The 1,149,521-nt window shown below is 42.9% G+C and overlaps 5 protein-coding genes and 2 pseudogenes across 11 annotated transcripts; 4 read left to right on the top strand and 3 right to left on the bottom strand.

The window, feature by feature from the left end:
* Positions 1-111,439: 111,439 nt before the first annotated feature.
* LOC118994699 (60S ribosomal protein L18-like) lies at positions 111,440-112,206 on the bottom strand (annotated as a pseudogene).
* A 49,271-nt stretch (positions 112,207-161,477) lies between these two features.
* OXGR1 (oxoglutarate receptor 1) lies at positions 161,478-168,406 on the top strand. 2 transcript variants are annotated; one of them, XM_037057369.1, is made up of 2 exons: positions 161,478-161,500; positions 166,334-168,406. In XM_037057369.1, exon 2 carries the CDS (start codon positions 166,408-166,410, stop codon positions 167,419-167,421), a length of 1,014 nt encoding a protein of 337 aa, XP_036913264.1. In that variant the 5' UTR covers positions 161,478-161,500; positions 166,334-166,407; the 3' UTR covers positions 167,422-168,406. The 2 variants fall into 2 exon arrangements, with proteins under 2 accessions (XP_036913264.1, XP_036913263.1); XM_037057368.1 differs by lacking the exon at positions 161,478-161,500 and adding an exon at positions 165,421-165,562.
* Positions 168,407-267,365: 98,959 nt separating this feature from the next.
* HS6ST3 (heparan sulfate 6-O-sulfotransferase 3) lies at positions 267,366-880,103 on the bottom strand. The gene is made up of 2 exons (XM_037057569.1): positions 879,367-880,103; positions 267,366-269,354 (listed from the first exon to the last, which is right to left on the bottom strand). The coding sequence occupies exons 1-2, from the start codon at positions 880,077-880,079 to the stop codon at positions 268,646-268,648; spliced, it is 1,422 nt and encodes a 473-aa protein (XP_036913464.1). The 5' UTR covers positions 880,080-880,103; the 3' UTR covers positions 267,366-268,645.
* A 40,134-nt stretch (positions 880,104-920,237) lies between these two features.
* On the top strand, positions 920,238-1,040,830 carry UGGT2 (UDP-glucose glycoprotein glucosyltransferase 2). The gene is made up of 39 exons (XM_037057567.1): positions 920,238-920,469; positions 925,702-925,784; positions 935,933-936,063; positions 936,519-936,631; positions 941,577-941,751; positions 946,229-946,325; positions 951,974-952,046; positions 954,324-954,424; positions 957,138-957,237; positions 957,552-957,612; positions 963,303-963,394; positions 967,063-967,213; positions 970,341-970,460; positions 971,314-971,399; positions 971,894-972,029; positions 979,594-979,725; positions 980,985-981,149; positions 981,507-981,630; positions 981,727-981,825; positions 983,630-983,724; positions 988,212-988,418; positions 990,125-990,256; positions 995,357-995,481; positions 1,003,714-1,003,809; positions 1,006,516-1,006,618; positions 1,008,951-1,009,030; positions 1,011,665-1,011,848; positions 1,016,280-1,016,438; positions 1,016,796-1,016,881; positions 1,020,602-1,020,686; positions 1,022,607-1,022,689; positions 1,024,978-1,025,076; positions 1,026,401-1,026,485; positions 1,029,964-1,030,146; positions 1,031,552-1,031,712; positions 1,032,312-1,032,426; positions 1,033,967-1,034,083; positions 1,038,360-1,038,483; positions 1,040,171-1,040,830. The coding sequence occupies exons 1-39, from the start codon at positions 920,318-920,320 to the stop codon at positions 1,040,191-1,040,193; spliced, it is 4,533 nt and encodes a 1,510-aa protein (XP_036913462.1). The 5' UTR covers positions 920,238-920,317; the 3' UTR covers positions 1,040,194-1,040,830.
* Positions 1,040,831-1,044,468: 3,638 nt separating this feature from the next.
* DNAJC3 (DnaJ heat shock protein family (Hsp40) member C3) lies at positions 1,044,469-1,089,514 on the bottom strand. Its single transcript, XM_037057568.1, has 12 exons — positions 1,089,274-1,089,514; positions 1,075,160-1,075,270; positions 1,069,682-1,069,806; positions 1,066,620-1,066,694; positions 1,062,938-1,063,090; positions 1,062,152-1,062,333; positions 1,061,563-1,061,682; positions 1,058,614-1,058,719; positions 1,058,380-1,058,500; positions 1,048,638-1,048,770; positions 1,048,001-1,048,149; positions 1,044,469-1,046,106 (listed from the first exon to the last, which is right to left on the bottom strand). Exons 1-12 carry the CDS (start codon positions 1,089,353-1,089,355, stop codon positions 1,045,949-1,045,951), a joined length of 1,515 nt encoding a protein of 504 aa, XP_036913463.1. The 5' UTR covers positions 1,089,356-1,089,514; the 3' UTR covers positions 1,044,469-1,045,948.
* A 3,049-nt stretch (positions 1,089,515-1,092,563) lies between these two features.
* Positions 1,092,564-1,095,815, top strand: LOC118994698 (protein FAM214B-like; annotated as a pseudogene).
* Positions 1,095,816-1,099,395: 3,580 nt separating this feature from the next.
* On the top strand, positions 1,099,396-1,148,362 carry DZIP1 (DAZ interacting zinc finger protein 1). Of its 6 annotated transcripts, none has more exons than XM_037057563.1 (23): positions 1,099,396-1,099,649; positions 1,100,270-1,100,367; positions 1,100,718-1,100,950; positions 1,101,715-1,102,006; positions 1,102,127-1,102,684; positions 1,107,671-1,107,755; positions 1,110,563-1,110,687; positions 1,113,751-1,113,912; positions 1,117,059-1,117,196; positions 1,118,083-1,118,145; positions 1,123,586-1,123,726; positions 1,124,404-1,124,452; positions 1,125,764-1,125,820; positions 1,126,952-1,127,008; positions 1,131,749-1,131,808; positions 1,136,208-1,136,350; positions 1,139,442-1,139,604; positions 1,140,116-1,140,245; positions 1,140,843-1,140,896; positions 1,142,231-1,142,424; positions 1,143,636-1,143,766; positions 1,145,446-1,145,620; positions 1,147,537-1,148,362. In XM_037057563.1, exons 4-23 carry the CDS (start codon positions 1,101,971-1,101,973, stop codon positions 1,147,611-1,147,613), a joined length of 2,598 nt encoding a protein of 865 aa, XP_036913458.1. In that variant the 5' UTR covers positions 1,099,396-1,099,649; positions 1,100,270-1,100,367; positions 1,100,718-1,100,950; positions 1,101,715-1,101,970; the 3' UTR covers positions 1,147,614-1,148,362. The 6 variants fall into 6 exon arrangements, with proteins under 6 accessions (XP_036913458.1, XP_036913456.1, XP_036913457.1 ...); XM_037057561.1 differs by having other exon boundaries at positions 1,142,231-1,142,425; positions 1,143,628-1,143,766; XM_037057562.1 differs by having other exon boundaries at positions 1,131,746-1,131,808.
* The last annotated feature ends 1,159 nt before the right edge of the window (positions 1,148,363-1,149,521 follow it).

The raw sequence follows: 1,149,521 nt of genomic DNA, 5'->3' as shown, positions 1-1,149,521 counted from the left end.
TGGCAGAGCAGAGAGAGGGGTAGCTTGAGAAAACACCCCTGAAGACGGCCAGCCCAAAGCCTGGGGCTGCCCTGGGATTACTTTTGCAAAGGCAAAACTGTGCAGATTCCAAAGAAATCCAGGTTGTGCCTGCCACTGACAAAAGCCTCTGTTTTCAGAAGGGAAAACGATTCCTCGTCTGCCGTGAAAATGAATACCTTACAAAACACTTCCATGTGATTTCCATTAGTGAGCAAGAGCGTGTGAGCCCAAGTGCGTGTTCAAAGTCAAAACACACTTAGACCTGCACACACAGTTTTCCTGTATAACATCTCTTACTGCAGTGGCTAATTACTCTAGCCCCTGTATCTTTCATCTAAGTTTTCAGACCTCTGGGGACTTCAAATAGGCAATTCTGAACGACGAAACTGATATCTGCACACTACCCTTTTGTGCTCTCGGGGGGCACTCTGGGACGATCAGGTAAGCTTTAGCCTAATCCTGGTACCTTCGGTATCATTTGACAAACCCGGAGCATTGGCCCATATTGGCATTAATGAAGCTGTGATTACGGGAAGGTGTTTACCACTGACCACACACGGCACGTGATCCAAGGGGCACTCTCAGGTGCCACTCCACAAAGAACATTCTAGAAGTGCTGAAGTTCCCTGAGATAAAGCAGGAAAGAGAAATGGAAAGATTAGGAAGGGTTATTTTTTTTCCACGTCAACTGTACTCATGCTTTGGCGGGGAGAAACCATATGGCATTTGGAAAGTATAAAAAGCATACATTTTCCTTCCACTAAACACAGCATTTTGAATTTAAAAAAAATTGTGTCATGATTACATGACTAGACCAAGACAAGAACAAAGCCTCATTCATCGGAAAGTTTGAACCTAATGCACTACTGTTTATAAGCAACTGTTTGGTGCATCTGTAATGAAGTTAGAGCTGGGGGTGGGGGGTGGAATGCAAGGGTTTCTTTTGATTTTGCCAATTCCATTTTAACAACTCAGTGTTTCCTATGATTAGGCTATTTCCTCAATAGAATACTATGCTTTATTCCACTTGAATCTTATAATCTTTATTATCCCAATGTAAACCCATCATATATCATACCTTGCAGGCTTTCCTCCCCACCCGGATTTAAACGATCTCTCTGGCCCACCATGACCCTGCATGTCAGTGAATGGTCGCAGCTTTGTCCCCAATCTCCCTGATTCTGACTTTGACACTAGCGTTCTCTTCATTTTATTCCTAAAGTCGTAGTCATCTGTAATTCATTGTACTATGTAGTTCCATCCAATGAGAGGAAGTTTCGTTGAATTTTCCTCCCACTGCTCCAGAATGCTTACCTCTGACCTGCATAATAAAATGCTAATGACTTGGCGTCTGGGACTCAAGCTCCCCCGTTGCCAGACAGGTTTTCCTGTCATGTAGAGTCATGTTCCTTCCGTACTCAAATTCTTCTCTTTATAAAATCTAAATTACAGACGTTCAAGATTCTTCATAATCTGGCCCCTCCCTTTCTACTCAGCTTCTTCCACACTCTCCCCCCCCCCCAGAACTTTCTGACGGAGTCATGCCTATTCCTCCAGTCCCTGGTTCTTCCAGTCCATCCCAGACCGGCCTCCGGAGAGCTTCACTTAACAAAATATCACCCAACCTGTAGATCTCAGCCTGCATCCCTTTCTTCTGGTGTGGCTTCCCTGTTGGCAATGTCTTCCCTGAGGTTCTTCTCCTCTGAAAGCGTTCTTAACGGCTCACTTCACCAGACTCTTAGAGTCCAAATGATGATCTTCCTATCTCAAAAGGTCAAGTTTGTGCAGTACATTCAGATAATATACTAAAACAGGTAATATACATGAAACATCTATGCAGTGGCTGGCCATGATAAATGATCACTAGGTGATGGCTATTGTTCAGTGCATTTAGCCAAATGCCATGCACAAACTTGCTGATTTTATGATTCCTATCTCAAGAATTGGTATCCTATCCATCTAATTGCACAAGCCCAAAACTTGGCAATCATTCTTGACCCTCCCTCTGAAACCACCATAGGGAATCTATCATCAAAGCCTGTCCAGGTTAGCACCTAAATATTTAACAATGTTTTACTTTGCTCCAATTCTACCAGTACAGCTTTGTCTAAGCTACCGGGGTCTTCCACCATGACTACTGAAATAGATTCTTCTTTGGTCTCCTGTGTATTTATCCCTGACCCCTTTAATGCCTTTTCTATATGTCAATCAGAATAAATATTCAAAAGTAGAATTCCGATTATTCCACAATCCTTTGGTTAAAACCTTGGCTATGTACTGAATTTTGTCTCTGAAAATTCATATGTCAAAGCCGCTGAGCCCCAGCCTGCTGATATTTGGAGATGGGGACTTTGGGACACAATTAGGTCATGAGGGTGGGGCCCCCTGAGGGGATTAGTGCCCTTATAAGAAAAGGCATCAGGTAGAGAAATGTTTCTTTCTCTTTTAATCAAGTGAGGACACAGCAAGGAGGCAGGCATCTACAAGTCAGGAAGACAGCCTTTGCCAGAACCCAGCCACGGTAGCCTGCTGATTGAAGACTTCTAGCCTCCAGAACTGTGAGCAAATACATTTCTGCTGTTGAATACACTGGCATTTCATTAAGACAGCTTGACTGAGTAAGCTAACCTTTAAACATGTTTGGGTTGCTCTTTTTAGGAAAGAGATAAAAGTTTTCAATATGGCCTTTTGGGTGCTATCCTACCCAGCCCCTGCCTACCTTGGTAGCTTCATCAGCGGCCATTTCTTTGGGGGACTCTTCCCTGACCCCCCAAGACAAATTCAAGAGAAAACCTGTTGTTTCTTCCCACAGCCCTTTGCACTCTGGAGCAGTGCTTCTCAAATTGAATGTGCATGCAACTCTCCCAGGGATCTTGTTAAAATGCAAATTCTATCTCAGTAGTCCTTGGGTGGATACTGAGATTCTGCTTCACTAACAAGCTCCCAGGCGATGCCACCACTGCTGGTCTGTGGACTACTCTTTGGTAGCACGATTTTGTAAATGTTGTTTACTTTAGAGCTCTTTTCGCAGGGCATGGCCATTCATTCCTTTGGTTAGTTACTTAAGATCTACCTCCTCAATCAGACTGTCAGCGTCAGAAGTCACTGTTGTCTCTCCAGGATTTAAACTGGCTGCACCTGGCACATGAGAGGAGATGCTCATTAATAAATGTGTGCCGAATTAATGAATTGATCAATACAACACACAGCAGATCCAAGCTGGACTTTGTTTTTTTTCTCTCTTCTTCCTCCTCCCTCTTCCCTTTCCTCTCCCCTCCCTCTCCTTCTGTTTCTCTTTCTTTCTGTATTTCAACACTGAAGTCTTGAAACTATGAAAACAAAGTTAATGTTTATTGAAGTTATACTAAATAGGAAGAGAATGGTTGAGAGACAAGACATAGAACAAATGTCAAGAAGAGGACAAACTATGTCAAAGTAAAGGATGCGGCCAAAAGAATTTGTAAAAATAAAGCCAAACCAAACCAAAACAAAAAAAACCCCTTCAAAACAACAACAACTTTTGTTTTGTCCAATATAAGTAAGTTGTCAATTATCTTGTATCAGAGGGTAAATTCAAGGTCTGTAACTTCATCCTTTTCTTTTGGCCTCTAGGCTTAATTTTTAACTGAAATGTACCAAAGATAACTCACCTCATCCCAAACTAAAATTGTTTTTTATTCCATTAAGTAACATTTCTCTTGTGTTTCCCAGTTCTGTGAATGGAAACTATCATCTTTGATGGCCACCTCCCTCTCACCACCAACATTCAAATCCTCCCAAGTTTTACAGATTCCTACGTCTCAAACCCATCTAATTCTCCCCGTCTTCACTGCTGTGTCTCCCTTTTCCCCACAACTCTGTCTCACTTCTCGGCCTTCAGTCTTGCCCCCAACTTCTCACTCTATCCACTACACTGCAGCCAAACTGCTCTATTAAAAATACAAATCTGCCCTGGCTGGCGTAGCTCAGTGGACTGAGCGCGGGCCTGCGAACCAGAGTATCGCGGTTCGATTCCCAGTCAGGGCACATGCCTGGGTTGCAGGCCAGTTCCCAGCAGGGGACGCATGAGAGGCAACCATACGTTGATATTTCTCTCCCTCTCTCCTTCCCTTCCCCTCTAAAGAAAAATAAATAAAATCTTTAAAAAGAAAATACGAATCTTACAATGCCATTATCTGTGTACAATGTCATGCCATTATCTTCAGGATAAATCCCTTGACTAATTCTCCAGTGTATTTCCTCACTCCTCCTCTTGAACTCACTTCCATGCCATTTCACCTCTAGTATTAAAACTAACTTTAATCTCACCCCTTGCAGAACGTCTCCTCTGGCCACCATGACTTCCCTGACGCCTTGACCTCTTACTCATCATGGAAACGATCACATTCTACTGTAAATATGTCTTACTTGTTCCTTTAGGTACTTCACTCGTCTCTGTGGGAGAAGTGACCATGTCTTTCTTGCTCATCAGCTTATTCCTGGTACCTAGCACTTCCAGTAATATAACAGCAGATGCTTACTAAATAGTTGTTGAATGGTTAAATGGGTAAACTTGAAAATAGTAACAAAGTGGCAAAGACAAATGCAGGGCTCCAGCAAAAGAAAAAAAAAGACAGTTAAGCCATAGACAATGGATTTTATAGACCCACACACAGGCGAGCATTCACACACGGACTATGGAAGGGAGAGGAGAAATAATATAAAAGCCAGAAGGCACAATGCAGTTATGAGATCATCTCCTTTATTGGATATACCAAAGTTGACAAGTTCATAGGCAAGAGGCAAATTAATCTCTGATGATGTTTAAAATGGAGGTGATTTGCATAGAAACGAAGTTTTCCTTCAAGTGGAAAATGGTAGGTATCCCAGAATAGATAGAAGTGTTGACTTTCCAGAAGAGAGGGCTAGAGAGAAAGAGAGAATGAGACAGAAAGACAAGCTGCAGGTGGCCATGGCTGGTGCCAGCTCAGTATTAGGGTGCGTTTCTCTCTTGATACAACATTTCTAGCCTACAGTTACTCACTTAGTCCTTTATCGTACACTCTTTTCTACTTTTCCCTGGTTGTTTTGTGTTTAAACCCTACTGAAAGTCTGTTGAAGGCAGAGACCCTGCATCCAAGCCTTTTTGAATCCATAGTGCCTGGCATGGAGAGGTGCTGAATGAATTTGGGTTGATGGATGATGATGATGATGATGATGATGATGATGATGATTATTTAGGATTCTTGAGAAAATTTGCATCCTGTAAAAGAAACTGGAAATTTTTTAAAAATGTGTGGTTATTGAAAATGCAGCAGGGAATAATAGAAAATGGGTTTTATAATTGCCAGAGAAAACGTTTAGCGTTTTCAATTGAATTTGTCACAAGAAAGGTCAACTAGTTTTCGAATTTTCTCCATAGGACCAGAGATGGAAGACTCTGGGGAAAATGAAGAGCAACATTTCTGGGTTACGGAAAACGGAGTGAAATGAATTGCATAAAGCATGTGAATGAAGTAGCGTCTGAGAAACCGCTCCCATGGAACGTGGCACGTGGGAGCTCGTGGGATGTTCCCTGCCACTGTGGCGACACTAGTCGCCACCAACCACCAACCACATCCCCACTGCGAGGTCCCAGAATTCTAGTGAGATTTCACGGAGGAGTGATTATCACCAGGTCAACACAGTGAGAATGGACCAAAATACAGATTTTCACACTTTCTTGGTTTGTGGTACTTGGTCTGATGCTCAGTATTTTTTCCCCACTATGCTCTTAGGCTCTTAGGCCACAAGAAATAATTGTTCTATTTCTTAAATAATTATGTTCTGATAAGTTAGTATTTATGCTTTAACAACTTAGTCACTGTTTGAAAAGCTAATATAAAACGTTTGAAAGAAGAAAACAGTATTTTTATCTCATTCCAGATAAGCCCAGTTAGTTATTAATGGATTGTGAGTGCATGTTGGGCGCGGCACGCACTTCTCACAGCTGGGACTCAGACTGGACCCAGCACTCTCATTTCCTGCTCCCACTGATTCTTGGGAAGTACTTGCTTTTCATCTTAGCAACTGCTGAAAGTCCAGCTTTGCAAAGGTAAATAGTAGTATCGAAAGGGACGTCTTGTGATTCTAATTCTGAAATTGAATTACCTCAAATTAGGAGTTTGCACAGTGTCTGACAAACGTTGAACATTGCTGCGTGTCCCCTGGAAATAGAAAATGTCCAGTGGAAACCCCGTGAATTCCCAGAAGTTGCCCGGGATGACTCACAGCACAGTTTGGGAACGAAGGCCCTAAAGCAAGGGTCCACCGGGTTGGTCAGCCTCAGTGACCTCAGTCCCATTGTCCTTTCTTGTGTAACAGTTGTCATCAGGCCTCCTGCCCTGAGGCCAGAAGGCATTTGAAACTCCAGAGAAATCATGTGAGGCACGCCCAGCCCTGAAACTGAAGTCACATGAAAAGAAGAATCTGAGATATGGGTGAACTTTATGATCCCTAAGAATATCAGATATTTAGCAGAATATCAGGCCAAAGAGAGAAGAGTGTGAAGAGATAAAGAAGGTAGTCCGGGCTGCCTGCAGTTCACGGGAGGGGAACGGCCAGTGGCCATTTCCCTATCAAAATGGTGAATTCTGAAAATGGGTGCGAAGGGGAAGGAAGGCGTCTTTTCCCATCATTCCTCTCACTGAGACCCCACATACCCTTTGCTGCTCATCCCCTCTGTTCTCATAGGGCTGTTTGGAGAGGACCACACTCACCTCATTATTTCCATGTTTGTTATAATTTGACCCTTTTACCTCTAACAAAGGATGAGCGTCCTGTCTCCATCTGCTCACATTAGCACTTATGACAGAGAAGTAAACGCTCCAAACCCGAAACGCCCAAGGTAGCTGGCATGCTCTGCCTCCTGTCGGGTTACTTGAAGGACTTTTCCATCTATTACCTCCTGCCCATCTTCTGAATGAGAAGCCAAACTGGATAGGGGTCCAGTAGCAACGGGATGGAAGGAGACTCATTCACCTTGCTCTGCTTGCCCTTTCTTTTCTGTGGTGGCCACAGCCCGGCCCACAATCTACCTGAGGATCTTTGCTCATCATCTGTTGTGTCCTCTGGGATGGGAGCATCCCGTGGTCAGGCAGCTCTTTCTGTCTTGCTCCTGGTATATTCCAAGGGCCTGTTACAGGACCTGACACATGGGGCTGATGGTAAATATCTGTTAGACCAATGAGTGGGAAGACAAACGTGATACAGGATGGAGAGGAAACTGGGACACAAGAGCAAGCATCAGAGCCGGGGTGGCGGTTCCTAAGGGGCTTCCAAGGGCCATTAGAGCCACATGTGTGAAAAGCAGGAAAGAGTCAAAACCACCGGCTAAGAGTGCAACATTGGTGCCACCTGATGGTATGTCCATGAGCAGCCCAGGTCCCTAGAAGGGTCTTTCATGGAATGGGAATGGCTGCTTTTTCCAGAGGTTCAGAAGTGGGTGGCTTTGAGCAAAAGGCGGATCTCGGTGAGATCCTGGGGGAGCCTCTGTGATGGGGAGTACGTGAGCTCATTGCCTGGAAAAGACACTGTCATCTCCGAGGAAAGCATGAACTGGCCGTGGGAGGGAAAATATGGCCAGTGCTTATGGTAAGTGCAGCTATGGTGACAAGCGTGCATTGAAACAGCAACCGCAGCTGGGCTGGATTTACACAATAGAAGCCTCCTCAATATAAACACTTTTCGATGCTCTCATGCCCACCTTCATCTCTCTTTGTTTCTCCCGGGATTGCCACCCCGCCTAGGTCCACTTTGTCACTCATCTGATTAGAATGTATCTGTGCTTGCTGTACATTGGTCTCAGTTCAGGCATGGAAAGTATAACGATCAGTGAGATGCCCACCTGACCCGGAGGAGCTTGGAGAGTTACACAGTGAGCCCCAAAGTGAGATCTACGGACCCTGGTCTCAAAATGTTCTTGAGGAAAAAGAGCCACAGAAAAGTAAGTTCAGGAAATGTTGGAACAACCAAGTAAACATGGGCTTCCACCAAAGGACATCTTAGATCTTTTATTCTGGGAATGTGCTTTGTGAATATCCAAAAAAAGTACATACTTTGCTATGTTGGAGAATTTATGCTACCCTAGACCTTTTCATTTAAAAACATCTAATTAGTACGGTGTTCTAGGGGATGCATTTGGGGAAATATTGGCCCAGATAAATCTGTTCCTTTCCTTCCCTTCCTGCTGTTTGGACTATGTTCCTATCTGCTTACCTCATTCAACTTGTATCTGATGCTTTATCTTCCTTCCCACTTTATGAAGGTCTTCCACTTTGCCAAAACTTCTGAGTCATCTACCCTGTTTCAATGCCACTTTTGCTCATTTCTGGGAACCACAGGTACCTGGAGGTCCTGGTGACTCCAGGGTCTCGGCTGGACCAGGCCTCCCCTGCCTGCCTTCTCAGTCAAATCGGGGCGACCCCTGGCCCAGGTCGTTCTGACCAGCAGAGCACCCCTGGTGGCTGCATAGAGACCTGCGGGCATTACTAGCCTTCCAAACCTTAACTCTGTCTAAATTCTAATACGGCCCAATGCGAGCACCAATGTCTCAAAATAATGCGTGACTCCTCCCTTTCCTGTAGCACATGCCACTCACAATAACGGCTCCTTGGGAGTTCCCATAGTTCTAGGGGTGAAGTGGGGAGATGCTTTGTTTCTTCCAGGCTTACATAGCAATGACTATGTGTCGAGTACGGCACAGAAACACATGTTCTTACTATCCCAATCTTACAGACAAGGACGTCACCTGAGTGACTAAGGAACCTTTCTGGGGTCTCAAACTAGCCCCTGGGGGAGCTCCTCTGCCCCAGCAGGCTGGTCAGAGAGTCCCTGTTCTTTAACCACTACACCCCAATGGCTCAACATATAACAGAAAGATGGATGAATAAATTAGGAGGTGTTCAGTGCAACGGGAAAAAGAAAGGTGGGACACAGTAAGGGGGCTAGGACGACCCGAGGTGAAATTGGGAGGGGTCCCTGTGCCTACACTGAGTACGCAGCACAGGGCTCCTTGAGAAAGGAGGTGTTGAGCAGAGATTTGCAGAGAGGGGGATGTTTGTCACGGGACCCCCAGAGACACATGTCCCAAGCACAGCATGCAAACCTCAGGGAGCACTCTGGAAGGTGTCCACGGGGGAGGGACTTCTGTGTCCAGCTGCACTGGCCTCCAGTTTGTCCCCGAGTCCCACCCTTTGTTTCTTTATTAGTATTCCTTGGTGCCGCCCTATTCTCCCCATAGTAATGGCATAATCCATTATTCAGTCAACAGCCATAAAAAGAATGCTTCAGTCTCAAAACCCAGCACTCCCCTTGCTGCCTTCCCTCTGCCAACAATCATAAGGTGACAGATTTTTCTTTTTGTGTCTACACGTTTCCCTATCTCCCTTCGCACTAAATTCAAAATACTCCTCTTTTCAGGTTGACTCATCCTACTATCTCCTCCTGATATCCAGTTAGATCTCAGGATATATTCTTGATACATTAAAATTTCAGACTTATATAAAACGCTCTGAGTTTTCTTCCAAGAACGTGTGTTATGTTTTATAATAAAACTTAAATCTTTATTTTAAAAATAATTTGTGCAAAGAGAAAGCATCTGGCTTTGTTTTATCTGCTACAGAAAACAGCTCATGTCATAGATATATGGCTTCCCCGAAATGGGCAATTATTTAGCCTTCCATCCGGGTTAGAGAGAGAAGCAGGCTCACCTTAGCAACAGCACTCTGACGCTGATGTCATCACCTTGCATCATGTTGCTCCCATGCCACTGTGTTCTTTCTCTAAAATCTGAAACCTTTATAGACCTCTGCATTTAAAAGGCTTTAAAAAAGGAAAGAAAGAACTATATTTAAATATTCACTGAGTCATTATAATCTCGAACTTTGTTAGCAAGTCTCTCTTCCCCAGCAAGACAAAATGAGAATTGTTTTTTTCCACGTATTCCAGTTCTTGCCAGAATTTTGCCCTACCCTTGGGTCTCCCAGGCTGGTGCCCAGAAGCCCCCTCTCTGAGCCCTGAACCCTTCGGAGGATCACTGGCCTCTTCAACAAGTCTGACCACTCACACATGCCATTATTTTATTTAGCAAAGCAGGTCAGCCCTGGGGCGATTACCAGAGATTATGATCAGGCATCCTGGGGCTGGAAGAAATCCTTACTATTTATCTAGAGTCTAGTCCCTTATTCCAAGGCCACCAAAAAAAAAAAAAACCACAAAAAAAAACAGGCGGGCGCACAATGCTTGTCTTTTATTAAAGACAGAAAAGATTTTAACCCTCTGGAAGTTTGTGGCTCCTCAGAATTTCAGCGAGGATTTTCACGCAGTGTCAGATCATGCTTCCAAAGTCCCGTTCCCTCCCAACCCCTGCGCCCAGCCCGTGGCCCCTCCCCTGGTCTCTTCCAGACCCTGAGAGCTGAACCCCGGTGGCCAGAAATCCTTCCTGCACCAGAAACGGGGCTCAGTCGCCTCCCCTTGAAAGTGTAAATGCTGACTTGGGGCTTGCATAACAGTTAAAAATTCAAGTTATATTGACTGATAGCAATAAAGATTGGTATATGCTGACAGGAAGAATTTGCTATCGATGAATAGAAAGCAATCCACATACACATGGTGAGAGCTGGCTCTCAATTTTCAGAACCGCAAGCTGAGCCCCTGATCAAAGGCGCCCTTCACGAGCTTCCAGGCACATGAGCTGTCGTGTTCCAAAAGGAACTTTAAAAGTTCTTAATTTGCTGGATCCCTGACTAAGCAGCACAGATGATATTTTTAATCTATTTTAATCTTAAAGTTATTTTTAACATAATTAAGCATTTATAACTCTGCCTTATTATATACTTTGAGTTACATAACATCACTGAGCTAATAATTTGGACCACACTTTTCAAAATTCTCAGTTTTCAAGGTTTCTCATTTAACTACAATGAGGAAATCGCCTTTTGGTTGGAAATCAATGTCTTGTAAAGAATTTTTTAAATATGGAAAACAGCCAAACAAGAGGTTCCCAAACTTCCAGGAAAATGTAAATATTACCAAATGGGCAATTAGAGCACATTTTTCATGCTGAATCAACTACTAAGTAGTTATTGCCCCAATTGCACCAACTGACACCCAAATACAAATTCTAGCATTGTTCCCGGAGGAGATGAGAGGGTCGTCTAATTTGTCTTTGTGTCTTCAACATCGGAAAGATCCCTACTGAGCATTCACGGCACACTCTCTTTTGAAAAGCACTTTACAGTAATTTGTCAGTCCACACTCATCGTCTGGGAGGCCCCTTTGTTTTCATTGTACAAGTGGAGGGGCTGAGGCACCGAAGGGTGAAGACTTCATCCCAGGGCTCTGAAGAACCTAGAGGCCGAGGTGAGTGACGGACCCGGATTCTCTGTAAACTTTAGGCGCCTCGGTGGCACAAATATTCAGTCTAATCTTGAAAGCTGAGCAAGGATTCATATTCAATTGGCACGTTTTAGCAGAGAGTCGGCAAGGGGCGTGGTGCTGGGTTTTCCTGTTCACACGGAGGAAAATAACAAGGGAAGAGGTTGTCTTAGGAACATGGAAATTCAGAGGATGCCCTAAAATGTTATACGGAAAATAGAGAAGTTTCATTAAGAAATTCATAACTACCCAAATGGTATCTTTAAGGTACTTTCAACATTTACTTCCTGTGTGATTTTAGCTGCTTGGGTGGGCTGTTTGATTTTTTGGGGGAGTGGGGGGGAGCCTCTCCATTTAAGAGCTCTGCTTCATGGACAAACCAGCTACAGCCTAACACAACAAAATAAGACTCTGCAAGACCACAATTAGGTGAGCTTACTTAGCCACTGAGGTTAACGTCCGGGCCTCTCTGCAGGACCAGGGAGGTTGTGAGTGGCAAATCTCCAGGGCATTATTCAGGCCATAGTCACCATTCTCGAAACATGTGCATCCTTAGGTTATGCTGTACCGAACCTGTTCAACCAGGCATGTCTCCCCAGTTAACAGCCTCAGATTACGATTGGGGTGGGCATATATGAAGAGGAGCTGGTCACAGGTTTACTCCTTTTAGATAATCGTTGTGTTTCTCCTCTGTCTCTTGCCTAGTCTTACACAAGTCTTGTCATTATTTCCTTAAATCTTTCTCAAGCCCCTGACCCATATACATCATGGACAACTGAGACTTCTCCACACCGCCACTGACAGCCCAAGGACTAGTACCAACGGTCTCTATTCCAGGAGACTGAGGAGATAAACCCAGGGACCGGCTTTTCCTTCTCGAGTTCTAGGAACAATCTAGTTCTGCTGCACGATCTGGGCCAGGCGGCAGCTTCCTCTAAAGGCTCCAGTTCCAGCTCTCAAAGGGGTCAGAGGTGTGGGGCTGGTCCCAACACCCGCTCCGCCTGCGGCAGAAACAACCCCGAGCATTGAGTCCTACCAGTGCCACTGGTGCCCCAGACACTCCCCATTCTTTTCCTGCCGAATGACGAGTCCTGCAAGATGATCTGGGGGAATTTTTTAGAAGTTCCCTTGTACATGTGTTTAGGAAACTCGGTTTGCTACCTTGTTCACTTGGAGACTCACAGACTGTATTATCAGAGTCCTACAAAAGATAAATCTGTTTAATTTTCTTTAGCCCTCACTCTGATTTGTTTTTGGTAATTCCTATTCATACCAAAAATGCACTTCAGAAAATGCAAATCCACAGAAAAACCAGTTCTACAAACAACACTTCTCTACGTGATTTAAGAGTCGCCCCCGACCTCTCTCCCTCCTTGGTTGGCTAGTTTGTAGCATCCACAAGGTCAAGCACAACCTTGGCCAAGCACTACTTTTCCCGAGCATTTCCAAGGTTTTCATTGTATAAGGAGTTGGGTTTCTCAATGGCCTGCTTGGCAACAGAGGTGACCTGAGGAAAAGGGGCCTCTGAGGGGTGACACAGAGAACTCGGGGAGGTAGGCTTGCCACCTGGCCTTGTTTTCTGAAATCTACCTTACGTTTTGGCAAGCTGAGACTTGGGTATGCTAACTAACTTGCTTTAGTTCACACTACCAGTTTGGTGCACGGATTTAGCCTGAACCCATGTCGCTAACTCCAAATTCCATACTCATTTCATTGTTTTTGGTACAATGTACACTATTATTTCAATTGTTGCTTCAAAAGGCATCATGGGATAGTGGCTGAGTGTAGGCTTCAACCAGTTCTCAGGTTCAAGTCCCATCTCTCCCACTGATCAGCATGTATGTGAATTTGCCTGGTGTCCACGTGCCTAGCATTCTCTGTCTCTGTAATGGGAACTAGTAATTGCATAAGATTGTTCAAAGGATTAAAGGTGTTGGTGTTCAGAAAATATTTTGAACACTTCCTGTCAACATTCAAATAAATACTCAATAGATGTTGCCAGTTGTTTTCATTATTACTATTCATAGCTTAATCCTCACAGTTTACAAATTCCGCAGCCAAGGCCTAGTTATCGCCTGTCAGACACTAGTGGAATCAAACGTAAAACATAACCCCCTTCCCTTCCTCTCTGTGAAACTGGAGGCAAAGGAGGACATCTCAACATGCGAAAAATCACATTCTTATCAAGCAGACTGTGTGATATCCCCAGTCACCATGTGGCGAGTGAAGAGGGACAGAACTGAACGTGGACGTGCTCCAACGCTCAGTATTGTATGAATCACAATTCAGACCGAGGGCTGAGCTTTGCCGGGTCAAATGCTTTCTTGCTGATTCATGACTGTGAGGCTGGCTGATAGAGAGTCGTTCAGCTGATAAGGGATGTTTACTGAGAGCTAAAACCCTGCCCTAACTACTCATTGGCTTTTGTATTGATTGATCTAATAGCCCTAGTCTATAATTTCAAAAATAACTCAGTGTCTGGTTTTTTTCATCACTGTGGAAAGGCTGTTAATACTAAAGGTGGACTGAGCACTTTTCATGGGTTAGGAACAAAGAAAATAATTGGAAGCTGTTTTCCAGTGTTTCCAATATTTCTTCCTTTTTTGTTGTCCTTTGTCTTTCGCTTGATTACATTTAGAATTAAAATGTAACATTGGCAAGTGCACTTAATACATCAATATATTTTGATGCCACATTACTGAAGCCGAGAGATAAATTTTGTGTTCTATTCGGGTCAGCTATGCAAATCAACCACATTAATGAGCTTTATTAAATCATCTTAGTAAGGGCTCCTCTGTCTTAACTATTTACTTAAATCCACATCCCACAAAAAACAGCTGTCACCTCCTGACAAATCTCATTCTGCGTGAGAGTTTTCTACTTATAAAAGGAAAAACGATATGCCGTGATCCAACCAAAATGTCAGATTTAGAGTCTTTTAAAAGGGTGCTCTGTTACAAAACGTGGGACTTACATAATCTAACCTACTGTTAAGAAGGAACACTGGTGACGGGGAGAGTTGGAGGGAAACGCTGTGCTGTTCTCACTGCTGTACATGCAGAACATCCCGCTGAGGAAAGCACGTACGTGTGTTATGGACAACAGGGCTGACTTGGGGACCGCGCACGGGCAAGTCTGGGGGAAACAGCCTGGCTCGGGCTGAGCTCCAATCCCCTTCTGCTCCTTCAGAAGGAAGGATTTCCTACGTCAGCTGATAAATCATTCAACCACTACATAGATTTTAAAAATTATTCATCTTTCCTAAGTGTATTTTTTTGCTTCCTTATATAGTAAATTGAAGCAGTTTATGTAAATAAATGCTTCAGCTTATTGATAGTTTAAGAGGGTGAGTTGTTTCTATGTACTTAGATGGCTTATGTTGAATGTGTTGTGTAAACTATTAAAAATGGACACTTTATCACTTCAGATAAGCCTTTTTTCTAAGGCGTGCAATAACTAATCAAGGCCCTCAATTCAAGCTCCGGGACCCCATACCACACTGCAGCCCTCCCGGCCCCCATGTGTCCCTCATGAGAAAGTGGGGCTTACTGAACTGAAGAGCTGGTGTCACGTCGTGGGCTGTGGAGGAAGCCCAGTTATCCCAGAAAGGGGCCATTCATCACTGCTGTGAGTGTCTGGGGCAAATCAGATCCTGAGGCTGATAGCTGGGACTCAGAAGACAGATCCCATAGGTAAGCAGGAGGGGAACAGGCCTTTGCCAGTAAAGAATGAAGGAGCAACGCTTTGTAATGACAAGTTCTACATTTCTTTCAGTATTTATTTTCCCTGGTCATTCATTCATGATCATTTATTCCACTAAACAGATATTTATCTAAAACTGACTGTGCCAGGCACTGGGGATCTATTAAAGAAGAAAATAAATACAAATCCATGTCTTCATGGGGTAGGGATAGATTCATATTCCAAACCTTTACATAGTGTGTGAAAAGGAGACAAATGCCATGCAGAACAGTAAATCAGAGAAATGGGGTAGCACATGAAGGTTCAGGAGGTGGTTTACAGTATTAATCGGCTGTCAGGGGAGACTGAACCTAGGAGGCTGTATTTGTCAAACGCTAAAGAAGCAAGGCATAGAGGTGCTCGGGAGATCTATTTTGAGGGGGAGGGAAAACAAGTACAAAGACCTTGAAATGAGGGCGTGCGTAAAGCTGGGATGCACTGGGGTAGTGATGTAAGCGGTAGGAGGACATGTCAGACTGGTTAAAATGTGGGGGTGGGGTGACAGTTTGTGGTGCTCCAGACAGGGTATGCACTTGCATAACATTCTAAAGACTCTGGACTCTATTCATAGGGCTCTTGATCTGTTTTGCACTTACCAGTGTATATGTGAATTAACAATACCAGGTTTTCGTTTCCATGTCTATACACTTAACAGTGTTGAAAATGGGCAAAATATTACTGACACCCGAAAAGTCTTCTGCAGAAACAGTGGGTTTTGATCTTTTTATTGAATAATGTGCTGGTTCCTTAGTTCTGGTTAAAGGTGTCTATTCTTTCCTATCCTTTCCCCATATCCAGTAGAACCCTTGCAGACATGTCCTTCTGGTCGACCCATTGTTCTAACCATGGACTTCTCCATAAAGAAAGACCAAAAGATCAGTGGTGGAAGGAGAACTGAGGGAGAAAGACAAGCACAGAAGGAAAAGAATAGCCAAAGGGCATCAATATTGAACAATTCCTTTGGCAATGAATAAAACCTGCTGGCTGAGACAGCCAGAACAACGTCCAGCCCTGGCCAAAGCTGCCTAGAGTGCCTATTTCTCTGCTGAGTGTAGGGTATCAGTTGGCTTTCATTTTGTTAGGTTCATCTTTATAATCAAGACGCTTTATTTCTTTTACTTCCTGCATTCTGCAACCTAACCTTTCAATGTCCTTGCTGTTTCTTATGTAAAAACTTGGTTTTTTTTTAGTTTATTTTTACATGACAAATAGGATTTTTTTCTTTTGCACCATGAAAAGTCTGAATTTTAAACAGATTCTTGGACTGTGGGCTCATATCCCTCAGCTTGTTCAGCTTCAGTACCTGCCTCATCCCCAGTAGTTTTTTCAGAACTGCTACCTTCCTCATGGACCTCCATGAGTTCTCCCAGTTCAGCTGGGGCTTCTTCAGCAGTGTGACCTTTCTAAGAGACACCGTGGGGCAGATAAACAGATTGGCAGGCCTTGTCTATGTCTTTTCCGACGTGACCTGGAATGAGTTTATTGCGCGCTTCTTTCAAGTCATTTATCTGCACCTCTCAGGTCATGATTTCCACTGTCTTCCGGATTTGGTGGACCTGTTGGTGCTGAGCAAACAGGTCTTCTGAATCTGACTGTTGCATCTCTTAGTAAAACCAACACAACAGACAAAGCAAATGACCGTTGGTAATCTTGACATCAATGTGAGCTTCAGTCATGGTCTCCATTTTTTGACTATGAAGCACATTTTGTCACGGGTAAGATCCATTCCAGGGAAGTAAGTCAAGTAGTTTTTGTCCTGAACATCCTCAGCAGTTCGTTTGAATTTTCTAAAAGCAACTTCCTCATTCTGCGGATCAGCGAGGCTCCCTTCAAAAGCACGACCCTGAGACCCTCAGATGCGATTCTGAGTTCTCGTGACTGGTGTTTTTCCGTGTTTCCTGTATTGAACGTCACTGGCACTTTCACATCATATCAACCTTCCTTAGAAAATGGGTCAACCACTTTCTTCTTGGCTCCCTTGCCACTGCCTTTTGTAAAGCACCTGTTCTTGCCATGATGCTGCTCAGAGAGCCCAAAGGTGTCACTTGAAGACTTTAGTGAGCACTAAAGTGTCTCAAACCCCAGGATAATGCTATTCATGTCTTTTATTTAACATGTATATTTTAACCATTATGATAGGCAGGGAGCAGACCAGAGAGCCATGGAGCTGAGGTATGTATCTTCAGTAACAATAATAAAACATTAGGTAAACTCTGAGTAATTACGAGAGTGCTAGGAGTGGTTGTTTTGAGGGTTACACATGTGTGATCTCATTGAATTTTACAACCCTAGGAAGAAGCTACTTCACACCCATTCTGCAGATGGAGGGCTCTGGAAGGGAAACCTCCTTCATTTTTGACTCCAGAGCTCATGCTCATCACCTGAATGTTCTAGTGGCAGCAATGTTTTTCAAAGTTGACCTTCTGTTACGAAGAAAATTCAAACACTAACAGAAGTAGAGGTAAGAACATAATACGCACTTATGCATGAATCCCTCAGTTTCAATAACTACCAAATAAGACTAGTCTTTTTCTCCCCACGCTATTTCATTTTGAAGCAATTCAAGACATCAGATCATTTTATTTATAAAAATCTCAGGTTGTGTTCCTAAAAGAGAATTTTAAAAATATAACCATTTTCTCATCTAAAAATATTAATAATAATTCATCAAAAACCTTAAGTATGCAGTCTCAAGCTGCGATTTAATGACAAGGCCATAAGCTTATAGGTGTAACATAATTTCGTTCAAATGAAGAAATAAATCTACCAACCTACTAATCCTATCATTCGTATTCCAGCATTAACACTTAAATGGGGCTTGATCAAATGAGACTATTTTATATGCAAGTTGCTCAGGCCATGTGTTTCTCCAAGTGGCATAGTAGAAAGCAATAGGATTTAGAAAATCTAGGTTCAAGTTTTCGCTTCTATGTGTAAGTATATTACTTATATTCTCAGGGCCTCTGTTTCCTGGAATAAAATGAGGGGCTTGAACTATCAGTGAGTTACAACTCAGAATTCTTAAATTCTAGACTATTCTGATACTTATTATATATGCAGTCCCCAAAAGATTTGATTTTACATATAATATTTGCTCAATGAACAAATCTTTCTAACTGGAAAAGTGGAATTATTGGTGTTATAAAAAGGAATGATCATAGATAAATGACTTTACATAGCTGCTTCCTTTCTGACACAGTGCATTGATCTATTTATCCTATCCATCCACCTACCCACTACCTGTCCACCAATCCATCTCTCCATCCATCAATTCATGTGCCCACCTATGTATCAAGCAAGACATAATCTAAAAGTAGTTTTTGTACAATATGTACTTGAAAAGAAACTATTCTTGTTCACAGAACACAATATAGTCAAGCATGTGAATTACAACATTGCAAGTGTGATTGCTTTGTTATGTAATATGAAGGAAAAAGAAAGAATTGCAAACTCAGATGAGAATCAGACGGGGGCGGGGAGGGGAGGCTTCTGTGTTTCTAAAGATAAGAGGGTCTTTGAAGTTCTACTTTCCTTTTTATGGGCAAGTGACTCTGACCCCCAGCCTCATTTTACCAAGAAAATGAGGAATAGATCGTTAAAAGCTTATCACTCAAGGGCTTAAAGGAAGAAGTGGAAGCACTGTTGTGTTTTTTCTCCTTTTAGGTCATTAGCTTAATGAGCAAGAGAGAGGAAATCATTTCAGTGAGAGAGGAGAGTCTGAAGTCGAAATAGGGACAGAGAACAAGGACGGATGATGAATAATGAACTTTCATAAACAAAAGCAAAATTTAAAAGAACGTAAGTGAGAGCATAGTACTACTGCAGGACCTTGGGCAGAACATCAGGCAGCCGTAGATTTTCTGAGTAGCCATTCCGCTTTCTTCCCTAAAGCATATGCAACCCGTCTCCTCCAGGAATAGAGAGAGTGTGTTTCCTCAGCCTCCAGTAATTCAATAAGTCCAAAGTCTAAAGTCAATAAGTTCAAAATGCTCCACAGTTGTTTCATTCATCTCAGTGCTGTTTGTAGGTGCTAGACGTTCAAATAAAATATTCAAATGCCAGTAATATTTGAGGGATTAAGTAAATTGCAAATTTTAAAGAGGTAGGGCCCAAATATATTTAAAAATGTTTGCAGTCAAGATCATGAGCACCATAATCCAAAAGAAGTTTTTGTTGTCTGGTGTTTATTAATATTCTATACAGAAATTACTTACAAAATGCAAATATTATGAGTAGAAATTCTTATAACTGTGGTGTGTCAACTTAGCTAAGCAGGAGCTGTGTTTCCCCAGATTCCTTTCCTTATACGGTTCTGGGTTAGTGCCGGTCACAAGAGACATTTGATGTGAGACGTGGAAATGCAGCAACAGCCACATTTCCTTCCAGAGCTGAAGGTCAGTGCCAGGCTGCAGGCGCGGTGGCAGATCGTGGCTGATCTACTAGCCGGCCTGGCTGGTGTGGAGCGGCTCCCCAACTCATCCTTTCTCCAGCTCCCCCAGATCTGTCCCTTCAGCTTTTCCAGGCGTAGAGCAGGGACACGTGCACCCTGGGGCTGAAAGACACCAGCTTCTCCACAATCCCTTGCCCCCCATCCATGGTATGGGGGTTATAGGTGGTGAGAGACAGATGCAAGCTCCAATCTGTCCCACAGGCTCCAGTTGATATCTTGGGGCTCCAGTTCATCAGTGTGGGCTCCCCTTTGTCCTGGTTCTCAACCACACCCAGCTTCCCTTTCCGTTTGCCCGTCTGGCTGATCCCCAAACTCCACACTTCAGGCTCAGCCTTAGGCGCAGAACCAGCCGCCTGCAGAGATTGTGCCGTCAGCTACTACACTTGCACACAGGTCTAACCCTACCGTGGATCTCTTATGTTTTCTTGTACACAGCAATTCTGCTTCTTGATCAAACCTTGACTGAGGCGACAACACGACGAAGCCAGAAAACAATAGAAAACTAAAAGTCATTCAGTACTTGAAGTAAAAAATACCCACCAAAGTTTATGTAAAAACTTCCCAATTGGCAAGCAATTTGAATAATAAATACAAAATTGTGTCTAATCTTTTTTGATGCATCAAGATATTCATTAATCCACATTCTGTTTATTAAGACTGAAAGAGCAAAAATCAAATAATTCCAAATGATTAAATAATCCCAATAACTATTATTTAATAATTAAATAATTTAATAAAAATATATCAATTCTTAAAATTAAATAACAATTCTAGATTAAATAATTTAATTAAGCATCAAATGATTCTAATTTAAAAATTAAATAATTCATTAAATAATGGTCGAATATTTATTTGACCACGAAATAATTATTTGACTATTAGACAACTCACAGGAAGATAAATCTGTCACTTAATAAAGTCAAACATCATAGATTTCTGAGCGTTGTGTGGTTTTACTTTGCCAACTATAAATACATTCTCAAAATTAAAAAAAAGCAGAATCTAGGAGAAGTCTCCAAAAACAACATGTGAAGAGTTTAGCAAATCATTGCATGCTCTTGTATGGCTCCCCGATCTCTGCCTCCGTATGATCATCTCCATAATCCCATTCCGCACCCCAAATCCACATCCAAATGTCTGCTAGATGTGTTCTGTTGAATATTCCATTGGAATCTCAGCCCCAAATTCAACTTTTCTGTCTTTGAAATTCATTTCTTTCCTGGCCTTCCTTGAAGCTCTGGTGAAGGCGTTGAACCTACGTTGCCACATCAGCAGTGGCCAGGCATGACTTCCATTCCAAAGAGACGACTGGGACAGAGGAGGCACTATTTCAAGTTCACTTCCAGCTGTGGTTGCAGTTGGATACTTTTGGCTTTCCAGGGCAGCCAGCACAGATGTGCTGGCTTCCCTTGACTATTTCTAGGCTATAAATTGTGGTGCCTGCTCCCCGAGGCGACAGTGGGGTCTTTGCAGTATGCCTTGTGCACTGTTCTGGCTAAATAGTCTCCAAGCCTGATTCTTTGGACATTCCAAAGATTTTGTGAGCTAGGTAGGCAGGATTAAATGCATAATCCAATTAGGACAGATTCGCTTCTGTACTTACAATTCAGAAACCTGGCTGGTACAGACATGGACGGGCAAAACGTCAGAGTCCTCCTCAATTCTAACTAAGCCGTTGCAAGATGTAAGTCTTTTCACATCTGCCGGCACAAGGCCTTCAGAATTTGTCCTTTTTGTCTTTTCCCAATCTCACTGTGGAATAAGGCTCTGAAAATAGCTAATAGCCTGCTTCCCATGTATCAGCATAGTCTAAACTTTTAGAGGTATTAACTCATTCAATCTTCATATCAATTCTGTTGATGTAGACGCCATTACTGCCTCCAGGAAGCTGTGGAGGAGACTGAGGTCTTAGAGAGATTAAGGAACTCTCTAGAACGTTGCAGAGCTGGAAGCCAGGTTTGTCTCATTCTAAAGTCCATCCTGCGGTAGTAACGTGAACACAGAGATCTCAATCTGTCCTTTGCATGGACTAGAATCAGTTTATTCCAACCACATCATCTTGGCCATGCCCAGATGCCACACCCTCAAGACTCCATGGTGCCTTTGGGATAAAGTTCACATTTGTGCTGCCATCCAAGGTCCTCAATGGTCTGGTCGTAACCACCTCCTCTTTCTCTTTCTCTTCTGTTCCCTGGGTGCCCCCCACATTCAGGAAGATCAGCCCATTCCACTTTTCAGAGGCGACAGCCTGTGCCTCCCTGACTCTTCTGTGTGCTTTCCCCGGTCTCAGCATCTAGGACACCACCTTTAGGTCTTGTTTGTCTAAAAAACTAGAGCAGCTGTGCATGGAGGCGTGCTTCTTGCTCCAGGCCGCAGCTAAACACGACATGTATTAACCTGTTCAGTCTCACATGAACCCTGGGAAACAGGCATTACTCACATTTCCAGTAAAGAAAATGGAGGGTCAGAAAAGGGAAGTGCCAAAGGTCACCTAACCTGTAAGTGGCGAGGTATGGATTTGAAGGCCGGTGCATCTGACAGGAAGCCTGAGCTTTCAACCACTGTGCTATCAGCCTGCCATTCCATCAAAAAAGTGGAACTGTCTGGTCCTCTAGCCAGAGGTTCATCAGTGCTGTCTATCAGCACACACACATAGCTCTTGTCTCATAGGTCTGTATAGCAATTATACATTTGACATTCAGCAGTGGTCATTGGTGCATGGGTGTATTCATTCACTCATTCAACAAATATTTACTATGAACTTATTTGGGATACAGCAGGCAGGGAGCATGATAGGCAAAATCCTTGTCCCCATGGAGTTCACATTTTAGTGGGAGACATCAAATCAAAGAGTCCATACACAACATGTGAGGTGGCGAGAGCTGCCACAGAGAAAAATAAGATTGATGATCGTTATCAAGAGGAGAGGGTGGCTCTGTCAGTAGGATGGGGAGGGAGAGGTTTTCCTACAAGGTGACACTTGAATAAAGACGTGAAAGAAGAAGGGAGCCAGCCAGTAGAGCTCTGGGGGACAAGTACTGCAGAGGGAATAGCAGCACACGCAAAGGCATGAAAGGAAAGAGGGTCAGCGTGTTCTTGGAACAACAAGGGGACCGGTTTGACCAGGACAGGGGAGCAAGATGGAGGATGAACGCAGAGAAGGCCGGAGAAGCAGCAAGGGCAAATTATGGTGGACCTTCTGCAAGCAATCTGTAAGGTCTTTTGCCTTTACACTGAGTCACATGGGAAGCCACTGGCAGGTTTGAGCAGAGAAGGGACATGATCTGGCCCACTTTTAGGACTGATAATGGGGGCCCAGGGTGGGACAAGAGAGGTGAATTAGGAAGCTGTTGATTGTTGCAGTAGGCAAGAGGCTATGGTGGCTTGGGTCAGGATGGAAAGTCTGTATATCTTTTGAAAATAGAACCAAAGGGTCTTTCTGAAGGATTATTGTGAAACAGGATAGAAAAAGAGAAGCTCAGGAGATCTCCAAGGCCTCTGGCCTGAGTACCTGGAAGGAGGGGGTTGTCATTTACTGAGAAAGGGCAGACTCTGGAAGACACAGATGAGTGAAGGGAAGTCAAAGGTTGGGCTAGACATAAGACTCAATCTGAGATGCCTATTAGACACTGAGGGGAAGGCAGCTGAACGGGAGTCTGAGGTTCAGTGTAGAGGGTGGGCCAGGAGATACGATTTGGGAAGTCATATTTATACTAAAATCTTCCTGACGGCAGGACCAGTACCTGCTTAGCCTTAGTATGTGGCATAGAAACGGGCTCAATACATAACCACAGTGGGGAAAAATACAAAACTAAAGATAGAAATCAGGCAAATGTTTGCATTAACAACCTTAACTAGTTTAATTAGATACCAATTACCCATTAATCCAAATACCCATTAATATCATTCTCTACAGAAATATTACATTACTGAAATCGAAATTAGGAAATTGTAAATTCTTCAAATAAAGTAGTGGTGCATTTGTAGATCAAAGAACACAAACATATCGTTCATGCTATATTTTTCAGGAGTTAAATTCAGGAAAGCTTTGCGAATGAGCACAACTGGCTGAAAAAAATTTGCTAATTAAAAAAATGCCTGAACAACTGAAATATTACCTCTAGGGCAAATGAAAATAAAACCGATTATAGCAGAAAATGTTTGCGAGATTATCAATATCATTCCAGGAAAATGAATAAACATAAAGCTGAGTTTGACACACTATGGAATAAACGTAGAAACTCAGTAACTAGAAATACAAAAAACTGGCGTCCTAACTAAGGAAGGGTGATGGATAATTCCACTTATAAAAATACGAACATATTGCACAGATGATGAATTCATTCTTCAAGTGTCTTCTGACTTGGTAAATGTGTAGAATATAAGGCAGAACGTGCATGCAGAGAACAGTAATGTTTAATGAAGGTAGGAGTACAATATCGAGACAATTTATCTACATAAAAAATAAAGTGTATTTGTTACTGAAGCTGGGGAAAATCCTTTCGCTAATTTTACAGATGGGAGAGTTAATGGGGGGGGGCGGCGTGGGTTGTATCTGACCTCCCCAGTACAGTAGCAGGCTGGAGAGGTTCTGTGGCTCTTTTTAATTTGCGGTATCACGGAAAGCAATTTCCTGGCATTCCACAATCTAGCTCTGAGGGCAAAGTAATTGGTGACCCTTGGTCTAAGTAAACAATCTGAATAACAAAGATCACAAAACAGACATTAAAGGGAGCTTCAGTTCAAATTGCGAGTTTCTAGGTTGCTGGTTCTCAACGACCAATCTTCAGAAACATGGCGACAAAGAATATCTTGGAAACGGGGATGGCTCGGAAGAAAGTGCGTGTGTGTGTGGGGGGGGCGGACATGGTAATTAGAATTGTGGGATTTAGCTAGTTGTTTAGTTGCCTTTGTCTCTACCTCCCGCTCGCCTTTCTGTGCCCTGGGGTTGATTCTCTATGGACTGAATCACCAGGACGCCCAGGGGAAGGAATTTCCTTTCCTCGTTTTAAGTGGCATTTCTGGAAAGGACTGCAGCCCCACATAACTCCAGCTTGTGTCACAGGCCCTGACCCTGTGGTCCCAGCAACACTTCCTCTCCCCCCTCCCCTTCATACCCGAACGGGATCAGGGCTTCCCCCTGGTGCTCATCTCCTATATGTTGCTTTTTTGGAACCACTTAAATTGGATTCTGCTTCCCTGAAGGACACAAGCGGGCTAAGTAATTCTTCAGTGACAACCACAGAATGAAAGAATATATCCTTAAACTTCCCAGAACACCTTCTATGGTACTTCAAACGTGGTGTGATTTTAATATTTCTGTCCAGAAATCGGTGAATTATAGAGTCTGTGCAAAGCTGTTTGCTCCCTGTGGCCACCGGGTCCACCTCCCTGTCAACAGGGTCATTTCTCAACCCAGTCTTTGAGGTTTTCTACCGTGCCCAGCGGGTACTGGAGGGACAGACTGTCAGCCTCATAGGACACAAACAGGTGGTTGATGTTCACTATTGTTTCACAGAACTGACGTAGTACACAGCGAGGGAAAGATTAAGGTCACAATTATTTGAAAACTAGTGTTCTCTAGGCTGAAACAAATGCAGCCACTTAGACACATATGTCTTGCTCCGAGCATGTCCTCGGAGTTGGTCCTCCCCTTACCTTTGACTGTCCAGTGGAATCAACATGTAGAATAGTGTTTACTGCACCATTAGAGGGAAAACGCGCTGCTGAAGATGAGGCTCTCACAACTAGAAGAGATCACTTTCAAGTCACGTGTCAATTGGTCACACCAACAATGCCCAGGCTCACCAAGAATTAACCCTTCGTGAAATGCACCTAGAACCTTTTAAACCCACTTATCGTGTCTAAATACCTGATACCAGGTATAATTATGCTATTATATGTAATTTTAGGACTATGGCTTCCATCACGCTAATTCACTGTACATGCCATATTGAATTTCTAGTTTGAAGTTATCAACATACTAACTAATAAATGAGTAGTCAAATACAGTTATTCTAAGAACCATCCAGAGAAGAATATTCATTCATTCATTCATTCATTTGAAAAAAATTTCTGAGCACCAATTATGTGCTATGTAAGGTGTTAGATTCTGATGCCACAGTGCCAAATAGTATGTCCTTGAGGCACACACAGTCCAAAGGAGAGCAGGACTGGGGAGAGACAAATTGTTCCAAAGAGGCCCCATGCACAGTGGAATAAATAGGAGGGGGAATCTTCGGGCTGAGCTGGGGGATGGTTGAAATCATCGAGGAGGTAAGGCCTGAGCTCTCTGGAGGATGAGAACACAGGCAAAACTGTCCAGGGGGCAGGCCTAGCCTGAGGGAGGGTGTTCCGAGTAGAAGTCTCCCGTGGCTCGCCTCAGCGGCCGTGCTGAGCGAACAGAGAGATGGCTAGGAGGAGGGTGGGCAGGCAGTGCCCTGTGTGCTGTGCAATCTGTGGAGACCACTGAAGTCTGTAGTTGACTTAATGCATCTGGTCATTTAATAAGGATGTAAGGGACTGACCTCCACATGGGATACTAGGCTAGGCATTGGGGATACAAAGGCAAGGGTCCCTAAGCTTATGGGACTTAGATTCTAGGGGAGGTGTGGTAGGTGACTATTGAAAGAAAAACAATTTTACTGAGTAAAGCAGTACAAATTATTATAACTGGTACAACCGAAATTGGTGCTGGTATTGAGAATGGGGGGGCACAGGGATGGCCTTTGGGGGTTTGTTCAGAGATGACCGCTCTAAGGAGTTGCTGTGGAAGAAAAGGCCCCGAAGCTGAGCAAGGCACAGTCACTCTCAGATCAGGGTGAGGAATGTTCCAGGCAGAAGAACGCTTCGGAAGGCTGTTCCAGGTAATATGCTCTGGGATTGGCGGGGGGCTAGATCTACTCCAGAAATTAAAAGCCCAGTGGGGCAGGAGCATAGCAAGAGAGAGGAGAGTGAAGCAAGATGATGCTGGAGAGGCTATGAGGGGTCAGATCAGGAGAGACTGTGGCTTCCAGGGCAAATGTTTTGAAGTTCATTGAAGATGTTCTAGAAGGCATTTAAAGGCAATGAGAAGTGAGGTGACATGACATGACCCTGACTACTAGGCAGAGAATGGACTTCAGATAGGCAGGAATGGAAGCAGGAAGGCCAAGCACGTGGCAGTTGTCCAGGAAGGAAGTCATGGTGGCTGGGACTTGTATGGTTGCCAGAGAAGTAGCATGAGGTGGGTATCCTTTGGAGGTGGCACTGTCCTGTCTCCTTTCAACACTGCTCTCAGATTTAGGGGATTCATTACAGATGATTTCTAGCTTTATGGTCTGGTCAGCCCTATCAGTGATGAAGCTAGTTATTGAAGACAGTGGTGGGTGGGGTGGGACAGGAGACCTTGTACCTTTACTCGTGACTTGGTGGATTTAGTAAGCTTTGTGGGGCATGTGGGAAGGGGGTCAGGGAGGGATACTTCTAGATACGAGAAGATTTCACATCCCAAGGTTCAGAAGGTGGCCAGAACACACTGGGGAAATGACTACAATAGGGACAAGTGCTGGTGAGAAATGAGGGACGCTTGGCGAAAGCACCAGAAGGGTGGAACAGAGGAGGAATAACTGCAAGACACTGAGAAGGTACGGCTTGCTCATGAAATGGAGAAACAGGTGAGCCTGGTAGGATGTCCAGAAGGAGAGAGAGATGCTCAGCAGGTGTGAGTAGACGGGTGCCCGGGGTGGTGAAGTGTCCTGGATGTGGCCTTTGGAGAGGTGCCTATAGGTTTGGCAACTATGTCCTCGGAGACCCTGGCAAGAGCAGCTGAAAGGGGATGAGCAGAGTGAACGGTTGGTGAGGAAATGGCAAGCTGCTCGTGTTAAAGCAAGTACGGACTGAGTGTTAAAATACACATCAATGAGCCAGTGGTCAGGGAGCCCTTGGAAAGAAGGGGGGTTGATTGATGGAGAAAGGCCTGAGAAGACAAAGAACTTAATACAATAATATCCGTCATAGATAGAATCTACCTAGTAATTCCAGTCACTTTACCTTGATTATCCCATTTAATCCCTGCAAGAACCCAAGAGGTATTTTAGAAACTATAATTATCTACATTCTACTGATAAAATAGTTGTGATTTAAGTATTTTGCCCAAGTTTCCCGAGCCAAAAAAGCAGTAACACCAAGGATGCAAACGGTTCAGCTGCAGAACCTGCCACTAAACCCCATGCTCCGCTCCCCACTTGGTCAGCTTCTATCCTAGTAGAAGCCAGCAAGTCCATGTGCCCCCAAAACATGTCTTTCAGTGTCCTGACTTGCCACATCTCGCCCTCAGTTAACCTTAGGTCCCTCAGGGTGTGACCACCAAGCTGGCAGAACCAAACCCAGAGGTCTGAGTGCATCTTTCCCCAGGGCTGGTTTGCGTAGGGAAGAAAGTACTTTGGAGAACGCGCCCATTCTCCGAACAGTGTAGCTGCTGGGACCTTCTCACGCGATGCGCCTCCTCTTCTCCCTCTGCCCTCATCCTGACAAGCTGCATCTGGTCCAGTTCTCCACGCCGGGTTCCTGCCTGCAACCTTCTCTCAAAGTTCTTCCTGCCCTCTGTGTAACCACAGAGCTAAAAACACATCAGGACTCTTCGTACTTGGGTGGGAAATGGGCAAAGCTTGGAAAAGAGTTGTCACATGAAAATATTCACTGAGCCCCGCTTGATTAAATTGTCTTGAGACCAAAGCCCAGAATGGTTCTAGCTTTTCCCCTTCATCTGCTGGTTTCCTTGGCCTGGTTCAGCGTTCATGTGAAGCTGCTGATTGATACTGAGCATCTGTACTCACTTTGATTTCACTTCCTCTTTATCTTAACTCACTCCCTTATTGGGATAACAGCTGACCTACTTGTTTGGGGGTGAAAGGCAATACTATCCCTTAGTACAGTGTTTTTCAAAGCGAGGCCCACAGGTTCCTGGGCTGGCCATAGATTAGTGGGATTAGAATCTCTGCGGGTAGAGTCATTCTAATCACTGGGTAATTCCTGCCTCTGCTACATAAAGTCTCTTCCTGGCTGCTTCTCCAGATCCTGGTTTCCTGGTTGCCAAACCCTAGACAGGAAATAGGTGCTTACTTGGGCACCTAGGAGCCTGTTTGGATTCAACAACTCGGGCATCCTTGTTCACATCGAGGGGCCCGATTCCCTCTGCTCTCTAACTGGCCTAACTCTTCAAATATTAATCATTTTGATCCAACTCTGGTATTATTAGCCCAGCCTTCAATTTCAAATTATCTAGTTTCCCTTCTAAGTCCAATTGCTTGTACTTCACACCTGCCAGGTGGGCCATATTTTGATCTTAGAACTTGCTAGTGATGGTTCGGATGCAGCCCAGAACCGTATTCATCCTAAAAGCAAAAATAACACTGGAAAGACAGGGGTGAGTTCAGATCAAAGCAGAATTAAATAACTGATACATTTTTGTGAAAGCATGAACAGTGAAGATTGTTCTCCTTCCCCCCCCCCCAAATAAATATCCTTTAATGTCACGTCTGCCTCAATTTCTGAAGATGTCAGTTTCTCATACTGTTTACTTCCGTTTGAAGATTTGAATGTTAAGCTGGAAAAGGCCAAGCAGGCTGCCATAGAAACAAGGCTGACCACCCTGCGGCCAGGTTATTTCTGTTGCTTTGAACTCTTTTAAAGACTGACTGTTTTATATGTCTACAGCAGGAGATAAAAATTAGGGAATGCATCATAGTCACTCCCTGACCTATAAACACCTAAATTATGAATGTCCTATATATAGGACAGTCCTGTCCTGAGCCCCGAAGCGTAGGTGGAACATTTTTTTGCTTTCCTGTGAAAGGCTACGGCAGCTTCGGGGGGGTGGGGGAGATCCCTCTCATCCTGTGCGGAGCGCCCAGTGCAGCTGCGGAGGAAGTGCCCTTCCGCAGGGGGGGTGGGTGGGTGGGGGTGGCATCTGCTGCAACGACTCTGAACTTGGACATGTGCACTCGAAGCATCCTGAGTGACCATTCAGAAGTTCATTTTCTCCTAAGAATGGTGAATGGATAAGCGTGCCAGCCCACCAAATTTCTTTTACTCCAGAAGAATGATTACTCTTCCTTCTTTGTCCGCTCTGTGATGAAACAGGCCTTGGGGGGGCTGGCCTGGTGTGCAAACCATGTCGCTCTGTGGGACCTGAGTTATAAATCGCAAACAACCAACTTGTAAGTGAACTTGGGGAACACAGGCCACGCACACTGAAAAATGTCCTTGGGGAGGGGTCGGGCGACCACCCCTTTATCAGAGCTTGTCATTACTTTTTTTTTTTTTTACACAATAGCGTGATTTCATTATAGGCATTGGTTTTCAATTTTGTTTTACTTATTTTTAATGAACGTCCTTATCTCTCATGAAAGCTTTAAGTGTGGATATCCATAATCAAAGCAACAGGAGCTATTTTAGGTGACAGGTAAGTTACGATAAAAGATTACACCAGTGTGGGATTTAGGAATGTGTGACCCGTTCTCTCTGGGCCCGGGAGGGGGGCATGCCAGGAGCAGAAGTGGTCCAGGGGTAGCGTAAGTCAGCCTTAGGCTTCAGACCCTGTCGGGCTGGCCTCCGAAGAAGGGCAGTCGGAGCCGATGATAACCATTCCGCATGGCGGCAATGAGCCCTTCGGCACTCGCGACCTGCTTTTGGGACAACATTGGTCCCGGAGAAGGCAGACGGCTTGCCCCAGTCCCACAGGTGTATATGGACAAACGTGAAGACCCTTTGCCTCTCAGCCCACTGTTTTCTTTTTTTTTTCTTCAATTTTTTAATTTAATTATTTTTCAAGTATAGTTTTCTGTCTATTACTCCCATCCCATCCCACCCCCCATCCTCCTCCCTCCCTCCCATTTCCACCCTTCTCAGTTGTTGTCCATGTATCCTTTATATAGGTTCCTCTAAATCCCTCCCTTATTTCCCCTGAAATTCCCTCCCCTCTCCCCTCTGGTCACTGTCAGCCTGTTCTCTATTTCAGTGTCTTTGGTTATATTTTGCTTGCTTGTTTGCTTTGTTGTTTAGCTTCCTGTTAGAGGTGAGATCATATGGTATTTGTCCTTCAACACCTGGCTTATTTCACTCAGCATAATGCTTTCCAGTTCCATCCATGTTGTTGCAAAAGGTAGGAGCTCCTTCTTTCTTTCTGCAGCATAAAATTCCATTGTGTATATGTACCATAGTTTTTTGATCCATTCATTTACTGACGGGCACCTAGGTTGCTTCCAACTCTTGGCTATTGTAAATTGTGCTGCTATGAACATTGGGGTGCATAGGTTCTTTGGGATTGGTGTTTTAGGGTTCTTAGGATACAATCCCAGCAGTGGAATTGCTGGGTCAAAAGGCAAGTCCAATTTTAGTTTTCTGAGAAAATTCCATACTGTTTTCCATAATGGTTGTGCCAGTCTGCAATCCCACCAACATTAGCCCACTGTTTTCTACTCCACTGCAGCTTTGTTTTGGAGTAAATATCTGATCCAAATAAACATGACTTTTCAAGGCTTATCTTGAGTAATTTTGGGAAATCAGCTTTACCTGTCTATTCTCATTTTCTTCATTGTTTTTTTTTTTAAACCACATTCTGTCTTCCTTCCTCTATTGTTACAGGGCAGTGATTTTCAACCTTTTTCGTCTCATGGCACACATAAACCAATCACTAAAATTCCATGGCACACCAAAAAAAATGATACTTTTTTAGTGATCTGACAAAAAATTAGGCATAATTTTGTTTCATTCGCACCAGACAGCTATTGCTATATTGGCTGTTGTAATTTTTTTAAATTTGACAATCTAAGGGAGAAGGGGTCAGTGTCCCTGACTAAACAGTCAGGTGTTGCACGCTTTAAAAATGTCTTTGGCTGCAAGTCTCTGTTCCAAAGAACGAACGAAATGCCATATGTGACCCACTGAACAAACTGTGAAACGCCGTCCAAAGGAAATGAAGGATAATTGTGTTGGTCTCCGTTTTTCTATCACTGCTGATAATTATTTCTTTTATAACATTCACTTACACGGGACAAGGGGACTGGAAAATTTATTCAGAACGCTGTCAGCATCAGCGTGGCCACGGGTGGGTTTCAGGAAGGGCTGAGCTTTAGCTCCCGTCACCTACTGTGGACAGGTGGGTTCGCTTTCTGTCGTGCTACCAGAGCACCTGGAGACCAAGCAAGGGATCTGCTGCGGCAGGTGGCCGGAGCCCCAGGCCACCTTCCACACCGCTGACAGGCTCGGTTCGAACTCCTTTGCCCAGCACAGACTAAGTGATAAAATGCATATCAGCTTGGGCTACCTGGTATTTCTTCCCTCATCTCTGTAATCAAACATGATTGAAGGAGCCCAAGGTGGCAGGTGGCCCACACAGCATCGCCAGCTGCACATGCTGTGCACGTGGTTTCAAAGTCAACATCAATAACCATTTGCTGAAATTGGTTAAAAGTCCTTACCAGTCCCTTTAAGTTATGATCATATTAATTTTATGTGTGTGTACTGTGGGCTGTGTGGATGTGTTGCTAGATGGCCCAGGAGGACTAGAATAAGTATGCATGTATTCTTGCACACATGCATGTATGTATCTGTGTGCACACACATACACAGACACAATCTGTACCTATGTTGCATGCATGTGCACGCACATGCATATGCACACACATGTATGCGCCCGTGTGTGTGTGTGTTATATGTGTCCTTTCTCACAGAAGCAATAAATAATTTTGGTTTTTCTCCTAACAAAATATTCAGCTTCATCTTAACAAAGCCCAAATGTACTATTTCCACCTAGAACTAACTTCCTTCCTTCCCTCTCCCCTACCATTGGCATTTGCTGAGTTGCACCATGCACCAAGCACTTGTAAACAAAGCTAGGAAGCAAGCCTCCTACTCTAGCAGTGAGACTCAAAAAACTAAACTGACCCCTCAAATGCAGCAGATGGGGCTTTGGTAGGGTCAGTACGAGGAGCACGGAGCCTGTCTCTCACTTGTGGTGACGGACATGGCTTCCCAGGTCAAGGATACGCCGGCACTAGCAGATGGAGGTAGAGGAGCCCCAGAGCGAAAGATAAATGTGCGTGGGCAGTGGAGTAGAAGCCGGAGAGGGCACGGCCCTTTCGGAAGTCTCAGCTGGTGTTGGCTGAGAGTAAAGAAGACGGTGAGGTCAGGGGCGAGGGCCGGACAGTGAGAGACAAGCCAGAAGAGACTGACAGGCATTGGGTACTGGAGAACAGTGGGTATCACACTAAGGAGCTTAGAATGAACCCTCAAGGAGGCTCTGGCCTGTAGCCCAAAGGGAATCAGGGTGAGTTTAGTGAGAAATCAGGCTTTAAAGATGTGTATCATCCCTGGCTCTGTTTTCTTTTCCTTTCAAAAATTTTTTGACTTGATTTTCACTTGTATCCGTGTTCTGGGGAAATTACACGTGTGTCAGCTGCATACAGGTGTTTGGCGTTCTTAGCCGGTTGCTTTCGGAAAGATGCGAGAAGCTGTAGATCAAGGTATGAGAAGGCACTGGCGTATTTAGATGTGTGTGTGTGACAGGCGTAGATCTCCCCTCTAAACCAGTGCGGGAGAAGAGGCAAGTGTGTGTCCCCAGCAACATCCACCACTTTGGGCTGAGGGGTATGATTATGGCCCTGGGCCGGAGACGATGATAATTCATGATATTTGTGCCCAGATGTAGTTATCCTTGAGCACCCTCACAGGCACTCCCAGGGTGTTATTTGGGGAAGCCCCCTGCAGGGCGGCTTGCACATGGATTCCCAGCTCCCCTCTGCCAGGAAAGAGCCAGGGTCTGGAGAGGGGATGGAATTCCCCCGTTTCTCTGGTGATGGCTTCTGCAGAGCCCTTTGTCAGTGCAAGTGCCTCCTCAGGACCCTCTCACCTCTTGTAGCGTCATTTTAAGGATGATGACTCTGCGGGTGAATTTGGGGAAAACAGTCCCCTGCCACCAAAAGCAGCCTTGCTCTAAGCACGAATCTGTCAGTGGTGGCGATAAGAAAGCAAACTGTGCCCCAGCAGATTTTTCTAGTAAATCAAGAGCTCTATCAATTCTCCACGGGTTTGGGACTAACGTTTCAGTCCTCAGTACATTTAAGGAAAGATATTGTATCAGTTTCATTTTATTTTTTTTAGCTGCACACTGCATAGTTTGAGGGCTCCCATCGGTAGAAGGAAAGACAGGTTTGGCTTCCTAATTGCATTAGGGAGTATCATGCCAGGCACTGGGGCTCTGGTTCCTGATGTTTGCTGCCGCAGCACAAACAGAATTGCTTCTCCTAGTTTTGAACCTTTTTAGCTTCTCTGTTTCACTTTTCTCCCTCTGGCACAGACAGAAGTCTTTGAGTTACTTGCTCCTTAGACAAAATCCTAGAAGAATATGAATCAAACATAAACAGAGATTAAAGTTTAGTGGTGGGATTAAGATGGTATTTACTTTATACCTCTTAGTTTATACTCATCTTCATTTCTTTGTAATGAGAATATATATTTTTATAAACAGAAAAACCAATAAGGTTTGGTCTCATTTAGGAAAAGGAAAATTACATTCTCTCTAATCTACACTCCACAAAGCACACGGTTTGAACATCTCGTATCGCCTGTATTTCTCAGTTCTCAGCAGTCGTCTGTTAGGAAAAATCAGATGGGGTCTTTAATGACCTCATCTTCCGTGGGACAAAATGCCCAGGACAGAGAAGCCTTTGAAGATTGACTTCTTACTATTCTGACAGAGGCTGAAAATAAGTCCGCGGAAGTCAATGAGTCCACGCAAAAGTAAGTCACTGAGTGATCATTTGGGGAGTCCCTGGGTTCCAATTTCAATGTACCTGCATCACCTTAACCTGGGAGCCCTGTTGTTTTGATCATGGGAGGTGGCGAGCGTGGAGCGACATGCCTTCCTTTTCTGTGTATGATCAAATGTCATCACTTGTCAATCAAATGTCTATGATTCACAGTCATCACTTTTTTTTTTAGATTTTATTTATTTATCTTTAGAGGGGAAGGGAAGGAGAGAGGGAGATAAACATCAATGTATGGTTGCCTTTCATGCGTCCCCTGCTGAGAGTTGGCCTTCAGGGAACTGGCCTGCAACCCAGGCATGTGCCCTGACTGGGAATTGAACTGCGATCATCTGAGTCGCAGGCCCGAGCTCAATCCAGTGAGCTACACCAGCCAGGGCCACAGTCATCACTTTTAATGCTGTCATCAGGGTAACCTGAAAACAAGAATGACCTCTTTCTAGAACATAAAAAATAAAACGATGGCTTGCTGTGACTTCCTGAAGAATCGAAACGTAGCCACAGTGAGAGAGGAAAGAGCCTACTGTTAGACTGGTAAAGGCCCAACACAGGTTTCTAGTTAGTAAGGGGAACAGCATCGTGTATCTAAGAGCTTGTGCTTTGAATATGGCTGGATATTCATTCTGGCTTGTTTTATTGACTGACAAACCCATTTTCCTACCATATTTAGGTATATGTTAGTAGTATATGTAAGTTTTATTAATAGCTGCTGATAGCTAAATTGGATTAAAATAATAGCTAAAGTCTATTACAATCATTGTCCTTGATGACTGGGTGAACGATTCATCAAGAACTATGAATCAAAGTAAGCCCAGTAAACAAGGTAAACGACGGAGCGGTTCTGCATAGCGAGGCGTGAGCACGGCGTGCACCCCACGGGAAGGTGGAGGGATCTATAATGACTCTGCTGTTGGAGGAGCAGATGACTGGGTGTTGACTGGGTAACCCCGTTACCAGGGTTGTGAATATGATAGAAGAGGCAAGATTGGGAGACTCTGTTAACTCAGTTTCGGACACCTTGAGTTTATGCATCGACGGGCCAGTCCAGGTCGACGTGTCCAATGTGTTATACGTGTCTAGAATTCTGGGCCATTCTGGGATACTGATAAATCGCCCATGGCTTGTGGGTCTGGAAATCCTTGTCCGATCTCTTCTTCTAGACAAGTGCTGAGCTCAGAGCGCTGTTTCTGGCCTAGCATTCCAAAAGGCCAGATATCAATGAGACAAACGCTAAGTCCCCAAGAGGGAGAATCCAGGCAAAAGTTAACATGGTTTACTAATCCAAATCCAAAGTGGCTGGGAACAGAAGAGAAAAAAACAACAGCAAGACATTGAGCAAAACTGGCAACAAGAGGAGAAGCAGCGAAAGGACAGGCAGGAGGCAGCGTTGGGAAAGATCCTGCAGAACTAGAGCAAAGCCACAGTGGTTCTGGAGGAAGCTTCTAGAGTTTGGCCTTTTGGGGGGTGGAAAGGGGTTGTGTTAGTTTTCTGGGATTGCTATATCATATTATCATAAATGTAATGGCTTAAAACCACCAAATTCGCCACCTTGCCGTTCTGGAGGTCGGAAGCCCGGAACGGGTTCGGGGCACTATGGCCAGGGTGTGGGCAGGTCCCGTGTTTCTCCTGGAGGTTCGAAGGGGAAACCCCTTGCCGTCCCAGCTTCTGTAGGCTGCACACACCCTTGGCTTATGGTCCCTCCTGTCTTCAAAGTGCATCGCTCCAACCTTTGCTTTCAAGGCCAAAATACTTCTCTCATCCCTCACTTCCCTCTTACAAGGACCCTTGTGATGGCACGGAGCCCAGTGCAGATTGTCCCGATCTCAAGGTCATATACTCACATCTACAAATCCCTGTCACACGAGGTGACACAGTCCCGGGTTCCAAGGATTAGATTACATCTTTGGGGGAATAATGATGCAGTCTCCTTGAGCAATGCAGAGGGAGTCTGGAAAAACCTGATTCCTACTCAGAGGCATTTCAGATTCACAAAATCTTTCTTCTATAAAATGAAGTTATTATTTACTCCGTGAACAAAATTCATGTCAACTGCAGATTATATCCTTGGTACCTAGCTCCCATCTTGGAAATTTTTTTAAGATTAATTCAGGATATCATGGATATGAATTTTGTTCTTTATTACGGATATCAAATATCATCCATTACGTTATGAATTCAATTGAATCCTATACAACAATTCAAAGCAAGAAAAATATGCAGGAACACACAAAAATAATTGAGATAACATGTGAAATGTGAAAATAGACCAAAAGGAACTATCTCAAGTGAATAATTGTTTCATTAGAAAAATGGGAATATAAATCACACTTTGGTCCTTTTCTCTAATTCTCACTCTGTAATTTAAAAAAAATAATTTAAAAGTTTTTTTAAAAAGTCACATGCCAAAGAAGCCCTAAGTATCTGACTCCGGGAGATAACAGAGGAGTGTGGAGAGGAGGTGCAGGGGTGGGAATGGAGGCGGTGCAGAATTTGGGAGGATGGTCAGTGACCAGGAGCAGTCTCAGGGGTGAGGTGGGAACGTGGGCGGGGCACAGAGAAATCGCGCGGTCGGCCACCACAGGCACAGCAGGTGGAGATCACTGGGGGTGCAGGGGAGATGAGGGCAAACCAGCATGGCCACTGGAGAGCAGGAGAGCAAGTAAAGTGGGGTTTTTTGTTTGGGGGGGTTGTTTAAAGAGAAGAGCGGTGATGCTCCGTTCTCTCCAAAGCAGCGGGCGGAGCTGTGCAACAAGAGCTAGGCTGTGTCGAATACGGACTTTCCACTTCCCCGAGATGACCCTCTTCCTGTCTCACAGGAGCGAGAAGCAGTGCCGGGCAGTGGTGCGGCCATGAGGTCAGTCTTTCCTCTCCATAACCGTGGGAAAGGCTCTTCCATTAGAGAAGCCCGAGTTTCCTCATTTCTAACATGCACACTTGGATCAGATGGTCTCTAATGATCATTTAAGCTGAACTATTTTATATCCGTCTCTAAATCTCTAGCTCCGTGTAAAAATCGCCTTAGTTCCATCTTCTTATCAGAATGCTTAGTACAAACACAAGGGTGAAGAAAAGAGCCTGGAGATTTGGTTTCGTATCCCATTGTCTGATTCCTACGTGGGCCAAATAATTAGCTCACTCACCTGGAAGCACTTTTATGCAAGCAATTCAGTCACTGGAAAAAAATCGGTAATGTTCAGAGGAGGTAGGACCATCCCTCCCTCAGTCCTGTCATCTGAAGGTAAGTAAACACCACCCACCTCAGCAAGGATCAGAAACTACCATTAAGATTCCAATCTCTTTTCTTTCATGTCCTTAAAAAAAAATCAGCATTAAGAGAAAAGCTAAAGGGGAAGTGTGAAGGCGTGCAGTGAAGGATGCATATTTTATCTTCCAGGTAAAGCAGGCCAAGGTTTTTTTCTCGGGTTTACCCACCTGGGGGCATGAGATTGACAGACAGCAGGTGTTTGCTACTGTGTATTCAGGAGAAACACAATGGGTATTTGGGCAGAGAGGGCATCCCATGGGGCATTTGGCAGAGTAGGATGGCCGATGAGGGAGGGGTCGGATAAAGGGAGAGAGAGGAGATCAGTGGGGTGATGTGAGGGTATTTGCCAAAATGTTTCTCGCAAATAGAAAATTCTAGTCTCACACAAATAAAGGGAAGGAATTTTATGGGTGCACTGGAAATAGAATTTAAGAATCTTAAATTCTGTGTGAGCACGAACAGAGGTAACTAGAGTTCAAGAAATAGCTGCTAAATTTTGAGTAATTACTCAGAGAGAGAGAGAGAGAGAGAGAGAGGGAGAGTTTGCTGCAATTTCTAGTAAACACTGTGAGAAAAGGAGGGAGTAGTTGGGACAAACAGACTCGCCGAGACGTCACTGGTCCTGAACCAACACAGCAGAAGACAAAAACCAAATCCGGGATATACACCCACATCCACATCGAACCATTTCCAATTTCCGTGGGAAAGACGCTGGAGTTGATAGGACAGCCGTGCTCTCTAACACCTGGTTGAGCTATAACTGCATTCACGCTCGCCTTAACCATGCAGTAACGGCATGGTGAACTGTACGCACTTTCACTGTACAGTGGTACACAGTCAGGTATTTAAATTGACATTATGAAAATCTTGAGTTAATCATTCTCTGAAGATGCAAATAGACCTATCTACACTTGGTGGAACGCTTGTCCATTTTTTGTTTGGCGAGCATGACAAGATGAAATGCACAATGGAAGGACACAACTCCCCAGAACAAATTTGAAGGTGTTGTGCAACAACAACAACAGAAAAGGAGAAGACACACGCCCGACAGAGGCAACTAGGTGGCCTATAACCCACCCCATCTAAGGCCCCACGCTAACACCAGCTAACTCTCCTGACACATCAAAGGGCACTAAGGTCCTCTCTTAAAGGAACAGAACCCAAAGTCTCGCCAGTGACTCCATCCATTTCCAGGCCTAGGTCATCTGGGGATCCCCACTCCTCTTGTTCAGTTGTGCCCCATTGATTTCACCCAGAGTCTCCCACCTCTGAGCTACGTGACATACTTGTCACTCACGGGTACTGTCTAAGGCGAGGCAGACTCGGAGAGGAAAGAGAAGAGAACTTAGGCAAAATATCCAACATATGCATAGCAAAGAAGGAAAAATGAGTAATAATGATAATTACTATTTTAGTAACTTGTCACTGGGCAGTGACTGATCATTCATGACTTCCTTTTCCACCCTGTACTTCAGTTTCTCTTTGACTGGAGTCCCTGGCCGTACAGATATTTCTGGGTGGGTCTCTCTGTTTGGGTTGATGAGTCATCCCATGGACGTTATAAGGGCTACCACAAGGTATCTACAGGATTCCCTGGTTCTATTTATCGCTCTTCCACTTTTGTGTGGCAGCACCCTGTTGTTTCTTGACAGTCAGGGGGAAACACACTCTCTTAAAGGTTAACCCTTCTGTTGTTTGTTTGTCGAGTGGCATGACGGGACAACCAGGCCACAAAGAAGCAGCTACGCCTTTGGAACTGTGCTGTGGCTCCTGATAGAAGCTTAGCTCCACTGGGTGCTAACACCTCTCCACCAGCACACCTCAGAGTTACAGGAGCAAGAAACAAGAGCTTTTGTGGGTATCTCATCGGACATAACCACGAGCTCTGTCACCTTCATAGTGGCTGCGTACACTTTTTATTGAGGTCAGGACAAAGAACATCAAGGTACCAGTGTGCAGAGTGCGAAGACCAGGAGAAGCACCCCTTACAGAGCAGCTACTTAACACAACTTCATACGCCGTATATTGCACCTCACCAAACTCACGGTTAGAATTCCTCCATAAAATCTGCGGAACAAAGTCCCAAGATGCCAGGTTTCGGAAACAATTTCTCATTTCTATAAATGTTCAAAAAGGACAATTTCTTTAGGGGTAAAAATACCTGTAACTTTTGGGTTTCAACAGTACCGTAAATTCCATTATTTCCCTTGATGCATTGATTATATGTCCCCATCTTTCTGAGTTTGAGTCTCTCAAATTAGATGAAAACAGCATCTCTTTTAAAAGACCTCATTCATTTAAAAAAATCACCTATGCAATAAATTTTTTGAGTTGTGTCTCTGTACCTGTGGTAGGCAGCAGGATGGTCCCCCCGACTCATCCACATCCTAATTCAATGTATTATCTTACATGACAGAAGGGATTTTGCTGATGTGATTAAGTTAAGAATCTTGAGGTGATGTATTATCCTGGATTATCCATGTGGGTTCAGCCTAACCACAAGGGTTCTTATAAGTGGGAGGCCAGAGGGTGACGGTAGTAGCAGGAGAAATGACAATAGAAGCAGAGGTCAGAGGGAGAGAGACCGGGGGTTGGGGAAGAGAGAAAAACAGTGATAGAGGCAAGGATGGAGGCAGACAGACAGACACACACAGGCAGAAGCAGAGGTTTAAAGGTGCTACCCTGCTGCCTTTCAGGACCGAGGAAGGAGCCACAAGCCAAGGAATGCAGAACGCAGGTGGCCTCTGAAAGGAGGGCAGAGGGAAGAACCAATTCTCCTTAAAAGCCAGAGTCTCCACTTCAGTCAACACCTCGATTTGAGCCACGTGAAACCTATTTTGGACTTCTGACCTCTAGAACTGACATATACTACATCTTAGTTGTTTTAAACCACTAAGAGATTGTGACAATTTGTTATAGCAGTGACAGGAAATGGGTACACTTGGGACTACACCAATTTTATCTACCAACTCAGGCGATTCTTCTATGATCCATAACAGCATATCCAGCTGACTTCTTAAAAATCTTCACTTAGTGGTTTCAAACACATCTCAAGTTCGAACATTTATCATCTTCTTTCCCCAACTCGGTCGCCCTGCAGTCTTCTTTATCTTTGACTGCTACCATCAGCTACTCAACTGTTCAAGCCAGAAACCTGGGGGTCACCTTTGATGTCTTTCCCTCACCACCCCTAACCAGGTCACTATGGAGTCTTGTTCATTTTGCCTCCTAAATCTCCCTCTGCTTCATCTCAACCATCCTCACCCAAATCCGATTACTGTTATCTTTCATCGGCACCACTGTTGACTGGTTTTCTCTCCTCCACATCTTATACATCCTCTGCATTCATCCAAGCTCATTTTTTAAAAATGAAAATCTGAGCACATCTATTCCATACTCCAAACGGTTCAATGGTTTCCTACTGGTCTTAAAGACCAAAGTCCTCAGGCTGAATAAAAGACCTCGGGTCTTGTGGCGCCAGCCCACCTTTCCAGCCTCATCTTCAGTCACGATTTCCTTTGAGGGCCCTTCTCTAGCCCCTCGAGATTTCCTCTTCTGTCCCTCTGATGTGTCACACCCCTCCCTTCAGCAGGACTGATAGGCACGCTTTTTGTTCGCATGAGCAGGAAGTGAGTTCTCAGGCCCAGAGAACATTCTCAGGAGATTGGGGGATGGGTTGAGGGCAGAAGAGAGGGCAAAAGGCCCAGAGATTCAGGGCCCATTCAAGGGAACCTGACGACCTCCTCTTGGCTGAGGGAAAGTGGGGAAGCCAGACAGGCTGGGACTGAAGACCAAGGAAGCAAGAAGAAGACAGCCTGCTGGAGGGCCAGCCCCAGACCCCAGTCCAGAAAGGAGCCTGGGAAATGACTTGGCCACGCAGACACCCCGGCTGAGGGAGCTTCTCTGAGCACAGTTGCCTGTCAAATAGAAAAAAAAGGCAGAAGCTTTGGAGAGACGAGGAGATGAAGAGTGACCAGAGGGGCACAGAGAATAGGAGAGAGTGTGGTGGGTTGGCCCAAAGGGGAGTCGGCTAACACTGTCAAATAAGAAAGAATTTGTGGGGCTGAACCACAAAGAGGTCGGTAAAAATGGCAGGGGCACCTTTCAGACCCTGCACCCTCCCTTGTACCCTCCCCCCCACCCCCCGCCAGCCCTGCTCACTGCTCTGAGTGTGTGCAGGCTCCCAGGGACCCAGGGGCGCTGCGTGAGGCCAGACCTCCGAACAAGGTGTGCTCCCTGCCTGAGAGGCTCCAGAGCAGCCCCAGACACCTAGCCCCCTACCGTTCCCACCCTACGGACCCTATGGGAACAGGCTGACTGAGGAGGGGAGGATTTCCGACCTTTCCCTGTCCCCACCATGTCTGTGTCCTAGGCCATGGCCCACTGCACCTTNCGAGGTCGGTAAAAATGGCAGGGGCACCTTTCAGACCCTGCACCCTCCCTTGTACCCTCCCCCCCCCCCCCACCGCCGCCAGCCCCGCTCACTGCTCTGAGTGTGTGCAGGCTCCCAGGGACCCAGGGGCGCTGGGTGAGGCCAGACCTCCGAACAAGGTGTGCTCCCTGCCTGAGAGGCTCCAGAGCAGCCCCAGACACCTAGCCCCCTACCGTTCCCACCCTACGGACCCTACGGGAACAGGCTGACTGAGGAGGGGAGGATTTCCGACCTTTCCCTGTCCCCACCATGTCTGTGTCCTAGGCCATGGCCCACTGCACCTTCCCAACCCCCGCCTCCCTTGCTGAGCCTGGGGCTGGCCCCACAAAGGTCCTATTTGTGAGCTACAGGAGAGTTCTTCCAGCTCTCACATTTAGCCATCAACTGTGTTTATGGCCCTCAGTTTATTATCATTGCTGCTCCAGCAGATTCCAGGGACTAACTGTGCTCCACGTTCCAGTTAGAGTTGAATCCTCCTTGCCAGCCAGGTGGTGAAGGAGCTAGTCTTCAAACCCCACCTTAGCACTTTCTCGGGCCACTTCAGCACCCCTTTGTCAGGCCCCCTGAGGAGAAGACCCCGAGACGGCATTAGATGTGTAAGCCATTTCCTGGGGGAGACGCCTATGAAGAAGAGAGAGGAGGGGCCGGCGTATGTAAGCCCACTCAGACCACAGTACAGTCTGGCACGTGAGAGAGGAGAGGGAGGGGAAGTGTGGTTGGGGAGGCCCTGGACTGCGGTGCGGTTTGAGAAGGCCTTGGCCAGGCTTTCAGACATCTCTGAGCAAAGGCTGCCCATTGGAACCGTCTCCCGTTGGGCTGGTACCCCTGAGATGTTCATTCCCGGGCTGCATGCAGCCCGGAGACAGGTAGCCTCCGTGGGACTGTTTCCTGCTGGGCGTTCTCTTGAAGGAGGCATTTCCACAGTGGCCACAGGTAGTCACTTTCTCAGCAGAAAAGTTCTATTGTCTCCTCTCTAGGGATCCCAGGCAGGTCGCCAGTAACTCGTGAGCAGAGTAGAAGGGTCTGAGGACACCGTCACCAGTGTGTAGGTTTCCACGGAGTCTCTGTGTTTTCAGGGGACTGACTCCCACCTCTCTCCACTGGTCGTAGTGTTTCTGAGTCTGAAGATTCTTCGCTATAGTCTGGCCAGGAAACCGACCTAATGTTGAGCTAAGGGAGGGTGGTGAATTGGCTGCAAAGTGTGAGGGCGAGATTTAGGACTCTACTCCTTATATAACCAGTCTGGCTTTTACACTTGACAAACCCACCTTCCGAGGTACCTAATGTCTCCAAGCCCTCAATTTGTGTTCATGTTGCAGCACAAATCAATATGCTTCTGGTTAGCATTTCCCTATGACACAGCTCTCGGCTATGTTTCCTTTGCTAAGTCAATGGCTATTTATCCACCCTGTTTGCATCTTCCCAACTTGGTTGACATTTCCCCTCCACTGTACACTTCTACCCTGTTCTTCTTTGTCCTAAGGAGCCTGTACCATTCGTGTTCCTTTACGCTTACGAGTTTGGAGGAGGAAGGACAGGTAAAGGATACACCTAACCTGCCTTTTTAAACCTGAAGCTCCAAGGGTGGAGCACATTTCATTCGTGATGGGAAGCCTCAGTCAGTGGAGAACACAGGAGATAAGGGACGTAATTGACAGGATGAGGTCTTTTTGGAAGGAAGAGGGAATGGGATCTAGAGACGACGCGATAAACCTTCACCGGGAGAAGGGCCAGCTCTGCCTGGTGACCAGGAGAAAGGCAGCAAGAATTGGGTGCACAGAGCGACAGACTCGTGGCTGTGGAGTTGGGACTTGAAGCCATCCTCTCCCGCATGGCCTGCCGTTTGTCGTAAGCACGTCTCCGGTCACCCCCGGGCCCACCCACCCGCGTCATTCCAGAAGCAGTTCATATTGACGATGACAACTCCGCTCTGAGAGAAGCCTCCACTTGGTGCGTGTTTTACACAGAATGGAGAAAATGATATAAAAAGACGCATTTATTACAGGCACTGCCCACAAAGCCCCACATGTACAACACCATGTAGCATTCAGCCTTTGCCTTTACAATATTTAAAACTGGTGAAATTGAATGCTTTTCCTTTATGTTTTCATTGACATTATATAGATGTCTCTATTATCCCTCCTTTTCCCACCCCCTCCCTGGCCCTCTGGCCATCACCACACTGCTGTCTGCATCTGTGGGTTGTGAATATATGTCCTTGGGCTCATCCTTCCACCTTCTTTCATCCGGTCCCCCCTCCCCCCTCCCCTCTGATGGCTGTCAGTCTGTCCCGTGCATCCATGCCTGTTACTATTTTGTTCACTAATTCTACATATGATATAAAAAGCCTATTTTAACATAATGTGTTAAACTTTTCTGGTAGAGGAATTTAGAGGGTGCCATAGAAATAGAGGAGGACCCCCCAATCAACCTGGGAGTTAGGCAAGATTCCTGGAGAAACAGGGGTCTCCGCTGAGTGTTAGGTATTTTTCCAAGTTAGCCAGGCAACGGTGGGGGGGGGGGGCAGACATTCCGGAAATAGGTGACAGAATAGCTTGCCTGTGGTGGTGACAAACAGCTGGCTACATGAGGTGAACTGTGAGGCTGACGACACAAGTGGGAGGTAGGGGCGTGGTCTCGAAGGAGGCTGCAAAGAGCAAGGTCTCGTTTGTAGAGACCTGTGGTGCTCTTTCAAGGAATTCAAGAAGACTGACATGGCCCGATTGGGACCATAGAATCACCAAATGCGCCTCACAGACTACAGAGAGGGCAAGGCAGATTGGCAGACCTGCAGGTGGCACAGAGGGCTTGGACCAGGTGGGTGAGAGCAGCAATTGAGAAGCATAAAGGGCAGCAACTGCACCCAGAGACAAGGCTGGAATCGTTACCCACCAATAACCGTCCGTGCATTACAGCGTTCACCCTCCTTCCTGCACGGCACAACCGCTCCCAGCTCGGCGGTCACTCCGCACGTTCGAGACAACCATCACCCACGCAGCCTGGCTCAGTGCTTGCCACAGAGCTTAGTCCTTTCCCGTTCCTCCCTCCCTGTCTTTAAGTGACTTCCAGTTTTCCCTACTGTCTTTTCTTTCCTAGTTATGTTTAGGGTAACTGAAACGACACGTAAACACTCTCAGTGGGTCTTCCAGCTTTGGATCTGTGTGTCCCACAGCCCACCCACCCATTGTTGCACTACTTGGACAAGTACACACACACAGAACACAGACACACAAACACACAGCATACCTCCCTTTCCTCCCTCCCTTTTCTACCACATTCTCCATCTCCCATTACTCTTATCCTTCACTTGCTGAGCCAAGGATCCCAGAGAGCTTTGAGGAGACCCAGAAATTCAAGACATGTCAAAGGTTTTTATGAAATGTATGTATTCAGTCAACTTATTTTTTTTGCATGCTTACTCTACGACATCAAAAGAGAAAACCCCTGGCCCTCCAGCTTTGGAAGAGCTTGTCGGGGGTCAGATGGCCTCTCCTTACACGTTGACCACTCAATCCTTTGGAGGCTATGTCTTCTGGCTCTTCACTGATGGCAGTGAGGTAATTAAGTGAGGTGTCATTTTATTTTGCCAATGGAATAGTAGGATGATTTCTCAGTGTTACTCTAGGAGCAACTGACAACAAGTTCTCATTTAATCATGCTGCCTTTACGTATGTAAGCTTCCCTGGTGCCTGAAGGTCAAGAGCTCTTAAGCCAAGTCTGGTGGAAAACTTTCTGCCTCTTCTAGGAGTAGATGTAGATCCAAGAACTGTCTTCCTCCAGTGGGACAAGACCTGTCACAAAGAGCTTGGATTTATAGGTGCTCGTCTGCAGCAGAAATCGTTTCACCTTTTGAGGTAACCTTTACAGAATCATAAAATCAATCAGTTTTATTTGACATCCAAGTCAGAGCTCTGCCCTAAATAGCTTGCTAGAGCTTTTCACGGAGAATGAAACAGAGGAGAGGAATGTCCCCGCAGCTTGGTGGAAAAGGACTTGGGACAAGAGCAGGACTACTTTGAGTCCACCCAGTTGACTGTGTGTTGGGCAGCGCCCTGAGCACTCCGTGCCTGAGGTTGCTGTCTGGGACCCTGGAGGTCCCAGGAATACACTCTTTGGCCTCATCCTGGAGAGGACCAAAGGAGATGGAGACGGAGGCTGACACTGAGCTATGGACAGGCTGAGTGAGTCTCCTTCCTCCTCTGGTTTGGTGTCTACAGGAATCTGTGCAAACTGTCTGGAGGGAAAGAGAGGCCCTTTCTAGACATATTCTCTGTAGACAGATGGCCTGTATTGGGCTTTGTAAGTTTCAGACTCTAGATGATTCATATGGTGGTGACTTCAAGAAAGGGGTGTGGACTATGCAAATTGTGTGTGTGCAGTGCATGTCTTGTATCGTACTGTTGGTACACATGAGTGAATTTAGGTAATTTCAAAGAAAATGTTGCAGTTCCGGTGGCTTTGCAAAATTATCTTTAAGGGTATTGGTTATGCTGAGAAGGCAACAGAACAGGGGTGATTAGCAAGGCTTCTGTGAATAGCCTGTCTGGTTTCAAATCCAACTCTTTGGCTTAAAAGCTGTGTGAGGTTTTGCAAAACTCATAACGACTCTGTGCTTCAGTTTCCTCATTGTAATAATGGCATCTACCTTATTGGTGACTATTAAATGAGATGATATATGAGCATTAATGGTGTCTGACTTATGATGAGTGCTAAGTGTTAATGTATTAATTATTATTGTAATTAGGTGGGCACACTTGACCTGTGGAGAAAATCCTTCCAGCACCTCCATGGCAGAACCTTGGGCAAGCTACTTACTCATTCAGGGAATAACAATGCCCCATAATTGTTACTGGGAGTTTTAAATGACATAACACATGTAAAGAACCTAGCCTAATGGCTGGTTCATAGTTGGTATGCAGTAAATGTGAGTGATAATTATTAGTATCATTCACACACACACCCACACACTCAATATTATCATAAACCTGATGTAACTCTTAGCTGCCCAAGTGCTAGAAGCACTTGGACTTCAGGATCAACTCAGGCAAATAAGGAAATTGATGTCCTAATCACAGAATGGTGTCCCTCATAACAGAGGTCAGGGTGACGCCGTGTGTGGTGTTAGAATGACCAGAACAGCCACTGTTAAGATTATGAGAACTCCAGCCTTGGAGCTGGTGTCCCCTGGTGAATGGCTGCAACGTGGTAGCATCATGGAGAAATAAGCTCCTGGAACACCACTCAGGTGACGTGCAGTAAAATAGGAAAGCTCGTTCCATGTGAACGAGCTCGTTCCAAGCTCGTTCCAAGCTCGTTCCAAGCTCGTTCCTGTGCCACTTTTTATTACCATAAGGTTTCTGGGTGGCTGTAAGGTTTCAACCTTGGGTAAATACCAAGGAGAGTGATGGTAAGAGTGTACTTAGTATTATAACCAAACCGTCACCCACAGTGTCTGTGCCACTTTTTATTACCATAAGTCATGTGCAAGAGTCCCTATTGCTCCACATTCTCATCAGCGCGTGGTTTCGCCAGGGCTCTGGATTGTGGCCATTCTGATAGGTGTGTCGTTGTATCTCACCGTTGTCTTCATCGACATTTCCCTTACGACACATTACGCAGAGCATCTTTTCATATGCTTGTTTCCCATCCCTCTCTCTTCTCTGGTGAAAGGTCAGCTGAAGCTCTTAGGTCATTTTTAAATTGGGTTGCTTGTTTTCTTATATTTGAGCTTCAAGCATTTCTTTGCATATTTTGGGTGATAGTCCTTTATCAGATATGTCTTTTGCAAATACTTTCTCCCTCTCCTTTGCTTGTCTGCTCATTGCCTTGACAGTCTTTCTCAGAGAAGTTTTTTTTTTCAGTATTAATGAAGCCCAACCATCAATGATTTCTTTCATGGGTTGTGTCTCTGGGCTTGTATCTAAAAAGGCATCACCACACTCAGGCCACCCAGATTTTCTCCTATGTTATTTTGTAGGAGTATTACCGCTTTGCACTGTACATTTGGGTCTGTGATCCGTTTGAGTTAGTTTTTATGAAGGGTATAACGTTTGTGTTTGGCGTGTGTATGTCCAACTCTTCCAGCATCATTGGCTGAGACGATCTTTGCTCCATTACACTGTTATCTGTTCTTTTTCAAAGATCAGTTGACTGTGTTTATAGGCATCTATTTCCGGGGTCTCTATTCTCTTCCATATATATTTTTGCCAATACCTTACTGTCTTGTTTATTGATTGTGCTATCACAGTTGTCCCAATTCCCCCCCTCTCTTCCCCTTCATCCAGTACCCCCAACTCCTTCTGGCAATCCCCCCTCCTTTGCTCATGTCCATGGGTCATGAGTGTAAGTTCTTCGACAACTCTATTTCCTGTACTTGCTCGTCACATCCCCCTGTCTATTCTGCAACTGCAAGTTTGTACTTCACTTTCCCCCAGGCCTCCCTCCTCTGGCCTCCCTCCCAATGTCCTCCATAGCTGTGAATCTGTTTTTGTTCTGCCTGTTTGCTTAGTTTGTTTTTTAGATTCAGTTGTTGATAGTTACATATTTACTGTCATTTTAATGTTTTTAAAAAATTTATCTTTAGAGGGGAAGGGAAGGAGAGAGAGAGAGAAATATCAATGTAGGGTTGCCTTTAGTGTGTCCCCTGCTGGGAACTGGCCTGCAACCCAGGCATGTGCCCTGACTGGGAATTGAACCGCGGTTGTTTGTTTCGAAGGCCCATGCTCAATCCACTGAGCTACACCAGCCAGGGCCATTTTAATGTTTTGATCTCCTTTTTCTTAAATAATTCCCTTTAACATGTCATATAATAATGATGAATTCCTTTAGTTTTACCTTGTCTGGGAAGCACTTTATCAGGCCTTCCATTGTAAATGATAGCTTTGCTGGATAGAGCCCTGTCTTGGTTATTGCAGCTTCGTAGTAAGTTCTGAAGTCATGCAGCGTTCGCCCCCCAACTCTGTCCTTCTCCTTCAGTATTACCTTGGTTGCTTTGGATTTTTTGCCTCTTCATACAAACTTTAGAATCAGTTTGTCAATATTCACAAAATAACCTGCTGAGATTTTGATGGGATTGCATTGAATTCATAGATCAAATTCCAGGGAACTGACATCTTCACAGTACTGAGCCTTCCTACCTATAAATGTGAATTATCTCACAAGTTACTTAGTTCGTCTTTGATTTTATCTAGTGAGTTTTGTAATTCTCTTCATATAAACTTTCACATGTTTTGTTAGATTTATAGCTAAGTATTTCATTTTGGGGGGCTAATTTAAATGGCGTTGTGTTTTTAGGTTCAAATTTCACTTGTTCATTACTGGTCCATAGGAAAGTAATTGACCTTTATATATTAACTTTGTTTTTTTGCTACCTTGCTACAATCACTCATTAGTTCCAAGAGTTTGTTTCTATCAGTTCTTTCAGGTTTTCTACATAGACAATCACGTCACCTGTGAGCAGGGACAGTCTCTAGTCTTCCTTCCCAATCAGTATACCTTTTATTTCTTTTTCTGGTATTACTGTATCACTAGAACTCCCTGTACGGTGTTGAACAGGAGTGGTGAGAGGTGCACATTGTTGCCTTGTAACTTATTTTAGTGGGAAAGCTCCTAGTTTCTCATCTTCCGTATGATGTTAGCTATAGGTTTCTTTGTAGCTATTCCTTCTCAAGTTGAAAAAGGTTCCTCTCTATTCCTAGTTTACTGGGAGAATTTTTTTAAATCATCATTTTTTTAAGCATCTCTGGTTTACCAGAGATTGTTGCATTACTTTGTACCTAATTGTTGCGTTACTTTGTTTGTGACTGACTGCTTGGGATTATTAATGAAAGGAAATAACAGCACCTGAGAAAATTGCCCTCTCTATTTCATTTGGTAAAGTAGTGTCCAATAAGAACTACAGGAGCATAGTTGTCAGGTAAGAATTATCTGAAGTTATTAAGCATTCAACAATCTGACCTAGGTCCATTTATGGTCAAAAGTCACTGGTCACTGAAATGGCCATAGAAAGGGATGTTACATAGAGGGCAGCTCGGGTGCAGCCTGCACAAGCCTGAGAGGAATCCAGAAATGAGAGGTCATGTGGCTGAGGGCAGAGAAAATACACTTTGCCCTCAAAGGGCACAGCTTCACATCTGGGCTGCAGCATTTTCTGCCCTTTGTGTTTGGGGACAGATCCTTTAATGTGTCTGAGATTCAATAACCTCCTTTGTGACAGAGAGAGAATAGAAAAAAGCTTCCCAAGAGGCTGCTGGGAGATCAAATAAGACAATGCCCAGAAAAGCACTTTGTAAATTGCTTAAGTGCCATAGAAACGTTATTTAGTTTATTGTTTCTGTAAAGCACGACTGAGTACTCCTCGAGAGAACACTCCACCACATTCTGTTCTAAATAAACGCTGATAGGAAATCGGGACTCCGAGCTGTTTTATGTTGGGATGGTACCTGAGGTCCTTCATTAGGGTAATTCAATTTATCCAACGTGTACAACACGCCTACTATGTGCCAGGCACGATTTAGGCACTTGAGGAGGCATCAGAAAATAAAACAAAAAAAACCCCTGTGCCTTCCTTTCTAGCAGGGGCACAGGATGATAAATAAAGTTAAAAATTATATAAATATGAGAAGATGGCAAGTCCAGTGGGGAAGTAACGTAGGGAAGGGAGGTGCAGAGACGGGGAGTGCTAGAATATTTCCAGTCTCTGTTGTTCCCATTGTGTTTGTTGTTTTTTCCTTCATTTTTCATTTGCTGACAATTCTGGGGCGCCACAAGGGAAATACAAGTTAATTTGGGGATTGTGTCTGATGAGTGCTGAAGCTGACTTTTTTTAAAACTTCTGGAACACTTCTCATTTTTTAAATGAAAGCATATGTCAACACAAGTTTGGGAGTTTCTCTCTTTTTCTCTCTGTCACGATGTATGCTAATGTGACGAGAAATTAGTGGGCCTACAATTTGACAAATATGGGACAAATAAGCCACTTTCTGAGACATCACAGAATGCACTCATTCCCCCAAACCTCGTTTCCTATTTTCAAAAAGGTCTCTACTCACTGGGACATCCAGAACTCTGGAAGGATAGAAAAACATTACTTCTAAGCCCATGTCTATGATCCATATAGAATGAAGCCTTTTATTAAATAGCCAGTTTTGTGATTAAATATAAAATTCAGCTGTAACCTGTCTAAATAAGTTAAAGAAGCTAGCTTATAAAAACATAAAATATAATGCATGAGTCCAGTTTGAGATTAATGCTACTTTTTTATAATAATGCAATACAGATTTTTATAAATGAAAGGTAATTTATTCCCAATGGAGTTCTTGAGTATGGGTTTTTGTTTGTCTGTTTTTGCTTTATTCCCTTTACCTTTTAGATTTCCCTGTAAGAATGCCTACTTTCTGGTTCTCATGTCTCAAATCCACCCTTTGAAAAAAATAACTGATCAATAATGGGAACCCTGTGAGGCAGGTAGGTGGATGTAGCAGCAAAAGGCGCTCAGACAAGGAGTCAATCTACTTTAAATAAAGGTACACATCTGTTCTCTTCGATTTATTTTGTTACTTTGGCTATTGCTGCAATTCCTGTGATTTCAGATGGAATGATTCTTTGCTATTTTATTCTATGAATTGCTCTCTTTGAGAAAGGCAGGTATTTGAATATTAATTTATTTAGCGTATCCAATACTATTAAAATATATTAATAATATTTCAATGTTAATTTATTCATTAACCAAACAAATATTATCGGGAACCTACTCTGTGTTGGGTAAAACTGAAGGCATTCTTGTATCTCTGCTTTCTAACTTTGTAACTGGTAGCCATGCCCAAGACGGAGAATTTGGGTAGAGCAACACCTTGAGGGCACCTCATGGTTCAGGTGGTTGGGGAACCCCATGCCCTGCCTGTGGCAATTGGGATTACCCAGAAGGAGAAAAAGAACTGAGGCAGCACGTGGGTGTCCAGTGCTTTATCTACCTGATTGGACCACACCTGAAACTAAGGTGGAGATGAAAGGCACCCACTACAGTAAGAACACGAGCATGTTAATCGGCTCTCTAAATGAAGGGTTTCTGAAGTCATATGATTCATGGGCTGTCTGGTAATTTATTTCATTAGGGAGGAAACATCCTAACCAATACATCTCCTAAGTTAGACAATCACCATGTCTGCCCCTGATATGAATATGTCTGTAACAAACACGAACCACTGTTCCCATACTCCAAAGGGACTCACGCAGTCCTGGCCCCTGTCTCCTTAGATGCTAACAAACTGCTCCTTCGTGTTTGTTTGCAGAGCAGGTATCCCCTGTGATGAGAAAGGGTTTCTAGTTGCTTGTTACTTTGTCAAGCTACTTGTCTAGGTACTTGTTACTAGTGATAAGCCGTAGCCATGGGGAGAGGGGCAAGTACGGTTCCAATACCAGCGGAAGTCCACCCCAAGCAGTAGATTACAGGTCCCCAGCTGGGGGACAAGACTTCAAGGCTGTTGACGCCTGAAGGAACCAAATATCTAATTCACTATACATGTGAATTATATGAAGAGAAAAATAATATTAGACATGGTGGTATATTTTTAAAGGCCATGTCTCTTTTCAATAAGCGTAAATATGCGCATGACATGGTGTTTTAAGTTCCAGATTCTGATAAACAGCATCCCTCCCGGGAATGCATCCTGGTGCTGGCGAGCTGCTGGCACCTGGATATGTATGTTGTCTGTGTCCCCATGGGTGGAGTTGTCACTCTTTGCTTTTAAAACTTTGTATTATTAAAATATTAAAATTTTTTCTAGGAACACATCTATGTTTCAATTTTAAATATGCTTTTCAAACTACTCAGGCTCCCAAACCTTCCATCTGAAATTCAGATTCACTCTCTCTCTTCTTCTGAATAATTAATTCAGAACCAAAGGACTTACAAAAGACGTTGGAAAAAATGATGTCAGGAAGATTTTTTTTTTTTTGAAAAAAAAAGTAGCTCATTTTGGGTCAGTGCTTTAGATAATAGAGTTTAACTGTGGCACAGATAGAGAAGAAATGTAATAGTAACGCCCCAATTAAATTAAGGTGACATTTCTCCTTTTTAAGGGATTATGATAAAAACATTCATTTCTCCTCTCCCCCAGGCTCTGTGTTGGCCTGGCCCCTGAGAGTGTGTTTTGGAAATGGAGCTAGTTATTCTTTCCTGGGTGTGGCAGGTAATGAGAACTGCCAGATTCTGCCCCCGGCCCAGGGGGCTCAGACCAAACAGAGGGGACCTGGTCCCTGAAGGCACCCCTGGGGGGTGGACAGGAGAACTGGGGCTCCCTGGAACTAAGAAGCACTCTTCCCTTTGGCATATTTAGAAACAGGGGAGATTCATGACCTGCTTTTTAATTGTGAAAAGTTGTCTCAATGTGGCTCTCTGTAAAAGAAGGAGAGTCTAAAAATTAATGTAATGCTGTAAAAAAAATCCCCATTATGCTACCGCATAATAGGAGTATTCGCAGTGTTATTTCCACCCCTCCCTTTGGACTGTGGCTCTACCTCGCCCAGACTTGCAAGCAAGTATCCAAATTCTGTTTCCTCTTGCACGAACCTGGTCAATTGCTCGTTCTGTGTTTATCAAGCACCTCTGTGTGCCAGGCACTGTGCTGAGTGTCAATTAAGGTTGGCACTGGAGAATCGCCAGTTAGTTTTACAGACAGGCATGTACACCCTAACCACCCGGCTGTGACTAGGGCCCCAGTAAAGTGCTGTGTTCCAGTTGGGGAAGCACCCGCAAACTGCCAACTACTAGGATCACTTGAGAACGGTCATTGTATGCAGTTCCTCCGGTTGTCATAACAACCACCACAAACCAAGTGGCTTAAAACAGTGGCAATTTATTCTCTCACGGTTCTGTAGGCTGGAAGTCCAAGATCAAGGTATCAGACGCAGGAGCACGCTCTTTCTGAAGGCTCGAGGGCAGACTCTGTTCCATCCCTTTCTCTCAGCGTCTGGTGTGGTCGGTGGTCCTCAGCGTTCCTGGGGTTGTAGGTGCATCTCCCTCAGCTCTGCCTCCGTGGTCACATGGCCGTCTTCCTTCTGCACACCTGTGTCTTCCCAAAGATTCTTTTGAGTGTCTGTTTGTGTCTCCTCCTATGATACAGATGCCAGACATGTTGGGTCAGGTGCCCACTCTGCTCCACTACGCCCTCCTCTTAACTAATTACGTCTGCGACGACCCTGTTTCCAGATGAGATCTCATTCCTCTATACTGCAGGTTAGGGCTTGGTAGTCAGTCAGTTCCTTTATGGAGAGGGTGAAAATGGGTCTGGGTCCTGACAGAGGAGTGGGAATTTTCAAGGAAGAAGAAATGTTGTGTGTGTGTGTGTGTGTGTGTGTGTGTGTGTGAGGGATGATAGACATTCTAGGCAAAGGCAGCACCACCAGCAGGAATAATATGACAGTTATGACATATTTATGACATATAGCATCAGATGAGTCCAGAGCGCCCCCTCAGACCTGGGCAGGAATGACGGGGCACTGGGACCCACACTTCTGAACCACTGCACCACTGAGCATTTTCCCCCTCCATCCGAAAGAAGTTTATTTTTGCAAACGGTCGACCCGTTGAGCACATACAAATTACCTGAGTAGGATGCAGGAAGCCACTTGAACCCACAGGCCAGTGGGAAGTGGTGGCTGTTGAGTGTGTGTGTGTGTGTGTGTGTGTGAGGGGAGGAGACCATCAGGGCTACTGCCCGTGGGAACCAGAGGAGGAAGGGGGGCTTCGATTTAAAGTTGGTCACACAAATCACTCAGGTGGCTGTTTAGGCAAACAGGTTCCTCTTGTAACCATAGTACTTTACCCCTGCCCAAGGGGTGAAGTTCAGAGAGGTCTTGAGAACCACCTGATTTGGAGCCCCGAGCTGGCAGCGTGAGGTGTGGAGAAGGAGCACCTGCCTGGAGGCGCCCCACCCTGCAGCGCCGCAGGTCGGAAGCCCCCTTCCGGGGTTGGCGAGTCTTCCACCACCGAGGAGTCCTGAGCCTGCAGATGCGCACCTGCCCCTCTCAGGCGCCCACGTGACAGGCTGCCTCCGGGCAGACGCAGCTCCCCCAGTCACCAGGGACGCCCTCTGTAATGTACCAGCGTCAATGTTTTGCCTGGTTCCCCCTTTCTCCTCTTGTCTCCGCTCCCAAATGTTACAGGCCAAGGTGAAAAAGGAAAGGTGGTCCAGGTCGTGAAAGGTGCGGGCTGGCGCTTGCCCTCCTGTGACGCGGACGCGCTTTGTGCCGCTGTTTTGTTCTGCCCTCACACCACGAGGCACAGAGAGCGCTCCTTGTGGTGGTGGTGCTGTCCCTGTGGTGGTGGCTGGAGGTGGAAGACCCCAAATCTGGCGAGTCTGCAGCTGCAGGTGGGAAGAGACGGGACTCTATTCTGGGGCATCCCTTCCTCTGCCCTAGACCATGCAATACCCCCAGTAGGAAGCTCGGCCTTCTCACGACCTCTGTTGCTCGCCACCTTTCCCTAAATGCAAATGCCCTGACCCTCCAATCTCGCCCACCCAATCTAAAGTCTTCTCTGGCCACCCAGACCTCAGCTAGGTATTAAAAATACAACTTTTTTATGTCACACCTTAAAAACAGAGTACTAAGTCTGCACGGGTTTACACGCCTGCGAACAACACACAAAGACGAGGACATTCACTCCATGCAGTCCGTGCCAGCGAGGGGAGGCGGAGCTGCGCAATGTGCTTTTCCTTCCTCAATGGCGGGCCTGACTGTCTGCCTAGGACAGAGCAAGACCAGCGAGGAGCCCGAGATACTCGCCTGTTGCAGGGTTTTAGCACCGCCCTTGACAGTTTCATAATTCTCCGAAGCCGCAAGCGGCAGAGACCGCAGCCGTAAGACAAAGAAACCTGTGTGCACGGATGTGCCTGTTAAAAGTAACAGGATTAAGTGGGAAAGCCACTCAGCCTCCACACTGGAGGCTGTCTTCGCTAGCATCCACACGGGAGCCACTGCTGACGCACTGAACACTCTCACCCAACCGAGGCTGGAGCCCAGTGCACAGTCCGCTTGCTGCTCCCCAGCCCTGCTTTTTATTCTGGGATTTGGTTTGATGTGACAGATCTCGGCTACAGGCACCCCCCAGACCCCGCATCCCTCCGTTAAAATATAGAGCTTTTATCCTTTAAACAATTACTCATTATATTGAAAACTGGATCCCAAACACCATGCAAATGTGTCTACCAATTACAACTGATTTTGACAGCTCGGGGCAGCTGAAGACGTGGCAAGCACTCTGATAGGTTGCTGTCAGCTGCTGATAGGTTCCCAGTTCTACCAGGAATGTTTGTACGTATCAGTATAATGAGTGTACGCTATTCCATGATGGACACGTATGAAACACTTTTAAGGTGATCCTTAAGCTTACTTGTTCATTCATAAAAATATTACATTTATAATGTTAATTATAATGAAAACTCATAATTGTTTGTATAAGCTTTGCCCTAACCTATTGGAATCCAGATGTCACTTAAGTAAAAGTAGTAAAGGTCACAATGGTCGATGAGTATTCCAACACGCTCTAGGAATTTCAGGCCTGAAAAGGCAACCCTGCCCGGGACCCACCCCGCCGCTATCTTCACCCCTGTGGTGAGGTACCACTTAGTGCAGGTGAGGACTATAATGAAGCAGTGAGAGCTGAGCCAAGAACGCAAAAGTCTCCATAGAGGTGGATGGGCAGAGGAACATACTGGGTTCGTAAAAACCAGAGTGTGAAGCCCAGCGGGATCTTCCTTTCATTGCCAATGCCTTTGGAGTTCATTGGCGTTGGCTTGGGTGAGAGACATCATTCTAACCACTGCTCCTCCAAGGTGACTGCATCCGAATCACCCGGGGATTTTGTCAAAAAGAAGGTGGCTGGCTGGAGAGTCCCTGTTTCTGAAACCTCCCAGGTGGTGCTGATGCTGTTAGCCACAGACCACCATGGGAGTAATAAGGACCAACACACACGCCCAGCAAATCATGGAACATCCTATCTTCAATCTCAGACACAACTTTGCATGACATTCCCCATCTCCATTGAAAAATTAAGTGTGAAATGCCTCTTTTCACGTTAGCCTAAATTATGATGTCAGGGGGGAAATAGGTTTTAAAACAGGTTTGAAAAGTAGCTTTAAAAGAAACAAACGATGGTTGAGCAAAATCGAATAAATCCCTCTGCATAGGCCGTAAGGCCGATCGCTGGCTGCACCCACGCTAATAAGAGGGAGTTTGGAAAGCAGAGATTTCCCAGTCTCCATTCCAAGGTCATTGAAAGCCAGTGTCGATAAATAGAGTGAACTTAGCTCTAAGGAGGGGAGAAGCAGCCACCTGGGCCGTGGAGAGAGATGTAATGCTGCAAGCAGGTGGATGCTGGCCAGCCAGGGGTGCTTGGCTCACCGACGCCCCTCTGATGGTGCCCTGGGGCAAGCGGGAAGGCACATCCACACTCAGAGAATAAATGGGGGCTGAGGACCAGCTTCAGTGGATTGTTATTGCCTCGTAAATTACGTTCCATAAATACAATGGTCCAAACACTGCCTCGAGTTACTCACCTACAAAGCCAAGGGAGTTAGTGCGGGAATCCAAAACAGAATTGATGGGTCCAATATTTTTCATTTTCAAAAGATGCCTTTATATCGGCATATCCCTTCGGAGCGTGTTTATGGGCTCACCTGCCCAATTTTGTCTGTCTCTCTGCCTGGGCACAGGTGCCTCCCAGTCAAGCCACCCAAGTTAGTGCGACCTCATTTCCCACACTGATTTCAGAGAGTTATTAAGTGCGAGCTAAATGCAATGAGAAAACAAAGAAATGTCTGCTCTTGATTTTTAGTATGCAGAAGTCATCCTGTCTAGGAGGGCCTGCATTTTTTCTCACCTTGAGGGACTACATGTATTCTTCGGTGAAAGCAATCTGAGATTTATTGGTGGGGAGTGGGCTAGAAGGCTGTGGTTCTTCTCGCCGTTTGCAGTGAGTATGGACGTAGCCAGCTCAGCAAGGTGAGCTCCATGTGGTTTGGAATTTTTCCTTACAAGGCAGCTTAAATCACAACTGACGCCAGAGACAGCTGTTTAATTCCAGAGGGCTCTTTCACTTCAGAGTTGATGTTATAACCGAGATCTGTCCCTCAGCAGCGACACTGCCCTTTAGACATTAAAAGAATAACTTCCTTCCCAGCAAATACAGTGACTTTAGATTTATATATATATGAATATATACATATTCTTATTTATATGTATTCACATATTTATATATCATATATATCCTGATTCATACACATATATGATTGGTAAAGAGAACAACCTGGAATGAGAGCACAGAAAATGTGTTTCTAACTCAAATAAAAATAGCTAAAAACTATCCCGAAGTACATGTGTGTCATTAGCCCCACGGTTCTCTGAAATCTAAACCAAGGAAACAGAGAGCTCTAAAAATGAGCTCTTTAAAAAAAGTGTCCCCCTCGGGAGTCTAGGCTCATCTCAAAATTGTATTTATGGAAGCTGAAAGAGCTGAAATAACTATGACTGTATAGAAGCCATAGAAACAGATGTGTCCAAAGATTTCTTTTTTTGGAATCAACACAACGTAATTACACCATCTCTAATGTGTGGACCCTCTGCTCTTGGAACCCACTGGCTTAATAAGCCAAGGTGAAGTTCAGATGCATCATCTCATCCATCTACCCATCTGCTCATCCATTCATCTGCTCATCCATCCATCCCTCCACCCACCCTTCCACCATTGACTTATTTGAGAAACATCTACATAGCGCCAGTCACGTGCCAAATACTCTGTTAGAAATTACGGATAAAAGCAGAATAAGACACCTTCTCTTGAATGTTGCCTTCCTTGCTACTTCCAGACAGATTTAATCACTCCCTCTTCAGCACTGCTAATGCTAATCCATATGCTTGAAAACTCAACCGGGTGAAAAATACGGTGAATATCCTCTTGTGAAAGCTAAAAGCCTCATCCAAGGTTCTTGTGAGAACTAGAAGGTCCATCTACAGTCTAATTTTTCACACTTTCAGTTTTTTTTTTTAATGACAGTGGGCTTGCCCATTCCACTACCAAATTTCCCCAGTTTCTAGGCATATCAGACACAAGCACTAAATGAGGGAAGGGAGGAAGGCCTTTGATTCCTGAGCCTACTGCACAGGCCAGCACACAGTATTCGTCCTCCAGGAGTTTTTACTGCGTGAAACCGAATTCACAGAGTCAGCATCTAGTGAATGGGGCCGACGTGGCCATTGATCATCAGCGTCTGGTTAAACCCCTCCGACAGAGAAGTGTGTCAAACGCTGTCACAGCACACAGGAGAAATCCACAGGCAAAACTGACCTGGAAGCCAGAACATGGGCAAGGTTTCTACATGCGTATTAGGACATCTCATGGTGAGGTGGTCACGGTCAAGTTGTTGGCCGCTCTGCTGCCACCCCGTTACCTGTGGGCACCCGACCTCCTGGGTTGGCTGTAATGCCTTATGGTGTGTCCCTCCCAGGAACACATACTACCCTTTGTTCCAATCACAGAACAGACAGGTATTCACAAATAGCTCTAGTTCTATGAAAGGGTTTCTGTTTTCTCCAAGGAGAATCATTTTCTTTCTTGTTTTATGTTTTACGTTCTTAATCAAAGTTACATCTTGGTGTTTTGGTATGATGCTCTAACCAACTGAGCTTCCAGGCCAGGGCCAAAGTTATATCTTTATAGTATTAAAAAGATTTTCCCCCCACATGGCTCATTAAAATAATCCTTGTAATCTCCTCACTTGTCTCCCAAGTAGTTTAAATTTTAACTATTTTTATTGATTATATTTACACTTCTCCAAATGATTTGTTCTAGTGTTTCTGTCACTTTTTTTAGTTATCTGTAGAAACTAGAATTAATGTTTTTAGTCCTTCCCCTCGCAGCATGGGCGCACACACACACACACATACACACACACACACACACACACACACACACACACATTCCCCTCCCCATATTCTTCCTACGCAATCATATCACAATGTTGGTTTGGATCAATATATGGCCTTTTACATTGCTGTGAGGTTGGAGGACGCTATTGGAAGCTGAGCCATGTAGTGTGAACTGTTATTAAATTTCCTTTCCTGTACTAAAGTCTCCAGCGTGAGGAGTGAGTTCCTTTTCTCGTCCCTCAGTACATGGAATTGCTTTGCTTTCTATTTACCTATTACTAATTCATCCCCAAACTCTTCAGCACAAATACAGATTACCTTCCCACAGCCACACATGTTCAGTACACAATTGAGTCTTCTTTTCCGAGACATCCCTCCAAAGCCCTCTGCCTTCCTGCTCCAGCTTGGAGTCAATGTGCTTTCGATGGACCGTGAAGATGGCCTCCTGGGGTCTCTCTTCATGGTCACCCTGTGAGAGCCCCTCGGCGACCCTTCGAGTTTGGTTACTTGTTTCCAGGACCCAGTATCTTCTCCACTGACCCACTGCCTTGTTTCAGAGGATTTTCTCCTCCAGTAGCTTTCTGCAAAAAGGTGCAAGAAAGAAAGATTTTTGGACCTGGAGTGTCTGACAATGTTCTCATTTCCCCCCCTCACTTCATTGATGGTGTGGCCGGGTACAGAATGTCAGACTGGAAGCCACATCCCTCTCCGAATCTGGAAGGCGTGCATCGATCACGTATCTCCACTTTCTAGTATGGCATAGGAAGTCCAAGTTCATTCTGAATCTTGATCATTGGTTTTCACTTCCCGAAAGCCTTATGAAATTTTTGTCTCTAGTGTCCTGAAATTTAACAAGGATGCGCGTGGGCTTGGGCCTTTTCTATCCATTTTGCTCACTCTTGGTAATCCCGTTAAGGCGGCAACTCATGCAGTACTTTATTCTGGAAATTTTGTTTGTAGCATTACTTGGGTAATTTTCTCTCTTGTTTTTCTTTATGAAACTCCTATTGTTTGATTTTGGATCTCTTGGATTACCAATCTATTGAAACACATTTTTCTCTCCTTGTGCGTTTATTTGCCTTTTCACCTTTCTAGGTTTCCTGAACTTGTCATCTCCCAAGTCATCAATTGAGATTTTTCTGCTTTCCTGTCATACTTTTTTAATTGTTAAGATTCCATTCTGCTTTCTGAATGTTTCTTTATTAAAAAAATTCCCTTTCCTAGCTCCTGAATATAATTTCTGAAGTGCTCTTCTCTCCGCACTGTCTTTTGTAAAATTCCAAATTCTTTTACTTTTCCCTCTGTGTGTGTGTTTTCCCTCTGACGTTCAGGTTGGCCTGTGTCCTAAAATAACTGGACCTACTTGGATATCTGCTTACCTGTGAGCGGGTCTGTAATGTGCCAGTGGAAGCTCTTTGTAGGGGGGCCTGTTGTCAGGTGGCACGCATTCCAGAGCAGTCTGGTTGGTACTTTCAGAGGGGCACTGATGATATCAGAGTTTCCGGGTACCCCTTAACCACCAGTCAGATTCTCCAAGGGAAGCCTTCCAACCTACTGCCTATACAGTGCTGGTACCATCCTGGCTGTGGGAATATAGGCATGACACAGAGAAGGGGGTGAAAGTGGAGGTTACCCCGCGGTTGTGTGTATAATATTCCACTTAATTTCTCTAACATTGGCATTCAGGTGGTGCTGGATCCAGCTCATCCCAGTTTGAAAAAAAAAAGCTGATTAAGTGCCTCTCTCCCCAACTCCATGATCAGAGTTTCGTTGTTAGTTTGGAATTTGTAGTCAATCGGCAATGACTACAAACCGTCTTCCCCTCCCCTAGCGCGAGCTGATCATTAACATAACTGGGGCTCCGTGGAGCATCCTACGTCAAAGTCCAGCTGTGACTGGTCCTTCCCCACGCCAGAGCTGCTCAAAAAAATACCCTTGCTGTTTCCTGCCAGGATTGGGAAGGGGGACATGCTTGGGGGACTGTGCAGAGAGGGAGGAGGAGAGGGAATCTGCTGCCTAACTGCCTCTTAGACGTTCAGATGGCTCCCCTATTCCTGCCCTCTCTTCACCCTCACTTTGAAAGGCACCTGGCCGTCACCCCTAGTTTTCTGAAGCACCATCGGGTTGCTTCTTGTCTTTACCTGCTGCTGCCTTAGGTCTCAGCTTTGCAGGACCTGATAAGTCAGTCAGTGGCTGCCCATCCATCTACTTTTTCCTACCTGCAAACTTAGGCTTCTCTTATCTCTTCTTTGTTGAGGGCTTATACCTGTTTTTTCTTAACCCTTTATAGTCCTTTTAGCGTTTTGAAGGAGCAATGTAAATATGAGCTCAATTTGCCTTTTTTAAAAAACTGGAGAGTTGAACTGAAGCGTTTATGCTGTGTGAGATGCAGGCCATGAGTCTGAACGGTTCAGAAACACTATTCCTACCCTGGGCCCACCCAGAAACGCTTCTCAGGCCTGGGCAGTCCCACAGCCAAGGGGGCCTTCCTTGGGCTGTAGTTAGTAGTCTGAAGGTCAGGGTGCCTTGGGGACAGGGTCAGAATCACATTCAGTGAGAAGGGACTTACCAGTGTTTGTTAAGTATCTGATGCGATTCAGGGCTTGGCCAACTGACACAAACTTGGTAACTCTGACTCCCTGAAAACTCCCTCTTACTGGCCTTTGTGAAAACATACATATTTTCCCTTGGAAAAGTTTCCAAGTATCAGGGCAACCTGAAAGCACCCTGTGGATTTGAGGCATTACCTGTCAGTCTATAAACTGGTTAAAACTTAGTTGGCAATTGAGAAATAACAAATCTCGCGCCTGTTCCACGAAACCTCAGGATCCACACCATTCATCCTGTTCAGTTCCGTTTTTCAGCTCCGAGAGGTAAGGCGGCATCTCAGCATGAGTAACTCCGAAGAATAAAGGGCTTTTCTGGGCAGATCACTTAACCCAGATGTCTGCTGGGCAGGGAAAATGCCTTGCGGACTCCTTTCATTCTGTGCCCAGTGGACCCACAGTGGTAAGTGTAGGATGGCTGATTATTGTGGATTAGAAAAGTTTTCCACTTTTGGTCACAAAATTGGCAATGATTTCCAGACAAAACCACTCCTGTCACTACAGGCCACCAAGCAGTGCCAAGGTCCCATTGTAACCACGCCGTAGATTGCTGGCCCAGACTCTCAGGAGACCTTGTTCACGGTGCACCGGTGTGTGATATGGTGGGCCATTTCAGGCTGGTCTTTTCAACACACTTCCTGAGTTCACTTTTGCTGAATCAGGAGGGAAAGACATCCATCCCTTTAACGGTCAGTGATTCTGTGAACCCTGAGGTGGGGGTGGTGGGGAGACACTTACTAGGAAGGGGCCCTGGTGGATACCTAGGCTGAAATTTTAAAAACAGAGCCTAGCATCTCTATGTTTCCATGTTTCTACATAGGGGACTTTTCTGCAAATGGCGCTTCACAGAGAAGCCCGTGCTGAGCTGAACTATGGGCCTCTGAACTGAACTACCTGCCTGCATTGAACTGAGCCACTTTTATAAAGGAGTTCCTGGAATCCTATTTCAACCAATAGGACCGAGGCTTTCCCCAGCCAATTGGAGCTGTGCAGTTCTGACCAACCAGAGGCACCTCTGTTCTGGGCAGTGCTTTTTGGACTAATCAAACTGAAAGGATTTGGAGTCCTCATTTGCATGAAGATGGACCAATCAGGGACCAGGACTCTTACCCTTATAAGCCAGGTCCCCTCTGGCTCAGAGTGTGCAGTTTTCATTTTCACAGAAGGCTGCAGACTGTGTCTCCCTGGCTGCGCTGGAACATTGACAGTGTCCATCCAGAGCAGAGGGGAGCTCTCCAGTGCAGCGCCAAGCGACTGGCTCAGAGCAGAGCAGGCCCTCAAGGAGTCAGGCAGAGCTGCCCAGCCGGGGAGGGCCCTGGCCCTGGAAGAGCAGCGTGGCCCCAGAGCCGATCTGCGGCCATGCTGTTTTCACAGCTGTGCAGTGTCACGGTTGAGCTGTTCCACAGATGTTGCTGTTTTCACAGCCATTCTGTGTCACAACTGAGCTGCTTTGCACCGAGTAAAGTCTCTTTCTTCACTGCACCCCAAACTGGCCATTCCTGTTGGCACTGAACGGACATGGACAACCACCCACTGACAGTTTCACCTAGAAGAAGCGACGCCATAGCGGGACAGGAGAGTAAGCTGTCCACTGTCGAAGCCCATCAGGTTCTAGCCATTTGTCTTTGGGCAACCGACCTTCCCTAAACCTTATTCTATAAAATAAAGTAATAACTACCTAGGGAAGCTGCTGGAAGAAGTAGGTGAAGAAGCAGATAGTTCGGAGGCTGGCTTATAATATTCTTAAGTGAGTCATTATGAGCTGCTCCTGTGGGTAGCTTGTCTGTCCCCAGTCAGCTTGGGACCATACCATGATGGCCACCTTTGAAGGTATGGATCAAGGCGCAGTGTCTGTTCTCTGCGGGCCTGCCAGGTTGCTCCCCGAGAATGCAGAGAATGACTTAGGGAACCCGAGGAAGACGCAGAGTAGACATTAAATATTTACCAAGCACCCAGAGCAGACATGAAAGCAGATGGGTTTATCTGCAGGAACATTTCACTTAACCTAAGGCATTGAACATCCATCTGAAAGAGGCACGTGTCTTAATTTAATCACCAAATGAGAAGGTACCTTAGGAAGCACAATATTACATTCTCTTAATGCCTGCCAGGGCTGAGTCTGGCCCTATCACTTTCCCTCCCCTCCGTTTTGCACCCACACAGTTCACTGGCAAAGCCCTGAATCTCCAGGATAAACAACAGTGACAGTGTTTCTTGGCTGGAGCACAGGCACGTTTCATCAAATCCATGCACCCAGCAAACACACTGTGTGGAAAGTTCCCAAGTTCAAAGCTGGGTTTGAGCCTGTGCTCCTTCCTCTCTAGGCATTTCTCATTTGTTCCGAGTGGTGAAACTTCTTACGTATGTGTGTGTACCAGCATGTGTGTGCTAGTGCATATGACTGCATGTGGATCCACACGGAGCGTGGCTGACCCTAATTAGCCCACTTTCCCCTTTAATGATTGCAACGACTCCTACAGAAAATCACTTTGGGTTCCATCCCATTCTATAGGATTATAGGTATAAGGCATCTTTGCATAAGAATCTTAAGATTTTCTTTAGAAGATGTCATGCAATAAAGTGACATGGATCCATATAAGGCACAGCCTGTTTGTGTGATCATGGATTATTATTTTTTACTCTCTTTTTTAAAAAATAGACTTGACTTTAGAACTGTTTTAGGTTCACAGCAAAATTCAGCCAAAGGCACAGAGATTTCCCTTACCCCCTGGCCCCACACATGCACAGGCGCCCCAATAGCAACATCCATGATCGGAGTGGCACGCTTGTTCGGACGGATGAGCCCACTGGTGATAACACACCACAGTATCACCCCAATCTGTAGCTGACCTCAGCATTCACTCTTCGTGTTGTGTGTTCTGTAGACTTTGACAAATGTATAATAGGAGTCCATGGATTATCCTAATAGTCCTGGGGGCCTTACTGAATTGAAATAGTAGGACAGGAAGATGGAGATTTTTTCTTTTCGGATTCCACCAGCACAACTGTCTCCAGCTCCGAAACACAGAGCTTCCTCTGTCCTCAGCGCATTTTCCAATGATACAACAAGGCTCCAACTTAAAAAAAATTTCTTTGCAGAATTCTCAAAAGGCCATTGTCAATAAATCAAGAACAGAGCCTGAATTGTTATTCTTTGTCCTGTAACCAGTTCTTCAGCGTCCCTGTTTTTCAACCGTGCCGACTCCAATGCTCTCCAAGGTCCAGCTCACGCACTGGTGATTTGGGCTGAAAGGAGCCTTGACCCTGACTACTCACTGTCACCTCTTACTTTTTTTCTAGTTCCCTCCTGTCACTGCCGGAGCCAGGGGGTCCTCGGCATTCCTTGTCTCCTTCTTCTGTTACTGCTCACACCACGTGTCTTTGGTCACTGACCCTCAACTCTGGGGCGGCACAGTCACCTCCCCGCTCACTCTCAGGCACCTCTCTTCTCCTCAAACCATGAACTTCTTCAAGTGGATGCTGATTTAATGTTCTTTCTTTCCTCTTTAGATATTAAGAGCAGAGAAAGCTCTAGCTTTTATTGGCTCCATTATATTTTACTGTGTGAAACATCTAAGCTATAATCGACGTGAGAAATGGACTATTTCATTTGTAAGCCAAAGAACCAGGTACATATGAGCATTTCTTTTTTTAGTTAGTGAGGAGAAAAATCATTCTAGATTGTCCATGTGGAACCATTCCCAGCCACTGGTGGGCTATTACTTTACACACAGCCAAAGTTACAGAGCTGGGCAGAGAGGCATGATTATGGAGATAGAGTTGGGGACAACCGCCAACATGAACATGCATTATATAAACACAGCTCAAATTACCTTCATACAGTCTGAATTTAGAAATCTCACCAATCCACAGATGAAAAACATTCCTGCAAGTCTTTAAATCTGGGGTAACAAAAGTGAGTAGAGTGTATTTGGTGGTAGAAGTACCGGTATGCCCTGTTCATGCTTTGTGCAACTCACCTACCTTACTAGCAACCAACAGGGCAGGAGAACTGACCCTAGCAGTTCAAACTCGCAGACGCTATTTTCGTGTCCGCTCCTGTTTGTAACCGGTGTAACTTTCCTTTTCCAGTGCTACAATCTAGTGTCTGACGCTTTCCTCACGATGTTGCTGCCTTCTACCTCACTCCTACCCAATCACCCAGAGCGAATAGTGGTCTGCTGTGGCCCACAGCACAACAGGACCTCCGAGTCCTCCCGCCAACCCAGGAGTTGCCGTTTCAACTGAGAGATGTCCAGTATAGCTTTCCCTGAGAAAAAGCTAGCCAAAGCAGAAGTAGGCTGTAAGACTTTGTTTACGCCTCACTCACCTCATCCCCAGAAGTTAATGACCACTGTGACTATTGGGTGACTGGCTATGGTCCCCTGGGAACCAAAAATATCCTGAACATCCTTGGAAACTGTTCCTGCCTTTGAGCTGGAGGGAAGAATCTCCATGCATTTTAGGGAAAATGCTAGAATGTGGCTTTGGGTCATGAATAGGGAATAGGCTTTCTGTAAAGTCTGAGCTTGAGGCTACTGCCTGTTTCCGTCATCTTCAAAACAGAAGGGGTCTTTCCTCCATAAGTCCCTCTCTGTAGGTCTGTCATTTCCTATTGTCCATCCTGAAGGCCTCCTGATCAGGTGAGATCCCTGGCCAACAGCAGTGGTCCATAAATAAACCACATCTTAAAGCTGAAAGCCTCATTTTATTGTGAATGAATAGCTCATTTCCTCCACGATGCTTGGATGGAACTGGAACTGTAGTTAGAAGGCTTTGTTTCTTTTAAAAACAGAACACTTCCTTTCAATAAAATCTTATGTAAGGCCTGTGATACTCACCACAGAAAAATGCAATTACTCTGGTGGAAACCTAATAGATCGATTGCTGGTTGCACCTTGCCCCTCTGAGAGCCCCGTGGGCGAGCTAGGGCACCTGTGGGCGTGGTGGGAAGAACTCAGAGCCTGACGAGCTCTTGTCAGGTCGCCTTCCCTTCCGCAACAGCATCTGTTTCCATTCTAAAGCTGAACGGTCCAGTTACAAGCACCATCCCATGGCCATGTGTTTCCATTTGCTTCCATGTAAAAATAATGTTGGTTTTAATACACAAGTTGAGGCATATTGAAGATCTTAGTTAATAATGATTTATGAAATAAAGGAAAATACACAATTAGTATCAAGGCCCATACACTTACTTTATATGGTGAGTTAACATTCCAGATATTCCGGGCAAGCACAGCCAAGGTTTTGTTGTTTTTTTTGTGTGGTTTTTTTTTTGTCATTTTCCTCTTTCTCTGTCTTCTCACTCTTCTCTGTTCTTTCTCTTCTTTTACATTCCCTTTGCTCCCTCGTTTTCTCTGTATCTTCTTTGATCTCCTATCTCTCTTCAACTTTAATTCTTCATTTTATTTCTTAATGTATTTGTGGTTGGCACCTTCTCAGCCTCAGTCTGTTTCTTCAGTATGTGTCAGGCCAACCAGGTTAGAATGCAATAACAAACATCCCCCCGTCTCAGACACTTAAAGCAAAGAAGTTTATTTCTCCAATACTGTGCATGTCCATTGCAGCTTGGCAGGGCAGTCCGCTCGCTGTGCACACCCAAGGGTCCAGGCTGACGGAGCAGCCGTCTCCTTAATCCTTACCAGAGCCAAGAGAAAATGAGGGGCAGCAGACGGGGTCTGTCCAGAAAGTATACAGCCATGCAATAGCCATGTAACATGAAAAATGAAAACACTTATTGATGAGGATACAAGATAGAAGAAATGCTATGTAGAAGACTCAGTCCCCTTCAAACTAGGCACCTTGGGATCTCACACAGTACGCCCAGCACCGTTCAAAACACTGCAGAATCCTTTGTTGGAATTGCCACCAACTGCCCCATCGTATTTTCTTGCATCCCATTCATAGTCTGAAAACTCTTTCTTTTCAAAGGTGATTCTAGTTTTGAGAAAAAGCAGAAGCAGCCCATACATGTTCAACACTCTCAGATGTTCTGCTTGTTGCAGGCTTTCCAGGATGTGAATCACTTTCAACAGATTCTCAACCATCTTTGAGGTGTCTGCGCCACACTCTTATTTGTGTTGAACTCATTGCATCGCCCCCCAAAGCCTTCTGAATCATCAGAATAGTTTCTGTGGAGGAATGTGCAAGCTTAATGCAACATTTGATGCAGATCTGCTGCTGTACTTGCACCATCACTTTGAATGTGACAGCCACACAGTGTACATGCTCACTGAATGGTGTCTACCGCCCCCACTGACTAGTACAGTGAAGTCCTCATTGTCCACACACGCACATTCCAGTCCTCTGACCTTGGCTGCCAGGTTACATCAATGTCATGCAAACCATTCTCATTGTTATCAACAATGGTTGGACTTTTTCTAGACAGACCTCATACATGGTGTCTGAAAACTTTCAGTTAAACATGAAATACAGATCACCTTCCTCATATTTCATTGTCAAAGCCAGTTACACAGACATGCTTTGACTGGGTGGGAAAAGTGGCCCTGTCCTGTGCCTGTGAGGTCAGAGAGCCCAACAATATGGACATGCCACTGTCATTCTGCAAACTCCACAGTTTTGTTTGAGAATCCTCCCAGTCCTCTGCTTCTAGAATTCTCTCCGTCCAGCTCTCTCTCTCCCTGATTCTCCTTACTGGTTTTGGTTTGAGATCCATCCTAATTTCTTCCTCATCCTTAGCCCTTCAGGTGAGGGTAGCACCAAGGATAGTCCCAGGATTGATTATCCCTTAGAGGCAGAGAGAGGAGTGTCCCGGCTTTTAACGCAAAATTCCCAGTGTAACAGGATGGTCACCCTCTCAGCAGGGAAGAAGGCGGAAGGAAGGCAGCAGGACGCTGCAGCTGCTTGGGCCCCGCCCTCACTGAGAGAAGCGGCTGGAAACACTGGTCTTTCGCAGAGGTCAGTGCCAGAGCTGCGTTGACGAAGGCTCACTTGGACCACATCCCCCTGTCTCCGTTCCGGCTCCATGCGGATGGTCCCTGAAGCCCTCTTCCTCCATAACCATCTCTCAGCTGCCCCCAGGAAAGTCAGGGTAAAACCATTCTCACTCTACTTTATAAATATACTAGTAAAGAAGCAAAGCCAAAATATAAGGGAGGGGTTACTTAGTACCAACTAGAGGAAGAATGAATTGTATGGAATAGCTGTGTTGTAAAATTATGGGGAGATAATTAGGGTAAAGCCAAACTTTAGCTATTAATAAAACATTACCTAGAAGTTGAAGAAAAGTAAGTAGAGTTTGGGGTTTTTTGTTTGTTTGTTTGTTTGTATAGATGTCATTCATTCCATCCGCTTAGTTAGTTAGAACTAGGGACCAGTACACCAGAAGCCAGTGTGTGTATTACACATGCTCCTATTCCCCAACCTGCTGAAGATTCATGTCAAGTTTTGCACTTAAACTTTCTTTCTGAGGAGCATTAAAAGGCACACGGCCACTGAGGAAGTTGTGAGGTGCTGACAGCAGAAAAATCCTCCAACAAATTTACTGTGCTACCTGGCATGTGCAGACTCAAATCAGCTGAAGGCCCTGCGGGACGATCGCATACAGGTTGGTCTAATATTCTTTGTAGATTTGCATGCAAATCAGTGCTGCCACGAGATGATAAAAGACACTAGGAAATCTTCTCAAAAGGATCCCTCAGTGCTCACTATGTCAACGAAATTTTACGACTAGAGAATTATTTTTTGGGGCACAAAGTTTTTCTGTTTTTTTTTAGTTTTCAGGAGAACCAATAAGAAGGCAATTAGTGGGGAGGTGGAAAGCCGGTTTTTAAACCGTTTTGACTAACAATACATCGCAAAGTTGATTGACAGCGTGAGTCTACAGCAGGTAGCTACATGGAAAGCGATAGGTCTTGGTCCTAAGAGGAGGTATGGGTGCTTCTCAGGAAACCAGAAAAAACAAAGACAAAAATTGAGCACCTTTTCATTTTGGGGAGGAGCAGCTCTGAATTTTCTGAAGGCAAGCAAAATTTCCTGTGATACAGGAACACAACCAAGCTGCATGCTGGTTCTATTCCTTGAGCCACCAGATTACTTACCCCAGGTTTCCCCTTGGGGTGAGTAAATGTGTTATGATTTGCTGGGGAATGATCCTTCAAAAAGTTGGTTCCAAGATGCAGAACAGGAGGTCAGGCTAGGAGGAGATGCTCCCTGGAAGTCCAGGGCACAGAGTTCTGCAGGTGCGGACTCTTGTGTGACCCAGGCTGAGCAGGCCATGGACTAGGTCAAGGCCATGGGGGATAGGGTGGGCTTTGTTTACTCTAGGTTTTGAGGAACTCAGACCTGAGAACAGCTGAGTTTTCATAACAGTTCCAAACACTTTCAAATTCTTGGCTGGAGTGTGAACAGTTATTAAGGGGCTGAAGACAAGGCACCTGCATTCAGTGTTTGACGGTTCTGTTGACAACGAAGAAATCCAAAGGTGAATGTATTCCTCTAATAAGCCCAGCCGAGCTCCACTCTTTGTAGGAAATGTCATAAATACTATTGATTAATAAATTTAAAAACATAGAATTATGAATATCTAACTTTTAGCAAACTTTCTCATTAAATCAGCCACTTTCTAATGTTTTGTATATAATTAACAATAAACAGTACAGTAAGAAACTGCACTGATTCCTATTAAATAAAAAAGCTAATAAATGAATATCCCTTGGGCTTCTAGCTGTTTTGTGTTGCGTTCTTTCGCCTACCCCCACATCAACATTTTCCCTAGAGAAGTTGCTACTTAATTTTTAAAATTTATGTCTGGTAAATTAACTTTCTCTCTGGCTCAGTGCTTTGGGTGAAAAATATTGGCCATGTCATCTTTTAGGGAACGAAACAGTCAGAGATAGATGCACAAAACCCAAAAAGAAAATGGGGCCAAGCTCTGGGGTCACCTCTGTAGGCTGCCCGTGACTCCTTGGTCCCCCCACCTGCCTTCAGAACAAACAGCCCCCAGCCACATAGTAGCTGACAACTCCAGTTGTGCGTGGGCGCGACTCTTGTCACACAGACTGTGAGTCATTCTGTGTTCCTAGGGGGTTTACACCAACAGCTTAACATACTCACTGCTTTCCCTGACTGCCCCTGCCCCCCAAACTCAGGACTTTGAACTATATTCAACGATCCATTACACATAAGGGAGAAGTGACATGGTGTGTGTGAATTGTAGTGGGCACAGATGTTGCAAACAAATTGTAGGCATAATATATTTATTAACACATTTCAAGACAGGAGGAAAAAAATACACGTGCTATTTTTAAATGAAGAACATCCAGCATAGAAAGCAATTGAAAGAATTCTAACATGTATTATTGCTTCTAAATAACTACTACTGCCTTACGGGAACTGACACACGGGCTTGGAGGCATTTTTCTGCACTTATAAAGGTAGTTTAAAATTGATTTGCGTTTCAGATTTTTAAAAAATCACTAAACATACATCATACCACCAGATCCGTCCTATTAAACGCCATCCCAGACACGAGCTCACGAGACGCTGCAGCTAGAGCATCTCAATGTCAGATGTGGGACAGGTACAAAGGAGCATTTTGATCACAACTCGGGGTCAAAATGGTTACCTTTGGGTTCTTTTCCTATAATGGTCTTTTTCAGAGAGCTTAGGGTATATTTGCTTGTTCTAAGTAAAGCGTATTATTTTTCATAAGAGAAACTACTGAGTTTTTATTATCTAAAGACGGTAAACTATAACCAATATATTAGAAGCAAATCTATTCTCTTTATAAAAGGCAAGGCGAAAACATTTCTAGACGTTATTTTTATCAGAATTTCCCAAAGACAGAGAGAGAATGAGTTGGGCACAGGGACTGCTGCTTGGGAGCCAAACCAAAAAGAAAAATCTTAAGAGAGATAAACATTATGTCATGTTTCTGAAACTTCCTGATCATCCTTAAAGTCGACCATCTGTCCTTGATAAAGGAACTCACTGGATGCGACCCCGAGGAATGGAACTCGCTGTAAAATTTCTGAAACACTGAATGTGTACCTCAGTACTCCAGCTTTGGAGCAAATCTGCTACCCAGATGTAAATTTAGAAGCGTCGGAGCCCTTGGCTCCCTGAAGGAAGAATTTCAATTTAGAAACCCCATTACAGGCTCTACCCAATAAGAAAAGAATGCTCCAAAGCTAAATGACCCCAAACAAGCCTCTCCAACGCGACACAAGGGAAATGAATGGAGAATCGGGCAGTAGGGGAAGGTGAGTTCCAGCGGCTCCCGCCACCGAGAGGAAAATACTGCCATCGCGGAAAAAATGAAACTCGCCCACATGACCCAAATGCTAAACATCTGGTCACGTGGTCCGGCTTGGAAGAACAATTCACCTTTTGCCAAGCATCTTCCTAAGTGTCACTTAGTACACGAACGATTTCATACTTGACATCCACCAAAGGCATGGGGGCCTCTGCCTGCGTTCACCGCCTCTCCACCAAGAGGCAGATGGGACGAGGGGAAGAAAGTCGTCGAACAGAGAACCGAGGCATAAATCACCATCAAACCCTTACACAGAGCGACAACGGGAGGAGTCATAAAAATTCAACACGAAAAGCTTCAAGGAAGGATGGGTGAAACCAGGGAAGACGTTGGCAAGGGGTGCTGACTTGGACAAATTAAGTGGGGGAAGAGCAAAACAACAGATTTCTTGTGACCCTGAGGAGCCAGGGGCCAGGTGGGGCCTCAGCATGAGCACGCAGAGGAAGGTAACAGCCCCAGGTGAAAAGGGGCCCGAGGAGCACACACTGGAAGGGCAGGGTGGGAACAGCGTCTTCCCTCCTGATGGAGGAGCTGCCTCCCATTTCTCGAGGGGCTGCCCGTGGGTATCTAATGCGCAGGCAGCTCACACCCCAAAACCTGCCCCAGGAAGGCCTATGTAGCTCTGGGGCTGTGGGCATCCTCAGCCCCTCAGACAAGCTCCCCTCTGTGTGCTTCTTAGGCTGGACCACGCCACTCTGGAAGGTTCTTCTCTCTCCTCGGCCCTCTCAGTGCACGCGAACAGAGAGGTCTGGGCATCAGAAAGACTCCCCAAAATGAACCTGACACATCCACACTACGCTTCATGGCCATTGTGCACGTGGCCATTACCTGATACATTGGCCTTATAAATCTCTACATTGTTTCCCCACCGCCGAACCAAGGTGGTCGTTTTCCGTTTCATTAGACTTAGCATAGTCACCATAGTATAGTATGATGAACACGACATGCCCATCACCAAGAATAAACAATTACTAGCATTTGCCACGTGTAGTTTACTCTCTTCTTGATGCAGAATTTTAGGCATCATGACATTTTACTGCTGAAGACTTCAGCAGCCTCTCTAAAAACTGAGGACCTTGTCCTACGTAATCACCATCCCAGTACTGTACCTACCAAGACAGTAATAACCTTCATTGCACGTCGTCCTTGTTTCATATTCAAATTTCTCCTGTTGTTCCCCAAATGTGTTTCATGACTCATCGAGTCAAAGCCGGATCCAACCAAAGTCCACCAATTGTGTGTGCTGGTTACACATCCTGATTTTCTTTGACTCTAGCAGAGCACCCCCACCCCCCACATCTCCCACCTCCTCATCTTTATTGTCCCGTTAGTGACCAGCAAAAGAGACTGGCAGGGGTCTGTGGGGTGCCCTGCCTCCTGACACTGTCTGAGTACTTGCTCCTTGAGTCATTTACCTTGGTTCCTAATCCCTAAATTTCCTATACTTCGGAAGTTAAATAAAACCCAGCTGAGACATTTTTTGGCAAAATGACTTCACTGATGAAGTCAGTGCTTCCGAGCAAACCAAAGAGGGACCCACATGTCAGCCTACTTTTCCTGATGTGATGGTGCATCGCTAGGTTAAGGTGTGGTAATCCGAGCTCCATAGCTCTGGCAAACCCCACTCCTCAACACCTGTGAGCCTTTCTGGTGCTCGTACCCTTCCCTTTCTTGGACCTGACCCATTGGGCTAGACCAGTTATTTTCAACTGGTGTACCACAAGAATTTTTAAAATGCCCTACCTGACTATTTAGCCAGGGGCACCGACTTCTCTTCCTTTAGATTGTCAAATAAAAAATGATAACAGCCAATACAACAATAGCTGTCCAATGTGAATGAATCAAAATTATACCTTTTTGTCAGATGGGCAAAGAAAATATTTCTCTGTGTGTCTGCCACACAATTTCAGTAATTAGTTTATATGTGTCATGAGATGAACAAGGTTGAAAATTGCTGGGCTCCACCATGAGTCTGTGATTCCCCATTTCCTGTCCCTGCCACCTGACTGGCAAGAATAAGTGACAGCTGCAAGTACACACACTTCCAGCACCTCACGTGCCAAGACACAGTTATATTTAAAAATAAACTTCCAGCCAAGATGGAGGCATAGGTAGATACACTGTGCCTCCTCCCACAAGCAAAGGAAGGACAACAACAAATTTAAAAACAAAAAACAACCAGAACTGCCAGAAAATCAAACTGCATGGAAGTCCGACAACCAAGGAGTTAAAGAAGAAACACTCACCCAGACCAGCAGTGGGGGCGGAGACTGGCAGCCAGGTGGAGAGGACTCGCGGTGAGGTGAGGCAGTGGCTGGAGGACTGGGCGGTCCCACATCCGCGTGCGATAAACCGGGAGGAACAACTGGGGAATGAGACAGACCTGTAACTCAGGGTCCCAGTGCAGGGAAATAAAGCCTCAAAGCCTCTGTGGGGGTTGTGGCAGCAGGAGAAACTCCCAGCCTCACAAGAGAGTTCATTGGAGAGACCCACCAGGATCCTAGAATGTACACAAACCACCCACCAAAAATCAGCACCAGAAGGGCTCAATTTGCTCGTGAGAAGTGGGAGAAGTGGCTGAAAGCCGGCAGAGAGTAGAGCAAGCGGCACTGCTCTCTCCTCCACATACAGCGTCACAAGGCAGTGACCTGGGCTGCCCCATCCTGGTGAACCCGAGGCTCTGCCCCTTACTACGTAACAGGCACCACAAGACAAAAAAACATGGCCCAAATGAAAGAGCAGATCAAAGCTCCAGAAAAAATACAACTATGCAACAAAGATATAGCCAACCTATCAGATGCACAGTTCAAAACACTGGTCATCAGGATGCTCACAGAATTGGGTGAGTATGATCGCAAAATAGAGCAAAAAGTGAAGGCTATGAAAAGTGAAATAAAGGAAAATGTACAGGAACCAACAGTGTGATGGGAGGGAAATGGACTCAGATCAATGGGTTGGACCAGAGGGAAGAAATAAACATTCAACCAGAACAGAATGAAGAAGCAAAAATTCAAAAAAATGAGGAGCAGCTTAGGAACCTCCAGGACAACTTTAGACATCCCAACAACCATATCATAGGGGTTCCAGAAGGACAAGAGGAAGAGTGAGAAATTGAAAACTTATTTGAAAGCATAATGAAGGAGAACATCCCCAGTCTGGAAAAGGAAATAGACTTCCAGGAAGTCCAGGAAGCTCAGAGTCCCAAAGAAGTTGGACTCAAGGAAGCACACACAAGGGCACATCATAATTACATTACCCAAGATTAAAGATTAGGAGAGAATCTTAAAAGCAGCAAGAGAAAAGGAGAGAGTTACCTACAAAGGTGTTCCCATAAGACTGTCAACTGATTTCTCAAAAAAAACCCCAAAACCAAAAACAAACCCCCAAATCCTTGCAGGCAAGAAGGGGCTGGAAAGGAGTATTTGAAGTCATGAAAGGCAAGGACTTACATCTAAGATTATTCTATCCAGCAAAGCTATAATTTAGAATGGAAGGGCAGATAAAGTGCTTACCAGATAAGGTCAAGTTAAAGCCCTTACTATATGAAATGTTAAAGGGACTTATCTAAGAAAAAAAGAAGATAAAAAATATGAATGGTAAAATGACAACAAATTCACAGCTATCAGTAATTGAACCCAAAAAACAAAAACAAAAACAAACTAAGCAAATAACTAGGACAGGAACAGAATCACAGAAATGGAGATCACATGGAGGGTTATCACTATGGGGGTAGGAGGAATGGGGGAAAAGGTACGGGAAATAAGGAGCGTAAATGGTAGATGGAAAATAGACAGGGGGAGGTTAAGAATGGTATGGGACATGGAGAAACCAAAGAACTTATATGCATGACCCATGAACATGAACTAAGGGTGGGATGTGGTGGGTGGGTGTATGAAGGGTGGAGGAGAATAAAGGGGGGGGGACTGGGACAGCTGTAATAGCATAATCAATAAAATATATTTAAAAACAAACTAACTAATATCAGATAATCTTTAGTTCAATGAGAGGATGGAGGGCAGTAAGCAATTAAGAGAACACAAAAGAGTGGAAATTGTATGTGACATGAAAAGATGAAGAGACAAATAAAAATAGAGATTTGGGGAGATTTTTTCTTTAAACTCCTAGAGTGGTATGGCATGATGCCTGAGGGTTTTGACTCGAAAATCTGGAGACTGGGATTTACCCTCCAGCTCTCTTACTGTCTGGCTGTGTGCTCTTAGGTGCCTAATTTAACATCAACTAAGTCATCAGTCACTATGATAATAAGAGTACTTCCTAGTAGGTTTTCTGGGCAAATCAGTGTGAGAAGAATGCTTGGCACAGGGTCAGGCACATGGTAAGAGATCAGTCCATCAGGCTGCCATTATCGCTAAATCTTGTAGTGAGTTAAGAAGCCATTTGCTTGTCCTTTACTTTTTTTAACTGATTTTTTTTTTTTTAAGAGAGAGAGGGGTGGGGAGAGAGAGGAAAACATTGATTAGTTGTTGCATTTATTTACTGTAATCATTGGTTGTTTCTTGTATGTGCCCTGACCAGAGACTGAAACCACAACCTTGGCATACTGGGATGACACTATAACCAACTGAGCTACCTGGCCAGGGCAATTTGTCCTTTATTTTTCTACCAAACTCTCACAAGGGACTCCTTGAGAAAGTCAGGGTGAAGGATAGCCATCAGAAGCTGGAACACTGGTCTAAAAGTCCCCAGACCCGACCTGACCCCAGGATGAGCCAGAGGTGGGTGGGGAGAGGCGCTGAAATGAAAACTCTTTCCCATCAGTGCCACGGGGCTGGGGTCTTCTCAGATGCAGACTTCCCTTGGGCTCGTCTTTACTGTGTGCCCATACAGTTGGTGGGATGCAGGGGGCACGGAGCTCTCTGATCACCCCCAAGTTCCAAAGAGCAGGTTGAAGCACCCTACGGTTTAATGGGCGACTTATGACCCGAACTGACAGCTGTGGACGGAGGAATCAGCCAGGACAACATCACCAAATGCCGAGGAGAAAGGCCGCACATCCACCATGGACTGCTCAGTGGACGACCCACCGCACGCTGGAAAACCTTCCCTTCCCTCCGAAGCCTTTGATTTCTCCTCGCTACAACGGGCTCAGCAAGTGCCCCCTCAAACAGGAAGTACCGTGGGCCTTTGGGGCTTTCCTGACGTGGTATTTCATTTCAACAACCAAGGCCCACTGCCGTCTGTAAAAGAGACAACCAGTGCGTTCTACCCCTTGCAACTTGGCTGTGACAGGAATTCACGGGGAAGGCTTCCCATCTCATCGAGCTCCCCACAACAGGGGGCAGAGAAAGCCCTGTATTGCTCTAAAGGCTCAGGTTCAAGCAAAGCAGCCCAGATAAACATTTTACACTTTGGCTTTAGGATAACTTTCCCAAGTTCCATTTTTAACTTGCAGGGCAGCAGAATCTTGTCGGGATGGCTAATCAGCTTCAGCCGGACCAGGCCCTGTAGAGTTTAGGCAGAAGAGGAAGCACTGAACTCCGCCGACATCCATCAGGCCCTATTCTTTCCTGACCTTAGTGACGGAGGGACCCCACCCCAAACTTGAGAAGACACTCCTATCGTGGGCCCTTTCTCCATCTCTCTGACAAGCACGAGGAGCCTCTGAGGGGACAGGGATGAGCTTGGGGGAGAAGGCACACTGTGGGTGACCAGCCTCTCTCTGCCGTCCCTGCCCCACCCACAGCATCACGAGCAGCCATACACCTTCCCTCTCATCGAACCAGTGCCGTCTGGGCACCTCTTCCGAGGCGGCCCCCATTTCCACTACAGGAGAAAACAGAGAAGAACCCATAAATGGGAACCCTATGCCCTCTCATCAGGAATGCTAATGGCTGTCTACACCAAAAGGGCTTTTCATAATGGAATTGTTGAGGGCAAGGGGAACTAGCCAGAACATAGCTGTAAGGAAGCAAAAGGTGTTTTACTAACTAACGCAAAGAGGCTCCGGGACACGCCCGAAGAGCAGGATGTGTTCCAGGATGTGGTTTAAGAGCAAAGGTTAGTCAGGCAGATAGCCATCTGGACAGTCACTAGGGAGGGAAATTTTGCCCCTGTGCACGAGCTCAACTGACCAATCAGGTAAAGGAGCACGACGAGCCAGTGCACGAGTTAACTCACCAATAATCAGTGACCCCATTGTGCCCCTGAGCCAAAGGCTCACCGCCACATCTGCTTCTGTATCCAGCTTGCTTGCGCGCCTCCATAAAACCCTAAGCCTGTAAGCGTTGGACGCGACTCTCATTTGCAGCCCTTGCGGGCACCGCGTCTCCGGACACTTTGGAGAGTTCGCCCCTGCGCAGGTTAAACTTGGCCAATAAAGTAACATCTTTGGAACCCCAAAAGTCTCCGACATTTGTTCTCACGGTTGGTGAATGCAACAGAATCACTGTGAGGGGAGCCTTGTGGATCTTTAAGAACAATCACTATCTCCGCTGGTCTCTTTAAGGGCTTTGGGCCACAGTCTACAGATTCCTGGAAGCCTAAAGAGCCTTCACAGGGCACAAGAGCATTTTCCTTGGCTTCTGGACATCCCTCCATATGCACATTACCTGTCTCAAAGAAGTTCCTGAAGTATTTCTTGCTGAATTAAGCAGAAATGGTCATGTGCAATTGAAGATTCTATAATATCTTTTATTAGTTGAATACTTACTATGTGCCGGGCACATGTATGTGTATTAATTCCTTCCCATGCGTTATTTAACCGGTCCTCCCAACAACCATAGGAGGTCATTATTATCCTTATTTAAATACTACAAAAATGACTATGACAGGGTCTAGGCAGAAAGTAGAGGGACAGAGATTAAATCCGGGTCCATCTACCTTCACGACCCAAACTGTAAGCACCATGAAAAGAAAGGGAGGGAGGCAGAGAGAGAGAAACAAATAGTGGGTAAGCATCCATTCTGCCTTCAGGAGATGATCATCGCACTAGAGAAACAGGACACATTCTTGTGAAAAAAATGAAAGAATAATCAAACTCAGGACCCAATAAAGGGTCTAAAATGGGCCATTAGGTTCAGTTACCAAAAGCCATGAGAGGTCAAAGTTGGTGCAGATTAATGCTTGCGGGATGTGGGGAAGCCGTGAGGTTTAAAGTGGGATGGAGGGGCCCACCTGGCTTTTGACAGTTGGTCGTTTAAGGAGGGGGCTTTGGTGGGTTGGGAGGGCAACCATGGAACCACAGCAGCAGATGGATGGCAGCTGTCATTTTCAGGTGTAACATGCCCTGGGTGTCGAGTAGCAATAGGGGAGTCAGTATGTAAGGGAGAAAGGTGGCGAGGTGGGGTGGGCTGGGGCTTGCAAGGTTTGCTGGGTCCTCAAGGGTGAGACGAGGGATGTGAACTTAGGCGGGAAGTGCAAGTAAGTAGTGTGGTAACAGCAGTTTCAAGACAAGCGATCAGGGGCTGGTGGGCAGGAGGCACTCCTGCAGGAAAGAGAGAAAGCACCTTGCAGTTTCTCACCCCCAGAAGCACTGGGAAGGGAGAGGATGTCTTCCTTTTGTAGCCACGCCCAGTGGATTGGGGTAGGCCCATGAGAAGGCGCAGACATTCACCACGGCCGAGACCAGAGTTGGACGTGGGTAAATATTCACTTTGCCTCAGCTGGAGAAGATGGATTTTTAATAAAGAGGCAGCATGACTCATGTCACAGAGTGTGCCAACAATGCGGGAAGAGGCCACTTCAGAAAAGGCCAGAATGGCAGGCAGTGCCTCCTCATGTGCTCTTAGGGAGGACCCCGCTGTCAAACACAGACACAAACACACACATACACACATACACACAGATGCACACCCACACCCACGCAGGCGCGTGTACATGCATGTATTTTCTCCTCCCACCAGCTCCGCTCTGAACTTTGGTGCCATTATGGGTCTGATGGGGTCTCCAGAGAACAGTATGAGTCTGGCTCCAGCAGTCCTTCCAGAGTCCTCGCAGGTCCCGCTCCCCCCAAAGCAGTACAATGTGTTGGGCTGTGATGGGGGAGGCAGAGGGCGAGCCAGACTGTGCTCTATGACACTCTCACAGTGAAACCTGCCATGGCATCTGCAGAGGGTAGAATTCTAAGAGGACCCCATGATCGCTGACCCTGGTATCCCGCCCTGGGTAAAGCCCCTGCCCTAAAGTGTGAGCGGGACCTGAACTTGTTCCAACCAGTGGACATCACTTCAGTCCTTATGCCCCGTGACAATTTATATGAGACTTCCTAGCAGACAGGGAGAGACTGTCCTGTTGGCTTGGAAGAAGCTAAGAGGCTTTGTTGTAAGAGCACCTGAGAGAGGCCCAGGTGGCATCGACCTTGAGTGGTCTCTGGTTCCCACGAGTGGTCCCCAGCTGCCAGTCAGTGGGAAAGTGGGTGCTTCAGTCTCACAGCAATAAGGAGATGGATTCTGTCAGCAACCCAAGTGAACTTGCAAGCAAATTCTTCCCTATCTGAGCCTCAGGATGAGATCACAGCCTTTGTCGTAGCCTTGTGAGACCCCAAGCAGAGGTCTCAGCCAAAGTGCACCAGGACCTCTGACTTACAGAAATGGTAAGAGGTGCATTGCCCTAGGCTGCTAAGTTTGTGATGATTTGTTATGTGGAAATAGATAGTCCATATAGCCTTCATCTTCCTGTCTCCTCACAGGAAGCCCAGTGGGGCTGTGGTTCTATATGGGGAGCCTGACACCCTTCTGAACAAGCTGGAAGGAAGGAGCATGGTACAAAGTTAGACGTGAGCTCATAATCTGACAAAGCCCAGAGACTGCCACTAACTGGCTATGTAAAATGACTCGGTCAAGTCATCTTTCATTTGTCAGTTCTCTCATCTTTGATGGAATTAGGTGAGAGTCTTGAGGTGTTCTTCCAACATTAATAGATTCTTATTTGCAAAATTGGTAGATAAACAAATTTAATGTTTGTTGAGCATCTATTGATATGACAAACTAAACACTCCATTTCATTTAAATTTCAAAAAAGGATGTGCTCCAGGAATTATTAGAGTCACTTGCAAATATTAGTAAGCCACAAGTCAGAGGAGTTTAAAAATCTACACAAGACCACATGGCTTGACAGCGGTGGAGCAGGGAATCAGACTCGTGGTCTGATTGCCCTGGATAATGCTGTGTTGTAGACCGCTCCGCCCGGTTCTAGGAATTGTATCTTGACCCCTTGTGGCTAAGGGCAAGGGATGACCTTTGGAATTCGAAAGACAAACCCTGTCTCTGGTAGCAAATGCTGCCTCAGTTTCCTCTCCCTGTCCCCAAAGCTTGGTAGGACGTCAATGACAGGTAAGACCCCTCACAGTGGGGGCAACCTAAGCCAGACTTGATCACTGGGAGGCTTTTATGGAAGGACTGGGGGGGGGCTGCAACAAAAAGCAATGGATTCTTTGCCCCCCAGCTTTGACAAAGCCCGAGTCCCCATGTTTTCTGGGAGAAGCGCTTCCTGGCTCTAATCCCCTTAAGCCTGAATACCTTTTGGGGAGGGGTGCAGCTCCTCCCCTTGCTAGACTGTGTCCTGGGGAGGAATCTGGCACCACAAAGACTTCTTGATAAACCTGTGAAATCTGCTCTGCTAAAAGGGCTTTCATTCATATGTTAATGGTTCAAGCAGGAAACCCTTAAACTCTGTTCTTGACAGACTCTGACTCATACTAAGCCCTCAGACTTCTTTGAAATGTTATCTACTGTTTGATCCTTGCCACCCTGTATTCCTGTGTATTACAACCCAATAAAAGCCCTGGAGGAGGAGGCTTGAGGCCTTTTTCCCCTGAGAAACTGGACACTGCTCACGGCCTTCTTCCTCTGGGAAAATGGCCACTTCTCCTCCCCAAGCAGATCACATCATGTCTCAGTCAGGACTACTCTCATCCATGGCACATGGGGGGACTTGCGAGGAAAGTCGCCCCCACAATGCTGGACCAGACTCGTGATCTTTTCCCTGGGTTATGCTGGACCAGAGCCCAGGAGAAAAGTCTAGAAGCCACCGGGAAAACAGAAGAGCTGGGGAACCTTAGGAAGGGACTTGGGGTGGTAACGCTCAACTGGAGGCCATGCAAGTGGTAATTCGGTCTGACAGCTAAGACTGACTAGATTCCAAGTGACGACTTTGAAAAACTTAGATCAGCGGAGAAGTTCACCAGAGGTCATCTTAGGGTGGAGAGAAGGGAGCAATCAGGAATTTAGAGGACTAGCTTCCAACTTACTCTAAACGCTGAAGGCTCTAAATCCCTTTTCGTCACCCACTCATCTCCCCTCAACTCCAGTCTCATCTCTGTAGCCCTGCTACATAGGTGCTCCCAATTTCCAACTCAACATGACCCAAACCGGTCATTCTGTACCCAAAGTTCCCTTCATTCTGGCTCCTCTCCTCTGGTTAAATGGTCTATGATTCACCCATGTGGCTTTCATCCCCAGCAACAACCTCTACCTGTCCCTTATTTATTAACAGTCACCTAGACCTGTGGGGTTTGCCTCTCAAATGTCTTGAATCATTGTTCTCCTCACCACCTGAACTGAAATTTTCATCCCTTCTCTGCTGGGCTATTTCAACAGCCTTCTAAATTATTTCCCTGTTCTCCACCCCTCCACCTTTTCCCTACACAAATCCATCTCCCACAATACCTTCAAGGGGAACTTTCAAAAATGGAAGTCACTGACAGATTGACAGCCTTTTCAAGACTCTCCTGCACTAAGTGAATGCATTTCAAATTCCTCGTGTGGCAGGTAAGACACTTCCTTTCTGGTTTCCGCCGCCTTTTACTACCTCATTCTCTACCACACCTCCTCCTCTTGCCTACTGAACTCCAGTCTTACCATATCCACATTGTGTCCCCCCTGCCTGGTCATTCCCTGCAACGTCCTTCCGTGTTCTGTCTACCTCCTCAGCATTTCAAGGCTCACGTCAAGTATCTCATTCCCTAAGAAGGCTTTTTGTGACTCCTCCCACAACAGCCATGCCATACGTCTCCTGGGTATCACTCACGTTGTACCCTGCGGGCTGCTATTCACAAAGAAAATCTTGTACGTGATCCCTGGAGGTGTGCAAGAGAGTAGAACCCCATGCCATCCTATGTGGCCTTAATCACTCCCCTAGTGTGGGTAGGCTGGTACCGTTTGCTTCCTCCTCCAGACTCCAAGGTGAGAGCTCTTGGAATGTAAGAGCTGTGCCTTTCTCATATTTAAATTCCTGATGCCCAACACAGTGCCCGCCTCTTGTAAGCTCTCAGTCTTCACTGAATAACTGACGGAGTAAACAGGCCAATGAAATCTTCCAGTGCCAGCCCAGGAGAGAGGGAAAGGACACGAACTTGAACTACACACCCAACTTTAGAATCCAGAAGAAAGAACAGGTTTCTTGGGACAGCTGAAGTTGGGCCTTTCTGGCTATTCACACCCCAAACAACAATACCAACTAATTGACTGGAATACCGGTAGTCTGATGGCATGGGAGGAGAAAAATATAGCAACTTCTTTTCAACTGTTTTTGATATTGTGAAAAGTCAGTTGCTCTTTGTGAAAAATCTTAGTGGGCCTGATTCCAGCCACATGAAATGAATTTTTTTTATCAACTTAGGAGAAACTTGGACATTTCAACACAATCTAAAAACATATCTAAAAAAGTATGGTAAGAAGTAAATCAGTGCCTTAGTAGCTTTCCAAAGAAACGTAGGTAAACTGTTGTAGCTAAAATATCGAAGGCTAAGACTGTAAGAAAACTTCATTTCACTTATATATCAAGACATTAGGGCCCTCATTTCACTCAGTTTCTTCCACTCGAAGAGTCGAGCACATGGTTTTACATTGCAATCAAGTCAGACTCTCCGGAGTGCCCAGGGAATTGTAAGTGCTACTGCCGTGTGCTCTGGTCTAGCATAGACCTACTGTTTGGAAAGAGATTTATAATTGCACAATATTTATAGCTTCTCAGTTTCAGAACCTAAGGCTAAACTTTATTAAGGTCTCCATTGCCAAAAACAGAAACAATTCACTGAACAACTCACCTCTGGGACATGAAGAATGAAAAGACAATGAAGACATAGCCTTTGTTCTCAAGAAGCTTACCTGAAAAATTGTCCGACTCTTTTCCCCACTGCATTCTGACATAGCTCGACAGCCACCACCTCCCCAGGAGAGAGCTGGGATCTTCAGAACTAAGGCGTAGTGGGCGGGTTCCAGCCTCACAGGCCACGGGCCATCTGAGAAGTACACATTAGGATGAGGATTCCTGGAGCTCGGAATTTACAGGTCAGAGGTATCGCCATTAGGGAAAATATTACATTACACGATGAGCATCTCCATAGCCCACTGATTCACAAGTCAGGATTAATTCTCAGAAATCTCCCAGTCCCCCTATATCTCTGTGTAAAAGCTGACAAGGCCAATCCAAACACACTTGACAGATCCTAGGGACATGGCCATTTAATCTAATGTATTTGGGTCTTCTGGGAGAGATCACACTAATTATGCAATTAAATACAAGCTCAACTAATGTACAGATATGGCCAGTGGCTTTGGATATGTGGTAGAGAGCACTGTACAGTGAAACAAGCATTGTTTCAACTTTTGAGACCCATCAGACTGCTAACTGGACAAAATTACACCTGGTGGATAACATCACCTGAGGTGAGATCCACAGTTTGGGGGCTTACAGCCTGTTGAATGCAAGGAGACTCTATGGTGGATAGGAAGACAATAGTTCAGAGAGGCATCGTAACTTCCCAATGAAGCGATGATGCCCACACGTTCCATGGGTATAATGGTGAACGCTGCCTGTTATCCAGGTCCAATGCATGGAAAAGTGTTTAGGACCGGAAGACGAAAAGAGCAGGGTTTTAACTCGGTCCTGGCACTAATTAGCTAGAGGAGTTGAACAAGTCATTTCCGTTCTCTGGGCCTCGGGTTTTCTTACCCACAGACAAAAGCTTTCGTGCAGGTGACCTTCAAGACCCGCCTCAGGTTTTCCTCTGCATTCTTTAATCATCGCCTTCACATCGATAGAGACAAACCAAAAGCCTGGATCTTATTGTTTCAGGCCCACAAAGAGCAGCATGGAAAGGTTACTAGCTTACCGGTATTTAAGGGAAGCCCCATGAGGGTAAGGACCATATCTTCATCATCTTTTTATTCCACATGCACAGTACAGTGTGTCGAACATTCTAGAAGTCTGCAAAAGTCAGCACCTGGAAGGACAGTCTCTGGTTAGAATTGTGCCTGGGAAGTGGCTGCACAGGCTGGGAGGACCACACTTCCCAGGCTCTCTTGCATCTAGGTGGGGCCGAAGGACAGCCTCTCCCCAACTGAGTGTGACCTCTAATGACGTATGTCCATCCCAAGGCAAGTGGATGTGCCTTCTCCATTCTCCCTTAGAAACTTGTGCTGAAGATGACAGAGTTCCCGCGTTCCCGAATGTCCGTGGGCCAGAACAGCCCATTCCTAGCTTTCACCAAATTGTCTCAAAGTGAGAAACAAACTTCTGTCACATCACACCACTGAAGGTCAGGAGTTGATTTGTTACGACAGTTGTACTTACTTTGATGACTACACAAAGNTACCGGTATTTAAGGGAAGCCCCATGAGGGTAAGGACCATATCTTCATCATTTTTTTATTCCACATGCACAGTACAGTGTGTCCAACATTCTAGAAGTCTGCAAAAGTCAGCACCTGGAAGGACAGTCTCTGGTTAGAATTGTGCCTGGGAAGTGGCTGCACAGGCTGGGAGGACCACACTTCCCAGGTATTCTTGCATCTAGGTGGGGCCGAAGGACAGCCTCTCCCCAACTGAGTATGACCTCTAATGACGTATGTCCATCCCAAGGCAAGTGGATGTGCCTTCTCCACTCTCCCTTAGAAACTTGTGCTGAAGATGACAGAGTTCCCGTGTTCCCGAATGTCCGTGGGCCAGAACAGCCCATTCCTAGCTTGCACCAAATTGTCTCAAAGTGAGAAACAAACTTCTGTCACATCACACCACTGAAGGTCAGGAGTTGATTTGTTACGACAGTTGTACTTACTTTGGTGACTACACAAAGAGTAATAACTGCTTGGAGGCCAAAGCACATTAGATTTGCAGGAGATAGGTGAGGGAAGGAGGGAGCGAAGGAGGGAGGGAGGGAGGGAGACAGGAGGGGAGGGAGAAAATGCGGGGAGGAGAAAGGGAAAGAAAAAGAAAGAGCTGATTCTGCTTTGAAAAGATTTTTGTTTGAAAGACTGAAAGGTCAAGCTTGTATGACTCAGACCACAGAATTTTTGCAATGTCTAGAACAATGAAGTACTCAGGACATTATATAAGCACAATGTAAGCACTTTCCTCTGCATCAAAATGACTGGGGTTTGAACCAAGAGAAGTGTTGCACAGAAGAGCCTTAGAGCCGGGTTAATGTCCCTGAGTAGCTTTGATCCAGCCCAACTCCACAGTCAAAACCGTGTTGGGGGAAGGGGCAGGTGAGAGGCTGGAAACACCAAACAGGCTAAGAGAAAAGCCATACCTCACAGGGCTTCCGCCTGCCTTCTGAGTGGAAGGCTGGAAGACTTGCAACACCTTGCCTTATGCCCTGTGCTGACGTGGTGGCTCACCTATTGGGGTGAAGCGCCCCAGATATACTCAATGATACTTCCCCACTGAGTATAAGGAAAGAGAGTCAATACAGGGAGAGGAGCGCTGGCCTTCAGAGGTCTGGGGTCAGTCGAAACCCCCCATGCTTGGAGTTGCAGCAGATCTATGGACACCAGCAGCAAACACAAGTGCAGGGCACCAAGGACCAGCCCCCCTGATAGGTGCGGCCACCTTCACACAAAACCCCAGCTGTACGGGCCACTCTGGAATGAGCTAGAATGGAGGGCTCTGATGGGCTGTCCTTTCAGAGGCCCCTGGTTTCCTAGATGAGAAGAAAACTCAGGGCGCTAGAGGGTGGTCTTCAATACAGTAGATTTAAACAAAGAGTTCACCTGGAAAAGTCTAGTCTTAAGATGAACAGTCTCTAAGAGGCAAGATTTCCTCCTCCATCAGCAAAAAGAAAGGCTCGTGAGGAGATTTAATTCAGTTATAGAAAAATACATTTGTATCCCTACACGTCCTAATTACAGTGCACCAATTTTATGCCCACAGAATGTATGTAACATCGTTTTAGAAATAACACAAACCTAGTCAAAAAGATGAAGTTACGGCCTTATTCTAAATCTGGGAGAAGTAAATTGGAATTTGATTACCTTTTCATAAGGAAAAGACTGTCCAGAGTTTGAAAGTTAAGAGTTGTGTGTGTCCAGGAGACTGAGACTGACAGACGCTCAATAACGTGCCCCAGAAACAGAACGAATAAGTGGCATGACTAATATTTGAACCCAGTCGGGCTCCAAAGCCCACGTTGTCCTCCCCCTCCAGACAGCGATGCCTGGCTTCCACCTTACTGCCGTGTGATAGAAGTAGGAGCCTCTGCCTGTGGGGCCGTAGCCTCCCTCAGCACAGGGGTCTCAACACCTGTCCATGGCTCCACATGGGGAGGGGGGGGACCTGCCCCTCCCCAGGACCACAGTAGACCTCTCCATGGAACCCCGAGCTGTCAGGACCCGGCTGGGACTGATGTCCACACACTCATTACCTAAGGCCAGAAAAATCAGACCTGTTAGGGTGACCATCTGTCCCAAGTTTGCCTGGGACTAAGTGGGGGGTAGGGTGGGGGAGAGTCCCCGGAACACAGGACTTTCTGTCAAAACCAGGAGACTCCCAGGCAAACACAGTCACATCGGCCACTCTCCCTTTTTCCCACCGAAAAACCAGGCCAGGGGGAGAGAAGAGCAGAGTCCCTCCCACTGGGTGGGGCACAGGCAGGGGGGGCCTTTTCCCCAGAGCAGAGTCTCGGAGCTCTGGTGAGTGTCGAGTTACATAACACAGGGAAACTGGGCATGACTCAGCATCGCCACAAGGGGAGGAACATACACGTACCTAAATATAATTTACAAGTGGCTCCTCTTGACGGTGTGGCACAACCAAATTAGCTTCTCAAAAAAAATAAAACAAAAAAAAGACACCCACTTCGAAGCACAACAGATGATCTGTACTTCTGCTCCACAACATAGAAGTCTGCTCTGGTGGCAGAAACGGCTGAGACCAAGAGGACAGAATTGGGACTTAGGTCTGACAGAACTGTACATGTTACTGTACATCACCCTGTGTCCCGGGCAGCTTCCAAGATCGGAGTCCTGATCCCAGGGCCGGTGGCCAATGCTCGGCCTTCACGTGAGCGCACGTGCTCGGGCACACAAGTGCACCCAACGCCCTCCCCCGCCAGGCGAAGATTGATTATGACTAACCCAGGAGGGGGGTGTGTGTGTGCACGGTCTGTGAGGGAGAGCTTGCATCTGGAGTGGCAGAAGTCTTGACTGCATTTCAGAATGATTGATTCCTCCCAGGGGAAGCAGGCTCACAGAGGGAGGATTGTACGGGTCCACCGTACTAAAGTCCACCCAGAGCTGGGGGGCCAGGCTGGGGGGGGGGCAGGCGGGCAGGCAGACCTCGCACGGTGAGTCCATGAAGGCTGCTGTGCTGAGTTTATTTTGGAAGTCTGTTTTGAATTTCCAGCACTGCCTTTTTAGGATGGTGTTTTAAGACATTCTGCCAATCCGCAAGAGCTCCGAGTAGCTTTTGTTTCTGTACTCACACAAATTGAGAGAGTGACCCAAATTTGGGAGTATCACAGAGGATCACAAGTGGCCTGAATTCTTGCACCCTCTGTGTGTATCTGTATTCATGTCCATTTGGAAGTCCCTCTTGGAACCCTTGCAAACGTTCCCTTGCCCGCAAATCATCAGTAAACAAATTATCAGTTCCTGCTCCTAAGTGGTAATTTCCCAAGGTCCCGGCAAGAAGCATTTCAAGGGCTAAACTCTTTCAGAGGCTTTTGTAAATATGAACACGGCGTAGCGAAACAATGGTTGTTTTCTTTCTTTGTTCAATAATGGTGTGGCGCAGCCTGGGCTCCGATACCCTCCTGTAATCGAAGTCCTTCAGGTGTCCTGACGCTGATCCACCCAAGGTTGTAAGGGTGGGAGAATTGTCTCGTAACCTTGCAATGTTTTCATTCTTACTCCTTCGGGTATCGTCTTCTAGCCAAGAACACTTCCAATCGTCGTCAGAATTCACTGAAGAAAATAAAGGGGAAAAATCCTCCCACCCGTTTGTCTTCATCCCCCTGATAAACACACTCGAAGGGAAAAGAGGAGGCATTTCAGGTTATGGACAGGAATGCAGGTCCTACCAAGGGGGCTGTAAGAGGCTCTTCGTTTCAAATGGGCATTTTTTCCTCTTAGTTTCTGTCTCTTTCTCCCTTTCCTCATTCCCAGCTTTCAACCTCCTTAATGATTAATAGATACACCAGCAAGCTTCTTATTCTCTCTCTGGGAATTTTGCTTATAACAAAGAGTAATGTGTGCAAAGAAGCAAGTTGCTGAGTGAGGATGGGCCAGCTCAGGCACACGTAAGGAAGGTGAGCAAAGGCATGTGGGTGGTCTGTCAAGCGTAGCAGTTGGTAGGGACAGCAGGCTTCAGATGGACACATCCGGGCCTGGGCTGCCGAAACACGCTCACCCACACCGCATCGGGCTTTGGGCCGCCAAGCGAGCGCTTGTCCTGAGTCCCATCTCCATGTTGACTCACCTGCTGACCAAACCTAAACTCAAAGTTCTTCACCCAGACTCTCAATGTGTTTTCGGGGGCACAATCCCATAGAGGTTTGGGAATGGAATGTTACCACAGCATTAGGGGCAGAGAAAGAGAAACTCAATGAACTGCTGAAGAGAAGCTTGGAGAGAAGAGTGAGAAGAAAAAATAAATATTGAACGTTCTAGAAACTTCCTTATCAAAGTGTGGTTCATGGACCAGCAGCATGCCCACCTGCTGGGAGCTTATTAGAAACGCATTACCTCAAGCCTCCACCCAGAGCCACTACAAAGGGATCTGCATCTCGTTGAGACTCCCAGTGATTCGTACGCACGAGAAAATTTGAGAAGTGCTGACCTAGGGTAGGACCTGGGAGCGTTCAAAAATTACCCACAGCTATTGCCATTCTCAGTGCTTCTGGTGCAACAGGTCTGGGCTGAAGCACAGTCTTGGTGTTTTGCTTTGGTTTTTAACCCTCCGATGATTTGAATGGACATCCAGAGCTGAGAACCAATAGTACACAACAGAGCAATGGTTCTCCAGCGGTGGTCTCCCAGGGTGGTCTCCAGCGTCACTCCGGAGCTTGTTAGAAACGTAGATGCTGAGGTCCCACCTGATGTGTTGAACCAGAAACTCGGGGCATGGGGGCCAGCAACCAATGTTGCAATATGCTCTCCAAGGGTTTACCCAGAAGCACTGCTACAGAAGGATCCAAAAACTGGAACGCGAGCTGCAACACGCTCAATTCTACCCCAAACCTCCAGAAACCTCCGTTACCCGTGGAAGGACGTACAGACTTTTTAAATGACAGGTTCTCCCTGAACTGATCCAACATGCCTTTCTAAACATACCTCCTGTAAATCCTCTTAACACATGCTGCTAAAATAAGCAGATTGGATTCTAGGATCCTTTCTGGCTACAAACTTCAGTGATTCTATGCTTCCAAAGCTATAACTTTAGCCAAGTTCACTGTCTCCTTAATGATGACAACTTAGATGCTCAACCTTCTTTGTCTACACAGGTCTCTCTTCCCATCTCGCTAGGTCAGAGCCTGCTCATTCTTTAAGGTAATGTACACACGCTACCTCATCCACTAATTGGCCCTCCCTGGAAGAATGGACTTCTCTCTCCCCATTTCTTGTATCATTTGCTCATTGCATTCACTTCATTGCTTTCTATTAGTCATTTGCCTGATACTTTGGCTCTAAGCCATATTTACTATTCCTTGAAACTGAACAGTGTTTTATTCTCCCGTAACTACTCCCAGCTTCCAGCACTGCCCTCTGTACATGGAAAGTAGCACATAAACACTGATTGCATTGAAACAAATGGGTTGAGGGCTCTCAAGAGAATTTGAACTATAAGATGAATCATGACTAGTTTCTCAAATACAGTAGGCAAGCATAGACTTCCAAAGCAGCCAACAAGAGCACAGCTATCTGGAGTCTAATAAAGCTGACTCTGTTCCAGAGATTTAGTTTCAAAATAAGTCTAAGGCACATGCTCAATGAAACCCATAAAAAGAAATTATATCAAATTTTACACTACTCGGCACGTACGTGTCACTCAGTAATTACTCTATTGGGTGAATTTTTGGGATGAATGCTGACAGGAAATTTTCTAGACAAAAGCTCTAGAAAACACAAAATGTGTTTAACTCCACCCCTCCCTATATATATTAAAGGCACCCTTTGTTAAAATGTAATATGATTTAAGCATCTGCCAGACACGGCACAAACTCTATCTCATAATCCTCACAACGTTAAGAGGGAGGTATTTTTAGTTCCCCTCCTCTGGGTAAAACTCAGGCTCTATGAGGTTAGATGACTGACCTAAGGGCATCTGGCGAGCTAAGAGGCGGGATGAGGACCACACTCAGACCTCACTAAGTCCAGAACTGCTCTCTCCAGTATATGCAGATGCTTGATGTTTCAAGGATTTCAAAAGGTGCATTCCACCTACGTGACATGGTAGACTGCGTGCCTACTTCTCCTTTTCTGTTTGTCATGAACCATTTACATCTGCATGGTAAGGTGGCCAACAGAACCTAAAAGGACTGAACCTCGTGAGCTCTTTTTATGAAGAGATGAAAGTGGAGAGGAATAAGGAGGAGGAGGGTGAGGAGGGAGCAGAGTCGGTGTGTCCTACAGCTGCATTTCGGTGTCTGCCAGTCCTCTGAGAGTACAGAGGAGGCCTTAAATCGCACCTGGTGAAATACCTCACTGCACACGGGCATCAGCAACCTACCACCACCTGCCACGGGCACGGCGTGGAATGCTTCGCAGTGGTCGGTGGCAGGTGCTGCCATTGGTGTGCTGAAGAAATCTGCAAAACATGGGATTTTGCCCTCCTACCTCCCATTACCCACAGCAACCCCACGTCATGCAAAGTGGTGTCACATTTCCTCGGGCTCTAGAATCTTGGTTTTGGAACATCTCTCTACAGAACGATCTCCCTTCTTGCCTCCCAGTAATCCACATTTGAAAACGACGCCCCTTCTCCTCGATCTCTCGCACCTATACAGGACTGCCAAGTTGTTACTGACTGACAGAGTCATTTTATACTAAGGAGTGAATGACAGATAGACCATCCTTATTAGGGAAAGGCACCTGAAAAAAAAGACTTGTGATCTTAAATGAGTTTTCAAGTGGTAAAACATGCAGAATTATTTTGAAAGGTGACTTTGTATATGTTCTGTTTTGTGGGGAGAGGAGGAAAGAATGCAGTTCCCTAGACTCTTTCTTATCTAATTATTGCTTTCCAGGGCAGGAAATTAATGGCCTCCACTTCTACAAGGCAGGAGACTCTGGATCTGACCTAGTTCTCCGTGATGGAGTAGATTTAAAACTATGACTTTAATTCTGATTCTCTTAGGATTATCTGAGAACAAAACTCATCAAGATGTACACTGAACTCGGAGAGACTAAGGTCAAAGTCAAGCACAGTGTAAGAATGGAGAGGAACCAGGATGGTTTAGGAAAGAAGAGCTCAGTGTCACAAAGGAGAGATGAAATGGGAATGCTGGCGTCAACATCACCATAAACAGAAGTTGTCATGGAAACCCCCGTTAGAAAGCAGGCAGTTGGATTTTGGAAAGTGGATGAAGCAAGACTTGATGGCAAGAAAGAAGGGAAAGGCTGAAGCCCCGTAATGAAATCAGCCACTAAAGAAGAATGGACTCATCGTTCCACCACTGTGCCCATGCAAGTGCACTCCGTGGCTGTAGGCCTGGAGCATGCCAACCTGAAAGGCTGGTCTGCCCAGCCAGGGGGTCTCCCAGCCCACGTGTTAGAATGCATGTTCCTTCTGTGGCACTGCAGTGCTCATGACTCATCCTGCAGAACAACGTGACAGGTGGGTGGCATCTCTTAAAAGATTTCCAAGGAGAGTAAGCAGAGAGTCCATATCTAATATTAAGCAGAAATTAGTTCTCTAATATTAAGAGTCGATGTAGCTAAAATCATTGCTTCCATGGTTTTCTGCACTGCCTATTCCCTTTTGAATATGGATATGAGGATTCTGCAGGCATACCAGACTGATTTTCCCATCTTCTAGCTGAAACAAATTCTGCAACTGTATGATTACATGGACTTCTTACATTGGCATTCGTAAGGCACATGGATTGGTTTTCCATAAATTACCTCTTAAAGAAGAGTCTGTAGTACTAAATGTACACATGTGGTTACAAAAATTTTCCAGAGAGGAAAAGCAGAGAGCATGCCAGAGAAAAAGAAAGAACTCTTTCAGCAACACGTAGCAACGACAGAAAGGCTGATTCAAAAGCAGAGTACATGTGTCTGTTCTGATACCTGCATCTGTAATAATAGATTCTCCAGGAAAGCAAACAGTCCGTGTGAGAAGAAAGGAAAACAAACTGCCACGCTGTAAAGCATAGGGAAAGAAGGCAGGTGACTTCAGAGTTTTGAAGGTCTGTTGTGAGGACTTCTGCCCAGGCTAATTGGTCTATGCTTCTATGTCAAATACTATGGTGTCTGTCCATTCTCACCACAGCAAGTTCCTTTGTCTTTGTGAGTCATACCCTAACTTAAATTTGGTACCACAAGAACTTGAAGGAAAATGAGGAGGAGAGAAAAAATGCTATCCTTCTAGGTGATTAGTCTGTTATTAGCTTAATACTATAACTACAACAGGCTCCACTAAGGGTCATTCTGGGACTTCCAGAGCAGACTAGCCGTCGAAGGAAGAAATCTAAGACAGAATAGGGAGGAGGTAGGGCCCAGACCATGGGAACAAACTTGGCTATAGAATCTGTCACCTGGAAATGGGGTAAGAGTTTAATGATGAACCACCATCGACTGGAGCCTAAAAGCAGATTGGAGCCAAAAAGCAAATACGCAAATAAGAGCAGAAGTTTGCGGGCAATGACGAATACCAAAGTTGATGGATGATAGCTCTTTAGTTCCAGACAGAGTGACTACCTTGGAGTACAAGTTCAAGAGGTACAGTAGACAAGGGCACAGAGTTCAGTTCCCTTTTGTGACCAGCCAGTAAAGTTTAGGGGCGTACCAGAGTCTTAGCCAAGTGGGATGGGGTACACCACAAAGCTGTAATTCTTGCAGATGGTTCAGCCTGGGCTCCAGGAATGGAAGCAGCTATGGAATCCTATAGATTCGTGCAACCACAGAGAGGACAGGAAGACGGTATTTCGGTGCACTCAGAGTTGAGGTTTGGCTTAAACTCACTTGTAGATCATTGGTTACTTGATCTATGTTAGTCAAACTTTGACCAGGAAAATAGAAACTACCCCAGATATTTCCAGAAGAAAACACTTAATGCAGGAAGTCAAAGGCTTAACACAATCTTTGGGAGGCTAGGGAACAAAAAAACAGTGGAAGCACTATTAGAATTTGGGAAATAGGGAAGTGCACACACTGCAAGAAACATTAACCAATGACCTCCGGTGCCTGAGACAGCACGAGAGGTGTTCCGCGGAAGGACTCCTGGGGGCCACAGTCAATGCCTCACCTAGCCCCTCAGTGGGAAAGCCACAAACCCACCTACTGTGGCTACAGGAACAGTGTCGAGGCCAACTTCTCTTTTACCTTTCCGTCACACTGGAGATTTTCTGTTTGGCACCATGGAAGTGGGACACCTTTGGCAAGGCTTCTGGGAAATGCAGTTTCCGGATTTTGCAGCTGATGTGATTCAGGAAGAACATACAAGGGGGGGAAGAGATGCTCAGACACAAGGCCTAAGTGAGAAACACCAGTAACATCCTGCTTGCTCATGGGGATGTGATCCTAAAACGATTCCTTGCAATGGGTCAGACTGATCCAGGCTCTTAGGAAAGTTGTGTCTGGGAGGGATTAACGCCAGAAAGCCAAGTCCAGAACACTCTACAGAAATAGTCAAGTGCTGTGAAAGAGCTTAAAGGATGGCTTGATGTGTGCATGGGACCACACGGGGAAAGACAAGCCAAGGTGGAGAAATGTGGCAAGTACAATGTCATGAACTGCAGGAGAGACGTGACCCACATAGTGAATTAGAACTTTCACTGGAATATGAAGTATAAATGGGAGTGAGAATTTACAATTGACTGGAGGCAGGCAAGTTTGGAGAAAGATTCTATAGTGACCCAGGTATTCAACTTATAGTTATTAAAAGTGTTTTAGGAATGAAACAATATCCCAGACAAGGCCAAAAAATGAAATAGGACAATGGTGTTGACACTGGAGAGAAAGAGGTAGAAATCCGAGACCTTAGAAAAGAAGTTGATAAGACCTGACAAGTCAGTGGAGAGCAGGAGAGGAAAGAGGCCATACAGGGCTGCCTGGTTCATGTCTGGGTAACTCTGTGGGTGGTTCTGCTAACTGAGATACGGAACATGGACAAAAACTGGATTCGAGTGGTTCTTCTTTGGGCCTGTTCTGCTGGATGTTCAGCAACTTATTGAGATGGGGATGGAGGCCAGATTGGTCTCCCCCATTCCTGGTGGACCAAGAATGTAGGCCCTACATGCAGATGGAAGTAATAATAACCTACATATACGACTTGAGATGTTCTTGGTCCTATTCCTCAACCCAGTTAGGTGTCTGAAATGCAAATTATTAGCACTTCATACCTTTGACTTAAAATGAATGCCCTGTGAGCCTGTGCACCTGTGTGTCTCCAGCAGCGCAGGAGCTGGGATTAGCAGGTCCAATGCCATTAGCCTGAGATAGACCTGAGCATTTCAATGTCCCTGGGACTGCTGCCCTCAGATCTAAGAGTATGGCCAAGATGGATCAGAAATAGAAGAACCTTCCACTCTCATACAATGCAGTAAGAGTCAGACAGACTTACAGAGCTCAAAGACAGACTGTTCCTGCAATTCCTCGTCTGTCTTTCTAGGTTCCTTTCCTGCTTTAGAATTTTTATTTCTTTATTAATAACTGGATTGTTGAAGTCTCAGGAAATTCCAAGGCTATTTGTCCCATCAAAGTGAAAGGAACTCATTAGATGAAATCCCGAGTCCATTAAGATTGAATGGTACAGCTTCATTAAACTAGGATTGACACTGTAAGACAGATAAATAAAAATGAAGGCACTCTGTTGGAAGGGAAATATATAAAAGAATCTTGTAGGGCTATCTAAATCACATAAAAGAACAGTGTGAGAAAACCCAAAGAGAGGAAGAACAAGAGAGTGAGAAAGGTATTGACTGAGAATAAAGCAGGCCTGTACACCTGCGAGCCAGTTAAGTGGCGTGACTCAGGTTTCGGTAGACAGCTGAGAACATTCAGCACTGCAGACAAACACTTAATTTAGGCGTCGTGGTAGAGTCAGAGCTCCCACTGCACTGGCCTGACCTACAGCTCATATGAGGTCATCGTTGGGATGCTGATTCATAGAGCCCTGGAGAGCCCCTCCTGGCTGAGAGCAATGGGCTTTACAAATGGCTCCAAGTGAACCAAAACATTGCTCATTTCAACCCATTCCAAAAAGTTCAAGAAAACAATCATATGTCAAGAACCACATCATATTTTCCATATAATTCTGTTTAAAATCACCATAAAGTGGGGAAAACTGCAAGTAGTTGATCCTTAGAGTTCTCCATAGTTACAGGGTGGTGTGGTGCCTAAAGTCTTCCCCAGTCTCTCAACCAGGCTGGCTTTTATGTAGCTCATTTACTTATAGAAACACAAAGAAGGGCCAAGAAAGAGTTTGAAATCACTGGCCTAAAGAATTGGCACGTCTGAAGGATGAGATGTTGGATAGAAACAGTATACTGAAAGGGGCATGACAAAAGACCAGTGGTCATACTCCCCTGTGGAGGGGAGTATCAGTGCTGTGCTCGAGTCAGCACATTCAGACCAGCTCACAAGGCGCAGCTGTTCTCATCTCCTCCCAAGTCTGCATTCAGTGACTTTGTGTCAGTGGCTTGAGATGGGCCATGGTAGGGGCATTTGCACCACATAAATTGGTAAATGCACAAATCGGAGTCTTTTCTTTCTTTTCTTTTTGCCAGAGAGCCAGATAAAATATTTTCCGGCATACCACTGGGACTTAATCCAAAGATAATTGGGCCAGCAAAACAGCCAAAGCCCTGTGAAGCTCTGATCACTGGCCTTCTGGGCATGGTCAAGTTAGGGACCATATGGAAGTTCATAGCACCTGGAAAGAGTGTTCTTCTTGAAAAACACACCCCTTTGTTATGTAGCCACAGACGTGACCATGACAAGGGATCTGAGAGTCGCTATGGGAAGGGTCACGGAGCAGACCCTGCTCAGACATGGAGAACCTTTCTCATTTCACCAAGGACTCCAGATACAGAAACAATCTGAAAGATTCAGAAATCTGGGACTCCAAAGGACTAGTTCATAGGGCATTCTAACAGCTGACTCCTGCTTCTGCTGGAATCCAAACAAAGAAAAATAAGCTTCGACCACACATTCCTTAGGCATCACAGAGAACTTTTCTAGAGCAAGGATCAAGAAGCCCTGGGTTGAAGGGGTGAATGATGTGGCAGGAACTTTTTCTGAGAGCTGCTGGATGAACACCATCTGTCTGAGATGCCTGCAGCTTCTGCCTACTAAAGCAAAGTCTGGGAAGTCTCTTCTGCTCCTTCCGGGGTCCTCAGACTTCTCTGGAGAGACAAGTTATTAACCCTGAAATGGCCTCCAGTAGGTGGAGGAAGAGTAAAAGCTGTCAAAGACGGAAGAGGCCCTGAGAGAGCAATGGAAGGATGTTTCATTCCATGTTGAGGAAGAAGTTTATCTGTTCGAGTGAGTCTGGGATGAGGCTGCGCATGTCTGAAAAGCCCTCGAAGTCATGTGTGTTTAAGACACCGGGGTCAGCTCAGGCGACCGACATACGCGGCGCTGGGAGGCCCTGGAATGCACTTCCTATGGGAACCAGTTGCCCGGCAATTGTGTGGCACTGTCATTAGGGAACCAAGCACCAGAGTGCAGGCAACAGTGTTTGCCTCTCTCGGCCCTACGACCCAAGTTCACAGGCATTGTCTTTCCCAGGAAGACTGGGTGCAGGCACATTTTTTCCTGGAAGGCAGCACACTTCCCTAATGGCTTAATCTGAAAGGTTTAAATTTGCCTCCTCCAGAAAACACCAACTTAATTATTGAGGAAAGTATTTGGAGTGCGCAAAGGCAGCTGTGGGAGCTGATACTCAAATCGTTTCACTAGTATGCTGTGGACACTGACCCATCAGCACAGGCACCGGCCTCTCTGCTGGGCTCCCGGAGACTCTTTTCTGTTGGCCTTAACCACTTCGATGCTGGATTGTGGGCAGGACTCGAGGGTCCTGGAACTGAAGTGTGGATGACCAGGCAGCAAGAGAGCCTTCTGGGAGAAAAGGGAAACACCAGCCACCACAGAAATATCGAGATGCACTCACCGCCAGTCAAGCTGCACCTGTGCATCCTGGCTGGGGAGAGCTGGCCACGCGGTTACCTGGGCCAAGGGGGGTAGGCACTTCTGGCCATGTTTCCGTTCATGTGGTTGGTAAGCAAGGGACTCGTCTGGTGAGATTTGAGTGGAAGAACAGGAGTCTAGGATATATATTTCTTAAACACATGTTAGAGTTCAAGAAAGTTCTTTATTTTTATATCTGTCTTAGTCTATTCCACTTTTAAGGGCACTTTGATGTCACTTCGATGACGTTTATCTGTGTTCCCCAAACTTGCTACGACACCAGTGCCTTTAGTCATAATACGGATTCACGCTCCATGTTCTATGTTTAGCAACTGTCTGAGGAGGACCTGAGTCTGCATTTAGCCCCAGATAACTGCAAACGGGAAGAGCAGCAGCAGCCGCCCTCCAGAAGCCTCTGTGGAAGTGCCGAGCCAGGGGCGCCGAGCCGTTCAGGAAGCTCTAGGTGTGCAGAACTGCGCGCCGTGAGCAGGAAATCCAGGGAGAAGCTGATTAGAGAAACAGAGTCGTATGCTCCAGAGCACTTTCCCCTTCTCTGGGATGGTTTGCAAGGAAACATCTCAGTGTATTTATCTGTCTGCCCAACCCCATTTAGTGAAAAATGATTGCTCTTTGCTTCTTGTTACCATGCTCGGGTGGTACTATGGCAACCGGGCTGCATAAAAGGAAAGGGGGGGAGGTGGACGCTGCTTAGCAACTTGAAGATGTTTAAAAGGCAAGTACTCATTTTAACAGCAACAGTTTTAAAAATGTCAGTTTTCAGGAGAGAAGAGAGAAGAACGTTAGAGAAAGCAAATGAAATGCCACAGAGGGACGAGAAATGGGGAGAGAAACATCTGCATGACATGTTTTCAAAGCCCTTTCGCATATATCCTCACAGAAATCATGGGAGGTTGGTGGGGTCTCTGTTCACTGATGGGGAAACTGAGGTTTACAGGGGTCAGTGGTATCTGCAGGGTCAGTCAGCCAGTCAGGGGCGAGGTCGGACCTGATTCCAAATTCCACATTCTTCATGGCACTGTGCTTAAAAACAAAATAATCAGAAAATCAGGGGCGGGGTGGAGAGCAGGAAGGACAGGACAGGGGAGGGGAGACAGGCAGCCTTGCTCTGACTCAGGAAGAAACTGTCTCAGAAGAAACTGAGTGGGAAAAGCAGGCCCCCAAGCAGCTGACCATGTTGTTTTGACCAGAACATGTACCTGATGATGGTTCAAGCCCTAGCCCCTTCCTCATAAACAAACAGCACATTCCCCAGCTCCCCAGCTCCCAGCCATCCACCCCTGGAAGGAAACAAAGTACTGGACGGCTTAAAAACCAGAGGTCAGACATGGACTGATAGCGGTGGTCAGCTTCACCCAGCGTCCAGTGATGGACCACGAGCAGATGTCTGGCTGGTGAGCATCCTCGGAGGCAGAGTGGGTTTCTGTATATTCACCCTTGCCCTTGACCACCCCGGTGTCTGAGAGATGCCACTCAAGTCAGATCGAAGGCCCAAGTTAGGACCCCCCCCCCCCCCCGCCAGTTCCAAGCTAGAGGAAGTTCTGGCTTTGTTTTGGGTGCTCTGTGGGGTGTGTGGCGGGGAAAGTGATGGATGAAAACAAGTCGTTGGCTGTCGTTGGCCTGCTGTGCACACGGCACCCTCTGCTACCTGCAAGGGCAAGGCCCACCGTGCCCGGTGCCTCGTGCTTCCTAGGCCTGCCCGCTGCCCAGAGGAGGCCCCCGTTTCCTTCCTGCTTAATTATCCAGCACTGGCAAAACAAGTGCAGCTTTGGGTTCCATCGGTCAGGACCGAGTTGTGCGTTTAATCTTTCCCACGGTGTTCACATTTGCTCCTAACCGTGTGGACGCAGAGGCAGCAAGGAACAGGAAACAGACTGCTTTCCCCTGCGCCCACAGTTAACTCCAGGGTTCTAGGTCGTCCGGGAGGCTCCTAACCAATCAGATGCCCCCTGGCATTAGTGTTAAAGAGCCACAAGTTTGAAGAGCAGGGAATTGGGGGTGGGGGGTGGGGGGGGGGCTGGTCTTATTCATGAAGCAATGAACACGAAATGAGTAAACTTTGGATTCTAGTCCTCATTCTGCCACTGGCTCCCCCAGCTGGCCTTTCATCACCCGTCCCCGCTCATACACCCCATGCTCCAGCCATTATGAATTTCTGGAGAGCCCCAAATGCATCCCTCCACACTGTCCCTCAAGTCACGCAGAGGCACTCACTTCATGGGGCAGTCCCTTCCATCTTGGCCCACCCCAGTGAGAGTGCTGACTGACATTTCTACGGTGTTTTTGAATGTACAAACCATTTAAAAAATTTACTGTATTTCTTCATTACCATTTAGACCCCTCGTACCTCCTCCTCCCCCACAGTCACCACACTGTTGTCCACAAATCATTGGCAATGATCTCACTGAGTTAAAAACAAGGGAGTTTGGGTTGTTCCAACAGCAGCACCCTTATTTTATTGATCAGGAGAAGCAGGGGAATGTAGTTTAGCAAGGCTCCTTCCGCTCCCACCCCCTGGTGACTAGTTGGGAGCTAGTGAGGTTTGGGATAAGGTCCAACTCCAAATCCCCCCTTCTTTAAGGATTTGGAACCCTCCTTCCCTTGCTCCTTACAATAATTAAACCTAAATCTAGCTTTTAGAGCAAAGCAAAACAAATACACGCTCCCTTTCAAACCACTGGCCTTCCAAACACTTGCAGGCAGCCACTGGCCGCCCTCCAGGACTCAGCCTCTCGCACTCCAAAGTGCACAGAGTCCGCTTGGGGAGTTCGTGAAGCTGCAGCTTCCAGCTTCTAACAAGCCCTGCCTCCTCCCAAATCAATCGCTCAGCAGAGAAGAAAGAAACCAAAACTATCACTTTCAAAATCAAAGTAAAGACTTGCCATATTCTTTTTTTGTTTCCTGATCCCCTGCATTGATAAAAGTGCCCAAGTTAATATTATGCATTTACTAAATACATTTGGGCAGGGGGACTTCATCCCAGGCCCATCCTTGTCTTGGAAAGAGCCTCCGCTTTTTACACATTTCTAAACCTACATGAATAACAGTCATCCCTCCAAACTGGGAGTGACTGTGATGCTGCCTATTAGGTGCCCAGTGCCCAGTGCCCAGCCAGGTGCCCAGCCAGGTAGCTGCTTCATCAATGTAATGATTACTCCCTTCAACCAAACCAAACCAAAGAAAGGAAAAACTAAAAAAAATCTGGGCATAATCAGTTGCGCAAACTATTTACACACTGAAATGAGACGGGAAAATGCTTCCACTGAAAAGACCACGTGGCAAGAAGCTGCTTAAGCCCTTCCCGCAGGGGGACCTAATGGCTCGCTGTTAGGAATCGCGCTTCGGAGGAGCCCGTGCTTTGCTGCCCCCTGCTGGACGGAACGCCCACCCCGCGCCAGCGTGTCTGGCCACTGGGCTACAGCTCCCAGGGGACCTGTGTCCTCGCCTAGCAGGTTATGCAACACCAGGCTGCAACCAGAGCTTGTTTGAGAAAAGGAAATCACTGAGCTGACTTCATGGCTGTTCGGTGAAACCCGTCCTAAGGGCAAGAGAGTAGTGAAAATGGCTTCCCGACGTAGAAGGCATAGAACAAAGTACATGAATCCTAAACAGCAGAGGGGATTGATCATTCCTGTTTTGTAGACCAGAAGCTGAAGCCCAGGGGAAATTAGGAGAAGGAGACATAACTAGGGAGAGATGCAGCCAGGTTTTGAACTGGGGCTTTTCTGACTTCAAGATCCCAGGTTTTCACACCTGGCTCTGCCTTGAATGAGCTTGGGAGCTGGACCAAAGAGTCATGTCGGGTCTTGATGGTCTTTACTTCCTTTTTAAAAAAAGATTTGGTGGTGGTGGTGGTGGGGGGAATAGAGGCAACTGTACTTGAACAATTAAAAAATAAAAAATAAATAAATAAAATTTTTAGGGAGGGGAAGGCAAAGAGGGAGAGAAACATCGATGTGAGAGAGATGTTGCCTCTCGAACCCTCAATCCAGGCATGTGTCCTGACCAGGAATCAAACCAGCAACCTTTCGCTCTGTGGGAGGACACCCAACCAACGGAGCCACCCTGGCCTGGGTGGTGTTATTTTCAGGATGAGGGGCCGGCTGAGGTCAACTTTGAGTTCCTTTTCCGCTCTCGCATTGAATACAAGCCTTTGTTACTAATACGCTCTTGTGGCAAAGAAATGGATGGCGGGGCATCTCCTGCTGGGGGCCCACCAAGCACAGCTGCTGGGAGAAAACTGCACGCCCACCCTGCAGTGCCCAGCGCGCCAGGTCCCGCCCTAGTCTGCCGAGGCCACCGATGTCCCCTGAGCCAGCCTTCGAGCTTTTAAAATCTATGGACGAAATGTGCCCAAAAGCCTGCCATGGCCACCCAAGGTGCGCAGTTTATGGGGCAGAGAAAGGAATATTACAAACCGAGCAGGTCCATCCCGAGCCCCTGAGAGCCCAGAGGAGAACGTTTTTGGGTTCCACAGGGAGAGTTTGGGTGGTCCCACCGAAACAAGACAGGAAAAGTGCTTTATTGACACTTGATCAACATACAAAAAGCTGCCCATATTTAATGCCTACAACTTGATGTCTTTGGGGCGAGTGTATACCTGTGAAGCCATTGTCGCAAACAATGCCGTAATTGTGTGTTGTGTTTTGTTTTACTATTTACTGTTTGCCATTTACTTCAGGCTTCTTTGCTGTCTGACTCAATCCTCAGGCGGTTTTAGTCTGGTTCTTTGCTGGTGTGAGACGGAGGTGGATGTTTCCATCTTGTCTAGTTTAGATATTGACTTGTAACATTCTTCTAGCTCACTGCAATCCTCGGCTCGTAAAATACGTTACAGGATCTCTTCTTCCACGTGGGTTTATGAAGCATCGCTGCCTCCCAGACAGTGTAATGGGAATCTTCAAAATCCCTAAACACACAAATGGGAAGACACCTCAGAGATTCTACGATCCCATCATTTAATCTTACGGATGACAGTCTGAGCTGCTTGTCCAGATGAGGGTCGTCCTCTGGAAACACTAAAAAGAGATGGATCCAGTGTCTTTTCTCAGACTCGGGCTGGTATCTTTCATACATTTGCAGGAAGGCATTAGGAGTGCTGAGTGAACACAGAATCAGGACAGCCGCCGGAAAGTTAACATTCATTTGCCAGCTGAGAAAGTCAGGTCCAGGGTCAAAAGTAGTTTAGGGCCCTTTCCAGAGCTCTCCCTCTGAACCTGGAGCCTGGAGGGCTACTGAGGTCTCATGGAGACCTTAAACCTCACAGTATCTAAGAAGGTCGACCTCTGAACTGATGGCAGAATGCCCATCAGACACCGATGAAACTGCAGTCCGAGACGGTACCTGGCAGCATTTCCCGACTGAGGGCACATGCCAAGCATAACTGAATGTGAGTATGATGAACAGCGATGGACCACTGACAGGTGGCAAGGCTGTCAGGACAATGTTCCCAGCCGTTCTGGAATCCCGGGGAGATCCTGGGAGGTCCAGCCGCATGTCCTGAACGCTGTCACCCCAGCTGGGAGCAAACTCTTACTCCTAGTCTCTGAAAAAGCAAAAAAATTCATCATTTCATTCTAGCTATTTGTGTGTTGGTTGGGTGTTTTTTTCGTTCCACCCACGAACTTCCTTATTACCATGGCATTTGTGTGGCTTGTCTTTTCTTTCATGCATCCGGAGCTGTAAAGAAACTACGTAGGAACCCACAGCACGCCAGTGTGTTGGGAAGTGAGGGGGTGGGGCAGGGCATTCTGGAAGCCCCAAGATGAACTTGGTCCAAATTCCAGGAACATATATATAACTTGTAGCTTTTATTTTGGTGGGGTGGGCAGCAGGGGGATGAGGGGGAAGGTATGATACTGATATGGAGTAGCAAGCAAACTTGCATGGATCTTTAAGACAAAGCCCAAGATTTTTAAGGAAATTCCTTGTTTGAAGGTGATTGCTTCCAGCCATTGACTGCTGACCCCTGGGGGGGGGGGGCACATGTGAAAAGTATAAGATTAGACATTGCATTTCATCTAAAATTTTTTCCGTAGAATTATGATTACTCCTACCACTGCCACTGTTGCTCCTGCTCCCGCTATTTACTGCCACTTTTTAAATTTTATTTATTTATTTTTAGAGAGAGGGGAAAGGAAAGAGAGAGAGAGAGAAACACCCATGTGTGGTTGCCTCTCGCATGCCCTGCACTGGGGACCTGGGCTGCAACCCAGGCATGTACCCTGACCAGGAATCGAACCAGGGACACTTTGGTTTACAGGCTGGTACTCAGTCCACTGAGCCACACCAGCCAGGGCCAGTCACTGCCACTTTCACGAGTACTCCTGCTAATAGCATTAATAATAGACACTCCCCTCTTTCTTTCTTTATGTTTTTTTTTAAGTTGGAGACACCCCAGGACTCTAGGGAGCTAGGACGGCTGCTAAGCTCTGCAGAGCTTTGAAAACACGGCGTTTCCTTTGACTTTCCATCTCAAAACTCATCTGGGTCAGGACGAATAATGGCTAAAAATCATTAATAATAAAGGCGGACCGGCCAGCAGAGTGGCCATCAGCACGTCCCAGGCTGACGTTCCTGTGACACACTGACGAGGCTGCTGGGGGCCGGCAGAGCGGGCGGGGTTCTGCTACCCCGTGCCTGCTCACACGGAACTGCAGGGACTGCCGCCACACCTGGAACCCATCTGGGACACACCACCGTACGATCGACTTAGGGCGGCAAGCAATTGTGGCGGTTTTCCAGTTATGAAAATAAAAGACTTCTCTTTGGGCTGATGAGTCGCAGATGTGCAAGGGCCTTTATTGCTAGATGGTGATCACGTGGAAGGAGTCTGTTGTTTTCTCCTCTGGGTTGTGAGATGCCACTGACATCTCGGAATGAGCTCTTCGGAATGACATCTCAGAATGATGAAGCTTTTGGAAACCGCAGCTCTTGCTGGTGTTTCCAAAAGGTTTGAGGCTTGGTCTGTTCTTAACTGGAAAAGAATGTTATTCATTCATTCATTCATTCATTCACTCATTCATCCAACAAATATTTACCCCTTGCTGCACACGCTGTTCAGCACTGAGCACACGATAAACACCCACAGGCATGTCCCCCTACCCTCGCCACGGCACTTTCCATCTAGACAGGGACACGGATAAGCAGTATGACAAAAGGAATAGAGAGTGACACACAGCACATGGAAGCAGACTGTGGGCCTGACTTTAGGAATCAGAAGAGGCTTCCAGCAAGTGTGGTGTCTACCCCAAGAGCTGATGGAGTAAGACAAGTCAGGCGAGGCTGGTGCAGGGGAGGCTGCAGACCCAGGCAGCAGGAACTGAGACCACTGGGAGACGCCGGAGGGTGGGAGACTAGGAACATGGAGGAAGGACACGGGCCTGAAATTCTGGTTCAGGGCTGGGACGGCAGTCTGTGTCATCACTGATACCCCAGCCCAGAAGAGCAAGGCCACCCCCACATTGGGGTCCATCCTCCGCATGGTTTTTGGCTGGATAGATCGGGCCTCCTCTCCAGCATCACTTAATTGAATTTGGGGCTGTCCCACAGATACACTCTTAGCTGCCGGGGTAGGAGACTGTGGGTGAATAGACAGACGGCCGGTGGGACCGGATTCCTGTGGCCACTTTCGGCCCTGCTGTGATGAGGCCTTGGCCAGGAGGTACTCATCCAGGCCAGCCCAAGGAGAGGGGAGGATGCCGGCAAGCGCCCGAACAGGGCTGCGTGGCTCCCTTTGTGGCTTCTCAATGCGTTTCTAGGTCTTTATAGTCTCGGAAACTGTTCTCACAATGCGTAGAAGCAACTGAAACAATGCAATTATCCAGAAGTTCTTTAAAAGACTTCCCTTCCAAAACAGGTTGGGCCTGAATATTTTTAGGTAAATTCTCTCAAATCCTTAGTGATGCAGTTCCTATTCTTCATAAACTTCTCTTGGAGAAAGAAAATACTACCCAGTTCATTTTATGAAGCTAGAATAATCTTTTAAAAACTCTTGAAGCATTTCTCCCTCTCAAATTCCCCAGGCTTCCCTCCCCCTGTTCCTTTTTCCTCCTGTCTTTCTCACACAAATATAACTATTGACCAAAATTAAATAACAGATCAAACACTTCTATAAAAGTCCCACCAAAAATACTAGTAAATTAAAAATTTAAATGTAGTAAAATAATAATTTACTACAAAAATATAATAATGGTTTAAGATAAGAAAACCAAATGCTAGAACACATTATATTAATAAGCCATATAGAAATATGAAAAGCAAAAAGATTTCTACACACTAGCAACAGAGCTAGCAAATGAAATTAAGATAATTTCAAACAGCCTGGGCGAGGAGTTGGCTTAATCTAGACATTTGGAGACGCACGTCTCCTAAAATTCAGGGTTCCCACCTCCCACGTAAGAGGTAAGAAGTTCTCTCAGACACGTACACCAAGGGACACGTGAAGACAGCTGGCAGTGCCTTATCTGTGTGAGGTGGCGTTGGGAACAGCCGCAGGCAACAGTAGAAAGAATCAGTGAATGTAACATGTCCTTACAGTACAGCATCAAACAGCAATAAACATGAATTACACTTACAAACATAGATGAATCTTAAAATTTAGTGTTGACTTAACATCCCAAATTGTAAAAACATATATATATACGATTTGATTCCATTTATATACAGTCAAACAAAATTAGGCAAACCTAAAGAATTATACCACTTAGATGATAACACTAGACAGAAAAGCAAAATAATTTGGATTTTCTCTTTAACTTTTTTAAAAAAACTACTGGAGATCTTAGATGAGCATTTATTCATTGTATGGGAAAAAAATGTTTTGCTCGATAGTCCTCAGGAGGGTTCTCTAGTGAGAGGCCTCGGTACGTGCACACTTCCATTCCCGAGGGGCCCCCTTCCTGCCCCTCACCCTGGAATCCATACCAAGACCTCTGTAGTTTTCCTGAACGTCATTTTTCTGGCCACCGCCTGAGGTTTTGGGATGTAGGGACATGTCAGGTTTACTTAACCGAGAGGGTGTGACACAGGACAAGGAGGGGAGTCCCTCGTTGCACTGACTTGGGGAAGGGAGTGGGAACCCACAAGGAGGTCTCCCAGGCACAGACATGTTGATATCCGCAGAGGTTAAGTTCAGGATGCCCCGAAATGCTTTCCGAGGTCTATATGTTCACATGACAAGTGAATACATTTAAAACGGGGAGACGGCACGTTCTTCCAAGAGTCCTTTCCATTCTTCTGATTATACAGAGTCTGTTTTGCATATTGAAAGGTGATCACATTGCTTTAGAGGCAGGACGTCTAGGAAGCTGAAAGTAACCTTGTTCTGCGCCTTAACCATTTGAGCCTTGCCTCGCCGCGGATACAAAACTGCATCGTCACACAACGAAACCCCCATTCAATACAAAACTGGCGTGCTTTCTTCTTCTCCTACACCTCGGATCTTCATACCATTTTGTAGTGTTTTTAAAGTATTTAGAGGCATTTATTTTCAGTTATTTTAAGCACATCTTAAGGAATTCCTTCAATTATTTTTTTTATTATTACACTAGTTAGAATTAAAGAAATTAGTGCATGGAGATGAACAGTTCTCAAGTGGACACGATTTTGCTCCCTAGGGGACACTTTGTGGTGCCTGGAGACAATTTCAGGGTCCCAACTATGGACGGGTGCAACCGGCACTCAGAGGGGGGAGGCGTGGGGTTTGGCTAAACACCCTGCAATGCACAGACCAGCTTCTCACAACAGAGAACACTCCAGCCCGAAACGCGGGGAGGGCCGAGGTCGAGAATCCCCTGGTGGAGGCAAAGTGAAGACAAAGCTGATTGGTGTCCACGTCTTTGTCTTTGCTGTGCAAAGTAAAGTCTTCGAGCTGCACAATGTTCGGCTGGTTCCCAGACAACAGCCTCCTTGCTCCTTGTTGTTGTTGTTGCCCAGTGGGTCCAGGCCATTTATGCTTCTCAGCAGTCCAAATAGCTTGCTATTTACCTAACAGAAGGCTCCACTCGAGAACACTTCCCCTGCGAGACCTCTCTCAAGGTGGCTTGGTTTGGTGACCACATTTAGCTGCATGAACTCTCCCCGAGTCACAGAGCTAAATGTGTCTCATGTTCCATCACTGATGGCACCTTCTGCAAAGATGGGGTGCGTGGCAACCCCACAGTGATGAGAATGTCACTTTCTCCTTCAAAAGTTAACCGCTTCGGTTTCCTGAAGAATCTAGTTGTGTTAATTTGGGAGAATGAATGAAAACAATTCTAGCTGAAAATACCCCCAAGCCCGTGTGAAGGTCAGTTCCCAGCTAAAAGGGAACTAACCAGAGATCACGGCAGCTTCAGAAAGATAGCTGCGCTGTAAGTGGCCCAAAATCAACTCTTTTATTTTCATGAACTCTCTCAGGAGGCCTGGTGGGGGGGTCACCCGCGTCCCAGCGAGGCAAAGCCTGCAGAGCATGGAAATCCGTGCCAGAAGGACAGCAAGGCACAGTTTTGCTCCGTGGCTCCACCCTCAGACTCTGGTTGGGAAATCATAACAAAATACATGATACGGACGAGTCCCCGGGCAGCTTCTGAAAACAAGGCAGATCTCCAGGCTTTGCTTTCAGAACTCAGGCTAGTAAACCCAGGAGGGGAGCCCAGCGTACCTAACAGGCACGCCCAGGCGACCGGAAGTGGATTGGGAAGCGCTGCTTTGGGGCAGCACGCTGTACTGGACTCCCGTGCCTGCCCTACCTGTGGTTATTAAAGGCATTTCTCTTTCACGTCTGTCCTTGAGAGCAGCAATTTTCGACCTTTGTCATCTCATGACGCACGCAAACTACTTACTATAATTCTGCGGCATACCAAAAAATACATTGTTTGTCAACCTGACAAATAGGTAGGATTTTGATTGATTTATAAAATAATAATAATGATAATAACGGTAATTATAGTAATTACCTCCAGTTTTTGCCCCAAAGTGAGTTTTTAAAAAAGCAGGTGCCTATAGTTACAAAGTAGGATTTCTGGTACCAAAAATTAACCAATCAGATGCAAACTTATTATGCAACGTGACCAGTAAGATACGACTGTTTTATTTGGCCTATACATCTATGGTTCAAGGCAGGGCATTCACACCAGCTGTGTTGTGTTGTCTGTTCTCATTCTTTATCTGGCAATCTAAGGGACCAGAGGTGAGTGTCCCTGACTAAATAGTCAGGTATTGCATGTTCTAAAAATTCTTGCTGCACACTAGTTGAAAATCACTGCTTTAAAGAAGAGATAATGATTGATTGGAAAGAAATAACCTTGATTAACCACTGCTGCGGAAATGTTTGGCCTTAGTGTGGTCTATCTTGCCACGGCAAAATAAAATTAGACGTTATGCGTGAAAATGCTTCATAAATTGTGGAGAAAAAAGGCCTATTTTCACGCACTCAGCCAACGTGGCCTCTCACGTAACAAGGTGCTTAAGCGGCACGACAAAGCCGAGAAAAGCAGCCGAGTAGCAAGAAGTGACTGCATTGTTCTCTCTTGTTTAGAGCTTAGGAAACATGGAAGGGTCACGAGACACAGTGGTAATGTTTGACAGGATGACGGGAGTCTGCAGACCTGGCAGTCCATCACGGCAGGTCTTCATTGGGCAGGTGACTCGGCAGAAATAGATCACTCTGCTGAGAGTACATCAGCTGGCTTTTTCAGGAAGATGCACCCATTTGGATTCAGAATCTTCTAGAAGGCTTGGGTGCCTGGCCTGGCCCCTTACTATTTTCCATTCCACTCGAAACCTTGCTATATCCCTGCCCTCTATCAGGATCCTGGAAGTCCCCAGGATTACTTCCCCCGTTTGTGGAAATGAAGACAATTGTATTTACCTCATATGGTCACTGTGAGGATTACAATAAATTATGTGTGATAAGAAACATCTACACAACAAAGCACTTTCTTCCCTCTGCTTTTCAGCATCCAAAATATTTTTAACGACAAGGTCGCATCTGGGGTTAGTTCATGTAGCCAGGGCTGGCCAGATGGCCTCTCGCGTGCTCAAACTCCCAGCCCTTGGATCTCACACAGGGCTTGGTGCACTGGTGAGAAGTTCCTGGGGCCTGGCTGAAATGCCTGACCACCTCTGGACCCTTGTGAGGGCCAGAGAGCAAGATGGTGTCACTGCCCTTGGGGGAGTCCAGGGCCGGCTGGTCCAAAGCGTTGAGGATGCGGCTCCCTGCGGGGCTGCTCACAAGAAGTGTACACACCTTCAGTGTGGGCACCTCCTGGGCGCGCACGTCGTCAGTTATAGTCCCTACAACTGCAGCGGTTTTGCCCTCCTGGCAGGGAGCTTCATCTTCTGCATCACCCCAGAAAGGGACAGAGGCAGCCTATTGTGCGACTCAGGAACAACCTCTTCGGCACCAGTGCCTTGCCGGTGGAGCTGGTTTGTCTGGTCAGGAACCTGTGCGGCGTGACCAACAGCCTTGGCGGGTATCCTGGCCCTTGGGCTCCTTGGCGTTGAACCTTTCAGTCTGAGTTGTGGCAGATGCCTAGTCCCACAATGGTGCCTTCTCGTTCTCCCCTCTGCTTGACACCTATGCCCCATAAGACAGGGCAGTGCCCAAAGAAAGGCTGGAATGCCAAGGGGACACCTAAAATTCAATTTGTTATTATATACCAAAGCAGCCAACTGTGATGTCCAGTGACCAATGGGTGCTGAATCCATGTAGTGATAAAAGCCTAAATGTTGGTATTATCATATGCAGTTTACCTGGCCCATGTCTGTGAGTCTTTCTGCCCTATCCTGTAACACACATACACACAAATTGACTGAGTGACTGATTGAGTCTCATTTTTCCCAGCAAATGTAGCTCCCCTTTTACGGCAGCCATTAGCCTCCTTCTGAAGTCTTGCTTGATTGCCACCTACTACCATCTTTTAGCTTCACGGAGAGGTTGCTGCACCCTAAAACCGGTCCACGGAAACCTGAACGGGGCTGCAGACATCCACCACCACCCAGTCAGTGGGTGCGTTGGCTGCCCTAGAGGCAGCAGGGCTCTGAGGGGTTCTAAGTCCCATTTTTCTCTCCTAAGTATGTCCTGTATCGGTGAAGGGAAGTTGGTGTAAAGAGTCGCACAAAGTGGCAAACAGGGTGGACAGGGGTTGCCACGCAGCCTCGTCTTTGCCAGGGATGCCGGTGAGCCCCACTGAGAACCAGAACTCTATCGTTCACTTACAACGACCTGCTGACACAGGTCAGCATCAACAGGCAGTGATGGGTCTCTGGCTTCTGCACACCCCTCCCTGTTGGACCACTTGTGCTACTACCCAGCTTCACTCAACGTAATCCTCTGACACGGCTCTAAATGCCACTTAAAAAGCCAAGTTCACTGGCACAGAATTAACGCTGATACTCTTTGAATATATTAAAGGAATGTGCCGCAGGCTCTCAAAGAAATTCTTAAAACGGAGTACCGGAAAAGTCTGAAAATTAGAATGTGTGTGCAGTCTTCAAGTCAATTGGTTTGAAATGCAATATTTATAGGGAAGGTATATCTGATCTGCTTGCATAAAAGAATCAGTCACATTCATAGAAATATTTCTCCAAAGGCACATCGATGACTCCGTTTTTTGAGTAGGACGTAGGCACCGGGTATCTGCTAAGGACTGTTCCAGGTGAATTCAGGGATTGAAAAGACACTTCAACGTGGCTTCTTTCTTCCGTGAGAGTGAGACCCTGTAGTGTCGGATAGTGTGGATTATGAATGCAATTTCCAGAGACCAAGCATGTTCAGTGTCGGATGGTGTCTATTCTGAGTGAAAGGAATTAAAAGGAAGGAAAGAGTGGGCCCCAGAGGGGCAAGGGAAGCTTCAAGAAGAAGACTGAGATGGGCCTGGAGAGAAGGCCTGAGCTGATGCCGACAAAGGAATGGAGGAAGACAGCCCCCGAAAGCCGTGGTGGCGGGCGCTTGGGATGGGCGTGGGGCTGATGTGGTGTCTGCACACTGGGGGGGTGGGGGGGGAGGGAGAAATAAAGACCGAATTGGGTCACAGGTTCGAATGCCTTTGGAGGTGGAGAGAGGAGATGAGCAATTAATCCCATAAGGAGGAAGAAATCATTACAGACTTCTGATTGGAGCAGGGGATAGGTCACAATATGAGGCAGGTGTTAGGAGAATTAAATAAAAAATTACATTAGGGGTTTAGAGCAGAGAGTAGGGGATACTATTTTAATAACTGAGCGATGAAAAGCCTAGATTAGACGTATTTTCCTCAGAATTCTGATAACATTTATCTCTATTGTTTATTTGCCACCATGTACAACCTGTGTAATGGTCAACTTCTTTCAGCATTTCAAGATATATCACATGCCTCCTCCACCAACCAGCTTACATGTTGGGACTATATTGTACATTTATACTTTTTAACGTACTTATATGCTCCTAAAATGGTTTGCCCATAGTTGAAAAACAAGAAAAGTAAACAAAATTATTTGTGTGAGTACATTAGAATCTTTAAAAATCTTGGTAAGAGATGGAAAAGCCAGGGGAGAGAGTCAAAGGTATCTCCCAACCTTCTGACCAAGGGGTTAAAATAACAGCAGCTTAGGAAAGAGTTTGCTGTAGGGAATGTTGAGGAGTTCAGTTTTAGCCGTGTTGATGTCCAGGTAGGAATATCATGTTGGCTTTTGCAAACAAACAGTGTAGCTGAGAAACCGTCCATACTTGTACTTCCACTTACCACTGTCTCTTCTTACGACAGTGCCCTACCATGACATTATTGATTATCTACCTGTTCCCTTCAAATGAATGCTCTATCTTTGCAAATACGGTGAATGCAGGATCCATGTCTACTTTACCTTTGTGGATAAAGTACTACTTGATTTTCTACAACACACTTCAGCATCGTGCACTGCACAGGTAGGTTATCGATAAACATTGGTTGTATCAATCAGCAGACTGACAAATGTTCGTCGGGGTTTCTCAGCCTCAGAGGTTTTAACATTTTGTGTTGGATAGTTCTTTGTTGGGGGAGCTGTCCTGGGCACTAAGATGTTCAGCATCATCTCTGGTCTCTACAGACTGGACGTTAGCAATAGCTTCACTGCCCAAGTTGTGACATCTGAAAGTGTCTCCAGACATTGCCAAATGGTGTCCCCTTACGGATGACATCAGCCCTGGTGGGAGAGCCACTGGGTTAGATAGTGGCTGGATTGAAGATACCAATTCAAGAGTTGTTCGATGCTTAAGTCCCAGTAAGAAAGAGAACCTAGAAAAGAAATAGCTGGTGGCTATGGACAAAGCTCTGGGCAATGAGAATGAAATTAGGGTGGAGAGGGGGCAGCCAGCAAGGGAGTATCCAGATGAATTGCTAGTTCCAGGACGCCTCGCCTATGTCTAGTACACAGTCTGCTGATCCTCTCCAATGGAAACATGCGTGCGTGCAAGCCACGGGTGTGATTTTAACTTTCTTAGTTGTCCTATGTAAAACAGTTAAAGTAAACAAATGAAATTCATTTTAATAGTATATTTAATGATCTGTATCCAAATTTTGCCATCTCAACATGTAATCAAGTTATACAAATATTCATGACCTATTTTTACTTGTTTTGTATGAAGTCCTTCAGGTCTCACGTGTACTTTACGCTGAAAGCCTGTCTCAGTGTGCTTATCCATTTCGAGTGCTCTGTAACCACCTGAGACCAGGGCTCCCCTGTTGGATGGGACCGGACAATTCGGTCAATTTAAATAAGCATTTTCTTGTCCCTTTCATTGACGTTATCATCTTTTTCACAAAGGGAGCTACCTGGGCTAGTGACATGTCAAGAAGCTTTATAAATGTACTGTATACTTTGTAAATAGCAGGTGTCACTTTGTTCAGCATAGAGCTCTATGAATTCTGGTAAAGGCACTGAGTTACATAACCATTGCAGCCAGATACAGAACAGGTCTCTCACCCCTAAAATTCCCTTGGGCTGCTATTTTGTAGTCAGATTGTCCCCCACCCCTACATCTAATTTTCTTCTTTCTTTAGGAGTAGGACGCTCTGCTTTTACCAAAAAATAGCTACAAGGAAAAAAGGCACGAGAAACAGAAGCACAGGAGGGAAGACACAACCCTTGTCATAGGGAGCACACCCTTTCCCAAAGCTCAGGTGCCAGGAGTGCCGCTTCACTTGAAGTCACACGAGCCCACTGAGAGAGGGGGGCCCTGGGTTTTCTCTTCCCCCACGTTCATCTGTCACCCCTCTGCAGGTTACAGGAATAGGAAGGCCTCTCCCAGAATACCCTGTGTGACAGATGGCAGGGCGGCACCAGGAGAGACCCAGAAGAGGAATGCAGGCAATCACGGCACAGGTGAGGCCCTTCCCCCGGCTCAGAAACAGGGGACGAAACCCGGGGCCTAATGCCTGCTAGAGAGAGCCTGCATTCCAGTTTCTGGGTTCTCAACTGTCTCTCTCTTTTCATGGCCTCTTTGCTTTACTCAGGAGAGACCCCGAGGGGGAAAAAATAGCCTTTCAGTGCACGTGCCGCTCCTGGAGTGAACGGGCCCAGACGGCTGCTCCCATCAAAGTGTCCACAGCCGGGCTTGTGCCAAGCTCCACGAGAGTGGGTGTCCGTGGGCCAACTGACAGCGGTGGCTCTGGCTCTGCCCAGCCTCTCAGCACTTCCATTCTGTTCCAAGCCGGGGGAGCAGATGGGAAGAGACACCTGGAAGCACCTTCCGCACATACATGTCCCTATTGGCGCCCAGGTGGGGAAAGGGAAGGTGGCCCGTATGCTTGACATCGTTCCAGGAACACATGCCTCCCGTGCTCTCCTTAGAATCATGCTCCAGAAATAGAGTGCTGTGAGTCATTTGCACACCCACAGACACAGGCAGACACAGAATACACACAGGCAAGCCCAGTGCCCTCGGTCCCCACTATTGCGCATGTGTGTGGGCCACTATAATGATGGCAGTTCTGGTCACCAGGGTGTCTATTCTTGGACACCTCCTTCACATTCTCCACACTTTATATATTCCTCTTAATACTTCTTTTCATCATCCACTCTCCCTCACATAAATGAGAAGTTATGAAAACAAATCAAGAGATGGCGATACCATAACGGATGGCACTGACCTAAATGTGCTGAATGGCCAGGTACTCTGAGTAAAATTATGCTGTAAAATGAAAGTCGAAAGCAATTCTATCAGAACCAGAAAATCCCTTTCAGCTCGTATGTCAACCTTGTACCGCATACCTCCCATCATTCCTCCGCAACACGCAGACCCTGGAAAACCTGGGGACCGTCTCGGAGGCTGCATGTCGGCAGTGGATGGCTCTCAACCAGTTTGGCCAAGTCATTGCAAGTTCACCGTGTCATTCAGTAAAATCGAGTGTCCTCATCAGCATGCGTGTTGAAAGGGGTGCTGTCCTGTGTACACTGGGACTTTCTAGGCGATGAAGAAAACAGGGGGTAGTGACAGGGGCGCTACTGTGTGTTCACAATTCCCCACTCATCTTCCTCTCGGGCTTGTGGGGAGGCGACCTGTTCCCAGTCTCCCCCGCCAACTGGATCCGGGCTAAGGAGATGTGGCCTGGAAGTGCTCCACGCCCCTTCCAGGCCTAACGCCTAAAACCACCCATTGAAATCACTGTACATACTCCCCTAATGGGCAACCAAATACAAGACGCCCCATGAGACTGTGAAGCCACTCAATGGGAGGAACCTGGGTGTCTGCTTGGGCAGGGCCTCTACGTCCAATCCTCAACCGCAATGGGCTGTGAAGTGAGTAGGAAATAAGACTGTGAGTCGCTGAGCTTCTGGAGTTGTTTGTAACAGAATTTTTCATTTTCTAATCAACACAGGTACTGGCCACCTGACTCCCGACTTTCCTCCCTTCTGGTCTCAGGTTGGGTCAATCATACCAGATGCCCTTTCAATTGGATGCATCAGAGAGGGAGGGATATGATGTTTATGAGTCTTTGGGGGTCAGAGCTGGTCTGCAACCCTGTCCAGAGTTACTACTGTTCAACTTACTGCTGTCTGTCATCCAGTTTTCATTTGCCTGGTTTTTCTCTACTGGGGGCGGTCATTAGCAACAGCTTAGATCTCCAAGGTCACAGGGGCAACACAGCAGTTACATGCCCATTAGAGAGTGATGGGTGGTGGGCTAGTAAACGCTTAGCATGTTGTTATATGCATATATATGTATGTATGTGTTACCAATTCTACTAATATTAAGAATATAGAGCACATAATTTACAAGTAATAAAATGTACAGTAGCCAATTGATTCTCACAGAATGCTTTCATGGATTTTTGCCAAACTCCTGTGTCCACAGGCAACCTAGCATTGGAATTCAATCACGATTTGACCAAGTCCCATCTCAATCTGCTAATTCTTTTCCTAATACATTTATTGTCATTAAATTGGATATCAACTCTATCATTAAACTCTTTCTCAGCCTCAAACAAATTCTATTCATCAAATGAAACTTTTTTCAATTTCAGTATTACATATATGGGAAGCGCACTCAGTTGTCAATTACATGAACAATTTTTGCTGAAGTAGATTATAGTTTTTGAATCCTGGAAAAATATTTTCACAAGTTTTCAGGCTAGTCTCATGTAATAGTTACATAACATGATTCCCTTTTGTGTTTAAGTTGTATTATTAATAGTTTATCAGTTTCTTTAGCCTAGATCAGGGGTTGGCAAACATTTTCCATAAAGGGCCAGACAGTAAATATTTTAGGATCTGTGAGTCCGGTGGCCATTCTCATCCCATCCCAACTCTGCACAAAAGCAGCTACAGACAACACATAAACAAATAGGCGTAACAGTTATCCAGTAAAACAGTTATCTGTTTTTTACAAAAACAGACCATTGGCTGAATCTGGCCCACTGGCTGTGTTTGCCAAATTCTGTCTAGGTAACCAGTAAAACAATGAACCAAGCCTTGATATATCCAATTCGCTCATTTGTTTGGTGTAAATACTCCCACCACAGTCCATCTCAGATGTTATGTGATGTCACTGAACGCGGAGGTGGGAGGAAAGCATCACGCGACACTTGGATCTCAAAGACACGACGGACACGCACGCCCTGGCCAGTACGGTTCATTTGGTTGGAGTTTTGTCTGGTAACCAAGGGCTTGGGAGTTTGATTCCCTGTCGGGGCGCTTGCCTGGGTTGTGGGTTCGATCCCCAGTCCGGGTGCGTGTGATCTCCAGTCTTGGTGTGTTTGAGCCCTCATTTGAGCACATGCAAAAGGGAGGCAACTGACCAATGTTTCTCTCTCACATGGATGTTTTCCTCTCTCTCCTCCTTTTTTTCTTTCTAAAGGCAGTGGAAAGATGTCCTCAGGTGAGCGTAAAAAAATATGGTAAAAATAACTGCAGACTGTGGATAATACTAAAGTATAGCAAATCATTAGGGATACAGAAGTGACACCTTTGTTTTTAATGTAATGGAATTGTAAGATTATATCATTTAATTTGAATAATGGCTGCATTTAATAACTTGTTCATAAAATTCCTAAAAACATGTTGTGTGATACCTAATCCTTCAGCTCCCCTTCTCCATGGCTGTTGTGTTAAAGTATCAGCCATGGATTTATTTCCTCCTGAGGCCCCGTTAGAGGCGCTGGAAGGTAGATATTATTGAATCAGTGATCTTGCTCAAAAGATGACCATCAACACTCAAGACTCAAGGCACCTATCGGTTCTTACTCACACGTTCAAAATTATTACAGCTTCACTGTGCATCAAAAACATGTTCAATGTTTTTCTTAAACATAGTCTGACTTCAAGTTATCTTTACTTAAGGCTGGGTAAGAAAGATTGTGGTATTTCCCAGTCAGGGCACATGCCTGGGTTGCAGGACAGTTCCCAGCAGGGGACACACGAGAGGCAACCATACATTGATATTTCTCTCCTTCTCTCCCCCTCTAAAGATAAATAAAAAATCTTTAAAAAAAAAACCAGAAAGATTGTGATATTACGTAAAAAAATCCTATGCCCAACATTTCACCCTTTTAAAACGTCTATGTCAAGATGAGAAAGTAAAAAACTCAAATGTAAACATACCACAGCAAAAGAGATCCTTACATAGAATATCTATGCATGAAGCAATATGAGTTCATTGGAAAGGACTCTAACTCTAGAACCAGAAGAATGTGGGTTCAAATCCCTGCTTTGATACATGCTTATTATATGATGTAAGGTAAATTTTCTAACCTTTTAAAGTCTCAGTGCCTCATTTTGTAAAATGAACCAAGAAGTTGTTATGAAACTCAAATGTGAAAAAATTATGTGAAGTACCACAATGTTCAACTTTTATAAAGCATTCAGTTAAATTCAGTAAATAGCAATTATGATTGTTATTCACTGAAACTTTTCTATTATCCCAGTAAGTTTTCTGATCATCAAGTTGATAATTAAAATACATATTTAAATGCCAATGGTTAGTCATACGCTTAATGGTTCAATACTTGGATTGGGGGCTATGTATTTCACATATGGAAAATAATACAATAATTAGTAAATAATAATACGAGAATAAACTCTGTGTTGTGTACTCACAACTGTTTGCCTTATCCTGTATACACACACACACACACACATTCAATATATCCTCTTCATTTTCATTATCCATTGGAAACCAGCAATCATACTGAAGAGCCCCAAATTTTCAGATCTACAAGACTGAACTGGCAATTAGCAATTACCCATGTGGTAAACTGAACTTCTTTTGCTTTTCAACTAGATATAAGAAATGTAAAAATGGCTTTCACTTGAAAGTAATCTAGTGGCCTACCATCTCAACCATCTGTCCACCGTACCCGGTAAAGCCGTCCGTGATGGCTTGTCCCAGCTGAACCAAGGTGCTCCATTTCAAGTTAGCATCCCCTTTTCTGTTCTGCCTCCCAGATGGGTACTATCAAATTTGGCGGTGGCATTACAATGACAGCATCTATTGCCTCTGACACCTCCACAGGAGCATCCTGAGCTGTCTATACAAACATCCAAATAATTTTTAGGAAGACTCCTCTGTTTAACTTCAGTAAGCACTGGAGAGTTCTAACCCTATAGTACACGCAGGCATCTTGGTTCTGTCAGACACAGTTGTCCTTCCCAATAATCTGCCCCCCACCCCCTGCTGACCCTCAATGATCTCTTTATCAGCTTCTTTGCTGATCGTAGGACCGCATTAAGGTTCTGATTCACTGTTGCACTTTTAATCTTCCCAGATTCCCACGGAAACATCCAACACTAGAGGCGATCTTTGACTTTCAATGCAATCATCTGCTTTTATTATTTTATCACTTAGACACCCACCCTGTGAACAGAAGTCATTTTTTGACTACTGAAAGAGTTCCTGGGGACTCTTTGGGTTGCAGGGGCTACTCGTGACAGCAGCGCGAGGTCACGCACAGACAGGGGACCCCTCATATGCAGTGCTCCCACCAGACAACTCTCCTAACAGGTGGATGAATCTCTATTGAAGCAGAAAAGCAGATACAGAGATAGAGAGAGAGAAACAGACAGACAGACTTTCCCCCTTCCTCTTTGAAGATAAAAATATTTGAATGTATTAATATACATTCCATATATACATTTCAAATCCAACTTATCTGAGCTGCACAACTGGATGTCACGAGCACCGGAAGGACAAGGAAACAAAGAAAACAGTATGTAGGAAAAACCCTGTAGTTCAAAAGAAGGGCAGCATCAGAATTATCAGAGGACACGTTCTCTGTTGAAACACATTATGCACCCAGCAAAGTCCAGGAGAAAGCTGGTTCTTAAAATCTAATTTGTATCTTCAATATGATTTCCTAAGACCTTATATAAATAAAAAATGGAAAAAGGACAAGTAGGGAAGATGACTTTCAGAGGGAAATTGTTATACTAAAAATGACAAATGCAGTGGAGGCCTCGAAGAACAGAATAGATAGTAAATCAAGATATTAGATAAACAGCTTGAGAAATCCTCCGAGAGCAAAAAACCCATAAAAACAAAACCCGCAATTAAGGACTATAAGGGAACTATAAAAGGCAAAGAAAATAAATCCAAGTGATTGATATATATGTAACAATTTCCCGAAATATATATATTACATTTTCCTACAGAAAAGCAGTAACAGAGAATAAGTATACTCATATGCATCTCTCTATACGTAGTGGAGAGTGGAGGCGTTGGTGGAAAATGAGGAAAGAGACAGGAGGGGTCCCGACCAGGGGCAAACTATCAGGTGATGCCCACAAAGTACCTCTTGTCTATCCTCATGCTACCAGTCCCAGATGGATGCAGACCCCTCACACACATTTCAGGCCTAACAATGGAGAAAATGGGTCTCAAACTGAAGTAAGGTAGGTGAGAGACGACCCATTCAACTTCCATCCTACAAACAGATGCCCCTCGCTGTCCCAGCTGCCCACTTTGGGACCAAGGATAGAAAGTGCAAAGACATGGGATGGAGGGACAGATGCCAAGTCCAAATATTTGGGACTCCACCTTCATTTTATAAAGAACTGGTATTAAGAGTGTCATCAGTACCATTTACTCATGAGAGTGAACCAATTAAGAATGAAATTACGGACTGTTGGTGATGATTTTAACTAATCCAGAGATTCTATAATGAAGCAGTCCCCTGTGTGGCCTAGAGAGTCTCAGAAGCCTTGATAGCTCTTGACCAAGGAAACCCCCACTGCTTCTGAACTCTTGCATGAGCTGCCCAAACAAGAAGCTGTGCAGTTCCAAGTGTTGTCACCTCTGATCATGACCTTGATTTGAGGTCCAAGTCTAAAGGCTGTTTTTGCTCAGCCCCTGACATCCCTACCTACCCTGGCATAGTGGCCTGACCAGCAGGCATCCCACTTGGCTTTGGCCTCCGTAGCAGTGGTTCTGGGAATCAACTCTAACCAGAGTTGCTCCACCCTACCCCCCACCCCTATTAAAGTGAATTTTGAACATATGTCATGACTTATATTTTAAGTTCAATTGTCCCACTGTTATCTTCCAATTTCTACAAAATTTGGTAACAGGTTGAAAAATATATTTATAGGGATTTCCTCTGTCGAACACATTTCTCCATTAAACATTCTGAAAAAACTAAAACACCCTAAATACAATAAAATTGTGAATATCTGAGTGACAGAATTACAGATGGTTACTTCCCAGGTTTTATGAAATGTTATTTAGTAAAGGTAAGGTTGAATAAATAAGAAAGCAACTTGAGTCACAGAAATCTTATAATTGTTAATATGTTTTCAAGATTATGCTTATATATATGCAAATGAACACAAAAATGTGTTATATGTGTGTATGTGAATGACTAGAAGTAGATGTATTAATATATACGTTTATATGTGTATTTAACTCCTAAAGCTCAAGGGCCTTACAAAAATAATCTTGCCTCCTTCACAACATCTAAAATAATTTGTTACAGTCTGTGGTCATTTTAAACCTGTTTAGAATTTTATTTTTACATTAATCAGCTGGTTTGCCTGGGACTGCAGAGAGGCAGGGCTCCACTGGGTACTGGAACCTGAGGAAACCTAATGGACCCCGTTCAGGTCCCCGTCAGGTAAATGATGAATTTATAATCATAATAAGAGGCGACTAAGGAAATCAAGCCCAATTTTGTTAATAGGTGTATCTTGGGATTAATTATGTCTGGGCTAGAAGCCAATGTCAAGATCACTCTTCCTCTGAGTGTGGCTTCATGTTCAGTCTTTTTGCTGTGTTCAGAATGCCAAAACCATACTGGCAAGTGAACTATTTTAGTCAAAATATCAAAATATCATTCATTTAGTTGGTCAACATGACACCAAACCAGCAAATTAGTCATTTTCCCCCTAAATTGAACAGATGTTTTGGTATCTACTGGCATAATCTTTCTACGTGTGATGTTTCTTACTTTCACCTTCAAATGCTCTACACTGCAAAGCATTATCCAAGAGTAGGCAAAGCCACGAAAAAGCAAACAACACAAGGTGAAGATGATTATTTTCAATGACAAAGAACTCATACTCATATCCCAAATACATAAGCCACCTCCACATGTTAGTAAGAAATGCACAGATAACTCAAACAAAACATGGACAAAGGAGCTGAGCAGGCACCTCACAAAAAAGAAATATCCAAAAGGCAAATAACCATACAAAAAGTTACTCGACATCATTAGCCATCAGGAAAATGCAAGTTAAAACTACAACAAGATGCCACTCCACACCTAGCAGATGGGCAATAACCATTGAATAACCCGACAGTAGCAAGTGCTGACAAAAAAAGCAGAACAACAGTAATTCCTGTGTATTTGTACACAGGGGTATACATTCATACAGTGCTTTTTCGCAGCACCTACCAAAGCTGAACACAGGAACCCCCTAGAGCCAAGCAATTCCACTGTTATATATGTTTACATGTATAAAAAAGATATTCACAGAAATATCTATAACAATATTCATGACAATCCCAAACTGGAAATAAACTCAAATGTCCAGGAGTAGCAAAATGCAATGATAAATCTAGTTCGACACAAAATCACTTCATGTACAACGGGGCCATAAAGCTAACCGTGATCAGTTCCCTCGGGCTGAGATGTGCTCCAGTCTGACACGGAAGCACCCAGAGCGATCCTTTGTGGGTAGCAACACAATTAAGCATTTGATTGATCATCTTGAAGGACCGAGTGTGCGGAAGGAAGTGGACTGTAAAACCGAACAATAAATATTTAAATACTTGCAACTACTGTGGGTAGTCAAAAGTGAGGTTGAAATTTTGCAAACGTTTCACATTCCAAATTTTCTACAATTCTTATAGGGCTCTCTGGCCTTATATCTAAATCAGTGATAAAGCATTTAAAGAAATTAATGGTACTCGGTAAAAGAATAGGGAAGAATAGGAAGTTTTTTTGCGTTGCTGAGAAATAAACATGAAGTAAGCAGGCTGTGAGACTGCCGTGGAGACAAGTCACTGGTGCAGCACGTAAGACCCCACAAAGTTCTCTCACTTTTCTGCCTCTGCCATCATCTTCCTGAGAGGTCTAACCATGTCATGCCACTGACATTTTTCTTTGTTAATGTATAAAATTGTCAGTTACACCTTCGATGCGGCCTCAAGACATTCAGTATTCAACAGACAGCCATGGACCTTGCACCATAGCAGCAACGTCCCGAGTGCGGGTGGCAAGAGTCAATGCGTAAGAAGCGAGTAGACACGTTGTGTTTGTATTATGACAGTAGAGGATGACGTTCTAATGGATTGAAAATGGGCGGAAAGGAGGGAGAATGTGAATCGGGGAAGATTCTGGGGTTTCCCACTAAGAAATTAAAAGGGGGGTGTTGCAACTTACCAAAACGATAAAGAAGGTGGGAAGGTCAGACTTCCAGGGTGAAAAAAATTCAAGCTCCAAGGCGGGCCTGTTAGTTAAAAATGCTTATTAGATATCCATCGTGGCCATGTTGAGCAAGCAGGTAGAGTCGTGAGCCTCAAATTCAGAAAGAGGTCCAGGCTGAAGACAGAGACCCAAGTGGCTTTTACAACCATGAGAATGGGGGTGACATCACCAAGGGGATGTACATGGACAGAAAGAAGGGCTTAGCACAGAACCTTGGGGGCCCTCCAAAGCTCAGAGATCGTGGTGGTGAGGAGAAACAAAGCAAAGGGAAATGCCAAAGACCTCACGGAGCTAGCAGGGCAACCAAGAGACCGCAGGTCCTGGGATAGGACAGGCAGAATGGTTATGCACCGCTGCACACAGGCTGACCGAGCACTGGACAGAGGTCTCTCCCTCTGGCTTCTAATTTTCACTAGACTAGGAAGTAGGGTTACCTGCTAGGCATGAGGATGGGACAAGATACAGGCTGTTTGGAGAAAGACAAAGCACAAAGCAATAACCTAGAGAGTGCCACTAAAGAGAGTCGTGGGGCGAAGGGCAGGCCAGCGGCCAGCATCATGCACAGAGAGTGGCATAATGTGGCTTGTGTTTTCCTCCAGCCCCAGTCAGATGCTCGCGGCAGGTGAGGAGAAGGTGGGGAGCTTGTTGGACTCAGGGTTGGGGCTTTCCCAAGTGACGACGCCAAGGGAGCTGAGGGTATGTATAAAACATTTGTGGACTACGGGACCTCAGCTGGGAAAGGAGGACAATGATACTATGAGGAGGTGGAGGGGAGTGGAAAAGTCACCGGGTCGGTGGACTGCAAATCCTGTGGGTGGAATAAGTTGCCTTGTGGTGTATGAGGACAGGAGCTGGTAAAGCATCAGAGGTAGTGATCCTAGAGCAGGGTGGTGAAGTTGAGGTCAGGAAGGGCACGGCACTTAGCCACGAAAAGGTCTAGAGGACTCCCGGGGAGCAGAGGGCTAAGGGGGGGGGGGGGGGGGGGGGGGGGGGGGGGGGGGGGTAGAGGACGTGGTCGCAGGAGAAGAGGAAGCCAGAGAGCTGAGACTGCAGAGGGCTGGCAAAGTCATTTGTAATGACTTCTCAAGGACTACAACAGGACTCTGCGGATGGGCCAAAAGCTGCAATTTCCTCCGAGAGATGAGGTCGATGTCCTTGTATAAGGAAACTCAAACCCGGTGGGGGATTTGGTGGAGGAGTCTGACGCGGAGTTTTCAAAGATGAAGAGGGGGATGGTCCGAAAGGAGCAGTGAGCAGCCCGGGACTGCTAGGGCAGAGAGGGAAGGAACCACCGGAGGAGGCTGCTGGGATGCGTCACCCTCTGGGAGACCACATTGCACCTCCTCAGAGCTAGAGACTGAGGCCGCAAGACTTTGGCTATGGAGTGGCGGGTTCAGAGGGCATAGTGGGAAGGTGGGGGTCTTTGATGGGGTCGGGTTGGGGGCGTCGTGGGGATGGGGGTCCAGGTGTTGAAGACAGGGCCACTTTTGGTCTCCCTAGAGTGCTTGGAGTAAACAGCAGTGGACTCACGAAGCTTAGTCCTAGGCTCTCCCTGCTCTATGGCGAGGCTGAGGGATGGGGAGGGGGCCGGGTGGAGGGGTCCAGCCAGGCTCTGCTTAGCTTCCCTTTGTCCCAGGCAGGCACAGAGACTCCTGAACTCGGGGTATTAGAGGAGTGTACATCTCACCAGGTCAAGCATTGATTATCACTACTTCTCCCCCGGGGGTGCAAACAGGCCTGCTACGCCTTGGCAGTGAGTGCGCAGAGCAGGGAAACAGGAAGAACAGGAATCTGCCCCAAACCCTCCTTCATGACTGCACCACTGTGTCCAAAGTTTCCAGGGTGGGTGGGAGTCTGACCAGCTCACAGCACAACGACCCCACGTGGCGCCGGATTAGAAAAGCCATCGGGCTGGGACTGGGCTGGGACTGGGGCTGGGAATGCCAAACCCCTTTCCGGTTTGTGTGCGCAATCAGGCGCTTGGAAAACATGGCCTGGCGAATGGGCTCCGGGTGGAGAGGGGTCCACTGGCAAATGGAGAGCACCCGCTGCGTTTCTGATTCACCAGAAACCATGTGGAGAATTAATATCCTGCTTACCGGGAAGCAAGGGAGTCCTCCTGGCTGGCGAAGAAGAGAGGCAGTCAAGTTCAAAGGGGCCGCGGCAGCTGCGGAGGAGGGGAAAGCAGTGTGAAGCATTATGGGAAATGGGTGGGGGCGGGGAATGGAAACTCAGCCAAGAATGGAAAAGCTGTAGTGTAAGTGGATAATGGATAGTGGAGATCTCGACTGTCCTAAGACGCTCTCCTTCAAAAAGAGACACCTTTAAAGTGATTTAATTTCACCACTGAACTCTTTGCCCATAAGATAAGGGCTCAATTAAGGCACAGACGGGCGCTGCCTTTGAAGAGATGAGTGTTTCAGGCTTTTTTAGATGCCCTGCAGGAGGGGAAAAAAAAATCAGGAATCAACTGTTTCTTTAACCCACCAGAATGGTGTTCCCTGTCCTCTGTGTGATTGCTCCCAGGAGAGGCCTGTTTCCCAGATTAGCTTCCATCCTGGACCTACAGCTGATGCCATGCGGCCCGAACGCACAACAGCCTCGGGGAACCACCGAAATGGAATCGTTGCTCAGGGTCCACACATGGCGGCATGCTTCCCCCACCACCACCACCAGAAAAAAAAAAAAATCAGAGGGGAATTGGTCAGTGAGACTTCTTGGTTGGCTGGGAATCTTTACTTGGTTTTCAAACCTTAGGTCGTGTTCCCCAGGTTCCTGGCATGCCACCTCTGGAAAGCAAGGCCAATTTTAATGGTGGAAATTAGCATGACGGGGAGAAGAGGAGCTTCAAGGTGAAGGGAAGTGGCTGTTTAAATGCATGTTTACATTCCTCTGACTGACGTTCCTGCTTATTCTGGGGGCTAGGCTGGAAGAGGTCCCATTGGTGGGGGGAGACCAAACGCACTGCTGCGGGTCACAGGGCGAAACTTTGATCCCACTTAAACACTGGATGCGTCGGTCTCCAAATTGTTCTGGGCACAGCACTCTTGCTCCCCTGCCTAGGGACTGCACGATGAGGGGGGTCCCAAACAGCCTCTCACTGTGGAGGCTTTCCCTGTGCGCATCCTTGCTCATTGTCAAAGACCAAAAGTAAACTGGACATTAGGGACGCCAAGTACTACTCATCCAGTTTCTGGTTTCTGTAACAACAGCGGAGGGCGATTGGGTACTATGACCACATATTCCGGGAATTGTCAAGATGCTGGGCAAACAAGCGATTCACTGCTGTGGAAAGCCAGTAAGAGATGACTAAAGAGAGCAGGACCCAGAAGAGCAGTGACTACATGATTTCCTAATGGTCTGAAAGAGTCACAGTGCGTCCTTCTGTACCTACTGTGACAGCGTATTAGCAGAGGGGCCCTCTGGACCAGGGAGAGGGCCCGGGTCATTAATCCTAGCTGGATAACTTTTAAGATAAGAGGAAAGAGGGGTGAAGGTAAGGGTAGCTGCAGATAGTGGGAAATTCTTTTTTACTGATAGGGATACATAGATTATATCTATAGTTTTTTGGATCATAAAATGCCTCTTTGGAAAATATAAAGTTTTAAACACTCTTATACTCTGGGGGTGTCATACATGCATGCATGTGTGACACACATGTATCAGATTTACATACAATTTTGGAGATTTTCTGTACTCCTAAGTCTAACCCATTAAGCCCGGTTTAAGAAGTCTTGCCCTGTGTAGATTGAGGGAAATATTTTATCTAATAACAAAATCCCCTTTCTAAAAGTTTGAAAATATTTTACTCAGTGGGGATATTCCTCATTAAAACAAATAAGTATATACTCATATGGTGTTGAGTTTTTGGGGGTTTTTTTTGTCTGATTGAACTTACATTCTTAAGTTTTTGTCTCCAGTTTTTCTCCTAGGCTTTCCTTGTCAATGTGTTGCCTCCGCAATTAAATATGGGCAAAACTTAGTCATCTATTAATAAAATATTGTATTAGCACTGATGATGTATAAGTAAATATGCTAAGTGCCCTGCTAAGTATGCAGAGATGAACAAGCCTACAGTAAAAAAAAAAAAGAGAGAGAGAGAAATATTTTATAAAAGCAACTCTAATACATATGAAATGTAGCTGCAAAACAGGAGTCCAAGAAGATCAAAGTAGGAATGTTCATTTCCAGGTGATGAAGTCCAAGAAGATCTCCTGTGTGTGTTCGCACCAGCATCACAAACAGAACTGACTACAACAATAGCAGGTTGCGAGCAGCATCTCAGGACAGGAGAGGGCAGAATGGGGAGACGAGTTTCAACTTTTTCTTTATGCACCTTGGATTCTTCACATAAAACATAAAACAAACAAGTTTTACTAGTGTGTTTTAAATAAATAAAAATATGGCTGATAAAATTTACTTTTAAATTTTTACTTATTTCTAAAAACAAGACGTTCCCACAAAAGTAATAACCCACTGACTCTGTTTAGCTAGGCAGAAGAACATAAATTAAACTAAGGAGAAGTTAGTTTCTACGACTGTGAAAGAGAAGTTTTACATTATTTAAATTAAATTAGAACTGAAATAAAAGAATCCTAGTGGGTTAAAAGGTCTTGAAAAAAGTTCAATTTTATAGAAAATACAAGTTATCAAAATAACTGGAGAAAAAATTAGAAAATGTGGAAAAATAATAACTCTTAAAAAATAAAAACACATCAAAGAATTACTTCCAAGAAAACTTAGCTCTGATGATTTTAGCAGCCAATGTTTTCAAACAGATGATTTCAATACCATAAAACCAGTGGAGAGGAGCCAAAACCTTTAAAGCTACTTTATTGTATGGCAATGGAAATATATAACTATATGTTTGTGATATATATATATATGTGTGTGTGTGTGTGTGTGTATAAATATATATGTCAAACCCACATGTATACACATAGAAAAAGGATACATCTATCAACTTCCAGGGAAAAGAGTGTGAATCTAGAGAACCAGAGACCTGGAGCAATGTTTGGAAGAAAAAGCGAGCTGGATCAGAAGGGCATAGAAACCAGAGGGAAAGATGATGCCCACAGAAAAACAACATGCAGACTAAGACCATACTTTCCCCTGCTGAAGCCCTCAGGCCACGTAAATCGGAAGGGGCTCACACAATTCATAGAGCAGAGCTGACTTGGAGTTCCAACTTGAACAATACAACAATTTTAATCTTGAGTACATTAAATAACATATACTAATAAAAGTGATTAGAACAACATGGAGAAATCGACAAGCCTGCCAATGCAATGGGAAACTTTTCAACTTGCGTCATTGATAGACGAGGCTGACCAAAAAAAAAAAAAGAAAGAAAAAGATTAGAAAAGATATGCAGGATTTAAACGACACAACCAGTAAGAGCAATCTAATGAGTATTGCTCACGTATCTACAGTCGGGGCCCAACCAAGGAAACACAAACCGTGTTAAGTGTTCCAAACAGGAGTGAGGGGATTTAGTGCAAGAAATTGGTTACACATGTGATGGAAGAGTCACAATGACAGATGGGTGTTCTGGAGCCAAGAGATTAGCAGCAGCAGGAAGCCACCACCCTTCCAAAGCTGAGATCAGAAATAATGGACAGCTTTCTCCAACAGTTTTCCCATAATTAGTTGAAGAGGAATTTGGGGCCAGGATTTAGTCTGGTTCCGCTTTTCTTAAGGGATCCCTCTCCTTGCTCCCAGGGGAAGCGGTTTTGGACGTTGCCTTCACTGCTACTGCTGGAAGTTTGAAGTCCAAGGGGACAGAAGTTTAATGAAGAACAAATAAAGACAGCTCTGCCTCTTTACTTTCTCAGAAAGGAAAAAAGAACTGCCAAGATGTGTTATATAAGGATCCTTCTCTGAAACAAATCAGCAGATGGAAGCAGGAGCAGGCAGTGTTCCAAAAAACTCCAATACAGAAAGCTTGACAGGCGGCCATATCCTGGCGAAGGGGTTGAACTTCAAAGGTGCAGGACTTCCTCAGGCATCCAGGCAGCAATACCGTGCCATCTCAGTAGAGGGAGCTGTCAGGCTGGCCCCCAGCTCCTGCTAGTGATGTGGGGTGCTGGCGGATGTGCATGCTGTGCTCTGAAGCAAAGAGTGAGGGAGAACTTAGCTCCCCGAACCACGTGTCTTTCAAGCACAGCTGGCTGCATCGTTTGGGGGACCCAGTGCAAAATGAAAATACAGAGTCCTTATCTAAGAAAATACTGAGAATTTCTAGACGGTGGCAGCAGAAGAGTAAACCAAGCGCGAGGTCCTCAGTGGAGTGCGGGACCCTGTGCCGCTGCACACGCTGCGTGCTAACGAAGTCAACCCTACTCCCTGGTGTGAAAGAAACACTCAGGCGCACGTGCAAACTACAGCATGAACCCTCTTCAGCAAATCAGTTAATGACAAAAACCCAGAGATGAAGAAAAACAAAGAACTTAAGGATGAAGACACTGCATGGATGGGGTGAGCATTGAATTTATCTCGATCTATAACAAGTACTAAACGATTTCGGGAATGATGGTCATAAAACACGAATAGTTGACAATAAGAGAAAGAATGGAATGGCTAATGCACTTACCTAGCCCTGCAGGTAATTAGTTGGTACTATCTAAAGTTACATTATGTAGCTAATGAGATGTATTGACTTCACACTCTCAATGCCTCATTTAGTATAATTTCTCCGTTTTAGAGAGATTTTTTTTGTTGGGCAAGCTCTCGGGGAATAAAGAAAAATTTATGTGAAGGTTAAGGGATCTCATTTTACTTCAGTTTGTTTTTCTTCGATATAATATTCAGATAAATGACTTTATTAACATATCAACTTCTTTTGAAAAGTAGGTGACGTTTTATGCAAGCCCAGCTGTTCGTGATTATTCACAGAGGGTAGGATCTGAGTATTTTACTTTCATCTTTACTTCCCCCCGATCGCCAGCTAGAAAACCAGACAGAATGAATGAGGCAAGTATGCTGGGATGCTGGATGGACAGTAGGCGGTGCAGGACCGTAATCCTGGAGATGAGAGAGACAGACAGGTGAGCCTCAGCTTTCTTCTTTAGAGAGGCTGTCCAAATAACTGTGCAGGGAGGAGGGCCTGAGGGCCTGTGCAGGCGAGGGCCCTGGCTGCTCTCCTTGGGATGAGACTGCCGCTGGGGAAAGAGGAAGCATCTAGCGACTGGGGGAGAGCAGTGGCGAGGAAAGTTGGGATGGTGGCCTGGAAATTTGTCTCCTCGGTGTGTAATCCGGAGCAGGACTACCCGATGCATGATTAGGTAAAGAGCTGGCACCAGAGTGCATCTCAGGGCATCACGTCCGCCCTGGATGCAGTCTTGTCATGAAATGTCAAGGGGTCCAAAAAGTGCATTTGTGAGGCGTTGACCTGTTTGGTCACAGACTCCTTATCTTGCCATGGACTGTAATACTTTGTGGGCACAAAGGCAGTTTGAGGAGCACACTTTAAATAGCACCAGTCTAAAGAAACTTGCCCGTATGCACAAAAATATATACAAACAGTTACAGCACATTACGATGGTGAGAAGTTACTGCATCGAGAGAAAATGAGAAGCCCTGGCTGGTGTGGCTCAGTGGATTGAGTGCCAGCCTGTGAATCAATGGGGCACAGGTTTGATTCCCAGTCCAGGCACATGCCTGGGTGGCGGGCCAGGTCCCCAGTTGGGGGCATGCAAGAGGCCACCACACATTGATTAGGGGTGTGTGAGAGGCAGCCACACTCTTTCTTCCTCCCTCCCCTTCTCTCTAGAAATAAACAAATAAGTAAATCTTTAAAAAAAGACTGAATGAATAAATAAATTGTAGGATATTGATTTAATAGAATCAATAGTCATATAGTCACTGAAATAAAATAATGTGTATACAAACATATGCATAGTCTCAAAGTGCATAATTTCAAATATAAAAGATAAGAATACTATTGCATTTACATTAAGTAAAAACCTAAAAATCAATGCTCTTCTATGCTTCTGGAAGCCAATATGTGCATGTAATTTTTTTATAGACTAGAAGATATCTATCTACTAAGTGGGCTATCTTTGGGGAAGTTACCACTGGGAAGGAGAAAATTCAGATGGGAAATAGACAGCAAAGAAACTTCGAGGCTATCCATAACACTTTATTCCACTTATTTTAAAAAGTGTCAAAAATATTAACAACGTTCAATATTGGGTGGTAGGTTCATGGATACTTGATATATGTTATTTGTACTTCTCTGTATTTTTAAATTTCTCCAGAAAAACCCAACACAATGGAGCAGCTGTACTTTTAGTAAATTATGACTGCCCGTTCCCCCGATGACTGCTCCAGTTGTATGGGAAGCGTGGATCCCCACCATCTGTTAGTGAAATCTCACATCCGCGGACAGCCCAGGGACATCAAAGGCTGACGTCTAAATCGGATGGCAGAGCGCAGACACTTGAGGACATTTGATATCTGTAATCATTCGGGCAATAAATTCTGGAGACAAAAATCGGATTCCATCACAGAGTTGAGGAGGAACAGCTGGGTTTTCAGATGAAATTATCAACGGTCTTGATTAAGGCTTTATACATGACCTTTGGTTAATTTTTTTTCTGCCGGGTGGGAATAAAGAGCTTTCTTAGCCGAAAAACATTCACAGTGCAAGCTGTTCTGAAGAACGCTTATGCATATTCCAGTCTGTACGGCAGTGTTCAAGTTTTAATCCTAAATTACAGGATTAAAGTGTTAAATTTGGGGGGTTGGGGCACAGCAACATTTGAAGAATTGCAGGTCAAGCCCCACCCCCTCCAACTAGAAATGAATTGTGACTCTGTCTTTTCATCTTTTGTGGAGAGAGAGGCTATTTCCTTGCCAAACTTTTTCTATGGGAGACCTGCTGAGGACTGACTATAGTTTATATTTCTGAAAGTAGGTGCTTGCTGTGTAAGAACTTCCCCAGGTAAATAATGCCCCAATTAAGAACTTTGCCCTGGCTGGTGTAACTCAGTGGATTGAGCTCGGGCCTGCAAACCAAACAACCGTGGTTCGATTCCCAGTCAGGGCACATGCCTGGGTTGCAGGCTAGTTCCCAGCAGGGGACTCATGAGAGGCAACCATACATTGATATTTCTCTCCTTCTCTCCTTCCCTTCCTTTCTAAAGATAAATAAATAAAATCTTAAAAAAAAGAAAATGGGGATTATATTTCAGACATTTTGGGTGATTGTCAAATAGCAAGGAAGACAGATACATGCAAACACAAATTTATAGCTCAGTAAGATGCTGCACAGTAATATAACCTCGCACAGTTTTAAGCCTCACAAGGGCAGAGGGCTGGCCCACAGTTTCCTTTGCCACAGCTATATTTTCAGAACATAGCCTAGTATTTAAATATTGGATATGTTGAATACATGGTTAGCTTATTCATGAGTAAAGGTGCTACAGATTTGGACGTTCTTATTGTAGAAGCCCCTTTTCCTTATTACATATTACCAAGAACAACTGGTTAATCACAGAGTTTGGTCAAAGTGGGTAGTTAAGAGATTATGTACAAACTGAAGCATTTTATTAAAATACACTATTTTTTTTGTCCATCCTCTGAGAAAAGCTCAAATGTTTTTGTTCATCTAACCCCACAGATTGGAAAACCAGGGCCACGTTGATAACGAATCTTTGACAATTTCCCCTTTTAATTTTTTTACTGAGCAGTGAACCCCAAAAGAGTCTTTTGAACCACCCAATTTTCCTATTCCTTTACATTTTCCATTGTTTTCCCACAATTGCACACTTATTTTGCCTATTTAGTTTTCACTTTTTCTTTTGGCATTTTTGAAGAATTACCTTCATCAAGTTTTCTCAAGAGGGCATTCAAATTAATTTTAAGAGAAATATACCTTCTGCCTATGCACATGGTTTTGGTTTGTGTGACCTTTCATTAAACTGTGTGGTTGTAATAGCACACACCCTGGTGCAAGTGTTCTTGACGTGACTATAGGTGAGCACAGGCTGAGACGGTGGGGGAAGCCGGCTGGACACTGCAGAACGCCCCAGGGAAGGCTGCCATGGGTGTGCGGTGGGCATTTCACAGAGCGAGGGGCGTGCTGGTTAATATGGAGAGCTGGGAGAGACCATCTGACGTCCAGTGAGTTTAAGCACACCAGGTTTAAGATGTGCTAGGAAGACTCGGAAGAAACTCCCAGATAAGAGAGTTACTTTTGCAAAAATACGAAGGTCTTATGTGAACTGTTTAGGGGTAATCTGGATAATTGGGAGGAATCCTTATTGCTTTTACCTAGAGAGATATAACAGGAAATTGCTTTTACCTAGAGAGGTATAACAGGATTATCAACTCAGTCTCTAGTCCATTGTGAACTCAGATAATGCATATGGTTGCCATCTTTATGAATTTAGCACTGAACGTACCTTTTTCAACAGAGTTAGTGCATGGCTCTTTGGGGGAGATTAAAGGAAAGAAAGAAGAAGGCGGAAGCCTACCTAAGTTATTAAGTAAACACATTCCACAAGATCAATTCTGACTTACATGGTACTGTCATCCTGATACTTTAATCTAGAAGTCTTTCCTGTCATTAAAATTGAAAGAGCAACTTTAGAAATAATTTGGTTTGTTCAGATATACTCATATATGTATCCCACCCACCCATGCATATACATGCACACACATATGTCCAATCCCTTTTCAAAACTATTATTTTGTTTTAAATATGACCATATGATATAACATAAGCTCAGAATTTGAGTATTATTATATTATAAAAATATAAATGATCATTATATTCCAAGACCAAACCTAAATTTCTATGGGAAGATCTTTTCCCAGGAAAACAGGATTTCAAATTAGGGCTCATAAGATTCGCAGAATTATATTGTCAAATTATTTACAAAGCTAAACAAGAGTTAGGATCGTCCCTTAATTGGAAGTTTTTCTTCAGCTGAAAGATTATAATTTTGTATCCCAAAGAAGGAAAGTGCATGAACTGAATAAAAGGTTGTTGTACAGATTGCTAGGTTTTTAAAAAGGTTTTCCCAGCAAAGTCTCTTAAAATGCTTGAATTTTCCTGTCAGAATGATTTCTCGTGTTTTGAAACACCTAGTTTTTGCAGTGGGTTTTAGACGGCGACCGGTGCAGAAATATTTGCTAAAAACCATGGAAACAATCGAACAGGAAAGCAGATTCCGGGAGCAAGCCTCCATTACAGAGGCACTTCTGTGTGTAGAGTTCCTTACTGCAGCTACGCTAAATCTGTCTGAATGCCTTCCTCAAGTTTTTTGGAAAAATGAGTATTTTAGTTTAATTGCATCAAAACAAACAGGCACATGGCCTTAAGAGTTATATTTTCAGATGAAGGAAAACAGATCTTCCTTCGTCCCATCCTTTGTTTCATCCTTTGTTTAAAAATCTTATGTCCTTTATTTTCTTAGGAATTTTCCTTATGTTATTTTTAAATAACAGTGCCATCATATTATTATTTCTTTTCTTTTAAAATACTATTATTTTAAACCTTTTTAGATATCTACGTGTTCTTAACTATGGTAGATAAGAATTTACTTCTCTACCTCATTTCTCTCCATTTCACCAAAATACCTGTATCACAATTCTTCATTTTTAAAGAAATATATGCTCCATATTCTAGAATTTAAGCTTTACCAGAGCAAGAATTTCCATCCATTTAATTTAATAATGTCTCCCAACCACCTGCCACACAGTGAGAACTCAGTAACTATTTAAACCAATGAATGAGCATATCTAACTGCGCTGAATTATTGTCAGAGTAAAGCAGTTTTTCTTTAGTCCTCTATTAACATAGATTTGATGACTATACATTGAAGTTTATATGAATTTACATATAATTAATACATATATACCTATAACATATCTCGATTTTTAGTTAGCATTGAAGATTTATTTTAAAGACAAATCTAATTGAAGGTGAAATTTATCATGGAGGGTTTTCTTGGTGGAAACAAGAACAAACAAAAGCTAAGGAACACCAATACCTGGTCAGCTCTGTAGCCGGGAGCCTCGTAAGTCCTTACACTTAGTGTGTTCTGGGTGAGGAAGGGTAGAGATGCGTGGAAAGGTTGAAGTGGAACAGAGACCTGAGCAGATCCACACTGCAGTCGACGTCAGATGGCCATGCTGGGGACGAGACTACAGGGGACCAGAGGACCAGGGGAAGGCCCGCTCTATGGAAGTTTCTACAAGGACAAGAGAAGGTGTGGGACTGAGGAATATGTGGAGAACAATCCCCAAGACTCGGTGATTGACTTTAGGGTCAGGTTGAAGGACGGAAAGTGTCAAGGTCCCTGGGCAACTGGATGGCTTTCAGGACGCCTCGTTGACACAAGAGATACAGGAAGAGGTTGGGGGTGATGGTGGGATAACAAGTTAAATTTTACACTGATGCTCGTGGGTCATTCAGAAGGAGACATTGAGCGCACAGTTAGATAATGCGAAATTTGCTGCAGAAGTTCATCTAGAAACATACGGATAAAAATCGCCACATATGTACACACACATCCAAACTCTCATCCACAGTGACATGTAAGTGTATATGTATAGGTTAAGATGCAGTTTATCTTACATACTATTATAAATAAATGTATCATTAAGAATCATTTATATAACCTTCTATGAAAATTGAGTCCATGTTGAACTACCAAAGTCATACATGTAAAATAGAAATGACTATCTACCTGAAGCTTTTTCTGTGTGTAGATATTTCGTGGATAGAACACCCACATGTGGGTAGTGCAACATTCAAAACAATTTTACAACCTATAACAAAATGCTTGAATTCGGTATTCTGAAACAACTCTGAGATTACACACAAATACAAAGGATGAGAAGCTCACTGGATAGAGGGGAGGACAGACAGGAGGACGGCTTGACTGACAGCAGAGGCTCAGTTGAATGACACGAGTCATTGCAATGCCATGACTAAGTGCTGATGGAACTAAAGCTGCGAACTGTGAACCGTTCTCCAGGGACTCCAGGATTCTGCAGTCCCTGCCTGGAGTCAACCTAGGAAGTGAGTTTGGGCGGCACCTGTTCGGTACCAGATAGAGGATCAACGTAACCACTGCGTTCCGAGGGAAAACAGGGAGGAAACCTGCTCTGAGGAACTTAGAAACACAGGTGCCTTTGCTTTAAATCTCTTTCTCTCTCTCTCTCTCTCTCTCTCTCTCTGAGTTTTCAACTTGTCAGAGTCCTGAGACAAGGAAGATTATGTTGCATCCCCACCTTGTGGCTCTACTATGTAGCATTAGGCATAAAGTGCTAAACCTCACCTTGGAAGTGGATATTTTTCTCTGACTTAACCTAGAATTTGTTATCCAGATCATTCACCTTCTACTGGGACCCTCACCAGGTGTGTACCACCCGTACACACCCCCCCACACCCCCACACACATACTGCACACTAACAGCCTTACTAATTGTTGATGCCCCCACTTACCTGTGGCTGTTCCAGTGTTCAATGGACTAAGATTCATGCTTTCACCTGACTGCAATTTGAAGTATAAACGCAAAGAGCTACCTTAAATACTCCCCTCTTCTCCACAGTTTTTCCCCATTCTCTCTCCCCACCTCCCTGCAAAAGTTATCTTCCTTTTTCAAAAACCTGATATTTAACCAGTTAAGTTTTGGCCTACTTGAAGTTTTCAAGCTCAGAAACCAAACCTTTGATTCACGTGAAATTCCCCTATAGGTAGCCATATTCACGACAATGACGCCTTAACATTTATTTACCAACAACGGTGCAAATTAGAAAAACCTCGGCTTCAATCCTGTGGTCCCCGACCTTCACAGCACTGCCAGGGTGGTCGTGAAAACAGCCTGGGTGTCAGGCACCAGCTGATGGATGGACAGACCACTCATAAAGTCTGTAGTCACATGTCTACCATGGTCAGTGATTGACACACTAAATAAAAACCAGTGTAGCATCCACCGTTGTTCTTTGAAACATCGGTGACATTGAGATGCATTTCATTCACGATACTCGAGAACGGGCATATTAGTTTAGTTAGAATTATTCATGGCACCTTCTGAGGTCAACAAGGGCGGATATTACTGTAGCTAATAAAAGTAGAGTTTTAAAGCAATAGAGTGGTATACCTTGGGTTGTGTGAGAAGTGGGAAGAGTGAGGAATTGGCAAGGCAATAATCAATGTGACTTTGTATTTAGAAAAGAAAAAGGAAATTATTGTTCCGTCACACGAAGTACGGGTGAAAAGGTAAAAGGAAGACGTCCTGGACGACAGCTAGTGATCTCCCGGAGAGAACAGACATGTTGGGATTTCCCTGCTGATCAAAACGAGCCAAGGATGAAAGCTATCATAAAACACTAATATGAAGATTGGGGAACACTCTGTGTAATTCAGACCCCCTATATAAAACCTTCACTACTTTAGATGTGTATTAGAAAGTGGGTGGGTACTTGGTCCAAAGAGAACAATTGAACCATAAATAGGATACTTTATTCATGTTTCCAAATTGCAAAAAAAATATTTAATGTTTACATTTCTCCTGTGTTATGACATGTGTTACTACTTTCAGTCGTATGGCTTTATCCATGACCAAAGCTGTTATAAAAGTTATTTTTAAAAATATTTTCCATTTTTCCCTCCATGAAGGTAAAACATTCCTATATAAACACATAATAGCACACAGTGACAAAGAGAAGAGTTAAAGTCCTTTATGTAGGGTGAAGATGATGTAGGGTAAAGTCCTTTATGTAGGCATGGATGGAGGGGTCATGGCCTGGCGTTGAAAATGCTAAGGAGCGTCACATCTGCCAGGGCCATTTTGTGGCAACTTCAGCAAAAAGCCCCAGTATTTGGGTTCTGCGGGCATCCCTGAACCTGCCACTAGGGGGCAGACAAGTCTAGTTTTGTGATGGAATATTCTGCAAATGGAATGGAGGCTTCCGATGATTTTTTGCAGAACAGACAAGGAAGCAAAACAACAAGCCCTGGCAATTTATTAAACTTAAGGGAAAACTGGGCTATGTAGTTTTGCTTAATTCAATTGAAAATTGAATTTACAGACAGCAATACATTTTTATTTGCATGCATACGAGCAAAATACCCCATTGAAATAGTGCTTGGTGGTGCAGGTCCCAGGATAAGATGAATGAGATAGAAGAGCCAGGCAGGCCCCCAACCAACCCCTTCTTTTCCGGAGGATAGACTGACGCGTTTCTTCTGTAGGACACCTCCGCCCGCTGCCATCTTGATCTCTACGGTGCAGGGGACTGCCTTCCTTCTGGTCCCAAGCCCAGTCAGGTGCTGGAAGTGGGTAGGACGGCTCCCCCACCCCTGCAATTGTTTCCCTGGCTTTGCGTGGTGGTGTTCACTGTGACGCTTCCTCCTGTCACCGTCTTGCCCCAGAGGGGCGGAGGATCCAGCGCCAGGCTATGGGTATCGGTGGGGAGACAGCCCTCCCCCTCTTTTGAATAATTATTCTTCTTCATGACAAAGCAATATTGTTTGTACCCTGTGACTTACAGAGATTTTAGTAAAAAACTTGCTCTTCGTCACCTTCACCACTGTTGACACTAAATGTCAGTGCTAAGAGGCAACACTGACATCTGCTGGTCAAGGGAAACATTTTCATCCACAGCTACTGTCTCCTTTCCCCACCCGCTTCCAGAGTTTCTCAAATTGTTTCTAGTCAGGTCAAGAGACATTGAGCGATGAGACAGGTCTAATTCCTGACTGGCTAGAATTGCTGTATTTTTGCCATGCACAACACACGCATTTTTTGCCCAAATTTTTGGGAGAAAATAAGGATGCACATTATACATGTGTATGATGAGCACATTATCACAGGTACAACAATGGGCATCATAACCTCAGATACAATGTGCACAAAAGCGTGCGTGTGCATTACACATGGACGAATACACTTTATGGTAAAGCACTGTACTGTGTATGTTCACTGCTGGGCGTGTGATACTTATGTTGGAATCACTGCAGGAGATGCTAACCAAAGTGGTGAGCAGGGCAGGGAATTGCCTAGAGAATCCCCATTTCTAGGATTTTGTAAAATTCAAAAATATTACTTGACCAGTCGACCAGTTGTTTCAGTACTGTGACCAGTACTGATCAGTACTGATCAAACAAATATGACCAGTTGTTGCAGTACTGTGTAGAGCAAATCCAAACTCCAGTCCTACAAAGACACAGAACAACCAACCCACCCGTGTCCCACTCAACCACGGTGAGGCAGCAGCGTAATTAGGTGTGTGGACTCAGCCCTCCAGCCTCGGTTTGCAGCCCGACTCTGCCACTTCATGGTTATCACCCTGCACTTCTCTCTGTGTGGCTCAGTTTTCTTATCTAGGAAGGAGAAATAAAGGTGATAATACCTACCTCAGGATTGTCCTGATTATTAAGTGAGCTAATATGTACCAGAGTTTAACACGGTTCATGGGCTATGGTAATCAGTCTATGAGTTCTAAGCCTTGTTGTTCTATTTAAATAATAAATAGTACTATGAAATGTTTTATATTAACCTTGAGTGATTATCTGTGGCTGGAGTATTTTATGTGTGTGAGTGTATTACGTATATACATATATGTCACAACTGAATCACCACAACCTTGAAAATCTAGATAAAAAATAAATTTCTAGAAAAAAATGATCTTTTAAAAAATAGCCATAAAAAGCAATAGAAAATACGAATGGGCTAAAAACCATTTTCAATATCAATATTGTGATAACAAGCCCAGTGCGTGTAAGCAGGTGCCTCCTACCAGCTTTCGCAGAACAGTCTTTACCATCTTCTACAAACAAAAGTTGTAGTTTCTTTTCTATTCCATGTGACCATCTTCAGATCTTTACCAGGAACAGCAAACAGTATAACTCGCAATGAAGGATTATCCCCACTTTCTGTACAACTGGTCTCTTAAAGTCTGACAAATGCACCCACATTTGAGGGCCGACCAGGTCTCCCTGAAGGAGCCACACCCTGCGTTAGAGCTCCAGACCAATTGAAGCCAAGAGATGAGAAGACAACTTTCTGCATCTATTAGGTTTTATTCGTGCACAGTTATTGATCTGCAGACAGGCATGCTAAGAAGATGCTTAGTAGGAGTGTTTCACGGAATCCTAATTATTTCAATAATTACTTACACATTGTACCGGCTTGGCTTAACTTTCCCAATGCAAGCAGCAAGAAGCCCCTGCCAGCCATGGAACTGTGGGCTGAGTTCTCGCTAATTCACGGATGGATCGATACAGACCATTTTCAAGTGGTCTTTGATCTGAAACACATTAGCTAAACCTACTTCCAGCTGTGGCCCACAAAAGATGTGTGCCAGAATATTGTCTAACCCAGGCAATTTTCTTATTATAGAATTGTCCTCGGCCCTACTTCATCTAGGTATGTAGAATAATACTGTGCTATTATATCCATTCAAATGCTCTTGAAGTTATAAAATGAGTTTCTTCATGTACTTCACAATTGTTTATATGGCCAACTATAGACTAGACAGAGTTTGAGATGCCAGGAGAAACTGACTAAAAAGACACAGTCCTTGCTCTTATGGAATTTGCATTCTAATGGAAGAAGAAACATACACAAGTAAAAATAACAAGTTTCATATAATAAATAACATGAAGTAAAGACACAGAGTGATGAGAGAGTGATTGACAGGCCCAAGAGAAGGTCAGACACAGAGAGGGGGGAAGACTTCTCTGAGGAGGGAGCATCTGAACCAAAATGAAATGTCGAATGGGTGTGGATCGGGGGAAGACGAGGCAAAACATGTTCCAGGCAGAACAGTCAACAAGCCTAAAAGCCCTGAGTTTGAAATGCACTTCCTGTGTTCCGGAAACATCAACATGACTAGAGTACCTGGAACCGGTGAATGAAGAAAAGAATTAAAGGGAAAAAAATACAGAAGGGCAGATGGAAGGCCAGTTACATAAGACCTTGTAAACCAAGGGGAAGACTACTGTGAAACAGCCTAACTTGTTTTCATGGTAATTTATTGAAAGCAATTTATGATTATTTATATATTATTACAAAGAACAAATGCTTCTTAGATTTATTCCTAGGTTTAAGAGAATCAGTGTAGGTCTTTTTAAAATTTAATTTATTTTTTAGAGAGAGGGGAAGGGAGAGAGAAAGAGAGGAAGAGAAATGTCAGTGTGTGGTTGTCTTTTATGCGCCCCCTACTAGGGGCCTGGCTGGCAACCCAGGCATGTGCCCCAACTGGGAATTGAACCAAGGACTGTTTGGTTCACAGGCCTGTGCTCAATCCACTGAGCTATACCAGCTGGGGCTTTTTATTTTAATTTTTTTTAAAGTTAGCATTTTTATTTTTTTATAACTTTTTATTGTTGCTCAGGTATAGTTCTCTCCATTTCCCACCACCACTCCCCCAGCCTTAGCCATCTGCACTCCTACCCCTGATCCCATCAGAGGGGAGGTGGGAGGGGATAATGGGGGGAGAGGGGGAAGAGTTTTTAGGAACATTGGTAAAGGGCACATGTATAGGCCTATATCGGTTAGTTTTGTTAGAGCGATTGTAGCCGAAGGAGGTCAGAGCAAAATAATTATCACAAGGGTAAACACAACAAACTTAGTTAACAATTTTAGACGAACAGACTCTTTTTTTACAACACAATCTTACACGTGTGACATCTTTAGTCTCAAGGACACATACCAACAGTGCTGGAAATTTTAAGAACCTCTTCAAGTTTATAGGAAATGTCTTTGATCATCACCTGTGAAGACTAAAGAAGAAGCAGACATTTCGCTGAAATGTGTGGGATACACATACGCACACTGCATTTCCCTCTCACTCGTCCAACAGGTGATGCTATGATGCTGGTTGGGCGGGTTGGCTCCTCAAATACCCACACTCAGAGTCTCCCATTCCTTCAAGGTTTCTTATTACAAACTCTGAGCCAGGGCCTATGGCTTCCAGCCTGTTACATTTTCTGAAAGAACCAATGTAGGGCTCATGATTTACTCTTTATACAGTGGTTAGATTTTATTCTAAGGTAGCAGAAAGCCATTGGAGGTTTTTGAAGTAGAGAGCAACAGGATGGAATTTATATTTTTAAAAGAACACTGGAGTTGCTGTCTGTGACATGGGCATTTGTGTCCAAGAGAGAAAAGAGAAAGACTGATTAACAGGTTCTGGCAGTTTCCTTGGTGTTGGATGAGTCTGACTAGGAGGGTGGGGGTGAAACGGCGGTGAGTGATCAGATATGGTGACCATTTGGAATCAAACTCAAACTTCCTGGTGGGTTGGTTGGGGACCTGGGAGAGGCGGTCACAGGCGTGGAACCATGAGTGACTCCTAGGTTTGAGGTTTGGGCCATTGGGTGGATGCTGGTGTGACTGTATGAGACAGAGGGGACTTTGCAGGTGCGGAGCAGAATCAGAATTTCTGTTAGGGATCTCAAATTTAAAGCCGTCCCTGTAGTCTCCTCGGCGCGTGGGCTGGTGAAGTTTTGTTCCGATGTACTCCTCCAGGGTTGACAAGGCAAGACAAAAGCTACATTGCAGCCATGCGTTGGCTCCTAAAACTCTGCTTGATAATGACACAGGCTACTTCCTTTCATGTTTTCCTGGCCAAAGGAAAGCAGGGTCACAGCTAATGTCAAAAGAGATGAGCCAGGGCAATGTCCCTATGTTGCCAGAGGCAATGGAAATAGGGAACCTGCTCACAGTGAGTCGCTAGTAATAAGCGGAAGAACGCAGGATCACCGAGGGACTGTCCCCCACTTGACGGTATTTAGAGACCAGAATGGATTTTAAAGATGGTTCTAAGATGTATTTGCCCTTTCTCTGGCTTCAAAACTAGCTAGGGTGGGTGGCTTTCATTCTTTTCATTTTACACTGAGTGTAGAAAATTGAGGATTGATTAAAATTTCCAGTGCTTTCTCATGAGACGCAGCTCAGATCTGTAGGCACACCCCACACTGCCTTAGGCATGGGTTCCCAGGCCATCGCCTACATGTCAGGGGCCAATCAGAAGACCACTTGTCTAACAGAGAGAATTTCAGAGAAAGATCGTTGGCCGAGTAAAGAGCGATCAACTCTAGAAAAGAGTCGAAGAGAGATTTACGATTTCACAGGCACAGCAAGTGTCTGTGACAGTCACAAACATGAACAAAGAAGGAGTTTGGAAACTTCGAGGAGGGTCCTGCAGGGTTGAGAGGCAGACCCCTGGGCTGAAGGGGCAATGGGTGGAAGAACACACTGCCAGCCCCAGAAAGCAGAAAGTCATTGGAGACAACCTTCCTCGGAACCCTGAGAGCCACAGCCACCATTGTGAGCTCCGCTGGGACTGCCCCTCGCCTTGTGAGTGTGTCTGGTGGGGAAAACAAAAGCAAAGGAAAATTATAGTCTTCTTGTGGGTTGAACTGTGTCTTCCAGGAAGATTTACTGAAGTCCTAACCCTTGTTCCCTGTGACCTTATTTGGAAAAAGGGCTTTTGCAGATGCCATTAAAATGGGAGATTAGACAAGATCACACTGGAATGTGGTCCTTAATCCAGGATGACTGGCATCCTTATAAGGAGGGGAGGAGAGACACACAGAAGAACATCAGTGAAGATGCACACAGAGGGAAATGGCTGTGTGACAATGTGTGAGATTGGGGGGGGGATGCATCTACAAGCCAAAATAAGCCAAGGATTGCCAGAAATGCCAGAAGCAAAGGAGAGACATGGAAAAGATTGTCCCTTGGAGCCACAGAAGTGACCAATATTGCCAGCACCTGTATTTGAGACTTCTAGGCTCCAGAACTGGGGGGGCCCATGTTAAGCCTCCCAGTTTGTGGTACTTGGTTATGACATTCCTAGCAAACGAACCCAAATCTCCCAGCCTTGCTGCCTCCCTCCAGAACTACCTGTTTGCAGGCAAAGGGGAAATGGGGTTTGTGGCTGCCCCAGTATACAAGGTGGGAAAAAGGAGGCTGAGTGTGGAGCTGTGAGGCACTAAAATGATACCTGGTTCAGGCTGGGAGACCACAGACAAGTTGGAAAGTTCTATGATGCTCAGTTTCCCCACAAATGAGACAGAGAGAGGAACACCGGGAGGCTTCAAGGGCTGTTTTGGGAATAAAGGTGAAAGTGTACACAGTGGGCTGCCTGTAGCATCTGCAAAAAGAAAGCCTCAAAATAAGACCCCTCTTCACATAATTAATATCTGTAGAAACCAAAGGCAAGGTTACTGACTTTCGGAGGGAATTTATGGTATTCTCACCTGCCGTTTGGGGGAAATCACAGAATGACAGAATTTCAACCATGGTGACAATGTGAAGCCCCCACCCTTGGAGATGGGGGGGGGTGCACATTTGTAACCTCCACAAATCCACCCAGCCAAGAGGTGGCACATCTGAAGTAACTTACCCAAATATCTACGTTAACATACATCCTTAATGTTTTCAGCATCGTTACGAACAAATTGAGCTTGAGAAGAAAAATGAAACAATGGCTTAGACAGGAGTCTTATGTAACAAACACCAGCAACGCCAACATCAAAAACACCGAGCTGCTTTTGCTCTTCCTGAGAGTACCTTCTGCTGCCTCCGACTCGCCTGGGCTGGAGGTTTTTGTTGTCCCCTGACACACAGCACGTTTCCCACTGAACTAAAGGTCCGTGATGAATCTAGTTCACTCTCTTCCATTTATGTCAAGGAGCTAAGTTTTAAAATGAAAAAAAAAAATAGAGTGAAAACAAATTAGGGCTCATTCTCAAAGACAGCAGAAGCAAATTTGCTTCAGGAAACGGCTTTGAGGAGGCCACGGCAATATGGATTTATCTCTGTTTTCCTTAAGCATGTTCATGCTCAGAATTCATGAGAGTTGACCTCAAGCAGAGAGGCGGCAAGAAAATTGGCAGGGGCAGGGCAGGGGCGGTTCTGTGAAGGTACCGTATGTACTACAGGGCTCTGGCTGGGCCCCAATGATGCCTCACCAGATCGGATCCCACAGCACGGTCCTGTAAGATACCCACCCCCTACGGTAACAGCTCCGGCTGTTGAATGGCAAGCACACCCAGACCCCATCCTGGGCATAGGGAAGACAGCGGTGAATAAGACACCAACTTACAGCCAGTGGGACAGGTAAACCCAGACCAATAATAGCATGCGCCACGGTCCTCCTGCATCTTGCTGACCTGGGACCATCCAAAAGCTCTGGTATGCAGGTCCTCATGGGACTGCCTGTCCTTCTCCGTCGGATCCTGACAGGCCTGTCTCAGGCCCAGCCTGCTCTTGTGGAGCGTGAACCTCTAAAACCCAGTGCCCATCCTGTGGCCACTCACGGCAGAGCGGCTGACTTCTGCTGGCTGCCAGGGGCTCTGGTCGCATTCCTGGCCGAATGTCAAATGCCCACTTGCCGCATATATCACTTAGAAATTCAGCCGAGAAAGTGCTGAGATTGTCTGATTTCAAGCCACCCCTCTGGAATGCTTGGTTTGAGGCTGCGCTCTGCCTGGGCCAAGATGGCTACGAGCTCTCTGAACAGTCTAATGGTGAACGTCTAGCCACAGGGGCCACCGCAGCACCAAGGTCAGCTGCACCAAGGTCAGCTGCACAAGACTGGTGTCCAATAAAGTGTGCCGGGAGCCCCATTGACCAGACCCCTCCTCCACATCGACACATTACATGAAAACTCATTTTAAAAAACGCTCATGAAAAAAGCCATTCAGGGAAGAAAGTACCCCACTTGCTGACATTAAGTGGAGCTCTATGGAATTTTAGCATGACTATCCCATGCCCTTAGAACACGGCCTCTGGGTTTCTGTAGCAGTGTGGGGAGACAGAGCTGAAATGGACACGAGGTAGGCATTTACAGAGGCGGAACCAGGGACAGTCATGTCGAGGTGTCATTATTTTTGGAAGGCCGCACCAAAAGACAGACGTGAAGTTTCAGGAACTAGAGAGTCTCTCAGATCTTGACCAAGCAATAGGGGATGGCTTGTAGGGTTGTCATATTCTGACGCAGAACAGCCTCTTCTTCTTTAAATGGTGCCATTGGGTAGTGTGTTCAAATTGCCCTTCATCATTTGACATATACTTCTAATCCCCCTCCAAAGCCAGGTATGCTATTACGTTCTATTTCATTACAAAGGGGACCAGTATTGTTTCAAAGGGACTATGCCACCGATCAGTACTTTTGAGCAAAGGGGCACAATGAAAGAGTCCTAATGAAATGTGCTAGGAAGTGTGGTGGCCACTGGCACAGCCAGCCCCAGTGGGGGTGGGGCTGTTGGCACCTGTGGGACCTGCTTGGAGATTTCCGGGAAGATGCCCATTCCACCAGGTGTCAGAGTCTCCAGTCTTGACTATTTTGTAAAGACACTCATCAGGAGCTTTGCCTTTTAAAGAAACTGACAGACTTTCAGAGGAGGAACACGTTCGAAGGCTGCTTTTTCACTCAGGCTATTACTGTGGCTTCTCATAAAGCTAATACTAGAGTTCCTAGGAAAGATACTCACAGAGTGTCTTTGAAAGAATTACCATATTGATCTACAATTAAGTCCACTTAGTTATTGTCCATGCTAATTATTTAGTATGACAGCAGACGGCAGGTGTCAAGGTGAAGTGTGGACTCTGAAGTTAGACTACGTGGGTTTCATTCTTTGGACCTGCCAGCTTCCTATAGCTAAGGGACCCCCACAAGTGATTCAGCATCACTGCACCCCATCACCTCCTGTTTGGTGAGACTAACAATAGAACCAGCTCTGTAGGGTGAAGTGTTATTTGTTGTTAACAGTATGTGGAGTGCAGAGCTGAAAGAACACATTCGTACCCCATATTTTCTCTCAACTAGACCGTGAGCTTATTTCAGGCAGGCATGGAATCTTACATCCTGCGATTCCCACTGCCTGGCGTGGTGTTAGGCACTTGCTGGTAAGGCCTGACTTTGCCAGACTCCTTAACTGTTTGCTTTATGGCATATCGTGATATGTGCAGCTTAAAAAGTTGTTCATGTTCCCCCACACTTTGAGGTCGACAAGGTGGGTTTTTCACCTCTAATGTACTGTTGAGAAAACAGAAGACTTCAAAATTGAATGACTTGTCTAAGCTCAGCCAGGTAAAAATATCCAGAGCCAAACTCTGAATCATGGTGGTTGTTAATTCAAACTCAGTGGCTGCCTTGTCATGTGACCAGGATAGGTTTTGGCAGCATAGTTTTTAGAAGGCTCCCCTTTGATATCTGTGACCTATTTGGGTTGATTGAAGGGAATAAAAGGCGCGGTGCATGCTGGGTGCAAACACTGAGGACACAGGACTTTCCTACACGGTTTGAGACTCAGCTCTGCCCCTTTGACACTCAGCTTCAGGCACAGTGCCTCTGGCATCCTGATGCAGCCGAGGACAGGTCACAGAGAGACCGGCAGCAAGAGCAGAGGCAGACAGGTCCGAACTGGCCTCTGTTTGTCCCTGCACACAGGCGTGGCTGAGGTCAGTGTACAAGGACAGAGAGGGGAAGGACAGCTGCTGTGCCTGGACCTTGGAGCAGGGCACACTTTCCCCCTGCATGCGCAGACCAGCTCTCACACCTGGCTTCCGAGAAAACGGCAGAGGAGTGAGGATTTGCTTCCTAAGTTCTCTAGGCTACAGAAAGAGGAAAATGTCACAAGAGTGCAGTTCACCAGAGAAACGTGTACACATGGTTATTTCTAGGCTTCATGGTTATTTCTAGGGCTGTGGAGCAAGTTCCTTTTCTGAGGGAAGAAGTCAGAGGTGCTCGGCAATATGCTGCTATGTCTGAGGAGAACAGACTATTTGCAAAGTCCTCCTCATCTCCACAGACTTATTAAGACAAAAGCTTGAATTGTGCATAGAGATGGCTTTTAAAAAATGTCGGTTGAAAAGAGATAACTTGCGATCTCCACCTTTGAGGGGGGAAATGATCTTATTGCTATCTCCTCCATCTCCCCCCACCTGTGTGTGTGGGGGGCCTTCTGTACACACTGTTGCAGCATGACTACTTGACTCCTTTTGGGCAAATTTATGAAGGTCTTCCCAGTTCCCCTTTTGCCTCTCAAGGCGTGGTTATCTACATATTGTCCCCTTGCAGATAAAGGGCTAATCTGAAAGCCACTAATAAATGACACGGGTACAAATGCCATGTCTAAAAAACATCATCAGTCAAGGCTCTGAGCTAGAATGACCCAGGACAAATAGGAGGTGGCCCCTCTGCCCCAGAGACTCAGTGAGAAGAGAAGCTCATCATGCATGCGGTCATTCAGAAATCAAACTCACCAGGAGCTGCATGCAATCCAGTTCATTCACGGCTTATAAAATTATTCTGTGGCAATAAGTAAAACACCAGGGGTAGCAATCACACCTGTGCACTTAACCAAGAAGAATTTTTGATGTCTCTTGTGGTCTACAAACACAAGAAATAAAAACTGAAATGTTTCTTCTCAATTGACAGTTCTGAAATGTTCTTGACTTTGATGACTTTTCCTGAGTCAGTCAAATGAGCAATTTCCTCGTTCAAGGCTGGGGCTGACTTCGTGGGTGTGCACTATATGTAGCAGTCCAGGGCCCATGCTGAAAAAGATCCCCTCATTTTGGCTTGATGTGCTGCCGTGGCTGTTTGGAAAATCTTAATAATATTATCTCTGAACATGTGTTTTGTACCTGAAAGACAATGGGACAATGCTTATGTGTCTGAGCAGGGGGGGTTCCCTGCAACGAGCACACTCACTGCTGCTCCTTGCAGCCCTATTTGCGAACAGCATCTGTGACCCTCAGTAAGCAAAGGACCCACAAGAGGTGGCAGTTCAGTGATCGACAGCCAGTGAAAGGTATGTGTTAGGTCTGTGACGGTGTAGGGGCACACTGACAGCCCCAACAGACAGTGCTGTCTGTTTGAGTCAGAACTTGCTTCGGACCCAGACAAAGAAAGCAGTGGTGCACTGATAAACACTCACGAGCAAGAAACCCTATCAGATTATTTTTCACTTGTGTTACTTCCCTGAATAAGCCAACGACTTCCATTGGAAGTGACGGCATAGAAAAGAAGGAAAGGTAAGGCGACCCATAGTTCACTGTCCTTCCAGCCTTCCACGACTCATCGGCAAGTGGAGCACAGAGAGGGCAGAACATGTGCGCATGAAAAATGTAAAACGAAAGTAGGTGAGTTAGTTTGGTGCAATGTTTCCACTGCTGAGACAAAACCAAAGGACATAGACCACGTATGAGCTTGGAAATATGGCTTGTATAATTTGAGGATGCTTCACACGATTTCAAGGCCATCATATTTGCATTTCAAACTGGGAGTGCACCACATAAAGAGGAATGGCAAATGTGATGTAAACAATTTAAAATACTAATTTTTCTGTATTTAGAATGGCATTAAATAGCAAATACGAAAAACTACCATGACGAATCAAGAGCGAGACTGAGGATGAAAGGAAAAGCTTGTAGTTAAACACATTTAACGGCACTTTCTCCTGCTTTGTAAGCAAGGAGCCCTGTTTTTTCATTTTGTAAGGGGCCCTACAAATCACAACGCTGGCTCTGCTTAAGGCCTGATGTGTCCAGGTCCATGGTTCCAAAAGAGACTACAATCAGTGTCTACTCTAGGGGACAATGTCAGGAGATGACACTGTCCAAGAGCTGAGCCTTCAAAGGGGGAGCGTTGGAAACCACCAAGTGCACGTGTGATTAGTACAAGGCTTCCCCGAGTTGTCCTTTCATCATAGTTGGTCTGCATGTTGGCTTTTTAGGGAGAAAGTCCCCCCAGCACCTGCTCCCATCTTTACAGCCTCTCACACTTCCGTTCTCTGCAGACATGGGTGTCACTGTGATGTGACCAAAGAGACAGAAGAAAATTAGGTTTGAAAGGCTGTTCAGAAGGAAAGGAGTGGCACTATTTCTCTTTCAAATAAATGCACAATAAAATAATCAAAGATGGGTGTATCTTTTCAAAGAATATCACTTTGGGATTTGAGCAGCTTATTTGCCCCTAGTTAAAAAATAAAATAAGACAGAAAACCCAGATATAAGGTCTCCAAAGACTTCTATCAGAAAGCCACAGGGCTGGTGATCAGGATGTTTGGACACGGACCTGGGACAACGGGGGAGACCAATCACACCGAGGACACCATGTCCCCTCAAGTCTTACTGGACAGTTGTAAGAATTTCACAAAAGCCTGGATACAGTTAAACTCACAGTCCAGATCACAGCAGGATTTACAATGAAAGAGGGGTTAATTTTTTTCAATTTAAAGAAATATCAACCTGCAATAATTAGGAAAGGAGGGATGCCAAACGCTGTATCCATTTTAACTGTCACACACCAGACACAAAGCAGAGAAAGGCAGACACCTGAGGAACGCCTACAAAAAGTTGAAGAAAGAAAGAGCAGCTATCAGAAAATTACTTGTGTTTTTTTCTAAACACGAACACTGAGACAGCCACTCTGAGATTAAACACGATGCTGTCTTCACAGCTGAGACACAGCACATCCCACTTTAGATTCTTGTTCATGCCAACCCGTTCACTGTCCATCTTGGAGAGGAACTTGTCTCAATGATTATTCATGAAGCCCAGGCTAGTTGGAACCTATTTGGGGTTTTGTACTCAAATCAGATTTCAACTTTGATTTTTCAGAGGTTAATAGTTTTGTCCAGTGGTCTGTTTTGTCAACAGGGCCCTAGAAAAAAAATTAATTTCCAAAGCCATCCAAAAGGTCAAAAGGAAGACATTGAAAATGCCATAATAAAGAAATTACAGAGCCCGTGACATGTTCTTCTGAGGCATTTTAATTCAAGCTCAGAAGCATGACAAAAAAAATAAGATGGTGTTGCTCATTGTGGATGCTGAAGGGACAAAGTGACAGAAGACACTGGCAGGGGAGGCGAACAAACTTCAATGGCTCATCATGGCCTAAGGTTCTCTAAAGAGTCTAACGAAAGAGGAGAAATTCTAACAGAAGTAGGAAGGAAAAGAACTCTCTGGTAACAAATTTTTTTTTAATGTTTGGTGAAGGTAATTCAACCAACATTGACTGCTACAGAAAATGCGAGCAATTGCTACTTCCGCCCTGGAGAAGCGGAACCTCTGAACTTCTCAGAGTGATTCATGCTCTGTTCACATGGTGGGTAGAAGAGGGTAGGGATGCAGAAGTTGAGATTAATGCTGGAACAATTTTCTTCTGTTTGCTTCAAACTTAGCCATCCTGTGCTGGTCATTAGTAATGCCACTGGGGCTCTCAACAGTCATAAGTTGCTTTATGGGTATCTCAGCAGAGGACAGAGTGTGGACGTAGTTTTATATGGCGAGTGTCTGATTTTGTGCGTGTGAAGAGTGGCGTTCTTCACGGTCACACAGGTAAAGACAAAGATAATATTTGCGTGATTTGTTGGTGTAGTAAAGTGTCCCTTCAGCTGCCAAGGTTTTGGCACTGACCCTTGAATCTGTTTGTCTTCCATAAGACAAGAAAATAGCTTAAGGAACCATATGATTCTAGTCTAGCATTCTTTTTAGATTTCCAAGATCCAAAAAAGAAAATGAGGAAATAAAACCTTAACCACAACAGTAAACATGAGGAGAGGAAAACCTGAACAAATGACCAAAATGTAATATAGTAAATATAACTTGACCTATAAATATATAAGAAATATGAAAGACTAAATCTTTCAGGAAAGAACAACAACCTGGTCCCCTTCTTCAAACAGTTTCCTGGGATGTCCTCTTTTCTTAGTAGATACACTCTGGTAAAATATTTAAATGAAATACCTGCCCAATGGGAAAACTATGACAATAGTTTGACAATTGTCCAAAACTGGACAATATGGTGCTAACACATCTGAGTTAACTTTTATTACACTTGCCTGCTTAGACACTTGAAGTGGCTCCCCATTACCCGTGTAATTAGATACAGACTTCTCACCAAAACTTGCATTACCTATTACCTAATAGGTAACCTAATAGTTACCTATTACCATGTAACAAATGACCACAAACTTAGTGGCTTAAACTAACACACATTTCATACCTTCGAGTTTCTCGGAGTGCAGGATTGCCAGTCTCAGCATCACTTGGCCGGTCCTGTCCTCAGGGGCTCACCAGGCTGCCACCAAGCTGTTGGCCATGGTCAGGGTTCCCATCAAAAGCTCAGTGTAGAAGGATCTGCTTCTGATCGCAAGGCATGGGCAGAAATAGTTTCCCCATAGGCTACGGGATTCCTGGTTCATGGCAGCTTGCTTTCTCAGCCAGGATTGTAAAGTCCCTTCACAGTATTTTCTCAGGCTACTTTTCCTGACTTACTCATCTCCACTGCTCTTGTAGATGTACTTATCAAAAAATTCCAGAAAAAAACTGGACCTCAACCCATTGCCTGAACACTTCCTCTCATTCTCATCCTCCTTATTTACGCATAAACTGGTGCCTCTCCCTGAATTCCTTCTTAAAAACATTTAATTTTCTCTAAATCCTAACCAAGGTGCATCTCAAGTGTGTGCTGTGTTCCTTTTGGAAATGTAACATTCTGTTGGTATTGCCCACGACCATCGTCAATCCTGACATCTATTTTGGTTTCACTTTAAGAGGCACAAGCTGCTGCCCAGAAGGTACATCCCAAAAGGTCACACTGATCCAGGGACTGAACCCAGACCCCAGACTAGTTCCTCACTTAGTTACTCCTTTCTTCCCCCTTGATTTTCCAGGCTTCTTTTTCGTGTCTGTGTTACAGCTTTGTATCACCTCCTCAGCATCGTGTCCAGGTTTTCTGTTTTTTCCAGATGCTTCATCCGCCCCCAGTCAGAGCTGCCTCACCTGCTTTGAATCACCCTCCACTCAATCCTCCTCTCTACATTGAAATGCTTGTTTCTCACCATCCTCAGCTGGTTCCTTTATCCAGGGATCGTTTTAACTTCAGAGTGTGAGAACCACCAAGAAGGCTCATTGCTTTGCAGATCCCTAGGCCTCACTCCCAAAGTATGATTCAGCCCATCCAATTTTTTCTCCAGACACCGTAGGGATCTCTCAGGAAGCTAACCCAGGATCACACCTGATAAACAAAGCTGTGCCTGTTCAACCTCACGTTCTAATTCCAAACCTTGTTGAGATTTCTCCAGGTGGCTTCTTCCTCCCTGTCTCAGTCTCAGCAGGTGATGTAGCCGAACGGCTCGCAAACTTTCCTCAATGAACCACCAGGGGAGCTTGCAAAAATTCCAATTCCTAACCCCATCCCCTACCAGTTAAATCAAGTCTTCCTTTGGAGTTGATGATTTTTAACCAAAGTATAAATGCATACAATAAAAGGCACAGCTTTGAACATACTGTTCGATGCATTTTGACAAACACACATCTCAGTCACCAATGCCTTAATCAAGGTTCAGGATGCTTACATCAACCCGGAAAGCTTTTTCTTGCTCCTCCTGGTCAACCCTTCCCCACTCCCAGAAGCAACCATTATTTGAGTTTTTATCCTCATTGACTGTTTTGGCCTGATCTCAATGCAATCAAGATGGAATCATACAAAGTAGGTTTCTTTGTTTCTGACTTCTCTTGCTCAATATAACATTTTTTGAGATTTATCAATGGTTGGCATGATCAGTCTTTCAAATGTTTGAAGTATTTATAATATGTAGTTAAGTTTGAGAATGAAATTTATCCTACTCATTTTCAACTTTGTATAGTGGGTTGACCTGGATAGCTATAAAAAACAAACAAACAAATAATATTTATGCCCACCTTCACAGCTTTTAATTTAATTGGTCTTCGGTGAGAGCCAAGTGCTGACATTTTTGAAAGCTCCCCAATTGACCCTAATAACCTGTGAGCGTCCAGAACCTCTGGACCAGCCTCAGAGATAATGGACTTCTGTCTCAAGTTCATGCAGATCTTCCTCATCCTTCTTTCCTCTCTCAGAGGAATTCGTGGCCTTTCCTTCCACTTGTGTTCCTAACCTAATAATAGCTACTATTTTATGAACATTTACTATAAGTTAATAACTTTCTATATAGTATCTCATTTGAGCCTTACAGTAGTTCTGTTATTCCGGTTTGACAAACGAACAAAATGATGTTTAAACACAGAAATTAGGAAGTTTGTCAAGGTAGAAGCCAGGATTCGAACAGCTGTTTACTATTTGCTGAGTCATGCTACCCAATTATTAGGTCCCTTGTCCATTAATTATCCCTCCATTTGTCATTCTCCATTGGCATTTAAAAAATTTTTCCGTTAGTTTCTAATGATGGTTAGGTTTTTCTCTAGGGCCTTCCATGCTGTTGTAAAGGGTAAAATTTTCTACTTTTTTTTTTTTACAGCTGAGCAGCATTCCATTGTGTAAATGCCCCATAGTTGTTTATTCACTAAATAGTGATGGATACTATAAAAATCCTTAAAGAAAACATAGGCAGTAAAATCTCGGACATTGCTCATAGCAGTACTTTTTCTGATATATCTTCTCAGACAAGAGAAACAAAATAAAAAATAAACAAATGGAACAATCTTAAACCAAAAAGTTTTTGCACAGCAAAGGAAAGCATCAACAAAATAACAAAAACTGAATGGAGGAACATATTTGCCAAAATATCTGATAAGGTGTTAGTAGCCAAAATGTATTAAAAGTGTATAAAACTCAACACCAAAAAAACCCCAAACGAGCCCATTTAAGAATGGGCAAAGGACCTAAATAGACACTTCTCCAAAGAGGACATACAGATGGCCAATAGACTACCATCTGTATGACCTTTGGTAGCCAATGGCTACCATCAATACATCAACAAACAACCAGTGCTGGCAAGGATGTGGAGAAAGGGGACAACTTTCAAACTGTTGGCAGGAAAGCAGACAGGTACAACCACAGAGGAAAGCAGTACGGATTCACCTAAAAAAATTAAAAGTGGAACTGCCTTATGACCCAGTAATTCTGCTTCTTGGAATTTACCCCCTCCCCCCAAACCCCAAAGAATTAATTCAAAAGAACATAACACCCTCATGTTCATGGCAGTATTTACAATAGGCTTGGCTCCATTCACTGCCTGGGTCGTCATCCACCTCTGGAAGACCCCAACCGTCTCCCAGATTATCCTGGGCCTGGATCAGAGGTCGGGCAGTCTAACTGATCTCTTCCCAGGAGTGCTCTAACTCCCCCCAGAGAAGCCCCCTTTCCAAGAAGTATCCACAACACCACATCGTTTTGATAACATTTCAAGGTCATCAAATGATGTTTACACAGAAGCACAGCAGGGGACTCACGTGGGCTCAGCGATATCATACAACACACAGTTGAAACTAAACTTGGATTTTCTCTTAGGTTTTCACAGCCGAGATCCCTTTCATCTGGAATGGACCTCGGAGGCCTGGAAAAGGAATTTCCTTTCCCAGCCCGTTGACTTGCTTTCCAAACACTGGAATTTAGGCCTCAGACCTCCCGGACTCTCTCCACTATGTCAGAACGCCTTCCTTCTGCCTGAAGAAATATTGTAGGAATCTGGAAGGCATAGCAGTAGTTGAATTGGTTGCCCATTAGAGGATAGATTTTAAAATTTTGCTTTATTTAAACAGTGCGTCTTCACTGAGCAACCAATTTCAGAAAACAAGTGAACCATTAAAAAAATCAAGAGAATTCATCTCAGGAGAATATCAAGACATAGTGGTCCAAGTTACAACGAGTCTGGCAAGGTCATATATGGTATTTCAAAATATAGATTTTGTTATTATTCAGGTATGGTAAGGCCAACATAACAGGAGATGATTAGCATTAGAAAGATTGAAAGGGAAGGGCCATCAAGGAACATGTATGGAGGACCCATGGACCAAGCCAAATGGGGGAAGGATGGAGGCTGGGAGGTGGGGGTGCTTAGGGTGGGGGGAGATGGTGGTGTGAAAATGGAGACAACTGTACTTGAACAATAATGAAAAAAAGACAATTTGTCACAGCCACAAATCCTCAGAGGAGGGGCCTGGCATGCCACAGAGGGGTCGCACACGGGGAGGCACCAGGGTGGGTCGACAGGTAGAAGGAGAGGGGCGACTGGGGTGAGCACCTTTATTGTGGCTTCCATGGGAGGAACGGGTGAGGCAGGGAAATCAGGCTTAGGACTGGCTAGTCTGAATCAGTTCATGGGCTCTGGAACACAGGGGAGCCCACTCGCCACTCACTGTCTGGTGCCTGACCCTGGGGGTGATGAAGGCAGGTGGGTAGCAGCCCAGAGTGTGAGAGCCAATAAAGGAGGAGGCTGGGGGTATGGGCTCTGCACTGGCTGGTGTGCACGTGTGAATATACTCTGGTGAGTTTTCTGTCTCTCAGAACTGGTAAGCACAGGGAGGGCAGTCTCTAGTGAGTCAGGAAGATCCCAGACATCAAAGCACCAGGATAGAGAACAGAATAGACATGGCATCGAAACTATAAATGGCCGAGAATGATGAGAAATGACATCCCGGGGAGAGAGAAACAGAATGGTCCACGCTGACACCCATGATTTGTTCCTCCTTTACTCAGTTCTGAAGGAGGGCTAAGACTATTTTGCTTCTTGGCTCCACCACCCCCAACTCAACCATGAACAGCGGTTTGGAGAATAGTGGTTAGGATCAGCCTTCTCTGCCGAGTGGCACAGGGCTTTCTAACAGAGGAGGCCTTAAGACCTCAGCGCTCCTGAATCAGAGAAATTCTGAGTGTCCAGATTACCCTGGAAAGAAGCCCCATCGCCTGCATCTGATGCAGAGCAACTGCGGCGCGTCGCAGGTGACGTCCGCGCTGCTCGGCTGGCTGTGGGGGTCAGTGCCGGAATTCTGTTCAACAGGTGCGGGCCTTAAAGGAGACCGTGCCTTTCTGAGTCTGGGCCAGAGACCAGTTTAAAATGGAACTTAAATTCTATCCTTATGTAAGTCCGACTCAGGGTTACTAAAAGAGACCTTCAAGGTCCTAAATGCAAAGCATAAAACATAGTCTAAATGAGCGACACCACTTTCTGGCACAAGTTGTTTTAAAGAGACATACATACACCCCTCTTTTGCTGTGTATAGTGGGCACCCACGTTTTTGGCCCAGACGTTCAGAAAAAAATCTTTAATTTTAATTTTTAATTAATTAATATTTAAATACTGGTTTTGTATTATAAAGGACTATTAGCATTTATTTTGAACCTATTATGATACAAGATTGGTTTTATGCAACCAATTATTACAAAACACAAGAATAGACACAAGGTATTTCAGGTACTACCCACATCCTTATTTTCCCTCAAAAAATTTGGCAAAAACAGTGCATTATACACAGCAAAAGACAGTAAGTTATATTATTAAGTAAGTTATATTATTCTCTTTATTCAGAGGTGTATAAGAGCTATATGAGCTATATTTAAGATTTATATTTTACTGTTACGAGTAGATGACTGCTTTATAGGTGAGGATTTTGACTGGCAGTAAGAATATTTATAGATAAACAACAAAATAGTATAATAAAGACAATTAGCTCAGAAAAACCGCCGTGTTGATGGAGCGGTGTAAGTATAATACAACTTAGAGTGTTGGATTAGAGCATGATGTTTCTGACAAGGCAACGCCTTCCGTGCGGTGGCCCCATCACCCCCCGACTCAGAGTAGTAGGAGCAGAGGCCGGTGCATTCTGGTCTTACACAGCGCCCCCACCCCAGGGCCCCGTCCTCAGGCTTGTCACTTGGACCCCTCCCATTCTCAGTGTCCTCCTTTGTAAAACGAGACTGTGAGACTGGATTGTCAAATAAAGATTTAAAAATTGTGGTACAATACACAGCACACAAAGTGTACCACCTTAACCCTTTTTAAGGGCGCACTTGAGAGGCACTAAGTCCATTCCCAAGGACGTGCTTCCATCACCACCGCCCACCCGCAGAGCTCCGTCATCGTGTCCGACTGAAGTCCACACCCAACGAACACACGCTCCCCATTCCCTCTGCTTCTAGCCCCTGGCAACCCCCACGCTACTTTCTGTCTCTTAACCCGACTGCTCTGCTCCGCGTGTGGCCTGTAGGCAGACTCACACAGCCTGTGTCCTTTCGTGACTAGCTCACTTCACTTAGCGTAAGGCTCATCCGTGCGGCAGCATGTGTCAGAATTTCCTTCCTGCTGCCGGGGAATAGTCCGCTGTGCGACGACGCGATCACATTTTGTTTATCTGTTCATCCACCAGGGGGCACTCGGGTTGCTTCCACAATTTGCCTATCGTGAGTAACGCTGCCATGACCATGGACATACAGGTATCTCTTCGAACTCTTGTTTTTAATTTTTGAGGGTTATATACCCCAAAGTGGAATTCCTGGGTTATACGGAAATTCTATTTTTAACTTTTTCAGAGATCATCATGCCATGGTACTTTTCCAGGACTGGATATTTTTAAATGTCCCTTCCACATCTAAAACGCTAGGAACCAACACTTGTTTTTCAAGAATGTCTTGAAGTAATTTCCTCTTCACCTGGAAATCCTGATTACCAAGGGAAATGCTCACACTTCTTTCTGGCAGGAGGCCCTGTCTGGCCTCTCTTTCTCTTATACTTGGGTTACCCAGCACCCTTATTTATCGTGGTCAAATCCTAATCACTTTTTAAATTAAGTCTTTTTGTTTTTTTTTTTTCAAGGACAACCAGCTCTGTGAAGGCAGAGCTCATTTCTTACTCTTCTTTATCTCCTCAATGCCTGACACAGAATAATGAAGCAGCGATGGTCTGTTGAGCGAATGTGTAGATGCATTGAAACAAATATAGGGTCAAATAAGTCCAAATGACAAATCAAGGAAGTAATTAAAAGAAGTTAAATCGGAGAATAATTTTTCCCTAAATGCAAAGTATTTCCCAGGAGAGGCTGGGACTCAAATAATAGTCAGGATACGCATGGTCACTAAAACACCTAATACAGCGTTCCCCAAGCATCGGCTGGAGAGGATCTTTCTCACTTGGGCCCTGGGGGCCCTGGCTTAACATTCTTGCTCCTGCACGCTGGCACGCTCCAAGGACACACTGTCCGTGTCAGTGCCCATCCACACGGCAGAGCCTAGAAGGGGTTCTCTCCATTATGCAACACAGAAGTCTCCTGTTTGGCGCTTTTGGAAAGCACCTTAGCGCCCAGCTCCCCTGGGTGTTGTAGCCGAGGTTCAGAGAAGGAAAGAGGTTCTTCCCAAGTCATATGGCAAGAGGGCTGCCTCCTATGTTGGAGAGACAGACACATGCTCTCCTCTCACAGTTAGGAGCTATTTTTAAACCGTCTTGCCGACTGGTGGAGGGCAGACCTGTCCGTGGGCACAGTGGGAAGACCCAGGACTGGACGTCTCTCCTTTAGAGGGCCAGAGTTTCAGTTGCTTCCGTCGCATACTAAATAAAAGGCCCTGGACTGTGGGCGAGCAGGTGATATTTCTGGACCCAGGCAACAGAATTGCAATGCCCCCAGACGAGATGCCCTTTTGCCCGTCTGTTTTCGCACCTCTGCAAATGCTCCCTTTGGGCAATTTTGCGCTAAAGCAGTAGGAAGTGTGTCTAGAGATCACCAGCAGGGGAAGCTGTGGTCCCTGTGTCGCCTGGAGAGTGAGCAAGGGAGGACTGGACTCGGCCACAGACTGCCGGGGCGGGGCCAGAGGTCGTACCTGCTCGCTGGGCTGGGGGGGTTGGGAGGGGCAGGGGCGGTGCACGGGTCTCTGCCGGGAAGTCCCGCCGCCAGGGAGCAGTCGCGCTCCGACGGCCCCTCGAAGCGCACACTGCCCGGGGTGTCAGGTGAGCTGGGATGGGGAAGGAGACCCCGGGGGTTGAGGGGAGCCGGGCACGGGGGACCTGCCCTGATGTGGGTGTGAGGACATTGGCACTCTGAGCCTCGGGGAGCAGAGCCGCCGGGCACATCCCTACTGCAGGGCAGGAGACCAGAACAGGAGCCCCCAACTTCCCTACGAGGCGGCAGGAGCACTGCACATCCTGGCAGGGGGAGAAGCGGGGGCGGGTGTGGGAAAAAGAAAGGCCTGGGATGGTGAGAGATTTGTCTCACTGGGACCTGGAGAAGTTCCAGGCTGTCATCTCATCCCGTGCCATTTTCCACGACGGAGAGTGAGGTCTTTTGGGGGACTCTGGGGACAAATGGAGTTCATCTGTCACCCTGATTGATTGTGCCTTGCGGATGCGTTCTGAGCTCACTCTGCCTGGTTCTGGGTTTTTCGGGAGCAAAGCTTGGAGACTCTGGCCCACAACACCCCGCCCCCACCCCTGCCCCGCAACAAGCAAACCGAGAAAACCTTTCTTGTGCCTTGTCTTGTTTCATTTATACAGATGAAGCGAACTAGGTTAGGATCGTTGCTAAACCTCCAAAGTGCATGCAACGTTTTTGAGTGTCTGCATGTATTTTTCAAGAGAGCTTCCATAGATTTTATTTGACTCTCCTAAAGATGAAATAGCTACAATCATAGCTTCGAGTCCCATCAACCTGGAAAATTTTACGGGGTTCTTCAGTCTTGGGGTGCCTGGGTTGCAGATTCCTATTTGAAAGCTGGGATTCAGGGAGGACTGGAGGGGAGGGGTTCTGTCGGGGTTCAGGCAGGACGACATCCAGGCACCCTCACAGATTTGTCTGGCGTAAGAACTCATTAGGAAATCAAGTTAGTACGCAAATATGTAGATGAGGAAACCAAGATGTATCTTTGTGAACGAAAGGCCTACCCATGTTTCTTCTTGGTACCCAAATGGGACCCCAGCAGTGGAGTTCCCAAGAGCTCTGTGGGAAGGTCTGAGAGGTACCATGTTCCAAGTTCATAGGTCCCTGGTCCACTGGCAGCTTGGGAGTAGGAGGAGAGAATGGATGTACTCAGCCTGGATGGACACCGGGAAAATCCAGGGTGTGTATTGGGGGTAGGAGCAGGGGAAGCTTCAGAGGGTGGGCATTGCTAGTTAAGGAGTTGACTACAAAGTTAACTTTGTAACTGAAGTTAACTTCAGATACCCTTGAAAAATCAGTTCATCATTAATCCCACTTTACTCATTCCCACCAAACGGGCAGGAATGCTCTGTAGATGTAAGGCAGTGAATGCTGCTCCCACCTGAACAGTGGGCAGCTTTCCCAGTCCTGCCTTCTACATCCACAGAAGTCTGTAATCCCAGGGTCAGGCTCATGGGCAAGCAGGCATCAGGATGAGGATGCTCAAGCTGCATGTCCCCAAACCCTGGATATCCTATAGGGGGCCTCCAACAATCACAGTCTCTTCCCAACCTCGGTGTGAAAAATACAGGGTAAAATAACACCATTTTTTCTTCTCTATAAAAAAATTTCCCCAAATCCTTGGTGCTTGCTTTTTTGTGGCAGCGTGTGTAGTTCGGAGCTGCGTGTCTGGTTACAGCGATGTGTGAGAGAGCGTTATTTGTAGTTTGTAAAGAGTCCGTCAGTTTGGGTGGTCTGAGACCCATGGTTGTTACAGAACCAGGATCACACCCCATTCCTCTTTAAAGTCCCGTGAATGTAAATGAGTCCTTTGTGGAGACCTGCTGGCTGGGTGGTAGCAGCCACTCCGGCCCGGCCTGGGGCTGTCGAGGAAAGAAACGGCCTCATTGTACTTGGCTCGCAGCCCAGAACACTTTCTGTCTGTTCTTCTTAACTTCGCACGTATTTTGTAAACTCAAACCTTTCCGTCGGTGGGATTTATGGGGCCCGGGTTAAATTTCTTAGCCCCTCCTCCCTGCCAATTGGTCAGTCAGTTTTATGAAATCCCAAACTGAACGGCTGTTTTTCGAATAACAGAGCGGTTGTTTCCACCTACAACCTGTCTTTTCCTGATAGGATTAGTGTTTAGAATGGCCCAATAACACGGCAGGGGTTTATTTGGCAACTGCAGAAATTAATTTTGCTCTTTACTTTAAAGGTCATTAAAGAACTGAACTTTTTTTTTTTTTTTTTAGTAATAGCTGCTGCTTCACTAGCCCTTCAGCACAAGATATGTGTTGCTAAGGTTCCTCATTGTTGTTTTAGGTATTCAGCACCTAGTATTGACTGTGATGCGCCCCTGGGTTCAAGGTGACTTAGTGTTTTTGCTTTCAAGAGGTTGACAGATAAGCACCTCGAGAGCCCGTTTGAGAACGCATTTCCCTCGGCCTTGACCCAGGGGAAAGCTATTCCCTGTGGTTTCCAGGTCTCCATGGAGTAGCATCGCTGCTCCACGCCAGTGAGCTTGACCAGGAGAGAAACATTCACTTTTGGTGGGTAATCCCTGCCCCCCAGAGGACTGGCCTTTCCTGTGAGGATCCTTACTGCTGCCCAGTGGCAAGTTACACATCCTGGGCTATATTGGTTTTCCCAGTTCATTCAGAAAAAAAAGTAATAAATGTTTAAGTGCTTTCTGAGCTGCACCCTAAGTGAGAGCTGGAAGAGCATCCTCAACACCACACAACAGCGAAGGAGTGTACTAATTTGAGATTTGTTAGGTTGGGCCAGTCTGAAATATGCTTCTGTACAACACCGAGGAAAAGCTTGAGAATGTAGATTTTAGTACCAGGTAATCGTGGCAACAATGGCAGACACTCACGGCACTGGCTATGTGCCAGGCACCCTTCAAAACACCATGTGCCTTAACTCATCTTAGTCTTCTCTTTACCCAAGAGGTAGGTACCACAATTCATGACATTTTAGCCCTGGATCGTACGGTTTAAAGGTTTGATTCACTGAGCTCTTCTGGGATGAGGTCTACTTCATCTTTACTGTGTGCTTTACTTTCTGGTCACTTCTCTTCCCCGTGCCTTCTCACTGCGAGAGGCTGCCCGGTGCTGCAGACAGACTGCCCTATTCTCTCTCTTGCTTCACTACTAATTAGCAATGTGACCTTGAGCAAGTCATTGCCTTCACTGTGCCTAAGTTTCCTCGTCTGTAAAATGGGGATGATCAGGGTATTCCTTCACCGGGTTGCTGTGAGGATTAAATGAATGTACATATTAAAACACTTAAGGAGTGCTTTGTGCACAGGACACACGATTGTTTTTATTATTAGCTATTTCTTTCCAGCCTCATCGGCCAATGCCCCCCCCACAGCAGCCATGCTGAGCTGCTAGAACTCCCCTGGACCTCCCCAACTCTCATATTTCAGTGATGTTGCACATGCAGTTTCCTTCACTAGAATGACTTTTCCATCCTGTCGCTCACACGTCAGCTTACATGTCCCCTCCTAGGACATCGTCCTTTAGTGCCCTCCGCTATTCTCCAGGTAGCTCGTTCCCTCCCTTCTCTGTGGTCTCAGTAGCCTTGGACCATTCATCTATGAAAGGACTTAGTGATTAACAACTACATAACGTTTGTTGAGCACTTACTATGTGCCCAGTAGTGTCCATGTGTTTTTCTTTATGTATGTATGTGTGTGTGTGTGTGTATATATATATATATATATATAGAGAGAGAGAGAGAGAGAGAGAGAGTTCCATGATGTAGGGTTTTATTGTGTTGCAATTATTTCCACATCCATCTCCCCTGCCCCAGTCGACTGCGACAGTGGCTTGTCCATCTGTGTGTGCTGTTCATTTTATACCTCTAGGACCTGGCAGAGTGCCCAGTGAACACACAGTGGGTCCTCCATAAATGTGTCAGTGAGTGCATTTTACCAACGGCTACTTACATTCAAACAATAAGCTAATTGTAAGTAATGCTTCTTTTCTATAACCTTCATGCTTTCCTCATTGCAGAAATTCACTCTCAATATTTTAGAAAGACGTGATAAGCAAGAAGAAGGAAATACAAATCCCACTTCCCGACCCTGGAGAATCTAAACAACTTGCTTAGGGATACACACCTTCTCAGCAGCCACACTGAGGATGAAGGTCAGGCCAGCGGGGAATGGAGCCCAAGCTCTTAAGGCTGTGTGATGCTGCCGCCCCCCCTCCCTCTCCACTCCCCCTGTCCAACACACATGAACAAATTGGAAGAGCTGACACTTGGAATGAAATCTACCGTACACATAATGGTGCAATGCATGAAATCTACGTTTAAAAAATTCCCACTATTCAGTCCTTTCGTGCCTTTGCACTTCCTGTTCAGTCAGTTTTTGCTTTAGGATAATTCGGAGGAAGAGGCGGCACAGCGAGGTGAGGGGGAAGGAGCTACTAACTCAGACAAGCGTGGGTTGGAGTCCTGGCCATGCCACTGGAGGTGGTACCAGGGACAGGTCGCCCAACTTCCTTCCATCTCTTAGTCTTCAGTGAAAGGGGGACATTAAGAAATACTTCTCAGTGTTTTCTCAAGTAGAGGGCAAGGGCCTTGCACTTGACTCGTGGTGGGTGCGTCTTGTTAAACTCTCATGGCCATACCCTAGGACTTGCCCAAAGAGCCACCTTGTCAGACTGTTTTCCACAGCTCCACGTGGGGTTGTTCCTCCCATGCCTTCATTTTAACTCTCACGGTAACTTAACATTTGTATTATTATCATTTGATGTCTCTAATAACTTGCCTCACAGCCATTTTCTTAGAAATTCAATCTCTTCTCGGTAGGACCTGTTTGGAGATGAAGGAGGAAAAAACTAGCAATTTTTCTTTAAAAGCGGATCATTGTTTTTCTTACTCTATCGTTAATGTTTTCTATTTTCTTTTATCAGCGAGGCACTTCTCCGTCGATTCACGTCGCCAAACCGGACTCTCTGGATTTCTTGCAAGATGAAAGGAGACAACCATGAATGAGCCATTAGACAATTTTGCAAATGTGTCTGATTTCCCCGATCATGGCACTACTTTTGGAAACTGCACCGACGAGAAAATGCCCCTCAAGAGGCACTACCTTTCTGCTATTTACAGCCTCGTCTTCCTGGTGGGCTTCCCAGGGAATGCGGTGGCAATTTACACGTACATTGTCAAAATGCGGCCCTGGAAAAGCAGCACCGTCATCATGCTGAACCTCGCCAGCACAGACCTGCTCTATCTCACCAGCTTCCCTTTCCTCATTCACTACTACGCCAGTGGCGAAGACTGGATCTTTGGCACGTTCATGTGCAAGTTCGTCCGCTTCGGTTTCTATTTCAACCTGTACAGCAGCATCCTCTTCCTGACCTGCTTCAGTGTCTTCCGCTACTTTGTGATCAGTCACCCAATGAGCTGTTTTTGCGTGCACAAACCTCGATGGGCCGTGGTGGCCTGTGCTGTGGTATGGGTCATTTCCCTGGTGGCGGTCATTCCCATGACCTTCCTGATCACACCAACCAGTAGGCCCAATAGCTTTGCCTGCCTGGACCTCACCAGTTCGGACGACCTCACTACTATCAAATGGTACAACCTCATTTTGACCACAACTACCTTCTGCCTTCCCCTGGTGATTGTGACTCTTTGCTATACGATGATTATCTACACCCTGACTCGTGGCCCTCACACTCACAGCGGCCTTAAGCAGAAAGCCCGGAGGTTGACCATTCTGCTGCTTGTTGTGTTTTATGTGTGTTTCTTACCCTTCCACATCTTGAGGGTCCTCCGGATTGAATCTCGCCTGCTTTCTATCAGCTGCTCCGTTGAGAATCAGATCCACGAAGCTTACATCTTCTCGAAACCGCTGGCCGCCCTGAACACCTGTGGCAACCTGTTCCTGTACGTGCTGGTCAGTGACAACTTTCAGCAGGCCATCTGCTCGATGGTGAGATGCAAAGCAAGTAGGGACCAGGAGCAGGCGAAGAAAATCAGTAACTTAAACAACCCTTGACCAAAGAGAAAGGCCCGCCGATACTTTCTCCGTAATTTCTAAGACATCCAGACTGTCTCCCTCAATGGAACTCTCGGGAAATAGTGTGTTTTCAGGTAAATTACATGTCAAAGCCTGGGCAGAACTGCCAAGAGTCCTTTGCATCCCGTTTATCAAGATCTTCTCTTGGGTAGACACATGAGTGGGAGACATGCATATTAGCCAAGGATTAAAATGTAAAACGGGAACTGTTGGAGCTCCGGGTAATGTCGGAGAACACACACCAGGGTGTCTTGGCACCAAGGTGGGAGAAGGCCAGTTTTTCACTCCTGGTTTCATACTCTTTCCTGCTGAGGCCTATTTGTATTGAACTCCCTGACCACTCAAGGCGTTATTTGTATCTTTTTCAATATTCTCTCTTATTTTTCCATTTTGTATTTTTAAACCTTTTTCCTGAACTTCACTTTGAGGTTATTAAACTGTATTGGTCACTAGGCTTCAGCTAGTTTGGTAGATTAAAGCAATTCAGTACCATACACTTGGGATAATTCAAAGATGTCAATGCAAAAAGCTAAAATGAATACCTGGAAGACATTTGGGGTATTATATCTTTAGGGTTGTAGATGTTCTCCAAGTTGTAATTGAAGTTGTAAAAATATCAAGTGGTATTTGTTATTATCAACATGACCTGGGGAAGAAGGGGTCACTTTTGGGCAACAGAGGTACTTTTAAATATGTGTACATTGGGTATTCAATAAAATCTAACATATATTTGAGTTCTCTCTGTAGGAAAATATTCCAGGAAACACTACTTCTCTTTACATACCTTCCTCTCATGTGACTATCATGAAAGTATGACTTTGATTACAATCGCAAAAGCTATTTTTTGAATTGTGTGTGTGTGCTTAATTATCGCTAAGTGTAAATATCTGAGAAAATGCCTAATCTGAACATTTAAAACCCTAGCAAATGTGTTGATATAATTAATAAACTAATTGTAAAATCATTGAATAGGCTGGTCATATTTTTCTGAGAAAACGCAGCTTTGCCATAATTATATTTACGTGAAGCTGATCTTCTCCATGCTTAGAGAACAAAAACCATTCTAAGAATCATTTGCAGAACAGAGCCAGAGGAGAGGGGTGGAACAGAAGACAGATTATCACAGGGACTCTGGCATTTTCAGGTTCTTCCCGGACACTTACATCTGACCCAGACCTAATGAAGGCCGTTCTTCAGGACCCTCGGCCAGGGTGCCAGGGAGGAAAGAGGACATCTGATGGTTCTATTTGTGAATTCTTCTCGATGACGATGTTCTCTCCACCCATCACCTTCTGCGCCATCTTCTCCTCTGGGCCTTTCCATAGCTCATGGAGGGAACTACTTCGCCAGAGAGCCAGACGTGCCTGTCCATGGGGCTGCACTGCATGGAGGAGCACTCAAGGGTCCACTTGGACTTGAAAGCTGGGTAGCTCCCTGCTCTCCTCTCCCGAACACCCCGCCCAGCTCCTGGGCTATCCCCACAGTGTTGTCGCCTGAGTCTTCACATGGCTGCTGTCCTGGTTCTAGCCCAGGGCGTGGCATCTTCTTCTTTCTCTCTCTCTCTTATTCCGAAGATTTCACCCACCCAAGAAAAATCACGTCAGTCCCTTTCATGTCTGTCTCAACTTGTCTCTGCAACTTCTTTTATCCATTTCCTTCTTTCCACCAATTTGCTAAAATAATAAATCACTCCTCTTTCTGATACTAACTCTTCCACTTGGTCCTTGGTCCGTGTTCTGCTTGCTTAGGGACCTCCTCTGACACTCACTCCCACTTTCTTGACGTTTTTAACATTTCCATTACCCTGGATAACTGACCTTGGCTCGGGAACATGTGCAATTTTCCCTTATCCTCAAAATACCTTCCCTCCATTCAGCTGTCCTGTCATGTTTTCTTATCTGGCTTGTTCCCTGCAGTTATGGGTCAGGTTCAGGTGACGGTGTGCCCTTCAGGGTTCTGCTGATAGAATATAATCACACACATCCAAGCTAAATTGGATTCGAAGGGTAAGTTTTATTTTTCAAAGGAAAGAGTTCAGGGCTAATTGTACTGCAGGATGCAGTTTGGAACTGAGGCCAAAAAAGAGATTGATGATACTTCCAAGGCTAGAATGGGGCCCATATGACCTTGCCTCATACACCCAGCTGTAGGCAGACCGAGTATAAGAACAAAAGGCAGAGCTCTGACTGTCTGCCAGAGAGGAAGTGTCCTGTGTCGTCTGCTCTCTGCATAAGGACTGAAGCTCAAGTTCAAGCTCACTGCATCTGACTGCAGAGAATCCAGAAAAGCACATTCTGAACTTTGGAGACACAGTAGCCCCTTTGCTCCTTTTTTGACTTAGTATCATGGACATTTTCAGAGTCACAAAATTAGAGTAAGCAGCAAAATGACCTCACCTACCCGTGCCTCAGCTCACCAGTAATCAACACGGCAGCTTTGTGCTTTCATCTATCCCTTCGTGTCTTTTCCCCTTTAAAATATTTAAAACCCAACCTTAGAAAATATAGTGGTTTCACCTATAAATGCTTCAGCATTGATCTCTTTCAAAGCACACAAAACCAAAGCAAAATAAATTCTTAATATTATTTAATATTTAATCTATATTTCTATTTCCCTGGTCACCTCAAAAAGTTCCCTCTTTCTTCAGTTGGTTTTTTCAAGTCAAGAGCCAAATAAAGCCTGTACATTCCCTGTCTATTAAGTTGCTGGTAATCTGTTAGGGTTCTGGCTCCCTGTACTTACCGCTGTATTTTCAGTGGAGGAATCAAGTTGTATATCTTGGGGAATTCTCCGCATTGTGGGTTTGGCTGTTTGAATGCCATTTTGTTGTTTATTGTGATCCTCTGTGCCCTTACTTGCTGTAAATTGGAAGGTAGAGTTAGAAGTTAGATTAGATGCAGATTCCTTCCTTCCTTCCTTCCTTCCTTCCATCCTTCCTTCCTCCCTCCCTCCCTCCCTCCCTCCCTCCCTCCCTCCCTCCCTCCCTCCTCTTCTATTTTTCAGAAGCTCCAAGCCACCCGAGGAGATGTGTAGTGCCTGACTACCCTCCATTTAGTGGTTGAGCTGGGGGTTTGGGATGCATCAGCCCCATCCTCCTATCAGAGCGTCCTCCAACCTCCTTTGCCTTCCTGGTCTATCAGTCAGGTTTACTGTTGTCTCAGTCTGCTTAGGGCTCTCGCCATGGTGACCTGGACATTCTAACACTCTTCTGCTTTGGTCAGTTATGGCTTTTCTGTGCAGATCTCTGACTCGTCGACTGACATTCCCCCCTCCACCCTGAAGGCGGCTCCTACTGATCAGAGGCGTAGGGGAGGGATGGGCAAGACCTGGGAGCTGCCTCTCCACTGCTTCCTCCAGGGGGCTGCAAGTGTTGACAGAATTGCCTTTCCACATGGGTCGAGTTTTTGTTCTTGAAAGCTTCGGGACTAACAGCCAAGCCTATGTGTGATCCATGGGATGGGACCCATGCCCCTGGGAAAGAGGCCGCCCACAGAGCTTGCCTGACAGCTGTTGTTAGCCTCCTTCAAGCCCACCTCAGGGTCTGGCTGTGTCCTGGACCAGTGCAGGCACCGTGGTTTCGCCCCCCAGAGCCTCTGAGAAAGGGCAGGGCAAGATGCGAATAACTACACGGCCATGGAGCACTTGCAGCTAAACATCACTTCCTGTTCTCATTTTATTCTTAAATTCTACCCCGCAACACCATTCCATATCATCTCCCAGGCATGGTACGAGGAACCCAAGTGATACCAGGTGACAGGGCCAGCTGTGGAAAAGGGCCTGAAGGTCAAGTCCTTTCCGCTACTGAGCTCCAGGAAGAAACTAACTTGTAACATGCGGTGATCTGGTTTTGAAATTTTTTTCCCTTCAGTACGCAATATTTTCTGTCGAGCTATTTTTCATTAATTCTGCCATATATGTCGGTGCAAGTTGCTACTAAACTCACCCACTGTATTCCTAATGTCAGACGTATTTTTATCATTTATCGAATGTACATTGGGTTCTCTTCATCAATTCTACCATTTCAGTGAGTTTCTCTGTCTTTTCATCTATTTTTGTCTTTCTTTCTTCACGTGTTTTAGGATTGAGTAATCCCAGTTATTCTGCGGTCCTTACCTTTCCACTTCAGTGTCTGGGTTAACTTTGGGCCTGTTGCCTGTGATCGTCTTCATGTTTGCTGGTCATGTGATCCCGTTTCCTTGTATGTCTACTAATTTTAAAAAACATTTTATTTACTTTTAGAGAGAGGGAAATGGAGGAAGAGAGAGAAACATCAATGTGTGAGAGACTGCCTCTTGCAGGCTTCCAAGGGGAGCCTGGCCTGCAACCCAGGCCTGTGCCCTGACTGGGACTCGAACTGATGACCTTTCAGTTCACAGGTCAGCACTCAATCCAGTGAGCCACACCAGCCAGGGCGCACATCCACTCTATTAATTTTTGATTAAATGACAGAAATTGTGCATGAAAGAGTCAATAAGGCTTCCCTAGGTAGTTTTTATTTCAGTTATTTTAGTGTTCTGTATAATTTCACTTCTCTACTAACATTCTCTCATTCGCTACATTAACCGTATTTTTCTTTACCTCTTTAGAAATACTAACATTGTTGTTTTAACATCTTTGTCTATTAAGTCCAGCATCTTGGTTGCATTACTTCTCTCTGGATGCTACCACAGATTCCTACAAATTTAATGGCTTAACATGCCACAAACTTATTTCCTCTCAGAGGCCAGGAGTCTGAAAGCAGTTTCTCTGCCCTAACATTAAGGAGTTGGCAGACTTCCCAACGTCTGGAGCCTCGAGAGAAGCAATTTCCTTGTGTTTTTCCCGCTTCCATAAGCCACCTCCCGTCTTCAAAGCCAGTAGCACAGGATCTTCAAATCTCTGACCCCGGCTTCTCACTAAAGACCTCTCTCCGCCTGATTCTCCCGTCTTCCTTCCACCGAGGCTCTTGCAATTACTTCAGGCCTACCCTGATAATTCAGGACAATGCCCTCATCTCAGAATCCATAATTTAATCACACCTGCAAAGTCCCTCTTACTCTGTGATGTAACCTACTCACAGGTTCTGAGCACTGGGAAGAGGACATTTTTGGAAGGCTAGCATGCGGCTGCCAGCAGCTGTTTCTCAAAGAACACCTGCTGAAGTAACAATGGTAATGTAAAGTGACCCTGGGGTCATTTTTTAATTGCTTTGCTTTTCTTGGCAATGGGACACATTTTTCTGTTTTGTGTGCCTAATGATTTATTTTTATTTTTATTTTTTTTTTACTGAATAATGGATACTGTAAATAGCATTGTGGTGACTCTAGGTTCTATTATTGTTCTTGAGGATTGTTGATTTTTTCTCTCGTGGACATATCAATTTCTTGCTTACTGTGGAATTGTGGTGATGTGGTTTTACTATTTAGTATTTCTTAAGAACAGATTTGTGAAGAGCCTGGGGCATTTTCCAAGCTCTTTCAAGGTAAGGGGACTCAATCGCCAAATTCTGCTTCTTTTGTGATCTTACGCAGACTCGGTTTTTGGTTTTGTTTTGTTTTGTTTTTCAAAGCACATCTCAAAGAGACTTTACTCTAGGGCATGTTCTTTACTCCTCAGGCGGTTTTCTGCTGTATCGACAAGACAAGAAGAGTCAATGGGATGTTAATGAGGTTTTCCTCTCCGGATGCTGGAACACCAAAGCCCCCTAGTCCTGCTTGCTCACTTGTATCTCTGATGCTATAACAGCCTTTTTTTGATTAATCTGCAAACCCAGGAGTCACAGGGAATCTCCATGGGGTTCTGCCCCTCCTGTTCCCACGATTCCTTCATCGTTGGTCCAAGTTTTAGACGCGTCAGCAATGTCAAACCCTGACCTATGCCTCCTCAACTCAGTGGGACCCCTATGCTCTGTCTGCTTCGACCCCAGTTCTCCGCTCCCTGGTCAAGAAACTCCTGGACAGAGAGCTGGGGTCATTGGGGGGCCCGCAGTGGTGCTCTGTCTCTTGTCTGGAGCCTGAAAACATTGGATCCGTGTATTTTGCCCAGTCTCGTTTTTGTTAACAGCGTGTTCCACGGCGATCTCTCCCAGCTGAGAGAGCAGCTCTCGTGTGAAACACTCCCTGCCTTTCCCACGAAGGCTTTTACTATTCACCCATCCTTCTAAAATACGGGAGAGACCTCCATTTAAACATGGCAGTTTAACAACTCCATCCTTCCCTAAAATGACAATGGGAATGCAACTATGAAGACATTCAAAATTTTGGAAACTGATGAGGGCAGATGAATAGAGAAACCAAATGAAAACCAAGCTGGTAGAGGGGGAAATCCAGAGGCAAGCTAATATACGCTGCTTCACTGCAAAATGTTCGGGAATTAGAATGACCAGCGACCTCCGGAGAGGGTTGTAAGTGGGACTGACGATAGGAGGTTTGCTTTAAAGCCTGAATAAGAAGCAACCACATCCCTAGACATTAACTTTTGTCCTGTGCAAATCAAAGACTGCCCCTTTCCCACACCAACAAAATCCCAAGCTTTTCATCCTGGGGCGTTCGAACCAGATGGACCCTTGACTTGAGGACAACGGATAGAATTAAAGGCAGAGTAAAAGTGAGAGGTCCAAGATCCTGGATGAGGACATTTGGCTCTGATAACACGGGCAGCTCATGCGTACATTTCCTAGCAGAATATTGGCAAACTCTCCTCTAGGGCAATGGAAAATATGGCAATAACGGATACAACTTACACCGCACTCTTTTCTTCTGAGCTTTTCTTCACAAGCCCAGTCAAACTTCAGAGCCCTCCTGCAGAACCGCTACACTATGCTGACTTACACGAGAGGACGGAATATTCTACAGTGGGTGCCCACTAGGTATCCTGCCTTTTCAACTTCGCTTACTAGTGTCTTGCTCTCCAGAATGAGTGGACAGCCACCAATAACAAGGACACTGAGGGAAGCCAATGGTAGGAATCCAAGACGCTAAAACAGACAAGTCAGGGAAAGGATTCTGGGAAATAGAAACACCACAGAGAGCATAAGAAAAATCTTTTAAAAACCTATAGTTAATACTCCCAGAGACATCGTGGAAACAGACCAGGGGGTTCTAAAGGAATGACCATTCAAAAAGCAAAAACATGAGCTGTTAGGGAGGTTAAGCAGGGGGGCTATTAGAGGGTGTTTTCTAAACGACCTCCATGAAACCCCTCCAAGGTGAAACACACTTTGAACTGGAGAATGAAGAGCAGACTTGGCATCTTTTAATTTATCTTAACTTATATCTAATAGAAACTCTTTGAGGCTGGTAGGGTGATACTAGAGTTACCCTTGATTTCAGCATAGACAGGTATTCTTGGGTTTTTATTTTGCATTTCAGAGGTGTTAGGAAAGTAGGGTTTTTTAAAGTTCACCTGAGGCACCCACTTTTTAGGAGTTGCTCTATTTCCTTATTTTTATTTTGTCTCTGTGATTATGTATCACATGACGTGATTTTATATGCTTCCATAATAGCATATAATTAGTTTCTCATGATGTAGAAACATGCCCCTTACCTGAGCCCATTGTTTTTCTTCCTGGAAATGTTTGGTAAATATTATATTGATGTTTCAAAATGATGTTTTTTGAATTAATAACAATGCCTTCCACAAACACTTGACAAATAAAATATAGATGCATAAAATATTTTTATTCAATTTAGATTTTTGCTTGCTGGACACAGGTATTTATGGTACAGAGGGATTCATGGCCTATATATTTAGGACTACAATATCAGTTCTAACTTCTATTTTGTTAAATAACACCAGCCTCTTTTGAGCCTGTACTATGCGCAAAACACTGTGCTCCACCACAGATATAGAAACCTTAGTAACAAACAAGTCTGCTTTCAAAGATACTACAATATCGCACACCAGCTGCATTGTCCATACGTGCCTTCCAGGTTGAATATTTATGTTATGCTGCTTTTACTCACCCAAACTCAGGAGCACGTTTCTTGGTTCTTTTTGCCAGTATAGTTTATCGTTATTCCGTAATAGTCCCCTTCTAAAGGACTCAATCTAAAGGAGGCATTTCAGGCACACACATGATTATCCAAATCCCTCTCGCCAAGAACCCTAAAATGTACTCCAAATGGCAAACGCAGAGAAATCCACTAGGCTCCTAACTGTACCTGGTTAAATGCCCTGCTTACCTGTTTAATCCATTTAGGAGATGAGCAACATACCAGTATTTGGTATTACATACTTGGGATTATCCCATGGGCAAAGGCCACATTATAAACATCCGAGTCTTACCCCACGAAAGCCGAGAGAAAAATTGGCACGGGCAGCCACACGCGCTGCTCCCTGCATCAAAAAACAAATGTGCTCCTTCTCGCAAAACATTTTCTGACTCCACCTAAACGTCTAAATTGTAATGCTGATTTTTTCCTTGAAATTTGCGGGCAAACCAGATATTATCTATAGTAAAGAATTGAAACAAGACCAATGTTCAAGTCCCTGTTCAAATTCTAACCATTTGCAAAAACACTCCTTCCGTTCAGCTTTTTCTGCATCTGCCCCCCACCGCCCAGCCCTGGACAACCTGTCCTACAACTTCCTTTTCACATCTGTGACCCACGTGGGGCACTTTATACCATAGGACTTGGGTCACTGCCCCTCCTTGTCCTTAGGTTCTTTTCTCCCCAGTGGAGTTATTGCCTCCTCCAATGCGTGGCCCCTTTTATCTTTGTTCGGCTCCTGGCAAGCCGCTACGAGGTGTGCCAGACAGAACAACAACAAAAATGGGCCCCCTCTAGGACGAGAAATACTTGCTTTTTAATCCCAATTCTTACTCGATCAGTTTCTGCATATGAAAATTGCATGCTTAAATTGAGTCTTTGTATTATTGCCTTTGAAGGCAAGGGGAAAGGCTTCTATATCTGCTAACAGGCTAGATTAAATCTACTGTGTAGCCTTCCAATAAAAAACAATAGAATTGGCTAAAATAGCCCTGGCTGGTATAGCTCAGTGGGTTGAGAACCAAAGGGTTGCCGGTTTGATTCCTGGTCAGGGCACATGCCTGGGTTGCAGGTCAGGTCTCCACTGAAAGCCACGTGAGAGGCAACCACACATTGAGGTTTCTTTCCCTATCTTTCTTCCTCCCTTCCTCTTTCTCCCTCCCTTCCCCTTTCTCTCAAAATAAATAAATACAATCTTTAAAAAAATGAAATAGTTAAACAGAATATTTCCATAAACACCTATGAAAATGCTCATGGAATTGATTAGAAACCAGACTCCACAAAACGGGGAAAAATAAACATGAAGGTGACCAGCAAAAGCAGCAATTTTCCAAATGGTATACGCAAAATCCTTATGCTTTTAAGCCTAAGTTTCAACATCTACATGGGGAAGACCAGAACAAACAAATACCTTGACTTAGCCAGAACAGGACCAGGAATGCCTGGTGCCCTGGGGTAATTATTAACAGCACCCACTTGTGTTCTTAAAATTATCTGGAATGACATATGGTCATCCTAAGGACAAGAGGTGGAACATAATGCATGGGACTCAGGACGGCAGGGATTCTGATGGGAGGTGTCTGAGAAACCCTGCCTGTCACTGGGATCTACTCTTCATGCTGGGGTGAATGATAAATAAGGCTACAGAGCAGAAGGGAACAGAATATAAAACAGGCTGCATTTACTTTGACGTTCGGCTGAAGGAAAATAAATTTGCCCCTGAGAAATCATAGTCAGCATCAAGCTCTCATGTAAATTTGTTGTTACCTGAATGTTAAAATTGAAGTTCAAGTGGAGAATTGAATTTAAAGTGATTTCCAGATGGATAGTACCACCAGGCAACTGGCAGGAGCATATGCAAAACCTCTCTGAGGGGACAGAGTTTTAACCTAGGCCTCCAAGAACTCCTACTGGCAAAGCTCCGGGGGGGAACCAGAAACACTTTTAAATGGAGCCCACGAGAAACGCCAACAAAAAGACACAAAGGGCAAAACACATCAGAATTTGAGGACAGAGGAATCAGGCTGTCAAAGGTTTCACGTGTGAGAAATACCAGAGACTGTAAAATAGAATGTTTATATTGTTTACGAAATTATGAGTCTTAAAGAAGAGTGATGATAACGAGACAATAAAATGATTAAGCATGTTGAAGAAAATGAACAGGCTTCTAGAAAAAAATAGAATACATTGAAGTAAAACACTTTAATGGTTTGGTAAAACAAGAGATTAGACTCAGCAAATAGAGAATTAATGAATGAGAAGTGAGAGAAGAAAACAACTAGGTGAGAGCAACCCCCCAAAACAAGAAGATAAAAGAGATGAAAGAGATATGAAATAGAGGGTGAGAAGGCACAACATATACATGAGCCAATTTCCAGAAGGAGATAAAAAATAAGAATGAGGGAAAAAAACAAAAATAGTTGGGTTATTAGGGCTACAAATGTTTATTGTATTAATTAAGAAACAAACAAATAGATTATACAAAAGAAATCTTTCCAGGGAAGAGTGATGAAAACCTGTCATAAGCCAAGGTTGGCCATTAATCCAATTCTGTTTACCTGAGAGTTATAAAAGATAAATAAATAAATATTAGTTAACTCAAATGAAGTCATGAAATAGGAGGGGAAGATGAAACAGAAAGCAGAACACAGAGGCCATAAAATGAGATGAAACAACAAATACAAATATGTCAGTATCACAATAAATGTGAAAAGACTAAATATTCCAGTGTAAAAAAATAAAACTTTCATATATCCTTTAAAGTACTGTAACCTATGCTCTTTTAAAAAGAAATATCTAAAATGTAAGACAACTTACTGACTTAAAAGAACAATAAAAAATGGGACACACCGATAACAATGAAAGAAATAGAACTAAAAATTGTCTCAACACAATAGAAGTTCATTACTCCTTTTTAAAAAAATCAGCCGGAGGGCTCCTGGCCAGAAGGTGGCGTTTGTGGAAACAGAGGGTCAGGAGCCCAAACGCCTGTCAATTCACGACTCCTCCACTGTCTCAGGCCTCTGAGTCTTCTCCCTTTTTTCCCTGATATCCCTTTTATTTATTTATTTTTCCGAGTCTTCTTTTTCAACCGCCTTCTTCACTTTTCTCACACCCCATTGGTCATCGCTGACCCCTGTTCTCTGCGAACGGTCTGGATGTAGATCTCCATCACCTGGGTCTCTAGGAACTAAAGATGTGTTGGGTCTCCCACCGCCACACATACAGGCAGAGCCCATTACCGGTAACTTCCATGTCAAAGCTCCTTCACAGAAAAAGAAAGGAAAGGAGACAGTCATTGCAGGAATCGTGGAGTCCTGTCCTGTACATAGGCGTGGTTTCCTGCCCCTGGTGAACTTGCCTCGATGAGACTGTTCCCCTCCGGCTGGCAGATTCCTCCTGAATTTTTCTCCTCTAAGGCTGAGGTTCCCAGCGTTAGGATAAAGAATGAGTATCCCCCCCGAGGGCTTGTTACAGCAGATTGCTGGGCACTGTCCCCAGAATTTCCGATTCAGTGAGCCTGGAATTTCTGCATTTCTCACAAGTTCCTGGGAGATGGTGAGCCTGCTGGTTGGGGGACTGCACTGAGGGAGAACCGTTGCCCTAACGCCCCATCTGGAATGGCCTGAAGGCATATGTCTTCCTTGAGGGGACTCGGTTGTCACTGCCAACTTTCTGCCACAGCAAGTTTGGAAGCCTGAGGGCTGTTTTGTGATCACAGACTCTTGAAAGGCAGAGTGCAATTTATTTTGCAAGACAATTCCTACAAATACTTAGTAGGCCCCTCAACTCCTTGCTCGAATTAGATTCCTGGTATGAAGAACCACACGATTTCTTTCCTAGACATAATTCTCACTCTGGTCCTATCTTTGCCTTCTGGTCCCCACCTCCCCACCGTTGCCTCTGTCAGTGCATCTCCTACAGTGGCAGGTACCTCAAGGTCATCTCATAAAATAACCCTGGGTTGGAAAGGAGTGACTTCAGTTGGGTCTTTGCTATCGGGGCTAATCCCTTCATGGGACTGAGAATTCCTAATGAACCTTCCTCGCTCAAAGGTGTTTCTTCTTCTAATGTTGAAACCCTGGGCAGAAACACAGGTTGAAAGTGCAGAAACAGCTGTGCCTCTCCTTGGAACTCTAAATGGCCAGCCTCTCTCCATTCTTTCCCATCTCTTCTCTAAAGCCAATCATATGGACTCATCTTTTCTTTTTCGTGCCTCACTCTAGGCAGTGAGGAAAAACCAACGTACATGAATGTTTCTAGCTCCTTCCAAGTACTTGCAGAGCTACCCATCTACTGTGGGTACTTGATGTGCTTTCATAAACATAGTAGGCCAACTTTTATGCTCAAGCTCTCTTGTATTTCTGCCTTTCTTTATTTTCTTCCTTCATTGCCTGCCACTCAGCCACTACGCCAATGCTATATTTTAGGATTTGTTAAGATAGGCTTCTACTTCAAAATATTAGTTTCCGTATTGGTTAGGGTAATGCTAGCCAATGAAACAAAATAACTTTCAGATTTAGTGGCTAACACAATAGAAATCTTTTTCTTATTCAAATGACTGCCCAACGCAGGTGTTCCTGGTTGGCAGGCCATTTACATATGTGCAGCGATCCAAGCACGCATGTTCCTTCCATCTGCAACGTCACTAAATCCTAGCATCCTGGAGAGTCCTGGCATCTTTGCGAATAAGGAAAGAAAGAAGGCACACACTTCTTATGTAAGTGCTACGTCACTGCTACACATACTCCATTGTCGAGAACTAGTCGCATGACCCCATCCAGGTGCCAAGAAAGGCTAACTTATTGCTGAATGAGCAGCTACTTCTCCAAAGGAATTGGACTCCGAAAAGCGTAAGGGGCTCGATGGACAGTGAGTTATTTGGCTTTCTTGGTCCCAGAAAATAAAAAATGGTACAGTAATTGGAGCCTATCTTTGAAAATCTGGGAAGAAAAGGGTTTTTAAACAAGCTGCAAAAAGATCAAGCATAAATTAATTAATGATTGATGATTTCAACTACATAAAAAATTAAGAGTTTCTATTTATCAAAATACAGCACAAGGGAGCAAAACACCAAGTCTCAAACTGTCTTCGATGCCTTTCTGTCGAAGATAGTTGTTTTATAAACAGCTGACCTTACATATTCTGAATATGCAAAGAACCCTTACAAGTGAATAAAAAAGACAATGAAGTAGAAGCCATAAGTAGAAATACACACATGGGCATTTCCCAGAAGCAGCAGCGTGACCGGCCAGCCCCACTATGGAAAGCTGCCCCGCCTCAGTAGGATTCGGGGACATGCAGAATGAAACCCAGGTGAGCTGCCATTTCATCCCCATCCACGGGTTAGTATTTAAAGGCTGGATGGTAGGAAGCTTCTGGAAGGAGGTGAAACAAAGTCAATCCTCTTACAACACTGTTAGGAAAAAACCTACATCTGTAAAACAGGGGTCATGGGTACAAGGGTATTTGTTTCCTCGTTATTTAATCATTATCGGCTGTGTGTGACCTGTTTCACGACATGAACACTTAAAACAATACTCTTTTTCAAAAGATACGATGTCAGAGTTATAAGATGGTCTTGGTGGTCACAGCTTCCCTGCAAGGGACACATTGAGTGACAGATTATACTGTTTGCATTCCTGTCTCCCTCCTGAGCACCCCATCTCTCTTCCGCCGCCACCTAAGCCGTGGATAAACATTACCTCCTGGACTGACGCGACGTGCTAATCTGAACAAATCCACCTCCTCAGGCTGCTCCTTGGGGAACCGGCGAGGAAGGGAGCGACCACGCCGAGCCCGGGATGTTTTCCATCCCCGAACGCAGTTCCTCTGGAGGCAGCTTGCCTTCTGTTTATGTCAGAGGGGTTAATGAAGAAAAGTTGGTGTCATTGCCAGTAATTACTGGGGATCAGAATTTACAGGCAGTACGACGAGGGCCTGGCAGCGACACCGAAATAAATCTGCCTCTGACCACGCAGCCGCAGCTGTTACATCTCAGAACATATTTTCCCGATCACCTTGGCCTTCTGAAAGCCCGAGCAGAAGAGCCTGACTCCCGCCGAGTTCACCGGACTTGCTAGCAGGGAGAAAGGCCCACGAAATGCCATATGGCCCTGCTTAATGGCCTTAAAAGCTACCACAATCCATTTGCCATCTCTCCGAGGAGGGACTTGTAAGCTTCTCTCCAAGATCCAGAGTTTAAGGACAGAAAGGGGCTCTTCTCTGTTAACGTTCAAACTGAACGAACCAATTCCTACGATAAACTATAACATGTCGCCGGAAGGAGGTGGGCTTTCCAGAGAGTCCCGCGCTGGGAGCCCAGAAAATGAGGCTGGAAAAATGAAAGACATGTTTGGACCTGTCTGTGTGGACGTGAGGGGAAGGCACAGGGGAAAACGCTTGCAGAGTGCAATCAGCACCCTGCAAACTCGCTTTGGAGGCCCCTGGAGGGACGTCCTGCTCCCTAATTGTCCATTAGCCTGCCACAAATGGCAGAAACAAAATAACCACTAGAGGGCATAGAAAACCTTATTAGAAATAAAAGTGCCTCCGAGAAAAACCGTCAGGACCTGAAAAAAATGAAAAGCTGAAATGTGATTTTACCCAGCGCAGCTGGAAAAGGCAAACTGATGGTGTGCTTTTACAAATACAACCTCTTTATAAAACACGATTCTCCTTTTGGAATAGGGATGAAATTGGAAAAAAATTAGTGTTTTTATTTTTCCTGGTAATGTGAAGCAATGTGTAAACTTTACAATTTAGATTAGCTCACAGATATCATCAGTATTTTGTTTTTTTAAGAAAATGTTGAGGGAGAACCCAGGGGCACTATTTGTATTGGGATAATTTGCCTATTACCAAACCTTCCCTGCAAATAAAACATTTTAAAATATGGATTTTAAAATTTAGTCAGATCACATAAATTCAGGGCTTTTGCTTACCACGCTTATTTGAGCATTGCCCTGAAGTTTTAATCATTTCTTTCAAGGTAATATTTTAGACATCAAGGTCTGAAAAACAAAACTATAAACAATGCTGTTCTTCTCACAGATATTTTCTACTTTGGTAAATATAGTCATTTTTCATAAATATACATTATTTGGGTTAACATATGATGGATTTTTTGTTTATTGACAATTTAAAAATTTATAATAACTTACATTTTTGCAGCCTTAATCTCTAACATGCTACATGTTGACAGATATTATCCACAGTAGCCAAAGCTCTTTTAAGTACTCAGTGCTTATTTTATCAGTGTAAAGTGGTCCCGAGACCAAAGAACTTAGAGGTCTCTGCTTCAGGCAGCCGACCTTAATGGCCTTGACCTCCATGCCAAGGCCAGATCTGGGCTGCGCGGAGAACAACACAGGGTTGGAGTGTGCAGACCCAAGTCTCCTCCCGACGCAGCCTCTTCCGAGCCCTGTGATGTTGGCCAAGTGGCTTGGCAACCCCGAGCCCACTATCCCTTCACTGCATGGCAGACACAGCGCTGACTGCTTCTCGGAATGTCAGGAAGCTTGTATGAGTTGCCACAGGTGGTGTGCCTGGCCCAGGGTCTGGACCACAGTAGGTGGGAAATGCACAGTAGTTCCCTCTGTTTGTCCACGTGCCTGCAGCTCCCCTACCATCACATCATATTGTCTCTACATTCTGTATCTGCCTCCCAATATTACAGTAAAGAACACTTTCTTAATGTTTCCTCCAATTCATCCTCCCTCTAAATTTCTCCTTGTGACAAAATTTAGACAGAATTATAACTTATAGCTACAGAGTGCTTGCTCTCTGGGAGGCATGGCCCTGCACCACCTGTACCAACTCACTCCCCTCCTAGACAAACCCAAGGGTTAGGAGCTGTTCTTTGTAACCTGGTTTGACACAGGAGTAAACCGGAGTGCAGGTAGCAACTGAGAGCGCACAACTGGTAAGTGCTGGAGCCCAGACTTGAGCCCAGGTGGCCTTGACTATCACACGTGGCACTGAAGATTCCGTAATGGTCCCAAGGCACTTCGTGCAGGACCCCACTGGCTCTGTGTAATGTAGTTAGTACATGACTAATGGCAGACTGACGCAGTACATTCAGACCTGCTCACATTAGTGAGGAGAGCGGTGTCTCCTTGCTCCCTGCCTCAGTCTCCCCATTTCCAAAACAGGCTTTCCATTGGTTAGGTAGAGTCGAACCAACCAATCCACACCTGTTTTTCCAAATGATGGTTCTTCATGACTAAAGTTACTGACCTACAATCAGATAACTGCCTCTGGAAGACAGACAGAAACAATTTAATGTTTTCCTTCCAAACAATTACATTTTCATCAACTGGTTGGACTAGGTTTGCTACCTGACAGCCCATGTTGACCATCTTTAAAATGCCAGGTTTGGAGAGCACGGGACGCTGCTAGTTTTGCTTATATCGGCATGTTTTTGTGCACAGATTCTGGGGCCTATTTTAAATAATATAATTACACAAATGTCTGACACATATTGCATACACACTCAAGTAGTAATTTCAAAACATACTGTAATTTTTAGAACAGACGCTACGGAACCTGCAGAGGAATCTGAATAAGCCATTGTGTGGTGCCAGGAGAATACTTTTCTCAACTCGCTTTTTTTCTTCTTTTCTCACCTACGTGTTAAGTGACTATCATCACTTGTGTCATCTCCAGTGCCTAGTAAAGTTAATTAAAATCAGCAAGTATTTTTGCATGCAAGGACATAACTTTTATGGGTCTCCCCAAGCTTGGTGAAAAGCTTCAATTCCTAGGATATTAGAGCTGGAAGGGCCTTGAAGGGCCATCTGGTTTACCTGCCTGCTTCTATAGGTGGGGAAAGGGCTGGTTCATGGCTCTCGCTGCGGAGAAGGTCAGCAGGGGTTTGGGGGGTGCGGGGGATGATCTTTCTATTTCTATGTCTTTCTCTACATTTCCTTGCCAACTCTGATGCCCCAATTTCTTGGGAGTTTTTTTCCTTTGTTCTGTATCCTTTGATCTCTGTCCCTTTCTCTCAGTCTCGGAGTCAATTAAAATATGGGTCACAGATCTGCCTCCCACACCGCTGACGGCCCCACTCCCATGAGGCCTCTGTGAGGGGCAGCCGCTCACTGGGAATAAGTGGGAGCAAGGGTTTGGGCTGGGGTTGCATCTCACAGGCATAGGGTAAATGGATTTAAATTGAATATTACATTCCTCTTTTCATAAAAGTCTCTGCCAGCTCTGGCAGCCTGCATTCCCACCTTCCACCATGTGCATTGGATCTCTTCAGCCCCTACCCCAAATTCCCTCTGCTCTCTCCTGCCGTTCGGGGTCACAGTTCTTTCATTGGTCTGCGTGTTGTTCCTGCTCCCCAGCCCTCGTAAGGCCGCATTTTCTGTTAGTCACAGCTTTTCAGTGCATTTTCCTAAGTAAAAGCAGTTCTTTCCCCGATAGAAACTCTGGTGCCAACCACAAAATAATATATGCTTTAGCCAATTATAGTATAACTTGAATATATTTACAGAGCATTTTGGAAAACAAGGCAAAAGTGTTTAATTCTACAAGGGAAGGGCAGGTCAGGCAATGTTGACTCTGTGGAATGCAGGGAGCTGGCCAGGGAGAAAAGCATGCCCAGCAAACAAAGCCACATGGAGGTGGGGACAGAGCAAAAGGCACATTGTGAGGGGTGGAGGGAGCCTGGTGAAGCTCAGGGTTCCCCTGGGGAGGGCAGATGACGACAGGAAGACAGATGAATGTAGGAGCAGAGAGCAAAGGGGCTTTTCTGTCCTGGTAGTGTTTCCACGAGAACATTAGGTACCCAGGTCTGGCCCTCTGGACCTTCAACGCCTTTGCTAATCTTACTTCCTCTCACCCCACCTGCTGCAGCCCTGATCCAGGCTGCCATTGTTTTTTCTTTCACTACTACATTGTTCTGAGGTGCAGACACACGTGAGAAGGTGCTATATTAGGGATAGAAATGGTTCACTCAGGAAGGAGCAAAAAACATGTGGAGAAATGATAAGAAATGAGCTGAAGAGACAAGCAGGGGTCAAGATTCTTTCTGAGGCTGACTTTGCCTCTCCTCGACCAACTCTCTTTTAGACCCCAGCCGACAAAGGGGCTATCCAAATCTATGCATTCGCCCTCTAGGAAGGAAGCTTCTCACCACCAAGACCTTTCTCCCCACTCCCCTCTAAGAAATTAATGAGTAAACAACGTGCAGTTCTAGCGAATTTCCAGCATAGCAGAAAGTTCATTACAAAAATGAATAGCAATAATGTTTTATTGATAGAGATCAAAGAAACTAGTAGAGACACTCCACGTTTACAAGAACGGGTTGTAATAATGTTTAGTTATTCCAGACCCCCCTGTGAGAACACGGAAATCGCTTCGTTATACGGAAACCCATAATAATAGTTATGATTTCATTTTCTTTGTCTTAAACTCAAATGAAAGGAGAAGCAGAGAAGCTAAGGTCCATAGTTTATGAATGTGGAATTCGGGAGATTATTAGATGTACAAAGAAACTGTAGAGTTTGAAAATTTTCTCTGGAATTTCAGAATATTTTCATTAGAAAACCCAAGATGTTCCGTAGATTGACCCAGTTATTGTTGGCCTAACCTTAGTCTTGCAGGCGGAAGTCCATGGCCATTTACAACAGCAGACTGCCTTTGGAAGCGCTCTCTGCCACACCTCACCACACTGCTGCACTGACTGAGCGACATCATGTGTATCAAAGTCCCTGACATCGACTAAGCTTGAAAGAAACGGTAACTTCCTGTCCTCGATTGGGTGGGGCGAGTGCTCTCCTACCTCCGCTGGATTTTTGTTTTTTCCAGTTCTCGCTGTGTTGCAAGTGGAAGTGGGGCTCTTTCACAGGATCACGAGAAAAGCATTTCTCGGACCCACCCATGGAAATGGTAGAATGGCACATTCTATTCAGGTGGACACAGAAGGCTGTCCCTGTGTCCCATCTCCGTCTCTCCCACCACGGAAAAAGCCCAGCTTCGCCTTTATCAAGGCCGGAACTAAGGCCAGTGTCCAGAGCTGTTTTATATCAAAACTTAGAGCTATGGAGCCTGCAGGCGGCTGCTAAGTAAGGGGTCTCAGTCTCTATTTGGGTAGCTTAGTGCTGTTTCCGGCTGGGCCGCTGCAACCAGGCTCCTATCTGGAGCCTGTGCTTGGAGTCCACGTGGCTGCTGGTCACACATGGTTACTCTGAAGACAACGCACGAATGAACAGGGAGCGTGCGTGTTTGAGAGAGAGGGAGAGAGCTTCTTTGTTAAGCCAGGTTATACCACCCTGAGCTTGATGTGGACCAGTCCCTTTTTTTAAGATAACCAATCAACTTCTCAAGCTGTCATGGGTCTACCTCCCAACCAATCCCTTCTTTCTCCAGACTAGATTGACAGGCCTCAGTGTTTGCCATTTTGGCTCCTATTGCACAGGCCTCATAAAAACAGTCTCCCTTGTCCATTTTGGCTTATACTGTGCACATGGTTATGTCCCCCCCTAGTCTGGGAGTGGACCCGGGAGATTGAAAACCTGGCCCTTCCTCCCTGTACTGGGGAGGGAGGTTGTTAATTCCCTCGTTAAGGCACTCCTGCGCCCCCTAGAGTATGTGAGGCCGTAGCTCCCTGGTTGAGCAAGCAGGCTTACACTCCCTAGTTGATTATGCTCAACAATGCCTGATTCCCTTTGCTTCCTTCCTCTGTTACTAACGAGCTAACTACCTACAGGGACAAGGGTGGTTGTACAGAATATAGCATCCTAACTTCACTGATGAGGCAAAAGCCTCAGCCATAGAATGAATGGTTAAGACTATAGAATAAATGAGTGAAAGAGCTGGTATTTAGTCCAGGTTCTTAGTTCTCCAACGCCGCCCTCTCCTCGAACCTTCCGGTTGTCACATGCCACCGGCTTTGTTCTGCGGGACTCGTAAGTTACTTAAAGAGCCTTAGAGCCTTTTGCTTGACACAACATTTTGAATCACGTACGTTTGGGTTTCAGAGTTGAGGCACATTTGCTGTTCACTCACTAGCTTTGGGAATTCTTTTGAATACGATTAGTTCTCACTTTGCAAATGCAAGCTGAAACCACACCACGTGATTTTAAGAATCAATAGGAAAAATTATGATGGTTCCTGGACTGTTAAATGTTTTTTTGTTGAAAGTTGCCCTTTAGAGAATTATTTCCATGATCATGTATCTTCCCAGTTCTTGAGCTCCGTGAACAATGGCTTTCCCTCCTATTTACTTACCACTGTTAACATGTCTAAATGCTGAGTGGCAGCTGGCCACCTCCACCCTTATCGGAGTTTTTAATCTCCTTTTAGAGATGGTTTGTTTGACGATGTCATCTCAGACCTTCTTTACAATAAGTCAAGATATTTGCTCATATAAATAGCTCAGGAAGCATACAAAGGGCTTTGGAAAGAGTTCCCGAAAAGGAAATACATTTAAGCCCAGAGTCTCTTCTTAGCACACTTAAGTTCTTTCTTTTTGTCCTTTAAACACAGTTCCCAAAATACTTTATCAGTGCCGTCTCTCCAGATTCGAAGTGTCCTTTAGAAAGGGCCTCACCCGGGCCCAGCCAGGGGCCTCCGGCTGAGTGGCTCTGCCTTTAGGGCGTGACGCGGGATGGGGCGTCTTGCTCTCCTGATCCCGCTGGGCTGTGTCGTGATGGAACGTGCGAGGGAGTATTCAAACAGAAGATCTCGCTATTTTGGAGAACCTCAATTATGACAAAATTGGTATTTTGACAATTCTCTCAACAATGTGGAGGAAGGGACGCTTTGTGCTCAAATGACTTATTTCCTCGATTATTCTAAGGTCACTCTGTGCAGGGGGGAGCTTCGATCAGAGTGAGTGAGGCCAAACACTTGGGAAGACAGAGGAGGGAGGCGGCTTGAGTTCCACGAGGCAGATTAGCCACAGAGGCAGAGGGAGCTTTACACAAGGGACAATGGGAGTCGCATGGCATGAGAGTGACTGTGAACTTTGTGCTTCCAAATTTTCTCACACTTTGGCATAGATGCAGGTCAGGGCCTGCTGTCCCCAGGGCAAATATTAATGTTTCCAATTGCATCCTCTCCTACAACATTCCTTCAAAGAGCTCTGAAAAGAAGGAGTCAAATTTCAAATGAAAAGCACATGTCTTTTTTTTTTAACCGGATTAAGGGGGCACCATTGTGAGGGGGGGGCGCTGGGTGCCCTCCCTAATGATGTCGTTAGGCTGCAAGCCTCCCGTTGGTTTGTTTGGACAACGATAGTGCAACTGTCTTCAGAGGAGTGAGTTGTTAAAGGGTGTTCTAGACCCTAAAAAGAAGATTTTAAAAGGAAAAAGGGATCAGCGACAAAGCTATTAGTAAGCAAATGTCAAACCGAGTTTTAAGTAAATTAATTCAACAGATAGGAGGAGGGACCCCCAAAACAGAGTTTATTTATTAGAAATTGAGCATTTATTCTTACATGTTTAAACTTCAATCATCTTCACAGTGCTCTCCATTTGATGCAATACACCTACCAGGACATTTTTTTCCCCCACAGCTCATAACAGTTTTTAAAGTAGTTGATTTTGATACCTCTTAGTGCTACTGCTGTTTTTTGTTTCACCTCTTGTACATCGGCCAAAAGTTTCTCTTAGAGGACTATTTTCAACCCAGGGAACAAAAGAAGTCACTTGGGGTGAGATTGGGTAAATAGGGAGTATGAGGCACATGGGTCATGCCATTTTTTTGTCAAAAACTGCTGAATGCTCAGCACAGTGTGAGCAGGTGTGCTCATAAATCTCCCATCATGAAATGGGTCAACACAGTCAAAAAAAAATTCACTGATGCTCAACGCAGCCTCTCACAACAATGCCAGCTGGTGCACTAATACAGATGGGTTCCTACGACATTCACCTAGCAGGGGAAGCCTGTACTATAAGGGGTCTGCTCTCTGGACAATAATCCTGGTTTTTCTTGGGTCCACCATCGTATTTGATGAGTGAGAACTTGGAGCTCAGCTGGGCTGCCATGTGTGATTGCGAAGTGTGTAGCGCACACAAAAGCTCTGGATTGCTCAGAAAAAAACCCTGTGCAACACTGGAGCCCTTAGAGTCAGAAGAGATTTTTCAGCCCTGGAGGTAAAATGGTGAAGCCAATAGACACAGTCCCTGTCCTAGCAGAGCTTCCATTTCAGTGGCGGATGCAGACGCATGAGCAGCACTGAGCATTACATCTGTGGGGTTTGGTCCAGGGAGCGGCTTCCTGGGGAGGGAAGCTATCAGGATGAGAGCAGAGGGTGAGGAGGGTTTAGACAGACTTGCAGGCAGAATGCAGGCAATGGAGTGTTTCAAGCAGAGGGAATGAGATTGGCAAAAACTCAGAAGTGCTGCTGAGTCCAGTACTTTCTGGGCTCTGAACGAATTTTGCTTTAGTTGGAGCAACAGGAGTGAGCGTGGAGAATGGGGCTGGGGACGTAGGCCAGGGCCCGCCTATGTGGAGGTCAGCTGACCACTGTAAAGTGGTTGAAGCAGTGAGTACATGGTTTTAAGCAGGAAGTGGGGTGATTGGATCTGCATTTTGGAAAGACTAACGCATGCAAGGTCCAGACTGATTTAAGGGGAACCAGACGAGAGGGAGGGTGCATGAAAGACTGCTTTGAATACATCCTACATTGCACTTTGTACTTGGGAGCAATTTAGATAGTTTATTTCAATAACATTTACATAAATTAAAATGTAATTACTTAGACTTGAAAGTAAAGTGGAATGAATGGTTGAACTATGAATCTTTGTAGTGATAAAAAACACACAGAAAAGAGTTATGCTACCTGACTTTAAAAAACAATAAATTGGTGGCCTGACCCCAGTGGGCTATGCCCCAAAGAAGAAAAGCGCTGTAAAGAAAGTTCTTCAACTGTTTACAGCAACCATTTTGTTGGAGGAAACATGAATATAATTATTCTGACATTTTCCTGCATGTCTTGTGAACAATATAAAATAAGTAATTGAGTTTTTCAGCAGAGTAGAAAGGAGACACAAATATATGATTGTCAAGGTTAAATGGAAACTTTCTAGGCCTGCATTTGAACTGTAAGTAGTACTCTACACCTATGCTGTGCTTTGTATTTAACAAAAATGTATTATTTCCCACTATGTCCACTAAAAAGTCCAGAAACAATGACCGAGATATCCACCGTGATACCATGAGTGCCCAGAATATGGTCCATAAACAGTGAGATGAGCCCTGGCTGGCATAGCTCAGTGAATTGAGCATGGGCCTGCGAACCAAAGGATCGCAGTTCGATTCCCAGTCAGGGCACATGCCTGGGTTGTAGGCCAGTTCCCAGCAGGGGACAGATGAGAGGCAACCATACATTGATATTTCTCTTCCTCTCTCCTTCCCTTCCCCTCTAAAGATAAATAAAATCTTTAAAAAATATTTTAAAAAACACTGAGATGAATCAGGAAATCTTCTGAGAAATAAATTGTCTTAGGTCTGAGGCAGGGTATCTATAGAATGACCTGTAATTTCTTTTTGCACCAAAAGGTTCTAACTGAATTAGCTCCTACTGGCCAAAGATGAAGAAATTTGACCACTGATATGTACGATGGGATAAAACACACTGTCTTAGCCCATTTGGGCTGCTATATCAGAAACAGCATAGATTAGGGAGCTTATAAACAACAGAAATTCTTCATAGGTCTGGAGGCTGGAAGTGTGAATTCAGGGTGCCGGCATAGTTGGGCATGGTCGAGCATGGTGAGGGCCCTTGTCCTTGCACCCACGTATGGCAGAAAACAGAAAGCCAGCAAGCTCTTGGGCGCTTCTCATAAAGGCACTAACCTCGTGAGGGTGGGCCTCCACCCGCATGAGCTCATCTAACCCTAATTATCTCCCAAAGGGCCCACTTCCTAATACTATCTCCTTGAGGGGCTGTATTTCAACATATGAATTTGGGGAGAACACAGTCAGTCTGTAGAGCAAGGTAAATGTATTTACATTTATGGATTCACAATTATACAAAAACAAACCAATATACAAGCAAGACAAAACAACAACAAAACCCTCGTGGGTCAGTGCTACAGGATGAGAGTGTCTGACCTAGGGGCCGAGGGTCCTCCAAAGCGATCAACAGCTGAAATCTTAGAGCCGGTCCCTGGAACCAGAGGCAGATCTGAGATTTCAGCAGGGGAGCACAGGTATCTGGGGTTCCTCTTCCACGCTTAAAGATGCCACTTCCACCAAGGGGCTGAGAGAAAGCCCATTATTACTTAAGTAATACGGCTGACTCACCAAGGCGATGCACCTTCCCTGTTATAAATGGAACTGCCGCTCTCTTTGGGCTGCTACCAAAAATTTCCTAAGGAACATCCATCACATAAATGAGATTTTTCTAATCGTTTGAGCACAAGGATTTTCCAGCATTCTAAAGAAATTGATTCCTCTCAGTTTAAATAAGAAAATGTGTCTTTCCTATAGGATATAAACAGTGACAGCGGCATACGCACTGTATCAAACACAAAACAGAAGTCCTTCCATTAAGCAATTTCCAAAGATTGCCATTTCCTTAAAGACCAATTTAAAAAGACTAATACAGATTTTAGCTAACTCGGAAAATCATACATGTTGCTAATTTATGCCTCTATTGTCCCCTGCCCCTCCCCACCAAAAACACAATGGTAGTAAAAATAACTAAATTTGTGAAGCTCTGCAAGGTAAAATGTTACCGTGGAGGAACACAGAGTTTCAAATCCTATGCATTTGGTTGGCTAATTAATTGCTTTGACTGTGTTTTTACGTGCAAGAAGAGTGATTTCAATGTGGGGATGCCACGTGCTCTCACACCGTGTGAGAGCGATTGAATGGTAAACCCATGAAGTGACCCACTTTGCATCCAGAATCCCACTAGACGTCTCCCATTAGCCTTTGCTCTCTCTTGTTTAAGAGAGATGGTTACTTAGTGCTTATTCAGAAAAAGACTGTCCACTTGCATTCTTAGTGCTCTTCGTTAGTGTTTCTTATAAACCAAAGAGGGAAAAAATAAAATTGAAAGCGAGAAAAGGAGATTAAAGTAGCCACATGATGCCGTCTCATACACACCTACCCGACGAGCCAAAAATTAAATCCAACCAAGACAGGGTAAGGGTGTGGAGTAATGGGAACCCCACTCACTGCTTGCTGGTTTAGAAATCAGCACGTGTATTTTGAAAAGAAGTATACTGGCATGATCTGTGAAAGCTGAATATTTTTTCTTGTGGGTTATGAAATATTTCAAGTATCGAAGAGAGTAAATACAGCAAACATCTGTGCTTCTACTGCTCAGTGTAAAAAGTGCACACGGAGTGGGCTTTGTTTCTCCTTCTTCATTGTGTTTCTTTTCTTTCCAGATGGAACCACTGTCTTGAACTTGGTGTTTGTCTAATGCTTATGTCACTGCTTGTGTATGCGACTGTACACCAAGCCTTTGAAAAGTCAGTCCCCCCCACCCCAACTACGTGGTTGAGTTACATAAGATTGTACCGCTCAGCTGGTTTGAGTTTCTTGCTTTATTGTTGGCTTTGAGGAAGTGAACAGCCACGCCTGGGAAACCCACATGACTAACACCTACGGGCAGTCTCCAGGACTCAGGGTGACAACTGGGGAGAAAGTGATGCCCTCAGTCCTACAACCACAGGGAACTCATTTCTGCCAACAACCACATGGATCTGAAAGCAGAAACCCTGAGAGGAGAGCACAGTCCTGTCTGTCACCTGCTTGTCACAATGGAAAGAACACAACTCGGTCATGCCCTGCTTGACTCCTGACCCATAGAAACTGCGAGACAATATATGAGCATGTACCAACCACTAAGTCTGTGATCACATTGTTACCCAGCAATAGCAAATTAAGAGTGCCCTCCCACAAGTGGTTATGCATATGCAAAAGATTTACGTATTTTTTCTCCAGTTCTGGGGATTATTCAACATGGTCATAGGTCCATGTACTGTATTAATTTTTAAGGCTGTTGTGTATTTCAGGGACTTGGGCTCCAAATCTTATTGAATAAGTCCCTCTGTAATGAATATTTTGTTTTCCTGGACCTTCAAAAGATTCCGTTCTGTCACCAGGAAATATAGGAAATATGTGAAAGTAGCTTTAAATGCCTAGGGACAGCAAACTATTTTTAAATAAACTCCTGCATTAGTTTCTACTTCCCAATCTCTTTTGTCTTTGTATTGGTTCTTGCAACTGAGGTTTTAAAGAGGGTTACTAACCATTTGGTTTGTTGAGAACTAAGGGTTTTCCGGAATGCAGGACTGTCGTTGCCCAAATCAGAACAGTCCCTGGAAAGGAAATGGGACAGTTTGTCACCCTGCAACCCCTTTAGTCGCTCGGATAAAAGGAAAAGGAACCATTCCAACAGTTGCAGGCAACTTCCTTCGCAGCCAGCAGTGACGGAAGCCCCATTCTGAATCTGGCTCTGCTTGGCGGCCCTGCCCACTCACCTCCACCTGGGATTCCCTTGGAGGTCATGGCTAGAAGTAAATAGTCCAGTGTCCTTATCTAATGCAAGAATGAGAACAAGGCTTTGGACTTTTCCAAACAATAACCAACCTCTTTTTGTCAGCAGTATAAACCACTCAACCTAAAAAGAACCGTTATCCACACAGGGCTTGGATTATCACCCCATAAAACAGTGGGGCTCTTGTATTATCACCTAAATAAAGCCACCATCGAGCTGGAACAAATAGGCCAGGTAGAGGGAGTTTCTGGAAAACTCGAAACTGCACATTTTAAAGGCTTCAGAGTGTGCCACAGGGTGGCTGATGGCGGTGTTTGGAGTCAGGCTGGCAGGAGGCCTCTTCATGCCTCTCAATCCTAGTTTTCTCATCTTCAGGGCCTAGTCCATAGTAGGTGTTCAATAAACCCAGGTGCCAGGCCCCTCTCTCTCGTAGGAAAGTGGGTCATGCTGGCTGGACAGAGGTGGACAGGCATTTCAAGAGGGGCAGACAAGTGCATTCTCACTGACCCTTCCCAAAACAGGACACGCACTTGAGAAGAGGCGTGGGAAATGCCTCTGAGGGGAACCCCAAGAGAGCACACGGCTCCTGCTTCTTGGGCTCAGAAAGGTGAAGAGCTGAGTTTCCCGAGCACAAGTTTACTGTCTTCAGAGATGGAAGCACGGACATGTGCTCAATAAGGAACAACGGCCAAGAGATGGCGTCTCATGCCCGTCGGGAAGCCTTCCTACCTGAAGTTTAGTACTTCGTGTTTCATCATAGGCATGCAAAGCTATTGCTCTCCTCCGGAGGGAAAAAAAAAGACACAAAACGAGACAAAAAAACCCCCCAAACCATGTTCACATACTAAAACACTTTAAATTCAAGGACCTTTTTGTCTTTTCCTTCTTGGACTCAGAAACCCAATCCACATACCATCTCCTCAGGAGCAGAGAATGTGTTGGTGTGGAAGCTCTGGACCCTCCAGGACAAGGTCAGAGTGCGGCCACAGCTCTGACTCGGAGAAAGCTGCTGGCCATGCTTGGCGGTTCAGGACGGTGGGCAGGCCTCTTTCCACCCACGGCACTTCTAAATAGAGAGACAGGTGCCCATGTGTTTGCTATTTTTATTTGTGAGTGTCTCATCCGCAGATAGGCATTTAAAAACAAATCAGAAAAACCAAACGCATCTGTTAGGGAAGAAAACACAGCAATCAATTGAGAGTAAGGCCGGTTCTTAGGCCGGTGAAGATGTTTAGAATTGACAGAGACTTGGAGTCTCACCTGTTTCTCATGAGAAAAGGTTATCAAAAGGAGAGCCCTGGTCCAGATGTGGCTTCTGGGCCCCGGGAACAAGGACAGGAGCCAGAGGACTGGGGAGGAGCCTGGGATGAACTTCCCTGCCCGTGGGGTTTCAGGCAGCAAGAAGGAAGGAGGGAAGGGAGGCGGCGAGTTATTCCTGTTCTTGCTGACACTGTCTCCTCTTACTTCCCTCATTCCCTGCCCACACCCTCTGCCTCAGGGGTCTGTTCTCCATGGGCTTTCTGACCCTGAAGGCCTATGTTTCATAGAGCCAGCTCAGGAAGAAGCCAGGATTGCATCCCTGAAAATGTCAGTCAAGGTTTTTGCAAGACTCATTTTGGTCTCCTTGGTGACTTCAACCCATCCAGATGATGTGCACATCCTTCCCCAGTCCACACGGAGAGGGGACAGTCGAGAACTTCGGGCTTCAGGCAACAGGGTGTGGGCTACCCACACCCAACAGCAATAGCAGCAGAAAGCACAAGCTTCTGTAGAGCCACACTTTGACATCTGATTACTAGATAACCTTCACGTAATAACACGTCTTCTAATTTTTCATGTATTATAAGTGACTATTGGAACTGAAAGTCAAAGACAGGACGGGGCCCTTTTTGTTTTCTCTTTCCCTTTCATTCTGAGTATCGAACCCGGGACAAGGGTCTGACCACAGTTTCCCCAGGGCACACCCTGAATCAATCTGCTTCTCTCCACTGCTGATGCTACCACCTGGAGGCAAGCCACCATCCACTTTTCTAGATTGTTCTCTTAGCCCCTCAGTTGTCTGCCTGCCTCTATGGGGATATCATCCTTATTTCGCACATGAGGAAACTGCAGCTCAAAGGGGCCAAGTGACTTTATGGATTCGTTCAGGAGTATGTCTGAGCACCTCTGTTGTGACGCCAGATGCTTGCCTGAACTGCACCATCAATAAATGGCAGTGTCAGCTGTATGGGACTCAACGCCCACCCTCGGTCTCATACACCACGCTGCTGTTATCAGGAAGGGTCCAGAATGTTCCCTCTAGTGCAAGAGACAAATACGTACACAATAACCCCAGTTCGTCGTGTGCAAATATACTGGTATGTAAATATATCACATGTTTCCTAAAAGCAAAAACAGACTAACTCTGCCTGAGGGCTTTGGGAGGCTTTCTCAAGGGAGCTAGACTGGGAGCTAAACCCGGGGAAATTTCTCCCAGGGAACTGGGCCTCTTTTCCTTTGCTAATGGTGTGGCTTCCCTTACGTGAAGTGCCTTGCAGGTCACAGGTCGGACTAGCAAGTACTCAGCTCTGCTGAGGACTGACCTTATCTGCGAGGTCGTCCGTGCCGTCTCCGCCAACAACAATTCCTTCCCTCCGTGCTCCTCAGCTGCCTCGGTTCACTTTCATCATGGTACTTATGACAGTTTTGCAACCTGGAGTTTTTACCTGCAAATGACTCCGTCAAAGGCCTTCAAAAAGAGGCGGAGCCGATGATGCATCTGGAAGTGGATCCTCGGAAAAACCATTTGGGGCATCAGTCGTGCACCGGCGTGGAAAGCACATCGACCCTTCCCTTTGGTTTTTCTAGTGGATCACTTAGGGCTCATTTGCACTTAGCAAAATGGGGCAAAACAGAAGTCCGAAACAACGTTTTCCTCTCCTCCAGGAAGTGATTGTGTGGTGGAGCACAGAGCCATCCTAGCCCTCAAGGGACTTGGACGTTTGTTGTAATGGCTGTGAGACTCCTCACTCCTCGTTGTGATGGCTGTGAGGCTCCTCGCTGGGTGTTCTTCATCTGGAAGGCTGCATTCAAGCAAGGTTTGGCTGACAGGTGCTCCTGCTGGGGTGGACCAGGCTGCACCCCGTGGGGGGCCACGGGCCACCTCAGGGAGGGGGTTAGGTGGGCTTTATTATAGCACTCTGGCTTCGGCGAAGTGCTTCTGGGGGCAGTTCCAGGAAGCAGGGGTACACTCTGAAGAAGGCACTGTAAGAAAGAGAGAACTCTATGACTGCATATCTTAATGGGTTTTAACTCAAGGCAGAAGAAATGGAGTGAGATTAAAGCTTTAACTGGTAAGGAAGAGGCCGTTGCAGCAGAGTTGGCGCAGCAGAAGTGCACTGGGCCGTCACCCAGAGGTCGGGGGGTCAAAGCCATCCTCTGCTAGGTGTGTGTACGTTGTTTTCCCTCCCCGACAGATGTGCTTTCACTCGAGGCTCCTTGCATAGTTACCATGGGGACCATTGGAACAGGGAACAAAGAGGGGGCCGTTGGCTTTTGTGATAAATCTTGTGAAGTGCTTGATTCTTTAAATTGCATGTATGTGATAAGGCTAGAAAAAGAAAACCTTAAGCACCCCCCATCCAAAAAAAAGAAGAGAGGGCAGTCACTCAAGTTTGCCTGGAGAGGGGTTGTCTGACCATTTCTGTGGTTTGCACAGTGACCTGGTTTTGGCTGTTCTGATGTGATCACACACTGGCCTTATTGTTATTTTACTTCATCACTGTCCCTGAGGGGGTGGTTGTGTGAAGGATTATGCTCAGTGGGAGAATACTGACATCTGGCTGTGCTCTCGGTGACCAGGCTGTTTGCTCTGTGTCTCCTAGGCTCTTTCTATGACTTGGGAAGGGAGACAAGAACTATGTTGTTGGATGATAAAGAGGAGAAGACAGGGAGCCAGCCTGTAGTGAGGAGGGACCCGAAACTTTCTCCCCAGATGAAAAGGTGGCCCGCATTTGGGGCCACAGCCTGGGCGAGGCCCATAGCATGCGCCTCAGGCCTTGTGCACATTTTTCCAGAACCCCTGTGTCTGTCCTTGCCAGCTCTCTGCCCAGACCCCATGCTTAGAGAGAACAGGAACCAGCGGGCTTTTACAGAGGACAGTCGGCTACCAATGCCGCAGCCTGTACTTTGCCCCAGACCCTGCAACAGGACAGCATGTGTTTCATGTTGACCCCACCGCTCCCCTCCCAGCTCTGCCCATCAATTCTGTTTCTGCCTCTAACAATAGTGTCTATTTTATAGGATTATTGTGAGAGTTGAATGCATCCATGTAAGTTTTTAGAGCATTGCCAGACACGTTGCTATCTGTGTTACCCCTCAGCCCACAACCACACACGCACATTCCCAGAAGCCCTTGGATATCTGCGGGATGGCAGGCAGGAGCCCCTCCCACACCTGGCCTTAGAGATTAGGGACATGCAGTCAGAGCTCTTAGGTGGGTCAGGATAGGGGGCAGGTCTGCTACATGGTAGGTGTGGAACATGCAGGGGGTGGAGTCTGAGTCTGGCATGAGGAGTCTGAATTGGTCCTTCCAGTCTCCCTGGCCCTACAGGGGACTGTCTTGAAGGCAGGGGTCACTGAGCTACGTGCAGATAAATACACCCTTGAGCACCGTGGGCTGGAAGTGCCACTTCCCCAGGCCTCTTTTTTTTACATGTGCACTTTCACATACAATAGATCTCAAGGAAGCCGGGAAAATTACCACAATTTTCCCATTTTAAGGAGGACTGGCTTCCAATTATAGGGAGGGGCTGTATGGACGTGGCAAATCACGGGATGAGCTCTGCATGCAACAGACCCTGGCTTATGAGCTTTTAATGTCTCCTTCATCACCATGGAATATGTTCCTTGTTCTCTGCCAGAGTTTGGGCTTCTCCCTTCTCCTGGCCAAGCAATAAGAGCCCGTGTGTACGCACAATGACAAATCAGTCAAGGCAAATATTACACCTGTGGAGTACAAATCCACCTGAGCTCCTTTTGATCCCTTATCACAAGGTTACTTGGTTGTGTCAGTGTAAGAGGATTTGGTTCTTTGTCCTTATCAGTGCAAATCTTACAAGCGAACAGAGCACACAGGCGAATACAAAGTTTGGCTTGAGGGGCCCAGAGAAGGGCCTCTGCCAAACTCCCCAGCCTCCACACTCCCGATCTCCCCCACTGGTCTATGGTCTGATTTCAAATGCTGCCCCTCGTGGGTGTTTGCCTTTCAAGGCATGGCGAACATTGAAATTGGAGGAAAACGTCTGTTGTTGTCTAACTCAACGTCAGTTTGTCTGTGGCCGGAGCACTTGCGCTCGCCTGGCAGGTCAAGGCCCAGGCAGAAGGGGCTGCAGTTTCCCATGCACGTGGAAGGGGCCTAGGGCCCGCTTGAAGCTCACAATATACATCCTTCCTTTTGGACCATGCGTCCCCCTGTGGCTGCTACATTGCACTTTGACTCAGTCCCCTGCTTATGATTCTATGTCATGAGCGAAGAGCTGCCAACACGAATCATGATGAAAAGAACTTAGTTAGTAGCTTGAAGAAAAGTCAGACCATCTAACATCCCATTTCTTAAAACCTAAGCTAGTTCCCAGGAGCAAATTCCCAATTGGGTAGAGCATTTAGACACTTGGTGATGGCTCTTCTAGGGCCGTGTTCTAAGGGCCGTGGGCCGAGAAACTAGAGACCAGAGTCAACTAGTAATCACAGCTCCACCATCATGGATACAAAAGAATGGAACTAGATACGGACTGAGAGGATNTGTCATGAGCGAAGAGCTGCCAACACGAATCATGATGAAAAGAACTTAGTTAGTAGCTTGAAGAAAAGTCAGACCATCTAACATCCCATTTCTTAAAACCTAAGCTAGTTCCCAGGAGCAAATTCCCAATTGGGTAGAGCATTTAGACACTTGGCGATGGCTCTTCTAGGGCCGCGTTCTAAGGGCCGTGGGCCGAGAAACTAGAGACCAGAGTCAACTAGTAATCACAGCTCCACCATCATGGATACAAAAGAATGGAACTAGCTACGGACTGAGAGGATGGAGTTGAGGAGGCATGACTCAAGGTCAAGAGATTCTACTCTGTCCTGAAGTCTGAAATGGACTTTAAATGACTTCAATTTAGATAGTGGGAACTTATAAATGTGCCAGTAAAGTACAACTTTCACTCTAGGTGAAATTGATTGCTTTACTCAAGAGTACACAGTCTGCAGGAGGTCAGCTGGCATTATTTTGAAAAATGACACATTGCGGAGGTAGCGACTACATGTATTTCTGGCAGCCAAATCTCAATCAACTCACACTGTGTTCATTTGTATACTGAACATCAGGAATGGATTTTTGTTGGTAAAAAATATTGATCTGTTGGCTAGTGTGAAGGCTGTTAGAAAATTCAAGTTTTCCAAGCTATGTAGATGGGCTAAAATATTTTAGAGATACCTTTCTACCCACCTTGTCCTTTAAATCTTGCATTGCTGGGGTGCAAAACTTTGCAAGGCCTGTATTCTGCTTGTATAGGCATAGTAACTGAAATCCCTAAGTGGTCTCTGGTGAACCCATCAGTTAGGAGGATTTCTGAATGTGTGACTCTAGCTTTATGGCCCAGAATACAATCTTTGCAATGTTACGTTTGGCTCAAGAGAATCTTTCATGCAAAGTAAGGCAAGAAGACTTAAAAGGACTGAGTGCTGGAACTTCGTTGAGTTTCCGGACTATTTTGTGCACGTCATTTTTGCCTCATTCCTTAATGTTGATTTCATCAATATCTGCATACAGATTAGCATTTATGACATGTTCTTTTTATAATCTGGTAGTAAGGTTGTGAATGAGTAGCCATTTTTGATAGCCACTGTTCTCTACAAAATAAACAACAAACAAACACAGAAACAAAAAATGCACAAAGAGTTGGGCATGGTCATATTTTCTCCTATTCAAGATGTAGTCTGAAATCATTTTCTAGAAGGATAATTATACTGCATGATATGTAAATACTTTCTAAATATAATGCTCTGTAGGAACATTTCTCTAGCAATAGCAAACAGGTGGAGGATAACAGGTGGGGTAAGAAGCAGCTTTACCCTTGGAGGTGGAGATGGCATTGGAAGGAAGACAGCACAGGAGAGAGTCGGCCAAACAGACTTTTTGCCTTGTTTTTACCGCCAGTTACCCGTGGCTGGGTTTTCCTCTTGGACCTCATTATGCTCAGCTGTAAAATACGGAAGGTACATGTGAAGTTTCCCTCTGGCTCAAGTTCTATGGCTCTTGCTTCCAGGAGCCCCAGAGGGTGGAGGCAAGCACACCTCCCCACGTTTTGGTAAGCCACCAGGCAGGTAATTCCCTCCCAACAGGTGGAGGCCTGAAATTCAGGGAACTGGAGCTTCACTTCCAGTAACAAGCCTCCTTTTCAAGGCAGTGTTATTGGAGGAAAATGGGAAATTTCAAATAGTCACACTTTAGTGGAAATGAGTTTAATTGAATTGCTTTCTTTCTGATAATCGTTCTCAGTTCACAAATCGGAATGTTGGTGGTTTTTCTCTTAGAGAAGGTGAAAAGAAAAGGAATGAGGGGTCATTTGGGCCCAAGGTACAGAACTAAGGATGGGTGGGTGTACTGAGGGGGGTAGGTGTGTGGGTGACGGTTAGTCAGAGCTGGGACAAATTCCCAGGGTGTCTGGGAGTGCACAGGAGAACCTGGGAAAGGAGGGACAGTGAAGTCACGTGTGTTGCTTAGCAAATTTGCCCAGCGGCCACCTCTCCTCCCACAGGCCTGGAGCCCTCACAAAATACCCCAATGAAATTAGACCTCGAGGACAGAAAACACCTTCCTCAATCCTCCTGCCACCTGCCGCCTTTCCTCCTTCCTTGTCTACCCTTTGCTTTGTAAGTTGATTCAAAAGGAAGCTTCAAGTTCGGCCTCAGCCCAGTGAGGGGAGGGTGTGCATCTTTGGTTGAGTTCAGCAACCCTGACCCCATTTGAGGGGGAAGCTCTGTCCCTCTTCTGGGCACCGCGGCACCCTCTCAATTGCCTGTGGTACGTTCCAAACACTCTTCACAGATCTGGCTCAGAGAGCGTGGGGCTGATGCTGCCCCAGGAGCCCAAGTCACTGGAGAATCTGAGAGTCCAAGGAGGGCGGCCGCTGTCTGATGACCTTAGCGACCCTCCAGCCTGCTGCCTCCCTCTTTCTGCTGCAAACCATCGTCCGCAGCTTTCTAAAAAGGGCAGCTTGAGAGAGAAATGAGGATTTCTCTGCATGTCTGAGCTTGCTCTTAGGTCACCTACTAACACTGTAGTCGTCACTCATTGGGTCTGGAATTCCGGATTAGAAATCCTTTTCCACTAGAGATTTGGACGTGTACTCCACCACCTGCTGGCTTGGAAAAGTAGTGCGGAGAGTCCAGGTCATGCTGACTCCTCACCCCTTCCTTTGTATCCCTGGAACATTTAGCGATATTTCACTCCACGTACTTTATAGTTTATCCCTCACTTTTCTAGCTCGGCCCATGTATTTTTCTTGTCAGTAGCATCATTTCATCAAATTATCCTCCAGAAAGATAAAGAAACAAATCACACGGATAAAACCCACAAGAGGACAAAGATGTCTTAAAACTCTTGAAATAAACAAAATACTCTTCTATTTCAATGTCCCCTTTGTGATCACACGGATCAAGATAGTCTTGTGGCTCTGGTGGCACATGTTCAAGGCTTTACTCTACCTCTAATATTTGGACTCGACCAAGAGTTCCAGGGAAAAACCGAGTTGTCACTGAATCCTTAAATGTAAGATCTATGGCCTTGGCTCATGTGGCTCAGTGGGTTGGCACAGCTTCCCATAACCAAAAGGTTGCAGGTTCAATTCCCGATCAGGTCACCCACCCAGGCTGTGGGTTGGGACCCCGCCTGGGGGCACGCAACCCCGGTCTGGGTGCATATGGGAGGCAAGCAATGGATGCTTCTCTCTTTCATTGATGTTTCTCACTCCCCCTTCCTCTCTCTCTCTAAAAGGCAATGAAAAAATGGCCTCGTGAAGATTTTTAAAAAATGTAATTAAGGAGTATGCAATCATTGTAGCCATATCAGTGGGCAAAACATAAACTCGTGGCTCCTTCAAAACACTGATGCAGAATATAGAAAAAACAGCACTTCAGAGCAGGGAAGCGCAAAGTCACAGCTCTCCTGCCGAGTTCCAGATTTATGGGCCAGGGTGCTTCACTCTCAACAACTCCAGAGGATCTGAAGGGCCCCTGGAAGCGTCGTTGCAATTGCAAACCGGCTTCTCAGCAGCCCGGAGTTGGAGTTTAATTACACCTACATCCACGTACCCCTTCACTCTGTTGAGATTGATTTTCACGAGGAAATATAAATTTCTCCTGGTTTTTGTTTTCCTTTTGGGTTTTAAGATCTGAAATTCAATAACTACAAGGCTGACAGTGCTAAAGCTTTTTCAGCAATAGGCAGCTCCCTACTCTAAGGTTATACTCCAAACTGGTATCTCTCTCCAGTTCCAGAGTCGGGGAGTGGGCTACAGCATGTTCGGTGCCTCCCTGCCGGAATAGAGGGGGCTCCTGGGGTCGAGGAGATGAGGGGACAGCAAGGTCAGAAAGTGACATGTCATCTAAGAGTTACAGGGTTCCAAAAATATGCCGCTCTGTCTCTACAGCTATACTAGTTAAGGAAGAATGATGGGAAAGGCCTACCTGAGTATGAAGACCCTTTCTGTCCCATCTGTCTGTGCCGTGGGAGGCCTGGTGGCAGCAAGCACACCATGTAGGAGGTGGCTTGACATGCTTTCTCATCCATTCCTTACCTTCACTCCAGAGATGCAAATGTATTCGTTCCATCAAGACCAGATATTTCCACCCGGATGATAAATCAGATCCCATAACTGGGTTATCACCTTTCTGGGAATTTGTTCTAAGGAAATAGCCTAGGAAAGGAAATATAATTTTACCTGTTCTATGCAGCAAAATTATTTATAATTGTGGAACCGGTGGGCACAATTTTAGCATCACACAAGGGGAATGGTATGCAAACTATGCTATTTCCTTGATAAATTATTAATAATAATAGTTATTAAAGCCATGCAACAGTAAGAAAAGGGATTCACAGTTAAATATTAGCAAGGAAACAAGAATGCAAAATATCACCTACATTATGATCACAAATTTTAAAGTGTATTCATAGACGCCAGGATGAGAAAAATGGAAAAGTGGAAAGTATTTATCTACAGCTCCTGGTGGACGTGTGACTGATCTCTTTTCATTTCTTTTTGTCTTGCTGTGGCTCACTAGGGGGCTAATCCTGAAAGAGCTGCAGTGGAGAAAAGCAGCTGAGAACCCCAGTCCCGACACCCCTCCCTCACTGTTTCAGGGTCCACTACTTAGATCTAGAATGCGAAGGCATACAGAAAGCAAAGCAAAACAGAAAATGAAAAGATTTTTGACCAAATAAATGTTCAACTCATTGATCTCAAAAATGCCACCGCAGGGCTCCTTAGAGCCTTCGATATGCTAATACAGAACTTGGCTCACCCAGAATAAAAAAAAAAGAAATATGCCGTCTTTTCAAGATGCATCAGGCTACAGAACCAGTCCCCCAACCCAACACACACACACACGCACACACATGCACACAGAGGCGCTCTGTGTGACCCGAGTCCTGAGGACCCAGCTGTGGGCGGTTTCTGGTCTGACTTGGGCGTGCAGTCACTTTGCTATGACAGAACTGGGCCAACCCTTTCCCAGTGTTTTGTCACACCCGCTGTGAGCACCTTCCTGAACCCTCCAGGCAGGACTCATCCCTGCTTCTACTTCGTTCCCACTCCACTTCACCTTTTCTTACGGAGCCTTGTACTCGTTGGTGATTACCTGGGACTGCTCTTCAGCTAGAATAGTGGTCCCCAGTCCTCACTGCGCTTCAGAATCAGCCGAGGCCTTTGACATGGCCCAATGCCCAGGGTTCAGTTCCGTTCGGTTTGGGGGAGACCCCAGCAAGGTCTGGTTAGGACCACGGAGAGAGAGAGTCAGGTCTTCAGGGCCAGATGAGAGCACTATTTACCTTACTAGTGCCCACCCAAAGTTCAATATTAAGTTCTCTGTTTTTCCTCAATGTCACATCTCACTGTTACCCTCAGGCTTTGAGGAACGAGTACTACAGTGTAATTCTCTGAAGTTCAACAGCTCAGGGCCCAAGCTAGTCTAGCCCTCCAATTATTGCTCAAAAGGATGATAGACCAGGATGCGGATTAGGAGGAGACAAGAGTGAGACTCTCCTTTGCTGCCAAAAAATCTTAGTAATCAAGATAATACTTTAATGCAACATTTAAAAAAATTGAAATGAAAGAAAATAAAATCTATGATCGACAAAATATCACTTTAAATAAAGACGGGGTCAGTCACAGTGGTATGTCTAATCATACCAGAGCCTAAGGCAAAAGGAAAAATCAGCAATACCAATGCTGTCCTTATTTAAAAACTTGGTATTTTGTTCATTATGGAATTTTGCATTGATTTTCATTGCTTAATGTGTTGCACTAAATAGTATTTATCGAAAACATGGTTTATCTGATCACTGATGAACTTTGTGTCCCCTCCAATTTTGAGAAGAAGCAAGTACCTCACTTGCTTCACTCTGGTCTCTCACCAAAGGTGGACACTTGGGATCTTCTCCGAAACTGGACTCCGACTTTGCAGAGGGTGCTGGGTTCCCGAACACACAGTGCCCAGGTAATCTGCAAGGACAGAAGCTAACCGGCAAATTCTTCCGATGTCATAGTATAAACCGATCCCTGTAGACACAGACATTCTTACAGAAGAAAAAAATTCTTTTTTGATGGTGCAAGACTGATCTGGAATAGGCTCCCTGTTGAACTAGCCCCTTGACTCCAGCTGCATGCATCCCTGATCTGGGCATTGTTTCGAGGGTGGTAAAAGTTGGGTAAGAGGTATTGTAACATCACAGGAACTCGCCAAGGACCTGCTACAAGATCGGCACAGCTCTGAGACAGTAAAGCAAGGGGCCCCTATGCCGGAATCAGTGCCTTGGGCATAGAACTCCAAATGCCTCAATGCAGGGGGACATCTGCCCCACAGCCCATGGATGTTTGTTAGGATAAACAATAGCCAGGATCTGCAGCCAAACTCTGACTACACAGCCAAAAGTAAGATGGAAAACCACTGGTATAAATCTTTTCAGGGAGGTCATTCCCAAGGGCTGTCAAATATAGAAGGTGATCAAAGCATTTCTGAGATTATTTTATTGTGAATCTCTTTGGAATAAAACAAACTGGGGTGGCCCAGGAGATTTGCAGGAATTCCTGAAGTATTCTTCCCCAGCGAAGTTATATTAGGATGAGGGAGTGTGGGAGGTAGGTTTGGTCGCTTTTAGGAAAAAATCCCAAGCAGCTGAGTCAGCCCTGGAAGTCCGAGGCAGACACAGAAAGTGGGAGTCGCTGTAGGTGAAATTTGGTGATGGGAGATTATGGTCCTCCTGACTGGGAGGGCAGAGGTGCAATGCCAACCCTGACTTCCCATCAAGGCACTGTCCCCTCTTTGGTGGAGCTGTGAGGCCAGTAAATAGGGTCTCTGTCACTTACTGAGTGGCCCACTCCTCCTTAGGAATCCAGAGTCTGTATGGAGTAGAAAAAGGTACAGGAGAATGGGGGCAAAGCTACCCAAGGCTTGGGCACTCACCATGGGCCCAGAGCAGGCTGGTCAGGTGTGGAGAGAGCATGCAGGGCTCTGACAGGGGGACTGTGGCCAGACATCCTCCCGTCCGGGCACCCAGAGGCCAAAGAGAATCATCCTGCTCTCAGAGAGACGGAGCCAGCCAGCTGAGCTCTGTGTGAGACGTGCTCTTGGCTGTGACCTCCACCACCAAGTGAGGGGTGAGCACTCAGGCTTCCCTTATGGAAAATCTGCTGGAAGCTCTGGTTGAATATGAAACTAGGATCCCTAAGAAGGAAAATGAGACTAAGAGCTTCAAGAAAAGAGAGCGTGAAGAATTCCTGAATAATTATGCTTAAATGGGCTGATCAGAGCCTACACAGCATGGCTGATGCATGTATGTTGTTTGATATGCCTAAACCATTTTCCCTTAGGGACCAATAGGAGCAATTATTGAGGTTCCTAAAATAAAGAATGTGTTTTTCCCACCATCCCCACATATCCCTTGGGGGTAAGAATGGGAAAGGTAGTGCAGGAGGCGCAAAGATTTTGTGAAGGAAAGAATGGAGCCAAATAATGGCTCCAAATAAAAACCAAATAATGATCATTGGTGTGTCAGCAGATGGCAGAATTCCTCTCTCCTGGGACAAGGATTTTTCTCTTCTCTTCTCCTCTCCTGTCCTCTCCAGTTTTTCTTTTCTTTCTTTTTTTTTTATATCAAGATACCTTGATGGGCAGTTTTGGTCAGAATGAGTGAGCACTCAGGCATGGCCTACACTATCAGGGAAAACCAGAGGGCCCCACTGTGCTCTGCCCAGTAAAGGAGGAGATAGATGATGAGAGTTTCGGAGAGTCACCATGGTAGATGGCAGGCCCTGCTGAAGCAGGCAGGTGAGTAGAGATTTGATAGGGGAGGCCAAGTGCCTTTGGAGCTTGGGGAGCAAGATCTGCCAGGCAGACACCCCATCTCCAGTAGGGCTTCCCTATGCTGTCTTTCAAGGTCTCTGCTGCGCTTGGCTGGGCTCTCACCTACAGCCTCACCCTCACTCACCCCACCACTTAGCTCCTCGGTCAAGTCTCCCGGAACCCAAGTGGCTTTCACAAGTGCAACAAAATCAAAAAAGGTTAGTATTTGGTACTTGGGTGCATTGTGGGGTGAAAGTAAAGAGAAAAGAATAGTCAGAGAATGTTAGGTTTGGGGAAAGCCGGGAAGGCAACTGAAATGAAAAATGGATGCAAAATGCGGAGAAGAAACCAAAGCCCTTGAAACTCCTTGGCCCTGCGGCAGGTGGGGGATGGGGACTTGGACTCGGGCACTTCCTCATGGGAGGGTGAAGCTCCAGCCCCCTGGTTTCACTGCCACAGTAAAAGGTGACCCCGTGAAGCTGGCCGAGGCGAGGACGTGCAGGTGACTGACACAGAAATGAGAGCTTAAATGCCGTCACGTGTCATCTAATGGCATAATAGAGTTTCCTGTCCCAGAATAATAAAAAGGCACTTGACAAAAGGCTTTTTTTTACATGAGTAAAAAGAACATTATTTCTGAATAGTTAATGCAAAAGTTGCCATAAAATAAAATGATCATTAAATATGTAAATGCTATTTACACGTGCTTATTACTCCAGTAACTCTTCTTTTACACAGTACGAGCTCCGTGCCCTAATTTGCTGCTTGGTCGTGGGCCCCACAAATCAAAGTCTGGGACAGCTTTTCGCAAAGAAGCATGTTGATGAAATGCACAGAGAAAACCTCATTTCCCTGTGAACAGGAGGTCTCTGCTTTTGGCCTTGTTGCTCTTGACCAGGGGAGGAAAGATGGAGGTGAGCACAGACAACGATTCCAGGTGGGAAAGGGCCATTTGGATCAAAGCTAAGTCCTGCTATCCAGTCTTGAGTAGAGACCAGTGGTCCCCATAGTCTCTAATGTAGTATTTTTCATTTGTTTTTTAAATCCTCACCAGAGGACATGCTTAGAGGGGGAGGGAGAGAGAGTGAGGAAGAGAAACATTGAGGAGAGAGAGACATGGACTGGTTGCCTTTCACAGGCGTTCTGACCTGGACCGAAACTGTAACCCAGGCACATGCCCTGACCAGAATCAAATGCATGACCTTTGGGTTTATGGGATGACATTTCAACCAAACGAGCCACACCAGCCAGGGCCTAATATAATATTAAGAAAAATATTAAGAACTTCAAAGAAAAATTTCCCTTTTGTTTTCATCACAAGTGAGCCGAGTTTTTTTCTTTCTTCTGAGGGTTGCTTAGACAGCATGAAGCTGCATTGTTTTTTCACTTCCATCCAAAGAATCAAGGCCTGTGATGCAAGGTGCAGTCTGCGGACCCTCAGCACTAGCATCGTGCAGGGTCTGTTAGAATTGCAGAATCCTAGGCCCCGCCCAAAGCTATTGAATCAGAATCTGCATCTTAACCTATTTTGCAGGGTGGATGGTGTGCACAACCCTGGGGGTTCCACAGCATTGTCAGTTTGGATAAACTGGAACTGCGTTTCTCCTGCAGGACCACAAATTAGGGTTGGCCAACAGAGAAACGTGCATGAGGTTGACGGGCGGAACTGAAGCAGCCTCCCGCTCTCCGAGGGTCCTCCTAGCTGCACTGAGAAACACTTGCATGCCGTGCCGCTGGGTTCCAGCTCTCCCACACCACACCAGCTCTTTTCAAACTGCCCTTCTTGCTAATCAAAGGAACCGCAAGTCCACCTCCTGCTGTGGAAGCCTCAGTCTTCCACAGAACCCACCAGCATTGCTCCTCCTTCCTGCTCGCTTCCAAAACGTCCCTGAAAGCTCCAACTTGTCCACGCACACCAGTGCTTCAGGAAGTCTCCTTAGTGACTTTTCTCTGGTTCCCCAACTCCACTCACCGGACTATACTTCCCAGCTTATCCCACCATCGTAGTAGCTCCAGTTCCTATAATAAGCTCCTTATTCCACATTACTCATGGTGGCTCTGCTTTGCCCGTACAGCCCTTACTAATGATACATTAAAGTTTTGGAAGCACTGGTCTAGGTCACATGCATGGTTAACAAAGAAACATTGCAAGTTACCCGTTACCCATTTCTAGCCAGCCCACTCACTCCTTCCGAGGTAGGGTTTTCCACGTACAGTATGCACTTTTCAAGAAGTGGTATAGGCAGCTTTGGAGGTCTTATAATTTTTTGTGGTGCCCCTTTTTTATATTATTGGAACAAGTGAAATAGAGACAGTCCAGCCTGGGAAGCCTACTAAAGTCTACATTCTTAAAAGTTTTCCTGGTGCATTTTTGAGTGATTAACTGTGAGCATTTTGAGTTCCGTGCTGGTTACGTGTCAAAGCAGCCTGAGGTAGTGAAAAGTTGGAAAGCACTGTTTGTTTGTTTTTTTCTTATTTAACTGAAAAACAATTTTTTTTGGTTCGGGGAGGAGTCTACTGAGCTTTAGGTTTCATTGGATCCAGGACTTAGATGACGTCATGAGGACTGAGTGTCTCTCCGTCTCTCTTCTCTGTCTCCTTCTTTTTGGTAGAATTTCTCCCAATGGCTGCTGGAGAGGGTTCGCGGCTCTAAGTCCAAAAGAGCGTGAAACATCTGCTTTCTGGTCACCAGGACACATGTTCTGGGATCAGCTGGGTGGGTCCTGGCGCACTGGATGACCCGGCTGCTTGTCAGCTAAAGGGATGCACTGACGCTCCAGGTCCAGGTCACAGGTCTGGGGCCGCCCCAGCAACTGCAGTGGGAACAGTCCCCATCTGAAGTAGCCCACTGTCCTGCAGATGGAGTAAGAGTGCAGCAGAAAACCGTTGTATAGCATGGGAAGGAAACCCTTGTCTCCTATATTATTGGTACAAAGACCCACTGCCACCCTGACAAAACCAACTCAGGTTCTTCTCATCAATCACTGATTTTTTTCTGTACTAGGTTTCTAGAAAACAAACATAAGAGGACATCACATTTTCTAAATTTTACATTTTTTGTGTTCTTTGTTGACATTGTAGAAAGTGCAGGAAAGCATTAAAAAAGAGGGAACATCACATTAATTTTACCAGCAAGGAAAAAAAATCATTGGAAACATTTAGGCATGTAATTTTTTCCGAGTAATTTACTAAAGAGTATTTTCCATTTAAATATACTTCTACACTGTGCTTTTCAACCGTTATTTACTTTTCTGCTGTACATTTGACTATACAAGCAATCCCATATTGAGAGACCTTTTCATTGTTTCTCAACCATGAACACTGTGTACAAAATACTTGTGCATAGTCCTGGCCAGATAGTTCAGCTGGTTAGAGCATCCTCCTAATTCACCAAGGTAGTGGGTTCCATCCACAGTCAGGGCAGGTACAAGAATCAACCAATGAATGTGTCGATAAGTGGAATAACAAGTCATATCTGTCTACCCATCCCTCCTCTTTTTCTCTCTCTAAAATACATACATACATATATGCATACATAATTATACATAAATCTTTGTGAACATCTATAACTTCCACAGGTTAAATGCCAAGCAGAGAGCTTGCAGTGTTAAAATACATGAACATTTTCCAAATGTTCAACATTTTGTTATTCATAACTGCTTGCTGCTTCCTCAACAATGGTTATTCAAAGCATACGTCATGTTTACCAATTTGATAGGCAAAAATAATGTTGTCATTTCCCTTTGTATTATTTTGTGAAGTTCACACACTTGTTTCATGAATGTTGATGCATTTGCACTTTTGTTGTGAACTGCCTCTTTGGTCACTTGCCCACTTTAAAAATTTTAGTATTTATCTTTTCTTGATTTTTTGGTGCTTTTTATACTAAGGTCATTAATTTTAATAATATATGTTAGAAATATTTTTCCCAATTTAACATGTTCTTTTCTATCTTTTTTAAAATGGAAATTGAGATGCTTCTAATTTTGTAAGCCAAACAACCTTTCCATTTATATAATTTGCTTTTTTAAAAAATATTTTATTTATTTATCCTTAGAGGGGAAGGGAAGGAGAGAAGGAGAGAAATATCAATGTACGGTTGCCTCTGGTGAGTCCCCTGCTGGGAACTGGCCTGCAACCCAGGCATGTGCCCTGACTGGGAATTGAACCTCGATTGTGTGGTTCGCAGGCCTGCACTCAATCCACTGATCTATACCAGCCAGGGCTATATAATTTGCTTTTAATGCTTTTCTTAAAACTGTCTTCTTCACTGCAAAAAAGAAAAAAAAACAGAAATAAAAATGGAAATCCCTAAGTCTCTCCCAGGCATCCTGTGCTATTGAGCAGATATTTAGTTCCCCACTGATATGACTTCCACAAGCCACACAGCTGTCCCTCCCAGTGTCCTTAGCCCGGAAGGTGGAAGTGATTGACAGCTACTTCCGACATAAGATTCCGTTATTCCACACTGCGTTACCCACGTGAATGTGGGTTTCTTTCATTTGGACTGCTCCTTTGCGGTGATACGTGTGTCTCTTCAGCTCCTGGAAATACACTGTGTAGTGGCAGCTGCTTGGCAGTAGATTTCATTTTCTGCCAGCTGCATCTTATTATTTTGATGATGTGAAATTATTTTGACTTATTATTTTGACTACTATTTTACCATTTTTTGTATATGGTGTAGGATAATTTTGTCAAGCTAAATAAGCTCTGCTGAGATTTTTATTGGAATTCCTTAACATTTATTCATTAACTTGGGGGAAAATATTTTGTCCCATGCAGTAGCATTTTATATCCCTTTTCTCTTTCTCAAAGGGCCTCATTTCCCAAAGTGAATTTGTTTCAATTCCCTCGAAACCAGGACAACCCTTGCCGTCTGGAAACCTCAGGCCTGGGGCTTACGGCAGGGAAAAGGCTCCTTCATCTACCTCCTTCCTAGGGAGCCCAGGGGCCCCTCTGGCATTGGTAACGCTTTCCATAAGGGACCGGGAGCTCGAAACTCTTCACAGCCAAGTGAGATGTGACCTTGGGATTCCAGCAGCTGCACCGGAAAGACAGGGTCCCCCTCCCATGGCCTTTGCTTCTCCAGAAAAGAAGACAGTGTGTGGAACGTTCAGCCCAAAGCACACTCCTCAGGGAAAACTTGCCAGAACCCACAGCGGCAGAACTGGTCATTTTCTTCCACCTCAGAGCAAATTCTTTTCGAGCAGCAGGAAATGAAACGGTATTCACACTATCAATTACCCCAGCTGTTTACCTAATGAACTCAGCTGCAGAGACAGCCATTTTCAAGAGCAGAAAATATAATAAGGCCACAGTCAGCCTGCAGTAACAAGCACCTTGGCAAACTCAAGGTCTGAATTCACGCGATTACAGTCTACCTGACAGAAAGATGCCATCCCATTATTGACTTATAATGCCATGTTATTTATTGGGATAATTATGCTTTTCTGCTCTTCAGGGACCCAGAATCAGAGAATGTAAGCAATTTAGTCTTATTCATTCAGCGTCTGAGCAAATTTCAAATTAGCATAGATCTCTCCAAGATCTATTATACTTCACGGGGCACCCTGCAGCCCCAGCCCCTCCCCCCGAAGACTACAGGGGCTTAGAGGGCATTGTATGAATCTGTGGGAAGTTGGTTCTTCTAAGTTCAGTGAAACAAATTTCTATTTTGTCAGAACAATTTCACCCAGAACCCTCACTCACCACCCCCAATGTTAGCATCTTGTACCTGCTCTCTGTGCCGCTTTATGAGACCGTGTGATAAAATGAACTTTGAAAATATCACACATATTCCACATAACTCTGCAAAGGAATTCTTACTGCTCATGAGGAAACAGAAGCTTAGAGTACTTAGATGACTTCTCTGGTGGACGCAAGTTAATAATTTTTACTGAGTGTAATTTACATAATTACTTATCTAATTTCCCTCCCAGGGTCCCATGTCCTTGATGAAATCAGACCTCTTCTATTTAGATCTCAAATGCCCCAGGCTCTGATATATAGGGCGAGTCTAATAATTGTCTGCTGAGTAGTAGGAACACATTGGGCTAGGCATCAGTAAAATGATGGGATCCAATCTCAGTTCTAATAATTATTAGCCTCATGGACTTGAGTCTATGACTTTGATCTTCATTTTCCACGTCTCTGAAATGAGGGTAATGATACTCAACTTCTTTTTCCTATAGGTTTTCTTAAAAAACTAAGTGAGGAAAGGGTTTTGAAATAAGTGATGAAGTATAGATAAAACAAAATCCATCTTAATAAGTACTTGTTAATAGAAATTGAGTAGAGTGGATTAGAAGAGGCCACTAGGAATCATTGTTCTCCTCCCCCTTAATTCGCAGATCAGAGCTGCTTTCCTGACATGAGTGTTTATTGAGTCCATCCCAGGGGGCCCTTCATCCTGGTTGGCTCTGGACCCTTCTGAGTAGCACAGTAGACAGATCTTAGACAACAGGAGCAACAAACCCAGGCTTAATACTTGTTTTGGTAACACATGGTTAAGTTATTGAAGCCCCGGGCTTCAGTTTCTATTTTCTTTCCCATAAAATAATGGTGGCGATAGTGTTGTCACTGATGCATGTGGAGGGAAGGGATTGACTAGGTTCTCTTCAAACAGCACTGCGGCTGCGTTACTCCATGACTCCCTGTGCACCTTTGAGGTCTCACCATCTCCAGGGTCAGAATAGCGTGTAGAGAGAGTGGGGAGTGAGATGGGGTGCTCAGAGCTGGAGGCGGATGCATAAGCCCGTGGGCTCACTGATAACAAGTGATACCGTTTCCCCCTAAAAGAAAGCATTTTGCAGGTGACAGCTGGGAGTAAATCCAGCCCCAGGTTTGGACCCACTTCCACTGGGGTTGGAGTCAGACACCAAATCCATCACTAAGTGCCTTCTAATCAGACGGCTTTCTGCTCAAGGAACCACTGGAGCTTGGGCAGCTGGGCCCTCCTGTCAGGGCCCAGGTCGCCGAATTCCTCATAGTGAGGATGGTCCCTGTGGGGATTTGTCACAGGCATCTGATGAGGCCAAACTGCCAGCTGCTCTGTGCTGCTCTGGTGTAACTCCGGTTCTTCCTCTTCCGGGGGGGTCCTGGCTCCAGTCTTCTCCTCTCTCTCTCTCTGGCTTTGAACTTAGCTGCTTACTCAGAGGATGGCCTCTGACATAAAACTGGTTTAGTTAGCGGTGGGGGTAGCACACACTCCCTAAACATCAAAGTCCCAGTTTGGGGGGTTGTATTGCACACGAGTTTCATGCAGTTCACACGAATTGCCACATTTCACCTGAAGAAATGAATGTTCCATGTGGAAACAAAATGAACACTCACAAGGTTTCCCGTGGCAACTTTTCCTCCATCAACTCCGTTCCCGCACTTTCTTGGGACTGGTTAGTCACAGACCCTGCTCAGGCCTGATTCATATTCATGGAAAGAGAAAACAAGCCTCTTAAGACATCCTTGAACTGAAGGGTGACGAAAGCAAAGTGCCTCAGGAGACATTTCTGCTCCGGAGTACAGCCCAGAGCCACCGCATCCGTGAGAAGGGTGACGATGAAAGACAAAAACATTTTTTAGTCGTGGATTTTATAAGCCAAGCCTTGGGGATTCACCCTTGGTGGGGAAGGATGAGAATGGCACATTGGCAAACAGCCTGCTGATTAATTTTAATGACCTTTCCTATGAATAAAATAGTTTTATTACTTTGTACCTTTGCTAAGGACGAGGGTCCTGGAAAAGGCAGGCAGAGCAGAAAAAGATAGTTCGCTTGGACTTCAGTGGTGGAAAATATTTTCCCAAAATGATCACGCTGGCCCGTGGTGTGGCCACTGGAAAGACTATTAAAAAACTGTGTTTTACTGAGATCCAAACTCAACTGGGTCTCAGTAGCACCTGGCAACCTCGTATTTCCTTGTAGACGGCTGTCCTCCATCGTCCAGAGTGGCCGGTCCAAGTCTTCTCCACCTCTCTCCAAGCACCCCATGTTGCCTCCCTGGCGGGGTCTCCCCAGAGCTGATGCAGAGTCCAGTTCCACAGTAAAAGTAACAGCCATCGCAACTCCATTGACATTTTGCCTATCACGTGCACATTTACTGTCACCTGTACCCTGTTAGTCAGCTGGGGCTGCCAAACAGAATGCCACAAACTGGATGGTATAAACAACAGACACTTAGTGTCTCACAGTGCTGGAGGCCCAGAAGCCCAAGTTCAAGGGCTGGCTGTTTCTGAAAGTGCTAGTGAGGGACCTGTTGCAGGCTTCACTCCTAACACCTGCTGGTTCGAGGGCCGTCTCTGATGGCTTCGGCTGCATCGCCGGATCTCTGCTTTGATCCTCACATGGCGTTCTCCCTGTACCTGTGTATCTGTGTCCAAACTTCCACCCTTAGAAGGACCCCGGACACACTGGATTAGGGGGCTGTCCTGCTCCAGGATGAACCCATCCTAACTAATTGTATCTGCAATGACCTCTTTCCAAATAGTGTCACATTCTGATGCACTGGGGACTAGGACTTCCACATATGAGTCCGACTCCTGGAGGTACACCTCTCTGCCCCATGGATGACCTTCCCGGTAACACTGCACTTTTCCTCTTCAGCATGGCTGCTCCCTCCAGGCCAGTGGTGGAGTCCGACCCTTCCTGCCTCCTCAGAAACACGGCTCCACCAGGCACGACCACCTCTTCAATAGCTACAGTTGCTTCTTCTGTATCAACTCTTTATAATCAGTTTTTAAACAAGTTCCCCAACTCAAGAGACAGCCGCAGCAACAACATTCTTCCCATGGACCTCACGTCCCTCTTCGGCTCTGGTCCTGCCCTCTCTTTTCCTTCCCAGCCTCCATCAGCTCTCTCCACTTGCTAGATCCTGTTCACTAACTCACTCCACTCTGGCTTCCTCCCTTGCAGCCGATGACCTCCTTGTTGCCAGACGTCACAGCCTTGGCAGACTCCATTTCAGCTGACTCTTCATCTTGCCTTAATATTGGCGACCTACCCTGACTGGTGGAAGTTTTCACCTATTTCAGCATCCATGGCTACCCATCCTCCCGACACCATGTTGTCTTGGTTTTCTTCCTACGCTACTGGCTGCTTACATCACAGCCTCCTTTGCTGGCTCGTCTTTCCTTGTCAATTCCTTAAAATGTCAGCATTTCTCAGAGCCCCACCCTCAACGCTTTATGAATCCTTCTGTAATTCCTCTCAGCCCCAAAGCTCCAATCGCCAGCAGTGTGCTATCACTTCCTGATATGATATCAAGCGAGAACGACTGTCCTGCACTTCAGACCTACGTACCTAGTTATCTGTGGATGTCTTCGGGGAAATGTCCACAACCATCTCAAAAGCAGTTCATCCTGATGTATTTCTCCATCTGTACCCAATATCTTAGTCAATTATGCTGCAGTTTTACCCGGTGTATAAGTTTTGCTTTCCCACATGCTATATCCAACCTATTCTTTGGCTCCTCTCATTATTTTTTGGAATTCTCCAGGTCTGCATCCGGCAGTAGCTTATTTCAGGCTGTTAGCATTATTCTTCCGGACGACTGCAGCAGCCTACAGCTAGGTCTCTTTGCCTCTGATCTCGCAGCGTTCTGATCCATTCTCCACACCACAGCAGTGCGACCTTTCAAGGCATAACACCACTCTCCTGCTAGAAGAGATTTTCGATGGCTCCTCTTGCTCTACAATTAAAATGCAGACTCTTCAGCACGGAGCGCCGCAACCTGTCCTATGCTTGGCTCCTCAGCATCGTTGCTCCGTATTTGAATGGAGAGCTGCAGCCACTCTGAAGTGTTTGCAGATCCCCGGTGCGCTGCGATTTCTCTCCTACGACAGCCCTTGGGTATGTCGCTGCTAGGGCATGAAACGTCCACTTTTCACTCCTTTGTCCTTGCACCACTAACCACTCACCTGGTAAACTCACCCCCGAAGCTCGCATACAAAGTCCTCTTAAACTTTCTCACATCAGTATGTTCCTATCAGGTTTTATCACATTATACAAGGGGTGGACCCCCACAACCTGGAATTTATTTTAAAAATGTGTATTTATCCTTACACATTTAAACTTCAGTAGTCTCTATCTGATGCAATACACCTATCAAGACCTTTTTCCTGCTGCTCGAAACAGCTGCTGAACTCGTGGATTTTGATGCCTTTTAGTGCTTCTGCTGTTTTTTTGTTTCACCTCTTCCATATCAGCAAAACATTTCCCTTTGAGGACTTTTTTCACCTGGAGAAACAACAAAAATTCTCTTGGGGCTGGATCAGGCGAATAGGGAGGGTAGGGCACCAGGGTCATGCTATTTTGGGTCAAAAACTGCTGAGCACTCAGTGCATTGTGGGCAGGTGTGCTCATAAATCACCCACTATAAAGTGGGCAAACGTGTTGAAAGAGTCTTCAAAAAATTCACTTAAGCAAAATACAGCTTCTCACAACAACACCAGTTGGTACATGGACACAGATGGGTGCCTAGAACACTCACCTAGCAGAGGAAGCCTGTACTACAAGGGGCCTGTTCTCCAGAAGGTAATTCTGTTTTTTTAGTGCCCCTTTGTATATTATACAGCATATACACTTTAATATAGTTCTTTAGAACTGGGGCTTTGCAATCTTTGGACTTGAAATAGCCTATCTCTGAGCATATAGCACAGGACCGGGCAGGTAGTAGTTAGGTAAGTATTTGTTGAATGGAAAGAATGGATCGAGCCTTCAGACATTGTCAGAATAACCATATGGGCCTTAGATTGCGAACCAGAGGCAGTACACTCCTCGTTTAAAGCCCAGTGTTCTCAAATGCAGGTGAGTTTTAGAAAAGAATAAGAACATGTCCCAAAAGCCTAAGTACATCAGAACATGGCTTTTAATTTTTATGTATTTGACAGTTTTAAAGATATCACCTACATGTTTGTAGTGAATACTCAAGGTCAAATTTGAAAGAAAATGTAAGCTCTTCACTTGTACATTGATTTAAAAAGGCACCCTTGCTGTTCCAGGCATTCGAAAGCACTATGGGTTGTTGGATCTCTGGGTAATGAGGAAGAGAATGATGGGGGGTGGGCACTGCTGGGAGAACCACGTTCAAGGCTGCTGTCACCCTCTCCGAAGGAAGCCTCTAGACTCTCCCAGAGGGTTTTGGTGTAGCGTAATAGAACAGTATGAAGGGTGTGACCTTCTAATTCATCAATTTGTAATATTACAAGGTAGTACTGAGCCCGAGCCCTAATGCAGGAGTAAGAGAAAACGGCTTAATTCTATAGCCTACTAATAAAATCTGTCAATTCTACTATCAGAATACATCCCAAATCTAGCGACTTCCTGTGATCTTTTCTGCTACTCCTCGGGGTCTAATCGCCATCATGTCTTATCTGGGTTAATTTTAAAATTTCCTAATTCCTAACATTTGCCTTTGCACTTTCATTTCGTATTGTTTGAAAATCCTCGCCCAAAGATATGTTTACTGATTTAGAGGGCGAGAAGGAAGAGGAAAGAGAGAAAGAGAGAGAGACTGAGAGGGAGACTGAGAGAGAGGACACCAGCACCGGTTGCCTCCCATAGGCTCCCCGACCAGGGATTGAAACCACAGCCTTGGTAGGCTCTGAGAAGGAGTCAAACCCGCAGCCTTCCTGTGTGTGGGATAATGCCCCAAGCAGCTGAGCCACCTGGCCAGGGCTCCCTTTGCATTCTCATGACCATAGTTAAAAGAACCCACTAAAACAGAAATGGAAACATTCTATTCCTCTGTGTGATTCAGAATAACAACCAAACCGCTTACAAATGAGTCTGAGGATGTCGATCGGCCTCCCTCACTCCCGGCTGCAACCTCTTCTCCAGCCTCTTCTCCGGCCGCTGTCCACTGTCTCCACACCAGCTGATTAGCCTCCCCAGAGAGTCAGGAAGGACATGGGCCCCAAAGAAGACAGCGGACCAGCCTGACCTAATTGACATTCGTAGCGGGCTACCCCTAGCAGCAGAGGAATAAACACATTTTTTTGCAAGTGTACCCAGAACCTTCACCAAGTTAGGTTATATACTGGTCCATAGGAAATTTAAAAGATCCAAATTACATAAAATATGTTACCTGACCACCGTAGAATTAAACTAAAAATCAGTGACCAAAGATATGTGGGAATTCACCAAATATTTGGATACTAAACAACATACTTCTAAATAGTTCATGGATCAAAGAAAAAAAATCTCGTGGAGAATTTGAAATTATTGAGATGTTTCGAACTGAGTAGAAATGAAAATATGGCATTCCAAGCCTGTGGAATGCAGCTTAACCAGTGTTTAGAGAGAAATATATAGCTCAGAACACTAATATGAGAAAGGAATAAAGGTCTCAAATCGTGAGCTAAGCTTCTATCCTATACCCCCAAAGAAAAGGAACAAATTAAAATCAAGCAAGCAGAAAAGAATAAACAGAGAAAGAGAAACTAATAAAATAGAAACTAACTTTAAAAATTAATGAAACCAAGAGCTAGGTCTTGCAGAAGAAATAAAAAGTAATTAAGCTCTAGCCAGATTGATCAGAAAAAAATTTTTAGAAACCCACAAATTACTAGTATCAAGAATTAAAGTAGGAACATCACTACTGATGATACATTTACTGAAAGGATAATAGAGAAATATAAATAATTTCGTGGCAATAAATTTAGCAACTTACATGAAATGAACACTTTCCTTGAAAGTCAGTACCAAAGTTCATTCAAAAAGGTAACCTAAATAGCTTTGTATCTGTTATGGAAATTAAATTTATAATTAACCTTTCTAAAAAAAATACACACACACACACATACAACTTAGGGCCAGACAGCTTCACTGGTGAGTTCTACTAGGTGTTTAATGAGGAAATAGTAGCAATTCTACAGAAATGCCCCAGAAAGTTGAACAGGGAGAAGACACTTCCAAACTCATTCTATGAAGACAGAGTTACCTCGTAAAACCTTAAAAAGCCTTTACAAAATAACTACAGACCAAAATTCCTCCAGAGTGCAGATGAAGAATTTATAAATAAAAATTTGTCACATCATGTTCAACATTATAGAAAAGTATAATGCATAATTATCTAGCTGATTTTCTCCTAAGAATGCAAGTTGGATTCAACGTTTGAAAATCAATGTAATCACCCATATTAATATAATGAGAGAGTCAGAACATTTGACAACATTCTTCTCTCCCTCTACAGTTCACATTTCTTCTCTTAATCTGCATCTTGATCAACAGGAAATCTTCATTTTCAGTAGTGTTATTTTATGTCCCTAAGAAAATACAATAGTATATTATACATTCCTAGGAAAACATATCTCTCCAAAATGATATACTAGGCAAAAACTGGAAACAACCCAAATATTTATCAACAATTAATTAGGTAAACAAATTGGGGTGTTTTCACACAACTACTATGAAGTAATAATAATAGAATGCCAATACATATGACAACACAGATTAATTCTCACAAGCATTATACTGGGTTGAAGAAGCCAGACAGAAAAGATTCACACTGTAGAATTCTATTCACATGAAATTCTAGAAAAATAAAAACTAACCCATGCTTCTAGAAGTCAGAAGGGTGGCAGGAACTGAGATGAATCGACTAGAAATGGCAAAAAGGAACTGTTTGGGGGGGATGAAAATGCTGTACATCCTCGCTGGAGTAACAGTTACCCAGATATGTGCATTTCTCAAAACTCCTCAAGCTACATTTAAATTCTATATATTTCCTTTATTCCTCTATACTTGAAAAATTATTTTGAGAAATGTCCCTTTCTCCCCATCTATGAGGACATGCAGTAGTTGGACCAAGAACTTCAAACCATGGCATAAAATGATCATGATAAGGGACAATCAGGTTCACAGAAATGAGGTGGATAAGCATCTCATCTAACATGAGCATCATCCCTCCGGTCCATACACGGAAATGCACATACGAGATGACTCTTTATTGCCCAGTGGAAAAAACGGACCTTTTCAAGTTTTGCGAGGCCCTTGTGTACAGGTTCTACATTTGGTGTCCAAGAAAGAAGGGCTTACGACAAGGCAGACATTTGCTCGGCTGAGAATTTGACAAGAAATCACGTGTCAAGAACTACTTAGACGAGTCCTGACTGGTGTAGCTCAGTGGATTGAGCGCGGGCCTGCGAACCACACGATCGCGGTTCAATTCCCAGTCAGGGCACACGCCTGGGTTGCAGGCCGGTTCCCGGTTCCCGGCAGGGGACACATGAGAGGCAACCATACATTGATATTTCTCTCCCTCTCTCCCCTCTCTCCCCTCTCTCCTTCCCTTCCCCTCTAAGGATAAATAAATAAAATCTTTAAAAAAAAGGAAAAAAGATAGATGAGCAAAAGATAGACGAGCAGTTGCAGTCTCAGCTCTTGGGCAAACAAACATCAGCTAAATGAGTACCCTTCTCTCCAGGAGAAAGCAGAGCCCAGTAGGATTCGGTGCTCCTGTGGCTTGCCATGGTTCTATGGTTAGCCTTCCATGCGTCCAGCCTTATGTGGAAACAACAACTCTGGTCACAGTTTCCATCCTTCTCTGGAGGCGAACACACTGGCTTTCAGCAAGATTTGACCCAGCACAGAACAAGGTCCCATGCTATTAATTACTCGGGGAATTACAAATCACTTGTGGTAGAACAGACGCAATTCGCAAACCACGGAAAATGGAATGACCTGTAATTCCCATCAAACACAGAATTAAGAAAAGATGACCTTTGACGACAGCCTTAAAGGTCAGATTTACTGAACCATCATTATTCCAGCTTGACTTCAAGGGCCCTGGGCCTTCTGCAGACACGGGTCTCCACACTCTTACAGGCAGTGAGAGTCAAACATGGGAGGGGGAGGAGGGAGAAATGAACCAAGACACAAAGCAGAGGGAACCCTCAGGGCCTCCCTGTTGAGAGTAGTGGCCTTTCCAGGGGAGACAAGGCAACCAGCCTGCAGGGCCATGCTCCCCAATGCAGAAACCCGAGTCTGAATCTCCTCCCTGCTTGTGGCCATTATTCTTCCTTTTCCTGGTGCCCAGCAGCATCCTTGGCAACCAGGGTTCTTAGAACCCGCAGAAGATAAGCCCCAAACCACTGCCATGTTTCCAAGTCGAAGAGTTAGTTCCATAGTCTGTAGATAGAAAAAGCAAAATACATACTATTCCTATAATGACATCTTGTGAATCGAGGACATCATACAAATAGCCTAGAGCAACTGAGCAAGCAGCACAAACAGATTTTAGAGAAGAAATGCAAATCTCTACTCTACCTCGCATAGGTCCAGGTGTCACTAGCGAGCAACTTTAAGCAAAAATGTGCTAAGTTTTCATGTCCCCGGTTGGTGATGATTTGGGAAATATCCACGAGCGAATGGTAAGATGTGAACGCTAACGCACTGTTAATGGAATGGAACTGTAAATGGCATAACCTTTTAGGGAAGCCATTTGGCAATATATGCTAACTGACTTAAAATGTTTTACATCCTTTGAATCAGTCATGATTTCCATGACATGGTCCAAAGGAAGTAATCACACGTGGAGACAAGGGTTTATGTGCAGGGATGCTCATCACAGCAAAAATTGGAAACCACTTAAAGGTCTAATAGAAGAGCAATGGTTAAACCATATATGTTTAATATTGTTTTATATAATATTCCAATAATGTATATTGGAATATTATAAATAATGTTCATGAAAAGTACAAGAAAATATTCAAAAGGTAATGTTAACTGCAAATGTGGGATATATGAGCAAAGCTATGAATAGGCATTCACAGAAAAAGACACCTCAGAGGTATACAAATCTATGAAAAGATGTTAAAACTCCATAGCAATCAGAAAAATAGATACAAGTAAAAATGAAATACTGATTCACAGGCATCAAAATAGGAAAAATTAGAAAAGCGTAGGATACAAACCATCGTTAACGCTGCAGAAAGATGGGAACCCGAGTACCACTGTGAAGTGGTGCCCGGGCACTTAGAGAAGCTTACCCTGTGAGAGCCCATGACCCAAAGTTCCACTCACTCCTGGGTGTTTGCCACAGAGACACCCTCACACAGGCCCTTCTACAGGAACACGAGAGAGACATTTGTCATAATATTGAGAGTGGCAGCCAGAAGCTAGAGTAACGCAAGTGTTCAATACATACTATAAAAAGACAAAATGTAGATGATGTGTAAATCAATACATTTGTAAAACAGTGTTGAGTAGAAAAACATCAGGACAGAATGAGATTTTAGTACAAACGAATATTAAAGAACACGCATGAAACGATGCAACATATTTTTCAAGAACAGATACACATCTTGAAATCAGTAGGAAAGTACCTTCATCAGAAAGGAGTAATAAAATATTATCATCATTGTATCCATAATTACAATAGAAGGGGACCTTGTCTAGATTAATGTTCAGTGATAAAATGTTTCCTAGCTGAAAGTCATGATGCATGTAATACCTGAGATTTTACAAAGGACAAGAGATGATATTCAACTCATATACCATAGTCTCAACTTTGTAAAGGATGTACAAAAAATACTGGAAGGAAAGAAAAACATGAAAATATTAAAGTTATGATCTTTGAACTATCATTTATTAATTGCTCTCTTGGTATTTGTAGCTAGGTGCCAAAGTCTGATCTGGAGTGTGGCTAACTGTTGAAATTTGAAGAAGTTTGAGCATAGCGCGGTGGGGTGGGGTGGTACGGCATGGGGTGGACCAGTCCACATTTGATTTGGATCTGTGTTCTCATAGAAGAACCCTGGACCTCAGGCTTCTGGCAGCAAGCATCCTCTGAAGACCCAGTCTTTGGACACAGAGCTTAGTTCAGAGAAGAGAGGAGTCAGAGTCAGAAGATGAGAGAGAAGTCCTGTCGGGTGCGGCAGGCTCTGGAAGAAGATCTGGTTGGGGGTGGGTGGGCATACTGTCCACATTTCTGCGAGAAAGCTCTCGGAGCTTTAGGGGCACAGAGGGTGCTTTGGCAACTAGAAGCAGCAGGACTCCGGTTCCTTAGTGAAGGGACCAGGAGCTTTTCTCCAAGAGCCCAGGGTCCCAACGTCCAGTTTGTCAGCAGCTGACATCATTGAGAGTGGCCAGATGTGGAAGAGGAATGGGTCAAAAGCCATAGTGAGTGGGTCAAACTAAACTGTGAGCATGAATCCAAGGTCCCCTGGTCTGTTGGATTTCTGATGCAGTCTAGACATGAGTGGGGAGTAGTGGGGGGACTAACTGAAGGAGGAGAAAGAACGTGTGAAATATGGGTTATTACTATTTTTAGGCTTTCAGGTTGCATGAGCTGAAGAACTATTTTACACATATTTTCTATTTTCTGGATGTTCTACATGTAAAGAAAGTATATTACTTTATGATGAAAAAATAATAATAAATTAGAAAATGAAAGTCTCAAGTATAAAAAAAACATTCAAGGCCAAGGTATTTCCAAGAAAATTCCTGATAACAAATAGCTCTCCTTCTAGACTTACATGGTCTACATCTGTTTGCTGTGTCCTAGGCCTTGTGCCAGCATCCGGGAGGGAGAGAAAAGAAACGCTACCCTGCTTCCAACCAGCTTGTTCCAGAAGAGGGTCTAAATCTTATGTCTCATTTGGACATAAGATATTTTCATTCTGTAGTTCAAGTTAAAGGACTATTTCTAGGGCTACAGAAGCCACATTTCATGGAACATGTACTCCCACACAACTATCCTTACCAGTTAAGAAGTTAGGCTGCATGTTCTTTTTCTTCTGCAGAGGCAAAGAAAGAGGTCAGATTTATCACGGAGTAACCACTTTCTCAGGAGCCTCCTCTTTCCGGCTAGCTTCTCCAGTCCCTTGGTAACTATTTCACAGTCCTTCACCCACAGGTTTCCCACCCCCTCTCTCCTGACTACTCAAGTCTAAAGCCAGGTTCAGACTTGGGTAATGCTGGTTGTCTCTGGTACTTTGCCTCCCTTTTTCTCTCTTGTTTTCATTTCCCCAGTCTTCCTCTTCTCTATCTCCAGGTGGAGTCCCTGTCCTCTCCAAATTGCCCAACAGCCCCATCCTCATATGGCTCCCTGTCTGCCCAGTTTCCCACCATAGGGCCCCACACTCTGATATTTTCTCTCCTTCCACCCGAATATTCCCTCTCAGCCACATCTGCATTTATAAAGCACACATTTGTTATCACCAATAGAGCTGTTAGGCATACTATGTATTTTACTTCTTTGTCTATTTTCTCCTCCCCATACCCTCTCTCCCATGCCCCACATACAATGTGAAGTCCACAATAGTGATTTCTGTCTCATGTCTGCAGTAGTTCAGGGTTGAGATGCTTCACCAGCATTTGATGACGGGATGAATAAATGAATGAATAGATGGATGCCTGGACTTGAGGGAAGCAGTGTGGAGTAGAGGAAATGTCCAAGGAGTCCTTAAACAGAGTCTGGTAGATGACTGGTGATTCTGCTCACTCATTCCTCAGCTGTTTACAGAATGTCCACTGAGTGTCCGTGGCATTGTCCCCTGCATGGGGACTCTGTGGGAAATGCCATGCCATTCTTGCTGTGAAGGCACTCACATCCTAGAAGGGCAGACAGGCCAGTGGAAGCAGAGTAGTGCCAAACGCTGTATAATTGGATAACCATGAGACAGGAACACAGAGGAAGGACATCCTGTTGGGGGGGTTCTGTAAGGGCTTCAAATAGCACATCCACCTAGGATGAAGCCGGACACTGAGGAGGAGTACAGGAATTGGAGGTGGAAGGGTTTGAAGTATGGGGCTTGGGTGGAGGAAAAAAACTGTGTCAAAGCTTGCAAGTGCGAGATGGTAGCATAGTCCAAGGGGACATCACTCGGATTGTGTTCTAAAAGGACAGTTCTCCCAGGCATGGTCACATATGCAGAAGCAGAGGCATCGGGGTGGGGCTGGATGGCCACAGGAGTGCCCCGCCCTTTGTAAACACTCAGGCATTGCTGGTTCTGCCATAAGAGAACAGGAAGTTTCATGTTGGGAAGAAGAGGCAAGGGCTGACCTTCCTAAGAAGAGAAGTGTGGCTCAAGCTATAGAGAGCTTTCTGCCAATGAGGAGGTGTCCCCAGTCATTCTACGGCAGCAGGGCTGCAGCGTGTGGAAGAGAATATGTAGTCACGTGGGGTGATGAATAGGGCCGTTGTTGCTGGGGTTGACTTGGGGGCTGGGCAATGGAAGCAGGAGGACATAGGCATGGCTATGATACAAAAGATGGAAAATGAAGAGTGTTGGTGAGGCTGTGAAGGAATGGAACCCCTGTCTTTCTGGTGGGACGTGAAACTGCAGCTGCCGTGGGAATAGAATTGCTACAGGACTCAGCAATTCCACTCTTAGGTCTCTCTACCTAAAGGAATGGAATTCGGAGATGCAAACAGATGCTGTATGTGCGTGGTCACTGTAGCATAATCACAGTACCCAAAAGGCATAAAGAACCGGTGTCCATCAACAGGTATGTGGATGGTAAGTACATACAGTGCAATGTTACTCAGCCTTGAAAAGGAATAAAGAGCTCACACGGGCTATGGCGTGGGTGACTCTTGAAGACGTCACCCCACATCTTCCTCAGTGAAATAAGCCAGACCTAAAGAGACAGATATTGTATCATTCCATTTATATGATTCCATTTGCCTAGGATTGACAATTTCATAAGACAACAAGTAGGCCAAAGGTCCTCAGGGGCTGGGGAGAGGGGAGAATAGGGAGGTATTTCTTAATGTATACAGAGTTTTTGTTTGGGGAGGTGAAAAAGTTATAGAGACAGTAATGGTGGTTACACTCTGTGAATATAATTAATACCACTAAATTGTATGCTTAAAAACAGTTAAAATGGCAAATTTTGTAGTAGATATCATTGTCCAAAATAAAATACATTTTTAATTATGTAGAAAAATTGCATAAGAAAAGGTGTCATTATAAGGGTATGTCACAGAGTTAATATAAATATTGTGTTAATTTTTTCTGGATGTTTTGATGTTTGAGGTAGCATTGAGCTTTTAAATTTTGTAATTTGTTGTGATTTCTTTTATCATTGTGAAGAATTTTTGTGTTGCTAAAAAAAAAAAAACAGAGCCAGTGCGTAGTTGATTTAGTTGTCACCCAAAGGATACACTTGAAAGCTTGAAGAGTCAGCTGTTTGAACTCCTCTCTCATATTTAGTTCTAGCATCACTGGCTGTGCACACTGGTCGTGCCATTTCCCGATGAGGAAAGTGAGCTCGGAGGTGGGAAGATTTGCCCCCGAGCCCCTAACAGAAGGCACCTCTGACACAGGAGCCTGTGCTCGTGGTCAACACCAACACTGGTTTGAAACCTGTTCCTTTAAGCTGTAATTCAGTGGAAGAAAGTAAGCACTGTGCACATTCAATACTTCCATTCTAAGCCAGAGTGTGCAAAACACTGAAAATTTTCAATGGAAAATGTTGAGCTTTTTGTGGGGAAGAAAGAGCGGCCTCTTGTCCTGGCTTAAGCACCCACCATGTTGTGGATGCTGGAAAAACTGCACAGCTGCTTTGGGCCTCAGTGGCAGAGTCTGTAAAAGCCAAGTTGATAATATTTACCGAGTGGCCACGAGGCACAAGACCCTAAGTGAGGAACTGAAGGCCAAGGAGGGACCTCTGAAAGACAAAGATGCCCAGAGCCAGAGGACAGAGCTATAGCTTCTGTCTGGGGAAGTCAAGCCTGGTGAAGTGTGAGAAGGGACCTAGTTGGTGTGTGACCGAGTCACCAGCCTTTGTTTCTTGAGGGCTCGGAGTGAGAGCTCCCAGAAGCCGTCAGTGAGATCGGCGTTTTGGTTAGCTGGCTGGGTGAACCACCTGCTTTGCTCTCTTTCACTCTTATCGTCTAGATGGAATTCTCTCAAGTGCCTGTCCCTGCGATACAGGGTGTGGGAGAGGATCTGTTGTCCGCCCGCTGCTCGGTACATGGGCAGCACGCACACACTCCAGAAAAGGTGAAATGCTTTGCTTCCAGTTCTCAGTAATGGAACAGCACTGTGTGCTGAGCCAGAGGAAGGAAAGAGGCTGGTGGACCTGCATCATCATGTCTGTGCACGTGCTCCCACAGCCTCCTACCCCCACCACCCTGTGGCCTCTGCCGGCATGTGGACTTGCTTTGATCCAGGCTCCAGGGGGTCCCCATACTCGTCCTCTGACTCATCCCTCACTCCTCCCCCACTCCCAACTTGCTCTCTCTCTTCCTCACCCCACCACTAAAAACCTCTCTGTAACTACCCCCAACCCTTGGAGTTTGGACCTCCACCATCTCTGGCCTCCTCACTGCTCCTCACTGTTTCTTATCTGTCTCAGAAGCCTTGTCACTCTCTCGCTTTTCCCTGTGTTTGCTGTTGGGCTGGTGGAAGTAGGCATGAGGGAACTTTGGATCCTAAGATGGCAGGAGGCTGGAAAGGTCATTTCTAATGATAGGAATTCAGAATGACAGCCTGTTTTTTTTTCATCTTTGTAACCTTTAATTACATTCCAGAGTCTCATTATGTTGACTTAATTTGCCTGTCATTAATCTTGATTTTTTTTCAAATGACCACTCAAAGGACCATAGATGAAAGATCATCTCATCTCAGACACAAAGGCAAGAAGGATATTTCTGGCAGGCATATCTGAAGGAGCAAAGTTGAACAGCTGAGGATATATATGATATGTCAAAGGTATGACCATAATCTAGTCTGATCAGTGAGTTAGGGTCCTGGCCGATAGTGGTAGGAAGTGAGTTCCTACAAGTAAATTACAGACACTGTGTGAAAGGTCTTGAGGGTTTCCATTAGCCATGGTGGTCTTCATTCTGCAGAAAACGAGAGGTGGGCATGATACGGCTCTGGGCAAATGACGATATGAATGTGCCTTTGTTTGCTTAATTGTGATGGTCTGGGAGAGTGAATGAAAGAGGAGAGCATCTAGGGATAGAATTTTTTCATTTATTTAAAAAATATTTCCAAATTGCCTACCACATGCCAGGAACTGTGCTAAGTGCTGACACTAAATGGTGAACCAAATATACAAAAAATCCTGCCTTCAAAGAAGGGTTAGAAGACTAGAGAGTAGCTGTGGTCTTCCATGGAGCAATGACATGGGAATAGATAGAAAATTAAGATAATGTTTAGAAGTACAAGTATCAGGATGTTGAAAATTGGGATATGAGAGAAAGTGGTAATGCAGTTGTCTTTTACCCAAGGAAAGATACAGAGTCTATGAAGAAGTTTTCCATAGATTTCAGAAAGCTCGGTTGTAGAGCTATTAAGCATGACGATTTTATAGGGCATTCCCGTGGCGCTGTCCAGAAGGCAGATAGAAATATGCCTGGAATTTGGGAGACAGACCCGACAGACAGCAGAATGAATATAGGTTATAATGAAAGCCTTTGGCAGAGATGAACTCATCCAGAGAGAACAGTAGGATGATGAGAAGAGAAAATTAAACTCTGAACTTCGGAGAAAATATATCGTCAATGTCAAAAGACAAAAAAAAATAGTGGAAGACTGAGAAAGACCGATTGAAGAAGGGGAGAGGCAGAACAGACTAAGGGTTTGGAATTCAGAGGAGGCAAGGGTTGCAGAAAGGGACAAGTAAAGGTATGTGTGGGGAAAAGCTCAAGATGACTCAAGAGAAGATCAAGTCTTGATGGACGCCAGGAGAAGTACAGCTTTGTTTGCGCAGAAAGTTACCATGGAGAACCTGCTTTTATTAAAGGAGCAAGATAAAAGGGAGGTGAGGGAGTAGCATAACGCATTCTCCAACTCTGAGTTTCTTAACTGGAGTCTAGCTAGATACAGCCGAAATACTAATTCGGGTATTCTGTGACTCCCTTGGTGACACTTATTTAGCCAATTTCCTTCTTTATAATTTGTCCTGTGCTTTTCGAGACTAAATATAGCATGTGTAAAAGAATCAAATTGTTTTTCACAGCCAAAGAGATAGTTGAGAGAAGTTTTCTTCTCAATCCTCATCAAGCTGGGGGCGCTTTTGAGTCCTTCCCCCGCATTGTTCATAGAAAGGATTTGAGAACTACAATGACTAAGTTCTGCCCTAGTACCTTGGGGCATAGGATGGACATGCTTCCCTCTTTTGTGACAATGCAAGGAGGTGACATCAGATAAAAGACCAAATTTCGGTGAAGGCTTCTTTGTGGTTAAGGCATCTAGAAGCTTTTGACTGCAAAGCTCTAGAACATCCTATAGAAAACATGGTCCCCTTGGATGTGTCAACATCAGGATTTCTGAAGCATCAGGAATCAATCAAATAATCTTTGGATCTGAATAAACTGAGTAAACCTCAGCTGAGAGCTCTTACCTGGACAAGGCCTACCAGAGACTTCAGGGACTCACAACTCAAGTTTCCTCCTGTTCACATGATGACGCAGCCTGATGAGGTCACAAGAATACAGTGCTCCTCTTTGTTTATAGGAGTTAAATGGCCTCTTCTTTTCTTCCATGGCAGTTTTCGGTGAGTTTTCAGGCCAGCTCACACTAATTTATTTGTGTAAGTCTGCCCCCTTCAGCTTTCCTCAGAAGGTACAAAATTTAAAATTGTCAGGACCTACAACTGCCTGACTTTTTGAATTGGGATATTTCAGGGACTGGCCCGTTGGGGCTAAAAGGTTATTTTTCCAGGAGGAGCTATAGCCTCAAAGAATCAATGTAAATATTTCAACAGGTCAATAATCACTGGGAGAGCTTGGGCTAAAAAAAAACAACCCCACAAATGTGGAGCAAGATACAAAGGAATATCAAAGGCAGAGTAAATTTAAAAGAAAAAAAACTACAGAAGTGATGTTTCATAAGACAAAAACGTTGTCAGAAGAAAAGCTTTGAACTAAAATAATCTAAGTTCCAATAAGTAGCTGTTTTCAAGGCAACTCAGAAGAACAAATGCGAAAGTGTGTGAGGGCCTTCATTCATCCTGCACTTGGCACTTTCAGTGCTGTATCATCTCATGGCCAGATTTATTATCTAAAAACTACTCAATTTTTTTTAGGTGTTAGGAGTTCCTGGGCTGTTTGTAACACCAGTAGAAAAGAAGACAAGAAATGGTTTAGTGAGTGAAGAAGTGAACATTTAAAAATCTCTCAAAACTCTGAAAACTCCTGAAAAGTCTAGCAACCAAGAGAAAAGAGCAAAATGAAATTTATAGCTGAAATCTTTACTGTGAAAGTTCTATAAAAATAGGTATGCAGAAATAAACATGAACATCCACGGCCACTTGGTTTTTCACAGGAATGGTGCCAAAGCAACTCAGTGGAGAAATAAAATAGCTTCTTTAACAAATGGTGCTGGGACAACTGAATATTCCCATGGGAAAGAATGAAGTTGGACACTTACTTCCTATTATAAACTAAGTTCACTCTAAATGGATCAACGACCTAAATGGAGGAGCTCAGACTGTAAATCTCCTAGAAGAAAACAGGTATAAATATTCACGACCTTGGATTTGGTCATGGGTTTTTATATTTGGCCCCAAGAGCACAAGGAAACAAAAGAAAAATAGATAAATTAGACTTCACCAAATTAAAAACTTTTGCATATCAGAGGACATTAAGAAAGTGAAAAGACAACCTACACAATGGGAGAAAATATTTGCAAATAACAAATTTCATAAGGGAGAAGTTGGCAGGATACATGTAAAAAACCCTTATAACTTAACCATAAAAAGATAAAGCACCCAAATGAAAATGGGCAAAAGATTTGAATAAACATTTTCCCAAAGAAGTTATCCAAAGAGCCAATGAACACCTGAAAAGATGCTCAACATCATTAATCATTAGGGGAATGCAAAGCGAACCACAATGAGATAGTACTTTCCATTTGCTAAGCAGGCTGTAATAATAAAAAAACAAACAGAAAATAGCAAGTGCTGGTGAGGGTTGGGACCCTTGTGCATTGCAGATGGAAATGTGGAATGTTGCAGCTGCTGTGGAAAGCAGTTTAGTGGCTCCCCAAAAAGTTAAACACAGAATTACCATATGACTCACCAGTAGGCATCTATCCCCCCCAATTGGGATACCTGTTTCACTCCCAGGTATCTATCCCAAAAAACTGAAAACAGGAACTCAAGCAAATATATGTACATGTGTGTTCATAACAGGGCTGTGCACAGCAGCCAAAAGGTGGAAACAACCCAAATGTCTGTCCATGTATAAATGGACAAATAAATTGTGGTATTTCCATATAATGGAATATTATTCAGTTATAGAAAGAATGAAGTACTCATACATGTTCCAAGCTCAAAAACGTGGTGTTAAGGGAAAATAACCAGGCACAAAAGTTACATAGTATATGATTTCATTCATATGAAATAGAAGAGATGAATCCATAGAAATAGAAAGCTTGATAGCTGCCCAGGGCTTTGGGGAGGGGAGAATGGGAAGTAACTGTTTAAATTGTACAAGGGTTTCCTTTAGGTGCTGAAAATATTTCGGAACCAGATAGAGGTGATGGTTGCATCATAAATGTACTAAATGTTACTGAATTCTTTTAAAATAGTTGTTTTTGAAAAATTCCAGCAAGATGGAGGCATAGGTAGATACACTTTGCCTCCCTGCACAACCAAAAGTAGGACAACAACAAATTTAAAAACAAAAATAACCAAACTATCAGAAAATCAAACTGTATGGAAATCTGACAACCAAGGAGTTAAAAAAGAAACACTCATTTAGACCGGTAGGAGGGGGGGAGATGAGCAGCCAGGTGGAGAGGACTCACAGCAAAGTGGAGGCTGGAGGACAGGAGCGAGTGAGGCGGCAGCTGGTAGAGGAGATGGTCCTACATTTGCTTGCAGATAAACTGGGAGGAACAACTGGGGAGCAAGACAGACTGCACAACTCAGGGTTCCAGCTCAGGGAAATAAAGCCTCAAAACCTCTGACTGAAAACACCCGTGGGGGTTGAGACAGCAGAAGAAACTCCCTGCCTCACAGGAGAGTTCATTGGAGAGACCCACGGGGTCCTAGAAAGTATACAAGCCCACCCACCTAGGAACCGGCACCAGATGGTTTCAATTTGCTTGTGGGTAGTTGGGGAAGTGACTGAAAGTGGGCCCACAGCCAGCAAGTGGCACTGCTCCCTCTCAGACTGCTCCCACACATACAGCGCCACAATGCAGTGACCTCGGTTGCCCTGCCCTGGTGAACATCCAAGGCTCCACCCCTTACTACACAGCAGGTGTGCCCAGGCAAAAGAATATGGGCCAAATAAAAGAACAGATCAAAGCTCCAGAAAAAATACAACTAAGTGACAAAGAGATAGCCAACCTATTAGATGCACAGTTCAAAACACTGGTAATTAGGATACTCACAGAGTTGGCTGAGTATGTTACAAAATAGAGGAAGAAGTAAAGCCTATGAAAAGTGAAATAAAATAAAATGTACAGGGAACCAAAAATGATGGGAAGGAAACCAGGACTCAAATCAACAGCATGGACCAGAAGGAAGAAATAAGCAGTTGGCCAGAACAGAATGAAGAAACAAGAATTCAAAAAAATGAGGAGAGGCTTAGGAACCTCCAGAACATCTTTGAATGTTCCAACATCTGAATCATAGCAGTGCCAGAAGGACAAGAGGAAGAGCAAGAAAAGGAAAACTTCTTTGAAAACATAATGAAAAAAAAACTTCCCCAATTTGGCAAAGGAAATAGACTTCCAGGAAGTCCAAGAAGTTCAGAGAGTCCCAAAGAAGTTGGACCCAAGGAAACATACACCAAGGCACATCATCATTACATTACTGAAGATTAAAGATCAGGAGAGAATGTCAAAAGCAGCAAGAGAAAAGGAGTCAGTTACCTACAAAGGAGTTCCCATTAGACTGTCAGTGGATTTCTCATAGAAGGGGCTGGAAAGAAGTATTCGAAGTCATGAAAGGCAAGGACCCACACCAAGAATATTCTATCCAGCAAAGCTCTCATTTAGAATTGAAGGGCAGATGAACTGCTTCCGAGATAAGGTCAAGTCAAAGGAGTTCATCATCACCAAGCCCTTATTATATGAAAGGTTAAAGGGACTCATCTAAGAAAAAGAAGATCAAAACTATGAATAGGAAAATGACAACAAATTCACAACTGTCAGCAACCAAACCTGAAAAAGCAAAAGCAAAACCAAAAATGAACTAAGCAAGCAACTAGAACAGGAACAGATTCACAGAAATAGAGATCACATGGAGGATTATCGGTGGGAAGTGTAAGGGAGAGAGAGGGAGAAAAGACACAGAGAATAAGAAGCGTAAATTGTAGGGACAAAATAGGCAGTGGGAGGTTAAGAATAGGATGGGAAATGGAGAAGCCCATGAATTAAGGCAGGGGAATGGTGGTGGGTGTGGGAGTACAGGGCAGAGGGGAATAAGGGGGAGAAAAAATGGAATAACTATAATAACATAATCAATAAGATATATTTAAAAAACAGAAAAACCTAAAATAGTTAATTTAATTACATATAAATTTAACCTAATTTTTTAATAGAGCTTCGCCTAGGAAATCTGTGAAGCCTCTTTTGAAATCCCCCCCCCTCCTTTCATCCCCCAGAGGCTGTGATGGATCAAGAGGAAGTCCCCCTCCCAATTGCAAGTTCACTTGCTCCCTAGTCACCCCTTTCCCCAGAAGGGCCCCCGGCTACCACCCTGAACTCTCAATTTCATGGCCTGGGCACTTCACAGTGACAACAGATAGGCATAGGCGTATCCAGGAAACCAGTAAATTCGTTCCTGTGCTAGTGAGGCCCTTTGCAAGGGATTCATCAGCCGTTTTCTGAACTGCGACCCCTCAGGGAAGCCTTGCCGCGTCCTTGGATGGAATTCCTCCTGCTCGGTCTAGCTCAGCTTGTTCATGGTCTTCATGTCACTGCCGCAGGCTGCCTATATCAGGCCCAGCCGAGTGCCTGATCTATAGGGCATATCAAGGCGATCTACTCAGTTTGAAACACGCCTCCTAGGTAATGTGTGTCACACTCAGCAGAAGGGTTGATTTCTGAGCAATATGTCTGTGTGTGTGGTGTGTGTAAGGCTATTCATGAACGTGAGTTAAATCATCTCACCAGATGACCTCCTGTCAGTGCCCGTGGCTTTATCTGTCTTTCTGCCACAGAATTTCTGCCCTTCAAAGAATAAACTTACCATCTAGTTGACTTTTCTTAGGAAAGCCACCTAAGAAAAAACTGTAATCAAGTTTGCGACATTGACGAGAAGAGATCAGAAGGAGCTGGAGTCCCTGGTGGAGGGAGACACAGGGTAGTGTCAGCTGCCAGTAGGTGGGCGCACGATTTTAAAACAATGGTGAAACCAACATCAAGTCAGTCACTTTGTTCTCACCATGTAGCTGCAGTTCTAAACCATGTCAGTGTTAAAACATTCCTCCCTGCCCTGTCAAATCAGACCATGGGCTTGGATATATGATCCCGTTCATTTAGCATGTCCCTGAATTGTTCATTGTAAAACAGTTTTGAGTGCAGAAACATAGAACATTAAGATCAAACGGTGGCTTAGATGCCATTTCATAGCATCTCGTTCATACTGCCTTTATTCCCTCTTTCATTAAACACAAATCTGAGAGGCCATGACTAGAGATCGTGTTTACGAAGACGTCCTACCCCTGCCCTTGAGAAGCGTGTAGGTCAGAGGAAGAGTGTTTAACGACTTCCTCAAGGTCACACGGACACTGACAAGCCAGGTCAAAGCAGAGTCTGTGGTATTTCCAAACGACCTTCCTTTTTAAGAAGTTTACGGAAGCTCAAGCCCATGAACCACAGAAATGGCAGAGCCTCGGAACACCTCCTGACCTTTGACCAGAACCAAAAGTTTAACATTCCTGTGATTTCTTTATGAAAAATTTGTTCTGGGCTTTGCTCTTCTCCTGAATATACTGATATTTGCTGGAATTTTGCAAAGGCTTTTCCCATCCTCTGCCGTTTCGTAGAGGATTTTTCTTTTTTCCAGCAGCACAACTGCATTTTGAAGTTTATGCTTCAAAGTTAGGACTAACGGTGGTCTCCCCAGGTGCCTGCACTGAGGCGACTCCCCGAGCACCACCTCAAATGACTTTTAATTAAATCGAACCCAGTCAGTCATGACTTACGCTTTGTGCTTCTGTGTGCTCCATCTAAGGCTCTATTTATAAACCATTTAGTCATATGGGCCACTGGATTTGGAATCTAATTAGAGCTGTGCACTACGTATGGTTGCCCCAAACATTTGCATGGCTCTCATACGAGGCAGGCTAATTAATTGCTTGTGAAGGGTCAATGGCACTTTCCAAGCCAGATTCGTTTGTTGATTCCCCTTCACGATGCATTCCATTCTGCTCCAAACCACGCACTAGTCCTTGGCAGTTCTCTTTGCTTAATGGTCGAGGCGTGAGTTGTAACTGAGGTAGGCTAGTGACTCTGGAGATGAGTTTTGTGCACGCCCCAAGTCAAGGTGTCAGGCTACGATACCCTTTCAGTCTGCTGGCGGTATCAGTATTCAGAGGTGTGGGACCCGTCTCTCCTCCCATTTTGGATGGGAGTCAGGAGTTAAATAAAGAAAAAAAGACTCAGAAAAAGAAATCAAATAGAAATTCAACCACGGGAGTCAAGGGCAAGCAAAATTGATTTTAAAGGGCTGGCTTCCAGCCACAGAAACAAAGACAGTTGAGATGAAAACTGTGCTTGAAGCTCTTGGTTAAATTGCAGCGATGTCGGGGGGAGAAGTCTATGAGGGGAAAGCGGACGTAAATGCTTCGTTTTCAGCATGGCCAGTGTTCTGAAGACGGAAACACTGACACACTCTTTAAAATTAAAGAAAAAAATGCCCTCAGGATAGTTCTGTCCGCCGAAAGGTAAGCGAGGGGCAGGAAAATCAGGGCAAATGAGAGAGTGGCAGGAAGAGAGGTGTAGCTTATATCCTGCGACTCCACGTTGTCCTTTTATTATTCAATTCCTCCAAAGTCTCATAATGGCCACATGTAGACATTATAACCCCACTTACATAATGGACTGCAAACAATGTATGAATTATTGAGAGGCAGGCAGCCTCGCCTTGTGGTTTGGGAAGTCAGTTCTAAAGCCAGAAATGCCTGCTTCAAATCTTGGCTTTGCCACTTACTAGTTGAATGACTTGAGACATATTACTTGACCTCTCTGAGCCTCAGTTTCTTAATCTGTAAAATGGGTAACATTTATGCAATAAATTTTTGCATAAATCAAAAATCATTGCATAAATTAAATGACACGTAAGGTGTACAGGATAGTAATTGCATATAATAAGTGGTATGTGAAGTGCTTACTATTTTTGTTATTACATAGTGGTAAGATTTTCCACTGTATCACCTATTTCTCTCTTAATTTTCCTCAAATATCATCAATACAAAATATTCAAGTGGGAAAAAAAGAAATTTTGATGTAGTATATATAAAACTTAATTCCAGGTAAACTGTAGATATAAATACTTAAGGTTACACAGTAAATCTGCTAGAAGAAAATAAAAAAAATCTTCAGGACTGTGGTAAGGCAAACAATCTAAGTGGGCCATAAAAAAGCACTCACCACAAAAAAACCACTGAAAAATTAGACTACTTTAAAATGAACAGTTTCCGTTGAGCAAAAACACATATTGAGGGAGAAAAAATGTAAGCTTCTGAGTGAGAAAAAATAGTTGCAACACTATGAAACACTCATATCCAGAGCATACATATCATTCTTACAACTCAGCAAGAAAATATAAGATGACACAGTGGAAAATTGGACCAAAGACTCGAACAGACTTTACGAAAGCAAAACAATAGCCAAATGCCCAACACACAAAGGGGTGCAACATCATTAGTCACCAGGGAAATTTTAATGTTAACCACATGGAAATTCCTTATATACCCCAGCATAAGGGCTAAAAATAGAAAGCTGCTAAACCAAGTGAGGGTGAGGCTGCACAGCTGTGGGGACTCCCCGACACTGGAATGTGCACGTGGGAACAGCTGTTTTGAAAACCTGTCCAGCAGTATCTGCTACACCTGAACCTGCATGTACCTATGCCACAGCGATTTTACTGCTAGATTTTATTCCACAGATATGTGCCCCCAAATGCACGTGTAAGAATGTTCATATTAGTGTCAGTAACATGCCCAAAGTAGAAACACTACAAATTCAGTAGAATAAATGAATTATACTAAATTATGATGCAGTCCTACGATGAAATACTACACAGCAATGGAAATGAACAAATTAATGGGACACACAACAGCAGAGAGAAATCTAAAAAAAAAATAAAATAAAATAAAACACGTCCACAAAAATAATACTTATTATATGATTCAATTTCTAAAAAGTCTAAAATTAGACAAACTGACTGACGGTATTAGGAGCTAGAATGGGGTTATTTTTTAAGAAAAATGGTTAATTAGCAGAGGGAGCAGAAAAGGGGGTCTCTGGAAGGTTAGTAATGTTTTCCATATTGATTTGGTTGATGGTCATAACAATGTTTATAACAATATACTCTTCTTGTGAAATTCCATTGAGCTGTACTGTTATGATTTATGTACTTTACAAATATGTTATTCTTCACTAAGGAAATTTTACCTAAATTATTAAGTCTATGGAAGCTAACCAATGAATGCACTGAATAACAAATGTAACCCCTTAGGTCTTAACATTTGGTTATAATCCATTCGCACCTAAAGTGAACTGAGCCTGTGTGTGTGTGTGTATTACTAGAATGTAAGTTTCATGCAGACTGGGAGAGCTTACTACATAATTTGCTGCCCCTCTCTCTGGCCACTTCAAAGTGTCTGATATGAAGTAGACACTCGGTAAGTGTTTGTTGAATGTGTGAATGAATAAATGCCTTGGATTGGATAAATTAAAGGAAAGTTCACTTAATGCTGTATTTGTGGCCCAGGAAAATGGAATGAGTGTCTTCCCAGAAAATATCAATATTATGATTGATTTACTTTTATGATTCCTCCAGCAAGTTTTTCTCAAGCAGCACTCATAATTAGAGAGAGTGATGTATGAGTAACAGTCTGCAGTAGGAACCCATGTGCAAGGCCATGAAACATAAAGAAAATTAATTTCTGGGCACACCAAGATATCTCAGTATCTATCACTTAACAGAATGCACACACCCCAGTAAAGAAAATGTGAAAGCAATTTCTTCAGTAGAAGAAAATCTATTTTCCTATGGGAACTCTCAAACGAAGTTGAGTGGGCATCTTCACAGGGAAAAGTATTATAATAAATGAGACTTAAAAATAGTTTTGTGAGGAAGGGTACAAGACAGTGGTCAACTCTGTGAAATACTGGACATTAAAGTACGATAGGTCTCCATTATCCGGGAGAACACTCGGTAGGTACCTAAAACCATAGAAAGTACTGAACGTCGTACATACTGTGTTTTTTTGTCTACATACATACTTGTGATAAAGTTTAATTTATAAATTAAGCACAGTAAGAGATTAATGACCACAGCTAAGAATAGAACAATAATAAAAAGACATGGTAATACAGGTTATGTGAATGGCTTTTAGGCCGTGATTAGGTAAAGCAACGGTGACTTGAACATAGGCACCAGGATGCTGTGACAGCTGATCTGATTACCGAAACAGCTACGGAGTGACTCAGGTGGGCAGCATATGCAGCCTGGATCTGCCAAAAGGAGTGATTCACATCCTGGAGCAGGACTATAGGAGCTTTCCTCCCCCTACTCAGAAGGGCACACGTTTAAAACTGACGAAGTGTTTATTTATGGATTTTTCCCCTTCATGTTTTTGGGCCCTGGTTGACTCTGGGTAACTAAAATCCTGAAAAGTGAAATCTCAGACAAGGGGGCGGCTCCTGTACCCAGAACAACTGGCCGTTGCCTTCCGGTGGTCGTCATTTCCACCTCAGTCATCATGCCTTTGCCTGGGCTTCCCGACTGCAGCATCTCCATATTCCGTCAGAGAACAGAGTTCTGCAGCACCCTGGCTTCCCTTCCTTCTCATGGCTATTTTCTGGACACAAGGAAGCATGCCTCATCTGTCCTAACAATAGTGGCGCGTTCCAGCTTGAAGAAAACCCTTCCCGTTTGAAGTCAAAGGTTTTGTGAAACCAGTTTATAATGTGGTAAATTCACACTTAGGCAAATCCACCTTGGTTTTCCAAATGGATGAATGTGTACAATTGGCACACACAGATTTTAAATCAATTAAGTCTGGGTGCCTCATGGAAACACACAGTCAGCAGTGGGCTTAGTGTCTCGGACGCCCCAACCTCCGTCAGTGAGGCCAAAGTCTGGGTCCGTGTCTACCACTCCTGCTTAGGGAGTGGCCATGGGTCTCAATTTCCTCATTTGTAAAACAGAGATTAAAATTCTTTGTTTGGCATTTTAATGAGGTAGGTGTCTGTGCACCTCAGAGTAAAGGCGGCATCAACAGGTAGCATCTTCATCATTATCACTATTTACAACCAGACAGCCAAAGGTAGCTGAGTGTTGAGGCCCAGTGACTCGGCAGTGGCTGCTGGTTATTGTCTGGATGGCCGAGAACTTGAATTTAGTGTATGTCTAGCTGTTAGCTGCTTGGCCTGATGCATTCATCAATTGGGGAGACCAGCTATTGTGGCTGCCGTTTCTGGCTCCATCGCTGAAGAGTCAAATCATCACCATGCTTCGATTACAAAACGGAGTTCAACACCCACAGCCACTCACACCAGCAGTCACTTGCACACTGCTCGTCTTGGAAACTGGCTGTGGAGTAAGCAGAATTAGCAAGGCAGCGGGGAGGTAGGAAGGCCCCCGGTTTGCCGGTTGAAGTTGAGAGCTGGAAATAATTCTCTCTGATCTATTGCCTGGAGAATACCATGAGCCAGCTGGCCAGAGAAGATAAGAGAATTGTGCTTCTCCAGGCTGGGTGGTGCCTCTACCTAACAAAAAGTTGGGCAAGATGCTTGACAAGCAGTTCTTTCATTGTGTGCCAAAGTCTGCCTGCATTTCATCTGGCTTCCAGTTCTTATCCTTTGCCACACTTTAGAAATTATTTTAGATTCTCCCTGGAGGAAGTAACCACAATTTCTCCAGCTCTTCTCAGACAATTTGTTCTACGTATAAGGGATCGGAGGTGGAGGTGGGAAGAGACATTTAATTAGCCAAATTTAAGAAGTGGGGGAAAATGCTTATATTGCATGTGAGCCCTAACCAGATGGCTCAGTTGGTTAGAACATCATCCCAATATACCAAGGTTGTAGGTTTGATCCCTGGTCAGGGTACACACAAAAATCATCCAAAGAATGTATAAATAAGTGGAACAACAAATGAATATTCTGTTCTCTCTCCCTCCCCCTTTTTTTCTCTGTCTGAAAATCAATAAGTAAAAAAATAAAAAGTGACATGGAATCACTTTGGCAATAACAGTGGCCTTGCATAAATGATATAATGCCCCTCACGCCCTCCTTTGTCTGTTTGCCTGCATGCTTGCTCTTGCAGTCAGAGTCTGTCTTCACAGGAGCTAAGGCTGGGAAAATGAAAGGAAGAGAAGACGTAATTGGTGATGGTAGCACTGGCGTGAGATTGAGCATTGTGATGGGTAGTGTTGTACCAACATGACTAGGCTACGGTGGCCAGTTGTTCTGTCCAAGACATGTTGTGGTGAAGGTGTTTCTTAGATATGATTCACATTTAAATCAAGAGATGCAACTCTGACACTAATTTGGATATGTGCATTTTCTAACACCACCCAGCAATTCTCCAGAACAAGCAGGGTGTCCTACAATATGACTCAATGCTGACACAGTCTACCTGGAGATAGCTTCAGAACCTGTAGGTTTAAGGCCTCATTCCCACAAAACTGCCTTCCTTCGGATGCCAATTGCAAGTTCAAGTTGTCCCCTGTGCTTATGATCAACTAGTTACAAATGAGAGGGGCCCCAAACCCCCTCCTTTAATTAAGTTGCTGGATTGGTAAACATAATTCAGAGACACATTTTACTTACTGGATTACCAGTATATTATAAAAGGTATTATTCAGGGACAGCCAGATGGAGGAGATGCAGAGGACAAGGTACAGAAAAAGTGCATGGAACATACACATCCTCTCCAAGCAGCTACTCTCTCCATTCTTCGTGTGTTCACCAACCCAGAGGCATCCAGGACACCATTCTTTTGTGTTTTGTGTAGGCTTCATTACATAGACACGAGTGATTAAATCAATGGCCATTAGTGGTTGAACTCAAACTTGAGTCCTTCTCCCCTCCTCAGAGGTCAGGAGGTGGGACTGAAAGTTCCAACCCTCTAATCATATGGTTGGTTCTGCTGGTCACATGCCCCATCCTTGGGTGGCTTAGGAGCATCAAAAAGTCATCTTATCAACATAACAAAAGATTATTACTCTCATCACTCAAAGAAATCCCAAGGGTTGACTTCCAGCCAAGATGGAGGCATAGGTAGACATGCTTTGCCTTCTCGCACAACCAAAAAAAGAACAACAGCAAATTTAAACACACAAAAAAACAACCAGAACTGACAGAATATTGACCTATATGGAAGTCTGACAACCAAGGAGTTAAAGAAGAAGCATTCATGCAGACCAGTAGAAGGGGCAGAGAGGACTCACCGCAAAGTGGCAGCTGGTGGAGTAGGCGGTCCCACATTCGTGTGCAGATAAACTGGGAGGAACAACTGGGGAGTGAGATAGACTACGCAACCCAGAGCTCCGGCAGGGAAGTAAAGCCCGAACTCCTCTGACTGAAAACACCTGTGAGGGATGGTGGGGGCAGAAACTCCCAGCTTCATGGGAGAGTTTGTTGGAGAGACCCACAGGGTCCTAGAACTACACAAACTGCTCCACCCAGCAATCAGCACCAGAAGGGCCCAAATTGCTTGTGGGTAATGGAGGAGGTGATTGAAAGGTGGCAGAAAGTCTATCACGTGGCATTATTCCCTCTCAGACTCCTCCCACACTTAAAGCGCCACAACACAGGGACCTGGGTTACGCCACCCTGGTGGATACCTAAGGCTCTGCCCCTTACTATGTAACAGGCATGCCAAGACAAAAATAAAATAAAAAAGGCCCAATGAAAGAACAGATGAAAGCTCCAGAAAAAATACAACTAAGTGACAAAGAGATAGTCAACCTATCAGATGCACAGTTCAAAACACTGGTCATCAAGATACTCAGAGAATTAGTTGACTATGTTGCAAAATAGAGGAAAAAGTGAAGCCTATGAAAAGTGAAATAAAATAAAATGTACAGGGAACCAAAAATGATGGGCAGGAAACCGGGACTCAAATCAACAGTGTGGACCAGAAGGAAGAAATAAACAGTTGGCCAGAACAGAATGTAAAAAAACAGAATTCAAAAAAAATGAGGAGAGGCTTAGGAACCTCCAGGACAACTTTAAACATTCCAACATATGAATCATAGGGGTGCCAGAGGGAAAAGAGGAAGACCAAGAAATGGAAAACTTCTTTGAAAACATAATGAAGAAGAACTTCCCCAATCTGGCAAAGGAAATAGAGTTCCAGGAAGTCCAAGAAGCTCAGAGAGTCTCAAAGAAGTTGGACCCAAGGAGGAACACACCAAGGCACATCATAATTACATTACTGAAGATTAAAGATCAGGAGAGAATGTCAAAAGCAGCAAGAGAAAAGGAGTCAGTTACATACAAAGGAGTTCCCATTAGATTGTCAGCTGATTTCTCAAAAGAAACCTTGTAGGCAAGAAGGAGCTGGAAAGAAGTATTCGAAGTCATGAAAGGCAAGGACCCACACCAAGAATATTCTATCCAGCAAAGCTCTCATTTAGAATTGAAGGGCAGATGAACTGCCTTCCCAGATAAGGTCAAGTCAAAGAAGTTCATCATCACCAAGCCCTTATTATATGAAATGTTAAAGGGACTTATCTAAGAAAAAGAAGATAAAAAATACAAACAGTGAAATGACAACAAACTCATGACTATCAACAACCACACCCCAAAAACAAAAACAAAAACAAACTAAGCGAACAACTAGAACAGGAACAGAACCACAGAAGTGGACATCACATGGAGGGTTATCAACATGGGTCAGGAATGGGGGAAAAGGTACAGGGAATGAGCCTAAATGGTAGGCAGAAAATAGACAGGGGAAGGTTAAGAATAGTATAGGAAATGTAGAAGCCAAAGAACTTACAGGTGTGATCCATGGACTAGAACTAAAGGAGAGAGTCTCTCACTCTCCTGCCCACGTGGTGATGAACTGGCTGGTGTGCTTGTGGGCTCTCCCGGGAGTATGCGACCCTGTGGCCCTGGTAGCTGCATGGCCCAGGGCTGTGTGGACTCCACACACAGGCTTCAGGAAGGAGCCTGAACACACAGCAGCTAGGAACTAGATAAGCTACTTGGATGGGAACATTGACGGCTTAGCAGAAGCCTGTGGGCTCCAAAGGACTGTACCATCAACTGGAGCAGGAACTTGGGACACTGACCTTCTTGTCTTGGTCCTGCTGAGGACACAGTTGGACTTTTTCCATGGCGGAAAGAGGAGATGGCTTTGAGAGGGGAGTCTGCCATCCTCCCAGGTTGCGCTGCATCCAAATGAAACTTCTCTCCTTTTGCACCAGCGTCTGCCTCGCAGGTTTGGCTTTTGTGGCGGCAGGCGGCTGAGCCTTTTTGTTGTTGTTGTTACCTTAGCTTGGCAAACTGCTCAGATTAGTTAGCAAGGCCCTGGACCCTGAAAAGGAAGGCACGATACTGACTCCTGAAAATGAAGTGAAATGTCGATGCATGCCCTGAGGGTCACAGGCAAGTAAGGACAGTTCAAAGGAATGAAACAGGAGCTGAAAAGGATGCTTAGAAGAAAGGTGACGAGATACAAGGATGATCATGTACTGTGTTCAGTATTCTTATGAATAACCAGCATTATGATATTGCTAGACCCCAACCTGGCCATCTTATCATTCGCAGACAAGTCCCAACTCAAGCACCTCATGTAAGCATCAGTGGCCAGCGAGCCACTAAAATGCTAAGGCGAAGCCCCATGGTCCTTACCGCTTTCAGCCACTGCTTAGCTAAGCAAAGGGCCAGATAACCCCAGGCCACCAGCAACACTCAGGGACTTTGTTTCCTGGTCTGAGATGAGACCCTTCAGCATGTTTCGACTCACCCAGTTTCCTCTCCCCCAGACCTCATCCCTGGAAAATCTAGACCCTGTACTGCATTAGGTTCTCTGCTTGGCAGTTAAACTTCTCCTCTCAGTACTCAATCTTTGGCCTCTTAACATTCATTTTCTTTTAAACAAGAATTACCATTGATTTAGTTTCTATTTTCCTGTCCTTACTTCTAGCCCTCTGAGCTACATATTGTTCCATTTTGCAAATGAGGCAACTGAGTCTGAAACAGCTGGCCCAAAAGTCAGCAGGCAGATGGGAGCCCAGCTGGGCTGAGGGCTGCTGCTTGTGCTGACCCACAAGACATTCCAGAAATGATAGACTGAGAAATGCCACAGCCCAGACACATTGGTCTAAGAGGGACTCGATGTACAATAAGAAGCAAGAGAGGAAAGGAGTTATTTAAAATGAAAAGCGAGGCCTTTTATTCTATGAATTTAAATGCAGACATGACATTAACAGCATGATAACGCAGGAATACTAACTCATTGCTCATAATTAGACCTTACACTTCTTTACTCTTTGACAGATGCAAAGAATTTCAAAATATAATTAAACCTTCCAATACCCTTGTGAGGAGGTGGCACCATATTCATTTTACAGATGGATGAACTGAGGCCAACAAAAGGCAAGTCTCTGAAAGTTAACTCATGAATCCGTGAGAGAAAACATTAAGAAAGCCTTCTTGGCTCCTCTGTGCTTCAGCTCCAACCAGCTCTAAGCAGTGGACTAGAATTTTTAAGGAAAGAACCAAGACTGAATGTTGTACCCCGCCAGTGTGGCTCAGTTGGTTGGGTATCATCCTGCAAATTGAAAGGACTCTGGTTCGACTCCAGGTTAGGGCACATGCTTGGGTTGCAGGTTTGGTCCCTGGCTGGGGTGTGTGCAAGAGGCGACTGATAGATGTTTCTCTCCCACATTGATGTTTCTCTCCCCTCTCTCTCCCTCCGTTCCTCTCTCTATAAAAATAGATAAATAAAAATCTTAAAAAGAATTGAATGTTGTTAGGAAAAGTTTCACCTCTACTTAACTACTGAAATATCTGAAACATATTTGTGAAACAGTACAGTAAGAGTCAGTCTATGGATGGTTTAAGCCAACATGTTAGCTGCAGTGGATTTATCCAGGGTTTCTGCTAACTTGCTTTGCCAGAAGATTTGCCACTGGTATTTGTTAGTGAGGTGTATTTCCTGGATTCTACCCTGGAGATTCTGACTCGGTAGGTCTGGGCTGGATCCTAGGAATCGGCATTTTGACAGGTTTTTTGGTAGCTTTTTATAACCAAGCAAGTGTGGGAAACACTGGATTAATCATTCTGTAAGTGCATCTGAAGCCTATTATTAATATGTCTAGCACTGTGTTAGGTTCTGTCAGATACACTCCGAGTATAAGAAACCTCAAAAGTCCCCTTCTCCCCTTCACTCAATACCGGTGAGAACACAACGAATTCTCTACTGAAAGCCTGAACTCCTGACTGGGCTGGGCGCCCCAGCAGTCACAGAGATGAGGAAGCAAGGAGAGACAGACAGCGACACAATGTACTGGAAGAGTGTGGGATGATAATGCAGTAGAGGTCTGTAGGAGGTATTCTGATGAGGGAGACAAGAAAGCAAGCGACTCTGGATGAAAAAAAGAGAGGAGAAAACACACCTCCAGGAGGAAATATGTGCACTGGGTTTTGAAGGAAAAATAGGAGTTCGTATATTGGGAGCACCTTCCAGAGAAAACAGAGTAATCTGAGCAAGCGAATACAAGCATATGTGTGTTCTTGCACACCCACACACTCACATATAGTTCTTTGCACACATATATTTTATTCATGACCCTTCAGAGGAAGGGCCAGGGAGACAGCACGATGACAGCATGTCTGTAAAAAGTCACGGGAGGACAGGTCTGCTGAGAGACTTTTTAATGTCCTTGAACGCCCTGTTCATTCATTCAGCAAATAGGTTTTTGTACCTGTTGGGTGCCAGGCAGTGTTTCAGGGTCTGGTCATTTATCAGTTACAAACAAATTTTCACCCAGATGTCTTTTGTTGTGCTTTTACATTCGAGTGGGAGGAGAAAAATCAACAGATAAATAAAATATATGGGACATTAGATGATAGTAAATGCCAAGGAAAAACAAAAGATAGAGGCGAGAAACAGAAGGTGTCCGTGGCAGAAGCTGGTCCTGGCTGAGGCCTGGCTGAGAGGTGATATTTCATCCTGGGTCTGAAGGAAGTGAGGGAGGGAGTCGAGTGGGGGAAGAAGGTCCCAGAGTGCAAACCAAATGGAAAGGCCTTGAGCAAGGAGTTTCCCTGGCGTCTCTCAGATACAGAGAGAGAGTAATGTGGCTGGAGTGGAAGGGATGGGAGAGGGTGACGGGGCAGAGAGGAGGGGGTCTCATGGGGAAGGGCTCTCCAGACCACCTTACGGAATTCTGAGAAGAAGCACCCCTGCGGGAAGGACACGGCGGGATGTTCGTGTAAAGACGGACCATCTGGTGGCTGAGAGGAGGACAGCATGGAGGGGTCAACGCAGATGGTGTGAAACTACAGAGGATGCAACGGCGGCAACTCATGTGCAAGACGACGGGGGCGTGGGCCTGGGCGGAAGCTGTTCAGGAGGTACAGACGGCAGAATTCTTGGTGCCTCTCGGGATTTGTTAAAAGGGTGGATCTGGGGCATGAAGAAAGGAAACAAGTGGAGGATCTTGGGCCTCACTCTAGAAACCCTTGAAATGGCATTTTTGATCCAACATTTGTAAAAGCCTTCTGGTTTTGACTCAGAGGGCAGGTGGAAGCCAGGCAAGAAATAAAAAAGGTTGACAGAGAATGAGTCTGGGTGCTCCTAAGAAAGACTCACGATGAGAGAAGTTTTGGAGGAACACGCTGTAGATTTGGAGCCACGTTCAAGGTGGTTGGCCTGGCTGGTGCACAGAGGGCTGGCAGAGCAGGAGTCAGGGTCATGACAGCAGAAGGGTGAGTTAGGCATTGGTTCATTGCTTGTGACACATCTGTGGCCTCCAGGTGAGCAGTCATTAAGAGACTAGGAGCAATTTAGCTCTGCCGCTTAGAAAGGAGGATGGGGCTGGAAAGTTTTGAAGACAGCTAGCGATTTTGGATGTTACACACTAATTTTAAAATGAGGCTTGTAGGTCTTGACAAGAATAATGATTTCTGCAATATATAGTGCTCGTATTTCTAAAATTTAAGCACCAGGGGAGCTTGGTAAATGCACAGAGGTAAAATAGTCCAGTAGGAATGAGCATGAAACGTTGGGGATGAGGGGAGCGGAATGCCATGGGCTCTGAGACATTCCTTGGCCTCTTCCAATGGCCATGCACTGCAAGCCGACTTCATCACTTACAAGTTCTGCCTTTGCATAAATCTAATAAACACATTCACAAATTGTCTTTGCATTTTTAACGCATGTCATGTGGATCCTCAGAAAAATCCCCAAGCAGGCCTACAAGTCCTAACAGGAGAATAGGGCACTATTTTTTCCCATTGTGCTTACAGGATCCGAAGTGATTAATATTATAAATGTTTTCTTGATCAAGGTAGGCCAAAATTAATGTCCCCTTTTCTCTAAGATGTCTGTGGGTTTATCCTGGAGGCAAAGAAATAAATAGTCAAGTACTTTTTTTAGAAGTTCCTTTGTTTGGGATGTTTGTCTTCTTAATTTGTGTACATGACTCATCCTTTGTTTCCCAAATGAATTAAAAGAAACATCTAATGGAAATTTGCCATGAGCGTTAAAAATTAAGCATGAAAGAGGTTATTAAGAGACTGCAATTTTATCCCAGGGAAAATTATGTTAAAAGACCAGGACATCCCCCTGGCTTGTGAGAATAATCCCCCATTCTCACTCACCACAGGCATCGTTGGTTGGAGACAAAAACCCCCGTCTTGCCCACCCCTTCATTTAGCTGCGCCAACTCTGGAGTTCAGATCAGTTCAGAATATCCAAGAGTTTTATTTTGGGTAGAGAGCTGAAATCTGGATGTTATATCTAAATATTGAGATGTCCATTGTACTGTCATTAGAAAAAGCAAAGCCGATGTACCTGAGAACAAGGAGGCACCCCAATTTTGTTGGCCCCAAAATAATCATCAGCCCCTTTTGGGGGGAGCTTTCACATCAATTGAACCATGTGATTCTCCTCAAATAGCCTAAAGCAGGACACGTGGGCAGAACTGCAGTGTGCGCTGGTGATCTGAGGACTCTGAAGGCGAAAATAGGAACCTCAGTTTCAGTTCTGACTTTGTCACTGCTGTCCTCAAGCAAAAGAATGTCCTCAGAGTCTATAAGCAATAAGAGCCACTCTCTTGTTCAGAGGACTATATAAGGGGGGTGTGAGAAAGGAAATATAAAATCATTCGAAAAAGGAACAGATTCCTTTGATGTTTTCTCAAAATGGAAAAAGAGGACTTTGCTGATAATATTTGGGAGGTGAGGTAGGGAGGAGCCAGCTCCAGAATGAGGGGAAGTTTTGCGCACAGATGGATTCGAAGAGAGAGCAGGCCTGGCTGACCGCGGTAGGCGTTCTTTAAAAGGGCTTCCAATGGCTCCCGCCTGCTGGTCTTCATGCCCTGGATTGTTGACTGGATAGTGACTTGCTTCTAACACACAGAACATGGCCCAAATGACGGGAGGTTATTTCTGAGATCATGGTAGAGAGGACTATGACCTCCATCTGGCTGGCATTTTCTCACCCAGCCTGCTCACTTTGACGAAGCCCCCTGGCGTTTTGTGAGCTGCTTTATAAAGAGGCTCATAGTCTGAGGAACCAGGGGTGGTGGCCTCTGCCCGACAGCCCAGGAGAAGCTGAGGGCCTGAGTCCCCATGCTACAGAAACCTGAAGCCCACCTCCTACTACTGTGTGAGTTGGAAGCAGACTGCGCCCCAGTTGAGAGTCAAGAGAAATACAGCTTCAGACTGAAGCCTTGAGAGAGAACAGGCATGGGCACCCAGACCAGCCACGCTGGACTCCTGACCCAGGCTTCGCGAGATAGTAAATGGATGTTGTCTTAAAGTGCTGAGATTTGGGATAATTTTCTACACATGAGATAGCTAAAGCACTGATTAACGTAGGGCAACGGGGAAAGGTCTGGGAGGAAAAGAAGTGAAGGGGTTTACATACTAAACACCAGGCATTATTAAACAAGGAACACTGACATGGGGAAAGGAAGGAAGGGATTCTAAGAAACACTGGGGAGAGAACAGAGAAGGAAGTGGGAAAATAAATGAAGACCAACCCAATGAGGACGGGCAGAGGCTGCTTATTCAGAGCCCGCTGTGGCAGGGAGGTGGCCACCATCCCTTGCACTTGGCAGAGACTCAGGGCAGGCAGAGCAGTGGGTGAGGTTCACCGCGGGAAAGGGAAGGCTCCCGGTGCGCCCTGATTGGAGGCTGCTGGTCTGGGGAAGAAGGAGGCAGCTAACTAGCAGTCGGGTGCCCTGTGCCATTGGCTAGTGGTGCACATTCGGCTTTCTCTGATTGGGCCTAAGTTGGAAGCGTCCGTTATTTATGGCGTCCTGGCCACTGCGGTCTGTTGTTGTAGGGGTTACTGTCTGGCTTCCTGGGTTGTTGCTAGAGATGGCAGTCCGACTTCCTACCAGTCTGCCACGTAGCGGGCTGGCCCCCTGCGCTGCTTAATGTCAATAATAGGGTGGCTTCCTGGGCTGCCAGCTGTAGACCGTGGATGAGGGTCCTGTTTTCATACATGGCCTGGCCCTTGTCCATTTGTATATTTAGTCTCTCAAAAGGAAGAGTAGCTCTGAAGAAATGGGGTACCTGAACTAAATCAGGGACATTGCCTGAAATGGACCTACGACACCCCTCGTGACAGAAGGAGAAAGGATTAGGAGGCCCTGCGGCTTTCCCCACTGACTCAAAGGCAGATTCACGGTGAACAACCCAAAGGAAGCTTCGGCTGTACCAGGCTTCAGGAATCGGGATCCACAACCAGTCACCGGCCCAATTCAAACCCCTGAGACGGTGCCTCAGCCACACCTACTTTCCCTTGCATTGCCAGACTGCGCAGGCAGCTTTGCAAAGCCTCCTTTACAATGTATTTTGTGTAAAGCCTTTCATGCCATTTGCTTTGCTCTCTGTCACGTTTCTCTGCACAGAGCCAGCACGTAAGCGGACGGTTCACACCACAGCGTTTTTTCTGGAAGCAGTCCCAGGAGTCATCGCCTCCCTGATCCTGAGCTGGGGTGCAGCTTTTTTCACAGGGCCTCCTTTAATACGGATTTTTTTTTTCACAGCCAGATTGTGGAGAGGTCTCCCTTTCTTTTTTCTCTGCCTTTTTACCTGCTGCTTAACTAGAAAATTACCTTCCCCGTAGGAAGGTAAGCGCTATCTCATCCTGTTGCTGGAATAAAAAATTATCTTGTCACTCGGCTCTGTCGGGCAAAAAGTCTCCATCAGACCCACACCTCCTCTTAACCAGCAGTGACTTTCAGAAGGGGGACTGCGACCTGGCTAATGACAGCAGGGCCTGTAATCTTCCCCGGGCTAATGAGGGTCACATCTCACCTGACTCGTGGGCCTTCTGCGGAGAGAGTTAAAGCTTCTCCTGCTCTAATTAACACGGGCTGGTGGAAGGAGAAGCTTGCACCTTTAAAGGTATCCGTCCTAATGGTGTGAACAGTGCAGAGAAAAATTACTTGCAGGCCCAATGGCGAAGACGGTTAATTAAAATAGCGATGATGCCGATAAGAGGGATGACAAACGGGGGTCCCTCATTAATGAGAATGGTCACATTTTCTGCTCCCATGTCCCCTTGCTCATCACAAAACAGCAGAGTGCAGCCCCTAGGAGACTCCTGCTGAATGAGGCCCTACGGGCAGAGGAAGCTGCCAACTGCCCCGTGGAGAGAAAATGTAACCACCTAATTTGGGAGGGAAGGCGAGAGGGCGCAGGTTTTAATGGAATACGCCGCCGGCACTCCCAGGTCCGCAGCTGATGGGACGTGCTACTTGAAACAGTTCTGGAAAAGGCTGGAGTGGGGGTGAGGGAGAGACAAGGGCTTCGGGCTTCGAAGTCACAGACGCCCGTGTTGGGCTCCTGACTCCAGCGGCGTAACTCCATCATTCGGAGCCTGTTTTCTCATTGAAAAACATGGAGCTAAGGACAATGACCCCATGGAGTCTGAGTCTGACCTGGCTGAGCCTGTGTGAGAGCCTGTATGTACCTGAGGAGAGAGGAGAGAGAGGGCTCCTGGATCACAGAGCACACGTGTGAAGATTGGCCCTTCCCTTTCCACCCCTTCACGTCCCAACACACCTTCCCTGGGGGACTTCATCCCTGCCTGCCATCTTTTCCAGAGCCTGCCCCTCAGGGTTCATGGGACCTGTTTATAGCTGTCCACACTGTGCCCCACTCACTGTCATACTGAAGGCATCCTAAAGACCTTTCTTGGGTCTTTTGTGCTATTTATTCTGGGGGCCAGTCTCCTGAGAAGAGGATCCATCGCTTCTCTTTCTTTGTCATCTTATTATCAATTCTCAACAGACCTACAGTTGTCTCTTACAAGTTATACACCACCCTGTCCCCAATGTCCTTAACAAGGGAGTGTCCTGGGAGGGATCAGGGAGCTAAATGAGGAACCCTAATTCTTGCCCTTGCAGATTGGGGGGATCCTTTTCGGTGCGCATACCTACCTTCATGAAGCAGAAACATCTCACTATCTCGAGTTTGTTCTTTCCAGTGACCCTGTGACATGGACAGGCTGGGCAGAGACTCCCAAAGTTTAATCAACTTGGCTAAAATGTCACTTTTAGAAAGAAGCAAAATAAAAATCCAGGTGTTCCAAGGAAAAGCTAGAGTACACTTTGCATTCTTTTGGAAATAACTAACATTGGACTCTGTATCACTCAGGATAAGTTATAAAAATCTCAGTGGCGTAAAGCAACGAAGGTTTATTCTCCCCCGTGCTACATGCCTGTCACAGGCCCGCTGGGGCTCTCATCACTAAGTCACCCCTGTAATCATCTGCACTCCGAGACCCAGGCTGACGGAGCGGTTGCTCCTTGGAGCATTGCTAAGTGCGAGGGCAAAGGAAAAATCAGGCATGCTTAGGCACACACTTGCTCCTAAACCACTGGCCTGGAAGTGACACATTACATTCCACTTACGTTTTATTGACCATGCCTGAGTTCAACAGGGCAGGGGAGTAATACCCTCGCAGAAGGAGGGCAAGGACATTGCTGAACAGTTACACAGTTTCCCATCCACCCGTAGGTCTTTGTCTCAATCTTCGGTGCTGTAGAAGGGAGTGGAGTCTCACGGTGGTCCGTCTATCCACCCCAGATAGTAACTGTAGATACAGATAGAGAATTGCTAGCCTCTTGCTGGAAGCAGAGTCAAAGAAAGTACATCCACAACAGTGCTACTTCAGAAGACACAACTTAGAAGAGGATGCTTGAAATTGGTCATCAATAATATGTTTAAATCCTGGACCCAACGTTAACATATTAGTAACTGCAAAAGAAGCTCTCTGGGCTGGGCTCTTATCACAGACAGGACACCCCTATTTCAGGTGAGAGAGTGTTTCAAAGCCACGTGAAAATGCCTTTGGTCTTCAGCAGGAAGGCACTACAATGCCCCACCTTTTTTTGTTTGTTCACTGAAAAAGAAGAGAGAACTAAATGACTCGCTACTTACTTCCACATGTCCCCTCTAAGAAGGAACAGCAGAAGTGCCATTCCCAGGGTGCTCGGGACTGACACGACAGTGGAGAACATGGGGACTGAGTTCTCCCAGGACAGGAGCTGGACTAGGCCAGACCACACGACTGCTCCATTTGTACTCCCAGCGTACACGGCTTCTTCACCCTATAAGACTGTCTTGTTTACAAAAAGCGAACAAGCAAGAACCCATAGCTTCTCCTTCCAGTCCATGCAGCCTGTCCATACAGACAAACCTCAGATATATTTACTTACCAACTCCAACTTCATGTTTCACCTACTTCCAGGGGGCTTTGAAGCAACATTTGCTTTCAACTAAATGTGAAACAAGACAGCTAGGATTGAAACCAGACCAGTGACTACGCGTAGGAGTAGAGCAAGTGGACGTTTCCATGTCCCTGAAAATAGCTCACAAACTGTTCAGCCCTGACTTCCCTCCATAGCTTCTGGGAGCTTAGGCGCAATGGACCACGTTGGCCTCCTTGGGAGTGTCACACATCTTATAGCAAGGTGATTCTGCAGGTGAAGTGCCACCTTGAGGGCTGTCCTCTCCTGCCTTGCTGGGGCTACCTACCCCATATCTGACAGCTTGGGAAAGGCTGGTTTATTACTAGGGTAGGTGTGCAACAAAATCACTGGCTTCGGACTACCCACCAACAGTATACACTGCCCTCTCTCCACTCTGGCCCCACCCTCCTTCCTGGCTAACTCTTTCTGGGAGAAAGTGAGTCTGATTCATCCCTGTGTTCAGATGTCAGCCGAGAATACTGTAAGACAGCTTCTGATCCAGAAATCTTGGCTCAATTACATTTATCTAACATTTATTCATGAGCCACATATTTAGAATCTGGAAACGGAGAGACAAAGAGAGTCCAAGGTGCGATGCTGACTGGCAGAACCACCCTTAGACCCAGGCACCCAGGCGCCCACACTGAGTGGGCCCGCTCATGTCCTCCCCAGTCCAACCCGTTCCTCTGGGGATGAACTCTGCAGGGCCAGGAGGGATGTGTCCAGCTGAAGTCTGTAACTCTTCCTCCTTCTGCCCCATGTTTCGGGTGCTCGGCACCCCAGAATACCCTGCCCGTGGAGCCCACAACAGCATAGGGCCTGTGCAAGCCTCTTCCCAAGATCCAAGCTGGTCTGCTGGGGGTCCATCCACGGGTTAAGTGTTGAGGGCAGAGTTGGCTACGGCTCAAACTTCTGGCTTGAGGTGCCCACAGATTTCAAACAACCCCCTCAAAGTGTGGGATGGAACAAGGGGTGGGAGTTGAAGCAGGGTGATTAGCCGGCCGGGGCCTCCGTTGGAATTACTGCTCCTGGCCCTGAACATGTGGGGATGGTCCTGTAATCTGGGCACTCCAAAAGGTGAAGGTAGAGCTGAGGTTAGTGATGGGCATGTCCCAAGGCTAGGACAGGGTTTTTTTGGCCAGCAAGGGGTTAATACACTGCTGTACTTATTTCTGATTATTTACGAGAAGATTGGATCATGAAAGGCCAAGGCAAGTGTTCAAGAGTCTGATTTTTCTTGTCTATCTAAATTACCATCTCAGGAGGTAAAGCAAACCAATTCACCTTGAGGCTTTCGTCAGAGAAATTCACAGACAGTCCAGGAACTACATGCTAACAAGATAGCGAGTCCTAAAGTAAGAAAACAAACTAAAAAGCCCAATTTAAACTAAAAGATACTGCTTCATGATAAACTCCCACTTATTCAGGTAAAAGAATCCAAGGATGGAAGTAGGGTATGAAATACAAACATTCTGGTTAGCTGAATGCTGGGATGACTTGCCCTTACAGAATTGAAATAGGGAAATATTAACATTATACTAACCGTAATTATATCTCTTTATCACTGGCCTCAGTGGTTTTGTTAGATGGTCTGTATTATAGTTTTAAGTTGCCAACACATACTTAGGTTCTCTCCTACAAAGACTGGCTAAGTGAAAGTACAAGAAGATGTCCCTAGTGGCCTGCTCCCTGTTACGAGCGAAGACGGGCACAGGAAGTATTATCAGGGAAAATCAGACATCACTGATCATCACGGTGTCCTGTTTAACAGGAGGCCATTAAAAAGAGTTAAATTATCATCATTCTGGATTATAGATTTAGAAAGCGGTATAGATTCTGTGGAATCTCTCCTGACCTTCTACTGAATCACAGAAATTATTCTGGGCACCAAAAAGTTTGGCAATCTGAGCTTTGAGACTACGGAAAATTAATGAAATCCTGCCCCAGTGATTTCGAGTAAAATTGGCTATTAACAACACATACTGTGTTCAACATGGCAGTGTGATGCTAAAGGTATTAGGTCCATTTTTTAAATTTCAGAATCTCACCGAGGGATGGCTTTCTCTGCTAGAGAGCAAAGAAAATAACAACATGAGAGAGGATCGGGCTCTTCAGAGTGAGTGAGCTAATATAGAGGCTCTGCTTCTACCTTCACAAGGGCTGCAGTGGGGGGTTATTAATAGGCTCTGACTTGCCACTGTACCCATGACTACCAACCATCAGCAGTGGCTTCTTAGAACAGTAATATATGGGTTTCGGCTTAACACTTCACTGGCAGGCTTTCTGGCAAAGCTGTCAGGGGTGATGGGCTGCTTTGCAAGGGCTTAATGACTAACACCTGTAGGCACAGAGGGCCAGAGGGCGTTGGCACGTGGCTGTGCCCCAGATAAAGTGAGCACCGTGAATTCATGAAGGCACCATCTTTCCTTTTCAGAAAAGAATTCTTTTTTAAAAAAATATTTTATTTATTTATCCTTAGAAGGGAAGGGAAGGAGAGAAGGAGAGAAATATTAATGTATGGTTGCCTCTGGTGAGTCCCCTGCTGAGAACTGGCCTGCAACCCAGGCATGTGCCCTGACTGGGAATTGAACCGCAATCGTGTGGTTCACAGGCCCGCGCTCAATCCACTGAGCTATACCAGCCAGGGCTCAGAAAAGAATTCTTTATATTTATTTTTAAAAATTGTTACCTTGATATTAAGATTGTCAGTATTCTTACTCAGGAATATTTTAAAATTACATTCTCAAATTTTAAAACACTCTAGGCGGCTGCACAAATGACCAATTCAATCCCCTGCCCCAGTTCTGAATGTATTATGGTGGATTTAGTCGTAAATGAAACTGGAAAACAATTGAGTTTCCAGAGTCTGATAAAATGTTCACTCCTTTAATTGTTTTTTTTTCCTCACTGAACATACATATTATTCACAGGAATTACAAACGCCCTGAAAACTAGGTGTCCCCATGGTTTTCAAACACCAGTTGGAGACGTCCCAATTTTCTCTTTATCTTCGTATCTCCTTATTTCACATGTACCCACTGTTTGAATAATTTAAATGATCAAATATGTGAGCATCATCTAGAGATGTGAGGACTTTGACTTTAAAAGTAATCCAGTATTTCCAGTTTAGGAGGAGAACAGGAGAGTCATGTTTCCTTTTGGTGCAGTCACAAGGTTTAACTATAATAACAGGATAACGAGGGCAATAACAGTAGGAATCGAAAGTCCCGGATCCTTCCTCCAGCAGGGCTGTCTCTTCAGGCAACTGAACAACAGCAAGAAGTCTGGGATAAGGAAATCATGTAAATGTAAATATTTTCAAATTACACAAAGGAAAATCAGACGAATGTGGCTGCATCCTCAACACTGGTTTCTCAGAAATTACAGCCTGTTGAAACAGAAAATGTAACAGAGAAGAAGCAAGGGTAATAAAAGTCATAAAGCAAAACACCACCAGAAGATAGTAATCTGTAAATCATAGTAATTCTCAAACTAAAAGACAAAGACAGGCTACATTAAGAAAATTAAACTACACGTTAATTGCAAATTACAAGAAGTGAGTAATAATGTCAAAATGAAAGATGAATTTAAAGGAAAAACTATGAAATGATACCAAAGGAGCTGTCTTATATTGAAAACAGCAGTAGCTTCCTCGATAAAGAATATGGAAGCCATAAACAGTCAAGAACAAATCACTAAAACACATAAACTGAAAACTGTGATGAAGTGCTACAAGTTCAGTTAGAGTGGCAGATTTTAGCATGTCCTGCCTTTGATAAATTAAATATTTTATATTAATGCATATACATGTATGTATACATGTATTATAATTTAAATGATGTATTTAAATTATATATGCACATATACATGTATACATGTATTATAGTTTAAATTATGTATATCTTTGTATATGTATTTCACATATGTTTATATCAGAGATCTCTCACATACAGGAGTAGGCAAAAGTAGGTTCACAATTTTAACACAATTAGATAATACAATAATTAATAAATAATAATACAAGAATAAACACTGTTTCATGCACTCACAATGGTAAACCAATTTTTGCCTACTCCTGTATGTAATTTAATAATACAGTACATATATTCTTTTCAGGTATTTACAAAATTTTTACAAAACTCAGCACACACAGAGGCCCTAAGCAATCCAAGTGTAGTTTAGGAAGTAGAAATTGAGCAGGCAGAATTACCTGAGCACAACATACTGATTAAAAAATAATAGGAATAAAATTTGTTTCAAAAATAAAAAGAGGTAATTATAACCAACAGTGAGAAACTGAAATAATCTTTGATAGAAAATTGAATATTAAGATAAACTGTCAATAAAAATGAAAGGTTAAGCATTAAAAATAGATAAAATTGGTGTTTTTAAATAAAAGATGAACAATTAAGGCTAATAAAATCAAAGTTTGAAAACAATCCATTAGAAAAAGAAAATTAAGAGGAAAAATCCAAGCATAAATATAAGATTAAAACTTAAAAATTCAGATGTGAAAAGGTGAAGTAAAATATATAAAATATAACCATAGGTAGGGAAGTAAAAATATTATTAAAGGGCATGAACACAGAGAGAGGTTTGTGACAGAGATAAGCAAACAGAGAAAAATTCCCCCCAAAGTAGAAAAGGAATGAAAGTTAATTGCAAAAATCTGGAGTCTCAAAATAGAAAGAATGTGATGATCTGCCAAATAATAAAAAGCAACAGAAACACAAAATCTAAGGAGGTTTAAAAATTTGAGAGCAGACTTGTTTCTGGGAACTTGACAGACTGAGCTAACACAGATTCTCCTTTCAGCCACAAACAAGTAGAAATCTTGGACAAAATATGCCAAAATAACCGTTCAGAGCTGAACTCAAAAGTCAGGAAGGGAAATCTGCAGGCGCTGCAACAAAGGAGAAGTTCTGCCGAAGGCCCTGCAGGCTAGAACTTGGGCAAGTCTAGCCCAGGTCCCTGCAGGGCAGAGTGTTGGGTGGAGACCCGTGCACAGAAAGCTGATTAGGAACAACCTGTTGATGAGTGAGGGCCGTATGGGGGTGGGGTGGGGTGGGGGGGTGGGGGTGGGGGGTGGTGGTGAGGGAAGTGAACTAGGGTACTTTGCAGTGAAGTCCTCAGCTGACCCGTCAGGGAACCCTGGAGCGAAGACACTACCAGTCTGAAGATCTGACAGCAGAGTCCTCTGTATGGGCCCCAAATGTGGCATGACCCTGCTGGGAGGGCCAGTCCTTGAGAGAGACCACTGAGAGCTGTTAGCCAGCAGCCAGTACCCACAGCATTTTGGTGGACCTTCAGTCCAGGGCCAGAAAAATGGTCCTGGACATTTACATACACTTTCCTTTGATTATATGACTCCCTCCCTCCCTCCCTCCCTCCCTCCCTCCTTACTTCCTTCCTTCCTCTCTCACTTTTTTCTTTTGCCTACATTGCTTCTTTTATTTTTTTAAATACATTGTAGTATGCTATTACAGTTGCCCCATTTTTCTCCCCTTTATGCCCCTCTGCCCTGCACCATCCTTCCCTCCAGCCTCCTCCCTTAGCTCATGTCCATGGGGTGTACATATAAGTCCTTGAGCTTCTCCATTTTGATTATATGAATAAGTTTCATTTTAACTTTTTTTCACAGTTCATTTAGCTGCATCTGTGCAATTCTGACTCTCTGGGATATTTTTTCTCTTGTTAGGAAGATACAATCCAATGGTCTACTGCCCTCTCTCCAGCAGATGTACAAACACACTTACCATAGATGCTGTTTATGTAAAAGTATATTCATGTCAGTGATAGTTACATTAGTGGGAAAACAAACAATGACCAGAATGCCCCAAAATATGAGAAAGATAAATTATAAGTAGCTATTAAAATTATGTTTTCAAAGAATGGGCATTAAGATGTTAATGTATGCATTTATGTTGCACAGATTTATTATTCTAATTTACTAAAATGTGTTATTTAAAATTTTATTCTAATTGCTAATGCATAAAAATATGACAGGAAATAGGTCAAAATAATGTCAGGATTTGGCTGTAAAATGTATGGATTTTTCAGTATCACGTGTTTTCCAAATTATCTAAGATCATGTACTATTTTGTAATTAGAAGAACAATTGACATTGTTTATAAAACACAAAATAATTATGCTGAATTAGACTTGATTAATGTTCAGATTTATATTTGATAATGAAAAGCTATAGTGATAGTAAAACATTATTGTATTGAGGGCAGATTTTCAATATTTTTGATGTATTTTTCAATCTTATTTGCAGTGCTATTTTCAAGGTGAATGAAGAGAAAAAGTAAATCTTGGCTGTTCCTTAGTCCTTCTCTGAACTTATCAGAGGTTTTCCTGGAAGATGAAAGCTCCCCAAACTTGTGCGTGTGCACGCAAGCACACACCCGTGTGTGCATTGCACTTCTGCTGTGCTTTGGAGCCTGCCCCACGCCTACCTTGATTGTTTAGGTTAAGTTCCCATTTGCGTGTGATTCCCACTAGTTAGAAGGACATGGTCAAATGACATTTTTCTAGGGCTCCCAAACTCACTAACTTGTAAACTAGGGAGGCATCACAAATCTCGCTTCTGCAGAATAAAAAGAAAACAATGCATGTCATCATTCACGACATTTTCTGTACTGGACCATTTAGTTTGACAAAGCTGATCCTGTGGATTCAATTTCCATAAATCCCTTAAAGTGTTTAAACAACTGTTTTCATTTCACAAGCGTGTCTAACAAAATCGTGGGGGGAAACAACTGTTCTTGACCTCGCAACTGTTGAGTACGTCGACTTCCTAATTTTTGCTTTCTTCGTTTATGGAATAGGAACTGGTCATATATTTTTAAGCATCTGGCAAACCATACACTCTGAAATTGTGAGCAGCCCCATATTACTTTTCATTATTGTTGTTTTTCTTCTTCCGTTCCCTCTCCCCCACCCCTTTCCTCCCTCCCTCTTTTCCTGCCTTTTAGACTGAGCTCCAGATGCCTTTGCTCCAATTCATGGTCTTCTCTCCCAGCATCCTTCCTCACGTCTCTTCCTCCTCCCTTCACCTCCAGATTGCTTTTCCACATTTCCCAGTGAGTGACAACATGCCGGAGTGTGCAGTGGATGGGGAGGGTTCCTAAGAACCGTTATTTCAGAAGCTTATGTGCTTGAGAGCTTGTGAAATCCTCCCTGGCCTCAGAGATTTTAAATTGTTTCAATCTATATTTGCTTTGTCTTTTATGCTTTTAAAGTTTCACAGCCAATAACCATATCAGTATCCAAAGCATGGATTTTTTTTGAGTTTGACAAAGCTGATCCTATGGATTCAGTTTCCATAAATCCCTTCCAGTGTTTAACAAACTTTTCTCACTTTGCAAAAATGTCTGACAGAGCCACAGGGGGAAAAATTGTTCTTGACATCACAACAGTTTAATATGTTAACTTATTCATTAAATTGTGCTTCACATCAATGGAAATCCTCAGTTCTACAAACTATCATTTTTTTTAAATAGCAATAAAGATTGATAATGTCACAATACAATCTCCTAGTACCCGAGTTCATACATATTGTTGCACAGAAACCAAAGGAAATATCTCTTAGGAGAAATAATTTACTATCTATTGAATGTAACTATTTTTACATCTAAAATGGGGCACCAGATAAAAGTTCCGATTTTTCTTTCCAACATTTTTCATCTTTGATACATTAAATGAAAAACAATCAAGCAAAACCCAGCGAGTACTTCTGGGGGGAATAAAAAAGAAACAAGGAGAGAAGAGAAAAGCTGATCATATGATTTAAAAAAAAGACAGCGACGAGTTGGTAGGAGACCAATGTGACGGGGACTAAATCGCACAAACTCTGCTTCCTGGGAACGTGATTTTCCCTGGTGAGAACTGAGGTTGCTCAGCCCTGGGGTCTGGCCCTTTGATGAGTTAGCACAGTGCAGCAGAACACGGCTCAGAGAGATGGCATTTAGTGTGTCAAAGGATTGTAATCCCTTCCACAGACCACGTCCAACAGGAGCTCAAGAAATTTCTGTGCTTCCGCCTTCTCAGACCTGGAGTTCTGTTAGGTGACTCCAGTCCTCGCCTGGAAGTCCAGGGGGTTTGCCTGGAGGATGTTGCTGGTGTTCGTAGCAAGGCCAGTCCTCTGGACATCTCAGCACCTCTGCAATGTCGGTTGGTTCAGTCGAGGGTTGTGAAGACAGGTCCATGTGCATTCCACCCATTCAGCTATAAAACACGCAGGTTTCAGAACCCACCCACTTGCCCAAAAGGGCTGACTCGAAGTTTTAGGGAATCAGTTCACATGAGTCCAGGTAAATGTGGTCAGAGAACAAACAACAGGGTTATGTCCAGTAGATATGGAGGAAGGGGGTTCAAAAAGAAGACAGCGGGAAGTGTCTTGGAGAAAGAACCTCTGCAGGTGCCCCGGAGATGACATATCTGCCCTGATAGCTGCCAGCCTGGAGGCTTCGAGTCGGAGTTCCCGAGGCCCGTGGGGTACAGCAACTACGGAAAGGAAAAGCCTTGGAGACACAGCTTTGATCAGATCGAGGTATTCTTAAGTCCCACCCAGCTTTCTCTTGGAGCCAACTCATCCTACTCATTCAGCCTTCATTTCAGCCCCCAGAACTGTCCCCATGCTCTCGTCCTGTCTCACGAGCCAAAAGAATTACAGTCCCTAGCCTGCCCTTGTTCTCGAGGACAGGAGCTGTACATCAGTCATTCTCTATGTTTCAGTATTTTCTGGCACCTATTTAATTCCTCATCTTTCCACCTATACACAGTCTTCTCCCCTTTTATGAGCTCTATTTTTTTTTCCTGTGGTTATGCCTACTCTCCCTACCCTGCGCCGCCGCATGATCCATTTTATAGGACCTTCCTCTCAGCAAGAGGTCATGGTTGGAACGGAATCAGATAAACTCTGTGTGAAGGTGTTAACCCATGACAGCTGAAGGCATTTCCTCTCTCTAGCAAATGTGCAGAGAAACTCATATAACAATCCCCCCCAAAACACTTTAAAAACCAAAGAAATTAGTGGCTGATAAAATTCTAGGGACCTGGGGAAGAGGTAGAGAGGAAGGGAATTGTGAAAGAAGGGGTTCGACTGATCACCCCTTAGGCTTCACTATTCAAGCTGCTACTGATTCTTCACCTTTCTGACCCTGAGCTTCCCCAAGGAGGTATAAGCACGTCCCCCCAGCATCCCCTCGAGAAGTTTTTGGATGGGACAGGGTGGACATCCCACAGGAAGTGTGGGAATGCCTGTGCTTTGCGGCAGCCCCTGTGATGTTGCCAATCGTTCGCAATTTCACTCCTGATAACAGGCTCCCTCACTAGAAGCAGGGCCTGAAGGGCCAACTCTCCCAGTCTCCTCGGCGTAACTTAAGTCACGGCAGTTCCATGAAAAGGTAAGGAGAGATAAAAATCAATAAGGAGTTAGGTCCGCATTTTTTCAATTCCCAAACTCAATGTCGAGGCTGAGCAGTGTAAAGTAGTAGGAAAGGCTAGGAAGTCACGAGACTGGACTCTGAGCAGCTTTCTGGTTAGTAAACGAGACTCTTTGGGGGATCTTTCTACATCTCTGAATTTCCACATCACACTATCTAATGGGTAATGAATAGAGGTTCTATTTGACATATAAGGATGTAGTGAAAAGCAATGAGATACTAAGTGTAAAAATGTTTTTTAAAAGCATTAAATGCTATATAAAGTTACGAATTTTAATCTTATCTATTGTGAAACATATGACAACACAGGTGACATTGAAAAGCATTTGAAATATTTTAGAATTCCCTTTTGTGTCAGAAACTAATAGTTTTATCAGTATTATTTTTTACATTGTGTCTTTAATGATAGGACCTTCATATTTATCAAGGCACATGGCAACCAATAATAAAGACATTTCCTGGTTTTCTTTGCTGCTAAATGTAGCTAATGGCTAGGTGCTAGCCCATAACATATGACTGAAAGTGCAACTTCCATCCATTGCCTCTCTGCTGTCTTAAATGTAGATGAGATGGCAGGAGCTGAAGCAGTCATCTTGGGCCATGAGGTGGAATCTGCACATTAGGATGAAAAAGCAACAGGAGAGGGTGCTGGCTCCCGGTAATGTCACACACCATAGTTATCCAATCAGTTTCTCTCTTGAGAGGATAATTCTTCAATCTTATTGAAATCCGCTATCATTTTGAGTTTGTTTGTTAAATCAGCCAAATGGCTGATTTTACACTTACGTTTATTTTTTAATGATCTATGCTTACCTCGTTAGGTCTAGCAGATAGACCTTCTCTGCCATATTTATACCATCTCTTTAATGACTTTTGAACAAATCTGTGTATTTCAAATCTCTGGCTGAATTATTTATGACAGTTACCTCCTTTAGATGATAAAAATACATTTTAATAAATTTGAACAGCACACGTGATACCCTTAATTGTTGTCTCAAACTAATTGCTAATGTTATTAATTATTAGAAAGGGAATCCAAATAATTCTCAGTGTTTTCTTCAGTTACCAAGAGGAGGCTGCCAGGACATGAGGCAGAATAGACATTATGTATCTCAGTCAATAATAATAATAATAATAATAATAACTTGAACATACGCACACAGGTACAGGGATACCTCATCCCAGTCTGGTTCCTGGGCTGCCCTTGTCCAGGGAAAGAAAAGAATATCTACTTGGGAGTTACAGGGGTCAGTAGGAGTGGAAGTCCCTGGGGAATACCGTTTCTCTCTTCTTGGGCTTTTAACACTAATGTATCTGGAATCGTTTTCTCTCGGGAGGAAGGCTGACGACTTCCCATAGATCCTTAGGCCCAGATGCTGTCTGTTGGCATCGCTTTCCTGAGCTTCATTCAGCAGGTGGGTGTGCAGTCAACTTTCGGAGAACAAACTGCGTGCCTACCTCTTCGTTTCTATCAACACAGAACCCTGGGGACATGACAAACGCGCTGCTTTAGAGTGAAATGATATGAGGAGAAAGCCCTTGTCGGTCTTTTCAATTTGCTCAGCACCAGCCTCGGGCCAACGAGAAGAGATGGTTTCTCCTCTGAACATCCTGATATCTGGTCTCCAGTGGAGCACCATACATCACGCCTTTAGCAGCGAGGCCACGGATAGGCTTTTGATATAAATCCCGAGGTACCTCAGGAATGGTGTGAAGTTATCAGAGGCTGCCTCCAAGTCTCAGCTACGCACACCTTCCCTGCCAAAAATTTAAAGGGTGTTTAAAAGAAACTGTCTGAATGCTTTCTAACTTGTTTTGATTTCCCACATGACAAAACACTGGATTATCATGGTGGTGCATGCATGTGTGGATGTGGGCACACGTATGTGCGTGTGTGTGTCACGATGACAGCCAGAAGGATAATTTGCAGTCCTGCCATCCTGGGCAGAATATTGGATCTTGACATCTAAATGTAAAGATGGAGAGAAAGAGCTTCCCATTCACCCCAGCTGCAGTCTTCCTTCCATCCCAGCCCTAGGAACAAATCACTGGAAAAGGAAACACTGACGTTTTGTGAGCCTGACCTCTACCAACCAATAAGCAATACAGAGTCTGGCGGAAGTGAGGCCTGCCTGAGTGTGGTCAGTCAAAATATGGGTGTAGTAATTTATAGTTTTCATCTGAACAATTCACCTAACATGTCCTATGGTGTGCTTGAGCGTGATATTGTTATGTTCCAGAATGACATGCTTGTGATTTTGCAATAGAAGATTCGGTAATAAAAAGGGGGCATTATTAGTGTCAGACCCTGTATATACTTGGCCCCTTTAACTCACCTTTATGTATAGCTCAGAAGTACGATTGCCTAAAAAATCACCCGTCTCTGAGCTCACTGATAGGTCGGTGACGTGGAAAGGGCTGGACTCACCCAATGCCGGATGGCTCTGGGTCACTGCCAACGTGGTGCTGTCCCAGTTGTGCCATCCATATGGGACAGAGACATATGTGTCTGGGCAATAGCAGCTGGATTCTTGCATGCTTGGCAGGAAGCTTTCATCCCTGGTGGAAACCGTGATGGAGCAGAAAGAGCTTGCGCTTTGCAGTCAGCCAGACCTAGCGCACGATTCATAAGAAACTACTTACTGTCCGTGGGTTTCCCTTTACTCATCTGTGAAATTGGGACTAATACAATATAACTGGGGGTGAATTGATTTAAAGTAGGACAAGGGCCTGCCACAGTTCCTGGCGAAAGGGAGGTCCACAATAATGCCTTCCCTCACATAACAGGTGACGCCAAGGGTAGTGAGAGAAGTCCCTAAGCAACTTCCCCAGATCCCTCTTTGACGGACGCACCAGGCCTCCATGAGAGTGCCTCCGTGTGGGCGGGCACTCCGTGAATGCCGGTGGGTTGATTGACTCTCAAGCCCAGAGAGAGTGTTCTGGAGGCTGAGATGGGGCTTATCCAAAGCTGGCTTAAACATCAAACACGTTGGATATCAATGAAATAGGCTTTTCAACCTGATTTGGGAGTTTCACTCATTTTGCCTTCAGCTCCTTGAGGGGATTGACCAGATCAATCTGTTGTGAAACTTCTTTTTTACTCACTCTGATCCTCCTACTGAAGGTAGGCAAGGGCTGTCTATTTCCTCTCCATTTGTCTCCCCTTATTATTAAAAAAAAAACCCACTCTGTATTATTGTGGTGGTGGTGGGAAAAGGTGAAAATAAGAAACACTCAGCAATGCAGTGCTTTTTTTGGTTTGGTTTTGTACACTCTACCAGGGGCGTCCAAACTTTTAGCATCTCTGGGCCACACTGGAAGAAGATGAGTTGCCTCGGGCCACACATTAAATACATAAACACTAATGAAAAAAATCTCTTATTGTTTTAAGTAAATTTACGATTCTGCATTGGTCCACATTCATAGCTATCCTGGGCTGTATGCAGCCCGCAGGCCACAGGTTGGATACCCTCGTGAGTCTAGCCAGATTCTCCAGCTGTAGCCACAGTCTAGCAACAGGTCAAGTCCATGTAGGGAGGAAAAGGTTATCAGGCTAGAAATATTCAAGACGTTTGGAGACAGAGTCTTTTTAGATTTGGGGGATAACCAACCCCTTGTGTTCCATATCTCCTGGACTAAATCAAAATCATTATTTATTTAGGGACCATTTGTATCCCTGCTAGCTCAGCGCCCATCTTCAGACCAAATTCCTTTGAAATGTCTTTGCCTCTGTGACAGCAGAGTTCAAACCCAGCAGTCCCATATCAAAGAAGATGACAGCTCCGCAAACGCGACACTCTGAAATATTCTTTAAAAAAAGGATAAAACTAAGTTCTGTAGCCAGTTTGGAGATGGTAGACATATGTTTATTCTCCTGCTCTCTCTCCCCTCAGCATTCATTCCTTACACCAAAAGTAAAACTGGGTAACTTGTGATCTCCTTAGGCATTAGTTACTAAGCACATTTTCTCCCAAATGACCCTACCAATGGGGCCACAGGCGCCCCTGTCTTGCAGTTCCCTAAAAAGTGGGGGAGAAAACGTGGCTCAGGGCTTGGATGTAGGGCTTTGTAGGATGTGAGTCTGTCGTGATGGGCAAGAGTGGGAAAACCTTGCCTTTAAAGACTGCAACAAAACACACTACTCGTCTTAGGATTTAAACCACATTCAAATAGAGTTCAAAGATGACAGCCAACGGCACAGTGAGGGTTGGCCGAAAACCTCATCAAAGGGTTGAAAGGGACTTCTTGTTCTCTCTCTTGAAACAGACCAACATTTCCATTACAGAGACAGTATGAAACAGACCAGTTTCAGCAGAACATCCAAGCCATCATTCGGCTTTTCATGTCCGCCTCTAATGTGGGTTCCAGTCACCCAACTAGAACCTACGCTGCCGCAGAGGAGACTGCAAGGACTGCTTCCTTATTGGCGCGTCTTTCCTCGACCTTCCAGCGCAATCTACACTGGATGCATCCTTGCCCTACTTAATATCCCAGACTGGAAAATGTCAGGAGGAAAAGAAGAAGCCTCATCATCTCCTTCTGGGTAATGTGAAGACAAAGAGGAAGCATGTGATGTGCCCAGCTCAAGCCACATAGGGCCAGATGCCTTCAGAATGGCCCGCAGTCTCCAAGGGAATGCCACAGAAGGCCAGTGCACCTGATTGCCCTCCCGCTCCAGAGAGAGGAGAGGGCAGGGGGTCACCACCTCACCACCTGGCTGTTGTAGTCCTCGGTGACTGCCCCCTCTGGGTTCCCATCCTCTTTGGGCCACCGGTGGCCCCTGGACTCCCGCTGCAGCCTGCGCTCCTCTCTCCTCTTTTGCCGCTCCCTCTGGTGCGCCAGCTGCTTGGTGTGGTGGTAGCGCTGCTGGAAGAGATCTTTTGCGTACTCATAAAGCTGCATGTCCAGGAAGTTCAGCTCCTCAATGCGCTGGCGAGCCCCCTCATTGATCTCCACGTTGGAAGCCCGCGTGATGTTGAACTGTGTGAAGGGGGAGATGAACTTGAGGTTGAATGTCCTCTCAAAGAGAAACTGGGTCTTCCTCTGGAATTCCGTGAGCCCAAAGAAGGCCATGTTCTTCAGGTTGTTCTTCGCGCTCTGCAGCAGGATGGTGTTCCTCTCACTCTCGTTCATGAAAGTCAAGTTGTAGCAGCCCACCAGGCTGAGGTCAGCCAGCATGCGGACCTGGCGGTTGTTAGCCAGGTTGTAGGTGCAGTCCATGAACTCCCGCAAGCCAACCCCAGACCAGTCGTCCCCCGGGTAGCAGGTAGGAAGCTCATCGGGGGTGGGGCTTCTCCCATCACACATGTGGAGGGAGGTTTTCCACGTAGCCCCTCTCTGGACGTGTTTCCACTCGCTCAGGTAACGGGACACCGGATCGCGCAGCATGGTGATGTAATAGAAATTCCTGGAAGAAAGAAAAGGAGGAAAGTCAGTCATCATGGACCACTGTAACTCTGGGGCGCTAATCCCTTGTGGGAAGTTGTGGGACTAGAAAGGGCAAAGCTGGAAGCCAAGGCTCCTATTCTGCTTACACTCCTGTTCTGGATTACAAGGGAGGTGGGGGAGGGGAAGGATGTGTGTGGACGGGCTGTGTGTGGAGACTAATGTTTACTGAGCAACTACTATATGCTAGGAACTGTGCCAGGTACTTTATGGATTCTGAGAATATAGAGACTGATAAAGGTGGAAAATATGGCCCGAGATCCTAGAGAAAGTTAGTACTTGAACTACAATAGAATCTAAGCTTTTTTAAATTTCAAAGCCCCTGTGCATTCCTGTGTACCAGATTGATATTTTAAAAATACAGATGCAACAAATATTCAGTGAATGCTACTAATTGTCAGGTGCTATGGTTATCATAAGTACAGGTCTTATCTCACCTAATGACATCTCATGGAACTTTGCAAAGAAATATCTCTTATAAATGATTGGCTCCAAAATGATCGGGTAAAGATTAAAGTACCTCTGGCTTAAATGGGCAAGAAGAGAGTTAGAGAAATTAGCATGTAAAGAAATAACAGTAGGCACTAAAGGAAAACAAATGCAACTCAAAATGAAGAAAATCCCTCTCATAATTTGAGCAGCTGCCAACGGAATGGGCCACACACCCACCACAGCATCGTGGGGAGTACCACCCCGAATTCTGCTAGGCAGACAGTGTCCTGAAGTATTCTGAAAAAAAAAAAAACTCCCACCAAGCTTCCCTTGGCCAATGTAAACTGCTTTTTAAAAAAAGTAATACCTATTAAAAGCAATGACAAATGTAAGGATATTAAGGGGACAATGTTTTTATGCTATTTTTAAAAGACTTGATGCACTATAATATGTAAAATGATACCTCTACTGTATTCAGTTATTCTGAATGTCTTGCCAAATAGTTTTGAAATGTGGTAAAGAAACTTCAATACTTCAAGTAACACTGGCTCCCCTTTAAATCTGGAAGGACAATTTGCTGAAACTGTCCAGACAGGCCAGCCTGAGCCCATACTCTGGCCAGCCACCATGTTACATTACTCTGTTGTCTTTCCCTGTGACAGAATGACAGTTCCATCAGTGGAAGAAAACGTCCCCAAAGATCAGCAGGGAAATCAGAAAGTGACCAACATAGTTTCTGGGCTCCACAAAGAAATATTGGCGATAAAGTTTTGCTCAGAGATGTTATTATGGTTGAATATTATGACATGTCGCTGTTAATCCTATTTTGTCCTATGTTGGAACTTGCTCTCTTTCTAATTCTACAAGCAGAGACTGACTGTTAATTCATAAAACAATTTCATGGTAAATACAGAGACCTAATAATGACTATGATGTAACTCAGGAAGGGGTTAAAGACAGCAAACAGAAGAACTTAAATCAGAGAGACCTTTGCATTGGGTCAAATAAAACTACACACGGGAAAACTTATTATTTCTCTGTTAATTGGGCAACACAGAAAACACAAAAGAGGATTTGAATAACAAAGATGATGGTAATCAATTGATAAGTTTCACCCTCAAATTTGATATGTCTCCTATTTGGGCACATTCCAGAGGTTTCCAGTAGTGGAATTATCTGTAGGGTTTCAGGACTGGGGATCGCAATGGTCTGTGACCAGGTTTAACTGGAACCTGCTCCTGGAATCTCAGAGGCTTTGTCTCACTTGAGAAAACTGGCCATAGAGTTCCTGAGGCCTTCATTTAATCAGACACCGACATACTCTCGAAGCTGATTAAAGCTGATATAAGCTTAAAATGGTCTTGGTTTCAAATTTAATTTTATTCAACTTAACATTATATTTAACAATGACTGACTAGAGAGTAGGGCCACATTTACATGAGTAATAAGTCCCAAATGCCTGTAAGTTCTACTAGCCAAAGAGGTTTGAGGCCCATTTGTAACTAAAATTAACTCTGACATCAAGACATAAAAATGTACGAGTGGAACATTTATATGGATGAAGTTCAAAGTTGTCCCATCTCATGGGTCTGGAATGGAAATGACTAATAGCATTCAGGTTTTGCTTTATCATATATATTCTCATGTCCGTTTTGTTTGTTTCAATCCTACAAAGCAATCAAAATGGAAAAGTAGAATAATAATAAAAAGAAGATAATAGGGTTGAAGAACAATCCCCCACAAAATTTGCTTCATTAAATCATAGTTCTCATTTCTATTTCCTTCTCCTTTCAATTGCTTTTCTACTTTCAGACAGAAGATTGCAAAAATCATTGACGAAGCAATGTCTACCTCCAGTCCACACACCCAGCCTTCATTGTGCTAAAGTCTGGCTCCAGCATCACAAAATCTCCTCCCCATCCCCCAAAACAACACAAACTCTTTTCCTTCTGCTCCCACAACTTCCACCTCAAGTTTCTTAGGAAACTACTGGAGGGGTTTAGGACTACTGAAACCTGCAAGTCTCCTTTTTTAGGCCTTACTCGTTCAACAGCACAGTGGAAAAGAGAGGAAGCAGAAGCAGCTCCCAAGCAAAGCCCCGTGTGGCTACAACCCAGAGGCCTTCATGGGCTCCCATTCCGATCTCTTACCTTTGACCGAGCATCATCCGTTCATAGATACGTCTTTGCAGTTCACCAAAACTCCCCCAAGTTTTAGCAAGATAAATACGTAAACTCTCACGTTCCCCCTTCCTCTATCCATTCACTCATGTGTTAGCTTTCCAAACACTGAGCGCCTCCCCCCACCCCCCGCCTGCATCACCCCAGCCCCACATTTGCCAAGCACTGGAACTAGGCATCGGGGACCCGGAGATGATGAAGACATTGTCCTCAAACAGATCTCAGGGACCCAATGGCTATGGTAATGTAAAAGAAATTCTAACCACCAACTTAAGGAGATGTTCTGCCAATCTCCCTGGACCAAAACTATCCCTAAGACAGGCAACTTTATGTCTGTGACAGCAGCCTGTCAGTCGGTTTCCCATTTGCCACCTACTTCATTGAGAGCTTGGGTGAATTTGTGTGAGAACATCTGTGACACAGTGGCTGCTCTTCAGCATTGTCACTCTTGTGGCCACAGGGTAATGATGGCAAATACCCACGTACTGGGGAAGGTTAGGGCGCTGGTGCCTTGGTTACCTCAATAACCATTTTAACGGATAATCACGATAGGAACCACCATGGCTTCCTCAATTCGTAGGACACAGAATGCACTCTTCTCCGTGGCTGCTTTAGAAATCACTGTAGCATTTTAGCTGCAAGGTCATCATGTTTAGAAACTCTAAATACTGCACAAGGCCCTCACTGCCTTCCCTCAGGCTTTGCCTGTCCCTTTGCTCATCTGCATCCCAATTATCTTCCCAAGCCCAGTGCAAGCATCTCCTCCATCTTCCCTGACTTTTCCAGCCTCTACGAAGCACTGCATCACTGACTGCACTTTGGACTTGCATGTCCAAGTCTTGGCCACATCTGCCCTTCAAGGCCTTTTTGATAACTGGACCTTATGCCTGTATCCCACAGTATCTCACACAAAGTCCTGCTCACAACAAATGCTCCATAAATGATGCTTTATACAAGAAATGATAATCATATGAAAGTAATGTACTTTAGTGACAAAGGTTAATATTGCCTTTGGTAAATATCACTTTTTCCTCTCCCAAATACTAACCCGATATTATTTTTGAACATGCAAAATGTGTGGACAGAATAAAAAGATATATAATCTTCTAATACATCCATCACTTGCTTATGCTGGTTGATACACAAAGAGAGATGGTCAATACGGACTTTGGGTAAAAAGTTGAATATTTCATACAATAGGTAATTAGTGACAAAGAGGTGGGTTCTTTAAAAATGTTAAACTTACTAGTTTTCTTCCCCACTGCTTCAAGAACCTGTGTTTCTCTAAGCAGTTTATCGCATAATTGCTCAGTTCTTTAATCATCAAGTCATTTCATTAAGACATGCTTATTGAAGGTTTGTTACGTGTGAGAAGCCTATCTAGAAAATGTGAAGAACGTAAAAAATACAATAAAACGTCCTCAAGTCTTGTGGGTGCAAGGGTGGTAGATTAGAAAAAGGCACTGATTAGCAAGTTACAGAAGACGGGAGAGGCCACAGAATATTGAAGAATACACAGAGAGCAGAGTGGCCTAATTAGACCAGGCAGTTCACGTTTGCATTTTCCGCTAAATGTTTATTTAATAAATGAAGGAGTGGAAGGAGGGCACAAAATAGAACAGGATGCTGAGGCCAAATTGTCATGGGTTCTGAAAACAACTGTGAACTGCTAAAACAGAAAATGTGTTGATTTAGAAAGACTCATTTAGCAACAGTATTTAGGGTGGACAAAGTAGGCCAGGAGAGAGATTCGGCAGTCACGGCGAGAGACCAACAGGGAGGAACCCAGAAACATGGGTGTGGATAAGAAAGACACCCTGAAGATTAAAAAATAGACACTCATCTGTCATCGTTCCCTACCCCTTCCTCATTTTCAGTCTCCTCCAAGCTTCCTTTCCCTCCTCGGTATTTTCTTCTTTCCTCCATCTAATCCTTCCCTTTCAATTCTGGAATGGATAAGAGGCAGGTCTAATGTGCTCATCAAAATGCTGGAATAAGAGATATAAGGTGCTGTAATCACTCAGCCTGTGGTGATTAAAAAAAATCACTTTTATTTTTTTATTGCTGAATAATATTTCATTACATATATATCACATCTTTTTTATTCATTCATCTGTCGGTGGGCACCTAGTTGCTTCCATATCTTGTCCATTGTAAATAATGCTGCAATGAACATAGGGGTGCATGTATCTTTTCAAATGGCTGTTTTCATTTTCTTTCGATAAATACCCAGAATCGAAATTGCTAAGTCATATGGTATTCTATTCTGGATTTTTTGAGGAACCTGCGTACTGTTTTCCACAGTGGCTGCATTAATTTGCAATCGTACCAACAGTGTATGGACATCCCCTTTTCCCTACATCCTCACCAATACTTGTTATTTGAAATCTTATCATTTTCGACAGCATGAACGGGCCTAGAGTGTATTCTGCTAAGTGAGATAATTCAGGTAGAGAAAGACAAGTACGTATGATTTTACTTATGTGTGGAATCTAAAAAACCAAGCAAACAAACAAAACAAAACTTCACATATACAGAGAAAAAGCTGGTAGTTGCCAGAGAGGAGCAGAGGTAGGGGGTGGGTGGAAAAGATGAAGGGAAAGCAGAGGTACAAGCTTCCAGTTACAAAATAAATAAGTGCTAGGGAAGTAATGTGCAGCACCGGAAATACAGTCAATAATATCATAACTTTGTACAGGGACAGATGGTTACCAGGCATATCATGTGATCACATCATAAGGTATATAAATGCAGAATCACTATGCCGTACAGCTAAAACTAATATCATAGTATATGTCAACTATACTTTACTAAAAAATATTCACTTTAATGAGGTTATGAGTTGCCTAGGTGATGAAAACACATCTGAAAGGACCTACAAAATGCTAGGTTCACAGGGGAGGCTTAATAGATATACAGGGGTGGGCAAGGGTAGGTTAATAACAATAATAAGTGATACAATAATTAATAAATAAATAATGCAAGAAAAATCGATGGTTCATGTACTCACAACTGTAAGCCTACTTCTCCCCGCCCCTGGGTTCCTCCCACAACTAGTGTAACCCTCGTAAATCAAGCAACGAGATGGCTATCTCCACATTCCACAGCTCAATGCGTCCCTAAAAGGCAGCTTGTGTAGAAACTCCTCAGGCCAGTCCTCTGTTACGTCCTCAGTGGGAGGGATTTCTGTCCCCCTGAAACCCATGCCTCTTGTGTTTTATCTTTTTTAAAAAAGAATTAAAATGTTTTTGAATTACAGCAGAAAATTTTTATATTTTATGACGCGTTCACCACGATAACTCTAGTAGCCGTCCGTCATTAGACGTAGTGACCACAACGTTGTTAGCGACATTCCTTGAGCTCTCCTTTACACCCCCTTGACAGTTTTTATAACGCCAACTTGTACTTCTTCATACCATTTGCACCTATCTCTCCAACCTCCCACCCCCATCTGGCAACCATCAATTTGTCCCCTGCAGTTACGAGTTTGTGTCATTCCTTTTTATGGCTGAGTGATATTCCAGTGCATGGACATATGCTCACGATTTAACTTCATGCCGGTGACCAGGGAATGTCTTATCCCTTGAATGGGCTTTAGGCCTTGCTCACCTTTCATCCCCCAGAGCCTATGCTACCTAAGCTCATACACCAGGGGGTACAAGGCGTTCAGTGTTTGTGGAATGATTCAGTACAAACACGGGTAGCCACTGCTTCAGAAATTCGCATGGTGTCGTGCCCAGGAAATTGAACTTGTTGGTGCCCAACCCAAGGGCAGCAGCCCAGGCTAAGCCTTTCTCTTAGCCTAGATCTTATAAAACATACGGGAAATAACCAATGTCCCCTCCTTCCTCTCGCCCCCCACCCCCCGAGACTTTGAAAGGACTTTTCCCCATGTAATCAAGTTTCGCCAGACCTCAGAGTCGCACAAAGACTTCGGTGAGAGGTTGTGAATTGGACCTGGGGGCACCGCAGGGAGACCTCCGGTCTCACCACGGAAATGCACAGACAGCTGTGCCTGTCCAAGGGGTTTGGAAGCAAGGGGACATCTCTAAAGAGTGAAGCCGAGCCCCCCCCCACCGCTGTGGGACCGTGTGCCGCAGTCACTTTCCAAACACTCAGAATGGAGTTCATTTCTTGCCTTCCCGTGGAGCCACACACCACCCACTGAGGCCGGCCCATTCTTCGTCCTCTCAGCGAGTGTGATCCGCACTATACTGTCCCCGGTTAGAGCTTAGGGCTCCTACTGCCCTTTGACACAGTGATGGGCGGCCTTTTGTTCAAGCCTGGAAAACAAACAGAGGCATTTAAAAATGATGTTCGAAGCAAATGAGAAATCAGGAACTATCATTGTTAAGTATCGTAATAAAGAACTCTAGGAAGGTGACAGCGACGTATGTCGGAGCAACGGAGCAATCAGTTCCAAAGATGTCAGGCACTGTGGTTAGAAATTGGGGACCCCCTACCGCCCACAGCAGCCACGCACCAACCCCTACCCCCATCCACCAAGCTGCCCTCACCTCCTCCCTCACAGTGACTGACAAAGCAGCCAGACCCTTCGGGCTGAGGCATTTTTCTTTCTCTTAGGACCCAGAAATCCAGACTCTTTTCAATGGGTTGAAAGAGAAGAGAGGGATGCTCGCAGCGCCTCCCTCTGCAGGGCAGAGCTCTGCACCCCTTTTCTCATCTGTGCACCTGGTAACTTTAAAGGAGACTACTTTGGATGTACCTGGTCTGGCCTTTTGATTTTTTTAAGTCATCAATTTCCCCTCCCACCCCCCATTTAGAAATGCAATACGTTGTCATTACAGAAAATAAGAGCAGTACAGAACAGGAGAAAAAGGAGGAAATAAAATCACCTACAGTCACTTCACTCAGGTATAGCCACTGTTAAATACACACATACACACACACATTTCTTTCTTTTACCCATTTGAGATTATAAGGTACATGATATTTTAAGCTGCATATTAAACTCAAAAACACAGGGCAAACATTTTTTCCATTTTATTTAGCAATCTTCCATAAAAGCATACCATTCCAATTACGGATGTACCATAACTTATCTGACCGATCTCCCAGTTTTGGACAGTGAGGCTGCTTCTGTTTCTCAGGGTCTACCTGAAACAATAATCGGATGCCAATCCTAAGCCAAAAGTATTTGGGTAGAAAATAAAAAGCCAGCAGTTTGTTTCCAAGTCAAGAGAAGGGTCCCCATTTCATTTTCAAAATGCCAAAATATAAGCGACCAGAGTCAACATAGGAGAGGACAGGGCCATTGCATGAGGCCTGACCTCGTAAGCACCAGGGGACAGGACCACTTGGGAGCCGAGGGAGGGCTGCCAAACAGGCTCCTGACTTGGCACTCTCTCCGCTGGACAAGGAAGGTCCCCTACCCAGGACACAAACCTGTGATGGGCGTTCCTGGACAGCAAGAATGGGGTTTGTGACCCGGTGGCCAGGAAGCATGCGTCTAGAAAGATATGTTTCTTTGGCACTTAATGATCAGCTGGAATATCAAATCAGCGACTAAACATGTGTGGCATGAAATCCCACTCAGCAGCTCTGCAGCTTATTAAAGCTGGCATCTGGAGCAGGAAGGCGGAGAACCCTTGCCCGATGACACGCCGTGCGGGTCCTCGAACCAACAGCCTCTCGAGTGGCGGTTTCCCTGCAACGTCCAGGTGTCCGCTAACTCGAGTTAAGGGAAGTCGCACAGGATGGATGCTAAACCCACCACACAAAAGCATGAACAAAGAGACTTCTGGAGAACACCGGTCATTTCTCAATGATGCTCAGCCTACCCTCCATTCTCCAGAGGAAGACTTCGTATTTATCAATAAGATAAAAAAAAATTAAATCCTGTCAGGCTGCCCCTTTACAGTGCTGTGAAACCCACGAGTCTCAGACTCGGCAAAGCCCATGAGTTTCGGGCGGTTGTCACATTTGCTTTCCCTTTCCCTCCAGTGGCTGCTGCGAGGATACATTTCAGGGAATGCATGTTCCAGGGGCTTGTTTTTGCTATCTTGCCGAGCACAGTTCCTCTCGGTACAGTTTCAAATGTGCCAGCGACGGTCCTGCTCTCATGCATTATTCAGCGACTCCCGTGATTATTTGGTTCAGAGGCGCCCGGCTTGGCGCGGCCTCGCTGGGATTCGGGCACGAGGACGAGGCAAGGCGCTCTGCTCTGCAAGGCTGTGGCTCATGCATGTGGGTATCCAGCTGAAGCCTGGAGCCGCCCCAGAGGGAGATAAGGCCCAATTCAGGCTCGCTGGCAGCTCTAATCCCAGCCCAGCAAAGCAGAACACGAGATAGTACACTCAGATTGTGTTATATCAGGCCATTCCCGTGCAGCTGGGCTCTCTCTTTAGCTAATTTCTCAGGCACTGCTGTGGGGGATGTGAGACTAACACAAGGTAGAGGCAACAGGGTGTCTCCATTGACTTGTCTTTGCACTGGCCAACTGGGAAAGGAAAAGAAGTAAAGCAGGATATTTAAGAGCAAGGCACGTGCTTTGATATTTAGGTTTCTATCCGACAGCTTTGATACAGATTTGCCTAAAACATTATAAAAACTGAAAAGAAAACCCCCATTTCCATCCAGATTTTTCCATTTCCTTCCATAATGGATTATTCTGTGTTAGGATCTTCCTAAGATTCTGCTATCAGGACTGAGTGATCGTTTTCACATGTTTAAGAAAGTACCTAAGATCCCCACTGGATTCCGTCCCTTGGCAGTTCTTAAAGAAACAGCATCTCAGGGGTCATCCTACCCCTTCCCGGGATGATTAAGGCACAAGCTAACTTCAAATATGGAACATTCCCTGTGAAGCAAAAATGGACAGCAAGACAAATAATAACAACGGCCAGCATTTGTTTCCTGCACACTATGTCCACCTGCAGTTCTGAGTGCTGCCTGGCACTGACCACTTCAGTCATCCAAACATCCCTCTGGAGTGGGGCAGGCTTTTGGGTGACATCTGTAACTCCACGGAGTGATGCCAGTTTTGACCGTCTCTTCCACCCTCTTGGAAGTGTCAGCTGCGTGGGAGGAGTCCTAGAAACGATTTTCCTAAGCACGGCGCACCCGCAACCCTGCCTAACGAACTAATGCTGGAGGAGAGGCAATGGGGAATTAGTGCAGCTCCAATCCTTTTTAACACTCCCAAGGAATCCAGAACCAAAAGCTGCAGGGGCCTCAGGACAGTAAGGATAGTCGGAAAGAGCGATGCAAGAGGATCCAGACAAAGCCAAAGCTCATGCGATGCCATAATTCTCTTTGTGGCTTTAAAATAGGTCTTTTTGTGAACACAGAGCTAACAGCCTTAGAAATGTGTTCAAAGCAGGTCTCTGGACCCTGAAGTCAGCTGTTCCCATCCCTTTATTCAGGAGGAGAAGAGGTAAGGAAAATAAAAGTCAAGCTACTCGTTTGGACAGAGCACAAGCCCGTAATTTCAAACGTGTTGGACACTTCATTTTAAGGTGCAGTGGAAAGAACACAGGTTTGGAAGTTAGAAAGATCTGGGTTCCGATTTCAGGTCCGTCTTTCACTTGGTGTGACCTGGTTAACCTCTACAGCCCCCGGGAGCCTCAGTGTCCTCGTCTACACAGCAGGGTAGAGATGCTTACCACAGAGGGTTGTGGGAATTGGTGACGCAATAGCGATGGTGAGGGGTCCGCAGTGCATCGGTCAGCAGAAGTGCACGCTCCCCACTTCCACAGCTTTCCCGCCTCCCTGAACACCAGAGCCTCAGAAACTCCCCGACTACAGTGCAATTTTAAATATTAAAACAGCTTTGTTAATAATAGAAAACAGCTGATGGTGCTTTTCTATTTGTGTGCCATACTCACAGGGCTCAGAACTCTTTCCTCGTCCATCACCGCACTTTAGGCTCACTACAAGACTGTATCAGAGGAGGGGTTTTACAGATGAGAGAAGCGGAGCTCAGAAGTATCAAAGGATTCTCCCAAGGTCAAACAACTAAAGACTAGCAGAGCTGGGACTTTTTTTTTTTCCTCCTCAGCTGCTAACTAGTTTATTTACTTGAAAATATTTGTTGATTATGCATTCGATGCCAAACACTATGATAGAACCCTCAGATATGATGGCAGACAAGACCGCCTGATCTCACAGAGCTGACGACGCAGCGGTGTGTGGAAGACCCCACGCCCGTCTTATTTGGTTCTAATGTGGTTAAGGGTTAGAAGGAAAGCATGGCATGAGCACATTATCCTAAGTTTGGAGATTTCCCTGAGTTACATATTCCCTCACTTTCTCTTTGAAACGCACCTACCTGTAAAGGGGCACCTCAGAGAACTGGGTGGAAAGGCCAGGACATGAAATACACCTTCAGGTGATATTTACAGTTGGCAGAAAAATCATTCTGAAATAATAGACATTTGTTTCTTCAAAGGCAGTGTTGCAGACTTCCGTCTGGAGGCCCATAGCGCCTCGTGGCCTCTGTTCTGGTGAATGCCACTGATGGGCATTCATTAAAGGGCTGCAAGATGGTGACGTTCCAATTCAATCATTTCTCCTTCAAGTAACAGCCATGCTTCTCTCACGGGAAACTTCCCCTCGACAACTATTTGGCACACAGAGGTACAGTTCCTACAGGCAAGGCAGAGTGGGTGCTTGACCCATTCTATTTCCTGATTTTCAAAACAAGAAGTTGATCTTCTAGAATCTTCCAAAGAGGCTATTCGTGGACATTGTTTGTCTTCATATCATTGTCGGCTCATGACTCGAAACATATTGAATAAATTTCAATACATCGCAGGCATGATCTTACTGCTGCTCAGATGATCTAGTTTGGGGCCCACAGGAGCTTGTTCAGGCGGACAGCAAATCCTTCTGCTGCAACCCCGTAGCTGTTCACGCATATTTTTACAGGACCTTGCACGTTACAAAAGTTCCATATTTAAAAAGACCAAGAAAGATGGGGTTAGGACTTGAGATTTTCTACTGTCCCTAAAGAACAAAGTGGCGATCCTGGCCAGTGTTAGCTGGGTACCAGCCTCCTCTCTCCCTCCCTCTCAGGCCCTGGAGCTGGTGTGTGTGCTAATTATACCTGGGCACGNACATTGTTTGTCTTCATATCATTGTCAGCTCATGACTCGAAACATATTGAATAAATTTCAATACATTGCAGGCATGATCTTACTGCTGCTCAGATGATCTAGTTTGGGGCCCACAGGAGCTTGTTCAGGCGGACAGCAAATCCTTCTGCTGCAACCCCGTAGCTGTTCACGCATATTTTTACAGGACCTTGCACGTTACAAAAGTTCCATATTTAAAAAGACCAAGAAAGATGGGGTTAGGACTTGATATTTTCTACTGTCCCTAAAGAACAAAGTGGCGATCCTGGCCAGTGTTAGCTGGGTACCAGCCTCCTCTCCCTCCCTCTCAGGCCCTGGAGCTCGTGTGTGTGCTAATTATACCTGGGCACGCAAGTGGAAATACACCAGGTACCACCTTCCACTTTCATCTGTTCTAGCTAGGCCTCAGCTTCAGTTTTCTCATATTCTTTTTTTAAGTATATTTTATTGATTATGTTATTATAGTTTTCCCAATTTCCCCCCTCTTCTCCCCCCTGCCCTGCACTCCCCAATCCTTCAGCATTCTTCCCGCCCCTAATTCATGCCCACAGGGTGAACAAAGAAGTTCTTTACCATTCTTATCCTCTCCCCGTCTATTTTATGCCTACCAACTATGCTTCTTATTCCCTATACCTTTCTTCTCCCCATTCTTCCCCTTCTTATTATATGAAACGTTAAAGGGACTTATCTAAGGAGTAGAAGAATATCAAAAACTATGAACAGTAAAATGATAACAAACGCACAACTATGAACGACTGAATCTCCTGTTCCTTTGGTTGCTGTTGTTCTCAAGCTCCCGTGCACGACATTCTCCTCCATGCTAGGAACAATAGGAGGGCTAGGGACTCTTTGGTGACTAGATTCCAATGTCAGACCACAAACTATTTCAGGAGAATGCAAATGATGCTGAAAGTCAGTCACACAGAGCCCTAATCAGGTTCTCTCCCAAACCCACTTATTCATGATAATGACCCGAGTTTCCTTCCAGAAGTCCCGCTCCCCACGCGGACCCTCAGCGGGATCGGGCGCCGCTGTGGGCCCTGAAGCCCTGCCGTAACTCTGCCTAATTAATAAAGCAATGACAGAAATTGAGAAAAATATATGCGCGGTAATTTAAATCTCCCTGGAAAAAAGAAACATAAATCAATTCGTTCTGTCTGAACTTGGCCTTGGGCACTCCCTTCATCAATTCAAGTGTGGAGCACAGTCACTTTCAGTCACAAATATTTTTCTTCTGGCATAATTGAAGCATCTGAGAGGTAATAACTTCCAACATTCATTTCTCCGAGATTTAAAAACACTCCAATGAAGATGATTGTTTCTCCCTTCTCGTCTGCTCTACGTAAATCTGAGAAAACCGTCTTTAACGCGTTCAAAACAAATGGAGCTCAGGGCTGCTGGAGGTGGCTTTTACCTTCGTGGGGTCCAAACACAGGCTGAAAAGAGAGGGAGGTCTCTCTTAAAAAGCAGAAAAAGGCAACCTTGATTCCCTTGCCTTGCGAACGTCCTGAAATGTGCCCCTCCAGATTTGTGATTTCTCTTGATGATAAGAATCTGAGTTTAGTAATAGGGAAGAGAAAACCCTAGCAGCTTGTCCTTTAAAAATCGACACTAGCTACCATCTCTGAGTCCTCCATAAAGTTACATAAAATACGCTGATGATAATATAAAATGAAAAGTAATCCAAAAATCATAAAACAAGCAACCTAAAAGAGAGAGGGGAAGAATAAAAGCAATTAAACGCTTTTTATCACTTTTCAGTTTGGATTTACTATAGCCACAAGGGGGCTCTCAAATCTCTCCAAACACTAGGTAAGTGCTGAGAGCTGTTTTTCTAGTAATTAATTTCTGCAAATCAGTGTTACCTATATCGCCTATTAATGTACATTACAGAGACAAGCTACAGACTTCAGACACTTTGCACTCAAGTTAAAGAGAGATTTCCTATAAAAATTCTAGGAGCCCTCAGTGATTGTAAGTCAGAACGAAAATGAGTTGCACCTGCGATTTCCTGAGTCTGCTCTAGCATAAAAAATCCCAGCACTGCAAATTTCGTCAAAGGTTAAAGCTGAATTTGAAGCACTGCGCATATAATGGAATACATTGACCTCCGATGGATTTTAAAGGCTACCCACCTCCTTCTGCCACATGGGGCACCCCCGGACCGCCTTGGAGGCTGACACGCAAAAGCTGAAATGCAGTGGCCCTCCTGTGGGGACTGGGGGGGTCCTAGAGCCATGAGTCCCGGGGGGTTTTCAACTCATGCTGAGAGCCTGGTGGCATTTACAGCCTACATCACAAAAGACACTGGGAAGGAAAGAAGGGATTCCCACTCTGTTCAAGCCAGGAGGTAAGTGCAGAATCTAGTGGGCCGAATGGAAAGTTCCAGCAACGAATGGACTGGAAACGCAGTATTCTCCAAAGTGTTGACTGAGGAGAGAATACCATCTAGCACCCCCAGCACATGCAAAGTCAGGGAACGGAAGTGTTCCAAAGACACTCTGTCCGACCAGTGAACATACCCAAACCACCTCTGCGCACACTCAGAGAGCGCCTCCGGGCTCGGAGCGGCTGTCGGATGACCACCGGTTCTGCAGTGAAAGGTACGGACTGGTAAGGGCTCTGCCGCAGGGCACTGGGGGTGTGGCCTTTCTCCCACTGGTCAGCTCGCTCCCCTCGACCTGCAAACCAGGGGCAGTGGCAAGGGAGGGGAAGAGATGCTGACTTGAGCAACACAATTGCCCCTCCTGATCCCCGTTCCTCACATCAGGCTTCACTGTCACTGCTTTCTTGAACTTAAGAATTGTTATAGAGTAAACCCCAGCTCCGGAAGCCCAGTGTTCTACCCCTGACTCAGGCACCCACACGAACGCCTGCCCTCTAGAGAAAGGAAATGAACCGCTGATCGGCAGCAACGGGGCGGAATTGAGGGGAGCCTCTGCCCGACCAGTCTTTCTGAATTTAGAATTCACCAGCCCAACGTCTAGTCTTTATTAACCAATCTAAAAAGTGCATTTTCATCTCCCACCGAGAGGTATTATGGATTGAATTTATGCCCCCCCCAAAAGAAGATGTTGAAGTCCTAACACCGCCCCCCCCTCCCCCGTACTTGGGAAGGCAATCTCATGTCTGGCGGGGTCTTTGTAGAGAATTGATTTAAGTTGAGGTCATTCCCTAATCCATTGGTACTGGTGTTCCTATAAAGGGAGAAACGTGGACACAGAGACAGACAGTGGGAACAGGGGGGACAACACGAAGACACTCAGAGGTGATGGCTGTCCACAAGCCAAGGAAGCCTGGGGCTACCAGAACCAGGACAACTGCCTGGAGCAGATGCCCTGAACAACCCTAGGACGGAAGCAAACCTCTCAATGCCTTGTTTTGGACTTCTAGACTTTAGAACCACGAGAGCACATTTCTGTTGTTCAGGCCACCCAGTCGGTGGAACTTTCCTGCAGCAGCCATGGGAAATTAATAAAAGGGAGACATTTTTTTGAGGAAATAGATGAACATAATAGCAGAGAAAACCCACCCTAGCTACCAACATCGATAAGCCTAGTTCTTACCTATATCTATGAATGGACCATTAAGGATTACTAAACATTCGAGAATGACTGAATAAACAGAATAACTTCTTGAAAGAAATTGGCTATTTAAGAAACCAAAACAGCTTTTAGAATATTATTAGGACTATCCTGAGGTATTAAGCAAGCACAAGATAGAGGTCCTTAGAAAGTAATTGACACTCATATACATGTTGGGCCTGAAAAAAGTCAATAGATAGGACAAATGATAGAGTCCAGGAAGCCTTGCAGATATGATAGAGAGGGGGAAGATGTTTTAAAAAATGAGAAATTAAATTAAGGGACGAGATGTAATCTATAGGTCTAATAGCTACCTAGAAAAAAAATCATGGTAGACAAGTAAAAAAATACAAAAAACACCAANCAGCTTTTAGAATATTATTAGGACTATCCTGAGGTATTAAGCAAGCACAAGATAGAGGTCCTTAGAAAGTAATTGACACTCATATACATGTTGGGCCTGAAAAAAGTCAATAGATAGGACAAATGATAGAGTCCAGGAAGCCTTGCAGATATGATAGAAAGGGGGAAGATGTTTTAAAAAATGAGAAATTAAATTAAGGGACGAGATGTAATCTATAGGTCTAATAGCTACCTAGAAAAAAAATCATGGTAGACGAGTAAAAAAATACAAAAAAACCACCAAAAATAAATAATAAAAGTTAAAATAGAATATTCTCTGGGGCTGAAAAACATGAATGTGCAAATTGAAAAGGCCTGTGGGATTCAAGAGGTGTGGATGAAATTTTAGAACCCCAAAGATAAAGAGAAGATCTAAAAATCTTCCGGAGGGGAAGGACCTAAAAGGAGTTTGAACACATGAAATAAGAGTCACACCGTCAACTATTTTCTTTTCTTTTTTTTTTTAAAGATTTTATTTATTTATTTATCTTCAGAGGGGAAGGAGAGAGGGAGAGAAACATCAATGTACGGTTGCCTTTTGTGCGTCCCCTGCTGGTAGTTAGCCTGCAAGGAACCGGCCTGCAACCCAGGCATGTGCCCTGACTGGGAATCGAACCGCGATCGTCTGGTTCGCAGGCCCGTGCTCAATCCACTGAGCTACGCCAGCCAGGGCCTACTATTTTCTTATCAAACTCTGAACCCTAGAAACAGTGGATCAAACTTCAAAACTTCCAAGGGAAAAGGATTTTAAGCAATCGAATTTTTAGCCTAGTCGAATTATCGATCAACTGTAAGGCTGCAAGGATAAAACAAGAAACGTTGATGTGCTCCGAAAATTTACTTCCTCTGCACTCTGTGGGAAAAGACAATTGCATTTGAGAAAACATCCCAGCATCCGTGAAGAGAAATCCACGAGAAAAGAGGTGGGAACCGAGACACTGGTACTAACAACCTGCAAGGAAAAGATTTATAAGGAAGAACACTCACAGTATTTCCAAGAACATGTGAGAGAAAGTGGTTCACCTTCAGCAAATACCAGAATTCATAGGTTGGATATTTCAGATAAAAGAGGCATAGAATTCTTTCCTTTGTAAGATAAAAGGTAAGAAGCAATTCCGAGAAAAACAAAAAGCTGAAAGAGAAAATCACAAGCAGATGCGAAACAAACTAAGCCTTGGCAACATTTTATAGGGTATATAATGGGATATAATGAAAGGAGACTCCATTTGACTTTGGTGTGAGTTGGAAGAACCAGTGTGCATACCCTTTTCTGTTTGTTTGTTTTTTGTGGGTCCAATCACACCATTCATGAATATTTACCTGGTCACACATTGCATGTGGTTTATGGGCTTTTTACTTCTCCATGTTCATAATCAAACTGGAGATGGAAGGGCAGAGCTCAAACATTCACGAACACCTTGCAGAGCGAAGGGAAGGCCCACAGACGTTGGGGGTGCGGTGAATTGAGGGGGACACAGAAAGAGCTGAATACACATTAATTTTCTTCTTGTCTCCAGTGGAGAGTCAGGATATTTCTGGGTGTCAGAGAAAGAGACAAAGCTGTCACTCAGGAAGCAGAAATCTACACTGAGCTCCCACCTAGCAGAGGCAGAAGTAAAAGCAGCACTCCAGGAACGAGGCTGCGGTCCAGGGCTTGTTTGTATTCCTTCATGGACGGTGCAGTATCAGTAGTGGAGCCTGTGAATGGGGAGCTCTTTCTCAAGAAGGACAAGGGCCTGTCGATGCCTTTCAGCATCCTTCCGTGCAGTCCAAGCCACATTACACGGGTTGGATTCCCCTGAAGTTGGATCTGGAGGTCACGCCAGACCCTTTTTCTGTGTCTTTATCATCTTCTTCCCTATTTTTGCCTTTATTCCTTATTGTCAGATCCTAGGGTAGCTGTAGGGTACGTAAACCTGCACTTGTGCTACTTTCTGGAAGTCAATTGCGAAATTTATCTTGCTACCCAACGAGCCTCAGAAGCAAGGGCTTACTTAATATCTCGTTCCTCTGCCAGGCCAGAAATCTGATTTGAGGGCAGGCAGACCTGATCTCTCCGGTACTATAATCAGACATCAGGAACAGAAGCAAACAGGCCCCCTGATTGCATGATTCCTAAGAAACTAATGGCAGGAAGCTGATAACCCCATACCAGACTCCTTCAAGTTCAAATCCACAGGAGTCATGGGAAAGATGAAACCTTCCAGCAAATCCTAAATCAGGTATCAAAGAGGTATGTCAACACTGTCCAACTGCACTTAGAGGTGCATTGTGTGTGGGTGCGTGTTTCACTTTTAAATGAGAAGATAATTCTTCATATTGAGGAGAAAAGATACCAAGTGTGATACTGTGATTTAGAAAAAGAAATGTATATTTGGTTGTCATCCAATTTCTGGCCCAGAGCTCCTAAAAACTTGGAATTTCCTCAGTGACAAGAGCCAAAAGGTGTCTTTTGTTATGTTAATGAAGTGAATTTCAGAAAGCCTCTAGTAATTTAAGGAGGGGCGGGGCTGGTTGCCCAGAGACCCAACCAGGCATGAGAGGGCTGAAAGGGTAAGTTCCTCTGCCCCTGTAACCCCAGGCCTCTGGACAGACTGAGACTGAGTTCAACAGCTCATGATTTAATCAATCAGGCCCATGGAATGCAGTGTCCGTAAACATCCAACACGAAGGGGTTTGGAGAAGATGAGGCACGAGGAGCTTCCTTGGTCTCTGAGTGGGCCACCGTCCCCACAGCACCATGTGTGCACCAGCCACGTGTCTTCCTGTGCTAGCAGGAGGAACGAAAGGGTGAAAGGTATTTGAAGAGTCAACTGTAGAATTCTCAGGAGAACTGCTTTTGCTTAGTGGCCGCTCTCCACCAGCATGTGTGTTTACATAGAAGCTCTATGCTTAGCGAGAAGGGGCAGGGGCCAGATGAAGCAAGACCTCAGATACTTTCTAGAAGAAGCTGACTTGATTCTGGGTGTGGCGGGAAGTGGAAGTGGGAAGGAAAAAGAGGTTTTGAGAAAGAGAAAAGGACTGGTGAGTCAAGCGCAGTGGTGGAGGCCTGTGGGGACACACCGGCCAGCAAGAAGTTCCTAGTGACAAAGTGGTTAAAATATTTGAAGGACAGAGATGACTAACATTAACTTTTAAATTGCGATTCTGTCACGGAAGCCCTCTTTGCAACCCCAAACCATCAGTAAAGTCTGCCTTGAGAACCAGTCTTGTGTGGCTGGTAGATTGGGGGGTATCAAGGGAAAGAGGCTGGATTCGTTAGCTGGGCCAGGATAGGAATAGAACTGAATTCAGGCTGTCTGAGCCAGAGATGACCTTGAAATGACACACAGTCATCACAATTCATAGAAAATCTGGGGACCATATGTGTTCCTATCCACCAGGCCCTGATTCCAACTCTATCACCTCAGCCCACTCCTTGGACCCCAACCTCCCACCCAAATCATGGGCCTGGTGCCCCCACTCTCAGGCCACGATGCTCCCATTCATTACCTAAGTGTTCTGAGCATATTCTTTCTGATGTAATAGAAACTGAATTTGCTAGTTTGGCTGTGACCTGGGCTTGAGACACAGATGTTAATGGTTCTTTCATGCTTCCCTCTTCAATTTCAAGCCTTAACATCCTTCATATTTTAAATAAGGCTTTCTTTTGGTAGCAAAAGAGTAAATTAAACTGGTAAGTACAAATGGTTATTTATCATATCGTTCAGCTTTCTAATTTGTTTTTAATGAGGTCCTCTATTCATATGTTAGTTATTCATCGACTCCTTCGATGCGTACTTACACACCTACTACGTTGCAGTCACTGGATATTCGACTCTATGAAGTAATTCCATCTTCTTTGTACATCAAAATAGACATATTTGCTTCCCAATATAAAAGAGGTTCGATAATATTAATCTTCTCTTTGACATCTTTTCACAAATAACTACGCTGTTTATATTTGCATAGAGTTAAGACATTTATTGAACATTTTCCAAAGATTCTTAGATGCTCCAGCCAAGTGGGTGACGAAGAATTGCTATTCAGATTCAAACATGATTTAGGAACTGGGCCCAATTCATATGAGACATGGAAAGTCCTTGAAAAATAGGACCATTTCTCCCTCCGTGCAAGCAGCACAGCCCAGGAGCTCCTGGGGCAGGGGGAGGGCTTATCCTGTCCCTGCTCACAGGCTGAATGGAAATTTCCTTCCTTGCCCTGAGGTAGCTAATAAGAATGGCTTTTCGTTTCTGCTGTTGGTTTTTCCACCAGTCATAAGGTTCCTTTTACTTCATTAACAAGAAAAAGATTCACACTCTCTAGGGCCTGCTGCTCCTTCACACAGAACACTGTTTCCTTATCACTTGTCCTAAACAGACCCAGCGCCTTGGGAGGTCCCCAGAGAACTTGTTTTTGGATGGCCCCTATTATTAGTACTTAGTGTATTGTTTGCCGCACAGAGGCCTATAATTAAGCTGTAGAAACACTTGAATGGCGATTTCTTATTTTTGACTAAGACAAGTAATGCAAAAATTACCTAACCTCTTCAGCTACATTTTCTGTTGTTCTGTTTTGTGGGTCATGGGCAAGCAAAGGCAAAGCAGACTCCCTCACCCCAAAACACACGCCCAAGCTCTAAGCTGGAAGCAAGCTCCCCACACTCAGGACAAGCCATATTTGCTCTCTGGTTCAACTTAACACCTAACCCATTTTTAACATTGTCTTAGGATTTGCTCATTAGACAGAACCCAAGCTTTGACACCACTTGCCTGAACAAATTATTTAACCTTTCTAAGCTTTACCTTCCTTGTGTCTAAATGGTGATAAAAATAGTAGCAACCTCAAAGGATTTCCTTGTAAGGATTCAATGAGACACATATGGAAAAAATCTTAGCACAGAGCTTATCACAAAGAAAGCATTAAATAAAGGTCAGCTGTTCTCATCATTCACAACGTTTGATGATAATAATAATGATAAATAGCAACCTAAACAAATACCCTTTATGAAGGACTGCTGATGGGCACAGCCAGGGAGAAATAGGCCTGCTTCCTCCCTTCCACCTTTGTCTCCCTGCCCTCCCCGAAGGCAGGGGAAGGGATTTCTAATAATATTGATTAGATTCAGGAACATGATGGAGTAACAACTTCCTGACTCACTTTCAAAGAAAGCCCCGGAGTAGATCGCCCGGGACTTGATTCTGTCCTGTTGGGGAACCAGGACGCCTCACCCGGGCCAGGTCTACACCACTTTCTCCAAGTCGGCTTCCACCCAAATTCAATCCTGCAGGGTATTGGATGCATTCTCAGCCCTTGGTTAAGAGTAACTCTGGTCCTGGCCTGTGTGGCTCCGTTGGTTTGGGGTGTTAGCTCGTACCCCAAAGGCTGTGGGTTTGATTGGCGGGAGGAGCACATGCCTCGGTTACAGGTTTGGTCCTAGTCTGAGTGCCTGCAGTCCTTGGTCTGGGCGTGTGTAATCCCTGGTCCCGGCGTGATCGGAAGGCAGCCAATAGATGCTCTCTAGCATGGATGCTCCTCTCTCTCCCTGCCTCTCTCTAAAAAGCAATGAAAATATGTCCTTGGTGAGGGTAGGAAAAAAAAGAAAGAGGAACTTTGACTTGTACTTGGCCATTCTTCCTTGTCAGGAACCATGGCGTGGCGTTTGTGTGTGCTTGTATACGCCATCACGACAGTCCCGAGATCTCACTCCCAGTTCCTCTGCCGAGCTCTATGGAAACACAACCTCAGGTAAGCCTCGCAGTCCACAGGGAGGAAGGTGTCATTATCTCCAACTCTCGGGGGACCGAGCCAGCTCTGGAGAGGTTGCATCCCCTGTCTCAGAGCTAATAAGTCTTAGAGCCCGCAGGTAAATCCAGGTCTGTCCAACCACAAAGCCAGTGTCTGCGAGTCTTACACAGCTCTGCCTCCCATGTGCTAGGAATTCTAATAAGTACCACAAATGCCCAGATAATTAAAACACAGCCCCTCCTTCACAGAGCTCGCGGTTGGGTCTGGGACAACCGAGTCAGAGCAAGGACCCTGCAGGTGCAGTCTTCCTACGCGCCCCACACTCCTTCTCAAGGCGCGTGTCCCTAGCCATCTTGTCCATCTGGGCTACTGTAACAAAAATTCCATAAACAACAAAAATTTATTTCTTACAGTTCTGCCAAGTCCAAGATCAAGGAGAAGGGAGATTTGGCATCCGGTTTTTGGTTTGACCGTTTTCTGGTTCACAGACAACTGTCTCCGTGCTGTGTCCTCACAGGATAGAAGGAGAGAGAGAGCTCTCTCTTTGTAAGGGCACTAATTTCATTCTTGAGGACCCTACTGATAGCCCAGCCACTTCCCGAAGGCCCATGTCCTCATACCCCTCACAGTGAGGGGCAAAATTCCAACCCATGAATTTTGGGGAGGGAGAGAAGCATTTAGTCCATGACACACCCTCACCCCATACATGCTGGATCCAAACCCCTCTGAGATGAACCTGAGGATTCTGCATCTGAAAATATGTTGCCAGGTGATCCTTAAAGTAATTAAAAATTGAGAAGTACTAAGTTTTAGATTTAAATATAAAAGGCAAGATGATAAGAATAGTATTTTCTTAAGAAATCTCCCTGAAACTTTAACCCATAAGGGCATTCCTTTTGCCAAACACACCTTTCTAAATTCTTAGCCGGAATATTTTCTGGGGTTGCTTAAATCCACCAAACATAATTCTTGGTTAGGAAGAATCATCTTAGCATTGGATTGCAATAAAACTTTTATTACTAGCCTTCACTTTTAAAAAAAGAGGACATTATTACAGAGCTAACAAGAACCATTACTCAAACATGATGAATGCGAAATCAGAGGTCCGAGTCTTTTTTTTTCTTGAGTCTAGAATATTAAACCAATAGCTCAAATAGTTAGAGGTGAATCTATAAATTCTCCTCTGATTAGCATGTAATTTGTTTGGGGGGTTTTGTTGTGGTGATTGTTCTTGTTTTAAAGGAGAGTAAAAAAACGGAGAGCAAAACTCTCCTTTCCATAAGGAGGAATGCAAACTGCCATATTTATGAAATAAATTCTCCTTTTAGGGAAAGGAGAGTTTTAAGATAAGTTCAGAAAACTTATCTTCCCACATCCTGTCTGTATCCCACCATAGCCCAGCTGGGCTCCCTTTCCCGATTCCCATGGGCCATGGACCACTGCTTTCAGGTGAATCATCAAATTAAGTCTTCACATCCAGCCTTTACTCAAGACCAGTAATAGGCTCCTGAAAGAAGTTCCCGCTTCTTGCTCCGACATGCAAAATTCTCTGCAGTCCACGCTCTCTCGTCTTTTTAGACTCGACTTCTTTTCAAAGGCAAATTTTTTTTTTTCAACGAGGTGACCTACTTAAGAGTCTGCATGCTCACATTATGCTTCCTCCTTTGCCTTTTCTCCTACGGCTGCTGAATCCAGAAGCACGGGCTGGGTCGCCTGCAGTCACAGAACAACCCCTAACTCTCAGTGGCTGAAAACAGCGCAGGAGCCGGCCTCATCTCACATGCCACAGCGGCAGTGGAAGGAGCAGCCACGGCGAACGCTGCCGGTCGCCGTGCCAGAGGTGAAGAGCTGGGCAAGACTCAGATGGGCAATTAAGTGTTTTGACTTGGACGTGACACATGTCACTTTGGCTCTCTGCTCATTCATCACAAGTAGTCCCATGGTGCCACCCAACCACGATGGCGTCGGGGTGCACAAACTCACTAGTGGCTCAATTGGGGGAAAACCACAAATAACAGTGTTCCTGACTGGCAAAAGTGTTGCTTTAAATCCTAGCACGACTAAAGGTGGAGCCCAAATATCTTTGTGGCTTTTCCCACAGAGCCTCGCTTGATGACAGCGGTGTCTTCTCCCTCCCTTGCTTTTTGTCCTAGTTATATGGCACTGTTATACCTCAGCATATTTCAAGTGGTTATTTCACGTACATATGGCTGATCTCCCCTGAGACCAGAAACTGTGTCATTTGGAAATCATTCACTTGATCTACCACAATTAAGAACACATAATAGCGTAGGTGTTTAATAGCATATTTAAGCATTGATTACATTTCTGAATTACATTTAAAATATGGCATCTATCACACTACCCTCTCGTTTTGTACCACTGTACACTGGGGCTTTGGATTCCTTGTTTATTCAGTTTAATTCTTACAACAATCATTTCATGTGTTGTTTCCTTGTGTGTTGGTTTTACCTAGCACTTATATTTCATCAAACATTTATTGGGTATACTTTCTAAAAAAGATTTTATTTATTTATCTTTAGAGGGGAAGGGAAGGAGAGAGGAAGAGAAATATCAATGCATGGTTGCCTCTCGTGGGTACCCTGCTGGGAACTAGCCTGCAACCCAGGCATGTGCTGTGACTGGGAATCAAACCATGATCATCTGGTTCGCAGGCCCACTCTCAATCCACTGAGCTACACCAGCCAGGGCTAGGGTATACTTTTAATGTTTTACCTATATCCCAAACACATAAGACAGTGCCTGACAAGTAATAAGGACTTCATAAATATCTGTTAATAATTCATTCTGTTTTCAAAATGACCACAAAAGAAAGTGTCCACGTTTTAAGGATGAAGAATTTGATGGAAGCTTAGGGGCGTCTGTCAAAAAATGCATTATCATATTCCTACATGAAGAGAAAACTTCTTTTATTAAAACTGTTCAAAGCATATTGTTTTAATTTAGGGAGGAATTGATATCTTTAAAACTAAGTTATTATGCTAGCTGGGTTTTTAATGGCAACTGACAGAAGGCAAGCCCAGGTAACTCCGGCAGACAAGGAATGGTGTGGGGAAGGAGGTAAAGGAGAGTGTGCAGAAATGGTGAACTGAATAGAGAATAGGTTCAGAATGAAAGAGCAGGATCTAAGGGAGGCAAGACCCTACTGCATCCTCGGGGGCAGGGGGTGTGCAGAGGAAGCCACCCCTGGTGTCCTTCCCACTGCACCCTGGCTCCACGCTATGGGACTCTACACCCTGTTGTCATTCTGGCTTCAACACTTCTTACAACTCTGAGCCACTTCCGAAAGCATTCACAGGCTGGTGCCCGCCTGGTAGAGCCTTCTCACGTGTCTGTATTATAGATGCCTGTTTGTGCAAGATGGGGTTGTGCCTCTATCCCATCTTGGTAACCCCCAAATAAGAAGAGTAGTAAATGAACCAAATAGCAAATTTCCAATACAGTTACATGTGGCTAATCAGACCCTATAAGCTAGACCAGCATTGCTGACCTCAAATGACAATTAATTAGCACTTGCAGCAGACATGAGAATGTAGAAAGTGCTTCCACATAAATGATCCTTTAGGGTAGGTGTAATCGCTCTTTTCATTTCATCTTGAGAAAACCACAGCTTAGGTAGGTCACTGACCAGAACAAGAACACAGAAAAAGTCAGTGAAGGCGGTCATTTTACAACACACTACATTTCACTCTATATTGAAGTTCAGGGAAGATAAAACATTGATTCAATCAACGATAGAACTAAGTTTTCTTTAGTTAGAACCCTGCTTCACAACTCCTCTCATCTAAGTGCACATGTGAAAAAATGATCATTATTGTACTTATTTCTGGGGTCCATGATCGAGGCTACTCAGGGAACTCCCACCCATATACACCCACACCCTATCAGGCTCCACAGCAAGCTGAGGGCATCAATAGATAAGATCATCCTATATGGGAAGCTCTGACTTTAAAAAATAGCTATACGGAAACAGTTTTAAAAAGCACTGCATAACCATTGTTTTAGGGAGAATATCATCCACAGACACAGCCCATGACCAGGGAAAACTTCCCCGACACTAATTTCATGCCTGCTATGGACCAAACTGGGTCGTACGGGCAGAGAGAGGCAGGTTTACACATTTGAGGAGTTCAGGTTCTATAGGGGAGACAAAAAAGTTAACAGAAAATTACTGTGCAGTGTGATGTGGCCGCAAGTCAAAGGATGCTGGCGGCCCCCAGGAGCTGGAGGAACCAAGAACAGACTCTCCCCTAAGGCCTCTGGGGGGCGCTCCTCCCTGCTGATGCCTTGATTGAGGTCCAACGATACTGACTTCACACGTCTGGCCTCCAGATCCGCGAGAGAATATAGTTCTGTTGTTTTAAGCTGCTGAGTATGCGGCCACTTGTTGCGGCTTGAGCTCTAGTGTGGTATTGCCAGTTTGGGAGTGCTGTTGCTCAGAATCTCCATCCCTGCGCGGCCCCAGGTTAGGGTTCCCCAAGGTGACCTTATGTGATCTGAAAGATCCTCCCACAATCGTGAAAGTTCTTGTTTGTACAGTAAATTTCTTCATAGACACAGTAGTTTCACTTTCCTGATTGGATTTTGACTGATCCATGTATGTGAGCTGATCTAGGCTTTAGCCAGCTAGGCCTCAGTCAGCAAGGCCTCAGCCAAATGCACCTGGAAGGAGAAAAAAGCTACAAGCAAAGGCAGGACAGGAGAGAGCTGGGGAAGCAGACTGCGGCGGCTGCGCGTGGGGGTTGAGAGAAAAGAGAGAGCAAGAGGACTCCCAGGTTTCTGGCTTGAGGTTGCAGGTGGGGTGGGAGGTACACATTAGTTTTCTATGGTTGGCATAATGAGGTGCCACAGAGAGTCTTCAATAACAGAACTGTATTATGTCACAATTCTAGAGGTCAGAAGTCTGAGATCAAGATGTCAGCAGCGCCATGTCCCCACCGGAGAGGCTCAGAGATGATCTGTCCCAGGCCTGTGCCACAGCTTCCGGTGGTTTGCGGGCCATCGTTGGTGTTTCTTGACTTGTAGAAACATCACTCGGATTTCTGCGTGCAGTTCACAAGGCGTTTTCCCTGTGTGCGTGTCTCGGTGTGATCTATTGGGCTTTATATTAACTGCTCACCTAATCGTCCATACCTATTGATATCAGTAGACCATATGCCCCGTGATGAGAGGGGCTGGCTCTATTTGGTTTCCATGATGCCTCTAATACCTGGCCCTTCTCAATCAAACTTCTATGGCCACATGAATATACCAGTTAATTGAACTTTGATTATTCATTATTCCGGGGCTTGGAAACATGTCAGAATTATTTTAGGAGGAGCAGTTTGGTTCTGCCCATGGATGTTCTGTGGAAGGGTTTACAGTGACCTCTTTGCTCATGGGTCCTTCTGAGTCTCCACGTTAAAGAAGTGGAGTCAAGCTGAATTGGACATGTGATGCAGACATCTGCAATGCCAGGTATTTGTCAGGGAGCATAAATACTTACTGAAATATCTGAAAGAGAATCTGTGGAGCATTCCTTCAGGGCTAAACCCACACATGCCTCTAGATAAACTAAAATACATCATCAGGTTTAGCCAAAGCATTAGAATCCTGCACACCTGGAACAAGGCTGCAGGGCTTCCTGTAGAAGATCTTTCACAAACTTCGTTTGGATAGAAACAACTTTGTAGCAACTCTGTAGAATTTCTAATGCTGTCTAACTCAATTAGATTCACCGTGACAATTTTTTGAGGATATTCATCCCTACATTGCATTGTGACCCCTTCTTGGTGACCCATGGAACAATATCAAATTTCATATTCTAGTTCTTATGGAAAATGTTTATTTTTATCATACTAAATCTTCGTTTCTTAACCTAAAAAATAAAACCAGTCATTTTATCTCCACCACAGAGTTTGAGGCAAGATAAAATGGAGTAATACCTCCAAGACGCTTACTTAGCACAGTGCTTGGCACATAGGTAATAAGTATTGACAATTTGTCACCATCACCATCCTCAATTCATCATCACCGTCACCTCATAGTGTCTTCTTCCGTATTTATGATTGGAAAACCCCAATGCACGTGCCCGAACTCCTGTGCCAACTAAAACTATTTGTGGACAAAATGACCTTACCTACATCTTAATTTTCCACACTCTCACTCTTCCCTTGAACCAGTCTTCCTGTTTACATAGTTCTGAGTACATTTGTGTTTCTGCCTCGAGATGCTGGCTTCTGACGTCTGCAGAACAAAGCACGCTATGAATACCTGCACCCACACCGGCGATCGTTTTCCAAGGGCAAAGACGCACCAGAGGGAGGTGGGATGAGAGACTCAAAGGGACAAAGCAGGAAAGATCCCCACGTTCTGAATCTCAGCTTGAAGCCTTGTTTTCTCTAGAAGGCCACCAAAGCTTCCCTTTCTCCAAATTTCTACGCCCTCCCTTTAAAGAGTTCAGGATGGGTTTTACCACATTTCATGCTACTTATTGTTGAAACGAAAGCTTATCTTCTTATTGAGCACAAATAACTGCGTGGAGGGGAGGAAGGGCCCTGGGCAGACAGACCACAGCAGCTGGAGAGAAGAGGCTGCCTGGGGGCGCTGTGGACCACCCGGGTGACCTAGATAGCGCAGGGGGAACTGACAGAAGCAGGGGTTTTAACACTACTTTTTAAGGAAGAAAAAGACAATTTCTCTTTATTTCCCAAAGTAGCTGTGATGAATCTGTGGGGTTACGAAGAGCGAGCAGCCAGACACAGAGGCCTTGAGAATGTATGGCTCTGCATGTATGACTGACACAAGGTCATCAATACATTCATGAGCCTCAGGCTGTATACCCTTGAACACCCAAGGCACCCCCTGCCTCCCTTTTTATGCCCTATGGCCTCAGAAGCCACGTAAATGAATTTTGGGGCTGCAACCTGACCCCCATTTCTCTACAGAGACTGGCTTTTTTCTGCGCCAACCACTGTAGCTGCGTATCTTTCCACCCTCGCCATTACCATCCCCACCTCTGGCTTTACACTCGCATGGTCCCTCATTTGCATTTGACTCCAAAACCTATGCCTTGGCACCAGAGAAGTGGAAAGCCCACATGGAATGCTTATGCAAGCAACCGCTCCACTGCTCAGCCTTCGGGTGTATGGGCCCCCATGTTCGGTGCCACCCCTGGAGCCCTGCCCAGTTTCCCAGGATAGACCGGTAGGGATGTCTGGCTTCCTGCTGAACTCTGAGGTGGAGGTGGCTCCTTAATACTCTTCCTTCACAGAAGCTGCTGCGTGCTAAGGGGCGGGCCCAATTCACTGGCACAATCTGTCCAGTTCTGCAGGACAGCAGTCGTGCCAGGGACGTCTTTTACATACATTCTCCCCCACCCCAACACCCATTATCCCCATCTAGAGGCATGTCCCACACTGCTTTGTAAGGGCCCCATAAAGCAGACTGGAGAGCAGAAACAGAATCACGATGTTCCTTACTTGCCCTCAAAGATTCCAGTTGCCAGAATTACCCTTGTCCCTGCACAAAACGTCTTGCCTACCCACTCTTGGTATTTAAATGAAAGCCATAAACAAGTAAATAAATCCAGGCAAGATTTCAAATTTGAATGCAGGCTGTTTGATAGAAAAATACTGAATTCCAATTTGGGCTTTAATTCAGTCTCCTTTTGCTCTTAAAAGAGAAAAACAAAACCCAACACATTTTCTCATCAATTTGTGCAAAGTCATTCTCACCTGCCCCTCTCGGGACCGGGAGGATTAATGGCTCCTATTTCCTAACGATACCCGGTCTCTCCCTGGTACTGAGTTAAGGATATGGACCCATTAGCTGCAAATGTGGCTCCAGTGGCCTTAAAGGATTAATATGCCTCCCAAACCCCACAACTGACTGGGGCAAATCTGGATGAATGAGTTACTGGGCTAATTAGTTAATCGAGAACGATGAGAAGTCTTGTTATTTTGTACTTTGTTAAATACTGGAGGATTAACAAGTGCAGGGAGTAGATGCCAAGAGGGTTTGAAAGAGGTTAGGTGATCTCGACACACAATCTTGGCTCTTGTCAACAAACTCTGGTCCAACCTCTCCTAGGGGAGTGAGGGGGTGACACCATTCATTACATCCCAAGGGTACTTCCGTTAACCAAAACAGGTGGAAATAGATGGAAATCCATCATGTAGAAGTCCCTCCCCCATGAGAATGCCCGTCCCGAAGTAAAATACAGAGTCAGGGTGGTAGAAGAATGGTCAGTTTCTGTGTCATTGAGTAAGAGACCCTATCCTGATGTTCAATCTGCTGGATGCAAAGAATGATGAAGAACTTTATAGTGAGGCTTTATAATGCCACTTGCAAGTATGGTTTATGTGAGAGACAGTGAAGAGAGCAAGGGGAGAGTATTGGAAAATATGAATATTCTGTAAGTAAGAATGAGGTGAGACCAACACAAGGCATCTGGGTCGTGGATGCCATTAACAAGGGGGAGGTTGTTGGAAGATGTTCAGATCATTAGTTGTGATCAGAGACCATACAGCTCAGACAACATGTTTCTTAGGAGAGAACTTTAAAATTGTGCAAGCCTCTGGAAGATATGGAAATGTGTTCAATCCCTTAGCCTACCAGTCCATTTTGAAAAATTGGAAATCCCACACAGAGCAGCCACAGACTAAATGATAGATAATCAAGCATTCCTGGTACCCCAGAAAGCATGGTGTATTTAAGACTCTTGCCAACAAAGTAGATCATCAGAATTTTGGGGAAAAAGGATGTATGAAGAACAGCTGAAAAGTTCTCCTTAACAAAGTAAGGTTTTGATACAAGGGAAAATGACTTCAAAATGGAACATACACAAACACAAATGTGCAGTCGCAGATACTGTGCCTAATATACTCCTTGAAAGATAAAGTAGACCTCCTTGGTTGTCTACGCAATAGTTATCTTTTTCGCATGGGGTCAAAGCCCTGGTTTCCTTCTGGTTTCCAACCCTCTCTCTTTCCCCACGAATCAGGTAGACCCTGGTACATCTCAGCCATTTGAGAGGGGCCCTGCACTGCCAAGGTGGGTGGTTTACAGGTGAGCAGGCAGTTTTGTTCAGGAGGTGAGAGGATGCCTCCTGGAGGGCTTCTGAAAGTTTTCCTTCCAGGTAAGTTTCCTAAGTCGGAAGTGCCCCCTTCGGCAATGCTGGGTGGTGCCGTGCTTTGGTGCGCCTCTATGCCTGCATCAGCCGTCTTGCAGTGAGAAGGAGAAACAGCTTGAGATGAACCCAACACAAAGGACAGCAAAGCAGAGAATTCGAAGGAGCTTGGATCCTTACGACTTTCTTGGGCTGCTGATCTTACTGTGACAGAATGCGGGGGTTCCTTTACATTGAGATGATACATCTCATTTTTTCCCAGTTGAATGGAGTTCTCTGTTGCTTGCAGCAAAAGGCACTCTGCAACCCCCCTCCTCCCCAAATGGCCATTTCCTGACCCCAAATTCCACTTTGCTCTAGAAAGACTGAATAGAATATTGTACGTCTATTAAGCACACCTGCAACAGAGTGAGACATGGGGTGGGATCCTGACTCTATCACCGACCGTGTGAACTTGAGTAAGTCTCTGACACTCTCTCAGCTTCAAGTTTCTGTCTGTAAAGTGACAATATCCACTCACTTTGAGGGCTCTTAGAAGTTCCTGTAAGAGAAGGCATGCAAATTCTACTCAATAAATACTATCTAAAAATATAAACACACATACCCTCGGAAAGCAATTCTAACAGATATTTTCAAATAGGTAACAAATTCATGAGAAAATAAACACTATTCAAGCAGCAGAATAAATAAAACTAGAAAGACACATGGTATATTGGACAACATCAGAGTATGAGACTTAAAGTGTGCTTTTTTACATCTAATCTAGGATTAAGTGCAAACATATTGGTATTTTTCTCGGATCTCTTAAAAACCTAGAATCTGAGGGGAGGGCCCTTAAGAACCTAGGATCTGAGAGGCACTCAGTTGCAGGGTCCTTGATACTGCCAAGCACGTATCAAACAAGACTGTGATGAAGCAGCTAGTAATACACACAAGTAGGGCCGGTATAAAGTTGAATATGCTAAACAAGAAGCCAAGAGAAGAAAGTGTTCATGAAGAATACAGTTCACAGCAGTGTTGAATGCTCCTAAGAGACCAAGTGTATAAGAACAAAGATGAGAACATATGGATGTCAGTAGAGAAATTTGAAACGATGACTATATACCTTTTATATCTTACTAGAGCAAGAGAAAAAGAAATACAGCAGTGACTAGAGAGCCACCAAAGGTGTTTTTTTTTTTGCTTTCTTTTAACATATCAGCTGCTAGATTATGTCCATGTGCTGATAGGCCGATGCACTAAAGAGGGAGAAATTGATGGAGCAAAGAGAAGGAAGATAGACGATCACAAGAGTGAAATTCTTGGGAAGGAGAGATATTGACGAGACATTTTGCCTTAGTAGGAGCTGGGAAACTTTCCTCACTATATTGTAATAATATAGGCCAGGTGAAGTGCACAGGCAGATGCAGGTTTTTCGGTGAATTTGGTGATGGGAAGACGAGTGGATTTGTATCTCTTGGCTTTCATCACGAACAATAGACAACATGACGTAAAAGTTAAAGGACAAAGAGTCTCCCAGAAATGGAAGTCACTTATAGTTAACCTTGTTGTAGTTTCAAAGTTTTGAGCTCGGGATAAAAGCACAGGATTCTGAGAAAGAATAGATTTGACCTCTCATTAGAAAATACTTGAATTCCTCAGACATTGAATTACTTGGATGAATAGCTCCTTTGTAATAGATGCTGTATGAATACCTTGGGTCAGGATAGTCATGAACTTAACAGAAAAATCAATTCTCTAACCGTCGTCTAACTAGTTGGTGGCAGTACAATGGGGCAGAAAGGAAACACTCCGGGGTCCTGAGAAGTGAGGTGCACTCCCAGCTTTAAAAGTAGCACACGCCACCCAATGTTGGGTCAGTGCTTTATCCTCTCAGCACTTGAGTTTTCCTACCTACATCTAAAGTGATTATGAACCCTAGCTGGTGTAGCTCAGTGGATTGAGCGCGGGCCTGTGAACCACACGATCGCGGTTCGATTCCCAGTCAGGGCACATGCCTGGGTTGCAGGCCAGTTCCCAGCAGAGGACTCACGAGAGGCAACCATACATTGATATTTCTCTCCTTCCCTCCCCCTCTAAAGATTAATAAATAAAGTACTTAAAAAATAAAGTGATTATGATAATAATTTGCATCTAATGTATTTGATATGGAATTCAAATTGCATAATAATAATTAATAATAATATCCCTGAGAGTAATACAGGCTATTATTTACTGGGTGTCTACTATGGAGCAGTAATTATGAATTTATTACGTATACTGTTAGGGGATGAATTGGACCCCTTCCCCGCATTTGTACATTGAAGACCTAATGTTTGGTATCTCAGAATGTGTCTATATTTGGAGACAGGGCCTGGATGGAGGCAATTACATTAAAATGAGGTCATTAGCATGAGTCCGTTTCCAATACGACTGGTCCTTGTAAGGAGAGACAGAAGGGGCACACACACACACACACAGTGAAAAGACCATATGAAGACAGAGAGAAGGTGACCATCTGCAAGCCAAGGAGAGAGGCCTCAGGAGAAACTGCACCTGCTGACACCTTGACCTTCAAGTTCCAACCTGCAGAAATGTGAGGAACAAATTTCTGTTGCTTAAGCCACTAGGAAAGTAATACAAGATTGGCATTATTATCCTCATGTTACAGTGAGGACACTGACACTTAGGATAAGTGACTTCCTCAAGGCCACACCCACCAGGTATATTCTTACACACTGTATGTCAGTTATAGGATCACCCTTCAAGGTAATTGTGAAACACTGAAGTCAGAGAAACACAAATTTTAAACAAACCCTTTGATTTGTCCCATAATCACACTCTTAGATTCCTAGCTCACATGTTATGATTCATAACTTTTTGCCCTTATTAATTTCCAGAGTCCTAGCACCAAACTCTCTTCACGGTTTAGCAGAATTTTGAACATCTTTCTTATTGCACCTTTTATTGGTCCCTCATGGCAATCCTATCATTCAAACTCAATTAACCAGGTTGTTTATTCCGTCTGCCTTTGTTCCCACATCGGCGGGGATCACTGGGGGCAGGGGGCGCGGGTTGCGGTGTGCTGACTCTGCCATGAGGTGCTTCAGCCAGGACTCCGAGCAGACCCTGTTACCAGGACGGCACTGCAGTCAGGTGGCGCCCGTGTCAGTGCGGCCAGGACCTCGAGGCTTTGCAAACACCTGTGCTCTCTGCTCCCCCCCCCCCCCCGCCCCGCAGCATTTCACTTCCGTTAAAAGTGGAGCCTCAGATCTCCCTTGCGCATCCGTGCCTGAGCCCTGGGTGACTTTCACGTGAAGGGTCAATAAATACAATTAAATGGCTCAGCCAACTGGATCTCATTCTCCAAGTGTCTTCCCTGGGAGGGCCAACCCTCTCTAGCTCATAAATAGTTTTTTTTTAAACAGAAGGGCTTCGAAAGGTTGTGGATGTCTTCAGCCTATTGATTTGCATAGTTTAATGTTTGGCAACTTGTACTCAGTGTTCTTAGCCTCATAAGAGCACGTCCTTACGTGCAGAAAGTTAACAGATAATGTTCGCTGCATTATTCACCTGTCCAGTGGTCCCCTACCGAAGAAATGGTCACCTGCCCAGCTTTCCTCCTAGGCAGGTAATAACGGCATGGACCATTAGAAAATAAATGTGAGGGAAAAATAGTGGTAGCTCATTTCCGGAGCAACTATTAGACGACAGGCATCTCTTCGTGTATTCTTGCAAACCTTAGCCCTATTTCTTGCAATAACCTGGTAAGCTGCCCATGATTCCTTCTCCCTCACTGTCAAGAGAGCCAAAGCTTGGTGAATTGAAGTAATGTATCCATGCCCTCAGACTGTCTCTCCATCTCCAAGCCTTGTGTCTTTTCCCTCTGTTAAATTTTCTCTCAGTCAGTCATCACTGAGCGAGACAGTGATTCCAAAACATAAGTTTTCTTTAAAAAGTTACCTTTGAAACTTTATTAAGTGGAGTGGCACTTTCTTACGTCAACAGTCTGAGTCGCTGTCCTGCTTTAGAAGTCTGGGCGTTCAGTCACCCTTGGGGTTGTTGGTTTATTGCCATATCATTCAAAAGAAGTGGCAGCAGGGTTCATTTTAAAAATTTCTTTTGCGTCTGAGGTTTTGCCAAGATCTGTTTATCGCTGTCTTGTGGGAAAGGAAAATATGATGAAGCTTGAAACATTCAAATGTGAAGTTCCCCCCCTTTCCTATTCAAATAAGGGCGAGCAACAAACCAAAAGGCAAGATGACATTCCCAGTGATTGACTTAGACAAACTAAAGGCTGAATAAATGCCGGATACATTAGCTGTAGTGACTGACGCTTAAAAGATGTGAATCTCAATGTTTCAGAAAGGAAACAGACAGATTAGAAACAGTTCTTCTCTCCATACTAATGGTAACAGCCAGGATTCTGATGATGGTGCTTTGGGCGTGTGTTGCCTTTTTCCTTCCCACCTTCTCCAAGCCATCAGTAGACTTATCAGGGAACAAAGACTAGGGCCAGACGTGTATCCTGAGTCGCACTGGCTGGACCACTGAGCTTCCTCCCCAACAACCAGCAGCAGTGCCTCTGGAAAGGGCAGCTCCTTGCCTCTTGGTGGAGATGGCAAAGGAGAACTCGGTCATACGCTTGTTGCCATGGGGATAGAAGTCAGGAAGAGAGCTGCTCCACAAGAACCGGTCTCCCAACACGAAACCTTTCCCTTTAGTTATGATTCCCCTTGGGCTCTCTGGAAACCAGGCTGAAAACACTTCGCAAAAAGTCAGAACTTCAATGAATAAGAGCATAAGCCTGAAACACTTTTTTATAGGGACATCCTTATTGTAATTTTGCGTGAAAATATAGAAGGCAGATGTTAACGAATGAGTGATGGAATCATCACGCTTACACATTTGGGGGAGTTTAACGGTGAAGACAATGAGATTGCGATTCAGAGACCAGCTGCAAATCCTGCTTAACCTCTTTTGTCCCCTCAACTTTATGACGGAAATAATAGTGTTTAATTTAGAGAGCTTTTGGAAGAATTAAGGGCCAAAATGAATACCAAGCATTTTTCAAGTACTTGGCACACGGGCAACACTAAAATCGGAAGACCTTAATATTAAAGTTGATTACTAATACTATAATAGTGTGATGCCAAGAATGGGAAATTATGTTGTCGAGTTAGAGAAGCAGGTTTGTAAGACTATGGACTTCCAGAGACAGTAAATAGGATAGAAAAGAATGAAGGGTTTGAGAGATAATAAAAGGGCTGGTGCTAGCATGACTTTGATATACATAGATATTTTTTTGAGGATGGGTGTTTTAAAAGAGACTAAGCTGAACGTTTTTTTCAGACCACGCAGCAGGGGAATTCAGGTGAAAGACCCAGACGCCAATCAATATGCTTTGCCAAAAATATAAATAAGAAAATTCATCAGCTGGAAGAAGCATCGCTACCATGGGCATGTTGCCTCCATCTGGAAGAAAAATGCTAGAAAGAAACTTAATATTCATGACGGACACATTTTCTTTCTACTGTCAGTCAGCTGGAACCAAAATACACAGCTGGTTAGAAAGCCTATCTCTACCTCATGTTTCATCTGATGACATTATACATCAAAGCAAGAACTGTGGGCTGAAACAACACTCTTCATCCTAGTTTATTTTTTCAGAGGTCAGCACAAATGACCGCAGGCTGCCACTGTGGGTCCTGTCTCCTTTTTTCACCTTTCAAGTTCTCATCAGAAGTCGACACCAGGATTCAAGAAGAGAAGTCCACTGATCCGCTCCCCGAAGAAAGGTAGGAAAAAAATACACGCTGAAGCCAAATATTGATATCTTATTTGCAGGCAAAGTAATTTGTCAAATGAAAGATTTATTTTTGTTTGCAGAACCTTGAAGTTATGTGGCGATATCTTAAAATACATCTCTTGGACACTTGGCTATAAATATTCAGGATATCTAAATGTTGGAAAGAATCTTTATTATTAAAATACGGCCATTTTTTTATAGATTGTAAATTTTTAGAGTCATATCCAATCTGGCCTTATACAATTTCCTAGAATTGTAATCTGCATGCAGGAGTATTTATCAGACAGTTTCACACACACACAGAACTCACTTGCCTAATTCTGAGTGCAGGGCTATACATTTTCATGTAGGTGAGTGTCTAAAATTTTACTGTTTAATGTGTCATCGGGGATAGAAATAAAGTGAACTGACATGTGAAGGAAGACACTGAAGTGTCTAATCTCTTCAGAGAAAGAAGTCCAGTGGCCCTCTGCTGCTAGCCAGAGAGAGGAGAATGGGCCATCGAGCTATATCAGCAGAAGCGAAAGGAATCAGGTAAACGCATGCCTGTATCTTCCCCGAGGACCGTGTCCCTTCTCAGTGTGTTGCTGTGGTCAATCAATAAGAAAATATCTGGGTGACGACAAAACTAAGGTAGAAAGCCATATTATCTTTAAACAGTATTTTATGAGGAAGGCAATTCATAGAACCATAATAATATCCTTAGTCCTTCTCAAAGGATAACTTAAAACTAGCGTAGAAGTTCCAGAGTATTGTAGTGGAAATAAATCCCTAGCTCTCAGGCCTTTTGAGAAATTGATTGTAGCTTTATATGTTTGGCTTGCTACGGAATGGAGCCGACTGTAAAGATCCCCGGATGATGAAGTGTGGCTCTGATCCTGCGGTACGAGAGATTTAATTAGACATCGAATGCGCGACGCCTAATGACGGTTGTTTAAATTACCAAGGCGCACACTGCGGTTCTCTGGCCCACACGCCAGAAGGAAGCATGAGGTAAAAATCCCTCATACATAATGGGATGCAGAGAAATATCATGTTATCACCGGAAGGCTCACAACTCACGAACTCTTCTTCCCTAACGTCTGGGCTGTTTTGCATTTCACAGATGACTGTTGTTTCGCCTCTGCCTCCCATGAACCAGGTCCGTTCATCATCTCCTCGATCAATTTAACACCTTGGCTAATTCACCCCAGAATAACGTTTCTGTTTATAGAAGTCTAGTTTCCGTGGGAAGCACCCAGACCCCCGGAGTATCCAGGGAAGCAACAATAAGGGGCACTGGAATCAAGAGGTGAGCCTCTGCCATACAAGCTCCCTGCCCTCTCCCCTCCTGTCCTGGCCCTCACTCCATCTGCATCTGGGCAGGGGAGAGGGGGGAAGTGGTGATTAGAACCCTGCTGCGTGCAGCTGTGCTTCTCCTGTTGAAGTGGGAGGGTCAGAGAGTGTACCTCATTACCATGATGGGTGGACTGCAAAGCAAAAAATAATGTGAGACGAATACTTTCAACCACAGGTTGGAGCTACTAGGGTATGTCAGTGAGACGCAAAGTCTCTGGCCTCTCAGAGCAATGCACCTGGCCTCGCTTCCCCCCATCCTTCTCATGTACAACACATGGGCTGCACGTGAAGACAAAGAGAAGTGACTCTTGGTCATCTCAGCAAATTGGTGTGGTGCCAGGAGGGAAGGAAAACCTGCTGATTAGAGAAGGATTGATGACTGCACACGTTTTCCAGGTATAAACCATCTGGACAGGTGTCTTTTAACTGAGATTAATAAACATATGTTGCCGCCAGAGTCTCATTATAAGAGGCATGGTAACAGAAAGTCAAAATTTTCAAGTCAAACCGCCAGGCTGCTACAGGGCAAAATCTCCCCAGAGAAGCAGAGTCGCGCCAGCTCGGCTAGGACGGGTTGCTCTTGCTGCCTGTGAGATGCGTGTGCCCACGGTAAATCGTCTTCTTCCTTCCTGGAAACGTGAGCACGAACAAGAGGTCTCTCTGTCCAGCCCAAAACACAGGCTGTAAAGTCTCTTCTCGGGGGCGGGGGGGAAGCCTATGTTCACCTGGACCAAAGCAACGTCCCCACCTCTCCTCTAAGTTAATTCCCAAAGCCGAGCATTTCAGAGGCTTTCCTCGGAAATTGGTGGCCAGGGAGCTGGAAAGATCAACAGCTTCACTGGGCAACGACACAGGAGTTGAACACCATGGTGACAAATGCAGGGAGTGTTCCGTGGAACACCACAGGGAAGCAGACACCTCACACGCAAAACGCGGTCTCTCCCGCCAGGCACACGTGGGCCAGGGCCGAGGGCTCCCAGGGGGCCGTCTGAGTCACGGTTCTCGTTCCACACCTGGGATCCAAGTGTGTTTCCGGTCTACAGCTCATGTGTGTGAACCTATCACTGAGCTATCACCGAGCATTAGTCCAAGTCTCAGTGTGAAACTGTGGGCAAGCTCTTTTCACAAAGGCCAGCTGCTTAGAAAATGGTATGTCACTTGCTTGAACTTGTAGGACAGTAACAGTTTATTGTTCACTTAGGATGAAGGGCTATGTGTGTCTATGTGCACATACATATTATACACACGTATATAGATATAGGCCTATTTATGTGCATGTATAATGCAACATATGTTAATATATATACGATATGGTTGTATATGTTATTTATGTATAAAAATACATAAAGCTACAGGGAATAGTAACCATATTATTTGGCCTCATAAAACAGCTATGGCCCTCAGCAAGGGCTTACTGGAAGGCACCATGAACTTAAAATAGTCATCAGGAGCACAACGTCAGAGACCTAAAATCCATGCTGTTACAAAAAAATGGCACAAACTATGAAAGCAGATGAAAGAGGAGGAAAGAGCAAGGAAGGGGTGAGCGGTGTCATGGTGTCAAAGTAAAGCCACTCCTTCTGGCTCGACCTTGCCGCCCACACCAAGAGTTTTTATGGGAGAATGAGAACGGATGCCATCTTCCCCGATTACACATATTATCATCACTTTTTACAGCCTGGCCACTCAACTTCACTCCCTGTGTCAAGTCTGATTGCCTGGTATGTTTGCCTGGACCTCGGTGTTGAGAAGGATTCTGAAGTTGCATCCAGGCTTGGAGAGATCAGGGACCCCCAACAAATAATATCTGCCGTGGCTATAAGACAGGGAGGGGCTCATTACCCACCGTATTCTTGCCACTTTGCACTTCATAGGCCCTTATTAAATATCTATTTACTATGGGGAGTAAGGAATGAAATATTAGCATACAAGGTGCCAAAGAGACCAAAGGTCAGAACGTAGAGGCTAAAAAAGTCAGCACAGCCCAGAGAAGCTTCCCACTGCTGGGATGCCTGAGTGTGGGACCAGGGCAGTCCCTGGGGCAGTGGGGTACCGCTCTGTGTGGTGCATGACTTTCTGGCTTCTATGCTGTATTTCCGAAGCTGGTACAGAATACTACGGAATGTAAGCCGTGACTGAAAAATAAAAATATTTAAATACAGAAAAAATAGAAATTCAACAAGGTGCAATACCTTGAAGACATTGGTAACTGCCTGGGGAAGTCGTTTCTCAACCTAAGACAATCGCAAATCACATCACAAAACCTGAGGACCTGGTACTCAAAGTGACCATTAAGAGCTAAAGAAAGTAGCTTCCTCAGAGCAGCATCTACTATCACCAGCAGTATCAAGGAGGAAAAGACCTCTAAACATGCTGTTTCATGAATAAAATAACAATTTAGGGAATCAAAGTGTGTATGTTCTCTTATAATACTAAAGGAAAAAATTTTAAGGTGAAGGAGTGGTAGATTCAAAGGAAAGTTAGGTGATGATTTATCTGAGTTTCATGAGAGAATGACTTCACGAGATAGCCAAAGTCACTGCGAATCAAGGTGGGATGCCCAACTCGCCCGTGGACACAGCTATCGAGCTGTATTATGGAATCGGCAATGCATGGAACCCAGAATCGTGTGTTTGATTATGTTCTCAAGGGATTCTGGGGCGTGGTGTTGCAAACAAACAGTGTGTTATAGAATGTCTTCTGAAATCCAATTTGGACAGGGGATATTTTGTAGTAAATAAATAAAAACCATGTCTGCATGATACCTGAATCAGTCCTTAGCATGCAGCAGAAGCTAAACAAATATAGGTTAAATTTGCATCGTAAGTCAGAGTGCCTTGGGTTTCCTTGTTTTATATTTCCCCATTCCAACAATTGTTGTAAGTATAGCATAGAGCATGGGACTTGACCTGTAGTCAGGACTTAGTACACACTGGTTGAAGTTGAATACTGAGTTAGTTTTCAAGACTTTCTCACTCTATGTATCAGCCTCATTGAGTTCATTCTTGGGCCTTTAAGATTCTACCCCATGTCGAACAGCGAGTGTTAAGTGTTGCATATAGTGGAGAAGATGTGCATGTACGAGCGTGTGAGTGTGTGTCAGTGTGTGCTCTATAATCCTCTTATGGAATTAGTTTCCAGGTACCGAGGCTACACTACACCACCCATTTTAAAAGACAGAAGTGCTCATCCACGCGTGGTCAGTCCACAGCAGCGTTCATCCGCCAAGGGGGATATGTACCGTCCCCGCCGCGCTCAGACTGGCCGCTTTCTAAAAAAAGACGAGATGCTCCGAATAGGAAAATCTGCCATTGAAAATTCCCAACAAAGCTGATTGTTGGCTTGCATGTCTTTGCTTAGACCTAAAACCAATATCCATTCTTACTGGTTTCAGAGCTTGTTTTAACTTAATGTGACGTGTTGGTCATAGTTTTAATCACAGCTGCAAAAACATAACACAACCATGCAAGTCTTTCCTGCGGTCCCAGCACTGGTGAAGACGGATTAAGTGAACCCTGCACGGTCCTTCCTACTGACTACAGTGAAGTATTTGATAGACTCCACGCAGCAACTACTTGAGGATTCTGAAAGATACGTGATAGTAAGCAGATGAAGGAGGGCAACAAATCTCAGTAGATCGTCAAACCAGAGGGGGTTTCTCTTCCCCGTGCTTTTCGCCTCCACTTCCTTCCAGCTTAGAGTCAAAACAGTGTGGAGTCCCAGCACCATGCACTGGACATGAACAGAAAAACATCCAACAGGAGCCCTCTTTTTGGCCTCTGAGGAGTGGGACAGAGGGCCCCAGTGGGCCAGAGAGAGTGAGGGGGAACTTCTGTTTCGTTTTGCTTGCTGTTGCTGCTCTCTCCTGCCCAAGCGTTCCAGTGAACCTACGGCTCAGGCAAGAGCTGAGAACTCTGAGCTGGGGAGCCTTGCCTTCTCACCAGGACCACTGTGGTCCTACCAGCAGGGAGGAGGGGACCCCCACTGCTTTTATGTTGCCACGTGGTCCCAGAGGCAGATGCAGTTACAAGAGGTGTGTGACAGAGGAAACAAATTCAGTCCTATGTTTCTCCCCACAGTACCGTGAAGGGGTGCTCTTGGGGGCAAGGGAGGATAAGGGAGATCCTAGAAAGGAAGGGTCAGGGAAAGTAACCCCATAAATTTGTGTAATGAACTCCTGGGCTCACCACCAAGCTGAAGCAAAAGACGAGGCATTGCCCACGTTGTAGCTGCGCAGCTCTGAGGAACCGGAGTGGCTCCGTTCTGACTGACCAAGACAATCAATGCCTTTTGGGCCAGTCAAACCGCAGAGATTTGGAGCCCTCATTTGCAGGAGGATGGACCAATCAGGAACCAGGGGCAGGAACTTCTGTCTACGTCAGCCAGCTCCCCACGGCCCTGAGAGTGTACTTTCCCCTTGCACTGAACACTGGGTTTCCCCCCCGCTGAGCTGAGACCCCTGAGATGTCTCCCAGGAGCAGAGCGGAGCCGCACAGAACTGAGCAGACCGACGCGGAGCAGAGCGGAGCCGCCAGGCCTGAGAGCTGCATGGCCCCAGGGCCGCCGCACCCCAGGGCTGCATCACCGCTGTGCTGTATCACAATCGAGTTGTTTTGCACTGAATAAAGTTTCCTTCTTCACCACCACACCCCAAACTGGGGGTTCCTGTTGGCACTGAATTGATGCCATGACCATTGGTTAACACAATGCAATGACAATGAGACAAAGAATTCAGTTTTTAAAATGGACAAAATCCTTGAATAGACATTTTGGCAACAAAAATATACAGATTAAAAGAAGCATATGAGAAGATTCTCAATATTATTATCCATTAAAGAAATGCAAATTAAAACCAAAGGAGATACCATTACATACCTACTTGAATGGCTAAAGTAAGTATGTACATGCGTACATACCTGCATTTATACATGCATATAAACATACATATCTAAAACATATAAATGAAAATGCCAAGACCTGGTAAGGATAGGAATCCACTATAATTTTCATACACCGGTGGTGAGAATGCAAACTGGTACAGCAACTCCGGGAAGTATTTTGCAGTTTCTTAACAAGCTAAATAAATATGCATTTACTGCCCCTGCAGTAAAGAGTGGCCTGATCTAGTCATCCCACTCTGGGGTATTTACTCCGGAGAAATGAAAACTTACGTTCACACAGAAATCTGTACATAAATGTGTTCAGCTGCTCAATCCATAATTGTCAAACGTTGGAGATGAGCCAAATGTCCATCAACAAGTACATAACTGTGGCACACTCATACAGTGGGATATCACCCATTAATAACTCGGAACAAACAATCTGTATACACAACAAATTGGATGGATCTCAGGAGAGTCATGCTAAGTGAATAAAAGCCCATTTCAAGGGTTACGTGTTGTATTATTCCATTCATCACGCTCTGACAAAACGAAGCTCCAGGAATGGAGAACAGATCCATGGGTATCAGAGGCCAGATTAGAGGAAAGCTTTGACCCAAAACCAGCAGCACAAGGACTTTTTCCGTGGCTATGAAACTGTTCTGGCCGTGGTTGTAGAGACTGTTAGGAGAATTACACATGTGCTAAAATGCACAGAACTGTACATCCTAAAAAGTCAACTTTATTGTATGGAAATTAAAAAAAACAACAAGGAATTGTCTTCCTCAATCATGTCAAATTTTCCTAAGTGTGTAGTGTTTTGCCATGCAGTGTGCATGTGGTATTTGTGTGTGTTTGTGTTTGCCTTTGTGTGACTCTATTCCTCTGTGTAACCCCAGTTGGAACACACCCTATGGGGGGAAACCAGAATATAAATTCTGCACAAAGTTATCTAATTAGTTGTCAATATTTATTGAGCCCCTATACTATGCCAGGAATCTTCTAGGTTCCAGGAATAGATGGATAAATAAAACAGATGTGTCGACATGAAGGAACTTAACAACCACGTGAGGAAAACAAGCAGTAAACAGACCCACAGCATAGGAGACACAGATTGATTATAGAAAGTGTTATCCAGGAAATAAACAGGGTGATGAGCTACAGAGGAGGGTGGGGCTGGGGGTCCGTCTGAGAGCTGAAGGATGACGATGAACTATCCACACTAAGTGCTAGGAAAAGAGGCATGCCTGCTGCAGGAAATAGTGAGTGGGAGGCAGCAGAGCTAAGAATATGTCCGGTACGTCCTGAGAACAAAAACGATGCCCCTGTGGCTGAAGTGGCGTGAAGGGCAGCAATGAGAGAGGTGAAGTGGCCACGTGGCAGAGCCTCCTAGGTGAGAGCACAAGGGCTAACTGATTTTAAGAGCAATGGGAAGGCATTGTTTGCTGCTCTTGTTATTGTTTGTTTGCTTTTTTGAGGTAAGGGAGTGGCCACAGTTAATCAATGTAACCAGTGGTTACATTGTCAATGTGACCTTTGGAAAGTACTTTAAAAAAATTCCTTATTTATTTTTAGAGAGTGTGTAAGGAAGGGAGAAAGAGAGGGAGAGAAACTTCAATGTGTGGTTGCCTCTTGTGCCCCTTCTGCTGGGGACCTGGCCCACAACCCAGGCATGTGCCCTGACTGGGGATTGAACCAGTGACCCTTTAATTTGCAGGCTGGCGCTCAATCCACTGAGCCACACCAGCCAGGGCTGGAAAGTATTTTTGATTCTGAATCTGTTTCTGCATAATTTAAGTGGAGTGTGATACCTACTGACAATATTTTTGTGAGAATTATGTATATATTGGTGTCTAGAATTGTGTAGGTTATAGCAGATGCTCAATAAAATTTGGCTTCTTTTCTTCCATATGCCTTGTACTCTCTGTGCATACGTGTCTCATTATCGTTTCTCTGTCTGTATGAGCCCTGAAGTTCCGTCTCCGTCTCCTGCCATTTCTTCTTTTGCTGACTGTGTCTGACCTTGGAAAGAGAATCTACACAGGTCCTCAAGCACAAGTGCAGTCAAAGCCTCTGGTTTCTTTGTTCGCTTGTGCTACTAGATTGGGAGGCAGGCAGCTCAGACCCTGTTTGTCTGAGGCATAGGAAAGGGCTGTGTTGGTAGCTCCCACCTGCTTGAAGAAGGTTGAATGTATTTCATGGGTTTCAGCTTTGTAGCCCATGACAGCGTCACTTCCACTGATCCCCACTGTTTCTTCATCGGCTAGAGATCAGATTATTTTGGAGAAGTGTTTTGGTTCCAAATTCTGTACTTCCACTCGAGCCCACATTGGGAGCAGGAGTAGAGGGCTGTCTCTTTGAGAACTGCCTTGGTCACTGACCGGTTTCCTGGAGGCTCTTTCCAGACCCACAGCACTAACATGCCAAAGAGCTTTTCCAGACACTGCACGCTCTCTCAGAAAGCATCCAATCCTTGTCGTCTTTTTGTTAGGCAAATGTTACAGTTTCATTGCGTGAAGCACTGTTTCTGTCACTTCCTTGAGGATCGGATAGACAGAAGGTATGATGAAATCAGAGAATCAGTTGGTGAAGTTCTACTTTTCACGTTCAATTTGAGGCACCTAATTTAGAGCTTCTTTAGGATAATATATAATGCCTATAAAACGCATTTTGCACAATGCCTTTGAGCCTACTGGTGAGCTGTCTGAAATAGAAATCCATTCCCCACAGACTCCTTGGCAAAGCCAAGCCGTTGTACGGACCCACAAGCAAGAGTAACATTATTTCCTGCTGTAGCTGAACCCAGTCCTGCGACGTTGCGCGTGCATGTAAGACTGTGTTTTAGCTTTGTTATCTAGCTCTGTCCCCTCCCTTGACAGAAATTAATAGGTTAAACTTTAAAAGTTACAAATCTTAAAAGCTTATTTCCTGAAGAGCAGGCTGCAATTCCTTCCTTTCTCCTTCTCTTTGCTAACTTCGCTTCCCGAAGCACCGACTTGCACCAGACAGGCTGGTGAAGGTGGTCATGTTCATTCTGCACGGGTTTGCACAGACGGCATTCATCTTTCCCCGGATCCTCACGAGGGGACAGAGCAGACATCGATACAAATAACCATGCAATTTACTCATTCCTATCAAAGTTCCTTTCTTCTCAGCAGGAAGTGAATCTCAGCTTCAGTCTCTAATCTCCCAGTACTGAGGAATCAAATGACTAACCCTGGAGCATCGGGGAAACCGTAAAGGTGTCCTGGCCCGCAGGGCTGGGCTGTCCTCTCCTCTTTCTATTGAGTCTTCAGGGTGATGTCAGGAAGCTCACTGGCTAGTGCTGGGGTGCAGCCTGAGGGAAGTTCCTGCAGACCAATGACAGACCGAATAGGATGGCTTTTAAGGCACCTTCTTCTCAGCCCAATCAATAACAGCTTAAAGTGCTCTTGCGATGCTGCAAAGTTCTTACCCACATTGCTTCTGGGCTCTGTTTCATCACATCTTGTCTTCTAGTCAACAGTTCTCCTTGCTAAGAACGGCCCTGTTCATCCCTCCGCAAAATAAATAAAAAATTGCTTTATATTGCCTCAAAGTGCCTGACACTCATTCATTGGCTCCAACCTGTTCATAAGGCTTCAATGCCTGAGCCCCTGATAGACTCTTCCTTTCACAGGGGAAAAGAAATGCCTTTATTTTTCCAGCTGCCCATAGTTACCGGTGGGGCGTGGGGGTGAGAGGAATCAGTGGTGGGATTTATAATCTCTTAATAGAACAACAGAAACCATTCTGATGTTCCAACCCAGAGACAGAGCGAAGACAAGGTGGAAAACGTCAGCTTGCTACAGGTGGTGGGACAGAAACGTGCCGGGTAAAGAAATGAAGAATTCAGCCAGCTTTCTGGATGGTTAGCTGGTGGGGTGTCAATGCCCCAGCGGGACCAGAGCTAAGAAAAGCAGTCACGACCCGATATGGTGACAAACTGGCCCAGCTCAGGAGCCCGGGGTCTTGCAACAGCTGCTGATTCCTAAGAAAGAAACGGTCTGAATACAGCCCTTGGGGGCTCAGAGCAGGGCCCATCCTGGGCTGTACATCCTGATTTTTATATTTTTGTGACATATTCATGAATCCACCTAAGGTTATTAACTCCTAGACTCTTTGTTCCTTCAACAAATAATGTTCTCTGCTTTGCCTTCATTTGATCACATGGTTTGAAATCATTTTCTCTATTTACATGTAAATCACTGGGGGCCTGGTGCTTCTCTCCCTGTTCTTACAGATGAGAATTTCTAGCTTCTCAGAGTTTATTTTTCCAGCCATAAATAGTGGCCACTTCTTTCCCTTCTCTGCCTTCATAAAAAGGACCCATAAAACCCAGCTTGAGGTATTTGGAGGGCTTTTCCTCTCTACTTAAAATGAGTGATTTTTAAGTGAAATCGGACCAGCCTCGCTCAGTAAAGCCTCCCAGATTCTCAGCCTCCCTTTATATGTTGTTCACGGCTTTAGAGCTGGCCAGTGGCCACTGAGCCCCTCACGGCCACACGGCCAAGTGCAAGAAAAGACGCTGGAGCTCAGTAGGAACCAAACCCCGTTTTCCCTGGCAATGATGTGATGCGTTCACAGCAGCTGTTTTGGAGAATATGGATGAAACCGGCAACCCTGCTCTCTGGGATCATTTTGCTGCCTTCAGGTTCTTCTGTAGTTCCGTGGCCTTCTTTGCTTAAACATTAACATTATAGAACCAGGGGAAGCTGGGGGCAGTGTCAAGGCCAGATTGGCAAATAGATCGCATTCTCTGAAGAAAAGCATCATATTCCGGAAATGAAACAGTATAGCTGAGACAAAAGCTCAGAAGTTTACAATCAATATGGATGCTAATATATCACCAAAAAATGCCTTACCATTTTTACTTATTTTCCTAGCAGTTATCTGAGTAATCTACAGCCATTTCTGTTTCATATGAGAAGTCTGTATCGAGGGAGGCTAAGTGGATATTGGATAGGAGATAATTATTGGGGAAATGTTTATGAAAATAAGATGACTTTTTCAGGGTTTTAGTCCTTGGTTTTTCCTTCAGGATGTGACAACTGACCAATAATAATGCCGATACACACCAACAATAATGTATTTGTCATTCTACTGTAACAGGTAAGGGGAAGCAATTTTAGCTAAACACGGTCATCTCTTGAAAATACAATTTGGATTTGTAAGAAATAAAAAAAAAAAAAGATTCACGTTGTCCCTAAGAATGGGAAAGAGATTATTTCTGAGGCCCAAAGACAACATAAGTTGTCCCGAATTGGGCTTCATCTCATTATTGATATATTCATTTGCTGAACTGCGACAGAGTTATGATCTGCCCTGGTTTCCTGTTGAGAGTTTTATCTTTCCATTTTTATAGTACATGCTTTTTCAAAAGAGTAAACTTCCAGAGCAATTTGTTTAAGGAGATACAGTTCCTGAATATCAAGAACAGTGAGAAAATGTCCTGAATGCACGATACAGATTTTCCTGGGAGCCAGGTTTTTGTCCTTGGCCCTTCACCTCTGGCAATATTTTGGAGAATAGGAAGCAAGGCTGCTATGCAGAGTTGGGCGGGTGGTTCACTGCACGAGGGCATCTGGCCCAGGGGTCAGGGGCTGCAGTCGGGCCCCTGCTTTGCTTGCTCAGCCGTGGACCTGGCATTGGGCTGCAACTACCTGGGGGGGCCTTTGACTAATTTTCACAGAGGCATGTATGCACTAGTGGTGGCCCTTATTTAACGTGACAGCTAACACTGAATAGGAAAACTCTAAAAGGGTAAGATTAATTTTTGCTCTGTACAGGGCAGAAAGAGGAGAGGGTCTCTATAAGCATGAGGCAGGAACTGGAGGAGATACAGAATTCTTTGTGGTCAGACAAACCTAACTACCTGCCTAGAGATAAAATGAACTCCTTCTAGACACAGTTTCCTCGTCGGGAAATTAGATGTAATGACATTTATGCAGCAAGGTAAAGTGTATCAGATAGTAGCTGGTACTTATTAAGCCCACAGTGCTTGGTGGTAGTTGTTATTGCTGCTGCTGCTACTGATTCATTGTGCTCTGATTAATACCTCTCCCCTCGCCTTACTCCCTGGCAAGTCCGCCAGAATGAGCTCATCCATACACACATGTGCAGCTGGAATGTTCCAGAGGCGAGGACACCGGCTCAGCTCACTCTATCTTCTGCCCATTATATGCATATAAATAAGAAGGAGGCAGAGCCCTGACTTTCCCCAGGAGAAGCTTGTGGAAGAGCTGACTTATTCTGATCCTGGACTAGTGTTCTCAGCCGGCAGGGCTGAGAGAAGTCTACGAACCCCTATAATTATAGGATACGTTTGAGGGTTCATGGATCCTTGAACTTCTCTGATGCGTGAGTTCCTGGCATTCACTCAATGCTGAAAATGCCTCCCCCCCCAGGGGTTAAGAACTGCAACGCTGGCCTAAGGAAAGAAAGAGGACCCGGACTAAGAATGATTAGTTCTCCCTCACTCCAGGAAATGGGGTTCTTATCTGGAATGAATGTGTCAAGAACCGCCTTGTGCCGCTTTTGCTTCCTTTTATCTTTTTCCCTAAGACCTGGGCTGTCCAGCCAAGGCTGCTGGTTCTCGCTAATGCAGAACCACCACTCCTCACCTGAGCCGGAGCAATACTCGGCATCTCATCAAGAGTATTTACAATCACTTTCTGCGTGAGCTGCCAGTCTCTCTGCATGGACCCTTGACCCCTGCTATCTACCGTCCCTCCTCAGATTCTTAGTCCTTGGCACTCTCTTGCTTTGCCCTTTGGGTGGGTGCATTTCCCCCTTGCTCTCACTGTGCAGGTCCAGCTTGGAGCCCTGCCTTAGGAAGAGCACCCAAAGGTGCTCACTCTGTGCGCACTCTGCCGACCCTGCTTTCTGACCTCCGGCCCCTAGCTCTTTGCCCTCGTCCCTGGCTCTACTCATATGGGCAGGATCGCTCATGGACTTGTAAAATGAGCACACTGTGTAGAGATCCCATTCCAGTAACTGGCTTCCATTCTGGGAGTGGACAATAATAGGTCATTGAGACTGGTGTTTTATGATTCACCGTGGCTTCTTTCTAGTTCCTCAACCTAAATCGCAATCTTGGGGAGCTAGACCAGAAGGATTCAAATGCTCTTGCAAAAAGCCCCCCAAAGTAAGTAAGATCGGAAGTTTGGATAAAGCAGATAGACCTGCTTGATCCCGGGCAAGCCCAAAAGTCAGAGCTGTGAATTCTTTCACCTGTGTTCACCTGTGAATCACCTGTGTTCACTGACCTGCCCTCACATCCACTCTTGCATGGTGTGTGGAGCACTCCATCCACCTACACTTTTGTCCCTAATCTCTTTTACATCCTGCATTTTCAACAATGGTCACATTCATCCTCTCAGGGATGTTTTGCTGGCTCCTCATACTGAAAACATCCAGACCCTCGATTCGCTGTCTTCCCCCAAGGACCTTCCCACTCGGGTGCACTGTCCACGCTACAGTCCGAGCGGTCTTTCCAAGATGCAGCTTCAGCACAGTCGTGGGCCCTCCTCCAGAACTTCCCATGACACCCCGTTCCCAAAGAACGAATTCCCACAGAGTGGACTCTGTTTCCGTCCCCCACAGAAGGAATGCTCACAGAACAAATTCCAGGCTTCTTCCATTCCTGTGGAACAAAGGCTAGACTTCTCGAGGTGGCTTTCGAGGCCATCATCTTCTTCATAGGAAAGGACCATACTTTCGCCAACATTATAGTAACTTGGAGGGATGCTTTTTATTGAATGCTCATCACATGCCCATTCATAAACATGGAAGTATCTGTACAACTTGAATGAATTTCTTAAGATCTCTTAGCTATTGTTCATATCGTGCTTCTGGCAACATGCCTGGCTCTTAAAAATGCTTAGTAAATATTTTACCTGTGCCATTAGCACAATTTTTCAATATTTAATTCTGACACAGAATCTTTGATATCTCCCTATTTATATTTATTATAAACGTATCTATAGTACAGTAACCTGAGTCTTGGGTGACCACAGCCCAGCAACCACATGGCTTTTTTGTTCTGGGCTCCATTTTTTTTCTCTGTCCCACCTAACATGACTCTGTTTGTTCTCTGGGTTTGCTTCGAGGACAGAATAGCACTGGAATCTACCATCTGCGTTTCTGATACACACTGGAAATAGGCACATCGCAAACCCTATTAAAATGAGGGAAACCTTTCCCCTCTGGCTGGTGAATCTCCAGACTGGGGATGGACAGGAAGCCACAGGCAGCTAGTCTAACTGGTCAATTCTGAGAGGCCTGCTGAGTTTCACTACCCTCAGGTAGCGGTCCCTCTGATTAGCAGGTTCTGCACCAACTTGGCTGCCAGATGTGTGCTACTGTCCATATCAGACTTCACCCTGGGCACGAACCCAAATACCTCCCCTTGCTATCCTTTAGCAAGGCTAAAACAACATAGCTGGAAAAAAAAAAAGACTTCATCAACTATAAAAGAAGAAAAACACAACAACAAAAAGTATAAGAAGCATAAACTCAGCCATGATATGCCTTATACATTGTTGTGATATTTCATAGCTTGTACATCACAGTCACTGTTCATTGCTCATCTTCGGTAGAACTAGACATTAAGGGGAAGATGCTTCTTTGCAAATCCACACACCCACACACATACACACACACAGTATACTTCCAGTAGTCTTGCTTCAGGTCAACGCCTAATTCACTGAGGGCACTTTTCAGTCAGGCTGTAATTATGAGTATCAAAAACAGTCATGTCAGGATCCTCTCTAACTGCCTGAAAGAGAATGAAGTGCCTGCTGTGTCCTCAGACGCAGCACAAAGACAACATAACAAAGAGGAAACACGGAGAGAGGAAACAGTGAATATTTGTTTATTGCAACATTCCTAAAACATCCAGCTGCTCTAATAATTCGGGGCTGGAATCCTGAGGCTCCTTCTTCCCTGGGCCCGCGTGCATTTTTGGCCCACTTATTTGGTACTGCATGGTTAGAAAGCTTCTCCAGGGTTTCCGAACTCCTGCAATGGTGGCTCTCGCATCCCATGTATCGTCCAAGTCATGGGTTCAACAAGCGCCATTGGATGAACTACCTAGTCCAGTGCCAACCTCCTTTCGGAGACAATGACTGATTAAACGTGTGTCATCTCATCAAGACCGCTCTGGACAGGGTGACCAGAGAACCCATGACTGATTAAACGTGTGTCATCTCATCAAGACCGCTCTGGACAGGGTGACCAGAGAACCCACAGAGAAGGCCCCTGAGGGAGACCCCCACCTTGGAGCCCAACTCAAGCATGACAGAAGTGGAGTGCTGTGTCAAACTCTCCCACCGACTTCTGACAGTTGCTGTGCATAATTAACCAACCCTAGTTTAATACCAATCTTCTGAGTACTACTCACTTTGCCATAGAATGTACTAGGTGTTTTTTTTCATGATATCTACTATTTTACCCCAATTGAGAAAATCAAATGCCCTTTATTTTTCACTGTAGTTTTCTATGTACTGTGGCAAGCAAATTTTCACCTCATACAGCCATTATCCATCTGAAATAAATGTAATATCCAAATAAGAATCATTTGGTTCTGTAAGGCAGGCATATAAGTAAAACATAAAAGTGTTACTTCTCATATATATATGTATATATACCTGATAATTAAAAAAATGAGAGCATGCCAACCCTAAAACTTTACTCAAGAGAAATTATTTGAGAATTGCTAAATGGCAAAAAGCACAATCAGGACCCATTTTCCACTAGTGAGTTCTTCCACTGGAGCTCTGGTCTGGCGTCTACAAACAAGTGAATTGCATCGGGCAGAGAAGCCAATATTTAGAGCCAATGGCCGTGTGTGCACACAGCTCTGGACAACTTATTATTCTGTACAGTAAGTGGCTGACCCATAATTCACAAGCTGAGAGTTAATGGGGGTATCTGTCCCTAATACCCATAAGGAAGATAAGGGCCAGTATAATGTGGTTTACCCAGTACCCCTGAGCCTTTCTCCATCGGGAGGGAAAGTCTCGGACAGCGAAACGCGACCAGAAATACTGCACTGACCTGCAGACTTCCCCCGCTCCCGTCGCACTGTCCGCCAGCACAGGCATTAAGGAGCCGTTCTCCCTGAATTGCTGTTCCCAAATAACTAGATCCTTTTTAATTGCTGCTGTAATTACCTTAATGATAAAATTGTACAGCTCCAGATAAGAAAGGGGAANAATATTTAGAGCCAATGGCCGTGTGTGCACACAGCTCTGGACAACTTATTATTCTGTACAGTAAGTGGCTGACCCATAATTCACAAGCTGAGAGTTAATGGGGGTATCTGTCCCTAATACCCATAAGGAAGATAAGGGCCAGTATAATGTGGTTTACCCAGTACCCCTGAGCCTTTCTCCATCGGGAGGGAAAGTCTCGGACAGCGAAACGCGACCAGAAATACTGCACTGACCTGCAGACTTCCCCCGCTCCTGTCGCACTGTCCGCCAGCACAGGCATTAAGGAGCCATTCTCCCTGAATCGCTGTTCCCAAATAACTAGATACTTTTTAATTGCTGCTGTAATTACCTTAATGATAAAATTGTACAGCTCCAGATAAGAAAGGGGAAGAGTAGGGATAGCAATTTATTTCCTCCTCATAACTTAGCCAGCAGAACTAGAATACTATATATTCCATTCTAATATATGTATTCTGTTCAAAATTGTATGTTTTTATAAAATGAATATATATACGTATACACACAAACATATATATACACAAATATACACACACAGCAGGGTGATAAGAGTGAAAAGCAAATTAAAGAAGGGGAAAGTGCCCCAAATGACTGTTTATCAATTTATCTGCTTGTATTACCAAACTTTAGAAAGTGAGTATATGCTGGGGGTTCCATTGGCGCAGTAATAAATATTAATAATTACCAATTCAACAGAGGTTTTCACTGGTCTTTGTAAAACCATGTGTCAGCAACCCTGTGCTCCTGATGAGCAGGGAATGGATGCCTGCATTAGCGGTCTCTTCTCTGTTTGGGGTTCTAAAGTCAGGGATGTTATCAATGGTCTACCCTAATGGCCCTCTAACTCTCTCTGCTACTTCCTTGAAGGCAGCTGAAATGTCTTGTAAAGAAGATGTGTTACCAGTCCACGCTGAAATGAACCTACCAAATCTCCTGCCTTAAATAAAAGCAGATTGTGTGTGTGTGTGTGTGTTGTTTTCGGGTGCCTGATTATGAGGGGTTCTGGACGTGGGCCCTTCCGCAAGGAGCCGTGCCTCCTGAACCAGCAGCATCCGCCTCACCGTGAGACACGCTACTAAGGCAGGACAAGCGGAGCAGGAGCTCGGGGACAGACAATTAGACAAGCAGTTTGCAGCCATCTTTTAAATCCTATCTTCCCTAAACCAAGGACACTTAAGAGTAAATGGTGTGCCCTTCTTCTCCCCAACCAGAAGGTAAATAGCTTAAATCACAGCTACTCAGGGAGATAACAGAAATCCAATTAGTGCCTTCCGTTCCAACCACACCCAAGGACGGATGAAGTTAAGGGAATGCATCTCATTTTGGCACCTCAGCACAAGCTGGTGAACATTCTCTTGAGAGCCTCCCCTAAGATCTCCCAGAATGCCCAGCCTTTAAAATCCAGGTCCCTGGAGTGCACTCTCCCTCCCTCCCAGGAGCATGCCCACGCCTTTCCCTTCCCTCTTTCCCCCCACAAGCACACATAACCTAAACTCTAGGGGACCCCAAAAGGCTTGCAACCAGGGGAGCAACGGGCAGCGACAGCCGGCCCAGGGCGACCCTCCACACCTGTCCCTCAGGCTCCCTTTCCTCTGACTTCTTAGTGCCCCGAGCAGCCCAGCCTAGGCTTTCCTGCTGTTTCTTCTATCCTAGGCCCTGCCTTATTTCACTCTGAAGCTGAAGGTCCTTAGTTCCCTAAGTGGCCCATCCACTGATCTGGAATGGAGCTCCGGGTCTCTGTTCACAAACTCTGCAGGTGGTGCGTTTGCTCACTAAGGTTTCTGAAGTGTCAGTCTAGAGTTTGTTTTTTTTTCCTTTGACTCAACATTGCTCTGTGAATAAAGTGAGTATAAGCAAGCACATGTCAGAGATGAAATAATGCGTTTCCTTGCATTTTAGATTTTATATCAATGGCTCATAGTATCAGTGGCATCGCTGTCGACTAACTGAGGAGGGTCACACTGCTTTCAATAAAGGGCATGGCTCACGGGGTCCAAAAAAGGAGTGTCTTTTGTCCGCTCCTGCACTGTGGCTTATGTGGCAGGAAAGAGCTCATTTTATTCTGAGTTTAATCACACTTCACAGTCCAAGAAACGAGTTGCAGCATTCATGCTAAATTCTGTACCCTCGAACAACTGTGTCTGAGGAGAAATGAAGAGAAAGATAATACAAAAGTAACACAGCCGGAGTTTGTGATCATTTGCTAAGAATGGCTTATGTATATACTTGAATGAAGCGCCCGCAAAATGCGGGCCCCAGATCCTGGTTGGCAATTACTTTGCTACACAGTCAATGGGATAAGAGAGTGACGCATTCCCTGTTTTGCATAAACAGTGTTTTGTGCCCCTTTCCCTTAATCTGGTGCCTCAAAGGCAGTTAGGGGCACTGTCTGCCTGCTGAGCAGGGAGACTGCCTCTGAGCTTTAGCAAGGTAAGCAAAGAAAGGAGGAAGTGGGAGCTAGCAATTATAACGACGGCATTCTTCTTCCAGGCCCTTTGAAAAGGGGGAAGAAAAACAAAAAACAAAAAACCAGGGTATTATGGTGCTGTTTCCCTTTCTGGTCCCACCTCATCCTTCTTAGCAACAATGGAAGAGTAGACATTGTGGCTTCTTCCCCTGGGGACAGAAGAACGAAGAAATTACCTGATTTAAATACTGCCTCCTTCCAAGCTCGTAACCTCCTAGAGCCTATTTCTCTACAAAGACCATTTCTCCTTTCTTTCCTTCTGATTCACACTGGCCTCATCCAGCACCCTGGCTCACCTGCCTCCTTCTCCCTGGTATGGCCACTCCCTTAATCACTAAACCATTGGGACAAGGAGGTTCTGTCCCCTATCAAATAAGCTCAGGAGCAAAGCCTTGTGTATGTTGACCCCAGAGACAGAGTTTAGGGAAAACTAGAGATAACATCTAGGCCTCAGTTAGGTTTTTAGCTCCAGACCCAGAAAAGCAGCAAAGCGAGATAAAGTGAGGCCGTGGCTGACATCAGGACCAGCTGCACTGATCGCCCCCATTACCCTGAGTAGACCAATCAGAGATCACGACCCAGACCTAGATCCTTACTCCCTTAGTTGCCTGGATTAATGATTTTTTGACCTACATAAGCCATCCCCTGGAAGCCACCTGGGAGCCAGGTATTTGAGCATTAGCTCACCTGTGTCTCCAGGCATGGGCCACTTCCTAAAACTAAATCCTCACTCTCTTTGCTGAAAACTCCTGTTTGTGTCTTTTGAAAAACATCTACTTTATTGATTATGCTATTACAGTTGCTCCAATTTTCCCCCTTTGCCCCCCTCCACCTAGTACTCCCCATTCCTTCTGGCAATGACCCCCCCACCCCCCAATTAGGTTCACGTCCATGTGTTATGCATGTAAGTTCTTTGGCTTCTCCATTTTCTATACTGTTCTTTTTTTTTTTCCTTTTTTTAAAAAAATTTTATTTATTTATCTTTAGAGGGGAAGGGAAGGAGAGAGGAGGGAAATATCAATGTATGGTTGCTTCTCATGCATCCCCTGCAGGGAACTGGCTCCTGCCGGAAACTGGCCTGCAACCCAAGCATGTGCCCTGACTGGGAATCGAACTGCGATTGTCTGGTTCACAGGCCCGTGCTCAATCCACTGAGCTACACCAGCCAGGGCCCTCTATACTGTTCTTAACATCCCCCTGTCTCTTGTGCACCTACCAGTTTGTACTTCTTGATCCCTGCACCTTTTCCTCCATTCTCCCCCATGCCCTTCCCAACTGATAACCCTCCAAATGATCTCATCTCTGTGATACTGATCCTGGTTGTGTTTGTTTGCTCAGTTTGTTTTGTAGATTCATTTGTTGATAGTTGTGAATTTATTGCCATTTTAATGTTCATAGTTTTGATCTTCTTCTTCATAAATAAATCACTTTAATATTTCATATAATAATGGCTTGGTGATGATGAACTCCTTTAACTTGACTTTATCTGTCAAACACTTCATTTGCCTTCCATTCTAAATGACAGCTTTGCTGGATAGAGTCATCTTGGTTGTAGGTCCTTGCTTTTAATCACTTTGAATACTTCTCGCCAGTCCCTTCTTGCCCACAAAGTTTCTTCTAAGAAATAAGCTGCAAGGTTTATAGAAGCTCCTTTATAGGTAACTCTCTGCTTTTCTCATGCTGCTTTTAAGTTCTCTCTTCATCTTTAACCACTGGCATTTTAATTATGATGTGTCTTGGTGTGGTTCTCTTTGGGTCCATCTTGTTTGGGATTCTCTGTGCTTCTTGAACTTGTATGTCTATTTCCTTCACCAAATTAGGGAAGTTTTCTTTCCTTATTTTTTTTCAAATATGTTTTCAATTTTTTGCTCTGTCTCTTCCAGCAGCTTTATGATTGCAAATGTTTGTATGTTTGAAGTCGTCCCAGAGGCTCCTTACTCTATCCTTATTTTTTAAGATCCTTTTTTCTTCTCGCTATTCTGATTGAATGTTTTTTTTCTTATGTTCCAAATCATTCATCTGATTCTCAGCTTCATCCACTCTGCTGTTGATTCCGTATACATTTTTCTTTATTTCAGTTAGTGTAACCTTCATCTCTGCCTGGGTCTTTTTTATGCTGTTCAGGTACCCAATGAGTTCCTTGAGCATCCTCATAACCAGTGTTTTGAACTCTGAATCTAATACATCGCTTATCTCCATTTTGTTTAGTTCTTTTTCTGGAGTTTTGTTCTGTTCTTTTATTTGGGCCATATTTCTTTGTCACCTCAGTTGGGCAGGCTCCCTGTGTTTGTTTCTATGGATTAGGTGGAGCTGCTTTGCCCCCCTGTCTTCGTAGCATGGCCTATTGTAGAAAAGCACACCTGTAAGTTGGATGGGACAAAGCCTTAGGTACTTGCTAGGGTGGGGCCACCCATGTGAATCAGGTTGCTGGAGTCTCAAATATGGTTTTACTGCTCTGTGGCCGTGTGGGGGATGGGGGGCCAGAAAAGGGGCAATGGCTGCTGACTGGCCTCTGGAAGTTTTTCCAGGAGGGGCAGCTGTCCCCAGCACTTGTCCTGATGCCAGAGTCTTCAGTTTCCCCCCATATGCCACTGGTGCCCTTCCAGCTGCTGCCATGGTGCTAGAGGCCAGATGGACTGACTTTGCATTAAGTCCTAAGTCTGTTGTGGGCCCTTTAAGAGGAGACACCTGAGAATCCCAGTTTCTTTTTCCACCCCACCCCTCACAGGTTTTCACAGCCAGAAGTTGTATGGACTTATCTTCCTGGCACTAGACCCCTGGGCTGGGTGGTCTGGTGTGTGACTGCGACCCCTTGCTCCTGAGGTTTTCCTCCCGATTTTTATCCACCACTCGTGAGTGTGGGACCACCCATTCCACAGCTCCGTGTCTCCGGTCTCTGTGTCTCTGCCCCTCCTATCCACCTGGATGATTGTGACCTCTTTAATTCCTTGGTTGTTGGACTTCATACAGCTCAGTTTTCTGACCATTCTGGGCGATGGTTGTTTCGTAGTTTAGTTGTAATTTTTGCTGTGGCTGTGCGAAGAGGTGAGCTGTATTTACCTACACCTCCATGTTTGCCTGCCACAATGTTCTTTATAGTAAGATACCAATTGCTTAATACATAAGGACCTTTTAGTTAATCCATGAAATAGATATGAAGAGGGGCATTTAAGAGGAAGTGCTTATTAAAAAATGGATCAAACCAGTGGACTCAATATGCTAGATGTTTGCAAGTAAACTTATAGCATGACTCTTTCATGCCTCTTCCCTGAACAAATGTTCAGCCCCCCTGAATCCAGAGCTGGAATGGCATCACAGACAGGAAATGAGCCTCATGCGGGCAGTGGCGGGGAGGATGCCCACGCCTCTACCTGCCGCCCAGACCCACAGCCGCGCAGCTGCGGCTTGGCCCTCACGGCCAGCAGTTCTGCTTGTGTCTTATTGGGCTTTGATGTTTTAGTTCAGTAACTAGGACTCAGGACATTTCTATTCTAAGCCAGGCCCAGGGGATGGGGATCTATTCAATAAAGTTGTATAGATGCCTTTCTTTTTCCACTCTTTAGCTCAAGGTACAAAAAATTGTATAGTTTCTTGCTTGCTTAATAGTCTATTTCTGGGCTGATCGGGATTTAGGCAATACTTGAGTCTGGCGGGTTCTGAGCCACAGCTCACATCCCTCTGTTCCCAGTCTAATTTCTTCACCCTGACCCACTCCACGCATGGAATGGAGCCGTTCCTCACCACACACCACTCAGACTTCCAAGGAGCAGAATTTTTGTCAAAATCCTTATTCACCACAACAGGCACACACTCAGCTTCATTTCGGGGTTGCAATTCACAAGTTTATCGGACCGGCATGGAAGCAGGGTACAAAACAGATTACAGGTTACAAAAGGGCAATCGTTTTTTATGCTTCTGCCATTCCTACCCCGACTCCCCAACAAAGCCCCAGTGTCATAATTTCTCAGTATCACACAGTTTTCCAACCCAGTGGTAACAAGAACAAAGCAGGTAGAGCTTTTGTCAAATAGCCTGAGATAGACGATCTTCTGTATCTTAAACTGCAAGGTCAGGGTGCAAGTATACCTGTGTGTGCATGCACATGCATAGATGTGTATATGTGTGAGTCACAGGGCACTGCCCATAGCAGGTACTTGGTGCATGTTTTTGGAATGAATTATTGAAAATATTTGTTGAATACTTGCCAGGTAACTAGTTTTGCCCTATAGTAGATACGAAGTTAGAAGACTGGGGGTGGGGTTTGGACATGGGGTTCAGGGGTCCAGGCATGATAGCATCCCTGTAGTCTCATAGTTCACGGCTGTTTGGTAACTATAACTTAGTAATGTAGCTTAAAGCCTTTGCCGAAAAGATGTCAAAAAACACAAGGTCATAATTACACTCTGCATCAAAACACACTAAAGTTGCAAATGCTTCAAGTAATTCGCTCATAAATGAGCTCAGCGCAAACGCAATAGATCTGCTGTACAACCCTGGGCTTATAATTAGCAATATTGTATTTCACACTTAAAAACTCAAGAAGGTAGATCCCACGTTAAGTGTTCTTACAATAATAAATAAGAACAAATAAACACACTAAGAGGTGTATGTTATTTCTAACAATAAAAAAGCAAGTTGCATTTGGAACTGGAGCGCATCGCACCTCTCCGGTAAGTGTATTAATTCCTTTCAGATCAGCAGGGTTCTAATGGGACAAAGTTAGTATGTAATTTCTTGCGTGCAAGCAGAAGAGGTCCCAGATAATCTTGCTGAAGGGCAAACAGTTCTAGCTGGGGATGGCCTCGAAGCTATAAATTGTCTTTTGGCGACAAACGAGGGATTATATTCATCAGAAAATAAAAAAGACAGAAGCTGGTGCAAGGTTGCCTCAGAAATATTTCTCGGTGACACGCCAAAGGAAGCTCATCCTTAGAGAAAAGGGCAATTCTTTTGATGGATTACAAGGGGAAGGATTCTCCTTAAAGATGTCAGAGACTTTCCAAGTCCCACCAACAATTAGCGGCAATCATGTGATCAGTCATCTCCAAACACTACCCGACCTAGGCTCCTCCAACTTCTGCTTAATGATTTAGTCAGGCAACGCCCCCCTCGAGGGAGTTTCTGCTGAAGAATGTCAGAGCCAGGAGGGGGCTGGAGAGACACACGCCAAGAATCTTCCCCGTCAGGGGGCTCAGGCAAGCGGCAGAAGAGCCTAAGACAATTAGCACATAGAATCATCACCTTGAAAAATTGCCACGTTGAAGGTTTTAAAATCCCCCTTTTAAAGATGATTAACACCATACCGTCGCATTTACTTTTCAAAGGGATCTAAACAGAAATTTTGCATTCTATGTTTTTTAAAAGCATTCGTTTTAGTTTATAAACTGAGGTTCATACATGTCTCTTACTGGATAATTAATTCTTGCACCTTTCAGGGAAGAGGTAGGGAAAGAAAGGGAAGTTTTAATTTCTATAATTTTTAACCTCCATTTTTCTTACTCTTTTTCAAACAACCTCAGGGCTACAAAAAAAAAAGAAAGAAAAAGAAAAAGTGGAGCAGAGGCCAGCTTGTCATTCTGATTGACTGACAATAGGTTCTAGTTTCTGTTCAAAATGTGTGCATGAAAATTTGGAAGAATCTGCCTCACACAAATAAAAATAAACTGCTACTCTGATTTCGTTCATGGTAATAGCATTTATTACAGTGTCATTTCTGCACCTCAGATGAAACTTTTATCTCAGAAGAGATGTGTCCTCGTCTCTTTCTGAGTCTTGTTTCATAGTAAAACAGCCGCCAACACTCATAAAAGAAAAAAAAAAGGCTCTTTAAAGCTCTGAGGCTATATTTAGTACACAAAGCTTTTGTCGAATCCATTACCATATTCTCTGCTAGCACTGGGTTCCAACACACAAGGTGAATGAACATAAGAGAGCTGCATTTGGGGAGATGGAGAGAGAGAGAGACTGAGGGAGAAAGAGAGAGAGAGAGAGCCACTGTCCACAGAATCCAAGACAGGACCGGCAAACCCTGGAAAACAGCCCCTGGAAACAAGTCACAGAATGCCAGGCCCAGGGGCGTCTTTCAGTCATCTGCTGCAGTCCCTCCACTCTAGAGACGACGAGGAGGCAGACGCTGAGGCTGAGAGAGATCCTGTGTGGTCACTGAGTGCTTACAATATGGCTAGTGTATCGGAGGGGCTGCATTTTAAATGTTGGGTACTTCAGGTCCCAACTTCAATTTCAATCGGCTCCCGGGAGTAGCGGCTGCCCTCCTGGGCAGCTCGGATTCCCTTCCTTTAGCCTTCTCTTCAACGGGGTTTAAAGGTGTGGATATAATGGGTCCAAGCCCCAAAGAATTAAAAACACAGAAGTCATTCACAATTAATAAAATCCCCAGAGCTTTCTGAATCCAACCACGATCATGACAGACATTCCAGGAAAGTGATGGATAAAAGGAAGACCTGCAAAAACCAAGAACACTGGTGAGGACTGAACCTCTTCCCCAGGGGCCTGAAAGCGTGGGAAGACAGGAGTGTCGCGAGAGAACAGCTAGGGAAGGGACTTGTCCTTCTGGCCTCTCCCCTAGCCAGAGCAGAGGTGGTGTGAGGGAACGCTTCTCCAGACACAGTCAGTGAAAAGGGAGCCACTGAGCAAGATGGCAGGGTTGGAGAGACCAGCGTCACCCTGCCCACCTCCCTTCCTCGCCATGCACAAAATCGATAGGAGAGGATAAGGGTACAGCAGACACTAATCAAGGATATTGGATTTTTATTGCTATGTTAGCAGCTTGGAGTATGACCTTGGAAGGTACACTTAACGGCTATCTCACTTGCTTCCTCTGTTTCGAGAAAGGATAATGAGGCTCGGAGTCAGGGGCTTTGGCAAGTCTAAAACGAAAGTGTACGATGCAATCACCACTGGTTCCTTTACCTTCTCCATCGGGCCATACTTCTCCCTCCAGTTAATAAGACCAATCACTTTCAGACCACAGTCTAGTTTCTTGTTACGGAATTGTTCTTTGAAAACAGTCGGGCCTGATTTTTAAGTTTCTTTGAAAAGACAACAGTTGGAGTTAAAATTAGTGTTGTTCATGTCCTCAATAAAAAGGGCTTTGAAATATTCAAAAAAGGAACGAGACTAGGAGAGACAGTCTGTAGACTCTAATGAATTGATTGTGAGTAAATGTTGAATTAAGAACACCATGAACTATTCTTACTTAAAGTACAAGTGATTGCGATTCTGTAGGTATAACTGCAAGTCATTGTCATTTCTTTCATTTATAGTACTTTTTTGCACACCACATTTTCCTTTGAAAACCTGCTCATCTTCAAACTTCAAGGTTACCCAAGAATAATCACCTTTGAAAAGCATATTGTTGCGATATGCTTTGTATCTTACTTTCTTGACCAATTTTTCCCCATTTATCTATTTAGGAAATTATATGGTGTTTGCTGTATATCCAACACTATTCTAAGCGCTTGAGAAATATTAACTTATTTCATCAGCAGCATTAGGAGGTGAGTATCATTATTGCCTCCAATTTCCAGAGGAGCAAAGTGATACAAAAGGCGGTTTAGAATCTTGTCCCCACCGTGGAGCTCCTAATGGTAGGGCTAGGGTTTGAACACAGCCAGCCTGCGCTTCTTAATAACCATTAGGCTGTGCAGCCTCATTGTAGAGATACACTTCCATCAAGTTGAAAATTAATCTTTGTAAAATTAACTGGCTTGAAAAACTCTTGAGTAGGCCCTTTCCCCCAGTGCAGCTTCCCCACACCCTCTCTCCCCATTCACATGTCACGTCCAAGGAATCGAAATGAGCTACATGCTATCATCTCATATACACACGTCGTTTGTCTCAGAAAGAGCTAAGCCAGCACTTCACAATGGCCATATTTGGAGAGCACCTCGGTTCTGAAATTTCAAGACCAGAAAGGGAGAGAAGGCCATTAAAAGAAAAGGAAGAAGTAGAGGAGACAGAGGAGAGAAGAAAAAGCTTAGGGGAAGGAATAAGAAAATGTAGGCAAGATGCAATACCTGTCAGCTTTGCAAAGCCCTGTAAAACGTTCAGTTCTCACATGATAAATTTAGTAAGTGCTAATTACTTAGAGTCAGTGACTTGAGTGTTTAAAGAACAGGCTGGACTTCAAATAAATATACCTTTTTCTGCCCAAAAAGAAGTAGTCTCGAATAAGCCCATTGAGACAATGAATAATGTTTTGTGAATTTTATCCGCAAGGGCAAGAGCAACCCTGAAGAGTAGAGAATGGGGCTCCCTCCGGAGCCCACACAGACCAGCCTGCAACCGAGGTCAGCCCGGCTGCAACCCTTGGCTCCCGATGCCGAGATAGCACGATGTGAAGGGTTTAGAATCTGTGTCCAAACAACGCTCAATACTTAGAACATTTTCAAAGAACTGCCCCACTCTGATTTCATGGTGCATATCTAAACATCTACATATTTTAATTGTAGCAATAGGACTGTAATCTCATTGGTTTACATACATGTGTAAATACAAACATTTAATTTCTTTCTTTATACAAATTTCTCTCTTTACACATATATGTGTAAATACAAACATGTAACTTTCTTTATACACACATTTAATTTTTCCAGTTTTATGAAGATACAATTGATATACATCACCATATAAGTTGGTTATAGAGCATAGTGTTTGACTTGTGTATATTGTGAAATACCATATTTTTCAGACTGCAAGATACAATTTTTCCTCCCAACTTTGGGAGGAATAATGGTTGTTAATGCTGCTGTTGAGTTCTGTTTAACATTTACATTGGTGAAATAGTATGTTATTTATGTTATTAAATATTTTACCAAATTTTTTTCAATTTTTTTCCCCTATTTTCCTCTTCTAAAACTTAGGTGGTCTTATGGTCCAAAAATACGTAATTATGCAATAAATTTAGTTAGCATTCATTATTTCATATAAATACAATACAAAAGAAAAAGTAAAAAGAGAAAGTAAAAATGTTTCCTTGTGGAAAACTAGGATTTACTCTCTGAACAACTTTTAAATATGCCATAAAGAAGTGGCAACTATAGTCGCCATGTGTATGTACTACATCCCTCGGACTGACTTACATTGTGAAGGGAAGTGTGTGCCTTCGGCAGCTTCCTCCAGTTTCCCTCCCTTGACCTCTGTCTCTGGTAACCAAAGACTGATCCTTTCCCTATGATATTTTTGTTTGTTTGTTTGTTCCTTTTTTTAAAGATTCAGTATATAAGTGATAGTGAATCCACAGTATATACAAAATGACACGTGGTTTGTCAGGGAACTAAAAATCTGTTTACCATTTGAAAACAGACCAATATCATTCACAATATTTGTTGGGTAAAGGAGAAAAATTATATAGTAATCTTAACAGAAAAAGGAAGAAAAATAACTATATTTCATATCATTCATCATTTTAAAAATTCCGGAATTACAAAAGTGGTCTGACAACAGAAGGCTTGAAATACAACTGACCACATTAAGAGATAAAAGAAGAAAAGAGTTATGCATCCTCTTAATAGGCAAAGAAAAAAACCAACGATAAAACTGATTTACTTCTCTTTCTTCCTTCTTCTCTCTCTAAAATCAATAAATTAAAAAATTGATTTACAAAGAAAAAATATCATGACTAAGCTAGAAATAAAAAGGAACTGCCTTCACCCAAGAGTGGTCCCCAAAAGCTAAATCATAAACATTCTAAGCAGTGAAATGTTGGACGTGATCACTTTCAGTTAAGAGCGAGAGAAACGTGCCCACAAGTCGCCGCTCTGCAGGCGGCCCCACGGCTCGGCTTGTGCAGTCATTCTCGGGAACGAAATTTAAAATATGAAAAACGAAGTGGGAAAAATGAAAAGTGCCACTTTCCACAGATGTTATCATTAACTACACAGAAAATCCAAAACAATTCATACAGATATTAAATTAATAAGGGAGTATAGCAACTCGCTAGAAATAAGATCAATATACTTAATGTATATACCATCAACAATTGAGAAAGTGTGTTTTTAAAAAAGATTGTTTTTAAAATAACAACCTAAATAGATCATATCTAGAAGTCTAATAAAAATTGTAGAACATTATGAATACAATTTTAAAATACTATCTGTCCTATTTTAAAAATTGTTTTATCTATATGCCATTTTACTTTTCTATACATTTTAAAATCACAGTTAAGTTTCCTTCAAAAAATGCTTATTAAGGGGAGTTTGGATCTTTAGATAAATTTGGAGAAAATTGTACTGTTTATGATAGAGAGCCTTCCAATACCTGAACATGTCTTATCTCTTCATTTAATGATGACTTCTTAAGTGTCTTTTAATAAGACACTTTAAAAAGACACATTTTATTGTATATATAATATACAATATATATCTGTATCCTATAGATCAGCTTTTATGTCTTTAAAGAATATCCAATAAAATTATTGTATTAATCACTAATTATATGACTACTCTTTTGAACGTATTAGAATTTCAGACTCCTAGTAAAAATGCTATCAATTACCATGTGTATATAGGTGTATTAGTTTCTCAGGGTTGCCAGAAAAAATTACCACAAATTTGGTGGCTTAAAACAACAGAAATGAACTCTCAGCTCTGGAGGCCAGGCGTCTGCAGTCCAGGGGGCGATGGGTCTGTACCTGTCCCTCCCCTCCTCCGGCTTCTGGAGGGTGCCAGCACTCCCCGCCTCATGGCTGCATCCCTTCAATCCCTGCCTCCATCTCCCTCCGCCCTCTCCTTTGCGTCTCTCTACTTTCCGTCTGGCTTTCTTGTATACAAACAAAATGGAGTTCACAGGATACCCGGACAGTCCAGGATAATCTCATCATAAAGTCTTTAACTTAAATACATCTGCAAAGAATTTATTTCCAAATAAAGTGATAGTCCTAGATTCCAAGTGGACACATGGTAGGAGAAGAGACACCGCAATAGAAGACAATCCACATACATTTTTTTTTAAGTATTATTTACGGGTCAGAAATAATATTGATAATATATGATGAGGGAAAAAAGAGTTGCGTGATTCACTTAATGCAAATGTAGGTAAAATATACATAGATGTCGAAAAAAGACATGGGCCAGATTATGATTCTCTCTGTGTGGGGGTGAAATAAGCAACTTTAACTTCAGACTTTTCTTTATTGTTTGATGGTATTTCAATAAACTTACAATATTTTTATCAACAAAATATTGAAGCTTTTCACTTTGAAACTAAAATGCTACTAAAATCTTCATCTATATTTCAACTTAGGCTGACAGAATTCTGAAGGAAGCTAATGATATTTCGCAGTGTGCTATGTCATGGCCGGTCTCCTGCCTGTTGGGAAAGTTTCCAGTCTATCATCTTCATGGTTAATCACTTCCTCTCAGCAGAAGGCACAGGAGTCAGAGTCAGAGCTCAATCTAATGGCAATGGAGCAGTTCTTCTTTTAAAAATCCCTTTTTGTTTGGCTAAAGACATACCAAGCATTTCAAAAGCATCATCTCCTTAGCCAGGACCATCCTGTTGCTATAGAAGTGAGAGGAGGTGCCCCTGTCTCCATTCCACTGCCAACAACAGGAGCGTCGAGGATGGGAGGCGACTTGTTAAGTCCAACCAGTGAGGAAGGGGAGGTCTGGGACTGGACGCAAGGTCATGGCCACCAGTTCTGTGTCACTGGAGGCTTCGGCAGTGGGACGGCGTGTTTTTAGTAATCTCTGCTTGTCCTGGGGCTTGTGCAGAACTAGGCAGCATGGACGGAAGCACTTTCCAAAGCTATTAGTTGTAGTTGGACCACGTAACCGCCCCTTTGTGACGGCTTTCTACCAACTGCCAGCCTTGCAGTGAGTGGGAACTATTACAAAAGTTCCCTTTAGCGCTCTCAGGGTAACTTAGATATGTAAATACGGAATTTGGCACATCTGATACTTTCAACTGTCTGTTTAAAGTGACGACGTTATCGGCAAAACACTTGTGAGAGATTTCTGTAGTTACTAAAGTCTCTTCACTAAATACCACTTCCTTCGATTTAATTACAAGCTAGGAACTGAGAGCCGATTGATTTATTCTCTTGCACACAGATTACAGTAACTGAAAGCGGTTTATGAAATCTGGATTATGATACGTAGCAATAGTATGAATAAAATAATAAATCAAACACAGCAAAAGAAAGCTAAAGGAAATAGGGAAGTAAAATTATAAGAGATAAAAGTAGAAATTAACTAGAAAACTCAAAGACAATAGAACTAAGGAAGTAAAATTGTGAACTATACAGAGTTTTTGCCAATCTGAGAGAAAGGAAAATACAAATATCAGAAATGTAGTACTACTACAGATACACTGATGATTTAAAAAATTATAAGAGACCATTATGTACAACCTTATCAAGTACATTTTAATATGTACATGAAAGGTACAGTTTTTAATGAGAATGTAATTTACCAAAATTGGCTTACAAAGATTTAAATCCTTCAGCAGATGAATGACCATAGTGGAATTAAAACGTAGCCAAATCTCTATTGTGGATTCATACTACCAACCCAGATTTTAAAAAAGGCAATAAAAAGTACCTATGCTACTTAAACTATTCCAGACCTTAGAAGAAGATGAAATGTTTTGTTTCTTTCTACAATGCTCAGTTAATGCAGACTGCACAGCTGGACAAGGAGAGACCTCTGCGCACGCACAATCCAAAAATTAATCTCACTCGAAAATTCAATGCGAAAATCCTGGGAAAATTTAACCGAATAAATCTATCAGTGTACTGGCAAATTAATATACATTTGCTTTTATAGTTTCATATACATGTATGTGTAATTATACATATGATTATATATGTATACGTAAGGAATGAGATTATTAGACTATATTTTGTGCTTTTTCCATTTAAAATGTGAAAAAAATACCTTGACATTTATCCTCAATGATGTTATTCTCTTAATTTTAGAGTATGCCATTGAAATCACAAATTTAAGTCAAAGTAAAGAAATAATTTATCTATACTGAGCACAGAGCCTATTTGTAGAGATATGAAGAGAAAAAACCAAACACCTGACAAGTGTTCGTTTTACACTCATTTTAATAACTCCCCAAGTAACTGTGGAGTCAACTGTTAATTTTCGACTTTAGTGAGAGACGAACACAGCAGAGAGCTCGGTTGGACGGTGAGAGCAATTCTAAAAACATGGAGAGCTAGAAGTGTTTACTGCCCACGGCCATCTTTCGTGCAATATGGAGGTATGGAGGGCATTTGTTTGCCACAGCAGAGGGCGGAGGAAACCAAAGAGTGAAGGAGATAAGCTAACATGAGAGACGGAGCAAGAAAAATGCCCTATGGCGCGGGTGAAGGGGGATTCCCCTTCAGTCTTCCAGCGTGAATGAGCAACCAACTAACTGGCTTGTGGCTTTGTTAAAATTTCTGATGCGTGCCATTAAATGCCCCCTGAATATACTGTATCTCTCCACTGTCCACTTGGCTCTTGAGACCTCCTTATGAGAATGATTCATGGGACACTCCAGCATGTCCACTGTTTTTCATCACACTGTCCCCAGTGGCCTTGAATCTTCGTCTACTCCAATTGGACCCTTGTCATTACTCAGAACTGCCACACTATGAAATGTTATCCTCTAATAATTATGGAGATACACACATTCATTACTAGCTGGATTATGAAAAATCAGCAGTGACAGATTGCATAATATAATTAGGTGTTACAAAGTTTCCAAAAGATTTTTTCTTATTTGGGGTAGTAATACCGAAAAAAGCTGAAGTCTAGCTAAGCGTATGGCACATAAAAGAATAGATCTTGTTAATGATGTCCAGTGCGCCTCTTTTAAAAACACACGATATTCTTATATATTGATCAGTCTTTATCTAAAACAGACAAATAAGGAAAACCCTATCACTCCAATCCTGCTGAAAGCTAAATATAATTGATCTTTTCCCCCTTTACATTTATTTTAGCCTTATGCTGCATTTTTAGGACGCATATAGAGTTAATTAAATGTGATGAGCAACAGAAATGTCCTCAGATAACGCTGGGATAACAGAGGGGTAAAGAGCTGGACCACCGTTTGCCATAACAACGCCCCCCTTAAAAGCTGGTAGGCATCAGGAATCTGCTGCTGCCGTACCGATTTCACTTAGCCCTTCTGCATGGAGTATCAGGGAGGTTTTCCAATGTAGAATCACGACAGATGGTAGGGAGGTTGGGAGAAAAAAATAGTCTCGCAGTATAAATGGAAGTCAAAGCAAAGCTTTTTGAAAAATATTATTATAATTCCTTGACAAACAACTGACATCAAACCAAAAACATCTATTAATACCAAGGCGAGACTCATGGCAGACGAGCCTGTTTACTTTTCATGGATAAGGTTCGATTTGGCAGGACTATGGGTCTGGCTCCCTTACAGGTGGGTTCCCAATATCACTTTATAAACCAAATGATACAATGCCATGAATGAAATTAGAGTTTCTTGACCCGAAAATGGAATTTTCAAAATAACATTTGATTACAGAGCAAGTATTTAAATGATTCTCCCCAAAGCATTGGAAACAACCAGTTTAAATTAGTTAATTGTAGATAGTTACTGCACTCTTCCTTCCCTGGGTAGATCCCTATCCTCTTTTGATCTTTTAATTTTGAAAGGAGCTCACATCAAAGAATAGAATTTTGAGGTCAAGGGTTTTAATCCAATTCCATCATGTATTAAGTCTTTGAACTTAGTTGACTTAACCTTTGTAAGCCTTCAATTCCTCAATGCAAATTGGAACGATACTGAGTAATGTTAAAAATTATTAAGATTAGATAAGTAATTATATAAAAGTGCCTGGATCAGTCCTCTTACCTTCCCTTAGTCTTGGAAAGAAAATGCGCTCCCTCCTCATAGAGGAAGTGGGGCTGAAGAGCCTCCAAGTGGAGATTTTTGCATCCTGTCTAAGTCTAATATGCATTTTGTGGGTCTATACTGGGGGATTGACTGCTTGTTGTTGTTTTGTTTTTCTTCACCAGAGCTGACATTTTATGCCCTTGAGGAAGGACAATTCAACCAGAAATTGCTGCCCCAACACATTGCTCGTGCTTTGTCTTTCTGCAGCAGCGGGGAAGCCTGAAGACGAAAGTGAGGCAGCAGGAACAAGGCCAATCAGTAAGCAAGGTCCCAAGGGAAGTTCGCATCCGCATCACAGGCAGCAGCCAGATGGCAACAAGAGCGATTCCGGAGTCAAAGTGGAAAGTTTCAGGGGCGCCTATCAACCCCACCTCCAGTGTGGGGCAAGCCAGAGATATGACTGAATGCACTGAAACGAGCTCTGAGAAACTGAATATGCGTGAGCAGTAATTGGCTCATTCTGGACACTCTCTGTCTGCCCCTCCACGAAAAAGTCTGGCCTTGCCCTCTCCCACCGAGCTGAAGCCAGTTCACTTTTCAAGGTTACTTTCCCAACTTTGGTGCATTTTCAAAATCCAAGCGTCTCCAGCTCAGCCCTGACATGTAGCTCTCTGAAAGATCTGATTCCTCGCTTTCAAATGGACGTGGAATCCTGGCTATCTAGCAAGACGAGAGGTCACTGTGGTAACAACTTGGCTGGGCACTGCCTTAAATCTTAGGACATTCTGTCCCAACTGCCGTTGGGCACTTTGTTCCCTTTTTTGCCTTTTGATCTCCTCCGACTTTCTCCTCTGGAGGTCAGTGAGTAGGTTCATTTTGACAAAGGCCAGGAGGAAGGCAGGTAGCTCGCGAAGGTCATATGATTGGTGGTGGAGAGAGAAGTAGAGCTCACGTGTCATGAGTGATCCTTTGTCCTAAAAAGCAACCTTTAATAGCATACCCAATAAAGTACGATTTGAAGAAACCCAAACAACAACCTATCCTCCTAGATGCGAATCACACAATTTTCTGGGTACTCACTATGTTTCCAATAACAAATGTTGGGTTGGTAGTTGTTCCACAAGTAATTGCCATGTAAGACATTTGATCAGTGGGAAATTAGATTCTCCTTGGAAGCTGAGGCAACGCAGAAAACAATCAGATTCATATGTCACCATTTTCTCCCTGTTTCTTTAGATTTGAGGATTGTGCACCAAGCACAAGTGAGTGGAGGGAGGTTAAGCGAAACATGCAGGCAACTACACAGGCAACAGATTTGGTTTTAATGGGCAAATATGGTCCCCTTTCATCTTGGCTACTTTGACACTTGAGAAAGTTCCACCCTCTGGATTCCTGTGCCTCTGCTTATGCAAAGTTGATATGAAAAATCTGGTTCATCAAAAGAAGTCTCCTCAGAAGTGAAGGCAAGCTGCTTCCTTCCGACTGAAAATGTCAAACACTCATTCATATGGTTTTTACCAGACTTGATTTATATGAGCAACTGCCAATCCTTAACCCTCATGCAAATGCAAATGGGAAGCCTGCTCATGCAGCCATTAATATCAGTCAGTTTCATCTGATATCCTAAACAGAAAATCATTTCTTCTCTCCATGTGGGAGTTCTTGAATTGACTCCATCTTCTGCTTTTCAAATGTCTCTGTTGTTTCCATAATCAAAAATATGATTACTTTCTTTACAGTTGTCTAGAAATTTGGCTTGAAAAACAAAATTGCTTACATCCCGATTTGTAACTCGAATTCATATTTTCCAAGTCCCGTGAAAAGTACACTCTCTACCACAAGATTTTTAAAAAATCAAAATAAGTCGACTTCGTAGCTCAGGGGTTATAGAGCACTAGTCTTGTAAAAAATCAAAATAATATAAAATTTTATTTGTACTATATTTCCAAGCAATAATGTAGCTTATAAATTGAAATCTATGCATTTTCTTAAGGACTCACTTGTTTTCAATGTTTGACTTCTGCCATTTTCTGGATGGTACATGACTCAGACAGAAGTATTCTTTAAATGAGTATTCCCAGGTAATCAGAGAATTAACAAGAAGGGTGCCACATACACAGTGGGGGCAGATCAAAACAAGGTTTTGGTGAAAATTAAAAAAAAAGAACAAGGGAAAAAAGCAAGCGTGGCCCTACAGAATGAGTCACTCAATTCAGAAAGAGAGGAGAGAATCAGAAAGCATGATTTATGGCACCGTGGTCCAATCACTCTCCTGTCCAGAGAAAGGAGTTGTAAGGTAAAAAGCATTTCCTGTGATATGTCTCTTCAAGCACCAGATTGATACATCTTCAAAAACGAGTCCCTACCCCCACATGGATATTGTAGCAGACAACTGTCTTGAAATCTCCCGATTCACCACACCCTCATTGTCAAACTAACAAAGACAGGGCTACAGGCTGTGTTTGGGTTTTAGTTCTCACAACACAAGGACTAAGAGCTCCTGAGAAACTGCAAAGAAGCATGCCCCTACCCTGTTTTCCCACTTCGAAAAGAATAGAAAGCTCAGTTATTCACTAAGCAGGATTTCCACTATCATTCTGGGATTTGACTCACAGTATGGAGTGCTCTCCAACATGCCAGTGTTAGGGGATGTTTAATGGCCGTGTTCTCCAGAGAAAGCTGGGTCACTGTAGACATGCAAAGATGGCCCAAGAGCCTGGAGCCAGTCAATAGCGGGATCAGGGGCCGTTGAATATCCTTGATATTTTGAAAACACATGTTTTCATCCTCTGAACTTTTCTTCAAAATCACATTTTTTGGTTCACATATTATTTTATTTAATTTTCATTATGAACCGGCAAATGAAGAACTATCCAGTGCATTTCTCTGGATGCACAAGCCAACGGGCATGGAAGCCAGGCTCCTTGCATAGCCAATAAATGTCAGAGCTAGGTTAAAATCATAGGTTTTCAAACTCCAAAGTTCTTTTTCCTGATACCTAACTGCAAATGGATCATTTGTATTTAGATCCATTCCTGCATATGGGTCAATTGACCAATGAATGTCTCATTTCCAAGAGGTATGTGGCTGGGGAGAGAAGGATAGAAATAATAGAAACATGAATTTTGTTGATTATATTTATATCAGGTTGTTTTTTAAAATTTTTGGTTTAGGACCCTTAAAAAAGAAATTATGTTATCTGCGGAAATCACATGGGTTTCACTTAAAATAATTGAAGCAAAAGTAGTCTTTTTTCACCTCTTCACTTGTAATGACTTTCTTTTGAGACACTCCCAACGAATAAGAACTCAGAACAAAGAACAGACTGAGACAGCACACCTTAACCACTGGTTTTAGTATAAGGAAACACACCACCGCCCCCAGGATTAGTAAAATCAGACCTGACTGGCAAAGAATCGTGGAGAGGATTGGAGGTTTCTTTGGGAATCTCACACTCACTACTGCAGCCATGCAAGGAAACATTGCTACCACTTTAAACAGTCACATTTCTCTAGAAAGCACACAAGATAAGGAAAAAGTTAGAGGGCACGCTACGTATGTCCTGAGAAGCCTCTCTCGACCCAACCCTGGCCACTGGAACTGGTTTTTATCAAGGAAGTTGCTAGTCCTCAGCATTTCTCCAATGAACATTTTATTGGGTTTGGGACTGCGGCTTCATGACACTCAACTTGGGCAGCCGGAGCGAAAACAGGATGCAATTTCCGATTGAAACATGATCCCTATAGAATGTGTCTTCATCTATAGCATTTTTAATATGAAAATGAAATTAATATCTCCATCTTAGTAATGCAACTCTAATTCATAAAAATTAACTTAGAAATTGGCATCTTCTAGGGGAAAAAAAAGGACCTCAGAATTTAACACAAGCCTGAATATTCAGCTGAAATATCACGGAGCTAGAATTGTGGTATCTAATTATGGGTTCCGTTAAAATGTACAGAAGCTGGAACTCTTCCAGCTGTGAGTAACAGATTATTGTAACGGTGACAATCTGACAGTCTCAAATGCATTTACTGTTAACCGCTTCCTGGTAAATCTCTTTTCCCTCCTTTACTCTCCATCTTCCTCTGTCTTAATGTTTTCCCTTTGTCTTTTTCTGTGTGTCTCTTGTACACAGAATATGCTGAAATGTAGTTTTCTTTTTGTCCAAACTCATGTCCCTGTATTTTAAACAAGAGTTTATTCCTGTTATACCTGTTGAGATCATCAATATATTTGGAATTCTTTCTTAAAGAAAAAAAAATTATTCGTTGATCTTTAGACAGAGGGGAAGGGCGGGAGAAAGAGAGGGAGAGAAACATCAATATGTGGTTGCCTCTTGTGCGCCCCCTACTGGGGACCTAGCCTGTAACCCACGCATGTGCTCTGACTGGGAATTGAACTGGCAACCCTTTGGTTTGCAGGCTGGTGCTCAATCCATTGAGCCACACCAGCCAGAGCTAGAATTATTTCTAGTTATCTTTTTTATTGTTCCTATTTGTTCTGATTTTTGCCATATTTATTTTTCTCTTTTTCTGCTATGATTTAGATTTAAAAATTCCACTTCCCCACCCACTGACACTGTTTAGGATGTGACACAGCCTATTTCTGTTCTTCACTAGCCAGGTATATTAACTGAGATTTGTCCAGAGAAAATGAAGCCCTTTGTACTTTTTAACATCGTTTCCACTACAGATTCTTCTCAACTTATGATGAGGTCACATCTCAATAAACCCACCTTCAGTCAAAAATATCCTAAGTTGAAAATGCATTTAACACACTTATCTACCAAATATCAGAGCTACCCTTCCTTAAATGTGCTCAGAACACAAACATTAGCCTCCAGTTGGGCAAAATCACTTCACTGCTCAGCATCACAAGAGTATTATACTGTCCACTGCTAGCCTGGGAAAAAAAGATCAAAATTTGAAATACACTTTCTACTAAATGACTGTTGCTTTCCTACCATCATAAAGTTGAAAAATCATAAGCCAAACTATCTTATGTCAGGGACCATCTGTACTGGCTTCAGACATCCTCTTTCTATGGGCTGCTGGTCTGTCTTCGAAGGTGACATGACTCAGTCTTGCTTACAGAGACATGGGACACTTTGTGAATCTTGTGAAACCAGAGAATCACATAGAAGGCAAAGCAGTGTAGGAGACACAGGTACGTCCGTCAGGCTCCCGTACGGAGTCTGTGCTGGACAGGTCTTTGTAGGGTCCCTCTCATACATTGATATATTTCTTGATAGCAAAACCAAATTGCTTTATGTGTAAGGAGTTTGTCTTCATGGGTTATACTGTATATTCAAAGGAACAGAGATGTTCTCTTCTACTTATTTTCCATCCTCTCACTCAGTTGTTCTCAAACCTTAGTGAGCATCAGAGTCTCGGGTGAGTCAGACAGTCATGCGGGGGCCTGGGGATTTGCATTTCCAGCAGGTGTTTTATCAAATGAAGACAAAGCACGGTCATGAAGCTGGGCTCGGCCCGTGCAGTCAGCTCTGCCTCACTGTGGCGAACCATGAATATGCGCCGCAGTGAGTTAGATAGGTGCCTGAGAATTCAGGGGTGCGTCGGGGGTAGAAATCTACGTTTCTGGTAACCTGTAGTTCAAGTACTAGTTGACAAGGCCTTGATACTGTGGTGCGCAGGATAAAAGTTACTCGAGGGTAACAATAACCACGGTTACCTTTGATGTGTATATTGGTCCGACACATTTAATCTCATAAAGTCATACCAAGCACCTGATTCTTTCAAGATCATCTCTTGCTGAGAAGCTCTCAGAATAGATTAGGACAGGTAAGACAGCAAGAGAATCTCTGAGATTGAGAAAATGTTGCTCAGTGGCAAGAAAAACAATGCACATTAAGAGAATCTCAAGATTTTAAAAATGCCACCTAATGTCGAATGGCAGCCAGTTATATATACTCTTCTAAAAGATGTGTTTCTGGTGGCAAATTGTTTTCCAGACAGAAAGTTCCTTTTAAATGTAATGAAGAATAGATGCTTCTCTTTTGTGGATTTACAGTTCAGTTGAAGGGGACAATGCTTCATGCTAAAAAAAGTACCTTTGCTTAACAACATCATAACTGCTGCTTCTAACGTCCCGCAATTACACGCTAGCACCTATCTGGCACTGGTGTGATCCAGCGTTATTTCTGCCCCCACCTTGTTTGCAGATATGTTGAGTTGGTCCCTTTTGTGAGCAGCTGTCCATCTCCTGACCTGAGGCTGGCCTCTGTCTTCTCCTTAGGAGAGAAAATGAGATCTTGTGGCTGTTGCTCCAGAGCTAATTTGACTTTGACCTCAAAAGTCCTGTCTGGGCACTGCTTTCCTGGGAGTTCTCTTAGACAGTGGGCCAGGGGAGTGAGAAAGAATGACCCAGTGATGGACAATATCACCAGTGCTCCTCCTACTGACATCTTCAATTACCAGATGATTAGTGGATACACGTCCAGGGGCAAAAACTGTTGGGTGATCTTGAAAAGGTATGGAATACAAGGTCTGTCCAGAAGGTATCCAGCCATGTAATATGAAAAATAGAGACATTTACTGAAGAAGGTACAAGATACAAGAAACATTGTCTATAGGACAATGATGCCTCAGTCCCCTTCAAAGTAGGCACCTGGGGACCTCACACAGTTCTCCTAATTGCCATCAGCTGCCCCATTGTATTTTCCTGAATCTCATCAATGGTCTGGAATCTCTTCCCTTTCAAAGGTGATTTTAGTTTGGGAAAAAGCCAGAAGTTGCAGGGCACCAAATCTGGGCTGTAGGGGGCAGAGTCACCTGGGTGAGTTGATGTTTTGCCAAAAAACTCTGCACAAGACGTGATGCATCTGCGAGTGTGTTGTCATTATGAGGCTGCCAATCACCAGTTGCCCGTTGCTGTGGCCTTCTGAATCATTGAAATAGTTTCTCTGGAATGTTCAACCTTAATACAAAATTTGGTGCAGATTTGTTGCCCTAATTGCTCAGTCATTTTGAATTTGATGGCCACACAGTGCACATGCTCACTCAAATGAAGTCTACTGCCCCCACTGACTAATAGTACAGTGAAGTCGTCATTGTTCACACATACACATTCCAGTCCACTGTCCTTGGCTGCCAGGTGGCATTGATGATGCTCGAACCATTCTCATTATATTAACCATGGCTGGACTTTTCTGGACAGGCCTGGTGGAATTTCACTCTCTTCGTTCAAAGTCTGTGACTCCACCCCAATGCACAGTTGAGAGCAAAGCTTTACCTAATATTTTCAAACTATTTGTAAACGATTTAATGTGATTGTTTTAAATGTGTAACAGCATAAAATTCAAGGATAAAAAATGTGTAGAATACAAAAACATTTTTCCCTTCACCCTCTATGCCCCCAGAAATTCAGTTGCCCTCTACAGCGAAGCCTTTGTCAGCATTCTCTTATGAATCCTTCCAGAATTGTGCTATGTACACATGCAAAATTTATAACCCTTTTCACAAATATTTATTTAATACTCAATATGTATTAGGCATTGAATACAGTGCATATATCAATAAACAAGAGTCAGTATTCCCTGCCTTCAAAGAGTCTGCAGTCTAGTGTGGGGAGACACACAATACGTAAGATAGATATGTTAGTTTTATAGTCTATTAGAAGATGATAATTACTTTGGAGAAAATTCAAACAGGGAATGTGGGCAGAGAATCTTGGGAAGGAATAGAAATGGTTGACAACATTTAAGGGTGGTCAGACAAAGCCTCAGGAACAAAGTAACAATTGAGCAAACTTGAAAGAGGAGGGATAGCGAGCCCTGTGTCTGTCGGAGACAAACATCCAGGAAGAAAATGTTTGAGAGCAGAGTAAGAAACTAGGTTAAGATCCACAGTGGACCAACACCGGCTGAAATGAGTCACTATAATAAACGGGGCATCTACTCTGCAGCAAATGGAGAGCCATCAGGGGATTTCGAGCAAAGAGTGACACGATCTGGTATGCATCTGGGTAGGATATCCCGGATGTTTTCTTGAGAATAGTCTGAAGGGGGGGGAAGGGGTGGGAGAGCAACAAAGAGGCGTGTTGCAGTAACAAGGTCAGTAGGTGATGACTGCTGGCTTGGACTTGGACGGCCGCCATGGCAGGGGGTGAGAAGGACCTGATTCTGGGTCAGTGTTATTACTTTGAAGGCGAGGTCAACAAGAATATACTAAGGCTTGCATATGGGCCATGGGAGGAAGCTGGGTATCAAGAGAGACTCTTAAAGATGTTAGCCACAATAACTGAAAGAATAAAGGCAAAATAGGAAGCCTGGAGGAGGAATAGGTTTTTCGGGGGGAAGATGAGAAGTTCTTAGATATGTGAGGTTTGAAATGTTCAATAAACATCCAATTAGAGACCCTAAGAAGACCATAAGATATACAAGTATAATATCAGGGAACATATCCCTGGTTGGAGATGAGAATTTAAGAGTCAAAAGGAAATAGATGTTGTTCAAAGCTGTGCGTTTGGAGGAAGCCCGACGTAAGTAAATGTACACAGGGAAGGAGAGGACAACATGGAGCCCTGAGTCTCCCCAACAGTCAGGCACGAAAGAGTCGAGGGAGAAAAGGCAAGGAGACTGAAAAGGAGCAGCAATAGGAGGAGGAAAACCAGTGTGAGGTGTGCTGGAAGCTAAGGGAAGAAACCCATTTCGGGAAGGAGGCATGACAGTTGTGTCTAATGCCGCTGAACGATTTATCAAGACCAAGGTCAATGGCAGTATCGACGAGGAGAGTTTTAGTGGGACAAAACCAAATTAAAATGGATTTAGGAGGAAGAAGCAGAGAGGAGCTGGAGAAAATGAGTATAGTTTAAGTCTCTTGAAGAGTTTTGCTGGAAAACAGAGCCAAGAAAAGGGATAATAACTACAGAGAGAAAATGTGATCAAAAGGAGACTTGTTTTTTTAATGGGACAAATACAAATCTTATTTGAATGCTGTGGTCATGACTAAATAAAGAGGGAAAATGTGTGTGTTTACACATATTCATTTTGTTGCACACCATACACAGTTACACACTAATCTGAATCCACCCCCCACCCCCCACACTTAATGACAGTATTCCATCAAGTTTAAGTTCTCACTGACCAGGAGACACACTGTAATTATTTTACTGCTATGAAGGAAAAAAATATTCTGCCACTTAAACTATGACAGGTCATTATTTGAAAGACACTCCCTGACTTCAGAGATGTTCAAATGCCCCAAAAATTCCTCTTATAAACAATGACATATCATCAGCATCTTGGAAATATTTACCATCTCAATAGAGAAAAGTATATTTTATGAAGGCTGCGGCATATTCCATTTTGTCAGTGTACCATAGCCAATTTAGCCAGTTCTTTTTTGATTATGATTTACTTATTTCAAATTCTTTGATGATATAAAAATGCTTCAGGGGGCACCCTTGTGTGCACAACCATCTCTACGCTGTCTAGATGCATCTGTAAGTGATATTCCTAGAAGTGCAATCGTAATCTCATGGCCGTGCACTAAGGTTTTTGGCTCCCAAACACGCCCACATCCTAATCCACAAAACCTGTGACGATATCGCTTTACACAGCAAAGAGACTTTGATATTAATTCAAGGATCTTAAATTAATTATCCTGGATATTACCCTGGATTGTCCAGGTGATGCCCATGTCACCTCAGGAGTCCTTGTAAGTGAAGGGCGGAGGCAGGAGAGGCAGAGAAGGGGGCGGGAAGAGGAGCCAGAACAAGCATCGGTCAGAGAGACGCGACCGCTGGCTTTGAAGGTGGGAAGGTGTCAGCGGCAAAATTAAATCCCTCTGGAAGCCAGGAAGGCAAAGAAATAGATATTCCCCTAGAGAGAATAGCTTTATTAAATAACAGAGAAACCTTCCTCCACTTTATATAATCTTAAGCAGTTTGAACAGCATCAGAGTTATTTATTATTTAACATGTTAGTAGAATTATATTTTGAAATAATTTCTTATCAAAGCTGATCTGTATAGATTTTCCACATATTATGTGATTCTTTACAAATGATCCCCTTCACCCATATTCTTTATTATGTTTGTATAGAGCTCAACAAAATAGTCTCTTTTGATTCTTTTAATTTCTACTGCATCTGCAGCCCTTGACTTAAAATTTTTTTTTATTTTGCTTTCTCCTGTTTCTCTGTATAGCAGCTAATAATTCACCTTCTTTTTTTCCTGCGCCAGCTTTTTAATTTACTTATTAATTCTGCAATTTTTCTATTTTCCCATTTATTAAATCCTGTTTTTATCCTTCTTAACTATATATTTTTTTACTTTTCATAGCAGTTGAAATTATTTTTTACTTATTAGTACATTACTTCATGCTTTGATGATCTTGGCACATGGTGAGAGCTATAGGTTTTCACACATCAGTCTGGGTGCATTTCAATTTGGGTTTTGATTTCCTTATTTTCTTAAAGATTAGTTAAGAGCAATTTTTGAAATCTCCATGCAACTATGTTTTTGTTGATTCAAATACAACAAAATTTCATATTGTGAAATTTCTCCTTTTATTGCATTTGATCAAAGAATGCTCTTGTTCTTATTATGGCTTTGGTGAAATTGCTGAAGTTTGTTTATGACCAATATATCAATTTTTGCAGATATATTAATTTTCAAATACATAGATTCCATTTTTTAATTGTTATTTAGGATTTCTATAAGTTTAGTTATTTTTGTCCATTTGGTTTATTGATGACTATAATAACTTAAGGTCTCCAATTTTGCCTACATATCTGGAAGTTTTTAAATAAGTCTGGACGCTGTTCTCTTTAATGGTTAGATATTCACATTGTTAGTGCTTCATTGTGAACTGTACTTTATATCCTTACGAAGTGTGACTCTCTGTCTAGACTTGCCCTGGATTCACATTCACCCAGGAGTGACGCTGGTCAGGGTCTCGCTTCTGTTTGCATCTCTCTGGGAGGTCTCTGCCTGTCCTGTGACTTCCTCCCTTCGCTGGTCCCTTGACTTTATAAACACAGAATGTGGGTAGGTTTTGTGCCTAACACTCATTTGATCAAAAATGGTTTTTGTCCTATTTCAGCTTTGGTAAATTTCCTGCAGTTTTATTTTTGCCCAGTAGATTAAATGTTGCAAGTATTTCTAAAGTACCTGAAAAAATAAAAGGTATAAATGCCAAGAATGAAGATCTTGGCTTTCTATACCATTTATTTCTCAGAATACAGCACACTGCATTCTGATCCAATACGCTTTCTATGTTTTGAACAAGTTTCACATTTTGTGTCTAATATCCATGCCCATACATGTTGGTGCCTCTCTTACAGTGAATGCTTATAATGTAAGAATTACGTAATGGGCAATAGGTATAGATGACTTGTGAGGCAGGTTATAGACATGTTTCCTTCCTGATGACTTTTCAGTAGGATTCTCAGCATTTCTGAACTCATGTGGTTCTATCCCATGCCCATCCCGCTCCCAACACTCAGAACCCATTGGCCTTTTCACATATTTAAAATAAAGATAATCTGCTTCTAAAGATTGTCTGTGTTCCTCTGTTTTTTGCCACAGAGGATTTTCATCATACACCAACTTAGGCTCTGAAAAAAAATATGCAGGTAAATAGCATGTTAGAATTTGGGGGCTACTGTTCCCAGCTGCGTGGTCTGCTGCTCCACCAAAAGCCTGACAACTTGACTTTTTGTGTCAACTTCATATATTATGTTCTTAGTTTGAATGAGCATAAATGTCAACATGCAGCACCCGGAATAGCCCTGCGGCATCTCAACCTTCAGCTTTTGGGGAGAATGCCAGAGGTTATTCTCTAAGATGCTTCTCCACTGCTAATGATTAGCACCTCAAAGCTTGGAGGCCCTTGGGGCTCCTCATCTGAAAAAAATGCCCATTAGCAGAAGCTACACTGGTGTGTGTGAAGGCAGGAAAACAAATTCCTCCGGACACCCTGTCCTGGCGAGAGAATCGAGCGGTGGGTGTGCTTGTCACTTGATCATTCTCTGCGTTAATGTTGCTTCGGGCGTTGCTCATTTTAAGTTTTGCCTTAGCAAATAATTTTATTAAAAAGATGGCCATGTGAATGCTGATGGATGGAGAGAAAACAAGCCTGGTTTAAAACGCTAATAATTTATAATCACCTGGGCTTTAACAATATAAAAATGTCATTTAAAATGCTGTGTGCATTTAATCTACTCTGAGGGAGCAGTGACATCTATATGAAATTCTATAGATTTGAATGTGATGTTCATCAAAGGATTCTCCATTTTCATTTCCGTCCCCTCCTCTTTAACAGGTAGTTAATTAAATCTATAGAAACTGCATTCTCGAGTACTCAATGATTATTAAATGTCAGCCTCTGGATAATGGAGGTGAGGCCAATGCAGGAGCAATCGGAGTTTTACCATTTCTCACTGCCTGACATCCTTGAGCAGTCTGTTTTAGAAACAGACCCAGGAACACAGTCCTTGACGAAATTGGAAGAAAAGCAGTCCATCCTTCTCCTTTGCAGCAACAGTGCAGAGGGCGAACATTTGTGAGTGCCTACTGTGTGCCGGGCAGTGTGCCGAAGATTGCTGGGAATAATGGACATGATAGACGGGCCCTGTCTTAGTGGATTCCAGGTCTAAGGGAAGCGCCCAGCTCACGAGCAAATGAAGAGGTTGGATTTTATTTCAGATCCCTGAGAAGTCTTTGCCAGGTGTAAGCAATGGAGTGGCAGGATCTGATTTGCACGTTGAAAAGGTAAAATCCGGCTCTTCTGCAGGCAGTGAGCTGGCGGAGGGCTGAGTTGAAACAGCTCCGGAAGCATAGAGTCTATTGCACTGACTCAGGCTCAAGGCGCAGAGATGGTGGTGGGTGGGTGGGAGGTATTCCCGAAAAGGGGCGATGGGACCAGCTGTTGTTGGCATGTGAAGGTGAAAGCAGAAACCAATCACACGTCTCTTCTAAGGGTCTGGCTGGAGCAACTGGGCAGAGGGAACCATTTCCTGTGCTTAAAGTAAAGGGGCCAGGACTGTGTCTAGGGCCCATTATATGCCAAGATTATTCCCAGGGCTTTACTTAATTACCTATAATATACATCCACAAAACCTGGTATGTTAAATATTATCATCATATCACTGATGAAGCAACTGAGACTAAAAGCTTGAGGCCATTTATCTAATGAGTAATAAAGTCAGAACTCAACCTTATTCTGGCTTCCAAATTTGGTCTCTTTTTCCTCTTCTGCTACTCTTGATATAGTTCAGGATTTTTAATTTTTTTCATTCTTAATTCTATGCTTCTTTTGCAAGTCCTATTAGCAATTTAGTAGGGTTATACATACATCTTTAAAACTAATTAATATTGAGGTTGCTATAAAATATATATGTAGTATTATTGTCTGTATCAGCACCTTGATTAAGATAGTGTCTAAACTATCAAAACAAAGGTAGCATCCTTAAGTATTTAAAAGGACTAAGAAAAGTAGCTAAAAGCTGTTTTAATAAGTCTGTTAGAAAAAAGATTTATGTTCTTTTTTTGTTATGGTTGGACAGAGCCAAACACAGTAAAGCACGTGGCTGACCTGGCTTAATTTGGTTCTGTGGGCGTTTATCTAGTGCTTATTATGTGTAAGGCACAGAGTCTACTAGACTCTGAAACACTAATCACAAAATTAAAGTGACTGGGTATGAGCAATAAGTACAGGCTTAGAAAATAGCTGGCAAATACTTAAACAAGAGATAAAACTATGATAAAGGGTAATGTGTTGGCTGCAAGATGACCGGAAGTAATGGAAATGAATGTCAGGTTCAGTGTATGCTACAATTTCATTAGCAATCTGGAAGAAGATGTATATTAATGAGAACGTCCACATGATACTAAATAGGGAATTGTCAAGTGTACCAGTGAAAACAGAGAGAATACTGTGGCAAAGGCTAATATCAGCACAAAGTAAAAGTCAGGCATACAGAAAAGATTTAATTGCATGGAATTCAACATTAAAAACTACCATATTCTATCTACATAAAGAATCAAGATTCAAAAAAAGAAAATAAAGCTAATTGGATGAAGCATGTACCAGAGGTGAGAAAAACCAGTAAAATAATAAAATCCAAAGAGCAAATGTTATATATAAGTAGAAAAATAAAGAGAAGGTTGTAACACTAATTGCTAACCAAATGGACTAAAAATATTTTGTGTTGGTGTGAGTACAGAACATCTAAACCATTTTTTAAAGCTTCAAACAAATAGTGAACCAGAAATCAAGAATGAAAGAGTTGACTGAATTAAGAATTTTATGCCATGCAAATTCTACTCCATCTTTTTGTTGGTGGTTCGGGGTACAGAATGGCCCACGCCTTCTCTCTACTCCCGTGAAGGCGTCCCTAACCACCTGAAATGATGCAAGAAATGCACTACTTTTTGAAGTCAGTAAAGGTTCTGTGCTCACAGTACCTCTGGCAGTTGGGGTCCCAGCCCAGTGTGGCATTCCACTTTCTCTCCTAGAGGAGAGGTGCCCTCCAGCCCCCCCGACTCCGCCACGGGCACTGGCATTAACCACTGAATCTAGAAACCTCTCTCCCTCTCCCTCTTCCTCTAGTGTGCGTGCATGTGCCCTCACTCGCTCTGCCATGTACTAGTTGTATTCTCTAAGTTTGTCCCTGGCTTAGACAATGAAAGGAAGCTTCAGACCTTGCTCCTCAAGCACCCTCTGGGCATGCTCGAAACAAATGATTCACAGTGCTTGGTAAAGCGCGGGTTACTCACTTAAAGATGAAAACTCAGCATTTGATATTGAGCCAATATTGAGCTCAATATTTCATATTGAGCAAAAGCCTGGCTGTTTTGCTCTCTCTCTCTCTTCCACCTAATACCAAATGGAAGAGATAATTTCCATCACCACTCGGTGTTATAGTTTGGTTGAAGGGTGAATGGTACAAAGTACGTCTTTTTCTGCCAAGCAGAGCTCGCTTTTACTTGGCAACAGTGATAAACCAGGCCTTTTGCCCACATCATCTCTTGCATCCCACGTGACAATCCTACAACAGAAAGATCAGCACCTCCACTTTCAGAAAGTACTTCTTTCAACCAGATTCAGCAGCAATGTTGTGCCTCTCCCTTGAACGTGATTATTTTTCATGTATTGGCCCAGAAATTGTTCATTGAAACCATGACTGCGTGAAGGTGCCAAGGACTGGGTTCCCGGATAAAGGTTTTCGATATTTGAGCCTATACACCTGTGAGAATGGTGGCAAAGAAGGTGGGGTTACTAACCCTAGAATACTGAGAATGACTCACTATTATATTCATATGTAACACAATGCAACATCTAGAAAAATGCTCAAGCATTCCAGGAGAAGACAATGTCAAATATTTAAAAAAAACATTTTATTTATAAATATTGAAGGCATTTCCTGTCTAGTCTCCGTTCTAGGGTAATTCTCTCTTTCCTTTAGATTTTAGGGATGCAGAATGATGCCATGGAAAATGCCCCAGATCAGAAGATATGAACCCTGAATTGCATATGAGTGTGATACAAACAAGGCCCATGAATATAGTAGTGGGCTTCTTTAACTCTTTCAATAATATTTATTGAGCACCAACGGGAAATAATCTCTCTTCTGAAAGCATATAATACTGAAAGTGTACCTTGCTTATTTATTTTGCCCTCCTTACTTTATTTTACTCCTTTATTCAGCAAGGATTCATTAAGTGGGAACATTTTGCTGGGCTGTGTCCTAGCTGGGCACTGTCCTTGCCTTTATGAAGTTTTACAATTTTATAATCAGTGGAGGAGACAGGCAAGAAAATAGACAATTAAAATCGGTAACACTGGAGTCATGGAGAGGACAATACATGTAAGGAAACTGTTGAAGACCAAGGAGGGTACCACCCTAAAAGACTAGAGGGAACACCAGTTGCCTTCCCACTTGGGGCTGGGAATTGTGCCCATTCCTACCGGCAAAACCAGATCATCTCCAAACCATAGACTACTGGTAAAATACTATTTTCTGGTCCCACCTAAAAAATTTGAAAGGCAAGACCTAAATAATCTATTCTCAAGTAATTTAATTACATCCAAAATATAGAGTTTAACAATAATTACAGGAATGTGAAAACATCTAGCACTCAAAAATATTAAAAATTAGAATACCTGGAAGCTGCCCCCAAATTATCAGGCATGCAAAGAAGTGAGAAAATGCCAGTCATAGTAAGGAGAAAAACCAATCAAAACAGATCCAATACTGATCAAGATATTAGAAATGGCAGACAAGGACACTAGACGGTTACTGTAACTGTATTCAGCATATTCAAAAACTGAAGCTGAGACATTGAAATATATATAAATGACTCAAAATGAACCTTTAGACTTGCAAATTCATTGGGTGGGAGTGCCCATAGATGAAAAAATATACTGTATGGCATAAAAAACAGATTGGAGATTAAAGAAGAAACGGCTAGTAATTTGGAAGATGTAGCAATAGAAACTATCCAAATAAAACATAGATAGCCTTTATGATTATTGTTTTTCAGTGAAAAGGGTATCGTGATCTACGGAACAACTTCAGGAGGCCTAACGTATGTGTGATCGCAATGCCTTAGAGAGAGATGGAGAAGAGGATGCAGAAACCATATTTGAAAACTATTGTCTGAAAATTTAAACACAGATCCTTGAAGCTCAAAAAATACCAAACCAAACAAAAAACAAAAAAGAAGATCCTAGTCCAAAGCATATCATAAATAAATTCCTCAAAACAAGTGATAAAGAAAAAATCTTAAAAACCATCAGATTAAAAAAAAAAACATGCAGAGGAGGAAAAAAGGCAATGACTGTAGATTTCTCCTTGGAAACAATGTAAGTAAGAACACAATAGAACAGCAACCTTAAAGTACTAAAAGAAAGAAAAATCGGCTGCAATGAAAATACCTTCCAAAAATAAAAGTAAAATATTCTTTCAGTCACATTAAGGTGAAATAATTTTTCACAAGTAGGCCATCACTCTAAGAAATGTTAAAGAAAGTCTTCCAGGCATGAGGAAAATGACACTAGAGAGCAACACTGATTGACACATAGAAATTAAGGAAGTTACCTTTGTTCCTAGACAACATTATTGCCTCTGCAAAAGATCCAATGAGTTTCCCAATGGATCTAATGGAATCTACATGAAAAGCTACAAAAAGAATTGAGTTTGGTAGGGTTTCACAATAAAAAATAATATCCAAAAAATTCATTGCTATCCATATATTAGCAACAAACACTAACGATTTGAAATTTTGAAACAGTACCCTGTATAATAAAATGAAAAATATGAAACACTTGGACACAAATATGACCAAAAAGGTATAAGACCAGTACACTGAAAACTGCCAAACATTTACTAGAGAAATTAAGTGGAGAGTTGTACCATGTTCATGGATAGAAGAATCAATATTGTTAAGATTTCAATTCCCTTCCAACTGATTACACATGTAAAATAATTCCAGTAAAAATCCCAGCAGGCATAGGTACTTTGTAGAAATTTTAAAATTATTCTAAAACTTATATAGAAATTCAATGGACCTAGAATAACCAAAACTACTTTGGATTTTAAAAGAAGTTGAGTCCCTGGCTGGTATAACTCAGTGGATCGAGCACAGGCCTGCGAACTAGAGGATTGAGGTTCGATTCCCAGTCAGGGCACATGCCTGGGTCGCAGGTCAGTTCCCAGCAGGGGACTCACGAGAGGCAACCACACATTGATATTTCTCTCCCTCTCTCCTTCCCTTCTCCTCTAAAGATAAATAAATAAAATCTTTAAAAAATAATTAAGCTATGGACTTCCGCCAAGATGGAGGCATAGGTGGAAACACTGTGCCTTCTCCCACAACCAAGTTTGGATACAACAAAAGTTTTGGAGAACTAACACACACCCAGAGGCCAGAAAACCGAATTATACGGAAGTCCAACAGCTACGAACCATCAAACGAGGACGGTAAGAGGTGGAGCCAGCAGCGGAGCTGCGTCAGGAAGGACAGACCTAGGAGCGCAGGCAGCCCAGAACTAGTCGGGGTGCGGAACAGACTGACCAAGGTCGCACATTCGCGCGCAGTGAGAGGACCACACAGGCCCCAGGGGGCGAACCCAGTGGTGGAGGGCTGACAGCGGTGGCACACTCGCTTGCCGAGGAGCGGGGCGCGTGGCCCTGGTGACAGTGGTGGCTGCGGTGCTGGTGGGGGTCGCGGCGGCGGTGGGCGCTGGAGGGAAGCCATTGTCCCTCTTTGACCCCGCCCCCACATACGACGTCACAACCCAGCAACTGAGTTGCCCTGCTCTGGTGAAAACCTAGGGCTCTGATCCTGCTACTTAACAGGCACGAACAGCCCAAAGGATGGCTCAAGAAGAACTCAAAGTCCCAGAGCCAATAACTCTAAGCGACCAACAGATTGCCAGGCTCTCAGAAGCCCAATTTAAAACACTATTTATCAGGATGCTCACAGAATTGGCAGAGTACAGTCACAAATTGGAGGAACATATGAAGGCTAAACTAATTGAAATGAAGGGAGATGTCCAGGAAACCAATAGCAATGGAAAGGAAACTGGGACTCAAATCAATGGAATGGACCAGAAGGAAGAACAAAACATCCGACCAGAAAGGAATGAAGAAATGAGAATTCAAAAAAATGAGGAGAGGCTTAGGAACCTCCAGGACATCTTTAAACGTTCCAACATCCGGATTATAGGGGTACCAGAAGGGGGAAAGAAACAGCCACGAGTGGAAAACTTATTTGAACAAATAATAAAGGAGAACTTCCCCAGTCTGGCAAAGGAAATAGACTTCCAGGAAATCCAGGAAGCTCAGAGAGTGCCAAAGAAGTTGGACCCAAGAAGGAACACACCAAGGCACATCATAATTACATTAGCCAAGACCAAAATGAAGGAGAGAATCCTAGAAGCAGCAAGGGATAAGGGGACAGTCACCTACAAAGGAGTACCCATCAGACTGTCAGCGGATTTCTCAAAAGAGACCTTACAGGCAAGAAGGGGCTGGAAAGAAGTATTCCAAGTCATGAAATCCAAAGACCTACAGCCAAGATTGCTTTATCCAGCAAAACTTTCATTTAGAATGGAAGGACAGATAAAGTGCTTCTCAGATAAGGTCAAGTTCAAGGAGTTCATCATCACCAAGCCCTTATTATATGAAATGCTAAAGGGACTTATATAAGAAAAAGAAGATGAAAAATATGAACAGTGAAAGGACAGCAAACACACAGTTATTAACAACCACACCTAAAACAAAAGCAAACCAAGAAGACAGCTAGATCAGGAGTGGAACCATAGAAATGAAGAACACATGGAGGGTTAGAAACAGGGGGGTGGGAGGAGGAGCAGGGGGGAGAAGGCACAGAAAATAGCAAAGACGGTAGGTAGAAAATAGATAGGGGGGAGGGTGAGAATAGTGGGGGAAATATAGAATCTAAAGAACTTGAGACACGTGGTTATAAACTAAGGGGGGGAGAATGGTGGGGGAGGGAGTGTGCGGGTGGAGGAGAATGAAGGGAGGGGGAATAGAACAACTGTAATGGTATAATCAATAAAATATATTTAAAAAATGTAAAAAAATAAAAATAAAAATAAAAAATAATTAAGCTATAATAATTAGGACAGTGAGATATTGGAATAAAGATAGAAAAACATATTAATAGAATAAAACAAAAAGTCCAGAAATCTCTTTATCTCTCTCATTACACACACATACCCCCCACACACACATAAGCAGAAAATTTCGTGGAGAAAGAATTGTCTTATCAACAAACAAAGGAACAATTGTATACCACGTCTGCCAAACAAAACAAAAATAAATTTTATTCATACCTTGTACCTGTACAAAAATTAACTTGAAGTGGCTCATAATCCTAAATGCAAACCCTTAAACTCAAAAACTAATAGGAAAAAGCAGAGGAGAAAAATCTCTGTGGCCACAGTTACTCATGATTTCACAATCCTAACACCAACATCGCAATCCATAAAAGAAAAAAATGATAAATTTTACTCCAAGTTTTAAAATCATGGTCTTCAAGATACTGCTGAGAGAATTAAAAGACAAGCCAAATAACGGGAGCGAGTCTTAACAAATCCCCTATCTGACAGGACTTAGATCCAAAATATATAAAGAACTCATAAAACTCAGTCATAAAGACACAATTAAAAATAGGCAAACAATTTGAAGAGATGCTTTACTGAGGAAGATATATGAATAAATAGCAAATAAGCACATGGAAAGACACTCAACATCGTTGGTCATTAGGGAAATGCCCATTAGGAGCACAGGTACCACTCCACAGCCCTCAGCTACTACACAACCCAGCCCCTAAGGCTGGGACTGGTGTGGCATGGGTGGGGCTCTCCTGCACTGCTCCATCGGGACACCAGTGTCCCCGCTGCTTTATGAGATGCTTTGGCAGTGTCTTAACCTTCAACCTGTGCCCACGATATGATGCAAGACGCTGTCCCCAGGAACTGACTCAAGAGAAATCAAGACACATGATCATTCAGGGCTTTCGTGAAAATGTTTCCAGCAGCTTCACTCATCATTTCCCTAAACCAGAAACATCCACACCATCTACCAGTAGGTGAACAGGTAAACAATTATGGCTTCTTGCTCTGATGATCTACTACTCAGCGATAAAAAAATGACTAAACTATGGATGCATGCAAAATATGAGTGAATCTCAAAATAATAACACAGAAAAAGCAGCCAGACAAAAAAGAGTATATATTTTATAATTTCATTTGTATAACCACTTCCAATATGAAAACTCATCTACAGTCGTAGAGTGAAAATCAATGTGTGCCCAGGTGAGGCTGGGACAGTCCGCTGAGGGGAGGGATTCCCAAAGGGCACAAGGTGGCTTTGAGGGATGGTGGGTATGTTCACCATCCTGACTGTAGGGATGGTGCATGCACAGGTCCAGGTTTATCAGATTGTACACTCTGAATACTAATAGTTTATTGTAGAGATATAACCAAAGACACCTACCTTACCCTTGCCCCCCTTGCCGCCTCCGCATATGTAATCACTATTAAAGTTGATAGGTATCTACTCACTGCCTTTTTCTTCACCTTTTCTACATTTTTGTGTACCCATGTGATATATACTACTGTTAGTGTGTTTTAAGTGTACATAAATGTTAACGTAATGGGCACATTACCTTTTATTGGCTTTAATCTCTCCAGAGTGTTGTGAAGGATATACGAGCTTCACTTCTGAAGAGGCACTTACTGCCTTCTCAAAAGATGCCAATATAATCCCAAGACAGGAATAAAACAAGAAGAGAAAACTTTTTCTGAAAGGGGGAAAACCCATAAGACTAAAAGAAGAAGAAAGAAAAGAGCTTGGAAGCCAGGAGGTGGAAAGCCAGCCTAATAAAGTATTTCATAAGGAAACATCAAAAGGATTCTAGAATTACAAAACAAGAATGAAGGGAATTTAAGGCAAGACCATTAAAAAGACTTTCAAGAGGCAACAGGAAATGAAAGTAGGATGAAACAGAAGGGTCAGGGAAAACGACTTCCCCAACAAACAGCTGATTAAACCAAGAGCCTGTGAAGGGCTGGGAGAAGGCACTGCCAAGCAAGGGGATGGGAGGGACTACCCACGGCCAGGCTGTGAATGCCCCATGGGAACTAACCAAACAGATGCCCAAACTGGAAGGTTCAGAACTGCAAAGAGAGTGCATAGGGGACAAGGAAAAGTGGATTCTGCGGACAGCTCAGGAAAACTGACACTTATTAAAAGCTTTATTAGAAACAGGTGCAGCTGCGTCAGAACATCCAAAGTAACAGTGGCTTTGCAAGATGGGTTCTGGCTTCTCTCTCGCATGAAGGAAGTCAGAAAGGATCAGTGCAGAGCTGGAAGGTGAGCTCCACAGGTGGTGAGAAGGTGCCACCAGCACGTCTGCTTTCATTTCATTGACCTTGACTTTGTGCCCTGGCCATACCCAGCTTTACAGAAGACTGGGAAACATAGTCATCGTTCATAGTGGCCATGCACCAGCCAAAAAATGCACGCTCTGCCATTGAGCAACAGGAGAAGGACAGGAAAACGGGTGAACAATGAGCAGTCTTTGCTCCTAACTTCGTTAGGCCAAGATAAGATATATATATATATATATATATATATATATACACACACATTATATATATTATATATAATGTGTGTATATATCCATTATATATATAATGGATGTTCTCATACACACATATATGAGAATATATCTATATATGCTCTCAAATAAACCCTAGGACATAAATATCATTTCCACTTTAGAGGTGAATAAAACGAGGTATCAAAAGTTCAAGTAAACTACAGAAAGTCACAGTAATGTTCAAGTCCAGATATGTCTGGCTGCGAGCACGTATGATTTCACTGTTATGAATGGGAAATTTGAGCTGTGACCCCGGGGAAAGAATCTTGAAAAGAGCATAAGTGTGACCATAAAAAGGAGGCTGAGACCCAAGAAGAATTATCGAAACTGTATAAAAAAACAAGACAGGGCATTAATGATTTTGTGTCATTTTTTAAATAAGAAATTGATGAGCACTGTCCATGAAGCATTTTTGGCTTCTGTTAGTGAAAACCTAGGTTTTTAACATGGATTTTTGTATAGGTTCACAGTCCCTTACGTATATGCCAAATCCCCAATTTCTGAAAACCAATTTCTCTCCTAAATCATTTATTGGCAAAATCTAATTTAAAATGATGTGAATTTTTTTATTTTTACTGCTTAACTTATTCTTTGTGACTGTGCACAAGTGTCGCTGCAGTAATATTAATGATTGGGCTTTAGGGATAACTGTGCACACCCTGGATGTTCTCTATGATATATATATAATGTTACCTTTAAGTCTGAAATGTTTTATTTAAGAAATAAATCTGACCCTAGGAATTCAGATAAGATAATGTAGACTATAAACAATCTTTCTGCTATTGAAAAATCAAATAAGGTACTATCCGAGAGAGTACATGGGGATGACTTGAAAATTCATAAATGTGGAATATATTATTATTAGTCCATGGCCATATTGGCTCATTTGCCTTTAGCTCAGTAAATCAATACCTGAGATGTGTTTTCTTCCATCAGAAGAATGTGTCTGTAAATTTACCCCGAATATAAATTTCCTAGACATTATTATTAGATAAATATTGTGATTTATGCTAATATTCTAATTAGCTTGGTTCAATTTGGTTATAGAAAGATCTCCCTGAGACACAACACGTTATGTGTGGTTAATCCCCGAAGATCGTGCCTGGAACATGAATCACCACCAGCAGAAGCCAATATGAGGCCATTACATAGATACAGATAGAAAAATGCTGTGTCTTGTTCGAAAACAACAGGCCTAAGCACCTGGCACTCAGATGATATGCACCGTAAAAACACATAGACACCTCGTTCTTCAACAAGAAGAATTATCACCAGCCTCAGTCTATAGGCAGTCAGCATGACAGGGTTTCCAAGGATGTAAATTTTGCTGCGGAATCTGGTTGTCCATGCACAGTGTCTAGGTCTCCACTCCCTGCTCCCCCTGTGTCATTTTATGAATTGTATGGTTTCCCTTCAGTTCCTGCAGGGGTTACTGTCACATACGAGTCTTTCATCGAGCTTGTATACAGCCACGCAGGGAAGAGGGCACAGGAGAGGGTGCTGATGTGAACTGTTCTTTTCATGACCCCCCTGTACACACGCTGTGAATGACTCCATACACAGTTTCCTAAGTGAGCAGCAAACTTCAAAACACTACAAGACACATCTATGTCATCATCTTAGAAGCCAAAGGCCTATCCGATAGGAGGGCTTTAAACAAAAGAAGAACATCCCCATTTCTATACGGCTTTTCTTCAATAGAAGAAATTTCCTTTCACAGTATACGTTGCCTTTCAACCACTTCAGGATAAGCATAACAACCATGGATGATGAATAGCAACAAAAAAAGGGTACCCAGGGCTTCTTCCCTGATGTTTACCAGAGCTAGTGAGCTAGGTTAGCTCCACTTGAAATAAAGTAGAACACAGAAGACCATGGACATGTCACTGAAAGGGTCCCTCTGAGTTCATTTTTCCCTCTGAGCCCCACAAACTCCAAGAGGCAAAAGAAGTCTAGTGCCAAGCCTAAGGATGCCGTGAGAATGGCCTCATGCTGCTCTAGGCTTGATCTCTGTGGGGCAGCTTCAAGCCAAGCAGAAGCATCCTGTAGGGTCAGTCTCTCCTCATTACCACCCATCATAGGCAAGTTGCTATGAGCAACACAGAAGGGAGGAAGAGAACTATGGTCTTGTGGAGCTTATCATCTCCTGGTCTGAGATAAAAGGAGAACAAACCAGCTTCCACAGGAGGTACCACTGGGTCTTCAGATCAATACACACTGTAGGAGATGACTTAGGACTCCTCCAGAAGCCCAGCACCTTCTTTTATCACTGCCTTGAGTGTCCTTGAGTGCCTTGAGTGTTCCTCCTTAGGGAGGAAGGCAGGAAAGAGGAGTGGGGAAGAAAGAGGGGGTCAGAACTGATCCTTTGGTACCTGGGGCCCCAGAAACACACACCTCCAATTTGCCAGTGCCATGTCAGCAAGGGCCAGAGAGGCCTTCTTGGCACCAAGGGGGAAATGGGGCTGTTTGGGAAGGTGTGAGATCTTCAGCAGGTAGGAGAGAAGGAAAAGACAGAGAGGGCATCCCAGAAACTGGGGGCTCAAGGCTCTCAAGAGTGTGTGTGGATGTTCCTGCCCTGGGCTTCATGCAAAGAACCTCTTGGACCACTCTGTGGAAGACAGATTTGCACTTATCCATAACACCATGGATGCTAAATTATTCAATTACATTTTCTTTAGTCTTGCAAGCAAGCGCACCATAAACCTGTGGAGACTGATTCACGGAAAAAGCCAAGTGCAGATTCCATGATGTAAAACAGTAATTATGCTGGCAATTACTCATTTTAAAGTCTAGCAAGCTGCCTTTAATAAACCACAAACCACATATCACCAATACTCTCCTTTTTATTACAATAAAATAGCACTTTCCAGCTTATAATTGCTTTATAGACCTAGAAATAGAATGTTGATGAGATTGTTTCCACGGGGTTCAAATATTTATGAAAATCCTAATAATTTTAAAAGTCAAAACACAAACATTAAAAAAAACATAAAATGAAACAGTCTCTCTGTTGCTTTTCCCATTTTCTTTAAAACAAGAATAAACATTGCCCTCACATTGTCTGGCTTCTTCAAACAGGAGCGTCTTATTGGCCATTTCAAAGAAAAGATTTTTATAGACAAACTGGGATGGTATATGTCAGGGCTATTTCTCAAGGAACAGGATTCTTTATAAAGATGCACCTTGACTAAAGCCTTTTCCTAAAAGGCTTTATTATTTCAAGAAAGATATTGTGGCTGGAAGGAGAGAAGGGAGTAAAAATGAAAGCGAACAGAGCTGGAGGCTGAGTACAGTGGAGACTGTAGCTGCCACGACTCGTGCGGTGCAGGCATTTCCCGAAGGTCTCCGTCCCTCTGAGCTGCTATAAGCAAGCACCACAGACTGGGTGGTTTACAAGCAACAGAAATGTATTCCTCACAGATCTGGACGTGGACAGTTTGCGATCAGGGTGCCATCATGGCCAGCTCGGCAGGGGGGGGCTCCTCTTCTGGGTCACGGAGTGACTGCAGAGCTCTCATCATGTCACCATGCAGAGAATGGAGAGGAAGCAGTCTCGCTAGTGACCCTTGTAAGGACACCAGACACACTCATAAAGGCTCCACCCTGATCACCTCTTGGAGCCCTAACAACCTCGCAAAGACCCCACTTCCCATGACCATCCCATTGTGGGGGTAGGGCTTCATCGTTTAAATTTTGGAGGGGGCACAGTCTGTCCATAACCCCCAATACAGCATTCATTCATTCTCTCATCTGACAAATTCTAATTAGGGCCTCTCTGTGCCCAGCATTGATCTTTGGAAGTTGTATCAGCAGTTACTCAATTCTTTCTCCAAATTAAGTCTTTTATTATATCTCCCTATGTAAAAAAAAGATTATTGAGGTATTTTATGAAGCTAGGCATATGTCCTGGATTCTAGTTTACAATTTTTATTTTGTATATTAAATCATCAAGCTGTATAGCAATTTTGAACCCCCAAATTTAAACTTGGTAGCCATAGAAGTCAGTATCCAATTTATTTCTGTTTCCTCCCTTTTTTGTTGTTGGTGACATAATATGTATTTTTAAAAACTTCCCTCCTGCCAGAGAGGAGTCACCGTAGGTAACAGTTTCTCAGCAGTCTGCAAGGGTCTTGCATTGTCTGGTGCACCTCCCTTAAACGGGGGCAGGACAAAAGCTTTGATCTGAGGTCTCGGCAAATAGGATTTGACCTGGCATTTATTTATAGATTGAAAGAGTCACTGCTAGAGACAGAATGGGGAGAGACTATCTTTGTTGCCCTCATGGAATATAAACCTGGCAAGGAAGATAGACATCAGACAAAGTTAATTACGCAAATTATTATGTAATAGTCATTGGAGTACATGCTACAGAGTGATCAGTGGCTATGTAGCTAGGATGCTGACACGGATTAGGGATTTAGGGAACCTCCACATTGGATGACCGGCTGGGTGTGGGAGGCCAGGGAAAGGGAGGTGCCAAGGACTCTCTCGTGGACTGAGACAAAGAACCCAGGTGAAGTGGGTTTGTTAGTCTCACTGTATTGTGCAGAGTAGGGGGAGTCATACGTTATGATCTTCGATGTGTTACCATTTGGGTATCACACCTCTGAGTGTATTTTATCACATTTTTAATGTAGAGTTAATGATGTATTAAGTCATGGAATTCACCCCACATATGTAGAATCTCTGAAGTACTTCTCTGGGATCCTCCTCCTGCTGCCTATTCATCACAGAAGTTCTTGGGGATGCATGCCAGGGTTAAGTCCAAGTTCACCACTAGAGCTCGATGCCAGCAAATTCTATCCCATTTGCGTGTTGATTTCCATACCTGTGAAATGAAAGCAATAAGGCCGACCTCATGGAGTATTAAGGAACAAATAAAACAAAATGTGAAAAGTGCCTTACTCAGTACTTAGTAACTCATAGCCACGTAATACAGTGCATTACACACCCATTTCCTTTCTTTTCCCTCTCTTATCATTCCGTGAAAAAGAAATGGGGATACACACTTTCCAGGGTTGGTATGAGAATTGAGCACCATTCTCTCTGTGAAAGCATGTAGAAAGTGGTATACTCTCAAAGAGTATTAGGAAGGAAAAACACCCTGAAAAAAGCTTGAGAAGTATGGTAGTTTGTTCTTACTGAGGACCAGCTCTCTCTGGGGGATCGTCTGTCGTTCTAGAAGGGCCCCCACACCCCCCCGGCCCACCTGCACACGAGGCCTCTGCAAGGACTGTTGGACATGTGCTTCATGCAAGTGAACAGCAGAATCATATAATCTGCCACACATGTGTCCGTCCCCCTTGCAGGACATTTGGTCCTGTCCAAAACATCCACAGAGATACCTGGTCCATGACAATAGGTCCTTGGTATTTGGGCCTGACCAACACACCCATGGAGACATTTGGTCCATGTCCAAATGCCCTTGATCATGTGCCATTACCAGTAGGCTACCAAGACGGTAGAGGGATTATTGGCAATACAGCCACGGCACAATTATTGAATTAGTAAAATGTGATAGTACTTTGGTGTCTTAGTCCTACAAATCAAAAATACAAATAAACCTTATGGGCAAATTGAAGCCTGGGACATTTTCTAAGCGTAGGCGTTTTGGATAGAGCCAAATATCAAGGACCATTTGGTGTGGGCTAAATATGCTCATGGACTTTTCTGACAGGACCATTTGGCACGAACCAGATATGCTCATGGGCATTTTAGAAAGGACCAAATATCAAGGACCGTTTGGCACAGATCAAATGTCTTTGTGGATATTTTTGGCCAGGACCAAATGTCTACTAGCCGAGTGTCCCCACTCCATTAAACTATACTCTCTCTTTCTTGACTACATTGTTTTTCAGATTTATGGATTCAAAAAGTGAGTGTTGTACATTACTGACAAATTACTCCTGGATATTGAATGACATCCCAAACACAAAGGGCCAGATATTGTCATGCTGCCTAACTTCTGTGTATTTTCCACCCTGAGCTCCACACTTTGGACTTTGGATTTGCTGCCGGACCCAAGAGTCAGGCTCTGTTGGAAGAAGTGACACCAGGCATTCTTCCATTACCATCTGATGTTCCGTATCTTTGTGGTTAACATTTATTTCGTCTTCTACATGGCTTGCTTACCCACCCCGGAGGGGTAAGGAGCACTTGCTTTCTTTACCCATATTGTCTTTTCCTTTTCACTTCATTTTACTGTGTGCTGTCTTTGAAAAGCCTGAACCACCTGTGTCATTTCTGGATCAAGAACAGAAATAAAATGGCATAGAGATTGCACACATTTAGATGGATGTCTGGATAGATGCTTGAGAGATAGATAGACTAGATAATAGGTGGGAGGAAGGAAGGACGGACAGAAGAAAGGTAATAGGGTTGTGAACAAAATTCTAAAGATGCCCCACCCCCACGATTCTCCTACCCTGGTTATTCAATCAAGCTCCAAACTAGGTGTCAATTTGAGAGATTTTTACAGATATAATGAAAGCCCCAGGTGGGCTTCTAATCACAGGAGCTCTTCAAAGTAGAGAGCATTCTTCAGCTGATAGCAGAAAAGGCATACATTTGAAGGCTGAAGATGAAGTGGGTCACATGAGCAGAAATGTCGGTGGCCACGAGGAGCAGAGAGCAACCCCTAGCTGACAACTAGCAAGGGCCGCATTCCTAAAACCACTAGGAACAGAATTCTGTTTATCATCTCAGTGAACTTGGAAGCAGATTCTTTCTCAGAGCCTCTAGACAACAGTCCAGCCTGTTTGACACCTTGATTTTGGTCTTATGAGACCCTCAGTAGAGAACCTAAGTCCACCCAGACTTCTAGTCTACAGAGCTATGAGCTAGATTTGTGATAATTTGTAATGCAGTAACAGAAAAACTAATACATGTAGATAAAGAGACAGAAAGATATCCCTGTAACCAGTCTGGATTAAGTATTAGTTGAAACCGTTCAAAGGCACATCACAGAAAGACTGTCCGGTGGGAGTCTGAGATCAAGTACACCCTCTTGGTTATTGCTCGAGACAAAACTTATGTTGCATACTTGGTTGTTATATCTTCCAAACATATTTCAACCCCAGTTTACTATAATGTCAAAGATGCAAAAGAGAATCATTTTAACTTGTCACTGAATAATGATAGGTCACACTTTCAGGTAGTTTCTTTCTCCTAGGCTTTTGACGTCTGTGAGGTAATTTAGTTATCTGTCCTGGTTCATTATTAAATCTTTCCTAATCACCTCAGCCCCTCCGGTGGGGTGCCTGAAAGCATAGGACATTTGAACAACTCAAGGAAATAGTCATGGGGGCTAACTCAAGAAATAAAGGCAATTCATATTTCTGGGAAAAGCAAAAAGCAATAGGAGAAAAGAAATAAACCCATGATTCACTGCTTGGATCTATTTTAAACCGTATTAAATAACCACAATAATATAAATATTCCTTGCTGATTTTAATCTATTAGAATTAGCTCAGAGCATAGCAGATTGAATTAGGATTATGGAACAGAATGTAGATGTTGTCAATCTGATTAATGTAAAAACACCAAAGAACGCATCTTAGGGGTCGAAGGGGAAAATAGTAAGAGAAACAGATCTTAGAAAAAAGAGGAGCAAGAAGCTAACTACAGTTGATGGGACAAGAAATTAAGATTTAAGTATAACATGTCTCTTAAAACTCAATTAAACCAATAGAGGAATTGAACATTTTGATACAACTCTGTTTCAAAACTGTGGAGGAACAGTAGGAAGTAGTGTAAGCGAGTACAATCATTTACTTTCATCATGGGAGAGAGATAATGTCTCAATTAGTAGGATTTTCACCTTAACTAGACGTAGAACAGTAACTGCTGGGAGGAATAGCTGAAGGTGGTTAATGATGTTGCCTCTGGGAAGTGAGACATGGAAATGGAAATGAGTCAGGAAGGAAACTATTCTGTGCTTTTTTAAGCTTTAAAATAGAAATATTTCAAGAATTAAAAACATAGATAATGACATAATAAACATCCAACTACTCTCAGCTTTGTCAAATTCAGTATTATTCCGTATTTGCTCCAGATTTTTTAAATTAAAAAATGTTAACATTCGTTAATTTAAAAAAGTGAAATACAGTTGAGAAATCCAATGTACCTCTCTCATCCATTATCTACTCTCTTTCCACAAGTTAAAGACTAGCTTGGGTTAGTGTTTCATTTCCTTGAATATTTTTTCCTCCTTCATACATATAAATTCATAGCATACATGGTATTATTTTGCATGTTCCCAAACTTCAAATTACAAATTTTCCATTTTCCCCTTCAATATTATTTATTTGATATATGTAGCTCTACTCCATTCAGGACGTTTGTGTGTTTTGCTATCTAGTCTATTTAGCAAAAACGCTGTTTGCATCATATGACTCTTCTACAATTTATTTATTAATCCCTCCACTAATGAACAGTTAGCTGTTTTCCAAATCTTTAGCATTAGACACAATTATGAATATTTTTACAGATCTACTTGTGTGTTGATACACAGACGTAAGGGCCGCTCTAGGCTATGTGTGTTGCTAGGCAGCAAGGAATACACACCTTCATCATTATTACATCTTGCCAATAGTAGACATCAAAGCAGTGGGGGCCAGTTAAGATTCCTACCAGCAGCACACAGGTGCTCCTGGTGCTTCCCAAGCTTTCCCNTCCACTAATGAACAGTTAGCTGTTTTCCAAATCTTTAGCATTAGACACAATTATGAATATTTTTACAGATCTACTTGTGTGTTGATACACAGACGTAAGGGCCGCTCTAGGCTATGTGTGTTGCTAGGCAGCATGGAATACACACCTTCATCATTATTACATCTTGCCGATATTAGACATCAAAGCAGTGGGGGCCAGTTAAGATTCCTACCAGCAGCACACAGGTGCTCCTGGTGCTTCCCAAGCTTTCCCACCGTTGGCATTCTCACACGTTGCAAGTTCGCATACTAGAATAGGCGAAGCGGCCTTGCTTGGCTTCCTGCCGCCTTGGCCTCGCCATCAAAAAGAAAAAGCCTCTTTTCTCATTTGTCTGACATTCGAGTTTCCTCCTCTGTGATTATTCTACTTGTACCCTGAACTCACTTTTCAATTCTGTTGTTTGCTTTTTCTTGGTAATATGTAGAAATTATCTGTATACTCAGGATACTAAAATTTTCTTGTGACATGCATTACAAATATCTTTTTTTTAGGTTACCCTTCCATTTAGTTTGTGATATATTTTATATAAAGATTATACATTGCTAATATAGCCCAATTTATCTACCTTTGCCTTTGATGTTGATAAGGTTTTGTAGCTTAAGAAATTTCTCCCGCCTTGGCTGGCATGGCTCAGTGGATGGATTGAGCGCTGGCCTGCGAACCAACCAAAGTGTCACCAGTTTGACTCCCAGTCATGGCATATGCCTGGGTTTGGCCAACAGCAGTGGGTGTGCAAGAGGCAACCACACATTGACATTTTTCTCCCTTTCTCCTTCCCTTCCCCTCTCTCTAAAAATAAATAAATAAAATCTTTTAAAAATCTCTTCCTATCCAGAAGTCATAAAATAGTCTCTGACATTGTCTACTAATTTTTTAAGCTTTGCATTTTCCCATTTAATTCCTTAATCTATGAGGCAGCTATTTGGGGCCCCATGTAAAATAAGAGTCTAATGTCCTTTTGGGTCCCCAACTCTCCCGGCACCACTCACTGACCAGCCTATCCTTTCGTTCACTGGTTTACATGTTACCTCTGTCATGTCAAGTTTTCCATACACACGTGTGAAGGAGGTGCCCAGGTATTTGTTCTGTTCCAGGAGCCACCGTGTTTCATCATTAGGTCTTTTGAAATGTTTATTTTAACCAATATGTATATGAACTTAAAAAGAATAAATATTAACAAAAACAGAAAACCTCTTCCCCTTTTTTTACTTGAAAGATCAAGAATTTCCCTTTTCTTTTTGTCTTAACAGTACTTTCTGTAAAACCACGGTTGACTATTTCTACAAAAGCACCACTCAAGACAAATTACTTTTACAAATAGTCACTCAATTGTGGAAAGCCCATGCTTTAAAAAAAATGTATTTCATTTAAAGCATGGAGTAAAGTACTCACTAGCATAATGTCCTCCCTTGGCATAAAATAAAATTCAGACATGGGAGGTGTTCAGATCTACTTTCGGAGAGGAGTTATAAATGAGTCATAATGCATCGTTTGGAGCCACTGAGCCTTGCCAGGTAAAAAATGGGTGTTTTAAACATCCCTGAATCTATATTTACAGCCATATGATAAATGGTAATGGCTCCAAAGAGAAACGTTAGGATCTAATGGACATTTAAAACAGCACCTCAATATGTATTTATGCAAGGGATCCGAAGAGACTCAAAAGTAGTTTAGTTCTATTTGATCAATGGCGATCAATGGTTTTGAAAGATGTAGAATATTTAGAGTCTATATTTAAAATTCCTATAACGAGAAGGCCTACAAGCTGATGGCTGTAAATGCTTCTTTGTAACTTGGGACAGATGTGGAATTTTGAAAATATCCCATCAACATCACATCAAAGAAAGACCAAGAAAATTTAGCGCAGAAAAAGATGACATTTCACAACAGTAAAGTTGTGGTACCAAACAGAGAAAGCTGGTACATCCTTTTTATATTCTCAAATGGATTTTGAGGAGTGATTTCGAAGACAGTTTCTTCTGAAAATAAGATTTGAAGCTTTACTGTGTTTAAAAATCTCATTTGACTTCGTTTGTACAGACCATGGTTTCTATTTCTGTTCTCTCCCTTCAGAGTCACTTACATTTTTGTTGTATTGTTTGAAGGAGAGAATTGAATCACACCTGCTGCATCCTTTAAAGGCACTGAGTGTGCAGGGAGGAGGGGATGTCATAGACCTAGAATTTGCGTCAGATTCTTGGAAAGCCTTTACTGGCTAAAGGGTGTGGGGAACCTGTGGGGGTTATTTGGAAGCTATCCAACAATTGCCTATAACATAGGAAATAGTCGCCTTGATTGATTTGGATGGTAAGGACTCCTTACTTGGGACATGACTATTTGTCATTGCCAATGTATTCAGATGCAGTCTCAGCAGCCAGTTTTTTCTCTCACTCTCTGGCCACACAACACTGCCTCTCAATCCTCACCCTGAAACTATAGGAATCTTAATGTGCTTGTTTGGGTGAGCCTGGTCACTCATGGAGTTCAGCATATTGAATTCCAATCCAACAGAGTCTATCACCACGAAACTCAAAACTCCATCACTCCAAACCACCCAGGGCTGCCCAATCTATCTGTTCCTGCTTTATTGATGTTCTAAGTTCTTACAAGGCCATCGCATCAAGAAGTATGTGCAGAGAAACTGGTGTCAAGAAAGATGAATCTGTACCTCTTAGTGCTCATTAGTGTTCCTGCCCTAAAACTGTGTTTAATTCTTACTACCATTTACCTCATTTCAAATTAGTTCAATTTAGCCATTTCTCGTGAATCTAGGCAGCCCCTATACAATCTCCAATCTACGGGTCAATGAGCAAAATAAAATCAGGACTGATTCATCCAATAGATAAGAAAAGAAGTCAGACCATTTGTGGCTTATGTTTCTCTGGACAAATATGCCACATTAGGGTGAAGCATCTGTTATTTCAGAAAACTGGAGTTCTACATAATCATCTATTTTACCTTCTACTGGGACAGAGAATCATTAGCGATCTTAACTCCACACATAGGATACTAAATGATCTACTCACTCTATTGCAATTATACTTGATGTCATTCTTTATATAGAACACACCAGAATTTATAAAACAATTCAGATCGATCACAATCCGGATTATAAAATCATAAGGTAGGGATATAAATGAACTTGGACCCATAAAGAATAACCCATGGAGAGAGTGTGTCACAACATATATTTGGAAAAACAGGAAAAGTTTGGAATGAGCCACTCAATAAAACATAAATTGAAAATATGTGGGAAGACAACCTCTGAAAAAGTCTGATGGCTCTGCAGGTGCTTAATTGGTGCTTTGGATGGTGGCTTAATAAGGAAGCATTGCTAGAAGTTAGGAGGAAAAAAATATGTATGGAAAGCAGAAACCAGGAGGTTCGTAGAAGGACATGAACTGACAAAAGCCAGTGAGGATAAAGACAGGCAACGATGAGGACCATAGTGTCATAATTTTTCATATTCTATTTTCATACAGAGACTTACTTAATAAATTTATATATTTCCCCCATAGAAAATGATTCGTGTCAATGCTAAAATGTTTCTTTCTCATTATTATTTTATTACCACATATTACTTCATTAATAAATTATAGATATAGTTAGGAATTTATGCATCACGCATCATTAGCGTGCTGAGTTACTTGACTTTCACCATGTAAGTATCTGACTGCTGGTGCTCTGGCTGGCCGGGCTCTGAGAAGTTGGGAGAGTGGGCCATTCGGGCACGGTAGTTAGGAGGTTTAGGCTGAAATCTGGTCACTGTGGCTATAGACGGTTAGGCTGAGGCCACTGGCCATTGCAGGTAAAGGTCTAAGAAGAAAAGTATGGAACCCAGGCGGCTCTGAACTGGACAGCTTGCGCAAGGCAGGTTCAGATGTGGGACGGGCTTCCAGTAAAAGGTGAGGGAAGCCCTCACCACGTGTCTATTGGTGAGGCCAGCAAAAGACCAGACGAGGGATGGAATCCTCGAGCCTGTGAGAGCAATCTGTTATTCTGACACCAGGGTGGGTCATCCCGGGTCCAACTGGCTGAGTCCGCTCCTGTTTCACCTTCCAGAACAAGGACTTGTGTATTCAAGCCTGGTTCCTCGGGGCCAAGGTAGGCTTATGTAGCTTCCATCCAGAATCCTCCCCGAGGTCCACCACTAGAAATACATTTTTCTGCACACACAGAATTTCTCGGCCCCCTCCAGGCATCTCTCAGCTTGGATTTGCAAGTGGCTGTGGGTTGGGAGGCAGCCCCTGCCAGGAGGTGAAATGGAATATGGCCCCCCCTGCAGTGGGGTCGGCCCGCTTTTCTTCATGACAAGAGGAGGCTGGGGTGCAGGCTGTGTGCCTGGTGTTCAGTAGCCATTTCAGAGCCATTGGGTGAATAACATAAGACAAAGTAAGCTGTCTGCCTACACCGAGTATTTACTTGCAGAGAAAATCCCGACTGCTATTTGCATTCACCCGAGAAAGGCCAAGGCCAGATAGAGCTCCAGTTTTACCTCTCATCTCTGGGACCTGAAGCAGCCAGCTCTGGGTGGACTGCGCTGGGGAAATGTGGCTGGTGAGTGCGGCTTTCAGGGGTGACCCTTCAGGTTGAACTCTGCTGGGTCAGGTCCCCAAGCGAGTGTGACCAGTTCAGGCTGGGACCTGCACTATGTTTTAATATCTATGTTTATTGTTAGGCAGTGCTGCTTAATACTCTGTCTTCCTTTGGCTGTTCTTTTAGCCGCTTTCAAAATCCTGAACTGTACATTTTGTAGGCTAATTTAATCTAGCAGGAAAGTTAGAGTAAGAGTCACACAATAGACATTAATACCACCAAGTGATTAATTACCATGCACTGGAATTGATTCAGCTACCTCGCCTCTCCACGTGATTGAGGAGCAGCACAGAGTTACAGTTCCAGATGGGGACCGTGGACCCAGTTATAAAGACAGCTTTGCTACTCATAGCCCTTTGAATGATCGATTATTTTCTTTACGTCTTGTCCAAGTTACAAAGTGGTAATCAGAATAAGCAAACTAAAGCTTTCTATTTCAGTTGACCACTTCATACAGGCATTAGGGAATGTATCTTAAAATGCTTCACCTTCAGTAATCTATTCGGCATTTATTGACTGCTCACCACCTCAGCCCAGGTCGCTACAACAACGCACTACAGACTGGGCGGCTTAACCGACCAACACTTATTTCTGACATTTCTGGAGGATGGAAGTCTGAGATGCGGGTGCCAGCATGTCAGGTTCTTTTTTTTTAATTTATTGTATTATATTTTTAAGATTTTATTTATTTTTAGAGAGGGAAAGGGAGGGAGAAAGAGAGGGAGAGAAACATGGATGTGTGGTTGCCTCTCCTGTGCCCCCTACTGGGGACCTGGCCTGCAACCCAGGCATGTGCCCTGACTGGGAATGAAACCCGTGACCCTTTGTTTCACAGGCCGGCACTCAATCCGCTGAGCCACACCAGTCATGGCAGTATGTCAGGCTCTTAAGGGGACCCTTTTCCTATAATACAGACAGCCATCTACTGTATTTTGCTGTGTATAATGTGATGTCATGTACAGTGTATACCCATGTTTGGGGCCCAAACTTTCAAGGAAAAAATCTTTTAATTTTTTAATTCAATTATTTACGTATTTATATTTAGATACCTGTATATTGTATTATAAAGGAATTTTGGCATTCATTCTTGTACATATTATGGTACAAGAAATTTTATATAACAAATAATTACAAACCACAAGAACAGATACAAGGTATTTCAGGCACTACCCATGTATAATGCACATTCTTATTTTTCCCTCAAAAATTTGGACAAAACAGTGCACATTATACAGGACAATATATGGTACTTGCTGAATCCTTTTGTGAGATCCCCTCTCTCCCACCTCTTCTTAGAAGGGCACCGATCCCATTCCCGGCAGCTCCACCCTCATGACGTAATCACCTCCCAAAGGCCCCACCTCCTAACACCATCCCACTGGGAATTAGGGCTTCGACATCATGGGTTTTGGGGGAACATAAGCATTGAGTCCATAACACTTAAGAGCACCCACAGAGACAAAGACGCGTGAGACAAAACCCCTACACAGAGACTGCAGTCACGTGCAGTGTGCTTATGGGCACGAGGAGGAGAAAACGAAAAAGGGAACCAGAGACTGAGTGGGGTTTGGGAGAGCGATTTTCTTCTCCTATCCTTCCTCCCTCCTATCAACAGTGAAACAGCATCTGCTTCGCAACAGTGGCTCCCGCGTGCAACGGTTGTGCGTTTCCCACCAGAACACTGGGAAGCAGCAAACACGAGTTCCGGGGGGATTTCTGGCTGCTGTTTTCTTGAACTCATGACACCAGCACTTAGTGTTTTCTGTAGGGTGACTGCGAGGTTCACAAGTCCAATACTCCGAGGGCTTTTTTCATTACATCTTCTAACTTTAAAGCCCATCTGGATGCTCTTATTCCTTTGCGATTCTTATTGACTGACACTGCCATGGGCAAGCCTTGCTAATTCCGGTTCTTCACTTAGATCATTAATGGTCAACAGAGGCCCCGAGAGGGTTCACTATTAGCTTTTTTTCATTCAGAGGACTTGCTTTGAACTTGTTTCCTTTGGTTTTCACTGTAGGCTTAGCTTGGGTCTCTGGGTGGGGAAAGAGGAGCATGCAATAAACAAATCCTGGATCCTTCCCACACTTCTCCTACAGGTGGGTGAGCTCTGGGATTGTCAGTGCATCTCTCTGTGAGCTGCACACAGAGAGCAAAGGGGAAAATATTCAGTCTGCCTGGCTCCCAGTGCACCTACGGGAAAAGCCAGGAGGCGTGGCCAGCATGAATCACTGCCCCCTTCAGCAGCTGCGTGGGGCTCAGTTCTCCTGGGTCCCAGCTNAGGCCCCGAGAGGGTTCACTATTAGCTTTTTTTTCATTCAGAGGACTTGCTTTGAACTTGTTTCCTTTGGTTTTCACTGTAGGCTTAGCTTGGGTCTCTGGGTGGGGAAAGAGGAGCATGCAATAAACAAATCCTGGATCCTTCCCACACTTCTCCTACAGGTGGGTGAGCTCTGGGATTGTCAGGGCATCTCTCTGTGAGCTGCACACAGAGAGCAAAGGGGAAAATATTCAGTCTGCCTGGCTCCCAGTGCACCTACAGGAAAAGCCAGGAGGCGTGGCCAGCATGAACCACTGTCCCCTTCAGCAGCTGCGTGGGGCTCAGTTCTCCTGGGTCCCAGCTTGGGCTCAGGCCCGCCTTGGGTGCATCACAATGTCCTGGGAAGGCTGGAAAATGCAGGCTCATAGGCCCCGCCCACCTCCAGAAAAACTGATAGTGTAGATCTGAAGCAGAATTCAGGAATTCATGTTTTTAAAGCTGCTCAGGTGATTCTAATTTAAACCCAAGTTTGAAAACTGCTGTTATGGAAAGCTTTCAATATCTTTCCACTGCTCCAAAGCAGCAAGATTTGGAGTGAGAAAGAAAACTTATTTGTTGGTATTGTTACTGATCAGAGGGTGCAGGGCTGGCCCAGAGTGGGTCTGCCAGGGCCAGCTGTAGTGCGTGGGTTCTTGATGTCCTGTAGGAAAGATGTCACAAGATGACTCCAGGAGGCTATGAGGATTCCTTTATTAAATCTGGGGGCAGTGAAACAGGGAAGGGCTTCGCACAGAAGGAACGCCCCTTCCCAGGCTGGGCTGCCTCAGCTCACTGGGAAGTCAGAGACAGGGGGCCTCGGGACAGGTTCAGGGGTCAACCTGGGCAAGCCGCCAGCTGCCCACTGCCTTACAGTTCAGGAGACGTGTGCCTGTGGGGGAAGAAGTGGTGAAAAAGAAGGGGAAGGGAAAGGGGGGGGCTGCTCCCAAAGGGAATCTTAGTTAGGGGAGGCCTCGGGGGAGGGATTCAGCAGAACATCCATCAGTTCTCCAGGAGCGCCCTTTCGGGGTCGTGGTCTCCACTGATTGGTCAATGACAGGGTCTTTAGTCATTGCAGCTGGTCCTGGCATCACCCACCTGGTTTTGCTGCTTTTCTGGGCCTGGAGCTGAAAGACCACTGAGGCCTAAATGTCATCTCTAGGGAGATGTATCTGCCTATAGTTTTTTGGGCCATGTTGTTCAGCGCTCTGTCTCAGTTTCCCTGTTCCTTTTGCTAAGGAATCTTCCCAGCTTCTTCCTATTCTGTCTCAGTACAGCCAGAACCACTCAGCCACGTGAGCATGCAGAGCAGGCTAACAATTTGTCACTCCTGTAAACTAATAGTCACTACATACCGTTCTTTAAAAAAACATTTATATGACCTGCGAACCAGACGATCGCGGTTCGATTCCCAGTCAGGGCACATGCCTGGGTTGCAGGCCAGTTCCCTGCAGGCCAACTCCCAGCAGGGGACACACGAAAGGCAACCATACATTGATGTTTCTCTCCCTCTCTCCTTCCCTTCCTCTTGAAAGATAAATAAATAAAATATTTAAAAAAAACATTTATATGTAGGAGAGGCACAATATTACACAGCGGATGGCAGCCGATGGGTTATTGGCAACAGTAGTCAGCCTTACAACTTCCTTGTCCTGAGATAGTCAGCCTCGGTCCCAAAATTACAATTTCCCCCTACCCCCATACTCCCCAGCAAAACAAAAACCCTGCAATGAGCTCACTTTCCTGAGAAGAAATTCACTTGACCACTAGTTATTACTAAAGTCTGCTCCTTGGGGTCCCCCATACCACCCCTTTTACTCACCAGCTACAATTATCCTGCCAGGTACTTTTTCTGGTCAGTACAACATTTTTCCTTGCAGGTACACTTCCAGTGATGTTTTAGCCCCTAGAGATCTTCTCCTCCATTCCCTTTGTCTGGAGACCCAGGCTGCAAACAGCTCTGCCTGACCTTCCGTCCATTTCCAGATGTGACACGTGACCCCAAACACAGCTTCCAAGGCCTACCCACTCACGTTCTGGGGGTGGGACTTCCTCTGTGCTCTTTAGAGACAAATGCACTTTGAAAAGTGAGGCTCCTGCCCTGCCTGTGGTAGATCAGTGGATTGAGTGCGGGCCTGTGAACCAGAGTATCACGGTTCGATTCCCAGTCAGGGTACATCCCTGGGTGGCAGGCCAGTTCCCAGCACGGGACTCATGAGAGGCAACCATACATTGATCTTTCTCTCCTTCCCTTCTCCTCCAAAGATAAATAAATAAAATCTAAAAAAATTATAAAAAATAAGAAAAGTGAGGCTCCTTATTTGTAGAGAGTGAAAAAAGACAACTTCAGATGATATTTTGTGGAAAGTGGCATGGGGAAACTCACCGACGGATTACTTCAAAAGCAAAGATTCCTAGGTTAGCCTGGACTTAGCAACCTCTCATACTATAAAAGTAGAGAAGTAGCCGGCTCTCTGGCAGGGAAAGAGGAAAAGAGGGCAAGGGCCGGTGAGGAGTGTCTGTCCCTGTCACCTTCCTTCGGGTGGGATACACAAGAGTTTAATGAAGAGACCCATTGCTGGGCGAGACCACTGTCACCTGTCCAGGTGTTAGATAAATCCAGGGGTTAGATAAAGGTTTGAGAAATTGCTGGAGCCCAAGAAGCCTGTCTTTCCACCTGCCTGTGTGTTTTCCCATGCAGGGCAGGTAAGAGCTTGCTTTGGGGGAAGTAACGCTGCACGAAGCAGCTCCCTGGGGATCTAAGTCATGGAGAGGATGGCGAGGCGTGAGCTGAAAGCCATCCACACGCCAGTTTCACACGTGGGCCCGTGGAAGGGCCATCAGCCCCTGGGTGCGAGGAGGAAATGTTATGAGGCTCAGAGGGCCATGTGCGCTCTAGTACCTTTTTGCAGAACACTTATGTAACTTCCCATTAAAGACGCTCTCGGGAGGGGGAATATGTTAAAGCGCACAGTTTCCCATAAAAGACATCACCTGGAACAATCTGAGTAAAAGTCACACTGACAGAAGAGTTCATCTGAATCATTATGTTGACTATTTTTACCCTTCTGAAAGTTATTCTTCTGTTGGTTTAAAAGTCCTAAGAAGTTAAAGGGATGAACTGGCAAAGCACAGAAGTTTCTGAAAGCAATGAAACGTTTTTGTATGATATAACAAAACAATGACGGCCACATGCCACTCGTCCAAACTCATGGAATATGCAACATCAAAGGTAAATCCTAATGTAAACTATGGACTCGGCGTCATAATGTGCCAACGTAGGTTTATCAATAGTAACGAGCGTACTGCTCTTGGGAGGGCGGGGCCTGTGTACTTGAAGGCAGGGATTATAGGGGAAATCTCTGTACTTTTGCTCAGTTTTGCTAGGCACCTAAAATAGCTCTAAAAATAAAGTCATTTTTAATGCTGCAATAGATTTTTGAAAAAGAAAATTATTTGCTTAAGCCATTTCTGATAAGAAGCCAGATAGCACCCCGTGGGGTCCCAGACAACTCGGACCCTTAACAGCCCCTTCCCATCCCTATGCGATGCCTATGAAGATCAGCTCCACATTCAGACAATTAGGAACTTGGGAGAACTTCTCACTCCTCCAGTCTCCCGCCTCGAATCTCCCTGCGGCCCACCCTGTGGCCCAGTTCTCAGAGTTCTCATCCCGCTTCCCCACACCTGGCTCTCACACCATGAAACTGACCCCTCAGGTGGCCTGGACCTGGTTTCTCAGCCTGCTTTCAGCCTGGGCCTCAGACTACCCAACTCAAGAGCAACGTCTTAATTCCTATATAGAACTTTAGACAAATTGCTTCTACATAGATTCAGCAATCTCAATTTCTGATCTTTGCTCCTGATCAAATTATAATTTATTATTCTATACTTACCTTGCCACTGGAAGCATCCACAGCAAATTGACTGATGGAACTACTGATGTTCGTCCTGGGCAAGGTGTTAAGGGCAGGCTAGTTTGGGAGTCAGTCTTTAAAATTATCCAGATTAGATCCAGATCTTGTATGAAGAACCAACGGATTTAAAAGCTGGGACTTATTCTGGAGACAAAGGCCAGACACTGTAGGGTTGCAGGTGCAGAATGCCATCTGATCTGTATAAAATATAAGGATTACTGCACACTGATATTGTAACCCACAGACCCCTGTTGGCTTTGGGGTGTGTTGCCTGAGATATTTAGGGCTAATTACAAGTGCCTACTTGGAACCACTTTGAGGGCAGGGACTAAAACCGACATGTTTAAGCCAAATTCTTTTTAGAACAGAAGATACCTAGCATCCTTTAAGTGCCCCAGGAGGGTAGTCAATAACCCCAACAAATTCAACAAACAGAACAACTGTCAATGAGCAGCGGTGACACTGAGGCCTGCAAATTTGCTGCGTTTTCTTTGTTATCCCCTACTTTAGACATGGGAAAATATTTGCAGCAATTTTATGCTGAACATAAAGCAAGCGCTCAATCAAGCTAAGTGCCTCTGATGAGAGCATCACATTATTTTCATTCTCCATTTGTAATTAGGATGCACCAGAAAATTGCAGGTTGGTTACTCCTCTCGCAACCTTAACAGGTGCAGACGAGCAGAGCTGCCTGGCAGATTAACACTAGAAGTTCTCGGCGCCGTTTGTTAAATGCAGTTCTTGAGCGAGCCAAGTAAAAGCAGCAATGACGGGCAATGTCAATGTCAATAGATCATTTAGAAAAGTTAGTCTTTAGTGAAAACCATCTCATAGATAGACATGGCCTGTTATCTGGAAGCAGAAACCCTTCCTGGTAATGGAGCATATGCACAGGTTTAGGATTTGATTTTAATGTTAATGTAAACAGTACAGAGGGCAAAGATTCTAAAACTGGAAGACCTAGGACCTTGAAGGTTCTGTAGTTGAATCATTTTAGTAGACAAAGAAAGAAGGCTTAAACTCATCGTGTGGGCAGAAAATAACAATAGTTCCTTATGCTTTATTAACTTCTATAGTTTAAAAATACTTTCCAGCATATCATTCTTGCTGCAGAAACCGAGGCTCATGGATTTTAAGGGGCTTGCCCACATCATTTACACCCTTCACCTCTCACTCCCTTTGCTCCATGTCTAGCTAATATGTCTTGTGAACTTGAATACTCATTATAGGAAGATATTTAAAAGGCTCTTTAAGAGAATCCAGTGATCTCTGTTTTATTTTCCTTGGACACTTTCTGAGATTAAAAGATTGAATCCAGTCCCCCCAAATTTCTTTTTTTCTGTATATACAAGCAAATGATTTGTTTTGTAGAATTTCAGGAGAGAAATGGATAGCAGGTTTGATACAGCTCTGCTGATGCCCAAGTTGATTCAGCAAGAAAGAAGTGGGCTATGTTCATTTTACCCTCATACTTTCAATACTGGATTTTAAAGGTAAAGTAGGAATATGTCTTATTGGTTAATATGATTGATGTGGTTTATTTGCATATCCATTGACAGTATTTTCTTTTAAAAGTACCAATTGAACTCCCTGGAAATGTCCCCAAAGGGCTATTCTGAACATGAAAGCACCAGAATAGTTGGTCTGAAAGGCCCCCAAACTATGAATACAGGCAGGAAAATCCTTATACATAAACCATATTTCCTTCTGCATTCTCTTGCTGGGGTGACTGCAGACAGCTGTAAACATAGGGAACGAAGTATGTGCATTGAATGGTCTCATCTACGTTTATGATTCTTCACTACAGCTAAAATGAAACAAGCAACGAGTGTTGTCTCTGATGGACTTGCCCTGGACATTTGGTTCTGTAGCTATAACAGCCACACACACTGCTCCCCTCCTCGTCTTCCTCGTCACACCTCCTCTGTGCCTCTGCCTGTGAAATCCACCGGTCACCTTGGTCTGGCCTCTACCCTTGCATCCATCGCCCATGCTGCATACATACTGTTTTCTTCATCTTCCTTTGCTTCTAGGTAATTCTTGCACCTCTCATATATTTCTCACTAAATTAGACATAGTTTGGTCATGGGGACTCTTTTATATTTCCAAGTGCCCAGTGTTCAGTAAAGTGCTCTGAGTATTAACTTTTGATTGACTTTCCTTCCTAGCTCTGTGAGTTCTGTAGTACCAGATTTCATTTTTATGCCCACAAAAATACTTATAAAGCAAGTTAAATATGTGTATTTAACCACTTCCAATAGTTATTTAAAATCTGGCCTCTTTTAACTTTATTCTTAAATACCATAATTAGGATTTGTCTATACATAATGTAGAATGTAGAATCTCAATGAGCTACCACATTACTCGATTAGTCATTCTCTACATCTTCAGACCAGTAATTAACACTTCACCTGTCTCCAATTGCGCTTGGTGTCTTAGATGAAATGAAAACAAAGTGAAAGGCTGGTTTTAATAATACACCATGCCAGTTGTCATGATAGAAATGTTGTGACTTTGTTAAGTATAGTACTTCTTTTGTTAAATGGTAATTTTGATTGATAGATCAACCCAACTGTTTCAAATAGCTGATTATTATCCTACGTGTTTCTTCTACCAAATTCAGCTAAAGTAAAATTGTTCTGCTTGCAATGATCATCAAACAACTCTGCAAGTAAACCATCACCTTTAAACTGCGACCACATCATTCCAGGAAGTGAACTTCCACTTGACACCATTGTTTCTTCTGGTAAACAAACTAGGACCCTGATGTTCTAATGCCCTTGTCTTACAAGACTAAGAAATTTACAGTCATTAAGTCATTATCTACTCCAATGCTTAAACCCAACAGAATAAAAGTGAATTGTTTGCTCTAGGGGAAATGCATCATCTAATTTTGGCCAAAAGGAAACAATTTTGCAAATGACCTTTTCCAGTTCAACAAGCAGTCCCTTTGGAGCCAGAAGACATTAAGACATCTTCTTCCTTACAGTAAATAATTGTTTTTTCTCTCCTACACAGACCCAGAGGTGGCAAGATGTCAGGCAAGGGACTCAAGTTGTTTCTTTGTGCGTGAAGGACTAACCAATTTATTTGTTTAGGTTTCATGTGTTAAGATAAAAATCAGCATTCACAGAAATGTTGATTACATATATGATGGGCTTTCAAATGAAGAGTTTTGGACACAACTACAAGCAAATAAATAAATACTGAGATCCTGAGCCAGGGAACTATGTCTCTGGGTCACACAAACGAAAAATCATTTTGGGGCCTAGATGGCCAATAATTCAATAAGATTCAATAAAAACTACTGTCACTAAAAAAGGCTGTGCCATCTTAGTTTACTGCTCAGTAGAAATAAAGTATTTAAAAGGAGTCATGTAATAAACCTGCATGATTCAGCACTGATTAGGCTACATTGCTTCTGTGTATTACACTTTAAAAGCATAAAAACATATCATAGCCATCTCTAGAGAATATCAGAGCATAATATAAAAACACTCCAAAAATAAATAAACAAACCCATCATTTCATCATCCAAAGGTAACCATCAGCTAGTAGAATTCTCTTATCACAATAATTTTCCCTCATAGTTTGAGTAGGTTAAAGGCATTGCATCACTGTCCTTAACCATGCATTGTTGCTGATGAGATGTCTTTCAGAGATTAACTGTATTTTGTTTAGATTTTCTCTCTATCTGGAAACCTCTCGGATATTTTCTTTATTTTTGGTGTTCTAAAATTTCACACTGATGTGTCTAACTGTGGATGTTATCACATTCAACCCTGAGTGAAATTTAATTGGAAAGATCTTGTCTCCCTATAGCTCTAAATATTTCCTTGCACTATCTCTTTTCAAGTTTCTCCTGCCGTATTTTCTCTTCTGTTTCAGTGGAGATTTTAATTGTCGCACATTGATTATTTTTTAATTTACTACATTTATTGGGGTGACATTGTTTCATAAAACCATACAGGTTTCAAGGGTACAACTTTATAACACATCACCTGCACAGTTTATTGTGCGCTCACCACCCAAAGTTAAGTCTCCTACCACCACCATTTAAACCCCTTCTTTCACCTCCCACCTCCCCTCATTCCCTCTGCCAATCACCATACTGTTGCCTGTGTCTTTTTTTCTTTTTTTGCTTAATCCCTTTACTGTTTTGACCCAGTCCCCAAACCCCTCCCTTCTGACAGCGGCCAGTCTGTCCTCTGTATCTATGAGTCTATTTGGATTTTGTTTGTTAATTTATTTTGTTCATTAGATTCTCCATATAAATGAAATCATATATTTGTTTTTATCTGACCACTTTATTTCTCTCAGCATAATACTCTCCAGGTCCATCTATGCTGTCACAAAAGGTAAGATGTCCTTCTTTTTTATGGTTGAGTAGCATCCCATTGTGTAAACCAGCTGTTTTACCCACTCATCTACTGATGGGCACTGGGGCTGCTTCCATATCTTGGCTCCTGCAAATCACTCTGCAGTGAACATAGAGTGCATATATTCTTTCAAACTAGCGTGAGGTTTCTTTGGTCATAAGGCAGTTCCATTTATAATTTTTTGAGGGAACTTCATACTATCTTCCACAGATCAATTTTAATGTTGCTAATATTTTATCTCCTATTTTCCTGTTAGATTTTTACTACTTTTATAATATATTTTCTTCTTTTTCACCCCCCTCACCCACATACATACATTGATTTCTGAGGGTATTTTGGGGGGTCTATTTTCTTACTCATGGCATCTTATTCTTGTTTTAATAATGTATTATCTTCTCAAATTTACCCCAAAGTAATAATTATAGTTATTGTAAGTTTCTTTTGTTTTTGTTTTTATTTTTTTCTGGTGGAGTTTTTCCATGGCTGTTTCTTTTTTAAGAAAATGGTTTATTCTTCCTCAAGTGTCAGAGGATTCTGGCTGACCCAAAAAATGACAAGGGAATAGAGGGGCTGCCCGAGCAGCGTGTCTGTGTGTGCAGACTCCACGTGTCCCACAGGTTTCAGTTCAGTACCAGCAGATCTTGGGCTCATTGTCAGGCTAGGAGCCCCTTCTAAATGCCGAGTGAGGCAGGAGCAGCCCTCACTCTCATCCGCCAACACCCATGCGGGCTATACTAAGTCTCCCCAGATGTTCAAGGAAAACATCTCATTTCTCTTTTCTCTTTTGCTCTGGTTTGAAGATTAGTTGCACACTATTGTATAAGAGCACAGGGAGAAAGAAAGATGTGAAGAGAGACCAGCTGATCTTCACTAAAGACCCACTTTTCTGCCTCGCTCCCCACTCCCACCTCAGAGCGCCCCTGGGGTTCTGCCAGGCTGCTCATCCATGACCGTCAGTGCCCTCTCTGCTCTGACCCCATCAGTGTACCGCACGTGTTGGGGCTTTCTCCACTCTGATTTATCAGAATGCATTCTTCCCTCCATTTCTGTCTTTTAATGTGATCATTTCCTGTGTCAGCTTCTAGGAACCTAGGCTGTAGGTTCCAGTCATTCAGTCAAATCTTAATCTAGCTGGCAGTTGTGGAGGAGGTATTTGTAGATGAGATTAACAATCCCCAATCAATTGACTTCCTCCATCCCTCCCTTCCTTCCCTTCTTTCTTTCCTTCCTCCCTCCTTCCCCTTCCTCTCCTCCCCCAGCCCTTCTCTTTCCTTCCTTTCTTCCTTTCTTTTTCTTTTTTCCTTCCTTCATCTCTCTTTCTCTCTCTCTTTCTTTGTTTCAACATCGGACATTACCCAACACTCCAGAACCTAGAAAACCCGAGGAGACTTGATTCAATGAGTTGGATGGCCTTAGGGCAGAATCGAGGCTTCCTTGAGAAAGAAGATGCTCTACCTGTTAATAGTGGCTCCAGCCGCTGCCTGAGCTCCAGTCTGTGGCCCTTCCTGACCCTCTGGCCTGTGGACTTGGGACCTGCCTAACAGTTGTGTAAGCCAATTCTTTTCAAGAAATCTCCCAAGATATTTACCTCTGACTATGTCACTGGGTGGACCCTGAAACATTTGTTGAACCCCTCCTGTATAATTCTTCTCACTATTATAGGTTTATACCACTCTATTTTAATAACTATAGTGAAAAAAGGAGATAGGAGAATGTATGCTCAGTCAACCACTTGGTGCCGGAAGCCCCTGGTTATTTAGTTTCCTCATTACTCTTGGGTAATTGTCTACCCAATTTTTGATTATTAAAAAAAAAGTATTAATGTTGTGTTCCATGTCACTGTGTATGAACCTCAAAGATCTCAATATGACGTTATGCTAAGTTTCTATAAAAGAAATTGCTGGGTCAACGAGTGAGCGCACTGTCCGAGACGGCCAAGTTGTCCTCAGGAGTTTCATGCCTACCTCTGGCTCCTGCCTGCAATGTGTAAAAGCTGCTATTGAAATTTCTCAAGGGCCACTAAGCTTAAACACCTTCAAATGAGACTATCCATTCATTATAAAAGACAGCAGCAGAAGATGGCCTGTTTTCAGAAGAACGAGGAAGATGCCGGGGTGCATGAGGACAGTCTTCAGTAATTTGCTTCATTGGAATCAACTAGGACCAATGAGCATCCTCTAACAGGGGTGTCAAACTCATTTTCATGAGGGGCCACATCAGCCTCACACTTGCCTTCAAAGGGCCAAATGTCATTTTAGCACTGCATAAATGGAACTACGCCTTAACAGTTAAGCGAGAGCTCGGGGCTGCCACTGGGTAGAAGCAAGGTGCCGGGTTAGATAAAACAAGGTGGAGGGCCAGAGTTGGCCCTCGGGCCTTGTATTTGCCACCTGTGATCTCAAGGAAGAGAGGTTGTTTTCCTGGCCCACAGAAGAAAGACTGCGGAAATTTAAACAAAGACAATCATTAAAAAAACAACTAAAAAATATGATGACAGTGTCTGTAGATGAAACAGGTTTTCTCATCAGCAGGCCTGTTCAAGCACATAGCTGATATATGATCGAGCCTCACACCGTTGAGATTTTGAACTGAAAGACTTTTAAGGATAAAACCCAGAGCTTCTAGGTACCTGTATTTCTGTTCTGACCAGGGTCTGTGTGTGTGTGTGTGTGAGTGTGTGTGTGTATTCCTTATTTTGATGAAGTTGTTTTTCCCTCTAAGGTCCAAAACTATGGACAGGGAAAGAAGATGGGGCTGCCCGCAGATGGGTGGGGGTCATTCTGACCCAAGCTCGGTCGCTTTGACAGTTGCTTTCAGGTTATCAGTGGTTGCTGCGGGCAGCAGTTGGATGCACATTAAGGATCAAACTGCAGCCTGTGTGACTTTAATTTCAGGACGAGTGTCTGTGACAGGGCTGGAGCCAATTTCCAAACGAAAGGTGTCCCAAGATTGAGAATGTGAACAGGGAAACCAGTCGGTTCTGGTGTTGCCCTCTGTGAGGTCACACGAGCTCTGCCTTATTTTCCATGAGTTCGGCTTACAACCAATCATCATTTGACCTTGAAAATAAGCAGCTGAAATAATGTGGGGTATGCAGGAGCTCCAAGGCAGCTCTGAAGAATCTAGGTCATGGCCAGGTCACGTAAGCTGACATTAGAGAAGGTTGTTCTGTATTCAGTGATGAAGACTGGAATCTGTCTTCATGGTTTTATTAAAAATGGGTAAAAGAGAACAATAAGTTTCCTTTCTTACATAAAAGGGAGGTAATGGATGAAGGGTGGATTTCATTTTAGGGAATTAAAATGAAATTATGAATTGGGATTAGAGATGGACATCAACTCTTGGAAGTCACTGTACCTGAGTATAAAACTTAATTTTTTAAACGTGGATTATCATTTGGACACAAATGGCCCTTTCCAGCTCAAATTCTAACATGAGCTTCGTAAATATAGATCAGCCCTAAAATAGCACATTCGACAAAGCAGCAGCCCAGCTACGTGTTTCCTCCTACACAGTGATTTTTGAGAGTGGTAATTAGATTTGCATAATGCTGAACACAAGGCATCAGATAACTAAAACACAAAAGAATTAATAGAAGACCAAAATTAGTAAATAAGTGAATGAAAAAATATACATTTTTTGTTTACTAATTTTACCAATAATAGCTATGCCAAAAAGGGAAGATAAGAAAAATTAACATCTGTTGTTCCAGGAAGCATGATTAATATTCATGTAGAAATAGTTGTTGCTGAATCACTCAGTATGGAATCGTAATGCAGTGTGATTATTTTCATCTTCAGAATTTGCACAAGCTCTCCGAAAGCAATCTGTGATTAAATCCCCCAACACATTCGGTGATCTGTAGCCATCCTATAGTGGCAAATATCCTTAAATAAAGAAATTACTTCTTTCCTAGAAATATTTATTATTTCAATGAATCTAAAAATTTTCATCAGAGCTGATTAGTGGATGACCAGTATTTAGCACTTTCAATATTAGTCTTTCTGTAAGTCACACTAAATGGGCTTTAGTTCAGTCAGGGCAGTTGGAATAGATGTAGACTGTTTTTAGACTTAGACTCAAGTTCAAATGCTACTTCTCTCACTTGCAAGTTGCGTGACCTTGATTCTACACTGTTCCGCTTCTGCCATCATTGTTTCCTCTATGGAGTCAAAATATCAGTATCTACTTAGTGGTGATTAATTAGAAGAAGATTTAAATGAGATGACACGAAGAGCAGATGCCCATGTAAGAAGCCATTTCGAGCACACACCTACCAAATTTGCTATCGTTCTTTCAAATCTCTCTGCTGAGTTCGTTTAGTGTTCAAGTTATGCCAATGGTGTAAGATGAGAACAGACAAAGAAAAGAAAAGGAGAGGAAAGAAGAGAAATAAAAATAGAATAAATGAAGAAAAAAGGGAGGAAAGAGAAGAAAAGAAAGAAAAAGAAAACTAAGCAGTGTTGCCTGAGCTGGCTAGCAAACTCAAAAGACGCAAAGCCAATTTTGCCATCTTAGAAAATCAGAACTGAAATGATCAGTTGTTTATGTCAATTCCACCCAATGACCCCTTCCTCCTGTCTTTGCTCCATGCCTACCAGCAGCAAGATGCAACGGGGCTCCTTCCCTGACCAACGGCTGTGACACTATGGAGTTCCAGAGAGCCAGGGCAGGGGCGTCCCTACTGGTCTTACATTTAACAACCTGCTTTAAATCCCTCACCTTCAGTAGCCTGTCACCAGAGCAATCGTTTACGCATGGCCCTCTGACAACTTATCAATCACAAGACAGCTGCAGATTAAATATTTTGGCTGAAAACACCCCCTCCTTATGTCAGGGCACATTAATTTGAAATAAACATTTTGCTGAGATGCAAAATGAGGCAGACCCATTAAAGGCTACTAATCATGTATTTTGATTTATTGCTTTTCTGCTGTAGGATCTGTTATTGTGCAATCACAGGAATAGTTGACCAAGGTGATGAATTTTCCCCTGAGACAGGGAAGGAGCTGAAAATTAGAGAGGGCCTGCTGTGTGCCAAGGACCGTGTTGGACACTTTACTTTTTATATTGCCCTATACTAATCTGTCAGGTAGGCATTTATTCCCAACTTAGGAATTGAAAAAGGTAAAGCCTACCAGAGCTGAGCAGCAACAATAAAATGAGAAGTCGTACTCAGATTATTTTCTCACCTCTCCTATGGGCAATTCACTTCACATGGGACATGATCTCCCCACGTGTTTGGAACAGGTTTTACTGATCCCTGGTAGTTTCCACGCGGAGTAGTGATCTTCAAACAGAGGCACTTCGAAAAGTGATCCGGAAATGCATTTCGACAACTTCCAGTGTCCTCGATGGCGCTGGGAGGGTAATCTCTGTTCAGGTCAATGGAGGGAAACGTTGCACGATGCCAGAACCAGTAGGACTTCCTCAGCATTTCCTTCTGGCTCAGGAGAGGACTTTCCTTTCACATAATCCATGAAGGTGCCCAGACGCACAGTGCAGATGTGCATGTTGTATTTATAAGACAGTCCATTATCTGGTTTCAAATACCAAGTCGGAAGGGAGTCAGGCAATAGTATCTAGGAAAGCTTTTGTTATGAAAACTCAAAATACCAATGTATCAGAGATGACTTGATTGCATTTTGAATAATAAATCCTACACAGTACTCCGTCTGCATATAAATTATAGCCCAAGTAATGAAACCAAAGGCTCTAGTGTTCTTGTACTTTCGCCTAATGTTTAGAGTGAATAGGTTCTTAGTCTCCATGTTTTATTTAAGGACAATTTGTAGTTTGAAGTTTTATTTTATTGAATTCAAAGATTTCTTCATGCTTTTACATCTAATATTGTAGGATGGGATGTGATGAAGCCCCCTTTGTAAGGGCTGAGTCAAGTCTCAAGTCCGCGACACTGCCACGTTCCCTGCAGAAGTGGGGGTTTCTGTCCTTAGCCTTCATCACAGGTTCTCTTCACTGCAACACAAAACACATGGAAAACACCTAGAGCTTCTCTCAAAATGAGCCAATTTTCCCTGTTTGTACTCCCTGGGAATCTTCAATCAGCTATTGCTGGCCTCTGAAATAGCTAAATTATCAACGTCAATAGAAAATCAAAATCGGATGTTGCCCATCGTAATAAAAAGGAGGAGCCTGTAGCCAGCATTGTCTGAAGTTAATATATTTCTCAACAAATATCTACTGACGAACAAACTCCGGGTGCTGAGTAAAGAGGGAATGATCAGGGGAGTGGCCTTCCTCCTCCTAGGAGGGTGGGCCCAAATTTGTACTTTGTCTTCTTACTTATAAAGTAGTGGTACTTACTTCAATATGTCAACTAGCCACACAATCACCAAATAGAAAAAAAAAATAAAAACACCATTGATAATTCTGAAGACAAAGCAACCAACTAACCTAATTTTTTTGGAGACCCTTTCACTAAGTACAAGCTACAACATTGTGCCTGTACCTTTTTTTTTTTGAGGGGAACAAATTCTTTATTGAAAAACAGGACACAGTGACATAAGTAGAGTTATGATTTGTTGGGGAATAAACGCTCCAACAGAATGAATATTAGTCTCTCTCCACTTCATCGCCAGCTCTTGGCTTCTGCCTTCTTACTGGCCCCTTTGGATGATGAGGCCTGGCGTGCCCACCGAGGGCCTCTGGGAGCCTCTGTCTTCCTGGCCGGTGCTTCGGGTACTATCTTGGACCCACTGTCCTTAGGAGGAAGAGCAGCAGCCTTGGTTTTCGACCCTTCCCCAGCCCCGTGGGCAGCAGCATCTTTGGGGACTTTGTAGTCTTCTTTTCGGGGAAAGCTGCCTCCATTCTCGCCATTGGTGACTATGGGTTTTGAACTCTGAGTCCCAGCTTCAGTGTCCCTGTGGGCCTTGGCAACTGCTGGGCTGTTCTTCCATCTTTAACTTCCCACAGGGCCCACTGGCACTCGGAGAGGCCTTGGTGGTCTTGTTTGGCTGTCAGGGGGCCTTCCTGGCCTTGTCCACTTTGGCCTCTCTGTCCTCGGTCTGGCCACCTTTCTTAAGGGACTCCTTTTTGGTCTCATCAGGTCTCCAGGGGGTTGACATGATAGGTATCTTCCAGAGCTGAATTGTGTGTGTGTGTGTGTGTGTGTGTGCTTGAGAACTAATGCGAAGCTCCCTACTAGCCTTGGCACTGGTAGGCCCAAGGAGGAGGCTGAGTTGCAGGCCAACATCCAGGGCTTCAGCAGGTACTTGAGCTGGATGGCATCTACTGTAGGTGCTCTCACAGGATGTCAACCTTGATGGACCCTCAAACCCAGACTCAGGGGAGCATGAAGGCCCTGAGAAACCTGTCCCTGCATAAAGGTTCCCTTGGACCATGCGTAGGGCTGTCTGCTCTTTATCTTTCTATTCTGCTCTCTGTTTTTCTGTCCTCTCCGTGCCTTAGGCCTAATGTCAACCTGGGAGAGTATCCAGGGCAACTGGTGGGTCTGGACAGAGCTCTCAGGGAGGAATTAGCTAAATGTTCAACATCCCCATGCCCGGCTCATCTGGTATTGCCCTTTAGTTACCCAGGTCAGTAGCTTTGGGTTATCCCCCCTTGTAGCACCTAATCCAATGCTTGGGGCATTCACAGGGGGTGACACCACTCTCCCATCTCAGAATTTGCCAACTTATAGGTCTGACTCCTCAGAGGCAGTTTTGTTTTTTAAAAAATCTGCATCCTGGTTGAGTTGATGCCTATAGACCTAGAGGGACTCCCATGCCCTCCCTTCTCTCCATGGTGCTCCAGCTAGATTGATGCAATGTTTGGTCTGTTGGGCCCACAACATACTGCTAGGTCCCCTCACTAGAGTTACTGTGTCACACTAACTTCCTTTAGGAGGGAGGGTAATGTGGTCGAATAAAGAGAGAGAGAGAGAGAGAGAGAGAGGAGTTGGGTGTGCTTTAGCAGGCCATCTTCCAGTCTCACCTCCTCTCTTTCTCTTCTCCTGAACCTGAGCACATCATGCCAGGCCTCAGCATCTCTCTCCTCATCAATATTCTCAGGGAAGCTTAGGGTTCGGAAGGAGATGGCAATCGAAGAGGGGAGTGACACAGGGTGAGGGCACTTAGCCAACTGCAAAGTTGGACACCAATTTTATAACATGTCCCCATTTTAAGCCAAGTGAGCAGGGCTTCGGTTTTCTCTGGGCCATGCACACTTTTAATTTATTTGAAAGAAACGCTAATTGTATTTTTATTGCAGTATCTTGTATTTTTTATTTGTGATTTAAGAAATGGGAAGAGCAAATACACAGAAACATAACGGCTAACTGTATTTCTTTCATTCCTTGTTCTTGAGGTCACCACTCTAAAACTGTTTGGTAATATTACCTAATGTAATTCATTGTAACATATTCTTTTAAGTAAACTGATTTGTTGGTGAAACTTAAACATTGCTAGAGGTAGAAAACCCGGACCAGGCATTAGGGACCAGGTAGGCTGGACCTCGGTTCTGCAACCTCAGTACTTGAGTTCTGGCTAAGAAAATTCAGAGCCAAGACTCAAACTCTAGGATAAAGTTTAGTTAGAAAGTCACAGAGGTAGAAGTGAGTGGTAGAAGAAGTAGGCTCAGGAAGTGAGTTACAGAGGCGAAGGACGGGCCCTTGGAGCGCAGAGGAGAGGAAGAGAGAGATGCACTTTGCGAGAGGTCTACCTGCCAGGACAACCTATGAGGACAGCAGCGGGTGATCGTCACTTGCTTGATGCTGACTACACACGCCAGGCCAACCCTTATAGATGCCATTTTTATTTAACCCCCAAACAACCCCGGGAAGGTTGTACTTTGATTCTCCCCATTTCACATAAGATGACGTGAGGACTCAGAATGTGAATAACCCGTCCAGGTCCCACAGCTTTAAGCGTTGGAACACATTCGTGAGTCTCTAAAGCGCGAATCAATACCCACAGCTCTGCACTTCCTCGTCTCCAGCTTTCTCATGGGAAATACAAGGCCCTACCACTGGCAAGAAAATACTGGGTGGTCTCTAAATGGTGGCTTTTTGGACTGGGGTGTTAGGCAAGGCTTCAAGGAGGGCGGGATTTCAGCTGGACTTTGAAGTATAAGTAGGATTCAAAAAGGAAGAAGCAGTAGAAGGTGCCGTCGATTAGGGCACTTGGGCAAAGCACACTTGTTTCTAAGCCAACCACGGTGGCTAGACAAAGGGTGTATGGCAGGGACTAGTGGGGCACTTCGTGTGGCGGTGGGAAGCCTATTTAGTGAATATTATAAGTATATTTTATCCACTAAGTAGGTTGCCTTAGGGGAGAAACAGAGTTCAGACGCAACTGACAGATTTATATGTTTAAGAAAAATCCACGAACAAAAACACACTTAAGTTCAGAGACTGTGAATTTGACAGCGGATAGCATTAGAGAATAAATCTCTCTATCAAGTGAGCAATCTCTTCTCCATTATTCCGTCAGCAGTATCTTTCAAGACCTGAAAAGGTGGAGCAGCAATTGAAAACAGAAGAAAGTTCCTTTGATCTACCGTCATTTGCGTCTGGACCGAACTCGTCCTGCCTCTTTGGATCACCAGCTTGATGAAGCCACCTAAATCACAAATACCAAAACCCACTACAAGATAAAAAGAAAGTTTATTTACACATAAAAACACAACATCCAGCCAAATTCCCATAGCCTAGCTTAGCACCACCAGCCAGAGGCATGAAAGGTTTTGGTTGGCAAAATTGGAGCCCGAGAGTCAATGTCTTTCATGGATCTATTAGACAAATGATATGAGTGATGAAAAAAGCAGGGTTTGACTACCTCACTCACGTTTCAGTCATTCTTAGTGATAAATTGCCCTGGGTCAGTTATCAAGCCTCACTGGCTTTTGCTTCTTCATTTATTGTCCATGGCCCTACAAAGATAAAGGGGTCTTAATCTCCCCTAACCTTTTACTACTCTAGTTCCATTACCACCAACCAGCACCCCTGCCCTTATCCGGGGAAATATTTAGATATATCCAGGCCACTGTGTGAACTCCCTCTTGGACTGACATGCGCACTGCCGGATCATTTTAGAGATGGAAAGAGCTTCACATTTTTCAGAGACTGGCTGCCTTTGAGTTGGAAATATATAATCATTTCTGCCCTTCATTTCCCACAAATCTAAAATACCAAAGTGAGCTCAACTGTGAGCATGTTTAGAGACATTCTGCATATTGTAATCATTCTTCAAATCCACCCTGTCTAGATGTGTTACAAACATAAGTTGCCCAAATTCGAAGTAATTGACTTTCAGCCAACTGTGACCAAATCACAAAAAAAGAACATGCCATGTGCTATAGCACAAAATCCCACCCCAAACTCAGAAACTTTTAATAGCCTGTTTCAAAACCGCACACATCTTCTACCCTGGATAAAACTATATTCTGTGGAGGTGAAGGGTGTAAATGTGTCTCCCTGCACAGATTATTTTTACCAGAATGACTTTGTCTATTTGTTATGTTGAAAGTACTCACGAAATGAACGTTTTACCATCATATTTGTAAAAAAAATAAGTAAAGGTTCTTCTGGCTGCTTCAGACTCTACTTGGTATTTGCTCAATGTTTAACAAAAAGGAAAAAAGAGAGCCTCGAGTAAAGGAAGCAGTAAGCATGCATAAATTAAATTGCACTTTCATCTCTCATCAATATTAAATACCAAAATCCACATTTTAATATATCTGATTATCATGTGCATTGGACTCCACCAAGGGAAATGGCACTGAAAGTAACTATACACAATAGAAGTCAAATAAAATGTGTCTATAACATATGGCTGTAAATCCCATTTCTCCCCACCAGTGTTATACAGACTTATCTTCTAAGTCTGTTTACACAATAAAACAAAAATTAAGTGCCAAAGCTATAATTTTACATATGGACAACGATTAGAGAACTGGAACAAACATACGGCGTTTTAACTTTTCTTGACTGTAAGCGTGCTTGCTTTATCAAAGAGCCTTTTCTATTTTATTATTTGGTTGCACAGATAGTGAGTTTCTTGATGGAAGGGGCTGTCTTGTGCATTCAGTGTCTCAGGAATGGAAGTTATTAGATGTACTAAATTAAAACAACAACAACAACAGCAATAAAAAAAATGACTATCAATCCTTCTCAGACATGCTTAGCTCAAACACAAAATGGAACATTAAACCCGAACAGGTTCAGTTACCTTGCCTTCAATACAAAACTACAATAACTCAAGACATTTTTTTAGATGGCTTTGGTCTCTAAGCAGTATGGACTAAGCACCATTTCAGCACTATTTACACATGCAATAAGCTGCAATTATTAAAGGGAAATACCTGTATTGCTTTGGGCTAAACCACAATCTAAGCTTCACATCAATAAAAATATCTTTTCGCTTGTGACAGTTATTTTCCTGATTCAAAAGATCATCATTTATTTGCATAAAGTGGCAAAGAGGAAGCTTTATGAGCTGTGTTTGTAAAGAAAATGAGGCCCCAGATTGGAGGAGATGTGCATGGTGATGAGAGAGTGTGATGATGAGTAACTGCCAGCAAATGCCTTCCTCCTTGTATGAAAATTTAATGATGGGTTACTTTTCCAATGGGAAAGTAATAACTTAGGAGAGTCGAGTGGTACACTCCAGAAATGAAATGATTTTCAGTTTTAAAATATAACCCCAATATTCTATACCTGCAATTTTGTCTGCCAGTCTCATTAACCAAGCGCCATAAATGAACACCTCGTTCTCTGAATTACTCTCTGGCCCTTACACTTTGGCAAGGAGTTAGACAGCCTGACATGGAGGAAGATCACATTTCTCAGCGCCTCGCAAGTTCTGGGGAATTATTCTGGGCAAATGAGGGAAGACAGGAATAAAACGCACTGGTTGTCATCTTCCCCATGGTGTATCTGTGCTTAAGAAATGATATTTTATCCACTTGAGGTATAATTCTACTTCTTTTCCCTTTTCGCCAAATCATGGAGTGGATGCGCAGGTAGCTGGGTGGACATAATTCCTACCTGTCAGATCCTACAGCATGGAAGATCCCAACCGCACGATGCCTCAAGTATTATCGATACTCAGTGTCGTGTTAATGAAATTAGCAAATTACTATCATGTTTATTGTGTATGTAATATACAACTCAGATATTCCATGCTGGTGGTACGAAACATACTACATCAATGAATGATTAGAAACATAAATTCATGCTAATGATGTAAACTTGAGTAAAGCCACAAGATGCAATGTGGACATTGTCCTTTAATACCCCTTATGTCAGATCTTTAAGAATTAACATTCCCTCCGGAAACACAATTAGTCACCCTATCTTCATCTTTTTTATGACAAAAAGGAAGAATGAGGTAATAAGAGAAATAAGTATCCACAGATAAATCCTTTTGACTTAAATAAAATAATCAACTTCTGGTCTACTTAGCGTCAAAATGATTGGTCTGACCTGCATTACCAATTTTCATTGGCTTTTGTTAGAATCATGGCAAAGAGAATCATAGTTAAATAGTTGGTAAAAGACTGTCAGATTCACAGTGCCATCCCCTGCGAACGTGTCACTTCTTTGGGCTGTGTACTGAGTACTCATTTAGGTACTGGTCATACTTTTCACCCAGGTTTTTGCTGTGGGCTAGAGAAGCAAATAAAAAATGCCATACAAATATGTTTGTGTTATGTGTTTACATGTATATATGTATGTATAATACGCACAGGGTGGGCAAAGGGAGGTTTACAGTTGTTCATGAGGAAAGTAATAACAATAATTAATAAATAATATAAGAATAAACTCTATGTGTCAGGTAGTCACACAAACACATGAGCATTCTTCTGCTGTGACTGCCGTGGCAAGTGACTTATAAATGCATCCAGTACCTTCTTGCTTGGATGGGTCCTCTGCCAGTGCCCAGCTGTCTGTCCTCCACCACCGTGAGGTGCATTGTAATTAGCTGCACATTCCATCTCATGGCGCTGCACTACCAAGTGATAACAGGTTAGAGCTGTCAGCTCAGGTGTCAAGAGTATGAAAGGATATTAAGTGCAGGGATGACAACCCGATGGGAATACTTCAAATCCAGGAGTCACTCAAAGTCTCGTCTTTGATCAAGCAACAGGCTACCTCTGGGAGAGAATCTATTTCTAGCATTCGCTGGCAGGCCCCTCACACTGACTTGTGCACACTGAGAACACTGTTCTTAGCCTTGAGTTTTAGAGAAGCTTCTAAAATTACACACACAAGTCACCCAGGCCTGATTCCACTTATCTTTCTGACTGCAAGTGAAGACTTCATTTCAAATGTTTGGAGGATCAAATATTAATGACAGTATTTCATTCAGCTCCTTAAAACAGCTCAAAAACTTGGCAGCTTCTATTGCCCCACCCACAGTGTCTCTGGATGTACAATTTGTAGTTGAAAACACACCACCTTTGGAAGCATCCGGTAGAAACCAGTGAAAAGGAGCACTAGGAAAAAAATCAAAATACTAAAATAATAAAGTAATTATTTTACCCTGGTTCTGAGAAATTCTATGTAAGAGAAAACACAGAACTTCTTACTCTAGGCAACGTAGTTTAGTTATTGGGACCATGAATGTATGTGTGAAATCAGCGTTTAGCCTACTCTACCCAAAACTACTTTCTCCAGAGTTACAACTGCTTCATTATTTCTAGGCAAGTAAACACAAATGTATCCGTAGAAAATGATAGATGCAACCTCTCAGATTTCTCAGTACACAAAGGTCATTTCAATTAGAGTCGTAGGCAGAGTAACGCAGCACAGAACTGCCTCCTTCTATTAGAAACAAACACCAGGCTTCCGACCTGTCCGCCCACATGCCCGTTGTTTTAGATTCTCCGTGGTTGGTGATTCTTACACTGCGAAATGTTTACACACTGAAGGTAACAGTAATGGTGCTCTTTATGCTAAACAACTTAGGCATTGTTTGGTTGTTTTTACTGTTACTGAAGGTTTTCTCCCCTACAAATATATATATATATATGTAAAATTCTTTCTTATGCCAGCATTAGTCTGGTGACACCAGTAGAAATTAAAGATAAAGTAAGAGAGTATTTCCCTAGGACCGAAGATTGTTTTACAACAATACAATGACTTAGCCAAATAAACCAAAAGTTTGTCAGTAGGAACCCTGGCCTGCATGGCCCAGTTGGTTGGAGAATCATCCCATAACCAAAAGGTTGCGGGTTTGATCCCCAGTCAGGGGGCTTATGATTCCAGGTGTGTGGGGGCACACGCACTCCCCCAAGACAACCAATTGATGCTTCTCTCTCGCGTTGATGTTTCTCTTTCTCCCTTCCTTTTTCTCTCTAAAAAGGCAATGAAAAAGATGTCCAGGTGAGGATAAAAAAAAATCTGTTGGTATGAATGGCCACCAGTCTGGGTTCCATGGTGCTTTGGCTAGCACTTGCTTGGAACAAAGTGATAACAGTAAGTGAATTATGAATGCATTCAACCAAGGATAAAATAATTTTTGCATCCAGGGCCCGACCACGTCTTAATGAACATTCGATAGCAGAGAGAATGCTGTAGAAGACTGTCTCCATGAGTACAAACTCTGCCAAGGTGCACCAAAGTTTAGTTAAAACAGCAAAATGTGGTGGAGAGACACAATCTGACAAATAAATGTGACTATCACGACATCGTCACTGAGCCTTTTGAATGAGATTAGAGTCCTTCTTTAATTGGCATTTCCGAGGGATGCCCAGATTAGACTGATTTAAAGGGAGCAGTTATATAAAGCTGGGCTCTGGCTGGATGAACAAGTGTTTGACATTTAAATATCATAAACAGTGTATTACATGTCTCCCTCACTAAGGCACTGCCAGTGTTCAAAACGATAAGCAGACACTTTAAACACACAAGACTCAGATAATAGCACCAGGGGTGCAAATAAACCTCATGACCACACGGCCACATCAAACAAGCCTTCAGGAAATCACTTCCATTCAATGCATGCAGGGTCTTAAAGAAAATAGAAAAGAGCTCCACGTAGAATCCCTAACGGTAATTTAATTTCTTCTTTATAAAAAAGAAATGGGAGGATATAAAGTGGCTTCTGAAAGCTTGTCAAGGCTTTTTTTTTTTAAAAAATAATGCTAATAAGGTGCTTTTCTGGAATTATTTTCATTTAGTACTAACAAAAGACATGGGAAAAACCCATCAACTAATGCAAGGCTGCATCATGATCAAGACAAAAGAAATAAGCCCACCACTTATTTTAAAATATCAATATAAGAGCCTCTTTCATTATTGGCCTTTAATGAGGTTTCCGCGATGAATTCACCTGCAGCCCTTCAGCCTAATGAACAAAATCCTGCTATCATGAAGTCTCTTTTGTGTCTGGTCTGAAATCCAGGTACTGCGGCTCCAGGGTCTATGCACCGTCCACTGCATTCAGCTCTCTGAGGGTCCGTCCCGGGTTGCCTCCGGAGCCCAGGCATTCTCCTTCATCTGCCCAGTTTACAGCTGGAGTTCTTTTGGTAATACAGCATATATCAGAGAATCACTGTGTTCCTGGAAATCTTTACACATAATTACCCAGGAACAAAAGAGACACTAAATACGGGAGAGGAATAAAGCACTCAGGTTTGGGAGGCAAAGCTTTACTGAGTGTATAAAAAGAAAATAAATGACATGAAGTCATACACATTAAAAAATGGGAGGGTTGCACAAATAGCTAAGTTGATGAGAAAAATAAATAAACGATAAAATGGATAATGTAGTAATAAGTAGGTGCAGTGAATAAGGTAAATCAGATCTGAATCCAAGCAACTCTGTATTAGTGTTGGAGTGGCCAATCTTACAAGTATTTGATTTTAAGTATTAATCTGAAAGCTATAACAATGTATTATAAATAGAAGTATTATCAAACATCATAGGCCCAAGTCATAAAAATATTCCTCTACATTAACGAACTCAGTATAAAATACTAAATAAATGTTTTGATCAAGTACATTCACTTACATTGGAAATGAGATTTACGAGTCTAGTCTGACTCAAGTTCTCCAAGAGCAAAGGCGATGTAACCAAGTATTTACAACTCAGTGTTACGAGATGTAAGCGAATTGAGTGCAAAGGGTTACAGGCACAGATCTGCAAACTTCCTGAAAGTAAATCTCTTTTAATAGGAAATACAGCACAGGGAATGAAAACAAGTAACCTTCTCTTTCACTTTAATTTTTCTTGAACAAAAAAGTACGATATATACACGTACAATATACATAGTAGGGGAGACCCCAAAAAACCGGAAGTATCTTCCAGAGAGTGGGCCCTTTTAGTACAGACTTCCCCTGCTAGATGGGTGTTCTAGGAGCCCATCTGTAACAGTGTATCAGCTGGTGTTGTTACGAGAGGCTGCGTTCGGCTTCAGTAATTTCTTTGGAGATTCTTTCAAAGCATTGGCCTATTCATGATGGGTGATTTACAAGCGCAGCTGCCCACACCACATCCTGTAGAGTGATCAGCCATCTTGGACCAAAAATGGACCCTGTGCCCCACTCTCCCTAGTCACCTGATTTCACCCTGAGTGGCTTTTTAAAAAATTTCTCCAGATGCAAAAAGTCCTCCAGGGGGACCTGGCTGGTGTAGCTCAGTGGATTGAGCGCGGGCCTGCGAACCAGACGATTGTGGTTCGATTCCCAGTCAGGGTACATGCTTGGGTTACAGGCCAGTTTCCAGCAGGGGCCAGTTCCCTGCAGGGGATGCACGAGAAGCAACCATACATTGAAGTTTCTTTCCTCTCTCCTTCTCTTCCCCTCTAAAAAGATAAATAAATAAAATATATATTTTTAAAAAGTCCCCAAAGGGAAAAAGGTTTGACAACATGGAAGAGGTGGGGAAAAAGAGCAGAAGCACTAAAAGACATTAAAATCGACAAGTTCAAAAACTGTTGTGAGCAGTGAAAAAATATCTTGATAGATGTATTACATCAAATGGAGAGAACTTTGAAGGTAGCTGAAGTTTAAATATGTAAGAATAAATACACAATTTTAATAAATAAATTCCATTTTCTTGGCCCCCCCCACACACACACCCTGACATGAAATTTAAAATGTTGAGAAGTGCCCATGACCACTAGAGAAAGACAAGCTCGTCACATCTGTTTGGTAGAAAGGTTTTCCATGCACTTGGTGCCATATCTGCTGGCAAAAGGTGGGGAGACAGGAAGTCGGCCAAAGTGCAATCAACAGAATTTTGATTCATTTACTTCCCCCTTTAATGGTTTTTCTTGCCTTGCATTTTATCTCATCTTTATTGATGGAGAACATATATCCTTTCAACATGCAAATCAACCCCTAACAACCCACTTTAATACAGAAAACTCTGACTCTCCAAAGACAACATAAATGTTCTTGCACTTTACCTCCATGTAATGCAATTAAGACCTAATTGATGTGGCAAGCGACTTTTGATCTGAGAATTTCCCCAGGCGCCCATAGAAATGACCTCAGAGGACATCTGCTACAAGCACCAAGATGCGGGATGTGACAAAAGGCAAACAGAAAGCCAGTTTTTCCCGGCCCACTGTGACCTTGAACCCCCTCCTGTTTCTAGTTCACTAGGAAGATTTTTTTTAAAAACCTGATTACTACACCCAACCCAAGAAGAGGTGCTGAGAGAATCAAAATAACTTTGAGGAACAATTTGCAGGCATCTAAATTATCCTCTGATAAAGAAATGAATCTCACAGATGAAAGGGAGCAGAAGGTGTCATTGATTTATCTCGACTTCACAAGACATCAACTTTTCTTGGCCTCTTCTGAAGAACACAATCATAAATAATGTAGGAAATTATGACTTAGGCCTCAAAAACAGTATAGTTAACAAGTACACCTTGGGGGTGAGGACTTTAACAGATTAGTTATCTATGTCTGTGGGGGGCAGAAGGGGACTCAGAAAGCAATCTATCAATGCATTGAGCCTGGACTGCCTGTGATTGATATGAAGGATTCGCATCTCGGGTGATTCAACTTCATTTCATTAGTGAGTAGACATTTGTTTAATGGAGCTGCAGTGGAGTTGAACGTTGCCTTGGGTGTGCCAGGGATGGAGTTGGCGCTTCGAGAGGTGGTTTTTGGTTCAATCAGCTCTTCTCCTATCGAGGCTGCTATGGCTTGAACAGAGTTCTCCCACCTGAGTTTATAATTTTAATTACTACCCCCAGTAGCTTAGACTGTCACTGTATTTTGAGAGAGAGCCTTTAAATAGGTCATTACATTGCAGTGAGGCGGGTGTCCTAGGAAATCTGAATACAGACACACACAGAGGGAAGATGATGTGAAGACCCGGGGAGAAAAATTCTCTTGAGAATTGGAGAGGAGACGAAAGTCAAAGAGACAACACCAACATTTTTGAAAGCAGCACGGAACAACGAGTCTGTAGTGGGTAGGAGGGAGGAGTGCGGATGGGCAAGGCCAAGAAGAAGTGAGCAAGTGAGCTCCGCTGAGCCACAACAAGGCTCCCAAGCTGGAGGTGCCACGCGTGTCAAAAGCTCTTCCCCATCCAGAGGATGGCATGTTCATTTCTGCTGAGACTAGACCCGGGTGCGTGACCTCAGGAACAGTGAGTCCGTTTGAGGGACACATAAGAGAGGCCAGGTGGAGGAAATAAGCGAAGGTCTGTTCTTGCCCACTCAACTCCCACAATGCCAGCAGCCTGGCTTGCACACTCCAGGAGCAAGTCAGAGGGTTTTTCTCTCAGAAAAATGACCACTTATATTTGAAAAAGAATACAGAGAAAGCGAAACGTATAGGTCACCTAGCAAAAAAAAAGCTGACTTATTATTGATCATTTTATAAGTTTTTATTACCTCACTATTAAGTAGGAGTGAGCAAATATTCAGACATTTGAAGAAATCTTCCAAAAAAAACAGAAGGTAAAACAGAGAGGTAAAAACTGAATTTTGCTTCTAAAAAAAAAGCACTTGGGAAAAAACAAGATGATGTAGAAAGTTTTACAACAACTGATTACAAAATTCTCAGAGGTGAGAAAATATTGTGGTCATGAAACAAGAATTGGGTGCTATTGAACAGAATAATACTATATTAGATATTAAAAATTTAATATTATAAATGCAACATATTCATAAAAGAGTTAGAAGACACACAATCCACTGAAGAACTCTTGCAAGAAACTGGAAGGAAAAAGCTCAAGAAATAAAAGAATACAAGAAAAAAATGTAAGTAAACCAGAGGGTTTACCTAGAAAAAGAGTCCAAAACTGACAAGCAGGAGTTCTTTACACATTCTACCTGAGAAAGACAGGTAGAATAAAGGAAGAAAAAAGTTCAAAGAATCAATAGAAGATATCCCTGAAAAAAGAACATAAGTTTCTAGGTGAAATTGCCCAGAAAGTGTCTGTAAAACAAAAGACCGACAAAACTAACATCAAAAGACAACAGAAATAACATTTTGTTGTTTAAGCCACACCATTTCCGGTACTTTGTAATGGAGCCCTACCAAACCAACACTCGCGAGAACTGCATCCCGGCAGCGATCCCCTTGAGAACGGGGACGCAGGACATACCTGCAGTCAGGCACAGATTCAGTCGAAGGAAATGGCTACTGTCAATCATCTTCGGAAGAAGGTAAAACCTGGTGCAGGAAATGAGTAGTTCTGGAACTATATCAAGGGAGAAGAGCCTTCCTTCGGGATTGAGTTCTGAAGGACTTTGGGAGAGAGTATGAAGGACAATGGCATTCAGGCCTACACTCTGAGCTCGGAAAACACTTGCAGCACTCCTAGTAATGAGTTGAGTCAGTGTCCCCTCAGCCCATGTGGAAGCAAGAAGGCAGTTGATTTGGATCAGATTCGGGCAGAGGACGTCCCCTCTACTCATAGCTATAAGCTACTTTCTACTGGTACTTCCATTACCTCTAAGGGTTCAGTAAACTCCTCCTAAAGTTCCTAGCCCACCCCTGTTGCCCTGGGACTCTGATCTCAGGTCTTAGAAGGCAGGACCAAGGAACAGCCAGAGTGGAACATCAGCAGTGGATGACCCAGGAGACAGAAAGTACTTATGAAGTTGCCCTGGCTGGTGTAGCTCAGTGGATTGAGCGCGGACATGTGAACCACATGATCGCAGTTCGATTCCCAGCCAGGGCACACGCCTGGGTTGCAGGCCAGTTCCCAGCAGGGGACTCACGAGAGGCAACCATACATTGATATTTCTCTCCTTCTCTCCTTCCCTTCCTCTTGAAAGATAAATAAATAAAGTCTTGAAAAAAATATATGGCTGCACAAAAATACCATGTTTTCCATTTCTGCTGCCTGCTCAATGTCTGTTTGGCCCAATGGGCCCCCTCTTCCAAGGACCAACAGATTGCTCAAAGGCCTAAGACAATATTCAATTACCTGAAACAAAATTTGATCCAAATATATAAAGTGTTTGATATCTTATTCAATGAACACCATTTCTAAACCTTTTCCATCTGCTTCCATCTCCCTCACTTACGTCCAGTCACCACCGATGATTGCTCCCTGGATGGGTCCAAGCCACTTGTGAGCTGGTTTCTATCCCTTCCTTGGCACTTCCTTTCTCTGTAGCATCACCCTGTTCTTCCTCTACTGAATTATTCACACGGACACACATTCTTGCTTGAAAATCCCATTCCTGAAAACATTTTGCTCTTGATCTCACCTTTCCCTCTGCTATCACCCTGTTCTCTGTTTCTCTTTATATGAAACTCCCTGAAAAGAATGTCTCATTCACTAGCTCTGCTTTTCATCTGCCATTGCCTCTTGAATTTACTTAAAAGAACTCCATCCCTATTATACTACCAAAAATGACTCTGCCAAGGCCAACCAGCCTTCCTCCTCTGCGACCTCTAAGCAGCATTAAACACAGCTGGACGCGCCCAGCTCCTTACAGCATTTTCTTTATTTGGCTTCCAGGAGACCACATTCCCCTAATTTTTCTTTTTCATCTCTGTGGCCTTGCCTCTTTTGAGTGTTCTTTGCTATCCTATCTTCAAATCTCAAAATGCTCAAGTGCCCGAGGCTTGGTTCATGCTGTATTAACTCTACTTTCTTCAGTTACTCCTCAGTGATCTCATGTTATCCCACAGCTTTGAAAGTAATCTATAAAATGATGGCTCTCAGATTTAAATCTTCAGCCTCAGTTTGTATCTTCAACTCCACACCAGTGTATTCTACGCTACCTAGACCTCAGTTTCCAGCTCCTCCTCCCAACCACAGTTCTCTCCCGTTCTTCCCTGTCTTCTGGAACAGCAGTCCAGTTGGCTTCAGAAATCGAACAGCTTCGTTGGCAATATACTACTCCTCCTACCTTAGGGCATAAAGTCTTTATTCCGCACCTCTCTTATGAGAGAACTTTTAATACTTGACCTTAAATACTTTCCCTTTCAGAGCAAAATAATGATATTTTGTAAAAAAAATTAAATGCTAAAGAGAAGAAAAAAGGTGAGTTCTATCCAAATATAAGAAAGTTGAGCAAAGAAATCACGCACATTCTCAGGTTACCAACTCTTCAGAAACTGAATGAGAATATGCAGGTTTAAACTACTCCTGGGGAGACTGACAGGCCCAAGAAAGGGCCTTCTCCAAGTGAGTCCAGATGGGTCCTGGCTAAACACAGGCCACTGAGGAAGTTAGGCCACACTGTCCCTCCAACCATTTACAAGACCTGAGTAGGCAACAAGCTGTTCTGGAAGATTTTGAGACACCACGTCCTCCTGGAGGGAGGAGGCAGGATGCCATAACCTCCCGAGGGCCCGTGTAACTCTCAGATTTACAGTGCGCCCTTACATCACCCCCACACTGGTAGTGCAGTGCGTACTCCGACGTTAAACCAGTCACCGTCTAGGACGGCTCTTGGCTTAGGCAAGCTCAGTACCTGTACAGGGTTTACGCCTAAGGGGGTGTTCCCATTTATGTGTGTGCCTCCAGTGAATTTATGTTATGTTATTATTTTATTTATTTCACAGTGCCCTTCAAGTTTCCTTTTCAGTCTACCCAAATAACAGGTTTTAGTACATCAGGTGATATTTTGCTTCCTGAAGCATTTAAATTAATTTTCTATTACCAATGCAAATGTGTACTTTCCAATTTACCCACTGCACAATAAAACCTAATTTAAAGCAATTAATGTTCATTAATGGCCCCATCTGCATGTTTATCGCTTTATCCTTAAATACTCGAGACATCGTATCCATATTTTACAGCACACTTCTTATCAGCAAGAATTCTTGTCCTCAAGGGTAAATGTACGACTGATGTGCCAGGATCTCAAAACTGTATAAGAAACCTATATTGCTCTTTTTTTTGGAATTGCTTGTTGAACAAGGTGGATGTGCATAATACCAAATGTACCTAACACAGAAAAAGAGGGTTCTTCCCGCCCCCCGCCCCCCCGGAACAGGAGCATCACAGCTGTGGGGGCGTGCCCACTGGTTCTGCAGCCCTCCCACAGGTTTCTAACAGGGAAGGGAGGGAATGGCCGGAATGCGGCCTCGGCGCTCGCAGGTTCTCCCACCTTGCCTCCTGAAGCAGGGCAACACCTTGCAGGGAATATGCTGTCAGGAAGCATTTCAAGCCTGCACTTTAGTATCAGCCAGGCACTGCTTTGCCACTTCTTAGTTGCACTAGTTGTGTGCACCTGAGGACACTGTCTAACTTTCCGAGCATCACTTTTCTCATCCTGCCTGATTAGGTCTTTCTTAGGACTGAATAAGGTAACAGGATAGAAGATGGACACATGTCATGAATAAGAGGGTAGGTCCCACCCAGACGGCCTGGGTTCCAATCCCGGCTCTACCCCTCACCCAGCTGTGTGTGAGGGGGTGCATGACCTCTCTATGCCTGGGTTCTTTCATGTGCGAAATGGGTATCGTTAACTGTTATCTATCTCAAAGGGTTCTCAGGAAGACTAAAATGAGTGAATATATTAAAGAGGATCCAGAGACACATGAAGAGATGCTCAATATCGCTTGCTATCAGAGAGATGCAAATTAAAACCACAATGAGATACCATTTTACACTGGTGAGAATGGCTATCATAAACAAAGCAATAAACAGCAAATGTTGGAGAGGGTGTGGGGAAAAGGGGACTCTGGTCCACTGTTGGTGGGATTGCAGACTGGTACAACCATTATGGAAAACAGTATGGAATTTTCTCAGAAAAGGAAAATTAGACCTGCCCTTTGACCCAGCAATTCCACTGCTAGGATTGTATCCTAAGAACCCTAAAACACCAATCCCAAAGAACATATGCACCCCAATGTTCATAGCAGCACAATTTACAATAGCCAAGAGTTGGAAGCAGTAAATGCTTTACTGCTTGTAAATGCACCTTTACTAGGTGCCTATCAGTAAATGAATGGATCAAAAAACTATGGTACATATACACAATGGAATTCTACGCTGCAGAAAGAAAGAAGGAGCTCCTACCTTTTGCAACAACATGGATGGAACTGGAAAGCATTATGCTGAGTGAAATAAGCCAGTTGTTGAAGGACAAATACCATATGATCTCACCTTTAACGGGAAGCTAAACAACAAAACAAACAAGCAAGCAAAATATAACCAAAGACACTGAAATAGAGAACAGGCTGACAGTGACCAGAGGGAAGAGGGGAGGGAATTTCAGGGGAAATAGGGGAGGGATTTAGAGGAACATATATGAAGGATACATGGACAACAACTGAGAAGGGTGGAAATGGGAGGGAGGGGGGAGGGAGGGGGGGTGGGATGGGATGGGAGTAATAGACAGAAAACTGTACTTAAAAATAATTAAATAAATTTTAAAAAGAGCTTAAAACAGAGTTCAAAAATTGTACGGATTTGGTGACTGTTAGCAAAAACAAAAAACAATAGATACTTTGGAAAGAAAGGCTTTTGCCTTTCATGAACGTCACAGACTCTGCTGCTAAAATGTGGTGTCTGGGCTTGGAGACCAGACTCCTGGCACAAGGGTGCAGGCAGGTGGCTAGTCTCACTGCCCTCCTGCCTCCTAGTGGAAGGCGTGGCAACTACACTTGTGGGGACATTGTGATGTCTAAAGCCCTGACAGCCAGATGCACTTGTAGTCCCCGGCGGGGGTGGGGGTGGGGCGGGGATGGAGATAGAGAGAGAGAATGAAAGAAAGAGAAGAAAAAAAAGGGAAAATAGTCAATAATATGTTTACACCTTTGTAACAAGAACAGCAAATGACTTTGGATGGGATATTTCTATAGTGTTGCTGATCCAAGATCAACTTATCTGATTTCCCTATTCTAAAAAAAAAAACACCCTACCAATGTTTCCACATGTGTGATTTCAATGCAATTTACATTTACAAGTCATTATCATTTTGGTGAAAGGCAAACATGTATTTGGCCTGCCACTGGAGGGGCAGAGGGGGATGGTGTTGAAGTTGACGCACTGACTGACAGACGTGAGTAAAATTTGGGTTCCAACCAACCTAATGGCAAGCAATTATCTCTGAACTAGGATAACCAGTGTGCTTTATATCCTCAAAAGATGACATGCATTATAAAAGTTTCCAGAAGGCAGATTTTCTGAAAAGAAATGACTGCTTCTGTATTCAACATTTAGTACAAGGGTTTAATTGGATACTGACCCTTTCAGAATATTGTGTTTCAGGTTAAAGTTAGATAGTAAGAGAACAGAAAAATCTACCTGAAGTTGTCTGCTACTTTCTGTTATCTATTTCTCTGTTTAAATATTGCCTTCCAATGCACTTTTACTTTATAGTCAATACCATTTATAGATTTTGGCATTAGCAAAGTGTAAATTACTCTTTGCACAATCCATAATCATACTACCTTATGAGCATCATAAATAAAGCAAATAGATGTGGGAATCTGGAGTTTATCATGGCTTGCAAGATGTCTTATCACAAAAAAAACATTTTTGATTCGGATTAAATGACATCCTATGTAATAAAAAATTGGCAAATATATAGGTATAATTCATCACAGAGGACATTATGCAATTAAATTTTATTAATATAAACCTTTAAGACAATTTAAATGCCTGATAGTATGCATTTCTAATGTTTTGACTCATACATTTATTTTACATAAAAAATAACTGAACTAGATGCCCTGTCCTATCTAAAAGTTATGTAACTTGATTCAAGATGAAATACTTACATGAAGTATTTCATCTTGTATCAAGACTTTCATTAGCTTATTTTCATGAAGGCATAAATATGACTACCACTTGTCAAAGACGTAAAATTTTGAAAATTAAGTTACACAGAAAGTCCAGAAATATGCATCCATAGCCTATCACAGGTAAAAAAGATAACAGTTATTATTTAGATCAAATCACTTACGTTAGAAATAAGGAAAGTAAAGTTCGAAAATGTGGCTTCTGCATCTGGCTGTGGTATCAAATAACAGTAATGGTAAAGAGAAAATAAAAAAAATTCTTCAGCCATTTAAAAATTAACCATAACCTTATTTTAATAAAATCTAACAGAATGGAAATTTTGGAAAGAAAGATATATCAGAAAAACTCAGTGTGCATGTGATGTAATGCAATGGACTGATGACGGTTCTGTAAGGCCAAAGAAAGGAGAAGAAAGAAAAACCAACATTGAGCACCTGCAAAATCAACAGTAACATAATTTATTCAAAAAGATTTAGTTCAAAAGACTTAGGGTCCCTGGGTGAGTCACGCTTTATGAATGAATCTCTGACTTTACAACTCGAAGCGGAGCGAACAATACCTAGAGATATTGTGAGGACTAGACAAGAGCATTTATGTGAAGCATTAAATTACTCAGCAGTCTAGCAGGACTCTGCCATCCTCTGCGCTCTTCAGTGAGTTCTATTACTTAATGCTCATGACCACACCAAGGCCCAAAGTCGGTGCCAGGGCTGGGCTTCAAGTTACACTGCGTATTGCAAAACCCAAACACTCCTCATATTTTTAGGCTCAACACATCAATACACAATAGCGGGCAAAAGTGAGTTTCCAGTTGTGAGTACACAAAACAGAGTTAATTCTTGTATTATTATTGATTGATTATTGTATCATTTTCCATATGAATACCTGGAACCTACTTTTGCCCACCCAGTATTTGATTTCCTGTTGGGCCTTCTTTCCTCATTCTCCTGCTTTAAATCTCCAAATGCCTGTGAAATGCCATTCATTTTGAACACGACTTTTTTTAGGGAACTATCCCTGAAGCTTCTAATATATATTCTCTTAGTACCCTGCTATTTTCCTTCAAATATTAAAGGAAAGATTAAAATGAATTAGTCTTCTATGTATGTTAAACTACTATCTTTCTACTAGAGTGTACGCTCCATGAGAGCAAGGGTCATTTCTTTCCTGCTTACCACGCCATCTCCAATCCCTGGCAAGGCATCTGAAACAGTGTGGGCCTTCAGTAAGCATTGTTGGCACATTGATGAATGCATGAATGCATAATAAACAAAGAGGAGCTTTAGACCGGCCAAGGTTTTTGCTGGTTTTGCTGCTTAATGACAAAAAAAAATGTTGAACAGAAAAGAAGCCCCTGTCATCCATCAAAATTACAAGAGTATTTGGAGAAATTTAAGATACAGCAGAGAAATTAATGGAGATGGAGGAGGGTCCCTGAGGATGGCAAAAGACAGGATCCAAGCCACAGAAACAAGAATTGCCCAAGAAGAAAGAGGACCAATTCTGACACTGTGGTAGGAAAGAAGATCAAAAGATTATGATCTTTTGATCATAATCAAAGTAGATGCAGAAATGTGGAGGGTAGGTGGGGCATTCAAACTGGAGAGTCAGTGATGGGAGGGAGATGGGGTCTCGCAGAGTTTAGCGGGGAGAAGGGAGTATGGACTGAGGGAGAGACACAGAACTGCCAGGAAGTTTCAGTCGTTCGGATTATGAATTTTTAATGTTGCCAATTTACCCAGGCTCAGATAGCATTTTCTGTAGCACAGTTCAGCAACTGGGGTCTTGAAGACAGATGGCTCTATTCAGTGTAAAGATGATGATGACGATGATAATGATGACGATGATGATGATGATGACGTTGACAATGAGGACTGCTACAAACACTGCCTCGTCATTACTCTATCAAGCACTGCAGGGTTGTGTCTATGAATTTCTCATTGTGAGTGCTCACACACATGCACACACACAATGGGGTGTATATTCATTTTTTACAGATGAGAAACTGAGACTTCTTTTTTACATAACTCTCTGAAAGTATAATTTATATATCATAACATTTACCCACTGCCCACACACAGTTAAATGATTTTTATGAATTTATAGAGTTGGCAACCACCCCCACAAGTCAGTTTTAGACCATTCCATCCCCCCCAAAATTCCCTTGAGTCTTTTTATACTTGATCCTGTTTCATCCCCAAACCCAGGCAACCACAATCTGCTGTCTTAATAAATTTGCTTTTTCTGAACATCTCAGATAAATGGAATCAAATAATACAGAGATTTTTGTGTGAGTGTGGCTTCTTTCTTTCACTTAGGATAACATTTCTGTGGTTCACACTGTAGTGTGTATCAATATTTTGCCCCTTTTTTATTGCCGAATAGCATTTAATTATATGGCTCTACCACATTTTGAAATTCATAGGCATTTGGATTCTTTCCAGTTTGGGGCTATTTTGAATAATGTTGCTGTGAACATTAATGTGTAAGTCTTTGTGAATATATATTTTTACTTCTCTAGTATAAATTCCAGAAGTGGAATTTGGAATTAAAAAGCTGTGTGGTAAGATTATGTTTGACATTTGAAAAATGCCAAAATGTTTTCCAAAGTAGGTGTACCATTGCATATCCTGACCAGAAACGTATGTCAGATACGGTTTTTTTTTTTTTTGTCTATTGAAATGGTCATGTGTTTTCTGTTCTATATTCTATTAAGATGGTATTTACGTTGGTTGATTTTTTTATGTAAAAGCAAGTTTGAATTCCTAAGATATATCCTACATGCTCATAGTATCTAGTCCTTTCTATACAGTATTGAACGTCTTTTGCTAATATTTTGTTAAGGAGTCTGAGTCTCCTGGTAGGAGGGATGTTGATCTCTAATTTTGTTTTCTTGCGATATGTTTGTTGCCTTTGGTAGTAAGGTAAGCTTGGCCTAAAAAAAATGAGGTGAAAAGTGTTCCCTTATTACCTATTTTACGAGTTTATGAAAATTGATACTGCTTCTTCATGTATTTGATAGAATGCACTAATTAAGACATGAAAGGCCAGACTTTTTTTTAAAGAAATGCACTTTTTTAAGATTTATTTTTATTTATTTATTTAAAGATTTTATTTACTTATCTTTAGAGGAGAAGGGAAAGAGAGAGGGAGAGAAATATCAATGTATGGTTGCCGCTCATGCATCCCCTGCCGGGAACTGGCCTGCAACCCAGGCATGTGCCCTGACTGGGAATCAAACCACAATCCTTTGGTTCACAGGCCCACGCTCAATCCACTGAGCTACACCAGCCAGGGTGAAAGGCCAAACTTTTGTTGTTGAGAAGATTTAAAATTACTAATTAAGTAAATCTAGAACATTTACTTGTTCTGGCCTTTTCTGAGTCTCTACTTTGTCTTGAGTGCATGTTGGTAATTTGTAGGCACAATTTTTCTGCTCTAATCTGTATGTTTTCCTTCCTTCTGGATTTCGTTTACTTTGTTTGTGTATTGTTTTGAGGTGGAAGCTTAGGATGCTGAAATGAGAAAGAAGCCTTCTTCTTTCGTGATATAAGCATTTAGAGTCATCAACACTGCAGTTGCCTTCCATACTTTTCATCTGTTTTGTTTTTAATTCAAAATAATATTTGGTTTACATATTGGTTCCTTCTTTGATCCATGGTTTATTTAGAAGTGCATGAGTGCTCAAGTTTTTGACACAGATTTCATTCTGCTGTGGATCTCTACATTGGTCGTGGTCAGAAAACATACTTTGCATGATTTCAAATAAAAAAATATATTTTTGATAATATACTTTGTGCTGGAGAATATCCCATTCCCAGTCATTGAGTGAAATGTGTGAAGTCGGTTAAGTAATATTGGTTGATAATATTGTTGTCCATTACACCTTTGATGATTTTCTGTTGTGTGGCTTGTTATATCAATTACTGCAGTGGAGTACTGAAATCTCCAATTATTTTTTAAATTGTCCATTTCTCCATGCAATTGTTAGTTTTTGCTATAACTATTTGGGGTATCTGTTCTTAGTTGCATATATGTTTATAATTGTTATATCTTTCTATATATATTTATAGTTGTTTACATATATCTTATATGTACTGACCTTTTTAAACTAATGAAGTGTCTTTCTTTGTTTCTAATGATGCTTGTTATATGAAGGTTTATTTCATTTCCTCTTAATATAACTACTCCAGATCTATTAGAGTTACTGTTTCATGGTATATGTTTCTCCAATCTTTTACTCTGAAGTTATTCGTGTTTTTTGCACCTAAATCACAACTCTTTTAGACAGCATACACATATCAAAAAACATCAAAGAAAAACTTGATTTTTTTTCTCCTTAAGATTTAAATTACAAGGGGTTGGGGAGGGGGTGGGGGGTTGAGGGAAAAGAGAGAGAGCAAGAACTCATGAACATGGATAACAGTGTGATGACTGTGAGCATGGGGAGACAGAGGAGGGTATAGGGGGAAGTGGTGATGAGCTGAGACTTCACTTGGGGTGGGGAACACACAATACAGTGTACAGATGATATGTTGTGGAATTGTGCACCTGAAATCTGCAGAATTCTGTGAGCCACCATCACCCCCAAAATTCAATAAGAAGAAAAAGATTTAAACTATAAAGCTAAAGAGGATACCAGGTACCCTAAGTAAGCAGTTGTAAGAATAGATAACGAGACACAGACGTTTAACACTATATTCTTTGGAAACTTTGGATATCTTTACTTTGAGGTAATGTTAATTCAGAACTGAATGTTTCACTGTTCTGGAAGAACATAGATAAGTGATTCTGTGTTTCTTAGTCCACTCTATCTTTCACTGTAGTTTTGATAACTTCATATATACCCTGTTAGTTCCAAGGGTACAAACAAAATTTGAAAACATTTGACGATTTATATTGTATTGCTCCTTCACTGAAACTGAAGGAGAAGGCACTTTTTTCTTACTGCTTACAACACTGGCAACCAGGCCAAGGGCTGATACGCCAAGAAAGCAGGTAGTAGACCTTTTACTCGGGACAATTCCATGACCATATTTTCCTTTCAGCCATCTCGTGTGGACATTTCATCTTCTCCTGGCACCCTAATAACACTTACTCTTCCCCGCAAAGTCTGCTTTCAAAACACTGGTAACAAATACTGTAATTGTTACAAATCCAATGCATTTAATTCCAATCAATCAGCTTCCAGAAAATGCATGGTTTCCACATCACTTAGGCTGTTTCCACTGGCTGACACACATCAGGCAAGGCACTGTTGACTAAAACGTCACAGGGCTGGGACTAATGCTCTGGATAAACTCATATATCTCTGGATCTCAGGAACACAGGACTGAGAACTATCCAAGGAGCTGAATGTGACTCCTTGGAATGAGCAAAGACATACACATCTTTGTGGATCTAAACCCGGGCAGGCTAAAGTTAGGCCAAGGTCATTGTGTTTCCTACAGACCATTCTAAAATACGTAAGAGGATCATCCTTCTGCAATGTCATTGCTGAAATTGCTAGTGTCTAAGCAATGAATAATTATCTGACTCCAACCATGGTAAATTTATGGAGTGTTTTATTCTCATTATTTTCCCAGGTGATGACAAGGAACACAGGGAAAGTTCCTCTTGAAACTTTACAATCATTTATTTGATTAACCCAATAATTATAGATTTAGGATGGCTCCAGTTTTGGAGATGGGCCAGCACGTCATATTTAAAAGACTACCACAGTTTAAAGTCACTAAAGGCTGGTGGTCTACTCTGAATTAGAGGCTTGTCCCACATAATGTCTGTTTACTAATAAACAGGCTAAAATACTTTTATGCTTGTCAAATAAATTGAAAATGATGTTATACTTGTCAAACTTTTATTTTTTATAAATAAAAATGTTTTATAACAACTTACGGTTTTTGAAGCACTCCATAATATATTTTATTCTTATTATAATTCTGGAAGGTAGGTGTTATTGTGTCCAAATTACAGCTGAGACCTATTCTGTATGGTTAATAAGTGGCAGAATTTTGATTGATATTCGGTTCTTCTGATGTTGTATTAATGTACCTCACAGGATACAATTGAGGTTCTCATCACTGAAAATTTAATTGTCTTGTTATTCTTACAGCATTTGTGTGGGACAAGGGTACATAATGATTCAGCATATGTAAGAGGAAAATAAACTTAACAATTGAGTTTGCAAGCCATAAGGGAGTAAATAAATGTTAGTGCATCTATAAATTAAATCCTGTCTACCCATTCAAATGAAATTATGTTGAATATTTATTGTCGTAAAAATATAACCATATTACACCAAGTGGAAAAGAAATTTACAAAAGATTATGTGTAAACAGCATAGAGTCCAGAAATAGATGCACAAATATACAGTCAATTGATTTATAACAAAAATGTCATTAAAATTCTCTAGGAAAAGAATTTAAGCCATTCCAAAGAAATTAGATATGTATATAAGAAAAAATAAAATTTGTCCCGTTATTTCAAACCACATTTTAAAATTAAATGAAATGGTCCCAACACTAAATGTTAAAAAGTGACACGTATTTCTAGAATGAATGGAATATTTTCATACCATAGGACAGAAAACAATTTCTTATTTAGTGCACAAAGCACTATACATCAAAGAAAAATGATAAATTATAGCTCATCAAATTTAAGAAATAATTCATTTAAGAGAAGCCAGGAAGAAAGTGAAAAAAGAATCTGAGGAGAGAAGATATATATAATACATATATCCAACAAAAAGCTTATATATAGTATGTCTCAAAAATTTCTACAAAGTCCTAAGGAAGCAAGGAGCAAAACTAGTGTTTAATTGGACCAAAGATTTAAACAAGCATTATACAGAAGAGGATATCCAAATGAAAAATTAGTAAAAGTCAATATAATTAACCATTAGAGGAGTGCAAATTAAAATAACCATGCAACACCACTACCCCCTCTAAAAGAGCTAAATCCAAAACACTGATAATAACCCTACTGTCAAGGATGCGGAGGAACCAGAGCATTAATATGTTGTGGGAGGAAGACTAAACTGCTGCATAACTTGGAAAACTGTTTGCATTATCCACTAAAGCAACACACACATTAACACTATGATCCAGCCATCACACTCCCAGGCATACACCCAAGAGAAATGACTGCATGTGACCCTGAAAAGACATATTCAAGAATGTTCACAGAAGCCTCATTCATAATAGCCAGAGGCTGAAAACCACCCAAATATTTATCAAAAGAAAAGATAAATTGTAATGTACAATAGTCTAGTAGGCAGCATTAAAATTTAACAAGTTAATAATAGATAAAAAAGGGAATAGATTTTATAGACATAATGTTGAGGAGCCAGACAGAAAACCAAAGAGTCATACAATATGATTTCATCATATTCCATACAATATTTATTCCATGTAGAATAAACATAATAAATCGATGGTAATAGAGGTTAAAGAAATGTTACCTCTGGGGTGAAGGGATCCCACGGAATATTCTAGAATGCCAGAAATGGTCTTGCTCTGATGTGGGCGACAGTTACGTGTAACTGTAAATGCAGGTGTTTCTTAAGCTTTAATGTGATTCCTTATGGCCAGTGACTCTTGTCATTGTTTTTTTAGGTTAAAGTCTGACTTGAGCCACTGGAGATGGTGTGCTGCTTCTCCTTCACCATTTTCCAGATGATAATTTTGAATACTGAATTTGTACTGACTAAAGCCGAGTTCTAGAACAGACACTCTCCCATTCCCCTTTCACCTCTTTTTCTCCCTCTGCCCTCAGGTGAGACTCTGAAAGGTTCCACTGAATCCTTCTGGAGTTAGCGTGACCACAGCCGGGCAGCTCTCTGCCCAAAGCTCTGTTTGCGAAAGCCACCTAATCATCTTTAAACCACCAGCACTCACAGCAAAGCATGCTTCAAACTTCCAAAGACATTTTGTTTGAAGCAATGACAAGGGAATATACTCTTGGACACGCTTGTTCCAGGCTCAGCCTCTTAACAGTAAATGAGTGCTACCTAATGTCTTTATTCTTTTGCTTTTAAAAATTACCCTTGTTACTTTCATAATTTTGCTCTTCAGTAAATAAAAATAAGAAATGCATATGTCTTTTTGTTTGTGCTGAATAAACACAAGAGCTGGCTGAGGGTTACCTTTCTTCTCTTCCCGCTTCGCCATTGGAGGTATGTCCCCAACACACACACACACACACACACACACACACACACGTGCACGTGCTCAGTTACTCTCTCCATCCCTCCCTCACACACATGTATAAGCTTGTTCACACATGCAATGAAAAGAAGTCAGAATAATCCATTTGGCCATGACACATCTGGGTTTTGAAGACCTGCAGCCAGTGGAGATGCATCCCAAATATGGCCCAGTGGAGAGGTATCCCAATATGGCTTCAAAGCAATGTTAAGACTGTTTTATGCATCATACACATCAAATCAGTCAGTTTGGAATTTAAGGTTGAGAGCCCACCTAGAGTTTGGAGCTCAAGAAAATCAGCCCTAGGTTCTCAGTACAGCCAGCTTGTTTTAGATTCGGAGCAGGATCCCTATGCCATCTTGTCCCTCCTTCTCCTACCCGCATTCCACAGCAGAGGGCCCAGGGGGAAGCACTGGCCAAGAGAGAAAGCTTTATTGTAGCATTGTCCTTGAGCCTGAGGCCTCGGCCCCGACCACGCCTTCTCCATACAACCATTCTGCTTTCACTGCCTCTCTAGTTTCTTGGCCTTTATTTTTAGCTGTAAAATGAGTGTAAAGTTTAAAATATAATCAGAAGCAGTTCCAACAATGTATTTCTAGTCTATCTTTTTGAAGATGAGCTCACTATCTAATAACTTTTGAACTTGAACTTTTGATTTGTGATAAGAATAAAATGAGGTTTCCCTTAATAAATGTAAGGGTATGTGACATAATTGGGGTATTGTAAAGCATCCCGAGGAACCATGGCTTGAAAGCATTATTGGAGAATAAATTACTAATTGCATTAATGGTCTGCTCTGCTCAACTCAGCATATAACTTTAAAGTATTCCTGGCATCTAGGCCCATTATTGTAATTTATTTTTCTTGCATTTTAAAATATCAAATGAGTTATTTTTAATAATGCTTTCTTTAAAGGTAGATCAAAGACAATCTTCCCAATTCTCTTAGGTTATGAACGAAGACACAGAAAGATTACTCTAAATTGGAAGTTCTCGGGGGGATTTTATCTATTGCTATATTTTATACATTATCTAATTTCTTCTTGGCAACCACGGATTCTGAATTATAATTGTGGTAATCATAATAACAATGAAAATGAGTGACATCTTTTACTACTATTAACTATGCTCAGCCCAATCCTTTGTTCTTGACATGTGGGGTCTCCTTTCAGGAGAGGGGGAGACCAAGCAGCCTGATAGAAGGTGGGCAGGTAAACAAGGCTAGGAGACACCTCTGTGTTCTCTATCAGCTTACTCTCCTTCTTTCACAGCCTTTACCACACAATTTCCAGGAATGGAGTCTGTAACTGGTCAATATGGAAGGGACCGCATCTGCAAGTGCCTGGTAGAGTTTTATTGTATTTTTTTTATCCTCCATGCCTGGTTTTCCCCAGAACTAGCAATAATGCTATATTTCTCAGCACACCATCAGCATGTTCTTGGAGAAGCTCATTTACACATATATCAGAGGGTCTTCAAACAATATGTAATGAGAGGAGTCGTTCTTACACGCATATTTCTAGGAGACTAACTTATTTTGGGACAGATACAAATGAAAACAACCTGAGCAAAAATTAGCAGTCCTCCCTTTGACAGATTTTGACTGACAATTTAAAATAACGATGTTCCCTATTGCATTCCTGCTCCCGGAGATAAGCAATCATTGTGTGCATTGCAAACGGTTCTGTAGTATTGTTCCCCACTGCACTAGACGTTGAAGCCCATGCTCTAACACATCCACGATGTCCCCCGATTGAGCCTTCTTGAGGAAAGTTGATGACTCACCCACCATCAAGGGTTCACAGTTTCTCTACCCCGCCGTCACTGTGAGTGTGAGACCGAGAAATTCAGTGGAACTGAAAAGCATAAAGTAAGAAACGAAGAAGCTCACTTTGCTCTCCCCTAACAGATATTGGCAGAGAGAAAATAGAAACTTAACAATGTCCTAAGGGCTCCAGTGATTTCCTCCCCCCACTTATAAACACCTTTAAAATCACAGAAATTGCTGGTGAGCCAGCAAGACAGCCAAGAAGGTCCTTCTCCAACATTTCATAGTGTAAACTCTCAAGAGGAAAAATCGATACTGTCCTTGTCAAATTAACTAATCACTTAAGACATGTTAACTCCAGGCATTTCTTTAAATTACGGTGGTGCTAGGATCGGGCCCATCTAGGATGTATAAAAATGATAAAGAGGGGTAGGTGTTCTTACACTGATGATTAAAAATAAGCCATGAGAGCCTAGTTCTCTCTGTAACTTTTGTGTGTGTGTCTGAGTCGGAATATTTGCTTTTGCAAGGGGTGATTTTAAAGGCAAAATTCACAAAAGATTTGACGTGTTGCCTCTATTCAGTGTCTGTTTCTGTGGGAGGGAGTAGAAGTTAAAAATCAAACTCGCACTGCAGACAGACAGTTGGGTTTTCCAATCCTCTCGGTTGACCACCAGGCTGTATAATAAAGTTCCCCTACCTCAGACAAGATTTTAGAAACACAAGACCCCAAATGATGCTGACATGAATTAGTTTGAAAGAGTTTCTGTTCTGGTGCCGAGCAGCCAACTCACCCAGTTGGGTCATCCACTAACGACTATTTTGATGTGACTGGGATTTTGCGACAGACTCACGACCTCTATCACAGATGCCTGTTTTAGCGGCATTTCTAAAAAACAATAAAACACGAGGTCAAAGATGGCCCAGCAAAGCCTTTCCAAATGTACAATTTAACAGTAATTATGAGTCCTATTCGTGACTGCAGCAATATTTTTGGAGCCCATACCCCTACGAAGGCCCTCAAAGATTGGAGACATAATTCACATCACAGAATACCAAGCATCTGTTTCGCTGAATTCAAACTTCTCAAATAAATATATTTACATTTTTTTTCTAATGCACTATAGCTGAGATGCTTTCAAACCAAAAGCTTGTGTATCAACAATTCAATACAAGGTGATGAGGGTTATTTTAACCATCTGTGCCTTTTGTGTGTGTACCAAGTACATAAAACTGGAGTCATAACTTAAAAAAATCAAGAAGGAGAAAGCAAGAAATGGGCAGATAGACAAAGGGGGGAGGGAGGTAGAAAAGGACAGCAGGAAAAAAGAGAAAAGAAGGCCAGGGAAGGGAGAGAGGGATGGAAAGGAGAGGGAACAATGAAGAGTGTGTTGCTCCACCTCTTCTTAGAGCCAGACCCCGGATGGAGACCAACTGAGCTGATGACTGGGGGGAGGAGCGACCTGTGTCTGGATGAGGGTGAGTACATCCACACTCAGGGAACTCTGTCTGCCACACAGAAGAATTATGTCCCAACATGTGCCTTTTCCCATGGCCCAGAAGGCCTACCCTCCACCCGGAGAGATGGTTGATCCCTGAGATAAAAAGAGAGTTGGAAACTAGTCAGAAGGTTGGCCTGACAGGCGCAGTGTCAGAACATCTGTGACAAAGGGATGAGGGCAACAACTGGAAAAGTGCCATAGGTCCCCATCGGGAGGTCAGTGGAATGCTCTCACAGTCCACAGCATGTTTCCTGTGCCAAGGGGCCTGTGCCAACACTACTCACATGTAACTGCTTTCATATGTGTGGCCCATGTCCTGGACTAAACTGCCCTGACTCCATGATGCTGTTGCTTATGCTTCCTATTAATTAACCAGAGAGATTTCTTGATATATTGAGCCCAAGGGAAGGTAACACATAATGCTATTAAGCTTCTATTATGTACCAGGGACTGCATACCACATTACGTATGTATTATTTATATATATACATGTGTATATCAGTTATATACATACAGCTATACATATGTCTACCCACACACACATACACAGAAACTACGCTGTATGTTTGCATTGCATATAATAGCAAAATTGAATTATATATATATACCCAAGACTATATACCAGATATTAAGCTTCTACTATCTGATATGCATCATGATAGTAACATACAGGCCCCAAATGGAGGCATTCATTCCTTTCATGAACTTCTACTGAAGACTTTGCTATGAACAAAGAATTGGATCATATACTATGGAGATAGACTGTGGTTTCTGTAATCCAAATGAGCTTAAAACCATAGGAGGGAAAATGCATCTAAATAACCACTGAATTAAAAATGCCCTGATACAGATAAAACACGATGCTGATAACTAAAGGAAGAAAGGATGATGATGACGTCATCCCGGGATGAAAGAGCACAAGGAAATGTTTCTTGGAGATGCTCCTGTGCTCATTTTCACAGCTGGGAGAGGAAGACGAGTTCTGCAAGCCAACAGGGAAATGTGAGCCGGGACATGAAAGGAGGAGGGTCGAACATGCTGGGATGGCCTGTAGCTTCCCATACCTGGCGAGGAGCACACAGCAAGGAAACCAAGAGGGACAAGACTGTGTGTCGTGTGGACGCCATGTTGAGTCTATGTCAGAAGATGGCGTGATTACTGACGCAGTCAAGGACGATCATGTGGAAGACAGGGCATGTTAACTGAATACTGAGAGACAGATATGATCGCTATAGTTAGAAGTGTGATGAAAAAGAATGTTCCAGAAAAAGAGAATGGCATGGAGAAGGAGGTAAACACTATACAATGTGGACTTAGGAAATGGTGAATGGTACAATTAGGATAAATGACTTTTGTTCATTCCAGGCTCATACTAGAAGCTCAAGAGATATTTGCTGAATGAATGAATAAATAATTCATCACATGGAAGTAAGGGAGCAAGAATTTCCAAAATATGGCTTGGGGTTAAACCCCATATTCTGGACTAAGAAGTCTGGGCTTAGCCCAGTAGCCCATGGGGAGACACTAAAGGTTTTTAAAAGTGGCAGGATCAACACTATGCTCTGGACGAGGAGTCTGGTGTTGAGACAAAGGATGAATTAGAGAGGCGGAGGGGTGTCACAAAGAACAGACTATTCTTGTACCACAGGCTCAACTTAACAGGGGTTTAGGTGATAGTAGGAATTTAATGCATAAAACGAATAGAAGAAACATAGGATAGGCAGAACTGTCCACAACCATTACAAAGCATAACCAGACTTACCCTCCCACACACAGCAGGGCTTTAACATGCTGAGCTAGAGATAGAAATAGAGGTAGAGGCAGACAGATAGAGATGCAGACCTATAGATACAGACACAGATATAGAGATGTGTGCATCGCAGACGTCCTGGCCTATTTTGGCCTTGTTTGGGTCTTCACACTGTGCTTCCCTCCTGCGTCACCCTTCTGTTTCCTTCTTCTGACCCTTTAGTGCTGTTGCCTGTTTCCAAGCAAGTTTCCATATGTCTCTTGGACTTAAAGTAAGTTCTACTTTCCTGACATGATAGTAAATACTCACTCTTACACTCTTTCTGCTTCTGGTTGCTTCAGATGGACAGATCCCTCATTCTAGCCCCAGACTCTGGGTGAAAACCCCAAGGGTGAGCCACCTGCTCAGAACATACCCTATTTCCTGAGCCCCCAAGAGGTGAGGCCAGCAAAGAAGGACTTGGAAGTGGAAGAACTTTTGTATATACAGTTTGGATGTGGGAAGAAAATAAAAGTCAAGGGTGAATTACCTTTCAAGGCAGGTCACTCATTCATAGATATTTATAGAGTTTTCACTATGTGCCAGTCATAGTTCTTCATGCTTGATATAAATCAGGGAATAAAACAGCCAACAGTCCTGCTCTCTGCAGCTTGATTTCAGGTGGGAAAGACAAACAATAAACAACAGACATGATAAATGTATAAATGATGTAGCATGTTTGCAGACGTTCAGTGCTATGGGAAAAGTTCAGCAGGTTATGGGGGAGTTGGCATTGAGGGAAGAACAAGCAGGTGCTTCATTGAACAGGGCTGTCAGAGGAGGCCTCGTGAGGAGGGGAGAAATGAGCAAAGATGGAAAGAGACAAGTGACAAGATGGACTTAGCCAAGTGATTATCTGTTGTGGGGGGGACATACCAGGTAGAAGGAATAACAGGAATATGTCTAGCAAGTCCAATAAACAGAAAGAAGGCCAGGACAGGTACTTCAGAGTAAGCAAGAGGAGGTATAACAGGAAATGAGATCACAGTAAATCTGGGGCAAATCTTATGGGATTTTTCAGGCCATAAGAAGAACATCATCTCTCATTCTGAGTGAAATAGGAGCCATTGAGGCATTGCGGGGTCAAGGAACGATATGATCTAACTTGGATTTTTAGGGATTATTCTAATTGTGCATTGAGCACAAGTTATAAAGGAGCAAGGGTAGAAACAGGGAGCTGCATGAGGAGGCATCTGCATTAATTCGCATGAGACATGACAGGAGCCACACCAGAGGACTTTCCTGACATGATAGTGTGAGAAGGGAACAGAATCAGGATATAATTTCATGGTAGAACCAATAGGATTTCCTCCTAAAAAAATTGGATAGGAAGTGTGAAAGAGGAAAAGGAGTCAAAGGTCCCCCCCACCACCCCAAACAACCAGAAAGAGGGACCTGCTATAAACTGAGGACTGAGGCTGCAGCAGATTTGTGCAGACAATTAGGAGTGCAGTTCAGCACATGTCAAGTTCAAGATGTCTGTGAGATATCCAAGCGTGGATGTTCAACAGGCAATTAGATAGAGGGTCTGCAGAGAGGTCCAAGATAGAAATATAAATCAGGAAGTGCTCAGCATATAGACGGTATGTAAAGTCACAGACAGGATGAGTGATCAAAAAAGCAAGGATGAATGTGGCGGAGAAGAACAAGCACCGAGGACTCCCTATGAAGGGATTGACTGGAACGAATGGTGCGGCACGGAGGGAGTGCGGCAATCTGAGTGTGGCGAAAGACGGGGGCTGCATAGATTAGTTCTGTTTTGTATACGGAGTGTTTGAGGGGCAACTAGCAAATTCAGGTGACAGCTAATGGTGTGCTGGGAAATATTTAACAACCTCCTCCAGGGAAGGGGAGTGTAATTTGTGGCGTTTACCAATTGTTCTGGCGTAAATGTTCCTCCTTTTGTAGCCAGTTTTGAAGTCATTGCCATTTGTGGCCTCTGGAAATGAAGAACTAAAGACCAAAACAAAGACATACCAAATATATTTTGAGAAGTTATCTCTACAGAGATTATAAGTCACTCATAGGAAAGGATGAAACCTTCAGATATATTGCGATAAACAGGAGAAAACTAGAGAGGCAAGATGTGGGTGCATGTTCAGATGTGGGTGGGGCTCAGATTTCCAAGTAGAGAAAGCAAGTAAGATGCTAATTCTGGAATGATTTTCCAAACTAGGGTCATTTTGCTACTAGATCATGTTGTATGGTACCCGTTCTTTCCTTTTTTTCCCAGATAGGTGAAAGTATATCAGATTCAGATAAGAATTTTTTCCTTTTAGGCTCTCAGAGAATGGACACACGTTTGTCACCACAGTTTGAACTTGTTCAAGAGTAATTTTACCCATGTTCAGCTTTCCTAAAATAAAATGTCACCAGGCTATCCACACACTCCAGCATATACACCATTTGGATTTTCCAAATGGTCAATGTAGTTTCCTAGGCACGCTCAAAACACTTTCTTATGTCAGTTGACATTTCGTACAAGGCATTGCACTGAGCAGAAAGACATGTCACACTATCAGTACTAAGAAAAACCATTAGGAAAAGGTGGTGATAGACAACTTGCTTTTTCGGGCAGATATGCTACCTGACTTTATTGATGAAGAATAGAATCAAAAGTGGATGTTTAATTCTGAATTACTTAAATACAAATCAGGGTATGGATAACTAGACATATGCTATAACAATCAGCCACAGGATATAACTTTTTAAAGCAGTATTTAGCTCTGAAGTATAGCACGTGTGCCAAGCGCATTTCTAGAAATTTGCAGGACAGTTTCAGTAGCCTCATAAACATATTTCTAATTGTCAAACCCTGTATTCTAATTTTCTCCTGTGAAAAACAGGAATACTGCTAGCAGATTTACTTTGGGCTGAATTAAATTTAGATTACACCCCCAGTGTCTGCTGGATGGTGGAGAGAACCCTACATGAGTGTAAGAATTCCTTGTGGAAAATACACAAAAACCTAACCCACCAGCTCCTCACGTTTGGGGAGCTCAGATGTTCAACCTTGCTATAGTTCTAAGTGTTCTCTCAAATCGCCCTAGTTCTTAGTAGCGGCTCTGAATCAAAAGAGTTCCATGTCCTCAGGACATTTGAATCCTGACTTGAAAAGGGGGAAAAAAAGCCAGTGATAGCATTGTTCCCGGATTGAAATTCAAGTTGAAGACAGAAAACCACTTCCAAGAGACAGCACGCTGCCTCTGCCTCTCGGTTTGGGGTCTTTCTGTAATCTCCCTCAGGGCCCATACATGAAATGAGGACAATACAGAGACCTGTGTGTTCACATAATTGATCCCCTTTCATCCGCATAAAGGGATGAGAAAGTCTCAAATTATTAACAGTTCAGTGCTTCCACAGCTCCCACCCACCACGCACTCATGGCTCTCAGATTTCTCCTAATTGAATTACTGAGAGCAGACCAAGTGACCTTAGTTGTCCAAGCACTATTTATCACATTTTCGTTTAAATGAATTGCGTCATTACATGAAAATATTCTCTTAATCCATTTTCCATCATACAGCAGTTATACCCATGGCATCCTAATTTTTCTGTGACTTTGATCTTCAGGAAACAACTATTAAGTTCCAACATAGTCAGTGACCTTGTGTGAATGACTCTGCCCCCTCAGGTGACCTTGAGGCAAAAATTACAGAAGCATCTATTGGCAAGTTCACTAGCATTGAGCAAAGTATGAAAAGGGTAAGAGCTCTTCATTTCCCAGCACTGGCATTCATCATGGAAAGAAACACAAAAAGAAAGGGCAGGTTCCAATGACATGCATGCAATAAATTGGAGGCTCTTGTCACAGTAAACACCCATTCAGCAGTTTATAATCACAGTGCATAAAGTGGCTACATCACCTACTTTTTAACCCTCTAAACCAGGGCTTTTATTATTGGCCCTTCCACGTCTTCCTTGTTAACACTAGAAATCCTAAGTTCTGTGAGATCGTCTTTCTGAGTGTGTTGAATTTCTTCTTGGCTAGTAGTAACAAATCCTTTTTATAACAGCATCCAGTCAAGAGTTATAGATTCTGAAGAAATTGGAAAGGTCACTTAGTCCCAGGTAGACTACTGTGCAAGCTGAACTAGAGGTGAAAAAAACTACCAAATAGTTTATAAACTATTTGCAGGTACAACAAACCCCGAACTCCTCTTAGTGGTTTGCATGGTATTTCATCACCTTTGAGCTGGTAAATGAGGTCCAAATTCTCTTGCCTGAATGGAAGTTATGTTGAAACCAACAATCAGTATAACCCATCATTCCTGAATATATTCATTTATGAACTAAAAGAATACAGTTCAGTACAGATTGTATAGCGTCATAGGGTGTCCACAGCTAAGTGATTTCTCTATTCAATGTGCTGGATTTGTATCAGGTAGTATGAATCCTAAGTGCATATAATACAGTCAAACACATTTATAGAGCTTCCAATCCATGTTCAGGTGCTCCCATCTCAATACTAAATTTCACCTAAGTGGAATAAGTGAGGTAGAGTAGCAACACGAAATAAACACGGGGGAAGGTGTCACGGTGGTGGGGTTAAGGTACAGCTCTCCAACTCGGGAGTTTCATTAGGCAGTCACTTTGACTTCCTGTGCCTCAACTTATAGAAAACTATTTCTGAAGTCATAGAATTGTATAGGTTATGTTGCTAAAAGTAAACACCAGCTTTCGCGCCCCTTCTCCTGAAACAAAACAAAGTAAAAAACAAAACTAAAAATGGCAACGATACCACAACTTGCTTTAGTTTATACCTGAGATGGTACTACATTTTCTGTTTTTGCAGTCATACTTGCTCAAGCACTGTGAGAGCATTCAGTCCCAGCAAGAACCACACCAGTGTTAACCTATGCCGAATCCTCTGATGAGACTCAAGTTCCATGGTTGTCCAACCTGAAGTATCCCCGGCCACATGCGGCCCAGGATGGCCATGAATGTGGCCCAACCCAAAATTATAAATGTACTTAAAACATTTACAATTATGTGTAAATGAGATTTTTTTTGTGACGATGTGCCCCAATATATTTAATGTACGGCCTGAGAAAACTCTTCTTCTTCCAGTGTGGCCCAGAGACACCAAAAGGTTGGACATCCTTGCACCCTATTAAACAATACACTTCTTTAAAAAGAGAAATCTTGCTTTTCTGAATATCTTTGTGGCTTATATCTAATGTTCACAAAACACATACAGTAGAATTTTAAAAGTGAGTATTTCTAGTACAGTACTGATTCAGATTATAAGGTAGAATATTTCCTCCAAATAAAACAGTTTTCTTTGAGATCATCATTTAAATCATTGCCATTTGAGGAAGTACGTTTTTCTGAAGAAAGATCCACAGAGGCAACTATTTGTAGAGATTTCTTTTCTGAAGCATGGTGTGTCTATTTGCTATACCAACAAGCGTACAAAAGGGTTCAAAAGACCAGTTTTGTTTTCTTAAGAAGATGCTCCTATGACATTTCTGATCTTAAGGTACAGTCATAGGTTTCTGCTATTGATTTTCACAGCTAATTGTGAGTTTGCTGGTCACACATTAGGAAGCCAGTCCTCACTACAGCCCACTAAGGATGTCAATCGGTTTTTCTGAGCTGATTCTACTCCCTGCACCCCACACCCTGTGGAAGCACCCTAATCATCTCATGTGAGCCCTGGCAAATCTCCGGGCCCACTGGCAATGGTGGACCCCAAACTAGACTACTAATAAGACTAAGATCTCCTGCCCATAGAATGTTATTTCAGGGATCTTGAGGGATTTTCTACTTTAAAAATAGAATTCCAGTTTTATAGGATGCTTCAGATTCCTTTAAGAGAATAAAAACATGTTTTGACTCAATACATATTTTTCTGTGAGAGGAAACATGTAACCTGAAATCTATAAAATTGATTAATATGCCATAATTGATTCATTTCAAATCTCTTCCTGATAAAGGTCTTTGATGAGGAATCCAGTGGCTGGTGAAATGGGAAAAATACAGTAAAGGAGGTGAAAGACACCAAATATGCTGCTTCCTTTTTGCTTCATTATCATTTTTAATATGATAATAATGTTTATCTCATGAGGTTATTGAGCTAACTGATAATGATAAACAAACACCATTTATTGAGCTGTTCAATAGCGAGAGGTATAGCACCTATAAAGATGCTAATAAAAACAATCAAAAAAGCTCTTCTCTACAAAAAAACAATAAAAACACTGTCAACGTGACCAAAATGAACTTTTTTAGAACTCTGAATATTAAATATTAGCTAATGGCTGGCAGCAATTCCTAGACTATTTTTTAAAAGATACATCTCACTAAGAAGAACAAGCTTCACAGTGTTTTAACTTGCCCTATTCTCCCTCCCCCCCTCCCACCCCAGATTCTCAGTAGTCTTAACTGACAGCTACATCACTTTAAAAGCAGCTGTCTGTTAGTCATGGGAAGAGGTAGAATGGGGCTGGACTTTTTTCAACTCTTTATTCTGGGATAATTGGTCATTATTTGACCTTTCTAGTAGTTCCCTGGAAGATCCCACTTGCAAGGTTGTCTCTATATGGCATGATTGGAAGCTTACCCAATGTGAAAATGCTTTTTTTCTCAAGGGTGTTTACAAAACAAAAATCAGAAGTAAGTGTTTAACATTGCACAATAGGCTAAACAAAAACTTAAAAGAAAAACAAGAGTAATGAAGTATCTCTAGGAGTCTTTGAAAATCCCTAACATATTCTTGGAAATATAGAAGCCCATGTGAATTTGGAGAGCTGTGCATATGGCCAGGACTCTGTGCATGATCAGGAAGACCTAGGAAAGTCTAACCTCTTGCTAAACTTGAGGTTCTGTGCAAGCAGAAAATAAAGGCTAATAAAAGTAGCCTAGATGGATGTTGAACCCATTCCCTAGTACACACACAGAGCCCCTGGTCAAAACCTGAGAACTTATTAGTTCCAGGCATTTAAGGAACTCTTTGGTTAATCATTAGTTAACCATTAAGATAACTAAGCAGATACTTCAGGGGCTGCATGCAAAGAAGAACACAGAATTTGTTCATAAAAATCACTAAAAAAATACACAATAGAAACAAGCCCAGATGAGGAGGGAGCATCTGATTTCCAGAATTGACACATTATTCAACTAATATATTCAGTTTTCAACAATAGTATGAGACATGCAAAGAAACAAGAAGGTATAGCCCATACACACAGGGGAGAAGAAAAGGGCAATCAGTAGAAAATGTCCCTGAGGAAGGCCAAATGTTGGAACTTACAACAAAGATCTTAAATTAGATATTTTATTTTATTTTTTTAAATATAATTTTTATTTAATTCTTGTTCAAGTACAGGTTTCTGTCTTATATTCCCAACCCTGCCCGCCCCCCACCCCATGCTCCCCACCTCCCTCCCCCTTTCCACCCCCCACCCTTAGTTATTGTCCATGTGTCTTTTATACTTGTTCATGTGAGTCCATTCCCTTTTCCCCTATGATTCTCTCCCCTCTCCCCTCTGGGCCCTGACAGCCTGTTCCATATTTGAGTGTCATTGGTCGTATTTTGCTTGCTTGTTTGGTTTGTTTAGATTCCTGTTAACGGTGAGATCATATGATATTTGTCTTTCACCGCCTGGCTTATTTCGCTCAGCATAATGCTTTCCAGTTCCATCCATGATGTTGCAAAGGGTAGTAGTTCCTTCTTCCTTTCTGCAGCATAGAATTCCATTGTGTAAATGTACCATAGTTTTTTGATCCAGTCATTTACCGATGGGCATTTTTGTATACCAACAATGAAGCAGCAGAAGCAGAAATCAGGAAAAAAATACCATTCGATATAGCAAAAAGAAAAATAAAATATCTGGGAATAAACCTAACCAAGGAGGTAAAAGACCTGTATGCAGAAAACTACACAACACTGAAGAAAGAAATCAAGGAAGACACAAATAAATGGAAACATATACCGTGTTCATGGATTGAAAGAATTAACATCATCAAAATGTCCATACTACCCAAAGCAATTTACAGATTCAATGCAATACCTATTAAAGTACCAATGGCATATTTCACAGACATAGAACAAACACTTCAAAAATTTATATGGAACCAGAAAAGACCCCGAATAGCTGCTGCAATTTTGAGAAAGAAGAACAAAGTAGGAGGGATCACAATACCTGATATCAAACTGTATTACAAGGCCACTGTAATCAAAACAGTCTGGTACTGGCACAAAAACAGGCACATAGACCAATGGAATAGAACAGAGAGCCCAGAAATAAACCCAACTCTCTACAGTCAATTAATATTCAACAAAGGGGGCAATAACATTAAATTAGATATTTTAAATATGGTCAAAGAAACAACAAAAATCATGTCTAAAGAACTGAATAAAAATGCGAGAATAATGTTTCAACAAATCGAGAATGTCAATAAAAAACAGAAATTATAAAAAGGAATCAGATAAAAATTCTGGAGATTGAAAGACCAATAAATAAAAGAAAATTTCACTGTGAGAACTCAACTGCAGATTTGAGAAGTCAAAATTAAAAACTAGTGAATTTCGAAGTAGGTCAACTGAGGTGATCTGGTCTAGGGAACAAAAAGAAAAAATAAATAAAAATCAACAAAGCCTAAAGGCATCAAGCAGACCAACATATGTATAATGGGAGTCTTAGAAAGAAGGGTAGAGGGAAGGGAAAGGGGACAGAAAAAATATTTGAAGAAATAATGGATGAAACTTTCCAAATTTAAAGAAACCCATCAATCTACATATCTAATAAACTCAATAAACCCCAAATTAAATAAACTCAAAAACTTCCACAGCTAGAGTATAATCAAATGCTGGAAAGACAAAGACAGAGAATCTTGAATGTATTCTAAAGAGAAGCTACTTATCATGCTCAAGAGGTGCTAAATAAGAGGAACAGCTGATTTCTCAACAGAAACTCAGGGGGCCAGAAAGCACTGGAGTAACATAATCAAAATGCTGAAAGAAAAAGACTGTCAACCAAGAATTCTACTTCTAGTAAAACTATCCTCAAAAATGAAGTAGAAATTAAGATATTCACAGATCAAAACTGAGAGAAATTATATGCTTGCTTTTCTGCCCTAAAAGAAATAAAAGGATGCTCAATGGTAATATGAATCCACGTATCAACATAAAGAACACTGGTAAATGTAACTAGCTAGGTAAATATAAAAACAGTATAAATTGCTCATAACTCATTTATTTCCCATTTGATTTAAAAAACTGCACAAAGCAGTACTTATAAATATGTGTTGTTGGGCACAATGTGGATAAAGATATAATTGCTATGACAATAACAACACAAAAGAGGGCAAGAATTGGGGCTACGTAGGAGCAAAGACCTGTATATTGTTTAAATTACATTGATATAAGTCCAAACTAGATTGTAATAAATTAAGATGTTAATTGTTATCCTCAGGGAAATGCCTAAGATAACAACTCAAAGAAAATATAATAGAAGAAATAACAAGGAAATTATAATAGTACCCTAGAAAATATCCACATAAACCAAAAGAAGACTGTAATAAGGAAGACATTAAAGACATAAAGACATGTAGAAAACAAATAGCACACTTGTGGCAAGAAATACTTCTGTAACCATAGTGTAAAGCACAGAATATCAGGTACTTAGCAAATTGTTCCTTCAATGCCTCCAAAATACTTTATCATACCAATCTTGTAAGCTAAATATTTTTATCTTACTAAAGGCAGTCTCAGCTGGATCCCTCTGTAATTAATAAAATTCAAATTAATGTACAGTTCTGTAATGCTACAGTAGTTGTAATAATAACCTCTGAATTCATCAAGCAGCAAATTTTGAGTCCACAATCATTTACCTTGTTAATGTTTTTTTTTTCATCTTCTGATTTCTAGGAGGCAACCAAGGAAACCCCTTTCATTCCTTTATTCATGTGTTTCATTGTGCTGTATTGTCCACAGCCAACATGCTTCTATAGCCTCCTCCTCCTCTTCTTCTTAACAGACTCCTCAAATGTACATGCGTATTTAAACTAAACTCCCTAAAGCTGAATACAACTTATCTTCAGTTGAGAAGAAAGGAGAGCAGAAATCTCCAAATGTATGTGAATTCCTACCTAGCTTCTACTAAATTCCTGCCTTTGTCAACTCATTTAGAACACAATGTTCAAAATTCCAATGCTTTCTGGCATTCAGGGGAGGGTAAGAGAGCTCTTTCGTTTCATCAGATTTGTGTCAACTTCATTCTGAGTTTTTAGCCACGGGAACTATTAGAAAAAAATATACTGCGCTCCCATTCAGGCTGGGCTGCTACAATTCTGGCATCACAAAGCATAGATAGCAAGTAGAGTGGCCCTCATTGCATTCTACGCAGGAGCAGGAGAGAGGGGTAGGACTAGAATTCCATGTGATGTGCCCAGACCCTACCTCCGCTGGCGTGCTGCTGTTTTCTCAGTAGCCAAGGCTGGAGCCATGGCCAAATTGCACACTAGGATCCAAATTCTCCCCTCAGCTCAGGGTAGGCAACTTCATCCAAAATCAGTAGGTGTCGAGTGAGTATCTGAAAGTGACATTTGGCAACAGAGCCATTTAGTCCTCTTATCGGCCACATACTTACCATGCAGTAAATGCCTTTCTACCGATTTCTGCACAAACACGAGCCTGTTTGCTATTATCAGATGGCAGTGCTGCCTGTACAATTTCCTCCCTTTTTAAGGCCTTTCGTGTTTTGCCAGTCAGGAGCACATGTTGCAAGTCCCTGGCAAACACAAGTGTACTTTCATCTCGGCTTAAACGTTCACGGAAGCCAGAAGAAAGAAGCGGCTCCCAGGGAAATTCATCAACTTGTCCATGAGGTAGCCCTCTGCTCTCCAGTCAGGTTTGGAAGGAATTGTGTTTCCTTAGTTTAAGAGGGAAAAGTGTAGGAAAGGGTAAGTAAAAAAAAGAGCTGAAGGTTCACCTCATTTGAGGAGTATGCTCCGATCCTTCCCTCTGCTCTCCTCCCTCAGGCCAAGTTGGCGGTTTCCACACACCACGTGCACCTCGGATACTACGGGGTGGGAGTGGGATCTCCCCTGTCCACCATGGGCTCCCTGCAGCAAAGCCAATATAGTGGTTATCTCTGCATTTCTGACAAGTAGCAAAGGGTTTAGTGATGAGGGCAAAAAGCATCTGTTATCTACCTACTCTGTGTTAGGCACCTCACCCTCCCCCCCGCCCCCCACCCCATGAATAGGATGGGGCGGGACACTTCTCTCCTTGAGGAACTGTGAGACTACTCAAGACACAGATGCCGCAGCATAGCACTTAAGCACAATGTGGGCAGAGATTATGCAGAGCATGACGGGTGCCAAGGGACGCCCAGCAGATGGGTATGTAATCCTGGTGGCAGAGCCAAGAAGACTGCTGCAAAAAGATTATGCCAGAACCAGGTCCTGGAAAGAAACAGAGATAAAGTCAAGAATTAGCAAGGAGAGGAGAGGTTCTGGGCTGGGCAGGGGCATGAGCAAGAGGGCATTGGAGTGGTATGGGTGGGCAGAAACCTACAGTGGTTTGTCCTCCAAATGTCTAGACCCTGGCTGGGAACAGCAGGCCATTGAGACCTGAGAAGTGGGCACTGTCCAAGGAAACGAGGACTTCTTTAATGTCATCATTTTTGAGAAAGATAGACTTTGAATCATTTCAACCCTAAGAGAAACAGGCTTCTATCCGTGTTTTAGAAAATTGAAATTGGGATCTTAATGAAGGGCATGGATTCTGTTTGGGCAAGACTGAAAACGGGGAGCCCAACTGGGAAGCAATTGTAATCATCCTGGTGAAACACCGCAGGAGCACATATTAGGGCAGTGTTATTGGCACTGAGCGTGAGACTGCGTGAGAAACACTGATAAGACAGAACAAGCAGGACATCATGCTGGGTTAGAGGCAGGAGGGTGTATCTTGAGTTCCTCATCGGGCCTTGGGATAGATGAGCTTTGAAGTCAGAGTTAAGATGAATTATGTGACTCCTAAGTTCATAGGAGTGGAAATAATCCTCGAGAGATGAGATTTCCCACAAGGAACTTGTTAAGAACAGAAGCAGCAGCTGAGAGTCTTTGGGGAGAAAAGCCACCAGGTAGGGTTTGGGCTGAGAACAGGCACTGCTGAAGACGTTGAGGCAGTATTTCGGAGACAAAAGGAAGGAGTGGGCATCCCGAAGGTTTTCACAGAAAAGGGAAACAAAACATGCCCGTGCACATTGGCATAGAGTTAATACCCAACGGCTTTGGCAAAAAGGAAGTCTTTGAAGACCTTTTCTGCTTAATAGTGTTTAACAGATGTGTGAATGAATGAATGAATGAGACCACATCTTCAGAGGCTCTGTTACTTTAGGAGGTGAAAAGGGAGGTATCATATCATTTGTTGGGTGAAGGTTAAATTTCACAGGCACCCAAACCTCTAGGTTTATAAGTGCTTATTTAGTGTTGGTGACACAAAACAGAGATCATTCCACCTCAAACCTTTTCTCATCAACCTGTTTTCCCCCATACACCTTGCCATGCATATTAGCAATGATAGGTGAGACGAGTACTAAGGTGAGAAGGCAGATGCCAGGGACAGGCTCCCTCCATCACTTGTCACAAGCAGGACCCAATTGTACCTTCACTTGTGTGTTTGGGGGCCCATGTCAACAGACTGTGATCGGAAACATCGAGAATCGGTGCTGTGCAGTCGAAACTCTAGTACCAGCTCTTTGATTGCCCAGCTCAGTGCCTCCAGCTAAGTCCACTAAAATGTCGCTGGGCCTCTATTTTCTCATTCTTGAATTGCAGAAATAGACTGCTGAACTTTTAAATTTCCTACTACTTGAAAGTTTTTCTAGAGTCTTCGGTATCTAATGCCTTCGGAGCATACTACATTCCCTCAAAAAGCGCTCCACAAAGACTTTAGTCGCTAATTCAGTCCTTTGGGACTGCAGGTTTTATTCTTAAGTGAACAGGTACGTGTGCTATTCGTTCCCCAACCAAGCTGAGATTTACTCTGCCTTCTGCAGTTGCTCTTCTCGTCTGTTCTCCCTGTTGTGCATGTACATATGCCTGCACTGTACATCCCTCCCTTCCTCTCCGGCAGCCTGAGAAACACCAGTCCCTGCCAATGCACACACCCATGCTGACAGATCCAAGGAATGGTACCTAAATCCACTCCTCCGTATTTTGACTCACGGCAGGGAAGAGGCACACCGCGGATCTTGCAGCTTCCAGGGTTAGGAGAGTGACAGGAAAGCAAGATGAAAGACTCAGAAAAGAAGTAGTAGGGTTCTGATTACAAGTGTGGTTTGCGGCACAGTGAGAGGAGAAACACCAGACAAATGACCTGGCTGACTTCACTGGAAATACGCGCGTCTCATTCACACGTTCCCAAATTTCTTTATCTACTAATGCCTTGCCTGATGTACTCAGATGAGGCACCATATGGACAGAGGCAATGTTTTCCTTAATCCTTAGTGTAGTGTACAGCCTGAACTATCAAAGTTCCATCACCAACACTAACAATAAAAAGAAATGGTATTGCTGCTGGAAAACTGATTTGCTTTCAGAATGGAAGCTGCGACGGGCAGGGATCCTCTTTATGTTACAAACTGTTTTCAGGGCTCACCAGGCAGTGCCTCAATGGTAAAACAAGACAGCCCATTTTTCCCTCCACTGATACCAAACATTAAAGCCCTTAACAGTTGCCTAAGTGCCCAGGGTTTCTAAGGGTTGGTGTTTTGGAATCACTTTGCAAAGGTAGTCTAAAAGTTTGCACTGTGGAAAGCAATGTTTTGATGCTCAGAAATAAAGTTGTATTAAAGAACAACTGTCTACTAGTTGATATTCTTGATTTGAAAGAGTTCTCCACTAGGTCCTGTCTATAGAACAGTCTGCTCATTCGTATCTCAACTAACCTGAGCTCTTAGGTGTATTTCCAGATCATTTCCACTGGGCTGAATGGGCCTCCCCACTCCACTCTGGCATTCATAGCCTCTTGGTTTTCATTCATGGAGATTTTCATGAGTCCCATAGCATTGATTCTGAAACCTATCATTGCAGGAGATGTTGAAGAAATATAGGCTATCTCCATGATATTGAACTGAAATTGTCTTTTCAAGAAATTTGCAATATTATCTGGAGCTACCCGGAGTAAACCTTCAGTCGATGTTTAAGAAACATATAACCAAAGCATGCTGAAATTAATTGCATTTTAGAAATTTTGCACCATGTCTGGGATATCAGTAATACCTGTGGGATGTTACCGACTGGGGCTGGGTACCAGTTCCTAATAATAACAGAATCTTCCCACGAAATGGCATGTGGGAAGGTCGGTGCCAAGAAAAAGAAAAAATGGAATAAGTAGCTGTTTCCTTTTCCAAACAAATGACATCATTTACTGAAGAACTTTGTTGTTTACCCCTTTAACTTTTAATAAAAACATTTATTGTCGCTATGCCCTTGGATCTAAACAGAAGCATGGGCTGCTAAAACTTCTAATTTTACTAAGAGTGAGGACTTGGTAGATGATAGCCAGGCACAAAGGAAAAGAAAGATACATAATCCATGTTGGAATAAAACCACTCTGAAATACTGAGAAATGATCGGGAAAAGATGAGCTTTTGTGTACACCTGACCCTGCACTTGAAATTAAAGGAGCCTGACTGAAATATTACCACTATCTCCCCAGGTCATTTAATTACCGGCCAGTTTTGTAAACCCTTGTTTCCTCATAGGAAATTAGCAACAATCTCAGCCTCGTGTGCATTTGAACTCTCACCATTAGAATGTTTCAGCCTTGATTTTATATTTCAGAGCACTGCAAACCACTGATTTCTAATTATAATGGTGAGATGCATTTCTGAAAGTTGTAAAATTCAATAAAATAAATTTCATTCCTATTCTTATTTCAATGGGCACTACATATTTTTTAAAAGCCCACTATTTAAAGAAGACTTCCCATTTCTGAAAGTACAGCAAGCCAAATTTTCTGTTTCTCTTTGAAAGCTCCCTAAATCACCAAATAAGATCATTTTAAAGACTTTTAAAACTGCCCTGGCTGGTGTAGCTCAGTGGATTGAGTGTGGACCTGCGAACCAGAGTATCGTGGTTCGATTCCCAGTCAGGGCATATGCCTGGGTTGCAGGCCAGTTCCCAGCGGGGGACCCACAGGAGGCAACCATACATTGATGTTTCTCTCCCTCTCTCCTTCCCTTCCCCTCTAAAAATACATAAATAAAATCTTTAAAAAAGACTTTTAAAACTATCTCAGAACTCATGAGGAAAAAAAAAGGAAAAGAAAAGAAAGAAATCTCTGACAAATTGAATTCCCCAGATGAAGAATAAGCCAGACCCAAGTCCGCACCACAAAGCCTCACCTGTCCTGAGGTACTGCCTGAATCTTATACCCTTGACTCTATTTTGACGGCTTATCAGGGCATAAAAGGTAAGTGATGGGAGCCAGGGTTTACTCAGAGGGAGGAACTTCCTGGGGCCCTATGTACAGCTGAGATTCCAAAGTAGAAGAGTAAATGAGAAACAACCCTCAACCTCAGTAAAACAGTTTTGGGGGTTTGCTGGTAACAACTTGACACTAGGTATGAGGAAAATAAATCTCCCTGAGAATTGGTAATCACACGACCATCCCCAGAGGGAAAGGGATTGGTGACCCACTTTCATGCTTCCTGTATGTACTGAAAAACTGCAAGAGTAAGGATTAATTAAAGGTACAGTCAGATTGGTAGTAATCCTGTGCATCCTCTCTAGAGGAACTCAACATCAAACTGACACTCTAACTGTTCTCACAGATAATTCCAAAAAAATAAGGAAATCACAATAAAAAAGAGCACAGCCCATGCAAGAAATAGTGTACCAATAGCGAGAGGTGGCAGAATCGACTATGAAGAACCCAGATATTGGATATACAATAATATTTATAATATAGAAGAATTATAATTCTAAGCAATAAAAAACTCAAAAACATAAAAAATAAAATATTTTAAAATGTGAATTTTTAAAATAACATTTAAAACTTAGTAGGATAAATTAGCAAATGCAACACAGCTCAAGAGAGAATTACTGAACTTGAAGATAAATCTGAAACAATCAACCCAGAGAAATACTTTTTTTTAAGTTAAAAAGAAATGGAGGGAATAGGCTGAGAAAGTTGGAAATACATTTAAATGGGGTTTTAGAGGAATTAATGAGTAACATTAGAAGGGAATATTAAAAAAGATAATAACTCGTATTTTAAACAATTTTTGCAAGAGATTAAACTCATATCCAAGAAGCTCAGTAACTTCAAAGCAGACTGCATTTAAAAAATCCACAGCTAGACATATGAAAAGTAAAAGCACACACAGCCATATGGCACTGAACCGCAGGGCTACACTCTGAGAACTGCTCTGTTAAGGTGATTCCGTTGTCGTGCAGATATCAGAGAGAACACTGACATGCGCCTACACGGTGCAGCCTGCTATACAAGTAAGCTGTACGGTACAGCCTATTGCTCCTAGGCCATGACCCATATAACATGTTTCTGCACTTAATACTATAGGCAATTATCCCATTATGGTGAGTATTTATATATCTAAGCATGGCTAAACATAGAAAAGGTACAGTAAAGTATCGTATAAAAGATAAAAACGGTGCACCTGTACAGACCACTGACCACGAATGGAGCTTGTGGGACAGGAAGCCGCTCTGGGCGAGTCGGTGAGCGAGTGGGGAGTGGATGTGCAGGCCTAGGACGTCACTGCGCGGTGCTGTGGACTCTATAAACACTGTCCCACACGCCCTACCACCCCTGATTCCTTTCAGCGTGGTCAGAAACAGGACATTGAAGCTGTCAGTGCTTCTGCATAAAGAGACGTGGGCTGGATTGGCTGGAAATATTGAGGAAAAACTCGAGAAAAAGACATAGATCCCGTAACAGCAACTGTCGGCAGGAGTGAAAGGTGATCTGAGGATCGCTGGGAACAATAGATCAAGAAGGAACACAGAGGACTGGCATGGCCGCGTGATTCTGGCCACGCTGGAGCAGTGTTCAGTGTAAGGAACACTGTGGTATCCGTACGGAGGACGTTCAACGTGGAGAGGGCGTAAAACTGAGTCAATATTTTGACTTCGAACATTTGGTTTTGGTCCATTGAACCTATCTGGCGACTTTCTCTGGCATTGAACTGATGGAAGAAATAAATTTACCGATACTTAACATCTTTAGAACTTGAGAATATTTCCAAAGTACAAAAATAAGGTGGATCCACGTGAGCACAGAAAGCTTTTACTAAAGTGGCGGGTGGCACTGCGTGCTTGCTCAGGGAGCTGCTGTGGACCTGTGTCCTTCACACAGAATCTTAGGTGCTCAGCAAAGAGCTCACAGCCGTGCCCTTAGAAGACCACGGAGCGACATCTGGGAGGGCTGCAGCGCCCTCTGCAGGTGTAACACTGCAGGGGGACAGGCTCCTCTGTGCGGACACAGGTCAGCGGCTGAGGGTCTGGAATGTAATATGTGCCCTCAAAGTGGAGGTGCTGTGAGTGAATCTATTGCCAAGACCCATTGTTATTGTCCTATCACAGAAGAAAAATTCCTCCTGGACCACATATCCTCCCATTTCTTACAGACAACTCAGCTCCGTTACACTTGTATGGGACCACCATCACATGGGCAGTCCTGTCATTGGCCAAAATATAGTGTGGCACATACCTGTAGTGCTGAAAATAAAGAGGAGACACTTAAAGGAAGCAGAGGGGAAAAAGTAAAATCACCTACAAAGAAACTGTTATCCTGATAGTTGACTTCCGAACACAGCAACAAACATCAGAAAACAGTATAATATGGAGACAAAGCAACCACCCACCGCCCTAGAACTTCACACCCAATACGACTAACTTTCCAGATCCAGGGCAAAATAAGGGCACGCTCAGANAAAGTGGAGGTGCTGTGAGTGAATCTATTGCCAAGACCCATTGTTATTGTCCTATCACAGAAGAAAAATTCCTCCTGGACCACATATCCTCCCATTTCTTACAGACAACTCAGCTCCGTTACACTTGTATGGGACCACCATCACATGGGCAGTCCTGTCATTGGCCAAAATATAGTGTGGCACATACCTGTAGTGCTGAAAATAAAGAGGAGACACTTAAAGGAAGCAGAGGGGAAAAAGGAAAATCACCTACAAAGAAACTGTTATCCTGATAGTTGACTTCCGAACACAGCAACAAACATCAGAAAACAGTATAATATGGAGACAAAGCAACCACCGCCCTAGAACTTCACACCCAATACGACTAACTTTCCAGAACCAGGGCAAAATAAGGGCACGCTCAGAGAATTAAAACCGATGAGTGTTCCTCATACACAAACTATCCTTAACTAAAGCTCTACAGGGGATGCTTCAGGAAGAAAGAAAATGAGTACAGACAGAAGTCTAAAATACGAGATGGGATTCTGAGCAAAGATATTAATAAACACACGATATGGAGAGAAAGAAAGTAAAAACAAGGTAGACTGAGAAAATAAAAAGAAGTACCTAGACATTCAACATCTACAATAACAGACACAGACAGAGCCCGCTGGAAGTTAACAGAAAACAGTATTTGTTCAAAATACGCACTAGAGCAGCAAAGTATCATAGCAGCACTTTCTTTAGGTAACTATTGTTTTTTTTTGTTTTTCTTTTTTTTTAAAGATTTTATTTATTTATTTCTCTTTAGAGAGGAAAGGAAGGAGAGAAAGAGAGAAACATCAATGTATGGTTGCCTCTCGTGAGTCCCCTGATGGGAACTGGCCCGCAACCCAGGCATGTGCCCTGACTGGGAATCGAACTGCGATTGTGTGGTTTGCAGGCCCGCGCTCAATCCACTGAGCTACACCAGCCAGGGCTTGTTTTTCTTTTTTGCTCACTGAGATGCTTTGCTCTATGAAATCATTAACTATAAAAAATCCTTATTTTTGGAAATCATACCAGAAAAAAACAAAACACCCCACTCTTGCCTAGATGATCTAAGTCACTTTGACCCAGAGACACCCTTAATTTCCAATTCGGGTACAGAGCTTTAAACATGGGGTCTCTAGAAACAACATTCTCATCTCTCCTAACTGTAGCTTTAAAGAAACTCAGATGCACCTCATAGTCCAAGCTCACTGGTGAACGCTCTGCACACAGCTCTGCTTAGCTTTTAGCCTATCTGAAAACTACTTTATTTAAATTTAACCTACATTCCATTATCCCCCCAAATCCTACAATATCCTCTGCCTTTTAGTTTGTTTGATGAGAGGCCCAACAGTTCCTCTGGCGAGTGGTCTTCCCCATGGTAACAATGCAATGAACCTGACTCTGCTGAATAAAAGCTAGTTTCCGGTGACCTCCACCTGATTGGGCTGGGACAGGGGACAAGGCAAGTCAAACCAAGTAAACCAAAACAGAATGCTATTTGTAGCAGTTGCATAAAGAGAGTCAAGTAGAGAGGCCTAAAAAAGAAATACATGATACAACAGAATTATTTGGTTGGTTGGAAACTAAATAGGGAGGGTTTTCGGAGATGATACCTTTTTGGAGAAGGTTGGTCTTGGAGAGAGAGAGGAATAGGTCCCTCGTGCTCCGTGCAGAACAAGGAACTGGTGTCCCAAACCTCCTCACTCTGTGTGCAGCTGCACGTACACTTCCAGACAAGGACAGTTCCTCATCCAACGCAGGCAGCCCGTGGGGCTCCCAGAAAATTGAGTGGGGCCTAAAACAAGTGCCAAAGCTCACCCTGGGATCCAGCTGCTTCCCAGGTCTAGGGCTGAGCTCCTGGGCTATATTTTCCGCAGCAAACGGCAGTCATAAATGTCAGGCCCTGATCAGCATAATGTCCTTCCTTCTCCAGCTTAGTTCACAGCCAGCAAAGGTAGCATCAAGGTTTCCTATTTGGGCAAAAAATAAATTGCTGAACTCGGATTAGCATAATAGTAGCAGGATTAACGTTCTATATGGCTTTTATCTCCACCAGGTTCGAGATTACTTAAGCATTTGCGGGAATTAGATTTCTTTGTAATCAAGACAAAACCTAGTATTTCAGTGCCTTCCCTGATGGCTAAGAATGGTTATTTTTCAGGTGGGGGAGCTAATGAGAACATGTCTGGTGTAATGTTGCAGTAAAAAATAAATTAAAAAGCAATGCATAATGAAGATGTAGCTCTCTGATATTTTCAGTTTCAAGAAACCCCTGCTTCCCCTCTTGCCTCTTCAGTTCCTAGGGCTTTGACCTTGAACAATGAAAGTAATACTCACAAGGCCTGGGGAAGCTATTCAGAGTGTCTAGTGGAAGCAAACACCAAGGCAAATTGCATAAACCAAGCCCAACTGCATTTTTAATAGCTTGAAAATTGTTCTAGTCCTGACTAGTCCATCTTTAGATTACTATACTTTCCTGGCCTCTACTAGTCCTTCTGTAGGCTTTTCTAAGCATTCTTTCCAATGCTAAGTATGTTGATTTTTCTTGAGCAAACCATACTGAATACAAATATCAAAGAAATGTGTGTGTTGTGGGGAGGGGGGAGATGATTCTAAATCAAACATGGGGAGATTGTCTGAAGATAAAACTTCCTTTTACAGCAACCGGTTGGGGTGCTTTAAACAACTCAGGGAGGTCACGCGTGGATGCCCCCATCTGCAACGGATAGCCTCATCACAGAACTCCATCAGCCTCGCAGAAGACGCAAAGTGCAACCTCCCTTGCCAATCTCCACAGGTGTCAGCTCTGCACGAAGAACATGACAGCCAGCTTCTCAGAAAGGGAAGGGACCTGCCAATTCACCTACCTCGTATATTTCCCAGACAGGAAATTCTGGAAGGTTTCAAGTCCGACAGTTGGGTGGTTTACACTGATCCTGCCACTGATATGTCACTAGGGCTGCCACCTGCCAACTGTGTCCAACCCACCCCAAAAAGGAAGCTGTAGGGGCACATGTGCCAGTCCCATGGAATATGGGATATTAAAATAAAAAATATTCCAGCTCTTTGATTTCCTCTGATTTTGTGGGCAATACAATAACCAGAATGAGATAGCTGAAACCAATAAAATCTGATTTATAGCATTAAAGGCAATCTTTACAGCACTTATGGTACATTACATCTAAAATCCAATTTCACAGGCTGCTGTTTGAAACTTTCTGTTCAATCATAAATACACTACATACAGTGTACCTCGGTGCCATGGAGTTGGATTATATAAATATCTGTATCCCGGGAAGAGATTAAAATTTGGTTACTGTGGTGGAGAGTGAGCTCGACAGTCATTTTCCTAACCAACTCTCCAACCAAAAAGACCCAGGCACTTGGTAAATACTGAAAATGCTAGCACTCCTCTCATTCACCACTACCTCTAACCCTGCACCAAAAAACCAAATCGGTGCTCAGATAACTCTTCATTCTGGAATGAAATTAACTGAAAAGAAGTCATAAAGAAATGGGATCATTGGTGGGGCTGAATGAAGGACACTTGCACTCATGTCGCAGGGTACACTTTGAAGCCGAGAGCAAAAAACCCTCCTTGCACCTTGCCTGGCGCCAGCAGGATAAAGAGGAGACACGTGGTTAAGCCTTCGCAGTCTCCTTTGGAAATATAACCTTAAGTGTCTATATTCATACACTTCAGTGGAGAAGACTACATTCTGTTTGATTACTATAATCATTGCCAAAGAGAGGGCAAAGAATACAATCTGACTTTCAGAGAACTGTCATTTGAATCTTAAGCAACTTCACACTGGTTTAAAAGGTTTTTTCTTTAAAAGAAAAAAAAAAGCAGCTCTCCATATGCTTTGCTTGCCATGTCTTAGATGGATGGACATGGAGAGGCTGAATCTTTGCTTGACCTGACAAGCAAGTAGACTTGCTTTGTGAGAAACTCTGCAGCCCTCAGCACTTAAGTTTTGTTTCCTAAATACATGTCCAGCTCGTTGTCATCCAGAAATGTGTACCATGAGCTCATTAGCCGGCTTATGTGCCATCCTGGTCAGTCGTTCCGGAATACGACTCAGGATTGAAATGTCCATGGGGAAAAAGTGACAGAAATAGTGAGCAGACTAAACACCAAGAGAAGTAACACTGAAGAAGCCTCTGGCAGCTGCCAAGCGTTGTCCTATACGCCTGGAGTATCCTATACGCCTGGAGTGCGTCAGGATTCTGTGGGGGCCTGAAGCCAATACAATCTGAGGGTCTTCCTTAAGAAAAAAGAACATATACTTCAAATACAGAATTGGGTTGACAACTTAATATTATGTAGGGAGGGACTTAAATGAAAGCCTGACACGTAAGCCTCATTAGCGATGTGGGAAAAGCATCTCAGGATACTGTCTTTCAGGTCATTCCTAAGCCTCACAACAGTCCAGCGAGGTCAGCATCACTCCTCACAGGAGGCCCTGAGACTCGGACGGGTACCCTCGATGGCTGAGTTAGGAGTCTGTTCATCGGGACGCTCAAGTTTGTCTACATTGAAACCCACGGATTCCACTGCGTTTCATTTGACTTCACAAGGTTTGGTTGTATCACCAGGACTTCCCTGATAAGGGATGGCACTCTTCGTTGTTTTAGATACCAGAGAATTCTCCGCATCATGGGAGACCTAACTTGGTGACTCTGAGACTTGAGCATGAACTAGTATCACCTGGAGGGTTTGTGCGCCCACAGATGGCTGGGTCCCCACCTCCAGGGTTTCTCATTCAGTAGGTCTGGGCGAAGTCGGAGGATTTCCCAAGTGGTGTGGATGATGCTGGCTCGGGGCCATACTGTCAGCCACTAGAGAAACTGAGTTAGAGAATTTTGACCTAGAGAAACTGAGTTAATTCTAGCATTCTGTCCACCCACGTGAAACAACATCCATTGTAGTTTGGCTTTACTTTGAATAGCTCAGTGCAAATGGAGCTAAACCCTACCCCTCATGAAAGCCTTGGGCGGGCTGCATAGTGACTGGAATCCAAAAGATGCCCAAAAGGAAAACCATTAGTGAAGGATTATGTTGGAAGCACAAACTGATTCTTAAAATGCAATTCAACCATGATAAATTCAATGTATTTAAATTAGCCTCACTGTAGCACAATTTAAAATTGTTAAATAACTGTGGTTAATGTAAACTTATATAAATACTCTAATTTGTCTGTAAACTAATAGAAAAATAGAATTGAAGGATGCAATGAGAAGCCAAGGAAAGAGAATCACCAAGCCAGGGGTGTGGGAGGGAACCAAGAGGCTAAGGGCATGAAATGTCACTTGAAATTGAGTTAGTGGGGATTAATCAAGGTATTTAAATGCATTCTACAACAGAGCACAACTTATGTTCTGTATTTAAGTCTGATTCAATATAATAATGATGGACTTTTATTACAGAATGGCTATTCAGTGATGCCCGTGAAATGATTGTAGACAAATTATCTCTATGACATACTACAAAAGTCACATCCATAAATTAGTTTAAGATGCCAGCACTAAGTATATTACAGTTCAGAAGACTTCAGTTCACTTTGAACTCTTATGTTTCTTGAACGTGTTTACAGAAAGAAGAGATGACCTTTTGCCACTAGTATCTCATGCATTATTCTGTAGTAAGTGTCCTGTGTGTTTGTCCTTTGCTTGGGAGCCTATGAAGGTCTTTTTTAATTCAACAAAGAGTCACTGATACCTACTAGGTCCCAAGGATATACACATTATGGGACTGAACTAGCCTTCAAAGAATTAGTCGACTACATTATTCTTTCTGCCTACTTTATTTGAGAAAAGGAAATAGAATTAGCCTAATTACCCAATAAGTCATCTTAGAAATAGAAAAAATAATTTGAGTTTTTTGGTTCATGAAGATTTTCTGATAGTGCTGCAGAGAAATGGACAGTCAGAGGTTCATAGTTTTCTCATGTAGGATCTTTGTCTTAGAGGACTAATTTCTAATATACATCACAAATATAGGCCTTGGATAAAAAATTTTCTGCTTTCAAAAGCAGAGGTTCATAAGCACTTGTGTGCGCTGGCTTCTTACAATCTAAGAATTGTTTAAACACAGGTGGCGAACACTAGGCCTGCGGGCCAAATTTGGCCCCTCCACCGTGTTTTATCCGGCCCAGCGCCTTGTCTCTACCCACACTGGCACTGAGCTCTTGCTTCACTGCTAAGCAGCAGTTCCATTTACACAGTCCTAAACTTACCTTCAGCCCTTTGAAGGCAACCCCAAGGCTGATGCGGCCCCCTGTGAAAATGAGTTTGACACCCCTGGTTTAAAAAGTAGGGATTGGTGGCCGATCATGAGAAGAAATCATGAGTCTGTGTAAATAGAAATACAGATGTTCAGAAAATGAACTACTGATTTTGCTGAGGAACTAGAAATAAAATATAACCTTTGATTTGAGATTTAAAAGTTCTGCATTTTTCTAGAAAATGTACCATTAATGGCCATAAATCTTAGCTCTGACCTCCAGCCAATTATCTAGTTTATAGATCAGTACACAACGAAACTGAATTCCCAACAATTACCCTGGAAGAGAGGTACCTTTACATACAAAAGATTCCATAAGAAAATAACTATATGCTCTATAATATCAACATTGAATATCATTCTTTATTTCTATAATTGCTTCTATAAGTTTATTTTTTACTACACATTCCAGAGGCAGGTGGCCTTAAAAATACTATTTAAGAAAAAAAAAGAGTCCTGACTAGTGTAGTTCAGTGGATTGAGCACGGGCCTGCAAATCAAAGGGTGGCAGGTTCGATTCCCAGTCAGGGCACGTGCCTGGGTTGCAGGCCAGGTCCCCAATAGGGGACACATGAGAGGCAACCACAGATTAATGTTTCTTTCCCTTTCTTTCTCCTTCCCTTTCCCTCTTGCTAAAAATAAATAAACAAAACCTTTTTTAAAACAAAGTGCCAAAGTCAATGTGAATGAAATTAGCTTTTAATACACTTCATATGAAGAGATGGTGTCCATTTGCAGAATGCCTGTTGTGACATGTTCAAATGCACTTCCCAAGTGTCACGAGGTCTTAAAACCTTTATGCTTCACTAACACCTTCTACAAGATTTCTCCAGTGGTTACGTTTATTCTCTTCATTTACTTTCAAGTTCACATTAAGTCTCAGAGACGGAATTAGAGGGGACCTTGGAGATGATTTTGTCTCTTCCCTTCTGACTCATTTTCAGTTATGAATTATTTAGATCTAGTCTAGTGACATGTCCAGTGTCTCCATCCGAGTGATAAAAGAGCCAAGATTGATCAGAACCCTGGTCTCGTGACTCACTGGCCATCAGTGTGGCTCTCACTCTGCCACTTGATCAATGACCTTCCATGGTGCCCTGACAACTTTCTTTGAATTTCATGCTCTTAACAGCCACCCGAGTGTATTGCAACGGGACAGCTGAAGAGCAAGTACGAAAAGAAGGAAGAATGCATACAAGGAACTCTGAACTAGCTACCCTTTGTCTAAGTCGCAAACTAATTTACAGATTAACCAGTTTAAAGTAGGTAAACTAAAAACAGCAGGTTTTAGAAACTGTAAAAGCATGATGCATATGTAAGAAATTTTCAAGGCCATAAAACCTAAAACTTCACTATAGGAAAGTTTCTTAAAGAAAAATCCAGATGTCTTGTCAAAGATGTAGGGAATACTATAACATATCTGTGCCAAATTTTACCCACAAATAAACCAACTGGATGCACTTTAAAGATATATTGAGTATATATTGTTAAGAGGAATCTTATTACAAAAATATATCTGAGATGGAAATAAAACTGTAATTCATAAAAAATGTAAGCAGCATTTGTAGAAATTTGGCTGCTTTCTAAAACGGTTCCAAAATGTCAGTTCTACAAAGAATAAAATAAAATAAAACCACAATGCCACGTTTTCACTTAATTAAAAGGAAATAACATTTCAAACCTCTCGTAAGACAACACATCATTTTATTTACTGTCAACAAATTTTATACATGTGCAATTCTGAGCCTTCAATGGTCTTATATATAGCAGTTTATAGAATTAATAGGAAATTGGATTCTCAAAAATTGATAGACATTATCCCTGTGAAAGACCAACTTGAACAAGCATTCACAACGTGGTGAGTTTCCATTACTCATGCTTTTCTCCTTGTCTGGAAAGGCTACCATCACTACTCACTTAGCTCCACATCTGGGTCGCAGCTGCCTTGCCAAATGTTCACTAACCTTTTAAAACACCTGATACCCTCTCTTCCACCAAATCTTCCTTGTTACCTCTCTCCTCTTTACCCAACTCTCGAGACGCCTACCTCTCTCTGGTCCTGCTGGACCCTAGTGATAATTTTTGAAGTTACTTCATCCCTGGTCTGTCTCCTGGGCTGTGGAATCTGTAGGAGCAGGAATACCTTCCAGGTCTTTGGACTCACGGTGCAGTGCTTGGCAGTTGCGCTGACCCATATCAGCTCAGTTTAACGAAGTGAACTTTTCTCATCAAATATCTTTTTACTGACTATTTCCCACAGTGCAATTAAAAGGAGGAAATTTTAGAGTCAAGCTTTCTTTGATTAATTTGCTTAACTCAGCACATGACCATAAAAATGCAGTCAAGTATTTAATATTTAGTATTTACTGCTGAGTTTACAATAACAGGGTTTTAACAGAAAATGGAGTCATGCAGGCTAATAAAAAAACAGATTTTAAGAAATCTTGAGTGATATTCTCAAAAAAGTAATATATGATGTTTGAACGAAAACAAACTTTCTGATTTTTTTTCTATATTTCCACTGGTTTCTGAACATAGGAAAGAGATACTGTACTGCTCCCTCAAATTACTACAGCTGAAGAATATTTACTTGTTCACTGTTGAGCCAGACCACACACACCCTAGATACCAGAGCAGCAGCCTAACAGTGAATAGAACAAAGGTTCTGCTTTCAGAAGGACAAAACCCAGGGATGGAGACCAGGGCTCACTGCCTGGGGTGAGTCCAATCTCTCCCACGTGCACTGTGAGATCTTAAATGATTGACTTCTCAGCTGCATGTTCCTGGCCTATAAAATGGGAATAACATTATCTATGTCATGAGGTTGTTGTGAGTTAATGTTTCTGAAGTTCTTTATAGAGTGCCTGGCTCTTTTCCAAAATACTCACCCAAGGATTTGTTTATTGATTTTAAAGAGAGAAGAGGAAGAGAGAGAGAGAGAGGAGGAGAGGGAGGAAGAGAGAGAAACATTGATCCATTGCCTCCCTTACACATCCCAATGGTGGATCAAACCCATAACTTTTTGGCGTACAGAATGTCGCTCCAACCAACTGAGCCACCTGACCAGGGCTGCTTAGCATTTTTTATACAAATGTTGGCCAAAATTTTAAGGAGCTTAAATTCTGCCAAAAAGAGACAGACACAGAACAGCTATGTAATAGGAAGAAAGCAAGAGGAGCAAGAAACTTGAGGGTGGGGTCATCGCTATTTTATATAAAGTGGCCTCTCCCAGAATGATTTTCTGATCATGTGACTTTTGAGCACCAACCTGAATGAGTGAGGCAGGAGCCCTTCATTTTGGGGATGAGACTTACAAGATGAAGGACCACCGAGTGAAAGGGCTCTGTAGAGAAAGGCGGCTGGGAGCACTGCAAAAACCACGGGAGGCTAACAAGAGCCGATGAAGCGACGAGAGTGAGGAGGGGGATGGCCGGAGGCCAGGTCACAATGGGACGAAGGAAGCAGGGTTTTGCAGGTCACAGGAAGGATGGCACCTTCTCACTTGGGTGGGATGAGAAACCACTGAAGGATCTTAAATGGATGGGTATGTCACTGGATTTTTGTGGAAAGAGGCTACCTGTGGCTGCCCGGAGAGAAGAGACTCAGAGGGATGAGGTCCATAGTAAACACAGGAAGACCAGTGGGGAAACAGCAGCAGGACATGACGTGTCTTCGGTGAAGACAGTTGCAGAGGAGAACACAGACAGTGGCTGGGCTTGGGCTGGTTTGCAGGTGGGTCCCAGGATTTCCTGAATGAGGGATGTATGGGCAGACAAAGCCATTCTGAGCCTTGGCAATGACAGAGGTGCTGTCCATGGAGGCATGTAAACTAAGAGAAAGTGTCAGCGGACACAGGTTCCATACTCCTCCTCAGAAGTGGCCCCTATGTACTTTATGGGGTAAGTCCAGGCCCCAGGGTGTTCTGTCCAAGGTCCTGTCTGCTGCCACCACAGTCTTGCCTCTGTTCATTTTTTCCAGGCTCTTCTTTCTGCTCCAGCCAAGCTTGACCCCTGGACAGGCCCCAAACCAGGACAGTTTGATGACTTTTCATGATGTTCTCTTTCCTGGAAGCACTCCCCTCTCTCTTGTGTGCCCAATGGAAAGGTTACATCCTTCGGGGACTGACTCTGAAATCCAGCTCTCCAAGGAAGCCTTCTCTGATGTTTCTTGGCAGAAGGCTTTGGGCTTTGTACTCTATTCACAGGTCACTTCATTTCACTCCAAAGTATTTTACATAGCTGTTTGTTGTCCTGGGTCACCGAACAGACCGAAAGCTCTCTGAGGGTAGAGATTACACGGTACTTACACCAGCAGGTCCACAGTTGGTAACACGTTGCTTGCATCAACTAAGCATTTGGAGTTTGGTTGAAGTAAAACAAATACTTGTATCTCTTAAAACACCTTTTGATAGGAAACCAAGTGCTCTCTTTAAATCATGCCACTTTTATAATTTTTTATTTCATTAAATAAATGCCTATTTTTAAAGTCACCTTCATTTATGAAATGTTGACAGATAATTTGGAGAAGAAACGAAAGGAAAGGATGAAGGAAAGGGAACATGGGTGTGTGTCTGGTTTTTTGCTTTTGTTTGTAAACCTGACAACATCTCTTTGGCCGATCCTGCAGGCAATTCCTGTAGGTTAAAAAAGTTAATGATATTACAGTATCTAGATCAAGCAATATGTCTTCAGTTGTTCTTTCTTTTTTCAAAGTTTCTTCTATTCAGCACAGCTACACACTTCTCTGGGGAACCAGCTATAATGTAAAGATTTGGTTACTATCTGTCTCTTCCTTTTCAGAAAACTACAAATTATGTGCTTGGAGATAGGAGGAAGTGAAACATTGATTGTATAGAACATTTCAGTGGCGTGGAAGATTCTCTAATTAACATGATAATCAACAAAGGCCTTTTCGTGGGAACAGATTGCATAATTGAACATTCTTTATGGATTTTGTTAAATATACTTTTCTCTCTGAGGGATTTCAAACTTCTGGTGCTGTCTCTTTTCTGAACACTAAGGTACACAATTAAGGCAAAAGAATCAAAGGAAGAACCTAACATTAACTTATAAAGTAGCTATCAATTGATTGATTGAATAAAGGACAAACACCAGTCCCTGACTCTTCTGGGTGCTAGTAGAACAAACCATACTGGGGACACTGTAAATCAGTAATGGCCTGAGAAATCCTCTAGCATTTTTGTTACTTCTATATAAGCCTCCCTCCTCATCCCAAATTTTTTCTTAAAAATAAGTAAATAATTCTACCTGGAGCAGGAAGATCACCAACTTCATTATATGAAATAGTTACCAGTTATTGAGCACAAACTCTTCCAGGCATGGAGCTGAACATTTTATATACAAAATCTTAATTTTCACAATAACCCAGAGGGTAGTAGTTCCCCCCCCCACAAATAAACAAATCAAAGCTGGAAGAGATTAAGTGATTTCCCCAAGGCTACAGAAATTATTAAATGTAGGAGCTGGGGTTTGAACCCAGGCCATCTGATGCCAGAACCCATGCCCATACACATTCCTTCATGTTCCTACCTATTTCCTGAAGTCTGTCTGTCTATGTGCCCTGTGCTATGCTATCATTAGGGAAACACTGGTGAGGATCAGCACAGCCACCAGCCACTGCTCGCATGGCACTCACCCAACAGCCACGAGAGAGAAAGGCCAGTGGCTCCTATCCAGTGTGCTTGCTGGGACATTTAAGGGGAAGGCTCTATGGCCCTTTCTAGGTCATTCCCAACCTTCCCATTTTATTATAGACATGCAAGCATTGTGGATTTCAAATTAAAATACGTTTCTATGGAATTATTTCCATTAAATTCACAGTACAATTTTCATAAAACACCATGATTTATTCCTATGCTACATCCCTACTTTGTAATTGAAGAACATTCTCATGTTCTTATGACCTGGAACATACATAACTCGATCCAAGAGAACCCACTGATGAATCTGCCGGCACGCACCATGTGGTGGCGGCAGCTGAGGTCTGGCCCCAGCGTCGCCCGTGGACGAGCTTCTCTGCTATGACACATGTATTACATGCAGGCCTCAGTTTGTAATGCATTGCTGTCTATAGACACCCATCTATTATCTACGCTCTGTAGCTCACGGAAACATTTTGCAGTATTGTCCCTCTGAACACAGATTCCCAAAGATGTCCATGGAGCCTGTTTTGAAACTAAATTTTACAAGGATGTAAATAATAAAAATGCTCTTACGAATAACCCGCAGGACAAAAAGCCTCTCTTTAGAATTGGGTGCCATCCAAGTAGCCATTTTTACAGCCATATTTGACCAAACAGAAGTCCTTGACTTATGATAGTGGACCACTTAAAATATTGACTTGTTTAATGTTTTTGAGTTTCCTTTTGGCTTGGTCTTTACATTTTAATGGACATTTCTGTAGGAAAAAATTATAATATATAATTCACTTCATGCATTTGGATGGAATAGTGCCAATTGTACTACCCAGTTAATAATACAGGGGAAAATTGGGTGTGAGAGATGATGGGAACGATGTGTGCAGAGCCCAGGAGCCTCAGAAAAATATAGCAAGTACTATTCCATAGACAAGCTCTAAGGAGTGAATAAAAAGCCATAGCTCTAATTTATCCAGTCAAAAAGAAAGAAGATAGCAGTGAAATCTGATGGGATTAAAATAGGGGCCTCTAAGATGGTTAATTTACTCTAGATCTGCTGATTAGTGCATTGTCATATTTTTCAGAATTTACTCATTACTTCAAAATACTGTTAATGTCGGGTAGGCTCCTGTAATCCGTAGTAACATGTAATCAGTTATTTGCCCTTCCCTTCTACCCCTTATCTTTGAAGGGACTGATGTATCTCTACTGATAGGTGAGAATACCCTCAGGTTCCAGAACCTACGAGTAATGGAGTAGAGGTTTTCAAAAAAATCTGTGGGCAAATTATTTAACACTGACTGAGCTAGCAAACCACCAGGAGAGAAAATATTTGGTAAATGATGTAGAAATCCTGCTTTAAAAACATTAAAACTCATCAATAGTGGAATGTCTTTGAAAGCCCCTTCCCTCTCCTTCTCCACCTCTCACCCCATCCATCAATCCTCCAAATGTCAGCTTGAACCCTCTGGCCAAATCCTCTCCCAGGGACTCTACTTGTGTGAGCGGCGCAGCAGGCATTAAAGATGCCATTAAACAGGCATCTGCTCCTGGACACATGAACCTTAATGGCCTGGCAGCATGTAATGCGCCAGGCCCACTGAAGAGAGATAAAAAGAGAGAAGCAAGAAAACAGCAATGGATTTTAAAGTGTGCCAGAATGAAACGTTAATGTCAGTGTGTGCACACACATGCACACACTGATAGGCTCAACTAGTAGAACCCTAGTGTCAGGCACAGAACTGGAATGCCATACTCCCCATTCTGCGAGTGACGTATGTTCTGCGTTATTTTTAAGGAATGGATCCTTATACTTTGTTTGCCTAAGTGTTATAATATCATCGATGGAATTTCTATCTTTGCAACCTTTGCTCACACAGAGAAAGCTTCTGTGTTTGTTCTTTTCAAATAAGAGCAGACGTGTCTATCTTTTATCCACATCAGTGTCATGCACTCTGCCGTGTCACCCCAAAGAACCGAAATTCTTTCCCAGTGCCCTGACCTCACTGCCCCCATCTCTAAAATACAGTTGAAATTATCGGAAAGTTGTATTACACCCACTGCCTCTATTTCTTAAAAATATTTTTACAAAGTAGAAAATTGTTCCCACTGAGTAAAAATGATGGATTATTGTATAGTGTAAAAAAATTAATGAGCAGATGGAATACCAACCCATTCGTCATTAAAATATTGCACTGGGTTAATTCAGCAAATAGAAATGGAGAAGAGAGCAGATGGCCATTTATAGTCCTCTTGATTTCTTAAACTACTTCTCTACAGCCAGAACTGCTCCTGTGTTTTACCTGAAATGCACAACTCCTACCCTAGGCACAGTAAACAAGCATCCATGTGACCTCATAAACTTTTCATGGGACGCAGTGATTTTTATGTTTCGGTTAAAGGAGTGCTATACATTCACAGAATAAGTTATTCCTCTATCCCCAATATTCCGGGGACAATTAGAGTTTTCTAGACTCAGTAGATCCTGTCATCATTATCTGGTCTGAAGTAGATTCAAGTAGGCACAGGGGCAAAATTCCAAAAAAGCAAATGATCTGCTTTGTTATAAACACCGGAGTATGCCAAGGATAGACAAAATTACTACAGACTAGGTGGTGTTTCTCTTAGGGCAACACTTTTTTCCCCATCATATCCTAATTCTATAAGTTACTGCCTCTTAAAAAAAATCCTATCTTCGTGTAAAGCAAATGGAACCCTGACAGAAGTAGACTGCATCAAAAATACTGAAACACTCAGAGTATCTCCTACAGCTGAATGTACACATATTCTATGGCCAAGCAATTCCATTCCTAGGTATATGCCCGATGGAAATACCTACGCTTATCCACAGATGACATGCAAATGAATATTTATAGAAGTACTATTTGTAAAAGCTCAAACCAGGAAACAACCCAGATAGAATCAATAAATACAATCGTATAATACAGGTCAGTGATTCTCAACCTTTTTCATCTCCTGGCACATACAAACTAATCACTACAATTCTATGGCATGCCCAAAAAATTACACATTATATTTTTTGCCAATGTGACAAGAAAAGTTAAGTATAATTTTGCTTCGACACTGGAAGGCTACTGTGGAGTTGGCTGTTGCCATTTTTTTATTTGACAATCTAAAGGGAAAGAAGTCAGTGTCCCTGACTCAATACTCAGGTAGTACATCTTTTAGAAATTTTTGCAGCACCCTGGTCCAAAATCACTGATGTAGGCCATAAAAATCCATGTGCTACTTACTGCTACAAAAACAACATGAGTGGCCCTGGCTGGTGTGGCTCAGTGGACTGAGCACCAGCCTGTGAACCAAAGGGTTGCTGGTCCAATTCTTAGTCAGGCCACATGCCTGGGTTGCGGGCTAGGTCCCATAGGGGACGTGTGAGAGGCAACCACACATTGATGTTTCTCTACCTCTTTTAAAAAATGAGTGAATGGCACACACATAAAGTTGAGCAAAGTAAAGCAAACACAAGAGCTGTGCTGTATAATTCCATTTATATAAATATCAATGTTTGACAAAAATCACACTGTGATGACAAAAGTCAGTGCAGCCTTTCTTTTGAAAGGGAAGTGGGGACAATGACCAGACAGGAAGTGGACCATGTGCTATTTCTTAAACTGGGTGGTATTTACATGGGTAGATCCCTATTGTAAAAGTCTACTAAGCTACATACTCATGATCTGTGAACTTCTTTAGTAGGTACAATAGACTTTGATGTTTTCAGAAAGTGTAGTTGAGAAGATAAACACTATGAAAGAAAGGAAAATTCCTCAGCTAAGAACCAAGAACAGCAAAGAAATCATGCCATGATTATCAGCAAGAACTGTATTTTACCGCATTTAAAACAAGCAATTTAATACAACAAATATTATATATATATATATTAAATAAAATTCTCCATCAACCACCTTGAAAGAAAGTCTTCAATAACTTCTCGCTGATACCTTTACCCTGTTATAAAAGACATTGGTGTTTCACCCAAATATCGGACTTTGTTCCTTCTGCTGCATAACCCACCTTTCACTTGTGAAATGCCTTTCCCCAATTTTCCTCTAGGTTGTGCCCAATGATGGTCTCCTTAGCTCTGCGGGTGAGTCCCAGATGACTCAAGCCAGATTTCTCTGTGGGACAATGTTCTCACTGGGGCAAGACTAGTCATTGTTGTATAGACTGACCTATGTACTATAACATGGTTAGCTTCCTGGGACCTTACACAGAGATGCCTGTAGCCTGGAAGGCCTGTAATTCTTACTAGGTATGGGTGGGGGTTCATAACTAGGCTGCCCTATAAGAAACCAGAGAGAAGAGACCAGGCATAGCATTTTTTCATTGTTATTCCACATAAGCCTATAGTGCCTGGGGAATGTTAGCTTTCTCATAAAGGTCATTTGAAAAGATTTGGCATGTATTCAATAAATGATTATTGAGCACCTTTATGTGCCAGGCATACTTCTGGACAGTAAGGATATAGTAGTCAACAAAGCAGACCAAATCTTGCACACATTGTTTCTCTTCTAGCGAGAAAGGGGATGATAAACAAGCAACAAATAAATGCAAACAGAAACACTACAGATAGTGGTAAGTGCTATGAAGTTAGGAAAATAGAATATGTGACAGAAATAGGAGAAAAGGGGGCTGATTGCTTCGGTGGTTCTAAATCAGGGGTGATCTGTCCCTGGGGACATTAGATGAGACATTTTTAATCCTTATAACTGAGGGCATCTAGCAGGTAGAGGCCAACGATGCTGCTAAACATCTTACAATGCACAGGACAACCTCACAAAGAATGATGTAATCCCAAATGATGAGAGACAGGGTCAGGTGAGCAGAGTTTTAGAGAAAGGGCATTCTGAGCTGTGGAGGAACTCGTGCAAAAGCCTGAAGATGCAAATTAGCTTGAATGGTTTAATGAAAACAAAGAGATACAGAAGTTGGAGATGGAGAAGCCGGGGAGAACAATAGTACATTCAAGACAATTTGGGCAAGTAGTGGTACGGTGAAGATAAGGCTGGGCAGAGCGTGTGGACTAGATCACTTAGGGTCTTAGCAAGTCCTGGTAAGGAATTTGAATGTTATCCTGAAACAAAGGGAATTCCCTAAAAATTTTAAGCAAGAAGATGATAATCGGATTTGAAGAAATCACCATCACTGCTCCATGGACAATGGCTTGTAAAAGGGCAAAAGTGGAAAGGAAGACGTGGATAAGAAGACAAGAGCAGTGGTCCCAGAGAAATATGCTGATGGCCTAGGTGCTTCTGGGCCTACAGCAGCCAAATAAAGTACAGGATGTCACAGCAAATTTGGATTTTAGATAAACCATGAAGAATGTTTATATAACTATGTCTCATGCAATATTTGAGACGCACTTATACAAAGAATTATTTGTTGTTTATCCAAAATTCAAATTTCACTAGGTACCCTGTATTTTTATTTGCAAAAGCTGGCAACCTGTGCATGCATGAATGGATGAAGATCTGCATAGGTAAACACAGAATAATACATATTTGGAAAATGAGCCAACTTGCTGTATTTCTCAAACTCAAAAATAAAAGGTTCTGCATGAATGTTTCTGTATGTGGAAGAGGTATGTGTCCAAACAGATATTGTTTATATGGGAGATCAATTAAATACCTAATCCATTGTGGCATTTATATCTCCTGCTCATTGGTTTAAAAACCTCCACTAGCTCCAGGTGATCCCTCTTTGGTATCTCACTGAAAGTGAGAAAATATACAATAAATGGGTTCTCATTGCCCCCTAAGCTGTTTTCTAACCCATCAGCCAGGAACCCCAAATTCAAAATCTTAGAATAGGCTTCTGGCATGACTTTTATTTTCACAGGTGAACTAATACAATTTCCAAGTTCTGTTCAACCTTTTGCAAACTATTACATTAGACCCTTCTTTCCAGTTTCCATATACCAATTTTTGTCCAGATCTGATTCCTGATTATGTTTTGCATGATCACCAGGACCCTCTTGCTCACTATCATCATCTCAGGTTTAAACTTCCAATGTCCCTTATCATTGTAAAGATTGCAGAGTGCATTGGCGAGTGGATCTTTACAGTGCAATCTTTATCATCTTTATAGCCTTCTTTGGCTATAGCGGGCCGGCAGATAGCTTTCATTTGGCTTCCACAGTATAGTTTTATTGTGTGTTTGATTCACTATTTAAAACTAAGAGCATTTTCTTTAAAATCTGTGTGTCCGGCTGCCTTGGAAGGATTGGAAGATGCGGCCACACCATACCTGCATTTACTCACAGCTGCAACAGCACAAGCTGAGTAAAAACTGTGCTCACCTGCGTCGGTGAGCTGCCTGGCATCTGACATGGTGACTGCTAGTGGGTCACCTCAAACGCTGCTCTGAGAGTGCTGCCAACCTCTAAAGGCTCTTTTCCTGTGCTCCGCTTTGGTCCAATCTCTCAGGCCAACAGCCCCAACAACCTGGTTTGTCCCCTGCTCCTTCCCTTTTGAAAGCCAGGAGAGCCGGAATCCACACTTTCTGTTCTTCCATTCAGACTGTAAAATTTTGATTTGCTATTTAAAATGGTTTCTGACTGAAAGGCAAACACTACATGGTCTCCCTCACGTGTGGAATCTAATGAACAAAATAAGCTGACGAACAAAGAGGAAGCCGAGATGTGGACACATGGAATGGACTGACAGCTGTCAGACGGGAAGGGGTGGGGGGACCGGATGGAGGCGGGTGAAGGGATTAGCCAGCAAACACACATGCATGTCCCACAGACCCAGACAGGAGTGTGGTGATGGCCGGAGGGAAGTTACGGCGAGCTGGTATGTGGTGTGGGCTAGGTGGAGTCAGGCAAAGGGGAAGAATGGGGCCAGCTGTCGTGTCAACAATGAAAATAAAGGGAAAAAAGGGCCCTGGCTGGTGTATCTCAGTGGATTGAGCGCGGGCCTGCGAACCAGAGGATCTCGGTTCGATTCCCAGTCAGGGCACATGCCTGGGTTGCAGGCCAGTTCCCTGTAGGCCAACTCCCAGCAGGGGACGCACGAAAGGCAACCATACATTGATGTTTCTCTCCCTCTCCCCTTCCCCTCTAAAGATAAATAAATAAATAAAATCTTTTTTAAAAAAAAGGGAAAAAAGGCTATTAGGCCACAAAGAATTGTCTCTGATCAATCGCAACACTGTTCATTACTCTGGTTTTCTTTCCAGAAGTTAATGTATCCTCTAGGCGCTTCTCAGGCGCTTGCCACACTCACCAAACTACTGTGTCAGCTCCCCCAGGAAGGGAGTCTTGCCTGCTGCTTCTGCCAGCAGTTCTGGGCCCCCAACAGGGGCTGAGACGGCAGTTGTTGCATGAAATGACTAGGCTGCAACCTAATCAATGTATACAGGGAAGAGTGGGCCTGAACGTATTCCTTTTTGGAATGGCCTACGAGTAGCGTTTGAAACTGATAATTTTTCCGAAATCAATGATATTAAAAAACAGAATGTAAGAAATTGAAACTAAGCCTGCTCTTTTAAAGTTTCTGTCTAAAGTAATATCATAAAGCCTCTGTATTAAACTATACTATTTCATTTTATCCCACAAATATATTTGATTTTATGACCAATAAAAACCAAAAATTTCACTCACTTTGCTCTTACTTCTTATGAGATTATTAAAACTCAGAGATCCAATTTCCCATTGCTTTAAGAAGGCTGATTATTTATTTAAGTAGTAAAGGCCTGAACTGAGGAAATGAAGCATTCTCTGACTTTGTATGTATCTATTATAAACATAAGGGGACAGATGAGAAGCCTGAATTGTAAGAAAAAATTCTATGAGAGCACATACAAAAATCCATGTAAACTGTTTTGTAAACAGCAGTGAGTTTTAAATCACTTATTTAGTCATATACCTTAAGAAAAAGAATAATATTTAAAGAGAGAGGTCCAAAAACCAGTATTTTCTCAATCAAAAAACTCTTTTCAGAAAATAATTACCTAGAGGATTTTTTAAAACATTCAAAGTCAAAAATAATTAGTAAGATATCCACTCACAGTAGGGATTAGCAAACAATCTGTGTTTTCCTAAATCAGCTCCTCTTGCTGTGTTGTCAGGACCATGAGGCATGACAAATTTTAAATGGGCTTACTGCCGAGAGCCCATCCGTAAGGTACGACCATTTCTCTCTCTCTCTCTCTCACACACACACACACACACACGCACACACACACAATTTCGAAGTAGTGAGTAGAGCAGCCAACCCGCTTGGCTTGGCTGCTTCCATTATACAGTCAGCAAGTAAAGATGAAAATAAGTAACATTATACCTAAATCTTTTAGGAAAGGTTCCTATGTCAATATGCTATAGGAAATATTGGATTGCATTCTTTATAAACTTATACATAATATGGCTTGGAAGATACTGATTCATAATCAAATAAGAAACACAGTCAGATTGAATATTTGGGGGCAGTAAAGAAGAATTTTGGAGACTAGTATTTATGTAAGGACACTAGTTTCCTATTAGATTAAATCCTAGGATGTCATTTAGTGAATACAAGTCAAAGAAAATGAGAAACATCACTAAACAGAGAAAATTAATGATCAACAAATATAAGATCGCAGCTCTTACCTTTCCAAGGAAGACTACATTGTTCATTACCCAGCACAAAACTTAACTGATACCAGAACATTTGCACAGCATCATATCGTATCACATAACACCTGAAAGGGGTTGGAAAGTGTCTAAGACCGGTCCTTCTAGAAATACCCCACACTAGAGAAGCCCCATGCAGTGATGCCCAAGTTCACTCAAGTTGTCAGGGACAAAGAAAGTACTAAAGCATGGGCTTCCTGGTTTAGAAAAAAATGTCTTAAATTAGCAGAGCTAATTATTTGCCCCAATAAAATCTGGTGTGTTGGTTTGTGGGTTTCTTGCTGAAATAGAAGGCTAAGCCAAATATTCTCTCTGTTCTAAGAACGTTTGAGAGAGACTTAAAAGGCTCTTTGGTCAGAAATACGAAAACACTGTTCTCACCAAGAGTAGAGATATTGAGCAATGGATGATATTAATCTGCTCAATAGCGGATTAAGAAAGTGGTGTTGAGAGACGCTCACTTTCAACCTTATCAGTATCTATGCCCAAAGTGAGGTCCTAAGAGACAACAGACTTTGGTTGACTTCCACAGCTAATTGGTGGCAGAAAGGAAACTAAAACCCAGTATATGCATCTGGTCTTGGATTCTTTCCTCTGCGCCTTGTCCTTGAGTCGTGTCTTCAGAGTGAGGTTTCATTGAAACATGGAAAAGGAATTTTTCACTAAATAAGATAATCTAAATACACATGCAAACACCATACTATGCAATTTGATATAGATTCTTTAAAACGATTCAGTGCAGTTGAACAATGAGTCTATTATTGCTTTTTGCAAGTGGAATGATAGACAGCTATTACCTTAGCGTCTCAGTCACATGTCTTTAATGCACTGGTTCATTGTGGGCAAACAGAGACCCAGGAAGCACCAGTAACTGACAGACGTTAGAATCAAAGGTTGTGCCCAGCACTGGCTGAACTTATGCACTAAAAGGTTATTGATGCAGCCCATTTGGAACTAATGGGATATAAGGTGGGGCAAGTGATTGGTAAATAACAATGTCTGCAATTAAATACTTTAGAAAAAATACAAATGAATTATTTTAAAGTGAGTAGAAGTAACCACTTAAATACTACCTAATATAAATACTGTGGGACTTACTTTTTTCTGTAGGGTTTATTTTAATAACTGAATAACTCATTTGTAATTAGAAGACAAATTATTTACATGCAAATGGCATCAGAAATCTTTCAAAAATACTTGAGCCCATTAAAACTCTGCTGTTGAATGTTATTTATTCCAAACTTCACATGGAAAACTGCAGAGTGGAGAGGTAAAATTCAGTCTAGTTCTGGTTAAATTATCCAAAAGCATCACAGTCATGGTGCTCTTCCTCCTGTAAGAAGTCATAACGGTAGTACTAACACTTCATTTCATTTCTATTCCTCATAGGAGTCCATTCCTGTTTTCTAATTGGCTCCTTAGCACAGCTCTGTGCACTGAGGGCGCTGAGAGGTGAGGGGACTTGCCCGAGACCGAGCAGCATCGTGTTCTCCAGCCTGGACTGGAGTCCAGTCCTCTGACCCCTGCTAAGCTCGCTTTTGCTCCTCCACATGCTCTCTACGGTGGAGCACATTGCTCTGGGACAGGCCAGAGAGGCACTAACGTTATTTTTTGCTCCCAGGATACATAATTCTATGGCTTTATGTAGGCTATGGCCCTAAGAGAAAGGTCCACATTATACATGTGTGCAACATGGACTTATGGATTTCAGAAATTCTGGATTTCCCTTCAGGGAATTGTTTTTCATGTATCCTGGGCCAGTACCCGTGTTCCGTACCCTAAATCCTTGTTGATATACGGCTGGCACACATACTCACACTGCCTTTGGTCTCTGCTTCCTACAGCTCTTTTCCCTAAACACTAGGTTTAGTTCACGGTGCATTGGTCAAACCACTACTACAGCACTGACCATAATCTGCAGTCATTTTTTTATTAACTGCCTCATCTATTAGATTGCACATTCCTCGTGGCCAGGGACACTGTGTTAGTTCTTATTAGATTTCAGCTATTCTTTGGTCGCTTGCCCTTTACACTTTTACCCGTAAGATAAAATATGCTTCCAGTGTCTTGCACACCATTGGGCATAGAGTAGGTGTTGTAGAAACGCTTACTGACTAAACCAAAGTGGGAGCGGCTAATGGGGAGGCAGGATCTAATGGGTAATTAGATTTGCGTATGTTGAAAACTTCTAACAACGTGTTGACCCAACTCCCTGACCTTTCATTTAGGCTTCAAACTTGAGTGCATAAATCTTTGTTCATCTCTTTAATATGTTATATGTTTAGATTTCAGCCTTGCATTAATAAGGGATATTAATTTCACCAGCACTTTTGATGGAAGCTATAATTTATATCACTGGAAAACCTTTCTGTGGCTATTATTCAAAAGTGTAATACAAATGGCATTAAACATTAACTAGGCAAAGAGGTATGGGTAAAGAAACTGTACTGTGTAAAAACTTAAGGTCGAAATTAAGGCTAAAACATTTCATAATTAAAAAATGATGAAATGAACAAGTGTCAGAGGTCATGCACTAATTAGAAAGGATGAAAACCAAACCAGAAACACATTTATTGCTTAAAAAATGTTATCTTCAGGCCTTGGTTGGGTAGCTCATTTGGTTAGAGTGTTGTCCTGATACACCAAAGTTGCCGGTTCAATCCCTGCTCAGGGTACATTTAAGTATCAATCAATGAATGGATAAATAAGCCCTCTCTCTCCCTCTTTCTCTCTCTAAAGCCAATAAAAATTATTTTGACTCCCCAAAGCATCTATAATGATTAATTAGTTACAATAAAAACACTGTAAGTATTGACACTGTATAGTTTTATAAAATGAAGGACAAAATAATAATGCTTCTATCTCAGACAATCCCTTCAAGTTAACGATCTTGTTGAAAAAGGACCCTGTGAAGTTTTAGATGGGCAGACGTTAATGACCACCCAGAAATGGTATTGTTTGTGTTGATACGTCAATCTCCTCTCTTTAAACACTCCCTTTCTCTGAGACTAACATCACACAGGGATGGTGTTCAGTGGTTGATCCAGCCCTAAGATGTAACCTTGTCATGCCACAGACTTGCTCAGAGACCCTGAGCAAGGTTTACATTTCTCTGGGCCTAAAATTCCCTGTTTAAGTAAAAAGGCTAGAATAATTTACCTTTATTTCCTTTTGATTTGAATATGCAACCATTTCTATTTCTAGGGTTTCTTTGATTAGTTTGCCCTGCTCTTGCTCCTCATCCAGAGGACACTGTTGGTGGTCTGATGAAAACATTTGTGATTTTTAGCATATTTGATAGCTGCAAAGTCAGTTTGTTTAAAAATCATATTCATTGTGATGCTTCTAATCTCAAGTAACTGTATGCAAAAGCATTATTTCATAGAATAGAACATTCAGAGTGTAGTTGGGCTCAGCACTGGGTAAAATACACCAAGGACCCAGGTTCCTTCCATCTCTCTGCTCTGCCATTCTGGCTGTCAGTCTCCTGTTCTGAGTCCCAGCAAGATGGCTATTCTAGGTCAAGGGTACACTAGAGAATATGAAGGAAGACCAGACTCATTCAATCAAATCCCCTGGAAAGATACTGCCATTTTCCTCCAAGTTAACAGCCAATAGCTCAGCAGAACATAGTCTCCTTTCTGTCACATTATCAAGATAGTTTGGCAAGTCGCTATTGAATGCCTGGTAGAAGTCCAATAGGAAGCTGGGAACTGTTAGTGAGACAATGGAAAGAAGTACCAGGGGGAATCCATACAGTCTTTCACAGCAGGGTCATGACTAACTCAGAAAATGCAGTATATACTGGCTTTCGAACCTTGAAGCAGGGCAGACATAGGCCTTCTGTGAGGCTAACCCAGCCCTACTGAACTTCCATGTATGGTTGGACAGTGTTACCTCATCCTTACTTCTACAATAGAACACATTCCCTATTTCTAAAGTTCACACTTACAGATGATTTTTTAAACACATTTATTATCATAGGCTACACTGACCTTGTCCTTGAGGTGACTAAAGCTTAGCAATGCAGACTGATGCATTTCAAATTGCAGTGAACTGCAACCTATAATCACATGAGATAGATAGACAATTTTCAACAAGATAAACATAGTAACACCAAAACATAATCATAGCTGCTATAGATGAAAATATATGGCATATGGTTTCTATAATCCATTGCCAAATCCGCTGTGTTTCAGATATGGCCTGTTTTTGAGATGGTAAATATTGTATTATACTCTAAAAATGAAGTATGCAATGAACTGATTGTAACAGCCGGGCACTTGAATACAAACACTCACAAAATCAAATTGTAGTATTTGTTTTTAAAAAACAAGGTAGTATGAATACATCACAGCACATCTAACAAGGTCTGTATCTTGCATTTCCAGCGATGTGCTAGTAACACTCACACACATGCCTTTAGGGGCATTTGAGTGACAATGTGTCTGGGCTGCTGACCTGGTAGCCGAACTCCTCCTGGATCACAGGGTATGCACATTGTTAATTTTCATAGATGTTGCCAAATTACCTCCCAGAATGGTTGTACTATATCCCACCAGCTGTATATGAGAGTTTTTGTTTCATTACATTTGTACAAACACACCATATGATAAGACATTTTCAGTTTTACCAATCTGGTGGGCGAGCAATGGCATTTCATTTTTGTCTTTATTTGTATTTCCCAGATTCTCAATGACATTAAACTTAAATATTTTCTTGTATGTTCATTAACCATGATAAGCCTTCCTGAAAAATGTCTATTTGTTTGTTTGCTCATTTTTTGATCAGGATATTTTAAGTTTTCTCTTGACTTTATGTTTTTCACACATATATCCGGTTTTGTGGGTTAATACCTCTTTTATCCTTTTACTCTCATTTTCTTTTTTTCAGTTTTGTTGAGGTATGATTAACAAATAAAATCATGTGTATATTTAAGCTGTGCAACATGATTTTTAAAGGGGTACAATGTGATGATTTAATATATTTACACATTGTGAAATGATATTCATAATTAAGTTAATTCACATATTCATCACCTCACATTGCCTTACAGGGCAATGCAGACATATCTTCGATGTACTGATTTCATTTTCTTTGACTTATGCCTAAAAGTAGGATTCCTGAGTCACATGATAGCTTGATTTTTAATACTTTAACCTCCTTACTGTTTTCCATAATGGCTATCCAATCTATACTCCTACCAACAGTGCACAAAGATTTCTTTTTCTCCAAATCACTGGTTATCACTTGTCTTTTTGATAATAGCCACCCTAACAAGTACGATATCACTATATCTGTTGTGATATTGTGGTTTTGTTTTGTGTTCTACTGATGATTAGTGATGTTGAGCGCCGTTTCATTTACCTGTTGGCCCTCTGTATGTCTCTTTTGAAAAAATGTTCAGGTCCTTTGTCTATTTTTTGGTCAGCTTCCTTGTTTTCTGGCTATTGAGCTGTAAAATTTCCTTAGGTATTTTGGAAACTACCCCTTATCAGATACTTGGTTTGTAAATATCCTCCCTCACTCTCTGGGTTGCCCTCCCACTCTGCCGATTGCCTCCTGTGCTGTGCAGAAGCTGCCTCGTTTGATGAAGTCTCACCTGTTTATTTTTGCTTTTGTGGCCTATGCTTTTGTTGTCACATCCAAAACAAACAAAAGGACAAACAAACAAACAAACATTGCCAATGTCAAGAAGTCTTTCTTCTCTGTTTTCTTCTGGGAGTTTTATAGTTTCCGGTCTTAATCTAAATCTATAATCCATTCTGAGTTAATTTTTGTATACAGTTTAAGATAAGGGTTCAGTTTCATTCTTTTGCATGTGGCTTTCCAGTTTTCTGAACTCCATTATGAAGAGATGATTCTTCCTCCATTGTGTATCTTTCTTTCTTTCTATTGTGTATCTCTTCTCTCTCTATTGCGCTCCATTAACAAAAACCAGTTGGCCGTATATGGTTGAGTTTATTTCTGGGCCCTCTATTCTCTTTCATTGGTCTATATATCTACTTTTTTATATCAGGGCCATACCATTTTAATTACTATAGCATTGTAATCAAGAAATCAGAGGCCTAGAAATCAGAAATGAAGACACCATCAAATTGACACTATCAATTTTACACATGCAAAACCCTAAAGAATTCACTAAAAAAAACCAGTTAGACCTAATAAACACATTCAATAAAGTCGAAGATACAAAATCAATATACAAAAATCAACTATATTTCTATATATTATCAATGAACTATCTGAAAAAGAAATTAAGAAAACCATTCTAATTCTGATAGCAACAAAAAGAATTCAATATTTAGTAATACATTTATTCAAGAAGGCAAAAGAGCTATACAGTGACAATTATGAGACATTGATGAAAGAAACTGAAGAAGACAAAACTAAATAGAAAGATATCCCATGATTGTGGACTGTAAAACTTGGTGTTATTAAAACGTCCATACTACCCAACGCCATCTACAGATTCAATACGATCACTATTAAATTTACAATAGCTTTTTTCAAAGAAATAGAAAAACCAATCCCACATCACTAACCCTGAATAAACAAAGCATCCTGAAAATGAAACAAGCCTGGAGGCATCACATGTCCTGATTTCCTTTATTGTCACTTTACAAGGGTTTGGAAAGGGAGAGAATACAAACGCACGTGGCCAACCGACTACATCAACAAGAGGTCCTGAGCTCTCCATGCTTACGGCCCTCTTCACCATTGCACGTGCTGGTTCAGGTACTACACACATGCAGCTGGGGTGTCACCACGGCCTCTGACCTGTGCCTCTTAGCTTATCACCCACTAGAACACTTCTAATTTCTTTTCACCCAAGAGTCAAGCAGAGAGAAAGCTTTTATTCTAGAAATGCACACGGAAATGGCTATTTTCCCATGGGTTTAATAAGATATTTAGTGACTCTGAGTCCCTTACATAATTTGGGTTTTTGGTTTTTGTTTGTTCTATCCTTGATAAGTTTGAACATTATGCCAGAGGTCCACTGGCTACTTACTTAGGTTCCTGAGGAATAGCTTGCTTATTTTAAAACTAGAGAGAGAGATGCGGGAAGATTCAGTATAAGGAGAGAGTCTGTCATTTCTGTAAATTTAATTAAGATTTAATGTAATCATTGAATCATTTAAATGATTTAGATTTGCCCAAATCATTTCATTGAGAAAGCATCCCCCACATTAATTTGCATGACCTTGTGCTGCCTTCTTTTTTTGTTTTCGTGTGCGGATTGCTCTGGTTTTCAAAAGTCACTCCAGGTCAAAGAGGAAATTTCTTCTGCTTTTGTGACTAAATGATGCTTAAGCAGTATACCAATGAGAAATTCATTACACAAGGTGCTAAGGCAAAGGACCCAATGATCTGTGAAGGAAATAGAACTTCATCGTTGGTATTTAAAAGTACTTTCCAAGACAGATTATAGCAGTTCACCACAAAGGGAAAAAAATAGTCTCTAGCCATTTTTTAAGACAAAAGAGAAGCAAGTCTGCAGTACCTTCACTTAAAAACACAAACGGCGCGCAGTCTGAATTATTCCCAGAGTCCCTGAATAGGTAGAAGAAAAGTTCTCCAAAATGCACCCCGCAGAAGGACCGGAGGTTTGGCACTAAATTGCCCAATTACTCACGCTCCATAGAAACTTTCGAAATGCAGTTTACACCCCTTGCTGAACTTGTTAGTTCATTTTCAACTGCAAGGAACAAGTGAGTAGTCTCTTTTTCCAATTTTTGGGCAGTGAAAAACAAGCCAGGTCATGAACTAGATAGATATCATCATTTATGTCTGAAGAAGCTATAGCCAATTATGTTACCCTATTTTGCCACGTATAATGAATACTTTTGACCCAAATTTTTAAGGGAAAAATAAGGATGCACATTATACTTGGGTAGTACCTGAAGGACCTTGTATCGGTTCTTGTGTTTTATAATGATTTGTTACATTTGTTACAAAGTTTCTTGTACCATAATATGTTCAAAAGTAAATGCTAAAATTCCTTTATAATACAGAACATGTCTAAATATAAATGAATAAAAAATTGAATTAAAAAATTAAAACAAAATACTTTTTTCCTGAAAGTTTGGGCCAGAAAAGTGGGTTTGCATTATACATGGCAAAATATGAGACTTCCTGAATTATCTGCAGAGCAACAGATGCAAGAGAAAAGCAAGATGGTGTGTGCATACAGGCTGGTCATGCTGATAAGGCCCTGACTCAGGCTTGGGACCCCAACAGTGGGCGGGGCTTGGGACCCCAGCAGTGGGCGGGGCCTGGGTGGGGAGGTGCTACTGGAGGGAGGTGCTACCGGAGAGCAGTTCTCTTCCAAAAGCCCCTGGACCCAGAAGGAGGCTGTGTCCTAAAGGAAGGTGCTGAATGTTGGCCTCGGGAATGCATCCTCAAAATATGGCCATTAGTAAGGCACTTAATCTTTTTTTAAGTGTGATTATATATACTTCCTAAGGACTCCATGAAGTTTAAGAGATACAATCCTTGAACATAGAAAGCACGAAGTGTTGCACTCAATAGGTGCACAATTAAGTTGCTTGAAATCCCTGCTTTCATTCCACACGAGGGATCCCAATCCATCCTTTAACTCGGTGTTGGTACCCCGCTGGGCCACTACACTAAAGAACAGGGCACACTTTCAAAACCTTGGAGCAGCTCCAACGAAGGCCCTGCCTCGGTGGGAAGACCACAGCCCCCACCCCCCACCCCGACCATGCCCTCACTGGAGCTTCTGCCAGTAAAGTCTGTGGCTTGCGACCGGCCCTCCCCTCCCTTGCTGACACACTTCAGATTCTTCGCAAATGCAACGAGAAGTGTTTTGTCCCGTAGCTACAAGCGCTCTTCGAGGACAAAAGTAAATATCTGAAGGTGGGACTGCTCTCTAAATAAATTTTTTTAGGCTAATGAGCGTTCATTCTAAAGAAGCAGGGATCAAAATAATAACTTGCAAGCTACACAAATGCTGTTGCTCTGGGGGTTGATTTCTTTTCCATCTTTTCTTGTAAAAAATCTTTTCAGGGTTTTTGTTTCACTCCTTATAACATACACAAGTGCGATAAGTTCGCCCGTTGCATCAGGAATGGGGTCTCCGACAGTGTGGCAGAAACAGCTCGAGCCTTGCCAAGCCACTGCCACACCGATGCCATGGGATCCTTTTCATTAAAATCTCTATGCAAGATGACTGGGAGTTTGAGTTATTCAAAAAAGTTAAACCAGGATCGAGAGAAAATATTTTATTGTTTGAATTGCTAACCAGCTTCCCTTGAAGAGGCTCTTTTTCTGTTTTTAAAAAAGAAATTGTGTGGGAAATAAGACTAAGATTACTGATTTAACAAGGATATCTGATGTTCAGTATCTATTTTTATTTTCTTTAAAGATTTTATTAATTTTTACCAGAGAGAGGGGAAAGGGAGGAGAAAGAGAGGGAGAGAAACATCAATGTGTGATTGCCTCTCACACACTCCCCACTGAGGACCTGGCCCACAATCCAGGCATGTGCCCTGACTGGGAATCGAACCAGTGACCCTTTGGTTTTCAGGTTGGCATTCAATCCACTGAGCCACACCAGCCAGGGCAGCATCTTATTTTTAAAGAGCTACCATTTATTGAGCTAAGGGCTTGCTGCTAAGGGTTAACGTAATACGAAGAATCTCATTTAATTCTCACAAGGTAATATTCTCAGAGGTGATGAAGTAACATGTCCAACATATGGCCACTAAAAAGCGCAGTGCACGTCTTCGGAGCCAAGCAAGTACACCCAGAGGCCCACACTCCAACCCTTCTACGAGAATAATGTATCTGTCCTCCATTGCTCAGTTACAGAAGTTTTAGGCTTGTTTCCAACCATAAGCCTGTGGAGGGCCTGGGCAGAAACTTGCAGAGATCTCAACTCAGCAATGTGCACAAAGGAATCTTGAATACACTGCTTTTTGATTAGGATGATAATAATTAAAAATAAAATTGTATGAATGATCACAGGGCATACTGATTAGACCAATTTAATAAAACTTCCATCACCACTCCACTGAAGATACATTTTAGCATCCTGATGATTTAATAGAGGATTGCCATATTGCAATTCCCAGCTGCATAAAACCTATTCTCCAGCATGATCATTATAATCTCGTGCTTTATTAAACATCTGAAAGAAATGGCATAATGGTCCTTCAAGGACAGCTCCATTAGGAAAAAAAATAGAATAAGCCAGAGCATAATGTGTTTAAAATGCTTTTTTAAAATAGTGTTGTCATTAAAGTGATCAGCACCTGGGTTATTCTCAGTGAAACAGACTGAGGCCTGCTGATTAAAGAAATAGCTACACCCTCTTCTCCTGGCCCACTAAATGAACCAAAGATACAATCTACACAAGTCTTCCTGTGGCCTAGTTTTCATTAGGATGGAAATTTTCAAAAGCCAGTTAGATAACCAGCGCAATGGAGTAGGCTAGGAAACAGAGGAATGAAGTGATACACAGCTTTATTGACTAATATACTTTAATTGACTATATATATTCTCACTCACAAATTGGTCGAAATGGCCCCCTAATTCAGTTTAACACTAATAGAGCTGCTTTCTAAAGTTAGAACACAACTTATATGAAGCACAAGCCCACCATACTAAATCTTGGCTTGGTCAAAATTACATCACACATCCAGAATGAATCTTGGCCGACAGTCAATTGATATTCCCCAATCCAATGTAAAGTTCATCATCCAACATCACAGGTAAGACTCTCAAAATGGGAAACATATCTGAAAAAGACAAAAGTCTGAAATACGAATAATAACATCAATAAAACACACATTTCTCTGGCGACATAAAATTTGTAAATAACCCCTGTATCTGTTTCCATTTTAAAAATCCTCACGTCAACACTGTTACGACTCCCATGTTTAAGATGAGGACACAGGATCAGAAGCATGCCGTGACTCGCCTGAGGAGAGCACGCCGAAATGGTGAAATGGTGATTCCCAGCCGGAGCTGCAAACTGGCCCTGGGCTTTTCACACTTCTGTTCTCTGTTTTAAGCTCCAAGTTTCTCCTTACCTGGCGCTGGCCACAGCACCCAGATCCTCCGGCACATTATTGCACGCTTTGTAAATGAGTCTGGAAGTGGTTTGTGAAAAATGAACCCCCCGTGCTCAGCAAGCAGGGATAACCATTATCTACCTGCTGTGAGACTTCAGGCAAGTTAGTAAATCTCTTTGAAACTTAACTTTCTCTTCTTAATATCAAAATAGGTACGGACTTCCTTGCCTTCGAGAGAAATCCATGAAACAGCACGTCCGAGAGACTCTCAAGAACTGGGCAAGTGGCGAGTTCCCCAAACTGCCCTGTTTAATAGGCATGTCGGTTTGTGCTCGGTCAGAGCAGACAGGATGACTACAGCGGCCAGGGAGGGTTTTTCTTTTCCTTTCGAAGGTGGGATTGTTGGAGGTAAAATAGGTGGAACGTGGACTCGATGGCAGGTTCATTTGTAAAATAAGAGACAAAAGGGCCTTGGGAGGCAACAGAGGTAGCACGAGAGCGGAAAGGTCAAGGCTGAGGGAGGTCGAGGAGAAGAATTGAAAGAAAAATGGTACCTACCACATATGTGTTTATCAGCTTAGGGAGGACCGTTGAATGGCCCAAAGCAGGTAGAGCATTTATAAACTTATTAACTCTTCCTGATCACCCTATGAGGGAGCCAGCACGATTAGTGTCCCATTTTACAGAAGAGGACATTGAGAGACAGATGGGTTAACTATCTAACACCAGATCACACAGCCAGTAGGGGACAGAACTGAGAATCAAACCCTAGCTATCAGACTCAAGAGTCTGTGGTCTTATTCCTGCACTATTCTGCTCCTGGTCTGAGCTGGCCGTCAAAGGCAGCAGAGCGAGCGGGAAAGTGGGCACTGAAACACTCCATTACTCAACTAGGGGATACTTGTCTTCGAGACAAAGACCACCTGAGTGTGCTCAGGTTTACACATTCCCACCCCGGTGCAGCAGGTCATGAAAAGCTTAGGACCGTGTGAGTATAACGCAGACAATGCTCTTTGCTCCCTCACTGAGACTGTGGAGAGATCACCCAGGGTGTGTGGCTGTGGCTGACAGACACCAACTTTTCCCAGAACACCAGCTCTAATGTTGGGTTTGTGGGGCTAGTCCTTCTGCTGAAAGCTCAGGGAGGTCTGTCCGGGAGAGCTGGCCGCGGGCATGGCCAGGCTTCCGTCTCAGTGTGGCATCACTCAGGGGTTTTCTTAGGCTGTTCTTTGCCCTCCTTCCTCAGAAGCACTGTCATTTCAATTTCGGCTTATCCTTCAGTAGCTGCATAGAAAGCTCTGCAGACGGACGCTCTGCGGAAGGAGCTGGTTCAGACTGGGTTGAACCATTCTTAGCTGCATGCCCTTTAACCTTCTTGACATTGAACTTCCTTGAGTATATCTCCACGTATAAAAATCGGCATAACAATATCCATCTCCCAGGAAAGATGCGAAGGTGCCATGGGATTACACCCATGAAAATATCTGGTAGTCTATAAACATTTGTCGAAGCGGGACGTCAGGAGCTAACATTACTCATGAACAGCTGGACTGCCTGTTCCGAGACACTCGCTGCTGGCGAATCTATCTCAACTTTAAAGATGACCTATAAATCACCTGAATTAAGTAGTTAAAAAAATTGGATGTGACATCAGATAGAGGACCATCTCTTTTCAGCAGCCCCAACAATGGCACTTTGCTGTAGCCGCGGCTGCTGACAAAAACGAATGCAGCCAAAATATCCTGACCATTATTATATATCATTAATGTCACTTTTAGCATTGGGAAACTGCTTTTCTGTCATTTTTATGACTAATGACTCACCCGCGCCTGGGACACAGTTACTATTGCTCGTTTTTCTCATAGAAGCGAGTGATTCGGAATACACAAAAGCATTGGGATCAGAATGAGAATAAAGCCACCTTACCTGTGTTGTCCAAGCAAGCCTCAATAACCAGGATGAAAATAAGTCCATATCTCCCAAACAAATAATTTTATCAATTATCCCACACGTACACCCAAGCTGGTATTATTTTTATCAGCCAATGGTAATTCCAATTGACAAATTTAGAGATAATGAGTTCGGGGCAAATCTGACAGTGAGTGGGGAAATTGCAATATCCATTTGTAGGTTTGGATACCAAGAACAGAGGTAAAATCTAAACAAAATATTGCTTATGGTAGAAAGGATAAAAGCGTTAGGTTAAAGCTAAAAAAGAAGCAGGGACCATAACTCAAATGACCTAGTTACACACCTAGTTAGTCCAAACACTAACATTAAAACCAAAATCTCTTTCTTCCAAGTCCACCACTGCTGTATGTAAAGCATTATAAATAGGGAGGCATGAAAACCTAGGCAGTCTTAGTACTTTATGAACAACCAGGCCCCTCCTACCCTAAGACCAGATAAAGCCTCGATGTACCTCTCTCTACATTCAGCGGTAGCCCAGCAAGAGCACGTGGTCAGTAGCTGGGTGATCAAACACTCATTGTCATTGTACGGAATGGTTTGTGTACAAGGGCACTGAGCCCGAAGCACTGAGCCCCCTCGGCCTTCAGACCTTACGGAAGTTTCTGCGTCTCCCTCAGTTCGTGTGCACAAACCAAGCTGCGATGACCCGCGGTGGTGCCTTAAGGTGGCTGAAATTCTGAGCAAGTAAATTATTTGAAGCTATTTTCTTGCTGAAATACCTAGAGTTGGTTGTCTCCGTCTGGCGTTCATTGTCACTGACGTCTGTCTGCAAAGATTTTCAGACAAGAATGTGTTGCATCTTCGCTCTGGTTCACTGCACTCTAGTCCACTTGGGACTTTTTAAAAAAAAAAAATTTAAGAACCATCTGTTTAAAATGACTTAATTGCTCTTGGTGTATTTTTGACTTACATACAAATTACAGATCATAAATTTTCTAATAACAAACTCATTCACAGAGCTTTTGACAGACTTTAACACGAGACTCTCGATATAGAAGTGGCGTTCACATATGTCCCCAAGTAATTCACGCACAGTGGAAGCCACGTTTGCCAATGCCAAGGTCACCGGTAGACAAGCTCTGATTACACAGAATACAATGCAACTGTAGAGTTTCTGTGAGGCCTAGTGAACTCTGCAGCAGGGCTGCAATTTTCCTCTCATTATAAATCTCCATCTTATTTCAGTCTTTTTTTTGAAATCATATTTGATTTAAATTGTAAAGCATAGAGTTTCTGAAACGTTCTCAGTCCATTACTATTCCTTTATCAGGAACTATCTGACTACTGGCTGTGTTTCCACTGATGTTCAAAAGACCAGGAGAATGAGTGTGATACTATTTATTTACAAATATTCACACAACCTCTCACTTCATTCCACAGAACATATCTCACTTTTCAACAACCATGGTCCCTGAAGTCCCACAACACCTTTTCCTAGCTCCTGGCAAGAAGTAGCTAAAGAGGCGGGGGGTTGGGGGGGGGGCTATGATGCTGCATTCTGTGCTGGGGGGAGGGCATGGGTAACTAACAAAAACGGGGGCTTCTAAGCCTCGAAGCTGATGAGAATGGGCTTTGCTGGGGACTCCCTCCTTGACCTCAAGCCCACAGGTAAGAAGACTGGGCCCAGACTCTTCCCCAGAGAACCCAAATAAAAATACATTTGCGCAGTGAGCACTGGTTTTATTATAGCAGACAGAGAACTTGTCAGCGACTTTTTTTTTAGCTATTTACATTCTGAAAATGAATATTAATGGATGTATGTACTTGTTTGGCTATTATATTCTTATTCATCTTGCTTACTGACTTTATTGTTCATATATATGTTCCATTATAGTTAATTTACCCAGGCACGTTTAAGTCACATGCATATGTATTTTCTTTAATGGAGAGTGAAATATAATACTTTCCCCATGAAATTCTGATCTCTTGGCTTGGTAACACACTTTCCTGGTCTTTATCTACTTAGAATGAGCCCTTCTCTGTTGCTTTCTATTGCTCCTCATTTTTCTTTTGTCCCTTAAATGAGTATGAACTCCAAGGTCCTGACCTCTCTCCTGTGTTAATCCCTAATATATCCCCTGAGCTACAGCAGCACCACATTCCAATTACCTGCACATGTTCACATCTATTTCCAGCTAACTGTTTAATCAACCTCTTTGTATTTCGGTCTTTGCCGTTCATTACCTAGCCCAGTCAAGTGCACGGACACATGCCTGTGCATACACACCCCGCACTGACTCCGCCTTCTAACTTCCCCAGTGCTCTTTATTGTGCCGATAGTCTTTGAGTCAATCAGATTCAAACCTGTAGCTGTTTTTTATTCTTTTCATCCCTTCACCGAAGCGTTATTGTCACAGGCACCCGTGCAGTGTCACAACTGCATGTGATTTCTCGAGTGGCCTTCTTCTCTACGTCTCCATTTAATTCACTCTGCGTAAAACTAAGCACCTCTCGATCACGTCAGTCTTATGCACAAAATAATCTGATAAGACCCTGGAATGACCACGTAAGACTTCAATGGAGTTTAGTGAAATTAATCAGACACTTAAGCCTCTACCAAGGGTAGCCCTACCTGTGGAAGGCTACCTTCCTCTCTAATGCTTCATCTCCTTGCTTTCCCAAATACCAACAAGCTGAGAGCACGCTTTCCTATCTGCTCACCTGCCTTCTCCTTAGCCTTACCCCCTTCGTCTACGCCTGCTGAAATTTTACCTTCCTCCAAGGAACAGCTCGAACAAGCAATCCTCAGAGAAGCCTTCGGCGCTTCCTGCAAAACCCTTTCTCTGCTAACCTACTGAGACACTCTGGACAACTCATACCACATCGGACCCACAGCTGAGACCTGTCCCATCTGCACCTTTGTCGTACCTCACCACCAGAGTGTCCACATCTTGAGATGGAAACTGTGCCTTCTTGACCACAGTAACTCTCAGGGCACCCAGAACACAGCCTCATATGTAGTCAGTGCTCGGCAAGGACATGTGAAATTTCAAACAATAGGCATTTGAATTCCCAGAAAGAGGGAAGGGGCACCATAAACCAAGGATGAGAGAGACCCCATGGAGAAACGGCGGGAGATGAGGAAATAACCTGTGTACGTAGTTGTCACATGACCCCCTACAAACTCACTTCGAATTCAGCAAAGTGCAGTATTTTCGGTGACCCAATGTCCACACTCGAGGGAGGGCCCACTGACAGGGTCCTCCTCTGCCAACCCGTAGCTCGCTCCCGCACCTACAATCGGTCAACTCAACCCCCTGCTAGACTCCAAGGGCTTTTGCTTCAATGTCTGAACTAAATCTTTATGCCGGCCTTGACCTATTCCTTTGTTTGATGGTATTGCTATGTCTTACCTGTCCCCTGTCCCCTGAGTTTGGGATTCCACTCTGTGTTTCCCAACACCGTCCTCACACCTCCTCCAGCATAGACTTCTACACCTGAACCTCAGCCCAGGGCCCTCTACCTGTTGACGCGGCTCTTGATATCAAGCGCCTGCCTCCTGTAAAGCCACTGTCAGGCTCCAACCATGCCTTGTCCTGATGCCCTAGTGGTCCTCACTGTGGGTCTCCCTTGCGCTGGTTCTTGCTGGCCTGTCTATTGGGGCAGCCCCTCTAGATTAGCTCCCAAAGCAGGCAGCTGATTGTACATCCACAGAGGAGGTCTGGATTAGGCCTTGGACCCTTGCTCTCAGACCCTTCCTGCTCCAGTTGACCTGACTGTGACCACAGAGGTGACAAGTTGGCAGGAGGCCAGCTATAGAGAATTTCGAAACACACAGTAAAGCACCATGACCCTTCCAAGCAGTTGGGATCAGCTGCGGCCCCTCTCTGGCTGGATCTGCCCTTAGGAGACCTTGTAAGGCTGTGGTCAGAAAAATACCACAAAGGAACATACATTAGAAAAGTGGGGCATTTTTAAGAGGAAAGAGTATAAAAATATCATCATCAGCTGCTATATTTCTGTAATAGGTGCATAACTTGCATCTAAGCAATAAATACATGCACTTTGAATTGCTGCAGTGCCATTGAAATAAACCAAATTTCATTTTAATGCATGCAATAAACTTTCCCCCAGGATATCAGTTAAAATTGCTCTAACTTAAAAAAAAAAACTAACAACTGACTTGTTCTGTATTCCTATAGCTCAGAATAAATAGATCAACTAACTTTAAAGTTGGCAGGTTTACAGTTCTCACAGAGAAGAGAAATTAAAGCCAAACTGAAGATAAAATACAAGTATTTTTTATTTTTATGAAGTCTTAAAATTACAGAGCTGAACACACAAGGTCAATACAGCGCTGGCAGAAAGCTGAGGTTAGATATTTCTGACATTAGTTTTATATGGCAAACAGAGAAAGCATGATCGAGGGGGTGGAGGTGTGAGCTGCGTGGCATGAGCGTCAGGCTGTGTCCCTGGGCTCTGGGTAAAGGGTTCGTTGTGAGTAAACGTTTCCAGGCTGATCCTCAACCCAAGGTTCTGGTAAGTCCATTCCCAAAGATATGTCCAAGTAGGAATTGTGAGATACAATGTTTCTCTTAAGCATTTGCAAATCATCATTATTATTTTGTTATTATCTTGTATTTGTTTTCCTATGCATTCACATTCTCTGACCCCCTTAGCGGTAACGCTCTGAGCCAGGGCAAGACTTCTGCCTTCCTTGTTGATGGCCAGAATCCCGGGGTCCAGACTAATGCACAGGGCAATTTTTCCATGCAAATTTGTTAAATGAGTGAATACATTCTTCATTCCTAGTACAGACCCCCTCAAGGATGCTTACCAACCTTAGCTCCTATTCTGTGCTCAAAATAAAATTTTTTTGCTTGTTCACTAAATATACGAGGGCATCTGCACCCTGTAATTTAAGGTGTCACTTTCAAAGGCAACATTTTACTTTATCACTTTGAAAGCCTGTCTCTAAAGCACAAGAAAAATAGTAATCTTCCTTGTATTTGTCTCTGTGATCACTAGCAACTTATTAACATTTAATTGTCTTGAATTTGCATTTAGTTTCCAGGAAGCTTCAAAGAATTAGTACACTGAGTAAATCCTTGTAAGATATTAGTTTTTTTATCTCAAAGGATAGTTAATTTAGCTTGTTTACATGACACATTTGCACAGAGTTAAAGGTTAAACTGTAACTTGAAAGTCTAAATATAAGTGACAGTTGATATTAATAATTTTATAATTACTGAAACTATGATTAGAATTGTCTAAACATCGTGTGCTAGTAAAAGTGTCATATGATTCCAACTCGTTCTTCTGGGAGATGACCTGACTTTTGAATTTCCATTACCCCTAAAATTATCAGCTTCAAAACAGCACTTTTAAAAAGAAATTAGCATAAGCCTTTAAATGAGGTTTTCTTTCTGAGCAGCTACTTGCTCATATAAAATACAAAGTCAACAATGAAATGACTTAAATTAATCATTCCTCCATTCACTCGAACACAATTATTGTGTGTCTGGTGTGTGTTGTTTACTATGTTAAGTTCTGGGGATGCCAAAAAAATCATAAGATGCTGTCTCTGTTCTTGAGGAGTCTAATAGGAGAGTTGACTTTTATTGATTGATTTAATCAGCATTGGTATTTACATATATTGGTATATGCCCAGTCCAGAGTTCACCTGAGGCCGGAGAAGCCCGATGAGGGTAGGGGCTAGGCTGTGTTGCTCCCCACCGAGTTTTTTTGTCAGGAGCATTAAATTAATAAGCAGGTAGTAATGGGTGATGCTGGTGCTAGTGATGTAGAAAGATAAATGTGGGAACAGAGAGCGACGCACATTGTGATAAATGAGATAATAAAGAAATGCACCCTGTGCTTTATTGCCTGGGAGGACTGTCTATGTCTGCCTGCAGAAACCAGAGAAGGCCTCTCTGAGGAGGCCCTGCTGGGCCAGAGTGTTACCACGCCGGCCATGAGAGGGTATTCTGGGCGGACGAGAGAACATGCTCTGAACCCACAAACCTTTGGTGCAGCTGGTAAGGAAACAGGAAGAGTGCTGTGAGATAATCAGTATTTGTCTTAGATTTTCTAATAAATTGTTAGCCAGGCATAAGCAAAGCTGCTGCAAGTTATCTAAGTGAAAAATTATTGGGCTAGAGTGGATTTTTAAAAAGATTTTATTTATTTACTTTTAGAAAGAGAGGAAGGGAGGGAGAGAAACATCAATGTATGAGAGATAACACTGATCACTTGCTCCTCGCATGTCCCCAACTGTGCACCTGGCTGACAACTCAGGCATGTGCCCTGAGTGGGTATCGAACCAGTGACCTTTCTGTTAGCAGGCCAGCAGTCAATCCACTGAGCCATACCAACCAGAGCTGAAGTTGGTTTTTAATCATTATTTACTCAAAGGACAGAGGACCTTTCACTATATAATTTACAAAGTTTAATTATGAGTTTTCTTTTTCAAATATTCGTATTTTTTATTGCTTCCAGAAAAAACAGTTAATCAATTTCTCCATAAATCTGGAACCAAATCAGAACCACAGCTGTTGCCTGATATAATGAGGATTTACTATTCTGATCTTCTACACTCGGAAAAGGCCAGCCTCAAAGACTTCAGAAATCATGCCACCATTTCCCCCAGTCTGGTAAACTATCTCAACTGTGGACAATAAGCACAGATAAATTAATATATGCATCCAACCAACTAGTAAACAGCGGTTCTTGGAAGCTGTAGAGGCTCTTTATTTTGGGTGTACACTTACAGAAATAAGTCCTACTGAGTACCTCCGTAAAGTACAAGCCAAAAGACAAGGAACGTCTGCTCATCCTTGAGAGATGGAGAGAAAAGGGTGCTCTTCCTGTGGCTGGAACAGTGGGGCTGAGGAACGATGGAGACAAGGCACAGAGCAACTCAGACGAGGGCAACCGGATGCCAGTGTTTCTTAAACTCAGTAGAAGGACTGACTAAAGCTCTGGCATGTTCAGGTTGAGAAACTGATGCTAGAGCAATAACGGTAACTGTCTTCAAAAGTTGGTGGGAAAGTGCGACGGTTAATTTTATGTGTCAACCTGACTGGGCCATGGGGCGCCCACACAGTTGGTCGAACACTATTCTCTATGGGTGTTTTGGCATGAGGCTAATATTTAAACCAGTAGACTGAGTAAAGCAGATCGCCCTGGTCCAATCAGCTGAAGGTCTGATTGGAACAAAAGATAGACTCTCCCGAGTAAGAGAAATGCTTTGCTTGACCGACAGCTTACAGACAAAACTTCAGCTCCGCCTGGATCGGCAGCGTCCCAGCCTTTAGACTTGAACTAGGTTATCAGCTCTGCACATTTTGGATTAGCAGATTCCATAATCACATGAGCCAATTCCTGGTAACAAATCTCTTTTGATGGTTGATAGAGAAATAAGTTCCTATCAGTTCTGTTCCTCGGGGCGGGGCGGGGGAGAAACTAATAGAGAAAGTAGTAAGAAAGGGGGCAAATCATGAGAAAATACGAGAAGTTGAGAAAGTATCAGACATTTGGGGGTGACAGTAGGTGGGCCAGCTTCCATGAGTCAAGTGCCCATGGGGGTGCCATGGAGGAGGGGAGGGAACAGTCACACTGGAGCCATGGACTTGAGCACAGGCATCTCCGTCCCTGGAGGTCTTTGAGAAAGAAGGGGACATACTTAGCGTAGTGTTTTAGGAAGACCTGTCTGGATGCAGCTGTATGAGCTCCTGGAGGAGGAAGAGTCCAGGGGCCCCAGGCCTAGTCACCATGATGCAGTGTGAACCCAGTTCTGAATCAAAAGCCCTGGGGAGTATTCTGAGTTAAAAGTGAGATTGTCCTCCGTGGGGGCAGGGAGGGGGGCCACACATGAAGTAAAACAAAATCATTGAAGAAAATGTGAAAAGACTGGATTTCTTCTTCTCTAAACATTACAATTTGGCAATTGTTTCACTTCTCTGCATTTCTCCTAAATAAAGCCCCACAGTGGAATTGTCTGGATGCCCTTGGGTGCTTCTGGGACAGCTTCATCTTTCTAGCAAATCTCTAGGATAGAAAAAAAAAAAAGATTCTCAGGCCTTAAAACACCCACAGAACTCTAAGTCTTTTAAAGCCCAAAGCAAACTACAGGCCAAGCAGCACTAAGACCTAAATCTGGAACTTTCCCCATTGCAGCAGGTAAACACAATATCCCGGATATGCCGGCCAAACCCCAAACAACTCAGGCTACCAATAAAGATGAGGCAGCGCTGGCTGGTGTAGCTCAGTGGACCAAAGAAATACAGTTCTATTCCCAGTCAGGGCACATATCTGGGTTGCAGGCCAGTTCCCAGTGGGGGACACATGAGAGGCAACCATACATTGATATTTCTCTCCCTCTCTCCTTCCCTTCCCCTCTAAAGATAAATAAATAAAATCTTTAAAAAAAAAAAAAGATGAGGCAAAAACAACCAGGGTGGCAGACAAAACGTTGAGACTGTATTTAAAAGCCTAAGTTGAATTCTCTCTCCCTCTCTTTTTCTCTATAGGGTAGGCCTTTCCCTTTTTGTCAACAGGGGAAGCACCAAGGTTAATCTTAAGGAAAACAATTCCATCATGTGTGAGTTTCAAAAGCAATACTGAGAAAGTAATAACTATCAAATTAATAATACTTCTAATTTGACTCTAATAAAGACATTTACTGAGGGTAAAGCTGTGTTTCCAGTGCCTTTTAAGCGGGAAAGATATACTAGGCTTAGGGAGGGGCTGGGCACCCCCAAAAAGGAGGAAACAGATGCCATAATTGCTGATGGCTCTGCTAGTAGCTGACAATCATACCAAGTGAACGTCCTCTCCAGGGCCAATGTCTTCTAGAAAATATTCATGGTGTCATCACCAAGAGGAGCTCTCCCCGATATCTTCTTGCTTCCACCACTCCCAGGGCACTTGTAGCAGACACAAGCCTTCACCTAACTTGCTCCCATAAAAAAAGCCAGACTAGCCAGGACAATGGGAACCCAAGACTTCACCAAGGAAAACTCAGGTCACAGCTGGACCTTTTTACTTTCATGTCCTGTCTTCTCTCTGCACGTAGGGTGGGAGCCAAGCCATACTTTCCTCCTACTGTTATTTGTGGAGAAAGACAAAAGGGCCACGGAGCCAGAACAACTGTGGCCATCTCTGGCCCTCTGGGAATCCTCTTTACATGGTCCCAGGCTGGTGCTGAAATATGTGTTCTAAGGTAAATGCTCACTGTGACTGGGGAGCTGATTTTAAATTGAATCTTCAATATGCAAATGGGAGATTCACCTGGGGCATCATAAGAATGAAATCTCTCCTCCATCCTGTCATGCGCTTTTACATTAAAGGGAAGAAGAGTAATTTTTAACACACCCCTACAATGGTTTTATGCAAATTCTTCAAGCTAGGCAAATTATTTTTGCGTTAAAATTTCTCAACCCCGTAAAAACAGGAGTGGATTTATGCGGCATTTTAAAATGATGTTAGGCACATTCTAAAGCAATTTCATCTCATTTATAAAGAGTGAACATAAAAACAGGACATAGTGTAATTAATGGTAAAATAATTTACAGCAACCAACTCCTTCTCCATAAACACTTATATATTTTTAGTAATCTGGTACAAATTCTCCCCCACCAGGCCCCAATCCTTGCCCATGCCACCAGAGAGAAAATGGTATCGGGTGAGATTCACAACGTGGAGTTTCAATTCTCCAACACACATACACACACGAGCTTCTCAAATGGGTTGCATGCTAGAATTCCTGGACAGGCCTAAAACATGTGATATCTGGGTGTCCCCTTTCAGAAGGTCCGCTTTCATTGGTTTGGGGTGGCAGCCTAGAGCAGTGAGATTCTTTTAAAGATCTCAGGCAGACCTCATTTTGCCATGTATGACACTCACTTTTTTTGTTCAAATTTTTGAGGGAAAAATAGGGATGCACATCATACGTGGGCAGTACTAATTCCATAGCTATATAACTGTTTTTAATAGTTTTATTTGTGCTTATGCATTAAAAGTGTAACTCTAGAAAGCAATAATGACATCCATGTGCAAAATAATACCCTGAATTAGGATCATTGATTTTGCTTCTAAATACAAATAAGTAAATAATTGAATTAAAAAGCTAAAATGAAAGATTTTTTTTTCCTGAAAGTTTGGGCCAAAATCATGGGTGCGCATTATACACAGCAAAGTACAGTATGTACAGTCCAGACTGTGATCTACTACACCGAAAGGATTTTAAGATTGTTAGGCCAACCTGGAATTTAAATCACCCCTGTTAAATAAATTAAAGAGTAAGCTCAGAGGCCATGCTGAAAGGTTGTTCCATTTCTAACTCACCCTGCAATTTATGGTTGCTAGCACATTCAACCAATACTCCTTGAGCACCTCCTATGTGCCAGGCACTGTGGTACTCCCAGGGGACACTAGAATAAGTAAGACAGACATGCCCCGCATTCACAAAGTACAGAGTGCAGCAGACCTTGGTAGGCAGCTCCTTCTACTTCCTGCGTTCCAGCTACGGCTCAACCTGTTCTGATACAGACATTCACTGAGTGTATCAGTTGGCTCTTGAAGTAGGTACTGGGAATTTTCTACCCGGAACTTCTGTTTTCAAATTTCTTACAAGTACAGATGAAAAGTAGTGAACTCATATATCTCTATAACAGCAATAAGAACACAGGTAATAAATTGATTTTGAAATGAATTAGCATTTCATAGAATCACCTGAAATACACATAGCACACATCTGCTGATAATGGTTTGATCTGCTGTTGTGAGGTTTATGAGAGAAATAAAAGATCAACACAAACCGATCTTACGGTAACAGTAGGCTAATCTCCGTAAGACATATTCCCTTACACCATTTTTCTCCTTCCCACAAGTACCAATGTGGGTTTGAATATAGTGCGAGATAAGCCCTAAAATATTTCCTACACTTTTCAGACAGTAGTTTTGGCTGCAAAGGGAATACTGGACAGTATTAAAGAGACCAGCGTCACTTGTGGGATGCCATTTAATTTGTCTTCACTCTGATCAGCTGAGAAGTCTGCTCACAATGGTTTGATGAGGTAAATTGAAATAACTGCTCCATGCTCATACAGGAGAACACAAGCTGTGCTATCAAACTCATAAAGCAAATAAGTAGTGGAAATCTGAGTAACGACAGATTCCCAAGAAGAACACATTTTCGTCCTTCACAGAGCCCACCACAACTTTGTCATGGCTCGCACAGGCTGCATAAACAATGCCAGCAAGACCTAGTAGCGTACGGAGATGTTCTCAGACATTTCTATTAGAAACTCACAGGCAAGCAGTGCATTTCCCATTTTTTTAATTAACGAAGATCCGTTTGATTCTCTCTAGAATACCAATTTTAAAAGAAGTTCCTTTATTGCTATCATTTCCAAATATGTCTTCTAATACAAGCTTCATTTCCAGGCAATACCTGTGTGGGCTTCTGACAAGGATCATTTTTAAATAGCACAGTCAGTAAGACTTTCTCGAGAGCCCACGGCACTCTGGGTAGATCGCTGAACCTTCCAGGCCAGCAGGGCTGACTGGTCCTGTCCCGTCAGACATCCGCCAGTGAAGAAGGCACTGAGGAGGCTGCATATTGCGCATACACAACAGGGTAAACCAATGCAGGACTTGAAGCTGGAAAACATTCATATTTTGGAATTATCCATATTGTGGGTCAAGGAGAATGACTAGCAAAGAATTGTCTTGAAGATCACAATAACTAAAATGATATAAAGATAATAGTAATGGACATTTTGTGGATCTGTTCAAATCCTTGCTTAATCATTTCCAGTGACAAAGTGCTCACCACTTTAGAAGGCAGCTTGCCTAGATGATTAAGTAAATCTTAATCCTGTTAAGATTAGAGGCATCTTAAAGCCTGATTTGATGATTTATTAGATGATTCTAGTAAAAAACTCCTGCCTGTCCACTATAAGTTTTCTTCTACAACAAACTTTCTGTCTATTCGTTTTTCCATAGGCTGGTCATGTAAGTATTTAAAGAAACTTATCCTATCTATTACAGGCCTTCTCTTCCTGGGTTAAAATCCTCAGTTGCAGAAACAGTTCATCGCATTGTTTACTTTCAGATGGATTCAAACTCTTTGGAATGCTCTCTGGTTTCTCATTATCCCTGTCAGAAAGTTCATCTCCAAATTAGACACAGCATTCCAGACTTGAGCTGACCAGTGCAGATGTCTATGGGAATACTTCTTCCCTTCCTCCAAGCTCTTGACCTTTTGCCGCCACGGCACACTGTGGACACAGGGTAAGTTCATGGTCTACTGAACCCCTCTGCGGTCTTTACTCCCATCAACTGTTGTTCAGTCACATTGGATCTTTCCAACTCTGAACCAGTGCAGATAAGATTTAGTGTTTAGTACTTCATATTTATTCCTGTTGTATTTCATATCCGTGGTTGAAATACATCATTCCATCCTATTAAGAAAACGTGTTGGCTCTGTCTTCTATTCTCAGATTTGCCCTGTTCAACACCTTTTAACTAACTCATGTGTAGACATGTTTCAGGATGCCTTTGCCTTCCTTCATAGCTTGCGTCTTACACGAAACTCAGAAGTATGTTTTCTGTGTGTCACTGAAGCACAATTCATCCACACTGGCCTGAAATGGTACTTGGACAGAAGAAGAATAGATCCCAAAACCAACTCCCATTCTCAAAGATTACAGGAGAGGGAGTGTGCTGGTGAAGGACATCACACTTCTCTTTCCCACACCTGTGCTGCCCACACCTGTGGGAACTGTCCTGAGGGCAGAGGACCTCTTTGGGTCCAGAGACGACTCAGAGGGTGATCAGCAAGATGCGGAGAGCTCTTGTGCCACACGCTGGTGAGAAGTTCTTGACCCAACAAAATCTGGGAGAGTAGGGTGGCTAAAGTCTCCCAGGATCTTATACTAGATGAAATAAATCAGGCTTTGAGATGTGTTGCTGCAAGAAGCTGGTTGTCTGGGGAAAGAATAGGGGGAGGGAGGTTTCCTGTCCGTGAGTGGGGCTGGCTGCTCCCTAAAAGGAGCCAAATGCTGGCTGTGTGAAGAGAGGGACATGCATATGCGAGGGCTTTGGAAGCTATGGTGTAGGGGATTTTTCATAGCATTAGTCGCTATCTGACAGTTTATTTGATTTTCTTTAATTGCCCTCTCCTGCCATTAAAATGCAAATCCCCATTTGAGCAGGTGTAAACCAACGCCCGTCTGGCTGCGCCGCTTCAAAAGCCAATACTCAGGAGGCAGGTGCTGATGTAAAGGCAAGTGATTTATTTCAGGTGTCAGGAACCTGAAAGATTCAGGACTCTTGTCTCAAAGCCCATCTCCCGAGAAGATTCGGGGCTAATGTCTCAAAGCCCACCCCCCTCTCCAGGGAGGCAGAGGTTTTTATCAGGAGGGAGAGGGGAACAGAACACCGAGACCAAGAGCTGGGGTTGGTAAGTTCTCCATGTGCGGACAAGCGCAGTCCCTCCCTGCGAGGTGAGAGACAGCCGGTGCGCACCATCCTAGTTTAGTCATCCTGGCCCCGTGATCATACATCGGCAAGTCTCTGGCAGCTGGGACACCTGAGGGTCGGAATCTGTACCTTTTGGAGTTAGTTCTTAGGTCTCTTATAGAAACATGCTGTTTATCTACGAGTCAGTCTGCATTTACAGAAACGACGTCGAAAGAGTGGTGGGGCGGGTCAGAATTCCCCGTTACCAAGGGGACACCGTGATCTGTTTTCCTCGTGTGCTTGAACGTCTGGAACGGTGCACAGAAAGGCTCCTGATGACCGCGTGTGGCTACAGGGACCTGGCAAAAGGCAGACCGACACAGGGCAGAACTTGAAGTGGCAGGGCAAGGACCCACACTACATCCCTGAGAGAAAAATCCCTACTAAAGACTGGAACTCATCAGTCCTTTTCTGGTCACGGACGCAGGAAAGAGAAAGAGCAGGAGAGGTGAATGCAGTCACTCCCACGTTTGCTATTCCTCATGGAGTCCATGAGAAGGAAGACATGACGCATATCTGGACTGGGGTCAGGGGTCGTCAGAAAAGTGACAGGAATGAAGTGAATGCTCCTGAGCGGATTAAGAATGTGAGACCAAGCTCCACTTTCCCAAGTACACCAGAAGAGGCTGACCCTTAAAAGGGAGAGGGGCTGTTACTTCATTTAATTATGTACTATATTTGCAAAATCATGAGCACAAATACCAAACGGGACTACAGATTACCGTTAAGGTAACATGAATCTAACACTTTACCTGTAGGTGTCCAATCAATGATGCTATCACCAGGGCATACAGCTTCTCCCTGTTTACCACAAGTGTATTCATATTGGTAGAAAAGATGCTGGTTATCTTAACGCAGTGAAGACATCCTGCATCTATGGTGTGTGGTTTTTCCTTTCATCTGATGGTCCAACAATCCCATCCACAAATACGAGGAAGAAACTTTGTCAGGTCTTATTCTTAATGAGCCAGGAACCATCTTTTTCTTGTGTAATTGTTTAAACAGTTTCTTAAGTATTTGTTCCAGAGGATTTTTGTGCCTGGCATCCTAAAATCAGAAAGTTTTCAGATATGCATCTATAATTCACAGGAATTAATACATATTTTGATCTAATAATACCTGGGGGGGAGGGGGAAGTAAAAACAAAAAAATAAAGGGAAATGCACACTATGTCAAATTTTACCTCCACAGTCTTAACTTTCAACTGACCTTCAAAAAGCAATTGCTAAATTGTGAAACTGCCTCTAAATCAGATAATACCATGAGTTGTGATCTTACCAAGAAAATCATTTCATAAATAATTTAGCAGATGGAGATACTTTACACAGTAGGCCCCTGGGTGACTATTTTGGGCATCACAAATACAAGTCACGGCATGATGGACAAACATTCCCATAGATGTCACACGTTCCTACAGTATCGGTCACCTGGGGGAGGTACCTCCCGTCTGGCCCTGAGCTGATATCACATCATCCCACTTTCATAGGCTTCTCCGTAAAGTTAACATTCTCATTACATTTTGCATTTTTTACAGCACCTGTAATCATAGCTCGCAGGCACTATACATTGTTAATTTATTACAGTCATTTCAGTTTTGCTAGTTAACTCTCAGTTCCCCTGATGTGTTAAGCCCTAAAATCAGCGAGAAGAATGAAAACTCTTAAACACTCAAGCCAGTGTGCATTCTCAGGAACGAGAAGACCTGGGTTCCCACACCGAATTTTCTACTAATTGGCTCTTTGACTAGAGGAAGTCATTTCTCATTTCCAGTCCTCAGTATGTCAGATTTGGACTAAACAACCTCTGAGATCCTCCTCTTCAGCTCTAAGATTTTTCTGGTTTTACGCACCAGCGTTCTCAGGAAAATGTGCCCGACACACAGTCTGAGCGTAGATATGGATTAATCTGTTCCTGAGGTCACTCTTACTCTCTGCTCTTTCAGCGTATCATCCATCCTGGTACTTGCCCGCTGACAGCTCCCTACGGAGAACCCCATGTCAAATCTAATCCCATAAGGTCCTCAGAAGCAGAAATAAATAGGAATGCCTAGGGCTAATTTAGATGTCCCAAGCTAAGCAAAAAGAAATGGGTTCTTCATAAGATTTATTTTGAAACAAAAATGGTTTGCAGAGTGAAGGGAAGGGAATAACATTAACTTACAAGAGCCTGTTAGTTAGCAATTAATGGCATAGCTTAAGATGTCAATTTAAGAGATTATCCTCAGCCAGGAATCCGTTAACCAAATTTAAACAATGCTGACAAGGTACATTTGGCTGAGGAGGAAGTGGGCATTATGGGTTAGATTGAGGGGCTTAGAAATCATCCCTAAGTGTTTCTTGCCCTTCACATACTTATAATTTAGCAGGAAAAAGTGAATCAAACATTTAAGTGAAGGGACAAGTTGGAAAAGGGATGTATGAATAATGATAGCACATGATAAATATTTGGAAAATCTTGAGCCACTTTTATACCCGAGTTCTATACAGAACTTAGGGTGGGCATTGAGTAAAGGTAGAATTAGTTGTAAAAAGTGGCTCAGCAGAAATAAATAAAAGACATGCAATGGGAAGTATCGGGGAGGAAATGCAATCAAGTTGAACCAGTTGAAGAGTCTGCTTGGTATTAAGATTCAGAGTAGTGCTCACCACTCAGCAAGACCAAACCTGCTGGAAACCTCAGAACTCTGCCTGGCCATCTCAAAAATTAGTTTTAAATGTCATGTCTCCATAAGGAATTCTTCATGGAAACTGGGTTTGAGCTGGCAGCCACTGCCTACTTGTCAAGTTTGTCGCTGACCTATACCCAGCCCCCTGTTCTTTCATCCTCCAGAAAGACCCTGAGCATAAAGGAACACAGTCAGTTCTCGTCTGGAGAAGGTCTAGGCCCTGGGCTACAGGAAAATACCAAGCGCTTTCACGGTGGAGGCCACAGGGAGAGGGCTTGAGTAAATGGAAAGTGGGAAACACAAAATCAGACCAGTAGTGAAGAATATCACCCAGGAAACCAGGAGAACGAATGGATGTGGCAAAATACAAAAGGGAGCCGGTGTGGCTTTCTGAACCTAGGAGTGGTTACCTGAGGGCACTCAATACTTGTTATGAATCAGCCAATTACCCATCAATTCTAGGAACATATATTAAAAGAGAAGGAAAACAATGAAGAACCACAGGAAGATAAACAGACTTTAACATGTACACTCAAATTGAGTTGTGCAAAGGTCTTCACTGAGTTGGATTTGGTAGTCACTATAGTCATGATAGGTACAAATTTGATCTCAAATTAAAATGTATAGAGAAAACTAGTAAAACAGTTAATGCTAGGATGGAACATACACTGGGACAACCCTTTTTTGTTGATAATTTCCCCTTTTCTAAAACCAATCTACCAAAAATATAAATCATCTACTTTATAACTTTATACCAATCACTTTTTTTTAGACGGCTTGGGCAGCATTCTCTCTTGAACCACACTCTGCTGAGACATCTTGGGGCCCCTTTAATACCTGTGATGATACACAGCTCACAGGGTATTGGAGCAGGTAAAACGTTGAGATTGTACAAAAGACACACAAAAAAGGGACCTACCCAAGTAGAACTTGCACACCAGTTGGAGATACAGGAGCTCCTTTGATCTGGACCTTAAATTATAGTCTTACATTTTCTATATACTTTAAATTAAATATTAGTAAAATCAATTTCCACATAGTCAAATATTTCACTATAGTATCTCATCATATTCTAAAACAAAAACTGTTTTCCTCTCAAATTGCTAATACATCTATAATGCAAAAGATCTCTATAATTAATACATAAGGCAGGAGAGAGGTATGACCATGGTCTTTCTTTTCTTCAAGGTATGATTAGAATTACTTCATCAATTATTCACACGTGCTGCTAGAATAATAAAATAGTATCTCCTCCTTATAAATCGCATTACTTATTTGGAGCCTGTAGTGAAGTTCCTTTAAAATGTTGTTTCGATAACACAAAAGACAAGGCACCTCAAGCTATGATTAGGGTTTGGTCCATCCTATTTTGAACTATATGCAATGTGAGCATCACACTTGCATTCGAATCTGCTTCGTCTGTGCCTATGATGTGTGGAGCATAACCTCAGGGTATGTCAGGCCTTTGACAGAACTGTGAGGTTGAAGGATACGCTCTTTATCGCATCCCCCCACTTTTCTGGTGCCCCTCTTTCCCCTTTGAAAGCTCCCTTACCAGCACACTCCGCCACGCTGAACCTGCATCTCACCACAAGCCTTTGTAATCAGAGGCAGACTCTCTCCCGCTCTCCTGTACAAAACAGATTTCTAATGTCCAACCTACCGTCAAAAACGTATCAGTCCCAGCACAGGTTGATTTATCACTATCCTGGCTTTTGGATACATATGACCGATCCAGGTTAAGGAGGTTTTTTCTGTTGTGTTATCATTAACATTCGAGCACCCTGCCAGTCACTAGGTAAGTCAAGGATTCAAGAGTGTATGAAACACGCCTCCTCCTGAGAAGAGCTTGTAATTATCGGATCTATAGGGAAATAAAGTAGATCCACATACTAGAATAAATGGTTTGAATAAGGGAGCAGCCTGGAGAAATAAATGCCCAAAAAGTATTAACAGGTGTAACTGGGTATGCGGATTTGTTTTCTACCACGGTCCGTGCTAGAGAGGCTTCCGCGGGTCTTCCAGGCAAGAGAGAAGTGCTTCAGGCTAACTACCGGAGTATGAGCTTCGCAATGGCTCCTCTCATTATACACAGAACCAAGGACCTGTTCAATGTTTTTTTTTAATTATTATTTATTTATTTATATTTATTATTTTCCTTTTTATTGAATGCATAGAGGTGACACTGGTTAACAAAATTACACAGGTTTCAGGCGTACAGTTCTACAACACGTCCTCTGTAGAATGGTTTGTGTGTTCACCACCCAAGTCCCCATCCACCACCATTCCCAAGTCAAGTCCCCATTCACCACCATTCCCCCTACCCACCGCCGTTCCCCTCTGCACTCTCCCCATACTTTCCTCCCAGAAATCACCACACTGCGGTCCATGTCCATGAGCTTTTTTCTCTTTTTTGTTCAATACCCCATTTCTGCCCTTCCATCCCCACCCCTGTGACAGCTGTCAGCCCGCTCTCTATCTGTGAGTCTGTCATTATTTTGCTGGTTTGTTCATTTTGTTCATTAGTTTCCACATGTGAATAAAACCACATGGTACTTGCCTTTCTCTGATTAGCTTATTTCACTTAGTATAATGCTTTCATTTAGCATAAATGCAAGGTCCCTTTATGCTGTTGCAAAGGATAAGATCTCCTTCTTTTTTTTTACAGCTGAATTGTATTCTACTGTGTAAATGTACCATAGCTTTTCTTATCCACTCATCTACTGATGGGCACTTGGGCTGTTTCCACATCTTGGCTACTGTAAATAACGCAGCAGTGAACATAGGGGTCCATATATTCTTTCGAGTTAGTGTTTTGGATTTCTTCGGATAAACTCATGAATTTATTAAATTCATTCAATGGGGTCATTTAATGTTTACATTTATCCAGAGTCATTCAATGTTTAAGGAATAATTGTTTTAAACAAGAAGAGGCTAAAAAGGAGGAGCACCAAGTACAGGTAAATTGAAGATTCTCTCGCTCCAAAGGTAGCTATCGGGATCCTTCTGAAACCACACAACTTAGGTAACCTCCAATGGGATGGTCTGTTTGTAGCATAACCATCGCTGCAGAAAGTACTACAGACTCTTTGGGATCCCTTAGGACCACATTCTGCCTGGCTGTTTCAGACTGCCCTGAAAAGAAGATGGCAAGCACCACCCTGTCCCTCACCTTGCTTGGCCAACAGAAGTCAGCATTCCATGTATCACTTTGCCCCTCCCCTCCCCAAGCCCAAATGGACAAGAGCCACAGTCTCCAGCTGTCTAGAAAGAGAGGGACACCCTCAGTCATGAATACCCTTCGTATTGGATCACTCAGGGTCCACACTGAGTTTTTCTCTGAGCATCCCCATATGTGTTACGCATATAGAAAGAGAGCATCTTGTTTTTATGTTGTGTATAATAAATTGTAAGTGTAATAGTGGCAGCTTCCCCAATACTATTTATAAATGCAGCCAGAGGCTATTAAGTGATTGGTGTATCACAGAAATATAATTAGTAAATAGCAAAATAACATGTTTGTAAACTGCCTTTGGAAACATGTGATTAGACCAAAGACAATGATTTCTGCCAGGGCTTCTAAGTGTTTTCAAGTGATACCAGGAAAATGCTTCAACAACGTCATAACAACTTTGAATAATTTCTATATAAATCTACTAAGAAGGTAGATGACATATTTATTCAGCACAAACTCCTTTCCAATGCTTCATGTTGAAAATTTCAGTGCAGGGGTATGCTTAAGTTACGTGGTAATTTTTTTCAGGGGAATTAAAATGCGCTTGATTATTGACTATAAGTTTTTAAATTGGCATCTGATGAGGTGAAGAAGAGTTATAAATACACCTCCACATGCGGAGTGCTCTCAGGCTGCAGAGTTATCCTCAATTACCAACACTTACAATTATTCCGGCAAGTCAATCAGCTTGGAGCAAGGTGAACTCATCTTGCCCTTCTCTCCTGGTGGTATTAAGAAAGGGAGTTGGTTCCTTCCCCATAACGTGCTACTCACTGTCCAGCAACAGAAACTGAAGAGTCCCCTAGACCCACCGATTCTTCCTCCAAGCAATGCAGGGAGATGCTGACTTGTCTCTCACTCGCCTTCCCTTCTCTCTCCCCTGATTGCTGCAAAACCCTACTTCGCTCACTTCTCACATCCCAGCCTCTCACACTCGATCCACATTAATGACTCTGGAAACTCACTTTTATATGTAACTTCCTGGCAAAGAACCTACAATGGGACTCTGTGCATGCATAGCAAGCCACAAGTTTGAACCCTATATGGTTTTCAAGAGTCTCCAAAATGTAGTTCCAGCCATACCTATATAACTTAATCTGGTACTATCCACCCCCCACCCCCCGCCCCATTCAAACCTTCCACTCAAGTTAGGCTAGTCTTCTTAACATTCCCCGAGGCCCACTGGTGGGTGCCCCTCCAAAGCCCGAATCTTTCCCAACTCTGCCACAGTGGCTTGCCTGCTGCGGCCCAGCAGATACTTCCCCACAAAGTCAGATTTCTCCATACAAACTGAAGCAGGCCCACACATGAAATCCCACGCATTTCTCTTTGGCTCTGCATTTCCCTGGTGCGTTGTTCCTCTATATGTGTCTTGTGTCTTGTCATCCTAGGCCCTCAGAAATGCCTGCTTTCTTACATCTTATATTTCTCTTGCCTCCTCCACAATGCCAAGACTGGCGCTGAGCTAAAAAGCATGTAAATAATGGTAACCATGATGTGATGATGACTATAACTATGATGGTAACTATCATATATTGATTCATTGTTTCTGTGGCAAGCCTTATGCTATCCAATGTGAATAAATTATTGCATTTAAATCTCATAACAACCACATGGGATAGCTGTGATGCAATGTACCCCTTAAAACACAAGAAAATGGAAGCATATAAAGGTTAGTTTACTTAGCTGGGCAGTTAAACAAAACTGAACTTCAAAGAGATAGGTAAGAACAACTGTTCTTGAAATATTTAATAATACAGCCAGTGTATACATCCAGATTACATTTTAAAATATATGGCTCCTCCTCCTGTGATCAAAGCATTCAGTTTAGTTTCATGAAAATTCATTTACTCATTAATCAAGTCAACTTGATGTGCCATATCTGAAGTTCTGGGGATAAAAAATAATAATACAATATGGTCCCTGCCTCCAAACAGTTCACAGTCTTGGCACTTCACAAAATTACATCTATAGTCTTACTTCCCATCAGTGGGAGCCTGGGAGAGAATAGCTCAGATGCTAGACAAGGAGCACTTTCAAAGCAATCCAGGAGTCATCTGAGGGCCTAGATGACCAATCCTCGTGGGAGTGAAGAACAATGAGGAGAGAAAAAGGTACATAAGGAAAAGATGGATTAGGTATGTGATGATGAGAGCTCTAACAGCACCTTCTGGAAAAGCAAAGACCCAGTAAAGATTTCTAGGAAAATAATCTCAGCGCTCCCAGGGCAGCGTGCTAACGCCCCTGTGTACCTGTCCATGGTGGGGGTGTGAATGTGGGCAAAGACCTCAAGGCCAGACCAAACAAGTCTCCGCGAGCCTCCAGGTTGGGGGCCTTTGGGGGTTACCTGAATGCTGAGCACTTAGTCATCCTGTTGGATGGCTTTGGTGGCCTCATTTATCAAGGATATATAGTTAAATTCAATTTTCCTGCGAGTGGAGGACAGCCACCGCAGCCGGGCTCCTTGTTGCTGCACTGGCTGTCCCCGTTGACGCCTTCTGAAGTGGAGATGATGGATGCCGCGTGTTCTGGCTGTGATTAAATTTGCTTTGACAGAGCAGCATGGAAATCTGATTTTCTATAGACTTCTGCATTTCACCTAGTGCTGAGTAAACAGATACCGGACCTAATGCTCACAAGGCTGTCAGGCCGAGGGCTAATTCATTGTGCCCATCCAATCAGGCTGCCCATTAAATTATTATTTGTCAATACCACGCGGGATCATTTTTGAAACGCTGAGGAACGGGAAGCTTGTTTTTAAGTAAATAAACGTGGAAGGATCGACCACGTCTGGGGATTTTCCTAGGTTGGTCCGGATGACGCGTCCGTCTCTGATGTCCGCTCCCCTGAAGAATCAAAGCACCATTTAGGAAGTTTCTCGTTTCATTTCACTTGGCTCCCATTTCAAATGCGAACAACATCGTCCAATGACAACAGAGAATGAAGCTACAGACGTTGACACTGTAGCTCCCCAGTTTATCTTTAAGGGAGAATGAAGCGGAAAATCACGTTAAGCCTGCGTCCCACATTAGAGCTTGTAGCCTCCCGCCTGGAAGCGCCGTGTGTGCCCACCTTCTGAAAAAGGCTCCCCCTTTGGGGAGTCACTGAAGAGACCCCTCTAGTCTAGTCTGCGAGCAAGAGCAGCAGAGAGCGTGACGGTGAATGCTTACTCTTCGTCCTGCCAGTGGTGGGCCCTTTAATACTAGGAAAGGCCCTCTTTGTTATTCTAACACAACTTTTCCCTGGTGGCCCTGCTGGAAAACTCAGACCTCCACACTCCCAAACTCATTTACACTCTGAAGTTCAGGCCGAGCCTTTTCTCACCCTCCCGTGAGCCCTTCTCGGGGCCTCTGTCAACACTCTCCTCTTAAACTGACTCCTTGCCAACCACTCCCACAGTCTTGAAATATCTTTGCTATTTGGAACTCCCAACCCCCTACTGTCATTACTACTAAGGAGTTCAGAGTGTGCAACACACTTGCATATGCACACTAGCTGAAAGAACTGGAGCACATTTCTTAAGCTCTCTAAGCCTCTGCTTCTCATTGGACAAATGGTAGCTATATCAGTGTGCAGCTGCAAGAATTAAGTGGGCTAATGTATGTGTAAAAGAAGCCATTCCCCCCTCCCACATCATTCGTTATCCCTTGTGACCCATCAAATAGGAATTCCCCTCTCAGGAGTACCAGAGTACCAGCTATCAGTCTTTCTGTAAGTCATTCTGGCCGGTCCGCAGAAAAAGGGCAACTAAAAGTGGTCACCTGGCTGATCTTCGGATCCAGCTGGAGTGGGCCCTACCATCGCTGAGGACAGTGTGGGGCTAGGGTGTCTGGAATGACCCGTGGTTACTTCTCTGGCTCATGAGCTGTTGGAAGTAGGTATGTTTTATTCAGGAAAGGAGGGATCGCATTTGGAAGAATACAGTGGTGTTCTTTACCTGTAATAAAACTGGTATCTGACCGTTGTGTTTATTCCTCAAAGGGGAAAGGATCCCAGAGAGAGGGAGAGCATGAATGATTTACTACACACGTTACCCAAACAATGAGAATTGGCACACAGGAGCTACCCTTCCACTGTGGTTGACAAAGAAAGGGTTCTATGGAATGGAATGGAACCTCACGGGGTGATTTGACAGTAAATTCCCCAACTGGGCAGGAAATGGTGGGTAGTCAAACCCCAGGCATACAACTTTTTTACTAAAACACTTAGCTTTGCCTTGAGCAAGCCCTGCTCATGGTTTCTGTGCACCTAGGTTAACACACCTTTGAAATGCCGCCCTTCAAACCCCTCCTTCTAATACCCGACCATCTTTACAGACCCCTCTTCCTGAAGCCTGCGAGGGAGCACAGAATCTTAACTATCCTGTAATCCAATCCTCACCTTGCTTTCTCCCACCTTCATGTAATCTTTGTTATGTTCCCTCCCTAATCTCAAATGCATAAAAGTCACTGTAAACTGTTATCCTTGGAAGTATTTATCTCAGTATGTTGAAATCTTGCTTCCAGAGGTATCCTCTCTTTGGTTCAAATAAATTTTTATGAAGATTCTCTGCAGGGTCGACCATTCTTGTATCAACATCATTCCCAGTGGTTTTAATAGTAAACAAGTAGTTGTAGGAGATACAGAATGGCCGTGATGTTGCTTATCTCATTTAGCCCAGGTGGGCAAGTAGGGCAAATAAAACCTTCATTTCACACAGGAGGAAAGGGAATTTCTTAGGTGTGACAGGGGTAGGTGAGGGGAGGGAGCTGGTGGGACCCTACAGCAGTCCCCTGGGTTCTGGAAGTCTGTTGGATTTCTCAGGGTTAGTTTTCTTTTCAGCTTCAGAAACACCAGGCCATTGGGCTACTGGGTTGGTCGAAAAGTCTGTTTTTCCCCCACACTGGCTCTAGTAGTGCTTAATTGTCTTTGACATCGAAACTGCTTTGTTAGATTGTATTGTGACAGCTGTCATATCAGCATGCATTTTTAAAACACTTATTTAAATTGATGAATTTTTGTGCATCCATTTTAATATTGAAGATACAAGGAAATATGCAACATTTTCAGCATATTATACTTTATTATTTCAAGAGGGGTAAAAACACAGCTGAAACACACACAAAAAGATTTGTGCAGTGTATGGAGAAGGTGTGGTGATTGATCAAACGTGTCAAAAGTGGTTTGCAAAGTTTCCGGGTCCTATTGACGTTTTGGCCAAATAATCCTTTGCTGTGGGGTTGTCCTACGCACTGGAAGACACTGAGCAGCACCCTGGCCTCTCTCCACTAGAACTCAATAGCGAGAGAGTAGCTGACATACTCCCAATACCCAGATCAGTAAATTTATTGGTGAAAATGAAAAATGTGTCTTTTAGTTTACAGAAAAAACTAACCGGACTTTTTGGCCAACCCAATACTTTCCTTCCTCAAAAGCATTTTGTTGCCAAGATCACTGACCTCTCAGGAAAGCTAGCACTTCCACACCATTTACTGTAATGATGGCCATGGCTTGGCCAGTGACCCTGTCAGAGCTGGAAGGAAGGTCCTTAGCTGCAATGGCACTAATGGATCCCAGTCCACCATCCATCCAGTGGACTGCTGACCTTCTCTGGGGGAGCAATACCCATAAGAAAGAGTCCAAGGCTTAATGTAATTAGTGGGAACTGACATGCACGTAACTGACACCCAGACAACATCACTGAGGTGCTCCCAGAACACCGCTCTTCTCAAGTGGGAGCTTGTAATGATCCTACAAGTGGCTACTTGAGAAATAATCAAATCTTCCCTAATATTTCAGAGAGGCAAGGAGGGACACTGAAAAAACATGGTTTAATCCAAGGGAAGTCCTGTTTTTCCAAAAACTAATTCACCACCAAGTCTGGAGAATTCCAATGTCTGAGAGCCTGGCTATGTGAATGAGATGGGGAAAGGGGGTTTGCAAACTTTCACTTTGCTACAAATAAAAACTCCGCTTTTATCAGAAGAATGGCTAGAAAAATGGTGAGGGCAGAGAGATAGGGCTAGAAACAGATTGGATGTAGTTTCTGATCAGGATTGAATGCTGCTCTGAAGAGGAGCCACTGATAAGCCGTGAGGAATGATCAATGAGCCAGAAGCATAAGATTCATGGGAAACTTGCTAGAAATGCAGAATCATCACATCTACTAAATTGGACTCTGCATTTTAACAAGACTCCAGGCAGTTCTGGATTACACACTAAGATGTGAGAAGCCCTGGTTGGTTACAGTTTTAAAAACAGGGATTGGTAGTATCACGGCTGTGTTTCAAGCAAGTCTAGTGGGAGATGGCAGGTGGGGATTAGGAATCCGGAATGTGTGGAGGTGAATTATCAGTAAGGAAAGAAAAACAGCCAGGATGGACCATGGTGACCCTGTTGTCATAGTTCAGATGTTGCTGGAAATAGAATGGAGGGAATAGATTTGAAAGACCTATCAGAAATTAAAGACTGGTTTTGGAGACTGATTAGATAAGGACCATCTGTGTAAAGAAAAAGTTAAGATGAAGGTTTAAGGCTTCCATTTTGGGTTACCTGCCAAAGAAGGGTTTGTCTACCTTGTATTCACACCTGGCACACAGAAGGAACACATTTCATTTGCATTAAATGACAGCACGCTCCGGCTAGGTCAGTGTATATGTTGTATATAAATGAGATCTTGTCACATCCTATGCTAAACTTTACCAGCCACTTACACTTAGAATACAATGCAAATCCTAACGCTGGATCAGCAGTTCTCACATTGGACTCAGGAGCCAATCATTAGCAACAGATAAATCTAAAAATTATTGGTCCTAAAAATTATTGAAGACCACAAAGAGCTTTTTGTATTGGGTTAAATATACTGATGTCTACTGTAGTTTAAATTAAAACTGGGAAATACTAAAAAATGTTAATTTACTAATTTTTATAAGTAGCAATTATAAATCTATTTGCAAGTTAACCTAAATAACACACATTTTTTTAAAAATCTAAATTACCTTTCAAAAAAAATCAGTGAGAATAATAATGTTTTATGTTTTATAAATCATCTTTAATATCTGGCTAAATAGAAGACAGCTAGGTTATCATATCACTTCTGCATTTGATCTGGGTTTTCTTATTACAAATTTTTTTCAATTACAATTTACGGACTCACATACATAGAGCACAGACTCATGGTGGCTAGAGGGGAGGAGGTGGGGGGACTGGGTGAGAAAGGTCAAGGGTTAGAGAAGCACAGATGGACAGCATTTGATGTGTGTCCATGTGTTCCTTTGGTTGAAGGCTATGAGGCTATCTGGCTGTCCACAAATATGTCGTTGGAAAGGAAGAAATATTGTAAGGTCCCTTTCAGATAAGTGTGGCCATTTTTCTTTAGTTTACATGCAGACCTGATGAACAGTAGTGTTCCAGTAGTCAGCTCCAATGAGGAATCTGAAGCTTTATCAATGAATAGAGTATAAGGTATTATGGTAAAATACATCGGTCTGTCCTGTGTTTTAAATGAATCTTCCAATCAGGCATGATTTGTTGCATTATGCATTGGTCATTAGAAGCCACCAGTTCATGGAGTTATCCAGAACCTCCAAATGTTGACATGTTTCATTACATAATATACAAAAAAACACATTTGTTAATATAATCCCCAATTTCATCTGTAAAGTCTTTTAAGTATTGGGCACCTGTCATCGAGGCCAATTCAGGTTTTCCAGAAATTCTGATACTCTTTTGAAAGCTTAAATTTTATCATCAGCAACAAAACGTCATTTGTTTCCCTCGAAATGATAGATGCACCTTGGAAGTGATAGGTCCATTTTTGGAAAAAAATGTCTGCCAGATACCTAGGTCTGAACAACCATAATTTGGAAGACATTATTTCAAGTTAAAAAAAAAAAGTTCCATTAAAACCCTGCCAGTTCAGCTCACTATCATTTGTACCAGCGCTTTTCTCTGGGACAACCAACGTTTTGGAGTCTGCTCAGAATGACTGAACATACACAGTGCCTCTCATTTCATTACAAAGAATGTTTAAAAAGATGTGTAGTCACAGGTCGAGATTGAACACAATTAGCAATTAAATCCCTGCTTTAGCGAGTCCATTCTTAAGTGAACTGGCATGGTGGGGACAAGTCCTGAATGGCAACAAAGAATACAGCTTAGTGCTCCAGCCTTGATAGGTACTTGGGCTATGGCCCTGCTTTTCCATCAGGAGAGCAAATATTAACACAGTACAATAGACTTGACCTTGCAGATGTCCCTGAAAGGCCTCGGGACCCCCAGGGGTCTGGGAATCGCACTTTGTGAACAGCCCTGCCTACTTCTTCAAGGTCTCTCCTGTCACTTGCTGCCCCCCACCACCAAGACTTGCATGCCACTTCCTAACACACAGAGCTTGTTCCCATCTCAGGGAGGCATCCACATTTCCAGGTTCTCCTGCGGGCGATGCTCTGACCTATGTTCACTCGGGACGGCTGCTCCTTGTCACTTAGCTTCTGTTTAAGTGATATCTTCTCCAAGGTGCTTCTCCTGATCTCCTGTCCCCATCCCCCCCAACAGAGACTCAGGACATTTTCTACACCCTGGCTCTGTTCTAGTCTGTCTTCTCACTCACCACTAACCAGAATTCCATATGCAGACTCCACTTGCTTGTTCGTTGGCTGCCTCCCCCAAGAACACGCAAGCTCTGTTGGAGCTACGATTCCATTTTATTCACCACTACAGCTCCAATGCCTGGAAAGGTGTTTGACATTGTGTATGCTCAATAAAAACTTGCTTTATGAATAAATTAATTTAGTTTTTAAATAGAATCCTTTAAATGCTGTTACTATGTTATTTTTCAAAGAATAAGGAAGAGTCTTTTAAGTCAGTGCCATTCAATAAAAATTAATGTGAGCCACAGATGTAATTTGAGGTTTCCTAGTCACTACATTAAAAAGAGTAAAAAGAAATGTGTGAAAATAATGTAATAATCAATTTTATTTAACCTAATACCTCTAAAATATTATGATCTCAACATGCAATCAGTATAAAAGTTATACTACTCTATTTTCTTATTTTTTATGAAATCTTTGAAATGGTGTGCATTTTACATTTACAGAACATTTTCATTCCTATTAGTCCCATTTCAAGTGCTCACCAGTCACTTGGGACTAGTGGCCACTGTAATGGAGAGTACAATCTAAGGAAAGATGGAGAAATTGCTTTCTTTCAATTATAATGGAATAAAGAAGCAGTAGTAATATTCAACATTACCACCTGCTACTAAATAAAGGAAGACTTCAACTTAATACCCTGAGTTTTGCAAAGTGGCGGCAAAGAAGGAGACAAATTGTTGCCACAGTTCTACATTTCTAACCACCCCCATCACAACCCCTAGAAATGGTACTAGAGAGAGAGAGTTACCAACCAGCTGAGAATTTTCCCCATTTGGGGAGGATTAGAGGAGGAGGTGAGCAGGCAGGCCAGCCCTTATGTATGGCTGCTGGGTCTCAGCAGACGTCAAGGCAATGCTCCAAAGCATCGCACTGATAGGGAGTAATTCTCAGTCTCCTCACAGCACGCAAGTGACCTTTCTAAAATGCGATTCTGATCATGGCACTCGCCTGTGTTTAATCCTTCACTCGGGCACCTCATCCTCAGGAGAAATTCCGAGCTCGTCGGCACACCACACAGGCTCACACAATGGCTGAGCTCCTGTGTCCCTCCTGCTCTTCACCCACCTTCATCTCCTTTCCCTCTGCACCCCACACTTACACCACAACAAACAATCTGCCGCTCTCTACACCAGGGACCTCTGTGCCTTCTGCTGAGCCACTTCCTTTGCACAGAATGTATTCCGTCCTCCCATTCCCTGGCTAACTCCAAAAATCCATCCAATTCAACTCAGCAGCTTACCCGAAACCTTTTCTATTCCCCCAGTTCATCTAATGATGTATGCCTGTGTTTGCATAGTGTCCCAGGAAACCTCTAGCTTAGTGAACACGCGTTACGATAATTGTGGCTGTACTTGCACATCTTGCTAACTGAAGTCCAAAATGACTGAGCTCAGAAACAACGTCTTTCATTATTTTGTCACCAGAGCCTAACAAAATTCCTGGTTTCTAGTTTACATAATACATCGTTGCAGAACAAGTGAATTAATATATTTAGACTTGTTGTCATTTACTGGTTCTCATCACACTTATTACTAATAAGTGCATTACAAAATTGATAATGAGACAAAAACATTCTAACTAGGCAGAGTAATAATTCCAATTAAAGTTCTTTCAAAGTCACAGATTACGTCTAAAATAATTGATAGCAAAACAGATGGTTAAGGGCCCTGACTTGAGTTCAGCATGTGTGTGTGTGCTAATGAAACATCAGGAATATGTTCCAAGCTTTTTGTCAGAACATTTTCAGTAGCTGGTGTGGGCTCTAGAGACAGGATCCAACTGTGCTGATGAAGCCCCAGAACAACCACAACGCACAGAGTCAGCTAGTAAACAGGAGGGATGGGGAGTGAAATAGAAAATAAGATGCATAATTTAAAAAAATACTCCAGTCCCTAGTCAGCCATCTTCATACTAGCAGGCTCCAACAAGGAGTAGCTCAGAATTCACCTTGAGACAAACCAAAATAAAGACTTTTTTTTTTTACAGAAGTTAAATAATTTGCCTGTGGAAATTATTTAACAGGGAGGGGTTGAGGGTCAACTTGCTAGCCTATTTCACACCCAAACACTCTAAATTGAATTGGCTGAAAGAAACATAATTCAGGCAATGAAAGACAACTTTCAAAAAGTGAATTATTATCCTTGTAGATATTTAAGAAGATATTGTCACCACAGAGTAAGAATAGAATACTATAAGAATCATCTGAAAAAAAGTAAAGAGAATGATTTTTTAAAATTACCAGTACGCAATTGTCTAAATAAAAATTGGAATAAAGAATTAGAAATTATTTGTAGGAAGTTTTCTAGAATGGAGACAGAGGCAAAGGAGACCGAGTTTAGGGGGTAGAAGTAAAAAGTAAAAGAACTCGTGGACATGGACAACAGTATGGTGATTGGGGGGGACATAAGAGGGCAAAATGGCAATGGAAAAAATATAATAAAAAAGCAAAAAAATGTCAGAGAAGGAGATATTCGACCTAGGAAAGTCAACACTGAACCAACAGGAGTTCCAAAAAGGGAGAACAAACAAAATGGAGGAGAGAATATAGTCACATAAATAGCAGAAGAAAAATATTAAGACCAGAATGAAAATTTTTAAAAAATTGGCACCTTGGCACCTCCTTCAGAACAATCAAAATGGGCAAAAAAACTCTAGGTGTGTCCAGAGGAAAATAAAACATGAAGATGATCTACTAAGTAAGGAGCAGTAGATTTCCACCATCAACGCTAGATGCTAAAAGGCAACGGGATGGTGCAAAGCACTGAGGGGACAGTCCACTACCCTGGAGTGCTGTGCATGCCTCAATCACAGCTGAAGAATAACATGAGGATAAAACGCGAACATGCTCAGGCACTCAAAGACTCAGGAAGTTATTAGAGGAAGGAAGTTATTAGAGGAATAACTTCCTCCAAAGGAAGTTATTAGAACATGCGCTCCAACACAGAGACCTGCTTTGTTCACCTTATTAAAAATTGCAGTCCTCAATAAAAAGACATGACCTATCAAGCCACAATAAAATGTGGACAAACCTTAAATCTCTAACTGAAAGAGGCTAGTCTAAAAAAAACGACATGCTTTATGAGTCCAATAATATCACACTCTAAATAAGGCAAAACTGCAGACAGGGAAAAAAGATGAATAGTTACCAGAGGTTGGGGACAAGGGAGGGAGGGAGAACCAGGTAGAGCACAGGAGATATTTTTTAAGCAGTGAAATTGCTCTGTGGGATGCTATAATGATAGATACAGGTCATTACATGTTTATCAAAACCCACAAAATGTTCAACGGGAAGCATGAACCTCATCATAAACTATGGGCTTTAGTTGATAATGTATGAGGACTGTCTGGAAAAAGTCCAGCCATTGTTAATAGAGTGAGAGCAGTTTGCACAACATTGATGTAACCTGGCAGCCAAGGAGGGGGAACTGGAATGTGCATGTGTGGACAAAGATGACTTCACTGCACTAGTCAGTGGGGGCGGTAGATGTCATTGGGTGACCATGTGTATTATGTGGCCGTCGAATTCCAAATGACTGAGTGAGTACAACAATGAACCTGCATCAGTTTTTTTTGTGAAGCTTGAACATTCCTCTGCAGAAACTGTTTAGATGATTCAGAAGGCTGCAGCTATGGGCAACTGGTGATTGGCAGCTTCATCATGACAATGTGCCCACTCGCACATCACATCTTGTGCAGAGTTTTTTGGGAAACATTACATCACCCAGGTGACTCAGCCACGCTACAGCCCAGATTTAGTGCCCTGCAACTTCTGCCTTTTTCCAAAGCTTAAATCATCTTTGCAAGGGAAGAGATTTCAGGCCATTGATAAGATTCAGGAAAATATGACAGGGCAGTTGATGGTGATTGGAAGAACTGTGTGAGGTCCCAAGGTGTCTACTTTGAGGAGGACTGAGGTGTCATTGTCCTATGCATAATGTTTTTTTAAATATTTTATTTATTTATCTTCAGAGGGGAAGGGAAGGAGAAAGGGAGAGAAATATCAATGTATGGTTGCCTCTCATGAGTCCCCTGCTGGGAACTTGCCTGCAACGCAGGCATGTGCCCTGACTGGGAATCGAACTGCGATCCTCGGGTTCACAGGCTCGCACTCAATCCACTGAGCTATGCCAGCCAGGGCCTATGTATAATGTTTCTTATATCTTTATGTGTTTCTTGTTTCTTGTATTTATTGAATATCTGTATTTTTCATATCACATGATAGATACCTTCTGGACAGACTTCATATAAATATTCATTTACCAATTGTAACAAATGTGCCACATTGATGCAAGATAATAATAAGGGGACTGGTGGGGGGGGAGATGGTACATGGGAACTTTGGGCACTTTTTAATAAACCGACTACTGCTCTAACATATAAAGCCTATTAATTAAAAAATAAATTGCAACCATGCCCCTGCTAGCCCCACTGTTACCCCCCCCTTACCCTCCTCATCTACATTGTTGGGGTTTTTTTCCCTACAGCACTCATCACCTTCTAATGTGTCTATATAATTTACCTATTTTTACTGTTTATTTTCTGGTTTCCTGGCTTCAAGGAAAGCTTCACAAAAACAGAAATTTTTGTCTGTTTTATGTAGAAGTGTATCAAGAGTACCTGAGACAGTACCTGGCACATAGCAGATGTTCAAAAAGTACTCTTGGGTAAAGATAAGTAAAACAAACCAAAAATAAAAATAAAAACATCCGCATTGGTGCAGCAGGTGGTCAGGCTTTGAGAAAATGTCCTGACATCTAAAGTAAATACAGAAAAGCAGACAGATAGATGGACAAACTGGTGTTACTCTTACTGTTAATAAGAAGAAGAGTACATAGGAAAAAGCATGCCCACAAAATAATAAATAATTTAAAGTTTGTAAAAATAAATGTCATAAGAAAACGTGGCATGCTGTTTGAACGCATAGTATTACTTTCAAATCAAGAATGCATTCTATCTTAAAGCCCAAAATATTTTCTCCAAGGTAGTATAAGACTAGAGAGATCAGCATCCATATTTCTAAGAACCATTCACTATTTGTTTCGTCAATGTTCCATATTTGCATAATCATTGCAATATAGATGTTCATAAGCTTTTATAATTTTAGAATTCACATAGATAAATAAAATGTTTAAATTACAGTTTCAGGAGAGGGGTTAAATCTTATAAACCTTGATTATAAGAACACAATGGTAGAAGAATATGGAATAAGAGGAAGAGGTAGAGAAAAGTCTAAACATGTCATTGCCTCCAGTTTTCCTTAGTGAGGAATTATGAAGTAGTGCCTGAAGTCGGTGCAACAAGGAATGGAAGTTTGAATATATTATCAAAGTTAGCCAACAGAATTACTAAATATAACAATAAAACAATCAGTTAAGAAAAGTAGAGAGAAGAAAAACTGGGGGGAATCAAAGAATCCTTCATTTTCATATTGAGGGGTCAAAATATAACATCTAAATTTTCCTAATCAAGATCTAAGTGTATATACTTATAACTTAGCATTATATAGATAACTACCAGCAGAACAAGAAACTTTATTTTCAGAACAACAGTACGGAGTAAGTGCTATTATTTTGCCTACTTTATATGTAAGGAAGTTGAGGCACAGCAAGGTTAAGAGGTTTGCTTAAAGTTTCACAGCTAATAACTTAACTAGGTGGGACATGAACTCACATGGCCTAACTCCAAAGCTTGTGTTTCTATCCATTATACCCTACTGTTTCTTAAGCTGTAAATAGATAAATAAATGTCACCCCAAGTAAGTTTAAACTTCTCAAGAGCAGCCCTAGCTGGTGTAGCTAGGTGGATTGAGCACAGGCTGCGAACCAAAGGGTCGCTGGTTCGATTCCCAGTTAGGGCACATGCCTGGGTTGCAGGCCAGTTCCCAGTGGGGGACACATGAGAGGCAACCACACATTGATGTTTCTCTAACTCTCTCTTTCTCCTGCCCTTGCCCTCTTTCTAAAAATAAATAAATAAAATCTTTAAAAAATAAAATAAATTAAACTTCTTAAGAGCAGAAAAATTTGTTACTCAAAAAAAAAAAAATAGAACTATTTGTTACTCATCTTTATATACCATTTGATGGCCAGCACACTACCAACTACATCATCAGAATCCAATGACTGGTCAGACCGGGCCCACAAATACTTATTAATTTGCTCTTCTGTCCCTCAGAGGGAGGCCTGTCCAGGTAAGAGTTCAGTTTAGACATAGTCATTGAAAGCATAGAGACAAGACCTGTCTCAAATTAGCCAACCTGTGTCCTATACGTTAGGGAGAGTGTACAGGCCACTGAGCAAAACCACAGCCTTTATCTAGGAGATAAACTAGCAGACACAACTGATCTCCTGACAACCCACCAGGACAACGGTTGCAGTTTACGAGACGGAGACTGCCAGTCGTTAACCAAGAGATTCCAATGCAGCGTTAACCATGTTTTAGACCCAGAAGATTCTCCAAGTTTTTATCTGCCCAGTGGAGAGAAATACATCTTGTGTATTTCTCAGAGAAATACATCTTCTGCCAGTCAGGAAGTACGAACTCCACTACCTTGTGCCAAGTAAATAGCCTTTAAACAAGTTTTTGTTGTTGTTGTTTGTTTGTTGTCGTTTTTTATCACTTTAGAGAACTTACCAACAGAAAGATGAAATAAAACAGAAGCACATATTTGGATCATAAACTATCTATTCTAAAGTCATTTTCAGCCAAAATGTGAAAATAAATGTTTTCTACACATAGACAGGAGAAGGAAAATGTTCCAGAACACAGACACCTGTCCTTGTGAGAAATAAAGGAACTGACCTGAGCATGAATGCTACTCCGTAAAACAGCCTGGAAACTGTAAGATGACTTTGACCGAAAGATAGGCACTATAAAATGGAGCCCAATAAACAAGTGCAAAACACTGTGAGACATTTCCTCTTCACGTGACAGTTGCTTTTAATGGGAACACAATACAGATGAATGATTTCATTATTGCTGCCTCCATTCAGATATTCTAATTTCTACAACGTTAAGTATCTAACTACTCATTCTACTTATACCAAGCAAGTAATACAAAATAATGTTTGCAGAATTTATTTTTACCCCCTGAGGGGGAAGAAGAAGAGGTGGCAGTGATGTATGTATGATAATATTCTTGTGTGGTATTTTTATAGATTCACAGTTGCCATATAACACACTAATATACCACATATATTAAATAAATAGTATTGCTTCTCTTAATATCATGCTCTAAGCAACTAAATTAAGTAGGACTATTCCAACTGCTTCTCATAAAGAAGAGAATAAGAGTGCATTTGCAGACTTGCCCACTACCTCATATAAAACATATTTAATTAATATCTGAATGATCTCAGCTAGTCAGAAAAAAATTCAGAATGTTCCAGTTCTCACTGCTTTTCTTTTAATAAAACCCTGTTTAGAAGACGGTATCTTCGTCATGGAAAGGGAAGTATTTCAAGAGAACACAAAATGATCAGAGAAAAGAGAGGCTTCAGTTAAGGTGCATGGGCCACTACCAGCATCTATGTCAAGGAAAATTTAAATTCTCAGTGTGATATACTTGATTATTATTCCTCCTTTTTGGTCTCCATCTGCTACCCTGACCTCCAAAGGAGTCATGTATTAATATTTCTCTGCCCGACTCTTGAGTCGGCCATAAGATCTGGTTGGGACAATGGAATATAGGGGTAAGCGATGGTATGCTACCCTGAGCAAGGCCTTGCCCTTCTGGTAGTTTCTAATCACTGCCATAAAGAGAGCCCATCCCTGGCAACCCATCTGTCCCAGAAGACCGACAACTACATGGCGCTGATCTGCTTCTCCCCATAAATTTAAAGCCAGAGCTGCCAAACCCAGACCTGGGCACAGACCCCAGACGCCTCACAGATCTACCTATGAGGAAGAAAATGCTTACTGTTGCACGCCGCTCGGTTTGGGGGTCATTGGTCACACTGCATTACGGTGGCAACAGCTAAAGTTCACCCTTAATAATGCTGAAAACTGTTTAGGCTGTTAATCCACCAAAACTAAGGAAATATAAATACTTTTCAGTGTGTATTCAGTGCTGAAATTCTAATGCACACGATACTCAGAACCAATAAAGCGTCTTTCATTTTTTTCCTATGCGTAGGAAAAACCCCTGAAAAGATAAATTAAATCTTTATTCAAAAAGTAATGCAAATTTAAGAATACTTAACATTTCATAAAAATATAGCAGGGATGAAAAAGATTTTGCTATTTAACAGATATTTATTGAGCATCTATTAAGTGCCCAACAGATGGAGGAATACAGAGACAAAAAGTAGAGGTTAAGAAGAGAGGGTGGTGTCAGCCACATGAGTATGAGACAAACGTTAATGCTGTTGCCATCTTCCTCCTCATCACTGGTTCAATAATATAGTATGTTAAAACAGCAATGCAATGCAATTACTACTAACTGGACCTCTGTACACAGTTGAAATGGGAGTTCATAGCATAAACAGTCTCTATCTGCTTTAGGGCATCTGGACAGTCTCTTAGAAGAGGTAGCACTCAAAGTGAAGGCAGAAAGATGCTTAAGACTTTGCAAATACAGGTACAGGGAATAGGCATTCTAGCACCTGCAAAGGCATAGGACATCAGGCACAGAATGCATAAAGCAGGAGCAACTCTACTAAACGCTAAGCAAGACCATCCACTCAGACCTACCGCTTGTGAGCAAGGACCTCACAAGCTCAACGACCCAAATGCTGGTCCGATCCCTACAATTTGGACGAAGGGCAGTATACTGATTCAATAAACGTAACTGCTTTCTTCAATTCTTATAAGAGGCTTGCAAGAAACCTCACCGATCTTATTGCTCTCAGAGTTGCATGTTAGTGATTTATTCAAGTTTACTGACATTTGGTATTCATAAACCAACATTTTATTATTTCTCAGGTTAACGTAAACTCCAGCAAAGGAGTTACAGTGAGGAACAGACCAGCTGCCACACCAACTGCAAAGCGTCTTCCTCTGAGGCAAAGGTGCACATGAAGATGGATGGAATTCATACCAATTTCAGAAACAACGCTTTGTTTATAGTGTATAATGCACATTGCCTAGAGGTAGCTGAATTTCAATTGCTATTCCAAGTTTTTTATTATAAATTACTGTTAGTTTACCTTTGTCATCATTAGCACTTTCTCCTGGAATTGCTTGCTACCAGACAATATCACTTGCATGGCCAATAGAATCTTAAATTTAACTTGTCAAAAATCAAACTTTTTGATTAATAATGTCTCCTGAAGATAACTAAGTAAATAAAAAAGGTACTTCACGCAGGGTTACTGTATTAGTCTGCTTGGGCTGCCATAACAAAATACCACAGATGGAGGGGATTAAATGACAGACATTTATTTCTCACAACTCTGGAGGCTGGAAGTCCAAAGTCAAGGTGCTGGCAGGGTTGATTTCATTCTAAGGCTTCAGGCAATGACCAGTAAATGTTGTGGGTCCACATGACCTCTTCTTTCTGCACAGGTGAAGACAGGTCTCTCTCTCCCTCTTCTTAAAAGGTCTCCAAACCTACCAGATTAGGACCCCACCCTTAACAACCTCATTTAATCCTGATTACCTTCCAAAGGCCCTGTCTCCAAATATAGTCACACTGAGGGTTAAAGTAGCAACACATGAATTGGAGGTCAGGGTCGGGGGACACAATTCGGTCCACAGCGGTTACCTGTGATAAATTACAGCACCAGATACTCCAATGACCAGGCCAAGAAAAATCCTGAAAATCCTTTGCATTTTTTATTTCTCACATTGCCTTTATCACGAGATCCTGCTGGCTGCACCTTCAGCACAAAGCCCCCATTCAGTCAATTCTCCACTAATCCACACTCATCAGCCTAGCTCAGGCAGTGTCCTCTGATTTCAAGATTATAATGATTGCTTCCCATTTGTTCACCTGCCACCTTCATTCCACCCTTGCCCTCCCCAAATCTATCTTCTACAAAGCAACCAAAGAGATCCTTGGCAAAAAACAAATTACATCATATTGCTATCCTACTCAGATCCCCCACTGGCTTTCCACCCACTGAGAATGAAACCCCAACCCTCACCACATCCCACAAGGCTCAGGAGCAGACCCCTGACCACCCTTCCAACCATGTTGCCTTCCATCATCCCCTCAGTGGACTCTCGAGAACCACCATTCCTGACTCCCCCCCATACTTCAAGAGTATTCCCCTTGGGACCTCTGCACTCACTTGCCCCTCTGCTTGGGGATCATTCCCCCAGAGAGTCACACGGCTCAGTCTCTCATTCCTTCTTACTCATTTCGGTTTCTCTATTCAAAGACATCCTCTTGGGAGAGATTTTCTCCTCACACTATTTAAAATACCGGCTTATTTTGCTTTGTTAACACACTACTTGATAGAATACATCTATGTGTTCACTTACTATCTATCTACCCCCATTAGAGTGAAAGTTTTACAAGGCAGGGAGGTTCCCCTCCTCTCTCCCTTCTCCTCTTCCTCCTCTTCCTCTTCTTTCTCCTTTTTCTTCTTTCCTCTATATATCTGCTGCCTAGAATAGTACCTACATCATGCTATTAATTTATTTATTGGAAACATGAATAATGTAGGTCATTAGTATTTCTTGGATAGTTTTATAATATGTAGTGAAGCCTATTGCACCAACACTATTTTAACCTATAATTTTCAATCACTAGACTTTAAGATAGTTACGTGATGTGAGGTAAACCATCCAATCCTCACTCCTAAAGATGCAAACCTAACACTCCAATTGTTCATACTTTATCACTGTGCTTTTATTTTTCCACTGGAAAGTAAGACCAGAGAGCATGGACCACGGACAAAACGTTTGAGAACCATTGTGCTAACTCATAATGAGCAAAATTTCAACAAAAATGGTAATGAATATTATCCTTGTCAGTTGCACATAAATATATCCTTATATTAAACTGTAGTTTGTGTGAAGTATCCAATTACTTTAAGAACACATCTACATAGTTTGAAGCCCAGATCCAGACGAAGGATCATCTGAGAGCAGACAAATACCTCTACAGACCTCCAACGGGACACAGACGTCCTCCAATTTACTTATATAGTTTTCAAAGAGATAGTTGCAACACCTTAGCTTGGAGTAATGAGATTTAAAGCCGTGACCAGACACATGAAATGTGGGTGTGATTCTACAAATCACAGCTAGGTACCATGGAAGATCCCGGAGAGTTTGCTGAAGGAGAACTCCTGCCAGAAACGCATTCCTGTTGTTCATCATCCATCTTTTCTCCAGGGAGACTGGGCCATACAAAGCAAAGAAAATGAAGCAGATAGACATGCAAGAGCCACATGGCAACACTAAGATATCGTGACCAAAAGAGTTTGCTCGGGGCCCTAGCAACCTCTTCCCCACCAGAGAACATTACCCCTAGTGAGACCAAGTGAGAGGAGACTTTAGATTGTTTCATTGTTTACATGTGTTTTCCTTCAGCAAATAGCTGTCCCCATTTACTGCATAAGATGCCATATGAAAGGATCCAGTAGCATTACGATGCATACAATCTGGGAGGAGCAGCAAAGGAACACAGCAAAGGCACCTGGAGAATACACCTTAAAACAGGCAGCATCCAAGGACGACACAGCGGCAAAGTTCAGATAGGTCTCTGTCACTTCGAAGATACTATTGGCAATATGTTGGCTCTAAAGAAAAGAGCTTAAGGAAGAGATATAAGAGTTCAAAGGATATTTAAAACAATGTAAGGACATAAGAAAGAAGCTGGAAGAGCCCAGAGAAGAAGTGAAAGGAAAAGAAACCTTAAAAGTGACAAAAATTGGAAGTAATACACATTTTTAAAATGAGAATCATGGTGAAATCATATAAAAATAGAAATTAGCGAATATATTTCTATGGTTATGGCAATGAGCATAGACGTGAAAACAAAGAAAACTCCAAATGAGTAGTGCTGGTATTCAGGAAGAAGAGAACAGAAGGAAAAAACGGAGGAAAGAGTTCAATGATATAATAGAAAAAAAATGTTCCTAAAATAGATGTGAATCTTAGAGCTTGTCCCAGAAAAAAATGCACAGAGAGATCAAGGCCAAAATGTACTGTGGGAAGTCACTGAACTTCAAGGTTAAGAAGAGATATTATATAGATATCCAATAAAAACAGGGTGGGAGGAGAGGCATTTAAAAGAGGGAAAATACAGTTTGATCTCAGATTTATCCAAAGCAACACGCACTGCTACGTGACTGTGCAGTAGCCCACAGACTTTCAAGGGAAACTAAAGGCTTTGCAATAATTTTAGAATCATCCGATTGGAGCAAAAGAAAGATATTCTCAAGCTTATAAGAACAAAGGAAAGACAATTACCATGAAGCTTTTCTTACAACTGAACCACTGAGCAGTACCATCAGTGCCTTTGAATGGGAAGTCTGCCCATACTATAGGAAACAAACCAAAATGAGAGGTTAAAGATCAGAAAGACAAGAAAAAGGAAAAAAAGATCCTAATTATTTATAGATGATGCAACTGAGCACACAGAATAACCAACAGAATCGACAAACTACTAAACTTAAAAAGAGGGTTCTGTGAGGTTGGCAGACACAAGACCAACTCATAAAAACAGTAGCATAGTTTTACAACTTAAACTACTAGAGAATATAACTAAAATTTAAGATACCATTAACAATAATAATAACATTATAACGTATCTGGAAGTTTGAAAAGAATCCACAGGTCCCGTAAATGGAAAAATTTTAAACCTATTAAAGAAGTAAAAGATGGTATAACAGAGGCCCTGTATACTCTTGGTGGAGAACACCTAATATTAAGAAAAAAATACTCTTCCCCTAAACAATCTAAAATGCAATGCAACTGAAATCAGAATTCCAGCTGAATTTTTGGTGGATTTTAATAAATTCAATCTAAAACTTATTTTAAAATTTCAATAAAGGCTTCAATAATAGCCAGTTCAAAACTGCAGAATAAAAAACAAAGACAAAGGACTTACACTAAGGATATTGTTAAAAAACAAAGTCAGCAGTAAATGCAATGTGGTACTGAGACAAGAAAAAGAAACAAAGAATCATATATCTTTTTTATATGATAAAGTTGGTACCTTAAATCAATTGATAAATAGTAGTCTGCAGACTGAATAACATTAGGAAAATAAACTCACTGTATGCTGAAAAACAAAACTGCATTCCTATCTATTCAGATACAAAAAGTGCTTTCAAGGCAAAATGTAAAAATTAAAACAATAAAGCTAAAGTAAATGATGCAGAAGATTCTCACACCTTGGAGTCCAGAAGGATGAACAGGCCTAGACATAAAGTAACATTCATGGATCTTATGAAATAAAAATAAGAATTTCTGTTCAACCAAGGACACCATGTGCAAAGTCGACAACAACAACAAAATATTCTGAAAGATGTCCACAGTCTAAGACCAATAAGGCAATTATGCCGGCAATCCCCCCAAATCAAATCCAGCAAAGAAATGCAATAAATCCCTGTACAGGCAACTCAGTGGAAGAAGCACCTCAAACACTAGCAAGTTCAAATTCATTGTTACTTAGAGAAGGTCATATTCAGATAATGTTGAGCATGAGTTCAAGCCCTCAGTCTGACAAAAACTGGCATGCCGGCGGTTGGAAGGGCATGGGAATCTGAGTCCCTAGGCACGACCATTCCAGTGCACACACCCGAAGTCACTGTGCAGCACCAGCTGGCCAGTTAGACAAATCCATCAGGTGTCCATCTCTGACTCAGCAGCGCTAGGCATAAATTCCTCAGAAATTCTCACACACATGCATGAGGGGCTATATACAAGCATATCCATCTCTGCGTGGTTAGTAGGAAAAGCCTAAATTTCCATGAATACAGCCCTGAAAATATAAAATGTGGCAAAGATACAGAAAAGATAAGGCAACCATGTACTGGGTAGTTTGATTAATCCGAACTTATGTTAGCTCTCCTGGTATAATTATTAATAGGGCCCCTTTTAGCCTAAAAATGACTCACTTTGGACAATAAATTACATATAATACTCTGCAGAGATAAAAGCACCTGACAAGTGCCCTGCCCTGGGGACTTGGTTGAAGCACTGTCCTGTACCCCAAAAGGTTGCGAGTTCGATCCTGGGTCAGAGCATATACCTAGGTTGTGGGTTTGATAGCTGGAGGGGGCATATACTGATCCTTAGGTTTCTCTCTCGTTGATATTTCTCTCTCTCTCTCCCTTCCTCTCTCTTTAGGATCAATAAACATATCCTCAGGTGAGGATTAAAAATTGCGTTTACCTAAATTACTCACACAGAAACAGGGATAAAACCTAAAAATATCACGTGGGGTGAAGAAGCAACAAAATCATTTAGGTCAGTGTCACCTATGCAAAATACAAGAATACATGTTTTACAAGGAAGCAACTCATATGCACCAAACACACGGGATGTTCATCAAACACACTAGAATGATTATAATACACGGGGCATTGTGAGGAGAATGCAATTGGGGAGTAAAAAGAATAAATAAAAATAACAATAATAATCATTGTTTTAAAAAGAGATTGTGTCACATTAACTAAGAAACAGAATTAACCCATTCTATAAAACCAAGGACTAAAATGACAGAGGTGGAATGAATCAAAGTAAAACAAAAAAAAATGGAAAAGTAGCAGTAGAAAAGCTTGAATTGAGCATTCTATTAATTCAAATATCCATTACAATTGGGAAACCATGGGGATAAATATCACCCAGCAAAAGGTAAATGTTATAAACCTTATAATGTACAATTTAATTATGAAACTAATAAAATGGTGGGCGGTGGGGTATAAAAGGGTAAAAGGCTGATAATTTCTTCTTCTGTCATAGCAGGAAATGAATAAAGTCTAAATTTTAAACAAGCAGATATAATAAGCAGTGTAATTCCAACTTTAACAAAAATAGTCCTAAAAAATAAACTTTTTCACTAACTCATCCTTAACTGGATTTTCTCAAGTTCCTATATTCCTTGTGAAGGATTTGTCTGAATTTCAATTCTTTTACATGATTCAGCTTCTTTTAACTTTACCTAAAATTCAACTGAAAAGTTAATATTAAAATAGTACATATGGTATAATATATTCTAAAGTTATTTTGATTTTATTGTTATCAGTTTCTCTCCCTATCTGCTTGGGGCAACATCTAGAATAATAGTAATGATTATATCTGAATGTTTGTTCATTTTCTTAGTCCTTTTTAATTGTTTAAGATTTTTAGATGCCCGTAACACCTTGTAGAAATAATAAAGCTATTAATAATAAAATGAGAGAAAAATAGGAAGTGGTGATAATGACTAGGGCCCTTCTTACTAGTTATTAGGCTAGAAAGTAAGTAGAGAGAGGGGAAGCGAATCAAATTCTGCACATGAAGATTCCCCGGGACCACATATAAATGACCGGAAACTGGAAGAAAACCCCTTATTCTGAGTGGGATCCTAGCTGTACAACCTCCTATTCCAGAGACCAGATCTATCTTGTTAACATCTCAGAAAGGCAGAGCCCAAGCAGGGTCCGGCCTCACTCCTCCGTTCATTGCCGGAAAGGCAAAACCACAGGTTAGGGTGGGCAGAAACGATGTCACATTCATCATTGACAACCAACCACTCTCGACTCTGCTCAGGACACACCTCATTACATTTTACATTAAAAGGTAAGGCCACCCAAAATAGTGTCCATGACTGATGCACCAAGTTGCCATGCAGAATTCTTCAACAGAGAGAGACTGCAGTGTGGCGGTTCTTAACGTCCACAGTTATTTGAGTTAAATGAAGTCTGACACAGCCCACATGGAAATAGTGAGGAGAAACGTGTTTTCTCAGTCTATTAAATTTAATTCATTGTGTGTGTTTTCCTTCCTTATCAGCAGTTTAAATTAATTTTCTCATTGTCAACAGGCTCCCACATCTTTGAATCCAAGCACACAGCATTTGCGAGGACTAGCCATACCTGCAGGTGTGGGAAACAACATGTTCATTCATTAGGTCTTAGCAAGGCTCTAACAATTATACAAAATAATTTATCCCTTGACGACCAGGTACAGCTGTATCCAGCTCCTCCTGTCAATTTCCATGTCGGCAGCAGAAATTGTGATGTTCTCGGGAGAGGAGTGATTGGTTTTCAGTTACACGCAGTTACAGCTGGAAGTCATCTGAAAACCATCACACCAGCATATGGATAACCTGAGTGGCAGCATGATAATATTTGTTCGGATCTTACAAGTGCTTACCCAGGACTACGACAATGTAATCAGTTTCACAGGGGACAGAAATAACAGGCCTCTCTCCATTCGCCGATTGTATTGAGCACCGAAATAACGATCTCTGTCTACATGGACGGGCAGCATTCGCTAGGAAAATGAGTGATAACTGCAAAGAAAGGTTTCTTATCGTATTTAAGAGATGAATTAATGGCCGCCAGCTTGGGGAGGCAGCCTTCATGGGAAGTTTCCTCATTCATGCAGAGTGCACAGCGGAAACACATTTGCCATTTTTAAGTGGGGAACAGCTCTTGGAATCAGAAATACTGTTTTTGTTGGGGTTTTTTGGTAAAATTAATATTCACTTCAACATCTCTCTGCTTTTTTTTTTATCTGCAAAATGAGGAAACTGCTACTTTCACGTTCTTACTCTGTAAGGGTATTTTGAGGACACACAGAAGAATAACGTGAAAGTGCTGAGAGTGTTAGGGAGAAAAGTTCCCTGTTAAATCAAACTATTACTATTATTATCACTACCGACTATGCAGTGGTTTCGAATGCTAAATCCAACAGCTTGTTCAGACATCTGTTAGTCCAATCTTATTTGAAAAAACCCAACACTAGTTAGCTCCTTATTAGAGGTGGGTAAGCTGAGACCTAAAAGAATAAGACACTTCCTCAAGGTCACACAAGGGCAGAGCAGGTAAAGAAAGAAACAGCGGTTCTGTGTGCCACACCCTGTAGGCACAGCAGCAACAGGACACTCCGAACCATTCACATAGAAAGAGCCTGAACCAGCAGCTTCACAGTTTTAAAAGAACAGCCAATTAAAAGCACTCGTCCACAGAAATGGAGATCACATGGAAGGTTAGCAACAGGAGAGTGGGGGGAGGAGAGAGGGAGGAAAGGTACAGAGAATAAGTAGCAAAGACGGTAGGTAGAAAATAGACAGGGGGAGGGCAAGAGTAGTATGAGAAATGTAGAAGCTAAAGAACTTATAAGTATGGCACATAGACATGAACTAAAGGGGGGAATGTGGGTGGGAGGAGGCGTGCAGGGTAGAGGGGAGTAAAACGGGGAAACTGTAATAGCATAATCAATAAAATATACTTAAAAAAGTAAAAGCACTCATCCAGTAAGTATCTTGGAGAAGCCCTTAGCAGAAAGCATGTGCATAAACCATTATTCCTGCCAGTTCCTTAGTTATATTTTTTTGATATGACATATTTTTTAGTATAAACAAGTGAGACGTACTTCTCTATATTTTTTCTCTGTGCTTATGAAGGACGTTTTAAAACAGACCCCAAAATTTCTTCGTTAAATCACTAGAGATCCAACCATGGGAAGTTGTCTTGATTCACAATGTCTTTTCAGAAAAGATGAAGGCGAGTAACTATCTTCCTGCAAACGAACTTCCCTCGATCCATTCAAATCCACATGTTGGCAGAGTGCTTTGCTAATGCAATGCCCCTGCATGACAGAGAGGGCTGGAGGGGACTGCGTGGCCCAAAGGCATGTATCAGCAGGACAGCCTCACAGCAGACTGGACAACACACAGTTCTACCCTGTGGAACACTCCTAAGTGAGTTACACTTAGAGAATTCTGAGAACTACCTGCCAATCACGGAGCTCCACCTAAAAGGACTCACTCCTGGGGGGGGGGTGGGGCAGNGGGGGAGCGGGGGGGGGGGGGGGGGCAGCAGTCCTACAAAGAAGCCCCCTTCCGGGATCTATGTGCTGTTCTTATTAGCTCATTTTCATTTCCATGGAAGCCTGCCTCTTCACGTTTTCTCACATGGTTTTGATGAATTTCAACTGCAGCCTGCCGAACTTTTGGGGATTCTCCANGGAGGCGTGCAGGGTAGAGGGGAGTAAAACGGGGAAACTGTAATAGCATAATCAATAAAATATACTTAAAAAAGTAAAAGCACTCATCCAGTAAGTATCTTGGAGAAGCCCTTAGCAGAAAGCATGTGCATAAACCATTATTCCTGCCAGTTCCTTAGTTATATTTTTTTGATATGACATATTTTTTAGTATAAACAAGTGAGACGTACTTCTCTATATTTTTTCTCTGTGCTTATGAAGGACGTTTTAAAACAGACCCCAAAATTTCTTCGTTAAATCACTAGAGATCCAACCATGGGAAGTTGTCTTGATTCACAATGTCTTTTCAGAAAAGATGAAGGCGAGTAACTATCTTCCTGCAAACGAACTTCCCTTGATCCATTTAAATCCACGTGTTGGCAGAGTGCTTTGCTAATGCAATGCCCCTGCATGACAGAGAGGGCTGGAGGGGACTGCGTGGCCCAAAGGCATGTATCAGCAGGACAGCCTCACAGCAGACTGGACAACACACAGTTCCACCCTGTGGAACACTCCTAAGTGAGTTACACTTAAGAGAATTCTGAGAACTACCTGCCAATCACGGAGCTCCACCTAAAAGGACTCACTCCTGGGAGGGGGGTGGGGCAGCAGTCCTACAAAGAAGCCCCCTTCTGGGATCTATGTGCTGTTCTTATTAGCTCATTTTCATTCCATGGAAGCCTGCCTCTTCACGTTTTCTCACATGGTTTTGATGAATTTCAACTGCAGCCTGCCGAACTTTTGGGGATTCTCCAATGTGATCACACAGGATGTAAAGAGGCAATTACACCAGGATAAATTTGTTTCCCATTAAGGATATTTTCAGTTGTTCCGGAAGATCCTTTAGAAAATTTGGAAAACTCTGCCATCCGGTGGGACGGCATTATGTACACCTTGTAGGGCGGCTGGCATCAAATGTCAGTAGGTGGGTGAATTGTATAGGACAGTGCTTTGGTCAGAGTTTGCTCGTTTGGGCCCGTATTTTCCAAAATTAGCTGGCAGAGAAACTGGACTTTGTCATTTATGATTTCGAATTTTACATTTTGCAGTTTCACTTCGAAATTTTAGTGCTATTTCATTACTGTGGCATAAGAATTACACGACAGATTTTTATGCTTTTCTTACATTTTTGTAAGCTATTCCATGACTATGGACCTTCTTTGATGCTGTGGTCCGACATCACAACATGCTCATCAGAAAGACATCAAAAGCAAACAAAATAAAATGAGTCTCATTTACTGAGGGAAAAGGCCATATTTAATTAGGTCAGGGTCTCGGGGTCTAGGCTGACGCGGTGGAGAGCTAAGGTAATGGAGCCAACATGAGGTGTCTGCGGTCCCATCATTGCATACCTTAGCCAAGTTCCTCCTCACCCTCTCTCTCTTAACCTTTTCTTTCTGGGCCTCCTTATTTCTAACTATGTCTCTCTCTGTCACTCCATGTCTCCTTTTCCTGTCTACATCTGAGATTTGCTGAACTCGGGGGCAACATTCACAGCTAAGGAATTGCTAACACCTATTCAGAATCTGCTTCAAATACCTGCAGTTTCCAAGACTCCCCACAATTCATCAGCAACCATGGTCACCAGCCAATGGAGAGGCAGAATAGTATAGCAGTTACCAGTGGGAGGGTAGCAGTGTTGAAAGTCCTGCTGCCTGGGTTCAAATCCCACCTCTGGCACGTATCACCTAGACCAGAAGTCCCCTACCTTTTTGCACCAGGGATCGGTTTCATGGAAGACAATTCTCCCACAGACTCAGGGGTTTGGGGAGGTGGCTTTGTAGCCTGCCACCAGATGCAGCTCAATTGCCACTTGCCACTCACTGATAGGACTCTGATACTAGTCTGCGAGCAGTTGATTTATTACGGCCTCTGTGCAGTCAAAGCTCTCTGCTAATGACAACCTGTATTTTCAGCCTCTCCCCAGCGCCAACATCACGGCCTCAGCTCCACCTCAGATCCTCAGGCATCGCATGTTCAAAAGGAGCACGCAGCCCAGATCCCTCACACATGCGGTTCACGGTAGGGTTCGCGGTCCAGTGGGAATCTAATGCCGCTGCTGCTCGCACACGAGGCAGAGCTCAGCCAGTAAGGAGAGGGATGGGGAGCAGCTGTAAATACAGATGAAGCTCCTCTCACTAGCCTGCTGCTCTCCTCCTGTTGTGCGGCCCTGTTCCGAACGGGCCACAGACTGGTACCCGTCGTGGCCCTGGGTTGGGGACCCCTGAGCTATGTGGCCGTCAGGCAAGTTACTTAAGTTTGCCATCTCTTTGTTGATCTTCTGAAAAGTGGGGATAATAGTAGCAGTTTCTTCATAAGGTTTTGGAATCATTAAATATATTCATAAAGTATTTAGCATGGGGCATGGTGCAATAATAAGCACTTAGTGAACGTATTATTAGTACCGCAACTGCCCTGGCCCTCCTACCCCACTCAAGCTGGGGTTTTCGGGGTTTTTTGTTTGTTTGTTTGTTTGTTTGTTTTGCTGTTCTAGAGCACACCATGCTCACACAGATGCTCCCCCAGCACCGACCCCTACCCTACTCGGCCGGGATGTCTTCCCCGCCGGCCCACAGTTACAAGTCCTGCACAGCCTGGGAGGCTCACATCCGCCAGAGTTCTTTTGGGGACATGTCAGGTCACGGTGATCTCCCTTCCTACTTCTGTACCTCGCGCACTCCCATAGCCTTTCTTCGTTAATTAGATCCCCTGCTGTGCGGCCCTTACATTGTTTCCCACGTATTTATGTAAGTTATCTTCACGACTAAACACGTGCACAGGCCCCGCCCTCTGGTAGGTCCGGAGGAGCAGAGGCTGACCCATGGGAAGTTTCAAACAGGACTTGATTCACTCCTTGGGGGAACATCCTGAAGCGGCAGAGAAGTTGCTGCGCATGTAACAAAATAAAAACGAAGCCTTCCAAATGTTCTCTATCATTTCATTTCATTCGATCTTGGCATTTAGAAACCAAGCTAGGCCTGCAAGGAGGGTTTCCAATCATCACACCAACTACACACGAAATGATTGCTCACGAAAAGCCCATGTAAGATAAAGAGTTCTTGTGTGAACAACATAGACGGTAGGTAGAGTTAGCCACGTGCTATAGTGACTTAGTTAAGTTACGCCCCAGTTGTCATTGTCCACTGACCAGATTAGGAATTCCCACCCCAGAGGATGGCGGCTCTCACTAGCCCCCACCACCCTACAGAGGAGGCTCTGCGATCCAAGCTTCCGTCAACACCGGAGGTTTTGATATTAGCATAAGGAAGGTCGGAATGGCTTTTCCTTGGGGAAATTCACGGTTTGTGCATGCACGCTAAGGATGCTAGCTCTGGGTTCTCACTAATGTTCAACGCAGATGGTTTGGCTAAAAGACTTGAGCAGGATTCCCATCCTCCAATAAGCAAGGTGTAGGGACCATGCGGCCTATCACTTGCACCGTGAGGGCCAGGGCCTGTTCCTGTTTCCAGACATGGTACTGGAAGACCTTGGGTGTGAACAGCTACCTGCAGAATGTGCTATGGAAAACTACCCGGGGAATGTTGTACGTCTTCTGCCAGTGACTTTCTAGCAAGGTCACAGTTGCAGCCCCTAAAAGAATAGCAACCCGGGACTTCAAATTGACAGGGCAAGCTGTATATCTGCTTTGTCCCTGCTTGCTACTAAATAGGTTCTTTAAATAATAATTGTAGCCCTGGCTGGTGTGGTACAGTAGATTGAGCACCCGCCTGCAAACCAAAGTGTTGCTGGTTTGATTCCCAGTCAGGGCACATGCCTGGGTTACAAGCCAGGCTCCCAGTAGAGGGAGACGTATAAGAGGCAACCACACACTGATGTTTCTCTCCCTCTAGTTCTCCCTCCCTTCCCCTCTGTCTAAAATAAATTTTAAAAATCTTAAATTAAAAAAAGTTTCCTTTATAATAAATAAGTAACTAAATAAATAATTGTAAAAATGTTCATTGGTGAGAAAATGTCAGTATTTTGAACAACTTCTCTCTACAGGTTGAAATTTTGTATCTGTTCCCACGTAGAATGTACAAAACTGCTAAGCAAAGGAAAAGAACGTGATAAGAATGTGCACACACGTAGACAAGGCAGGATATATCCTGGCTCTTTACTCACCAGAAAGCTGTGGAAACAAAAATCAATCAATCAATCACCTAGTATTTACTGAATGCCTGCTAGGTGCCCAGAATTGTTAAGCTACAACACACCAGAAATCAGCATTTCAGATATCAACTGAAATAAATCTCCAATCTGGTCAGGAGTCACAAGCTGACTCAATACCGTAGTCTACACAGTGAGGTTAGCATACCTGAGGGTTGACAGAACATTGTTATTTATTATTCCAGCTTTTCTTGAGAGGGAAAAGTTAGATATCTGTCATACAGAGCCTTAACAAACAGCCAGGATTTATGGTCCAAATATTTGTTTGCAGGTCTTAAGAGAGAAGAAAAATGTAGGGCACGCTTACGTAAGAGTGTAAGGAGCAACATGACTTATGTCTCATTTTCCTTGAAAGTTTGCTTCACCCAACATCTCAATTTTATTCTAGATTACAAAAGTTTTGTGGTCTGTGTGTGTCAAAGGCCAAATTCCCAAGTTGGCTGAAGTCCTAATCTTTTGAATACATTTGACTGAAATCATTTGATGTTTTATAGGACTTTAGGTTACTACATTCATCAGGATTTCTTAGTATATTAGAAGTACAATAGATAAATGAGAAAAACAATGAGCCATGTACTGTATGATGTGTTATTCTTGTATGTGTTGGGAAAAGGCAGCATGTCAGGTGGATGGGAAGAACCTGCACTCTCCCACAGGACTGAGTTCATATTGGTTCCTGGAGCACTCACTATGGGCCAGGCTTTGCTCGAAATGCTTGGAATACTTTGACCCTCACAACTGCCCAGTGCAGAAGGTCATTAGTGTTAGCCCCCTTTACAGGTAAAAAAAAAATCAGAGTGTAGCACAATTACATAATGCAACAAGGACAGCAGCTGATGAGAGCCAGTATGTGGAATTTGAACCCAGAGAGAATTTGGCTCCAGAATCCACTCTCTTAACCACAACACCCACCCAGAAGATGTAATGAAGGTTGACATAAAAAGACATTACCCAGTAGTAAACACTTGATATGTTTTACACTGTTTTCCCTTATTCAGAAGCAACATTATGCCTATGTGTACTACAGTACAGACACCCCTTCGTTTCACAAACAGACCACTAGGTTCCAAACAGCAGCAACACAGGTACAAGGCACTAATGACCTAATCAACCACAAGCATCGGAACTTGACCTCTCTCTCTCTCCTTCCCTTTCTCATTGTCCCCTGGAAGACATTTTGTAGTCACAGGATATGTGGGCTCTGCTTTTTCTGTCTCTATCTGCTCTGACAATCACCTCCCACTCAAACTTTCACTCTGCCGGAAGGACGGACTTTCACTTAGGACATCACCTTGATGTGTCCTAAGCTGTGATGTGTTTCACAGCTGGCGGAGCCTACAATTGGTGAAAGCATTTAAATATGGCCATCAGGTTCTCCTTGGCACGCCAACTGCAGTTATGTCTTATGGCTCTAACACTAGTGGACTGTTGTATTTTAATAGATTTCATATTGATCTGGTATAATATCATTAGATCTATGAATAGAAACTCTCTACCAGGGGTGTCCAACCTCTTGGCATCTCTGGGCCACACTGGAAGAAGAGTTGTCTTGGGCCACACACTGAATACACAAACACTAATAAAAACTGATGAGCAAAAAATAAAGTTTTATGTAAATTTATGATTCAGTGTTGGGTCGCCTTCACAGCCATTCTCGGCTGCATGCAGCCCACAGGCTGTGGATTGGAACACCCCTGCTAGACCACGTACACCACTGAGTACTAACCTACCAAATATGGGGGCTTTTCATACCATTCCAGGATGGCAGGCAACTTGTTGATGTGTTGTAGAGACACTCATCCTGAACAGTGGCTGTCACCAAGGCTTCATGTCCTACAACTTGTGGTTGGCCAAAACAATGTACCAAGCAGTCACTGCCCTCTCTCATCTGGATGGCTGCAATAGCCTCTACCTTTGACACTTTTGGTCTCCTCTCCACACAGCAGGCACAAGGATACTTCTAAAACAGAAGTTGTTCTGCTCCCAGGAACATACCCAGGAAAACTGAAAACATACATCCATACAAAACCCTGTGCATGAGTGTCCATAGCAGCATTCTTCAAAACAGGCAAAAGGTGGACACAATCCAAATGTCCACCAACTGATAAATGGACAAACTATGGTATCTCCATACAAAGAAATATTATTTGGCAATAAAGAGGAATGAAGTACTACTATATATTATCACATAGATAAACCTTGAAAACCTACAGTGTGGAAGCTAAATGAAAGAAGCCAGTAACTAAGAGCCACACATTGTATGATTTCATGTATCATGTTTTGCCATGTATAATGTGCACCCACATTTTTGGCCCAAACTTTCAGGGAAAAAATCATCCGTTACAAATTTTTAATTCAATTTTTTATTTGTATTTAGAAACAAAACCATTTATGGTGTTCCAGAGCACTTATTTTGCATATAGATATTGTTATTGCTTTCTAGAGTTCACTTTTAACACAGAAACATAAATAAAAGAATTAAGAGATTTACATAGACAGTGAATTAGCACTACCTATGTATAATGCACATCCTTATTTTTCCCTCAAAAAATTGGGCAAAAAGTGCTCATTATCCATGGCAAAATATGATATATGGAACAGCCAAAAGAGGCAAATCTATAGAGACATTCAACACCAAATGACATGCCATGGAGCAGAAAATGCACAACCCAGTTGACCCCCGGCTGGATTTTCATTTTGTCTGGTAACTCATCTGGATGGTTGGTAAAATTGGAGAGGGGTGTGGGAGCAGGCACGCCTCTTTCTGCGCGGCCTCTCCATCGGGCTCCTTTGTCAGAAGTAGTCTCCAGCAGTCAGATCTCTGATGTGGCAGCTAGCTCTCAACAGCAAGAAGACCCAAATGTCATACTGGCTGCATTCTGTTGGTCAAAGCCAGGCAGAAGGCTAGCCCATTTAGAAGAGGAAATATAGACTCTCCCTCTTTTTTAAAAAATTTTTTAAAAATTTATTTATCTTTAGAGGGGAAGAGAAAGAGAGAGGGAGAGAAATATCAATGTATGGTTGCCTCTGGTGTGTCCCCTGCCAGGAACTGGCCTACAACCCAGGCATGTGCCCTGACTGGGAATCGAACCACGATTGTGTGGTTCGCAGGCCCGCGTTCAATCCACTGAGCTACACCAGCCAGGGCCCTTAGACTCCCCCTCTTGATAAGAAAAGCAAAGGGGAAAGTGTAGATGGTTCCCCATCTTTGGAAACAGGATCCCAGAGCTTTATAGAGTAATTTCCAGGAACATCAGACATTCTCTCTCCAAAGTCGCCGGAAAAAATGCAATCTGTCCAAAGCCAAATATGAAATGAACAACAGGGATAAAATGTGGCCATTGAAATCAGGGGTAGAGCATTTAGAAATGGGATAGAAAGAGTTCTGGGTATAATCTGATTGGAACATAGCCCTGTCCTTTACTGTGATGAGCGCTTTCATTGGCTCATTGCCCTTTCCCCTTATCCTCTTCCTCTAACTCGGTTCAAACAGCAAAGCAGTCCCAGGATCACCTCCCACTTGGGAGTCCCTCTGCCTCTGCCCATTGCCTCCGGTGTCCCAGTTAAACCAAGGAGGCTCACCCAAGGACATCTCGTCTTAGAACAGGTTGCTCACTCCCACCATAGGTCCAGGCCTCGTGCTGAAGGGGTGAGAGAAACCGCTGCCCTGGTCATGAGGGTAGCAAGCATTTGAGAATAAGCCTAAGCCTGCATGAGTTAAAAAGAAAGGACACGTGCTTTGCTATGTGTGTATATTTTCACAAATCCATTATTAGAGGATGTATTCGAGAATACGAAAATTCAAGCTTCAGCCACACATGGGNGACATCTTGTCTTGGAACAGGTTGCTCACTCACACCGCAGGTCCAGGCCTCGTGCTGAAGGGGTGAGAGAAACCGCTGCCCTGGTCATGAGGGTAGCAAGCATTTGAGAATAAGCCTAAGCCTGCATGAGTTAAAAAGAAAGGACACGTGCTTTGCTATGTGTGTATATTTTCACAAATCCATTATTAGAGGATGTATTCAAGAATACGAAAATTCAAGCTTCGGCCACACATGGGCACAACTACCAATTTGTGGTCCCATGAAGTCATATCAGTTGCCCTCCCCCTTCTTCTGGCCGGAGTGATATTAGAGTCTTCACTAAAAATGGCTCTTTAAGGAAAGTGGTGATGTGTTCCTTAAGCTCTTCATAATCTCAGACTGAACAGGACTACAGAAGTCACTAAGGAAAGCCATCAACAAAGCAAAAATAATCTCCCACTTACTCTGTGGCTATTTTCCTCATCAACTCTTTCCACCTAAGGTAGAAAACCACAAGCTCTCGGTGTTTAAGGTATTATTAAAATTCTAAGGAGGAAAGAGTAAAATAACAGTGGTTTCTCTTAAGGGGGCTGTTAGAAAATGTTGGCGTTAGGGGAACTGCTAACTAAGCAAAATAAATACAATAAATAAAATAGGAGGACATTTTCTTACAAGTGGCAATAGCCCTCCAAACAAAAATTCTTATGATGAGCATCTTCCATATCAGCACTGAAAGAGGGGCTTTCTCATTTCACCAACAAATTCTGCACCAATAAACTCTTGAATTTGTTTAATAAGAACTGGGTATTATAAATGAGATGTGGAAAAAAACATTAAGATCTCCCTTCAAGCGACTGTGGAAAGACACAGTGTAGTATCTATCAGTCAGGAGGAAGGAAAAAGGTGTCAACACAGGATGAGAAGCAAAGCAGCCGGGCAGCCAGTGGGTGACGGGGAAGAAGCAGGAATAAGGACATGAGAAATGGGGAACTTGGAGTAAAGTAACCAGACACACCCATGCATGCAGCAAATTGGACTTGTCCTTAGGGCGAAAATATTCCCAATTATTCCTCACAATGCTATATACCTTAAGTGTTAACAGAGGTCTCGAAGGAAGGCCTCCCAGCAATACTAGGGCACACTAAAGCAGAGATCAGTATTGGGTCATCCCATTACCTCTCTGTGAATACCCCATACAAATAGGGTTCCACGGGTGTACGTGCTAGGGTATGTGCTCAAAAGCAGGCTGTCTACTTTTCCTACCCGTCCCTGGGAAAGTGTGTATGAGTTTTTGCTGATGCCGAAGCTTGACGCTGCAAAACGTCCAGTGGCACTTGATAAAAATGCTAATTCCGACACCCTGCCTATCTTTAGAGACTGTGATGTAGTCAATACGTAGCGGTCCCAGACATTTCTTAATTGCAACAGACTCCACTTTGTTCAGATATATCACAAATAATGAGAATTACTGGCAGAGTGGAAAGGTTCAAACAGAGATTAAGGCCAGTACGTTTGAATCCTGGGTCTGAACTAATGGTTTTTATGCAATGGCCATGAGATCTTAAGTCACACAGACATTCTGAAAAAAAATTATAATAGTACTTACTCCTTATATTTGTCTAAAAATGTGACATGTTGCTATTCATGCATTAATAAATCATATTTCTCATAACTTTGTGCTGTTGCTCTCTCTTCTTGTCATTCTACCAGTCTGATTTCCAGCACACCATTTAAAGTTAAAAACACACAGTGATTTAAAAAAAGGAAGAGAGAACATTTATCCTTTTTTTCAGAGCTCTTTGGAGAAACAAAACTACAGCACGTTTAATATTTTGGTATGGAGGAAACTTAATTCAGTTCATAAGTTGGAATATTACCTTTTTCCCATCATTATAAAGATTAAGAGGGTGACATTAATTTTTATTTAAACCAATGAGTGCCAATACGACTCTGAAGAAAAGTCACCCCACATTGCCAGAGAGGAAGATGACAACACTGATGTTGATTGTGAATAATAAATGCAATCGCGAATAACTTTAAACCCAGTAAAACATTCCTAAAAACTAAATGATTACCATCACTTGGTATACAGGGTGGGGAAAAAGTAGTTTTGCAGTTGTTCGTGTGGAAAGTAATAGCAAAATTAATGATTAATAATAATCTATGCTTCATCTACTCACAACTGTAAACCTACTTTTGTCCTACCCTTATATGAAACAAAGTGCTCTACTAAGTTTATTGGTTTGGGGTGGGGGTGTAAAGAGAGAGGTGCCAAAGAATTACTTTGGAATCCTTGAGGGAAACATTGAGAAATGTGAGTGCAGGAATACCCAGAGTCATCAAGGTAATCTCCTTCAGAATGGTGAACTGCCTAGGAAATCAGTAGAAACAGACCTTTAGCGTTTTAAGAACAGAAAAAGAAAAACTGCCCAATCTCTAGGCACAGATTTCCAGGGCATTAAGAAAACAGTAGATCTTGGGAAGCCCCGACCCTGGGGAGGCAAGTGAAGGGCATCTTCCTCTGAGCACAGTTCTGAGAAATTGAAGTTGTCCTCACTCAAAAGTCAACATTGGTGGAGTGCCATTGGCCGGTGAGGAGATGGGAATTAACCACATCTGGCACAGCAGGGAGCATGATTTTGTCAACAGCCATCCAACTTGGCAGCTACAAGCAATTGCACTGGCAAACGGAAGAGGATTCAATCTCTCCCCCCTTATAATGGAAATTGAACTGACCTTTCAGCCCCCATTCGGACTGGATAAGCCCTTAGGTTTCATGGAAATTTTAAGAGAAAAAAAGGATCCCCCCAAGGGAAACGACTATATTTCCTTTCAATATATGAGAAGACTCAAATCAATTTTAATTTGTGTCTTAAAGTCATGGAGGAGTTCAAACTCATTATATACTCACATGTATGTATTAGGGTCTCAGGAAAGGCCATTATTCAAAGAAAAATTAAATTTCCCTGTTAGAAATGGTGAGGATATCTTGGGACTGATCATCTGTCTGTAGAATCTAGGACTAAAATTCTGAAGGAAGAAGGGAGACACAGAATGTCCCACACGGCTAAGTGCTCAGCTTACCAAAGAGACATTAAAGGCTACACAGACAAACACAGGACTAGGTCAGGGACAGGAAGGAAGATGCATTTAGGACAGAGTAGAATCCCATCATAGCCCTAACCCCAGGCTCTCAACAACTGTTCCTTAACAGGACAAGTTTTAAAATAAAGTAAGATGCTGAGCTCTCCAAAGTTGGCAAGAAGAAATGTGATTCTGTCCAGTCACTGTAGAAAAAGTGCTGCTGCCTGGGGAATGGGAAGATGTAGCAGCAAAAGTGGTGAGAACAAACCAAATCCCTGGAGAATGTGGACTAGCCAATGCAAAGGCCGTATCTGTGAAACAGGAGTTAGGATGCTGTGGCCATGCTCGGCAGAGCAACAATAACAAACACGAGCTGACCTACCACGGTCCACAGATCAAGAGAGGAAAAGAGAAACCAGAAGTTTTCATCCTCTGGAACAGAAAGGAATCTTGGGGAGGGATAAATGGGGGGATCTTCGGAGTCATGAAGGTAACTTCCCTCACTAGGGCAGCCAGAACTGGAGCCCCAGTAGGAAACGCTGGGTTGAAACTAGTCATGAAGGTAACTTCCCTCACTAAGTCAGCCCACCTCATTCTTACACAGTTTTTAGTTTTTCTGTTGGGTATAGACTTAGAAAGGAAGAGTGTAAGGATATCTATGCCATACCTGGAAGGTGTGGTGCCTCCTGAGCTGCTGTGAACATCAGCGTAAATGACCCAGCAAACAGCAGCCTTCATTCCCAAGGCCACACCTTCACAATATTAAGCAGCCAGGCTGACACAGGTACATATTTGCTAAATATGACTAATTTACTGACAACCAACTATCCGGCCTCTGAGGATTGCATGCTAACAACACAGGAAGCAGAAGAGCTATGCAGGAAGGTCCATTTGTGGATGTCAGAGAGGGGTGAGATTTTCAGCTCTGGACAAAACACATATAAGAGATTTTCAATTCAGTTAAACTCAATTAATTTTTATGTGCCACGTACAGCTAACTGGGTTCTGAGTACTTCCAAAGAAGGAAGAGACAGGGAAAGAAAAAGTGAGAATATAACTTGGGTGAACATTGAGTGTTTTATCCAATTACTGGCTAGAAGTTAGAATGAGGGATGGCTCAAAGAAAATGTAAGATGTATCGTTTGTTTATATTGATTACCTGGGTAAGGAGAACAGTTGCGGTAGTACCGTGGAAGGCTTTATTAATAAACATTAACTATGATTCATGTTGTACTATGAATTAATTCTCTGGGTAGGAGACAATAAGCAAGTGATTAAAAAAAAGTGATCCAGGAGATCCCTGAGATAAGCCTCCCAGCAAGAGTGGCAGGAGCTGAGAAATCTGGCAAAGACATCAAAATGAGCTCAGGCACGGTGACCAATCTCACTAAGGGTTTATTTGGCAAATGACCGAGCCTGGAAGAGGTCACGTGTTCATGGGTTGGCTAGCAGGACATACTGCTCGCAGCTAGGGCATAACTTACCACCAGAACGGCCCCAGTGGGGCACACATACCTTTCGGCGTGCAAGCTAGAAATGTAGGCAGGTGCTGGCAGGTGACCCATTCATGAAAAACGTCTCACCGAGGGGCAGGCAACTGGGGATGCCTCCCCTTCACTGCGCACTTGGCTCTGAGACTTATAACCATAAACCGGGCTATGTTGCGTATTTCACGCACATTAATACTATAATTATAAAGATACTAATAACCCTGCAACAGGACAGTGTCCTCTCTCCCTTTGAAAGTAAAGCATCTCTCCCCTCTCCCTGCTGGTTTATTAGCAATAGCCTGAAATGTGTCCTCCAGTCCTTCCAACCCGCCACAGAACACGGAGGCGTTGACCCTGGGAGGGTATGCCAGATCGTAGGCACACACGGCTCTGGGGGCANGCGCACTTGGCTCTGAGACTTATAACCATAAACCGGGCTATGTTGCGTATTTCACGCACATTAATACTATAATTATAAAGATACTAATAACCCTGCAACAGGACAGTGTCCTCTCTCCCTTTGAAAGTAAAGCATCTCTCCCCTCTCCCTGCTGGTTTATTAGTGATAGCCTGAAATGTGTCCTCCAGTCCTTCCAACCCGCCACAGAACACGGAGGCGTCAACCCTGGGAGGGTATGCCAGATCGTAGGCACACACGGCTCTGGGGGCAACTTTCAGCAATAGTCACAACTATTCTTTTAGCTGTTCAAAATGGATTTAGTTAGCAAAAAAAAAAGGGGGGGGATAATTCCCTCAAATAGGTGGAATCTCTTTTGAACTTAACTAGCTCTCGAGTGTAATATTTGGAATGACAAGTTCTTCTTCAGAACTGGTCCAAGAAGGTAAATCATGTTAAGAACTTAAACCCTATATTAATTATATTATATTCCCTCAGCCTAATTATCAAGAAAGGCATTATGGTAAGGGCTCAGAATGGCTCACAAGCCACACACTCATGTCCTAAATACACAGAAGCACTAAGGGTCCTTATGTGGTTCAGCATAGATGCCTCCTCCGGGCTGTCCAGATGTCTTCCAATATTGATTGCTAGGACAACAAATAGCGCGATATGCTCCAAGATTTCAAGCACCAGAGCATGACTGCATTAATACAATAATAGAAACGGCATGAGGTTATCTACAAGTTTGCCCATGACCCTGCAAATGTTGTAAGAAGACCTATATTTAATGGATTACCACTCTGTAGATATTCTGGGGAGCTCTATTTATAGACCAGAGGATACAGATGAGCCAATAAAATATGTCTCTCAAGTGACATCATAACCATGAAATGCAATTGTTTGGTCCTTGAAAAGACAGTTTGTCACCATGTCACTTAAATATCCTCAGCATTTTCAGCACTGTAATACATGTATTAATATTTTAAATGCATTCTTAGTCCGGTCAATGCAAAATAGTTAGCTCATAAATCTTTCAGCATTGTAACACTGTTCAGATTTCAGCCATTTTAATGCTCTTAAAATTCTGCCCTGCACTCTTATTTTTATTTACAACCCTTGAAATACATTGAAAATATTTGTTTCTGGTGGAACTCCTGGCAGCAGTTCAGAGTCCAGTCCCCTCTCTAAGATTTAGATTGGTGTGTCCATGTTCTAGTCTTTTCTTCAGGAGTCTACTGTGCAAACACAGGCCAGACGCCCTGATTCCATGACACTTCTAGGTTTAGGATTCTGAGTCTGAACTAATTATGGATGTTTTCCTATTGAATTAAGCTCAGCTGCTGTTGAATGCAAATGTTTTAAGGATCTAACTCCATAAGCTGGTACCATTAATTTTAATTATTGCCTTATATAATTGAGGGACCTAATCCTCAGAAATTTAATAAACAGTGGTGAGCAAAAGTAGGTTTACAGTGGTAATACAAATAAATAATACAATAATTAATAAATAATGATATAAGAATAAACTGTTTTGCATACACACAACTGTTCATCTACTTTTTTCCACCCCCATATGTGTCCCTATATAAGGCTATTTAATGCATCTTGGGTGTCTCTTTGAACACATAAAGGAAGGTACAGAGTTGAATGTGAGTGGAAGGGCTAAATGGAGCTAATTTGCTCTACATAAGAAAATAGAGTGCAGCCCTGGCTGGCGTAGCTCAGTGGATTGAGCACGGGCCTGCGAACCAGACAATCGTGGTTTGATTCCACTCAGGGCACATGCCTGGGTTGCAGGCCAGTTCCCAGCATGGGACACACCAAAGGCAGCCATACATTGATATTTCTCTCCCTCTCTCCTTCCCTTCCCCTCTAAAGATAAATAAATAAAATCTTTAAAAAAAAGAAAATAGAGTGCAATTTATTCTTACACATAAGAAGGAAGGAGCAGAAGTGAGAAGAGAGAAAGAACACTGGCTGAGTTACATGGAGGAGAACATATTAGTAATCCTATTGCCTACAACGTGATGGTATAAAGGTACACCTTCCCCCCAAATTAACAATGCTGCAAACACATAGAAAGAATAGGTGTATGTGTATGTGTGTGCCTGTGTGCCTTAGAAAAGCTAACACCAGTGCCTGGCACTTGGAAAACTCCTAAAGAATGTTTGCTCTCATCATGGTTCACATTAATATTATTTACCATTCACAATGCTGCTTAACTCTAGAGCCACAATATTACAACAGGCAGAAGTAGCACTATTAAAATGACGGGTTTCATCTGCGGCCATACCACCCTGAATATGCCCCATCTCGTCTCATAAAATGATGTGTTTCTTTTAGAAAAAAATTGAAAAAAAAATTTCACCAGGAAATACAATCAGCCAGCTACTATAATTAAAAACAAAATTCAATTCCAAGTCTCATAGTTGGTAATCAAAACTAGAAACACATTATTTTGATTTTTTACTAATTTCAGAAAATGTATGTTTGCATACACAGAAAAAAAATTCCTGGCACAAAAATCTCACAAGTTTATTGTGTATCTTGGTGAATTGAGAACCATCTAGTAACATGAAGAGCTATTTACTAACAGTAGTTTGTTCTGTAAGTAGTCATTTTGCTATAAAAAGCCCAGATAAAAGCTGAGATATAACATTAAATCATAACTTCAAAGGCAGTTCTGTGGGCACAAAAGCTAAATAGAGGCTAGAAATGCTATTTCCTTTTACTCCAATGATATAAAGATGCATCTTAGAGAACCTAAAGCTATGGTTTGGTTAAGATGTCCATTGTTAGATCATTTATTATTTTTCATGAATATTTCTGCGTGTTACATACTTTGCTAATATGCTTCCTCAGTGTGTAAGGCGCGCACACTCCCAAGACCACCCATACTGTCTTAGACATGGAGTACCACTATGCATACATTCTTGAATGTATCTGTTTTTGCCAAGAAGTAAAAATAAAATGCTTTATAAGGATTCCAAAATTTTGTCATGAAAGAGAAAACCTATCCACATGTACTAAAAGCCACATTGATGTGGAAACATTAGAAGTAACCAATAATATTATTTTAATTATATATGTGTTCTCTTTTTTGAAAAAACTTACCATGCAGATCGATGATAGTGATTATTCACACTATAAAAGATGATTTGATCAACAAAGGTTTCATGGTCCATATTCTTACTTACCAAGTGCATTTTCCTTACCTTTATAAATAGCAAACTACTTGATGGAGATGAAGCTGGAGAAAACAAGAAGCTCAGCTTTGAAAACCAGAAGGCAGCATTGCCAATGGACATTCAATCAGAAGTCACAATGGAAGTCAATGGGGAATGATGAGCCAATCAATATACAGTCTGATGTTCAGAAATCCGTCCCTCTCACTAAAGCATTTGTATGTACAAATACCTACACACAATCTCAATAACAGCATAGACTGTATGTCATTAATAATGAAAAGATTTCATCATAGAAGCAAGCTAAGTGGCATTTGTTTCTAAGTTCAGGAACATATTCTCAGCATATTAAAATATAGCAGTGGAACAGATAAATAACTTTTCCCACTAAATATAACTAAAGCACAGAATATAAGCAGCAAAATTGCCCTGTCTTACCTGAATGGGCAGGAGAGAAGCAGCCATGTTTACAGGGTCCATCCATATGCAAAGAAAGGAAGCGGAAGGAGGAGAAAAAAAAAGATACAAAGGATCATTTTGGGTAAAACTCAAGTATGGGTGACAATAAAATGAAACTTTTACAACAAAAACCATTCATTACCTATGCAGAAAGCATCTACATTATGTGGATTTGTTCAGCTGAGTCACTTTTTCCTGCCAACTAAACCGGAGTTAAGTGGACTCTACCGTAGTTGATCTCCCACACTAGACACTCTCGGGCGGCTCACGGCTGTTTCTGTTCACAATGATGCATGTACAAAACCAGTCTCATGTCTGGAACATGACTCAGCAATGTAGAAAACCTTAGCAGCCACATGGAACGGGCCTTATGATATCAATGAACATGCATTCAGATGCAGAAAATCTGTGGTCATGTTCAAAATCACACTGAAACATGATTAGGAGCGCAATGTAAATAGTCTAAATGTGACCCCCGATCGAAGTATTTGCTCCACTTTTTAAAAGTACTGATGTTACCTCTGAAAGATGCTAAAAGCCAATGCTAAGAGCCACGGTGCATAGACACCAAACACGATGCTCGCTCACAGCCCTTTAATACCTAATATTCTGCATGAATGTGAAGATTCTGTCATATCAATGGGTGGAAATGGAGACCACCCAGAAGTTCTGAATCTAGAACCACCAAAAGGCTCCTTGGACACCCACCCCGCCAGTAAGGATTAGTTCCTGTTACAATTCAACTTTTTTACTTTCACATTTAGAAATGACATTTAAGCACAGAATATTTTCTAAGATTAGTTAGCAATCACTGGTCAAGCCTCTAAGGCAATGGTTCACCACTCAAAGCCAATGTCAACTAAACATGTGCTCTAGGAAACTTCAAACACCCCCATGCAGTCCCTTCCTGAGTAAGAGAGCTCTGTTACAGTTTTCTGACGTTTTCATTTTGTTAACCATTTCATTTTATTTTGGAGGGAGAACAAAAATAAATCCACACCAAAGAACTCAGTCTTCCCTTTAAGGACAAAGAAAATTCAATTCTGATGGGTTCAAGTCACTTCACAACAAACTAACCATAACTGAAGAGGGTCCAACCTTACTCACCCACCTTATTCCTAACTTGACATACATGGATCCTTTCCAGACAACACCTCAGGTCTTCCCCAGTGACCCCAATTCTTTACCCAACTGTTGCCAGATGTTGCATTCCCTAATCAGGAAATTCTGCCTATTTGTAAAGTCTGACCCAATGGCATTTTTGCTGCTGAACACCAGCCACCCCAAGGCCCTGGCTTTACAGCCAAGGACATCATAGATCAGATGGAGGCGACTGTAATTCCAGGCTCCCAGCCATGGACGCTCATCCTTCCGTGCCTCTAATCTATCGATCCCAAGGTCCCTCCTGCACAGAGGATTAACAAGGAAGTATGCACATTTCTCAAAGGAGTTTGAGAGCTATAAGGCATCTCGGAGAGTGTGAACTGGGTCAGAACAACTGTGTGTGTGTGCATGACACCAATGCTAATTCCTTCATCTCTCTCCTGCATTTTACTAAAAAACCATTTTGTATTTTTCAAGTACAATTGGCATTCAATATGATATTAGTTTCAGGTGTATAGCATGGCGGTAGTAATCGTCCACTGTGTTCCCAGCACTCTGTCAATCACTGACACGTAAAAAGGATACGAGAAGAAAAATCTCTCACTGACGCTCACATCCTGAGTGAGACATACTTGCCCACAAAGATACACAGTAATATAATGTGGTGAGTGATATTACAGTGAACCAAAGGACTATACACTCCAAATTTGTCAAATTAAACACATTTCCTAATTCTGAGAATGAACTTCATCCCTCCTTCACTACGAAGTTGACCATCTCTTTTAAAAATAAAAATCTGGTTGTGTCCCAATCCTTACTGAAAATGCTTTAGCCACCTGACCATGACCGGCATGGATGGTCTACGCAGACCTCCTTGGGCGGTCCACATGCACCCACCTCTCCCTCCTCACCCCGAACCACTGTGGCCTTGTCCTCTGAGCTGCAAACACACGGCCCTCCTTTCAGCTCCGCAGAGATGCCATGTGCTTTCCGCCACTGGGCCTTTTCACCTGCTGTTTACTTTTAGCGGAATACTCACCTTTACAGCTCCAGCTGTCACCTGGCTCTAATCCCTACTTGCCCTTTCGGATCTCTGGGATCACTTCTATGACTGTTATACCCTCAAAATCGGGCCCATTCTGTGGTGAAATGCATTCATAGAACCATATGCCTGTCCTTCAGAATGTAAGTCTCGGTTTGCCTTTATACTTTCATTAGCATGATTATCTCACTGATGACTGAGTTCCATGAAGTGGAGACTCCATTTGGTTCTGCCTACTAGTGTTATCTTCAGTGCATGGTAATTGGCACATGGTAAGTGCTCAATAAACACCGTTTATTATCAAATCTATTGATAGAGTAACAGCCTCTTCTAGTGTATGGCATGCTAAAAGTAATACTACGGAAAAAAGAAACATTTGTTGGGGAACATCAAAGAAGTCAGAAAAAAGTAATCCGTATTGAAGGTACAGGCATAACAATTTTTTCTATGGTCTTCTTTGAATATAATTATATCAACAACCAAAAGGAGCATACCTACACAGACCAATCTCGCTGTTAAGTTTTATGCTTTCCCATAGATTTCAGTTTTACCTACTTCCTTACATTTAATGATTGATTGAACGGGATGCGAGGAAAGACCATTACTTGTGGGACTGAAGGAAAGTCATTTTGAAAGCTGCTCAGGATCTAGACAGATTAAGCTGCCTCAGCCCAGGAAATGACCTTAATCAAGTCATTTGATTGTTATGGGCTTCCAGCTGCACAGCCAGCCGGGGAGACCAAATGAAAAGTTCGTCCCCCTAGGACAGACGACTCTCTATCCAAGCCGAGTGTCGTGGAAAATAAAAAGAGAAATAATGTGAATCCTAAGTTGTTGAAAAACATTGTCCTATGAGCATGACACACACTGTTTGGTCTGAAGGAGCTGGATTTGAAAGCTAATGACTTCAGCATCCTACCCAGCCTCTCCGTCAGTCTCCACTGAGAGGGACGGCAAAGAAAGCAGATTGACAGACCGAACTAATGAGCCTGCCTTTGCCCCAGGAGAAAGGACCCAGGAGATCGGTGGTGGAGGTAACCAGTACACATCACCACTGGGGCAGCAGGCACAGACACCTCTCTGGGTTGTTATTCATCAGAATATTTACCTCTCACTGCGGGAGAGGCAGTGTGAACAGCGTACTGGAGGATAGGAAAGAGAAAAGAGCATTTGCTGAAACTTGCAGCCATTGTAAGGGATTCTCCCCCATTTGTATTTTATTTTTGGACTTGATGAGAACAGAGGGTGGAGGTCTGAGAGCAGAGAAGTGAGTGGGACACAGAGAGAACAAAGAAAGGAAGAAAGACTCAAAGGTGAGCGGGGTGAGAGCACAGCCAGAGGGGGTTATTTTTAATCATTACTTTCCCTTCAGAGCTCGTCACCTCGTGAGTTCCAGTCTCCCAAGCATTGGGCACACGCTACCGCATCTGGCCCCTGTGATACGGACCAGTCCCCAATTGCCCCCGGCTCCCCTTTTCTTCTCCATCACCTGAGACTCAGAGAGGATACAAGTTGCCCAAAGTCCCAGACCCAGCGGCGAGACAGGGAGGGTCTGTATGGTGTTTCCGACAGCAGAGTGCATCTTGGGAGGGCAAAGCAATTCCACGTTTGCAGGTGGGAAGAGCATGAGCCTGTGTACTCTAACCTGCCTGTGAGGAAAGCAGAGCCGCTTCTGGCCAAGGAGAAACCCTCTGAGTTTTGTCTTTCTACTCCTAACTTATTCCATCAGCATTTACTGCAAGCCTGGCTTGAGCCTACCCTGGAGGAAAGCAGGCTCCGAGTCCTCTCTAAATAAACACACCCATACCGCCTCCTTCTGTGCTTAAAGGAAAGGCAAGAAGCACAGTGCTTGTGATTATATTTAGTAATCAACAACCACATTTTGTTTAAGTTTCATTGCACATCACAAGCTTTTCTGCACAGCCTTGACAAAAATACCAGATCGTGGGGTCCAGGATGTCAGGAAGTCTGTCTGACTTTGACTTGACTGGTGTACAAGGCATGAGACAGAAATGTCCGTGATGTATTTGGCGGTTGATTCAGATCCTGAAACGTAATGTGCAGGGGAAATAAAGAAATTCTCATTCTCTATATTATAACCCTGAGTCCCATGTTAAAAACAGGGAAAAAAACGGGGTTTAGATGAAGAAGGTATTTTTACAAGTGATCACTTGTGTTCACGGCGTGGAATAAATCTACACCAAAGGGGACTCAGTCACTTTGCTCCCCTTCAGCACGCCGTCACCGTCCGGTGCGTGTAGACACTTCATAAGCTCCCGCGGAGGGAGGGCCCCAGAGTGCACTGAGGCCATGCCACGATGAAACCCTAATCTGGGTCAGTGCACACAAGGACTGAGGATTGCTGGGGACTCACTTCCCAGAGCCGAGTGAAACTTCCTCATGGACAGTTTTTACAGGGAGACTCGTGTCGGGTTGGCGGAAGGGGGACAGGGGGCGACATAGGACGTGGTGAGGGGGAAAGGGCAAGCTCCAGAAGCCTAATGGGCCCAGTGACACGCAGAAAGACCCCCTAACGGACGTCGGAATTGTCTTCAGACAAGCAGCCCGGTTTAGAAAAGCCACCAAGACCTGCACGCCTTCACCCATCTCATGAATCAGCGCCAAACTCGAAGCTAACCCACCGTCACCACACAAACTCCCTTCTACCTGCGCGCATACACATTCTTAAAGTGCAGAACTCCCTAGTCTTTGTGGGAGACAATGCCAGAGCGTTCTTGTCCTTGGAAAGACCCCTCTGACTAGTTCCAACCAAGAGAGAGAAGCAGAGTACAGTGGGTCGCTTCTGGGCCAAGGCAGTGAAAACTGTGGCACAACCGCAAGCCGTTCTCTCCCGCAGCCGTGCCAGTTACCGAGAGGTTCTTGCGTGGAGATGCAGCTGACACAGGGGCGGAGCCACTGCATCGCTGAGCATGTGGAACACACCTGGAAGAGTTGCCTCCACCTACAATGGTCTGTGTGCAAGAGAGAAGTGAGCTTCCATTACACTACGGAGATTTGGGTGCTGAGTTTTTTAACAGTGCAAGTTAGTTTAGCCGGACTTATTCGGTCCACTTGCCCATATTTTTATTAATCACCAAGTGCTCTTCCTTCCATCTCATCAATGCTTCTCAGATCCGTTTCATTCTAACCATTCAATCAGGCTACCATTCCCGCCTTCCTGTTCATGAAACAGGTCTCCCCATCGCTGGTCTCGATCCATTTTAATCTATCTCCTATCCAGCCAGAGGCATCTTTCTAAAGTGCAAACCAGAAACTTTTGTTCCTTGATCTAAAATTATGCAACGGTTCCCCATTGCTCTGAGGGCGGAATGCAAACTCCTTCCCATGACCTCCAAGGCTCTTCATGATTGGACCTCTGGTTGCCTCTCCATTCTCCCCCCTAGACATGGCACTGTCGACACTTCAGTCCTACAGGTATCTGATCTCCCTGGCACTCCTGAGGTGTGGATTCACTGTTACTTCCCCCCAGAGCGCCGTGATCCACCCTGTGTTACTTTCTCTACGCTGATTCCTGAGAAACGCGTCCTGACTCTGTAAGGCTGAATTTAGTGTGCCACAGTCAGCCCCAGCTCACCCCTGGTAATGGGCTCTTCCCCGCGAAGCATGACCACCTGTCTCCCTGACACTCCTCTGTTGGAGTGACAGCTCCTTCATACAGGGACCACTTTCCAGTCACTGCTCCACCCTCAGGACCTGGCACACCACAGACCTGTAGCAAAGATTTGTCAAATGAAAAATGAGGGAACAAATCAATCTTTAAACCCAAGACATCTCTCTCCTAGTGGCCCTTCTCCATTATCGCAGGCATAGCACACAAGAAAAGAAAAAAATTTAAGTCCAATCAACCTGGCTTGAAATTCTCCTACCACCACTCGGCAACTGTGTGACCCCAGCCAAACAACCTAATCTTTCCGAGCCCCCAAATCCCCATGTGTGAAATGGGAATAATCACATCTCCGTTACGGAGTAGTAAAAAATCGGAGCCGTGCACACCAAACAGCCACAGAGTGAGAGGCACAAAGCAAATGCTAAATATAAATGGTAGGTATGATATTATTCTTGTTATTATTATTGATCATATAAAAACTAGTCTGATGGCAGCCATGGAAATGCACTTACTTGGAAGTGAGATCAGCTTGCATTTTGAGCAGGAACAAAGAGCAAACAATTAGACTGGAAATGAGTCTAGAAGTGCACAGGGGATAATGGACTTCTGGTCGCCTCCCCTGCCAGCTTCCTCTGTCCTCCTCATCTTTTATATTTTTCTAAATACATTAATTTTTAAGCTACTCCCAGTGTTCCTTTTTTTTTTTTTTTTGGTTCTTAGAACTCCTGCCCTAATGCCCTGCATTCTCCATGCTCCCTTCTCTTGTCTTCCTTAAAACTCCTCTCTGCACATTTTCTTTTTCATATCCCTGCCCAAGAAGAAGGCTGCTAATGAACACCAGTGCGACTGAGCAATTTCTCTTTACTCAAAATAGTAAGTCTTCATTCCAGGTCTGCGAAAGTGCACACCTGTCACTCATTCATCACACATTGATTGAGTAGCCACCCATCCACGCCTGCGGCAAGGAGCTGGGTGCTATTTTCTCTCTAAACAAATCTTAATGAGTTATCGGCTCTGCCCAAACCTAATTAGAATAAAATTTCTGGGAGGAAAAGCTAGTCCTCTTTCATGTTCAGGCCTTCCTGGTGCCCAGGCAGAGAGAGGGGTTTTTATTTGGTTGTTATTGTTAATAAACCAGGTAGCAAATTAGTGGTACAGTATTTATAACTTGTAGCACCCAGGAGACTTACTTTTTAGTGATGAAAATGAGCCAGCCACTCCTTAAACGGAGCCATAAGGACGTGAATGCAGAGCTGTCCGTTCCGCTGCTCCAAGAAACAGGGACTATCCACATGGGTGCATCTGTCTCTTTAACCTCAAAGTCTCATAGGTGTCGATGGAGCACCACTCCCCCATCACATAATAAAGGACACGGTAATTTCTTAATTTTTTTTGTTTAACTCAAGGTTGTTATTGCTAAAGAGGTCTGATGACCAAACGCAAAACTCAGTTTCTGCCCCTATCTTATTCCCTATCGCACCCCCACACTGCCTCCTGCATGAGCGAAATGAGGCAATGGTCTCATGGAGAGGGAGCTGGTCGGGAAGGTCAAAGGCTGACCTTACGGCAGTGCTCACTGGAGTGTGATGTGTAGGGGACTTTGGCCGCTGTTACTCTCTGGGTCCTCATGAAGAAAAAGGAAGGGCATGCAGCAGGGCCAGTTAATTTTTAAAAAACACAACCACCACAGAAAGTTGACAAGTTACCAGCCTTTCGCAGTCACTGATGTCCAATATAAACAGCCCTCACTTAACACAGAACTCCTCCATACAACTTTCTCCAACCCTGCCTATGCGTGAAATGCTCTGAATTATTTCCGGGAAAGCGGGGACCTTGTCAGATCAAGGTGTTGTCATTGTAGGGTCCCGTCCACCATCCTCGGACATGAACTCTTCCCCAGAGATTGGTTTCCCCTAGTCAACAGCATGAATAGATTTCTCTTTCTGCAATTCAAGGTACCACACCGCAAATAAACTCCTTCCTAGTGAGCCACACTTAGCAACATTCACAGGACCTAATGTCACCAGAGTCATAAGCGGTCTCCAGGAATGATCCAATCTTAGTTCTCTGTCTCCTCGGACATCCCATCCATCAGATTTGTCTAGGGGTTCCTGAGTAGCTGCGGAAGAAAACTAACCTAAGGATCTGTGTTCTCAGAGCACCACGCCTCCTGCCTAGTTGAAGATAGCCTCTCCTTGCATGTCCGTGACAGATTTATTCCTTCAATTTAAGGACTTGCACCATCAGTGAAGAAACACGTTTCATTCCTTTCAGCAAAAGGATAGTCGCTTCTTCTTTGCAGATGGTGGTGGTCCCTTCCGGTACAAATCTACCCACTGCCCCAGTCTCTGTCCCTCTCAGCAGGTGACGTTATGTTCTTCTAAAGCAGTTTGGCCATGAGAGCTGAGAGGCCACGTGGGTGTCTGTCTGTCTGTCTGCTTTTACATCGTGGTACTTCCTGCCTTCTCTCCTTTTGGCCATTGTTCTAGAAGGATGTTTTTTTTTTTACTATATAACCTTTATTATATTTTTTCTGTTACCATTTAGTCCCCCTATACCATTCTCCCCACAGTAATCACCACACTGCTGTCCATGCTCATAAGTCCTTTTTTTTGGGGGGGGGTCGAACCCTCCACCCACTAACCTCCCCCTGCCCACAGCTGTTGTCTGCTCCATCTATGAGTCTGTATCTGTTTTGCCTGTTAGTTCAGTTAGTTGCAAAGGGTAAAAATGTCTTCTTTTTTTTTTTACAGCCAAGTAGAATTCTATCGTGTAAATGTCCCCTAGTTGTTGTATCCACTCATGTACTGAGAGACACATGGCTGCTTCCATGTCTTGGCGATTGTAAATAACACTGCAATGAACACAAGGGTGCTTCCATTCTTTTGTGTTAGTGTTCTGGGCCCCTCCAGATATAGTCACCAAAGTGGGACTGCTGGGTCGAAAGGCAGGTCTCCAGGAGGACTTCTGGATGAATTGAAGCTGATTACTGTAAGTTCCATTTCATCTTCTAAATTCCTCACTTTGCACCTCACCAGGTTTACCACGAGACAAATGGACAATTCCCATGGATGAGACAAAGTTTCACCTGATTTTTTTCCCGGTGACTGCTGTGGACGAGTCAAGTCCCTAAGTAACTAGCACAAAGTAGTCCCCAAACAAACCCAGAACAACGCAGGAGGGCGCTCTTTTCCATTTCTGTAACACCGGTGATGGGTACCACTGCCACTGTCTCAGGCTACATTCTAGCCAAACAGCTTCTGCTGACGTGTGATCGTTAGGGGAGCAGCCAGACGTTCCCAGGGAAATAAAAGGAAACTTATAAAAACTAGCTCGAAGGACACAGTGCATTTGTTATCAAGAAACTAAATTATTACGTTTGTATTGGTGCCCAAGGCCTTAAGGAAAATGTACATTCATGGAACCTATTTTAACAAGTGCTACCAGCCTCCTGCCGTCCCTGTTTCCTGTGCCCAGAGCTACGGAAGCCCGAGTTGTGCCATTAAAAGGTTTTGCTTAGACCAGGCAGCGGGCTTTGGAGCCACGTCCCACCTTCTTGGTGCAAAGGTAAAACTGTGGAAGGCTGAGGAGTAACAATCGCCCAGAGAATTGAACGCATCCTAAACCCCAAAACGCCCTGGAAACTTTGGCACTGGATATCAGAGGAGGAGTTTTCAAGTGCACAATGTAAATTAAAAGACATATTTAGGAACAAAACAATAGTCTCCAAGGTGAGAAGATAGAGTCCATTTTCACCCTAACCTTGCTTTTCCCGGTTGGGAAAATTCTAACTATTGACTGTGTCCCTATAACGTAATATATGTCAATAGCCAATCAATGAACAAAATTTCGGGGGGGGGGGGTCAGTTCTTATCCAAGAATCGCACTCCACTCCTATTTGATCTTACACAATTTTAAAAATGATATCCCATGGCTTAGTTTCCTATCTGAAATTCAAAATGTGAAGGGCAAGCCAATTGTTATTTGAAAGAAATAACTCAAACAGTCGTAGCTAAGGCAATGACTGCCGTAGGTTACTAAAATTTTCTTTTCACCCCTTTCGCACTAACCTGAACAAAAGCCCCCGTGGAGCAAACACTACAGAGAGGCCGTGAGTCTGGGTTTCTGATTTCTCTTCTTCACAGCCAAATTATTCTTCCACTTAGTGCAGCGACTGAAAACATGCAGAGAACTCCAAATAATTAACCTATTACATTAAACTTCTGTTACGGTAGACTGAATGCTATTTTTTTTCTTTGCATCCTCTCCAAAACATCAAGGCAGTAACTTTGCATTAAGCCAAAGATTGCTCCTAATCCTATTGTTAGGCCCACACAGATTTGGCACGACCTGTTGTCCCAGGGCCCCACACTCGCTCTTCATCAGTGGGGCCTGTCTCGAATCCTTTTGTCTTTTAAACATTTCTTATCCACTGGAACACAGCCATCCAGTCTCCAAGCTAAGCTGTTCACGCCTAGTGCTATGCCCACCGCCCTCCCCATCCACCCCTTGCATCAGACCTCTCTAGACCAGGAGCAAGCTTCAGTCCCCCTGTGCGTCTCCCAGACCTAACACACCCGTCACTCAAAACCTCCCGTGATTAAAGGAGCCGGCACTCTCAATACGGTGCTCAATGCAGAGCAGTGACATTAAGATGTGTCCAACCGGGGGAAAAAGGGAAGGAAGGGGGTACATAAAATGAAGAGGATTCATTGACCAGCAAAAATCAATGAAGCAAAAATGGCCCATTTTCCTCTCATTGATTTTCACTGCTCATTGTATGTTGACAGCCATCGCTGCGGCTTTCCACGCCTTTTGTAGCTCCCAGGGAGGCCGCGCGACCACACGGGAATGCTCACGGCACTCGGCCAGGCGCTCCCCCTTCGGCCCCCCCTTCCGCGGGGTTAGAGCAGCATACCGGAAAGAAATTCCCATGGACGAGACAACTCCGGTTTCTCACTTAAGAGTTAAGAGTTAAAGGCAGCCAACGCGTTCCCAAGCGAACCTGCCCCCCCCTGGATTCTGATGAAATCACACCGCAGCCCTCCTGACTTTGCCTGGCCAAGTTCTCCGCGGTGTTGTCCTGGGGGAGCCAAGAACTACCCTCGTCCGGTCTCCACTTCTCAGTATTCTCGAGAAATCGCATTTTAGAGAAAGTGCCATCCATCATCTGCAGAAGCCAGGAAGCTGAGGTCCCTGCCAAGAGCAGAGCCAGATACTCTGAGTAATTGGATGCTGCCTGGTAACCTAACTGCCGGCTGAGCGGCTGGAGACAAGAGGTGAGGTGACAAGAAACCTTCCTGGAACAGGATGCCAGGCACTCTGGATTCCATCTCTGAGGAAATCAGGTGTGTGTCAAACGCCCTACCTATTTTTAACCATCACATGCATTCTAAGACAAGTCAGCATACACTTCTCTTAAGTCGTTATTTACCACAGTGGGTCATGCAGTCACTTAGGCTCCAGAGAAGCTCAGGAAAAGATAAACTCCTTTTGATACATGCCTGGAACGTGGAGGAATCAGTGCTGGCTGCATTCACAGCCCTTTGTTTCGCCTATAAGAAAATGACCCAGTAAAAACCAAGTCCCCCTTGCCCGATTAGCATTCCATCAGGGGTGCCCAAGGCTCGGCATTTAACTGCATCAGTCAATAACGGAGCAAGCAAACTCCTGTGTGATTAAACCCACCCCTGTTCAGGCAGACATCACATGGCAAGGTAGCAGCCACAAAATACTTCCAGGGAAGTGGGAACCGCATAGACTTGACTTTGGGGAGGGACTGTGGGTTTGCACGTGTGCATCCAGGACTAAATATCCAGATGCTCTCAATGAAAGAATGATACCTACGAAACTGAGCTAACGAGGGTATACAGGTTAAGGTGTGCCGTCTCTGCACTAAAACAATAAGACAGACCCCACGGCAGCTTCCTGGATGAACCTAGGGAAGGAGTTTTTCCACAACAAACCCACCACCACTTTAATCTCCTCTCTCCCTTCCTTTCCCTCACCTCCCTGCCTTTTCGTTCCTCTTCTTTCCTTTCACAGACGCTGACTGAATGCCTGTAAGTGGAAGGCACTATGCCAGTTCCTCGAGACACAAGTTGACAAAGGTGTTACCATAGCTCTTGAGGAACACTTAGTGCTGTCTAGAGGAACTGGTAGAGCAATGAGAGACATCAAAGAAGGATATAACACAGGGGTAGGGAGAAAAAACAAGACGCTAAGAAGCACAGAGAAGAGGCATTATGAGATGAAATCATAGAGGGCCTCTAGGAGGAGGTATTTCCTTGAACTCAGTTTTACATGTCAAAGAGTAGTTAGCTGGATAGAGAAAGCAAGGATAGCCAAAAATAACAGCATGAAAGAAAGTGTGAAGTAATATGATAGGTTCAACAGTGATTGAATTTGGCTTGAGCTAAACTGTGCGTCTATGAGGACAAATGAGAGAGAAATGAGGCTCAAGAGATCATCAGCTGGAGGCAGTTACAGACCCTAGCAATCTTAAATACTGGCTTAAGGAATTCGGACTTTACCTTAAAAATTAAAAATGCATTGAAATTGTTTTATCAATTGAAGGTTATGGCAGTTGAACTTGCCCTGTCACCAAATGTAAGCAAAGGCATAGGATAGAAGTTTCCTATATTTCTGCTCAGGGTTCCACCTGGGAGGAGAAAATAACATACATGCCAGGTCGCCCAGGGCAGGGCACAGGTGGCAGCCGACCTTGCCCTGCACTTCCTGGGAGGCCTCAGAGCCAGTGCACCCAGTGGAGAGCTGCAGGTCACACCGAAGCCCCACCCCACCACCTCTGCAAATGATGCCATCAACGGGCAGGCTCTGCGGGCACCAGAGCCCTGCCCATATGCCCTGCTGCATGGAGTCCACTCCTGCATGGCCAGTCCTCCACGGCGGTCATGCACAGTCTTTGCGGCCAATCCCCCTGGGGGGACATCCCTCCCACTGAGGTGCCAACAGCACTGAAGGCCCAACTGCAACAGGAGGGTGCACAGAGCTCACACTGATGGGCAAACCTGGAGTGCCCAGCTCAGCGAAAGAGGTAGACTCTGCCACTGGGCACTATGTAAGGCCATTCTGCTAAAGCTTGGACGACGTAGCAGCTCTACCTAATATACAGAAACAAACACAGGGAAGTAGCCAAGATGAAGAGATAAAGAGACAGAGACAAATCCAGCAATTCCACTTCTGAGTATTTATCAAAAAAAAACCCACTAAATAAAAAAAATACCCCCAGGTACATCCATATGTTCATCACATCATCATTTATAATAGCCTAGATATAAAAGCTACCTAAATGTCCATCAATAGATGAATAGATGAAGAACTGGTGCCTCGACCACGGAATATGACTCAGTCATCAAAAAGAATCACATCTGCCCATCTGCAATGACCCAGATGGACCTAGAGTGAAGTAAGTCAGAGAAAGGCAAATGCCATATGATTTCACTTATATGTGGAATCTAAAAAACAGACAAATGGCAAGCAAAATAGAAAGAGACTCATAGATACAGGTGGGAAGGGAGATGAGGGGATGGATAAAAGTGGTGAGGGGATTAAGAAGTATGAATTGGTACTTACTGTGTAGTCGTGGGAATGTAAAGGTTGGCATAGAGAACACATCTCTAACACTCTGATAACAATGTACAGTGTCAGAAGAGAACTAGATTTATCAGGGTGATCACTTAGTAAGTTATATAATGTCTAATCACTGGGTGTATGCCTGAAGTTAATATAATAGCGAATGTCAATTGTCACTGAAAGATGAAAAACTGTTTTAAAAATACTCACATCAAAGATCACTACTCACAGATCACCATAACAAATATAATAATAATAATGAAAAGTGAAATACTGAGAGACTTGTCAACCAACACGTGACACAGACATGAAAAGAGCAAACGTTGTTGGAAAAATGTTGCCAATAGACTTCCTCAAGCCAGGGTTGCCACAAACATTCAATCTGAAAAAAATAAAAATACAGTATCTATGAAAAGCAATAAAGTGAAGCACAATAGAACCAGGTGTGCCTGTATATCCCCTTGTGGAAATAAGAAAAGTGTAAGAACATTGCAGCTACCCTGGCTAAAAATCGCTTTCTTGTCGGTGACACATATAAGGGCTTTGAGAACGTAGATTGCCTAAGAAAATGAGGGAAGACAGGGAGAGAGGCCTTCAATCCATCACCAGGTTTGTAAGTGAGCGCTGAAGTGGATGTATGTTAGCGGGACGGCTGCCCCCATGGTCCCCCTCCTCCGTAGGCAGCCCGCAGCACCCTCGGAAGCCATGCTCCTGACACTTGTCTGCATTCCCCTGGCACAAAGGAGAGGAGGTATTAACTCACAGGAGGGGAAGGGAAGCGAGGAAGCAGAGGAAGTTGGTCTGTAGGTGGGGGCGGGGGAGGATGGGACCAGACAAAGAAGCAGACTCCTAGTGATGTGGCTTCGGAGGGCAGAGTGCATCCAGAATAAATTGTCTTGGCTCCTACAATCGTCCCCCATGTTTTAAGTCCCCACAAGGCCTAATGACATTTCCTGCTTTTCAACCCAAGATGTAACTCTGACTTACAATAATGAATCCTCCACTTGCTTAGGCTCTCGAAAAGAACTGTTACTTGAAATCAAAAGAAACTTGAGGAAAATGGGTCTCTATTATGTTCCATGATGTAAACACGCAGGCTGGGAAGTACTCTACTGGGCTCAGAGGAGGACTCTTGGGATGCCCTGGTATTTAAGCTGAAAATCAGTTGAATAGTTTGCCAGAAAGAGTGCGTGTAACTAGGTCAAACTCTATCTAAGGGTCCAGTAAGAATCTAAGGAATGGCCTCTTGGGGCGCAAAAACTAAAGGTCACCGGCTAATATTGGGAAGTGTTCTGTGGACCGATCAAGGCAGCACCAGACGGCAGGGAGTTGAGGGGGAGAGAGAGCTGGTAGAAACAAGGGAAAACAACGCTCCAAAGGCGTTAAGAACCACAACTCAGGGAGGGGCAGGGCTTCGGGGGGAGGGGCGTGAGGGAGGTAGAGAGCAGCTGTTTGTGGCCGTGGGCATCTGAGTGGGTAAGCCTCCGCGTGCGAGGAGTAGGTGTCCCCGGCTGACATGTGGAGAAGAGGGTATTGTGGGAAACAAGAGGAAGAAGGAAGAATGCAATGGGACATAGCGTGTCAAGTAGATAGAGACACTGTAGTCAGAGTGGGCAAGCTGCGTCAAATTACAGTGTTCTTATTAAAAACCAACTGCTGGTGGGGGGCAGTTATTTTGGGGGAGAAATGCATTGCCATCCTCAAATGGAATGGCTGAAAACTAATCACTCTTCCTAACTGATTCGTCCCCCAATGCCTCGCCGACATGATGCCTCTGTAATAAGCTCGTATTTCCAAGTGCAGAATGAAAATAAACGTGCCAGGGAGCGACAACACAGACAGGCCTCTCAGGTATAACAGCGACGGGAAAAGTAAGTACGGGGAGACTTTTAACACTACCGAATTTACCGAGGTGGTTTCCTCTCTACATCTCTCATTTCCCAAGAACACAGAGTGTGTACCAAATAAAAGAACATTTACTTCACTGAATCGGAAGACTCTTCGATATGTATGTAGAACATTCGATAGACTTCCCTCACTAATACTGTGGTTTTAGACACAGGAAAGTGTTAGCATGAGCAGAGCACAGAAGTGTGCTCAGCCAGCCACATCTCCTAAACATTCCAGTCTTAAGCGAAATGTTTTTAAGCTGCTGCCATGAACCTGCCACAACCCATCCCCATCACCCCCACCCCCACTAACCACCTCTCCACACCCCCATTGCTGCTACCACCTCCATCACCACCACCTCACCAATACCACCACCACCAGCTAGTCTCCTGGCACGACTTCTGAGCCATGAGTTGCATTATGAATCAGCAATTTCAGATATGGCTCATTCGATTGCCACGAAGTTCTGTGCCCCCTTTTCTCCAGAGACTCCTTTCTTTCTCTCTATAAAATAAATATAACAAATACACAAATGTGGGCCAGTGGCAGGGGTCGAAACAGAGAACTGAGACTGAAGGGCAAGAGGCAGAGGAGCAGCTACCAACTTACCAGTCTGCAGCAATGGCCTGTGGCAGGATGGGGTTTGATAGAAACTGACAAAATTAGCACGGACAGCCTGGGCTTTATTTTGAATGTCCCAGCATTGATTTAAAAAAAAAAGGTGGGGGATGGGGGATTCAACTAAGCCAATGATGGAGAAAACTAATTTCATGGTAAAATAATTCTAAAATGTATTTAAGGTGCACTGGCAAGGCCATTTTCAAAGAAATCTGCATCACAAAACATGCAGGGGAATTGAAGACCCCATTCAGATCACCTCCAGCTGCTAAAGAAAAACTGTTACTCTTTAGCTCTTTCCCACTGTTTCGTGTAAACAATTTTATGAGGGAGGAAAAAAGCTTCCTTGCCACTTCTGCCCTTGTCAAAAGAAAGGCACAGCATGGTGTCAATATTGTGTTTTGTTTCTTCCATTAGCAAATCTCTCTTTCCCAGTGAAAGACATGAATAAACAAGAGGAAAACAGTGGTGCTGAAATTATGTACCAGCTTCCTTGAAGGAGATCAATATGGAAACGTAATCGAAAATGGCTTTCTTAGGCCTTGCCAAGGAAAAGAGCTCCGTGAAGGTTTATCTTCCTGTGAGCTGTTGCATTTTAAGTTTAATGCTAAAAGATCCAAGGTAAATATTTTATTTCTTAAAGCTTCCTGAAATGCTAAATTATGGCTTCCCTAGCCTCCTTGAATAGGGCTCCATGGCGTACGTACAGATTTTCCTTGTTTTTTTGCTGGTAACACCTTCCTTGGCATGTGTGTGTGTGTTGGGTGGACTGAAACTTACAGGAGACTATCATTCAAACTCAGCCTGATATTAAGCATCTCTTTTACTTCCTCATTTTCCTTGCAGAAAATGATGTGATAGATCACACAGTAGTGTGTGTGTGTGCGTGAGGACTGTTAAATGAAAATTCAAATGGCCACACAAAATATTCCATTAAATGGCCACATAACCAAATAAATGGTCCATCAGTTCAATTTCTGGGCTCTTATTTACATTTCTTTTATCTTAAAGACATCCAATTTCTTAGTTTCCAAGCCTCTCCTATTTATGAGAACGCCCTTGCGAGATGCCTAGTACACGCAGCCATCAGTCATTCGCGTATTTGATTTGTCATTTTCTGAAACATAAGGCTAGGCGTTCTTACTCGGGATTGTGCGCAGGCATTCAACACGCAAACAGTTGCTGGAAAGTCCACGTTACGGATGTCGACATAAAGAAACACAGACATGAAAAAGACCGCACACATCACCACCCCAGGAATAGGGTTTTCAATGAAATCTGTTCTGAACTCCTGAGTTTCAGTTAGAATCTAGACACTGACTAGTGTTGTTTTCCGCCCAACCCTAGTGCTGGCACCAAACTTGTTTCGTGCTTTATTTCCCGGTGAACTTGAACTCAAGTGGGTACAAACAGTGGGTTAAGAATTGGGTCACGTGGTCTTTAAATTGACTAGACCCTGTGGTAGGTGTATGACTTTGGACATGTGCTCTCAATTTCCTCATTTGGGAAACAGTGTCAAATAATATACATGTGATATAATTGTTATGCAGGCTAGGTGAGTTTATATATTCTCATCTAGGAAATGCCCAATTAATTCTGTGTTTGTAATCATCATTTATTATAATAATTATTTTAAATAAATGTTGTGTATATTCAAGGTGTACAACAAAACTTTGGGTGATTATGCGGTAAGGAAACCTGAAATCTTCCCCTGTACCTAACTTCCAGTACGACATGCACATTATTAGCCACAGTCATCCTGCTGTTCATCAGATCTGTAGACAGACTCATCCTTTATAACAGCAACTCCGTGTCCTCTGACGGACATCGCCCCATCTTTCATACCTTCCAGCCGCAGCATCCACCACTGTGCTTTCTGCTACTATGTATTTGACTTTTGTAGATTCCACTTATCAGTGAGGTTGTCGAGTGTTTTTCTTTTCTGTGTCTGGCTTGTTAGTATAATGTCTTCCAAATTCATCCATGCTGTCCCCAAAGTCTGGATCTTTCTTTTTTAAAACTGAATAATATTCTACTTCATAAACATACCACAGTGTCTGTAGCCATCCATTTGCTGATAGACACTTAGCTGTTTTCACATCTAGGTTATTGGGAATAAAGCTACCATGGCAACAATAGCTCAGGCAACAAAAGCAGAAGTAAGCATCTTGGACTACATAATACTTTTTAAAAGCTTCTGCACAGCAAAAGAACAAATCAAGAAAATAAAAAGGTCAACTATGGATTGGGGTAAAATATTTGCAAAACATGTATCTGATAAAAGGTTAATACAGAATGTGTAAGGAACTCCTATAGCTTGATAGGAAAAGATCAACAATACAATTTAAAAATGGGCAAAGGATCTGAATAGATGTTTTTTTTTCCCAAAGAAGACATACAAATGGCCAACACATTGTGCACAGGTGTTCAACCGCACCAATTATGAGGGAAATGCAGACCAAAACCATGATGTGGTCTCTCTCGCCACACGCCTATTAGGATGGCTATTATTAAAAAGATAACAGAGAAGCCCCGACTCTGGTGAGAAAGCGGAGAACAGAGAACCCTTGCGCACCGTTGGTGGGAATGTCTATTAGCCCAGCCACTATGGAAAGCAGTATGAGTGTTCTCCAAAAAACTAAACAGAATACCACATGATCCAGCAATCCCACTTCTGGGTATACACCCGAAGGAAATGAAATCAGTGCCTCAGAGAAATATCTGCGTCCCCCTGTTCATTGCAGCATTATTCACAATACTAATTATTATTAACTGGCCTTCTGGCCCTTTAGACTGTAGTTTCCTGGAGGAAAAGGAGCGGGCCCTGTATATTTGTGTTACATGAACAAAACCTTGTACGTAGTAGTTGTTCAATAAATTAAACCTGTCTAACCTCCGGTTTCCATCAGAACCGAACTGGGGTAAAGATAAAAGATGAACAGGACCAGGATCACGGTTGTAACAGAAGTAAGGGGGTTCTAAAAGGCCCCTGTTTTGCATTGTGATCTCGCTTCTCTTTTTCTGTGAGATGAATTTAGGCAAAACAGGACGAAAGGCGAGCGGAGGCAGGGGGCACTGCCGAATACTAATTCCTGCAGCTTTTCCCCTTTGCATTGTATTACATGGCGATGCTTGAGTGATACCTTTCCATTCACAGGCAAATAGAACACAAAGAGAGCTGTAAAGTATAATCAGACTTTGAAACTCATTATAAACAACAAGGATGAGATGTGTGCGGGGTGATATGTCGAATTCAGGCATGCAGAAACAGAGGGGAAGTCAATAGCTGCAGCCACTAACACACAAGAAACCCTCCTCCCTGCAAACCACGGAATGTCTACCTAGACGGTGCCCCCTTTTCCACCCAAAGACAGGAGCAGGAAATGATGTCCCATTAAAAGAGAAAGAGCAAAACCCCCAGAGAACTCCAGTCTCACTCTGAGCCCTGAGAAGCCCGTCCCCTATTCGACTTGCCCATGGGGGTCTGAAAGAACACCCCCAAAACAAGGTCGTATAGGTCAAACAGCTGGAAAAAGGGAACTAGCATCAAGCAACACCGCGTGTTTTTCTAATTTGCTTTCCTTAACATTTCTTGCTAAGAAGTACAGAAAATTCAAACTCTACTTGGCAGGGCGGGGCACCACCCCTTTCCTCTACAACCAGGAAGCTTTCATATGTCACACAAGTGCCCCTCCCATCACAGGATTTTTTCCAATTTAAAAAGTGGTAAGAGAATGTGTATCATTTCATTTGAGAGACTCAAAAAATGCCAAATTCCAAAAAAAATTTAAAATTATCTGTACTGCTAGGACTCAGAAAGAGTATCTGGTTTCACTTAAATTTTTTTTCTTGTCAAATGGACCATCATGTAGAGAGGTCAAAAGACCGTTTGAAAGGATCACGACAAGGTAAACACCTGCATGAGCACCACCCACACGCAAAAGTAGAAAATGGTGGCACAGACCTTGGGCGTTGGCTGTGCCCGACCCCCGTCACGGTCACAGCGCCTGCCTCAGCACACCTCCGTCCTCTCTGAGCCTAGCATCTGTTCTCTCACCTGCTGGTAGCTTCCTTCAATCATATGTCAAAAGGTTTTTTGTCTGTTTGTTTTTTACCTTCGTGTAAATGGAATCGTGCGCTGTGTATTACTGGAGGCGTGCTTCTTCTCATTCATCATTATGTCTGTTTAAGGTTCATCCAGGATATTTGAGGCATAAGTGGTGTTTCAGTTACTCCCACTGTGCTGTGCACATTCCCACAGGACGCATAAGCCACTGTGTATTTCTTGATGTGTTTCTTGATGCTATTGCTGATGAGATTGCTGATGGCTGTTTGTGTTGTTTCCATATTTTGCTGCTAAGAGTATTTTTATGTGTGTGTCCTGGTACAAGGAGGCAAATGTTTTCTCGGGTTACCACGCAGCAATGAAGCCAGTGGGTTCACGAGTTATATGCAGATTCAAACGTGCTTGAGTAGTTATACTAATTCTACTCCCAACAGAGGTGGATGACAGTCCTTATCTACAACCTAATATTTAATGTTACTCAGCTTATCAACTTCTTCCAAACTGGTGGTTGTGTGTATTTATGAATTGGAGCATCTTTTTCTATCAGTTTTGCCATTCAACTTTCTCTCTCTCTCTCTTCTTTCTCTCTCTCTCTCCCCCCGCCCCCATCTCCTTCTTGCTCTTCCTGTCCCTCTCCCTTTCTGGGTGTGCATGTGCACACACACACACACACACACACACACACACACACCAGTGCAAACTGTCTTGCCAATATCACAGTAAAGATATCCCACACGCTGTGGATAACTATGTGCTGGTTCAAATTAACCAAGGGAGATAGGAAGTTTCTCTGGTCATCAACTCCTTTAACATTTCAAATAAATGTGCAATAATTAGAAGTAATATCATGGTTAATGGCAGCGCTGTTGACATAACTACCCGAGCGAGAACAAGAAATCATTCTGCTCCGTTCACTTTCCATTACACCACCTCCCAGGAGGTGCCTCTATTCAGACCACTTCTTAGCTACATTGTTAGGTCTAGAAAACTGGTTTCTTTCCTTCCATGATAAAAGTATATAACTACATATTTATGTGTTCTACTCTTCACAGACATCTAGACCATTTCCCCTTGTTTGACTTTACCATCTGTGATGTTATGGCTGTTTCCATACAACGATGCAAGGATTCCTCTCGGATGTGTATTTGACAGCAGTATTGAGAACTGTGGGAGTGGGTGAGTTTAAAGTTCCAAAGAAACCCCAAAGCCGGTGAGGGCTCTCTGCTGCTAACACTGCACTCTGTACGTGGATAGCTTTAGTGGGTGCTTAGCAGTTAGAGGTTTTTAATTTTCATTCCACTGTGTTTTTAATTTTCACTTCACAGCCTATCACATGTAAGTCAGTCTTTTAATTTTCTCTTCCTTTTTTTTCTATTTTCTATTAGATTGTCTTTTCTTTTTTAAACTGAATTGAGGAAGTTCTTTTATGTTTTCTGGATGCTACTTATTTGCCAGTTGTATCTGTTGCAGTTTGGGGCTTATCCTTTGACCGTTTATGAGATCTTTTGCTGAACTATATCTTAAATTTAATACAGTCAATTCAAATCCTTAATAGTTTGAATTTTTGTGTCTTGCATTGGGTATATCTTTGCTGAAAAAAACTTTTTCTAGTTTGTGCTCATATATACTAGTAGTTCTAGTTTTATGAGCACCTAATATTAGCCCTGGCAGGCTGGCTCAGTTGGTTGGAACGTCATCTCATACACCAAAAGGTTGAGGGTTTGCTCCCCAGTCAGGGTGAGGCAACTAATCAATGTTTCTCTCTCTCTCTCTTTCTCTCTCTCTCCCCCTTCCTCTCTTTCTAAAATCAATAAGCATGTCCAATACCATGCAGCAGAAAGAAAGACAGAGCTCCTACCCTTTGCAACAGCATGGATGGAACTGGAGAGCATTATGCTAAGTGAAATAACCCAGGCAGTGAAAGACAAATACCATATGATCTCACCTTTGCATGGAACCTAATCAACAAAACACACAAGCAAAATATAACCAGAAACATTGAAATTAAGAACAATCTGACAGTAACCAGAGGGGAGGTGGGAGGGGATATTGAGGGGAAAGGGTTTTCAGGAACAACAATAAAAGACACATGGACAAAACCAAGTATGGGTGGAATCAGGGGAAGGAGGTGGGGATGGCTGGGGTAGGGGGGGAGTGGTGGGCAGTAAATGCAGACAACTGTACTGGAGCAACAATACAATAATTTTTAAACAATAAAATAAATACAGATTTTCTAAGAGCACAACCAAGTTTAAAAAAACATAATTCTCTATTTTCTTCTAAATTTTTATAGTTTTCTCTTTTATGTCTAAAATTTTAACCACTTTCATTCATACACTTTTTGTAAGGAGGTAGGTTTAATCTTATCATATGATTAACTAATCATTTCCCCTATTACCACTTACATTTACCGCCACTCTGGGATGATAGCTCTGTGAACAGTTTTCATTTCCCCTGAGTCTGTGGGGTGCTCTCCATTTTACTCTATGGATCTGCACGCCAACTCTGACAACTGTCTACACTGTAATATGAAATTAAATAAACTTGATTATTTGAAAGAATTTGCATCCCCTTGTTCTTCCTTATGGGTGTCCTGGGTATTTCTTACACTTTCCTTTTTCAAATAAGTTCTTTAAAAGTTCATCTAGTTATACAAATACACACCAGCCCATTGAGGGTTTTATTAAGTTGGTGTTGAATTTATAAACCAACTTGGGGAAAATTAACATCCTCCTACCTAGGACTAGCTTAAAGCTCTCCATTTATTTAAATTGTCTTTAATTTTTAGGAACAAAATTTGTACTCTTCTATGTTTGTTCCCTAGCTCTATTTTTCTTACGTCACAAATGCTTTAAATGGGAATACAAGTTTACAAAACTTTTGTAGATTTACTTCTTACTTTTTCTGAGTTGTTATATTAACCACTTGGTGTCCTCATGCAGAAGTGCAATTCACCTTTATATAATGAGTTTATATCCAGCAACTTGCCAAACTGTCTTATTCACTATAGTAATTTTTTGTGTTTATTTTTGAGGTTTCTACATAGGTGAGCTTTGAACAATGACAGATTTGTTTCTCCCTTCCAATTGTTTGGTTTTTTTTGTCTTATTACATTGGCTAAAACCTCCAATATGACATTAAATAGAAGTGGAGACAGTGACATTCCTACCTTGCACTTGACCTTTTCAAAGAATCCTTTCAATATTTCACCAATAGTTGGATGTTTGATATAGATTTTCTGTATAGATTCCTTTCTCCAGGTTAATAAAGTTTCATTATTTTACTGCTTTGCCCCAAATTATTCTTTTTAAGTCATAAATAGATACTGAATTTTGTCAAACATTTTCCTGAGTGTATCATTTTAAAAATTCTAGAGTTTAAAAAATGATTTAATGTGCTTTGTGGGGTATATTACATTAATCAATTTGCTAATATTAAATAAACATTCCATTCCTGAGACAACACTATACACTATTTTCCTTAGATGTGTCTGGATTAAATGTGCTAAATCTTTAATGAGATATTTGCATCTTTGTTCATGAGAAGATTAGCCTACAATTTTTCTTTCTTGTAATGTCCTTGCTTCTTTGCCTGGTTTCTGTATCAAGGTTATCCTTGCTTCATGTGACTTTGAGATTGTTCCCTCTCCTTTCTTCTCAGAGGTCATTTATATGACATTGGCATTACCTGTTGTTCCCCGTCTACCTGACTGAGACAATCGGGCATGATGTGAAAGTTCAAGGGCTCACAGATTTGGCCAAAGCCCTCCTAGTGAAAACCAATGTTAGAGCTCATCCACCTTGCAAAATTCAAGCTGGAGCTTGAGTTTTGGCCTCTTCGGTCCTGTTTTTTTCATGTTGGCTCAGCAATGCATTTTAAAAGATTTTAAAAGTATCTTTCACCGGCCTATGGCTATTTTATTCAGGTGGTCTTTCATACTGTCCAAAATAATATACTGGTGGTGATCTTCTAACATTTGATCCATCTTTCCTTCTGAGGCCATGTCGACTCAAGCCCACCTACTGTATGCCGGGTCTGCTCTGGCACATAGCAGAGGCTCAGGTGCTATCTATTAAGTGAACAAACGAACACTACACCTGTGTCCAACACATTTTGTTGTGGTCCTGATCACACTTCATAATCATTTTGACTTACGTGTTTGTCACCACTGCTGAACTGTCAGCTTTTGAAGACTATGAAGATGTTTAGGTCTGTTTTAATATCTTCTTATCCCCAATGTCTAGCACATAAATATACTGGGTAAATATACAGATAAATCAATCACAGTAGTTAATTTAAATATATGTAGGTTAAATTTTACCCAGATGCTGTTTAATAGGCTACCAAATAGGTAATTAATGCAATGCAAGGAACCAAGATGTAAATTATTGAATTCTGCAGCAAAGTAAATTTACTGTCATTTAATTGGGTGCATCTCCCATTTTGTAGAGTTGCTTATGTAAATCTCAGATAATTAAAAGCCTACAGTGAGTTGTTCAATAGTACTTAGGATGCCTTTTTCGTATCTGCCCCAGGCAGCTGGTTTTTGGCAGTAGACGTCCAGCTCGCATGCATTATTTGAACATAAGTTACACTTCTAGACAAGATGCTCTGAACCTCACCATTGAAAAGGAGATTTCTGTAGGTCTGTACTAAACAGGCACCCTGCCAGACCCTACTTCCTGAACCGAAAACTACCTGCAAGTAGAATTTAGAGTCATGTGAGCCATTTTAATTCTTAAAGCCACTGTTACATGAAATATAGCCTCCCACCACTTACTATGAAGTAGAGAGACACAAACAACCAATACCCATGCACACGTATTCCCATGAAGAAAAACAAAAGCACCTGTAATAAACGCCAGCACCTAGTCTTAGAGTGCGTATGGACAGACCGGGCCAACGGCTGGCTGACCCTGCTGTCTGCACTGTCTGAAAACAGCAAGATGCTTTCCAAATCTTAGAGCTCAGAGAAGATAAACCAACATGATACCTACTCACAAACCGTCATGGAGTCTCACAGAAAACATACGAGCCCCAAGAAGGAAGGTGTTCCAGAATAAAGCTTAATTACCAAATTAAAATACGTTTTCTAAGCCCTGGCTGGCGTAGCTCAGTGGATTGAGCGCGGGCCTGCGAACCAGACAATCGCAGTTCGATTCCCAGTCAGGGCACATGCCTGGGTTGCAGGCCGGTTCCTTGCAGGCTAACTACCAGCAGGGGACGCACAAAAGGCAACCATACATTGATGTTTCTCTCCCTCTCTCCTTTCCCTCCAAAGATAAATAAATAAATAAATCTTAAAAAAAAATACGTTTTCTATCTATACAACCTGCAACAATGTAAGCAACACGTAGAAGAATTCCAAACAAATGAATTACTTTCGCAGTTGAACTCCTTTAATCTGTTCAATGTCCCAGTAGTTGTCTGAGACTCTCAAGCCAGCTGCCCTGTCCACAGTTGGTCCACAGTCGGGTTTTCTTTCTGCTCCCACAGGCTGAGAACGTCCCGGCGGCTGGGTTAAAACCACAGAAGAACAGGTCAATCCAGGAGAAAGCAACAGCCTTTTCCAAGAAGTGATATTTTGGCTATTGTGTCATGTATAATACATTGACTCTATCTTGAGCTACAAGTAAAAGAATCTAATAAAACTCTTGCCTTTATTAATTACAATATACTGTGTGTAGCTACTCAAAAAGTATTTAACGCAAACCAATTTGCTCATTAATCATCATCACAGCTACAAAGAGACTCAAGCAAACAACCTTTCAAAATGTTTCTCAGGTCAAACTTCAAACCACTCCTGCAACTTTCAAACACTGAATTTAAAAGGCTGGTTTACAAATAGATGTGCGTGCTGTAACCAGTTAATTAAAGCAGACCTTAATTACACCACTATTTGATTTATCATTTTTTAAGTTACAAAAGCAAATCTGAGGGCTGATCAATCCCTGCAGCGTGGAGGGCATCTTTCTCGGGAAGGCGGGTGTTAAGGCCATTTTTGTGCCTACAGCGACGAACGGGAACTTACTAGGCAAGCCCCCCAAGAATTACTGAGAACAAGAGGAAAAGTAAAATCACCCCTCTCCCCACCAAAACAGGTAGGGATGAACATATTGTCACAAAGTGGCCGTAGAAATCTGAGAGTCCACCTTTATTCCAAAACCGCATGCCTCATCTTGATTTCAGAGATATAATGTGACCTACGTAGAACTGAACCTGTATATTCAGACACACCACATATTTTTCCTCCTTGCTTTGTACTCTACCCTGAAACCAGTGCGCCTTTCACCATTTGCTGGACTTTTCCAATGTAATGACCGACATGATCTTCTCATCAGCAACCCGATGGTGATCTTGACCTCCCTGTCCTGAGGTCACTCATGTCTTTTGGGCTCTAAACAAGATAAAATGAACACAGTTTTCTTCCTTTGCTTGATGATGCCACCAGGAATTTGTGTTTTTCTTCCTTTTGGATGATAAAATTAATACAAAGCACATGAGTATAAATTGTGATCTCAGAGATCCCTATCTCAGATCCCTATCACCATGTTGCCGTCTCTCCGGTCAAGCGCAGTTCCAAACTGTGAAGGCTTTCCCCTTTCCACGTGGCCTCTTGCCCACCAACCCCTCCACTTCCGCCCGTGTCTATTGCCACCTCCCTTCCCGGGTGGTTGTAATAATGTCCCAGCTCCCTCAGAAAATGTAGAATAGGAAGTAGAAATATGATCTGGGAATTTCAAATCTCAGACTGCAATTAAAATATCTTCTTTTTTCTGTCTTGAGAACCTGACACATGTAACAGATTGAGCAGGCCAGTCTCTTAGAACCTAGTCCAAATGTCAGAAAATAAAGTCAGATCAGAGCCACGGCACCTTGGGTCTGAAATAAGCTGCTTGCCAAGCTTTTTGTCTTTTCTCGATTACTTCCTACTTCGTTGAGTGAGTCAGAAATTTATCTTAGCACTCAGAGGAATTTAAAAAAAAAACTGAGCAGAAAACATCTTTAAAAATTGTCTTTGGGTATTTTGTTAGAAAATAGAAGTATCATAACACAGTTGTCACATAGCCAATCTACACCATGAGTATGATTTTGTTACTACAAGTATGATTTTTACTATGAGTATGATTATATGAATAAATGCATAAGATAGAAAGATAAAATTCTGTATTTCTAATATACAGTGTCATCCTGATTCCAAGTTATTGGCCAGTAACCCTTGAGCAGAGGAAGGCTTGGTAAATATTTTTCTATGAATAAAGGTAAGAGCATAGTATGAGAACACATAATACAAAACAGGAGTTGTGTTAACCTGGATAATGAGAAAAGAAAAAAACCCACTACCGGCCAAAATGATTCACATTTTATTGTTCTATTTCCCTAGTTCCTAAAAGCATATGCAGTACTGCATGGAAAAAAAGCTACCTATTAGAATACAGAACCGTGTGGAATATTGTTATTGGGAGGGTTATTGTCCACAAGCTATGGCCTTCCTAGCAGTTTTACTGAGGAAAAAATTTAAAAATCAAAGAAACATTGGACATATTTAAAAAAAGAACATAAAGAAAAACAAATTTTACCGTGAAGATGAATACATGCAATTTATATTGTTACTAAAACACCTGAAGCCGTTTTACTCCACAGTACCCAATGATGAGATTTCCAGACCTAAATTAACACAGTCACTTCTCCTTGATAGAGAAATAGGCTCCCATTGATCAAATTCAGCGGAGGGCAGATGAAGCAGTCTTGTCGGCCCATCTCTACGAGTTTTGCCAGCTCAGAATATCCCTCAAAGAGGAACGGAAGTGCCTGGAATCTGTGCTGTCCGATCCAATTTTTTTCCATGGGTATCAAAGAGAGTTTGGTAATTAAGAAGCCATTCCATTAAAATGTCTAGCACCTATACAATAATCAACAGAGACCCAAATGATTCCCTGTGTATGAAATACTATTTAGAAACTCACTTTGTACATTGCATGTATGTAACCGCCATCTTGTCACCAAGCACCTAACCATTTTCTCTACCACCTGAGCTGCCAGAAGTAGTGAGTGGAGGGAAATCCACTTTATATTGCTGGAGGTTTGAGGTATTTTTCAAGAGGTCCATCCAACCTGGGATTATGAAGCTTGTGGTGTTAAGCATTTCTGCAATTTAAGGTAAGTGTTCCCCCCAAGTGTTTTAAAGATAAATGTCAACCTGGCCACAGTCAAATGCCAGAAATTTTCCAATAAAAAAGATAAATAAGTGCTTCACCATTGGAACACACTTGAGAGCAAGGACAAAACAAGGGGAGGGATTCTAACCAGAGGGATTAAGCTTAATTGGAATCAACCTCCATGTAGCAAATGAAATTTGAAGTTACATATATCAGCATTTTTGCCTATTAGTTTCTACTTTATTAAAATACTAAAAATACAAGTTCTAGAGATTAAAAATTATTTTCATATACTAAGGACTTTTATGGTAATAATTCATAAAGATTAACTTCTTTCATAGACATGCAATCATTATAAATATGTACGCTGGCTATATTTTCCAAAAAAAACTCTAGACAACAAGTTCTTAATTTGAGATTGAAAAAATATTAAAATCAGGACTGTGCATAATATTTATGACCTATGACAAAAATTAGATGTAAATAAAGTTTTATAATTTCATGTAACTTAAGTTATCGGGAAAAGTAGGTGTTTAACCAAGAAAACCTTGATTTAAACACCACCATCACTGGGCAGCAGGAAGTGGGAGGAGACAGGCTCGGGAAAGTTCCTAATTACATACGTCACTTTCTCGGGTGACTTTAGAATACGTTACACAGAGGTAAAACAGTCCTCTACAAACTTAAAATCGAAGACTATTAGAACTAACAAAAGACCTGTATAACAGATGCATAATAATCGGTATTTACAGAATGTATAAACAAGATTACACATTACATAACATCACTGAACATGCACTTGCTTATCACTTAGGAAAATGCATTTACACATCAATGGTTCATGTAATTGGGGTGGAAGGTTCCTGGACATTCAAGTCTGGGTATAGCGGGTGACTCGGCCTCGTCTGAAAACTGATTACAAATGGAGAATGCATATTCTAATTCATCTACTCACCGTCATTTTTACACCGCAGACACGCTTCATAGCAAAGGGTCAAAATGCTGATTATACAGCTAGCTGAATCTAGCCTTCTCCTGTTTCATACAACAGTAATTATAACAAAAGGATCAAAACTCTGCTTACTCAGTCACTTTATTCATGGTGTACTTACTGTATTCATTCCCCTACACTCAGATAATTAGACAGAAAATAAATTTGTTCTTTCCAAAAGTTTACTCAGAAGAGCTGAGTTGTTATAATTTCATTTAAGTCTTAAGTCCCACTAAACACACACGTAATAAAAAGCATTCAGAGAAATAGACTGTTTCACAAAAGAGAGCACAGCTTCATCGGTCCCCAGGAATAGTTCAGAGACCATATTTAACTCAAGAGGCCTAGGTTTAGCCATCAGCTTTTAAAAGATATTTTTTTACAGTAATTCCACCAGCCTGGTTACTTCTGTTTTCACAGATGTACATGCTGCCTCTGTTTCCACTATAAAAACCAGCATGAAAGAGTTTTAAACAAACAAAATCCAGGAGAGACCTTGACCATAGGTAAATGCTCATGCTGGTTTACAATAAAGACAAAGTTGTACATGATCTAGCCACTAAAATTTTATTTCCCAACTATATTGAAAATGCCAAAAATAGCCAGCTATTTGCATTTAAGCTCTATGTCTCCAATTTTTTTAATATATTTTATTGATTATACCATTACAGTTGTTCTATTCCCCCCTTCATTCCCCTCCACCTGCACACTCCCTCCCCCACCATTCTCCCCCCCCTTAGTTTATAACCACGTGTCTCAAGTTCTTTAGATTCTATATTTCCCCCACTATTCTTGCCCTCCCCCCTATCTATTTTCTACCTACCATCTATGCTATTTTCTGCCCCTTCTCCCCCCTTCTCCTCCTCCCACCCACCTGTTTCTAACCCTCCATGTGTTCTTCATTTCTATGGTTCCACTCCTGATCTAGCTGTCCTCTTGGTTTGCTTTTGTTTTAGGTGTGGTTGTTAATACCTGTGTGTTTGCTGTCCTTTCACTGTTCATATTTTTCATCTTCTTTTTCTTATATAAGTCCCTTTAGCATTTCATATAATAAGGGCTTGGTGATGATGAACTCCTTGAACTTGACCTTATCTGAGAAGCACTTTATCTGTCCTTCCATTCTAAATGAAAGTTTTGCTGGATAAAGCAATCTTGGCTGTAGGTCTTTGGATTTCATGACTTGGAATACTTCTTTCCAGCCCCTTCTTGCCTGTAAGGTCTCTTTTGAGAAATCCGCTGACAGTCTGATGGGTACTCCTTTGTAGGTGACTGTCCCCTTATCCCTTGCTGCTTCTAGGATTCTCTCCTTCATTTTGGTCTTGGCTAATGTAATTATGATGTGCCTTGGTGTGTTCCTTCTTGGGTCCAACTTCTTTGGCACTCTCTGAGCTTCCTGGATTTCCTGGAAGTCTATTTCCTTTGCCAGACTGGGGAAGTTCTCCTTTATTATTTGTTCAAATACGTTTTCCACTCGTGGCTGTTTCTTTCCCCCTTCTGGTACCCCTATACTTCAGATGTTGGAATGTTTAAAGATGTCCTGGAGGTTCCTAAGCCTCTCCTCATTTTTTTGAATTCTCATTTCTTCATTCCTTTCTGGTCGGATGTTTCGTTCTTCCTTCTGGTCCATTCCATTGATTTGAGTCCCAGTTTCCTTTCCATCGCTATTGGTTTCCTGGACATTTCCCTTCATTTCAATTAGTTTAGCCTTCATGTGTTCCTCTAATTTGTGACTATAATCTACCAATTCTGTGAGCATCCTGATAAACAGTGTCTTGAATCGTGCTTCTGAGAGGCTGGCAGTCTGTTGGTCACTTAGAGTTATTGGCTCTGGGACTTTGAGTTCTTCTTGCGCCATCTTCTGGGCTGTTCGTGCCTGTTAAGTAGCAGGATCGGAGCCCTAAAGTGTTCACTAGAGCAGGGCAACTCAGTCGCTGGGTTGTGACGTTGTACGTGGCGGTGGGGTCAAAGAGGGACAATGGCTTCCCTCTGCCGCCTGCTGCCATGACTCCCACCGGCACTGCAGCCACCACCATCACCAGGCCCACGCGTTTCATTCCACTGCACTCGAGTGTGCCACCGCCGTCAGCCCTCCACCACTGGGCTTGTCCCCTGGGGCCTGCGTGGTCCGTCTCACTGTGCGCAAATGTGAGACTGCGGTCAGTCTGCCCCACACCCCGACTGGTTCCGGGCTGCCTGCATGCCTAGGTCGGGGGATCTGTCCTGCCCGACCCTGCTCCACTGCTGGCTCCGCCCCTCTTACCGTCCCAGTTGAATGGTTCGTAGTTGTTGGACTTCCGTATAATTCCGTTTTCTGGTCTTTGGGTGTGTCCTAGTTCTCCAAAACTTTTGTTGTATTCAAACTTGGTTGTGGGAGAAGGCATAGTGTTTCCACCTATGCCTCCATCTTGGCGGAAGTCGCCTCCAATTTTTTTAAAAGTTGTTTCATTTATCAAGTGCTGGGAAAACAAATGTGTGGCCTACATAGTAGGTAATCAATAGATGTTTGATAGACTGGTTGATGATCAATTGTTCCCTTGCACGCTGAAAACACAGCTTTCTGCAGCTATTACTTTTTTTAAAGATTCTCTTACCCTGTTCAGATGCCTTGCTTGGTTTTACTTTCTTCTAACTTCATGCCAGATAAATAAATTTCAAAACAAAGTGATGTCGGTAAAATCGGTGGTCAAACTGACAGACAAAAATGTGGAGAAGGCTGTGTCCTAACTCAAAAAGCAGGAAAAAGGAGGCAACTACATGACGCATCCTCCCACACACGATTAAGTCCTTAAACTTGGGTTTATTCCAGCCTATTAAAGACAAGGTGTACTCCTCTGCTCGGCTGGCAGGAAGGTAAACACCAGGTTTTTTAGGGTTCAATAATATCACTCCTTGGTAATAGCAGAAGTGGAAGAAATGAAACAAATTAGAGGTGAACTAGGTAATCAGCTACTCAATGTGAAGTCTAAAAGTGCTCCACTCCTGCCCTTCCTCACCACCGTCCTCAAGACAGGAGGATTCCTCTGTCCTTGGTGACCAACCATGCAGCTGGCTGCAGTTATCTTTTCTAATGCACATGAGTCTCTCCATCTATTTCTTTCAAAAGCCCTAAATGTTTTAAGTTATAATCAGAAAGCCCTGCTGCTCAGAGATGCCCGTTCACATGAAGAGCATCATCTATACGCAGATTGTAGTGTTATAATCAATGTAACTTAAAAACCCTGATCTGACACTTATCAGGATTATGAATAATCATTGTGTCGCAGTAATTAGGGATAAATGCTAAGTCATTCACGTAAATGACTAAAATTAATGTTAGGTCTACACAGCAGAATCACATTTTCATAGCACTACACTTTTCATTACATTATCCCCCAAAATCAGTGTCTGCTATCATATCCAGCAGTTCTCGTTCCCATATTGAAAAGGCAAAGTTCTCAAACCCTAGTTCCTCAGGGCTGGTGCACACTTCCACGCTGCTTCAGCAAACATCCCACTATGATTTCCTCAGTGGCGCAGAGCTGAGCCACCTTCAGTCCTAATCTCAAGCCCTAATCTCAAGCCCATTGATCTATAGGCCCCATGAAAGCACCTAGTGTAACACATTCAACCCCTGACAGCATCTTCTGGCCAAAGAGGTGGTGGAAACACTATGCTCAGAAAGCCAAGGGTGAGCCAGCTTGGGGGTGAAGGGTAGAAGTAACAGGAAGGAAGAAAGTCCTTGACTTTTTCTATGAACGGCTCTCAATATCTTACACAATTCTTTTCAATAAAAGCCAGGGGAAGATAGGGGGGAAAATTAAGGGGGAGAAACCCAAGAAGGAAAGCATGGTTACCCTTAGGGCACTCTTTTCTATATCAATGTTTTGATCCAGCTTGACTCAACAATAGCCAACAAAAATGGTCCAAGAATATGTAAATTTTCCAGACTACTCAGAGGTTGAGGGGAGAAGAAGCTTCGCATGCTGGAGGTGCTTTGATGCAATCCTACCTTCCAGCCACTGATTTCCAGGAATGTGATAGTGGTTTTTGATCGTTAAAAGACCAAAGTAACCAGTGGCCAGTGAGAAGAGTCAGGTCCCCACTAAAAGCACGCTAGAGCCAGTTTTCTCCCACCTGAAACACCACTCGTGGAGAAAAGGACTGAGGCGGGCCTGTCATCTTCACCAGGCAATGCGGAGAGACAATTCTCCACGGAGTTTCTACACATCTTGTATCAGCTTTTCAAGGGCCCTTGTATAGCCAACAGCGCCAGGGCAAAGGTTGGTGCCAACAGCGCCAGGGCAAAGGTTGGTAAAGTTTACCCACAGTCCATTAAAAACTACCCAGTTTCGTATGCTCAGCAGTCCTCCGCTGTGCTACAAACTCACTGTCACATCATCTACCCGTGCCACCTCTCATCACCCTCATGAAACTTGGGACAGGGGAGGTGCATGCTGGGTGGGGATGGGGGGGAGTAGGGAAGAAAGGAGAACCAAAGTGACCAGGAAGTTCATGCCACTTGTGCTGTGAGTAATGACGTCTTTTGTCTCTGACCCAAGGGTCTCTTATCTTTTGCCAGCATCCGAAAAATTGTGTCCAGCTTACTTGTTTGCTTGTAAGTAGAGAAAATCTCATCCCTATAAGAGTAAAGTCTTATCCCTGGATGATAAGACTGTCCTCCGAGATAGCAGGGTAGAGAGTTGTTAGAATTCTCCAACCACCCTGGGGGAAAGAATAGGAATGTGTTTTATCCCATTACAGATAAATCTGGTGCTAAAAGGAAAATAAGTAGCCAGGTAAAAGACATTTCTCCAAGATGTTAGGACATCCATATCACCCCAAATAATCTAACCATTCCCTTAATTGTGCAATAGCAAAATGTATATTATTTTAAAGTGCAAGACCTCTTTTTTGATTCCTGAGAGAATTACAATGGTTGGTAATTCAAATAAAATTAAGACATTCAGAAAACTGAGACAATCTTCTTGAAAATAGTTTTTTAAAAGATTTTATTTATTTATTTTTAGAGATAGGGAAAGGGAAGAAAAAGAAGAGGGTGAGAAACATCAGCGTGAAAGAGAATCATTGATCAGTTGCCTCTTGTAGGTGCCTCAACCCGGGATAGAACCTGCAACCCAGGCATGTGCCCTGACCAGGAATCGAACCAGCATCTTTTTGCTTTGTGGGACAATGGTAAACCGACTGAGCTACATGGGTCAGGGCTTAAAAATAATTTTAAAAACAAAACTGTAATAATGTTAAAAGTTACATGTGTTATTATCCCATATTAATTTTCAGTCTGCCCATAAAATATTAACATTAGGCTCAATGACTTTCCTGCCATTGGTTTTTGTTTTGTTTTGGGTTTTTTTTGCAAATCTTTTGAAGTGTGAAAGGGGAACTTCTATAATTCCTTGGGGTACAGAAAAATGTCTCCTTCAACACTTGGGTTTCTACTGCTTAGCTGTGCCATTTGGTTGGAACCCAAACTCAGTTAATATTGTTCCAAAAGGTAGCTATTTACCCTCAAGTTCTGAGCCTCTCAGAATTTCATAGGTTTACTATTGCAATTCTGCTGCTGCTGATGGTTCTCCTTGGTTAATTACCGCTATGCAACATTTAATTTTTGCATTACATAAATACCAGTAAAGAGTGAAAAATAAAACTAGATGCAAATTTTATGCTCATTGCAATGCACAAATTAGGCCATTCAGAGTTCTTGGCTGAATTCTGGATTTGGAGTTCTTCTCTGCCAACTAGAGTCTTGATGGAAAAAAAATGTGAAATTATTTTTTACCAACTGAAGAGAGGAAGAAACAATCACATGAAAACCACGGTAAACAAGAACAAGTCCATGAGGCTGGTGCACATAAAGCTTTGTACAAATGGAGCCCTGTCAAAACATTTCAAAGTGTCAGAAATTCATTTAGAAATTTATGTATCTTAAAAAACAAAGTCATCCTGGTATATTGTGCTTTTCTGTCGATTTAGTTCCCACCTCTCATTACCGCAAACATTTCAGGCTTCTTGATTTCTAGAACTGTACCTATGTGAATCTGTAGACTACGGAGCAATCTCACAGTGTCCAGTCCCCAGGGCCGCCTACTTGATCAGAATGTTGGAAGAGGACGGCCTAGGATAAAACTATACAGAAACAATCAACCCTGCACAAGACTGTTTCTCCAAACCCTTTTGAGACATGCATAAATCACAGATGCATTTGTGATTTATGTTAGTTAATCACTCCTAATAAAGCTGAGCAGAGAATGCAAACTTCAATTCTTGGCGAAAAGCAAAGATAAGGAATTTTTACAGTTTCTAAATCTGATGCAAACAGCCCGGCTGGATACTATGGCTGTGTGTGCTGCCCTTTAGACCAGAGTAAAACTAAAACACAAAGAGATACCAAACCATCCTTGTTTGTGTTGGAAATTCAAAACAAAAGGCAATTTTGGCTCTTTTTAAAGGATAAATTATCTATGTCAACATCGTCAAATGTATATCTTTAGGTTGTGGGCGAAAGTGGGTAAGGTGACTACATCTACCTCTTCCTGCTTCCCTTTTCACATCAGGTGGTTTTTAATGTTAAAGGAAACAATATTCTGTGAAACTCAAAAAACAGCCAGAAACAAAATATCAGAGGTTTGGCTGCAGCCATAGGCAGCTAACCTGCTTCCATAATATTGGTTGGGGTTTTGTCATGGCGAACACTGGTTGTTGGGGCCAGGCAGGGCCTTCCCAGCGGGGCTGGAAGGTACCCTCTTTATGCCTTTACAAGCTTTCCCAGCTTCAGGCAAGGGTTTCTCTACTGCCCGCAAGCTTGATATCCACCCAGACCCTTCTGCCAATAACATGATTTTGCCTCTTTAGTGGAAATGCCAAATGTTCTACGACAGGCTGCAACTGCACTTTCGGCCACAGCTATTCTGTAATGAGCAAGGAAAGTCACTGCCTGTCCCTCGGCAGAGGAAATATTGCGGCGGCATAATTTCTTATTAATCACAGGCACCGCTTCTAAAGCCAAGTTAGCCGGAAACCTCTTGGGCAATTTGTATGCTCCACACAATCATCTCAGCCTCTTACGGGCCTGGTAAATATTTGTACTGAAGAATGAAAGAGAGATAGCTGGTCTCCAGGGGACGGAAAAATATGCAACAGCGTTCCAATCCAGCCAGGAGTAAGGAAGCGTAGAGGTAGGCAAGCAGGGGTCTCCATTCGGCACAAAATGTTTAAAGATATCTTTACCTCAAAATAAGCAGATCTTGCAATAATTCCATAAAAGTCAACTATAGTGAGATATTTCACAAACATCAGTGTTCTTTTGAGATGAATAGACAAGTTTTTAAATAAGTCTCAGAACAAATCATAAAAGTTCCTATGGCAGATACCAGTGGAGAAACAAGAAAATAACAATCCATCAAAAGGCTCATAAAACTGAGAAAAAGTCTGTTGAACACCCCCCAGTAATGATTTTGTTTAAGCCAGCTCAAATTTATTAGAACTACCTCTCAGAGAGCGAGTTTCCAGATGCCCTGAACTACCACTGAGCAAAGCATTTGTCTGAGGTCAGAGCGAGGCAAGCACCGCATGGAAACAGTAGCAGGGTCCGGGGGGGGGGGGGGGGGGGGCTGNGGGGGGAGAGGAGGGGGCAGAAAGCACAAACGCGGGGAAAGGACAGGAATAAAAATGACTCGCTCACCTGGGGCTGCTCTGTGAGGTGTTTTTCAGAATCCAGATCCATACTTGAGCTATAATTTTCATAAGGTCAGTTAGAGTTTTAACAAGCAATATAATGTCACATGTAACACCTCTTATAGGTATAGAAATTCTAACTTGCAAATTCTATGACCTCTTTTTATCTAAGAGAACAAAAGAAGCACCCAATGTTGTTCACTGTCTCTGGACATGTTCCTAAGTGATAAGTTTATTGCCATGAATAAATAGCCTGCATTCTCTTGCTCTAGATTGATATAGTCTTCTGAAGATTTAAAGATAGATGGGTAGATAGATATAAAGATGTACGTATAGACAGATATACATATCACACACATGGGAACACAGTCTTCTGGAGATTTATTTATTTATTTACTTACTTACTTACTTATTTATGATGTAACATGGGCCCATCCTATAAACAGGTTTGTTTAGTAGTAATATTTGGTAGTGGTGAAGTCATTGTCCACAAGGTGGAGTTGAGGAAGGGGGATGGAAAGTTGAGTCACAAAAAGCACCCTTTCTCCTAGGAATGCTGAAAGAACTAGAATCAGACCCACCGGTCACGAAGGCCTCATTTTCCTCTCTCCCAGCCTGGCAAGGTAGACGCAGTACGGAGCATTGACTGGGTGGGGAAGGAGAGAGGGTCTTTCACCAACAGCAGTTCATATTCAGTAGGACCATCTCAACGGTAGGGGGGACAAAAAAAAGACATAAAGTTATTTGTCTTCAGCAATTGTGCTCATTCCATGTTGGCTAAGATGGGTCGCATGACAGGAAGATGGACAAAACTAATATTCGCAGAGTCTAATGGAGCCAGGCAATCAGATTTAATTGTAATGCAGCCTATAGGACAGTAGAACTAAGGAAATACGGAAGAAGGGCAGCCTGTTGGGGAAGGCTTGGGGTTGGGTTGGATGTGCCTTCTGGCATGGAGCTGAGTGTAGAAAGTCAAGTGGATGGGGAAGGTAGGAAACTGCGGGAGCACCAGAAGGAGGCAAAAGCCACAGGGGCATGATCCATTCGAAACACAAGTGGTTTCGAAAAAGGAAGAATCTTTTTAGTATTTCTTAGGTACCCTGTGTTGCAGCAAACATCGGGAGTACACAGACGAAGGCTGTGTTGAGGAGCATGATGAGAAACGAGGACTGAAAGTGAAGCCAGAGGCAAACCAAGCCAAGCCCAGAGTGCCATTCTGAGTGTTTCGGTCTTCAGTGTAGGTGACTGAAAAAAAACATGGAAGTATTTCCAGCAAGAAGAAAACACAATCATGCCTGCATTGAAAAGAGTCATGTGGTGGCACATATGGAGATGGGGACAATGGCTGACTATTTAAAGAGTAGATAATATTAAGTGGGTCTACATTAAAAAATAGAATTTAAGACTGTAGCATGTATGTTTAATGGGCTGATTTTTAAAGGTAACTCAGAAGCACTGTGTCAAGAAAGAAGATAAGTTATTTAGTCCTCAAATTTTCAGGCCAGAACCAAAGGTAAAAGGCTGCGGGGAGTGTGATAGCTCCCACTTCAACCAAAGGCCTTCACTGTATCAGGGAGAGATAGGTGAACAGGCTGCACAACGATACAACTATACAACTCAACTGTGCCTTGGGAAAGAAGAGTACCAACCCGTCAGGCTATAATAAGACAGACATGAAGAAAACACTGAGCAAACAACAGTTCTCCAAGGCAGGTTTTCTGGTAGCTAAGAACTGAGCCACAAAGGGAAGAACTGGGCAGAAAGAAGGGGTGGAGGGAAGCACTGGCTTTGGACAGTAACAAATGGGAAGAATGCAGGAAAGCTGACAGCCCTGTTTATGTCAGTGAACTTGGCCTTCAGAAACCCATCAGCTGGCAAATTTGTTGAGTAGGATGCTTTCCTGTGTGTCCTTATGTGGGAATCAGGGGAGTCCCACAATGGAGAATGGGGTGTGAACTATGAAGAGGGGAATGCAAGACTACCAGGCTATTGCAAGGAGACTCAGTAGGGGTCTGTCTACTGCTACAATCGTCCAGGCATTGAGGTCTAGAGTTAGGACATGGACACGTTGGAGAGTCAGCAATAGAACAAGAGAACCTGGGGAACACCCAGAAAAAGAGGTGTACAAAATGAGAGGACTTCCAGGTGTCTGGTTGGATAATAGGATCGACTCTAGTCTCACTAACCAAACTGAGACCTGCAGGAGAAGGACCACATTTAACTGCTTGCCTTTCTGGGCCTCTGTGTCCTTTTCAAGTCTATAGCATGGCCCCATGGGCCCTAATATCCACAGGCCATCCTGCAAATAAGAATTCATCAACATTCCACTTTCCACTAATGAATTTTACCCACACAACTCTGTGGGACTCACCCACACAGGTACTCTTTTCCACTCCCAGAGCTGTGTGGGAATGCAGGAGAAGAGAAACCAGAAACCCCTGGAAGATGCGTGGTGAAGCCTAGTTCAAAGGTGTTAGGAGTACCAAGTATTATTTCTTAAGATGGAGGTCACGCCATCTTAAGACAGATCTTGTCAATCATATTTGCTTCTCATTTTGAGAGGAGAAAAAATACTTCCAATTGTAACTATGCATTACTATTCTCACACACAGAGAATCTTTTATTATTAAACAGCAGTGATTGTAGGAAAGCATACATATTTGAAGGTATTACCATTGGGTAGGTCAATGTGCAGAGCAAGATACTGCTGATTAAATTTAATCCCCATTCCATGCTCTGAAAAAAAATCCTAAACATAAAAAAATAACTAAATCATTTTGGAACTCATTACTTTATAAAAAGTATAGATATTATGATTGATAGATGGCTTGTATGAATCCATAAATAAGATATTTTTATTTAAAAAATTAATGTTATAGCCCTGGCTGGTGTAGCTCAGTGGATTGAGCACGGGCCTGTGAAGCACAGGGTCGCCGGTTCAATTCCCAGTCAGAGTACATGCCTGGGTTGCTGGCCAGGTCCCCAGTAGGGGACACATGAGAGGCAACCACACGTTGATGTTTCTCTCCCACTCTTTCTCCTTCCCTTCCCCTCTCTCTAAAAAGAAATAAATAAAATATTTTTTAAATGTTATAATTTTTAAATTTTTATTTCTACTAAAATGACATGAAGGAAAATACACAATGCAGTGTATTTGCAAGGCTTAGTTTAAGTCCCTACTAAGTGATGTTTTGATAATAATAGATGTAGTTGCTCTTATAGAAGGCATTTTAGGGTTAGCAAAATATACTCTACAAGGTTTCAAACTATGTTTAAAAAATATAAACATTAAATATAAATTCAAAGAACTGTTGGGCTGTCGTAGATGCTGTTCCAACACCAGTGGCAAGCACCCCCCTGACACACTTTTTGTCCAGCTGATTGTTTTATTTCATAAAAAAACATGAGAGCTTTAATGTTTTCTTCGTCAGTAAACACGGGGTGGTATCTGGTTCAACGCTTCACAGCACAACATTATGCCAAAGGAAGGCCGATGCAATAGGGTTGACCTATTATTTTTACCTATTTCTTTCCAATTCTCGCAGCCTGTTGCAGCACCAAGCAACTCCAATACATGGTAATTCCGTTCTGACTCTGCAGCTGACCCCTAACCACGGGGGGGCCAACCACTGGATTCGATGGCCTCCCTTTCTTTAAACAACTTCTCCTGATATTCACATTATGTCTTTATGTAGACAGAGTATGCTTTAAATCTTCTGATCTTGAAGGAATATGTTTTTGAGCTTCAAATACAGTTTGAAATAGAAAAATAAACTTTAAAAATGCTGTTTCAGCAAAGGTCATCCATTCAGTTTATTTATAAGAAACTACCAGATGAGACCTTTGGTCTCACATCACTGTCCCAAGAGATGACACACACATAAATAGCATAGTAACAGTATGGTTTATATATCATATAGTTACACACTTGATCACATTCAAATCCTTTTACCGGCCACAAAATGGTGAACTCTGCTATCTCTAATCCTGTATAAGAAACCCTATCATTTAGGTCTCATACTGAACCCACAAAGTGTAGTATAAACTGACACTATGTAGATACCCATTTGTGTTCTTTATATAAAAATTCAAGCCCTGGCTGGCATAGCTCAGTGGATTGAGTGCGGGCCTGCGAACCATACGATCACGGTTCGATTCCCAGTCAGGGCACATGCCTGGGTTGCAGGCCAGTTCCTTGCAGGCTAACCATCAGCAGGGGACGCACAAAAGGCAACCATACATTGATGTTTCTCTCCCTCTCTCCTTCCCCTCTAAAAATAAATAAATAAATAAAATCTTAAAAAAAAAAAATTCAAGTGCCATGATTTTATCTCAATAAATTAAGATTAATTAACTAGTTATTAGGCTGTTTTTGATAGTCCCTTAGTCCCTTTTTTTTTAGCTCCTAGAAACAAGAGACCCCACTGTTTCAGTCCATTTTAATTAAGCATGTAATATTCATCAGTGAGAAACCTTCACTGTAATAAAACTTCCTTCGGCTTGTTCTCATATCAGGGCCCTTCCCAGAATAATGGGTGGGTCTTTGGAAATCTACGTGCCATGTGACACCGGCTATCGCTCTGGTCACTCCCAAGAAGCCATAAAGTCTGCGTTCAATCATACAGCACTCCCCTTCACACACCCCAACCCCAAGTACCCACCGCCTTAGGTAATTTATTTTTAAATTTTGGCTAAAGGACCCATACCCATGATTTAAAAAGCAAGTGGCCCAAAGGATCTCTAACGAAAAGAAGATGTCCCTGTTCTGTACTCGACATTTTCTGTACCTCTCTCTTCTCAGCAGCTCCTTCCAGCCATGAACAGAAATCTGTGATATGGGAACAATGATAATGTAGGTCGTTGACAGTGTGGTGAACACAAACGTAGGTGTGAGAACACGGAGAGCGGTGTCAGGAACCCTAGCACACACCACGGAAGTGTGATCTGGGACGAGGACCGCAGCCACAGTGCCAGGGTCAACCCCATGAAGATCTACAACAGCTACGCTCTGCCCTTTAACTAGAATTAAGTTGGCGCCCACAGGCTGACTCCAGAAACTGGCCGCTGGTAAAGAGCACGTTCCTGCTATCACTGGGGGTGAACTGTCTACCCCTCCACTCGAGCAGCGTGTATTCACTGAGTGTCCTGTATGGGCCCGATCTCTTCCATGTGCTGGGAACAGAGCGGTGAACTAGGCCCACAACGTTGCTCCCACTCCGGCAAGGCAGCACGACAAACACGTGAGCAGATGAAGAACGCAGTTTTAAATAGAGATCGGTGTTATGGTTCCCCCGTCAGGCCCTGGGACTGTTGAAGGAAAACAGTCAAAGAATTACTTTTTTTTCCTTTTGGCAGCCCATGACTGCTAGAAATTAGCCTGCATTTTTAGTTTACTTCGTATTTATAGGATGCTTTTCTGTACGCCTTTTCTTACTTTGTTCTTATATATTTTTCTCACCTTGTCCTTAATGCCATTCAGTTTGGTCATCATTTTTGTTGGCTGAAACCTTTCTGTGTTTCTTGAAGCCCAATAATCTCCTAATCTGACATGGGTTAGTTATTTCCTGTTTCAACCATGACTTCCTTGTAACTTTTCCTTTTTTGAGAATTTCAAATTGTATGCTCTGTTTTATCACATTCTCAAATATTTTTCTTGCTGTTAATTGCACTCCTTATTACAATGAATCCATCGTTTTCCCAGAATCCCCTGCTTATATCCTCTTTTCTCTCCTCTCGCCTGGTCCCCTGGGTTGAGCAGCAGAATTGCCATCCTGCCATTTCCTTTGCCGTGCCCCTGGATGCATTCTTTTTTGGAAACCCATAACTCTTTTTTGAATTCTCACCCTCGTCTTGCTGCCATGCATTGTAAAGTGACTTCCTAAGCGTGCCTGTCTGAAAATGACTTTGTCCTGGCCTGATCGATAATTTATCAGGATGTAGAATTCTTTGCTGAAAATCTTTTCTTTCAGATTTGAAAGTCAATGTTCCCTTGACTTCTAGGATCCAGTGCGCTGATGAACACTATGAGAAAAATAGGATTTTTTTCTTTTAACATCCAAGTTTAATTCTATTAACCTTGATATCATGAAATTTTAAAATGACATTTTTACTCCTCTGCTCAGCCCTCTTTCCAAGGTGAAAATTTGTGACAATTTTTAACTCTGGGAACTTTTCTTTCATTATGGAAGGCTTGTTCCCATGAAATTCCATGCTCATTAACTCCTGGAACCCCTATTAGTGGAACACGAGAGAGACCATTCAGATTGGCACCATGACGGGCTTCTCTTTCTCTCAAGTTTCCAGTCCCTTGTCTGTTTGTTCTATATTCTGGCAGATTTCCTAAATTATAATTTTTGAATCTTCTATTATATTTTGTATATCAGTAATATATATGTATATATATATATATATTATTTTCAGGGGTTCTTTCTTATTTTATGATTACCCACTTTTACAGTATTTTGTCCCTGTTTATAGATGTAATACCTCAAATCTCTCTGAGTATACGAATTATAACTTTCTATTTTCCATGTGTTCTGAACACTGGATCACCTGCTCCTTTAGGGTCAGGTTGTTTATGTAGGTCTTTCTCTAATTTTGAAGATTTTTCTTTAGTTATCTCGTGCTTCTTTGCTGTTCGTTCATAGTAATAATGGGGCCTCCGTGTTCATGGGTGAGCCTTGTCAACTGGAAAATTCTACCTTAGAATGAGCAAGTGAGAAGCAGCCATTGCATGAATGGCTCCCCGAGACCCACCATGTGCGAAGCCTCACTCTGCGGCACATCAGCTCCACAGTTTTCTTGGTTCCCCCCAGTCCTCCCCACAAAAGGTGTGTTCAGTTCTATTCTTTCTCTCCCCGGGAATAAGTACTGGAGAAAAGGTGGTGTTTGTGTGTGTGTGCAAGGTGGTTAATTAATCTTCTTAATGGTCCCTATTTTTAGCTGCCTTCCTCATTCCTGACCTCTTCTTCTTGTAGTTCCTTAGGCTACCGTTGTGCTGGAGTTCTTAAGGTCAAAGGTTTGCAGCCTCTGCTGCTGCTGAGCTAACCATGTTCCACTTGATACCATCTAGAAATGTGTGGCAATCTGGTGTCCACTCATGGCCTCCTGTTCCTTCTCTGCAGGTGTATGTGATGACGCCATTCTTCCTCCTTCAGTGTTATATTAATAAGTCCTCAGACACAAGAAAGATAAAAGCATGTGCTCAGCCTGCCGTCATAAATCAAGAGCCCTCTTTATTTCTACATAAGGGAAAATGAACTTCACAGTTAGCCTCAAAGACAAAAAGAAGACACAGAGAGCTCACAGCAGCCCGAAAGATGCTCACCACTGTTAAGTGGTGCGCGTGAATGCACGTGCAGACCGATATGTCAGCACAACGGCAAATCGGCCCCAGGGCTGTTCAAAACGGTCCCAGTTCCCCATATCCAGAAGAAGGCGAACTCTGTCTGTTCCATTTGTCTGGTTTTGTCTACCCATCTAAAGCAAAAGGGGAAATTGACCATCAACTACCCAAAATGACCCCAACTGACTGGAATCCTCTTACTTGCAGAATCATCTAATTGCGTTGTTATAACAGCAGATCTGACTCTGGACAACCACCTGACTCTCCAATCGTGAGCCTAATTTAGGGCTAACAGTCACACAGTGCCTACTCTCAGCCAGACAGCATCCCAAGCATTTTACCTCTTAATCAATCCTCACACAACCTGACAAGTTTAGAACTATTTATTATTATTATTATTACTATTATTATTATTATTAGGGGGAGGTATTTTTAAATATTTTACTTATTTAGTTTTAGAGAGAGGGGAAGGAAGGAAGAGAGGGAGAGAAACATCAATGTGTGGTTGCCTCTCATGCGCCGGTACCGGGGACCCGGCCCACAACCCAGGCATGTGCCTTGACTGGGAATCAAACCAGTGACCCTTTGGTTCACAGGCCAACACTTAATCCTCTGAGTCACACCAGTCAGAGGGATATTTTATATTTATTTTTATTTTTTATTTAATTTATTGGGGTGACATTGGTTAATGAAATTATATAGGTCTCAGATATGGTAAAGACTCTTAAAATTCCTAGTTGACAGTTTTTAGGAAACTGAGGCACAGACAGGGTGAGTAACTTGCCCATGGCCACAGAGGTGTTAAGGTGAAGGGGAAAGGAAATCAAGTTATTATAAAATGAATAAAGTGTATTAAGACACAAGAACCAGCTTGAACTGAAAACAGACATCAGTCCCTGGACACAGCGGAGTACATATTAAATGAATGAACCACTGGCAAGAAATATAGGTTCAGAGCAGTGAAACTCTCAAAAGATGAATGTTGCTGACATTTGTAAAGAGTAAAAAGTCATGACATCATAACAGAGGGCCCCCCAGTGAGTTCCCTGGTAAAAGTGTTACTCCTCCCTCAGACAGGTCAGAGCTTTCCAATAACATTTGTCTGTGCCGCTTACTGTCAAAGGAATTTATGGCGCATTTACACAAGCACGAAAGAAAAATTAGAAGAGAGACCAACCCTCATACTTTTGAACATGAGACATGTCCCCAGTAGAGTTACTGGAAAAACAAAAATGCTCCTGAAACAATTTAAGCACCTTTTTATCAGAGGTTTTAAACCATCGATAGCAGGTTTTTCCTTGGCACCTCGTGACCTGGCTGCAGCAAGACAGATACCAAATAAGGAAAAGCAAAGGTTTAGTCTGGCCCAATGAATCTACGTTTGCACTCAACCATTTCCTTCATTTCTGCAAACGGATGTTGATCGTTCCAATCAGCCCCGTCTTGGGTCGGTTGCTTCCGCCCCCCAACATCGATGAAGAATCGGAGCCATCAAAGCCTCTGAAGTGAATTCAGTCCCTCTGTGTTCAGAGGTAACCTAGCCCCCTCCAGCAGGGGGGTGTGGCAAAGACAATGGGAAAGGGTGGAAATGGGGAAGAAGGGACAGCACTCTCCTGGCCAAAGAAGGTAATGAAACACGGAAGGGGTTAAACTATCCATTGGAACGGTGATATTTGGCACCTAGAAAGCAACTTCAGTGAGTAACACGAACAAGGGATGGAGGAGGGAGAAGAAGAGATCAGTAGAGACTGGGCAAAGAGGGGTTCTCCAGGGAGGAGGGAAAATAAGCGTTATGCAGGGCACTGGGCCTGGTTTGAATACATGTGAAGAAGCAGCGGGGAGGGGGAGCCTCTTGAGTCAGTAAACTCAGCACTCAAAGAGCAGGACTAACTATAGAGACAAAGAGGGAATGCCCCACGGGTGGCTTAAGTTGTTTGAGGAGTAGTCCCGGCATGTTTGGTAACTACTGTGGCCTTCGCGACCTGAGGTCTGTTCCCCAGTGAATTCATGAGGATAACAAAAAGAGTTGAAAGGGAAAAACAGAAAACAAAAGGAGGCCCTTTTCCCTCCCTTTTCATAGCCTCTATTTATTTATCAATAAAGATATTTGAGTGTTTACTTTGGCCACTGGTTTGTTCAGACTGCCAAAACAAAGTACCACAGACTGTGGCTTAAATAACAGACATCTCCTTTCTCACCATTCTGGAGGTCGGAAGTCCAAGGTCGAGCTATGAGCTGTTTCGTTTCTCCTGAGGCCTGTCTCCTGGGCTTGCACATGGCTGCCACCTCATTGCACCCTCATTTGGTATTTCCTCACGTACATGTAATCCTGGGGTGTCTTTGTGGGTCTAAATTTCCTCTTTTTATCAGGACACCAGTCAGATTGAATAAATTATAGGATTCTTATAAAAAGGCACCAAGTAATCCATTGTCTACTCACAATTTAGTCACAGGCATACTTGTCTAGCTTTGGAAAAATACAGCAACGTTCAGATGACGCTCCATACTATCTGAAGTGCCATCCTCGCTCAATCAGGGAACAAGAACCCTATGTACAACCTGGTTGCAGACCTGTCTTTAAAAAATCAGAGCCGAGAATTTTATTGTCATCCAATTACTTTACCCGAAATAAAAATGGAGAACACAGAATCGGTAAAAACGTGTGCATAGTTTTTTAAGGAACAACAAGTCTGTGGATTTCAGTAGTTCACAGCTTCATTTTTCATTGCTATTTATTCACCAAACAGGACTGCTTAAGATTTAAAGTCAAACAGGGAAGGAAAAATTGCCATGCACTATTCACTTGTGATTTTCAATATTTTAAAAAGAGCTTAAAGCCCTTTTATTTTATACCAATTGCCAGTAATTGTCTTTATAGTTTCATTGGTATTAATTTCATCCAGCCCATTTAGAATGTCAAGCCGCATATGCAACATAGTAATAAAGTTATTATTACTGCATGGAGATATAATTATAAGTAATTTTGCTTCTCTCATTTTTGTCCTCACTTTCGGCCCGTTCTCATTGCATAAGAATTAAGATGAGTTTGCTGACCTTTCGCTAAAGCACATTTAGTCTGAAGAACCTGATGAGTTCCTCCTGATTGAAGCCAGTGAAACTTTTATTTTCTAGCTCCATTAGCGTTTTCAGAGTAAGTCTGGTTGTGATATTACCACATTACAAGTAAACTTCTGAATGCAGAGGATGCAAATGCTAACAACAGTAAATACTTCAAACACTGTGAAGCCCCTCTTGGGCAATGAACCATAATTCAATACAATGGGTTTTTCCCCTTTATTAACAATACACTAGAGAAGGTATTTTAATGAAAAGAACAAAGGGATTAGGAAAATAAAACTTCTCATTATTTGTTAAAGATGTGATGACATACATCATTAAATATAATACAATAAAGTTTCTCAGTACTGGGTCAGTAATTTAAAATATGAAATAAATGTACTTTGTCCCCACTAAGGAAATTTGCATATTGCTATAAGCCTCATTAGCCATAATTTTGAAGGACTTTGTGAATCTGTTAATTCTTACATGAGAGCAGACTAGCTGGGCCAAGGTGCAGATAAGGTATCATTTCTGGCAAATACTTGAGTTCCAAATGTAAAGGAGAAAAGAGGAAAAGAAATGGAAGGTCCCACACTCCGGCACAGGTGCTGCCCCTTTCGGGCATGTGCCCTGGAAATAGGACCTTCCGTTGCTTTTTCTACACTCCCTTTTACACGAAGACAGATTAGACCCTGGAATCCTAAGAGGAGGGGGTGGAGAGCAACATTCATTTCAAAGTGGAGAAATGAAGTGGTATATATGCAACACACTTTAGGATTGACCATGCTCTTGTTCTGGGAAAGATGCAAGTGCAAACCATTGAGTTGTGCAAATGAAAAACGAAGAACACGCTGTACAGTGGAAAGTTCGAGAAGCTGGGGCTTGGAGGAGCTAAGTTGGCCTGAAAGAGATGATATGTCATAGGCAAGAGTTGCACTTCTGAACACAGCCTTCTAATCGGAGAAATGGCCACCATTGCTTGTTTCGGCGCATGCTTATTCACACTGTTTGCTCACATGTAAGCAGAGCCTGAGAACATCCAGACGGCAGACGATCTTTGAAGAGAAGCTGCACTAGTCTTGACAAAATCCAAACTAGAAGTCTAATACTCGGCATTATGTAAAAATGAAACTCACAGACGCAGAGAAATGTCTACATTCACAAATCCGTACTTTGCTTTTGTAATTTAGAGAAAGGAGATGTAAGGAGAGGTGTAGTAACATAGGACTACAGTTTTCTGGAGTGTGACCACCTTCTGGGAGGAGAAGCTTCCAACCTCACCTCTGTGAATAGAAGGCGGTCTTTGAAGGGACTGGGCATTCCCATTGTCTGCCAGTCTCCCTGGACAGACACAGTGAGATTTGGAAAGTGGGACAAAACTGGAAAGAGGGGACTTCCATCCTCTCTGTTGGCACTGGTTTGTTAGACCTGTACCGCAAGGCTATCCCCTCCGTAGTGGAGGACACAGGCCTGTGTAACACGGAGGCAGGCAGGGGCGGGCACAGGAGCGCCCTGGAATCAAGCAGGCAGCATTCAGTAGCTGAGTGGGAAAGCAGCTTCAGGTGGGATGGCTAAATGGGCCTGTAGAGGAACCGAAGCTAGCGGGCAATGAGAGGCCCATCAGGGTGGTACCCTTCTCCCGAGCTGCCACTGAGCTTGTGCTGCACAGAATGAGCAGAAGCTCAAGGTAGTGAAGAGAAGGCAGGGCCCCGGGAGACTGCCAGAGAGGCCCTGGTGCAGCAGTAGGAGTCCAGGTGTCCACCTACGCAGACACCTGGATGGAAACTCCAGCCCTGGCGATGGTGAGGACTGCACTGCCCAGAGAGCTGAGGTCAGCCCGCCGCAGTGAGCAAAGGGGCAGACAGCACCTAGCCTGGCATTGGAGGCTCTTGGAGACAGGATCCTAGAAAAACAGCAGTTAACCTGCAGAACCCAGAAGGGAGAGAGTTCGCCTGCTACAGCTCCCCAGGCAAAGGGAGCAGTCTGAATTTCCCCATTCAGTGTGACGGCGTTCCCCACGCTGGTGAGACCGACCAGAGAGCCGTCTGCATTACACTTAAAATAAGGAACTCCTATGAGGCCAGGAATTAGGGGGATGCTAATTTCATAGACGGAAAATGTAAAGACTGTGCTGTCCTCAACCTAAAAAAAGTCATGCCCCAAATGAGAGCCCAGTCGTCTCCCACTCGCAGCTCTGCTAAGACACCAGCTGCGCTGTTGTCTCGGAGAGCACATACCCAGCCGGCACGTGACTTCAAAACCATGGACTCACGGTCATCCCCATTAGCTCAGCTCTGAGACGGCGAATTTCCAAGCCTTTCTGTCAAGGGTTAGCTGTTAAGAGGTCTAAATCTACAGTAGAAAACCATTTCTGTGAAATCCAGTAACACATAGTGATTAACCATAGCTGAATTTCATAATCTATGATTTCTCCAATAATTCGTGCTTTTTCCCAAAGGCGGGCCCCTGCATTATTCTGGCAGCAAAAAGAGTTTGGCTAGTCCCTATGATTTTCTATTGAATCTACAGTATATTTGCTTTACCTGGATTCTTAGAGGGTTAGGAATTTAAGCCTCCAAACTATTTTGTGATAAAAAAATGTAAAGTCTTAGAGCTGAAAGGATAGGTAATAGCATTTCCCCGGACTTCAAATGACACCACACATGTAGCAGCTCGGGTTTAGCAGAGAACACTGAATATGCTCTTTATGCACAGCTAAGAAATAAAATGACACAGGTAATAGAGTAACAATCAAACTAACAACTATTAAGCAACAAGACTTCTTCTCAATCTAAATTTACATTAGTAGTCTGTGAAAATTATAGTAGCTCATTTAGTCCTCAAAAATAATGAGGCCAGTAGTGTTACAATAGGGGTCAAGTTCGGATGGTATTTCATGCAGATGTATCTAGCTCAACGACCAATGTTCTTTTTATAATTATCATGCGTCTTTCATCTGTAACCTTTCTGGTATCGAACCGTTGTTTATGTCCAATTTTTTTTATTCTCTTCTCATCTAAATTTTATTCATTGCCATTTGAGCATATTTACTTAAAATCTGTTCTTGTGAAGTTTCAGAACAGCTGGTCACTGTCCTTGGTTGCAGAATTCCCTCACATAGAGTACTGGAAGATAATTAAATCCCCCATCAGCAATTTCTTCTTATGGCTGAGTAAGCCTTTCCATTGATTCCTTTAAAAGATCTCCGGACCTTTAAATACCTTGCAGCATTCCCCCTATCGGGTGGTTTTTACAGCTGGAATCCTGGCACACGATTTCCTTTTAGCTATTTATAACTCCAAGGACCCACCCTTCCCCCACCCGCATTATGCTCTTTAACCAACTGTCTTCTATTTAATGCTTAAGCGCTTTGGTTCTCCCATTGAACATTTTGATATCATTGAGTTTCCTTATGTTTGCTGTGACCATTTCCTCCAGTTTTCCAAGAAGCTGCTTTTATTTCTAAGAGGATGGCAGGTCATTTACCATCCTGGTACTCCTTTGCCTCTTCTCCTCTAGTGGGTATCCCTCCTGGAGAGGCTCCTGTTATGGGCTAAATTCTGTGTACCCCCACCCACCAGAGAAGTATTTACATATTGAAGTCCTAACCCCCCATTTCTAAGACTGTGACTCGTCTGACATTACAGTGTTCAAAGACAAGCAAGGTTGAATGGCGTCTTTGGGGCAGGCTCTAATCCAGGGACTGCACCCTTACAAGAGCAGGGGCACAGGTCACAGACACACACGCACAAATGCAAAGACACGGGGAGTAGCCTTCCACCTGCCAGTCAAGGAGAGGGGCCTTGAAGGGTTCCAACGCCACCAACAGCCGGATCTCAGACTTTTAGCTTCCGGAACCATGAACAAATAAGTGTCTGCTGTTTAAGGCACCCAGGGTGTGGTGCTTGTTACGGCAGCTGTAGGAAACTCATACAGCAACCCATACTATGTCTCATTTCACTGACTATACTACTATGTAAAGAACCCCACACATACCAGTATCATGTGCCCCTAATAATGAAAAGGGCATATCACCCTTTAATTGCCCCAACGCTATGCATCAGCGAGCATAAGACAATCCTTCTCTGTGAAGCATTCTACAAAATAAGTAACTGGTACTCTTCACAGTGCCAGAGCCCTGGAAGGAAGGAAAGACTGACAAATGCCACAGAAAGGAGTGGCAACTTGACAAGGAAATGCAATGTGGAATCCTGGGTTGGATGTTGGAACAGAGAAAGGATGTTACTGGAAAACTGGTTCAATTGCAGTGAAGTCTTTTCTTCAGCACCAATAGCCCTGGGCATGAGACAGGCATTATTGTTATGCAAAATGGTAGTGCTGGGGAAAGTGGAGCAAGGGAACACCCTCAATTCCATCTGTCCCATATTCTTGCAATCCTAAAACTGTTTCAAAGTAAAAAGTAAAATAATAATAGCACGTCACAATATAAATATATTTTAAATTGTACATTACAATTTAAAATAATTATTATAAAATAATACATGATATAAATAGAATAAATGGACCAATAAATAACCACATATTTAATCACTCATGTATCCTCTGACATAAAACTCTGTAGTAAGGAAAGAAGGAGAGAGAGAAGTACCTAATATTCGTTAAGATCTCCTGGACGATAGACTCATGCAGTTAATGCTCACAACACACTGTCCATCTGTAAAATGTTCCAACCCATGAAAGACAAGTTCAAAAATACTTAAGTCACTAATCCAGGTCACATAACCCGGGAGAGACCTGAACGTCAGACCCAAGTCGATGTAAATCCAAAACGCCACGCTCTTTCTACTGGTAAATAATGAATGTGTCCCCACCAACCAAACATTCATCCAATTACATCTGCTATAATGCCATGGCTCCCACCCTTGACTGCGCAACGGAATCAATCACCTGGGGAGTTCCACAAACTCCCAAAGCTCAGATCCTCCCCCAGGAAATTCTGGTACGATGAGTCTGGGGTTCAGCCTGATCTCAGGATTTAAGAAATATCCCCAGTTGATTCAACATGTGGAGAGCAACACCTCCACCAATTTTTCAATATTAAGGTCCTACAGAACAGAACTAAAACCTCCCAAACAGGGCCACCGCATCCATCATTTGCCCAGGAGTAAGCTCATCTAATCAAAATCAATTAAATTTGATTTGTGCAACGTATCCTTCATGGGAACAACAAAAGAAGAAATTCTTTCAAAGACACGTGGAGAACAGGGACCAGCTTTAGAAAGGCTGTCGTCAGCCAACTGCACACAGTGCCAAGAATTTACAGGCAGTTGACTCAGGAAATAAATCTCAAAACTCTTCCGGTACAGAGAAGAAAGTAGCAATCTTTGGGCTACCAGAAGTCAAATGACTTACTGTCTTTGGTTTTAATTTCCTCTGGTCCTTTGAAAATGGCAAAGGGAAACGATCAAGCTATGTAAAACTCTAATTGAAAATAAACATTTTCCTACTTTTGAGTGGAGTTAAAGCTGGCAAAAACTGAATAGCTGCAAGGTGAGGAATGAAACAGAAAGCACTATCAAGAAGGCTGGAATGAGGGTATTTGAAAACCATTCTGTTTGCTGAATTGTCAGCCATGCAAGCACTTATAGACAATTACAATCCTGGAAAACAAATAAAAAGTGTATAAGTAGGCACTTTGATACTTCTTCCTAATTATAGGGTTTACGAGCTGGATGCTAAAAACACAAATAGAGGCAACTCGAGCAATAGTAACCCTGAAATGAGGTTATGAAGCTTATTAGCTTTACATAATTACACAGCTGTGACAGGTTGAAGAGACCCCTGCCTGGAGCGTGGTTCCTCTCCTTTGCACCATTGGGTGAAGAGCAAGTGTGCCGACTTTTATTTTAGCTTTAAAAAAAAAAGCCCAATGTAGGGTGAATCAGATGGAACTATCGATATTTGACCTACAGAAGTGGCAGTTCCGTATTCTGAGTTACAAGATGAAGATCTCCCTCGTCTCCCTCCCTCGTTTCCCAGAGCCTTTAAAGTATCCACAGCATCGGCGGCAGAGCCATGACTAATAGAAGGTTCTTAGTGGAGGCATATGCAATAAGCGAAATCCACCTGCCTAAAAGCTAAAAGCTACATCTTCTAATATCTGATTGAAAAGTTTTGGGAACCACCATTTGTAATATATATTTCAAATAAAATTGCAGTCTGGTAATTGACCCAGGTACCAAATGTTACCTGAACAGCAACTGAATGTCTAGAGTTGAGAAACAATGATTTTTTACTCTTCCTCCTGATTTGTTTGTCCAGAGCTTTGGAAAGCCAGGGGGGTTAGAGATCTCTGACTGTATTTGTGGAAGGAAGGAAGGAAGGAAGGAAGGAAGGAAGGAAGGAAGGAAGGAAGGAGGAACGGAGGGAGGGAGGGAGGGAGGGAGGGAGGGAGGGAGGGGAGGGGAGGGAGGGAGGGGAGGGGAGGGAGGGAGGGAGGGAGGGAGGAAAGGCGGCTTGTAATTATTATTTTACACATCCATGACTTACAAATAAGAATACTTGATTTTTCAGTTTTTTAGATATAAAAGAAAATCTGGGGAAACAAGAGCAATGCACAAGAGAGGCATGGACTAATTCTCAGTTACCTTTTATTTTATTAATAATGAAAACCTGTGCATCAACTCTTATGTCATGCACTTTACCTTGGAAAAGCCAAGTATGCACTTGGCAGATTTTTCTCATGGATGCCAGAGAGAGATTTCTCTAGGATGCTGGGTTCAAGAGAACTCCAAAGTTCTTCAAGGCTTCGGGCAGCAAACTGCAGGACATACTAAAAGCTCCCATTTATTTAGTGCTTGCCATGTTTGCCATTCTAGTGCTTTAAACCTATTAGCTGTTTAATCCTCAGAACAATCCTAAGAGCTTGGCACCGTGTTTACTCCATTCACAGAGGAGTGAGAGGCGTCAATAGGTTATTTGCCCAAAGTCACACACTTCGTAAAAGGCAGAGCCTGGGCTCTGGCCCTGGTGGCCTCGCCCCAGAGCGGGCGCTCAGACTCACAACTCGCCTGCCTCACACGGTAGCTCACGCCAGCCAACCTGCTCCAATGCATCCGTAATAGTGCTCTAGAATTACATAACACAATTGAGCATTATTTTGATATGTATAATGGGTTATTAGCACCTACCTTAAAGGTTGCTCGCTTAATTAAAAAAAGTTAAGAGGCATTAATTTTCCATACAGGCACACATCATAAATTTCTTTTATTAAGTTTATCACTTCAGGGGTTATTGCAAATGCACTGTGCAAAAAATTGCTTATCGAAAAAACCACAAAAGAAAGTGTTTATTACAAGGGTACTGTGCTTTATAAATGAAATACTAGCAAATGACATTGAAACTTATAATTCTTTTAATTTATATGATTGTGTTTGGAAACTGATAGATTTAAATTGTTTACACATATAATCATTAAACAAGAATTGGTTAAACCCAAGTTCTACCCAAATAAGAGTGACAATGAATGGAGATGCCTTTATTGTCCCTGGAACTATTCCATTTTTATGGAACTGATTTACTGGGTAATGTCCACAGTGGGGGAAAAATGATCTCTAATAAGTGTGGTCATTGTCATCAGATTTCCTGACATAGAACCAGCCAGAGAAGAATGATGCTTTATAGGAAACATGCCCTAGTGACATGAATAGGGTTATGTGGTCCCACGGTGGTTTCGAATCCCGTCTTCGTGAAGTGTAAAATTGGGACAACAGGCTAGCATATTGCATGCACATAGGTGATTTGGATTACTGCAGCTGAGACCCAGTTCCCTGTTTGGGGAAGGGCGTTTGGACCCCCACAGGCTGTGTCATCATGCAGTCACCTGGAGTGCTGCTGTAGACGCCTGATTGGACTCCCTAAGTCCATGCTATTCCCCACCCGGAGTCCATTCTGAACACAGCAGCCAGCAAAACATAAGGAAGAAGGGTTACTCTCCTGCAGCGGACATCGCAGGAAGAATAAAATATGAAATCCTTCCCAGCGCCGACACGGTCCAGGCCCCTTCCTGTCCTCACACCCGCCCCACGGACTCCTATCACAGAGCCTTCGCACCTGCTGTTCCTTCTGCCTGAAATGTTCTTCCCAGAGAATTTCAAGTGTCACCTGCTCAGAGACCTCGCCTGTCCACCCTGCCTCAAAGTCACTGTCACCCTACCCCAGCATGCACCCCAGGCAGTTGACCCGTTTTATTTCTCACTTATTTTTCACTGCCTGAGAGCCTGTACTGTTTGTTTGTTTGTTTCCTGTCTTTCCACAAGAAAATAAATTCACTGAGGAGAGGGACGCTTTGTGGGGGAGTGGGGAGTTAGGATCCAGAATAGTGAAGTTAGGATCCAGAATAGTGGAGTTAGGATCCAGAATAGTGCTAGGGATATAGTTGGCATTCTCTAAAAAATGTGGAATAAATAAATGAATAAACCTGAAAATGGAGTGAGAATTTATGAATGAATAATCCTTTTTCACTTGCAGGGAAACATCAGGATTAGAATAACGAAGACATCCTCATCCTTAAAGAAAAACGTTTGCAGGTTCATGGGTTCTAGCTGAATAACCACTTACCATAAACCCATAAAACCTTGGGGAATATATACAGGTACTTGAAAAATAACAAAGGGAAATCTCTGTATTTTTCCTATTACCCATGGAGGACATTTGTTTCAATTCCATACTTACTGCATTCTAGTGCTCTTATTTACTGTTAAATATGTACGTCCCCTTTCACGTCCACAATAGACCTGTATTATTTACAATGTTACTATAGTAATACACAAGCTAGGTGGTAGGGTTAGATGCTTAGGAAAGCAGGTAAAAAAAGGAAACATGCTTTAAAAGTAAAAGATGAGTGGAAGTATTTATTTTGTATTAGCACCCCTTCCCGGTTTGTTTTGAGTCCCCCCTGTCACATGCTTCACTGGCTTGCATGTCACCCCCAGGGTATATGCACACCTCACTTAGAGAACAGAAGCAGCGAGGGCGTGCGCTGGCCTGGACGGGCGCACTAAGAAAATGAGTGCTAATGGGAGCCTGTGACGGGACGTGCGCCCAGGGAAGCACCAACAGTTGCTCCTTCATTCCCCTCCAGATCTCCTCTTGCAATCACTTTCCTTCATGGTTTCTTCCAGATACCACTTTCTTTTAAAGAGTGTATTTACCTATTTTGAGAGAGAGGAGAAGGAAGGGAGAAAGAAAGAAAGGGGGAGAAACATTGATGTGAGAGAGAAACATCGATCAGTGGCCTCTTGTATGGTTCCTAACTGGGGACCCAAGCCACTGAGCCAAACCGGTCAGGGCCTGACACCACCTTTACCCCTTGAACACGCTGCCCACTCTGCAGTAATGCGTACGTGCCCTTCAAAGTGCAAGAGACTGACACCAACCCCTAGTTCTCTGATAAATGTTAACTTCTATGTTCAAGAACAACCCTTACAGGACTCTTAAATCACCACAACACCCACATCTTAACATCCAAAAGGATACTCTGGCTTTGCAAGAAATAAAAGTCCACTGAAGTAGAAAACAGGTGACAAAGAACAGGACACTACAGACCACAGTACGTGTTACAGAGCCCACTCAACCCAGGAGAGCACCGTGGGCTTGTGGGCCCAAAGGGTCTACAGGACGGTGGGGTAAGGCTGCCCGGCCAGGAGCACGCAGGGACCCCTGCCGCTGCTTCCCTAGCTGAAAGGGCAATGAAAGAACATATATTAACAGTGTGCTGTGATTTTGTTTTAATTACAAAAACATGTCGACGATAAATAGTGCTAAAGCAAATCAGTGTTATGCAGGGAAGCATGAAACGTGCAATATATTCAGAAGGAGGTGATAATTATTTCACAAATGAGGAAACAAATTATGTAAAGTTATGAACAACTGAATTGTAGAGAAAACGAGCGAAAGCACGAAAACGGGCATTTATCAATAAACATCTATGTACACATGTGCCAGAGGGGGGCGCTTAACCAATACCATAATTTATAAAGCAAGCAGATAAAGATGAGAAGACTGTTTTGACCTCAAAGAGCTTGTAATCCAGCATGGAAACAGATAAGCAAATGAACAGTGTATGTTGACTGTTTCACGAGAGCTGTTTGCGGTTACGGGAATATGGAAGTAGAAGACATGAAATTCTCCACGGCGAGTCAGGAAGACCTTTGTGGAGGATTACAAGGACAGAACCTGAGAAGAGGAGTGTAGGGGATGGGGTGGATCCGGCCCAGAGGGCTTTCCAGGCTGAAGGAACAGCATGTGCGAAGGTAAGAAGCGAAGTGGTGCTTTTGGGCCGACTGCATGTCACCGAGGATAGCAGTGGTCCCATTACACCAGGCTTGATCCACCGTGCTAGGTAGGAGCTCGGTCTTCATCTTGGGTAAAATGGAAAGTTATTGAAATATTTTAAATAAGGGGATACTAGGATCCTATTTTCAATCCAACTATGGCAGAACATACAGCAGGACCGCCTGTTTTCCTTCCCTGAGAATCTGGGACAAACACTGTAAAGTTCCCACCGAGAAGAGAAGAAGTGGTCAGTGAACAGATAACTTAATATTTTACAAATCTCTCTTCCCTTTTATCTGTGGTAATAAAACCATCCCAATTTTACAACTGGCCTAGGCAAAGGGTGTTTTGTGCAACAATCCATATAATTCAATGGTGATTAATATTAACATCTGTTACTAGCTTTCTTATACAACTCTGACTTCCACCCATAAATAACCTCCAGCAGTGTCTAGTATTGGTCAGGAACTTTCAATAAAATATCACAGAGAATAATTACATGGGGGCCCATCGTCTTAAAGTGGAAGAAAAACAAAATTTCAAATGCCCGAAAGGTGGTGAAAACAGGGGTTCAGCACTGACTGGGCAACCGTCAGCACCCGAGGTTGACCCTCTCCATCTCACTCCCTTCAGGCGGAGTGGGAAGAATGTTGTACTTCTCTCTCACGAGGCGGAATTATTCCCCAAACCACGTGGAAAGCACGCTTCTTGGTAAAAGGCACAAAACATCCACCTGTATGGCAACCCTAATCTTGGTTCTGAGACCTGCTGGGCATCAGAGGGCACAGAACACAAGGCAGAGAAGACAGAGCAAATACAGCGCTGTTGTCATGAGACAGCCATAAATCCAATACCAGTGCGTATCTGATCATCAATTATAAGCTGTGCTTAAATATTTCAAATGTGCATTTGTTGGTTCAATGATAGCTCTTCCCCAAATATTTACCAACTGGCAAAATAAATAAAATTTCCAAATAAAATTCCTTGCCCACTAGAGGCCAACCAAGTGTACTATTATAGCGCTTTTAGTAAATCTGTCATGAATCTGATAAAGAGGGAAAAAAAAGAAAAACAACCCAGCATGGCAGAAAGGCGAGGGAGTAAGGAAAAGGAAAATGTACAGAGATCCCTGGGAAAAGAGACGTAACATGGGAACCGTTCCAAACACAGAAACTGGATTTCCCCCTCCTTTCAAGATGTATCAGAAACTCGGGCCCTCCTCAGTAATCCCCTGGCCTCTGCCCTGGCCCAGCCAGAATGCGGCTGGGGCGAGGGCGAAGCTGTGGGACAGGGAGATGGATGCCTGCTGTGTGCTGTCTGCCCCTGTGGGCTGGGCAGCTTGAAGAAAAGTCCCAGGAGAAGGGGGGATGGAGAAGCTATCCACACACAACCTGGGACTGTGAGGCTGTGCCCCAAAGTGCGACACGAGATTTTCATGAGTGAGGTAGCGACCTCTCTGTGAAGCGGTTGACTCATGTTCCCCAAAAGATGTGTTGAAGTCTTAACCCCTGGTGCCCGTGAACGTGACCTTACAAGAAATGGGTCTTCACGGGTGTAATTAAGGTCAGATGAGATCACGGGAGCGGGCCCTAATTCAGCACGGCGGGGGTCACAAGAGGAGTAAGTGCCAGGTGGACAGAAACACATGAGGCAAAGATGAGGGAATGCCAAGGGTGGCTGGCAAACCCTGGGAGCTAAAAGAGGAAAGGAAGGTTCTCCCCTTCAGGTTTCCAAGGAAGCATGGCCCTGCTGAAACCTTGACTTTGGACACCTAGACTCCAGATCTGAGACGCAATAAACTTCTGTTATTTTAAGCCCCCTCGTTTGTGGTGCTGTGTTAGGATAGGCCGAGAAAACGAAAACACCCTCTTATGTAGATTCCTCGGTCTACTTACCTCTCTTTATCCACCTGTTATCCTGAAAATATCATACGAAGCAGAGCTGGAGCCCTGGGAAGTACTATACCACAGAATACAACTATCTTCCCTCTAGGCCCAATCCAATGCAAACCGGCCAAATTAACTGCTTTGTGGGTTTTTTTTTTAATTGGCCGTTCCATTTTCTCCCTACGCATTTCCGCAGTTTCAGTACTAAGGTTTCCTCTTGCAACAGACACTTGAAGTATAGCTTCACATCAAAATGAAAAAGGGACTCATAATTAGTAATTTACATTTGTTGACTAATTACATTTTAACTCAAAAGCAGTCACACTAAATTGTTGCAAATGAATATTTTTATGATCTTTTTCTTCCCTCTATAATTATGGGATAAAAGGCTTTTCCCCTCAATAAAGGAATTTCAGTCATCCACTTATTCAACTGACACTTGAAGAAGCCTGACTTAAAATCTGTAAAAAAGCCTCCAGACAATTAATCAATCAAGAAGGCATTGATGGCCCCCCTCCCTGCCCTGTTGCTGGGCCCTAGGCTTCCAAGGATGCAGGCCTGGATCAGGTCCCCACCTCCCTGCGTGGACGGACTGCCAATCAACTGGGCAGGGCGTGGTCTACAGGGGGTGGGGTCAGCAGCACGCTGCCTGAAGGGCGCCCTGAGTGACTCAGTGAAGCTCAAGAGTCACAGCAGAGAAACGGAAGCAGAAGCCAAAATAGAGAATTCGCCCCGCTGCCGCCTGAGTTCAGACAGCTTGTCTGCTCCCGTTTGCACACACTCTGCTGCTTGCATCGCTCTTCCAGCTCATTCTTCAGAACCCCCGAGGTCATGGTCCCAACAGGCAGGTGGGCTGATGGGCTCACCGGGCCCTTCGCCTCTCTCACAGTGCCTATCGGGGTATAGGCAGAGAGAGCACCTCTAGACGACTGAGTCAGCCCTGGGGGAGAGGGGTTTAGCTTCCCGCCCTGCCCTAACCCTGAAATGGCACTCACATTTTGTGATTACAACTCATGCAGAGCTGATTCCACAGCTCAGGACTCACTGAGAAAAACAGAAGACGCCATTTAACACCCATCTTTATACACAGACTCCGTATGTGCAAAATCAACCACTCACTAAAATTTATTTGTAGTGTCAAAATCAATACTCACGACACTTTTGTGATCATTCGCATCACGTGCTCGGAGTGGCAAAAATTTTGGGTCTCCCAACCAGCATGTCCCCAGCTGAGGCTGAACAAGGTAACACTCTGCGTTCTTCTTTCAACTGTCATACTGCAAACAGGCATGTTTTTAGTGCTTTATTAAGTGCCTGTTTTTTAAAAACATTGTTGTGCTCTTCTCTGGTAATTTTGCCTCTGCAAATGGCCCCCAAGTGTGGTGCGCAGGGACTGCGTGGTGTCCCTCAGCACAAGAAGGCTGTGGGTTGCCCTGCAGAGAAAAGGTGTGTGTCCGAAGTCAGGCTTCCTCCCAGGCCTGAGTGACGGTGTTTCCTGGGAGGTCAGGGTTAATGAGTCAACAATAGATATTAAATAAGGTGTCTTTAAACCAAAACAAACCAGCTTCTGTATCGATCAGTTGATGAAAATGCTGTGACCAAAGAGGCCTGCAGGAATCTCAACCCTCATTTCTCCTAGGAGCGATTATTATTTACTAATTCAGTGCTCACAGCAACTTTATAAAACACAGCTGCCACAAATAACAAGAATAGACTCTCTCTTGTCCTCTCGTTCTCTCTACCTATACCTGTGGGTGTGTGTATAAACACACATATATACACAAATATGTACATATGTGAAAATGACTATATGTACATATACATGTGTATAAATTCATATTGCTCTACATACAGTATGCTATATGATGTCATTTTTTTTACCATGCTGGGCTCTGATTAGATAGTGGTCAACAAAACAGATATGACTCCACCTCTGATGAAGCTTGAAGTCTAGAAAGCGAGTAAACTGTTCATCAGCAGTTCCCTTTGAGCTGCTAAATTGAAAGCCACAGTCTCTAATCAGTTTCATCAGTGGTAAAACTTAATGTGTTGATCTTCGCTGTTTGATTCCTCTCTCTCTCTCTCTCTCTCTCTCCCCCTCTCTCACAACTGGCTATGATACAGGGCTAGGAAGGGAAGTGTTGCAGAAGAATGTGAGCTTGACGGAGCAGGGATGTTTTTTTTTTCCATTCTGAACCTCCAGCTCCTAACACAGATATCTTACACATACTGAGCACTCAATAAATTAATAAACTTATTGGCCCACTAAACACACCAGCACTTGGTACCTGTAAGAAAAGGGAACAGAAGCAAAGTGCAAAATAAAACTACAAAATGGATACACTCATCTGATAATAACGCTTCTAATCCCTGTCCCCTTGCTAAGAACTTCTGAATGCATGCTGGCGACAGAACAGTTACCCCCACCTCTGGTGATAAGCAGGCAGGAAGGCCCTCTAAGAATGGGAATTAGTAAAATAGCTATCATGCAAAAAAAAAAAAAAAAACCCCAAACACTTGACTAGTTGACTTTTCTTTGTGCCTACCAAATATACCTTTATCTTTTCCAATCAATCATTTGGCCTGTATAACCTTCAATAAAAATACTTCAAGCACTTCAGAGACAATCGACACCATGAGTAGAAAAAAAATCATCCATAAGACATTTTTGTTGTTTTTCAAATCCGTCACCCTACAATTTCTGACTACAAAATTTATATCATTCCAGCTATTAATCTTAATATTGGTCTAAATGGGGTATTCCTCCAATCCAACTACACAAATGATTACAATATTTAAATGGAAAAATACTTCTTTGCGACTGACTGCAAATACGCATTAATGCACGCACCCCAAGATATGGAGGACGACGACGACTGGATGAGAAGGGGAAGTTGGGCCACGTGCCATTTCGCCACCAACTAAACAAGCTAAGGACCGCTCTGCAAATCTCCTAAATAAAAAAGCAATCTAGTTTCTGGCAAGGAGATCAGCAATGGCCATTTCATATAAATGAATCTGTCATGATTTCATTTGCGCACAAGCTCGAGCATCCAAACTAGCAGAAACAGCAGGCTGTGGCGAGGTTTGTCTTTATCTGTTTTTGATAGACTGCTTCTCCCTTTCCTGCCCCAAATGACGACTGCCATTGATGAAAACCCGTACTGTGAAACGGCAAGAAAATTGTGCTCCATTTTAATAGTCCACTAACTTCCCAAAGAGAAATTGTACCTTTTGTTTTGTTAGTGCTTTACAGATCCCTGACACAAGTTCAAGTACAAACTCGATCTCCCCTTTTATATCTTCATCAAAATAAGATAAGTGGAGTGCGACAGGCTATAAAGCACATGCTTTGCTTATTGGTGTGCCCACCTGTTCCAGATCATTTGCAGGGCTGCCAGTGACAGAAGGAAGTGGCAGAAATGAAATGGCTTTTTTAAGTAAGATTCTCTAGCAAGAGCCACAGAGAACATCAACCGTTATTTTCTAAAGCCAGTCAAAGGTCCTCTGTGCCAATATGCACATCTCCACAGCTATGCAAGCTGGTCTTACGTCCCCCCAACTCCGGCTATTCCAGTCACGTGGCGCCTAAGCTGCTTCATTAGGTAGAATCAGCCAAGACAGAGTTCCTAAATGGTGTGCCCTTCATTCCAAATAAAAGCAGAGCGTTTTATTTTTTCCTTTCCTTTAAAAGGCAGTGAAAATTGCTGTTGCTTAGCAAGAGGACAGTGGGAGTGCATCCCTGGGCTATGAGAGGCTTAAGAGTTGTATTATCCTGTGTCCTTTTCATCAACTCGACTTGGGTTCTCATCACGATTCCCGAGATTTCCTGGGCAAGGAGGAAGACCACTCTCCCCCCCTCCCCCTCCTCACCAGCTCCTGCCCCATCTGTACTGCACATCATGTTCCCAGACAACTTCCCTCAGGAACTGTAATATTCTGATTAATGATACACTGCGAGAAGATTCAAAATGGTTGAGCGGTTCGTCCTATTCCCTAAAGAACTATCACGGTAAGGTATTATCCTAGCCTGAATTTTTTCGGTTATGTGTAAAATGTCCTATTTTTTAAAGCGTGGGTTTTTTTTTAAGTAGTTAATTATTATGACTATGGAGGTTAAGTTAGAAAAATAAAACATGTTGACTCAAAAAATGTTTGTTTTAAGGAGCAGAGAGTTTACTGTCTCACTCACACATCACAGCATTCTAAGAAAGACTCCATCACTTCTGGTAAAATGCACCATTTTTTGAACACTGAAGAGTCATTTTTGTGTAAAATGAAAACTGACCCGTATTTATTTCGCAAGAAGTAGCGCTGTGTTGAGAAAGAATACTAGAACATGCACTGAGGAATTTGAGTTGAAGTTGAAAGCACAAAACCAGCTAAAATTGGGGTTTGAGTAAACATAACTCCTTGGATCCCATATTTTGCATATACAAGACAAAAGGTCAGAGTAAATGCTGATAATATCTCTTCAAAGTCTAAAATTCCATTATTCTAATCAGCTAAGAATTAATATGAATAAAAATAACTTCTTACTTTTTTAGTACCTAGTAAGCCACAATGAACTATACTCATATTTTTCTCTCTGTAAGAGTGAGCTAGGTATAATTTTCATTTTATCTTATTTTGTTTGATTATAGTTGGCATACAATATTACATTAGTTTTATGTGTACAACACAGTCATTTGACATTTACCCATATTTTGCCTTGTATAATGTTCATGTTTTTACCCAAATTTTTGAGGGAAAAATAAGGGTGCACATTACACATGGGTAATACTAATTCCATATCTATATGTTTCAATTCTTTTTTTAAAAATTATTTTATTTATGTTTAGAGAGAGGGGAAGGGAAGGAGGAAAAGGAAAATATCAATGTGTGGTTCTTTCTGGTACACCCCCTACTGAGGACCTGGCCCACAACCCAGGCATGTGCCCTGCCTGGGAATCGAACCGGTGACCCTCTAGTTTGCAAGCCCGCGCTCAATACACTGAAGTATACCAACCAGGGTTAAATGTTTTAATTCTTTTACTTATGTATATGCATTAAAAATGTAATTCTAGAAAGCAATAATAATATCCATGTGCAAAATACTCTAGAATATAATAATCAGTTTTGTTTCTAAATATAAATAAATAATTGAAATTTAAAAATTAAAATAAACATTTTTTTGCCTGAAAGTTTGGGTGCACAGTATACAAAGCAAAATACTATATACACCTTATGCAACAATCATCACAAGTCTAGTAACCATTTGTCACCATACATAGTTATTACGATATTATTGACTATCTTTCTATGCTGTACTTTACATCCCTGTGACTTATAATTTTTGTAACTGGAAGGTTATACCTCTTGACATCCTTTTCACGCAGCCTCTCAACCTCCTCCCTTCTGGGAACCATCCATCAGTTTGTTCTCTGTATCTATGAGTCTGTTCATGTTTTATATTATTCATTTGTTTTTTTAATTCTACACATAGGTGAAATCATATGATATTTATCTCTCACTGCATGAATATTTCACTTAGCTCTAGGTCCATCTATGTTGTCACAAATGGCAAGATTTCATTCTTTTTTATGGCTGAATAGTATACAATTATGTACACATATAATGTATATATGTATATATATTTCACTTTATATATATAGGAGGTGTGTGTGTCTGTGTGTGTGTGTGTGTGTGTATCTCACATCTTCTTTTTCCATTCATTTATCAATGCACATCCAAATAGCTTCCATGTCTTGGCTATAACAAATAATGCTTCAGTGAACATGGGGTATATATACCTTTTAAAATTATTTCCTTAAGATAAAAACCCAGAAGAGGAACTGCTAAATCACACAGTAGTTCTATTTTTAATTTTTTGAGGACTCTCCGTGTTGTTTTCCACAGTGGCTGCACCAATTAACAATCCCCCCAACAGTGCACAAACGCTCCCTTTCCTCTACATTCTGACCAACACTTATCCTTTGGTGTCTTTTTGATAACAGACATCCTGACCAGTGTATGGTGACATTGCACTGTGGTTTTGATTTGTCTTCCCTGATGGTTAGAGATAATGAGCATCTCTTCATGTATCTGTTTGCCATCTGTGTATCTTCTTTGTAGAAATGTCAGTTCAGGCCCTTTGCCCACTTTTTACTTTGATTTTTTTATGTTGAGCTGTATGAGTTTATTACATATTTTAGATATTAACTACTTATTGAATGTATCATTTGCAAATATTTTCTCTCATTCAGTAGACTGCCTGTTTGTTTCATTGGTGATTTCCTTCAGTGTGCAGCAATTATTTAGTTTGACATAATGCCATTTGTTTATTTTTTCTTTTGTTGCCCTTGCACTTATCCAAAAGGATACTGCTATGACCAGTGTGAAAGAGTTTACTGCGTATGTTTTTCTCTACAAGTTTTATGGTTTCAGGTCTTACATTTACATCTTTAACTCGTTTTAAGTTTATTTTTATAAGGTGTAAAGAATTAGTCTTATTTCTTAAAGGTATGACTAAACGAGTCCTGTAGTCAAGAATTTTAGAACTCTAACGAAATCAGCAAAACCGTATAGGTTTAAAGAGACACTGATAGTCTCTTTCTTAGCTTTGACTTTGCCATCCTTGAAAAAAATTTGGCTATAGCCCAGTTTAATTTATGTAACTCTTTGTTGCTTGTGTTTAACACAATTGCGAGTGGTGTATGCATTCGTAATCAAAACCTAAGCTCTAATAGTCTGTTTTTCATCTTCTCAAAAACTAGCCATAGGAAGAGAGAAATACCACTAGGGATTTTGGTAAGTCAAATGCTAGACCACAGTAATAATCAGAGTTATTCACAGGACAACTATATGAAGCATCATTGGATGGTAAGATTCTAAACTGATGATATTTGAAAATCTTAGGAGATGGTTTTAGGCCCCAAACAGAAGTCTTAACAATTATAATGTGATATATGTCTTCACACCTTCCATACCCACCAAATATTGTATTATTTGCACACTGTCACCAGTATAAGCAAACTCAAGAAGGATTTGAGAAGCACAACAAAACCAAACATGGAGCAAGTACTTAGAGGCTGTTAAAATGATTTAATTTCAGTAAAGATTTCTCCTGAAAATAACTTTGCTTTAATATCCTTTATAAATTCTCAAACACAAGACTCAGTGGACAGTTTTAAAATTCTTGAGTGATTTTACATAAAATAATACATTGGCTTTCTATCTCTTTTACCCCCAATCTTCTCTGACCACATTTACTAAGACCACCCTTCATGCCACAATGGTACTAGCTTATTTTCTCCTCATTCTAAAAATAAAATTAGGTGCATTAATCAATTGAATTTTACATTGTGTACATTTTCACTCTATTTCCAGATTATTTTCAGATGTATTCAAGTTACTGTGATTCATAAATTTGAGAAACACTGACTAATCACTGACTAATATTCATGGAGACATGAAGCAATATTGAGTCTAAGTCTGGAATGTCATTTTTCAATTAAAAACAATGCCAGCTGATAATGAGAGTTAAACCAGAAAACATCATTTCAAAAAGGCCCTTCAAATTAGAGAAGACTCATATAATACGCTCCTGTGTCCATGTGTCTACACTGATGGACATGTTTTCTGTGCCTAAAACAAAGGTAGTACATTTTCACTCTCAGAAGAGCACAGAAGTAACAGAGAGAGAGAGAGAGAGAGAGAGAGAGAGAGAGATTGGGGAAAGGTGGGAAGAGAAAAGACTGCATGAGAGTTCTCTATATATTTCATTCTTTCTACTCTCTTTACTCAATTGTTCATTCAACAAATATTGATTAAACACTATGTCTAAGGCTTACACTTACATTTATATATACATATATGTTAAATATGTAAAGACATACTCCAAAACAGAAATTTGTGGGTTTTAGTGGAACTTCTTTTCTATAAACACTGATCGCCTCAAACTGAGCTGGAGATATTTTATTGAATGCCCATCAATACGGAATGAAAGAGATCCAACTGAAACCATCCAATACGTTTCTCGCTCACTTTCTCCGTGGCTTTTGACACTCCGCTGTTGTGGAAATTCTCTTATTTATGACTTCTGTAATAGATTCTCTTGATTCTCCCCTTGGCTCTCTAGACATCGCACCTGACCATTGATTTCTATTCAAGAATCGTCTTGATCCATCTTGTTCTCTAAATGTCAATGCTTTTCACAGTTATATCAGCTACCCTCTTTTCTTTACAAAAACGCCCCAGATATGCTGCTCGCATTCCCAACTTTGACACGGCATTTTTATCTCCAATTTCGAGTCTCTTCCTGGGCCCCTGAGACATTTCCGCCCACCGCTGCACCTCTCTCCTTAGAAATACCTCACGCCTGCCCCTGTGCACCACGTCCGTCTCTCTGCTTCCTAATCTGTCTCTCCCACGGTTCCTTTCTATATAAAGGGCACCACCCACCCACCGTGCTCTAACCCTGAAACATCAGGTCATCTTAATCTTTACCATCACTCACCCTCCCCTCCTGCGTGTTGCATCTAGTCTAATTGTTCCTGTCATTCCTTACATTTCAAATTCGTCTTCTGTCCCGCCTACCGCCACTTTCTTTGCTCCCATCTTTATTTCCTACTTGAATTTCTGCAGGGTCAAACGGCACTGCCTCTAATCAGATTTCCCACCAATTCATCTTCCAGGTTGGTATCAGAGCGGTCTTTCCACAACATAAATCTTAATGTGTCACTCTTGTTCTGTACAACTTTAATTGGTTCTCATATCTTGCAAGATGAAATCTCAGTGCAGTACAGGAATTGGATTTTTTTCACTTTGTTTACTCATCTCCTGCTATCCGACCCCCGCAATCTCTTTTGGCTCCAGCCCCACCGAAATTCTGACACTTCCAGAATTTGCCCTATTATCTCCCGGTCTGAGCATTTGCAGATATCTTTCTTTGCATAGACTGTTCTTCTCCCCATTTCAGCCTATTTAAGTCCTAAAATATTTCCTACGAAAACTCTTTGACTCCTGTGTCTGACTTAGAAGCACAGGAGTGCTTGCCTGCAAGCTCTTGCTCCCTACCTGGCAGTGTGGCCCTGGAGAAGCAGCCTGCTCACTCCTCAGAATAACTACATAATCATCTTCTCTGAATGTTAGGGGGATTTATATCCTATTCTTCTCCAAATAGAATCTGCTGCCTTTCAGGTATTACATTTTGAAACTGGTTAATATCTTAAACAGGTAGATCTTTCTAAAAAAAAACCCTTTTTTTTCTTATTCTAGAATAACTTACTATGCATCTCAGTTTTAACTTTGAACTCTAGTTGTCCCTCACTTGGTTGCTTTTTTTGGCCAAAATCCCACCAACAGTAGTTTGTGCATTCTCTGGTAGTGAGGTCAAAGAACTTTAATCTGGATATTCAATATCCTCATTCCTGGTTATAAGTGCCAACGTTCACATAAAATTGCAAAAGGTGTTGCAAAGTATTTCTCATTACTTTACAGAAAATAATTATTCTTTTATTTTCCTATCATTTCTTAATTATAGTAAATTTGGAGAATATGACCTTTATAACTAAAATTTGACCGCCATGATTAGCATTTCAGTGTATTTGTTCCTAGACTTTCTATTTATCTTCATTTATTTTAACAAGGTAATATTATTCTCTATGCAGGTGTTATATACTGAACAGAATGTTACAATGCACTTATTATAGCATTAAATATTATATTAAATATGACTAACTATATTCCATTGGATAAAATTAGAATAACCTGTCTAACCATAATTAAAATTACAAACTATAATTTAACACAATTGGAGGTATGCAACAAATACCCCAGCAATATATTAGAGTGCTTTTTCCATAATTTCTCTCCAGGCCAAAAGTTTTTTTTCTTTACATTATTATCAATTTGATAGATAATATGTAATAGGAGGTACCTCATTATGGCTTTTTTTGCTTATGTTATACTTCAATTTTTTTTATTTTATTAAATATTAGTAAGGCTGTACATGTTTTACACACTAACTTGCCTTTCTTAGGAAAATTACTCATTAATTTCTTCTGCTCATTTTGAATTGGGAAACTTGGATGTTTCATATTCTATTATATCATATTTTATTAGGTTATAATCACATGGATTTTAACCTAGTGATAGATATTTTATGAGTGTAGTGTTTTTCACAGTTTGCCCTTTGCTTTACAATTTTATGCATAGTATCTTTTGATTCTTCTGATTTCTAGAATCTAAAATATTTATGTAGATAAATCCATCACTATTTTCATCATTTCTGTCACTGCTTTTTTAGACAGAATGCCTTTCTACATGTGGGTTTGAGGACGTATGGTGCTTTTCTTATTTCTTATTTTTCATTCTTCTTTTTTTACATCTAACTCTGCAACTCATTAGGAATTTGCATTGAAATACTGTTTGCAGTAGGAATGGAACTTATTCACCACTAAAATGAACCTCATTTCTACTCACTAATTAAACCTTTATTTCTGCACTTGTTTTTGAGACATTATCACAGACTGTTTTATTTCAGGCAGTAGATCCTTTCAGGAGGTTCCTGTTTCCAGACTCATTTCCAGGCGTTACTGATTCCGTGCCCCTGAATAAGTCAGTTCGCTTCTTGATGTTGGATTCCATTATCTGCAAACAGAGTTAGACCTACTTGCAGATCATTTTAAAGATCAGTGATAATTTGTATGAACTGTTTATCACGGTGCATGGGAAATGAGAAGTACTCAATGAATAGAAGTTCCTATTTATTGGGTTTTTGTATTGATCTATACCTCATTGTATGCTAGTATGACAATGACAAACACGTTCTCAAATTTACCATAAGCTCTGACACATCAGCTATGGGAAAACTCTGACATATTTACTTACCACATAAGCTTAATTATCAACAGTCTATACCCAAAAGCCCTAAATTTAACAAATGCTTGAGCATCTACCATGTGCAAAACACTGAATTAGGCACTGTAGGGAATACAAAGATACATGGGAAGTAGGAGTGCTGCTCAGCATTTTCCTAACCCCTGTTCACTTCCGCTACACACAATGTAAATTTATGTATTCAATCAAATATCTACTGACACCTTCTATGATCAGACACAGTGCTAGGAGCTGAATGTAAGCATGGAGAATTCTGCCCAGATTCCCCATGCAAATCGGATCCTGCCTATGTCAGATATGAACAACAAGCTCCCATCTGGGAAATTCATTGAGGTAATCTCTCTCCAGTGTTCAACTCAAATACCTTCTCCTTCATGAAGTCTTCCTTGATTTCCCCACTAGAGTTCATTACTGTTTACTCAGAATTATCTTTTGTTCTTCTTTATTTCTTTTATAATAGCTCAAGTGGCACATTCTTCTGTCTTTCTAGAGCATTTGTAAAATATTTGATTAGGGCATTTCTGTCTCAATTTATTTGTATTTATTCGTGTGCCTCTGTGTCACTCACCCCTCTGTTGATTCTGTCCCGAATGTCAGAGGTGTAACTTCTCCACCTTTCTATCCCTAGAAGCCCACAACACATTCAATAACGAGTATGTTAAATAACAATATGTACCATATCGTTTAGGATATGATAGTTAAACAAACATATCACATTGCATCTCGTATTTCAGCGACGTGTGTGTTTGTGCAATGTGCCGTAACTGTGAAACTGCCTCATGGACAAGGACAATTTCTTCTTCTGCTCTGAATGTCCCATAACAATTGGCACAGTGTCTTAATCACACTAGGTCATCAAAAATCGTATTTATTGATTTAATTAATTAACACTTTACTCGGGGATATGTTTAACGGAGTGAATACAACCTAGCCAGCCAGGTGTTTCAAAATCAATTTTGTTTACAGAACCTCATAGCACTGATTTATGCACTCAATAAGTAATTTTGAACACATGTAAGAGACTGTGCCAGGCATAGGCTATGAAAGACAAACATTTGCTTAGTTCCTCCTATGTGCTCAATATTGGGCACTTCACATGTTCTTTCTTTTTTTCACAACTATAAGAGATAAATATTATGATTTCCATTTCATCAGTTCAAAAACAAAAACAGTAAGAAAACTTAAGAAACCTGCCTAAATAACAGAGCAAGGATAAGATCTCAATTTATCCAAGGCTGAGTTATCCTGCCTATAGGTATATGTAAAGATTTATCACTGGAGAGATAAATAGTTTAATTTCTAAACTTCATAAAGAAGAAACTTTATAAATAGCTCTCTCCTTTTAAGCATAAAATTTCACAAAGAATATTTTAAGTTACAATGTTAACAAATTATTACAGTAACTTTCAATATTGACAAATATATCCATTTCAATGTTCCTTGGATTTAATGTGAAAAACTATGAATAATGTAACTTCTTATAACTCCCTACACTGTAGACTGTTAATACAAATATCTAGAAGCTGAAATGGAGAGTAATTATTAGGATGCAACTTCCATTAAACATAGGAAAAATGTATTTCAAAGATACAGTTATATACACATCTAATCTAGAGAAATCATTTAATAAATGTTGACCTAACTAGTCAACATGAAAAAAGAACACAGCAGATTTCCTACAACATCCAAGTAAAGAGTACAGACTATGCCAAATCGAAAACTTATTTGAAAGTAAGTTTTGACAACAAAATATTCTAAATACCAGATATGCACATTTATCTAACTCAGAGATCTGCATTCTCCCCGCCCCAAAGGCAGAGAGACATGCTATGCTTCAATAAAGTATTAGTGTCGCCCTTTTATATTTTACAATTCTTTGACCTGAAAAGAACAGCCCAAAGAAAACCAAGAATAAATACAGATCCAGTTCCCATCTTACTGTTAGATGTGTCTATATTGAGCAGTTCCCCGCTTGCGCAAGGCAAAGCTACAACATTCTGTTAATTTCAAAGCTCCGATGCAAAATAGATTCACGCAGCACTTTATTGTTCCAGGTTATTGCTAGTGGATAGCACTGGTATTTTCGCAGACATAAAAACAAACTGTTGCAGTAGGCAGTTAGTTACAACAAAGAAAGGGAGCAAATGGAATCAGCCACTAAGCCTCATTAACTAGGAAGGGGCAGCTTCACAGACACCCCAGGGGACAGCCATATCCTCTGCCAAAGGTATGTTAATCCCCAAGCAGGCACAGAAGACCTGTTTTCCAATATCCCCAGGGAAAAACCAGCCCACTCCCCTGGAATTACGGGAGGGGCTGGATAAATAGTAAAAGGGAAAGTCCTTTGCTGGGCCAGGCACATGCGCAGTCAAAACCAAGATGTCACAGGGGAAGTAAGTACCAGGGCAGCAGGAGCCAAAGTGATGACAATAACGGGGAGAAGTCTAGCCCAGGCAAATCTGGGGAAAGGTGGAACCGGGGCACGAAACCATGGGAAGATCCAGGAAAGAGATTGGATTGTTAGAAAGAAAACCTCTTCCTTCAACTGAAGGAAATACAGGAAAAGCTTAACAAAGACCCATCTCGGTAGCACCCCAGGCTCTCTCCCTTGAGCAGCCACACAGGCCCAAGCGAGATGCTGATCGTACAGGGTCTAAGCTAGGGCAATGCTGATTGGAGCAGGCCCAGGTGCAATGCTGGGGGTCTAAACTAGAATACTGAAGCCTCAGCTGCCAGGCTCAGGGCGCCACAGCTTTGGGTCCCAGCCCTCCTCCTGAGCTTGGTGAGGACAAGTGTGGGCTTGAGGCCAGATGCTGGACTTCTTCTGCAGCGAGATGGAGCTGAGCCACCTGGTTGTGGGTGGGTGTGGGTGGGATATTGGGCATGGTGCACCTGGGGGTACACCTTAGTTTTTGCTCCTATAAACCTTTCCATTGTGCTCAAATCCCTCCTACGCATGTGTCCCTGAAATGCTTTTCCTGTGATGCTATGGAGGAACCCTAGTTTCTCCACCAACAAAACTATTATAATTTCAGGAATCTAAGTAAAATGTGCAGGAATAGGTAATGGCTGTATTCACTAGTATTTGAAAAGAAAAAAGTCAGAATCACTGAGCCTAAGAATTAATGGCACAAGGTGTTATATCCTTCAAAGTACTAGTTGAATGTTTTCTTTTTTTGTTTCTCATATTAAAGAGGTCTTAATTATCATGTGTGATACCAGATTGTCTGAATAAAAATATAAAACAGATTAGAAAAGGCTGAAATGGTAATTAAATTGAACTAATCCAAAATCAACACAATAGTTTAATGCCGTTAGTATTCCAACTCCTTAAATGGTTGTGAAACCTAGCATAAAAGGATTACAAATTTCAAGGAAACTAAATTAATCACATAGCTGAAAAGTGAGCAGGAAAAACAAATGTTCCCAGTCTTATTGAACAAATGTGACAACTGTATTTTCCACTGTTCTCAAGTTTCTGAAGTTCAAAAGTTCCCTTGCTTGCTGGAAAAGCAAACTGGTTCAAAACTTGGCCCTAAGAGCTTATGAATTTGAATCACTTTAAAAACTAACTAAAGGCCACTCTAAAGGTACTTTCAAAAAAAAAAATGTGAACAGTCTTCTGAAGTCAAACCCTTCTCCCAAACTTGTCCCTCTATAGATGGTCAGGCCTTTCAACCAGAGTGCTGCAGTCATCCCAAAGATTCGCCTTGCTAGGTTATAGGCAACCTTTTTGCATTAAAGAGGCAATTTTCACCAGGAAAGGATGTAGAAAATGTAGCATCCCTGTGGATAGACTTAGTGTCGTATAAAAGGGGTTTGAAGCACTCTGTCTAAAAAAAAAAAATGTCATTATTAAGAAGTACACAAGTCTGGTAGCAAGCTCCTCAGTCTGGTTTTATTTCATCAGCGGAGAAGCAAGACATGGTGTCAGATCAAGAAGGCACAAAAATTAAGAGGTATGGATCCTCCCCTCTAGGAGTTCCCATCAACCCTGGCCAAACAGGCTAACAACATATCTCCACATACAGCAATATCTTCCCATCATTCACCTCCCACCCCGCCCCCGCCCTAAGAAAGCATTAGCACGCATTCACATTACACATACTAATCAAGTAAAAATCTACAGAGCTGTCAGTATGAACTACATTTTCAACGTTTCGTTCAAATGATGGTGTACGTGGAAGTAAAATGTAGAAGGAGTCCTAAACTTGGGAAGAAGAAACATACACAGACAAAATTCAGCCACTCAGATACTTCCTCCCACGGCTCTCTCTGAATACGGCATCGCGTCTGATTGCCCGAACTCCGTTCCCCGAGCAATCCACTGTCCTCTCCTTCACTGTGGCTCTCGGCTGCCTTGTTGCTATTTTTTTAAGGTTCTGGCCTTTTGTGAGTTTCTTGGTGTGCTGCCCCCATTTGGCACCGGAGAACTCCCCAACTTTTCTGTCCAAACTTTCTCCCTATCTTGCTCTATAAAACACCTTCCGTTCCCCGCATGCCACAATTCTCACTTATTCTCAGTTTTTTCCCCAAACCTCCATCGCACTGACAGATGAGAGCCTGCAACAAAGGGTTCAGCAATCTATCAGCCCACTCTTTAAAATGTTAAGTAATTTCTCTGACTGTCAAGGAAAGTAGAATATTGAGCTGGGTCTTTTCGGGACAGGCGCTGCCTCCTGAGAGCACATTAAGGCTCGTTTGGAAACTACCTTCAATTTTTTTAGGTCACACAGTATACCACGAAATTGTATCCCGAGGGCATATAGCTAGCACAGAGCTGCTTCCAAAGGAATTCATCTCATTTCTAGGGAATAGTCCCCCCAAAAAGTAATGTTATTTAAAATGAAATAATTGGAGGATGACTTCACCAGTCCTTTATTTTACATGGAATTTGGAAGGGGAGCTGGGTGTTAAAAGGTTAGAAATGTTATCATTGCAACCCCTAGCACATGAACAGCAGATGCTGAAAGAAATCACTATTGTACAGAAACAGTTCATTTTAAAATAAATCAATTAGAAGACATTACGGAAGACAAATAAAAACATCGAGATATTTCTCATTTATATTCAAAGCTAAGGATTAGGAGAACAACCCAATTACTCATCCAATCTGCCCATTTAAGCACCTGTCAACTAAAGGGATTAATATGCCTTATGTTTATGGAATTAGGGGCAGCTCTGTCACAGTCGTTGCCCGAGAGCCATTAACAAACACATTTTCTAAGTACGTATTAACAATTCTTAGCTGTCACCACCGGAATGACCCTGATATAAGCTAATGAAAGCATTCACATTTCACAGCTCCGTGATTGTGCTTGGAAGCGAGGGCCTCCCCCAAAGAGAAACACTCCCCCACCTTAAAAAAAAAAAAACAACGACAACAGTTATTGCAAATACGCAATTCATACAAACTAATTATTCCTATATTCTCACAGGAATTTTTTTTCTCCTTGAAGAGACACATTAAACAAGTGTGGCAAGGAAATGATTAAGTCACAACGTGTAAAAATGGAGAGCGCTCCATGGCGTGGAGTCTGGGTTCCTAGAGACGCCACACGCAGCATCTGCAAATCATTAGCCTCTCAGGTGGAGGCAACACCAGCCTCGGCTCGGGTTTGGGTGTGAAGCCACGGAACAAAGGTATCTGATACTTTACGAAGTCTATCCGAGGATGAGTAAGCCACTTGGGCAGTGATTTCCTTCCCTTGACGAGTGTTATAAATAAATACATAGTAAGTGTGCCATAGGTATACAAATAATTTAATTCACATCACATAAGAAGAGTTGATAATAAAAACAAGCCAATTAAAAATTGACCAAACATTTGAATCGACACTTCGCAGAGGAAGATATATGAATGGCTAACAAACACATGAGAAAAAGCTCCTTGTCGCTGGTCAATGAGTAAATGAAAGTGAAAACTGTAATGAGATTCTCTTCACTCCCACTAGCCCGGCTGAAATGGCAGACTGAGTGAGGTCCATGAGGACGTGGAATGATTGGAAATCTCATTCATTGCTGATGAGGAAAAAAAAAGGTAAAACCATCCTGGCAACTTACTTTCTTTAAAAGCAAGCATGTGCCTAACCTATATCCGGTGATGCCACTCCTAGGTGTTACCAAAGAGAAAAAAACATGTACCACGGAAAGATCTATATAAAAACAGGTATTGCTAGTTCATTCATAAGAGCTCCCACACTAGAAACAGCTGGAATGTTCACCGATAGTAGAATGGATACAGCAGTTGCACGTATACACCAAAACATCTCTCAGCAATGAGGACTGAATTGCCGACACTCACAACATCATGGGAAATGTCAAAAATATGCAGAAAAGTGACAAGACACAAACAAATACACATTCTATGATGCCATTCAGCAAGAGTTCTGTTAACAGGCAAAACTAATCTTTGGTCATGGAAATAAGAGTATTTTTTTCCCTCTACGAGAGAGGGCACAAGGAACTTTCTGCAGTGATATAAATGTTCTGTATCTTAATTGCATTGTAAATACATGAGTGAATATGACTGACAAAGGCATCCAACTGTGCACTTAACATTGTGTGTTTTATTGTATGTAAATGATGCCTCAATAAACAAATGCAGACCTAAGAATGGCCAGTCACATTAACATTGACTCCTTCAAATCCCCCAATGATAATAATTAAAATTGATACAGTATGCATATAGGCCAGCTGTTCCAAGCAGTTTACATACATTATCGCACTTAATCCACCTAAACAATCTAACGGGCAAACACTCTCATCCCATTGCACAGATGAGCATCTGAGCAGCTGAACAACTGACCCAAGGCCTTACGGCTTACACACCCATCCATGTGTTACGGAGAGAGTTAATAAGTGCAAATAAATACACATTTATATCAATTTTAAAAAGTCCTAAGTAGTTCAGAGAGTTTGAGTTGATGAGCTCTTTATTACACAAGGTTACGTGGTAAATTAATACTCATTAAAGAGTGTTTCTGATTCATGAATGGGCATGCTGTGACAATTATAACAACAACAAAAAAAGAGAAAAAAAGTATGAAACTAAGAAAGATAGTTTTTACCAAGACTCATTGAGTGTATTCAGGCACTTTCAGCCTGTAGAGGTCGGACAGATGAATATAGCTCCAGGAGAGTTATTCATTTACTAAGGGACATCTAGCAAGAGGAGCTGGGGGCCTGATACAGTCTGAACGCTGACTTGGATGATGAGAAAACAAAATGCTTATTAAGTCTGTACTGACATCCAACTTGGAAGATGAGAGGGTCAGAAAGTTTCAAATGACCCCTGCAACTCAGAGTTAAAGACAGAATGGTGTTTAACAGTGACAAAGATAAATCTTTTCCATTACGGAAAGAAAAAGAAACATAAGGTACGAAAGAAAAGGGAATTCTTTCATTAATAGATTCCTGGTGAAAGGACGGGGGGCGGGGGGGGCGAGGCAGGGGCAGCCTCTTCTTTACTCTCCCAGTTCCCAAACCACTGTAACTATTTTGCTGTCTTCCCAATACTTGCTTAAAATAATGAAACATTTAACAATCAACATATTTTTTATTAGAGACAGTTTCATATTCCGAGCATTTCATTACAGATAGGTACGTTTGAAAAAAATTATTTTTCTTTTTTAAAATATATTTTATTGATTATGCTATTACAGTTTTCCCATTTTCCCCCTTCACTCCCCTCCACCCTGCACACCCTCTCCCACCCACATTCCCCTTCTTTAGTTCATGTCCATGTGTCATACTTATAAGTTCTTTAGCTTCTATATTTCCCATACTATTCTTACACTCTCCCTGTCTATTTTCTACCTACCATCTATGCTACTTATTCTCTGTACCTTTTAAAAATTTTTTTTTATTTATCTTTAGAGGGGAAGGGAAGGAGAGAGGGAAACAAATATCAATGTATGGTTGCCTCTCATGCATCCCCTACTGGGAACTAGCCTGCAACCCAGGCATGTGCCCTGACTGGGAATCAAACTGCGATCCTCTGGTTTGCAGGCCCACACTCAACCCACTGAGCTACACCAGCCAGGGCTATTCTCTGTACTTTTTCCACCCTCTCTCCTCCTCCTACTCCCCTGTTGCTAACCCTCCATGTGATCTCCATTTCTGTGGTTCTTTTCCTGTTCTAGTTGTTTGCTTAGTTTTTGGTTTTTGTTTTAGGTGTGGTTGTTAATAACTGTGAGTTTGTCGTCATTTTACTGTTCATAGTTTTTATCTTCTTTTTCTTAGATAAGTCCCTTTAACATTTCATATCATGAGGGCTTGGTGATGATGAACTCCTTTAACTTGACCTTATCTGAGAAGCAATTTATCTGCTCTTCCATTCTAAATGAAAGCTTTGCTAGATAGAGCAATTTTATTGATTATGTCCAGGTTGAATGTAGGTCCTCACCTTTCATGACTTGGAATACTTCTTCCCAGCCCCTTCTTGCCTGCAAGGTCTCTTTTCAGAAATCAGCTGATCATCTTATGGGAACTCCTTTGTAGGTAACTGTCTCCTTTCCCTCTTGCTGCTTTTAAGATTCTCTCCTTCTCTTTAATCTTGGCTAATGTAATTATAATGTGCCTTGGTGTGTTCCTCCTTGGGTCCAACTTCTTTGGGACTCTCTAAGATTCCTGGATTTCCTGGAAGTCTATTTCCCTGGCCAGACTAGGGAAGTTCTTTTTTATTATTTGTTCAAATACCTTTTCCACTTGTTGCTCTTCCTCTTTTCCTTCTGGAACCCCTAAAATGCAGATGTTGGAACATTTAAAGATGTCCTGGAGGTTCCTAAGATTCTCCTTATTTTTTTGAATTATTGATTCATTTTTTTCGGGTTGGATGCTTCTTTCTTCCTTCTGGTCCACATCATTGATTTGAGTCCCAGTTCCCTTCCCATCACTATTGGTTCCCTGTACATTTTCCTTTGTTTCACTTAGCATAGCCTTCATTTTTCATCTAATCTGCAACCAAATTCAACCAATTCTGTGAGCATCCTGATCACCAGCGCTTTGATAGGTTGGTGCATCTGATAGGTTGGCAACCTCTTCATCACTTAGCGGTATTTTTTCTGGAGCTTTGATCTGTTCTTTCATTTGGGCCATTTTTTTGTCTTTACACACCTGTTACATATGAGAGGCGGAGCCTTAGGTGTTCACCAGGGTGGAGCAACCCCGTAGCTGGGTTGTGACGCTGTATTCGGGGGAGCGTCTGAGAGTGAACAGTGGTGCTTGCTCCACTCTCTGCCCAATTTCAGTCACTTCCCCTGCTTCCCACAAACAAACTGGGCCCTTCTGGTGCTGGTTCCAGGTTGGGTGGGTCTGTGTACATTCTAGGACCCTGTGGGTCTCTCCAACAAACTCTCCTGTGAGGCTGGGAGTTTCTCCCCGCACCTCAATTTCCACAGGTGTTTTCAATCAGTGGTTTGAGGCTTTATTTCCTTGTACTGGGGCCCTGGGTTACACGGTCCATCCTCCTCCCAGTTGTTTCTCACAGTTTATTTGCATGCAAATGTGGGACTGCCTGCTCCACCAGCCTTGCCTTGCCTCGAGTCCTCTCCATCCAGTTGCCCGTTTTCGCCCCTCCTGCTGGTCTGGATGAGTGTTTTTTAACTCCTTGGTTGTCAGACTTCCATATGGTTCAATTTTCTGTTAGGTCTGGTTGTTTTTTGTTTTTAAATTGTTGTTGTCCTTCTTTTGGTTGTGTGAGGAGGTGCAGTGTGTCTGCCTACACCTCCTTCTTGGCTGGGAGTCTCCTTGAAAAAATCTTTTTTAGATTTTTAACTCTACTTTTTAAAAACCACCTTCATTATCTTGTAAATTAACACTCTGGATCTGAAAACCAAGGACTTTGTTACTCAGGAGGAGGAAAAGAAAATGCAGAGAGAGAGAAAGAAAGATAATATCGAGGTGAGAAACATCAATAGGTTGCCTCCCTTACTCACCAGGATTGGGAAACCTGAAGATCAAACCTGCAACCTAAGTACGTGGTATGTGCCCTGACTGGGGATCGAACCAGCAATCCAGGTGTGCCCCTGAGCACGAATTGAAATGGCTACCTTTGGTGTAGGCCCCAACCAACTGACTCCCATCCCACCCCCACCTCCACCGGCCAGGGCAAAGGCCCTGAAATCTTGATGGAGTATAATGCAAGGCCATTTCATCCAGATATACACACACACACAAACCACAGCATAGTTTCCTGCTTCCAAGTTTGTCAGAGAACGATGCTCCTCTCCAAACCCCAAAACCACAAGCCCTGCACCATTGAAGGGATTTTCCTCCAGCTCTCCAGCCTCAGTGCCTCTTCTCTTGTCACTTACTCCCTCTGGCCTCGTCTTCCCATCCGCATCCTCTTCCTGATACGCTCCTGTCCCGGGGTCTCTAACTACAGCCATTACCAACTCCCCACTTCCCTGTCAGCTGTAATAGGTTCCTATTATCAGCCCTCTAATAATATCCATTACCCACTTCCTTCCACACTAACCAATGAATTAATTAATCAGTTAACACATATCGAATGAATACCTATCAAGGTACATTACTAAAGGTACCTTGTCTAGTACATTACTAGACACTGTGGGGGATAAAAATTGGTATAAGACTCTTTTCTCTAAACTCAAGAAATGTACAGTCTATTTAGAGAGTCAGGGGTATGAGTGTGTAAGTGCATGAGTGAGTGTTTGAGTGTGTGTATGTGTCTGTGAGATTTCAGCACCACCAAATCAAAGGGAGCAGTTCCTCCGGTGTGCCAAGATGAGTGGAAGTGCCCCCCACTGAAGAGGTAGAAGACTCGAGTTTTCTGCCTGGAGGAAGGGCAGAGTTTGAACTTGTAGTAAGTTATATGAGCAAGACCCAGAGGTGGACATGGTAAGCCTGCTGCCCTTGAAAACTAAGCCTGAGTCTGCAGTGGAGGCTCACGGGGCTGAAGCAGTCAACTGAGCCAGACCACTGAGGAAAGGCCTTAAATAGCAAGATGTAGAGTTTTTACTTATTCTGTGGTCACAAGGTGTCCATGGCTCGGCTACATTTTACATCCCCAACAGTACACACACAGCAAGCTCATTAAACTTGGCTCTCCCATTTCGAAGTCAGAAGCTGATCTATTGATAACCCTTGAGAAGAGGGATGGCAATACTGGCAACGCCAGCCAGGGGCATGGGTGACTCCTGAGCTCCCTCCAGGCTGATCAATGAGTCATCTTCTATAATGGGGATAAGTCTGACTCGGGCTAAACACAAAAATATTTTCTTTGTCTCACTACAATGCAACTTTGGGCATATCCTCAATGCTACAAATAAACAGTGCAAGGAATATTTGTATAAATCAAGGACCTCTTTCAGTGTGATCTTATATAAGTCTCAGTGGAACGTTCATAATGCACAGAGGCAAAAGAATGTAGTGTGAAGGTGGCTGCATTTTTTCATCTGTAAAATAAAAGGGGCAGAAGAGATTAACTCGAACATCTCTTTGAGCCTAAAGTGCCGGTTTTATCTCTGTAATCTCACTCATGTTTTAAATTTGCCAATGAATATAAACTATTAGCAGTCCTTTAAAAACTTTAGAAATGGCTTTTATTTGTAATTACAAATTGAATTTAAGATATACTGTAACACTACTGCTGCACAAATGGGTCAAAGTCAGACAGGTACTCCACAATTGGAGTAGGTGTGAGCATCAGTGATCTATCGCCATGTAACAAGGTAGCACTAATTGGGTAATAAATGTGCCTTAAAACAACACATTTATTTATTTATCTTACCACCTTTGCCAAACCCTACCAGCTAGAAGCAAGTCACATCTCCCACCCACTGCTCGAGGGTGATGGATTAGACAAGAACAGGACTCCCCGGGGGGGCATCACGTTAGGGCAGCAGTGTAAAACTCATTTTCACCTGGGGCCACAGTAGCCTCATGGTTACCTTCAAAGGGCCAAAATAATTTTAGGACTGTATAAATGTAACGACTCCTTAACTGTTCAGGAGTCGAAATTACATTTGGCCTTTCTGAAGGCAACTGTGAGGCTAATAGGGCCCCTGGTGAAAATGAGTTTGACATTCCTGGCTTAGGGTGCGTCTCCCAAATATGAAATGCAAAGCACCTGTGCTACTGCACGAACCTAACTTCCTTCAGTCACAGATTGGTTTACATTTCAAATGGATGGTTAGGAACTCGAAGGAGAATGGAAGGATGCTATTGGACACCTTCCTTATTACAGCAGCTATGGCAACGGCAAGAGTAGAAGGCCCGCGTTCAGCACTTCTGCTCCGTGAACACTGGGTACCTTACCACACTTAGCAGCCACAATAGCTCTAGGAGGTTGGGTTACTGCTCTGATCTCTGGTAAGAAAAGGGAGGTGAAGGCAGGTTCAGTGGCTCCCACAAGGTCACACCACTAGAAAGGAGGAGACCCTGCTTAGAACACATGCACTCAGCTTCCTACACAAATGCAAATGGGGTGCCTCCTAGCTTAGTAACTCTAATAACTAAATCACACAGCAGATAATGGTGGGCTCAAACACATCCACACCGGGTGTCTCTCTGTAAAACAGGGAAGGGAGTGATATCTGGTCTAGTAATTTCCTAAGGTTGTTGAAAAGATAAAATGATATTAAAATGCCCAAAGCACTTTACCCCCCAAGCTGACACCTGGTAAATGCTTAAGAAGTAGCATGCTTGCTGCTCTGTTTAAGCTCTCTATGAACTCTAAAGTATTCTACATATGAAAGTACAGACAAGGATGCCGAGTTTAACAATTTTTTATGTTTTATTTGTTTGTTTTTATTAGCAGGAAATGCTCGGTATTCTTTAGTAATCAGCCCACTACTTTTCTATGATTAAAAGGCCCTCGAGGAATAAAAAGGAATAAACACTCCATCTATCTTTCTGTAAGAGAAGCAATAAAACTCTCTTCTCTGCAAATAACTTGAAAGTAAAAGACTGTTTAACAATTTGTATTGCGGGGGCAAAGAAGTGGACTGCTTATACGCTTGATAAAAATGTTCAATGTAGCCTTTGTGTAAAGTATTAAAATAGACAAAAATGGGTTAGTCCAAAGAATGAGTGGATCAAAGGAAAAAGACAAGATATTCAGAAATATTTAATAATATGCTAATAACAGCACAGGACATTATAAAAGGTAAGTCACCCTTAATAAGTCTACAACATGCTTTAAAATTAGATACCTATATTAGAAATCAGCTAGTCTAAAGAGGCAGAGATTTCTGAGACCAGTGATGACTGCATATTTCTCCTTGAATTTTGACTTTTTCTTTACCATACACTTGTGTGGGGTTTTTTTTCATTTTTAATTGTTCCTAGTCAAGTCAATGTTGACCTACCATAGGGGATACTCACAAATATGACACCCACTGCCCTTGCCCAAGGGACAGAGGCAGGAGGGGCAAAGGCAGTGCTGTGTTGGTAAACGTCTAACAGTGGGTCTTTGGTGGAGGACATGTGTATCAATTTCCATGGTCGGTTTCAAGCTACTGGTAGGATATTACTGACCAGAAGACAGGAAAGGGGTGGCTTTGTCATATGATACGTCCCCAGTAAAAAGATCAAAAGGCAGTCTTCAAGAAAACAATGAAATTCAGTTTAATGGAGTATAACCTATTCATCTGCATGCTGAGGGATTGGAATTTCCAAACTCGGCTGAGCAGAATTAATGTGGGAAGACTTCAAAAGAAAGTATAGGATTTTTTGAAAGGAAGGACTGAAAAGAAAGTACTGTAATTATGCACTATATACATTTTTTCCTATAAATGTTCTTCCCTAATTAACCACAGAGGTATGTGTCATTCCACCTCTGCCCCCCTTTTTTCCCATAAGAAATCAGAGGAGGTTCAGGCAAATGTCCTCACAGCTAGCAAGTGGCAAACCCTTCTGCCCTTCTGTCCCTTCCATATCTCTTTCCTACTTTCCTTCCCTTCTTTCTCCTTCCCTTCATCCCCCCTCTCTCTGTCCCTATTCCTTATGGTCCTCATGTACTACATACTTATTCAGGGTTTACTGTGCCCAAGGCAGTGTGCCTGCAGTCAAGTCTTAAAGTAAATAAGTAAGTACTTTTAAAATGTTGTCTTCAAGGAGTCAACACTATTGAGTCAGAAAGAAGGCAGGGGTCAAGAAAAAATATATAGTTTTAATGAGATAAATACAATAATAGTGATGTGAACAGAACACATGAGGTGCGGGTAACTACCCAAGTCCGTGTCCAAAGTCTGGTCCCTGGATGCTTTTTGTTAATGCATCACTGACGGTCGTTTGACCTGCTGAGAGGAGAGAATCACAGGAGACACAGAGAGAGAGAAAACATATTCCTATGATAACATCAGATTGGCACTAGGCCACCTATTTAGGATTAAGACTAGTGTGTAGTCTTAATATGTGTTTGGTATTAAACACATATCTGATTTAACTAGTTTGTTTTTTAAATAAAAACATTTGCTCGACTTCACAGGGAAGCTGTAAGACTAATTAACAACCTCTTTGTTGCTGTCCAGACCTATGTACTATAAAAAATTTTACACTAGTGTTATTATAAAAACATAATTTATCTTTTAACTCAGATGCTAAAAAAAGGAATAAAATCTCTTCAACATGCCCTGGAGCAAACAAAGATCTTCTAAGTAACATAAGTGTGTTAGCCAAAAGCTTTCCTTGTGAGAAGACCACAAAACAATAAATGAACACACAAAGACTTAATAGAAAGATCCTGGTGTGAATAGGGAAAGGTAGTGATATTTTAACGCTTTGGCCACATTCACCATTTAATATTTCCTACAGTTAATAAAATAAAATAACAAAATATATCCATTAGTTTTCACACAGCATATAAAATGTTTCTTATATTTATATTACCATTTTCTCACCTTTGTGTATATTTTGTATTTAAAATATCTAAGCCTCACTTTGTACAAAAAGGAGTTTGAATTTGCAGTATTCTAATACTATCCAGTATCGTAGTACTAGAAAATGTACAATAAGGCAGGAAAAATTCAAGTAATAGGATAATACCTCAAGCCCTTTATTACAAAGATTATTGGCAAAAGCTACATTCATGCCTCATGTTCTTCACAATGAGAATTATACCATTTTATACAAACCATTTTCCTACCAGATAAGCAACATGTCACCTCTACAGTTAATTTATCCAACTTTAGGTGTAACTTTACAAAAATGACATCACACTGATTTAAAGCTGCTACTACATAAGACAGAAAAGCCCCTACCTTGTCAGGAGTCAAAATGAAAGCAGACAGGAGTTAAAATAGCAAGTGAGTCTTTTTAAAATATTTTTTATTTATTGTTGTTCAGTTATAGTTGTCCTGCCTTTTCCCCCATTGTTCACCCTTACCCCCCGCCCAATTCCCACAGTCAATCCTCCCCATTGTCCATGCCCATGAGTCATCTATTCATGTTCTTTTGCTTGCCCCTTCCCCTTCTTTCCCCCATTATCTCCCTCCTCCCTCCCCTCTGGTAACTGTCAATTTGTTCTTTATTTCCATGTCTCTGGGTCTATTTTGCTCATTTGTTTGTTTGTTGATTAGGTTCCACTCATAGGCAAGATCATATGGTATTTGTCTTTCACCATCTGGCTTATTTCACTTAGCATCATGCTCTCTAGTTCCATCCATGCTGTCATGAAGGGTAGGAGCTCCTTCTTTCTTTCTGTTGCATAGTATTCCATTGTGTAAATATCTTAATCTCTTGCTAGAGCCTGAAAAAGTGGCTCTACCCATTCATTCCACCATGGGTTAGAGCCCTAAATACTGCTGAACTCCTGATTACCAGTTGTGATCCTCCTGTTGTGGAGCAGCAGGAATACTGGTGATTCTATCTCTAACTGCAGTCCTCTCTCACTCAGCATTACGGACTCCCAGAAGAGCTACGAAGAAGCCCAAGCAGTAAAGGAGGCACAGCTGCCATCAGACATCTGGTTTACGCTGCCTCCCTGGTGCAAACAGTAGAAAAGAGGAAGCTAAGATAGCACAGAGGTTACAATCTGCAAAGACAGGTTGAGAATTTGAGAGGTGGGAGGGGAACATATTTCAGTTTTTCTACATTTGCCTAATCATTTAAAATTGATACCTTATAAAAAAATTCACAGGCATATGACTAAGACCATTCCTTCCCCACAACCGTCCTCCTCATTGAACAGTTTTCTTGTATCAAAAGCTGGAAATGATTACCAGCATCTGGGATGCCAAGCTACTGACCTTATCCACTAAGAGGAAGTATTGGTCTCTTTAAGCTCTGGCTCATTTTCCTCACCCCACCCCTAAAATTTTATTTTTAACTCAGAGGTTCATGACTAATATTTTATAAGGGATGACAGGAGATTTTATTCTTACTGACTCTATATAACCTCATCTTCTTGTCACAGGTTCTGCAAGCTGAACATTTTTTTCCAAAAAAGTAACTTTGCATATTCACTATCATACTAAAAGTAGCCATACATTTTACATTCTTAAGTGCTTAGCTTTTCCTGCTTTAAAAAGTGGAATTATCAAGAATTTTACTGGCAAGCAATCAACCTTTTTTTGGCCAAAAATGTATTTGTCTATGAGCATTATTTCAAAAGTTGTAGCATCAGTATAGAGGTATTAATTATTAAGAAAAAAAACTCAGCCTCTGAAATTAAAAGGAAGAGATTTAACTTTATTTAAACCATTCACTTCATACATGTTTATAAATCTAATACTAAATCTTCATATACTTAGTAGTTTCTTGGATGATTACAATAGCCTCCTATCTGGGATTTTCCTAGGTCAAACCCCTTGGCTACTCCCACCCCTTTACCATCAATTCTCCACACTGGAAGCTGAGGGACCCTTTACAACCCAAATATACTTAACTAAACTTCATGTTTAAAACCTCTGAATGAGTGCCTCATATATTTTCGATATTAGCCCTTAATTGGAAGTACCATTTGCAGGTATCTTCTCCCATTCAGGTTGGAGGATTGGTAAAGTGGAAAAGAGGATCAAATATATGTGAAGATAAGGAAACTAGACTTCAGGTGGTAAGCATGCAATACAGTATATATATATATATATATATAGTTGTCAAATTATAATCTTGCACACAAAAACTTGCATAATGTTAATAACCAATGTTACTCCCATAAGTGTAATAAAAAATAAAAATATATATAAAACCCCTGAATATCCTTCTACTGCTTGTAGGGTGATGAATACCACCATCAACATTGTCTTTGAATCTTTTGGTGTTTGCTTCCTCCTATATCTCCAGCCTCTTTCTCTATTGATCTCTATCCAGCCTGTATTTATTACTCTTTGGCCATAGCAGTTACTTTAATTTCCTTAAATGTGTTCCATTCTGCCACAGGACCTTTGTGCAGGCTACACACCCATTTGGTAGATTCAAAATTCTCTCCTACCCCCATTCCAACTCCATGCACCAACTTGGTTTCCACTAACTGTTTGGTTTTCAAATTATCTGTCACTTCTTCAGCATTCCACCACTCCCTTCAAACCCATCCTCTAGGTAGGGGGTCTTTTTTACAGGCTTTCACAGAATTGGATTCTTCTCCTTCATACTCTATTTGTTTCATTATCATGGCTAATTGTTAAGAGTCCACACTTGTTATGGATTAGCACAGCATCTTTATCCTCTCCTGGCTCATCATTGCATCTCCATCTCTGACCATCATGCCTGACAGAGAGATGTTCAATAAAAATTTATTGAATGGATTAATCCATCAGTCCTTTCTCATGTGGTTAGACCCAGGTCAAAGTATAAGATAATAGTAGAGCCCCAATGGAAATTTGTAAGGCAGGCAGCCTACTAAGTATGGATTGAAGTAAATTGTTTATACCACATACAACTGCTTAATGAAGTACTTTTTCTGGGTGGGGAGTACTTCTTCCTAAGTAGAGAGTGTGAATAAAATGTCAGAGAAAGTGAGTGATGAAGGAAGAGAAATGGACAAAGTTGAAGCAATTGCTGTCTGAAGCAATTACTGCAACAGACAGTGTATGGGTCTAATCAAGTCAAGCTGTAAATATATTGCAATATATCTTCACATTTGTTCAACATAGTTCAAACTATAGATCCTTTCACACTCTTTCCTCTCAATAGTCATTGAGGTGGGCAGGGTACATATTATTAACACATATTTTATGAATAATTAAATGATCTTAAGAAATGATGTCTCCAAGAGAGAAAAAACTAGGGCTTGAGTCAGGTCTTCACTGCCTGATTCCCTTCTCTTCCCATACACTACACTAACTCACAAGGGTGCCTTGTTATTGAATCTCAAAAAAATGTAAAATGGCTTATTTTCAAAAAGGAGTTTTACTCTATTTCCTCACTAAGACTGTGGGAATGAAATTGCATCCCCTCATGAACCTTTAAACTGAAGGGGGAAAAGAAGCTATAGATGCAAATCATTTATTCATCTTGCCTTCCACCTAATTTTTAGAATGAATTCTCATTATGCACAGTAACTATGGTCTGTAAAGTCAGTGCAAACACTGACACTGCAAGTATTGAATCACTGCTCCTAGGAGACATACAGGGTTAAGTTCCTATGAGCCCCTGGGCACAATATTTTCATTGAATAATCAATACATAACTTTGTTTTATGTGTGTTTCTGTTTAAAGACACTCCACACACACACACACACACACACACAAAATCTTGATTCATTAACATTGACTTCACAGCTGACAGCACTCTACAACTGATGGCTGACCAAAGTTTATTTAACGTGCATTTTCTCCATAAATCACATCACAGCATTCTTGGACTGAGAGACAGTAGATAATCATTCAGCATAGTGTCTGGCAGCCATTTGTTAAATTTTTCCATTACAGTTGATATTCAATATTATTTTATATTAGTTTAAGGTGTATAGCATAGTGGTTAGACAATCATATATTTTTCAAGGTGTTCCTTCCAATAAATCTAGTAGCCACCTAGTATCATATGTAGTAATTTCAATGTTACCGACTATATTCCCTATACTGTACTTTACAGCCCTGTGCCTATTTTGAACTACCAATTTGTACTTCTTAACCCCTTCACCTTTTCCACCCAGTCCTTCCATTCTTCTCTCATCAGGCAACCCTCAGTTTCTTCTCTGTATCTGAGTCTGTTTCTGTTTGTTCATTCGTTTATTTTGTTCTTTAGATTTCATATATAAGTGAAATCACATGATACCTGTCTTTGTCTGACTGACTTATTTCACTTAGCATAATTCCCTCTAGGCCCATCCACGTTATCATTGCAAATGGTAAGCTTTTGTTTTTCTTTAAGGTTAAGTAATATTCCATAGTACATATGTACTGCATTTTCTTTTTCCATTTGTCTATTGATGGGTACTTGGGTTGCTTTCATATTTTTGCTATAGTAAATAACAATACAGTGAACATAGGGGTACAACTATCTCTTTGAATTAGTGTTTTAGATTTCTTCAGATATAAGTCTAGAGGCAGAACTGCTGGATCATAAGGTAGTTCTATTTTTAGTTTTTTTGAGAAACTCCCATACTTTTGTCCACAGCAGCTGTACCATTTTGCAATAGGGAGCCACTTCAAACAGGCAAATCACCAACAAAATACACAAAAATGTGAAAATATGGCACTGAGTAGACTCCTAAAAGGACATTCGTTTGTAGCTCAGGAGCTGAAACAAGAAGACAGCGTGTCACCTTGTTTAACAAGAAGGAAATATGCACGATGGGCAACTCAAATTTTTTGCCACTGTGTATGTCGTGAATGACCATGAAAGCACTGTGAGTATTTATTTAGAGGTTTCAAATAAATTCTAGCAAGTAGAAGAATACATAATCCACAAATAGTGAAGATCAACTGCATTTGAGGTCCTCAGAGTGCAAGGTGATGGGGATACATAGGCAAAAAAGTAGGTGTCTGAACTGGTACATATGAGAGTAAAGAGTAACAAATAATGCCATTTTTCAAGGGAGCACAGGGGAAGAAGTGCATCTCAAAGATGAGAGCATCTGTTAGACTCCCTGGTGGGAATGAGGAAGGGGGTAGGATTGGAGAAGAAGTCCCAAAGACCCCATGAACAAAGGTGTGGTGTGGTTGGAACTTGAATATGGGAATCAGGTTGGGGGAAAAGGTAGAACATGGGGTCAAAGAAGCAAAGAATGTGGTGAGTGGGTGCAGTGGCACTAGAACTTGACCCTCTTAGTGATGGGGAACAAACAGGTTTTAAGCTACGCAGTCATTGAAACTTTAGAAAAACAGCTTGGTGATACAAAGGAAGCTGAGCAGCACAAGATTAAGGGCAAAGTAACAGGATATTGTAAAACTCAGCCTAGAGGAGATACAACCCGAATCAGAGCAGCTGCAGGGAAAGGGCAGAGAGGGAGCCATGCTGGTGTATAACAAACACTTCAGAGGAGAGAACCAGCAGGGTTAGGTGACAGATCGAGTGGGTAGGTGAGAGAAAGCAAAGAGTCCATTGAAGAGGTCCTGGCTGGTGTGGCTCAGTGGACTGAGCATGGGCCTGCGAACCAGAGGATTGTGGTTCGATTCCCAGTCAGGGCACATACCTGGGTTGCGGGCCAGTTCCCAGCAGGGGACACATGATACATTGTGTGTTCTCGGCAGAGGCAACCATACATTGATATTTCTCTGCCTCTCTCCTTCCCTTCCCCTCTAAAGATAAATAAATAAAAATAGTTTTTGAAAAAAAGAGTCCATTGAAGACTGGAAGGATGATCTAAGCACACTGCCTGGTACCTTTAATGGTCTATGAATATTTTATTGGTTTCTTTATTTTTGACAGTGATTTTTATTGTATTTTTCCATTACCACTTATCCTTCTTATAATCTCTTCTACCTCCACCCACACCTCACACCCCCTACTATAACCACACTGTTGTCTGTGTCCATGAGTCCTTTTTATTTTTGGCTTGATCCCTGTACCCCCTCAGTCTTCCCCAGAGCTGTCAGCCTGCTCTCTATCTATGAATCTGTCTCTATTTTGCTTATTATTAGTTGAGTTTGTTCATTAGATTCGACATACGGGTGAAATCATACGGTACTTGTCTTTCTCTGCCCGGCTTATTCCACTTAGTGCAACATCCTCCAGGTCCATCCGTGGTGTAACAGTTGAGCATCTATGAGCACTTCTGTGCTGATTTTGAGCACATGGAGGAGATGATTCGATTCACGCTAACGGGACGTACTTAAATATCCTATGCGATATTTCAGGGGATACTAAAAGTAGAATAATCTAAATAAAAATCCTTATTCTGTATCACTACTAAAAACACTTTCAAGTTTCACTGAAATTTAAATGGCAAAGAAAAATAAATTGTTTCAGCTCTGAGGAGATCATGTCATTGATGCTACAAAAAAGAGTAAGAAAGTAAGAAATTTCAGGCCGAGTCCAAAGGGGACAGTTCGGTGTTGGTAGCCTCTACGTGCCTCCTTTCTAAGTTGGTTCTCAGCAAGTGTAAAATTATTTAAAATGGCCCTGGCTAGTGTAGCTCTGTGGATTGAGCACAGGCCTGCAAACCAAAGGATCAAGGTTCAATTCCCAGTCAGGGCACATGCCTGGGTTGCAGGCCAGTTCCCAGCACGGGATGCACGAGAGGCAACCACACATTGATATTTCTCTCCCTCTCTTCTTCCTTTCCCCTCTAGAGATAAATAAATAAAATCTTTAAAAATACATTTAAAAAAACAAAACAAACAAAAATTAGTTTAAATGTCTTGTTTTCTCCTGATATGTGGAAAGAGTAATGGTGTAGAAGATAGAAAATCAGAGTTCATATTTTAATTTTGTCAATGTCAAAATCTTGGCCAAGTCCCTACAGCTGTCTGGTTCTGAATTCCATCACCTATAAAATAAAGAGTTTCACTGTTTTTAAGATTCCTTCCATTTTTAATAGTTTTTGATCCACTGTAATAATAAAAAACTTAAACATTACATAGTGATATTATATACTCATAGTCTCACACATGGTGGTTTTTGGAGAGAAATGGTGAGTTTAAGGGACCTGAATTCACTAAATACCTCACTAGATAAATGCCTAAATAATTTTTGTAATGATAGGCTTATATATCAATGTGATCCATAAAGAGAAACAAAATCCTATATATTTCCCCTGGGGCAGAATTTTAAACTAATTAACAATTATTTATATCGATTTGGTACACATGTTATATCTAACCTATACATTTATTGAATATTTAACAAAACCCTGACTCCCACAAAGCTTTCCCAGCTATGCTGGATGAAGGCTGAGAGCACCAATGAAACGTTTCAGGAACTTTCCAAAAAGTCTAGGGTGAATGACATTTTCACCTTTCCCACTGTCAGAAACTTTAGCTACGATTACATTTTTCATGAGCTCTAAGCTGATGGGCCCGTTCTAATTTCAAGGCTTGTTTACACAACCTGTTGTGTTAGCAGAGTCTTTTGAAATCATTTTCAGTTCATTATTCCTCATAACCACCAACTCATTTAATAAATAAATATTGTCTTATCATACACATGAAGAACATACTTACTAGGCACAAATGGGATAGCAGTCCTTCAAAAACTACACAACACGCCATCCCCGTGAATACTGAACTCATTATAATCTACGGATTCACAGCTTCTTGGCCTATGTCCAACTTATTACTCAACTAACTCAACGTGGCTATTTTGATTCTTTCTGGATATATATAGAATTATTTCACACTTGCTCTGTGATTAAGCACCCTACATGCAAATGTAACACACACTAATTTGGATGTGACCAAAAGGGCATAATTATATATCTAGAGCTTTATTTTTTAGCAAAAAATACACAGAGAAAATGATGGCAGCCAAGACAGACCAGAGGCCAGTTGACAGTTTCAAGGCCATCAGAGTTGGCCAAATGGTTGTTTTATAACAGAATTATTGGTAAATGCACTGCTGGGGGCTTTGGGGCTCTAAGACTCAGAGGCCAAGGCTGCACCAGATGGCTAGCAATCTATAGTATAGACCTGGCACAATCACCTGCAAATAGCCCCTAATGCACGAAGTACAAAATAGTGGCACACAAAAGCTCTACTTTTAGTAACTGATTGATTCTGCATGGGGTAGACACTATTTGGAGCCTTGGAGTAACAGGAGTGCTCCAGTTGGCCCGTGGCTATAAACGTGCCCCCCTCCCGCCCATAAAGAACAACAACGTGGAATGCAAAATTTAAGAAACCTTGATAAAACACCAGCTTCCCCACTGAATACTGTTTAACATGGATTTTGGCTCTATTATAATTTCCGCCTTCCAAGTTATCTTTGTGATTTCCAAGAGAAAATGTTTTAACCAACATGCACAGACGGATGATAAATAGCACCACGAGATGAATGATTTCTGTAGAGAAAAGCATGATGGTTTGACCATCTAATCTTATATGTAGGAAAAGGGTTTAAATGATTAATTTTGCAAATGTGGATTATTTGCTTTGAGTTTCATCCATGGTTAATTTAAAAGTCTGAATCACAATGCACTCCTATTATCTATGCACAGTGTTCAAGTTTGTTTATACTCAGGAAACACAAACTGACCATGGACTTAGACAAACATAATAAGGATGATCTAAAAGGATGATTTTTCAAAAGTCAGGTAATTTATTCCAAAGCTGTACATTAGTGTATTATCTATGTCACCACTTTGTTCAATGCAGAAGACTGCCAACAATTATCTTTGTCAAAAATTCAAAAGGCTTGCCCTGGCTAGTGTGGCTCATCAGACTGAGCACTGGACTGTGAACCAAAGGGTCAACTCCCAATTGGGTTCGACTCCCAATCAGGGCACATGCCTGGGTTGCGAGCCAAGTCTCCAGTAGAGAGAGTGCAAGAGGCAACCACACATTGATGTTTCTCTCCCTCTCTTTCTCCTTCCCTTCCCCTCTCTGTAAAAATAAATAAATAAATAATTTTTAAAAAATTCAAAAGGCTTTAAAATAAAGTCAAAAGGCTCTAACATAAAAAAGGCACTACAAAAACTTACTCGACTACTCACTGTTTCTAAGCACTTGCCTTCAATCTACCACAGAGCTTAGTACTATAACACAAGAGAAAAATGGTGAACGTCATATATCTGCCTTAAGGTAACTTATAGTCTTCTTGGATAAGAAAACTCCCATACCCTTAAAAAAAAAAAAACTATAGCATCTTACAAGGCTGAACATTAGCAATCAAAACAGGCTTAGAGTTTATAGGCTATAGTGCTATATAAATCCAGGAAAGACAGACTGCCATAAGCAGAGCTAATCAGACAAGGGTCCTTGGGGGTTGTCCTGGAAGAAGAATCTTCTGCTTCTCGCATGTACCCAGATCACCTGGCACTGAGCAGGGGTCACATAACAATTTCCTGAGTATAACTGAAGGGAATATAAGGTTGGCAGTAACAAAACTGAAGTGTGAGAACATTTGAGCCAAGAGAACAACTGGAAAAAAGAAAAAAAAACTAATAGATCAATATCGTCTCTATAGTAATTTTGCTAAAATGTTTAATCAGAACATAACAGTGAGGAAACCATCAGACAAATCCAAATAGAAGGACATTCTACAAAATGATTGATGTGTACTTTTCAAAAGTATCAGTGTCACAAAAGACGAAACACCATGCAGAAGTGTCCTAGGTCAGAGGGTGCAGAAGAGACATAACTACCTAATGCAATGCAATTCCTCAATTAGATCCTGGGGAGGGGAAAATAGCTGTACAGGGAGGCCCCCCTACCGCATCCCCAAGAATTAGGGACTTGTGAATATACACTGAATCTTTGGTAATAATATTGAATCAGTGCTGAATTCATGGATATGATAATATTTGGGTAGGAGACCATCCTTATTTTGAACACATGCAGCTGAAATATTTAGTGGTGATGCATCATGTCTGCAACTTAGTCTCCAATGGTTCAGGAGAAAATAAATCTATAAATAAACATGCACCCACGAAGGCTAAGATAAAGTAAATGTGGCTTTGGTGAGTCTCAGTGAAATAAATAGATGTGGGAAGTTAAATAATGAGTCAGATGGGACTAGATTAGGTGGATGGATGGAACAGAGAAGTGATAAGACCAGGGCTAAGATCTGTGAATAGGAAAAGCGTGAACAACTGATGGAGATCTTTGAATTATAAAACGAGGAACTCAGCCCTGACGTGGAGAAATGATAGGGGCATAGAATACACAATAGTCTTTGGCTTTAAAGTAAAACCATGACTTTACACATCAGGCAAATAAACATGACAGCATTTGACAGAGAGCACTAGAAAAAGGCATGACTTGAAGGCCAATTAGAAGAGTATCTCATAATAACTGAAGAAATGCAGTGAAAATGTGGGCTCCACAGAAGCAGAGAAATTCAAAGGCAAGCTGACGCCCAAGAATCAGGAGGAAATACAGGTGTGGATGGATCGCTCATGTGGATGATGAATTCATCCTGGACTGTTTCCCTCACCAGCCTCCCCCAAATCCAGGGCAGACGTCACTCGTACTCCTGATTGCACTACAATTTGATCACAGCACGACCTCGCTCTGGCTGGGACCAAGAATCAAAGCCTCAGCCACAAGTTACATCCAGTAAACAACAAGTTTCAGGAGAACAAGTACCAGGTCTGCCTGGCTCAACATCAATGCCCAGCATCCACACAAGAATCCAAGGGAAAGGAACAAACAGGAGTCAAAGGACAGCAGGAGGTAGGACATGCCTGTGGGATTGCAGACATGGGGGTTTGGAGAAAAGCACACAGCTGGGAGGAGAGCTCACTCGGGGCAAAGCCATGGTCCTCTGCGTCATTGCAAGGGCGAGAGTGCGCCTGCAGTGTGGAGAAATCCCAAGTTGTATCCGGAACTGTCTGCAAGCAAAGTTTGCTTCCCAGTTGGTTTTCAGTGTGTCTTTGTTTAAAATACAGTAGCTGTGCCTACTCACATAATTAGTTTGCATGATTTCCTGTCAAATCAATGTTTTTTCCCCACAAATCCATCATGTGGCCTTGTCCCTGAGGCCTTTGGTGAGTTTGTGTCACTATAAAGCAACTATTCAGGGTTTTTCTCTAAAGGGTTTTTTAAATCTTTTGTACATAACTTATTCCTGGTCATTTCTTTTCTTATTACCTAATTCATTTTTCTTTAAATTTCAATTCCTTTACAGCCAAATCATGTTAGAACTTTTCGTGTATTTAAAACCACTTTAAAAAGCCATCTTGGATTCAATGAATCCAAAGCAAGTTCCCAATGCTTTATCTTTTGATCACACGGCAGAACTTAAACTTAACTAGAATCTGAGCTTGAGAGTAAGTAGATGGAATCGCTTCATCCCTCCCCCCAGCTGTTGGTTTATAAAGGTTACAGGTTTTGGAAGGGGGTTGTACACATTAGCATCTTAGGGAACCTCTGTGATGCAAGGTGTTGAGAACTGAAAGCCTTCTCTCTGATGGTCAGCATTACCAAACCCTGCCAAGTTAGCCCTCACTGAGGCCAAGTTGGAGAAGCCCAAGATCAGATTCACCCTAGGCAGAGAGGAGCGCCTCCAGCTAGGGTTAACCCCAGGTTAGGGGAAGGACATCCCCACCAGTGGCCACTGCCACAACAGCAGACAGGATGGCTGGGGAAAAACAAAAGCTCTTGTTGGCAAGGGGAGCAATATCCTCACAGCTTGGACTTGTAAGAGGAAGAAGTGGCCTTTGGTTTTCAGTGATCACGCCCTTCAGTCTCAGATATAATATAGGAGGAGTTCCTAAGGAGGAACAAAATTAAATTTACTGCTAGTAAGGTGTGAGCCCAGAAGTATTATCATTCAAACATTGAAATGCATAGAAAATTGGGGGGGGCTCCGCCCAAAGAGCCCCCCCCCCCAGCTGCCACGGATGAGAGTAAGTCTATCAAGACGTGATCTGCTTGGGGAAAAAAGGTGGCTGATCTCTCAAAGGAGAAGGGCCAAGACCCTTTTCCTCAATGGGCTTTTATTGGGTTCATTTTGCACAGGAATACAGGTAAAGTTCATTAATCATTCTCAGGCAGTAAGGATCAAACAATAGATGACAAAGAACTCTGAGGGCCTATTTTGAGCCAGGATCAGATAGCTACAGAGCTATAAAACTTTGAGGAACAAACTCGCTTCTTGCTTGGACCCTTATTTAATTGAGAGCATTCTAAACAAAGCAGGTTCCACAGGATTTTACATATTCTTTCTTAGGCCTGATTGCCCTACGGAACCCTCCATTTCCAGGACAGGGTGGTACCCACCACCAGCATTGTCTCAGGCTTAAGTCAGGCAGGGGTAGTAAAGCACCAAGAGATTAGGAGACTTCTTGCAGACAGAATGAGAACTCAAACTATGTCATAGCTGAGGGATGAGGGTCCATCACCCCCTTTCTCCATAGCCCCCCAAGTCCTTCCCTGGGGCCCCCACATGATCATGCCTGTCTTAGATCATTCCCCTCTTGGGGAATCTTACCTGCCATTGGCTAACTGATCAAGCATTGGGGGCAAGTTATGAATGAAGTAAAAGGAGCAGTAGCTGCACCGTTGCCAAGGAGATAAGCCTTGTCTCCTTAGTGGCTTACGGTCCAAAGGTCACTTTCTCAGCCTCTGAGAAAGGGTTACAGCTTCTGAAACCAGGCAGGGTGGTTCCCAACAGAAAATTATTTGTGGTCACAAGCTGAAAGACTAAAGACACCTCACTGTAACAACCAAATATGCTTGTGTTAATAGGTCCCACTGTGGCTCAGTCAGAGGCCCCTTTGAAAACCCAAGTTCAGGTCTGAAGCAGCCTCCACCTCTCCTGGTCCGTTTGTCCCTCTGGTATCTCAAAGAATTCTCAAGAGTTGTCTCCCACATGCTCCAAGGGCCTCCAGGAGCTGTCTCAGGGCCACTACTGCACGGGAATGGATTACCGTCCTCCCTGCACTGTCTTCCTCACTTGGGTGTCTCTTCTCAGGCTGCTCTGGGGTTGCACGTGCCTTAGGAGGCCTGAGGTGCTTCCTACCAGGCCTGGCCCTCATCCAGTGATCTCGCCTCAGCACCACCACCCACTAACCTCATTCCGAGGGCAACTGGCTGTTCTCGGCCACTTTTTGTTCGCCCCTCCCGGCCACTTGGGAGCTGCACTTCTCCTCCGTGTTCTCTCAGAGGTCACACCACAGAGCTGCGGTGTGACCACAAGATTTTGCCCTTTTAGGTTCTACACCAATCGGTGCTCACCCTTTAGGTACAAACTATCAAGGACCTGGCAAGGAGTAGAGTCAATCAACAGCCACAGACCTATCGCAGCCGGGGCTCCTCTCTGAGCTCCAAGTGCGGCTCCTTGTTTCAGAAACTTGTTCCCCCAGGACGATTCTGATTCTCTTCCTTCTAGTTGGGTTCTCTTGAATATCAGTCTTGGACACGGAGCACTTTTTTTCTGGATTAGGCCCCTTAGCTCCTTATAAATTAGCTGGTACAAATATATAAAATATACACCACTCTGTGGAGGGGTATTCCTCACACTTAGTCTGTAGATTCTGAAAGAACATGCTATTTTACACACAGTCATAGATACCAACACACACAGCCAAAAAAAATTAATATATGAATATGTTTTTTCACTTTGGTCTGGCTATTTATTCCTATTATAAAATGTACGAAAAAGAAAAAAAAACTCCTAAATTAATCCTTGATTAAGGAAAGTGGATAAATAGAGAGAAGAAATGTCCTTAATTACATAGTTCTCCATAACTTCGACTTTATCTGTCAGAGGCAAATATTGATCTGAGAAGTAAACTGGCATGATCCAACAGAAACACTAACTGATGTCTGCTATTTATAAGGTAAATTTGATTATATTCAACCTTTACTAGCAGCGTGTGGTCCTTGGGCTTTAATTACTAAAGTGATATGACTAAATATGACAGGTACATTGATTATATTACCACAAATCTTACTAAAACTCATTACTTTTCTATATTAGCACATAGTTCTTCACTTTAAAAGAAAGAGAATTTCAGTAAGCATTTAAGAAAGACCTTGACTTATGTAATGGAGTTTACCAAGGTATTTTTTTCCAGAATGTTATAGTGAGAAAACAAGCAACATTTCCTAACTCATATTCAGTAATGGTTTATTTAGCAACACTGCATATGTGTGGAGTATTAGTTAATAAGCCACATTCATTTAAAGTCATGCCTCTTTGACAATGGAAGAAACATAGCTGTGATGAAATGAAAGTGAATTTCCCATTCACAGTGGGTGTGAGACCTCATATGAAGGTTCAGTAGTATGTGCTGTGTCGTTGGTAAAACCAGGAGGGCCTTCCCGCCCCCTTGCAGGTTCCCCTTGCCCTTCTGCATCTGTGGAAAAGGTTTTCTCACCAAACAACCTTCTTTACCAAAGACCAAGCACGGTTCTTGCTTCTCCCCAAGTAGACAGTTTCAGTTCCCTGCCAGCCCCCACCCCAGTTATCCAAATAAGCCTCCAACAGAGGTTGTGAGACACCCCACAGAGTCAGGAGACACCCCAACCCTCCTGCCTCCCACAGCCCCTGGCTGTTCATTCGGTCCCTGCGTTCAAGCCCTGTGTGACCCAGCATGGTGCACTGTCCTCCCTGAGTTGTAAGTGTATGTAACTAAGAAATCACTCTTCATTTTATCTGTCCAGGGTATGGTGTCCTGTGATTGGACATCCTCATAACTCTGGGACAAGGCATCCCTTAACTCACCAACAGGGTGAATAGGAGGTGATCAAAATATGGAGCAAGCACATGGCAGAGAGGTCACTCCCAGACAAGCTTTCTGACTCCCAGACCATGGCTGTTCCTTTCCCCCTGAGCTATCTGCACCACACAAGGACAGCATTTAAGGAGAAAGTCCTCTGTGCCACACTCCAGGGGAGCTCTTTCCATGCACGTTTTCCTTTTAAGCATCATAACCATCCTGTGAGGTAGCTATTATTATTGTTCACGTGTTACAAAGGATAAAATTGAAGCACAAATAGTTGAGTAACCAGCTAGTGAGCAATAGAACTGGGATCCCATAGCCTGCAGCTTGAACCCTATGGTCCAAAGAACTAAAGGCCTCAGAATGAATGAGTCCTCTGGTAAATGGACTTTTCATTAACAGTCACATCGAATGAAAAGAATTGGAAATGTAAGTTTGTGAATGCAAAGTTGGGGTTTCAAAGGTTACTCTGATTTCAGTTCTGCCAACCACCACTAAGGAAACAGCAGTGTCTATTGCGTGTGCAAATTGAAGGTTGGCTTGCCTCAAGCATGTATAAGAAAGAGCAGCACAGGAGTCACATACCAGTATCTTCTACAGTCATAGTTTACATTCAAGTTTTGAAAATAGCTTAGTGTATTTAGGTCCTCTCCTTTTCTGAACAACACGCATTTTCAAGCAGATGTAATTGTGCATATGCCTAGCTCAAGACACCTGTGCTCAGCTTTCTCGAATCGAGGTTCTATGCTCCCACCTGCCTGCTGAATAAACATCTCAGACTCACACTGAGCACACTTCAGTGCATCCATTTCTTCCTCCCCAAGTTAGACAATGATCTGCTTGTAAGTAGTGACAGGTCTTTCTTCGTTTTTCCAAATTCTAGCTTAGAAAATGAACCAATAAATAAATCTAAAACTAATAAAGACAAGCAAGGAACCACTTCTTTACTAAAATGTTAAGGTGATCGTAGTGACTTTATTTTGCCTAAAACTAGTTCTTCAATTAGAGGCTATATTTCTTTTCCTGAACATTTTGACAAATGCTTTAAACAGAATTTACAGTTTTCATACTGATAAAGTAGTCCTCTAAAAATAATTCTTTTACAAACATGTCATCTTGAAAAAACTGTGATAATTTGGAGCTAATATTTGTTATACAATTCATATGTCTTATATGAACACACACGCAGGCAATTCAACCAACAAAACAGTTGATGCCCAACACGACAGCATCTTAGTGTTAGTGCCCAACACTAAGCAGTTAGCTCCTCACTGAAAATAGAGTACTTGATGGCCACTCATTCGAGGACATGGAAAAGAAGATTTCTAAGTGAAGGTTAAACCCAATCTCCCTTGAGGCAGTTTTAATTGCAAGGCTATGGTTTTACAGAAACCACAAACATTATTATTCTTGTATAAACTTGACTTAGAATTTTTTCCTTCTTCACCCTTGATTCTCTTCTCCAAACAAAAACTGTTCCTTTTTTTTTTTGTACAAGGCTGTGTGCAAAATCCTAGCAATTTTTCTTGCAAGAAACTGTTGCACAGACTCATTCTAGGCAATATTCAACCCAGCTCTCGAACATTCAGTTTGTAAGAAGCACCTGAGGAGGTTATTGAAGCATGGCCCCTAAATCCCACTACACCACACACCAGAGACTGTAATTCAGTAGGTCTCCAGTGCAGCTAAGAAACCTGTATTTTTATCAGGTGCTGCCTGATTGGGGGAAATGTATGGACTACACTTGGGAAAATATTGCTTCAGAAAATGTGAAGTCAGTTTGAATGGTAAACTTCAAAATACAATTTTTGCAAGGCCATTAGCGGCAATGTGGGGAATGATGTCAGGGGAAAGTGGCTGCAGTCAAGAAAATAGTTCAGATGAAGTTTGTGCAGAGTTGAAGAAAAACCTAGGATGGAAAGAAGATGGTAAGACAAATATCTGAGAGGTCCAATCACTCAAACAAAATCAACAAGACCTGGGAATTCAATAGTCAGCAAAGTGAGGTGGACAGAATGGGAGTGAGAGACCAGGAATCGTGAAACACAGCTTACCTTCTGGGATCCAAGCTTTGGAGCAAGACTAGCTGGATGTTACTAAATGAGATAGTCTTTGATTATCAGTCAGGTCTGGGACCTGTGTGAGCCAGCAGGGATACTACTGATGCATACAGTACTGGTATAAAAATTAGAAAAAAGTCACTACTTTTTAAGTAGATGTACACCCCTGGAAACAGCTTGGCAAGTGGAACACTCCGTTAGGCAAATTCAAAGGTGCTTCTCTCTGCGAGCAGACACAGCCCTGTGCCAGGGCCCACAGCTGGGGGGACTATACAAAGGCTGAACTTCAGCCACCCACCCACACCACAGCTTAAAGGCCCTCATGCAAACAATAATATGCAATTGGTCCAGAGAGATACTAAGAAGATTCGGGACATGGTCTTGAAAGTGGAAGCTAAAGCAGGGGGGAAGTAAAGAAACAGGAAAGAGCAATACCCAGAAATCATGAGATAAATTGTTGGTTGGTTTGCCTACCACCTGCATGGCAAATTTTTCTAGGACTCTTTCCCTCAAAGGCCCCCCAAAACCTTATGGAAGCCTTCAGCACCTCTCTTGAGACAAGGGCAGAGATTACTGAAATGAGGATCCGTTTTGTGGGGACCTTTGCTGTGGGATTCATAGTAGTAACTGCAGACTGCAGGATGGAGAACCACCGGAATGATGTCTCACTGCTGCGTGTTCAGCACCCTGGACAGCACCGGGTACCTCATTACCAGGAAGCCTGAAGTGCCTTCTTCAGAATTCTCTTCACGTCATTTGTGGAAACATGATTTGGGGTTCTGAGTTCCTGGTCTAACTTTTTCCAATACTGTAAAATGGCACGAAGAAGACCAACTGTGTACTGCTGATTCAGGCTATTAATCCCACAAAAACTCAGCATAAAAAGTAAAATAGGCTTCCTTTGAAGATTTCCCCACTGTAAAGGAGGAAAAACTCTACCCGACCTTTTATTATATTGCTTTTTCTGCTACCCCAAGCTTCATGCTATTCTGTAATAGAACGTTCATCTGATTTTGACTACCTCTGGCCCTGTAACGCGTCATTTTGCATGTCTGTTCTGGATTCTCTCTTCCTTTTCAATGGTGTCCCTTTTTTTGTCACTTCATTTTCTTGTTCTTTTGATAACAATGTTGAAGTTGTCTTGATGGAAGGTGTGCCCCAAATGGGCACTGCACAGATGTCAGCTTAAATGCCAACTCTATGTCTTCCAGTATCATTTGGTTCACTATTTTAAAGATTTTATACCCATAGTAGGTATTGTTGCATATTTATTTAAAGAAAGTATCTCTTTACTGCATTTCTTCTGTCCTTCCCTCCTCCCTCCCTCCTTCCCTTCCTTCTTTCCTTTCCTTATTTGTATAAGAATTCCTATTATTTGTTACTGCTCCTAACTCTGTGCCTAGGAAATTTCATTAAATACAGCAAAACAAACACTTGAAAACGACCACCAATAATTACTTAGGTGTTTAGTTTTGTATTTTAAAATTAAGCTACATTTTCCTGAGCAGAATGACCCCTTAACTTTCAAAAGTCGTATTTTCTTGAGGAGGGTGTAAATAAGCATGTATTGAATGCATACTATTTTTGAGAAATTGACCATGTTTTATGAGATCCTCACAATAATTCTGCGGCATTGGTATTGTTCTCCCCAATGCATAGATGAGGATCTTCATAAAGATGAAGGTACCTGCTTAAGATCACAGGTAATGGCATACTCAATAAACATTGTGGATGCTGTTCAAAGGCAGATCAAGGGTTCAATGTGAGAATGTGAGGCTCTAGCCATGGTACCAGGCTTGAACATTGTTGAAGAAATGTCATTTTTTTCCTAACAAAACATTGAGAACTGGACATATCTATGCCATGGAAATGTGACACTGAAAAAGGAATGTATCTTCAGAGTGCACCCCTTTGCAACCGGACTGCTTGACACAAAGGAGGACACCATGGCTCCCAAGCATATGTCTCTTTACCAAGAGCCTCTGAGAGGAGTTTACAGTAAAAACTAGCATCTGTCATCAATTATCCAAAGCAATTTTAGATATCAATCAATAGAAAGCACAAATGGTACTTGTCATGTGTTTGTACTTGTGTTCTGTAAAAGACAAAATACACATGTAACTTCGTTAAGACATGGAGGCTAGTTTATTTTTTTTCTAGCTTGGTACATTGAATATTATTATCTACCCTTTTCAACTCCATCTGCTCTTATGACTCGATTCACACCACCTACTTGGTAGAAGCCTAATTATATTAATCATTAGGGGTTCCATATGCTTCTGGGGGCATGGGTACCACATTGCCTGACTTGCAAGCTCAGAAAACAGATTATTAAGAAAATAAAATGCCAGGAACTCAAAATATTGAGGATGAAATACGTAAATAAATCCAGAAACAAACATTGGCTGAAACGATCATTGAAATATAGCCTTGAAAGCATATACACACAGAGAAGCTTTCATCTTCCTAGGGCCTCCAACACCACTAATTGGATGGTAGTGTCACAAACAGTAATATCCACAAAGAAAATCTTCACCAGTAACATCCAAGCTGTTTAAGTCCACAAAATATATTTTCCACGTCAAGTAAACACCAGCATTCAATTTTGATTCAAGGTCAAGTGTAGTCAGTATATGACAATTTTCTAGAGTTTAGATGGCAAATGTTAATTGGCTTTTATCTCATGGTGAGGGATATTAATAAGTCATAAAAACATATAATTGAGGACCAAAATAAGCACCCTGCTATACCAACTGACTCAGGTCACAGGCTTGAAAGAGAATCTTTGACAGCTCATAATAATTTATTAAATTTGCTTTATTAAAGAACAACTTGATCTACTCAAATAGATTACTTCATTTTTTTAGACATCTATCTATAAACTCTTCAAACACTATGATACAGCAGGAACAACCCAAAGAAGATTTCAACCCTCAGAGGACTTACATGCTAGGATGCAGAGTAGAAGTAGACAGTAAAAAGAAAGATCAAGGTCATTATAAGGAAGCAAGATGATGGCAGATCATGATACAGACTATAAAGAAAATTTTGAGCAAAGAGATGGGAAGCAACTCAAAGTCCAAGGTGAATAGATGAAGGGGAAGATGGTCTTTTCAGAGTGGTCAGGTAATGGAGACTGAGAAGGTGGCATTTTTGCAAAGTCTTAGAGAATGAGAACAAAAAAGGCAAGGGAAGAGCCAGAAGAATGGTGTGCCACACCGAGGAAGGAGCAAATGTAGAGACTCTGAAGCAAGAAAGAGCTTTCCACGTTAAAGGAAAGGAAAGGGTGCCGGTGGGGCTAGAGTGTCCTGAGCCAGGAGGAGGGTAGCTTGTGGTGAAGTGGCAGAGGCAGGCAGGGGCACCTCTGCCTCATGTGACCAGAAATACTAAGAAATGATAAAGATACGTGCAAGCGCCTTGTAACTTGGTTGATGGATAAAATTAATGCACTCTATCTGGGCCAGCTGATGAGTTGGAAGAACAAAATAATACAATTTTAGAAGTGGGAGAAAATTTACAGATTCTCTCTTCCACCCCTTGTTTCACAGTTACTGACCATGAGGCAGTGGCGGAGGGACGGTGGTATCAGTGAGGAGGACAGTTGGAACTCCAGGTGCTCTGACCTCTAGTGACCGTTTCATGACACCCACAGACTTAGGGTTTTTATTGCCGCAGACTCTAATGGCTTTATCCTAGTCTTTGTTCCAGGGCAAATGTCCAGGGGCCGGAGAACGCTGCACAAGCTCATCTCAGAATGTGGACATTAGAAAGAACGAGAGGGCGATACCGTGTGCCAACAGGAGGAATGTATTGAAAGGCCTTGTGATTTGCTCTTTCTTAGAAAAACTACAGCTTTGAATAGGATCTACAGAAAGGGACAGGGACAAAGATTCAGCAAGTGCCACGGGAAGGAAAGACTTTATGAAATCACAAAGAACGTGAAATCCCACCAAGTGAAACAGCATCCAGTACCAGATGCCAATAGCTAAAGCTGGCAAAGACATGACGTTGTCACGGATATAAAATAAATATAGAAAAAGCACATTAAACATAACCTTAAAAATTCAGTATTAAAAACCTGCAATTATTGATTGTCAATTAGAGCAGCATTTCCTAATGCACTCTAAAGCCCTTTTCAGTATTTATCTTATAATATAAACAAAAATACCATCGAGAGTAAAACAATCATGTCGCAATTCAAGGACACATGATAGGATACTTATGGAGAAAAAGACTCATAAGGGTTAAGACAGGATATGTCTTTCTGGAAAGAACTTGAACAGGGCTGGTCAAAACGCCTACTTGCTTGGGGGCAAGAAACTGGACCAAATAACTTTTCGATCAATGCTCCTTCCCACAAAATGAATTCATTTCGTTTTCCATGAATGCACAGCACGATTAACAGGGTCAAAATTTTACAAGAGAGACAGAAAGCAGATTTAAACCAACATCGTGGCAAAATAAAATAACTGCAACTCGGCTGGTGTGATAGTGGCACACAGCAGTGTTTTTAATGTCAGTATTCATGCGCCAGGCGACCCGTGATGGGCGCGCCCCAGAGACTCCACCGCGAAAAACCCAGACACATATTTCAATCAAATTCATGAGAACAGACATGACTGAAATAAGCACGGGAAGCTCGAGGAAGATTTTGCTTAACACTCATAGCTTTGCATAAAAGAGGCCTCTTCTATCTCCTAAAATCACATATTCGTTAACAACAGGAACACAGATCCACAAGGCCCTGGTTTGAAATCCGTGAGGACTGCGCCATCATGAAACACAGGAAACAGGCTCACCCTTCAGAAAGCTTCCCAGCAATGTGAGATTTACATATAATTTAAGCAACAATGGTTCTTTATACTTGTTCTTTTAATAAAAAGAACACAGAGCCAAAATCCTCTTTAAACATGTTTTTTTTTTTAATGTACATAGAGTGCTATTCAATTAATATGTACACTATGCATGGTTCCCAAATGACGGAATATCTGAAGACCAGGTACTCTAGTTTCAGAAAGGGAGCTGTCTCGGGGAGGTCGAATGGCCCTCAGACGATGTGTCCCCATCCTAAACACCAGGCACCTATACAATGTGATTTTGTCAGGAAAAAAAAAAGTCTTTGTAGATAGCATCATGAAGGATCGGGGGGTTGGCTCATCTTGGATTATCCACGTAGTCCCCAAATCTGATGTCCAGTGTTCTTACCAGAGAAAAGTGGAGGACCACTGAAAGAAGAAGAGAAGGCCAGGTTGAGACCAGACTCAGAGACTGGAGTGATGCAGCGGAAAGCAGAAGGCCACCTGGAGCCACCAGAGTGGCAGAGGTGAGGACACGCCTCCCCTAGAGACCCCAGGCGGGGCACGGCTCTGCCGGCGCCTGGGTTCTGGCCTGAGCTCCAGGGCCGTGAGAGAATAAATGTACCTGTTTCAGGCCCCCAAGTTTGAGTTCCTTTATTACAGTAACCCTATTAATGTAGCCTTGGTAGTGTCTTTCTGCTCTTTTTCTTCTCAACTATAAAAAAGCACTAAGGGAACATCACAGAAAGGTTTGGCCAGAAGATCCAGACAAACCCTCTGGTGCTCCACCATCTAATCTAATAGGTATTTTCCTCTTAGCAGAGTCCTGTTGGCTGCTTCTCTGTGTAATTACGTTATTGTACTCGCATTGTTCACGCGATATTTCATTACCCTTTTCTCACTGGACTTTGCATCATAAGCATTTTCATTGTGTCTCTATGGCCTCTCAATAGATTCAAATTTCTGCATGAATTCTACTGAATTGATATGCCATATACCACTTACATATTTGCTTAAATTACTTAAATTTTTATAGATCCAAACGGACTCTTCTATTATTAATAATTGACTATCAACTCTGGTCAAACACAAGTCTTACACATTTTTGCTGCCATATATGCAGAGAGATTAGCAGTCAATCAACCAAAAGGAATTTCTTGAGCGACTGCTAAGTATTAGGCACTGTTACTTCGTGTTATCAGGCCCCCGATACCCAGGTGTTCGGAACGCTGTAGCAGCAATGAAGGAAGTGTATGGGCTTTTAGTTCATATAACAGCCAAAAGGTAAACTGATAAAATGTTTCAGAAAGGTGATACACTGATAAAGCTGATCGACACAGAAGAAACAGAACCCTTGGCGACCTAGAAATGGAAAGGGACTTCTCTAATTTAACAGCAGGCAGCTTCTCAAAGCCTTGCAGCAAACATCATGCTTCATGGTTGAAATGTCATTTAAGCAAGAAGCATTTCCTTTAAAACCAACAATAAGAAAATGATGATGGTGTCACTGGTTCTGCTTAACATTATGCCAGAAGTCCTAAAAGCACTAAAACACAGGGTAAGAAAATACAGGATTTTAAGAAAAGACATAAAGCTAGAATAATCTGCAAAAAAAACCCCAAAACCCCATATGACTACCTACACAGAACACCCCTCCCAAATACCTACAGTTTTAGAATTAATATATTTCATAAAGTGGCTGGATATAAGATACTAGGGAACAAACCCATTTTATTTATTTATTTTCAGAGAGAGGAGAAGAGGGGGAGAAAAAGAGGGAGAGAAATATCATGTGTGGTTGCTTCTCATGCGCCCTCTAATAGGTACCTGGCCCACAATCCAGGCATGTTCCCTAACTGGGAATCGAACTGGTGACCTTTGCTTCACAGTCCAGCATGCAATCCATTGAACCACACCAGCCAGGGACCAAACAATTACTTAAAGGAGGTACAGAAAGCATAGTAATGAAAAAAATATTGATGATTTTGATTATGTTGCACTCAATCATTTCTCAAACCACAGAATGATACTTGCAACACATAAAGTTGATATTTCCACATTTATGGTACAGAGGAATCAATACTTAAAATGCATGAAGTATTACATTGATAAGGAAATTTAAAGAAGAATCATTAGAAAAATTAGTAGAAACTTTGAACTGGCCTGTCATGCAAGTAACACTTCGAATAGCAAATAAACACATTAAAAGATATTTATTAATCAGAAAAATGCCAATTAAAACCATCATGAAATATCAATTTAAACATTAGATTGGCAAAAATTATAAAGGCTTACCATAGTATGTGTTCATGATATGGAGTAGAGGAACATGTCATCCCATGTCCATTGCCAGGAGGATGACAACACAAATGGAATACTACATGGCAATGAAACAAGAATGAAACATAGCTATGCATAGCAGGAATGACTCAGAAACAATTTCCAGTGGGGAAAACAGCAAACTGCATAAGATAACATAGAGGATAATGCCCCGAATGCAGCAAAAGTAAACAATATATTCTTTCATAATATACAGGGATGGGCAAAAGTAGGTTTACAGTTGTAATTCCAATGAATAATACAATAATTAATAAGTAATAATATAAGAGTAAATTCTGCGTTTCACATACTCACAATTGTAAGCCCTCTTTTGCCCAGTGGTGTATGCAAGGGTGTAATAACAAATATTTAAAAACAGAAGTGATGAAAATGAAATTTGTGGCAGCGATCACCCTTGAAGAAATCAGGAGACATGAAATTCTGGAGGAGCACCTATGCAAAGTCAATGCTCATGGCAATACTCTGGGTCTCAAGTTGAAAAATGCGGTCATGGGCTTTCATATTATTACAATGCTTTATAACCTACGTATGTGCTGTGTAAATGTCTCACACATTGCAAATATTACAGAGAAAATTTTTAAAGAAAAACCAAGAGTAAACAAAAGAACTGACAGAATTGAATCGTCCTAAGAGGAAAAAAGTTGCCAGTAAACAATTGGAACACACTGCCGCTGTAAGAACTGTGGTTGTTAACCCCTAGCTGTACATTAGGATCACTTGGGATGGTGGAGATTTTTCAAAAGAGCAATTCTTAGACCCCACCTGAGGCCAAGGAAATCAAGATGTATGGGGCTGGAAAGCAGTCCACTCATTCGTTTTTCTTTCGGCTTTGCCTTCTCCATTTACCGGATGATTCCGGTGCACAACCAAGGTGACAAATCACTGATTTAGACCAACCCTCCTGTTTCCTCTTGATCGACTAAGGCCAGAGAGAAGCCTCACGGAATTAGTGGAAACCCAAGGCTTCAAACCATCCCACTAACTCACCAATATAATTACACTGCCAAAAAATGTCACCAAACTTCCACTAAAAACAAAGATGTTTTTTGAAAGAGCTAGAAAAAGTACAGCATTTTTAAAAAGATCTCATTCTGAAGAGTTACCAGTGCTCTGGCATTCGCGCTCCCTCCACATTTTCTCTGGGCAAGAATTATACAAAGCTGCCTCCGTTTTCCCCCCCACTTTCTTGGGTGGGGAGGGGGGGACCTGGCCTGTTTTATGTCCTTCGTGCTACATTGTACTGACTCAAGTGCAGCGAAGCCCTAGAAATCACCCTGAAGAGGTGTCTTAACAGCCTCACTCCTGCACTCATCAGTCTTCTTGAGAGACTGCTGCCCAGGTGACAGAGCCAAGTGAGGTGCTGACAAATGTGCCCAGCTGGCAACAAGGAGCACAGATAAAAATATAACTTTTCAGCATCTTTTTTCTCTAGGCTTTGCCCAGAAAGGCTTCAGTGGTGGCTCAAACGATGGCTCAAAGGCGGGATGTCACGTTGTACTCACATGGACCCATCAGAATGCTGTTAACCATACCTAAGACAACTGGGTAGGTTAAGGCATCTGCTTTCTGCTTCGCTGGGCAGGAAACTGGGGAAGAAGAGGGGCATCTCTTGATGCAATAACCAAATATCCTTTCGCCCACTCTCCTGCCGTTGATTTGGGCAGGGGATCAACCAGCCGTCCCTCCATGATTTTGTTTGAAGTATTTTCCTGCTGCTTTAAGGTGCTGCAAAAGGGCTAGCCGCCCCCGCCCACACACACCAAGGGCGGATTTGGTTTTCGCTTGAGGGAAACAGGTAATCGTGCTGAAAGGCACTGCGTCTACGTCATCTTCCCCGCATACGAATGGAAGGCACACACACCCCATTCCCACACCCCTTCCCTCACACACCAGCTCAAGGAGATGCCATTTTTCTCTTACAAACTTAATCTTCCTAAGTCCAAACACAGTACATTGTGATGGAGTTTTATGTCTCTCTTTCATCCCAGGGATGTTGCGATAAATGTTTCCTTGGGGGCAAAACGTGTCCTTTACATTTTTATGCCAAGAAACAGGAATTGGGAAATTTGTAATGACCTTCACTGTTGGTAATAATAAACATTGGCACGTGTCTATAGGTTTGCTATGTCCTGCCCATGAACCTTCAGGCAACCCTTCCGACAAGATAATTTACTCAAATTCAGTCTCCTTTCTGTCCCCTTGTGAACCCGGAATGTTTGGTCTGAGCTCGAAAATGGAAGAGAAAGAGGAAAACGGATGGACTAACCCCCAACACAAATGCCAAATAACTGATGGTTAACTAAGAAGAGAAAATACATAAATATGACAAAAATAGAATTTTTACTCAGTTTTATTATGTTCCTGTTAGAATGAAGAATCATACTGTAGATCATGAATTATACTGCATAATTTAAAATAAAGGAGAAAATTATGGCTTTTTAAAAGCTCTGAACATCAGGCTTGCTGGCTCCAGTCGGAATTAATGCTTATGATGTTAGAAGTCCTTTTTTCACGGAACATGTCTACCAGCTGGGTTGGAAACATTTCTTCAAATATATTAAGGCCTAATATAATAGGTGTTTATAGACAATATCCTTTGATACAAGGAAGGCTTCTTTTTATTACTGAGCTCTAAAAATATTGTTATTTGTAAGTGGCGGTCTTCAATCCACACAGGTTGGCCTTATGACCGGAGAGCCTTTTATTTTGGAGTGGCTAATAGGTTTAAACGGCCTCCAAATACAGAAGGCGAATGTCACGTAATAAAGGAGAGAAAAAATCAGAGTGCATGAGTCAAGTGAAAAAGAAGTTACTGGCAATGCTGGGCTCTGTGGGATGGGTCGGGGTGGGGAGAAGAGGGGTGGGGGTGAGGGAACTATAGGAAATGCTGAGTAAAAACGTGGGAAATTTGGGCAGTTTTTGATGTGAAATACTCTCTTTGACTGCATACATTTATGGGGGCTGGGGGAGACTAAACATCATGAGTTTTTATTGACTTATCAATACAAATTTAAAAAACTGAGCACTGCTCAGTGGGGATGTATAGAGTCAGAACATTCACTGGGAGGTGAGCCAAGAGAGAGAAGTGAACAGCTGGTAAAGGGATTAAGTTGCAACACATACTTGATCTCAGGATCTCAAGATGGGCCCAGCCAGGTGAACTAGATTTTACCAGCCAGTCCTCTGTAACTTCAAGGTAACAGAATGATCTAGACCATTCTGAGTTGTTTGCATAACAATAATAATGGGTAACATATTTTTGTTCTTAGATTTTGCAAAGAGCTTTAATGTAGCTCATTTATCCCCTTCATTTTCATCATTGTCAACAAGTACAAGGCCTGACCAGTCTTAAAGAACAGGAAAAAGAGCCAGTGAGAACTGAGAAGCCGGAAATTAGGAGTTTACCTCAGAAAATAAGCACGATAAAGTTGAACCAGCCTCACAGTCAACAACTCTGATTTGTATAAAGTGTGGATCAATATTTAATTAAACATATTAAGGATGATGAACAAAACACGCAAACATCACATCTGCAAAAATAAATTTGAACCCTATCATCCTGTAATCAAATAATTTAAAAAGCAAATCCTTTAATCACTCATCTTTCAATAAATATTGTGTTTATAATATCACTGTTGTCTGAGAATATCATCTCAGAGTTCTACAAAGTTTTACCATACAGAAGTAAGATATTTGTTTTACTTCAGCTTATCTTTTGCAAAAATATTTTTAAATATTGCTCTTAGTCTGTGTTACAAGTACTATCTTTCTTTACGAAACAGGAAAATGCAAGGCATAATTATTCGCAGAGCTACAACTTACTTTATAAAGCCATGTTTTTTCAAGTAATGGTTTTTGGACCCTCCATACCACGGTCATCTGGGGTTCTGATGTCTGGGTTGCACCCCCAGAATTCTGACATAATGGCACTGGGGTACACCCTGGGCACGGGGAATTCTGAAATCTCCCTCGGTGATTCTGACATACGCTCACGATTGAGAACTACCACTCTTGACATTAAAAGAATTCCTGGACATGGACCCTGGATTTCGTGCCCAAGATGATTCTTAAAAACAACAAATTATCTGAATATGAAAAAAAATGTTATCAATTGACATATATCTGAAAAGAATCTGAAGATATTCAGGTCCATAACAAAATTCAGCACCCTCCATTCCTTTAATTTCCTCCCTAGCAAAGGAGCAAAACTAATTCAGTAGTAACTATCATCATTTTACATATTCTCTTTAAAGGGCCTTAGTGTTTCCAGAGGATTTCTTTGGAATTTACCTTTTTTAATGATAAAAACTTTGTGAGGTAGTCTTATGATCATCATTTGTAAGTATTAACTTTAGCAAATTTAGGCTCAGGGCTTTACTCGCCTGGAGTGAATTAGCCAATAACTTACAAGTCTGGAGCACCAAAGTGTCAATTTCTCCCTGAAATATCTGCTCTTTCCTTTATATGCATGATGGCCAAGTTTTTCATAAAGAAATCTTAATTCTTGGTCTGATAAAAACTTGCAAATGCACTTCATACTCATGACTTCTCCTTACTCTTTCTATTATAGACAGTTATAAATCATAGTATCAGCAATGATAACATTACATGCTGTGTGTTACATGTCACAGTTGACAAAGTGGCTTCACAAATAAGACTTAAACAATATACAAAGAATAGTATAACAAGTATGAATCTGAACTCCTTCTTAATAGGCCTTTCATTTATACCCATCACTCCCCAGAGACCAGCACAGAGTAGAAAAAGAGGCACAACCAATACTCGTTCCGTGAGGTTGGACTTATCCTGGAGTCCTCCCTCACAGCATTTGATGCCAAAGAGCCGGGCTGTCATGCACTATGTGAAAAGAACACACGAGAACCCTCATAGCCACAAAACACGTCCCTTTGGACTAAACCACACAAGGTCTACATGTTCAATTTGTCACGCAGGACAAGGATGCTATGTTCTGAAAATGAGTGTGTTAAGGGGAAACATTTGAGAGTCAAATAAGGGGGAGTCCACCTCCTAGCCCCACCAGACTTCATCTAAAATATCTCAACCCACACTTCTGTCATTTGATACAATGACACGCTGATGCAAAACATGGCCTGCCGGGGTGCCCAACCTGTGGCCTGTGGGCCACATGCAGCCCAGGATGGCTGTGAATGTGGCCCAACACAAAATCGTAAATGTACTTAAAACATGATGAGATTTTTTGTGATTACGTGCCACAAGGTATTTAACATGTAGCCCACGACAACTCTTCTTCTCCCAGTGTGGCCCAGAGACGCCAAAAGGTTGGAGCCCCCTGGAAGAGAGTGCCTCGTCCAAGCCAGCTGGATCAGTTGGAGGGACAGGCGGACTCTGTCTCAAAGGACCTGCAGCATGTCCCTCTACTTAAGAACTTATAAAATCCGAAAGGGCACCAGTCCTTGGAAATTCTGTATTAGACAATGTGGACCACCTAGAAGAGACATTATGGGTGAATTTAAAAATAAATTGAGATAACTTATTCCTTCCTCTTGGGTTTAACATAAACCTGTGTTATAGCTAGGGCGAGTGCACCCATTGACTTAAGATATTTTTCTTCTAATATTTTCCCTCCTACTCTTTCTTATTTTAATTTAAAAAAATATATATAACAAAATTTACTATTTTAGCCATTTTAAAACTCAGTGGCTTTAAGTATATTCACAAAGTTGTGTGACCATCACCTTACCATTTCCAGAATGTACTCATCATCTCCCAACAGAAGCTCTGTCTCAAGAATAACCCCCAGCATTTTTTGTTGTGGCAAAGACAGCTAGCTGTCTACCAAAATCCTTCCTTCCCCCTCCCCGTGTTTTCCAGAGCCCTTGCGAGTGCAAGTGGCCACACAATCAAAGTCTAAGGGAATGAGGTATGCCACTTTGGGATCAAATTCCTCTTCTTTAAACTTTTAATTTTGACTTACGTATACATTTACAGAAAGTTCCCCAAAATGGTACAGATGACTCCACATCTCCTTCACCCAGCCTTTCTAATGTATTACATTGGATTAGTCTAAGGCAATATTAAAACTTAGACATCTGTATAATCCATAGAATGTATTCTTAGTGACAAGTGTACATGTGTGTTTACTTCCATGGAATTTTATCACATGCAGCACTTCATGTAACGCCAGTGGAACCACCCTAATCAAGTCACAGAACTGCTCTGTGACCCATGCCCCACCTTTACGGTTTTAACCCCTCTCACTCATCCCCAGCCGCAGCCAACCACTAATCTGTTTCACATCTACAATTTTGCTCCTCCAGGAACGTCTTAGAAATAGAATTGTACAATATGTGATCTTTTAGGGCCAGCTTTCTTCAAGCAGCATAGCGCCTTTGAGGTTTCTCAAACTTGTCCCATACAGCAGCAGCCTGTTGCTTTTTATTGCTGAGTAGTATCCCATGGTATAGATATACCCACCACGGTTTAACCATTAGCCCATTGAAGGACCTGAGGTTGTTCCCAAGCTTTGGCTACTATGAATGATAAAGCTGCTATGAGCATTCATGGGCAAGTCTGGCGTTTGTTTTGTTTTTCACTTGCTTCCAACTTTTCACGAAATCTTGGTAGTCAGGCCTTAAAGTTTATCAGGGTAGTCTCTTCCCAAAGCCATAAACTCTTCTCCATCCCAAATAAGCCAGCAGCCCGGGATCTGTTTTTAGCACTTGCAGAAACGGGCAACTCATCCTCAGGTTGTTTTCAGATCCTTGGGACTGTCAGATGGGAAAAGGCTAGTTAGATGCTGCTTGAAAATGATGTGAAGTAGCCTCCAAATGCAGACATGGGAGAAGGAAACTGCCTTAGCTGTCCCTAATAGCTTTTTAAAAGGAATCTTTAACAACTTCTTACATTTTTATTACACATTATTCAGAATAAGAGGAAATTCAGAAAGTCATTTAAAAAGAGCCCACAGCATGTCTCTTATGGTAGGATCAGCATAGCCTCGTCATAAAGTAAACCACTGGGAGGCTGGGCTGGAACCGGTGGTCCACTGATGAGTCACAGCATTTCATTACTGTTGACTGGGACTTCTTCGTGTGCAATACAAATAAAAGTGTGCCCTCGCTACTCACAGGTGCTCACATCAAGTAATTGCAGTAAAGCACTCTCGAAACTGGGATAATCAACCCCTTAGCCATTAATAGTCTACTTATTCATATTATCACTATTATTTAATATAGCATTCTTACTTAGTGTTTCCAATAACAGTCTCTTGGTTAAAGCAACGCCCTTTTGCCTCCTTTCGCATTCTTTAAAATTATATAAAAACATCATTAATCAGGGCAGTCTGTCTCCTGAGGATTTCTAAATAACTATGATGTTCCCTACCTTGCTTAACTTCTCTATAGCTGTTGATAACGATGGCTCCCCTCAACTGCAGCCTACCTTGGCTTCAATAGAATCCTGGCCTGAAAGGATACTAGCGACTCTCTTTCTAGTAGTTAGTGATTGACATTTTTTCAGTCCCTTCCCCAGCTCCTCCTGCCTGTATGAATATCAGAGGTTTGCCTTGCTTCTCTGCTCCTTGCCCAAAGCTAGCTCGAAGGTTTAATCTTCCCCAATGCCCTAGGGCACAGGTGGCAAACACGGCCCTCCACCTTGTTTTATATGGCTCGGCACTTTGTTTCTACCTTGCCACCTAGTTAAGGAGTAGTTACATTTATATAGTCCTAAAGTTACATTCAGCCCTTTGAAGGCAACTGCGTGGCTGATGTGGCCCCTGCTGAAAATGAGTTTGACAGCCCCACCCTAGCAGGATTCAGCATTAACCCCATTCGTCCCACACCCCAACAAAGGAGCACTGAGCAAGGCGTTTTCTCCCTCTTCCCCATTTTTGTTCTTAGGTCTACAAAGCACCCAAAGGGTGCCCACCCTTTAGGCCCAGACGCTATGGGTATTGAGGGTCTTTTGGTTCCCTCCCTCCAAAATGCAGTCTATTTGAACCTGAAACATTAGACCTCTCTCTTGGAATCTCAAAGTGGAGTCTCCTTTATCCTCCCCGGGAAGGTCCCTAATGGCTTCTCTTCTTGGTTTGTGCCAACACCCAGTCTTTCACCAAAACATCCAGCTCTTCCTCTCCCAGCATCTGCTTAGGAGCAACCCTGAGCTGGCCAAGCATGCTGTTGGTCTTATCGGTAGCCCATCTTTTTGAACGGTGTCCTCACTTTTGATCTGGGTGACTTTGACTAGGTCACTCCCTACACTTTCCCCTGGACCTGAAGTCTGGCCCAGGGGTGGGGTGGAGTGGCTCTAGTGTGTCCCTGTTCCTCCAGCTCATGCCCACTCCTACTGGATGGCTAGCCCCTCTTCTGCCCAGTCTTCCCTTGGCCCAGATTGGAGGAGCTTTACCAACCCCTGCTGGGGAGTGCTGATGTGCTTTGCAACTTATCTTTGGAAGTATAAACCCACTTTCTTTTTTTTTAAGATTTTATTTATTCATCTTAGAGGGGAAGGGAAGGAGAGAGAGAGAGAAATATCAATGTATGGTTGCCTCTCGCGAGTCCCCTGCCAGGAACAGGGAACTGGTCTGCAACCCAGGCATGTGCCCTGACTGGGAATCGAACCGCAATCATGTGGTTCGCAGGCCCACGCTCAACCACTGAGCTACACCAGCCAGGGCTTATAAACCCACTTTCTGATGCTCCATGTTATTAGTCAAATATCCTGGAATTTTTCAGTGCTTTTAGCACATTCAGACCAATGGCATGAAGAATTCCAGAATCGGTGTGACAATGAGAACACCTGTCAATTTCATTCGCTGAAGGCTTGTTAAAGACAGATTGCTGGCCTGGCTGATGTGGCTCAGTGGACTGAGCGCCAGACTACACGAAGCAAAGGGTCACAGGTTTGATTCCCAGTCAGGGCACATGCCTAAGTTGTAGGCCGAGTCCCCAGTGAGGGGTATGTGAGAGGCAACCACGCATTGATGTTTCTCTCTCTTTCTCCCTTCCTTCCCCTCTCTTTAGATATAAATTAAATATTCAAATTTTAAAAAAAAGACAGATTGCTGGGCTCCAATCCCTGAGTGTCTGAGTCACCTACATTTCTAACAAGCTTCCCAGGGGATATTGAAGCTGCTGGGCTGAGAGCCGCATTTTAGGGACCAGTTAATGGTTAAAAAGAAAAACTTCCACGAGGAACCAAGGTTTCCTAAAAACATATTGATGGATTAATTGGCCTACATAAGTAAATAGCTTTCCACATTCTTACACAGAAATCAATCCAAAAATTTTAAAAGCAAACGTATTTATGATGAGCCATCCCACAGTTAATTCTAGAGCACAAATAATCCCATCAAGTGTACAAGCAGTATTAGGAAGGGAAAAGTTGCCATGGGCAGAGCTGCCCCAAACATGTACTCATGCACATTAGTAAAAATAAGAGGCCCATTCATCTTCCTCGTGAAGATGGATCCAAACGCCCTTCCCCCAAACATGGTCATTCTGCCCTGAAGGCAAAGATGATGTTGGCACGGAGGACCCGCTAAAGCATCTATCAGAAAGAGCGCAGGCCACTAATCCATACTTCATATGTTTCTCTTCATTTTACAAAATTTCAGACCTGGAGAACATTATATTAAGCACTTATATACCCTTCCCATGGACTCGTCAATTATCATTTGCCACATTTGCTTTCTCTCTCTGTATATTTTTCCCTCTAGTTGCATCTTCTAAGAAAATATTTCCCTACACAAATACAAAACCATCATTACACCTAAGGAAACTAACATAAATTCCATTTATGATCCATTATACATTATACAGTCTATATTCGAATTGCCCCCAAGACTCCAAAGTGTCTTTTGCAGTTTTCTCTCTCTCTTTTTTTTTCAAAGCCAGCATCCAAATCTCACGCATAGCATTAGATTATTAGGTACCTCTAAATCTTTTCAATTTAAATATTCGCTCTGCGTTTTTGTGTGCTTCCTGGTATTAGTTTCTTTGTTTAAGTCCAGGCCAGCTGGACTTCCTGGATTTGTCTGAGTGTTTCCTCAGGATTAGATTTGGCAAGAGACTTAACTAGGTGATGGCACATCTGCAGACAACATATATGACCGGATTGTTCCACTACTGGTGCTACTAAGTTGGGTCACATGGAAAAGGTGACTTCCACTACAGGTATATTTTTCAATTCCTTAGAGGTAATCTGTGAGGAGATACTTTGAGACCATGTGTGTATCTTGTTTCCAACCGCCTTTCTCCAAAAGGCTGAGTATCCACTGACCTGATCCTTGAATGATCAACTAGTGAGTGGAGGGCCACAACACTGATTTTCTGTCTTTCCTTCCATGACCACTAGTTAGCATTCTTCTGTAAGAAAAAGGGGCGGGGGGGAATCTCTCCACACATACATATATATGTCTATACATGTACATATACATCACTGTAGACTCATGCTTTTACTTTTTATTTAATTTTCATAGTCCATTATTATAATTATTCTTTTTTGATATTCAAACTGCCCAGATTTGGTCAGTTACATCTACTTTATGCCAGTTCTTAGAGGTGGATGCATTCTCGTTTTGATTCATTTTTGTTGTTGTTGATGATTTCCTTACATTTTTCAATGGACTCTCATTTCAAATGGATTTTGGTATTTTCTAAGAGGAGGTAGGTAGGCTTATAGATTACCGACCTGAAGATAGCTTGAATCAAAATAGTCTGGTAGTCCACTTGGAAATATTGACTTACAATGTGGTTGTATTTCTGATAGAAAGTTCTTTAATTCCATTTTAATGGGGTTTATTTCAGGGTATTTTATTTTAAAAAACTAATAATACTAGCAGTACCAGGTAAAAAAAAATTAAAAATTAACCAGAGCCTCACAACCCCTATATTTTCTTTTCTATTTTAAGTCACTTCTATGCATTTTACATTATTGTAATAATACACATATTATTTGTTTTCACCTAACAAACAGACATAAACTTGAAGATATATGGACTTTCACATCATATACCATTAAGTCAAACTTTTTCACAGACTAAAATTTTAATTATTAATTACTTTTTCTTTTAAAAGTAATATAAACACAGACTAAACATAGGAAGTCATTAAGTACAAGATGGAATATAATAGAATTACATTTTCCTTCTACTTAAGATCCCATCTCACCTTCCTCAAAAATCCTCCACTCACAGATTCTTGAAGAAATTTCAAATTCATAAAAATATATGCAGGTGAATCCTGCATCGCTGTTGTTGGTGCTAAACAAATGGAATTTACAACAACCAGTGTTCTGCACTTGACCAGTTCCCCAAACTGAACTGAAGAAAATTTTTACATCAGCTAACTCTCTTTAATGGATACATAACCACTTCCACGCTGGTTGACTGTTTGCATTTCTTTATTTGCTTTTCTGTTTCAAACAATGGTTCGGCAACATAACTGTGCACATATCTCTCTGTATGAGAGCAGGCATTCAGACTCAATATCGAGTACTAGAATTACCAGGTCAAAAGGTCAGAATGTACTTTATTGTAAGAGATATTGTCAGTAGTGCATAAGAGTTCCCTTTCTCTATACTCTTAGTGATACTATAAAGGAGGAAAATTTTCATGTCTGCCATATGCCAATGTAAAAGGTGAAAATTACATTTAACTTCTTCAATTTGAAACTGAGCATTTTTATGTTTATATACTCTATATTTTTGTCAATATCATCTCTGGGATTTTTCATTGAATTGTGTGTCTTTCCTTTATGATTTTGTGAGAACACTTTATAAATGAGTAAATTTGAGCTGTGCGAGTTACATTGGGGAAGCGATATCACTTTCCTTAGTTTGTTATCTGCTGATTGCTCATGGTGTATTCTCTATATGTAGTTAGATTGATCACTATTTTTCTATATGACTTTATTTCACCATTTTTAGTATGTACACAACTGTTCTGGATTTTTCAGGGGTGAAACTGTATCAGCTACAAATAATGATCATTTTGTCTCATATTTTCTTTGTATAGCTATTATTTACTTATAGTTATTATTTTATAGCCATGGTTTTGTAATTGCATTGGCTAAAGTAATAAGTGATAGTGCTCCAAATATTTTATGGCAGAAAACATGTAAACCATTAGTACTTATCAGCTTGATTTCTTCCATTATTCTGAATATTCTTGTTAAAGATAGCCACCTTTTAGCCAATGGGGTTGAAATGGTTAACATTTTTATAATATCTAATTGTAACAGAAACATTAGAAATTAATTTTTTAACTATACCAAATCAAACATCACTTTCAAGTCCTTAGTAGTAGAGATAAGAAATCTAAGAGATCACAGTCATTGCCACAGCTCCGTCTCTTTCATTTATCTCCTTAATCCTACTCGACCTTTAACCAAAAGATGAAATTGTCCTTCTAACCCAAGAAAAGTAGAAAGCAGAACTATGGAAATAAATAAAAATGTGATTCTACATGAAAAAGATAAACATTGAAAGGAAGCAGCATCTTGACCTTGCTCAGGAAAATTAAATCTTCCCCAAGTTTTCTTTCCATAAATTTCAAAAACAATGCAACTTCAGAAACACGTAAGTTGAAAAACAGTTTCAGGATGACACAGGATAAGGAGAAAGCAATGGGGAATATTTCTGAGGTCCAAGAAATAAGAACACAGCAGGGTAACTGATAAATCGATTTTTAATTGTGTTAGAAGCTGGTGTTATAGCTTCTCCACCATGCTGCACTAGGAGAATACACCAGCAGATGTTAAAGCACCCTCCAAAGATTTTCAATTTTATTATTATATATATGTGAATAAGAGGCAAGCCAAAATAACATCAAGGTAAGTAAAAGATTCGTTATCACCTAGAGTTGAAGTGTCAAGTTCTTCCTTATCTAGGTCTGACAGATGAGCACCTAGCACTTTATATAGAAGGCAGAATGAACACATAAATTTGGAATTGGAGATCCCACATTTTACAGATTCTAATTCTAGAAACATCTTGCATACGAATGATAATTCTGCCTGAGAAGACCCCCTTCTGCACTTTGCAGACAAATGTTATGCCAAGACTTTCCAAAGTGACTTATCACAATGCCAGATTTATAAGCAGGTTTAATCAACACTAGCAGACTCATCTCATACCAAACACCAAAGGATTTACAAGATCACAGACCGTGGAGGTAACATGTAAGCTGGCTTTTTCTGTGCTTAACTCGGAACCACAGATGTGATCTGCTCATACCTTTTCAAGACTTAACATCTGTCGTGAGCATGATGAAAAACAATGACTTGGGAAATTGGACTTATTTCAATACTAATTTCAGTGGCCTGCCTCAATGAAGCTACGGGATGGATATGAATAATGCAAGAACAAGAGGCCTCTTTAATCCAGGCTAGGAGATTTTGACCGTTAGGAGCTGCAGCTTTAAAGCTGACTCTTAGGACACAGCAGACTATTCTTGTCAAATATGCACCTATTCCCTCCAGAAGCACAGTGTAAGATTTATTAGCGTCCTAGTCAGCATCTAAGAAGAGCGGGTTCATCTTCACTTATTGTACTGTCTGAACTGGGATTACGTGATATCCATTAAACTACATACGATGTTCATTTTCTATGCACCCCACCACAACTCCAGTCAACATGTACACCAACAATATTATTTGCTTTCCATAAGAATAGATTCTCCTTAGTCTTTGCTTGACGGACACGCCAAGGTCTTGGCATTAACAATTCAACCTTAATTTCTTTGTAAAATTTTCTCTTCCTCCTTTGACTTCTGCTGAACAGAAATGAACACAGTGGTTTAGTATTTTTGCCTTATGTTGTCATAAGGTCCAACAACACATATTTTAAAAGTAAACTTCCTTGAAAGAAAGATGACTGGCAAGCTAAAACTTGCACCAAGTTACATCACCAGTGTACTTTCAGAACAAAGTCCATCTTGGTTCTGAAGACAACACCCAGGGTTACTTCCTTTCTCAGGAGGTGTTACAGCATTTTATTTCCACTTCTTAAAATCTTATGCTGCTGTCTTGAGAGAATTGTTTGGGAAGGGAGATGAGTAAACTTAAGCAAAGAACAGTATGTTTCTAAAGCAAACAAAGAAAAAAACACCACAATAACTTTCTTGGAAGTATAATATAGAAAACACAAACACACTTGACCCTTGCCTAGCTTATTTCAAATTAGGGAAAAAGCTGAAAACCTGAGAATGATGTGTTTTACTTTCTAACTTTAACTTAGTAGACCAATCCCTATTAAAAACTCAGAAAATGTTAACTGAAAATTGAACCAATACTTTAAGATTATTGCAAATTCAGAATAAAATTAAAATCAAACATTGGATTGGATGTGAAATCAAAGCTTTTATTAAAGTTGACAAATTTCTGTTTATGGGAAGCATGACATTTAAGGTATCAGTAGTCGGTCAAAGGCAAAGTGTTCCAGGGCATAAACTGTCATGAAATTGTAATTTTGTAAACCCTAGATTTGTTGACTGTCTTTGCCTGTTGGTGGTCTGTATTCAAACACCCCTGACTTTCAGTTATGATGCAATCACAAAAAATCTAGCTGCCAAGTGTGACTGAAGACACTTTGATTGTTATCAGACTTTTCGTCACTTTTATTCTGCTTTGAGCAAAGAGCAATCTTCAAGAGCGTGGGTGGCCTGAAGAATCTGGAGAGGAAGAGGCCGGCTCTTCCGTAATGGTCGGTCCGCCACTCCACAAAGTGCCCTGCACAATCAGTGGGGGCCTTTCAGAGGCCGGGCTGTTCCATCTGTCCGGGATGCCAGCTCTCTGGGTGACAAAACATACCCCTGCAGTCCGCGGGAAGATAAGTGGAAGACCCTCTGTCAGACGGTCCTTTACAACACAACACTGGGAGATTTTTCACTGAATCCTTAAGCATGCAGGTTGGTTTCCATAAACTTGACAAATAGTGCTTCGGGGGGGAAAATGCTATGAAAGGCATATTGGCCAATTACATCACAGAGTTCAGGTTCATCTGACATGGCTGGTCACTGGTTAGTACAATACTATTTCCAGTGCTGAAGTACACTCCTCTAGACCCTCTAAATAGGACGCGCCATGGCTTCCCACGCTGTGTGACTAGCCAGCGGGTCCTGATGCTGCCTAGTTGAAACTTCAATAACCGCTCTTCAGCCTAACTACTGGATTTTGAATGTTACCCCTCTCTACTTGCAGTTCTTTTTCCCAGAATCCATACCCAAAATTCTTGAATTTTCCAGTAGAGTGGTCTTGTACAACTGCAGAAAAGCCAGCATCGGAGGATTTCCATGACCTGTAGATTTTCTGGGGCAAGCATCTCCTCCTATATTTTGGCTGACTGTACTGGTTAAAATTCTCTGATTGCCTATATTATTGATATTTAAATGTATTTATTTCTCCAACACATATATTACTGAGTTCTTGCTCTGTACCAAAGAATGTTCTAGGTGCTAGAGATACAGAAGGGATAAGAGATTTATGCTTCTTGCCTTAATTGTTATAAAGCCTATCAGAATACCAATAATTAAACACTAGCTCTTCGGTATAAGCACTGTGGAATGCAAAGCACAAAGGTGGGGGTGGTGCCCAGACTAGTCACAGCAGAAGGGGAAAAGGAGAAGGAAGTCAGGAAAAATATCTGGAGAGAGTGCCATTTAATTGGGATCTAAAAGATGACTGGGAAAAGATCTATAGCAAAGATAGACTGGGAATAGGAGCAGATTTTTTCCTAATCACAGAACACATATATGTTCTCTTCCTTGGAATTCTAAGGCCAAAAACAATGTGGCATCACAGCCCAGCATCTTTTCCTATTATATCATTAATTTCTATTAATGTTAACTGTGGTCCAGTAAGAAGAAAGGCATTGATTATAGATCCCAAATATTAGTTAATCCTGCAGTATTCAAATTCTAAAATTCCCCCAAATTGCAAAGTTGGAATATGGACACAGGAACGCTTTCATCAGGCCACTCGTTTCATTTATGAAATTCAATTTTCTGAACAATGACTAGTGATACGGTGATAATTTCATCACGCCTAATTCTTAGGTGGAAAAGAGGCAGCAAAAAGCATAGTGAGAGATGGAGATGGTTGGGATGAATGGTCAACCATTACATGCTTTTGTTGGGCAAAGTGCTCCTATGTTTCATGACAGGATGGAAGCTTGGGCACATATGTCCATGGGAACAGTTATAAATCCAGCCTACAGCAGTTATCTATTACCAGGTGACAAATTACCACAACACTTAGCAGCTTGAATCAATGCTTAAATACTTATTATCTCACAGCCTCTGTGGATCGGGGATCCAGGCACAAGTTACAGGACTCCTCGTCTTCCAGACCTCTCAGAGGCTATAATAAAAGTGTCAAACTTGAGGTCTCATCTGTAGCCTTGGCTTAAGCTCAAGCTTATGTAGTTGTTTGCAGGATTGTGTTCCTTGCTGGTTATTGGCTGAAAGCCACCCTCAATTTCTTGACACGGAGAGCTCTCAACCTGACAACTTGGCTTCATCAGCGCATAGAAGCAGAGAAGCCAACAGAGGCCACTGTCAAGATAAAGTCACCATCGCCTGTAACCTAATCATGGACACAACATTTCTTCCACGTTACCATATCCTATGTGTTAGGAGAAAGTTAGTCACGGGGAGAAAGGAACACACGCCATGAACACCAGGGGCTTGACTTACGGGGAGCCAACTAAGAGGCCATCTGCCTTAGAGACTAACTGGTGACTCCCTCTTAGCATGTCTCAGGTCAGCGTGAAATGTGCTCAAGCTTTAGCACATTTCCAACTCTCTGGCAAGACTATACAAACGTGGAATTACAGTACCTAAGTTTCTTGGCTTTATTTTTTGAAGTAATATTCAGTATGGTCACAAGCAACAGAGCTATGGTGGCAATGGAGGATTTTATCAAATACCGTATACCTCAGTGTCTCCATAGAAGATACAAATGAACAATACAACATGGTAAACACTGTCCTCTAGTATACATGAAGGAAACAGAAGGAAATGTACATGGCAAAGGAGGTGAGGCAGACATTAATTCTACTGGCCAAATAAAGTTCTTGCACACCTAGTGGTTTTTAAAATCAGTTAGAAGTATCACATCCTCATGCTGTTTCAATAAATAATACTGGGCACTAAATACACACACACATCCACACACACTTGAAAGTTAATCTATCCCTTCAGATAAATATGCTTTAGAAACAAAAAGCTGTCTAGCCAGATAATGACAAAGCTCCGGAAGAACAACATGAATAGGAATATTTCAGGTAAATTGCTAGAGGGTATATTTTGTTTCCTAAGTAATTGCATTTTTCAAGGATTGATGATGGCCTTGTGGAAAAAACAAGGCAGGATGAGCTCACTTGAAGGAAGATTTCTCTGAAGGGTGCCTGATGCAATACAAATATCCCTCCAAAACAAAAGACACAGCAACATGTTTTTTAGCACCCCTTACTCTGGTGCGTTTCCCAAAGGCTGCCTTAATCTGTACGGTGGGATGAGGTTATTACTAACCCGAATGTCTCTTCGAGATGAAATCTGAAAATAATTATACTAGAAAATGTGCCCATGTTCAACTGCTTTTGTTCAAACCTGATCCTCGCCCAATTGAAAAAGAATTTCCTGCGTTGTCATTATTTACATGTGGACAAGCAAACGATGAAAAGAGAAAGCTGAAAAACTAGGTCATCGGTATCCTCACCTATTCATGGGCAAAACAGACATTCATATAATATCTCAATCAGCAGGCTCATCACACTGATTCTCAGGATGGTGTTCCAGATTGCCCACAAGCAATGACCTTCGTGAAGCAGAAACATCCAACGTGAAAGTAACAGCAAAAGGAGGAACTGAAGCACAACGCCAACACTCCGTTGGGACAAAGGGTGGGTCAGGGTCAGCGTGTGCTACTAACCACCACAGGAGAGAATGCAAATTCAATAAACATAGACCAAAACGCCATAGGACTATCCAGGTGGGCCCACTGTAATCACGAGAGAGGCTGAAGAGGAGATCCAGAGAGGCCTGGACAACAGAAGGGGCCCACAAGCCAAGAAAGGGGGGCAGTTTCTAGGAGCTGGGAAAAGCAATAAAATGGATTCTCCCCTGGACCCCTAATTTAAAGAAAAAGTGCAGCCTTGCGAACGCTTTGGTTGTAGCCCAGCGAGAGGAGTGTTGGGCTTCTGACTTGGCCCCCTTCTGTAACCATCTGTTACAGCAGTCGCAGGAGGGTAACGCAGGCAGGGTGAGGAGTAGCAAGGTAGCACATCTTCCAGGCAGAAAAGGAGCAGACTAATGAGTCTGTTTGTCACTGATGACGAAGAGTCAGAAACCCCTGCTACCATTATATAATTCCCTTAGGATGGGAGAAAAGTTTCCATGACCCTTTGGCTCATTTGACAGGTATGACAAGTCCCTGGAAGAGAAGAGAGAAGTAGTACAACACTGAGGACACTGAATACAGATGTGGAGGCCGAAGACACGACATTTAGCTCTGAATCACTCAGAAAGCCTTTCTGAAATGTACCAGTTATCTCTAAATTAGAGCTACAGATGGAGGCATTTCTTCTTGAATTACACGAAGCTCTACACGAGTAAGAAGGACAGGAATGCGCCCAGATAAACGATCTGTGCTCGACACAGCATGGCTTCTCCGCAGACAGGGTGAGATGTTGAGCTGATAATTAGGCACTATATTAGCCATTTGAAAATTTCGGTGCCATGAGCAGAAGAAAATTAAATTAAGTCAGAATTAACATATTAGGTCTGCACTTTGTAAAGACAGATTATCGCTTTGTCTGTCTTGTTAAGAAGTTATTTTTCAAAACACAGTTGATAGGAAGACATTAGCAAGTGCACATGATAACTGAGTCATTTAAGTTCAAACTGATGGGCAACGGAATGAATGTCCTCTTGGTTACAAGGGCAATGTTCTAGGGGGACCACACGAATGGGTTTGTTACTCAGTTCCACTCAATACCTACCATTGAGCCAGGCCTCTTACTAGAGGCTCCGACTTTGAAACTAGTAAGAAACAATCCTTAACCACCATGAAACTCACAGTCCAGAGGAAGGAGAGGTGGTTGGTAAACAAATAACTGAAATGTAACAAATAATATGCAAAGAAATGCAAATTGCCCTTGAGTCCAAATATGGAAAGTAACCATTTGTCCATAGATGCCCCAATCTGTGGATCACAAAATTTAAAAAAACAGTGGGGGGAGCCGGATATAGCCAATAATATCGTGATAAGTTTGCACGGTGACAGATGCTTACTACACTGAGAGTGGCAATCACATTGTAAGGTATATAAATGTTGATCACTGTTTTGTACGTGTAAAACTAATACGACATAATATTACATTCCAACGATACTTAAATTTAAAATGTTTTTAATTTTAAATCAATAAGTTCTTAATATTATTGAATCTGTTGAAAATCATGAACCTTTTTTGGGTGGAACACTAATGAGTCTGGTTGTCACTGATGCCAAAGAGTAAAAACAGACAAACAAACAAACAAACAAACCCTTCAATCAGTTTGTAATTCCTTTTGGGTAAAAAGAAGTGTAGTAGGGTAGAGAGGGCAGTAAATACACACACATGGATGCATTTAATTTCAGAATGTTTGTCTAAACTCCTGTTTTAGAGTAACCCATATCAACTAAAATATGTAAATTATAAGTCACTTCTACATATGGTAATTAAAATATATATACCAAATAATTACCTTTAGCAAAGTTTACATAGAAATTTCACACTAATGGTACAGGAAATGAAAATGCATCCCGCCAAGTATGGGAACTTACTCTTAGCAAGCAAGACATATTCTTAGAGTTTAATTTTTTTTTTTAAGTCCCTAAGAATTTCTAATTCTATAATATATTTACTTTTTTTATAAAATTGTTTTAATACTTACCATTGAAGGAGTATTTAACATGGACCCTCAAATTTAGATAAAAATTCCAGTAAAGCTGGAATACTTGGGTATCAGCCTTACTGGAATTTTTATCAGCTAAACATATATATGGATATATATCCACATGTATACATATCCATATACATACATATATGGGTACACATCCATACATATATATATTCACTTCAGGGCTTTAACACTTCCCAGCACATGACCATAGAGCTCCAGGGTCAGAGTAGCTCAGTGTGCAAAACATGACAAAGAACTTGTTAGAATGACCTCTTCATGAAAAGGAGTTTGTACATAATGGAATTTACAAAGTATAATGAATTCACATACAGATTGCCTCAGGTTTATTGAAAACTATGCCCATATGTGACTGAACGTATGTTTATGAATGGCTTCACTTTAAGACACATGGTACAGAGCTGCCTGTCCTGAAGAAGATGGTCCAACCTAATGAAATGAGGCCTTCCCAAGAGCAGCCAAAAGCACACCTCAGGTTTAAAATAAAGGCATTTTAATTGGACTAAATTTGACATTTACTTTATCATTTTAATCTATACACTGATAATGTAGTAATTTAAAAAATAACACCATTAATATTTTAAGCCACATTTTAAGCATACTAAATATTTTTAAAGCAATGCATCAGATTTTCTCTTCTCCATTAAAAAGAACACTTTATAGATTATTACATAGAAAATGAATACCATTTCCCCCCAATACTATAAAAATGTATTTGGGAATAAATGGTTGATTCTTCTACATATAACCAGAAAAGACTGAATTTCAAAGACTTTATTTATTTGTTAATTCAGTTATTATATATGAGAATAAAATATCCAATATATCTAAAAATAAGCTGGAAACTTAGAGAATCTTAAGAATGAAAATAGTGATATAGGCACTCAAAAATATTTACTGAACACCTTTTACATAAGCGCTGTAAGGCCATGCGACCAGTTATAAGATGCATTGTGATGCGTGGAGTCCGGGGCTTGATATGAGAAGCAGACAGTTGGGTCAGCTTTAGCTCAAGCAGTTGTTTTATCATAGCAGACACTAGAGAAACAGACGAGAAGGAGACAACACAGGGGAGAAGCATCGGTACGCTCAGGAGACCTCGGACAGGTTCCCAGGACCCGAAGCATGCCCATCTAGTTCTGCACAGCTCAGCACCCAATATGGCAGCGTGACTTTCACCAGAATCTGGACGGACGTGGTCAACACTGCATGCTCCCTCGCTGCCGGGCACTCTGCCACCGCTTCACATCCCCTACCTCGTGTACTCTTCACATCCACGCGATAAGGTGAGGATTATCATCGTTATTATCATCATTATTATCACTTTCTATTTGAAAAAAAATCACTAACGTGCCCAAGGGTACACAATGTAAGTTACAGAGCTCACATTTGCACCCATTTCCATCTGTCTCCAAATCTTCTGCCCTGAGTCAACCACTAACTGACCCCAAGTATCTTTGGGACCGTGTTGTTTGTCTTTGCATGCGTTGAATTGGTTTCAGCAGCCAGCTCCAAGTCCAAGACCTCTGGGTGGCATACTGTCTACTTCTTAGGTCTGGAGAAGAGTTCTCTATGATTCAGCAACATGTGGCTAAAAGATAAACAATCTTTTTCCAACATACCTAGTATACATTAGTCAATACGGACTCCATAATGACAATTTTTACAATAAAAAAAAATTAATTCAGAAGAGAAGACTGAAAAATGCTGCCCAGAGCTCTATAATGCATATGACACAACAAACTTCACCGGACAGGGCCAGGACTCCCGGCCTGGACACGAGAGTCAGTTCTCAATCAGCACACTCACCCACACCGGTTCTGCTCTTCAGAAAGACTCTGGATCCTCTGTCTTCCAGAGTCTGTGTTGGCATCCACGAGGAGCACCTTCCTTTTAACTGTCCTCCAGATCCTCACCAGACTATCCAGAAACCCCTTCTCAAGATCTGAGTAACATTAGTAATCCATTGTTCACACTGAGGAGGAGTGACCAGGGGGGGGCTGAGGATTGTTTTAGGAAATGAACAGTCACACACTACAATCCACCGGTCTGAGTGTCTTTGGCAGTCCACCCCTTCCATAACCCAATCGACTCCTGCTTGGTCTGATTCCAGCTGTTCTCTACATCTAGCAACTGCCTTCACCCTGCCACAGACTTTCTGTTGAAAGGCCTCTGCTTCGAGGACCCTAGAGACCATAGCTTTGGGCAACAAAGCGCCACCCACAGCGCATTCTTGTCCCTCAGACCTTCCCTTAGAGAGATAGAAAGGAGTATTACATCTATAAAACAGGAAAAGGTTATAAAATATCTGGAAACAAGTGATCCTGTGATGTGACATCCACAACCGGAAGGAATTCTTCAAAATTAAAATTGGATAGAACAATTTTTAAAAATTGCTTGAGGGGTTAGAAGATAAAGTTGAAGAAATCTTCCAGAAAATAAATCCAAAAATTGTAAAGCAGGGCAAAAATTATAAGAAAAGTAGGTAATCAACCCAGGAATTGCTACTTCCAAAAACAGTTCCTCCGGAGAGAAAGAAGAAAATGAAGAGGCCGAAATCAACAACAAAGAAGTTTATTTTTATGGTTCCAGATTCTAGAAGACCAATTCCCAAAATGTGAGGATGCATAAATGGCCAGCTTTTAGGAACGGATGAACGCATATCTACTCCAACACACATCAGGCATGTACATCACCCACCGCATCACCTGGTGCACATTCGGGAAACGTCAGAACGCTGGGCACCGTGCCCCACCAAGGGAGGAGGTACAGGCGGTTCACAACACAGGACCAGAAATGAGAGTACCTTCAGATGTCTCCATATCGACACTGGAAACTAGAAACAACAAAAACGTGGTTTTCAAGCCGTAATCAATGGTAAGAGTAAAAGAAAGTTGTATATCTCATGAACCCTTTCTCGGGCTGTTACTAGAGGAAGTGTCCTACCAAAATGAGAACGTAAACCTAGAAAAATCTAGAAAACAAAGGATTCCAGGTAAGTGGTAGTTCATGTGTACTGCTGGCATAATGGGAAAGCAAAATCCAGAAGAAATTTTTTCAAGAGAAAAATAAAACCAGTCAATTATTTTGTGTGTTTGGATATATTGAGGAGAGATTCATACTTCTGTCAGAGTTGAGAATAAAGACTGATCATAGAAACCTGTTAAGTGAGAAAGGACACAATTATTAATATTGAGAAGAACAAAAGGTTATGTAATTACATTATGCTTCTATACTTCTAGGTTGACTTGTAATAGTCTTTATAATATTACCAAAGGTTGACTCAATATTACAATAATAACATAACTTCAGGTATCTGTATATGTAAATTCAGGATGGGAATATAAGGTTTAAGTCTTATCCTTCTTCTCTCCTTCTTCAATATCAGTATATTAATTTGGTATGAGTATGTGATATATATATATTTTTTTATAATAATATTTTTTGGTTCCTGGCACAGCTCCTAAAAACCTTGTAATATCCTAAGTGACAGGAATGCTAAGAGCATCTTTTGTTCTAATATTTGGTCTCCGACCTCAGTTCCTGACACAGGGCTACTAAATCCCTTGGAGTTTTCTGGGTGATAGGACCGTCTTGTTCTAAGGAGCTTCAGGATGCAGAATGACCACCAAGAAGACAAAGCCATGATTAGGAGCTTGGAACTCCTCACGCTGCCTTTCCTGTTCCAGCTAGGAGGGAGGGTCTGGAGCTTCGGTGAATAAGGGGTCATGCTTATGTATGAAGCTCTTGTGCTAGGGACCCTGCTGGCTTCTGTCCCCATGGAGTCAGGGTGTCTTCTTACCCTTGAAGTATATGGATGTGTTCACTAAACCAGAAGCTTTCTAAACTGCATACTTTTGTGATTTTGAGGGAGACCACAAGCTCCTGCCTTGGATTTCACTGTTTGCAGGGAAACTTATACTTACCAGCTTATTCTATAGAGAAGGATATGATGAAGAATACAGATGAACAGCCAGAGGAGGAGATACACAGTGTCACAGAGGACATGGGGACAGGAGTCTTGTGAGTGTGGAAGGAGTGGGAGACTCAAGGAGACACAGGGGCGGAGTGCATTTTCCGACACGAGCTGCTATGACAAGTACCACACACTGGGGTCCTTACACAACACAGACTGATTTCCTCCCAACTTGGGAGGCTAGAAGTCCAAGATCAAGGCATCAGCAGGCTTGGTTTCACTATAGGGCCTCTCTCCTTAGCTAGTAAAATGGCTGCCTTCTCCAGGTGTCTTCATATGATCTCCCCTCCTGGAAGTTCAGATCCTAACCCTATCTCCTTAGAAAGACACCAGTCAGATTGAATGAGGGCCCACCCTAATGGCCTCATTCTAACTTAATTACCTCTTTAAAGGCCCTGTCTCCTAATATAGTCACATTCTGAGGTCCTTGGGGTTTAGGGCTTTAATATATGAATGTTGAGAGAACATAATTCAAATACAGTGAGAATAAATAAAGTGAAGTGTTTCAATATAAAAATAATTATGGAAATAAAAACAATAACCAAACATAGATCATTACCAATTAGTCAAAACTTTCAGCTTATTACCAGATGCTTGGGGATGCAATAATTTATGATCTTTAAAATGTAAATAACTAAGAAAATGCTGATCAACTAACCAGAAGTCATGGTGTTTTAAAATGTCAAACACATTGGTTTATTGCTTTCCAAGTACCAATAATCTAAAGAAAGGCCAAGTCCCTAAGACATCATGAGCCTGAAGTGATTATTCTACCACTCATACACAAACACACAGTGACTATTTCTCTTTGTTTTCTATACTTTTTTGAAAAAAAGGAGTGAATAATGTAAGCCATTAACATCCTATCAAAGAGGACCCTACCAGAGAAGCTGGGGGAAATAAATCTAGAGAGGAACATTACACAAATCCCCATCCGACTTATGAAAGTATGCTCCACCGGCAGCAATTTAGTCAACTGGGGCACGTGTATCAGCGAGACTCCCCCTTCATAGGTGCCTTATTCCAGAAGTTAGAATCACCATGGAAACACTCACCCCAGCAATAGCTAAAAGAGATCTGGGGTGGGCGGTACATAGAGTCCTATTTACAGTGGAGCTGGAGAACCAAGGACAAAAGGGATGCAAAGGGAAGCCAGTGCCATTGGGACAAGCTATCGCCCTGCTCGGTTGGCAAAGCCAACAGTCAGATGTGTCAAATACACCCCAGGCTGGGAACTGGCGTCCGTTCAAGCCCCTGAATGACAGGTACAGCATTTACGGTAAATGCACCATCACTTGGGATGGCTCCTCGTTCAAGGACAGGCCTGGGTGACTTCAGAAAGTTTCCAACCCCTTACCAGTGTTTCTATAGTTTCTTACTTACTCTGAATGCAGTTTTACCGAACCTGAAGCTTGGTCCCCAGCCTCTTCTACTTGTGGGGATAGCCCTCAATTGGCACACGATACCTCCGGCACAAGACACCCCAAAATAGCAAAAGCCAATGCCCTCCGGTGTCAACAGGACACTGCCTCCACAAAACAACAACATGCCCAGCAGCCATACGTAGTCCAACTTACACATGAGTTTTAGGTGACATTGGGTGGTGCTTTCTGATATCTTGGAGTTCCTTGAATACTTGTCCTCCCCTGCCACTCATCAACAGAACTGAGAAGCATCAGTTAGGTATTTGAACAACTATAAAGAACATATCCCTACTGTGATATAGGTTTTTAATATTAAATACTGTTTGGTCTAGTTTTGAGGCCCTGCCCAGTCAGCTTTCCTTCTTGCCCAGGGAATTAAGCCCACACCCCAACCCCTGCCCTTACCACGCTCTCATATCCTGGGTGCCAATGCACCAGGGACCAGGCAAATAGTGACAGACAGACCAATGCTCTGGAGCCTGTAGCATAATTCAGATAATCAAGTCCATAGAGAACCCATAAAACCTAGCTAACTCCACCCCATTAGCCATACATAAGCTGTCCCCTGCAGCTCCAGAGGGCCAGTACCTTGTCCCTGGGAACAGCCCACTGGGCAGCCCTACCTGGAAGTTTGCTCTTATTGGGAGCTGTAAGTAACAGAGTTCTGCCTTCATCTAGCTGGGGGTCAGTGTGCTGCCACCTGCCACCAAAAGAATCTTTAAATCTTCCAAAGCACTTACCCCCAAATCCACTTCTTGCAGAAGTAGCTTATAATGATTCACTGCATCCTTCCACCCTGGCCAATTTCTTCTGCAAACGCCAGAACAACTGTTACTCCAAAAGTTTGTCGGCGGCTGGGGTTGGGACAGAGCGAAGGGCTCCCAGCAAAGCCCTCAGTACCAACCAGCACTGCAGATCTCGGAAAACAGAGGAGAGACCTGGAGCCCAGACTGTCCCTTCCCCATGTCACCTTTCCTCTGCTTGTACCTGATCTTAACCGCAAGTCCTCCTTACACAGTAGACAGCTCGGTGGAGTTACCACGTCAGGTCAATGATCTGCCAGGAAAGGACACAAGTACCCTGGGGAAGCCACCCTGAACCCTGTGCCCTGAATTACAAACACGGAATCTGAGCTGAGGGCCTCCCGTGCTTCTAGTCTAAGTTCAGCCATCCCACATGCGGTTGTGGCCCTGAATGTGAGCCTACGACCCAAAATAAGCACCAGCAATGTGCCTGCATTTTTAGTGCCTTTCCTCAAGTACATGTTGTCAAATCAATGTTTGCCTACGTGTTCCCGGTAGCACAGGTAAATACGCACCGCCTAAGTCAGTGTGTATTTTACATACCAAGCAATCCTCTGTACAAACTGTGAAGTGCCTTCGATTTTGTTTCGTAGCAAGCCCTTAAGTCACACTGGTATTCTCCAAATTCTCACAAATCAAGCAGTTCTTTCTCAAACAAGATGTCCAAAGAGGGCGTCTAGTACTTCCGAGAAATTAACGCAGTAGAAAGCAAGAGACAACACCCAGGGAAACGGAGAGAACACTGCCCACAGCGCCACCCAGAGGTGGACTTCCTGGGAGAACACAGCACTTGACGTCAATTTGGTCAGGCTCCGCAAAGATTGTCAAGAGGCCAATTAAACACGTTGTTGGAGTTTTATAGATCACAACACGAAATAAAAAAGATGAAGAGACTTCCTCGCGGTCACTGGTTAGTTGGTAGTAAAACTAGGGTTAGAACTAAGACCCAAAATTTACAAGGCCAGCAAGAGCCGTGTTTACTGAAACCCTTTACGTACAGTCCAAAACAGGCCTGCATCTTAAATTATAATAAAATTCAAAACTGTGATACAAAAGTTGGGGAAAAGGAACCTGAAACACGAAAGAAACAGACATATCAAATATGTTTAAAATTATGAATCTTCAGAGAAAATTGGGTATATTCAATATTATTACTTGAATATAGTTTTTTCTTGTCTATGAATCACTTAGTATACAAGGTTCCCTCCAAGTTCATTATCACTATGAAATTTGAAGTCCCTGATCTCTTCTTAGATCTCTTCTTTCTTACAATATCCTCAAACTAAATTGAGTACTTTAAAAATACAGCTTTGTGTATATATTACCATATCTTAAGATGTATAATGAAGAGAGGAAGGAAAAGATTTTAACATACAAACCCACTTCTTACTAACATTACAGTTTTTCAATTTAAATAAATTTCACAATGGCTTTGAAACTTTCTTATCCAATTTAAATCATCAAATTTAGCCCCTAAGAAAAATAACCCTCACTTCCAGACTCCATCCATAGTCTCAACAGTTAATATTAAATGTTTAAGACTATGTAAAAAGATTTCCTTCAGAAAATTCTGGAGTATTATTTATATAAACTACATTTGTATAGTAGTATTATCAAATAATATTTCTGAAAGTCTAGCATTTGTCAAACACAACCTGTCCTTTTATTTGTAAAGTCAGCCTTCTAAATGACATATTTTAAAAAGCACTAAAAGCATAGTTCTTTCTTACTCAGTGTCTGAGAATATAACCATACTCACCATTATTTTACTAGTGAATAAGTGGTAGATGGAAATGTTCTCTATATAATTAAAATCTAAAGCTCTGGGATTTAAATAAATTATCAGTCCCAAAGTAATATGCCCAAGCTATACACAGTAATAAAATTTTTAAATGTATTACTTTCCTAGAGCTGCCGTAACAAAGCACTGCAAACGAGGCGGCTTAAAAACAGAAATGTATTGTCTCGCAGTTCCGGGGTCCAGAAAAGGAGCAGAAATGGCCTCAGCCATTCCTTGGCCGGTAGATGTTATCCACCTATGTCTTCATGTCATCTTCCATCTGTATGCATCCCTGGGTCCAAATGTCCCCTTTCTGTCGGCACAGAATCCCTACTAGATTAGGGCTCATCTTAATGGCATCATTTTAACCTGACTGTCAACAAAAACCTTATTTCCAAATAAGGTCACACTTCTAGGTACTATTGATGAGGACTTCAATACCTCTTCTGGGGGGCAGGGGAGAGGGGGAGACAACATTTCAACCCATAACATGTACTAACTGTGCATCACGAAATCCCGCAGCATCGGCAACCACTTCCCTTAGAATTCTTTAATTTAAGAAAATTAAGGAACAGGCTATTTTATGCCCCTATCTTAAATATATTTATGAGGCCTTCAGTCCTACTGGGGAAGCTGTTAGCCACACAATAAAGCTTTTGAAGATGTCTAAAGTAGGAGTTCCTGCAACTTCTATCAGCCTATTCATGCGAGACAGCTGCCTCTGTCGGTTTTCTCTTGGAGTCTAGCTTTTCCGCCCTCTAGGCTGCAAACCTTTGTTGGCTGGCCGAGCTGCATTGATAAAGCACCCTTCAGTTTCTCCGTGTGGCTCACTTAAAGGAGACTTGTCACCTTGTATCATTTGTGCAAAGAGGTGAGTTACAAAAGGAAAAAGCAGCCTCATTTAAATCCCCATGGTATTCACAAGGCAAATATTTATTGAGTTCTTTCTATGCTAGGCACTGCTCTTGGCTTTGAAAGAAACGCACAAAAACCCCTGCCCTGATGAAGCTTACATTCTACTGCAGGGAGAGGAGTGAAAAAGAAGCAAAATTAGATGTAAAGCAGATAGCATGTAAGGGGGTTGTAAACGCTATTCAAAAGAAAGAAGGAAAACAGAAGGGGCCAGACGGCAGCAGACGGCAGCTTGAAGTGGTTCTTCAGAGAAGAGGACTCCGAGTCAAGATGGGAAGGGGGCAGGGCAGCCACCCCACCGGAGGGAGGCCCAGGAAGAGCAAAGGCCCTGAGAAGGTCTGTATGTCAGGAACCACCAGGACAACAGAGGGAAGGGGCCACTGGCAGATTCAAAGAGGGCATCAGAGAACATCTTTTTCCTTAGTATTCTATTACAATAAGTAAGAAAAATAAAAAGAAGACAACCCCATATTTCTTTTTTGTAAGTTGAATTTACTACACAGAGTTAAAAAACAAAAGTCGGCTGATTATTCATCCCAACCAGGAAGGGATGAAAAGAAGTAATCCTGTAGAGAATATGGCTCGGACCAAGGAAATAATTCTTGCCGCATCCCTCAGCCCTCCTGGAGCATCAGAGATCCGCATTACAGTAGCAGAAGGTCTGAGGCCAATGGTGTTCTCATCTGGATCAGCATCGGTCCCCGGCTGGCCTTCCCTGGAACAGGGGAAGCAGGCTCACCGAGGTGCCGAAGGCTTTGAACAACAGATGGGCCCAACATGCCGCGCTCTACAGGAAATCGGGGGCCCAGCATCATCGCTCCTCCCCGACTCTTGGATGTTTCCCCGAAACACTCCGACCAGCTGCTGGGCTGGGCTGGTGGCTACTGATAGCATGAAATGCAGCTAAAATGCCACCCTGCGCAAAAATGAATAAGACACATTTTAATGTCATGAAAAATTAAAAGTGGGGATCAACATTGTGATGAATCTCAACCCGATCTCAAAGACAACAAAACCCACTTTAAACATTCTGCATTTCTTTGTCACCTGGCCGTAAACATTTATGCCTCAGAGCAGACTCTTTCTAAAGCCACAGGGCTACACACAATTGGGAAAAGTGAAACTTATCGGAATCAAACATCCTCACATCTCAGTGAAAATGCCGGGGTAGAAGACAATGTAACACGAGGCGCTGTGAAGGTTTGAAATCCGCCCCCTCCCCCCAGCCGCAATAGTTCCATTTGGGCTCAAGAAACATACTGAAATGTCCTTGGAGCTGTAAATGAGAAGTAAACAATTTCAGGACCTGAAGGGAGAAAAATGTAAGACAAGCATGATGCAAAGCAAACAGTGAGTAAAAGATCAAAGTGTTCACTTAGGCATGAGAATGGCTTTTAAGGACAAAAGGAGAGTTCCACACGAAGCTGCATATTCATTCTCTACCGCACAACGCCGACACGCTACGTGACAGAATTCTTTGATAGACTGCCTTTTCAAAGAGCCATGTGAGGAGTGTCCTAAAAATGCCACTGCCATCGAAGCACTCACAGCAAACTTCATCAGAGGCCAGAACCACAGGCTCCTAGCTGACGTCCTGGGAGAATAAGAAAAAGCAATCTCCGGGCAGCAATCTTGCTTTCCCAGCATTCAGAGAGCTCTAGCGTTGGTGAAATTCTGACTGCTGGCTAAGAGCTAGGGAGAGACTGTTCTCAAGTGTTTTACACAACCAAATCCTAACATGCACCTGCAAACGGCATAACGAGTTTATAATTATTGGTTCCAGTGTTGACATCGTGAAGTGGGGCCTAAGTATAGACTTTGAGTCTGGTACAGCTCAACAGCAAAAACCCAATTAAAAGCTAAGGACAAGAAGCGACTGGAACTGTTAGACGCAGCTGCTGGGAATGGAAGGTGGTGCAACGGCTTTGGGGAACAGTCTGGCAGTTTCTCAGAAGGTGAAACAGAGTTAGCACGGGGCTCGGCAGCCCTGTTCCTGTGTATGCACCCAAGAGTGATAAAACACAGACTCATGCAAACACTGGGCATTCATCATGTACATGGCGACACTACTCGTAATTGCCAAGACATGGAAACAACCCAAATGCCCAACCACTGATGAATGGGTAAATAAACTGTGGTATATCCATGCAGAGGAATATTATTTGGCATTAAAATGAAGTATCATCCTGACCGGTGTGGCTCAGTTGATTGAGCGCCATCCCATAAAACAAAAGGTCATCAAGTTGATTCCAGGTCCAGGCACATGCCTGGGTTGCAGGTTCAGTCCCCAGTTGGGGTGTATATACAACCAATCAAGTTTCTCTCTTACACTGATGTTTCTATCCCTCTCCTTTTCTCCCCTGCCCCTTTCTCTAAAAATAACTAAAATTCTTGAATAAGAAAATAATATATATACCACATGGTTGAAACTTGAAAACACTCATAAATTTTAAAAGCCAGTTACAGAAAGTTACCTATTTTTTATTTTGTTCATATAAAATGTCCAGAATTGGCAAATCCATAGAGACACATGTTGGCGATTGCCCGGTTAGTGCTGGGGATGGGTGGAGGGACGTGACAATTGATTTCCAATCAGCACGGGATTTCTTTTTGGACTGACGAAAAGGTTCTAAAATTCATTGTGGCAATGGCTGTACAACTCTGTGAATAGACTAAAACCCACTAAGTTGTATACTTCCAATGGATAGAATGGACAGAATATGAATTCTATCTCAATGAAGCTATTACTTTAAAAAGCTAAGGACAGATATTAAGCCATAATGAACATTTTTCTTTATGAATATCCACATGCCAAAAGTTGTTTTTCTTTGAATGGCGTCATGAGAATTTGGACTTAACCAGCAACCCACATCTAAGGAGTGATTTTTTTTTTATTTAAGAATGCCTGTCCATTTTTTTTCATGCTGCTTTATATATAATATAGAAAGGTGGGGAAAAGAGAAGGTGGGTCGGCCTGTTTGTTCCTATAAGGAGGAGAAACGTCCAGAAGCCAGAAAAGTAGCATCTGTTCCTGTTAGCTGTGTCTAAAATGAATCTCTCATCTAGCTTTTGGCTAAAATTATCATAATTGAAATAAAAGTAACAAACTGGATGTGACTTGCAATTTTTCTCATCATTTAGGAGAGAAAAGGATAAGAGGTAACTTCAGAATAGTGGGCTTCTTCCCCGAAGGGGGGTCTTCCCTACGGTTTTGGGTGCACAAAGAATCCCTCTCCTTCGATAGAACTACACTTCTTCCCAGAGTCTATGGATCCCTGATAAATAAGCTGTATTTGGAGAAAATCCAAGGAGGCAATGGAGCTGAATACCTTGGAAAAGCTTGGGACTTAGAGAAATTATGGGGTTTTTTTCTTTATTTGACTATACTTTTTAAGTTCTTCCTTAAAAAGAGACTATCACATGCTAGCAATTATACTAAAAAAAACCCCCACACTACACTACTACACACACCCACAGGGGTTGTGTGTTCATGTACATATATGTGTGTGTATATAATCTTGTATCTATAGTGGCCCACAAGCCCTGATTTAAGAAAATAAAACAGCCCTTATCACAAATATGAGCCCCGAATATGTGTTCAATACAGACTGTAAATATTAACACAATAATGATCATTTTAAATACGCAACCAGAAGTGAGCACTCCGGGGTTCTGGAAAAAAGCCAAGTGCTGAAGTATGTCTGGCTGCCTGCACAATAGTGTCATCTCTTGTTTTACCTACAAAAGGGAAAAGGGAACATGGTCTCGTTAGAAAGAAAACCCACTGACTTGATACACGACTTGAAAATAGTCACGTTTCTCCTGGGCGTGCATTCCACCTATTCAAAGGACTAGCGAGCTCGCTATTGAAAACGCAGAGGAATACAAACACCCTCTGCTGAAAGGTACTGCGCCTGTGAAAATACATGTAATTGTATGATTAACACAAACAGTCCTTTGTAAACAAAGTGGCCTTTTCATTTGTTATAGTGGGTGACAGAAGAATCAAGTAAAAAGGGAAAAATGAATGCATACAAATAGGGAAATTACATTCTGTATTACACAAAGCTTTAATTTCATCACGCGCTTTGACATGTTGGGTAGAGAAAGATTTGTTGGATTTTACTTTTCATTTTTAATCTCTGAAAGAGGAGCCTATCTAAAAACCTAAATATAAATGGTGGTGGTTATTGTTCTGAATGTAAATAAAGTGTTCAAAGGCATATTTTTGCACTTGGAGCAATAGATCCCTAGCTATCGGGTTAAATAATGTGTTATGTTTATTCTTGTTTATTCTGCAACTATTAATAATAATTGACTATATTTACACTTTTCTATTTCCACAGAAATGATAATGGTCTGTTTCTTTCCATTTCTTTGCAAGGGCTTCGATCGTAACCAACCAATATCAGTTGTCAAGATCTTAAAGAAATATGCCTGAACCTCCCGAGAATAATTCATCTAAATCCTTTGCGCAGACACTGGGTGTAGTATGATATGAGTCACTGATTTTCTCCTCTGCAGTTGATATACTCAGCAAGAAGAAAGACTTTGTTTAGTAGCAATTGTACTTTATTTTTTCCCAAGGTCAAATACATTTAGAAAAGATTCGTCCATCCAAAGTTAGATCTAATGCCAGACTTTAGAAATTTAAGAGTTTCTGACACATTCTGCTTTGCTGATATTTATTATTGATGCATTTCATTTGTTTTATTTTGATTTTGTTGTCTAATCTATGTGCTTATTATACTTTGAAATATAGCATACACAGAAAAGAGCATATGAAAAATGTATAATTGTAATTACATAGTTTAAAGAAAAGTAATAAAATGAAATACTTGCATCTGACCCTCAGGCCAGTAAGTACACCATACCCATACATCCCAGAATTATTTTTACTACTTTCATGTGTAACTAAAAAGTTAGCATCTGGTTTTATCTGGTTTTATACTTTACTTAAATGGACCAATGCTTAATTATATTGTGTTCCGAGAATTGTTTCTTTCATTCCACATTATGTTGTTGGAATTCATCCACACTGAGAAGTATAGTTATTGTTCATGATGTTGGTTTATTTTTTCACACAAAATCCCTCCTCCAAAGACCAACATACTGATCTGCCTCTTCAGAACAGAATAAGCCTTGGATGAAGGAGCATCGCAATGTTGAGGTATATGACTTCAAAGACAGGAAGTATACAGTTCCCCATTTCTTCCTTCCTCTTTCTCTGCACCCTAGCTTCACATCCCCGCTTCCCCCCCAAAAAGCCATTTCTTATGCAGCTAAACCAGTTTCTCTTCTCTGGGAATGCTAAGAACAAAAAAGGTGCAGCCTAGGATTCAGAATAGAGGTGGAGCCAACTGAGAAAATGCTAAATTTTTGCTGTATAGGCCTTTCTCCTGCTGAATCGTGCTGCCAGAAATAGCTGGCAACAGCTGCATCTCGCCCCCTGGGTTCTTGCTTCCTAGTGACCAGAGTGCTAAACGAGGGCCTGCAGGAAAGCACAAAGCTAGCCTTGAGCTGCTAGGAGAAGGCATGTTCAAGTTCAGGCAGAAGTGAATGAAACTACTATCTTCTAAAGAACTGCCCCAGAGATTTGGGTTTAGGAAAATACCCGAAAGTGTGGATCTGCGGAAATGAATGAGGAATTTTTCTAATACTTAGCCTTAGAAATAATGAAAATTTGAGGATGCCAGGAGGAAAGTTGGGGGAAAGACAGAAGCCAGGAATTTGATATAATGCTGGAGCAACATTTGGGGTAAAGATAAATTAAAGATAAAGGTAAATTATTCCTGTTGATGGAATAGGTGAGTGATTTTTAAAGAGAATATATAAAAAATAAAGTTAAATTTCCTTGCATTCCTGGATACAGATCTGTCCAATATCATAGTCAAGTGTAATAGAGACAATTATCACCTTAGGTGAGTGAGTTTCCTTGTGGACATTAAGAGAATGAATTCCAGCTAGGGGTTAATGTGGAGAGAACAAAAGAGCCAGCTGTAAATATGACCCATCAACAGCTGACCCGGTAAAAGCAGGAGATTGGAGACAGATGAACTTGAGAACCACACCCCTACTCCAGTCCTGAAAAGGCCAAAAGGCTCGGGGAGGGTTTTGTCCCTATGCTCAGCATGCCATGCTAGTTCAAGTCCATGTCGTCTGCAATTAAAGCAACAAAGGAGACTCCAACCGACATCTGGGTGGAGGAGAACAACCACATTTTAACTTCTTTTTTGTTTCTGTCTGAGACACCATAAAATTAGAACAAAGCAAGATTACGAAACACAAAGTCCTACTGCTGTGACATAAGGTAGGAAAGTAATAGAAGTTCAGAACTGGAATACATCCGTGGGGAGGAGAACATTTGAAACCATCACACGGGATGTAAAATTTTTATCAGGCTTGGGAAGAATCTATGACATTTCGGAAGATGGGCAAAAAGAGGTAAGATATTGTTGGGGGAAAGTGGATAAGAATTCTGTGAGATAAGATATATAAATGAAAATTGACTATGACCGAGTGAAATCGGTGCTCAATGGAGGTATAAGTAATATGGGAATCCAGAGGAGTGGGGGATTAATTTTGTCTGGCAGGAGAGCTCTCTAAAGAGGTGGCTTTAGTGCCTTGAAGAACGATAAGAATTGAAATGGGCAGACAATGGAGGAGAATTTCTGTTTCTCATAAGATAGCAGATAAAATAAACTTTCTAATGTTGGATGAAATTCTTTTTAAAAAGAAAACCATTCGGCTGCATGGCTGAGCTCACAAGGCAGTAAGTAACAAAAATCCTAAGAAGATGATAGAAAGCAAGAACAAGAATCCAAGGTGTTAAGCAGGCTCTCGATCCAGCCACAGACCTACCCCTACCCTAACTCCATAAAGAACCACAATGGAAATTGGAAAATACCATATGTCAGAACCTGAGAAGTCCAACTAAATTAGTGCTTAGAAAAAAAATTCACAACCTGAAATGTCTGTATTAGAAAAAAGAAAGGCTAACTATTATTGGGCTGAGCATCCAATTTAAGGTAGAAACTTAACAGGAAAAAATCCAAAGAAGCCGAAAGGCAAGCCTGGGTCAGACGGTGCACCAAGGAGCTCTATTTTATTCTCCAGCAAGCCTGTGCGCCTTTCTGCAGGGGACAGGTGTGTATCAGTCAGGAATCTTTGTAGATGACAAACAAAAAACCCTCAAAGTAGATTAAACAAACAAACAAACAAAGGGAACCTACTGGCTGATGAAGATGAGAGAGCTAACAGACTTGTTTGAGGGCCCCTACAGTGTCCCCAGAAGCCATTCTGTCTCTCTGCCTGAAAGCCCAGCCTCTTCCATAGTAGTTTGATTCTCAAGTTCTTTGTGGCCAGATGGTGGCCAGGAGCCAGAGACCCACATCTTGCCTGGATGTGCACGGTCCCAGAAACACCTCCTTGTATCTCATGTGTCATCTCAGAGTCAATTACTCTGGACAGGACATGGCACTGTGTCCCATTTGGACAGGCCTGTATCATGTGCCCCTCCGATACAGATGATAGGTGCCCGAGAGTGTAGTTCCTCACAGGAAAGCCTGTTCGCTTTCAACAAGATGAGGGGTGGGAGCCTTCCACCGCAGAACAACCATGCCAGCCTGCTCTGAACCCTCGTTTTCCTGACACCCCTGGCGGTGCTACCAAAGGGTGGGGGGGGAGTGCTGGCCTCTTCGCTTGGACTCACTTCACCTGCAGTCTTACCCTCTTAGGACTTCTGAAAAGTGTCCTCTCCAAGGCCAGGGTTTAAATTTCAGGTGTTTTTGTGACTTCAGAGATAGGTATATGTTGCCTCCGCAGTTACAGAGGCTGTAGCAGGTGAGGCCAGAAAGTAAAGAACATGTAGGATATTGATGTTACTAAGGTTCTTTTTTTAAAAGATGTTTTTAATTTATTTTTAGAGAGAAAGGGAGGGAGAAAGAAAGGGAGATACCTGCCAGTTGCCTCTCACATGTGCCCTGACCAGGGACCGAACCCGAAACTCAGTCCAGCTTTTGCTTTGCAGGACAACACCCAGCCAATTGAGCCACGAGGGTCAGGGCCCAAGGTTCTCTACTAAACCTCACAAAGGAACCTTCCCTGGCAATTGTGCAACCATGATTTGGCATTAAATACTTGGACTGCTTTCATAAATATGGTACATAAGATGGTGGTATTTTACAACTTCATGGCAAATATAAAAACTAGTTATCAGATTCACTCACTGGGATGCTTTTTTATTTATCCTCTTGGCTTCATCAGATTTATCGGGACCTAAGGTAAAACATTTCTGTATTTCCCCTGATAAATCTGACTACATGATTTAGAGAGGGCTTTCTGTTTTTTGGTGGAGGGTGGTTATAGGGGTCCCCTCAGTTCATACTGGGAAGGGTATGTGCAGCACAGAAAACATAATATTTGCTGGGAACCCCCTAGCTTCCAACAAAACAAAAACATATTTATATGTGAACTGTAGCTACATAACAGCAAGGGTAAGCCTCTAAGGGGAAAACGACAGGAAGAACTAAAAAAAGTGTCCCATGCAACACTGAAGGATATAGAGTGAGTAGAATATGGGCACATGGGTGTTTGTGTATGTGCACATGTGTGTGTGTGTGTGTGTGTGTGTGTGTGGAGTAGGAGAGACAGCCAGCCACCAAACTCCCTTCATTGTCTTTGCTAATGGTAGCGACAATATGGGCATGTCCTACTTCTTTTGCCACTGGCTGGTAGAGTTACCTTGTTTTCTCCTGCTCGTCTAATACTCCGAATCCTTCCAAATTCTCACCTGCAGCCAGCGGGTGCAGGCATCACTTCAGCTGCAAGCCCGGGACTGCTAAGCAAAGGATTGATGCATGGGCAATGGAAGCGTCATGTGCTCAGGACACAACGATAAATACAACTTTGTCTCGATGGTGTTTAAGTTGTTCTAATGTCTCTGAAGAAGGTTGTTGTCTCTGCTGGATGCATGTATATTTACATACATATGTGTATGTTTGTGTTTATATTTAAATGTTTGAAGCAAGATAACCAGCCTGACAACAGGCAAAGATGTTCCAAGAGAAAGACCTTCTGAGTTCTGGTCACCCTGTGTGTGTGTGTGCATGCGTGTGCGTGTGTGTGTGTGCGTGTGCGTGTGTGCTAAACACAGGGGGGAACAAAAGTGCCCTTACTGTTGTGGGTACAGGAAAGAGTTTATGGTTATTTATTTATTACTGTATTATTTTTCCATATAAACAGCCATAAACCTACTGTTGCCCCACCCTGAGTATATATGAGAAGAGGCTTACAAACAACGGACATTTACGTCTCATCATTCAGGAGGCTAGAAGTTCAAGGTCAGAGCGCCCACAGGGTTGGGTTCTGATGAAGGCACCTCTTCAGGTTGCGGATCTCTTACCCTCTATGTCCTTGAATGGTAGGAGGGGCATATTTTTAATACCAATTTAAAGGACAGGCTTGAACATACAGACTTTAATAACCAAAAGAAAAAAAATAAAGTCTTATAAGATCCACCACCCAGGAATAATCACTGCAGGTAATTTGAGGATATCCTTCCTATCTTTATTCTATACATTAAGGAATATTTCATTTATGTGAAGTATAATTATACACAATATATCTACTATACATAAGTTTAGTAACCTACTTTCCCACTTAATATTTTTAGCTATTGATTTTCTGTAATATTTCTCTTGGGTAAAGTCTCATGTTATACTTTAAAATAAGGGCATTAATGTGTTTTTAAAACAGTGAATGTAGTGTTGAATAGGAACATATGTTCTTATTTCATTTTATCCAAGTTTAATTCAAATGATAAATCACAGACAGAACATTTGATAACTGACAAAATCTGGACTTTGCCCCAAAACAACTACTCTTTAATTCGGTTTTTTAATCTTGTTTAAGTCACAGTCCTCTTCAAGAATCCAATAAAAGCTTTGATCCTCTTTCCAGAAAAATGCACATACATGCGATATTTTGCAAACTATTTCAAAAAGACTGTATTTCTGTTAAACCCACCTCTGGAACCCCAGTGAACTACAAACATGATTTAAGTACCCTGGAAATAAATGTAAAAACAATCTGCTTTTTTTACATTCAGAAATAGGAATTCAATACTAATAAATAAGTTAGCACCAACCTCTGAAAATGTGACATTTACATCTCTATCGCAGTCTAAAAGGAAGCCCCCGGTCACTCTGGTCACGCTCATTGTGGACTGCAGAATGCACTCATTGGGTGGCACCCCCAAACCAGACAATATCTGCGGGCACTGTCTACATGCCAGGCTCAGTGTGGAACCAAGCCGTTGCTGAAATAAATGCCCCCTCCCTCAGAAACGTGTAAGTCAGTAAGAAAAAGAAACTCTGCAAGCCAGAATGTGATAACTGCTAAATTACAAGTGGACCCAGATCCTACAGCAGCCCAGTACATAGCCTAGAACAATATTAGAATGAAATTGGAAGAAAATAAATGTTTGCAAACTACCAAGTATATATTTTTAAATGAAAAGAAAATTTATTGATTTTAGAGAGAGAGGGAAGGGGAAGGAGAAACAGAGAGAGAGAGAAACATTAATTTGTTGTTCCTCTTATCTATGTATGTATTGCTTGATTCTTATAATGTGCCCTGAATGGGGATCGAAACTGCAACCTTGGCGTATGGGGGCAACTGAGCTAGCCGGCTGGGGCAATAATATCTACTTTGAAAACGATTTGCCTGTAATGTACCTGATAAAAATACCCTTTCGTATCTTGGTTTAGTATTTTTTATTCTATGTATATACTATAAAGGTGTATTCACACCAAGGTGTTATTCCACTTACTTATACATTTATTGGTTAATTCTTGTAAGTGCTCTGACTGGGGATTGAACCCGTAACCTTAGTGCAACAGTGCCACACTCTAATCGCCTGAGCTACCTGGTGGGGGCAAGTATATATTTGAGCAGAGAATTCACTTAGAAAATATTTTAAATTGGTTTTTCCACAGTTTGATGACTGTGTAAATATTTTGTACACATATAGGAGAAACATGCCAAATATAATTTCTCTTTCTTTCCCTCTAGACAAAGGTTAATTTTTCTAATCTTCCCAGGAAATTCCTTGATTTCCTACCAGTAAACTCTGTTCAGTCAACATGTGTATGCAATTTCTCTGTTGTAACAGACTATATCATGCAAGCCGCAAGACGGCAAATTGTCATGGACAGAATCTTCCTTCTCAGAATAGCATGCATATTTATAAAGCTGTGAACTTGAAAAGAACAAGCTTATCTTAACCAAACACGGTTGTCGAGAGGGGTTCTTGCTGGATCCCAGACGTAAAAGTTTCCAGGGAGAAAAGAGCAAGACTGGAATGGAAAGGAAAATAAAAAATGAAAATGGCACTTCAGAAATTACCTTCCCAGAGTCGATACATCGTGCACTGTCTTTTATGGAAGTCTGACCCCTGATGAAATGCCTACTAATTAATTACTGACTAGAAGAGGAAACAACGTTGGATATTTTAATGAACTCTACACTCATTTTTAAACTATTTAAACTCAGGTGCCTTATTTTGGATATTGGGTGGCCTATATATTCTGTTTTCCTAATTTTTCACATCTACAGCATTGTCTTGGTACCAGCAATAGATATTTTCTTTCTAATTATGACTTGTTGACTAAGAGAAAACTGAAATGAATCTCAGTTGCTCATCTAGTAGAATAATGAATCCCAAATTCAAAGATCATTGCAAATGCTTTCAAGATAGCAGCACATAAATAATCGGTTGTGCTCCTTCTAATATAACATCTAATGCTGTTGGTTAAGTAAAATGAAAATTATCTAAGGAATCCATCCTCTAAGTATAAGAATAACTGTTTTCTTAAAGATGGAAAAGTATAAAGTATGAGACTAACATTTTAATAAGTGGTTTTTCTCATCCTACTGATCACCATATCAAAGTAGTAGTTCAATGCCATTACATCTTAGTATTAATACCCTCAATTCCTCCATCTTATCTCTTTAAGACAAATTAGTTCTTCATTTCTCAACAACTGATGGAAGTGCTGTAAACCCAAAAAGCAGCAATTATGCAAAAACTAAAGTCAAAACAGTTTCTCCTCCCCTCTCTAACAACTTGTAAGCATAATTAATCAAATCAAGCTTCCCTCTCATCATGAAGAGCTATAATTTCAAACAGAAAATTACAGCATTCTTGCCATAGTACATATAAAGTAAATTAAGAAAATATGTACATAAAGTGGGAGTCTGTGCTGGCTGACAAATTTTATTTTATTAAATCCCACTCTGTATCATAAATCAATATTCATATTATATGTACTAGCCCTTGAAGAAGCTATTGCTGAATTAGTCAGCAATTTTGAATAACTCAAAATACAATAAATTAAAATATTTCTTATGTCAATAAATAAAGCAAAGGAACAAAATTAATGGATACCTCATCCTCAGGAGTAATCTCAAATATATCTAAAGTACTACATCAATAGTACGCCTTGGCAGTATTTTTAACAGGCTCAATGCATGTAAAAGCAAAAAGTAGCATTAAAAATAACTGTCTATAGTGTTCCAAATTAGGATATCACCAACTTCTAGTCAGATATGCCTTTATTCCATTTTTCCAGGAAACAAGATTTAATAATTACTCCCATTGTTTGCAGAAATATGTGGGTTTTGCTCTCTCAGTTTTGAAGATTCACTATGTCTATGCTTCTAAATAATTGCCTAATATTATGAATGCAAGGAAAACACTGAAATAGCAATTTGCTACCCAAGATATGATATTAGAGCGAGCACTCTCTTTCACTGAAGCATATCTTAAAATCCCTCCTCTTTCTTAAAGCCTCTGTAGACTAATTGAATATAAAAGACAGAGATTTCATGGCTTACTACCACCCTTTCCTATATAATTATTCCCCTGGGGGTTAAAAATGCTATTAAATCATCTATTTGATGGATGCATTTTTTATTCTAACATTGACTGAATTGCCTGCATCTTCCTTGTATTTATTTGAATCAGTGTTTCCTGTCTACTTTGCACCCAACCCAGGACCAGCTCAAGATAAGGCACTTTCAAAAGCTGTTTGGTATAAATGATGATGATGAAAACTATGTCAAGATTTCTTATCATCTAAAGTCCCGTTTTATCAAGAGGTAAATATATTTTCTCTTAAAATGTGAAGAGCTTATTTATTTGGGTTAACCAGTTCCAGACAGAAACCCTGGAACACAAATATAGCTATCAACCTGCACACTCAAGCAGACAGGGCCGGGGTGCAGGGCGAGCTCACTGCCTTTCGGAACCAAGAGATCGCCTCCAGGAGAGGAGCCCCGAACCAGCAGTCAGTGGGGTCCTGGTGGTGCTCCTGGAGAGGACAGACTGCCACCTAGCACTTCTGCTCTTAGAGGGACAGTGTTTAAGTCACTTTCACACAGATCATTAGAAGCAAAAGCAATTTGGACTCAATTTCACAACGAGGTAATAATAAAGCATGAGCTAGATAACAATTCATAACAAAGGCAGTAACAAATCAATCTTGAATTGATTAGGTATGTCCAAGGCACAGTATGTATATTCTTATGGAATGTATGTAGATTATAGTATAAATCACAAAAATTCATTTCCATATGTAACAATTATTAAGGATATTAGGCTACTACATTAATGATTTACATGGAATTGTTATTAGATTCTACAATTACTTATACATTAATTTATGTAAATATAATAATATAAAAGAACATACATTATTTTCATTTTTATGTATATTAGAAATTCCATATGCAATACACATATTTACATGATAAAACCTGTACACATCCTAAAGCATAACTTATATAATTCCTGAAATATTGAGTTGTCTAAAATTATTATTTGACAAGAATAATGCAAGTTAGAAAACTCTATAAATGATGTACTTTATGTTATTTGTATTTGAAAGTACGGTGTCTATAAAGTATAAAACTTGAAATATTCATGAAGTATCTTAAAACAAAATGTTTTCTAAAGAGATAAATATGGACTTTTCAGAAATATTCACAAATATATCAGGCAAACATGAATGATACTATTTGATAAATAAATTTACCATTGTCAATACTGTTCCCATAATTTTCTTTCCAAATAAAAATGCCATTAGATTTTCCAGACATAGTTAGATCCAGATTCATACTGCTCATAACCTACAGATGGGAATGAATTTCAGAGGAATTATTATATACATCCAATTTCCTGAGACATCAGCAAACATAGAAGGAAAAAAATATGAAAAACTCAGAGCAGGAAAGTCATTAGAAAAACATCCAGTACTGATACTCATGCGGTTGAGCTCTGAAGCTCTCCAGCCTGTGCAGTCTGCTCGGTCCTCTCCCCGAGGCAATCAGGGAGTTTACAGTGCATTCCAGAGACTTCCCCAGCTCCAAAATGCTCAACCTTACACGCTCGCACCCTCATCGTCCCCATTAACTAAGGCAGGTCTCCATTATGCGGTCACTTGATTAGACCGCACTCCTAATGTATAACAATTAAATCCTGCTTAGGTCTAATCACGTCTCTGGTGCAATGAAAGGCATGTTAAATGAAATAAATGTCTAACTGGAGAATTAGAGAGAAAATATCTAGAAGCAGGGAAAGAAAACTCTAGAGCCCTCTGCTTTTCATTCTGGATGAGAAGCAACTCCACCTTCAGAATGATCCACTGAGAAATGTAGTTCTGCAATGACTAAATAGTACTATGAGCATCAATCAAAATAGAATCTGCATTAGGCAGAAAACATGAGCCAAAGTCGAATATATTAAAATGCTGCAAATTAAAGTTTTAAGAAAAGGCTTCCTAGTCCTATTCATTAAAATCTCAAGTGAATCTGATAAAATCTTTCAAAACAAAGTCAGAAAAAAAATCAGGGCCAAAATCTGTGCATAGCTCCACTTCAATTCTTTCACAGATTTATCATATATTTCACCTTCATTTTCTCCAAATGTCTAAAGACCCATCGTATTTCCTCAGCTCTCACATAACTTCCCAGTGCCATATCCAAGCTGTGAATCTCCCCTTACCCAGAATCCATTTCTCTCTCCCTTTTTGTTTCTTCCTGTTCCTCATGTCAGGAACTCCACACTCACCCTTCCTTCGCTGAGGCCACCGAATGCCTTAGGCACTAACTACTTGCTATCGGAAAGTAGGGAGCATTCCATCTGCAGTTGGAATGTGGGCTAACCATTTTGCAAAAGAAGCCACGACGGTCCCTTTTCCTCCCCATAAAACTGTACTGGAAATAACAGTGTGCAGGCTGTAAGGTCAGGACACAGGGGAATGAGAGCCTGGATCTCTTAAGGCGCCCTCTGGGTCTGAACCTCTATGATGCTCTGATTCTTCAATAAAAGTGACAGGTTGGAGGGATCTTGCTCTTTTCTGGGCCTGTGAATTTACTATTCACAAAATTATTACAATAAAGTATAGACCTTCATAGAATGTTAGGCATCAAAATTTACCTGAAATAATACTCAACTGCATTTTAACAGACTTAGTGTGTGTTTTCAATATTGGAAATTTCCAACTCAACATCCTAGAATAGAGGTCAGGAAAAAAGTTTTAATTATCATCAACATATATCAACTTCTGGTGCACAACACAGTGATTCAACATTTATATACAAGTAATGACCACAATAAGTGTAGTAATCCATCTGCTACCTTACAAGGCTATTAGGGTATTAGTGACTCTATTCCCTATGCTATACATCACATCCCTGTGATTTACCCTCTAACTGCGAGTCTGTACCTCTTACATCCCCTCGCCTGTTTTGCACACCCCTCTACCTCCCTCCCCTCTGGCAACCCTTAGTTTGTTCTCTGTCTCTGTGAGTCTATTCTCTGTTTTGTGTCTGTAAAGGGCCAGATCATGAATATTTTAGACTTTGTGGCTCATGTGGCCACTATCACAACTACCCAACTCTACCAGTGCGGCGTGAAAATAGCCGTAAGTGACACAATAAATAAATGGGCCTGGCTGCCCCTTGACAAAACTTTCTTTACAAAATTGAGTAGCAGGCCAGATCATCTCAGGGCGACAGTGTGCAAATCCGTGTTTCAAAACAAAATCATAGAAACTCAGAACAAGAGCTACCACTATAAATGATGGAGCGCGGCAATTTTTTTATAATCAAATTTATTCTGTAGCAACGACTGTCCTCTGTACAATATATAAACAACATTTAATGGAAGAAAATTTCTAAATAAATAGAGAAGAAAGAAAAAGTCGCCTCTAATCTACACACTGAAAGAGCCTCTGTCAACATAATGGTATTTATCTTTCTAGTCATTACATATAAATCTCATATGTATAAATTTCAGGGTTTTTTCATCTACACATGCACTTTCTTGCAAAGTAAATATCATACAGCATATGTAATTCTGTGGACCATTTATCTATTTAACAACTTTTTATAAGCATTTGCTCACATCCTTAAATAATCTACATGAGTATAATTTTAAAAGGCTACATAATTTTATCATCAGCTGCATAGGCCATAAGCAATTTAATCAGTCCCTCAGTATTAGATATTTCTTTCCAGTCACCATGCTATTATAAATAACGAGACAATGGAATCTCCTTGTACATAAATCTCTGTGTGACAATCTGATTGCTTCCCTATGGTAAATTCCTAAAAAGTGGATTGTGAAGTCAACAAGTATGACAAACATTTTTTTTTTTTACTTTATGGCTTTGGATACATATAGCCAGATTGCCTTCCTGAATGGATTTATCAGCACCATCCTCAGTGAACTGCAGTGCCCACTACCATAGAGTCCTAAGATGCTTTTTTTTTACATACGGGCTCATCTGATTAGCTTAAAGTGCTGTCATATTATAATTTAACATGTATTTTTTCCATTAATGAAAAGACAACATTTTCCCTAACTCTGGAATATTATTTCTCATTTTGTGAATTTCAGCTCTCACGTGAAACGCAAGGAGAATACTGAGGCTCAGAGAAAGTAAGTCCTGACTCATGGTCACACAGTTCAAGCGACAGGGAGATGCCCAGAACTCCAGCTTTGGCCGACCGGCTAAAGCTCTTCCCACTATCCTCACATCACATAATACAACCCATACACCTGGCTCGGTCTGATAAGACTCCAGCTTTGCTGAGAGCTCACCTTCATAGTTAGGGTTTAAGGGCAAGGTACCCATAAACTTTATTTTCCCTGTGTTTTTTTATTTTATTTATTTATTTTTAGAGAGATAGAGGAAGGAAGGGAAAAAGGGAGAGAAACATCAATGTGTGGTTGCCTCTCACATGGCAACCCAGGCATGTGTCCTGACTAGGAATCAAACCGGCCACCCTTTGGTTCATAGCCCGTGCTCAATCCACTGAGCTACACCAGCCAGGGCTCCTGTGTTCTTTCCTTCAGAATAAGTGTTTCAGACTAAGACCCAGTGTCAAGGTAAATTGTATAGTGAGTTGTTTTTGTCTTGTTTTGTACATGTATTGGGAATGAATTAAAAGCTAACACTGTGAATAAAAAGTACATTTCCAGTGTCATATGGATTGCTCTTAGGAATGACCACCCATCTTGGCCACACACTGCCTAAGTTAACACCTGTTATCCACTGTAATATTTAACAGCATCCTCTTTCACTCTTAAAAGTTTTCCCATTGATTAGAGGTGCACTTGAAAACCTCTGCAAAAAAACAAAAAAAATACCTGTTTTTGGTTTTTTTTTGTTTGTTTGTTTTTTGCAGAGGTTTTCAAGCACGGGGAAAAACAAGTGTCTTTTTTTGCTAGAACATTTGACATTACTGACTTTATTCTGCTGGTGCTTCTGGTATCTTTCCAGATCTGTGCAAAGTGTTGCCTAACAAACATTCTAAAAAATGTCTCATGAAGTCATTATGGTTTTACTACTAATAAAAGTCTTTCAAAGTAACTTAAATGATAAATTTTTATCAGTAATTAATTTTAGTTTTGCAGCCTAATAGAGCAAACATGATTATTTTGTGAAGGTTTTGAAGTATATATGTATTTTTATATAAAACTATAGTGACTTAATAAAAAGGACCCAAATAATCAATAAATATTCACTTTCTCTAAACATTTTTTTTCATAAAAGGGAGACTAATCTCTTCCACTGATTTAGAAGGTCTGGAAATTTCATCTCTGTAGGTGAGACATTATATCACAATTTGGAACATTTTAGTCATCTGGGTTATGTCGCCACCATTTCTTTCAAAATAGCAATGTCACAGTGACTTTGCTCTTCAGTGCAAACTTGAGTGGGCCACTCCACTAAAGGCATCGTGGGCTCTTGGTGGCCTTCGTGTTAAGGTGCGGTTTCTAGCTGATGCCCCCAGTCCGTTCATAATATGAACTGGCACCACTACAGCCGAACCCTTTGACATTCTACATAAGAGAAGTGCTGCATAGTTTTTTATGCGATTGTGCTTCTTCCTACTCTGTTCCACCGTCTTGGAATGCCCTTCCCAATCCGTCCTATCTGGTGGCCATTTTCTCTAAGCATGGTGACTCTTACATATCCTTCTAGACTCCGCTCAGGTGCCACCATCTGTCAGAAGCCCTCTGTGAACTGGATCAGGTACCGCTCCTTCAAGTTCCTTCTCTACAAAACCCTGACCGATACCTAATATGCCCTTAGTCAGCTTCTGCCACGCACGAGGCATTGCTCGATGCCAGGGAGTCCAGCTGTGAGTGAGACCAGCACAATCCTGCCTACGTGGAGCTCCGCATTCTGAACTTAGGTCAGGTCACCGTATATTCAGTGTTTGTTTTACTTGGTTCCCGTAGCCAATATAGTGCAAATCCCATGCAAACAAAGGCGGCCTCATTAGTCTTTGTATTCCCAGGGCCTGGATTAAGGTTCGGAATTGAGTGAAGAGTTTAACCTAACCACGAGAAACAGCCCAAAGAAACGCGACATCGGAACTTCTGGTTTCCCCAGGGTAAAAGAATCAGAAACCATTCCTCAAACAGGAGGATGAATTAAATATGTTTAAACTTCTAGCTTACCTTAAAAAAATTAAGTGTTTCAAAATATTGTCTTCTCTGCCACTGTGGAGCTTAGAGGGTGACAAATATTTTGATTGTCCCTGGTCTCCAATAGGTATTACTAATGCTCATTTTCCCCCTGCAATCTGGAATTTCTTCCACTTAATTCCAGGTGTTTGGTAGACGTGGAAGCCGCCACCACACACACACACACACACACACACACACACACACATATACAACATACTCAGCTTCACTTCTGCTAAGCTGGTAGTTCCTGCCCTGAAATCGGCTGAGGATGCAGAGGTCTACAAGGATGACCTCATTCCTCATGACAGGACAACTAATATCTATAGATATCAGCTAATACCTATAAAGTTGAAATGGAGCTCAGTAATAAAAAAGTGGCAATTTCTGTAGAACAATTTGGGGTGCTGCTGTATCTTGATGTAGGCAGCAGACTATTAAGATGTCTCTGGGTTCACAGAATATGCATAAGAAGAGGGCAAAGCACCCCGCCTTAAAGGACCCTCTGTGCAACGCACAAACACAAGCCCATGTGTTGGGTCCCAGAGCTACTGTGCTTTGTCAGCGGGGCTAAGGAGAAAGCACTTTGTAACACTTATCTTAGCGTCAGCCTTCCAAAAATAACCTAGGACGGTAGGGCTTTCTGTCTTTCCTACTTTCTGTTTTTCCATGGCCTTCCCCACACCATATCCTATGTGTTTTATACGTGCACATACAAGACTGTGGTCACATGAGTGCAAACACACTTCTGTTTACCTCATTGGAAATTTTCCATTTTTTTCTCTGCTGAAAATCCTGGCACTTCAGCATTTAAGCATACCAAAGGAGAATTCATAATATAACGACTATTTTAAAAGGTATCTCTCCATGTTTAAATCTGACAAACTTTAGTATGTCAGCAATCGTCCAAACATATCATATCTAACCAGTGAAAATGAGGAAGTTAATCACAGCCCCATTAAGGAAACAGCCAAATTAGCAGGTGCCTTTAAGAAATTTTCTTTTAAAATTGGGGTAGCTATGCAAATGATGTTTAACAAAGTGTTTTAAGCTGGGAAATAAGTGATTCCATTCATGTGCTCTTTCAAAACACATTTTCTTGAGTGTGCACTGAAGATAAGATTATGTGGTGGACATCGTGGGAAACACGAAAAGCTGAATCGGCAATAAATTGTTACCAAGAGTGCCTTCCCTCTGCCCAGGGGAGACTATGAATGCCAGTGGAAGTGAAGACAAAATGTTCCAGGAGTACAGATGAAGCGTGAGCACTGCACACGGGGGCAATCAGAAATGCCTTCGTCTGGAACATGGCCTTTGTCTAGATGCTCAAAAATCATGCCGGATGAGCAAGAGGAACATGACATTTAGAAGAAAGAGCACCAGGCAAGGCAGGGAGTAAGCAAAGCAAGACTTAGATAATGAATTCCGTTTGCACAGACCACTGAAGGACGGAAAGCTGTGAGGGCAAAGCAGATTGAAGCCAAATCATGGCACCATGAACACCAGGCAAAGAGCTTCATTTACTTTAACCTACAGACCCAAGGGGGAAAGATGGATGTTTTTGAGTAAGGATTCAGAGTTCAGCTTTTGATCAGTTCATTTGAAGGCAGAAGAGATGTTTCCTCCTCTGAGAAGAGTAGAAGAAACAGGAAATAGGTAAAATATAGAGAAATTTAGAGGCAGAAAAGTGGAAAGTTAGAAAACAACCTGGATTTTTACAATTAAATAATACGGCCATTGTAGAAAGCAAGCAGATAGGGATGAGGTTAGGAATCTACACAGAAAGGAAAATGTAAGTTATAAAGACTTGTGAATTTATTGGGAATATGTGAAAGTCAGAGGAAAGGCTTAAAAAGAGACTTGTAAACGTGGTTGGAAAAAGATAGGAGTCAGTCTATGATCAGCTGTTGTAGACCACTCTGCTTGGTTCTAGGAATTGTAACTCTACCCCTTGTGGCTAAGGAGGAGTCAGTGACCTCTGGAATGCGAGCCACAGGAGACAAAGCTTGGCTCTGGTAGCAAAGGCAGCCTCAGTTTCCTCTCCCTGCCCCCAAAGCTTGGTGGGAAGTCAAGTCGGGTAAGACCCCTCACAGCAGAGGGCAACCTAAGCCACACTCGATCACTTGGGAGGCCATCAAGGAAGAACTGGGGGAGGGGGGGCTGCAACAAAGAGGGAGCAATGGACTCTCCCCCCAACCTCCCGGCTTTGACAAAGCCCGAGTCCCCATGTCCTCTGGGAGAAAGTGCTTCCTGGCTCTAATTCCCTTAAGCCTCAATACCTGTTGGGGAGAGATGCAGCTCCTTGCCTTGCTAGAACGTGTCCTGGGGAAAAACCTGGCATCACAAAGACTTTCTGATAAACCTATGAAATCTGCTCTGCTAAGAGTGCTCTCATTCATATGTTAAGGGTTCGAGCAAGAAACCCTAAAACTCTGTTCCTGACAGACTCTGACTCATACTATGTCCTCAGGTTTCTTTGAAATGTTATCTACTGTTTGATCCTTGCCGCCCTGTATTACTGTGTGTTGGAACCCAATAAAAGCCCCTGGAGGAAGAGGCTCAACGCCTTTTTCCCCTGAGACACTGGACACTGCTCATGGCCTTTTTTCTCTGGGAAAATGGCCACTTCTCCTCCCCAAGCAGATCACATCATGTCTCAGTCATGATTACTCTCATCCATGGTGGCTGGGGGGACTTGCGAGGAAAGTCGCCCCCACAATCAGCCATTGAAATTCTCTGACTTGAATACAGCAAGCCTCAGAAATCCAACAGAACACGATGAAATGTGCATTTTGGGAACACAACCCCAGTGGCAGCATTGAGGATGGACAGAAGAAGGGATAAATGGTGGAGAACAAAATCAGTATGAAGACTAATGTATACACTGGGTGAGAGATGAGAATATTCAATTAATTGTGTTAATAAACAAAAGCATAATCAGCTTAGAATATGGACAAGGGTACATCCAGCAAAATGAGTTTAAGTACTCAGTTTAAAACATTCAAAACTACATAATCTGAAAAGGTATTTCATATTATGAAAGAGATACCAGTTGGAAAACAAGACAATACCTGAACCCATTCACTCAAAGTAGGCAAAAAGAAGGGATTTCAGGGTAAAGCAAACAGAAACTCATGCATTTGAAGTCATTTTAATGGCTATCTAAATAGTGAACTATTGTATTAATTCTCCAGCCTGAAAAATGTTAGTATTTTCTAATCAACGGAAACTTTGCACCAGCTTTTCTCTCCATAGTTCTTCAGCTCACAAAGACACATAGAACACCATCAGCTTCTCTGGAGTCTCCACCTTAAGGCTTATCCAGGGTTGCAAAAAAATTAGCTATTCTAAAAATCCATTCTTAAATCTCTAAGTCTACACTCTCAGCAAAGGATTCAAACAGTGAGCAAGAAGACATGGTCATTCCTCTAGCAAATGAGCTGATCATCCCTCTAGGGAAAAGATGACACTTTTGATTTTAATACTGTTGATTTAGAAAGGTGCCCCAAGCCCATTGGAGAAATCATTTTAAATATGTAGAGTGTAAGGAGAACTCTGTAGCTTATGGGTTAGTCAGGTATTAAAATCCCATACATGGGATGATCTACCATGATAGAAATGAAATGTTCTCTGCTTGCACAATTCAATGCAAGAGCCACTAACCACCTACAGGTACTGACCATGTGAAATGTGGCTACTGTGATGAAGAAACTGAATTTTGAATTTCACGTAATTTTTATTGAAATTTAATGACTACATTGGACTAGGGTTCCTGTATTGAGCGTTCAGGTCTGGACCAGAGTATGAGCATACCCTTGGAAACCCAACCCCAAGGATTTGATAACAGCCGAAAATTTGACTAACATGTTTCCAGCAAGAACCAAGTAGGGTCTTTACTAGCAACTCGTTTATGGGAAATCAGAGTCCATCCTATTTCTGCAACTATGGTCATCTTTCAATGACAATGGGTAATCACACTATGCTGGTCCGCACTGCAAACTCAAGTCAGCAGCTCTAAAAATGTAAAGTATAGGCGACAGCCTTGTTAGTGGACGCTAATGCTTCCATTCTATACTTACTAGACACCAAAGCCGTCCACAGAACAAAAAGTATGAACGCAATGTTCAATAAAGCCTGGCAGGCTTTTAATAAGACACATGGGGAAATACTAATCCAGATTTCTGTAGCCAGTTGCTTCATGAAAGGTTAATCAAAGTGCTGGGCAATGTGGGAACATCTGTATCAGGCTCAGCACTATTTTTTTTTTAAAGAGAGCTCAACATCTGCACAGAAGCCTGGGATTGGTCCTTTGGGACAAGCCTGAGCCTTAAAATGGAAAGATTTGCAACTGCATCAACTGTTGTTACATTAACATGGCCTCTCTCCCGCAACCACTTCTAAATCACACTGACACCTGGGGGGGAGGGGGGGGAGAAGGAAACACCTTCTATGTTTTGACACTGAACATTTTTCTTTGTAAAAATAAAAAAAAAACCTTAGGTGAGCATAGACTATAAAATACTAAAAAATACATAAAGCTATATCTCTGTTAAAAAGCCCAAAAAGATAAACCTTTGAGAGATCAAATGAATAAGGTTTAAATGTAAGTATTTTCATCCTATTTATTATGTCACCTGCTTAAAAGGTACAAAATACCGGGCTACAGCCATCTGGTGAGACAGCTGGAGAGTAAAGCCTGGCCATCGGTCACCCTCTGTGATGGCCACCACAACCCTACTTTTAAGCACATACCATTTATTTACAAAACAACTGATTAGAAATACCCACCATTTAAAAAACCTTATTGGGGTGACATTGGTTAATAAAATTGTATAGGTTTCAGGTGCACAATTGTCCAATACATCATCTGCCTGAATAGACCCATGAAATGATGCTCAGTGTCACAAATCACCAGAGAGATGCAAATTAAAACCACAGTGAGAGATCACCTCACGCCCATCAGAATGGCTGCCATCAATAAATCAACAAACAACAAGTGTTGGCAAAGGTGCAGACAAAAAGGAACCCTTGTGCACTGTGTTGGTGGGAATGCAGTTTGGTGCAAACACTGTGGAAAGCAGTGTGGAGTTACCTCAAAAAATTAAATGGAACTGACTTATGACCCAGAGATTCCACTTATGGGAATATGTCCAAAGAAACACAAAACACTAATTCTAAAGACTGCATGCACCATTATGCTCATTGCAACATTATTTACAACAGTGAAGATTTGGAAGAAGTCTAAGTGTCCATCAGCAGATGAGTGGATAAAAAAGCTGCGGCATATTCACACAATGGAATACTACTTGATCGTAAAAAGGAAATCTCACCCTTTGCAACAGCATGGATGGCCCTGGAGAGCGTTATGCTGAGTGAAATGAGCCAGTCAGAGAAAAAGATAAGTACCATGTGATTCCACTTACACATGGAATCCAATGAACAATGCAAACTAGCACACCAACTAGAAACAGACTCGTGGAGACAGAGAACAGACAGCTGTCGGAGGAGAGGAGCGTTGCGGGGCTGGGTGAGAAACACAAAGCGATTAAGCAAAAACAAAAAGAAAAACTCACAGCCCTGGCTGGTATAGCTCAGTGGATTGAGCTCGGGCCTGCGAACCACACGATCGCGGTTCAATTCCCAGTCAGGGCACATGCCTGGGTTGCAGGCCAGTTCCCAGCAGGGGACTCATGAAAGGGACCCATACATTGATGTTTCTCTCCTCTCCTTCCCTTCCTCTCTAAAGGTAAATAAATAAAATCTTTAAAAAAAACAAACTCACAGACACATATGCCAGCATGGTGATTAGTGGAGGGAAAGGAGGTGGGGGGAGTAAAAGAGGGTAAAGGTGGAGTAAATGATGATGGAAGGAGACTTGACTTTGGGTGAACACACACAATACAAAATCCAATTGTTTTGTTTCTTGCTATGACTCCTTTAAAATAACTCTCATTCTATTCATACAACTAACAAAGGATAATTTAAATTACAGCGTACAGCAATCCTATTAAGGGCCAGACAGAATTTCTATCACATGACTTTATTCTGTACCCTATTTATATAAATACATGTTTCTCATTCAGACAAAAAGCCCACTTTCATTACCAATATCTGCATTTTTATTATCTAAAACATACAGTCCACAACATGAGAGTATTTTTTAAAAATCTGAAAAAGTAAACTTATCCTACAACTGGCCACAGACTAAAATAACCTTCACTAGGCTATTTTATATAAGAATATAAGCTTATAATTACATTTTTTTTCACAAACTCTTTTGAATGCTACTGTATGCCCACCAATTCCTTCACCCGTCTTTATTGTTTTCTTTAGGCTAACTGCACTGGGATAAGAAAATGCCTGGTTTTTGGTTTTTTGTCTTTTAATTTAAGGTATTGCTTGTGAACCAAGAAACAATACAGCAGCCACATTGAATTACTACTTTCTATCAGAAATTAGGAATATAATTAGCACATATTGCTGAAACATCCACAGAAGGGGTTCAAGATGCCCATGCAGAGACTGTTCTGAAACACTAAACTAAATGTTGTATTAGTAACAAATAATGGTCATAATCTGATCAGTTCTCTAAATAGCCATTCACACTAGAAGAATATATATATAAATAATGTTCTACATGGAATTCTCCCTGTATAGATCCCTGCCTACAGACAAGAAGGAATACATGCCAAAGCAGCTTTACCAAATCGATCTAAGCTCAAAAACCCAAGAAAGGCAATGTCATTCCTGTAGACGTTCAGAGTCCCATTACTGGCTCCCTAGGCCACAACAGTTCTCGCATCTTGAGCTATAATTTAAAGATACCGCCACCATTATGCAACCTCAAGACCCCTAAAAATGCCAAGTTAAGAAAAGCGCATGAACAACTAATACCCTCGATCGCCCCTTTTCCTTAATCTGGGCACTTTCTGTCGGGGAGGGTGTGGCATCGGTCCCCGGTGAAGACCTCACATCTCACCGTCCCCCGTTCTGCACCAGGGACCCAGTGGCTTCTGAACAACCTCCAGTTTATTTTCTTCCCAATGTTCTCCAGCGGTGGTACTAAAACTAACCCTAAACTATTGAGAGCTAATTGTGACACGAATATCTGAGAATCATGTCTCCATAGTACTGTTAAGGGAAAAAACACTTACTATTCATTCAATATTGCATTATATGATAACAACATGGTATACCTCTCAACAAATATCCCCATATAGGTAAACATGGGAGAGGTGTATGTGTACACAGGCATGTTTGCGTATTATTTGGTGTGAGCTTAGGTACATTTCTACGTACATATAAAAAATGTCTTATGACAGTCCCCTAGACATCAGTTCACCTAAGACTACTTACTGTATGAAAATATGATGCTGTCTCTCTACCTAAAGGAGTCCCTACAAAGTTAAGTTGCATATACCTACATCTTCAGCGGGTATATGCAAAAAAACACTATAACTGGGACTGCCTTTTAACCCAGCAATTCCACTGCTGGGATTATACCCTAAGAATTCTGAAACACCAATTTAAACAACTTTTAGATAAAATCCTGAAATATATTGAATGGTCAAGCTCCTAATCAAACTTAATTGCTAACAATTTTACAAGTGGTTCTTGCTCTATTGCAAGGCATTATTGTTTCATAAATACATTTTTTCCTTTTTATTACTAATATAAATCCTGCTTAGTGGGAGGGGTGTCATACCTTCTTGATATCTCTACATTAGATCTTTCTCAAAGAGAAACAACAGGGTTCAATATCACTGAAGGTCATCATCCACCAGTCACACAATAAATCTGTGGTTTGGAAATTAGGACATGATAACACAGAACATAAAAGCAGCAATTCATTTTAGCATACATTATTTCATCTAAGAAACATTTGGGGTTATTTAGAATTTTCATCCTAAATTTTGAAGTCATCTGAAATGAAAGCACACAGAAAACGGCTTTCCTTTTCTAGTCAATAATTAGGAAGAAGATTAAAGTTATTCTAATAATCTTGCTTTTATTCGCCAAGTTGAATTCTGCATTAGAATGAATTTGCCTTGGGGACAAGTATTTCATCTCTGTTGGTTCCAGCCCTACTTTGTGCTGGCATATTGGCAAGCTCAATAAATACGTGTCAATCTACTGACCATTTAACTGGAGTCCTGTACATAAAGTTTTGTCCTTTGAACAGAAATTTAAATAAAATTAAGATTTTAAAATACACCCATTTCTTCCTATAGATTTTTTAATTTCCTGAATAATGAAAACCAGCCTGACTTGACTAAAGCACTGCCCATTCAAATGGCTATTTTTAATAACAATCATTTGAACAGACAGAGGCCCCCAAATTCATGGTGACTCATTCAATTGCTTGGAAAGGATTGAAGATTCTATATTACCATCCTTTACCAAAACTTACCTTGCTAAATAAAATGAGCAGACTATCTTTTTTTTAGGTAGAAATGCTAAACGAATATCTAAAAAGTCGAAATTAACTGCCACTTGAAAGTAAGGTAAAGAGAAATATCAACTGGTTGCCTCCCATACGTGCCCCACCTGGGGACCAGACCTCCAATCTAGTTCTATGTCCTGATGGGGACTTGAACTCCCAACCTGTTAGTGTATGGGATGACATTCGAACGAACTGAGCCACACTGGTCAGGGCCAGGGGAAACATTTTGAGAACCGCTGCTGTACTTTCTAACTGCTTAAACTTTGAAGGTTCAACCTCAGCGTGTGAAAAACTGAGATAACTATCATTCCTCCAGGGCTTACTCTGAGAATCAAATAGAGTGTATGCAAAGGATTTGAATGGAGCCTAGCACCTAGTAAACATTAAAGAAATGTTTTTATTTTCACCAAGAAAATACAGAATTAAAAAATAAGAGGGAGAGGGAAGAAATAAGAGCTAAGACGAAGAAAGACTAACACAACACCCAGTACTTTTGACTATTGCCATTTATGTTGTCAATATATAACATACGAAAATACTGGCAAGAAGAATTAAATTAAGAAGAGTATCCTGGCTGGTGTGGCTCAGTGGATTGAGTGCTGGCCTGCGAACCCAAGGGTCACCAGTTCAATTCCCAGTCAGGGCACATGCCTGGGTTGTGGGCCAGGTCCCCAGTCCGGGGTGTATGAGAGGCAACCACACATTGATGCTTCTCTCCCTCTCTTTCTCCTTCCCTTCCCCTCTGTCTAAAAATAAATAAATAAAATATTTAATTAAAAAAAAAGAAGAGTGGGAGCACTCATGCTTATATGAAGTGGGTATAAAAAATATTATGACTTTTAGTCCCAAGCCTTAAATTCTCTGAAAAAAAAACCCCAAATCCCCAATGTTACTCTACATTTCATTTTAGGTATTAATCCATTTTGAAATTTTTGCTGAATTGCTTCCCATATCAGCACAGTTCAATGTTAATAATGACATATCCAGCTCTATGTGGGAAATACTCTTTAAAGATCTTAAAATATCTCTAAAGAGATAATAATCCTTAAGGGTCTTAAAAGAGCCAAATATTAAAATATTTAAAGATATTATATAAGATTTTCCTGCATCCTTTTATGGGTGAGACTCCTTGAAATGAGGTGGCAGATTTATTTTATGGATATTAAACATTGGGAAGTACACCTTAATAAAAAAGATTCATTTAGACTTTTAATTAGGGATCGGACAGGGACTTGTAGGATGTTATATAGAAGCTCATCTGATTTTATGAGAAAACATTGGGAAGTAGGAGATATGAGTACAACTGTTGGAGTCCATTTCTCCTAGGTTGTGCCTTAGCAGCAAGACCTCTTTGTGTCCCCAAGTCCTCCAGAAAGAGGCTCTGCCGCTGCGACCAGGGAGCTTCGTTTCCTTCCCCAGATCACCTCTTTCCTTGCTTTACATGGCTCAGCCTGGTGACTCCTCCCCGTCTCTGTCTGTCTCTCTCTCTTTCTCTCTCTCTATCCTTGGGCCTAGTTAAGGACAGATGTTTGTATCATTCTGAAATCAAGACTTATTAAATGAAAGCTGATACACCGAGTGTTGAAACAACCTATGTTGCTCTCCACTCAGCTTTCATGGAAAGCGTTTCCAAGCATATCTCCCATCAGGAGAGTGAAGGGGCCTTCCTTGGGATTATAAACCACCCAACAGAAAAGAGTTAAGGATACTAAGTTTAAAAAGTATTGCTATTAGCATTCACTTAGCTACCATCCGTGTTAACCCTGGAGCATATTCTTGCGGACATCTTTACTGTTATCTGTACATCATTATGACCGTAGATGTATTCTACTCACATGTGTTTGAAAAGATATCATAGTCTACAGCGATTTGGGGATCTGCCTTCTCACTTTGTGCATTGTGAACATTTTCACCTGATGTTCAGAGGTTTCTAATATTAGCTTAAATGACTACATCAACAAGTCCCACCTGTCCTCCCCATACACACACAGATTTTTCGATCACCCTAAAGAAAAATGATAATGAAGGAAAGAAATATGTCATTTCTAAATGACAGCAATTTAAGGATTAGCAGTTAAACAATTACAGAAGAAGAAAGAGAGGTTAAAATTCTGGATAGATAAGGAGAGAACCAACTGCTGAAGCCGCCCAGAAGGCGGCTCACTCTGCTCTCGGAGACGGCCACTTACCAGACCATGGCAGCTTCATGCTGTAGGGGGCCAACTTGGCCATTCCCTGGGAATAGTGCAGCCAACTCCAAAGAAAACAGAACTGAGCTGCAGAGAGAGAGGGAGTTAATAACTTGATTAAGCCCTGGATCTATCCATGCCTGAAGCTAGAGTAACAGAAGAATTTGCCAGGCACATCAGCATAGAAATTCCCCTTCTGGCTTAAATTGATTTGAGTTTCTGTCACTTGCAATGGCAAGATGCCTTGTCCTTTAATTACATTTCAACTCTTCTCCAATCCAGAAAGACTCATAAATCCACAACATACCTATCATTATTTAGAGTAATGGTAAATATTGTATTCAGTAATTCATGGCATTCCTCAGAATGCTACTTTCTCTAAGATAGACAGCTGTTAGAACTCCAGGGCCCAAGTCTCTCTATTCTCTAACACTTCACTAAAGAACACATAATATGTCATATTTTCCAGTCTCTCAAAGGCTAAATAGCTCTTCTTACAGTGGAAGCTGATCACAATTTCAAAGTTGAACACTGCAAATTCAGATGTAGGGAAAATAGTACTAAGTAACAAATACTGGGTTGGCCAAAAAGTCAACTTTTGCTTTTTCCCATAAAATAAAAGATGCATTTTTCATTTTCACCAATAACTAGTGATTTGGGTATTTTGAGTATGTCAGCTGTCTCCTGCTATTGGCGTCTGGCAGGTAGAGGCCAGGGGCGCTGCTAAACATCTTCCGATGTATAAGACAGCCCCGCAGCCAAGAATTATTTGGCCAAGATGTCAATAGTACTAAGAAACTTCACAAACCACTTTTGACACATTCAGTCAATCACACTATCTTCTCCATACACTATATGAATGTCTTTTTTTTGTATTCCAGTTGTGTTTTTACCTTTCTTAAAGTAATAAAGCATAATACACCAAAAATGTTGCATATTTTCTTCCATCTTCAGTACTAAAATGACTGTACAAAAAGCCACCAATTTTGACAAGTTTTTTAACACACACTGATATGATCCCTGTCACAATCCAATCTAACAAAATTGTCTCAGATGAAGTTAAAGATAACTAAGCACCGCTAGAGCCAAAAAAACTAAATGAACTTTTTGACCAATCCGATACCTATTGCTCTCTCTGAAAGTAAAATTACTGCTAAATAGTATATCTTTACAAGGATCAGAAGTGTCAGCTGCCCTTGAAATTGATGTGCTGGAGAACACAAGGATGATAAATTATCCACATATCAGGGCTGTAGGTCCTTCAGCTGCACCATATGGAAGACATGCTCCAAGTTCAGCCATGCAGCTTTTTCCTCCCAGGTGGACTGTCTTACATTATTAGAACCTTACCAAAGCCAAAGGTTCATAAAGCAATAAAGTGCAAGGCTAACAAATAAAAACATACATTAAGTCCCATAGCCCAAGATATGGAGATACACATAGCCAACATACATCAACATTGTCTGAAAAATCCCAGTTTTCCAAAAAACGATGACCAGTATTCTCTCTACAAGAATTGTAACAGAAAAACACTCAACGAAGTCCTTGCAAGGAGAAACTTGGTTTAATATTACCCAAGTGGTTTTTAGACAAAGATATTGCTCTTAGGCCAAAGGGAGCCAGCCCTGTTTTTCTTTTCACAAACCTTGTCTTTGCACTAAGCTTTGGCAGAAGAAATAAATGTAAAATGTATGTTTGCAAGAAGGCATGCCTGAACTTAGTCAACAAAGCCAAAAAGTCATATGTGTTCTTTCCACAAAAGGCACATTTTTCATTTTTACCAATAACTTAATTGATTTGTATATTTTGAGTATGTCAGCTATTTCCTACATGGTAGAATATTGATTATTCTCAATTAGTGTCTTGATTTGATCACTATCAATTTCAACGGGTCATCATCCAGAGAGAAATCTCCAGCATGAAACTTCACTAACCACTTTTGACGCCTTCAAAAGGTCACAGAGCCTTCTCCATATGCCACGTAAATCTTTTTTTTTTTTGCATTTCACTTGTGCTTTTACCATTCTTGAAATAATAAAGCGTAATATGCCAAAAAAGTTGCTCATTTTCTTCCATCTTCAATGTTAAAATGGCTACACAAAAATTCACCAACTTTGATAGTTTTTTTAAATGCATGCTTGACATGATAGCTGTCACAATATAACCAAACAAAACTCTTTTGAATGAAGTTAAGGACAACTAAGCACTACTAGAGCCATCCTACAGAAAAAAAAATGAACTGGTTGGCCAGCCCAGTATTTATTTTAAAGTAAGGCACCATCTATTAATGGTGAGTAATCTGTACCCAGCAACTTTACAAGTCAAAGTGTGACATGGGTCAGCAAGACGAGCAAGGCTAGGAGGCTGGCGGAAATGCAGAGCCCCAGATGCCACTGTGGGTGCCCTGAATCAGAACCCAGACTTGAACAAGTCCCCGAGGTGATGCGTGTGCCTGACAAAGTTGAAAAAGCACTGCTCTCATCAGCTGCCAATGACGGAGATCTCTTAGGAACAAAATTTTCTCTAGAAAAAAAGCAAATCATAGAAAATCACATACATCAATACCCGTCTTGAGATTACGAAATAAGTGAAACTCGATCGTGTAGTGTCTAAGGATTCCGACTTCTGTGATGACGATAGAAATTGATCAGCAGCGTGGGGCACTGGGGAAGAAGAGGCACAACAATGAAGAAGGAACGGACAAGAGGCACCAGCGTCATCCCACCTCACAAATGAAAGAGTGGACTCACAGGCACCCCAGGTGTTATCAGGCTACATGTATTTTGTGTATGTGAATGTTAAACATTTTCAAAAGGGAGGGAACAAAGCCTCAACTAGAATAAAAATAAGGTTTTGCAGTCATAAAATAACAGCGTGTGCATAGGGCGAGTGTATGAAGGAGTGAGAGGGACCTAACAGCCTTACGGGGCAGTATTAAGCAGGAAGAACAATGACTTAATCCAGATGAGTAATAAAGAAGGCTTTGTTAGTTATGCTTTACATTTTTCTTCAAGAAAAAAAAAACAACTCACCCCGTATCACTAACGTCTTTCGGTAACATGAGAAGCAAATGGTGAGTCTGGGACCACAGGTTCTTGGAGTACAGTGAGGAAGAGAGATTCGAGAGATGCCGAGCCAGGCTATCCATCATGGACTTCTGGAACCGGGGACAGCCGAGGAGTGAATGGGCTTTTTCCAGCCAACAGTTATGCCCTCCGGTAGCCAGGCATATGTTGCTTATTTTCAATTTTGCGGTTAAACAATAACACATTTTACAAATCCATGCTCACAACAGCCCTTTGTGCAAATCCTGAATCCTGACACTCTGCTTGCAAAGAAAGCAACCCAAGCGAGCAAATAAATATGCAGCCTCAGGTTTTCACAATCCTAACTGGAACACAGTTTCATAAACTTGCACTCAGGTCGGATGCCTTATGAGAACAGTGCATCTTCAAATCACAGGATCTCGTGTCTCTCCTAAAAACTTTACATGAAAATTCATAATATATTCTTTAACATACATAGAGCACCCTAATCTTAGCAATGAGAGGAAGAGAAGAACCTAAACAGATACCACACTCCTAGATGTAAGTTTAATTCCTGGCATCACATTGCATGGGAAGAACAGCCTTGGGTACACGAGGCTAATCTCGTGTACTAACCCTCACGCGTTTCTCATTGGTTAACTGAGTATATTGAGTTTTTCCCTGCCCTGTGGTTCAGTGGGCATGAATGTAGCTCCTGTCGAATCTTCACCTACTTCACTATTCCTTGACCTCTTGGATATTGCCTTTCACCCGTCACCAGTTTGTTACTTTGTGCTTCCAAAGCACGCCCAACTGAGCTTCTTCTGGCCACCTGACCTTGACTGGATTTCCTGACCATTGACCTTTCCTGTCTCTGGAGGGACACTGACTCTAGAAGGGCCACCTCCTTCTTCTAAGCCTGTTCAGACCCTCCCGTGCCCACACATGATTGGCCAAGGGTGAGGACTCAGGACGTGTCTTATTCCCAGGCTCATTTTGAAGACCAAAGCAGACACTTAGTGCACATTGTGAAAAGTTTAAAATACTGAGAAGAATTAGGAGATCGAAGCACTGCAGAGGTTAAGCTATGACAATATTCATAAAATGCATTCATTCGTAAAATGAATGATCTTCCCAACCACCACAGAAGTTTAGAGCTTCATATAACTATTAGCACAACTGGAGGTCCTAAGTCCTGCTCTGTCACCGAGCAGACCCACTGGGAGATTCTTGTTACAAATCTTAAGCTTTCCTATAGTGTGATTTGGTCATGAGAATAGTGAACCATTAGACCACATATGATGACCTAATGCTTTGCAGGAAAAGTCCAAGAGAACTCACAGCTCAAAACAACCTGGAAGAAAATCCAATATAACTTCCTGATTTTCTATTTCTGGAAATGTACCCATAACTACTATGATTATGTGACTACTACCAGAACCAGAACTAGAATCCAGGTCTTTGCCCAAAAATAATTCCAGTAATCTTATGATGTCTATTAAATCCTTCTCAGTGTAGGCAATTTAAGCACTGCAGACTGCTGATACAATGCTGTTTTTAAAGCCAACAGCACAAAAATATCACAATGACCCTCAGGATTTGGCTGTAGGGCTCCAGGGACATCACTACTGGTCTTTCTCCTCAGGATTGATTCGCTAAGCCCTTCTTACTCCAGTTTTCCTTACCTTCTTCTGTCGGCACTGACAAAAACAATGCATGCTTGCCTTTACCCCTCATCACTGCAAAGCTCTCAGATTTATGGCAAATTGGCAGGTTTTCTTCACAGAGTTCAAAGCAAGCGCTACCCTTAAAGATATAAATTCCTGTCACTACACTGGAGAATGTAAACAGAGCTGTCCTTAAGAGAAGCAGGACCATCAGAAACCAGCCCCGCCACTCAGTGCACCTCTCCTGATTACTTCGGTTCGAAGGTTCTATTGCAAACATCATTTGTTTTCTGAAGATACAATCTCTCTGGAAGGTCAGTCACGTAGACTTCACATTCTGTCTCGATACAGGGGTGGGCAAAAGTAGGTTCATGATAATAAATAATACAATAAACAATAAACTGGAATATACTGTGTGTTTAACAAACTCACAAGTGTAAACCGACTTTCGCCCATCCCTGGATTCGCTGCTGCTTTAGAAAATGACTGTCGCATGGAAGTCCCCGAGCGTGAATGTTGCCTAGGCCACAAAGCCTCCTGGAAGACAGACTCTACTAGACCATCCTGTAGATTGCTCTCCAACTAGAAGTGCCCCCAGCAGGTTTTTTGTGTTGTGCACTACGGGACAGACAAAAACACAATTCCCTTTATAGTGATTACAAAATATATGCTCTCCCACAACTCTGATTGCACAAACGACTTAGTGAAAATTTACTTTGCTATTTTGTCTGTTGTTGAATGAAAGACATCCTGCATTTGCCATCTCTTCTTCCTCTACTTGCAGTCTCTCGTGTTGAAAGTAATCAATCAATCGGTTTACAATAGAACGGCTGATAGATGGCAGTTACACATCGCTGCCCTGATAGAAATAATAAACCTAGAATGGAGAAATGGTAGGCACTTCTTAAATGGACAGAAGAAAAGAAAGCCTTCATTGGCAATTTTTTGGCAAATATATCATCAAAGACTAGAATACAGGGCCAAGAAGAAAGGGTTCATTTCTTGCAAAAAAAAAAAATCTTTTTTCATCACAGCCATTAACCACCAGGTAAGAGACATGTCAAAAAAGAAAATTTCAGTGACACATCACTTCTGCTGAAGCGTCCAGGAGCTGATACTTTGCACAAAACAAGCTTTGTGCTGACAGAGAGTGAGAAACTGCCAACGTGATATGCTGTCACGCGGCGGACTGTGGGTGCTGGGGCAAGAACGGACCAACCCAAAAGCTCTCTCCACATACAGTTGAAGCCAGGAGAGCAAAAACTCGCAACATCTTAGAGAGTTATGATTCCCTGCCATTTTTTTACACAGATTGACCAATTTCCAAAATGTATTATATCCCCTGTAACATTAAAATATGAGTAATCTTTTCAAAGTAAAATGGAAGTAGTACCAAAATCGCGTTCTATGAGCCGACACTGAGAGGCGCCACGCAACGGCGGGGGCGGTCAGGAATTGCTCACCGCGGCCAAGCGGAAGGAAGGAGACATGAGGACTGAACACCTTTTCATGTGATAGTCAGAAGACAGAACAGCAGGTCTGAGATAAGGAGGGCCAGACAGAAGAAAGGGCAACAGAGCAGGGAGAAAGCAGCTCAGCCGCTGTGGAAAGCAGCCAAATTCACGGGCACAGTGGCTGAGGCTGGGGTCTGGATACGTCCTCCGCAGCGGTCTGGTTGTCGATTTGGCAATTACTTCCTGAAACACACCCTTTCTGGCCCTTCCAGCTGAGGTTAAATTCTCCTCCTAATGCCTTCAGGGTATTCTCATGACACCCTGAAACTTGGCATCGCTTATAACTTGTAGAGTTGCATATTTTCATGTTTATATTCTCCCGCCCTCCATAATTATAAGCTCCCTAGTGGTCGTATCTGCCTTACTCACTGCAGTAGCCACAGCACCTACGGTGTGCTATGTGCTCAATAAATATTAGGATAAATAAATTGAATATAATCCTTCATGTAATTATTTGGACAGGCAGCAGAGCATAATTGTTCAAGGCAAAACCTCTGAAGCCTGACTGCCTGAATGCGAACTCTGTTTCTGCCATGCGCTCCACGAGCTCCGGCAAGTTCCCTAACCTCTCCGTGACTCCGTTTTCTCCGTGCAGAGAGGTTAGTGGTGGGGCTCTCCTCACCGCATTGTGGGAATTAAAGACATCCGTGTGCAAAGCGGTAAGAACAGTCCTATCAATCACTATATAACTATTACATAGTGACTAGTGATTTTATTTGAATGTTAATAAAAGTTATATTGGCTTGTAAGCAATAAGAATTAAATTTTTTAGAGACTAAAATGGTAATGGGAAAAATTTAATAAAGTGAATTTTTTAAGTTCAATTTTTAAATACGTTACCTGTGAATCCAAATTTGGATTTCCCGAGTACAATGGACTACTACTTCCAACAACATAGTATGTTCCAGCCAATATAATTCTAAAGAACAAAAGCAAAATTCCTCCAGAGATTTCAGCTAACTTGTTAAAATGCATCTCCACATTCCCAAACAACAACTCACGTGTAGAAAAAAGAGAGAGAGAGGGAAGTCAGCAAAAACGGCAAAGTCCTCAAAAATGGCACGAATTGTCCAAAACAACTTTCTCTAACTTTGAAAATTAACCAAATGCTCGCAAGAACCCGGGGAGCGTTCCTTGGAGAGCTATGTGGCGTTCTAACGTGCCACCCCTGCCTTCACCTCCCATTGGGGCGGCAACTGGAGGCCTGGCAGCCAGCAGTGGGCAGCTGGAGAGTTTTCAGAGCCACGTCCCAGAGAACTGTCCTGACTGACCCGGCCAGCGCCTCCTTGGAAAACCCCATGGAAAGGTCTGTTTTCCGAGTCAAAGCTTCTCGGCAAAGAAACAAAATAAATGCCTCGAAATCCTTTTCTCTTAAAGGTGTTCGTCAACAGAAATTAGAGAAAATTGTCCACCTTTGTAACTGTCTGCAGTGGTGAACCACGTTTGGGGCAAACAACAGGCTAAAAAGCCTAAAAGGAAAATCTAAGGAACAAGATGTCCACAGGGGCTTTGAGAAGCTCCCACGTATTCCTAGGAAACTAGAAGGCCATGCTTGTGTGCAGAGCTGTGCAGACAGGTGTGTGTGCGCGTGAGTGCACGGAAGCTATACCCTGTACTGTGTTTCACTCACTCCTCGCCTTCCCCGGTGCCTGGCACAGTGCTGGAAGTTCACTGGGTGGGACGCTGCTACTCCTTGATGGTTAAGATAAAACAGGCAAACCACCTGAATAACCCCAAATTACATTAACATTTCAATAAATACAGTCAGAAAAGCTTTGAAAGTGTGATTGGTGAAAAATTGGGAAGTCGCAGTTCCTCTCCAATCCTGATAAAAGAATTTAGAAGGCCTTGAATAAGGTTAGATAACCTATTACTTATATCATTGTAGCTATTTTATAAAAGGAAAACAAAGGTTAGAGTTCTAGCTGATTCATTTTATTCACAGCTGGTTAATTATAAGACTTGATCAAAATTAAGCAGTTGATGTGAAACTTTAAAAGAAATTATTGATTCTTCTCTTGAGCAACAGCCAATTAAAACAGTATGGTGCAAGACAGCTCTCGTTCTTGGTATTCTAATTTTAGAATTCTTTCCTCTTCATTTTTTTTTAAACAAAGAACATTATAAAAAGACTTCAAATTAGCCTTGGCTTTTCCAATTCAATATCAAGCACTTTCTGAGTGCCAATCATTTTGCTGAACTTTCTTTTAAAAAGAGTTTTGCCAGGGGCGCTGCAAGTGAAGGGAGATGATGAGGCAATCACAGGAAGCTCTTCCTCCCTGCTCTGCCTTTTTCCCTGGACGATAACCCCAGAGCACCTTGTTATGTGGGGAAAGGACGTGAAGACTCCGACACCAGAAACTGGTTTTCTGTCACACAAACAAATACAAGAGCCGCCCCCGCCCCGCAAAAGATGTGAATCTTTAACAAAAGCTGCGGATATCAAGATCGTCATAGGCCTTGAATTCCCCATATCCTACTGGCAGCTTCACTTTTGGGGGGACATTGAAATATGGAGTTTATTATGTCAATAGCAGGATTCCAGGATGGCTCTCCCAAGACACAGTCGCCATGTCTTTCAATGTCTCCTACATTGAGTATTCAATATTATTTAGGATAAAAATTAAAGGCACGAAATTAGTTCAGAGCTATTAGAATTAGTTCATGGACTAAAGGCTCTTGAATTCTCCATGTAAGTCATTTAACTTTCCATTTTCAGAAACTGAGTACTTTTTTCCACAGCTGACCACAGTTCAAATGTTCACTGTATGTTTTTCAGTTATGTTGAAAATAGTATACGAGTATTAAAAATTAATTCACCCATTAATCTGTTTTCATATTTGCCTTCTCTCCCAGTCTTTACTCGTGTTTTTCCATAGCTGCAAGGGTAGTAAAAATATAATTTTATGTTTTTTCCTTCACATAAAATTAAAATAGAATTTGTCTAATATTACCATTACAATTTTAATGAATGCATATGTTCCATTTAATTAATACAGTATACTCAATTATCTCTCTATTCCAAGGACATTTGGGAAATCTGTCACTATTTTGAAGACTTTCATCTTTAAAAATTCTTACTGAGGAGTATAAGAGCGCCAATCTTTGCATTGGCATTAAAATAGCTATGAAACAAGAAGACAGTATTTACTGAGCACCTGTTAGAGGCTCCACATTATAACAGAAGTGATAAGAAATACCCAGAAAGATAACATGACCCCTTAAAGACAACACATGATCCATGATCCCAGCCAATTTGTAACATAGGAGATGAGATACAACAAAAGCAGAGGAGAAAATCCAACCAAGACTCCAGAGGAAAGCAAGATCCTTTAAGCTGGTCAAAGAAGCCTCCACTGGGCAGGTTAACCTTGTGTGGGGCTGGAAATACAAAGCGAGAGCGTTTGGTTGGGTAGAGACACGTAGGAAAGACACTCCAGAAAGGAGAAAGGGTTATATAAATATGTTAAAACAGGGGCTTTGGCAACGGCGGTGGACTGTGCCCTGTGCAAGACTGGACCCCGAAGTGGGCATTCCACCCTTTCCAACAATGAGGGTTGATAGGCTCCAGGGACAGGGGCTGGGTAGGTGAGTGAACCCACTCTCTTCGCAGCGTTTGACCACCAAGTGTGGATGTGGGAAGGGAAGTGGAACTCCTCCCCCACCAACACCTTCCACTGGCCTGTCCCTTCATCGTCTGGTTTCCCACGGTCACTGGACACACAGGTGCCGCTCGCAACAGAACTAGAGCAGTCTATTCGTTAGACATGAAAATATGAAGAATATCACAATGTAGAAAATACACATGATACATTGTTAAGTAGCACACAAAATATTAACCTGGGTATAAACCACTGCACTACAAAATACCAACCTAAAAGTAAAATACATAAAAATAAAAATATCTGGGCCTTCAGCTTTGCCTCAACCTAGGACGGGGGTGAGGGAAGCAGAGGCCCCCGTCATGCAGAGGTGCCCTGTCCACCTTGATTCTTCCCCAGGTTCCCTTTCCTCCTCCTGCTCCGTGGGACCTACATCTCATCTGGGGTGGGGAGAATGTGGTTTCATGTCACAATGCGTTTATCCAAATCCATTGTTTCTGCCACACATTTATGGCCCAGTCTCTCCAATGATTACATCTTCCGTGATTGTTTAATGGCTCCCTGTCAGCTCCCCTCGGCCGCAGCAGCCTTCCCCTGAGGCGCTGACGGCTGAAGGCTCTGGTTCTGTGACCCAGGCAGAGCCATGGGGCACGAGGAAGCATTCTCAGGAAGAAAACAATCCTCTATACATTAAAACACGATACCGCAGTACTCGCAAATACCCCTTTTTCATTGTATTGGAAATACACCTAAAAATATGCTCTGCGGCACTAGAGCTAAAATATAATCTCATCATCAATTCCAAATTGTAAAGTAATGCTCTCCAAGCAGATGCCAGCTGGGAGTGAGGCGTTCCTCCGTTGTTTCAGGTATCCTCCAGAACTCTCACCTCAGCTCAGGGACGGGGACCGCTTATGTAATGACAAGAGCCCTGGTGGGCCGCTACGTACTCAGACCTTCACGTGGGCTGTCCATCTATGAGGATCTGGCAAAGAGGTGATACTCTGGGGAAGGCTCACCCACAGATACTGGAGCCGCTGGCTCCAGAATAAACATGGGGCCACAGGAGACATTGCCAGACAATCCAGAACCCTCCGAGCAGGCTGAGGTTCCCAGTGTGGACGCTGGGCTGCCTATAGGCACGGCCCCCCTGCAGGGTTGACAATGGGGCCCTGCAGCTCTCTCCGTGTTAACGGGCGTGTCCATCATGCCTCCCCCAGAGGTTCCTGGAAGTCATCCCGAAGGTCTCTGCTCACCCACCGTTAGCTCAGGGGCCTTCTTCTCCAGCCACCCCACAGCGCCCCCTGCTGCATCCCCAGCTGCTTCTCTTTGATGTAAAGAGAACCAGGCTCCACGCAGCCACCAGCCTCAGGTTCTCTCACACTCACCCTGCAGTCTCCAGTCCAGTGTTTCTCAAAATGTAACATGACACACACCTGGATCAGAGTCACTTCAGGTATGTCACAGGTTGAACGGTGCCTCCTCCCAGTTCAGACACTGAAGTCCAAGTTTCATATGTTGACGCAACCTTGAAATGTGACACTATATGAAAATAGTGTCTGTGCAGATAATCCGGTTAAGATGAGGTCATTAGGGTGGACTCTAATCCAATACAACTGTGTCCTTATGCAAAGAGGAAATTTGGAGACCTGGGCACTTTGGAGGAAAGCAATGTGAATGTGAGGACAGAGAATGGGGTCACACCCACAAGTCAGGGAACACTGGAGATTGCCAGCAGAGCCCCCGAAACCAGGGAGGGGCCTGGAACGGATTCTCCTTCCCGGCTCTCTGAAGGGACCAGCCCTGTGATCAACCTTGCTCTCAGATGTCAGGCCACCGCCCTGTGAGACAGTACATTTGGGCTGTTTCCACCCCACCCCACCCCAGTTTGCGGTACCCTATCAGGGCAGTGCCTGGGAAACCAATCCACCATGCTTGTTAAAAAGCAGGTTGCTGCACCCCACGGCAAACCTAAGACCTGACGCCGAATGTGAACCTCTAACACCAGCACAGAATGCTCTAGGAGAAATCAGCTGACCAAGATGATAGAGATTCATTTTCAACAGAAATCTAAGTTTGTACCTCCACGGCAATGAAACAAGTAGCTTCTCTACAGCTGCTCACACGAGGTACTTTCACGTGCTTTGCTGTGTTGAGGCCTCACAACAACAGTGATGGAGGTAAGGTGAATATTTATATTGGTCTCATTTTCTAAGCATAGAGACTCAGGTTCAGAACCAATTCCAATTCACTGGGCATCACACAGCCAGTGAGTACTGAGCTAAACCTCCCAGCAAGGTTTGAGGACATGCTGAATAAATGTTAGCTGGCTGGTGAAGGTCAAAGCTAGTCAGTGGGCAAGATCGGGCGAGGGGATCAGAGAGTGGCACTATGGTGCCAGGTAACTGGCCTGTTAGGAGCAGGGCACTCGGGAGGGTGTGTTCTGGTTCCAGCTCCGTGGAAGCAGAAATGGGGCTGGAGGAAGGAATGGGGCGGGGGGTCCTGCCTCAGTGGGAACAGGGTGGGCTGCTTGGACACCCGGGGCAGCAATTCACCGCCGACTCCTAGTAAAACCCCAGGAACAGGCAGAGTTCCCCTTGCCAGCACCTGGGGGCAGGTAGATGCTGTGGAGGCTCGACAGGAACAGTGGGCAGATCCAAAAAGAGCAAGGCAAACCCACTCCCCCCCACCCTCACCAGGCTACATGCGGGATGTGCTTAACAGGCGTGAAGAGACTTGCACACCTAATCTCATGTACGTTTGGGAATTAATCCAGAACTGGTACCAGCACCAGAAGAAAAAAAAAAGAATGTTAGTGGCATTTATATGACTGAACTTCACAGCGACTGACATTTCAGAAAAGCCACGACTGTCACCTCAAGCCTCACATAAAAGTAAGGGGAAAACAAAGGAACACAACTCCAGTAAACAAAAATTTCAAAGAAGCATGCTTTTAGCCAAAATAATAGCTGATGGTTGTGTGTTCTGCTCCTTTTAAACACTGGATTTTGACTCTGAATACATAATCCATTCTTAGCAGCATGCAAATAACTAGAGAAAGTACAATATGGATATTTTTACTTTAGAAACATTATTCTATTGATTAGAGATTTCAATAGACATGCGGAGGGGGTGGGAAATGAGTTCATGGAAAATCTCCGAAAATGAGAATGAAGATTCACTGTCTGTTGCTGTACAACTCAAACTCCCCAAGTAATTATAAGTAGGGCCCATTGCCATCTAGTTGTATAAACACAAATGAGCCCCAGAGAACACCCAAAGCTCAAAGAGTAATGACAAAGGTGGAAGAGATGGTCTAGTCAGGCATGAAATTGATTTTATAATAACAAATATCTGTTGCCTTCTATGTGCTAAGTAAATAATTCTGAAGCAGGGGGTAAAGATAATAAAAACAAAATCATTAACTGCTTCCACTAAATCAAACTCAGAAAGGAACCCATCATCACATTGCCCCTGAAGTCTGTTTAATGGCTAATTAAAGCAATTATTTTCATCACGACATGGCCCTTAATCATAGGTACCTTCAGAGTTAGAGGAGAGTTTGGTTGGTCACCTTGTTGGGACTAGGTTTCCTCCTATGCCCCCCAAATCTGTACCGAGAATACAAGACAGGAGAGGAAGACATGAGGACATGAACTTAGCACTGAGGTGTGTCACCGAATCACGGACGGCATGATATGACCTTCGAAGGCAGGTTCAACATCACAGAATCCAAGTCTTCAGGTTTGGGGGGGGGGTGGTATTTTAAAGAGAGTTAAGTTAGCTAATTGCAGGCAGTGGAAGTTTATGGTCAGCTTTAAAAAGTCACTTTGAATGTCATTATGTCATTTATGTTCCCACAGCTCAATTCGGTTGATTAGAACATAATTCCAGGAAGAGCAGGATTTCTGGTCCAGTGCCCAGGTGGGTCAGTTGGCTTCACGAGGCACCTTGGCCCCATGACTCATTTTTTTACCCAGGTACTTTCAAACATGATACTTTTACCTAAAAGGAAATCACACACAAAAAAAGAATATAGGAAACAATGGTCTGCATTTTTCCAAATTGCAGAATAACTCCAGAAAGAGAGCTAAGCAGGTGCATAATTAACAGTGTCTGCCCACGTCCATGGACGCACATGAAGTGAATGTAACATATTCTGTCCTACGAACACCTCATTCTCCTGTTCTTCTCCTCATCCCAATGCAGCTCCCAGGGACCCTGCTGTAGCCCTACACAACACAACCTCCAGGTCTTAGCAAGTTGATTAAGAGGTTGACACCTTTCCCAAAAGTCCCTTGCCTGGGATTCAGTCTGTCCTCGATGATAGAAGCAGTGAGACTTAGAATCGAGAAGCTGCTGGCAGTCCTGCTTTGCCCCTGGGTGGAGGAAACTGGGCTTTCGGGTGCGGCAGCGAGGGCTCCACACGGGGAGAACCAGAGACAGAGGCCTGCGGGCGTTGGGTCTGATCCCCCAGCTCTGGAGGTTCCTGAGGCTCAGCTTCAGCTTTACCTGCCTATGGTTCTATTTTTTACCTTTCTTGAATACCCGAGCACTGCTATATTCCTTTGTGTTTACCTAAACGACTATGAGTTGGGGTTCTGTCACTTGCAATTCAAGTAATACATACACACTTGTTCAAACAGAATGTCTTTTTCGGCTGTGGCACTGAATCCTCCCATCGGTCTGGAGAGGAGGTTGTGCCTTGCAGTAGAAAGAAAGAAAGAGCTCCTACCTTTTGCAACAGCATGGATGGAACTGGAAAGCATTATGCTGAGTGAAATAAGCCACGTGTTGAAGGACAAATACCATATGATCTCACCTTTAACAGGAAGCTAAACAACAAAACAAACAAGCAAGCAAAATATAACCAAAGACACTGAAATAGAGAACAGGCTGACAGTGACCAGAGGGGAGAGGGGAGGGAATTTCAAGGGAAATAAGGGAGGGATTTAGAGGAACCTATATAAAGGATACATGGACAACAACTGAGAAGGGTGGAAATGGGAGGGAGGGGGGAGGATGGGGAGGTGGGATGGGACGGGAGTAATAGACAGAAAACTGTACTCGAAAAATAATTAAATAAAGAAATTGGAGAAAAAAAACTGATGGAACTGTGCAAGTTAACAGTTTGGAGTCTAAATGCATTTAATGTCAAGAAGGAGGTAAATAAAAATACAATTAATCATAAAAAAAAGAAGAAAGCAAGCTACCCTGACCTTGGCGGTTTAAATAACAAAGGTTCAGTGCTAAGTGGCCGTGTGTTCTCCTGTGGTCAGGACGGTTCTGATTTAGGCTCCCTGCCTCAGCTCAGCTGTTAACAGAGCCTCCTCTAAGCCTCAAAAGTGATCTGGTTTGCATGAAAAATTACATGGTCACACTCTGTCTCTCACCGATGCTACCTATCCATCACATGAGGCCGAGGCTGATAGAACAGTCACAATCTGGTACATTGCCAGCCAAAATAGCCCAGGAAAGAGAGAGTTCTGGTGTCTTAAACTAGAGATTCAATGCTCCAGGCTAGACGCATCACCCAAAAGCACCATGTCTCCTACCTAACAAACCCCTGCCCAGAGTGTGGCACAGCCCCACCTTCTTGTATTGCGAGGGGGCCAGCAGGGCCATCCAACCCAGGAAACCAAGAACTCAAAATTATTCGTGAACCGTACTAATGATTTCCAAATTCCATCCCTCTCTTATGGTGTATCAGCTTTCCTATTTATAAATCTACAACTCTCACCCATTTTTCCTAGTGGGATATTACATAGGTCCTTACGTTAGAGTAGGCAATGATTCCTTTTCTAAGTTTGTCTTTCTGACAGCCTACGTGATTTCACTTGATATTCACTGGCTGCCTGATTATTATACATAGTGCTAACTCGTGAAAGATCCACAATGAATAAAACATGATCCCTGCCCCCCAAAACTTAAGGCGCTTTTTTAGTATTCTTCAGAGTATCTTTTAGTTCAGTGTCCCAGTAATTTACAAAATTAAGGAATTCTTCATTCCTTTAAGAACTGCCGGAGTTCATATCCCCAAGGTACGGTTCATTCACCTGGTAAGACCTACCGACAGAAATTTCCGTGCAAATTTAATATGCTACTCTTCTAATTTGATTTTAACTGTCTAACACGTATCCTTTTGCAATGAAAACTCTGATTTTACTTAAATAAGCATAATAGAGAAAATCCTAACACTGTACACAACACTTTCAGTATCCCTTACATAGAATTTACTTTTCCATTACAGCTCCTAGAACGCCCCGCCCCCCACCCTAAATTTTTCATCTATTAATACTGGAGCACTCCAAACTTAACTTTCCCTGATGTGACTAAGCTGAAACTATGTCACGAGGTACCTATTCCTGTCCCTCTGGATCCAAACAGGAAGCGGGGAGGAGGAATTCAGATATTTTTGCCAGAGATGCAAAAGCAGAAAATGTGGACCCTAGCACCAGAACGGGAGCAGGCAGCGCATTTCTTACAGAATATTCTATAAGGTGGTGAGTGTGACACTATCAGCGATGTATATCAGCAACATTATGGGTGACATGAGCCTTTTATGGACCAGCCTACAGAGCTCACTGCTATTCATCAGCAAAAATATGTTTTAAATTCCAAGCACTGAAGCTATACATGAACTTTCCACGTACTATTTCCTAAGTCGGTTCACCTGAAAGCTCTAAGTACTGGGTCAGGATAACTGAATGAAATGTCCTACTAAACAGTGTTTTACATGCAGTTATCCTTTATCAGTGTATCAAGTATACACTGCTTGTATACTTTCAACACCGGGCCATCCATCATTCGACCAACACGCACTGAGCACCTCCTACGTGCAAGAAAATAGTCTAGACACGAGTGATAGTGAACTAGTTAGTGAACACGAGAGAGATGTTTGTTTAACATCCGCTCAGTGTCACCTCCGGTCCCTTATGCAGATGCTCTCCATGGCAGAGGAGGACCCTGTTCTTCAGAATGCCCTCCCCGGCATGGCGCTAGGTCACAGTCATCCAATGAGAAGTGCCCACAGGGATTTGGACATCTCTGTTGACAGCTGCAGACCAGCTCATGGACAAGAGCCTAGTTCCTGTGAAACCCTATGATCAGCAATGGCCATTCCCGTGGAGACGGGGACATTAGCCACTTCTGGGTGGGTTCCTAGGAGGTGGCTATACTCACCGCCTGCCTCCATGACCTTCCAAGGACGTGTGAGCCTCTAGTTTTTTGGAGGAAAGTCTCCTTATTTGGAATTCCTAAGTGGCTTCTGTTGTCCCACCCCAAAGCAACTGATAGATCAAAGCCAGCACAGTCCCTGCCTCAGCCTGCAGACATGACCATGGAGAAGACAGACACTACATACCTGTTTACACACGTGATGGTGGGATCGCCAGTGGTGGGTGGGAGCCAGCACTGACCCACTGTCAGAGCCGTTTGCTAAATTTTCAGAAGTTTGCTAGCTGGTCATTACATCTAGTCAATATTAAAAATTAGCCCTGGCTGGTGTGGTTCAGTGGATTAAGCACCGGCCTGCAAGCCCAAGGGTCACTGGGTCACTTCCCAGTCAGGGCACATGCCTGGGTTGCAGGCCAGGTCCCCAGTGTGGGGTGCGCAAGAGGCAACCACACACTGATGTTGCTCTCCCTCTCTTTCTCCCTCCCTCCTCCTCTCTCTAAAAATAAATAAATAAAATCGTTTAAAAAATTAATTTATGTAAACTCAATCAATTATACTAAAACTACAGTAATAAATACTTTAAATTTGTTATTTCCTCATTAATTTACCATTTTCTACGCTTTTAGAGTTACCTAAAGGACATATTTGCATGTTTCTGGTGGACATTCTACGCGGTAGTTTGCTGCGCTTCCCCACCCAACCCTCTGTTCACTGGCATCCCCTTGGTAGCTGTTATCACAGCTAGAAGTGTGCTCACCACTTTAAAACCAGCAAACACTGCAAAGCAGTGCATCCCCCACCCAATACAGCTGGTCGTCTAATAATTGTAATAATTACCAGAAACATAAGGACCTATTTGCATAGAACAGGGAGACCTTGCCCTAACCAGGGTTTTCAAAGAAAATGCCCCAAAAGAAGAAATACCAGAGCAGGACGCCAGTGGTTGGTTAGGGGAAGCCGAGGGGAACAGCATTCCAGGGGAAGGAAAATCACGTGACTCTGTGAGCAGAGGAAGACTTTGGCCCTAGCACAGGGCTGGAAATCTGATGGGCTAGAATGCGAAGAGAGAGCATATGGCATTCTCCATTTCTTAGCTCCATTCTGTTCACATCTTCTTCCTGACTAGTCACAGGGGTGGTTTTTTTTTTTTTGCACACCTCCTTTTTCTGTCACCTTACAGTATTCTTATTTGCACATTTCCCCTTTCTCTCAACAGACAATTCTGTCGGAGGCAGACTCCATGTTGCCTTTGTCTCCCCCTCTCCAGGTGCCCCCGTGCCCACTCCTCACAAAGTTTGAACATACTTCTCAGGGAGCGATTGAATGAATCCTTACAACACGAAGATCAGTAAACATCAACAGTCAAATCTCCAGAAACGAGGAGAACATTCATAATCTGACTTTTCAGATAACTAAACAAAAATAATAGATTTCACATAAAAAGAGATGAAATAACATGCATAAGCACTAACCAGGAGTTAGAAGAATCAAATCCGAAGTAATAACTTGAACATATTTGACATTAAAATGTCCATATATTAATCTGTTAGAGGTGCTATGACAAAACACCTCAGATGGGGCAGTGGCAGGTGCTAAATGACAGAATTTATTGCTCACAGATCTGGAGGCTGGAAAGTCTAAGAACAGGGCCAAAGGTCCCTGCCAGGCAGGTTTCCATTGAATGCTCTTCTCCTGGCTTACAGGCAGCTGCCTTCTCGCTGTGTGTTCACACGACCTCTGCTCTGTGTGCGCACGAAGACAGGGAGACTCTGGCATATTTTCCTCTTTTATAAGGACACCAGGCCCGTCTGTTGAATCAGGACCTCATCCTCGGGACCATATTAACCTTAATCACTTTCTTAAAGTTCCTATTTCCAACCCAGTCACAGGGAAGGTTAGGGCTTCAACTTGTGAGCCCTGTAGCGGGTGTGGGGGTGCACACAATTCAGCCGAGAGCAATACGGTTTAATGTAAAAATATAAAACAGATGTTCGGTTCAAGAATACAAAGAAATCCTTTCTGAAATTACACCAATAATTAGGATAGCCATTACTGGGCTCAGATATAAGACACTCTCTGTCATACAAAACTGAAAGATGCAAAGTTGAAAGGATGAAATTTCATTACACCACTTATATTATTGGCACTACATCTTGTCCATTATATGTGACTCGACATGAAAATTTTAAAGTAATGCACCCTGCACACAGACACATGCACATGTGCAAGCATGGGCTTGCACACATGTACGTGCACACACACACACTTCAGAGGCCACCCATGAGCCCCATAGCTTCCAAGCTGGCATCTGAGGAGGCTGACTGAAGCCAGTGTCTCTGCTGCTCCGCAAGGCAGGCTCACTTCTGTCGGTACGAAAATATCAGAAATGAAAGTTCGCCGTGACCACATTGACTTTAGAGCCTGGGAACACAGCTGAGTGATTTTGTGACTATTGTACTACTAGTTCAATGTGCAGTGCTGTTAAAATTTATCATTGTTATCTCTCATAATAATGTCCCAAAATGCATTGAATAGTGATGCTGTTAATTGGGCCCCCAAATCAATATCCATAGTGTGAAATTAGATGTGATAAAAAGCTATGAAAAGGGTCAAGGTTTTACAGTTTACTCATTCACATGGTATTTTTGTGATTTGATATACACACAAAGTATATTTAAAAGTAATATCACACCACAATGGTGGTAGATTGATGAAGTCAAGGAATGCATTTCCTGCATTTCAATGTATTACAATAAGAAAATTGTGTTGAATTACAAGAGTTTTGAAAAATGCAAGGTCTTTATGAACCTATTTCTCACATAAACTGCGACTGCCTTATACGTACAACTGAGAAACATGGACATCTTGTTATAGCAAAGGCAGGGTAGGGGGAGTCCATCTCTGTGATTATCTATTTAAACAATCTATAACAGAAAGAACTGTGTCCGTTTCCTGGAAGTAGCACCAAAATAGAAGGGACAGAACAATCGACGCAGGGAATACTAGGCCCAAAGGAAAGCTGTCTCCCTCCAGCTGAGCTCTCCTCCCAAAGGCATTTGATATGTGAGACACGCCTCCATCCGGAATCATTAATGTGCAGTTTTGCTGGGAAGCAAGAGGGTAAGCGAGATGATCTGATGTCCTTTGCAGTCTGATAAATGTAGGGAATTGTTGGCAGTTCAGAACTCAGCTATGTTAGATGTTTATCTTTTCCTGGAGCCTAGCTCCTCCGCTCTCACCAGCTACCCCAGGCACTCAGAGAATTATCTGACAAGCCTTGTTGGACTCTGGCTCCCTGTACACCATCCCTTCCTCCCAGCAAGATTTATCAGAATGCAGCCAAAAGCAACCAGACTGTGTCCTGGGGTCAAGGGTGGGAGCCCAGCTGTACCTGGTTATCAATCTCAAAGCCTGTTTTTTTCTCCACTCATACCTCATCCTATTCCTTTGTGCTCTTTCATGGCCCTACAGACCAAGAATCCATCTCACAACCATTTCTTCCGATCAAGAAGGTTTTCACGTGTTAATTGCAAAAGTAACCCATTCCCCCAGCAGGGACAGTGTGCCCTGCTCCACACATACTCACACCCCGTTACTGACGTTTCAGCCTCAATTTCTCACCCTCACAGGAACCACCGTGCAAATGTTATAACACACACACACACAAAAAAAATCAGTCTCTTACTCTCAATTTCGTAAAATGGTTTACATTAGCACGAAGGAAATTAAAAGGTGAAACCTAATAGTTGAGTTCATTATAATACTGAAGGCAACCACGTGGTATTACCCTGGGCAGTTACTCAACAGAGCCTGGTAGGTTTTTAATAACATAAAAGGGATTCATGTAGCCAGAGAACAGGTTTTCTCCTTCCCCACTGAGAAGAGGCAGAAATGAAAATACTTATGTTGAACCAGAGGACATTTACTTAGATTTAAAGCTTTGGAAATTGTTACATAGGATTAGGTGAAGAAATCTAAAATAGTCTCTTCTCTTGATGGGTAAGAAGAGAGATTCCTCTGTCTCAGGAATGCTTAGAAAATGTAAGTCAGAACAGCCAGCATGACAATTCCTGGGGACGTATTCATCTTGTTCACTTGTGATTTCTCAGACCCTGCAATGTACGTGGCATACAGGCATTTACTGAATGCTCATTCAGTAAGTATTTGTTGAATGAATGAATGAATGACTACCTAATCAAAATCTCAAGGCAAATATATTATTTATAGGGCATTCCTTTTAACCAATTATTATAACTATAGAAATCTCTTTCCTATAGAGAGATTTCCTATAAAGAGAGAGAGAAAAGAAAGTGGGAGAGATCTTATCAATCTCAGGCAACGTGCCCGCAGTTAAAAGGGGAGACAGTAACAGACTAGGTTCTCCTAGTCCTCGGGGCCCTCCATTAAACAGCCATGGAACTCTGCCCAAAGAAGAGGCATTAACAACTTACATTTTCCCCGGAACACCAGAGGAATCAGCATACGAGCCCCCATGGGACCCAATAACTGGCAGTGGATTCAGACCAACCAAACTAAAACACCTTGTGTCCGCTGCCAGCCAAAAATGACAGTGCTGGTCTTACATACATGGCTATTATTGAAACATCAAGACTGCTCTGCGAGCTCGGAGTTCTTATCTCCACCCTAGAGATGAAGAAGCAGCTTCAGAGAAGTTAGGCAAGCTGCCTAACATTCCTCAGTTAGTAGACATTTGGAGCTTGATATTCAGATTCTACTTCAGTTCTCCTTCTATTGTACCTTGAGAAACCATGGAATTCATTGAACAATTAAATGAGGCAAACATCCACCGCATCACCCAAATGAGGACACTTTTGGAGAATGAAAGGCTGTGACAAGCATAAACTGGCTCTGTTCTCAGCAAAATTGGAGAAAAGGCCGCCCCGGTCCTGTCCCTTGTCCACCCTCCTCCACCTTCAAGTTCACAGTAACCCCAAATGATGCCATCATAAAGCTTGACCCCTTCTTGGATCAGCCTTTGTGTAGTTTCGTCTATAAATTCCTAAGCAGGAATTTTCATTTTGGCTTACTATAAAAAAAAATAGCTGGAGTGTTTCAAGAGATTCTAAGTGAATCAGAGTCAGCAGTACGGCAGAATGTTAATTAAATTGGGATTGCTCACAGAAATTCCATTTCTATTCAAAATTTTCTAGGAGCACTAAATCCCTTTTCTTTTTAGGGTGCTACCCATGGAGCTTTGCAGGGAAACTAAGAGAGGGGTAGAGGTAGGCTAGATATTGAGACCCCAATTTCCTACACAGTACCACAATGTCATTCTACATTTATATGATGGCTTTAAGTTGGGACTGTGAAAAGAAAGGGTTATTAGCAGGGTAACTTCTCAGTAAATGGTAGAAAATGTCAATTCCGACTTATTATTGCTTAATTAGAACTTTTTACAAGATATTTTCAAATTTCAGCATTTTCAAATGTCAACTTGTAACACTCGCAAATAATTTTTTTAAAGCTATGAAGTGAAGCCTTATACCTTTGCCTTTCAGAAATAACCCGTGGCGATGCTGGGTTGCTTCGGACAACTTCAAACCCTCTCATCTCACTGGAGCTCACTTGCCTCTACTATCCAATCCAGCTGGAAAGGGGGCTTGAATTGGAGGGACACAGATTTGAGCTCAAACAGCCTACTTTCTGTTTTCAGCCACTCACCATCAGGCTCCACTTTATACACAGGCATCTTTAAGGAGAGACCGGACTGGTCATTATCATTCTGCACCGGAAACAGAAGTGGTCCAATTGGCGGTGACCCATGTGCTACGTGAACTACCCCTCCAGGGTGGACAAGGCAGGACCAGTCAAGATACCTCCATAGAAAGTGGAGGGTTTTTGGTAGCTACAGAGAAGTTGGTGGCCTTGTTGTACAGCCTTCAGGGCAGCTTTCAGATGAGGTTAGTCATGAATGGGTGTGTGAACAAGGAGCTCAATTCCTTCCATAATCTTTATTCTGGAGACCTCACTACCTCACTTCCACACCTCTTCCCATATCCACATAGTCTGTCCAGGGAGCCGTGGTGAGATCTGTCTGAATGTGAAAGACAGACCCTTTACTAGGAGAAACTGCATTATCTGCAATTAAAACAAAAAAATTATCAGGCCCTGGCTGGTGTAGCTCAGTGGATTGAGCGCGGGCCTGCAAACCAAAGGATCGAGGTTCAATTCCCAGCTGGAGCACATGCCTGGGTTGCAGGCCAGTTCCCAGCAGGGGACATACATTGATATTTATCTCCCTCTCTTCCTCCCTTCCCCTCTAAAAATAAATGAATGAAACCTTTAAAAAATTATCATAGGCATAGGTTTGTGTTCCCGGAACAATGCCCAGCTAACTGTACCCCAATCAACCATCCAGAAAAAGCCACTAACACCCTGGCATTCTCATACAGGGGGGAAGGGGATGGAAGAGTGTCTCTCACACAGGCCAGCTCCTGTCCCCAAGAGTGGGGTCAAGAGTCGCCCTCACTCCTCAGAAGACCAGGCTCCATCTGAACCCAGACGTGCGACTGCTCCCTAGGTGGATTCCTGACGTCAAAAAAGCTGTTCCTGCCCCCATCACCCAGGAAATAAGTTCATCAAGACAACACTGTAAATCAGGATGAAATATCCGACCTGGCCCTGGGTCAGGGGCTGCTCAGTTCTCACCGAAATCTGTTCTGTGTAAGGCAACCGTCTGTCTAGGCGATCACTACCTAAATCGTGGTTCCTGCCATCTACAATCTACACCAACTCTTTTGTGTTTCATTAAATACTTAGAAACTATACATCACAGGCATTTAAAATCCTCACTTTCTGAAAGTTTGTTTACAGTTTTAAAATAATTTCCCACCTGAAATACACTCATGGTCTTACATCTTAAGAACAAAGGGCTGGAAAGGTATATACTCAAGCAGATCAATGTCTTCTATCAGAATCTAGCATTTTCTAATTACAATAAATATTATAGGACCAACTTATTTTCCATTTATTACATTAACGAGGGTGTTTATGTCCATGTTCCAACCTCTGTGAAAGTTAGGTTGGACTATAAGGTGCAGCCCAGGAAAGCCTTCTAGGTGACCGGGCCTTAACCTGGGGTCCTTGGACTCTCAAAGGCCCTAGGAACAGAACCCAGCAAGTTCCCTAATTGGAATAGAAAAAAATTCATCTTTATTTCCTTGACCTCCAGTGGGAATTTACTGTTTCCTTCAACCTTGAATGTTGGCAACACAGCACCGCAGTATTAGTCAATTCTGTTACTGGGTTACCAATACAATTAACATGTACTTTCATATCACATTAGGTAATAACAGCTGTCTTACAGCAACAATTATATTCATTTTTACTTTAATATCATAGTACTTGAAACATCTATCCCCATACCACATTTGTGTTCAATTTTGAAAACAGTATTTTAACATAAATGATTTCTTTCATCATTCTATGTATCATATATTATGCACTTAAAAATATTATCCTGAGAAGTCATCCACAGATTTCTACAGACCAACTAAGAAGTCCAAGATACAAAACAGGTTAAAAATCACTGTTAGGCACTCCTATTTAATAACATTAGTAACTGCGGGGAGATCACAAAAAATAAAAACCTTGCTATACTCAAGTGCTTTCATAAACAATATTTATATCCTCTGCCCTATTTTGAATTAACTGTGGATTTCAATTCTCATTAGTTATAGTTCTTGAAGTGGTTGAAAAGAAGGAAGCCTCCAGTTCCCTGGTAGATGCAATTATACAACTGGAAGGCAGTGAGCCAGGATGAACCACCGCTGTCATGACCCCAGGACGGGTGGACGGACACATCACCGACCACGCTGCTTACAAGGCTAGTCCACAGAGAGTCTTTCTCTTGTTATTTTGTGATGCTGATTTTTCATTTCATTAAGTAGGGTTAAGAGCCAAACCATTTATTGTACAAAGGAACCATTACATTCTAGGTTTGATCATAAGTTCCTTGACTCTTCCCCCAAGACAGAGGGTGGAAATGTGATGGTTTCAGACTTACCCAGACACATGAACACCTCTGTCTGACGGGTTGACCAAAAAGTCCAGACCAGAACAAAAGATAGACAGATGTTAAAACTCTGTCCTCACAGCGTTTTAAAAATGGATTGTGTTATTAGCTTTCTACTAATCTTGTTCTATCAAATTTTGGGGGGGGGCTACTTGTTTTTTTGTCCTACCTACACTTCTGTGGAGCCAAATAGTTTGATGACCCTTCTCAGGGTCCTGAGGATGCAGATACCTGGTGGGGACATTGCTGACACTGTGCGTTTAAAACATCTCTGAAGGACGGTTGTGGCCCATCCTTCTGATGACCTTCATTCTATCCAGATACACACCACAAGGGGTGACTCTTCACATGGTCATGGCCATGCACATTGCCTTTCCAAAGTGATTCTAGGACTCCCGTCTACCCTCCTCGACATAGTTGATCCTTCTCAGTTCCAGTGACCTGTGTACTTGCTGTGAACCCCTAACACATTCACCAGACCTGGCAGAAGTGAAATGGTCTAGGACCAAAAAAAATAGCTTTCTTTTTATATTTCAATGTTAAAAAAAAGAAAAACACAGCAGGGGCCATTTTCCCTAGAGATCCACAGCCTTTATATATTTCTATGCTCACACCTTCACATCACCCTCCAAGCTTTGAAGAGTAACATTTTTTAAGCCCCTGAAGTTCAACTGTTTCAATCTCCGGACTTTGTAGATAAGAAAGTTAGACCTAAACGGACTGAGTGATTCATGCAAAATCATTCCACCGCCAGAGCTGAGGAAAACACATTTCCTGTGGTTTGTTTCTTTTTTTACATTTCACCATGGCATCCTCTCATCCTCAGCTCAGACCCCCTGTGTTTTCTTGTATTCACGAACATTTAATACTGAAAAAAAAAACTATTATCAGGGATATGTGCTAACATTTTAAAAACAGCTGTGTACAATCTAGTTTTTATTCACAGCTCCCTATCCCCTTTTGCAATTGGCACTTTCCTACATCTTATTTTGGCTCAACAATTTGAAGCCTATCATTACTTACAAATATACACCTTAAAAAGTCCTACTTTAAAATGTTTATAAGTAGCTTTCCAATGACTAAACAAAGAATCAATCCCTGTTAACAATCTATTAAAACTTAAGTGTATTTATTAATGAATTTTTATGAAACTAAATATAAAATTTTTAGGCTACGACTCAAAGACATTTGAAAGTAATGAATTTGTTAAATTGAACAATCTTTTTAAAAAGCACCCAAACATATGAATTCCTGTTTCTTATAAATAAATCCCATTTGTTTTTTTAGTATAAAGCCCAGGGAGTCACCCATTGTAAAGTGGATTAAAATAAAAGGTGAATTGACTAAACTATGAGAGAATTCACTCAATGGGGAAAAAAACACTTTAAAAGCCATTCAAGATAGGATCCTAGCAAAATAGCAACCAAATGATTTAAGCAAGGACATCAAAGAACGTTTCCGTATTATAGTAGGATTGAAGGCTTCCCTTTGTTTTCCATGGTAGTAACAGAAGACACTGTAAATGAAAAGCTCAGATTTTTGACTCATTTTGTTTATCTACAGAACTCAGATGGAAACAATACAGTCACCACCCAAGCGAAGACCCCACCAAGGAAGCAATATTGTATGGAAACACTGCTACCCAATCATGGTTTAATACAGTCATCAGTTTAAATGTCAGGTCGTAATAATAATTTTTAGGAACTGAGAAAAATGTTATCTCTCTTTGCCTATGGTGACTCTCTGACAGGGAAACGAAGTGATGGTCATTTTTTTTCTCCAATTAAACAACCGCAGGTCGAAAAGGGAAAAAGAGAGATGGAAATCCCAAAATTAAATGATAACCTTAAATGTTTGTCAAGACATGAGCTAGAAAAAAGTTAAAAGGTTGATAACGCTAGAGTAGTGGCTTTCAATGTTAAAACACTACCTTTATGGTTGGAAAATGTTAAGGAAATACAAAATATCTTCCATGGCCCCTAAAATATAGAAGAATCACTGCTTGTACAAGGCAAACCATGACTAGATTTCTCTAGATTTTACATCCAATCTGTCCCTTATCATTCTCATAGCCTCAGATCTTTTGAGTCTACCCCACTGCTCTTCCCAGAGCCTCTATGTGCCCCCACAGCCCCCTCACCCTCACTTGGAAAACCACAGTCGTCACCTGGCTGACCCTCCATGTGGCAGCGGGGGACCCTCTCTAGATCCGGTGCTGTCTGCTGATGGGTAGAATTCTCTGCAGGTTCTCCGTCACCTTTAGGATAAAGTGCAGGTGCCTGCCTTAATTTCCCCTCCTGCCTAGCTTTTCAGCCCAGATTCTACCAGGCTTTCACTTTCTCCAGACCCTGAAACATAGGTACATACTCTCTCTGCTCTCCAGATAAGCAAAAAACTTGCAAAAAAGCTCTCAGCACAAGAGAGCTCCTCCCTCTGAGTTCTTGTAAATGCAACTCTCCCCTCTATCTGCTTGGAGGACTAAGCTCAAGAAGCTCTTCTGGGAAGTGCTCCCAGGCTTCCCTGTTAGAGTGAGGCACTTCCTAATCTGCGTGCTCCTGGTGCCTTATCCGTACTCTCCAATGTACTCATTACAATGTACATTCGCTCCATCAATTCTGTCAGTCTGTATGGGGAGGGGACCATGCCATATTTATCTCTATTTCGCAAAATAGTAACTGACAAAGGAATGGATATTGAGTTAATGTACGATGAATGAATGAACTCAGTTAAACCATTATTCACTCAATATTGAGTAAATATCTAGTATCTACTATACGTCAGACACTGTGTTGGGTGCCGAGGGTATGCTAATAAAAAGGCATGGTCTCTATGATCAAGCAGCAGTCGAGGGAATGTAGGCAAAAGGAAATGTCCTGTACCAAGTGCCACGAAGCACAGCCGCTCTGGCATCTACGACTTCATTTACTCTTCCTCTGATTGTGTGATGGGCTGTCCATCCAATTCCACAGACGGGCTCTGAGAGCTTAACAAAGTATCGGGGTGCATAAAGTTAGTCCCAGAGACAGAATCTGAATGCAGCTGCCCATAATTCCAAAGCCTATAACCCCTCTGTAGCTTTGTATCTTCCTGGTGTTTCCACTCGGAGTTTCTGTTGCTGATTTCTTTACATCCGTCCCACAGGAGCTCTGGGAACTGCACAAGACGGCCTCGCACAGGCCTCTCTGCCCCAGGGACTCTCAGGCCATCGTCAGAGGTGGTGCCATGGGTTCCATGAATGTTTTCCTTTTCCTGTTTCGTTCAGAGAACTCAACAATAGACATATTAAATCCGCTGCGGCCTCATCCAGACTTCAAGAAAGACCTCTCATTCCAAAGCCTTTAAGTTCCAAGGCTGAACCACTGTGTTTAGCTGACACCGTGAATTGTCAAAATCAAATGAAACTTAATATTGTGTGACAATGATTGCAATGTCAGTGATAGTGATGACAATACTAACAATAGGGACAGTGATTGCGGCAGCGTCCCTGCAAAATTGAATGGCACTCAAAAAATGAAAAGGAAAAGTGCATTTGCCTCTTGAGTGCATTATCCCCATAAAATACTAGCTCTTTTAACACAGAGATTTCCATCTTTTAATCTACTGAGGAATGTATTTCCTACTGTTCTTCTCTCAAAAGCCCCAGCGCTCTCGATAGTCCTCACTGTTTTATTCTTTCCTTTACTCCTATGTTCGTGCCTGTGAGCATGTTAAGCTCAGTCATCATCGGCGCCTGATTATGTGTAGAAACTTTATTTATGTTTTTTACCTACAAGAATTTATATAATTCCTGCTAAGTATCATATAGTGTCATAGGTATTTTACAAAGATTAATTCATTTAATCCCCACAACCTGGCTATGAGGTAAGGAACTATTATTACCCTCATATTATTAATGAAGAAATTGAGGAGAAAAAAATGTAAGTAAATTGCCAAGGTCACAGCAAGGACCCAAATCCAGGCCATCTGGCAGCGAAAGGCCTTGCTCTAACCTCCAGGCCAGGCTGTTTCTCCAATAAACTTGGTAATCCATACAGAAATCCTAGAAAGGAGTATTGGCATGGGACATAGGATAATCTTTGACTTTGAACCATAGAACTTTATATTCCTGGTGCAAATGCAAGACTCATTGAACCCCTCCTATGAAGAGACAGCACACAGACAGTCAAAGCTTTTCTGGGGCCAGAAATGATTAAGAGAAGGAATCCTCTGATCTCCCGATAAAGCCATTCATCTCAAGGTACTGGTGTCATTGTCCAGCTAAGGGCAGACAAGGGGCCCCAAACATCTGCTCCCAGAAAGCTCTCTAATGCTTCTGAGAAAGGCTGTCCGCCAGAATAAGTCCACAGATTCAGCATGATTACAGCATTAAGTCAACTGAAACACAAAGCCCTTTTGAGAAATGCTTCACCTTAAATTTAACCAGATCCCAAATGAAGAACATCAGCCATGAATAGGGTGACCATCTGTCTATGCCTGTGTGCCTGGGACAATTCCTGATTTCACCATCTGATCCAGGAGTAAGTACTCATAGAACATTTTTGCTCTCAGAAGCCTAGTGGTTTGGGTGATGAAATGTGTAGCAACCCTTACCATGAATGAACGAGGGTTGATTGTAACTCCTAATACCTCCAGGAAAGAATTTTCTCTGCAAATGAGCATGCACAGCTTACCTAAGCACCTCTAAACTAACCACTTCTGTTTCACAACGCTTCCTCTAAAATTCAATTCAATTACTAAATCACCTTAAACATCCTAACCAGGGAAAAACCGACACAGAAGAAATACTTTTTGAACTACGTAGCAACCAGGACAAAGCACCATCAAGGCTTGAGAGACTTAGTCCCTGCCATCCAGGTGTGCACCCTCCAGTGATTCAGAAAAACCACAGGCAGCCAGCACTGTGCTAAGCCCTGTAAACATCGGACTTAATCCTCCCAACAACACCGTGAGACAGGAATCAGTGCCTTCTTTTTAGAAAAAGAAAAACAGGCTTGGCAGTCACCACCAAGAGGGCATATTTATCATTTGGACACTGTTGAAGTAACCTGGAATTTTTAGCTGCCAACCCTACTGCATGTTTGAGATGACAGAATGTTTCAATATACACATGACAAGAGTCTTCATGATTCATACAGCCTTGACTTTCATTTCTTACCCAGTGAGACGTCAGTCCCTCTCTGGCACCAGTTCTGTGTGTGTCTGTCTCCAGATGCAACATCAGGCACAGGTACGGCCGATGGCACTGGCGCTGTCTGTGCAGCGGCCGGCGCACAAGTATCTGAACGTTCAGCTGTTTTTCCTCTCTGCTTGTACGTGACAGAGTGAAAGACAGAAAAATGGAAATGCTGATACTGGTACTAATACAATTTATGAAATGCATGTTAGCATGAAGGATGCCACAAGCAAAACTTTAAAAGCTCATGAGACATAAGCTGGTCTATTGTGAGTTTATTTGTGAAAGAAATAGCAATTATCCAATGCTATACCTAAAATGAAACCCTGGCTGGTGTGGGTCACTGGATGGAGCACTGGCCTACAAACTGAAAGGTCGCTGGTTCAATTCCCAGCCCGAGCACATGCCTCAGTTTCAAGTCAGATCCCCATTTGGAGGCATGTAAGAGGCAACCAACTGTTGTATCTCTTACACATCAATGTCTCTTCCCCTTTCTTCCCCTCTTCCTCTCTCTCTAAAAGCAAAGAAATACATAAAAATATGAGTGAACGATAAATGTAAAATGATAGAACTAAGGTCAAACACTGTCTACAATTTGAGCTTCAGGGGTAGGGAAAATGGAGAGATTTGTAGATTTGTGCATTAATAATCAACACCAGGAGAGTAAGTAATTCTGATACAAAGAGAAACTCAGAAATCAATAAAGATGTTGAATTGGATGACGTTTTCTACAAATTTCTTATCAAGAGAAGACAAAGACTAGTTTCAACTATCTCAGAGCAAATTTCCTATGTGGTCCCCACTAAAGTCAGCACCAAAATCGCCTGCTGAATTTCCTGAAAAACGACAACCAGAAAGCCCATCACACGGCCAAAATACATTTCATCTATCTCCTGAAGTCATGCCAAGTAAGCTGAGACACCAAAAACCTTAGGTGGAAAATTATTTTTAAAACAAATTCACATTATATGTGTTTCCTGCTTAATACTGTTTTTAGCATATCAGACAAACCTAGTCAAATTTAAAAGGAAAAACCTAGGGCCTATATTCCACACTCGATGTCATAATTAGGGGTTTTATAACATTTTCACTCCTGTGGGTGGTCTCTCCTGGACCCCTTGCTATTAACCTGCCAGTCTGAGTTATTTGTAAATAACTCCCACCCCGGTTTTCAGGAAGATATTCTAGAACAAACTAGGATAACACGAAAACCGTTGGCTCCCTCAGTATGTCTGTGACAAAGGGGGTCCCATGGCCCTGATTCCGACCGTGGTCTCCCCGGGGGCGGAAACCGGCTTATCCCTGAGTCTTCAGCATGTCCCCCTGCTCCAGACAGGCATAAGATAGTAAATGCTTGTTGGATACATTTTAAAGAATCTAAAAACTTGCGAATATTTCCAAAAGGAAATATTATGAATAGAATGTCTTTTCTAACCAGACTTTCACCACTGACTTTGACTCACTCTTTTCACAATTGATGTTCAAGCAGCCGAAACCCACGTAAAATTCTCACTGAACGTCGGCATTCTATCCACTACCGTGGAGGGAGCCGCAAGGTTGGGAATCGAGCTAGTCAGCTTTTTTCCTTCAGGTGTTCAGCACACACAACCTTCTTCTTTCTGGAAGGACTTGAAGTTCCTTCTTCTAAAGCACATGTGTTTCCCCTTTGAAGCAAAAAGTCTCCTCTCTTTGGTTCTTCTGAGCTAGACAGTTTCTGAGCCTCTCTCTGGAGCCTGTAGACCCCCTAACGATTCTCCACATCTTCAGACCTTGGAAACTTGAAATGACATCACTTTCTTGGGCGGGTTCCAACTGAGCGCTTCTGGCAGTAACTGTGAAGATTAACTAAAATTGACTTTATAAAGGGCCAGGCATTTTGGAAATAAGATAGATCAGGAGGCACAAATCAAGAGGGCTGTCCTTGGTGTATCTGTTACAAGGAAAAAGTGTATCACAGAGCAATATGCCCTGTTGTGGAAAAATTACATTTATAATCTGTATGCATCCAGAAAAATGAAAAAATGCATTCCAAATATTGCATTTAAGGGCAAAAATTGTCCTTTCCATTTTCTATACTTAGGCAATCTTTGAAATTTTAATAATAAGCACACATTTCTTTTGTAATCAAAACAATAAAGAAGAAATGATTAGGCCCTTTCACTTGGTGATGCCATTTTTATGCGCAGCCCTGCCTTAGACACCAGAGATGTAAAGATAAATTAAATGTGGCCCCACCATGACAGAGCTCCCGATCTCCGGGAAGTGAACACACTTATAATCAATAATACTATCATCACTTTGATCTAGAACCAGCAAGTCCATAAATATTAGCTATTTAATACCCAGAAAGAACATAATTCACTCACTGGTACCCCTGAATCCTGCAAAGGAATTTGGAGTAAAAAGAAAGTTGGAGAGTGAGCTGGGTTTTGGTGGAAAGCACACGCGCTCTAGAGACAAGAAGGGCTGGCTCCGAACCCTCACTACATCTTTCGTCCACCCCCGGGCACCAAGTGCATAACCTGATCTCTAGAAGCAGCCAGGCTTAAACTCTAACGTGCCTAAGCATCACAGAAAGGTGATTGTGAAAATACAGATTCCTGGAGAATAGCCCTGGAGCACCTAACTCCTTGAGTCTTGGACAGGATGCAGGGAACTCTTTCAACAAACACCAGGGGAATTCTCCCACAAACACTGGCAGGGAACCCGAGTTTCGCCACCTGAAATACACACGTGGTCTACCTTCTGTAGGTTCCAGTGCACATGAATTAGACCAAATAATGATAGCTCTATTGTTCTAGAAGTTCTAGAAATCAGTAGAGATATCTTCAGGTGCTGATGGAATCAGCTGGAAGCCCGTCCTCTCTGAGTGGGGACCCCTGTTGCTGTCCAATGACCACTCAGAGTTGCCAAGGCATGGAGAAATTGGAGAGAGTATTAGTCTCGTACAGCTACTGTAACAAATCACCAAAAACTCGGTGACTTAAAACAACACACATTTATTTGCCCACAATTCTGGAGGCCAGAAGTTCGAAATCCAGGTGTTCACTGGGCCCCACGCCTCTGAATGCTCTAGAGCAGCGGTCCCCAAATTTTTTGGCATCAGGGACCAGTTTTGTGGTAGATGATTTTTCCGTGGATGGCTTTGGGATGATTCAAGCGCATTACATTCACATTTGCTCCTGCTGTGTGGCCCAGCTCCTAACAGGCCCAGACAGGTTCCAGTCCATGGTGTGCATGTTGGGGGCCCCTGCTCTAGAGGAGAATTCTTGCTTGCCTCTTCCACCCTCCAGTGGCCCAGGCAGGGTTTGGTACCAGTCCAATCTCAGCCTACATCTTCACGTTATCATTTCCTCTGGGTCATCTCTTCTGGGTCTTATAAGGACCCATCTCATTGGGTTTAGGGCCCCCTTGTGTAATCCAGGGTGATCTCATCTCAAGATTTTTAATTTAATTATATCTTCAAAGATTCTTTTTCCAAATAAGGTCACATTCACAGGTCCCAGGTGTTAGAACACAGAAACATCTTTCGGGAGGCCTTCATTCAACCCCCTGCAGGGGGCGGATAGTTTTCCTCACTCGCCAGTTCTACACCCCGATGTCGGCTGCCGTTTTTCAGTTTCCAGACCACCTTCCGTCCTGCACAAACTGCAAGACCCCCGACAGGGCACACAGCCTCTGTCTCCACATTGTAAAACTATGTATTGTAATAGTAAGATGTTCATAACCTAAAATGTATTGTTTTAACCATTTCAGGGTACATTTCAAAGGCATGAGGAATACATACATCGTTCTGCAGTCATCACCACCATCAGTCTCCGGAACTTTCCCATCATCCCAAAGGGAACCCCTCCCACATCCGTACTCATTAAACAATAACTCCACATTTCACCCTCCCCTACCTCCTGGTGACCTCTACTATATTCTGTCTTTGTGAATTTGACTACTTTAGGCACTTTTATAAGTGGAACCATAAAATATTTGTCCTTTCGTTTCTGGCTTCTTTTCACTTAGCATGATGTCATCAAGACTCATCATGTCACAACATACATAATAATTTCAATCATTTTTATGGTTGACTAATACTCCATTGCATAGATATACCACATTTGTGTATCCAGTTATCTGTTGATGGACAATTGGGTTGTTTCCACCTTTTGGCTGCCGTAAATACATAGAAGGCTGTCATGTATGTAGCAGATGGTGCTAGAGAGTTGAAAACATTTATACTGCAAAGAATATAAACAACTTAAACTTGACTATCACACTAACCTGTCCCAACTCTGTTTATCTCTCTGTACGTTTTCCAGCCACTTCCTCTCTTCTTCTCTCTCCTGTCTCCTTCTACACCTTTTCCCACCTTCAAACCTCAAATCTCTGTTCATCATGTGTGTTCAGGGTGATTCAGCTACCGTTTTTCACCTTGCCTCCCATCAGGCTTTTTTCTCAGGGCCTCAGTTTGCAGTATCAATTAGCTTCCTGGGCATCTTCCTAGGCAAAGTCCATTGCCTCCCACGGGACTTATGGGTCCCACTGTTAAGATAGCATCTTGCTTCCCTACGATGTTACATTTGAATTGGCAATGGCCATTAGAAAAGCCACTGCTTGAAAATGGGAGACAGGAGAATGAAAAAGAGAACAGGGTTTGAGATGAGGAGTTCGGCAGAGAAATGAGAACAGAGTTGTCTTCAAGGGAGAGATGAAAGAGAAGACCCAAGAACAAGGACCCCTTAGTAGACGGGAGGAAAAAACGCAGTCAGCATTTGAGAAAATTGTCAAGAAATCCACAAAAGGTTATAAACATACTGATTGATAATAGAGGTAGGAACATCAATTATCCTAGATGGCAATTGTGAAGATTAGTCATATAAGATTTCAAGATAATTTTGCTACTACAAAATCTACATGTGCTTTTTCCCAGAACAGAAACATAGGCATGCCTCATGCAAATTCAACTCTTCTATAAAGACGTGTTACACAGCAGTTTTCAGGTGATGGGAAACTCTCATTCTATTATTTTAACTGGGCAAATTTACATGTCCCCAATCCATCCAAATACCCCTCCATTTTCTCCAAATATCAATAAAATATGCATAAGCATGTCTGTAGCAATCCAAATTCACCCAGGACTTCTGAATAATAGAAACTAAATCATCTGAAACACCAATTACCTAATTATTTAAGACATAATAAAGCATTTGGAGGGTATGTTTATATGTAGTACACAAGGAATCCTTTCAAATAAAATTACATTTTCCTTTTACTTGAGCAAGAAATGTATACCGTAATGTAGATAAACAAGGATATAACCCATTAGAGATAGTAAAAACACTGTCTGAATTAGACCCTGGTTGGAAGTGCTCCCAGCTCCTGGTAGAAGGAAACTGAGACTCAGGGAAGGCCAAGGGCTCAGGAACAAAGGGAAGGAAGATAATGAGGGACAATGCAAAACTTTGAATAGCCTGAGCAAAGGATGGAAGACTGCAGCCCACTCACTCTACATCTCCTGCCTGATCTCAACAACAACAAAAGGTTTTTATTGGACACACACGCATATTGATTATGGTGAGATGTCAATTTGGAGAGTGAGTGGAGGCCCAGTGTCCACACATCCGCAGATATTTAGGTAATGAAAGTTTACATACATCTCTATACTTTAAAAGGAAAAGAAACTATAGAGGATTAGGTGATGATCTTACATAGTCTCACATTATATTAATTCTGAATTAAATCCAAATTTTCACTTCTGTCTCTGAGGGATTAATTTTATAGAGTTACCATAGAGTGAGAATCTGGCTGGAAGGTAAGCTGGAATCAAAACTAACTTTATTATTATAACCTCAAGAGATTACATAAAATTAAAAGTTCCCTCGGTCTAGCTGGGTTTACTGAAATGCAAAGCTGCAATATGCAGTGTGTACTTTAGATTCCCAGACTCAACAAAAGGAACCATATTAAAAATAACCTCTGTTACAGATGAGTGGATGAAGAAAATGGTGGAATACTACTTAGCCACGAAAAAGAAGGAAATCCTGCCATCGTCAACAACATGAATGGCCCCTGAGAGCATTATACTAAGTAAAATAACCCTGTCAGAGAAAGATAAATACTGCATGATTTCACTACCCAAAAAAAAGCTGAATTCATAGAAACAGAGAGTGGACTGGTGATTACCAGGGTCAGGAACATGGGTGAAATGAGGAAACACTGAAAATGAGTATACAAACTTTTGGTTCTATGAGGAATAAGTTCAAGGGATCTAATGTATGGCATGGTGACCAGGGTTAACAATACCGTATTACATGCTTGACGGTTTCTAAGAGAGTAAATATTAAATGTTCTCACCATACACACAGACAAATAATCATATGAGGTGACGAATGTGTTAACTAACCTTATTGTTGGTAATCATTTTACAGTGCATCCACGCATCAAATCATCACACTGGACACCTTGTACTTGCACAGTGTTATAGGTCAATTATAGCTCAGTAAAGCTGGTTATAAAAAAGGCTTGGCTGTGCTGTCATATAATTTGATTTTGGTTCGAAGTAGTTCGCTGTGAAATAGGGAGTGAGGAAGAGGGGCGGGGGGGGGGGTGCTGCTCTCATACAAGGGCCTCCCCTCCCCAAAATCCTGTTAAAGAGATGCATTGCCACCAGACGAAGAACCTGAGGACTGGAGACACTCTCAGTGCAATACAAGACAGAAAAGGTCTTCTGGAAAAATACTCTTAAAAGCTAAGATTTGAAATATTCCCAAAGGAAAAGAAAATGTCTGATTAGCTCCCAAAATGTGTCTCGCTTAGCCAGGGGCTAATGAAATACAAAACAATATCTCTAAAAAAATCTGCCTGGCTGGTGTAGCTCAGTGGACTGAGCGCTGGGCTGTGAACCAAAGGTTCACAGTTCGATTCCCAGTCAGGGCACGTGCCTGGGTTGCAGGCCAGGTCCCCAGCAAGGGGCGGACAAGAGGCAACCACACATTGATGTTTCTTTCCCTCTCATTCTCCTTCCGTATCTCTCTTTCCCTTCCCCTCTCTCTAGAAAAATAAATTAATCTTTTAAAAAGAAAATAAAATTAATTTAAACAAAATCAAAATCTGTTTAAATCTCTACCCATCTCCACACACACCCACGTACACAAAGAATGCGAATACATGAACAGATTGCTCTAGTCTTTCCTTTTTTAATGCTACACAGTCCTCCAGGTTTGTTTTCAGCGGACACTAAGCAAAATCAATTACCATTCCCAAGAAATAGTCCCACTGAAAAATTAGTTTTGAAGCCTGTCGCATCTTTTACACTGTCTGGCCCATGACGTTATAAATCCTGTCCCAACAGAAATCCATTCCCTCGCACGGAAGAAGCTAAAGTTCTGTGCAGTCCAATCTTCTCTGGGGATCTGAAGACAATTTCACACTTCTGTTTTTAAACATCTCGAAAAATCTTTACATTTGCTTGAAAGGGCAGATTGATGTTCCCTACACACACACATACACACACACACACACACACACACAGGAAATAAACACAGTAAATTCAGAGAAGCTACCGGGGCAGTTTCTCTGGTAAATATACCAATCAAGTCTGTATTTGTAAACCTTTTTTGAAATATCTACCTTAAAATCATGTCATCTAAAAACCAGGGTAAAGAAATCGACTCCAATAAGCTGGATTGTCCCTGATTCCACAGGACTGCCTGCAGGCCAGAGAGGCAAAAGGTAGCTGCCTGACCATTTTTTTCAAAAAATAATCAGTACGGATGTCCTTGGTAATGTATTTCAATGTTCTGGCCAATTAACGTCAAAAAGTTCATCCTGATAGCTAACCTAATTTTCTTCAATTGCAAGATAACATCATTTCCCAGGCAAGGAGGGGCGAAAGTGAGCACAGAAGTGTGAGTCCAAGGACCCGGGTTCACGCTCTGTATTTGCTGTGTGACTTCACGTGCATTACATGTGGGTCTCTGTTTTCTCACTGATAAATGTACTGAACTAGATGGTCTCTGCAGACACAGTTCTATCCTGAGAGAGAGAAACTAAATGGTCAGCATAGGCCAAAAAGACAGCCATCCACACACGCATGTGTGATACACATAATTAGTATTTTAAGTAGCCTTCTCACTCAGACTGAGCGATGCTAATCTGTTTTCACATTTCTAAAACTCTATTCCGTTTGTTCTTGTGGAGAGTCATATTTTGCACACAGTAACTGATGTGATGTTTCCCTCTACATTCCTGTGAGCCTGGGACACGCCTCCATTCCCACATTATTGCAGTCTCAGAGACGAATACACATTCGGGCATTTCTATTTTGAAGAAGAACCAAAGAGGCAAAATCTGGACTTAGGCATCTAAAAAGCCAGACTTCCCATGGACAAGAGACTGAACATATTCTCTTCTCCAATTCAATGATGAGACAACGCCCATTTGCACAGGGTGGCATGCAGGCCCCACAAAGGAGAACTGGGGGTACCGGGTGGGTGAGGGAGAGATTCTGAGAGAGAGCTAGACCCTGAAGCTCTTATAATGAGAGCAAGGAAGGTGTGCACCAAGTTGTAGGGGCCAAGACAAGCGTCAAGAGAGAGAACCAGAGTGGACCTTCATGTCTTTGTATCTGTAAGACCCCTCAAAATTAGTTGGAACCTATGAGAAAGCAGAAACCTTGAACAGACTGAGGACACTCTGAATGGACGGCTATTACCTTGAATTGTCACAAGGCTTGAAATGGAAAAAAATTAACTTACATCTTTTGGCATCCTTAAGGCGGTGGTCGTAATGCCATACCCTCTGCATGCTTCTCTGAATAATTCAACCCTCTGAATCATATAAAAGGAATAAGGTCCAAACTAGACATGATGACTGAGGGCCAGGGGCTAAGAGGAGCCCAAGAATCACCTTGCTGTTTTCAGTGTCACGCGGCGATTCCAAAGCAGCCCTGGAAGCCGGTCTCATTCATCTAAGTGCACTATGAAGTTAAATTTCACTGCGGCTCAGAGAGACCAAAATTAATGTTCAGCACATGCTGTGACTTCCTAGCACAGACAAGCGAGTAACAGTGAAAGTTAATAGTTACTAGCAGTGGCAAAAATTTTATTTTCAAACACAGGTACACCTGCCTCAGAGAGAAAAATGCAATATACCCAGACTTCCCTTGAGGGAAACTGACAACAGTTCATTATCTGGGTGCAGAACGCATCATATTGGGCAGACTTCCCTCGCATAGGCTTCCCTCCCCAGCAGAATGCACATCAATAATTAGCACCAGAGGCTTCAAATTTCAATTCTATTTCTTCTGGTAAAGTTTGAAATCAGGTTTGTATAAACTTCTCCCCATCTGTGAATCACCTGGTACTAGATGAAGAACACGGTTGGGTTTCCCCCCTCTCCATTAATACTAAAATAGATGGACTACATAACAACTCAAATTGCTTTATATCATGATGGGACTCCGCACTTCTGATTCACCGCGGTGGAATTTTCTATTCTCCGTGAAGCTGTTAGGAAAGCAATTGCATCCGTTAAAAAATAAACTAGCACACCTTCCTGATGCTTTCACATAGTGGTCAAAAATTATAGCAAAAAATAATGTTCCCTTTTCATGCAAAAGATCTCCCCTCTGCAATCGTTATATGTATTTCTATCACAAAGCTGATTTTGACGTAACTTTATTTTAGCATAAAGCCATGGGAACAAGGGGATCACTCTGTCACAGTCCTCCTGCCTGCTCAGTGTGCCCGAGAGGTTTTCTGACGTCACTAAGCCGAGGCCCCACAGTTCACCAACTTAACTCATACCATTGCATTCACAATGGTGGAGGCTAAAAAACGTTCCTACCCCTTGGAATAACACAGGGTTTTTTCACTGACCCCGCCTGTAAGGGTGATGTAATTTCCCCAAAGGAATGGTTAAAATATTGTGCTAACGTTCAGACTAACTTTTTAAAACAGCTTTATTATCTCCCTACATTCATTTTAATTTGAACAAATTAAGATTCTCAAGGGGCCTTTTTTCACTTTGTTTATCCTAAAGGCCACAACTCTCGACATAAAGCGTTAGTAGGAGATAATGACACACCCAGAATCTAGGCAAACCCCTCTTCTCCAACCCCCTAAAAAAACAAGAAGTTTGTAAAGGGCCCGGCGTTACAGTGAAGCCAATTTATTTTCAACTTAGATTCCCAGATAAGTCAAACGTAAGTGTGATGGTATTAACCAACTTGACAAGCACCCCGGGGAAAACTTAAACTCATAATTTTTTAAAGACTGTCTGATACCTTTCTGCTTTGTTATGGAAAGATGCTCACACTGCAAATAAAAGCTGTGTGACCAGGGGTAACTGCGAAGACACCACAGTCCCACCCCAGGGAGCTCGCAGATTTACACGCGTGTCTAACCAACTACATAAGCGGCAGCTCGTAGCAGCCCTGTCAATTGTTTAAAACCGACAGCTTTGTTGTTCCAGAAAGTGCTGCCCTACTTCCAAAGGGCCCGTCAGCAGACTGGTATCTCTAAGGCAGTTTAACAAAAAGTTTCATCATTCAAAATAATTCAACCAATGTGGTAGATTGAGGCATCTTAGTGACGGCTGCCCATTCTGCTGAGCACTTTGAAAGTATCAAAAAGGTGGAAAACATGATTCTTGCCCGTCAGGATTTCATAGTCTGCTAAGAAAACCAAGAACACTTGAGACACAATCAGCAAATAAGAAGGGAATTTTTAGCACTAATATTTGTCATCAGGATTTTTCGCTGTCCAATACCGTAGCAACTAGCTACACAGGCCTATGAGCACATAAATATGTGCTGTCCAGATTGAGATGTACAAGAAGCGTAAAATACACACTGAATTCTGAAGACTTAGCACAAAAAAAAGGATTTAAATACCTCATTAATAATGTTTGTATTGATCATACATTAAAGTAACAATATTTGGGATATATTAGGTTAAATAAAACATTAAAATTGATTTCAATGGTTTCTTTTTGCTTTTGCAATGTGGCCACTTGATAAATAAAAGTGACCTGACTCCACACTTGTGGTTTGTATTTTTTTCCTCATGCACAGGGCTGGCAGAAACTGTAAGTACACATGGAGTAAAGAAATTTCACCAAGGGGCTAGTCTTTAGAAGATCTGAAGGTCTCTGACAGGTGGGCTTAGGTGAAAGACGAGTCCCAGGCAGGGGCTGGAATATTAGTATTAAAATTTCAGGGCACAGGGAGATTGGCCTGGAAGTGCAGTTGCAGGGTTGTGTATTTGGGTTGACACCAACCCAAGTTTGGGGTCAGGCAGAGGGGCACACATACACCATTTTCCTAACTTCTCATCCCACTTCTGGTGAACTTTATAAGCAAACTCAATATATGATACACCATAGAGATGTATATGGTAAGTGTATACAGTCTTCAGTGGGGAAGCAGGAAGTCAAGATTCTATCTGCCATTCCCATAGGTACTCTTGGGTAAATGGCTTATCATCTGTGCCTCCAATTGTCCCCACAGTCCCTTAATATTATGTAACTTCTAGTATTTTCTTAATGTTTATGTTATCTATTGAGTTTAAGAATTTTCTGCCATTGCAGTTTTAATTTGCACCTCTCCGATGGATAATGATGTTATCCATGCTCTCCATAAGCCTCTTTTCGTGTGTCCATGGGCCATCTGTATGTCCTCCTTGGAGAAGTGTCTATTTGGGTCCTTTGTCCATTTTTTTTACTTGGACTGTTTGTTTTCCTGGCGTTGAGTAATATAAGTTGCTAATGTGTTTTGGAGATGAAACCCTTGTCCGAAGTATCGTTGGTAAATATGTGCTTCCAGACAGTTGGCACCCTTTTCATTTTCATGATGGTTTCTTTAGCTGTGCAGAAGCTTCTCAATTTAGTGTCATCCCATTTGTTTATTTTTTCCTTTATTTCCCTTGCCCTAGGAGATCTAATCAGCAAAAATATTACTATGTGCAATAGCTGAAATGTTATTGCCTATGCATTCCTCTAGGACTTTTACGTAATCACAACTTATATTGAAGTTTTTTGTTCATTTTGCTTTTATTCTGGTGTCTGGTGTAAGTGGTGGTTGAGTTTCATGCTTTTCACGTGTGCAAGTCCAGTTCACCCCACACCATTTATTGAAGAGGCTGTTTTACTCCATCGTATGCTCCTGTCCCCTTTGGTCAAATATCCATTGAGACTTGGGTTTATTCCTGGGCTCTCTGTTCTGTTCCGCTGGTCCAAGTGTCTGTTCTTAAGCCAGTATCAGGCTGTTTTGATTACAGTGTCCTCGTGGTACAGCTTGATATCTGGTATTGTGATCCCTCCAACTTTGTTCTTCTTTCTCAAGATTGCCGAGGCTATCTGGGTCTTTTTTGGTTCCATATAAATTTTTGAAGTATTTTTTACTAGTTCTGTGAAATATGCCATTGGAATTTTAATAGGGGTTGTGTTGAATCTATAGATTGCTGTGGGTAGTATGGACATTTTAATGATGTTAATTCTCCCAATCCGTGAACAGGGTATATCCTTCCATTTATTTGTATCCTCTTCAATTTCTTTCTTCAGTGTTCTGTAGTTTTCAGGGTACAGGTGTTTTACCTCCTTGGTTACATTTATTCCTGGGTATTTTGTTGTTGTTGTTGATGATGATGTTGCCATAGTAAATAGGATTTTCCTCTTAGTTTCTCTTTCTGGTAGTTTATAAAACCACAGTGAGCTATCACCTCACACCTGTCAGAATGGCCAGCATTAATAAGTCAACAAACAACAAGTGCTGGTGAGGATGTGGAGAAAAGGGAACCTACTGTACTGTTGATGGGAATGCAGACTGGTGCAGCCACTGTGGAAAGCAGTGTGGAGTATGGAGTTTCCTCAAAAAACTAAAAATGGAACTGCCTTTGGATCCAGTGAATCCATTGCTGGGAATATACCGTAAGGATCTTAAAATACCAATTCAGAAGAACTTATGCCCCAATGTTTATAGCAGTGCTATTTACAATAGCCAAGTGTTGGAAACAGCCTAAGTGACCATCAGGAGAGGAATGGATTAAAAAACTGTTGTACATTTACACAATGGAGCCCTGGCTGGTGTAGCTTAGTGGATTGAGCACGGGCCTGCGAACCACACGATCATGGTTCGATGCCCAGTCAGGGCACGTGCCTGAGTTGCAGGCCAGTTCCCAGTTCCTGGCAGGGGACACACAAGAGGCAACCATACATTGATATTTCTCTCTCTCTCTCTCCTTCCCTTCCCCTCTAAGATAAATAAATAAAATCTTAAAAACAAACAAACAAAAAACCTGTTGTACATTTACACAATGGAATACTGTGCAGCAGAAAGAAAGATGGAACTCCTACCTTTTGTGACAACATGGATAGAAATGGAGAATATTATGCTCCTCACCTATAAGAGGAATCTATTGAACAAAATAAATTAACAAGAGAAACAGAACTAGACACATGAAACCATGGAATGGACTGACAGCTGTCAGAGGGGAGGGGCAAGGGAGGGGATGGTGGGAAGAAGGGGAAGGGAGTAGTCAAAGAACATGCATGAATGACCCATGCACATGGACAGTGGAGTGGGGATTAATTGTGGAAGCAGGGGGTAAGCTGGTGGAGGAGGGCAAAGGGGAAAATTGGGACAACTGTAATAGAATAAACAAGAATAAAAAAAATTTAAAACATAAAAAAGGAATTTTCTGCCAATAAAGATGTGAAGAATATCACATACACAATAAATTGACATCACTCTAGGATCATGGTCAGCCAACCTGGAGACTTAGCTTCTCCCCCATCAGTGGATGCTCTTGTTCTCCATAACAGCTAACTTAAATATTATACTCTCACCATGGCTGGTGTGGCTCAGTGGATTAACTACCGGCCTTCAAACTAAAGGGTCACTGGTTCGATTCCCAGTCAGGGCACATACCTAGGTTGTGGGCCAGGTCCCCAGTGGGGGGTGTGACAGGCAACCACACACTGATGTTTCTCTCCCTCTCTACCTCCCTCCCTTCCCCTCTCTCTAAAAAATAACTAAACAAAATGTTTAACTCCCCCCCCTCCCTGCACTCTCACAAAAGGCCTAACCTCCAGTGCCACAGAGACAGTCTCCACACTTACACCTAGCCAGCCTTGTCTCGCTTCCTCTCCTTATTACATGGGTGAAGGTTGAAGGATCCTTAAATAAAGATGCTTCAGGGAGTCTAACCTTCACCCTCTTCTCTATCTACCCCACTTCCCCTCCCTAGACCAGTGGTCCTCCAAATTTTGTTCTCATACACCCACTAAAATGATTTTGAAAAACCTCTCTCACATTTTTAAGTTGACATCCTAACATTACCACATAACTTCATATAGGATACACTGGCAGAGAATGGAATTACATCCATCCTGTAGATTTTGTAAGAACGTTTAAAAGCATATCTGTGCCTTCATTATTTTAAACACATCCAATGTTTAAAACATGCAAAATCACCACAGTGATTTCATTCCCATTTTCATCTAGTTAAAGAATATATAGATAAGCTCTTCTTTACCATTAAAAAATGTTGCAGTGTTCCCTTTTCTCTTAGAACTCGTAATTCCGTGCTACTTCAACAAAATTTCAACCCAATGTAATATATTTTATGCTTGGAAGTCTTTTATTGATCACCTTATCATATGTATCACAAAAAATATGTTGGTAAACATAATTTTTTTAATCTCCTAGGACCATAAATTTCTAAGTGATAACATTTTTCTTCTGGATTGAGCTCTCATTAAACTACCATTATATAAAATTGATCAATACAATGTACCATACTTTATATTTTGACAGATATTTATTAATTATATAAAACACAATGTAGATGGAGCTATTAATTAATTGAAGTGATTTTTTCAATTATCTCATGGGCTCCTGGATAATATCATTCATTGCTAGAATGAGACAACGTTCTGCATCAAGTTTATTTCTGTTTTTCATTTTTTATGTGAGTGCCTGGAACATTTTTTTTACATAAGTAGATAGAAATGGAAGGAGTTTTGTTATAACAATGTCACTCAATTCTTTAAACTCCTTCTGAGTTATGTGCCAAAAATCAAATAGTGATCCAACATCAAAAATGATTTTAATGATCTATCAGCTGACAGCTCCTTTATGCCTTCCTTCCATTTCATAAAAAAAAAAAAGAAACAAACAAAGAAAAACATACCTGAGTTACAAAAGAATTTATCATCCCTTCGGGTCACTCACTTTCTCCAGATAAATGCTACTGACTTTGTGGGGGGCCCACGGAGGCACCAGGGTAAGAACAAACAGCAGCTCCACCCTTCTTTCGTCAATGGTCAAAGAACTCTGCGAAAGGAGACGTGAGGAAGAACCTACTTGACCACAGAAGGATTCTCAAGAATATTGATCTTAGGAAGACAACACATAGAAGCTGAGGACCTGGCAATTGGATTCCCTTAAAAATGTCGTGTGGCCACATAAACCTCGGAGTTTTTATGTATGCCTGCGAGTACAGGGATCTCAATTCAGAGACCACTGCTGTAGGCTTTCACTAACGCCCATGACTTCCGTCGCAGTCTGTGTAAGTGCTGACAACTCTGAAATACATACCAGGTCAGTCCACTCACCTGAGATGCAGAACCACCCACCTACCAGCATGTCCTCCTTCTGTCCACCAGTCTCTCTCCCTGGCTGCCCTTGTCCGAGAAAGTCACCCTGCTTTCTAGCCTGGGACGCCACAGGAACATCCTCCCTCTCCCTGCCTCCAGTCTCATTTCCTTCACACCCAATCCCCACACTGGTTAGAGGATAAAATAAGAAGGGATCGTGTTCTGACCCTCTTTCAAAATGCTTTCGTGGCATCCCACAGTTAGGATGAAGCACAACCTCCTTCATTATGACTCACAAGGCAATCCAAATCTGTTCTCCGGAACTCAGTTTCATTCCTTCTCTGAACCCTGTATGCTCCAGCCAGTCTGGACTTCTTTCCATTTTTCAAAGGTCCAGGACCTAAATACATGCTGACCCCCTTTTTTTCAAACTCCTACTTAAATGAAAGGCTCGGTTTAACTGTTGTTTCCTCTAGGAAGACTCCCCCCACCTCTGTTTTAGGTAAGAACCCCACGGGTGCACCTGTGGTCCTATGAATTCCTCTGTCACAGCGTGGATTGTACGTTGCTGGAGCAAGCTGTTCAAGGCTTCATTTCACCTTGAGACCATCAACTTTACATAGCAAGGACCGTATCCATCTTACACATCCAATACTAATCCTGAAGTAGTTTCTACATCTAGTACTGAACCTACAATATTGTTAAGTGCTGCGTGAATGAATCGTTGGTAAATTTAAAAAATGTTTTCTAATGAACTCATTCCCATAATTTTATTAGCAGTATACCCATCATTCCCTGACCCAAAATTTGTTCAAAAGATGTCATTCTCGATTATCACCTGAAGGCAAATTCAGAGTTCCTTTCTGTTGACTCAGGAAAGCATCAGATATTCCCGAAGTGACTAAATATAGAGATCTAAGAACCAACAAGCTGCTGGTCTATTGTGTTAATGGTGCTGTTAAGGAAAAAGCCAGCTCCCTTGAGAGGACATTGATTATTGCTTTTACTCGTACTCCATTTAGATAGAATCATGTCAGCCATCTGCATGGACCCAGGTAGGCATTTCATTGATTTAAAGGCTTTCCTCTTCCCCAAATGCCCTAAAACAGCTTAAAATAGAAGTTATTAATTTCTGACAAATTTCCATATACTGTATCAGTGTCTGCCTTACCTCATCTATAAACCCTTCCTGTGATAACATTCATAATTGTTATCTGTGTGCTTGCAGGAATTGACTGTTAAGCACTTCGAATTTCTTTTGTACAGTGAAAATTAGCAAAAACAAACGTATAATGGGCTTTAATAAAACAAATGAATGTGCTGCAAAAAGGAACGTATTTGCTAAGAATACAGTTCAATGGTACTCTCTAACAGGGTGTGCCTTATTAAACCACGCCTCACAATCGCCTTTACGAATAGCGTCTTCCACATAAAATAGTGCAATGTGATAAGCCAACTGCTGTTAAATGATCAATTTTGTTTATGTGGCCAGACGAAGGGATGCCTTTCACATCAACACTCTAAGGCACAATACAAGCATAAAGGAGAGTCTCTGATAATCAATTAAGCATCAGTCATAAGAATAATTAACCATGTCCGTGGTATTGCTTCCTGTACTTACTGATACCTATGTAAACACTGAGGACCTGATATCTGCACAAACTTTCTCATTTCTCATGTCTGTGCGGTTCCTGCTCTCTATTCTATCCTGGGTAGTTTTGTGAACTCTATTTTTGAGCCAGTTTGCCTGAAGAGATTTTTTTAAAATATAAGATCTCCCACAAAAGATATGGAACACTGAGCTCCCAGTTTCCTCTCCTCAGATCTTATTGCCCTATTTCCTCATCCCTACAAAGATAAAATCTTTTTGTCATTTTTCAAGTTCTAAACCTTACCCTGATGATATTTTCCACCCCCACCCCCCAAAAAAAACCTGCCTCCAATCCTGATCATTTAGCCTGGATTACCCAGGTATCACAGTGATGATCACTTTATAATCGGGATCATTTTTGTCTTTTCTCTTCCCGTCGGCACCAAATAAAGCCAGCACTTGGCAGATGTTCATCTATTCATTCATGTCACACGTGTCCACTGAAAGCATACTGCCTACTACGCACAAGCACAATACTAATAATGGCGTAAGACAGTGATCACAGGATTTTCAACTCTGGCCTTGGGGGCTTCCAGGCCAGCAGAGGAGACACCCAATCAACACAGAGATGTGCCCAGTTTGTGATCCTAAGTGTCATACAGAAAATGGTAACGCTTCTGGGCAAGAGAATAATGCTGGGGAGATCCACGTCACCGGGATGTCGTGGAAAACCTCTGGAAATGAATCGCACTTAATCTGAGACGTAAATAAGGAGGTCTCGGTAGCAAAGGGGGTTAAGATACAATATGAGGTTGGAGGGGTAGACCAAAGACCCTTGTAGGTCCCAATGAAGAGTCACTAGCCAATCTAGAAGAAAAATCAGATTTAAGTTTTTAAAAAGGCACTTTTGGCTGAAGAATGGGTGAAAGGCAGCAAGATTGGGAGCAGAGAGAAGCAGGAGGCCATGGCAGTAGTCCAAGTCAGGGACTATACCATGCAACCAAGGACATTGCTAGAAATATAAGTAGAAGGTTTTGAGACATGTACAAAGTGAAAGCAGTAGATTTTAGTGACAAATTAGATGTGAGAGGTGAAAAGGGTGAATTAAGGATAACTCCCAATGTTTTTCTCAAACAACTGGGTAGATGGTGGTCATCCTTATAGAGATGAAGAAGACTAAAAGAGGAACAGATTTGGAGATTAGGAATCCAAGGCTCCGTTTTGGACATGTTAAGCTTGACAAGCCTATAAAACAACCAACTGGCGATGTCAAGATAGCTGTTGGAGACAATATCAAATTTTGAGATCATGTTTCAAGAAGGGAGTGGCAAACTGCATCCAGTGTTGAGTGAAGTTTGAGCACAAAAAGAGCAAAGATGTGGCCACTGAATTAGGTCATGTGAAGGTCATGTGTGACCTTGACAAGAGCATTGTCAGCTGAGTGTTGAATTAAAAACAAGATTGGGGGTGAAGCAATAGAGACAGTATATGCAGACAATTTTTTAAAGGGGTGATTATGAAGAAGACCAAAATGGATCAGATGTTTGAGAGGCATATAGGGCCAAAGATTTTACTTTGTTTTTATTCACTGATTTGGTAGTGAGGAAAGGATCAATGGTATAGAGAGAAGAGACAAATTAGAGAAGGAAGTCCTGCAGAAGGAAGAAAATTAGGAATAGAATCTGGTGAAAAGGAAAAGAATTGGCTTTGATCAGAGGAGGAGAAGATCAATCCCTTCTTATTTTTATTTCTCCTCTTGTACTAAGAATGAAGAATAATGAAAGTAGGTTTATGGATTTGTCAATGAGAAGACAAATAAGTGTCCTATTGATGGCTTCTATCTTCTCAATGACATAGAAAACAAGGTCTTCAGCAAGAGGAGAAGAGGTGTGAGAGATGTGAGGACAGCAAATGATATGAAATAGCCATTTCAGGAAATGGAAAATGAGTTTACTAGAGAAATACAGTAGAATAGCAGTTTATTGCTAACTGGCTACTTGATGTGTGTGATCATACATTTAAAATTAAACCAGAGATTCATCTTGTGCATTTTTCTCTAGGAACATTAAGCTGTTTGGGTGCTGGCATGGAGATGGTAAATGGCAGATTCATAGTATTAGAGTTTTTCTAGAAATAAATCACAAAGGAAAAGAGGTAAAAGAAGTTGAGGGATTTTTCAAGAGAGTCATTATGGTAGACAACTATGGAATCCAAGCTGGATAAGGATAAAAAAGAAGAGAGAATGGGGGTGATGAATGGACAATATTGGAGGGTGGGGGAGAAGAAATGATTGTATAAAATGGGAGTGGACCAAGTTAAATGAGTGGATGGGTCTATTACAGTCACTGAGAATAGATAATGCCAGGGCTCAGGGAGGGGAATAAGACTATGAATTAGGAGCTAAAATCTCCCATGAATGAAGAAGGATGACCAGGAGATCAGGAGACGACAACAGGGATTTGGGGGAGGAAAGGCAGTATACCTACTTGGTGTAAAACTCCAAAGATCAGTAATTTTTAATGTAGAGAAGGTGAAAGATCAGTCTGAAAACAGTAAGAGAAAAGAAAAAATATCAGCCAATGCCTCTCCACAAATGTTTTGAACATTTCATTGAAAACTTGCTGATTGGCCTTTTGAATAGAAACAGAAGTCGATTTGTCATGAAGGATGACCCCCTCACCCCTCTACTGGAATATTGCATGGCCTTCTCTTTGCCAATTCTGTGTTTAGCCCCCCAGACAGCCTGTCTGCATGTGAGGTTCTCAGGCTATGAGTAAAAACACCGTTTCTGTTTGATGGGGCTAGAGAGAATCCCACCGTCAAACATCAACTCACTGCCTACTCCACATAGCCCAAATCCTTGGTATCTGCTTGTTCAACCATACGCCTTCCTGAAAGCCCTATTTCCCGACAGCCCTCCAATACCCACCTTAGTAACCATTCATAATGACAAAGTCCAGTATCCATGAAACCCTCGGACATTCACATTTTTCCCACAGTGTACAAACCATTTGTAGAACTGCTTCTTTTACACTTACCAATGTGTCATAAAGATTTTCTAACATCAAATGTTCTCCTATAACATGATCTTAATAAATGCAATGTATTTAGCTGGATAAATTAGCTGAGGTTTATTTAGGCAACGTAGTATTGTTACATGTCTAGGTTGTTTCCAAATTGGGTATATTATAAATAATGCTATAATGAATACCCATGGGCATAAATCTTTGAAGACACCTATAATTATTACTATTAATAATCAATCTCTTGAAGTACTGAAGAGTATGATGTGGTCATAGAGAATGGATGTTTTCAAGGTTTTTGAGACATATCATCCAATTCTCTTCAAAGGAAGTTTGTATAAGCAGTGTCTCAGACTTCCCTTGTACCTTGCCAAGCTCAGAAAAATAATTGTTTCCTTTCTTTCTTTCTTTTTAATAGATGAAACACAAGGGCCCCCCAAAAGGGTGTTATTCTTAGGTCATCATCTATTCCAAGACCTGGGCAGGCTGGCATGCGAAGACCTATCTGTTCCAACAAGCAGTAGGTAGCCACATTCCCTGCACACACTTCCTTAAGGTGCCTTTTCTAACCTCTTTCTGCACCTGCATCCTCAATACTAATTATCTTCCCTGCTGTCATCACGGCCATGTGGATCCTTTACACAAAATCCCCCCAAAGCTGCCTGGATTAAATTTAAATTCCTTCACAATTCTTATTTCCTGTTCACAAATTTGCTCAGACCCCATCCCTAACCCCCCAGAACAAAGTCATTACCAGCTTGCTTCCCAAACTCTCCAAATCCTTCACTCCTGTCAAATTTAATTTCAGAATTAAAGCTGCCAGACAAACACAAACTGCTATCATTTCATTGTTTTTATTGTTCTTCATTATCTCTTTTGTTATTTGTCCAATTTCCTTCTGCTTCCCCTTTTCCTCATAACTGGTTTGATTTTCATTTGTTGGGTGTCTTTTCCAGTCTTCACCACTGTCTCTCTTTCCATTTCAAATTTATTCTGCAGGAGCTCTTTATACTAAGTTTCTTTCTTAGGCATTTCAAACCCTTCATAATAAAATGAATGCCCTGTATTTGTCAAGTTCAAAATTACATTTTCCACTAGATATTGCTTTCCATAGAACACTAATAGTTACTACACAAAGCTAAAGGAATCAAAAGAACAAAGAACCAATATTGCAATACTGTTAACATCATACCCATTCTGGTAAACATGACAAGACTTTTGCATGTGGTATGTAATATAACCTCAAAAGAAAAGGGCCTTTTTCTTGGTGGGAATTCTATTCTTGATAGCCTGATTGTGGTTCCAATTGGGACAGAAAGTTAGAACTTCATTCTAATGTAATTGTCTGTTTTTCTATTGCTTAAAAGAAATATTTCCACACCACAATTAGAGGAGAAACATTATCTACATAAAATCCAATGCTTTTGAAAAGGAAAACATACCTCAAACAAGCACTAGATTCTTCTGCATTGCCTCTCAAAAAAATGCTTAACATACCCATCGAAATTCTGGATCAATCCTTCTTTAAAGTTTTCTTGTTTGATATGCATTGAATAAGCAGACCTCCTTTCTGGCCAACCAAGACCACGTACAGTAGGAAAGATACCAGGCCTCATCACCCCGAAACGTCCATGCTGGGATCAGGTTTGCTGACGCCCTTTCAAACACTTTTTACCCAACCCTAAGTCAGAATTCCAAGACCAGTCAAGGGCATCTCTGCCCTTTCTCCTTGTTATCATCTTTCAGGATGGCCCCAAGACTCACCCTCTGCAGGTACCAGTCACTTCTCCCACTCCCATCCTGCTTCTCTGCCCTTTCTCCTGGCTCTTCTGGCTTCCTCTCCATGCCTCTGCCAGTCAGTCCCCCTCCGATCCTTTCCTCGGGGTTTTCTGAAACCACCTCCGCTCCCACCTGCACCCTCCCACTGTGCATGGCCAAGCTCATCTCAAAGTGCTCAGATCCTTCCCCACCCTTTGCAGGCCCTGCTTTCCCAAGGACCTGCTTTCCTCTTCGAGCCCTCGCGAGTGGAGAGGGGCCATCCTCTCACACCCCCCACATGCGCAAGCATTCTGTTGTAGCATTTTCTCTGCCATTTCCAAATCCCCACTTTTTCACCTACCTGCTTTAGCCCATTGTCAATATCCTCTCCGTCTCATCATTAGGACCCCGTGATCACTCTCACAAACCATGAAGGACTCTGGCATTTGCTACACGGCCCAGGTGGGTATTGGATTTAGATGATGTCATGAGCATGGATCCTTCTTCTTGATGGAATTAGTGAGCTTTGAAGAAGTGACACTAGAGAGCCCTCTCTCTCTCCCCACCCCCACTCCCTGACCACAGCAGGACACTAAGAAGGTGGCTATTTGCAAGCCACGAAGAAGTCCTTACCAGGAACCAAATCTGCCAGAACTTTGATTTTGGGCTCTCCAGCCTCCAGGCCAGGCCTGCGAAAAATAAATGTCTGTTGCTTAATCCTCCCAGTATCTGGCATCTCATGAGAGCCAGTGAAGCTGAATGACACACTAGCACAGTTTTAATCTCACAGAAGGTAGTGTAAGTGAATACTGAATGGCTAAATGGATGCACAACCGTGCAGACTGGCACTTGCCACTCAACAACCAAGTGACAAGCCTCAAAGACAGAGGAGAAAAATCAGTACTTCTGGGTTTTCTAGCATACAGCATGACACACACACCAAGTGAACCTATAATTAATCTTCACTCTGTTTACATCTATGGATGTAGGAAAGAGCAAAAGCAAGCCCTGAAGTGGCTCGAATCTTGGCTCACTATCACCTCAAGAAATTCAGGCTAAATTCAGAAAGCATATTCTCGCAGCTCTTGTCCGAGTTCCATGTCTCTCAGGACCTCTGCCTTCTCACGACTTCCTCCCACTCACACCCACACTCCTCTGTGATGATGGCTTCTGCTTACCTCATCCCTCCCTCTCCCTGGGCCACCCCCTGCCATCCTCGGGGCTGGCTAGAGAACTAGTATCATTTGGGTTTTAGCCTTTAATCACATTCAGTTTTATAATATTGATATCCTTTTATGCAGTTGCCTTTGTCTCCATCTGAACAACAAGTTCCTTGAAGGTGGGGGCCACACAGCCTTCTCTGCACATCCACCCCAGCACTAAGTACAGCGCTAACGTGGAGCACGGAGTTTCATGAAATACATTAGAATGGGTCGGCAAGCTGGCCCACTGGCCAAAAGCAGCCTGCTGTCTGGTTTGGTATGGCCCAGGAGCTGAGAATATTTTTTCCATTTCTAATCGGTTGGAAAAAAAACACGAAAAGAAGAAGAATATTCTTGGCATGTTAAAATTACATGTAATTCATATTTCAATATCTATCAAGTGATACTAGAACATGGCCATAGTTTTGCATGTATGTATCAGCTGTGACTGCTTTCATGTCACAACAGCAGGGTGGTAATGACGAGAAAGACCCTATGGCCCACAAACCTTGAAACCTATTATAGTTGATCTTTGTGGGGAAAGTTGGCTGATCTCTGCACTAGAAAGTTGAAGCTATGAATTAAATTCACTGAGATTACTGACATATTCCCCCCAAATACCTCCCTCCCCAAAGAAAAATTGGAACACAAGAGAGAAGGGAAAAATCCTAAGTCTTCTCTTGGTGTACCCAAGTGCAAAGCTGCCCACGGCACAGCTGATACTGTGAGCCACAAAGCAGTGTGAGTTCGGGAGAGAAGGTCATGTCCCTGTACCATCTTGCACTAAAAGTCCATCTCAATGCGAGGCAGCGAGCAGTGAAGGCACTCCGCACATCCAGACAAAAATTAATCTAAGAGGACGTAAGAAGAGCTTTGTTTCCGGCAGCTTAAAGCCGTGTTGTGCAGAAGGAATATGAATCACGGATTGGAGACAATGAGGCTTCTTGTCTAATTAATCATTTTTCTGCACTTGTCTCTCAGTGCAGGATAGGGACCAGTACAAAAGATGACCCAGAAGTGCTGAAATGTCCACCACAGCACCCTTTGCCTCCTTGAAAACTGTGAGCAAACAACACTGTGGCCAGTGCTACCACGGCGCATGGCACAGAGACGCTCGGACCAAATGACGAGAAATGCAAAAGTCGAGACTGCACGGAAGTTAATAAAGTACTGCCTGTCCCCGACTGTAACATCTGTACTTGTCTGGCCACGGCCAGATAGGTGCTAACACATTAACTCCATCAGCTTCCTACCTGAAATCTCAGCTTAATTAGGACTATTCATCAAAGTGGCACGTGCTTTAGAGGCCAGATCAAATTGATCACTGTTGTTCCGCTGCATCTCTACCAATGCGGTTAGCGCCTATTTTTAGAGCAAAAGATGTGTACATGTTTTTCCCAAAGACGGTAGCAAACATAGTATGTTGACAGGAAAAGTATATCTGATATGTGAAGAATACCCGCACTTAAAAGGTAAAATCGACATTTTCGCTTTTGCATGGAATCTGCAAAATCGATGTTTTAGGGCTTATTCTTTCCAAGACATTGGCTAAAAAACAGTTCTAACTTGTGTCAACATAGTGACTGATCCTGACAACAAGATTTAACTGGCCAGAACTCTAAATGTAATAAAAAATACTTACACAGAACACTAACTAGATAAAGTCACCACACAGCACCAAAAAGTTAGTGACTCTCTGAAGGTGGATGTAATGTGAATGATTTCAAGATGAGCTGGCTCCTATCAATAATATCTATTTTAATTGGTTTTAGAGAGAAAGAGGAAGAGAGAGAGAGAAGAGAAACATCAATTTGTTGTTCCACTTATTAACGCATTCATTGGTTGATTCTTGTACGAGCGCCACCTGGGGACCAAACCCGAAACCATGGAGTACTGGGACAATGGAGATACCCAGCCAATAATATCTATTTTTAAAATGCTCTGCCTAGCCCTCGCTGGTGCACCTCAGTGGATTGAGCACGGGCCTGCAAACCAAAGGGTCACCAGTTTGATTCTAAGTCAGGGCACATAATTAGGTTACGGGCCAGGTCCCAAGTAGGCGATGCATGAGAGGCAACCACACATTGATGTTTCTCTCCCTCTCTTTCTCCCTCCCTTCCCTTTTCTCTAAAAAATAAATAAATAAGAATTTTAAAAAATAAAATGCTTTGCTTGTAATGTACCTGACAAAATATCCTTTCATACCCTGGTTTAATATTGTTATTCTTTTTTTCAAGATTCCATTCATTTACATTTAGAGGGGAAGGGAAGGAGAGAGGGAGAGAAACATCAATGCACGGTTGCCTCTCGTGCATCCCCCACTGGGAACCGGGAACTGGCCTGCAACCCAGGCATGTGCCCTGACCGGGAATCGAACCGCGACCGTGTGGTTCGCAGGCCCGCACTCAATCCACTGAGCTACACCAGCCAGGGCTAATATTGTTATTCTATGTATACACCAAAAAGGTGCATTCGCACCAAGGTGTATAAGCTTCATCAAGATCTCCAAAGACATAACTGTGCCCTCACCTTTCTTTAAACAGAAAAACATTACATTGTACATGAAAGAATTCGAAACTATAGGGTGCTGTCCTGTTCAAATGATATGTTTCAGAAGGGAGTTCGAATTATTTGACAAAAATATAAACAACAACAAAAGATAATATAACATCCTCATTTTTGCATCTACATCCGAAGCTGTTCAAGCTATTTCTCCTCTGAAATCGATACAAACCCAGGTGTTAGTTCTTTTTAAATGCTCTGAATTCTTTAAGTTAGTCCAACAAATTCATTGACCTATTTACTTATTTTTGAATTGTAGCTGACATACAATATTAGAAGTCTCAGCTGTACAACATAGTGATTAGACATGAGGTACACACCTTATGAAATGATGAGCCAATAAGTGCAGTACCCACCATTGCCATACATAGTCATTATGATATTATTGACTATATTCCCTATGCTGTACTTTACATCCCCATTCTTTCATAAACAAAAGTTCATACTTCTTAATCCCCTTCATTTTTCCACCCATCAGTTTCTCCCACCTCCCTCCCTCCTGGTAACCATCAGTTTGTTTCTGTGTTTGTTTTTATTTTATTGAATTTACTGAGGTAACATGGGTTAACAAAATTATATAGGTTTCAGGTATATAGTTCTATAATAAAGCACCTGTATATTATGTTGTGTGTTCACCACCCCAAGTCAATCTCCTTCCATCACCATTTATCCCCGATTTACCCTCTTCTTCCTCGGCCCACCCCCTTCTCCTCTGGCAAGCACCATAATATTACCTGTGTCTGTGAGTTTGTCCCCTCCAGAAAAAAAAAGAAAGGACACATTCAACAACATAACTGCCTAAAGTGAGCCTGTATATGCAGTGAGAAAAAGAATAAAAAGCATGATGCTTACTTCCAGGAAAAATGTCTCACTTGGGGGTGGGGAGGGATACGACTTTCAGAGCATTAAGGTCTAGTTCTTCATTTGTGGACATTCGAGATTATTTGATAAGGCATGAAGAGGTTTCCAAGAGGCAAATTCCCAGATAACTTCTTGTTTTCACCTCCCACTAAGTAACTTGTAGCAACAGCATCAGTATTTCTACATATTCACATCCCCCAGATCATTTAATTAGGCCAAACTCTATCTGATGCACATATACGACTCAAATGGCCTTGCATATGGGTGTACCTGTCAGGTAGGACCAATTAAGTCTACTGTCTGCAAAGGATGTCTGTGATCAAAACTCACATTTTCAGCTCCCAAAATACTTATGACGCTTGAAGGAAATGTTTTATTCTTAGTGACTCCCTCAACTGCCAACTTACAAGCTGATATATTGCTGTGCATAAACCCATGCACATTCAGCTTCGGAATAATTCAATTACCCTTCGGAAAAATTAAATGCACTCCCAGTAACAATGCAAACATGCTCCACTTAAACAAACATAAAAGCCTGCCCAAATTATTTAAGAATTGCCTAAAAGAAATCTAAGTAATGCAAGACAGAGAAGACTTCATTTTTTTTTTTTTGAGAGTGTAAGATTCTCATCAGAGACACGCTGCAGCAAGATGACGAGAAACAAGCAGCTGACCCTGTAACCCTGGGCCACGTGCTGGCTATCTCTAACCCTGTGTCCCTGTAGCCTAACACAAAGATAACTCACGCTCTGCCTAGAACACAGAACTGTGGACATACATAAAAACGCAAGGGTGTTTTGTTAACTTCCACTAGGTACCAAACAGCTGATTTCAAAGTTCTCAGGTTAGCCTTTGTTGCAAGCTTCAAGATCTCCCTCCTCCCTGTCCAAACCAGCAGCGTTCGGAGGGCTCTAGACTCCCATTTGCAATCATTAGGAGTAAGAAGCACAGGAGAATGGAAAGCGCCGTGGAGGCTCATCTCCTGACGTAGACATTGGAATATCTTGAAAACCTGCAGGTGACATGTGAAAGGAGGTATATGAGTACCAGAGGGATGGGCAGTTTGCTGCGCCTGGGCTGAGTCATGTTCTTACACATTCAGTTCATCTATACTCTGCAAAAAAAGAGGAGGAGAAAAAAGAACGAAAGTGACTGAGATACTGTGCGTGAGAATAAATAAAGAGCTAGCTTCCGTCTGAAAGTAACAGCCGTGGTTTAGAGATGGAGATACTAGAATCCCTCAGCTAGATGTACAAGGACAGCTTTTCTTTTTTCTTTTTATCTTTATATGATAGTGACGTTTAGGGTCAGTTACCCAGCTATTGCTCAAAATTGGAGTGTCTGCGTTAGTGCAACATTTAAGCAATTTTCTCCCTTCTCCTACCACCCCTCTCCAAGTTAGATACAGATAAAGAAACAACCTAAAAAATGAAAACCATAAAGATTTTTGTCCTGCATTCATTCCACAAAGAATAGCCCAGGGATTATTCTTGTGTGACCGTGAAGTGTAGGTTTTCTGTTCTGAAAGCCACTGCTCTGGTCCCATCCATGAATGTCAATACTTAGCATGGTCCCTGGGACGGGACCCAGACCAGTGCATGGGAAAGACACTCTGCATACCTTAACTTGCCAACACCAGTGAGGAAATTCGCTGAATGGGGTCAGCGGCGGTTTGAGCCACTAAGGGACAAGCGCATTGTAAAGGACTCTGGAACAGATTGCAACAAGAGTGCATCTGCGTTGTCACCTCGGCAACAGGTCACTCGCTAGAGAGCCACTGTTACATTTCCTATGACAAAGCAAGGGTGACTCATCCACCCCATTCATCTCTGCCTCCCCTCTCCAACTTCACTCGCGATTTTTCCCCACTCTCAGCCTGATGGGATTACACAACGGACACACGAACACTAAAAATTCCAACCAAAAACATTACGGTTTTGATTTGACGAGATAAAATATTTCAGAACAAGCATGGCTTACAACAACAAGAGGTTACTTAACACACAAATGCATCCTACAGATCATCCCTATGACGTGGGTACATGCTTTTCTAAACTAAAATGCACCGCACTTTCAATTTTCAGGTTCAAGGTGCAACAGACACCTTTCACAAAATTCACATCCATAAACCCCACTGAAATCCACATATACAAGCCCCGAAAAGGGTCATCCCTTCCCACACACACAGAGACCTGTCATTAAACGGTGTGAGCTAAAGCAGGCTTCCACGGAAATGAGAAACTAATGTCTGAAAGGGGTGGAAACTGAGAAATTAATGGTATGGAGGTCCCAAACTTTAAATCACCTAATCATCCATCTAAAATTTGCTAACACACACAATAATTCTCTGTCAATAAATGCACTTTAATTATTCCGTTACCAATTCAGCCATCGGGGCAATTACTAGTTGTTAGGCCTGAATAACATGCTGCCATTTAAACAGTGCATCTCTAAAAGGGACACCTTCCGGGAATGGGCTGAACGGACATGCCTGCCCATTTCCCTGGTATGAGTTCAGTGGGCAATGTTCACCAAGTTAGAGACTGGTGTTCGCCCTCCTTGATCTTGTTGACTCCTTTCTTGCATACTAACTTTGCTCCCGCTATTTCGCCTCTGTTTTTCTCCGAGCTGCACTACGTCCTTTAATTTCCTGTGTTCATAATCTTCAGCCCAGGGAAAATGAAGCTGATGTAGTTTCCAAAGAAACGTTGCTCATTACCTTTCCACGCAGGCATCTGTAGCATCTTCTAAGGCCTGGAAATTATTAAGCCTATCGGAAGGCCTTACCTCCTCTGTCTCATGCGCTACGTGCCTTGTTAGGAAAGAAATCAATTGATTCCCTGTTACATCATTAAGTGGCTTGGGGGTAAATCATATTTACTTCAGCATCTCAGGATTGTCTTATGAAGTTTTAAATAAAGCACTGAGATGGATGTCTTCGGGTGGCCCACAGAAAAATCACCTTGATTTTATCCAATCGCACTATCAATTTCACCATCTGTATTTCAGAATTTGCAGAATTTTAAAGTCAACACGTGACAGTTTGTTGTTAAGACACCTCGAATCAAGTGTAAAATTTAAAATAATTTATCATCCTAATAGAAAATGTAATATAACCAAAATAGGTTGATTTTCTTTCTATTTCCTGGGGAGAATGTAACCATTTTTCCAGGAATCCATGCTAAAGATACAAAAATCCAATGTAAGAGACTGTCCTATTCATCTTGGGACTCCAGCACCCCAGTACCTGCAATCTGCCAGGTTCACATCTTACAACCTGCCGATAGACAGCCCAACTACTTATAGTTGCAGAGGGTCTTGTGTCTGTGGTCCCTTTCCCTTCGATCCGTGAGCTTTTTGGAACCCCCTCTGACCTTGCTAGACTCCAGAGGCCACCAGCTTACCCATGCCGTGCCTTTCCATCCGCACCACTTTTTCCTCTTCTGTTTGCTGCCTGCTGCATGAACTTTACTTAAGGCATTCACCTGCGTCCATTTCCCCCAATCCCCCCACCACTCACACGCAGAATCTGTGTAAGAAATTCACTGGATAAACATTTTTGGAAGGTACCAGAGCACTGTTCCTGGTGCCTGGAACACTATAATATTTTAGACAACCACAATTCTAGTGTGAGTTCTACAGATGAGAACCAGCCATAAGCAAGGAAACAAATGAATAAGTGACAACTTCAGGGAGTACTGGCCACTGAGAAGTAATTGCCATATTTGCCCCACAAGATAGATGACAATTTGATTATTTTTCCCCCAAAGACTTTCCTTGACTCTAACTGCTTTCTAGTCTATCAAAAGGGAAGGGGGTCATAAACAGTTTCCATCAACCAAGCAGCACCTATTTTCCCCTGCAATCGATCAATTGATCAATCAGTCAGTCAGTCAATAAGTTTTCTGTGTGTTTTCTGGTGAAGGGAGGCCAGGAGGGGTGTCTAAGGCACAAAGAAGGCACATTCTCTTCTTCACGATCTATTTCTGTCCACTCATTTCAACCTGATGCATAGTCGTGTTTTACATGGTCACGTGTTAAAATATTTTAAATTCAGTACAGCAGTCAGGACTGTAGCCGGGAATAGAAGGAACACTCGGACCACTGAGACTGAGTAACGCTGGAGAAGAGGAAGGGGCTTCTTACAGAGACGAACCCAGATGCAGGGCGAATAAAGAAAGAGCAGGGACCTTGTGGGACCCTGGGACCAATAACAGCGGGGCTGTCACCACCACTGGACCCAAAGGGAAACAGGGACCTGGAACAAGCAAGGGTGTATGGAAAGGGCTGACTGACAGGCACTGTGAACTTGGGCCAAGGGGCACAGCCAGCCCAAGACAACCTTGACTTCACTTTTCTCCTTCCTCCATCTCCTACTGGCGCTCCCCATGGCCAGACTCAACACTGGGCCCGAGGCAAGGCGTGCTTTGATGTGGTCTGCACAAATCAGTTTGCTAGGGGCCGTGAATGGAACATTAAAGGCCTAACTGCCTGTGGAATGGTAATTTGGACCTGGGGACTTTGAGAGGGTCACGTAAGGCCATGAAGGTAGTCCCCCCACTTATAAGAGGAAACACCAAAGAGCTGCTCTCTCTCCACACCCACACACCAGGGAAAGGCGACGTGAACCCACAGCAAGAGGGCTGCCCTCTACAAGTCAGGAAAAAGCCCTCACCAGACACCAAGCCCTGGTGGACCCTGATCTTGAACTTTCCCACCTCCTGAACTGTGAGGAAATAGATCTCTGCTTTTTATGCCACCCAGTGCGTTTTCTTTTGTAATAGCAGGCCAAGCAGACTAATGCAAACGGGAACAAGGCAAGTGGAAAAGGGCAGAAAAGGGACCTAAAAGAGGCCAGCAGACCACACTCAGTATGTCCAGATGTGTTTTATAAATTAAAAGGTATTAACAGCATGGCTCGAAGTAGAAATTGGTTGATATTTCAAGTATTAATTCAGCCAGGAAATGTGTTATTACTAACTACATTGTATAATGACTTTCTTTTAGCCACCTGAGTTTAGAAGTCCTCTTCAATTTTTTTTTTTTTTTTTTTTTTTTTTTTTTTGCCAGCTTGCAGAAACCATTCACAGGCAAGTAACAACATTGAAAGGAGCTGGCAAAACAAATATTCATCTGTGCTCCAGTCATATTACGGTTTTAAGAATACTTTTGGACATCGAATTTCTTAATGAGATTAACGTTTCATAGTGGATAGCCATGAATTCGGCGTCCACACATTGATCCCTCACAGGACGCTTCAACCCTGAGGCACAGAATGGAAAACTCATGACACCGTCTGACCACATTAATTTCAATGATTATAGGATTAAGTTCATAAAGCCAGGGAGACAGCTTAAAATTTTTACATCAGATGGCTCAGCTGCCTAGTATGTAAATTTATAGAAACCCTGGGGCAAACCAAATGTCACAGATTTATTAGGGCATAGAAAACTATTATCAGGAAAATACGTTAAAATAAAGTTTCTTCACAGTTTTTTTGAGTGTCCATACGGAGCATATCATCACAAACCACCCGGCTAGCTCTAATAAGCTGATAGTTTCCACAAAAGGAAAATCATCACCATTTCTAATTAAGGCTCTTTCAGTGGCAGGAAGGAGAAAGGTGACTTTAGATGTCTCTGAGACACTGCCCTGCCTGACGCTCTTAGAAAATTGTGTCTGTCCTTACAACTTAAAAGCCAAGAAAACAAATCAGAGGATGTAAAGCTTTAATGATGCTTTAAAATTGTCTACTTAAAAAGGTCTTTCAAAAATATTTTCCCTCCAGATGATCTTGAGCAAAAATCTTTAAAATGTATCTAATGTCATGATGATTATCTGCAGGGAAAGGATGAAAGTACAATTTATTTAGTAGCTACTATACGCCAAATTCTATGTTGGCTGCTCCGCATGCATGTTAAGAGATGAGACAATATTCTCATCTCTTAACAAAGACTCCGAGAGATAGACATTATTTACGCCCTCTCAGAAGGACATCCACAGTCTCCTTTGTCCATCTCCAATTCCCCAGAGCCTAAAAAAGTGCATGTCACTTAACAGGCATTCAGTAGGTTTTCTGACAATGAATGAATAAATGAATGATGCAACTAGAATTTAACAATGCCACCTACAGCAATGAAAGCTTCCGTCTGTCCCCACCATCCACGCTTCCATCAACACACCGCATTGGAAAAGTAGAATTCAAAATACAGTCACAGGAAATAATCGCCACAAAGTATTGTTCTTCAGAAACACAACCTATTTCACCTACAGTGATGTGTTCATGTTATTTACATGGTGTTCCATGGTTACAGTACCTTTACAAGGTGGATAAAACTATATTGGAAGAGAACAAATGGACAAGAAAGAAGGGGGTGGAATGCCAAGAATTTAATGGGGTAATTATCTAAGGTGGCAGCTTTAGACAGAAAGTGAAAGAAAACAAGACCATTGGTGAAGCCAAGTGGAGTTTATGTCATTCTAGAAACACACACGGCAGGTAAAATTCTTAATTTAGGCCAACTATTCAAAGGGAAGATGTGCAGGAAACTTCAGAGGTCCCAGCTGGTCCTCAGGGCGCCTTCATGTGAAAAGACGCAGCTGTGTAAGGGGACAGCAGAAAGAGCCATCAGCACCTTCGTGGGAAAAAGAAAATGGGACACCAGACTCAGCCGCACCCAATGGCTCTCAACTAAAGCGTCTACTGAGAAGTACCAAGGGCTGGTCACTGGAGACAGAACAAAAGTGGTGATAAAGCCCGTCCCTGCCAGGAGCAAGCAAAGCTGTGATGAAGGGAGAATTATGCTCGTGCAGGCCTGGTTCAGCACCAAGGAAGCCCATCTGTGGAGCGGTGGACAGCAGCAAAGACCAGATTGCACGGACGAAACGACTCAGAAGCTCTTTAAACCACAGCCCTCTGAGGTCCTTCCAAATTGAATGGCAGGCCGAATTTCTTTCTCACTGTCTCCACACCCAGCCAGTTCCTGCCTTAGGCTTCTAATCATATCCTTGATGCTTGTCTTCTCCCCACAGGACAGCAAGTGACTTAGGTGACTGATAATTGGCACCTGGCCTGTGCCAAAAGGACACATGAGGTTCTAGAACTAGCCCGATTAGTAGAGAGAGAAAAGCATTGTGCACAGTCATCTTCGGCCACAGTGCATCCCTTGGCCCCTCCCCATCTCCCCACCTCTCTGCACTCTGCTCTCTGCCCTGGAGGGGCACCTGGATGGGCTACAGCAGGGGGCCCCTCCCCATGCCTTCCATGTTGGTCTGGCAGGTGGGGAGCCCTAACTGGATACTAGAGGGAGGGAGGAGAGTGGGGTCTGGGTATTTGTTTTCCCAGCTCCATCCCTGCGGGGTCCCCTGCAGCTACTGTGTCCTTCCCCTGACAGTCAACGGTCCCCTCAAGGTGGCCTGCTCTACACCTCCCTCTCACTACTGGCTTTGGCAGCCTCCCCTTGTCACCTGTCCTGGCCCCTTATCTTTGTGCAGACAGAGATAGGGAAGAGCGTGGCTGCTGCCTGTCCTGAGTCCTTAAATCATCTTGTACTTTCTCATCTGTATCTTTATAATGAGTCATTTCATAAATAAAGTCACCTTGAATTAGTTTAATGTGAGAGCACCATAGTCTTCATATCTTCCATGTTGGAATCTTGACTGTTATCAATGTATTCATCCTTCTAGCAAGTATTTATTAAACTACTATATATCAGGTATTCTATGCTCTGGAAATACAGCAGTAAATAAGATATATATGCAATAAATATACATATATATACATATGTACATACATATATATAGTCACACACAAGCATGTATACATATTGCTTCTCTTCAGTATAGCATATTTGTTAACAGGAGCCTCTAAAGTTAAAATATGTGGTTCAATCTCTTGCCCTACTCATAACTAGCTGTAAGATTCTGGGAGAATGTGCCTAACCTCCCTATGCCCGGTTTACCCCTTTATAAAATAAAAATTTGATAGAGAACAGGATCTACTTCCTTAGCTTATTGTGCAGATTGAGTGACATAATCCAAATGACGTCCTTGGTAACAAGCACCAAGTCAGACCTGAACAAACACAAACCACATCTTTATGGTCTCCTGGAGCTTCTACCCCAATGGAGGAGGGCAGACGAGTAAAACTGGGCTTGGCTGAATCAGCAAAAGGCAACTGTAGTCTTCAGTGCAGTATTTCAGTTGTCTCATCCGTTAAAAGGAAAATAAACCCTATCTTGCAGTTTAGGGAAGAATTAAGTTAGGTTGTATACATCAAACAGATAGTACAACATGACACCCAAATTCTGCTCATTGCCTTCTATCCCTTCACCCCTCCATTCGGACCCCTGCCTTCTTAGAGCAACTTTCCAAATCAGCTCCTCTGGCCCTGCCCCCTGGAAAGCTGCTGGCTTCAGCCTCGCTCCCCGAGACCGCAGAAGTGCACCAAGGCACGGGAGGGTGAGCCACCAGAGACAAAGATAAGGATGGTTCCAGAAGCACATTCTGGAGGTGGGGGGTTGGGGGACTAGAGAGAAGACAGGGTAAATACACAGGGGACTCTGTAGGCACAGGGCCCCAAGGGAGCTGGGTTAGGGCCCAGGGCGGGAGTAGGGAGGGGAGGGGAGACAAGGCAAGCAGTGACAGGAAATCGGACTGTTCGTGCTTGTTGTGTTTTCTTTTCCTTCCCCCGTGATTTTCCTTTTATTTTTAGTAAAATTCCTTTTGAAAATTGGAAACTCTCTTCATGTGCGAGGAGAAAACAGGAATTGGCAGACCGCTCATGCTTCGGCTAGGACAATATACGGTAACAGAGGTCACCTCTGTGGAAGGAAGGAGGGGACTCGGAGGGAGGCAGCTTCAAGTCTTCCTGACAGGAGTCATTTGACAGACCGTGTCCCTCATTGTCACCTCTGCCACCCCTTCCCGCCCCAGGGTGACAGATCACATTTTTGCAAAGGAAAGGTAAATATGGTAACACGTTAGCTTCTGTTAGTAGTTTCTACCCTTCTTTGTATCTATGAAGTATTGTAAAAATGAATATAAAACTCTGCCCATGGGAAAGAATCAGAATTTTCAACAAATGCAAAGCACAATAATATTTCTCTGATTATTGCTTATCAATGAGAAAAAAGAAAAGAAACCTTAATGACCAATATTGAGACTCAGTGAATTACGGTGCCCGCTTCAGTGGAATATTACGGAGCCTTTAAAAGTACTGCTTATAGAGCAGGTTATGAGAAAAAGTAAAGCAAAAGATTTATGTGCAACGCAAACAAAACTATGCTAGAATATCAACATTAATTGACCGATAATTGCACAATCATATAATAGTTAATATATATGTAATAGTAGTAAGGTTTATTTTACATTGTTTATGTGTGTTGTTAACTCACACAATTCTCAGAACACAGGTAGGATTAAAAACTATTATTACCCCGTTTTATAAATGAGGAAACTGAGAAGTTAAAAACCTTGTCAAAGGTGATAGCTCACACGTGGGAGCAATGAAATCCAGGCCGGGCTGTTAGCTCGAGAAGTGTGCACTTAACTACTGGGCGACATACTTCCCATATTTTTATGGGATTTCCCATAAAAAGGCTGATAACAACAGCTACCAATGGTTAAGGGCGATGACCACCTAGGTTAATGCTCACAACAGCCCTGCGAGTAGCTATTATTAGTCCCATTAAAAAGATGGAAACCTCAGCAGAGAGGGGTCAGAATAATTCACCCAAAAACACAAAGCTAGAAACTCAACCGTCTAATCTCACCCCATATAAGGTATGTCCTAATCATGGCACGCAACGTTAATTCTTCTTTGCACTCTTTTCTTCTTCTGCAGTGAGGAGGTATTAACTTAAATTTTTTTAAAGGACAAAGAAAAAGGCACAGAAGAAAAGCTACTCATAACAGCAAAAAATAAATTTTAACTGCAAATTAATCTAACATCTTAGATAAAAAACAAAACTCAAGCTCTCGTTTTATAGCTTCCCTTTAAGTCTTTTTAAATATTCATTTCTCACGTTACTGTAAAAGAGTACAGGCAATTTTATATCACCAGGAAGTAAATTTAGCCTGTAACACTTGGGAAAAGCATTTTTTCATGTGATTGGTGACCAGTTGGATAAACTCACTGCCGTCGGCAGTTCAGATGTGGGACTCAGTTTAATGAAATGACCAATGATTTTTCTCTCCAAGCTATCCAACTTGCGTCTCATCACCCACGAACAACCCAGTTACTAATCACTGGGTGAGCCGAAAGCCGTACACAGGCACAGGGCGCATCACAAAAACAGAGGCCGGCTTCCTCGGAGAAGATGGCTTGCAGGCAGCATCGCGAACTGGACAAAACAGGTCCGTGGTATTTTCAAGTTGCCGTGGTAATGCAGACACGTAGAAAGCGAAGGAAAGGGCCTGAAAGCAAGCTGCCTTTTCCACCATCCTCAGCCCATCCTGAAACCTTGGTTCATGTCAGAACACCCACTCCTGCCCGCGCCAGTAAAATGGGGCTGGTGGTGGAATAAGGAGAGGAAAGGGGTGGGGACCAGAAACAACTGATCCGACAAATGACATGTAGGCTGCAGCCCATGCTCAGCTCCCATTCTAAGCAGCATGTCTCTCTTTTCTTCACAATTCAGTCATGTTGCAATGGTCCGGACCTCCAATTCTGACTTTTGCTCTTTGATAAACCTCTGCGTTTGATTTCCCTTTTAATAATTTAGAGTTAGAGGAAAATATCTGTACCACTCATATGTCTCCTAACTGCAACCTGGAGAGATATTCAAGTCATAAGACTGCCTGCCCACAACTCTGGGCTCAGTTACACGGCTACTACCCTGGGCCCTCAATAATGTGCATCCACCGTGTTTAATAAACTCTGAAATAGTGGTTGCGGCGGTTAGGTGGTCCAACCTTAGAGGCTAATCCAGTTAACACAGACTTTATAAGCAATAAAAGCTTTTTTTTTTCATTGTAAGGAGATTGTAAATTTTACTCACCAAAACTCTAAGGGTCTATGGGAAATAGGCTATTTTGGCAGCATTACTGCGCAAGAAAGAAGTCACAGATGAGGAGGGATTATGTGTCCTGAAGGCTGGTGGAGTATGTGAGCAACTGTGCCTCCATGTAATTCCTCCTTAGCAGAGCCCCCACCCACCCCATCCCCAAATGAAATCGAGCAAAAGTCACTAGCTCACAAACATGATGAATGTGAGTAGATTTCTTATAGAAGTGGTCAGTGGGTAGAATTCTGGATTCTGACCTGACTAGTGGAGACTTACAAGCTGATGATACATGGTTTATATGATGATAAATGTAGAACGTAATCCCCAAAAGACAAACTATGGAAATGAAAGAGCAGAGAGTAAAACTCTAGGAGAGATTCTTAAAGATCTTGAGTTAGGGAATAATATCTTCAACAAGAAACTTAAAAAAAATTTATAAAATAGATTCATCAAATGTAAAATTTACAGTTCAATCAAAGGCACTGTTGTTTTTTTAAGTGAATAGAGAAGCGACAGATGAGAGAAAAGATCTTTACCATACATGTAACAAAGAATTAAAACCCAAATATATAAAGAATGTTTACAAATCAATGAGAAAGATCATCATTATTCTACACTGAATGTTTGCCCCGCCCAAGTTCATATGTTGAAATCTTCCTCTCAATGTGATAATAACCAGAGGTGGAGCCTTTAAGTCGAGTGAAGCCCTCATGAATGGAATCGGTGCCTTTTAAATGGGAGCCCAGAGGGCCCTCTCATTGTTCCTCCACCCCGCCAGGACACAAAGAATTGGCAACTGCAACCTGGAAGGGGACTCTAGCTAGAACTCAACTCTGCTGGCACCCTGACCTCAGACTTCTGACCTCTGGAACTGTGAGAAATAAATTGTCATTGTTTCTAAGCCCCTCAAGTCTACGGTATGTTTGTTACAGCAACCCAGAGAAGACAACGACCAAAAAAGGCAAAGGCTATTTAGAAAAATTCATGGAAGAAAAAACTTAAGTGACCAATAGTCGTATGAGAAGATGATTAACCTTATTATTAGGGAAGAGCAAATTAAAAAAGACAATGAAATACTACTTTTATATGCACCACATTTACAACAAAAATTGAAAGGAAAAAGTCGGATGATACTATAGCTGATGAGAACATGGAACAACTAGAACTCCTATACACTGTTGACGCAAGCGTAAGTTAAAGGTACATATACCCTATGATCCCGCAATTCCATTCCCACGTAGACGCCCCAGAGAAAATCTTGGTCATGTGTACGTGGAGATGCACACGATATCGACTGCCTATACTGGGAAAATTAAAAGGCCCATCAACAAGATGAAGGATAAATAAAATCTGTACATTAATACAATTCAAAAATATGGTACAGTAACAACAAACTCTATCTATACGTATTACCGAGATCCAGCTCTAAAACACAACATGAAGTTAAGGGCAGAGTGTGAGAGCATAGCAGGTACCATGATGGCTTTTTCATCAAGTTTCCTAAACAGACAAAACCATCATCTCATTTTTGTTCGGATACACACATGCACACATAGTAAAAAGCATAAAAATACACAGAAAATGATCACAGGCACAATAGTGATGGCATCTAGGGGAAAAGCCATCAGACCTGGGAGGGTCACAGGGACCTGCAGTGGTATTTGTCAGGTTTTATTCCTTAAACTCACAGGCATAACATATTTCACAATAAAAACAGAGAATAAAAGAACTCCACTCATCAAGGCAGGTGTAATGGGTGAAATAAGGACACAGAGGTCTGTGGTGCATATATTCCATAACATTCTTCCAGTATCAGAACATCCAAACTTAACACTTGGAATCCATTTGCAAAAGTTAATGCATTTTGCTTAGCTCTGAAAATGACTAAATGCACATCGCTTAAGCACATATGTGTTCCATCTACCTACAAAAGTGATTCCAGGAATTTTCCTAAATTTATCTTCTTTTGTAGAGAGAAGCTGCTTCTTGAGGGAGACAGATGCACGCTGGGGTTCACTATTCACTGACCTCAGAATGCCGGCACTGTGGTCACTTACAGACCACAGAGTAGATGACATTCATCCACTCCCTAAGAAGACCATGAGGTCTTCGCCTCAACTGGCATGTCACAGGCAGGAAGAGGAGACCCACTCCCCCACAGCAAGGTCATGCAGAATCTTTGGGTCTGAGCAGAACAAACAGTTAAGAATATGTCCATAGACAATTCAAAGGAAGGAGCAAAGAAACACAGGGATGACAAAAAGAGCAACATGCATGCATCCACAGCAGTACATCCCAACGCTGAATCATGCCCTTTTCATAACTATCGGACCAGAAACAGATGAGAAGTGTGTGTGCAAGGGGGCTAAATTTTAAGGAAAATTTGTGGCTGCCTTATAAAAACCCCAATGGGCTAAATTAGATTTTTTCCTTTGAAAAGTCAATATGTGGATTTATAAAGCCCAGGATAAGCCAGTACAAAATAGCATGAGAAATCCCTTGACCTAACTCACAGTTTATACATTAAGTCAAGCCAAAAATAAGTTATCAGCTGCTCTATCAGTATAGAAAAATCAATATTTTTCTATCATACCATCTGCCTTAGCGGTGCAAGTTAATATATTTAGCTGGTGAAATTTTCTTCTCCCTTTGGATTCTGGAGACAGAAAATATATTTTCAATAGTTAACCTAGTCACTTATTATATAGAGCAGTGGAAAATGGAATACTATTATTGAAACATGCGAGTTGGCATGTCTGGGGAAAGAATTCTTCACCACTGAGTAGCAAACCAGTGTTACTGCTATGACCTGGGGCACTTTCCCCCTGGCCCATTCTCCCACTTTCCAACAACTTGACCTTTTTGCACCCCTGAAAGGGTATCAGTCAATCAAGAAAAGAAAATAACTTAGACTCTAGATCCGTTTTTCAAACCTAAATGTATTTTGTTTTTCTCTGAAAATATAAAATCAACTACACTTACATAACTTGAGCATAAATGAACTAGATCTACAAACAGATACAGAGAATCCGTTTTTCTATTTTTTTTAAATGGTGTCAGAGAACACTACTGTTGAAAGAGACAAACACACCCTGGGATTCATCATACCCTGAAATTCCATATCTTTTGAAGAAAATAAGTTAAATACAACTTCGACTTTTAAAACATAGACAAATAGCATGGCTGGACCTGGAGAGCATTACGCTAAGTGAAATGAGCCAGTCAGAGAAAGACAAGTACCATGTGATTTCACTTACATGTGGAAGCCAATGAGCAAAAAAACCAAAAGACAAAATACAAACAGACTCATGGATTCAGAGAACAGACTGACAGGTGTTGGGGTGTAGGCATTGCAGGGCTGGGTAAGAAAGGTGAAAGGATTAAGAAAAAAACTCATAGACACAAACAACGGCATGGTGATCACCAAGAGGAAAGGGGTGCGGGTAGTGATAGAAATGGGAGAAGGGGGTAAGTGGGGACGGAAGGAGACTTGACTGGGGATGGTAAACACAATGCACTGTACAGATGACGTATTGTAGAATTGTGCACCTGAAACCTATATAATTTTACTAACCAATGTCACCCCGATACATGCCATAAAAAAAACAAAATAAAACATACACAAATAATGCACAACAGAAACAAGCTTTCATAGGAATTTTCCAAACAGTGAAATATGTATGGATGCCTATTATATGTCTAGCATATAGACTGGCTTTATGTTTTCTTATATGTGCTGCATTAGACCCGATGCCAGTATTTCAATTATATTTCTCTTTTCTAGTATTTCAAAAAGTTGACAAAAAGCTTTTTTTTTCATTTTTACTCTAGATATATTTTTCTGTTAACATGCCTGGCAGCAATTGACCAGACTGATAAAAGCTCCTTTTGATGTAAATGTTTAAATCAGTAGGGTATTTCCAAAATGGTAGAATCATCCTAATCAGGAAGTAGTTGGATTTGAGAAATTAATAGAACTTTCTTGCTCTTCGTATATGTCATGAAAACTATCCACTCTGTAACTTCCTTCTAGTTGCCTTTTATCCTGTCCTCTGGGGTTGTTGAGAGTTAATATCTATAAAAGGTTTTGTGTTTTCTGGACAAAAAGAGGGTAAGTGAAAGAAAATCAGCAGTATATCTCCTCAATGCGTAGACATTTAGGTGAGTTCCATGCAACTTGAATGTAAAATTTTAAGTATCCCAGAACCACAATATAAAAATAGCCAACTGTGGTACCATACTTCCACAAGAAAATAGCATTCTCTTTATTACCTTTCTTTCTTTCCTAGAGAAGAAGAAATTAAACTTTTAGAGTAAGACACTATCTAATAAAATAATAGAAAACAATACATGGAAAGGGACTGGATATTCTCACAATAGAAAAAAAGCTAGATAATTCATAACTCTGTTCTCTAAAAATTCGAGCAGCTAATTCAGTCCTACAAAGCCAGAAACTGGGATCCCACAGTCCTGTTGTACGTACATTTATGTAAACATGAAAGAGCAAGCTGAGAATCACTGCCATGGCGAAATCGTGGCTGGGGGGAAGGGCGGGGTGGGCACATTGGTAGCCCTGATCCCAGAGGGACTGTGAACCACTGTTTGAGGTGGGGTGAGCAGATGAGGCAGGACCACCTGAGGATCGATAGGGGTCAGGCTTCTAGAAGCCCCAGGGTCAGAAGTTTATCATAGCAGCCAAACAATAACTACAAAAATAATAAAGATAGAAATAACGATGATGATGTTGGCCATTGAGCTGGTGTCATAGAAAAAACATAGGAAGACAATAGTTGCACTCCTTGACTTTTACTAAAGCTGTGGGTATGTTAGCAGGGGACTGTGGGATTACCCAGGGACCCATATGGTCCAGAAGATCATACTTCTGGACACACTAGAGATGGCCAGATGGACCTCACTGCGGCCAGCCGTGAAAGGGCCTCCCCAGGAAGCCCAATGGAAAGTTCTCTTCCTAGTAACCACAGGTTGGGTAAAGTATGTATCCCAACCAAAGCAGAATTCCCTGAGGCCTTTTATTCATTCAGTCAACAAAGTTTACTGAGCACCTAGTGTATTCCACAGCACTGAACAGAACAAACAAGGACTGTTCGTACAGGGGTACGATCTACCAAGGGAAGACAGACAATTCACAAACAATAGACCTGAGGTGTTTGGTGATAATTCACCAAAGGAAATGAAGAACAATGGGGTCAAGTCTGGCAGGAGGTGACACCGCTGTTACTGTATATAGATAGGGTGGTCACAAATGCCTCTCTCAATTAGAGCCAAGACCTGAATACTGAGGACAGCAGCCCCTGGGGACAGAGTATACTCAGGAGTAGTAAACGGCAAGGACAATGTCCCAAAGCTGGCTCAGGATGGGAGCACTTGAGGATATGAGAGCACGCGTGGGTGGGTGGCATGGGAAGAGGTCAGGAAGGCGGCAGAGACCACACAACAGCACTACAGACAAATGGTACTTATTTGCTGCAAACTCTCCCGAAAAGAAATCATCTCCTTTTGCTACATCAGACCCACCATGCCTCACTCCATCTATTCATTCTCATGGCTGCTTGTGCATAACAAATGATGGGCTTGGGGAAGAGTTTAGGGATAAACAATAACCAAATAATTTTTTCTCCCAGGCAACCAACCAGCAAACAGTTGGAAAGCCCCAACCACATATTACACAATGGTGCCATCGCACAGCATTCACTCAGTGGCCCCAGGCCTTCCCTGCAAAATCCAGCATGGAAGGGAGGCAAGAACACTGGCCCGTGTGCCAGAGACCAGGTTCCAGGGTGAGCCATGCCATTGTTAACCCATGATTTCCGTAAGCTGCTTAACATCTCAATTTCCCAATCTCTCCACTTGTAAAATCAAGGGATTGTATATAGATAATGTCTTTCCACCTATATTACCCTATTGACTTCAACATTACATCCCTGTTGCTAGAGTCAAATCCATACCCAAAACTTATTTCTCCATAGACGAAAAGCCTAATAGTACAGTCGACCCTTGAGCCACGGAGGGCTTAAGGGCACTGACTACCCCAGGAGTCGAAAATCCATGTATAACTTTGGATGTCTCCAAAACTTAACTACTGACAGCCTACCCTTGACAGGAAGCCGTACCAACAATGTAAGCAGTCAATTAACACATACGTGATGTGTTACATGTATTATTTGCTGTATTCTTGTAACAGTAAGCTAGAAAAAAGGAGTGCTATAAGACAACCATAAGGAAGAGTAAATACGTTTACAGTACTGTACATATTTACTGAAAAAAAAAATCCATGTATATGTGGACTCGAAGCGTCCAAACTTGTGCTGTTCAGGGGTCAGCTGTGTTATACTCCATGACAAATTAACCTATCGAAAACGATGTGTTATGCAGTTCTGGAGAATGCATAAACTCATGAGACTGACAAGGGGCTGAGCAAAGCAATCATTTAAAAAATAGTAGTTTCACTTGCCAAAGAGGGTTCCTGTTAATTTTCCTTCATAGTCCATAGTTCCAAGAAAATGCCTGTCTGCCTTACTATCTGCGGCATTAACAATTATTCCCCACTAAAGAAGTAAACAAAGAACAATAATAATTCTCAGTTCAGCTGATGGTATCAAAGTATGCTATTTACTTAATAGCTAAGAAAAGAACTGACTCCATTTAACACTATCATTGTGTGTAAAACATCAAATGGAAATTGCATACTATCCTTCTACACTGGTTCCTCCCAAATTCAACCACATTAAACAAAAGAAAATACTAATCCATGGGCCTCAACAATAATCAGCCTCGTCATCAAAAGGAGAGAAAACATTTTATTCTAAGATATTTGATACAACTTAGTCTCCGAAGAATCAGTTGAATACTTTAAGAAATTAGGCAGGGTATTAAAATGTTAAATGTACATTTCTAGCAATCCTGTTTCTAATCATTCATCTTACAGGAGTAATTGTTTATATACATCAATATCTAGAGACAGTGGTGTTTAGTATAGCATTGCCAGTAACAGCAAAAACCTGGACATAGCCCAGAAGACCACCAAGAACAAAATGATTCAATAAAGTGTGACATATACATATAACAGAACCTTTGAAGCTCTGAAAAGAATGATTTTTTAAATGAGAAAATGCCTGTGATACAGTAAATGAAAAATGCAAGTAGAAGACCAATATATTTAGCATGACGGAGTGTTGGAAGGAAATGATAAAGGATATGTGGAAGAGAGTGTTTTAATATTTTATGACTTTAGCATTATTAAAGTAATATATATTTCTGAAATATTCACAAAATAAAGCAACAGATGAAACTATAGCAGTGGTTTGGTGTGTGTCATCCATTCTTCATTTTTAATGACTTGCCAATAGATGCACATTTTTAACCAAAATTAAATCTTATAACACATATTAATCTGAAACTCGCTTTTAAGCCTTAATACCATGCTTTTTAAGTAATCACTTAACAGATTGTAGTAAGAATACACCCAGATTTCTTCAACTGGTATTCAACTGGTCTCCTTTTGATGGATACGAAGATCTTATTTTTTTCTTTAAAACCACATGTGATGTTTTAAGATACGGGTATGAATATGAACGCTACACAAATAATAATCTTTGAGGTGTGAGATTTCAGGGATGCATAGAGGCTCTGGCTTATTTCACGTCTTTACAGAGTATCAATAAAAGAGTGGTATTTCATGTTATATATATATATATATGTATATATATATATGTATATATTCTTCAGGTACTTTAATTATGAACCCTACTTTGAATGCAGGAAAGTATGAAAGACTAAATACATTGCCCATGCTTCTCTCTAAGCTTTATCCAAGATACCTGTCATACAGTACATGGCTTCCAGCATGCAGTACCCAGCGTACAGTATATGGTTTCCAACACCCCTCCATGTCAACAAGTTCGTTCACAAGAAAGTAGTCCCAATTGAAAGGGGGTGAGATGCTCTAATTTGGAAATATAGCAAGCAGATGATAGAAGCAAGTTAATTTTAAAACAGACTAAATTGAGTCTAAGATAGGTTAAAGAATGGGATTTATATTAAAAGAGAGGCTCAAGCCCAAAATGCCTATGTAAAAAGAAATGTGGCAGCCACCATGAGTAAGAGACGGTGAAATGAATGAATGAATTGTGTGAATGCAATGGATGAACCTGAAAAGGGCTTTATCACTGACCAGTCTCTTGAATCTTCTCCATGATCTAAGTGAAGTTGGTTCCTAGATTCATCTGGAAGCTTATCACTTGCTGCAAAACATCTCTGGAAAGTCAGAGACACAGTAAGAAAGCGTAGAACTGAGATTTACCAGAAACTATCGCAGTTCTCTCTGTTCTGGAGACCCAAGTCATTTTCACCACAGGCAAGTCAAGTCAAGATGGGACTCTCGCCTTTCAGATCAGCTCCTAAAATTCTGAGAGATGGAAATTCCCTGAGAGCTCCTGAGATGGTGGCGATGATGGAAAGAAAGCGACAGAGATCAGAGTTGTCTCTGGGGGGTCCTGAAAGAAGCAGTTGCAGTGAGATGGGAGTGGCCGTTCCCTTCAGTATCTTAGGGTGGCGGCAGGGAGGCGGATGAACAGAGCGCCATAGCGCCACGGGATGGAGGGGCTGCCGTGCAGCATCACTGAGAGATGAGACGGCAGTGGGGTTGGCCGCAGACCGTGGGGTGGCAGGGCGGACGGACTGAGGGGGCGTTGATGAAATCCGCGCAGTTGCGTAAGGAGGAAGCGGACTGCAGAGGGAAGGAGAGAACGTATGAAAACCTCTGATCAAGAGGTTCAAATGAATGTGAGGGGCACCTGAGTAGGGAAAACACACCCCCCCTTCGCCTCCTCTAACCGTTGCATGGGACGTCACGGCAGTAAACAGAAAAAACAAAAACAACAGTTCTCTGGTAGGATTCATTATAACATGCTTCATTAGTGCCAGATTGATTCATTAAAAAAATAACATTAAAAGGAGAATTTAGGGGGAGAAACAGTCTTTTACAGTCACTGCAGTGTATCAGCAGTGCTCGGCAGTGCCCCGGTATTCCCCTCAGAGTGTTTGTTTTAAAACAGATCTAAATTGAGATGTTTGGCTGTTCAAAGTCATCATAATTTTAATTTTTACTAAATGTTTCATTTTATTTCACAACATACAAATTCTCAATTTTAAGGTCACAATTCCTTTGATACAGCATCCAGTATTTGGCATGTGTGTGTACATATATATATACACACACATATATAAAAATAATTTTTGTGCATTTACAACACTGAAAAAGTTCAATGAATATAGAGATGAAAATCTATTTTACACTGAAACCTGAAATGAAACTGCTATTCTTAGTACCTAATACATATTACATACCCACCCTCATCAATTTCATGAAAAGGCATCTACATAGTTTCCACATGGTGCTTGCTCAATGCCACAAAAGCAAGTAAATCAGAGAGTCCTCAGCCCATTATTTACTATCTTCCCACTCATATCTGAGGCTTACACTCTAAGAATAGTGCTAATGCCAACATATTATATGGTTCACAGAGCCATGTACCTTGAGCACTGGAAGGGATCGCCTGCAACGGGAATTAAAAGTTAATGTAGCATCATTCACGCAACGGCACCAAAACACAATCTCCATAAAAATGATGGATTTTTCACTTTCTATATCAGTTTCCAAATTTTTCTGTCCTGTTAAATTTCTTATGGATTTCACGCGTAGAGACCAATATTAGTCCCAGAAACCCAGGGTGGAAGATGTCATTACTCCAACCAGCCTCATCCAGGATGGCTTCCCTCATGCAAGGGATTTAGAAATTTGAAATGGAAACTAATTGGAAAGCAAATCCGCTCTCCTCTGAATTTCTGATGATGCCATTTAGCAGGCCAAGCTTCGTTTTAGACAGGGAATTGCGCCCTTACACCAGATCCCAAGTAGCTTCATCTATTTAGCTACCATCCTCAGAAATTCTGAGGCATGCCGGAGCTCACAGCGAAACAGGTGCGTCCGTATACAGCCGTCTGAGGAATGCACATCCAGTCCCATGCACAGCTGGGATGTGCTAATAGATGCTTGGCAGGCTGTCATTTATCAACCAAGTCTCTAATCTCCGAGATAACCAGGCAGAATACTATGGCCATCTGCCATGAATTCACAGCCATAAGTTTTTTGGGCCGGGGCTTTGTCCTGACAGGCTTACGTGTAACACTAGAACATACACCAGAAGGGAAAGATGAGATCGGGCTTGAACGAAAGTTACCATCCAAGCAAAGTTGGGTTATGTTTTGAACACAAGGTAACTTGTGAAGAATTCCAAACAAGAGGCATCCTGGATGGGACATACGATACATTCTGCCATCATCCATTCAACAAATGTGGCCAGGCACTATTCTAGGTACGTGAGATGCATCAGTGAGCAAAATAAAGATCTTCACCCTCACGTAGCTTGGGGAAGACACACAAAAGCAAGCGATACAATAAGTAAAAAATAATTCAGTTATAAAACAGTAAGTAAGAGGGAAAAATGAAATAGCAGAATAAATAGGATAAGGAGGATTGGGCATGCTGGGGTTTGGGGAAAGGATAGAAAAGACAACAAGCTGTAAATTTAAGTAGGACAGTCCACGTGGGCCTTATTGGGAGCCTATATTTGAGCATCAACTTAGAGAGGACGTAAGAGAATTAGCTGAATGTTAAGATCCAGGTGGAGGGCGCCACCAGTGCAAACTCCTAAGGCAGGCGCATGCCAGGCCTATGGAACGAGGCCTGGGTGGCCGAGGTCAAACAGGTGGAGGGAGGCTTAGTAGGCAATGAGGTCCCAACGGTAACTGGAGTCGGACTGCATGAGCCTTGAGAAGCACAGTGGGGCTGTTAGATTTCATGAAGAAATGGCCAGCCATTACAGAGTTGACTCTATACAGAGTTCCGATGGATAAGTCCACATGGTGGCGCCACCCCAAAATCCGAAAGACATTTTTGAGACAGTGAGGAATAAAGCTGAAATGTCTTTGCATACTCCAGTACCAATTCGTTATCTTAAGAGAAGTGAATGTCTTAAGTGAGAGTATAGAACTAAGCATGCTCCTTAGTTCCTGAAGATGTTCTATGTGGAGACTTGAAACACAGGGAGGTAATTCATTATCTGTGTTGTTTTCCCACTCCTAGAAGGGTATAGAAGTCTGTATTCTGAGAAAATGTAATTTTAATCTTATTCTCATCCGGCCTCTAGGCTACTCAGATAATCACAGGAAACCAGCATCTGCATGACCTTGGTCTCTAACACTGGCTGAAAGTCATCCCTAGGCTTGTCTTACCAAACACAACTGACATTATCAATGGGCCGTTTCCTGGCAGTCCCACCCGCTACATTTCAGGTCTGATCTTAACATAAAGCATGTTGTCATTTGCAAGAGCCTTGGCCTGGTCTTAGAACAATGTATAGTCTAGATTTTTAAATTTTTAAATTAAAAATGAAATGATATACACAGAAGTGATACAGAAAATTAGAACCAAAAAATCAATATATGTTTAATGTTTCTCATTTCTTTATAGCTAATACTGAGTTATTAAAATAAATTAATGTTGACTAGGCTCTTGGCTACATAACAGCATACTAATTCCCATCCAGTGAGAGCATATTTAATTTTAAAGATAATAACTGAGATCCCAAAGAAAATATGTAACTATCAAGAGATCCTGTGTGGTTGTGCCTTTTTAAAGTAAAGCAACAGATGACCTACATAAAAAGCCTCCCTTCACTTTAATTGTTCAAAAATACTTCAGCCATGTACACAAAGAATATAATAGCATGTTGCCAAAGTCCTATTTTAACTCAATAAAGCAAATAATTTATGTATTGTTGGTGTCTAGATGTACTTTATCCCTAACAGCCAAAGACAGTTTTTAATTGTCCACTTATAAAATATATTTAGATCACCGGTTCTATTGTGTCAGTAAGCCAACCCTCCATGCGTCTTACAGGTCTACGTGGAGATCATAGTAAGAAAGAGGAATAGAGTCGGCAACATGACACCTGGGACGGTGCAGAAACACCCTCAGAATGTTGCATTTCAGAGCAAGCAAGGCACTTCCCAACCCTGAGAGGTATGGCAGCTAACCCCTGAAAAGGCTGCAGGAGAAGCCACATCCTTGGGAATAAGCCAGATTTCAATTTGACTCAAGGAGATGGGAAAATATTTAGAGATATAGAAGGAAGAGAGAAGAGTGGAGGGTGGGTTCGTGAAGACAGCAGTTTGGGCGTGAAGACTGATTAGAGAGGTTTGGGTTTGCACCAGGGATCAAAAGAAAACGAGAATTCGAAGCAGGAGGAAGGTCAGCCCAGTGGCGTTTGGGAGCAAAGCGCAGCCAGGCTTGAGAGGGCTGCAGGTGGCCCACACTGATTGCCCCAAAGCTACAGCCCAGAGCTGGGCTTTCCCAGTGTCCACAGCAGTGGCGGGTGGTAGCAATGAGCACATATAAGCCTCAGGGCCCTTCACCCAGACGGCAGGTTGTTTGCCCACAGAGTTGGTACCTTCCAAAGCTGGGCCCGCTGCTCTCACTTTCAATGGCCTTGTGATTGGCAAGGGTCAGACAAGGAATGAATGAGCCAATAACCTAGAGGTGATTCCTATATCCTGGACCAAGTGGTGGCTGATACAGGAAGCCTGCTTGCCTATCACCTTTATACCTTGAATTTCTGAGTGCCCAGAGTTCCTCTTGTTGCCCCATCATGTCTGTTTGTACTGTTCTTTTTGTCTTTTCTCTATTTTATATTTTTATAATTTTTTTCTAGATGCTGNGCCCACAGAGTTGGTACCTTCCAAAGCTGGGCCCGCTGCTCTCACTTTCAATGGCCTTGTGATTGGCAAGGGTCAGACAAGGAATGAATGAGCCAATAACCTAGAGGTGATTCCTATATCCTGGACCAAGTGCTGGCTGATACAGGAAGCCTGCTTCCTGAGTGCCCAGAGTTCCTCTTGTTGCCCCATCATGTCTGTTTGTACTGTTCTTTTTGTCTTTTCTCTATTTTATATTTTTATAATTTTTTTCTAGATGCTGTTTTGATTAATGTAGAGTGAACACAGACCTAACTGTGTTTCCTGTATATACATATGGTGACGGAAAAAAAAAAAGAAGTTTCTTTCCTACATGAAAGTAGTCCCAGGAAGCAGTTCAGATCTGGTATGACAGATTCGTGACATCATCGGGGACCCAGCGCCCCAGCAGCACACAGTGTACACCCTCAAGACCAGCGGTTCTGAGCAGCAGTCCAGGAGGAGGGAAGGCAGACGAGGAAGGCGCCCTCCTGAGTCAGAGCCCTTTAAACAACGTTCTCAGAAGCTTCACTAAACGCTTCGCCGACAACTCCCGGAAAGGGAATTGTTACGTGGCCACACCTAGCAGCAAGCGAGGCTGAGACAAGCCATCTGTCTCAGGTGGTAATGTGGGTAGCTAAATCCTGCGGTCCTACCGCAAAGAAAGAAGGAGAAATGATTACCTGGCAGAAGCCCGCTGTGTCAGCCACGTCTGTGAAGCTGGGTTTTCCTCGTCACCCTCTGGAGAAAGGTCCTTGGACATTTTGGATGCCCACCCAGGACAGCTCTCTGCTCGTCAGCACCCTCGTGCTGTGGGGTGCTCACGTCTTCCCACGGCTCCGCACAAGGCCACTGTGGGGCTCTCGGTCAACGCAGCACGCCTCCCCTTCCCACTCGGTTTACCTCCCGGACAGCACACGGCCGAGGGGACATTCCACGGGGAGACATTTAAGGAGGTGCCAATCAAATATCCAACAGCCAATATACGTGGGTCACAAGCAGAATCAACAAGGCCAAAGGGACAGACCAGCTAAGAAACCAACATGACAAGGACACAGGGACCTGACCAGAGGAGAGAGATTTGAATAGGAGCGTGAGAGGCAGACATTCTGGGAGGGTGGCCCTGGCAGTTCTGAGGGGCACCGTGGTGGCTGCCTCCACCTTTGACAGGGAGTGTATGGCGGACGCGTTAATGTGCTGACCCAACGTGACACTTTGAACCACATCGCTCTTCACTGGCACACACACCTGTGCTCTCGGGGACATACAGGAGGAGCACAGACGTGCGCCTTACACCTCAGGAAAAGGCACACAGGTAAAAGCAGGTCTGAAGTTAAAAAAAATCCTTTGGTTCCTCAGATTGATGAACTCAAGCCTACTCTTAAGAGAAAAAACTTTTTTGGGGCTGTAAACTAACGTGCATCAGAAACGTATTTTACTCTGTGTCATGCACTGCTCGAGAGGTTTTGAGGGTGTCATTTCATTTAATCTCATGACAACTCTATGTGAGAGATACGAGAGTAAATAGTACCGCTGACAGGCAAACATGGAAACAGGTGCAGAGGGGTTAAATTTGAGGTGCATGTGCACTTGGAGGGATTGGGGGTGGAGGTGAGCGACAATTCATGGCCATGGACGATTGAGGCACTGGGTCTACAACGAATGCCCAATGATGTGGACCACCATGGCCAGGAGCTGGCCTCCGACCTTCTAACCCTAAAACACAAGTACAGAGCCGTGGGCCAGGGTTACGTTGTACATCAAGCAATAGAGCCGCACACACGAGCTCCTGCCGTTACTCACGACGAGGCCGTAGTCCATCCCTGCCAGAATTTATGCGCTCACTTGAAGCGATGCAGGGTCGTGAAGATGGATTGAGTATGCCACTGGGACCGCACATGTGCGCAGGGACAGCGGGACGCTTGGGGGAGGATGAACTGTTTCTGCAAAGAGTTTTTTTTTTAAACCTTTGAAGCTATACAGTAGCTCCTTTTATCAAGCAAAAGCTCAGAGATGGCATTAAAGATTTTCTCTGTTATTCATTGCTATTTTCAGGAAGCAGAGAAGTCTGCAAAAAAATGTGTTCCATCTTTCAATCTGACATCCTCAAATAATATAATTTCCGACGTGGGTCTGTTAATGTTATTTTGGTTTCCCTTTTTAGTTTTGACATTTCCAAAAGCAAATCCTTGAAACTAGCAGATGAATCTTGAACTAGCAACAGTGAAGGCATCATTTTTCCCCAAACATATTGCTCTCTTGAATAAAGTAATGGTATTATATCTGAAATCGATAAAATTACATTTTAAAATAACCACTACAAGTAATATTCACACAAATTCCACAAATAGCACATGACCTCTAGACTGAATCAAAACAACATGTTAATTAAAGTTTGGAAATGGGATCAATTTATCTAATAGGAATGATAGATAACTTACAAGAAAGGCCAAAGGGAATGAAAAAGAAATGAAGAATATAATCAGATAAATTTTCTGGGTAAAAAAGTTAAGTCTAGAATACTGGGACCTCCCTATTTTCCTGAGTATATAAGGGACACAATGCATCAAAGCAAGGATTTTAAAAGTTCAGACACCAGGACTAAATATCTGCAAACAGGTTCTGTCCCATTTACATGTCACTTTTTGGTTTAGTTCCATGGGAGGCAGGCCGAGGCACACACAATACACTTCCTGGAAGCAGCCTTATGTGTCTCCTTGACAATATTATGATAATAAGATGAACATGCCAGGGAAACAGTGGCAAGACGGGAAAGGGCAGCAAATAAGGAGGACCATTTGGGAATGTCTGGGGGAAACTCCCCCCCATAGGGTTATTGAGCAGATAAATGGAGAATTATATAAAACCCTGAGCAGAGTGCCTACCACATTGTTATTATTACTGAAAAACAACAAAATTATTCCTAAAATGCACCTTCAGAAGCTTCACGGGCTCCTCAAGGAAATCCACTTAATGAAGTAGCAGATTACCAAGTGTATTAATTAGCTCTGTGTCCTGGAAGAGTTTATTCAATTTCCAAAATAATAAGATGGCTACAAAGGGGCTTCATGGAATCCCACAAGAAACTTCACTACCTCTTTTTCTAAATTCCCTGTACACTTTCACAATGCACACTCAAATATTACCGTAGCAACTACCAACTCGAAGGTACAAGCTAGGTCATTATTGTTCTCTCTCTTTTGAAATCTGTAACATCTTTTTTGGTTTTGAAGAATGTGCCCATAACCAAATGCAATTCTGGGAGTTCAGCACTTCCATTCATCCTTAGTTCCCTAGTTTCCCTATCACCTGCTTCAGAGCCCTCCCAGAAAACTTATACTGAAGATCCCTTTACTTTTCATTCCCCCTGCCTTTATACCACCTTAAGGACATCTGCAAGAAATACAGCATCTAGCACCCCTCAGGAGCTTGAAAAGGCTGGAATGGAATTGAACAGTAAAGCCGTGTGTTCCTTCTGAGGTCTCTAAGCTTCGAGTTGGCGATTCTACTCTAGCAATAAGAACACAGGCATCTTTCCTAGTGATGGGGCAGAGGTGGGAAATCCACTGGGTTTATCTGATCCCACCTAAAGCCTAACAAGAGACCTCCGGGGCATGACATCCTTGATTTCTCTCATTTGTCTCTAAACAGAAACCTGGATCCAAAGGCATCAGAAGGACCAAAGGAAATACGAGAGACAGGGCTGGGGTGGGAGGAGTGATGGACTCGCTCCTTCTGCAATCTGCTGGAGAGATATATAAGCAGCACAGAAGGTGCAGCAGGGTGCCCAAGACCTTTCTGAAGATGCTAGAATGCCATAATACGTCCAGAAGACCTCAGGGAACTCTGTTCCTCACCCTCACCACATATGTATTGCCCCATTTTTTCACTTCTTCCCAACCTTATATGTATTCATTCTAATATGAACACATTTCTATAGTAATTTACTCTGCTAACTATACTGTTTGGTCAACATTATAACCCTTGATGAAAATATTCAGATCTCCATTTTAGTACTAATGATAACAATAGGAATATGTGTCAGGCACTTTTCTAAGCAATTTCATTATCTCGTTTAATCCTCATAGCAATGCTAAGTAAAATAAGCCAAACAGAAAAAGATAAATCGTGTGTGGTATCATTTGTAGGTGGAATCTTTTTAAAGAGACAAATGCATAGAAACAGAGAGTACAAACATGGTCACCAGGGGATAGGGTGGGAGAAATCGGGAGGGGTGGGGGAAAGGGTACAAATTTTCAGCTATAAGGTGAAAATGTAAAAGTCCTACCAGCAATTAGAAAATGTCACAGCAAGATTTGAACACAGGTCTCTGACTCCTGAGCAGGCACTGGGTCAGTTACTGGACCAAAGTCACGCAGTGAGTAGTAAGATTCAAACTCTGCTGTTCTGACCTTAGGCTCACTATTCTCTCTGCTTCACCAACCACCTTTGCTCCATATCTTGAAGGGACACTCCTTGTTTCCAACCCGTGAGCTCCCTTTTTCTTTCTATGTGCCTAACCTTACTTCTGTTTCAATGAACAACTCCTATCCCCAGCCTGATTTAACTCAGCTAGGTTTTGTGGAGCACCTTTGACTTACAAACCACTGGCTGACTCACAGAGGCAGACACTCTTTCTTCACATCTTTGGCCACTCGAATTACACATATATATTAACTCACTCGATCAACATCTGCTAGTGTTAGGCACTGTGCTAAGCCCTTAGGATACAACAGTGAATAAGACAGACAGAGCTTACACTCTGATGGGAAGACAGAGGAGTAACATACGGAGTGATGCAAAAATGGGAAGGAACAAGCCAAGAGGCAACAAGTGTACCTGGGAGGCAATTAACCCCAACAGAGTTGTCAGGGACGATTCTACCAGTACTGGAAGGTGAACGGAAGTCATTCGGGTGTAGGAACAGGGAGGGAAGAGGATGCTGAGGGACTACATGTCATGGGGGTGAACAGACTGTGATGCCACAGGGAAGGACAAGCGTGTGGCACACTAGGACTGCATGCACGTGCAGGGTGGGGTCAGGGTACAGCATAAGGCAATCAGAAGCACTGAGTATCTCTGACCATGACATTGACTTGGCCAAAGTCACATTTTAGAAAGATTACTCTGGCAGTGAGGTGGAAACCAGCCTGAAAGTGGACAAGTCTAAGAGCAGAAAGGCCAGCCAGAAGCCACCTGAATGGTGATGGCATGGGCTTGGGAGGTGGCGGGGAGCTGGGTAAACAAAGAAGCTCTTGCAAAACAGAAAGAGAAAGTCATAGAGAATGACTAGACAAAGGCATGAAGATGGAAGAGGAATCAAGGATAATGCCCAGGCTTCTAGCCTAACGGTGGGGCCTCGTGAATCGCTTCTTACCAGACCTGGACATTTACTACAGCCTTCAAATTCCATCATGTCTAGGTCCTGGCCACCTCTGCAACGCCCCCTAGCTTGGTGTCACTTGCCAGACTGGCCTCTGGATGCTCCTGCATACCTCCTACAGGTCTTCCCACTGGCTGTTCTCTGTACCTAAAGCTGACTTTTCCAGTATCTTCACACCGCTGGCCCCTCCTTGTCATTCAGGTCCCTAATGAAATGCCACCTCCTCCATAGATATTACTTGACCACCCTGTCTGTTATTTTATTTTACCTTACTTCTCAATATCTGTACTTTCTTTCTTATTCCCTGCTTACCGCTCTTTCCCCACTTCTAAGTGTATAAAAGCAAGAAGCTTGTTTTGTTTGTTGCTGAACCTCCAACACTTCAAGCAGCAACCTGGCATATGGTAAGGGCTCAATAAGTATTTGTTGAATAAATTAATGAATAATAAATAAGTCCATGTATAAGTGGGGAGCTCACAGGGAGAGTAGGCCTGAGAGACATGAAGACAGCAATTTGGATATGAGGATATAGACCAATGAAATACAGGCATTCAACTGGTGAGTTCTTAGTATGCAGCTCAGAACAGACTCTGTGCCTGAGAATAACTTCAGTTACCGCCACACATACAGAAACCAAAGCCATGGGACTGAAGGAGGAGGCTCAGGGAACAACGAGAAAGAAGGCAGGGGAGTCGGCGCCTCAAATGGCATCTGGCACGCAGTAAGTACTTAGTAAGTATGTATTGGACAAACTGACAAATCAATAAGGAGATGCATTATAGTCACTTGCACACACATATGACCCTATAGAACACTATGCAAGTTTCATCTGAACATCAAGTTTGCACCATTTATCTTTAGAACAACTACAGTCTACTGCATGGTTCTGTAGATGCCGGGTGAAGGAATTCGCAACATAGGATGAATCCATAGCACCTCATTTATTCCCTAACCTGTTGGTGGGTCCAGAAGGTCTGAGTCAATGTGGGCAGGCCGCATCACTGCTCACAAATGTCCACTCTCTCATCCTGCCATTGACCCACCTCTGTCCTGTGGGATCGTCCGTGTGACTTGCTTCTGCCAGCAACCTGGGAGCATACATGACCTAGGTCACATCATGATGTGGCTTTCAACCCAACGGTGTAGTTGGCTCAGCCTCCAGGGTTCACAGTCACCACCAGAAGAGGTCCCAGACAGGAGTTGCTCTTTTCAGCCTGCGTTCCAAAATGCCAGCGCATGTGGAACAGACCCACAGTCACCGGCAGCCTGGACGAAGGCCACAGCCGATCCACAGCCACACGTAATGTAAGTAAGAAGCCAATTTTGGCAGGTGCCAGCCACTGACACTCGAGAATTACCACTGCAGCAAATTCTGACTGATTCTCAAGCCTGCACAAGATGATGAAAGCCTCTGGGATGCGGGTGAGGGACCATGGGCCTCAAGGACAAGGGTCTCCCAGACAAAGTCCTCATCAAACATTCGTGCAGAAAATCGCCCAACAACCCTTCCTGCAAGACGAGGCGATTTTCACCTTACCTAGTAAAATGTATTACACTAAAAATTAGCAGATAAATACTCCAGGAATTTATGTTCATTATTAAACAAGATTTTATTTGAAATGGCTATTATGGACTCTATTATGACCCCCTTGGTCTATTTCTCCATCTCATACTCAGCCCCCACTCACCACCTGTGTTTTGAATACTTTCATCTTCAAACCTACAGTTCTTAAGCCCCTCTGAAAGAAAATGCAATAAAAGTATAAACATAAAGGAGTATTAAAATTAAAATAATGATAATTAAATGATCAATTCTCATTTCTTTTACAGCTCTATAATTCCTACAGATTTAATCAAGCCATGAAATTTTATTTATAGAAAATTCTAGATGAAGAAAAATGAACTGAAATACATTTTTCATTCTTGCTTAATTAAAATGGCTCCCTTGAATAAAACAATATAAATACCCATATTAAGAAGCTTATTGTTGCTGGCTATAGCTACATAATTTTAATGATGTGACAATATGGATCTTACTATTTGTATCAAAAGTTAAATAAAATATGAAATAGTATATCAGGGGAAAGTTTTTAAATTAGCATACAAGTAACCTAGACTCCTATACCCATGTCTTTTAATGAATATTTCCAATTATGGGCAATAAATATCCCAAATGCAGGCATCTGATAACAATAACAATTACACATAAGTGTAATGGTAAAGCAAATATACAAAGAAAATGGGTTAACAATTACTTTGCAGTGATTCATCATTTAGAGTGGAAGAAATATAGCATTTTGAGGAGTAATATGCCAGAGACCATACAAGGCACTTTACATATACTCCCTTTCATTAACAATATCTAAGTAAGAAACGTGTATTATCTCTGATTTCTGATGAGAAAATGAAAAAGATTTAAACATTTGACCAAGGTCTTACTTAATTTTCTAGAAATTTCACTCTGATTTTTAAGCAAGAACAGCGTTATATACAAATAATAATGAATACTGATATTCAACTTTATCCAACAATTGCTACGAACCTTGCCCTCGCTAAACTACAGCCCAACATATGATGCCATGTCGAATTTTCTACAGTGTATTCAATGAGACAGAGTGTGTGGTGAGCATCCCTGGGGGTTAGATTTAAGTGACCATCCAGGAAGGAGGGCCAGCGCTGCACCCATGATCCGGTGCTGCGGAGGTCAGGGGACACCCCAGAGAACGGGCACACACCTGCTGTTCCTCCCGCACATGCGCAAGTCATTCTGTGCGTAACCAGCAGCTCTCAGTAAATGCAATGATTAGAATTTAAAGGGCGAAACGTTGGCGGTGGCCGGAAGAGGATACCAACCTGTGTTTAGAAGCGTGTCAATCCATACACAGGTGTTCCCTATCAACAGAGGGAAAGCAATTCTCACGGAGTTCAGTTACCCAGAGAGCAAGCTCGCTGACAGCGGTGTGACAAATGAAGAAGTAGCCAGCCACATCGGAAAAGTCAGCACGGCCTTCAGCGGGCTGGCCGACGGCAGGAACACCGACCCAGCTTTGATCTACCAATCAAAACGGGTAGCTCCCGGCGCTACACCGGCATCGCGGCGCGGAGGTAGAGATCTGCCACAAACCCAGTCTTGCAAAGGAATCACAGAGCCATACTTCACTAAGGAGGGCCATGCAGCCAACAACCAAGTGCCAGAGCCCATTACGTGACCTCAGTGTGAAGCCAGGGGCACTACGGTCACATCGTATAAAACTCGGGCTTAACAGACAGACAGACCTGGGTCCTGGGCTGGCTCTGCCACTTACTAACTGGGCAATCCCGGAGAAAGTGACACGCTGAGGATAAATGAGGGAAATGCTTCACTTTTCTGACAAGGAGGAAATGAGATCGCGTCAGTAAGATGTCTAGCCCATGGCAGACGCTCAGTGAAGACACTTATTTGTGTTATTAACCATTCGATCAGCTCGGAAGTGCTGTTCTCAGCAGCGTTGTATACTGAATCTTAACCAGACGAGGGGTGAACACGGGGCACTACAAAAGTTGATGAGAGAGGATGGCAGTCTCGTCTAGAGTCATTGTGGCTGGCACCAAATTCAGGCACGTACAAAAAAAAAAAAAAAAAAAAACAGGAGAAAAGTGTCCGAAAGGCGTACTGAAGCAAAACCTCTACGAGGGTGCTTTCCCCTGCAAAATGCCGATAGGCAGCACCTGCCTGCCACTGCCACCGAGCTAGAAAATGTGGTAGGATGGCTGTAGCAACGGTCTCAGACAAATGGTGNTTACCAATTAAACCCACTAAAAAAAAAAAAAAAAAAAAAAAAAAAAAAAAAAAAAAAAACAGGAGAAAAGTGTCCGAAAGGCGTACTGAAGCAAAACCTCTACGAGGGTGCTTTCCCTGCAAAATGCCGATAGGCAGCACCTGCCTGCCACTGCCACCGAGCTAGAAAATGTGGTAGGATGGCTGTAGCAACGGTCTCAGACAAATGGTGAGAAGAAAGGCTGGACCCCGGAAGATCAGATCCCATCGTAGCTAAGGCAGCCCCGTGCCACAAATCAAGAACCTGTTATGGGAGAAAATAGCATGGAAGAAACTGTTCATCACAGTGTTCTCTTCTACCACATCTGCCTTTCAGGGCTGGCGACATCACAGGCGGCCTCACCTTTGAACCTGAAGGACAATAAAATAAAACATGTTCAAGTGGTCCATTGTGAATAAAGGTGGAAAACACACACTGAGTTATGAGTATTCACACACCGACCTGAAAAAAGGAAAAGACGGATACCAGAGCCTGATTAAAGATTTTTTTGAAGAAACATTCAGGGGGGAAAAATGTGGACAAGTGTTTTACACATTTGTCTACAGAGTCAGAAACAATACATAATAGTGACCCTGATGGATATGATTTACTTGGATTTTCAAATATCTTTAGATAAGACTTTAAGACCAAGGGACTTTTCTACCCACGCACAAAGGTCTTGGTGGGAAGGCATCCCGACGTCACTTGGAATCACTCCGAATTTCCAAGACCCGTCCACATAACCACTGGGTGTGTGACAATGTCAAGTCCAAGTTCAAACGTGAGTGTGTGTGCCACAAGGCTCAGCCAAATCGAGGTCACCAGAGACAGGTTGAAGCTACCTTCAGCCATCATCTTCTGCCACAAGTTCAATCTCTTTCCGACCTCCAGCCACTTGAGAGAGGAGAGCTGACCGGGCCAAGAAAAAGGTGACCGCTCCACCTTCCCTAGCTGTCACGTACAGACCATGTACTCTTCATCCTCTGCACCATCTCTCTTTTCTCCTTTCTTTTCCACTCTGTTCACTGCTCCCACTGAGGGTGAGACATCTAGAAAAATACCCAGACTACTTTGCTCGTTGTCAGAAGGAAAATATTACAAATATACACATACATAGGCATATGTGTGTAAGCACATATATGCATGCATAACCATATATGTGTATATACATGTGTGTTTGTGCCTATATTTATATGCAATTGCATGTATGCACATGTACTGTATATTAATAAATTCACACACAAAATGTGCATATACATGTGTGCATATACATATGTATACATACATACGGTATATGACTTCACTTAGACCTATTCCACTTTTGTGTGCATCTCTGCCTAAGTTGGGAGGAGTGAATGGACTCTCACTATATATATAGGAAATATATACATATTTCCGATTGCAAACATCACATGTAAATACTTCACATGACCAAATGCATGTTCAGCAAGAGCAAACAGAAAGAGACATGGAGTGATTACAAATGTCTTTATTTTCTCCATCTCTAATTCCAAAACTGGATTTGAACGCCTGCTACTAAAAATTAGGTGGAATACGTATCTATGTGTTTGTATATATTGCCTAGATGCTTACTCAATTTGTAAGCAAACGTACACAGCTAAAACTCACCATGATTTAAAATTGTAACAGGGAGAATGTATATTGTCAGAGCATTCTAGAATGCTCGGACTGGTCTCAGTGCCTCAGCCGTGGTACAGAGAGGAGGCAGCTGTCATGCCCAAGACAGAACAGACATGTAACCAAAGGGCCCCATCTGGGTTTTTTTTCTTGTTCAAGTACAGTTTTCTGTCTTATATTCCCAGCCCTGCCCCCCCAGTGCTCCCCACCTCCCTCCCATTTCCACCCCCCACCTTAGTTATTATCCATGTGTCCTTTATACTTGTTCATGTGAGTCCATCCCCTTTTCCCCTGTGATCCTCTCCCCTCTGCCCTCTGGTCCCTGTCAGTCTATTCCGTATTTGAGTGTCTTTGGTCATATTTTGCTTGCTTGTTTGTTTTGTTGTTTAGATTCCTGTTAACAGTGATATCATATGGTATTTGTCTTTCACCGCCTGGCTTATTTCGCTCAGCATAATGCTTTCCAGTTCCATCCATAATGTTGCAAAGGGTAGGAGCTCCTTCTTCCTTTCTGCAGCATAGAATTCCATTGTGTAAATATACCATAGTTTTTTGATCCAGCCATTTACCAATGGCATCTAGGTTGCTTCCAACTCTTGGCTATCGTAAATTGTGCTGCTATGAACATCGGGGTGCATAGGTTCTTTTGGATTGGTGCTTCGGGGTTCTTAGGATATACTCCTAACAGTGGAATTGCTGGGTCAAAAGGGTTGTTGTTTTTCATCGTTGTTGAGTCCCAGCTTTAACCATTCACTGGTCTGGAATATGGGAAAGGAAGTTCCTCTTGCTACAAAAGACAGAGAATCACACCTACTTCACCAGGTTGCTACGAGGCATAAGAAAAACACTTTGCAAATGTTAAAACACTCTACGAATAAGAACTAGAAAAACATAATCTTTATGATTACTTTACAATGGATGGTACTGGTGGTATTATCCCAGCTTCACAGAAAAGAAGCTCAGGGAGGTCATGTGACAAACAGCGTTCTGCAGCCTCCAAGCTGGTGCCTTGCCAGCTGATCCCAGCTCACCCCTCTGAAAAGACAGCTCCTCAGTTTTATTATTAGTTACTAAGATCGAATATATTTTAAAATACCTTTGAAGCAAAGGACAAACATGATTTTTTCAAATTCATGTTTTTATGACAGGAGCTATGTAATATATCTAACACATTTAAAGAAATTATTTTTAAAGCACTAAAGTATGACAGCTAGGGTGGAAGGTGAGCAACGAATGGCCTGTGAGGACAGGTGAGAGTGGCCGCCTGTGATTGTGACCTTTGCAGGAAGGCAGCCGGCCACAGTAGTGAAGGAAGAACATTTCGTGCAGAGGGAGCACCCAAAAAAGGTGGGAAGAGACTTAGCTGGAGACCAGGTAGGAGTTGTCGCATAAGTCCAGGGGAGAGAGGACGGCAGTTTGGTCCAGAGCCATTGTGATGGATGGAGTAGAGACATATTTCAGGAGTAAAATAACTATACTTGACGAAGGGAACTTACAAATTTTGCATTTGAGCACCTGTGTGAATGTTTTGTAAGTAATAATTAGAAAAAGTGAGATGATCTAGTGAGGAGACTATCTAGATATAACAGATGGTACAATAGAAGGTTTTTGAAATGAATTTTTTATTGTGATAAAATCCATGTAACAAATTCTTCCATCTTAACCATTTTTAAGTGTATGGTTCAGTGGCATTAAATACACTCACATGGTTGTGTGACTATCACCTCCATCCATCTCTGCAATTCTTCACATCTTGTAAACCTGAAACTCTGCATTCATTAAACCGTAACTTCCCACTCCCAGCAAATACCACTCCACTTCCTGTCTCCATGAATTTGACCAGTACACTAGGTACCTCATATGAATAGAATCATACAGTATTTGTGCCTTTGTGACTGGCTTATTTCACTCAGCGTAATGTCCTCGAGGCTCATCAGTGCTGTAGCCTGTGTCGGAATTTCCTCTAGAAGAAGAAAATTGTATGATGTGGCTGTGGAAAGAGTGACGGGGTCTGCAGCACAGTCCTCCTGGGCCTCAAACTGAAAGGAGCAGGGAATGGCGGGGCTCAGCTCGGCTCGCCCGTGGGGTTTTCACTAAAGGGCCGACATGTATAACTGTAAGAGGGTGCAGCCAGGAGGCCCCCAAAAGAAAGATTTGGAATGGGGTCCAGAACTCAGGGTGTCCAGGAAATATCAAAAATATGGGATGTCCTCACCCCCACAAGTCTGAGCTGAAGAGTGGGCTACATGGAACAGGGCCACTGAGTTGTTTTGCATAGCAATAGTTTTGCAGCTAACTTCTAGAATGGTCATGTAACATATCCATAACCTTTAACTGGTTTCACAGATATGTTGAATAGCTGTGCCATGCTTTGAGCCAGGGAGAAGGGAGTGACTTCCACCTATATGTAACTGGGAGACAACTCCCCCTGGTTACAGCACCTGTGTGAGAGCTTTGAGACAGTTGGCTCCAGGCCACGGGGCCACACCTGCCCAGACTCATTTTGGTAGCCCAGTAAAACTGGAAGGATATGGGAGTGCTGGCGAGTGTAGCTGACTGTGGGAGGAGTCGGAAATGGGCCTGCAGGGGAAGGTTGGCAGGAATTTAAAACCAAACTCAGCAGCCATTGGGAGGAGAATCATTCCACTTTGGCCAGAGTCAGGACCTCCTCAGCCATGGGAAGACCACCACATGGCCAGTCGGTTTTGGCAGAGTGGGGACACCACCACCCCCTCAGCTTTGATGGGGGCGGACCCCCGCAGCATTGGCAAGAGTGAGGACCTCATGGCTTTAGGTGCTCCCTTTGGCCACGTGGCTTAGGAAGCAGGAGAGACTTTGCCTGGAAGAAAAAGGAGAAAGGACTTTTACCAATGAGCCACGAGAAGGTGCCACATGACTTTGGACTAACTGGAGATCCTGGCAACACGGCGGATGGTCCCAGGAACCGAGGGAGGCCTGCCAGCTGAGCACGGATTACTGGGAAGAACCAGGGGTTGCCTGAGCCTCGGACTTCTGTTTCTTTTCCTGAGATATGGTACCCCAGACTGGGCAAAGCAGGGAAGGAAGGACTGTGTATGTTTGTGGGTGTTTTAAGGGACTTTGGGATTTTGATGAAGACACTAAGTCATTACTCATAAGTCTATATAACTTGAAGCGATAATTCCTTTCCTTGTCACCACTCTCTGACATGGAGAGCTCTAATTCTCTGGCGATGGGAAAGGCGAACCTAGTACAGGGGGACCCCAGGAGAAGGGGGGGTCGACTAGGTAACATTGTGGGACCCCCTCTCCTGGCAGCCAATCAGGGAAAATCACAGGAGACCACATGTGCAGTAGCTTTAAAGTAATGCAACTACTTGTACATGTGCAATAAAATCCTGCCAAAACTAGCCGGGAAGGATCCGCCCTATAAGAAGAGAGTCCCTTCCAGCCCATGACTTTCTGCTTGGAGTTGGCCTGTTCCCATGTTCTCTGCCATAAACTCTGGGTGTTCAGTTTAATTCTTTGTCCCGATCACCAAGAACCTGGTTACCCATGCCCACCTGTGACATAACCATTGAGACTGAGGGGGAGAACTGAAAAGCACCTCCAGGTACCCACAGCCATTTATTCGAAGACACACTGAGTACAGTGACCATCACCCAGAGATTTTCCCCCTGAAGCATCTAAGTTTCTCCAGGTCGCTGGCCTGGGGGTGAGACCCTGTGGAAATCAAAAGATTTCACTTGCGTCTCTCCCCAAACAAGAAGCTGCACCCAAACAATAGCAAAACTGAAGCAACACCAACTTCTTTACGAGCCCCCCTCCAAGGGCTTTAACGTAGCACTCTGTAATTCCCAAGCTTGCATTTCCAATTCTGTCAGTGACCCAGGAAATGGAGGTTACCAAAATGACTGTTGTCATCCCCAACATTTGGTAACAGAAAAACAACAGGGCTGTGTCCCATATTCATCCCCACTGCCACCTAGAATCCGCTCGCAATTTCTACCACTGCCTAACTCACTCAGGAGGAGCCTACTGAAAATAGCTCCCCCTGACCCCCACAACAAAATGGAAGTCTTTAATCTTCCAAATACTGGACAAAGGAAAAATTGTAAAAGACTGAAAGGAAGCTAACAATTTAGGTTTGAATGACTGGCTGGCTACTTTTCCTGCTCTTTTATTTTCTTTGATTCCTAATCTCACAAAGGCCTGTAGTTCCAATGAGAGTCTTGGAAGATCAGAAGGTAGGACTGGGTCATTATTTTGCCACTAAGGCACCAGCAGGAGGAATTCTGGTGAAGAGTTTATTTGCTTACTCACAACGGCTGGATGATACGAGGTCAGCCGCGGACTGCAAAGAATTCCCTGCCTCTATTCACAACGGGTGCTGGACAAGCAGAAAAGGCAAAGGGATGATACCAAGTTCTTCACACTCCACAGCACCTGGAACAGCCAGCGTAGTATAATTAAACCAAAATAAAATCAATACGCCCCTTCATTACCATTCTACCTCACGAACGTCAGAATATTGCCCCTGAATATCGCATTGCAGTTTCCGCTCACAAAGGTCTAGTGTGAAGCCTCTGTCAAACTGAAATTGAGCTCCCTGAACACACCAGCAAGCAGCCTTATTTCAGGAATAAAAGATTCTTGTCTTAAATCACAGCAGCATTGGCTGTGTGGCCCAGTAGAGTTTTTAGCCACCGCGGAAACGGCCGCGCCCCAGAAGTCAGCCTGAATAGCAGGGTTTGACCTCATTCTGGCCCAAGCGAAGGGCTGACACTCCAGCACAGCCTCAGAAACTCACATTAATTGAAGGAATCATATCATGGCTCCTGTGTGGCTTCAAGGCAGAGGGGGCCAGCAAGAGATTCTGCAAAGCGATTGTCTGCAGCGCTGCTCGCAAAGGCCTGTGGGGGGCCAGGGGGATGGCAAAGCAACCTGGGAGCCTCTGGCCACTAAGCTCAAACAAGGCAGAAAAAAATCCCTTCTTTCCAGAGGGAAATATTTGCAGGAGAGTCTTCCCAGTCATTGCTCACTATGATAATTACATTTGGCATTTTAGGAGCACAATGGCTAAAACATATAAATGTAAATAACTTGCAGTAAGAACTATAAATGGGCACACATGTAGAGACCAACTGCCCCTCTTCTGAGGAGATGTGCCTCCCAAGTTTCTCATGGTGGTGAGTCAAAAAAAAAAAGTTCTGTAATATATCACAGATTTTGAAGAGGAAGCTTTTTTCAAATTTTATAGAAAATAAGATATCTAAATTCAATTATGATGAGTAACTTATGTAATAGGATAGCAACATATTACTCTACTACATGCGGGATAAAATTTAACACTGAAATCCAATCAGCCACTACTGTGCACTAAGTAATAGATAGGTAATAACAGAATATTAATATTATTACCTTAAGCAAAAAAAAATTTAATTAAATACATCAACATCATGGTCAATGAACTCTTCATAGCACCACACAGAAAAAAGAAGGGGGTGGAGAAAGAAGGAAGCAAGGAAGGAAAGGAAGGAGGAAATATTATATATGATCCATTGACACAAGTTGTTATGGTTAGTTCAAACATCAGACTCGTCACTTGATAGATAAAAACAAATTATTTGATGTCTTTAAGCCTCAGGGTCTTACTCTGCAGTAAAATCGGGATGGAAAAGCTACTTCCCTCGTAGAACTGTTGGGAGAACTAAAAAAGTAACTCCATGTAAACCCGTTGGCTCAGTGCCAGGTACAGACACCTACCTACTCAATCACTCTGGTTGTTTACACATCAAATGCTTGTCACAAGGCAATTAACCTTCAAGATTCTCCTGCTATCATTAAGAAGCGTTGAAACTTTTTTCACTACTTATTAACATTCTTTTTTTAGTGCAATGCCCCATTACATCATACATCAGATACCGCGCTTATGTATTTCTGTCTTTCCAGAAGCAACCACTCATGTTTTATAAATACAAGCTACACTTTCATTCTCAAAGGCAACAGAAGCCATTGTAATGGAGGCGGAAGTGTTCTGACGATAACACTCAATTGCACAGAAGCAAGGCTCAGTTAATCCTCACTCTGCTCGTGGAGGACGCTGACAACTGTGAAGGGAGCCATCAGGCTGCCTGCCGGAGGGCCACCGTGTGGCATGATGCCTCCGGTCCCCTACTCAGGAGCTCCTTGGGAGCACATGAACAAGGTTCTGTCAGCTGGATGGCGTGAGGATGCATGCGCACATGTATGTAGTTGCATCCTAGAAACAGGAAACATAAAATGTATGAACAAGGGTTCGGAAGGTGGGAGAAAATCATACTTAATAAATGAATCCTGTTCCTAACCTAATGGAAGGGATGGACACTTAACTATAATCTAAGACAGACTGTGCTGAGTACTGCTCAGTGAAGTCCAGTAAAAGATGACACTATTGAGAAAGACTGACTTAGTGTAAGTCCCCTGCACCCTGGCCCAAGAAGGGAGCGTGAATCATCTCAGCAAGATGAAAGGCAGAACCCTCTGTTCTCTGATTCACCACAGTGTCCCCAGCACAGTGTCCCCAGAGCCAGGGAGAGGCAGGTGCTGATAAATGTGTGATGGGTGAATGATGGGACGAATAACAATTTCAAGATACTGAGCCCGAGGAGTGGAGAGAGCATTCCCAGGAACTTCAATGGCAAATACGAAGACGGTGCTAGTTTGCACCCGGGAGAATGGGCAAGATAAAGAGCTCGGTTACCAATGCAGTGGCGTTTTTTGCAGGCCACGGAGTTAACGGTGACCTTCAACAGTATAGTCTTCTTAGAGCGTTGCAAGTCTAAAGGGCATCCGGACCACCACTAGTACAGTCTGGATTTCTCTTTTAGAAGTTACTTCGCCAGACTTCCGCCAAGATGGAGGCATAGGTGGAAACACTGTGCCTTCTCCCACAACCAAGTTTGAACACAACAAAGGTTTGGAGAACTAGGACACACCCAAAGACCAGAAAACGGAATTATACGGGAGTCCAACAACAACGAACCGTTCAACGGGACGGTAAGAGAGGCGGAGCCAGCAGTGGAGCAGGGTCGAGCAGGACAGATCCCCCCCCGACCTGCACGCACAGGCAGCCCGGAACCAGTCGGGGTGTGGGGCAGACTGACCACGGTCGCACATTCGCGCACAGTGAGACGGACCACACAGGCCCCAGGGGGCGAACCCAGTGGTGGAGGCCTGACAGCGGTGGCACACTTGCGTGCAGTGGAACAAAACGCGTGGGCCTGGTGACAGTGGTGGCTGCGGCGCCGGGGCCATGGCGGCAGGCGGCAGACGGGAAGCCATTGTCCCTCTTTGACTCCGCCCCCACATACAACATCACAACCCAGCGACTTAGTTGCCCTGTTCTAGTGAACACTTTAGGGCTCTGATCCTCCTATGGAACAGGCACGAACAGCCCAAAAGATGGCACAAGAAGAACTCAAAGTCCCAGAGCCAATAACTCTAAGCGACCAAGAAATTGCCAGCCTCTCAGAAGCACAATTCAAGACACTATTTATCAGGATGCTCACAGAATTGGTAGATTATAGTCACAAATTAGAGGAACATAGTTACAAATTAGAGGAACATATGAAGGCTAAACTAATTGAAATGAAGGGAGATGCACAGGAAACCAATAGTGATGGAAAGGAAACTGGGACTCAAATCAATGGAATGGACCAGAAGGAAGAACAAAACATCCCACCAGAAAGGAATGAAGAAATGAGAATTCAAAAAAATGAGGAGAGGCTTAGGAACCTCCAGGACATCTTTAAACGTTCCAACATCCGAATTATAGGGGTACCAGAAGGGGGAAAGAAACAGCCACGAGTGGAAAACGTATTTGAACAAATAATAAAGGAGAACTTCCCCAGTCTGGCAAAGGAAATAGACTTCCAGGAAATCCAGGAAGCTCAGAGAGTGCCAAAGAAGTTGGACCCAAGAAGGAACACACCAAGGCACATCATAATTACATTAGCCAAGACCAAAATGAAGGAGAGAATCCTAGAAGCAGCAAGGGATAAGGGGACAGTCACCTACAAAGGAGTACCCATCAGACTGTCAGCGGATTTCTCAAAAGAGACCTTACAGGCAAGAAGGGGCTGGAAAGAAGTATTCCAAGTCATGAAATCCAAAGACCTACAGCCAAGATTGCTTTATCCAGCAAAACTTTCATTTAGAATGGAAGGACAGATAAAGTGCTTCTCAGATAAGGTCAAGTTCAAGGAGTTCATCAGCACCAAGCCCTTATTATATGAAATGCTAAAGGGACTTATATAAGAAAAAGAAGATGAAAAATATGAACAGTGAAAGGACAGCAAACTCACAGTTATTAACAACCACACCTAAAACAAAAGCAAACCAAGAGGACAGCTAGATCAGGAGTGGAACCATAGAAATGAAGAACACATGGAGGGTTAGAAATAGGGGGGTGGGAGGGGGAGAAGGGGGGAGAAGGCACAGAAAATAACATAGATGGTAGGTAGAAAATAGATAGGGGGAGGGAGAGAATAGTGGGGGAAATATAGAATCTAAAGAACTTGAGACACGTGGTTATAAACTAAGGGGGGGAGAATGGTGGGGGAGGGAGTGCGCAGGTGGAGGGGAATGAAGGGGGGGATAGAACAACTGTAATGGTATAATCAATAAAATATATTTTTAAAAAAAGAAGTTACTTTGCCAGGGCACACACACACTCAGTAGCAAACCCTCACTTTCCTATTGGAGATTTTACCCATTTAGCCTAACAAATCATCTTATTGTTTTACCTCAGGTCAGTTTGTCATTTTCTGATCTGGAAATTTCACTGTTCAAACCTGTTTCTTTTTTTTTTTTTTACTTACTAATTTTACTTTATGAATCTACTAACTTCATCTGCTGAAAGATCGATAGTACTTCCTTTGTGTTAGTCAGTCTCTCTATTTCTTAGCATTTGGCTTAAAGCCAATACAACTCAGCTTTTAAAATACTCCTTTACACACTACCTGGTCACCAACTTTCAGAAATATAAAGTAAAGGTCCAGCTTTCGTTTTAATTTCATCAGGCATACACTTCATGAGGCGGCAACAGGGTCCCTTCTCGCAGGTGAACCTTAACTGTCCACTGCTCCACTCCGACCTGGAGGAGGGTCCCTGGGCTGCATAGGAGCCAGGACAAGACCATCCCCCGGGCCCCTGAGGGGAATGACGCTTGGACACACAGAGATCCACTCCCAACCTGGAGATCTTGAGTCCAACGCCTGCCCCAGGTGACTGTGTGATGATACACAGGCTAAATTACTGACAGACTCATTTCCAGAACACTCTGCACCCTCAGAGAGACCCTAACAGCCAGGACACTTGCCGCAAAATGAAACCTAAGATCTGCGTTGCAAGGAGTTATTTACCAAGGCAGGTGACAGTTCCAGAGCAGGCGTGGGTGTCCCCAGAGGGAAGCCCTCCCTCTTTGGGCACGTGAACAAGTAATGCGTACCCCGTACATCCGCAGGAGGGGTCTGCGGATGGAGAGCCCTGCCCGCCTACCTGGAGCACCAGTCAGCCCTCCTTGTAAGAAAGAGGTTTAAAAAATAAATAAATATACTCGCTACCTGTTTTTAACCCACACTGGTTTGTTCTCTATTCTTTTGTTTTCTTTTTATGCTTGAGTGGAGTTTGATCTTTATTTCTTTTTCATTTTTCAATTTTTATTTTTCCAAACAAATTTTAACTTTGTATTTAATTTGTTCAAGCATTTCACAGAGAATTTGTCTCCAGGTACAATTCGTTCTTTGTTTTATTAAATGTATTGGGGTGACATTGGTCAATAAAACCACACGGGCTTCAAGTGTACAATTCTATAACACATCACCCGCACGCTGCAGCGTGCGCTCACCGCCCAAAGTCAAGTCTCTTCCATCCACGTTTACCCCCCATTGGCCCTCTTCCACTGCCCCCTAACCCCCTTTCCCTCTGGCTATCACCATACTGTTGCCTGTGTCTGTTTGCCATATATGTGTGTATGTATATGTATGTGTGTATATATATGTGTATGTGTGTACACATATATGTATATATAAAATATATCTATCTCTACTTATCTATATATAGATATGTTTTTATTACTCCCTCCACCGTTCTCTACCCCACCCCCCAAACTCCCTCCCCTCTGACAGCTCTCAGTCTGTTCTATGTATCTGTGCTTCTGTTTCTGTTTTGTTTGTTAAATTATTTTGCTCATGAGAGTCCACATATAAGTAAGATCATATGTTATTTGACTTTATCTGACTGACTTATTTCACTTAGCATAATAATTTCCAGATCCATCCATGCTGACACAAAGGGTAAGATTTCCTTCTTTTTTTATGGCTGAGTAGTATTCTATTATGCAAATGCACCACAACTTGTTGTATCAACTCACTTACTGATAGGCATTTGGGCTATCCCCAGATCTTATTCTTTCATACTTTTAATTATGAAAAATCCAAACAAACAAAGGTAGAAATATAGTATCATGCACCCCCACATACCCAGCACCCAGCTTCAAAGGTAATTTGTGACAGGTCTTGTTCTCTAGACACCCAACCTACTTCCCCTATCTACATGTTGTTTAGACATTCCCAGGCGTTACAATACTCTCTCAGCAAACACTTAGCTATACATCTCCAAAAGACAAGGATTCCCCTTTCAATAAGCACAGCCTCCCCAAATCAACAATTCCACAGTATCATCACCCAGGGTTCATACCCTTGATTGCCCTCTAAAAGAGCTTTTTCAAATTACCATTTGCCTATTTGAATCAGTATCCAAACGAGGAACATACATGGTGATTGGTGGATGAGTCTCTTGGCTTCTTATCGCCCCTAGACTTCCCTCCTGTCCTTCTTTTTCTTTCCCACAGGTTAACTTTGTTGAAGAAATCACATGATTGGATTGGGAGAGTCTCTTGCAGCCTGGGTTTTGCTGACTGCCTCTCACCACATCACTTTAACCCACTCCTCCAAGGTCCACATTTCTTCTTCATTGACGGGTTTATTGGAAGCTTGATCTAATCTAGCACCAAAAAAATTTTTTGGTGAGACAACTTCAGACCTGGCGTGCGCACTTCTCTATCAGGAGGTACACAAATGGTCCAGTTTGCTCTCTCTTTGCAAACTTAGCAGCCGTAAATCGTCGCTGCCTAAATCAAATTGTGCATTAGGGTTGCATAAAGATGATATCCTCAGTCTATCATTCCTTCTTCATTAATCTGGGATACTTCTGTAAGTATAAGCTTCCTGTCATCAAACATTTGATATCCTGGGGTACTGTTTACATAAGAAATGCAAGATGAATGCTAAATTCTTTTCTTTTACTTACCATTTTCCACAAAAATTGAGTTCTGTGTTGTATAAAACTGATCCATGAATGTGAGGCAGGGGCATTGGTGAAAAGAGCTGTCGGGTGACCAGCCCCTGAGTCGGCCGTATTGGATGTGGTCACACTGCAGTCATCCTTTCTCATGTGGGAATTGTCCCAGTTTTGTCCAGCAGGAGCCCGTGCAAGTTGGCTCCTAAATCCTGCCATGACCCTAACAGTCCTTAGTAGCTTCCTTGCTTTCTAAAAGACAAGATACAAGGAGGACCCCCCAAAATGGAATTTATTTATTAAAACTTGTGTATTTATTCTTACATGTTTAAACTTCGGTCATCTTCAAAGTACTCTCCATTTGATGCAGTACAGTCCTCTCCAGGATGTGTTTTCTATGGCTCAGAACAGTTTTTGAACTTTCGGATTCTGATGCTTTTTAGTGCTTCTGCCATTTTTTGAATGTACCCTCTTCCACAACAACAAAATGCTTCCCTTTGAGGATTTTTTTTTTCATTCAGGGAAACAAAGAAAAGTCACTCAAGGGAAAGATCGCAGGAAAAGGGAGGGTGGAGCACAGGGGTCGTGCCATTTTGTAGCCAAAAACTGAACACTCAGCACAGCGTGGGCAGGTGTGCTCGGGCATCACCCATCAATGGAACGGGCAAGCACAACAGAAGAGTCTTCAAGAACGATTCACTGAAGCCAAATGCAGCCTGTCACAACATCGCCAGCGGGTACGCTGATACCGGTGCATTCCTAGAACACTCACTTAGCAGAGGAAGTCTACACTACAAGGAGCCCACCAGCCAGAAGATAATTCTGGTTTGGGGGGGCCCCCCTTGTATTGTAGGTTTATTTTTCATATTTCTTACCCCTGCCAGGAATCAGCCATTTCTTCAACTTCTTTCATTTTAGTGAAAGATGGTACTTGGAGACCACAGCCTAGGTGCTAGGAATTGCTTCCAGTTGGTCACTCTTTCTGCAGTTGTTCAATGGAAAGAACCAGTAATACATACACATATGTACTAATACATGTAAATACACATGCATGCATACATACAGAATGCCTCACAATTTCATAATGAGACTTTCTATTCAAAATTGGGATGACAGAGCTTTAAACTTAACCATATTAATCTTGCATCTCTTACCATCCATTCTCTGTGCCAAAAATGTCAGTTCCTCAAAAACACCAAGATAATTACTAGTTTTATTTATATTAACAAACAAGTCTTGGAATACTACTCATATAGAGACTGCTATCAACAATATAGTGGCTGAAAACAGCTTAATGCTTTTTGAATTATTTTTGCCATCAGAGCACACCTCTCTCAGGATTCACATATCACTGTGTTTTAAAGCACTTGGAACAGTTCCTCCCTGTGTCAACTGAATATACAATCAGATTCGGTGATGGTACTTTACTACTGATTTACAAGAAGGTTTCTTTTACATTTTGATTTTGTATTGTAATTATGTAAAACATATACACAGTTTCAAGGTCAAATTTACAAAAGAGAATGACCTTATTCTTTCTTCCCAAATGCTAGCTGTTTTTTTAATTGCATAGTTTATCCTCAAATTTCTTAACATATAAGCACATGGATATGTATTTATTTTATATCTCCTCTTTCTCAGAAAATAGTATCATACTATGCACACTTTCTCTACCTTGCCTTTTTTAAAATTAATCTAACAATATACCTTAGAGATCACACTTCATTCCAAAGATGTTCAGCTTATTCAACCAGTGTTTTACTGAGGGTGCATGAGTTATTTCAAGTCTTTACTGCCTAAGTACTACTATAAACAGCATTATTAACCCTGCACATTTTCATACTTCTGCATTTCTTATAAGTGGGTAACCTCTTCATTTTAACATGTAAACAGAAAAATAAATACCACCCCAAAATTTTAAAATAAAAAACAAAACACAAGAATACTGTAGAGTGAGATAACTAAAAACTGACTCCAAAGAAAGGTGAAAATTAAAATTACTTTAAACTTAATTAGTATCCTCAGAGAGTGACAAGAGTACATTACAGTCATAAAATAAGAATAAACTGGTTTAAAACATGTAAAAAAAGAGAGAACAAGAGTGGCATTAGGCTGGCCCATGTGGCTCAATTGGTTGGAGCACCCTCCCATACATCAAAAGGTTTCGAGTTCATTCCCCATCAGGACACACACCTAGGTTGCATGTTCGATCCCCATTTGGGGCACTTTGGTGTTTCTCTCTCTCTCTCTCTCTCTCCCCCTTCCTCTCCCTCTAGAATTAATAAATACATTTTAAAAATATATTAAAAAGAAAAAAGAGTGACATTAATGATTTTTTTTCTAGTCAAATTCAATAGAAGGACTGGAAGATAAAGTTTCTAAAAATCTCACAAAGTACAGAATAGCCAAAAAGGTTAATAATAACAGAGAAGAGTTAGTAGGCTTGGAAAATCAATTCAGATATGATAACTATCTAATAAGATTTTCAGGGGGGAAAAAGCAAAGTAAAGAAGAGTAGGAATTTTTTTTTTTAATGGGCAAAAACTTCCCAGAGCTGATGACTTTGGACTGAAACTCCACCAAGTGTCAAAAGGGACCATAGCCTTCCCCACCCTTGTGAAATTACAAACACCAAACAAATGGGGAGTATTTTAAAATCTGCAGAAGAGGTGGGGGACCACCTATTACAAAAGGACAAGAATGAGACTGGTATGAAAGTACTCATAAACAACATTGGGTAATTGAAAGAAATGCACTACTATCTATTAAGTTCCAAGGGAAAATGAGTTTAAGCTTCTGTATTACCACCCACCTAAATATAAATAGCATTTTAAAGTAAATATTAATAAAAGCACAAAATACATTTGCAGTAATGAAAGACACAGATACATATCCCCCATACACGCTTTATGAAAAAAAATTACACAAAGGACTTTAGGAAAAAGAGCAAATAGAAGCAAACTAGCCTAGCAAAGTCATAAAAAAATTCTAAGATGGCAACTATGGAAGCCCAAAAATAATGTCTTTGAGATGAGAGTAGATTCCATTTAATAAAATCCACAATTTTCCACTGTAGGGTCTAATGTCATGGTGGAGAAGACATGTTCATTGTGTCAAGAAATATAAAGCAATTAAAAACTCCAAGAAAAAAAATAGAAAGTTGTGCCCTAAAGCCATATTCTAAATTTGAAGCAAACTGACACTTCAACCTGATTCTGAGAAACTAACTGAGATTTTCCTTAAGAGGAAATATTCTTTGACTGTAATTCTTGGACATCCCCCTTTGAGAAGCACAAGTTCAGCTCCACAGAAGAAACCGCATTCTTCTCCAAAGATCAGAACAATACTCACTTGATCATAATATTGCAAGTGTTATTTATTCTCGGTTTTCAACAATTTATGTATACAAATCCTGAAAATGTAAAAGTAGCTGAACTACAAGTAGAAAGAGAGAAAGGAATCTAGAGGTATTAATTTTATACTGAAGTGAGAAAATTCAACTAAAAAACCTACAAATTATATATATGGGAGAAGGTGATCAAAAGATACAAACATCAAATTGTAAGAGAAATAAGTCCTGGTATGTAATTACATCATGGCAACTACAGTTAATAATACTGTATTGTATATTTGAAAGTTGCTAAGAGAGTACATCTTAAAAGTGCTCAGCATAAGAAAATAAAACGTGTAACAATTTGGGGTCATGGATGCTAACCAGATTTACTATGGTGATGATCTTGCGCTATATACATATATCAACTCATAATGTTGTACACCTGAAACTAATGTAACATTATATGTCAGTTATATCTCAATTTCAAAACAAAAATTCAATGACATTAAAAATTATATATATTATACAATATTGTAAGACTATACATATATATAATTTTGGAGGAGGCAAGAATGTGTGAGATAAATCCCTCTTTCATGATTGGAATGCAGTTGATACTGTCTAAAGTTGATAAATTAGGAAATATACAGGGTCCAGCATAAATAACACCTCCTTTTTATTATACAATCTTCTATTACAAAATCATAAGCATGTGATTCTGTAACCTAACAATATCACACTCAAGCACACCATATGACATTTTAGGTAAAATGTTCAAATTAACCCTATAAATTATGACACCCATATTATCACCCTACCAACCACACTCAAGCAGGCCTTCCTTCTGCCAGNTTCTGTAACCTAACAATATCACACTCAAGCACACCATATGACATTTTAGGTAAAATGTTCAAATTAACCCTATAAATTATGACACCCATATTATCACCCTACCAAAGAGGAAATATTCTTTGACTGTAATTCTTGGACATCCCCCTTTGAGAAGCACAAGTTCAGCTCCACAGAAGAAACCGCATTCTTCTCCAAAGATCAGAACAATACTCACTTGATCGTAATATTGCAAGTGTTATTTATTCTCGGTTTTCAACAATTTATGTATACAAATCCTGAAAATGTAAAAGTAACTGAACTACAAGTAGAAAGAGAGAAAGGAATCTAGAGGTATTAATTTTATACCAACCACACTCAAGCAGGCCTTCCTTCTGCCAGGCCCTATAGATAATGTTACAAATATATAAACAGAGAAATCTGGAAACGATTCCCTCTGGGGAATACTTAAGTGGGAGGCCATATACTTTTCATTTAATACCAGTCTGCATAATTAGAATTTTCATATTTAATTAACCATAAAATACGGGAATGAATAAATCTATGTGAACTATAGGCTTTCGTTTACAACATGTCTCGCAGAGAGCACAGAGGAGCCGAAGACTTGTCATGTGCCGCAAGGCGTCCAAGAGCAGAGTTAACGGGCAGTGATTTACTCTGATGCAGTAGCACATGGGACAGACACGGTTCCCTACAGCTGCCACCTTCCCCTTGGAGCTGGCTCAGCATCCCCTTCCTGCTCTCTTTTCCAATTACCTGGTTGTAATAATAAAAATTAAAAATGCATTACTATTCCTTATGTGTTGTCTTTATTAAGTGATCCTTTTTCTGTCCTTAAAGTTTGAGTGGACTATTTTACTTTTCTTTTACAGAAAGTGAAATTAAGTTGTTTAACTTGGATTCCTGTTCCCCATGGATTTTTCTCTTACCCAGTAGCTGCCAATCAAAATGAACGATCTTTTTGCTTGAACTAAATAAACATTACTGTCCTCTAGACCCCATTTTTTTTTACAACTGGAGAATTTACCTTTTCAAAGAAGCCCAGACTTTTTTGTCCTCAGAGAAATCATTTTGCTCCATCACTGTGGGCAATGTTTCAGTATTCAGTGATTCCGCCATATGTTAATAGGTTTTAGCTCCTTGATAAGTATGCAAATAAGATCTTTCTGTAGTCCTCAAGTTCTTTATAGGAGGAAGTTCATGTTAGAAAATTTCAGCCACTCAGACATACTAACTCACACACCTTGACAAATGTGTTAATAATGGTCTGCTTGAATTAATTAGGACTCTTGGTCACACTGCACCAGTTCCTTGATAAAGGTGGTTTGAATGCCAGCTGTCTTTAAAACTCAATTTCTCCCTCTATAAAATGGGGCTATACCACCCATTCCACAGAGCAGATCCTTGCACCTCCTGTCTAAAACGACAACTCCATCACTCTTTCTGCTTTATCTGAGTTATTTTTCTTAACATAGCACTTATCTCTAGCTGCTCTTACTCTTCGTGTCTGTCCTTCTTTGTTTATTACCTACCTCCCACACCAGATTACAAATTCCCTGAGGACAGGCTCCACCTGCTCTGTTCACACCTGTATCTGCAGCCCTTAAACCAATGCTTAGTGCCTATCAACAAATGTTTCTTGAAGGAATGTCTGAATGAAGAGTGTTGTTGAATGATTAAAATGAGATAATGTCTGTAAAATGCTTAGCACTATTAGAACATAAGTATTCCCTAGGTTGTCTGAATAAGCAGAACCAATAAGTTGGCTGAATTTTTTTGCCTAGGGGCCACAAGAAAAAAATGACTGAGAAACTAAGGGCTCCATGAACGAATAAAGTTTGGATGCCCCTGCAGCATGAGTTACAGACAAACCACATTATCACATGGAGACCAGAAAAGAAAATTCATAATTTGCCAAGAAGTCCTAACCTATGATGAGGTGGGCTGGTGGCCCACTGAGAGAAGACTATTGTCAACGAAAAGAGAGGCCTGAATAAGCTTCTGGGATGTAGAACCAAAGAGTGGGCAAAGGGAACTCTTGGAGGGTATCCCACCCCATAAGAACAACCCTGGATTGCAGGCCGTGCTCCCCTGTGAACATAGGAAGACAGAAAAGACCATTTGAGCACACCGTGCCAACTCTAAACTGTGCAACTACTCACGCGGGACAGAAGCAAGAAGGAGGAGGTGAGCAGGAACCAGTGGTGGAAGGAGAAGGCTGATAATACACTTGTGGCAATTCGGGATTTCATGCTCATTGGTACTTTGCCTTCAGTCACCTTCTGTAAGGTTTCACACCAATAAACAAATAGTGGCTTTTGAATTCAACACCTCAGCATTTCCTGTCATACCCAATCCTAAACTATGTGTGTGATTCAGTGGGCTTAACCAAAAGTCTAAGATCCACATTTCTTCATTAAAAGATATTCATCTAAACTATATGGAGATATATTTAAAGGGCTTCTTCTTACAGTCTGGCTTGACAATAAATCTTTCCCAATCTCTTTTAAAAAAAAAGTTTCATTGGCCTGTGTGCATGTGTGAGTGTGTGTGATTGAACGCTGCTCCTCCCACCCAGTGTTACCCTTTCCTGTCCTACCCCAAGCCCTTACTTGCTATCAATTGCTCAATTAGTTGTCTTAGGTTTTTCCTTTTTTCAGTCTTCTGGAACACAAAGCATTGCTACCACTTTGCACGCCTATCAGTTATGCAGTCGAATGGGGTCACAATTCTCTCAACCCCCGCTCCGCTCCCCCAAATCACTGTGCTCCCCAGCTAGTGCCAGTAAGGCGTTTATCAGTCTGTGTCTTAAGTTTGTTCTTACTCATCGGCTTTTCTCCAGTCACTCGCTTTAAAAAAAGGGGGGGGGGCGCTCTCCCACCATTTCTAAACTTCAAGAGATCTGTGAACTTAAGACAATTCCTCGGCTTCATCTTTGCTGCGGCAGGAACAGCTCACCATTAGGGTCCCACGAAATGAATGATTTTTAGGCAACAGGAAGAAAATGTACATAGGCTGAACTGCACTGATGTCAAGTTGCTATTCTCCATTTAAAGTTTTCTCTTCCGTGGGAGGCAGCAGCCAGGTTCAAATCCTAGCATCGCCATTAATGAACTGTATCACCATCAGAAGGACCCTGACACTTCCCGATTCCCAGTGTCGTCATCTGCGTGATGGTGACAATAATACCTTCTTTACCTGATGGCAAAAACTGAATATAAGTGAGTAACAGGTGGAACACAGCACACAGAGTCGTTTCTCTTTTTGTATTGTTTATTCTTGATACTGATAATCATCTGCCAATCAATGAAACCCTTAAGTTATCAGTATGGATTATCTGATGGTCCCAAAACAATAGAAGTAGAAAGATACAGATCACAGCGGTTTTATTTTTGTCCTAAGCCAGCTCTAATTCTTCCTCAGAGCCACACCCCCACCCTTAACCATCCTACTGTCGGTGAATCTAAGGAGGTAGGCTAATGAAAACCAGCTAAAGGAAAGCAGGCTTGTTTAGACACACACCTCAGCTTCTGAGCCCAGCCCTTCACATACATGCTTTGTGCCCACACATTTTGAAAGCGCATCGTTAGAAGACCAGCGATCGTGCGAGGTACTAAAAATACTCCCCGTGGAGTCTGGAGCTGGCATGGACAATACACTTGTTCAAGGTTCCTTTTCACTTCGCGATTGCACAACTCAACCAAGAGAACTTCTAAAATTCCCACGGTACCAGACAATTTTCCCACAGCAGCGTTACTTAAATAAGGGGTTTGATTTGCCTGAAAAAGCTGATACCGCTGTCATTATAAACCAGAATGAGAGAGAAACACTGCCCTGAAAATCAGAAACCCAGAACGGAAACCCCGCATCAGAGGATCAGCTGTCACCGATCTGAAAAATGTGGGCTAAGCTCAGCACACAATTCTGTTTCATTTCAGCTTTGAAATCCCCATCACTGGGCCACCCACAACAGCAGGCCATAAACGAACATGTGAGAACCGCTGCCTCTTCAGAAGCGGCTTTGCCACTTTCAGCCCTGCCTGTCCCTGAGAAAGGGCTGGGGGTGCAGAACAATAATTAAAGAAAAACATAACAGGTTGGATTGAGATCAAAAGGCACTCCCTCTATTCGGCTCTCTCTCTATTCTGTAAGAGTGACTTAAAGCAGCTGGTCAAATATGTGCCTTTGTGCACCAGCCACATTCAGAAAAGGACTTGTGAGTGTCTGGGAGACTGTGATTCTCCACGTTAATGATGCTGTTTCGGGGCTGGGGTGCTCAGAAATGCTCCTGACTGCTGGCTGCCATAGTTGTCTCTCCTTCTAGATGGCGCGCACATTTCCTTCTCGCACATCCTAGAGAGTGGTTAATTAGCATCATCGTGGGCCCAAAATAAATAGGAGACTAGTCCCCACTGTTTAAAGGCCCAGATTATTTTAATATTCCAAGAGTAACCAAGGCAACCAGAGTTTAAGAAACACAGCATCACTGCCAATAAAAGTTTCTAATTTGTCTGATTTTTTTTAGGACAGTTATTCTTTAAAACTCAAAAAAAAATAGTGTTAAGTTTTAATGAAACTCAGAAAAATTTTCAGGATTAACTACCAGCATTATAATCTAAGCCCACACCAATAAAACGTTAATAATCATCCAGCATTTAACACACACACACACACACACACAGTGTATTTATATGCGTATATCAGAGATGCCACATCTCTGGCGTGCATTCATGAGTCGGCCCAAGGAGAATGTTTCATAGAAATGTTAATAATTTCCATAAAATTCCTCACGTACTGCACGTAACATTTAACACTTTAATTAATTACCTATTCAGGAAACACTTGGGTACTTGCACAATTCAGCGTGATTAACACAGCGTTAGTGTGAGGACATAGTAAAAATTGCCTAATAAACCCTTTCTCGACACGTTTCCTCTTTTCAAAGCACTGCAGCTTGGGAGCCTGATAGAAATGCTCCAATCTGTTCTGCACAAGGTCTGGCCTGGTCCTGCCCTGTGTGGTTCAGGGAAGTCTCGTGGGAGACCCTCCAGCTATGAGGAAAGGAAGCGAGGGCACAAGGCACCCTGCAGGCCCGAGAGGCTGACTCGAAAATAGACCTGGGTCCTTCCTCCTGAACAAATACTAGAATTAGGATTGTTAGGGAGAAGTCACTGTAGCAGAGGGGAAAGATGAAGTTAAAGATGGCCCTTTCCTAACAATCACTGCCGTTTATTCGTGCCTACTATGTGCCTACGCTGTGCACTCTACAGACTTCACCTGATCCCTTCTCCAAACGCCCCCACAAAATATGCATGAAAACTCCATTTATCTGACAGGAAACCTGAAGCTCAGGGGTACGGGACAGATGGTCTTTGCAACGACAAAGTCATGCAACTTCCAAGACTGCCGCCCCTACTCTCCTCTTTCAGTGGCACTGAGTTGAGACAACTATAATATGTTACTAGAGATTTTTATATTCCTGCTTGATAGACACAAGAGGTTTTGAGAACCTCGCCTGTCCACTCACCACATCTCCCCACAAGGAACTCTGAAGAGAGAAATTTCTCCACGTGAGGCTGCCCCAGGGAGCTTGGGGGTTAGAGAAAATTCGGGTGGGCAGAGCAGGCTGGCGGTGTGCTGGCCATCACAGGCCCACATAAGAGACAGAAAAGAAGTGGGTGGACAGCTGCCACAACTTCCTTCACAACTACTCCATCCTTCAGGTGGCGGTCATTGGCGGTGGCACATTTCGCCTGGGTTGTGATTTACTTTGCACTGTGTTGCTTTGTCTATTCAAGTTTCCCTTTGGGTGGGTGGGTTAAGAGGTTAATTCCTGTTGTGTTCAGTCTTGGTGGAACTCATTACCCTAGTTGCCATTACCAAGGACAAAGTTAGAGCTCACCCCCTTCCCTCACTCTACAAGGTCTAGGCATGTATGTGTGAGAGAGCTCACACCTCTCCATTTCCCAGGGTGTGTGGCCTTGACCCCTCCCATCAGATAGTCCTGCCCAGACTTTGACTCTGGAGCCAACCTGAAGGTGCAGTCAGCCTTTATTTCCCAGTAGCCACAGCAGTGTCTGGTGGTGACCACATTTCTGCCCAACAGCAGCCAAGTTCTGACTGTGCTGTCCTGCCAGAACACGGTGGGGCTGCTTTCCCAAGACCTGCTAGGTATATTTTTAAAAATCTAATTCTTTAGCTCCCATCAATCAGTTCTGTGCATCTTCCCAATTAAAGCAGCCAGAATTGGTCAGGCAAATACACACACACGCACATGCACACCCTCTACATGGTGGTAGACTGCATCATCGTTCTTAAATATCAACTAAGATAGTCTCAACATTCCTTTAAACTTTAGAGAGCCTTCTTCCTGACCCTAGGCCCCTGAACCTAGGCCTCTAAATTCCTTAGCGGTACTCACTTTAGAAAACTTGTAACTATATATTCCTTCTCTGCCCCTTTGAGATGTATGCCTTTTTCAAAGCCTCTTAACTGTGTTTTAACCCTGGAATGATTTCTCAAGGACCCGGGGATCACCACTTTGACATGTGATCCCCAAGGAAGATGGGCCCCTACCTCCCAGACTCTGAGAAAGAGTAGAGATAGAAACCTAAGGTAGGTAGATCCCTTGCTCCAACCTGTAAAACTACCTCCTGTCACAAAGATATGAAAGTTTACTTTTGCTTTTGGTAAAGCCAATTAGCAAACATGGATGGCCAATGACCCCCACACCCACATCCCAGCTATTAAAACCCTCCCACCCTTTATTTGAAGTTGAATGCAGGCTGGGGTCAGGTCTCCTTCTCCCATTGTGATAGCCTTGAATTAAACCTTTCTCCCCTGTTTAACTTCGTCCAATGTGAATTTTGTCTGGACCATATCCACTGCCCCTACTACAGAGAAGACCATATTTCTCACCCTTACTGACACCACACTTGGCCAATGAACTTGCTCTAGTCAATGAAAAGTGAACTGAGTGGATATGCCACTTCCAGGCAGTAGCTCTGGGACCCTACCTAGAGTTCGGCCCATCTCCTCTTTCCCAGATAGAGTCTGATCTACCCAAGTTCTCAAGGCAACAGAAGCACAATCACAACTGAGCGGTGTATGCACATAGCACATGAGCAAAAGATAACATCTTAGCAGTTGTGAACCATTAAGACGTTGGTATCTTTTGTTACTACATCACAACTAGCCATTTTAACTAGGCACATGCCCTTTCTGGCATTTGCTATTGCAAAAGGGGAAGTTCTAGAATGAACCAATTGTCTCCTGGAAACTGGCCCTCTGATATTGCCTTCCATAAACTATTTATGAGCTTCAAAAGTCCTGCTGGACAAAATACCCCAGAGGGGATACAGGGTAAACTATGAGCTTTTAAAAGCAACCTGTGGCCCTGGCTGGTGTAGCTCAGTGGATTGAGCATGGGCCTGTGAAGCAAAGGATAGCGGTTCGATTCCCAGTCAGGGCACATGCCTGGGTTGCAGGCCAGTTCCCAGTGGGGGACACATGAGAGGTAACCACACATTGATATTTTTCTCCCTCTCTCCTTCCCTTCCCCTCTCTCTGAAAATAAATAAATAAAATATAAATTTTTTAAAAAAGCAACCTGTGTACTGCACCAAAAGCATTATGCTTATATGAATGAGGGGCCAGCTAAGGTCTCCAAACAATTTCAGACTACGTTCCAAGAAGGCCTTTTCTCAGTGATATTCAACATTCTCTGCCATTCAAAACTCAACCCTGAAATACTTCTGAAAGATTATGTACTCGCTTTACATATTTTTAAATGGCCATGACACATTTTTCATCATAAGTTTTTGTAAATAAGATAGTGAATATTAAACATTTTGTGAGACAAAATAAGATGAGGAATGACTTTAACTGAAATCAGTGTTGAATGACATGCTTTGATAAAATAGGTTTTAACTATCATATTGAAAACTGCACTGAATCTAAAAGCCACCACGTGAAGTATATATTTGTAGCTTTATCCATTGTATCTTTAAAACTTTATTAGTCCTGGAAAACACAGATGCTTTTTTAAAAAGAATCAACACCACTGACCTACTTTGCAAGGCCCACCTTCATCCTTATCAGAAATATGCCTAAACTACAGAAAGGCAAGAAACCCACCAGGTTTAAGTTTCTTTGATTAATCACTAAAGAAGCCTTCCTCCAAAACTACCATTTCTCATCACCCCCTCCTTTGGTGCCCCAGAGGTCTCTAATCCTGGGGCAAAGTACTCTATTAATATTTCACATGGGTGAAAAGTAGGCCTTTATATTGCAAAGTGGAGAAAGAATGATATGAAAGCAGGCACCTTCCCAGGCGACTTTAAAAAAGAGTAAACAAGGAAGTTGAGAATTTTGAAAGCAGCATGTTAGTGCAAATTCTTAAAATCAACCATGCATGAGTACCCTCGGACTGTGGGCATACGCTTGTTTGAAGGATACGTTTTATATGCACACAAAACACCGCTGGTGTGTTTGTGACAAAGAAGCAAATGGGCAGGCTAATTCTCATTGGTGCTTTTTGGATGCACAGGACAAGTTCGAGCAGAAACCTAATCCCACTTGCAGGGACTCCTCCCCGAGGGGAGGGCGAGGCCCCACTGCAGGGCCCTCCCCAGCAGCTGCAGCAGAAGGCCAGCCATCACTCCTGGGGTACCACCGAAGACTGAGGAGGGTGTTCCCCAGAACTCAAGTCCTGAATCTTAGGGCGCCAGCATGGCCATAAATGCTTTCCTAGTTCTACACATATTTAAGAACTCATGAGTAACATAGGTAAACTTCTACAAAAAAAAAAAAAAATGCCCTGCTAGTAACTACTTTTGAATGAAGAACTGCCAACGTTGACAGATTCAGAACGTCTGCTGGGAAGAATTTACCACAATAGAATATCACGTCATACAGTAGTAGTTCAATACTGATAGATTCACAACTGGAAGGAAAAAAGGGTTTTTATTAAGTTATAGACATCATTATAAACATGATCACAAATCAATCTCATAATTTCAATGGCCTTTTCTGAGAAAAACGCTATAGTTCAACATACCACTTGGGCTGACAGCAAGAAAATACGGTATATTGACCTGGTTTAAAAAAAATTCTATGTCATGCCCTGGCTGGTGTAGCTCAGTGGATTGAGCACGGGCCTGCAAACCAGATGATCGCGGTTCGATTCCCAGTCAGGGCACATTGCCTGGGTTGCAGGCAGGTTCCCTGCAGGCCAACTCCCAGCAGGGGACGCACGAAAGGCAACCATACATTGATGTTTCTCTCCCTCTCCTTCCCCTCTAAAGATAAACAAATAAATAAAATCTTTAAAAAAAAAATTCTATGTCAGAAAAACTTAAAGACCAACATTGGTTGAAATGGCGCTGAAAAAAATATTGTGGTTATATGCCCACTGCCAAAACAGCATGTTAGTCCAAACACAGAAAAAGCAAGAACAAGCCTATATAATCAATAACTATCCTCCATTCTCATGAATTAGTGACTATGGTGATTCCAAGCTTGTTAGAAGTTTGTGACTTACTATTGAGTTGTTTCCAGGCTATGTGGCCTATCGGCCATGCTTTCATTGTAATCATTTTAATATTTATTTCTAAGATGTGTAAATGACTTTTCCATAAATGGTTATTCTTATTATGTAAATACTTGCTTTCGTTTTATTTTTTCAGTCTTTAAAATTTATTTTTCAGTTATTGTTGACATATAATATTATCTTAGTTGCAGGTATACAGCATAGTGATTAGATACTTATATACTTTATAACATGGTCACCCTAATAAGTCTAGTGCCTCCCCAACTCACACATAGTTATTACAATAATATTGACTATATTCTCTAAGCTGTAATCTGCACCCATGCGACCGCGTTTATAACTGGCAGTTTGTACTCCTGAATCCCTTCCCCTTTTGCACCCATTACCTCAACCCCCCTCCCATATGGTCATCACCAATTTGTTCTCTGTATTTATGAGTTTCTTTTGGTTTATTTAGTTTTTTTTTACATTCTACATATAAGTGAAAACATATCATATGTATCTTCCTCTAACATGCACCTCTTAGCATAATATCTTCTACATTGATCCATGTTGTCACAAATGGTAAACTTTCTCTCTTTTTTATGGCTGAGTAATATTCCATTGCTTATATGCACCAACTCTTCTTTATCCAGTCATCTATTAGTGAACACTTAGGTTACTTCCATATCTTGGCTATTGTAAACAACATTGCAATTAACATGGGGGTGCATCTATCTCTTTGAATTAGTCTTTTGTTTTATCAGTGGAAAGACATTTATCAACCTGAAGATATTAAATGTTTTCATGTTGAAGCCTTTTTCAGACTATCTTATTATCTCTTAATCTTTGTGTTTAATAAGCAGTCTCTTAATGTGATCTCTTTCACGATGGCGACCTTCTTGAAGTCTTTGAAATTCCCGACTGACTTCTTTTATGTGTGAGAATTTTCCTTCGTGCTCTCATGTGTTTCTGCTGAATCCCATCGACTCACTTCCTTTAGCAGAGATACATGGTGTCTGGCAGAAGACAGACCTGCTTGAGTGTGGTTGGTAGGGTAATAATGTGGGTGTAATGATTCACAGTTTAATTTGAACATCTCCCCTAATATGTCATATGGTGTGCTTGAATGTGATATGGTTATGTTACAGAATTACATGCCTACAATTTCTCAATAAAAGACTTTGTTTAAAAAAAGGAGCATTATTTGTGCCAGACCCTGTATATTTGTTGGCTTTGTCATCCTCCCTTTTAAAAATTTCTCTGAGTTTTGTGTAGGAAGGGAAGACTTCAGTATACGCTCTCTTCATCATTCTTGAACTAAATGTCTCCCATCACCTGTCCAGAGGGTTTTGGCAATAACCTCTTCATCTCACCCCCCAGCCTCTCAAGTCACACTATGACGAGCACTGTCCTTAAAGGTCCAGCCAAGGACCTGACTGTTGAATCTAGTGTTCCTTCACTCCGAAGAGAAAAAGGGAACTCGTCGCCAGGATCTCAGCAGACACTACAAAGGGTAAAGCCCTTAAATTTCAGCCCCACCTCCTTTTCCAACCCCTTCTCCACTGCATCTCTTCACACACACTCCCCGCTGGCCATCCCAATATTCAGAGACTCCATGCAATCTCATGCTTCCCTGACTTGGCTGAAGCTCACGTCACTTTCACGACATCCGGTTGTCTTGTTAAGATCCAGAAAAAATCCTAACATCGCTTCTATGAAACCTTCCACATGTTATGGACATTTCATGATCTGCGATTCCAAAAGATATTATCCATATCCCTATTTGTGTACTTATCTAATTCTTCCTTAAAGCATTAGAATCCTCAACTAGGCCATAACGTCTTGAGAACAAAGGTTATTTATTATTTCTTTCCATATTCCAAGCAGCCCCTAGTACAATGCCCAGCAGGTAACAGACACTCAACAATGTTTTTAAAATGAAAGATGACCCTGGTCCCAATGACGAGAAATGCTATTTGGCAAATATACATTCAAAAAATTAGACTCGGGGAGTGAGGAATTAAACTTAAGTATGGACTTTCAAACTAGGATGCAGTATCACAGCTTAGGTTGCAGGAAAAAGAAATTTGTTCTTGAAATTCTGAACCTGTACCAGGCTCAGAAGCCACCTTCCTTTCCAAAAAGCCCCAAATGATAGTAGCCCAGGCCTGTGGGTTGCACTCCGTGTCTGAATGCCTTCTGTGGCATTTTCCACCCGACGATGCAGCCATCTGTGTACCTGTCCAGGCTACTGTAGATTACCGCCCCCTGAGAGCAGAAACCAGCTACAGGGACTGCAGAAAAGGGGCGGAGGAGGGGACGGGGAGATTGGGACAGCCGTAATAGAATAAACAAGAATTAAAAAAAGAAAATAGGGAAAAAAGTAAAAATGTGTGGACTAAACAAATGCTTCAATACCACTTTTCCCCCTTAGTTGTCCTCAGAATAGCCCCAAGCCATAAGGAAACCTGTTAGGATTCTCACTTTCCAACAGGTAAACTGGAGGAAATGAAAGTTAAAGGAACCCATGGTCACAGGGAGGAAGAGAGACTTGGTAGCAGAATTAGTGCTTCCTGAAACAAGCCACCACCTTCCCAGACACTGCTCCATGACAGGAAGTATCGGGGTCAGGAACAGAAGAAGGGGAAGCTGGGGTCTCTTTATCTAAGGAAGTACCATATTTTTCAGACTATGAGACACACCCACGCCCCCNGGATTCTCACTTTCCAACAGGTAAACTGGAGGAAATGAAAGTTAAAAGAACCCATGGTCACAGGGAGGAAGAGAGACTTGGTAGCAGAATTAGTGCTTCCTGAAACAAGCCACCACCTTCCCAGACACTGCTCCATGACAGGAAGTATCGGGGTCAGGAACAGAAGAAGGGGAAGCTGGGGTCTCTTTATCTAAGGAAGTACCATATTTTTTGGACTATGAGATACACCCACGCCCCCCAAAAAAAACAATTTGGGAGGAATAAGGGTTGTTAATGCTGCTGTTGAGTTCTGTTTACATTTGCATTGGTGAAATATTATGTTATTTATGTTACTAAATATTTTACCGCATTTTTTGCTTCAATTTTTTTTCCTATTTTCTTCCTCTAAAACCTAGATGTGTCTATGGTCCAAAAAATACGGTAGTCCTCCCAATAACGTAGGGAATAAAACCAGCCCCTGAGTGACACGGGGTTGATGACATGGGGTTCTGTGTCATCCATTCACGCAATTCTAAGAGCTTCCAGAACACAACTAATGTTATAAACTAAATTGTCATCCCTACACTGATTAGCACTGCATAATCATTTCTAGGTGCCCAGGGCAACCATATGAATTTAACCTCTTCGGAAAGACCTTAAAAAGCTGTAAACATTACCAGAGCTAGTGTACGTTAATTTCTACCATATTCAGCATTTTCATTACACATGACATCCTTCGCTGCAAACAATATGCTTCTACTAGAACCTCATATAGCTATTTAGAAGTCATTATTATTCATGTTTATTACGTGCCAAGCATGTTGCTAAGAGCTACATGGGTTACTTCATTTATTTCTCATGTAACTATTATGGGTTAGGTAACATTACTGCATTTTAAAAGTAAGAATTGAGCCCCAAGACATAAAGTAATATGCCCAAGGTCAGGAAGCTGGTAAGAAATGGCAGTGGGAATGGTCCCTAATGCTTTCAAGTTCCACAGTCTTGGCTCTGACCCTCTACACGCACTGCCCTGCATTAGTACCAACCAAAAGGATGTGTCTGGTCAAATATCCTCATGAGTGTGACATTAGTATCATGTTAAACTGTATGAAATTGCTTTTGCAGACCAAAAATGGTCAAATGGTTCAACCTAATAAAATGAATTTAAGATTCTAATGTCGGTGGCTTTTGGCTTCTTGCCCATGTATTATTTTCTTTTTTATTTTGTGCAGTGAATGTATTTAATGACTCCTGAAATCACTGTTATTACAAATTACAGTATAACCGATAAACATAAATTCCAGTCAGTCCCTTAAGTAATTCCCCAATGCTGATCACAGATTGATAATAGGAGAAACACATTGGAAAGATGTGGCCAGGAACTGTCCCCCTAAGAAAGCCAGTTCCAAATCAGTGCCTACTAGCGCTATGGACAAACACTGGTTTCTGCCAACCTGCAATGGCTTATTAACATGGTATCTCCATTTTCTTTAAAATACAAACCAAAAAGACTGAATAATTACAAGGAGAAAGAATAAAATCAAATAACTTCCAGCAAACACTCCCTTTGGTAAGAGAGTTTAAAAAGGTGGGCATTCATGCAATCCACTCTCCTCCTTTCCGCCTTTCCTTCATTGATCCCTGTGTCTTTCCTTCTGGTCTCAGAGGAAGAAGTGCCCTCCTCCTTCCATGACTATTCCTCCCCTCTGTACTCTTCATCCCAGCTTCTGTCACCGCCTCTGGAAAATCCCTCCATAGATTTTTTCCCCTCTCTATACCCCCAACGGCATCCTCCCTGCTCACGGCTTTAGCTCTCAGATCAAACTCAAACAGGCCCAGGTTTCCTCAATCTATACACGCACAAGCCCTTCTTCTTCTTCTCCTCCCTGCCCCAAGGCTTAACAAAGTGGGATGTTCCACCTATGTGTCCTCACCTCCCACTCACTCATCAGCCCGAAGCAACCTGGCTTTTGTTTTCACACCCCTCACATCTTTCTCAGGAATGTCACAAGTGACCCCTAATTACTGGTCTCATCTGATTTGATGTGTCCCTAGTTCCTATTAGTGTTGAATGGTCCCTCCCCAAGCCATCTCTCTAAGATTCATTGATATTCAGCTTTCAATAGTCAACTTCCTAGGTATCTTCCTGTGACTGCTCCTCCCCCAGCCTTCCTTCTTTCTCCGTCTGATGCGCAGGGTTTCCTCCCCCCTTGGGTCCTTCCTTCCAAGAGTTCAAACTTTTCTTCATTTGTCTCTTGCCCTACTCCACCCCTCTCTCCCCAACATACTGCAAGATACTCCACTTTAAAATACTCAAAGCCACATTAGCTTTTCTTTCCTCAAACCCGCTCCTTTTCGCCCTTGGATCCATTCCACCTCCCAACGGAAACCGCCCTGTCATTTTGAAACCCTTTCCCCAAATTCCTCTACAGCCTCATCTCTTATCACACACAGCCAAGCCATCCTGGGGCACACAGGAGTCCTCACCCTGAATGGCCCACAGAATTTACTCCTTCATACAAATTGTCTTCTTCACCTGGCATAGCCCTTAACATGCAGATTTCCGCTCAAGTGCCACATAGGTTGTGAAGCCTTCTCTACTCTTCCTAAAAATATTCATTTCTTCCTCTGCTGTTCCCAAAGCCCGTTGTATATAACAGTAATTTACATCACCCACAATGTCAGTACCATGATAATTTTGAGTATTCCTGTACTTCTTCATTGTTCCTTTGCAGAAGGGACTGTGTTGTATCCCCTTCTCTTTGCCATGTGACACTGAGCAAGTGCCTAGCTCCTAGGACATCTTCAAAGATGTCTGTTTCATTGAGTTAAGCCATCTGTCTGGCATGGTTTATATAAATGCCTAATTAGGAAAGCGCCTATATTAAGTGATTTTTGAGTCCCTTTGAACACAAATAATTCACAATGTAAGACACCCAAAAATTCAAGAGGTAATTAATATGCCATTTTTTCTTCCTAAAACAAATGTTAATGCAAAATGACCCTCTCCAGCTCGTGTCTACAGAAAATTACCTCCACGGAACAAACAGAATGGCTTCTCTTGAGAACAACAGTTTCCAACATCAGCCCACTGCTCCTCACTGCTTTCTTAACTCCTGCTTTAAAAATCTAAAGCAACAAATTATCTCACAGGTCCCTGCTCAGATACATCACTGCTTTCTGCAATGTCAGTGGCGATGCAGATTCCTACACAGTTTTGCCTCATTTTAAACCAATAGAAATACCGCTTCCCAGCCTACATTTCATTTTATAAAACTCTGTGCCTCCTCTCTTATTTTTCAAGAGAACTTCTTTGATAAACTTCCTCTAATTTCTAAACCCAGGGTAATGAAAACCTCGATAATTTGATTACCCCATGTAACAGCAGGAAAAGGAACGAAGTTCCAAATAAGATGGCAATGAAAATGAATCCTGGGAAACTCATAGCTGAAGACTTTTCCAACGATGACGTTTTGTAAATGTTATCAAATACTTAAGCAGCAAGAGAGTAGGTTCACTATTAAAGACATTATTACCCAATTTTAATCCTCATCAAAACCTTACAAGGTAAATGCCATTATCGCTGCTTAACAGATGGATAACCCTAGACTCAGAGGGGTTCAGTCATTGCTCGAGGTTACCCAGATAATAAATGGTAGCTCCTTGCCATATGTTGGAGTGACCTGAAGTCATGTTCTCAGGAAAAAATGACCTACCTAAAGGTCATACCGCCTCTGCTCAATGACACGTGGTTTCTTGTCAGGCACTGTAATTCCCCAACAGAACGTCAGTCCGACACTCTGTCTGCATTTACCCTGCACGCTGTGCTAAGAGCCTTCATACCTTTTTTTCATTTAAGTGCTGAACGGGTTATGAACAGGGCGGTATTATCTATTGCCTTACAGATAAGGAAATGAAGCTCAGGACCTGAAGTTCAGTAACAAACCCAAAGTCTCCCAATGAGTGGAGCTGATTAATAGTGTTCTGAATACGGAGTCTGCTGTCTCCTCCAGTATCAACACAGCAACGCCACTGGAGATCAGCAGGGTCTTGCCTAAGAATATCACCAGGAACCTGGCACTACCATTTTGAGCTTTGGTTTTAACAAGTCACTTCCAGTTCCATGGGTCTGCTAGGTCTTCTGACACATTTTCTCCTACCACACCACCTACCAGAGAGCTTTCACTCTCCAGATTTTGCAGAGCCATACCTGTCCTCGCTGACCCACTTTTGGGTTCTCAGCCATTGTCCACACTGAGGGACACTGGAAGAAATGGTAGGGTACAGTGGTAAAGCACCCGCGACGCTATGAAACCAGGCCGCTGGGTTCCAATCCCAGGTCTGTCATTTACTCTGACCTACGCCAGTCACTTAGCCTCCCTGTGTCTCAGTTTACTCATCTGTAAAATGGGGGCGACAGCCCTGCCGACCTCAAAGGGCTAGTGCAATTATTTAGTGAGTTAATACCTATAGGGCACTTAGAACACACAGAACACACACTACTACCTATAGTGCCTACCAGACACAGAAGTTCTATAAATATTAACTGGATAGTTTATAGGTTGTGAGATGACTCCAGGTGGTGAGAAGAAGGAAAACATTTGAACGTAGTTTCATGGACACTGAAGAGGAGGTATGTTTAAAGGAGGGACAAATCATGGGCCTGATCCCTTCCAAGGTCACTACATTGTCTGCTCAGGGCTGCCATAACAAAATACCACAGACTAGGCCACTTACACGACAGAAGGTGCTTTCCCACAGTTCTAGAGGCTGGAAGTCCGAGAAAAAGGTTCCAGTTGGCGTCTGGGGAGAGCTTTCCTTTCGAGTTGCAGAAAGCCAAAGCTGCCTTCACTGTGTGCACGCCCAGGGCCACTGCGGGGTGTGTGAGCCCAGGGAGAGAGACTGGGCTCTCCTGTCTCCCCGCATAAGGACACTAATCCCATCGGAGCAGGGCCCCATCCTCGTGACCTCACTTAACCTTCATTACTTCTCCATACCAGAGGCCCCATTTCTGTCACAGGTGCTGGGAGTTGAGCTTCAACTTGTGAATTCTGGGAGGACACAAACACTCGTTCCGTAATAGTCTTGGAAAAGGCCACCATTCGGTTTGGCCTAAAGGAGATGCGATGAGCTTTAAAAAACTTTTTGTGACTCTATGACTTAAGTCACCAAACAAGGCGGCATGTTTATGACTCCTCTCTATTTATCTGGGAAACACGTTTAGAAGATTAAATGCAATCCTCATTTTCATAGAGTTTGACAGAAAAATAGTACAGTAAGTTATAAACCGAGATAAATGAACAGTACTTAATGTCGCTGGCCATAGAGTATAGAAGTACTTGGTATACATACACAAGTAATCTTTTTCTGTTACCAGTTTTTCATTATTAAAAGTGACTGCCATTCCTAGCCTTTAAAATTTTTTCAAGCTTTTTTGAAAGGAAAACTTGCCAGAATAGCATGGACATGAATTTTCATTGTATAAATTATCACGATCAAAATCTGTATTAACCTCTGACATCTTCCTCCTCCCCCACTGCTGAGTCTCAGGCTAATTAATACCTGTTTAAGCATTCTGCTTTCACCCTGCAGGCCAAGATAAACTTGCCCACAAGGCAAGAAGATATTTGCCCGAGAGGAAGTCTCACTGAGGTGAAAATGTCCTTTTTTAAATTTTGTAAAATTTTTTTGCATAAAACTATAGCAAAGAAAATGTGGAGAACACAGACGGGGGAAAGTTCATGATACCATCTATGTTAGGTAAGTACTACTATTAATTGGGCTGTCCTTCAAGTAGTCTTTCCATGCCTATTTTTATAAAACTTTAATTATGGCATACAAATAATTCCTGTTCTTTTTCTCAATTAACACTGCTATAAGCATTTTTAAACTTTATATTTATATGCATATACATACATTAATGTATTGACTGAATAATATGTAACTGAAAGATAAATTTAACTCTTTCTTCCATGGCGGTGGACATTACTGTTGCTTCTCATCTTCCTGATTTTAAATCACATTGCAATGAACATTTTTCTGCGCATACCTTTTTCTATCTTTGAATTCTTTTCTTAGGTTTAATTTTCAAGTTAAATATTTACATGACAGGTATCATTATTTATATGACTCTGGGACACATATTCTCAAACTGCCCTTAAAAGGGTTGCAACAATATGACCGCCATCAATAATGCTAGTGAGTAAAATCAGCGGCAGCAGACCCTGAGTCTCTCAGCAAAAAGTTTTCCTAGGCAAGAGATAAAAGAGATACTTGGCTGAACTAATTTTTACTTCCCTTATTAAAGAGCACATTTTTCTTCTCGTGGTTATTTTCTGGTTTTACCTTTCCTCTGTGAGCCGTCCATTCATTATCTTTATCTGTACATCTATTAGAACCTTCATCTTTTCCATTGATTTGTATGAGGCCATCTTTTTACTCATAAAATTATTTAGTACTAAAAGTGGGACTATTAGAAAGATCCTTGACATTTTACTGATGTTATACTATGGTGAATAGTTGTATTAGTCACTAATAAATGAACATTAAAATATCTTGGGAACAGTTCAATTTCTGACAGTATTTGAGGGACAATTGGGAGACTTTACAAGTCTTTAGTTTCACTGAAACTTACTTGTCATAATTACACTTATCTTTTGAAATTAAAAGAAAAGGGGTTTTTTCCCCAAACATGGCACATCAACCAATTAAAGACAAATTGTTTTATTCCCCATCCTTCTGCTAACCTTTTAATACATTATTGTAACAAGTCAATGAATGCAAATAAAACTGATGGTTCTGCCACCCTGAAACTGAGGCTTACCCCAACTCTCAAATTATCTGACATCATTTCATATTAGCATTATTATTAATCACCTCCGTTCACTAAGAAATCACTAAGTGCCAGATAGTGTGCTAAGTGTTTTAGATGCATTATCTCATTTTATTCTCAAAACAAACCTTCAAAGTGGGATTAGCCACTGCGATTTACAACTGAGAACTCGTGGGCTCAGAATGACTAACCACTCGGCCAAGGACAGCCAGCTAGCAGGTGACGGACGGGAATGTCAGCCCAAGGCCTGATCCCTCGCAAGTAAGCATCTGGTCTTCATTCATAGCAATATGAATGAATGCCCTGGCCATAGCAATATTATGCACTAACTAATATCGATTAAATGAAACTTAAAAAGGATGTTTTATCCAGGGCATTTAGTATATTTATTCTACTTAGAAACTCCTCCAACAACACCTCCACTTAATAAAGGTAGCAACACTGATTATATTCTTTACTGTTTAGCCTATGTAATGTACTAAAATTTAAGCAGAATTCACGTCCTGGTAGTTTTAATAGCAGAAATGACATTTCTGTAAATATAAAATTCTCAAACTAAATACTCGCTTGCTCTTGATACATTTTGCACGCAGAACCTTGGGTTGAGCCCGACAAACTCTATGTCCTGGCAACTGAACCAACTGCTTCATCTTGTAACTGTCTGCAGAGGAAGTAACCCCACCCACCACGTAACAGGATGGCTACGAGGACCCCAGCGCAGCTGGCGGGGAGGGGCAAAGAGAGGGTTTTCCAGGTGGGTTTCAGAGGAAGCACGTTTCTATGGACAGGTTGATTTGGGGCCGCTGGCCCCCAGAACAGAGAAGATTCATGTCATGTACATCTGTGTTTCAAGCCAACTACTTTGTGATACTTTATTACACCAGCCCTAGAAAACTAGCACAGTTTGTTCGTTATATTCACTGAGTTATGTTTCTTTTTTTATTTATTTATCTTTAGAGGGGAGGGGAAGGAGAGAGGGAGAGAAACATCAATGTATGGTTGCCTCTGGTGGGTCCCCTGCCGGGAACTGGCCTGCAACCCAGGCATGTGCCCTGACTGGGAATCGAACCACTATCCTTTGCTTCACAGGCCCACGCTCAATCCACTGAGCTACACCGGCCAGGGTTGAATTATGTTTCTTATCAATGGACATCCTTAATGTCTACAAGGCTTCTACTTAAAAATAGGTTTAAGCCATTAAACTTCACACCAGGGATAGATTTGCTATCCACACTTCCACATGCCCTTCCTCAAGTCTTCCTTTAAAAATAAAATTGTGTGTGTGTGTGTGTGTGTGTGTGTGTGTATAACACACATACTCATGTATATCCATCCATCCACATTCTGTTTGGTACATTTCTATCTTTTATTTAGATTCTGCCTCATAAACTCCAAAAAGAGAATTCAAAAGAGAGGCACAGTGCCTGCGAGGGTGCTTCACGGGCATCTCTCCCGGGGCCACACAAAGTCAGAAAGCTGGAGGGCCCTAGGGAGGGCCACCCGGACAGAAATCCAGTCTCATCTCCAACGTGCTGCATTTATGACATAGGGACTATTCTGAAAACTGGTGAGAACCATCCTTTTAAGCTTCTAGATAAAAGTGTAGAGCTTCCCCACAGATCTATTTGTCTTACTAACTTACTGAGAAAAACAACACATTCAATCAAAACCCCACCACTAACAGTTTCACTGATAGTCAAGTGAGTCGTCTTCAGACACTGCCTGTCTTCGGATCCTGCGTTTCACCCTCCGCAGGACTGACTGAGTCAGTCTCAGGCATCTTAAGCGAAAATATACATTCAGTGACATGTATAGGCATTACTCAGCTAAGGACGCATAATCTTTACAGCCCTTCATGGGGGTTTGCCGGGTTCTTCAAATCCCTGTAATTGTAAAATATAAAGTTGTACGTTGTGTTCTGTTGTGAACATAATAAAGAGCTGCCTCCTGGGGGGACATTTAGAGAATTTTGTTTAGGTTCGTGCATTCTGTTGTCTTTGATTCAAAAAAGGTGTTTATTTTTCAAAAATAAGACTAGGGTACTGGCATAGGTTCCTCTCTTGGCCCCTTCCCCTCTGATGCACTGGGAGCTTAGGGACACACAGATGGCTTTTGTCCCTTGAGAGAGACCAATCATTCTTACTGTGATTACAAGTCACCTTAAAAGGAGACGAGCTTTTTCTCCCCATAGTCTTCTGAGGCAAGAAAATGGGGAGTCACACTATTGTGGTTGTAAAGGAAAAAAAGCTGCAAAAATAAAGGTACTTTTTAAAATGAGCATGAACTACTTTCATAATAAAAATGAACTTTTCATTTTGTGGCCTTGGACATAAAGCATAATGAAGCAGGCACTGACAGTTCAAGGTGATCTCAATGACACTGCGAACAGTTTTCTACTGTAACAGAAAGGTGTTATTTCTAGCACATCAGAGCCAGAATCATCAATAATTGGCTTTCTAATTTAAACATCATCAGGATCTGAATATTTAAGTGATCTTTGATCAATTCCCCGCCAAGACTAGTTTGTTTCCCTGCCCTCCAAGCACCCAGTTTCCTATTCCATTTCCCAAAGTATACACTATTTTTATGGTGAACACTCAAGTTCCTTTAAAAACAGCTGATTCCGCTTTGGGTCTCGGTGCCAATTCTCTGCATCAAGAGGCTGCATCTTCTCGGTCTTCCTTTCATTTCATGCACGTCCGAAGGGTATTTTGTCATTTTTGGTGCCTCTCACCTCCTAGTCATCACGTTTCCTGGCTTTATCCTCACCTGCCATCGTTGACGTGCCTTATTTCTGGTTCAATATTCCTCTCTAGTCCTTCCTCTTTGGAGCACTCCAACTCGGCCGTTCAGGGCGGCTACCCGGGTTCACCTGTTCCCTTCTTCCTCTCGCCACCCTTACAATGGCTGCTTTAAGAAATAATCGTGATAGGGGATGGCTGGGGTGGGGGGATATGGAGACAACCATGCTTGAATGGCAATAAAAAGTAAAATAATTTTTTAAGAAAAAAAGAAATAATCTCGTTTGCATGGATCCTTCCACTTATGTGCCCTTTCTTACAATTTATTTAAGCGTACTAAAGCTGACTTGCCTGAAATTTATTTTCTTTACATTGCTGTTTTCACTTTCTTGAAGTTGACACAAAGACTCTCAATCTCTAAGTGCATTTTTCTCAATTCATTTAAATGTTCAGTAAAGAAAGAGCAGGTCAAAAGTCAAGAGGAGCTAAATATCAGCACCACCTCGCCTTTCTCTTTGCTCTGTCTCTCTCTGCAGGCCCCAGTCAGAGGTGGTTTTACCTGACAGTATTCCAGATACGCTCTCCTGTCTCTAATTGTTAACCGTCCTATAATTTTCTCATTAAATAAATAGTTGTGTCCAATATGCGCTTAGGAAGATGGTCAGGGGCCAGCGGTCTCATTAATGACGCTTAAAGACACTGAAACCAGAGACAGTTAATGAACCGGTCAAAGGTCAGGTCGGCTACCAATCAGAGACGCGGTGTCATCTGCCAAACATGGCAAATGGGAAAAACACCCAGCCTTAACTTATTAATGAAAATGGATCTCTGATGAATGACACTCCCTACAGTAATTATTAATTAAGTCAGTCCTTTATTATGTGCTCTGCTGAACATTATCAAGAATGGCAAAACACATGTACCCTTTTTTCAATTAAAATATGTGCAAGGACAGAAATTTGAGAAAACGAGAGTTTGACTTTTAAGTGGTCCCTCACAGATGCNCTCATTAATGACGCTTAAAGACACTGAAACCAGAGACAGTTAATGAACCGGTCAAAGGTCAGGTCGGCTACCAATCAGAGACGCGGTGTCATCTGCCAAACATGGCAAATGGGAAAAACACCCAGCCTTAACTTATTAATGAAAATGGATCTCTGATGAATGACACTCCCTACAGTAATTATTAATTAAGTCAGTCCTTTATTATGTGCTCTACTGAACATTATCAAGAATGGCAAAACACATGTACCCTTTTTTCAATTAAAATATGTGCAAGGACAGAAATTTGAGAAAACAAGAGTTTGACTTTTAAGTGGTCCCTCACAGATGCAAAGAACAAGTTGACGGTCTCCAGCTGGGGTAGGGTTGGGGGTGCGGGGGGCGGTGGGGGGGCGGGGGAGATGAGTGAAAAACTCGAAGGGCTGAAGAAGTCCAAATTGCCAGTTAACAAAATAGTCACAGAAGGCGAGGGAGGTGTTTCAATGATAATGGGAAAAATAAAATAAATTTTTAAAAAATACCCACAGAGATTTAAAGTACAACACAGCATAGGGAACAGAGTCCATAATATTTTAACAATTATGTGTGGTGTCAGATGGGTACTTGGGCGAGCACCTGGCAAGGTATATAAATGACTATTTACTGTATTATACACCTGAAACTAATACAATGTTGTACATCTCCTGTAATTGAATTATTTATTTGCTTACTTACTTATTTATTTTAAAAAGTTCCCTCAACCATACTTAGTTGATTTGTCGTCTTCTCTTGGCTTCTCAACTTTTTATCTGGAAAATACAATGCACTTTTTTCTTTCTTTTTTTTTTTTTTGCTGTTGATCGCTGTTCCACAACCTTTGTAGCGTCTTAATTCTTCCAGTCAAAGCCCCTTCCCGCCTGTCTCTGGGTTCACCTCCATCCCACACGTCAACCTGAGCCACGGCAATGTTTCTTTATGAAAGGCGCCAAGCTCTGTATCCTCTGAATTTTTTAAAATAACTTTAAAGAAACTACAACATACTTGAAAAGCAGTGTTTCTAAGATACCTCTGCACAAGGTGACCACAGCTGGGTAGGAATTAGTTTATAAAATTGCTTTTCTCCCAGGCTGGCGTAAGAGCCCTGGTGAGCATAGCCAGCCAGGCAAGGGTGAGAATGATGCTGAAAAACACCATGACACGATGTATACCTGTGTCTCGCAGAAATCCAAAATTATATCACGGCGCGTCTCTCCGAAGTTTCTATCTGATTTCCTCGAACGTTAAAGTTTCCTGATCGATTTAAATTTCTACTTTTTAGAAAGAATTTTATTAATGGGCAATGTCAGGATCACATTCAATCCAAAAAGAACATAAATTGAGATCCTTTTAAACATAACTTGAAGAGAAACTGGGGTCTCTAGAGTTCTCGCCTTGAAATTTCTCTCCTGTTTCTGTCTCCTAATTCTAGCGAAGAACTTCTGTGCGTTAAATAAAAGTTAAGAGTGACTTTCTATGGTTAGGATCATAAACTTCATAGAATTATATGAATAATGAGTCATCCACTTATGTATTAAAACTCTGGCCACTGGTATTTCTGATAACTGCTTTTCATAGTATACTTAGTAATCCTAATATAGTCAAATAACAGGTCTCTAATACTGAATATTAGAATATACTGAAAGACAGGTAAAAGTTGTGAATATACTACATACTAAATTTTAACATAAATTATCATTAATCCTCATAACAACTCTGTATGACAAATGTTTTATCCTCCATGAACTGATAAAGAAATAAAATCTAATAAATTCAACTCTCTTGCCCAAGTCATAATGTTAGTAATGGCCAGGCGAGGATTGGACCCCCACTGTGTCTGATTTCAAAGCTCTTCACTAAATCAAACTCTTCATTTTCAATTAAGTTTAGGGTTCCCCAAGTTAATGAAAGACACATGTCCCATACATTGAAACCAACAGTACTTTGAAAACCTGATTTCAGCTAACGGATGTGGTCAAAACATTACCCCAACCCTAGTAAGGAAAATACCGACTCGTCGAACTTCCATTTCTTCAGGCATTGCCTCTACCAACCAACCCGCTAGGATGCTGGTGAGCACCAATGTGAGCAGAAGAGAGACAGAAGAGAAGGATGAGAAACACAGCGCCTGAATAATCCACAAAGCGGGTTCCCATCTCCCAAACAATCAGGGGTAAACGGAATTCAACCGTTTGTTTAGAGTGAGTCTAGAAATGGAAACCAGTTTTCCATTTGTATTGGAAATCATTTTCCAATACAAACAGCAATCTCTGGTTTCTTCAGAAAATTATATTCATTTGAAAGGTAAAAAATAATCTCAAATACTTCATGCTAAGTATTTTTAGGCCTCTCTTAAACTTAAATAATTTAGAGATTCAATTCCAACCACTTGCAGTAAACCACTTACAAGTACTTACGGTTATTTTTAAAACTACCCTATTAATATATACATATGGAATCATTTGCCTACATATAAAGTGGTCGAGGAACACGGATGTATCACTGTTCCTACTCCAAGATTTTGCTCTGTTCTGTGAAAAGTTCTGGGCAGCTGATTACCTTATTGCATAGTGATATTAGTTCCGTTACGCAACAAGAGTGAGGCATTCAATCGCTACCCATTGAATCTCTGCTCCTCCATAGAAACATTTCAAAGAATGTGAAAAACCATTTGCAGACTACATTATGTCATGATAGTGGATGATTATAAAAGATGTCAAGTTCTGCTTAAGGAGTTTTATGTGGAATAGCATTTATATTACAGAAAGATTTGGGGGAGGTAAAAGATGTAAGTCATCAGAATTTCATTTATTTCTAAATACAATTAAGCTCTCAGAAAGCATCGGCACTTTAACTTTGAAATATCTTTTTTGGAAAGACATTTCTGAAATACCCAGCTACCGTGCCTTGACTTTGTAACGCGAGTTCACTTTAGAAGGAGTTCCCTCTAATCAAGTGGGAGGATTCGTGGAGAAAAACAGACTCTGAGCACAAAGGAAAGATGAAACATTTCATTGCGTCAGTTGTACTTTCCGAATACGCCATCGTTTCTGACATACTGTACTATTCAGACTATAAGATGCACTTTTTCCGCCCCCCATCTGGAATTACTGCTGCTAATGCTGCTGTTGAGTTTTGTTTACATTTACATTGGTGCAATATTATGTTATTTATGTTATTGAATATTTTACCACAATTTTTGCTTCAAAAAGTTTTTCCTATTTTCCTCCTCTAAAACCTAGCTGTGTTTTATGGTCCAAAAAATATGGTATGTTTGCCACATTTATAAACTTCTAGAACAAATAATATGACAACACGCGGCCATGGGTATCAGAATTGCCCACAGCTGAAACTGACACACCTTTGCTACAGGTAAGTATATACATATATTTACAATATTTACAAAGCGCAATATATACTCTTCTGATTGTGCAAAGTACCATGCGTATGTTTGGGAATATTGTATTGCGTGTAATATTATCAGTTTACATTTTGGTTGAGTCCTGAAATAACTGTCTTAGGAGTGACTGGCTTGACCCCAGATTCTTTTCAGTCAGTCTCATTTTACCTGTACTAATTCTGGAATTTGGGTGCAAAATAATATATCGTTACTTCTGTGGAAAAAGTGTTTTCCAGAATGACCTATCCAAAAGTGGGGAATAACACTACTAAAAACAAGAGGCAAAACTGGTGATTATTTTCACATATTTTTGGTAGAATGCAATCTTTTAAAAATGACCTAAACACTAACCTCAATGCAAACTGATAACTCTATATTGATCTCTGATGTGACTTTCATGCCCTCCCTGTATACCAATGGGTGAAAATACTCACTTCTTCAGGTTCAAATTATTCACTTGGTTTAAGGCCCAAGTACCACACCCCAAAAATGCCCTAAAGTTTATGTGCATGTTGAACACCATTTGCTCATTTCTGCATTTTTTATAGCCCTGAGCAGAGTCCTGCTAGCACATAGTAGGCAATTATTATTTTGCGAAGATGAGAAGATAACATAAACGTTAATTCTTATGTACCTTACACATGCTGTAAATCCCATGCAAAACTCAAGAAGAAACCTTACTCTCCACTATCAACATCATTTATGTAAAAACAATAATTTGCTTATATCTAACAAATTATTTGAATTTATACATGCGTTTTGGGCTGAATCTTTTGGTATTTCAGGGAAAAAAAGGTCTTGCTCTCCACTGACAACAGCAAACACCAGCTCATCCTTAATTCATTAAGGGCCATTTTTTCTCACTCGCCTTTGTCGAGCTATAGGGTTCATCATAACAGGGGTGTAGGGTTACTGGCTTTAGCTCTTCTTGTTCTAATCCTTTCCTCGTGTGTTCTTCCTCCTGATTTGTGGCCTTCGTTACCATGAGGAGCCCTTCAGGTTCTCCGCTCCATTCCAGGAGGATAAGCAGTCAGATTCTGTAGGGACTGTTTCACATACCATCGTTATTAACGTGATCACTCAGAGAAATGAGATTAACGTCCCAGGCCCTCCACTTCCAGGAGAAGGACGATGCTTCTCATTCAGAATTGGTCCTCTAGCCTAGAGAGCGCATCCTTAACAACTTACGGTCAAAAATCCCCCAGCGAAAGTTCCCTCAGCGAAGTAGAAGCGCATCATAAAGAGTTTGTTGTCAATATAGATCATATAGTTCACAGAGTTCTTATATTTCTTCTTTAGGACTGTAACATAATGTATTCTGATTATACTCAATTTAAAAAATAAAACATTTGTAAAGGAAATAAAAGCACCCACAATGCCACATACCCAGGAATAACCATATCATTTTAATGCTTCCTTCGTTTTTTGTTCTATTCATGTTAAAGGTATTTTGTGAGTGTAAATTTAAGATTATTCTGTGTTTATAATTTCATGTCCTTTTTTCACCTAACATTCTACCATGGGCACCTCCTCTGGAATTAAATATTCTTCAAAAGCATTATTTTAATTCTAACAGAATATAAATGTGCCATAACTTACTTTAACATCCCTTTACTAAAACTCTACAAAATATGAACTATGGTAACAGAAAGCTTATCACTGGCTGCAGAAGGTAAAAGAAAATAGTGCAGGGGAAAAAAATTTTAAAGGGGCACCAGAAACATCTGAAGAGGACAGATATGTTCATTATCTCGGTTGTGATAATGGTTTCATGGTAAGCAAACATGTCAAAATTTATCAAATTTTATACACTTTAAATATTTGCAATTATGATGTTAACCATGCCTCAATAAAGCTGATAAAATAAGTATTAAAAATTCTGTTCTGGCTGGTGTGGCTCAGTGGATTCAGAGCCGGTCTGGAAACCAAAGGGTCTCTAGTTCAATGACCAGTCAGGGCACATGCCTGGGTTGCGGGCCAGGTGTCCAGTAGGGGACACATCAAACGAGACCACACACTAATGTTTCTCTTTCTTTCTCTCTCCCTTCCTCTCTCGAAAAATAAATAAATGAAATATTTTTACAAATAAGTAAATAAAAATGCTATTGCTGCACAGTTGTTTAGTTTAAATGTTTAGGTATTATAAATAAAGTGGCACCATATATAACCCACTGCTTCATTTCAAAGAAAATATAACTTTGTTCATTTAAAGCTTATTTGTAGATCTGATGAAGAAATATTTTAATTCTTTTACAATTCCCAACAGATTTCATTAAAATTTCCTAACCCTTGTTTTACTAAAATCTTTACTACTATACACGTTTAGAACTAAAAAGTATTTGGGGCAAAATGAGGTAACCTGTTCATTTGTTATCACTAGAGCTCATATTCACTAAAGATTTTCCACGCGCTAGATGCTGCGTTAGCATTTTATATTATACAGAAATTATCTTCCTACTCGTTTCTTTCAGTAAAAAATAGGCAAAATGAAGTAAAAGTACAACAATACTAAGTCATGAGGCCCAGAGGAGGCTTATGTACAGAGTTCAAAATCTCCAGATATGTTCAGCATCGTTCCTTTAAGTTTCAAGAAACAAAATCTCCAGAAGCGCAAATGGATAACTATGTACTCATACAATGGAACGCAGTAACATGCACGATAAACCTCCAGAGCATTAAGGTTAATGAAGAAAACCAGACACAAACGGATAAATGTATGATTCCATTTATATGAAGCCCAAGAATAGGCGAAATGAATCCATAGCTACAGAAGTCAGGGAGTAGTTAATCTATGGGGTGGTTCGGCGGGGATGGGAAAGAAATCAGTTAAAAGGAGATATGAAGGAACTTTCGGGAAATGGCTACACAGGCATATATGTCAAAATTCATCAACCAAACATTCAAGACTGTGCATTTTATTACACATTTACTTATCTTTAATTAAAGCTGGGATAAAGTAATTCCCTGTAACCCTAAGGATTAGCCCTAAAATGATGCCAATCCAATTCCCGTTTTTTGCCTGGCATGACCCTAACCTACATTCAGTGAGTCCAACTGGACCCCCAAACCACCATCACCACCTGGACGGCATGGAGCCAGTGAGAATGTTGAGGAAAGATGTCCTTTTCACCATGAAAATAATTAAAGTGATATGTCACTTCAAATTCAAATACCATATTTTGAAATAAGCTCATCAGATCATTAAAAATCCACTATAAGGCCAAAGGTAAAAATAAACGTAAGATCAAGAAACAAAGAGCCTTCTAATCTCTCTCTAAAATTAGCCTATCTTTCTGGATGGCGCGGCTCAGTGGATTGAGTGCTGGCCTTCACACCAAAGGATCTCAGTTCGAGTCCCAGTTAAGGCAGATGCCTGGGTTGCAGGCCAGGTCCCCAGTAGAGGCCACATGAGGGGCAACCACACAGTGATGTTTCTCTCCCTCTCTTTCTCCTTCCCTTCTGCTCTCTCTAAAAACAAATAAATAAAATCTCGAAAATAAATAAAATTAGCCCATCATGGACCACACTGAAGCAACATGTTGTACGTCTGAGCAGTTTTCACACGCGAATTGTTTTTCTTCCCTTAACAGAGCCAGAACGGGCTCCCTGTAACTTGCGCCCGTTGTATCCGGTTCTGCCCTGGTTAGCAGCCCCTCTTCCGTGGCAGCCCCAGGGGTATCTGCCAAGAGCAAGCAAATCTCCTTCAAATCCCTATTATAATTAGACGAAACAATTCCCTCCGCTGTTCCTCTTCCAACATGATTTTTAAGTTGACTCGCCTTTCTAGTGTTACTGTCTACTTTTATTGATCCAGACTTTCCATTCATCCATACTTCTTTTTTTGAACTTGATGTTTAAGAAAAAGAAAAGGAAATGAAGCTCATGGGTGAGAACCACAGCCCATAGGTACCCCCTAAAGTGGGAATGAAAGAAGGATTCTCACATTCTGGGGTACACATACAGGATTCTCCCATAGAATCCTGGTAGGTCACACACAATATCCAAAGCAGCCTGACATAGACTCCATTTCCGAAGCCTGGCTGATGTTGAGCCTCCTTCCAGAATGGTCTTTTGGCAGTTTCTGCGGTGATGCCAGGCCGCTCCTGCTGATCTCTTGTGTGACCAACACGGCTCACAAATGAGCCATTTGCTGGCCCCAATGTCTGTTTCAGACAGAAAGGACGTGGGAATCTCCAGCTCCTAATGAACAATTGGCTGATATGAGATGCAAAGAGAGAAAAACTTACTAATTCTGATGTAAGGCAGGTCTGTCCCATAAAGAACATCATTACGGCCCATGGATAAGCAATGTATTACAGGCAACTCTGCAGGTATCAATGATAGCACTTTTCCTGGAGAATCAATCCTGAAGGTAAATAAAGAGATATCCTGTTCTACAAACTCAGAGCAGCAAGGGCTAGGGACGGACCCTCAAGACAAAAACATCCAAACTCTATGATTCCTGGGAATTCTCTTGCAGTCTTCATCCCCAGCAAAAGGCTTATGTGTCGGTAACTTTAAAAAAATAATTTAAAAATTTTAAGACATAAAATGTAAAAGGGAAACAACAAATAGAAAATAATATTAAAGGGTTTTGAATGTCACAGTGCAAAGAACTACTAAAATTATAACCTATAAAATGGTTCCATGAAAACCTCAGAAATAAAAAAAAATGATCGCATTGCTAAAATATAAATGGATAAAAAAACAATAATCGGACAAAAGAAAAAAGACGATTCAAGACAGAACGTTAAAGGAAGATAAATGAAGGTAAAACTAGGCACCAAAAAAAGAGAGGGTAAAAAATAAGACCAGTGAAAAAGAATAATTACCAGATAGAGTATTCAAAGAATGAGGAAAAGAAATTCAAACATTAAAAATACAGAAAACAGTACAACCCCTGGAAGAACACACTGGGGGAAGCTCCTTGGCATTAGGCTAACAATGATTTCATGGACCCGATGCCAAAACCACAGGCAACAGCAGCAAAAAAACAAGCGGGACATCGCACTAAAAAAGCTTCTGCATGGAAAAGGAAATAATCCAGCAGGATGAAAAGCAGCCTATAGAAATGAGAAAATATTTGCAAACCATATATCTGATAAGGAGTTAATATCCAAAATATATATTAAGGAATTCCTACAATGTAGTAATAAAAAAAGAAAACCCCGATAACCTGATTTTAAAACGGCCTCAGCTCAGAATAGATATTTCTCCAAAGATGGTATATGGGTACAGATGGCCGACAGGTACACGAAAAAAATGCTCAAAGTCACTAGTCACCCGAGAAATAGCAAATCAAAACCTCGATGAGGTGTCACTTTATAACTGTCAGGCTGGTGGCCTGCACACGGTGGGGACGCAACATTGTGCAGCCAATGTGGAAAAGAGTAGGAAGGTTTCTCAAAAAACTAAAAATAGAACATATGGTCCAGCCATCCAACTTCTGGGCTTTTGTCCAAAAGAACTGAAATCAGAGAGATTACCGCTCCTATGCTCATTGCAGCACAACGTGTGGGAACAGCTTAAATGTCCATCTGCAGACAGGTGAATAGGAAAAGAGAGCAGTGTGTGTGTCTGAGTGTGTGCCATTAGAAAATATACTACTGTTCACCTTAAAAAAGAAAGAAGCAAATTCTGCAATATGCAACAATACGGATAAACCTTAAGAACATTATGCTCGCTGTAATAAGACATTCACAGAGACAAAGATTACATGATTCCACTTCTGAAAAGTATCTAAAACAGTCAAATTCATAAAATCAAGAGAAGAATAGTGTTTTCGTGGACTGGAGGAGGGAAAGACAGGGAATCACTAATCAACAGGCACAGTTTCGGTCAAACAAAACAAACAAGCTCTACTACCATCTTGGACACAAAATTTTAAAAGGGTAAATCTCATAAGTGTTTTTGCTACAATAAAATAATAAAAGATTAATATGATGAAGAAATAAAAAATAGCTGTGACTGGTATGGCTCTTTTTGGGCATCGTCCTGCAAAGAGAAGGTTGTCGGTTTGATTTTCAGTCCGGGCACGTGCTTGTATTGTGGGTTCAGTCCCCAGTCAGGGTACATACAAGAGGCAACCAATCAGTGTTTCCCTCCCACCCTTCCTCTCTTTCTAAAAATAACAATAATAAAAATTTACTAAAAAGTAACACAAGTAAATGGCAAAAAAGATAATTTTAAAAAGAAAATACCCTAAGCATTAAGTAAACCAAAACGAAGACAATCAATACAAAGGAGAATAAACAGAAACAGTTTAAATAGAATACGTTCTTGATAAAGTAAAGATACATGTTTCTCTTACATGCGGTTAAGAACTCATTTTGAATTCAATACAAAGGCAGCAGATTCCTGTAGATTTTGACCTTCCAAGATTTACAGTTCCTGGCAAGGGACAGCAAGATGGTTCTGATGGCAAGTGGGGGGCACTGAGCTGATGAAGCCTAGAAGGGTCAGCAACAGCACATTCTCTAGGCAGAAGCTCACCAAAGCCCTGATATCAACTGGCCCTCAAATGCCTTGCTTAGTGGCTAGGAAGAGGGGAAAGAGGAAATGACCTTACAAATGCAGTCGCTGACACGGGTCCAAGGGCATAGCAGGGTTTTGGGGAGGGGATTCGTAAACTGGATAAGACTTGGATGTTTCTAGTAACTACAGGGACTGAGGCACCAGAGAGGAGGAAGGTGAAACTCTGAGAGCAGGGATAATTGGAAGAGGAAGTTCCAGACTAGATAGGGTAGGATAAAGAGCTCAGAGAAGGCTGCAGAGAAATTCATTACATGTAAATCCTTTTATAAGCAGTTTTCTAGTGCAATACTTCAGCGCTCACTGAAAAGCCCCAGGTTTAACCAATAGGGCCAACAAGGAATGCAGATTTGGGGTTAGAGTTGCTTCCAGCATGACTTCAAGACAAAGGAATCAGGGAGAGACAAGTTCACAATGACTGGTTAGTTATTTTCCCCCATAGTGTTCACCCCATGTTTCAGAGACCCTAAAGCCTTCCCCAAGTAGGGGGTCACCCCTCCCCCATGACAGCATATATAATTCATCATCTTCCCAGAAATGAGAGTTGGCCTATAGGACAATATAATAGTTTTAATGGTGGCAAATCCTAACCCATGCTAAGGGTCTAATTAACCCTCAGCCAAGGTCCCTTCTGGGTTAATCCAAAGCAGAAGCCAAGGGTATCCCTACTACTACCTTTTACAAAGCCCAGGGTTCCAGGCCATCTGAAAAGGAGGGCGGGATGGAGAGGCACAGCAGCCAGCTCCCTCTGTGCACACGCAGGACCTTTCGACCACAGCAAAGCGGTTCTGCAGTCATTCCCTCTAAAACTTAAAAAAAAAAAGATTCCTTGCCAAATAAACTTTAAAAACTCCTAAGTTATTCTTTTTACCAAAAAGTGACCATTCTTCTCCCCCAAACCACACATTCCTCATTTTGGTGGAAATATGTTTAAAACCCCGTTTTCCCTTCTCAAACGGCAGAGCTAGATTAGTCAATCTAACATTCTAAGCAGGAACTGCTGCTAACGACAGACGGTCACGGCTGTCGTAACAAAGCGCCACTGACGAGGGGGCTTCCACGACAGCAGTTCTGGACACTAGGAGTCTGAGACCCAGGACGAGGCTGAGCTGGTTCCTTCTGCAGCCTCTCTCCTTGGGTTGTAAAGGGCCATCTTCACGCGCACCTGGTGAACTTTCTTCATTTGAGTCTCTCTCCAAATTTTCCCTTTGCGGAAGGACACCAGTCCCGATGAATTCAGGGCCACCATGAAAGGAGCTCACTTTAACTTGGAATGGACCCTCTCTCCAAATAAGGTCGCACTGCGGCATCCTAAGTAGGGGTTAGGATCGCAACATATGGGCACAATTCAGCCCATAACACGCGGTACCATTACTACTACTTGACATAATCATTCAGAGGAATTCATTAAAGATTGGACCAAACGCTCAAATTAACGTTGACTCTTGGTTCTTGGTCATACTGGGTTCCATGCAAACTAACGGAGATACGGATCCCAGGGACTTGAAATGACTTTATGGAAACATCACCACAAGAATCCAAACAGACAACATTTCAAACAAAGCAAACTCCAAATTACATCAAGCAAACCAGGCTACAGTTTCCGCCCTCTGTAATTGGGTTTATTAGATTACCTGGACGCCTCCTCACCCACCACTGCACCCTCCCCGAGAATTTTGAGACATTTTTCTTGCAGAAACCGAACCGTCATGGCCTGAATAAACTGCTCACAATATTGCCTGTAACACCACCAAAATTGTCATTTTTTCAGAAACAGCTTTGAAGGAAACATTTCAGAAAGTGAGATGGAGAAATTTCTATTTCCAGAATTATTCTGAGAAAGAACACTAGAAAAAAAAATACTTTGATAAATCTCTGGGGATAGAGGGAATGACCAATCTCAAGCACACTCAAATGAAAAAAAAAAAGGCTGTTATTGCCTGGCCAGCTGGCTCAGTTGGTTGGAACATTGTCCCCCACACCAAAAGTAAAAAATAAAAAATAAAGAGGTTTCGGGTTCATTCCCTGGTCAGGGCACACACCTAGGATGCGGGTTTACAGGAGGCAACCAATCAATCAATCTCTATCTCCCTCTCTTCCTCCCTGTCTCTCTAAAATCAATAAAAACATATCCTTTGGTGAGGATTAGAAAACATGACTCGTAATGAAGCTCTCTGCAACAAACAAGGTGGGAAATGTGTGTCGCCCTTAACAGAGAGAGGCAATGAAGATGAAGGGGGGCCAGGGAGAGAAGAGAACCTGGAGACATAGAGCGTCAGCATAGGGTTGGAGAGAACCCCCATAGGAACCCCCAAATCGCCTGAAAACTAACAAATGGAAAAGAGGGATGCAGGTCCTTGAAAGGAGCTGACCTTCGCACCCAGGAGAGCAGAGCCACTCACCACTCTCCCAGAGGAGTTGGGAAAGAAGGGAGCTGACTCGGGGTTACAGGGATGAACTTCTCCCATCTAGTCATCTCAGGTCTCACTTCAAGGTGAGACCACCCTGGGTGCACTGAGGCACAGCAGTGCGCAAGGTCAGCGGCTGCCTGAAAGCGAACGTCTCTGAGACAACCCAGAAATCCCTGCCCTGCTATATTCTGGGCCACCACGCTGCCACTGCCTCGTGAGAGAGAACCTAATACTTAATCAACTCTACTAATTATAAGTACATTCAAAGCTGTTTTTAGAAGAGAGTTCTGATCCTGCCTGTGGGTCCTCCTACAGCCAGAACACTTACATGTTAACTAGAGAGTACAGATAGGCTTTTAAATTTCCATAATAAAATGTTGGCTTTCCTGATACGGCACAGTGCCTGACATACAGGAAGCACTCAATAAATGCGCATCAGCAGCCATTCGGGAACGTGTTAATAAGACAAACTGCCAGGCCCCACCACAAACATACCCACTCACAAACTCAGGGATAGGCTTAGATAAGTACATTTACGTGTGTCTGTTCAGTCGGTGTGGGATTGTACCTCAACACCTCCCAGACTACGTTCCCTCTCACCTCCTCACGCTTCCCTATGCTCTCACTGAAAAGCCCTGCAAGTCACCGGAATATGACATATCCACATGCCTGCTTTGGTTTCCCAATCAATCAATGATCACGCAGCGGGTGGTGAAACTGCAGAGATGTGTAGGTTCTTCCACGGAGAGTGTCTAGAAGAAGAGCAGAACCAAGGATGTCTATCACGCCAGCGTTTGAAAGGCATCTGCAGGAAGAAGAGAACTTAAGGAAAAGAAAAAAGGCGACTAGCCAGAGAGGTGAAAGGAGAATCAGGAAAGCAGGATAACAAACGGAGAGTTTCAAGCAGGAATTAATTAATCACGCCCTGGCATGTAGGCCATGACCCTCTGGCTCAACAGTAGAAATCCAAGGTAATCCTAAATTAGCCCCAAAGAGTTAGCCATCCTCACTGACATTAGATGCTTAGAGACTTTTTAGGTCAAAGTTGCTTACTTACACATTCTGTTTCTGAAAGGAATAAAACAATATCTACTTTATTTGGGGGGGTATTTTTTTTTAATTTTATTTTTTGCTATTACCATTTATCCCCTATACCTTCTACATCCATCCGCCCCCTCAAAATCACCACACTGTCATCCCATGCCCATGAATTCTTTCTCTTTTCTTTCTTTTTTTGCTCAATCCCTCCACCCCCCAATACGCCCCCCAAAGGTGTCAGCCTGCTCTCTGTGAGTCTGTCTCTATTTTGCTTGTTGCTTCAGTTTGTTCATTCAATTCCACGTATGAGGGAAATCATATAGTATTTGTCTTTCTCTGTCTGGCTTATTTAATATAGCATAATACTCTCCAGGTCCATCTATGCTGTCACAAGGGGTAAGATTTCCTTCTCTTTTATGGCTGAGTAGTATTCCATTGTGCAAATGTACCACAGCTTGTTCATCCACGCATCTACTGATGGGCACTTGGGCTGCTTCCAAATCTAGGCTATTGTAAATAAGACTGCAGTGAACACAGGGGTCCATATATTCTTTCAAATTAGTGTTTTGTATTTCTTCAGGTAAACTTCCAGAGGTAGATTTGCTAGGTCATAAGACAGTTCCATTTTTAATATTTTGAGGAAACGCCACACTGCTTTCCACGGTGGCTGCACCAGCCTGCATTCCCACCCACAGTGCACGAGGGTTTTCTTTCTCTACATCCTTGCCAGCACTTGCTGTTTGTTGATTCATTGATGATAGGCATTCTTATTTCATCTCCATGTCTATTCAAGTAAGCAAGGAATGAGCCGTGCCCAAGCAAGGAAGCAGGTGAGGCTGGTCTGCCAAAGAAGCTTGGCTGAATAATTTTGTCCACAGGGACTTTTAACGCTTGGAATCGTTTCTCCCTTCCAAGTCCCCAGTGGTCCCTTTGTCCGAAAGGATGGTCCTCTTGAGATGGTTAATAACTACACACCTAAATTCACTGTTTCTGGCAATTCAGTGGCATAATGGGCTAAACATTGCCATCAAGAGAATAATAAGCCCTACTTCTAAAAAGTATTAAGGAAGGCTCCTGGACATTTTTACCTTTAAAAAAAATATCTGGGATGAATCAGTCCCTATACGACAAATATGAGAGCTTAAATCCACGTTCTTCATGCTTAACCTTACACTTCCAGCCAACCCTCCTAATCAGCCCATGCTTACAACTGCTGATCTCTCAAAAACCTCTGCATCTTTAATTTTCTAAAACAAACAGGTGGTCCTTGTCTATAATGTTTCCATGAGGGAGGCACAATAGAGGATTCTTATCTACACTACTTGGAATTCTCAGCAAACGAGCTTTTCTGGAATAACCTTCGAAAGAACCTTTTCGACATATAAACCTCTTCTCTGCATCCTTCACTCATGAAAATTAAGAGAGAGTTGGGTATAGAGGCATCATAGCCATAACAGCTTGGCCCTTTCCAGAAGACGTATCACACCGAAACCCCTTTGACCATAAACCCTAGTTAATTACGCCAGATGCCTGCAAGAGAAGAGAATCTACACATCGTGTAGTCATGTTCAGTGCCAGATTTCCTCAACGATCTTCCTCAATATGGGAAGCTAGCTGAGAAATTTCTTTAGCAGTTTTACGGCTCTTGGTAAAGGGGACAGGGAGTTTTCTTGAGGTGACAGGAAACAGTTCAACATAAGCTGACCGATGAAGAGCGTGACCATTGGCTCCAACTCTCCTTTCCCCAAACACGTTCTGATACTTCCACCAAAAAAGTCACCCATTCACAAGCCCACTGCCCACTCTATTCAATCTGAACACTTTTTACTCACCAGCTGGTAGCAGGCAAGGAAACCTATTGCACTTGAATAATATGGGCTTGCTGTATTATTTAAGAATAGTCCATTTTTCTAGAAGAGACAAGCAAAATAAATAGAATGTGTGGAACGCACGAAATGTTATGCATAGATAATAAGTAAGCTAATAGCTTAAGAGAAGAGGCAAAATTCATGCATCAAGTAAAGATAATGAATAACCTGTGCGACATAGGCATAATATGTTAAATACAGACAGGAAGTTAGTAAGCAACCAGTAAGCATATTGCAGAGGGAGGGGGTGGGTGGAGATGGAAGAGGCTGTGGGGGAGGGGATCAATGGTAATGAAAAAAATACAATAAAAAAAGATTGAATGGATAGAAAGCATGATGGAACAGGCAAGAGTACTACTTTTTGACTGGAAGGTTCAGAAAAACCAAGTCCTGAAGTAAAATGACACCACTGTGAGCTGAAAGCTCTGTACTCCCCCTTGAGTCTCTGATAGGGCATATTTGCCCCCACACACTTTCTATATATCTGTTGAGGCCCCTCCCTTGAACCCCAGTTTTCATCCTTGTAACCACACCAGCAGCTGGCGGGGGGGGGAGGGGGGCTAATGCAGAAAAAAAGATACAAGACACATGAACATTGTATAACCCAGAATTCAGACTGTGGGCTTCCTTTTGCCTACAGTCCTAAGTGCAGTAACTCACCCCACCTTTTTCCCCCTGATCCTCATGATATATTTTTCACTGATTTAATAAACCATGTGATTAAAGTGTCTTAATTTTATCCACAAGCCCTTCTCTTTAGTGGTCTCTGGTAGTGGATTGGGAGGATTCTATTACGTGTCATTTCCCATTCAACAGTGAGAGGGGGGAATATGCTAGGTTAATCATAAAATATACGAGGTCTGTCCAGAAAGTATCCAGCCATCTGATATGGGGAGAAAAAAAACCAGACACTTATTGAAAGAGACATACGATACAAGAAACGTTACACATAGGGCCATGGCACCTCAGTCCCCTTCAGAGTAGGCACCTTGGGACCTCACACGATTCTCCCAATCACCATCAGCTGCCCTGTCATGTTTTCCTGAATCCCAACAGTCTGAAACTCTTCCCTTTCAGAGGTGATTTTAGTTTGGGGGGAAGAGCCAGAAGTCGCAGGGCCCCAAATCTGGGCTGTAGGGGCCTGAGTCACCTGGGTGAGTTGATGTTTCCTCAAAAAACTCTGTAGGAAACATGAGGCACGCCTGGGCACGTTGTTGTGGTGAAGCTGCCAATCACCTGTTGCCCACAGCTGCGGCCTTCTGAATCGTCTAAGCAGTCTCTGTGGAGAAACGTTCAAGGTTAACACAAAATCTGCTGCAGATTCATTGCTCTACTCGCCTAGTCATTTTGAATATGACGATACACACGCTCACTCAAAGGAGTCTACCACCCCACCGGCTAGTACAGTGAAGTCATCACTGTTCACTCACGTGCATTCCAGTCCCCTCGCCTTGGCTGCCAGGTTACATCGATGTCATGCAAACCATTCCGCACTGTTAAATTAACAATGGCTGGGCTTTTTCTGGACAGACCTCATTTGTATATAACATATCTAGAGGCTTTGCAAAAGTATGAGATTACGTTAACAAAAAATGATATACCATGATAATAGACTTAGAAGAACATATGCTTTAATGCTGTCTTGTGGTAACTGAAGATCACGGTCAAAGGCTGAATTGGAAAGAAACAAACGCAATAGCCAAGTAACTGGGCTTCTGAGATCAAGCACAAATGCATACAGGACAGTGCGCAGGTTCCTGAGATCAAATCCTGGCTTCACCCTTTCCTATGTTTTTGACCTTGGGCAAATTTCCTCTCTGTGCCTCAATCTCCCCATCTGCAAAATAGGGATAATAGTAGTAATAAAATAAATAATAGTACCCTACCTGAAAGGATTATTTTGATAATTAAAAGAATTACCAGCATGTAAATTTCTTACAGTATTCAGATCATAGAAAATGGTTTACATCTTTTCATTATTGAACGAGAAAGAGTGAACATTAGAAAAAGACCAAAGGGAACAAAGCCTCGAGGGACATGTTTCTGCACAAACATTACTCCTTATTGCCACGATAATGAGACTCTCATCTCATACTAATTCAATTATAGTGGGTAAAAATCACAGCATATAAAGCAATAGTAATCAATATGAAGTCACATCTACTCTTGTGAATTCCTCTTCAAGGTCGGGTTGGATTTTAGGAGGGCCTGCATACCGGACATAGAGTGACTTCATTTGGGGAAGGGCTTGGGGGGTGAGCGAACAGTGGTTCAGGGGTTCCAGCAGCTGGGACACTGAGGGGCCCAAGGCCAGCTGCTTCCCCAAAGAGTGTGACTGCAGCCAATAAGAAAAACAAAAGCAATGCTCATGAATCTGCAAGTGTCCTACCCATAGCCACCACCAGTAGGAAGAGACCTTGGACCAGAGAAGTGAGCTGCTCTTTAAATGGCCATCATGAACCAGCCTGAGCCATTAGAAACCGTGACTATTACTGTCTCGTGTTCTTTTCCCAAGAAGAAAGATGGTCGGGAAGGGTCAACATTCATTAGAATTTCATCAAAGCAAAAGAATATGCCTTTTCTACAGACATCTCCACTTCATACCTCCCAGGGTGATCCTCACCTCAAATTCTCCTAGCCTCACTCTCCATTTGCTTTGCTCCTTAATGAGTCTCTAATAAACTATACCGAAAAGCCCACAGACCCTCTCTGCTCAGATATATCTCAGTTCAGCTAAATTAAATACGTCTGAGTCCCAAGTGTTAGTAAATCAGTAACTCTCGATGGCATACTTTAAAAATCCCCAAGTGAAATGAAGGCATTTTTAAAACCTTAGGGTGACTGGGAATGTACTTACAAATAACGTAAAATATTCTTCAGATAGGTGTGCAAATGAATTTAAATCCTCTGTGAGCAGTTTTAGCAGTGTCTATTTTAGGAGGGGTAAGAATTGGCAAATGAAATTCTTGGTGCCCAAATTTTATCAGTCAGTTTTGCTATCCAGCCCAGGCCAGATAATTTCATTACAGGCCAATGAATCTCCATTAGCTTCAGGACCCCTTCCATCCATCCCAAACCTTACCAGGTTTCCAGCAGAGACTGACCTGCTACACCTTAATGCACGACTCTCTAACGCTTTTGTAACACATGTCCTTCGGATATGTCGGCCTCCCATATTTTATACATTCCAACTAATTTTTTCCTCTCAGGCCTCTTGTGTGCCAGAGCCGGTAATGGTTCTGCCAGGCTTAAAAATTTACATTGAACAAGGAAATGCTTATCATTTCAGATTTTTCATGAGGGAGCATAGTTGCCTAAATCACAGGAAGACAATACCAAGTAAAATATGCTTTTTTAGGAAAAGATTTTATTTCTATTTATTTATTTATTTTAGAGAGAGGGGAAGGGAGGAGGGAAAGAGAGAAAGAGAAATATCAATACGATAGAGAAACATAGTTTCTCTATCAGTTGCCTCCTGCACACCTCTCAACTGGGGACCAAACCCACAACGCAGTTCATGTGCCCTGGAATCGAACTGGTGACCTTTCACCTTGCGGGGTGATGCCCAACCAACTGAGCCACACAGGTCAGGGCTCAAATATAATTTTCTTCAAAAAAATTAACCTTTATAGATTTTGTCAAATTCAGGAAAACATAATTAAGAAAATAAGAATTATTCAAAATGCTCCCAACCAGAAAAAAAAGTTTTAGCAATCTGATGTAGAGAAAACAATCTGGAGAAATATACCTATGTACATTTTTGTATTTTTTAGATAATAAGAGTCAGAGCACACGGGATATTTTCAAAGCTACTTCTTAGTAATTAATATATGGTATGTTTTCATATCCTTAAGATATTCAAGAATATGCTTTAAATGACTACAAACACAGCACCATCCTTGGGTTCATTTCCCAGGGCTACCATGACACAGTACCCAAAACTGGAGTAGCTGAAAACAACTGAAATTTTTTCTCACAGTTCTGAAGGCTAGGAATCTGAAATCTAAAATAGCAGTTATTTAATGCTATTTTACTATTTACAAAGAGATTAATTTTTGCCCTGGCTAGTGTAGCTCAGTTGGTTGGAGTGTCATCTCATAAACTGAAAGGTCGCAGGTTCGATCCCCAGTCAGGGCATATGCCTGGGTGGCAGGTTCACAACCCCACCCAGGGTTGCATACAAGAGGCAACCAATTGATGTTTCTCTCTCACATAGATGTTTCTCTCCCCCCACTCTCTCTCCCGCTCCTTTCCTCTCCCTCTAAAATCAATAAACATGTCCTCCAGGGAGTATAAAATAAGAGAGATTAATTTTTATTATATTTAACAGGTGTACAAAGCCCTAGAGACTATGGATTTATTTTAAAATTGTGCTGAACTCTTATTACTATAATAATTTTCGCTGATTTCTGGGGGGTTCCTACCTACAGATTCACACATGCATTTAGTATCATAAATTATTCATCTAGTCCTTCATATTCACACACAGTCCCGCAGCAAGTGCCTCAAATATCATTAATTAGGAAGTAATGATAGAAGGCACGTCAACATTTTGCCTAAATTCAGCTTATTTCTTCTTTTCCAGGTTAGAAGTCATCTCTACTTCCTTCCTCTCGTTTTCTCCACCACCTCTTCTTCTGGTCTCTGTATTCACTTGCTAGGACTTCCATAACAAAGTCCCACAGACCAGGTGAACTAAAAAACAGAAGCGTATTCCTTCGTAATTCAGGAGGCTAGAAGTCTGAGCTCGAGGTGTTGACAAGGTTGATGTCATTCTTAGGCCTTTCTCCTGAGCTCCTAATCGCTCATCTTCTCCCTCTGTGCTCATATGGCCCGCTCTCTGGGTGTGTCTGCGTCCCAATCTCCTCTCCTTAGAAGGACCACCGTCGCATTGGACTACCCCAATGACGTCCTTTAAACTTAATTTCCCTTTTCAAGGCCCTGTCTCCAAATGTGGTCACATTCTGAGGTACTGAGGTTAAGACTCCCATGCAGGAATTTGGGGGTGGTGGGGGGACACAATTCAGCCCACGACTCTGCCCTTGTCCTTCACGGATGTACCTCTATTTTCTACATCCCTGCAGTCCACTGCATTTTTGTAAATTCAGTCACCTAGTGTTGCAGTGTACAAGTAATATACATCTTTACTCCAGGGCTCCAAGCCTACCCTTTGTCGCCTGTCTTGTTTTTTTGGTATTTCTGCAGCATTTCCATGTGCTGCAGTCATTCATCATCACTGCATATTTTTATAGATATTATGTCTTTTCTATCTTCTCAAGTGGATATCATCATTCAACCTTATCTCTTTGTGATTCTTGGTATCTGTTTTCTGTCTCCGCCAGTGCAAATGCCTGGTCCTGCAAACGTGTTCTTCCTCTTTGGTGTTAAAATACTTTCACAGGGAGATGTGGGTTTTTTTATTAAGTTTTCACTTATTGTTTTCAAAGGTTATTTTCCCTTTGTGATACTTACTATAATTTTTGTAATTTTTCTGCTATTATTTTGATATGCTTAAGCCACAGGGGGCATCTTACAATGTTAATTCTTTTAGCAGTTTCCAGGAAGTCCTTGTCTCATGAAATATTCAGGCCGAAACAGTCTCTTTCATGCTACAGAAGTCAGGACTCTTTAGGCTCCATTCAGAATAACTCTCAAAGCACTTAAGGAGGTAAGATGCAAAGAGAGAGAGGGAAGGAAATTAAATTACTAATACCTACTACATCCTAGAAACTTCATTTCACAATCTCATTTAATACTCCATCCTAAAAGTTGGATTAAATTATTTACCTCATTGTACAGATGAGTAAATCAAGGCTCAGAAAACTTAGTGACCTTCACAAGTTCATATATGGAGTCAATGATAAAGCTCAAGGTCGAAATTAATTCATAAACTCCAAAATCTATGCTTTTCCCATAAACTCCCATTGATCCTTAAATAAGTGTTTGCCTAACTTCAAGTTCCCCTGAGCTCCCCTGCATAAGCGAAATGATGAGAACACAAGTCAGATATCAACCAAATCCCAGTGGTTCTGCCACCTGCACCTCTGTCGACGTCCTCTTTAATCACCAGTTCAAAATAGTGGCATGCAGACACCCACTGGTAAATTATGACAACTTAGCCCTTGCTATGATGAGCAAACCAGCAGATATTGGAAAGTTCAGTTCAATAAACGTAGGTGAAACACTTCCTACCTGCCAGAAACCATCCCGACTGCTCAGAGTACATGAATAAATAAGATACGCATCACCCACTGGAAAACGTAGGGTTTGGGAATCAAGAGGGGACGGGAAACAGCTACACATTCAGCTTGCTCTGGGGAGTCTCCCATGCTGTCGTTGTCCCCTTGTCAAAGCACCTGACCCAGACTACACTGATACTGATTAGGAGACAGTCATTTGCATGTCATCATGCTTCTACCGCCCTCCCACTCCAGCTGGGTAGTTTTCTCAACCAAAAATTGGTAATTAGGCCTATAAAGAACAAGTCAGGTAGTGACCATATAGGAGAAGCCAATAAAGGAAGAGAATATGTGATCTGTCAATGACGGACAACCAGGGTCCATGTCTTCCCGCTGCTCAGTTCCTGAAGTTGAGCAGATTCTTAGGACTCTTCCTGACACCCACTGTTCCAGTGCCTGACTTCCAGATGTCACTGTGTCTGGCCTGCATCTCAAATAAACACCACTTTTAGTGAGAGCTAGTTAGATTGATTCCTGACACTAAGAAGCAGGAATGAGTTCCAACTAAGCGAAAACGTGACTGTAATATGATAAATGCTGTACCACATACCAACAGGGTTCCATGTCTTTGCCAAGAAACAGCTCCTAAGGCAGCGTGAACAGACTACACCTGTCCTGAGTCTTGAAAAACTAGTAAACTGAACAAAGGCACTGAAGTGGAGAGGGAGATAAGTGTCAAGGTCAAGGAAGGACAATCCCTACAGTCACCGAAATTCTGGCCAACTATTAAGCCAGATCAGCAAAAAGCCACATATCTGGGCAATTCAATCAAAAAATATTTATTGATTGCTTGCCATGAATTAGAATGTTATAGAAACGAGTAAAATCAGACTTCTCGTGGTCAGGGTCCAGTGCCAATGACTTTGGTCTCTCCACAAGTCACTGTGAGACATTAATGTCCATTTATTCTGCCTTGGGTGATGTTGTTTTGTGAGAAGAACAATGTTTTGTTTCTTGGGAGGTTTTTACTTCCTTTTATATCTTATTAGATTCAACTGACAACTAATACTGACATGATGCCAGGCACTTTTCAAAGCATTTCACAAATAGTAACTCATGCAACCCTCACAGCTCTATAATGCAGGCACTATTATTATGCCTATTTTCCAAACGAAGCACAAACATGGTAACTCCNGTTGTTTTGTGAGAAGAACAATGTTTTGTTTCTTGGGAGGTTTTTACTTCCTTTTATATCTTATTAGATTCAACTGACAACTAATACTGACATGATGCCAGGCACTTTTCAAAGCATTTTACAAATAGTAACTCATGCAACCCTCACAGCTCTATAATGCAGGCACTATTATTATGCCTATTTTCCAAACGAAGCACAAACATGGTAACTCCCCATAGTTACTAAGTACAGGAACTGACATATGCACCCAACAATGTGAGAACCCACATTTTTTACTACTACCCCATGCTGTTTTCAATAATAATAAAGAAAACAAAAAATTTAAACTACCCACACTATGCCCTGGCTGGTATAGCTCAGTGGATTGAGCATGGGCCTGTGAAGCAAAGGATCACGGTTCGATTCCCAGTCAGGGCACATGCCTGGGTTGCAGGCCAGTTCCTAGTGGGGGACACATGAGAGGCAAACACACAATGGTGTTTCTCTACCACGCTTTCTCCTTCCCTTTCCCTCTCTCTGAAAATAAATAAATAAAATATTTTTTAAAAGTACCCACACTTGCACTTTTTTCATTTTATTATGCATTCTTATAGAGCTTGGCAATAGGGCACAAAGCTGATCACAGGGTCGATACTGTGTTGTGTCTCACTGCACCGTGCCTCAAAAACCCCTAGCGTGCTGCTCTCCATGACAACCATTTTAACGGCAAAACAATATCCCATCAATTTATTATACCATAGCTTCACCATCACTCCCCAACCATCCAAACACCTGGGTGGTCCCTGGTTTTCCATCTCTTTTCCCTTAAAATAATGGTGGAACATCTCAGAACATAGGGTTTTTTTTTTTCTACTCTTGAATTATTTCCTTAGGGTAAATTCCTGAGAGTGAGGCTCCTGGGACAAGTGTCCATGGGCAGTTTTTCAGTTCCTGACACACAGTCAGACTGCTTCCCCAAAATCAACAATGGAAGGTTGCAAACTCACAAATGAGGCCATTTCACCATGACTTCATGAGGACTGGATATTATGCCTAGATTTTGTAATGTTTACTAGCTTAGTTGGTATAAGTTGCCTGTTGCTTTTTAATTTATATTTTAGTTGCATTGCTTGAAGATGAGGTTTCTATTTTCCTGGTTGTTTACTTATTAACTGAAGTTCCTAATGAAAAAAAATTATCTGTGCTAAGTTTTGCCCAATTATCCACTGAGAATGTCATGGTTTTTCTACCATTTTGCCTTTAAGAAAGTCATTAATCCTTCCCTGTCATACGCTGTATGTTCTTCCTCCATCTGTGCACTGGGGCCCGGAAAGCAAGGTTCTAGGACACGGCTCGGCAACACCTGGGCTCAGAGCTGGCTTTCTCCCCACAGGTGAAGCTGAGGCCTTGAGAAGGCTGAGCCTGGCTCAAGAAACAGGAGGGCTTCTATTATCTGTAAATGCCTCTTTAAATTTTAAGGGAACACACATTTTGTGTAATTTACCCCTGGAAATTGATTTACGCTCGGAGAACAAAAGAGACAAGGAACAGCAAAACTTGAGTTTGTCAGATCTGGAGGGACAGCACCCTGTGGGGACAGTGCCACCAGCCTCAGCCCCAACGCACCTACCTTCCTAGAAGTTCCACACACAGAAGAGAGCTGTTGGAATCCGCTGCATCCGCTCCTGCTCTGTGTGACCGCCTCATTCCAACAAACCCTGTGTCCTCAGCTAAACAAATCAGGAATTAACCTAGCATGTGGTTGTGGTATTCCTGCCCACCCAGACCCACCCAAACTCTGCCCTCCTCCTTCCTTCCCATTATAAGACACCAGATACACTGTTTGCAGTGCACACGGCTCACGTTTTTAATACAGAAAAAAACGAACAGGCTTTCCCTCGTGCTTCCCGTTATCCCTTCATATCTGGGAAAAGGATCACTCTTCCCAAGGAACCCAAACATGCCCAGTTTGATATCATCCCAAAGCCTACAAATGACTTTTTATACCAAACTATTGAATTTAGGTGGAGCCCAGTTTGTTTCATGAGACATGGCTCTAACAAGAGTTTGCTATGTTTCTAAGTGTTGTTGGGAAACTGGTTATTAAACTAACATTCCTTTCTCTATTCTGGGATAGCTACTACATCATACATTCAATTCATAAACATGACTGCACCAGTTTCTGGGGCTTTCTATCCTAGTTATGTACACATCTAGCTACACACTCATAGATGCAGTTTTAATGATCATTTCTAACGTGATTGCTGTCTGGAACTAACTCTACCCCATCATTTGTCTTCTTTCATAATATTTCTGGTATCCCATGATTTTTTCCCAGAGTGTTTTAGAATGATTTAGTCAAGTAAAAGACAGGTAGATTTTTTTTCTTCTTGAATTTAAACAAATAACTTTTACCACCTTTACAATATTCATTCTTTCATTCAGGAAACATTTCTCTATTTATTCATTATACACATAGGCACATGTACCCCCAGTGAAAGGCTCTGGTTTTCTGTTCACAGGTCCTGGTGAGACCCTTAGAGAAATTCCTGAATATTTTACATTTTACATCTATAGTGAATGAAATGCTTTTCATTACATTCTTTAGACACTTCATGCTGATATGCCAATATCTCTTTTATAGAGTGGATAGAAATAACAGGCTTTTGAAATTTTTTTCTGTATCTTCTGCAAAACTAGTGTGAGACATTGTTCACAATGCCAACCCCTGTCCCTGAAAGTAATGCATTCTTTTCAAAGGTCAGAAAAAGGTGTTTTGTTTTGTTCCTGAGACAAATTTAACCCAATGACAAAAGCTCTCTAAGTACCGGTATTTTATTTTTCGTCTTAGCAGTCAAGACACTGAAAGCTCAAATTCATGTTCAACTGCACGAATGAACTGAACTTAGATGCTCAGCACACTCATTTTTCTGTTCCTTTTAATCTGTTTTGGCTTTACTCGTATTTTTAATTGTCCTATTTTAACTCTGTAAGCCTCCTTAAATTGTCTTTGGAGGTAGGCAGTTAGCCTAGGAAGGTTATGTACCTTAATATGCACATTCACAAGTAATTAAGCTGCATGATAATTGAATAGCATTGTTCATCTGCTCCTAATTATATATGCTAAAAATGGTGCAATCAACCTTTTTTCTCCAGGACACACTGTAAATCTTCCCCCTTGGTGTCCCACTGAAGACAGCATTTACAGAATGTGAGGAGTGATCCCCCAGATCACCTCCAGTCCTCTTTCAAATTTAAAAAAAAAAAGGTAATCGTTTTTCACAAACTTCAAGACTGCCAATATTTTTAGTAATCAATCATTTACAGTGTAACTGAATCACTGGTTAAGGTACAGCAAACAGCATGTCCTCAGGACACATCCAAGACATACATGAGTGAGCAAGGACTTTGAAGAAGTTCCTTGACAAGGTTAAGTCCTGAGCAGTTCTTGAATCATAGCTTCTGAAGTCTTTATCACCATACCCTGCAGGCAAAACTAGCCGCTCTTTACTCTGAGTTCTGATGACCCTTTGTAATTGCTCCCTCTCCTCCAAGGAGGCCTCTGCTGCCCCTGCAGGCCACGCCTTACGCCTTTCTTCTCACTGCACCTCCTTGGACTGGCCGGGAGGGTACACCCCTCCTTACATTCCAATTGTCCATTTTTCAGTCTATTCGCTGTAAGTTCTGACTCATCTTTGTACCGCCAGTGCCTACCACACTACCTACCCAGCACTTCCGATCTACTCACAATGTATCTTAGCTGCAAAATTGTCATCTCCCATTAAGAAAGTGACCTTTTTTTTCAATCATCCGGGCCTGAGCCACCTCCATGTGCCCAAACTTGTCATATTATCAAACCTTAAGTATAAGGACTTAATAAACACTATTGCTATGCACATCCACTATTTGTACTATCCTATTCTAGCTTTTCAGGCCATTTTTGGACCTTCATTCCCAGGCCCTTCCATGGCCCCTCTTGACCTTGCTGACACCTGAGTCGCTACCACCAGCGTAAATTACGGCACTGCCTTCAGTGCTTTTCAGAACAGAAGAGGATATCAGAGTGTGAATAAATGCAAGTAGCTCTCTCAATGTGGAAAGAATCAAGCTTTAGACAAAACACAGGCCAATCGGCCAATAAATGAGGTCCCTTGCACATATAAGCAATACATAACCTTTTGGAAACCATACTAATTACACCCTAATGCATCTTTCTCCAAGCCCAGCTCATCAAAACCACAAGTGGTCTGAAATAGTCTAATCCTCTCTATGAATGTGAGTTATCTCCTCAAGAAACCTTTATTTCCCAGAAACCTATCTACTCACATCTTGACATCTGATCTGCTGAGTTCGCTTCCAAATTCTAGGACCCAGCTCACAGCCAATGGTCAGATTTTATCTCCTGGGAGAATATCTCTCTCTACTAAAAAAAAACTTGTGTTATCTGTCAACATAGGGACAAAGCTGTCCCCCACATGAGAAGCTTTCAGAGAACAGAATCTTGGACCCTTTGTTACCAAGTCTTAGGAGGTGTCCCACCTGAGGCCCATGGGCCACATGCAACCCAGGACAGCTGAGAATGTCTCCCAACACAAAGTTGTAAATTTACTGGAAACCTTTTTTTTTTTTGCTCAGCAGTTTTCATTACTGTTTGTGTATTTAATGTGTGGCCCAAGACAACTCTTCTCCTTCCAGTGTGGCCTAAAGTTGCCAAAAGACTGGACACCCCTGGAATGCTTTCAGACAGGAACATTCTACGTATTGTTCACATTTCTGTTTTCAAAAACACAGAATGCTGAACAAAACTGTTTCTTCATAACTGTCAATAAATGATGCACACATGGCTAGTGGAAGTCATAAGCAACCTTCCATGGAATACTGCGCTCTGACCTCCTCACACAGGAGTTCCTACACCAGAACAGGACACTGAGAGACGAGGAATTCTGCCCTTTTCCCCGGAGCGATGTTTGGGTTCTTCCATCTCCCATTAACTTCCTACTGCTACTTCTTTTCTTATTTTTCTTTTTGGCTCTCTTCTCTCCCCTTTGTCCCTTTTGGTTCATCACAGTTCTGAAAAACTCAACAGCTTAGAAGCCTGAATTGAGGAATTACACCCCCACTGTCTCCAGGAGGACATGTTATTCTTCATAACCCAAGGTGCTATCATCACATACCTCCTGACCTCCGGCACCAGGCTCCTTACTCTCCTTTCCAAGTTCACTTTTACCATCATTCTTGACTTCAACATTTACATGGGCAATCCATCCAACATCTAGTCCCCACCATTCTTCGATATTCTTAGCCAAATTGCCACTCCTTCCCCCACTTCAGGCCCCCATTCACAAAGATGATGTCAAATTCAGCACCCACCCCAGCATCCTGATTGCAAACACTCTGTTCTCTGACCATATCATGTCCTGTGGTCCAGCACACTTAGAACAGCCTCTCCTACAATTCCCCAACCTCAGCAAGACCTACACATTCAACCATAACACATACTCTTGACCCTACCACTTTTCTTACCTGTCACTGCCCTTGTATCTTGCTTAGCTCCTAACCAGTCTAAACCACATGTCCTGGCACTATAAATGCTCCTTTGCAAACAGCCACAATCCCCTTGCTCCTCCCTTACTAAAACCCCAATCCCCGGTGAATCCAACTGTGCACTTCACTGCATGCCTGCATCAGAGTAGCTTAATGTTACTGAGGAAAATGACAGAGCCGCGCTAACTGGACTGGTATCAAACTTACGATCACAGGTCTCAAAACAAAACTCAGTACTGCCAGACAGCTTACTTCCCTAGGAAAGTTGTTTCCCAACCTCTGAGATAATTATTCACACCTCCGCTGGCTTCAAATTCCAATATTCCTTCCTCCCCTCCCCACTCTCAGCTAACGACCTTGCTTCGTACATCATAAAGAAGATGCAATCAAATTAGAGCGACCTCATCTTTCAACAATCAATTCTCCAACCTTCCTGTTTTGCGTTCAAATATGCTGCCTTCCTTTCAGTCAAAGAGGGAAGAAGATAGATGCCATTCTGTGTTCTGGGATCAGATCACCTCTCATCTTCATAACCACATCACTCCTCCAATCACTCCTGTTAGCACACAGACATGGCTCAGGGTCTCTCTCAAGGCTCCAGTCTCCAAGGACAAGACGGGGGGCTGAATGGTCCCCTGCCAAGCAAACTCACATTGCCACTGGCAGGAAGTTTCAAGTGCCCTGTTATGTGGGCCCCTCCACAAGGCTGCTCAGAACACAGCTTCACGCAGAGTCAGGGATCCAGGCGAGAGAGAAAAGACACCAACACAGAAGCCACAAACCTTTTACAACCTAACCTCAGAAGCGGCAGTTCATCCTTCTGATCGAATTCTATTCATTAGAATCAAGTCGCTGACATCAATACTAGGGATGGGGAGAGGAATGAAGCTTCGTCTCTTGAAAAGAAGAGCACCCAAGAATTTATGGACATATTTACAAAGCCATCACTGTTTAAGTTATTCTGCATTTGACACTGAATCAAAAATAACTTCCCTAGTCCAGCATATATACATATATACACACATACATACATATGCGCATAGACACATGTGTATGTATATATGTTCAGGGCCCTCTATAAACTTGTGTATGCCCATCCCCATATCACCCTATGTCTTTGGCCCACTCATAGCCTTTTCATGTGCCTTCTCCATTTCTGCAAATTTTCACACTGTGCCTTTGTTTTAGCATTCCGTCTTCAGAACTTTTATATATAGTTCTGATTACAATACCATGAACTGACTTAACTGTCGTGATGTAAATATTTCCAAGGCATCTTGCCTATGGTTTCCGTAACTATGATTTCACTCCGAAGAGCCCAGACAAGTCTTCTCCTCCGTCTGTATCCTCACTGACGCTTGGTGCTGGGCTGCACACAATCATGAAGGAAGCAGTCAGTCTAGCCAGGTAGCTAGCAACACAAAGAAATGACTTCAAAATAAAATTAGGTGCTTTTATTGTCAACCAGTCAGTGTTTTCCCAACATTATTTAAATTATAACAAATTGGCTGTCTCGCATTTTGCTTGGTGTTGCAATTCTAACCCTTTCCATCTCTCCCTCCTCTCCCTGAACCCATGTTCTTCTCTAGCTTGGAACCGTCTGACTCGGAGACCTAGCCCCACTCCAGTCTCTGGAACCAGCCCACAGTCCTGACAATGGATGCAAGAGCACTGACCCTGGACTGAGTCTGTACTGAACCTGACCTTGCACCTATACTCTAAACACTGGTTTCTGTACTGTTTCAGAACCCACTTTCTACCACTTTTGTGCCCTGACTAGATTCTTTGTCCTGTGTTTGAGTTCTGTTCTCGGTAACAGCTTTAAAGACACCCAGGATTTGTTTTAATCATGCGTGTTAAGTCCAGGAGACATGTGCATGACTGTCAGTAAGGAAGTTTTTTATACTCAGATACCTAGACATAGGATCTGGGCCGCATGGGGAGGCACCAGGTTCATTCAGGAGGCAGAGGACGCCAGGGGAAATGCGGGTGAGAACCTTTAATGTGGTTTCCAAGGGCAGGAACAAGAGACTCGGGGTGAGCAGTTTTAGGATTGGCCAGTGCAAATAATCACAGTGAATGATCACGGCTCTGGGTCGTCCTAAATTGCCTGGGACCTGGCCCTGGGGCGATCAGGGCATGGGCAATAAAGGCCTGGTGTAAGTGTGTGAGAAAGGAAGTGGTTGCGGTATGGGCTCTGGATTGGTTGGTTTTCATAAGAAAGGCCTGTTCGTTCGTTCATTCTCTCTAAAAATTAGCTGAGCCTGGGAGGGCTAATCCCTCCAGGGTCAGCAAGGCCCCAGATGTCAAAGCACACCAACATAGGTCTGACCTTGGCTCTGTCTTGCTCCTTCCTAGCTTTCAAATACTCAAAACATCAGCATAGCCTAGAATTAAGAGAGATGGTTCTGAAATAAGATACACCTGGGTGAATATACCTACATGTTCCACCAATGACTACTTCTGAAACCATGGGTAAGTCACTTAACATCCCTGAACTTCATTCTCTCTTCTGTGTAATGGAGATGTTAACAGCACCTACTGAATGCAGGTACTTAGATCCATAAGGCACTTTGCTGAGAGCAAACTACCAAAATACATCATCAGTAGTGACTATTCCTTCCCCTCTGATTTCACTGAAACTCTGATTGATTGATTGATTGATTGATAATAGATATTCAAGAAATGTATGTTGAACTTGACTGAACCAACAAATGAATGAATAAGAAAATGAACAATCCCAGCTCTTTGACCAACCATAGAAATACAAGACTTTCAGCAGATATAAATTAGAATCATTGACAGGCCAGAACTTGGAAGTTGAGGCTTGGATTTAAAATCTAGCTTTACAATTTCACACCATGTGTGTCTCTAAAACAGGATGGAGATACTGTCGGTAGCCTTTCCAACACACATCCCCCATTTCCCCTGCTGGGAGAACTTCTAGTTTGTTCTGCTGTCCACTTGGAACTCAACAAAGGGTAATCCTATCCCCACCTTCAAGAACAAATCCTGGAGGTCGCATTCCCATTGCCAGTGAGCGTATTCTTCTAAATGTGTCCATTAACTCATAAGATCTTCATCACTAATCCCAGTTTGTTCACTGTTCGCATATCGAGTAACTGAACCCTAAAGAGTTCATGCCACTTGTGCAAGGTCACAGAGGAATGAGTGGCAGGGTCAGGGTTTAAGTCCACAGTCGTGCTTCAGAACTTACACTCTTTGCCTCCCTGCTTCGCCGGATCTGGACAGTGCCATGGAGACAGAATCAACCAGTTCTCACTGGGCCAGTTATGAGATTTAAAATGTCTTATTATTAAGCTGATTTGAATTTGAATTTTTGTTAAATGGAGCTCATGGCATCCTCCTTGGATTCTTCACTGGTACAATGGGGAGCCCTCGACGCTGCCTTCCAGGGTTGCTGTAAAGTTAAAGAGTTCAATAACTGATAATCCCCCCTTTCTTCTGGATCGCCTCTTCCTGACGACCATCACGCCTGTCACAGTTTTCCATCAGCTTGTGGCTCGAACTTCATCCACCCTAGCCCAGGACATGCAGGTCTGTGGGCACGCGAATGAGTACACCCTCCTGGGAGTGACCGGGCACATCTCACGCAAGAAAACCAGCTCACTAGTAAGCAAAATTATTCTCTGGTAGATCTTTATTGGGATGCAGCTCTAGATGCTGGAAGATATTTTTTTCTAAACTCATTTCTTGATTTTTTTTTTGTAATCAACTGCAAAATCAAGTACGTAGTGAAGAGCTCAGTGGAGTATCACACCCTAAATCAGCTCAACTAAAGAAGAGTTACGTTCTCAGCTTACTTTTAGGACACATTAACTGACAGCCATAGTATGTAGCTATCATACAAAAATAATGATAAAGTTCTAAATACAAAACTGAAAATATCAACTTTAGGATACCTTCCTCAAAAAGGTAAAGCAATGGAAAAACAAACTTGTGTACCTTGATCTATGCCAGATCTTTGAAGGAAAAAAGGTTTTTTGATGGTCTAAGGAAAAGACATGCATTTTGATAAGGCTTCTATGATATATTACATCCTGGTTTTTTAAAACAACTCATTACTCTAACAAGTTGTTGAGCAGAATGTGTGTTTTGCATATTGTCAACTGCATCTTTGTCATTCCCAAGTTTTGAAATCCTCTATGGGAATTATATATTCATTGCATTTTCAAAATCCAACTTTCCTTCCATTTCCACTTTGTACCAAAAGGCTGCTCACGGTCAAGGTAAATTTAAATTTGCACATCACTCGATGCTCTCCAGGTGCCCTCACAGCCACTTCCTTAAACCACGGCAATGCAAAAAGAGGAGAAAGGACAAATATTCTTATCCAAATTGCCCAATAAATTAGTAAATTTATCTGTGGTTACTTTCTTTCGTGGGCACTAGTCCAGACACTAAAAAATGCAGAAGGAAGCAAACCAGTCACCATCTTCAGGAAACTTACATTTTGGCAAGAAGTCCACACCATAAATAAGTAAGCAAGTCAATGAGGAAGCCAGGATTCGAACCCTTGTTTGACCACAAATTTAGGGCTTGTCTCAGGATACCACTTTGCCTCTCTGGTCCAAATTAGCTGATGCAAAAGTTCTAGTTGCCATGAATTTTGGCAGTTTGACTTCTTGGGCTCAGATCTCTTGGGGTTTCCGAAAGGTCTCCACATTTTCTCCCTCCCCTGAAGTAGTTCAGTGGACAAATGCCAAAGCAGCATTTAATAAACAACGCATGCAGAGCACTGCTCCAGAGAGGTAGGGATGACCTTCCCTGATCCCCCCAATAAAAATGAATTTGGGATTTCAACATCAACTGGAAACAGAAAATGTACACATAGCTATCTGGGAAAATACATACATATAAAATTTTAAAATATAAATCGGCATCTCCGAGAACCTACTCATTTAGTCGTCAGCGGCTGTCTGGTTGCACAATGTCTGGGTAAGACAGCATTTCGAATGACTCCCCTCTGCCCGCTTCCCATCCCACGGCACTTGCTGGTATGTCCACAGGTTCCAGGTGCCATCAGCAATTCATGACTTATTTGGGAAAGTGGAGGGACAGCGCTGCAGCAGCCCTAATACAATGAATATCTTATTAGGAAGAAATTAACCAACGAATCGTTGCCAATCAATAGGTGTTGAGAAGAAAATTACAATGATAGTAAAGCCTACATAATTTATACACAATATTGATTTTTTCATTACATTAATTATTCTTTATAGCACACATAAGGAACTTGGAGAGTAAAACTTTCAGAGCCAAGAAATTTATCTTTGGTGGTGGTGTAGGCTTAAGACTGAATTTAAAAGGCAACAAATGGGGCCAAAGTAGTTGACAAATATTTTTAGATTCAACATGCATCAGACACAGAAGCAGGGATACATGGAACAGACTGACAGCTGTTGGAGGGGGTAGGGACAGAGGGGTCGATGAAAGGAGGGTAAGGGGTGAGCTAAAGAACATATACGCGGGGCGCATGGGCATGGACAGTGCGGGGACTGTCCGAGGGAGGGAGGCTGAGTAGAGGTGGGCAAAGCGGGGAAAAAGCAGAGACAACTGGAATAGCATAAACAATAAACTCTTTAAAACTGCATCCGAAATTTGATGTATCCAGTATACCTAGATTCCTTTATGTTGTCCAATGTTTTATATATACAGTTGATATTTATTCATCAATAGGGCCATTGTTAGAAATGCTTATTCATAAGAACATTAGAAATAAAACTATCTGCCAATGCATTTGCTTCGCTGCACATACAGAAGCATGATGACCAACTTGAAGAAGCAAGGTGGGAAAGAAAACCTTCTCCAACCCCTGTCTCAGGTCCCTCAAGAGAACTGGACCCAAATCCAGCTGAATGGAATACAGGACCCCAAGAGCTAACAATTTTTACAACCAGACGAAAATGATTCCCGGGGCAATGTTGTCATGGCAAGTAACTCTCATAGGGGCAAGGGCCTGAAGGGATCCTCGGGTTTACAGACCACTGCCGGCTCTAGCCACGTCACAACACGGTGTTCTAGAAAACGAAAGAGAGAACTGTGTGCAAGGGCGGGGAGGCTGTTGGGATGGGGGAGGAAGTCGGGATGTTCTTCATGGGGAATGTTGTTCCCAGCAACTCGGGACTCAGGCCCCTCCGACGGCTGGGAGAAATGAACTTGGCACATGCTCCGTTCCCAGTAGATGTACTGGGTATAGACGATGTCCTGAATATTGTTTTGTCATCTACAAATACCCATGTTGAGTTGTGCTTTGCTGATGGCATTCTGACTCTTGGAATTAAACCAGTGAAATGAGAGTCCTTGTGTCAAGTTTATTAGATACCAACTTTACTTAACTACTTTTCAGTATCTAATGATAGGAGATTCCAAGTTCATGATGCTTAGCCCAGAGTTGCATGTGTGCACCCTGTCAGGCATCTCATAGCTTTCCCAATAGAAATGGTGTTTCGAAAGTCATTTAAAACTAAAGACATTAGAATCGTTCCGAATGTAATACAATTCCTTTTGTTCCTCACCTTTTACCTTCAGAGACTTAGAGCCACATAAACGTTCTTAATGCTCTCGGAAGAAAATAAAGCAACAGAAAGCACCTTGGCTCATAAATAAGCTTTTTTGAAAACTACAGCCAGTTTTGCAAACTATTTTGTCATCCCTTAACTATATAACTTCAAACTCATAAAATACTACACACAGATGTAATATAAAGTGCGTGTTGTATGCTATGCATCATGTTACCGCTCTAACTACCCACATCTGTCACTGTTACCCGCTGACTCTGGGGTACCGATGTGACAAAACACCCAAATTTACTATTACTTTTATTACTCAGCAAAAAGTCACCTGCCTGCAGTGACTGCTCCTTAGCTGAGTGTCCTTGGCTGCGCTCACCATTCCTTAGGTGGACACTAACAGTCCATACAAAAAACAGGTGGCACAGGTGCTCAAAGAAAGGGTATTTGTCCTTGGTGTCATCTCTAGAATGATTCAGAACATTCATAAAGTGAATTAGGAGAGATTTCAAACAATTTTAAGGCACCGCGCCCGTTATTCTCCATGTCCGTCTCATCTACCCTCGAGACCCCAAATCCATTCTCCATCCTTCTCTGCCTTGCTGAAGGGATGGACTGTAGCTACTAGCTCTCTTGCCCTTTAGCTTCCAGGTGGATTCAGCCAATGGAAGACAATGGAAGGAGAAGGACAGATGGGAGGAGAAAGTGGTCAAGCTGGCCCCTCCCCCACCCCTTCCTCTGTGCCTCAGCTCTGTACCTCCTGCAGTAGCTGCCTTCTACAAACAGCGCCTAAGGGGAAGCCCTTCCTACCATCTGCACGGTAGCTCCTGTCAAGCTCCTGTCAAGCTCCAGCAGACAATGGAAGCTGACGTCATGGTTCTCTCCCTCCGCCACAGACGCCCAGGGCTGTTCACCGTTTCCCCTAGTTCCTAGTTGCAAGGCACCTCAGGTCCAAGGCATCTTTACCCCATCCATACCTCTGTGCCCAGTCCCTTTGCAATACCTTTTTCTGATGCAGAATAAGAACGTGTAAGTAAATAAAAGAACATCAGCAGCATTTAAATACACCAGCACTCCAAGTCACATAGCCTCCTCAATAGGTGATTACTTCCCATAAACGTACTAATGAGACAAATCGTGCACACAAGATAAATTTCCGACCTCTACTTTCATCATTACCCTCTTTCTGATTCGGTTCTTTCAGAATTTCATTCTTCACCTTGACTACTTTTGCCCTCCTTCTCTCTCCCCTCTGTAGCATCCTTCTAATTTACACTCAGCATTCACTGTCTGTGCTCTCTTCCTTGGCATGTCACCTTGTACTTTACTGGATTACACTGATCTTCCCTTGGAATTTCCAGGCACAGGTTAAGTTACTGCGTATCTATCTTTAAAGTCATGTTTATTCTTTTTTCTAGGTCTATGTTTTCACTTGTGAAGTAAGCCTATAAAATTCTACAAATTCCTAATTAAAGCCTGCAGAATATAGAAGCTATACTCCAGGTTTACAGTGATCCACCCATAACATTGCATTCGCTGGAAGAAATACTCAGTAAAATCTAACGAGTAAATACGGAGGACATCAAGGTGCTTAGCATTTATACCCTCTGGTGTTTATAAAGAAACTAGAGGCCAGGAGCAATGATGAACATATGGTGTTAAATGCAAGGTTCTGACAACAAATGATACAATACTTAGCAATAAAAACAAGCTAAGATATTAATAATAGCAATGAACTACAAATATTTATGTCCCTACAGGCAACTAATTCAATTTCACTGCAGGATTGCTTCATTTATGAATTTAATTATGTGTATTTAAACATTTTTGTTGCTGTTTCATTAATTTCCCATAAAAAATAAAATGATATGCCGAAGAAAAGAAGAACCGCAAGTTTCCATTCAACAATATTTATTAAGTGCCCATTGAGTGTCCATGGTATTTCAAGGATGTACGTTTATCTCATGGCTTTAACAGCCTGCAAATTCATTTTGGCATTATTCAGAATGAAAAGTGCCAGATTCATAAAGGAGAGTATAGGTTTATCTATCGTTTTGTTCTTACACAAAACAGCATGAATGTCCACAATGAGTCCAATGAGAAAAGACTGGCTACCTCATCTATGTGTTGGGCTCTGTGGCACTGACCGTGAGGCAATACCACTCCTCCCATTTTCCCGAGAAGGAAGCAGCAGTTCGAAGCAGGTCACCGACTTACTCATTCAGGGTTAAATGACAGCACGTGGTTGAGCGAGATTAATCTCCACCTCGTTTGGCTTCACAGGCCATACGCTCTTGGACATCACCCTAATCAAATTCACAAAGTGAGCATCAGCACAATTTTCAGTAATTTTCAGTGAGTGATAACATTGTCATTGATTTCTCCTAGTTTCTCTTAAGAACTTTTTTCCTGACTCGGGGTCTCGTCGCATTGCTCTCCAATATCACAGACTCCAGCCACAACCATCCCAACCATCTGAGTTTGACTAGTCATCGTAATCCAGAGTTTACTGTACTTATCCTTTTTCATCAATCCCACATCAAAGTTCCCCGACAGCCTGGCCATTCAGCCCATCTTTCCCAAAGATATGAATGATGAAAATGAATGATGACATTCACCTTCCCAAGCGGCAGGTCCAAGACTTTCTGATTTGTGACAATGGCTAATAGGAGAAACCTCCTCAAATGATCCAGTAAGCCCTGGCCTCTGTACTTCCTTTCACTCTTCTTCTAGAGAATAAGGGGAGTTGATACCTTGTTATTTATGGAAGGCAGCTATGAACCATTTATGTTAGAATTAAGAACTTGCACCTGAAATAACAGAGTCACAATACAAAATGTCTGACAATTTCACCTTTTAAAAAGCCACCATCCTGTCAAGTTCTGCTGACATTTTGACAAGGTAGTCTAGACCATACGAATATTGAGCATCATCTACAGGTTCCGTCTCTGTCCTGGGAACCTGTGTTTTATTGAGCAACTACATTTGCTAGAGGAAGACGTAAATAAATAACATTGTCTAAGAAAAATGTTTATAGACTTCCCAACATAGTTAAACTATTGGCTATAATTAAAATAGAGTGATATCAGTTGATTAAAATCAACAAAATATATACATGATATTGATAATTTAACAAACTCAAAAGCAAGATGACTAATTACTACAAAACACTAATTTGGGCTCCCCATTTAATTGTTTTCATACTAAACCTATTTCTTGGCCCAATAATTAATTTATTTCATGACTCTTAAAATCACATTAGGATTTGCCAGTCTCAATTAAACCTGTTTAATTCATTATCAAGCATAAATAAATTCCAAACGCCATAAGCCACTGATTGTCCTTAGTCAAAATGATATGATAATATTTAGCTTTGGGGAATAATAATTTAAGAGTCTAAGATTAAGCAAATCCACATTGTTGGGGACTAAATTTACCTAGCTTCCGATTATTACGTGAATGTTTATATTTCCCTAAAAACAACCCTTACAAAAATCTCACAATAATCAGCAAGGAAAAGGCAGAAAAATAAATCATCTATTACCATTTATCTCCTCCAGTCTTATCTTCACAACTCAAAAAAAACTGAAAGCATTTAACTCCACCTCCTTCTGATGTACAGCAAATATTGGCTGTTTGAACCGGAAGCAATGCATGTGATGAGCACATAAGTGAGTGTGGCGTGTAGACAGAACAGCCTCCTGTCTCCTTAGATCTCACTGTACACAGACCTGATGGTGCAAATTAACCTTCTCTGCAGGTCAGCATTTCTAATGAGAAGAGACATCAAGAAGATTCTGTCTGAGGAAGCTGTATGGCCCATCGCATTCTAGGTTGCCCCTGAAACAGAGTTCTGCAGCCTCCTTGTGTACCCCAGCCTGCCGTCTAAAGAAAGAGCAATAACTAGCCCTGGCTGGTGTAGCTCAGTGGATTGAGTGCAGGCCTGTGAACCACATGATCGTGGTTCAATTCCCAGTCAGGGCACATGCCTGGGTTGCAGGCCAGTTCCCAGCAGGGGACCCACGAGAGGCAACCACACATTGATGGTTGCCTTCAATGTGTGGTTCTCTCCTTCTCTTTTTCCCTTCCCCTCTAAAGATAAATAAATAAAATCTTTTTTTAAAAAAAAAGAAAGAGCAATAACCAGATGATGTTTCAAAGTGGTTGTGGGTTTTTGTGGCAAGTTGTGTTATATTTTCTCATTTCACCTTTTTATACTTATTCTTAGGACACAGACATTCAAGTACACAGGGCCGATTTATTGCTCTTGGCCCTGAATGTTTAAAACAGTTTATACCATCAAGGCTGTGCTTGACCAGAAGTTTCCTTGGTAGAAATATTTATAAATGACTGAGAACTGTGTGGTTCATTTATAATCCTTTTTCTTTGGGGAAGAGGGTTGTTTTGTTTTTTCAGCATGGGGGAGGAGGGGAGAAAGCTACTCTGCACTCGGCTCAGATTAGAATGCAGACCTTAAAATAAAAAGCCACACAGCCTTGGGCTCGTCCCCTGGAAGGATTCTCTTCTGCATCAAACTAATCAGTCACGTCTAGAGTTTTTGCTGCTGTGGAACACGCCCCTTCACAAAAGAGTATATTCTTATTTAGAGAGTTACAAGTTGGGTAAGGTTCTTTCTTACTCAGGGTCAAAACCCACGTCCCATCAGTTCTCATGCACTCTAGTTCTGTCCTTCGGAGAAACACAAAACAAGTCTCCTGCCTCTGCCACATGTTCCTCCTTCGAGCATTTGAAGACCACTTTTATGTCTCTTTATTTTTCCCATCTCCTTATTAAATATCCTCAGTGCCTTTGATTAGTACTCATGTGACATGGTTCCCAGACACTGCAAAGCAATTGGAGCTGTGGCTGGACTTAAAATTCCTCCTAAACAGAACGCAAAGAGGTGACCTGAAGGCTCATTCAGTTCTCATTTATACGCACCTATAACGGACGCAATAGGAAGGACTGTCTAGAAGTCTAGAACCCGACGGTCTGGCCAGGAGCCATATCTCTGCTGGCTGCTCTTCCTGGGACCCCCCAGCACATACCAGTCACGGGGTGAATCTGTGACACACAGTGGATCAGAGGACCTCATCTCCCCAGCCACACTGACCAGCTGAAAGAAGAGTCACAAGTTCCAACCAGATATCGTCCCCAAGATTCCAGGTGGGAACTCAGTGAAGACCTGCTTCCCTCTCAGCTTCTGGAGGCCCTAGATAGTAACAGCCATCTCCCCGTTTCACAGAATAAGCCAATTTGACAGAATGAGTTCAACATGCAAAAGAGCGTGGGGGGAAAAGACCCCGGATCTCCCATTCCAGTCATTCTTAAAATCAACTCTACCCCTGCCTTTCCTGTGGTCTGGTTAGGAAGCCATTAATTCCCCTCTGACGAAACCGAGTGTGAGTTAGGTTTGCACCATTTGCGGCACAGAGGGTCCCGTCTAATACACGATTCATAAGGTCCCCACTACTCCAACAGGACCAACAGAACGCAGGTCATGAAAGGGGACAGCGGCCACCCTACCTGCAAAAGGTGTGGCTGTAACCTCTTTCCAGCATAATTGAGGAATGAGAGTGATACTCACATACCAAAGAACATTAGGGTCTGTTTTCCTTGAGAACCTAAGCTCATAAGGCTGACACTGTTTGTCGAAAACTGTATTTCTAGAATTATCACAGTGCCTGACACATAGTAGGCACACAAGGCACTCTCCACTATACTTTTCATAGTACATAGGAGGCAAAACATGGGCTATAACTTACTAAAATGAAGACATACCTGCTTTGGAACAAACTTATTATTTAACCCCCTGAAGATTAGATTCCCCACTCACTGTATAAATGAGGGGACTGAGCCATCTCCTTAGACTTTTTTTAGCCACAAGACATGATTCTGTCCACACTCAGCAATGGCAACGAAGAGTCTTCTAACACCTGGGTATGCTTAGGGGGACAACATACCATAATGAAGAAATATGTAATAGGAGAACAAAGCAAAAGATGAATAATGGGAGGCAATCATCAGTGATAAAAGCAGTGTTAGGATGCTCCTTCTTCCTATTAGCTTTCTATCTCATTCCAACCAATTTCTGTGGCCAACAATGCCCTCTGTGCTGGATCCAGACTGCCAGCCACCAAGCCCTTCTCCTTCCTGGGTCTTCCAGTCCGTAGGGTGGCGGCTGCAACCCCGGCATGCAGCTCCTTTTAGAGCCGGCTTCCCACTTCTCACCGCCTCTCACCACTCCAGCAGCGCTTCTGGTCACCCACCGAAGATGTACCAATTAGACTGCGCACCTCCCACCCTTGTTTCTCATCCTGGGCCCTGCAAAGCCTGATGCCCAAATGTCCATAATTTAGGATAACATTGATTTGTTTTAAACTTAGGATTCTGTCTCAACATAAACAATCATAAAAGGTCATCCCTATAAATTACTGTGAAGATTTGTACTAAGCGACTCTAAGAGACGGACTTCAGATCCTTCTATGAAAGAAGGCCTTGATTAGGGAAAATACTCCTACTACAGCTCACAACTAATGCACTGCTATGTACCTGCATGTTAAGTATTAACTGTATGGACTGTAAGTACTCTATGTCAGCATATTATACCACAAATAGGTACTACACTACGCATTTTGCACACATTTTCTCACTTAGTTTCATAACACCTCTGTAAGAAAAGTACTCCTAATTACCTACGCTTTAAAGATAAAGAATCTAGGGCTCAGAAAAAGTAACTTGCTCCTGGTTGCACAGCCAGTAAGCCAGTCCATCTGCCCCCAGAATCCTTGCTCTGACCCAGTCCATGACTCACCAGGGCACTGATCCCTCTGAGAAATGGGGAAGGGAGGCCTGGGGTTGGGGGAGGCGGGAATACCAAAAGCAAAGAGACCAGAGAACCAACACCAACATGATGTGCTTCTTTATCTTGCTCTGAGGCAGCCCTATTTGAAGAACCTTGTTCCCATTATGTAGCAATAGATTATCTGCCATTTTGCATTGTGGAAATGTAGCCTGCATGATCCAGGCTAATCCAGTTGGCTGTAGAGTGTGGTGTGCAGACACTCCAACAACAGACACCTAATTCAGTCTTCTGGGTGAGGAAGATGCTACTGAACATCTCTTCAATTTTTCCTCCACAGCTTTTGATGCAGGGCACCTCACACAAACCACAACATCTAGAGGAGAAAAGTAACTGAAAATACCGAGAAGGGGAGAACAGGGTGAGAAAGAGAGATCATAAAAAGTGCTACTCTCTCCCGAAAAAAAAATACTTCTGCAAAAATTACAAATTTAAAAAAAGATAAACAAGCGCAGGGTGATTATCTGACCACTTGTGAATCAGGAACAAATGAATGCTATGGCCCATTGCTAAACAAAGGACAGCGTCTGACTGTGCAACAGAAACCATATGTTCCAATAGCCATGGTGGAAGTTTCCTACACCACAGAGTAGAGACGGCTTGAGTATTTCCTTTAGAAGCGAAACATCACTGCTGGGATTTACCCTGGGTCTGTAAAAATCCCTTTACTTTTAGATTCCATAATCTCTAATTCCTCCCAAATCCTCATCCATTCCACAAGACTTCAAATACATCCGTAGAAAATAATGCTGACACCTACTGAAGAGTCATCAGAAGTTCCTACAGGATCATCGAAGTCTCTAGTTTTGGTGACATGGAAGCTGGTAATCAGACTCACAAACTCTTTGGGGTTATTCAGGAACTAATACACAAAGGCCTAACTCCAGGAAGTACAATTTTGGGTAAAATGGAACAGACATTCCCTCTCACTGAAACAATACTCTTGTTTGTTAAGAAGTATGGAAGTCATAATTAATTGGAAAACTGTTTTAAGCTAAACTAGAGAGGCAGAATCTAAAATACTACATGGTAAGAAACATTTCAAAGTAAAGGGGCCTTCAACTATACTAAAGAAGCGTAATGCCTTCATTCCGAGTCTAACCAATTTTTTTATTCTCACCGATTTCCATTAAACAGGGAAAGGAGCAGGGAGGAGAGAAAGCATTTGAAAAACTGCCAGAGTAAAAAATCCCATAATGAAATTTTGCTCATTCTTGGAGAAATGAAGTAGAATTAGATGCTTCAGTGGTGGTGAATTCCAGAATCTGGGTGGCTGCCAGCGAATGAAGCTTCTCCATAATGTCAAATGCAAAAGCTCTCTGGTATCAACATATTGAGCTCGAGTTTTTCAATTCCTATCTCCATACACCAAATTGTTTGAAACCTTAGAGATAAAAACTTCAATAAACTAGTGTTCCAAGCTTTTAATATTTTAGTCCCTTGAGCGAGCATGTCAGATTAATCTTCAAATTGCAATGGGCAGGAAGAACATTCAACCCAATTCTTAAGCCCATGCCTCTCTCCAAGGATGTAAATAATGGAAGCAGTTTTCCTGGCTATTAAGATGTCAAACTTTCCCAAGTCTCAGCAGTATTACTATTTAACGGCCGGGGTGGGGGGCATTCTATCTTGAAAGGAAGGGATGTTACTTGTTGTATCTTTGCATCCACTTAGCATGTAGCACATTGCCAGGCACACAGTAGGCATTTAAACTTGGGTTAGGAGTTAACAGATTGGTGGGGGCGCGGGTGGGGGATAGAAATCTGAGAACAGCGGGAGCCAAACCCCTGGCATTGCTCAGCAGCAAAAACCATCTCCAGCATTAGGGTTATCAAGGTAGGGCAGAAATTGGAACGTGTACCTTCAAAGTGCCACCCAGAGCTGGTGAGCGCGCACCCAAAGGCCACTTACAGAGGGACTAGGCTGCCCTCCAGCCTCGCCTGGCCTGGAAAGCTCCTGCCCTGCCTTGCTACGCCGGACTCCTCTGCCTTTCCCTTGGTGTAGGTGTCCACGCACGGAACTTAAGTAGAAGGTTCTATCGGCCTCACTCATGGGACTCAGGCCTCCTTGGCCTTGCAGGCTTCCCCAGGCCTCTGCTCTGAGGGACACCACACCGTGCTAGGCACAAGGAAGGACACACAGCGCGGCCCTGGACACCTTTGAACAGAGAGTTCAAGACCAGGGCACTGTCCACAGGCTTCCTGCCCGCTCCCCCGCCCCAAAGCCTCTGCCCCAACTGCTGGAAGACGCTGGGGCAACTACCAAGCCCGCCCAGGCAGAGCTGAACGGCCAGGGATCCGGACCAGGGGGAGAAGGGCGGGGAGGGGGCAGGGGACGGTACCTGGTGTGGCTGTGGTTGCGGGGAAAGTCTTTTTTCTCCATGATGGCCGGCACGCAGTTGGTGAGCTCCGTCCAGTCGGCGTGCAGCCCGCAGCTCCAGCCGGTGGAGAAGCGCGAAAACAGCCACGTCTCCTTCTTGCCGGGCCGGTGGCAGGTGCACTTCTTCTGGCCCGCTTTGCAGCTACAGGGCTGCTCCAGGCGGATGTTCTTCACCAGGTGCCGGCCGAACGTGGTCCCCCCGGTCTTCTGGATGTGCAGGAACACGATCACGTCGCGCCCTTTGATGTTGAAATCCACGAAGCGGGTCAGGTCCTTCAGGGTGAAGTTGAAGCGCGGCACGAACCGGGGCAGGGAGCCGTTGTCCGGGGCCTCGGGGTCCGGCTCCTCTTCCTCCTCTGTCTCCCCGTCCTCCTCCGGGTCCCCGGGCTCCTCGTCCTCGTCTTCCGGCGCCACAGCGCCCCGAGCCCCCTCCGGCAGTCCCCGGGGTGGCGGGGGCAGCTGGGGCCGCCGCTCCCGGTCCTCGAGCGGCGCCTGTGCCCGGCGGGCGGCACTGGGGGCGGCGGCGGCGAGCTGGCCGGCCTCCCCGGCGCGGGGCGGCTCCCCGAAGTTGGCGCAGGAGCTGGTGCAGGAGGGGGACACGTACTGGTACATGATGACCACGAAGAGGAGAGTGAGCACCGGCGTCAGCAGCCACTTGTTGAACCTTTCATCCATGGTCCTGCTCTCAGGCCGGCAGGTAAAGCGGCGGCGGCGGCGGCGGCAGCGGCAGCGGCGCAGACGGGCGCCGGCTCGGAAGTTTCGGGGACTCAGGGGCGCGGCTCCGAGCCCGCCGATCCTCCATGCCCCTGACGCCCAGACGAGCGGCTGGCTGGCGGCCCCGCGGCACTCCGGCGCTGGAGACGGGCAGGGCCGGGCCTCCGGACCGGGTGGGCAGTCGGGCACCGGCGCGTGCGGTTGAGGCTGCGGCGTGGGGCGCCCTGCGCTCCCGGGAGCTCCCGGCTCGGGCTCCCTCCTGCTCCCGCCAGGGCGCCGGGCGCGCTCTCAGGCCACGCGGGGCATCCCGCCGCCCGCGCTCAGGCGCTGCGTGGAGCGGCTCCGGTCCTGGACCTGCCCCGGGCAGCCGGGCAGCTGCGGCCACGAGCGCGGGGGCTGCATGAGGCTGGCCAGGGCGCTGGCCAAGGGCGAAGGCGCGGCGCGGCCCCGCCGCCCCGGCCGGCCGCGGGCACCGCGCCCCGCACGCGTGCGGGCAGCCTCGGCTGCGAGGGCGGACGGCGCCCGCCGCAAGTTTGCAGAGGATCCCCCGCAGCGGCTGCGGGCGAGGCGCCCGTGCGGAGCGGCCTCTCTCCGCGAGTCGCACCGCCGCTCCGGGTCGGTCCGCCCAGGCGCGGGCACGCAGACACACTCGCACACACTGGCTGGCACCGCCACAACCCGCCAGCCGCTGTGACAGGAGCCGCGCAACCCGCAGCGAAAACCTGCCCTAGGTACGGAGCATGCGCCGCAGTCCGCCCCGGCCCCGGGGGAGTTTCCAGGGGAGGAGCCCGCCGCTCCGCGGGGCTCGGGAGGCAGCTGGCGCTGGGAATCCCGTCTGCCGCGAGCCGGGCTGGCGAGGAAGGCGCGGGCGGAGCCGGGGGAGGCCGGGAGGGCGGCGCGGGCGCAGAGCTGAGCCCGCGCGGCGGCGGCGGCGGCGGCCTGGGTCTGAAAGTGGCGAGAAACCCGCTGGCCTGGGCGCGCAGATATCACCTGCTCGCCGCCGGGCGGATTCACCTGAACCGGACTCCGCGAGGGGAAGTTGGCCGCGGGCTGCTTTGAATTGCTACCCAAGACGTTCTCCCGGGTGCTCAAGTTTTCTTCCAGTCTTTCCTGAACCACAAACGCGGTGTGTCCGACTCCACAACTTTATGCCACCAGCACCCGTTCACGGAGAGACGCCGTTACTCACTAGGCGCCCACGGTGTACCAATCAGGCCCTGTGTTCCACGCTCACTTCATCCCCCCCCCCCCCCCGGCAGCAGACAGTCCTCCCCACAGCCACGCGGTTCTGAGAGAGGCGGAGGAGTTCAGGGGTCACCTCCTGAAAGTCATCGCACTAGTCCACATCGAGCTCCTAAAGGGGCAAGCCTCACCCCTTCCCCGCCCAACGTGGATGATAAGGCTTTTATATACCCACACGTAAGCTAAATAAGCTCCTGCTAGCGTGCAGTTTTTCAAAACTTTGTTTTTCAACATCTAAATTTTGCATTTACCCAAGGACCAAATCCTTATATAGTAACGATTTCTGTTTTTCAGATAATGCGCGGGTGTACCAGCAAATTGGGGTCACTTCTGGTCTTCTTGGACCCCAGCGGAGACAGGCAGTGTNGCCGCGAGCCGGGCTGGCGAGGAAGGCGCGGGCGGAGCCGGGGGAGGCCGGGAGGGCGGCGCGGGCGCAGAGCTGAGCCCGCGCGGCGGCGGCGGCGGCGGCCTGGGTCTGAAAGTGGCGAGAAACCCGCTGGCCTGGGCGCGCAGATATCACCTGCTCGCCGCCGGGCGGATTCACCTGAACCGGACTCCGCGAGGGGAAGTTGGCCGCGGGCTGCTTTGAATTGCTACCCAAGACGTTCTCCCGGGTGCTCAAGTTTTCTTCCAGTCTTTCCTGAACCACAAACGCGGTGTGTCCGACTCCACAACTTTATGCCACCAGCACCGGTTCACGGAGAGACGCCGTTACTCACTAGGCGCCCACGGTGTACCAATCAGGCCCTGTGTTCCACGCTCACTTCATCCCCCCCCGCCCCCCGGCAGCAGACAGTCCTCCCCACAGCCACGCGGTTCTGAGAGAGGCGGAGGAGTTCAGGGGTCACCTCCTGAAAGTCATCTCACTAGTCCACATCGAGCTCCTAAAGGGGCAAGCCTCACCCCTTCCCCGCCCAACGTGGATGATAAGGCTTTTATATACCCACCCTTAAGCTAAATAAGCTCCTGCTAGCGTACAGTTGTTTTGCAAAACTTTGTTTTTCAACATCTAAATTTTGCATTTACCCAAGGACCAAATCCTTATGTAGTAACGATTTCTGTTTTTCAGATAATGGGCGGGCGTACCATCAAATTGGGGTCACTTCTGGTCTTCTTGGACCCCAGCGGAGACGGGCAGTGTATTAAAGGTCAAGACAACGCAGTGCGACGTCCTGGCCCATGCCATCCCGTCCCTGCTGGCCACCCTGCCAAGGCCAGTCAACCACACCTGGCGCTCCCTGCCTCCTTCCTATCGGCCACTTTCCCACCTGGGCTCCCTGCCGGTCTAGGAGGTCCCTGTCGCTTCCTGAGCCACTGTGCCCATCTCTCCCACTTGCCAGACTGTCCCCTTCGCAACCACGGCGGAGATGCAGATCTCTTTCGGGGACACTGAGGCTTACCCCTAGGGAGCTGTGTTTCTTTTTCCACACAGGTGGAAGGGAGCCCTATCAGCAAAGCTGCCCTCCTCTGCTCCCTCTCCCCTTGTCAACCCCATAAACAATCACAAACCGTACCCTTGCTGATACTGTAAGACCCATATTAGTAAGACAGGTGCTAGGTAAGATGAATCAGCTTTTTTTTTCTTCATCTTAACCTGATTCTTTTCCTGTCAAAGTTTAAAATCCCATTAATGTCATTACACGACTCTCTCAAGCAAGAAATTGAAATAAAACAAAAAAACCAACAATTATTTTCTGAATGTGTCTCGTTAATGGTGTTCTTATGTTCAAATACACACATTTGCTTGAGCAAAGGGAAAAATTGATCATATTTTTACATTACTTGATTGGAGAAGTTTCTCGTTTTCTTTAAAATGCCTTGAAATCACGTGGGTAAATATACCCTTGCTAGGATAGCCTGGGTGCCGGTGTCGGTTTGTACAGGGGAAAGCACTTTCCTGGTCCTTATTTCATCTGTTCCTCAGAACAACACTCGGAGGAGGTAAGAGGAGCATGATGTCCCATTTCGGAGATGAGGAAACTGCACCAAGGAAAGGGAGGGGAGGGCAGAGCCAGGATTGGAAACCCCAATACCCCTGAAATTCATTCAAATGGCCATTGAAGAAATCCAAGGAACATCAACAACTGAGCCCAGAATTTCCTCTCTCCCCTCCTGAGACTCTGTGAGTCAAGAGGCAGGAAGAGACAATGGAATTATAACGGAGCAATAAAATTGCTTTCCTCTTCCCTCCGGCTTTAAGGCCAAGCCGAGCAGTCTCTACAGCCTGCGATATTTTGGGCCTAGTCCATGAGTTTCCAGGTTAAAGGGTGACTACAATTTAACATGATTGTGTCATTGTTAAAAGAAATTATTTAGGGGAATTTTAGAAGAGGACATTATCACAAACAATGTAACCGTGATGTTGCTAACAAGACGTTTCCATAAATAAGTGCACCTATCACTCTCTTCAAAGAACAGTATCCCAAGAGACCTCCTCCTGCTTTCAGAAAAACGCCTAATGAAGTACCACCATTTCCTCGAGGTAACCACAGGGAAAACAAGGTGTAGGATCAAGGAATGGCACAGTTAATTAAGGCATGGACCCAACTATTTATTTTTAACGATGGGTAACTTTGGCAACATAAACACTGTCCCAGGAGCAGTCTCCCTACCACAGTCATGGAACTCGGTGTGAAACTAATCAAAGCTTTTAAATTATGCAATGAACCATCCTCCTTATCTACGAGGGCAGACCTCCCATTCAGGGGAAAATAAATAGAAATTTTCTCCAATTGAATGCTCTCCAGGTGAAAAGGGACACATGTTTGCCTTCAGCCTACTCTAGTTGCTCCACGATGACACCAGCTGGCGGTTGTTGCTGGCTAACAGATTGCAGCGACTACAATTCCTACACAAATTATTAAAATAATAAAAATAATGTTTTCCGAGAGCTTTCTTCCACTTCCTTTGCCAGTCTCGCAATGAGCTTAACACTATCTGTGAAGCAATTTGTTCCCCTAATTTGATGCCTTAATAAGCTTTACTACAATTATTTTCGTGCCTGGTTCTTTCTCTGACTCAACTTCAGCACTCCCCTGCTCGTCTCAAATACGCTCAAACCCGTTAACAACATTGCACTCCCCGAGGATTCAAACTTTTGATTAGAACAGTCCCCATTTAATCAAGTTCAATTGGGAGATAAAATTGCATCTCAACTTCTCCATTTTCCCTTTGGTGCCAGAAACTGCCTCTGAACATGTTGAGCAAACCCTGGAGAGATTAACAATCCAAACGATCGCAGAGAATGGTTTTGAATTCCCGACATTTGCACACAGGAATATATAGATATGAATGCCCTTCAACACAGATGAAAAACAAAATAGATTATGTAAGTGATTGGCAGCAAGGATCTCTCCTTCAAGAATACAGATTGCTCTTATACAGGGAAATGACTTTTTTCATTTTTGTAAACAAATTTAAAAAAAAAAAAGCCCCCACGGTAAGCAGTTTTGCACATAACCAGCAAAGCAGTGGCTTTGTTCTTCCTGGGGAAGTTAAGCCCGAGAGCACATACAGGCTGGGGACGCTGCAGAAAGCATAGTGATGTGTGCCGAAGGTGTTCCAGCTCACCACGTGACCGTAACTCTGGGGGGGCCATCGCCCCACACACGGCTTTCCTTGAACTTCCAAAATACGAAGAGCTTATTCTTTGCTTTATTGTACAACACTCTTCATCCACCGTGGACAGCTGCCTATGCGTGATGAGTGGGAACTACACTACCTGTGTGCATAATGGGTTCACTCACTTAACATAGTGTAAGGAGATACGAGAAGTTTTTCATAGTCGATTCTCACTTATCTCCTCAACAAGAGCTTGTCAAGCGTTTATTGTACACCAGGTGGATTTCTGAGTGCTTTGTTTGCAACATTAAAAAAGACCAATCAGGCCCCTGCCCTCGTGTATCTTACCTTCCAACAGTGGGAAAGCACATGATGAATCAGTAAACGGTATTCTTTCATTTAATCCAAAGATACATGTACTGAGCCCTTATTATGTCATGGGGTACTTTTAGATACGTGGAATACTTCAGTAAACTATAAAGACAGTATTTTTCCCAACAAGAGTTTAAATGGCAGCAGGGTAAGGCTGGTGGGCCTGGAGGGCCCATGGTAAGAATTCTACTCTGGGAGAAACAGGTCGTCACTGGAGGATTTGAACAGTTTTAAAAGGGTCGTTTTGACTGCTTCGGTGAGGACGCACCATAAGGAGGCAACCACAGAAGCAGGAAAGCCAGGTAAGTGGTCATTCTGTAACCATGGGAGGGATGACAATGGTGCAGACCAGGACCGGTTGGTGGCAGAGGGTTGCGGTGGAAAGTGGTCAGGCACCTGCCTTTCGAGACAGAGCCACCCAGGTGTTTCCTGGTGGGTTGAATGTGGTGAATAAGAGAAGGAGGAGCCAAAGAGGAGGTCAAGGTGTGAGGCCTATACAACTGCAAATGTGGAGTTACCATCCCCGGGGATGCCAATGGAGGCCACTCCCAGTGCAACCAGTGTCAATAAGGAGGGTCATGTGACAAAGAGTCAAGGACAAGGATGGGGAGAAGGAGACCGTCAGAAAGGACGGTTGTGCAGAGGCGAAGGGGCTGAGCCCGGAGAGATTGGAAGGACCCGGCCACACCAAACATCCTGGAGAAGAACGGTCCAAGCAGCAGAGCGAGTTCCAAGGCCTGGAGTGGGAAAGGGCTTGGCGGGCTTGCGGCGGAGAGAGAACCTACGAGAGGGCGCTTGGGGCCATATCTTCCAGGGCCACGAGAATGGGGGCACAATAGCCACCGGGAGTTTTAAGCAAGATAAAGATATGACCAGTGGATATGGAAAGCTCTCTCAGCTCCATGAGGAATAGATTAGGATTAGGGAGAGAGAAAGCAGAGAAACCAACCAGGAGGCTAGTGCAGTTTTCCAGGCAAGACGTAACAGATGCTTGCAAGAAAATCCTTTATACTCGTGAGTCCACGAATGCGATGTGGAGTGACATGACGTCCTTCATTTTTCCAAAAACAGAATGAGACTCTGCCTCTGAGATTCCATTTTCTGAGGATGGACAAAAGTGAAAAGCATCCGATATAACTCAGTCGCGTCTCAGCTGGCCTCTGTGTCTTTGGGGTAAATGTTCAAGTCTGTACCTCCCCCCTCCCTTTTCTCTTCGTCTTTCCCTGGGGTGATCTTAAGCTAAGGGGGGTTATGCAGCATTTTGCACTGGAAGGAGATGTGGTCTGTGGGAGTTTCCTCTTCTCTGCACAGAGCTTCCACCTGCCCCCACCCCACCCCAGCTGCACAGTTAGGCTCCCCTGGACTCAGGGGTAGGCTTGGGTTTCTGCTGGGCCTTCTCCTGCCCTGCTGGCCCCTCACCCATCATGTCCACATGATCTGCCTCTCCGTCCGCTGGTCTCCACCCTTTTCGTCCACCTGCCCCTTCAGCTCTTCTGGGGCCTTTTCTAAGGGGCATGTTTGCAGCTAAATCAGTGGCTCGACCCCATCAGACCCCGCACTGCCTTTTGTTGAATACATTTTGAAATATTTTTGAAATAACCCCTTTAATAATCCCAAATTAAATGGGATAGAAAACAGAACCTACCTACACACATCATTTTGAAAAAATTAACATAATGCCCTAATTGTGATGTAAAGAAGATATAAAAAGAAAGCAATTGATAATGGAATCCTGTGGATCTCAACACGTGCGTGCTCATACCTGACTATAGTAGACCACATAGAGCAGTGAAATCCTTCTCTTAAGGATCCGTTGACTGTAGTAGAAGTTCCAAAGCCATCCCTTTCAAGAGGAAATTGGAAGGGAAGAGGTGTTAGTGGATACTAGAATTAAAAATAACGGTAGGAGCATTGGCCAGGTGGGTCAGTTGGCTGTAGCATCGTCCCTTACACCAGAAAAAGATGCTGTAGGTTTGATACCTGGTCAGGGCACATGTGGGAAGTGACCGGTCGACGTTTCTCCATCACATCTCTCTCTATCCATCTCCCTTCCTCTCTCTCTAACGTCAATAAACATATCCTCAGGTGAGGACTAAAAATAATAATAGACCCGACTCACAAATATACACATGATAAAAAAAAGAGGGGGATATCCTGAAATGAAGCAGAGATGACAAATTACAGATTTTTGGAGGGAAGAAAACAGGAAACGTGATTTTCATAAAAGAGCCAGACTTTCTTTTTAAATGTCAGGTCAAAATACTTCTCTATAACATATCTCAAAAACCTTTCTATCTTTTTTTTTAAAGATTTTATTTATTTATCTTTAGAGGGGAAGGGAAGAAGAGAGGGAGAAAAACATCAATGTATGGCTGCCTCTCATGTGTCCCCTGCTGGGAACTGGCCTGCAACCCAGGCATGTGCCCTGACTGGGAATCAAACCGCGATCCTCTGGTTTGCAGGCCCGCACTCAATCCACTGAGCTACACCAGCCAGAGCAGAAACCTTTCTATCTTGAAACCCTACTACACGTCAAGGCTGATCTCATTTGTGAAAGTTGTAGAATATTTGAAAGTCACACGGAGGCAAGACAATTCGATCATTGCAGTCATCAGATAAATGTCAGTGAAGACTCCTCATCTTTGTGAGAAGCCCACACACCCCCAAGGCATTGATATCACCCCAGTTGAGAATCTAGCAACTCCCTTTTCTCCCGCTGTCAACATAAATCAGTTTGGGGGAGAAAAAAGTTCAAATCAGTACACTTTTTTTTTCTTACTCAGTCGGATTTAGATTCTTGCTAGGTAAAGCCGTGTTGCCGAACTTTTTTTTAAATGGCACCTATTTTTGTCTTCAAAAAGTCTGGTTTTGTATCTGAAACCAAGACTTGCAGACAGGAGTTTCCCAAGGTCATACAGAAGCTAGTAGGTGACAGTATTTGGGGTTGAACCAGGTGGTCGGATTCACAGACGGAGAGAAGTGGCTGATCCAAGATAGATGTGAGAAGCCAAATCAATAGGACTGACTGAAAGATTGGATGGGGAGGAGTAAACACAGGATGAATCAAAGATGATTTCGAGGTCTATCATGTGAGCCCCTGGAGGGTGACAGTTCTATTTACTGAACAAGGGTGACATGAGGGACAAACTAGCTGGGAGGCTGGGGATGCAGGAGGAATGAATTCTGAGTTCCGCTTTGGCTAAGTGAGATGTGAACGCCCAACGAGACAGCTAAATGGAGACAACAGATATACAGCTGAATACAGGATCTGGAGCTTGGCTATGACGGGACAGGAAATGACATTGTGCTGGCTTTAATAAGCTGGTAACACATAGCAGTGAGCGCAGTAGAAATATTTGTCAAAAACAATCTGTGAGAGACTAGGTAAACAATTACTATGGTGCAAGAGAGAAGCGAGACAAACGAAAGGAACGGCAATAGAACCAGAAAGTAGAAATTTGAGTTGCAGCCCAGAGGTAGAATCAATAGCTTCTAGTGACTGACTACAAAGGGGTAGGAGAGGAGGACACTGAAGATGACTCGGAGTGTTCGAGGTGGAACGCAACCTGCACGGCGATGCCATTGATACGGGACGGGGAACAGAAAAAGGACGGAAGCAGAAATCAATGCAGATAATTATTAGTCCTCTCAGCAAATTAAAATGCCTGCATTGCTCAAATGGGTTTGAGCTTCAGAACATTCAGTTTTCATTTGAAGGAAGCAGGCTTTAAAAATGTACTTCCGTTTTCCTGCAGCGAGACAGATAACCTCTGTTTCATCATTAGCTTTGAAAAGAAGAGGCTCAGTAGATGTCTCTAATAGTCTATATTTTATAAAGACTATTTTCTCTTTTTTTAATGTTTCCTATGATTAATCATGTTGCAATGCTCTTCTTTCTCTCCCTCTGTCTGTCTGTCTGTCTCTCTCTATATATGTATATACACATACACACATATGTATATAAAATCACTATCTCTCTAGATGATAGATCGATGGATAATAGATAGATAGATATCTTGTGGGTAGCAAAAAATGAGGATCTCTGTGGAAAGCAACCTCACAGGGTGATCTGATTAGAAATTCCTACCTGGGCAGGTTATGGTTGTCCTGCCCCAGGCCTGTAACTTCGTCACGAAAAGGTGTGTCTTTGCCTTAAGCAAGCCCCGTCCACCGTTTCTGTGCACCNCTATATATGTATATACACATACACACATATGTATATAAAATCACTATCTCTCTAGATGATAGATCGATGGATAATAGATAGATAGATATCTTGTGGGTAGCAAAAAATGAGGATCTCTGTGGAAAGCAACCTCACAGGGTGATCTGATTAGAAATTCCTACCTGGGCAGGTTATGGTTGTCCTGCCCCAGGCCTGTAACTTCGTCACTAAAAGGTGTGTCTTTGCCTTAAGCAAGCCCCGTCCACCGTTTCCGTGCACCCAGGTTAGCACACCTTTGAAATGCCTGCCCTCAGAACCCCCACGAGAACGTATAATCTTGACTATCCTGTGACTCCACCCCTGAGTTGCTTTCTCCCACCTTCACGTAATCTTCCTTAGGTTCCCTCCTCGATTTCAAATGCACAAAAGAAGCCGCAAAACTGTTATTCTTTGGAGCGTTCGAGATCTTGCTCCCTCGCATACGTCATCAGTTTGGCTCAAGCAAACTCGTATAAAAAGTCTCAACAGTTTGGACATTTCTTACTTTGACAATCTCTATGTATCCTAAGAAATCCAATATCTATCGCAGGCTCTTGAGAGACAGTGCAGGCAGCGGTTCTTCGCTCTGTTACGGTGGCGTTTTCCAACAACAGCCCAGAAACACAGATGATCTGAGTGTTCTCCGAGAGCAGACTTTTAAGTAGGACTCTCTTTACGCACTTTGCACGGTGCTTTATGCTTATAGACATCGGAATAAATGTTCTTGGAGGAAGTTAAAAAGTAACTACGCTCTCCCTGTAGACGGCCAGATGGGTGTCCACAAACGTACTTGCTCACCGTGCCTCAAACCCCTGACACTTCCTACTCATGTCTCCTCTAAGGTGAAGTGAGCGATGACTTCTTTGACGAACCACTCAATTTTGTTCCTACGACTGGTAACATTCGTTTCAGTCTGGCCTTTTGCTACCATTTCAACTGCAGTTCCTAGGATCTGATGAATTGTGCTCTACACAAGCAAAATTCTCCAGAAGGTGTCCAGCCAGGTACTATGAAAAACAGAGACATTTATTGAAGAAGATATAAGATACAAGAAACATTGTACATAGGACAGTGACACCACAGTCCCCTTCAAAGTAGGCACCTTGGGACCTCACACAGTTCTCCCAATCACCATCAACTGCCCCATTGTATTTTCCTGGATTTCATCAATGATCTTGTTACAGAACAGGGGTCAAGGGGGGTATGATACACTATTACCGAAAGTACCCCCACTAGGTTTACATTGTCCGCTGCCAGAGGAAAGACGTCTCTCAATGCCAGAGATTTGTGAAAAGGAAAGGAAATGTTTATTTATAGCTATATAGACTTAAGGTAGTGACCTAATGTCTTCATTAAAATATCAAAGTCCTTTAGGATACCCATAGATGCACACAGTCCTTCCTTCTCCCCCTGCCCTAATTTGGGGTACCATATCTAGGAAAAGAAGTAGATTCAGGCTCCCAAACACTATCAGCTGTGCATTGGCCTCTACAAAGCTGTGAGGGTCTGCATTCTGCCAAAACCTCTTGGTTCTCCTCTTAATGGCTCCCATGTCTCGGTTTAATCCTCCTCCTCTGCAGCCCCATTTCCGTTCCTCCCACAAGTGGCTACACTTGCCAGCCCTCTCATATCCTTCCAGCTTTACTGGGCTGCCTAGTGGGCAGGTGTGGCCCCATGGCGTGGTGCCAATCATCTCCAAGCTCTCACTCAGGCACTGTAACCAGGGGGGAGTTACCACCCAGTTACATCTTGGGTGGAAGTCACTCCTCTCCCCCTGACTCAAAGCTTGGCCACAGCTATTTAACATATCTATGAAACCAGTTAAAGGTGATAGGTCTGTTAAATGACCATGCCAGAGGTTAGCTGCAAAGCCCGTTGCTATGCAAAACAGCTCTCCAAGTTCCTGCTCCATGTGTCCCTTCCCCCAACTCACATCTGTAGGGGGAGAGGAGAGGACATCCTATACATCTTTCTAATATTTCCTGGACACCTTGAGTTCTGGACCCCATTCCAGATCCCTATTTGGGCCCCCCTCTTGACTGCACCCTGTTTCAGTCTGAAATCTCTTCCCTTTCAGAGGTGATTTTAGTTTTGGGGAAAACCAGAAGTCGCAGGGCACCAAATTCGGGCTGTTGCAGGTGCTGAGTCACCTGGGTGATATGAGGTTTCTCAAAAAACCTCTGCATGGGACGTGATCAATGAGCAGGTGCATTTTTTGTGAGGAAGCTGCCAGCCACCAGGTGCCCGTGGCTGAAGCCTTCTGAATCATCCAAAGAGTTTCCCCAGAGGAATGTTCAAGCTTAATGCAAAATTTCATGCAAATTCATTGCTCTACTAGGTCAGTCAGTTTGAATTCAATGGCCATGCAGTACACAGGCTCACTCAACGTCATCTACCACCCGCACTGAGAAGTACAGTGAAGTCATCAGTGTTCACACATGCACATTCCAGTCCACTCTCCTTGGCTGCCGCCCAAACCATTCTTGTTATATTAATAGTGGCTATATGTGTACATGTGTGTGTACACACATATATATACACAAATATCGATGTTTATCAAAAAGACTGGTCACCTTGTCATGGCCACATATTAGCTATTGGGCAAAAGTATGCTTGTTACCTTCTAATGGTTATTATACAGAATCTTATTATTTCAAAGCTTCTATAATTACTTCTATTTTTTTTCCTGAAACCAAGCAGTAAATACTTATTGTCCTCTGAGCATTTTCTTAACGCTTTGACTTGTGCTCATTATTGTCCTATTTTTCTATTTTATCGAGAACGTATATTCTAAACGAAAAAAAAAATAATGTAGCTCTAAACTTGCTTACCCAAACCCAAGTCAAAGCCTGTTTATAACCTCAGACATGCATACTCATTTTTAGTCAATTAAGTAAAGCATTTGTTTTTAAAATCATGCTGTAACATAGATTTTTTTCACCCAATTAATTCTTAACTGTGCTCCAGACCCCCAAATTCAATATGCATTTTTGCACAAAAAATAAACTGAAACTGTCACTCTTTCAGTTTAAGCGTAGCTGTCAGCTGACCCCTCTTCCCCGCAAAGGGCTGTCACCTATTTAATGCTGTTCTTCCCAACTGTTGTTGATTAAATGTTGTTCTTGTGATTTTATCATTGAGAGTCGAACTCTAAGGTGCTGTCCTAATGTAGCCAATGCAAAAAATACCTCCTCCCCCTGACGACAAGGAAACTGCAACACCTGTCTTTCTGAGCCTCCTTGTGAGTTCTCTTTGTTTAAAGCACAGCACGGCAGAGCAAGATTGGATGATGACGTCCTGCCCTCGACAGCTGCTCATCCACATGGGGGGCACCGCCCGAGGGGGAGTGGGCTGGGGACGTCTGTCTGCGTACGAACAGGTGGAGTCAACACTAGGCCTTTGGCGGGAGCTCTTCCTGGGTGTTTTTCACCAGCTCCCATTCGACAGCTTACAGCTTCTCTCTATATGCTGCCCGGACTCAACCGAGTGGTTTTCGCACTCCGCTGCACGTGTGGCCTAGACCCACCCCACCCCACCATGGACGCCCTTTCCATTCCTGACAGGAATATTCTTCCACACTCTCTCCAGCTGATGATCCGGCTTGCCCTTCCACACTCAGCTGAAACAGGTCTTCTATAAAGTGCTTTTAGTATTTTGGCATCTTTCCATTGCAGGTAAAGCTAAATATGTCCTCTTCTGTTTCTCCTTCCTACGATTGTGTAGCTCTATTACTACATGGTGGATTTATTTATTTATATTTATTGAGGGGAAGGGAAGGAGAGAAGGAGAGAAGTATCAATGTATGGTTGCCTCTCATGAGTCCCCTGCTGGGAACTGGCCTGCAACCCAGGCATGTGCCCTGACTGGGAATCGAACCGCGATTGTGTGGTTCGCAGGCCCACACTCAATCCACTGAGCTATGCCAGCCAGGGCTACATGGTGGATTTAAATTGTGCTTATATGACTGACTCATCAGCGAGATTGTGAACTCCTTGCAGGCAGGCACTATTGGTTCTTGGTATCTGTATTCATGTAGCCTAGGTAGGCAGAATTCCAAGGGGCTCCTGACAACCCTCCCCCTTCTAGGATCCCACCCTGTTGGGTGTGGGCAGAAGCTGTGATTGTGTTGTGTTCTGTGGCAAAGGGTGATAATCCTGATTAGACCCGAGCCCGTTGAAAGCAGAAAGCTTTCTCCCGCTGATTGCAAGGAAAGAGGTCAGAAAGGTTCATTCCTGCGGATCTGGAAGAAGTGGCAATAATTGTGCTGGGAACTGCCCGTGGGGACCACATGGCAGCAAACAACAGGCAGCCCCGAGAAACCAAATTCTGCCCAAACCTGAACGAGCTTGGTCCCTCAGCACCCCCAGGCCAGCAGTCAGCTGAGCTGATACCTTGATTTTAGCATCGTAAACCCATGAGCAGATAACTCAGCGGCGAAATGCCTTGACTGATGGCCTACAGAGCCATGACCTACAAACAATGTCGTTTTAGACTGTTGTGTTTATGTTGTAATAGAAAAATAATACAGTGGCCCAGTGGCTGGTAGATAACAAAATATTAGCTGGTTAATTGTTTGGGTAGATGCTTTGAATTAATGAATGAGGTTATAGAAGGAAGGAAGAAAAAATGGAAGGAAGGAAGGAAGGAAAGAAGGAAGGGAGGGAGGAAGGAAAGAAGGAAAGAAAAGGGAAAGGAAGGGAAGGGACATAAAAGAAAGAGAAGAGGGAGAAATAAATATGCTGTTTAGAAAAAGAATTTGTATTGTGGTCCTTTCAAGTACACGTGAATTTTTAGAGAGCGAATAGACAATTACTTAGAGTGATTGATGGACCTTCCTGAGGCCAACACATGTGGCAGACGTATTAAGTCCATTTAGGTTAGTTTTTTCTGTTCATGTTTCCTAACTCCCACCCAGTTCCCCATTCCTAGCCTATTCCTGCCATTTTGCCATCCCTATTCTGACCCCAACTTGTCTGATGAAGGGGAAACACGTCCCCAGTGACTGTCCGCTGGAAGCCGGCCTCAAGGCTCACACTCAGGCCCTGGTGTTTCCCTGTGAATCTAAACAGCCTCCCATAATTTCAGCATCAGGTGAAGACTCCCCATGACTACGAACAAGACACAAAACAAGCCTCCGCAACAAAAATGTGTGACCAAAGAGCCAAACAACGACCCCGAGCAACCACAAAATGACCAAACCCCTCCTTGTGCTAGAAAATACGAGCAGCAACTGCTACTTTCCCAAGGACAACGCTAGCTCTGCTCCCATTCTCCTCCCCCTAACTGTTCTGCTTTCTGAAAGCCCCCAGTGCAGACCTCGGCTTTTCTGAGTCCTCCTCCAAATCATTCAACACACACCCAAGTCCTGCAGTAAACCCCTCTGGGGTCACTGTTCTCACGATAGTCCGTGGTCCCCCATGGTGTTTCTTCTTCTTAGCTGCCGTGAGCAATACACTCACCTTTGTTTCAGCCCCGATGTGTTTCTGGGGGTCTCTAGCCTGCGGGCCTCTACATGGGGTGAGGATAGGTCTCTAAGAACTTCTTGGACACAATCAATGCCTTGGATGCTTAATGACTCCTTATTAGGGCCTGTCAAAATCAAAAGAGCTGGACCCAAAAGTTTGCCTCAGTCAAGTCCTGGCTTCTTCAAAGAAGAATGCTTCAAAGAACGCTTGAGACTTAGCTGTAGATGCAAGCTCTTGGGAGCTGCTCTCCCCTGTCCAACAGTGACCAGAGGCAGAAGGCAAGTACCCAGCACAGTGGTCCCTGGGCACCAAATGAGGACTGCTGCCTATCGGACCACGAATCATGGTCCAAATTCAGGTCCCTCGTCATTCTTCCTCCCTGAGCTCTCAAATCTCTCAGCCCCCCAAAGCCCCAGTACACAAACCATGCTTGACTCTGCTGTGGTCCCTGCTCTCAAATGGTAGGAAGAGCAGAAATTCCCTGGACAAACTTCTGAGTATATAAAGTATGCAGGTTTGGGTGGAGGCCAAGGGCGGTACCATAATTGCTATATTTTTATTTGGGGGAGAAAGCTAGATTGTAGCTTGGGCTCCGCTTAGAATAAAAACAATAGAATCAGATGGATAAAAATGTGATGTACAGGACTCAAGAAAGGCAGGAGATTTAGGCTCAGATTTGATGGACAAAAGTCTGTTCCAGGTAAACAAACAAGGAAAAAGCTGGTAGGGGCGGGGGGGGGGCATTGCATTTTTTATTTTTGGTTGCTCTAAACCAGAGATTTTCAACCTTGGATAAACAATAGAATCATGTTGGGAGCTCTAAACCCCGCCCGCCCCCCCACCATATCCAGGCTGCATCCCAAACCAATTAAGTCAGAATCTGAGCATGTGGAATATTTTAAACTCCCCCTGTGATTCCAAAGTCAGACCAAGGTTGAGGACCACACTTTAAACAAAAGACTGGAAAATTCTTCCCATGTGGCCCTTCTCCAGGCCGGCGCTTCTTGCGCGTAAAGGGCCCGGGCTTCTCCAGGTGGGCACTTAACTGCCGCCCCGACTGTTGAATCCTTAAACTAGCATCATGTTGTTGATCTTGTACGCGATGGAAAGCAGCGCTGTGTTCAGGAAATCCAAAGGCTGCGCAGAAAGGGATTGTTCTCTCCTTGAGAGTGTGGGGTCGTCAACACACTCTGTGGGGTGTGTCATGTGCCTCCCCGCTCCCCCGTGACTGAGGGCTGGTCAGAGGGCCACTGGCCAGAAGGAATGTGTGTTGCTTTGGGAATGGATTGTAGCTCCCCTCCAGATCTCGTTTTGGGAGCGGCTTCTTGGTCTGTGACTGCTTCTTGACTTTTTCCTCCTGCGAGGGCACATCGAGGTACTGTGGTTTGGAGTCACACACGTGCCTGCTGTCCCTGGGATCCCTTATAACAAGCCTCAGGCTGGAGGAAATGCGGTCTCTCCCCCCCCCCCCGCCCCCGCCGCCCAGGGTGCGCTCCCCTGTCATGTGAGTAGTAAACGGCCTGTCCGCATCGGCTAGTCCTCCGGGTGGCTTTCTCGGAACATCACAAGCAGCTCCCCAGTTTGGAGCTCCTGCGTTTCAGAGTGGGGTGTGGCTTTGGGCATACCCTGCTTTTTTTTTCCTTTTTCCATCAAGTTGAGGAACTGGAGCCTGAGAGCTCCACGCCCTGCTGGATTGGGGGCTACCCTAAGGGGGGCAGAGTCTCTCTGCCTTCCTCTTCTTGGATTAGCACCAGTACCTAGTTCAGGGGCTAGTACCTAGTTCACATCACCAGTACCTAGCTCAGAAGGTACTTCTTGCGTAACTGAGTAAATACATGATTTTCAAGTGGTTCGTTTTTCCGCACCACGGACGTCATTGGGACTATAGACTTTAGGTGCCACACAGTTGCCACAGGTGATATGAGGTCTGTGGCTACTCCTTTTCACTCTGCTGTTAGAGCTCCCCAAAGCTCTGTCCTAGGCCCTTGCTCTTGTCACCCCAAACTCCTGCCACCAACAGCGTCACCTGGGCCCCGAGCATACTATGTCCCCAATTCACCAGTAACTCCTAGACCTCTCTTCGTCTCCAACTCTTTGCTCAACTGCACCTGCAAGTAACCAACTGCCTTCCCAATATCTCTATTTGCTTGTTTTGCTACTCTCTCCAACTCAGCATGTCCATAAGTAAGTTCATGATCTTTCCTCTGTGTGTGCCCCACGACATCCATGGCAAATCGCTGTGAACCAGACCCGTGAGAGTCATCCCTGGAACTGTTTTCTTTCTCACCCCTACTATTCAGTCCATCTTCAAGTTGTACGTAGCTCTTACCTTCTAAATACTTCTCAAAACATTTTTCTTCCCAAAGCATGATAAACTAAGGTACCCTTATTCACGGCTTTGGTTCACAATTCACCCTAACTGGTCTCTGTTTCTGTATCTTTCAATTTATCCTACACCTTGAAGTCACGATATTCTTTTCATATATACAATCATAGCATTTCCCAGTGTATAAGACTCCACTGGCTTCTGTGTTTTTAAGATGATGACCCCAATCCTGAACACGACCCCCAAGGCCCTTCTCATGCCCACCTCACTCTCCTCATTCTCTGGGCTGTAGTCACACAGTCTTCTTCTATTTTCTAGAATGTGCCATGTACACTGAATCCTGCCTCAGGACCTTTGCACACACCATTCCCCTCCATGAATCAGGGAGTTCATTTCTTCTCATCCTTCAGGTCTCAGTTCCAATGTCACTCCTTTGGAGACATTCTGATCCATGCCACCAGAATGTCTAACCCTTCCCTTACATAGCTCCTCCCTTCTAGGACCATGCACCTTCATTCCATAGCATTCGCGCTGGTTTTGATGTACATTGATTCTTGTGTTACTTGATTAATTTCCCTTTTCCTTGCTATGCATGTTGTGCAAAGGGCAGTAATGATGCTTCTACTCATCATTCTAACCCCATAGGCTAGCAAAGTGCCTGGCACGTGGTGGACACTCAGGACATATTTCCTTCACGAATAAAGCTACACTTGCTGGATACCCTTTCCCTGCTCATCTACAGAGACAACTTTCACTCTGTCTTGATATACTTGCATTAGGAAGACTGACGTTCCCATTTTTCAAAAAAGTCCACTCGATCTGTATTTGGACAAAAGAGTTAATAAAGTCTTTCTGCATTTTAAGGATGCCTCTGTGTCGAGCCCTTAAATATCCTTTTCCTTTTTGATAGCTTCTGGTGTCTTAGATGTGTTAGTTTCTCTCATAAACTCTTCCAAATCCCTTACCCATTCTTCCAGAATTGGCCTAGTACAAACGTTGCTGGAGAACCAGGCATTAATTTAGTACTGTATCTCCAGTAACCTCTAGGGGGCACCAAAAATAATAGCTATTTCAGCAAAGACCTCTGAAGAAATTTGCTCGGTATTCACAAAAATAGCAACGAGGAAGCAAGCTTGTGTAACACCATATGCTGCAGACTTACATTTATAGATACCTCTTCGCTGTGTTCTGAGATGAAGCGTGAGTCTACTCTCCCTGTTGGCTCAGGCTAAAGGCCCCTCCACGGCTTGAGGCTTCCCAAATGCCCTCCCTGCACCATCCATTACATTACCCTAGAGCAGTGATTTTCACCCGCAAGAATTTTTAAAACCTGCAATACCTGACTATGTAGTCAGGGGCACTGACCTCTTTTCCCCTTAGATTGTTGAATGAAAAATGACAACAGCCAACCTGTGTGAATAAATCAAAATTATACCTATATTTTTTTTGGTCAGAAATATATTGTTGTGGTGGTGCAGAATTTTTGTAATTAGCTTATGTGTGCCATGAGATGAAAAAGGTTGGCAACCGTTGCTATAGAGGACAGTGAGTGAGCTTCCCGTGTGCTTTGGGGTCACACTTAAAATAGCTGACTGCAAACAGCAACTTTCTTGGTGAGACTTGGAGTTTAGCTCTGAAATTTCATGTGAACGCTTTGTTTTATTCCATGAGAGTTTCCAGTATGCTTTCATTTTAAAATGCTTTGCCCACAACACTTTGACTAAAAAAAGGTTATTCCCAAATGCTATGAATATCCTGAAGTTTTGTATAACCCTCAACACACCTCTCCACCATGCTGCTAAATATACACCAGTTTTACAACAGGGCTGTGAAGCTACTGTGTATATTCATTTTTGAATGTTAAGTGTACCATATATGCAAACGTGTATATGATATATAGGTACACTTTTAAAAATCCACCACCCAAATTAAGAAATAAAATATTACCTGTATTCTGGAAGCCCCTTGTTATTTGCTCCTAAAAATTCCTTCTTTCATCTCTTCAAAGAAGTATAAAGTTCACTTATTTTTTAAAAGATTTTCTTTCTTTGTTTTTAGACAGAGGGGAAGGGAGAAAAACATTAATGTGTAGTTGTCTCTAGTGCGCCCCCTAATGGGGACCTGGCCCACGACCCAGGCATGTGCCCTGACTGGGAATTGAATGAGCAAACTTTAGGTTTGAAGGCCCGCGCTCAATCCACTGAGCCACAGCAGCCAGGGCTAAAGCCCACTTTTTAAATGTTCCATTAACATCCCCTATTTTCTTTGTTTAGACACACATGTATCTCTCAACAACAGATTGCAGTTTTATGCGGGGTTATTCTTTTGTTTTGTCTTTTGCCTTTTGACTTTATGTAAGGGGACGCGTCCTGCACATTTTCTTCTGCGGCTTGCTTTTTCACTAATCAGCGTGTTTTTGAGACTAATCTATGTTGATGTGTACAGCTATGACTTATTCATTTTCTCCGGGATCCTATTATTTCTTCTGAGCAGTGCCTCCAATCAAAACCCCTTCTTACTTCTCGCCAGAGGGCACAGGGACGATGTGGAACTGGGAAAGGTGTGCAGCCGTAAGTATCCTGTGTGTCCACAGGGGAGACATGGAAACCACCCCTGACCGTGACCTCAGGTCACTTACGTCTTCTGATTCTGTAGTCATTTGCATTTTACGATTCTCTTAATTTAAGACAAAGATAGATAGCAGTGTGGTTCCCCACTTCCATTCATATGAAAATCCTTAGAATGACGGTTTTTCTCTTTTCCTTCCACACAATTTTATTGTGCCAATGCATTTCCCAAATGGATGAGCAGCTATTACCATTTAGATATTGAAATACAATAGTATCCCCTAAATGATTTCTTGATTATGTTTTCTCCTTGCTTGTTTCAGAACTCCGTTGCCTGCTGTGATTTAGTATCAATGTTACCTTTCAGCGCTGGGCTATGGGAAGGAAATTTTACCCACAAAGGAGCTTTTAAAAAAAAATAACCCATGAGTTATAACAGAAGATGCAGGTAAATAACTCTGTTTGGTGAGCCAGACACGCATCATTCTGCAGAGGTTTACTGAGCATCTGCTACGTGCACTGACCCAGGCTCCAGGTGGGACACGGGATGGACAGCACAGGACCCCTTCACAGGAAGGCCTCCCACTCCGCAGTGAGACCGCGCTTATGGCTGCCACGCTAGCCAGTTGGTGATGGGGAACTTCAAGGCATGGCACACAAAATAAAGGAACAGAATGAAGAGGAAAATCATTTCTGGCTGAGGAACCAGAGCCGGCTGAGGAAAGACGGCATTTCATTGTTGAAAGACCAGTTAGACTTTGATGGTGGGGTGACGTGGAAGTGACAGAGGACATTGAGACAGACACAGTGCGAGCTCCGAAGTGTGGAGGTGAGAAGACAAAACGCGGAGGAAACACCGAGTAGTTCCATTTGGCTGTAAGAGATCATTTAGAGGGCAGTAAAAGAAGGGATTCCTATTTTTTTTAAATATTTTTTCACATTATGTCTTCTCTGGGTCTTAGAGGGTCTTACCTAATGCCCAGCCACTTGTGTTGAAGTAACATCTGCATGACTAGACACACACGTGCACACACACACGCGCACACACACGCAATCTGAGCTTTTCAGTAGTTTGGGTGTAAGCAAAAATGGGGATTACATCCTGCGTCTCATAGCAACAAATCTTTCTTACACACTTCTGTCTCTCCAGAAATCCCACTGAGCCCCACACCCCTGCAGACCCCCCCACCTCAGCCCACCTTCTTCCCAGACTAGGTGTTGCTTCTGAACGTCTCCCTTCCATTTTCTCATGAAGAGCCATCTGTGTTTCAGTCTCTCCAGGTTTTCTTCCCACCCAGCAGCAAAAAGGCCTAGTAGCTTCAGGAAAAAAAGAAAAAAGGAAGATAAGGAGGAGAAGAGAGGGGATGTGAAGATGGAGAAGAAAAGGAAAGGGAGGAAGGAATGAAAGGAAAGGAAGAGAGAGAAAGTGAACAATCTCTTCCCTCCAAAGCTGGGAGAGCAAGGATCTAAAAAGTTTTGCTCCAAATGCCCTCTCAACAATCACACTTGATTTACTCTCTAGAATCCAGACAATGTAGATGAAATGGGCACCACCAGGACCCCCCGTCAAAGAGCAGGTTGCCATTTTGACTGCAACACTGGTATCATATCTTCATTTGTAGAAGTCTTCCACTAATTGTCTCCACCATCGTTCTGGTTTGTTTAAGCTTGATTCCTACCCCTTCGTTTTGCTGTCCATTATGTTCTACCACACGCATCGCTTCTTGCTGATTTTCCCCACGGGGGACACAGTCAGGCAGACCATGTTTTGAATATTCATGGCGAACTTGTGCAACGAAAACACAGAACATGTAAAACAGCTGTCAACAATGCTGCAGAACTCTGTTTCTTGGATTAAGACCATAGAATGCACCTGCAGGTAAATGTTATTACATCGTTTTTTCCTCTGTGTGCACCTCTTAAGCAAAGAGATATTGTAGTCATCGATTCCCATAAACTGTGTTAATAACCAACAGCATCAGGTGTGTGCAAGTACGAGGTGGTTAAGCACAACCTGCTGCTCCCAAGAACAGTCCCCGGGAGCCTCGCCTACCTAATCGTTTACTCTTACAAATACACAAGACAAAAGTCAGTGCAGAACTAATGTAAAACCCAGGGGGGCAGAAAGTAATGGGAAACTCCGCTGCCTAAGCTTTCCGGATCTCTGGAGAACATCCTTGTAAACAATTACAGTACATTTTGTTAGCAACACCTTCTCAGCCAAAAAGCAGGATAGTTTTTGATCAATAAGCAAGAGAGAAAGCAGGAATGGTGAAATTAAGATAGTAAAGTTTGCGTTATATTTGTTGATTAAGTAGTGGTCTATTCCTTTGGCTAAGATTAGCTTCCTAAGAATTTACATATCCATTTGAAAATGTGGATTTTCCCCAATTCAAAGATGGTGTTTTACATAATATCAAATTTTAAGACAGCTTCGACGGGAGCCTCATTACTGACTATCATCCTTGTTTTGAAATATGTGTCATCCAGCTGCGAGGCCTATAAAAATGCGCTTGTGGGCAGAAGTCGACCTATTAAGAATATCAAAGACACCTAGGAAACTTGGAAATCACTCATTAGCAGGCTTCTGTGGCTTTTGTGACTCTGTGTGTGTGTGTATAATCCTAAGAAAAGGGGCCTTAGCTATTTCAGGATCTGAAGAAAATGGGATGTTTATGAAAATTGTTAAGCAGAAATCACTTTGCTTGTGAATAAATATTCTCTCAATATGAGAGCCTGGGTGATACAGTAGAAAGGCGCCGGCTGGGAGGCAGGCAGAACCAGGCTCTGTCCCCGGCTGAGGGATGTTGGTGGAGTAAGTAAACATCTTGTCTCCACGGGGTGGAGATAGCCCTGCGGACATCACAGCGGGGCTGAAGGGTGGTAAGAACTCACCTTTGAGCAACGCACAGCGGGGGTGAAGGGTGGTAAGAACTCACCTTTGAGCAACACCTGCTCCCCTTTTCCCCCTCTTGCCTACCCTTGACCAGTTAGCATGGCCCAAACATTTGCATTTCCTTAGTGAAGAATAAAAAAACTTGTCTCTGGAGTGGGACCAATCTCTGCATCGTGTTGGTAGACGCTCACAGAAGCACAAGAGCTTTCATGTGAGAATCTGTGTTTGCTCGCTTGTTTGTTGGGTTGTTTGGAATAGGGACAAAGGAGAAGGTTTATCGATGGGATTTTTATCCCACCAGAAGAACACCAGAGAATCTTTTATCCCCCCTTCTCGTCAAATTTAGCTCGAATACGCAATTGAATTTAGTCACTCAGAGAATGACCCAACGTGTGTGGCAACCCCGGGTTCTCAACTTTGTTTTGAATCTTCCGTTTAAGGCGTGGATGGGCACCAGGGAGTCAGAGTCCCTGGAAAGGGTCCATTCTCCAGAGATATTTGACTGTGTCTTTGAGGTAAACACTGGAGAACCGAGTTCTGTGAGTTCTTTAAGGCATAGCGTTAAAAAGCAGGTAAGTTTGATCATTGTCCCCTTACATTTTTTATCATTCCATTTCCCCCATAGATGTCATGAATATTTCCCAAGTATTAGGTTCAGTAAGACACTTTCCATTTTTGAGCCATTCTTTAAATAACATAAAGATGAGATTATCCTAAATTCTTGTCCCGTCCCCTAGTGGGACATGTCAGGAAAACACTCATATTAAACCAAAGAAGCCTCAGTAGGGACAAGTCCCTCATTGGCCCAACAGATCACATTGAGCAGAGCATGGGAAATCTTTGGCACAAAGCTTGTTCCAACTTCAGGCTTAAATGCGTATACATATAATCCTCTATCCATTTTTTTGCCTTTCAAACAATTAAATTTTTCTTTACTTTTCTTGTTCTGACTCATAATATACGAAGTCTTTTATTTATTTTTATTACATTTAATTCCAGTAAAATGGCCATAACACAAAATTAATGCAGCCTTAAACATGTCACTTAACCTCTCCCACATCTCAGATTTTCTCATTATTTGTATTCCAAACTCTACCAGTTATGCCCCAAATCTTTACATGGAGGTACAGATGAATCAGAAAGTCAGCTGATCTTACAATTCTACAAGCTTTGTAGATGTAGTCTTTAAAGTTACAAAGGCCCTCAAATCCTTGCCTTTGGTAGAGACATAGGGTGAGGCACAGATAATGCCTCTCTTTTATTACAAAGTCATAAGCAGGTAACTCTGTGACATAACAACATTACACTCAAGCACGGCATCTGACGTTTTAGGTGAACTGTTCAATTTAAAACTGTAAATCATGGCACCCATATTATTACCCTAGCAACCACACTGAAGTGGGTGTTACTCCTGCCAGACCTGTGTTATCTGAGTATCTAGGGACAGCAGGTTATGGCTCAATTAATGCTGCTGACACATCTCTCATCGTCATAACCAGTGTACATGTCCTTCATTTCCTGAGAGCCTGTGTTGCATACAGCCCACTCCTGTACCAGTTGATACTAATACTCTGGTTGCGAGGAGCAAAGAGTCAGCTCACTTAGTATTAGATGGAAATAAGGAGAACGTATAGCTCAGCCATATCGGAATCCAGGAGTTAGACACCCAACCAATCCTCATAAGAAAACAGAAAATGCGGCCAAGGTGACTTATCATGATCTATTTGTTTCCTAGAGCTGCCAAGACAAAGTACCACAAAACTGGTGGTTTGAGACATCAGAAATGTGCGTCCCAGGGTTCTGCAGGCCAGAAGTCAGAAATCGGGGTGTCTGAAACCAGTAAGGGAGAACGCTTCCTTGCCCGCTCCCAGCTTCCAGTCATTTGCTGGGAATTCTCGGTGTTTCTTAGCTTGCAGCTACTGCGCAGTTGTCTTTGCCGCCATGGTCACACGGCGCTCTCCTCTTGTGGCTATGTCTTCACATGGTGTGTTCTTCTCCTCTTCTTATAAAGACTCTGGTGATACTAAATTAGGGCTCGCCCTAACGACATCGGTGTATCTTGATTATGTCTTTGAAGATCCTATTTCCAAATAAGGTCATAGTCGCTGTTACCAGGGCTTGGGACTTAAACATATCTTTTTTTTTTAATTCTATTTTATGGTTGTGCTATTACAGCGGTCCCAGTTCTTCCCCCTTTGCCTCCCTCCAGCCTGCCCCCCTGCCGCACCGTTTCCTCAGGCAATCCCCCCACCACTGTCCATGTCCATGGGTCATGCATACATGTTCTTTGGCTACTCCATCTCCTATGCTGTACTTTACATTGCCATGGCAATTCTGAATCTCAATGTGCACTTCTCAGTCCCTTCACCCTTTCGCCCACGGTTCCGGCCCCTTCCCATCTGGCAACCACCAGAATGTTCTCTGTGGCTATGACTGTGTTTGTTCTACTTGTTTGTCTGTTTGTTTTCCAGATTCAATTGTTGATTGACATGTATTTGTTGCCATGTTATTGTCACATTTTTATCTTCTTCTGCCTCTTGAAGAAGACCCTTGGACACTTCATATAATACTGGTTTGGGGATGATGACCTCCTTTAGCTTTTTCTTGCCTGGAAAGGTCTTTTCTCTCAGTTCCAAATGATAGCTTTGCTGGGTAGAACAATCTTGGTTGTAGATCAGCCTATCTTTTTGAGTGACACAATTCAACTCCTGACAAACACTGAGACTGAAGGTCGTTTAGGACCCAATCTGGTCACTCGTACACCTTGCTGCCACCTCAGGGAGCGAGATTTTTTTTTTTTTTTTCCTCTCTGTGTTCATCTGGAAGTCGTATAGTTTTAGGTTTTATACTGAAATTTCAAGGTCATTTTTTTATTTTAGAGAGGATTTATTTTTTATTTTTTTTTAAAGATTTTATTTATTTATTTATCTTTAGAGGGGAAGGAGAGAGGGAGAGAAACATCAATGTATGGTTGCCTTTTGTGCATCCCCTGCTGGGAGTTGGCCTGCAGGGAACTGGACTACAACCCAGGCATGTGCCCTGACTGGGAATCGAACCGCGATCCTCTGGTTCGCAGGCCCGCGCTCAATCCACTGAGCTACACCAGCCAGGGCTAAAAATTCAATTGTATCCACCAATTACTCAGTTTCTCTGACTCTCATATTGGCAATAAATGAAAAAATATGATTATTCTAATAAGTCACCTTTTCTTTTTGGTTGTGCAAAGCCCTCAATCCCAGTCACCACTCAGGTCTCTGACAAGTCTGTATACTAGCTATCCAGGGTACAAAGAAAGCCTTTATTATACAATAAAATTATTAAACGTAGAGATGTATGCCCAAGAGTTTACAAATGTAAAATACAAAATGTAAAGAATCTACACATACTCCATAGATCCAGTGTGCCAGAGAGATGTATTGTGATACACGTTTAACATACAATAAAGTGATTTATAACTATCTGTATGTTAATGTTGCTTAGGGAATCATAATTTTTAATTACTTGAATTTTACGCATTTAAATTTGCATATATATTATTACATCAGTTCAGCTTTAAAGACTATATGTGTAGTATGTGTATGTGAAACATGGTGATGTGTGTGTGTGCAATTATAATTGAACTCAAGGGATCCCCATAATGATTCAATAACAGAGAAAAAAATCAAAGCCACAAGCAATAAATCATTTAAATTATATGTGTAATAGCTTGTGGCTGCAGAGTTTTTAATACATATTCATTCATGTGTGCCTTTTCTATTTTGCATTGATTTAAAAGCCGTTTCTTCGATGTTTTGTAATTATGACCTCATGTAAATCAACTCAGTTGACAATTTCACAGATTCAGATTAATAGGGAAAGATATAAGATGTTCATTTAAATTACTTAAAGTAGGTTTTCTATGTTCGCCCTAGTTATGCTTTCTATAAGTAATTGCATGGACTCAATGATTAAATGACTAACTTAACTGCTCTGTTTAAAATCATGAAGATGAGAAGTCCTTATACAGACTCAATGTTTTTCAGAAGTATTTAATTTGTGAGGAACTTTTTAGTGTGCCAATTTGAAATGCTATAATCAGAGTGTGATTTATTGTTTTTCTCAAAGCACGACTGAAATATCTTGATTGCCTGATAATGTTTTGGTTTTTGTTATTTGTATAGTTTTAGTTTTTATTTTATACATTTGAAAAGTATGGCAGATGACTTTAATAGGGGTATAAGCCTCAAGCCTCATTTGCTTAAAAGCTGAATATGTACCAGAACTTGGGCAATATGTCGTTCCCAAGTTCTCCGGAAAGTTTGCACCCAGAAATTGCTGTGGTGCATTGAAGAGCAACAAATGAAAAATAATGTTACTGCTGGGTTTTGCTTGAGTCTTGTTTTTGCTTGAGACTCCATTTATACATGGCATGAGAGAGCCATCTACAGAAAGTTAAGAAAAGAACTGTCTTCAACAATAAGAACAGAAAGTCTAAGGATGTCTGTTAAGGGACGTTATTTCGTTGCAATGCATTAAGCGTTCTCTTCTTACACATTGTCACACAGGAGTGGGGTCTGGAATGGGTTCGGACATCAGGCAGCTTTTGGAGGGACTGAAAGCCACATTGTCATAGTAACACAGGCCAACATTTATACTCATCTAAGGTCCTAAAATATCCAATGCCGGCCCACAAAGAGCGGGTAGTTACCAAGTGTCTGGGAGAGCGAGATCAGGAAGCAAGCCATGTATTCGGCGCAGGAAGCCCTGGGCCACCTGGATTCCTTAAAGTAAGGATATTTGGCATTTGTTTGTTGGTCTGGTTTGGTTTGGCTATTTGTTTGTTTGTATAGTTGGTTGCTTGACTGGTTGGTTGGTTAATTTATCACTGAATCCCCATGGGTTAGCTCAGGGCGTGTAGCCCAGGTTCAGTAAATGTTGGATGAATGGACCCTTGCAGCATTTAGTCCAAATGGCTTCCTATTGTGCCTAAAGCTAGAGTGACCGGGACAATTTGTCAGGGTAGGCATGACAGCAATGCCAAATAAACTGAAAGCTGCATGCGAACAATCCTTGCTATAGAAATACAACTTCAAGTGCCACAGTTCCTCCTCCAGAGGAACCAGATTGTTGCCCCCATGCCTCTGCTACGAACTTGGGAAGGGCAGAAATCATCAGAGCGATGCTATTTAATACAAACGAGAGTGAACACTTACTAAGGGCTGTGTGCTTGAGGTAGGTAGCTGAGACATTTTGCCTGTTCTACAAGGTTTTCATTCAAAAAGTATTACTTGAGGTAGGTAGTGCATTTTTCAACGTTATTTCCCTGGCTTTGATCCTTGCGCGGTGGTTACGTAAGCTGTTCACCTTTGGGCACAATGGGCAAAGGGTGAGTACACCTCTACTGTTTTGCAACCTTTTTGTAGCCCTGAAAAGTTTTCAAAATAAGAAATTGGATTAAAAGTATGATCTGAGCATGGTACATGGGTCAGACAGTGGTCAAGGCCCTGAATACACAGAAGTGAAAAGGACAAAGCATGTGTCCATGGGATTTAGAAACAGAGCCAGGGGAAGCTAGTCCGGAGTCCAAATACATAGTCGTTACGCTCTAACGCACTCATAACATCATGTAACAAGCATGAAGTACGCCAGTGCAGGAAAATTGGGTTGTGCAGAAAAACTGGGAACTAGCTGGTATGGATAGGGGCTCATTTATAAATACCATGAGACAGAAATGGCACCAAAATAATTTTGTTTGGATCGAATAACATTTTAAGACTTCTCTGAGCTAACATCGTATTTTTCACTTCTTAGTTTGAAAATTTTTAATCACGCAAAAGCACTCGCAATATTAGTACGATGAAATCCTATAAATCTTGCGTGTCGTTAAAACAATTGTACCATGTTGCCAAATATACATATACTTTTTGTGTTGACTTCTTTGAAAAGATGCCATAGACATTTTAGACTTCATGTATCTCCTAAGGATGTCTGTCCCCCTATAGAACCATAGCTCTCTCATCACGTAGAAGAAAAGGAGCAATTCTATACTACAACTTAATATCCAGTTTATATTCAAATTGCTTCCCAATTTTCCCCAAAATGTTAACAGCTACGTGTTTTTCCAAAGAGGGATTTAATCAAGGTTGGCACATTGCATTTTGTTGTTTCTTGAATTTCTTTTGATCTAAGACGGCTCCCACCATTTCTCTCTGTAAGACATTAACCTACAAAAATTGGGGCTAGTTTTATTGTAGAATGGCCTCACATCCTGAATTTGTTTGCTTCTTATAATATTGTTCAACTTCTCCCCCTCTTTCCTGTATTTCTTATCAACTGGAAGTTACGTTTAAAGGTTTGAATAGATTCAGGTTTAGCATTTGAGCCAGAAGTCCCTCAAAAGTGGTGTTGTGTACCTCTGATCACACCTCACAAGAAGGCACGTGACTTTACTCGGTTAAGGCAGTGTTCCCAGGTCACTCTGTTGTTGTAAACACACACATTTCCCTTTGTCAGTAGCAGCTGAACTTGGGGGCGGGGGGTAATATTCCCACACTATTCAAACACAGCATTTCCCCAGAATCGATTTTCCCCGTTGGTTTTAGCACCTACTCATGAGTCCTGTCTCAGCCGGACATTACACTGGGGGGTGCACATGGTGATTCTCTGATGTTTTATCCTTCCTTTTACATTTATTGTCCTACCTTCTCCCACCACCTCCACTACCACACTTTCTCGCTTCTTTCTTTCTTGAGTATCACTGTAGATCTAATGATTTTTTATTCAACATACCATAATTAATTACTGACATCTTCCATTTCAATTATCTTAAATTTGGCTGGTAGGAGCCTCTTTAAGCTTTTTTGTTTATTTGAATTCCACTCCATTCCTCGACTCCTATTTCACACCATTTTATCTACGAAGTATCTTTGACTGGAAAAATTAAGTGACCTCTTCCCCTATTCTGTTTCGTATTGCTCGTATCTTCATTATCATGATAAACATATTTTGTGTGATAATTATTTAGGTTTGTTTCTCCACTAATCTACATGGACCTGAGAAAAGAATCCTATTTATACCTCGTATCCCCAGTACTCAGCATAGTGCCTGGTGAATACATATTATGACTGGTGAAATGAATCCATTAGTTCTCTTGTCCAGTTTAGTATTCCTCTTCCAGTTTTACTCTTTTCTTCTATTTTCTTTCATTTCAGTCTTATCAAGGTTGAATTGACCCATAAAATCATATTTATTTAAAGTTGCCTGTCATGGTAATTTACATATACCATGTAAATCTTATAAAAAGATTGCCCCATCTCCTGAATTTAATTATCACATCTATTACCTCACATACTTATCTTTTGTTCATTTGTTTGTTTTTGGTGAGAACCTTTAAGTTGTACTTGTTCAGCAAAATTATACAATACAGAAGTGTTAAGTAAAATTACCCTGTCATAGATGAGATCCTTAGACTTAACTTAATCTTACAGCCTAATGTTTGCCCCCTTCTACCAACTTTTTCCTATTTCCTTACCCCCAGCTCCTGGCAACCACTTTCCTATTTGTATGAGTTCGACCTTGGCTCGCTCGCTCTTCCTTCCTTCCTTCCTTCCTTCCTTCCTTCCTTCCTTCAGATTCCACATATACGTGATTGCATGCAGTATTTGTCTTTGCCCCCAAGTTCTTCCCATGTTTTGCAAATGGAAGGATTCCTTCTTTCTCATAACTGAATAGTATTTCTGTGTGAGTATGTGTACCATCCATCTTCTCTATCCATTCACCTGCTGGTGGACACTTCGTTGTCCTTCCACCTTATCTTGGTGCCATACCGAATAGAGCTCCAAGGGGCAGAACACTTTTTCAAGAGGAAGAGTAATTTCATCAGGAGTTTTAAAGATATGATACTTTTCCAAAACGCTCAGTGATGTCCTTGCAGAGCTTTTTTATGTTTCCAGGAACTTCAAACTCAAGCACTGCACTGCTTTCTTACTGGTGCTCCCGTGGCTCCCGGGCGAATTAGCAGGATCAGAAAATGGAGGTAACAACAATGTTCTATTCCTAGTTTTCTGTGACATTGCAGAGAACTTGTCTTCATAACAAGACTCTTTACTATGGATAATAGAAGAGTCTTCAGTTCCAACCAATTACCGAGCCAGCTAAAGGCCTTTTTCACAGTTAGAATTTAGGTAAATCATTTCTAACAAACTCTGGCTGCAGTGGCTTTTGAAAGTGGCTCAAGGTCATTGTTATTACTGACAAATGCTGATGCCTTCTTTACCCCCACAAAACCACAAATAATGTTTCTCTTCCAGCGATCAATCATGGACCTTTATCACTCTCAGTGTCTTTTTAAGCTTAGTCAACAAAAAATAATAGTTAATAGTAGTCCATGGAGCACTCTTAATTTTCCAGAGTGCTTTTAAATACCTTATTTTATTTTAATCTTCTTCTTAAAAAAATCCATTTTTGAACCCAGATCCATATATCCAACTAACCATAACTGGTCTCTATTTGGATTCCTCACAAGTTCGTCAAACTCAGTATGTCCGAAACTCCTCAAGTCTCCTGGCTTAATGAAGGTCAACACTCTTGGCCAACATGCCCAAGCCAGAGTCCTGAAGACCATCACTCAAATCAGTATCTCCTTAATATACCCTTCCCAACACATTCAATCAACGAAGGTTCTGCGTATGCCTACTTCCTAATATCTTAAATTCTCCCCCTGTTGTTGCCACATTGCACCTCGAACTAAGTACGTCCAACACTGAGTCAATCTCTTGTCCTCTAAAACCTTCTGTGTCTTCTACGTGAAGAGACCCATGTCTCTGAAGCTGTCAAGTCTAAAACACTGTACCTCCACCTGCACCCCTCACATTGCACACACACCAGACTCTAAGTGTGTCTCTTCTTCTCTAACTCCACTTCGCTGCCTTGTTGAGTCTTCCTCCTCTCTTTATTACAGGAACGACTTCAACCATCTTTTTCCTGGTCTCTGGCTCAAGTTTATTCTTCATATTGTTGCCGAATAATCTATCACACGTGTCTAATAATACACTCGCCACTTTAAATCACTCTCCAAAGCAGCATAGACTTATTGTTCAAAACCAAATAAAACTAATTTATTGCATGAGAATTCAGGTTAGGGTCGCTTTGGGGGGGAAAGCTATGGGTAATGGTTGCTAGGGGACAGGAGCTTTCCGCCGGTGTGCACTATTTTTTGATGCTGGTGAAGGATACGTGAGTGTGATCGATCTGTGAACATTCGCTGAGCTGTCACAGGTGCGAGGCAGGCACTTTTATACGCAGATCTCTCTTTAGCGAAAAAGTTACTAATCACATAAAAAAGTAATTGATTAGCCAATTATCTTCATGCCAGGATTGAGCAGAAGCTTTAGTGTTTTGTTTTGTTTTTTTAATATAAACCTCTTTATCATGTTGAGTTTTGTTCTTTGTCGTATTCAGAACCAAACAAGTTCTGGTCTCGGTCGTGAATCATTGTGCACGACCAGCAGTAAGAAAGTCACACCCTCCTGCTCATTTATTACGAGAGTCGGGATCTACGGATCTGTTTCCTGCCAAGGTGACAACGCACCGCCTCACCGGGAAGCATTCTCTCTCCCAATGGGCAGCGGTTCGTCCACACCAGGGGTGGACTTCTGTCAGCTCTCTTTTGCCACTGCACTTGTTTAATGCCGACGTGAGGCCGTTTAGTGAGACGGAGAGACACTTCGGTGTAGCCAGCACCAATATGCTGATGCAGCCTCAGCTCTCCGCCAGCTGGTATTACTGTTCAACTCTCCCAGCCTGGATGAGTTAGAGATAAAAATGAAAGCCAAACGCTTAAACATAAATCCAGACAAAACAGCAGAGAGGCCAGTAGGCAAAGAGACACTTTCTGAGTCAATGGCAGCAATTATTCTGACATTTTGAGTTGTAGAATCTCAGAACACAGATTTTAGGTAAAGATATGACTTACAGTTCTTGGTAGGATTTAATAAAAATCCATGCTAATGTTCCCACCAGTTTGGGAAATGTATGAATAGAAAACTCTGCCACATGAACACTGAAGTTATAGCAACAAGAAAGTTAAAGATAATCCCACACAGCACCTACTAAGGCTAGAATACATAGTGCATTATAATATGAAATATTTATAACATATTAATATAGAATACAATACTGTAATTAGTTATGTATTTGCAATTTTATTGCCTGTTAGGTACTAGGTAAGCACAAGTCATTTTGTAGATATTGTTTTATTTAATGTAGTTTTACATACAGTTTTTTTTGATGCATTACAATGAAATTAAAAATAGTGAGAAGTTCACCTAAGTGCATGGCACTGTTCTTAGAGTTTTTATCTTCTCCACTGCTTTTTGAGTATCCGTGAAGTACTCACATTGGCAGGTTAATGTTCATTATTAGAATCACATCTTTAGATATTAGCATAATGCACTGAAACCCCAAATCCAGTCCCACAGGAGCCAACTGTCAGGAAATTTTGCCAAAAATGATTGACTTTCTCCAGCCAAGCACAATGCACCCTAGTGCCCAGCCCACCTCTACGCTAGTTCTGAGAAGTGGGTTCATGTGCACCCGCCTCCCTACAGAAGGTTCGGCCCCAGGTGTTCTGGATGCCTAATGATTCCAAATGAAACATGTCTGGAGCATGAGACCAAAGCACTAGTCTGATGGGTGGTTACGTGGTTTGGGAAGGGGAAGCAGGGTATCTGACCTGAAGGTATTACTGTGCAGAAAAATGACTGAAATACTGGGTAAAAGGGACAGAAGCCAAGGATGGATGGAGCAGGGACCTTGTCAAGCAGAACACACGGCAGTCGCACCCTCGGGGTGCACTCCAGGGCCCTCTGTCTTCCAGTGCGGTTGCACCTGGGACAAAGGAATGACCTTTGACTTCTTTGATCTTTTATTTATTGGTTTTGGAGAGAAAGAGAAAAACATTGATTTGTCGTTCTACTCACTGATGCATTCATTGGTTGATTTGCTGCATGTGCCCTGACCGGGGAGCAAATCCACAGCCTCAGCATATCAGGACATTTCTGCAACCAACTGAGCTACCCGGCCCAGAGCAAGGCAATGACCTTTGAACGGACCAAACAGCTCTTTCAAAGAGTGCTCTGGCAACTCTAGCCTAGGTTCGGAAATGTGTTCACACTGTTAAAAATGAAGAGCATCCGATTAACAATGGAAGGGGAAATAAAAGGAGGGAGGAGAAAAAACAGACAGACACTGGGACCCAAGTGGAATGGAGACAGAAATGAAAATAAATAAAAAGGTCTTCCAAGTTCACTAACAGGGTAAAACCCCTTACTTTCTCTCCATCTCTCTGCCCCTTCAGTCTCTCTCCATCTGAAACAATACACACAAAAAACTCATTTGCTATTTGATGTGCTACTTAAACTCCCTCCATATTTTTCTCTTCTTCTCCAGCGTTCCTCCTTCCTAATTTCAGAGCTGAGATATACACTGGGAAGCAGATGAGAGGGTCAATGGGAAGAAGGAATTACTCTGTCTTCCTTTAGCTAGGCAAGACTGATCAAATTTGAGGTTCTGAAATGAAACAAATTGTTATTTGACTATATAAAGATCAGTTGCTGGGTCAGGAGAATTTTTTAAACCAAAATTACACAAATGATGTAAATTCCTTTGGCTTGTGAGACTCGATACAACTAATTTTAGGCAGTGATTTTTAGCACTTGCAGCTGCAAACATAACAGATTCAAGATAATAATCAACACTAAATTTTAATATTTGGTTACTTTTCAATTATAATACTTTTAAATAAAGGCTTTAAAAAAGACTTACCGCCCTTTGATCTTCAAAAGCGTCCTTAACCAATTAAACACACATTATGGCACTTTTGTTAGGCTAGAAGTCTACTTATGGCAGACAGTCCATTTCCTGATACCGCCTTACAAATTTTCCTCTGGCTGCTAGAAACTCACTCCCTCTCATTTCCAAGCCAATTCATTGCCTGAAAATGAAACGCTGAAAGTAGAAAGGATACGAGGGTATAGGGAACCCAGCCAGTTGTCTCCACAAATCGCATCACTCCCGAGTTCCTTACTAACAGACGCCCGTTTTGTTGGGGAAAACAGGGAAAGTGTGCCCAGCTATAAAATTGCATTGCCCAGAGTGTCGTCATGCAAGGGGTGGCCAGGTGGCAGAGAACTAATTAATGAGAGGCAGAGGAAGTCATTTGCTAGGACTTCCAGGAAAGCTTATTAAATATAGCCAACCCGATCTGCACCCTGTGCAACAGTGTCTTCGTATACACTTTCTTGGGCGACTTGCTTTTTCACTGACATTGTGATTTTTGAGATTCATCCATATTTATCTAATTGCTATGACACATTTATTGTCACCCCTGATTAGTATACCATTTTACAAATAAACCACAATTTATTTTGTCATTCTATTTCAATGGACATTTGAGCTGTGCCCAGTTTTTTGTTATTACCAACAATAATCCTATAAGCTTTCTTGTATAGTTTCCCCGCAAAATATCTCTAGAACCAGAGGTTGGCATACTTTGGCCCATGACCCAAGTATGTAGAGTTCATGACTAAAAAGTGGTTTTTATATCCTTTCAATTTTAAAAGGAGCAAGAGGAGAATGGCATTTTATGATGCGTGAAAATAGGAAATTCAATGTCTATAAACAAAGTTTTGGCAGACAAACCCATGTCCATTTGCTTACGTATTGTCTGTGGCCGAGTTGCTGCTGTGATGGCAGAGGTGCCATCGATGTCACCTGCCCTTCCTTCGAGGGTAGTCACGCCACCTGCTCTGTGAGGCTTTTCTCGAGATGGCCTCCTCCTTTAACTCCTGCCTATTTATTGTAAAGTGCCAGTCCTTTGTATCTCGTCAATAAAACTCATTCTAATTTACTCTGTGTGCATTCTGCTTCCTTCCCAATGCAGGGAACAGTCACCTGGGTTTGGGAACCACAAAGTCTCATGACACAAATGTAAATGCTCTACAAATGCTTATTTTTATTGCCAACAATCATGACATTGCCTTTTGGATGCTTTTCTTGGGGACGAAAAGAATTCGTACATCTTCACAAAGTGCTAGATTTAGACTCAGGAAAGCATTTTAATGAGAGAATTCAAGAAAGCTGCTTGTTCATCGGTTTATTTGTTCAGTAAGATTTCATGTGTCATCTTCTGGACTTCCATGGAATTTTATTAACTTGTGTCTGTTGCAATTTATGGGAATGTATTCTTATTTCCTTACAGTACTCTAAGCCCTCTGAAGACATTAACCATTTTACACATCTCAGTGCTTCCTCAGGATNGAATTCATGCATCTTCACAAAGTGCTAGATTTAGACTCAGGAAAGCATTTTAATGAGAGAATTCAAGAAAGCTGCTTGTTCATCGGTTTATTTGTTCAGTAAGATTTCATGTGTCATCTTTTGGACTTCCATGGAATTTTATTAACTTGTGTCTGTTGCAATTGATGGGAATGTATTCTTATTTCCTTACAGTACTCTAAGCCCTCTGAAGACATTAACCATTTTACACATCTCAGTGCTTCCTCAGGATATGCTACAGCCACCTTTGCACAGACAACGTACAATATATTTCTAATGATGCTAAACCTCTACTGGAAGATGCAGAAGCAAGGTGCGTTTACTTGTCTCCCAGCAATGTGTTGCAAGCTTATGTGTTTCATTAAAGAAACAAAACAAATGCGTGATTCTACAATACTGACCACATATGTAAGTATAGAAGATTGTTGCTAAATAGCAGATTTCAAGCCCTTATGTCATTCTAAATGATGATTTACAATTACATACATCACACACGATTTAATAAAGAGAGGCAAAGAGCAAAAGACAGAGAGGCAAAGGGCAAAGAGGGACCCAAGGAAGAGGCAGGCCACAATTTAATAAATACACTCAAAAGTTTTGTCAAACTTACCTGCAGTGAGACATGTGTGAGGCATTAGTAACCTATTTTTAATAAGATACACGAAGTTATTAAAATCAAACTGACACTAAAGTAAATGAAATTAATCCATTGCTCATTTGGTCATCATTTTAGCATAATTTTGCCTAGGGTTTTTTTTTTACATAAATCTGTAAATTCTACACAGCCTAAATGAAGAAGTATATTTAAGATATTCAAAGTTAAAAGTTAGAATAAGATCTTTCTTGTAGTAAGGAAAATCTTGAAGCCCTACAGAACAATAGTTTGAAAAGGCCATTGCAGCTGTGAGACTTTATTTAGGTGGAGAAAATTAAACTTTTATTATATTACATGATCATTTGGCAGTAACTTTATCCTCACATAGCACCACCATTTTCATTAAATAAATAAAGTGCTGCTGACTCTAAAAAATTTCAAGATGATTTATTCTGTTAAACACAATATTCTCATGATAAAGCACTTATTAACCACTTCTTCCACATACAAGGAAAGCTGCTATCATCATCAATTTTTATTCATATTACCCTGATATGAATAGCTTTGAATAACATTTTGCTAAAAAATACTACAATACTATTGTGTCCTTGAATTACATTCATTTCATAGCCAATCTGTGCTCAAGGGTTGTTAATAATGAACTTCAGAATGCTTTGCTGCTCCACTAGCTTGGATGACCTTTGCCGAGTTACTCGATTTTTGCATTTTAATTTTTCTGTCAGTACACAGAAATGACATAGCAAAGAGACTCTAATATCAGTTCAAAACCTCGGGAGTTCCTCTGGTGAAATTTGAAACTGGACCCATACACAGAGGGCAGAGAGAGACCCAAGAAAGAGGCAGGCCACTCCGCATGGGGAGGTGGCAGGTTTAATAAGCAATGGAACACAGTGGGAGGCTTGCCTTGGGCAGCCGGCTGTAAGGCAAGTACATCTTTGCACCCACCACGAGAATCCTCCGAGTTTATACACAGAGGCTTTAATGGGGTTCGGTCACATGCACAGTCCAGATGGTCTCAATAACATCACTGTCTCCTAGTGTGGAAAATATGAGTGGAGCGTACAGTCTATTCCAAGCACAGGAGTCAGGGAAGGAGCCTGTGATTGCCCAGGTTCGGATCTCAGATCAACCTGCTGTCACATCCTATTTCAATGACCTCTCTTAAACCTTAGGCATCATCCGCCCCTACTCTTTTTTGTTGTTGTTCTGCAGTCAAGGAAACAAGCCCAGAGATGACCAGTCTTCAACATATTTCAAACTGACATAGATTTCTAGGAAGGCGCTATGTAAGCCGAAATGTATAACAATTATGAAAATAAATGACCTGGAATTGATTTAATTCTCTTTAAAAGAGAAATGGAGCGTTCCTCACTATTCTGAACTCCAGTATCCTGGAATACATATTACCATATGCTTTAGTAGTGCCATTTAATAGTGTATTTCTGTGACTTTGGGTACAGAAATCATTTCTTAAAAATTTGCAACCCGTCCTGGCTGGTGTGGCTCAGTGGATTGAGCACAGGCCTGCGAACCAGATGATCGTGGTTCAATTCCAAGTCAGGACACATGCCCGGGTTGCAGGCCAGTTCCCAGCAGGGGACACACGATACATTGTGTGTCCTTGGCAGAGGCAACCATACATTGATATTTCTCTCCCTCCTTCCTTCCCTTCCCCTCTAAAGATAAATAAATAAAATATTTTTTAAAAAATTTGCAACCCATCAGGTAAATGCTGACATTTAAGATACTCACTGTCAATACTGTATGTCCTTTATCCCTCAATTTCAGTCAAAAATTCAGTCCAAAAATAGGTGAAAATGAGGAATTAATTAAAGCAAATACTTGTGGAAAAATTCATAATACATTTTTCTGTTATGCTCTGTGGATAGAAATGAAGCTCCTTACTCATCTGCCTGAGCTTTCTGCCTACCTATCCATAAAACAAGGAGTTTTCAATATTTATTGAGCCCCAATAGCATATACTGTGCTAGGTTTCTGCAAGGGACGCTAAAAATGAATAAGGCATGAGCCCTTGGGAATATACTGTCTCTAGTGGGAGAAATAAGTACTGTATCCAACCTCTAAAGTGAGAATTATAAGTGGCATATGACAGTTAAAATAAAGAGCTTAGGAGAATTGAAAGGAGAGATAGACCACACTGAGCAGGTGGAGAAGCCAGAAAATGAAGCCGAAACGTACGAAGGTCCAAAGCAAGGTCTTCTAAGGACAGGTGTACACTGAGGACACGAGAGGAAATGTAAGGGAAGTGCAAACATCTTGGCAACTTCAAGATTCAGATTTCCTATAGGGCAGAGGAAGTAAAGGGAGGCGGGGGAAATGGTTCACTGCATCCCCTAAAGTATTTTCCCAGCTACTGCTTCTTTTTATGATGTACTTTAATATTTAAAAAAACTTACTCTTTTTTGAATAGGGAAAAAATCATTACTGACTAGGAGCCAGAACCTTGAGCCTTCACCTCTACCTAGTTTTAAAAAAAAAAAAAAACACCTAAATTATTTGCTTGTTGGATCCTATGTGCTGGAAAGCCAGTTATCTCTGTCACAAAATGTTGCCATTCAGCCTGATGTAAAATGCAGGAGCTTTGAGGCCAGCAGGTTCTTGGTTGAAATGGAGACTTAATCACAGTAGCGGATTATCAGCTTTCTATGCATTTCACCTGTAATCCTCTGAACCAGCCCTTTTTAGTTTTTCTCAAATTTTAATGTGCACAAGTATCACCTGGGCATCCTGTTAATCTGGGGTTTCAGATTCAGTAGATCTGGACTGGAAGCTGAGATACTGTATTTCTAATGAGGTTTACAGGTGATGTTAACGCGGACCACGTTTGAGTCCACGGCCCCCGTTATCAATTATCAGCATTACCTAGGAGTTTATTAGACGTGAAATGCAAATTATTGGACCCAACCCCACACTCATTGAATCAGAAACGTGGGGTGAGGTCCAGGCGCCCTGTGTTTCAACAAGCCTTCCAAGTCATGTCACTGGTTTTCCAAAGCGATTGCAAAACTCCAATCACCGGAAAAGGGGAACTGGGAGTGTTAAATGCTATTGATGCCCAAATCTCAATCCCAGAGATTCCCCTGTAACAGGTGTGGTCCTGGGGTCCGGCTTTCTTAAAGCTCTACCAGATGACTCTAATATGCAATAAAATTTGAGAAACCCGTGAGGTCCGTGCTTGAACGTCAATAGGCCTTATTTTCCGCAGGTGTAAATGTGGATACTATCCCTGCTGAGTCCTGCCTTCGCTTCCAGATTTTGGTCCCTCCAGCCAGCCTTAGCCAGGCACAATCCCATTCGATCTCGGGGAGCCCAACCCACCCGGTGTCTCAAAGCCTCTCCTGTGTCGCCGGAGCATCAGCCCCGCGGCTCTCCATCCCGGCACCGCCCGCAGCGACGTGGCTCCGGTCTGGCTGGAGTCGGCGTGCTGGGGACACTCCGCCGGCGCCAGAGCTGGACGCGCATGCGCCCGGTACAGGCCAGGCCTGGACCGGAGTAACGGACTCGAGCTCCCCCCACCGGAAGTGGGCGACGGCGCGTCGGGAGGAGCCGGCGTTGGCGTGGCGGCTGGGGGCTTTAGGCTCCAGCTCGTGCGTCTCGAGCTTCCCTCTCGGCGTCATGGCCAAGGCCGCCAACGTGGTGCGGCTGCTCCTGGGCCACGCGGTGCTGTGGCTCTCGCTGCTGTGCTCCGGGACGGCCTCTGCGTCCAAGGCGGTGACGGCTCACTTGGCCGCGAAGTGGCCCGAGACCCCGCTGCTGCTGGAAGCCAGGTGGGTGCGGGCTGGACCCTCTGCCGAGCCCCGGGCGGAGGGAGGGCCGGTGGGGCTGAGGGTGCGCGGAGACCCTGGCGGCCCCTCGGGGCCGTCCATGCACCGCCACTCCCAGTGCCCTGGTGCTGGACCTTAGGAGCATCCTTCCTTCTGCTGCCCAGGAGCAATTGACTTGTAATTCCCTTTTCCGCCGCGGTTAGTACTTTGCCCCGTCTTCGTTTTTTAAAACTTCGGGACCTTTGTGGAATTAGTTTGAATTTTATTAGCATTTACGAAGAACATTGGAGGGCGGAGAGTGGACGATGGCGTTTACTGCAAGTACTTCAATTAACGTGGGCAATTCTTTTTAGGAAACGGTTCTCAAAGCACCTAGGTAGGCTTCCTTTGGTCCACGTTGGAGTTCTTTACGAATCCCCTTCATTGGAATGAGTTTATAAGGTAACATTTACTGCAGAAACAAAACTCGTAGCTATTAAATTTTACTTCTAAGTAGAATTTGAAAGTTCTTCAGCCAGCAAGAAGTTTAAATGCCAGTTGCTTTTGTCATTTCACTCAAGCAACAGCTTAATGACCCTGAAAGAGACTCTATCACCCCACATCACATTGCATATGTGAGATACTAAAATAGTTCTTTTTAGCTCAGGTGTATTTGATAGACAACTTTATATTACTTTCAGATGTACAACGTATTGATTTGCTATTGGTAAGTCTTGTGAGCGCCACCGTAAATCTAGTTAACTAACACCTGTTACCATCTGTAGTTATTGGGTTTGCCAATAAGTCCATTATGTTTTTTCCGTAAAATAAAAGACATTTTTCATTTTCACCGATAACTATTGATTTGGATATTTTGGGTATGCCAGCTATCCCGCTCTTGGCCTCTAGTGGGTAGAGGCCGGTGGTGCTGCTAACCATCTTCCAATGGGTAAGACGGCCCACGGCAAAGAATTATTTGGCCAACAGTGTCGGTAATACCAAGAAACTTCACAAACCACTTTTGACACGTTCAGTCAGTCATAGCACCTTCTCCATACACTGCACAAATCTTTTTTGTGTGTTTCAGTTGTGTGTTTGGCCTTTTTTGAAATAATAAAAGCATAATGCGTCAAAAATGTGTGTTCTTCCATCTTCAGTATTACCATGGCTGCACAAAAATTCACCAATTTCGATAAGCTTTTTTAATGCACACTGATAGGACAGCTGACGCAGTACAGTCTAACAAAATTGTTTCAAATGAAGTTAAAGACATCTAAGTACTGCTGGAGCCATTGTACGGAAAAAACTGGACTTTTTGGCCAACCCAATTCCAGTTTACGTTTTTTGAGGAAGCTCCATACTCTTTTCCACAGTGGCTGCACCAATTTACATTCCCACCAACCTTGCGCAAGGATTCCCTTCCCTCCGCATCCTCACCAGCGTTTATGTCTTGTCCTTTCAGTGATCACCATTGTATAACAGGTGTGAGGTGGCATCGCATTGTGGTTCGATAGGAATTTTCCTGATGATGAGTGAAGTTGAACACCTTTTCATGTCCCTGTTGGCCATATGTATGTCCTCTTTGGAAAAACGTGTATCAGACCCTTTATTTTTTCTTATTGAATTGCTTGGTTTGTTTTGATGTTGAGTTGTGTAAAATCTTTATATATTTTATCTATTAACCTCTCATTAGATACATGACTTGCAAATAGCTTCTCCCATTCGGTGGATTGCCATTTCATTTTGTTGATGATTTCCTTTGCCGTGCAGCAGTTTTTTAATTTGATGTGGTCCCACTGGTTTCTTTTTGCTTTTGTTGCTTTTGCTTTTAGTATCAAAGCCAAAAAAAAAAAAAATCCTCGCCAAGACCAGTGTTAAGGAGCTTACCACTAATATCTGTGACCAAAATGTGAACTTAAGGGGACAAGAGTATTTCTTCTTATTCGTGTTTATTTTGCCAAAGCACTGTGCATGAAAGAAGGTGCCCAGTAAATACAGCAGGACCCTGAATATCATCGTTTTTATGACTTTCGTTATAAAGTCAATGAGAAAAATAACTTCATTCCTGGCTGGGGCCACTGTCTGCGTGGAATTTGCACATTCTCTGGGGACTCTGGTTTTCTTCTACGTCCTGAAGGTGTGTGTGTTAGTTGAATTGGTGTTTTTCCATTGTCCCCATCCGAGGGAGTGTGGGTGAGTGTGAATGTGCCCTGTGACCGAAGGGCCTCCTGCCAGCTTCCAGGACACCTTTGGCTCCTGCCTGGCTGCCTCAGCTGTCAGGCTAGGCTCTGGCCACCGGGAACCCTGAACTGGAAGAAACAGATCGGAAAATATCTCATTTTTTAATTCATCTTCCTTAAATGTATGTATAGCTCACATTTATTTACATGTTTAATATTAGAAGTGTTTGGGGTTTTTATTTAGAAGTTGGTGATGTGTTTGGGACCAGGAATATGTCATTGGAACTTGACTCTCATTTATGGCAATTAAATCGGTTTAGTTATATGTCATTTCACTTAAAGCTGTAATTTCCAGGAGCTTATAGACAACATTAAGGGCTCATTGTATTAGTTCATTACATGTGACAAGAGTGCTTCTTACACATACTTGTTTTCCTCAATGTTCAGTGAACAGAAGTATGTGCTCAGTAAAGTTGGTTCAGTGGGAGAGACCATTGAGGTCTTCGCATACTTCAGACTGCCGTTGGAACGACCTCTGGAATGTACCAGGCCTGTGGAAACTGGCCTCTGCTTAGAAAATTCAGACGGGATGCTCAGTGTTAACCACATGTACCTGCTTGACCTGTTGTATATCTTTTTCTTGTATTTTTAATTCAGCCTAAATATTTGCCTGTTTTGAACGTGGCCCTTTTAGTGGTACTGTGTAAGAAACAAGGGCAAATGAGGTATGTCTCCTGCCTAAATAAATTTATAATTTGCTAGGGATGATTATAGGCTGATGAGGCTAACTTTTTACAATGCATATACCATAACTTATATGTCTAAACTGTATTTATTCCACTGGTGTTACTCGTGGTGAAAATTCTTTGGAAATTCGACTTATAATCACTGTATATGTATTCTTAGTACAGGGGTGTCCAAACTTTTGGTGTCTCTGGGCCACACTGGAAGATGAGTTGTCCTGGGCCACACATTAAATACACTGTGACATGTAATCCCCCCAAATAATGTTGTAAGTAAATTTGCAATTTTGTGTTGGGCCGCATTCTTAGCCATCCTGGGCTGCATGCGGCCCGTGGGTCATGGGTTGGACCTTCCTGCTTTAGTATGTATAAGAGTCTCTGTGGAAGAATCATTTGTGGAAACATTTTGGGGGGAAGTAAATATTACATAAGACAAAGAAATTGGAAATGCCAGGTGTTTTTGGTTTGGTTTTAGTTTGTTTTTTTCCCCTTTTAAATTTTTGACCAAAGATAGTATCTTTTGGACAGTGAGGAGCTGATTTAGATGACTCCCAAAGATATCTCGTTCTCTTAGATTTATGATGAGTTACTGGCAAATTGCCCCGGAAAATACTGGGTTCGCCATAAAATTCGTTTGGCTTTTTCCCTAAGACGGCCTCGTAGCACTTGGTTGTCTTTACGTTCATTTGAAACAATTTTGATAGATTGTTTTGTGACAGCTGTCATATCAGCATGCGTTTAAATAAAACTTATCAAAATTGGTGAATATTTGTGTAGGCATTTTAATATTGAAGATGGAAGAAAATAAGCAACGTTTTCAGCACATTATGCTTCTTGTTTCAAGAAAGGTAAAAATACAACTGAAACACACACACAAAAAGATGTGGGCGGTGTATGGAGAAGGTGCTGTGCCTGATCAAATGTGTCAGACGTAGTTTATGAAGTTTCGTGCTGAGGTTTCTCACTGGACGATGCTCCACAGTCGCATAGACCAGTTGAAGTTGGTAGCGATAGAGACATTAACTGAGAACAATCTACGTTCTACCACATGGGAGATGGCTGACATACACAAAATGTCCAGTAAAGTTATTGCTGAAAATGAAAAATGTCTTTTATTTTACGGTAACAAAAGCAGACAGACTTTTTGGCCAACCCAGTAATTCCAGAAGCACTCCAAAAGTACTTAGAACAGTGGTGTACACTGAGGGAGTAAGTGTATCACTTAGGTATAGTCAGTTAGGTATTAATTAGGGTGCGCCCCACTGTGCTTAAGGTTTTTCCCAACCCTGCCCTTTTCATGTTGCATCCTATTCAGTGTTCCAGTTGTTTCATCTGCTTTTTAGGGTTGTTTTGTTTTTGCCACTGTAGCTTGGGCACCATTAATAAGAGTTATTTTGAACTTATTGCTTTAAATTCTTATGCTTGCCTTGTTTATGTTGATGGATTAATCTATTTTTTTCACATCCTTTTCTTCACTTAGTAACCAACTCAGACTCCCAGGAATTAGTTACTCTGCATATGCCTTTGATGTCTTAAATACTTCCCATTTATATTAAGTATTAGTTTAAGTTTACCAAGGTGAGAGAGAGATAAGGTGGGCAATAACAAAGAATCCACACCATCTATTTGGTGGCTGTCTTCTTTTCTAGTTTAAATAGTTAAATCTAGTTGTTTCAGGTGTCTTAGGGCTAAATAACCTTTCACTTCATTATTTCCATAAAGTTTTATATGGCTTTGGCTATTTTTTCTTACCTGTTTTCTGTACAAAAGTGAAAGTTTCTTAGGGCTTCATGGCCAAATACCTAATGCAATATACTACCTATTAATTTTTTTATTAAGGTATTATCTGTTTTAAATAATGAAAAGACTGTCAACATAAATAGCTAATTAAATATCATGTGTGACTTTAATAAAAGTGTTCATAAAGCCAATTTTTGTGAAAAAGTCTTATTTTCATTTTTTTTACTTTTCCCTAAAAACACTTTTTTTCATTACTTTTAAATTATGCCTCTTAGTTCTGCTTCACATGGAGAAAGTAAATTATCCATATTTTAGTTGTAGCTAATAATGAGGAAAAGCCAAAAATAATTTCTTATGCTGTCTGTTTTGGTCATGATTATGAACTTGTAGTTGAGAATGACATGTCAGGTAAGAATCATCAGTTTGTTCTTTTTCTGCATTATGGTAAATGAAAATGACTAACTTGACATTAATTTTTGAAGGTTTTTGTTTTTAATTACCCTAAGTTTTCATTATTTTCTAAAGTATGGTTTATAGTATCTAAACCATTTTTTCTTTTCATCTATTAACTGAGTACTTTTATTTTTTAATAGTGAATTTTTGGCAGAAGAAAGTAATGAAAAATTTTGGCAGTTTTTGGACACTGTCAAAGAATTATCAATTTATAAGCAAACAGGTACGTGATGTACATATTTTAACTGATAAGATTTGTATTTATGTATTTATGTGTACACATGGGATCTGATTAATGACAAAGTTTGTGTGTAAATGCTTAATGGGATTAATAAATCTGAATATTAAATTTGGAAAGGTGTTTTAATGAAAACTGTTTTGAGCTTTTATTTCCAAAAATGTAAGGCTTTAATACAGTTATTATAGGAAAACTCATGTAATTAGCAATGTTTGTATATTGCATTATAATCAAAAAGAAATAGAAAGCATTTAACTATGGCTTTCTTTTTACCTACATTTCTTTGAAATAATATTAGTTTCGCATTTAGTAGTACTGATTTATTTTTTGGCCAAAATATTCTTAAGCTCTAAGAGACGTTTAATACTTGCCGTCAAACATCAGGGAACCTGCCCTGGGCAGTGTGACTCAGTCGGCTGAAGCCTCATCCCCCACACTGAAAGGTCGTGGGTTCGATTTCTGGTCAGGGAGCCCACCTAGGTTGTGGGCTCAGTCCTTCGGGAGCAACCAGTGGGTCTTTCTCACATCGCTGTTTTCCTCTCTTCTCCCCCTTCCTCCCTCTCTAAAATCAATAAGTGTATATATGTTTTTAAAAAATTATCAGGGAGCCTGTGTACTTTCATTTCACTAGAAAATGGGGCTAGTCATTCCTCCTTTCTAAATGTACATGAAAGTGCGTATATAAATATACACATACGTACATCAGCGGAATGAACAAGTGTTTGTCGATGTGTTTCTTAGGGAAGGTCAGTAGATTTAAGGAACTGAATTTAGGTTTTAGCAGCAGAGGCTAAAGGTTACTTTTATAAAGAATGGTTATTTTCCTGTCTCTACAAAAACTGGAATGAATTATATTAACATGGAATCCCTTAACAGGGAATATTTTTTAGCCTTTTAGACATAGAGAAAGTGTCTTACTACGGTAATTAGTTTATGATTTTATTCCTGAGTAAATTGAAGGTAAACAGCAACTTTGAATGTTGAGTGTTCATTTACTGGAGGCTTGTTTGGCTCCTGTGTTCGTGAAGTCCAACAGTTTTGTGACTTCATGAGGTAGGTTCTAAAAAATAGAGCAGTCATGCCTTTAATGGTATTTTTAACTGGAAACATTTCCAAAAGCAAGTAATTTGCTTTTTCAAAAAATGTTTTACCTCAGTTCATTGTGTAATAATCACTTGAGTTATAAGAGAAGCTGGGCACTGCTTTAGAAACCAGGAATGTACAGGTGAACAGGTGGGGCGTGTTGCTTGGGCCTCCATAATGGCACAGTGCAGGAGACGGTGGGGCGGCAGGGTGCACGCTCAGGTGACAGGAAACGTTTCCTTTAGCAGGGAAACGCGGTGGCACGTGAAAAAGGTGCCCAGGCAGTGTGTCAGACACAGGACGGCCTTTGCCATGGCGAGTGCAGGAGCTCCGTGGATGACGGGACTCTGCCAGGCGGTGAAGAGGGGAGGAGGGGGGAAGGAACGGCCGTGGGGTGCACAGAGGAACTCTGACGACTCCAAGTGTGTTTTCAAATCATCGGGAGATTGTTAGCTTTGTACTTGTCCTGGGAATTGTAGCCTTGCTAATTGAGGTGAAAGTCAAGTTTTCGTGATGGTAAGAAATCCAGCACCTCTCTTCCTGGCCCTCACCTAAAATCCTCGGTGTATCTGTCCCAAATCTGTTGTTCTTGCTACGTACTTATGCCTTATTCAGGGCCATTTTGACATTAAACAACTGTGAAAATTACTCTTGTAAATTTTGACCTGTCATTTCAAGTTGCTGAGATATGAGTGTGTTTTATCCGTAAATGAAAGGATGCACCTGGGCAGTCGGGTGGCAGGTCATTAAAACGTCGGAACAGCAGCTCGGGAATGAACACCCAGCTTCTGCTTCCAGCTCATGTGGTGGGAGGCGTGTGTCTGGGTTGAATCCTAAGTACTTTCATTAAACAAGGATTGCCAACACCGACCATCTGATTCTGTTGAGCTCTGTTGCAATGCCGAGAGTCCACTGCACGTGTCGTGTCATGTCATTGCCGACCTTGTCGGGTGTGGAAAGAACACTGATACTGGGAATTAAGTATGTTGACAGCGATTAGATTTTACCGAATTTGTTTTCAAGATGTTATCCTAGAGGAAACATTTTACATTCTCAGTTCCTTGTAAATCCTGAGGTGGTTGAATGTCCATGAAACCCTCTAAACATTCTAGAGAGACGTCCTGGTGAGGCACCTGCTTAACAGAGCTGTGAAAGTTGAACATTTCAGCGCTTTGAGTTTCGGCGCTAGTTTCGCATCATTTAGTGAGACCGTTAGGTTACGTGCCAGCAAATGAAGACCTTTTGGTCACTGAGTTGCCTGGTTTTTTGAACATTTTATGTAGTTCTGCCACTGAGTTTTGTATTCAAGCAGCATGATTGCCCCCACCTGTGTAGTTTCGTCTGGTGAGTTGGGAATGTCAGTGAAGGTTTACCTAACTCCGTAGTCCCTCTTTATTTTTACTTCTTCATGTGTTCAGCGTATAAGAATCCCACTGTCAGGACTCCCGCCAAGATGGAGGCATAGGTGCAAACACTGTGCCTTCTCCCACAACCAAGTTTGAATACAACAAAGGTTTGGAGAAACAAAGACACAACCAAAGGACAGACAATTGAATTATACGGAAGTCCGACTACATCTAACCGTTCAACGGGGACGGTAAGAGGGGCGGAGCCAGCAGCGAGCAGGGTCGGGCAGGACAGGGCCCCCGACCCAGGCGCGCAGGCAGACGGGAACCAGTTGGCGTGCGGGGCAGACCGCGGGTGCATATTCGCACACAGTGAGACAGACCACGCAGGCCCCAGGGGGCGAGGGCTGACGGCAGTGGCACACTCGAGTGCAGTGGGACGAAACGCGTGGGCCCGGTGACGGCAGCAACTGCGGCACCGGTGAGGGCCGTGGCAGCTGGCGGCGGACAGGACGCCATAGTCCCTCTTTGACCCCGCCCCCACATACAGCGTCACAACTCAGCGACTTAGTTGCCCTTCAGCACCGGTGAGGGCCAGGGCGGCAGGCGGCAGACGGGTCGCCAGAGTCCCTCTTTGACCCCGCACCCACATACAGCGTCACAACCCAGCGACTTAGTTGCCCTGCAAGACCAGTGAGAGCCATTGTCCCTCTTTGACCCCGCCCCCACATACAACGTCACAACCCAGCGACTTAGTTGCCCTGTTCTAGTGAACACTTTAGGGCTCTGATCCTGCTATGGAACAGGCACGAACAGCCCAAAAGATGGTGCAAGAAGAACTCAAAGTCCCAGAGCCAATAACTCTAAGCGACCGAGAAATTGCCAGCCTCTCAGAAGCACAATTCAAGACACTATTTATCAGGATGCTCACAGAACTGGTAGATTATAGTCACAAATTAGAGGAACATAGTCACAAATTAGAGGAACATATGAAGGCTAAACTAATTGAAATGAAGGGAGATGCACAGGAAACCAATAGTGATGGAAAGGAAACTGGGACTCAAATCAATGGAATGGACCAGAAGGAAGAACAAAACATCCCACCAGAAAGGAATGAAGAAATGAGAATTCAAAAAAATGAGGAGAGGCTTAGGAACCTCCAGGACATCTTTAAACGTTCCAACATCCGGATTATAGGGGTACCAGAAGGGGGAAAGAAACAGCCACGAGTGGAAAACGTATTTGAACAAATAATAAAGGAGAACTTCCCCAGTCTGGCAAAGGAAATAGACTTCCAGGAAATCCAGGAAGCTCAGAGAGTGCCAAAGAAGTTGGACCCAAGAAGGAACACACCAAGGCACATCATAATTACATTAGCCAAGACCAAAATGAAGGAGAGAATCCTAGAAGCAGCAAGGGATAAGGGGACAGTCACCTACAAAGGAGTACCCATCAGACTGTCAGCGGATTTCTCAAAAGAGACCTTACAGGCAAGAAGGGGCTGGAAAGAAGTATTCCAAGTCATGAAATCCAAAGACCTACAGCCAAGATTGCTTTATCCAGCAAAACTTTCATTTAGAATGGAAGGACAGATAAAGTGCTTCTCAGATAAGGTCAAGTTCAAGGAGTTCATCATCACCAAGCCCTTATTATATGAAATGCTAAAGGGACTTATATAAGAAAAAGAAGATGAAAAATATGAACAGTGAAAGGACAGCAAACACACAGTTATTAACAACCACACCTAAAACAAAAGCAAACCAAGAGGACAGCTAGATCAGGAGTGGAACCATAGAAATGAAGAATACATGGAGGGTTAGAAACAGGGGGGTGGGAGGGGGAGAAGGGGGGAGAAGGCACAGAAAATAGCATAGATGGTCGGTAGAAAATAGATAGGGGGGAGGGTGAGAATAGTGGGGGAAATATAGAATCCAAAGAACTTGAGACAGGAGGTTATAAACTAAAGGGGGGAGAATGGTGGGGGACGGAGGGTGCGGGTGGAGGGGAATGAAGGGGGGGAATAGAACAACTGTAATGGTATAATCAATAAAATATATTTTTTAAAAAAAAGAATCCCACTGTCAAAGTCCTTGAAGATTTTAATGGTTTCTACACTAAAGTTGCTTTTCTATTTATGGAAAAGATTTTTGGAAAATGTCCTGATATTCCTAACTCAGTTACTTGTAACTGAGAGCCAGGTTTGCAGTAGGAAGGTGATCGCAGTTTGGATGTATCACGTTCAAAATGCTTGTGGGAATATCCAAGTGAAAATAGCAGTAAGCTGATACATGAGTAGGAAGTCGGAGGCTTCGGCTACATGGCTAAAACAGGTTTAGGCTAAAGATTGGGATTTGGGAGTTAAAAGGGTAGTTGAACTTCCAAGGAGAAAGTATAGCATGAGAAAACAGCGGGTCCCAGGGCAGAACCCTGAGCAACACCAGTGTGGAGGGATGACCGGGGAAGAAGACACGGTAGTCCGAGGAGCACCGTGGAGGCAGGTGAAAACCTAGCAGGTGTGATGTCAAGAAAGCCAGGAGACTAGTAAGTGGTGAATGATAAATGTTATCAAATGCTGCAGGCAGATCAAGGAATACAGATATGAAGCTTTTAGCAACAGAGAAATTATTGGTGACGTCAACAGAGCCATTTCCCTGGTATAGCCGTCAAAGCCACAGTAGCTTGAGGTGTGAGTGGAGGTCGAGTATGTAGGAATAAATATCGAGTCTTTCAAGACTGTGAAGTAGGATGAATCAGTAGCTGACTGGAGGCAGCTGCTGCTTTTTTATTTTTATTTTTTAACACTAGAGTGATGTATGTATGTTGACAGTTGGCAAAATTCAAGTAACAGGTGAAGTTGCAGAGGAAGGAAGGACATGGAAAGGGCAGCAGCAGCAGGAAGGTCAGGGAGCGCGGATTTAGTTCTTTTAAAACGTCCTCTGAAGTAGCCCGATGCCTCCGTCTCAAAATTGAGATGAACTTGCAGGTGAAGCCTCAATTGCAGACATTTACTTTCTCCGAATCCTGCATCTGTCTCTGTCTGTATTAGAGGCCACCTTCACAGTGACCTTGACCGAGTGTGATGTCTGTTGTCAGGCACCACTCACATTACTTTTTGTTGACCCTCTTCTCTGGTTTCATTGGTGACCAACCCCCCGTTGACTGGTGTAGCCTTATTTTAGTTATGTTATTCCGTAATTACAGTTCACATTCCATACTTTGTATTCAGGTGTATAGCACAGTGGTCAGACAGTCATATGCTTTAGACAGTGGTCCCCTGATATTTTCAGTACCCACCTGGCACCCGACATAGTTACTGCCAAGATTAGTTGTTAATGTATCATCTCTTCTCTGATTTATTTTGTGTTGCTTTTCCTGTTGAAGGTGAGTTGAAACTTCCATTATTATTTTTATTTTGGGGTGGAAATGCACCATAAGTTCCAGAGAAATCACTTAGAGTTTGTTTGAAAGGTGGGAGTGAAGGAGCACACCTGTTCTCCCAGGACGACTCTGCAGCATCGCCAGATTGGCAGAGGCCCTTTCTTCGGAGCACGCCCTCACCCTTGCCCACCCCCTTCCCCAGGCCTGTCTCGCTTTTGTGTTATGTATTTTCCATTTCTCTCACCATTTATCCCCACTTNTGCACCATAAGTTCCAGAGAAATCACTTAGAGTTTGTTTGAAAGGTGGGAGTGAAGGAGCACACCTGTTCTCCCAGGACGACTCTGCAGCATCGCCAGATTGGCAGAGGCCCTTTCTTCGGAGCACGCCCTCACCCTTGCCCACCCCCTTCCCCAGGCCTGTCTCGCCTGCCTCTCTTTCTCCGAGGCTCCCAGGGCCCTTCTTTCTTCTGTCACTTGTTTCCTGGGCATTTCTTCTGTGGTTCACTTCTTCTACCTCTGCGACCTTCTAAATAAAATGTTTCTTTTTTTATTGAATTTATTGGGGTGACATTGGTTAAAAAATCATACGGGTTTCAGGTATATAATTCTATAATACATTGTCTGTATTTTGTGTTATGTATTTTCCATTTCTCTCACCATTTATCCCCACTTTATTCTCCTCTTTCTCCCCCATCCCTTGTCTCTGACAGCTGTCAGTCTGTTCTGTCTGTGAGTCTCTTTCTGTTTTATGTGTTTATTTTGTTCATTAGTATCCACATATGAGTGAATTTTTGCTTGTAAAAAAATAAAATTACTGGATTAGCAAAGTATTATTGCCTGGAATGAGTAGACCTGTTCAATTCTTGAATATTAATTCTAGAAATGTATTGAATGCTTATTTTGTATGCCAAGAATAAAAAGCTACAATTGAAAGTCTAGAAAAGATTTCTGTTTTCATAGATTATAGCTTCACGGGAAAGACATCATTAAATAGCTATACAGTTAGTTTTCAATTACACTTCTGAGAACTGAACCAGAGAGAGTGTCTATACAGGGTCTAGACCTAGGAAGTCAGGGAAAACCCTTTCCAAAACAAGCGACATTTAAGCTGAGGTTTGCTGAGCAGGAGTTATCCAGACGTGCCCCCTCTGCCCTCATGCGTGACGTGCCAGAGGCGTGATGTGCGAAGCCCCGGAGTTGCTACCCGCCTCTTTCTTTAGATGTTGCCTGTTGGTTCTGCGCAGGTAGTGACGAAATGGCGAGTGCTCCCCTCACCACCACCTCATTTTGTTCACGGATCATCTTTGTCTCCATCTTTGTATTCCCAAGTATACATGACTGCTCGATGTGCTGGCTCCAGCGGTGCCTTTTACTCCCAGCTGGTAGTTAGGAGGAATCACGGAGCTGCTTTACTGTCCGCTTCATTTTCCCTTTGTTGCATCGTTGGTGGGTGGTGGATTGTTCCGCATTGCCAGAGCATACAACACTTACATCGCCTTCTGTGAGTCTTAGCCCCTTAATCAGGCTTATTTCCACAGTTCAGTACATTCGTAACTCACCATCAGACTTGCTGCTGTCGTTTCTCCAGTTATTTCTTGGTTGTATACAGATTGCTCTCTAGTTGATGCCTCATATGTATCTCTTGGGAATAATGGCTTTGAGTTCTTGACATACATAAGTATTTGTGTGAATTTTATACTTATATTTTTAACTTTAGAGTCTCAAAGTTTTACCAAAAAATGTTGCAGTGCTGGTTATTGAGTCTTTATTCTTATACTCACTGCTCCTCTTAATTCTGAAGAGTTTTCTTGGATTATAGGGGTTTTTTTGTTGTTGTTTTACTCATTAGGACTTAGTCCCTTGATTTTCTGCTTTAGGGTTACAATTAAACGAATTTTAGATATCCTTTGCCTGAGTTCTATATATATCATTTACTCTTAAATTATTTTTTCATTTTCTCCTTTTTAAAAAATGTCTGTTTGTCTTCCCATGTCACCTGCTTATTCAGTTTTTTTACTCTGTTTTCTGTGATACTTTTTACTCTTTTGTTAATTATACTTTAGCCCATGTTTTCTAGTGGTTTTTTTCTTGTTCTTTCCTCAATTCTTTCAGAGGGATTTTTATATCCCTCTGTTTTAGTCACTTCGTTTCTGAGCTTTTTATCAAGAACTCTGAAGGAGCCAAGATGGTTACCTACTTGCAGGCTAAACTGAGCTTCCCACAGTCCCAAGCATCAGAGAGATGTAAGACGTGAGACATAAACCTGGATCACAGCCCAAGGGCTGCAACTTACTGCGGGAAGTCTCCCGAGGAGGCGGTGGGGGGGTTTCATCAGCCAGGATCCATCGCAGTAACTGGGCTTTTCACTGTCGTCTTAGAGAGGATCTGAGGTGGGCAGGGTCGTCTGTAGGACTGGGCGAATCGTGGGTGGTTGTCACTCTGCATTTCCTACTTCATCCCCTCATCTCCCAGGCAAACCCAGGTTCTATTGGAATCCTTCTGACCACGGTATCACAATGTCCTCCTTCTCACACTCAGTGTGAGTGTGCATCGCCGTACCTGTAGTTTGAAGAAGGTGGAACCTTACTCTAACCCGAGACAGGTTTCTGAGCTTGTCAGGGTGCTGTATGCTTGCAGCCGACAGGACAGCTGGTGGCGAACAAGTCCATGTGCATGGAAGAGAGTTCCCAGGCATCATTTGGGCAAATGCCTTTGAATATACTGCAGAGTTTGGGGCCTGTAACCTCCTCCTAATTTTCTTTTAATTAATAGGCAACAGTTTGGAGGACCACTTATTGCTTGATGACCATACAATTTTGTCAACATGTCCACTATCATTTACAAGGATTTCCCTCAAATTCTATTAATTGGCCCCTGGGGCTGGGTCTTTTCTTCTCCAAAACCCATGCGTCTGTTAGCATTCCGTGTTTTTGATCAAATCTGTCAGATACATGGAGGATATGAGATCTTACCCTACTTACAAGGTAACAGATTGGTTTCATGCTGACAGAGACCTAAGACCCCGGGTCACAGACCAAAGACTTTACCACTGAAAATCAGTAGCCCCAGTGCCCACAAACTGGTGCGGTTCCCTGAGCCCCAGTTCTCGTGGGGCAGCGAGGAAGGATGGATGGCACCTGTCCCTGGGGGCAAGAGAGGCACCGAGGGCCAAGAGCCGAGCACCTTCTGAACAAAAGTAAGCAACCAACAATCCAGTCTCCCTTTCCTCCCACAAAGTGTCTTTCCCTTCAGCATCCTCTTCCTCTTCCCCAAAGCAGAGCATCTGAGGTCACACACCCTTTTGTCCCCCGCTGTGCACATCAGGGAACTCTGACCTGTGGGTGCCTGCTCTGGACCTACCCCAGCTCCACTCTTCTGTATGAGTGGATTACAGAAGAGAACACCGCTCTCCAGGAGCGGGTAACCTGGTGCCAAGGAGAACAGGAGAGAAAACGCGACCAGGGACAGTCCCGGGGAAAACCTATGGATGTCTGTACCTGCAGGGCTCTCGAGCGGCTCTCCTGTACCTTAGCACCCCTTGCTGGCCGTGGCGTGGTACTGCAGTGTCCTGACTCCTGCGACAGCAGAGTGATTACACCCAGGGTGGTGCAGGGAAAGGGACAAAGGCAGTTTTCTCCACCTTGTCCCAGTGTGCCACCAGGCCCTCTGCAAGTGAGGCTGCTGTTCCCTTCTGTCGTCTCCCTTGCAGGTATCTCTGTCGCCCAGGGGTCTCTGAGATCTGTAAATGAAATTGTAGGGCTCACCCTTTTGTGTCTGGTCTTTGGCTGGGCTTAGAGGAGGGAGTCCGCATTTCGGGGTTGTCTGTCCCAGACAAGAAGATGTTTCTCTTTTTCCTTAAGGACTGGTTCAAAGTCTGTCTCCTAAAGTGTTCTGGACACTCTAGTTACTCGTGGCTATGTGTACTAAATACCAGTACAATGTGTTTATACATGTAATTTAAAATTAATTCAGCCATATTATTAAATTTTTTGTGCTACTCTTAATCTCTTACATAGAAAGTAGGGCCTGTGTCTTGTCCTTGTATCATAACCCCAGAGCCTCGGAGCGCGTGCGTCTGATGTATTACCTTCTTCCAAATAGGTTGGAGTGGCAAGATTGTTTTCCCCTGGACTTACATTGCGTTCTTGGACTTCACTACAAGGTCTATATGAAGTGAACAGAGATCTTGGTTTCCATTTTTCTCTGACACCACCCATAACTAGGCTCAGGAATATATGATACCAAGTTAGCATTACAGTTAGAGAGTGTGCTAATGTGTTGAATGCAGAATACTGACATTCTTTTCTTTTGAACCGTTTTCACAGAGTCAGATTATTCTTATTACAACTTAATCCTGAAGAAAGCTGGACAGTTTTTAGACAATTTACATATCAACCTCTTGAAGTTTGCTTTCTCCATAAGAGCATACTCGCCAGCTATTCAGATGTTTCAGCAGGTATGTAAAGTTCCCCAGCTGTGTGTGACCGAGAAGCATGTGGTGTTGTGCATGAATCGGTCTTCAGTAAATGGGTATCTTCAGTTTAGAAGGATCTACAGACCCATAGGATCTGGCTCCACTGCTTATCATTGGCATCATTTATGATAATATAATTGATGTCATGTAATTTTACAGTTAGTTGGGATAAGGACATTATGAGGACAAATCACTTAAAATTTACTGGAATGACAACTTCAATTTGACGAAACTTTTCAACAACTTTGAAGCACACAAATTTCTACTATGAAGTTTGATTTTGTTAAAATGTTTTATTCTGCCTGCATAATGATATTTAATTAGAGCAATAACTTAATAGTAGTTGATGAGTTGTTATAATCAAAGTAATGTGGGAATTTTTTAATCATATTGTAATTATCAACTACTGTAGCTAAATATAATCTTTGAAATCTTAGATTGCAGCTGATGAGCCACCACCAGATGGGTGTGACACATTTGTGGTTATCCATGGGAAACACACCTGTAAAATTAATGAGATTAAGAAGCTGCTGAAGAAGGCTACTTCAAGGTAAATTAATGATAGCCCGTGATGAAAGAAGTGGTTAATAAAAAGTGTTCCTGGAGTGGAGTCATGTGAGTTTTTTATATATTTTGGAGATCAACAATAAAGTAATTAAAAAATAAAATAAAATACAAATCAGAAAAAAATTTCTTTGCAAAAAAGTGTAGATCAAAATAACAGCAGTTTCATATAATACAGAAGTTTAATATTCTAAGACAAATATTAAAGTATATGCTCTATATTCAAAAACTAAATATATAAGCTGGGAGTCTAAGACCCTGTCTAAAATAATGTAAGTACCTTCAGTATTTTTTCTTGATTAGTTTTGGATTTTAGAGTATAAATTATACCAAAATACCATAAAATAGATATGCTTTATATAAACAATAACCATATAAAACTATGGATTTATCTTGACTATATGTCTTTAGCTGTAAACTGAGTATGTACCTTGGGAACAAAATAATAAAAATGACATAGTTCCTTTTTTTTTTACTTCCAAGTATTGCATACAAATGAGTGGGAAATCACGTGTGTCGCATTCTCGTGGGTCTGCTTTTGCCCCCATGGGATGTGAGGGCCACAGGGAACCGATGCAGAATTGCGGGTGCACCTGCTGCTATGTGCTGTGAGCAGCGGAGCTCCTTGTTTCTGACCCAGAAGTCTTGTGTCTTCCACCAGCACCCATGGAACAGTAAATGCAAACTCGGTAGCTTGTCACTTAGGGTGCAATCAGTTCCCCAGCCTGACAGAAGCCATATATATATATATATATAAAGCGTTGGACTTTTTTCTGTGAACCTTAGACATAATCCTTGTTTTTTACTACATTATCAGTGTTGGTCAGTGGTAGTGTTTTTTCTTATTTGAGCAAATATTTCTGAATCTACATATGTATTTATAGTAATAGAAGTATTTTATTTTCCCTCTCTGTAGATAGGTGTCTCATTGCTAAATTTTTAATTTTTTTTTTGTTTTCAATTTTCAGTTTTTACAGGTTAGATTTTTGTTTTTTAAATAAATGACTGATAGAATTTAGAATTCTACTTTTGTTTCTGTGTTTCTAATTTGTTACCTTTTGCATCTGTATTATTTGCTGCTTTTGCCTTTGGTTGGGCTAAACACTCGGCTTGTTTCCCCGCCCCCCCCTTTTTTTTTTTATTTGCTGGGAAAGGAACCCGGGCCTCCCGCATGGATATGTGCTGCCGAAGCGAGCACCCTTTTTTTTTTTCTGATCATAACACATGTAGGACATCGAAGTGGTATTCTTAATGTTCCATTTCCTAGAAGAAGCCCTTTGCAGTAGCTGGATTTCCTTGTTGGAGGCAGGGGAAGAAAGTCATGTGAACCAAGTATGGTGCTGGTGGCTGTCACTTTCTCTTAAACACACAAACCACGCATTTGTAGGTCTGCCAAGTTTGGGGGTGGATTCGTGCCATGGGTCTTTGAGCCACGGAGCAGGAAGTAGGGAAAGGAGGAGCAATCACTCTGCCTTTCTTCTTGGCTAATACGTTGTTTTTCAAGCAGTAAGGTATTACGTTTTAGTGATAAGTCTGACCATCAGTTATGATTCTAAGTTAAACTACATACATTTTATTTTTTTATTATTATTTATTTATTTATTTTTAAATATTTTATGTATTTGTCTTTAGAGGGGAAGGAAAGGAGGGAGGAAGAGAAACATCAATGTATGGTTGCTTATTGTGCATCCCCTGCCAGGAACTGGCCTGCAACCCAGGCATGTGCCCTGACTGGGAATCGAACCGCGATCTTGTTGTTCGAAGGCCCACACTCAATCCACTGAGCTACACCAGCCAGGGCTAAACTACATACATTTTATATTGGGTTATTTTTGCTTGCAGGGTGTACTATAAGGTTTATGTTAGTTTTCAGCTTCATTGAAGAGTTTTTGTCTGTTTCTGTGTCTTTGAAAATATTATTGGAAATTGGGTAATGGATTATTAGGGACCCCTCTCCAAACGCCACTTCAAATCAGCGTGCCCTCCTTTTTTATTTTTATTTTTGGTGACTGTAAACTTTTTGTCCAAAATGGAAAGCTATGTCTTTAAAGAAATAAATTATATGTGGTTACTATAAAATAATTTAAACACTTGAGAAAAATGCAAAGTAGAAAGGGAAAGTGACCCATAATTATGGTAACAGTTTGGTGTGTATTTTTTTAACCACCGTGAGATTGTCCTTTAAAGTACAGTCCTAGAACCTCCTCTCATTCAGTCATGAGTCCTTATGTGCCATATATATAACTGAGTATAAATGTTGGTGCGCCCCGTGGTTATGTTTTACACTTCATTTCTAACATGTTTACTGCCTTTAATTTTTATTCTTTCCCTGTATAATTTTAGTCAGTTCAGTAAATGAAAATTTCTGTTTTTTCCACTTATAATTTTTTCTTTATTGTTTTTCTCCATTACCACTTAGTTCCTTGTCCATGAGTCCTTTTAAAATGTATCATATTCATCTATTAAAAGTACAGAATTTGTTCCTTTAGTTTTTAGATGCATCTTATGTGAACTTACATTGAAAGGATATATTCCCAATGTACTATTTAAACATAAAAAGTAGAATAATGTGCTCTGGCTGGGTAGCTCCGTTGAATGGAGCAGTGTCCCATACGCAAAAAAGGTTGTGGGTTTAATCCCCAGTCAGGGCACAAAGCTCCACTGTAGGTTTAAGTCCTGGTCCAGAAGTATTAGGCAACCAGTTGATGTTTCTCACTTGTATTACTGTTTCTCTCTCTCTCACCCCCCTCCTCTCTTTCTAAAAAATCAATAAAAACACCCTGAGGGGTGTGGCTCAATGCATTGAACATCAGCCTGTGCTCCAAAGGGTCGCCAGTTCGATTCCCTGTCGGGACACATGCTGGCATGGTGGGCCCACCAGGTCCCCAGTTGGAGGTGTGCAAGAGGCAACCAACTGATGTTTCTCTCTCACATTGATGTTTCTCTCCCTCTTTTTCCTTCCATTCCCCTTTCTCTGTAAATAAAAATAAAATCTTTTAAAAATTAATAAAAACATATCCTTGGATGAGGATTAAAAAAAATTGAATAATGCAACATGTACATGAAACAATCATAAAATTCTCTTTACTGCAGACTTCTTGAACTTCTCCCCAGAGACAACCAGCGCTCTCAAGTTCTTGTATATCCTCTGGAAATAGGCAAGGTGTTGTTAGAGAGCAGTTCAAGGATCTGATTGGCTTATTCACTGATTCATGAATTTGACAGCATCCTCCCTAGCAAACAGAAAGGTGCTCCAAGGAGCTGTACAGCATGGGTGTTTATAGGCAGAAAGAGGCTGGGACAGCAGTTACTTCTGGCAAGGCTACCTTCTCCTCGGGGAATGCCTGTGATCTCATCAGGCAGATTATCCCACTAGCATTGACCAGGTCGTTAAGCTAGAACTTGGAACCAACTGTGCATGATTTGAAGACCCGCAGTCTCTTCACTGGCATATACTGTAGCATTGTTGTTCACGTTGGCTTTCCCTCTCTCCTTGACTTAGTATTGCTTTTAAAAGTAGTAAATGACTAAAAGATTGTAGAGATCTGAAGTCATTAATTAAGAGGTTATTTCTTAACTCCTTTTTTATTCATTATTTTTTGTTGTTCTTTCTGCCTGTATAGATTGTTAAAGGGTGTGGGCTTAGGAATTCCGCAGACATGAGTAGGAATTCTGGCATGCTGTTTGACCATCTCCTGGGTACTTAGAAATCTGAGAAGTTTCCGTCCATAATAGTAATAAAGGGTTTGGTCTGTGTGAGCACTCCAGCACAATGCCTGACAAATAAAGATGTCGAAGCCTCTTTATGATGGTAGAGCCAGACCATAGAAATTCTTTTTTTTCTAAAACATACTTAAGGATTTAATGAATTGTTATTTATACAGGGTGAGGCAAAAGTAAGTTTACAATTGTTCATATGCAAAATAAGGCAGTAATAAATAACAGTACAAGAATAAAATGTTGTGTACTCACAATTTTAAACCTGCTTTTGCCTCACCCTGTGTTAGGTACTGACAATCTTTGTATGGTGTAGGAGTGCCTTTGTTTTGTTTTTTAAAATAGTTGGGACTCATTTTCAGGAAATGTGAGCTATAATTTAAAAAATTATATCATAATTAAAGAAAAGATAAATTTTATTTCATTGAAAAATATGTTTCCATTATGTTTAGTGTTTAAAGACAGTGAACCTTGTTAAAAAATAAAATATTTCTAATATTCGATTTTAGGTTAATCATATTTTTTCCCCATCATTTAGAAGTTAGGTGCACTAAGTCACCACAGGACATTTAAATTCATTTTCTGTGGAAGTGTGTATGTGTGTGTATTCCTATAAGTTCTTTGATGATAATAAATTATAAAGATTGGAAAGACAGATAAAGTGCTTCTCAGATAAGGTCAAGTTCAAGGAGTTCATCATCACCAAGCCCTTATTATATGAAATGTTAAAGGGACTTATATAAGAAAAAGAAAATGAAAAATATGAACAGTGAAAAGACAGCAAACTCACAGTTATTAACAACCACACCTAAAACAAAAGCAAACCAAGAGGACAGCTAGATCAGGAGTGGAACCATAGAAATGAAGAACACATGGAGGGTTAGCAACAGGGGAGGGAGAGGGGGAGAAGGGGGGAGAAGGTACAGAAAATAGCATAGACAGTAGGTAGAAAATAGATAGGGGGAGGGCAAGAATAGTGGGGGAAATATAGAATCTAAAGAACTTGAGACACGTGGTCATAAAGGGGGAATGGTGGGGGAGGGGGTATGCAGGGTGGAGGGGAACGAAGGGGGGAATAGAACAACTGTAATGGTATAATCAATAAAATATATTAAAATAAATTATAAAGATTCATGATATATCTCTTGTATGCTCTTTCAGTTATTTTAAAAGCTTGTGGTTTCTGTTTTTTGGTGTTTTTTTTTTCCTTTTAGGCCTAGACCTTACCTTTTTGAAAGGGATCATAAGTTTCCTACAGACAAAGAGAACTTACCAGTGATTATTCTGTATGCGGAAATGGGTACCAGGTCATTTGGGAAATTTCACACAGTATTGTCTGAAAAAGCTCAAAATGGGGAAATTGTATATGTTCTTCGTCATTATATTCAGGTATGTGTTTGTTTTATTTGTTATTTGGGGTATAAAATGCATTTTATGGTAATTTATTATATTTTACATACTGATTTTCATCAGGAATGTTATTTGAAGATTTTAAAAAACTGTCAACATAAGAAATATTAAAACCTGTAGACAATTTTTATGAGTTTCCTTGAGCCAAACTGAGGACAGTTGCCAGGAAGCAAAACCTCAGCAGGTGGAGGAAACGCTCAGGCTAATGGCAGGCGGGTGTTTTTAGTTTCTTAGTTAGAGATTTTAAAATAAATGTTCTGAATACTCACCTTTTCTTCCATACTTTGGAAACATCTAGTGTATTTCTGGTCGTCTTATTTCAAAAAGTTCTTTACAGTACATATATTACTTTGATGGTGTCAAGTTTATCCAACTTTAATGGTTTACCCTCATGATGTCAGAAAGACATTGTCTTAGGTTTTTTTTTTGAGAGAATTAAAATGCTATTCTCGGTTTTGATCCTTGATCTAGCTGCAGTGTATTTGAATACCATATTTTGCTGTCTATAAAATGATTTTTTGCCCAAATTTTTGAGGGAAAAATAAGGGTATGCACTATACATGGGAATTAGTACTGAAACGTGGGTGCACATTATACACAGTAAAATATGGTATTTTGTGAGATAGAAAATTCTAGGTTTTCCATATGAAAATCATAAGTCCTCTTATATTCAATTGAAGAGTTAAATCTTTATTCTAAGCCACCATATACCAAGTTTCGATATAGGCATATTTGTTTTTAGATTCTGTTATGTTTCAGTAATACATATTTGTTCTACACAAATATAACGTCATATTAATTGCAGTAGCTTTCAATCCTAAAGCAATCTGAGAAAGGACAAAGCTGAAGACATAATACTTTTTGACTTCAAACTATATTATAAAGCTATAGTAATCAAAACAGCATAACAGACACATTGATTTGTGGAACAGAATAGTGATCTTAGAAATAACGCATTCATATATGATAAACTAATATTCGAGAAAGGAGCCAGGAATACTCAGTGAAGAAATAGTCTCGTCAATAAACAGTGCTGGCAAAACTGGAATGCCACATGCCGAAGATGAAACTGGACCCTGTCTTACCCCACTCACAAAAATTAACTCGAGCTGAATTAAAGACTTAAAATCTGAACCCATAGTACTCCTTAGAAAAATAGGGAGAGTGCTCCTGTCATTGGCAGTGACTTTCTGGATTTGACACCGAAAGCAAAGGCAATAAAAGCAAAAGTAAACAAGGGACTCTATCAAACTAAAGATCCTCTTCAGAGCAGAGAAAACTGACAAAATGGAAAGGCAGCCCATGGAGTGGAAAAAATATTTGCAAATCCTATCTCTGGTAAGGGATTGATGCCCAAAATATAAAGAACTCGTACAACTCAATAACAAAACAAACAAAAATTCCAATCCCATTAGAAATGGGTGAAGGACCTGAATAGACATTTTTCTAAAGTAAACATTCAAATGGCAACAGGTATGTGAAAAAGTGCTCAACATCGCTAATCACGGGGAAAGTGTAAACCAAAACTACAATGAGATACCATAAGACAGCTGTTAGAATGGCTGTTATCAAAAAAGTAAAAATACCTGGCTGGTGTAGCTCAGTGGATTGAGTGCGGGCCTGCGAACCACACAATCTCGGTTCGATTCCCAGTCAGGGTACATGCTTGGGTTGCAGGCCAGTTCCCAGCAGGGGCCAGTTCCCAGCAGAGGACACATGAGAAGCAACCATACATTGATATTTCTCTCCCCCTCTCCTTCCCTTCCTCTCTAAAAATAAGTAAATAAAATCTTTTAAAAAAAAGTAAAAATAGAAATGTTGGTGAGGATATGGAGAAAAGGGAACCCTTGTGCACCGTTGGGAATGTAGATTGGTGCTGCCAGTGTGGAGCAGTATGATGGTTCTTCAAAAAAATTAAAAATGGAACTGTCATGTGATCCAGCAGTTCTGCTTGTGCGTGTATTTCACAAGGAAGTGAAATCACTATCTGGAAAGATATCTGCACCCCTAAGTTCATTGCAGCGTTACTCGAAAAAGCCAAGATATGGGAACAACCTATTTATCAGTGGATGAATGGATAATAAATGTAGTGTGTGTGTTTGTGACATTCTTCCTTGAGAAAAAATGAAATCTTGCCATCTGCAACATGAATGGACCCTGAGGGCATTTTGGGAAGTGACATAAATCAGAGAAAGTCAAGTACTATGCTCACTTATATGTGGAATCTAAAAAATAACTCAGGAAGTAGATAAAACATTGATGGTCTGGGACCAGTGGGGTAGCCGTTGCAGGTGGTCACAGGTGCACAGACTTCAGTTCTAAGATAAGCACGTTCTGGGGATGTGCTGTGCAGCATGGTGACTCTAGTTCACTGCACTGTGTTATGTATTGGGAAGTTGCTAGGGAGGGGGCCCTGTAAGTTCTCAGCCCAAGATGAAAAACTCTATGTGAGGTATGAATGTTAACTTTATTGTGATTATGTCATTATATATACATATACCAAATGATTATGTTGTATACCTTATTCATACAGTATTGTATGTCAATTATATCAGAATAGGATTGGAAGTTGGAGATTGCAGGGTATGTTTATGTTTTAAAAAAATGCCTCCCAAGTGACTAATGTGGTCCCATAGAATCTGCTCATCTATTGAGAATCAGTCCCTAGTTATTCTCTGGACGACGTGACTGTTAAATGCACTGCTGTGTAATCATACTAGCCAACTCACTGGGCCCTTTGTAACATCAGGTTATAGCCTTACATTTGTACACTCAAAATATTTATATTGTAAATCCAGTCAACATGTAATTCTAATAAAAATAGACTTATTTATGCTACTTTTTGAATAGCTACCTTTTTGCAGGGAAAGAAGAAAAAACAATTCAAATTTTACAGTAATACAGTTTCAATTGGAGAAAGTAAATATGAATGTAATAAACATTTATCTTTATTACTGAGGAGCTAATAATATTTCAGAACTGATCATGGAAATTGGTTATGTGAAATTGCATTTCTTTTATGAACTGTAACAAAGTATGTGGACTTAGAGCTTTGATTTGCTTAGCCACCGACTGATTGTCTTTTGTGTGAATAGTCAATGTATTTTTAAATTGAGCTGTGTGAAATTGAAAAGGCTTTAAGCGATTTTCAACTTCGTCAGCTTACTGTCATTATAAACAACCTAGTTTTCTCATGCTATCTTTCATCATAGAATATGTCCCCTAAATTAGCAAATTAGATTTTAGTGTGGGCGGCAATGTTAAATACTTGTCTGCATATCTAGAACTAATTCTTACATCATCTTATTTGGAAATAGAATAGTTTAGGAATAGTCACTTTGGTAACACATTTATTTTTAAGACTGGGGAAAAGTTTAGGGAGGAAAGAAGAGAATAAAAAGAGTAATATGTTTTTAAGGGCCTCCTTCCCTCCAATTTCTGCTTTTTACTCTGTCGTGTTCAGGGTCACAAGTTCCACCCATGCAAGCTTGAATTAAGCCAAGACACGTAGCATTTTTGAGGGGATTTGCTGAGCGCTAGGGCTGACCGATTTCCCCACCTGTGGAAGATTAGGCCCAGTTAGAGCGACTGTAGCACAACTTCTAGGGATTTCAGTCTGGAGGCCAAAAAGGGGCGTAGACGCGCTCACTCAGCTAGCTGACCTTTTCGCTCAGCCCCGTGCTGAATCCTCTCGGGTCCATCACGCTGCCGCAACAGGTAAGATCGCTCACCTTTTGGAAAAAATGGGGTGACCTCTCTTTCTTGATAGGGTTATCTCTAGAAGTACATTTTATATTCTTCATAGAAAGGGGGAAATGAGGTCAAAAGTCCGGTCATAAACACTTTAGACAGTTCAGTTTTAGGCAGTTGTTGCCCTTCATTGCAAGAACGGACAGTGATTTGTGGCTTTTCGTGTATTTCACTCTTTGGGAAACATGGAGAGAAGTGAAATCAGGTTGATGAGGCGCCGGGTGGTGGTATCTCCTTTGCCTCTGCCTTCCAGTGTTTGTTTTGGGCAGCAGTCCAGTTGTCCTGAGTCTGGGCAGCTAGCAAATGATCACCCTTTGCTGCTTTAGCGAGTCGTGTGTGGTCCCCAAAGGAGTACAGTTTTGTTGAAACTCGATTGTACTGGGTCCTCTGTTAATGAGCCCATGGGAGAGATGGGAAAGTGACCAGGGTATGACAGGAAAGGTCAGATGTCTTCAATAGAAAAGAGTAATCAAAACAGTCATGACGAGGTTTTCAGGAAGTGAACAAGTGGCCATCCACCAAATTCTGGTTCCCTGATAGACTGCCTAGAGGGAGTATAAATGGCCCCCGAGTAACTTTCAATGATTTGAAAGTTTTATTACAGTAATTCACCCTAATGTCCTAATACACAGTAACAGTGAATTGCGAAGAAGATATTTGAGTAAATATTTTCTCTTTTTAAAAAAAAATCAATGTGTTTGAACAGAAACCAGCATCACGGAAAATGTACTTATCTGGCTACGGTGTGGAGCTGGCAATTAAGAGCACAGAATACAAGACCCTGGATGATACCCAAGTTAAAGGTAAGTTTTCTTTCTGTATTTGAGTAGAATGAAAATTTGGAGGCCTATATGTGTGTGTTTCTTTAAAATTTCATGCCTAAAATTCTACCTGTGTTAATATGAGTCTGCAGATGGGGTAAACATGTTTTTCCCGACTTTGGAATTTAATTGTAAACTGAAAGAAATATATCTAATATTGCAGTCAACCTTGGTTCTCATACGTGTCCCATCTGGAACAGTTGGGTTCTCCACTAAGTTGTTCACGGGACAGTGTCTCAGTTGTCCAACAGGAATTTGGCTCCAGACCTGACAGCCTGTTCACGCTGCCACCCGTGTGCTCCGTCACACGTCTCTTAGGCGACAAAGGAGCGAATGCACGAGTGGAGTGTGATTAGGTGTCTGAACAAATCGCTTCTTGAACAACCTGCCATAATAAAGTTCAAGAACCAGGGCTCCACTGTGTCGTGCTGTCATAAACTCATTTAAAAATTGGCAGTAGCATCTTATTTTGCTTATACATAATGGCTCACCAACCATTTTTAGCAACATATTTAAAAATGATAGTATAAGTTACACTGAGGCAATCGATGAAGCTCTTTATGGCTCCAGGGGGCTGGCCCTGGCGCTCGGGCTGGCACCCCCAGCACTGCCTTGGGTGGGGGAAGGGGTCTGAGAAATCAGTGTCTTAGTAAGCCTGGAATTCCTTGGTAGCTCACTGCCTTAGGAAGGTTTCTCTGAAGTATTTATTTATAATGAAGTTAGGATGATGGTGGGTCTCTTTTTTTCTTTTTTGAAGTGGGATGAGAGACGTGTGTGAACTGTTTTGATGAAGTAGATCAGTTACATTTGTGATCTACAAATCAGTCCACCTATCGTCTGGGTAGTAAACACATTCTCTAGAATGAAGAACTCTGGAGACCAAAACTAAAGAAGTTTCATAAACTTGTGAAAATCTTTTATTTCCTGGTTTCTCAGAAATTGATTTATATCTGATTCTTTAATAAGAGTTTTAAATTCATTCATTTATATGCTCTCAGATGTGGTTTCAGCTTCAACTTCGTTTTTCCACTTAGGATCTGGTCCTGAAAGCCCTGCCCTGGCCATAGACTTAACTCTGGCCACTCCCACTGAATGTGGGTCAGATAAGATCTGTTACTCTGATTTAAATTCTGAAGAGTAACTGGGGAAGTAGAGTAGAAATAATATTCAGACTTTATATATTTTCTAGGGTAGATACATGTTAGGACACAAAACAAGTCTCAGTAAATTTATGAAGATTGAAATCATCTCAAGCATCTTCTCTGACCATAATCATGTGAAACTAGAAATTAAAAGGGGAAAAAAAACTGGAAAACACACAAAGGCATGGGGGCTGAACAGCACGTTACTAAACCATGAATGAGATTAAGGAAGAAATCAAAAGGCGCCTTGAGACAAAATGAGGGCGCAACAGCCCAGGATCTGTGGGACACAGGGAAAGCAGACCTAAGGGGGCAATCAACGGCACTGGAGGCCTACCTCGGGAAACAAGAAAATTCTCAAATAAACAATATAACTTCACACGTAAAGGTACTAGGAAAAAAACCCAACTTGAGTAAAACACTAAAGATGTGAGCATAAAAAATGAAAGGGTCTAATCAATACAAAACGTCAATCAGACCAAGAGCTGATTCTTAGAAAAGATAGATGAGATTGACAGACCTTTCACCAGACTCATCAAGAAAAAAGGAGGACCCAAATAAATACAATCAGAAATGAAATGGGAGAAGTAACAACTGACACCACAGAAATGCAAAGGATTATCAGAAATACTACAGCCAACTACATGCCAACAAGTTAGATAATCTGGATGAAATGGACACATTTCTAGAAACAGTTTTCTAGAACCTGAATTAGGAAGAATCAGAAAATCTGAATAGATTGATTACAACTAATGAAATTGAAGCAGTGATCAAAAAACTTGCAACAAACAAAAGTCCTGGACCAGATGGCTTCACAGATGAATTTTACCAAACTTTCAAAGAATTAACACCTTCTCAAAATATTCCAAAAAATACAAGATGAGGGAAGAGTTTCAAGCTCATTTTACAAGCCCTCCATTATCCTAATTCTAAAACCAAATAAAGACATTACAGAGAAAAAACGATTTGGGCCAATACCCTTGATGAACATAGATGCTAAAATCCTCAACAAAACATTAGCACACCAAATACAGTGATACATCAAAAAGACCGTATACCATTAAGTGGGATTTATTCTGGGGAAGCAAGGTTGAGAGAGAATCCGCAAATGAGTATGATACATCACATAAACAAAATGAAGGATAAAAATCGCATTATATGCATAAATTCAGAAAAAGGATTTGATGCAATGGATCGCCCATTTGATTAAAAAAAACCTCTGAACTAAGTGGTAATGGAAGGAATGTACCTCAATGTAATAAAGGCTGTACATGACAAACCCACAGCTAGCATCATGTTCAAAACTAGTAGCATTTCTCTTAACATTGGGAACAAGACAGGGACGTCTGCTTCCACAGCTTTTATTCAACATAGTACTGCAAGTCCTAGTCCCAGCAGTTAGACAAGAAGGAAAAACAGGCATCCCAATTGGAAAGGAAGAAATGAAGTTGTTGTCCCTTGCAGATCACATGATACTATATATAGGGAACCCTAAAGATTCCACCCAAAAACTACTAGAAGTGATAAATGAATTCCGTAAAGTAGCAGGACACAAATAAATATCCAGAAATCAGTTGCATTTTTCCACATCAATAATGAACTATCATAAAGGGAAACTTAATCCTATTTATAATTGCATCAGAAATAATATAAAATATCTGGGAATTTAACCAAGAATATAAAAGTCCCGTACTTGGAAAATTATAAGACACTGAAGAAAGAAATTGAAGAAGATACAAATAAGTGGAATCATGTTTATGGATAGGAAGAATTAACATCACTGAAAAATCCTGGCCCTGGCTGGCGTAGCTCAGTGGATTGAGTGCGGGCCTGCGAACCACACAATCGCGGTTTGATTCCCAGTCGGGGCACATGCCTGGGTTGCAGGCCAGTTCCCAGCAGGGGACTCATGAGAGGCAACCATACATTGATATTTCTCTCCTCCTCTTCCTCTCTAAATATGAATAAATAAAATCTTTAAAAAAAAAAGAAAGAAAAATCCTTACTACCCAAAGCAATCTATAGATTCAATGCAATTTCTATCATGATACCAATGACATGTTTCGCAGAACTAGAACAAATAGCCCAAGAATTTATATGGAACCAAAAAAGACCTGGAATAAACAGCAATCATGAGAAAGAAGGACAAAGTTGGAGGTATCACAATATCTGATACCTGACTATACTATAAAGTCATAGAAACCAAACAGCATGGTACTAGCATGAAAACAGACATGTAGATCAGTGGAACAGAATAGAGAGGCCAGCGATAAACTCACGCTTCTATGGCCAATTAGTATTTGACAAAGGAGGAAATAACATAAAATGGGGTAAAGACAACATACTCAAATCATTGGTTTTGGGAAAATTAGATATATGGGGGGAAAATGAAACTAGATGATGATATTTCACCATACACAGGAATGAAGTCAACATGAGTTATAGACTCAAAACCATAAAAATTATAGATGAAAACATAGTAAAACCTCAGATATTTCTTATAGAAGTATTTTTTATAATACATCTCTTCAGGCAGGGGGAAGAAAAGGAAAAATTAAACAAATGGGACTACATTAAACTAAAAAAACTTTGCACAGCAAAGGAAAGCAAGAAAATGAAAAGATAACCCACTGAATGGCAAAACATACTAGTCAATGATATATCTGATAAGGAGTTAATATCCAAAATTTACGAAGAACTTACACAATTCAGCATGAAAAAAAGCAAACAATGAAGTTAAAAAATAGGCAAAGTGCCCTGAGCAGTGTGGCTCAGTGGGTTGGGTATCATCTTGCAAAGTGAAAGTTCACCAATTTGATACCCAGTCAAGGCACATTCCTGGGTTGTGGGTTCGGTCCCTGTGAGAGGCAACCAATCAATGTTTCTCTCTTGCTCCACCCCCCACCAATTCCACTCTCTCTAAATAAATAAAATCTTTTTAAAAATAAATAAAAAATGGGTAAAGGACTTTACTAAATACTTCTTAAAAGAGGAAATACAGAGGGTCAATGTCACCACTCATCCAGGAGATGCAAATAAAACCACAATGAGGTATCACCTCACACCTGTCAGAATGGCCATCATCAACAAGTCAGTAAACAAGTGCTGGCGAGGGTGTGGCGACAGGGAACCCTTGTGCACTGTGTTGGTGGGAATGCAGTTTGGTGCAAACACTGTGGAAAGCAGTGTGGAGTTACCTCAAAAAATTAAAAGTGGGCCCTCACCAGGCGCCTCAGTTGGAGCATCATCCTGTGTGCCAGAAGTTCGCAAATTCGATTCCTAGTCAGGGTGAAGGATACCTAGGTTGCAGGTTCAGTCCCTGGTCCGGGCACGTATGGCAAGTCAACCAGTCAGTGTTCTCTTTCACATCGATGTTTCTCTCCCTTCCTCTCTAAAATCAATTAAAAAATATGTCCTCAGGTATGGATTAAAAACAATTAAAAATGGAACTGCCTTACGACCCAGCAGTTCTCCTTCTGGGAATATATCTGGAGAAACCCCAAACAGTAATGTGAAGGACTATACGCACCCTAGGTTCATTGCAGCGTTACTTACAGCTGCGAAGATCTGGAAGCAGCCCAAGTGCCCAGCGGCAGACAAGGGGGTGAAAAAACTGTGGGATGTTCACACAATGGAATACTGTTCAGTTGTTAAAAAGAAGGAAATCTTAACTTTGCGACAGCATGGATGGACCTGTAAAGTGTTACGCTAAGTGAAATAAGCCAGTCAGAGAAAGACAAATATATGATCTCACTCATATATGGAATCTAATGAACAAAGTAAACTGACAAATGAAATAGAAACAGACTCATGGATACAGAGAACAGACTGATGGCTGTCAGAGGGGAGGAGTATTGGGGGGCTGGGTGAAAAGGTGAAGCAAACACATACATATACATACACACACGTATGTGTGTGTAAAAGACACAGACCACAGTGGTGATAGAGGGAAGGGGAGGTGGAGGTGTGCAAGGGGGGTAAATGGAGACAAAAAGACTTGCTTCGGGCAATGAGTGCTAGGTACAGTGTGCAGATGAGGTTATACTGAGTTGTACACTTGAAACCTGTATGGTCTTATGAGCCAGTGTCGCCTCAATTCAGTTTTTAAAAAAAACTTCATAGGCACAACTGTATGGTGAGTAATAGAGGGGAGAGGGGTAGGGTGGGAGAGGGTGAAAGGGAATAAATGCTGATGGAAGGAGACTTGACTTGGGGCGGTGAACACAGCACGATGTACAGATGATGTGTTATACAATTGTACGCTTGAAATTTTTTAAATTTTATTAACCAATGTCACCCAATAAATTAAAAAAAATAAAATTAAGAGTGCACACTTGGGAATGCAGGCATGTGCTTATACACATGTCATTAAGCTGATCATGAAGGAAAGACAAGGTAAAACATGGAATTTAATTTTTAGTTCTTCTAATATTTGATTGCATATTCCTTTCCCATTCTGAAAAAATTTTTTTTCCCAAAAAAATATAGCTGTGGCTAATGCTACTGTTGAAGATGAAATTGAAACAAATGAAGTTCAGGGATTTCTCTTTGGGAAACTAAAGTAAGTGTGAAATGAAATAAAGTTATATTATTATACTCTTAAGTTTGTTTTTAGAGGAACATGCTGTGTTGGTATATTTTAAATATATAGATATAATTATTTTTATGTATTACAAAAATAATGTACAGTTAATGCCAAAAAAGCACAAAATTGAAGGGTAATCTCTAACTCAACTGTATAAGTGTGATGAGGAGATAGGAATTGAAAATGATCAAAGTTAATTTCTGACAAAAAACTGAATCAAAACTTTGTAGACTCTTTTACAGACATAATAGGTTACCAAAATCATGGTTAATATTTAGCATGAAAAATATCAAAATTTTAACGCCTCAAAAGAGGAGAAAATGATTTCCCTAAATTTCTGTGCTGCAGATTTTTGTATTAAAAACCTTTAACACCTGGTCTTAATTTCATACCCACATGTGAGTAAACGTTGAGAAATTCAAGTTGTGCTCCCTGTTTTCCCCGCCTCACTAACTGAAGACAAGGGGTGGGCCAGTGAGTGCTCTGCAAAAACTCATGTCTGGGGGTCGCTGGAGCTTTGTGTGCGCTTTCTCTTGCTCGTAAGAAGGGAAAGTTTATGATTCCACTGTAAGGCCAAAATTAATTAAAAGGACTGTTTTTAGTATTGTTAGTTCTTGTTTAGTATTACAAGTATTTATAAGGGATGCTTTAGGCACATAGGGTGAGTAGGTAACTGCAGAGCAAGGGGACACTTTTGGAGGCTGTGCTAGTTTGTACAGAAGACTGTGTTACAGCTCTGCCCCGCGTTGCCCAAGTGGTGTGCTTTAGGGGCCTTAAAAAGTCAGTGCCTGTTGTAAAACATTTATTCTAAATAAGCTATTTATTTAGTAAATAACAACACGTTTTTATTCCATTTTCAGCTGCGTCTTAATATCTTGGAATCTGTAGTTTCATATTTTTTTAAACAGAACTTTTTTTTAAGATTTTATTTATCTTTAGAGGGGAAGAGAAGGAGAGAAATATCAATGAGTGGTTGCCTCTTGTGAGTCCCCTGCTGGGAACTGGCCTGCAACCCAGGCATGTGCCCCGACTGGGAATTGAACCGCAATCATGTGGGTCGCAGGCCTGCGCTCAATCCACTGAGCCACACCAGCCAGGGCTAAACAGAACTTTTAATGGGAATAAGTTGTGCATCTTCTAGAAAGCCTCTGCACATTAGTTTTTTAAGAGAGGAACTACTCAAAGTCAGCTCTTACACCATTCCTCATTAGGCAAGCCTCCCAACCCCTTAAAAAACCTTTGCTTTAATGTATCACATGTGAATAATGTATTTTTGCCTGAATTACATAAATAATTGTAGCATTGAAATTTAAGAGTATGATTAAATATGAAAAACAATATGATAGCCCTCATAAACTTAATATTATTCCACAACTTCAAGGTTTGAGAAACGAGGGGTTAATGTAATTTGTACTGAGCTTTTCTGAGGTTTTGTTGCTTTTTCATCGCGAGCTCAGTCTTGGTCAGCCTTGCTGCTCCAGTGAAATGCGGCCCCACGTTGTCATCGAACTGCAGACTGGCCCTGTGGTGTATCTGTCTGTTGTTATCTGTAACACTCGCGCAGTTCTGTAAATACATTTTTTCACTTTTTATCTTCATTTCTCTTTATTGCTGAAAATACATATTTTATAACTTGTAATGGAAGCTAACATTTCATTTTTAAGAGTTCTATTTAAATCTGAAATGATACTGTGTCTTGATTTCATGAGAGATAGAAGATTATACTTTGTACATACAGTAAATGTCATTCTGCATTATTATTTGGCACTCTGCAGGATACCTAGATGTGTTTCATGTGAGGCAAAATTATCTTATGCTTTTTATTCATTTCAAACATGGAACTTTTCAGGAATAGACTCAGATTGTATAGAAAATATTAGTGCCTTTCCTTATAGTAATTATTTTAAATTATAAAAGCAATACTTTTAATTTTTTAAATGTTAAAATAAAAACTATATAGTATAAAAACTAATCATTCTGCCCTCCCCCGTGACCTCTCAGTGATGATGTTAATGGTCGAGGGAGGCTCCGTCTCTCCAGGTTTGGTTTGGTTTATGTGTTGAAAAAAAACAGACACGTGTCTTCGTCCTTATTTGAGTTCTGCATCTGTAGTTGCATCATGGTTTGTCCTCTTAATGGTGAACAATTAGTTTGTATCTGACTATCAGGAAGAGTTCATTTCAAAAACATGCCGCTTACATGATGATTCGTAGTCGGGGATGATAATTAGCATTGCTTAATATCCCAATGCAGAGAAAGGTATTCGGACCTTAGAGCGAATCTGACCGCGTTCCAAAAGTACCTGATCGAGAGCAACAAGGAAATGACGCCTTTGAAAGTCTGGGAGCTACAGGGTGAGTGTCTGGTCTGCTTTGACACAGCAGTGTGGTAACTGAGCTCTGTTCTGTTAAATAAGCTTTGGTTTAACATTATATAAATTATTTAATAGAAAGTGATAATAACTGTGATGTAAATAATATAAATTGTTACATTATTTTTTGTGGAAATATTTAAAACTTTCTCCATCGAGCAAATTGTATTTCTGTTTGTAAGACTTACAATTCACATAAGTGTAGTTATTTGATATTATCTAATCCTTTTTAAAGTATACACTAATTTATCTTATAGGTTCATCGGAAGCAGTAAATTGTATTTCAGGGAATTTGTAACATTGATGAAAAATTCTCACTCGTAGGTCGGGAGAGGTCAGGACTAAATCCAGTTTTTGTCTGTGTCGCGTTTTGGTTGTGATAGACTGACCCCTGCCCGCGCCTCCGTTAACTTGGAGCAGCTTCGGGGCCGGCATCCCAAGCGCGGGACTTGTGTGGCCAGAATTTAGTTAGGATTGAAGGATGAGTCCTTTACAACTTGTAGTTTTCTTTTTCATTATTTGTAAACTTCAGCAGGTCACGGGGACATGTTGTTTTTCTGTGTGATCCACAACTTTTATCACATCTCATCAACTTTTTAAAAATATAACAGTTAATTGAGACATCGCTGACATAGTATACAGTTGACCCGCTCGAAGTGTACTGTTCAGTGGGCTTCACTGCGTTTTCAGAGTTCTTTAACTGTCACTACAGTCAGTGTCAGGGTGTCTTCATCACCCCCAAAGAAACCTATGCACACGTGAACAGGTAGCCCTGTCTCCCAGCTTCTCCAGCTTTGGGCAAGTGCCAATCTGCTGTATCTTCAAAATGCGCTGCAAGGGACCTGTAATTCAGAAAATTGTAAGTGATAGAGTGTTCGTGAAGGCTCGTAAACGGAGAACACGCAGCTCAGCTCAGTTTTAACTAACCTTCCTAGTGTCTGTATACGATAGAGTTGAACAGACTAGAAGCAGGAAATCCAATTAAGGCATCATTGAAATCGAGGGACCAGAGGCAGGACGAGGACTATGGTGGAGGCGTAGGCAGGAGAGCCGGGTCTGGCAAATGTGGAGGAGGTGGAAGGAGTCACAGAGGACTTCAAGATTTCCAGCCGTAAGCCTGAGAGAACATAGAGCATGCAAGCAGGAATATGGGGCAGGAACCTGGGGCCCAGGAATGACGAGACTGGCATTAAAATGATTGACTGGAGGGGATTGTGACGTATCCAGATGATAAGGGTTAGTAGTGGGGTGAATATAAAATTCTTAAGCTGAAAGAAGAGGATTTAGAAGGTTAAAAATCATAGTATAGCCCTGGCTGGTGTGGCTCAGTGGATTGAGCACGGGCCTGCGACCCACATGATTGCTGTTCAATTCCCAGTCTGGGAACGTGCCTGGGTTGCAGGCCAGTTCCTGTCAGGGGACTCATGAGAGGCAACCATACATTCATACTTCTCTCCTTCTCTCCTTCCCTTCCCCTCTAAAGATAAATAAATTTTTAAAAAATCATAGTATAAAGCAGACGTCCAACCTTTTGGCATCTCTAAGCCACTCTGGAAGACGAGTCGTCTTGGGCCATGCATGAAATGCGCAAACACTAACAAAAACTGATGAGCAAAATGAAGGTTTTAAGTAAATTTACGATTTTGTCCTGGGCCACACGCAAGTGGTACTAACTGAAAGAGTAGGGTGACCAAAGCAGCGTGCAGGGCGGGTGTGGTGGTGCTCATCTCCGCGCACGCGCAAGGGGCAGGGGACCCTGTTCTCATCGCTGACTCCGTGCTGGTGACAGCAGTGCCCTCGGAGAAGACATGGTGGGATGATGAGAGGTGGGGGAGGGCAGCATAGAAGCCAAAGGAAGTACGTTTTCAAGACAGGGACATTGACCGGTACCTTCTCTCTCTCTCTCTCTCCTTTTCTCTTTTCTTTCTCTTTCCCTCCCTCCCTTATTAGGTTGTTTATAAATGCCTTTAGTACCAATAGAATGACCAGAAATGTAACATAAAGGGTCTCACTTGTCATTTTACTGTTAATTCACTCATTCATTCATCAGTATTGAGCTCTTGTGTATGAGATACTTTCTTTTGTTGAGAATATTAAGGCTCTGCTCTGCTTCTGGCATATTGGAGACTGACTACAGGAAGCCACACACATTTTTCTTTCCCTAGAACTCTTGTTTCAGGTGAAATAATGCTAAGTTTAGGATTTTATCTTTATTGTAGCATAAAAGTAGAACAGTACTGGAAGAGAAAATGAATGTTTCATACTTACCGAGTTAAACACATTAGGTCCTCCTTAATGTTCTTTTCAGAATTGGCTCTTCAAACTCTTTTTTTTCTTCCTTTGGTTATTCTTTGTATCAAAGCCTTTTCTTGCCTGTTTCTTTAACCTAAATATAGACAAAAATGGCTTTGCATCAGCATTTTTTTCATATATCTCATTCTAAAGTTGTTATACTATAATTTGGGGAAAGCAAGTGTTAAGTATTAAATGGTACTGATTGATAAAAGTGTAAAGTTTATCTTAATTGGAAATAAGTGCTACGTTTCCATTTCAAGTTTTTGAAAACTGATAACTATGAGAGTGTTAACGTGTCTGTACAAGGTTATATAGCCAGAAGGGCTAAATAAATTACATGGAGATGTCTGCAAAGGCACGGCATTATGCTAGATTTTTTAATGGTATTTTTTTCCTTCCAGATCTTAGTTTTCAAGCAGCTTCTCAGATAATGGCCGCTCCAGTTTATGATGCCTTGAAACTAATGAAGGACATTTCACAGAACTTCCCCATAAAAGCCAGGTATAATAAAGTTCATTAGTTTGATTATAGCTGGGATTCTTTCCATTGAATACATTTCATGAAAATGGGTGATTTCACTTAACATAATGATATCAATTAATTCTAGTATATACAGCGCTTATGAAATCAGGGCCTTTCTTCCTCACGCACGTCGGTTTTTCCCTAGAGTGGAGTACTGGCTTGTGCACATATGTATCCATATACGAAGACTTTAGGGTTGTGAATTTCTCATACCAACTATTCTATTACTTTGAACTACAGATTAGTCCTGAACATAAAGGTGGAATGAGTTATACCAATATTTGTTTTCCCAGGACTCTGACCAGAGTTGCTGTAAATCAACTTATGAAGAAGGAAATACAGAAAAATCAGCAGGTGTGTTTGAATTCCTCCTTAAAAGAATTTACTGTGCTTCTGTCACTGTTTCAGACTTTGGGTCTTCAGTTTTCATGCAAGAAAGAAAATGGAAAGAAAACAATTCCAGTTTTTCCATTTTCGTACTGTCTACATACAGTCTGTGATTCTACCCAGTCTTTCCTGCCGTGGGTCTCACTCACCTCCTCGTCCACTCTGCACTCCAGACCTTTTGCTCATGTAGTATGGCTTCGCAGGATAAACATTAAAAGCTATCAGTTATTCATTGTTTCTCACAATTAGTTTTGCTTAAAAATGTGAGTACCAAGTCAAGGTTAGACCATTGGAATATTACTAGAATCCTATAGCATACAGGACAGAAGTGACAGGTAGTTTGGTAAGGTTCTGACAAATGGCTTCTTAAGTTACCTGAAGACCCCAAATGACCCTAAATGCGTTAATAGTTGTGAAGTGCTTAGAACATTGCCTCATTTTATGGCATAGGACTTATTTGTTTTAAGTAATGCAATATCAGATGCACAGGGCCGCCAAAAGTGGCTTTTCTCACATAAAAAGAAGTCTTGACTTCCGCCAAGATGGAGGCATAGGTGGAAACACTGTGCCTTCTCCTACAACCAAGTTTGAATACAACAAAGGTTTGGAGAAACAAAGACACAACCAAAGGACAGAAAATTGAATTATGCAGAAGTCCGACTACATCTAACCGTTCAACGGGACGGTAAGAGGGGCGGAGCCAGCAGCGAGCAGGGTCGGGCAGGACAGGGCCCCCGACCCAGGCGTGCAGGCAGACGAGAACCAGTTGGGGTACGGGGCAGACCGCAGGCGCATATTCACGCACAGTGAGACGGACCACGCAGGCCCCAGGGGGCGAGGGAGGGCTGACGGCGGTGGCACACTCGCGTGCAGTGGGACGAAACGCATGGGCCAGGTGACGGCAGCAACTGCGGCACCCGTGAGGGCGGCAGGCGGTGGACAGGATGCCATAGTCCCTCTTTGACCCTGCCCCCACATACAGCGTCACAACTCAGCGACTTAGTTGCCCTTCGGCACCGGTGAGGGCCAGGGCGGCAGGCAGCAGACGGGACGCCTGAGTCCCTCTTTGACCCCGCCCCCACATACAGTGTCACAACCCAGCAACTTAGTTGCCCTGTTCTAGTGAACACTTTAGGGCTCTGATCCTGCTATGGAACAGTCACGAATAACCCGAAAGATGGCACAAGAAGAACTCAAAGTCCCAGAGCCAATAACTCTAAGCAACCGAGAAATTGCCAGCCTCTCAGAAGNTACTTTGAACTACAGATTAGTCCTGAACATAAAGGTGGAATGAGTTATACCAATATTTGTTTTCCCAGGACTCTGACCAGAGTTGCTGTAAATCAACTTATGAAGAAGGAAATACAGAAAAATCAGCAGGTTTGTTTGAATTCCTCCTTAAAAGAATTTACTGTGCTCCTGTCACTGTTTCAGACATTGGGTCTTCCGTTTTCATGCAAGAAAGAAAATGGAAAGAAAACAATTCCAGTTTTTCCATTTTCGTACTGTCTGCATACAGTCTGTGATTCTACCCAATCTTTCCTGCCATGGGTTTCACTCACCTCCTCGTCCACCCTGTACTCCAAACCTTTTGCTCATGTAGTATGGCTTCACAGGATAAACATTAAAAGCTATCAATTATTGTTTCTCACAGTTAGTTTTGCTTAAAAACGTAAGTACCAAGTCAAGGTTAGACCATTGGAATATTACTAGAATCCTATAGCACACAGGACAGAAGTGACAGGTAGTTTGGTAAGGTTCTGACAAATGGCTTCCCAAGTTATCTGAAGACCCCAAATGACCCTAACTGCGTTAATAGTTGTGAAGTGCTTAGAACATTGCCTCATTTTATGGCATAGGACTTGTTTGGTTTAAGTAATGCAATTTCAGATGCACAGGGCCACCAAAAGTGGTTTTTCTCACATAAAAAGAAGTCTTAAACGGGTGGCCACAGGCATGGTTTTCTCCTCTTATGGTTGCCAAGCTCCAGGCTTCGGATATGGATGCCAAGTAGAAGGAGGCAGGAAGATGGTATCAACCACATGCATCGCACTGGAGCCTGCAGTCCTGGCTGTTCACCCTGGGACAGAGATCTTGACCTTAATCAGTGAGCTGAACAATCTCAACCCTATACTGTCATTTGGCCGCCTCTTTCAGGGGCATGAGGAGGAAAGAGAAGGATGATGGTGATGGCTTTCATGTCCTTGGTCTTGGGAAAGTGTGTTTGGACCAGAAGTTCGTGTTACCTCCTACCGTGTGGGGATGTGCGTGGTAACTGAACAAACTGGGGTTCCCGCCCCGGGAGGAGGGCAGCAGTGACTGGAAGGTCACAGGGTCTTGGGGAGCCCTTGGCAGTGCCACAATCACAGTGAGCGCGTGACCACCCGGAGGTGTGTCGCCATTACATCTCGTCTACGTACAGCAAGAAGACGATTTATGCAAAGCATGTAAACCAAAGGTAACCACACAAAAAAAGAAATAATAATGGACTTTGAATGTGTAGAATGATCTGTCTTCACTCACAGTAAAACAAATACAGATCAAAGTTGTACAGAAGCACCAGATTTATAATAGTCAAAGTTTGATGGTGAGTTCTGTTGGTAAGTTTATTGTGTGTGTGTGAGAAAGCAGGCAACACAGATACGTATGTGTAGGTATTCGTATTTGCATAAAGGTACCCCAGAGGTTGAACAAAAACTGGGGGCAAGTGTGGAACGGTTACCTCTATGGGCCGTGAGAGGGGCCGGAGGACCGGGCAGGAGAAGATCCTGGAATGAGCATAAGGATTCTTCGTGTGGGGTTTTATAGAGTTGTGACTTGGAACTCAGCAAAGGTTAGTCAGAAACTCTGACTTTGCTGAAGTTGTACAGGTGAATTTGGGTTTGGTTTACTCCAGAGACGACAGCGTCGACTCTGAAGAACACCAGATTTCCCTTGTAGGGTAACAGCCCTTATTTTCTCAGAGATCAGCCAGAAGCTGATCTTGGTGCTTTGAAACCAATGTGTGTGTGTCTTGTTCACTGTTGCATTATGTTCCGTGCCATTTTCTTGTTAGGAAGAAAAAAATGGTAATATGGTCAGGTAGTCTGGTAACTTCTAAATTTTACTTCAGCAGTGTGAAGCATTGTTTTAATTGCATAGTTACATAAAAAACAGGTGAGATACTTAAATGTAAAAGCTAAATAAGAATTAGACTAACCCAAAAAGAAATTCAAGCCTTTCCTAATTATGTCAACTAGTTACTTAGAGTATGCGAGAATTTCACAGCTCTAGAAAAATTCCCTTCATCCAATAACCTCTCTAAAAGTTCCCCTGTAACACATTCCTTTAGAATCTCTTTTGTTCACATCCTGGAAAAAATTTCCCCTATCTTCAGATTTATATCTGATTTGACTTCAGATTTGAAATTCAGAATGCATCTAGTTTCAGTCTCGGGACCTCCAGACCTGTTAATAAACCCCAGTTACCATTCTAACCTCAGCCAGTCAGCGGAGGAAGTGTTGCAGGAAGTGTTGCGCTGCAGGTAGCGGCCCAGTCCCACTGGTGGTTAAAGATGTTACAATACATCGTTCCCTCTTTTTTTTTTTTTTCCGAATGAAGTCATATGTCTCCGTAGGGATTTATATTTGTTTCTCCTCAATGGCTAAGATCACTCCCAACTTAATTCCACAGTAAATAAGTCTGTGCGTGTTTTTTGGACCTAAAAAATAGAAATCTAGCCTCAAACGCCTACGAAGATAAACCAGAGGCAATGGATTGTTGTGGAAGACTTGCTGTTCCTCCCAACCAAGGCGAGATCCACAGGTGTCTGTGCCGATTTCGAAGGGCACTTGGTTTTCTAGGTCACCTTTCACCCCAGGGGGGCCGTTCTTTGGGTCTGCGCACAAGGCCTTACTGTACTTGAACAACAAATAAATACATTTAAAAAACCCAGGTCTTAGGAACCTGAAATTGTTTGTGTCCTTGGACTCGGATTTCTACCACTTCTTTGCCCTTAGGAGAAACCTTTCCTTTTAAAAGCTAACCATTCATTCAGAGAGCATTCTTCATACTTCAATCTAGCAGTTTTCGTGTTTCCTTTTAGAAGGAGGGTTTCAGGGTGTCTGGTTCACCCCAGGGCTGCAGACTGACTTCTTAGCCTCGATTTGAGAAAGGGTGCAGGAAATCAGACCCTCGGGGTAATTTACGAGGGTTTAAGGCCACCTCTCTGGGGGAAGGAGGAAGAATTTGTTGATGTTAATCTCCAGTAGACGGGCAGTGTGTTTCAGCAATTAAGCTCAGTTTATTACCCTTTGTGAGCATCTTCCTTCAAAGCACTGTGCTTGGCGTAAAAGTCCCTGAGGGAGCTAGCACTGTAGGGGACATTGTATGCTTGTGATGCTTCCCACTTCTGATTGAGTGGCCTGAACCAAATGAAGCGCTGGGAGAGCCTGAGACAGAGCTGAAGACAAACCAGGGTTTTGCCTTTGAACCTTCGAACATTAGGGTTTAATCTCCTGCCAGTGTTCTGTGTAGATCCAGTGGAAATATTTTCTGCCGTGTTACAAATTGAGTTCCTCTTCCCCTCCCGTGTATGTACCTCACCTGTCGTGGTGAATGATGAACATACAGAAGCACTTACCTCTGTCGTTTTTTCCGAATTTCCTCAAGTTAGTTTCTTCATCTGTCTTTGTGGAATACGTAATTTATACAAATCTCTATTAGGGCACTTATCATGTGATCACTTTAAAATGCACTGCTTTAAAATTGTTTTCCTCCTAAACTAACTTGCCTACACTGATAATAGTAATAATGAAGGCTTTATTTGTGAGTACTATAAATTTGACTAGACACAGGTATATGATATAGTTAAACTTCATAACAAACCAGTGAGGTAGATATCAGTACCCCATTACACAGATGAGAAAACTGAGACTTGGGGAGCTAAGTGAGTTTGTGCAGACTTTAGCACTAGTAAGCAGCAGGACTGAGATCCGCGGTAGATTAACTCCCTCACCACGGCCTTATTGCCTGTGCTGTGCTGGTGGGGGAGGGGGAGGGCAGTGCCTTTTTCCTAGTATTGCTGCCCCAGTGCCTGGAGTTGTTTCCAGCACACGGTCGGCACTTGAGCAGCAGTTACTGAATGAGAAGACAGGGAACCTTTAGGAATTTCAAGTGATCTCCAGATATTCACACATGCACCGAAGTTCTGAGTCCCAGGACTGAAGCATAGGAACATGCCAGCTATCGGATTCTCAGTGTGGACACACACACATACACACACACACACACGCGCACGCACAATGTAGAATGTAGGAGTCATCGTTGGGGCATTAGAACTTTGATATCACATCACATTGCAAAATCAAAATATGCAGGTCTTGGTGTCTCTAACTTGTCCCCCACATACCCATCACGAGATTGGGGGCGGGGGGCAAACTGTGACCCACCTGGGAGTCAGATCTGGCCTGCCACGGGTGTGCACAGGTGAGAGCCTAACCGGAGTATTGTTGTGCCGATGGGGGGTGTTGTTTGCGTTGTTTTCGTGCCGCAAGGGCAGCCAAGTGGTGGCAGCGGAGATGACATGGCTGGCCGAGCCGGAAACGTTGGCTGTCTGACTCTGTGCCGTCTGACTCTGGGGTTGTGTGACTTGGTCACCTGTTGTTCTCCATTTCAAGGAGCTCATCAACAGATTTGAAATCCCCCCGGGGGAAGCCCGTCTGTACATAAATGGCCTTCGAGTGGACGTGGACGCCCCTGATCCTTTTAGGTGAGTGTTGAATTATTGATATTAACTGTGGCCTGTGTAAAAGGATATTGCCCTGAGTTTAGTAGTTGTCAAAATTCAAATAACCCCTTGAAAGGTAAAGCACACGCATTTTTGATAGGATAAAAGGTTTCTGTCGTGTTCATAGAATGCTCTGGTAAGTGTCTCAGAACGTCAGTGCTGGGAGAGACCTTGGGGGCGTTTTCCAGGCGGGGACCTGGAGTTCCCAAACCTCAGACCCCGCTGATCCCGTGGTTTGAAACTGCCCTTCCCTGAACCCGAGGCTTGTCCTTCAGCAGGGGACCATCCCAGCAGCCAGGGGGCGCTGCCCTCCGGAAAGGAACAGGAGGAATGAAAGCCGGTTCTTCAGAGGAAGATTAACCGGGAGAATTTAAAGTGCTTGTATCTGTTCAAAAGGAAATTGGAATCACGGAATTCAGGGTGCTTGCTATCATTTTCCTCATGTAAAAAAAATTTTTTCAAAAATGCTCTGGAGCAGAATTAGATAGTCTTTTATTCACGCCACTGGTCATAAATCAGTCATGGGCCAGAAAAAGAGAAATCAATTGCATTTATTTTATTTTTAAAGACAAGCATAAAAGTACTTTTAAATTAATATTTGGAATATAAAATTAATTTTGTAAAATAAAAATACTTAAAAATTAATATTTGTAGTATAAAATGAATTTTGTAACATTGTACTTTATTTCAGGCACTCATTGTGAATTCAGTTGAATATATTATATTGAATTTAAATTGTTTATTGTATTTTCGTACCAGTTTGGAAATATCTAGGAAAATACAGGGAAGACTGAGAAGCAGAGTAGGTAGTTTGAATGGGGCTTCCCTCTTTGTTCCATTGATCCTGGGACCTCGGGCTGGGAGAACGGCAGCTGTTAGCTCCTGGCCTGTAGATTTCAGAGGGACAGAAATTACATTCCTGCTCAGGAACAGTGAGAACGGGTTTGGAAAAGCAGCGAGATGACAGGCAGATGTGGGAAGTTTCTGTGTTGATGGAAGGGGAGATTTTCAGAGCAGAGACGTGGTGCTGTGGAATGTCGAAAGGCTGTAGGTTATTGGAGAAATACAACCCCTTTGGCTCCTCCACCCGGTGATTAGTGCGCTGCAGGGTGTGCGGTTCACGTTCGCTCCTCGTTGAAGTGACCACTTGTGGCTGCTGTGACTCCCTTAGAGGAAGATAAGATGTGTGCCGGTAGTTATACCTCTGACACTTTTAGTACCAAACAAACAATCAAAGAGGTTCTCAGAGAACCATCAGAACGCATAGGTAAATTGTGAAGAGCGTGTGACTGGCAGAAGACGATATAGGAAAGGGGGGAGGAAGAAAGTGCCCCATCACTGAAGTTCTGTGTGGGTCTGGACAGAGGTCCATGTGGGAGATATAAACAGAGCTGGGGGGCGGAGTACTGTGCGCTTCTTCCCTGCCTCCTGTCTCTGATCTCGTCTTGGGTTGTGGGAGCTGGTTCCGTACCCCATGGCCCAGCCCCTCTTCCTCTGGTCCTGGAAACAGAGGAAGGAGCCAAAGCCTCACGGGTTAGGGCAGCGCTGGTTCAATGGAGGCTGTGCCCAAGCCCTCCTCTCCCCCGCAGACCCCAGGGAGGCTGAGGCAGCCGGAGGCCAGGGCAGTGACCAGGGAGGAGGGCGGCACGGCCAGGTAAAGCTGAGGATTTCCGTCAGTGGCCCCTCTTCTAGCCGCTTCAGAACCACGAGCACATCTTTATCTCTAAGCAGTCCCCTCAGCACGTTTGTGAGCAGGCGGAAACTGGTACCACGTGGATGGCATCCACTTGGACAGCCAGCCTGTCCGAGCTCCAGTCGTGCCACTACAGACAAGACAACCACCAGAGAAAGGACTAGCAAAGGGGCTTGGCAGGCCCTCTTGTGTACGTGTGTTTGTCTGCATCTGAATGAAGTCGTCTGCCTCAGAATTCTTTTGGCCTCTTGGTAAATAGGTATTTTTAATGCAAGCAACATTGAAATTCAATATTATAAAATCAACTGAATATTAAAATTCACTTTAGTAAGTATTGGAGTGCCTACTAGTCTGTAGAAACCACTTGATATTTGGGGTGTAGTGGTGAACAAGATGGAAGTCTTGCCTAAGTGAAATTTACAGCCTAGTGGAATAACCAACGTTAAATAATTACAGCGTGATTTATAGAAAGCAAAGTGGGACACTTTGGGAGTTTGTACATTAGTTCTTGTGGAGCATGGGGACAGTAGAGTTTGGATTTCTCCATGGAGGTGACATTTAAGGTAAGAGTTGAAGGACGAATCGGGCAGTGGGGGAACGGAGGCTCGGCAAGCATGGCGCAGAGGAGAAGAGGAAAAGCTGCCGTGGCCAGACTGGGGCGTGAAGAGGAGGCAGGGAAACAGGCCACTGGGGTGGGCGAGGGTCGGGTACGACCAGGCTGGAGTCTGGGCCGCGTATCTCGAGGGCAGCGGAAGCCAGCAGTGTTCCCGGCAAACCTAAAGGAAGTAACTACGTATTTAAAAGAGAAACAGGAGAATTATTTAGGAGTCCAGAAGTAGAAGGAATTTTATTAATAAATCTAGCACATTTAAAGAACCGTTTTTAAAAATCAGTTTTCAAAATTCTTCATTTAGGAAGAGCAAGGAAGAAGCTAACACTGGCTGAGGGCAGCTGTGCGCCCAGCAGTCACTGAACTTGGCACGGACACCCTACGGAGTGACCTTGACTGCTCTCTTTGCATAGAAGGGGACGCAGGGACTTGGGGAGACCTCACACACAGACAGGGATGCACAGCAGGTGGCAGCAGGGCTGGGTCTTGTGCACTTGCCAGTGCACCTTGTAATGATTTTCCCGTTAAGGGTTGTTTTCCCTTTGAAACTAGCTCAGAATAACCAAGATGGCAGCTCCAAAACCATGGAGAATATTTAAATTCAGTTGCGTAAAAAGTGTCTTGATCAATGAGCATTGTAAAGCTTTAATCCAAAATTTTCATTTTATAAGTGAGAAAATTTAGACTAAAGGGGTTAAGAAATCTCTAATTTTTAAATGTGTATCTCTCTGGTTCTCCCTGGAAACTGTATTCTAAAATCCATGAATTGCTTTATTCTGGTTCCATTTCTGAAAGGGGAAGGCAATAGGGTTATTTATTGGTATTATTTTTGTCAGTAATACTTTCTGTCATGTTTGAGCTAACAAATTGTGTATATAATTAGAAATACTACAATGTATTCTAAACAGATGTGAACTTCATGCTTTAATAGGGCTTTCTCTGTACTAATTTTATAATTTAGGTCATGTTTGATCTTGTTTTTGCAGTAGATTTATCAAAGTGACATTTTTTTCCCTTCATTTTTGGCTTGCTCAGGAGAGAGCATATTCTTGCTTCTTTGGTAAGGAATCATCTAATCAATACACCTTGTTCCTTGTCTTATCTTTTAGATAAGATTTTGTTAATCACTAAACAAAAAACAAAGAACCCTCAACTTTAACCTGGATAACTAATTAGAACTCCTAGCCTTATTTGTTAATGAGTTTGATAATTGTATGTTTTCCTGCTATGGATAAAAATACCAGTGAAACTTGTTTTTAATGCTTTGACAAAGTCATAAACTTTAAAGGATGTTTTTAAATGTTGGCAAATCAAAATAACACTTACCTCTTTTCTTTAAATGTGAAGTATATTGGACATGCTGAAGCTGGAAGGAAAGAGGGTGAACGGCCTCCAGAAACTCGGGATCAGCAGAGAAGATATGAGCAAATTTTTAAAATTAAATTCACGCGTTAGAGACAGTAACTATGTATTAGACATTAGGCATTCTTCAATACTAGTAAGTATTCATGTAATTCCTTGTTTCAAAACCTTTAGTAGATTTGAGACTTAACATAAAACCAAATATTGTCAGGTTTTAGAATAAACTTAAGCAATTTGAAAGAAGAGGTCGTGTAGCAGAACTCAGAAGAAAAGGTAAAAATATTGATATACCCCCCTCTCTCTCTTGCATCTGCTCTCACCCTCCCTGTATTCTCTGCCTTTCCTCACTAGTTCAGTCTCCGTCCCAGCTTTAAAGGTAAAGCAACCCAAAGGAGAACAACCAAATTACTGCATGAACGGCAGCAACGACAAAACCCCAGATAGTTCAGATCTGAGGACTGTAAGGTTGCCACCAGAATATAATGCAAATCTTGCCTGGACCGATGCCAGCGCCCTCCTAGATTCGGATCTGTGGGACGCAGTCGAGGAAAGTGTCTGAGATCTGGTCACACCCCTCTCCCTGGGCTGGAGCACAGACACCTGCGTGTGGCCCAGGAGGCTGTGGATGGGTTACTCCTTCCTTCCGCTGGTCACTCACTGTGAAACATTCTTTTCACCAATGCCCCTTGTCTCCTGCCTGGAAAGCGGATTCCCCTCCCTCTACCCAATGAACTCTTTCTTTTCAGACTTCACCTCCGAGCCCTACTTCCTGAGAGAGTGTTTCCGTAACTACCCTAGGTGATGCTTTAACACCCCCGTGTGTCAGGGGGTCCCCAAGAGCACAGCCAAGTCTGGTGATTGGCTAAAAGGATTAAAAAAGCCTAGACATCATTATACTCATGGTTATGACTTTCTAGAGCAGAAGATACAAAGTAATATCAGCAGAGGGGGAGCGGGCATGGGGTGGAGTCCAGTGGGGACCAGGTGCAGGCTTCCAAGGACCTGCTCCTAGTGAACCTGTACAGGATATTCGTAATTCAATGTGTGATGACACATGCAAAGTGCTACCTGCTGGGGAAGTTTGCTTGAGCCTGGGAGCCCAGGGTTTTGGAAAGGAGTGCATTAGATAGGCCCTATGACTGGTCTCAGTTCTGGGGCTCTCACTGTTTCGGGGTTCTGCCATTCTCCAATGTGCATTCCCAAGGTCACTGCGCACTTTTGATTAGGTTTCATAGTACTTAATGTTGATTCCCCCAGATTTTCCAGTTTTTCATGATTTCTGTGTAAGGGTAGAGTTTTGGACTTTCTTAGCCATTCAATGGACAAGTCATTCAGTGTCTTGGTAGCTTAGGTACAAAGAAGAATTACGACCAGCAGAACTGACGGAGGCGGGTCATTAACCGTCAGTGCCTATTCTGTGTGCAGCGTGGTGTGGCCACTCTTCAGTCATCGTTGCTGCCTCTGAGTTTGCCTGACGTTAACAAAGTGGGCACTTCAGTCTCTCTGGACCTATACAGTGACTTCCATTGTGTTTCAGTGGTTCTCCAAATGGGTCAGGATATCACCTAATTAATTAAACCAATACCCATGCTATAAATAGGCCGTTGCTATAGTTTTCTAACTTTAGTACCTCTGATAAGAATCACCTAGGGCACTTGTTTTAAATAGGGATTCCCGGGGCCTGTCCTGAATTTCTTGTTAGCAGGTCTGAGGTGGCACCCAGAAATGTGCGTTCTAGATAAACACCTCCAGTTGTTTGGATTCCCATTAACAGCGACTGCCTGCTATCGTCATCAGGTTCATTGGGACTGATCCATAAAGCATAAGGCCAGTTTCTCACTTAAAAAAAGTAATATAACTGGTCACCAAGGGGACCAGGTATTTACATCCTCTGTGTGGAACCTTGTCTTCTGGCCTAGGATTCCCGTAGAAGTCTAATGAACTGAACTGACGACTGAGTCTCCAGAGATTCTCAGTTCACAGGGGACTCCTGGCCTGTTGTGAGGATCTTTAACAACTCTTCCCAGCCCTGGCTGGTGTGGCTCAGTGGGTTGGGCATCATCCTGCAAAGCAGAAGGTCGCCAGCTGGATTCCGGGTCAGGGCACCTGCCTGCAGGCCAGGTCCCCAGTTGGGGGCCCGAGAGAAGCAACTGCTCTGATTCTCTCACCTCGATGTTTCTCTCCCTCTCTTTCTCCCTCCTTTCCCCGCTCTCTAAAAATAAATAATTTTTAAAGAAAGAACTGTTCCCATTACCTTCACATCTTGGCAAGAATTGCACCAGAAAAGAAACAAGATACCCTATTACTTGACTTTCCCAGGGAGGCCAAAGTTCTCCTTCTGTCTCAGTGCCACCAGGACAGAGTCTTCTGGAAATAAATTAGTCCCAGATCTCCATCACACCTGTTCACCACTAACATGGGGTTGTGGCCCTGTCCACTGTGTTTCCTCCGCAGACACCACGTGCACTCCGAAGTGTGCCTCGCACTGAGACATACTTCCCGCTCTCCCGTCCTGTGGCCTGGACAAGTCTTGTCCTCTCAGAGTCTGCTCCATGTTGATACAGGGTTCCTTTCTGCAGGCTGCGAATCCCCTGGATTCCTCCCTGTCCCTCATTTCTCAGTGTGTGTATTTAATTCTGTCTTCTCTAAACCACCGCCTCATAGTTAAACCCCCAAAAACTTGCGTCTAGGTTTCTGCAGAAGCCGCCTGATCTTCAAGTTTTGCATTGTCCTGTTCTTCTCTATGACTTGAAGCTATATGTATGTTATCCCTTTTGGCCTGTATTGCTCATCTCTTTTACGCTTTATTTTATTTTGAGTTTGCCTTATTTTTTTCTGTGTGCTTCAGTTAGTATATGTTCTATAACTTTTTTAAGGCATTTAATTTTCATATATCCAAGCCTTTCAATTTGAGAGGGGAGGCAGAGGGTCTTGTCTCCTGTACTGCTGAGAAGTATTTCTCTGTGCTCAGTGGTTTATGGAGAGTAATTTTAATACAACTTTATTTTTTAATATAAAAAACACGAGTAAAATGGAGTCAGCAATTTGGGGGGAAGGCTTCATGTAAAAGGCCGTGTTAATACAAAGTTGTTGTCTGTGACGTGTTCCTTAATTGAAGAATATCCACCTGACTTCCTGTACTTAATCAGACCAATATGGAAAACTGAGTATATTTCCACTTGCCCTTTGACAGAATGAAGTCTACCTTTGCAAATGATTTGAGTGTTAATACAGCTTAAACAGACTTCTGTATTCTTTTCTAGTGGATTAACGACTTAGAAAATGACGGTTTCTATGCTGCCTGGCCTGCAAGTTGCCAGGAACTTCTGAAACAAGTATTCCCTGGAAAATTACCTTCCATAAGGCGCAATTTTCATAATTTGGTGAGTTTCATATTTTGACATTTTGCGTACATTTTTATAAAGGCAGCAGCGTTCTTTTCAGAGGCCCCCGCTGTTGGGAAATAGGCACCTGAGGAATAAGGGAGGAGATAGCTGCCTGATGCAACGTGCTTGAGCGACGTGGCCGCGTCGGTGTCCGAAGCCAGTGTCACTGACCTGCCTCTGGTCACGGAGCCTCCCTGCACCGTCCTAATGCCGGTGTGAACTTGACCGCTGCGTTTACACGTTCTTTCTTCTGTAGGATCAAAGTTTCACTTATTTCATGGAAAAATACATGAATACCATTTTATCATCTTAGAATATAAATTCGTTATTACGCCATAAGCAGCCTTATAGAATTTTAATTATGGAGAAACACCTGGGACTTTTTTTTTTAATATAGAAAGTGAAAATCTTATTTCCTGCATCAACCTGGAGTGATCAGTTACATTAATGCTTAGAGAGGGCCTCAAAATTCTGTTGCTGATTCCCCTTTTAAAACCTTAGAAAATCCACTGAACATTTAGAACAACATATTTCCCTTTTGTAAAAAATATTTTATGGTGTGCTTTGAAAAGAAAACGAGTCATATGTTACTAAGTTCTGTGTGTGACTATAATTGGATGTGCAGCTTTTAGAAACCCGCCCTTAACGTCAGTCAGTAAAAGTAACAGACGGAGGCACAATGTAGACGTGTGCTTGATGTCTTTAAAATCCTGTAGAATGGCTAGAAATTTCTTTTTAAAAACCTTGAGTTTCGTACTTTTAGCTGTAGAAATTAGACTAAACTTGAATTTCATGAAAATTCTGAAGTGTTAAAACAAATAATGACTATAGACTATTTACTTTCTTTTAGGTTCTGTTTATTGATCCTGCTCAAGAATATACCTTGGATTTTATAAGACTTGCTGAAATGTTATATTATCATCAGATTCCTCTTAGGTACGGTAATCAGCAGTTTGTAGCAGACTGCCCAGCGGTGTTCGTGTTGTGCTACAGAGCGTTAACGTGGGATGCAAAGCAGTGCTTTCTCTCCAGTGCCTGACCCAGCGGGGCTGTGCGTAACTCTACAGACTCAGTCCACCAAAGCTGCTCAGTGATCTTGTTTATCTTCCCGAGAGAGAAATCGGATCACTTCGGGAACTTAAAGATGAATCCGTTTCCTTGTGGTTGTGATAAGAGTACCCTCTTCTCCTCCCCCCAGAAAAACACGGTCACTCCACAGTGTTACCACCGGAGAGTATGCATTTTGGAGGAGTCTATCAGAGATGAAGATTTCGGCGAATAGGCAGATCAAACCCGTTTCAATAATATTTCCATTTCCCCACTTACACATTCTCTCCATTTAGATGTTACAGTCTAACATGTTTTTAAGTCATGGTTTCTCGTGGTTCAAGGAGTAGTTGTGACATTCCTTACGGATCTTCTTTTTCCAGAATTGGTTTTGTGTTCATTGTTGATACGGATGGTAAAGTTGACGGGACAAGGGATGCTGGAGTTGCTCTTTGGCGGGCTTTCAACTACGTTGCGGAGGAGTACGACGTATCACAGGCGTTCAAATCCATCACACATGTGAGTTTACGCACTGGGCGTAATTTATTTAGAATGTATAGTGGGTTTCTTGCATTACTGTAATTATAATTATCCTCATATCATTTTTCAAAGTTTATCAAAACTATCATGGGGGTTAATGCAGTGATGGATTTGATTCTTGCAATTCCCAACTGAAGTGCATAATATTGTCCCTAATTTAAAAATTATGCATCTGAGGCACTGCCAAAATATTTGAACTTTCTGAGGTTTACCTAGCCAATAAAGGAATTGAAGTTGAGTATAGAAGTTCAGAGTTTAATGAGTTCAGATGAGTCAGGGAAGAATTCTTGAACAAATTTTGAGTAAAACCATGAATAGAAAAAGTAAAATATTCTAAATGATAAAGTAGAATGTTCTAAATGTTACAGTGTATAGATACTTTCTATAGAATTTCAAAGGAGAAGGAGATCACTTTATGACCGTAAATTGAAACGGAAATGGTAATAACACTGAAACTGAATCTGACAAAGAAATTGGGGGGGAGTGGGGGTCCAAAACTGGTTCAGAGCCCGATTAAGGAAGAGTAGAGACAGGAAGATTATTTCATAGTTGAGGTTTTGAAACTACTGTAGTCCATCATGAAAAAATATAAATGTATTTGAAAGTTGTTATTAAGAAAGTCAGATTATAGCTTAAAAAATAACTTCTGTTCATTTTCAAATTCATTGGTCTTTGGTATGTCAACCCTTGTAAACAGGATTGGTTTCTCTCCAAACTGAGAAGGAAATTACCAAAGCACTGTCCATTTTCTACTCCTTTTCGGTAGCTCCCTGGCAAACCACTAACTTCCCCATTAATTCATGATCCTGGGGATCAAAACTACCTACCCTGCGGTGACCAGAGATCATTTTGTTCAGTAATGTAGCAGCGCCCTGGAGAACTTGTCAATATTGTGCCCCAGTCTATTGGTTTTACTGATTGATGTTGAGTTTATAAGGGGCTTAGACAGATGGACATACCTTTTATTTATAATAAAGTCCAGCTACATTATTATAAAAGGATCAATGTGCTATTCAAAGCTAAGAAACGTGAAGACCTTTCAAAATTACCTTTACCTAAGTTATCTTAATTATTTTTGTTGAATCACTGTTCCATAAGCATCTTATATCAGATGTTAATTTGCATGATGGTGTATTTTTGAGTCGCTCACCTTTTGAATGATCTACTCTGATGTTAGCACAATATTGTACTCTCTTCGAAAACTGAATTTCACGTGAGACGACTGGGTTCAGTAGAAAGCAGCATGGAAGTAAGCATTGAATATGTTACAGCCTATAAGTTGTCCCGAACAACCAGAGGAAGAAGTCGGGGGAAAAGCTGGGGGAGGACGGTTCAGAGAGGCGCAGCTAGAACCCCCTGCAGTCCGACGTGCGGAGGCGGCACTGTCGTTCCCCTGGGTGTGCAGCCTCTCCTTTAGACTTACTAATTTAGGATAATTTGAGTGACGTCTAGACTTCCAGAAAAATATATGAATTGATAAAGTTTTAATGCTGTTTCATTACTTTCAATGAGCAGATTATTTGATCTAAATTAAATAATTTGAAAAATACAGTACCAGGAGAGAGGGGAAATATAATAGAAGGTCAAAATCATAGTAAAAGTATATGAAGATTAGTGAAATGTGGTAGGGAAATTTGGTAGACTAAGTACAGTGTTTGTAATAAAACAGTAGGACTTGATGGCTCAGCTCCCCAGTGGCTATGCAAACTTAGAAACAATTTAATTTTTTGTCCCTACCTTGCAAGTTTAAGATAAAAAAAATGTTACATAGTTAATGAATATTTGATGAAAATGTGTATTTGAGAAGGTAAAAAGTTTCTCCAAGACTTGGCAGTGATGGAGAAACCATCAGTGAATTAGCCAGTCGATACTAAGCAGTTATAACACTGGATGAAACATTTGAAATAAGTCTGTTTTCAAGCACTCAATAAGAACTGTGATACTTGCAAAAAGGTGAAGTAAAGACACTTACAGATAAAGACTGAGAAAATTCCTCGCTGCTTCAGAGAAGTACCGAAGGACACCCTTCGGGGCGGAAGGAAATGGTGCCAGATGGTAGCTCAGATCCGCAGGGAGAGACGAGGGGATGGAATGTAGACGCCGGGGTGAACATGGGAGGCTGTCTGGCTGTGTTTGTCTCTCCTCTTTGAGTTACAGAAGGTTGAACAAAGCATAAATTCTAACGTATACAGATGTAATATGTGTGATGACAATACATACGTACAAAGGAGCAGAGGATGAAATGCATCTATTTTGAAACTAATTCTATACATTTACAGTATTAAGTCAGGATTGATAGAAGTAGGTAGTGCTAAGTTCCTACTCTAGGAATTGCACATACGTTGCAATTCCTAGAGTAAGCACAAAGAACACAAGTTAAAAATAGGGTTGAAAATTCAGGAGAAGAGTTGAAATGATGCACTAAGAAATATCAGTGAAGCAGAGGAAGGAGAGCACGCAGTGAAGGAAGAGCAGTGAGCAAAAGGCACATGTGACACACAGGAAACGAATGGCAAACCGACACATGTTAACCCCCGACATCGATAATTACAGTAAGTACGAGGGAATGAACCATGAGCAAGCATATCAGAAGAATGGATAAAAACATGGAAAGTTGTACGTACACAAGCTAAATATTCAATAGTCTAGAAGAAAATTCTTAGAAATATATAACCCACCAAGACCGAATCAGGGAGAAATAGAAAGTCTGAAGATCATTTACTAGTATGAAGATTGAAACGGTAATCAAAAAGTGCAACAAAGAAAAGTTATAAGGACCAGATGACTTCACTGGTGAATTTTGCCAAACATTTAAATAAGAATTAATACCAATTGTCAGACTTTCCCAACAAATAGGAGGGAACACTTCCAAACTCATTTCACAAGGCCAACACTGCCCTGCTACCAAAGCCAGAAAAGGACATGCAAGATAGAAAGTTACAGACCAATATCCCTGATGAACACAGATGAAAAATTCCCAACATCATAGTAGCCAACTGAATTCAAAGTACTTAAAAGGGTCACACACCGCGGTCAGGTAGGATTTATCTCTGGGATGTGAGGGCTGTTCAACATATACAAATTCAATAAGCGTGATAAACCATATTAACAAAATGAAGAGTAAAATCATATAATCATTTCAGTAGATGGGGAAAAAGCAGTTGACAAAATTCAACATCCTTTTATGATCCCTCTCGACCAATTGGGTAGAGAAGGAATGTACTTCAACATAATAAAAACCATATGTGACAAGCCCACAGCAAACATCATACTCGGTGGGAACAAGATGAAAGCTTTCCCTCTGAGATCAGGAATAAGACAATGATGCCCACTCTCTCTACTCTGACTCAGCATAGTGCTTGAAGTCCCAGCCAGAGAATTTGGCAATAACGATAAATACAAGACATTGACATCAGAAAGAAAGGAGTCAAGTCTGTTTGCACATGACATGATCTTGTATATGGAAACCCCAAACAATCTGTTAAGACTAGTAAACAAATTCAGTGAAGTGTCAGGGCATGAAAATCAGTTGTGCTTCTGTACACTAACAAGCACTGGAAGAAGAAATTAAGTATACGATCCTATTTACAGAAGCATCAAAAAAAAGAATATAATACTTAGGAATAAATTTAACCAAGGAAGTAAAAGATATTTTTACTGAAAATTATAAAACATCGATGAAAGAAATTGGAGACAAATAGTTGGAAAGGTGAAAAGAAAAAAGTTGGAATGGCATTAGAGAATTGATTGTTACATTGTCCATACTACCCAAAGCAATCTACAGGTTTAATGTAATCTCTATTAAAATTTCAGTAGCATTTTTCACAGAAATAGGTAAAACAAACCTAAAATTCATACGAAACCACAAAAGACTGTGAATAGCCAAAGCAGTCTTGTGAAAGAAAAACAAAGCTGGAAGCATTACACTTCCTGATTTTAATTAATATTACAAAATTGTAGTAATCAAGACAGTATGGAACTGCCATAAAAACAGACACATAGATTTTTGGAACAGAAAATCAAGAACCCAGAAATAAACCCATGCATAGATGGTCGCTGAATTTTTGGAATGTGAGCTGGTGGGGCCACCATTCAAAACAGTCTGGTGGTTCCTCCAGAAATGAAAGTAGGATCACAGCACGACTCAGTAATGCCACTCTGGGCGTGCGCAAAGAAAGCGAGCTCCCAGGTTCATTGCAGCATTATTTACAATAGCCAAGGTGTGGAAAAAACCTCAGTGGCCATCAACAGATGAATGGATGTAGAAAACCACACACTCACACACACACACACACACACCTCACCACCACCACCACCACCACCACCCCCAGGATATTATTCAGCCTTAAAGAAGGAAATCCTGCCATTTGCAACAACATGGATGAATCTGAGGACATCATGCTAAGTGAAATACATTACAGAGAAAGATTAATACTGTTTGATATCACACGTGGAATCAAAAGAAGCCGAACTCTTGCAAATGGAGTAGAAAAGTGTCTGCCAAAGGATGAGGGAAATGCGACATTGGTCAGAAGGCACGGACTTCTCAGGTGTGAGAGGCGTACCTTGTGGGGATCCCACGGGCAACGTGGGGCTCTGGTTGGTCACACTGCATTGTGTAGTTGACATTTACTAAGAGAAAGATCTGAGTGCTCCTCCCAAAAAAGCAAAGTGAATAAGCTGATGACTGTGTTAAGTAACTTGATGTTGGGAATCCTTTCACAGGATTTTATCAAATCATCATGTTGTATTAAATATACTATGATTTTATTTGTTAGTTATACCTCAGTAAGACTTAAAAAAATAAATAGAATTTGTACGGAAGAGTGAAGACCTGTAATTGCTGTGACTCTCTGGAGGAAGAGTGAAGTGACCTGTCTGGCCATTCTAGAGACCATCTGTAAAGTTCTGTGCAGATGGCATGGTATTGGTCAAGGGAAGGATTTATAGACCAGAGTCGGGAACAGGTGGGGCCTCCAGAACCAAAATACAGAAGTGACATCGCAGTAAGTCAGAGTGGACTTTCAGCTGCTGGGGGTGGGACAACTGATTATCACAATACAGGCATAAGAGCTCCTACCTTACGTAAACATCATTTCAGGTACCTTAAAAGTTTAGTGTGAAAAACAAAGCATTAGAACTTTTAGAAGAAATTAGGACTGAAGGGAAGAGTTTCCTGGACACTTAAAAAATTGTGAGCCCAAAAGAAAATATCAGTAAATTTAGCTACATACAAGTGAAACCAAAGAAAACTGTACTTGAACTACAATTAAAATTTGTTAAAAAGAAAGATACCATAAATAAGGGGAAATAAGCTCCAAGCAGAAGAAGTATTTGCTATGTGTATAATCAATAAAAGATATATATCCCATTATATAAGGTTTCCTACAAATCAAAAAGAAAATTACAATCTCAGAGAAAAAAATATAAAAAGATTTTTTTAAATACAAGAGGATATATCAATAGTAAATTAAAATTTATTGAAATTAAGGAGGTAAATAAATATTTATTACAACTACTGGTAAGTAAGCAAGATAATTTTTTCAGAAATAAGAAAAACAGAAAGGAAGACTTCCCTGAAATAATTATTTTATACCCAACAATTTGGCTGTAATTAGAAAGGTTGGCAATTTACATTCAGAATGTAGACCAGTGGGAATACCTTTACCCTGTTACACCGCCTGAAAAGTTTGAATTGGCACAGCCACACCGAAAACCATCTGGTAATACTTCAAAATTTGACATTAATTCTGCAAACTCTTTACACACACCCCCGCCCCCAAGAGAAACTCTTGTACCTGTGCCATCTGAGGCCATCCTTAGCAGAATCCAGAGTGCAACACGCAGGATTGTGTGTGTATGTGTGCGCGCGCGTATACAGATACAGATCAGTAGTAAAACAGATGGGTCAAGTTGGGTCTGTTCACATGAACAGGAAATGATATACAACAGCACGTCTGCATCAGCATAGTGACACAGAAGGCTAACATGTTACCATGAACTTTAAAGTTCAGAAACAAACAGAGGTAAATATCACAGTGCATGGGATTACATTAGGGTAAAACTCTAGTACTTAAAAGGTGAAGGAACGGCACACACAAACCCAGTGATGCCCGCGTCGGGAGCAGAGGGAGAGGGGACTGGGAGGGAGGCCGTGCTGGGCCAGCGCTGGCCGTGCTCCGGGTCCCGGGTCCCGTGGCCTGTTCGTGGAGATTGTTATTCACACCTCATGTTCTGTGCATTCAGTTTTGCTTACCAAGTTACTGAGCAGTTGTTAAAATTTTAAGAATATAAAAGAAGATTGATTTTTTTTAATGTATCTAAGTAGCTTATGCAAGACATTCTGGCTACCTTACGAATATCTAATAACTGATTAGTTAAATGATAATCTCAAAGATTTTCCATATATAATTTTTGCTTCATTCAGAAATCTAATTTTTAATCCCTAATTATGTTTTACTGTGAAACCCAAAGTTTTCACTGTTTTTCAGTTATTAGAGTCATATGTTCTACTTTGATATAAGGAGAAAACACCCATATATTGAGAAGCTCATAAAACTAAATTGTGATCTAATCACACACTTGTGCTTCCTAAAGGAATAGGTTACAAAGTTAACAGCGATAAAAGGAAAACAAAGAAGAATGCCAGTTTCTCATTTTGAGGAATAACATGGGGATTCTGTCAACCACAATAAGAGGATTGTCTCTGGCAATATTGATTTAAGCGAATTGGGACTAAAAAGAATATTCTTAATTGATTCTATCAAAATGCTACCTAATGGTGTTTGTACTCACTTGTCTCTTCTGCTTGGAAGTTTCTTTCCCCAGAATGTCTCTTTATTAAAAAAAATTCATTAGCTCTATTGAGGTGACATTGGTTAATAAAATTGTACAGGTTTCAAGTACAGTTTTCCAATCCTCATGCATCATCTGTGTGTTGTGTATTCCCTAGAATGTCTTAATGTTAGCTCAGATCTGCCTTCTCTCTCAATGCAGAGCTGTCCGTTTTCCCTGTGCCCGGAACCGTGCTGGGTCATAATAGTAGAGGGTCCGTAATGAAGGGACGCATGGAACACAAGAGTGATAATGGAGTAACAGCTCACATTACGTGTGCGGGTCTAGAACGTTCGAGGCTGGGGGCAGAAGGGGGGTTCGGAGAAAGTCTAGGCAGGTGTTTACTGAAGAGCAATCAGAAAGGAAAACAAAGTATTTCTGAAGTAGTCATTTAAATGCTTTATACATATCTTTTTAAATAAGGTAGCCATTATTTTATTAATAAGCAGTGATTAAATTAGAATATAACCAATTTGTTACGGTATTTTTGAAAGCTGTAGAATTTCGCAAAGCCATTTTTATTAGATGATATACTGCATACTTAAAATGAGTGATTTGTATGTGTGTGGGGTGTACGTATTCATATTTATATTGTGTGCTTAGGACTTTTTGTTTTTATCTCATACTAATTTATAAATTTATCTGCATGCTAAAGGAAAGAAAATAACTGATGTAAGGTGAAAATTAATTATAATCTTTATTTCCTCAGATGTACCAAAAAGTGAAGAATCAAAATATACTCACTGTGGACAATGTGAAGAGTGTTCTCCAAAACAAATTTCCTCGTGCTAATATCTTGGATATTTTGGGAATTCATTCTAGATATGATGGTAAAAGAAAGGTAATTCGGAATGCAAATTTTCAAAAATATGATCCAAGACCCTTTTAGTGTAGTAGTATGAATTACCCTGATACAATGAACTCATGATTTGGATTTTACTCCCTCAAGGAGAAGGGAACGTGTAGACCTTTGAGGGACACGTGTTTTGTACCGTGTTTACGTTCCCACCCGTGAGAACGCTTTTGGGAGAAGCGCACACAGCCAGGCCCCCAAAGGGTGGTGGTCGCCCCCAAAGGGCGGTGGTTGAAAAGCCAGTGTTGCTGCAATGATTGGTTTATGTTTTTAGTTATGTAGGGATAGTTTTCCAGGTAGTTCTTTCTGAAGTGAGGAAGGTTTCACTGGTATTTTGCCCCGTTACTATATTCTCATGTAATTAACAAACCTAAAAGGCAACCGGCATGAGCTTTAAGGACCCCGTTACACAGAGGCATCTCTTAGTAAAGTCATTTACTAAAGGCATTAAGGACAATTGAGAAGGAAAGTTATTTTTTGTAAGGACTCTAATCATTCTGAATCTTGGAGGGGAAGGAACAGATTTCCTGTGATGATATGTCAGCTCATGGAGTGGAAGCAGGGGAAGGTCCCTCGTGGGGGTCTGTGTGCACAGGTGAGAGCAGAGGGCGGCACAGTCCGTGGGCTCATGGTCGGGGTCCTGGACGTTTTCCGTACAGACACACATTTCCATTTTTCTTTCTTCTCTTTCTTCCTTTCTTTTAGTAGACATGGTTTCTTTACTCCTTGCCGCTAAGTGGTCTATCATAATACTGGTGGCACAAATTCAGTAAAGGTTTATTAAACAAATGAACACAGGCATAAATGAATCTCTGATCCTGGTGAGTGAGGTTTTTTAAAAAGTGTACTTCACCCTTTATGTTAAGGGTCAGCAAGCTACAGCCCATAGGCAGACTCTTGCCCTCCCACGGCCTGTCTTTGAGGCGTCAGGGGCACATGGCCTTGTTCACCCGTCCGCGGGTTACATTTCTCCGCTTGTGCACTGGGGCATCGGAGCTGAGCAGCTGTGACCCGGACCCAGTGGTTCACAGAGCCAGACGCACATGTCCACTGGCTGTAAGCAGAAAGGTCCCTGACTCTGCTCTGCTTTCCCTCAAATGACGCTTGGGAAGGATGGATAAAATTAGCAAAATTAACATTTTTTCCTCTGGCATATAAAAATGTCACAGTGTCCCTCCTTTTTCTGATGTAGTTCTTATCTCAGATGACCATGTTCTGTTTAATTTGGACATTTTTTAACTGAATAGGCAGGAGCAAGTTTTTATAAGACAACTGGCCTGGGTCCTTTGCCTCAAGCCCTTTATAATGGTGAACCCTTCAAATATGAGCAGTGGGATATTCAAGAACTAGAGATGGCTCTCCTTCAGAAAATGATGGATACGACCATATATTTACAAAAGGAAGTTTTCATGGTAGGTGAGCGCTTATGAGAAAATATATGATGAATGATATTTCTAAATGACTTTTTAAATTAAATTTTTAATAGCAAGAGTGAATTGTGCAAAAATTTACATCCTAATCATTTTCAGTGATGAATTTTTAAAGTAGTAATTAATCAGCTTTATCTCTGCATAATTACATCTAAAATTGCTTAATTGCAAAGAAAATTCAAAGTTTTACTTGAAAATTTACTATGAGAATCCTAAATTACTTAATATTTATTGATTTATTTTAGATTAAGTAGTCTTAAAATATCATATCTGTATAATTTTAAAACGTATGTCTATAAATTACCTATGTTAACTAAACAGTAAGTTTTGTTATTTCAGGGCACATTAAATGATGGAACAAATGCAGTTGATTTCCTTATGGATAAAAACAGTGTTGTGCCCCGTATAAACCATTTGGTTTTGTACACTGAATGGCAACACCTTAATTTAATATCTACATCAGGTAACATAATTCTCCCACATACTTTTCTATGAAGGCTTATTGAATTACGAGTTTTTTATTAATTCGTTATTTACTATTTAATTTGGAAATTTTCAGTGACTGCAGATGTCGAAGATTTCTCCACTTTCTCTTTCTTGGATTCACAAGATAAGACTGCTGTCATTGCAAAGAACATGTATTATTTAACCCAAGAAGGTAATAAGCATACTTTATTTTCCTGAATTTATTCCTGAAATAGTAAAAACTTGTAATTTTAGTTAGGTGTTTTCATAATATATTTTTATATGTTGATATTTGACCACAGACCTGGTTTTCAATATAAGGGCTTGTAATTTGTTAGGATGTAAGGATTGTGCTGAGAAGATGATGCCTTCTATCCTAAATAATTATAAATGCAGAGGGTTCATCTTAGGGTTTTTGGGGGGTTGCCTTTTTTTAAAGCAAGCCAGACCATTTTCACCTTTTGTGAAAGTGACAGAACTCTCTCCAGACTGTGTAAACTGATACCTGGTGATGCGTGAATAAAAGTGTAATTCCCAGGTCTGAGCAGAGTAGTTCTGAGCTCGCACTAAGCAACAGTGGATGTTGTGCTTGGGTTTCTGGGGCCAACCAAAGGAGGGGGCCCAGGACAGGAATGTAAATGGAATAGGAATTTAGCCTACATTGGGAAGTCTGCAGTGGGGCCCCACAGTCTTTTCGGGTACAGTGATTTATTCATGTAGATGAAGATAATTAGAGTTTGGTTTTTTGTTCTGCTTTGTTTAACCTGCTTTGCTGTGTGGGGGGAACTAGAGGCAGTGCGTAGAAAAAGGCCGGTTTGTATCTCGGTGCGCAGAGCAGTGGCATTCCAGCGCTGGGAGCGAGCCGTGAGCTACAGCTGTGGGTGGAAGGCTCCGTGGGGCAGGGGTGAGTTTTCACACCGGAGGGAGGTGTGAGCAGAGGCGGCACAGCCAGCCTGGAGAGTGCTGCGGGGCGAATGGCCCCAGAATTACTTTCTAACTGATCTGTGACTTTATGTTCAAAAAGTGGTCTTTTTACACACAATCCAACAAATAATATAAGGTCCATTTTTTGGTAGGTCAGTGTCTTGAATATGTAAAAGTGAAGGGAGGAGGAGACAGAAATAGAAGACTTTATTAACTGACAAACACGGAAGTTTCTCTTATTTGCGTTTATGTAAATGTGAAAAGAAAAAACTGAGAAATTTGCTTAGCCCTTTTGAAGTATTTCTCAGTTTACTGGCTGTACAGGGACAGGGTTGACACTAAGAAGGCATTAGGGCCCCTTTGTTCTTTAGGAAGAACGTGCTGTCTGGTAGAGCACATTTTTTATAATTGTTTTAAGTGGGTCATCTGATCTAAAGCAATGATTTCTCTATAGGCTTTAATGACAACCAGACAAATAGTATTTCAGAAGTTATATACTGAGGCTGGAAGAAATAAACGTGTTTCACTGTGGTGTCAGAATTAGTAACTGCCTCTTTCTGTGGCTTTCCATTTCTTCGAAACAGGGTTGTACTGTTGCTGGTGGCACGAGATGACTGAAGGAGACCAGCTCAGTAACAGCCAGACATTTTTAATGAAATGAAACACAAGCTAATATTGCTGTTTTTAGTACCCACTAATATGCTTTATTGCATTTGGTTTTAGATTGATGAGGATATAAATATCAACTTTCTATTTTTTTTTTTGTACAAGTGTAGCTGCAAGGCAGCTTCCCCGCCCAGCACTGGAGCAGGGATGAGCACAGGGCGTTTCCTTGGCTCACAGAAGCAGCCCGCACACCGACCCCTTGGGGGCTGTCCTCTGTCCTCGGCATCTGAGTTTATGTGGCGCCTCTATCATGAATCACATTTCTAGCATTCTTATTAGTGTGTCGCTGTGTGTATATTTTAGTAACACTTATTTCAGAAAGATTAATTTTAATATTTGTTATTTATGTTTTGTTAACTGGATATGTCTTCCGCTTTTAGTTTGATTAAACTGTTTGAAACTTCCAGATGAAGATGTAATCTCCTCAGTGACGCTCTGGATTGTGGCTGACTTTGACAAACCACCCGGGAGAAAACTGCTTTCGAACGCGTTACAGCACATGGTGAGTCAGCCTAGGGAGAGGCCCCTGAGAAACGGGAGCCACAGTGCTTTATGAGATCGTTTTGTAGTATTAGCTAAGTGTAAATTTATTGCTGTGGAGCACATTACCCTAGAACTCAGCGGGTTAAGACAGTAAACATATATTTTCTCAGTTTCTGGGGTTTGAGAATTCCAGATTGACTCGGCTGAGGGTAGTGGGGTTTTGGGGTTTCCCAGAGGATGCAGTCAGCTGCGCTGCTGGCTTCGGGGGCCGGGCTGGGGCCGGCTGGAGCCGGAGGACTGGCTTCTGAGATGGCTCCCTCGTGTGGCTGTTGGCAGGGGCCTCGGTTTCTCCCTGGCTGTGAACACAGTGCTTCATCCCAATGCCACACAGGCCTCTTCTTAGCGTTGCTTCAGTGTCCTCATGAAATGACAGCAGGCCCCCCCAGAATGAGTGATAAAGAGTTACAGACAGAAGCTACAGACCACAATGTCTTTAATGATCTGGCCTCAGAAGTCACACACTGTACTTCCGCAGTGTGCTGTGTGCTATGCAAATCACTTCTGTTCAGTATGAGAAGAGAAAGTCTAAGGTGTGAGTACTAGGAGGTAGGGTCATTGGGGGCATCGGGGAGCCCTGCTGGCACATTAGGAATAGTGGGTACATTTCAAATGAAACCTGGTGACGTCCACTGGGAGAACTTTCGTGTCGTATCAGACAGCCTGTATAATGACCTGGCGGTGGTGCGCTCCTTTAGCGTTGTCTTGTCTGAGACGCACGTTACCCGCCCTTCCTTTCTGAATGACGGCTCTGCTGGGTGGGGTGATTGAGGCTGTGGGTCCTTGCTTTTCATCACTTTGATACGTCTTGCCAGTCCCTTCTTTTTGAGAAATCTACTGGTAGTCACTGCACAGTTACAGCACAGAGCAGTGATGGCCGAATCTGTGCTTCGTAAATGTGTGTGATTTGGTTTCCTCTTTCAAATAGGAATTAAACTCCCCGGGAACATTAGGCTTCATGAATATTCTCTTACCCGATGCTTTTACCTGATGCTTTTAGGATCTGTTGATGAGGCTTCAGTGTATCAGTTACATTTGGTTGCAAAAGAGAGATTATTCTTTATTTATTAGCTGATCTTCTTAAATAAGAGGATTTTCCCTTATCAACTGAGGATGATAGGTAAAATTATTGCTAAAATTCCAGATAAAATTCTTTATTTTTACATTTAGTTCATTAATTTTTAGAGAAGAGGGTCTAGCAGTCACCTCTGTTGATGGAAAATACACATTTTTTGTCTTGTGTTTTCAGTTATCATTTGGCTCGTGGGTTTTTTTTAGAGTCTTCTATCAGTTCCATGACTTATTCTTTGGATGCTTACATTGCCCGTGTTGGCTGGTGAACCCTTGAGCTGGTTTCTATGTCCTTTTCTGCACGCTTTCCTGCTTCCTGACAGGAAAGATGTCTCCTCCTTACCTCGTATTCCCTCTGTCTCAGATCCGTCATCTGCCATCTCCCGGAAGCCCTCTCTGTCCTCTCCGTGAGAAGTGGTGGGTAGAAAGCCGGGCCTGGGCCCTGGGACTGCGCATTTTTATGGGCCTGGCATTGCTTCCAGGCCCTCTCGTAGCCAGAGCGCAGCCCGTGTGGTCTACAGTGGGTCTCTTCTGGAAAAGCACTTTCAGCGTAGTAACTCACCTCAGAGGACATGCTCCAAATGTATAAAGCAGAACATGACAGACCTTCAATGAGAAACAGAAGAAACCATGGCTCGTAGTTTGGAATTGGAACACATCTCTCTCATGGCACGTAGGACAAGCACACAAAAGGTCAGCAGGGATGTGTAGAAGATTAGAGTAACAAGATCATCAAACTTGACCTAATGGACCATGACAGGAAAGTGAGGAGTGTGTGCTCTTGGAAAATGTGACGTTTAAAAAACACGTAGATGCTGGGCTATAAAGCAATTCTCATAAAATTCTCAAGGATCAACACCATATAAAGTGTATTCTCTGCCTACAGAAATCAGTAAGAAAAAACCAGAACATCTATGTGTATTTGAAAATTAAGAAATATTTTTGTGTAACCTGTTGGTATGCATATTTGTAAGTATTTTTGAAATGAATGAAAATTGGAATGATATTTAAACTTGACAGTTAAACCCAAATCTGTATCTGTGTGTTTGAAAGAAGAGTCGTAGTAAAATCAGTTATCTAAACAGAATCTTAAAATTTAAAAACAGCTACTTAAATGTCTATCAAAGAAAGTAAAGGAAAAGCTAAAATTAAAAACAAAAAGTGATGAAATAGAAGCCATATAACAAAGGTCCACAAAGCCAAAAGTTGGTTCTTTGAAAAGATTAGTAGAATGGATAAAACACCTGGTGAAACTGTCCGAGAAAAGTGGAGAAGCAGACCCACAGAGCCAGCGCCCTGTCGGAAACAGGGCGGATCTCCCTGGATCCTGTGGGCACAGTAGTGGTAGGAAGGAGATGTTTTCAATTACTGACAGAATGAAACCTATAATCGAAAAAAATGTTCAAAGTAAAAAAGTCCAGACCCATATGATCTTACTAGTACCAAGCTATACACACCAGTCTCACACACATTTTTTTCCAGAGAATAGTAAAATAAGCAGTACATCCCAACTTACTTTACAAGATCAGCATTACTTCAAAACCAGTTGTCTAAAAGGCATTATAAAGATTGGAAAGCTGTAGGCCGATCTTATGTACGAATATAGATGCAAAATTCCTGAACTCATGAAGAACAGAATGAACAAAAACCAAGAAGGAAAAGTTTAAATTGTCACATTTCTAAATTGTTCAGATGGAAAATACAAGTAAATCAACACATAAATTATGTGCTGAATAAACAGGTTAGTAATATAAGAATTAATTATTAATTATAAGAGTTGCAACAAGAAATGCACTTTAAATGAAGATATCTCTTAACAATAGTAGCAAAATTTTGAAGTTCTAGGAACAAATGTAACAGAATAAATTTTAAGACATAAAATATTGAAAGAAAATTCAGAAGTTCTCTGTAAATGGAGAGATAAACCATAATTATGAAGGGAAAGATTCAATATCATGGAGGCGCCAGTTCTCCCAGGATGGATGTGTAGCCTCAGAGTGATTCCCGTGTGAACCTCAGCACTTTTTATGGAAATCGTCAAGTTTGGTCTCAAATTTATGATGCACAGCACCCAGAATAGCTGGATTACTCTTAGAGAAGAGGAAAACAGGGTAATTGCTCTGTTGGATATGCAGATCTTTTATAAAACTATAAAATTGAAGACAGTTTCACAGAATAGAAAAATAGAGCAATGGGAAACAAAAAGAGGGCCCAGACACAAACCCGTGTAGGTATCACAGTTGTTGGCCTTCACATGGGGAAGATTTCTCAAATGGAACACAAAACCCAGTAGTCATAACGAGAATACCAATAAACTGAGCTACATTAAAATTAAGGACTATTTCTTGTTAGGCACCATCGAGAGAATAAAAAGGCAGACCACAGAATGGCAGAAGTTATCTGCATACATATAACAAACAAAACACTCAAGTCTTAGAACTCAAACTCATGTAAGTCAGTCAGAAAAAGATAATTATCCCCAAGAAAATAATGGCAGAGATTGAATTGGCAAATTGGTAAAGAGGGCAGTGAACATGTTAAATAAGGGTGTTCAATATCATTGATGATGAGGAAAAATGAATTAAGCTTACATGTTGACCAGAATGATTTAAAATAGTCACTGGGGTAATGGTATTGTCCTGTGTCACTGGTGGGAGTGAAAACTAGTCCAACTGCTCTGAAAAGCCTCAGTGTCTTCCGGAGCTGGAGCTTTGCAAACCCTATCTGTAGAGCATCAGACCAAAAAACCTCAGCTGTCTAGCACCAGTGCCGTGGATACAAGAGGGTAGGTTCGTACCGTGGAATTCTGTACAGCACCAAAAAATAAACAACCGCACCTACACAAAACAGCGTCGAGGAATCTCAGCCATCACGTGGAAAAAGAGCACAAAAGAATATGTACCGCATGACCACGTTTATACGGGGTGCAAAGTGGAGGAAACGTTTAGTGAGGCAAGCTTCGGTGGTAAATGATAAAGAAAAGCAAGGGTAAGTTAGCGTTAGTGACAGGACAGTGGCTGTCATTAGAAAGGGGGGTGTGGTCAGCTGCCTTGGACGGTGCTGTTTCCTCACCTGGGGTGATTTGCTAAGCTCTGCATTTTTGCTATGTATTTTGTTATTTCACAGACACACACACAAGAAGCAGTTAAAGTATTGCATCATAAAATAATCATTATGCAAAGAGGTGCAGCAGTTGGAGTTACTAAAATGACTGTTTTTAGGCCATGTCAGTGACAGGCCACCTTCAGTAGTCAGCGTAGAGTTTGACAGTAAGGGGCGCTGTGTGGCGAAGGGTGGGCTTGAGTGGAAAGGAAACGGTTCAACTATAAAGAGGCATGTGACATACAGCTCTTCTTCACCTAAAAATGTGTTTTGCAGAAAACAAGTTTTCATAGTCGGTTGGGCATTATTTATAATCCTACATCAAAAATAAACGAAGAAAACACAGCTATTTCTAGAGGAATTTTGGCAGCTTTTCTCACACAGAAAAACAGCTTTTTGAGAAACTTTCTTAGGAAACTGGCAAGAGAAGAAACTGCTACAGCTGTTTACTCTGGAGATAAAATTAAAGCATTCCTTACTGAGGTCAGTAACTGTTTGTTTGAAATAATCAGTGTGTATTGAATATTTTCAAAGTAGAAGTCCACGTGCTTGGAGATGTCACGTTACTGGAGAACATCAGTGAGTACAATCATTTGGGGAGAATAAATATTCCTTCAAATGGGAAAAGATAAATGTTAAATGATATGATTTTGCATGGAGGCATTTAACAATTCAGATTTCTTATATTTCAACCCTTCACGATCCTTCAAGTTGATGTCATTCTCGTGAGGCTACGCCCTTCAGGGTTGGGAGTTACAGGGTTTCATAAGTAACCCTCAGGTGTCTCACCAAAGGGGTCCAGTATGCGGGAAATTTCCGACATAGAAATGGTCTCCTGGAAGAAAAGTTTCTCTGACCCTTTCGAGAGGTGTTTACTGTCTGCCAGGCGATGGGGGTGCACTCTGGACAGGCAGCGCTGACATGATTGTTGGGGACAGACCAAGTAAGCTGTACTGGAAGAATAGGGGAATATGAGAGGGTGGGGAGTTTGAGAGAGGTGCTTTTAGCTGGAGTGGGCAGGAAAGGGATTTCCAGAGAGCTTCTGTCTGGCCAGAGCTCTGAGTGCAATGAGAAATCGAGCCGTGGGCAGTCTGCGAGAAGAATGTGGCGGGTTCAGGAACATGGCAACTCTAAAGACCCGACACAGAGACAGTTGCTGGGCTTGAGGTTCGGGCAGAAGGTCATTACGACCAAGACAGAGAGAGACGGGAGCACTGGGGCATGCGGGGGCAAACATGGCCCGGGTGCTTCAGGCACTTGTGGGCCGCAGTTGGGAATTGAAACTTTTTCTGAGTGTAAGGGAAGAGGTGAAAATCTTTAAAAAGATGGTTCTGGATACTGTGTGAAGGTTTCATAGTAGGCTGACAACAGTAAGCGAGATGGAGATGAACAATTAGAATGCGTTGCAGTAACCTAGGCGAGACATAAGGGTGTCTTGGACTAGATAGTGGTGGAGACGGTGAGATGGTGGATAATTACTATTAAGTTATGGTCAGTAAGATTAGTTGATCGATTGTATGAGACATGTGAAGATGACAGGCTGGGATTTGGGCTCGAACAGCTAGACTTCGTGGTGGTTTCTCTTTGTGGGGGACTGGGCGTGGGAAAGTGTAGATGAAAAGAAGATGTGGGCACAGAGGGACCAAGCACTAAGTTTTGTGCATGTTACGCTGGAGATGCCTGTTGGAACATTCGGGCGGAGATGCCCAGTTCGCAGTTGAGTGAGTGAGTATAATCGAAGGGTCATCAACATCATGTATAACTTCAAGCTAAGAAACTGGAGACATCTCCGTTAAGTGAGGGTGTGGTGGAGAACAGAGAGGTGGCGAGCCCTGGAACTTTCCGAAATGTTGAGGAGCCAGGAGAGCCAGTGAGTTAGGGAGGTAACCAGGAGGGGGTGGCGTCCTGGCAGCCAAGCAGAGGGTTATTTCACGGAGGCAGTGGACACCTGAAGTTCCCGTGGAATAAACAGCAAACTGTTGTACATTTACTGTTAAAGAGCTGTCAAAATATTGTAACTGACTTGACAAAGATTCCTGTTTTACAAATGTGGTTTCAGAAGAAAATACTACTTTTTTGTCATAATGTAATATTTAAATTTACACTAATGTACCAAAGTGGGCTTTATTAATAGAATAACTTAATAGATTCACTGCTCTTTTATTTATTTCATTATTCTCATACTTTAGGGAATGGATAAGAATTCTTTTGAAAAAAAATATAATACCGTTGGAGTGAGTATTTTTCGGACTCACCGGTTGTTCTGTCAAGATGTACTTAACCTGCATCCTGGAGAAATGGGGATTGTCAGCAATGGGAAAGTAAGTAGGAAAAACAGTTGCTCACTTTTCTCAGTGACACTGTGATACAGGGCCACACACATTTTTCTGTCACAACACACCCGCGCTCAAACTGGTCCCGGCATGAGTGAAATGTGTGTGGCGAGGTTTCAGTTACGGCACAGTGCCTGCAACATCATCCCTCCCCCGTGGATGAGGGCGCTGATGCGGGCAAGGAAGGATGTTCTCGTCGGGTACCGCTTATTTTGTCCTCATGTATTAGACTGAACGACTTAGCGCACGCGGCAGCATTGTGATGGAGAACCACTGTTAGCAGGTGTAGAAAGTGCATTGTGACATCTTATTCCTCTTGTAGCTTCCCCTACAGTTGTTTAATAACAGTGCGATGCTTTCGTATGCAGTATAGACTAGTGTTTATTAAAATAACCTTTACAAATCTATAGGAAAAGTCACTTACCTCCACAGTCCTAATAAATTTTATTAAAAGTGTATTGTTTTAACTTCTAAATCCTTTTTTACCCTACTGAATTTTTTCTCATTTTCTAAAATACATAATTATAATTTTATATATATAACTTTATATCACAGTCTTCTCTTGGTATATCACAAACATTTTTCTGATTAGAGAATCTTTATATACAAAATTAGTAGATAATAGCTATTTTTTAATATACTTTGAATATGATAGTCTGTTTTTATTTCTGAGGAATTAAATTTTAAATAATTGAATCTGGTGCTTAGATTTATTAAGAAGTAAACTAATGCAATGCTTTGACACCTGTCTGCTTAAACTATGAAATTATATATTCCTAAGTCATCTACAAAGCTCGAATACACTCTTGTTTTTTTATTTCTACATTTTTATGAGCACTGTTCACCTGAGCGTTTCATTCCCGTATCGCTGTTCCCTTCAAATTAGGCTTATTTGTTCTTTCTGATCCGAATCCATGAAGAACATGGTCAGGACGAGTGGGAGACCCGCTTCCCCACACTGCCACACATTGAGCACACCTGCCACAGTGCAGTGGTTTTTGAGCTAATGGCATTAGCGCCTAAAGCCAGTGAGACTCGGGTTCGTCTGGGGACCCTTGCTGTTTTACAGACTGGTGATGGTGGTCGCCATTATTACAATAATATAATCACAGGGTGGGGCAAAAGTAGGTTTACAGTTGTGAGTGCGCGAAACAGTTTAGTCTTGTATCGTTATTTATTATTTTTAATACAAACAAGTGTAAACCCACTTTTGCCGCACCCTGTCCTGGTGAATTTTGATAGTGATTTATGTGGAAGCCCAGAAATGACATTGCTTTTTCTCTCCAACAGTTACTTTGGGAGGAAGTGAAGCTTTTTAGAAGATTTCAAGTATATGGCTACCTTTGGTTTTGTCAGTCGTTTGAAGAAGTAGAGAGAGAACAGTTATACAGGCTGTATCTAGTACCTTGCCCTGTGATTGTGCCTTATGGAAAAGTTACCCTGTGCTTTCTCTGCCTCTGTTTAATCTATTCCAGATACCATTATCAATATGAATGATAAATATTAGCTGTAGTTACATTCAACTTATTTCCCATAGAACTATGATTTCTTCTCTTTTTTTGAAGTTGACAAAATATGAAGATAGTAATTTCTCACTGCTGTGAGCCAAACACTTTTCTAGGTTCTGGGAGGTATAGTAGTGAACAAACATGTTTTCATGGTGTTTACATTTTGGCGGACAGATGGCACACTGCATCCTTACCGATAAGGTGTCATTTGGACAGAGAACCGAAGGAGATGAGGAGGAAGCCATGTCTGGATGCGGAATGTTCTGGGTAGAGGCAGCAGTGAGCACAGGTCTTGGGAGGAGGTCATGCCCTTGTGTTTTAGGAACAGCAGGCACATTGGGGACAGACAGGAGAGGAGCTCAGAGAAGTCGCTGGGGACCAGGTCAGTGCAGTTTTACAGTGTTTGAGGACACCTCCTTTACTGCACATGACTTGAGAAGTTCACAGGTCTGCACCAGGCTTCGCACAACCTCACCTGCATTTACTGTGGGTCTCTAGTGGCTGTTCCATTGAGCATGAACCACAGGGGTCAGAAAGCCTGGTGGGAGATGCCGCAGTGGTCCAAGCGAGAGGCGACGGTGGCTTGCCCCAGAATGGCTGGAGTGGAAGTAGTCAAAAGGGGATGTGGGATATGTTTTGGAGGAAGGGTGACCAGGGTTTGCTGACAGTGTGGTTCATAGCAGGTGAGAAATCGTGAGCAAAACGGAGTTGCCGTGTTCTCCGGTGAGAAAAACTGCAGGAAGAGCAGGGGTTCAGGCAGAGCGGAAAGGGAAAGGTGGGGAATTCAGTTCTGGACGCGTGAGCAGTTCCTTGCTCCTTCCTGGACCTCCACGTGGGCTTGTTGGGTTCGCAGTTGAACATATGACCTGAATTTGGGGGAGAGGTCGGGGCTAGAGATAGCATTACATTAACTGACCTTTCGTGTTGATTAGTAGAAAATTGTTCATTTTGATTACTCTGTTAGTCGTACAACTTTGAATAGAAAAGTCCAGTATATCCAAAAGTAAGTTCAGTGGCCTGTGGCTGCACCCTAGTCGTGCTCTCGAGCCCAGTAGTCACCGCAGTTCTGGCAGGTGGAGATCACTGTGAGTCAGACAGCTTCCTGCACCAAATCGTTCCAACGCTTTAGAATTGATATTCTGAGCCTGTCCAGATGCTTATGTTGGAATTGGAACATATTCAAAGTTGCAATAAGGAATGATCAAAATCGGGACCAATGGAACTTTTTAAACATTTTAATACTTTTATTTTTCAGTTATAGGTGACATTCGTTTTCTGTTAGTTCCAGATGTACAGCATAGTGGTTAGACGTTTATGTTACTTATGAAGCGATCTCCACAATTAGGCGAGAATCCCCTGACACCATGCATATCGTGATATTATTTACAGATTTCCCTGTGCTCTGCTTTACAGGCCAGTGACCCTGTCACTGCTGATTTGTACTAATTAATCTCTTCACCTTTGTCACCCAGACCTCTCTCGTCTGGCAGCCAATGATGGTACTTTCTTACTGCATGCTCAAGAATTATAAACTTGTGTTTTAATGTCAACTAAAACCCTAAATAATGCTGTTGCTCTAATTATAACAAATTAATTTTATCACACTACATGTTTGCAAATTGCTGAAAGACAGGGGTGGTAGAGTGTATGGAAACGAGCAAGGCCTTTTTTCTCTAAGCTGGACAGGTCTAGATTCAAAATCCAGCTGCACCATTCACCATATCACCTGTCTGAGACTTGGTTTCTTCATTTGTACAATGGGCATCATAATAGCATGACCTACAGAGTCATCAGATTAAAAACACTTCTGTGCATAAAGTGCATAGAACAACCCTAGACACTCAGTGAATTTTCAGTAACTGTTCACTCCTGTGTTCTCTTCAAATATCTGAAGACCGTCATGGGTACAGAGCGTGTGTCTGTAGGTCGACTTGTGTTACACTTGGTGGGCGTCAGTGTGAGGTCAAGGCCGGTTGGTCAACCCTCCACGAGTGGAGAGAGATTTTTAGCTCAGTGTGTGAATGAACACTCTAACAGAGTTTTCTAAAATTTAATAAGCTGTCAAAGGAGGTAATGCATTTCTGGTACAGCAGTTGTTCTGTATAACTGAAAAATCATGTTTCTGAAAAGTTGTAAAGAAGATCTAAGCAGCAGGTAGGTTTCACTGTGCCAGTGTGTGATTTTCAGGTTTGATGTTCCTTTTTCCAATATGGACGTGCTGTGACTTTATCCTGTTCAAGTTTCTTTGTTCCACGAATAAAACCTTCAACTTCAAATAGAAGAACTAAGACGCAGAGGAATCAAGTTTCTCCCAGCCGTTTGCTGCTGGACTTACGTAGGGGAAATATAGTCAGTTAGAGAACTGAATTTAATCAGTAAAAATAGCCATCTTGTTAATTCCTTAAGAAAATAATTTGAGGTTTTATTTCCTCATTCTGAGCTACTAATGTAACTGCTCGAGTCACTGGAGGTGGTAGAGACAGACTTTCAATTCTTCTCCTGGCCTCTCCTATTCATCGTCCAGAAAATATAACATCAAAAGTGCTTTCAAAGTTACCTTTAAAATGATGTCAAATCTTAAGGTGATGAAATGTTTATATGTGGACTTTTAGTTTTATAGTGCCCGTTTGTTTATTTTTAAGAGTCATGTTTTATGTTTGTGGTGAAACACGATACTCCTATGACACGAGCAAATAAGAATTCGAGAACTATGTTCATTCGTTTTTAAAAATCGTTAGCTGCAAAAGCACATGAAGGAGAAGTGAGAAAATCTGCTGCAACTATTTCATTCTGGCCTTTTTACTGAGAGAAAATGGATTCTGCTTGACGTATTTTCTGGTTGTCATTAGGTACAATTGTTTAATGCGCAAAGCTACTGTGGGCCTGCCTTCTGTGTGCTTCAGGTCCGTGTTCATAGCAGCGTGGCGATCGCCCGTGTCCGCTCCTCAGCAGGTGTGCGTGGCAGTGGAGCTGGTAGGAGCCGGGATGGAGTGGCTGTCCCTAGACATTAGGGCTGGCGGTTTGCCAGCTTCCCCGCTGCACGGCTGGTGCAGAGCAGACCCCGCCATCTCACTAAGCTCCAACCCTTCTGTGCAAGGCACCGACACCCAGCAGATAAAGTCTGGGTGGTGTCGTTAAGTGGTTATGTGATTTGTCTCCTGGTTTTTGCTCTTTTACGCCTTGTGTATATACTCATGTCTACCTCATATGGACTGCAGTTTATAGATGAGTGGAAAATAAAATTAAAAGATTTTAAGACATGTAGGCAATTGCTTTCTTCATTTACTTGAGAAGGAAAAGGCTTAAGTTTTTTGAAGCATTATGTTTCAAAGCAAATCTTTCAAATGGAGGTAATTTTGTACTTTTTGCTGCTTTGATTTTGGTATTTCTGCCAAACATTGTGTAAATGTTATTTGTGATATGAAAGTGAGAAAATATTTTTTCTCCTTTTTATCTCAGTGGATTTAGTAGATGGATTAATAGCCACCATCTGTTTATTCTGTAATTGATTTTTGAGAAAATATTTCATGAAATGACTGGTATCTTCTAGAAGATACACAATAATTGCTTTTGTTTTAAGTTCTTAGGACCTTTAGATGAAAATTTCTGTGCAGAAGATTTCTCCTTATTGGAAAAGATAACATTTACTAATTTAGCAGAGAATATTAAAGACATTGTTGAAAATATGGCAATCAGCTCAAAGAAGTAAGTATTTACAATCATAAGAGCAATTCATTTCGGGGGTTTGGTATTTTCCATATCATTTTTTAAGATTAGAAAATGTATCAGACACGTGCACAAGTTAAGACATAACAAAGACAAAGAGAAATTCTGAAGAAATAATAGAAGGCACACTTTTACTCACTATCAGCAAACCGTAGATGTTGATGTTTCGCTCCATTTGCCTTGAATCTTACTGTTCATTCCCCTCCCATCCCAGCCTCCTGTCTTCCCGAGAGGTAACCATGTCCCTAAAGTTTGTGTACGTGATTCCCGTATTTGTGTTTTTACTTTTGCTTCATAGGTAAATACGCATTTTCAGTTTTTGTTGTGTCCAGTGCCTTGACTTTAGAAAAATGCTACTGTACTGAAGACTTCTTTTGCTGTTTACTTCCATAGAAGCTTTACTCCATTTATTAAATACATATATGTTATTTATATGTAGCTATACAAACATATATTTATAATGTAAATAAGGTATAGATATGTAACGGATATATACAGCGTATAATTTATAAGTATATACATGAATATGTAGATAGACACACTTATTTGGTGTTTTTTAACGGTTCTTCAGTGAAGCTTTAATTTTTTTTCATGAAATCTTGCACCTTTTTAAAATGTTTAAACTTATTTTTCATTTTTTATTGTACTTTTCTCCCTATCCCCCGTATCTTCTTCCACTCCACCCAGTCCCCTCCCCCGTGATCACCACACTGTTGTCAGGGTCCATGGGTTCTTTTTCTTTTTCCTCTGCTTCTCTCATCCCCCAGAGCTGTCGGCCTGCTCTCTAGCTGTGAGTCTGCCTTTTTTTTTTTTTTTGCTTGTTAGCTCAGTTTGTTCATTAGATTACAAATATGAGTGAAATCGTGTGGTATTTGTCTTTCTCTGGCTGGCTTACCTCTCTTAGCATAATGCTTGCCAGGTCCATCCACACTGTCACAAAGGGTAACACACAGTATCCCCCAAAGGGAATACACAGTATTCCACTGTGTAAATGCACCATTGCTGTTTTGTCCACTCATCTACTGATGGTCAGTAGGGCAGCTTCCACATCTTGGCTGTTGTTAATAACGCTGCAGTGAACATAGGGATGCATATATTCTTTCAAATTAGTGTTTGGGGTTACTTTGGATAAATTCCTAGAAGTGGAATTGCTGGGTCATATGACAGTTCCATTTTTAATTTTTTGAGGCAATTCCACGCTGCTTTCCACAGTGGCTGCCCCAGTCTGCATTCCCACCCACAGTACCCTAGGGTTCCCTTTCTCCACATCCTCGCCAGCCCTTGCTGTTTGTTGATTTATTAATGGTAGTCATTCTGACAGGTGTGAGATGATAGCTCCTTGTGGTTTTAATCTGCATTTCTCTGATTATTAGTAACATTGAACATGTTGTCATATGTCTATTGGCCATCTATATGTCCTCTTTGGAGAAATGTCTGTTCAGGTCCTTTACCCGTTTTTTATTTGAATTGTTTGTGGGGTTTGGTGGGGGTGTTTTTTTTGGTGTTGATTTTATAAGTTCTTTATAAATTTTAGTTACTCACCCCCTGTCAAATGTACTGGCAAGGATGTTCTCCCATTCAGTGGGTTGTTTTTCATTTTGTTAATGGTTTCCTTTGCTGTGCAATATCTTTTTAGTTTAATGTGCACAATTTATTTATTTATTTGTTTGTTTGTTTGTTTGTTTCTCAGCAAGGGAGCCTGGGGAGAGAGATCAGAAAAACTATCGCTGCAAGCAAAGACTGAGATTTTACTGCATGTGTTTCCTTCTAGGATTTTTATGGTTTTGAGTCCAATATTTAAGCCTTTAATGTATTTTCAATTTATTCTTGTGTGTGGCATAAAAAGGTAGTCTAGTTTCATTTTTCTTTGTGTACCTGTCCAATTTTCCCAAAACCGTTGATTGAATAGACTGTCTTTACCCCCCACTGTGTTTTTTTGCCTCCTCTGTCAAATATTAACTGACTGTAAAGGTGTGGGTTTATTTTTTGACTCTCTCTTCTGTTCCATTGCTCTTTATACCTGTTTTTATGCCAAGCTGTTTTGATTACTACAGACTGGTAGTATAGTCTGATACTAGGTAACATGATTCATCCAACTTTGTTCTTTATCAAGATCACTGTTGGTATTCAGGGTCTTTTGTGGTTTCATATAAATTTTTGGAATATTTTTTCTAGTTCAGGAATTGAATTGAATCTATAGATTGCTTCGGATAATATGGATATTTTAATGATGTTGATGTTAATTCTTCCTATCCTGAACATGGTATCCACTTATTTGTATCTTTTTTAGTATCTTTCTTCAGTGTTGTATAACTTTCCAAGTAGAGATCTTTTACATCCTTGGTTAAGTTTATTCCTAGGTATTTTATTCCTTTTGAAGCAATTATGGATGGGATTTTCTTAATTTCCTTTTGGGTAGTTTATTATTGGCACATAAAATGCAGCTAATTTCTGGATATTAATTTTGTATCCTGCTACTTTACTGAATTCATTTATCTGGTCTTGGTGAACTCTTTATATACAGGATCATGTGATGTGCAAATACTGACAGTTTTACTACTTTCTTTTGCATTTGGATGCCTTTTATTCCTTCTTCTTGTCTGATTGCTGTGGCTAGGACTTCTAGTGCCATGTTGTATGAGAGTAGCAAAAGTGGACATCCCTGTCTTGTTCCTGATCTTAAGGGGAGCACTTGTAGTTTTTGCACATTTAATATGATGGCTGGTAGTGGGTTTGTCATTTATGACCTTCATTATGTTTAGGTGTGTTCCCTCTATTCTCACTTAGCTGAGAGTTTTTATCATAAATGGATGTTGGATCCTATCAAATGCTTTTTCTGCATCTATTGATATGACCATGTGGTTTTATCCTTTATTTTGTTTATGTAATCTATCATGATTATTGATTTACAGATATTGTACCAAACCTGAACCCCCAAATAAATTCTACTTGAATTGCTATATTCAGCTTGCTAATATTTTGTTGAGGATTTTAGCATCTCCATTCATCGGGGATATGGGTGTATAATAGTCTTTCTGTGTAGTGTCTTTATCTGGTTTGGGAATTAGGAAAATGCTATCCTCATAAAATGAGCTTGGGAGTCTTCCCTCTTCTTGAATTTTTTGGAATAGTTTGAGAAGTTAGTTCTTCTTGGAATGTTTGGTAAAATTCATCTGTGAAACCATCTGGTCCAGGGCTTTTGTTTGCTGGGAGTTTTTTGTTCATTTGTTTTATTAGTGCTTGTATTTCACTAGATGTAATCTGTCTATATAGATTCTCTGATTCTTCCTAATTTCATTTGGAAGATTATATATTTCTAGGAGCTTATCCATTTAGTCCAGATTTTCTAATTATTTGGCATATGGTTGTTGGTAATATTTGTTTATGATTCTTTGTATTGCTTTGGTGTTAGTAGTTACTTCTTTCATTTCTGATTGTATTTATTTGGGTCATCTTTTTTTCTTGATGAGTCTGGTTAAAGGTTCGTCAATCTTGTTTATCTTTTTAGAAAGCTAGCTCTTAGATTCAGTGATCATTTATATCAGTTTTTTAGACTTTATTTCATATATTTTTGCTCAGATCTTTAGTCTTTTACTCAGTTTGGGTTTTACTCATTCTGTTTCTAGTACCTTTAAGTGTTAAGTTAAACTGTCTATTCGAGATTTTCTTGTTTCCTGATGTAGGCCTGTAATGCTCTGAATTTCCCTCTTAGGTCTGCTTTCCTGGTGTCCCACAGATGTTGGGTCGTTGTGTTCTCATTTTCATTTGTTTCAGGGTATCTCTTTTCCCTTGATCTAATTGTTAACCCATTCATTGTTTAATAACATGTTATTTAGCTTCCATGTCTGTGTATTTTTTGAGTTTTCTGCCTGTGATTGATTTCTGGTTTTATAGCATTTTGGAAAGAGAAGATGCTTGATACGATTTCAGTCCTCTAAATTTATTGGGACTTACTTTGTGTCCTAACACGTGGTCTGGCCTAGACAATGTTCTATGTGTGCTTGATGGGAATTTCTATTCTGAGGCTTTGGGGTAAATGCTCTGGAGATACCAATGAAATCCATTTGCTCCAGTGTGTCCTTGAAGACTGCCGTCTCCTCGTTGATTTTCTGTCTGGAAGATCTAGTCATTGAAGTCAGTGGGAAAAGCTCTTGCACGGCTAAAGAAAACAGCATTAAAATAAAAAGACAACCAACTGTATGGGAAAACATATTTGCCAATGATGCCTCAGACAAAGGTTTAATCTCCAAAATATACAAAGAACTCACACGACTTCACTCTAAGAAGACAACTAACCCAATTAAAAAATGGGGGAAAGACTTGAACAAACACTTCTGCAAGGAGGACATATAGAGGATCCAGAGACACATGAAGAGATGCTCAATATCACTTGCTATCCGAGAGATGCAAATTAAAACCACAATGAGACACCACTTTACACCGGTGAGAATGGCTGTCATAAACAAAGCAATAAACAACAAATGTTGGAGAGGGTGTGGGGAAAAGGGGACTCTGGTCCACTGTTGGTGGGATTGCAGACTGGTACAACCATTATGGAAAACAATATGGATTTTCTCAGAAAACTAAAATTGGACCTGCCTTTTGACCCAGCAATTCCACTGCTAGGATTGTATCCTAAGAACCCTAAAACACCAATCTCAAAGAACATATGCACCCTAATGTTCATAGCAGCACAATTTATAATAGCCAAGAGTTGGAAGCAGCCTAGGTGCCCGTCAGTAGATGAATGGACCAAAAAACTATGGTACATATACACAATGGAATTCTATGCTGCAGAAAGAAAGAAGGAGCTCCTACCTTTTGCAACAACATGGATGGAACTGGAAGGCATTATACTGAGTGAAATAAGCCAGGTGTTGAAGGACAAATACCATATGATCTCACCTTTAACAGGAAGCTAAACAACAAAACAAGCAAGCAAAATATAACCAGAGACACTGAAACAGAGAACAGGCTGACAGTGACCAGAGGGAAGAGGGGAGGGAATTTCAGGGGAAACAGGGGAGGGATTTAGAGGAACATATATAAAGGATACATGGACAACAACTGAGAAGGGTGGAAATGGGAGGGAGGGGGGGAGCACGAGGGTGGGATGGGATGGGAGTAATAGACAGAAAACTGTACTCGAAAAATAAATAAATTTAAAAAAATAAAATCTACTGTTATGACTGTATTTCTGGCATTCTCTCCTTTTATCAGTATTTGCTTTACATATTCAAGTGCTCCTCTGTTGGGTGCATAAATGTTTACTAGGGTTGTATCCACTTGTACCCTTTATTGTTACATAGTGTCCTTCTTTGTCTCCTACTATAGCCTTGGTTTTAAAGTCTACTTTCTTATGTACAGGTGTTGCTACCTAGCTTTTTTTTTCTTTTGTGTGAAATATCTTTTTCCATCCCTTTACTTTTAGTGCGAGTGTCTCTCTCATTCTGAGATGGGTCTCTTGAAGACAGCATACATGTGGGCCTTGCTTTCACCCATTCAGCTACCTCTGTCTTTTGATTAGAACAACGAACCATTTGCATTTAAGGTGATTATTATAGAAACATATTTATTGCCCCTTTATTTGTTTAGCTATGTTCCTCTCCTTTCCTCCTCCCCCTCCTCCTTGACATCCTCTGTCTGTTAGCATTTGTTGCAGTACAGGTTTGCTGGTAACAGACTCCTTCAGCCTTATCTTGTCTGGGAAGCTCTTCATTTCTGCTTTAATTTTAAGTGATAGCCTTGCTGGGTAAAGTAGCCTTGGTTGTCGGTTCTTGCTTTTTATTACATTGAATACACCTTGCCAATCCTTTCTGGCCTGAAACGTTTCTGTTGAGAAATCCGATGACAGCCTTATGAGACGCCCCTTCATAGATAACTGTCTGCTTATCTCGTGTAGCTTTTTGTTTGTTTTATCTGTCATTTACTAAAATGTTTGCTAAACACTACCACTAGGATTATGGATTTATCACCTAATTCTTGTATTCTTATCAAATTTTGTCTTACATGTTTTGAGCTATATATTGTTGTGTATACCCTGATTCAGAATTATTAGCTTTCTAGTGAATTACTCCTTTTATCATTATGTGAATTACTCCTTTTCTAATAATGATTTTGTCTTAAAGTCCTTAGAGTCTGATATTTAAGCTACGTCAACATCCTTTTGGGGTAATATTTTTCTATTACATATATTGTTATTTTTTAGTTTCATTGATTCATACATCTTAGAGCAAATATGTATGTATTGGAAGCTGCTATCTTTCCAGAACTAAAGATCTAATTCTTACTCTAGATTATAGTATTCAGTTCCAGACGAAACTGATGTCCTTACTTTATCCTTTAGGATGTGATTTTTTAAAAATATTTATTTAGGAAATAATGGTGAAAGGAAACTTAAAATGCCTGTAAAGTACTAGTAAGGGCTTTTCTACAGTGAAGAGTTAATATCCATAGTTATTTGGAGTGCAATAATACAAAAGAAAACTTTAAAAAGCAAAAAAGTTCTTATTTTACAATTACGTAATGTACGACTAGTATATGTCAAAAAATTTATAATTCAGTAATTTATGTTGAATGTTATAAAAACAAGGCTAAAATTTTAGACCTAATTTTTTAACTCTTATTTGGGTAAAACATATGTAGTTTCAGGAAACTGTTCTAGCCACTACAAAGCTTCAATTCAAACCAAAACCACCACAAAAAATCAGTAACATTAACCTGTAATAGCTCCCTCTCCAATTGTGTTAAATTGTTACATGCTCTGAAGTACTGTTAAACAAGGTGTGTTTTAATTAGAATAAATGCATGTTCACTCAAATCTGAACATGCATTAAAGGCATGCATTTTTATTATGATGCTTTTTAAGAGCTATCTAATGAAAAGGGGGAAGGGTTTACAGGAACAAGTATAAAGGACACATGGACAAAAACTAGGAGGGGTGGAAATGGGGGGGAAGTAGGGAGGGCTGGGGGGGTGGGCTGGGATGGGCATAAAAGACAGAAAACTGTACATGAACAACAATTAAAGTAAAATAAAAAGAGATATTTGATGAGGAAGGTAGAACTCTGAGCCTTTGGAGCCGTTGTCCCGAAGAGCATGTCAGATCTGGTTCTCGAGTGGAGTGGGCACACTGTGTTCCGTCCTGAGAGATGTCCCCAGCTTGACAGCGGTAGGTACCGAGTTCCTAGTGCCCTTTCTCCGTATTAGTCTATGGCACTTTCCAAAAGGAAAAAGTGACCTGCATAACTGACAATTCGGCCAAAAATTTGAGGAAAGGTTGTTTGGGGCCTCAGAAATTTTCCTTTCTCATCATCCGCTCCTCTCAGTACGCAGGCCGTCAGCCCGGTTTAAGAAGCCTGGGGAGCACGTTTGGCCATTAGTATTTCCTCCATTGTGCCTGCAGTTTTATGTAGTAGAGATTATGTGGCTAACAAGTACCTTTGAGAGAGTTTAGGAATATCGATTATGACTTGGGTTAATTAATTTACTTAATATATGTTTATTATGTGGCCATTAAATGCAATGCTCTGTGAAAAATATGGGAGGTATTATGGACATAAACCTGCTTTTAACAGAAAATTCTGCATTTCAGGAACTTGCATGCTAGTAAAAGATGATATAGTAGAGAGAGATTGACAAGATTCTTGACCACTCTATTTTTTTCTCTTTTTTTACTGAAGTCTTATGTAAATTTCAGTAAGCACATTCTGTCCCAACATGATAGGCATTTATTTTGTGCATTCTTAGTTTTCAAACTAATTTTTAAAAATCTGAGCTTTTTAACTCTATTAAAAATTCCCTGACAGTGGGTACCTGTTGTTTTTCTTCTTTCTGCCCTTTGTTCTTTGCTGTGTGGGCTCCATCACTCCTACCAGCACCCCACGAACACTGACTTGAGTAGAATGGTACAGCACATTGCCATCGACAGAAAACTGTACTTGAACAAGAATTTTAAAAAAAAGAAAACACTGCTTAAGTGCTCAAAGGTCACATCAATGATGCAGAAGCATAGGGTGACTTTAAAAGCAAGTCTCTTACTTTAAACTGACAAATTCTACTTAGAAGTTTGGGAGAAAAATGATTTATATGAAGTCTGCCCTTTGGACACGTTTTAACTTAGATTCCTCTTTCTTGGGGCATTAATTGTGACACACAGTGTATCCATTGCTCTCCCTGGAACACTCACCGTTGTTTGTCTTGTTCCTCTAGCAAGAGTGACCTTGTCATGAGAGTTGATGCCCTTGTGTCCTCTTTGCCTCTGCGTGCGTCTCGTCATGATGTCACATTCTTAAAAGAGCGTCACAGGTAGGGATGTAACGGGGCTGTGCTTTCTGTCACCGAATCCCGTGTGCTCAACTGCGCTTTCCATTTGTGTTCGTTGTAAGCAAACTTTAAGAAGAATCAGACGTTCTGTGTTAGAGAATAAATGTATTTGACAAGGTGAGGAAAGAAATTCTTGTTAATTATTTGTAAGATATATATATGGGATTTCAAATAAGTTGTACCAAGTATGATTTGTTCTACTTTTGATGCTCAAGGTCATTTGCAACAGCATTTTTGTATTCTCAGTTAGTGCAGAGTTCTGACTAATAAAGTGTAGACATGTACCACAGCCTGTCCCAGGGTCACCACTCGGAGGAACACCGCTCTGAGATGCTGTTGGGGATTTTGGGGGGAAAATCTCCTCTGTGGTGAAGTGAGCTTAGAGAACACAGGTGGGGGGTGTTTTCAGTGTTCGTCGACACATTTGTGGTTATGAGTGTATACTTAATAAGCAGAAGTTCCTTTTTGGTCAATTCAGCAATTGGGTAACTTATTTAACCATAGAACACTTTTTTGTTAAAAATTTACTATTTTATAAAAATTAGGTTTCCAAAGATAGCCATCAGAGAAATACTGTTTTAGAATAGTAAACTAGTTTATAATTTCACTTTGAAATTTGAATGGAAGTTTATCAGCACCACTGGCGTATGTAAAGTGATCTGTGTCCCCAGAAGGAGACCTTATTCTGTGGTTTTTAATTAAGGACCACGTAGAACTTGGAAGAGAATCAGTTAGACATTATTATGTCATGAAGCTATAGACATGTTTTATTTTATGATTTGTTACTAATCTCTGCTCCTATAAAACTAAGTCACGATATGTGACTTTGTCATAAACATAAAACAGCTGACACTTGTCAGTTTTCTGACCTTACGGTAGATGTCATCTGTGTTGCTGGTGTTTCTTTACCACAGAAGATAAAGCTTCAGCCCTAGCGTCAGCTCGAGAAAGCCTGTCTTTTCAGGTGTCTTCACACATGTTCAGGAGCATTCTCAGGGAAAATTACTTTCTAAGAGGAATTATTTGGCACTGTTGGGAGTGAAGTTTTATTTTTCAGATAGATGAGATTCATTGCTTTCAGATATTTTTAACACATCCAATGGAATTCTTTTTATAGAATTTTTGATTTCTTGAATGCTGTGTTCTGAAGTAATTCAACACAAATTATTAAAGCCGTCATTGTAAATGTCAGCCCCTGTACTGTTCCCATGAAGTTATCTTGTACTCGGCAATGTTTGCGTGTTTGGAAAGATCTACTCTGACATTAGACGTTTGAAACGTTTGCTCGTTTCCAGTGTGACGGTGGTGGAGACGTGCTTTCTCTCTCTGGCTTTCTCGTTCTGTCAGNTCTTGAATGCTGTGTTCTGAAGTAATTCAACACAAATTATTAAAGCCGTCATTGTAAATGTCAGCCCCTGTACTGTTCCCATGAAGTTATCTTGTACTCGGCAATGTTTGCGTGTTTGGAAAGATCTACTCTGACATTAGACGTTTGAAACGTTTGCTCGTTTCCAGTGTGACGGTGGTGGAGACGTGCTTTCTCTCTCTGGCTTTCTCATTCCGTCAGGGTCCTGCTGCTTTCAAGCCCACTGCCTTATTTTATGTGGAGGGGTGGATATGGGGTGACTTCATGACAGCGGTCCACAAGTCCCCAGTTTTTTTTCTGGGAACTGGGATTCTGATTTATACAACCTCACAGAATTGGCAGTAATTTGAGGGAAAAAACTTAAAGTAGCAGTAAACAGGTGTCTACCTTATCCATAGTGTTTTATAAAACATACAGAAAGGGACCAGTGCATTTGAAAACGTTTACCAAGATAACTGTAGGAATTAGCCACTCTAGATGACCCTTTCCTTTCAAACACTTGATCTGTAGCCCTTAATTTCTGGCAGCAATTATCCAGCGAGGTCTGTTGTCTACTCTGCCATTTCTATTTTAACACAATTAAATCGTGTCAACTGCATATAAAACAAAATGTCTTTCATTTCTCTGTGTTGGAAGGACCCATATTTGAAGTGATTTTTACGTTATCTTTTATTTAATTGCTAGGAAATTTAACATTTCACCTACCTCCCATTGGCTTTTTCTGTGCTTTTAATCACTTTCTTCTAACACTTACCTTTAAAGATTGGTTTGTATTTTGACTTAGATCAGTAACGGTCGAAACACAAAGGACAGAGATGAGATGAGGAGCGCATGTCCAGGGTGAAAGTCCAGGGTGAAAGTCCAGCGCGGGGCGCCCTGAATTTTTCTGTTGTAACGTGCTGGGGTTTTAAACACTGGATTTAATGAGAGTTCTGGGCAGGCAATGCTGTCACTCTTAGATCTGAGAGAGTGTGTTCAACTCAGACAGAAGCATTTGGTTTCGTTTTTCACATCATGTGATCAGGAGAATTTGGGGGCTTGAAGTGATCAGTTTTCACAGTAATAGTGTTGTTCTTGGAGGAGTTTTTTTAAACTCACCCATTGATAAAAAGCTTGCTATTATTTTCTCTAATTCTTTGCAGTTTTCTAATTTATTGAACACTAACATAAGAGTTTTAAATTTGTATTTTCTTCAGTGAAACAACCAGGGATTTTTAATCTCATGACACAGAAAGCAACTTATAATCACGTATACCACTAAGATTGATTGGTAATGGAGTAAATTTAAGGACCCTCTTTGAGCTTACTGTTTGTTTTCCTAGCGTTATAAAGACGGACCCTCCGGAAGGTGACATGTTCTTCGATGTCGTTGCTGTCGTTGACCCGCTGACTAGAGAAGCGCAGATGATGTCGCAGTTACTGATCGTAAGGCGGCGTTCCCGCTCTGTGTTTCACGGACGTGCACCACGTCCCACTGCACCCTTTACTGTGGTTCTGTTCCAGCTGTCCCGGTTTTCCCCTCTTGTGCTGCCCTGCCCTGCCCTCGCCCCCAGTGGTCCATCCCCACCCTGGTGTCCATGTCCATGGGTCATTTATACTTGTTCTTTAGCACAGAGTACCTTTTGAAATTTATAACCAATGTTTTCAAGTCTGTTTTCAACTGTAATTAAATGTGTGGGCTCTTGATTCTCGATTCCATACAATGTTTTAAGCAGGTCATTGTATTTAAATGAATAAAATGAGATGATAGAGCTGTGTGTGGGGTGTTAACGGCAGCCCCAAGGTTAGGTGGCGTTGCTGTGGGCTTCATTGCTGACCCCCCAAAAGTTCCTATGTCGAAGCCCTAGCCCCCAGTGTGACTGTGTTTTGAAATAGGACCTAAGGAGGCACTGAGGTTAAATGAGGTCTCACAGGCCAGGCCCAGATTAAAAGGACTGATAGCCCGAGAGGAGATCTCTCTCTCCCCTCGCTGGCACAAAGAAGCAGCCCTGCGAACATGGAAGGACACGGCAGCAGCCTGAAGCCAGGAAGAGCGCTCTTGCCATAAACCAGATTGGCCAGCGCCTCAATCTAAAATAAGTATCTGGTGTGGAGGCCGGCTTCCCAGTCTGCGGTATCTGGTTATGGCTGCCCGAGCTGCCTCCTGTCTTCAGGCATGAAGACAGGCTTCCAGAGAAGCTGATGAATTGGCAGAATTGGCAGTAATTGGCAGTAATTAAACCTAAGCTTAATTAGTTGAAGCTGAAGTATAAAAGTACCATTAGCCAAACGGGTGAAGCTAAGGGAAGAGGGACTGCGAAGGTCGTATTCAGTAGGTTTGGCCACCCTAACAAAGCCAATGTGACAGCACCTTCAAGACTGGACTGGACTTCTCTCACTTTACAGAGCAAGTGTAAGGTAGCAAGTGTAAGAAGCTGCCTCATGGAGATGACAGGTGAACTGGGGGGGAGCTGCCCCAGTTCACCTGTCATCTCCATGAGGCAGCTTCTCTTGGATAGTCTGAGGTCAAGTTCGTAGCATCGCCTCTGTGTTTCTGCCAGCAGAAAGGGGAGAGAGCAGGGACACTGCCCCACAGCTGACCACTTCTCACTGACCAGGGTGTAGGCAGGCATCCGACGCCCTGCTCAGCAGGCAGGGTGGGGACTCTGCGCACCCCAAAATTCCTTCACCGGGGAAGTAGGGGATAAGGAATACTGGGAGACCACTAGCGGACTCTGGTAGGACATCCATCATACGGCTTATCATTTGAACAACCTCAAGGTTCAAATTGTGAATCAGCTTTCAGAAGTTAAATTTGAATAAGCTAATTACATTAGAGGGCTATATATTTTTTCTAGGGATGCTCAAAATTGGGGGGAACTCCTGTGTGAAATTACTCTGCTTTTTTATTATTATTTTTAATTGAAAAATTCTCAGAAGTAGAAACTCTCTGTCCTTTGACAGTGGCCTCACTTTTGGAAACAGGCGAAAGTGCTCAGACACTGAATCTGGTGGAAGATGTCAGTGGTCCGGCAGGGTCATCCCCATGTGTCGGGGGCCCAGGTGTAGCTGCTCCCGGGGTGAGGTCGCCCTGCCCAGCCTGCGTTCGTTCTGCGCCCTGTGTCTGTTTTTCTTCCCTTACCTTCGTCTTTTGTTTTCTATTACCTTTCAGATTGTCACTGACTTGCTTCCTATATTGGGCACAATCAAAATCAGTAATTTCCCTCCTTTTTTTAAACATCCCTTTTCTTGTTTATTAAACTTATTGAGTGACATTGGCTAATAATTCTTATGCTCCACGGAAATAAAAGGAAAATAGAGTATTTCACGATCTGTGTGTAGCCAAGAAATTCCTGCATCCCTTACAATGTAGTTGGGACGACCAAGGCCCAAGGCCCCCCACTCCATTGTTGTGAGTTCGCCAGTTTGTATTTGCAGGTCAAGATATTGATAATGATTTTACTTATTTTTTAATGCTAAGGAAATTTAGATGCCATGAAAGAAAGTCACATTGGGCGAAAGGTAGGTAGCGTAACCCATGGACAGTGAAAGCGACGATTTGCATTCAGACCTGACCTTTGCCCTGACTTAGCGTGTGGTCCCGGGCCGAGGTCTGTGTGGCGTTGTGCTCGGCTGGGGCAGCAGCGGCCTCCAGAGGGTGTTCAGAGGACTGGATGAGATAACAAATAGGAAGTGTTGCCTGGTGCCTAGCAAATGCTCGGTGCGTGGTAGTTATTAAAGTTACATAATATCAAACATGGAAATTTTCCTCTAACAGGTGCTTGGAAAGATCGTCAACATGAAGCTGAAGCTGTTCATGAACTGCAGGGGTGAGCGCTCAGAGGCCCCTTTAAAGAGGTGAGTCTCGGCGTGCGGTGTCCTCCAGAGATGGGCAGACACCGCAGTGAAAAGGGACCATCGTCCTGGACCCGGTGTTCTTCACAAGGTGGCTCTCTGAAGCGGGTCAGAAGTCAGACGTAATGTATTAACTTTAAGTGGTGTAAAATTAAAGCAGCCTACCCAGCAAAACTTATCACCTAATAGCAGAATGCACTAATTGCAGATTTATGTTTATCTGTGGGCGTTTTTGAAAATATGATTTAGGAATGCCTACTTAGAAACAAATAGGAAATAAAAAGTGGGAAACAGATTGAATTGGTTCATCTGTCCTTTCAATACTTCAGAACTGAATTATCAAAATGATCTTTATTTTATTATACCATATTATTGAGGATATTGGAGATCTAATTAGTTTAGAATAATTTTTAATGATACAGAAAGGTTTATCGTTATAGGCAAATATATCTTACTAGTACTGTTGAATAAAAACTCTGTCCTCATGGAGCTAATAGATCTCTGAATTAGTGGTTAAAAAAGTGAAAGCATTTGTTCATATTTAGAAAGACATGAAATTTTAAATACGAAAGGTAAATGAGAAGTATGGAAATTGAATGCGCTCCTTCCCGTGAGTACAGGTCATCTGCACAGGACACTTACGGAGGCTTTGACGCGCAGTGGGAAGTAGGGCTGTCGAGGAGAAGTCGGCACAGTGCATTAGGAGGGGAAGAACTTGACTTCTCCAAGGTGAAATAACACCTAAGGCACTTGATGGGTGCTTTGAGTGGTGGTTATGCTACAAGGTTAAAAACTGTAAACTGTTTTCAAGTGTGAATTAAACAGTCTTAAGTATTCAGTGGCGTATGTCAAGCACACTAGTGACGTTACCAGCCCTTTACTTTCAGTATAAACAGTGTCTCCTCCTGCTTGGAGGTGATGGAGCGTAATTATGGGCAGAGACTCCCTCGGCCGCCTCCCCTCGGCTGCCTCCTCTGCGGCCTGCACCTCCCCAGCCTCCTGGTGTGCTTGGGGGGGGAGTGTGCTGTCTCCCTTGTGTAGCAGCGCCCCCTCTGTTTGACCCCGTGCTTTCCCATTCATTCGTTTCCCATTCGTTCTGGGTCCTTGCTTTATCACATAGTCCCTTCTGTACCTGTAATCTCCCTACCAGCCTTTTTCAGTCCAAAGAGTTACTCGGTTTTTAAAAACGAAAAAAATGACTCCCTAACTTTCCCTCCCGCAGAGCCCTGATTTGCCCTCCTCTTCTGCAGTCTTTCTCAGTCTCGCGTCTTTGAAGAGTGGTCATAGCCCTCCTTATTTCTCGTTCCCTGGACCTCCACTGCAGTTTGGCTTCAACTTGCGCTCTGCTGCCAGATTGACCTAATAATCACAAAGAAATTGCTGTTTGCATTATCCGTGGGATACTTTTTCCTTGATGACATTTCACTGCATTTGACAGTGCCAAGGACTTGTTTTGTACCTCCGCTTCATGGCCGCTCTGCCCTGTGTCTCCTCTTAGCCTTCTTCTTTTTGACTCCACCTTCCTGCAGTAAACAGGTTCGGACTTGGCTGCCGGTGGTCACCACCTCCTGGGATTCCCTCTCTGTACACTCCTTTGAGTGTGGACCGCAACAGATGATTTGCTTCTGATAAGTAGGACATGGCCCCAGTGATGGGACGTGTCTTCTGCAGTTAGGTTATCGAAGACTGTGGCTTTTGTCCTGTTGGCGTTCTCTCTCATTCTTGTGCGCTTCTCTGAGGAAGTGTGTGGGGGTGACCTTGTGGCAAGGAACTGGCAGTGGTGCCCAGCCAACCACGAGTTGAGGACCTGCAGAGGCCTGGAGTGGCCCTTTCCCCTTCGGGCCTTGAGGTGACTGCAGTCTCCAGACAGGAGGCGTTGCCATTCTTAGTAATATAAGTGATGGTGGTTTTGTGTGATGAGGGAGGTAAGGCTAAAACACATGAAAAACGCACGTCTATCAATAAGCAGCTGCTTTCCCCTTGATCCTGTTTATTTTTTATTTATTTATCTTTAAAGGGGAAGGGAAGGTGAGAGGGAGAGAAATATCAATGTATGGTTGCCTCTCGTGAGTCCCCTGCTGGGAACTGGCCTGCAACCCAGGCGTGTGCCCTGACTGGGAATCGAACTGCGATCGTGTGGTTCGCAGGCCCGTGCTCAATCCACTGAGCTACACCAGCCAGGGCTTGGCTGTTTTTAATTGAACTGTTACAACTGGTATGAGAATTTCAGCTTGACTTTTCTTTGCTTCCTGATCATTTCTCTTTATATCATTAATGGTACTAAAAGCTAATAAAATGGCTGGAAAATAGATGGGTCAAATTTGAAGAAGTATCGGTGAGTGAATACAGATCATAAACTTCTAGAACCTGCACAAGTCAGTATCTAAAAGTTGGTTAATTGAGAGATAATTAACAAGGGGTTGTGTGTATGTGCACATACGGTCTTAGATAATAATGTGAACAAAATAATTGTCTACCATTCACAAGCACTGTCTCTTCTGCAATGTAATGTTTTTAGTATTTTTAATTAAAGATATTTTTGTCATTTATAAACCCTTTTTAGTTTTACAATATTTTGATTAGAAGAATTCTCAGTTTGGGTCAAAGTACTTTTTTTTCCGTTTGTTTTATCAACAGTTTTTACCGATTTGTTCTGGAACCAGAACTGATGTCCGTGGCTAATGGCATCATTGAACCAGGAGCCAAATTCTCGGACATCCCTGAATCGCCTCTCCTCACCCTGAACATGATCACTCCCGAGGGCTGGTTGGTTGAAACAGTGCGCAGCAACTGTGACCTTGACAACATCTACTTGAAGGACGTAAGTTGTCGTGTAAAGTTGTCCAGAGCTGTGTCATGTGAGTGCCGTCAGCCACTGCGACCTCAACAAGTGAGCGCCCACATAATGGCTGCTCACCAAACTGCTTTTCTTTGTGACTGTACGTTTCTGAGTTTCCCTAACTTCCAAATGCAGCTTCTCTGCTGTTCTGGGTTTCTAGATGTCTGCACCTTTTTTGGTGCTTCAGACCCCTGGTTCACAGATGCTGCAGTGAGATGAACAACGTGGAGAGGGAAGCATGGCGCTTAGGGCAGCACCACTGTGTACCTGCGGTGCCCTCCAGGGTTTGTTCTTAACTCAGCAAGGAGCCGTTTCATCTGAAACCATTCTTTGCCCCACAGCTCCTAGCAAAGAGGGCAATTCTAATGAGAGAAAGGTGAAAAGCAGGGGAAAGGGTTCCTTCATGCCCCACAGGCTGGGTGCATGGCTTTGCATTTTCTCTAGCATGACCTTTGGGAAGTGACCAGACTTCTCTTCCCTTCCTGTTGTCATTTAGTCCACAGCACAAAAAAGTGAAGGGACTTTGAAAAAACACCTAGTCTTTCAAACATTCTACTCAAAATGGGAAAGGGATTTAGATGGCACACAGAACCATTTCAGGAGCATGCGCCTACAGAACAGGCATCCAGAAACAGGAGAGAAAACCCTTCTCATTGGCCGCCTCTCGCCCGGCTCTGCACAGCCCCTGACCAGCTCCCAGCAGCGCCTTCAGAATGCAGCCTCTGCCCTGACCCGGACACATTTTACCTCTGATGCTTTGCTTACGATGGCTCATCAGGTTTATTTCTCATGCTTCTCATGTGTTGTTACCCTTGGCCTCAAGCTTTTCTTTTGGGCACGTTTCTTCTGATCCACTGGTGAGTAGGTTCTGTAGGATCCTAAGTGACTTCCCTGATCGTTTCAGAACATGAGATTGTTGTAGAGGTACCCCCAACTTTACCCACCCAGAGAGTAAACTAAAACTCAGTCACAGCAGTCACCTGAAAGCAGTCCTTTAAACTTAGGGAAAGAATAGAAAGACAAAAAGGAATAAAGTCCACAAGGGAAAATTGAGAAATGAACTTGCTAAGGAATAAAGAGAAAAACTTTTTTCATGAGTTTTATCTCTTAAAGGAGCCCCTTGGATTCTTCATTAAGGGAGTTCAGTAATACACATCAATGAGGTCACTTTAAATATTCTAACCAAAAAGGTAAAGAGTTTGCGTGGGACAATTAATGCAGCTTAGAAAAGATTTTAAATTGATTTGGCTGGTAAAAAAAATTCAGCAGCTATTAAACAATTACTGAAGATTAAACATTTTATTGTGAGTAGCAAATACAACAATGTCTTTCAGTGAACAGGAGCTTTATTTATTTTAGAAGACTAAAATAGAGAAGTAATTTCCTCTGTCTCCATAGGTTGTATGAATGAACGGAGGGAATTGTATATTCTAGCAGCTGTGATTGCCTCTGAGGCTCTTCCACCTTGTGTGCTACCTGTACCTGCAAGGCTCCTGGAAGAGCATTAAGGAAAGACACTCGCTAGAGTAGGAGGAGGGAGGTGGAGCTTAAGGACAAAGGTGCACCGTCGCAAAGATGAGCCAATGAGTTTTGTCACGACCGCACACTCAGTCACACCGGCGCTCCTTGCTACAGCTACATCCCAACATAAATGCCTAAAAAGAACTTGATCTAGAAAAATTCTTTCTTACCAGGACTTTGGTCAGTAGTTAAATAAAAATATAAAGGAGTTATAAACATCAGAAAGGATACCTAGCTATCAAATTTGTCATAGTAGGAACTAATTTAACTTAAAGTAGTTTAACTTGCATCAGCTTTATGAAATTATTAGAAAACTTAAGATATTCACTACAGCCCTGGCTGGTATAGCTCAGTGGCTTGAGCATGGGCCTGGGAACCAGAGGTTCGAGGTTCGATTCCCAGTCAGGGCACATGCCTGGGTTGCAGGCCAGTTCCCTGCAGGCCAACTCCCAGCAGGGGATGCACAAAAGGCAACCATACATTGATGTTTCTCTCCCTCTCTCCTTCCTCTCTAAAGATAGATAAATAAAATCTAAAAAAAAAGATATTCACTACAAAAACCTCTTTGAAAAACAAACTGGCTATTTTTGGTGTTACGCATTAAGTAAATCCGCAGAATTGATGTCTGTTATGGACAAGAGAAAATTTAGTATTGATATGCTATAAAATGAGGCTACTGTTAGTCGCAGACTAATTGAATATATTTGGACTTTTCTCTGTCAGTGGGGCCCAAACTTTTGGCACCCCTGGGCCACAGTGGAAGAAGAAGAGTTGTCTTGGGCCACACATTAAACACAAACACCAAAGAAAACTGATGAGCAAAAAAAAAAAAGGGTTTTAAGTAAATTTATGATTTTGTGTTGGGCCACATTCATAGCCATCTTGGGCCACATGTGGCCTATGGGACCTGGATTGGATGCCTAATTCATGAAAAATAGTTAAGCTTTACTTCCTAATCACTTTGGATGCAGTTTCCTTGTCTGTAAAATGAAAGAGTTAAAGTCGGTGATCTCCCCGGTATTCTCGTGTTCTGAGACTGTCTTGTGAGCATCTGTCCATCCAAGCTAAGTGCTGTGAGGACTGTGGACAAAGATTAATAAAGTGTGAGGTCTGTCCAGAAAGTATCCAGCCGTGTAACATGACAAATAGAGACATTTACTGAAGAAGATAGAAGGAAGATACAAGAAACATTGTACACAAGACAGTGACACCTCAGTCCCCTTTAAAGTGGGCACCTTGGGACCTTCCACACTTCTCCCAGTCATCATCAGCTGCCCCATCATATTTTCCTGAATCTCATCGACGGTCTGCAGTCTTTTCCCTTTCGAAGGTGGTTTTAGTTTAGGAAAAGCCAGAAGTCATGCAGCTGCAAACCTGGGATGAAGGGGTGCTGAGTCACCTGGGTGATTTGATGTTTCTCAGAAAAACTGATTGGCCCGTGATGCATGAGAGGGTGCATTGTTCTGATGAAGCTGCCAATCACTGGGTTGGCCCATGACTGTAACCTTCTGAGTCATCTGAGTAGTTTCTGTGGAGGAGTGCTCAAGCTTAACACAAACTTTGATGCAGATTCACCGCTCTACTTGCTCAGTCATTAGAATGTTACGGCCACACAGTGCACACGCTCACTCAATGGCATCCACCGCCCCCACTGACTAGTACAGTGACGTCGTCACTGTTCACACATGCACATTCCAGTCCACTCTCCTTGGCTGCCAGGTTACATCAGTGTCACAAAAAACATTCTCATTATATTAACAATGGTTAGACTTTTTCTTGACATACCTCCTATATATATGAAGGTCATCACTTAGAATAGTAATAAGTCAACCACTAATTAGAACCCGACTAAAGTTTTTGAAACAAAGAGGTCATTTATTTCTTTTCTTAAAAACAGTAAAATTATAAGAGCTGGTCTCAAGAAATGTTGTACACAAGAACTATAATTTTTTCTAAGGTAATTATAGTCAAAGGAAAACAAAGATGATAGAGAATGTTTTCAAATACTCCGTATACTAGATGTACTAAACAGCACTATTGAAAACCTAATGTAGTGAAATAAAATTAGATAGATTTATCTCTGTCTTAACTGCTGAGCAGAATTGCTAAACTGTGTAAAAATCGGCTCCCACTTGATTTATTGTCGTGTTTGGATATGCTTTTCATTTGAAGTGTAGGAAAAGCTTTAGTCCTAAAATATTTGTTGTAGCATTTACAATAGAGGAAAATCTGGAGGTATTTGGAAAGATCATTACTTAAAGGATATTTATAGAGACTCACATTTTCCTAGAAAAGTAGATTTAATGAAAAAACAGGTTACAATGTCTTAGGAAAAAGTTTATGAAAAAAAGGAATACAAATCAGTGCATTGATGTGTTGATGGCTATTTAGTCTGCAGGTGATTTCTATTTTTCCTCTTTCCGACTTCCTAATATTTGCTAGATTTTCTTTAATGAGCATATGTTATTTTGAGTGCAAAACAATTACACGTTAATATTTTTAAATCACGAGAAAGGCAGTAGGTGGTGGTCAGTCGGCTATGTTGCTGTGTGTCGAGAGGGAGCTCTCAGACCGCAGCGGGGAAGCCCAGTCTTTGAGGAGCTTTCCGTCGGAATCCGTCTTGCAGCGATCTTTGGCTGCTTCAGCTTTATCACATCTTTCTGCCTGCGAGACCGGGGTGTGTATCCTGAGGCCGGAGATGAGTTGCTGGCCCGGGAAAGGGAAAAGGTGTGTCATGAGCTTTAGTCTTCAGGAAATGGATTCAGCTCTTCAGTCCCCTCTGGGAAAGGAAGGCTTGGAGTAGCCACCCAGATCCGCGGGCTAGCGTTAAAGTCATTGAGTTACCACCATGGTTGCACTGTGGGGGTTACTAAGGACACGTGTCCTCCACAGATTGAGAAAACGGTTACAGCAGAATACGAACTGGAGCATCTACTACTTGAAGGACATTGCTTTGACGTGGTGACGGAACAGCCTCCTCGGGGCCTGCAGTTCACACTTGGCACCAAAGGTCGACCCGTCGCAGCCGACACAATAGTGATGGCCAACCTTGTGAGTGTAACAGAAACTTAGTTGATGGCGTTACAGTTAGATGCTTCATCTGAAATGCTCTGTTTTTCTAATGAGAAGATAAAATAAATTTTATCCTGCTCTTGCCGAACAGATCCTGAAAAACAAAACTGAAATCTTGAATAAGGTAGTTAAATAGAACAAAAATGAAGGGAATCTTATTTTCAGAATGTGCTTTTATAGGTTATTGAAAACTCCTCCTCCTCAGAATTGATTTGTAGAATGCATTCGTCCCACAGTCAGTGACACTTCCTTGGACGATTTGTGTGTGATCTTGCTTAAACAGTTGGATGTGTGTTTAGTCATACAACTATGATCATATTTTTCTCATCTTAAAAGGGATATTTTCAATTAAAAGCAAACCCAGGTGTTTGGATACTGAAATTACGCCATGGAAAATCTGAAGATATTTATCAAATAGTTGGGTGAGTTATATGAGCTACTTTTAAACTTTTATGTGTAAACAGATATTAGGTGTGGTAAATAACCAAGACCATCAAAATAACTAAAATGTTCACAAGTACAATCACTATAAAATGAAAACTACATATAAAATTGTGGCATCTATTCCAAAATTTTTAATTTTTTGTTTTATTCCAAAAATATAAAAGATATGCCTAATGTATATATCTTGTTCTTTACTGTCTCCTTAATTGCTTTCTATATACCTTTTGATGCATTGGCATAATTAATATATTTACAATTTAATGACAATATAATGTGCGTTACATGACAAAGCCATTGTCCATGGATTATATTCAGTTCTTCATTTTTATAGATAAGAATTGCTTTCTTTCCTAGTAACGCACCTGCTCATCAATGGGCTTAATGTACAGCCAGGATTATCAGACTTGTTCCATAGGAGCCAGAATACAGTCCTTCATGTTTTAGGGCACGTCTGAGTTTTAGCAGTATTCTTTTTTTCTTAGCCACCACTTTAAAACGTAAAAACCATTTTTAGTTCAGGGCCATCAAAGCCATGTCACCCATCTGACCTCACTTGCCAGCTGTAGCTTGCCGAGCCCTCACAGAGACTTTTTACTTCCCTTAGTAAATGTCTGTGCTTTTCGTTTACTTAAACAAATACAGGGTTGGGCAAAAGTGGATTTGTAGGTGTGAGCAGGCAGGGGTTAATAAAGCTGTTGTAACCGTCATAACCTGCGTGTCTTTTCCCACACGAACCACTGTAAACCTCCTTGTGCCCACCCTGCACTTACGGGGCACTGTCGCCACAACAGGAACTGTGCCCAGCAAAGGGAATACGGGGTGGAGCTTATTGGACACTTTATTGTACCTCTTTACACTTTCCTTCCTTTCTTCCTTATGCTGTGCCTCGCACATGGTGTCCTTCAACACCTGTGCTTACTAATTCATGCACACAAGGCCTGGAAGGCTTAGTTCTGTGATAGGGAGTAGGGGTGGGGTGGGTGAGTGCTGGCGTGAGGAAGGAGAGAGCACCTCCCGAGAGTTTGGAGGATTATAGTAACTCACTGAGACTCATACCTCAGGCAGAACGTTCCCGAACAAGAAGGGGGTGCGGAATGCTCATCTCCATCTCTGAGGGACATGCGTAGTTTAGAATGAGAGTTTTTCAGATTTCAGAAAGTTGATACAGTACACATATGTGTGACACCTTGGGCAGGATCTGAAACAATACTTCATGAGACAGTTCTGTTGCAAAAGGTGTGAATATTGACGTCAAAAGGATACGTAATGACTATAAAAACAAAAACAAGCCACAGACTGGGAGAAAAATCTTTGCAAAGCATATGTCCAACAAAGAATTTAGGTAGAGAATATATGAAAAACTGTCAAAATTTGAACAATAAGAAAACATCCTGATAAAAAAATGTGCAGAAGAGTTGAACCGACACTTCACCAAAGGACACATAAAGATGGCAAACACACACATGAAAAAGATGCTCAACATCACTGGTTTTTTGGGAAAATGCATGGTAAGCCCCCAGTGAGAGACACCACCACTTAACTGTTAGAATAGCTAACGTTAGAAAGACTTGCACTGCCCAGGGTCGGTGAGGGCGTGAAGGGACAGGAGCTGTCCCCACCTTTGTTGGGGGTGTGGAGTGCGGTGCGCCTGCAGTGGAGCGGTCCGGCAGGACCATATGAGTCAGGCATTTCACTCATAGGTACTTAGGCTAAATAAAAAGAAAAGGATGTTTATACAAAGACTTGCACATTAATGTTCATAGCAGCTTCATTTGTGATTGCCAGACACTGGAAGTAACCCAGATGTTCCCAAGTGAAGGATCAACACGTGGTACGTCCATGCAGTGGAACAGTACCCAGCAATAGGAAGGATGAGCTGGTGGCAACTGCAGACCATCTGCCCTGTCTCCGTGCTGACGGCCAGGAACCTTGGACACAAAAATACTCAAAATTATTCTCCCCTAGAAAAGAACATCCTGAGTCCTATTAAAATTAGACAGATGCTTCTTAGATTTTCCTAACTAAATTACAGAAAATGTCAGATACGTCACACACATGTATATATGGCTTTCAATGTGCTAAATTATTATGCTTGACTTTTCACTTGAAACCTTCAGAAAAACAGATGGTCCAGTTACTATTTGTACATAGTTTTCATTTCAATTTGAAATTGAACTACTTCCTCTGTGCTTTCTATAGGGCACAGGAGAGCTTTCAGACACTGCCTGTTCTTTTAGTTCCTTGAGCTGAACCCTTGGTGAGGTGGCTGTGCACTCTCCAGCCCTGACCGTGGTCATAGCTCAGTCCGTGGAGTGCTTCCGTGGGCTCTTCGGGGGTCTCTCTTGCTGTACCTCACCTTGATGCCAGTGTCCGTTGGTGCATCTCTATTCCATCTGGCTTCTCTGTCAGCCTCCTCAGTCTCAGGCATCTGTGTTACACCCACAGCCTGTTTTTGCTCATGTTTCTTTATGTCTCCAGGTTGCCATGTTGGCAGGATGCGTGACTACCCCATGGTAATAAATAACAAAACGTAATCCCTTCCCTGCTTGGCAGACTGAGAGTCTCCATCACTACCACCTCCGCCGCTTGGTGGCGAGGAAGGAGGTGGCTCGGACCCCATTCAAGCTGAGCCGCGGCGTTGGGCTCCCTGGCCCTGCCCGGGTCTCAGTGCCTGTGGACTCAGCAGCTGAGGTTGCGGGTGCCCTTGAGTAGAGCTCGGGACTGGAAGCTCTTGAAAGTTACTAAGAAATTTGGTGTTTCTGCTACATGAGTTGGAACACTTCCTGGTTTCTGGTGGTAATTAGAAAGCACACCCCTGGGTAGACCTGTGCCTTCTCCTTTGGTTTAGCCAGCTCAGCCGGGGAATTGGGAGTGAGGGGCAGTCAGAGGCCTGTGTTAGTCCACATAGTGCTAGAATTTCCAGGGTTTTGCTTTGGGAAAATGTTCAAGTGTCTAACTCTGAACATAAAGTGTCCACTAATTTGACATCTGTTTGCTTTCCCTCTTTGATAAAATTCAATTTTATTGTAAATGTTTCTTACAGTAGCATTTTTCAATACATAGTGAATATAATATTTAAAATATTATTTTTGAGCAAGGCTGTCATATTTGACTCACTTTTGAAAATTAGACAATGAAGTGCATCATGTGTGATATAAAATAGAAACATCAAGGGATGTGGATGGGTAATTACAGACATTTCCTGTCTTATGAGCTTAACAGTACACTTCAAATTTGAGTGTTTGAAAATGGCTGGTAGGTATTGAAAATTATTGGACAGTAGAATTCCTGTGATTATGATATTTAGACAACTTAAAGTCTAAAAATATTTTATATTTTCATTGCTGCAAATATCACAGAGATATGAAATACTTGAATTTTCATATCTTGAATACTTGATAATCTGGGTATACAACAGAAAAGATGAGCAATAATTTGAGGTTTCTGAGTGATCAGACAGTACTGAATACAGAGTTACTTTTGTGTAATTTTAATTTGTACTAGGTTAAAATTGATTGGACAGTTTTGAAAATTGTAGTCTATTATAGCACATATTGACTACAGAAATATAAAATATTGAATATGATATATACACAAGTGATATTATACTTACATTCACTGCAAAATACATTAGTTCTTTCATGTTGTGTGTCTTTTCATGAACTGGTTATAGGCATTTACGTCTCTTCTCCCTTCAGGCACGAAGGAGCGGACTCTCAGTCGGAGCTGGGCCATGTCGTCGTCGTGTTGAACAGCTTCAGAAGCAAAATCCTGGAAGTACAAGTACGTGAGGCAGAGCTGCCTGTGGGGTTGTTGATAATAATAGAATTGATCTCGCTTTCAATTAACTGATGACTTTTTATTTTACAACTGATTTTACAATTTTTCTACCTGAAATGTCATGTTGGAACTCTGGCAATGAAAAAAAGAAGAGGATTAAGTTTATGAAGGAAAGAAAAGCAAAGAGCTTGAAGATAGAAGAAAAAGAACAATTTTTTTAAAGATTTTATTTATCTTTAGAGGGGAAGGGAAGGAGAGAAATATCAATGTATGGTTGCCTCTCGTGTGTCCCCTGCTGGGAACTGGCCTGCAACCCAGGCATGTGCCCTGACTGGGAATCGAACCTCGATCATGTGGTTTACAGGCCCTCGCTCAACCCACTGAGCTACACCAGCCAGGGCAGAACAATTATTTTTTTTAAGTTAGGATGTGTCTACTCTATCTACTGTATCTGTAGCCAGACAATGTTACAAATTAGGGATACAGGTTGAAAAACTAACCCTAAAAAGAGAAATTGTTCCTTTTAAGAGAGAGGAATGAGTTTTTTGTGGTGGCAGCTTTGGTTCTTTGGGACCAGCCCACCTACTTAACACAAGTAAAAATGTTGAGTAAAATAGACTTTAAAAATCTTGAGAGCTGTGAGGAGCTGACAGTAACAAAATCATGAGGGAAATAAGGAAATGCAAAACTGAAATTAGAGGGGAAAGAAGAGCCTTCGTGAAGTAAGCCAGCGCAGAGCTGCTCTTGTCCCAAGGAGGCCGCCGTCGCCCTGAGGACTCGTGCCCCGCGCACTCGAACTCTCACGTTGGTTTGACTCGCACAGCTTGAACACCAAGTAAAGTTGTTCTCTGGAGTGTGAAGGTTTGGGAACCTTGTTTGTTGCCTTTCTTCTTGAAGTTACTTGCCTGCCAGCACAGTGAAGATGAAGACTGAGACGGAGGAGGACAAGTGTTTCAGGAGACGGTGACATTCGTGTGACAGTTACAGAAGGCCCTGGAACTCACAGGCGGTTAGTTGTTGAGCTCCAAGAAAACTGTCTTCGAACAGACAGTAAGTCTAAACACCTAACATCAACAATAAATAAACTGGAAAATAGTGGAGATGCGGTAAGGCAGAAATACAGCTAGCTCGTCACTAGAAAAAATGAATACAGTAAAATTCTCCCCAAAATGTTACACTACGGGTGGAATATAAAGAAGCAGAATCCATTGGAACTAGCCACTCTCCCCCAAGAGGCACAGTGGCCACATCACTGTCACTTTGCAGAGGTACAAGTTATGTTCTCACAGTAAGCACTATCGACTGATTTTCAAGATGAAGATTAAACATAGAAAAGTGGAAAAGATATATTTTCTGGACTAAATGAAGATATCATCTGTATATACAGTGATAAAGGTGTTTAGCTAATGTAAGTTGGGAGGTGGAGGGAAGAGGTAGAGATATTAGTACTTATAAAAGGGATATGGAAGAGGAACGCTTGAAGTTGTTGGAATAGAAAATAGAGATTTAACTACTAATTTAAAAAGAAGTACTTGGTAGAAGAACTAATGATAAAGGTATTACTACCAAAACTTCCAGACAAGAAGAAGAAGGGTGATTGATATAAGTGAGCTGCTCATCTGTCGTTATAAAGAATGAATCATGTCTAAACTGTTCAAGATTGATAAATCAGTAAATACAAATATAAGCACATCGTTTAGCACGATGGAGCTAACCGCCAGAGGAACTAAAATCAAGGGGCTGAACTGATTGTTGAAACCGGAGTGTCAATAATGTACTAAGATACTCTCTGGCTTCAGTTGCTGCAGCTGCCTTAGATTTGCCCGGGTCACCCTGCCCAGTAGTAATTCACCTTCCAACCGTGCGGCATAACAGTTAAAGCTTCAGTATTCATTCTAAAATTTTCTTTACCGTGCTACCTAGGTGAAAAAAAAGCCAGACAAAATTAAGGAAGATATTCTTACCGATAAAGGTGAAAAAAAAGGAATGTGGGACTCCATTAAAAGGTAATTAATTACTAATGACTGTTTCAACGCATAACTGTAGGTCCATCAGGTTCTAGTATGTGGAAACCCTGCAGATGGTAAACATTTCAGGAACGCACAAATCCTCCCCTCTAGAAAGGACACTTATGTAAGTGTTAATGGGAAATCAAGGGACAAAGGGGCTGTCTCCAGTTTGGAGGACACTCAGAAAGACTCCTTAGAGAAGATGTTTTCTAAACAATAGACAGGTTTTCAAAAGCTGGAGGTGGAGTGCAGGTACCTGGTTACGTGAAGATTGCGTGTGTTACTCGAGGAAGAGAGAGTAGCCCGGGTAGCTGGCACAGTGAGTCCAGCAGGGAATCTGTGCGTTAGGTTGGCACCTATGTCATTAGCCAATCAGAGAGGTAACCTGTGGACTCAGTCATCTGTAGGGTCCAGGAGTAGAGCTGGCTTCGGGCATTCAGGCGAGGGCATTCAATGGAAACGCCCTCTTCCTCTCTTAGTTCTGTTTTCTGTGGCCTCCTTCACTCTCAGATGGGCCTCACTCTCAGAAGGCAGGAAAGGTCTGCCTTCTCCATGGGAGAGAGATCGCCCCTTTCCCAACAGTGCCAGTAAGAGCTCCAAGGCTCATTGGTTCAGCTGTAGCCGTGTGTCCCAAACTGAACTGACCACTGAGACTGACCGCACTGGGGTCACGTGCCTGTCTCTAGAATCAGTGTGGAGGGTGGAGGAGGGAAGCCTTCCCCTCACAACACCAACGTATTGTTACTCAAGTGTGGAGGACGTTGAGCCAGCAAAAACAAAAGCTCCTGTAGATCCACATTGTAGAGAATTTTGAAAGTCCGTATTAGAGATTTGAACTTAACTTGATTGTGGTGAAGAATCATTGATTGCATGGTCAAGGCTAGGAAATAGAAATTTGAGGCCAAGTAGATTCAACAGCCTAAGCAGATTTTGTTATACGACCCAAAGCACTCCCATCATTTTGGGTTCTGCCCAGTTTAGGCCTTTTTTTCCATTAGACCCCTTGGTTGATGAGAAGGGCTGTGGTGTGTGACAGTGTGTGTGCACTGGAGTAGTTACTGCCGGAGAAGGGCCCCAGGCCACTCAGCTGGAGACCGTTTGAAGAGGAGGTGTGTTTGGTGGGACAGTGAAACAATCTGAGCGTGTAGTGTCCGTCTGCGAGCTCCCGTTCGAGCCAGGAGGGGAAGCTAAGAACCAGTGAAGATAACCATCCACTGCAGCACAGCAACTTGTACAGGAGGGAGGCCAAAGCAAAAGAACGCTTTCTGGTGGAGATGGCCACTCCTGCAAATAGATAAGCATTGGATGTATTAGAGTGCTTTCGCTTTTTTTAGCCTTAGTTTTATCTTAGTGATTTCTTCCCACACTGAATCAACTTGCATTTTTTCTATTTGAGAGATAAGTATAAGAAAAGATCTGAAAAGTGCTTCTGTTACAACAATTTCTACTTGGCAAAATATATTGAATGAAAATTATAAATTGTTTAGTTTTCCAAATTGTCATCATTTTAAATATCTGTGCTTATAAAAACAAGGCTTTTAATTATAAACATTTTAAATGGGTAGAAAAAGAAAAGATGAATAATGAATACCTTAAATAAGATATTCAGCCACTTCTTTGTATAAGACAGGGCATATAAAAGGCGGGTCTGCATCCAAACACTGGTGAAGAGGGCAGTTGGGCCCAGAAGCAGCCAGTGAGTGGGCGTGGCCCCCGAGTGCCTGCCTGGTCCTCCCAGGGGCACCCACAGCACAAGGCCCCGTAGCCTGCGCTGAGGGGCGACTGTCACTGGCCAGAGGAGCTCCACGTTCCAGGCCCCTTGTGTGACGTGTTGTCCTGGGGGAGTCCTGTTGCCAGCACTCAAGGGCCCACCCATGACCACATAGGAAGACCCCCTCCGGGGGGTGGTTACACACTTGTCTGTTTTGTTCCTGCCCCCACTGTCGGCCTGTGCAAAATCTCAACACGTGGCGTGTGTCCGAGGCATGCTCTCTCCCTGTCTATTCTCAGATGACATTTGTAATGCAGAAAGATTCAAAGCTGCTGCTTCATTAACCTAGAGACAATATAATTGCACTCTGTTTTAAATGTTTAAAAATCATAGAGACTGTTATAGAGTCACATGTTTTGGTATTAATAAGTCATCATTTTTAGAACATGTTTCCGTGTAAAACCTTTATTTGAAAGGTATTCCTATTTTTATTGCTTATCAGATTAGTGTGTAAGTATATAAAGTTTGCAGATGTATATTTAGAAACTGCCAATCACTACTTTTTTATTCCAAGTTTCACAAGAAGTTGGCATACAGAAAAAGATGAAAAAGAAACAGACATTCTGAATATTTTCTCAGTGGCTTCTGGACATTTATATGAACGCTTTTTAAGGTAGGTATATTTTTTATCTAATTTCTTTAAACTAATTACATTTACTTGTCTGAAAAAGAATTTAAGTTTAAAAGAATAAAATTACATACAATGAAACAAATCTCCCACTTCCTTTTCCGTAGGAAAGCAATGTTATATAATACAAATATTCATATCCTGCCCAAGATAGACAAGCACATACATTTTTAACTTTTTTTGCCCCAATAGTAAAATGTATATATAGTTCTATACCTTGCTTGTTTTAGACCTAAAATTATGAGGGAGGTATATTTTTTTCAATATAATGAGATTTCATGAGTTTGATTGATTTGGAAAACTGATGTTATTTAAGACTACAAAATGGACCTATTTTATAACATTTATAAAAAGTATAGATTGTAAACTTCCCTTTTCCAGTGAAGAAATGCCTTGCCTTATTTTAAAGAAAAAAAGATGTGGTGGTGAGAGGTGGAAATCATAATTACAAAGGGCTTTTTTTTAAAACAGTCCTTTACACAGAAGGATCACAGAGGGTGCCTCAGAGTGTCTGCATGTGGTTTAAGTTTCAGGTGGAACTGCAGGTGCATCTGTGCCTCCTGCCGTCCCAGGTCTAGAGCAGCGCAGCAGGTGCCGTGTGGCGACGGGGCCGGTGTCGGCAGATCATTCAGGCCGTCCAGCGATTCACACGGCACTGCTGACGCGGCAGGAGAGCCCGTATTAGACTGCGGTTCAGCTCATCGAGGCCACTCCAGACGGGCTTCTTTCTCTGTCAGCTGGAGTGAGCAAAGGCAGACAGTTTAGTCTGCATCAAGAACAGTAGTGTATGTGAGCAGACGCTCCTCATCTTACGGTGGGCTTACGGCCCAAGGACCCCATCGTAAGTGGAGTATATCGTAATCTGAAACTGCATTCAGTAACCTACAGGACGGCATAGCTTAGCCTAGCCGACCTTACACGTGCGCAGAGCACCCACACCTGCCCACATGCAGTTAGACCCAGCGCCCCCCCACCACTGCCCAGCTCCCTGCAGAGTATCAGACCACGTGTCACCCGCCCAGGGGAAGATCAGAATTCAAAATCCGGAGGACAGTTTCTCCTGAACGCTTGGGACATCGCAATGTGGAAAATTCCCAAGTCGAACCATCACGGGTCAGGAACCCTCCATAAATCTGAATCCTTGTCCATCGTTTATTTGATGAGTAGCCATAATATCTGAAGGTCTGGGTCTTCATTATACATCATGCCCAGCTTCTTTCTAATAACACCTCTGCCTGTTTAAAAGCCTCACGGAAAGGAGGATGAACCATCACTGTTAACCTGGCCGGTTTAACGTTCTCTTACGCAGAATCATGATGCTCTCTGTCTTACGTAACACCCGAACACCGGTGAAGTTCTGGTTCCTAAAAAACTACCTCTCGCCGACGTTTAAAGTAAGTCCGTGAGTCTTCGTGTTAGAGAATGGTTGACGTCTGAGCAGTAAACTCTTTATATCGTTGTAAGTTCATGTAACTTCAAAATGGGTCGGAAAGTATGTTTGCTCAAATTACTACTGTTTTTCATTTTCTTTTTTAACCCTCACCCGAGTACATGCTTATTGATTTTAGAGAGGGGGGAAGAGAGAGGGAGAGGAACATCAGTGGGAGAGAGAATCATTTGTCAGTCGCCTCTTGAGTACACCCGGACCAGGGGACCAACCCCACAACCTAGGCATGTGCCTTGAGCGGAAATCAAACCCGCAGCTTTTCAGTTTACAGGATGGCGCTCCAACCAACTGAGTCATCCCCAGGGCAAATTACTATTTTTAATCAATTTTAAACCTAGCTTAACAAAATTTCTATGCAATTTTTATTTAAGGAAGTGTTTAAAAGGACAGCAGGAGATAGCTTATTTTTAAGTAAACTCAAAATTAGAAAGATGAGTGGTTTTTCATGATGGTGAATAATTAAATAAAATTTGGCAATGGAAAATATGTACAGGTTGTCAGTAAAAAGAACTAGATTCTGCCCTGGCTTGTGTGACTCAGTAGATTGAGTGCAGGCCTGCAGACCAAAGGGTCACCAGTTCAATTCCTAGTCAGGACACATGCCTGGGTTGCAGGCCAGGTCCCTAGTAGGGGGCACATGAGAGGCAACCACACATTGATGTTTCTCTCCCTCTCTTTCTCCCTTCTTTCCCCTCTCTCTAAAAATAAATTAAATCTCTTTAAAAAATAAAATACAATAAAAGAATTAGGTTCTTTTTACAAAGGTGGGTAGGACCAGTATCAAGAAGATGGGAACACCGCACCGTAGAAAACAGTGCGATAGTGTGAGGATGAAGCAGCTCTTGCCGTGATAGTTGGGGCACTGTATTTGGGAGTGCGAGGCCCTTTGAATTGGGAGTTTTCGGGTGGCCAGCGTCCGTTACACTTGACTCACCCCCACAGTTCTGCTGCGAAGTGCTTCCTGTTCTCACTGCAAAGTAATCAGATTCCATGAAAGTTAGGGTCTCCTTTAGCAACAATTCAAAGAAGTCTTCTTTTTCTAGACCCCAACCAGTGGTAAAAACAGAAACAAAATAGCCAACCATGTTTTTATTACTTAATACCGCCAGGCACGGTGCTAACTGCCTTCAGTGTTCAGTTGTGATCGTAACATCTTGTCACCAGGAAGCCCTGGCTCAGCAAGGACACAGCTGGCCCACGAAGTCTGGTGGTGTCCGAGAGCACTCTCTGTCCCGTAAGTCTCCAGCGGGACTCACGGGACCCAGAAAAGCAATCTCAGTCACGGGTTCCGTTTACCACAGGAAAAGGAGCCGTAGCAAAGTCGCTGAAGAAGAGACACGCAGACAAGGTCCCTGGGGGCCGAACCCAGAGCTTCCGGTTGTCGTCACTCCGTGGAGTCAGGTGGATAGAGCTCATTTGTCCCAGCAAAAAGAAAATGTGTGGGGAAAAATGTGTGAGAATCCTATGGAGAATTGCCACTGGAAGCTCACTGAGACTTTGGTTTTTAGAGTTTTTATTGGGGTTGGCCAGAGTCCCACCTGATGGGCACTGTGGCTGACCTCAGCCTCCAGCTCCCCTAGAGGTTGAGCTGATTCCTGGTGGCCTGAGGTCCCCAGTGTGAGTCACAGCTGTGGACAGACGGTTTGTCATGGACTAAGGTGCCCAGGAAATAAAGGCGTTCTTATTAGGCAGAACATGCCAAGGGTAGAAGTTACCTCCCAGGAGGCAGGGGCAAAAGGACCAAGCCTTTTTTTTTTTAAAGAAAGATGTGTCCTTTATGGCCCAGACCCAAGATCGAACAGCTAACCAGGAACGTAGCTGAGGTCTGAACTCACACATTCCAGCCTCCAAGCCCAGGCCCTTAACCCTTACAGAGCCGCCCCTCGGCCCCCACCACCACCAGGCGTGCTGTCTCCTGCAAAAGAACCGTAAATAGAACCAAGCAGTTGTGCCAGCTTTTCCCTAAGTCTCACATGTGCCCCTACAAGGCAGGTGGGACCTAGCACTGCATAAACCGAGGTAGCACTCACTATCCAGAGTCTCGTAGCGGGAATGACACTCACTGAAAAAGTCCCGCTTTCCTGCAAGCCTGTGCTAACTTGTGTCTGCTTAGGGAATAACCCTTTCCTGCCCGCACGACGTGAAATTACCGTCTCTTTTGATCTGTCACTCTTCCTTTCTTGTTTTATTTTTTCCATAACACTATTGTCTACAGATAAATTACTGACTTCGTTTATTTCCCGTCTGCAATGAAAGTCTGTGAGTGCTGTTATTTTTATTGGCTTCGTTCACTGCTGTATCTCCGTGGTCTAGAACAGTGCCTGGCATTCGATGCATGTTCAGGGAATGTTTTTAAGCATATATTTGCTGAAAAACGAAAAGTTTTTACATTTCTTCTGATTTTTTTAAATTTTGAAACCAAAGTAATGATTACCAGAAGCTGGTCTAGCCATAACTTCACAGTTGAGTTCAGTGGTGCTTATCGTGAGGTTCAAATCTGCACTGCCCCTACAAAAGCAGGAAGAACATGAAACTGGGCATGTCACCAAACAGTGGTTACAGATGAGAACCGAGGAGATGCGTGCAAATGTTAGGGTTGCTAACCCATCTTTCCCCTCTCCTTTATCATCCTCCCTCTCATTTGTGGGCTTTGAAGCCAAACTTAACTGGCCCCGTGTTTCATTAACTGCTCTGGTTTAAACAGAATAAGATGCTCTAAGCCTGTAAGACACTAAATCAAATAGATAATATTCACACCACAATAACTACCCTGCATTTTTAATCATTAAATTAACTAGGCATGAATCTCAAACATGCAACTGATAGAATCTGATTTATCAATTTTAACTCATTTTATGTTGTTTGCACATCCTCTGTCTCTCTGAACAAACATGTTGGTGTTTACAGGGTCGGGTGAAAGTACATTCACAGTTGTAAGGACCCTCTGCACAGCTTGTTCTTGTGTTAGTTGTTAATTATTCCATTGCCTTCCATACGAGCAACTGCAAACCCAGTAGAAACCGTGATGCATAGTGGTTGCAGGATCCAGAGGCGTGTGTGTGTGTGTGCGTGTGTGTGTGTGTGTGTGTATCTGCTATATATAGTCAGTGTTCTCAAGTCTGTCCTTAGCTGGGAAAATACAGGAACGTTTAGCTTAGTTAATAGTCTTGCTAATTAATGTAATAAGTCTATTTTTAATGTCATTTAATTATACAGTTTAATGTGTGCTTGTCTCTTTATATTTGCCAGCATGTTCACATATCTTACTAATATGTGTAGCTTGTAGAAGCAGTTTTTAGACATTTACCAATTTGTTTGTAACAATTTTACAGTGAACTCTGCCTTCTAATATGATAATGTTTTTCTCTAAAACAAAAACTGCTTTCTCTCCCCTGAACACTTTCTTTGCGCATGTGTGTTTCTAGGAGGTCATCCCACACATGGCTCAGGAGTATGGGTTCCAGTATGAGCTGGTCCAGTACAAGTGGCCCCGCTGGCTCCGTCAGCAGACGGAGAAGCAAAGGATTATTTGGGGCTACAAAATCCTTTTCCTTGATGTCCTTTTTCCGCTGGCAGTGGACAAAGTCATTTTTGTCGATGCCGACCAGGTAACAAGGTTGACTTTCGTTTTTGTCTGTACTTGCACTGGTTTGCACTTCTGTCTGAGTGTAGGGGCTCAGTTTACGTTGCTGGTGTTTATCATCATCTTTTTGCCCTGCTACATAAACACGTAATACATGGTTGTGATACAAAAGCAAAGCATCATTTTTAAAGAACTGTCAGAATTCCAGAAAAAGCAAAGGTTTTACAAGAAGCACCATTTGTTATTTAGGACATGGCGGTTTTTTCACTGAAGTAGTGTTTTGGTTTTTGTTTTTTTAATTTTGGTATTAAAAATAAAAAATACTTATGTTAATCAGAATAAAAGTTATATGATTTCCTGTGAAGAAGAGCAGATATTTGCATAAAATGAGCCCTTCCTGCTGGAAGAGTTAGCAGTTACACACAGCTTTCTCCTCACCCCTCCCCGTTTGGCACGCTCTCTGGCGTGCAGTCAGAAACCAGCCCTCGTTATTCTACCGCTTACGGGGAAGGCGGCCCAGTTTGGCCCCAAAACCGTTATGGTTCTCGGCTTTCAAAATTTGCATATTTAGACGTTGCAGTGACTTTTCCCCATTACTCCTTGCATACCTTTGCAGTCATTAATGGCAAAAAATGTTTTCATTAACTGCTCTGGTTTAAATTTCTAAAAAAAAACAAGTATTATGTAAATATCGATCTTATATAAATTAAATGTATGATTAACATTTATATTTAGGACACAAGTATATTTTCAAATTCAGTATTAGGTTTTACTTATATTTGTAAACTCTCTTTTTGTATTATTTTTCAAAATGATAAGTATGAATCATCATAATTAAAAACTAAGAAAACAGGTAAATATGGGTGGTGAACTAAGCATTTCCCAACATACTGTGTAACAAAATATATTTCTCTTATCTGTCCACAATATATACAGTTATATTATTCCAGTAGGCTAGCATCTATTAAAAAAATGAAGCTTAAAAACATTACTCATTAAAGCCATTGAAGGTAATCAGGAGATTTTTCTTTATGATTCAAACTAATAATAGAGATTTATCATAAAAATGGTTTTGAGTTAATAATCCATACCCTAAGAAACTTAGAGCTGTGTACTTGTCTAATATTTAGTTCTTCCCCAAATACATTTTGTTTAAAATATTCAGTGTATTGATGAAAATGATGTAGTAAATTATTCTTCTAACGAGTGAGACCCCCATCATATAGACTAGGCATGTAAATGTCGGGCTTCTTGTCATCTGTGAGGACGAGAGAAAGAAATGGAAGCGTGCGTGACCTGGAAGACCCGTGAGGGAGGTGCGGCGCTCTGTGTTTCTGCAGTGAGTGTGGTTGGGGTCTGAGAGTCACATACCAGGGGCTTGTGTAGTGTTACAGACTTCACCAGAAAAGCGCTATGTGCTTTTGACGCAGATTGTGAGGCACGACCTGAAAGAACTCCGCGACTTTGATCTGGGTGGAGCCCCTTACGGGTATACCCCATTCTGTGACAGCCGCGCCGACATGGACGGGCATCGTTTCTGGAAGAAGGGGTACTGGGCAGCCCATCTTTTAAGAAGGAAATACCATATCAGGTAAGAAAACGTGCACTCCTACCTTTTAGTAAATAAATGACTTACCGAATCACTAATACTTCGTTCTCGTAGAAATTACACAATCATGGCAACCAGTTACATTGTGCCGGTCCGGCCCAGGTGCTCTGATGAGATTTAACGTACATTAACTCAAAACCGCTGCAGTAACCTTTTGAGATACTGCTGTTGTGCTGTTTGTGGATGTGGAAACAGACACACGGCCCTTTCCTGGGCTTACGTAACTGAGTCAGGCTAAACCCACGTGATGTGGCTCGCATGCTACGCTCCTGGCCACCACAGAAGACTGAATTTGGTCTGTGAGTGACAGGACGATGATACCGTCCGAATCCGTGACTGTTTTGTAGGGCCATGAGTTTCATGAGATCTTGGGAAGATTTGTGGGGACTCAAAAAGGACATGGGTCCCAACAGGATTCACAAACTTTGAACCCCTTGGAAATAGGATCAGGTACTGGGAGCAGATTTAGGAAAGGCTTTGTTACCAGCCGCAAGGGTCTCTGAAGTTACGCTAGACAAACGCTGGGGGAAGTGAAACTCCATGAAGGACGTGGCCCACCAAGGGACACTCACTCTTCGCAGTGCCCTGTATGTAGTGGACCTGCAGAGGTTCCGGAGAATCGCGGCGGGGGACAGGCTGCGGGGCCAGTACCAGGTGCTCAGTCAGGACCCAGACAGTCTTTCAAACCTGGATCAGGTGAGTGAGACGCTCCCGGGCGGGTTGCCACGCGCACAGGCAGGCGCCACACCAGATCTCTGCAGACGAACTTCACGTGTTGATGGTTTCAGCCTCTTTTCTTTGTGGAATCCTCTATCGGTTGCCTAGACTTAGATAGAATTTTTTAACTTCAAGCTCCACATTTTAAAAAGTAATAGTGTTCTGTCTTCACTTTTCCACCCTAAAACCTCTCCTCCCCACCCCCCACGTGCCCTGTCCTTTTCTTACTCGTGTCCATTGTCGTTTACACGTGTCTCTCGGAGCTTTACGGCAACTGGCCCCTCTTGTGCCCCACCTGGCTGGGGCCTAGCATCTCTCTCACCTACCAGGCACTGTGTTCTTCATGTCCCACTGATTAAAACCAGTGAGTAGTTTATGTCCCCATTACAAAGATTGCGCTAACAACGATGTGCCGTGGTTGGAAGTCACGCACATTGCTGACGAGAATGTAAAGTGGGACAGCCATTTTGGCAAAGAGTTTGGTGATTTCTCATAAATTCATATTTATGCCTACCATGTGCCCAGTCTTTCCACTTTGAGGCATTTACCCAAGAGAAATAAAAACACATGTCTACACAAAGACTTGCACGTGACAGACGCATGTGTGATGGCTCCGCAGCGCGAAGGTCCCCCTTGAGATTCATGTTCGGGAGGCTACAGTGGCAGTAGTTACCGTGGTGTGTGTGTGTGTCTGCGTGTGTCTGCGTTCTGCAAGGCATGTTCAGTTGCACAGGTGAGTGTAGAGGTTTGCGTTTAACCAGGACTGTAATTCTGCCAAGTGGGTACAGCTAAGTGAGATGAGGCTAAGCCAGTCGAGAGGACTTTGAAGAGGTAACTGCAGTGATTGGCCATGGAAAGTAGCTCTGTAAGGGGGGGCCCGGGTGTGAAGGGGCGAGGGACGGCGAAGTAGCGATGGGATCAGCTGGTCGGAGGTGTGAGTGGTGGTCAGAGGGTACTGCTGTCTGACTACTAGATGCAACGAGCCCCAAATCAAGAGGCGGTCAGAGTGGGATCATGCATCTGAAATCGCAGAGGACTCGACTAGGGCGTGACCATGGGAGGAAAAGAAAAAAATCACCCTTTGCACCAGTATGAATGGACCTGGAGAACAGTATGTTAAGTGAAATAAGCCAGTCAGAGAAAGACAAACACCATATGATTTCACGTATGTGGAATCTAATGAGCAAACGGAACTAACAAGGAAAATAGAGACTCATAGGTGGAGAGCAGGATGACAGCGAGGGGGGTGGAGGGAGGTTAGAGGTGGAGGGATGGAGCAAAAAAGGAAAAAGGACTCATGGGCATGGACCACAGTGTGGTGATTGTGGGGAAGGGGAGTGCAAGGGGACTGAATGGTAATGGACAAAAACACAACAAATTGAAAAAGGTTAAGTATTTAAAGCATCAGATGTCTCAGGTTTACATGTTTTTAGCGTTTATAATCAAAATGTCATCTTCAGCTTCTTTCACTCTGACTCTAATCTCTGTACCTCTTTGTTTAAATCACTTTTTTCTGCAGGATCTTCCCAATAATATGATCTACCAAGTCGCCATTAAGTCTCTGCCTCAAGATTGGCTGTGGTGCGAGACCTGGTGTGACGACGAATCCAAACAAAGAGCCAAGACCATCGACCTGGTGAGTGTCGGTGGCTATCTTCCTCAGTGTACAAGCAGATATGGAAATGGTCGGCAGAAATCTTTCACGTTTCACGGGGGGAACGGCGCGCACAGGTGCCCTGCTGCTCAGTCTGTCATTCACCGTTGTGTTTAGTGGCAAGTATAGGCCGTGTCAGCGGGTCCCCACGCCCACCCCGAGCTTTGATGAGCCGCCGAGAAGGACCCCGACCAAGGACTGAGAGTATAGTCACAGTCATGGCCGTGATTCATCCCAGTGAAAGGGCACAGTGCAGAGGCAACAAAGGGAAGGGTACGTGGGGTGAAATCAGAGGCAACCAGGTGTGGGCTTCCAGGAACCCCATCCCCCACCCCGTGAGGTCACGCAGGTCAGGCTGGCCTTCTTCAGCTGGGAAAGTTCTCACAGCGTGTGTGAGGTGGTGTCCGGCGGGGAAGGCGCGGGAAGCCCGGTGCCCAGGATTCTTACTGGGTGCTGCTCACCTAACCCCCGTCTGCCTGGCACATGCCACACCTCCCAGCATCCAGAAGGGAGGCAGGTACTTGGCGTAACATGTTTCGTTTGCACAGACTAGACACGGTGAGCCATTCATGTCGGGCTGGCAGCAACACTCCTGATGTTCCCAGGGGCCCACCCTGCGAGCAGGCCTCTCTGAGGACAGCAGGCTCAGGCTGCCGTGGGAGCCCTTTCTGCACAGGGTTCTGGAAGACAGGCCGAGACCCGGCCGAAACGTTCGAGTTAGCTGCCATCCTAGCATAGCAGTTTAACGCTCCTGCCCAAAATTTTCCTGAACAGAGATGATCAAAATAATGTCTCTACTCAAATTATCCTGTACGTGTCTGTTTCCTTCCTTATTTTTGACAATTATTTTTCTTAATTTTCTTTTTAAGAAATTTAACTGTGCTACACAGTTTAACTCTCCTAGACATGGAATATTTCAGACTAGTTTACTGTCTAGAACTCATATTTGAATAAAATACTGTCTGTAACAGTTACAAGATATCATCTTTTTTGACCATAGTGTTTTTATGTTCTAACTTCAGTATAAAATATTTGTGCACAAGATCTTCACTGAAGAATAAACTGTCTAAATACTAGAATTCATACAGTTTTGAACAAAATAAGACAGAACAATAAAATAGAGGGCTGTTGTTCCAGCTGTGCATAGAAATGTATAGAAGAAGGCGGCATACCAACCTGTCAGAATGCGATTGTGGGTGATAGAGTGGAGCAGGAACAAATGAGATTTCATCACTAAGGAAGAAGGGAATTTTTCACAGAGTTTATTAGGGCGTCGTTGCTTAGCAAAACTTCCAAGCGTGCAAGTCAAACAAAACCTCATCTGCACACTGTATTGTGCGCCCATCACCCCAAGTCCCCATTTATCCCCCTTACCCTCTGCACTCCCCCCCCCCCCTTCTCTCTGGCAGTCACCGTGCTGTTGTCCAGGTCTGCGGTACATGGACATACGGCTCAGTCCCTTCACCTTGTTCACCCAGTGCCCTGAACACCCTCCCCTCTGACAGCTGTCAGTCTGTTCTGTATCTGTGAGTCTGTGTCGATGTCATTTGTTAAATTATTTTGTTCGTTAGATTCCACGTATAAGTGAGATCATGTGTTTGTCTTTCTCTGACTGGCTGATTTCGCTTAGCATGATGTTCTCCAGGTCCATCCATACTGTCACAAAGGGTAAATTTTCTTCTTTTTAAGCCCAGTAGCATTCGGTTGTGCGAATGTCCCATAGATGTTTCATCCACTCATCTGCTGATGGACACTTGGGCTGCTCCCTACCTTGGAGATTGTAAATAACGTTGCAACGAACATAGGGGTGCTTATGGTCCTTCGAATTGGTGTTTCGGGTTTAGAAGCAAGGCAATTTCCTGAAGAGAGATCCAGAACATGACTGAACGTAGCTAAGATGTTGTTTAGGGTTGTGTTGTAATGCGAAAGGTTGTGACTCCCACCCGAGGTCTTCGGGAGGACTTAGGTTAACTTGAGCCCCTGTGACAAACCCCACACGTCCGTGGGCTCACGCTCACTGAGATGCAGGTGTAAGTGGGCGTCTTCTCAGTGCTTAGCCCCCTGCATCTCAGAACTCGGGGCCAGTCTCCATCCAGCCTGTGGTGTGTTCATCCTCTGGGACCCGCCATCACATGTCTGTCTGCCCAGTACAGCGGCCACAGGTCGCATTGGCCACTGAGCTCTTACATGTTGCTGGTCTGAATTGAGAGGAGCTACATGAATGCCAAGTACATAGTTTTGGAAGACTGTAATAAAGAGAATGTAAAAATATGTCATTACTAATTATGTGGGTTACATGTTGACTGACATTTTGGACATGTTGGATAAAATGCAGTATTAAAATTTACTCGTTCCTTTTGCATTTTCACATGTGGCTACTAGAAAAGTTTAAATCACACGTGCAGTGTCCGAACATTCCTGTTGGGCAGTGCGTTGGAGTGAGGGAGAGGGGATGTGGCGTGTGCGCCCAGACTCCTAAGGCCCGGGCACCTTGCGGGCCTTGGTCAGGTGGCCCCTGCAGGCGTAGGAGGAACTGAGACGCGTCCTTCCTGGGAGGGCAGCTCCTTCGCAGCGACAGGTCTGTGTGGGCAAGGGCAGGCAGCCTAACTCTCGTTCCCACAGACACAGTGAGAGAACCTGCTAGTGAGTGAACTTCAGGGGGAAGCTTGAGGGAATGCAGAAAACTCCCAAGGAAATGGCACTGGGGGTGGAAGAAGCGTGAACGATGGTATGGAAGGTTTGACCGTCCATGTCAGTAAGGAGTGCTCAGTCTGGCGTCGCTGACGTTGGGACCTCGCAGTTGTGTGTGGAGCCCTGTGCGCTGCTGGATGGTTAGCGGCATCCCCGGCCTCTCACCACTAGATGGCAGTAGCACCCCACCACCCCCAGATAGGATAGCCCCAGTTAAGCAACAGGGATATAGATTGTAGGAAAAAAATTGTAGCACACATACACAAACTAAGGAAAAGATGGTAGTTTTATTTTAATCATGTCTGACACAAAAAGAGGGAAAATAGTTCCATTATCTTTACTTTGTAGAACATATTGCCTACAAAGTTAATTTCTGCAAAGCAAATCCTAATTTCCACTACTTCAGGAATATGTTACTGTAGGAAAAAAGTTCACAACGGAATGAACCGAAAAGACCTGGTGAGGAAAGTGTGAAGACAGCAGGCTCGTGGCTCAGAATTAATAGCTTTCCCATAAGGCATCAAATTTCAGCAGCAGCCACAAGAAAATGTCTCGTAGAAGTGAGCTTCAGGGTGCATTTTCCGTGAATGCCGGGTGGCTTCAGGAAGTTTGTGTTCTCTCTCCATCAAGGGCACCTCTGTCCTTACTTCGCTGGGGGTGGCCTGGGGCCATCTCCGACGCCTCTCCATCCTCACTGCTAAGGGTCGGCCCATCAGCGTCTCTCGTCAGCATCAGACCCTCCTCGGCCATCTTCTGCGCTTTTTGCCTTTGAAACTTCGTTTAATTTCCCAAGAACATCTACGGTAGGGCCAATTGCACAGTAGTTTAAATTGGTTGTATGCTAGTGGAGCCTTGGAAATGATCTTGTTTTAATGCCCTCCCTTGTACGTGAAGAAACTGAGACCTGCCCCCCCCACACACACACACGGTTACGTGACATGTTCAGGTCTTCCTCTACCCGTCAGTGGGACCGAGAGGATGGAGGTGTATGACCATGTGACTGTCATGGCTGTGCGTTTTGACAGGTGAGGTTCAGTTAGCTGATTTTTTTCATCACAATTGCTAATTAGAACAGAGGCATGTGAAATGGTAATGAGTGCCTTTGCTAAAGAAACTGAAGACATTCCTAAAGGCAGACAGATGGGTTTTTGTCTGTGGAAAATGTGAAGTATACTAAACCAGGTTTTTAGTCCAAAGAAAAGGCAAGAAAATATTTATGAATATAGTCTGCTGTGTGCTGTGTCCAGATGGCCATGTACTTGGATCTCTCATCAAACATTTTACAGGAGTGCTTGACAAACTTCTTATGAACCACAAGAAGGCCTTTAAACAGTTTTTGTTTAAACTTCTGATTGAGGTATTTGCATTGAATATTTCTTGCTTATGTAAGCTGTGATTTGTCACTGCACTTGATCTTGTCCCTATTGAGCTGATGCCAGTATTTCTAGGACTTAGGACTCTTTATAAATCACATCTGTTTCCTCTAGTGACCCAGCGGCGTCCCCAAGTATGTCCTCTGTTTCTGGAGCATGGCCTCCTATTAACAACACTCTATTTAAACTTTCAGTGCAACAATCCCAAGACAAAAGAGCCCAAACTGAAGGCCGCCGCCCGGATCGTCCCGGAGTGGGTGGAGTATGACGCTGAGATCCGACGACTGTTGGACCGCCTGCAGATCAGGAAGCACGCACGTGAGTGCCCCTCTGTGTGGCGGGGAGCGCTGCGTTAAACCGCATCAGAGCAGATTACAAACTTCTTAGTGAAGCTGCCCGCCGAGGAGGTCAGAATTTTTGCTAAGAATGTCTAAGACATTACAAATATTTTCTACGTCTGTTGAGATGATCATTGGATTTTTACCCTGATTTTCTTAACGTGGTGTGCTGTGTTTTGCAGACATTGGGCCCTCCTTCCCTCCCCTAAGTCCCACGCGATCGTGGTGTGTGGTCCTTTTGGTGTAGCGCTGGGTTTGGTTTGCTAATATTTTGTTGAGGATTTTTGCATCTGTGTTCATTAGGGATATTCGCCTCTAATTTCCTTTTCTTATGGCATTATGGTCTGGTTTTGGTATCAGGGTAATGCTGACCTTGTGAAGTCTGTTTGAAAGTGTTCCCTTCTCTTCTGTTTTTTGGAAGTGTTTGCAAAGGATTGGAATTAATTCTTATTTAAACCGTTTGGTAGAATACACCAGTGAAGCCGGCCATTCCTGGACTTTTCTTTGTTGGGAGGTTTTTATTAGTGATTCAGTCTCCTTACTGGTTAGTGATTGGTCTGTTCTGATTTTCTGTTTCTGCCAGATTTACTGTTGGTAGGTTGTGTGTTTCTAGGAATGTGTCCATTTCTTTCACCCAATGTCACAGGAAGGTACCTTCCTCAAGAGCTCCGCTGCCCGTTCATAAATATCCCATGTCTGTCTGCCTCTCTCTTCCCCTCTCCCCCACCACCCAGTAGATTTTTCCATTTATTTGCAAGAATACTTCTCCCTTTTCTCTTGGGTCAAGCAGGTTGTCAAGTCTTCACTGGCGTGCAGAATGGGGGGAGGGGCTGGCGGCCTCTCCATCCGGCTCACCCGTGCAGCCCCGCTCTGCGTCTGTGCCTTCAGCTGTAGATTCTGTCCTTCATTTCCAGAAATTCATCGACAGCTCTGCTCCGGTGACATTTCCTAACCACTCCCCATTCTCGTTGCGATTTCCTTCTGTATTTCTGTATTATCTTTAAAGTGTACTTTAGTGAAGACAGACACATCGTCTGCCATCTTGAATTGTGGCCCAGGGTGCACTATTTTATTTTAATGAACTTCTACTTGAAAATATCACTTTGAATCCTCAGTGTTCTTCCATCGATAGCATGTGACAGGTCAGTGATGTAGAAGGAGAAGAACCCACTTTTGTCCCTTGAGAGCCTTCACTGTCGTTGAACCTCACACACGTTCAGGACCCTTGTCTGCGTCTGACGGACCCCTCCCCGCCGTGGAGCACCTCGTCCCTTCTGCTCTTTGCTGTCCACCCCACCAATGAGAGGGTGCTCTGTGCGTGGCGAGTAGTCTGTTAGCATTTGCAAGGCCTTCGTTGCCAGGCAGGTGCTGGTCCTAGAGAGAACAAAGATAAATGAGGTGCGGTCCTTGTCCCCACGGACTCAGGGCAGCTCACTTCTAGGAGGGGACAAGGACAAATGGTTACGTTGCAGTGCAGGCAAGTAGATGCCGTGATGCGCAAGGCTCTTCTCGTGGTGCGTAGAGAAGCAAACAGGTACCACACCAACAACAGACAGGGCCCTCAGTCGGGAGCTGTGCGTTTTCCGTGTCCCTCACCTCAGTGATATGTGAGCGCATTTGATTGGAAAGGTTTCTCAAGAACTAAAGAAACTTTTCCTCCCCCACAGTTTTGACACATGACGAACTCTAGCGTTGGCCTTTGTGACGGAGAAGATGGAAGTATGATGAGGATTCTGCCACCTGCTGGGAAAGTGTGGAACTACTGCTAAGACTTTCCGAAGTTTCATAAAGGATCAGTGACAGACATATCCTTCAATTTTAAAAAGTTAATTATTTAAAAATGCCTGTACTTAGTGTATCAAGTAAGTTGAAGTTATACAAGAAATGACCACCAAGTATTTAAATTTAGATTACTCCTTTTTCCTGTTGGCCTAAAACATTGTGCTTTCACCAGTCGAAGCGCTGTTGTGCCAGGCAGCCCAGTGAGAGCCCTGTCCGACTCGTGGGGTTTGCCCAACCGCCCACATCCTTGCGTGTTCCGGCGCTGGGTGCACGTGTGTGTGCTTGTTCGCCACATGCATTTCAAGTTGGAGACGTGTTCTGGTTTTTCTTCTGAAAAAGGAAAAGGACTCCTGGTTGTCTCTGAATAATAAAAATAAATTAAGCCCATTTGCACCTTAATTGTGGCTGTAAACGGAAGGCATCTTTGCACTGTACTGTATTTCATCTTAACTCGCCTAATGTTTTAATCTCATGCTGAATTTGTATTTTTAGTATTTCTAATTCTTTTATAAGATATCTGTGGGCTTATGGGGCATATATTCCTTCTTTTAAAAAAACTGGCTACCTTTATAGAAACTGAGTTAGGAAGATGAACTGTGCCCTCCTGCTGTGCACTAATAACCTGTGAGTCAGAGTAGTCAGCGTTTAAAACCCACCCGGCTATTCCGGGGCCGCAGCATTCGGGGGCTGGAAGAGACTTCCCTGTCATTAGGACCCGTCCCCGGAGGAAGCCGATGAAATGGGGCTGAGTGAGTGTGAACGCTCCCGGATGCTGCTACTGCTAAGTGAGGTGTGGCGAGCGCCCAGCAGAGTGTAGCCCCCCCCCCTCCGTGTGCCTGCCCCCTCACAAGCTCATCACTTGGCACCTCAGGGCCACTCAGGGGGATGGAGAACTGTCTGCCCACAGTGACCTGCTGGTTCATCTTCGGACAGCTTCGCCGTCAGGTCCCCCCGTGAGCCAGCAGCTGTCCACTGGCAGTCTCTACTCTGCTCCCTGGAGCTCATCCGGACATGTCCACTCCCCTGTGTGATAGCACAGACCAGAGTCCTTGCCACAAGGACTCTGTTCCCAGCAGCTTGGTTCAGGGTTGAAGAAGATCCAAGCCCTTGCCCTCTCCTGCTCACACCTGCTTTTCTTGTTCACGTGTCTGGTATTAAACGGAGTGCCCAGGGGTGGCCTGCCCTGGCGGAGGGAGGTTGTTGCTGTGGTTCCTGTGGGGCCTATGGGGTGCTGTCGAGGGCAGCAGTGGCAGCGGGGCCGAGGTGACCGTCTCCTCGGTGCTGTCTGGCCCACTCCCCTTTGGAGTCAGGTGCAACACCTGGGCCAGGTGAGAGGTCAGATGCTGGGAGCTCTGGCCGAGGCCCAACGCTCCAGCGCTTCTCATGAGAGGGGACTGGTGGTGGTTTGGGCAGAAGCACCCCCACCCCCACCAACCACAGGACGGTGCTTCGCTTTCCTCTATGGCACCACCCTCCACTCCACTCTGTGGGACTCCTGTGGAAGAGGCATCGGCCTGCACGGGCACCTGACACCCGTGCTCTGTACTGCCGTGTGAGGCCCCTAGACTGCATTTTGTAGCGAAGCCAACACTGCGGAGCAACGTGGAGCCTTGACGGCCCCCTTCCCAGCTTCTGCCTTGTGGCTGGAGTGGCTGAATCTGCAAGTCTCACTCACACTCGGCTGGTAGCTTGCATCTGAAAATCTGGATTTATGAGTGTTTTATAGGGAGCCCCCTCTCGTTCGTCCAGCGGCCAGCGTGCCCGCGGCAGGTACTTCATCTGTCTTCAGACCGCGGCTGGTTGCTCATATATTGCACAGCTGTGATTAAGAATTTGCCGACTTTGAGCTTTGTGGAAAGGTCTAGATAAGCATTCTAGCTGTCCTCCAGTTTAAGGTGAGCAGACTGGACTTGAGAGGGAAGTCACTGTTGGTGGTGGGTAAAAATCAGAGATGGCAGCACTGTGCCCCCCACCCCCCTTTGAGGACTCCAGCCCAAATGTGCAAACTACAGTGTAAAAGGGGACTGGTTAGAGTTGAACTGTGCTGAAGCTGAAGACCCAGCCGCGGTGGCGCCCGCCCTGCTCTGTGCTTGGCACTGTGACCACCACCCCCCCCCACCCCCACCCCCGGCTCCTGTACAGCAGCCCGCGTCTTGGAGTCCAAGTCAGAGGGCATCGGAAAACAGACTCCCTCGAGAGATGACAAAGGAATCGAAAGCAGAAAGGTACTGATTTAGACCATAAATATTTTATTAAATGTGAAAATACAAGGGCATAAAAATAGTGCCCATACGTATTGCATGTCTGAGACCCATTTTGATTTTCAGTCTTTTATTATTAAAACACTATAAATTGGGAAGGGTTAAGGTACTCAGTCTTGTGTCATTCAAAACCAGCCACACAGCCTTCCGGTGGGAGTCGCGTTTCAACCTCTGGAGTCTGGAGCCTCCGGTGCCAACGCCCTCTGCGCTCTGCTCCCCACGGCGGGCGGAGGCTGCGCCACAGACAACTGCAGCAAAGCGGGTGCCTACACACAGAGCCACGCAGTGGCTAATTTTACTCTTAAATCATTCAGCAAATGAGATCATCTGTAAAAAACCTTGTCCCCACCTATTAACACTATTTGCAATTGAAGGATAAAGTACCATAAAAGGAATGATCTGATTTAGACTAAGGATGTTACGGGTTGACGAGTCAGCATTGCCTTCTTCCTTCCTTCGAGAATCTGGGAAAGCTGCACGAATCTCCAGGTTGCACTGCTGTGCACGGTCGGAGAAAACCTGCCGTGAGGCCTGTGCGTTTTGGGCGCCAGTGGTGCTGACAGAGCCCTGATGGAGGGACCGCCTGATCCAGGCGGTCCTGAGAAAAGTAAGAGCTTCAGCATCTCGTGCATTTGTTTTCACAGCAGCTTTCACATGCCACTTCTGACCAATTCGCCTCTAAAAGGGAAATCTCTCTACCATGAAGAGAAAATGGTGCCCATTTCAAATTGTGAGCCTATTGGCTTTTTTCCCTGCTCGGATATCAGTTATTTTTCTCTTTAAAAATCTGTGGGTGGTTTACATTCCGTTATCAGAGTCCCCAAAAAGTTTTCATGCTGACATTTAAAAGAAACTTTTAATACTGACTCAAGAGAAAGGCATTTTAAAATTAGTATTATGTCCAGTTCACATCAGTAAACTGTTAAAGTGGTTCTCAAGTTTTCATTTATCTGTGGTAAGAAAGCACAAACTTTCAGAAGTAGGCAATGACTGATTCTCCCTTTTTAGAACTGCCTCGCATTTACAGGCTGAGGAGTCTAAACTGGCCACTGCAGAAATGTGCACCCTGTGCAGCCCGAGCTCACCAAAGGGCGGGGTTTGAGAATGGACGTGATGCAGGTAAGGGCCGTGCCCCTCTGAACTCGCTTTTCCAGAAAGAGCTGGGAAGGGTGCGGGTACTGTTCTCCGAAGAGGGAGCCCGGTGCAGGCAAGGCGCCCCAGACAAGCCGGAGGCCTGCGTCCCTCTCAGTGCACCTCCTCGCCCTGCACCTCCTCGCCCTGCACTCCCACCCGCTCATTTTCTCTATTGCTGTGAAGGACACGTGAGGCGGCCGCCGTGCCACTCGGGTGACCCCAGAAGACCGCTGATGCCCATCACAGCTGGAACTGAAACAGTGGTGGTTTCCTCCAATAATCAGCAAAAGTCCAAGGAATCTGTCTTGGTGGCACTGGCACTTGGCATCAAAGCTTTCACTGTCTCCACTGGAAACAGGCGAGTGACTACACAGTCCGGTTCAGGAGACTGAGCTGAACCCACAGTAAGACTGAGCAAGAGGTGCGGCTGTCACCAGCGGAGAGAAGCAAGTGGACAACCCTCGGAGCAGCAGGGCGACGGTGCAGCGACACGTCTCCCCTGTGGCCCAGCCCCCAGCTCCCTCCGGCACCTGTCCCCCGAGTGGACAGACGAGCGGCCTGGGACTTCCTCTGTTCCGGTTGTGTGCGGAACACCTGGTTTGAAACAGAGTGGCCGTGCTACATTTCAAAGAGGTCACAGTTGACGACACAGACAAAAGCAGATTGGGAAAAAAAAAACTAATGAAGTAATGAAATTACTGAGATTAAATAAAAATGAATTTCCTAAGTTTTCACATTAGCTTGAATCTTGAAACATTAAAAGGAAATGAAAGCTGCAAGCTGTTCACTAGTTTTCAAAATGCATTCTTAAGTTTATTGGTAAGATATAAATTTCTAAATAGATGCAAAAGCACTTATGTGTTTTCCCCAAGTCAACTGTGTGGTTTCGGTCTCGGTGTGAAGAACAGACTTTTCCACGTGTTTCAGGATGACTGTAGAAGAAAGTAATCTGTGCTTGGCCATTGTGGGCATCACTGGTCAGGGTGCCTCCTGCAGTAAAAGTAAATGCTCGATTTTGTAAAAACGACGTACTGGACTCCTACTGCTTGAAATGCGTCAACATGCTCTGAGGGAAACAAAAACCTTTCTAGAATAAAGGTACTAATTCTTATCTAAAGTAATTCTCTTAGAATTTAAATGCAGTATCAGTAGTTCCATAAATATTTAATGTTCTTGATTAAAATATTCATTTTTAGGGAAAAATTATTGAATATACAAATATTGAATAACTTCTCAAAAGGTACGAAGAAGGTACCCCAAGGAGAGATGCCATCTGGACAGCGGGGAGGCGGCCAGGCCGCCCGCGTTGTAAACTGTGCTGTATCGGCGGCAGCGTGCAGAGGCCGCGAGGTCCCGCCTGCTGTGCGTGCCCGCCCGAAACCGGCCCCCATGGTGTTGCCACGGCCCACGAGGCTCGGCCGGAGGGGAGAGGAGCTGCCCCACTGCGTGCAGAACAGTGAGAAAGGGCATCTGCTGGGTGCACCGAGCAGCCGCACCTCTGAGACAACCCTGTTCTGGGAAGTTCTGTTGAACTCAGTTCAGCTGGAGTACTTCCCTCTGCACTTCGGCAAGATTATTGGAAATAGAACCATTGCTACGTTATCTGAACCTGTTTTGTACATAACTTTGAAGTTAATTTGTTGTTTCATAGTAAACAGATAGGTCTTACAATTAATTGTTTCAGTGGTTGTTAGGATTCTCTTGAAAGTCTGCCCGACTCCCATCCACAGTCTAACCCTCGCTACTTCGACCGCCACGTGCGCGCTGCCCTGCCCTCCTTCGCCTTCACGCCGGGAGGGAGAGGCCAGTGCACCAGGTGAAGGCGGGCTCCGTAATTCAACACATACTTGCAAGTGACTGGACTAAAATCTAAGCAAAATTGTCCCTAAGAACATATAGTTCAAAATGTTAACATTCTCTTTAAGAATACTGAAATACAACCATCCTCATGAAGATACAGCTCCTCCTCCTACACGCCAGCACTGACATGCTACACACGGCCGTGCGAAAGCAGCTCCCGCGTGCTCCTGCGGGGACACCCAGGCTGCGAGGGCTCCAGCACGAGCGCAGGTGGCCCTGCGGGACACGCCTCGCCTCCCTGCCGGGAGCACTCCAGCCCAAAGTGGGTAAGAACTGATTTTTCTTATTAATACAATTCTTTGGTCATGGACAAACAAAGATTTGAAATTTTTTTTTTCATTAGGATCCTAGAACAATGTTTCTTCTTTTAATCTTTAAAAAAAAAGAAAGAGCAAAAAAACAGCTGGCTTAATTGAAGTGGAATTTGAAGCGAAAAGGTCCGCCTGAGCTGAAGGGGTTGAAGCCCTGCCACGAGTTCCAACTTCTGTGGAAGGGGCTGCCGCCGCCGCCTTGTTGGCTCTCTGCGTCCAGGGGGTCTTCCCCCTCGTCAAACTTCTTCCTCAGCTCTACAAAAGAAACAGCCAGGTCAGCCCCCGGTGTGATGGGGGGGGGGGGGCTGCAGGGCCGCTTGCCGGGCAGAGATGAAAACAGGTGAGCTGGGAGCCGGAGCTGAGCACTGAGCTCTCCTAGGACCCCCTCCGTCAGAGGTCTGATCTCAGGACAATGGGCAAGGGAAACGCGGGTCACAGAGAAGGGGGTGAGGGCAGGGGCCCTCAGAAATTGAGGCCCCTACATCTTCTCTCCAAAAACAATGAATAACTGAGGGATGAGAACTCCCACAGTCTCACACTGTTCGCCCAGCAACTTTGGCACCTTCTCACTCCAGAGTGAAGTCAGCCAGGCTCAGCCCCCTCAGGCCTCGGCTTNGGGGGGGGGGGGGCGGGCTGCAGGGCCGCTTGCCCGGCAGAGATGAAAACAGGTGAGCTGGGAGCCCGAGCTGAGCACTGAGCTCTCCTAGGACCCCCTCCGTCAGAGGTCTGGTCTCAGGACAATGGGCAAGGGAAACGCGGGTTACAGAGAAGGGGGTGAGGGCAGGGGCCCTCAGAAATTGAGGCCCCTACATCTTCTCTCCAAAAACAATGAATAACTGGGGGATGAGAACTCCCACAGTCTCACACTGTTCGCCCAGCAACTTTGGCACCTTCTCACTCCAGAGTGAAGTCAGCCAGGCTCAGCCCCCTCAGGCCTCGGCTTTCCAGGGCCCCACTGTCGGGTCTGGGTAGGCTGGAGGGGGCAGGAGGGGCAGTGAGGCTGCCTCCGTGGCTGGGTCTGTCTGTCGGAGGAAAGCCCCCGATGCGCCCGAGCCCAGTGCCGGCAAATGTGAGGAGGCAGGCCTGCAGGCAGCAGAGGAGCCAGCTAACATCCTCAGAGACGAGAGAAAGCTGTTTTTATCCTTCAAATAAGAACAGGGGCTAAGGAAAAGGGACCGAGAACAAAACGCTCAGCAATCAAAAATGCATTGCTTTTCACGACACAGGCCTTTGTAACCCCGAGTCCCTGGGAGCTCCCTGCGGCCCTCTGCGCTCAGCCCCACGGTCACCCAGCTGCAAGAGCCAAGAGGGCAGGACCTTCACGGGTGCCACAGACCCTCCTCTGCTGAGTGAGAGGACAAACAGCACGTACCCTACTGTGCCCAGTAAGTGCGCTCTGTCTCCTAAGTTCCTCGAGAGCAAAGGATCATTTCACTTCAACTGCCCAGCACAGCAGGTGTTCAAAAAAGATTTGTCCATTGGGCATGAACCTGACTCCTTCTATTTCATTAAATTTGTGCTGCTCCCACTGACGTGGAAAGACACAAAAAGCAGTAGGTATTAGCTTAATATTAAATTCTTCCTGGAAATGTCAAAGTATTGACAAATATTCCCTAAATTCTTAGCTTTCTCACTCTTATCTTCCAGGCCGTTTTCCTGTGTGATCAGAGAGCATCTGTAGCACCCGGTGAACCCTGATGGAGGCGAGATCCCCAGGAGCACCGGGCAGGCAGCTCCCCTCCCAGCTCTGTGCCTTTCAGCCTGGTGTCTGGTTCCCTAATCAAGACCCTGGAAGTTTGGTGTACGGGATTCATCACGGATCTGTGAAGCTGCAAGGGTCCCCCTCACTGTTGTGCTTTCACATTGCAGGTAGAAAAAAAACAGAAATGTCAAACGCCGGTCTTTTGATGGACGCCACATCTTTCCACTGTCCACCACACGGCAGACCTGTGGGTCCCTGCGTTGGACCAGGGCAGACATAAACGGCATTTCTGGTCTGGTGACTGCAGGGCCCAGACCAGTCCGAAGCCCCAGCCTACTGTCCACTCTGATGCTGCCTGTACCACGGACCAAGGGAGAGGGAGGGCCCAGTCCCCAGGCACCAATCGGCCACTTCAAGGGAAGAGAAGGTGCTAACGGGGAGCAATACCTGGATCCGAGAGGACCTCTTTGGCAGCCGCAATGTCAATGAATTTCTTCTCAGCTTTTTTCTTTTCTTCTTCATTCTGAAAATTATCTGGGTGCCACTGCATTGCTAGTTTTCTGTATGCTTTAATGATTTCTTGTTTTTTGGCACTTCTGAGGGGTATTAAAATTAATAATCATTAGTTAAGAATCAATCACCCAACACTTCTGGATTAGCTTACTTAATACAAACGAGTCCTTGAAAGAGCGGGGTCTGTTCCGGGAAGGTGGTCTGTGTAGCAGCACGGGGGGAGCGCACTGAGCACCTCCGTGCCCGCCAGCTGCTTCCTGACCCGCCGCTGTACTTCCAGGCCTGGAGACGTTTGCTTCTCCCCACCCTCTCCCCCCTTACGAACTCCAGGCCTAGGGCCTGGTCACACTGCAGTGTCAGAGCTCTGTCCCTAACCACTGACTCTCCATTGTCGAATCCCTGGTCTCTGTCACAGAGAACTGGAACATGCTCCAAATAACCTGAAGATTAGACTGTTAGGGTTAATCTGAAACCGAATCATCTAGGGAAAGGAAATGAATCCGAGAGAGAGACGAGGAACAATGATTAGCCCCAAAAGAGCTAATTAAAAATAACAATGCAAATTACTCACCTTTTTACTCCCAGGATTTTGTAATAATCTCTCTTCTGGGACTGTTTCAACAGTCTCTGTGCTTTCTCCAGCCCCTCCCGAATCTGCTGGTCGTTTTCATTGTGCTCCTGAGCAGTTTCATAGTCCTGGATGGCTGTCAAAATACATTCAAGAAAATGCTGCAGAAGGGAATTCCAATCTATAACCTTCACTCACCCTGCAAAATAACACTGATGTCACCGTTCCCACCCCTTCACGTGTTGCCCTTACTGCTAAGAGCCTAAGAAGTAACGCCACAATTAAGGCTGAATTTAGCAGCTCACTGCTCCCAGTCTATGAATTCACTGCTATCTGTTTACTTACCCTCCGCGTTATCTTACCCATACCTTTTGGCCTTTTAGGTGTTTTAACAGCAGCACTTTATACAAAGCACTCTTACCACCGCTCAGACTGAGGTGACGGTTACACAGGAAAACAGAGCAGTGGCAAAGAAAGTGCACAGGCAGCTACGGGTCCAGAGCACGGAGGCTCAGAGAGAGGGTCCAGAGGAGCCGTCAGCCCTCGCAGGCACCAACTCACTCACAGGGTTCAGCACACATGGTCTGGCTGGTTGCCTGTGTCAGTCAGACTAGAAAACCACATACACCCGACAGGTCTGGGGAGTCTGGTGACAGTGCACACTGTGTCCTTTTTCAGATCTATGCGGTGCCGGGGCACCTCACGGGGTGCAGGAGAGAGGAAGCACCGCAGGCCTGACACCATCACCCTTTCAAAGGTACACGGGCAGGGGCGGCCCCTGGGAAATTGGGTTTCAGTTTAAGGAGGGGGCCCGACATTCCCTGGTCAGATGGGCTCACCGCGCTGAAACTATTCGTGTAACCAATGTGGTTTATGCTGAATGCTGTCTTTCCCTGGGAAGTCCGGAGTGTGGGCGTGAGGCAGAAGGCATCTGCTCCCCAGCCCCAATACCAGCCTGGGCCCCGGGTCTCTGACAGGCTTCCCTGGTGGAGAGCACTGCACGCTCACTGCGGAGTCACCTTGTGCTGTGTGAGTTCAGAGACACACACTTGGAATCTTTGCCCTGAGTCCTCTGAATTCTGCCCCATGAGCCTGGTCCCTCTGCTGACCTTACTTGGGGCCCAGTCACCAGCATAAATCTTGGCCCTGAGCCCCCAAATCTGGGGCTGGCCTGGGAGGCTCCGACACAGGCTCCTCCCAGTGCTCTCCCTGGGCAGACCCCCCACACTACAGACCGCTGCTCTCAACGTCCAGTCCTTACAGAATGCACGGCCGTGTGGGAGCGCCCTCTGCCTGGACGGCACGGCTGAGCGCTCAGCAACAGCTAACCCTGGAAGGGATTAACCCCGGGCAAGGTTAAAACGAGAAAGAAGCAAGAGGAACATGATCAACAAATGTATAGGCCTGCACCACGCAGAAAAAGCACCACTACCTCTGGCCCACAGGGCGGCTGCTTTAAGCTTTTACCCCAATTCCTGCCTCAGTGCATTGATATTGAGTATTAATGAGACATTAACTATTACTGTCACCCAGTCCACAGCGGCACCCTAAAATGTCCTTCGATTCCGTGCACCAACCCATCATAAGCAGTAGTGCGGTTTAACCGCCATCAACACCCACAGCGTTTGATACCACAACCTCGCAAGGAAACGTCTTTTCAAGGAACTGAACCCTAGGGGGCAGGTTCCAGTCTGTGCTGTTCTGCCGCTTATGCAAACCCCACATTCAAACACGTCTGCGTTCTTCAGTGTTCACAGCGCCTCCCCCATAGCCTGTCTTGTATTAAAACTTCAGTAGACACATGTCTGCCAGAACAGGAAAAAAATATTATAGGTTGTTTCCTAAATTCACGTGGTTATAGGTAGGCAATTAATCAGAAACTTAATATGGATGGTGTAAGACTTCGCATGGATCTAAGCTTAGAGATAGATCATATTAAATTGTATTTCACATTCTACTTGCCAAGAGAATCTATAAAAAAAACCAAAAACTAAATGCCACCCAGTTATGTTTACCCCATAACCATACTGAGCAGCTGTGAAAAGTGGAAGAAGCCAGAAACACTACGGTCCCAAGTGAATAGTGTATGTCAGAACAAATTAGCCAGTTCACTTTCTAATCTCCAAATCGAAAAAGCCTCCCTCCCAAATTCTTTTTCCGTCCTCTCTTCATTTTCTTCAGGAGCAAAGCAAACCACTAGACCAGGAACACAGAGCGCACAGGGGTCTGCCTGCCCTCCAGACCACTATCCCACCCAAACCAAAAAATAACCATTATGATGTTACCAGCAGACCAGAAATTTTGGTAAGTTTCTGGAAGACAGAAAACAGGTGGGATTATATTACTAATGAATAAACCTAAATAGAACCACAACCCAAATGCACATTGAAAGAGGCCCTAACAAATTTGGAAGCCACTCTGTTTGGCCAAGGACTTTGTCTCGTGAGCAAGAGTCGCTTCACAGTGCCCATCAGGATGGTCCCTTAGATGAGTGAAGGGAGGCTGGGTGGGCTCTCTCCTTTCAAGTGGAGCAGCTACAGCACTAACCACCCCCGATCCCAGGCCCAAGGACCGGCCTCAGCAGAGTGGAGGATGTGCATCCGGAGGGTCCCTCGTGGCAGCTGGGACCGGGAAGAGATGCAGAACCAGCCCCCAGGACAGACCTCCACAACAGACCTAGAACAAACCCGGAAAGCAGTTCCATCCACGCCAAAGCGCCTGAAGGACTGCAGCTGGTAAGTAAAGGAAAGCGAGGTGAGCCCTGCTCACTTGGCAGCTGGACAAGATGGCACAGCTGTGTAGAGAAAGCGTTCCTGTGGCTAGGCTCCCCGCACCCCCACTGCGTACCCCTTGCCCCGTAAAGTCTGCAGTGAGTCCCCCAGTACAGAGAAAGCGTAGTTGCAAACGATCCCTCACTCATTTCACCAATCCATTAGCAAATCCCAAGTCAGCTGCTCTCCCAACAGAATGCAACTACTTCTCACCATTTCCAGTTACCGGCATAATGAAGCGCATCATTAACAAACCCAAAGGCTGTAATAGCTTCATAGCAGCTCTCCTCAGCCCCCACCCCCTGAAAGTCTGTTCTCAGTGCAAGGACTCTGGAGAGCCTTTGAAAGATCGAGTCATACCTCCAGTGTAAATAGGCCCATGGAACGCCCACCTTCTCATCCTGGATATCATGCAAAACAAGATAAACAGGTGCGGGGGAGAGCTGCACTTTGAGCAAAACAATTCCAAGGAACTGCAGGAGGGCTGCTAGTACCAGCTGTGAACCCAAAAGGAGAGGGGGAAGCAAACAGTGAGAAAGGGCCAATGGCAAGAGATCACAGAACATGCCACCAAAGCGCGCTTTCTGTGAGTGTGGGCGCATCCTGAAGCGACAGCCTGCCCCCTCCGCCTATTACGAGAACCATGGAATCTAGAGCATCTATCGTGGGGAGGTGGCAGAGGCCTTACAGGGGGAGGACAGGTATCGAAGGGACCACGCTGAGCAAGATCAGCACATAGCCCTCAGGGAACTCGGCAACTACAGGCTCTCCAAAGGTGAGGGGCTCACCCTGCCGTGCCAAAGAGACGCCCCTTTTGTTGTAGCAAAGGAAGTGGGCAGAGGGGCAGCAGGACCGGCAGCAGGCGACCTCCCGGACACGGTTTGGTTCAGAGGAGCAGAGAGGGCAGGGCTACACAGAAAGGCCATTCTAGCAGGAAGCAGAACGTCTGTGGAAACAGTGAAGCAGAGAGCATCGCGCTGGTTAACTACAGAGGCTGCCGTGTGCCCGGCCCACCCCACGCCTCCCTGAGGACTAGGAAAGGCTACTGCACACCATCCTGTGGGGAGGGGTATTTTTACACGGTACAGCGTCAACTCAAAGATACGTAATTTTTAAAGTGAACACGAGCACCCAAACTTACCAGATGAACATGCATCAGAACAGCAGCCAGAGAATACATGAACATTCCGAGCAAACATTATGGCATGAATATTCAAAATTCCGTCACCTCTATTGAAGGTAATCACTAAGCAAAATAAGCACTAAGCAAAGAGAGAGTGAGATGAGACATGAAGGAGTAAAAAGGTGAGCGGTCACAACTCCAGAAAAACAAGTACAGCACAGTAAAAACTCTCATTGCCCTGGCTGTTATGGCTCGGTTGGTTGGAGCATCGTCCCATAACCAAAAGGTTACAGGTTCAATTCCCAGTCAGGGCACATGCCTAGGCTGTGGGTTCAATCCCTGGTCCTGGTGCACACAACCTCTGGTTTGGACGTACTTGGCAGGCAACTCATCAATGCTTCTCTCACACATCAATGTTTCTCTCTCTACCTTCCCCTCTGTCTAAAAGCAAAGAAAAAGTATCTTTGGAAGAGGGTTAAAAAGATGAAATGAGAAGGCACACAGTGAGAAGAACATGGGAAAAATAAGGACCCAACAAAATGAAACAGTGAGTTTTAAAAGACCAGAGGGAAAAAAACTAGCTATCGATGACAGGCAAAGGGAATACAGCCTACACTGGATCATGGAAGCAGAAAACTGATAGAACAGAACAATCCAGATTAAATTTAAGAAAACTTTGCTAAAATAAAAAATATATTCAAAAGGTACACCAGGTGCCTGGGCAAACGGAGAATGACCGACACAGAGACAGCCGGAGCATGAGTGACACGAAAGAAAGGGGTCCTTGGACAGCCGGCCAAAACCAAACTCCTGGCCCCGGATTTCCCACAGCAATATTCAGGGCCTCAAAAGACTGGAGTATGAAGTAAAACTCACAGACAGCTTGGCTAGACTGCTTTACCTAGCCAAGCTGCCCTGCAAGAAGAAAAAGTTCAAAGAGCTTTGAACAGAGGAGAAATCGGGAAAAAATATTCCCAGGAGCCCTGCGAGGGAACTCCTATGGGACGAACCCGCAAAGAGCAGTCTAGAGAAACCACAGGCCAAGGAGAGACGGCGCTCACTGAGTGGATTTCATGCAGAGGGCAAAACAAAACTCCAAAGTTCAGTGCCAGCGGAGAGTGGACGCCCTGAGGAGGCAGAAGGGCCACGCTAACAAACCTGGGAGACGAGGGAGTAGCTCAGCGACTCTCCCACGTGCAGCTGCAGCGTCAGGAAGCCTCACCCACGGAGCAGCCAGTCAAAGGCAAACACTAGACAAAATTCACTGGCGAGCACTGAGTGGCCAAGGAACAGTGAAGGAGGGAGGGGCGTGCTGGCATTCGTCACCGCGGGGAACTAGGAGATGCTGCCCGAAGAAAGAGGGCTAAGTTAGCAAAGCCACAGAAATAACCAAGAAGAAAAACAGGAACTTCCTTCTACATGGAAATAGCACACAAAACAGGGCGGCCCAAGTAGCAGATTTGCTCAGCGAGACAACGCCGGGATTCAGACCAAACACATCTGTCCCGTTAGTAAATGTAAATGTATTTAACTCACCTACTTAAAATCCTCAAAACTCATGAAGTCAGCCATTTAGGTAGAGGAAGGAGGAAGAGGAGGGTGGAGGAGAAGAAGAGAAACCATAATAAATTACAAAGAAATGAAAGTGGTAAAATATTTCTTGATCACAATGTTAGAACACTAGAAATTAATGTCAAAAATAAAAGGAGTTTCGCACCTAAAAATGTTTTAACTCACCAGCAACTCTTAAAGAAGAAATATAAATAAAACCTTTATTTTACAGGCCAGCCCTTCACCCAGAAAAAGCACTGCTTGGCTCCCGTCCTCAGAATTACGGACATTCCTCGTGACACTAAGTAACAGCCACGTCAAACAGAGTCAACGCGGCTGTCACAGGTCCTACCTGGAAGCTGGCTACCCCATACGATACTGTTTGTATAGAGAAGTTAATGCAAGTTCCAAACCACTGTCCTGAAGGTGAGCATAAAGGAAGCTATTTACTTGAAAGTGTACTAGCAACCCTGTACTAAGCATCATCTTATTTATCACAATTCTGAGATATGTGCTTTTGTTGTTAAACTACAAAAATATTTTAATGTACTTGACATTGCACTAAGACTCCTAATTTGAGTCATGTATAACACTGGATGTGCATCGTTCCTATCAAACTGAATCACTTCACTCAGAGTATGTTTGGGTGGGTGCCTTTTATGAAATAGTTTTTAATATAAACCTTGTTCAAAACATTTTATATTTAACTGTTTATAAAATAATATATACTACATGGAATACATACTTATGCATAAACACAAATACATGACTGCATTTTCTAGGGTCACAGCAGTGTCACCAAACTAAATTCCATATACAGATGCTCCTTCACTTACAGTGGGGTTACGCCCCAGGAAACCCATTGTGAATTGAAAATGTCGTAAGCCAGATACGCATTTCATACCCTAACCTACTAAACACCTTGGCCTGGCCTAGCCTCCCCTAAACACGCTCAGAGCGCTCACGTTCATCAGCTGCCCTTGGCAACATCCACACCTGTTCTTATTCCCATCGCGCAGACAGGGAAAGCAAAGCCTAGTGGGCGAGGTTGATTGAGACCCCACAGCAGACATACTTGGCATACTCCAAAGACGACATACAGATGGAAACCACAGTAAGGTATCCCTTCACTCTCTTAAGAATGGCTTCTATCAACAACAAACACACAAACAAAAAAAACCCGGAAAACTCCACACGTTGGCGAGGATGGGAAATACTGGAACCCTTGCGATACTGCCAATGGGAGTCATCATAAAAAACCAGTGTGGTGGCTCCCGGAAAACTCCAAAACCAGAAGCACAGCGTGGTGCAGCAATCCACTTCCACACACGTGTCCAGGAGAATTTAGAGGAGGGTCTGGCATAGGTAGGTATTTGTACGCTCATGTTCAAAGTAGTGTTATTTATGACAGACAAAGGTGGAAGTATGTCCCCCTACAGATAATTGTACACACACAGACAGATCACACACATGCAGTGGGACACTATTCAGCCTTAAAAAGGAAGAAGTCCTGACACGTACAGCAGCACGGATGAACCTTGAGGACATTACGCTGAGGAAAATAAGCCAGCCACAAAGAGAGAGACTCTGTATCACTCCCCTTCTACGACCTCCGTAGTCAACTTCACAGAGACAGAAGACAGAGTGGTGGCTGCCAGGGCCTGGGAGGTGGGACGTGGGAGAAAGGGGGAGAGGCAGAAGTTGACTGGGTACCGAGTTCGGTAGGCACGGAGTTCGGTTTTGTGAGATGAAGGCCCTGGAGACTGGTCGCACAACGATGTAAAATACTTCACACTAGTGACCCGTACCCTTAAAAATCAACACGATGAATTTTATGTGTATTTTACCGCAATTAAAAATAAATGGCAAAGCCAGCCTCAAGTCAGGGCTAATTCTAAATTCCATACTCTTTTCACTATGACCTTCCTGCTTGACAACATTCATCCTTGGCAACTATATGAGTGCCTGCCAGAGATGCAGCAGTTAGTAACCCAGACACAGGTCCCGTGTAGCTTAAGTTCTAGCCAATATAACTGCTTACGTCCAAAGGGGCACTTGAATCACCCTATGCTCAAAGGCACTCTGCCAACCGCTCGGTGCTGCTTCCGTGTCAGTTTGCTCCTCCCAAAGACTATTAAAAGGGCCCACAGGGCTGACCAGCCCCCTCGGCGCGCCCACGCACAGCCATCTACGTTCTGCTTACTTCCTGCTTCCGGAGGAGTGGAACCCCCCCCCCATCTTCGCTAAGGATCCTACTGTATGCCCAAAACAAATAAATCACCAGGTTTCATGATGCACTAATCAAAGCATATTTTTTCTTTATTCATTATGCACCTACTGTCGTTTCACATTGCTGACTTTTAAAAATGGAACAATATGGAAAGCCTTTAGAGTTTAACTCAGGATTTCAACACATTATGATTTAACCTAGTTGGGTATGATTATTACATCATTTACTAAACCTCTGATTCAAATCCAAACAAGCCAGATAATACCTTTCAGTTTCAACTACACAGGCTTCCTCTCTAGCCCCCAAATTTAAAGACCTACCAACCCATTCTCACTCCAGGACATTGCTTAATTTCCATACTTGTGACTCAGACAACCACGTGACTCTTGTAAAACCATTCATTCAGAAACATTTCCCAGTGTGTAATCCAAGCCCTCCTCCCAAAGACAAAGAATAAGCTCCCATTTAAAAGAAATCTTTAAAGGAAAAAACAGACTTCAAAGACATCTATTAAATTAGTATTAAGCATCTTTTCTTCAAGAATTAAGCTGTGAGGTTTTCCTTAAAAAAGTCAGCTTGACATTCACAAGGGCATCGTTCCAATTATATTCAGCATCCTACAAGATTTAACCTTTTTTAACAGCTAAGTTTTTATGTTTTACGGGGTCTGATTCCACAGTCAGAGCTGAGGGTCTGCATACAGAGAGTCTGCATACAGATGACCACAGTGCCACCGACAGAGTGCTCCCAAAGCTAAGGGGAGGGGGTGTCGGGAGTACGTCCATCTCCCCGGGCAGGCACAGCAGCTCAAGGGTGAAAAGAAGTTACGCCAGCGGCTCCTCCAGGCAGACTACCTGCTTTATTGAAGTGTTCTCATGAATAGTAAAGCTTATCCTATTGATTGCATATGTTTCGAGCCTCAATCAGACTTCAAGGATGATACTGTAAAAATGCCCCACAAATAGCAATGAACAGAGTTACTGTCACTCCCAAGAAACCACTTAGGAGCAAGATTCTTTTCAAATTGTGAAAAGCAGAAAAAAGTGAATGATCAGTTTGCCTTAGGAAAAAAAAGTACCATGAACCTTTCTTAATTAAAAGTGTAGTTATCTCCTTTTTACCATAGCTAATATTATGTTATCGATGCATCCTTACTGCATTTAAAATTTTACCCACGATTACACTTATGCCTATTTTTGCATGACATTAAAACATAATACATATTATTTTAATGGTCATACTCTTTTATTAAATATTCAGTACCTAATTAAAAAAACAAAGAAGAGTACCACAGATTAAGCTTCACCAGAAAAATACTATGCTTTCAATTTAAAATGATGTACCTGATTTGAAATGAAAACTTTGCAATAAGGGCAATAAAGCTTGCTTCTTTTAAAAACTATCCCACTTAAAAATGTTTGTAGCATGTTGTCATGCGAACAAAGTCTAGCTTCAAAACACATATATTACTGTATATGCCTTAGTTATCTTGCAAAAATAGGGCACTGCCATTATTCAAGTTCCACACAGCATCTAATGGAAAACTCTTTCTGTGACTTCAAGTTGAATAGCATAGGATAAGCAACTACCCTAATGTTATTAAATAGCTTAGGGGTCACAGAACATTTTATATTTAGGAATTATGACATAAATATGTATGCAGTATGTATAATGTATACCACATGTGCATATGTATATTATTTAGAATAAAGATTATGTATAGGAAAAGTCTGAAAGATAAATCCAAAATTAACAGTGATTACAACTGGATAATATAAAATCTAAATTTTCTATTTTGTTACTTATCTTTTCAAACTTGTCTAAAAGAAACACTGAAATTTTTATTTTTAAGTGCCACCAAACTGATTTCAACAAAACTTTTTCCATCCATGGTATACCTTTCAGGTTCTACTAAGGAATAATAACTTTGAAGTCCTGCCATTTTTCTAAAATTATCAGCATTTCCTGGTATCCGGTAAACTTGTTCTAAACAACAGGATTTTAAACATGTGCTGATTTTCATCTACGTCAGCTTTTAGACACTGACAAGCCAACTCCTTGTCGACTTACCTTCGTCGTACATTTCTTCTATTACATAGGCCTCCGCCCGATCCTTCAGAGCGTTCACATTGTCAGGCTCCACCTGCAGCACTTCAGAGCACACCCGAATGGCTTCAACAGGCTTCGCGTCCTGAAAGTAAGTGTGAGAAAGGTTTCTGGTCTCTCTTCCATATGCTAAGTTTTTACATTTCCAGTAATAAGGTCTGGAATCCCAATGATTTCTGGGAATGGGTCAGTGGTTACCTTTGAAAAGCAGTGGCAAATCCTTTCCTTTGAACGAACTGTATATTCTGAAACACCAGGCTCTAATTTCATCACAGATTCATATTTGCTGGCCGCATCGATGTATCTATTAAATGAGTAAATCAGGATGAGTAACAAATTCTACTTCCAGAGCCAGAGGAAAAACTCTCTGTTCTTCACTTTATGTTGCTTAATCAGTTTACCTGAATGAGCATATGCTTCCAAATGCTGCCTTTTACTTAATTTACTTAGGCAAGAAACATACTATCTGCAATTAAGAGTTAGGAGATGAAACATATGACCACCAAAAATGATAAATCAGAGCATACCTGTGAGTATCAATCAAACCACCTGATGAATTTCTTTACCGAAAAATGCTCATGATTTTGACACTGAGTAAAACTCATTCAAGCCTGACTTCCATGGAGCACGTTCAGCAAAGCAGAAATAAAATTTTATGTTTTGGTCACTCATGAAATAACGGAGCCCGTTACATACATGCTATTTTATATAATTAATGGTAGTGTTCACCACTAAGTACAATGTACTTCCTTGCAGGAGGAACCTGTTTAAATTCCTATGTATAGTAGCTTTCAGGAACAACAAAAAAGCTGTTTCAGCGTTTTAAAAATGATTGAAAAGTAATAATCATGTTACACACTAAGTTGCTTTCCTCAGTAACACCAAACCAAAAGATAGGTAACGTGGCACACTGTTCCCAAAGTACTGCGGTCTTCAACTGTAAATGCTCGTGTTTTCCATGATGGTAGAACACTGGTAGGAAGCTGCACAGAGCACGCGAGGCCTCGCTTTACTTCTTACAACCAGAGAAACAGCAATTAGCTGAACGTTCAATGAGAAAAATACTGTATTAAAAAAAGCTCACTTCCGGGAAGGTGGGATAAATGTACTTTCCCCAGTTTGTCTAGCTAGATACAAATAAATATCCTAGGCATTAAATATTTTTTAAAATGTGGGAGACTCGGAAAGGGAAAGAGGGAGGGTAGACCAGCCAGAGACCTGGACCTGAGGGAAAACTGCGGTCAGTTCCCTGGTTTCTCTTCTGCCTCCTATACCCCAGACTTAGAGCTGAGGGAGCCAGCAACCCAGAAATGCCAGTGGGTACAAACACACCTGTACACACAACCCAAACAAACAAAAAGCAGAAGGCTGCTGTCCCAAGCCAAAAGACATGGAAGGAGCAGCTCAGCGAGACAAACTTTTCATTTTCAACCCTTAACCGAGGACAAGCTTACTGATTTTAGAGAGAGGGGAAGGGAGGGAGAGAAAGAGGGAAGGAAACGTTGAAGTGAGAAACACTGATCCAGTGCCTACTAACCGACCCGGGATGGAACCCACACCTTTTCATTTGTGGGATGACGCTCTCCAACGGAGCCACACCAGCCACAGCAAGACAGAAAGCTTTAGACAATCATGGCTAACTCCAGCCAAACTCCCGAGCAAACTATGGCCCCACGCCGACCACTGTGAGCAGGCCCCCCGGAGAACCCGGCTTTTGCTCCTGGTTAGGCTGCAGTGACCATGCTGGCACCCACACGAGGCAGGGTCTGAGAAGGCCAGGCGGGGGCCCAGGGCCTTCCCTCATGGCTGAAAACGAGTCCCCAAACTCACACCTGCACCAAGGAGCCTCTCGTACCTCGAACGCTGGTGAAGGCTGAGGGGGAACTTCTACCTTCGCCTGCCCCACACCATTCTGCCGGGGCAATGTCCAAAAACGCCGGCCAAAACAGAAGATTGACATATAAAAACATTCTTACAAAATGAAAACGGCCAGCGTTCCATTAAAACCCACTCATCATATCAAGGAGGAGATCTCAAACTGAGTCAGACAAATGCCAGCACCCAGACAGCAGACAGGTTACAGCGATCAGATAACTTTACGGCGGCCGGCCTTGGAAACCATGACAAGCACGCTTACAGCAAACAAACAAAAATGCCTCAACAGAGACAGAAACGCTCAACAAAGAAACAGAAGACATAAAAGAATAACCAAACAGAATTCTTAGAACTGAAAAACGGAAAAACCAAAATTAACAAGCTCCTTGAATGTGCTCAACAGCCGACTGAAGGAGACAGGAAACAGTGATTTGGAACAAGGACCAAACCTTAACAGAGAGAAAATAAACTGACAAAAATGAATGAGCCCAGGGACCTGTGGGGCTAAAACAAAAGAAGTAACATTTGTATCATTCAGGGTCTAAGAAGCGAAGTACAGAGAGGGAAGGGCTGAAAAAGTACTCCGAAATCTGCAATCTGTTCGCTGGGAACTTGCCAAGTTTGACAAGGGATAAGCCAACATATTCTAGAAACTAACTAAGCTCCCAAAAGGACAAACATAAGGAAATGGAGACACATCATAATTAAACTCACAAATACTAAAGACAAGGAAAACAATTCTTGTAAGCAGAGGAAAATGATATTTATAGGAGGGAAAAAAACAATTAAAATGACAATGGATTTCTCAGTAGGAACCATAGAGGCCAGAAAGAGGTACAGAATTTTCCAGGTACTACCACAGAAGAACTGTTAACTCAGAATCCTACACAGTGGAGGGATCTCTACACTCTCACACATCTCTATGGCTCTACGGACCACACCCCCTTTTCCTAATCAGTGTGTATGTCTGTCTCACTGTAGGCTTCTTAAGACCAACAACTATGGTCACATGCATTCCTGCAACCCCAGTACACAGTCAGTACCTGATAGAGGAGATACTCAATAAACATTTGAAATAAAAATAAAAATAGAAATAAATCTGCTAAGAATACTGTGCAGTTACTGTTATCTGTATATTCCGACTTACTTTCCCAGTGCACAGTGCGGAAGTTCTGTTAGGTGCTGTCTGTGATACTCCGCCCTCCATTGCCAAGGAGTGAAAAGGCAAGTCGACGAGGGAAGGCTAGATAGTCTCGACAAGCGTATTCTTACCTGCCCTCTCTGATGAGCTCCTCAGCCGACTCGATCAGCTTATTGAGTTTTTTTACTTGTTTGTAGTGTGCAAAACACCTTTTATGATCCTGGTCAAGTTTAAGACACTCACGAACTTCACTGCTCATGTATTTAAAAAGAGGAAAATATTCCAAGTCAAAAAAATCAATGAGTACTTTTCCATATTAAATACAAAAACACAATAAAAAGTATATTTTTTGTTTGTAATGATGAAAACATCCTGGCTAAATAATTTACCATATATTTTTATATTTGGCATTGTACCATGCCCACACTTACTAGTTCAAATTAAAATGATTTAAATAGTTATACATTAAATACTTTATGTTGCTTCTACAAATATGATACCCACCTTTAATACACATAATTCATGAAAATAAACAGTGGAAGTAGAATAACTTAAAGTGTATAAATAGGTAATAGGATATAAACACAAAATATATAAGCAGATAATAAAAAACAAAAAGCCTTCACCACAACTTTATTACTTTAAAATGAAAAAGAAAATGGGGCTACTATCTCAGGGCCACGATAAAAAGGTGAGGAGACGGGTGTCACGAGAACAGACCTGAGGGACAGTTCGTGGTCTCCCAGTTGGTAGTACAGTGTGCTGATTTTATAAAAAGCCTCGGTATTGTCGTTCTTCAACTTGGAGGCAGCTTTTAAGTCACTTATCGCTTTCCTAGGCTCCCCTTCTTTTATAAAACATTCAGCTCGAAGTTCCCGCAGCTCAGCATCCCAAACACAGACCTCGAGAAACAAAAGAACTAGGCTTTAAGAAAGAAACAGTCAATTACGCACATTGATACTTGCATCTCACATATTTTGCAGACTTCCTTCTGAAACCATTTGTCACTAAGTCCTTCGAGGGGAGGAAACCACGGACCACTTTCCCAACCTGGAACCCCTTTCCCGTCTGGATCCCGGCAACTCTCCATCCGCCTTCTTCCCTCAACGCTTCCCGCTTCAGACGCTGCTCTGTCCTCCCGAACATTATTTTTCCTTTTTCTTAACCAGCTTTCATCTTCTACCCCATTATTTAACCTCTAGAGTTTTCTATACACACCCCCCAAAAATAATGTAAAATCAAACAGGACTACTAAAGCAAGCAATGTGTAAAAATATGTAACTCCCATTTCACAGCACATTTATTACGTTTACTGAAAACCTTGGTTCCAAATTTTGTTCTACATCAACACCATCTTTCACCTAAGAGCTAAAAGCGCGGGGACCAGTCTGATTTTCAGCCATCTGAGATCCCCGTGGTACACAGCACATCAAAGTGTACAGTCATGCCTTCCCGTAAAAAGCAGTACACGTCTGGCTTGTCAGTTGCAGTAGCTAATAAACTCACCTCCAAAATCTTATCAAGGAAGGTGATAGCGGTAACGTAATCCGAGTCTTCAAAAGCGTCAAGGGCATGTGCACGCAAACGCTGCATTTCGTCAGACTTTGTAAGTTGGGATTGGGCTTCCTGTTCTTCATTTTCACTTGGATTCGATTTGAGCTATAAGGATAATAAACAGGGTTTTCAATCTCGTAATAGTACCCATAATACACACAGTGATCTGACCATTCCCAATGAACTTTTCTCCGAAGTTCACTGGGAGAAAAGGGTGGAGACAGGGGCAAAACCGGCCGGTCCGCTGACTTGCTCCCGGTGCTACCACGGTGGGAAGCACCAGCAAAGGCACCTTCCGCCACCACGGTGCGCAGGCGCGAGCGGCGCCGCTGCAGAGCAAGAGCCCTCCCGATGCTCACGGGAAAGTGAACGTGTTTAGGGACGTGAAAGGGTAGAGAAGACCCGAGTGAGAAGGACGGCGCCTTTCTCGCTTTCTTACGTGTAACTAGAGACAGCAACTCGAGCTTTATGTATTTTGCCTTCCAGTTAAATTTCTAAGTATTTTAAATATAAAATAATTTTACCAAAATAATAAAAAAACACAGGGAAACGGAAAACCTCTCAGGTTTTCTTAGAGGTTATAAGTGAAAAAGATTTGATGTTGGAGGGGCTACAGTGTAATAAAGGAAGAATTTACAAGGAAAAAATAGAGTAATACCATTATTTTAAAAGCTTATGATATGGTTTTAAGAGATTTATACTTTGTCTCTTTCTTTTACATTATCTAGGTATAATTTTTACACCAAAAATGCACTCATTTTGTGTGCGATTCTGTGATTTTTAACATTTACTCAGCCATCACCACAGGTTTCGACAATTTCTTTCACCCCAGGGATACCCTGTGCCTATCACAGTCCACCCCCACCCCAGTCTCGTGCACCGTGACTCTCAACCGTGCCTCCCTCTAGGTGGAAAATCTCAGGTGTGATGGCTCAGAAAATTGAGTGCTCAGAAAATTGAGCTCCTGACCTTTTTTCCGGACTTTTTTCTTTAAGATTACAGTTTATATGCAGTAATTCCTGAAATCTAATATTCTTAAGATGGAAATTGTAGTTGATGGGTTTCAGTTTGGGCTATGGTACAGACAATAGATTATTTGTAGAAATATCATTCAATTGATCAATCGTACTGCTTCCCCTTTAAGTGGATTCGTGTGGATTCGCCCACATCCACCTGGTAGGAGAAAGCACTCCAAATGAAACACCTTCAGACTGTCATCACTTGGTAGGGTTTCTCCAGTTCCCCATTTGTTTTTAGGATACTCCGGATATCCTGTTTGTCTGTATGACCCCTGGCCTTTGAAGGAACAGACAGGTCTAAGTAGTCCCAGGTAGAGGGGAAGGACTTGGCCACCTCCACTTGCTCACGGGGTGGACTGTCCCCGCAGGACTGAGTTACCCAGCAGAAGGGTGTGCATCCGGGCCTCGGGTGCTTGTCTGTGACTGTTTCATCATCCTAGGCTGGTCTTGAGTGCTACCGGCAGCCCAGTGGAAGGAGTGCAAACATGTGTGGGCTGCACATTGCTTTCGATAAAAGTGAAGTCTACTGACAACTTGTTTTCTGTACGTACACTAACGCTCCCTTTTCACAGGGTGCTGTAATGAAGTAGGACTGCCTCTTCGGATGGAACGCACACGTTCCTCTGAAACGTGAGTGGCCGGTCTCTGCCACATGGTTTTTCTTGTTGGAGCATGAGGGAGGGGACAGCCCTCAGTCTCGAGGTTGAGGATGGCAGCTTGGCCTCACTCCGTGCTCAGATAATGGGAAGGGGAAAGAGGGGGTGAGCGCAGGTCACCTGGGCCTCTTTGGGACAGGGAGGCAGCTAGGGAGGGAGGGAGGGAAGGGATCTTTCTAAGGAGGTAAGAAAGGAATCTGAGAAGCTAAGGACTGACTGACTGACTGACAACCCTGGAGAGTTCCGAAGAGGGTTAAGTGAGATGAAGGTTTTCACTCTCTGACAAGGCTGCAGACTCCTCCCAGCTGCCCTCTTACGTTCCTTCAGGGCGTTCACACGTAGAGGCTGGACCCCACTGGTGTCTCCCTCCATCCTTGTTTCGTGTTCCTTGATGTCCCTTCTCTTTTTCGCTGTTTTACATTTCTGACCCTTCCAGCCAAACCTCTAACCATGACAATAGTTTATTTATTTCTTACCATTTACTGTGGCCACTGAGCTTTCAGATCAAAACCCTAATAGCTATGGGATGAGGGCTGGGAGAGAGAGACAAGCCATTCCTCGTCTGCTCTAGATAGACCCCTATTTCTGAGACCTCGAGTGAAAACAGCGATTGGTAGTTGTAGAGGGAAGACCTCTGAGACGGCCCAACCGATCCCCACCTCCCGGAATCCATGCCTTTGTGTGACCCCTCCCCTTCAGTGTGGGAAGACACAGGAACTCCTTTTAACCAACAGAATATGACAAAGGTGGAAGGCCATCCCTTCCTTAACTGGGCACAAAACATTGCAACTTCCATCCTGACAGATCAGTATCACCCCTCCGTCCCTTCCGCTCTGTCTCGGTCAACCTTTGCCTTCTCGCTTGTCCACTGACTCAAGCTGCCATGCACTGAGATGCTGCACGGAGAGGCCCACCAGGAGGGAACCAAAGGGGGCCTCTGGCCAGCAGCTCAGAAAAACTGAGTCTGACAGCTCGAGAGGAACTAAATCCTGCCAACACCCAAGTGAGTTTGGAAGCAGTTCCTCCCCCACCCGAGCCTCAGATGACACTGCAGCCCCGTCTGACACCTCGACTGTGGCCTGTGGGAGACCCTGGAGCAAAGGGTCCAGCCACACCTGCCGAGGTCCCTGACCCCACGAACTGTAAGATCGTAAATGAGTGTTGCTATAAGCTGCTAACTTTGGGGAATTTGTTATGCAGCAATAGATAACTAATAAAATAGTTTGTCTCTCAATGGCAGGCTATGAAAATTTCCAAAGATATTTTGTATTATTAATGCTTTAAAATAAAGTCTAAATGGAAAAAGACTAAGCCCAAATCCTGGCTTTAACCCTTATTATCTCTATATTATTGGCATTTTCTTCACCAATCAAAAGGGAGACTACCTACACCCTTAGGAGTAGAGACTAGCTCAGCTGACATCTCTAGCTTCTCATAAAAGACAAAACAGAGAATGTGCACTATATAAACTGAGTTAGGATTATATATTTATTCCAAAGACTGTACCTATCATTATTGAAATGGTTCTTTGATATCAGCCACTAATATTAATTCAGGAACTGTGATTCTTACATACACAAATCAAGTGATTTTTTCCCCTTAAGCTATAAAGTTATTATTAAATATCCTCTGCCTTGGCTGGTGTGGCTCAGTGGATTGAGTGCGGCCTGTAAACCGAAAGGTCCGTCACTGGTTTGATTCCCAGTTACTGGTTTGATTCCCAGTCAGGACACATGCCTGGATTGGGGGCCAGGTCCCCAGTTGTGGGCGTGCAAGAGGCAACCAATCGATGTATCTCTCACACATCTGTTTCTCTTCTTCCCTTTCTCCCTCCCTTCCCCACTCTCTAAAACTAAATTTAAAAGCTTTTAAAAAAATAAATGTCTTCCTATAAAACATAAATCTAATATGTTCATTCAAAATAACATGTTCACAGAACCAAATACAAATGGAACTTACCACTTTTTTAAAATCTTCTTCTGCTTCATCAAGTTTTCCTTGTTTCAGTAATAAGTGACCTCTCTGTAATCTTGCCTAGAAAAAAAAAGATGCTCTGAGAACAATGCATTTGTAAGTTTTCTTTAAACACAAAGAATAAAACTAAGCTAATGAAGTATTAATGAAATCTTCATTTTCCAATGCCTATTTGACTTGGCACTCTAAGAATACTTCCTGGAATCAATGAATATGTATAATTTTTGATAAAGTTTATTTCCTTAAGAGTATACCCCCCAAAATTGAAAACATGTCCACACAAAATCTTGTGCACAAATGTTCAGAGCAAGAGCCAAAAAGCGGAAGTAACCCAGACTGCCATCAACCAGTAAGTCAACGAGGACACGTGATGTGTCCGTGCGGTGGGACCCCTGTCCAGCCACAAAACGGAAGGAAGTGCTGACACCTGCTGCCGCGCGAACCTGGAAAACATTACACCAAGTGAAAAAAGACACAAGAGGCTGCATATTTTATGATTTCACTTATGTGAAACATCCAAAACCCACAAAGACAGAAAAATAAGGGGTTGCCAGGGGCCAGAGAAGATACGGGGGGACTGTTAATGAGTGCGGGGTTCTTTCTGAGTCAAAAATGTGCTGGAACTGGACAGTGGTGATGCTTGCACGACCCGGAGAATACATGGATGGTGACCAACTTATGATGGTTCAACTTATAATTTTTCGACTCTGCAGTGATGCAAAAGTGATATGCATGATTAGAAACCACACTCTGATTTCTGAATTTGATCTTTTCCCGGGACAGCAATGCGCGGCACAGTACTCCCCCGTGATGCTGAGGAGCAGCAGGGAGCCACGGGTCCCGGTCAGCCAACAACCGACGGGGTGGACCACCAACGCTCTGCGGTGTGCAGTGTTACGGGCGTGTTTTGGACACTGTGTTTTGTGTTCTGCATCCATCATGGCCCCCAGATGCCCGTCTGTGAGCCCGTGTGTTTTCAGCAGGTGCATCAGTGGTGAGTAACCATATAACCATTCTGGTTTTCACATTCCTTATTCAATAACATACATGAGGGAGATTTAAGACCTGTAACCATAAAACTAAAAACATAGGCAGTAAAGTCTTTGACATCGCTCTAGGCAATAATTTTTTGGAACTGGGTCCTTAAGCAAGGGAATCAAAACAAAACAAACGGAACCGCATCGAACTTAAAAGGTTCTGCACAGCAAAGCAAACCATCACCAAAACGTAAAACAACCTACTGAACAGGAGAAATTCTAAGGGATTTACATCCAAAATACGTAAGGAGCTCAAACAACTTCTCCAAAAAGGATGTACAGTCGGTCAACCAATGAAAAGATGCTCGACATCGTTAATCATCAGGAAACACAAGTGAACTCCCGATGAGCCGTCACCTCACACCTGTCAGAATGGCTGTCGTCCGGAAGTCACAAACAAGTGTTAGTGAGGGTGTGAAAAAGGAAACCCTCGTGCAGCGTTGGCGGGATGGTAAAAAGGCGCAGCCACGGTGGAAAGCGATAGAAATGCAACTACCAGATGACCCAGCAATTCCACTTTTAGTGCGTATCTAAAGAAACCCAAAACGCTATTTTGAAAATATATATGCACCCCTCCATGCACTGCATCACTATTTACAATAGCCAAGATAAGGAAGCAGCGTAAGTGTCCACTGATGGATGAACAGACAAAGACGACTTGGTACTCGTTTACAGATGCACTGGAGTGTTACTCCACCACAAAAAAGAATGAGATACTGCCATCTGTGACAACGTGAATGGACCTAGAGGGTACCATGTTAAGGGGAGAGTCAGAAAAAGACAAATACCATTTGCTTTCACAGACGGGAATCTAAAAAAACAAAATAAACTCATAGATACAGAGAACAAATTCATGGCTGCCAGATGGGAAGGGTGTTCAGGGGGAAGGGTGAAAAGGGTGAAAGGGATTAGGAAATAGAAATGGCCCGTTATCAAATCATGGAGACGTAATGCACAGCACAGGGAACCAGTAAATCACAGGGAGCAGAGTAAGTAATACTGTAACACCAAGCGGGGTATCAGATGGCACTCGACTTATCGGGGTGAGTCCTCTGTAAGGTACTCAGACGGCCCATCGCTATGGTGTGCGCTTGAAACTAACACAATATTGTAGGTCAACTGTAAGTGAAAAATGTAAAAAATATTAAGAGAAACGATATAGATATTCCACTACAACTTTATATTACTTCTATGATACAAAAAATGTCCCTAGTCCTCTGTTAAATCCACCAACACACATAAAAAGCAATATTAAAGCTGCTTCAACCAGCTAAGAGCTACTATAATACTAGGATAATGAGCTACTTAACCTTTGTGAGAGGTTGGGCTTAGCTGTATGAAGTAATAGATTAAAGAAAATTAGATGCTTGGGAATTCCATCTTGAAATAACAGTAATATTTCAAACCAAACACTCACCCATATCTAATTAGTTATCTCAAGTTCTTTTTGGAATATGGCAGGATAGATCAATAAATGAGGTGCCAAATTAATGTCGAAGCCATCTAGTTGGTCTTGTTATCTTAAGCCATTACGCTGACCTACCAACCCTGCCCTTCATGCTGGTTTCAGGGGAGAACCCTGTCTCAGCCAGCACTGTGTCCTCCCCACCTGCTTTGCTTTCTTGTTCCGGCTACAGACTAACTGTTGTTAGTTACAAACTGTTGTTAGTTACTGGACAGCCTTTTAATTTAACAGCCCCTTGTCCACTGACTTATCAGCCTCACTGCTTGCTCTACCCTCCAACCTCCACACAGAGGTCTTTCTAAATGACAAATGAATATCACCATTAAGATTCTAAACATTATCTAACGCACCCCCCATTCCTCTTTCATACAGACCTTTCATGCCAAGGACTCCAGAGGTCCCTCGTTGCCCGGCCCACCCCACCACGGTGGCTGGCTTTCACATCCTCCAGCTATGCCCAGCACACCAGTCGTCACCGTGAGAAACAAATGACCTCTTCAGAGTTCCCTTAAATTCCCCTTTAGAGAAAGCCGAGATGCGCTTACCGCCGTGAAATCCATCTTCAGTTCAATCACTTTGGTTAAATCCGGAAGTGCTGCCTTGGATTTGCCCATAGCTAAAAAGACAGTCGCTCTCCGATAGTAAGCAACATAGTTATCTGGGTCACCATCTGAAAATGAAAAAATGAATATTAGCTCTCAGTAGTTGATTTTAAAAACCTAATCACCTGAATAATAGAGTTTGCTATTCTATTAAGAAAAGGTAGGGCCCTGGCTGGTGTAGCTCTGGATTGAGTGTGGGCCTGCAAAGCAGAGGATCGCGGTTCGATTCCCAGTCAGGGCACATGCCTGGGTTGGAGGCCAGTTCCCAGCAGGGGATGCATGAGAAGCAACCATACATTGATAATTCTCTCCCTTTCTCCTTCCCTTCCCTTCTAAAGATAAATAAAATCTTTTAAAAAAAGGATAATTAAGAAAAGACTTTCTTCCTCGACAGTAAGTCGTGTTGCCTAACGAGATCACTGCAAATGAATCCGGAACAGGGGTCAGCAAACTGTGGCCCCTGAGCCAAACCCAGTCCACAAACTTCACGTAAAGAATATTTTTTACATTTTTAAAGAGTTGTCAAAAAATAGAAAAATAGAAAACAGCCTAAAATGTTTATTATCTGGCCCTTAAGAGAGAAGTTCACCACCTCTGGTCTGAAATACTAACTATGTTTACTTTGTAACTTTGTCTTTACTGAAGTATTCTTCAGTGAAATACTGACTGGAAATGTGCACTATACACTTTTTCACAGGATTTTAGAAAACTACAGACTTCCAATAAATTGCACATATTGAATGTACAATTCCTGCTCCCTTACAAACTCTAACAAAAATGGCAGTGAGGAAATATAAAGGTATAATCCTTAAACAAAGAAGAAAACTGGAAATGAAAGCACGTCTAGAGAGCCAGACTAGAGAGGTTAAAAATATGTGACAAAGCAAAGCAGATGGATGAGAAAGATTTTGAGCTAATTCCACTCTGCTCAGCCCCACAACGGGAGGAAGGAGTAAGTTCAATTAGAATCAAACCTCAGGCTGCTAAACAGTCCTTCCAAAAAAGCAACTTTGAAATGTATAGATATCAAGAAAATTAAAAATAATCTTGACCGAATCTAGCCATGTGTCTTTAAAAATATATATCTACGCACACAGATGTCCATCATTATAAAAGTTACCACTGAAAGTCCTATCCCTGAAAGTCCCATCATCTGAAAACCATGACCGTATGGAAATGTACGTGGCAGGACAGTGTACTGAGCAAACCAGTGTGCTCAGCCACCTGGCACCTTGACACATGACCCAGCAATTAGTGTTGAAGGAAACAGGTTTTTATTAACAGGATTCCAACCTGGGTGGGGGGGTGAGAGCACTCCTGCTCAGAGCCCTTGCAGCCCTGGCTCTCCAGAGGGCTGCAGACCAAAACCAGGTTGGTTTGGTCCAGACCTCAAGTCTTTTCTTAATTATCCTTTTTTAAAAAGATTTTATTTATCTTTAGAAGGGAAGGGAAGGAGAAAGGGAGAGAATGATCAATGTATGGTTGCTTCTCATGCGTCCCCCGCATCCTCATCCCTTCTTCAGCCGGCCGTGCAAACCGGCCCCCACCCTCTGGAAGGAGCACTTCTACGGCTCGGAGCTGCAGTCCTCTCACAGCAGCTCCCCCTCGGGATCTGGGGTGCAGTGTTCTCAGCCTCCATGCAGGGGTTCAGGCAGACACGCGCCACGCTACACTGGGTCGTGGTGCAGTCCAGGGAGGCTCACGTCCCAAGACAGTGGCTTCTCCGTATGTCCTGTAATTCAGTGTTTCCAGTCACATTCAGCTCCAAACACCCCTCACAAGTCCGTGCGGGGTTAGGCAGGTCCCCGCACAGTTCCATCAGCTCCGCCAAGGTCTTCTCTTTCTTACTCCAGACCTCATGGCGGGTTCTCACTCCGAAACGCAGGGCTTTCCCTTACACACCCGGTAGCCAGACCCCGGCCTCCGCCCTCTCCGACCATGTGGCCTTCTTCCTCCTCCTCTCTCAGCCCGCCTTCATTTTAAATGCTTGGCCTACAACTTCCTCTGTTACCTCACATCCAGCCCCTCCTATGAGGTGCCATTTTTGCCGGTTGCCCGGCATCTTTAGTGAGGGCAAAAGTTCCCAGTGACACAGGGGAATCTGCCTCCTCTGGCTCCGTCAGTCACAAGTCACACCCTCACCCTGGCACAGCCCTCTCCATTCAAGAAGGCACACCTACTAACTTGCCAGTGTTATGCAAAGTATCTTAAGCGACGAATCATCCACTTCCCCCTTCCCCAACCAAGGGTGTTGTGGGGGGGGGGGTTCTCCTATTTCCAGGGGGCCCCCACTCCGCACCTCCTTACAACAGTGTATAATTATTCAAAATTATGGTTTTCAGTTGTTAATGGCATTGAAAATTATCTGAAGTACTGCTGGGGGAAGGCAGGGCAGGAGGAGAGGAAACCATACACACAAGAAGATACACAAATGACCAATAAGCACACAAAAAGATGTTTAATGTCACTAAACACTAGATCATGCAAGTTCACACCCATCGGGAGGAAAGAAGGAATGAAAAGGCGGGGAAGGAGGAAGTAAGTTCTGGTGAGGATGTGGACAAACTGGCGTGCACTGCTGGGAGGAACGTAACGTGGTGCAGCTGCTGTGGGGAGTTCCTCAAAACTCACACACAGAATTACCATTCCAACCACCAATTCCACTTCGTGGTTTGTACCCAAAAGAAGTGAAAGTGAAGTTTAAACAGACATTTGTATACTCATGTTCACAGAAGCATTATTCACAATGGCCCAAAGACGGAAAACAAATGTGGTATATACCTACAATGAAACATTATTATTTAGCCTTTCAACACACATGAACCTTGAAGGCATTATCCTAAGTGAAATAAGCCAGGCACAGAAGGACAAATATCGTATGACGCCACTTCTAGGAGGTACCTAGAGTCGTCAATGTTATAGAAACAGAAATGAAGAGTGGTGCGTGCCAGGAAAACATATTTCAAAATGTTTCACTATGAACATGGAGTACTTTTATATTCACTAATTTAAAGAAAGAAGAAAGAAAAGTTCTCCATGACTTAATTTATCTGACACAAAGAATAAAAAATACTAGGAGTTACATGACTTCAGGCCTGGTGTTGACATCACATACCACCATCATCGTCACATGTCCGAATCCTACCCAGTCTTTGAGGCTTAGCTCCAATGACAGTTGATTGCAAGTGTCATCAGATGGAACGCCAACTTTGCCCAGGTGCACGTTTTGGTTTTTTACTCCAGCTCCCAGCTCACTTAACTCTACCGCTTCATTCATTCAGACTTTATCTGGGCACCAGATATTAAAATAAAAGGTAATGGCAGTACTAGTAAAATAGTGCCTATCCTTAAGAAGTTCACAATCTTCAGAACTGGAATGTGACCTTTGGAAAGTCACCAGAGCACTTTTTGTTTCTTTCCTTCTGCCTAAAAGTGAACAGTAATGTCCATCTCATTTCACAAGGGAGGTTCAAATGCCACGAGAAAACATCACATGTTTGACATATAAATGTTAACATGGATTTTGCTTTTTGATTTAGCAAAACCACGTAAGCATGACGCTGGTTTTCTTACCAAGCACACGGGGAAGCCTATCACTTCGGGCATGCCCACATTAGACGTTCATTCACGTGGATACGCCTAGGCCCTTCTGGAAGTCCTACTGAAGGGACGATTCCACACCCTGCAATTCATGTCAGACCCATGGAGCACAAGACCACGCTGTGAGAATGGGGGGGGGGGGGGGGGTGGCATCGTCACACCCGCACTGCATTTTCTCTAATGACAATGTCTAAACAAAGCCGCTGGCGGACTGCAGCACTTTAAAATAAATGCGGCTGTTTCACAACGCAATTTGAAAACCAGCAGCCAACACTCTTCCTTACGTCAAGATGTTTCCAACAGATCAAGAATATTTCCCAATCAGTTCTAAATCTTAAAACCCCGGCCAAAAAGTATGTATTTGCCAGATACAAAAAAATTTCAAACCAAGTCATTGACAGATCGGTACTACAAGGTGGAAACAATTATTGGGTTGCTACGCAGTTTTAATACATAAGCCTTTTATTGTGTAAAAATGTGATCATAAAACTCACTATCTCAAATAACTTTCAAAACATACCAAGTAATTTTTCAAAAATGAAAATGAAGAAAGGGTGTCACAACCATAAATAATGTCTGCAACACTGTGATAAAAAATGACTCGTCGACACTATGCTGCCAGCCAAATTCTATCAGAGACTTTGACAGCAACTTCTACTCACAGATGAAGTTACAGAATAAAGCACACTACAAAATTCGGATGTTGGGAGGTCTCAACGCTTCTATGGATGAACACACATTTAACAAAGGAGTTCATGAACTTGGTAGGCAGTCAGTGCACAGCGCACACCTGTGCACACGGGGCGCTCACCAACTCACCGGGTTACCTGAGCAGCCGGTGTGGCCGCAGGAAATTGGATGTTTGGTAAACGAGACAACTGAACTGTGCACGTCTCCGCAGAGACCGACAGGCCAGGACACCACATCACCCGATCACTATCTGCGTATCACAGACGGCCATCGTGTACGATTTCCGCTCAACTTCCCGCAGTTCGTGGTGAACGAGCAGGTTCACATACACTAAAATGGTGAACGTCCCAGACCACACGTCTCCTTCAGAAATTACGGAGTGGGTGCCATCTGAGGTCACTGCTGCCCGTTATGACCGAAGGGACGCTGCGGTTCTAGTTCTGAACGCCCGGTGTTTCACGTCTTCCGCTTGCTAAATCTCACCAATGAGTTACTGCGTGTTAGCTTTATTCGTTTACATCTTTCCGTGCAGACGGAAATATTTTATTGGGTATTGTGGGGAAGAGCCAGCTCAAGGGCTTCCATATGGCAGTGAAGCTAAAGAAAAAATAGGCAGTCATTTTACACTAACAGTGTGTCGTAGCCTGTAATGTTTCTGCTAAATGTGGGATTAGGGAGAGAAAATAATAAAGTATAAAGTAGGTGGAAAGCATGAAAGTCTCTGCAAATATTCCTACAGTAGTGGGGCAGAATCAACACTTTTTGTAAGGCTCCCTTTACCTGAGACAAAAACTGAATCTGTCTCGTTCCCGGGCCGCAGCTCTGAAGGCAGTTCACGTCACCAGGAAAGTAACTGCCCTAATGATGATCTCCGTCATCAGGAAAAGTAAACTGTGTTTAGGGAGATCTTTTACGAGGGCTGGTATTTTTAATAGTACACCTCAGTTACCTGGAAAATTCTCTCATGCTAAGTAAATATGCACCCAAGTGTTATGCATTTATTTTACTAACCTATTTCATTCAGAATCCTGCAGATATTTGTAAATGTTTAATTTAAAGTTATTCAAAAACCAGCTGTGAATTAGAAGTCACTAAGGTGGCCACTGAGTGTTACAGTCCTGAGATACAAACCTACTGCGGCATGAAACTGCGACAAAGCGTCAGCCAGCTGTCCAGCTGCGAGTAATTTCTTGCCCAATTCAAGATGTTTCTCAACATCTGCATTTACTCCACATTCAGCACCTGAAAACAAATTTAAAAAAATTAATTTTCCATGGACCAAGATTTCACTCTAAAGAATAAAATATTAAAGCTATAATTATCTGTCTCACACATTTATCAGATGGAAAAAGTAACAGGGGCTGAAGGGCGAACTAAAGAAAGTAGCAACGGCACATTCTATAGAGCAACAGCAACCCCCAAATACACCGCATCGACCTAGTCAATGAAAAGAACGTAGCCAGTCTGCAAATAGAAGGGAGTTGTACAACAAACCCAGCATTGGTAAAAACACGCTGAACAACAAAATCAGAACTGTGAGCATCACCGAGACCACCATAGCGAAGATGCACGTACTCGCTGAGCATCTGCAAAGCACCACGCGCTGTTCTAGGTAGTCAGGACCCATGCACAAGGCAACCAAAAACCTGTGCCCCTCACGCCGCCTGATGTTATAGGAGGAGACTGACAAAGAAAATGAGGAAACTGCCTATCAGGTCAGAGAAAAGGACTATGGGAGGGGTAGAACCATGTGACAGGGGTCAGGAGTGCTGTGGCTTTCAGTATTAAATAAGGTGGTGAAGGGTGGGCTTCACTGAGAAGCTGACAACTGAGCAAAGATTTAATTGAAGGAAGTGAGGAACTCAACATGCCGATATCCAGCCAAAAAGCTTTCCAAGAGGAACCTGCCAGTGTGAGGGCCCTAAGTTGGGAGCATGCCGGGTTATGTTCCAGAAACGGCAGGGAGGCCAGAGTGGCTACCACAGCGCCAACAGGGGGACAGCTGTATAACAGGAAGCCAAAGCAGAGGGCCTGACTGTGGACAGCACCAGTTCCACAGGGGTGAATGGGGAGCTACTGAGGAACTGTGAGTGGAAGAACACGATCAGACTGACCGAGCCAACCACCAGGGCACACCGCCCTAGCCACAAGCCCAGGGGTGCCGTCCTCAGAGACCTGGCAGCCGAGGCCACACACACCTCCCAGCGAGGCGCCGGGCCCTCCAGGCTTCATACCCACCACCCCCGTACCTGAGAGGGTGCTTTCCTGCTTCCCCAGCTACCATTGTGGACCAGCTCGTCCCTTAGCAACACAGCAGGCTTTCCTACCAGCAGACTTAGGCTGCAGCTACGCCTTCTCCCGTGAGGTCTGAGCCCCAACCAGGTGTAAGGGCGCTAACACAGACAGACAGCCAGCCAGAGCATGGGCAGCCGGCGGCAGGGTGAGCCTGGGCCCCGCTTGCCATTTCAGAGGGGTGGCCACATGGAGGCTGCTTAGAGATTTAGGGGAGCCTGGCGCACTCCAGCCAGTGCCCCTGGAAGTGCAGGTGCTGTGTCCAGGTCATGAGGGGCCCTGAGGGCTGCAGCATCTCCAGGTCTTCTAACGATGGGTCCCGAAGCCAACCCCCTCAATTCCCCTGATACTGCAGACATTCGGAGAGCACCAGAGAGCCGCCCGCACTGGCCAAGAGGGTGCAGGGGGCGGTTCTTACACCAAGTATACAAAAGCTAGAGTGATAATTGAATAGAAAAATAAAAGCCCTATCCCTATAAGAACTGGGGGCTTGAGCAGGACGGGGAGGTGGTCTTTGAGATGGGAGTCCACCATTCTCCCAGGTCCCGGCACCTGAATAAAACCCTTTCCTTTTGCACCAGTTCCTGTCTCACAAGTTTGGCTTTCGTTGCATCAGGCAGCTGGACCCGCGTTTTGGTTACAGGAGGCCCCCCCTCCAAGATGGCCCCCTTCCAAGATGGCCTTTCATTGGGAACTCTTTCTGGCCTGGAACATCCTTTAGAGTTCCCTTTACATCTTTACAGTTGCTCTCCTAGCACCACTTAACAATTCTTTACATTAAACCCCCCTCTTTTTGAATTAGCATGTGGTCTCCGTCTCCTGAGGAGACCGAGACTTACACACAACTGATATTGGGAGTGGCTCCAGGACACAGACCCACAGAGATGGGCTATGACAACTGATCATGCCCTTGAGCTTGAGTGCAGTGCCGAGCAACTTGACAACAACAAACAAGACATTAGTACTCCATGGCAGGTACCGGAATCAAAATTAATCAAGGTATCATTTGTGGTTCGCAGTACGCAAGTGCTAACAGGGACATGCCTTGGAAACCCTAGAGGCTTTAAGCTCTACCAGACCATAAAGCTGTGATGCAAGGTAGATTCTTCTGAGTACGGCTGTTTGTGGCCACAGAGCCAATTCAGCCGAAAATAAAACACAAAGTTCACTTGTGAGGGTAGTTAAAACAATAGCTGAATTCACAGTATCACCAAGTTTCTCCTCTGCAATTTAGGACATGCACTAAGTAAACAATGGGATCCTCAGACTTACCATGCAGACGTTTAGTTAGACCCAGACGAAACCAACCAACTCAGCCCCTCCAGTTCTCCGAGCCTCCCTCACGGGCACAAAGTAGCTTGCCCTCCCATATCAGGGGAGACTAGCCTTCCACAGCTTAAAATCCCTAGGACCACCTTACGAAGGACAGATACCGTGAAAGGGAACATTCATTTTCATTAAAACATACCCTAACCATTCCTGATGTCACTAGACGGGTGTTGGGCACCACCCTGCCTGGTTTTAGGAGCTGTAACTACACTCCCACCCACCCTGCTGGGGTTAAGGCTGAGTGAGCAACCTCCGCACCATAAGCCACTAAGGAGACAAAGCTTATCTCCCTGGCAAGAGTGTTGCTTCTCCTTTTACTTCCTCCATAACTGGCCCCCAGTGCTTGATTGGTTAGCCAATGATGGGTAAGATTCCCCAAGAGGGGCATGACCTAAGACAGGCACAATCATGTGGAGGCCCCAGGGAAGGACTTGGGGGACTGTGGAGAAAGGGGGTGATGGACCCTCGCCCCTTGGCTTTGACATAGTCTGAGTCTGCAAATTGTCTCTCCTAATCTCTTGGCCGCCTTACTTCCCCTGCCTGACTTAAGCCTGAAACAAAGACAGAGGGTGGTGCAGCCCTGTGCTGGAAAGGGCAGGTTCCCTGGGTGATGAGGCCTAAGAAAGAATGTATAAAATCCTGTGAAACCTGCTTTGTTAAGAATGCTCTCAATTAAATGATAAAGGTCAGAGCAGGAAATGAGTTGGTTTCCCAAAGTTTTGTAGCCCTTTAGCTAACAGACCCTGACTCAGAAGAGGCCCTGGGAGTACTTTGTATGTTATCTATTGTTTGATCCTTACTTCCTGATAATGATTAATGAGCTTTACCTGTATTCCTATGCAAAAAGAACCCAATAAAAGCCCACTGAGGAAAAGGCTCTTGGCCCTTCTCCTTTGAGAGACTGATCACCTTTCCTCCCCAAGCAGATCATATCTTGGTAGACTTTTTCTCACCCATGGCAGCTGGAGGGGCCCTGTGGGCAGAGCCCCCCCACAGACAGGCATACACCATGACAAAAGGAAAGAGATGACACACCAAAAGAACTGCAGGACTTTGATGATAAACTAACAGAAACCCAGGGAACATGTGTGGAAATGAATTCTAAAAGTGTTAGACCAAGGAGGGTGAAGTTAATACCACATCTGTTCTGATTCATTGACGTATGCCCACTTACTATAGATAGCAGAAGTCAGCACACTGTTTTTAAATAAAAGTTTACTGGAACACACCCATGCCCTTCCATCCCACACTGTCTACAGCTTTCAGGCTACAGTGGCAAAGTAGAGCGATTTTGACAAAACTCATATGATCTGCAAAACCTAAAAACAGTTCCTATGTGACTCTTTACAGAAAAGGCACCCTATGTACAATGTTTCCTGCATCTTGGATCTTCTTCAGTGAATGTCTCTATATTTCATATTACATGGCTTAACACCTTCTGAACAGACCTCATATATTAGTGGGCCACCGGCACCCTTCACGGGGCTCTGTGGTCACTCTTCTCTGCAGGACAGGCATGAAGGTGGCAGACACCACCACCGAGACGGGCTTTCTGATTTCAGTGGGATGATGGGATCCCGAAGTAGCTGAGGCTGAAGCAGCAGCACTTCACCACCCCGTCTAGGTGAGCGCAGCGACTGCACGGGCATCAGCTACAGTGGAGAAGCTCAGTGATCCTAATAAAATGACATTCTTTGAGGATGTCAATCAACCCCCTTCCCTACAATACCAGTGCCTGTGCAATGGACCCAGGAACCAAGTGGCCACAGCAGCAGGGACAGAGAACATGAATGGGCTCAAAAAGAGACTACCCCTTACTGATCTGGTTCAGTGCCTAATCTGACAACACTACCAAACAAACCTGAGTTCTCAATACAGCACCCTAAGGAGGAAGAGGGGCAGGGGACAAGCCATCCACCTGGCGCCAGGTTGATTATACTGGTTCTCTTTCCCAATGGATCACCTTCACATGGACTTGCCTATAACGCTTCAGCCAGCACAACCACTGACAGACTCTCAGAATGCATCATTCACCGCCACGGCATTCCACACAGCTTTGTATCTAATCAAGAAATACATTTATGCATGTCACAGCAAAGCAAGTGCAGCGATTTGCTCATGCCCACAGAATTAACTGGTCTTACAACATACTGCTTGACCCAGAAGCAGCATGCCCGTTTGAAAAGTAGAATGGCAGCACTGGTTGGGAGACAAAAACCAGCATAACTCCTTTGCAAGCTACGGGGTATGCTTTCAGGGACAAAGCATCAGATGGTCCCCCAGAGCCAGAAGTGATGGGTCCAGGAATCAGAAAGTACCAGCAGGAGTGGCTCCACTCGTTATCACACCTCGAAAGCCACCTGCACAATGTTTGCTTCCGGTCCTGGCAAGTTGAGCTCTGATGTTGTGGAGTGCTTCTTCCCAAGAGGGTAAATGCTCCCACGAGGAAATATACGGTGGTTCCAATGAATTGGAAAATGAGAATGCCACCTCACCATGTTGTACTCATTTTGGCACTAAAACCAACAGGCCAAAAAATAAAAATTTTTTAAAAAGTCAATTACAAAGGGTCTCTCTTGCTGCTACACAGTAGTGGCGGCTACATTTGGAACCCAGGGGTTTCCCTACGGTCTTAAGTACTTCTAATACCAAAAGTTAAAGAAAAACTACAGCACCAACAACAAAATTGAACATCTGACTCCTAGGAATAAAGGTTTGGGTCACACTATCAGGTAAAGAAGCCAGAGGAGCTGAGGACAGAAGGATGGGACAGGTGCCTGAAGAAGGAAGCCGTATGTATCAACTACGACCTCATTGCCAGACACACAGACTGTGGTAGCTTTGTGTACCTTTGCTGCTTATTGTACACGTGTTCATTTGTAAATACAGTCAATCTTCACAATTCACAGATTCTGTCTTTCTGAATTTTCCCAACAATACAATTTATTTGTAACCCCTACAATTCATATATGACCCCCAAAATAATACTTAGGGTACCCTGGCGGTCATTCACAGGCATGTGCAGGTGTGGAATGGTGAAAAGCTTTGGTCTCTTGAGGTACAAATTCCCAGATGAAGCCAAGCAAGGCAGTGCTGTGCCTTCCTCTTTCAGCTCTCCTATTATAAACAAGTGTCCTTCCCAGGGTACAATAGGGTCATGTTTTTCAGAGCTTTGTGCTTTCTGTTGGCGAGTTCACTGTTTGAAATGGCGCTCAGGTACAGTGCTGTGTAGTATTCCTAAGTGAAGAAGGCTGTGATGTACCCTTTCACAGAAAACATGTGAGTCAGAAAAGCTTCATTCGAACGTGAACGAGAAAGCTGCTGGCCATGACTTCAAAGTCAATAACTCAACGATATATGTTAAATAAGATACCATCAAACAGAAACACACATCAAACAAGGTTCTGTTTTGATCTGTTGACAAAAATGCAGTGACCTGAGGCTTGCAGGATGCTAACCCTGTGATTCCTTCTAGAAGCAATGCTTCAGTATTTGCTAATTCGGTATAGCAATGACTCATGAAACATAACTACCACGAATAACTGTAGAGTCAACTGCACTGACCATGTTGTCTCCAATTTGCATTCCTATTCTACATACAATTGTTGAAATTAATTTTATACTTTAGTCTGTATATAACTGAATACTGAGTGGGACAGTAAGAGCAGGCATTGAAACAACCAGTAATGGACATACTGACTTAGAACTGGGTCTCCTCTACTGCGGTACAGGTGAGAATTTCTTCACTTATAAGAACAGCTGTGTCTTGCAAGGTAGAAAATACTCAGAGTCGTCTTGCCCTGGAGTTCCAATATGTGTATGTAGAAGGGTACCCATGGAAACTCCGTAGCCCAAACACTTCTTTTTTACAATGAACGTGATGTTAAACTATTTAGGATGCTAAAGGGACATTGTAGGGAAAAGAAATCAGAACAGCAGTCACTTGGGAAATTGGGAGAAAGAATAGGCTGGGAAAGGGCAGGAGAGAACTTTCTGGGATTGCTGATGATGTTCCAATCTTTATAGAGGTATGGGTTGCACAAGTATATGTAGTTATCTAACTCACCGAGTGCATACTTAAAATATGGACATTTATACCCAAAACAGTTGTTTATGATATGCATGTTAAAGTATTTAGAGGCCTGTGTACCAATATCATTTTAAAATGTATTTTTTAGAAAGAATAATGGATGGATAGAGACATACACTGATGGATATGCTCTGAAAATGTGGCTTTTCTTCCATCTTCAATATAAAATGGCTACACAAAAATTCACCAATTTTGATTCTTTTTAAAGCATGCTGAAATGACAGCTGTCACAATACAATCAAAATTATTTCAAGTGAAGACAACTAAGCACTATTAGAGCCATCTTACAGGAAAAATCACATGAACTTTTTGGCCAACCCAATACTATTCTAGATGCTCCAGCCACAACTCTTTGCACTTGCTGTTTCATGAAGAGGCCTTCCCCACTCGCCCAGCTGGGAAATTTCTGCTTCATCAGGATTCTGTCCTTCCATGCTGAGTCCTTTGGAAGCCTTCCCCCACTACTTTGATGAGATGGTAAAGAAAAGATGCTTCTATGTTCCTGCTACATTTTGCACCCCCGTGTTCACAAGTACATGACTTCACTTTGCAATACCACTGACTCAGTGTACCGACCTTCAGTTTGCCTGCCTCTCAGAATGCCCTGCCCCGCAACCCCTCACCCCTCAACTCTCAGGCCAAAGCAAATCAAAGGACCTCTTTTCTTCTTATGTCACCTAGTTCAGTATCTTGAACAAAGTGCACTCAATATTGATTGAATGAAACAACTTTCCTTCTTATTTAAACATATTATAATTCATCAGAATTATACATTTTAAGATATGTAATTATCAAATCAAACTGATACACAAAGACACTAATATGCAGAAAAATTATTTGTAAATTGTGGCTATTTTTGCAATGTCTCAACTCTGTTTTGAGCCATGGATAATGTTTATTCCTTTGTCACATCCTAGAAGACAGTGACAATGAGATCTGTCTCCTATTTTCTGAGAGACAAGGCAACCAAACATCATGCCATTTTCTGATCAGCATTAACTAAAAGGTTTCTGCTTAGACAGACACGATCACAGGTCAGCGAAGAAAGATGGAGTACTTAAGTTTTTCACTGAAGTCAGTATTAGAATCTGTCATTTTTAAAGAGCAAGAAAATAAAGAATTTTAAGTTGAATGGTTAAAAGTATGATGTGGTGAGAGTCACAACACTGGACGAATCAGACCAAAAAAGGCAAGAACTTGTGATCAAAGACAGTAAGTTTCAAGCAAAGGCCAGGTGACAGAGGTGGTGGCACGCCCAGGGATGTTTGTCCAGGTTGGAGCGCTTAGAATGCGAGGAATGTAAAGGATCAAGCAAGAGGATAAGATGGCAAAAAACATAAAAAAATAGTGGAATCTGGCCACAGAAAAACAGAGCAGAAAGGTCACTATCTTAGCAATTCCACAACTAAGTGTGGACCAAAACAGTTGCAGTAAAGATACTCTAAGCTGGAAGGAAATTCAAGCATCCTTTCCAACCACCCTGACCTAAAAAGTGGTTTAGTCTACAAAGCCAAACTAAAGGGAGGAAAAGGCTGAGTAGTTAGGTACATCTGAATAATGGTGTCTGAACAATGCACTAAAATCTCCCTAGGTAAACTAGGAAAATAAAATCTACAGTAACCAGGTTTGCTCAATTTCAATGGACATTATCTCCCTTTGCTTCAATGAACTGTGGAGTTATCAATGTTGCAATGGGATTCCTTGCTAAAGGAATTTCAACTTGGGTAATAAATTTAGAAGAGTCCATGCAAATACAGCTCAAATAGTCAACTTTATTGATCCATTTAAAAATTATTTATTGCCCATCTACTTCATTCCTACAAGTTTCAGTTGCAAACACAAGAGCTCTTTCCATAAAAACTATATTCTAGACGAGGGGTGTCAAACTCATTCTCACCAGGGGGCCACATCAGCCTCGAGGCTGCCTTCAAAGGGCCAAATGTAATTTTAGAATCGTATAAATGTAACTACTCCTTAACTAGGGGCAAGGCGGTCAGCCCTGCCACCCGATACAAACAAGGCGCCGGGCCGGATAAAACAATATGGAGGGCGGGATTCAGCCTGCGGGCCTTGTGTTTGCCACCTGTGTTCTAGAGGGTACAAACAAGAAAAATAAATTAGATAATTCAGGCAGCTTTAAGTTTTATGAAGAAAGTGCAAAAAGGTGGAGAGTCTTAACAAAGAAGAGAGTGATTCTTGCATGGTGCGTCAAGGCAGGCTTCTCTGAAACATAAATGCTCATTTGAAGATCTCAGAAAAGCTTTCCAGGCTGTGGGAATAGCAAGAATAAAGACCCTTAGTCAGAAATGAGCTTGATATCTGAAAGTAAAAGAAACTGATGTGGTAGGAGCCTAGTGATGGAGAGATTAACATAAAAGAGAAGGAAGTAAATAGGACTCAGATATGTAAGGCTTTGTTGTGTTAGGGGAGTAAATAGGACTCAGATATGTTAAGGCTTTGTTGTGTCAGGCAAGAACAGAGGATTGGGGAATAGAGATGACCAACAACTCTGTAAACTTCTGCTGTCCAGAAAAGCAAAGGTACAGTTCAGCAGCTGAAGGGACATGTGACATCAAAGAACAGGTCCGGATGAACACAGAACAACACATGGGAGTGCTAATGTAAACGATCCCGCACAGAGGAGAAAGTGAGGATACAGGAGAGAAACAGTAACTGGAGGAGCAATACTTTCAGAAAACGAAAAGAAATTAAATCCAGGGAAATAAAATCCTTAATGAAATAAGTACACAAATTGGATTTTGCCAAGAATAGAGATGCTTTATCCATTTTAATATAAGTAGCTACAGATGCAAGTGAACTTTCTCAATAAAGACAAGGTCTAAAAGAACGAGGTAAAGGAAGTGAGGAATAGGGAGTTTAAACTGGAGATTTAAGTGAAGAGGAAAGGGTCTGAAATACTGATATTCCAGATGAACGTACAAAGAAATTGTAGAAATGTTGGCAGCATGTAGTGTACATTTGAAATTGAGATTATATGCTTAAAACGAGACCAGTCGGCAAATCTCTACATTTTCCCCCACCCATGTTCAGCTCTAAAGTACAACAAACAAGTTGGTGTCCAAGTTGGATTTAATCAGTATTAAATTTTGCCACTTGAGTAAAAAAAAAAAAAACCACGGGCAAGGAAATTAAAGGGTGTTTATAATGGAAAAGCTACACTACGCATCTAAACTGAGGAAGGGGGGAGGAGGACGTGCACGCTTCACAAAGCATGTCTTATACCCTGCAAGTGGTCTGTAAATTCAACAAAAAAACCCAAGAGTTCTATGCTATGCATACCTCACCAAAAAGCACTTCAGTCCTAGTAGTCCTTTGGTGGACTCCTTAGGCTTCTCTCTATACAGTATCATGTCATCTGCAAACAATGACAGTTTTCCTTCTCCCTTTCCCACTTGGATGCCTCTTATTTACTCTTCTTGTCTGATTGCTGTGGCTAGGACTTTCAATACTATGGTGAATGAGAGAGCTGAAAGCAGACATCTCTGTCTTGCTTCCGATCTTAAGGGAAACACTTGCTGTTTTTGACCACTGAGTACAACACTGGCTGTGAGCTTGTCATATATGGCCTTTATTAGGTTGAGGTGTGTTCTCCTGTTCCCTCTATTCCCACTTTGCTGAGAGTTTTTATCATAAACGGGTGCTGGATTTTATCAAACAATTTTTCTGACTCTATTGATATGATCATGTGGTTTTGGTGGTGTCTCACATTTATTGATTTGTGGATATCATACCAACCTTGAATTCCAGAATAAATCCCACTTGATCATGGTATATGGCCTTTTTAATGTATTGCTGAATTTTGTTTTGTAATATTTTGTTAAGGATTTGCATCTATGTTCATCAGGGATATTGGCCTATAATTTTCTTTCTTTGTTGTGTCTTTATCTGGCTTCACAATTAAGATAATGCTGGACTCATAAAATGGGTTTGAGAGTCTTCCCTCCTCTTGAATTTTCTGGAATAGTTTGAGAAGGACAGGTACTAGTTCTTTGAACGACTGATAAAATTTGCCTGTGAGGCCATCTGGTCCGGAACTTTTGATTGTCGGGAGTTTTTTTTGATTACTGCTTCCATTTCACTAGTTGCGATTGGTCTGTTCAGATTTTCTGATTCTTTGTGACTCAGTTTTGGGAGACTACATTCCAGAAATCTGGCACTTTAGGAGGGTGCCTGTGTCTCCAGCAGACTCCATCTCTCCTTGACAAACAGAAACCCCTGCTGCGTTTCACAGCCAGATGTTATATGGGCACTTCTTCCCGGCTCTGGTGCTCTGGGCTGCAGAGCCTGACCTGGGGTTTAGGCCCCACACTTCTCAGGGGGAACTGCCGTGCAGTCGAGGCCCTCTCCAGAATCTCAGCCTCCACCCGTGGCAGCAGGGCCAGCTCTTTTCATGTCTCCACTCTTCCTACTAGTCTCGATCTGGCTGCTTCTGTAAATCCTTGGTTATAAAACTCCTCTTCAGCTAGTCTCCAGTTGGTCATTGAGGAGGAATGTTCTTTGACTTAGTTGTAATTCCAGTTTGACCCTGGGAGGAGGTGAGTGTAGCTTCTACCTTCTCTGCTACCACCTTGAAATCTACACTTACCCACTGTAAACTGTTCTTTTCACTATGGCCAACACATGGCTTGGTCAGGTCAGTTCAGTGAAATAACGAAAAGCCGGGTTCAAGTAACATGTTAAGGAAGAAAAAGGGATAAAAGAAGGTTTGGTCCCTAGGCAGTGTTCCTACTCAAGTCACCAAAGAGAACGACCCATTAGCAAACCATTAGCAAAGAATTACAATAGCTTCCTTATCTGTAACATGAGAATACTAAAGTAGATTCTGCTAAAGTTTTCTTTCTGCTCTAAAAATTCTACCCCTCATCTATCTAGTGCTTTGGACTTGCCCCTTTCAAAGGTCTTTTGAAAGAGGGTGCTACCACTTTCAATTCATTAAGAATTATGTATTTTTTCTCTGGATTACAACTAACAAAAAAAGTGTTGGGAAATAAAACCAAGATGAATATTTTTAAATCAGAATAAACTAGGCCAACTAAGCTAATTATTGATGACACTCTGCATCCTTCACTCTTCCTAAACCCATTCTCCCTTATTTCTTCCTTCTCCAAGCCTCAGAGTAGTGGAATCATGCAGACCGGAATGCCTCCAAAGGACTCTAAGGTTCCTGATCCCTGACATAGAATTTAATATTTGGGAAAACAGGAACTAAAAGTTTGCTAATCTAAGTCCAAGGTTCTTAACTTTAGGGGTCCCATCACCAAACTCAGTGTCTAGTACACAGCAGACACCTAACTTAACTCCTCTATATAATTTATTTATTATACCAGTTATTGTCATCAGTGATTTTTTTTTAAATGCAGAATTTCAGCACACCTAGACCTACTGAATCAGAACTGAACTCTGTTTTTAAAAGCCATCCAGGGTGAGAGCCTCATGCACACTCAAGGTTGAGAACCGCTGTATTAAGCATCCTAGGAAATCACCTCCTTGTTCATTACTGCTGTCAGTAAACAAGCAAAGAATTATAATTTTTCTCAGCTGCCACCACTTACAAATAATGGGGCCCACATGATGCTGTCGACCACTAACTTCCATCTCCAGCCTGTACACGGAAAAGCTTGAGAGTCAAATAACTTGAATTCAACTTAAGGATCTTGGAGTTAACGGCTATGTGACTTACGCATGTTCATTAAACTCGGAGCCTCAGTTTCTTCATCTGTAAAATAGGAATAGTGTCACACAGCTCCATAAATAAAAGAGATCCCTTACAGAAAGGTGGCTGGCACACAGCGGACCTTCAATAAATGTAAGATCCTTTTCCTTTCTTCCCTACCACCTGTACCGAGTCCTGCTCCTTTACAAAGGCAGTAGTATTCTGGCACTGTGTTAACAAAGGCCACCAATGCCTCCTATGCAGAAAAGCACTCCAATGAGGTTTTTTCTTACGGAAAACATCACGGGATGGAAATGAAGTGCTAGCGTCCTACAGAGTCATAAACAGAACAGTAATTCTAAAAAGGAAATCCAAAAGCTAGTGGGAAAAGCAAATCATACTAAAGTGTGCACCTTTTGCAACTTAAAACGACTGGCATTAAACAGAACGTAGACAACTTTCTCTTAAGTAGCCAAAATAAATCATACCTGGTAACTGGACATAAATGCTACACTTGAGGAGGATGGGGGTTAGCATTAGAGAATGCAAGAGAACTGGAATACATGACCCATATTAATGTGGTCCTGGCATTCAAATTCAAATTCCGTAGATTTTCTAGGGCAGCCTCAATGTCAAATTCTCTGTCCCAATGTTGTCCTGATACATGTTCTGATTTTTGGTTCAAAAAAATATATAGTCACTGAGGGAGCCAAAACAGTAAAAATAAATAAACCATTTCCAGCATGAAACCTAAAAACTGGGAAGTATTCCTTTTTTTAAGTTTAGAAGGGTATTTCACCAGAAACAACTCCCAGCTTCAGATCCTCACTCCCTCTTGCCTAATATTAAGTCTCATATTAAAATGTTTAGTTTTACCTCCTTAACTTCCAGCCCTTTTCATGAGAATGAAAATAGATCAGTGTATTTACTCGGTGTGTCATTAGACTCCATTGTTTTTCACAGTAACCAAGCTAGGAGCATTAGTTCAATTGGCACGTTCTGCTTTCATTCTTACTGGGCTGACATGGAATAGGAGACAGCTCTCTGTTTTTGCTACTCTGTTAGAGTAGCCAACAATCCAATCTGTGAGCCTTAAGTGAAATACAAATGTTCTTATCTTCTTAAGGGGACCTTTTCCCCACCTCCACCCCCCACCCCCACTCCAGAAAACTTGTAAAAGGAAAGCCAGCCTAAATTGAACGGTATCACGCTAGGAGCTCTAGAACCACAAACTCTGTGCCTTGCCCTCTGGGAGCTTAATTCCAGCACCGGTTCCTAAACGCACCAACCTAACAACATCTATACATGACACAATCTAACAATATGCTGGAAAACTCACTTTTAACAGTCAACATTGTCCCCTTCACTCAGCGGGACATACTTCCTCCCGCCACCCTCGGAACTCCAGAGCAAAAGAAGGCTCCACTTTGGCTACCTTTACCCTCTCTTCCCATCACGACTGCCCGAGAGTGTCCCCAGTCACCAAGCCAGGGTCCCAAGCGAGGCTGAACAGGACCGCTGCTCAAGTCGCAGGGTCCCAGGACGCCGCAGAAGTCGCTGGCCCGTTCGCTACTCTCCCCGCCTCCTCGGACCCCTTCGAGCAGCTCCACACTCCAAGTCCCCTTTTCGGGCACCGTGCCCAACGGTCTCGGTCCCGGCACTTCTTCCCCGAACAAACCCGGAACCGGGGAACCGGGACCGGCCCACTCCGAAGCCGGCTCAGGCCCCATTGGAGACGCGCAGTCCCGCTCTTGCCTACTGCCCGGGCCACTCGGAGACTCGCGCCCGGGCGATGGCGGGGAAGTGACAGGAGACCCGACCCCGGAGCCCACTCCTCTCGCTGGGCAGAGCAGGACTTACCTTCGTATTGCAAGTCCACTAGTACAAGCAAGAAGGGGACCACCGAGCCCAGTCGGCTGGTCACAGAGCCAGGGGCCACCATGTCCGAGGGCGGCTTGGACAGAGGCGACAAAAAACAAGAGAGCTGGCCCACCAGCCTCCGCCGGCGCTCAGACTGCAGCTGTGCCCGCCCGAAGCCAGCGCTCACTCAGGCCTCGGCGGCAGCTGGCGCCCACCGGAGGAGGGCAGTGGTGGGCGGGGCCCGGCGACGCCACGCCCAGGCGCCGTCACCGTCCAGTCACCTCCTTCCCAGGCGCTCTTCCACTGGGCCTGTCAGGGTCGTGGTTCCCGCTGATAGGCTGCGGAGCCCATCGCCCCTCCCCGCCTCTGATAGGATAACGTGGAAGCACGGGACGAGGTTGCGTGCGGCCCGCAGCGGAGCTGTCAAGTACCTTCAAACCGCCTCGGGCGGGCGGAGGGAGGGAAGTGGCTGGCTAGGCTGGGCGGCGACCGTGGAGTCCGCATGCGCGGGCTGCTAGTCGTTTTGGGTTGGTCTCCGCGTGTTAGGTTAGCAAGGGAAGGGCGTCAGCAGGCCAGTTTTTCCGGTGTGCTGTTTGGAGAGGAAGGTAAAGCCGTGGCGTCCGGGGTGAGAAGGTAGAGGGGAGCTTTAAAGCCTCAGAAATTGAGGTCTCGGAATGGGCGGTTAGACAGGAGCTAGCACAGGGCCTACTGTGCGAGGGCGGCCTGGGAGCAAATACAGACTGAATTGAAAAGCTTGAGATAAGGTCAGGAGAACATGAGTGAGCTGATAGAGGCCGAAGGAGTTCAGGGACAACCAGAGAGAAGTACACTAGTGACCTAAGCCACTAAATGAGAATGGCTTGGAAGTTTGGGAACCCTCCGCGAGCCCCATGCCGACCATCCAGTGGACCAACGTGTCCACAGAAGATGGCAGAATCCTGGAAGAGTCTGCGAAGAAGAAACTAGGGAGGCACAGCAGCTAAGAGAGCAAGGGGCTATTGAGAGTGAGTCCAACATCAGCTATTAAAAAAAAAAAAACACCTGTTACAAGGGATTTTTGTGTCTTGAGCTCATCAGAAGAGCATCAACAAGAGATAAGAACTGGAACAAGATGAAGTTCAAGTTACTTAATTTGGCACTATGTCTGTTCACAGCCACTTCATCGGGAGCTTCCAACACACCTGGTAGACACCAGTGGCTTTTTACATGGGGTAAAACAGTGACGCTTTTCTGTGTTAAGCATTGTCAAGTGCAAACCTGACCAGTGAGTCGGTTGTAGTTACAACCTCGGTGCTACTTCACACTTTAGAAGAACTCCTGAATTAGAAATATCGGGTGGGCCAAAAAGTCTGTTTAGTTTTTTCCATAAAGGACACATTTTCATTTTCACCAATAACTTCATTGATTTGGATATTTTGAGTGTGATGTGGCATAACACTGATTGTTCTCAATGTCTCGGTTTGATCTCTATCAACTTCAGCTGGTCTACCCACCAAGAAATCTCCAGCACAAAACTTCACAAACCACTTTTGACATATTCAGTACATCACAGCACCTTCTCCGTACACTGCACAAATCTTGTGTTTCAGTTGCATTTTTACCTTTCTTAATAAAGCATAACATGCTGAAAGTGTTGCATTTTCAATATTAAAATGCAACACTATTTTAATATTTTCTTAATATTTTCTTTTTAATATTTTCATCAATATTTTCTCTCATTTTCAATATTAAAATGGCTACACAAAAATTCACCAATTGTGATAAGTTCTTTTATAAACACTTGCAGGTATAACAATTGTCACAATACAATCTAACAAAATTATTTCAAATGACGCTAAAGACAACCAAGCATTACTAAAGACATCATAAGAGAAAAAAAAACCAAATGAACTTTTTGGCCAACACTATAGCATAGTGGATTTGTGATTTCCTGAACCTACAGGAAGGAAAGTAAAAGCAGAAAGCCTTCTATTCTAAAGGGAACTAGTGCAAAGGAAATGGTTTAAAGGGGGGAAAAACACAACAACCCAAGTCCCTGATTAGCTGTGGTGGAAAGCAGTATAATATAATGTGAAATGCAGAGGATTCACATCCTAGAAATGTAATCCCGTACCACGGCTCTTATCTAAATTACCTGAAAAAGGCCAGTTTCCCGACCCACCAGATTGCTCAGGACCCAGTCAGGCCAGTTTTCTAACCTGCTGGACTGCTTGTGACTCAGTTACCTGTACTCAGTTCTTAGCCTGAGGCTTCATCAAAACTCCCACCTCACACAGTGGGCATCTGGCGCCAGACGCAATGGCTGGGGGTCAGCCTGGCCCTTTACCTAACCCACTGTCCCAGCTCACATCCTGAAGCCCTGAGGCACCCTCCCAGAGGAACAAGAGACTAATCCTTCCCTGTCCCCCCACAAGCCTCCCCACTTTTTCTTTCAAAAACCCCACTCTTGCCTTCCTCCAGGGCTGCAGTTGCTCCAGACTCAGCCTGCCTGTAAGCGCAGCATCAAATAAAGGCACCTGGATCAGATCACCTGGTTCCTCTCACCTCTATTTCTCACCCATGTCTAACATTATCTTTGTGAAGTGAGTATGATCCTGATTGCTTCAAAGATTTGTTTTGACGTATCAAGTAGTGTAAAGCTTCTTATAAATTATCAAGTGCTATACAAATGTTACTCTTCCTTCTAACAGAATAATGGAAGAAGTTTCTCTTCGGGAATTCCTTAGGACTTTATCTGGTTTGCTCTTTCCCTTTTGACCTCATAGGTGATGTTAAATGACAAAACAGCAGATGAGTTTAATGTCCGCAGGTAATGTTAATGACACGCACCACAGGGGGTGTTAATAACAAACACAGCAGGTGATTTTAATGTCCACAAGAAGTCAGGGAAGACAACATCCAATATGATGTACTGTAGTAAAGATTGCCAAGAAAATGCTGAATCTAGTGAGGACAGAGTTCTGTAGATAAATAAAAGTAGACCATGAATCGTCCCCAGAATCCTGCCTGTGATTCTGGTTTCAACAATAAAAGCAGAGCCAAAGAACTTCTCAGAACAGAAATTAGGCCATTAAAAGGGAGTTCTAAACTTATTCTTGGAATAACAGGAAGTCATCAGAGGATTTTAGGCAGAAGTCTGGCAGTATTGCATTTAGATTTAAAAGCGGTCAGTCTGGCTGCTGTATGAAGAGCACATTGTGGAGGGGGGAGCAGAGTGCTCAGGTAGGAGGCTGTTGCAGTGGGCCAGGTGGATGGAGAGAGGCAAACAAATGCCATGTGTTTCCGTGCTAATGAATGGGCTAGAGGGGAGTAGGACCAAGTGAGTACGCAGGCTACCTTCATTCGGCTAATTACTCCTTCATTACTGTACAAAGGTATAGCCTAAAATGTTTTTTTTTTTTTTAGATTTTGTTTTTAGAGAGAGGGGAGGGGAGAAAGGGAGAGAAACATGAACGTGTGAGAGATACATCAGTTGGTTGCCTCTTGTTCTCCCCCAACTAGGTACCTGGCCCGAAACTCAGGCATGCGCCCTGACTGGGTTTCCACCCGACGATCTCTCAGTTCCTAGGCTGGTGCTCAATCCACTGAGCCATACCAGCCGGGGCTAGCCTAAAATTTTTTTGATAGCTGTTTAGGCTCTGGAAAAAACTAGCGAGAGGACATAAAATATAAAAGGTTTGCCTTTGTCTGGGTTGAGGGTTCGTGTCGTGGAGGACTGGGAATTTGAGAGGATGGAGGGGCCCAGAGCAATGACCACGGAGGCAGAGCCAGCTGGGAGTAGGGGTCCAACTGAGGCAAGCAGCTGCAGAGAATGGTGGCAGTCACCTTGCCAGTGCAGTGTTCATGGAAGAGACTCCAAGCTAGGAGAGCACGGAATCAGTCAGGAAGAGGGAACACTCAGCTGGGCTTACAGCCTCTTCACTGGGATATCTCCAAGTCCAGGATAAAGGCCATGAGGGGAGCCTCCACCCCCACCAAGAAGGGACTTCAAGTGCCACATCCAGGCAGAGCCGTTGCCACCCTTAGTGCCAGAGGCTGGCCCTTCGCAGCCTGCAGTCAGGCAGGGAGCTCTCCAGGGTGGCCTGCCTGTGGGCTACAGCCCAGGAGGAGGGGCCACATCCCCTGGGGTCTACCCGGGAACCACAACTTTTCTTCTCCAGCTGGTGCCTCCAACCCTCACAGGGCCCTGAAACAGTCATTTCCACTTACTGAGGGTCCCTGGGAACTGAAGAAGGTCCCTGGGCTTGGGGGCCAGAGAGGGACAACCTCCTGAAGAACCACCTACTACTGGGTATTAGGCCCAGGGGGGCTGGGGCTGGGGCTGGTTGTGCCCAACCAGCATTTCTGTCACCATAGTCTGTATGTTAGAGAACACACCTCACCTTGGACTTCGAGGGTCCAGAGTGCCCCCTGGACCCCATCAAACACTTCCTGTAATACTTTGCACACCAGAGACTGGGATTCCCCAAATCCAGGGGGACAGGGGCCCCTGGAAAAGTCCCCAGGGTGAGCTCCCCCAGGCCAGCTGCACACACTTGACGCTGATTTGCATAGTCTTGCGCAAATAGGGGATAAGAGCCCAGTGGCTGCGGTGAGCCACGGGGACAGCCCCTGGCCCAGGGAGCCCCCTGGCACTGCCAATGGGAACAAACCTGAGCACACACCCTCTGGCCCTGGACCTCCAGGTCCCTGCCTTACCAAGGCTGCTTCCTGCCAGAGAAGCCCTGGATGTCAGGTCTAAGGAAGAGGGGCCAGCCACTCAGAGGCACCGGGGAACCCTGGGTCACCCTTCTGCTGCCAACAGTCCTGATGTCAAAGCCACACCCTCTGGAGCCACCTGCTGCCTGGCCTAAGGAACCTGTGCTGGACCCACCGGACAGCAGTCCTGGGGGGCAGTGACGGAAAGGTGCCCATGGCCTGAAGCTGAGCTTCCTTCAAAGCCTCTGGAAGTGCCCAGACCTGCTGAGCCCTGCCCTGTGTCTACCTTCACCATCAGCTGTATCCTGATGGGCAACTTTGAAGAATCACGGCTTTGGGAGTGTTTTGCACCATCTGGCCGCATTGAGGGCTTTGCTGGAGAAACTGGAGCTGGTGGGTCCTACTGCCCTCAGCATGTTACTGTCACTGTCGCCTCCTTTGATGTTTCTGCGCAAAATGGCCTGGCCCCCTTCCTGGGTATCATTGACCTAAACCTGAGGTGTGCACTGGCCTGCAGCTCCCGCAACATTATGGATGGAAATCAGGACAAGTTCACACAGACTACCAAGTCTTGTGGAGAAAAAGGAGCAGGCCACTCTCTCAAGTGGGGAGCCTGCTGACCTTGCCTAGACAGGCTTTTATTTTTTTGTTTGTTTGTTTTTTGGTGGTTTTTTTTGTTTTTTGTTTGTTTTTTGGTGTTTTTTTTTGTTTGTTTTTGTTTTTTTGCGCAGGAGTTCAGGGACAACTTATTAATCATTGTCAGGCAGTAAACAGTAGATAGTATACAAAGAACTATTAGGGCTTCCTCTGAGTCAGGGTCTATCAGCTAAAAGGCTACAAAACTTTGAGAAACAAACTCATTTCCTGCTTGGGCCTTTATCATTTAACTAAGAGCATTCTTATCAAAGCAGGCTTCACAGGGTTTTACATGTCCTTTCTCAGACCTGATCACCTTTCCAGGAACCTGCCCTTTCCAGCACAGGGCTACACAGCCCTCTGTCATTGTTTCAGGCTTAAGTCAGGCAGAGGAGGCAGATAGCCAAGGAATTCTCGGAGACTTCTCGAAGACAGACTGAGGACTCAGGCTTTAGGAGGAGGGGCGAGGGTCCATCACCCCCTTTCTCCATAGCCCCCAAGTCCTTCCCTGGGGCCTCCATGTGATCATGCCTGTCTTAGGTGATTCCCTCCCTTGAGGAATCTTACCCATCATTGCCTAACTGATCAAGCATTGGGGGCCAGTTATGAAAAAAGGAGCAGAAGCAGCGCTCCTGCCAGGGAGACAAGCTTTGTCTCCTTAGTGGCTTATGGTGCGAAGGTCGCTCACTCTGCCTTAGCCATAGTGGGGTTACAACTCCTGAAACCAGGCAGGGTGGTTCCCAACATAAACCCCCTGGGGAGGAAGGGTTACTGTGTGCCCAAGGCGGACATCACACAAGTGACCTTATTTATCCCCAACCATACTGTGGTGAAGATGTTCCTGGTGACCTTTGACTTCTCAAGCATGCCTGCTGCCCGCACAATCTTTTTGCGTCATTGCCTCCTTTCAGTGCCTGTGGGTGAGGAGGGAAATGCCAGCCCCACCCACTGCCTCCTCTGCTATTTGCTGCATCTCAGGTCCCAGAGGTCCTGCTCCAGCTCCTTAAGTCAGCGTGGAGACATCTGCCTGCTTTCCCCCGGAGCCTGGACTGGACACGCTCCCCTACACACTCCAGGTCCCTCCCAAAACCCGTGCCATTCACCTTTGTCTGATTGCTAGTGCCTTGTGGACCAGGGACCAGCCCATTCTGCCCCACCCAGGTCTAAGCAAACACACGGAGAGCCACCTAGAGATCCTTCAGGCTTGAACCAAGGCCCTCACCATACTGAAGCCCAAATCAATTGTTTGGAGATTTAAAGCTTCTGATCCTCACCACAGTCTGCCCTACTCTGGGTTCTCCGTATGCCTGCGCCCTCCTCTGGAATTCCCGGGACATCTAGATAGTGGGAAGGGACTGAAGCTACCCCAAGGTCGTCCCAAGTTCCCAGGCAAGTAAGTCATGCCAATGTTGTCTCCCTGTCCTGGGCAGGGGCCACTAATTATTTTATTTATTTTTAAGTTGTAATGTATTCAGATTGGACTGCCTGGGCAACCGCCCAAACCTGACAGCTGGCATTGCTCCTCCTCCTTTTCCGCTCACGTATTGCTCCAACCAAGACCACGTTTTATAGACGTTTCATATCCATTCCCCTAGGAAGACGCAGCCGTGGGAAAGGAATTGCTTTCCTTCAGCTGACGGTGGGGAGGCTATCCCAGAACGACTGAGTCACTACACTCAACTTCCCCTGGCCTTCCCTAGTTTTTGCCCTTCCCCTACCCTCTGAGCCCTCTCTGAAATCAGGTTGTACATATGTTTGTGTGTGTGTACACAAGCTCGTGTGTGTGTGGTATGTGTGTGAGAAAGCCTGAGTGCACATACACACACGGAGGTTAACCCCGCCTCTGCTAGAGATCCACTTAGGACAGTTAGCTAATCTAATTATCGAAATGTCATTGAAAAAGAAATATTTTTACACATGTCACTAGTTTTTCCTACCTTTTAACAGCTTGACACTTAAATGTTACAAGGATATTCTCCGTGCAGTTGCCTGGATTGAGGGTGTTGTGCAGACTGCGGCACCCCCTACCACCCAGGAGGAGGTGGACACGGCCAAGGTTGTTGCAGAGACCGGCGGGCATCGGGGTGCCTAGTACTTCAGGGAGCTGCCATACACACCCACACTGCCTCCCTCTGGCCTTCCTTTAAATTAGACAAATTTACTGATACATGCTATGACAAAGGTACAAAGCTAGGACGAAATACCTTCCTAGACCCTTCATCTAGTCCCTAATTTGCTGCATTGCTATATTTGCTTTATCATTCTCTCCCTCTCTCTCTCTCTCTCTCTCATTTATTTGGAACTTGCAGGCATGATGCCCTGTATTCCTAAATACTTAAGTGTGCATTTCCTAAAAACAAAATATTCTCTCACAATACCAAATACAGCTACGAAATTTGGGGAAATAATACTGATACAATACTCAGTACTCTTGGTATCACATTTTATTAAAATCTTGCCATTTGCCGTAATAGTGTCCTTCATAGAAAGTGAAAATCCTAGATCACGAGTTCTTACATTTCTTAAATTCCCCTAGTTTGAAAGAATACCGCAGTCTTTCCTTGTCTTTGCTTACTTTGACCATTTTGATGAGTATTGGCCAGGGATTCAGGAGAGCGTCTCTTCATCTGGGTTTGTAAATCACGTTGCAATTTTTTTTTGTACTTGATCTTCCATAAAAAGTGAACATTTTCATTTTCTTCATGAACTTAAAAGGATACTTGAACACACTGGGATACATCGACTTCCCAGATCCTTGCAATTCGACAAGCACAGAATGCCTTCCTCGGGGACTCGTTCCAAGCTGTAACAGCAGTTCAGGAGATTCTATCTGGGCCCCAGGTAGCCTGGGCGTTGCCCCAGGTGTTATGTGTCGGGTTTATCAGGTCACCTTCTGCTCTTCTATTGGCACTGCTGACCTCCAAGGGCAGCCTGACGTGCCGGTACGTCTTGACTCAGCTGTGGGCAAATTTTTCACCCAATTAAGTCAGTTAAAAAAACACTGAATTTGTTATAGAGGTTCTTTCCTTGAAAACTGAGGGGCAAAGCAAAATATTTACACCCCAAAGAAAGAAAATGCACGTGCTGAACTGTTTTGAGCAGTCTCCTCATTCTTGTGTAATTAAAGTCTAGCCGCAGATCGGTTTGGGTATTGGAAGGTGTTCAGAGAACGACGGTGGTCTTCTCCTTACCTTAGTGCAGTGATCCTCATGGCACACATGAGATAGTTACTAAAATTCTGCAGCACGCCAAAAATGTATATTCTTGCCGACCTCACAAAAACATAGGTAGAATTTTGACTCATTCACACCAATGGCTATTGTTGTGATGGCTGCTGTCATTTTATTTCTTATTTGACAATCTAAGGAAAAAAGAGGTCAGTGCCCTTGACTAAATGGTCTGGTATTGCCTGTTTTAAAAGGTTCGTATAGCACACCTGTTGAAAATCACTACCTTACCACTATCTGGGTGAGTTAAATAAGCAATCATCACACACACACACCCTACCTCAACGGGCATTAGCTTTACCTACTTCGTAGTGCCTGAACTGTCTACCTAGAAATCTTTGCCGTAACACGTTAGAGGAGTTTTAGAATGATCTTGGATTCTCTTTCAAATTTCAGAATTTTAAAATTAGATTTAAAAATCCCAATAAGGCTGCCCTAGGCCAAATGATTTCAAGTAAAAACTAAAGCATGGAATTCAACCTGAATATTTAGCGAGGTATTGCTCTATTGGACAAATCATGCTAAATGAAGTGTGGTACGAAGTTGACACAGTCAGGGCAAAGCACAAGCAACCTGTTGCCATCCAGCAAAAATTCTGGAGTTACTTTTTTAAAAAAGATTTTATTTTATTTTCATAGAAAGGAAGGGAGGGAGAAAGAGACACAGAGAAACATACATTGGTGAGAGATACATCAATAGGTTGCCTCTCCCACGCCCCCAACTGGGGACCTGGCCCAACCCAGGCTCTTGCTCTGACTGGGAATCAGACCTGAGACTCTTCCGCGGGCAGTCCACTGTGCCACCCCAGCCAGGTCATGTGGTTACTCTTTTTTAAATTGAAGAATAATTTTTGCTACAGCAAACACTACCATTTTACAAAAGAGGCATTTAAATGTCTCAATCTGATTCAACCTCATGGTTGTTAAAATGCAAACTTTCTGGATTGATCATTATTTTAAAATTCTGAATTTTGACCCATTGCCCATGTGTTCCAATCTTAGGTTAAAAAAATGGCCACACTACTTTTGACCCACGACCTTCTCCCCGCACCACGGAACTTTCTACCAACAGAGATCCATGCCTCCTCTTAAAGTGGGCACAACCGAAAGAGAGGCCGAAACCTAAGTGGGTTTAAACCCTTGTGGGCTTCACTTGCAAAGTGCCTAATCCGTTTTCCACCTCACTCAGAGGCAGGGCTGCATTAGACAGCTCCTTCAAGGTCCCTCGCATCCTCAGATGTCTGCGATTAAAAAGGAGTCTATTCTTGGTAGTGAATTTACCTAAAGCCCCCAAGTGAAATTAGCTAGCTGAAGGCCAGGCCACCCGCAAGGTTACAGTGAATCTGGTTTCTCTTTGAACAGCCTTCTTGGGGAGAGGATCCCACACCCGTAAGAGCGGCCCCAGCACCACGTGTCTGCACCAACCGCGGGATTGGAGGAGCGCGTTTTAGCGCAGCAGTCTAGACGTGCAAGGTCCCGCCCAGCTGCCAGAAGAGCTGGGACGCCGGGAGAAGAAGCCGGAGAGGGATCGCGGAGGGGAGGGGGGCGGGAGGGGGGTGGGGGATCCAGAGGCGCCAGCGGCCTGGAGTCTGGGAGGGCCCAGAGGAGCGCCAGGCGGCTTGCCTCGCCACAACTTGTCTAGACCAGACAGGCTTCATCCTGCATCTTGGAAGGAGCTGGCTCGCGTCTTCCCGCTTGGCGGCTTCGGGCCTCCACCAGCCTTCCTGCACTAGCAGCGCGCCTGGAGTCTGGGGTCCCCAGCGACGCCCCCATCCGCCTGCTGCGCCCGGCGTCCGCCCAGGAGCGCGCAGCTGGGGTGAGCCAAGGCCTGGGATGCGCCAGGCGCCCGTGCGCATCTTGGTGCCTGCGAGCCGGGCCCTCCTCCCGCTTCCCCTGTCTCTGAGCGGAGGCTCTGCAGACCCCGCTGACGTGGCTGCCGTAGCCCCTACTCCCATTTGCCTTCAAAGAGGCGGTGCCTCCGGCGCCCGCGTCCTCCAGCCTTTGTCTTTGCGGGTTCGGGAGTTGGCCCCACAGTGCGCCCGGCTGGCGTCCGTGCCTGGGGATGGGGGACGGAGGGAACGGGAAGGCGTGCCCCCTTCTTTACTGTTCCGGCCATCTTGCGAACGAGATTCGATCATGGGGCGACAGTAGCCAGCCCCGCGGCGCCTGGGGCCAGAGTGGTGAACAGAGCTGGGTGTCTCCAGCCCCCGTGCCTCTTCCCCGGACTGCAGTGCGGACAGTCCTCCTACATTCAGCTTCAAGGCCTTGGTCCCAGAGCAGGGGAGAATCTCCCTAACAGGCCAGAGGCACAGAAAATAAGGAGGGATAAGGGATGGGAGCTGACATTTACTTTAAACGCCTAATTCATTTGCTCAATCTTTCTCCACGTATCCATCAGCAAATTATTGAGGCCTCTGCCTGCCTGTCCCCTGCTAGGTGCTGCGGATATAACGGTGAGCAAGAGAGAGCCGGGCCCTTGTTCCCGCCGACCCTGCAGCCCAGTGGATGGAGTCCACAGTTCACAGAACTGCCAGGTCGGTATACTGACGCCTTTTCGGCTGAGGCCTACGGCTGGCATAACTAGTTCTAAGAGGTCAGGCAGCAGATGCATGGAAGACTCAAATTGTATACCTAGATCTTTAAGACTTTTATGCCCACTGCAGTGAATCCATAACAGCCCTTTGCCCCCACCCCCAAAGTTCCATTAAACGTTATTTGGGTGTATGGTTCTTATGAAGTCACATACACTGCATGCTGGTTTCCTGGATGCTTTTACGATGGCTTATATCTAGTTATTACCTGGAAAGTGGTAAAAATATTTGATGTTACAGCTTTGCTGATGGTTATTCTGAACTGTATTTTTCTTCTGTTCTTTGGCTGTTAGGAAAGACAAAGGTTTTCCTGATGGTTGGTCCACGCTGGGGCTCCCCGGTGGATTGAGGGATGTCTGGCTTTTCCTCACCTCACTGATCTCTGTGGGAGCCACCGGCCACCCTCAGAAGACCCCAAGAATGAGAGGCCTGAGGTCTATAAGTTGCTGCTAGAAATTTGTTAGCCTCTCCAAACAAACAAACAAACAAACAAACCCAGAATGCAGTGGCCACACCAGTTTGTAAGGTAGATACCAGGGCCCTGTAAAACTTGATGGTAAAGCTGGTAGTTAAATTCCCCTCCGTGTAATTTTTGGTTTTTACGTTCACATTTTGAAAACACATCTTTTTGGAAAGACGAAGTATTAAATACTTGTGGAAGTGTCTTGGTTTGTACTTCTATCAGAAGGTCACGGTTAATTCAGGTGACCAACCCACAGAGGGAGAAAGAGTCCATTTCAAAAAGTACTTTCCATCTAAGAAATTTAGAAAGACTGCCATCAAATAGAATTAAGTACCTTATGAATTTAATTTTGAAAACTTTATTGAGATACCATATACAAAACACACCCTTAGTTTTCGGCGTGCTACTTGATAAATTTTGTCAAATGTATATGCTCAGGGAATCAACAAAATGATCAAAATATATAGAATGTATTTTGTGTCTTTGTGCCTTCTGGCAGCCAGTCAACCTCCATCCCGTGTAATTTTACATAGTTTCATAGCTTAATGTTTTCTGAGTTGTGTGTAAACAAAGAGAGAGAGAGAACGAGTAGTTATTTGTGATCTCAAAACCTAAGGTGAGCGTAGTAGAATACCCAGAGAGGATGGCAACTAGGACCGAAAGGTCCCAGGGATGTGGATCCCGGTGCTTTAGGGACGTGGCTCGTCCTGCCCAAAGGCCAGGGAGGGTGGTGCCCTGGGAGGCAGGCACTCGGGAGGTAACCTCTCTGGGGGGGATGGGTGTGTGTCTACTCAGGCTGGTCCAAGAGGTCTTCTCTGGTTCCACAGGGCCCTGGGTGCACGCTGACCACGCGGGGGGGCCGGCGAGCCTGTTGCTCCCGGTTGCCACAGGCCCGTGGCTCGCAGACGGGGCGTCTGGGGACGCTGCCATAGCAACGGCTTGAACGCCCAGAGTGGAGGCCGCTGCGGCTGCCGCTGGCTGCCGCCGCCTCCTGGGACCTTGCCTTTGCCTGCTGCCGAGGGGTGGGGCGGCAGCGGTTCCTGAGGCAGCCCCGGCCCCGCAGAGGAGACGGTGCACCCTCCGATGCCCGCAGAGGTGGCCGATTTGCTTCCGAGCATGGTAAGGGACTCCGAGGCCTGGGATACCCGCCTGCCGGTGCCAGGTTAGGGGCAGCGAGAGGCGTGGGGGACACGGGACTCACAGCTCCCGTTCCACCCCTGCCTTGTCTCCTTCCCACAGCCCTTCCACAAGCAGGTCTACTACCCCCTCGCCAACGGTCTCGAGGGCCCCGACGCCCCCGCGGGGGCCGGGGCTGGGGCGGCCGCCATGGCCTGCTTCCCGCCGGGCGCGGCTGCGGGCCCCCTGCCGTTCTTCCAGTTCCGGCCACGGCTGGAGAGTGTGGACTGGCGGCGGCTGAGCGCCATCGACGTGGACAAGGTCGCGGGCGCTGTGGACGTGCTCACGCTGCAGGAGAACATCATGAACATCACCTTCTGCAAGCTGGAGGACGAGAAGTGCCCGCACTGCCAGTCGGGGGTGGACCCGGTGCTGCTGAAGCTCATCCGCCTGGCCCAGCTCTCCATCGAGTACCTGATGCACTCGCAGGAGTTCCTCACCGCGCAGCTGCACACCGTGGAGGAGCGCCTGCGCCTGAGCCTGGCCAACTGCGAGCAGAGCAAGGAGCTGCTCACCAAGCAGGCTGGGGAGATCAAGTTCCTCAAGGAGGAGTGTAAGCGCAGGAAGAAGATGATCTCCACCCAGCAGATGATGATGGAGGCCAAAGCCAGCTATTACCAGGTGGGCTGCTGCGTTGCCATGGCAGTTCGTAACCCCCGACTGACCTCAGTTCCCACAGGGATACTGAGAGCGCGCTCTGTCACTGTTCTCTTTAAGATTTGCACTGTCAATAAGGAGAAACAGCATGCTTAAATGACCCAAAACGGTAACTTGAACCAACAGATGACATGGTTCGTTACCTCCTGTAGACTACCCTAGGATTAATGTTTAAACAAGTAACGTTGTCTGCAGTGCTTTACTTAAGTCCTGTAAGTACTGGTGGTTAGAGAACCTGTTTCCTTCTCATCCTGTAACGAAAAGGAAACCATGTACAAATGGCTATGCAGGTGGGCCCCCAGGCGATTGGAAATGATTACATTTTTTTCTCGTTTCTTAGATTTCAAAAATCTTTACAAATTTACAGAAAAGTGGCAAGAGTAGTGCAAAAAAACTTTCATATACCCTTCAACCAAAGTCACCAATTATTAACATTTGCCATATCTGTTTTATTTCCTTTGGGACATACTAGGTTTTGCTACGTATATGAGTACTTTTTCCATATTAATGATCACAAATGGAATGTACTCAACGATTTTAAAAGATTGTGAAAAGGGCCCTGGCTGGTGTAGCTCAGGGGCTTGAGTCCGGGCCTGAGAACCACACGATCGTGGTTCGATTCCCAGTTAGGGCACATGCCTGGGTTGCGGGCCAGTTCCCAGCAGGGGACACATGAGAGGCAACCACACACTGATGTTTCTCTCCTTCTCTCCTTCCTTTCCTCTCTAAAGATAAATAAATAAAATTTAAAAAAAAAAAGATTGTGGAAAGGGCCACTGCATAGTTAGGGTTATTATGTGAGGCCTTTTTTGCTTATCTGTGGTGGTGGATCTCACAAAAATTATGCACAGACCTTTTTTTTTTTGCTCATCAGTTTTTGTTTTTTTTTTAGTTTTTTTTTAAAATTTTTTTATTTTTATTTATTTATAGGGAACTGGCCCCGGCCGGAAACTGGCCTGCAACCCAAGCATGTGCCCTGACTGGGAATCGAACCGTGATCTGGTTCGCAGGCCCGACACCAGCCAGGGCTTTGCTCATCAGTTTTCATTAGTGTTTCATTTCATTTAATGTGTGGCCCAAGTCAACTCTTCTTGTTTCACTGTGGCCCAGAGATGCCAAAAGGTTGGACACCCCTGGCTTAATGGGTCTCAGTAGATGTAGGTCACAGTGAATTCAGAGAACTGGGCAGACAGTGTGGAAAATGATGGGGTTAACAGCACTCAGGACCCACCCAACAGGAGTGCTGAGAGAAGCGTATTCACGGAAGTGAGCAGTTGGGAAAGAATACTGCGAGAAAGTCTTCATGTTTAGCTTTGGGTACGCAACCCTGAGATGTAATTGTCCAATGATCCTTGATGTTGCTAAATGCCTATTTGTTTCAGACGTCTAAATATATATAAATAGTGCTGAGATGGCTCTTTGTAAATGAATACAATGAGTATATGTAAACACTTTAAAAAGTAAACTAGTGAATGGTTAAAACCTATAATATATACAGCCCTGGCTGGCGTAGCTCAGTGGATTGAGCGCGGGCCTGCGAACCAGACGATCGCGGTTCGATTCCCAGTCAGGGCACATGCCTGGGTTGCAGGCCGGTTCCCAGCGGGGGACTCATGAGAGGCAACCATACATTGATATTTCTCTCCTTCCCTTCCCCTCTAAAGATAAATAAATAAATAAATCTTGAAAAAAACCCTATAATATATACAAATTTAAAATTTAACTTATAAACACTTTTTCCTTCTTTGGTTACCATAGAAATGGTGGGTGGTAAACCAAGGTTTTCAAATGCGAATGATGTAGAACAGAATGTGGCCAACACAGGGCCCACCAGCCCTCCACCTGTTTTATCTGCCTTCCACCTTGTTTCTACCCGATGGCAACACCGAGCTCCTTGCCCCAGTTAAGGGGTAGTTACATTGACACAGTCTTAAAGTTACATCCGGCCCTTTGAAGGCAACCGTGAGGCCGATGTGGCCCCCGGGTGAGGATGACTTTGACACCCCTGAATTGTATGAGGATAAAAAGGTAATGATTCGGTTTAATGAAATGAGTGCCTGCCTCCTCTAGGCCACTCAGCAGACGCGGAATAACAGTGGGGTGCCCAGGTGTGACGAGGAATAGGTAGGAGGGACCAGACCGCCTTCTCCAACACCTTAGGGCACGCTGCCCTCTGTTACGTAGTGTGACATTGTCTCTTTATGGAGCCTCTGAGCAGCGTGGGCACTTAGGGTGACGATTTCAGAGTAAACTGCCTGTGTTTGAACCTTGGCTGTTCCACTCTGCAAGTCATTGAACTTCTAGACCTCAGTCTCCTCATCAGGAAAATGAGAATATTACTAGTAGCTGCCTTTTCAGGTGGTTCTGAGAATCCCATCAGATGTTACGTGCAAAGCACGAGGAAGGTTCAATCAGTAGCATCTGACATGTGGATGTTGCTTCCTGCATCGGCTTCCCAGTAGTGAGCTGGGACTACCTATATCTCTTTGCAAATCCTCAGACTTTTTCAGGAGCTCACCATATAGCAGGGGTATAGAAAAGAAGGCCCGAGGTCACATTGCTAATGCCGTAGGACTCGGTGATTCCAGGAGAGGGGCAGACAAAGACTTGCTAAGAATAGTTGGTGCACAGCACTGAGACTCATCCTAAGAAGGCCTTTCGTTTTTGTAGCTGGAGGACTCAGATTCCTCTCCATGCTCCAGCAACACAGGCAGATTTTGAAATCTGTCGACTACTTTCTGTTACTGTTTCCAGTGGGTCAGCCCCTTGGAGTTGGAGATGAGCATTGAGCAGGAGAGAAGGCGTGCATTTTGCAGTCAAAGAAATGTAGGCTAAAATATGCAACTGATAAGGCTGCAACTTAATTTTCCTGAGTTTTGATTTCTTCCTAAAGCAGTGGCCATGGAAATTTAAAAAGAGAACAGTGTGACAGGACCTAGCTCCCAGTAGGTATACTGGACATGTTGGTTTTTGTCGATAGCCTTTATTAAGTTGAAAGCTCCCCTTTCCACTGGGGTTTTTAACTCCCAGACCATCCACTCTGAGCTCCATCAATTTGTCAGTGACAAATTAGGTTTTGTTACCCTGCACCAGTGCCTGTTGGGGGAGATTTGCTGGTGGGTCTCTGCTATGCTAAGTGGTGACTCCCAGTCTCCCCAAACTTGGGGCAGTGGTGTGCCCAGCATCCTCCCCTCTCTTACAGATCCAAGGAGAGTTGATTTCCAGTCTGTTCAGCTTCTGACTTGTTGTTAGGATGCAGTGGTGATTTTCAAGCTCCCTACATGCCAATCCAGAAACTGTAAATGTCTTAGATTTGTTTTGGTATTTTTTGTTACACAGAAATTTCTCCGTTTTGATGGAGTCAAAATATCAGTCTTTTCTTTTTGGAATAGGAACCCCTTCTTACCCTGAGCTCATGACTCTTCTGCATTATTAGTTAAAAGTCTTTTATTTTTAGAAATTAAAAGTTACATCTCGGGTTTCTCACCATTTTCTTTCCCTGGGGGCTGGGCATACCCCTGGAGCTCACACTCACATCTTAGTCCGCGAGGGCAGCCCCTGAAGTTGGGAGGCAGCCAGACACGCACGATGTGCAGAGAATGCCACAGAGATTCCTTAAAGTTTCTCTGAAATGCAGTGCCAAGAAATACCCCATAACGTTAGTTTTCTGGGACGCTAGAACCTGAAGTTCTGATGCAGTTACGCTAAGAGCCAGGCAAGGTATGAACAGAAGGACATGTCAATAGCACAATGGGGTGGAACAGCAAACCCAGAAAGAAATTCTGCAGGACACGTGTTCAGTTTCTTCAGCCAAAGGATTGCGAGGGAAAAACAGAGGCGGAGGGGCAAGCTATCGACTGAACGAGAGTTAAGCAACGTAACAATCAATTGCAAAATTTGGCTTTATTTAGATCCTGACCCAAAACAAAGTATAATTTTTTTCCTAAGACAATGTGTGAAATATTGGGGTGGGGGACCCAATGGTTGGATATTTGTTGCTACTAAGGAATTAATGTTCACATTTTAGAAGGTAGAATAACGATGTTACAATTATGTTAAAGTCCTGTTAGCGATAAATCCTGAAATATTGACAAATGAAATATGTCCGAGATTTACTTCAGAGTAATCCAGGGATGAGGATATAGATGAAACCAGTTGAATTTTTGTTTACACTTTGAATCAGTGTTTAAGTGGAAAAGAGAGATTTGGTGGAATTGATGGGTTTTTTTCCCCCCAGTAAATTTGTTTTAGGCGGCCAGATATTTCTAAGCCTCTGCTTAATGATTTATTAATGCCAGGCTCTGGGGACAAAGCTGTGAATAAGACGGACAAGAGTCAGTGCCCTCAGGAACCCAAAGGATCAGGCAGGACACCACAGGCAGGTGACGTGAATAAACGTGACGATGTGCTTGCTGACTGGTGAGGGCACAGTGATGAAAATTACACGATTGGCTGGGACAGTGACTGGCAGAAGGGTCCTCCTCAAAGACCTGGTTGAGGACAGGCCACCATCGCTCCCCAGTGTGGAAAATGCTCCATAAACCCGACAGCCTGAATGCCAACAGGAGTCAGTCCCGGGAAGAGCTGGGGAGGTTCGGGCAGGGGACCATCTAGGGAGACGGGAGGAAGGCCGGCATTGCTGGAGTGTCCCGACAAGTTGGTGGTAGGCTGGGCACCACCAGCCTCCTGGGAACAGCACTGAGGCTCCAAAAAACACAGGACGGGCCCCTTGCACTGCCAAGCGGTAGTTTCCACTGCCGTCTGCCCAGTGGGGGAAGAACGCCCTTGGTTTCTGTGTCTTCTTAGCCATGCTTTCTGAATCCCTTGCCAGGATGGTGTCTTTGAGGGGAGAGCCTGCAGGACATAGGGCTTCGGGTGCGTGATTTTTAAGTGACGGGATGGAGGGACGCTCGTCGCAGGCGCTCTGATGGGCTGCTCTCTCCCTTGCAGTGCCACTTTTGCGACAAGGCCTTCATGAACCAAGCCTTCCTGCAGAGCCATGTGCAGCGCCGCCACCCCGAGGACTCTCATCTCGGTAAGTCAGTCGTGAGCCCGGCGTTAATGAGCTGCCTTCTTGCCAGTAACTTTGTCTTTTTTTCCAAGGGAGACATGGTCCCATGCACTTCTCAATCCTTCTAAAAGAAGGTCTCACCGTCCTTGTCCATTTAGGAAGCGAATATGGAGCCCTACTCTGTGCTGGGCACTGTACCAGGGGCTGGGGTACAGCCCCAAGGGAAAGGGACTAAGTCCTGCCTTCTAATGGGTTTACATTTGCATAGGAGGGGCAGAGGAAGTACAGTTAAATGAATGAGTCTTTTAAAGCGGGGGGCAAATACATCAGGAGAGTGGGGGGGACAGTGACTTTGGGCCATCAGCAAAGGCTTCCCTGAGGAGAGGATATGCGATCAGGGACCAGGATGATAAGGAGGGCCCAGTCTGGGGAAAAATCAGAGAAACGAGTATTCCAGGCAAGGGGTGTGCGGGGTGTGAGGCTGAGGCAGGACAGGACGGTGTGTTTGAGAACCAGAGAGAAGGTCCGTGGAGTGGAGCGAGCAAGGCAGTGATGTGTGGTGACGTTGGGGAGGAGGGAGCCAGGTCCCACGGGGCCTTGCGCACCCTGGGCAGGAACGTGGCTGTTCTCGTAAGTGTAATGGGAAGCCACCGGAGGTTCTGAGGTAGGGGGCACAATCTAATGTGTACCTCAGAATGAGCCCTCCGCCTGTTGGTGGAGAATCGACTGTAGGGGCAATGGTGGAAGCGGGCAGAAGAGGGAGGAGTCTGCGAGAGTAGCCCAGGTGAGAGAAGATGGCAACTGGAGCAGGAGGTACTGGGGAAGATGGGAGAAGTGAAGACGGAGAGAATGTGTTCCAGACACAGAGTCCACAGGGATGTGACTCAGCATGAGAGGAAAGGATGAAGCCAGGATGGTCCTGGGTTTTTGACTATATACAGTTGGGTGAACAGCAATGGCGTTTACTAAGACGGGAAACCTAGGGGCACGGAGCAGGTCCAGGGAGGAAGGAGAATGGAGAGTTTGTGTTGGCCATGGGTAAACCTAAGTCACACATACAATTGCCACGCACGTGGAGAGGCTGCAGGTCTGCAGGTCAAGGTGGAGGCCCAGGCTAGAGATACACACCTGGGAGCTGTTAGCAGAGCGGCTGGATGAGGTCAGCTAGACGGAGAAGGCAGCCAAGGGCCCGCTCCAAGGCTGTCCCAACACTCGGAGCTCTGGAGGAACAGCTGGGTTAGAAACAGCCTGGAGGCAGGAGGGAAGCCTGTGGAGTGTGTCGTCATGGACACCGAGGGACATCAGGGTTTCAGAAAGGAGACAGTGGTCAGTCCTGTCGAAAGTTCCTGAGACACAGAGTAAGACGAAGGCTGAGGCCCGGCTCTTGGTGACCTAGACATAGCAGCTTCGGTGGACGGGTGGGGACAAAAGCCAGACTGGAGTGAGCTGAGCCGAGAATCCAGTGAGGAAGTGGTCGTGTCCATTACAGACTTGTACTTCTTCAAGTGTTTTCTGGGAAGGAGAGCAGAGACGTGAGGCCTGACCTGGAGGGGAATGGGGGGCCAGGGGGCCGTGGCTGCCTTGTTCGCCGTGGCAGACCCTCAGATGGGTTTGGGTGCCGATGGGAATTAACCAGTGTGTGGAGGGAGAAAATGAAGAAGCAGGCGAGGGGAAGGGTTTCTGAAGTTTATCGAGGAGCCAGGTTTCCTAGGACTTCCGTGTTCTCAGGAGGAAGGAATGCAAGGTCTGCCTCTCCGCGAGAAGATCAGAGCATCCCGCAGGTCGCTGCGGTGCTCCCCAGAAATTCCCATTCCGATCTTGCATAGTTTTAGTGTCTGGACCTGTGTACCTGTAGCTTGCGCCTCAGTGCCTGCTTTCCCCTCCCTTTTGGGCCAATCTGTTTCCCTTTCTGCCTATTTCGGGTAAATAGATTTATGTAGGAAACAGCTAAGCTATGTGTAAACCATGTGGACAGCATGAAATCCCATTTATAAGCCACGGACTACTGATACAATTTAGCGATATATTGGAGAAATTGGAAAGATGAAATATTTTAATAATTCTACCATTCTTCAGTGTGAAACTGACTTTCTCTCTCTTCTGTTTCAGTATCCTATTCTATCCCATACTCGTTTCAGAGAACCCTTCACACTCTGAAATGAGTATTCTTTCTTCAGATCATCTCTGAGATTCTGACTTTCTACTTTGGTTTCCATACCTTTCATGTCTACACTCACAGACACATGTATATCCATTCAGTCATGTGTACATCTGCATGTAAGTACATGTACATAACTATTCCTCCCTTCGCTGGTTGCTTCCTCTTACAGCTTTTCCGCACCGCGTTTTTCGCCCCGTTGGCAGGTCTCGGCCCGCGTTGGCATTCCGAGGGCCAGCCTCTGCCTGCCTTGGCACAGACGGGGTCCTCCGGGGGGACTCCATGAGAGCACAGGGGTGGTGACCGCAGAGATTTCCACGCGGTGGCGTCTGAAGCAGAAGCCATTGCTTCTCTATCTGGAGGAAGGGCCCAGGATTACTCCTTGTCACTATTTTTGCTCCCCGAATGGGCTCTCACACGTCCTCTGTGGAATAATCCAACCTCAGAACAGTAGCTGGAAGAATCTGCTGAAAATAATTCAGTGCCCAGTAAGACAACGGGCCACGAATACACATGAAGGAGCAAAACTTGGCTCGTGTGGCATAAAAAACTGTAACACCCCAAGCAAGAGCAGTTTCCTCTGTCTTACCAATGGTCCTCGGCCCCGTGAGTTTTCAGGTAGGTTTCCTCAGCACGGGTCGCATAGTCTAACACGGCGCTTCCGTTGCCCCAGAGTATAAGAGAAAGGAGCAGGCCGACACACTGCAGAAGGAGGTGGACTTGTTGAAGGAGCAGCTGCAGCTCACCAGGTCTCAGCTGGAGGCCTCCCAGCACGCCCACGCGCTCAGAGTCGCCGAGGTAGGTCGCTGACCGCGCAGCAGCCCATGTTGGGGAGGATGGCGTTCCTCTCTTTTAAATGGTCGGTAGGATTCACCAATGAAGCCAACTCTGTGGTCCTGGGCTTCTCTTTGTTGGAAGGTTGTCGATCGCCAGTTCCATCTCCTTACTCCTTAACTGGTTTCTTCAGATTCCCTATTTCTCCGTGCTTCAGTCTTGGTAGGTATGTTTCTAGGACTTGATTCAGTTCCTTTAGAGTGTCCAGGCCCTGGCTGGTGTTGCTCGGTGGGTTGAGCGTGGGCCTGCGAACCAGAGTATCGCGGTTCAATTCCCAGTCAGGGCACATGCCTGGGTTGCAGGCCAGTTCCCAGTGGGGGACACACGAGAGGCAACCATACATTGATGTTTCTCTCACTCTCTCCTTCCCTTCCCCTCTAAAGATAAATAAATAAAATCTTTAAAAAAAGTGAAAAATTAGAGTGTCCAATAGGTTGGCATATACTGTATTTTTAGGACTATAAGATGCACCTAGATTTTAGAGGAGGAGAATAGGAAAAAAATTTTTTTGAAGCAAAAAATGTGGTAAACTATTTAATGACATAAATAACATAATGTTTCACCATTGCGAATGTAAACTACATTACTAGCCATGTAAGCTACATTTGGATTATAGGATGCACCCCTCTTTCCTCCCAAATTTGGGGGGGGGGTGTCTTATAGTCCGAAAATGCAGTAATTTTTCCTGGTAGTCTGTTACGGTCCTTTGTAGCTCTGTGGTGTCAGCTGTAATGTCTCCTCTTTCATTCAGCATTTTATTTGAATTTTCTCTCTTTCTTGGTCAATCTAGATAAAGGTTTCTCAATTGTTTGTCTTTTAAAAAAGTCAACTCTTAGGTTTGTTGATCTCCTCTGTTATTTTCCTATCTGTATTTTATTGATTTCTGCCCTAATCTTTATTATTTCCACCCCTCTGCTAACTTTGGGCTTAGTTTGTTCTTGTAGCTATTTGAGGTGTAATGTTAGGTTGTCTCCTTGCGATTTCTTTCTTTATTTTTTTTTTAAGATTTTATTTATTTATTTATCTTTAGAGGGGAAGGAGAGAGGGAGAGAAACATCAATGTATGGTTGCCTTTTTGTGCATCCCTTGCTGGTAGCCTGTAAGGAACCTGCAAGGAACCGGTTTGCAACCCAGGCATGTGCCCTGACTGGGAATCGAACCGCGATCATCTGGTTCGCAGGCCCGCGCTCAATCCACTGAGCTACGCCAGCCAGGGCGCGATTTCTTTCTTAACGAAGGTGTTTATAGCTGTTGCGCTTTGTTAGAACTGCTTTTGCTGCATCCCATAGGTTAGTATGCGTGTTTCCATTTTTGTTTGTCTCAAGATATGTTTCATTTTCCTTTCGGTTTCTTCTTTGACCCATTGGTTGTTCGGGAGTGTGTTGTTTAATTTTCACGTATTCGTGAATTTTCCAGTGGTCCACCTGTGCACTTATTATCTCTAGTTTCATATCACTGTGGTTGGCAAAGATGCTGAATATAAGACAAAGTCGTGTCTGGTGACCTAACATATGGTCTGTCCCATGTGTCCCCTGCTGTTGACAGGACGTCCTGTGCACGTCTGTAGGTTCATTTGACCTACAGCAGTGATTTCCCACAGGTGTGCCGCAAGAGTTTTGAAAACAGGCAGTACCTGACTGTGTGACCAGGGGCACTGACCTCTTGTCCCTTAGATTGTCAAATTTTAAAAAATGACAACAGCCAACACTATAGTAGACATCCAGTGTGAATGAATCATAATTATACCTATTATTTGGTCAGATCAGCAAAAAATATAATTTTTGGTGTGCCGCAGAATTTTCATACTTCGTTTATGTGTGCCAGAGATGAAAAAGGTTGAAAATTACCGATCTACAGTGTTGTTCAAATCCTGGGGTTTTAAAAAAATATTTTATTTATATATTTTTAGAGGATGGGGAAGGGAGGGAGAAAGGGAAACACCAATGTGTGGTTGCCTCTCTCATGCCCCCCACTGGGGATCTGGCCTGCAACCTAGGCATGTGCCCTGACTGGGAATCAAACCAGGACCCTTTGGTTCACAGGCCCACGCTCAATCCACTGAGCCACACCAGCCAGGGCCAAATCCTGTTTTTCTTTATTGATTTTTTTGTCTGGATGATCTGTCCAGTATTGAGAGTAGGGTGTTAAAGTCCCCTATTATTGTATTGCTCTTTATTTCTCCTTTTTGTCCTGTTAATAAATTGCTTTATATATTTAGGTGCCCCAATGTTGGCTGTGTAAATATTTATAATTCTTATATCTTTGTGATGAATCGAACCCTTTACTGTTATAGAAGGACCCTGTTTGTCTCTTGAGATCTTTCTTTGTTAACATAGGCATTTTTTAGCTCTAAATTTCCCTCTGTGCCCTGATTGGCTGCTTCCCTTTTTTGGTGTGTTGTATTTTAATTTTTATTCATCTCCAGGTATTTTCTAATGACCCTAGTGAGTTTTCCTTTGACCTGTTAGTTTAAGAATCTGTTATTCAGTCATTGTGTATTTTCATTTTCTACTTTACCTTGTGTTAGTGATCTCTGGCTTTACTCCATTGTGGCTGAAGAATAGGCTTTGCCTGATTTCAGTCTTTTAAAATTCGTTGAGAATCACTTTGTGGCCTAACACATGGTCTTGCCCCCTGAACCTTTGGTGTTCATCTAGCAAGGTTGTGTAGTCAGTGGATGCCCACACTGATATGTTACCAAGAAAGGCCCAAGAGACTCTCCCTTTTAAAGTGTCTTCACAGTTTCCGTACTATTGCATGTCTGCTCGACAAGTTCACAGGTCACAGAACTCTGGACACGTTGGGCCTCTGCATTTGCACTTTAAGAATTTAGGACGCATGTTACCCTTGGTTCGTAAAAATCGTTGTGCACAGACCTGCCATTATACGAAGTGTTGTGGCGAGCCTTACTGGGCCGTACAGTGCCAGCTGTACGAAGCTTGGGGCGAAGCTGTGCCCACTGATGTAACATTTTACCTATTTGCTTCATACCAGAACTGTTGAAGCCATGCTTTAAAATGATTTCAGGAGTACGAATTGCAGAAAACAAAAGAGGAAGAACTTCTGAAGTTATTTCATAGGTGGAAAGAGGAAGAAAAGGAGAAGTTGGTTGACGAAATGGAGAAATTCAAGGAAATGTTTAAGAAGGAGTTTCAAGAATTGACCTCCAAGAACTTAGCATTGGAATACGTAAGTATTAGACGGAGGGGTCCTCATCCTGCTGGCAGAACTACTGCCTTGAAAGGTGGCATTAGAATGGCATGGCGGCCACTCAGTGCAGAAGCCCCTTGATGGTGCTCTGGCTCCTCCCCAGGCAGAGGAGACACCGCCCCTCCCCAGGCAGAAGGCATGCAGCAAATCAGAAAAATTGCTTCTTTGAGAGGGGGCGCTCTGTCCCCAAGCCCTAGTGCAGAGTACTTGGTACGTTTGGCCGGTTGGTAGAAGAGGGTTCCTCTCTCGTTAGCTCATTAGGGTTAGAAAATCTTAAACCGTAAACTGTTCCCTGAGTTTGGGGACTTTCCAGGAAAGGCTGGCACAGATCACCCAGGTGGGAGGGAAAGAAGCTGACCCAGAAAGACAGAGCGGGAACCTTGGCTGGCCCAGCAGCTGAGGAAGGTGGGTCCGGAGCAGGCAGGATTTGGCCAAATGGGCCCCATTTCCCGTGGGAGCGGCCTTGCTGCACGTGGCCCTGGTTACATGCATGGATGACAGGGACACACCTCGCTGGGCTGGGACCTTCGTCTTCTGCAAGCGCCTTCTTCAGTCAGTGTCCGCTGTCATTTAGCAAAGAATTACCTGAGCCTGCTAGGCAGCTCAGTGCTACCTCACCCTCAAGCAAAGGAAACGCAGGAGGCAAGGGATGACCCTTGAGCTCCCTCTAGGGGCCAGCAGGTTTAATGAACTAAAATAGAGGGGTGTTTGGGGGATGCCGCTAAGATCCTTCTCTGAAATGCCTCCAACTCTCACATAAGGGCGAGCCAACTATGACCTGGGAACCAGATCCAGCACGCCCCTGTTCTTTGTGTGGTGCATGAGCTAGCGAAGGTTTTTTCCATTGTTCCGTGGTTGAAAAAAGTTTAAAGAAGACTGTTTCACGACACAGGAAAATGGTAGGAAGTTCACATTTCAGCCTGCACAAGTCAAGTTTTTTGGAACACAGCCACGCTCTCTGCTTTACACTTTGTCCACGGTGCTTTTGTGCTGGACCCGGAGAGTTGAGGGGTTGTGACCAAGACTCCGTGTCCCCAGACCAAAAATGTATGCTCTCTGGCTCTTTGGAGGAAAAGTTTGACAGCCCTCGTTTTATCTGTGTGGGCACAGGGTTAACAACTGGTGAAGGTGAAATGGATGTTTCGTCTTTCCTGTAAGTTGTAATTTGCTGGGGGGAAAAAGGGGAATAACATTGGGTGGCTCGTTGTGTCTTTTCTGTAGAGATTCCATCAGGCACCTTCCTGCGGGTTCAGTTTTCCCCGTCTTACCTTTCCCTGGTCGCTGTTCTTCTTTCTTTGCATCAGGAGCCCTAGGCGGTTGTGGTTTCTCTGCCCAGAGTGCCCTCTACCGCCCCTACCCTGGGGTCCTCTCCTGAACCTGCCCGCGGCTCCTTAGCAGAGTGGGTGCCGTGTGGCCCACAGGACCCGGGCGCTAACCAATTTAAGACCGACTTCCTCTGCCTGCCCCAGGAAGGTCACACTTGTTTTTTTTCTCGTGATTCTCTGCCAGTTACCGTTCTTCCTCCCGAGATTCCCTCCATGGTCCTGCCCCTGCTCCTTCCCCTGGGATAACCGTGGAATAGGACTTCTTTCCACAGCCTTACCATTCTTAACTTAAAAAAAAAAAGACCTTTATCGAGAAATAGTTCACATACCATACAGTTCATCCACTTAAAGTATTCCATTCCTTGGTTTTCGGTATGTTCACAGGCTTTGGCAACCATTCTCACGGCCACTTTGGAACATTTCATTGCCCCAGGAGAACGCTCGTACCCCTCAGCACTCAGCCCACACCCCCGCTTTGCCCCTGGCCACCGGCGACCACGGAGCTGCTTCCTGTCTCTGTGGATCCGCCTGTGTTGGATGTTGAGTCACACAGCATGTGATCTTTCGTGGGTGACATCTTTCACTTAGTATCACGTTTCCAAGATTAATCCATGCTGTAGTATATATCAGTATTCTATCCTTATTTTTATTGCCGAATGATACCCATTGTATAGCGTACCATATTTTTTTGTGCATTCCTCAGTTGACGGAATTTGTGTCGTTTGCCCTTTAGGCTGTCAGCAGATTGTAAAATTATCATTACAGATGGACTTTTTTTAGAGTAGTCTATTTTTTTTAAATAGACTTTTTTTTAATTGGTGGATTTGTTACAATTAATGAAGCAGTATTGATACATTTGTGTTAATTAAAAGTCCATACTTCCTTCCAATTTCTTTAGCATTTACCTACTGTCCTTTTTCTGCTCTGGTGGAATGTTACCTAGGACATCACATCACATCTAGTTGTCACGTCCCCTTAGGCTCCTCCTCGCTGTGACAGATTTGCTTTTGATGACCTGGACGAGGTATATTGTAGGGTGTCCCTCTGTTGGAACTGAGTTTGCGTTCTTCTCACAGTCAGACTGGGTCTATGGGTTTGGGGGAAGAAGACCTCAGAGTTCAAGTGCAATGGCCATCACAGGCTATCTAGGGCGCACGCCACGGTTTACGGTTGTGGGTGTCGTCCTTCACCCGCTGGCTGGGGTTGTGTTTGTCAGGTTTCTCCAATGAGCAGTAACCCCACCCTGTTCTGTACTGTCCTCCTGAAAAGACGTCGCTCCGTGCAGCCCAGACGTAAAAGAGGGGAACCGTGCTCGGCCGCCCCTTTGTGGTTGAAGCTAACGGGCAGCAGCGCCTTCTGTGCTTGCTGCCTGTGCCTTTGAGACTAACACACAAGCCAAGGGTAACGCCGAAATGCTCACCCCTAATGGATTCGCGGATGTGGTCTCGGATGAGGCTGGCCTCTTCGCTGACTTGTCCTGAGAGCCGGCGGCACGCAGTTCCGCTGTTTCTGGCAACTGTTCCGAGCCCATCACAGATGTTAAGACCCATTGTTCAAGATTGGAAAGTCAGGTTTCCTTTCCGTTTCTTACCCTGCGCGTGTTCATCATCCCTACCCTTGGAATGTTGGAAACAAACAGAAAAAGAAAACCCCTGGAAAGGAGAGGGAAGGGAAGCGTGATGAGCCTCCAGTAGGATATAGTCAGATATAAAACGTGGAGACACACTCCCCGATTCTATTGTTTAAACCTTACAAAAGCATAAGCATTGGTGCCACCGATTTTTGCGTTTCATTCTGTAGCAACTGTCAGAAATCCAGAAGTCCAACCTGCAGATCAAGTCCAACCTAGGCACGCTGAAAGATGCGCATGAGTTTAAAGAAGAGCGTCCTCAGTACCCCCAGGATTTCCAAAACGTGATGCAATTTCTCGACAGTCAGGTACGTGACAGTGGGCGGTGACAGTGGGTGGTGACGGCGCTGGAGGCCCGATTTTTCTTAATGTGGTGACTTGCGGCATCTGTTTCTCTCAGTGACCACAGGGCGGCTGATGCTTTTTTCTGTCTCCCAATACATGCGTAGCTCAGAACAGGTGTTCACTGGTTCCTTGTTGATCGACTAATGGATGTGGCCACAGAGCAGTTGGCAAAATTGCTTCATGGTTCCCTAAGATAATATCTACTTGAATTGGTTAGCATTACCTCAGTATTTATTTTTTTATACTTCAGATGTACCTCTCAGTTTCGGAAGCACTGGGAAGGCGTATTGAAGCACTAACTTTATTTTTATTTGAGCTTAAATATACAACTACGTTGGTGAACTGATGATCTTTTTTTTAAAATATATTTTATTGATTATGCTATTACAGTTGTCCCATTTTCCCCCTTCACTCACCTCTGCCCTGCACACCCCCTCCCACCCACACTCCCCCCTTTAGTTCATGTCCATGGTCTTTTATATTTATCAAACATAATTACAGTCATTTGGAAGTTAGTATCTGTTATCAGCACAGTCTTCATACTGGCTCTTTGGTCATGCTCATTTTGGGGAGCATTGTTTGACATCAGGAAACAGAGATTAAAGTTATGAATTTGGGATTTTTTTTAAAAAGTGGTAATACATCATGTTAAAAAGCAGGTGAGTCACTGAAATACAGACACCTGCCACTGCTAGTCCTGTTGCCCCTCACATCCCACCTCCGCCCCCCAAATCTGCCTTCCGCCTTACAGCCAGGCTGGCCCCGTGTGTCCCTGTCCCGTCTACAGTTTCTCAATGGCGCCCCCATTTTTCACTAAACGGAAACGACTCTTGTTTTACTGTTTTCCAGGAGAGTAAGTGGTCGGCTCGAGTTCAGGCTCTTCATCAAGAACACAAGAAAGAGAAGGGTCAGGTAAGATGAAGGAAACACCCTTATGTTCATCGCAGCGTTATTCACGATAGCCAAGGTACGGAAGCAACCTGAGTGTCCATGGATAGGCACACGGATAAAGATGTGGTACATGTGACCGTGGAATGTCACTCGGCCATAAGCAATGAAATCTTGCCATTTGGGGCAGCATGGACGGACCTAGAGTGTATTGTGCTAAGTGACGTAAGAGGGACAGAGAAAGACAAGTGCCATATTATTTCACTTACATGTGAAATCTAAAAACCAAAATAAACAAACAGAGAAGCTCATAGATACAGAGAACAAAATGATGATTGCCAGGTGGGAGGGGTGCTGGGGAGGCTGGGTGGAAAAGGTGAAGGGATCGAGAAGCACCAATTGGCAGTTATAAAATCACTATATTGTACACCTGAAACTAATATAATTTTGTATGTCAACTGTATCCGGGGAAAAAAAACAGAAAAAGAAACAGTCTTATATAAGTGGGTCATTTTTGCAAAAAAAATATTTGCTTTTCTTTGTAATTAAGCTAGTATTTTTCACTTAATAAAATTTGCTGAGAAATGTGTAGCAAAAATTAAAATTACTTACAATTTCAATAGCAAAGATAACCATCACTATTGCTTTGTTATCATTTCTTTCAGTCTTTTTTTTCTGTGCTGTAAATGTTGGATTTCTATAAGTTAGAAATCCATACATACAATCTTACTTTTTAAAAAAATATTTTACTTATTTATTTTCAGAGAGAGGGGAAGGGAAGGAGAGAGGGAGAGAAATATCAATGTGTGGTTGCCTCTCATGTGTCCCCCACTGGGAACTGGCCTGCAACCTAGGCATGTGCCCTGACTGGGATTCGAACCACGATCCTTTGCTTCACAGGCCTGTGCTCAATCCACTGAGCTACACCAGTCAGGGCTACAATCTTGCATATTTTGACGTGTGCTTTATATCTATAACTTTATATATGTTTCACCTAATGCATCCTATGTTTAAAATATTCTTCAAAATCATGGTTTTTAATGATTACACGATGATCTGCAGATATATCATAAGTTATGTCATCATTTCTTTCATTGTTGAATACATGTTTCTAATTTTTTTCACACAATGACAATCTAATTTTTCAATAAAGGGAAGGACTGTTCACATTAAAATGATTTTTATGAAAACAAAATTTAGTTATGACACTGGTTCCCTTTCAGCTGAGGACATCAGAAATTTAAGTGTCAGAGTGATTTTACACCGAGTGCAGAACATCTAAAGTAGATTTATTCGAGGTCGTTTTCTTTAGGAAAAATTATTTATTTTTTCACTTTAAATCGTATGAATTTTGTAGCCCTTTGGATCCCCTGTGCCTTACTCCGCTCAGGTTTTGCTCTAACAAAATACCATAGACTGTGTGGCTTAAACACATGTATTTATTTCTCACTGTTCTCGAGGCTGGGGTTCTGGGTGTTAGCCAGTTCAATCCCTGGTAAGAGCCCGTAGCCACTGTGTCCTGACATGGTAGGGGGGTGGGAGACGGGGGAGAGAAAGAAGGGGAGGAGGAGGGAGAGCACACTCAGAAGCTCGGGTCTTTTCATACACAGGCACTGATTCCAACACGGGGACCCTGCTTCATCTAAACCTAATGACCTTCCAAAGGCCCCATCTCCTCATATGACCACATTGGGGGTTAGGGTTTCTACAGGAATTTGGGGGGTGGCACAAACATCAAGTCTGTAAGGCCAAGGGGGAGGGATTAGTCAGGACCTGTACCCTGGGGGTGCACCCTTGAGCTACGTTAGATTTCTGCCTCCCACGCCCTCCTCCTCTGGCCGGGCTTTACACTGCACCTGCAACGGCACCTTCTGCAAGAAGTAGGTCGGCCCCTCCCTCGTTATTCTCACCATTTCATGAGTGTTGTTCTGATCACTATTTAACATCCTTTTTTGCTTCTTTGTTTACTTGTCCAGTTTCTGCTTCTCCAGCCAGATCACTAGGCCTAGGAGGGAGGGGCTCCATCTACTTAGTTCGCCGTTGTGCTCCCCGTGTTCAGCAGTGTGCCTAAGATGGACTTGAAGCGTACTGACTGCTGAACGAATGTGGAAGGTTGCTAGGTGTCGAAAAAGGGGATCCTTCAGCCGTGTGTCTGTGGATGGAGAGGTGCTGGTTGCAGGGTTCAGGAGAGCAGGACGAGGGAGTTGTCTGTCGGGGTGAGCCCCGTGTTCGAACCCAGGCCCTCTTCACCCCGGGCCCCTGCTTGTCTGCCTCCCTGCCTTGCTTCCCCGTGAGGTGTTCGGCACTTAGCCAGTGGGGAGGGGACTGGGCAGTGACAGCTTGGAGTGGTTGCTTTTCTGTAAGGACATTCCAGCTGTCCTTTGCGATACTCTAAGGTAATAATTGTTCCTGAAGAGGGTTGCACTTCAGAATGACCCCATGCTCTTTTCCAAAATACACATGTGCTGCTCTACAGCGTGAGATTCTCATTCAGTAGGTAAGTCTGGGACACGCATATTTTGGGGGGAGGGATCACACCAAAAACAAGCCTAGATAGTTCTGTTTTGGATCCGTGGTTGGAACCACTCACTGCTCTTAGATAATTTGAGGTCTTCCTCTCATTGTTCAAGACATCTTAAAGCTTTGATATTAGGGAAAGAATCCAGGCTTTCTTACCAACAGGGGGTGAGTTTGAACCCTTGCTCTGTTAAAGCCCCTTGGGTTCCAGGCAGCCGTGGGAATTTCAGTGGCCTTCTGGCAGAACAGAACGTAAGTCACAGAGTTTCACACTTGCCACTGCAAATCCTGGGAGAGAGAAGGACCAGAGGTTGGTGTTCAGAGGAAGGAGAGGCCTTCCCAGCTCTGAGCGAGGCGCTCCAGTTCACAGCTCGCTCCAGTTCACAGCTCGGGCGTGTGGCTCTTTGTGCCGCCGCTAGGCTACGCTGCTCTCTTGTCGGTTTTGTTTGCTCTGAAGCTGCTTACTTCATCCTTCATTTCTCTTAAACCCTAACAGAGAGGTGAATGCAATCAGGTTTAGTAATCTCTGCCCAAGCCCGAACTATTAATTATTCCACATGATTGGTGCCTAGTGTCCCTACAATGCACATATTGTATTTCTCTGTTTAAGAGAAGTTGCATTTGCCAACTTTTTATTGCTTTACCCAGGCTCCTGGCATCCTATTTTATTTTTAAAAATAACATTGGGAGGAGTTCAAAGGGAGTCACAGACAAACCACGGCATACCCTTTTGACCCAACTTAAGGCTCTCTGGAGCTTGGGAAGTTGTTGAAGGGTCGCATAAGGAAAGGAGGATGGGGCGATGCGGACTGACACAAGAAAGAGCCACGACTTGAGATGGCAGGAGGTCTTGGCAGATGGGCTGGAGACCCACGCACTTTCTGAAATGGTGTCTGGCTGCCCCTCGCTTAGATGACCACATTCCTTTCTCAGTGAACTTTCTCTGCATCTTTGTGGTTAGGTCTCAATTCTGATATCAGACCAGTGCCATCCCTTAGTTTTTCCTGGGTCCTATGTCTTTTGGGGGCCTGGAGTGACTCCCCATATTGCTGATCCTAAACTTGCACTCACCACCCTGGACATCTTTACTGGCTTCTACTTCTGTTTTCCAGCTCAGTGTTTCCCACAATGCTTTGGGGGGCACTCTTCCAGTGGCGTGTAAGAACATGGAGAAGATTCTTGACAATGTCCTCCTTGGGGGAGAGTCTTAGCATCCACTGAGATATGAAAGGATATTTTTAGTTCTCACTCAGGAAACCTCTGTGACTTGCTTCATCCCAATGCTTGTCCAGGCTCCTACAAGCACTTCCGGGGCGGGGGGACCCCGCTGCAGTGTATTGATTGAGAGCACTAACTTTTTGTTGTTGCTATTGCTTTTTTAAAAAATGTGATCAGATTGTTTTTAGAGCAGTTTTAGGTTCGCAGCAAGCCTGAGCAGAAAGTACGGAGAGTTTCTAAACACTCACCGGCCGTGGCTGTGTTCCCTGTGAGCACAGCCTCTCCCACTCACTGTNCAAGCACTTCCGGGGCGGGGGGACCCCGCTGCAGTGTATTGATTGAGAGCACTAACTTTTTGTTGTTGCTATTGCTTTTTTAAAAAATGTGATCAGATTGTTTTTAGAGCAGTTTTAGGTTCGCAGCAAGCCTGAGCAGAAAGTACGGAGAGTTTCTAAACACTCACCGGTCATGGCTGTATTCCCTGTGAGCACAGCCTCTCCCACTCACTGTCAACACTCCGTACCACAGTGGCGCACTTGCTACAGTCAGTGAGCGTGGCTGATCCACACATCATTGTCATCCCAAGTCCAAAGTTCACCGGAAATCATGCTGTGGTGTTCTGCATTCGATGAGTGTGGACCAATGGCATGTGCCCGCTGTCAGAGCATCACACAGAGTGGCTTTACTGCCCCCAAAGTCCTCTGCGCCCTGCCTGTTCATCCCTCCCTTCCCCTAACCTCTGACATTTTTGCTCTTTCTGTGCTTTTCCCTTGTTCAGAATCCCGTATGGAAGGCACCTGACAGGATATAGCCTTTTGGGGTGGGCTGCTTTCACTTAGTCATATGCATTTAAGGCTCCTCCAAGTCTTTTCATGGCTTGATAGGTCATCTCTTTTTAATTCGGAATACCATTCTACTGACTGCGTGGGGGCCACAGTTTGTTTATCCATTCAGTAAAGGGCATTTTGGTTGCTTCCAAATTATGGCAATGATGAATAAAGCTGCCACATTCAGGGTCCAGCACAGGTAACGCCCCCTTTTAATTATGAAATCTTTTACAAAGTCATAAACATGTGATTCTGTAACATAACAATATCACACGCAAGCACACCATATGACATTTTAGGTGACATGTTCACATTACCACTGTAAATTATCACACCCGTATTATCACCCTACCGACCACACAGGCCACACACGCAGGCCAGCTTTACTTCCGCCAGACCCTGTGTATCTGTGTGCAGGTTTCTGAGTGGACATAAGTTTCCACCTCCTTTGGGTAAACACCAAGGAGCGTGATTGCTGGGTTGTGTAGTAAGTGCATGTGTCATTTTGTAAGAAACCGCTGAACCGTCTTGCAAAGTGGCCATGCCGCCTCGCCTTCCCCCCAGCAATGAATGAGCCCCTGCTGCCCCACATCCTCCCCAGAGGGCGGTACTGTCCGTGGCCTGGACGGCAGCCCTTCTAAAAGGTACGCTGCGGTTTGTTTTTGATTCGGTGGTTCAGTTCTTCAAGCCCCAGGGGCTGCTTGATTGCATGCAAGTATTATTTGTTAACATCTTCCATGACATAGGGCCTGGGACCCGGCGATCAGAGATCTACTCCATGACCTATTATTGTGCACAGGTGACGTGAGGCCCACGAAGAAGGAGGGACATAGGCATGGAGGCCTCAGAAGACCGTTTGCAGGCAGTTGGCAGACCAGTGCCTTTCTGAATCTTTTTTCCAGCTCCTGTCCCATATAGAGAAGCTTCGAACCTTAGTGATAGACAATCTAAATGCCAATAATGTTTTCTACAAGAAAAAGATCGAAGAGCAAGAGCAGACACTCCAGGAACGGAATGAACTGATTATGAGCCAGAGACAGCAGGTATTTTTGGCTGTAAATAGGCACTTTCTTTAAGCAGTGCAGTTTATTGAAGAAATGTGTTTTTATTTTAGAACACTCATAAACTGGGTAAGACAAAGAAAATCGAATGTTTTTCCTGGTCATTGTTTATAAAGTAAATTCAGTCAAATGGTTTTTAAAAGGTATTTTAAAATATTGTAGAGCAGATTTACTCAATTAGGATTTGGAACAAATTTGAAGATTGATAAGAATTTCTATTTTTTAATGATTTTATTTATTTATCTTTAGACAGAGGGGAAGGGAGGGAGAAAGAGAGGGAAAGAAATATCAGCGTGTGGTTGCCTCTCACACACCCCTTCCTGGGGACCTGGCCCACAACCCAGGCATGTGCCCTGACTGGGAATCGAACTGGCAAAACTTTGGTTTGCAGGCCAGCACTCAATCCACTGAGCTACACCAGCCAGGATGACAAGAATTTCTTTTAGTAATTGCTTTGAGAAGCAGCTGTATCTATATGCTGCTTTTATAAAACTTTTCTTCTTGTCTTTGAAGTGCACGTGCCTCCCCCCACCCCCCCGCCCCGTCTTTGGAGGATTTTGTGAGAAAGCTAATTTCCTAAGTCCAGTATCTATCCATTATCCATTTCGTCCCTATGTAATTTCAAACATGTATCGCTAGAAGACTGTTTCTCTTTGCAGATTAAAGAGTTTACCAGTAAACCATTAAACAGTGTCATTGAACCCAAAGGTAAGCGGACTGGGAGCCCAGTGCTGGAGGCAAGGCTGCCTCCAGAATTACTCGCTGGGAATCAGAAGAATGTGGGGCCCTGGTGGATTGTGGGTACTAAGTTGGCATTCCTCTGGTTACTTCAGGTTGGGACATCTGTTTTCAATCCAGAAAGCTGAAAAATTTTTAAAGACCTGAACTATTTTTCAGTGGTCTTCTAGATTTTTTACAGGATACTGTTATGCTCGGTAGTCATTTACCTCTGCGCTCATGAGCAGTGGATGGAATGAAAAGGCCTGGAGACAGGCTGGGTTCAGCTCCCATCTGGCACTTTGTAGCTTGGTAAGGCTGTGCCTCAGTTTCCTCCACTCTCAAGTTGGACAACTGACAATAAGTACACCTGAGGCTTCTTACACGGAGAGCATGAGAAAAGCACACCTATTTAACATCCATGGTGTTGGCTATTGTTATTGATATTAAACTCAATTATTTTATTTTTTAAATCTCTTTATTTTTCTATGGAATTTTGGGGGTGAGGCTGTTTAACAAAATTGTACAGGTCTCGGGCACACGATTCTACAACACGTCATCTGTACCCTGTGTTGTGTGTTCACCACCCCAAGTCAAGTCTCCGTCTGTCGCCTTTTATCCCCTAGTTGTTTTAAAGTGCCGGGGAAGCTTGCTGCATTCGTCTCAGTCGCAGCTGTTTGGGGTTAAACATTTGTTCTCGGAATAGTGAGACCGTACACCACCCAGTAACTGGCAGTGAAAGCATCCGCTTCTTTCTCATTCGGGAGATAGTGGAGATGGGAGACTGGCAGCCCGAAGGACAGGGTCTCACAGTAAAGCAGAAAGCTTGCCTTCTGCCTAGGTCTCCTCCCACGTGACTCTAGCCTCGTTCCCTGCATGTCTCGGGCTGTGAAGGTATCTGTCCACCATGGGGACTAGCAAGGGGCATACAAGCTGGGCATACGAGCTGCGTCCCAGCTGCCTCGGGAAACGCGGGGTCACACACGCATTTCCCTCTTGTTTGGAGAGAAAGGTTTGGGAAGGACTGTGGTTCCCTGTAGCTTCTCTCTGAGTATGAGAATTCAGACAGTGAGGAGTACCTGCATAGTTACTTAGGTAGCATAAATATTTAACTGCGGAGCACTTTTAGGAAAAGTTAGCTTTATAAGGATTTGTTGAACACTTTTACTCAGTTGGGTGAGTCACTATATGTTGGTAAAGTTCATTTATTGTTTTGTGGGGGGAAGAGTTTAGGGTAAATGCTGGCAAGATATAACCCATAGCTTGTCGGTTTTGTTATTAATTTATTTTTTGTTATTTCAGGGAATTCTTTAACATGGCAGACGTTTGAACCTAAGCCAGCTGCCTCAGCAGTATCTAGTAAGTTCCTATAATATGCTCAAATTTTAAAGACATTCTGTTAAATGCTGAACCGATACATCACTTCTGCTGATTTTCAGAGACTTTACTTTGAAAACCAATGTGTTTGGAGATGACATCGTGATCTATTTTGAGTTCTGGCTTCCACCTAGTTCTGAAACCCAAGGCTGTGAATGCCTGTGTGTCTCCTCGGTGACCTTGGCTCACTGTCCCTATTATTTTGAAGTTCATCTAATAGAGGGGCGACTACACATTCGTGCTGACGGGTTGTTTTCTTAATTTATTTTTGTTCCCTTCAGGAAAATTGTAAGGGGAGAGCAAGTCAGGGAGCTGGTGGCCTTGGGCAAGGGAGGACATGCCTATAAGCACAGGGGTCTGATTATTAGAGGAGGGCCTGGGCACCGGGTGGCACTGTTACTTGGGCCCAGGACTGTGCAAGGAGGGAAGAACAGTGATGAAGGTGATGGCGGATTTGGTACCACTGACCCGAAAATGCTGATGGTTTTAAACCACTCGGTCGTTGGAGATGCGTCTTGAGGACTCTTGCTGTGGCTTTTGGGGTCTGTCGTGCCTGAGAGGAGCCGAAGAGGGGGCTTCTGTGGGAAGAAGGGGGTTGAGGGGAGAGCAGAAGCCGGGCTACATCTTATAAAATGAGGAAAATAACTCAGGGAGATACATCTTCTCTGAAGAGAAGGATGAAGGGTAAAAGACACTCAGTTATTACTGTTAATACTTTCATTCTCCTTGGCAGAATACTGGAACAGTAGCGTGTCCCAATAAAGCTTTATTTATAAAAACAGGTGGTGGGTTGGTCTGTCCCACAGACTTTGGTTTTCTGAACTCAGTAACTCCTACTGGTTAAAGTGAACCAGCCTAAAGTCATCAATACCCCAAAGAGGCATATTTTGGGGTGGCAGACTCTGTGGATATACTAAAACCTGCTAAACTCTGTATTTTAAAAGGGTGAATTTCAATATTTCAAGAAAACTATTATTTTAAAAATTGTTTGGATTAATTTGAAACATGTGTGCCTTATGCTCTGTCTATATCTTGACTAATTTGAGTAGGATGTGGTTATCATCATGTTCGGATACTTATGCTTTAATTATCGACTTTTTTATGCTGTTTCAGTGACTGCCGCAGCCCCACCGACTTTGGAGGCTAAGTCAAGTCTAACAGTGGCACATGGTAAGTCTCAACAAAGTCTGGGCGATTTATGTGCAGTTTCCACCCTGAGCTAGATAACTTATTAACTGAAAGTGCTTTTCTGCGGGGGCAATTGTGCAAAACAAACATTTTACTGAATGTAAAACAGTTAATAAACTTTAATCTCTCTATTTAATATCATAAACTGAATATATCCCCCAAAGGCGTGAAGTATAACATACGTATGTTGCTGCATTCACAAGGAGAGATTTTAACTTTGAGGAGTATTTTCATCCCGTATGGTTTTCAGTGGAAAGTAGAGTAGCAAATCCTAGACCAGCCAACCAGCACATGCCACAGGGCGTATGTGACTGTTTTGATAACTTTTAATGCAGCAGCAAACCAGCTTCTTAAACAAACAGTTTCTGTAATTGGCTGGGGGAAAAAATCTAAAAAAGACATGTGATAGGAACCAAAGGAAAAAAAGTAGGAACCGCTGGATGAAATCAGAGGATTCAGTTGTCGGACCAGGCCACCGGGGTGATCATTGTAATTGCATGACCCAGTAGATAGGGTGACTGTTTTTAGCCATGTTTTACTTTTATACAGTGAGACACTCACAGTTTGTACAGTATGTTTTTAAATGCGTTATTTTCCTGTGGTCTCACTGTAGATCCCACATGAATCAAGATGGGAGGCAGCCCATCTCTTTTCTGTTTTACCCAGCGACTCCTTCATTCCCCATTTGTTTTTAGCTTTTTAATTAAACTTAAATCCATGATCAGTCGAGTCGAAATTTTTGGCTTCATAAATATTGCGGTCTGTAGATGATGGCCTTTGGAATTCTTTTTACCGACCGGATGACCTGTGAAGTATGTGTTGCCCCTTAGTTCTGTTTTGTAAGGTCATTTCACGTGGACCTGTTCCCTTGGGCATGTGCTCACCGCACGTGAGGCAGACTCCACATGCACCGCGCGCTATTGTTTACAAGTGTTTAGGACATACAGGGATTGTTCCCTTTGGGCCAGTAACATAAAATGTATGTCGGATTTACAGGAATTTTCCCTAATGTTGAACTACAAGACAGTTTTCTCCGGCATTATTCTCTATTCCCATCATTTTAGATCAGCTTCCTAGAATGGCTCTGTGGACTCCTTTTCTGAAGTCAATTTTTAAAAAGCAATCGCCGGCCACTACTCTTTGGTCCTTCAACAGTGTCTAGTTCCTTTTGCTCCTTTTTCCACTTTGGTGTAGTTAGCTCTCTGTATAGCATTATATTTGGACCATGTGTTCTTTGTTTTATGTTTTCGGTGCCTCTAAAGGACACACACAGTCTGTATGTCAGGCTACCTGGGGTTTGTTCAAGGGTCCTGCCAAACCTGTTGGTTCTAACGCGATGTGTTCCATCTGGATCCTGCCCTGATGGGGCCAGGGCTGTGTGAGTCTACCATGGCTTCCTGCTGCAATTGAAATGCTGGTTTTAAATGCCAGCCCGACCTGGCACGGGGTTTGCAATCTTTGGATTAGGACCAAAGGTGATTTGTGAGTCTCTCCCCGGGCAGGAGCAGGCAGGAGGCTCGCCTGGGGCTCACTAACCTACTCACAGCCCCACCTGTGTTAGGGGTGCAGGGAGGGTTCGTCAGGCATTGCATGACATTAATTAGCCCTGGTCCCTCTGTCTTTCCTTCTGTTCCGTCTCAAAGCTCCATGAGGTCCTGCAGCGTGAAGATTGTCGTGGTCACTCGTGGTCTTAGGTTGGGTTCCTTGAGACACGGACTCTGAGGCGGAGGTCTGTAGGCAGGAGGGTTAGCAGGCAGCACTCTCGGACAACACCAGCGAGAGAAGAAGCAGGACTGAGGCGAGGCTGCTGCGGAGCCCTTGGCAGATCTTACAGGGGGAGGGGACAGGCAGGGGGCTGTGGAGCTTTAGAGCTGGGGTGCGCACTTCCGAATCTTCCGGGACTGTGTGATGAGTTGCCAGACATGGGCTGCCCTGGGAAGGGAGTGTGGCGGTGCTGCGCCCTTTAGCTGAAACCAAGCAAAAACAGAAGCAGAAGGTAGCAGGAGAGCACTATGCACGATGTGACTGAGCACAGAGCAGGTGGGCAGAAGGGATTTGGAGGAAATGAGGTTGGTTGAGACTGTGGCAACCACTGAGTTGACTACATCTGTGCATGCCTGTTCCTGAGGCATTGTGTAGCCACGAAATGTTCCGAGGCTGGACAAGGCTAGATGCGAGCATGGGGCTTCAGGAAGCTTAGCCTGACCCATGTGCATTCAGAGTTGGTACTGGGGTGACCAGTCAGGGACGTTAGTAATAGTCTGCCTGAGATTCCTCAGCTAGGAATCGGGATGCAGTGATGGAGCCAACGGGAGTGGACGTCACAGTTGTTCCATGGAACTGGTGGCAAGGCTGGGTAAGGGGCTGGGGGGGCAAGGGTGAGGGCACGGGCGGAGCACGATGCGCTCAGGTACTGGGTGGATGGCAGCACTGTTTAGAGAACCCAGAAGACAGACTCGGAGAGTGCCAGGAGTGAGGACATCATGGCGTTGTGGCCAACAGCCTGGAGTGTGGAGGCAGGCAGTCCGGATTCACAGTTGACTCATAAAGCAGTAGGCATGGGTTTGTGTGGCTGCCCGCTGAGCAGAATAGTGATGGCTGGTTCCTGGGCTGCAGAAAGGGCTGGATGAGGCAGGCCCTTTGGAGCGGGTGCCCTGAGCAGGCGCCGGCTCAGTGTTGGCTTGAAGGGTAGGGATGATGAAGCCCAGCAACGTCAGCCAGTGTGAGGAAGGGCTGCGCGCCGATCGGGAGGTTTTCTTCTGGACATAAGGGTAGGAGGGCTCTGATAGAAGGATTTTTCTGGAAGCATCCAGCAAGTTCAGAAGGGAGACCCAAGCCTCTGGGCGTTTCAGCTCCCATCCTGGGGATCTCAGCTCAGGACAGGAACTGGGGCTTTCAGAAGCTGGACCTGGGGCTTGTAAAGCATAAGAATGGCAGGCCCTTCCCGCCCCTCGTGGGGTGGGAGCCTTCTTGGTCTGGGACCTGGGCCTTGGTCCACCTCCCTCCCTCCCTCAGCTCTGTAGGAGGAGCCCAGGTGCAGCAACCCGCCTCTCCCCCGGGGCCTCACCCTGTGTACCACCCCAGGAAAAGTCAGAATTTTGGCAGTTTTTCCCAGCTCAAGAGAACTGAGTCACAGAATTATTGCAGTACCAGAATGATGATAATTATGCATCTGAGATTTTTGAGATTGTATAGAATTTTCACCCCATAACCTTGTTTTTGTTGTTTTCATGAAGTACAATAAAATAATACCCCGTGTGACATAAAAAAACCCTAAAATTGATTGTCCTAAAATTTCTACTTCCAGGAATTCAGACTAGCCCAACAGTCTGTTTGTGTGTCTTTAAACCTGGGTGTCCCCCAGTTGTGGTGCGCGGATGGACTTTGGTGCTCCTTAGCAGGACTGCGTTCCTGTCTGAGGTTACAGTGCACCCTACTTGCTGAGGGTCTGTGTCCCAAAGGCGTATGTGAAAGCAGTTTGAAATGCGTTTCTCCCATATAGCCAATGTGAAATATGTTGGCTAAGGTCACTGGCCAAGCTAAAAGAGCCTGTTTGTATATACATAAACATTTTATATATATACACCTATTATATGCATGTGTGTGTTTGTTAATGCCTACAACAGACTACCAGAAATACCCTTTAATAAATTAAAAGCCAGACTTTTAACGTGGGAGCTATTAAATCTGCGTTAATAACGTGCGAACCACATGCCCGGCAACCTGCTGAGCCCCCGGTCGTTGTCTGCTAGTGAGACTGCTAATCTCACCTGTCATGTGCTCTGGGGTCTGGTGGCGGAATGAAATGACCTCTGCCCTGTGGGAGCAGGTGCAGAGCTCCCTGGGGAGGTACCCCGTGTCAGTCTCCAAGCCGAAGATGAGTGAACCACGCACCCCGCCAGATGAGACTCCCTGGTTCCATTTCATTCCAGGCCTAATGCCTGACTGCCGTGTTAGACCTCCAGTCACAGCCTGACCTTCCCTGGAAGGGACTTGCTCTTTATTGACAGAGTGGGGTTTGGCTTTGACCAGGCTGCCTGTGGGTTTCCAGTCTGCACAGTAACCTATGTCTTCCTTGCCACCGTTCTGGGGTGGGATTGGGAAAAGGCCACCTTCCTCTGTCACTTATCTGCAGCCTTGCCCTGGTGCCTCTCGGAGCAGAAGTAGGTTTTGAAACATGGTTTGGGGACATGGAAGTACTGAAGAGTGGGTCTTAGTCCTGGTGCTGGCCCTCGGGCTGCTGGCCCTCCAGACGCCTATTTTCTGCCCTTTACCAGCCTGGTCCTACCCCCTGAAGACTCTGGTGCTTGTGAGAAGTGGGCATCCCAGGGCCCTGGAAGTTCCTTATGGTTTTTATCTTTGGGAATCGAATATTTTCACTAATTTTCTATTTAGCCACCCAGTTCAGCAGTGTCCTTGGGCAATAAAAGAATCCTATCAGGCACAAGGTGGATGAATGCAAAGCCTTAACTTAATTATTTAAAAATATAATGCCCTGAGAGTGGAATCGACGGAAAAGATGGAGAAAGAGTTGATGCCACGAGAAAGAGCGCTTTCTTTCACCCACTGCCTCCGCACACTGTTTGTTTCCCAGGGAGCTCTCGCTGTCTTAGACACGACTAGCCTACTGTGGAAGTGCAGCTTTCAGAGCGGTTTGAAAGGAAACTAATCTCACTTTGCTGTTGTCCTGTCTGTGCTGTCCTTATGTTTCCTCGTCAATAGAACAGGCATTCTCGTCGCACATACTGGAGCCAATAGAAGAACTTTCAGAGGAAGAAAAAGGTAACAGAGGGCTTGCTCTGGGCACATCCCTGCACAGGTGATGTCCCGCTGCTAAAACCCGAGCCTGGAAAGTGCGGTTCAGGGGTTCTTACCACACTGTGTCCAAATGAGGGAAGACAGTGAGGTTTGGGTTGTGTTTTCAATCTGCATGCAGTGCACGGTCCCCCTCTCCCCTAATGTGCTGTTAGACCTCCCCCTGCTTTGTCTGTGTTCTCAGTCCCCTGTGCCAGGGAACCTGGGAACAAATTTAAGCCTTTATATCAGGGCAGATATTTTCTGATCCCATGACAAGTTAACACATATTGGGTGCCAGGTGCTACGAAAATATTCATGTCACGGTGGTTATTTCTCATACCCTGGATCTGTGACAGGAACTCACTCACGGGTGAAATGTCCACTTCAAGCATTGTTTTAATAGAAAGGAAAGCATCATATTTAAGCTCTGAATGTGGACTATTTATGTGCAGAATAATGTTTTTGGTGGAATTTGGGAGCTGTTATAGGTTTGGGGGAGATACTTAAAATGTTGCTGCTTACTCTTTTATTTGGCAGTTCTCAAAATCGTTTTCTAGAAATTAGTGTTTGAAGCTAATGAAAGTCACTGTACATTTTATTAAGATGTTTTCTAATGCTAGACTTGTGGTTTTGAAAATTATATTCGAATCAGTTTATCATAATTTTCCCCTTAGAAATAATAATGTTTTATCATCTATCACTTTTTTAGAAGAAAGCAAACTCTTAATATTTATAAGGGTACTGATTTTGCAAAATGGTATATTCTAATACATGAAGTCTTAATATTTATGATAACCTCTGTGTTCCAGAAGACACTTTTCAAAATTTCTTTCACAAGGCTACAAATTGAGAAGTGACTAAATCAGAGATATCCATAACTATATGTTGTGTCTTTTCATTTTAGTTTCAAGTAACATGCTTTCTCTTGCTTACATATCATCTATTGAGGCATGGAACACTAAATATCTTATTCTCTGGAGAATTCATGAGATGTGTCAGGAGGTTCATGAAAGAGGTCCAGACTGGAGCCTTGGGTCATATAGTTCACATTCATTAAAACACACACACACACACACACACACACACACACACACGCGCGCGCGCGCGCGCACGCGCGCGCACACACACAAAATGAGCCAGCTAGGTTCCAAGAGGGATCCTGATTGGTCCACCATCGCCACCTGGGCTCCAGGTTCCACCCACTGCATCCTCCTGCCCGTGTTTCTTTTGAGAGTTCTTCTACCCGGAGCACTTGGGGAGTGAGTTTGGGGTCTCTGACCGCAAACACCATCGTAGATTGTTGCCACAGTTGGAGAATCGGAGAGGGAGAGAAAATCTTTGCCACTCTCCTTGGGTGCAGACGCAGCTCTCGTGGGAGGAAGTACCGAGGGCCATGAAAAACACCCCAGAGTCCAAATGCCGTGTGACAGAAACCGCTCCCACGTCCTTGCGGTACCTTGGCAGGCCCTGCCTGCTGGCAGCAGGTTAACAACTGTCACCGACCAGTTCCGCAGCCTGGGCTCACATTTTGCAGATAATGCCCGTGCAGCGAATGCCTTGGGCAGGAGTTTGCAAAACTCGGGCTGTCACTGAGAAGCAGCCCCTCGAGAAGACTGTTTCTGCATCCTTCCCCGTGGGCGGTTGTGTGGAGGTGTCCTTGGTCTGGCTGTTTGTAGTGTGAGAGGATGTGAGGGCCAGGAGGCAGTGTTGGAGGCTGTTTTATTATTCAGAAACTTGAAATGAAGACCAGGAACTTGCCCCAAGTCCTCAAGTTCAATTTATGCCAAGGCTGGAGTGAAGTCCGGGTTTTCTGCTTTCTGTAGTTGAACACAAAGAACAAGGTGATGGAGTTGGGCCAGGCCCTGCGGGACTAGCCGGCAGCCTGAGGGCAGGTCTTTATCTCTGTGGTTTTGGCGTCCTCATGTGAAAAAGAGGAGGTTCGTTACTACCTGATAAAGTCCCTTCCAACAAAAGTTCTGCTTTTGGTTTTTACCGTTCGCTTTGTGCTGCAGTTATTTGCTTCCCACAAATGCCATGTTGTGCTGCTGATAGAACCGACCGTGTATAGGCTATTGTGCATTGGCCATCAGCTTTTTTTTTTAAGATTTTATTTATTTATTTATTTATCTTTAGAGGGGAAGGAGAGAAGCATCAATGTATGGTTGCCTTTTGTGCATCCCCTGCTGGGAGTTGGCCTGCAGGGAACTGGCCTGCAACCCAGGCATGTGCCCTGACTGGGAATTGAACCGCAATCCTCTGGTTTGCAGGCCTGTGCTCAATCCACTGAGCTACACCAGCCAAGGCTGGCCATCAGCTTTCATAAGCTTTCACCGTTGCAATTAGAGGAAGTGTTGACGTCTAGGAGTTTTGTTCTGTTCATCTTGGTGAGCAATACATGCTTTAACTAAAAATTTCCACGGTTGTTGGTCTTCAAATGATTAATTCCATCTTTACCTAAAAACTTGATTGTTCTTTTTCGTCGTCTTTTTCCTGTCCACTCTGCCTTCTCCCATCAGCCAGCTACAGCTTTGGAAGAATCTTTCCAACCAGGGGCCTTCTAATTATTCATAAGTGGCTTTCCAAAGCCACTGCCAACATAGAAAGTGAATTAGAGAACAGAAGGAAATGTTTCACCCGTGGTCATTGGGGAAACTAAGTCACCAAAAGGAACTTGTCCTGGTTGAAGGTGAACCCAGATCAGTCAACAATGAATTCAGCGGCTCTCACCAAAGACCTTACGACTCTTCTGAGCTGTGACCATTCCGTGCAGCCCTGGGCCCTTGCAGGTCTCCTTATGTCCCACAGGGCCCACATCTTTTCTTCAAGCCCTGCTTCTGTGCGGTCCCTGGTATATCCCAGAAACTGGCCAGAAAGGCCATCTCTGCGGGACCAGGACAGGGCGTGTCTGCATATCAGCTGTAGCACCTTGACTCCCAGACTGTCTCTTGGTTCCTCTTTTTTATTTTTAGCCCTGGATAGTTGTAGACTCGGTGGCCAGTTAGCTGCCAGAGTTAGCAACACAGCTGTGACTGTGGCTGAGCCCTCTAGGTTGTGATGTATGGTCAGTTTCTAGGACAGAGGTATTTGGGGTGGTTTCAGAATCCTGGAGAGTAGTGATTGGAAAGACGGCAGCCTAAGTGCCGAGAGGACAACATGTAAGATTCCTTGTGACATTTAATCCTGTGTAATCATACAGAATTTTATCATTTTGATTTAGCAACCCGCAGTAGCCAAGGATAGAAAACATCACCAAGCAGGATATTTCCTCTTACTTAATGTACAAATAGTGATTTGACGAATTCTGCTGTCAGCAAAACTGGTTGCCGATGAACAGACCTACTCTTCACTACTGGAATTGAACTAGCCTTTAGAAAACATCTTAACCAAAGGCATTTTGCTGAAGGTCTGCAAATCCAGGTGCCCCGGTACCTACAAATGCCGCCTGCTGAGGTGGGTGAGGCCGCAGGGGAAAGGGGTGTCTACAGCCCCAGACCCAGGCCGTGGCATCCGGGGCTACCCTGATTCGGTGAAATGCCCCTGCTCAGATGAGAAGGCTGGACTCCCAAATGAGAGACGTTGTTGTGCCTTCCAGGTCTGCCTTTGGACCTCAAGGAGGGGTCGCAACTGCGAGACATCAGGCCTTTTTCATTAAGCTTTCTGTTTCCTTTGATGTAGGACGTATCTTCAAGGTCATGTAATTACACCCCTTCTCCGGAATCTCTTGAACTAGGCATGTTTGAGTGAGGGAATAAAAGAGGAATGGGCAAGGAAAAGCTAGAAGAACCTGGCCTGTTAACTTTTTCTTTCTTTTTAATTAAGGGTTGTTTTAAACAAAGTATGCTTTGCCTAAGACTTCTATTAACCTCTTTTTCGTTTTGGTAAATATTTTAAGAGGGATAATTTCACATTTTGAAATTTTATATCAACTCAACTTCCACTACATTTACTATATAAAAACTTAATTATTTAAAATAAATTGAGCTTTTTCTTCATAAAATGTTATATAAATTCTAACTGAATTTAGGAGAAATGAATTATTCAGGAGCAATAATATAATTTCAGAATAAAACATTAAACTTCTAAGTAAGGTTTTTTTTCATTGTGCTTCTTTAGAGACACATTTCTTGCATTATTTATCTAGCTATAATTTGGTTAAGTGATTAAGAAAGAGTCTTTAAAGACATTTGAGTTATCGACCCTGACTTAACAAAATTGTAAAAGCTATAGTCCTTAAGCATCATATACTGTGTTGAGTGACTAAAATATCCCCAAACTGAAAAGATTATGAATGGTTACCATTTAAAAGTTGTGTTTTATCATTTTATATTTAGAGAGTTAATGTATTTGTTTCTTTCTTAACACATTTTTCAAAACCTCATTTCAGGCAGGGAAAATGAACAGAAATTAAATAACCACAAGAACCATTTCAGGAAAGCTTTGAAGAATAATCCTTCTCTCACTAAGAAAATAAGAACAATCTTGGAGCAGAGCTTGGTGCGAAAATTGGAAACCTTAGGGATCAATGCAGTAAGTTCATTCATTTTTGGAATATTTGCTGGTTTTGTTTTCTAAGTAAGGAAGAATCAGAGACGAGAAGGAGGGGTGTGAGTTCTGTCCACATTAGGAAACTGGAGGTTAGTGCACCACCATTCTGAGAGCCTCGTGGATGTTAAATCGTTTAAACACAGACACAGATCTCTGAGGTGAGTGACGATATCACCTCCATTTTACAGAGGGGCGGAGGGACTAGCTTCGGGTCACAGCTGGTGACGAAGGAGCCCAGTTGGCACCTGGACAGCAGCGGGGCCGCTGTTAACTCCAAATTGTTGCCTTCCACAGCGTCAGAAGGACTTAAGCAGTCCTTGTTGAATGGATGGATGAATGAATTCTACTTTGATGTTTTTGCTGGGTTGAATGGTTCCAGTACATGTTATAGATAGAGAGATAGCTAGAGATATACATATTCTTTGCTTTTTACCTTTTTATTGACATACATAAAATGCATGAATCTTAAGGAAGCAACTTGAATTTGTATACCTACATGTGTGTATTTGACTGCACATGTGTGTGCATACATGTTTGTGTGCAAAAGTGCAGGGGTGGGCAAAGGTAGGTTTACAGTTGTTAGCATGGAAAAGAATAAATAATTAATAACAGTACAAGAATAAACTCTGTGGTTTGTATACTCACAATTGTAAACCTTCTTTTGTCCACACATACATGTATGTGCAGGCATGTGCCCATGTATAATGGGTTGTGCATATGCATGTGCATGCATGTTTATGTGTATGAATGTGTGTGGTGTTTGTGTAAATAGGTCTGTGTATACACAGATATGTGTCTATATAGGTGTGCATGTGTGTTCACACATGTATTTCTGTATACATATGCATGTATGTGTGTGTATAAGGATTTATCTGAGTTTGTGTGTGTGGGTATGTGTGTATGATCTGTAACTACCACCCAGATCAAGAGATCAATCATTTTCAATACCCCAGAAGACACTCTTTTGCCTTTCCTTAGTGAATATCATTCCTTATTAGTCAGCAAGAAATAATGGCTATTCTGACTTAATTTTGCTTGTCCTTGAACCTCCTGTGAGTGAAATCATATGTCACGTAGCATTTTATAGGTGGTTTCTTCTGCTTATGATTTTTGTCTATAAATTCGTATCAGTCATTTCATTTAGCAGTGATCTGTAGTGTCGTAGTTTATTGACTGAATATGAACATTTTATTTATTCTCCTGTTGACAGACATTTGGATATCTAGTTTGAGGCTCTTTTGGACCATAACATTCTTATACATAGCTTTTGGCAGACGTGGGCATTCCTTTCATTGGACATCTATCTGGGAGCGAGACTGCAGAGTCTAAGAGTGTGCAGGTTTCATTTGAATAGGTATAACCTAATAGTTCTTCAAGTTTGTCTCAAGTTTGTACCAGTTTACACTATCCCTGTCAGTGTGCGAGTTTCTGTGGCTTCACATTAGTGTTGCCACTCTTTTTGGGTGGATTTTGACCACCCTCAGGGCAGTGGAAATCAGACACATCCATGAAGGTAGTAATTCCTGTGTGAATTGCTTCGTAGTTTCCATGTCGGCTGCTTGCATATGGTTTGGGGGTTTTATGTTTTATTTGGAACATTTCCTCTCATCCCAAGATTATAAAAACATTTATTGCCTTCTTTTTCTATCAGGATTTTAACAATTAAGTTTGGAAGCAATGAGTTGGAGATCTAATCTTATTTCCAGTTGGATCAGTTTTCCCAAAATGATTTGTTAAATAATCCACTCTTCTCCCATTTATTTGAAATGGCCCTTTTATCAGATATGGAATTTCTATATACATTTGGATTTTTTTGGACTTTCATCTGTTTTATCCTGCTTTTTTGTATTCCTTTGCCAACAGCCTACTGATTTAATTGCAATAGTTTTGTCCTATATTTTAATATCTGTCATAGGCCATGCCTTGTTCATTAGACTTCTTATTTCAAAATAATTCTTGGCACTTCTTCCATATTTTGTTTTCCAGTGAACTTTAGAAACAGCTTCTGTAGTTCCAGAGTAACCCCTATGGGGATTCCAATTGGAATGGCCCTAAATTTTGCATACTAATTAGGAAGGATCGACGTCAGGACAGTACTGGGTATTTCCATTCGGCTGCAGGGTGTAGAATGATAGGCAACGAACAACTGTTCATGTGGACAGGTATAGATCCACGAGGATTGATCGATCGTGGGACCTGCAGTGAAGGGAAAGAAGAGGGGATGGAATAACGGAGGTCAGAGAAAACTCCTCTGTTCTCTCTGGAGGTGGTGCTTGATCTGATGATTTGTATCCGGGGCATCTGGGTGGAAGGCGGGGCCACTTCCTGTAGCCTGAAACACTGGGAGCAGGGGGAGTGTTGGGATACGGGAGCACGAATGACACTGTTCCTGAATGAGCAGCCTTTTCACGAGTTTTTTCTGTCATCAAATCCAGACGCATGTTCTCACATTGCGTTTTAAATTATGCTATTTTCATCACTGAAAACCTCTGATGGCGTTCTTTTACCTATGCAATAATCTTTAAGCTTCGCATGCTAGCATCCAGTCCCCCTTTCTGCTCCTTACCCATTCCCTGTGGACATCAGGCCCTGGATGCGCCTCGACTACTTCTGCTTCAATCCCTGCCTTTCCTGCCCCGCCCCAGGCCCTCCCCACAGGAATACTCCCTTGTTTCACTGTGACTCCACCCATCCTGCAGGACACAGCCTGGTCCTCCCCTTTAGCCTCCTCTGGCCGCCGGCGCCTTCGATAGCCTCTCTTTGTGGAATTCCTGTCGCCCTCGTGGGCTCGTTGGGCCTCACCATACACCTGGCGTTGTTGGTCAACCAGTCACACACATGTTCTGTGCATCCAGAGCCGAGTTCTGCAGACTAGCCACAGACGGGCATTACGCGCCTCATGTGCCCACCGTGAGCTCCCTTTGGGACCCACACAGGATGTTATATACTGGGGCATCTTCCACCTTCCATGTGGCAGAAAGCATGAAAGGTTGGCACAGTGAATGCCGACAAATACACATGAAATGAAAAACATCCCAGGATAACCGGTTGACTCAACATTTTATTCCTTCAGGATACACGTGGTATTTCAAGTGATCAATTGCACAGAGTGCTCAGAACCATGGAATCAAAAAGACGTGATCTGGAAAGACAGATACCTAACTTTCAGCAAATTCGAGAAACCCTTGAACATCAGGTCAGCTGTAAAGTTGATGAGAGAATGTCACTGTCTTCAGGTAAGCCTGTCACAAACTTCCGTTTCATTTCTGCAGAGGGGAGGGAAACCGAACCACCTTTCCATGACTTTAAATGGTTCACAAACTTTGGCACTTAATTTGAAACTTTATTACCGTTTGAACCAGTAAATGTTGTTGGGTTTTTAATTTTTTAAAAACATCTTTTTTTAATGATTATTTATTTATTTATCTTTAGAGGGGAAGGGAGGGAGAGAAATATCAATGTATGGTTGCCTCTCATGCGTCCCCTGCCGAGAACTGGCCTGCAACCCAGGCATGTGCCCCAACTGGGAATCGAACTATGATCCTTTGGTTTGCAGGCCTGCCCTCAATCCCCTGAGCTACACCAGCTGGGGCTAAATTTTGTTTTTACGTTAAAAAAAAAAAACCCTGTAGTGTGGGCTCTAGACCCTAGAGATGGGCTGCTCATTTCAGCACCAGCATAGCCAGTATTATAGTCTTTCTCCTGCGTTTTCATGCACTAAGACTCACGAGAGACACACTATTCCAGACAGGAACAGTGCGTCTCAACTGGACACTTTTTCAATGGGAGAAACACCCAAAGCAATACAGCTTCCTTCCAAAAGCAGACAGTTGGTTAAACAAAGGCCCGTTTTCACGGATAGAACATCTGTTCCAAAGTGAGTATTTCCCACTCCTAAAATGTTTTTGTTTGTGTTTGTCTTGGTCAGCTCGGGCTGCCCTAGTAAGATACCATGGACCAGGCAGTGTACACAAGATTCATTTTCTCACACTTCTGGAGGCTGGACACTGAGGTCAGGGTGCCAGCCGGGTCATTACGAGGTCCATCCCAACGCTGGCAGATGGCCGCCTCCTAGCTGCCCTGGCCTGGCAGTGGGGGGGGGGGGGCGGATCTGGACCCTCTTTGTCTTCTTACAAGGGCACTCACCCCCTCATAGGCCCACCCTTGTGACCTCAGATAAACTCAGTTCTCTCCCAAGGGGCCCCATCTCTAGGCGCCATCACTTTGGGGGGTGGGTAGGGCCTCAACATGTGGGTTTAGGGGGACACAGACTCGGAGCCCACAGCAGTGCTTAGTGCCACAGAGTCACAGCTGCCGCGTCCACCCACCTCTCACTGGTGCGTGGGGACTCATCGTTCATTGCTCGTCCTCTCTTATGCACATCGAATGCAAAAATCGCCAATTCCATGGAAATTTGTGTTGTATTACCTTATTGACTCAGGTTGCTTAGAAGTAGTTCTCTGTTGTTTTTTAGAATTAAGAAAAATGTCATAGAAGATCATTTTCCCAGGAAGTCTTCCAGTATTACGTGAGTACTTGGGGCGGTGGGGCGGGGCGGGGGAGGTCATTTAAAAACCTCTTTTCACTGGCCATTTCTTTCATTGTAAACAAGTGTACGCATTACGGTCAACCAAAGCCCTGACTGTTCAGTGTTATAATTTATGTGTTATTCCTCTAAGGCGTTTCTTTGTGTCTTCGTTAGTTATTTCATAATTTAATAGCACTTGTTGCACTGTGGCCTCCAGGGAGACGTAGGACCACCCAGAATCGCTTCCATGATCCCCCTTCGTGTTCAGTAATTTTCAAGGAGCTCAGTAAATGAAGGGAATGGTGATGACTTCTAACGGCGGGATCCATGCCAGTGTGGTCAAGTGGTACTTTAGCATGCCAAGGCTCTCATAGAACACGAAAATTCCCGCCTCAGTCACTTGCTAACTCTGTGCCATCGATTCAGTGGCTTACCAGTGTGAAGCCTCAGTTTTCTTATCTGTAAGATGGGCCGGTGCTGCCTTTTGCACAGGATAGTTTGACGATTTAACAAGAACATAGGTTTGGCACTCAACGCATTATAGGTATTGTTATTGGTGATGAGTAGAACTAATTTCATAATTAAATTTCATCATTATTGACTTATTCCAGAGATGTTAATCCTCTCGATCTCTTCCTTGAGGCCTTATGTGTGCATATATGTAGTAGAGACAGTAGAAATATAATATAGTGGAGACCATCTGAATAATGATTTACCCTTCAAAAGCACTTTTTGTGTACATAATGTCACGGGAAGAGCTTTATCTCATGGGATTTGGGATAACCGAACAATGTCTGGAATCCACGTGCTCAGTGAGTACTTTTTAGGTGAATGAGCACTGCTCTGAACTCTTATTTGACCTTTAAATGGGGCGACAATTCATGGGACAGTATCACAAACGAGATTGTAACAGCACTTTTTAAGATGCAGTATAAAGATAAGTTATAAATAAGGACCCTATTTTAAAAGGTGGAGGGGTTTATTGCCGAAACTATTTTTCCCCCCACCGAGAAATAGTTTTCTTGGGTGAGTGAAAACCAAGAACGTTAAGAATGTACAAGTTTGGGTTTAGAGGGGAGCTGCCGTCCTTGCCTCCACTCTGTCAAATACGCCGCATGGTGGCAGGTCTGGATTTGAAATGACCCTTCAGCCTTTTGCACAAATCCTGGGTCTTGCCGCCGCCTTGCCTGGTGGCCACACTGGTGTTGGCTGTGCACCTTGGGAATTACCTGAGAAGGTTCCAACCGCGTTAAGAGACCGAGTGAAGAGGCCTATCCCTTGCAAATCCTGAGGCTTGGGAACACTGTGCCCTGTTTGGGTTTCGCTTTGTTTAGGACGCCTCCCTTTAGCTCCGAGGAGGAGCTGGATGCTGGTGACCTCATCCAGGCTTACACGTCCCCAGACTTACCTCTCGTGCAGTCCTCCAAAAACAGCAAGAGTGGCTTCGCAAGGAAAATTGTGAAAAGTGATACTGACTGGACCGAAGGAAGTGAAATCGAGGACTCGGACATTTCGCCCAAGCCCACGGGTGAGCTCTTGCCATTGAGAATCCTTTGGGACACTTTGCGGGGGGCACTGGTTCTCGACCGGGGGTGCCATGCACTGGCGGTCTGGGCTGCACGTGTGCTGAGGGGAGGACGGGGTTCCGCACAGCTGCTGCCGCCCAGGAAAGTGGGCGGGGCTTAGCGGCACCTTGATGTTCAGGTGGAGGGAGAGATGGGAGTCAGGAACGCCCAGGTGTATTAGTTTCCTGCGGCTGCATCAGCTTCCACAAAGGAAATGCTTCATCTCAGAATTCTAGAGTCTGGAAGACCAGGGGTGGCGGAGTTGGTCCCTTCTGGAGGCCACAGGGCCCTGTCCTGGGGCTCTGTTCTTAGCATGCAGATGGCCGTCGTCCTGTGTGTCATTATGTCGACTTCCTTCAGTGAGTGTATCAGTGTCCAGCTGTCCTATGTTTGTAAGGGCACCCGTCATACGGGGCTGGGGCTCACCCCAGTGACCTCGGTTTAACTCGACTGTCTCTTTAAAGGCCCTTATTTTCTAAATAAGGTTACACTCTGAAATACTGGGGTTAGAGCTTCAACATACACATTTGGAGAGACACAATACAACCTGTAAAACTGGGTGACTGAGAATGGCTTTTCTAGTACGTTCTGTGCGGCCTTTTCAAGGTGGGGCTGTTCCGAAGGGGCATCAGGTCCCCGTCTCTGAGGGCTGTTCACCTGTCTAAGGGAGTGTTGCTTCAGGTTCACTTTTTCAACAAAGAAATTCTTGAAGGAATTTTTAAAGTATGTTTTAACCATATCAGCTGTAATTTGTTTATTATATTGCATATAATTTATATGTATATGTGTATTTATGTAATTCCATAAACTATTAACTAACTCATTTAAAATAATTAATATTGTTTTTGAAAATACCCAGGTGAGTATTTCTTTCATTCAGGTTACCTCACTGAAATTGAGGTTTATGATCAGTACTTGAATGAGACCATCCTCCTCTGGTTTAAAATGAAAATTTTACTACTTCTAGTCTAGAGGATCATTATATTTTTCAAAGGATAATAAGTAATTTAACGTGACATTTTTAACCCCCATAATACATCAGTTGAGTTTATGTTGATAGTACATAGTTACTTGCAAAGCCAAGAGTCTTTCAGACTTGCTTGTTGGGTTATTTTGGAACTGAAGACAGATACCAGTTTTTAAACACTTTTCCTATTTTCTATTGATCCTATAGGAACTGCCATTAAAACATTAACTGAAAAAGTTGAAAAGACAGTTTCAAATCAAAGAAATGTGAGCAAGCCAGTTGGTGGGATTAATGTCGCCGAGGCCTTCATCAGAAGAGAATTCAAAGAAGAACTAAAGGTGAAAGTACTTTTACTTGCTAAACGTATAGGGAGAATTTCCTCTTTTAATGAATGCACCTTAATTTTATTTTTCGTCATCTAGAGGGTGAGGTTTCTACCTTTGCTCGTTTTCAGTATTGCCCTTCTTCCCCTCCCATAGACAATCTTGGAACGAGAACTGGTAATAGCATGTCATATGCTTACTTATCAGGCTTTCCAGGCTCTCAGAATCCTATCCCGTGTGTTATTTGATGCTTGCAGATATTAGGTGATTTGCACACTGAAACTTGTTTTCTTTTTTATTCTTGTTTATTCGATTGTCCCAGTTTCCCCCTTTACCCTCCTCTGCCCAGCCCCCACCCCCATAGTCCATCCCCACCCCGTTGTCCATGTCCATGGTCAGTCATGCATGTTCTTTGACTACTTCCTTCCCTTTCTTCCCATCATTCTCCCACCCCCTTTCCTCTGGCAGCTGTTCCCTGTTTCCATGTCTCTCATTCTGTTTTGTTCATCAGGGTATTTTTTTCATTAGGTTCCTCTTATAAGTGATATTATATGATATTTGTCTTACCAACTAGCTTATTTCACTTAGCATAATGCTCTCCAGTTCCATCCACGCTGTCACAAAGGGTAGGAATTCCTTCTTCTTTCTTTCTGCTGTGTAATATTCCATTGTGTAGATGAACCACAGTTTTTTAATCTACTCATCTACAAATGGGCACTTAGGCTGTTTCTAACACCCAGCTATTGTAAATAACACTGCTATGAACGTGGGTGTGAACAAGTTCTTTTGAACTGGTGTCTCGGGATTGCTAGGGTGTATTCCCAACTGGAACCTTGTGACTGCCCAGAATCTGGGGCCTCTACGTCCCAGTCCAGGGACTTTTCTGCTCCCATGCTGTGACCTGGGAATACAACAGACTCTTCAGCGTTTAACCCAGCTTGGCAGTCAGTGGAAAAATCCTTCCAAAAGATGTGTGAGCCGATCCGAGGGCAGAGCCCAAGCCCCCTGCCCCCCGGCCGGAGCAGAGGAGAGGCCCTCGTGCATCCTGAGCTGGTCGGCACCCAAGACACAGAAGCAAGCGCTGCTGTGGATGCGGATCTCCCTTCGCATTTCCGGGCACAGCTCCTGCGGTTGACAGAGGCTTCCGGTGGTAGTCACTTTCTCCTGATTGTTCACTTACATTGATTCTTTCCCTGTTCATCCATGGACTCTGGAGCATTCTGTCAAACCGCTTTCAATTAGTTCCTGCACTTGTGTTACACAAGCCAAATGTAACAAAAAGCCACGTGTTTCAAGGCCAAGCTCACATGTCTTCCTTAGAAAGGGTGGGGTAGACATGCATGGTCCTTCTGGTTGGGGATTAATTCCCATTCATCACAGGTAACGGCTCCACAGACGGCCTTGCTTCTATGTTAAGAAATGTCCTAACTTTACTTCTAAAATGTAATGTTTCTGGAGTTTTCTAAATTTATGATTGGTAGAGCAAGACACAAAGAGGGGTCCCCTCTGTTTTTAAAACACGGATTTCTAACTCCACTTCACTGCGCCCCAGAGGTGACCAGCGGAGGGATCCTCAGGTGCCCAGCTTCCTCTCACGCGCTGCCGGTGGAGCTGGGTCTGGCCGACAGGGTGATGGAGGGGCTCCACCGGCACCTCTTCTTTAAGAGACGTTGCTCTCTGTGTGTGTCTTCCAGTGCTCAGATGTGGACGACGACGACTGGGACATATCATCCCTGATGGAGGACAAGTCCCTGGGGAAGAAAGACGGGAAAGAGCAGAGAGAACCCCCACCCGTGAAGAAGGAGTCCCACGCCACTCAAGTGCCAACTGCCTGGGGGGCACCTGTCCTTCCCGGGCTGAGAGGAGAAGGTTTGTCGCTTTGGTGTCGCTTAGAAGCTTGGCCCACTTTCTAGTTATTTGTGTCTCATCTTTATAAACACCTAATTAAACTGCACTGATTTGTGCGTCTTCAGGCCAAAACACTGTTGGCATAACAGGGGCCTTGGTGCTTTATATTACTTTAATAAGGACTGAATGTATGCAACTTGCTGATTTGTGTGCATTTGTTAGTTATTCTTATTTAAATTCAGGCCTGATCTTTAGTATTTAAATTTTATATTATTTTTTAAAGATTTTATTTATTTTTAGAGAGAGGAGGGAAAAGGGAGAGAGGGAGAGAAACATGATGGGTGAGAAGAACAGTGGTCGGTTGCCTCTCTCATGCCCTGAAGTGGGGGCCTGGCCCCCAACCCAGGCATGCACCCTGAATGGGAATCGAACCAGCGACCTTTTGCTCCACAGGCCAGCACTCGATCCGCTGAGCCACACCAGCCAGGGCTAAATTTTATGTTAGTTTTCAAAGTGCCCGTGTAAATATATATACTCCTTATGCAGGTGCCCTATGAAAGTAAAATTTCTGATCCTATACTTGAACGGGGCCTTTCATTTGGCATAGTCTTGCTGAATTATTCTGGTTATGGGTTAAGTATTTTTATTTTCTTTGAAGGAAGATTTCTCTTGTGACATTACAGCCAGTGGGATAAGTGACAAGTGACGGAATCGTCCCTGGACAAGTCCAAGAGTCTGCATGAGTCCAGTGACTTAACTCCTGATGCATTCGATTTTTAAAATTAGAAAATGTTATTTATATTCTTCACCACGGTAACTGCTGCACGTGGTGAAAGTCCCGTTGGAGAGAAGGGCCCCTCCCCCACCCCGGCCTCTTCCGTCCTGTCTGCCCCTCCGCTGAACACCTTCCTGCCTGAGTCACGGGGTCCTGGACTGACCACGACTCCTAGACTGAGCAGCTCTAGGCCTTAGCTGTTCATGTCCTGCTCAGACAGATGAAGATTTGGCCCATTTTCTCCACTCCCTGCACCTCTCCTGCCCTCTCGCCAGTATTTTTGTAGCCGTGTTTGCAATTTTGAATTAATACACATTGACGTCAACCATTGTTCTGGCTGTTGGCAGCCATGCCTCTCGCCCACCCTCCTTTGTAAAATGAACCATCACTGCCCCTACCCTTGACCTCGCCCTTTCCCTCCACCCCTGTGTCAGCCGCACCTTTGGTTTCACCCCGTCAGCTCGTAACTTCGACCTCTGTTCTGGAAGTGTCATTAGGTGACCAGAAGTGCTGTGTCTGAATGTCCATCCTAATAGCGGCAAGGCCAAGGCTGTGTCTGCAGTACAGTGACTCTTAAGTTCACAGGGCAGAGAGGTCTGTCTGAACCCATTTCCTTCTTCTTCCAGTGCCATGACCTCAAAATAACAACAAGCACACACATACACACACACACACACACACACACTACCTAAAATCAAACTCAAGTGGAATTTTTGGCACCATACTATTTCAAAAGGCCTGAGACAATTTTTAAGTTCATTTACCCTAGAAAACCTATTTGTACTATTTAATCCCTAGTTGGTTTGTTAACTTTGTTCTTCTTTCTGTACCACCTACTTACTCCGAGTCCATAACAGCAACGACAAAAATGAACTGAGAGCTGTGTCACCCTCCCGGCCCTGTGCTGAATACAGGGAAGGTGCTGGGCACCTGCTAGGGTCCTGGAGAGTACCCGAGGGACTCGGCCATTCCGTGGTCACATGGCACTGTAGTCTCCTGCACCTCTGTGGGAGCTGGGGGTGGGGGGCTGGTGGACACGCCTGCACGACACACTGAGTGATAAACTGCAGTAGGAAGTTACGGGTGTTTACAGGCTGGACAACGTGCTCATTTAATCACTGGGACCTCCTCTTCCTCCTCCTCTCTCTCCCCCCCTGCACAGGACTTCAAGATGAACAAAGCACCCTGAAGAGCAGCTTAGTGACTGTGACCGACTGGAGTGACTCTTCAGATGTGTAACTGATCCCACATGCCATAAGATCCAGGTGCCAAGAGGATTTCGGTGTCACAAATGTCAGTAACTTGCCAACACCAGACAGTCACTCCTGCCTTACAGCATTTCCCACAGTAACTAGGAAGCTGATTCAAAGAACAAGGATCTCTTTAATGGCACCTGATACCATCCCGAAAGACAACTCATCAACAGCATTTTGAAGAATATAAAGGTGTTTAAAATGTCTGCTTCTTAAAAATAGCATGTCATTAAAGTCATACAAAGTTTTTTTTCTTTAAGACAGTCCTGTAGTGTTTCAGTGTATTTCTTCCAACTAATTTTTAAATGAAGATTTTTAACTATAGCATATTTGGGGTCTGAGTTAAAGCTTTACATGGTTCTTCTGTATGTTATCTCACCGGAAGTGGTTTATCATAAAGTTCTATTAGTATCTTTAAAGCAGTTAGTAGAGTCAGTGAAATCTGAAGGGTAGGTTGGTTATTTTTCACATAGAAGTTTAGAACTAAAACATAGCCGGGCCCATGATAAATACATTTTCCAGAAGGACCTTTACCATGTGCAGCTTTGAGCCATCATAGGCATGTCGTTACCAAACGATTTCTTTAGAGAAGTACCATTTCTGGAGCGTAACCTTTACCTTGGATGTTTTATGATAACATGTAGCTATTTTTGAGATGGATTTGAGACTTAGTTCCTTCACCTTCTCAAACGAGGCTTTGCTGGTCAATAAACCTTTCCTTGCTCCCAACTCTGATCTGCTGAGTGTCGGTCTTTGTTTTGAAGCATCAGTCACAGGGCCCTTGAGCCTGTAACCGACGGTGAGCCAGCCAGGTGCTCTTGGCGGAGTGGCCCCCACGCTCCCTGCACGCGCCACCCGTCTCCCCACCCCCCTCCCACACGTCACATTTGGAGGAAGGAAACATTTTCGGATTTCAGGCAGCTGTCTGTGAGATACAAGCAACTTTCCGCCTTCCCCTTTTTCTCCTTAGAGAGCAGCTTGGTAAATTATACCTTTGTAAGCAATATTGAAATATTTATATTTTTCTTCCTGTCTGATCCCCCAAGAAGTTTGGAGACTGCGAATGAGCATTATTGTTTTCAATGGAAACGTGGTTTCCATGATTGCAATCCGATAGGAATGTGTTTTCGTTATAATAGGACACAAATTGGAGACTCTCGAACAGGCTTTGACTGGGATGCCCACAGCCCCGCCGACTCGCCCCTCCCGCAGCTCAGTTCCTCTGCATCTGCAACCTCCTAAGGAAACTCGCTTGTGTTTGAAAAAGAAAAGAGAGTAAGATGCATAACACGCATGTGCGTTTCCTTTTCCTTCCCCCGAGCCCCTCCAGCCAGTGCGACTTTCCCTTTTAAGTCTTTCACGCTTCAGGAAATGCTGTTTCCAGCCACGCTGTGGTCAGTGTTGGCAAGAGCCTTGCTCACAGGTCACACAGGGGCCACTCTCATCCAAAGCTTGAGACTCCCCATTTCACCCCAGGCTGCCCCCGTCCAAGGTCCACGTTCTGTCCCGCGCTGTGGCAAGTTATTGAAGCTCTGCTTTCCTTCACTCCCCTCTCAGTGCGGGATTCTAACAGTGCCTGGCCCGAGTGGGCAGCCGTGGGGATGAAGTGAGTGGGGGCCCGTCAAGAGTTCAGACTGGTGTGGTAAAGGGCTGGTTTTAGGAATAGAGCACAGTCTTTGTTCAAAAACCAATGGAGCGACTTACAGACTTGAAAAATGGTCTCTCCATTACCCAGTTCTGCATACAGGACCTAAGGGACATGAGGACTTGGCCTGTGGGTTCTGGGAGAGGCAGGTGCCACGCAGACTCTGGGACTTCCTCTGTTGGCTTCGGCGTCAGCCATGACCTGTGTTTCTAGCTCAGCTCTGGCTGCTCCTCCACCCCAGGGCTTGCT

This window comes from Sturnira hondurensis, unplaced genomic scaffold, assembly GCF_014824575.4.
Source record: "Sturnira hondurensis isolate 20B ecotype Veracruz unplaced genomic scaffold, ASM1482457v3 Scaffold0009719, whole genome shotgun sequence".
NCBI lineage: Eukaryota > Metazoa > Chordata > Mammalia > Chiroptera > Phyllostomidae > Sturnira > Sturnira hondurensis.
The sequence above is the reverse complement of the archived record's forward strand: the minus strand, read 5'-3'. Positions and strand labels throughout refer to the sequence as shown.

What these genes read in the sequence shown, in the direction of transcription:
- OXGR1 (XM_037057369.1), top strand. Translation starts at nt 166,408, where the DNA reads ATGAATGAGCCATTAGACAATTTTGCAAATGTGTCTGATTTCCCCGAT.
- HS6ST3 (XM_037057569.1), bottom strand. Translation starts at nt 880,079, where the DNA reads ATGGATGAAAGGTTCAACAAGTGGCTGCTGACGCCGGTGCTCACTCTC. An exon ending in CGCAACCACAGCCACACCAG is followed by an intron (nt 269,355 to 879,366) that starts GTACCGTCCCCT and finishes TCTTTCTTCCAG; the next exon opens with GAATTTCTATTACATCACCA.
- UGGT2 (XM_037057567.1), top strand. Translation starts at nt 920,318, where the DNA reads ATGGCCAAGGCCGCCAACGTGGTGCGGCTGCTCCTGGGCCACGCGGTG. An exon ending in CGTTCAAATCCATCACACAT is followed by an intron (nt 972,030 to 979,593) that starts GTGAGTTTACGC and finishes TTATTTCCTCAG; the next exon opens with ATGTACCAAAAAGTGAAGAA. An exon ending in GTCTTTCAAACCTGGATCAG is followed by an intron (nt 1,032,427 to 1,033,966) that starts GTGAGTGAGACG and finishes TTTTTTCTGCAG; the next exon opens with GATCTTCCCAATAATATGAT.
- DNAJC3 (XM_037057568.1), bottom strand. Translation starts at nt 1,089,355, where the DNA reads ATGGTGGCCCCTGGCTCTGTGACCAGCCGACTGGGCTCGGTGGTCCCC. An exon ending in AGTGGACTTGCAATACGAAG is followed by an intron (nt 1,075,271 to 1,089,273) that starts GTAAGTCCTGCT and finishes ATTTGTTTTCAG; the next exon opens with GTGCTGAATGTGGAGTAAAT. An exon ending in AGAGGTCCTCTCGGATCCAG is followed by an intron (nt 1,046,107 to 1,048,000) that starts GTATTGCTCCCC and finishes TTTCTTTTGTAG; the next exon opens with AGCTGAGGAAGAAGTTTGAC.
- DZIP1 (XM_037057560.1), top strand. Translation starts at nt 1,101,971, where the DNA reads ATGCCCGCAGAGGTGGCCGATTTGCTTCCGAGCATG. An exon ending in CCCCGAGGACTCTCATCTCG is followed by an intron (nt 1,107,756 to 1,110,562) that starts GTAAGTCAGTCG and finishes CCGTTGCCCCAG; the next exon opens with AGTATAAGAGAAAGGAGCAG. An exon ending in TCCCGGGCTGAGAGGAGAAG is followed by an intron (nt 1,145,621 to 1,147,536) that starts GTTTGTCGCTTT and finishes CCCCCTGCACAG; the next exon opens with GACTTCAAGATGAACAAAGC.